The sequence below is a fragment of the Rhineura floridana genome, chromosome 1, assembly GCF_030035675.1.
Source record: "Rhineura floridana isolate rRhiFlo1 chromosome 1, rRhiFlo1.hap2, whole genome shotgun sequence".
Classification (NCBI taxonomy): domain Eukaryota; kingdom Metazoa; phylum Chordata; class Lepidosauria; order Squamata; family Rhineuridae; genus Rhineura; species Rhineura floridana.
In genome coordinates, this window is record NC_084480.1 from 139,293,727 (window position 1) to 140,447,159 (window position 1,153,433).

Sequence of the window (1,153,433 nt, forward strand, 5' to 3'; positions counted from 1 at the left end):
AGGTGACAAAGAATGCACTTTCATTATATGGCTTCTGCATTATAATGAACACTGAAGTCAGTGAGTAATTCAGAGCTTGGAAAAGTTACTTTTTTGAACTACAACTCCCATCAGCCCAATCCAGTGGCCATGCTGGCTGGGGCTGATGGGAGCTGTAGTTCAAAAAAGTAACTTTTCCAAGCTCTGCACTGGTACCTAGAGAGGCAAAAAACTCCCGCCACTGCTGCGGCTGAGGAATGGAATGGGAAGGAAGAAGCAGGAGGGGTAGTAGAGAACAAAAAAGTTAACTCAAATAAAATAAAGCTCCACAGACAGTAATGAAAGAACTTGGAGAAGGCTCAAGAGATAAGCATCCCTGAGGAAGAAACCTCCAGGAAAGAAAAGGGCGTGAGGAAAGCGGATGTCTGGAAAAAGAGTTGAAAAAGCTGAGAGAAAAAATGACTCAGAAACACCCAGGGGAAGCAAATGGAGGACTCTCCAGGGAGCAGCTCAGAAGATGAAAAATGAGGTGTAACAAACAGAAAAATAGGGTATACAGCATTTTACTCAGGCGACATGTTTATACTCATGGTATATCTGATTCCGTGGTACAGCAAGACATGCTATAGTGAGCTTCCCCTGTGTTTCCTCAATGGGAGCTAATAGCTGGGGTTTGCAGGGTATGGACTGAGATCAGTGCTCTGCCTGTGTGTTGCTGGAGGAGAAATATGCAGTTTTTATTTGGGGCATACGAAGAGTGAGAATGAGTGAGAGACTGGTGATTTGTAGCAGTTGACTGATGATGAAGGATCCTTGAGCTGTGCTGCTGTTTGGGGACTTATAGGACTAGTGATTGTGCAGCCTGCTTTAGAAGTTCATTTCCTTCCAATACACTCTCTTTGCACATTTGCAAATGAACAGGCTTTACAGAAACACTTTAAGTCTACAGGACTGAGTCATCACAAGGAAACTGACTTGATTACACCCTCTCAAAACATCCTACTATATGGGGATCTGGAATGACTCCTCCTTTTTTTTTTGGTAACCATTTCATGTGTATTCAGGAAATATTTGGTAGGATGAATGACTTCATAAGTTAAAATGCTGTCTGTAAATAAGGTTTACTATAACAAGAATAAATAGAATTCCAGTATGATGATTTTTCATAGCTTATGCTTCAATAATTAATATTGAATTTGTGTGAAATATGTCTAAGGTACACATGGAAATATATTTAGGGAAAGCTCATAAACAGAGATGTGACTGGTTTTTGCTCCATGGTATAATTCTCCTATTGGGAATCATACCACTAATATCTCCCAAAAAGCGATTAGGCTAATCCAGGAGTATTTTGCAATTTTTGCTATCTTAGAACAACATGATTCTAACATGGTGGGTCAGGACTCAAAACATGAGCAATTAATAATAAGTGGGTCATTTACTTAGGCTGACCAGCAAATTCTATTTTATTTTATTTCTTCCAGGATGGACAGCACATCTCCAATGGATACTCTGTACAATGTTTACGAATGCAAAATTTTGATAACTAGGGGAACATCCTTTCCTAATCATATTCAATGCTGGCTTGAGCTGGGTCTTCTGTTCTGGTTCACCGTGAACTAATTTCTTATCTCTTGAAAGGAATGAAGAACTGAGGGCCTTAACATGAGCAATCTTTTTACATCTAAGCCACTGTTCTTCTACCTTGGGCCCCCAGTAGTTCTTGGACTACATCTCCCATCATCCCCGGCCAGCTTAGCCACTAGTCAAGGGATCATGGGAGTTGTAGTCCAACAACATCTGGGGACCCAAAGTTGAAGAACATTGACCTAAGCCATTTTGTACTAGAGATGAGGAAGAGGCAACTTGTCCATTCATACTGTGTGAACCAGTTCTGTGTAATAATTTATGATTTGTTTAACACAGTTGTTTTCAAACTATTTTCCTAGGAAGCTTATCAGGAGCTATTCATTCATGGTGTAGAAGCAATGTGCTGCTGCAGTGGTGCAATGGATGTGTTCCAAGGCATACTTGTCACAACTGGATAATGAGAAGGACCAATAAGCCCAGCCAGGGCTTGGTGGGTATGAATGTACTGCACTCTGGAATAGTTTACAACAGAGCCAGGGTTCCATAGTAGATGTGCAAGGCTTCCTCAGCAGACAAGTCAGTGTAGAAAGGGTTCTCCGAAGGTGGAAAATGTGAAAGCCACTGGACATAAAGAAGAAACCATTGCACTTCTGGCCTGAGGTGAAAGCAGATGTTCTACTGCAGGTGGACAACTTGTATATAAAACTGAAAGGTACAGGTGCAGTTTGAGGTGAAAAAATAAAAGGAGGATGGTCAGTGAGTTATGTATCTGCTACCAGTGGCTGTAGGAATAAACCTGCAGTCCCAAATACACAGAGAATTATGAACACCCACAGGAACACTCTGTCAATTACCATGGCAACGTATTTCCAGTCATCTTCCACCTGTAAACACACAAGAAGACATTTAATATGTAATGTACTAGGTATAGAAGGGATCCAGCTTTTTCATATAATAACGCATCACATTGAGACTCTGTTGAAGTAAGTGTTTCATCCACTCTGTGTAGAGATTGTTCAGCCACTGTATAATGAAGATTCACATGAAATTGAGGCACTACACAAGGCTGGAATATCATGGTATCACTTGTTAAGAGGGATTCACCAAGCTTAGCTGAAGCCATGTTGGCTTGCACTACCAACACTATGCCCATTGTGGAATAATTCTGTCAGAAAATGTTATCTTCCTTGGGGTAAGCATTAGATTTCTCCCATCTTCAAATGTTTGTGGCCAGCAGCGTGAGTATGTTTCATTTAGAGATCCAAACAAGGCTGAACAGGCAGCAATGTTCTTTTAAGGATATGGTTAAAGCAATCTTCTCCCATTTGATGCCCTCTAGATGTTTTAGACTACAACTCTCAGCAGCCCCAGCCAACAAACCTTTTGGAACCTGACACTTCTGATACATAAATCACATTCTCTTAAACCCCTGATCACCAACTAGTTTCACTGGAGAACCACTAAATGCACATAAAAATAGTCCTCCAGCCCCTTAAAGACCAGTGGATTTATTGTGGCATAGGTTTGACAAGTGAAGGGAGTGAGCTATGGTTATTTAAAACCTCATGCTCTAACCAAAAATGCCTGCTCCCAAGTCCCATTAATTCACCCACACTCAACTTTGGAGCTGGCAATTGGGGATGCAGAGGAAATCTGAGTGAACCTCTCACATTTGGGCCACAGACCTCCAGTTGCCCACCCTGGTCCTAAAATGTCTACCAGCTATCTGTCAGTTATCTTGCTCTGAAGTAGATGCACGAACAGGACCAGTCCCTCTTATTCTTATCATGCCCCTCACTTCCTCTATAGCACAGTTAGGCTACCAGTATTCTCAATGTTCCTTTTGCAGGGAGCACAGCCACTGTTTCCTTTTCTCACTGCGATCTCTTGAAAGAATTCAGTGGTTAGAGCATGATGGTCATCCTCTTTGCACTAGGAGGCTTTCCAATAATTCCACTACAGCAAAGACCCCAATCTGGCTGGGACCTTATGCTGTAGCGTACTTAGCACAATGGTTAATCCAGAGTTGGCTCCCAAGCTGCAATTCAACCTTATGTTTATTTCTCTCTCTCTCTCAAGATAGCTCCTTCGTTCCCATGTATCAGCGCAGCTCTATAAAATTCAATAGAGCTTCATTGATTGAACACCATCTTGGGATCAGGGCCTCTTTCTCTGCAGAACTCCTAATTGTGTACTCAGTGTCTTCATGCCAAAGCCAGCGATACCCCTGAGTATGAAATATTTATCTATTTAAATAAGCAAAGCCATTAGCATAATTGCTAACTCCCATTTTTAAAAGCGATTGTTCCCTTTGTTTACTTATAAACATGACCGTGCAAAACAGCGTTATTTAACTAGAAGGAAAATATCCATGAAATAATGTGTATGAAGCCATTTTGCTGGTTGTTGCTCACCAGTAAATGCCCATCTTCATTCTTGATCCTTTGCTTCCTGGATACCCAGTGTTAGAGGCTGAACTCATCAGGCATTTGCCAAAGCCCATCCCCAGCAGTGGGGCCACTGCAATATCCTGCACCCTTTGTCTTCTCTCTCTCTCTCTCTCTCTCTCTAAGACAAACTGGGCCCAGAGGGAAAGGCGAGTTAAAGGTGGAGTGGAAAGAGTGGTGAGAAAGTGGTGAGAACCCATGGAAGGAACTTACTGAGAGCACCTAGCCCAAGGACCCCTGACATTTGAAAGTGGCATTTCTTCTAGGCCTACTGAGCATGGCAGACTTTTCTCCTTCATTGGTGTTGGGTGCATGAATTGCTACGCATACAAATAGGTCTGAGATGAAGCTGGAAATTGGTACAATTGCTGCTGATGTCACAAAGAAATTGGTTTCCCCCCTTAAAAACCAGTATACCACAGAGATGAGACAAAATGTTGCAGGCTCTCCAAATACAGTCAATAGGTAGCACCACTTCTGCCAGTGTTGGCATAGCTATGCAGGAGGAGAAGGTGAGCAAACTGAGGGTTGTGAGACTATTTAAAGACCATATTATTGATGGTTACGCCCATATGGAATGGAGAAGGGGTAGAGAGGCAGATCCCTGTTGGATACAGTAAAACAGGGGTCACCCACCCTTTTGGGCCCATGGACCCATTTGCAATCCAGAGAGACTGTTGTGGGCATCTCTCTCTCTCTCTCTCTCTCTCTTGGCTACAAATAGAATGCTTCTTTCATGCCTAATTTCAGCAGGGAGAAGGAACCTGTAGGTGCCAGGAAAGGCCTCTGAGGGTGCATGAGCACATGGTCCCTGCCATAAAACAGCACAATAAATGTAATCCAAAAGGAATGTTTGTACCACTTATTTGGGAAGAGATCTCAGATATAATCACTGCTTACCATGATGTCCATATTACCACTAGGCTGCTCAGATTGTCCTGCAATGCAAGAAGGGAAACCTTGCCACATTTCTGTAGCTGATCGGAAACTCAAGGAATCAGTGGCCAATAGCCATTACCTTAGCAAACTACCACTGAAAGTAATTTCTGAAAGTAGATTAACCTACTTTCAGAAAACTAACAAAGCCTTATCTTTCCCTCTAATTTATTCACTCACCATCCATGGGTTGGCAGGATGAGGTTAGGATGGAAGGATTTAGGAAATGCTGGTGGTGGCCAACTTTTTTCAACAGGCTCTCCTGCTCCTGTTCACAAACGCCATGAATACTCCTTCTGCCTTGTATTACCTGTGCCACAGGTTGGTTATTGATATGTGATTAGTGGGTATTTAGTGAGTTTTGCTATTTTATATTGTTTTGATTGGTGTATTATATTTACTGTTGTATTTTTCTTTTATATTAATAATTTGTTCACTGTTGGTGGTGGTGGTGGGGGCTTGGGCCAAAAAGCAGTATATAAATCAACCCTAACATAATGTTTTTGCTTGCTGCAGTGAAGCCTCTGACAGCTGAGCCAGTGTCTATGGTTCGGGGGGGGAGGAAACACTTGTCAGTAACAAAATGTTCACAGTCTACCTTCTGTGGGAAGAGACAGTTGTCAGTTTAAAACAGGGGTGGGGAACCATTTCAGCCCATGGGGCACATTCTCTTTTGGGCAACCTTCTGGAAGGAGGGCACATGCCAGTCGTGGGGAAGGGCCAGAGTTAAAAATAAGCAGAGCAACAAATGCAAATTTTAAATTTGGACAATAGGCTGGTTTTTCTAAGCACACACCCTCACTAGCCAGGCAAGGAAGGAGCATGATCAGAATTCAAGGTCTCATTCCAGCCAGGCAAAAACCCTGGGGAGGTGAAGCAGGGCCAGCAAGTGATGTGGCCTGGGGAAGGGTGTGTGGCTGGGGAGAGTGTGTGGCCTGAGGAGAGCCCTGGGGGCCAGACAGAGAGGACTGGAGGCCCGTATTTTGCCCGCAAGTCTGAGGTTCCCCATACTTGCTTTAAAGCATCATGCAGATCCTGTGTAAGGAGTTTAAAGCCAACTGTTAGGCCGATCTCGAGAGCCTTGAGGTGAGAGAGCCCAGAGGCAGGTGGCTGAATGCAAAGGGAACACAACTTGCACAACGTTGGTGTGCGCCTATCCTTAAGCAATTGGTCTTTTCTTTTTTAATGGAAAAGCTTTCCTGGTGTGGATAATCAGTGCAGGGCTGCCCACATAAATTCACACGCTTGTTCCCTGAGGTGCATTCTTCATTTCTGTTGAAACCATCGGGCGCTTTCTCCACTCAACAGCTCCCAGAGTAATTACAGTGTTTCCGTTACAACAGCTGCTCAAGGATCCTACTGAGATTAACATTTCGGTTGTGCTGCCACATCCTGTATAAGCGTCAAAAAGATGCCAAACACCAAAATGCTTCTAGCCTAAGTACACAAGCCAGATGGGAACTGGTGAAGATGGGAGGCTTTGCATTGTATAGCATGGGTTTTGAGGGAAGCAGCACAGCAGCAATTCATGGATATTGGAGACCACGGTTGTCACGTAACCCTGAACCTGAGCAGCAGCCAGAACTCTTAACACAGAAGAAGAAGGGAAAGGGCTGTAGCTCGCATGTAGAAGGTCCCAGGTTCAATCCCTAGCGTGTCCAGGTAGGGCTGGGAGAAGACTCCTGTCTGAAACCTGGAGAGCAACTGCCAATCACTGCAGACAATACTGAGCTATATGGACCAATGTCCTGATTTGGTATTGTTCAAACTACAACAGCAGAGATCACTCAGTATGTAACACAAAGGTGAGTTCTGTTGTCAGTAAGTCAACTAGCAAGAGGCGTTGGGTGAAGGTGTTGCATGGCAACCAGGGAACGCGGCATGATATTTTGTAAAGTAACACATGCTCTGGTAGGCTGTCTAGCTGTGAGAAAGTTTTCTTGTGAATGTTGAGTTGGATCTATTCCTTCTCTGCACAAAGCCTGTCAAAAGACCAAACCCCTGTTTCTTGCTGTTTAAGTGTATACTGTTTGCTCAGTTTGTTTACTAACCTTTACTAGGATTTTCTCTCTAGATTCTGTCTGCTTTATTGAAGTGCCTCTGCTAATAGAAATAAATTGGCTTTCTAAATTCCTAAGAACCACCTGAATCAGGTAGACCAGAGGTGCAAACTGTGGAGGTGCTAAATCTAAGACCAGGCATCAGTACCATGTTGGAATCTGATAGCCGGGAGCCCTTGAGCAAGAGACCCCGGAAGTAGGACCCCCAGAGACAGTACCTCCTAAGCCATATTCTCAGAGAAATCCCCCTCCCCCTCTTTACACCAGTGCCTGCTCACTAATGCAGACATTGCACAATGTGGCAGCTTTGGAGCTAGTAACAGTTGCTTAGGGAGCCTGGATAGGGAACATTTAATCTAACCTACTTGCTTCTGGAAAGAAGGCCTTAAATGCCCTCAGGCCAGGACAGTCACCAGATGACCATTGTAGGAAGAAGGGAGCCTAGTGTTGTGGAGATGTTAGATGGGAGCACTCAGGAGTAAAGATGGATGCCCCTGAAGGCTGCAATTCTAAACACACTTACTAAGGGATTAAGCCCCATAGAATACAATAGGATTTACTTCTGAGTAGATATGGTTAGGATTATGCTGTTGGTAAGGCTTGACTAGGGATTTTCTACAAAGATATTCATATCAAAGCAGGGTTGGCAACCCCCTGCCTGGAATGCCCTGCCACTACCTTTTAACATGGCTGCTCCAAACCTCTTTACAGACTTGATCCTTCATTGAGAGAGAGGTTTGAGAAATGAGTAAAAAGATTCTCTATTTTTTCCTGCCTACCCCGTGGGCTACTATAAACTCACTTTGACAGCCTACCCAATTCCAGTGAGTAATAACTGACAGAGAGAAAACACATGTGGTTTGGTCTGTCTTCACAGGCAGTAGCGTGGGAACAACAGCAATTGCAGCCATACTTCCCAGTATGTGAATTCTCTTTTTCCACTATTAGGCAAGAAACAAACCATCATGCAAACAACAAGGTGCATAATCAGTGGGTTTAAGGAGGTTGAGCATGGAACCACTGTTGTTGCTTCTATGGATGAAAGGGAGTGAGGTCAGAGGTGAATGAAATGCAAATAGAAAAAGAAAACAGTGATGGTTTCCTAAATCAATACCATGCCACATACAAGATTCCTATGAGTAAGGCAGAAAACTCAGCATCCCACAAGTCAGGATTCCTAACAAAAAACCAAAACTAAAAGAATCCTGGCAGCCAATCAGCCATGGTCACAGATATCCCCTTGCAGCACAACCTGATCTGGGGGCTGCAGTTAGTGCAGAATGTTGTGACACGATTGCTGACATGAGTGAGACCCTATCAGCACACGTCTGCTCTGAAATCTGTACTGGTTTCTGTTTTGCTACCAGGCCAAGTTCAAGGTGTGCTTTCCATGTTACGGGTACCACATAGTACTTGTTCTGCTCTTGTAAGAAATCAGTCTTTTAGTGTATAGCAGCACCTATACTTTGGAACTGACTGCTTATTGCCATTAGGCAGGCATCTTCATTGTACTCTTTTTGACACCTGCTAAACCCATTTTTTTAAGGCAAGCCTACCCAGGCACGTAGAAGCTATTTATGTTTTTTATCTGTTTTTAACTCATTGTTGGTTTTATTATTTTGAATGCTTTACAATACCTGTCTTTAACTGTTTTTGCCAATAATTTTATTGTTTTAATTCTTTCTGTAAACCACTTTGAGGTTTTTTACAATAAAGTGGCAGATAAATGTTGTAAATAAAATACATAAATAAATGTTGGAGTCATTGTGGCTCTTAGGTCTCTTTCCTCTTTTAGAAACGAAGGAATCTGCCTTATACCGACTTACATAATTTGATACCATCTAGCTCACTACTGATGACATGGACTAGCATTGACTCTCCAGGATTCCTGGCAATAGTCTTTTCCAGACTTTTGGACCTTTGCATGCAAAGCATGTGCCCTACCACTGAGCTACAGCCATTCTCCTGTTGAAAAAAAAAAACTCTTTTAAAATTGTTCTTTTCAATTCACTAATGAATGCACAGCATAACTAGGGCAGATCCACACCATGCATTTAAAGCACATTCAACACACATTTGAAACACACGAATCCCATCACAGTATCATGGAAACTGTAGTTTGTTAAGGATGGTAGGAACTATAACTGTGAGGGGGAAACTAAACTTCCCACGATTCTTTGGGGGACGTCATGCCCTTTAAATATGAGTTGGATGTGCTTTGAATGTATTGTGTGGATCTGCATTACTTCATAAGCTTTGCCTGCATACAAATCATTTTAATTAATTTTTTTAAAAATGGAAATCAGTTGCAAAGTTTACTGGGTGACCATGGGCTACACACCATCTCTCAGCCTAACCTTCCTCTCAGGGTGAAAACAACAGAAGGGAACTATAACCACCCCAAGGAAGAAGGAAAGACTTAAAATGTAAAGGAAATAATAATGTACAGCCATAGTGTGAAATCAAATACTTATCGAGACATGGTATGAAGAAATATTTATATAAGCATGAATGTCAAAGATGTTTATTATTTACACAACCTGTAAAGATATTTATACTGCAATCCTATGCATGTTTACTCAGAAGCAAGTCCCAATGCATTCAGTGGAGCTTACTCAAACAGAGAAGCGTGCACAGGACTGCAACCTCAAGTGATAAGGAACATACACTCACCCAACCCAAAATTCAGAATCATGCCACTTTAGGCTGTTTTGCAACTGTATTATACATGTTTTTACGGTTATTGGATTTCAAATGTGTGCTGGCTAGGGCTGATGTGAGTTGTAGTCCAGCAACATTTGAGGATCCAAATGTTGGGAAAGGCTGCTGTGGAGCACTTTGATCAGTCAGAATAGAGACACTAGTGAACCTGATGGACAACTTGTCTCACTTTGTATACAGCAGCTTCCTATACTTTGTGCACAGTTAGTGACATCCTATGTTTAGCAAATGAGTTGCAAAGCCATGGAAAACTCCCCATTACGCTTTCCCCAGCACATACTGGTAGAAAACCTGATCACCAATGTAGCTACTTTTAGAGGGACTGAAAGATTAAGCCCCACCCCAGCCCCAGGCATTCCCTTTTGTTTTACTGCAGTCTTCCCCAGCCTAGTGCCCTCCAGATGCTTTTGGACTACAACTCGCATCATCCCTGCGGCTGATGAGAGGTGGAAACCAACAACATCTGAAGAGCATCTGGTTGGACAAAACAGCTTTACTGTCACAGAAGTACGACACCAGTGCACTTTCATGGCTGGCACTTTCATGGGACAAATCAACTGAGGGTGGATCTTGAGTCCTCTGCCATTGCTGGTGCAATGGCCCAAGCCATTGAAGCCTTTTGACCTATATCAGGGTAGCCAATGTGGTGCCCTCCAGATGTTATTGGACTACAAATCCCAACAGCCCCAGCCAGCATGGTTTATGGCCAACTATTATGGGAGTTGTAGTCCAACAACATCCGAAGGGCACCACACCTATATAACTCAGTTAACTGCTCTCCTATGTAAATTCATGGTCAAGACACCAGAGTGCTTACCTCTTTGGTCTCATTCTGACTCCTCATGTTTTCTGCGATGAACTGAATGCTGCTAATTACTTCTTTGACCTCAGGGGAGTATTCTGTTTGCTCATCCAACCATTTAGCCAATTGGTGGCCTGGCCTCCTTTTCTTACTTGCGGTTGGTTCTCTGGGTTTGTCACAGTGGCAGCACTTGTGTTCAGCGAAGGCTTTCATTTCTCTGGGTTCATCAGCCTTTTGCTTGCTGGATTTAGCAGCACCACCTTTCTTGTTTTTCTTAGGTGGGGCTTCAACACGTTTCTGGACAGGTCTCTTCATCATCAGAACTTTGGGCAAGAGACAGAGGAAAATGGTTTTGACCCACTTGGGCATCGTGTGCATCGTTGGAGTCCTGTAGTGGACATTCAGCACAAACACTGTGACAACGATTGAGAGAGCCACAAATATCATGGTGAACAGCAGGTATTCTCCGACCAGGGGTATTACTAGAGACGTAGAGGGGATTGTCTCTGTGATTACCAACAGGAACACAGTCAAAGAAAGCAGGACAGAGATGCAAAGGGTCATTTTCTCTCCACAGTCAGATGGAAGGTAAAAAACCAATACAGTCAAGAATGAAAGGAAGAGACAGGGGAGGATCAGATTAATGGTGTAGAACATGGGCAGCCTTCGGATATAAAAGGAGTAGGTTATATCGGTGTAGATCTCCTCACAGCAGTTGTACTTGATGTCATGTTTATAGCCAGAAGCATCAACTATTTCCCATTCACTATTCTCCCAAAAGTCATTCATATCCACTTTGGAACCAATAATTAGAAGGTCAATTTTGGCTTTGTCATAAGTCCACGACCCAAATTTCAGGGAGCAGTTTTGGTGATCAAAAGGGAAGAAAGTAATATCCATGGGACAGGAGCTTTTAAAGATGGCAGGTGGTGTCCATGTGATGGTGCCATCATATCTGAGAAGAGCTTTGGTCCGGCCTTCAACCTGGAAATCTCCAACTGCACTGGAAGTACAAACACATGGGAGTCCTAAGTTGTACTGTGCAATGTTAACACAGAAACAATTTTTTAAAAATGCTTAAAAATGATCAGGAATGAAAGTTCATACTTGTTGTATAACACAATATCAGGTTTCCATATTTTATCTGCTGGCACTCGGACAAACTCAATCCCATCATATTCTATTGGATTCCACCGCAGTTTATAATCATTCCAAATCTGAAAAAGACAGAACTAGGATTTTGATCCTAGAACATCCATCTTGTACCTGCAGCTTGAGATTCAGGCTCTTTAACACTGATGATATTTCTTCCTTCAGCCTGAACTTCTTTGTTTGGTAGGGCTGGGAGCTGGGTTTGGGCTCAAGTACATCTCAGCCATAAAGCTCACTGGGTTGCCTTGGACAACAGGATTATTATGAAGATAAAATAGGATAATCCCACATATTTCATAATTTTTATTTAAAAAAATTATACACTACTGAACAGCATTGTTTCTAAGTGGTGTACAATAAGGATGCAATATAACATCATAAAATCAGTTAAAGTTAACCATAAGATTAGAAAATTCTCTTAAAATGCCAGCTTAAATAAATAAATTTAAGGGAGTTCAACAGGAAGAGGTCCTGTCTGATCTCAGCAGGGAGGGAGTTCCACAAAATTGGGTCCACAATACTGAATGTATGACTCCTTGTGGATGTGAGTCATGTGTCTGAACCACGGGGGATCACTAGCAGGATCCCCCTGAAGACCTAAGGGATGTTCATACAGGGATATATGGTCTGGCGGTCCTTACATTGTTCATATGTGGATCCAAATACAAGAACCATGCAATCATGAGGATCAAACTAGATGTTCTGAGAAATATACAGCTGCCACATATGTGGTTCTTCTCTCTAAACATCAAGAGATTCACGTGCATTTTTACTATGGATGTTGTGACAGCATGTCACCACTCAATAGATTACTGCATCTCTTTACCAGGAACTCTTTTGGAGTCATCACAACCATACCTTTAAAGCCCAGTACTACAGTGACATACATCCTAGTGCATCGACTTACATGCCGCAACCATAGATTGGTTTCCATAATCTGATTGACTTCATCCTAGAGACAGAAAAGAGCAAATGTTTTATTCCTATAGTTATGTTAGAAGGATAGTTCACACAGTGCCTTTAAGTGCAGCTTGGGATATGGGAGATAATCTCAGAGGCTTGCACGGGTCCTCCTGACTACAGGCAGAGCATCAGTACAAAGGCGATTAGACACATTTGTTGAGGATAGGTCTATTATCAACAGCAATTAGCTATGCTAGTGAAATGGAACTTCCATGTTCAGAGGCAGTATGCTTCTGAATACTAGATTCTGGGTATACTCAGGAAGGACTGTTGCCTTCAGGTCATGCTCATGAACTTGCAGAGGTATCTGGCCAGTTACTGTTGGAAGCAGAATGGTGGACTAGGTGGGCCCTTGATCTGACATGAGCCTTATGCTCTTGTCATGTATGATAACCTCCTCTGCGTATATATCCCTATGCATGTGGCACAATCTGTTCCCTACAAAAGGACTGGCTAAATTCCGTGTTGGGGTTATGATTGATTGGTTTTTGTTTGTTTATTATTATTATTAGCTTGATACCTGAAGGTGCCCAAGTGACAATGTTAAAACAAAACAAATCACTCTATAAAAACATAACTAACAACAACAAAACAATAGCAATACCACCTCCACACAGCCACAGGAAGGTTTGGCTAAATCCGTGACATACGGATTCATCACAATATGCAGTTTGAGGATGCAGGCAAACCCAAAAGCCTCCCATGCTTCACCTTTTGTAGAATCTATATTCAGGAGGACTGTGTGAAGTTACAAAATTACAAAGCGTTCTAATACCCAAGAACAGTATGAGCTCTAATATTGGGCCTCACCCTAGAAGAATTGCTTTTTGCCATATTCCAACTGAAAAAGAATCACCATATCCCAATCTGATGGACTTGGTATACACCAAGAGCCAAAGTGCCACAGCAACTGTAAGGCAAGCACTGAGCTCTATACATGCAGGGGCTCCCTGTTCCTTCTTATGACAGGAGATGTTGAGGGTATATTAGGGAGGGGGACAACTACCTAATTGCCACTTTCAGAAATTGAAACACAACTATCCTTAGAAATTCGCACTTCTCTGGTTTGTGATGAAGTCCTCCAATCAAGTAGTGTGTGCAAAAATGTGTATATCAGGGGAAAATGTGCATAAAATGCATGAAAATAGCATACAAAATGCACTCTATTAGGGGAAATTGCTGGCAAAAATGTGTACATTAGGGAAAATGTGCACTAAAACTGTTGATGAATTTTCATGAAGGCTTTAAAAAAATGATTCACAAATTGATGCAGAAATGTGGAGAACTGAATTTAAGCCTGGAAAAATGAGAGAAAGTGAAACTGATAGATTTTCCCATCCCTAGTGTGTATCAAGGAATTTCACCATTGCACACATGGAGCACTTCATCAACCTCATAGAAGAGAAAGGGGGGGTTCTCAAGTGCAGCCAGCACTACATGGACTTTGGCTGGAGCCACCAGATCAGAGCTACAGTCTTCTGTTATCGGGATTCTAGATTGCATAGTACCTAATATCTGGCACTGCACATTTAGCCTTACCACATTTGCAAGCTGTGTAATTGCCACTTTAAAATACACTGCAACTGGATCCGACACATTTTCCACAGGTCTGATGTACTGGTTGTAACGGGAGAAGAGTTTGTGAAACAGTCTTTCTTCTGATTTGCATGCCAAGCAATCTGAGGAGGAAAAAGAAATTGCAAAAAAAGGTAGTCACTGAACACAGGGCAAGAAATGGAATGAAAAATGATAAACCACCAAATATTTTGAGTATTTATTCATACCTTTTAAGTTTTTAATCACATCACAATACCAACTGCTGCATGCTACATTCATGTCTGGTAATCCACCAACTTATTCTGAAGCAGAAAGACTTGGTTGTAGCAGCAACTGTCTGTCAGGCACAAGAATAATGATACATGGCTGTTGGGGTGGTCAAAGATCCATGCATGTATCACTATCATTACCAATATCAATGGCAAGACAATGGATTTGATTGAGTGAACTACGGTCTGGTTCACACATACGTATGGCTTGCTTGAAAACACTATCATCTGATGATGTGGTTGCACTCCCCCTCATGGATCAGGGTCACAGTCTGGGAGTGCACATTGATCCAGTCTTTGCATTGGAGACACAAATGGCTTCAGTGGTACAGATAACATAAGAACATAAGAAGAGCCTGCTGGATCAGGCCAAAGGGGGCCCATCTAGTCCAGCATCATGTTCTCACAGTGGCCAACCAGATGCCTATGGGAAGCCCACAAGCAGGACCTGAGCACAAGAGCACTCTCCCCTCCTGAGGCTCCCAGCAACTGGAATTCATAGAATCACAGAATCATATAAGGTCATCGAGTCCAACCCCCTGCACAATGCAAGAATCCAAATTAAAGCATACTCAAGAGATGGCTTTCCAGCTGCCTCTTCAATGCCTCCAGTGTTGGAGAGCCCACCACCTTCCTAGGTAATTGCTTCCCTTGTTTTACTGCTCTAACAGTTAGGAAGTTTTTCCTGTTGTTCAGTTGAAATCTGGCTTCCTATAACTTGAGCCCATTATTCCGTGTCTTGCACTGTGGGACAATCAAGAAGAGATCCTGGCCCTCCTCTGTGTGACAACCTTTCAAGTACTTGAACAGTGCTACCATATCTCCCCTTAGTCTTCTCTTCTCAAGGCTAAACATGCCCACTTCTTTCAGTTGCTTCTCATAGGGCTTTGTTTCCAGTCCACTGATCATTCTCATTACCCTCCTCTGAACCCATTCCAGTTTGTCTACATTCTTCTTGCATTGAGCAGGGGGTTGGACTTGATGGCCTTAGAAGCCCCTTCCAACTCTACTATTCTATGATTCTTAAAGTGTGGTGTCCAGAACTGGATGCAGTACTCGATATGAGGCCTAACCAGTGCTGAATAGAGGGGAACCAATACTTTAGTGATTTGGAAACGATACTTATATTAATTGCAGCCTAAAATAGCATTTGCCTTTTGTGCAGCCACATTGCACTGTTAGCTCATGTTCAGCTTGTGATCAACAACAATCCCACGATCCATCTCGCATGTAGTATTGCTGAGCCAAATATCCCCCATCTTATAACTGTGCATTTGGTTTCTTTTTCCTAGGTGTAGAACTTTGCACTTATCCCTGTTAAATTTCATTCTGTTGCTTTCAGCCCAATGCTCCAGCCTATCAAGATCCCTTTGAATTTTGTTTCTGTCTTCCATGGTATTAGCTATCCCTCCCAATTTTGTATCATCTGCAAATTTGATAAGCATTCCTGCACCTCCTCATCCAAGTCATTAATAAAAATGCTGAAGAGCACCGGACCCAGGACCAAGCCCTGTGGTACCCCGCTTGTTACCTCCCCCCAGTTTGAGGAGGAACCATTGATAAGCACTCTTTGAGTATGATTCAGAAGCATGCTGCCTCCAAACTTGGAGGCAGAGCATATCCATCATGGTTAGTAGCCACTGAAAATTACCTTCTACCAGCTGAAGCTCGTGCAACATTGGAGGCTGGTCCAGCAGTCCCTCCTGGACAGTGGTAGCCTGGCCAAAGTTACCCATGCTCTGTAGGTGATGTGTTATTCACGGGGTTGCCTTTGAGAACTGCTTGGAAGTTGTAGTTAGTACAAAACACAGCTGCTTGGCTGACAACTGGGTCCACAATGTTTTTTGTTTGCTATAGCTTCTGATTTCAAGCATTTTATCTTTTTATCTTTTAATATTTAATACCACGCTTTTGTATCTGTGGTCGGTCGACTGTAAATAAAGATTGTTGTTGTTGATGTTGGAACAGATCTTGTCAGGGCTCAGACAGATTTACTGATTGAAGGGCAGGATATAAATATATGATAAAACTGGCAAATCCCATCTGCTACATTTGTGTATTCCAGGCTGCTGTTAAAGGCAAAGGATCAGGGAACACCCCCAGGGCCTCTCTTAAAGTTTTTAGGCAGGGTTCCTGTCTCAACCCTGCTCCTCTTGCCTTTAAGAATAGTGAGATGCATTTTGAACATAATGGTGCCCAAATAGCACATTCACTAGCAGATAGGAATGGGGAAGAATATCCGCTAAATCAGACTTAGTGCCGGATTTCCACCAAATCTGACAGTCTGCTATCTTTTCGGACCGGCACTGATTTCTTGCGATGGGCTGCGGCTGTAACCGGCATGGATATTTTGTGGCCGTTGGCTGCAATTGGCATGGATTCCCCCCCATTTTACATTATTATCTTCGTAATTTCCTCTAAGTTGCTGCATTCGTAACACTGTGTATATAATATATTACAAAAAATTGTGTTATTATTGCCATGTAATGCAAAAAGTTGATTATCTGCCTCATTGATGTATAAATAGGAAAAAAACACATGCAACACTGTGATCATTTACATAAGTATTTACGTTAAAAATTATGCAATTTTTTGGCCACCAAAAAAAGCATGGCTCAAACCCCCTCCCCTCCAAACCACAGCACATCAAATCAGCAAGTGCCGAAGCAAGCAGGAACAAAAAAGGGGCAGATTGGGATCGAACAACGGACTATCGGAATACACATGGATCGGAACTAGGCAGCGAACCCCATCCCTACTAGTGGCTCACAAGAGCTTTGCATTACATTTGCCGGAATGGCAGTATTGGGTGCTGGATTGTTGAAGTATAAAGGGCTCTAGGGCTTTCACCTTTGGGTAGGGGGACATGGAAAGAAAATGGGCATAGTTAGCCCATGTGCATCTAACAGCAGTTTGATATGCAAGCATGTTTTTATGGCATGGTGGAGGTAAGAATTATCTTTGCAAATAGGAGAGCCATTCTACTGGCAAAAAGAAAAGTTTGGAAACTGCTGTCTTACTAACATGAGCTATAGGTAGCATTGCTAAAGTGTTTTTTTTTTTAAAAAAAAATCTTGCTCTGCTTCTGAGTTTTTAACAGCAGCCTGACATGACCAAATGAAGGAGGCAAAGGCTTTTCCATTACCCTATACCTCTGCAAATAAAAAGATTCACCTCCTTAATTTTTGCACATCGCTTTTTTTAAGGCAGAAGAGTAAGACCAGTAAAATGCTGGCAACCCTGAGTACGGGAACAGCAATGAGATCTGTCTGAAATTCAACCACAAAAGAAGGGCCTTCGACATTTTGGCAAGCAGAGCTGGCAACAGTTTGTGAGAAGCTGTAGCACATGGGTACGGGAGTCTGTACATTTCTCTCCTCATTCTTGCCCTCTGCTTTTGTTCTGTATATTGTAATGATTCACAATATGACATCCACAGCCAGATGCTAGATAGGCTTACTCAAAAGTAAATTTCTTGGAGTTTAATAGGGTTTACTCCCAAGGAAGTATTCATAGGATTGCCCCTCTATATTCAGCATGTGTGGTAGAAACAAAGGCCAAGAATACCTTGCAAAATAAAACTGCTTCATCTTTTGTAATAATTTGTGTTCGATATTTTACTACAAGTTCTAACTTCTTTCTAGCAAGATACATCTTTCCCCCTTCATTTAAACTTGATTTAAATATAGAAATCACATACTTTGCTTTCATAAACAAAGCAGCCTCTTTAACAGAGTACATGGGTCACCTGTCTAGCATTCCAAATAACAAAAGCACAAACACAAATCTTTTCTTTCAGGCTGGATTCAAACAGATTGAACAACCAGTATTACAAATGGCTAAACAGAAATATAGGGCAGACAGCGGTGAGGGGAGGGGAAGACACCATATAAAAAGAACTTACCTTGAAGGAGGATCAGTAAGACATTTGCCCATAGATAGAAAGTGAAATAAAGGAACCCCAACCATTTCTGCGAAAGCATCTTCCAAAGCATATGGATGCTCTCTCCTTCAAGAGAGAAAAGAAATGTGCTTTGGGAAGAAAAAAGGAGAAAGAGAGAGAGAAAGGATAGGAGGTGAATCAGACCCTTAGATCTTCAGAGCTGCAGCGAGTATTTCAGTTTTGCATCTGAAACTACAGCCATACCCAGATGATGGTTTAAAATAAATGTACCATCCTTTGAAAAAAAAAATCTTCCAGAGATGGAAGAGTTTTACTGCCGGCACATTAAGAAGAGGCCAAATTGACTGACATCAGGCAACTCCTCACATTTCACGTGTGTGTGTGTGTGTGTGTGTGTGTGTGTGTGTGAGAGAGAGAGAGAGAGAGAGAGAGAGAGAGATTGCACAGCAGACAAGGCTGTGCAGTGTCGGAGGCAATTCCCAAGTACTGCTGTGAGACTTGTGCAGTACTGCAGTGTTAATCTGATTCAGGATCTACCTTTTGAAATTCTTCAGCATTTCATTTTGTCTGTGGAGATATTATGGGCAATGGGTGGCTTGAACAAGGTTGCCAGCTTTATTGCTAGCTTGGCTCCTGTGCCCTTAGCCTGATATGCAGAAATTAAAGCTAGGGATGCTTTTCCCAATAGGGGGATTGAAGGGATGGGGAAAGCTACACTTGCTTAATTTCTGCATCTTGAGTGGTTGTTTTGAAAGGTGGCAACCTTGCACCCAGCATCTCTAGGAGGAGCATCTGTTTTTCATGCATTCTGTTGGTGTTATCATATGATTACCACTGGGCTAATCTTTGGACTGGTTCCAACCAATAAGATCCTTGCCGGATAAGTTCCATGAGAGCTTGCATGGTGTAGTGGCTCAGAGTGGGAAGTCATTTGTTCAAAGGTCACGTCCACCACAAACTCAATAAAGAGCTTCAGAAGAGTCCATTTTAGGCTACATCTGTTCTCAGAAATTGTCCTGCATACAAATGAATGTGCATAGGTGAGGGATTTGTGGTGGCAGATTGTGGCCTTGACCCACGTGTGTTTTTCTCACTAGGAGTATTCATAAATTCCATGCAACTAGTGTACAATCTGTGTGCACAAATAGTTGAGCTGCACACTTGTACAGTTATTCACATACAATGCTCTACGAGTGTGTGGTTTGTTTGTGTACAACAGCTGAGCTGCACAAATCAACAAGTGTACATTCTTTCACACAAACACTTGTACATGCATAGAGACAGCTTGTCCCTGTGTTCAGTGTAACACGTGAACAAGCCTAGCATCTGAAATGAGATTTAGGCAGAAAGGCAGAAAGGAATGGCTATGGACATACAAGTGTTTGCTTGCAGGCTTGTTTCAGACAATAAAACTAAAGTGGAGAGCTCAGGGACAGAGGAGCCTGTCACTGCAACAGTGATGCCATCAGGGCAAGACTTTGGGGTAGAAGGGCAGGGCCCAATTCTGCAAAATGAGAAAGTCTGGAGCCCCAATGCAGCAGGGCTGGCTTACTACATTTTAAGAAGAAAGTGAAGTAATACACATTACCATCTAAAGAGATGCGGCCCTGTGAAACTATTAAGTCTGGAGCCTGGAATTGCCAAACTGCACCATTGCACCGCAATGTTGTGTAAATTTCTACCCAGACTAATGTCTGGTATGGGCTTATGCCTCAGCCACACAATCTCCAGTACGGAGGATAATAAATATCGGCCTACCTTGCAGAATGAATACTCCAAACACATGATAGAAATGTTAGGTATGCTTATTACTGCAGATGCAAATGAGTCCTCACAGATCAAATACTCCAGTCAGAATGTGCATCGTAATTCATTTGATCATAGACACAATGTTTCTCTGCAAGAGTCACTTCAAACACACAGTTTCCAGGGAGCAATTTGCACTGTCAGAGCTCTTTGGAGTGTTTGGAGGCTGTCGCCAGGAAGCATCCACATGCAGCCAGCATTTGTAAGAAGCAGTGATATGCCTGGTTGACGAGGTTGTGGCAGCCCTGTGTATGGTTCTCCAGTTCTCACAAGTGGCACCACAGCATCAATATTGCATTAAAAGCATGCAAGAGTTATGGTAGGGGGAGCCAACATGGTGTCCTCCAGATGTTGCTAGACTACAACTCCCATCATCCCTGACCATTGGCTATGCTGCCTGGGGCTGATGGTGGTTGGCTGATGGAGGGCACCATGTTGGATCCCCCTGGACTATGGGCTTGTGGCAAGGCAATTGTCATGTGAGTAAGCATATTGGGACCACAACTGGGTATCATTATGTGGGAACTGGCAGCTCCACTGGGAGGCTGTACATGCAGCGAGTGATCACGGCAGCCTAGAAAAAGAGTCTGTCATCATGCTGCCCTCACAAGCGGATGCATCTACCACTGTAGAAACATGTCTGATTGTTCCAAACTGAGAAGAAAGTATTGCACAATTTAACACAAGAGATAGCCAATGTGATACCCTACAACTCCCATAATCAATGGCCATAGGCAGCAGCGATGAGGGCTGAGGGAACTGTAGTCCGCACCATCTGGAAGGCATCACATTGCCCACTCCTTATTTAACATTAAACATGACCTTTGAGTCTCATTCTGCACCCCTGACCAGGTTATGCTTGGCACAGATTTGTCATTCTTACTGAGGGATACTCCAGGGTTGTAGATGATAGGTGAATGCTTCTTCCCCTTTCAGTTGCTGGACTGTTGTGATGGGGCAGTTTGTGAGGAGCTGGCAGATTCCATGACTTTGCTGGGTAGTTTTTAAGCATGGCTCTGGGAAGTACGCAGCTGTTATAGCCTTGCATGCACATTTATTATTAAACTAATCCATAATCAGAGAGAGCGAAGCAGTGTTCTATTGGACATTACGTAAGCACAGAGCAGCTGAGGCACCTTTGACGGCTGAGGGTTAGGGGGAAACCAACCAACCAACCAACCAACAGAGCTAACTCAATATGAATTCAGGGAATCCAAATACTAAATGTACAGCTATGCCAATGTAGATCTGCTCTCAGGCATGACATTGAGGAGAAACGACACTGAAAAGTTACAAACATACCTGAGAAATCATCTAAGCAACTCCATATTTGCTGTCGTGGCTTGACACGTTGGTATCCCTATTGCACACATGGGCTATCCCAGTTTATCTTTACAATAGCCCATGAGGTAGGTTAGTCGAGATGTAGTTACTCTTATTTATTTAAATATATATAAACCACACTTTCGTAAAAATGTTACAAGGTGGTGTACAACATAAAACCAGTATTTTAATAAAACTTCACTAAAAACATCAAGGAAGACCGGTTGGTTAAAAAAAAAAACCATGTTCCAAAGACCTGTCTGAAAAGCAGTTTCCAGGTGCATATTCTAGGAACTCGGTCACATGTACTTGTGCATTCTCTACACTTGATTGCAACGCACATGATGACAGGCGGCTGCTTGTGTGAACTGTCTCCCCTGCAAGGCATGAATGTGAAATACTCCTATGAATGTTCTCTCTGTGGCATGTAAAGATAAACTGGGATGGCTCATTCGCACATCATCACTTAACGTTGCAGCCATCATGTGTGAAACAGCCCACAGACTTCGTTCTCCACCTAATGACAACAATGCTCTGTATCTCCTTCTGCATATGAATCTGCTGTAGCCAGGATATAACAGGTTGCTGCTTTAAAAGCTGGCCTGTGCCTGTAGCTCAGTTGTTAGAGCTGGGAGGTCTTCTGTGGGGCTACTGCCCCCCTCACCCCCTACACTGATGCTCATCAGTATTTTGAAAGAAAGGAAAGGATAGCAGCTGGTCAATGGGTGCTCTGAAGGAGCTCCAGTGAGTTCCTTTTTGAACCCACCCATCCCACAAAAATGCGAAAGTGGGGAGGCAGCTTTGCCCACTTTTGTCCTGTTCCAGGGGGAAAGTGTACTGGTCTTGCTGCAGGCTGCCCTTTGCTCTGGCCTAAAAGATTGTCTGCACATATGACAATGTAAAGGTATATTTGTAAAATATTTCACATGTACAGTAAATGTTTAACATATGAACACAACCAACGTGTTTGCATATACTCTATATAATAAAGAGACTCCTGCCAGGAAACTGGGAGGGGTTTTCCATGGAGCCCCAAGTGTCCCCATCCTCTCTCCCCTCCCTTAACCCTTAACTGAGGATCAGGTCTGTAAGATGCTTTCTCTTCTACGGCCTTATTGTACAATGAGAAATTAGCTTACGCAGACACTAACCACAAACTTAAAATAGTTCTGTGTGTTTTTGAAAGGCAAAACCTAGACTCTCCTAGAGGTCCATAAAGGCTCAGAGAGAATTATCTCAAAGCTGGTCAGAACCAACAAATTTGCCCAAGGAGGCAAACTGTGTGGTCTTAATGAGTGTAAGAGAGGGGTGTTTTGGTGGAGGGTCATTTTAGTCTTTCATTACTGGTCCAACAGTATTTGCCTCAAATTATTTCCCAAGCCACTCTCAGTCCAGTCGAGTCCTGCTGGGTTGTAGTTAAGGATGGAGCAGAAATTCAGTTCAGCTTTGCATTTCCATTTATGTATTTATTTATTACATTTGTATCTCGAGCCCAGGATGGCATTTCCATGCCAGCTGACCTCATCCACACTTCTCAAAACAGCATATGAACCAAACGACAGTTATTCTTTGACATTCACACCACTCTGAATTGCACGGTGCAGTTCTCCACCCAAAGAAAATGTGCACACAAATATCTATAAAGTGTGGATAAAAAATTCAAATATGAGTGAAAAGAGCATAAAAAAGCATTGTGGGAGGGGAAATCACTTGAAAAAAATGTGTGTGTTAGGAGAAATGTATGCTAAAATGCTGATTAATTTCTGTGATGGCCTCAAAATTAAATAAATAAATAACTGTAAGTTGATGAGAAAATGTGCAAATTGAACTTAAGACTGGAAAAAGGGAAGCTGAAATTGACAGATTTGGCCCCCTAGTTGCAATGTACTTTTGCCAGACTGCTAAAAGGGGGGCAGTCTGTGTTACTTCTTCTCCATATTTATTGGTGTATATAAAGGAAATCTCATGTTCTCAAGATTGTAACATAGTAACCCTACAAGTGTTCAGTCTTCCCCTCTTATGGAGCAAAGTTGAAGGAGGAAGACCTAACAGCCTGCAATGTTGTGCTTTCTGGACGAAAAAAAATCCTGGAGTTTATGCAGTGTATGTTTCTGGCCAAAAGGCCCAAGGCTACTAAATGGGAGAGTTGTGTAAGGTTATCCTCATGGGAAGACTGGGTGATTCCCTGCAAGCAGAGATTCTCCTTGGGAAAGCCATTTAATGTTCCACGTCTGTTGAGATTCCTAGATTTTTGCATCCAGGACTGTCCCTCTCAGTTGTTATTTTGGTGTCTTTCCTGCATGTTGAAGCAAAATCCCCATAGGAGTTTCTAATGGAAACAGCAGCAACTACTTCTTTTCATGTTGTTTGCAAAAACAGAGCTGGAAAAAAATCCCATGCAGAAGAATGTTGATACCTAACTAGGCAGCCCCACACATAGCGCATTACATCAGCTTAACCTGGATGTTGCCAGAGCATGGATAACTGAGGCCAAGCAATCTCTGCCCAGGCAGGATTGCAATTGGCACATCAGCCTAGGCTGGTAAAAGGCACTCTGTGTCACAGAAGTAGCTTGTGCCTCTATCAACAAAGATGGGTCCAGGAGTACCCTCAAGTTCCAAACCTGTTCCTTGAGGGCAAACCCATAAAGCACAGAATGAACACCACTCTCTTGGCCAAACAAACAACTTACTTTAGTGTTTCCATTTGGCCAGGACTGGACTCCAATTTATTAGCCCTCTTCCAGTCCATTACCATAGCCAGGCACTGACTTAGTACTTCCTCTGCTTCACCTGAATTTGAAAAGGAGAAATAAGTTGGATTATCATTGTTGACACCACTCCCCAGACCTCAGGATTACTTCACTCAGCATTTACATGTTGATGTAAATTAAACCCACAGAATATTAAGGAAATTAGCAAAAAAAAAAAACCCAACAAATTTTCTGTAATCAGACCTTCAGGAAGGAACAGAACCCACTGCCATTTAGTGCCTCTAGTTTCCAACCCAGCCAGCCTATGCAGAAGGATACCATGGTTTATAGTATTAAAAACTGCAGAGAGGTCTAGGAGAATAAACAAAGCCATGCTCCTCTGCCTTTATTCTGGCATAGGTCATCCATCAGGGTGACTAAAGCCATCTCAGTACCAAAACCAGGCCTGACCTCCAATTGAAATGGGTCTAAAAACTCAGTTTCATTCAAGAATGCTTGCTATATGGCACCTGTTTGGGCACCTTGCCTAGGAAGGGAATTATGAAGATCTTCTGAATTTAGGGCAGGTTCCATCAAGAGCAGTCAACCCACCACCTCTTTTAAACAGATGGGACTGTTCCACTCTCAAGGCAGCATTGATCAGCTCCAGGAGCCAGTTGGTCAGTTGCTCCCTGTTTGATGTCATGAATCAAAGCATCATGGGTTGAGAAGGTACACAGTGGGCCACACTTCTCTGAGCAATTTGTCCACGTCCTCATATCTTAAAAACTAAAATTCCAATAACACAGGACCAGATGCAGCTCTGAATCAAAGTTCACCCATTGAAGTGTCCAGTTGTTGCATCCAAATCATGGTGGATGTGAGAAATTTTATACTCAAATTGCTTTGCAAACATGTCACAGTGGGCTTCTGAGAACTCCCTAATATCACCAGACAGGCCAGATTTCAGAAGACCTCAGACCATCTGGAAATGTTCCCTGGATGGCACTGTGAGGATGCCATGGTATCAGAACAGAGCTGTTTCTTTGCTGTCATCACAGCCACAGTATAGGGTTGAAAATGAGCTCTGACTAGCATTCAGATTCACTTCTGCTCTAGCCATCTTCCTGCTTGCTTCATTCCCTTAGGTCTCAAGAATACCAAGGAGTTGAACCGGCTATGCTCAGCATAAGAGGGTGCTTAAGAGCAATCAAATCAACCACTCAGGTCATCTCTGCATTTCACAGAATAACCAGGGCATTGATAGGGGTACCAGCCATGCCAACTGGAAACTCTCCAAGGTCTCTCTGGGATTCTATGAATCCCCTAAGCCTCCCAGGGTGGATCTTCCTAAATTGTCCCCCACCCCTACAGAGGAGAATATCTGCTTAATCCTCAACATGAAGTGATCCAACCATGACAAGGGAGTTAGAAAAAAAACCCTCATTCCTGGACTACTATCCTCCTCTCCAGTTCAGAAACAAGGTCAAGAGTGTGACTTATTACATGGCACGGGCTGATGACAGCCCATTGGCTGTCATGTCAGCCAAGAAGTCCTGAGCCACAGGGGAGTCTCAGCAAAAATGCTGACCCAGCATTAACATCCTGAGGGTTCTCAGCACCAGATCGGTGACCATTCCTGTTACTTTAGGCAGAGCTACTGCTGAGAAGTGGGGTGGGTAGTCCAACTTTGGTGGTATCATATCTATATATTTGCCTTGTTCCAAAGTGCAGGTAATGATTGAATTCTTTGCACATGCACATTCTCTGGGTTGCAAACTGGCAACCTTCATCTGCCTTGTCATTTAAATCTAGGCAGTGGATGACGGATGAGAGGAAGACAGAAGCAAGAGTAATGGGGAATGAATGTGAATAAATGCAGTTACATGCACTTAGGGTTGTTTTGGTTGTAGATTAGAGATGTAGAATGTATAGGTTAGGGCACTGTGACTCAGAAATTTTAAACATTACTTATGTGCAGTTATTGGTGATTAAGCTCCATTGACCTCAGTGGGACTTCCCTCTGAGATGGGACAAGCCCTCAAAAGTGCCAGTTTTGACTTATAAATCCCTAAATGACTTGGGACCATGGCATCTGAAAGGCCACATTTTCCCCACATGAACTTGCCTGTATATAGAGATAAACAGCGTAATGTACAGGCTAGGAAAACCTTTTCCAACCTTTGGTTCCCAAGTGTTGCTGGACTACAACTCCCATCAGCCCCAGCCAGCATTGCCAATGGTCAGGAATTATGGGAACTGTAGTCCAGCAACATCTGGGGACCCAAAGGTTGGGAAAGGCTGGGCTAGGATCATAGCTGAATGGGAGAGTACATGTTTTACATACAAATGGGCAATCCCTGGTATCTTCAGGTAGGACTGAGAAATATTCCTGTCCAAAAGCCCATAGATGGCAACTTTGTATGTTCTACCTGCCCTGTGTCCTCCCCACTTTCAGAAGTTAGATGGCCATAGTCAGTGACAGGCCCTTTTCCATTGTGGCCTCTAGATATATTCGCCTAGTGCCTTCACCACTATCTTTTCGAAGCCAGGTGAAGGGTGTTTGATTCTCTTTTGCTATTAGCAAAACCTAGTTTAGATCCCCTCAGGCCTTTTTTATGTTGCTGTTGTTGCTGCTTTTGAGTTTTTAGCAGTTTAATTAGCAACTGTGTCTTTTAGTTCCTTTTATTTTTGTTTTACATTTTGTATGCTGCCAGCATGGGGGGGGGGAAGGAGAACTTTGTCTTATAATAAATAGGTAGGGCTGAGAGTCCACACTAGGCACAGAACACAGCACACAAGCAAGAACAGCACATTCCTGTATTTATTTGTTTGTAATATATATTGGGAGCAGGGCTAGGCACACTCCAGCCGATTTCCATATATTTTGTATTTGTATAATTGATCATGACACCTGGAATGCTTTTTGTGAATCTTTCTTTGTGCTGAGGCTGAACCCAATCTATTACACATCATTAAAAATTAACCTATGCTGAATCCCAGTAGGGTGTCTTGCTGGTATCTTTAATGGGCAGTCTTAGAAAGAAGATTAAAAAGTTTCGTTTAGCAACTCAAATATCTGTTGAGTAGGCCTTTTACATACGAGCTGCTGGCCAAAATTCTGCACACAGTTACTTGCACACAAATCCAACTGAAGCCAGTGGAGCTTAAGAACATGCAAACTGTTGGATTACACTCGGTTGCCGTAATCACAATGGTCTGCAAATTCCCTTAGCGTGAGCAAACATTTTGTTGGCCTTTCTTTCACAAGTTGTCATTTCTCTTTCTCCTTTAAACCTGTGGTTTAGAGGGGGTGTTTGATGGCATAGAGGAGGCATCTGTAAGGGAACAGGATGGAAAGAAACCGCCAGCCAGGCGTATGGCATTATTTATTAACCAAGCTTTGAAAACATCAATAATGTAAAGATGGAACATGGCTGAATATGATTTTGGGTAACTTCTTGTTCATTGGCAAACTTCTCCTATAATATTATTCCGCATTAGCTTCCTGCTTTGCTGAATGCATTCAGAAAAGTAATCATTTCAGGAAACAGAAAGTATGATGGGAATGATGCTGCCACTTGGCTCACTTTAAAGCAGGATGGTATTGTGACTGAGACTACCGGTAGTGACTTGGACACTGACTCAGCAGGAGAGTGGCCAGCTGAGTCAGTAGCCCCATCCACAGAAGCACCGGTCTGGGCCCTGGCACTAAGCCTGAGTCTAGCAACCAGAATCCAATGGAATCTGAGACCCTTGAACCCGAAACACTTGAGCCAGGATTCCCAGGGACTGCAGCCTCTGAGCTGAATTCCATTAAGGAACCAGCATCTTCACTCCAAAGGCCTCACTTGCTAAACCTGCTCACAGGCAAAGGACTCAGCAAAAGATGACAAAAAGCACTAAGCTTCAGGTCACAGGGCTGTCCCTTTCAGGATCTCCATTCTCCCTCAAGCAGGAGGGAGAGGCTGAGAGATGAAGGCAGGTTCAGGAACTATGATAAGGACTCAAAACTGGATCCACAGTCATGTCCAAATGTCATGGGTGGCAAGCTTGGAGAGGCCAATTTGTCAAATATATTCCAGGGGAAGAAAGTCTTCAGAAAGGCTGAAAAAGAAAAAGAATTTTTTGAAAGTTTTGGAAATTCTTTTCTGAAAATCAGTTCAGTCCTATATTTTTGCATGAACTAGAAGCTTGACAGTGAGCCTAGTGTGTATGTTCTGGTGTGTATTTATGTTCTGGTGCTCTTCAGGTGCTAAAAGGTATAAGAATGTGTAACATCAGCCGCTGTGATTGGCAAACAGTATGAGATTTTTGGATTGGGCATGCTAGGTATAAGTTACCAGAAGCCTGGCCTTCCTTGCTAGGCAACAAAAGAGAACATCTAGGCTCCATCTCACTGATTGAAGGGACCATGAATTGAACAAATACTGTGTCCGCTCTGACAGTATTGGAGTGCTTTGGATTTTCCCTTCTTTATACAGGATTGAAGGCTATTTCAAAAGATACCATAAACCTATAGGAGTGGCTTTTGTGGACAGGGTAGGGTGGGGACAAAGGTAGTTGAGGAGCCTTCACAAACTTCTGTATATGTGCAGAAGCTCTTCCTTTCACTTTTTGAAGCCTGCCCTCTAATCTGATGAAAGTCAACCAACCTGCTCGAGTGTCTGTCATGGACACAGAAGATCATGCTGTAGCATAAGGCAGATTAGGTTTTTCACAGCCCTAAACATTCTGTGATATTTTATCTGTGAAGACAACCCAAATATGCTTTTACTGTCCTTCCATTTATCATTGATGTTTCTTTTCCTTAGATTTCCTTAAAAACTGTTTCAATTTTTGTATGCAGTATAATTGTACATCACCTTGATGTCACTGAGTAGAAAGGTGATGAAATATTTTTTTCTAAATAAATCTTTCAAGAAATAGCAAAATATGATGCTGGTTTTTTTGGTAGCCTACAAGTTGCAACTGAACCTTCAAGGTTAATGGTGAGATAAAGACAAGAAAAAGTCTATGGACTTGATTGAATGCATGGCTCTCTGAACATCATGTGTTCAGACATTTCTGGGACAGCAAAAGCTTTCCGTGTCTCCCATGCCACTAGGCATACAAAAATTAAAGTAGAAATTCTGATGTCATTAAGATTGGAAGGAAACCTTTATATCTTGCTTGGATGGGATTGAGAGATCAGATGGCAGGAGAGGCAAGTTCTAGAGCAGCAGAGCAACTTGCCTTGCAACAGAGCAAGAGTCAGTAATTTAAGGATCAGATGAGCCAGAGTATTTTTAATGTTTTTGTTTGCTACCCACGGCTCCTACTGGGAGGAAAGTTGGGATATAAATTAAATAAATAAATACTGTTTGCAGCATTATTGGAGTGGAGTGGTCTCTTTCTATGAATGGCCAAATCCAGCTCTTCTGTAACTGGCCATGCATCACAAACAAATCAGAATGAGTGCTCAGTAAATAGCCAACATCATCTTACCTCCCTGCAAACAAGGATAAATGACCAATGAACAGGTCACCTGGAAGTGAATTAAGAAAACCCACAATGATCAAGTGGCTCTGACCAGAAAATTCAGGAAAGGCAGTGGGTTTTGTGTGTGTGCTAAAAGGCTTTTTAAAAAAAACATTGTGTTATTGTGCAAATATTTCAATTTTTAAAAATACGCAGAAAAAAGCACAAATGTTAAAAAAAAGCATGACGCTTAAGTGGCTCAGACTGGAAAGGTAATAGTGAAGGTGTGCTAGGGTGTAGAATTGAACCCTGCCCTGCTGCCCATCAGCTAATACCACAAATGACACCAGCTGATAGACAAGTAGGTGTGAGTTGGGGAAATGACTGTGCAAGCCCAATTGGACTCTCTGGAGGGCCAAGATTATCCTGTAGACCAGAGGTTTTCCACACTTGGGTACATGGTACCACTGCAAACATCAAAAGCACATCTCTTGAAAAACACCTGCAGAGATTGCACTTCTGTTCTGTTCTTTCCTTTAAAAAGTTGAATTCCTCGTGGCTTGAAAAAAAGACAGAAGAAGCACATGGGATTCACAGTAAGATAATGATTTTATGATGCCCTTGTATAAATTCCTTGTAAAAAGTGAATGAAAGAAATGTGCTGTTCCACAGTCAATCTATGCACTGTTCCACACCGAGTCTCTTGGGCAGACTTCCCTCAAGATGTTTAGGGCTACAACTCTGATCAGTCCCAGCCAGCATGGTCAATGGCCAGGAATGATGGGAGCTCTGGCCCAAACACCTGGAGTGCACTAGGTTGGGAAGGCTGCTCTTGGGTCATATTTCCAAGATATTAGACATGATTCTTGAGATGTTGCAGAAACAACTTGAGCTTTTAACATTGAGTTCCCCTCTTGCATAGACCTTGAGAAGGTGTGTTAATCACAGCTGGAGGAATAATTTTCATGGCAAACTTGCTAGCATTGATGTTGCACTACACACACACACGAGAGAGAGAGAGAGAGAGAGAGAGAGAGAGAGAGAGAGAGAGAGAGAGAGAGAGAGAGAGAGCACTGTATAATGAGCCACTGACTAATGATTGAGTTTGCAGCAGGCACTTTGTGGGATGTGCTACTCCTCTGAACTCTACCTTTCAGTTTAGACGTATCACTTAAGGGGCTCTCAGCCTGCACTGTTCTGTAGCTTGGGATTAAAACAGCAGAGCCGCAAAGTCGCTGGATGAAAATAATAGAAAGCTTTGGAAATTGTTCCAAGTGAACCATAAAACTGTCACACAGATTTGACATGCTAGTTGTGACAGCCCCATGCTTTCTAGAAAGCTTCTAGAAATAAAGCAGGGTTATAATGGAAGACTTTGGCATGGCATTAAAAATTAATTTGGGCTTACGCAAGAGGAATGAAAAAAAGGATTAGCAACACACTGTCAATTTGCCAGAGTGGAGATCAAGCAGAAGGGTTTTTCTCCTTCTCCTTCTCTCCTGTTTGTAATAGGATTTGAACGTCAGCATTGTAGCTCATTATACTCAGCAACAAAAAATATGCATTAGAAAAATAATGCATTGACAGAAGATTTTTTTTGTGCTCCTTCAGTCATCCCTTCCATTGTGTTCAAACACATGCACAATGCAAGGGAAGCATGTCTTCTCAATTAGGGGCATTTGAAATGCTGCTTTCTGAGGTCATGTGATGGTTAGAGGTATTTGTGGAGAACTGGATGATTGACTGAAGTGAGACCATGGAGGGAAAAACCTCCATCATCAAATCAGCCCAGGAGGAGCTATAGAATTCAGAAATTTTCCATGAGACTGAATTTCACCCATGCATCATTTGTACATCAGAAGTATGTGTGTGCACACTCCAATTTCTGCACCAAGGAAAGCTGAATCCTACAACCCTGATTCATAAATTCAGCAAAATTGCATAACTTAACTTATTTTGCATAATTTAATCTACTTCTGGCAGTTAGGGGAAGGGTCATGGGAAACCCCATCGCCAAGCCCTGGCCCATTTACCCCTCCGACATTTCAGCAAGCCTTGCCCACGCGCTTATCTTCACAACTATCAGGGCTAGAAAACAACAACAATGAAAAGTGAAGCATCTACAGAAGCAATGTTTTGCACCTAGTACTGCAAGACCAGACGTACACACAGGGCTTCCTATGAGCAAATAAAGGAGATGAGGGTACAAGTCCCAAGGCACTGAACTGCCTTCAAAGGTTACAAGTTTAAGGGCCAAACCAGGTGCTACTTTTAGCATACTTTTTAGCATAGTTAGCAACCATGCCTGGGTTTTTAAAAATGAAATACCAGCTGTGGCCTCCCTCCGTTTTCATCAGGAGCACAGCATATGGGGAAGGGAGGCTTAACTCTGCAGCTATGGTGGAGCGTGCAGAAGGCCCCAGGCTCAATTTCCAGCATCTCCAGATCCAACTGGAATATCTCCTATCTGAAACCCTGCAGAGCTGCTACTTCTCAGGATAAAACAGTACTGAGCTAAATGGACCAATAGTTTGACTTGGTAAAAGGCAGCTTCCTATGTTCATACCTATGATCTCACTGGTACCAATGGGAGCTTTCTCCCCACTAGCTCCACAGAAGGTGGGCAATAGTTCTTGGAAATGCAGCTGGGAAGGGAAGGGTTTCCCTGCATGTTGCAGTATTGCAGTCCTGATGAAAATTGGGATGTAATCAGAATTACACCTGTGTTTTATTACCCCAATGCGTAATAAAGGGACTCAATTTCTCAATAAATCTGTTCTCAAGTTATTTTCCTACTGTTACTCTATATTGGTCAGTTACATCATATGCACCCCTTCCTGTACTCTTGCAATCCATTTATCTAATGTTGGAGCATTTCTTTTTCTCCATTAATAACCAATTGCTATTTGAGCTGCAGTTTATTTATTATTTATTTATAATAAATAATAAAAGATGTCTTACCATTTCCCCATCTTCTAAGAAAATGAGATATTTTACATATCCCAATAATGCAACTAGAGCATTTACTGGTAGAAGGTCACATATTATATTCTCAATTTCTCCTAACACAGCTATCCAACCCCCCCTTCTTTTAGTAAATGACCAGAATACAAGTCCTTCATTCTTACAATGTCACTGAATATTGTATCTTCTGGCTTGGATATATGGATCGTACTGGCTTGTAATGGCAGTCTCAAATGTGGGATGAGCACAATGGCCCTGAAAGTTATTCCGTGGCTTGGATGCTAAGTCTAAGTCCTCCTCTCTCCTTCCCATTTTATTTATTGATTTTTGACTTTGTTTTTCTTTGTACTCTGCTTTTCTTTATAAATAAAACTCAATCCAGCTGACAAGGTTTCTAAAATATATACAACCTAATAGACACAATAATAAATACAATAATCTAAAAAATACTTCGATCAGTATCATACCATAAAGACAAGTGTAGGTTAACACAGTTCAGTTTAAAAGCAGGGAGATAAAAACAGAAGCAGCTGTGACCCACTTGGTCTTATAGCAACACACCTGAAGCCTAAAAGAGAGATTTTCCTGCCCTCCCGACACAACTGGCTGCTGCTGCTGCTGCTAAGGGACATATGATAATACAGGATGCCATGATATCAGAATGCAGCAGGGAAGTTTTATAAGATGGAATGGAGTGGAGAGTGAAACATCCAGTAGCCATTTTCTGTGTTGCCCAGTCACATAATTAGTATAGCAGCATGCACTTTGGCTCTCAAACTAAGCAATGAGATTACCTGAAGGGCCTTCCAGGAGAGTTTGTTCTATATAACATTACTGGTTCCTTCAGATGGATGTTTTATTGTGGGTGTATTCTGCAACATGTTCTTGACACAATAATCGTACACCAGTGGTGAGTTTATTCTGCTTTATTAGTTGTTCTGATAAGCTTCCCCAGTGCTTCCACATTATTGCTATCCGAAGGGGCTGTAGTGCAACAAAAGTAGGACAAAAAACATCCGGAACATTTGCAATACAAAAAGCTACGGGATTTCAGCAGGTAGTAACAGAATACACACAGATTGGAAATGAAGCAGTATGACCCCCCCCCAAAAAAACTTTTGCAGGCACAGACTGTATTAGAAGCAGGATCGCTATCAGGACAGCCCTGATAGCATCATGAGCACAAATCATCATGAATGCATAATATAAAATATGTCTGGAAGGGCCCTGCAACTACAACAAAAACCCAGCCCCTAAGAATATTACGCAGTCTCCAATTACAGGCTGTTTTGAGGAATATTTTCGGTCAAACAAACCAGCGTAACGGTAGGAAATCAAATTTGTGTTAAGCAGCCAGCAGCTGAGCTCAGAGTGGTGCAGTGGTTTCTGAAAACCAATTACCTCTGTTGGGATTTTAAACTGCAGATTGTTGTCAATTTCTGCTGTTCACTTAACAGATGCAAGAGAGACAATAAAGCTATCATCATTGGAAGGAAATGGGGATGGGTCAACGATCTGCTGTGAAAAGCAGATATACTGATGTTACAAAGCAATCTCTTTGTTAGAACCTCAAGGAGAGTCATGTCCTAGAGAGAATAAAGTTGTGTGTGTTTTAAAGGAGTATGCTATAATCTAAATTGAGGTCAAATAATGGGTCAGAGATGAGAGAAATGTATATAAAATGTTGCTTTTTCAGAATATTCTAAGGATAAATAAAATATGTGATTTTATTGTTAAGAATAAATGGTTAATAGGTTAATAGACTGTTTGCAGTAGATAATTCTATAGAAGCTGGAGTTAACGTAGATAGAGAAAAGGGGCTTTTTCTTAGAATAGGACATCTGTCTGAAGTTCAAACAAAGCAGCCAGAACAGACAGTTTGTGGTCAAGTTCCACTTCAAAATAGAAAGGGGATTTACACTTGACTAATTCAGCTGATGTTTTTAGCCCTTCATTGCTTTGCTTGATGTAAAGGGAGTTTTTATGCTTAGTTAATGAGGAGGGGAGGGGAGCAATATACCATATATGGGAAATAATAAATAAGGGTATAAGGTAGCCTAAAACTGAGGAGTGGGAGATGTAAACAGGGGAGGAGTTTCATGTGACAGGGACAGGCGGGTCTGATAGGCTGTGAACCCTGGAAGTACCTGACCAATGGGGAAAACAGGGGAGGGCATGAAGCGTCGGGCTAGGGGATAAAAGATTTGTACCAATGTCATTTGGGTGTGTCTGCCTTCTGGTAGGACACCCGTTCTTGCAAGTACGAAATAAAAGCTTTTAAAATTGATTCACACTTGTCTCTGTCGTGGGTCTTCCACAGGATACCATTTTTGGGGTCTTATAGGGGGTTTTTCCCTTAAGGAAAACCACGTTTCTTACAGATGGGGGCTCGTTGTCTGGGATACAGTCTTTGGAGTGACCGCTGGTCCCAGTTCTACTGTGGGAAGACGCGTCCTGTTGACCTTTCAACAGTCCCAGGTGGTAAGGGGGACAGTTTGGTCCTTCAACTGACAAAACATCCCAGGACCTAATTTAATAGACCAGACATTGTGAATCAGGGGGAGATTCTTTGGGTGTGGGTTTCTTGGAAGGAAAAGACCTGGAACGGTAGGCACACCGCCTAGACACACGTAAAAGGACCAGGCAACTCTGTGTGCACGGACCAAGGTAAGAAAAATACAAGGGTTTTGGGTTAAGTATTACTTTGGTGGTCAGGGAAACCAAGACAGAAGGAACGGGTGTTTCTTCAGAAGACTCTTGGGTTAACGGAGTCCCTTGAGCCCCTTGAGTGGATTCTCTTGGGTTCCTTGAGAGTAATATCTCTTGGAAGAAATGTCACTTGGGAAGTGATATTTTGTCTTGGTAGAGGGATTTAAAAAGCCCTCTGGAAGTCTCTTGGGTTAACGGAGTCCCTTGAGCCCCTTGAGCCCCTTGAGTGGACTCTCTTGGGTTAAAGGACTGGACCTTACTAGTCTGTGTAAAACAGAATAAAGTGGGGATTAAAGTCCCGGGCTGGACCTTGTCTTCTTGTGTGAAAAACAGGAAGAGGAAGGTACTGGCCTTAAAAGTGTGAGTGTGTGTGTTAGACCTGAGTGTGAGTGACTGAGGCACGTTTTAAATGCAAAGTAAGTCTGAAGTCTCAAATTCACGTTTTTGGACAATCAAGATAAGGGTTGGAGTGTCCCGGGGGGGTTGGGTCCCCTGAAAGTCACCTGGTGTCTTGGTTGGCGAAAACGGTTGGACAGAGAGACGAAGCGAGTGAAAAGATTGAAAGAGGTCTGACTTTAGAAATGGGAAATAAAAGTAATAAGAAAATTAAAGATCATACTAAAATATTTACTACAAAAATACCAGATAAGGAAATTAATATACCTCCTGAAAGTCCATTGGGAGTAATGTTGAGAATATGGGAAGACTTGCCTTGTACAAAAGACAAGGACAAGAAGAAAATGATTAGATATTGTTGTTCTGAATGGTCAAGCCAACCCTTACAACCTCCAGACATATTTTGGCCCAAATTTGGAGTCTTTGAGGCTTGGCTTTGTCAACGTTTAAATTTCTTTGTAAACAATAAAGAACCATTCTCACAGGAAGAATCAGATTATGCATCATGTTGGATGGGAAATGTTAGTGGGAACTGTTATTCTTTAAGATTCAGAAATAACCAGGATAGAACTAATAAACCAACTAAAAAGACAAGGGAGGTAGAGAAATCTAAAGGTCCTCCCTCGGACCCTCCACCCTATTCAGGAAATATAGAACTGAGGGAACTGCCTGGAGTAGACCTGATTAATTTGGATAAATTGATGGTCTCCCTCAGTCCATCCATACCTCCCTCTGGCCCCTCATCAACTTCCAGTAAAGTTGCAACAACTCAAACAGAGCCTGATACAAGACCCACTATTAATGACTATTCTACACAAAGGAAGTCACAGGGGGATACAAGTTATGGATGTATGGGTGTTTATACAGTAACTAAACAAGTTAGTTAATGAAAAGGCAAGAGAAACTGTCTTACAGTCAGAACCAATCACAATTAATATATTAGTTCCATCAGTACCAATTATAGAAATTGTCCCCAGTTTCATCAAACAGGAAATAAAACAATTAGAAAATTAGGTTTGAATAATCATTTGGTGTTGTTGGTGTTGGGAATTAAGGATGTGACAAAAGAGATGGACAATGTTGTGAAGTCAAGGCCATTAATTTAAGGATCCAATAAGGGTGAGAATTGTGGTCTGGACATTGTATGTGTTAGAAAGGGTGGTGTGGGACAGGTAATGTCCACAACCACAGAAAACGAATTAAATAAGGAAAAGGAAAATTTAGGAGAAGGCTGTTCCCTTCACCCCAGTGTTTTCAATTGAGAGGTGGAGAAAGTTGTTAGATAAAGAGTGGAATTTGAAACTGGGAACCAAGTGCAGGAGGTCATATTAGGAATTGAGGATTCAGACCAAAATTAATGCACGCAAGTTAAGATAAACCCCACAGCCCATCCTCTGGATTTTGTAAGGAACAAATGTTTAGATTCCAAACATTATCGAGGATTTGTTGTGGAGAAAAATGAACTGAGAACAAAAAGAAGTAAAATGTGTATAAAGGTGGTCAGTTTTACCCACTTGTCACTTTTGTAACAGAAAATAAGAAAGTAAAATGTCCAAAATGTATGAGAAATATGGCATGTTTCCAGTAGAATTCTTGTCTTTGTGGCATACTCATATAAGGACTTAAAGCAAAAAGTAGCAGTTTCCAGAAGAAAGAATCTTTGATTTAGAATTAAAATCATTAAAATGGCTTTGGAAGGTAGGACTTAGTTTTCCAGTTTTGACTACTAGGTCCCCCTAAATGAGAAGAGAGCCTATTAAATTTTTGATAAGTTATAGGATGAATATAAATTTTATTTGGGTTATTAGTGTAGGGCCAATTACTTAAAAAATTTGGAACTGCCATATGATTTTACATGTATATTCTTTTTGAGGGAAATTACTCTATCCTACTCCTTTGTTGTCTAATGAGTAAGGATTTATGTATAAACATTCAGGTTCTTAGGAAAACTTGGAATGTTTCTCAGTAGTTATGAAGTAGTGCCTGAGTGGGGACACTCACTCAAGATTAAAAATAATTGGAATAGACAGTATTTGGTTATAAGCATAGACTCTCAGGAAAGTGAATAATGTCATGAGAAGAGAAAGGGGAGTCATGACTATAGTAATTATATTTAAGGAGAATGAGATATAAATGAATTTGACTGATTTAATTAGGAAATAATGTCATAAATATTGTTAAATCAAACACTATTTTAAGACATAGATGAAAAACACTAAGAAATTCTGTATATAGAATTGGCACATGTGTATACTTTAATCATTTGATAAGATAAAAATCATATTAATGTTAATTTATAAAAAGTAAAGGAGAAATATTTAAGAAATTAAAAAGTATTCCTACCGTAGAAACTTCACACCTGGGTGTCTACTGAAGTGGACTTTCAGCTGTGCCAGTTTCCTTAAAATCCAGTCCAACAGTCATATGAAAAGTCCAGATCTGAACAGGCTTTTGGGATAACATCCAGTTGAAGAGATTACTTCATTTCAGTCTGTCTCTCTCAAGTGAGTGGCAGGGACTTTCCCAGCTGAACAGATCGCTCAGGGGAAAGTTCACAAGTGTGCGTTATCTTTGCTACAGCCTGACATTCAACTTGGGAAAAAGAATCTGAAACAATTGAAACAGACTTTTTGCTTTTTGTAAACTAGTAGTTTGATAAATTGTTCCAACACAGGCTGAAAAGACCAACCTTTTTGAAAACTGCCCACAAAGGAACTGTTTCTGTGCTAACACAGACAGATTCCTATTAATAGAACAGGAGGAATGCCTGTTTGTGACAATTGTGATAAGATAAGGGGCAATATAATCATAAAATCAATATGGGTTTTAAGTTTGATAATAAGTGTTAAATAGTGGAGTCCTTTGTAGGGGGAAAATCACTTTGTAGGGGGAAAATCATTGTGTCTGGGCCGATGGATGTGGCAGGTGGCCAACTGCCTGGACCAGAGGACCTAGACTGATGTTACCCATTCAATGGATTATTATGCTCATATTGTTTTGCCAGGAAAAGGGGGTACAGGTAAATTTCATGGCAAAACAGTGTCTGGTTATTTATGTGAGAATTTCACTCTAGGGGAATTCTCTCCTTTGCTTTACTAAGAAATAAGGTAAAATGGAGTACTTAGATTACTCTTTTATAGTTAAAGGGGTACTTTAGGATAATATCAGAAATGATCATGGTATTAAAATTATTTGTATTTTTTTATGTTAGTTTTGTTTTGGGTCATGACAAGGATGGTGGACATTCACTTCATGGCCCAGGGTTTCAGGACTCATTACAGTCTGACCCTCCTTTTGTATGTTCATATATTATGGCTATTATACATTTTGTAACTGTTACTGTATATATGAGTTGGAGATTATAGACTACCATGTTTGGGGGTGTGGGGAACACACTAACCTTTGGGACCAAGGATCAGTTATTGAAAAATTAGATACTGGCATTATTTTCTTTTATATCCTCCCTAAGGAAAAGAAAGGAGGGGGGCCTTTGGCCCAAACCCCGTCGTTGGAGTCTGCTGTTGATAAGACACAAAGAAATTTTTGGACAGACATCACGACTACTTCTTTGGAAAAACTCCTACAGAATGGATTTAGAGGATCAAAACTGGACAGATAAGGAGAGATTTGAGACTTTACTAATTCCAGAATTAGATACTTGGAGTTCAGGGTGGGAATGAAAGGGAACTTGGATTAGGACCTCCTTTAAGGAATGAGGTTGAATGACAAATGAGAAGAAGGTTACCTGTTATAATAAAAACCAAATTTTTGCCTGTAAGGGAGTGGGGGGGGTCTCAACCAATAATATTTGTATACAAGAAACCTGAACACTGAAGACCAAGGGTTTTAGTACAAACACCCCTCGAGATTGAAACAACACCTAACAGAATACCCCAGGTAGGGGTTAAATGTATAATGATCCCTGAAGTAATTTGTACAGGAATTGTTTGGATTGGAGTTGCAATAATAATAATACTTTGTTTGTTGAACATTTTCTTATATTTCTGGTTTGGTGAAGAGATCACCAGAGATGAAGAGATGGATTAGTCTGAGCAATGTGAAAGTTAGAATGGGAGTTGTGTTACCTGGGAGAAAATAACATTTGGAATGTTGTTTCCAGATAATAACACTCCCATCAGAAAAAGAGCAAAAAAAAAAAATGCCCAAGAAAAGTCATTCAGTCCACCACAGATTGACCTCCATAGGGTAAAAGTCATAGAAGTTCAAGATGAGCAAGTTGAATAGGAATAGCAATAGGAATAAGTGTTATATTGTTTAATCAGGAACAGGAAATATATGTTAAAATATAAAATTCATGAGAATAGTAAGAAAGCGGCAGACGGCCAATAATGCCAGTCAGAAGGTCCGGACCCAGAGTAGTTTGGTTAGGACAGTCCTATCCCGTATACTTATATTCAAAATAGAGACAGGATATGGAGAAATAAAATGCCTGGGTAGGATGGGTAAAATATATAGTCAAACTGCTATGTTTGTGCAACAGGCAGGCTAATAGCACAAATAAGCTCCCTCCTCTATAGAAGGACCAGACAGTACCACTAAAATAAGTTGCCTGTTGACTCTGTACCAGCATGAGAATGCCTGGAACAATGAGACCCTGTCAAGAGCTTTCCCACCAGTTCCCAGCCTTAAAACCTAGAGACTAAGGACACCACCAGTCCAGAGTTTCTAGGACTCACTCAAGAGGTGGGAACTTTGGATGGTTGTACAGGAGATGGGTTGAGTAGTTCTTCTCACCCTCAGGTAACAAGGGCAGACTTATTGTGGTATTGTGGAGGTGGAACATTACAGCTATCCTTCCTGAAAACTGGAAAGGGACATGTGCTATAGCACAATTGGAAAAAACCATTTACCCTGGCATTTGAACAAACTAAAATGTTTAGTAGAAGAAATAAAAGAGAGGCAATAGATTCCTCAATTGATGAAGGTATTTATATAGACTCAATCAGGTATAGATGACCAACTTACTGGGTGGTTGGAGTCCAAGTTTGGAAAATGGAAGGGATGGATTTTATATATTTACCTCATTGATAATAGTAGCAGGGGTATTGATTGTTGTAGGATGTTGCATCATACCATGTGTACGAGGGTTAGTTAGCACAGAGAATAATAGAGACGGCTGTAACCAAACAGATGCCTTTAGAACCTTCTCTTTATAATGAAAATGTGTTACTTTTAGCAGAACCAGAAGGAGATTCTCAATCCCAGGAAGCTCGATGTGAGACCATGTTAGAAGAATTCAACAGAAGCATGAGAACTTAATGAAAAAGACAACAGAAAAATTATAAAATAAAAAGAGGAGGGATTGAGAGAAATGTATATAAAATGTTGCTTTTTCAGAATATTCTAAGGATAAATAAAATATGTGATTTTATTGTTAAGAATAAATGGTTAATAGGTTAATAGACTGTTTGCAGTAGATAATTCTATAGAAGCTGGAGTTAACGTAGATAGAGAAAAGGGGCTTTTTCTTAGAATAGGACATCTGTCTGAAGTTCAAACAAAGCAGCCAGAACAGACAGTTTGTGGTCAAGTTCCACTTCAAAATAGAAAGGGGATTTACACTTGACTAATTCAGCTGATGTTTTTAGCCCTTCATTGCTTTGCTTGATGTAAAGGGAGTTTTTATGCTTAGTTAATGAGGAGGGGAGGGGAGCAATATACCATATATGGGAAATAATAAATAAGGGTATAAGGTAGCCTAAAACTGAGGAGTGGGAGATGTAAACAGGGGAGGAGTTTCATGTGACAGGGACAGGCGGATCTGATAGGCTGTGAACCCTGGAAGTACCTGACCAATGGGGAAAACAGGGGAGGGCATGAAGCGTCGGGCTAGGGGATAAAAGATTTGTACCAATGTCATTTGGGTGTGTCTGCCTTCTGGTAGGACACCCGTCCTTGCAAGTATGAAATAAAAGCTTTTAAAATTGATTCACACTTGTCTCTGTCATGGGTCTTCCACAGGAGACCATTTTTGGGGTCTCATAGGGGGTTTTTCCCTTAAGGAAAACCACGTTTCTTACAGAGAGATAGTGGAACATCAGCATGAAGACAAGAAAAAAAAGGTTTACAGTTTTACAAACAAAACCAATGTATGGAAGATATGAAAACAAACGCTCTGTTAGTGCTATGGTATTTGACCATTTTCCTATTAAGTCCCATGAAGCTTGTCCATAATGTTCTTTTTTGATGCTCTTTATTTTATTAAACATTTTTTTCCACATTAAACTTTACAGATCTCTTAGGAAGGCCATTGCACTGCAGAGAAATGTTACACAGTGGTAAGGAATCAATCTAGCTGATGTAGATCATACAGCAAGACAATCTTCACCAGATAACAGCTCACTGAAATTAATATATACAACCCCAAAAGGGCGAGGGGCTGCAGAATAAAGCAAATCCAGAAAGAATACGTGAAATTATTTTAAAAGGTCTTTTAATGAAAGAAAATGACAAATCATCAGAAACTGCTGGAAAGACTACAGTGGGGCCCTGCTTTACAGCGCTTCGCTTTACAGCAATTCGCTAATGCGGCGGCTTTCAATTAGGGAAAGTCCCCGCATTAAGGCGCTTGTTCTGTTTTTACGGCAATTTTTTTCCGTCGCGTTTCATTTTGACGTCATTTTTGCATGACGTGTCCCATTATCATCAATGGGTTTCGCTTTATGGCGATTTCCACTTTACGGCAGGGGTCCTACCATATATCAAAAGATACAACATATTTGCAAAATACCCACCTCCAGGTAGGAATGGACAAATCTGGCTGTTTCAGTTCTCTCTGCTTCTCGTTTTTCAATCTTAAATTCACTTCTCCACATTTCTGCAACTTAATTTTTTTTTAAAAAAACTCCTCATGAAAATTTACCAGCATTTTAGTGCAAATTTCTGCTAATAAACACATTTTTGTATGCAGTGTTAACTAATATACACATTTTTGAAAGCACGTTTCCTTCATATAATGCATTTTTGTATGCGATTGTCACAAATATTTGCATTTGTATGCACACATTCTCCACGTTGGCTGGAGAACAGCATCACAACATTCAGAGAAATTTTGAAGGACAGCTGAGTTTCTGTTTGCGTATTAGCTCAAGAAGTGCAAATTACGTAGTTTTTCATTAAAATGTAAACAGAATTTAATTTCTCTCCCATCCCTGCTCATGATGATATGCACATGACATGATGGAAAAATGCAGGAAACTTTCCTTGAAACAAAACTGCATCATTGTTGGGTGGGAAGAAAAGAATCAGTAAGGCACATAGTTTCCAAATAACAGCCACTTATACAACAGTTGTGTTTGTACTGGGGTGGGCTGGGGATGTGTATGAGAAACATGATGTTTTAAATTAAGAGGCTGTTAAGAGATCCCTCAGAACATGGATATAGAATGTCTCTTCTTTGAAGATGGAAGTAAGAAAAATGTGACGCTTCCTTTCTCAGGTGAAATATGAGAGGGAGAGAGAAAAGCTTTCTGATGAATGTTCAAATGAACAAGGCTTTTTATATTTATAAAGCACATCCAAGGATTCATTTCTCTTCAGCCATATTGAATTTTGATGGCAAGTGGCTGTTTGATAAATTTATTTATCATATTTGTATCTTGTACTTCCTCCAAGGATGTGTGTTATACATATCTCATTTTATCCTTGCAACAACCCTGTGAAATCGGTTAGACCAAACTAGATGCAATTCAGAAAATTCATGAATATGAACTTCCACATTTTTTTAAAAAAATAGTAGTTGCAGGGAGCCTCAATTTGGATCAGTACAGTAATGTTGCAAAAAGGATATTTTTAATGCTCTCCATGCTGTTTTCCCAATTAAATTCACCCTGAAGCTTCTATTTGCCATGTGGAACAAAGCATACAGTACCCATGTGATACTTGCATGTTTACTTTGCAGGGCAAATAGAAACTTAAGGGAGGAGTTAATTGGGAAATGGCATATGAGGAAAGGCATAACCCCTGTCCCATCACTGAGGCCCCAATCAGAATTCTGCACCCATGCCTTCTACTAACACTTAAAAACTCACAGGTGAGTCTTTGAACAGACTTTCTCTGAGAGAGAGCATCTGACTTGAAACTATTAACTGAACATCATATCTGAGCAGGGATTAAAACTCAAGGGTGGTATTCAGTGCTAGTTCTACTTAGAGTAGAAGTTAACAGACATGATGAACCTAGGTTCTTTCATTTCAATGGGTATGCTCTGAGTAGGACTTAGCTAAATGCAATCCCAAGTCTACATAATTGACACCTTGTGTTCTATATCTACTACATCACAGGTGGAGAACCAGTGGCCCTCCAGGTGTTGTTGGATTCCCTCTCCCATCAGCCTCATCCAGCATGGCCAGTGGTCCGGGTCTGGGGAGGTATAGTCCAGCAACATCTGGAGGGCTGCAGGTTCCCCATCTTTGCATTATATCCTACTGGGTCCAAATTAGGAGTTCTAACAAAAATGTATGTCCAAATGTGTTCGCCTACCAAGAACCATGATGACATCCATCCTGCAGTTTTCCATGAAAGATATGAAAGATAGTGAATAGCAATTTCTGTGGTTTTTCTTCTTATCAAACTGATAAGTAACCTCAAGCTCATAAATATGAGTGGATTACAGAGTAGGGGGGTCCCCAGACTGTCAGTGTTTTGCAGGAGGGATTAAAGCGCATACTGGAACTTTCAGTTTGCACATTTAAAGTGGAACAAAGTGCTCTGTTGTCCTAGCACAACAAATCCACTTTAAAAAAATACTAGACGTTTTGTGGTTTGAAAAGTGGTGGGGGAATGCAATGAAAAGTGTGGGAAGAATGAACAATTGGAAGACACGTAAACATTAAGAAGAATGCAGGATGAGTGCTCATTGTCATAACACTGCCCTATAAACAAATGAGAACGAATGCTCAATAAAGACTGGACATAGTCTAACTACTGTGTAAGCTTTGTGCAAGCAAATCAGGATGAATGCTGAATAAACAGGTCATTTGGAATGTCAAGCCTGTTCTGTAGTGCTACCTAGGAAGTTGACAAAACTCCACTCACCTAAAGTTCTTTAGCCTAAAAACATTTTTTTTAAAAAAAAATCTGGATTTCCTCATGATTCCAGCTACAGTAATTGAAGTGAGCTTGCCAGATTGTATGCTGATGCAGTGCCTAGGCACTTCTGCGGGAGACTGATTCATGGCTTAAATGAAAGGCAAAAGAAGCAAACTTCTGTCTGCCCCGCTCACAAAAAGCTGATATTCCTCCTTAAAGGCAAATAACTGGGTTTTGCAATCCGTCCTTTGCAGCCAATCACTCTAAATCTGATTCAGTTGAATTAAAACAAAAATCACACTCCCTACTTCACTTTTCTCTTGTGTTGGGATTCTGTCATTTTTGGTTCTCTCCGTTTCTCATTTTTCCAATCTTCAATTCAGTTCTCCACATTTCTGCAGCAATTTGCAAACTTTTAAAAAAATCCTCATGAAACTTCTTCAGCATTTTAGTGTGCATTTCTCCTAATATGCAGTTTTGACAAATGTACACATTTTTTGCAAACAAGTTCTAACATAATGCATTTTGTATGTTTTCATGAATGTATGAATTTTTATACACATTTTCCCCTAATATATGCATTTTTGTAAACATTGCTGGGTTGAAGAACCACATTGCAAAATTGGTTAAGTGCAGATTTCAGAAGATGGCTGTGGTTTGGTCCTATTATTTTGGAAAGTACAAATTTGCTGAATTTGGTTTTAAATGCAAACTGAGTCAAATTTCTCGCCCACCCCTAGCTGCAATACATAGAAGAAGAAATAGTAAGTCAAAGGGTTAAAAGCAGATTTTTAGAAGCTGGGTGGACCATTCGTAGTGTCCAGGTGCCACCTCCTGGACATACAATACCACACACCTGTTACTGCTCCTTCTTTTATAATTTTATGAGCCACAGCTACAACAGCCAAGAGCAGCCAAGAACTGTGATCTGAAAGAACTCCTTTGCCTGAGGTTTTGCAAGCACCCAGAGTTTGTCTATTTTTAGCAGTAGGCCCCAATGCCATATCACAAATTACTTTGAACGTTTCCTCAGTTTCCAAAGCTGTGTAGAGTGGGGGCTGCTTTTCAAGAAAACACAAGCTCAAAGCTTTCTTGAGCATGCAGAATGAGTTTCAAATGATTCTTTGCATCTTGACATATTTTTGGGGGGGAGAGTGCAACTGTAAATCAGAAATGTACCTTATTCTTGTTTTTCTGGAGATTCCTTGTGGCTCGTAATAATAGACTAACTAATGGCTAGAGCCAGCCCGTGAGAGACCTTCCAGGGTTGATCAATTGACATTCTGAACTGCCTACCATTGTTTCTACATACAATGCCCCTCGAGCAGGAGGTAGGGAACTTTTTTGGCTCCACAGGCCAGATCCTTATTAGGATTGTTCTCACGGGCCAAACTGGACAGATGGGTGGGGCCACCTATCTGTCACTCACCTAATGTCACAATGACATCGGGCAATTTTGTGCTCTGAAGTCCTGAAGTTCAAAGCTCCTCACAGGCAGCTAGGCGCTGCTCAACAGGCTTGCCAGATTGGCTTTTTTAAAGCCAAATTCCAGAAATCTGGTGTTTTTTTTTAATTTGGTTGGCGTCAGAAAATTCATTTGGCTTTTTGGCTTTTTTACATGCTAAAATTATCTGCATGAAAATTACATACTATCCTTTTTCTAAGTCGGCAGCTGTGCACGCGATAGGCCTGCAGTTGCCAGGAAGACGCCTGCCCGGTGTGTCTCCACTCGGCTGCGTGCTTGTGTGAGTGAGAGGAAGAGAAAGAGATGTCGTGAAGTGTACTTTATATATGGAATAACGTTTTGTGGTGAAACTGTGACACCTTCGGCTGTTTTTATAAATCATTTATTATCAACAGCCATGGCCATGTTGTCAAATAAATGGAAACCTTCTTACGATAGCAATCGTAAGTACAAAAGCAAATGGGAAGAAACATTTGTATGGGTCCAAAAGGCTGCTGATGGATCGGGGGCAGCTTATTGTAATTTGTGCCACTGCAACATTTTACCAAGACTTAGCAACCTCTCAAATCATGAATAATCGGAGAGACACAAGCAGAGAACTCCATTACAAGGCCAGACGCAACTTAATGTAAGAAATACTCCTAGGCTAGATAAGGATAAAGTTAAGGCAGTAGAGCTGCAAATTGCTGTAAGCATGACCTGCCATTGTGCAATACGTACAGTTGACCACCTGAGTGAAATCATGATAGCACATGGGCATGGGAGTACACTGTAGCACATAAAGTTACATAAAAGTAAATGTGCATGCTTAATCAAAAACATCATTTCGCCTGCACTGAAAACTGATCTCATTGATGACTTTCAGAACAAGAAATATGCCATCATTATAGATGAATCTGCTGACATTTCAACACAAAAACACTTGTGTATGTTAGTTCGATTTTTAAGTGATAGGAGAAAGGAAATTGTAACTGGATTTATAGGTTTAATTCTGGTGCAAGAGGCTACAGGAGAAAAGATATTCAATTTGATTGACGAAGAAATAAAAAGATGTGGCCAGAGTCTTGCAAATTGCATTGGTTTTGCAAAGGATGGTGCATCAAACATGGTTGGGTGCAACAACTCTGTGTGGTCTAGACTAAAAGCTGTATCTCCTTTCTGTGTGCAACTCAAATGTATCTGTCATTCGCTGTCACTGTGCATTCAATATGCAGTATCCAAGCTACCATCAAATATCGGATTTTTACTGTCAGAAATACCCAATTGGTTTCACCATAGTGAATTAAGACAAGAAGCATACAAAGAATTGTTTAGAGTGATGAACACAGCTACAGAATTTGAGCCAACCCGAACTGCCCCCCTTCCCTTTGAAAAACCTTCATTTACACGGTGGCTTGTGCGTGGAAAGGTTATGTTTAATATTTTGATGAACTGGGAAGAGCTAAAGGTTTATTTCACTTCTGCTGAACTAGCCCAATCACAATTTGCTACAAAATTCAAAACAAGACTTCTAAAGGAAATGTTGTCAGACTACAAAAACTACTTGTTCTTTGAGTTTGCAACACCTGTTGTGCAGGAATCTGAAAGACTGAACAGCCTTTTTCAGCAAACCAAAGCTGATCCTCATGAATTGTACCAACAAATATTCTTACATCAGAAGAGTCTTCAGAACAGACTGTATGATGCCAAAAGACAGAAAAAAAATATTCATCAAGTTGATTTTGGTGTCAAATTCTTAACAGTATGTAATAAGTTCCTACAGCAGAACAACAGTGCTGAGGCTCATCTAGAAAGAAAAAATGTCAAAGAAAGATGTATGTCTATGCTAGAAGAAGCTCTCAGGCAACTTACATGCAGACTTCCGTTGGCGAGAAATACATTTGAAGGTTTATCAAAATTGAGCCCTGTGATAATTTTAAATCAAATTTCAAGGCCTATGTTTTCCGAGTTACCCTTTATACACCATGCAGGAAACAATGCCAACGTCAGCAAAATTGAAGAACAATACAGACAAATGCCTTTTGTCGATTGGAAAGAAGAAGCTCCATTTAAGAAAGATGGACTCCCTGTAGACACTGAACAGTTTTGGATTGGTGTACTTTAGCATCAGGCATTTAAAGAGCTCGCCACCTTTGCCCTTACTTGCCTAATAACCCCTGTCAGCAATGCTGTAGTTGAGAGGATATTTTCTCTTGTATCCTCCGTTAAAATGAAGGCAAGAAACAGAATGCAGCTGAATCTTCTTGATGCAATTGTGAGAATCAGGGCAGAACTATTGCTTTCAAGCAAATGTTGCAAAGACTTTACTGCATCTCCAGAAATGCTAAAAAACTTCACACCGGACAAGGTTTATGCCGTATGTTCCACTCATTCCAATGGGGAGGATAGTAATGACCTGGATCTGGAGCTTTTCATGTGATGTGACTAGTATGAAAAATATATTAAAATTTGTTTGGCTTGTTGTTGGCTGTTTTGTATTGCTTGGCTTTACATTAAAATTTTGATCTGGCAGCCCTGCTGCTCAAAGGAAGGAAAAAGCCCACCTTTGTTTTAGCTGCTGTTTCAGTGCAAACCTCTTCCTGAATCCGAAAGGATTTGCATTGAAACCCCTGCTAAAACAAAGGGGAAAAACTTTGTTCTAGCAATGCCTTGCTTTAAAGTCCCAACTTTGGGATTGCTCCTTTGGGTTGTGGCAAGGGCAAGGCATGCCCCCCAGGTATCCCCAGGTTTTGGATGGGCTTGCTCCTGTATCTGTGGTGAGAACATGAATTCAGCTCACGAACACATATCTACTGTGATTGGTGAGTATTTTATGATTTTGCTATTTTATATTATTTTCTTTTATATTCTGTTCACCACTTTGGGGCCCTTTAGCCCAAAAAGCAATAAAAAATAACACAACATTGTTAGAGTCATTTGAAATGATTCACTCAGCAAGCCCCTTGCTCTGGTGCATTTACTATCCGTTTTGACACACTGTGGCCCAGACCTTTGTCTTTACCTGGGGCAGCTGCATTATGGATGGTCTTGCCTTGTAGCTGTGCACAGAGATATTGGATCTGGTAGCCTTTTGTACTGTGAAGTTTAGAGGCTTTATTATTCATATGAACTTTAAGGTACAAAACCAATTTCTTGGACTGTCTAAATGTAATGGTTTATAACGTTCCTATCTTCAGTCTCACGCTCTGCAGCTACAATGGGGCACTATTGGAGCAGAGTTTGTTTTGGTTTTGCTGTTTGCAGAGTGTTCTACTGGGAGGGGGGGTAGATGTTCTTTTAAACAGATCCAGGTAGGCAATGACATTAACACCAGCTGTGCTAATTAACAAGATTTATTCATGAGCTAAGGACTACACAATAAACAGCACTAACAGAGCAGATACAACATGATTCAGCTGCTGAGAGACCCCCTAGTAGTTGTCAGCAGTGGATAAACTTCTCTGGGTCATCAATCACACACTCTCCCTCCTGCTGTCATCACTTTAACAGCATATTTTGGAGTCTCTTTTGAGCAATGAATTGCCATAACTTATATACTAGTGGGCTGTCCCACCCCTTTGGCCTCATTAGTTGTAAAGTAGGGCCCCACTCATATGGCGGGTTAGGTTCCAGACCCCTGCCAAAAAGCAAAAATCGTCAAAAAGTGGAACACCGACAATAAAATGATGCCCAATGCCCTTCTCGGAACGCGTCATGCCGAAAAATGCCAAAAAAAGTGGAACAAGCGCCATTATGAGTGGGGCCCTACTGTAATTGAAAAACGCCGTATTAGCGGAATGCCGAGAAGCAGAACGCTGAAAAGTGGGGTCCAACTGTATTAAACATGCCCACTCATGTCATTGGCCCTACCAACGTCTGTATCCTGTCAGTCAACATGAGGAATTTCCAGGCAGGCAGCCAAAGAAGATAAGCACATTCCATTTCCATATTTGGGTTTCTTGTACACACTCCTTATATGGCTCTTCCTACCTGGCACAGCCCAGCAAGCCTCCACTCTTTCTGACAGTCTCTGTGGCCTGGAGCCTACAGCCCCTCCCAGTCTATGTTTGGGCTTCCTGGACACAGGCATTATATGGATCTTCCTGCTGGATATCTGACAGTGCCCTGTAGCTCCTACTCCTCCTGCTTGTATGTGACATCATCCATTCTTACAAACAGAATCAACTCTTTACAGGATACAACTTCTACCTATTACAATGGCCTGTGCTGACATCATATAAAAGCATATTATTAAGCAGTTTCAGACCCTTACTTAGGCTCCAGATAGGGCATTGAAGGGGCAAGTGCTGGATTCCACATATATCAATGAGACCCAATCTAGCTTGCATGACACAGACCAAAATGTCAAAAGATGAAAGTCTTTTTGAAGCTGTACTGTTTGTAGTATAGACTACTATGTATGGGGGAGATTTTTGTAATTATGATAGGGTAAATTTATTTACAATATGTTGGCATCTAGGTGCTAAGTACACCTGGAGCTGGCAGAGGGGAGGGTTGGGAAGCAGAACTGGGCAAGTCAGGTGGATGGTTTTTGGAAGGCTCTCTGGAGGCACACTAGCTGCCACCAATTTTTAACCAGAAATTTTCCTGCTCTAAAACATACCATCATTCTTTCAATGAGTAATGTCATAAGTTCTTTCCTCGTTCTTTTAATGAGTAATGTCATCAGTTGAAAAGGCAGTTTCTCAAAGAATTATTAACATAGGGTGAATCAGTGCTTCAGGTGGTGCACTGCACCTCCTGGCCTATTCCTAGCCAGGGCTAGCCCTTTCTTGAGGCAAGCTGAGAAAATTATCTAAAGCAGTAGGCATAGAAGGATGGTTAATTGTCCCCCATACAGCCTCCATTCCCTCCTCTAGGATGCACACCTTGTGGTGAGGAGGAGTTGAGAGCAATGCTGTCAGGAGTCTAGACCAAGAGGCTAGACTCTTAGCAGGGTCACCTGAGGTGGAATGGTCAAAGCTGAAACACCAGACTAAGATGCATCCACACTCAGAGGAAGGCAATGGTAAACCATCTCTGAATACCTCTTACCATGAAAACCCTATGAACAGAATATCCAAAATGCAACACGAGATAGTGCTGGAAGATGAGACTTCCAGGTCAGGTGGCACTCAGCAAGCTACTGGGGAAGAACAACGTACAAGTACGAGTAGTGCTGTGACTAATGATGGCACTGGTTCAAAGCCAAATGGAAGACCAGAGGCTGATGTGCACAGATGCGAAAGGAGAGTCCAGAGTTATACGATGTACATAATAGGAACATGGAATGTGAGAAGCATGAACCAGGGAAAGTTAGAAATTGTCAAGCAAGAAATGGAACGTATCAACATTACAATACTTGGCGTGAGTGAATTAAAATGGATGGGAATGGAGCATTTTCAATCAGGCAACTACAAAATATTTTATGCAGGAAATGGGAAATTAAGAAGAAACAGGATTGCTCTAATAGTGAGAAGTGATGTAGCAAAAACAATTAAGAGCTTTAACGCAAGGTCTGAGCGAGTTATATCAATGAGATTTAAAGGGAAACCTATTAATATAACCATCATCCAAGTCTACGCTCCAACGGCAAATGCAGAAAAAGAGGAATTGGAGAGATTTTATAGATTACAGCAAAGCCTTTGATTGTGTAGATCATGAAAAACTATGGAATGCTTTAAAAGAAATGGGGGTGCCACAGCATCTGATTGTCCTGATGCGCAACCTATACTCTGAACAAGAGGCTACTGTAAGGACAGAATATGGAGAAACCGATTGATTCCCAATCAGAAAGGGTGTGAGACAGGGGTGTATTGCCCTATTTATTTAATCTATATGCAGAACATATCATACGGAAAGCAGGATTGGACCAAGATGAAGGAGGTGTGAAAATTGGAGGGAGAAATATCAATAATATAAGATATGCAGACGATACCATACTACTAGCAGAAACTAGTAATGATTTGAAAGGAATGCTGATGAAAGTTAAAGAAGAAAGCACAAAAGCAGGACTACAGCTGAACGTCAAGAAGACTAAAGTAATGACAACCAAAAATGTATGTAACTTCAAAGTTGACAACGAGGGCATTGAACTTGTCAAGGATTATCAATACCTTGGCACAGTCATTAACCAAAATGGAGCCAATAGCCAAGAAATCAGAAGAAGCCTAGGACTGGGGAGGGCAGCTACGAGAGAACTAGAAAAGACCATCAAATGCAAAGGTGTATCACTGAACACCAATGTCAGGATCATTCATACCTTGGTATTCCTGATATCTGTGTATGGATGTGAACATTGGACAGTGAAAAAAGTGGATAAGAGAAAAATCAACTCATTTGAAATGTGGTATTGGAGGAGAGCTTTGCGGATACCATGGACTGCGGAAAAAAACCAAATAATTGGGTGTTAGAACAAATTAAACCAGAACTGTCACTAGAAGCTAAAATGATGAAACTGAGGTTTTCATACTTTGGACACATAATGGGAAGACTTGATTCTCTAGAAAAGACCATAATGCTGGGAAAAACAGCAGGGAGTAGAAAAAGAGGAAGGCCAAAAAAGAGATGGATTGATTCCATAAAGGAAGCCACAGACCTCAACTGACAAAATCTGAACAGGATGGTTTATAACAGATGCTGTTGGAGATCGCTGATTCATAGGGTCACCATAAGTCATAACTGACTTGAAGGCACATAGCAACACAGCTTCCATTCACTTGCTTCATTGTCCACTGGCCCTGCTGCTCCTGGCTGTGCCACCCATCCTGAGAGAGTGCTCTGCCACCCCAGCCACCTTCTCCCTGCATTGCTCTAGGAAGGGCCAAGAGAATCCTTCCTCAGAGTGAGGCATTCTGGGTGAGGTGGCCTGGCCATGTGGCGCTTTGCCACAGAAGCTAGAAATGCTCTTTAAACCTAGGGGGGAAAGTTTAAAGAACCAAGTAATTTTAACTTCCTTAAATTTGAAGGGCATTCCTGGCCACCATGACAACAATGGTGACACAGACTAGAGCTTTTTTTAAAAAAATACACAATCTCTCTGTACACTTTCTGTTCCATGATAATGCTGCTTTTGATTATTTCAGACTGATAACTCCAATATCAAGCAATATGTGAATCTCGCAGCTATATCACCACAGACTAGAACTTTTGTATCTCCATATGTCAACTTTACATGCGGTGTTCTTCAATGAACACATTTCACGTATTCATCTGCCAATCTTCAAGTGTACAGCAACTTTGCAGATAAATCAAGCGACATACATGCATGCATGAAGATTAGCAGCTGAATTGAGGTGATATGAAGTGATATGACTCTTGTGTAGTGTTAAGTATCTGTGAGCCATCACTTGTTATCGAGCATACAGTCAGGATATACCAAACTTGACTATCTATCTGTCAATTCTCTACTGTCATCTGGTGATCATTCCCATTCTAGTACTTCTATTAATGCTTGATTTCTTTTGTGTATTCTGTAGGTGGGAAGAAGGTTCACAGCAGATATAACAGCAGATGGCAGCAGAATTCTGCACTTGCTATCCCCATATTTATCTGACAGTGATTAACTACATGGTGATGGATCATTAACCTGCAACTGTTATAAATAATTTCTTAAATCACCCCCGATAGTCTGTAATTATTTACAGATCTTAAAAGTTCAGCACCCGAAGTAATGTGACAATCCTGAATGCATTGCTGGCTGAAGTTGTGATCATGCAGCAAGTGAAGAGGTTTTTAAAAATGGTTCCAAAGTTACCTTTTAAAGGGCCACAGCTGCGTTGTACTTAATGTGCAAATAGGACAATAGTTTATCCCCCCACCTGTATACTTTGACATTCTTTCCTTTAAGACAAGCCTTTACTAAGTTATGTTTTGAGACAATGGCTTCTGCGTTTTTAGATGGAAGATATGCTAAATTACCAATTACTCCTTGTTGTTGAGCCTCCGCTGCCCCACGAGGGCCAGAGAGGGGGGAGACATGAGTTCCAGGTGTCCCAGCTGTCAGAGGGGCGGAAGACCAAGGAATTGTTGAGTCTGAGCAAGACCTTGGGAGGGGGAGTGAGTTTGACTCCGGGCCAATTCCCACGGATGGCGCAGTCTCGGAAGCGGAGAGCGTGCCGCCCACAGACAGGTCAGAAGAGCCGTTGGAATATGTTCCAGAGGGGGCGCTGACTCCCCCTTTACCAAGCGGTTCTCGAGATGCCCCAAGCGCGTCACCGCCCCCTGACCTTGAGCCAGTTGCTAAGGAGATGGTTCTTTCGGATGAGCCATTGGAAGCGCACACCCCGTCACCCTGCTCTTGACGCTGCGAGAAGCGGACAGGAGGACTTGCGAAGGAGTCAGAGATTACGATCTAAAACTTTCCTTACTTAAGACTGCAGCTCTCTGGGTTACATTGGTGAGTCAATTTTCTACATGCGTTGCAGAGCATGTCTAGAGTGCATAGGGGCATCTAGTGAGCTAGCTTAGAGATTTCTATGAAGCGCACTGCTTTTGATGTATCCATTACTTTAATAAGACAAGATTTGATTGCACCTGCGTCTCAGCCTCGTGAATCCCGCTCTGAACAGGACCCTTGTTTATGTATTTGTGGAGCTTCACAAATAGAGAATATTGTTCATTATATGCTGGTTTGTAAGTTGCATTCTTCTCCTAGGAAGAAATTTATTGTTCCTCTGTCAGAAACAATGTTCGGCAGAACATTATCTGAGAAAACATTAATTCTGCTATCTGAAAATGATCCACACAATACTAAGCAAGTAGCTTTGTTTGCTATTATAGCCAAGAAGATCAGAGCAAAGTTCCTAAGATCTATCTCTACCCATTATAAAAGTGATGATTTTATTTAGCTTACATTTGTTACGTTTTTTGTAATAACTTATTGTTTTTTTGAATAAAATGTATGTTATATATGTAAATAGCATAATAATAATAATAATTTATATACCACTTTTCTACTGTTTTTCCCAGAGCAACTTACAACACAGAGATAAAAACAGAACCCTTTTTCAGCTTTTGAGGTGCCCCTTATTAACACTGTTGGCCCAATAAAATATGACCACATGAATAATTTTCAGTCATATCTTCCTTTGCAACTAATGTGGCAGTCTTTCTTGTTTATTTATTGTGCCTAGATCTCACTATTCCTCCAGAGAGGCGAAGCTACATACAGGCTTGGGTTCACACATGCGTGTTCATTACTTGATGATGGTAACATAATAGTTTGCATATATGAATAGGCCACCAAAGATGCAACATCACAAATACAATTTTCATATCACTTCACTAGAGTCAATTTACACATTCACCTGCTAGTCATTGTTTACCCAGTTGTCAAGAATAAGGACATCCAACAATATACATTTGTACATGAACCAGCCTACAGTTCTGAGGCGATCTCTTATTCAGGCACTGTGTTGAGCGCCAAACCCTGTTGGCTTCAACACCAACAATGTTATAAGCCTTCAGAACAGTCTCTGAATTCCCAAAGAAGGATGAGGACAATGTTCTTCTAGTAGCGTCAGTATTAGAATAATAATAATAATAATAATAATAATATTTAATTTGTTTGTCGCCTATCTGGCAATTAACGGACATTAAAAAAGATAAAATACAATAATATCAGATGCAATCACATTAATAACAATAGATAGAAATACTGGACAGTCATCAATACATATAAAAGCAATATATTAACAACATACAATAGATGACAGACTCATGACGATTTACCCTTCCCAAGGACCTCGAAGGCTTGTTGGAATAGCCACGTCTTTAGGGCCTTGCGGAATACATCTAGGGAAGGGGCATGTCGAAGATCACATGGGAGGGAGTTCCAGAGAGTGGGGGCCACCACAGAAAAGGCTCTCTCCCTAGTACCCACCAACCTAGCTGTTTTGGTTGGCGGGATTGAGAGAAGGCCTTGTGTGGCTGATCTAGTTGGGCGGCATAATTGGTGGCGGTGGAGGCGCTCTTTCAGGTAAGCTGGGCCAAAACCGTACAGGGTTTTAAAGGTTAAAACCAACACCTTGAATCAGGCCCGGAAAAGAACCGGCAGCCAGTGTAGATCAAATAACACTGGCATGATGTGGTCTCATCGGCGGCTGTTGGTAAGCAAGCGCGCCGCTGCATTCTGTATAAGTTGTAATTTCCGGGTCGTTTTCAAGGGTAACCCCACGTAGAGCGCATTACAGTAGTCCAATCGAGAGGTGACCAGGGCATGCAACACAAGCGGGAGCTGTTGAACAGGGAGGTAGGGTTGCAGCCTACGTATAAGGTGTAATTGATACCAAGCTGCCCGGCTCACAGCCGAAATCTGAGCCTCCATGGACAGCTTGGAATCAAGAACAACCCCGAGGCTGCGGACCTGGTCTTGTAGGGGCAACTTCACCCCACCAAACACCAGGTCAACATCTCCTAACCCTCCCTTGTCTCCCACAAGTAGTACCTCGGTCTTATCAGGGTTCAACTTCAACCTGTTCCTGCCCATCCATCCACTCACGGATTCCAGGCACTTGGACATGGTCTCCACAGCCCTCTCCGGTGAAGATTTAAATGAGAGATAGAGCTGAGTGTCATCCGCATATTGGTGACACTGCAGCCCAAATCTCCTGATGATCTCTCCCAGCGGCTTTACATAGATGTTAAATAGCATGGGAGAGAGGATAGAACCCTGTGGCACACCACAATTGAGAGGCCAAGGGTCTGAAACCTCATCACCCAATGCTACCTGTTGGCGCCTATTAGAGAGAAAGGATTGGAACCACCGTAAAACCGTGCCTCCCAATCCCAAACTCTCCAGGCGATCTAAAAGGATACCGTGGTCGACGGTATCAAAAGCCGTTGAGAGATCCAGGAGGACAAGGAAGGTGAATTCTCCCCTATCCCGTGCCCTCCTCATATCATCGACCAGAGCGACCAAGGCTGTTTCAGTTCCATGTCCAGTCCTGAAACCTGATTGGTATGGATCTAGATAATCTGTTTCATCCAAGTGTGTCTGCAACTGATTTGCCACCACTCTCTCAATGACCTTGCCCAAGAATGGTAAGTTCGAAATTGGGCGGAAGTTGTGTAAGATCTGGGGATCCAAGGAGGACTTCTTTAAGATGGGTTTAATAATAGCCTCCTTGAGGGCTAGTGGCATAACACCCTCTTGCAAGGATGCATTAACCATTGCCTTGATCCCCTCACCCAATCTCTCTTTGCAGCTCATAAGGAGCCACGATGGGCAAGGGTCATTTAGACAGGTGGTAGGCCTTACAGATGAGAGCACCTTGTCCACATCTCAGCAGGAAGAGGCCGAAATCGATCCCATTTGACCGGTTTGCAACTGGTTAACTCTAGCTCACTCACTGTATCCACGGTGCACGGAATCGAGCTCCTCAGGTGTTCGATTTTATCAGCAAAGTGCTTTGCCAATTTGTCACAGGAGGCCTTGGACTGTTCCAACGGTTCCTGAGCAACTGGACTGACCAGGCTTCGGACCACCTGGAACAACCTCCTGGGACAGCACTCAGCTGATGCAATAGAGGCAGCAAAGAATTCCCTCTTTGCTGCCCTTACCGCCACTTGGTAGGCAGCTATTGCTGCTCTAACCTGTGTCCGAGCATCTTCGGAGCGCGACTTCCGCCACCGGCGCTCTAGTTGTCTCACCTCCTGTCTCAAAGTACGCAACCATGGTGTGTACCATGGTGCTACTTGAGTTCTGTTCAGGGGGAGAGGACGTTTCGGAGCCACTTGGTCTAACACCCCGGCGATCCTCTCATTCCACTCCGTCACCAGGGCTTCGACTGGGCGACCTTCAGCAGGTTCCAATTCCCCAAGCGCCGTCAGGAAACCGTCTGGATCCATCAGGCGCCTGGGGCGGACCATTCTAATAGGACCTTTACCCCTGCGGAGGGCATGTGGCATTGAGAGATCCATCTTTACCAGATAGTGGTCTGACCATTCTGACCGTTAGTGGGGACGTATTTGCCTCCACCCTCCTCTCCTAGCAAAGAAGGCTTGGGGGAGGGCCACCAAAGGGAGGAAGGTTTTTCCTGCATCACTTGGGGGACTCCAGCCTATCGTGCAGGGACAGAGCTGAAGAGAGTTGCTTTATGCAGCAGAGTGCATTGGAGACATAAAAAGAATATGAGAGTGGCATTTATCTTAAACCAAATAAACTCATTTTATTAAGAAAGTAGACTTGGATAGGGAAGCTTAATCATCTACACTAGCTGAATTCAAAAGGGAGGGAGGGAGAGAATTATGGGAAGGAGGAGGAGGAACTGGAAGTTATGATAGCCCTGAGAATATCAGTCTAACCAGTCAGAGGCAAGTTTGAGGAAAGTTTGCCCCTAATGGTTAATAGATCCAGACCACACAGTAAGACAATGTATTGATTGAAGTGAAACTTCCAACAAGTGCTTGGCGTATACGCCAGCTCCGCCTCTCCCTCTCCCTCTCTTATTCTTTGTTATACTCACCCTCCTACCCTGTATGCAGTATGGGCTCTTGCCAGTCACCACTTTGGGGCTGAGTAGGTTTTTGTTGTTGTTGGGTTCTGCGTTTAAGGATCCTTCTCATTTTGCCCACTTCATACTGCAAGGGGCGAATTCAATTGGCTTTGGGAGGAGGTGGGTACTTGCCTTATGGCATGGAGTTCGGTCAGGTTAAGAAATCGGAGCAATAGTGAGGCACTTTGGGTTTATGAGGCACCTTTTAGGGAACTGCCAGTGTTTTATGTCTGGGGAGAACTGGGGATACTCTCATCACCTGACTTGCGCATTAGAGTGAACGCCGGTATAGTGGGGCCCTGGTGCGGAGCCCTGGTGCGCAGGTTGGTGCATGCCTAAGACTCACTTAGCAAGGAGGGGAATTTCTTCCCCATCCTTTGCTGGGGAGCCACATCCTTTGCCCGAAGAACATGCCCAGGGGATGCTTCCCTACCAGAGAGAGATTTTATCCTCACCTGCTTGTTCAGTTGAAATTTGACTAATTTGATTGATTTGGGTCTACAGGTTCTCTAAATTTCTCTTGTATTTTAATAAATATAACGTTCTTCCAAGTTACTGTCTCCAGAGTCTTCTTTGAGGGCGTGGGGGCAAACATACAGTGACATGAAATGTTCAGTATAGCATTGTCGCAGCACAAGGAGAACACACATGGACAATGCAGTTACACCCCCCCTTGTTGTGGGACAGATATTGGGTGGTAGAATATAAACATAAATAAATACAAGTGCATAAACATATTGGGGTTTAACTCATAAGATTAGATTTATGTGCTTGAATCCTGTAATTCCTGTTTCATCTGTTTTTATACTGCTGTTTTATTGGTTTTGGGCTGTATTTTAATGATATTATTGTTGTTTTAATATTGTACACCACTTAGAGATTTAAAAATATGTTTTTAATTAACAAAGATAACTAAACTTTAATTGTATAAAGAATTCCTATAATGTGCTTAGAGACCAGACGTGGGGAACCTTTGACCCTCCAGATGTTGCTGGACTAGAGGTCCCATCATCCCTGGCCATTGGCAATGCTTGCTGGGGCTGATGGGATTTGTAGTTCAGCAACATCTGGAGGGCCAAAGGTTCACCACCCCTGCTGTAGACCATACCTAACAGTTAATTCTGGTTATAATATGAAAACCTTAGATCATTCTAGGTCTCCACTGGTGGTCTGCTTACTATCCTGCGTGGTACAAATAAGGCAGAACAGAGAAAAAGAGATGAATTGGGACCATTGTGTTTTAATGTACAATTGGTCCAGAATTCAGCAGCCAGGCTGTTAAGAGAGGCTGCATACTGGGAACATGTGTCTCCCTTATTGAAACAACTGCCCTGGCCTTCATTTTGTTTCTGGGCTTACTTCAAAGTCCTGGTGATGATCTTTAAAAGGCCCCCAGGGTTTGGAACCAGGATAGCTGCAGGACTGTCTTCCCCATATGAACCAGCTTGTGTATGGAATATATTCAACTGAGACCAGGGACCAGGAAAAGGACTTTATGTAGCTTCCTCATTCTTCAGTACCTTCTGCTGGCTTGTTGAAACTTTCCTTATTGGGAAACTTTTGGGTCATGAATGGTCTTGATTGTTTTTAACTTGTGCAAACGGCCTGATGAATTTTTTAAATAGCTGCTTGTATTTTCCGTCTTTTTTCTGCTGGTGTTGGTGCTTTGTTGTTATAATTGTTTAATTTTGTTTTTGTTAGCCGCCTTGAGGGTGTTGTTTTTTTTTGGAGGTGGGGAGAGGGGCAGGATATAAATTTTTAAAATAGATATACTTTACCCACAAAGATTAGGGATTTTTCCTACTGATACAAAGCACTGTCAAAATGTGTGATCATATCAATAGGGCTTAAGCCTAGTCTACATTCCCAGAAGGGAGAGGTGCTATTAGAACTGTTTCAGTTCAGACTGCAAGTGAGGGTTCACATATCTGAATGTTCTCCTGGGTTAAAAGCCAGAGCTGGCTGCAGGTTTTACATGTTTTCCTCTGTTGAAAACCAGGGCTGGGCAAAGTGTCCTCAAGTGGCATTGTGTTCAGGGGCCTGGGACTCTTATAGAAATAAGAACCTGTACTCAGACTATGCTTATTAGATGAATAAGGTTTTGTTTAGAGTTCATTCCTTGCTCATAGTTACATGCAGATGGGTGTTCTTCCTTCTAGAATTCCCTTTCCCCTGGTCTGTCTACTGTAAGTCCTCAAGTGGCCTAGTTTATGCTTAGCTCAAAGCATTCTGGAATCCTGGTGTGGATCAACGGATCTTCCATTAACAAAACAAGTGGGCCTCCTCCTCAGTCAATGGAAGCTGGCTGAGTGATCTCCCTGACAAGGAAATATTCCAAACAATGCCAGATGACTGAATATAGATACAATTTTAATTTCCCATAATGCCCCCACATGACACTAGGCGAGGGACATTGTGGGACATTAAAAGGGCACCTAGTTCCAGGTTCATATGTGGTTCCCATGATTATTGGCTTGTGGCAATATGGATGTGGGCTTTTTCACTGGTGGCACCAGTGTTGTGGAATGCCCTTCCTATTGAAATATGAGAGGCTCTGTCTGTATTGGCATCCCCTCTGGCTCCTGAAGAGACACCTATTTAGGCAAGCATTCCCCTGTATGCTTGAACTGGTTTGTTTGTACTGTTTTAACTGTCATGTTTTTAACTGGTTTGCTTTATTGTATATTTTAATTACAGATGTTTTAATGTTCTAACTGAATTGTAATTGGGTTTTTAAATTATGTATGTATTTTATAACTGTAAACCACTTAGAAACCATTTTGGCGTTTAAGCATTATATAAATAAATAAATCACTCAATCTATTATGACATTCCAGTGCACCTTACAAAAATATGATAAAATACAAATAAAATATCATATATAGTTTATTATTAATACATTTAAAAGCCTGGGAAAATGAAAATGACTGAGCCTGAAAAATAATAATTTTGCATCAAGCAGGCTACTTTGTAGAGGGAATTCCACAAATGGGGCACCACCACTGAGAAGGCACCTTTTTTAGTCACTGAATTTTATAAATTGTCTTAAAAAACAATCCCATGTATAATGCATTACAGTAGTCAGTTTCAGACATTATATTACCAGAGCATGAATAACTGGCTATGTCAAGAAGAGGCTACAGCTGGTGTGCTAGCCTAAGCTGATGAAAGACACAGGTACTCTTTGCCACAGACGCTAACTGGGCCTCCAGTGAAAAAGCTGGATCCAGTATTGTATTCCCAGACTACAAACATGATCCTTTAGGGAGAGTGCCACATCATCCAGAACAGACTGAACTGTCTCTCCAAACAGACAGAACACCTGCCTACAGAACCTTCCATCTGTCAGGACACATAATGGTACCACTTGCCAGGACTGAATCTTAGTGCTGCCTGGTGCTTGCCAGCCAGCTGTCAGCTGTCAGAACTATTTCATGACCAGTGCAGGATTTAGGAAGAAGCCAAGTAAGCCATGGCTTAGGGCCTCACATTATGAAGGGCAGTAGTGTAGTGGCAAATTCAGAAGTGCAAGGTCCCTTCATGATAGTCACAGCCATGCCTCCCTTTTTTGCCACTGAGTTGAGAATGAGATCCTTGTTAATGCCTGCTCCCACAACGATAGATGTCCCTAACAGCCAATAAGCACAAAAGAGGAGAGTGTTACCTGCTGAGAAGAGTCTTCTCAGTGACTGACTTATCATCTTTCACTCTGACTGGCTCCAATCGGCAGGAAAGGACAAGGAAGCATGTTAGAAGACTCTTCTAAATGACTAGCACACTCCCATTTCATGCTGATTGGCTCGTAGGATGTTGGAGACAAAGGGACCCTGCTGGGACCCTGCTCCCAAAAAAGTAAGGGGACTAAGACCCCCACCCCGAGACCTCAGATAATAACACTCCTGATGAAGGGCCTCCTAATATGTTGGTTATAACTAAGTTTTATTATAATTGAAATTGCTTTGGCTTAAATAGCCTTTTCTATGAAATCCACCACCAAAATTCTGAACCCTGACCTCCACATTCCAATCCACACTGAACCCCATCAACGTTCTTTCCAGGGGTGCTGGACTACTTGCATCATCTACAGGTTGCCCAATCTCAGCTCAGATCCTAAAAAGAGAAAATGAGACATAGACTACCAACACATTCTAAAGTCCCTTTCCACACCAGGCCTCATTTCCACTAATCCCCTCCTCACCACTTTCCTGTTGCTTTTTTCTCTTTATTTTGTATGGTATGGGGCCTCTGAATCTTGACATAGTTTAGGGCCTCAACATGTCTTAATCCAGTCCTGTTCATGATTCTCCCAAGTGGGCTTTGTATCAGATGTTTGTCCTTTAGGTGGTGAGCTTTCTTTTGTCATTTTCTTTGTTTGTTTAGGAGAAGGAACGCAAAAGCTCACATTACGTAGAAACTAAGGAGTATGCATCAGAAATATGTATCAAGGTCGACTGGTTGAAGTGTCTTTGTCACATCTGCCTGCTGCTCTCCAAAGAACACAACATTCTTTTCCTTTGTTTCTCATAACTTATTTTAAATAGGATTCTCCATAAACAAGTAGAGGGCCTAATAGTCTAATGGCAACACTTGGCAGATGTCCATTAATATGAATGAAACTGAGCTTTTCAGCCAGCTGAAAGACTGGCCTTGACACATAGAATCAAAGAAAGAGTTTCAGGTGCAGAAATGGCACAATCAAGCACCAAAGAACATACAAGCTTTGCCTCTCTCTTTTATATAAAGTTCTCATAGTCCATCCAAAATCCTAATTAGCCCAGGCAATTCAAGGATGTCTTCTTCCACAGAATCACTGGCATACTGTGAATCTACTTTGTGGGCCTGTCATTGAGGTACCTTTGATTTGACTGTAGAGTTGGGCAAATCTGATAAACCTAAAGATGACTTGAAAGCATCATGCAATAGCATGGCATGAGAGAATTAGGGATGGGCAAATCTGATCATTGGGTTTGTCTCAGTTTCTCATTTTTTCCAGTCAAGTTCAGTTCTCCACATTTCCACGTAGGTGTGGAGTTCCCTTTTAAGACCTCTTTGAGACAGCTGAGAGAAATGGGCTCCTGCAGCGAAGAAGGGAAGGATATAAATCAAATAATAAATAAATAATAAATAATGGCCAGCTGAAGGGCTGTAGTTCATTAAAAAGAGGTGGGAAGCAAAATGAATTATGTCTAGGCCTCGGTATTCTTGTTATGCTTGTTTAGCTTTGTACTTAGAATAAAGTTTTTTATTATGAACTTCTTGCCTCACCTCTTGGAAACAATGTATTTGGCAATGAAAGATGGTTCTTGTATCACTGAACGCACCGGTATCTTTTCTTCAAAGTCCAGGTGAACCTTCAGTTGCATCCCTTGTTTGGGTTTGGATGTTTGAAAACGATCTGCTTGCAGTTAATGGCATAGAAAACTCTGAAGCAATGAAATGTGCATTGCATATCCATTGTTTGGGAGTTGAAGGACAGTGTATATTTTATACACTCCCTCTTGTTGATGATAAACAACATGCATGGCTTTAAAGAACTATTTTGTTCCAAAAGTGAATGCTGTAGCTAATAGCTACAAATTCTGTCAGCGTGAACAGAAACCGGGGGAGTCTACAGTACAATATATTGCTGCTCTAAGAGATTTAATGAGTTCTTGCAATTTTGGAGATATGGCAGACGAGATGATTAGAAACCAGTTGGTTGAAAAGGTGACTATGCCTCATGTATGAGAACGCTTACTCCTAGAGACTGATCTTACAATGGAGAAAGCTGTGACTATTGCGGCCCAAATGGAGAATGCTTTGGCAAAAGCCAAAATAGTGAGCTCAGATAATGGGGGTATGGTGCTACTTACAATATCAAAATATCAAAATTGCAAGTTGGTGTGTTATTTGAAGAACCAAATTCCTGTATGTGGATATCTGCCTGTAAAAGTGACTTTTGGGCCATGTTGTGCATCTGTAGAGTTTTATAATGTGCATCATGGCACTCCTATCCTTGGCAGGGATGTATTTGCTGCACTGAATCTTAGAATAGTTGAAGGACAAGTTGCTCCTCCTCAGTTAAGTGTAACTGCAGTGCAAACACAAATTCCCGTGCAATTGGAAGACCAAGGTGAAGGCAAACTTGGTTGAGCATATGGATTTATTCATAAAGTTAAAATGAAACAGAATGTGATACCTGTATGCCAAAAGTTATGATGTTTACCATTTGCAGTGAGAGATGCAGCATCAGAAGAGATTAAGAACTTAGTACAAAAGAATATTATTGAGGTGGTTAATTCCTCGGAATGGGTTTTAACTATAGTAGTGGTAAGGAAGAAAAATGGTGGTATCCAGCTTTGTGTGGATTTGAGGGAGCCAAATAAAGCCATTGTGATTGATAGCCACCCTCTTCTATATATAGAAGTCTTTGTAGAACTTTGGGGAGCAAAGATGTTTTCTACTCTTGACTTGCAGAGTGCATATCATCAAGTCATGCTGCATAGAGATAGTGGAGATCTTACAGCATTTATTCCACATGATGGATTATTTCATTTTAAACATGTCCCCTATGGATTGGCATCAGCACTTAGTGCCTTTCAAAAAATGATGTCATCAGTTCTTAGGAATGAGAAAGTTCAGTGTTATTTGGTTGATATTATTGTGTATGGTAATACTCCTGAACAGCATGAGAGTAATTTGCAATCTGTATTAGACTGTATTAGTGTGGCAAGCTTGAAGCTTGATTTGGATAAATGTAAGCTTAGACAAACTGAACTTTCTTTTCTGGGGCATATAATTTCACCACAGGGGTTGAAGCCTGACCCAGATCATGTGTTAGTAATCCTAGAGGAGATATCTGTGGAGATATGCAAACCTTCCGTTCCTTTTTTGGTCTTACTTCATGGTATGTCAAAGTTATTCCAAATTATGCATCTGTTGTGGATCCTCTTCAGGAATTGTTATGAGGAACTTCAAATTTGATTTGGACAGCAGCTGCAGAAGTCAGTTTTGAGAAAGTGAAGGGTTTGATTGTTAATAGTCCTGCTCTTGTATTATTTAATCCTGCATTACCTGTAATTGTAACAACAGATGCTTCTGATATGGACTTGGAGCTGTACCTACCCAACTTCATGGGGATAATCCTGAAAGGACTGTGGCATCTGCATCAAGAACATTTATTGAGGTTGAGAGGAAATAGTCAGCTATTGAAAAAGAACACTTGCTTGTGTTTGGGCTACAGAAAAGTGGAGGACATATTTATGGGGCCATGTATTTAAATTACATACTGATTACAGGCATTTAACATCATTATTAACTACAAATGCAGTGGGACGAGTAGGAAACCATATTGCCACATGGTCAGCAAAATTACTTTCCTTTACATATGAAATGGAGTATAGACCAGGGTCCCAAAATCTGACAGCTGACTGTCTATCTTGGTTGCCTTTACCATAATCTGAAATCCCATTGGAAGGAGATGAAGAAGTAGTTGCATTTACTGCTACTACTTTTACTGCAGTTACACAAGAGCAGTTTTTAGCTGCATGTCTGGCATGCCCAATCCAACAAAAGTTGACAAGCAGATGGCCAAAAAAAAATAAAAATAAATCTTGACCCTGCTTTGCTGCCTTATTTTAGAATACGTGATGAACTCTCTTTGCAAGGGGGTTACTTATTATGGGGAACACACCAGCTACCTGTCCCAGCAGAATTACAATCAACGTTCATACGTCTGGCACATGATACCCATCAAGGGATTGTTAGAACTCAGCAGAGACTCAGAGATTTGTATTGGACTCCCAAACTGAGACAGCTATAAAATCATGCATTACTTGCCAATTACATGATAAGGCAGCAATAACTCATGCATCACCACTACACCCTGTTCCATTCCCAGACTCTGCATGGGAAAAGATTGCAACTGATATTGTAGGACCTTTTGATGCTGCCCAAATTGATTCTCATTATGCTGTTACCTTAATTGATTATTATAGTAAATGGTCTGCAGTAGCTTTTACATATCAAGTCACTTCTGCTACTGTGATTAAGTTCCTTTCCGTTGTTTTTAGTAGGGAAGGGAATCCTAAAGAACTGATTTCTGATAATGGCTCTCAGTTTATTTCACAGGAATTTGAAACCTTTTTAGTAGAGATCATTTGTGTATTACCTTCAACCAATATGGCAGCAAAGGCTTCAGCCCCTTAGGGAAACCTTGGTCACCATCTTGATTGATGGTAAAACTGCGCACGCAGTGCGCGCAGCCGCAAAAGAGCGGAAAGGTAGGTGAAGCGGGAGGATGGGATGAGACGGGACAGCTGGTGGCTCAGAATCAGCCTAGGGGTCCTCCTCAGCTTAATCCGGCCCTGCCTCTGAAAAGTGAAAAGCACCAAAAAGTGGAACATAGCATCACCCTCTCCCACTACCACTCTGCTCGCTCACCCTCATTATGGTGGCAGGCTCCCTGCCATGGATCGCAGGCAGGGAGCTGCTGGCCCGCTTGCTGGCCTGCCTATGCCTGCTCGCTCGACCTCCGCCGGCTCCCTTGCTCTCCCTCCCATCTGCTCGCTTGCTCTCCCTCCCATCTGCTCGCTCACCCTCATTATGGTGGCAGGCACCCTTCCACAGATCGCAGGCAGGGAGCTGTCCATCTGTTCGTTGGCCCACCTGCACCCGCTCGCTGCCTCGCTCGTCCTCCCCCCAGCTCACTTGCTCACTCTCCCTTGTTATGGTGGCAGGCTCCCTGCCACAGATCACAGGCAGGGAGATGCCCTTCCACTTGCTGGCCTGCCCACACCTGCTCGCTCACCCTTCACCAGCTCCCTCACTCTCCCTCCCCCTGTCTGCTCGCTCGCTCGCCCTTGTTATGGTGGAAGGCTCCTTGCCATGGATTGCAGGCAGGGAGCTGCCCACCCGCTCGCTGGCCCATCCATGCCCGCTCACTCACCCTCCACCAGCTCCCTTGCCTGCCCTGTCCCCTGCCTGCTCACTCACTCTCCCTCGTTATGGTGGCAGGCTCTCTGCCACAGATTGCAGGTAGGAAGCTGCCCGCCCACTCACTGGACTACCCATGCCCGCTTGCTCGCCCTCCCCCCCACTCACTCGCCCTCCCCCCGCTCACTTACTCACTCGTTGCATGCACATTGCTTACCATAAAATCTTTGAGTGTTGGCTGCAGCGCTTCCATCTTTGCCGGGTCTCCACGGTGCTGAGGAGCGGTTTGGGGCTGATGCCGGTGTTATGCAGGTGCTTGGCGTCATCTGCCCTTTCAGCCTTTAGGGCTGTGGGGCCGGGTGGCTCTCCATTGTGTGGCGAGACTTCTCCATTGCCCCTGGAGCTGGCACATTTTCATCATCTGACTCCAAGTCATCCAAGTCTCCATCATCTGACTCATCAACAAATCTTATTTGTTTTGATGGTGGAGACTTGGATGAAGCTCTTGCTGTTGATGTTGCTGTTGAAGATTGTTCAAGGCTAGCTGTTGCTGTTGAAGCTTGCAATAGTACTTTCTTAAAGTAGGAAAGCAATGAACTTTGCCTCATGACTTTCCGTCTCCTTTCCCTTAGAATTTCTTTATAGCATGCATTATCATTTAGAAGGCTTGCATTCACTTTAGAACTTCTTTCGAAATTTGGATCAATCCTCTCAAAAGCTGCCATCCCCGTTTCTATACAGTTGATAGCTTCTTCCAATTCCTTGGTTATCATTTCTCTAGGAACAGCAGGACTATCATCCTCTTCACGAAACATCCTTCTTTGCTCTTTAATAAGAAGACCTTCGTCTGTTAGGGTCTTGTCATGAGATACAAGCAATTCTGCCACATCCTCAGGCTCAACTTCCAATTTTAATTCCCTTGCCATTTCCACAACATTTGTAGCGACTTCCTCCACTGGATTCTCAAAGCTTTCACAATCGTCCATAAATGTGGGAATTAGCTTCTTCCAAACACCTTTCAATGTTGTTTCTTTAACTTCCTCCCGTGCATCTCTAATAGTTTTTATACCATCCAAAATCGTGAAGCCTTTCCAAAATGCTTTTAATTTATTTTCTCTTTGACCCGCTACTGTACCGCTGTCTAAGGCGTTTATAGCCTTAGCAAAAGTTCTTCTTAGATAATAGGATTTAAATGCTGCAATTACACCGATCCATAGCAGAGCTTGGCAAAGTTACTTTTTTGAACTACAACTCCCATCAGCCCAATCCAGTGGTCATGCTGGCTGGGGCTGATGGGAGTTGTAGTTTGAAAAAATAACTTTGCCAAGCTCTGGTCCATAGGCTGCAGCAATGAAGTTGTATTTGCAGGTAGAAAAACAACATTTATCTCCTTGTACAAACCAATTAGAGCTCTAGGATGGCCAGGGGCATTTTCTGCAAGAAGTAAAATCTTAAAAGGAACGATCTTTTCCTAGCAGTAAGCCTCAACTGTAAGCTTAAAATAGTCCACGAACCAATTTGAGAAAAGATTGCCAGTCATCCAAGCTTTTGAATTGGATTTATAATAAACAGGGAGGCTAGCTTTTGCATAGTTCTTTAGGGCCCTAGGATTTTCTGAGTGATAAATCATCATAGATAAATCATCATAGATAAATCATTTAACTTGCAGTCACCAGCTGCATTAGCCCCTAACAAGAGAGTTAGCATGTCTTTTGCAGCTTTGAAGCCAGGCATTGACTTCTCCTCTTTAGCAATAAAAGTCCTAGACGGCATCTTCTTCCAATATAGGTCCATTTCGTCCATGTTGAAAATCTGCGGCTTAGTATATCCACCATCTTCGATGATCTTAGAAAGCTCACATGGATAACTTTCTGCAGCTACTGCATCAGCACTAGCTGCTTCACCCTGCACTTTGATGTTATGGAGATGGCTTCTTTCCTTAAACCTATTAAACCAGCCTCTGCTAGCTTCGAATTTATCCTCAGCAGCTTCCTTGCCTCTCTCAGCCTTCATAGCATTGAAGAGACTTAGGGCCTTGCCCTGGATGATGGCTCGGCTTAAAGGCACATTGTGATTGGTTTGATCTTCAAAGCACACCAGTAAACTTTTTCCATGTCAGTAATAAGGCTATCACCTTTTCTTATAACTTTAGTGTTCACTGGTGTAGCACTTTTAATTTCCTTCAACACTTTCTCCTTAGTGTTCACAATTGTACTAACTGTTTGGCAAGCCAAACCTAGCTTATGGCCTGTCTCAGCCATAGACATGCCTTGCTCACTTAGCTGAATCATTTCTAACTTGGCACTTAAAGTAAGAGGCTTACGGCTCCTTTTTTTATCACTAGTACTACACTGAGATGCCATTGTAATTAACACAAAAATATTATATATATATATATATATATATATATATATATATATATATATATATATATATATATATATATATATATATATATATTATACAGTATTACTGTATATAATATATAATATATATTATGATAGTTATATATTATAAATAAATTTATGTATTATAAATTATTATATATTTATATATATATTTATATACAGTATATATAAATATTGAATAGTATAGTATAATATAATATAATATAATATAATAACCTTGACCTTTGAAAGTTTGGAAAATTGCCAGAATACAGAGAGTCGCAGAGCGCACAAATACTGAATCAGACTGAATCACCAACAATAAAATGGCGCCCGATGCCCTTCTCAGACTCAGCTGCTGAGCGCGTCGTCTGAGCTTGGAAACATTACTTTTTTGAACTACAACTCCCATCAGCCCAACTGAGTCTGAGAAGGGTGTCGGGCATCATGCTGCAAAAACACAGAAAAAGCGGAACAAGCGCCGAACATAGCGAACATGGATATAATTGAAAACTGCTGCGTTAGCGAAGCGCCGAGAAGCGGAGCATCGAGAAGCAGAGTGCCGAGACGCAGGGCCCTACTGTACTGCTCTGTGAAGGCCAGTGGTGTTTAGTGTAGTCACAAATCCTATGTGGTTGCAGAAGCAAAGCAGCAAGCAAAGCAATAGTTCTAGAAATAGCTTGTGGCAACTCTACCCTTGTGTCCCACTCCTGTACCCATACAGAGGAGAGACAAACGTGCTGTGATGCTTAGAGGAGGTAGTCACTTCTGAACACCTCAATTCATCATAGTTATTAACTATTAGCATTAAATATGATGATGATTTATTATTTATCACATACGCAACACCTAAAATTTTCCAAGTGATATACAGTAATGAGATTAAGAGATAAGACAGCCCCTACCCACAGGCCTGCATAGTCTAATAGGCATGGTACAAAAGGAAAAAGGAATAGGGAGAGAAGAGGAAAGCAAGCGAATTCAGGCACTAATTTATAAAGTTACATCATCTCAGCAAAACTAATGAAGAGTCTTGTGGCACCTTAGAGATTAACTAATAATATATTTTTTAGATTAGGGACCACTTGTGCCGTAAGAAATATGTTAGTCTATAGCAGCCTTTCCCAACCAGTGTGCCTCCAGATGTTGTTGGACCACAATTCCCATCTTTTCTGACCATTGGCAAAGCTGGCTGAGGCTGATGGGAGTTGTGGTCCAACAACATCTGGAGGCACACTGGTTGGGAAAGGCTGGTCTATAGTCTATAGAGCCAGAAGACTCTTTGTTAATTTTGCTACAACAGGCTAACATGATCACTCATCTAGAAATCATCTGAGTAATGTCACCTTATCTGGACAGGTGGGCCTCCCTGCCTTTCAGTACTCACTCACTCACTCACTCACTCACTCACTCACTCACTCACTCACTCACTCACTCTTCAATTCTGCACTATCACTTGATTTCTCACCACTCAGGTATTCAACTCTTGTTGCCTGGCTGCTGACCAAATGTGTAAGTTGATGCCACTGAAAATAGTATTGGGTTAGAAGTGAAGTGAGGCGATATGAAAGTCTTGTCTGTGGTGGTAGATGCCCTGGCTTATTCACACATAAAAAATGCCACGTAATCTTTCACCAAAAATGTCCTTCTGTGAACCAGCCTTTGGTCAGAAACCCCATGGTGTGAAACCCTTGGGCCACAAGCAGCCATGTTTTGCTGTCAGTGTATTGATATTCTCAAGTGACAGGAGCTCTGATATCTCAACAGATGGCATCCAATCTACCACTTTGTTGCCTGGATATCTGTGCTCTTGCATCCTTGGGGAATGAAACCTCAGTGTATTTCTGCCCTGCAATTTTCACTCCAGCTACGCTAGAACTCTTTATTTTCAATAGCAAAACTCTAGAGTAAAATGTTTTGAACTTATTGGGTCTGTGGCCGCATAATAATAAACTGAACTTATGATGTTCTGACTATTGCTGATGTAAATTTTTTTTCAGGGGCTGGCTGTGAACCTAATGCATGCATTTTTTTTAATCCTCAGCACACATTTGTCTGCCTAGTTTCACTTTATTTCTGTGGTGCAGAATACAAGGGGTTAAACAATCCCCATGTTTTTGCTGCCTGCCTGGGACTGTAACAATGGGGGCAGAGAGGGCAGTCACACACAATACAGGGTATGATACATCACTGGTGAGCTTCATTGGCCAATTGGGTCATATCAGTTATGGCAGGTTTGGCTTGGGACCTGCTGGATACATTTGCTCTTTGCATCCATATTCTCAATAACTACAAAGATTGAATGGAGGGACTGTAATTCAGTGGTAGAGCCCAAAACTTTGCATGCAGAAGGTCATTGATTTAATCCCTGACATCTCTGTAGCTAGAGCTCCGCCACCGTCTATATCTTTTAACATTATTAACATCTTTTAACATCATTTTTTAACATCATTCCTGGGACCGGGAGCGCCTCCCTCTCTTTTCTTGCAACTGGATGATATTTGCACAAGAGATATTGGCAGCAAGAACGCCAATAACAAGAATGACGCAGACAGGAACGAGTATGCACCTACCATCGGTTGCCGAGCCAGGTGCTGTGAGGTCAGGTGAGAGACGTTTCCTCTGGGTGCTGTGAGGTCGGGTGAGAGACGTTCCTCCTTGGCCTGTGCTTTTCTTTTTGTTGCTGCTTCGCCCTGTTGTTGCGACTTGTGCCTTCTGCTGTAGCTGCTGTGTTGCTGCTTGGGGGTGCCGTTCCGGCCTTCCATCTCCGCCACCGCCGCCTGCTTGCGTGCAGGCTGGCCGCTGCTCGGGACTCTGCCCTGCTGCTGCTGTTGTTGCCGTCCTACGGCTTGGGCCGCTGTTGCTGCTCTTGCTGTGGGCCCGGGCGCCGCCCGCCGCCGCTGCTGCTCCAGTCCTGTGTCCGGGATCGCTGTCGTCATTGCGGCTGCCACGGGTCCGGGCGTTGCCCTGCCGCCGCTGCTGCTGTGGTTTTGCGCCCTGGGACGTCGTCGTCGTCGTTGCGCCCCAGGCCGCTGCTACCGTGTGCGGCTGCCGCAGACCTGGGTGCCGCCCGCCGCTGTTATTACTGCGGCCCTTCACTTGAGCCGCCGTCGCCGCCATTGCGGCTGTCGCAGCCCCGGGTGCCGCTTCATTGTTGTTCCATCTTGACGGCTTCGAGTTGTTTTGATGGACGTCGCCGCTGCCGCTGACCGCTGTTACTTCTGCCCGGACTTTACGGCTTTCGTGGTCGCTGCCATTGCCGTTGTTTGGTTGGTTGTGGGGCGCTGCCATGCCATCGTCCTTGGGCCCCTGCCGCTACGGCTACCGCTCATGATGACAGTTGACTATTGAGGCGCTGCTGTTACTCTTATATTGTTTGGATCCATGAGTGCTTGTATGAGTGAGTGTGTGAGTGTGTATAGATTTTGTGTTTTGTTATTTATTTTATTTATTATGTGCCTGGGCGGGAGGATAGTGTATTGGGAGGGAGGACCAGTGGGGGCCCCAGTCAGCATAGTGACGGGTAATGGGAGGTATGGCGCTGTGAGGAGGACATGCCAGCCTAGGGGAACTCGACCCAGACAATTGGTGGCTGTGCCGTGTTCCGGTCCTCTCCACACCCATAGGATTGCTGGTAGTTCAATCAGCCAACTCTCGGATCTCCAGTTGCTGCTTCTTAATGCCAGATCGGTAAATAATAAAACCTCCCTCATCCAGGATTTGATTGTGGATGAGGTGGCCGATCTGGCATTTATTACTGAAACCTGGGTGAGGGATCTGGGAGGTATTAATCTTACCCAGTTGTGCCCACCTGGGTACTCGGTTCAGCATCTCGGTAGATCCGAGGGTCGGGGAGGGGGAATCGCTGTGGTCTATAGAAGTTCCATCCCTCTTGTTAGGCACCCTATCCATGTGGCTAATGGTCTGGAGTGTCTTCATCTTGTGTTGGGTCAGCGAGACAGACTGGGAATACTGTTGGTGTACGTACCATCCACCCTGCTGCCCAACAGCTTCCCTAACTGAGCTGACAGAGGTGGTCTCGGATTTACTGTTGCGATCCCCCAAACTCTTGGTATTGGGGGATCTCAACATTCATGCCGAGACCGCTTTGTCTGGAGCAGCTCAGGACTTCATGACCGCCATGACAGCAATGGGGCTGTCTCAATTTGTTACTGGCCCTACGCATATATCAGGGCACACTCTAGACTTGATTTTTGCCACTGGATTAGGGGAAGGTGATCTGGGAGTAAGGAATTTTACATCTATTCCTTTGTCATGGACAGATCACCGCCTATTGAGGTTTAGACTCACAATGTGTTCTCCCCTCTGCAAGGGTGGAGGACCAATTAAGATGGTCCGTCCCCGGAGACTGATGGATCCTGAGGGTTTTCAAAAGGCTCTAGGGAGTTTTCCGGCTGATAAAAATGACGCTTCTGTCGAAACCCTGGTCACTCTGTGGAATACGGAAATGACCCGGGCAGCTGACGCGATCGCCCCGGTGCGCCCTCTCCGCTGCAGAGCTCAATTGGCTCCTTGGTATACCTCGGAGCTAAGAGTGATGAAGCAAGATAGGAGACGTCTTGAGTGCAAATGGAGACGAACTCCCGACGCCTGTAATCATGCACTTGTGAAGGCCTCTACCAAACTCTATGTGAAGGCAGTGAGAGCAGCAAAGAAGCAGTACTTTGCTGCCTCCATTCAGTCATCTTCTAACCGCCCAGCGGAACTTTATAAAGTTGTCCGGGGACTTTTACATTCTGGTCCTCAGGACGCAATGATACCATCAATAGCCCGCTGTAACGAGTTTGCGAGACACTTCCAAGACAAGATCATGAACATCTGCCGGGACCTTGACTCCAATATTGTTGCAGTTGAATCTAATGAGGTGTCCGGAGCACAGTCCTGTCCTGTTTTATTGGATGAATTTCAGTTGGTACAGCTCGAGGATGTGGACAAAGTGCTTGGACAGGTGCGGGCGACCATGTCCGCTCTGGATCCTTGCCCCTCGTGGCTAATAAAAGCTAGCAGAAATCGAACAACCGGCTGGGCCAAGGAGGTGATTAATGCCTCTTTACGAGAGGGAGTGGTCCCACTCTGCCTAAAGCAGGCAGTGGTGAGACCGCTCCTAAAAAAACCCTCCTTGGACCCCGACAATCTTGACAACTATAGACCAGTAGCAAATGTTCCTTTTCTGGGCAAGGTCCTAGAGCGTGTGGTCGCTCGCCAGCTCCAGGCTCTTTTGGATGAAACTGATTATCTGGATCCATTTCAATCGGGCTTTCGGCCGGGGTTTGGTACAGAAACGGCCTTGGTCGCCCTGTATGATGACCTCTGTCGGGAGAAGGACAGAGGGAGTGTAACTCTGTTGGTTCTCCTGGATCTCTCAGCGGCTTTTGATACCATCGACCATGGTATCCTTCTGGGGTGACTTGCGGATTTAGGAGTTGGAGGCACTGCTTGGCAGTGGCTGTGCTCCTACCTCAAGAACCGTCTCCAGAAGGTGGTGCTTGGGGAGCATTACTCGAGGCCCTGGGTACTCCAATATGGGGTCCCGCAGGGCTCGGTTCTGTCCCCCATGCTCTTTAATATCTATATGAAGCCGCTGGGTGAGGTCATTAGGAGTTTTGGAGTGCATTTTCAGCAATATGCTGATGATACGCAGCTCTACTTCTCCTTTTCATCTTCTACAGGTGAGGCTGTTGATGTACTAGACTGCTGCCTGGCCGCGATAATGGTCTGGATGAGAGCTAATAAACTGAGACTCAATCCTGACAACACTGAGATGCTGTTAGTGGGGGGCCCCTCTGCCCAGATGGTTGATGTCCGACCTACCCTAGATGGGGTTACACTCCCCCTAAAGGGGCAGGTCCATAGTTTGGGGATCTTATTAGATCTGTTCCTGTCTCTGGAGGCTCAGGTAGCTTCGGTGGCACGGAATGCGTTCTACCAGCTTCGGCTGGTAGCCCAACTACGACCTATCTGGACAGGGAGAACCTTGCCACAGTTATCCATGCTCTGGTAACCTCTAGATTGGATTACTGTAATGCACTCTACGTAGGGTTACCTTTGAAGACGGTTCAGAAACTTCAGCTGGTGCAGAATGCTGTGGCCAGAGTTCTCACTCGGACTAAAAGATCTGATCATATAACACCTGTCCTGGCCCAACTGCACTGGCTACCAATACGTTTCCGGGCCAGATTCAAAGTGTTGGTTCTTACCTATAAAGCCCTTAACGGCACCGGACCGCAATACCTGATGGAACGCCTCTCCCACTATGAACCTATCCATTCGCTGCACTTGACGTCGAAGGCCCTTCTCCGGGTTCCAACTCACAAGGAGGCCCGGAGAGCAATAACGAGATCTAGGGCCTTCTCGGTGGTGGCCCCCAAATTATGGAATGCCCTCCCTGACGAGATACGCCTGGCGCCTTCTTTGATATCTTTTCGGCACCAGGTAAAGACCTACCTCTTTGCCCAGGCATTTTAGTCTTAGTTTTTAATTTTAATGTTATAGTTAATTAATTGTAACTTCTATTAATTTTGTCTTAATCTGTTTTTAATGTGTTTTTATACTTATATGTTGTAATCCACATTCGCTGGTTTTAAATGTGGTTTTATTCTGTTGTACACCGCCCTGAGAGCCTGTTGCTAAAGGGCAGTTTAAAAGTGCAATAAATAAAATAAATAAAATAAATAAATCTCTAGGGAAAAGGAACTCAGGCAGCAGTTGATGTGACAGACTCCTGTGACCCCAGAAAGCCTTGGTCAGTCAGAGTAGACAATACTGGGCTGTGTGGATAAATACTATGACCTGATATAATGCAGCTACCCATATATGATTAAAAAGAAGAGAACTCTTCCCTTTGTGGAAACCTGACTTTCTTAAGAATAAAACCGTTGTTGCTGCCTCATCTCAAGAAGAATATTGAAGAGCTGGAAAAGATTTGGAAAAGGGCAACCAAAATGATCAAAGGGCTAAAGCAATTCCCTTGAGAGGAAAGGTTGCAACATATGGGACTTTTTAGTTAGGAGAAAAGGCCAGTAAGAGGCACATGATAGAGGTGTATAAAATGACACATGATGTGGAGAAAGTGGATAGAGAAATATTTTCCTCCTTCTGTCATTACACTAGAACTTGGAGACATCCAATGACGCTGAATGTTGGAAGATTCAGGACAGACAAAAGAAAGGACTTCTTCACTCAATGCATATGGATTTCACACTCGCAAGATATCTTGATGGCCACCAACTTGGATGGTTTTAAAAGAGGATTAGACAGATTCATGGAGGAGAAGGCTATCAAGGACTAGTACCATCCATGATGGCTATGTTTTACCTCCACTGCTGGAGGGAATATGCCTATGAAAACAATTTTCTGGGAATTTCCCCACCTGAAATTCCCAAAGTGCTGTTGTGCTCAAGGTCTGCATGCATGCTTCGCATGGCCATGTGGTTGAGAAGAGAGTGCTGTGCTGGAGTAAACAAGTCTTTGGCCTGATCCAGCAGGGGCCTGATGTTCTTAAAGCGGAGGCCCTAAGATCAGAGTTCTGTCTCAGCTAGGTTCCTTTTGTTAGTATACTTAGCTATAACAGGTGACATTCTCTAGTATTGTTCCCCTTTTGATCCATTCAGCGGCTTTGTTTTTTTTGCCTGTGTTTCCCTGTCGTAAACAATCTCTGCAAGGGGTCTTTTTCTTTGTTTCACTGTCACTGCAGGCTGTGAACACTCTCCCGTTTGCTTCTGTATCTCCCTGGTTGCTCCGCCTGCCTTGAGTCTTACATGACACCCGCCTGTTGCAGAGGTGTCTAGTTGCCTTGTGTAGTGGATATTTTGGCTGGGCGAAGGCAATCCCCTTTCCCTTTTCAAGGAGCAAATGTTTATGACACCTCCTATTCTCTTTGCAAGGTGCATTTGTTTGGCATTGACATTTGCGTTTTCTCTTCCCCGGCAGGTTTTTCACATCATGTTTTGACAGCTTTTACAGAAATGGCACTCCATACATTACCAGGCTGACACGTCACACAACACGTTTCATAACAATTGCTTTGATCTCAACATTTTACCTTGTTTAGTAACAGCAGTCTGGATTGTGTGTGTGCCTTGATGTAAATTAATTCCATGGGATCCGAAACACCCACCCACAGGGGAGGTTGCCTATCATATCTCTGTGTAGGAGTCACTACTCTGGCCTTGTCTCTTCCTAATCAGCCTCTGCTGAGAGCAAGTAGTTCTGTTGCATCTCTGTATCACATCTGCCTGGCTTATTGAGTAACTTCCAATATGGATTAGGAGGGGGGAGAATTTTGATTCCGTTTGCATTTCAAGCTGCATTTATCAAATTTGCAGTTTCTGAAACATTATGAGAGCCGAAACAACCATCCTTAGAAATTTACACTTTCTGAATTTTGCAGTGCAGTTTGCCAACCAAGCAATATTTCCCAAAAAGCATATGTGAGGGAAAAGTGTGCATAAAAATGAATAAATGAGTGAAAATAACATACAAAAATGCATTATATGACAAGAAATTGCTTGCAAAAATGTGCACATGAGTCAAAACTTTCTACAAAAATGTGTTTATTAGGAGAAATTCACACTAAACTGCTATGGAATTTTCATGAGTTTTTTTTTTAAAGAATTGCAAATTGTTGCAGAAATGTGGAGAACAGAATTTAAGATTAGAGAAATGAGCAACTGAGAGAACTGAAATTGACAGATCCTTCCATCCCTAGTATGTGTTTGCAGTAGCGGCCACCAAGCTGGCACAGGCAGGGCAGCATTGCTTTCTTGGCTTCCCATTGATGCCGGTTATCAAGCAGAGAAGATGCAAGGCAGTGGGGAACTCGGCATGGTGTGGGTGCAGCTGCAGGAATATTGGCTTAGGTCGTCCTCTGCACCTGCACTGTGCTGAGCTCCCCACCGCCCTGCCCCTCTCCCTCTTGGTAACCAGCAGCAATACACAGTGTTGGGAAACCAGGTAAAGAATGCCTCCCTGCCCGTGCTGCCCTTTCAGCTGCTACTGTGTCTCTATATGAGTCACTGCTCTGAGCTTCCTTCCTTCCAATCATTGTAGCTTAGTGATAGAGAATGTGCTCTGCATGCAGAAGGTCCCAGGTTCAATCCCAGGCATCTCCAGGAAGGGCTGCAGAAAAAACATCTGTATTTGGAAGTCTCTGCTAATCAATGTAAATAATACTGAGCTAGGTGGACCTGCCATCTAAGGCAGCTTCCTATGTTTCTATGCAAAAGGCTTTCCTCCTTTCGGAGATCAGTTGCATTTATTATTTATATCTCTTTTCTACAGAAGTATCCAAAGCAGCTTATAAGTGAATAAAATGAAATATAAAATAAAAACTGAGATGAAATGTAATAAATGTTAAAAGAATACTCTTCTTCTCTAGTGCAGACAATGGTATTGGTTGCTTATAAAGAATGAAATAGTAATACATAATAAGATATGTTCTATAGAAGTAACAGGTTAATAATGTATAGTTATATAAATATTTTTGTATGTAGGTTTTTGAACAGAAAAACAAAATAAATGTTAAAAATTAATATAAGATAAAAACCATGTTAAAATGAGATGGCCCATTGCATCTCTCCATGATGATTTATTTATTTAAAACATTTACAGGCCACTTTAAAAAAAGTGCTCAAAAGAGCTGTCATAAAAGAAAATTAAAACTAAAGCAACAAATAAAAGTTGCATACCAGTTGCCAAAAAAAAAAGTCAGCATGTTCATCAGAGAAATCAACCAAAAATTTGCTCCGAATACTATAACAGAAAGTGCTAAATCTGTGACCTGGGAAAATATATTCTTCAGAGTAAGCAAATTTGCATGATTTCTCTTGCTATGTACAATTTATATCCTTTCCACTTCTGCATATAGAGATGGAAGGCTTTGGAACTTTGCCATGGAGATCTTAATCGGCAATTCCTTTGGCTTTTTACACTGGGCATTTGCAACCACAGGGGTTAGAAATACACTTTTGAAAAAAGAATTAAATTGTGAGATTCTTAGGAAGTAGAATTTTGCTACCTCTACTGCATTCTGTAGGTTTGCTGGGCTTCTGTGTGGCTGCATAGGCTCTGACATGTAGGGCCATGTGAACTGACTGTGATCATAACTTGGCCCTTAAACATTTCTACTGAAATGAAATGGATGGCCTTCAAGTCGATCCCGACTTATGGCGACCCTATGAATAGGGTTTTCATGGTAAGCGGTATTCAGAGGGGGTTTACCACTGCCTCCCTCTGAGACTGAGAAGCAGTGACTGGCCCAAGGTCACCCAGTGAGCTTCATGGCTGTGTGGGGATTCAAACCCTGGCCTCCCAGGTCATAGTCCAACTCCTTAACCACTACACCACACTGCCTCTCACATTTCTACTAACCAAGGGAGAAAAAAATCAAAATTAATTTCATCCCTTTCTGCCAAAAGTTTTATTTACAATGATTTGAACCTTGAGAGGAACATGGATGTTTGAATATCTGTAGAAACAAATGTATCATTTTCTTAGCCTTTGTTTTCACATCCTCTGTTCACACACTGTCAACAAAAAAGTTGATTAAAATGTGCAGATGAATAGTTGACTTATGACCTTAACCTTCTGGGTGAATCGTATATGTGAAAAAGGATGGCAAAGGATGATTTATATTTCCTAGTGTGTGCTTGCACAGCACGAAAGAGAGAGAGAAAACATTTATAAAAGAAGAAAAATAATAACTCCACAAATAGATTTAATTGCCATGATGTCTCTAAAGAAAATGAGAATTATAATCTTAATTATGATTCCTGTCAGGTTAGACTGAAGTCCCAGCACACCCTCAAGAGCTGAGGCTCTTTGCCAGTGCTGCTTGTATAATGTATTATGATGACAATAGCCAACTATTAAAAATTAAATGGGAAAAGAGATGTCTGATCAGTTGGGCTTTAGAAGGTCATGAGGCTGAGTAACTCTATAAGTAATGTTCTACTGCAATAAACAACCAAATCTGTTAACAAACGGATACATATTGCTGAGCTGGTCATGGCGTAGGTTGGTTTTAATTAGGTGTCTTTCCCTATAAGGCGCAATAAAAGTGCTATAAGCTGCCACACATGGATTTTCTGTGAGTGATTTTTGAATGACTGAAGGGATAACATCGCTTATGGTGGAGTTCAGGAACAAATAACCCTTGGAAGAGAACGGACATCCGAGAATAGCCATTCCATCAGGCTGCAACAGAGGGAGAGATGGGACTACACGGCCTCTCCATCAGCTCAGAATAGAGGAATCCCTAATAAACTTCCAATGTAAGCCAAGGTTTCCTACATCCCAATTTGAAAACAACTAGTATAAGGAAGTAGGAAATCGCAGTGAGAAAAATAGTGCATCTGTAGTAACAGGTAACCAGCCACAAAAGACTAGGAAATTGTCACTTCATGGTTAAATTTAGTTAATTTTTAAATCCAGATCTCACCTTTCTATATAAAACACATTCAAGGCAGGCTGGAGTATAAGAGAGAAGTCCTAAGTGTTGCTGAGGGAGAGTGGTGTGGCGTCACATCCCAAGCCCTGTTGGCTCACACCAGCCATGGTGGAAGGTGGGACGGAACAATTCTGTCTTCCATTGTATTATGCCAAATCCAGCTGGCATAGCTGGTGGGCCTGAGGATAGGCCTTTGGAGGATCTGTAGGGCTTTTGATTCTACAGATCCAACACCACTTGCACTCTACCCTTGAAATGCCCCATTTGGAATGTTTCCACTTGCTATCATCAATAGGTGAATGAGCAGCAGTAGCTTTCCATTGGCAACTGGTTGGTCACTGTGAAAACAGGGTGCTGGACTAGATGGGCCACTGTCCTGATCCAGCAGGGCTGTTATGTTATCTGCATCCACTTGGATGTAGCTGGGACCTCCTAGTGGAGACTTCCCACCTGCATGCCACCCTAACCGCTGCCTTCCTAGCCATCAACACCGGTGTGTGTGTGTAGCGTTGCACTCTACTTAATAAAACCAACATCAAAGACATTACAGCAGAATAAATATATATATTACATAGAAACAATTTGCCAGCAAGTTCCCTATCCTTTCCCCCTGTTCTTGCATTTCCAGTATTTGGAAGGACAGAACCAATGGGTGCTTATTGTGGGATGGCCGGTCCTCATGCATGCAAATTTGCTGCAACATTAACAACATTGCTGGCATCGAAATGCCAGTCCCATTTTTTCTCCAATTTAATCTAGATTTACCCTTTCTAGAAAAAAACCAGTAGGTTAAAAAAAACAACTTGGTGTCAATGACTTGTTTGTGATATCTGAATTACCCATTAAAACATATTAAGCCCCCACCTGGAACCGCCCCAGAATTCACTGCAAACATGGTGTGACTTGAGAATGACCAGTGATGATGTGCAAGGAGATGTTCAGATGGGATTCCTGGCATGTACATAAAATCATAACATGAAGCTATGATATAAACTAACATGAAGGTCTCTAGCTGAGGAGATGCTCTGCATGTGGAAAGTTCAGTTGCCAGCATTTCCAGGTAAGGGCTGTGAGAGACCCCTGACAGAAAACTGGGAGAACCACCGTCAGTCAGTGTTGATAAAGCCAGTGGTCCAATTCAGTATAAAGCATCTTCCTATGTTCCTAAATTGCTGATGGGGGGGGGATCCCCAGATGTAATGTGTACAGAAACTCTAAGAGATATACATTTCCAGGAGCACTTGTTTATTTGAGCGCCACAACAAATTTTGTGGCGAAATTTTGTGACACTAAAAGAGAACTGGGAGAGGAAAAAGAAGCAACAGCCTTTGGGAGAGCAGGACACAAGGAAAGGAGGAGAGGTAGAAAAAGATGGTTTATTTTTCTCTGTTTGGAACTTGTGAAACAAAGTCTGTATTGGAGCCTCCAGTGATCCTGGACCCAATGGTGTTAATAGGCAGCAATTTCACCTCTAGACTTCCCTCTCCAGGTTAGATTACAGACAGTGTTGTTTTAATTCTCTGACTGAAAATTGCTCCATCAGCTACATTAAAACAAACAAACAAACAAACAACAGAACAAGAAGAGAGGTGCAGTCATCTCGCACTGCCTGGCATGTAGCTCTAGAGGCACTCTCGGACTAGCGTAGAAAACAGTGCTGACGTATTGGCCTGGAGTGACTGTTACAGAGAGTGAGTGGGAATGTGGAAAATCTCTCACAGGCAGCAATGTTCCTTTCTCTCTCTCTTTCTCCTCCTCCCTTTTCCATACACACATTCCCGTCTGCTTCTTCCCACTGTCTGACACTAGAAAAGGTGCAGAGCACTTGTGAGGGGAAGGAGAGAGAGAGAGAGAGAGAAGGAAAAAACAACCCATCACCAGATCTGAGTTACAGGCACTTATTATCAACAATAAACCTGAGAACAGTGATATGTGATTTGGACAAATGTGCTTTTCTTTTGCAGTGGCAAACTGTCTGGCTGGCTTATTATCATTCCTATTAGCCAGCGACGCTCTCCATCGTTCAGAGCTGTACAAGGAAGACTTCCTTCACATTGTCTGGCGTCTGCTTAGACTCCTGACTGTGGCTTGACAATGCTCACAGAGAGGTGGCTAGGCTCCGTCTATTCAGGCTTGTTCCTCTGGGCATCCTTGTTCCTGACTTTTTTTAAAGGTAAGTTCTGCATTTTCCTGTTGATATGTTGGTGATGATGTTTGTCTTTTTCTTAACGTGAGCTGTTTTGATTTCCCTGGAGATGTGGATCTGGAAACTTTTTCAGGGGCTGCCATTTCTCCCCACTGAAATCAAGGGGTTGCATGCCATGGGTTGAAATGGGACTTAGCTAAAGCAGAGGACTTTTTTTTAGAAACAACAACAAACACCTGTAAACTGATGCTGTACTTTTTTACCCTGAAAGGGGTGTGTATGCTAGAGTCCCCCCTCCTGCTCTAACAGCTTTCTCTGCAAAGAAAAACATCATTAAGAGGAATGAAAGGCTATGATTGCTACAAATATGCAGTGTTGGATTCCTAACAGAAAATGACATATCCGTAATATTCTCAGATAGGGCAAGATAAGATAGGTGAAGGGCAAGATAAGATAGGTGAACTTTAAAAAGGACTTGTGGATCATTTTATGGGATTGAAATGTACGGATGAGGCAGATCAACTATTTTCAATCTTTTTTTTCAAACTAGTTTCAATCTTTTTCTTGCTATCTTTTCATTTCTATAATACAAGATTCCTAACAGTATATAAAAAAAAGTATTTCCTAGAGTGGGAGAAACCTGACTCAGTGTGTAGTTGGTACAGTACCTGGATTTAATCTTATATATTCCTTTCATGCTAGGTGGTTTAAATAAATAGGTTTTTGCTTAGCTCAAATAATCAATGGATCAGGCTGGATATGAATCTATTATATAAGGTATATAGAGAGCCAGTGTGATGTAGTGGTTAAGATGCTGGACTGCGACCTGGGAGACCAGGGTTCGAATCCCCACACAGCTATGAAGCTCACTGGGTGACCTTGGGCCAGTCACTGCTTCTTAGCCTCAGAGGAAGGCAATGGTAAACCACCTCTGAATACCACTTACCATGAAAACCCTATTCATAGGGTTGCCATAAGTCAGGATCTACTTGAAGGCAGTCCATTTCCATATAAGGTATATATTAGTGTAATCCAATGGCTACATCAGTTATGAAATTGTACAGGAGTGGTGTTCAGTAACATATGTGGGAAATATGAAATTCAGACTAAGGGCTAAATTGGATACTATTAAGTGCACTAAAAGAGGTTATTTTAGAAGTTTCTAAGAATCAAAGCAACACAGGGGATTTGTAAAGCCCTGTGGACTCAAGCAACTTTGTCTGACTTGGACCTGAGAAACCTGGTCTAATATACAACAGCCACCATTCCATTTAGAGGCCTTACACTGTAGCCCTAGATACACTTACATGGGAGCAAGTCTCATTGAATTCAATGGCAATGGGACATACTTCACATGCACAAGACTATATTGTTAGGTGAGTCTGTCTCCCTGCATCTCTTCCTGTCTCAGTTCTCCATCTGTAAAATGGGAACATAGCAGCCTATCTTATAGAGTTGCTGTGGAAAGAAATACAATAAAACTTGAAAAGTACATTGTCAGCTCATGGAAAGGGCAATGTACATTGTTAACTGGAATTTAATACACTTCTTTGCATCCCCCCCACAAAAATTTGGTTGACTATTATTCTTATTGTAAATATGAAACTGTAACATTTCACACACACATATATATTCAAAAGTGAATGGTGGGGAAAGAAGAGCCCTTGATGGACTGCTCCAAGCCTCCCTCCCTGCACCAAGTAAGGGCTTAATTCACTAATTTCAAAGCCTCTTTATTGGTCAATGTCATATGATGGTGAAGACAACCTTTTGTGTTTCAAACTGGAGGCTATGTTCTATTTCTATTTGGGGTGCATTAACAGTTGAATCTGAAACTGCAGTTTGATGTAAAATCAGACTGATTACAATATGTTGCTACTACAGCAATGTAGCTGTTGGAAAAAAGAGGATGCATGTTTTGAGCCTGCTATGTTTAAACCACTTTATTTAAGGAAAGGTGGGCACGGTCAATCAAAAACATAGAGCACACCTAGAATTTTGCTAGAATATATTTCACCTCTCACTGTTTTATCTGGTGCAAACTGAGACACCCCTGATGTCCACTGGAGACCATTCTGCAGAATAGTCAGTGTCATTATTCCACAATTATTTTTGGAGTTTTTTTAGTGTAAATTTTTCATAGTGTTGCTGTACTTCACATATTCACAGAAACAGAAACAAAAGAAAATGATTTCCTATAGGAAACTTCACTAAAATTGCAAAGTAAATCAGACATATTTAAAGTGACCATCTGAACTATATCAACTGTCTTAATGTTGCTTCCTCCCTGCTAAAACAAGATCAGCACAGCACGTCTTGTTTCTGTTATTTGGCTGATTTCAGGTGTTGCCACCACTTACCATATGCTCCGAGGCACATATTACCAAATTCTTCCAAGCTACATAGCTTGGACTGTGAAAGACCAACCCAAATTGTGTTCACATTTTGACAAATTTGTAGGGCAGTACAATATCTCAGACAGGAGGTCAGGTCTCCTGCTCCCCTGGTACATTCACTATAGCTGCCCAATTTCCCTGCTTTTTAAAGTTTGATAGAAATATCTGTTGGCTATAGGTCCATTCTTAAACCGCATGATTTTTTGCCTATTAGTGAATTTCCCTGCTTTTTAGTCTGGGAGGTAAGAAATGGGATCCTGTGCAAGTTTGCTGAGAATGGATTGATCATTCGCATGTTTATTGAATTCAGTGGGACTTACTCCCCAGCAATCATGCTTAGGATAGGTGAAACTGACTGGGGGGAGGGAGGAGGGCTGGAGTGGGCAGGGGAGGAGGAAGAAGGAAGAGGGGAGGGGAGGAGGAAGGGAGAGGAGAGAGGGAAGGAGGGGAAAGGCAGGTCTGATCATTTGCGTGTTTATTGAGCTCAATGGCATTTACTCCTATCCAATCATGTTTAGGATAGGTAAAACTGACCATGGGGGAGCAGGAGGGGGAGGGGGAAGGGGAAGCAGTGGATTGGAGGGGGGCAAAGAAAGGGGGAGGAGAGGGCAGGTTTGATCATTTGCATGCTTATGGAGTTCAATGGTATTTACTCCCATGCAATCATGCTTAAGATAGGTAAAACTGACCAGGGGGAGGAGGGGAAAGGAGGGGCTTGGATGTGGATGGGGAGGGAGGGGCAAAGGAAGGGGGAGGAAAGGGGCAAGAGGGAGGAAATAGGAGGGAGGAGAATGGGATTTATTTCTGTGCAATCATGTTTAAAAATGGAAATGGACTGCCTTCAAGTCGATCCTGACTTATGGCGACCCTATGAATAGGATTTTCATGCTAAATGGTATTCAGAGGTGGTTTTACCATTGCCTTCCTCTGAGGCTGAGAGGCAGTGACTGGCCCAAGTTTTTTTCTCTCTTTTTAGACTTTGAACTCTCGATTCTCTCCGATTGTTTTGTGTATTGCCATGAAAATTGAGAGAGTTGTTAAGCAAGTGTTTCTGAGTTCAGGACTATATGTTTTGTAAGGTTTTGTTTTGAAATGAGCTTACAGGAAGCATCAGAATGGCATGGGGGTATTTTCAATTTAACATTACGGAATGTAAAAAATCCACGCTGGCTATAGTATACAGCCACTCTTGTGGCTGTATAATACCTTATTCATCAGAACAAAGCAGAGATTGAAGCAAGTAGAATGGCTGCTGTTTCAAAATGTGTGCTCATATAACCAATACAAATGTGTAAAACATATCATCCATTTGCTCAAATGAACTGAATGGTCTGAGGGAACATGCAAAGTGCTTTGGAACCATCCTGATAGTGATGCAGCTACATAATTTTAGAATCTCGATTTAATGATCCTACGGGATTCTCTTAAGATGACCATGTGTATTACTTCACTTGTGAGGCACACAATTAGTCTCTCTCTCATGTGTATTACTCTATACCTCTATACAGTTCTATGTGGGTGGGACAGAACTCTATAGAGGTGTAGTGCTCTTTCTGTGTGATTGGGAACTCTGAAAAAGCTGTTCTCAGTCACATGGAAGAAGCTGTGGGCAAATACAGATGTACATGTATAGGATATATGCTAGGGGTGTACGCAGGCCCCAAGATTCACCAGGTATCATGTGGGCTTTTAAAAGAAATTCTGACCTGTTTCTGAGTTGTTCTGTGCTCCCTCTGTTTTGATCTGTGATTCAGTTTCTGAGCTGCTGTGTATAAAACAGCGGTCTGGGTTCCTAAGCCGCTCTTATGTGGGCTATAGTTTTTTCCCCCTTTTGGCATTAGTAGATGAAAATTTCAGGCATAGGTGCCTCTCCAGAGTGAATTCAGTCTGCCAAATTGTAGGTGAAGGGGCTTTTGTGGTGGAATTAAATGCGATTCATTTTCCATTTTAGGGCAATATTTTTACTGGGCCAACTTGTCATGACCTTGAGGTCAGATTCTCTTTCTTCAGGGAATGAGGAGAAGAACTTGGAGTCAGAAGAGGAATTCCAACCCCAGAAACACCTCCACAAGATGAGCCCATAGTGATGCCCCAAACCAAAGATGTCACATTACCACCCTCTGACTCAGGACTCCATTGCAGAAACCCAGAGTCTCTTTTACTCTGTCAGAGTAAAAGACTGCTGGAGTGGACTGGGCCCCTTTAACTTTCAATGAAGTCACAGCTTGCAGTTGGGACAGAACTGCTGCTCCTATATATTAGTTTCATATTTTCAGGGGGGAGCTGGGGTTTGTCCTTTGCTCATTCTTACCTTAATAAAATTAAGTGGTGGCAGAGTAGTGTGTGATCTTGTGTGTGTGTGTGATACACACACTTTCAGTATTAGCAGCTTCACACTGGCCATCTTAGCTTTCTTGCCCCTTGTTTGTGTTGGGAAGCAATGCCCTCCAATAGACATTGCAAGGCTGTCCTTAATACCGTCTGCAGAGTGTGAAGAGTTCCAGAGGATTTTTTTTTTCAAACAAGGGAGTGGATGACTTTTAGAAAGTTAAATGAAGCTATTTACGGCTCTGCTTGAAAACAAATCTACTGGTGCTCTTCAGCACTCTGCAGGCAGTACTTAGACAGTCTCCCTGTCCATGGATCTAGAGTAGAGAAAGCTCGACATAGAAAACATAGAGATATAGTGGAGAGAAAAGTAGAAGGTACAGGAAAAAAGTAGAGAGTTATGGAGTAACATGATGCTTTGCAAGGGCCCTGAGCTGACTCAGACACTTTGTTGACATCACTCTTAAACTCAAGAAGGATAAAATGCCCCCATATTGTTCTGATTTGCCTCATTTAGCTCCAGGACTGAGCAGTGGCACATACTTCTGAAATATGCATACACTGAGCTGAACATGCAGAGGTTGGAAGTGGAGAAGACATGCATAATCCTACTCCCCTCTCTCCATTCAATTAAACATTTGAAAAGTACTTATGAATTGGACCATGATGGGGTTGGCATTTCTGTTCATTCTTAGTATAGGTGGTTTGCATTCAACACACAGAGCAGCATGCATTGTTTCCTATTGCTGGGCTGAGGCAAGTATACAGTATTGAAAAGATAGTTGTTCAGCACTGACAGGCTTGACAGCTCCAGTACCTGTGTTGTGCGATAACGGGGCAAAACATACCCTCTTTCCTTGACCCCCAACAGGACATTGCCAGTATCAACATTGTCAATCAACACAGACAGCTTCTGCCAACCTTTTCAGAGCTCTGCATATGGAAAGTCCAATGCTGCCTTGAGGATCTAGAGAAGCCTGTAAAAGCTGTAGAGACCCCCACCCCCAGCTAGGGTATGAACCCCCCTAATCTAAAAGGGGTTTTGCCTGTGAAAAGTCCAAATTCATACCCAAGTTCTTGGTTTTCCCAAATTCAGTAGGATCCCTGATCATGTTAGTCAGTGCTTTCCCCCAGAATTGCTCAAAATGTTTCACATACTTTCTCCCAATAATCCCTATGATTTAGCCTTCTATATATGTATCTGTGGCATGGGTGAACCAATGACCCTCCAGGTGCTTGAACTACAACTGCAATTATCCTGACCATTGGCCATACCATCTGGGGCTGATGGGAGTTGGAGTCCAACAACTTCTGGACGGTCACAGGTTCCTCATTCCTGATATATGTGCTTATAGTCTAGCTTCTACAAAGGACAGGCTTTCTGTACTAGTCAAGAATATCTGCTGTACTTACAGCGAACACTCATAGGTTGTCTGAATCATTTTTCATCACCAGATGCCGCCATTTTGCATGTCACTACAATATGTCACACAATACTGGGCCGTGACACAAAAAGCTGTTGTAATGTAAGCAGTGTTTGACCACACCCAAAGATGGCAAAGCTGATGCCTTTGTAATGCTAAGGAGCAGAGAAAACAAAAAGCAGATGGTGTGTGAGTTTTGTCAAGGAAGCAGGTTTCTCTATACGTTCAATCATCCCTTACTACAATTGTCAAGAAAGTGCTCTATGCGCATAATGAATAAGACGAAGTTAAACAGGAGTACACAGACGTATAATGCATCAATGCTGCAATCCTTTAAGCAGTAAAACTAAGTTGTATGTACTGTGGTAGTTCAAAGCTCGAGCTGGAAGCCTACAGGGGTGACCCTGAGTAAGCCACTATTTCTCTGACTAGCCTTTTTGTGGATTGAGTGTGGTCCATTCGGGCAAATGGGTCACTGCTCCACTAACCTTAGTCTGCCCCCACTTGCCTGCCTTCTTAGTTACAACTAGTCCAGAGGGTGGCACTGCCTGTAGGAACTTCCTCCTCAGGGTTGCCCTTGTAGAGCTCAGCAGGGGGAAGAATCAAGACAAAACCAGAATTAGTTGGCGCAGCCTCTCATTGGCAGCCTACACACCATACATTGAAAGAGCAGACATCATCATATTAAAATAGCTCAAAGTGCTTCACGTACAACAATCCTGCAAGGCAGCCTGTAAATTAATAGACCTCAGTGGTGGCTGATATCCATTGGTATTGGAAGGAAGGCAGGGAGACCAACATGATGATGATGATTACAGATGCAATATGAGGATTGCACAACTATTCAGAAGTACATCCTACTGCACCCAACAGAGACTGTGCACTTACCTTTAAACATACAGGAAATGTGGTAGCTGCTAGGGGTTTCATCTGCCCATTCCTTTCCTGGCCATTTTCTCTACCCTCTTTAATTTGCTGTGGCAAATGGGACTCCATGCCTGCCCTATGAGAAGTGTGCGACAGGGGGAGCCACAGGTGCTGCATTTGCCGCATTCTCAATGGATTTAACTATAAACACTGCAAGACAGAGTTGTCAAAAGAGTGCCAACCTGCAGGGAAAATCAGTCAGCCTCATCTCGATAGCCCAGGACCAATATAAGCCCATTAAACTTAATGCAGCTTGTGATGATGGAATCATTTGAAGACCAGCATTCCAGCCATGCAGGACTTATGAGGCTACATGATTTTTTATTATTATTATTAAAACAAATCCTACCTGCCGTAGTAGTATAAATTAGGTCAGGCCTGCGTAACTTGTCACCTGCCAAGCTGAAGGCATCCCATCGATTGTAGTTCACCAGTTGCTTAATGAGCCGTCCTCAGTTTGAGTCATCCCAAGCAGGCACTAAAAACAAAAAAGGCATATAAAACTTGTGTGCTGGCAGGCTGTGTTGGGCTTGATGAATCACAAGTTGTGCAGGCCTGATGTGGATTGACAGAGTGTTCCATCTTAGGAAGGCAACAGAAACGGAAGAGGCACTGAAGGACAGGCTATGAGACACAATACTTGGCAAACAGGAGGACCCTCCTGCTTCAGGAAAGGATGCCTCTGGGCAACAATATCTTTCTATGACAAAAGAATGAGTAACAAGTCCTCATGCAGCGTTTCTGTGCTATGAACGCTGTCTTCCTGCTTGGGATGTAATGCAGATGAACGTTAAAGGAAAGGACTCATTAACGCGATAGCAGAGTGTCAGCAGCAATGTGTCAGTTTGGCAGCTAAGTCTGTGAGTCGTCCTTTCACAAAAAGTATTTAAAAAAACAAAAACAAAGCCTGCCTCAGGCACTGATTCAGCAAATCAAACATGGCATGTGCTTAACTTCATAGCTGATGGTATGTAAGCCATTTCTACCCATCAAAGGAGCCTTACATGCATGTGGTCACCTCAGGAGCAGCCAAGGAGAATAGGGGCTTCCTGCACTATTAATAGTTGTATAAAAGAAGGAATTTGGGCAGATGCAACTTGGCAACTGGATGAGTATGGGGGGGGGACACACCTACTCAGAGGGACATCATTTCAGGTTCCCGTGAGAGATGTGTGTGTACAAAGAACCTTCCGTAGTACACAAGAGCAAGCTGTTCAGCAAGGTCTGAAGGCCTGTTCTGGGAAAGAATGAACTCTACTCTTCGGGGAGCCAGGAAAAGCCTGGGTAAGCCTTGGTAATTGAGTGAATTTCTTTTCATTTATGAAGGTAGCTGTGGGAGTAATCCTGGTCCATCTGTTCTAGAGGCAAATGGGAGACATTCTGTTTGATCATATCCACTCATTTCCTGTACTATATGAGGCTGAGTCAGTGGTATGGTAGCAACTCCAATTTATTTTATTTTACTTATTTATTTATTAGATTTATATCCTGCCTTTCCTCCCAGCAGGAGCCCAGGGCAGCAAACAAATGCACCAAAAACACTGTAAAACATCATAAAAACAGACTTTAAAATATATTACAACAAAACATCCTTAAAAACATATTAAAACACAACATCTTTTTTTTAAAAAGATCTTTATGATTTAGTCCTATAGATGTTACTAATGTGTGATTGGATCACACTACAGAACAGTATTTCTAATACCACTGGGATAACACAGGAACAGGGTCTGTAATTCCAAGCTCAAGATGGCTTGCATAAAAAAAACCCCTCCCATTTAAGCTGAGGTTGATATGTTTTCAAAATTGCACCCTCCAAATGTTCCAATTTTCATACATTTCTACCCCACCTTTTGGTGCTTTATTGCTTTTACAAGCTATTGACAGCTAAAGCTAATGCCTAGGATGACAATTAGTCTGGTAATGTTGTAAGCTTGGGGGGTTGGTCTGGATGATCTCTTGGGTTACCTTCCATTTCTATGATCCTTGACTCTTAAGAATCCTTTGAGAAGAGCAATTGGTGTGGGTTACACTGAGGAATACCTCTTAAGGCCTGACAAAAACTATTGATTGCCCATGACATTCAGCTGATGCATCTCAATGGGAGCTAAGATGACCCAGAAAGACATAGGTGATGGACAGAGATGACTCATCCTTATTTCCTCCACTAACCAAGGGGAGGGAAGAAGCTAGCTAAGGACCTGTCTGTGAGAGAATACAGCAAGCAGCCTGCAGTTTCTGAGGCAGGCAGACTGAGAAGAGATTCAAATCCAAGTTGGGCTAAAGACTTTAGGAGAGCTTTAGGATATCTGTTAGAGTGTTAATGCTTTGTAACTCCATCTATGTTCAACCTGTATTTTTGTGTATAAAAATATATATTACAAAATGCCAGCCAGACTCCAGTAACCTTGTTCCAAGGAAACCCAAACCCAGAGAAAGCACTGGAATCCCTGAAACTTCACCATTCAAAGAATTGGAGTAGCGTGTAACACTATATATAGCCCGGACGCTTGACACAGCAGTAATTATGGTGACAAAAAAACTAATAATGTCGACCACATAAGTAATGAATCCTAAGAAAAGCAAATATTTTTATTATTATAAATGCATTTACTGCCCTCCAATCTTTTCTCCTAAAATCCTTGTGTTATGCAAAACAAATACTATTGGCTAGTACTCAACTGCAACAAAAGTTTAAGAAAAGGTTGGAGCGGGGGTTAAGGACCGGTGGTTCTCCAGATATTGTTGCACTCCCCTGAAACTCCAGCTACATGTGAAATTGTCAGGGATAAATTTTATTATTGTTGTTGTTGTTGTTGTTGTTGTTGTTGCATTTATATACCACCTCATAGCCAAAGCTCTCTGGGTGGTTTACAACATTAAAAACATTAAAAACAAATATACAAATTTAAGAACACATTTTTAAAAAGCAATTTAAAAACACATGCTAAAATGCCTGGGAGAAGAGGAAAGTCTTGACCTGGTGCCGAAAAGATAACAGTGTTGGTGCCAGGCGCACCTTGTCAGGGAGATCATTCCATAATTTGGGGACCACCACTGAGAAGGCCCTCTCCCTCGTTGCCATCCTCCGAACTCCCCTCGGAGTAGGCACCCAGAGGAGGGCCTTTGATGTTGAGCGTAGTATATGGGTAGGTTTGTGTTGGGAGAGGGGTTGTAGTTGTAGGAGGAAGGCATGGGAGTTGTAGTCCAGCAACTTCTGGAGGGTCACATGTCCCCTCAACTGTGGGCCAGAGGGTGGCTGGAAAAGACAGGAGAAGTTTGAGTGGGAGAAACACACATTCTGATTTCCACCTTTTTAAATTTAATGCTAATTCTTCAAGAGGATGTTAGAAAATTAAATGTAGTTCCTTCCACTATGCTGAAAGGCTTTTAAGAAAAGAAAGATGACAGGAAAAAAGAAAGATGACAGAAAAATCCTAGGAACTGGCTGCAATGAGGTAGAAGTTGGAAAGGTTTTGTGTGTGTGTATGTGCGGGTGTATGAGGGAAAGGATTATGAGTCTGGCACTTCTACTGAAAACCCTGCCTATATCCACACTTTCAGAGGCACCCTGCCCAGTACCTCTGAACAATGTCTGGGGAGGAGACAGGGGAGGCAAGAGACACTGTTAATTGTTCTGTGCTGTGGGAAACACACTCAGCACAGACTGAAAGATACTCCCCCCCCCATATTTTGTGACTCAGGATTATTGATAGTAGAAATCAGGGCTTCCTTGGTTCAATCTTGGGACAATTTAAGAGGGAAGATAGGGGTGAATAGGCAAGCTAATAACAACATCATGGATATCTGAGGAACATAGTTTCATTTTTTGTTCCAGAAGCCTTTGCACTCCTGCTTAAGTATTCTTATTATGGCATCCTGTGCTTTCCTGAGACTTGTAAGACTCTTGCTATGTAAACAGCCCGCCTAATCATCTTCCTTTATTATTGTTGCTTATCTCTCATAGTAGTAGAACTTACTAAGGGAAGTATGAAAAGATGGACTAGATTAATTCTCATCTTAAACTTGATTCAGTCTCATAATTTGCTGTCTCCGGTCTTTCCACTATGTTTGCAGCTAACGGATCTTGCTGTCAAATGAGAGTTTTGGAGTAGCCAAGAAGATCAGACATTTTGTCCATATACACCTGTTGCACATTCCTAGACTCAAGATGCATGGTTCAGATAAAGTGTTCAGAGGAAAACTAGCTAGTAAAGTTAGTATTGTTAGTATTTTCTGCTTACAGTGTGAGTGAAGATGAAATAGAATATTTTGGGGTGTAAATAGAATTCAAAACAGTTAATTGTTTGGCTAGCTCAAAGACAATGGGGGTCAAAGGAAGGCAGCTCAATCATGATCTAAAAGCAAAGATGTTTTGTTTGGGAATGTAAAGGAAATATATTTTTGGGAGATGCTCCCAGATCACATGTGGGAATTTTAACACTCCATTTTTAAGGAGTGCCAAACTTAGTTCCTGTCTTTGTTAACCCTTATATACATACTCATCATATTAACATAAAGAGATTTCATACAGCAAGTAGGTCCTCCTGCCAAAGTGTCACTAGGTCAGAAGAGCTCCTTACTTACCAGTGGCAGCTGGTGGCTTCATGTCAGTGGAATCCGCTCTGGGTTCACCAAAGACTTCTGAGGAAGCTTAGCAGTCATGGAATAAGAGGAGAGGTCCTCTTGTGGATAAGGAATTGGTTAAGAAGCAGAAAGCAGAGAGTAGGGATAAACGGACAGTTCTCCCAATGGAGGGCTGTAGAAAGTGGAGTCCGTCAAGGATCGGTATTGGGACCTGTACTTTTCAACTTGTTCATTAATGACCTAGAATTAGGAGTGAGCAGTGAAGTGGCCAAGTTTGCTGACGATACTAAATTGTTCAGGGTTGTTAAAACAAAAAGGGATTGTGAAGAGCTCCAAAAAGATCTCTCCAAACTGACTGAATGGGCGGAAAAATGGCAAATGCAATTCAATATAAACAAGTGTAAAATTATGCATATTGGAGCAAAAAATCTTAATTTCACATATACGCTCATGGGGTCTGAACTGGCGGTGACTGACCAGGAGAGAGACCTCAGGGTTGTAGTGAACAGCACGATGAAAATGTCGACCCAGTGTGCGGCTGCTGTGAAAAAGGCAAATTCCATGCTAGCGATAATTAGGAAAGGTATTGAAAATAAAACAGCCGATATCATAATGCCGTTGTATAAATCTATGGTGCGGCCGCATTTGGAATACTGTGTACAGTTCTGGTCACCTCATCTCAAAAAAGGATATTATAGAGTTGGAAAAGGTTCAGAAGAGGGCAACCAGAATGATCAAGGGGATGGAGCGACTCCCTTACGAGGAAAGGTTGCAGCATTTGGGGCTTTTTAGTTTAGAGAAAAGGCGGGTCAGAGGAGACATGATAGAAGTGTATAAAATTATGCATGGCATTGAGAAAGTGGATACAGAAAAGTTCTTCTCCCTCTCTCATAATACTAGAACTCGTGGACATTCAAAGAAGCTGAATGTTGGAAGATTCAGGACAGACAAAAGGAAGTACTTCTTTACTCAGCGCATAGTTAAACTATGGAATTTGCTCCCACAAGATGCGGTAATGGCCACCAGCTTGGATGGCTTTAAAAGAAGATTAGACAAATTCATGGAGGACAGGGCTATCAATGGCTACTAGCCGTGATGGCTGTGCTGTGCTGTGCCACCCTAGTCAGAGGCAGCATGCTTCTGAAAACCAGTTGCCGGAAGCCTCAGGAGGGGAGAGTGTTCTTGCACTCGGGTCCTGCTTGCGGGCTTCCCTGGTTGGCCACTGGTTGGCCACAGGCACCTGGTTGGCCACTGTGAGAACAGGATGCTGGACTAGATGGACCACTGGCCTGATCCAGCAGGCTCTTCTTATGTTCTTATGGGTTTTAGTTTGAACTTTTAAGGAGCTGCCCAAGTTGCTGAAACCTATTCCCCAAATAAGTTCAGCATCTCGGACAACTCCTTGCAAGTTCAAACTAAAACCCAGAATGGATTCCACTGCCCCACTGACATTGGAGCCACCAGCTGCCACTGCTACTGCCTCTTGGCTTCTTCTCTTCTCCATTGGGATAGCTCAGAAAGATCACTCGGGTAAGACTTTTTTAAAGAAAGGCAAGCGCCTTCAAGATTTCTTAGAAAGCTTTTGAGATGTTTTTCCTTACCACAACTACCACCACTCTTCTGGGTTTGTTTGTTTTTTGCTTCCAAACTATATTGTATATTGTAAATATTATTTGATATTTTGAAGTAGATAAGCTTTCAAAAAGACATTTTAACAAGTCTTTTTTTTTTGGTGGATGTAAATCTTGTCGGAACCCACCACAAAGGGCAGATGGGAACACTTTTCCATGGGAAATCTTACATTGGCTCGTCAGCTGATAGCTTAGTGTTATTCAAATAACAGGGGTATAAAACTTTCCTAGGGAGGCAGTAACATGACAATAAGAATCGGAGGGCAGTTGTGTGTATGTGGAAAAACCTGTTTTTGTGAAGAGTTGTTGGATGGAGGAGATTATTGCTGTGTGGTTGCAGTTTGATGACAAAGGAGATGGAATCCGTGCTTAACTGGTGCTGGGCTTTAGTCAGTGTGGGAGATGTTCCATCACTCTTAAACTCTCCTGCTTTTATTCAAATGTGTTGGGGGGCCAAAGCTGTTATTGCTCAGGGATGAGAGGAAAGGATTCTACATACGCTCAGAAACTCTTTTAATTGCTACCTAATGATTATTTCTGCTTAAGAATTCTTGCAGTGCATGCTGTGACCAATTCTGGGCTAGTAACATTGCCATGCCACAGTGCCCCCCTTTAAAAAGGGGCTAATGTCCTCTAAATACAATAAAAGGGGATTATGTCCTCTAAATACAATAAAAGGGGCTAATGTGCTCTAACATGCAATATAGAGCATATATGTGAATTACAGGTACTTTATTTGCCATTTAGTATGTGGCTTACCTTGATGCTTTTTATCAAATCAAGCCATTTACTTGCATGCATGTTGATTTCCTGTTTTATACTTGTGCCACATATTGAGCTAGATTATGACTAGGCTATGCAGTTGAGGTGGCAGAATCTTTCCCCATACCCACCTAGGGATGGGTGAATCTGTCCATTTTGGTTCCTCTCTGTTTTCCCCCTCTCTTTCTCTTTTTTGGTCATACGATCTTTTTTCCACATTTCTGTACCATTTTGTGAATTAAAAAAAAACTCCGTAAGAAAATTAATTACATTTTAGTGCTAATTTCTCCTAATATACACATTTTGTATGTAATTTTGTCTAATATACACATTTTTTGCAAGCAATTTTCCATTTTTTTTGTATTATTTTCACTATGTCTATTTTAATGCATGCTTTATTCTGGTATATACATTTTTATACACATTACTTGGCTGGACAGCTGCATTTCAAAATTTGGAGAAGTACTAGTTTTGAAATTTGAGAAGAGTATTGAAAAGGGACAGTTCATTAGTATTATAGAATGGTATAAAAACTAGACACTCACTCTTCAGGTCTTGGCCTTTTCATGCTCAGCCACAACTCTGTATATCTCTCTCTTCCCACTCACATCACTATCAGTTCAGCTCAGCAGCTCCTTCCACAACAAAGCTTTACTCCCAAGGGTCAGAAAGTAAGATGGTGCAATCCTATAAAATGGGCTGCACCTCTTCCTCTTCTTTATTAGACTACAACAGCAGTCTTTTTTATCTGATCATCCCTGGAGGGTTACAGAGAAGGTCCATTCCTTTCTAATTACCTGCCTACCTAGCCATAGATAAGGCGTGTACAGAGACCAGCATCTCCTTACCTGACCTAAACCTAAGAAGAACCCTTCTGGATCAAGCCAAACACCCATCTAGTCCATCATCTCCTTCTCACAGTGTACTCAAGAGTGTGGCAAGGTAAACAGTAAGTGTTCCCTGACGTGGAAATCTAATAGTCTAGGCCAGAAATAAGTAGCTGGGACATCCAACAGAAGGATGGTCTGTATGCCTGTGAGAGGTTACAGCTAGTTTTGTGTGTTTGTGAGGAATGTACAGCTCAGTCTTGCTTTGTGGGTGAAGGAATGCTGGTGGTGACAGCAATGGTTTGAAAGCAAACACAAATTCACTGTTATAGATAACATGCATACTTTCTGCCTGAGGGTTGGAGTTAAGCTTGTAGGCCTGCAAAGAAAAGATAAGCAGTTGTATAAATGGTTCCTTGACTGGGTTGGTAGGGTATTGTGGGTGACCTGCTCAACTCTTTTATGAAGCCAGCATATTCTAATTTAATAAGCTGCAGTAAATAAGAGGCCACTGCAGTAGAAAATGTGGGGAAATCATCTATTTTGCTAGAGTTGTAACTTCAGTTAAAAAAATTATCAGAAATCTGAATTTTATTATTAAAATTTGTATGCCACTTCCCCCATATTAACATGCTCAAAGTGGCTCACAACAGAACAAAAATGCAAGTCACTAATCAAAACAATCAAATATTGAATCACTTCAAAACATAACAATCCAACAAATAACTCGTTTGATTACATAACAACTAAAGTCATCACAAAACAATGAAAACATATCAATTAATGACAAACATAACAAACAGTCCAATACAAAAATACAAGAAAACTGTCACCCCAGCTCAAATTGTGACTCAGTCATATTACAGTCAAAGGCAGCATGCTTCCAAATGTCAGGTGCTGGAAACTGCAGGAGGAGAGATGCACTCAAGTCCTGCTTGTGGGCTTTCCATGGGAAACTGGCCACTGTGAGAACAGGATACTGGACTAGATGGGCCACTGGCCTGGGCCAGCAGTGCTCTTTTTATGTTCAAATGTACAGCCTCTGCTGGTTGCTGCTGCTAGGAAAAGGTTCACAGCAGTGCCTCCTTTTATCCCTGTCCCAAATGCCTGCCAGAGCCCTTCCAGGGACATGCCCAGAGCTCAGGTCTTGCTGGTCTGGAAATCAGGATTAGCATCATTTCCCTTCACCTGTAGTTTGAGCTGCCAGAAAAGTTCTCATTGCGTTTAATGTACTCCTAGACCTCAGCAGGGCAGATGTTCCAGGAACAAAGGGGATACAAGAAAACAGTCTGTCACCCCAGCTCGGATTTTACTGCCTCTGCAGTCAGTGTTGTTGCTGCTGCCACCAGGAAAGAGTTCACAGCGGCTCCTCCTTTTATCCCTGATCCAGGACACCAGCCAGAGCCTTCCTAAGGAAGTGCCTAGAGCTGGCTGAGGTGTTGCTGCTCTAGAAATCAGGGAAATCTATAGTTGTGACAATAAGAGTGAAGAAACCGGTTCCGTTCAGTTCTGCAATGTAGTTACACGGCTCTAAAGAAATGATGATGATCTTATGCCAGAGTGGCTTTGGTATAGCGATCTGCTTGGATCCCACTTGCAGACTGTCAGACCAGACCTTACATGCATATACACTGTGCATCACATGCAATTTCATGGGTGCCACACATTATGATCTGTCCAAGTTCCTACATGGAAATTATGGCTTTGCAAACATTTTGTCAAGTGTGAGGTATGCTATAGCTCATCCTAGGTGCAAACCAGTAACCTATTATGCCTTCCCAAAAATGAAATACAAAAGCCTAGCATTAAGTGTGAAGCTCACGTATGTGTAAAATGAGGTGCATGTCCTAAAATATTTGGAAGCTGTGTTTGAATCTTTCCAAATTGCCACTTCTGAATATTTTAAAGGGGCACTCTCCATATATTATTCACATATACCAAACCATACTAACTTAATTAGAGGCTCTTGTATTTTGCATTGGGACAGCTCTGCCTAAGTACAAAATGTTAAATGGGAATCAGCCCTTATACAGGTTCCAGGAGTCAGATTTTTTTTCCCTTCTATAAAAAATGTGGGAGCACTTTTAGTCTAGCTGTGAAGCCTGTCATCTGTTTAGCTGCAGAATTCACATAACCCTTCTGGTGTTTCAGGAATGGGTAATCTGGGTGCTCCATTTCAGCACTCAGCTCAGCAAGGACTCACTAGTTACCTGTTTGGGCTGAAGCCCACAACCAACATTTTCACAAGGGAAAGGGCATGGAGAATCCTGCAAGGGGGGGGGCTGTTTCTTAGCAAGGACCAGGATTCCAAGTCCAAGCGCAGCTGTACCATGTGGTGAGCCACCAGGACTACACATTGGAGTATTTCCCTAGGCCAGGGGTGGGGACATTTTCAGTCCAAGGGTGTGAATACACACAGGACACATCCCATGAACACCTTGAGAACTATCTCCTTGCACTCTATACCTGCCAGGGTATTTTCAAACACATCAAAACCACAGCCTGTTGCTTTCTCCGTGTGGCCAGCAATTAAGGTTGTTGTTTTTTGTAATTTTTTTAAATCAGGAGAACATTCTGATTTGCATGGTCCAGATGAAGTAGGATGGGGAACGGGCAGAGTTATGAATATTTTAAAAGGACATTTTGCAGATAGTCATAGTTTTACTTTACAAAACAGAAACGTGCTTCTCATGTCAATCTTATTTGAAGGACATGTAAGGAAAAGAATGAAGATGACATGCCTCATTCCAAGGAGCTCCTTGGGGGATAGGACAGAGAGGTATTTTTAAATACAAGTTTCAGTCTTACAAGGTAGTTGAGAGATGACAGATGATTTCTCCCTGTACATTTTGAGTCCGGCTTTAAAAAAGGTCATATGAACCATATTGACATTCACCCTACAGACAAGTAAATATAGAAAATGGATACAAAAAAGCTGAAAGCCATTAGATGACAAGATATTTTTCTTAAGGGATAATAAAAAGGGGAAATATGTGTGTTCTTGATTTCATATTCAGGAATCATAAGTGCTGTAAAGGAGTGCTATAAGGCTGAGCTAATCCCCCTTCCAATGGCAACGGTAGCATTGCCAGTTCCATCCCAGTTTCATACCTATTATTATATTATTCATATTCATATATTATTCATATTCATATCATATTATTCATAATAATAATAATTATTATGAAATACCTGTTCTCCTGTATCAGACTTTGCCAACCTGGTGTTCTCCAGACGTTTTGGACCACAACTCCCTTTGGCTCCAACCAGCATATGCCAGCTGATGTGAGTTGTAGTTCAAAATATCTGAAGGGCACCAGCTTGACAAAGGCTGTCATGATCAGGTGGATGAAAAAAAAGAATTAATGGGGGGGAAAACCTGGTTCCCACTCTCACCATACCAGTCCATGCTGTTCTCTACTGGCCAGTAGTGTAGTGACAAGTTCAGAAGTACAGGGTCTCTTCGTGTTAGGCACAGCCACCCCTTTCTCTTTTTGCTGCTGAGTTGAGAATCAGATCCTTCTTAATGCCTTCACCCACAACAACAGACATCCCTAGGAGCCAATAAGTATGGAAGGGGTGAGTGTTAACTACTGAGAAGACCCTTCTGAGTAGCTGACTCACCTCCTTTCACTCTGATTGGCTCCAATCAGCAAGAATGGACCAGGGGGCATGTTAGAAGACTCTTCTCAGTGGTTAACACACTTCCCTTTCACACTGATTGACTTGTAGAATGCTGGAGACATAGGGACCCTGCTGGGACCCTGCTCTGAAAAAAGTAAAGGGTCTAAGACCCCCCTGAGACCCTGGATGACTAAACCCCTGGTACTGATACTGTGTTAACATGACCAAACATCTAAATGTTTAGATATGGGTAGAATCCTGAAAATGCTGGTGCCTGTTTTCAAAGAGGTAAGGGGCACAATCCAAACAAAGTGAAGCTCATTAAAAATCAGTTGATTCCAATGGGAGAGCTAAACACATGCTTTGCTTTAATTGAAATCACTGGAAGTGTTTAGCATCGACTGGATCATGCCCAGTCTTTAGGACAGGAGAGAGAGGTATACATAACAAGGACTTACCCTTGCAGGAATCATTCACGTGTATGGTTTGTATGTGTGTTCATTTCTTTCATCTGCTGAAGATGTGTATGAACAGGGAGGGGGCACAGTAGGCAGAAGTAAGTGCGATCCCACTGCCTTCATACATATGTTCAATATATATATGAGCACTAGGGATGAGAGAGAAATTTAATTCAGTTCACATTTAAAGGTGAACCTAACTAATTTGCACTTGCCGAAACCATATGCGAACTGAAAAGCAGCCATCCTTTAAATTTCACACTTCTCCAAGTTTGGCTATGCAGGTCTCCAGCCAAGGAATGCATGCAAAGATAAACTACTAGCATAGAGTGTGCATATATTAGTGAAAAGAACATACAAAAATACATTATAAGGGAAAATTGCTTTGCAAAAATGTACTTATTAGGAGCAATTCAATTAAGAGCAAAATGCTGACAGATTTTCATGAGAATTTTTAATAAATAAATAAATAAATAGCAAATTGCTGCTACAATGTGGAGAACTAAATTTAAGTTTGGCAAAATCAGAAACTGAGAGAACTGAGATTGACGGATCTTTGCACCCACAGTAATGTGTGCAAACTCCAATTAGAGCTGTGCTGAAAAATTCCTTTTTGGTCATTCATTGGGTTAGTGGGATGAAACCAAACCCTTCCCCCCAAAAAAACCTCATGGAGAGGAAATGGATTTATTTCGTGAACCTTTTGGGTAAGTTGGGTAAGTTGCTGCTTACCTTAATACTTAAACATATGAGATGGTGATAGGTTTTCTATTTTTTCCTTCCTTTTTTAATTGTAGAAAAGCACCACACGTCACTCACAGTGCCTCAAGGCTCTCTCTGCAGGTTCCTCCTGGCCCGGACTTCCTGGAATCCTTGAGAGCAGTGTCTTGTTGTTGTGTTACTCCCACTTCCTGATAATTCCTTCCACACAGAAGGCTGGAGCCTGGCTATATGCGTGTACACTGAACACTCATACAGAGAGAGCAGTCTCATGCCTGCAAGCCTTCCCCCTTTCTACAGAATAATACCAGCTCATTCTGTGCTATACTGATTGGTCTGGGCGTATCATGTTCCCATCCACATGACTGGGAACTTTTCAAAAGCGGGATTCGCAGTCATGCATGTGCTTTGGGCATATAATGTTATGCTGACAGCACATAGAAATTGTGGACCCACCCCCATAAGTGCATTTGTTGGATACTGTAAACCGGGGGTGGGGAACCTCAGGCCCAGGGCTCAAATGTGGCCCTCCAAACCAATCCATCTGGCCCTCAGAACTTTCCCCAGGCCATACTCTTCATCACTGGCCCTGCCTCACACCCCGAGTATTTTTGCTGGCTGGAGTGTGCCCTTGAACTCTGATAATGCCTCTTGCTTCTCTCTCTCTCGCACTGTAGAAACTAGCTTACTTACTGTATGAAGGTAAAATTGTTGCTCTGCCTAGTTTTGTCTCTGGGCCAGCCGACTGCAGGCATGTGGCCTTCTGAAGGTTGCCTAGAAAGGAATGTGACCCCAGAACCAGAGGTGTAGTCATCCAGGGTCTTAGACCCTTCTTACCTTTTGGGGAGCAGGGTCCCAGCAGGATCCCTATGTCTCCAGCATCCTACAAGCCAATCAGCCTGAAAGGGGAGTGTTTTGGCCACTGAGAAGAATCTTCTAACATGTTTCCTTGTCCTTTCCCACTGATTGGAGCCAATCAGAGTGAAAGGAGGTGAGTCAGCCACAGAAGGCTTTTTTCAGTAGCTAACACTCTCTGCTTTCAAGCTTGTTGGCTCCTAGGGATGTCTGTTGTTGTGGGAGAAGGCATTAACAAGGATCTCATTCTCAACCACCCAGCGATAAAAAGGGGGAAGAGGGTATGGCTGCAACTAACATGAAGGGACTCTGCACTTTTGAATTTACCACTAAACTACTGCCCTGCACTGAAAAAATTATTCACCCGTGGTGTAAACCATCTTTAGATGTTAGGGATAAGTGTCCTAGGCTAGCTATGTCCCTAATGTACTTACTTTGTGTGCTGTGGAATTTTTGGTATGAAGGAACAATAGAGAGTCTGAGACTTTCCCCTGACACACCTGTAATCTGTAGTGAAGGGTTGCCAGGTTCTGGGCCTGAGAATGATTCTGTATCTTTAGGAGAAGAGAAAATTCAGCCCAGTGCAGGTGTTCTTGCAACAGTGTAATGGGAAAAACCACAAGGTGAAATTCTCCCTTCCCCCTGAACAACTTTTAAAGATACAGAAGACCTCTTGGTTGCCAGACCCAGCCTCCAAGAGGTCTTCTGTATCTTTAAAAGTTGTGCAGGGGGAAGGGAGAATTCCACCTTGTGGTTTTTGCCATTACAGTGTTGCAGGAAAACCTGCACTTGGCTGAAGTTTCTCTTCTCTTAGATACAGAATCATTCTCAGGCCCTGAGCCTGGCAACCCTAGTAGTGATACAGTTCAGACACAGATACGCGGCACAATATTTGAAGCTGTACTCAGAAGTAAGTCCTAGTGAGTTGAATGCGACTTACTCCCAAGTAAGTGTTTAGGACTGCAGCCTGAACTACTCAAGAAGAGCTATGCCTTTGATGCAAGGAATTTGATGAATGCCCAAGAAATAATTGAAACCCTGCCAGGGAACAATTTGGACCACAGTTACAGGAGGTAATTTAGAATATGACTGAAAAATTAGTATGCCAATTTGCTCAACTACTTCTTTTTCATGTTAGCAAAACATCTTAAGTACTTTGAAATCTTCTTCCCAGGCTCCAGGTTCATCGCTGAAAAGGCAGCAACATAGGTGGATCAGAAAAGTGAGGTTGTGCTCTTTCCACAGAAAATTTTCAAAAGAAATATATTAAACTTCAGTTGGAGATTTATTCACAGATGTCACTCCTCCTAGAAATTTACCATGCTCCCTGGAACCTGACTCTCTTAACTATGGTAATCATTTGAACCCCTAGGCTCCAACTCCCTTATATTGCCAGACATCCCTCATTTCCATACTAGGAACTTTGTTTGTAATCCCAATACTGCATCTTGAAGTCACTTAAAGGAACTAATTAATATCTGGGTTAAGTGGGCAGGAGTGTGAAAGAAAAAAAGAAACCTGGAGAGAGAGTGAGCAAATGAGATGAATGAGAATGAATGAGCAGAATGAGAATGAGCTGTAGGGATGCGCAGGGATGGAAACTCACCTGATCTGATCTGATCTGATCTGGGTATGTTGATACTTATGGCACAGCAAAGAAACATATTTCTCTGGCATTCCAGACACAATACTAACTATACTGGATAGTCTGTTAGCACAAATATTTTGAATTGGGGCACAATGTATATTTGCAGCTTGATGATTCATTCCTGACTGTCAACAAGGAAGTGTGTGTGTGTGTGTGTGTGTGTGTGTGTGTGTGTGTGTGTGAGAGAGAGAGAGAGAGAGAGAGAGAGAGAGAGAGAGAGAGAGAGAGAGAGAGAGCGCACGTTGTCGCCAGATCTGGATGAGCATCTTTAATCCATGTTACCCCAGCATTATCCCCATTAAGTGATCATTCAGAATGACAACGAAAATCAGTTGTCCTTTGTGACAACCGTCCTCAGCTCCTTGGAGACAAACTGTGTTACCATGTACTCTTCCTGTTTTCCCCTTTTTATGTTTGTTTTAAAATCACTCTCTTCATCATTCATCATTAGCTCAAGTTTGGTAAATGGATGAATGAACAACCTTTGCCCTATTATCCGCTTACATCACCCAAAGCACTTTAAAATTATTTATTTGGGTTGCTGTACATTGTATTTTGTATATACCCCACTTTTCTAGGAGTTAGAAGTAGGGATGGGAAAGATTCAGTATGCATTTAAAGGTGAATCTACCTAATTCACACTTCTCTGAAAAAATATGCAACATGAAACTCATGTTCATATACAAATTCATGGAGGATAAAGCTATATGTGGTTACTAGCCATGATGGCTATACAGTAGGGGCCCGCTTTTTGGCATTCCGCTAATATGGCATTTTTCAATTAGAGTAAGGCCCCACTCATAAAGCGCTTATTCCACTTTTAGGGCAGTTTTTGGGCATTGGATGCCGTTTTATTGACTGATTTCCACTTTTCGGTGGGTTTCGCTTTTAGGCAGGGATCTGGAACATAACCCACCATATGAGTGGGGCCCTACTGTATTTTGCCTCCACAGTCCAATTTCCTAATAATAATAATAATAATAAGAAGAAGAAGAAGAAGAAGAAGAAGGAGTTGGAGGTGGTATGCTTCCAAATACCAGTTGCTGGAAACTGCTGGAGGAGAGGGTACTCTTGCACTCAGGCCCTGTTTGAGGGCTTCCCATGGGGAATTGGTTGTCCACTGTGAAAACAGGATGCTGGACTGGATGGCTTGATCCAGTAGGCTTGTCTTACATTCTTATGTAGTCCACCTTTGAAATCTGCAGTTCTCTGAATTTTGCAATGCTCTTCTCCAACCAAGTAATGTGTATAAAAATGCATATAAAAACCCATGTATTAATGAAAATAAAGGATATTAAGGGGAAATGGTTTGAATAAATGTGTATATTAGGAGAAACTGCATATAAAAATGTGTGTTTTAGGAGGTGTAATTCATAGTAAAATATTGATGAATTTTCATGAGGACTTTAAAAAATCACAAACTAATGTGGATATGTGAAGAACCGATGGAAGGTTTGAAAAATTAAAAACTGAGAGAAACTGAAATTGAGAGAGATTCACCTATCCCTAGTTAGAAACAAAGTGGCTTACACAAGCTATAATTTAACAAATTAAAGCTTTTTTTAAAAAAAACACAACATAATTAATAGGCTGATTTTTAATGTACAAATGTTGTTGTTTTTCCCATTGATTATCGGGTCTCATTATCATCTGCCTTTTTATATCACTTTCACAGCCAGAACTAATATATCTTGGTACACTGGAGTACACATTAGCCACATTCACAAGTCACAGTAAAGTATATCATCTTCTGTCCTTCTCTTGTGCAGCTGAGAGGGGGAGTTCAGAACTTCCCCCCCTTAACTGTGGCTTGTCTTTTGGTATGACAAAGTGTGATTTAAAACTAACTGTGATTAATTTCAATGTGCCAACTTCGAACCATGGTTTCAGAAGTTGGAATTAACCATACTGTAGCTAGTGGTAACCCCGATCGAGGTTCAAATGATATAGCAAATGGTAATTAACAGAAAGTGAAAGATTCCAAGCTCTTCCTCTTGTTCATGTGGGAGAAGAAAAAGGAAGCCTCAGAGCTTAAGGGTCACTACAGCTCATGTGCGTCACACTAAACCATAGTTTAACATGACTTGTGAATGTGACTAATAATACCATAAGGCCAACATTTTTGGCAAGTGTGTTACAAGTCTGTAGATGCACCATTCTGATGAGTGTCAGTAGCGATCAGCAGGGCAGGGTGACAGTATCTGTCTAACCATTGCCATCCAGGATTGCCAGGTCTCCAGCTTTTGCCCAGAGGCCCTGGATTTTGAGGGCCCGCTCTGGGTGAGTCACTCCAATCTCTAGACTCTCAGGTTTCAGTTAAAAAATAATAATTTCTAGATGGTCTGGTTCAAGAGATATACACCAAAATGTCACACACACCCCTGCAACTTCTGAGCTTGTAGCTGGCTGTTCTAACAGCGCCCTTTGAGGTTTTTAGCTAATAACTGAAGTCAGGGTTGTTATTGAGAAGAGATTTGTTGACCTCCAGGCAATAGCTAGACCCCATTGCAAGGCCAGAAAATGGTTGTCTTTTCCTGCTTGTCTGAAAATCTCATAAATTGTGTGCAGGTCAGGAAATGTAGCACAAAAAATCACAGCAGGATCTTGGTAGGCAATTGTTTACTGTAAACAACTTCATTTATGATTATAATAAAAGTGTACATGCAGAGTTTTTTTAATTACTTGCAAAAATAGCATATTATACATTTTATCTTTCAAATAATTTTTGAACAGAAATTTAAACGAGGTGTACATGCAGCTTATGTTTACAATGTGTTATACTTTTCTAATTATAAGGAGTCAAACAAGTTTACATTTTTCTGGGCTGTTGAAGAGGGCAGTTTATTTGTTGAATTCATAGCCTGTTTGAAAACCTTCCCAATATGAAGCTTTAATTCTATACTCACTTTTCTGAGTAAAGCTGAATGCTAATCCCACATACTGGTAGTAAACCCTATTGAATTCAATAGGACTTACTTTTAAGGATACATGGTTAGGATTGTGCTGTAAATCAATGGGACTTTTGAGTGAACATAGCAAAGGATTGTGTTTGTGTTTTAAATCTTTTTCTCCTTTTCAAATCTTATTTTTAAAAGCAATTAGGCAGGGCTTACCTAGGTGTCACTGCTTTTAATTTGTAGGAAACTAATACTGATTTAATTTTTTAAATATTGTTCTGCAATGGCCAACTGGTTTTGACAACTTTTATATGGGGTGTATGTATTTTTGCATCCCCAGTGTGAGTGGATATGGAATTTTTCCAACAACCCTAACAAGGCAGCTCACAACAAGAAATAAATCCATTTAAAATCCAATAACCATAAAACAAGTATAAAATAGTTGCAAAACAGCTTAAAGTGGCATGATTCTGAATTTTTGGTTTGGTGAGTGAAATCCCTTATAATTTGAGGTTGCAGTCCTGTGCATGATTCCCTGTTTCAGTAAGCCGCACTGAATACATTGGGACTTGCTTTTGAGGAAACATGCATAGCATTGCACTTTAAATATCTTTACAGGTTGTGTAAATGATAACTATCTTTGACAGTCATGCTTATATAAATATTTCTTCAAACTATGTCCCAAAAAGTATCTAATTTTACACTATAGTTGTACATTATTATTTCCTCTACATGTGTTCCCTTCTTCCTTGGCATGATCATGGTTCCCCTCTGTGGTTTTCACTCTAAGGGGCAGATTAGGCTGAGAGATGGTGAGTAAACCATGGTAACCCAGTAAACTCTGTAGCTGATTTCCATTTTAAAAATTAATTAAAATCATTTGTATGCAGGCAAAGTCTATGAAGTAATGCAGATCCACATAATACATTTAAAGTACATCCAGCTTGCATTTAAAGGGCATGACTTCCCCCAAAGAATCCTGGGAAGTGTAGTTTCCCCCTCACAGTTATAGTTCCCACCACCCTTAACAAACTACAGTTTCCATGATTCTGTGGTGTGATTCATGTGCTTCAAATGTGTGTTGAATATGCTTTAAATGAATGGTGTGAATTTGCCCTAGGTATGCTGTGCATTCATTAGTGAATTGAAAAGAACAATTTTAAAAGATACTTTTTTAAACAGGGGAAGGGTGGCAGCCCCGTGGTAGGGCACATGCTTTGCATGCAAAAGTCCAAAATCCAGTCTCTGGAAAAGACTACTGCCTGGAATCCTGGAGAGCCAGTCCTAGTCCATCTAATCAGTACTGAGGTACATGGTACCAAACGGCCTGTATCTGTATAAGGCAGATTCCTTTGTTCCTAAAAAAGGAAAGAGACCTAAGGGCCACAGTGACTTTAATTTTTTTAAATGTATTTTATTTACAACATTTATATACTGCTTTATTTTAAAAAACCTCAAAGTGGTTTACAGAAGGAATTTAAACAATGAAATTATTGGCAAAAACAGTTAAATACAGGTATTTTAAAGCATTCAAAATAATAAAACCAACAATGAGTTAAAAACAGATAAAAAACATAATAGCTTCTACGTGCCTGGGTAGGCTTGCCTAAACAAAAATGTTTTTAGCAGGTGCTGAAAAGAGTACAATGAAGGTGCCAGCCTAATGTCAATAGGCAGGGAGTTCCCAAGCATAGGTGCTACCACACTAAAAGACTGATTTCTTACAAGAGCAGAACAAGTACTATGTTGAACCCATCAAATGGAAAGCACACCTTGAACTTGGCCTGGTAGCAAATCAGCAACCAGTACAGATTTCAGAGCAGAGGTATTATGTGCTGACAGGGTCTCACTCATGTCAGCAATCATGTCACAGCATTCTGCACTAACTGCAGCTCCCGGATCAGGTTGTGCTGCATGGGGATTTCTGTGACCTTGGCTGACGGGCTGCCAGAATTTTTTTAGTTTTGGTTAGGAACACTGACTGGTTGTGGGATGCTGAGTTTCTGCCTTACTCATAGGAATCTTGTTGTGGTTGGTATGGTATTGCATTTAGGGAATCATCACTGTCTTTTGTTTTTCTTTTCCTATTTGCATTTCATTTACCTCTGACCTCACTCCCATACATCCATGGAAGCAACAACGGTGTTTCCGTGTGCTCAGCTCAACCCCCTTATGCCCACCTTCTTGTTTGCATGATGGTATGTTTCTTGCCCAATAGTGGGAAAAGAGAATTCACATACTGAAAGTGTGGCTTCAATTGCTTTTGTTCCCAATCTACTGCCTGTGAAGGTAGACCAAACCATATGTGTTTTCTCTCTGGCAATTATTACTCACTGGAATTGGGTTGGCTATCAAACTGAGTTTATAGCAGCCCATTGGGTAGGCAGAAAAGGGTACAGAATCTTCTTAACTCTTACTCACTTCTCAAACGTCTCTTTGCAGTGAAGGGTCAAATCTGTAAAGAAGTTTGGAGCATCCACATTAAAAGGCAGGCAGGGTATTCCAGGCAGGGGTTGCCAACCCTCTTCGATATGGATATATTTGCAGAGGATCCCTAGTCAAGCCTTAGCAAGAACACAATCCTAACCGGAGCTTGGAAGAGTTACTTTTTTGAACTACAACTCCCATCAGCCCAATCCAGTGGCCATGCCGGCTGGGGCTGATGGGAGCGGTAGTTCAAAAAAGTAACTTTTCCAAGCTCTGATCCTAACCATATCTATTCAGAAGTAAGTCCTGCTGAGTTCAGTGAGGCTTAGTCCCTTAGTAAGTGTGCTTAGAACTGCAGCCTTCAGGGGCATCCATCTTTACTCCTGAGTGCTCCCATCTAACATCTCCACAACACTAGGCTGTCTTCTCCCTACAATGGCCTTCTGGTGACTGTCCTGGTTTGAGGACACTTGCCAGAAACAAGTAGGCTAGATTAAATGATTCCTACCCAGGCTCCCTAGCAGGTGAGAAGGAATGATCCTTTCACTTCAGCTGGACCTGGGAACACCCACATTTAGTTAACATTTCTATCTTAATTTCCAATCAGATTTTTTTTGTTTGAGTGGTATGCTCAATATTCTACTAGGGCCCGCCTCATGACATCCCTGGGACCCATCCCTGAAATCCCACAGTTTGTGGTGCTTCTGACTTGGCAGCCCCATTGCCATCGCTGTGCCTTACTGGAAAGAGGAGAGGCAAGGCAGCAGTGAGTTCGCACCAGCAAAAGTACCAGAGTGGCTCTGCCAGTTCATTTGCAGCATGCTGAACTTGCCCCTCTTTCTTCATCCCAGTAAACCACAGTGATGATGATGTCGGGAGGTAGGTAAACACCGCTACTAAGCACAAATTATAGGTCGATTATGTTTTCTAGTGCATCCTTAAACCTCCTATGCCATTTTTTACCATATTCATCTGCTATTGGGGTCCAGTGGACCCCATTAAAGTCTTACCTTTTATTGGTTTTGCGTTCTAAAAACATAGTTTAACACAATAGTTGTTGGGGTACATTGGAGCCCATAATTATTTATTATTATTATTATTATTTATTAGATTTGATTAGACGCCCATCTGGCAGAGGTTAGTCTGCCACTCTGGGCGACATACAGCAAAACACAAATACAGTTCATATAAAAACATAAACAGAGAGCATTAAAAATTAAAGGTTAAAACACCCCCATAGCTGCACACTGCCAACCTAACCCCCCTCCCATGCCTGGTTAAAGAGCCAGGTCTTCAAGGCCCGATGGAAACAGAGCAAGGAGGGGGCCTGGTGAAGTTCAGTTGGCAGCAAGTTCCATAGTGAGGGAGCCACTACTGAAAAGGCTCTGGACCTGGTCCTCACCAGTCTTGCGGCTCTTAATTAATTAATTAATTAATTAATTGCACTTGTATACCGCTCCATAGCCGAAGCTCTCTGGGCGGTTTACAGCAATCAAAAACATTAAAACAAATATACAATTTAAAACACATATTTTAAAAACAATTTAAAACACAATTTTAAAATTTAAAACGATATAAAAACAATTTAAAATACATGCTAAAATGCCTGGGAGAAGAGGAAAGTCTTAACCTGGCGCCAAAAAGATAACAGTGTTGGCGCCAGGCGCACCTTGTCAGGGAGATCATTCCATAATTTGGGGGCCACCACTGAGAAGGCCCTCTCCCTTGTTGCCACCCTCCAAGCTTCCCTTGGAGTAGGCACCCGGAGGAGGGCCTTTGATCTTGAACGTAGTGTATGGGTGGGTTCGTATCGGGAGAGGCGTTCCATCAGGTATTGTGGTCCCAAGCCGTGTAAGGCTTTATAGGTCAAAACCAGCACCTTGAATCGAGCTCAGAAACATACAGGCAGCCAATGCAAGCGGGCCAGTATCGGTTTTATATGTTCGGACCGTCTGGTCCCTGTTACCAATCTGGCCACTGCATTTTGCACAAGCTGCAGTTTCCGAACCATTTTCAAAGGCAGCCCCATGTAGAGCACATTGCAGTAATCTAACTTGGAGGTTACCAGAGCATGGACAACTGAAGCCAGGTTATCCCTGACCAGATAGGGGCATAGCTGGGCCACCAACCGAAGTCGGTAGAAGGCACTCTGTGCCACCGAGGCTACCTGAGCCTCAAGTGACAGAGATGGTCCTAGGAGAACCCCCAAGCTATGAACCTGCTCCTTCAGGGGGAGTGCAACCCCATCCAGGACAGGTTGGACATCCACCATCTGGTCAGAAGAACCACCCACTAGCAGCATCTCAGTCTTGTCTGGATTGAGCCTCAGTTTATTAGCCCTCATCCAGTCCATTGTCGCAGCCAGGCACCGGTTCAGCACATTGACAGCCTCACCTGAAGAAGATGAAAAGGAGAAATAGAGCTGTGTGTCATCAGCATACTGATGGCAACGCACTCCAAAGCTCCGGTGGAATAAGAAGTGAACCGTTCGAGGAGGATCTTGTTAGCCGGCTCCCCTGATGAAAATGGAGGCGATCCTTTAGGTAGAGTGGGCCGGCTTCAAAAAGGGCCTTAAAGGTTAAGGCCAGGACCTTGAATTTGGCTGGGGCAACCACCGGTAACTAGTGCAGTTCCTTGAGGACTGGGGTGATATGATCCCGCTGGCGGCTGCCTTTATATTGCCATAATGTCAATTTGAATTCCTCATTGGGCTATCAAGAAGCCCTAGAGCAGAAAACAGCAGAGAGCATTGAGAGTTGTTGGGAGGCCTCTATTCCTCTCACAGAAATCCAGTTCTGAGAGAGGTTTAACAGCCAATTCCTCTTTCCAGGGAACACTGGGAATTGTAGTTCTGTGAGTTGAATAGGGGTCTCCTAACACCTGTCAGCACCCTTAACAAAGTACAATTCCCAGGATACTTTGGGTGGGGGAGCCTTAACTGTATAAAGTTGTATTATACTGCTTTAAATGTATAGTGCAGATGGGGCCCTAGTCAGGAGCAGGGATGGACAGATGAATCTGTTTCCAGTCTGTGTCCATTCATAAGTCCATTCTGTCCCATTTCTGCAGCAACCTGTGAAAACTTTATTTTAGTGTATTTTTTCACAAAGTGCGCGTTTGTACACATTTTATCCTAAAACATAATTTTTTGTATGCATTTTAACCTAAGATACATATTTTGATGTGCAATGTGCTATTTTTTGAGCCTGACTGCATTATTCAGAGAGGCACAACAAGTGAAGGATTACTGCATTCCCATCTGTGTATCAGTCCAGGAAGTATAAATCAGACCAATTTCTTTAAAAATGCAGGCCAAACAAAAACCCCAAGATCCGTAGTCAGGAGTCACCGTTTCAGATTTCAGTAGCATTGGTGTTGGGGGCGAAAGATTCCCAACGAGGTCTAAAACAGGGATGGGGGGAGCCTGTGACCTTCCAGATATTGTTAGACTCCCATCAGCCCCAACCAATCTGCCCAATGGTTGGGGTGATGAGAGTTGTAATAGGACATCAACATCTGGAGGACCAGAGGTTCCCCACCCCTGGTCTAAAGGTTACTCTTAGATACTTTCAAGATTAAGTGGCTGAAGGGTAGTGACTGTGGTTACCCTTGCTACTTCACAATAAACAGAGACATGGGTGTTTCTGAGGAATGATCACAGATGGACTGAGACAGAATTGGGGGAACAGTAGAGGGGACCCTGTTGCCCCCACAATTGTAAACCTGGCCATAGCACCAACCCACTCCTTCCCAAGTGGTGCAGACTGGATACTCAGTATTCAATGAGGGCAAGCCATGAATTTTCCCCACCTTTCCCCTTCATATTAAAAGGTATTCTTTTATGCCAGGATTACTCATGGGATGAGGAAAAGAGTACTAGTGTGCAAAGCATTGTATCTTGTTATGTCTTCAAGACAGCTCAACTGTTTAGAAAGGGCACACAGTCCTTGTGTCTGGGACTGTGCCAACCCTGAACGCGTGCAAGGAGCTGCATAATTGAAAGAAAAAAACACATTTGCAAAGTAGCTGGTAAATAACAATGGTTGGAACAGGAGGAGACCATATTTCTTGAATACACTGACAGTTCTTCACCTTGTTGTATTTTGCCTTTCTATTAAATTCAGTGCTTAATCTTGAATATTTCTGGATACGCCTCATTCCATAAAATTATGGGCAAATCTACACTACAAAAACTAATTTAAGGCTGCAGAACTAACCTCACTTGACTTGGGAGTAAGACCAATTGAATTAAATAAGACTTACTTCCGAGTAGACATTGTTAGGATTGTGTTGTCAGGCTGCAATCTTATACACACTTGCCTGGGAATAAGTCCATTCAACTCAATGGGGCTTTCTGCTGGGAAGACACATATAGGATTGCACTGTTAAATCACCATTTCCTTTCCTCAGGTCATCTTGAACAAGGGAATACTCAGCACTCACCCCAAAGGATCCTTGAGGTGAAGCCAAGACAGCAAAACTGTTATAAAACTGAAACAAATGTACAAGGTAGATCTGCACTAGTGCTACCTAAGCTTCCAGTTTTCGGGAATTGATTCAGGCTGACTTCTAGGGTCCATTTTGACCCGTGGTGCATGTTTCATTGTGCAGTTTACACATAAGTAGTTCTATAGGGATGTCCTTCTAGGACATTGTCACAACTTTTAACCTGTACAACTTCCCCAAATGTTAGCCAGATACCACTTACCATATTACTTCTAGAAACAAGAAACCATTGGGGTCCACATACACCCCAGAAATTGTGTTGTACTCAACATGCATAGGGAAGGAGCCAGAGTATACTTCTCAGAAAAATTCTACCTCCTCTGAATAAGTGTTTTTTGTTTGTTTGTTTTGGCTCAAGGTGCTCTGGTATTGTCAGGCATGCTTGTGCTGACAACAAAGAAAAAATGATCTCTAGGGGACAAAGTTACCCCGTCCTTCCACTGAAACATATGCCAATGTGTTTTTATTGTTGTTGTTGCCGGGTCTGCATGAGAGTTAATGTATCTTAGCTTTCGTCTAAAGGAAATCTTTGTGTTCCATATTCTTAATTAACTTGGAAGTCTTTGAGGAAGGTAATCATTAACTTGAGGGGAAAAGCCCTGAAAGATTCTGTATAGCAGCATATTCTGTAGGGATTGCAGCCACCAGTGATGGGATGATAGTGTACATTCTGACTCACAGCATCAGTATTTTCCTGGCAGTTAACAACTGTCTGCACCAGGGCAGCTAAAGTATATTCCCTTAACATTTCCCAGTCTTCTTCTTATGTAAAATCCTGTGTTATCTTTTTCTGGTGTGTGAGTGTAAGTTGCTTGATTGTGCATTGCATCTCCCCTGGACTTGTGATTTTAATGGTAGCCTCATGTGACCTTTTACACTGGTCACTTGCCAAATGTTGAGGTTTTAATGTCTAGAAATAAAATTGTCTGTTTGTGTCTCTCTCTCTTCAAAAACATCTAGTGGGACCTGAAGGTTAGGTTTAAACAAGGAAACCACATACGTCTGAAGGTTAGGATCAAACCAGATTCTTCCATTAGGAGCCTGGATGAAAGACTGGTCTAACTAAAGATGAGGAATATTTAAATACAGAGCATGACACACTTGAGAGATCTGATGAAACATTAGAAACATTCTTTTCAGAAAAGGGATATTTATATATTCCCTTTTTGCTTTCATGCTTTTTTTTAAAAAAAACTTGGTATTAAGGATGTTTGCAGCTGGTATAGCATAGTGGGGAGAAAAGCCTGGTTGGGAGTCCAGAGTCTGTGAGTTCAAATCCCTGCTCGTGTCTCCTGGGTGTCAAGGGCCAGCTAAAGATCACCCCTGCAGTGAGTGGCTCAGGGGTTACGTGCCCTGCCACCTGTGCAGCCGTGGGCAAGCTGCATAGTCCCAAGGAGCCCAGTTGCCCCCCAGCTGGCAGTTGCGGACAAGGAAGGGGCTGGCTTGTGCAGCTGTGGCAAGCTGAGCAGGCCCTAGCCAGCTGGGGAGGACTAGCCTCAGAGGAAGGCAATGGTAACCCCTCCCCGAATACCGCTTACCATGAAAACCCTATTCATAGGGTTTCCATAAGTCGGGATTGACTTGAAGGCAGTCCATTTCCATTTTTCCTTTAAGGATGTTTATACGCATGCTTGCAGTTGTAAGCAAATGCCAGGGTGGCTGCACCAAATCACAAGAACAGAAGGGACACATTTCTATCTGTGGGGATTAAGTGACATATGACAATAGCACACTTTACCTTCTTGGAAATCTGTGAAACATATCACGTAAGCTGTCTGCCCTGTGCATCTCTGCCAAAGAGGATAAATCATCCTGTAGTTTTGGTAAGGCTGTTTAGGCTGCACGCTTGCTGTCCTCTTACTCCAATGAGTGTAAATGAGACTACTTCAGAAACGAGAACAGGTGGATTGCTACCTTATAGACTGCAATCCTCTGGACACTTTACTTGAAAGTAAATCCAATTGATTAAAGTTGGACTTACTCCTGAGTAAACATGCAGAGCTCTCATTGTATAGATTGCTACATCAGCACAATATCTTCCAAAAGTCAGCAGCATGCAGGGCTTCCCACTGTGGAGGCTGTTCCATTGGGCGAATGGGCTGCTGCCCTCAGAAAGCCTCACCTGCCTGCCTTTTCGCTTACAAGCAGTCCAGGCAATGGCCCTGTTGGTTACTTCCTTCTCCTTAGTCTCCGTATTGCACCTTGTAGAACTCAGCAGGGAAGAGGATGGAGGCAAAAGTAGAATTAGTTGGCTCTGCCTGTCATTGGCTCTGGCTCCACCTACTGTTGGCCTCCCTGCCTTCCATCCTATCAGTCCCAGTGATCAACAGCCACCACTGGCTTCCGGAGACGATGGCATTTAGGTAGAAAGAATTAATGCTAGCCCAGGGCAATGGTTTTCAGACTATCTTCCAGGGAGCTTTGGGACCCACTGGGAGTTTATCGGGGCTCCACAACAACAAGAGCAGTAATGATGGACAAGCTTCCCTGACGACAGCTTGGCTGCCACCACTGGTCTGCCCCTGAAATGCACAGCTGCAGAGGATTGTTTGGTGTAGGGCAGTGGTTCCCAACCTGGGGGCCGGGACCTCCAGGGGGGCCGCGAAGTAATCCAGAGGGGGCCGTGAACAGTAAAGAAATGAATTATTTATTATTTTTTTAAAGAAATCTTCACTCCTCCTACACTGTCTGCTTTCCACTGGCACTGCAGATGACACCTCCCCCTTGCTCCAAACGAGAGGGGAGGCCTTTTGCTGAAGCGCCAGAGGGTCTTTCAGGCACACTAAGGGCAGGCATCTGCCTATAAAATACATGGCAGATGCCAAAAGAGGCTGAGGGTGGGGCTACCAGGAAGAAGAGGGGATTACTATCACTGATTCCTGTCTCCTTGCACTGCCGCTACTGGCAACGCCCTTACTTAGAATGAGAGGAAGAGGGCTTTTTGTGAAGCAAAAAGAAGCAAGCCTGCAAAGAAAGGCTGCTTTCCCCCTTCCTTCCTGGCAGCCAGCCTGCCTCCCTGGGGGGAGGGGGTCACAAATATGTTCGGCTTATAAAGGGGGTCCCGTGCTCATAAAGGTTGGGAATCACTGGTGTAATGTGTGTTCTTTGTTCACATAGGCCAACAGGAAGGCTGAGCAGGCCTGGGTGGAACCCTGTGTAAAACAGGTACAGGACCACATCCCAGAATCATTTGCAATATACAATGGTTTTATGGTAGATGTGTGTGTGTGTGCATCCTTGGAAGACTAGTTGATGTGGAAATGATAACTTGAAGGTAGTAATCTTGGGAACCCCTAGTATAAAGAGTAAAAAAAATAAAAAAGGCTTGTGAAGGTATTATGAAATTGACTACTAGGAATACAGTGTCATCTCAGTGGAATGAAACTGAAAATGATTCAGTGAGATTAAATTAACAGCAGTGCTTGCTAAAATCAGGGCCAACAAGGTAGCTATAATTCAGCTCCTCTGAAATACAGTGGAGAAAAGCTTTCAAATATAACAGCAAACTAAATGTTCACCAGAAATGAAAAACCAGGGGCAAATAGCAGCAGCAGCATAATTTTCCACAAAAATAATTGTGCTCAAAGCGGCTTACAGAACAGCAATACATCTCAAAATCAACACTTGCAAGAACAATTTCATAGTAACAAGAATAATAAAACAACAATACAACACCAAATATAATGGCAAACAAAAAGCCAACTTTTCTATACAATAAATGTAACAACATTACACTTCCTGGCAGGCAGCATTACACTTCCTGGCAATAGCATAAATAAGAAGGGAGTTTGCCAATTTTTCTTTGGTCCCAGAAACTCCCCTCCCATGATGTCACTTGCAATCCTTCTCCTGCAGCAGCTCCTTCCAGAGCTTCCAAAGGCAGGGGGTGGGTTATCTGGAAACATCCCTCCCATGACGTCACTCGCAGTCCCTCTCCTGCGGTTGGCAGCTGCTTTGTAATAAAACATTTCTCTAATAAAAAGAATAAGTGCTGTGTTGAACCCCACTCTCAGCTAATTGTGGGAAAGCAATGCTTTAGCTTAGAAACACTAAAGGGCCCTGGTGTGGAAGGCACCTCTTTTGAGGAAGACAGCATAGTCAGAGTATCGCGTGAGAGAAGACGATAAAACTACCGCTAATAGAAAGGATAATGATCAAGATACGGTGAAGAGTTTGGAGGAAGCGGAATCCTGACAAGACAGAGTTGCTATGAATTGGTGGTCTCCTCCAGCTCCAGGAAATGGGACAGTGGTCTCTTCCTGAAGGATCAGGTATGTAATCTGAGGATACTCCTTGATCGCACCCTGTCCCTGGAGACCCAGGTGGCCTCAGTGGTGTGGAGTGCCTTTTCAGCTTCAGCTGGTTTGCCAGATCCAGCTGTTCCTGGATAGGGATAGCTCAGCCACAGGCACTCATGCTCTAGTCATCTCTTGGTTACTCTTGCATTTCACTCTCTGTGGGGCTAGGGATATCAGAGATTCCCAGCAGAAACAGGTGCAGAAATTGCTGGTGTTCGCTTATTCGTCCCATGTCCGGAATGGAAATCAATCCATTGAATACAATCAGTATTTGCTGTTGTTTTCGATCCACAAGCAATATGTAATTGATTAGTTCTTTACCCCCTCTTGTTGTATTACCTTTCATTTGCATCATAGTAAATGGTATTTACACTGAAATTATTAGTTTGGAATAATATGATAATGTAATTAATTTCATAATTTCTGCTACAGCAAGCAACAACATGAATAACGTCATTTTTGTGGGAAGCAGAATGGAAGTGAAACAACACTGCATGTGATAAACACAGATGGAATGAAAACTGATGCCTTCTTATATCCATATGTTGGGCTGCCCTTGTAGATGGTCTAGAGACAGCAAAATGGGCATGTCTGCATGGGATCATGTAACACTGGTTCTTAAGATTTACTAACTACCTATTTGTCACTGGCCTAAATTCAGAGTTTCAGCTTTGACACACAATACCCTGAATGGGTTTAGGAACACATTTCCTTAAAATATTACCCTTCCTTTATTATACTGCCTGGACTTTGCAATTGTCTGGCACTCCTGGCAGTGCCAATATTAACTGAGATCATAAGATCTATAACTTGCTGGAGAACCAACGGGTCCTCTTTCCTGGGGTTAGAAGATGTGGCCTGCATGACAATAGCCCTGCACGACTGACTGCCCATTGTACCTTTCGGGACCAGGGCAATTGCAGAAAGGGGAGTCTGAGAACTTTATTCTGCCTTACTTTCAATATCTATAGTTAGCATCTATATTCCATTTGTTACTCTTTCACACAAAGTGGACTTGTTCAGTATTGGGATCCCAGAATCTGTTTTGATGGGGCTCTGAGTGGATCAGCCCCCTACCCCAGATTACCACACAGAAAGAGCTTGCTGGGTACAACAAAGCTGTTATGCTAGCTGCCCAGCAGGTGGGTCACTGTTGCTTACTGGGAGGGAGAGAGTTGAGGGGTGAAGCAGCAGGTAGGTTGGCATGGTGCAAACACACCAGCAGGAGCATCGGACTGGCTCCATGAATGTCTTTGCACCATGCTGACTTCCCCACTGCCTCCCCCCTCCTCCCCCACCTCCTTCTCCCAGTAAGCAACTATGACCCACATACTGGGACGCTAGCATAGCAGCTCCATCCCACCCGGCAAGCCCTTTCTGGTCTCAGATGAAATTAGTACCTAAATACCTCTTGTGGATCTTGACACCCCCTTCTCAAGCCTGCCCCAGACTGCAGGCCATTCATTTTATTCCATAATAGCTAGTGGGAGGCACACTGAAAGCAAAGTCTGCTCCTATCCATGTAGCTCCATCCTGGGTTCCGTTAATTAGATGGCACAGGAATTACACAGCATGGAATGTGCTTATCAGTCATGTTATAGAGTGCTATAGCGCAGCACAGAAACTAGAGAGCTGGGGTGTGTGTGTACCTCCTCAGTATAATTTTACGTTTGTGACTGTGTCATTGCCCTTTCCCCTCTTTTACTTGGGGTTTTGTTCTTTTCCTTGCAGCACATTTTCTTTGTTCCACCTCTACTTTTGCTCAGGGGCTGTCACAAGAAGAACAACAGATAGCTTGATTAGATAGGGTAACCGAGTATGACACCAACAGCTGCCTTGCTGATATGCCAGGACTCCCAACAGCTCTGCTTGCATAAAAATATGCATAACTTTATATTTTTTAAAAAAAGTAAATCTGGATGCAAATATACCGATGCAAAGTACCCCTTGTTGTGCTAAAATCCATAGGTGGGGTAAACAACCTTGTCTCTTGATTGTAAGAGTGAGTGACAGTTCTTTTTGATCACTCAAGGGGCAGGGGAAATACCAGATGACACAAAATCTACTCAAACAGCAACAGTAGTGAGGAACAGTCTCATGATTTCTCATTCGCTGGAAGAAGTTCACATTAAAATACAGTTTGAAAAGACATGCCTCACTAAACATTTGCAATTGTTCAAGCTGTGTTGCAGTCAAATAAAATATAATAGTCTACTTGTTCTGGGGTACAAAAAAGACCACATGTGCCTCATTTCCTCATATGGGTGCACTGCACAGCTTCATTTAACAAACTTTGAGCAAAACAGAAATCGTTCTAGAATAATTTTTTTGTTGCTAAACTCTGTCATCACCACAAATAAAAGAATTTTCAAAGAGTCTGAAGCTGCTTATGATCTAAATTAAAATTGTATCCCACTCTTGCTCAAGTAGGGTGATCACTTAAGCATCCCCCAAAGAAGATAGAGATCTGCATAAAATATGTAATATGTAAATGCAAATGTAGAAATAATTACTATAATTGAAACAGAAATGAAATACATCTAGGGCCAGCACAAGGCATGACTGGGCCCTTGGGCACCAGATTGCCCCAGGCCTGGGCTGTCATGTTCCTCAACACCCCCTCCTGATGCAGGCAGCACAGGATTAAATAGGTCCACTTGCCCCACTTCTCATGTCACCACATCAGCACCCTAGTGTTATGTGCACGCACACCTGCCATCACCCAATATGGCAGCGGGGGCATCAACCCCTTAGGGATGCTCCCACTGCCATCTTGGGTGATGGCAGGCATGTGTGCATAGCATGCTGACACGGCAATGCGGGAGGTAAGTGGGGTGGGTGGACCTATTTAAGCTCACACCGTCTGCATCGGGGGATGTTGCCTGGGAGGGTGGAGCTCCCAGTCCAAAATCCACAACAGCATCGAGTCGCTGAGCATGATTCGCCCCACATCCTGATGCTGGTGCAGATCACAGAGAAGGAGCTCCACCCAGCCTAAAGAGGTGCTCTTCTGGGCTGCAGAGGCCCTTGGCCAGTGCCCAACCTGTCTGTCCACTAGCACTGGGCCTGAATACATATTTTATTTATTTTAAATATTTCTATCCCGCCATTCTACCCTAAAATAGGGCACTCAGGGCGGCTTACAATAAAATTGAGCACGTACATAATAAAATTGTACACAATAAAAATCACAAAAACATTAAAATAAATTAAAATACATTAAATGTGATTAAAATATATAAAATAATATACATACATATACACACACATACACACATATATGCATATATAGGGAGTGGAACTGAAAGGACTACTGAGGTAAAAATTAACACAGAAGGCATAAAATCAGTGTCAGGCTCTACCTTCAGTCCCTCCCAAAGGCTCTCCGGAACAAGATCATTTTCAGAAGTCTCTGGAAAACCATCGGGGAGGGAGCAGAGCGGGCTTCTTGAAGTATTCCAAAGCTTGGGGGCCACAGCTAAAAAGGGTCTCTCCCACATGGCTGTCAGTCTAACATCTTTCACTCCAGGCATGCAGAGGAGACCCAAGGCAGATGATCTTAAATCCCGGGCAGGTACATATGGGTGTAAGTGGTCCCTCAGGTACATTGGTCCAAGGCCATTTAGGGCTTTAAAGGTCAGAACCAGCACTTTGAATTGGGTCCAGAAACAAATTGGGAGCCAGTGGAGTCGATAAAGCACAGGGGTGATATGTAAACATTCTGGCTGCAGCATTTTGAACCAACTGTAATTTCTGAACCGTTTTCAAAGGCAGCCCCACATAGAGAGCGTTACAGTAATCAAGCCTCAATGTCACCAATGCATGTGTCACTGTGGCCAAGTCAACTGCCTCCAGGAACGGATGCAGCTGGTAGACCAGTTTGAGTTGGCTAAAAGCACACCTGGCTACCGCAGCCACCTGATATTCAAGCAGCAGGGCAGGATCCAGGAAGACTCCCAAACTGTGGACCTGCTCCTTCAAGGGGTGCAACCCCATCCAGAACAGGTTGCAACCCTATCCCTGGCACAATTTCCCCCTTGACCAGCAACACTTCTGTCTTGTCTGGATTAAGTTTCAGTATGATAGCAGCCCACATCCAGCCCTTCACAGCCTCCAGGCACCGGTTTAGGATGAGCACTCCCTCCCTGCAATCAGGTGGTAGGGAGAGATAGAGTTGCATGTCATCAGCATATTGATGATATTGTACTCCAAATCTCCAGATGACCTCTCCCAGCGGTTTCATATAAATGTTAAAGAACATGGGAGACAAAATGGAACCCTGCGGTATCCCGTAGGCCAGTGGCCTGGGGGATTAGCAATCATCTCCCAGCACCACTTTCTGGGTCCTGTCCATCAGGTAGGACCAGAGCCACCATAAAACAGTGCCTCCCAATCCCATCCCAGCTAGACGGCCCAGAAGCATACCATGGTCGATTGTATTGAAGGCCTCTGAGAAGTCCAGCAGCACCAACAGGGATGCACTCCCCCTGTCTGATGCCCGGCATAGGTCATTAAGCAGGGTGACCAAGGCAGTCTCTGTCCCATGACCGGGCCTAAAGCCTGATTGAAAAGAGTCTAGAATAGTCCGATTCATCCAGGAAAACTTGGAGCTGAGCAGCCATTACTATCACTGTAGTGGGGAAGGCTATTAAAAGGTGACATGTGTGTCTGCTCAGATTGCTGTCTAGGTGCTGCTAACTGTTGATAGGCAACTTCAAGGCCTCCCATCTCCTCTCTTATTGTCTTTCATCTTTAAACTGGACTTGTGACTTTGAAGAGATGATGCTTCAAAGAGAGATCCTCTGACAGCTCTTGAAACAGAGGTCTGTATAGCCCAGACCCATGTGCAAGGAGTTCTTCCATTTTACCCACACAACTCCCCTCTGAAGTATGTTAAGCTGAGAGGTAGCAACTTGCCCAAGTCCAGTACTGGATCCACATTTTGGGGGTCCTTGGGCAAAATGCTGTCAGTGGGCCCACTCCCTCCTCACCACTATTGCCCATTCACACTGGCCATCGTTCTTGAGACCCAGCCTGCATGGTAGCCCAGAGGGAGAGGCAAACTCACTCAGAGGACCAGTAGTGTAGTGGCAAATTCAGAAATGCAGGGTCCCTTCATGATTGTCAAAGCCACGCCCTTCCCACCTTCTTTTTGCTTCTGGGTTGAGAATGAGGTCCTTGTTAATGCGTTCTTCCACAATAACAGATGACCCTAGGAGCCAATAAGCACGAAAGGGGAGAGTGTTAGCTACTGAGAAGAATCTTCTCAGTGGCTGACTTACCTTTCACTCTAATTAGCTCCAATCAGCAGGAAAGGACAAGGAAGCATGTTAGAAAACACTTCTCAGTGGCCAACACACTGCCCATTCATGCTGATTGGCTTGCAGGATGCTGGAGACATAGGGACCCTGCTCCCAAAAAAGTAAAGGGTCTAAGATCCCCTGAGACCCTGGATGACTACACCCCTGCAGAGGACATGTGAGCAGGCAGCAACTGCAAGGAGGAGTATCTTTAGGACCTTGGCCCTCCAAGAGCTAACAGTGGATTCCCCTTCTGAGGCAAGAGTTTAGAGATGCCCACTTCTCCTCCCCCTCAGTTTATTTGAGAATATAATAGAAAGAAAGAAGAAAGAGAAACACAAATAATAAATAAGTAAATGCTACAATAAAAACCATTGCCAGCTGACATTAGCAATAAAAACATTCCATCAATCCTGATTTAAATGTATAGATTCATACGGGCGGTTCAATTAGGTATCTATATAAAATTGATAAGTATAAGCCATACATGCAAAGTTAGAAAGGGCAGTGAGATCTTCAAACTGCTGGGTGATAGATGGTGGATGTTTTCCCTTCCAATCTTGCAGTATAAGTCTCTTAGCAACAGAATCCACTTTTGCTGTCAATCTGTGAGTTCCCACACTGCAAGGATACAATTTAAAAGTACATGAGTATGTGGCAATCTCAAGAATTTCTCCAAAGTTGAAATGAGAAGGAATTTCTGATTACTGTGCCCACTTCTGACACCAGCCCTTCTCAAGCATCAGATATGAATCGAGATTTGCACATGAGCTTATGCAGTCCAGGTTGAAACCATGCAGCTCTGGATATACAAGAAAGGAAGGTTCTGCCAGCTTTGGTTCTGTCAGTTTCTCATTTGTTCAATCTTAAATTCAGTTCTTACATTTTACCACAATATGCATTTTTTAAACTTTGTTTAATGAGGTCCAGCATTTTAGTGCAAATGTCTCCTAATTAGCATGTTTTGGATGTAGTTTTGAATAATGTACACATTTTTACAAGCAATGTCTCCTACTATAATGCAATGTTGTGTTATTTTTGCTAATACATTCATTTTATGCACACTTTTATCTAATATATGCATTTTTGTTAACATTATTTGGAGAACTGCATTACAACATTCAGATAAGTGCTAATTTCGGATGTCTGCCTTTCTCATTTTCTTTTGGAAAGACCAAATTTGAGAGATTCAGCTTTAAATGCAAACTGAATCATATACACATACCCCACACGTACGATTGAAAAACCCTAACAGTATCCTAACTAAGATGTTCTCTTGTGGTCCTTTCTTTTCTTCTCATAGTCTCCCAGCAAGGTGAAAACCAAAGGCGGCTCTACAGAGAATTACTGAAAAACTACAATAGCTTAGAACGGCCTGTAGCAAATGACTCGCAACCCCTCGTGGTGGAGCTACAACTGTCCTTGTTGCAGATAATTGATGTGGTAAGTTAGCTTCCTGTTCCTGAGCAAAAACAAATTTAAAATCAGTTGTATGCAGAGCATTGTTCCAGTGTGGCTCCAGGGGAACAAGGGTCTCTCTGCAGACCAGTTAGACCAGATGAGTTAACCAGTAACACATCTTAACCACCTTATTGTACCACCAACAGGATAGTAAAATAATGGCAAATAGATCACTTTTCCCGTCTTTCCAAGCTTAACATCTGCAGTGTTTTTTTAATCCTGTAATTAAATTTTTGACAGGCAAAAGTGGTGATGCTGTTCTTTAATTCAGGGGTAGCCAGCATGGCACAGGGGTTCAGAGGCCTCTCTAGAGGCCCCTCTGCAATCTGTACCCCTCCTGCATGGGATATTTTGGACTACAACTCCCATCAGCCCCAGCTAGCATGGACAGTGGTCAGAGACAATGGGAGCTGTAGTCCAAAATATATAGAGAGTACCACAGATTTCCTGTCCAGTCTTTTTGTGAAAGCTGTCCCATGGGGTATAATTCTCCATGGTACTGTAGCAGTTTAGTTTTTCATGTAACTAAAAATGAGAATGTACAAGAAAGTTTTGGAAAGTAACAACACATGCTTTTATTTATTTTAGAAGTCAAATTTTGCCTTTCCCCGCAGAAGAACTCATTGTACGCTACAGTTGTAAAAATACAGCACACCCAGGACAGAAAATGTTGAAGTTCTCAAGAATCTTCTACATCTTGCTTGCTTTGGGTACTATTACCATAAAGTTTAACCACAGGAGAATTACATGTGGACAATTTTGCCTGTCAAAAATGATTTTGTCAATTTGCCCCTAATGGTTGTGAGCATGGAATCTCTGGGGCTACGTGGCACTAATTTTGCTTCAATTAACCCAAACCAAAAGAGGTAGGAATCCAGAATATATGATTAAAGTAGTAGAAGTGACTTCGGGTGTGGAGAGAATTAGTGATGGATGGTGACACATCAACTTACATCCAATTCCAAATAGGGTTGCCAGGTCTCCGGTTTTCTGCCGGAGTCTCCAGCAAAAGGGGGCCGTCTCTGGCCTCCGGCCATAGTTCCTTTAAAAAGGCTAATCTCCGGCTTTTGAGCGTGCCGCTCAGCCACGCATGCGTGATTGACACATGCATGCGTGAAGGCTGTGGCTGGCCGCCTTCCCGCCCCGCCCTTTGTAATTGAGGGAGGGACTGCAGAGAGAGAGGAGGAGGAGTTGAGTTACCGCTGCGGCCCCCCCTGTGCAGCAGAGCCTGGATGCTCCCGCCGGCCACAGAAGTGAGGGTGGTGAGTGGAGGCCGTAGCCGCGTGGCGCCGATGGGTGGGAGCGGCCACGATGGGGCTGAGGAGTCTGTGCGTGCGGTCGTTCCGAATCCGGTTGCGGGAAGAAGGCCGCTGGTGGAAGGAGCCGGTTTGAGGCCGGGTCGTTTGTAGGCCGTCGCGCAGAGGGAGAGAGAGGGGGGGGAGAGAGATTTGTCTTGAGTCTGCTATATTTAGTGAAGCTTGAGTCTCCTGTATTTAGTGAGCGGCCTGCCAGCCTCAGCCGGTTCCCCTACTCCGGAAAGGAGCAGCGTGGCGCCGATGGGCGGGAGCGGCCGCGATGGGGCTGAGGAGTCTGTGCGTGCGGTTGTTCCGAATCTGGTTGGGGGAAGAAGGCCACGGCGCTGGTGGAAGGAGCCGGTTTGAGGCCGGGTCGTTTGTAGGCCGTCGCGCAGAGGGAGAGAGGGGGGGAGAGAGAGAGAGATTTGTCTTGAGTCTGCTGTATTTAGTGAAGCTTGAGTCTGCTGTATTTAGTGAAGCAGCCGGCCGTCCTTTCCGGAGCAGGGGAACTGGCTGAGGCTGGCAGGCCTCTCACTAAATACAGCAGACTCAAGCTTCACTAAATATAGCAGACTCAAGACAAATCTCTCTCTCCCATTCTCTCCCTCTGCGCAACAGCCTACAAACGACCCGGCCTCAAACCACCGGCTCCTTCCACCAGCGGCCTTCTTCCCGCAACCGGATTCGGAACGACCGCACACACAGACTCCTCAACCCCATCACGGCCGCTCCCGCCCATCAGCGCCACGCTGCTCCTTTCCAGAGCAGGGGAACCGGCTGAGGCTGGCAGGCCGCTCACTAAATACAGGAGACTCAAGCTTCACTAAGTATAGCAGACTCAAGACAAATCTCTCTCCCCCCCCCTCTCTCCCTCTGCGCGACGGCCTACAAACGACCCGGCCTCAAACCGGCTCCTTCCACCAGCGGCCTTCTTCCCGCAACCGGATTCAGAACGACCGCACGCACAGATTCCTCAGCCCCATCGCGGCCGCTCCCGCCCATCGGCGCCACGCTGCTCCTTTCCGGAGCAGGGGAACTGGCTGAGGCGAGCAACCGCTGCCGAGAGGTCGCCCATGCGGCATGGCAGCCTCAGAGCCAGTTCCCCTGCTGTGATAAATGAAGGTAAAAACGAATTGGACATTGTACTGATTTTAACTTAATAAAGTTTAACATTTTTTTAAAAATGGATGCTCATTCCCAGGTTCATAAAACATGGGTTTATGAAGTCTCAAATGACTGTTCAAACTGACCTACTGCAACATCTATTCCTGGGTTCAGAATTCTAAGTTTTAAAAAGCTACACTGTAAATTCACAATATTACTACGAAATGACAAGGTGAAGCAAGTGGTGACCAGAGAGGGTGCCTTCTTAGTTGTGACACCCTCTTTATAGATCTTCCTCTCCAGATAAGTTTGCTTGGTAGCCAATATTACATTTTCTTATTTTCCCAGGCCTTTTAATGTATAATGTTGTATTTTTTTAATATGATGATGACTGGTTCTTGTACTTTACTTTGTTTTTGTAATGCACTCATCTCCATTCTTAAAATTTGTTCAACCTTGGCAGGCAGAAATTCCATTTGGTAACAGCAAGCTTTTAAACCTCGCTGGGTTTCACAAAGCAAAAATCAAAATGGAAAGGTAGAGTCAAGTAGCTTAACCAAATTTAAGAAATGTAGATATTAGATAATGGCTCCCTGTAAGCCTTTCCCATATTAAAATTCTTCGTAATATTTTAACCAGCAGGTTCCTTGCTGTTTGCTAAAACTGCTCATTAGGCCACAGCTGCTTTGAGAAGCTTTTACATTTAAGGCCCTGTCAACTAGAAGAGTGTTCATCAGTGCACAGATAAGCCTGGCCACAGTAGGAGATGACAGTTTTTTTCATGCCCCTCGAAATCTCTTAATTCCTGTCATTTTTTCTCCCCTCCTACAAAATCTCATTCTTGCAGGGGAAAAGACTTCATGCTGTAACTTGCTTAGCAAGTTCAGTTAATATCCATGACACTAAGAGAGTATTTGGATTAAAGGACTACAGCATACAGACGTTAGCAGAATTTTCCCACAGACTTAGGCTTTTAAATACCCCTTCCATCTCAGTATCTGTCCAAATTGATTAGGCTGTGGATTGAATCGTGGTATAGAATGAATGAATTTTTTTTGTAGTCTGTGGATCTTAATGCAAGATTCGGAGCTTACACTTCTGGATCTAATGATCTTCTGAAATGCAGATTACAAGTGAGAACACCCACCTGCCTGCTAAACAGCTAAAGGGATTATTGGAGACACCAATATGGGGAGCAGTAACATGGGTGCAGCAGTGTGCAGTCCTGGTGTTGTAACTCTGCTGCATTATTTGTTTGTAGTAACTTAATGCTACTGTAAAATTGGCACATTGATGCCTTTTGTGTAGGCATCTGCCACTCAACAATAGCAATGAGCAACCTATTAATATAGTTGTCCCCTCCCAAGGCTGGAACTGATCTGGAATGTAGTGGGGGCACTTTCTAAGGTGGAGGCCTCCTGGACTATAGTGCTTTCATGGGAGTCTCTTATGGGCTAGCAGATTAAAGCATGTATGTAGCAGCAGACATGGTTTGAATTGTGCCTTTTATTTGGGATAGTTGGTGCCATAAAACAGCTCTCTCATCCCTACAAACGTTACTTTTAGATAGTGCAGGCAAGAAGGCGTTGTTATGTGCCTTCAAGTCGATTACGACTTTTGGCGACCCTATGAATCAGCAACCTCCAAGAGCATCTGTCATGAACCACCCTGTTCAGATCTTGTAAGTTCAGGTCTGTGGCTTCCTTTACGGAATCAATCCGTCTCTTGTTTGGTCTTCCTCTTTTTCTACTCCCTTCTGTTTTTCCCAGCATTGTTGTCTTTTCTAGTGAATCACGTCTTCTCATTATGTGCCCAAAGTATGATAACCTCAGTTTCATCATTTTAGCTTCTAGTGATAGTTCTGGTTTAATTTGTTTAACATGGCTGCAACCATATCTACTCAGAAGTAAGTCCTATTGAGTTCTATGGGGCTTAGTTCCTTAATAAGCATGTTTACAGTTGCTGCCTTCAGGGGCATCCATCTGTGCTCCCATCTAACATCTCTGCAACACTAAGCTCCTTTCTTCCAATAATGGCCTGGCCTGAGGGCACGTAAACCCTTCTTGCCAGAAGCAAGTAAGCTAGATTAAATGTTCCCTAAAGGTGTTGAACTGTGACCTGGGAGACCAGGGTTTGAATCCCCACACAGCCATGAAGCTCACTGGGTGACCTTGGGCCAGTCACTGCCTCTCAGACTCAGAGGAAGGCAATAGTAAACCACCTGTCTGAATACTGCTTACCATGAAGACCCTATCTGGGATCAACTTGAAGGCAGTCCATTTCCATTTTGCATCACCCTAAGCTTGTGAGAAAGAATGACCTTGTCACTTCAGATGGACCTAGGAACACCCTATTTTAGGTAAGATTTCTATTTTAATCTCCGATCAGATAATTTTTTTTTGAATGGTATGCTCCAAGCAACTGCGGTTGATACAATGTATCATGTTTAATGATGTCACCAGGGCCTGCCCCGTGACGTCACCAGGGCCCGCCCCATGACATCACCAGGGCCCGCCCCATGACATCACTAGGGCCCGCCCCATGACATCACTAGGGCCCGCCCCATGATGTCACCAGGGCCCGCCCCATGACGTCACTAGGGCCCGCCCCCATTTTCTCAGGTTTTTGGATGGCTCCGACCTGGCAACCCTAATTCCAAATGATTTTTTTATAAAAACAACACACACCAGAATTTATGGGGCAGACGTCCATTGGATGTCTGGAAATTAATCCAATTTTATTCCTGAACTAATTTTGAATCAGCAAAGCCTCTAGATCTTGCAAGCACTAAGTGATGTAATTTATTAGCACTGCACCAGGGCCTAGAGGCCTCTCTGTAACCTATACAGTTCCTGAATGGGATCCTGTCCTCTGCCCCTCCTCCATTAGATGATGTAAGGGATGGTGGTAAAGAGGGTCCCCTTTAAGTCAAGAGTGGTTCAGACTGCAGAGAGGCCTCTGCGCCCCCCCCTCCAAATAATATAACCAGGAACACGCAGGAGCCTAGAGATCTCAGAGCTTCCAGAATGTCTCCTGGCAGAGACTGGGTTGTAACTGCTTCCTTTGCCTCTCTATGGAATCATCTGAGAAGGCAGGGTTGAGTGGGTTCTGAGGCCTCTAGGTCCTGGCTCTGTTCTGATGATATGATTAGAGTCATGCAGAGTCTAGAGGCCTTTCACCTCCCATTTCAGAGCCTGCCGCTTTCCAATGGACTCCAAAGCAGTCCTCAAAAATCTGGTTGGCAGATGAAGGCCTGGTTCAGATCTGTCCCCATCACTAGAGAGAATGCCACTAAATATTTGAACAACGAATGAATTATGTGAAGGTATAACAAGAAGGTTAACAATGAAGGTTTTGGTATTAACATATTAGGCCATATTAGGCTCAGGACTAGGTTACTTGAGAGACCACCTTATAGGTCACTGCATTCTACAGGAGAAGTTCTCCTTGAAGTCCCTAAAATACCAGAAGGCTGCTCCACAATAATTCAGAGTAGGGCTTTCATCATGGCTGCTCCTGTTCTGTGGAACAGCATCCATGTTGAGATTTATACCAGAATTTGTACTTTTTGGAAACAATTGAAGACATTTTTGTTTCAACAAGCTTTTCCAGCTGGGTGAAATGGTCTCTGCCTTAGATGTTTATTCTGTATTGCATCTAAACCTATCTTTAGTTGTTGTTCTTTACTGTTTTAAAAACTATTTTTAGCTGTTGTCATGTAAATTACCTGGAGACTCATGTGGAAGGCAATTCATAAATTAATACAAATAAATGTGAAGCTGAGAGAATCCCTAGATAGACCTAATATCTAGGACTATCCCTAGATAGTCCTTGTTGGCTGCTACGGTGTTCAACTAAGAATATGGGGATTCCAGTGTCCCAGAAAAAGACCAGGACTTGTTTTCACATCTATTTTGAGCTTACTATGAAATATAGTGATGTGCACTGCTCAGCGGGTGACAATCCCATGCCATGCCTTATCATCTGTATGGTGATGTGTGTCACCATGTCCTGAAGGATTAGAACTTGAATCAGCGCATGTTCTTTACTGGGTCCCCCAAATCAGATCTGGACACTTCATCAAATGCAAATGTGCTCTTGTTGGAAGAAGCTGATCTAATTACTTGATTCCTGTTGTAAATTGCATGCGCCTGAATGCAGTTTCTTAACCAGTCTGCTATCTAATTGTAATTGAGGACCAAAGAGGCTCTGATTAGGTGTTTCCCAGAATGTTTAACACATTGTTTTGGCACTTCGGAATACTAAATACAACTCTGAAATGTGCAGATGTCCCTGATGTTCTACAAGTAATTTGTTGATTAATTATGAAGTTTTTTAAAAACAATTTATGCAGAAGCATCTTGCATATTGAAAGAAAGTGTGAGCCATGCATTCCTATAAATGATTCATCAGATGCAGTTCTCTGAGTTTTCTGCAAAGCTATAATTATGGCTTCCCAGTTTGCCATGCAGATATGCAGGCTGTTTACCTGCCATGCCAAAAGTCCTCCAGTGTGAGGCTAATAAGTAATCACACCAGGAAAGTTTGCAGTGAGACAGAATTATGAAATGAGACCTCTCCTTCCCTTAGAACATCACAGTTGTGAAAACAACATCTGTTGGGTATCCTCTCCTTAAGAAGAATCCTACCTCTATATCCCACTACAGCTACAGAGTTTTTCTTAATTCTCAAGTATCCCAGCAATTACAGGTAGCAATCAGGCTGAACAGGTATTACTACGACTACTATTAGTATTAGTATACAATTGCCTATCATTCTGATATGTTTGTGTTGGAATCTTATCCAAGTTGTGGGGTCCCAGAGGGTTTGCAAAATGTGAACAGAGACACATTACACCTCTTTTATAGGGTCCTTGTAGACCAGGGTTCGAATCCCCACATAGCCACATCAGTTGTACATGCTCTGGTAACCTCGCGTTTGGATTACTGCAATGCGCTCTACGTAGGGCTGCCTTTGAAGACAGTTTGGAAGCTACAGCAAGTGCAAAATGCGGCGGCCAGATTGTTAACAAGGACCAAGCGGTCCGAGCACATAACACCTGTTCTGGCGCGCCTGCACTGGCTACCAATATGCTTCCGGGCCAGATTCAAAGTGTTGGTATTAATCTATAAAGCCCTATACAGCGCGAGACCATGATACCTGTCGGAACGCCTCTCCCGATACGAACCGGCCCGTACACTACGTTCTACTACGAAGGCCCTCCTCCGGGTTCTGACTCACAGAGAGTCCTGGAGGGTGATGACAAGAGCTAGGTGTGATGCCCTTCCCTGGCTCTCCCTGTCAGGTTCCTACCTGCTCGTGGCTACTGCCTTTCACTAGGCACCACCAGGGACTCCACCAGTCCGGACTGTCCTTTTTTATGGTTTCTCTCTCCGCTCTAGCACAGATCTCAATAGATCCCCCTGCTAGGCAGCACCACCAGTCACGTTCTACAACCAATGTTCCCAGAGACCTTGCCTGAGTCTCTCTATCCAGTTACATTCGTGACAGCGTGCCTATGCTGTTCCCAACCCCCTTGTATCAATGCAGATAACTCATAACTCGGGGTTGCTCTGGATACTTATAATGTTATCTTCTCCTCTTCACCGCTGCCACCATTTGTTACTGTTTCCCTTCAGCCTTGGTTATTACCTTACCCTCCCTTCTGGTCTGTGAAACCCCAGCCAAGGATCAGGCCTTCGGTAAACCAAAATAGTATTTATTAAATAACATTAATAACAAGATAACTTTGATAATGATCTACAAGCTTATGGTTTCATCTATTACTGTGATATTTGACTTATTACTAATCTGAACTCCACCTCCCTCTTTCTCCACACTCTCCTGACATACACCAACTCACACCCACCTCCAAACTCCACCAAAACAACCCACTAACGTCCACCAAACACCTCTCAAACAACCCACTCACGTCCACCCAGATTCAACTGTCACCCTTCCATTTATACTCTCAGCCATCCAAACACTCAGCCAATCATCCAGCATTCTACTGCTCATTTACTCCCCCCTCCTCTTTCATTCCACTTACCATGTATCTTCTATACAAACAGCACTTACCATATATACATTAATACAGGAACATCACACTAGGGCCTTCTCAGTGGTGGCCCCCGAACTCTGGAACAGTCTCCCCGAGGAGGTGCGCTTGGCGCCGACATTGTTATCCTTTCAGCGCCAAGTTAAAACCTTCCTCTTTTCCGAGGCATTCTCATTTTAATTTTAATTTTAATTTAATTTTAATTTAAGCTAACTTAATTTTAAATTTATTGTAATTGATTTTAGATTGTTTTATTTTTATATGTCCTTGTTGTATCATACTGTGTATTTTATTGTATTTCTTGTGTTCACCGCCCAGAGAGCTATTGCTAGTCGGGCGGTATAAAAGTCTAATAAATAATAATAATAATAATAATAATAATAATAATAATAATAATAATAATAATAATAATAATAATAATAATAATAATAATAATGAAGCTCACTGGGTGACCTTGGGCCGGTCACTGCCTCTCAGCCTCATGAAAACCCTACGTCACCATACGTCGGAATCGACTTGAAAGCAGTACATTTACATTTAGGAGAGGCCTGGCAAATCACCAGAGGTGGTGGGTAGGATTTGCCCAAATGTTAGCATCTGTGAAACCTCTGAGCCCTCTTCACTCCTGCTTTCATCACTCTTCAAATGTACATGTTGCTGAAGGAGGAAAATTGAAGAGCACCACTCATTTCGACTCCTCCTTTCACTCGATACGCTTTTCAAGGCTCAGAGAGGCAGCTGAGAGACCGAAAGGGGAAGCAATCTGGGAGACAAAAAAGGAGTGGCCATAGAAGGGAGAAACTGGGGTTCAAAAGAGAGAGAAAGAGAGAGAAAATAGAATTCAGGGAGAGAAATGGAATGAGAGGGGGGATCACATCCACACCATACAGTTAAAGCACTCTTACTCCACTTTAACAGTTTTGGCCGCCTCAAAAGAATCCCCGGAACTGTAGTTTGTTATGTTTGCTGGGAACTGAATTTCTGTGAGGGATCTCCTAACAACTCTCAGCACCTTTCACAAACTACAGTTCCTGGGATTCTTTGGGGCAAGCCATGATGTTTAAAGTGGTATCAGAGAGCTTTAAATGTATGGTGCAGATGCAACCAGGGAGAGGGAAAGGATTCCCTGGAAATTCTTTCTTCTTTTTTTAACAGGGTCTCGCCCTTGACTGAACCATAACAGTCACTGACCTTGTATTTTCTGGCACTATCATGATGCAAAAAAAGCAATTCAAGAGGATCTCTTTTAATTCTGTGGCATCCAACCTTTCCCCAAATCCCTTGGAAAAGTGTGTGCACATGAACACACACTTTCTACTTGTTGGTGGAGGGGACAGTGGCTTGGTGAGGAGAGAGGAGCAATCACGCGGGACTCTCTCAAAGCTGCAGCTATGCCCAAGAGAGATTTGTGACCCCTGCCCTAGCGAAAGATGGTCTCCAAAGGCAGCAGAGAACGGCAGGCATTCATTCACATGGGAGAAAGAAAAATGGGTACACTGGGGGATGCCCCTGGAGTGAGGGATAAACCAGCCCTTGGTCGTGCTACTTTGAGCCCTAGGGAAGCTCTTGTTGGCCTCAACTGGAGCTTTCCTCCTGGGGCGGACAGTAGCTATGTGTGTGTGTGAGTTTCATTGGACTGTGGTGGGGAAGAAAAGGGTTAACTCTCCTCTCCCTGCATGTTGTAGCCACAATGAAAATTGCACACGCGCACCCCTGGTGCCTGCTATTAACGAAAATAGCAGCAAAACAGCCTGATTGAGGCAACCCTTAGGACCAATGCCTAAATGACCAGAACCTGGCCTATACGTTGGAGGAACATATTTCAAATTCCATGCACTCTTCCTGCTCTTGTAGAAAGAAAGAAAGGAGTCAGGGGAGGGGGGAGGCAATTCAAATCTCCATTATTTTATGTATGAATGAAACTTTGCTCAGAGGTGGCTAACTCTCTCAGTACAAAAAGTAAATTTTAAACCCAGGCTTCTTTGGACTGACCTCTGTGCTGCTTGTGTCTGCCCATTTTATTTGGTCTGTGTGGTATTATTTTTATTTACTTCGGAGTCTCCCAAAGATAGCATACAAAAGCCTTTGAAAACGTCTTTGAAAAATATGCTGTAGATAAGGCACACAATGCAACTGAGGGGTGTTCAACTGCTATACTTGACATCACCAAAATACTGCCAAATCTCAGCTAAAGCTGATGAAGCTGCAATTTCCAGGAGAGTCCTCAGATCTCTGCAATATATATACTGCAACAATTATTAGCCTCTCCTGACCCTGCTAAATTTCTGGTATACATCTAAGTTGTTCCCATACTATGGCTCTGTAGTATTGCTGAGAAATGACTTTTCCACAATCAGCTAGAAATGGAATTAAAACGGTGGCTCCAACTGCTTAATATAGTGCTATATTATTTGTCAGTTCTCATCTCCATAGCCAACTCCCATCTGTGTTTATTCAAAAGTCCTGCTGATTAATGGTGCTATGCTGTTTTAAATAAATATATTTCTTCTTTGTCGCTTCCAGTTCTAATTGCTTCCTGTTCATCATTTAGTAGTAGTAGTAGTAGTAGTAGTATAAATTGCTCTTTAATGAGTCACTGGAATTTCCTTATTCTAGTTCTCTAGTTAATAGCAATGTAAATATAGTGCAATTTCCTTTTCCTTACATCGTTCATGATCCCCAGCATTTCCATTTTGCTGCTGTTGGTCTCCTGTGGAGGAGAGAAGAGGAGCCAGCTGTAAGTCATCTGGCCTGGTGAGCCGACTCCCTTCCTTCTGAAGTACATTTAAGCCAGCTGCTGAGGCTCCTTGGATGCACATCTGGAGCTCTGTTGGCTTTCTTCTTTGTACTTATGTATTTAAGTCTAGATTAATTCCTTTGTAATATTGAATTTATTTTATGTTTTCTAAATTGTTTATTTTTGACTTATTTGAATGTATTGCTATGTTTTGTAAATTCTCTCCCCTACCCCAGTGCTTATATTTTGAGTGTTTGTTGTAAGCCACTTTGGGCACAGGTCATTGTGGAAAGGTGGCATATAAATAAACCAAATCAATCAATCAATCAATCAGTTCCTGTTCCCTGCTTGTCAGAGCGGTTCCATTACAGTTTCCAGAGCTGGCCCCAGACATGCTGGCGCCCTTGGGCACAAGCCTGTCCCAGGCCCTGGCGTTCCCCTTCCACGATTCAAGGCAGGATTGCTGCCATGGATTGCACGGCAAGAACTTCGTAGCCCCCGCCATTCCGTCACTCAACCTACCTTTCTCGGCTGTGGTGTGTGGCTGTGCGCACAGCGCTGCCTTTAACCAAGATGGTGGCTACGGTTTCCCTAAAGGGCTGAAGCTTCTGCCGCCATCTTGGCGAATTGCAGAAGGGAAACCTGGCTGCCCTTTGCAGCCGGCCCTGACAGTTTCCTTTCCCCATTTCCTTTGGTTAAATTGTGCAACAATGGGAGACTGTATCTAACTAGTTGAGGGGTAATGATCACGAATGTTACATTGCCCCGATCAGGAAGCAGAGGCAGAAGATCTATGGAAAAATCTGCCGATTAAGACCCTAAAAAGCCTACATAGTGCTTTGCCAGTCCCCACTGGACAGGGTGGTGCTGCCACTGCATTTTACATAGGGAAAAAATCACCAACAATCAGATCTGGGGGAGGGGGGAGGACAAATGGAAAACCTTGGAATGCAGTAGGCTAACAAGCTGACAATTATGTTGTCTGAATGAACAAAGGATGGTAAAAAGAATAGCTAGTGTAGAAGCAACTCTAGGAACTTTTCTTCTAGCATACAGTCTTTCTTTGAAAATTACAGGTCCCCTCCACCACCATGAAACAGGTTGCACAATCTGCTGCGCATGGCCTTATGAAGGATATAAGGGCAAAAAACCCCACCAGTGACTAGAGGCATAAGAAAGAAGAAGGGTGTAGTGGCAAATTCAGAAGTGCAGGGTCCTTTCATGGTAGTTGCACCATGCCTCCACAGCCACACCCCCTTTCCACTTTCCCTCAGCACTCTTGCTCTCCATGTTGTCTCCAAGTCCACAGTCCACTACAACAGACATCCATAGCAGCCAAATAGCATCAAAGGGGAGACTGTATGTTAGCTACTGGGAAGAGTTTTCTCAATGGCTGACTGACCTCCTTTCACTCCGATTGGCTCCAATCAGCATGAAAGGACAACGACTCTTTTTAGTGACTAACACATTCCCCTTTCATGCTGATTGGATCATACCTAGGGATCTGGCTGGGACCCTGCTCCCCAAAACATAAGGTATATATGACCCCCTGTGACCCTGGAGGGCTCCACCCCTGGTAACAAGGTAGCAATATCTGGAAGGAGATAACACTTGTGGAAGTAGGTGCTACCTTTGCAACATTGCCGTGTCCTGTGCCCTTGGCCAAGTTGGACCTTCCACCTTCACTGCCAAACATGGACAGTTTTTAGCAACCTTTGGCAGCAGGTTTCCTCAACAATAATTCAATTCTGCAATTTAGTCTGGCAGCAAACAAGCTCTTTTTTTTAAGAGTGTGAGAGAAAAGGGTGTTGTCAAAAGCTGCTTGATGCTGGAATCATGTGTGGCAATGGTGAATTAGTCTTGGCCAGAAATGGTGGGTATGTCCAGGGGTAAGGGAGGGCTTTGAGCATTTTCAAGTCATTTTTGACGTTTTAGTTGCTGAGGCAGAACTCCCTTCTTACAGAGGCTGGTACAGACAGAGAGGGTGCTTAGATCAGCCTTCAGACCTCCAGATCTTTTGAACTACATGTCCCATCAGTCCCGTAGTGAAGGCTGTTTTGAATACATGGACCCTCAATAAGTATGTAATGTGGGGAGCAGCTCTTAATCTATCCATATATGACTGTGCCATAAATTAGTCATTGGTCCCAGTTTGCTTGGCCCAGATTTGCTGTGCTAATGAGCAAATTCTCAGTTTAGTCAAAAGTGGTTCCCAAAGGGAAAGAAGACAATTTAAAATGGTACAGTAGATCAGTTTATAGTAATTTAGAATGACCTGGTGGAAGCCATCATTAATTTTAAAGGAAAATTGAGCCCAGTTTGCTCAGTTCAACATTCTAAAAGGTCACAAGGTAGGAAACCCTTCCCACCGTGAATGCATCACAAAAGGTGTTATATTTTTATTTGCCCTTTGGAACCCAGATCTCAAGGCGGCCATTGTTCTGAAATGGACCATAAACCTTGACCTTTGGAGTGTGGGAATATATAACTAAAGATATCTAAACCTTAGCTTCAGGTCTTTTTTTAGGGGAGGAAATTGGGGACAATTGCTCTGAGCCTCGCACATTGGAGGTGTGGGGCTACATCATCAACAACAAATGGTAATACTGCTCAGTATAGATGCAACTTCTCCAGACTAGGAGTGATGTCAGTATTTTGTTTTTGCCTGGATGCCATTTACTAGTCCTAGGATTTCAGGAGGGTTCCCTCTGGGCTGTTGCTTTAACCTGCAAATTTAATCAACATGATTTAAACTCCTTTCCTCTCCTTTTCCCCACACCCCCAGGCCAACCAATAGCTTAGCTGAGAGCCTGGCACAGTCACTGCAGCCTGGAGTAGCAAGGAATGGCTCAGGCACCAACTTCAGTTTTGTATTTGATGGTTATATTAGGAGTTGAAATGTGCAAATAGGATACTTTGCACATTAATCCAATACTTTTTGTTTTAGTTTTTGAAATATAAAAATCTCAACATACTGCAGTAATTTTTGATAACTATTGATGTATATTTTTAACAGATTGTATGCATGTCTGTTTTTTTCTTTCTTTGCTAACTGAAGGAAAATGACAGTGACATAGGCTGCCTTGAAAAGGAAGGGGGAAGCTTTAAATGAACATTTCACTTCTGAGCCTCTCTGAATCATAAAAAGGGCTTGTTTAAGATATAATAACTGCTCCACTGTATATGTATAATGCTGTAATCCCAACCCCACGTATCTGAGAATAAGCCCCATTGAAGGAAATGTTCAATCCATATGTATTATTGGAAACCATTTGTTGTTGTTATGTGCCTCCAAGTTGACCACAACTTATGGCGACCCTATGAATCAAGACCTCCAAGAGCATCTGTCATGAACCACCCTGTTCTGATCTTGTAAGTTCAGGTCTGAGGCTTTTTTGCACTCCATGGTATCTGCAAAGCTCTCCTCCAACACCACATTTCAAATGAGTTGATTTTTCTCTTATCCGCTTTTTTCACTGTCCAACTCTCACATCCATACATAGAGATCAGAAATACCATGGACTGAATGATCCTGACTTTGGTGTTCAGTGATACATCTTTGCATTTGAAGACCTTTTCTAGTTCTCTCATAGCTGCCCTCCCTAGTCCTAGCCTTCTTCTGATTTCTTGACTATTGTCTCCAGTTTGGTTAATGACTGTGCCGAGGTATTGATAATCCTTGACAAGTTCAATGTCCTCATTGTCAACTGTAAAGTTACATAAATCTTCTGTTGTCATTACTTTAGTCTTTTTGACGTTCAGCTATAGTCCTGCTTTTGTGCTTTTCTCTTTAACTTTCATCAGCATTCGTTTCAAATCATTACTGGTTTCTGCTAGTAGTATGGTATCATCTGCATATCTTAACTTATTGATATTTCTCCCTCCAATTTCCACACCTCCTTCATCTTCATTCAATCCTGCTTTCCATATGATATGTTCTCTGTATAGATTAAATAAATAGGGTGATAAAATACACCCCTGTCTCACACCCTTTCCAATAGGGAACCAATCGGTTTCTCCATATTCTGTCCTTACAGTAGCCTCTTGTGCAGAGTATAGATTGCGCATCAGGACAATCAAATGCTGTGGCACCCCATTGCTTTTAAAGCAATTTACCATTTACAGAATAATAATTGGTATACTTACGTTTTTCTGCTAATTCTATTTACATGCCCTGGTCTCCTCTCGCTTAGACTACTGTAATGCGCTCTACGTGGGGTTACCCTTGAATACGGTCCGGAAGTTACAGCTGGTACAGAATGCGGCGGCATGCTTGATTAAGCACAGCTGTCGCCGTGACCATATCACGCCAGTGTTAATAGATCTTCACTGGTTACCAGTTGTTTACCGGGCCCAATTCAAGGTGTTGGTGCTGACCTTTAAAACCCTATACAGTTTCGGCCCAGTCTATCTGAAGGAGCACCTACAGAATCACCAATTATGCTGCCTGACAAGATCAGCCTCACAAGACCTTCTCTCGGTCCCACCGGTTAAAACAGCTAGGCTGGTGCGGACCAGAGAGAGGGCATTTTCGATTGTGGCCCCCACCCTCTGGAATTCCCTTCCTTTTGATCTCCGACATGCTCCCTCCCTGATGGGTTTTCGCCAAGCCTTAAAAACCTGGCTATTCAGGCGGGCCTATGGGATTGGGGAGGATTAATTTTATAAAGTTTTAAATAGAAATTGGTTTTAAATTGATTATGATTGTGTTTGCTTGTATTTTATTTTGTATTATGTACTGCTCTCTATTATTGTAAGTCGCCTAGAGTGTCCACTAACCTGGACAGATAGGCGACCAACAAATAAAATTTATTATTATTATTATTATTATTTGTTTATTTTGTATTATTCAGGTGATGAAAATTTTAAAAAATCTTTTGAAAAGTGTGGAGCTTGTATAGTCTAATTAGTGGAGGGGAGACCACATGGATATCATGGCTGCAGTGGTTTGACTACCAGTCCAATTTATGAGTGAAGGATCACTGTGTATATTGAGAAATGGAGGTTCCAGCTCTACCCTTTTAAAGCTTCAATTCCTACCTCCTTCTCTACCTTTTTGTGGCTACAGAGTTTTGTGGATTGGGCCCATGTACATTGGGCACTATGCACACAGACCTCTATGCAAATCTGACATTGACATGCATTCATGCCAGGCAGGAGTGGGAGGGGGGAGTAGGATGGCATGATCCCGATCACCCTCTCATGTGCATGAACTGATACAATGGTCTGCTTACGTCTATAGCAGCCTTCCTCAATCTGGTTCTCTCTGGATGTTTTGGACTTCAAGTCCCATCAGCTCCAGGCAGCATGGCAATTGTCAGGGATGATGGGAGTTCTAGTTTCAGGTTGGGGGGAAAGCTTGTCTGAAGAAAGAGGGGAGAGGATTGTTACAGTTGTTTGATCACACTGGATTTAAAATCTGAGTAGGACAACAAATTCCCCACTTGAGTGCCCATTCCCAAAGTTAAAAAAATACAACCAAAACCTCTTACTTGGCATAAATCTATCATGTTTATCTCCAAATGAGATTATTTGAGAAGATGTCTAGAACAGACATCTTCCATTTCCATTGGTGAGAGTTAAATCTTGCTTTTTACTACTAAATGTTTGACATGCCCTTCCAAACAAAATTCACTATCTGGTTTGATATTTTGTGCGTTCAGTAACTCCATGTATAAATCTGTGCAATGGTTTTACATTTTGGAGGGGAGGGGAGGAAACATCTTTACAGTGCCATATATATTGAAATCCACTATGTGGCATGTTTTTGATACAGAGTTAATAGCTTCATTAAAACTCTTCCAGGAGAAGATATTTCTCTCTGAGGTTTCCAATAATTACTGGATTCAGTGGTACTAAAGATGGCACGTTTGGAGCAATGAGGTGAAGAAGCTTCATTACTCTCCTGGCCTCCAATTCTTGCACAATTCAAAATATTAACTCTCATTCAGAAGTAGCTTTGGAGGGGCTGAAATGCCCAAAATACTGGGGGGGGGGAGAAGAAGATTTTGTCCTCATTCCACAGTGCTCTTTTGTGCTGACATGAAAGTTTGGGATTTTCCATGGGACTACTCGGGGATATGAGACTTTTTCTACCATCCACACATTTTCTGTCTGTCTAGCCAGGGATGGGGAACCTGTGGCCCTCCAGATGTGCTTGGACTCCTGCTTCCATCAGCCTCTGCCAGGATGGCCTATGGTCAGGGATGGTGGAAGTTGTAATCCAACAACATCTGGAGGGCTGCAAATTCTCCATCCCTGATTTAGGCAGGAAAGTGGAGGGAGTAGATTTAAGCTGTTACAAATTAAGCATTAAGATTTGTGACTGTAAACAGGAGCTTCATGATTCCTGCTGCCCAGTTTTAAGTCCATCTTAAATTTTACAGTACAGGAGAGGAGTTTTCTGAAAGTCAAACAGATCTGCATTATAGCAGCTTTGTAGCCTAGCCACAGGCAAGAAGGAATTCCATGCCAGTGAGTGTGGAGAAGGAGAAGGAAAAGGCAGAGCTCTCTGCACCTCTTCTGCCAGTATCCAGCAGGGTTGTACTTTTCCCTCCCAGGCTAGTAACGTATTTAAAAGACTGTGCTATATTTGAATTTTTATTTGTACAGTATATACAGTATACAGGGAAGAATGCAAAAAGACAATACCTCTAGTTAAAAAGAGAGAAAGACCTCAATGGATGACTGAAGATACTCTTCAAATGGTTAAAGAGAGAAGGAAAGCAAAAGCAACAGGAGACAGAAACACAGTTAGAACGCTAAATGCAACAATACAGTGACTAGTACGTAGGGACAAAGAGAACTATTACAATAGTTATTGTATAGAAATAGAAGAGGACAACAAAATAGGTAGAACAAGAGCCCTGTTCCAAAAGATTAGAGAAATGAAAGGGAAATCTAAACCAAGAGTAGGGATGTTGAATAATCAACAGGGAAACACACTGACTGACTGAGATGAAATAAAAGGAAGATGGAAGCAATACACTGAAGAACTCTATAAAAGAGATGCCAGGATGACAGATTCATTCACGGAGGAACCATATGATGAAGAACCAGAAATTTTAGAACGTGAGGTGAAAGCTGTTCTTGAAAGAAACAAATCACCAGAAACAGATGGCATACCAATAGAGTTGCTACAAGCTACTGAGACTGAATCTGTCCAAATTTTGACAAAAATCTGTCAAGAAATATGGAAAACTAAACAATGGCCCACAGACTGGAAGCGTTCAATATATATCCCAATTCAAAAGAAAGGGGATCTCAAGGAATGCAGTAATTATTTAACTCTTGCCTTAATATCTCATGCAAGTAAAGTAAAGCTCAAGATTTATGGCTCCTACCGTATATGGAGCGAGAAATGCCAGATGTTCAAGCTGGATTTAGAAAGGGAAGAGGCACCAGAGATCATATCGCAAACATACGTTGGATAATGGAAGGAACCAAGGAATTTTAGAAGAAAATCACCCTGTGCTTTATAGATTACAGCAAAGCCTTTGACTGTGTAGATCATGAAAAACTATGGAATGCTTTAAAAGAAATGGGGGTGCTACAACATCTGATTGTCCTGATGCACATCCTATACTCTGGACAAGAGGCTACTGTAAGGACAGAATATGGAGAAACCGATTGGTTCCCTATTGGAAATGGTGTGAGACAGGGGTGTATTTTATCACCCTATTTGTTTAATCTATACACAGAACATAAGAGACAGAAAGCAAGATTGGACCAAGATGAAGATGTGAAAATTGGAGGAAGAAATATGAATAATTTAAGATATGCAGACGATACCATACTACCAGCAGAAACCAGTAATGATTTGAAACGGATGCTGATGAAAGTTAAAGAGGAAAGCACAAAAGCAGGACTACAGCTGAATGTCAAAAAGACTAAAGTAATGTCAACAGAAGATGTATGCAACTTTAAAGTTGACAATGAGGACATTGAACTTGTCAAGAATTATCAATACCTTGGCACAGTCATTAACCAAACTGGAGACAATAGTCAAGAAATCAGAAGAAGGCTAGGACTGGGGAGGGCAGCTGTGAGAGAACTAGAAAAGGTCCTCAGATGCAAAGATGTATGACTGAACACTAAAGTCAGGATCATTTACACCATGGTATTCCCGATCTCTATGTATGGATGTGAAAGTTGGACAGTGAAAAAAGCGGATAAGAGAAAAATCAACTCATTTGAAATGTGGTGTTGGAGGAGAGCTTTGCAGATACCATGGACTGCGAAAAAGACAAATAATTGGGTGTTAGAACAAGTTAAACCAGAACTACCATTAGAAGCTAAAATGATGAAACTGAGGTTATCATACTTTGGACACATAATGAGAAGACATGATTCACTAGAAAAGACAATAATGCTGGGAAAAACAGAAGGGAGTAGAAAAGGGGAAGGCCAAACAAGAGATGGATTGATTCCATAAAGGAAGCCACAGACCAGAACTTACAAGATCTGAACAGGGTGGTTCACGACAGATGCTCTTGGAGATCGCTGATTCATAGGGTCACCATAAGTTGTAGTCAACTTGAAGGCACATAACAACAACAACAGTATATTTACTTGTTTTTCGGTTTTAACCCAGTTGGCTCCAATGTGCGTGAAAACAATTTCAAAATTAATGTTCCCCCCTCAAAACTAAATTAAAACAAATTTGTAAATAGCCCCTGGGCAAATCAGAATTTCTTCCAGGCAACCAGGTTTCCCAAGTAGGGGCAAACGTATGTAAACTGGAAGAGAATTGAGTTCCACAAATGAATATATGAACATGTGGGCCAATATTTTTTAAAAGTGGGCCAGTAACATTTGCAAGGTTGAATTAAAAGCAGAAACAAGAACAATAATAACACTGATAACAATAAAGTTAATCAATAACCATTAAATCACTTTTAAAAAAGATGACAAGCCAACACAAAATAATCTAGCAGCAAGCATTAAATTAGCTAAACTAGTGAATTTAATTTGGACAAGTGTTCCATCCTGGCACAGTCTGGTTTCTGTAACCTTGCCAGATTTTGTAATCTTTGTCTTTGGTTGATTGGTTGCACAATCTGGCCAAAAGCCTCATAGAGGGGGATTTGGAGAATTTCCTTTTGTAGTGTCTTTTGGAGACCAGGAAATTCAAAATCTGGCACAGGCAAGTGTCCTACTTGAACTGCATGTCCTTCTCTGTCAAAATTCCCAGATCTAGAGAATATAAAATCCAACTGGACACAAATGTCTTGTTTCAGTTTGCAATCTTTCATCTGGTTCTTGGGGACTGACCGTAGCTCAGTGGTAAAACATCTGCTTTGCATGCAGAAGGTCCCAGGTTGAATCTCTGGCATATCTGGGTAGGACTGGGAGAAATCCTGGAGAGCTTCTGCCAGTCAGGATAGACAGTACTGAGCTAGATAGACCAATGGAGTTGCTCAGTGTAAGGCAGTTTCCTATGTTCCTATATAAAATCTAATCAGTGGTGGTGTAAGGCGAGAAGACTGATCTCCTGCCAGAACTGTTCACTTTGTTTTCTGTTGAAAGGGCCTCACAATGTGGTGGAGAGCAGATGTTCTGCTGAAATGTGCAGATATTGCCTTCACATTCCTGGGATGCAAGCAATGCAAAATCTCTTGCGTGTTTATGTGAGTGTAGTCTTTGGCTTTTTCCTTCCCTTTTGGAGAGGCAAAACCCAGGGGAGAGAGGTATCTTTGAAATCACTTCTGTGTTAGGAATTGCATGTAGCCTGTTTCAGTCACATGACCTGTATGTTGTGTATTGTGTATTTGCACAGCAAGAAGCCACAGCTCAGTAACAGCTCTCATCAGCTGCACATAGTTATGGCAAAATAGTCATGGGATTCACCAGGAAAGTTTTTGTCCAGCAACATTTAGAGGGCACCATGCTGGCTATCCTTTTTCCAGGGAATGAGAATTCTAAAAAGAATCACTCACAAAGCCTGTCTGTGTGTCTTTAGTAGTCTTGACCTGGCACATAGGCAGTCTACTTGAGAAAATGTTCTCCATCCATCAATCCATCCATTAAGTATTTTTCATTTATAAAGTATTAATGGAAAATGATGATAAAAAGATAAAATGAGGTGTTGTGGTGTGTGTGTCTCTGTGAGTATGGGAAGAAGGAAAGAATATTCTCTCTGTGTTTGTCATTGTATATCTGATCCATTGTATATGTGATCCTCTTGTAATATAGCTACACTAAGTTGCATTAAAGAAAGCTGCACAGTTTTAAACACCACTATTTTTGCTTTTATCATTGGGGGGTTCTCACATGCAGGACTTGAGAATCACTTGAAAGTCAGAGGTATTAACACCAAGGCAGTAATTTCCCAAACTCCAGACTAATATGCATTAGGCATATTAGTGTGTTGCAAGCAAACAGCTGTGTGCCTTGAAAAATAAATGAAAGAAATCTTCCTGTGAGCTCGAGCTCAAGGCAAGAGACTGCCTGCTGCATCAGTGCACTGTTCAGTGCTCTAGGTGCAACTAATTCTGCCCGTTACCTTTCTCTGGTGTGACTGGAGTCCCTCCTCCTGATACAGAAATGCCACAGATTTACCCATCCACAGAGGAGGCTGCCCATTGCATCTCTATAAGAATCATGACGAATCAAGAGTTACGCTCAGAACAGAGACTCAGGAAGGAACATGGGGTGGGGGGATTCCCTGCATGCTTACCTAACTATGAAAGTCTTTGTGAACTTAATATTGGCTGTTCTTATTACCAGTGGTTCCCCAGGCACATGTCATTCCCAGCTCTGTTTACTGACACTACTTTAAGAGGAGAGAACAGAGACCCAAACTGGGACCCTCTGGATGCTCAGTGTTTAGCCACTGAGCTGTGGCCTGTACACACATTTGGATAGATATATGTATGAATACATCCAGGCCAAACCATTTTGATGCCCCAAGCAGCTGTGATCTAACCAGGGGCATCTCAGGAGCCTCCCATTCCCTACATAGCTCTCCTCCCCATCTTCCAGGAAATCCTAAGGGATCCTGAGCCGCATTTCTTGAATCACATGGTTCAGCCACTCAGGATGACACAACATCTCATGCCAGCTCTAGTTATAGAAGCTGCCTTAATAGCAAGTTAGACACATTGGGCCATCTAGCTTAGGACTGTCCATGTGGACCAGCAGCAACTCTCCGGGGTCTTTCCCAGGAGATGGCTGGGATTGAACCTGGGATCTGTTGCACGCAAAGCATTTGCTCTACCACTGAGCTAATGAAGCACTGCCCTTCCTTTTACACATACAGAGATGCACATGCCAGAGCACAACTGATCAATCATGTGCAGCTGTGTGCCTTCTGTGAGCATCCTTTCTGTGAATATTGCAAGAGATCTGGTGTGCACCTCTCAGGATAATGCATTGTTTCATGGGCACTGGAAAAAAATTGCCACCCCCGTTTGAATTGCTTGGAGTCCTTGGGTAGTTGGGCCAGCCGCGCATACTTCTGTGCCTGTGTGTCTTTGGATACATCCATGCAATCTCAAAGTAGCTCATCTTATTTGTCTCTTGCATGTATATATTCCCCACAATATGACTTCTCTGGGCAGCTCACCAAGCAATAAGCATTACAGTACAGAATAAGACAGCAAAAAGTTATTAAAATATACATTAACAACTGAAACAGAATTAAAACACAATTTAAAACTCAATTTAAATCTGAGAGGCCCAGACTGTAAAATCTAAGTTATTTACAAAGCCCGATGGCTTGCAGCTGGATATGTAAACAGCTTCTGTGGAGATTATTCTTTTCTTTTCTTAAAAAAATTTTATCCTGTCTTCCAATTCATGAGTTTTCACTGCAGAAATATCAGTTCCGACTGCAGTTTTTGTTTTCTGAAGGCACTTTCTGAAATTTCAGCCTTCACAATGCCAGATGAACTATAGTTCAATGTGGTGTCCTCCAGACGTTGTTGGACTCCAACTCCCATCAGCCCCAGTCAACATGGCCAGTGGCCAGGGATGATGGGAGCTGAAACTGAGCAACATCTGGAGGGTACCACATTGGTTACTTGTGAATAGGGATGGAAGGATCTGTTGATTTCATTTCTCTCATGTTTCTAATTCTTCTAAATTCAGTTCTTCACAGTTCTTCAGCAATTTGCGGTTTTTTTAAAAAAAATCTTCAGGATTTTAGTGCAAATTTCTCCTAATAAACACAGTTTTCTATGCAGTTTTGCACATACACATTTTTGCAAGCAATTTCTCCTAATATTGTGCATTTTGGACATTATTTTCACTATTCATTTTTATGCACACTTTTATCCAGTATATGTATGTTGTAAACATTGTTTGTTGGAGAACTCCATCACAAAATTTGGATAAGGACAAATTTCACATGATGGCTATGTTTCAGTTCTTATATTGTTTCAGATAATTTTACTTTAAAAGCGAACTGAATAGAATCCTGTTGCTATCCCTACTCATGAGCTGTAGTTCTGAGGTAACATGTCTGTACCCTGAATTGCAAAGTTCAAGGGATATAAGGAACTTATATGGTTGTTTAATCGACCTATAATACCCAAATCCTTCCTTGACAAGTGTTAGTCTAGCCTGTTTTGTAAAAAAAATCTCCAACTGATGGGATTCCCCAACTTACTTTGTCAATTTTCTTCATTTCCTGACTTATGCCTATCTTTAGAAAAGTTTTCCTGCGATTTAGCCTCCTCCAGCTTTAACCCCTTTGTCATGCCCCTGGGCCCCTCAGGGCACTAGAAGTCATGCTTCAGACCCAATTTCCACCCTTGGGCAATTGATCTGGAAACTCAATATCAAATTCCTCCCTGCCAAGGCTGTGTAAAACTAATGCCAACCCTGCAAGGTAGAAAGTAGGCTGCCACCACCCCTGTTACTGGTCCACTCAGAGCTAGGGGAACTCTGAGTCCAGACAATAGGTAAACGAAGGTCCTAAAAGACAAGAGCCAAAGTTATACTCCTTGTCAGGAACCTCTGGTTAAATATCACAAATTAGAAATAAGCTTTTAACTTCTTTTCCCTCTTTGGTAGTTGCGTGGCTGAGATGGTCAAGGTGCTGAATTCAGAACCACCCTTTCTCTCAATGAACACACCAGGTTAAATAGAAGTAGCTTTATTAAAAATATATAAGTGCACATCAAAATATAGCAGCAAGTAATCCTTTAAGACCTTACACCCAAACAGGGGTTTAGGTACACACAAGAGAGTTCATACACACAACATGAAAATAACAACCTTTCTAACCTAATACTTACACATGAGGTAGATGGTTGAAGTGGCGTCTCTCCTAAGAGAGATTGGCCTCACAAAGCAATGGAACCCTGCATAGGTTACCTCCCATAGGTACCAGACAGAAGGAACCTTTCAGAACCTTCCTGAGGGAACAAAGGCTATGGGTCTCCAGCCCTATACTTAAGGAAAAGTATCCCAACGGTCTAAGTTTAATTAACCAATCAGGCATTTTCTGATGTAATCCCTTTCTAGATGTTTCTCCACTTTTGCGCGCCTTACAGGCCCCCCTCCCAACGATGTTTCAAACTTCACAGGCCCGAATGGCCTTGGGTGCCAGGCTCTTGCTAATCAGCACAGATAGCCAGGTGCTTCTTGGGTAGGCTTCCCTTAACCGTCTTCAGCTGGAAACCGAAACTTAACATTTTATTCTTTCAGAGGCCTGTCTTTCTTAATGGCTGAAAATCCCAGAATTCTTTGTTTGAGCCAAGGTATTGCATATAATATTTTTTAATAACTCATGAACATATGCAGGTTCATGACACCCTTTACCCCTCATCCTTAAACATGCAGAGCAATTGTTCACCATCCTGTTTCCATATATGAAAGCTGCTAATCCAGTCACTTTGAGGTCCCCCCCTTTCATCTGCACCCTTCCTCTCATCTTGGTGCTTGAATGTAGCAGAGCGCTAACGATGAATAACGAATAGTTTAGAAATAACAGCTGGTGCCTCATCCCCTTTATTGCAGCACCTGCAAACTGTGGTGTGAAATGTACCACTGAATACTTAAGATGACAAGTCACACTAGGGAAGCCAGCATGCAAGCCACTGGCAGAATGTAGACAACATTCAGCTGACTATGCTAGAATCTTTAGTTGCTGTGTTGGTGATGCAGGGTGGCAACTCACAAGCTCCACTGAGTACCTGAGTAAAACATTATCTCAGAGGTACTCTGAGAAGTTTGTTCATTTTGTGGATCCATCTGCAAAGTATTGCCATGATGAAGAGCTCTGTGCTTTGGCCAAAGGTTGATTCCCACATGCAAGGATCACCATCATCACTTGATTTATCAACATAGTGACTGATCAGCAGCTGACTTGCAGCTGACTGTGCCAACAGTTTCCACTGAAAAGCTTTGTGTTGGAGGTGATTTTTTAAATTTTATTTTTATATTTCTATCCCACCTTCCCATTCATGACTTTTCAGTTCACAAGTGTCAGGCTCTAACTCTGGGGGTTTTTTTGCTCTCTGATGCTGCCTGTATGCAAGTTGTTGCTTGATGCTGAAATCTCCAAGTGTTGAACATGTGTAAGTGGATTATCTCTATGTCTAGGGCAACCTGGTGATCTCTTAATGTTTTGCACTATGACTCCCATGAGCCCCAGCCAGCTCAGCTATAGTCCAAATATCTGGAGGGCACCAGACTGACAAAGTCTCATCTAGGGGCATGGCCTCACTGTAGACTGCAGCTGGTTTAGCAATCATTCTCTCTTCCTAGGAAAAATAGTGGCATTTGTAGTTTCATGGAGAATATGGCTTTCAGTGGCTACTAGCCACAATGGTTATGCTCTACCTCCACTGTTGGAGACAGTATGCCTCTGAATACTAGCTACTGGGAATCACAACTGACAAGAGTGCTGTTGCATTGAAGTTCTGCTTGCAGGCTTCCCATGGGCATCTGGCTGGCCAGTGTGAGAATTGGAGGCTGGATTAGGTGGGCCACTGGCCTGATCCAGCTGGGCTCTTCTTGTGTTCTTATGCTGGGATGTAATACTGCAAGGGGCAGGGGTAAATAGGCTGCAGTCCTGTACATACTGCCCTGGAAGTAAATCTCACTGAAAATAGAGGGACTTGCTTCTGAGTAAACATGCTGCACAAAAACATGTGTCATCTCACCAAACAACAGTCCTCAGAATTCTTTGGAAAAGCCATGATGGTTAATGTGGTATAAAACTGATATAAATGTATAGTGTAGATAAGGCCAAGGTAAATGAATGAGAAACTCTGGTGGGTCATTAGTAGAAAAATGGGAATGCTTCAAAATGTTTGTTTTGTATAATTTATGTATTGCATTTATATCCATAGACTTCCAAGTGCCAGACATGGAGTTTTCATCCAGGTACTGATCAGACTCAGATCTTATATCATGTGCATTTAGATCCTGAACCCTTCAGATATTGTTGGACTCCAACTCTCATCAGTCTCAGCATGGTCAATGGTCAGGGATGGTGTGAGTTGTAATCCAGCAACACTGGAGGGCACAGACTTCCCATCTGTGCTTTAGACCATATCTCAGTCCAGTGCCCTAGGAGAAAGTTTCTTGCCAAATATTTGACCACCTGAGTAAAAGTTGTCAGCTTTTTCCAAGTCCTTAAGTGAAGATTTTGCATACTATATTAATTTTGTATACTAATCATAGTAAGGATGTCCATTTTGAGGCACCTTTGATAAGGTCACATGCATGTCTCAAGAAATGGAGCCACCGACTTTTATGGGAGAGTGTTAGTCATGTGATCCCTTATTAGCTGCAGTCTGAAGTGGTTGAGTCCAGAAAGGTTTACCACCTTGTCTGCTGTTTCAGTATATATATATTCACATACATACAACAGTGAAATAACAAAAAGTCACACACACACACAAATCTGAGGAATTGCAAGCATTTTTAATCTGGGCTCCCTCATTCTACTTTTGTGGGGCATATTTGTTCAGTGGCTGGGTGCATGGGGATTCTCACAATGTCCATCTCATTGATGAGTACAAGAAAATGTGCATCTGTGCAAGCGGATCTGAAAAATCATTTCAGGAAGAGTGCAACTCTTCGCTCTTTTGCCTCTCACTCCTACTCTCCTGCTTAGCCAATGGAGCCAATCTGGCTGCTCTAATAAGGGCCGATTTAGGGCTGGGGTGGGACACCTCAGGCCGATGAGTCAAGTGGTCCTCCAGGTCTCTTTGTCTGGTCCTCAGGACTCTTACTAGGCTACACCCTTCCCAAGGCCACAGTCCTCACTAGCCCTCCTCCATGCCCCCCTTGAGTCCTTTTGCCTGGCTGGAATGTGTCTTTGAACTGTGATCAAAGGAATGATCTGTTTGACGAGGTGCGCCTGGTGCCAACACTGTTGTTTTTTCAGCGCCAGGTCAGGACTTTCCTCTTCTCCCAGGCATTTTAGCATGTGTTTTAAATTGTTTTTATATTGTTTTAAATTTTAAAATTGTGTTTTAAATTGTTTTTAAAATATGTGTTTTAAACTGTATATTTGTTTTAATGTCTTTGATTGCTGTAAACCGCCCAGAGAGCTTCGGCTATGAGGCGGTATACAAGTGCAATTAAATAAATAAATAAATCATGCCTTTTGTTGGCCTCAATGGAGATTGAAGAGATGGTGTGTAGGAGGTGTGTGCGCAGAAGCCTCTGACTTTTGTATGGGTAGAATGTAGCCTATTGTACAAAAGTCAGAGTGACATCCACTGATCCACTCCACTGTTGACTCTGCCCGCCACTGCTCTGTGGCCCCTTGAAGGCTTCTCTTGGGCTAACAAAGGGTCCTCACGTGTGACTGAGGGGACAGCCAGCTGCAAAAGGGGAGAGGGCATCTGTTGAAATGCCTTTGTCTCCACAGCTGTTAGAAGTACAGGAGCCTTCTCACTCTTTTGTATCTGGGCACTCTCGACTGGCCTAGATCAGGGGTGAGCAGACAAAAGGCTTGTGAGATGTACTTTGTAATTTGCTGGAACACAAAGATCCACAAACCAAAGCCTGTTGTAAAAGAGATATACATAGAATTAAAGCTGATCCCAAGAATGTACTGAATGGAGCTCACCCTGCTCTCACACTGAAATCCACTCCTGGTTATCCCAAGCTTTCTTCATTTCAGCAATATAATTTTTTTGGGGAAGGGAGTCACTTTGTTGCTGCTCCTGTCAAACTATTAGGAGTTAGGTATAGCCTTGCCAATCTATTGCACATTGCCCAGATATCTACCAGTAGATCCAGATGTACCTTCCAGTGGTGGCTGGTGGCTCCATATCAGTGAGGCAGTGGAATCCACTCTGGATTTTAGTCCAAATTTTCAAGGAGCTGTCCAAGCTTCTGAAGCAGATTCCACTGCCAGCCACCACTAGTACCTTCTGACCTAGAAGGCTGGAAGAACTTGAGCAGCCCCTTCCTTCAGCTGCTACTTATAGAGTTTTTGTTTCAGTGTGTGTGTGTGTGTGTGTGTGTGTGTGTGAGAGAGAGAGAGAGAGAGAGAGAGAGAGAGACCCCATGGCTACTTGCCTTCCCATTGCTGTTTGCCTTCCAGAAACAGCAAATCCAGCTGGAACTGCTGCCCTCAGGAATTTGAGCATTTAGGCCTGAAAAGACATTTGTATGCTTGTGCTGCTGCTGGTGAGGCCTCTAGTCATTCAGATTGCAAGTCTCATGTTTCTGATTCATTTTATATTACAGAGTGATGTGTTTCTGAGTTTTTTTTAAAAAAAGTTGAGCACTTGTACAAATGCCGTTCCCACCTTCAGTGGGGGCTCTTTTGCCTCCACCCCTCCTTTCTCAAGGAAGACTTGGGTGGTTTGGCCCAAGGGAGGAGGGAGGTCACATATGCCCCCGATCCAATGTGGCAGGGGTTGGAGCAAGGCTTATAAGCTTGCTCCACCCCCAGCTCTCCCTCTTCTGTTGTTTGCTGCACCCGCCCTCCCGCCCTTTCGGTGTGAGCTCAGCTAATCGCTTAGGGGCTGAGTAGGAATTTTTTTTGGGGGGGAGGCATGCTTAGCCTCCCCTTTGGTTTGCCTACTCCATACTGTGGGGCGCAATTCAATTGGCTTTTTGAGTCGCGAGGCTGCTGCCAGTTACCATGACGTTTGGGCAGGTGAGAAGGTTGGAGGGTTAGCATGAGGTATACTGAGGCAGTTATGGGATTAGGGGCACCCTTTGGGGAACTCCCAGTGTTTTATGCCTGGGATGCGCCTGGGGGGTGCATTTGGGGCTTGTCTTGTGCATTCTAGTGAATGCTGGTACCGCGGGGCCTGGATGTGCAGGGTGGGTGACCACCCAGTGCTCGTCTAGCAAGGAGGGATGGATTTATCCACATCCTTAGCTGGCAGGCGCAGCCTATGGCTGTTGACATGCCTAGGTTTCTGTGGGGATGTTTCACCACCAGAGGTAGATTGAAGTTCACCTGCCCGAACAGGTTTTAATTTGGTTAGTTTGGTTGATTTGATTTGCAGGTTCTCCAAATTCATTGTTATATTTTAATAAATATAACATTTTCCCAATCTTCATGTCTTGAGTCTTTCTTGGTGGTGTGGGGGCAAATGAAATGATTGGTCATTTAAAATACCATTTCTTTCCATTTTTTTCTCTTTGGGCTTCATTTTTTTTGTCAAGTGATGTTAAGTGATGAAATAATTCAAGTGGCTTCAGAGTCTGGGTCCTTTGAGTGACATTGGAAGCAAAAGCCTCCCAATGGCACAAGATGAAGCTTTTCCTTTCAAGGCAACGCTGTTCTCACACCATGTAGAGACTTTGCGTCTCACTTTCCCTCCCTTGGTGTGGTTTTTTGTGTGGGGTGGGGGAGTCCACTGGTTTCTCCTTTTTCCTTTTTGAGCCATAATACCTGCAGACGCTGCTGGTGCACTTGCACTTCTCTCATTTGTATTGGTTGCTTGCATGCTGAGGAATTCTCCGCAATGTTTCTCTATAATCCGTAGCCCCCTTTACAAGTGACTATACTTACCTATATAAAGCAGTTGAGTGGTTGATGTGTTGAGACTTTCCCAGGAGCTGTTTTCCTGACATGCAGCATCAACAAGAGGATATGACCTTTCTAATTCCAGGTATTGTTGCATGTGATAAGATGAGTATGGAAAGGGGTGCACATCCCCATATGCATTGCAAGGCAGGTGGGATAGCACATGCCCATCCACACTATGAATGTCTGGTTTTGCCAACAGACCAGGTGGAAAAAAACCCTGACCTTCTCTTATGCCTTTAATTGTATCTTGTAGTTGAGAAATCCATGTAGGGATGTGGGATGAATTCATTTAATTTAATGTGGAACCATCTAATTTGCATTTCCTGAACCAATACACAAACTGAAATGCAGCTAACCTTTAAATCTGCACTTCTCCACATTTTGTGTTGCAGTTCTCCAACCAAAAAAAGTATATATAAATGTGTATATTGAGGGGAATGTGTGCTCAAAAATGTGTATATATGTGCAAAAAGGCAGAAATATGTATATTAGGCACAATCAGGGGTGAGATCTGGGGTCATGGGGGGGGTCGTAGACCTGTTACTTTTCTGGGAGCATTTTCCCAGCCAGGTCCCTAGGTATGAGCCCAATCAGCATGAAAAGGGAGAAAGTTAGCCACTGAGAGGAGTCCTTGTCCTTTCATTCTTACTGGAGCCAATCAGAGTGAAAGGAGGTGAGTCAGCCACTGAGAAGACTCTTCTCAGTGGCTGACACACATCCTCCCCTTTCATGCTGATTGGGTCCTAGGAACATCTGTTGCAGTAGAGTGCGGACTCGTGAGGCAACAGGAAGCACCAGCAAGACAAGGAAAGTGGAATCCGGGGTGTGGCTGTGAGGGGGTGTGGTGTGACTTTCATGAAGGGACTCTGCACGTCTGACTTTGCCACTACATTACTGGGCACAATTATGTACAAAAATGTATATATGAGTAGAAATGTGCCTGATGCATATACATTTCCATGTAGAATTTTAATTTTTTTCATGCACAAATGGGGCAAACAACTTATGACTGGAAAAAATGAGAAACTGAACTGAAGAAAAACAAAATCATCAGATCCTTCCATCCTTAAATCAGTGGGTGAAGCTTTTCACAGCAAGGAGATCAACATGATCATCTGCTAATGCCCTCACCTATCGCAGCTGCTGAGACTCAGCATGCCTTTGAAGATCAGGTGCTGGAGACAATGGTGTGAGGCTGCTGCTCTCATCCTCATCTGAATTCAGTGCCATTGCTAAAGCTGGGCTGTTGCCTTCCTTCCTTCTGACCATGATGATCCAACATGTATTCCAAGCCACACATTACAAGGGACCGCCAAAAGTGTCATGTTCCTAGACTGCATTATCACTCTTTACAAGCCTCAGCATGATGTTGTTTCAGAAACTTTACAGATTTACCCACCATACATCAAAGGTATTAATGGAATTATTATCTTCAAGACAGACTACTTTGTTTAATGTGTGAGAGGGAAGCAGCTGCCTTTAAGCAAGGAACTCTGCACCCTTTGAATCATTTTGACAAGCTGTCTCATGCCATGCAATGATACATGTAACCTGGTCCGCTCAGGGCTATCCGTGCGAGCAGAGAGCAGAGTCTGCTGGTCTTGGTAATGAAGTGGCTGCATGCAAAGCATCCCAGTAGCGAGCCAGAACAGAAGGTGTAAAAATCTGGGTGTCATGTTAAATTTTCAGTGCCTGAAGTCAGAGCATTCAATAAACTGAACGTTTTCAACACGTAGTAATTCAATATCTAGTCTACTTATTCAGGGGACCTTCCATTAGGTGTGGAACTGGTGGGAATCAAAGTTGCAGGAAAGGCCTGGCACCACCCTGAAGCCTTGTTAACTCTCTTCGTGGGAATCTGCATACCACTTTTGACACAATAGGAAGCATTTGGCAGAGCAACTTAAAACCAGTCCCGTGATAAAGGAGGGGTGTCATATAAATGAAACAATGCTTGTCACAGAGCACCTAGAGGAGTATTAGGCACACTTCTCCCTGTTCAGATACCTGAACTATGCAGGTCCTCCCTCTGTGCTTTTAAAATGCTTGAATATAACCATACGAAGGCAATGTTACAAGAAGGCTCAAGCATGGTATGCATTAGGGCTGGGGAACCGGTATCCCTCCAGATATTGTTGGACTCCAGCTCCCAGCAACCCCCAGACAGCATGGCTAATCATCAGGGACGATGGGAGATGCAGTTCAGTCATCTCCAGAGGGTCACCGGTTCCCCACCCTTGGTATACAGCATCATCATCATCATGGTTTATTGGTATGCCGCCTTTCATTAGTAATCTATGCTCAAGGCAGTGCACAACATGAAAAAAGTTACATAATTCATGGTTACAAAACAAAATTCAGTCAATTAGTTAAAGAAAACATTAAAAAATATAAAATAAATTGAAACAATACCCTTATAATTCATAATAAGGTTCAAGAACAAAATACCAAAACATAACAGCTTAGGACCACAATACCGGATGGAATACCTCTCCCGACATGAACCCATCTGTACACAATGCTCCACATCAAAGGCCCTCCTCCGGGTGCCTACTCTGAGGGAAGCTGGGAGGCTGGCAACAAGGGAGAGGGCCTTCTCATTGGTGGCCTCCAAATTATGGAATGATCTTCCTGACGAGGTGTGCCTGGCGCCAACACTTATATTTTTGGTGCCAGGTCAAGACTTTCCTCTTCTCCCAGGCATTTTAGCATGTGTTTTTAAATTGCTTTTTTAAAAAATGTGTTTTTAAATTTGTGTATTTGTTTTTAATGTTTTTAATTGTTGTAAACCACCCAGAGAGCTTCGGCTATGGGGTGGTATACAAATGCAATAAATAAATAAATAAAATTAGGACCATATGTCCGACTTTATAGGGGACAGAAGAGCTGTCAAGTCAAAGCCCAGTTTAAAGATAAAGAGCCATCAGAAAGTTGAGCAGGTGGGTTTAAGTTGCCAATCAGCAGTTAGCACCTGGACAGGCAGACTGAGCAAGCACACAGGTCACCTGGTCACAGTCTTCCCCACTCTGGGAATGTGGTTATATTTAAATTATAGTAATTATTTACAAATTTGTATCTATACTTATAAATTCACTAAATGCAAAAAAACCCTTTGCTGTTAAAGAACGTACCTATAGCCCACAGATATTTCTATCAAACTTTAAAAAGCAGGGAAATTGGACAGCCATAGTGAATGCACTAGGGGAGCAGGAGACCTGACCTCCTCTCTGAGATATTGTACTGCCCCACAAATTTGTCAAAATGCAAACACAATTTGGGTTGGTCTTTCACAGTCCAATCCACTTCCTGTGTAGTTTGGAAGAATTTGGTAACATGTGCCTCTGCAGGCAGGAGGGGGGAGGAGGAGGGCAGGTTTGATCATTTGCTTGTTTATTAAGTTAAGTGGGATTTCCTCCCGTGCAATCATGCTTTGGATAGGTAAAATGGACCATGGGGAGGGAGGCCTGGAGTGGGCAGGGAAGGAGGAAGAAGGAAGAGGGCAGGGGAGGAAGAAGGGAGGAGGAAGGGGGAGGAGGAAGGGAGAGGAGAGGAGACGGAGGGGAAAGGCAGGTTTGATCATTTGCATGCTTATTGAATTCAGTGGGATTTACTCCCATGCAATCATGGCTAGGATAGGTAAAACTGACAGTGGGAGAGGAAGGGGGGAGAGGGGAGCAGAAGGAGGGGGAGGAGAAGGAGGGGATGGGAAGGAAGGAGGAGGAAGGGGCAAAAGGGAGGTTATAGCAGGGAGGAGGAGCGGAGGGAAGGTTTGATCATTTGCACACTTATTAAGTACAATGGGATTTACTCTCGTGCAGTCATGCTTAGGATAGGTGAAAATGACCTGGGGGAGGGGCAGGGAGTGAAGGAGGAGGCTAGGAAGGGGAGGGTGAGGGAGAAAGGGTGAGGGGAGGGTGAGGGGAGGAGATTAGATGGGTGGGCACTGGGCAGAGGGGAAGCCCCTTTCCTTTCCAAAAGGGAAACATTGTGATCAGTATCATTCTTTTTCATGGTTTCCCCCACCTGTTTATTCTACAGCAGGCAAATATAGCCTCCTACCCAAATTTAAACCAAAGCTGTCCTTGGCCACATCCATACCAGACCTTTATTTCACTTTAGACAGTCATGGCTTCTCCCAAAGAATCCTGGGAAGTGTAGTTAGTGAAGGGCGCTGAGAGTTGCTAGGAAATGCCCTGTTTCCCTCACAGACCTTCAATCAGAGTGGCTGACTGTTAAACCACTCTGGCCACTGGAGCTCTGTCAGGGGAATAGGAGTCTTCTCTCAGCACCCTTCACAAACTACACTTCTTAAGATTCTTTGGGGGAAGCCATGACTGTCTCAAGTGACATCAAAGTCTGGTGTGGGTGTGGCCCCTTGATTAGCCAAGCCCAGCAGCTGTGAGTCTGGCTTTTACAACACTGACAGTTGGTTCTTACTGAGCATGTCCAGCCTTATCATTTTTTTTATCATTAATTTTTATTCAAATTTTCAAAGACAAAAAACAAAACAAAACAAAAACAATTAAACAATAAAATAAAATGTTGACTTCCGATTTGTCGCAGATCAGTTATAGGTCTACAATATATAACAATCCTATCTCTAAAATTATGTTATAAAATCACTTTCCTCCAGTAGTTATCTTAATTAATCATCAAATCTCATAAACATTACTTTATTCTTTCCACAAAAAGTCAAAGAGAGGTTTCAATTCCTTGAGAGATATATCTTTCAATTTTTCTCCAAATAAACATGTCGCTTAATCCATCTGATTCATATCTGTTAGGCCCAATAATTTCAATAACCAGTCTTCCATTATCTATATTAATTCCATCTTCCATCTTCAATAATCCTGTTAAGTCCAATAATTTCAGTAGCCATTCTTCCATTATCAGTATCCCATAATAATCTTGTTGTCATAGCCATAGTCCAAATAAACATATCGATTAATCCATCTCGTCAAATCTGTTAGGTCCAATAATTTCCATAACCATTCTTCCATTATCAATATTAATTCCATCTTCCATCTTCAATAGTCCTGTTAAATCCAGTGGTTTCAGTATCCATTCATCCATTATCAGTATCCCATAATGATCTTGCTGTCATAGCCATAGTCATATAATAAGAGTCTGATGGGAATTTCCCCCATCACAAATATGTCCTTGCCATCAATTCTGAATATGTTGCTAAAATATTGTTGTAAAGTCACATCTCTGCTCTGGGTGCATCTCTGCTCTGTCACATATTTGTAGTTAATTCCATAATTTTTTTCTATGTCAAGCCCCATCACATCATTCCGGTCAAGAATTTTGAATATGTTGCTGAAATATTGCTGCAAAGTCATATCTCTGTTCTTCTTTTTTACAAAATGCACTGGCTCATCTCTTAAGAGTTTCTCCACTGTCACATATCTGTAGCCAACTCCATAGATTTTTTCTGTCAAGCTCCATCACATCATTCCAGTCCAGAAAATTATCCAAGACATTGATAACTTTACCACCAAAATCTTCATTAATTTCTTCAGAGACAACGTTGAATTCCAAACAGTAAACTTTATTTCTAACATCCGTAAACTCCAGATCTTTTTCCAATTCCACATTTGTTCCAGTCTCCAGGTTTTGTATATTCCCTTTAATTTTTCTTTTCTCATCTCTATTCTCATCAAACTCCTCTCTCACAGAATCCCCTATTTCTTTAAGCTCCTGCATCATTTTGTTAAATTCAATTTTCATCTTCTGTCTACCCTGTCTCAGGGTTTGTTTCGTTATCTCAATCTTACCCATTATTTTCTGAAACATAATTTCTTCCATGGTCTCAATCACTTTCCTGGTTGTCATTCTTAAAACCACAGAAACAAAAATTATTTCAGCCACAATTGGGTTAATATTCCAGGCTTACTGATATCAGTGTAGACAGTACAGCCTGCCTTATCTCTATGTGTTCAGGAATACAAAACAAACTTAGTTCCCAACATCAAAACAATTAGTGGCGTCATGAACAAGCAGATTCGTCAAAATGAAATAGACCAAAAAAAAATTTTTTTTCCCCCTCCTCGAAATAGAAATCCCTCTTCCGTTGGTATCTTTAGAATGCACCTCCAGGACAGCTTTTTGCGATAAAAAACAAAGATAAGCTTTTTTGATTTCTTTCCTCCTTAATTTCGTGAGTGAAAGAGAAAAGCCATAACTCACCTAGAAGTTCTTCACAGCTGATTCATTGACAAATCTCTTTTTTGGTGCACCAATTTAAACCAAATGAAAAAAGAAAATAGAAAGAAGGATGCTTATCTGCCTGTTAGAGTCCGTTTTTCTTTGAAGAAAAGATAAACGTGTCGCTGTAATCAGCTAGAGCTTGATGAAAGTCCGTCCGGCATTGCAGTTTGAACCTTCTCTCATAAATAAATGAAATCCAGTCCTCCCCACAAAAACAGGCTTTGTGGTTAATCTCTACGTTCCTCCCTGTCCGGGAGAAAATCTTTACCAGTCAAAAAGAGCGTTCTGACTGATTTTAAAGCTGAAAAAGCTTCTTCTGAGACGACAGCTCGACTCAGAGGCAGCACAGGCAAAGCAACCCTTCCCGGAAGTCTGAGTATGCCCAGCCTTATCATTGAGTTCAATGCTATATTTCTTAAATCAATTAAAAATCAGCCAGGCATTTTTTAAACCTTTGAACTGCAGAAGATGAAGGTCAGAGTGTGGGGCAAGGTCAGTAATAGGATTATGGGTACTCTGTGAACAAGGCTGATTTTTAATTAATTTCAACAGATTATGAGAACCCTGACAGAAAAAAGTCCAAAGGGGTCTGTTTTTTCCTTTCTCTTTTTACACTTTGAACTCTCGATTCTCTCTGACTGCATCACCATGAAAATTTAGAGGTTTGTTAAGCAAGCGTTTCTGAGTTCAGGACTATAAGTTTTGTAAGGTTTTGTTTTGAAATGAGCTTATGGGAAGCATCAGAATGGCATGTTGGGTATTTTCAATTTAACATTGTGGAATGTGAAAAATCCATGCTGACTATAACATACAGCCACTCTTGTAATTAGCTGGTTTGGGGCTTGTGAAAGGGCAGCAAAATGTTAGCTATGTAAATTGATTCTTGTTGTATTGTTACTCTCAGGGAAAGATGGTTTGGGGATTTTCTGCCTCAGGTGTTAAAATAACTTGGCCAGATTTGATGGCTCAGCATCTTGGCTGGGAAGGGCACCATTTTCTGTTCTACCTTAAGAAGCAAAATGTTTTGGCTTGGCCCTGCTAGGCCTACCTGAAATCTGATAAGGTAACCACATCAGTGAAAGCTGGACATATATTCCAGGATGTTGCAGTATGTAATTCCCCTGTTTCCTGGAAGTTGTCAGTCATAGGGGCACATTTATTTTTAATATTTGATTTATATCCCACCCTTCCTCCTAGCAGGAGCCCAGGGCAGCAAGTCTTCTGTTTTCTGGAAGATCTACTAAGGAAGGAGGAATGCTGGGAAAAATACTTAAAAGGATTTTGTTGTAAATAAGATTACTGACAGCTAAAACAGGAGTACCTAAACCTTTTGAGTCATGCTTGCATTATAAATGAAAGTGATGCCAGAGTGAATTAATGCTTAATAAAACCAAAATAATTGGACATAAGAATAAGTTCATATGCACTTCGAAGTTTTTCCAAAACTGAAAAAGTATTTTTCCAATTCAAACTGTTTTGTAATCTTAGGGTAGTTCAATGCTAGTCCTACTCAGAGCAGTCCCATTGAAGTGAATAGACACAACTAACTTAGATTCATTAATTTCACTGGGTAGCAGGACTTAGCATTAAAATGGATGAATGAATGGGGAGGGACGGAATTTTACTCAAAGCAGACCTACTCAAATTAATGGACCTAAGTTAGTAATAGTAGTACTAACTGTTGGAGGTGGCACGCCTCTGACTCCTAGTTGCTTAGAGTCACAGGTGGGGAGAGTGCTGTTGTGCTTAGATCCTGCTTGCGGGCTTTCTATGGACATCTGGTTGCCCACTGAGAGAACAGGATCCTAGACGAGATGGACCTTTGGCCTGATCTAGCAGGGCTCGTTTTATGTTGGGATGACTTAAATAATGGATACAGCTTGTGTGAGGGCTATACCAATGACGCTTTCTACAAGGACTGACAGACGTGCAGTGGGTGCACTTGAGAGTCCCTGGGTGCTTCCAGAATGGGGAGAGGGCTTCATATTGCAAATGGTCATGATGATATTGCAAATGTGTTGTTGGCAACAGTTTTTTTCCTAATTAATTGGATTTTCCCAAGAAAGGATAAATCCAGATTAAATGGGGTGGAAAAGTGGGCTGGCATTTTGATGCCAACAGTGTTGTGTTGTGGAGTGAGAAAACCTTGTATGAATGAGGAACACTGATCCCACAACTAAAACACTCATCTGGAAGTGTCCACAACAATTGATATAATTAAGCCAGTGTTAAGCACCATTGATTTTAATGGGAGAGTCAAGCACTTGCTTAAATCTCTTCTACTGAAATCACAGGGACTTAAAATGTGCTTTGTTGTGGTTTGTTTGTGGCTCATTTTTATTTTTTTAAAAAATATAATTTCTAATTAGGAAACTAGGTCTTCCATATATGGTTCCCACAACAGGCTCCGATGTGTAATGTATTTGGAATGCAGCCCAAAAGTGCTTAACTTTGGCTGGATTGTGTCCATATTTTTATTTGGTCTATATATTACTGATTTCATTTTGCTGCTCTTATTTTTTAAATATTTTATGGTGTAATGGCCTGTAGCTAAACACTTAATAAAACTGACTGGATTCTGTGACATAAGAATGCTGTTGCCATTCAAATGAATGATATAGTTAATATATATTTCATTATAGTGTGCAAGAACTGCAACCACTAATTATTCATCATCTGAACATTTTTAAAATGCCAGAAATTGGCTTTGGTGATTCTATATTCATTCTAGTGCGTATGTATGTGTGTCTTCATTTATCTTTTCAAGAAACAATCTCGAAAGAAATGTAAATGAAATTCTTTGTAAGTTGTCAAAACCTTTATTTTCATTATTTTTTTCTTCCACCATTTTCTTTTTAGGATGAAAAGAACCAGGTCTTGATAACAAATGCTTGGCTACAGATGGTAAGTAATGTTGCCGCTATTCAACATAAACTGCTGGACAGATTGTTAAAAAGAATGATTTGTCAGAGAAATTGAGAGAAGGGTGAATGATGAAGAAAATAAATCATGGTGTGTTACTATGATTTTAAGCAATGATTTGGTCTTATCAGAGCTCTACGTAAGGCCCCTATATATGCAAAGCACTGTTATACCGCTTTAAACAGTCACAGCTTCCTCCAAAGAATCCTGAGAACTGTTGTTTGTTAAGGGTGCTGAGAATTATTAAGAAACCTTTCTTCACCTCACAGAGTTCCCTAGGAACAGGGATTGATTGATAAGCCACTCTGAGAAGTGTCGCTCTGTGAGGGTATGTTCATACTGCTGTTGAAAACTGTATTTTGATTCCCCCTCCATAACATCAGTTATATAGTGACATAGCCAAGGTGCCACTACAGAAAAGGCCCTCTCCTTGGTGGCTACCAAAGAAAGGACCTTTTTGGTAATGGCACCTCTGGTATGGAACAGCCTCCCTGGAGAGCCCTGCTTGGTGCCTTCTTTAGAGTATTTTTGATACGAGATGATCTTTTTACTCACCCAGACTTTAAACTGTGTGTTAAATCCTGGCTACAAATTATTTTATGAAGACTCTATTGAAGGATTTTTCTTTTTTCTCTGTCTTTAATTGTTAGCTGTTGATTTTTAATTATTATTGCATATTCTGTTTTTAATATTTTGCAGTAATTGCTGGGGAACATTTATTGATGGGGAGTTACAGGAATCTAATAAATAATAATAATAATGACAGATGCCACAACATTTCTCCCTTTCCACATTAATACTCGCTACTGCCAGCAGCAGTCACTGATATGGAGGCAGTGAAATTGCAGAAAGCTGTGATGTCGGGACACAGATACATTTTACTAGACCAGCCTCCCCCAACCTGGTGCCCTCCTGAAGTTTTGGACTACAATTCTGTCAGACCCCTGCTCTGGTTCTGTTCTCGGATCTCTCCCACTGGCCCCAGCACAGGTCTCTCATGATCTCACTACTAGGCACCACCATCTGACACTCTGTAACACAATACTGCCCTGAGACTGTGCCTGAGTCTCCTCCACAGATTGCTCTGTAGTGTCTGGGCGCACTTACAGGTCACAACCCCCCTGTATCTTTCTGCCTTTAAAGATTACAGCCTTGGGTTGCTTTGGATACCTGCTGCTGTTTCACTATCCCTTCACTGCTGCCACCGTTGATACTGTTCCCAGCTTTGGTATTTGCTCTGCCCACCCTTCTGGTCTGTAATATCCCAGCCAAGGATCAGTTGTATTGTTTAACCAAAACTATTTATTTAATAATACAAGGAATAAACAAGATTACTTCAAGTTCCGTCAACATACATGTGGTTACATATAATCACTTTCTCTTTGTATCTCTTAGTCCTAAAACCTGCCTCACTGCACCTAAACACAAATCCACCCCTCTAAAACCCAGAACCAACAACTAACTCCCTCTCCAACTGTCATTCTCTCATTTATACCTTTAACCACCCAGACGCTCAGCCAATCACAACTCAGCATTTCTCAACATTCCAATACATGTACTCCCCCCTCTCACTCACTCTACTTACCACATTTACCCTACAAAACCGACACTTACCATGATTACTGTACAACATTTACAGGGGCGTCACAATTCCCCTCCCTTTAACAAAAGCATAGTATTCTTCTTGTGCTCATGAATAATACGACACATTACAACAGAGTTCATATCACTCAAGCGGAGAGTATCCATCCAGTACAACTTCTTGGTCAGGTGACTGAAGTCTCTGGAACATGGCTGGAAAGTACATCCACAATCACATTGCCCCTTCCTTTAATATGTACAAAGTCTACTAGATATTCCTGCAGTGCCCACAACCATCTCTGGAGCATGGTGTTACTGTTCTTCATGGAGTCCAGCCACATCAATGCATGATGATCGGTGACTATGGTAAATCTTCTTCCCCACACGTAGGGGCGCAGTTTACTCAGGGCCCATACAACAGCCAAGCATTCCTTTTGCACTGATGAGTAATTTCTCTCTCTCTCGTTGTTAGCTTTCTGCTCAGGAAAGCAATAGGATGGTTGATGCCTTGCCTTTTCTGCATCAGCACAACTCTGAGACCCAGATCAGAAGCATCTGTGGCCACGATGAAAGGCTGCTCATAGTCCAGAGCTATTAGCACTGGACTCTGGCATAGTGTCTGCTTTAACTGGTCAAAAGCTTTTTGGTACCTTTTACTCCATTCAAGTCTTCTCCGACTGTTTCTTTTTAGTTAGTTCATGCAGTGGGGTAGCTATTTCCCCAAACCCCTTGATAAACCTTCTATAATACCCTGCCATACCCAGGAATGCTCTCACTTCCTTTTTGTTTAGTGGAACAGGCCAAGACTGTATAGCCTCCACTTTACTCCATAAGGGGGTTATTTTGCCACTCCTCACCTTATGTCCTAGGTATGTTACCTCGGGTAACCCAAATTGGCACTTTTTTACCTTAATGATCATTCCAGCCTTTTTAAATGCCTCTAACACTACTGTTGTGTTATAAATGCTTTGGTACCAACTTGCTAAAGATAGCCACATCATCAATATAAACTATATTGAAGTCTGACGTGCCTCTCGGGATGGTATTGATCAGTCTCTGGAAGGATGCAGCTGAATTCCTCAGCTCAAATGGGAGAACTGTGAATTCGTACAGCCCATCAGGTGTGTTAAATGCAGTTTTGCTATGTGACTGCTCATTCAACTCCATTTGCCAAAACTGTTTACACAGGTCTATGGTGGAGATTATTTTGGCTGCACCCAATAGTTCCAGCATAGAGTCTACCCTTGGCATGGGATATGCATCCGGAACTGTAATTTTATTTATAGCCCTGAAGTCGATACAAAATCGGATCGCTCGATCCTTTTTGGGTACCAACACAATTCTAGATGACCAGGGACTAATCAATTCATGTATCACACCCAGCTCTAACATTTCCTTCACTTCTTTTCTGATCTCTTCAAGCACTCTTCCATTCACACGATAGGGGGTAGACCTTATTGGAGAGTGATTGCCAGTGTCTATAGAGTGTTTCACAACACTAGTTCTACCAGGTATATTATCAAAGAGTTCCTCATGTTTACTCAAGACTCTCAGGATTTCCTCTTTGACCTGATCATCCACCTCCTCTGGCCACTCCAGCTGATCTAAACCTCCCTCTGTCTTGCTTTCTTGCACCAAATCCAACAAGTCAGGGCCACTCCCTTCAGGAAACAAGGTGACTTGTAAAGCCCTTGCATCTCTGATGTGATAGGGCTTTAACATGTTCACATGTACCACTTTGTGTTTTTCTGGTTTGTCTGACGTTATAACATAAGTCAAGGTGTCTAATTTTTCTCTAATAACAAATGGTCCCTCCCAGCTGACTTGTAACTTGTCCTGTTTTTTGGGAATAAATGCCATGACCATATCCCCCACTTCATAGGTATGCTCTCTTGCTGTCCTGTCATACAAATAGCTCTGTTTTTGTTGAGCTTGGCTCATATTTTCTTGTACCACTTTCATCATGGATTCTAATTTATTACAGAAGTCCATCACATAATCTACCATGGACGTTTTATATTCCACCAAGGACCTTTCCCAAGAATTCCATAACAACTCTAAAGGACCCCTAACTTCCCTTGCATACATTAACTCAAACGGTGAAAACCCAGTCGATTCTTGCAGCACCTCCTGGTAAGCAAACAAGAAACACCCCAAGCGTTCATCCCAATCCTGTGGGTGATCCTGTACATAGCTTTTTATCATCCCTTTCAGTACCCTGTTAAATCTTTCAGTTAACCCATTGGTAGCTGGATGATAAATGGTTGCTTTTAGATGTTTCAACCCACAGCACTTCCATATGCACTGAATAACTTCCCCCATAAATACACTGCCTTGATCTGTCAAACTTCATGGGGAAAACCCAGCCTCATAAAAATCTTCAGTAAAGCTTCTGCCACCGCAGGAGCTTCTACTGATCTCAGTGCCTCAGCATACAGGTACCTTGTGATATAGTCTACCACCACTAAGATATATCTCTGGCCATGCCTTGAAGGTTTAGAGAAAGGACCCACTATGTCAATCCCCACTCTGTAAAAAGGTTGTCCTATTATAGGAAGGGGTTTCAATTGAGCCTTTGTGTTCACTCCACTTTTACCCACTCTTTGGCACACTGGGCATGATAAACAGTACTGGTTGACATCTTTGGCAATATTCAGCCAATAATAATGTGCAGTTAGTCTCTTTGTCTTTTTTATACCTAGGTGTCCCAAGCAAGGTATATCATGGCCCATTACTAGCAACCTAGACCTGTATTTGCTGGGCACTATTAACTGTTTGACTGGTTCACAGTTTGTATTTCTCTCTTTTGGCAGCCACATTCTATACAGCACCCCATTTTCCCACACTGTTTAATCCCTCAGGCTCTCTGTAAAAGGGACTCCTTGTGGTAGGGCTTGCTCCTTTATGGCTTTCAAGCTTGAATCTTGTTTCAACTCATCTCTGAACTCCTGTGCCTCTCCAGAAGCTAGCAAGTTCAGTACTGGCAACAATGTCTCATTCTCTCCAGGCACACTAGGGGTTGCTATGGTGATCTCAAGCTCAGTTACAGGCTCCACCCTGTTCTGTTTAGCGTCAGGCAAAATGGCTTCTGCAGCTTTGCCAAGCTGTTGTCTTGTCACTACATAAATCTGGCAGTGTGATCCCATCACAACTCTGCCCAAAATTACAGGCTCATGCTGTTGGGCATTGATACCCACTTTATAAGCCTCCTCTTTTCCTCTTCCAGTTCAATTTTATCAAGGCCATTGGAATGCACTCTGGCACACCTCTCACACCTTGTATAACCATTTTTACCTGAGATAAAATTTCCTCAGCTTTCACCAGATCCGGCCTCAACAAGGTCTGGGCATCACCATTGTCCAGTAAAGCCCGATATTTCACTCCTTGCACACAGACTTCTTTCCTTAAACTTGTGTCAAAATCCTGCACATTTGACCAGCTTATTTGACAGAATTGAATTTTCTTAGCTTCCCCCTCTCTCTGCTCATTCTTCACTGTTCTTACATGAACAGGATTACTGGTGGGCTAGCTTCTCACTGGAATCGTAGATGGCCTGGTTTACCACATCCAAAACAGATCTTTCCCTCCATTTTAGGATACACAGACCCATTTTGAGGTGCCCTTTGATCTTCAGATTTTGTTAGAGGGTTTACTCTCTGTGGTACCACATCCCTTCTGCCATTTGTATTGGGTTTTGTTTTAAAATCTTTTTGTGTCTTTCCCAACCAACCTGTTCGGTTTGAGGTGAAATGATCTGCCAGCTCTGCAGCCTCCTGCACAGTCTTAGGGAAATAATCTTTAACCAGCAATCTAATCTCTGGTAGCAGTTGATGGAATAACTGGTCTAACACCATGAGGCTTTTTACCCCCCCCCACAGATTGAGCTTTCACACTCATCATCCACTTTTCAAATATATCCATAAGTTTTGCCCCCAACTCCACAAAAGACCTCCCTGTCTGTAACTGGCAATTTCTGAAAAGTTTTCTGAAATAATCAGGCCCCAATTTAAATCTTTTAAACACGGCTTTCTTAAAACCAGCATATGTCACTGGCCTGTCTGAGGGGAAACATTGATACACCTCAGCCAATTCTCCTTTAATTAAGTTTGATAAATACTGCATATATTTATCTTCTGGTAACCCCCACATCTGTGCTGCCTTTTCAAAAGTTTTGAGGTAAATTTGGGGATCCCGCCCAGGCTCGTACACAGAGAAATATTTTGGAGTCACTTTTATATTTGCTTTATCTCCTCAGAATGAAACTTCTCATTTTCTAATTTTAACCTTTCCGCTTCCATTTCAGCCTCCATTCTTAACCTTTCAGCCTCTAAGACCCACTGCTTCTCCTTTTCCTCAGCTTCCATTTTAAATCTTTCAGTCTCCATCCTCAGTTTCACCATCTCAATCTCTCTATCTTTATCTTTTCCCTCACATTCCCATCTTAACTTCTCTCTTAAATACTCCACATAGGCAGAATTACTTGAGCACCCTCCAGGGGTCTCTTCTCTCACAGGCTCTTGGTTTTGGACCGATGTATAACTGATGAGTGTTACTCACAATACCTTTATGAGGTAAATGAAAGGCTATACATTTCTCCACCAGCTCTTCCCTCTTCATTTTCAAGTACTCAGCCATATGGCTAAGAACTCACAAATTTTACCACACACACTTAGAAGTTATCTTTGTTTATTATTCCCCACACAACCACACTGCTTTCTGGGGACACCCTCTTGTTTGTATCCCACCGCAACTGGCACCACCTGTCAGATCCCTACTCTGGGTCTGGTCTTGTAATGGATCTCTCACACTGGCCCCAGCACAGGTCTCTCACGATCCCACTACTAGGCACCACCACCTGACACTCTGTAACAAAATACAGCCCTGAGACTGTGCCTGAGTCTCGTCCTTACTGATTACTACATAGTGTCTGGGTGCACTTACAGGGCACAACCCCCCTGTATCTTTCTGCCTTTAAAGATTACAGCCCTGGGTTGCTTTTGGATACCTGCTGCTGTTACACTATCCCTTCACCACTGCCACCATTGATACTGTTCCCAGCTTTGGTATTTGCTCTGCCCACCCTGGTCTGTAATATTCCAGTCAAGGATCAGTCATGTTGTTTAACCAAAACTATTTATTTAATAACATAAGGAATAAACAAGATTACTTTAAGTTCAGTCAACATACGTTTCGCACTCAACATACATAATAGTTTTCTCTTTATATCTCTTAGTCCTAAAACCTGCCTTACTACCCACCTAAACACAAATCCACCCCTCCAAAACCCAGAACCAACAACTCCCTCTCCAACTGTCATTCTCTCATTTATACTTTTAACCACCCAGATGCTCAGCCAATCACAACTCAGCATTCCTCAACATTCCAACACATGTACTCCCCCCTCTCACTCACTCTACTTACCACATTTACTCTACAAAACCGACACTTACCATAATTACTGTACAACATTTACAGGGGCATCACAAACTCCCCTCAGCCCCATCCAGTACATGCTGCTGGAGGGGCTGCTGGGAGTTGTAGTCTAAAACTGATGTTCCCAAACTGTGGTCTGTAAACAACAAACTTTATTGCAAGCTGAGCCATAGGCCATGTGCAAAGTTACAAGTATATAGTACATATACAGTAGATAGAAATATTTTTAAAATCAGTGTCTTGGGAGAATAAATAGGTTGGCTAATTCAAAACGTCGGCTCTTTTGTAAAAATTTTCCTCAGTTTTTGGGCCGCCAAGGCAAAATTGGTGACTGCAAGGGTCACTGAATTATAATTATCACTTAAAAGAAAATTGACCTTCTCTTTATCTGTACAGCGAGCTAGAGAAACTAAAATTAAAGATAAAAATTTCCTTCTAGGGTTTTCATATAGAGGGCAGTAGAGTAGATAGTGGGCTAACTCCTCTATTGCCTTACAACTGTAGACACATTGGCGTTGAGCCACTGGGATGCCGCTGTACCTGCCCTCAATGTAGGCCATGGGCATAGCTTGGAATCGGAGGGAGGTAAAAGCTCTTCTAATAGGAGCGGAATCGAGAGCATCTAAATAATTAGACATAAAATGGTTGAATTTAAAAGATGGAAACCAAATTGAGTAAGCAGCCGCTTCTATATGTACACGATCCTGTTCAGCGTCTTTATCAAAAATCCAGTTACGGAGCGCAGCATTACTTGATTCCATTAACTTTCCTGAGGGGAGATTATATTTGGCTAAAATCGTCTGGTAGTTCTTTGCCCATCCTCCCAGCCGCATTTGTTCATGCCAGCAATGTTTCGCTAAAGTTGAATCATCCGTATTTAGGATTCGGAGCCAGTATCTCAGGTATGCCAAGTTGATACGAGCCTCGACTGAGGGAATCCCCAGTTCTGCTCTAAGGTGGGCAGCTGGTGTTCCCATAGGGAGGCCTAAGACTTGCTTCATAAAACTATTTTGGATAGTGTCCAAATGAGTTTTTGCTGTAGCCCCCCATAGTTCTGATCCGTATAGGATCTTCAGTAGTAATTTGGTTTTTAGTATTTTTAACATAGGGGGAACAAGTTGACCTCCCTTTGTAAAGAATTTTTTTTCCGCTAAACCGAGGACTCGGGAGCTGGTTAAGGACATAGCCTTAATCTGGGTTGTCCAGGAGAGTCTATTGGACAGATGTATACCCAGGTATTTAAAATTGGAAACCTGTTCTAATGGGACCCCATTTATTGACCAGCTGTCCTTTACATTCCTAAATTTGCCGCATACCATAATTTTGGATTTGGCTTGATTGATCCTTAGATTCTGGGAACGGCAATAGTCTTCCAGTTTTAGGATCATTCGTTTAAGTCCTATTTTTGTTAGTGAACATAAGGCAAGATCGTTGGCATATAAGAGCATTGATATTTTTTGTGTATTGATTGAAGGGGGAAAAAAGTCAGGCGATGATAGAGTCTCCACAATATCGTTAATAAAAAAATTAAATAGAAAGGGAGTCAACAAACACCCTTGTTTAACTCCCCTATAGACTGGGATTTTAGATGATAAAATGCCATTAATCCCTAGTCGCACCTGTATGACATTTGATTGGTAGAGAGCTCTAATCAACCATAGCAGTCTTTGATCTATATTTGTTTGTGACAGTTTTTGCCAAAGAAGGCCTCTGTCTATTGTATCAAAGGCTGCAGCAAAGTCTATGAAGGCAATGTATAAGGATTGGTTCGCTTTAGCTTTGGTTTTGCTTATGAGATGTTGCAGAATAAATGCTTGGTCGATTGTGCTCATGTGTGGTCTAAACCCGGCCTGTTCTTTACAGATTATCGAATTTGTTTGTTCCCAAGTCATGAGTTTATTAAGGAGCATTCGGCTGAACAGTTTCGATGTTATGTTTAGTAGGCTTATGGGTCGGTAATTTGACGGAATCATTGGGTCACCTTTTTTAAAAATTGGGACCACTATGCTGGTTAGCCATCCCTGTGGAATTATGCCTGTATTAATTATGTAGTTGAAAAGTGTAGCGAGAAGGGGGCCCACCACGATAGATCTTGCATAATAAATTCGGGTGGGAGCATGTCCTCTCCAGGGGCTTTACCTACTTTTAAGTAGGATACTAACTCTCTGACTTCTTCCGGTGTCACCGGAGGCCAGGGAGGAAGGTCCTTCAGCATCTCAGCGATAATCACCGGTTTCGGGGGAAGGAAACTTCTGAAAATTGAACTAAAGTGAGCCTCCCATTCGTCAGGCATGATAGGGGGTATATCTTTCCCTGGAGGAATCTCCAGAATTCTGCTTCATTCCCCTCACAGGTTACTCTTGTTAAAGTTCTCCAGTTTGTCCGATAGAATTTTTTTTCTTTTTTTTAATTAGTACTTTGCATGCCCTTCTTTGTGTTATTAATTGCTGGAAGGTATCTGGAAAATTATTTAAACGAAATATCTTGATTAACTTGATATGGTGTTTTTTGGAGACTCTACATTCCTTGTCAAACCAGGTTCTAGGTTGGAACGGGGCTGATGTCTCCATAAGGTCAGCAATTTGTGGGCTTAACTCAGCTAATAATGATTCGTAAGCCCTTAAACAGCTCTGGGGGTCTATTATGGCCGTTTGATGTAACTGGACTACAGGTTAAATGGACAACAATTGGTGGGCTTTTGTCCCAATTTCCTGTGACCATTTTAGATGCCTACGCCTACAAGTGGTCTCATTTTGATTGCAACTTCATTTTTGGGAGGCCTGCAGAATAACCTTTATTGGTAGATGATCACTCTCTGGTCTTGCCAATATGTTAAATTCCTTTATTCTATTTATCAAAGGGTAAGAACCAAGAAAATAGTCGACTTCGCTAGCCCCCATTCTTGTTAGGTATGTAAAGGCACCTTTAGAGTAGTCCCATAGGGAGCCGTTTAAACATACCATTTGGAATTTTTGAATCAGCTGGGAAAGGGCTATACCATATTTTATTAACTATTTGGTCCTTAGTGACTCTATTTAAAGTTGGGAGGTCCGCGATAAGTTCATTTAGGCTATCATCATCCAATGGGAAATTTGGACCCATTCTAGCGTTAAAATCGCCCCCAAGGAGAAGCTCATAAGATGTGAACCTAGATAGTAATGCTTCCAAGCATGTATCCAGCATCGGCCAGGGAGAGTCTTGTTGAGTAGAGTTTACTAGGGGAATATAAATATTTGCACAGATAAAGGGCGGAAGGCCGGGGATCTTTATACCCAAGGCTATGAGAGGGTTTTGTGCCTCTACGTTAAGATCTGTTATATAACTGGTGAGGTGAGTGGCCACCAGGATGGCTAAACCACCCTTAGCTCTGCCCTTAGATGAAATTTTAATGGCTGGTTTTAGCCAAGTTTTATACCCTCTAAGTTCAATAGGCTCTCCTGCTGTTAGCCACGTTTCCTGCAAAATAATAATTTCAAAGGATTGTAAAAACTGCATTAGAGCCAAGTCTAATATTTTGCTTTCCCAGCCAGCTATATTCCACGATATTATAGATATAAGGGGGCCCTCTTGGAAGATGTCTGAGGGGTTACCACTTTTGCAGTGTCTAGACAGAGTTATTGGGCTATTTACTTTATCTATTATACTTAGCTGTTGTCACGGGCATGGAATAATAATATTCACTGTTGGCGTAAGTGTACTCACATTGGACGAGACCCTAAATGTTTGTAATGCCCGCTTTGAGGGATCAGGATTAATAGTTTGGTTTTTGACCGGGGTTCCCAGTTCTTCCGGTTGTAGACCACCAACGATCCATGTCCGTATTAAATATTCCTATTTATTTTTAACTGTATTTTTGTTGCTGCTTTTATTTCATATGTTGCACTTTATTATGTTACAGTTTGCATTCCATAGAATTCAAATTGTAATATAAAAAATACAACATGAGAAATAAAAGAAACATTTATTGTACTCCAATTCAAGTTTTAAAGAATGCAAAGTGTAATGCAATAAAATAGAATATATAACAAATAAAAGAAGCAATTAAAACACAATTAAAATCATACAGCATTTAGCACAGTGCATTACGATTGCTACAACAGGCAGAAAAATCATTATGTGGTCTGCAACGGCCATCAGTAATTTTTGAGTGGTCTATGGGGGAAAAAAGTTTGGAAACCACTGGTCTAAAACATTTGGAGGGCACCAGGTTGGGGAAGACTGCACTAGATAGGTGGAGCTGTAGGGGGAGCAAAGAGCTAACCAAGTGACTACCATATCTGGCGGCTGTCATGCCTCCAGTTTAGCTCATAATTTCTCTAGGATATAGTGAATCTGCTGCATGTGTGGCACAAGTGGGTGAAAGTCCCATTGCAGTGCAAGAGAGTCATACACAATGATTGGCGAGCAGGCAGGGAGGGAAGGATATGGTCTTTCACAGCCCCAAATGTGGTATTGTATGGCCACACATACCCTAGCACTGGTATAATCCTGTGTTGGGAAAAGGTGTGCTCTAGGAGGAGTCCAGGAGGCAGAGTTAGACAGCTCAACTTATCTGCGAGCTCTTTATCTCTGTCGTTGGCTCTACTGGCACTCAAGCTCAAACGACGTGTGATGGTGGCAGGCATATTTGCAAATCCAGAGCTGCCCCAATCGCATATAAAGCAGAAGGGTGCACAGGCAAAGAGAGCTGAACCCTCGCAAACACACTGCTCACCTCCCAGTATCTTCATCCTTTTTGTCCCTTTTGTGATCACTTCTGGTATAGCGGCGCAGCTGGGCCGGGGTTGGGGAATTAGATTGGGAGAGAGACTACTGGGGAGTAAGGTATGTATAGGGAAAGGATTCAGGTCCCTCACCCATGTTTTCTTTTTGCACTAACAATTGGACTTCTCTCTGCTTTACAAGTGTTTGGGGCAGACCTGGGTATAAATAAATGGATCAATCACTGTCATGTGCTGTTTGAGCCTAAGTGCTTGGTGGTGGTAATGACATCGATTTGCTAAGCTTCAATGAGTAGTGGGGCAGGCAGAAGTGTCTTTGCCTGCCATTGGCAGAAATAATCCGGTCTTAGAGAGGGGTGAGGCAGGCAAAGGCCCTGGATAGGAATGGTGGAACAAGCAGTGGCTTAGGAGCACCTTCAAGGAGAATCTAGGAAACAAAATATTTTAGAGGGAGTACCTCACTGATGTACCTCATCAGTTATAAACCTCCCCACCTATTGTTGGCATCATCCAAATTCTGCTAGTTGTTTTAGAAAGTATAGGATCAGATTTCCCTGCATCTATGAACTTTAATTACAAAAACCTCTTTCTCCATAGTCCTGGATTGATGCATATTTGTCATAGGATCAGTATGAATATCCAGGCGTTCAGAACTTAAGATTTCCAGCTGATCAGATTTGGGTGCCAGACATTCTTCTGTACAACAGGTAAGGAAAGCATGTTTGTGGCCAGTTGCAAAAGCAGAGCACATTGTGAAACAGCTGGAAATTGACGTAGTTCTATTAAGCTTGAGGATAATTACAGCAATTATGCAAGATTGCCCAATCAAATAGCACAATGTGATGAGCTCTGGTCCTCTACAAGTCGAATTAAACTAAATAGAGCAATGGGAGGATGACACTTAGTGGCTTGCATCCAACGCACTGCTACAACTAGAACTTTACATTTTCATCGGCATATATAATTTGGCTGAGAAAACCCTGTTTTCCAGAAATGTTTTGTTTCTGCATTCATTTTTTGAATTGGCTAAACCTTCCAGTCTGTGATCCTTCAATTGGAGCCCTGCCCTTAAGCTCCTGACTCTTTGTAGATCAAAAGGTAGCACAGGAGGGTGTGGCATGGGGAGAGGGCACCAGACCTACCATGGCAAACCTAATCACCATCATGGAAGCCTTGCAGGTGCTAGAGGCCATGTTATTTATTTATTTATTATTCAGAGTATTTTTAGCCTTCCTTTCAGTCCTTACACTCCTGAGATGGGTTACGATAAACAGAGAAGCCATGGTTGAAATAGCAATACAAAATTAGTGATTTTAAAAGAGTACCAGCTCATGCAGTGCCAAATGGCAGCCAATATAAAAGGGGTTTGCAGCTCATCAATTCTGCTATAAAAACATATGGAACAGGAAAACCAGTTTTCTGATATACAATAGCGCTGACCTTTTTATATATATATATAATTTCAAAACTTTGTTTAACCAGTAAATATTTGAAAGAAGAAAGGACTGCTTCTAGTACCAGTCTGAGACATCATCAGTAGTAGCTGAGTTGATTTTTTTCTTGTTTCTCGGCTCTGAGTACAATTTCATGGTTGGATTTTATGTATCTAAGGTGCTGAATCTGAATGTCGCTTCACCTAGTAACACAAAAGAGCTATACTGAATTGGAGAAGAAATTGAGATTTTAAAACCTCAGTGTTAGTCAGTGCATTTTCAAGTAAGGGCAGTTTAATGCAACTGATTCTTGGCACCTAATTTGAGCCTTGTGGGTGGATCCTCTTCCCTAAACAAGGATGGCTGCCTTGTAACCACTAATGGAGTGTGATGGAGGAAGAGGAGAGAGACAGTGTTATGTGCGTTTAGGGAAGGTGCTCCACTCAGGAGGCTCAAATGAGGCACAGAACATCAATTGCACTAAGTTGGTCTTATTTGAAAATACATTGACTTAAACTGATGTTTTCAATCCTTATAACCTGATACATACACAATGGATGTTTACAAAAACAGGAAGAGGAAGTCTTTTACCATTCCCTTAAATATATTTAAAGGGGCAAGGGGGGGGAGAGAAGTATTCTATTAAAAACTCTGAGGCAAAAAAAAAGGATGTAAGAATAAAGAATTTGCAAGAAAAAACCTGCTTTATATTGGCCATTTCTGCCATAATTCTGGCAGTCAACACCCATCACTAATTTCATTTAGTTTGGACAAATGATCTGAATTTTATTACCATTTAGAACAGCCACATTGACTGTCTTTTTGAATTTTGGTCAGAAGCCCATTGTTAATCACTTGGGTAAAATGAAAGTCAGATTCTGCATGTCAAAATACATAAAATCCTAATTCTTCATGAGCAGCCTGCAATTAAGAAAAATCTGTTTGGGGGTTTGCAGAAGTAATTATAGTTGGTCTTGCATTGTTAAAGGATCAGAGTTCAGCCTGTATTCTGTCATTTACGATAGCCACTTATTCACCTGTAGCCAATAACTTTAGGTATTTTTTCTTATACTTCCACTAAAGACGATTTAAAAATAATAAGAAAAACTTATGACAGAGTTCTTCAACCAGTTGAAAGCCTTAATGAAAATAATAGATACCACCATGTACAATACAAGGAATTCAACCAATAAGCAACAGCCTATGAAACTTTTCTGCTGTGTTTTGTAGTGCAGACGAAAGATTTGATGCAACGTTTCACACAAATGTTCTGGTAAACTACTCGGGATCTTGTCAGTATATTCCTCCAGGTAAGAGACTTTCAAAACATACTGTATACTTTCATAAACTGAGTTATCTCCTAGATAAGGAATTAATATATGTGGATCTGGATTAGGATGTATAAGCAAAACTCTGTTGTTATTATGTGATTTGAACTGCTGTGGAAGAGACATTCAATGAAGCTTCTGTTTAAGAATATTAGGAAAGACAGATTTTTACAAGTACCTAACAATCAGAAGTTCCTTTTGTGAATTTGACAACCAGATAAGATGAATACCCTATGTATTAAATCTTTTGTGATTATTCTGTCATTATAAAGTGTAGTATAATTGGACATTGCTTCAATTATATGAGGAAAAAATTATTTGAAAGTGACAGAATTTGAGAGAGGGTATGTTGCAATCCTATGGACACTTACTTGGGATTAACACCTGTTAAACTCAGGGGGACTTATATGTGAGTAGATATTTAAAGGACTGTGGTGTGAGAGTTTTTAATGATTCAAAGCATAATTCTGCCAAAGCAAAGCATGATAAAGCCCCATTGAAAGTGCATGTACTTCATTGTGTCATTGGGTAATTCACCTTAGAGTCAGACAACAGGTTTTAAGAGAGTTGAAAATAATTTGAGAGATCACTTAATTATACAGGTGGTATTTGATGCCCAGAAGGCTATTGTACATCAGTCAAATGCCCACCAAGGATGTTGTGGCAAGTAAAAGTGGGATGAAACCAGATGAACAACCAAATAAATGACCAAATGACAACACCAAATGAATGAATCAAATTAATAAATCCCCTGCTATGCCAAAACTCACAGGAACAGCCATCCTGAGACAAAATTCCTTCCTAGCCCTGGTGAACTGCAACTGATTCACTCCACAGGAGGGGGAGAAAATTAAATGAACCTGGACATCTTTAAGGAAGGGTGAGTGGGGAAGTCTTCATTGGACTGACTAAGGAGAGTGGGGGCAGATCTCTTTAAATAGCCTGCAAGTGGTTGCAGGAGGGTTAGCTCTCTCTTTGGTCCACCTGCAGGTGAGGCTCTTGTAAGGGCCAAGCGGACAGCTGATTGGCACTTGCGGATGCATCCCACTCCCTCCTCCTTGACAACATGATGCAATAGAAGTGCAACACCATCCTCCTTCCCCTCAGACGCCTGCCACCCTGCACAACAGGTTCCTGGCAAGCTGGTAACTGTGCTTATACCAATAAAAAGGAAACTGGTAGAGCCCTGCCTTCTGCATGCATAGACTGGACACTGTAACTGTAACTTTGTTGCAACATGCTCATCTAAGGTCCTGGTTAATCATAACTCCGTTGACTTGCCCTGCAACTAGGGTTACCAACTGTACTCTTTTAAGAGTACATGTACTCTTTTTGAGATGGTGCAACAGCATATTCTTACTTTTCACATATCGAAGCCAAATGTACTCTTTTTGAAATGACAAAATGATGGTAACCCTACCTGCAACAGCAACAGCAACAGCGCACTTAGTAAATATGCTATAGAGTTTAACATTTCACTAAAAATAATGTTTATTATTTGTTTATTTTCGGTGAATTTTAAGTTCTGCTCATGTCATTTTGATATTCTGTAATGAGAAGACATGATTCACTAGAAAAGACAATAATGCTGGGAAAAACAGAAGGGAGTAGAAAAAGAGGAAGACCAAACAAGAGATGGATTGATTCCATAAAGGAAGCCACAGACCTGAACTTACAAGATCTGAACAGGGTGGTTCATGACAGATGCTCTTGGAGGTTGCTGATTCATAGGGTTGCCATAAGTCATAATCAACCTGAAGGCACATAACACACACGTTTTAAATAATAATAAAAGCAGAGCAAAAAAATGGTTTGGGAGAAGCATGGCTTCCCATTGTGTATATACGTGCTTCTTTGAAGTGGTGAAGGCCAGGGCTGGTTCCAGGCACAGTGGGCCCCTCACCACCACCAGTGCCAGGCCTGCTCATCTCCTCCTGCCAGCTTTCTTTGTTGCTGTGGGGGCCTGCTGCTGCCACTACCACCACCACCTCCTTCTCCTGTGCACTTGCCCATCCCTTCAGCAGCTGGAGGCTCTGGGTGCTCCACTGCCAGCCCTTCTGTAGCCACTGCTGCCAGAAGCACGTCAGGCCCCACTGCCTTGGAATCAGCCTCCGTGGCATGGGAAATGTTGCCTTGAAGACATCGTAGCCACGGTGGTGTCTGCGAGCTGAAGCTTCCTGTGCCATGGAGGCTGCTTCCCAGGGGGTGGGGCCCGATGTGCTTCTAGTGGATGTGCTTCTGCTGCAGAAGGGCTTGTGACGGATCACTCTGAGCCTCCAGCCACTGAAAGGGTGGTTGAGCAGTGAGGAGGAGGAGGTAGCAATGCTGGTGGGCCCCTGCAGCAACAAAGATGGGAGAAGGTGACCAGGCCTGGTGGCGAAGGCCCCCTGTGAGCTCCTGGGCCCTCAGCTCAGTGCCCAACCTGACCACCAACTGGTGCCAGATCTGGTGAAGACCATCGGTTTGGATGGTTATAAAAGAGTTTAAGGCTATCCATGACTACTAGTCATGATAGCTATAAGCTGCCTTCAGAGGCAGTATGCCTCAGAGGGCTCTTCCAGACGACCTCTTTATTGAGTATTCATCCTGATTTGCTTGCACAAAGTTTACACAGAAGTGTAGCTTTTATTGAGCCTTTGTTCATTTCAGGGAGATTAAATGACAATGTGCATTCACCCTGATTTCAACCAGTGGTGCTGACATTGTGACCAATAAAGAGCAGAAAGGCGCTTTAGTTTCGTGGTCATGCTCTATTTGGGGGCAAAAAAACTCCAGAGAGCAGTCCTTGGAGGTGCTACTGCCACCAGCTGAGAAGTGGAGGGTGCAGAGACGTTCAAAGGATAATCATCTTGTCACCTCCCTGCTCTTCTGTTTTTTGACTGAATTTGATTGATTCTTCCATGAATTGGGTTGCTGGGCCTGCCTGGCTAAAGGGGTGAGGGCAGGTAAGAAGTAGGGCATCCTCATACCACCTCTCTGCCCACAAGTTTTTCAAGCAAGCTGTTGACTCCTCTTGGTTAAAAGACTGAAGATCAGGGCAGTGGCAGGAGAGATGTTCCTCCATTTCTAGGCCCTTCAGCCAAGCTGCTGCCATTGCTCAAGGGAAAAGGAAGTGCCAAAGAGGGAAAGGAAGTAACCAGGACCAGACAAGGCTGTCCCTGGCTGCTTAGACTGCCTCTCTTTCCCCTTTCAAGTGACGACAAGCCAATCATTAGCATGTAATATTCTAACCACTAGTAGGTAATAATCTAATGTAATTAAGGCCATGCAAATCCAAAGCAGCCAATGGAAATTGGATAAATAACAAAAACAAACGAATTGTCCACCAGAACAAGTTACACAACAGCACCTTTGAGACATTTTATTTTCTCCTTTCTCCTAACTAGCGTATAGTAGTATATCCTTTCTTGTGTTGTGTTTTCTTTTTTCTTTTTTAACTAGTGGAACATGAAATAATTAGATGACAAACAATATGTGATAAATATTAATCCTTTACATAGTCTTCAACTAGTGTCACATGAATAATATATGCCAGAGCAAATAGCCCCTCAAGGATAATAAACTAAATCAAAGACAAAGATAGAGAGAGGGGGGTGTATTTTTATTGGAGAGCAAGAAAATGAATTAGTTTCAAGGGAACGTTTGGCCATTATAGGCTCTTTTTTGAAATTCATACAAGCTCCAAAGTTTGTGTGTGTGTGTTTTGGTTTAAAAAGTATTGCAAATGTAATTTCAAACAGACTCAACACTTTCAGCAATAAAATGTAAGCAGAATTTTGCAAAAGCAAGATTATCCACAGAACTTTATTGAACTGTGAGTAGGGGATGCACTTTTCACAGAGGGTCAAACTACACCAGATAATGCTAGATTTGTGTGTCTGCCTCAATCATGTATAAAGCAAGGTGGGTGGGGTGGGCCAGGCAAGCTTTTCTGGGGAGGCTATTCCATTGCAGGGGTACCACTGTTGAAAGGGCCCTCTCCTTGATAGCCACCCACCTCACGTGGTGGAGGCAAAACGGGAGGGGCCTCTTTAGAGGATCTTAAGGTTCAGGGTAACATATATGAAAAGGAGGCAATCTTTCAGGTAACCTGGTCCCAAGCAAGTAGAGAGAGTGAGGAGTCTTTTCTCACAAAGGAACTGAGTCTGTAAAAGGCTATCACAAAACTTCCTACTGCCTAGAAGTAGGAAGCATGAGACATTACTATAATTAAGAACATCCGTTTGGCAGCATGAATGACTGCCATAACTAGCAATTCTGCTGTTGCTATCTATTTTGTGTGTTGCAGTTTGAAGATGGGGAATATCCCACAACCCCTAAACTTGTTGTATGCACCTAAAGCAAAAGAATCTGAGATCTGTATATTGAAGGCATAAGCTCCATTCAGCTTATCAGAGTCACTAGCTATTCTTTTCAATCAGCTTTTTCATCAGATGTGCCTCTGAAGAGCATGACTGAAACTCCAAATTATAGCCACCGTGTGTTGGCAGATCAATTTGGAATGCATTTCAAAGCTGTCTGCTCCCATGAACTCTTGATAATATGAGTGCAATTTCATCCCCATTTTCAATCTTGCCTCTAAGACCTAAATTGTTCTTTTTCCTCTTTAGAAACATTCATATGAAAGAGCAGGTTCATAGTCTGGGGGTGCTCCTGGATCCATCTTTGTCGCTAGAGGCCCAGGTGACCTCCGTGGCTAGAAGTGCCTTTTACCAGCTTCGGTTGGTAAGACAGCTGCGGCCATTTCTGGACAGGGATAGCCTGACCACTGTGGTTCATGCAGTGGTAACCTCCAGGCAGGATTACTGTAATGTGCTCTATGTGGGATTGCCCTTGAGGTTGGTCCGGAAGCCGCAGCTGGTGCAAAATGCGGCAGCGAGACTGCTTACTGGGGCAGGGTATCACCAACATGTCACCCCACTGCTGAAAGAATTGCACTGGCTGCCCATTTGCTACTGGGCCAAGTTCAAGGTTCTAGTTTTGGTGTACAAAGCCCTGTACAGCTTGGGACCAGGATACCTGAAAGACCGTCTTATCCTTTATATACCCAGTCGATCACTGCGCTCTGCACGTGAGGGCCTCCTGCAGATACCATCTTATCGGGAGGTCCGTTCTGCACAACATAGGAAACAGACCTTTACTGTGGCAGCACCTACTCTGTGGAATTCCCTCTCCTTAAATATTAGGCAGGCGCTGATGGGGAATTTTGTAGTTCGTTGGACTGGGGGTCCTTGAGTAAAATCAAAGAACACAGGCTTGCAGCAAAAAGGTAGGCCTTTATTGGATGACAAGCATACACTTGGTCAGTCTCCCTCTGAGTGAGTGAAGAACTGCAACATGGCACTGTTTTTTTATACATTTCAGGACAAAGACTTTAGCATCTACCAATCAGGAAGTTATACATCAATATAACATAGGCATTACAGTATTGCATAGGCATTGCACAGGACTTTCTGCATCATGTTCGGGTGAATTTGGCAATGTTCAGTACTTCACATAAACATACATTTTCACTGTGAGCTAAGCATTCCAGCTAATGCAAGCCTTCCTACGTCTTGTAGAGCACAAGGATGTTCAGAGATGTTCAGTGTCTATTCAGACTTATCAGAATTGTTTAGAGTTCTCGCTGTTCCATACAAACCAAAACAGTCAAGGAAGACAGCTCCAAGAAGAAAAGGGTTCTGGCTGGCTTCTAAACTTAATAAATGTTAAACTAAACTGTTAAAATGTTATAAACCTTTATAAACCTTTACAGCTTCATAAAAGAATATATTTTGCTCATTGTTTGTATATAAAGAATTTCCTCAACAGCGGCATCTCTGCTACCTTTTTGGCACCTTTTGAAGACTTTCCTCTTTCAACAAGCCTTTTAAGTGGAGACCTATCCCAGTCTGCGTCTGTGTTGGAATTGCTTTTTAATATATATATTTTTAACAATATGTTTTTAACCCTTTTTTTAAAGATGTCTTTGAAGCTTTTTAAAAAGAATGTTTTTAAAGTTGTTTTATTTTAATATATCTTAAAGTCTGTTTTTAATGATGTTTTAAAGTGTTTTTAGTGCTTTTGTTTGCCTCCCTGGGCTCCTGCTGGGAGGAAGGGCGGCATATAAATAAATAAATAAATAACATGCACATTTCTAATTACATACAGGCATCTTGAAGAGCACATGTTACATTGATGTCCGCTGGTTTCCTTTTGATGTGCAGAAATGTGATTTAAAGTTTGGCTCATGGACACACAATGGCTGGCTGCTTGATCTGCAGATGCTCGAAGCTGATATTTCCAATTACATCTCCAATGGCGAATGGGATTTAGTGGGTGAGTTGGTTTTATTCAATAAATCTGAAACCAATTAATCTAATGTTTCCTAAACTTTTATTACTGCAGGCACACACTCTCCCCCCCCCGGAAAAAAAATTAAAATTGTGGGCAGTGGCCATACTTCACTTGGAGCACACCCTTTAAGATGCTCAGCAGAAGTTCATGCTGTGACAGGGTAGTTACCCACCTGCATTTCTATGTGGGTTGGTACTCTGGACATGCCTCGTATTTGGACCAGAGATACAGAAACCCCCCAAAGTGGTTGCTGCAGTAGCAGAGCAGGGGTGCATACCTGGCCTCCCATCGCTGGCATTGCTGTGGCTCACTGGGAGGGGCAACGTGGTCAACACAATGCAAACACAGCAGTGAGAAGCCCAGATTGGCTCTGCTGGTGTGTTTACACTGCACTGCCCTTGCTGCTGCCTCACCCCTCCCTGCCTGGGGAATCTGCAGCAACACCAGGACAGGAGCTCAGATAAGCACCGCTGCCCTACGGATTGCTACTGGGTTACTCAGTGCATCAGGTGTGAGAGAATAATTCAATCACTCCTCTTATAGAGACCCAGCAAGAAAACCTGCCCTTATTGGAGGCTGATTGGAACGAGGCACAAACCAGTACCTTGCAACCATTCTCTCTCAAGTCATGCTGGTGTGCGCACTGATGTAAACCAGCGGTGGGCAGATGTCAGGCTTGTCTGATCTACTTTTTTTTTTTACTAAAAATGTAGATGTGCTGCCTTCAAGTCGATTCCGACTTATGGCGACTCTATGAATATGGTTTTCATGTGGCTGAGAGGTAGTGACTGGCCCAAGGTCACCCAGTGAGCTTCATGGCTATGTGGGGATTCAAACCCTGGTCTCCCAGGTCACAGTCCAGCTAGAATCAGATGCAAAAGACATACAGTTACAATTGAGGAACAGGGTCCCTCTCAGCACATATCAGAACTGAACTGAACTCACAGTCCTGTCACACAAAAGCCCACCCTGGTTAACTTTCTAATTTAGGTGACTTTTGTTGTTGTTGCTTTGTTGCTGTTAAACAATTGGGAGGCAGTAAGCCTTATTGATCTCCAGCAAATCACCAAGAGATCTAGCAGTAGATCCCAACCTAGCTTCTGCCCACCTCTAAACCCTCTGAAAGCAGAAATGGGCAATGGGAGATATTGCAAATCTGCTTTGTATGCAGGTATTGGAAGAAAGCTTCCAGTGGAAACTTATCATTGTGTAGATCCAGTTCAGACTCATGTGTTGTGGTAGCAGCCCTCCTCCAATACGCGAAGAGCCTTCAGAGTGAACCAATACAAGCTCTGTGGGTTAGGCAGAAATCCCCTGCAGCTTGTCCCACCTGTTGGTTGGGAAAGGAACTACAGGCAGGTCAAATTTTGGACACTAGCACTATAATACATCCATCCATCCATCTATCCAGGGCTGGCACCAGAGGGCAGCCAGGTTGGGCCCTGGCGAAGGGCCCCTCCTCAGGGTGGGTGGGTAGCGCTCCCTTCCATGATCCATGGCAGCATTGGCTCCCGACCCTGCCAGCTGCCGCAGATCATGGAGAAGGAGCTCCCAGACATTCCCCTACTGCCACTCAGGCCCTCAACGCCTGCCTGCATGCCACACTTACCTCTCCCTTGACATAAATGCTGGTTGCACTGCAGGCGCATGCCTGCCATCAACCAAGATGGAGGCCGAGGTTTCCCTAAGGGCTTGATGCCTCTGCTGCCATTTTGGTTGATGGCAGGGATGCGCATGCAACGTAACCAGCATTCACCAAGGGAAAGGTAGGTAGGTCATGCGTGGTGTGCGTGCATGTGTGCAGTTGCCAAGGCCCAGGCAGGCTGGTGCCGGCCCTCCATCCATCCGTCCGTCCGTCTGTCTGTCCATCCATCCAAGACTCTTCCTGGTCCTGGGAGCCAAGGGACACCAGAAACCCAATTTGAAACTGCTGCCTGCTGTAAAGCCCTCACTTCTGCTGCTCTCCCTCATTCTGGGCAACCTGTTGCTGAAAGAAGCCACCAGGTTGTTCCTCTATGCTATCGGATGATCTGCCTGCCTGCCTAACTGGTACTCTGCTGCCCCTCTGCTTGGCTCCAAGTATCTGCTAGGCCTTGGACCTGAGCACCTTAAGTAAGCCCCAGTCTGAGTGGCCCATTGCATGTAGGGCCTACACATGGGGCCAAAATTTGAACCCTGGCCTCACTCTTACAAACAAACAGAGCTAAGAAAATGCCCCTCTTTATCACATCTGCTATTTCAACATGGGAAGAAGAGGGGCAGTGAGGTAAATGAGAAGGCGGGGATGGTGTGGAGTGGGAGGACTCTTCTGTGACACTGTTCTGACCCCTTTATGGATGGAGATCCCAAATGACCCTATTTGGATCTTTTGCTGTTGTGTCTTCAAGTCAGAGCCACAACGTGATGCACACAGCCACCCTGGGGGTGGGGGGTTGGGAAAACATCTCTTCGAAGGTGCTCTGACCTCACCAAATTCTATATCAGGGGCAAGGAACCATTTTCAGCCTCAAAACCACATTCCCTTCTGAGCACCCTTCTGGGGGCACTACAGGCCAGAAAAGTGGCCAGAGCAACAAATGTTTCTTTCTACATAAACCCACACACCCCTCTCTGTCCTCTTAATTGGCCTCTGTCCTTTGCTATTGGCGTTCAAGGGCACATTCCAGGCAGTCCAAAACACTCATGGAAGGTGCACAACAGGGCCAGTAAGGGGTGTGGGTTGGGGAGAGTCCCAAGGGCCACATTCTCTATAAAGTTTTGTAAAATGCTCATGGGGAGATGGAGGGAAATGAGAAATCTATGGGTTGCTTCGGGCGAGCCAGGAAAGCCACCATCAGCAGCAGCAGCACATTGGGCGTTCACTCTGACAGCTTTTTTCAAAAGTCTAGACTGTTGTTCCCAAACACATCAGTGTCGCCCCCCAGTCAGATAAAGGGAGAAAAGTCTCATTTCCTTCCCCTTTATTGGCTCTTACTCGTGCCAACTGAGCTTGAGTATTCATCCTTCATTATTTTCACATTGAAAGCTGGCATTCTGGGAAGGAGCCCCCACTTCCAGCATGTGTTGTTTTGAAGGCTCCAGGGCAAGTGCACAGGCTGCACTTCAGAGCTTCCCCAGGCTTCTCCTTTTAGGGCTTGTACTTAGGCTACACAGCAATCCCAGCCAAGGCTTGTGAACCTCTCCAGACATGTCCCTTTAGGGCTTTCTTGGCGAATCTATAGCCCTGGTGAAAATTAGGCCAATATTTTCAAGAGAAGTGCCAGGGAATCTATGGAAAACAGAAGCAACAGCTGTTCTACGTGAAAACAAAAAAGGTATAAATCATTTCCGCTCCGCTGCGCTGTTAAGCAGCTTGGGAAGTGCAACCCATCACGTTGTTCCGCTGGACATTATAATAACTATTGATTGTTATTTGAATCTGATGGACAGCTTCAAGAACGCGCAATTACATGTTATAGTTCTGTAATGATATTAACAGAGGAGGAACAGATGCTATATTTCTAATGACAGTTCTTTGGAAATGTTGACAATGATCATATGGAGTATTTTTTCACCAGATGCCCCCCCCCCTTGGCTGGATAATAGATTTGTATGGATTTTTCAGTATGTGTACAAAACAAAATGCCTAGAGAGTTACGTTAGCTCCATGAGAGATCTAAATATCCATCAGCAGGGTTTGCTTTCTCACCTTATTTCTTGACATGCTCAAAATTATTGTGTCTGCAGGAGTTACTGGGAATGAATGGGACAGATGCATTAAAGCGCAGTTAAAGGGCAACCTCTTCAAAGTCATCCAAACAATTTGGACACCCGACATTCCTATAATAGGAATGGAGCCTGGAGAAACAAATTAACACTCTTAGAACGGGCTTTAGGCAAGCCACAGTTCTTTCAGTTTCATCTCATCCTCACCATCTGCAATACGGGAATATAGCTGCAATTTGGGAGAAATTGCCATCTTGTGTTCTGGCCCTGTGCTCCTGAAGAGTATGCTCGGATTGGCCAGGTCCAGCGGCACCAGGAGGAACAGGCATTGGTGGGCACTTTGGGGCTGACTCCTATCGCTCATGTTGGGAACTGCTTTTGCACCTAAGGCACACAGCTAAGCAAGTGCAAGATCAGGGCAGTGTGTGGGAAGACCAGGGCTGCGGACAGACAAGTGGCAGGAAGGATGTTACATTAGGGAATTCCCAGTGAGAATTAGTTCGGTGATGTCATTTTCCTCCTGCTCATGTCTGGTGGCTTCCGGTTTGGTGCAATAGCCGAAACCATGATTAGTCAATTTGGCAAATGTGGCTTCACATTCTGATGTGAGGGCTGCCCAAGCTCAAATCATGGTTTATCAATTCAAACGTCATTACAAATCGCAGTCAAGTTTTGCAAAGCCTGACCTGATGTGACATCTGAAGTGAACCCGCATAGGAACCTAGGAATCTGCCTTATACCAAAAATCAGACCCTTGGTCCATCTCACTCAGTATTGTCTATGGTGACTGGCAGCATCGCTCCAGGATTTCAGACAGGGTTGTCTCCCAAGCCTACCTGGTGATGTTGGGGTTAGACCTGGGACCTCCTATATGCAAAGCAGATGCTCTGCCACTAGAGATGGGGAAGAGATTTGTTTCATTTCACATTGAAAGCTGAATCTCTCAAATTCGCACTTTCTGAAACAATGCAACTGAAACACACCCATCCTTCGAAATTCACCCATCTGAATTTTATGCTGCAATTCTCCAACCAAGAATGTTTACAAAATGCATGTTTTAAGGGAAAGTGTGCATACAATGGAATAACTTAGTGAATACAAAAATACATTATATTAGGAGAAATTGCTTGCAAAAATGTGTACATTAGTCAAAACTGCCTTCAGAAATGTGTGTGTTAGGAGAAATCTGCACTAAAATGGAGAAGAATATCTATGAGTATTAAAAAAAAAAGTTCACAGATTGCTGCAGAAATGTGGAGAATGGAATTTAAGATGCGGAAAATGATAAACAGAGAGAACCAGAACTGACCGATCCCTTCATCCCTACCTACCACTGAATTATGGCCCTGATCTATGCCCTACATTAATGGAGAAGGAGGATGTAGACTGAAGCAGCAGACCACTGACCTACTAACATAGCCAAGAGCAGTGGCTGTTCAGATCTTTTGAAAATGAGGCATTTCTCTTTATTTCTTCTTTCCAATTTGCTTCTGTGCAGGTGTCCCAGGAAAAAGGAATGAGATGTACTATGAGTGCTGTAAAGAGCCATATCCAGACGTGACTTACACTGTGACAATGCGCCGCCGCACCCTGTACTACGGATTGAACTTACTGATTCCATGTGTCCTTATTTCAGGCTTAGCGTTGCTTGTTTTCTTGCTGCCAGCTGACTCTGGAGAGAAAATATCTTTGGGTAAGAGGCTAAGAGCTGAGAGCTTAGAGCAGCTCTACATATTAATGGAAGTAGGACATTGAGGTGGTAGAATTCCAGACTGTGTACCACTTTAGATTGCAGGTATTCATATTTTTGAATAATCAGCATGTTGGTTTTTTTTAAAATCCCTATATGTATTAAACTAGCATCAGAGAGGAAAGCTACCATAGCCATTTCTCTGCTGTCCTAGTTGTCTGCATGTGGGGGACCATTCAGAAATATGACACGCACCCCCCCCAACGCTGAAGCAGTGCAGTCTTCAATTCTACCATTTATATCTCCAAGACTCATTCTTGTGTTACCTGAGAGGTATAGAAACCACGGTAGAATAGCTGGACCAAGCAACCCGTATTTCTCTGAATCCTGCACTGAGAAACTGCATGGGAGGAGACCATAATGCGGCTCCTTATGGGCAACACCAGTGTTGCCCTCTAAAAACTAGGATGGCCAGTTATGCATTGCCCCAAAAGAGGATTTGCAGTACCAAAAAAGAGGATGCTAATTTGTATTAAATGTGCATGTGGTAATTTGTATGCACAGATGCACAGAAATTGCTGTAATTCAAAGAGAAATACAATTCATCTCACCATAGTGGGGAAGACAACAAGTGATCCTGGGTGCCTGCTCAGTCTGCTAACTGCTGATGGGCAACTTCCAGGCTCCTGCACTCTTCCTTTGTATGGCTCCTTATCTTGAAACCTGATTTGGACTGGACAGCCCTCCGTAAGAGGCACCTTCAAACAGAGAACTGTTCTCTGCAAAGTAGGACACATGTCTCCCCTACTCAAAACGAAGGAAAATGTTGGTGCAGAAAGGAGCTGAGATGCAGGTCCTGCTGCTACTCAGAGAATGTCAGAATGGCCATGATATTTACTGTAGCATATAAAACAGCTGTGATTCAACATTTCTGCTAGACCAAGCAACTCGTATTTCTCTGGATCCTTGAGTTATTGAGGTCTCCCAAGATGAAAGCCGAAGACTAATATGTAACATTTAATTACACACCCAGTCAAGGAGATGCACACATTTAAGTGGAAGGCATTCAGGAATTCAGTTTGTACCTCACCTTTTGTTTCCTTCACAATTTGATTGCAGGTATTACGGTTCTCCTGTCCCTGACGGTTTTCATGCTGCTTGTTGCAGAGATCATGCCTGCCACCTCGGATTCTGTCCCCTTGATAGGTATGTCGATGGGCACCACTTCCTCCCAATCCAGCCAATATTTACAACTTTTACATGTCCTTGGTTCTATTGCAAGGAGACAAGCATGGGCTTAACTCTCCTGCTGAAATGATGGAAACTTGGAAACTGTTTACCTTTAGCGGGATCGTGTTTGTGAGTGAGAGAGAGTCATTTTCTTAAGATGATCACCACTCATTTCTTCTGTAAATAGCAGTTCTCCTGGCTGTTTGCGAAAGGAAAGAATTGCCTGTGGGTGAGGAGGCAGGTGAGTTTTGTGTAGCAAAAGGAAAGGAAGATAGTTCTGTCAGGCTGTCAGTGGGCCACAAATGAGGGCAATTGAAGTGGGTGGGTGAACTAGAAGAAAATGAGGTGGGGATGATGGCGAGTAATATTTGCTAGTAATGTTTTATTGATCTCTATGAGAATAGTTGTTTGTGGGAAGCCTTCTGCTTTCCTGCTGTGCTTCTGTGGTTCATTTGTCACCCACTTGGGCATCCCTGGAAAACTATGAAGTGGTAACTTGTGTGTTGAAACAGCTATCCAGAGATCAAATATTGTAGACAGGACCTTCAGATCACTGAAGAAGTGATCCTGTGGTGCCTGGGAGGGTGTCCCAGGGGCCATAGTATAGATTGGATTTACCCCTCCGGCGTCGGAGAGGGAAATCTGATGCTGGAGCCTCTTTCCCAGTTGCACAACTGCTCTGAATTTTTCTGCTCAACCAGTGTTGGAGCTCTGATGTTGGAAGGGCAAAAAGGGGTGTGTTCTGGGGTTTTATGGAAAGTGACTTGGATCTGAAGGACCCTAGTTAAGCCATCCTAGTCCCCTCTCTCACACACACACATCAGAGAGATATTTAGTCAAGCTCCTGAATGTGACTAAATATTCCCCTCCCCTTGTTTCCAATGGAAGGGAAAATAGTTTTTGTTTTTTAAAAGTGGCAAGAAGGACATAGGATCACAGAGCATATGCCATCTCAAACCTAGCAGGGTGTTGGATGAATTGGTAGAACCACCAATGTATTTTTCCCCCATGCTCCTTCTTTCGGATTACATTCTTAAAAGTGCTGCAAGCTTTTCCAGTGGAGGAAATTCACAGGTACAGCTCTGAGTAATTGAGTGTGTGGAGTTAACAAGTGATTAGATATCCAATGAAGTGATGTATGTGAATGTGTGAATGACCCCTAAAGCACATTTCCAAAGTGATTTCTCTTTCATTTTTAAAATATTTTTTCTTTGTAAAGAAATTAAGAATGCAGTTGGACTCTTTTTCACAGCACTGATAAGAGAAATAAAATGGAAAAAGGTGAAGAAATTGGGAACACACCATCACAGCTATTCTGAACCTCAGTTAAGGCTTGGCATTAATTCAAAACTAACCAAGAAAGCAGGAGAAAGGCAGCTGGAAATGTCAAACTAAGATAATTTCTGAAAAGTGGGTTGGTAGAAAAACTCAACAGGTTTCAGTTCAACAGGTCTTTATCAGAGTGTATCTAATACACATTTGCTATTTATATATCTTCAATGAAGTGAACAGTCTTCTAATCTGGTATTCCAAAAGTATGGATTAGTCATGCAGAAATGATCTCAAAACAAAGTTGAGGGCCCATTTCACAACCTGGATTTTTTAACTCTTTCCCAGAGCCGTCCAACTGTTTTTAGACCAAAGTATATATATAAAAAAGCCTAATTAATGCTTCAGATATTGCAATATATTTCATGATGTATCTTCAGTTAGAGTATATTGAATGTTTTTGAAATGCATCTTCCAAAGTAGCCATCTAGGTCAATCAGCTTGCTAGATTTTATTGTCTTTGTTGAAATGTCACTGCAAGGTGAGGAAGGCCTCCCACAACCAGGAGGCTCACAGCAGCAGTCAGGAAGGCAGTTATCCCAGAGGAACCCATATTTGTTACCCCAGGAGAGTCACGGTGGAGAACATTTCAGGAAACAGCAACATCCTACTCTAACATGATCACAAAATGGGTCCCATTTCTACTGAGAACAAATTAAATGGACTTAAACACAGGTGACAGGAAGCAAATTCTGCCCCTCACTCCAGCACTGAGGACAGCAGGGGCAGAATCAGTTGCTAGTCCAGGGACATCTCTGACTGTAACTCTTCATCTTTTCAGATATAAGCATATGGCTTAAGACTTGAGGAAGGGCCATAGCTCAGTGGTCAAGCACAGGCTTGCACGCAGAAGATGCCAAGTGCCATTCCTGATATATCTAGTTAAATGATCTTGAATGGCAATGCTAGGAAGGCTATCTCCCTGAGGCCTTGAAAGCCGCTTGTAGCTAGAGGAGCCAGGACTGGTCTAGACAGAGCAATAATAGAACTCAGTTCAAGGCAGTTTCATAATATGTCTATGGGGAAAGGTAACCACACTAGTTAGCCTAGTGTTCAAAACAAGGGAGCCCAAAGCTTGCAGTACATCATTGTCTGCATACATCCCACCTATGATGGCTCTGTGTTTGGCAGCCCTTGAGCGAGATACCTTCAATGGGGCTCACTCCTCCTCTCCAAGTCATGACTACCCACTCACTTCTGGGCCATTCTGCACAATTGCCCAAAGGGAGAGCACAAGGGAATTGAAGGAAGCTGCTCCATCTCCTCACTCTCTTGCCATTGCTTTCATGCTCAGAGAGGGCAGAGGAGCAGACAATGACAGCAAGAAGGAGGAGGAGGAGCAGGACCAGCCTGCCCCCAAGAGTACAGGGGTGTGAGGGCCTCTGTAAGTGCCCAGTGATGCCTACCCATGGTGCTGGTTCTGCATTGCAACCATGAGAGTTGTCATAAGCAAGATATCAGTTCTGTGGCTTGGAAAGACGGGAATTCCTAAGCAACAATGATATGAAGACATCATGGGGCTGGAGAGGAGCTGCTTTTATATTTGCCCTCTCTCCTGCACATCAAGCATTCAAATGGACAGGACTGAGATCAGGGATGGACAAATTTGTCAATGTCGGCTTCTCTGTATTTCTCATTTTTCCAGTCTTCAGTTCACCTCGTTCCTGCAAACATTTGCAATTTTTTAAAACCTCTTCATGGAAATTTGAACACACATTTCTCCAAATATAAGCATTTTTGTACATAATTTTGCCCAGCCTATGAATGCTTGCAAGCAATTTCCCTCTAATGCAATGCATACAGCGTTTTATATGCATACTTTGGTTGGAGAACTGCATTGCAAAATTTGGAGGAGTGCAAAATTCAAAGGAGACCTGTGTTTTTGTTTGTGTCTTGGGGTGGAGATACACTTACTGTTCTGCCAGTTCCAGTGCTTCTCCACCTCTCTTTCCTGAAAATGGGAGCTAGTCAAACTCTACCCCATTTTACTGGAAAACCTGGTGGGATCAGCAAAAGTGTGTTTTTTTTTAAAAAAATCAGCTTCAAACAGATTTTGTAACTGATCAGCAGATCAACCCATTGCCCCTCCAGGAGTGGCCAGCGGAAATGCTTTGCTGTAGGTGACTATGTGCTCACAGCCTTGGTTCATGAAGTGCAAATTTGGTACATTCACATTAAAATTCAAACTGATTGGATTTCTTCCCCATTCAGAGCAGAATCTTTTTAGTTCTTTGCTGTGTGATGCCAGAAACACTGATTCCGTTAGCAATTGTGCTAACTCTTATTTTTATCCAGCTTGATTTGTTTTCAGTTTTGATTTTTGACCCACCATATATACAAAATATACATTTGCTTCCTAATGTAGGGCCCATGCCCCTTTGGAGCACATAATAGCCAATTTCATTGTTTTATTAGTGTAAAGGTGCTAGTGTTTAAATGGAAAAACCTCCACTGTCCCAGATCCATATAACCTTAGACATTACTTCTCTGTACCTGAGCTCCCATGCCAGTTGCAAGCCCTGCTCTGAATGTCTTTACTATGGAAAGCAAGAACACGAACAGCGAAGAGAAAGGCCTTCACTACTAGAGCCCAAGGCTCTAGAATCCCCTTCTGTCCTCATCTTCTGTCCTCATTTCCTTCCTCATCTTTTTCTGGAGAGGATGCAAAGCATGTTTATTCTGTAAGATATTCTGGATGTTGTATTTTGGCTATAAAGTTTTATTAAAGTGATCCGTTAGTGTGGATCTGTTGTTTCAAACCTAAACGTTAGATTTTTAAATGTTTTTTCATATTACAACCCCCTTGAGCTGAGGAATGGCAATGAAGTAAAATTAAGAAAATTGAACCTGTTGGGGTGGAGGGAGTAAAAACAATGGGCTACTAAATCCTTTTTAGATAAATCCATTCAACCCTACCAGCATGCATTTAAGTAATCAAGGTATCAGTCCAGATCTTTCCAATGTAGACATTACATTGGATGAAAGCTCCTCCTTTAGCTGGAAAAATAACAGTTAACATATACGGAAAGATAAGGATCACTATTTCAGACTACTACTAGTGCAGATTCATGTGGAACAACTGGATAGAAAGAAAGCCGTGGGCATTGGCTTCATTTATATTTAACAGTCCCTCATATGCTTAAAAGTCCCTTCATAAACATATCCATAGAGCTTAAAAGGCAATACTTTGGACAGAGCCAGGCTCAGCCATCTGTAATCAAACGAGGCTTGTTATACTGCAGAGCCTTAGGGGCGCTTTGGCAGTCCGCTGATGACTGGCAGTGAAGCATAGCTCTTGCAGAAACCCTTGGGCCCAGATTATACAACTCAAAGGCAACTGCCCCAGATTGGTCCTTGAATGTCTGATTTCTTTTAATAATGTTTCACACTCTCTACCCTAAGTTGAATAAAGTTCTAGAGCAGCTGTCCAGGGTCAGTTTCCTTGTGAGGAAGAAGAGACAAGACTGGAGGCTTGTGATGGTTTTGTCATGCCAGCCACATCTGTACTATCCATATAAAGCACTATGATACCACTTTAACAGTCATGGTTTCCCCTAAAGAATCTTTGGAACTGCAGTTTTTAAGGTTCCTGAGAGTTGTTAGGAGACCCCTATTCCCCTTACGATCTACAATTCCCAGAATTCCCTGGGAAGAGAGATTGACCATTAAACAACTCTGAGAATTGTAGCTCTGTGAGGAGAATGGGGTCTTTACAGTCTCCCTCCTCCCACTCCACAAAATGGGGGCACAAAATGCTTCAGCAAGGTGTGGCTTGATGTGAATTAACATGTAGAGAACTAATGTGAGTGGAGAATGCTAACATCTGGTTAAGGGATAACATGATGGTCCTCAGCACTATAATTCTCTGGAAACAGCTGACTTTTTTTTGTCAAGAATGGACAAAGATAGACCAATAACCATGACTTTAGAGCTGGCCAAATGATACTTATGGGGCAGTCACTGGGCCCATCACCTTGCCATGCATACCCCTTTCCAGTGTGAAATAAAACCTCCTGTCCTTATGGAGACTATTGACTTTGTTGCACTATAAAACAAATAAACAAACAAGCCTCACTTGGAGCCAGTTTTAGGAGAGATACAAATCCCACCACTTGTGAATATTTCCCCTTTCTCATACCTGTTTGGCATCATTATGCCTGCGTTCTGCTTCTTTCTCCTTTCTGAATTAGCCATGTGGATAATCCCACCTAATTAGGGATCATGGTTTCCCTCTCAGGTGATGTCTCCTCACCCTGCACTTGGTACAGCTTGGTCTGAGAATGCAGCTGCATTCTCAAGGTTGTTTGCTTGTTTTGATTATCAGGCTACTTGTTTACATTAGCCAACTGAGAACATTCATAAGCCAATTAGCTCATCATCCCTTCAAAGTTTGAGAAAGCCATAAACAATTTCATCAGACAGAGCAGAAACATGGGACAAATTGCATTGTTTTGGTTACTTAACAAAACTTCTCAGACTCTGTGTTGTTTTGAACACAGAGGCATAGGGAAACTTCTCAAATGCTGTAACTGTGTCAGGGAGCCTGCATTTTGAACTTTCTAGACTCTAGAAAGCAAAGCAAAGCAAAGCAATCAGCACCCCAGTAGGGGTATGAGGCATGAATTAGGGGACAAAGGCCATTCCCATGCCATCAATATTCTTGCTGTGATTGGCAATACAGTCTTAGCAGCCATACTTTTGGGGGTGAGGTGAGATGGGGTGGAGGGTGAAACAAGATGAAGAATAGCTTGTTTCTAAATATAACTGTAAAAGGGAACTGACTGAGCACTAAAAAAGGTGTCCCCGCACTTATAGTGCAAGTCATTTCCGACTCTTAGGGTGACGTCTTGCGACGTTTACTAGGCAGACCATATATATGGGGTGGGATTGCCAGTTCCTTTACCCCCCAGCATATGCCGGGTACTCATTTTACCGACCACAGATGGATGGAAGGTTGAGTGGACCTTGACCCCTTTTACCAGAGATTCGACTTCCTCCTTCTGTTGGAATCGAACTCCGGCCGTGAGCAGAGCTTTGGCTGCGTTACTGCCGCTTACCCATCTGCACCACAGAGGGTCCTGACTGAGCACTAGCGATGGAAACATCTTTCAATTTTGGTTCTCTCAGTTTCCAGTTTTTCCAGTCTTAAACTCAGTTCTCCACATTTCTGCAGCGGTTTGTGATTTTTTTAAAAAAAAATCCTCATGAAAATTCTCCAGCATCTTAGTGCAAATTTCTCCTAATAAACACATTTTTGTAAGCAGTTTTGTCTAATGTACACATTTTGCAAGCAATTTCTCTTCATGGAATGCATTTTTGTAAGATACTTTATCTAATGTATTCATTTCTATGCACATTTTCCCCCAACACATGCATTTTTGTAAACATTTTTGTTTGGTTGGCGAACTGCATTTCCAAATTTGAATATGTGTGGATTTCAAAAGAAGGCTGTGTTTCAGTTCTCATATTGTTTTGGAAAGTACTAATTTGATAGATTCGGCTTGAAATGTGAACTGAATTGAAATTTTCACCCATTCCTACTGAGCACTACAGATGGAGTGTGCTTGGGTCTAAAGACAACATAAGAGAGAAAGAAAGAATCAGCAGTCTTTCAAGAGGCACAGGGGGAGGAACTTTTCCATAAGGGCTTAGAGGGGGTGACTTCTGAAGGTCTGGATCCCACATCGCAAGCACAGGTCTGTGAGACAGGCATGCCAACCTATCCCACAAAGACCTCCAGCCGTCCTTGTTACATGAGCTGGGAAACATAACCTATTAACAAACTGGCACACTGGTTTGAATGTTGATCAATTCTGCTGCCAGTTGGTGTAAATAAAATTCAGCTCAATGGACTAGTGGTTTGACTTGATATACGGCAGTTTCTGGTTTTCCTAAATGCTAATAATAAGATGAATAAATTTTACTGGGATGATGTAGGGTTGGTTTCAGCACAGGTCTACAACCCTCCCCCGCAACATCTGCATCTGATTAGCCTGCATATTTTACACCAGCCAGTCTTTCATTTGTCCTCCAACCTCATATCTGCAGTGCAGTCTTAAAACAGCCCAATCACCATTTCCCTTCTCCAGGGAATCCTTGGAGCTATCATTCTGTGAGGGGGCTCAAGTTTTCCAGCAGAGAATTCTTAGCCCCCTCACCAGACTACAGTGCTTACGAATTCCCTGGAGAAGGCATGGGATTTAAATGGGCATAACACTGATATAAGTTTATGGTATACATAGGCTTTTGCATGCTTAGGAAGCTGCCTTATACTGAGTACAACCACTGGCTCATTTATCTCAGTATTGCCTGCACTGGCTGGCAGTGGCTCTCCAGGGGGTCAGGCGAATGTCTTTCCCAATCTTACCTGGAGATGCCAGGGATTGAACTTGGGACCTTCTGCATGCAAAGCAGACGCTCTGCCGCTGAGCTACGGCCCTTCATGATATGATTTTAAATAAATAAATATGCCACTGTTTGGCTGACACCAGGAGAGAATAATCAATGCCACATCAACATTGTCCCTGTATCCTTATCAACAGTAGCATAGTGGCAAATCAGAAGTGCAGGGGTCCCTTCATGATAGTTACAGCCAGGCCCCCCCTTTTTGCTGCTGGGTTGAGAATGAGATCCTTGTTAATGCCTTCTCCCACAACAACAGTTGCCTCTAGGAGCCTACAATCATGAAAGGGGAGAGCATTAGCTACTAAAAAGAGCCTTCTCAGTGGCTCACTCCCCTCTTTTTACTCTGATTGGCTTCAGTCATCAGGAAAGGACAAGGAAGCATGTAAGAAGACTCTTCTCAGGAGCTAACACACTTCCCTTTCATGCTGATTGCCTCACAGGATGCTGGAAACATAGGGAGCCTGCTCCCAAAAAAGTAAGTGGTCTCAGACCCCTCCAAGACCCTGGATGACTACACCACTGCTTATCAATTAGGCAAATATCCCTACTTCTAATTATTCTAAAGCATACACAAATAGAAAGAGGTGGGAAATGAAGAGCTTTGTGTTTAAGAACTCCAGGATCTTAGTTTGCTCTTTCTTAAACCATATAATCTCTTTACATCTGTGCCAGCATTGTTAATATTGGTGGAGCTTCTCTAGGAATGGTATTTGTTAATTAAATATATCTGTAGAACTGAAAATCGGCTGCCTGATACTCTAGGGTTGCCCTTCAAGTCCTGTGGAAAAAGTGCATTCTGAAAAATGTCCTCAGCATCATTTGAAAAGCATCATTTTGCAAAATGGAGATCAAGCTCCATATAGAGGAAATAATGTGTTCCATACCATTTGAAGTGTGGTGAGAGCATTCCTTTAACCAGTTCTATGCTGATCAGGAGCAGCTCAGTTCATGCAGTGAAATGGACAGTCGTGATGTACTTCAAAATATGAATAAATCAGAGTATACTGTGTTTTTCCTACAGAGAGACTCATCTCTGTTTAGGAAATGGAAACACACAAATGCCTACATAAAACCAGACCCTACCTAGGGTGCTGGAGGGAAAGGGAACTTTTTATTTTAGTGCTGAAATAAGTTTATTCTCCAAATTTCTCCTCTGTGAATCTTGAATCTATTATGCCTGCAGACGGAGGAACGTGTGGTTTAATGCTTCCCCATGAACAGAAACAAAACAAAACCCCGACCCTTATGCATTCAAAATTATGATGTCAAGGTAAATGCTAGTTAGAACTCTTTTCATTGGCATCTAGTTGCCTGAATGCAGGATTTATTTATTTTTAAGTGGAGGGACATTCAGTCATGTGACACCCCCACTCTACAATTGGGAATGGTACAGTCCAAGAAAAGTTCTGTCATCTCTTCTGCTCTTCATGTGAATTATTTTGGCACTACTTTGGATTGGGGAAGTGGGAAGAACCTAAAAAGTCTGAGGTGGCTGGTTGTGTCCTGAGAGTCTATAGATTGTGTTAGTTCCAGTACAACTATGCTACAGGCTCTCTCTGGCCCCTTCCCCACCCTTCCCAGCTAGCCCTCACAACAATGTTTAGAAGCTTCAGTTAATCTCACCTGATATCAATACATTTTCTTGATCAAGGACCGAAGCTTGTCTTTCTCCAAATTCTGGCCTTACCCATACATAGGGCAGGATAGAGAGGCAAGCTCTGGTGCTGGAAGAACCTTTGTTTGGTGCTGTTCCCTTTTGTTTCTGCCTTACCCATACATAAACAGTGGTCCACAAAGGACTCAGGACTTCACATCAGGGAGGGTTGGACAGATCTGTCAGGTGTGGCCCTCTCAGTTTCTCATTTTTTCCAATCTTAAAATCGGTTCTCTGCATTTCCACAGAACTTTCTGATTTTTTTAAAAAACCCTCATGAAATTCATCAGCATTTTAGTGTGAATTTCTTCTAATAATCTTTTCTCCCAATTTTTGCCTTATACACACATTTGTGCAAAGCAATTTCCCCTTATAATGCATTTTGTTTTCACTAATATATACATGCACACTATTCCAGCATATATGCATTTTTGTATACATTTCTTGGCTGGACAACTTATTTAAAGGGTTCCCCTTTAAATATGAACTAGATTGAATTTCTCCCCCGTCCCTTGTTACAATGAATGGCTTTGCTTTGTATCTATTACAAACTGCCAAGTCAATTTCTGTGGATTTTTCCTCATTGAGGCTTTCTGTGCCTTGCGGAGAGATTGTTCTGTTTTTCATGTTCCATATTATGAATTCTCTGAGGAAAACAACAGTGCAGGGCTCCTGTAGGGAAAACATTTTTATTCTGCCTTTCAACAAAAGATTTCCGAATAAATAGGACAAGCTATTTGTTAGCCTATTGTTCTTTTTAAACGGCAGGTTTCAGAGCTTAAGTACTGTTGGACTTTCTGTGTAAGTCCCACGTGGAGGGCAATAATGGAGTTTGTTTTGGAGCCATTGTTAACCTCTTGACCTTTCCACTTTAAACTTTTCACTCTGAGATCATTGCCTGCCTCAGCCTTCTTTGCAACATCTGGATGTAATACTTCCTGGCAAGTTGACAGGACACACTCCGAGGCTAAGTGGCAATCTTGCTTGCTTTCCTTTTGAATGTGTACAACATTTGGTCTTTCTTCCTTCATCTCTACAGTGGTCTGTACTTCAGCCAAAGGAGGCTGCCTTGGAACTTGCTGCTGTTTGTCAGAGCAACTCCACATCTTGTAGCACAGCTGTGGCATTTACCCTTCCTACCCTTTCAATTTGTGGCTTGCAGCTATTGTTCTCAGCCTGAGACTTGGACTTGCACTCACGCATGTAGGAGAGAGGAGAAAAGAGAGAAATAGATTTATGAAGGCTTTAATTACTATTATAGCCTTTCCACTTCATGAGAGGGGGGTGGGGAAGCAGAAGCTGCTTATAGGGTATCTGATTGAGAGCCTAACCTGTAAAACATGAGCCGACTGTGAAGTCTTGCATTTAAGCTTGCTTGGAACGAATGTGTGAGAAGCGTACCACCTTCATCACAAAACAAGGCTGTTCAGCTTCCCTGGCCTGACATATTTCCTTGGCATCAATCACTCTATGGCACATGGTATTCCCAGGCAGTCTCCGATCTAAGTACTAACCAGGCCTGACCCTGCTTAGCTTCCAAGGTCAGACAAAATTGGGCAGATTCAGGGTGATGTGGCCATAGGCATTCTTAGTATGTGTTCCTATGTTTTCCAATTTGTGTGACTGTCAGAAAGACAATGAATGGGCCAGGGAGGTACACAAGCATCAGCAACTTTTGACGGGATGCTTGACTGGGAATCAGACAGCTTAACTAGAGTGACAGAACTCAGACTTAACTAGGTGGCAGAAAGGCCAAGCCACATGACGTTCCTAGTGGACTAAGACAGGTAGCTATAGCACTAAGAAAGCATCTGCCTCAGCCTAGAATGGGCTTATGGGTGGCCAGCTGGGTGGCCAGACAGTACATGGACTGAAATTGTAAAGTGTTAGAAGGGAAGGAATAGCAGGTCAAAGGTCGCTTTCATTCTGATATGTTTACAGGGAAGTTAGACAATGTTGCATCACACTAGTGTTATCTCACACTTTCTAGTGCATTTTCCCATCACTTTCCTTGTTGGTAAAAGTCTGGATCTGGGGGGAAGCAGGTTTCTTGTGCAAGATCTTCAAATCAACTTCAACTGTGTAACCAGAATTTCTAGTGTTTGAATCGCACATGACAATAGCAGCAATCTGGAAGTGTTCTAAACTGGGTTTAAATTGCTTCAGGGCACCATCTTGTCCCCAGTGCTATTTGATATCTATATAAAGCCATTTGGAATGGTCATTAGGAGATTTGAGTGAGGTGCCCATCTTTATTTCTCAGTAACATCTGAATCGGGAGAGGCCATTCAAGCCCTAGGCCAGTGCCTAGACTCGGTGGTGGGCTGGATGAGGGCAAATAAACTAACCCTGAATCCTAGCAAGAGAAAGGCACTGTAGGTAAGTGGTTCCAGGTCCCAGCCAATTACTGTGCTCTGCAGGTGAGGGCCTTATCAGGAGATCCATTCCTCACAACATAGGAGGCGGACATTTAGCGTTGTGGAACCAGCCCTTTGGAATTCCCTCCCCATAAATACTGTATGACAGGCACCATCTCTGTTGTCTTTTCACTGCCTGTTGAAGACCTTCCTCTTTCAACAATCTGGTGCCCTCCCAATGTTTATTTATTATTTATTTATATAAAAAAATTTCTTAAATTGCTTTATATTAAAAGAATCTTAAAGTAATGTTAAAAAAAGATCAAGTACAATAACACATAATTTCAAAACGTTTTACAAAGTAAAGGTTCAGTACTATACAACAGAATAATAAAACTGTTAGGTCCAAACCCAACATGCAAGCCGTCACTGTCTACTCAGCTCACATCCACCTGGGAAGGTGCGGAGTTGAGAGCAAGAACCTATTGCCAGAGGCCAGGAAATAATACACAATATTACCTTTGCAAAGGGGTCCCAAGACCTGCGAGCGAATCGCCTTTCAGAAGTGGGAACCCCGTTTATTGACACACACAAAAGTTATATAGTGTCCCCAATGGTTACAAAATGGGGAGCAGACGTCATAAAGAATAGAAAAACATTGCTAGACATAGTAACATCTTAGATATGGAAAAGGGGTGCTTAGGATAACAAAGCGAGGAACATCTTGCCTTCTTTCAGACATAGGCTTGCATAGTTTATACGACCTTGAGATAAGCACTCAGAGTCAGAGGAACAAAGGATAGATAGGAGCAGGGGAGGTTCGGTTACAAGTGGGATCATTAAACTAAGAATACACTCAGGTTACATCTTCTACATTTGTAACAGTATGCATGTCAAGGTCTACAACCATGTAAATGAAGCATAGGCATTCTTTTGTAATACAGTTGGTAACATCATACAAGACATTGAGTATAGATATGCACAAAGATGGGGGGGGAGAACATTTCTAGTTCAATCAGGCTTTTATTCACTTAGCCGCTGGAATGTTTAGGGTCAGGTCATCGGGAAATAAACCGATATCTACTTTATATCAAGTCAGTAATATTTCCATACCCAACCAAACCATATACAAAAATACAAATCAATACCAAAAAAGAATAGAAAATCAATATAACATATAAAAATCAGATACAATATAAATGAAAATCGGATACAATACAGTCAGATACAATATTATTGCATGCTACCCCAATCTCTGAGAGATGAGAGATCTCCAGGGGTCCCTGTGCTTGCCCAGGGATTGGTTTTCTTGGAAAAAAAGTCAGCAGAGTTGGTGGTGTCTTTATGAGATATGATTTATTTATTTACACACATTCCAACCTGAGCTTAAGATGGAGGGGTTCAAAGCATCAGCAGTCCAATAGATCTTGCATTTTGTAGCAGGCTTACAGGAGGCATCCTAAAGCCATGGTGCAGAGAGCCAGCCTCTCTGTCTGTCTCTAGTTCCCAGCCTTTCCTCAGAATAGCTAAAAATACAAGCTTCTCTTAGGCCCAGGAGGGTGGGGGCTGTCCTGAAGAGTTTCAATAACAATAGGATCTCCCTGGCCCAGTTAATGGGCACTTAATAGACCCATTCGCTCACGTGGCCACTATATTACTCTAACAAAGGGGACTCATCTGACCAGTGGAGCAAATTTCTCAGCTGCGGAGCCCATCTTCAGGTGCAGGGTTCCAAATAAGAGGTTGGAAGGGGGCTCATAGAAATCATCAGTCTTAACCCCCAAGCCCATAACAATACAAAAGAAAAGAGCAGTATGCAAACTAGAGATCAAATACAATACAAAGATATCAAAATAATATACCAAACAGAACTCAAAAACAAAACAAAACAATAAATACATCTCAAAAGGGTACACAAAATAACAACCAAGTCCAGTACAGGATCAAATAAAACCTTTTGAAATAACATTACATGATCAAATCCATACACTTCCAAAATCCCAATTGATCACTTTGTAAAACACAGACAGCTAACCAGACAGTAATTCATACAAGCCTTGGAATTGAAGTAAAGATACCTCACAGGTGTATTGACTCCCTCCTGCCTCACCCCCGGGTTGGGAGACGGCTCTGTGTTTATGAGGCTCTCACTCTAAATGGCAGTGAGCCACTTTTATCTCATCTTCATTTCAATGGCTCAAGCTTTCACCCTGCGTTATAAACACCACTGCCCAACCACCACTCAGACCAATCAGTTTAGCCTCCATGCCTTTCAAAACAAACAGCAAACAGAGCATGGAAGGGGTGGGGTGGGGGGAGGCAAGGGGGAAAGCAAAACAACCCAAAAGATAGAGAACGGGAAAGGAGTGGGTGAGGGTGAGAGGAAAAACTCTGACAAATTAAAATACCTTTGAGGGGGTGGGTGAAGATGAGTCTTTGGGCCAGGTGTCACCGATTGGACACAGCTGGTTGCAGTTCTTTTCCTCTGAGGTCATCCAGGACCCGGAAAATGCTCTGGTCAGCAGGGTTTCCAGGCAATGGGTGGGTAGATGATGGAAGTAGCCTTTTCATTGTTCCCAGACTCTTTATTGCTGGGCAGCAGTCCAACAGGTCAGCGTCTATAACTCCCTGACCCTTGGCCATGCTGCGTGGGGCTGATGGGAACTGGAATCCAGTAACAGCTTCTCCATCCCTGCTTTAGACAAAGTCCTAGAGGGTATCAATTAATATTAACCACGACAAGTTAAATGGAGCCTCCTTTGATAGAGAGAGCATACCTCCGATTGTGTTTGCCTATGAGCTTCTCATGGCTTATGGGGGGGGGGGAATCTTTGGCAGAAGAACTGCCCAGTTCAAAGCCATGATAGGGTAGAGACACACTCACTGTTTTGCCAGTTCCAGTATGTCTCCACCTCTCTTTGCTGAAAATGGGGGCACCCAACCCTTGTCAAACCCCATCCCTCCTTATTGTGAAAACCGGTGGGAGCAACTTGAGTGTTTTTAAAAAAAAATCACTTCAAAGAGATTGTGCAGCTGATAGGTAGGTCAACCCATTGCCCTTCCAGGTGTGGCCAATATAAACATTTTGCTATAGGCGACGCATGTTCTCACAGCCTCTGTTTTGCACCAGCTAGGGTAGAAACTGGAGGGAAGATAAACATGCAGCTCCAAGGCGAACTTATTTTTTCTTCCTTGTTGGCAGCATTTAGGAAAAATGTGAGGGTGTGGGAACCTCTGGGTCTGAATTCAAAGCCTGTGTCGCTATGCCCCCAATATGACCTTTCCCCACTTTAGCTGCCATTGATGCACCAACAGCAGAGAAGGGATGGGCAGGGAGGTTTCCATAGCTGCAAGAAGGAGGCTTCACAGACAAGAGATCTATGGCCCTAAGGATGCTCTGCTAGGGACCACAGGACTGCATCCTAATAGAACTTTGTGAACAATTCTTATGTATGTATGAAAAGTGATATGAAAGAAGTGATCGTGAGCATTTTTAGAGTGTGTTTCCATCACCATTGGTTTAACACACTTCAGGTATCAAGACACAGCTTCTGGCTCAGAGGCAGGCAGGCAAGTCTTGGCAAATAGAAATTAGCTATTATCACTACGGCCAGCTGTTTTTTTACTTTGTTTTATTTATACCGGGGAAAATGGAACAATTTTTCTTGCTTCCTTGAGGGAGGCTTACAAGAGTCAAGCACAATTAATCACTTAATGAACTCGAGCAACATAAAAGGCAGTAAAATCTTGTATTGCTGGCAAATCGTTAACGGATGCAACATTATGTGTGCGGAAACCAGAAATATGAAATAGTTATAATAGTACATTATCACCAACTGTCTAATTTTGTACTGATCACGTCTGTCTTTTATTCACTACTTTTTTCGTCTCTACACAGCCAAGAGAGAGGTCTGTTTGTAACTGGAACACAGATATCTCTAAAGGATTCACCTATACCAATCAACTCTGACAACAAAATTCTAGAACACAAAAGAAAATAAAGTATCATGATCCACCAAAGCTGTAGTGGGAATTAGTTGCAGAGAATGGGGAAATATGGCATCTGATTAAGATAAAAATTTGTTCTTGGAAGAAAAATGCCAAGGGGTCTTTAATGATTCCATATAATCGGGGGTTTGACTTGTCTTAATGGAAGGCAATGCATCTTACTGCCTTCCCTTTTCTCTCTCCGCCCCCCAGACTGCCAGATGAGCCCTCCCTTATCCCCCAGCCTCCCTCGGCCAGCCTCGGCTGATTGGCACAGCTGAGCTGCTGCCGCCACCACTACTGCCATCAGTCTCTCCGGCCTAGTCTCCTGCTCGGTCTACAGCCTCTGTGGCTGGCCTGCCGTACAGGCTGCAGCAGCCACTGCTCACCCATCCTATTGCCCACCCTTCTGTTTAGGCTGCACTTGCTGGCTTGCCCCGCCCTTGCCATCACATTGTGATGTCATGACGGTGTGAGGGCTTCCATTTTTATTATATAGTAAGCAACTGTGATGATTTCTAGACGTAAGAAAATGATTCCAGGGCCTCTGACAGAACTCTGGGTGTGATTTTTAAGACGTGTAGACTTTGTAACCACTCAGCATGCACTGCACTATTTCGTACGTGGCAGGTATTCTCAGGCAGTGATTATTATTATTTGCATATATTCAGGGGCATCACTAGGGCGGTGCAGCAGGTGCGGGGCACACCGGGTGACACCACCAGATGGGGTGACACCTCCAGACGGGGGTGACACCCAGAGCCGCCCCCCCGGCACTGCCTAGGCACCAACGAGAGCCTTTGCGTGGCACGCCGGCTGCCTTCCTCGGCTGTTAGAAGGTGGAAGCGGCGGCAGACAAGCAGGCCTTGTTGTTTGGCCGTGCGCGTGCTCCATCGCGTGCGCGATCACGCAGAGTCTGAGAGAGAAGGTGCTGCGGGCTGCACCGGGTGACACCAACCCTAGTGACGCCACTGCATATATTAGTTGCTTTTTAAAAAAAGTGATGTGAAGTGACTTATAGAAACATGACGGCTCACCTCTCATTTCTTGCAGATGAGAAGCTTCTCCTTCTATGACATAAGGAGAGGTGAAAGGGCTGGGCACAGCCTCTATCAGGCCTGCCACATGTTTCTGAACTACAACTCCCATCATCTCTGGCCATTGGCCATGCTTGCTGGGGCTGAAGGGAGTTGAAGTTCACCAAAGGTTCCCCACACCTGACCTATGTGCTTTCAGTTGGCCTTCCCAAGGGTCAAGGCTTTCCATCTTGAAAAGCAGGGCTGCAAGCAGTCTTTGCAATGAGGAAGAGATAGAGGCCACTAAAACTAGGACTTGTTCATTTCCCCATTATGTTACAGTGACAGTTTTATTTTCCTTCCTACATGCTGATATACTGGTTGTTTTAAAAACCCTCTAGTGGAATAGCATTGTGAAAGAACATTCAAGCTCTGGCAGGGATGACATTTTTCGGGTGGCATCTGTCATCCATCGTAAACATTCCTGGCTTTTGTCTAGGTATCTAGTCCAAATTAAATTTCCTGACATATTTTGCACTCCTGTGGTGGTACTTTCCAAACAGTGAATCAGAGCAGAATGGAAATTCATCCGGCACTCCAGTTACAAGGGAACTAGAATGACTTGCCTACCGCATTAGCACAAGAGCTGAACTCTTTCTTTCTGTACATTAGCAACAAACATTCAAGTGAGCAATATCTCCTGTTATGCAGGCAGATGGGGAGAGGACAAAAGAAGTAGGGCTGTCTGTACAGTGCTGTTTGAAATGCACAAGGTCTTGGGATATCTCTACACTACAAACCTAAGTTAGTGTGATGCCAGCTTAATTGGCAGGACCCCCCCCTTAAGAAACTTGGGAAATGTAGTTTGGTTAAAGGTGCTGGGAACTGGAGCTCTTTGAGGGGTAAGCTACAGCTCGAAGGATTCTTTAGGGGAAGCCAAGGACTTTAAACGCGCTTATATGTATTGTGTGGATGTGACACCATGTTATGACTAATATTGCTCTCAGGCTTGTCTTTCTTATATAGGTACTGCCTTTACTTATTTATAAAAAGATTTGTATACCGCTGTTTTGTTAAACCCTAAGGCAGGAATGGGCAAGTGGCAGTAGTGTGGGAAATTCAGAACTGCAGGGTCCTGTCATATGAGTCACAGCCACACCCTTCCCTCCTTTTTTTTTGATGCTGGGTTGAGAATGAGATTCTTGTTCATGCCTTCTCCCATAAGAACAGACATCCCTAGGATCCAATAAGCATGAAAGCTACAAAAACATGTTAGCTACTGAGAAGAGTCTTCCCAGTGGCTGACTCACCACCTTTCACTCTGATTGATTCCAATCAGCAGGAAAGGACAAGGAAGCATGCTAAAACACTCTTCTCAGTGGCTAGCACATTCCCCTTTCATACTGATTGGTTCCTAGAATGCTGGAGACATAGGGACCCTGCTGGGACCCTGCTCCCCAAAATTAAGGGATCTAAGACCCCCTGAGACCCTGGACAACTATACCTCTGGCAAGTGGTCTAATTTCATGCCAGTGGCAAGGTGAGAAAAATGGGAGGTGGCGAGGGTGTAGTACCATGAGAGTGATTGAAAAAGGAGGGGATAGAGGGGGGTGTTCACTTTGGGCTCTGAGCCTGCTCATTATTGACATGCTGCCCTCAGTTTCCCCTGGCTTTCCCAGCAGATAAGGAAAGTAACCGGAGTAGTTCTCATGTGGTACCCATTCTTATTCCTATCACCCTGTCTGATCTGGCCATTTGTATGCAGACATGTATGGTGTTGTTATGACAAGTATTTCACAAGGGACCGCTATTGTGAGGCTGTTGAATTTTAAACAATGTGTGATTCTGGCCTCTTAACTCTGGGCTCCGTCAGTGCCAGCCTAGCTTGCAGCATTGTGAAAGAAAAGATCCTATGAAAGAATCATACAACTGCATGGAATGGCTGTGTTCAGACACTGTGTGATCACTAGGCAGAAGAAAAAAGCTTCCAAACATCTGTAGTTGCATACATGTTTCTCCCATGATCCATCTATGGCTGTCCAGTGTTCGGGCCACAAGTATCATTGCCTGTTCTGTAACTACAGCACAACAAATTAGGGAAAGATTAAAAGAGCTTGACTGGCACTTACTGCTGCCGTGGGCTCCTTCTGGGAGGAAGGGTGGGGTGTACATTTAATAAATACATACACAAAGTAAAAAAATACTTAAAGGAGGGGTGGCGAAACTTTATTTTTCCTGTTGAGGACTGCATTCCCTCAGGGCTGATCTGTCAGGGGGGGGCTGCCACAGGTGGTGGGCAAGACGAAAGCTGGTGGAGGGCAGGGCACCTCCTTTGTGCCTCACTTTCTTCCTTCCCCCTCCCATGAAATTAAGCTGAGGGCTGTAGGTTGCATTGGAGTGGGGGGGGGACCTTGGCTGCTGACAAATGATGCATTGCCTGTTCTGTAATGAGTGGTTTCTTGTTGCTACAGCATAACAAATTAGAGAAAGATTAAAAGAGGAAGCATCCGCTTAAATTCAGGAGGTGTGGGGATATTTTGTTTCTTGTTTTTTTAAAAGTGCATTAAATTGACCAAAGTTTCATGGCTGTGATTTTGGAATGCAGAATACTTTGCATATTCTTATGTCTTTTTTATGCTGTGAAAGCTGTAAAAATGAAAGTGCTTTGGGTGTCCTAAAAAGGTAAGTAACCACTTGCTGTTTTCTCCCCCCCCACACACTCTTTCAACGTATAGCTCAGTATTTTGCAAGCATCATGGTGATTGTTGGTTTATCTGTGGTCGTGACTGTCCTCGTCCTTCAGTTTCATCATCATGAGCCTCAAGCTGGAAAGATGCCCCAATGGGTAAGTGGCCAATACAGATGCATCTCTTTTAAAAGCATTGGGGTTTTTCTTTGCTTTTGTTTGTTTCTCTATATTTCATTGTTTGGGAGGAGATAGAAAGAAGAGAGTATTTTAAAGAGATGATCCCTGTCAGTTTCCTGTATATGATACTTTCAACTTTTGGCTTAGACTCCACCGGCACAATTTGTGACCCACCAAGCTGAATGCAGCTCACCAGCAACTCAGTCAGCGTTTGATTTTGCTTGGCTACTTGGGATTGTAAAAGCAGTAGGGGGCACTGTATTTGGATGCCCGGTCCTTTTCGCTCCAGAGTTTGGCTTACCATATCATCTGAACCCAGGCTCACAGTTAAGCTCTTTCCTTGCTAACCAGGAGTTGTAGCCAAGACCATAGCTTAGCTTGGTGTAGCAGTAAAAAGGACTGGAGAGGAGCAAAGAAGCTCTGAGCAACACTTCAAGAGCCTGCACCTTTGCATGGTACTGATAAGCCATAGTTTGGCTTCCCATGACATGTGAACCAGGCCACCGAATGAGACCTTTGGGGCATCTAACTCATTAAGGTTGCCCTGACCTGCAGCAGTTCTCCAGGGTTTCAAAACAGGTGTCTTTTTCACTTCTGCCTGGAGATGCTGCAGATTGAACATGGGGCTTTCTGCATACAAAGCATCTGCTCTGCACCTGAACTTCAGTCTCACAAACCAGGTTTTCATAATATATTTGAAGCATAGTACTTTTAATGATCTTCCAGATAGATAGTAATTACTCTTTGTACATATTGAAAAACAAGCCCTGGGGGAAAATGTTCTAAAATGAGACAGTCTTCTGACTCTTTTGGAAGGCATACAGCTGTATAGCCTGGCTTCCCCTGTTAATCATTGCATCAAAAGTAGCCACATGTTAGCCAGACTCTTAACTGTTGAGAATTCTGGAGCTTCCCCAAAGGCAGGCAGGAAGAGCTAGAGGGGATCAAAAGCAAACACACAGGGAAGGAGGAGCCACTAGCTGCCTGTCTCCATCCTTCGCTTCTCTCTAACATGTCTTATCTGTACTTTGTGGTTGGGAGGGGGAGGAGCTGCCAAAGGAAAAAAAAACGTATTTAACAATAGGCAGAGAAAGGCAACTGGTTGGTCAGTCCCCTCTAGCTTTTTCTGCCTGTCTCTCAGGGAGCTTCAGAATTGTCTGCAGATCACTTGGTGCATTATCCTCAAGGATGGTGCTGCCCCCTGTTGTTATGGGTGTTGTGTGGCGATGGAATGATTGTGGGTGCTCCCTGAGTGAAAGAAGGGGGCTCCAGGGATGGGGAGTGTGTAGTGTTGCCCCACCTTTTGGTGAGAGCGTTAAGTTGGGGTGGTAGCAGCAGGAGTGGGAGTGAGGCTGCTATCTGTACACATACACTTGTGTGTTTGGGTGGGGCTGTTTTGTGTTTTATTTGTGGCATATTTGTGTTTTAATCTGTTAGTAGTGATTATGATTTCTTACATTAGTCATTTTAGGTTATATTAATGTTTAAGATTTTTTAAAAAAATGTTTTGCATTGTCTTAAATGTATAATTTGGTTCTTATGATGTTTACTGTTAATGTTAAGATGTTAATGTTTAAGATGGTTTCTTAAAAACATTTTGTATCATTTTTAATGTGTAATTTGGTTTGATTTTTTTTCAACACTGTAAAGCACTTAGAGGCTTTTTTCGAGTATGAAGTGCTATACAAATAAATAAATAAATAAATAATCAGCAGTCAGATCCTGGATTATATGTGGATTATATTTTCATGTGATGAGTGCAACATGTGACTGGGGTCTCAGACATTGGTGAAGCTCTATGGGGACTCCTACTCCGCAGGGATAGCCACCAACAATGCCTCTCTGCATGTCAATTTGAGGCCACCAACTAACCAAAGACATCTTACAATCCCAAATCACATAGGGAGGTTCCTACCACAAATATTCCTTGACTCAATTTGCCCTAACAGATTGTTACCGAGAATCCAGGGGGTTAGAAAGAAGGAAACATCTCAGAGGTGGTTGTTGAATGGACTTTTGTTAAGATTTCACTGTTTCTTGTAGTCGTGGTAGTCATAATCAATTTATTTAAATACCACATTTCCCACAAATATATCTGTGCCCCAAGCAGTCTAAACACAGTAGTGCAATGACAATATAAAAAGAATATTGCTACAAGTAAAAAAAACACAGTACAGAGTTTATTCAACATACATCAAAATTGAAGTGTACATAAAGGTTACCAATCAATCAAGTAAAAATATCCTTGATTTTCTAATTCTTGATTTGCTCCTTGCAGTAACTTTCAGTGAACTCTAGTTAAATACAATATTGCTCATATTAGCAAACAGGGACTTATGACATATCACAGGGATCAGGAACCTTTGGCCCTCCAGGTGTTGCTGATCTACAACTCGCATCTGCCCCAGCAAGTGTGGCCAATAGTTAGGGATGATGGGAGCTGTAGTTCAGCAACATCTGGAGGGCCACAGGTTCCTCACATCTGACATAACATGTTTTTTTCAATAATTATTCCAAATGATGAAAGAGAAGCAGAGAAACTCCGTAAACACCGATCAAAATGATAATATTTCTCTCAGGACCTACTAGTTAAAATACAGCCATCATACTCTGGCTTATTGGTGATTAATCCACATGTAAATTTGAGATTAATTCTCCCAGCACTTATTCCTATGTATTTCAGCCAAAATAAAATAGATAGAAATCTATGCTTATAAACTTGTGGGGCCAGGCGTTCCATTCTAAAAGTCTTGAAGATTCTGTTAAGATTCTGGCACTGCTGTCCTAGTGCAGCTAAGAATATCGTGAATTTTGCATAAAGTATAATTTGGAACATGCAAGGGGTATGCATAAAGAGGATGTTCATTTGTGAACACAAGGTTGGTCTGGAAAAGGTACAAGGTAGACTCGTCTCTAGAGGCTGTGCAAAGGAACAACTCACTCGAATACTGAGAAGCTGCTTCTCTCATACAGAGCGGTAGAACTGGAGCAATTGCAGCTCTTGTGATTCTCCTCACATTGGCACTGTCTTTCGCTAGGCCTCTTGCCAGCTGTGTTACATTTTTCTTTCACAGGCCGCCCTGTAGCTCTTTGCTTGGTAAGAAAGGGAATCTATTACGATGGCTCTCTGTGGAACAGGCTGAATTGCTTTCCTGGGACTTTGTTTATCTGCCATTCTCAGCTCAAAGGATTTTCACTTGCTTATAAATATTCTCTCCTACAGAGCCGAGAATTGTCTTGATTTCATTCCTCAGGTTATAATGAATTCATATTGTTCCTCAGTTACTTCCCACCTTGAAATTAACTAATTTTTAAGAGAGATGGGGCAGTTGCGTCAAGAGCACCACTAACCCTAACTCCCAGCAAAACTCTACTGCTTAATGAGTGGCACTCTAGGTTTACCAGCATAATTCTTACCTGCAATGGATTTTGATAAGAACAGCCTGTAATTTGCCTTAACATTGGCTATTTCAACTTAGCTATTAACTGCTAATTAACTATAGTAATTGCAATTGTTCTATGTAGTTCTGTGTTGCTGGTTATGTGGGATCATTATAAAGTCCATTGCCCCAGTCCAGCAAGGGAAATAGGCATATAAATGGCTGTGCACACAAATTATCTGGGGCTAAAAAGTCCAGTCTAGGGCTGGGAATCCTAGGGATAGGGGGGAAATTCAATTCGGTTCACATATAAAGCTGAATCTGTCAAATTTGAACTTTCTGAAACAGCGTAAGAACAAGAACACAACCATTCTTTGAAATTTGCACTTATTCAGATTTTGCAATGCAATTTTCCAACCAACCAATGTTTATAAAAATGCATACATTAGGGGAAAGGGTGCATAAAAATGAATATATTTGAGAAAAATAACAAAAATGTATTTTGTATTTCAGAAATTGCTTGCAAAAATGTGGACATTTGTTAAAACTGCATATAAAAATCTGTTTATTAGAAGAAATTTGCACTAAAATGCTAAAAGAATTTTCATGAAGATTTTTTTAAAATTGCAAATTGCTGCAGAAATGTGGAGCTTCTAAGTTTAAGTGTGGAAAAATGAGAAACTAAGAGAACTAAAATTGACAGATCTTTCCATCCCTAGCTAGGGCAATATTTTCTGGAATAGAGCTGGCCAGCAAGAAGCAAAGGGCTGGATTCAGTTCCCCTCTTTCCACTCTCCTGAAAGAAACTGACTTTGTATTTAAATAATATTAATATTTCACTAATAATGGCAAGACATGAAATAGCAAAGAAATGGAAAATAGTAACGGAAAGATAATGTTAGACCAAGTAAAAAGGATTACATAAAAAGTTATTGGAATATACACTGCATTTGCATTTGGTTAGGTTCCAGAAAGGCAGGGAAGAAATAGATAAATTTAGAAATTACATTGAAAATTGGAATCATTTATATTTCAATAGATGTTTTAACTAGAATGTTCTGACAGAAATACCATCTTTTTGATTGGTGTTTCTTGGTTTTGCTGCTTTTCTTCAATCATTTAAAATAATGACTGAAAGAATTATTTCATGTCAGAAATCCCCAGTAGTGTATCTAACTGGAATCCACTGAAAATTACTTCAAGAAGCAAATCAGGCTTTAAGTTTGTGCAGACTCAACTCATTTTACAAACCGACCCTCTCAGTTGGATGCATGCTGGTGTGAAGCATACATTTACATTTTGACTTTTTTCTTAATTTAAATATTGAGAGTTCCTGTGGAAATCCTTTTCAAATACATTTCAGTGCTCATTCATATATTGCAGTACAGAGCAAGTTAATTTTATGTGTGCATAACTAATGTCTTTAATTTCAGTAGAAGACTCATCTAAAGCAGTGGTACTTAACTTTTCCACTGCCAGCAGGGCCAGCTCCAGGCATGCTGGGGCCCTTGGACATCAGCTTTCTCTGGGCCCCGGCATGTGCACGTGAGTGCGAACATGCACAGCTTGCACATGGGCCCCCACGCCCCCACCTACCTGTTTTCTGTCTTTTACCATTGCCCTTAATGAAGATGGCAGCCACGGTTTCCCTAAGGTGATGAAGCCTCCACCGCCATCTTTGATGATGGCATATGTGCATGCTACCTTAGGGAAACTGCGGCTGCCATCTTCATTAAGGGAAATGGTAAAAGACAGGAGACAGGTAGGTGAGGCAAGGGAATGGTGGGTAGGCAAATGGTGCTGCGGATCGTGGATTGTTGAAGGGGAGCAGAGGGCCCCACAGGGGCCCCTCAGGGGCTCCTGTAGCTCTGGGACCCTCAGGCCAGTGCCCCACCTGGCCACCCTTTAGAACCGGCCCTGACTGCCAGCACCCCTTGGATTTCCAAAATATTTTCTCGCACCCCCTGAAAAAATACAGTTCATTTTTTTATTTTATTTTTTTATGTGTGTTTTAGCCTAACTCAGCTAAGATAAATGAATTTTTAAAATCTCTTGAACAACACCTCGCACCCCTAGAAAAATTGTCTCGCACCCCTGGGGGTGCATGCACCCCAGGTTAAGAACCACTGATTTAAAGCATGTGTTATGTCTATCCAGTTAAAATCAATGGAACTCAACTTTGTGCTGGATTAAGCTTTTATCATACAGCCAGCATGGATTTTTCACATTCCACCATATTGAATTGAAAATACCCCTCATGCTATTCTGTTGGTTTCCATAAGCTCATTTCAAAACAAAATCTTATGAAACTAGTCCTGAACTCAGAAATGCTTGCATAATAATCCTGAAAATTTTCATGGCAATACACAAAACACTCAGAGAATCCAGAGTTCAAAATCTAAAACAAGTAAAATAATCCAGATGCCTGTTGGACTTTTTTCTGTCAGTGGTCTCATAATTTGCTGAAACACTGGAGTCTATGATAGTTCAGGGGTGCTCAGTAAGGACCAACTGTCAGTGTTCTAAAAGCTAGAATGTTTGGCTTGACTAATCGGGGGCCAAACCTACTTTAAACAGTCATGGGTTCCCCCAAAGAATCCTGGGAAGTGTAGTTTGTGAAGGGTGCTGAAAGTTGTTAGAAGACTCCTATTCCCGTCAGAGCTCCAGTGGCCAGAGTAGTTTATGGTCAGCCCCTCTTCCCAGAGAATGCTGGTGACTGTAGCTCTGTGAGGGGAATAGGGACCTCCTAACAACTTTCAGCACCCTTCACAAACTATACTTCCCAGGATTCTTTGGGGGAACCCATGACTGTTTAGAGTGGCATAAATGTCTGGTATGGATATGGCCAGGGACAGCTTTGATTTAAATTTGGGTGGGAGACTACATGTGTGTACTGTAGAATAAGGAAACCCTGAAAAATAGTGACTGTTAACCATGTTATCCTTTTGGAAAGGAAAGGGGCTTTCCCTCTGCCCAGTGCCCACTCACCCAATCTCCTCTCTTCCCTCCCCCTCCCCCTCTCCCCTTCCTCCCTACACTTAACCTTCCTCCCCTTCTCCTCCCTTCCTTCCCCTTCCCCCTCTCCAATCCACCCTCCTCCCTTCCCCCTCCCTCAGGTCAGTTTCACCTATCCTAATCATGATTGCACAGGAGTAAATCCCACTGAACTCAACAAGCATGCAAATGATCAACTCTGCCCTCCCCTCCTCCCCCTCCTATTTCCTCCCTCCTGTCCCTCCCCTCTCCATTCCCTCCCCCTCCCACCCCCTGTCCCACTCCATACCTCTCCCTCCCCTTCCCCCTCTCCCCTCTTCCTCCCTCCCCTCCTCCTCCTCATCTCCTCTCCCCACTCCAGCCCTCCCTCCCCCATGGTCAGTTTCACCTATCCTTTTTTGCATGGGAGTAAATCCCATTGAACCTAATAAGCATGCAAATGATCAAACCTGACCTCCCCTCACCCTCACCTCTCCCTTCCCCACTCCAGCCATCCCCCCCTTCTACTCCTCTCCCATGGTCAGTTTCACCTATCCTAAGCATGATTGCAGGGGAGTAAATCCCACTGAACTCAATAAGCATGAGAATCCATTCTCAGCAAACTTGGACAGGATCCCATTTTTTACCTCCTGGAATAAAAAGCAGAGAAATTCACTAATAGGCAAAAAAACGCTCTTGCTGCTTAAGAATGTACCTACAGTCAACAGATATTTTTATCAAACTTAAAACGCAGGGAAATTGGGCAGCTATAGTGAATGCACTGCCTTACAAACTGGTAAAAATACAAACACAATTTGGATTGGTCTTCTCCACGATAGAAACTCCTTGTTTTTTTATTTGTGGGTTGTCTTCTCCATGATAAAAACTCCTCTTATTCCATAACACTGCTTTTTAAAAGAACTTTGTGGGTTCTTTATGTGCACTAAGGTCATTTCATTGTTATATACGTGCTAGGGTTAGGGAAATATATTCAGTAATTTAGCTGCAGTCTCCAACCGTGATTCACTTATTTGAATTGCTGTTTCCTATTCCACAGTGAAGTGTAGAAATAAAGAAAATTTAAGCCTGAGAGCACTTTTGATAAAGATCAGAAAAAAAGATTTCAGTGGGCTACATTACTTCAGTTGATTCGTTCATATGAATACCAATAGAGCCTTTAAGAAAGGCCATACTGTTATCACTGAGCATCAGGTTAGAGCTTTTTTTTTATTAATCTGAGCTCTCAAAGAACCATTCTTTGAGCCACATTTTTGAAAGTTCCAAGTTTCTGGGCTACCTTCATTTATTAATGGTGTATAGAAAAGCCTAAGCACCCATCTCTTTTTTAAAATCCAGTATACCCCTCTCTCATAATGGCTTAGCTTCTCCTTTTCCTAGCAATCTCTCTGTAATGTTTCCAGCACCCTTCACGTACACAGGAAAGTATTCACTCTCGCCCACCCCCATTTTGTGGTTCTGTCTACCATGAGCAGATTGGAAATAATCTCCCAACTCTCATCTTTACTTCCACCTTCCTGGATTGTTGAAATATATCAATTGCCTATCACCTCTAAATGAAATCTGGTCATACCAAATTGGAGAATCCAACTCCCCTGTCAACCCACGGCCCTGGTTCCACAGGGTTCAAAGTGAAAATTATTCCATAGACAAGTTGCTTTGGGGTTAATTAATCTTTTAAACATCATAGGATATCCTTGCTCCCTGCAAGCAAGTTTAAGAATACTAATATTATACAGTACTAAGGTTAAACCAGAGATGGGGGCAGGGTGAATCCACAAGCACCACCCCAACACTCCCATGGTGTCAGCTGTTCTTTACCTCTTTGTACAATTAGCACTTAGAAACCTCCCCATGAGGGTGATCCAGATCTATCAGGATTTACGATTGCGAGGGAGAGTTTCTAACCACATTCATTCAAACATGCTTTTAAAAAACCCTTCAGACATTCATGCTAATTGCACAAAGGTCTGAACAGCAGCTGACACACCCAGGAACCTTTGGGATAGGAGTTCTGTGTATGCCCCTGTCCCGAGTTTAGCTTTTCATGTGTTCAGGCAAATACCTGAACGTGGATGCTGTCTAGTTTAATTTAGATAGTAACAATTTTGCACCTTTCTCCCTCACATCTCTTCCCTTATAGCTCCATCCCTGATCTTAATGAAGCCTCATAATTTGGAACCAGGGATTGACTGTGTGCAAATGGGAGGAACTCTCCCCACAGACTCAATTGCTGGTTGATTGCAGATTTACGCTACATATGCAAGGGTGGACAACCTGAAGGATGTTTGTGTGCAGTGATTTGGATATCAGCCAATTATTGCTCCTGTTCTGGTCTGAATGTTGCCCCATGTTTTTAGGTATTTCTCTGCCCAACAGTTAGGATGAATGGTGGTAAAGGAAATTAGAATGTCTAGGCTGGCTACAACAGAACAGCAGCTGAAGTTCTTCCCAAATGGTTTCTAAGAATGGGTACTAGATGCTACTAGCTGCATACAATGTTAGCCTGATGGCTGCTTCTTATTGCAAAGTGCCTTCAGAAAGGTTCCCTTGTAGCATAGAAGCAGTGGGACAACAGCTTAGTCCTTTCCTTAGCAGCCTGCTTTCTCATGAAACTCCTACTTGCCAAGCAGGTTTCTATCTACTTATTAACATAGGCTTAGAATCCTACTGGCAGGTGGAGCAATCTGGGCAAAATGGGTCTTTTCTAGTCATCCATTCCCAAGGGCAGCTTGCAAAGTAGAGCCAGCTACAAGCTAATATTACATGGGGGCACATTACAGCCTTTAGTTCATTTCTTACATTTATTCAGTGTTAAAATGATTATTGATTTGAGCTAAGCAATTAACATTTAAGGCTAGGTCTTTACGGGTGAGATGCCTTTGTCTAGTTGTGTTAGGAAACTGTTTTGCAAGCGTTATATTCCTCTTGCTCGTTGATGTGTCTAATTTCCCTTGGGATTGGACTCATTTGAGTCAATTAGCTCTCAACAAAGCATGAGATTCAGCAAACAAAATACTCACTAGAGATTGTGTAAACTGTATCATAAAAGTTACCAAAGAATCCAGACAATTATCACCTTCATGTGATTTTCCTAGATGCTCTTCTTATAAACTGGCACATTCCTCCACACTAACACCTTAAAGGATTTAGATTGATATCAGTTCATTTCACAGCCCTCTCGTGTTAAATTACCTATGGCAGTTTATTTATATTCACTGGGGAGGGCAGCTATGAGAGAACTAGAAAAGGTGCTCACCTGCAAAGATGTATCACTGAACACCAAACTCAGGCTCATTCAGACCATGGTATTCCTGATCTCTATGTATGGATGTGAAAGTTGGACAGTGAAAAAATTGGTAAGAGAAAAATCAACTCATTTGAAATGTGGTGTTGGAGGAGAGCTTTGCGCATACCACGGACTGCGAAAAAGACAAATAATTGGGTGTTAGAACAAATTGAACCAGAACAGTCACTAGAAGCTAAAATGATGAAACTGAGGTTATCATACTTTGGACACATCATGAGAACACCTGATTCACTAGAAAAGACAATAATGCTGGGAAAAACAGAAGGGGGCAGAAAAAGAGGAAGGCCAAGCAAGAGATGGATTGATTCCATAAAGGAAGCCACAGAGCTGAACTTACAAGATCTGAACAGGGTGGTTCACGACAGATGCTTTTGGAGGTTACTGATTCATAGGGTCGCCATACGTCGTAATGGACTTGAAGGCATGTAACAACAACCACCACCAAGTTTGAGGGCTGTGGAGCAGTACAAAGGATATATAAGAAATTTGAGATGCAGCACGTTTATTTAGTTTTAACTTCAAGTCTAATCAACTTCAGTCCTGTTTAAATTCTTTCACTTTCTAGTAGTTACATTCCTGATTAGTCTTAATTTCTTGTGAGTATGCTTCTGCTACAACTATAAAAGGAGGTCTCACAACGTATCTGTGAGGCATCTGTTTTTAGATCAGTGGGCTGAAATGTAAAAGGCTAGTGGAAAAAATTATTTTGTCTGGTATCGCTGTCTAGGTGGTTATGTTCTATGATACTTCAGACAGAATTTTATAGAATGGCAAGATCCCTTTGTGAAACACATTTTCCCTGATGATTCCTGCTTCAATTTGTTTGTTGTAAAGTTAAGTCATTCAAAATCTCTGTGAAATGTGTTGATGGTTTCTGTATTTTTCAGGTCCGTGTAATTTTGCTGAACTGGTGTGCTTGGTTTTTGAGAATGAAAAAACCTGGAGAAAGCGTAAGACCCCTCTCTTGCAAATACAGCCACTGTAGGCACCAGTCAAGTGTTAGCAATGTAGAAATGAATATCTTACCAGGACACCAATCTAGTAACGGCAATGTGATCTACAGCTACCATGCCATGGAAAGCCCTTGCTGCCCACAGAACAGTGATATGAATGATAAGGATGGAAAGGGCCCTGGCTGTGCACCTGAAGATGCCGAGCTTACTCAAAGGAAAGTTTTAATGGACACTGTCCCGGTGATTGTTAAAATTCTGGAAGAAGTTCAGTTCATTGCAGCCCGTTTCCGAAAACAGGATGAAGGGGAAGAAATCTGTAGTGAATGGAAGTTTGCTGCTGCCGTCATAGACAGATTGTGTCTTGTGGCATTTTCTCTCTTTGCCATCATCTGCACGCTCACAATACTAATGTCTGCTCCAAATTTTATTGAAGCTGTTACAAAAGATTTTACATAAGGACCCCAGAAATGAACAGACAAACTTCCGAACGTAAATGGAGATTATGAATTGATGCCATTAATTTTGTTAAATAATGATATTTTAAAATGGGAATGTGTACTTTCTGTGCTGATTTTAACAGAGGAAAGACATTGAAATGAATTCCAGCATCCAATTGTCTCACTGATATTAGAGATTATAGGTATAGGATTTAAGTACCTGGCTCTGTAACTAGTTTCTGAAGCAGTGTCTTCTCCCTGTACTTGTGGTCATGATCTCTAATAAACATTAGGCAAGAAACCAGATATACGGCATATGCATTACCAAGTAAATAGTAAAGTATAAGTGCTACTAGGAAAACACTACTGAACATTTTGCTGCATTTGTAAATCCTTCCTTAAACATGTTCTTTGCTAAATGTGTCATTTTCAGTATTTTTGTTTTGCACCTTTGCTTAACACAAATTTTGTCTAAGGTAATGTATCACCTTTGCCTTGAATGATATTGTTAGTTGCTGTTTGCCAAATAAATGGCGAGTTTTAGCTTTTATTATCACTACGATGGTCTGAACTATTTCTTCACCTTATGATTATCATTGCAATGCCACTGCTACCCCCTCTGCTCTGGAATAAGTTCAAAATGTTTTCAGTTTCTAACATATTCAATTTTTCCGTTATAGGAATAGTAAATTGTCTCCTAGCTTGAGTGCTGTGGATGCACACCACTACTCTTGTCTTCAAATATAGTTGTATATACATCACATTTCCCTAAATTGCATTGGTCTAAAACTTTAGAAAGCATCACATGTATCGCTGGATTAAGAATGTTGGATATAAATCAGATACATATTCAGATGGGCAATTGTTTGTCTATCTGCATACCATATTGCTTAGAATTGGATGCGCATTCCACTTCTGTTCTCACATGATTAGCATTCTGTAATATTAAATTGAAAATACCTCCCATGCCATTCCGTGTTTCCCATAAGCTCATTTCAAAACAAAATCTTATGAGTCGTATAGTCCTGAACTCAGAAATGCTTGCTTAGCAACTCTCTAAATTTTCATGGTGATACAGAAAACACTCAGAGACAATCCAGAGTTCAAGATCTAAAACAAGAGTAAAGTAATCCGGACCCCTGTTGGACTCTTTTCTATAGTGGTCTCATAATTTGTTGAAATTAATTAAAAATCAGCCATGTTCACAGAGTACCTGTAATCCTATTACTGATCTTGCCCCATACTCTGACTTTCATCTTCTGCTGTTTAAAAGTTTTTAAAAAAACGAATGGCTGATTTTTAATTAATTTAAGAAAATTAACGTTGGAGTCTATGATAGCTCAAGCATACTCAGTAAGAACCAACAGTCAGTGTTCTAAAAGCTAGACTAACAGCTGTTTGGCTGGCTAATCAGGGGGACGCACCCACATCAGACATTTATTCCACTTTAAACAGTCATGGCTTCCCCCAAAGAATCCAGAGCTCCAATGGTCAGAGTGGTTTAATAGCCCCTCCTCTGGTGATCGTAGCTCTGTGAGGGGAATAACGGTCTTCTAAATAACTGTCAGCATCCTTCACATACTACACTTCCCAGGATTCTTTGGGGGAAGCCATGACTGTTTAAAGTGTAATAGATGTCTGGTGTGGATATGGTCAGGGACAGCTTTGGTTTATATTTGAGTGGGAGACACGTCTGCTGTAGAATAAAAAACTGGGGGTAACCCTGAAAAACAATGATACTGTTAACAATGTTTTCCTTTTGGAAAGGAAAGGGGCTTTCCATCTACCCACTGAGTACCCACCCAATCTCCTCCCCTCCTCCTCCCCCTTTCTCACTACTCTTCCTCCCCTCCTCCCCCTTTCCCCTCCCCCAGGTCATCTTCACTTATTCCAAGCATGATTGCACAGATGTAAATACCACTGAACTCAATAAGCATGCAGATGATCAAACCTGCCCTTGCCCGCCCTCCCTCCCCCTTGCCCTCCCTCCCCCTCTCCCGCATGAGATTCACCTATCCTGAGCATGATTGCCTGGGAGTCAATCCCATTGAACTCAATTAGCGTACAAATAGTCAAACCTGCCCTCCCCTCCTTCTCCCTTCCTCCTCCCTTCTCCCGTATGGCCAGTTCCACCTTTCCTAAGCATGATTGCACAGGAGTAAATCCCATTGAACTCAGTAAGCATGCAAATGATTAATCCATTCTCAGCAAACTTGCACAGGATCCCATTTCTTACCTACTGGACTACAGAGCTCTGTGTGCAAAGCCGTGTACAGCTTGAGACCAGGATACCTGAAAGATCATCTTACCCCTTATATACCCAGTCATCACTATGCTCTGCAGGTGAGGGCCTCCTGCAGATATCATCTTATCAAGAGGTCCATTTTGCACAACATAGGAAGTTGACCTTTAGTACTGTGGCACCTACCCTTTGGAATTCTCTCCCCTTAAATATTAGACAGACACCATCTGTGTTATCTTTTTGGCACCTACTGAAGATCTTCCTCTTTCAACAAGCCTTTTAAGTGGAAATCTTATCCCAGTGTACGTCTGTGTTGGAACATCTTTTTAAGATGTTTTTAAAGCTTTTTTTAAAAAGATGTTTTTAAAGCTGTTTTGTTTTAACATGTTTTTAAAGCTGTTTTGTTTTAATATATTTTAAAGTCTGTTTTTATGATGCTTTAGAGTGTTTTTGTTCCTACTGGGAGGAAGGGTGGGATATATATATATATATATATATAAATATTTTTTTTAAAAAAGCAGAGAAATTCACTAATGGGCAAAAATCCCTTGCAGTTAACAATATGCCTATAGCCAACGGATGTTTCTATCAAACTTTAAAAAGTAGGGAAATTGGGCAGCTACAGTGAATATGGGAGCTTTCTGCTGGAAGCTATTGCTACTGAGGGGCAGAACAACCAAACCCCTGATCTGCCATACTCAAGGGGTGGGGGTCAATGGTGCAAACGTGTTCCTCTGTCGAGCCCTGCCTGGCTTCACTAATGAGGAGTGCCCAAAGCCCCAACCCAAACAACAGGCTGTGGAAGTCCTGTGAAAGGTGCTGGGAGCTGCTAGGAGAGCCTTACTCCTGTCATATAGAGCTACAGTTCCCTGAGTGGTTTAACAGGCAGACCCTTCTGCTAGAGACCTCTGGTAATTGTAGTTCTATGAGAGGAATAGGGATCTCCTAACAACTTTCAGCACCCTTCACAAACTACACTTCCCAGGATTCTTTGGGGGAAGCCATGACTGTTTAAAGTGAAATAATAATGGAATATATGTATGATGTGTAAGTGGCCAGTGTGTGCAGTAAAGGAGGTTGTTGTTATTTGACCTACTGTAGAATGTTAACATTTTCCAACTTTTCCAACTAGCCTCCTGCTGGGAGGAAGGACGGGATATAAATCAAATAATAATAAATAAATAAACTTTTTTGCAAGCTGCCAAGTTATCTTGAAAACAGGGACAAGTATTTATTAGATAAAAAACCCAAAAGCTATTCTTGTATGTGTGAGAAACATTTATTGCTTCCTTTTTACAGACAAAACAATCAGTCATTCAAATGCTGACTGCCAATATTTTTTCTGAGAACCTTTTCCATTTTAATCAATTTGCATTCACAGGGAAAGTGAGATATAAAAGCTTATAGCACAGGATTCACAATGTTTTCATTTTGATGCAAAACATGTTTCCTCATTTGAAACATGCACATACTACAGGGGTAGATTTTCTTTAAAAATGTATGACTGAGGCATTAAACATAGTAAGTGAATAAATGACAAGGAAAAGAGAGCAGCTGGAAAGGAACATTTCATCCAACTTGTTTATAAAGTCTAAAGCAAGTTTAAAAAATCAACTGAAAGGAATGGCCTTCTGCCAGTCTGATTATACAGCATATGAATACCACAAGCATGACACTGATGTCATGTTACAACTCTGCACCTGGCATACAGTGTGAGCACAATGTAGACATCTTGTTGGTGGACATCAGCCATGTCCCAATTATTCATTCAGCTGACAAAGCAATGCAGACCCTTTGGATATCCAATAGTCACTTGGCCTTTTTGAAGGCAGTAGGACGGTAACCACAAAATTGGTTGAATGACCTAATTCAAAAAGTAACAAGAAATTTGTTACCATATGTCAAATTTCAAAGTCTCTCAAGCTATAACCATTAAAATATGTAGAATAAATAAAATATAAGTAGAGTTAACTCAGTTATTCCATTAAGATTGATCTACTGTAGAATGTTAACATTTTTCCACAGACCTGATCTGCCCATTGTCCTGGTATTAGCTAACTTTTCAAGAAAGGAAAGAGACCTATATGCTGCAGATCTTTCCTCCTATTTGGCAGTGGGAGCTCAATATATACATGTGAGCTTCTTGCATGTGCAAAACATGTTCTCTCTTAACCCCTTGCCCTCTGATACTGTTATTGATTACCATGAAACTAAAGAAATAGGCCTGCAATTTACAAAGCAATCCCATGCTGCATGAACCCCCCCCCCAAAGCAATTTGGTTGCTATTCCAAGTTAGAAAATCAGGCATATACCCAGCTGAAAGTATTTTTTAAAACTGGAGATGGGTGACTTCCTTCAGGCTCGCATCAGATAAGCTCAGAAAACACTGTAAGTTCTAAACTCACTTTGAAAATATACTTTTTGATAATACAGAATATTATCAAAGGAAAATTACGGAGGCAATCCATAGCAGGAAAGGGAGGGACTTCTGATGTTACACTAGCCCTTGAGAAAACTATGTAGCCCAGGGACTACTAGGCAGTGAAAAGAGGAAGGGGAGAAACCTACCTTCTTTCCTGTTTGCAGTTTGCTACCAGAGCACACCACTGTCAGGTGGGGAAGCGGCAGAAGGTAGAAGGAGACCTGAGTGGGAGTGAGGGATTCCTTTTTCTTTTTTTTGGACACACAGAGTGAGAAATGTACCCTAATGTCACTACCACCATGGCCACAGCAGTCATAAAGGAGAAGGAAGGAGAAGGGGAGCACAATGGCAGTGGGAGAGGTCTCTTGCTGTCTCTCTCTCTCATGACTTGAGCAGCCACTGTTGCAGCAACCACTGGATACAAGAGTTTGGGGTTCATGAGGAATGAGGTTCGGGAGCATACTAAAGTTTGGGCGTCTATTATGAGCAAATTTAGAACTTCTGAAGAAAAATATTTTTCCAAATGTTCTCTCCTTTTGCCCATAACTGCCAGCCCCATTCTTAATCAAGCTGAGAAGCTCACCCTAAGACTTTAAATTTCTTGGAGGCATGGGCTTCTTGTAATAATGCAGATTAGTTCACATATGGACTGTACACTCATACAGATTTTTCATGTTATGTATACAATTGATGAAAATTATATCTTCCCTATTAAATTTGTTAAAGAAACTGTTACCTGTGGTGGACAGTGTTCCTGCTCTTGCTCCGGTTTTATAGAGTGGTGCATGATACAAGGATGGGTTTGGTTCATAATTCTGATGTGGCTCAAAATGCACTACCGGCAACACTGGGTTCATTTGCCTAGGTAAGGCATCTTCTATAACCATATCTTCATCATCCCAGCGACTGGCATCCATAAACATCCCATGGACCAACACGCCGTCTTCAGGAGACGGCAGCTGAAAGAAGTATTAAGGGATGAGAAAAATTACTCAAGTCTTAACAGTCAACAATAATCAAGTGAATAATGAAAGCTGATCTAGCTATTCACCTCTTGGCAATAATATGATCCCTGTTTGTATGAACATGTACTCTTATTTATTTATTGTTTCAAAATTATGACCCGTTCTTCCTCTCCAAGGGGAGCCCAGTGTGGCTCACAACAATAAAATTATCTCAAACAATTAAAAGCATTGTTATAGTATATTACAGGAAGCAGTTAAAACCAGCAGTTAAAACTATTGGTCAGAAGCATGGATAAATAAATTAAGTCTTTACATGTTTCCTGAAGGCAGGTAAAGAGGGGGACTACCTGATTTCCCTTAGGAGAAAGTTCAACAGCTGGAGGGATGCCCCTGAGAATGTCCTATCTCAGGTTACCATTCTTCATACTATTCCTACTGATGGGACCACAAGAAGGGCCTCTCACTCATCTCTCTGGTGATAAATGGCAAAAAATGGGCTCCTTTGGGGAGGAGGGTGGGATATACATTTAATAATAAACAACTAAATAAGAATAGGATGCACACCTTAATGTGGTGAGGTAGTTTGAAAGTGTTGAAGAAGCTGAAAGCAATGTTGACAGAAGTCTGGACCAAGAGCCTAGACTCCTAGCAGGGTCACCCAAGGTGAAATGGTCAAAGCTGAGACACCAGACTAAGATGCATCCAAACTCAGAGGAAGGCAATGGTAAACCATCTCTGAATGCCTCTTACCATGAAAACCCTATGAACAGAGTATCCAAAATGCAACACGAGATAGTGCTGGAACATGAGACCTCAGGTCAGATGGCACTCACCGAGCTACTGGGCAAGAACAAAGGACAAGGACAAGTAGCACTGTGACTAATGACGCAGCTGGATTAAAGCCGAAGGGAAGCCCAGAGGCTGATGTGCACAGATGCGAAAGGACAGCCCGGAGTTGTACGATGCACACAAAAGGAACATGGAATGTGAGAAGCATGAACCAGGGAAAGTTAGAAATTGTCATGCAAGAAATGGTACGCATCAACATTACAATACTTGGTGTGAGTGAATTAAAATGGATGGGAATGGGACATTTTCATTCAGGCAACTACAAAATATTTTATGCAGGAAATGAGAAATTATGAGGAAATGGGGTTGATTTAGTAGTGAGAAGTGATATAGCAAAAACAATTAAGAGCTATAATGCAAGGTCTGAGTGAGTTATGAGATTTAATGGAAAACCTATCAACATAACCATCATCTAAGTCTACGCTCCAACGACAAATGCAGAAAAAGAGGAATTGGAGAGATTTTATGCAGAAGTATAGGAAGACACTGATCACACACCAAAACAAGATGTTCTGATAATCATGGGGGACTGGAATGCAAAAGTAGGGAACAGAGAAGAACTAGCAATTGTGGGGAAATGGGGCTTAGCAGACAGAAATGAAGCAGGAGAAAGGCTTATTGAATTCTGTGAAGACTTATTGAATTCTGTGAAGCCAATAATTTGTTTCTCACAAACACAGTTTTTGAACAACCAAAAAGACGACTGTATACATGGACATCACCAAATGGTCAATATAGGAATCAAATTGATTATATAATTGGTAGCAGAAGATGGAGAAGTTCCATACTTTCTGCGAAAACAAGACCAGGAGCAGACTGTGGTACAGATCATGAACTGGTAATATTGAAAAACAGAGTAAAGCTAAAGAAGAAGAACAAATCAATCATAATGCCAAAATACAATTTAAATAACATCCCAGAAGAATATAAAGATCAAATAAGGAACAGGTTTGAGGCTTTAAACTTAGCTGACAGAGAACCAGAAGAACTATGGAGCAAAGTCAGAGACATTATCAGGGAAGAATGCAAAAAGACAATACCTCTAGTTAAAAAGAGAGAAAGACCTCAATGGATGACTGAAGAAACCCTTAAAATATTTAAAGAGAGAAGGAAAGCAAAAGCAAAAGGAGATAGAAACACGGTTAGAACGCTAAAAGCAACAATACAGCGACTAGTACGTAGGGACAAAGAGAACTATTATAACAGTTATTGTATAGAAATAGAAGAGGACAGCAAAAAGGGAAGAACAAGAGCCCTATTCCAAAAGATCAGAGAAATGAAAGGCAAATTTAAACCAAGGATAGGGATGTTGAATAATCAACAGGGAAACACACTGACTGACCAAGATAAAATAAAAGGAAGATGGAAGCAATACACTGAAGAACTCTATAAAAGAGATGCGAAGATGACAGATTTATTCACGGAGGAAGCGTATGATAAAGAACCAGAAATTTTAGAATGTGAGGTGAAAGCTGCTGTTAAAATACTTGGAAGAAACAAATCACCAGGAACAGATGGCATACCAATAGAGTTGCTACAAGCTACTGAGAGTCCAAATTTTGACAAAAATCTGTCAAGAAATATGGAAAACTAAACAATGGCCCACAGACTGGAAACGTTCAATATACATCCCAATTCTAAAGAAAGGGGATCCCAGGGAATGCAGTAATTATTGAACTACTGTCTTAATATCCCATGCAAGTAAAATAATGCTCAAGATTCTACAACAAAGGCTCTTACCATATATGGAATGAGAAATGCCAGACGTCCAAGCTGGATTTAGAAAGGGATGAGGCACCAGAGATCATATCGCAAACATACGTTGGATAATGGAACGGACCAAGGAATTTTAGAAGAAAATCACCCTGTGCTTTATAGATCACAGCAAAGCCTTTGATTCTGTAAATCATGAAAAACTATGGAATGCTTTAAAAGAAATGGGGGTGCCACAGCATCTGATTGTCCTGATGCGCAACCTATATTCTGCACAAGAGGCTACTGTAAGGACAGAATATGGAGAAACTGATTGGTTCCCAAAAGAAAAGGGTGTGAGACAAGGGTGTATTTTATCACCCTACTTGTTTAATCTATATGCAGAACATATCATACAGAAAGCGGGATTGGACCAAGATGAAGATGTGAAAATTGGAGGGAGAAATATCAATAATTTAAGATATGCAGATGGTATCATACTACTAGCAGAAACCAGGAATGATTTGAAACGAATACTGATGAAAGTTGAAGAGGAAAGCACAAAAGCAGGACTACAGCTGAAGTAATGTCAGGCCCAGGATGTGACTCAGGAACCAGACCAACGGCTGTAGTTAATTCGTGTTTTATTAGGGTAATGTCCAAACAAAGACTGCATTTTCTCATGAAGCAATACAGGGATACAGGTCCTGCGGCATTGGGAGAAAGTTGACAGAGCAAGGGACTTCTTCCCGCCTGTTCTTTAAGAAGGGGCCAAACGGGCGCGCAATCTTTCGCTCCTCCTTAACTGCCCCTCAGGTACTGCCCGCCTTCCCCCCCTTCTCTCCTGTCTTTTCAGCTGTCTGCGTGTGCGCAGTGAGGGGGGAAGCATCACCCCCTCCTCTTCTGAAGTTTCCGATTCCAGGATGGGGGATAGGGGAGGGGCTGATGGTAAACTGTCTCCCCGCTTTTCGGCTGTGAGCAGCCCTCCCTCTTTCTCCTCTTGCTCTGAGCCTGAAAGAGGGGGAGGCGTGAGAATGTCCAGGGAGGGCTCAGGCTCCCCGTTGCTAAGCGACCTTATCACTGGCAGTTCCTCTGTTTCATCTTCGCTCCAAAGGGGGGAAGTTCCTCCCCCTTCCCTCTGCCATCCATCCGAATACTCTTCTCCCAACTCTCCGGGATCCAGCTCCCCGGGATTGGGACCCCAGCTCTGCCTTCCGACACCATCCCCCCTCACAGGCTGTGCCCCCCTCCCCTTGTCTGGCTTGGGACGGTGGGGAAAACGTTGATCGAAAAGTTTTACCAATTCTGGAGCATGCACATCAGCTGCATCTTCCCATGATCTGTCAGCCACCCCATAGCCTTTCCAGTGAATCAAGTACTGCAGCTTGTGGCGTCTGATCCTGGAATCTAAGATCTCCTCAACTTCAAACTCAAGCTGCTCATTTACCAGGAGTGGAGCTCCGGGAGGTTCCTCCGGCCGTAACTCACTGGGAGAGGCGGCTTTCGTTAAGAGGGATCGATGGAACACAGGATGTATTTTAAACGTGTCAGGCAGCTTCAGTCGGTATGCCACGGGATTGATTTGAGTTTCTATTTCGAAAGGACCCACCCTCTTGTCTTGTAATTTTCTACATTTGCCCGGCATCTGGAGGAAGCGGGTGGACAGCCATACCTGGTCTCCCGGTTGAAGGGGGGGGGCCTCCTTCCTGTGCAGGTCAGCAACTCGCTTGTACTCTGTTTTGGCTTCGTTTAACTGCTGTTTCAGTGTCTGTTGCGCCGCTTGCAATTCCTTAAGGAAGTTCTCAGCTGCTGGTACCAGCATTCCTTCTGAGCTGCTTGGAAAGACTTTAGGATGGAATCCATAATTAGCGAAGAACGGGGTTTGTTGAGTGCTGGAGTGCAGAGAATTGTTGTAGGCGAACTCTGCAAAATGCAAATATGATACCCAGTCAGTCTGTTGATAGGACACATAACTTCGTAAATATCTTTCCAAAACGGCGTTCAAGCGTTCCGTCTGCCCATCTGTCTGGGGGTGATGGGCGGAGGAGAGTTTTAATTCCGTCTGCAACTGTTTCCACATTGCTCTCCAAAATTTGGCTGTGAACTGAGTTCCTCGGTCTGAGACTACGCTGTTTGGCAATCCATGCAGCCGGTAGACTTCTTTTATGAATAACTTGGCCGTTTCTTTAGCCTCTAAGGCCCCTGCACAAGGAAGAAAGTGTGCCATTTTGGTAAGTAGATCCACCACTACTAAGATGGCTGTCATTCCTTGGGACTTGGGTAGATCAGTTATAAAATCCATGGAGAGGTCCTTCCAGGGTTCGTGTGGGACAGGCAACGGTTGTAACAGTCCTGCTGGTGTCCCTGTTTGTGTTTTTGTCCGCAGACAGACAGAGCAGGACTTTACATAACTCTCAATATCCCGACGCATTTTAGGCCACCAGAAGTCCTTGGCCACGTTCTGAATGGTCTTGTAAATCCCAAAGTGTCCCGCTGTGATGGAATCATGACACTGGCATAGGATTCTGAGCCTTAATTCCCCTTCTGGCACATATCTGGCGGTTTTGAACCATAACAGTCCATTTCTCCAGTGAAAGGTTACTTCTGAGTCTTGACCTTGTCCCGTCTCCTGCTGATATTTTAGCATGTCTGCATCTTCTTCTTGTGCCTTTTTGAGTTCCTCTTCCCATGAAGGCTGGCATACTCCCAACGTTAATTTCTCTGGCGGGATTTCATACTGAGGCTGGTCCTCGGATTCACTTTCTTTGTATTGTGGCTGTCTGGATAAGGCATCCGCTCTCTGGTTTTTGGCTTGGGCATGGTAAGTAATCTGGAAGTTAAACCTAGTGAAGAACTGGGACCATCTTATCTGTCTCTGGATCAGCTTTCTGGCGGTTTGGAGGCTTTCAAGATTCTTGTGGTCGGAGCGCACTTCAATTCGATGAGAGGTCCCCTCTAGGTATTGTCTCCAGTTTTCAAAAGAGTCCTTGATGGCCAGCAGCTCCTTCTCCCAAACTGTGTAGTTCTTCTCTGCAGGCTTTAACTTCCGAGAGAAGTACGCACAGGGGTGCAGCTCCTTCCCTTCTTGGTCTAATTGTAGCAGGACCCCCCCGATGGCAAAATCTGAAGCATCTGCTTCCACTACGAAAGGGCGGTTCGGATCAGCAAAGCGCAGAATGGGCTCAGTAGCAAACCTTCTCTTCAGCTCCTCAAAGGCCTCGGTGGCGTTCTCTGTCCATTGAAACTTCTTCTTCCCCCTTAAACAGTCAGTCAGAGGAGCTGTTAATTTGGAAAACCCTGGAATGAACTTTCTGTAATAATTGGCAAACCCCAAAAACCGTTGTACATCCTTTTTGGTGACAGGTTGGCCCCAGTCCAATATGCAGCTTACTTTCCCTGGGTCCATCTCCACGCCTTCCGCTGAGATTCGATATCCAAGGAAGTCTAGAGACTTGAGGTCAAATCCACATTTCTCTAATTTAGCATACAGGTGATTTTCTCTCAGTCTCTTCAACACCGTCTTCACATGCTGGTCGTGGTCTTCCTGGTTCTTTGAGAACACCAGGATATCATCTAAGTAACAGATTACATACGTGTCCAACAAGTCTCTAAACAGGTCGTTCATGAATTTTTGAAAAATTCCTGGACTTCCACAAAGCCCGAACGGCATGACCAGGTATTCATACTGTCCGTAAGTGGTCAAGAATCCTGTTTTCCATTCATCTCCCTCCTTCATTCTGATCAGATTGTACGCTCCTCTCAAATCCAACTTCGTGAAGATTTTTGTAGAGCGCATTCGGTCCAGCAACTCTGAGATCAGGGGCAGCGGGTAGCTGTTGGGGATGGTGATCTGGTTCAATGCGCGATAGTCGTTATAGGGTCTGAGTTCCCCCCTTCTTTTTCACAAACAATAGAGGCGCTCCAGCAGGGGATTGTGAGGGGCGTATGAATCCTCGCCTCAGGTTTTTATCCAGGAATTCCTTCAGGGCCTCCCTCTCATTCTCTGTGAGAGAGTAGATTCTCCCTGATGGGATGCTGGCTCCTGGCACTAGGTCAATCGCACAGTTGTAAGGGCGGTGTGGGGGGGTAAAGTCTCTGCCTCTTTTTCATCAAACACATCTTTGAATTCTTCATACTTTGGCGGCAGGGTCACTTGCTCGATCTCTTGCACTGCCCCCGCTAGGGTGTTCTTGATTCCTTCAGGTTGACAGTTCTCCTGGCAATACTGTGAGGTGAACCACACCACCGCCTCCTTCCAACTTATTTTGGGTTCATGCTTTGCTAGCCAGGGCATTCCCAGAATCACCTCAAAGTTCGAGAGATCTGACACGTATAGCGAAATGAACTCTTTGTGCCCAGGGATTTGAAGTTTCACTTCCTCCGTGGCTTGTGTCACCCCTCCTGACTTCAGGGGTCTCCCATCGATAGTCTCCACAGCTAGGGGAGCGTCCAGTTTCCACCGGGAAATTCCATGACGCTTGACTAACTTTGCATCAATAAAATTTGTGGAGGCTCCACTGTCAATTAAGGCAGTGGAATTAAACACCACTCCTCTGGAAGTTGTAATCCGAATAGGCAAGACCAACACCCCCTTTGAGGGAGGTTGGATCGTTGGGGGGCCTTTATACAACGCTGCCCCCAGTCCACCAGCCTGCACGTGGACTGGGTGTTCTAGTTTCCCGACGGCTCGGCTTTCCCCCCTTTCAGTCCACAGTCTCTGGCCACATGGCCCGGCTTTGAACAATAAAAGCATAAACGTTCCCGGCATCGTCTTTCCTTTTCTTCTTCCGACAGTCTTGGCCTAGCCCCTCCCTGTCCCTCAGTTGCATTACCTGCCATCCCTGCAGTGGGAAGGGTCTTGTTGCGGGATGCCGAGGCTGAGTATCTCGGGACCTCCTGCTTCCTTTCCAGGCGCCTTCCTTCCATCCGGTGATCTATCTGTAGGCATAGCTGGATGAGCCCTGATAGGTCAGCGGGGGGGAGGTCCTGGCCAACTCATCCAGGATTTCAGCATTTAATCCACTCCGGTACATAAACATCAGGGCGGCTTCATTGTAACCAGTTTCCTGGGACAGAATTTTAAAAGCGTTAGTGTACTCGGAAACAGTCCCTTTAGCTTGCTTCAGAGCGCCTAGTTGCCGTGCTACTGTTTCAGCCCTTTGCGGGTCTTGAAACATCTCGGTCATCTCCTGTATAAATCCTCTGTACCTTCCTAAGACAGTATCCTTTCTCACGAGATACGGAGTCACCCATTTTGCAGCTTCTCCCTCCAGGAGGCTAATCACGAAAGCTACTTTAGCCCCATCGTCTGGAAATTCCGTGTGCCTGACATCCAGATATAACTCACATTGAGCCACGAAGGTTGCCAACTGATCACTTTGTCCCGCGTATTTTGGGGGCAATCCAATTGGAACCTTTACTACGGCAGCTGGAGGGGCTGTTCGCATCTGGTCTATCGTGGCCTTCAAGGTTTGATTATCTGTCTTCAGCGCCTTGACTGCTGCTAGCAGGGCTTGAACATCCGTCTGCAAATCAGCTACCTTAGTCCTCAAGAGTTCCACTTCTTCCGTCTCAGAAGTTGGGTTCGTCCCCCCCGCTGCTCCCTTTGACATCTTGTCCCAGTCAAGTGAAGAGAGTGTTGAGGGTGATTTAGGTGGCTCTGTCAAGCTGTCAGGCCCAGGATGTGACTCAGGAACCAGACCAACGGCTGTAGTTAATTCGTGTTTTATTAGGGTAATGTCCAAACAAAGACTGCATTTTCTCATGAAGCAATACAGGGATACAGGTCCTGCGGCATTGGGAGAAAGTTGACAGAGCAAGGGACTTCTTCCCGCCTGTTCTTTAAGAAGGGGCCAAACGGGCGCGCAATCTTTCGCTCCTCCTTAACTGCCCCTCAGGTACTGCCCGCCTTCCCCCCCTTCTCTCCTGTCTTTTCAGCTGTCTGCGTGTGCGCGGTGAGGGGGGAAGCATCACCCCCTCCTCTTCTGAAGTTTCCGATTCCAGGATGGGGGATAGGGGAGGGGCTGATGGTAAACTGCCTCCCCGCTTTTCGGCTGTGAGCAGCCCTCCCTCTTTCCCCTCTTGCTCTGAGCCTGAAAGAGGGGGAGGCGTGAGAATGTCCAGGGAGGGCTCAGGCTCCCCGTTGCTAAGCAGCCTTATCACTGGCAGTTCCTCTGTTTCGTCTTCGCTCCAAAGGGGGGAAGTTCCTCCCCCTTCCCTCTGCCATCCATCCGAATACTCTTCTCCCAACTCTCCGGGATCCAGCTCCCCGGGATTGGGACCCCAGCTCTGCCTTCCGACAAGTAATGACAACAGAAGATTTATGTAACTTTAAAGATAACGAGGACATTGAGCTTGTCAAGGATTATCAATACCTTGGCACAGTCATTAACAAAATGGAGACAATAGTCAATTATTATTATTTATTATTTATTAAATTTATTAGTCGTCCATCTGGCTGGTTGTCCAGCCACTCGGGGAGACGTAGAAAATAAAAACATACAAATACATTAAAACATTAAAAATCTCAACAACAATAATAAAACCTAGCCCACCCCAAAAGCCTGCCTGAAGAGCCAGGTTTTCAAGGCCCGGCGGAAGCTCATCATAGAGGGGGCATGGCGGAGATCATTTCGAAGGGAATTCCACCAAGTGGGGGCCACAATTGAAAAAGCCCTCGCCCTAGTCCTCAACAGTCTAGCTGTTTTAACTGGTGGGATAGAGAGAAGGCCTTTTGAGGCTTATCTGGTTGGGCGGCATTGCTGCTGATGCTGGAGGCGCTCCTTCAGATAGAGTGGGCTGAAACCGTATAGGGTTTTAAAGGTCAGAACCAACACCTTGAATTGGGCCCGGAAAACAACCGGTAACCAGTGCAACTCCTTTAGCACCGGAGTGATGTGATCTCGCCGGCGGCTGCCTTTAATCAGGCGAGCCGCCGCATTCTGTACGAGTTGCAGCTTCTGGAGCGTTTTCAAGGGTAACCCCATGTAGAGCGTATTACAGTAGTCTAGGCGAGAGGAGACCAGGGCATGTACCACATATGGGAGCAGATGATTGGGAAGGTAGGGGCGTAGCCTCCATATCAGATGGAGTTGATACAGCGCCGCCCGGCTTACAGCTGAGACCTGAGCTTCCATGGACAGTTGGGAGTCAAGAATGACCCCCAGGCTGCGGACCTGGTCTTTCAGGGGCAGTTGTACCCCATTGAGCACCAGGTCAACATCCCCCAGCCTTCCCTTGTCTCCCACAAACAGTACCTCGGTTTTGTCAGGGTTCAGCTTCAGCTTATTCCTTCCTATCCAGCCACTCACCGACTCCAGGCACTTGGATAGGGTTTCTACAGCCAACCTTGGTGAAGATTTGAATGAGAGATAGAGCTGCGTGTCATCTGCATACTGGTGACACTGCAGCCCAAATCCTCTGATGATAGCCCCCAGCGGCTTTATATAGATGTTGAACAGCATCAGGGAGAGGATGGAACCCTGTGGCACCCCACAAGTGAGAGGCCAAGGATCTGAAACCTCATCCCCCAATGCCACTCTGTGGTACTACCACTGCAATACAGTGCCCCCTATGCCTAACCTCTTCAGGCAGTCCAGAAGGATACCGTGGTCAACGGTATCAAAAGCCGCTGAGAGATCCAGGATGACGAGGAAGGTGCATTCGCCCCTATCCAATGCCCTCCTCATATCATCCACCAAGGCAACCAAGGCCGTTTCAGTCCCATATCCAGTCCTGAAGCCTGAGTGAAATGGATCCAGATAATCCACTTCCTCCAAATGCACCTGCAACTGCTTCGCCACCACTCGCTCAACCGCCTTGCCCAGGAATGGCAGATTTGAGTCTGGGCAAAAGTTGTTCAGATCCTGGGGATCCAAGGAGGGCTTCTTTAGAATTGGTTTTATTACTGCCTCGAGAGCTGATGACATTACTCCCTGTTCCAGGGACGTATTTACCACCATCTTGATCCCCTCGCCCAGTCTATCCTTGCAGCTCATAATGAGCCACGACGAGCAAGGGTCGAGTAAGCAAATGGTTAGCTTTAAGGTTGAAAGCACATTGTCCACTTCATCAGAAGGAAAAAGCTGGAACCGATCCCACATCACTGGAGCACCACTGGCCGCCTCTGGCTCGCTCACTGTGTCCACAGCGCATGGAATAGCACTCTTAATACGATCAATTTTCTCCGTAAAGTGTTTTGCAAACTCATCACAGGAGGCCTTAGCATGTTCCATTGGTTCCGGGGGAACTGGACCGACCAGGCTCTGGACCACTTGGAACAGCCTCCTGGGACAGCACTCTGCAGATGCAATAGAGGCAGCATAAAAATCTTACCACATGGTAAGATTATTTTTCCAATCTTAAATTCAGTTCTCCAGGTTTCTACAGCAATTTGCAAAAAAACTATTTTAAAAAAAATCCTCATGAAAATTCTTCAGCATTTTATTGCAACTTTCCCCTAATAAACACATTTTTGTATGCAGCATTTACATTTTTGCAAGCAATTTCCCCTAATACAATGCATTTTTGTATGTTATTTTCATTAATATATATTTTTATACACATTTTCCCCAAACATATGCATTTTTGTAAATATTGGTTGAAGAACTGTATTGGAAAATTAAGATACATGTGAATTTTGAAGTGTAGCTGTGTTTTGGTTCTCATATTGTTTTGGAAATTGCTAATTTGATAAATTTGACTTTAAATGCAAAAGGAATCAAATTTCTCCCTCATCCCTAGCACTAAGACTGCAATCCTAACCCTGTCTACTCAGAAATAAATCTCAGTGAATTCAGTGCGGCTTACTCCCAGGTAAGTGGGTTTAGGATTTCAGCCTTAATGTGCTTCCAACTGTGAATGTTAAGAACTAGTGGAATGCATAGCTCATAATTGTTTTTTTTCACATGGAAAGAAGTGATCTCTTTTGTTTACTGTGGAATTTATCTGTGCTCCTCAGTTAAAGTTCTAGCCTCTTTGTCAAAGTGGGGAGAACCATCTGGATATGACTGCCCAATCTTGATCACACAAAATGAACATTTTAAAAGTTAAATTTAAAATTTCTTTCCTCCCCTCCCAAGTTTTCTTGACTTATAACTAGACTCTACCGCCCTGATGCCGAGTGAGAGAAAGTGATGACAAGTTTATACTGAACTGTGCAATCAACATAGTGGGAGAAGCTGCAATCTCAAACCCACTTACCCCACTGAATTTAATGGGGCTTACTTCCAAATACAAATGGTTAGGTTTGCAGCCATAGATGGCTTTGTAGTGGGCCATTAGCCACTTCAACTTTGTCTTTAAGGCATCGCAAGGCTGTTTGTTGTCTTTGCTGCAAAAGACTATTCATTAACTTTGAAAGGAAACATGCAGGGAAGGTAATCAATTTGTAAATATCGATGGCTGAGATATGCATGTCTATCGTGTGCTACATAAGAAATACTCTAAAAATATGTATATTTCCATATCAGCAGATGATGAAAACTGAAAACTGACTTGTGCAAAATAAATCAATTGCACTGGAACTCAAGTGTAAATGAATATTGGAATGGATTGAGGCATGTTCATACATCCTTACTGAGGACCCAGAGTTATGTTTTCTTTCTGTGTGACCAAATATTGATCATAAACAGAAGAATAAGTACCTCAGCATCCATTGGCAATTCATGTCCAAACTGACATGTTTTTGAAGCTTCTGCAACTTGTATTTGATCTCGATAGGCAGGGATGATATTATAGTTAAAACTAAGCTCATCAATTGGTAAGTTATATTTTCGAGCATGATTCTGAAGTGTTCCTGAAAATACAAGAGGTACACATTTTTAAAAAACATCAACAATCATTCAAGAATTATTAAGAGAAAGGATAACTAGTATTTAGGATAGCATTCACCAAAAAAAGGAAAGTAAAAGAAAAATGTTAGAACATTTACAATTAGAAATTAGACTGTCTCTTGATAAAAATTCTAGCTGATTATTTACTTTCCCATACTTTCAAAGCTTTTTCATAGAACACTGCATCATTAAAAACTCCACCACTATGCTGAGGCAACTACACCTAAACAGAGAAAAGATGAAACCATACCATTTTGAAGTTGAACACATAAATGCTTATGGCTTTTTTATATTAGTTAATTGGGAATTGCTGTGCTACCATTTTTATTTAATGTTTTAATTACTTTTAAAATTCAGAACACAAAAGACAATTGAGCCTTTCATATTAACATTATAGAAATAATTTTCACATGAGCATTTGTTTTGAATATGTTCATTCTTTATATAAAAAAAATTCAGATAAAATAAGAGGCTATAAGTGCACAAAAACAGTCATCCAGACACAAAGTCCTTGTTGGATAGGAATCCAATGTACACAAGTGTCCCTTTTCGACAAATAAAATCCCAGTGACCAGCTGTTTGGCAAAAGGAACTGGATTCAATTCCTTCCCCACCAAGCAGCTCTTGGGCAGGTTTTTAGCCTCCTAAAAAGACTATATGGGCAAGGCTCATCCTTGCACACTCTTTAGCCCTCCCCGTCCCAAAGCTTTGTTTGTACTTCTTGCAAATCTTAAGGTTTCGCCAACTCTGCGGATACCTACCATAAAAATGTAAATGTACTGCCTTCAAGTCGATTCCAACTTATGGCGACCCTATGAATAGGGTTTTCATGAGCCTGAATGGCAGTGACTTGCCCAAGGTCACCCAGTGAGTTTCATGGCTACGTGGGGATTTGAACCCTGGTCTCCCAGGTCGTAGTCCAACACCTTAACCAACCTACCATATTATGTGTGTAAATATTATGCCAGAATATTAGAAAAAGAGAGAATGATTAATATTTACCTGTCAAAAATCCTTGTGGAAAAAAGAATCCAGAGATCCAGAATGATTTTGGTGGACCTCTTTTGAGCCAGAACTAAAAAAACAAAACAAAAAAACCAAGAGTTCAGATATGTTAGGTATAAAATCTTACATTCCATTTAACTTATGAACCAAGGACTGTTTTTATTTGCATTGATGGACAGCAGAACTGAATTTGGTTAGAATTCTAGTTCTCCATCTAAGTGGATATGACTTTGTTTAAAATTACTTTTGGTCCCAATCCAGAAAACCTTGAGTGCAGAAGGCAGCTCACTAATGGCTGTGGTTTTCACATATTGATTTGAGCTAAAGGTTTCTCTCATGCAAATCAGAAGCTGGAGGCTTGTTTCTGTCTAGGCATCAGCTTCTCCCAATAAATTGGAGTTGTACAGGACTTCCGATTATTTTAGGTGGGAGGATGGGATCTAGTCTGAATCCATGCACTCTCTTCCCTATTCCTACCCCTGCTCTCATTTCATAAACAAATATTTTAAGGGCTTTCAGCCAAAATCACTACTAGCATTTTGCAGCCTATGAAGCTTTTGGTGCAGTCAATCCAGGTAAGAAAAGTTGTTTTTATGTGCCATTCACATATTTATTTGAAGGCAGGTCCACTTAGTTTGCACCAATAAAGTTTGTTGTTGTTGTTATGTGCCTTCAAGTCGATTACGACTTATGGCGACCCTATGAATCAGCGACCTCCAAGAGCATCTGTCATGAACCACCCTGTTCAGATCTTGCAAGTTCAGGTCTGTGGCTTCCTTTATGGAATCAATCCATCTCTTGTTTGGCCTTCCCCTTTTGCTACTCCCTGCTGTTTTTCCCAGCATTATGGTCTTTTCTAGTGAATCATGTCTTCTCATTATATGTCCAAAGTATGATAACCTCAGTTTCATCATTTTAGCTTCTAGTGACAGTTCTGGTTTAATTTGTTCTAACACCCAATTATTTGTCTTTCTTGCAGTCCATGGTATGCGCAAAGCTCTCCTCCAACACCACATTTCAAATGAGTTGATTTTTCTCTTATCTTCCTTTTTCACTGTCCAACTATCACATCCATACATAGAGATCTGAAATACCATGGTCTGAATGATCCTGACTTTGGTGTTCAGTGATACATCTTTGCATTTGAGGACCTTTTCTAGTTCTCTCACAGCTACCCTACCCAGTCCTAGCCTTCTTCTGATTTCTTGACCATTGTCTCCATTTTGGTTAATGACTGTGCCAAGGTATTGATAATCCTTGACAAGTTCAATTTCCTCATTGTCAACTTTAAAGTTACATAAATCTTCTGTTGTCATTACTTGAGTCTTTTTGACGTTCAGCTGTAGTCCTGCTTTTGTGCTTTCCTCTTTAACTTTCATCAGCATTCGTTTCAAATAATTACTGGTTTCTGCTAAGAGTATGGTATCGTCTGCATATCTTAAATTACTGATGTTTCTCCCTCCAATTTTCACACCTCCTTCATCTTGGTCCAATCCTGCTTTCCGTATGATATGTTCTGCGTACAGATTAAACAAATAGGGTGATAAAATACACCCCTGTCTCACACCCTTTCCGATGGAGAACCAATCAGTTTCTCCATATTCTGTCCTTACAGTAGCCTCTTGTCCAGAGTATAGGTTGCTCATCAGGACAATCAGATGCTGTGGCACCCCCATTTCTTTTAAAGCATTCCATTCCATAGTTTTTCATGATCTACACAATCAAAGGCTTTGCTGTAGTCTATAAAGCACAGGGTGATTTTCTTCTGAAATTCCTTGCTCCGTTCCATTATCCAACGTATGTTTGCGATATGATCTCTGGTGCCTCTTCCTTTTTTAAATCCAGCTTGGACGTCTGGCATTTCTCGCTCCATATATGGTAAGAGCCTTTGTTGTAGAATCTTGAGCATTACTTTACTTGCATGGGATATTAAGGCAATAGTTTGATAATTACTGCATTCTCTGGGATCCCCTTTCTTTGGAAGTGGGATATATATTGAACGCTTCCAGTCTGTGGGCCACTGTTTAGTTTTCCATATTTCTTGACAATTTTTTGTCAAAATTTGGACAGATTCAGTCTCAGTAGCTTACCAATAAAGTACCAGCAATCAATTATTTCTGGGGTTGTTTTAAAACTGAGCATCTAGAGAACTGGAATTTTTGAAGTTGGATGTCAATGCAGTATTAAACAGTAGCAGCAACAATTATATACATGAAGGCTACATTCATACCATACATTTATTCCACTGTCTGGGAAGACAGACTGACAGTTAAACCATGTGGGAAATTGTAGCTCTTTGAGGGGAATAGGGATCTCCTGACAATTCTCAGCACCCTCCACAAACGACACTTCCCAGAATTCTTTGGGTGATGCCATGACTGTTTAAAGTGGAATAATAGTGGAATAAATGTGAACATGGCCAAAGATGCCTTTTCCAAGTACTGGGCCAGGTTCAAGGCCCTTCTGTTGATATATAAAGACCTGAACAACTTGGGTCCAGGATACTTTATGCACCACCTGAGCCCTTATATCCCAGCCTGATCACTGAGATCATCTGGAGGAGCTGTTAGTTGTTCCCTGTGTTACAGAGGCCCAACTAGCTTCAACCAGAAGTTGGGCATTTAGTGTTGCCGGTCTCATGCTATGGAATACTCTTCCAGCATAAATACCTAGTCTTTTACTTTCAGGTGTCTCTAGAAGACTGTTTTGTGTTGATAGGTCTATGCAGCTTTTAAAAATATTTTTTGAGTAGCCAGTCATTTTAATTATTAATTGTATTGCTTTTAAATGTTTTTATGTTGCTCTGAACCATATTGATATTTTGCGAGAGGGTGGTATATAAACAGTTTTATAAATACAGAGAATCCTTTAATTTCCAATGTTTTTTTGCATGCAAAAATGTATCTATACAGGAAATCGGAGTGGACAAATTTCCTGAGGGATGCATTTGGTGGTTGGCCACACACTTATATGAGTGTGTCCATACAACCCTCCACAACCTACACAGAGAGACATATAGACACACACACAGGTAGGCACCAGGGAAGGCAGAAATATGCAATGGGCAGAGATCCCATTGTGTGCCTCTCCCCTCACCAGCTGATTGGTGCTGGGAAGAGCTGATTGGCATACTCCCCAGTTCTTCCTAGTCGATCAGCTGGGCTCTGGGGAGGGTACACAATGGGATCAGTGGTTCCACTGCACACCTTCCCCAGCTGATTGGGCTGGCAATCATGCTATCTTTATCTTGCCAAATGTCAGTTTGGCAGGCTGAGGGGAGCATACTAGCAATGGAAAGGAAGGTGCATGGGGAGAGTCATCCCCATGCACCCTCCTCCCCAGGTAAACAGAACTTCATGCTGCTCACCAAACAGCTGTTTGGCTAGCTAAGGGGAGCATGGAAGGGGGTGAATTGGAGGGGGCCCTGCAGAAGCTGGGTGTAGCTTAGGGGCTGTGGATTGCTCACGTAATCAGTAATCCAATCAGAAGGAGCAATAGTGTAATTAGAGCCTGGCTGGGAGTCCAGAGTCTGTGAGCAAATTCCCACTCATGTCTCCTAGGTGTCAAGGGCCAGCTAAAGATCACCCTCACCGTGAGTGGCTCAGGGTTATGTGCCCTGCCACCTGTGCAGCCATGGACAAGCTGCATAGTCCCAAGGAGCCCAGTTGCCCCCCAGCTGGCAGTTGCGGACAAGGAAGGGGCTGGCTTGTGCAGCTGTGGCAAGCTGAGCAGGCCCTAGCCAGCTGGGGAAGAAGAGCCTCAGAGGGAGGCAATGGTAAACCCCCTCTGAATACCGCTTGCCATGAAAACCCTATTCATAGGGTAGCCATAAGTTGGGATCGACTTGAAGGCAGTCCATTTCCATTTTTTCTTTAAGAAGAATGCCAAGAATAAGGAATATTCACTTTGTCAAGTGAGAAGCGAAAATTGTTCCCTGGTTTGTTTGTTTGCTGTGAGTCATATTTGCCAGCAGCGCTTATTAATTCAAGCGAGACAGAAGCCAAGTTGCAATAAATGGAAAAGGCCAGCAATTTTCACGGTTTTCTATTATTCCTCCCGTTAGTGTTTATTTTCTTTATATGGTATTGCCCCTTATCTCTTTCCTAATAATTCTGCCTGTGATCTTCATTCCTTCAATACCTCCATTGCCTGAAGGTCTTCTCTCCCTTAAATGACTGTTCATTCTCTTTTTCTGCCTCTTATGCCTGACATGCCCTTGTAGAACACCTGCATAGTGCCATCTCTCTCTATTTCTCCAAAGCCCTTGTCAAAACTCACTTCTGTAAAGACTGCTTCGACTCCTTAGTCCTCCAGCCCATACTAAAATAAACCCTAAGTACATGTAAATGTCTATTCTTGTCCTTACACTTGTTTTCTCCTCTGCCTCTATTGTTAACTCCTAGTTAAAATTCAGATTGCATGCTGCTCAGGGCATGGACCTGTCTTTATCCTTGTTACTCAGTAAATCTATAGTAATAGGAATAACAACAATAATAACAACCTTTGGGACCGGGATTCTGTTTGAAATTATTCACTTTCCTAATATTCCCCGCTGTTGAAATATCAAAGTCAGCTCTGAAACATAAACATAAACATAATATATTCTTTAATGAACAGCATTTATACTTACATCTAAAAAGGCCGTCCTTAGCACGAGATCTTTCACCCATCCTCCTAAAGGTTTCAAAGAGGGGTATGCTGCATTGGCCCACAATGCTGGAACCTGGTTGTTCAGAAAGCTGTGGTACACTCTCTCCATTTCTTCTGACATCACTACAAAACCCGCAATAGCTTTGTTAAGCGTTTGTAGAGAGGTCTGAAAGTTAAACAATACGTTTCATTATGCCATGAAAAATAAAAAAAATGTAAGAGCAGCCCTATCATGATAATCAGGCTAATCGCTCTCTTTTCTGGCTCTAAAGAGCTACCTTCTCTTTAAAGCCAATAGAGAATGCACATGCATGGAATCACCTCAGCAATAAATCAGCTAAATAGAGGGGGTGCCAGGCAAGCTTCACACCTGAGAAGGCCTACTCTCTGGTCACCACCTGTCTAGGTCCAGATGGTGGTGGTGGGACTCAAATGAGGGCCTCCCATCACAAGTCTTGATGAAAGGTGGTCCTTCACCTAGCGAAGCTCCAAGCTGTTTAGGGCTTTATAGGTAACAACCAGAACTTTGAATTGTGCCCAGGAATAGGGTGGCAACCAATATATCTGTCTGTGATGAGCTATGCTCTCTATAGTCTAACAGGTCCACCTAGTATCTGCGTTTGGTAGCAACTGGAATTTCTGAGAAGTCTTCAAAGGCAGTCTCATGCACAACACATTCTAGTAATTTAGTCTCCAGTATTGCAGAGCATGGATAAATATAGTCAAGCTATCTCTGTCTAGGAGGGTTCTCAGCTGGTGCACCACCCTTAGTTGGTAAAAAGTGCTATATGCTATAGATGCCATGTAGACCTCCAGTGACAATGTTAGCTATTTTTATTATTTATTAATTTATGAATGGCTTTTTACATGCATCTCAAGTTCTATCAGCACACCACTTCGTGGTCCTAGTCCTTTCAAGAAAGTGTACCTCCATGTAGATCAGAGTGAACACCACATCTCTGGCCTGGGTAAATAAAAATATATATTTAGCTGATGCCCCAAAGAGAGAAGAGTCAGTGCCAGGTGAGCTTCTCTGGGGAAACAGTCCTTTCACTTGGTAAGCACCTACTGCACTTCAGAATGTGGAGGCATCTGGTGAAAGGTCTCTGAAGATGATCTCACAATGATCTGGTCTGGATGCAATGCTAACCCATAATTTAGTGTTACATGTATGAGCCTGCTCCTCTCCCCACTTCTGCATGGCCATGAGGAGGAGTCTGGAAACCTCTGCTTCCATTTTCCATTAACAACAGTTTGTACTTTAATGTGAATGAGGAACAGCATTTAGTTTTAGCTATGGCTTATTCAGACAAGCCAGAAACAGAACCTACTGTACAGGCGGTGAGATGAGGGATAGAAATATGGGTCCCGGGCTCATTTAAGTAGCATTACATGTTTTAGCATTACATCTGAACTGGCTATTTTTTCTTATATCCCAATCCTGAACACATTTATTTGGAAATGAATCCAATTGGTTTCCCAGTGAAATGAAGTAAGTGTTCACTACCTTGGACATCTAGCATTACTGCCGACTTGGGAGCATGGCATGGCCCCTGCAACTTTTATATCAAACCCACAAGCAAAAACTGCATAGTTTGAAAATGCAAAAACACAGGCCCAACTACGATGAATTTTATAATAAAGGCATGGGAACTACTTGCACCATTTTACTTTGTTGTCTCAATATGCTTCAACCAAATGGAGGCAGTAAAACCTTCATAACTGGCATCAGGGATTATCTATAATCAAACATGACACAACCAAATATGCTGAGAAACAAGGGTGAACATTCCCTGTCAGTAAAATTATATGCCTGTAAAATTAGTGAGATATTCTTGGAGCTGTTATCCTGTTTTATCACTCTCTTCCTCCAAGGTTACTAAGCATTTTCAGCAATAATAAAAATTGATAATAATTATTAAAAAAACCTGTGTTACTGTGCCACAAAGTTTATTGCAACTCTTAGGGTTGCAGAGACTATAATAAAAATAGTACTGTGTTCTGTGTTCAGTATTTCCAAATGCAGCCATTATAGCAGTGTGTAACAGCCAGTAACTACTTAGTCCTTATAGCCAGAAATATATGATCCTGCTCCATAGCCAAATCACAATGCTGGGAAGAAGCCAGGCAGAATGTACCTAAATTATCCAAGATGATGAAGGAAAAAAATTGTTCAGATAGAAGAATAAAATAAGACACAGAATGAGAGACTAAGGAAGGACAGACGCAAAGAACAAGAGGGCTTGGTTATTTCGTGGTATGTGATGTAGCATTTGGAAACAATGAACTATGAAGGTTCCCCTTCTCCAAGCTGTTTACTAAAGTGCCATCTGTGAGATCAAAATCCTATGCATACCTTCTTGGGCGTAGGTCCAGCTGAAGTCACTGGGATTTACTTCTGAGTAAGCATGAATAGGATTGTACTCTATGATGGGAACAAAAGACCCAGTCTTGCCTTCAAGCAAGAGTACCGGAGCCCTGTGGAATTAGTTGCACTGGGTAGGAGGAGGAGGGTGTTGCTTTGTCTTCAGCATGCATCTTTCTGTTGTTTTGCTGTTAATTTTAGAATGTTATCAGTGTATGTTTTACAGAGTGCTAAGCAAAAGACAGCTCCATTTTGAGAAATGTACCATCTAAATTCCAACACTGGGAAAGAAAACAAGAGCAGAAGAGGAAATGAAGGACAGAGAGAGGAAAGAGTAACAAGGCACCATGTATAGATGTTTGTTTTTGCTGCCATATTCAAATATCTGCCAGAGATTTTGTAATGGTATATTAATTAGACTCAGTGGCTCCTGACCCACATTTATTTAAAAATGTACATCTCATCTATTTTACATAAACCATGGACAGCTTACAATAAACTAAAATAATCGAATTAATCAAATTACATTAAAACAAAATCTTTGAAGAACTTCCTATTTCATTCTCCGGCAGCAAAGAGGATAGAAATTATTTGACTGACTGTTAGCAAAGTCAAAAATGTGACATGATACAGCTCTCTGGCATATCCTTATTGGAATTGCCTTGTGCTATATTACAGCTTCAGCAGATTCATTGTAGTCTGGACAAGATGGTTGAGATAACCAATGTACTTTCCCCAGAAAAGGAGATCCTTCTTTATATCCCAATAGAGCAATCCAAACCCTGCCCAGGGAGCAGTGGAGTGAAGCAGTGGATCCACCTTCTTATCCAAAGCCCTGCTGCTCGCACCAGCAGGAGCAGAAATGGGGACAGTTTTCTCCTAATTTTTTGCTGCACCAGCTCCAAGGTACACCAGCTGCAATACCACTGGTTCGCCACCCTGAAACTCCCTGTTTTGTGGCTCCGTGCTGCCTACTGCTGGGAGGAACACCACAGCTGGGAGCTTACTGCCTGCCTGTATGAAGCTGAGGTCACTAATGCAGTGGCACCCCCCCCCGTGGTGCTCTTCTCCATTGATGGAGACTGGTGGAGAGATGAATACACGCCATCTTAAAAGTAGCAATGCCCACAAATATTTAAAGGACAGGTACATAATAACTGTCCAAAATGAGGTCTCGCTGATACCTCAAGACAATGACACAACAGGTAGCTGGTTGGCTTTGCTTGTTAACGGTATTGTCTCAATAGTCCCTTAAAAATCTTGTTGTCCTATCCCCCTGTGGTTTCTTATACTATACTAAGATGAGACGCTCCTCGGAGAAGCTTTTTGTTCTTAACATAATGAGGGTGCCTTCCACAGCACTGGCTCCTAAATACAAGCACAGTAAATCAATAACATCAATATTTATGCCAGCCAAGAAAAAAACGAATTATTGTTATACCCTTAACAGACTGAGAAAATTATTAAAACGATCCACTTCTTGCCCAAGGACTGTAGTGAGTGAGTCCATCCGACCTTTGTCATCCTTGTGAAAAAGTGTATCTGCAGCAGTGTCCATGTCAAGTTTCTCTGCAAAACAAATATTGTTTTACTCACTGAGAAAAGCTCATTCATATTGTTATCATACATTTAGAATATACAACTAATTCAGCAAATCATTTCAATAAGGACCATATTTTCAACTGAGCAAGGGCTCAAGGGCTAGCCAGCAACATAGGACCTGTGCACTGACTTACACTATTACATGGTGAGAAAAAGGCTCTTTCTTTGCCACACTGAGAAGCTTTGTCAATAGCAGAAGCTTTGGCAGAGCCATTTCTTTTGGCACTATGCCTGCTGTTAGGATTAGGGGTGCACCTTGACAGAGGAATCTAGTTGCAGTACCTCCTGAAATTCATTCAGTTCATTACCACCTCCCAAATTGTTTTCCCAGATAGGAGGAACCTCATGTGTGTGTGTGTGTGTGCTTGTGTGTGTGAGTGACAGAGAGAGAGAGAGAGATGATGCCATAGAGAAGTCTACAGGAATGACAACCAACCTTTCCAGTCCCTATTGGACAAAGGCTCAGTTCTCTCATTACGTCTCTGGTCAGTTTCTCTACTTCCCTTTCAACCCCATGTAGTAGAAAAGAACAGACAACCTCATAAAAGGAAGTCCATCATTCAGAGCAACTATTCAAATTAAGCAATTTGTTAATAAAAAGCAGAGGAAAAAAGTCTCTGTGTGTGTTCAAGGCAGTCAGTTTAAACAAAATGAGCTATCTAATATTGCCATACATTTGATACTATGACAGGCTTGACACCCACAGATTCTATGTGAGAGAAAGCAACCTTGAATCCCCAAAGAGCTGACAAACTTTCCAGGGAAAAGAGGTCTTGTTTTATATCTTGTGCCGTTGCAAAGGGATGATGGGAAGGTTGGCAAACCAACCAATTCTTAGGAGGTGGATATATTGTTTCTACTTCTAACCAAAAGAAGATGAATTTCTCATGGCCAGGTGGGTCCAAGCAACTGCTTCTAGAGTGGTAAGTAGGACAAAGTAAGCAAAGTGTGAGTAGCACATGTGCACTCCTGACACCGTGAGAGGAGCAACTGAAGACAGCAAGGAAGGAATTTATCCCATCTCTCTAGGAAACTACTTCTGCTCCTGATACACAGGACATTTTGTAACAAGGGTTCTTGATGCTAGGTTCTCAGACAATGCCTTTAGGGGGGCTAGTTGGAAAATCTTTAGGAATTGAATTTGGTCTCTGGGCTTCCTGTTGCTTACCCGTATAATACACTGCATCCAAGTAAAGGAGAAAATACATTTATGGAAAACCAGCTGTAATTCCCTGCTCATGACAACCAAAGTAGGGTATGAAGGGTCACAGATTCCCCCACTGCAGATTTTGCTTGGAAACAAATCTTTTTATTTTTAATGGAATTCACTACTAATTAAAACAGCTGGTATAGCACAGTGCGGAGGACAGCCTGGCTGGGAGTTCAGAGTCTGTGAGTTCAAATCCCCCCTTGTGTCTCCTGGGTGTAAAGGGCCAGCTAAAGATGTGGCTCAGGGGTTATGTGCCCTGCCACTTGTGCAGCCATGGGCAAGCTGCATAGTCCCAAGGAGCCCAGTTGCCCCCCCGCTGGCAGTTGCAGACAAGGAAGGGGCTGGTTTGTGCAGCTGTGGCAAACTGAGCAGGCCCTAGCCAGCTGGGGAGGACTAGCCTCAGAGGGAGGCAATGGTAAACCCCCTCTGAATACCGCTTACCATGAAAACCCTATTCATAGGGTTGCCATAAGTCGGGATTGACTTGAAGGCAGTCCATTTCCATTTTTTTCAAATATGCACCTGACAAACTGGGTTCTAACCCACAAACGTTTGTAATATAGTAAGAGTGCAAACCTATATATGCCTACTCAAAGAAGTAATTCTCACTGAGTTCTGTGGGAATTATTCCAAGGAAGGTGGGTATAACATTACAGTGTAAATGTGTTAGAGTTTATGGTATCACAGGATCCATTGTTGGTTTTGCTGGGGCAGGTTAACACCTGTTGCCTTTCTGAGATTTATGTAGCTGTAATAACATATACTTCTGATCTTCCTCATTTGCACTGATTAATGTTTAATGTGGTATTACTGACAGCAGGCCAAACATTCTCTACTTTAGGCTAAGACAGTAGAAAAGGTTATGCAAGCCAACCTTTTGCGTATCCTACATAATGGCTTTTATATTTATCCATCCTGCCTCATTTTAAGTCTTGATATTCTTTGGTTATTTAATCTTAGCCGGAGTTCGATTCCAACGGAAGGAGGAAGTCGAATCTCCGGTAAAAGGGGTCGAGGTCCACTCAGCCTTCCATCCATCCGTGGTTGGTAAAATGAGTACCCGGAATATGCTGGGGGGTAAAGAAAGGCCAGGGAAGGAACTGGCAATCCCACCCCATATATACGGTCTGCCTAGTAAACGTTGCAAGACATCACCCTAAGAGTCAGAAATGTCTCGCACTATAAGTGCGGGGACACCTTTACCTTTTTAGGCTTTTGCACACATGCAGCCAGAAATATTGTGATGTGGTGGGTGGTTTCAGTGTATACTAGGAGTCAAGGAAGAGAATCAATGCAAAACAGCCAGAGCCTAATAGTGATAGTAGCCTATTATGTTTACTGCTGTTTAACAGCATCATGTAGTAATAAAATAAAAGTTAATTGTATACAATTAAGGATATAACTGCCTAGACCTTGTCAATCATTCTAGTGTCTTTTGCATTCAGAACCATGGAAGGTGGGAACAGGCTTACTTCTTGCTAGGGATGGAATCCTCTCATTTTTACATTTAGTTTTTAAGTGCAGCCCCCTAATGGTCATTAACCATCCAATCAACACTTCACTGACATCAGTGAAAAGGAATACACATTTGAAGAGTTCACATAGAAAGTAGATTGATAAAAGTACCACTCACACTATTAATTTCAAAGTGAATTTAAAAAAATGAATTGAAAAAAAGAAGAATGAATTGGAAACCAGGCACAGAGAATTGCTACTTCAAAATTATTTCCACAAAGACAGAGAGTATCAGAAATAATTAATCCAATGCAAAATCCGATTATTGCAGAAATTGAGACCATCGCTACTTCTTACTGACAACTGGGTAGAATATGCTAACAGACTTTACCTTATGCCTCCAATAATAAATGGACCAGCCAGACAGTTTATTTTTTTAAATGAAAGGAAAAAATGCAGGGAAGGGGCCTAGAATATTGAGGGAAAGGGAAAATGAAGGGTTTATGGCTGAAAACAGAACTCTTGGACCTTCATATATTCATAAACGTGCATGCCTTTCCAACTGTATAGCACAAAAATACATTATACGGTATATACTGCAACAAAAGGCATAGCACTTTAGCCCATAGCAGTGAAAAATGGCGAAACCTTCCCAGGAAGGGAATTCCACAAGCTGGTGTCACAAAAGAGAAGTCCTTGCTCTGCATTCCATCATTTATTGCAGTTAGACTGGATAGAGTGCAGAATCAGGCCTGATGACTACTTTCTGGAGCTTCCTCTGGGGCCAATCCTGTCAGCACAGAACAATCCACCTTTGTGCAACAATATAATGCAATTGTAATGCAACAGCAGGGGAAGAAAATAAGCAAATGAGATCACTATAACATGGAGCTGTATCAAATGTACTGAACCAACACCACACCAAACAGAAGCAATTGTATCTGCAGATGTGGCATTAGGCCAGATTCACACAACTACTTCTAAGGTCAAATTCCTCAGGTGACTCCTATGCCATTTTCACATAGCAAAGTAGTTTTGGGAATGTATTTGCTATGGATATACAACTATTGGCATACTCTACAAACCACTGCTAAATTACCACTGCTATGCACACTTACTTGAGAATAACATGCCACTGAATTCTATGGGATGATGTACATCAAAGAAAACATGCATAGAATTCTGCTGCATTGCACCTTAAACATGTGGGGAATAGCATTCTTCATTTCTGGTCTGCAAGATGGATATCTAGCCCAAGATGGATATTGCTGTCAGAATGGTTGATAGATTATTTAGTAGGGCTGACAACCAATTAAAGGTTTTATTTCATTAATTAACTCTTTTGCTTTAAGTAATTGTTTAATTAATTATGGAGATATTGTGTGGATATTTATTTAAAACAACAGCTTGGCTCAACTGAACAACCACATGACCTGCCTCAAAAGATGAACATAAATTGTCCACAACAATACCACCTGTACTGTATACTGCTTCTCAGGTGAAGCTCCAACTAAAACAAGAGTTTTACATCTGTGAATAATAAATTAATGCTATTAATGCAATATGTGTTTTTTCTCTAATAGCTGTTTTCACAGTCAATGCTGGACAGTATAGTCAAACAAAGGATGAAGTAGCTGGATTCTTTCTTTTTTTGCATAGTGTAGATTTTTACTTGTGCATTTATCAGTTATATATGCATTAGGCAGAGGACTGCCAGGACCACATATAAGCTCCACAGCATCATGTCAGTGGATTTTGAATGTGTTTAGGGCACAGGGCTGAATAAGGAATATAAAAGGGAAATTTCCTGTATGAAACATGGTTTGCGCTAAGGAGGAGTTCCTACCCTGTCTGCTAGACCCGAGCCTTCAGTTAGGCTATGGAGAATATGCTAGTAGGGTAACAGGTCTCCCATTCTGTTGCTCTTTTCTGCCCAGCTACATAGGAAAGAAATAAATCTTTGTTTTAAGGAACTCTTCTGGACAAGTGCCATACAGTGTTTGGTGGACTGAGCCCCGAAACTATATTTACAAAACATCCACAGCAAGTGTGATCCTTCATTTTCCAACAGAGTTTCCAACAGAAATGGGGCAAGTGTTATTTGATATCAGCTGAGGTCTCTCAGCTGTGTTCAGTGCTCACTTCTGCTCACACAGCAGGACTTTCCTACTACTACCACCACCACCACCCACAATTCACTCAAAGGTCCCTGGGTAGATTAGTTTTAAAAGACATCATTAAAAACAGTTTAAAGCAACCTAAAATCACAACATCACAAAAATAGGGTGGGTCCTAAAAATATACATCTTAAATGTCATAGGCCAAGGAAAATAGGTGCATCTTCAGTATTTGTTAAAAACTGTACAGTGAAATTGCCATATATACCTCTGTGGGAAGGGAGTTCCACAACTTTGGGGCTGCCACAGAGGATGCCCTCTCCCAGGCTACCATCTCCAAACTTCTGAGAGTGGCAGAACACTACCAGAAGGGGCCCCTCTGCTGATCTCAACATCATCCTCTTGTCTCCCCTGCAGTTCCGTGTACCCTCAAAATCTGCTCTAGGGGATTAGTAAATGATCCAGAACAGATCGGGGCAGCACACAAGGGGATGCAGGAAGGAGAGGAAAGGGGAGGAAAGGATGGAGGAAGTCCTGTTGTGCTAGTTGAAGTCTCCTCATGTAGGGTTGGATAAAGCCGTTTGTCTTTGGACTGCATGTTGTTCTTCTAAGTAGGGCAATGCAAGATTATAAGCAAATAATCTTACAACAAAAGTTTTTTTTATACTAGAGGGGGTCAGCTAATTAACCCTGTGCTCAAAGTTTTTGTTGCCAAAATCAAAGCCCAAATGCTCTATGGTGCAGAACTTTGGGGGGAATCAGCCAAACATGAGGTAGAAGTTTTGCAAAATAAGTTTATGAGGCAGATACTGGGGCTGACGCTTATTCCCTCACAGAGCTACAATCTCCAGAAGAGGGGCTGACTGTTAAACCATTCTGGCCACTGGTGCTCTGTCAGGAGAGTAGGAGTCTCCTAACAACTCTCAGCACCCTTCACAAACTATACTTCCCAGGATTCTTTGGGAGAAGCCATGACTGTCTCAAGTAAAAGAAAGGTCTGGCATGGGTGTCGTCCCCTGATTAGGCAAGCCAAACAGCTGTGAGTCTGGCTTTTAGAACACTGACAGTTGGTTCTTACTCAGCATGCCCATGCATTGACTTCAATGTTAAATTTCCTAAATTAATTAAAAATCACCCAGGCATTTTAAAAACATTTAAACTACAGAAGATGAAGGTCAAAATATGGGGCATGGTCAATAATAGAATTATGGGTACTCTGTGAACATGTCCGATTTTTAATTAATTTCAACAAATTATGAGACCACTGATAGAATAAGTCCAACAGGGGTCTGGATTTTTTCCCTTGTTTTATTTTATTTATTTATTTATTTATTTTACAGTTTGAACTCTGTATTCTCTCTGAGTGTTTTGTGTATCACCATGAAAACCTAGAGGGCAATTAAGCAAGACTTTCTGAGTTCAGGACTATAAGTTTTGTAAGATTTTGTTTTGAAATGTGCTTAGGAAAAGCAGCAGAATGGTATGGGAGGGTATTTTCAATTTAACGCTGTGGGATGTGAAAAATCCATGTTGGCTATAGTATACAGTCACTCTTGTGGCTGTCTAATATTTGCGAATTTTCTAGACATGGCTGAGAGCAGATCTGGCATTCAATTTGCATATATGTATGTATGTAAGACAAACTGCAAAACTAGGGTGTTTTGCAAAACTATGGGTGATTTATTTTATTTATTTATTATTTCAATTTATATACCGCCCTTAGCAGAATAGCTCTCAGGGCGGTGAACAAACAAAATAAAATACAATATATCATAGTAAAAAATCACCAAAACATGTACAAACAAACAACAGAAAGCACAACAAAAACGAAATACAACACAAATTAAGAAGGATACATATTAAAAGTAGAAAGATTAAGAAAATTAAAAGATTAAAATGCCTGGGAGCATAAAAAGGTCTTTACCTGGCGCCGGAAAGATAGAAGTGTAGGCGCCAGGTGTACCTCTTCGGGGAGGCTGTTCCACAACTCAGGGGCCACCACAGAAAAGGCCCTAGATCTAGTAACCACCCTCCGGGCTTCCCGATGAGCTGGTACCCGGAGGAGGGCCTTAGATTCTGAACGAAGTGAACGGGTAGGTTCATAGCGAGAGAGGCATTCCACAAGGTATTGAGGTCCCACGCCGTGTAAGGCTTTATAGGTCAAAACTAGCACCTTGAATCTCGCCCGGAAGCAAATAGGAAGCCAGTGCAGACGCGCCAGAATAGGTGTTATATGCAAAGACTGACTGGTCCTCGTCAATAGTCTGGCAGCCGCGTTCTGCACCAGCTGAAGCTTCCGAACTGTCTTCAAGGGCAGCCCTACGTAGAGCGCATTACAGTAATCCAATCTTGAAGTTACCAGAGCATGAACAACGGAGGCGAGGTCGTCCCTGTCCAGATAGGGCCGTAGTTGGGCTACCAGACGAAGATGGTAAAATGCATTCCGTGCCACCGAGGCCACTTGGGCCTCGAGAGACAAGGAAGAATCGAAAAGAACCCCCAAACTACGTACCTGTTCTTTCAGGGGGAGTGTAACCCCATCCAGAACAGGGTGAACATCCACCATCTGAGCAGGGAAGGCGTTCACCAGCAGTGTCTCAGTCTTGTCTGGATTGAGTCTCAGTTTATTAGCTCTCATCCAGTCCATTATCGCGGTCAGGCAACGGTTCAGCACATCAACAGACTCACCTGAAGAAGATGAAAAGGAGAAATAGAGCTGCGTGTCATCAGCATATTGATGGCAACGCACTCCAAAACTCCGGATGACCGCACCCAGCGGCTGCATGTAGATGTTGAAAAGCATGGGGGACAAGACCGACCCCTGAGGGACTCCACAATGGAGAGTCCATGGTGTCGAGTGATGTTCCCCAAGCACTACTTTCTGGTGACGGTCCACGAAGTAGGAGCGGAACCACTGCCAAGCAGTGCCCCCTACACCCAACTCCGCGAGCCTCCCCAGAAGGATACCATGGTCGATGGTATCAAACGCCGCTGAGAGATCAAGGAGAATCAACAGAGTCACACTCCCCCTGTCCCTCTCCCGACAAAGGTCATCATACAGGGCGACCAAGGCTGTTTCGGTGCCAAAACCGGGCCTAAAACCGGATTGAAACGGATCTAGATAATCGGTTTCATCCAAGAGCGCCTGGAGCTGGCCGGCAACCACCCGTTCCAAAACCTTGCCCAAAAAAGGGACATTCGCCACCGGTCTATAGTTGTTCCAAGTTATCTGGGTCCAAGGAGGGTTTCTTTAAAAGAGGTCTCACTACTGCCTCCTTGAGGCTACCAGGGACTACTCCCTCCCTCAAGGAGGCATTAACCACTTCCTTGGCCCAACCGGTGGTCCCAGCCCTGCTAGTTTTCACTAGCCAAGATGGGCAAGGATCCAGAACAGACGTGGTTGCCCGAACCATTCCGAGCACCTTGTCCACTTCCTCGAGCTGCACCAACTGAAACTCATCCAATAATGAAGGACAAGGCCGTGCTCCGGACACTTCAATGGATTCATCTGTCGCAACATTGGAGTCAAGATCCCTGCGGATACATGCGATCTTATCTTGAAAGTGTCCAGCAATTTCGTTGCAGCGGGCTTCCGATGTTTCCGTAGTATCGTGGGGGCCAGAGTGTAAGAGCCCACGCATGACTTTAAAAAGCTCCGCTGGGCGGCATAGGGATGATCTAATAGAGGCAGCAAAATAAAGCTTCTTTGCTGTCCTTACCGCTTTTGTATACAACTTATTGGTGGCACTTACCAAGGCATGATTGTATCCACTGGGAGTTTTCCTCCATCTGCACTCCAGCCTCCTCCTCTCATGTTTCATCGCTCTCAGCTCCGGGGTATACCACGAAGCTGTATGAGCTCTACAGCGGAGGGGGCGCGCGGGAGTGATCGTGTCAATAGCCCAGGTCATTTCCGTATTCCACAGTGTGACCAGGGCCTCGACAGGAGCACCAGTCCTATCAGCCGGAAAATCTCCCAGAGCCCTCTGAAAACCTGCGGGATCCATCCGGCTCCGGGAGCGGATCAACTTAATAGATCCACCACCTTTGCAGAGGGAAAGAGCCGCTGTAAGTCTAAATCTCAGCAAGCGGTGATCTGTCCATGACAGGTGATGAACCTTCTGTGACCACTACGCATGCAGAAAGAATCTACAGAACCTGAACTGAAAAGCAGACTCACCTGACCCAGATCGGATCATGAGTGCACTTACGAAACTGCAGTCCTATGAATCCCTTTGTGGGGCTCCAGTGCTGCATCTGTCCTTTTAATCATTTCGTTCTTTTTAAGAAACTCCAATATATATCATTAAGTTGGTGCAGGGCTCTGTCCTTTAAGCATTTTTTTCCTTGTTAAAAAGTTCCAAAAAAGTTTCAGCTGATGCAGGGCTCCTTGCATTTTGAATTACAAGAGCCGGACCCTCTGGGAGTGACAAAACTTGATGTTCCATTTCTCTCAGAGGGAATTGTAAGGGGGGAAAACCGTATAGAACACGCACCCTCTCTCTTCTCCACCAAAACTTTCTCCTTCTCTTAAAGTTTTTAAATTACAAGAAAAAAATCCATCTCAGATTGGGGCATGGTTAAGGATCAATGGATTACCCAAAGTAGCATATATGGTAATGGATTAATGTATAATTCCAATGACTGAATATTTCCTAAAAAAGGGAATTAAGAAAAAACTATAGCTATCAGCAGTGATATTAGAAAACAAAGTTAGCAGTGCCTTCCGTACCAGGAATTTTAGCCAGGATTGAAGTAGCAAGCTCATCAACAATCTCATCATTGCTTTTTCCTGTTCCTTGAGCAGTTGATCGCGGCTGCACATCAAGTATTGTAGTGATTAGGGTATTGGTTTCTTTACGCTGTAAGGAAGAGGTGAGAAATTTTAATTCCCCCCTGAATTTTTCAGTTGTCCGTGTTCAAAATAAATTATTTACATTTCAGTCATAAATGTTTCAAACTATATAATATTTCCCTAAGCCATCATACCATCATGCAGCATCATGTGGGGGTGAGGGTGGTACAGCAGCAAGCAAGGAAAGGGCATGAAGGAAGCAAGGATGGCTGGCGGGGGTGGGGGGACCAAGCAAGCTGGGCGTAGGGCAAGCAAGATGAATGGATGGCTGTGGGGTGGGTGGGTGAGACAGCAAGATGAGTGGGTGGAAGCGGCAGTGGTGGCGGTGATTGCAGCCTGGGTAGGAGGCAGGTAAATGCCCTAGGCAGTGATACTACAGATACAGTGCCTGTATACCCATTACTAAAATGCTTTCCAATGAAAAATCTTGCTTCAGTAGCAGGCAACACTAGTCATGTTTGCAAGTCACACTAAACCATAGTTTAGTATGATGAGAATGAGCTGGGATGAGCCACACTGAGCCTCAGGCTTGTGCACTTTCTTGCCCCTCTCATTTGGCTGGGAGGAGTTTTTGTTTCCAATTTGTTTAACCATAGTTTTTCTGAACCAACAAACTGTGGTTAACATCTATAATTTGTTTAAAACAAGCTTGTTAGCTAGCATCAAGCCACAGTTCCACAGTTCAGATGTGAACTGAAGCACAGATCTCTGTACAAAAGATGGTGAGGGATCGGAAGCGGGGGATGAGGGAGGAGCATGCAGCCATGGTGCTCATTCAGGGTTCAGAAACCACGGTTTTATGGTGCTGTGGACAAATGTCAGGCACACCCAGGAACGTAGCCAAGTATAAATGCAGTATTGGTGTAATTGTAACTGAATATTAATAATCCTCCATTTAGTTTAAGGAAATGGAAACTCCATTGAGAATGCTATCTACACATATACCTTAAGATATCCTTCAGTAAAGGATTTCAAAAAATTGCTTCAACATTGTTTAGGGAAACTGCATAGTACTTAGCAAACAGAAATGGATTAGGTTCAAATGAACAGGTTAGCCATGTAACTTTAAAGCTGTTCTTCCCCTAATTAGAATTTTAAAGCCTGTTAGACCATAAACAGGTATGGATACTATTGACGTTAATGAAAGGCAGCCTCAGAATAAATCACAGGATTATTTCTTTAGAAGCAGTTTAGAATGATTGAGAATTCTCTCAGTACTACTTGCAGGGATGAATGTATCTTCAGCAGCCATGTGTGGACTGCTTAGCAATCACTGCCTATTATTTCTGTTCAACAGACTACAACAATTAAATCAAAATCCTCTTTTAATGTTAAACTATAAAGTATAACTCATTTATCTTAATTAGCTTAGAACACATTTTAAATATGTTCACAAACCTGGAAAGCTAAATTGGCATTTTCGTGCATTCCAAATATTTCTGGGTCATCAATCAAAGGAAGGTTTTCAATGTAGTCTTTAAAATCTTGCAAACTGTCGGCCACTGGGGCAAAATATATACCTGTTGTATCAAAAGGCAAACAGAGCAGAAAAACTTTACTCAAATACAAAAATAATGACAAAATCATAGCATGTCTGCATTATATGATTAGTAATTTACACAGATTCAGCAAAAATAGGCAGTATCTAATGTTGTATCACTGGATGCAATGGGACTTTCCCTCTCCCCTCCCTGCAGATCTCTGTACACCCCCATCTGCTCTGGAGGGTCTCTCAGCTCTCTGGAACCAATTTGGGAGATATGCAAAGGGCTGCATGGGGGAAGAGAGAAAGGGCAAGTTCCATTTGTGTGAAGGGAAGTCAGCTGGGCAGGCAGGTGGCTACAGTTGGATATCATCCAATAATAGTAAACAAGGGACTGGGAGGGACTGAAGGTAGAGCCTGACACTGATTTTATGCTTTCTATGTTACATTTTACCTTTGTAGTCCCTTTAGTACTATCCCCTATATATATGTGTGTGTGTGTGTGTATATATATTGTATTTTATGTATTTTAATTGTATTTTATGTATTTTAATTTATTTTAATGTTTTTGTGATTTTACTGTTTACAATTTTATCATGTACGTGCTTGATTTTATTTTTGTAAGCCGCCCTGAGTGCCCTATTATAGGGCAGAAGGGTGGGATAGATAGATAGACAGACAGACAGAGACAGAAATAAATAAATAAATACTACCACGATGATAGTTTTCGGATATATTTTGAAGGCACTGCCTTTCTTTCATAGGAAATGATATGTACCTGTCAGATTAAGGCTGCCTAAAGTGGTAGCAACTCAAATACAGAAAAACATCAGACTAAATACTCCCATTTATACATCTTAGTATTTCAAAGGAAGAGAGAGCTCTGACATAAATTAAAATTTCCTTGTTTCCCATAGGAAACAAATCCTTACAATGGAGTTTTTGTTGCCTCAGAAGATCCAGAGCTGAAGATACATTTGCATCAAACACTGCTTAAATAGATCAAACCTCATTTAAAGAAATAAAAAAGGGAATCAAAGAGTTTATTATTTATTTGTTTATTTATTTATTTATTAGATTTTATTAGATGCCCATCTGGCAGAGGTTAGTCTGCCACTCTGGGCAACATACAGCAAAACACAAATACAGTTCATATAAAAACATAAACAGAGAGCATTAAAAATTAAAGGTTAAAACACTCCCAAAGCTGCACACTGCCAACCTAACCCCCCTCCCACGCCTGGTTAAAGAGCCAGGTCTTCAAAGCCCGACGGAAACAGAGCAAGGAGGGGGCCTGGCGAAGGTCGGTTGGCAGCGAGTTCCATAGTGAGGGAGCCACTACTGAAAAGGCTCTGGACCTGGTCCTCACCAGTCGCACTGCTCTTAATGAATTGACCATAAAACTGGGTAAGCATCAATTTCTACCAAAGAGAAACATACCTGTTCAGTAAATATGTTGCTGCCTGATTGGTTTCTCAGTTAAAAATTTCTCAGGGCAGTTTACACAATCAATACAATAACAACTAAATGATCAAACAAAATACAAATAATAATGGCAAATAACATAAAACCAATCAATTCTGTTCTTGAAATTGCCTTAAAAAATAAAAAGATGTTCACCTGGCACCTCTAGGTAAGCGTCTTGGGGAGAGAAACTCGGAGGTGGGGCACCTTCACCAACACTTTGTTCACTGAGGACTGTGATGTTCCTGCTTATAGTGTAAATATGGTAAGTGCTGTTTATATAGGAGACATATGGTAAGTGGAGTGAAAGAGGAGGGGGGAGTACATGAGCAGTAGAATGCTGGATGATTGGCTGAGCGTTTGAATGGCTGGGAGTATAAATGGAAGAATGACAGTTGAATCTGGGTGGATGTTGGGAGTGTGGAGAAAGAGGTGTTTGAGGGTGGAGGTGAGGAGTGTGGAGCAAGAGGGAGTTGGAGTTCTGATTAATAATAAGTTAAGTACAAAACAGGAATAGATGAAACCATACGCTTGTGAAACATTCTAAAACTAATCTTGTTATTTCTGATATTTAATAAATACTTATTTGGTTTACCAAAGGCCTGATCCTTGGCTGGGGGATATACATACCAGAAGGGAGGGCAAGGTAATTACCAAGGCTGAACAGAAACAGTATCTAATGGTGGCAGCGGTGAAGGGAGGAATAATAACAATTCAAGTATCCAGAGCAACCCAGAGTTGTATGCGTTATCTATAAAGATACAAGGGGGTTGGGAACAGCATAAGCACGCAGTCACAAAAGTAACCAGCTAGAGAGAGACTCAGGCAAAGTCTCTGGGAGTATTGGTTATAGGACGTGACTTGTGGTGCTGCCTAGCATAGGGATCTAGTGAGATCTGTGCTAGAGCGGAGTGAGAAACCATATAAAGGATGGTCCGGACTGGTGGTATCCCTGGTGGTGCCTAGTGAAAGGCAGTAGCCACAAGCAGGTGGGAACCTGACAGGGAGAACCAGGGGAGGACGTCACAAGGACACCCATAGAACAGCCTCCAATAATGCCCTGAGCATATATAGTTACAATTGTCAATCCAGAGTGTCCGTTAAGTCGTACAGATGGGCGACTAATAAATAAAATTTTATTTATTTATTTATAATCCCTTGTTTCTTCCAGAAGTCCTACTAAAGTAGTGCTCTAAAAACTATTTCTGAGTAAGCAGTTTGAAGATAGAGGATTGTTTGGCAGCAGTCATAACTGGGACAAATTTGATTCTTAATTTCAGTGTGTTGTTGACAGCTCATCTACCAAGTTGGCAAGGAGAAGGAAATGGCTGTGCAACTTAGATTACAACTGCTGGTCAGAAGTAATTCTTGTCTGACAGTATTATGGAAAAGACATTTGGTCTTACTGTGAAACAGTTTTCTCTGTGCATATAAAGATGACCTCAGGTGGGTAGCTAGCTCCACCTAGCGGTTGAGGGTAGAAAGAGCGTTCAATGTTTTTTCAAGGACTTCCTGTTCTCTGTGGCTCCTTATCGCAGTTCTTTATGACAAGCACCTTAGATGAATACAGACTTAACGAATAGAAAACACAACTGAAGAGAAATGAACAGCACTTACACACTCTCTACTAAATCAAGCTTACTTAAACTATTATGGCAGCCCAGCCCTCATAGAGAGTGGTTCTGAGGTCATCTTTGACATGCACAGAGAAAACCGTTTCACGGTAAGACCAAATGTCTTTTCTCCTGTGCATGTAAAAATGACCTCAGGTGGGACATACCAAAGCTGATCCATGTAGGGCAGGAATCTGGGCTGTAATGACCTTATTGGTCTGAGAGAACACGCTGTAGCACTCTCCTCCCAAAGGCCGTCTCAGTAGAGGTGTAAGCATTTATTTTGTAATGTTTGATAAATGTGTTAGGATTAGCCCATGTAGCCACTTTCAAGGTGTTGGGTCTGAGTCCCAACAGTAAGCCATTTTGTAGGAAGGAGAGGACCTCATTGATGCCAGCTTTCCACAGAAGTATTTTCTGCTTCTGTGACCAAGCTGAAAAGGCCTTCCATGTACCTTCATAAATTCGGATAGTGGATGGGTGTTGGGAGGCCATCACTGTTTCCACTACCGGAGGTGGCAGGCCCTTTCTTAGTAGGCATCGCCTCTCAACTTCCAGACATGAAGTGCCAGCCATCCCGGATCTGGGGTGACTGCCAGATCAAGTAGATCCAGGAACCATGCCCTTCTTGGCCAATATGAGGAGAACAGTAGAACTGTTGCCTTCTCAGATCAGATCTTTTGGATCACCCTCAGGATCACTGGGTGGGAAGGCATATAACAGACATGTGGGCCAGCAGGATGTCAGGGCATCCATTCCTTTTGCCTTCAGCATTATGTACCTGGCGAAGAATCTTTTCTCCTGGCAGTTGCAGTGGGTGGCGAACAGGTCCACTTTGGCCTTCTGAAAGTGATCCACTATCTGCTGAAAAGCCGTTGGGTGGAGTTTCCATTCTCCTTGACGGATTCACTCCTGACTCAACCAGTCTGCTTGACTGTTGTCCTCCCCTTTGAGATATTCTGTCAGAATTGAGTCCAGATGGGCCTCTGCCCACTGGAACTTTAATGAGGCCTCTCTCTGGAGCTGGACTGACCGCATTCCTCCCTGATGGTTCAAATGAGCTTTGCCTGTAACATTGTCGGTCCTGAACAGTACCACCCCCAAGTGTCTCAATTCCGTGAAGTGTTTGAGTGCTAGGCAGATCATGCAGAGCCCCAGTAGATTGATGGGGAGTAAGGACTCCTGTGCTGACCAAGAGCTTTGTACCATCTGGCCTTCACATATCGCTTCCCAGCCTGTGAGACTGGTATCTGATGTGATGTGCATTTGCTGAGGGTCTTGGAACAGGGTTCCTCTTTGAAGATTGGGTTCTTGTGTCCACCATCATAGGGATTGACGAACCGCTGGTGACAGTGACAGCCTTTGGTGGTGCCTGGCTGCTATGCCACTTTGGAAGGGCAGTAGTGACCACTGAAGGGGCCGTGAATGGTGGTGTGCCCAGGGGGTGGTTTGGAATGTTGAGACCATCAACCCTAGAGCCATTGCTAATTGCATGAGGTCCACTGAGGGGGAGGGCAGAATGTGTGACATGATTGAACGTATCTTGTTTATTCTGTCCTGAGCCAGTGTTATCACTCACTAAGCTAAGGTGGTAGGTAGGTCTTCCCATGATTTGTAAACTGATGGGGATCAAATTGGGAAGTCATCTAGGTAAGACCTGCACCCCCTGTGTCCTGAGGTGTGCCACCAGGATCACCACAACCTTTGTAAATACCCTGGGGACGGACAAGAGGCCAAATGGCATAGCTCTGTATAGAAAGTGATTTCCCTCCACCACGAAGCTGAAGTAACGTCTGAGAGGTGGGAAAATGGGGATATGTAGATACGTTTCCTTCAGATCTATTGAGCTGAGGTAGTCTTCCTGTCTCAGGGCCTCTTTGATTGTCATCAAGAAGGCCATGCGGAACTTGTAGTAGGTTACATATTTGTTTAAGTTCTTTAGGTCGAGTACTGCCCTGAACGAGCCGCCTTTCTTCTCAACTGTAAAGAAGAGTGAGTAGTTTCCCGAAAATCTCTCTGCTGCGGGAACAGGTTCTGTTGCTGCAATCTGCAGCAAGTGAGAGATTGCCTGTTGGATCCTTTCCCTTTTGTGTGGAGATGCTGAGACAGGAGATGGTATGAACCTTGTGGAGGGGATGTGAATTCCAGATGTAGTCCGTGTTGGAGGGTCTGCAGTACCCACTGGTCTGATGAAATCTCCCTCCATCCATGGGCAAACCGCTGGAGGCAACCTCCCAGCAGGATGGCACTGGCATAAGAATTGACATTTATTTCCACGTGATTGGAGCAGGAATCCAGTCCTGTTGGAGAACTGCTGGTTGCCCTTGACTTGGCTGGGCTGTCTGTTCCAGAAGGGGTGGCTAGAGTGACCCTCCTTTGCTCTTCCTGATGATCTGGAACCTCAAAAGGACTGGGAGGTTTGGTAAGGGTGGAAGGATTTCCGAAAGGATCTCCTGTCTCTTTTCCTGGTTGATGTCATCACTTTCTTCTTTTCCTAAATTCCAGTACACTCACCAGGGCTATGTCACCAAATAGTTTGACTCCTACATAGGGCTCTGAGACTAGAATGAGCGGTGGGATCTGTGTTCCAATGGCACAACCAGAGCATCCTCCTAGTAAAGATCCCGGCCACCAGGGACCATGCTGAGAATTGCATGGCATCCACAGATGCACCTGCCATGAAGGTCACTGCCTGGGAAACTTTTAGTACAGACTTGCGGACTTGGGCTGCATCCTGCTGCGGGCAATGCAATAAAGTCTTCCAACCAGAGGAGGGAAGCCCTTGCAAATACTGAGGGAGCTGACGCTGCCCTGATTGATAGCGCACTAGCCTCATGGATTCTTCTAAGACCTTGATCCAATTTGCTTTCCATAGGGTCCTTAAGATGGGCATCTGAGTCCTTCGGGTTCAAGGACAGATTTAACAAATTTACTATGGGGGCATCCACCAGTGGGACTTTCAGCTGATCCATAAGCTGTTGCTCCAGAGTATAGTATTTGTTAGCAGCTGTCACTGACTTCTTAAATTGCAATGGGATGTCAAATTTTGATTTTATTACCTTTGGTGGTAAGGACGGAAGCTTAAGTACCCTTGACTTTGGCTTCGGATCTGGACACATGACAGAAACCCTAGATGCTGCCTGGGCTGGAGGGTCTTCTGGGGAATTCAAACTCAGTGCTTCCATTGCCTTGCACAGGACAGGCAGAAAGTGAGCATATTGGAAAATCCTGTTGGTAGAAACCTCTTCAGATTCCAAATCCCCACTTCATCATCTAGAACAATGAACTCATTGTCCAGATCTGTGCCCTGGTCTTCCGTATAGCCATGGTGTCTGCCCTGAGCAGCTGTGTGAGGATCCAGCGACCCATGGTTGGTGGGCAGTGGTCTTGGGGCTCTGATGCATGCTGCGTGTCAGAAGCCTGAATGTGCTGGGTTCTGGGTTGAGGGTCTAGCAGCCCCCCGTTTCCACCAAGGCATAGCGAAGAGACTGTTGGCACAGACAGGTCTCTAGCCAGATCCACTAGGAGGGATTCCTTCAGCTGTTCCTTCAATTGTTGCAGCATCAGGGGCAAAAACTGCAGTTGTAGTTGCTGAGCGTGGCCACCTGGTGATTGAGCCACCCCCCTACGCCTGCCAGGGTGGGAGTTGACTGGGGGCCTCTTGAAACCCTGAGAAGTCCTCAGGAGAGGTTGAAGTGGCAAAAATGTAGCTTAAAGAAGGATCGGGTTGCTCCCCTTCTTCCTCAGAGAGGGGTTCCTGATCCCTTTGCAGTCTGCACACAGAGCTGTGGGAGTCTAGCACAGCCGTGCCATATGGATTTTCCTCATGCTCCCTTGCATTATCATCCTGACTATTTGTTTTTGAATAAGCTTCCACTGAGGCCACCCTGTCCACTTGATACATGCCTCTGCAACCTCCTGCCTGCTGGTGGAGGGGCAGGCTACTGCTGACTCCACAGTTGTCTCTAACATCTGGCGGTCTGGGACTGGCTGTAGCGGCTCAGTCTTCTTGTCAGGGACCGCTGATATTGTGGTTGCTATCCCCCTGAGGTCATCTTTACATGCACAAGAGAATGACGATTCTGGAAATTGACACTAAATTACCTTCTCAGCTTTCGTTCCCCTCCCTCCCCAAGAACTCTGACAAAACTGCTTCAAAGACTGTGGTCTTAAAGGAACATGCTTGCAAGTAAAAGGACAAACCACTTTGTAATATGCTGCCTGGATAACAAGCTTAAACTGTTTCTATTGCTATCTCTATTCTATAGAGATAAGTGGTGAGATAATCTTATACAGAGTGAAGGTGGGCACTACAGGACCTCATAAAATGTGATGGAGGCCTAAATGCACCAGAAAAAAATGCAGATGACTAAGGTTTGGACTAACATGAAAGAGAGGAAAATAAAAAGGTAGAGGTAAGAAGGAGTGAGGTGCTATTAATTTCCCCTGTCCCAAGGAAGGAAAGTACAGAGAAGCAGACTCATGAACTTTATATCATGACCTGTAGAAGCTCAGTCACAGCTGAGTCCAGGGACCCTAGCAGTTACTGAACACAAATTTCATGATAGGGAAATCCACCTGGATGTTTGGTAACAAGAAGCAAGCCTCTTGTTATTGATGAACATCCAAGAAAAAGAGTTTCTAGGCTCAAGTAATGATGAGGTGGCCAACGGTAAGTTAGCCCTTGAGCTAAGTCTGCTCACTACCATAGGCTCTTCATGTTGGAATGTATGAGGTTCAACTCCAACTTGGTGGGTTGAGGCTGCATGGGGTTAATAAAGGTAGCTAGAGAGCTAGACCTCTTGCTGGTTGAGGCTATACCTATCCCTTTGATCCTCTGCCGTCTCTCCCCTTCCTGCTAGGCTGAATAAGCAAAGGAATGTTGATCCCTGTTCCTTCCTGCCTTTCTCAGTGTTCTCTTTCTCTCGAGAGGGGAGCAGACATCTTCTCTTTGTCTCTCCTCTCAATCAGGATGAGGGCCAGCCCTGGGACCAGTGCAGGCTGCTCCAGCATAGCCAGTTAGCTAGATATAGAACTCTTTCCTATCAAGCATGTACTTCCAGAATAAAGTAGTTGTTTCTTATTTTAAAGCTTAAAGTCTCTGTCTGACTAATTTGCAGGGAAGGTAGAATCTTAGCAAAGATTGAAACACACACACACTAAGCTCGCTCAATACTCTCCGTTCTGCAGAGCTACACAACTCTGCTACCCAACTCAATAAAATTCCGACACTTCAGAATCCTCCCAATAAAGTTAAAAGGAAAAGCTTCCTTTTGGGGGTTTTCCTGCAAGTTTTTGATGAGTCTGAACAGATGTGGTTATATTATAGAGTTTGGCTGTAGACAATAGTCTGTGATGTGATTCCAGGTGGAAGCTGGAAGCATGTTATATGTAGCAGTCAGTGAGTTTCCTATATAAGGTGGTGCTTGATGGATGATGGACTGCCTTAAAGTCGATTCCGACTTATAGCGACCCTATGAATAGGGTTTTCATGGTAAGCAGCATTCAGATGTGGTTTACCATTGCCTTCCTCTGAGGCTGAGAGGCAGTGACTGGCCCAAGGTCACCCAGTGAGCTTCATGGCTGTGTAGGGATTCGAACCCTGGTCTCCCAGGTCGTAGTTCAACACTCTAACCACGGCGCCACACTGGCTCTCTTGTGTCCATTATATATCTGCACAATTCTATCCAGAAAGAGCAGAGGTACATAACTAAAAATGTTATAAAAAAATTATTAGCCTAAAGTGCCACAGGACTCTTTGTCGTTTCTGTCACAGAGTGGCTACAATTATTTAAATAGAAGCTTCCATTAATGTGAGATTTATTTACCTGATTCTGAATATTTATACTCTTCTTCTAATGTTTCAGGAGAAAAAAACCTCCTTAGGACTGTGCGAAGACATCTCTGATCCCAGGCATCTGTAACTCGTCCTCCATATGTAATTTCCCCTGCAATAATTAGTTTTACAAATTATGATTTCATCTTTTGAATGTAATAATAGTGTTTATTTTATCTGAAGTATATATTTTCACATTATTGAACTGATGATTAATAAAATACATCTGAATTTTCTTTGACTACATATCATGAAAATACTAATCACCCCTCCAAATTATTCATATAATTAAATAATTCAGTGTAACTTGCAATTATTGAGTATGCATATTTGAACTGGTATATATGCTGATTTATTAATGATTGGTGCGTATAATTAGACAATTTGCTATTTAACACGGGGAAGCGCAAGTGTAAAATAGGCATCCCAGTGCTAAATATGGAAATGGCAATTCATGCAGTAACATGCATTTGTTACTTTATATTTTATTTCTTCCTTAACTGCACACACTGGGCTGGAAGTTTGGGATTATGAAAGTTCAACAAGGCATTGATTAGAGCCATACTGTCATCAAAGACCTCCAAGAACATTTAAGATTTACACAGATGCACAGACAAAAGATAAACACAAGAGATGATGCTAACTTTTCTGGCATCCTTTCTTCAGGCAGGATTTGGGAGTTCTGTTTCAGGAAGCTCTCTGCTTGAAATGGTACCAGAAAATACAAGTGTATGGCCAGATACTGTGGCAACTCCAATATATCTTTTTAGATGTGGTAGGTTACATGTACTCTGAGGTCTTCAGTGAATTGCAAGGTTGATGACATAACTGACCTTACAATGCACTGGGAGGACTTCCTAGCATAAACAGTGAGGGTGGCCTGAGGACAACTATGGGCTGTGCTAAGGTCATGCCACACGCACGCACAGAAGCCCTCTGGCACACTACAGGATTAGTGACATTATGAGTCCATCATGCATGCACAAGGTGTACCTAATACCCTTATGTAATAAATAATATTTGAGCATTGATCAGAAAAAGGGTTGTATCCAGTGTCAGTCTTACTCAGAGTAGACCCACTGAAATCTATAGATATGATTAACTAAATTTCAGTGGGGCTACTTCTGAGTATAACTTAGCTGGATACAATCCTGTGCCTTTATTTGCTGAGTGGTTGTAGAATATGGGGAGGAGTGGATCAACTAGGGAAGCTGGTTCTGCTCCTTACAGGAACTTCACTGTGTTCAGGTGGTGCTTCTCAGCAGGTTATTTCCTAATTGGGGTGTTTTGGGGGTGTTTTTCCTGGGGAAGAATTAAAGGGACTCATCTGATTTCTCCCTCTAACCTAGGATGGGTTACTTTCTATCCTCAGTGGAACTTCATAAGGCTATAAGGTACTTCTGATTTGGGGAAGGGGTGGGAACAGTTTCAGCACTGAGAGTGTGTATGTCTGGGGTGAATGTTTGTGCAGCATTGTTCCTCTCCTGTTCCTTTTTCTTCAAAACTTAGGGCAGCAATTCCCTTCACTCATTAAAAGTAGACATGGGAAGGGTTTTGAGAAATTCAGGTTTGAGTCATGCAAGGAAAGACAATTAAGCATTGGGGAAATGGTAGGGGAGAAGGCTAGCCAAGACTGCTGCTTTGTATTATGTGTTGAGAAACCTCTATTCCAGTGCTGTGCAAGGAAGAAGTTAATGAGCTTTCAGGCTGGAAAGAATGCCCAACATTCCTTTAATAGGGGAAGGGAGGGAATCTGGAATGGTGTAGCCCTTGTGAGAGCAGCTATGGGGCTCCGAAGAGGTTTCCCCACCCTGCTTGTACACTCAGCCAATGGCAAGGGGGTTGAATATGTGGTGAGGCAATGTTACTACTTGGGCATCACAACGTGTGGAGAAGACAGTGGGAAGAGAAGCCAAGTTGTGATATAGCAAGCCATGGTTTGCTTGATTTTTTTCTGGGACAACCTAAGCTTTAGCCATGGTTTATTAAACAAACCACAGCTAACACAAACCATGACTTGGCCATTGTGTGCAAATGAGACCATTATCACCACGTTAGCAATCCTGAAAATGTAGACTTCTAGGTCTACTTTGGCTCATATAGAGCGACCACTGCTGTACTGTCAAAAAAGAGAAAATGCATCACCAAACAAGAAGACACAGATTTGCACATAATTTGCATATGCTAATTTATAGGAAGAGAGAGTTATATTTAAAAAAGAATTCCTGTAATTTAAACAAAAATAGAATCCATCTTCCCATAATGGGGATGACTGTGACCAGGTATCCTATGTGCCTGCTCAGTCTGCTGTCCAGGTGCTAACTGTTGATGGGTAACTTCCAGGCCCCTGCTCTCCATTCCTATGGTTTTTTATGTTTAAACAAGACTTGGACCAAACATCCCTTCAAATAGACAGCTGTCCTCTGCAAAAAAAGGGCACATGGCTTCTCTAGGCTCATATTGTAAAAACTCTGTGCAATCAATCATTTGGCACATTCAAATGTTTGACATTTTCAAATAGACACATTCAGTAAACAAAATCAGTACTGGCCAAACAGAACCATAGGTTTTTCTCTCCTCACGAAAGCTCCCCAGGTTACCCATCCTCACCTGATGAAAACCAGTAAAATTGTTCTTAATTCAGTAGGTGTTCAGAGAAGGAGCTGATCGTTGATGCTTAACTGAATTAGAAATATTTTATCGGTAGCTGTTCACTATCTTTAAATTGGTTTGGAGATTGATTTAAATCTCCAGATCTGATTTTAATCATAGACATTTTAAAGTCTGTTCAGTTGGGCTTTATTGTTGTTAACAACATTGCTGTCATCATTTTTGTTGTAAGTCACTTTGGTCTAGGGTCCACTGAGCCATGTGATAGGTATAAATAAAATAAATAACAATAAAAATTGTTGGCCCTATACAACTCACAAGGAGCCTCCATGAGACTGCCACTGAAGTATAACAAATTAGCTGTGAACAAGTGTTTGACAGACATGGGTGAATGAACAAATCTTCACAACTCATACTGACAAGAGTACTTTCAGTTGCCGTTTGTGTCTACTGAATAGCCTTCACTTAGCAAGCAACCTTGAAAGCACTTGTATTCAACTCAAAGATTTTGCATAATTTTAATCTTCAGCTTGGTAGAACACAGATTAGAATAATAGGAGCTATCTGCCATTTACACTGCAGGGAAATGTTTTATTTTGTGACACAGGTAACAAATGGCAAAAAATTAAAATCAAACAAAAATAAATATATTGACATGATAATTAACAGTTAACTTGAAATGTTATTACTTCTTGACAGAGACAATTCGACCTCTGGGCAAATTAAATAGCATTTGTACAAACAAAATATTAAGTAAAACACAGTAATGTATGCAAAATGCCATTTCAACTTCAGTATAACAGAAATAAAATCATTATCCTAAAAGAAAATATGTGTTGCCTAAACCGCTATAAACAGGATTCTGTATGTTTTAACCACATAGTGTAAACTTAATATATATTCTGTTCTGCACAACTCTTCATAAATTCTTCTTCTTAACATTCTTTATTTTTAAAAAGAGTGTTACCCCAATCCAAATACCTACTGGGCAAAAAAGAGACCTTTGGTTTTAGCATGAACTCTCAGGTGGGGACTTGTGTTCCACCTTGTGGTCAAAGGCAGAATAACCAGTACTTGATTTGCAGACAGCTCTAGCCCTCCCTTATGTAGAGACGACAGTTCTTCCTTGCCAAGCCAAAGAGAGAGATAAGACATAACAACAGTAAAACCAACAAACCCACACAAAACATTGCACTGTCTCTATCACTCACATCCTGGAGAATATTGACACAGCTCAGATAGAGAGTGGTCCCGAGACTTTACATGCACATAGAAGACTGTTTCACGGTAAGACCAAAGGTCTCTTCTCCCATGCATATAAGATGATCTCAGGTGGGACATACCAAAGCTGGCCCTTTTAGGGTGGGAATAAACACTATAACCTGAGCTGCTACTGTATTGGAAGAATGTGCTGTAGCACTCGCCTCCCAAATGTGGGATCAGCTGATATGTAAGTATTGATCCTATAACATTTAATGAAGGTATTTGGTCTGGCCCACATAGCCGCCTTACATACCTCCTCCAGGAGGCATTGAGGGAAAAAAGCTGCAATTAGCCACTGACCTGGTGGAGTAAGCCAAAATTTTGGATGGAGCTGAGATATGTAAGGAATGATAAGCCAAGGCTATGCAGGCCTTGATCCACCTCGATAAGGTGGATGGGGAAACCTGCTTCCCTAAGTCTGACAGATGGAATGACACAAACATGGCATCCAAATGACATAAAGGCTTAGTCCTGGTAATATAGACCTTTAATGCTCTTCACACATCTAAAGAATGTCAGGCCTTTTCTGAAGGATGGACGGGAGGACAGAAAGATGGGAGAATGAGTTCCTGCTGACAATGGAAAGTAGAGGAAACTTTAGGTTGAAAGGAGGGAATTGTGTGAAGTATCACTTTGTCTTTATGGAAGGTACAGAATTATTTGTCCACTGAGAGGGCACTGAGTTCTGATACCCTCCTAGCTGAAGTGATTGCGACAAGGAGGAGAACCTTGAATAATAGGATTCTGGGGGAGACTGATTGAAGTGGCTCAAATGGAGGTCATTGCAATGCCATTAGCATCTTATGTAAATCCCATGTGGGAAACCTGTGTTGAGTCAGGATTGCAGATAACATGGCTCCTTTGAGAAAACATTTAATGAACGGGAGCAATTCCAAAGGCATTTTAGTAGTCTGGGAGAGAATCAATGACAAGGCTGAGGCTTGATGCTTTAAGGTATTTGGCCAAAGTCCCAAGTCAATGTCGTTTTAGAGAAAACCCAAGACATCTGTAATGCCTGCTTTTGAAGGGCTGATATGCTTATAAGCACACCACACCAAGAATACTCTCCAAGTGCATTCATTTATGGGGCGCATCAAAGGTCGATATGAAGCCAGCATAGCAGAAACAACAAAAGGAGAGAGACCTGCCCTTAGCAATCTTTTCCTATCAATAGCCAAACGTGAAGGTCCAACCATGCTTGATACAGCCGCCGCCCCTGTATGAGGAGATCTGTCCTGTGAGGCAACTTCCATGGTGGACCTGCTGCTAGGTTGAGGATCTCTGAAAAACATGGTCTGCATGGCCAGAGGGGAGCCACTAGCAGGACGTTCATCTTCTTGTCTCGGATCTTGTGAAGAACCCTGGAGAGAAGTGGAATTGGGGGAAAGGTGTATAGTAGTCCCTGTGGCCACTTCGTGGTGAGGGCGTCCACTGCCTCTGCGTACCTTGAGAAGAACTCCTTCACCTGATGCTTCTAGTGGGATCTAAATAGGTCCACCCAGACCTTCTGGAAATGAGAAGTGATGGCCTGGAACACTTCTGGGTACAACTTCCATTCCCCTTGCTGGAGATGTTGGTGGGTGAGCCAGTCCACTGGATGCTGTTCTCCCCCTTCAGGTATTCTGTTCCCAGGGATTCCAGATGATGTTCTGCCCACTCCATGAGTATGGAGGACTCCCCCTGAAGGGCCACCAACCGCATGCCCCCTTGATGGCTCACCTGAGCTTTTGCAGTCACATTGTCTGTTCTGACCTGAACTGCACAACAATGAATAATGAGAAGAAAGTGTTGCAGTACTAAGGGTATTGTCTGAAGTTCCAGAAGATTGATGGGAAGCAGTGTTTCTTCTGGGGACCACCTCCCCTGTGCCATCTCTCCATGTCAGACCACTCTCCAGCCTAAAAGACTGGCATCCATGGTGAGGATTCATTACAGGTGGATCCTGTAATGCCACCTCTTTGTGGTTTCCCTACTGCAACCACCAATGTAGGGAGTGGTGGACAGAACTGAAGATAGCTACTCATAGGCGATGTCTCACTGCAGTGTTGTGCTGGAAGGGGAATCTTGCCCACTGCAAGACCCAAGAATGATGCCTTGCCCATGGGGTTATATGAAAAGCAGAGACCATTAAGCCTAGGGCTGTTGCTAGACATGAGGTCCACTATGGGGGAAGACAGGATGAAGTGAATTGCATTCTGAATCTTGATAATCTGTTCTGGGGATACTGCAACGTGTCCCCTGACCATGTCTAAGATAGCTCCTAGGTGCTGGAGTCTTTGGGATGGATGCAGATGACTTTTTTCTGATTGATGAGGAAACTGAGGTATAGAGGTATAGAGTCAGAAAAACAGCATGCCTGCAGCGGGCGAGCCCATTCTTCCTTGGCCAGTTTGTCAATGGGATCTGGAACAGGAAGGTAATGATCTGTTGATCTTGGAGATTTCAGAACCTTGGATGCTTTCACAGGGGGAGTGGTAGATTCAGTCTGTAAGGTTGGAGGCCCAAGGTGTCCAGAACTCTACGAGCGATGGGAAGATAGTTGGCTGAATCAAAAAAAAGATAGGATGAATCCTCCTCCAGTTTTGAATCACCGTTCCACTCATCACCTTCGGCTTGAAGAGAATATGATGGATCCTCCAAACCGGTAACCTCAGAGCCAATCTTGCCTCTAGTGACATCAAATGGGTTTGGAGAGGATGGTGAATGAACATCATTGCAGCCGCAATGACCCATAGTGCCACATTGTCGGTGGACACTGCTGAAGCAACGGATTCGCCTGTGACCGTGACTGCACTTGTGAGAAGAAGCTCAGTATGTCCTGCAACTGAGACAGAAATTCCGGTGTCAACTGCAACCCCAGGAGAGGGGCAAGAGCAGCCATCTGAGGATCTGAGGACACTGGCTGCACTTGGGGGAGCAGAGATGGTTGCCCTTGTTGAGGCAAAATTGCAGGGGTCTTATCAGGCTGGTGAGATGTATGAGCCCTAGTCGTTGACATGGGTTGGGACGTACAGTCCAAAGGTGGTTGGCTAGGAAACCCTTCAAACTTGTCCTCAGATGACCTAGCAGGAGAATGAAAGAGGGCTGTTAATCTCTCTTGGCCAGCATCCTCTGAAGTCGGGACAGACATGTATCTTGCTTGCTTGACAGAGCTGTGGATAGACACATGCTTGGTTTTAGAGATAGCCTTGGAGTGGAGTCTGGGTTGCTTGTGCTTAGTAGACTTGTGTTGCAACGGGGCTTTGCGTAGTTGGTTTGCCCCTGTTGCATAAGCTGCCTCTGGCTGTTGATCGGCCATCATATACATGCACAAAGGTGGGGGGTGCGGTATCTGTCACCAACACACGCATAGAGTTGTGGGGTGCTGTGTGGAGAGGGGCTTCAGTACACACCCACAAGTGGGGGAAGTGGTACAAGCCCAGTGCACTACTGGCAACTAAGTGCAAGGCAACCACGCTCAAGTACATATGCAGTGTGAGAGTCGCAGTACTGTTCTTGTCCAGTTAATATGCAGAAGCCTGTCTGTTCAGAGCATCTGTAATTTATTTATTTATTTTAAACCTTAGAACAATATAGTCTAAATATCCACTTCACTGAAACAATACACACACAGAAAATGTGAAGGAGTGAGCCAGAAGGAGATAAGCCAAAAGCCTCAATAAACTGAAAGAGCAGGGGAAAGACAATGGACAAAATGGCATCTGCTGAAAAAGAGCAGGAAAATTTAAAACAAAATGGCGACCATCCCGTAGTCAGGAACAGGTCGCTTAACAAAGGTGCAATGGCGGCCGTCACTTAGCCAGAGAAACTCCAGATGGAGCAGGGGAAGTATGCTGCCTGCGTAAAAACAAACATGAGGAAGACGCCGCTGCAGCGAAATAAAGAGCGGCTGCCGCGTCCTCCTTACAGCCGCAGTAGCGAGCCAGGAGGGCGCAGCCGCGTTCTCCTTATGGCCACAGTAGCAAGCTGGGGGGTACAGCCGCTTTCTCCTGATGGCTGCAGTAGCGAGCCGGGTGGAGAAATCCTCACCGAGGGAGACTCTATGCAAGCACCAGCAAAGGCTGCAATAAAGGGAGCCGCAACTCGAGCTCCTAGCATCCAAAAAATACAAAGCCGCCTCCACCGCCACCTGGGTAAAAAGGAAGCTGTCAGAGCGGGCTCAGTGGACGAAGAAACATCTCCACCTGAGGGGGAACGGCAGCCACCACTGCCCCAAAACAAAGAAAAAGCAAGGAAAAGGTAGGGCGGGAAAAAATGGGGAAGACCAAAACAAAACCCCCAATAAGCCCCAACTATCAAAATAAGAACAGTGAAAGAGAGGGGAGGGAAAAGTGGAAGCACAAACTCGCAAGCACAACCCAGTCTCACACTCTCTCACTCACAACATTCACACACGCTTAGCTACAAATGCTACCCTAAGCATGGATATAACTGCCTCGGACGAAGGCAAGAATGAACTGGAGTGGGAGGGGCTTGATGCCCCAGGTCTTGACTTCAATACATTTTTGCCTTCGGATGCTAGATGGCGCTGTTACCCACGTGATGGCATGCTACCTGGGGAAAAAGGCTGAGGTGAACAGGAATGCTTAAGACAAAGGGGTAGGCTATCTCGGGAAACGCTGAGAAGCAGGAGCGGGAAAACAGAGGCACAGCTTTTTATTTTTTTAAAGAAAGACAAATAAGAAGAGGTCAGGATCACAGAAGACAGGACACAGAAACCCATGAAATAATACAGGCCTTAACCCTAGCAATTGGAGAGAGCGCAGATATGACCACAATGGTGAAAGCCAGAATAAAGAACTGTCCTCTCTACATAAGGGAGGGCTAGAGCAGTCTGCAAATCAAGTACTGGTTATTCTACGTTTGACCACAAGGTGGAGCTCAGGTCCACACCTGAGATCATCTTACATGCACGGGAGAAGTGCTGTGTGTATGTACATTAGATGTGGATAATGAGATACATAAAGCAGACACAAAACTGGAGTATGTGCTTGTTAGGAAAAATGGGGCACCAACTGTGAGATTAGATTGTAGCTTTGGTGGACTGCCACAGTGTTCTGTGGTTTTGCGACTATACTGACATTATGTTCACATGCAAGGATACTGACATGTGGAAATGTAACACTGTATCTACTGTTTATTTCCATGCAAAGCAGGAGTTTATCTGCCACAGAGATTGCATTCCGGCGGCATATACTGGGGGGTTGCTGTGAAACATAACTGTATTAGCAAGCTGAACACTTGAAAATTAGTATTTAGCATCCAAATTAAAGCTCTTTACATTCATTTTATCAATAAACCCAAGAAGCTAAAACTCTGAAAAAATGTACCTAACATGGTCTTAGAAAAGCATATTCTACATTCCTATTTTACAATGTCAAAAATTCAAATACTTAGCTCATGGGGTCACATTCTAACAACTTATCATTGTGTAATACAATGTAGAGTGACAATGACATCATAACAGCATCTCAGCAATCACTGAGCAATGTATTTGTTTTGCTAGAAAATGGTGAAATATAAAAACCTATTTTGAAATGGAATCAAGAAGTCACTGACTTCTTGACATTGTAATGTCATCTCAAGTGAACATTATTTTTTACAGTTAAAATATTGTTGTCTTTTAATTGTTATTGATGATTAATTGACATGTCTGAACCAACATCTGTGGTTGCCCAGATTTTTGTTTCTAGGGCACTTCTACAATCTACATGATATACCAATTGTCCTTACGTATTTGGGGACATTAAAAAGACATGACAGTTGCTAGATGGTACCCTTATATGACAATGGGTTGTGAATGAAAATAGCATTTGGTCCTATGTTATTGTATATAGTATGATTATTCTATCTGAGTTACTCTGTGCAAATATATTTTCCTTGATCAAAAGAAATGTGTAGCTAGTTTCATGCACCAAACGGGATGATGGGCATCTGTTTTCTGAACGAGTTTTCCTTTGACACAAATTAAACTATTTTCAGAACTGGCAGAAATTCGAAAAATAGTCTGTGATATGGTACAGAAGGCCTGGTGGTTCTGTGTGTGTGTGTGTAAGTTAAAAACCGCAGTGAGTTCTTTAGAACCCAGCCATTGTTTTGGTAATCTGCACGGATAAGCATTAATATAGCTATTATTAAATTGTTAATATATCCTACCTGTTATATATATAAGGGCATCCCAGGGTACTTTCCCCTCTTGACAATAAAGATTGAAGTTCAACAAGGCACATTCTCTGTCACTGTCATTAAATTCGTAACAAATGTTCCAACCAAGAGGTCCAAATTTTTTCCTCTCCTTGAAGATTAAGAGACCACAATGAGATTCAATTAGTTTTGTTCAGTGTCCTCTGAGCTTCAGGATGCAATTTTTTGTGGATGTCTTCTTATTGTAACAATTATTTGCCTCCCTCTACCATCGGTTGGGCTAGTTTTCCTAATGAGTACCATTTCATGGATTATTTCATTCATTGATCCTTTTAAATGGTGATCATTCTGTCAGGCAGCACAAACTTGTTCTAGAAAATTGACTAGAAGGGTCCCTACTGTTCTGAAAAATGTAATTACCAGATTTGTTTCCTATTCAATAATTTATTTCAGACTGCACCTAGTTTGTTCCTAAGATATGTGCTATTGAGGATGCTTATTGATCTGGAGACTTTAAACTGAAGGGCAGGGCTTATAGACACCAGCAGTGCATAGCTAGTATTTTGAAAATTGGAAGGGCTAACCAGTAAAGTCTCTATGTTCATAAATAAGGATTAGGAACCCAACCAGTTTTCATGGGTTTGAGTGGGGGCATGTAAAGACTTGGCTAGGATGTTCCTCTTGGCTCTCTGACTTCTGGAAAAGCAGTTGTTTCTGGATTGCTCAGGAGTTATCACAAAACAGAAGGAGCTATGAGAAACCTGGGCTAAATGTTAGATGTAAACAGTGATAAGCAGTTTGTAGCATCTGTGCTGTCTACATGAGTTTTGGTGACTTTTTCTACAGGAATTTGATTAGCTAATACACTGTATAAATTTCTAAAACAAAAATGTAAAAATTAATTTGGGCAGAATCACAGTGCAATCCAGTGCATGTCTATTCAGAAGTAAGTTCCATTGCATTCAATGAAACTTACTGCAAGGTTAAGTCTGTATAGGATTTCCACTTAAGAAAACTTTCAGGTCTGGTGTATTCAAGGAGTCTGAATACTCCCAAAACATAGGGCCCATTCCTTCATTTCTCCACCTTTGGATTGTACTTAGACTGAGATTGAGAGTTGGGCTTGGATTCACACGCTCACTCCCTTTCTCCTCTAACACTATTACCAAGGGGAGGAGTCTATCTAGAATTTCAAAATTAGAAATGTCCATGTTTCCAAGGCTAAGCTTTCTGGGGACAATCCAGAGAAACTGAGGCAAACCTGAGTTTCACTGAAATCCATTTCTGACTCAAATGATTTAGAATTAAAAAGAGTTTTTTTCATAAATGGAGCTATTATTAACTCATTAGAAATTGAACTTCTGATTAAGTCAGACTAGTTCTGTTCTAAAATCTGTGCATTTCTACAATATTTTATTGTACAATGTGAGCAATAAGGCAAAGTTTATACAGTAGATTATTTTATTTCACTACAGGAAACTTGGATGCAGCCCCAGGTACCCACAATCTATCTCCATCCCTAGCTCTTTGTGAATAACAACTGTGAAGCAAAGAATACAGAAAAAAATTAGGGGAGAAAAAAAGAGAATCTTGCATAGGGGGAGGCTCTCTTTATTCTTACATGGGGGACACACAGAGTGATTGAATAGCACATTTCCCTCTTCTTAATAGCAATGTGCCCTGTGGATTAAATTGAAACATTAAAATATGCTGATCAATTCTTTTTTTAAAGCAGAAAATAGGAATTATATTTTCTGTACTGAGAAACATTTGATGTTTGCTCCTTTAAATTTGCAATAATTAAAACAATTTTTTTAGTTAGAATCCGGTTTATATATTGAGACAATATTTGTAAAATATGAATATCAGAAACTAATGCTTAAGAGAAAACACTGTTATGACATTAAGATTATGATAAAAATGAGATAGCCTCCATTTGTGCTGCTACCTGGAGCAGTATGGAAGAAAGTCAAGATACAAATGTGATACATTTTACACACACACACACAATGTGCTTTCCAAATGGTATATGTATCGAAATGATTGTTACTACTACCTATGTCTCCTGAGAATAGGTTGTGCTATTTATTATCCGGACTAAACAAACAAATTACTTTGAATATGGCTAAATTTGTATATACGGCTCAATTACAACGCTTGGAAATTTAGTAGACCCAGATCATGTAAAAATAATGTCGCTGTTTTTAAAAAACTTACTGTATTATTTTTAACTCTATTTTAACTAAATTGTCTGTACAATGTTTTGATAATTGTTGGGTCCATGACCGCAAATAAATAAAGTAAAAAAAAAAATGTACTACTACCTCTCTTCATATTCTTAAAATAACAAGGAGTACCTGAATAATTGCATGGAAGAAACAAATGCCAAATATTATTTTTCTCCAGGTTTTCCCCAGGATATTTTCTTCAAAAAATGAAGCTGTCATTTCTGTGAATGCTCGTCTGATATTTGCTCTTAGACCTTTGGGAGGTTCATTAGTCACCTGAAGATATACATATATATTGTTACACACTTACTAGACTGTTCCCAAAACATCTGTACTGATCAATTTGCCTACAGCATCTTACAATATTAGCATAACATTATGGTGTGTGAAGCTGCTATAAAGCAGTGGTCACACATACTAACCCCAGTGCATTTATTTACTTGTGCAGCTACAGCACTGGGCTACATAGGTTTGCCTTCTAGTTCCTTACTGTGCAGTCAAGTTAATGCATGAATTAGTAGCCATTTGTATGCAAATTACATTTTTTACTCAGAAGAAAGCTCTCCACATTTAACCACGTTAATACACTGATGGTTACCCCAGGAAGCATATGGAAATAAAAAGCAATATTATTAAAATAAAGAAATTTGGAAAAGAAATCTGCTTATGCAAGTGAGAAAATATAAGCAACGTATATGCAAATAAGATCATTAAAGTAAAAAGTGAAACAATGGAACAACTCTTATGGTTTTTATTTAAATATTATATTGGGCTGACAGAAAACTGCCTCAATGGTAGAAGAGAAATCTAGCCACAGGTAGGATTACTAAAATCAGTAGAAGTGGTAGAGTTCATGGTAAGACAAGTTTTTTGCAGAACCATAAGGATTATGAAATGCAGAAGAAAGAGAAGTGACTAAAACCTTTCTCATGTAGATGCATGTCTCATCAACAAATTCAGAATGGTTTAAAAACATTTAACATATGGGGCCCTCATTTAAATGTACAAAACAGAATTTGGATCTGTCTGGAAGACATGGGAGCAGTTGTAGTGGATTTTAGCAGCAACAATATGGTCACATCTTTTTGCAGTACCAACGGCCATGGATTGGGAGAGGCATTTTGAAGTATGCACAGCTCTCATGGTCACTATAATGCATCACATGTAAATGTTTACCAGTATGAATGTACTCTTAAGGCAGGGATGGCTAAGCCATGCCCTGTGGGATGTTTCTGGTCCCCAATTTTTTGTGGCCCCTCAAATATGTCATTTTAAACAATCTAGTTTTTTTAAAAAATGCATTGACTGCTGCAGCGCAGAAATGTCCCAAAACTGAAACCAAAACAGTATTTGCAAAACTGTGAAACAAACTGCAACCATTAATCTTCTCTGTAATGGAAATATAGTATTTAATTGGCTACAGCAGATGTTTAATTTTCTCTCCCTAACTTTTGGTGCCACTTTTGAGACTATTCCCACAAGCACAGAAATACTGAATGAGACTGTGAGAGGCACTGTTAGCACTGTGTGTGATAATAACCATAACTATCAAAGAAAGACAGTGTGGTGTAGTGGTCAGAGTGCTCAACTAGGACGTGGGAGATCAATGTTCAAATCTCCACTCAGCCCTGAAGCTCACTGGTGACCTTGGCCCAGTGATTGCTTCTCAGGGTTTTTGTTTACAAGGTTCCTGTGGGGATAAAATGAAGAGAAGGAGTTTGATGGGCACCACCTTGAGCTCCTGGGGGGGGGGAGAGAGAGAGAGAGAGAGAGAGAGAGGAGGGAGGGAGAGATGGCATTCAGCAAAACTAAAAGGAAGAAGTGCCCTTCCTAGTCTTTGCCTTCATCTCCCAATATATCCCCTGCCCCTTACTGCCTTATATCTGAAATTCCCTTCCAGGACACCTATGTGGTGCCACCTTTCTTCACATCCCCTTAGTCCTCACCATTAACTGAAATGAAACCTAAGTACATGTAACTCATTTGTGCAAATTCATTCTCTGTTATCCTTGTCTCTTTCTTTCTCTCTTTCCCCCCATCCATCTGTTGTCTCTTCCTCTGTCGTAAGTTAGACTGTATATTCCACCAGGTCCATCTGTTCTGGGTTTTTTTGCTTATGTTATTCTATAGCAAATAACTTAAGCATCAATAACAAATAACAAGCAAATAACTTAAGCATCAATGGAAGTAGATGCCTGAAGTCGATCCAACTACTCACATGGAGGTTCTAGCAGCTATTCTAGCTCTCCTATGTTCCTTATTTCCCAAGTTGAAACAATGTTGGAGACAGCTAACTGCTGCCTTGGTGAATGCAAGTCAACAATGTTCTGGATGCTGACAATAATTTATTCTGGATTTGCATTTCCCATTTTACTAAGATGTTCAAAAAATACTACCTTGACAGAATTTTGAAGGACAGTAACAGGGAAGATATTACATGGCATGGAACTCAAATAGAGTCGAAAGCTTTCATGGATAGAGACATCTGAAAAACAAAACATTTTACAGTCACACAACTATGTAAGGTAAATTATATTTCAGAATAAAGTGATCCTCTAAACTGTTTTCCAAAGGAAAAAATATTTTTAAATATTATGGGCACTATCTACCAATCAGTTCTCTCGCTGACTTTAGTTCATTTCAATAGGTTCTGCTAAACATCTAATTCATGTGATATAACTTCTGAAATAGCAATATTTCTAAAAGACATAGAGACAACAGCATACAACTATCCGCTCAATTGCATGACTTGGTTAGCTAAACTGTTGACTGAGATCATTCCTCCCCAAACCAAAGAACAAACCTTGGCTAAAGCTTGTGCTTAGTGAGGAGAGAGCTTAATCACAAGTCCCTGTTTGGCCAACATGCTAAGGCAATTTTGGTTTAGCTCAATGTGGTACAGCAGCAAAAAAGGAGGGGGGAGGAGCAAAGCAGCTTGGTAACCCTTAGTTTGGCTTATTATGTCATGTGAACCAGTTCTTTATGTATTTCTGTAAAGTGACACAGCAGTAAAACATACAAGTACAATTTTGGGCTATGTATGGAGAAGATTTATGCCATATGCAACAGTCCCACTGGCAGTTTCTTGCAGCTGAAAACCCATGAAATCAATAGGTAGTGTAGCATAGTGGTTAGGTGGCAAACTAGATACAATGGGGCATTTTGTTCACACACCTGCCCCATTATGCAGCAGTGAGGTAAAGCAGGTGAGGGGGAATGCTTTCATTTTCACTCATATGCTCCTATTCATGTAAAGAATAGACCTCTCATCATCACCATTCCTGCTTTATATGTACATAGAGCAGACATGGATGTAGGTGGCTGCCACATCTTATTTAGTTTTGTCCTAACTCACTGACCTATGAACTAAGAAGTCCCTGATTCAAATATTGTTACTGAGAGACCATCCCATCATCCTCAGGCCGCATGGGCAATGGTCTAAATGCATGGGAGTTGTAGTCCAGCAACACCTGGAGTGCTGTAGGTTTCCAATTCCTACCCTGTTAACTATTTGTTTGTGTTTTAAGACTTTTTCCTGAGCAGGACCCATGAGTTGAGGGAGGTGATGTGAGGAACAGAGTAAAATAGGTAGGAAAAAATTAGTCTCAGAATGTGAGTGGAAGTGATGAATAAAGATCTCTTTAAGAATCACTAAAATCCATTTCTTATGGATAAGGGGATAGATACAAAACTAGGCTTTTATCTCACTCAGCTGCCTATTTCCAATATAGGGAAAATGATGGTAGCCCACTTAAAAGAATTGTTGTAAGGATAACTAATATAATGGATGTGAACAATTTTTAAAATGCTAAAGGTCATTATTATCATTATTATGAGTGACTATTGAAATACCCAGAATGAGTACACTCTGGTTTTCTAAGCCATTTGAAAAAAAAAACTATCTCTCCCTGCCCTTTTTAAAAAGTTCTGAAATTGCTCTAACACCTTTGAGGGATACAGCATGCCTGAAAAAGAAAGGAGAACAAATCATACTTGGCTCTGTAAAACTTTTTATAAGCTCTTCCATAGCTAACATCCATGAAACGGCTAGATGACAGTTCTGCAGAAACACCCAATTTCCTGATTTCAGTGCATCCTTAATCATTTTTTCTGCAATAGGTCCTTGCCCTTGTCCTAATGAAATTGACTGCACTCTGAAAGACAGAATATATTTTGTTGATTTCACATCACATGTATTTTAGATATATTATTTAGCTTGTGATCCTATGCACACTTACCTGGGAGTAAGTTCCACTGAACTCAAGAGGATTCAATTCTGAGCATACATGTATAGGACTGCACTTCTAAATAGCTTGGAGTCTTTATGTCTAGTGCCATGTCTATGATTTAAGCTTTCAAATAAAAAGAGATCAACCTTCAAATATCTTGAGCATCGATGTAAAGATCAAAGTCAAAATCACCTGCCTTTTCCTAATATCTCTTTTGAAAACCAGCTTTGGTAAATCATTCCCTGTTCAAAGTTTCAGTCACCAGTCAATTTTTATAAATGTTTAGTAAGACATTTTTATATACGCTACTGCTGATAGGAACAGCTGCAGACCTTTGAAATTTTACAGTGGGAGATCCCTCAGACTAGAGATGTGACTTTTCCTTGTCAAGTGAACTTCTAGTCACATATTGTTCAGAACTTTGCCATATTCTATGGTAGATTTCATGTCACTGCCCTGTGAAAGATGGAAGTGGAAGGGCAAGGCCAAAATCAAAGAAATGGTTATTTCTAAAATCCCATTTGGTTTTTTTAACCTATGAGACTGGCAACATTCCAAAGCAAATAGATTTCTGTGGTTCCTAGGTATGACAAAAGAAAATGCCACATTGAGTGTCCTTCTATCACCTCAGGGTAGGGAATGTGTCCCTGTTGCTGAGACAACCATACTGACAAACTATGTTTGCTGTGCTGTGGCAATGAATCCACAACAGTGCAGTTAAACAGACTGTGTCTGCTTTATTGTATTGGTAATAAGGACACATGTCTTCATCTTCATTTGTAGGGACAAACAACTAATGTAGCCAAATCATATAGCCAAATCAGGGCCAACATCCTCAGGTCACATTATGTTTGAATAGTATCAAAACAGGCAGCCTATTCATATATCACCTGATATAGAAATCAAAATTTTTTTTTCATGAAACATCCAAGTAGAGATTCTCAAGGATGATGAATATGTTGGAATTACTAAGCACTGATAAAAGAAACATTTGGTCTTACTGTGAAAAAGTCTTCTCTGTGCATGTCAAAGATGACCTCAGGTGGGTAGCTAGCTCCACCTTGCGGTGAAGGCAGAAAGAGCGCTGTTCAGTTTTGCAGGGGCTTCCTGCTCTCCATAGTTCCTTGCCACAGTTCCTGATGACAGCCAATAGTACAAGTAGAGGAGATGATAGCAACCACACAAAAATGAAGAAAAATGAACAGCACTCATACACTCTTGCCTAAAGGCGTACGCTGCAACAATAATGGCAGCCCATCCCTCCTAGAGAGTGGCCCTGAGGTCATCTTTGACATGCACAGAGAAGACCATTTCACAGTAAGACCAAATGTCTCTTCTCCTGTGCATGGACAGATGATCTCAGGTGGGACAAGCTGACCCATGTAGGGTGGGAATATCGCTGGCATGAAAACATTATTGGTCTGAAAGATATGTGTTTATCTTGTAATGTTTAATAAACGTATTAGGAGTGACCCATGTAGCTGCTCTGCAGATCTCCAGGAGAGAAGCATTGTGGGAGAATGCTGCTGACATGGCTGCCGCTCTAATGGAGTGGGTCATTATCCTGGCCAGGCAGCCCAGTCTCAGGGAAATGTACGTCAATGTGATACATGCCTCAAACCACCTAGCTAGTGTCAAGGTGGAAACCTTATTACCCAACGATGCTAGGTGAAAGGACACAAACAGGCTATCTGTTTTGCAGAGGAATTCTGTCTGAGATATATACTTTTAGGGCTCTCTTCATGTCTTCTCTGTAGAATTAACTGGATTAGGACAAAAGGAAAGGAGCACTAGCTGTTGCTGACCGAGAAAGGTAGACAGAACCTTAGGTCAGAATGAAGGAACCGTGCAGAAAATGACTCTATCCTTATGAAACACACAGTAACACTTATCGACAAAGAGGACATTCAGCTCAGGCACTCTACGGGCCGAGGTAACGGACACAAGGAACAAGACTTTAAAGGACAATAGATGAAGAGGTACTTTACAGAGTGGTTCATATGGGTTTTTTTTGAGTGCAGTTAATACTTTGTGCAGGTTCCTCATCGGGTAGCGATGCACTGTAGGTGGTGCTGAAATAGTTGCTCCGCAAAGGAAACACTTCAGATAGGGGTGAGATCCCAGTGGGTTGTCTGGGAATTTGGACAGGATAGCCGATAGGGCTGAAGCCTTGTGTCTCAGGGTGCTTGGCCTGAGTCCCAATGATAAGCCATCTTGCAGGAAAGAGAGGATCTCGTTAATGCCTGCTTTCCAAGGGAGTATCTTCATCTTCTGCTCCCAAGCAGAGAAAACCTTCCATGTACCCTCGTATATCAAAACGGTGGATGGATACCTGGAGGCCATCATTGTTTCCACTATTTGAGGTGGAATGCCCTTCCTCAGAAGACATCACCTCTCAACTTCCAGACATGAAGTGCCAGCCACCCCGGGGCTGGGTGGCAAAGTTGCCCTTGCAATAGGTCTTCCCTGAGGGGGATCTGCCATGGAGGATCAACTAATAGGTTGAGGAGCTCAGGGAACCAGGGTCTCCATGGCCAAAATGGGGCTACCAGTAGAACTGTTGCTCTTTCAGATCAAATTTTTTGGATCACCTTGGGAATGATTTGAATTGGTGGGAAGCCATATAGTTGTCCTGGAGGCCACTGGGACATCAGAGGATCTATTCCTTCCACCTATGGCATTGTGTACCTGTCGAAGAACCTTTTCACCTAGCAGTTGAGGAGATATCAAAGAGGTCCACTTTGACTCCTCAGAAGCAGGCCACCATTTCCCAAAAGGCCACTGGGTGAAGCTTCCATTCTCTCTGATGGACTTTTTCTCGACTCAGCCAGTCTGATTGTCCACTCTCAGTATTCGGCCAGGATGGAGTCCAGATGTCTCTCCGCCCACTGGAACAGAAGTGAAGTTTCCCTCTGGAGATGGGCTGAGCGCTTGCCTCCTTGATGGTTTAAATGATATTTGGCTGTCAAGTCTGTTCTGACAAGCACCGCCCCCAACAACATCGACTCCCCAAAGTGTCTGAGCGCCAGATGAATCGCAAGAAGTTCTAGAAGGTTGATGGGGGTGTGATGATTCCTAAGCTGACCATGTGCCTTGTACCATCTGGCCATCGCATATGGCTCCCCAGCCCATGAGGCTGGCGTCTGATGTGTTGACAGTCTGTGAGGGATTCCGGAATGGTATGCCCCTCAGCAGATTGGGTTTGTGTGCCCACCATCGCAGGGATTGATGGATCACTGGTGATAGTGCCAATCTGCAGTGTTGTCTGTTCACTATCTTGCTCTGGAAAAGAAGTAGCACCCACTGTAGGGGGCGAGAGTGGTGACATGTCCATGGGGTAGTTAGGAAAGTTGAGACCATCAACCCCAGAGTCACCACCAGTTGCATGAGGTCCACTGATGGGGAGGACAGGAGATGTGATACTACTGTGTGATCTTGTTTACTATGTCCTGTGCCAACCTTGTAACTCCTTGCTGTGAGTCTATAGTGGCCTCCAGATGTACTATGCAATGAGGTAGATATAGCTGGCTCTTGGCTAGGTTGATCAGGAAGCCGTGGTCCTTCAGGCAGGCCAAGGTGATGTGCAGGTTCTCCCAGGACTTGTGTAGTGATGGGGACTGAATAAGAAAATAATTGAGATAAGGGAAGACATGGGCTCCATACGTCCTGACGTGTGCCACCAGGGTAACCACAATCTTCGTGAACACCCTGGGGACAGATGACAAACCGAAGAGCATGGCCCTGTACTGAAAGTGGTTTTCCCCCACTGTGAACCTGAGGTAGCGCCTGTGAGGTGGAAAGATAGGGACATGTAGATAAGCCTCCTTCAGGTCGATTGAGGTGAGGAAGTCTCCCCATCTCAGAGTCTCCTTGATTGCCATCAACGTGTCCATGTGAAACCTGCAGTATTTTATGCACTCATTCAAGTTCTTCAGGTTGAGTACTGCCCTGAATGAACCATCTTTCTTCGCAACAGTAAAGAAGAGTGAGTAATTTCCCAAGAATCTCTCCCCTGCCGGGACAGGTTCTATTGCTGCAATTTGCAGTAGGTGGAAAATTACCTGTTGGATTCTCTCCCTTTTGCCTGGAGACGCTGAGATGGGGGATGGTATGAACCTCATCGGGGGGATGTGAACTCCATCTGTAACCTGTACCAGAAGGTGTGCAGCACCCATTGGTCCAATGCCTTTGGAGGTGGCCTCCCTTCAGAGCGGTGCTGGCATCAGAACTGATGTTAGTTCCTCATGACTGGGTTCCAAACCGTGATCTGTTGGAGAAGTGCTGTTGGCCCTTGACCTGGTTACGCTGTCTATACCAGAAAGGATGGCTGGAACAGCCCTCCTTTGTCCTCTCCAATGGCCTGGAGCCTTGAATGGACTGTGCCATTTAGTAGGGATGGAATATTTTCAAAAGAATCTTCTGTCATCCCTCTTACTGGTGGAAGGCATTGACTTTTCCTTAGACTCCAGGATACTCACTAGGGCAGTATAGCTGAACAACTTGCCTCCTACATAGGGTTCTGAGGCAAGATTAGAGCAGGCCGTAGTGTTAGTGTCCCAATGGCACAACCACAGGGTTCTTTGTGTACAAACACCAGCTGCCAGTGACCTAGATGAAAATTGCAAGGTGTCCATAGGTGCATATGCCATGAAGGTCACTGCTCGAGAGATTTTCAGTAGAGACTTGCAGATTTGGGCTGCTTCCTACTGCAAACCATCTAGGTCTTCCAACCAGAAGAAAGCTCTTGAGAACACCGAGGAGGCTGACACTGTACAAATGGATAGTGCACTAGCCTTGTGGAGCCTCCTGAGGCCCTGATCCATTTTGCCTTCTGTCGGGTCCTTGAGATGGGCATCTGAGTCCTTAGGATTCAAGGACGGATTTAGTAAATGCACAGTAGGGGTGTCCACCAGCGGAACTTTCAGCTGATCAATGATGTGCTGTTCTAATGTATAATATTTGTTAGCGGTTGGAACAGACTTCTTAAACTGCAACAGAACATCAAACTCAGATTTGATTACTTTGGGTAGTAATGATGGGAGTTTAACTACCCTTGTCTTGGGCTTTGGGTCTGGACATACCGCTGAAACTCTAGATGCTAAGGCGGCTGGGGGGGGTCTTCCGGGGAATTTAGACTTAATGCTTCCATTGCCTTGCATTAGAGAGGAAGAAAGTGAGCTTCCTGGAAGATCCTGTTAGTCAACACCTCTTCAGATTCTGAATCTTCACTCCATTTTTCTTCATCTAGGATGATTAACTCATTGTCTGGGTCAACCCTGGGATTGTCTGGAGGGCTAGGGTGTGTGCCTTGAGCGGTGGCATAGGGGTCTGGTGATCCGCAGCTAGTTGGTGGTCACATGTTTGAAGATGAGTGGGGGTATGGAGGGATCCTGTGCAACTTGCACCCTTGATGGGGCCTGGGTGGATAGTCCTGATGCAGTGGTATCCCCTGGAGGATGTTGTGTGGGGGCTAACAGGTCTCTGGCTAGGTCCATCAAAAGATTCCCTCAGCTGATCCTTCAGTTGTTGGAGTATCTGAGATGATAATTGAAGCTGTATAGGCTGAGCGTGAGAACAAACGTGCTGATGCGGGGGTACCCCCTCTTGCAGTTGATGAGTATGGGAGCAAGAAGGTTGAGGATGGGGAATTCCCTCCCTCCAGCCTCTTGCAGAGCTTGAAGAGACATGGGTGCAACTTGAAAGCCTGAGAAAGCCTCTTGAGAGAATGTTGTAGAAAAGATGGAATGTAAGGGAGGGGGTTGGATGCCTTTCTCCTCAGACAGGGATACTAGGTCCCTTTGTGCTCTGCAGATGGTGCTGTGGGAGTCCTTTCCTGTGGCTCCACACTGGTTATCTAGGTCTTGCCTGTTAATGCATTCCTGCCTGTTCCCTTCCTTTGTTAGTTCATCTGAAGTCACCATGCCCACAAGCATACATGTCTCAGCCACCTCTTCCTGCTGGTAGAGAGGCAGGCTATCGCTGACTCCACCTCTGCATTACTCCTTAAGGAAGGCCCTGACATTTATCCTGATAATGGAGCTGTCGCTGGGTCCAATCTGGGCAGAGGTGGGAGTGGTTTTGATATTTTTGTGGGAATTGCAGATTTGCAGGTTGCTTTCCCCAGTGGGAACAACCAATGCAGCAGGACTTACAGGGGCAGGCGGCTGCAAAGGCGGCTAGCTGAAGACACTGTGATGTTAGTGGGGGGTGGGTCGGCAACAACCACCCCTACGAGTGGAAACTACCTCCGTGGCAATCCCCTGTGAACAGGGGTGAGTAGCTGCAGGTGATGACGGAGAGATGGGGAAGTTCCGAAGTGGCATGCTAGGCCACACTGCTGCCCATTGCAGAAGAAATGTTGGGGCCACTGAGCACTCGCTGTTCGCCGCTCACTGCTGAGGCTCAATAGAGGCTGTTGCATGCTATTTTTTTTATTGTTTTTATTGATTTCATAGTAATTTAACATGAATAATATAATGATACAAAAAGACATCAATTTAACTTTAATACCCTCCCCCCTCCCCCCACTTTAGAGCCAATTCCTGTTTTGATTCGGTTTATGTGCTATGTTATGGAAAGTATATTGGTAAGTATTGGTATACAGGTGATTATTGTAGTGAATGAAAATTAAATACAATATTAACATGAGATGGTTTAAAATTGTAGGAGTATTATTCGTTTAGGAAAACCAGATAGTTTTTGCAGATGAAGAAAGCTGGGTATGTAGGTCTCGTTGTGAGGTGTATTCCATGTAGTTCCACCATACTGACGTGGGCTGTTGCATGCTATGAGGCTAGCAGGGGGGTGCTAACTTGCAGGCAGCAGGAGCTGGACTGATCTCGAGGCTGGCAGGGCAGTCCTCCTTTATGAACAACCTCACACCATGGTTAGGAGTCCAAGGGAGCAAGGAAAAAACACCCTTTTTGAAAAACACTAAACGTAAGGAAAAAGAAAGGGGGAAAGGGAACACAAACACTGAGATAGGGAAGGTAAAACCACATAGGAAAGTCAACACAAACACAAACGATACAGGCCTGAACCAATGGAGCAGAGAGAGGAATCAACCGTTCTTAGTGAAGGCAGAAAGAGAACTGTAGCAAGGAGCTATGGAGAGTAGGGAGTCCCTGCAAAACTGAACAGCACTCTTTCTGCCTTCAGCCGCTAGGTGGAGCTAGCTACCCACCTGAGGTCATCTTTCCATGCACAGGAGATTATATTTTCTCCATTCTAACGAAAACCATCACTTTCACTTTAAGTAATTTAGAAAGCCATAAATAAAATGTTGGGACACAATCTTGCCACCAAAATTTGGCAAAGGTTTTGCAGTAAATAATAAATGAATTTCTCATAAAAGCTACATAAGCAAGAAACCACTACGGAGCTCCTGGTAAATCAGTGTTGAGCATCTTTTTTATACCTTACAGATAGGGATGGATGAATCTGTCAATTTCGGTTCTCATTTTTCAAATCCTTCATGCTGACTTTTGGGGTCCATACGGACTCCGGGGACACTTTTCATTGTGTAATTTACATATAAGTAGACCTATAGGATTGTCCTTTTAGGACACTGATACAAATTTTAACCTGTACATCATTCCCAAATTTCAGCCAGTTAACACTGTTTTCCTTCTGAAAACAAAAACACATGGTGTCCAAATATATCCCAGAAATGTGTGGGCAAATTTCTGCCTCAGGTGAACATTTAATGTGTAATTTACATTTAGACCTGCAGGGTTGTCCTTCTAAGACATTGTCACAAATTGTCACCTGTATAATGTCCCCAAATTTTAGCCAGTTGCCACTTACCATTTTCCTTCTGGAAACAAAAAAACCACTGGGATCCACATATACCCCAGAAATTGTGTTGTACTTAGTATGCATGGGGAAGGAGACAGTGTATACCGCTCAAAAAAATTCTACCTCCTCTGAATAAGTGTTTTTTGGGTCAAGGTGCTTTGGTGTTGTCAAGCACACTTGTGCTGACAACACAGGAAAAAATGCTCTCTGGGGACAAAATTACCCCATCCTTCCATTGGAAATCGCATTGAGGCACAAATATACCCCAAAGAAGGCCGGTGTGATTTTTTTTGTCAGGTGTGCCTGAAGGTTAAATTCAGTTTTCCACATTTCTGCAGTATTTTGAATTTTTTTTTTTTAAATCATTGTGGAAATTATTTAGCATTTTGGAGCAAATTTCTTCTACTAAGTACATTTTTATATGCAGTTTTGACTAATGTACACATTTTTGCCAGCAAGTTCCCCTAATATAATGCATGTTTGTATTTTATTTTTATTAAGTTTTTTTATGCTCGCTTTCCCCTAATATATGCATTTTTGTAAATACTGTTTCATTGGAGAACTGCATTGCAAAATTCAGATGAGTGTGAATTTCTAAGGATGGCTGTGTTTTAGTTCTCATGTTGTTTTGGAAAGTGCCAGTTTGATAGATTCAGCTTTAAATGTGAACTGAATCAAATTTCTCCTCCATCCCTACTTGCAGGACAACCTTTCAAAAATCTTCTACCTTCAGAGAATATCACCATTTATGAATGGAATGTCATTACTTATTTTTGTATCTCTTAGAACAGAATCATGATTAAAACTTAAGAGAGAAGGATGTGTACTTTCATACCTAAACATTATGTTATACAGAAATCAGCATCAAATAGTACATATAATGAAAAGACACAATTTATACCGTTCTGAATATCCTCGTTCTTTTGCAAATCTCTGGAAAGCCCCCATGGGGTCAGAGCCTGTACTCAAAATGAACACTAGTGGTGTGGAAGGAGACATATCTTGGTAAAGAGTTGCCAGATCAACTGGAGGGTTCTCTATGAACTGTTTCCCAAGGTTCTCCATTACAAATTCAGTAAGTGCAGAAACAATCTATAAATGTTAAAACAGACAATTTACAAAAGCAAAGACTGATGAAAAAAGAACTATAATTCTGATATGAACAATAATTTCATTTACTTTACAGCACAGTTAATGTAATATTAATCATTATGTGGGGCATATTTCTGTGATATATCATGTCTTCTATTTCCTACAGCCTAATTGTATACACGTTTACTTGAAAATGAATTCAATGGGAGCTACTACGTCCAGGTATTTGTGTACAGGATTTCATAATCTTAATTACCAGAGTTTTCTGTTTTGACAGATACATATTCTGGATTTGCTTGGGACAAAGTGTAAACATTTGCTTAGGACAAACTGACATATCCTGGCTGCATTTTACTAGCAAGTGGAATTCAGTGTGGATTTGAGAATACTGATCTTCAAGAATTTGGGATAGGTTTTTCAGGGAACATATGTCATTTATTTGCATATTTTCACAGGTCTTCCATTCATGCTGAGTCTTGGATGAAGTTTAGAACACCCATGTAGACTGATAATATTACCAACCCAGGACCAGTGTGTACTGTCTGTTACTAGTAGCAGTGATACAACAGTGAAGATGCTAAATTGTGCACATCTATCATCATCCTGAGCTTAAATACGACTATTTGTGTGTTATGTGCCTTCAAATCAATTATGACTTATGGTGTACCCATGAATCAGCAACCTCCAATAGGAAACCACCCAGATCTTGTAAGTTCAGGTCTGTGGCTACCTTTATGGAATCAATCCATCTCTTGTTTGGTCTTCCTCTTTTTCTACTCCCTTCTATTTTTCCCAGCATTATGGTCTTTTCTAGTGAATCATGTCTTCTCGTTATGTGTCCAAAGTATGATAACCTCAGTTTCATCATTTTAGCTTCTAGTGATAGTTCTGGTTTAATTTGTTCTAACACCCAATTATTTGACTTTTTCACGGTCCATGGTATCCACAAAATTCTCCCCTAACACCACATTTCAAATGAACTGATTTTTCTCTTATCCACTTTTTTAACTGTCCAACTTTCACATCCATACATAGAGATTGGGAATACTATGGTCTGAATGATCCTAAAGTTGGTGTTCAGTGATACATCTTCGCATTTGAGGACCTTTTCTAGTTCTTCTCATAGAAGACGTTCTCTCATAGAAATAACACTATACTTGGCCTTAAGTGCCTTTGAAGTTTCACAGTTTGTTCGTTTGTGGTCCTTTAAATGAGTATTAGGATAAAATTCAATATTCCTATGTATGATACCTGGAGCTCCTTGGAGGAAGGGAATGATACAAATGTGTTAGAACTATTTACATAATGAATACTAATGAGTGTGTGTGTTGTGGTGGGAAGTGCTTGAAGATGCATGTGGGAAGGAGGAGGGATGAAGAGGGTCCACAGGTATCAGTTATCCCTGTGACTGGGGGGATGGGAAGGCATGGCCAGGGTGTGTTTGAGTAGAGAGTTTACAGATGCTTGCATCCTGTTCCCTGCTCTGCCCCCTCCCATCCATGATATCACTGGAGGCTAATCTACTGTGCTGAATAGCTGGTGATGTCATTAAATGCCAGGTTGTTTTACCAGGAAACCACTCTGTCTTGGAGCTGGCTGTGAGGGCCTGCACCTGGTAAACTAGGGTTGCTGGTGGTATACTGTCCATCCTGCTCCCCAGCAGGTTCTTTGAATGAGCTGGCAGAGGCCACTTTGGCTGTGGTATTGGAGGAGCCCAGAAGGATAGTCCTTGGTGATTTCAATATCCATGCTGAGGCAGCCATAGGTGTTCCAGCTCACGACTTCATGGCCTCCAAGACATCTATGGGGCTGTCTCAAGTTGTCACCGGTCTGCCATGTAGGGCAGGGCACACCCTCGTCCTGGTTTTGCTCCAGATGGAGGAAGGAGTGTTCTGGAGATTGGGGGGTGGTGGATGTCACCCTATTGTCATGGTCAGCCCACTTCCTGGTCAAATTTCAACTTATGGCTCTGATCCTCCCCTGCAGGGGTGGTGGACAGATTAAGATGGTCCACCCCTAGAGACAAATGGAATCCAGAGGATTCCTGGATGCCCTGGGGGAGTTCCCAGTAGATAGAGAAGGTGACCCTGTTGAAGCCCTTGTCATGCTGTGGAACAATGAGGCATGTCAGGCTCTTAACACAGTTGCCCGAGTGCACTCTCCAGCATTGTGGAGCCCAGTTTGCACCTTGGTACACCAGTGAACTAAAGGCAATGAAACTGGCTGGACGATGGATAGAGTGCAAGTGGTGAAAAATGTGCTGTGAGGCTGATCAGGCACAAATAAAACATCATAACAATGCCCACTGTGTGGCAGTGAGGGTGGTGAAGAAGGCCCACTTCTCTGCCTCCATTGCATCCTCAAGTAGCTGTCCAGTGGAGCTTTTTTGTATTGTCAGGGGTCTGTTGACATCAACTCAAGGAAATGGAGTTTTAGACCCTTCAGAGGCACACTGTGTATTGTTTGCAAGGCTCTTTGAGATAATGTTGCCTGCCTCCATAGCAATCTTGATGCCCCATCCACACGTATGGGCCGGGATAGCCTGACCACTGTTGTCCACGTACTGGTAACCTCCAGGCTGGATTACTGTAATGCACTCTATGTGGGGCTGCCCTTCAGGTTGGTCTGGAAGTTGCAGCTAGTGCAAAATGTGGCGGCGAGACTGCTCACTGGGGCAGGGTATCGCCAACATGTCACCCCGCTGCTGAAAGAATTGCACTGGCTGCCCATTTGCTACCAGGCAAGTTCAAGGTTCTAGTTTTGGTGTACAAAGCCCTATACAGCTTGGGACCAGGATACCTGAAAGATCGTTTTACCCCTTATATACCCAGTCGGTCACTGAGCTCTGCAGGTGAGCATCTCCTGCAGATACCATCTTATCAGGAAGTCCGTTCTGAACAACATAGGAAACGGACCTTTAGTGTGGCAGCACCTACCCTGTGGAATTCCCTCCCCTTAAATATTAAGCAGGTGCCATCTCTGTTATATTTTTGGCGCCTATTGAAGATTTTCCTCTTTTAACAAGCCTTTTGAGACCTATCCCAGTCTGTCTGTGTTGGAATTGCTTTTTAAATTTTAAACCTTTTTTTCCTAAACAATATGTTTTTTAACCCTTTTTATTTAAGATGTTTTTAAAGCTTTTTAAAAAAAATTTTTTAAAGTTGTTTTGTTTTAATGTATTTTGTCTGTTTTTATGATGTTTTAAAGTGTTTTTAGTGCTTTTGTTTTGTGCCCTGGACTCCTGCTGGAAGGAAGGGTGGGATATCAATCAATCAATCAATCAATCAATCAATCAATCAATCAATCAATCAATCAAACAAACAAACAAACAAACAAACAAATAAATAAATAAATAAATGTACTTTAGTCTCCAGTGACAGGTCCAGTGCAACGTCTACTGCAACTTCTTGGGATCAGTTTCAGTTGATGCAGCCTGATGATGTGGACAAGGTGCCTGTGATGATGTGGCCAAAAATGTGTCCTCTCAAAGTTTGCCCTTCCTAGCTTATTAAAGCTTGTTTAAGTGCATCTGGAGCATGGTCAATGCGTCTTTGCAGGAGGGAGTGGTCCAAGTTGCCTTGAAAGAGATGGTGATCTGACCGCTCATGAAAAAGCCCACCTTGGACCCATTGGTTTGTGACAACTACTGCTCATTCACAAATACCCTCCTTTTAGGGAAGGTGATTGAGAGGGTTGTAGTGCAGCAATTGCAAGTACTCTTGGATTATCTTGACCCATTCTAATCTGGGTTCAGACCTGTTTATGGGACTGAATTGGCCTTGATTGCCCTGATGGATGGCCTTTATTGGGAGAAGGACAGGGGAGTGTAACCCTGTTATTCTTACTTGATCTCTTGGTGGCTTTTGATACTATTGACTATGGTATCCTTCTGAGCCAGCTTGGTGAGATGGGTATCAGAGACACTGTTTTACAGTGGTTCCAATCCTACCTCCAGGGTTGTTTTCAGAGAATAGCATTGGGTGATTGTCTTTCAGCCCCCAGGCAGTTGTGCTGTGGGGTGCTGCAGGGTACCATCTTGTCAGGGCTGGCCCCAGGCATGCTGTGGCCCATGGACACCAGACTGCCCTGGGCCCCTCCGCTCCCCTTCCACGATCCATGGAAGCAGCTGCGGCTCGCCGGACAGGAGCTTCCGAGCCACCCGCCATCCCTCACTTCACCTACCTTTCTCTAAGCTGTTTTTTGCAGCTGCGCACACTGCGTGCACAGGTTTGCCATCAAGATGGTGGCCGAGTTTCATTAAAGGGCTGAAGCCTCTGCTGCCATCTTGGTTGTGCATTGCTGCCATCAACCAAGATGGTGGCAGAGTCTTCAGCCCCTTAGGAAAACCTCAGCCGCCATCTTGATTGATAGCAAACCGCAAAAAACAGCAGAGAGAAAGGTAGGTGAACTGGGGGGATGGCGGGCAGCTTGGAAGCTCCTGTCCGGCAAGCGGAGGGGCCCCTGTAGCTCCAGGGGCCCTTGGGCCAGTGCCCCATCTGGCCGCCCTTTAGAACCGGCCCTGCATCTTGTCCACAATGGTGTTTAACATCTATATGAAGACCTTGGGAGCAGTCATCAGGAGATTTGGGGCGAGGTGTCAGCAGTACACTGATGGTACCCAGCTCTATTTATCTGTTACATCTGAATCAAGAGAGGCTGTGCAAGCCCTGAACTGCTGCCTGGACTTGGTGGTGGGCTGGATGAGGGCCTGTGGGTTGGTGGTTCCTGAGTTCAGATAATTGGTCAGTTACCTGCTTTGGTTGGGGTTGTACTGCCTCTGAAAGAGCAGGTTCATAGTCTGTGGGTGCTCCTGGATCAATCTTTGTTGCTAGAGGCCCAGGTGACTTCAGTGGCTAGGAATGCCTTTTACCAGTTTTGGCTGGTAAGACAGCTGCATCTGTTTCTGGACCAGTATAGCCTGACCACCGATATCATGCACTGGTAACCTCCAGGTTGGATTACTGTAATGCACTATATGTGGGGCTGCCCTTGAGAATGGTCTGGAAGCTGCAGCTGGTGCAAAATACAGTGGTATGACTTGCTCACTGGGGCAGGGTATCTCCAACATGTTAGCCCGCTGCTGAAAGAATTGTACTGGCTGCCCCTTACCTACCAGGTCATGTTCAAGGTTCTAGTTTTGGTGTACAAAGCCTTATACAACTTGGGACCAGGATATCTGAAATATCATCTTATATACCCAGTCGATCACTATGTTCTGCAGGTGGGGGCCACCTGCAGATACCATCTTATGAGGTCCATTCTGCACAACATTAGGAAGTGGACCTTTAGTGTTGTAGCACCTACCCTTTGGAATTCCCTCCCCTTAAATATTAGACAGGCACCATCTGTGTTATCTTCTTGGCACCTACTGAAGACCTTCCCCTTTCAACTAGCCTTTTAAGTAGCAACCTTATCCCAGTCTCTGTGTGTTGGAATTGCGTTTTAAGATTTTTTTAAAGTTATTTTTAAGTTGACTAGTTTTAATAGGTTTTATAAGATGCTATGTTTTAATAGGTTTTTTAAGTTGTTTTATTGTAATATGTTTTAAAGTCTTTTATTTTTAAGACATTTTAGAGTGTTTTAGTGTTTTTGTTTACTGCCCTAGGCTCATGCTAGGAGGAACGGCAAAATATAAATATAATACATAAATATATAAATACTAAGACCATGGTGATCCATGATCTTATTGTGGATGAACAGGCCAATCTGGCATGCATAACTGAGGCCTGAGTGGAAGAACTGGGTGGGCCTGACCTGATGCAACTTTGCCCATCTGGATACTTGGATGCAACACCAATACAGATTTGAGTGGGGGTATTGCCATAGTTCACAGAAGTTCATTCTCTCTCATCAGGCATCCCCTCTGTGTAGGGCTATGGAGATAGTCTGGGGATGCTGTTGGTGTACTGCCCACCCTTCTGCCCAATAGGCCTCCCTGACCAAGGTTGTTTCCAGTGTTGTGTTGGAGGAATTGAGAATTGTGGTCCTGGGAATTTCAACATTCATGTTGAGGATGACTCAGGGCTGGCTTGCAATTTCCTCCATAGGAACCATGAGACTGCCCTAGATAGTGAGCAGCAGTGGGGAGAGGAGTGAGCTAGATATAGGGCAGCGTTGTAACACAGTGGTTACAGAGAGCACTTCCTACTGAAATTTGGACTTTTGTCAGCAGCCACACATTGCAGGGGATCAATTCAGATAGTCTGCTCCCAGAGACTAATGGAATCAGACAGATTTCTGAATGATTTTCCAGTGAATGGAGCCAGTGATGCTGTCCAGGTCCTGGTCTTGCTGTCAGATGAGGAGATTAGGTGGGCTATTGACAATACATGAGGAGTCCTCTCCAATGCTGCAGGACCTGCACTGTGTATTGGTTTACCAAAGAGTGGCATGCAGATCAAGAGACAACTGGAGCACAGGTGGCAGAAAACTCACTCCAAAGGTGACCAAACAATGAGGTCCCACAACTCTGCCTAAGCAGCAAAGTATTACTTTGCTGCCAGCATCGCATCCTCAAAGAGCTGCCCAGCAGAGTTATTTCAGGTGGTCTGGAGGCTAACCATGCTAGAAGTGGTGGATGACCCTCTAGAGCACTAGTAGCATGCTATGAGCACTCTGCATAGCACTTTGAGGATAGTTGCTAAGCTCCATCGTGCCTTAGATGCAAGTCCAGTCAAGGTGTCCGATGCAGAATCTTTACATATTTTATAGGATCGATTTCAGTTTATGTGCCCTGATGATGTGGACATGACCCTTGCAATGATGTGACCTTCTCCTTACTCTCTTGACCCCTGCCCATCCTGGCTGGTGAAAGCCATTCTGAGGTGGGGAGCTGGCTGGGCGAGTCCAGGGTGTGGTGAACATGTCTCTATATGACAGAGTGGTGCCTGCTATCCTTAAACAAGCAGTAGCGCCTCAACCGAAGAAGCCCACTCTGGACCCTGGAGTTTACAATAAGTACTGCCCAGTCACAAATACCACCTTCTGGATGCACCTCTTTAGGATTTCATCACAACACTAGCACAGTCATGATTAGTGCAGGACAAAACCTTGCCTTACCATAGCTCGGTGTACCACACATGCTTTGCATGCAAATGGTCCTATATTCAATCCCTGGCATCTTCAAGTACGGCTAGGAGAGAACACTGCCTGAAACCTTGGAGAGCCGTTGCCAATCAGTGTTGAGCTAGATGGACCAATAGTCTGACTCAGTATGAAGCAATTGTAATTCCATTATTGAAGAAGCCCTCTCTTGACCCTACACTTCTCAGTAACTTTTGTCCAGTATCTAACTTATCCTTCATCAGTAAAGTCATCAAACGAGCTGTAGTCACACAACTTCAAACATTTATAGATTCAAATAACTGTTATGATCCCTTTCAATCTGGCTTTAGGCCCAAACATGGGACCGAAACAGTGTTAACAGTACTGGTGGATGATCTGTGACTTGAATTAGATAGAGGAAATCTAACTTATTTAGTGTTGTTAGACTTGTCAGCCGCATTCGACACTATCGACTATACCATCCTTCTGCACCGCCTCTCTAATTTGGGATTCCGTGGAACGGTACTACAATGGCTTCGCTCCTTTTTGGAGGGCAGACTCCAGAGAGTTGTCCTTGAGAACTTTTCATCTAAGGTTTGGCCATTACGATGTGGTGTTCCCCAAGGCTCCGTATTATCCCCTATGTTATTCAATATTTATATGGAGCCCTTAGGAAGGATCATCCGTGAATTCGGAATACACTACCATCAATATGCAGATGATACCCAACTTTATTATTCTTTCCCGCCAGATGTTTCAGATGCGGTTCATCCCTTAAACCAATGCTTGGCTGCAATACAGCAATGGACTAACAAGAACAAACTGAAACTTAACCCAGAGAAGACGGAGGTTCTACTAATTGGACATAAACCCTCTCATGAATTTAAAAACGTACTTATTTTAGATGGGGTTCCACTCCCTCTGAAGTCCCAAGTTCGGAGTTTGGGTATTCTTTTAGATTCTGCTTTGACCCTTGAACCCCAAATTGCAACAGTATCCAGAAGTGCTTTCACCCAATTAAAGCTAGTCCGCCAACTTCGTCCGTTTTTAGGAACGTCAGACTTGAGGCAAGTGACACAGGCTCTTGTGACCTCAAGATTGGACTATTGTAATGCTCTTTATATAGGACTATCTGCTAGATCGCTTCGTCCGCTTAAGTTGGTTCAGAGAGCGGCGGCCAGAATGCTGACCGGAGCTGGTCCACAAATGCATACTACATCTCTTCTTTATCAACTTCATTGGCTACCGATTTTATTTCGACACCAGTTTAAAATTTTGGTATTAGCTTACAAGGCCCTACATGGATTAGCACCAATATATCTATCAAATCGTATTCTGGAATTTAAATCTCAACGACCGACAAGAGTACCCTTCGAACATTCTCTTATCATTCCATCTACCTTTATAATCCGCCGCTCCAATACTAGGAACAAAGCTTTTTCGCGCATAGCTCCCATCTTATGGAATAACCTGCCACCAGAGATCCGATGTTCCTCCTCACTCACGGTCTTTCGCCGTCAGTTAAAAACATTTTTGTTTCTTCAAGCTTTTAATGTTAACATTTAAATTGTTATAACTATTGTATTATTGATTTTCTTAATTTTATTTTTTAATTGTATATTGTTTTGTATTAGACATTGTCTTATTTGTTCGCCGCTCTGAATTCTAAGAACTAGGGTGGGATATAAAATGTTTAAATAAATAAATAAATAAATATGAGAGCTTCCTATGTCTCTGTCTCCTACAACCACAATCAATCACACACCTAGAGGGAGACAGGTAAAGGCCATCTTGCCTATATAATTATTGTTGAGAACAAAGAAGACTAACTCTTCCCTCTCTAAAAATCTGTGTTCCTGATGGAACATTGTCTACATATTGTAGCAGCGTCACCTCTAAGATAGAGACTTGAGTTGTTAGTAGACAAAGCTTACCTTTTCTTCCATAAAGCATTTCACCACAATTAATTTCTGAAACATGGTCAGTCTAGTATCCCAGGGAATGTATGGTTGGTCATCTTTTTTTTTACTTCCTTCAGTTTCAGACTTATAGCCTTCCCATTGTTCTGGGTTAATATGAATTTCAAGTTGTCCTACAAAAAAGTATTATAATTTCAAGCCATCTTAGTTAACACCTTCCTAGAAAAAAATCATTATTCAGGTAGCACTGGAAAATGTGTAGTTTTAACAGATGTGTAACATTTCAGAAAATACTAGGGGTTATTTCTTAGCAATTGTCAACTTTCTGAGCAGGATAAGCATATTGAGAATACTGCTATAACACTGATGGGCTGAAGGAGACTATGCTTGGGGAAAATGGTAAAACTAAAAAACATTCATTTAAAAATTGGAAATCTTGCATACAATATTTTACCAGCTGGCGGGTGATTACAAGTAAATAATTTGAAATTCTATGGAATTTCTGATGAGTATTTCACTACATCTGGAACCCACTACAGCAGAGGTAGCCAATGTGGTGCCCTCCGTGTTTATTTGCACTACAACTCCCATCAACCCATCATAGTGTGGTCAGTGGTGAAGGATGGTGGGGGGTGTAGTCCATAACATCTGGTGAGCATCTGGCTATTCCGGACTATAGACATGGGCCATGTTCAGATAATCATATCTTGGCTTAATAAACTGAGATATGAGCAAGGCTTAGAGACCCATATAAAGCCGCTTTGCTCCTTCCTTTGCACAAGCCAGGAAATAAGGCAGGAAGTGTAACTTAACTATAGATTCCTGGTGCTTCTAAACTAGGAAGCTATGGTTAATGGCTTCCAAACATCTCAGAATATACAGCCATGGTTTAAAGTGGGCTTAATACCCTGGCTTGTTTGCAAACCATGAATCACAATTTCCCAGTTCAGACATACTGGTAAACTGCAATTAATGGACACTTCTTGGCTTGTTTGCTCACTCACATGAAAGGAGGAGTGAAGCAGCTGTATGTGGGAGAACGAGTATCATTAGTAGACATGGTTTGCAAATGGTACTATGAATGTGGCCTCTTCTCCTGTTCTGTTCTAACCATGGTTTTCTGTTTGTCTCCATAGATGCCAACCATGTTTAAAGCTAACTTTCCTCTTAATCTGGTTTCAAATCTGGTTAAGGCAGAAACCCTAATAACTGTTAACTATTATTAGAATAGGTACAGATGTAATGCTAAACAATAGTTAAGGCAAACAAGGGAAGAGAGGAGTAAAAATTATGTTGTTGTTGTTATTGGTTTTAATGTTCCCCCCCCCCATAAGGTGCCTTGGGAACTATTGGAAGATTCGACTTTTTTCCATAATATGAAGTAATAAATGGACCAGATCTTCATCTCCCTAATGCCTGGCAGGCCAAAGTTGACATGTGGGTGGGGCTGCCCATCTGGCAATCACCTGACATTATAGTGATGTCAGGTGATGCTTCCCTTTGAGAACCCATTTTTGGGACTTCAGAGAGAACCATGAGGCTTTCAAATGCAGAAGGGACTGAAGACACGCTCCAATTGGCCAGGGACAGGAGTGCACCTTCAAAGGCCAACCCATCTGTGCAGAGAAGTGTGGAAGGGAATGAAGAGGCACTCTGATTGACCCATCTGCTGTTGGGCAGATGGGAACACACCATCAACCCCACCATCCGTGCTTCTACTTCAGACCTCTGTGATCTGAAGGAGGAGGGTGGAGGGGGTCGAAGACTGCTCTGACTGGCCCATCAGCTGATGGGTGTATGCAAGAGGGACTTCCCACACACAAACACCCACACTTCTATTTCAGATCTGTGCAGTCTGAAGGAGAAGGGTGGAGGGGATTGAAGGCACACTCAGCTTATGGGCAGATGGCAGCGTACCTTCAAATGTCCCCCCTGTGCTTCTACTTCAGACTGCACAGGTCTGAATGAGAAAGGTGGAATGGATTGAAGGCACACTCTGATAGGCCTATCAGCTGATGGGTGGATGGAAATGCACCTTCAAATGCCTCCCCCCATGCATTTCTCTTTCAAAGCACAGACTTCACTAGTGATGTCAGCTGGTGGGTGGGCTTGGTCTGGAGAAAATGCGCCTCATGGGCCAAACTGGACCCCTTGGGGAGGCCATGATTGGCCCAGAGGTTGGAGGTTCCCCACCCCTGCACCAAGGTAACTGATGGAATCTTCTAGCTCTGGGAAGTAAATGAGATGATAATGAGGCTTTCAAGTTTGTGGCGGATTAGAATAAAGAAAATAGAGAATGAGGAAAATTATGAAGCAGCACAAGAAAAATTACCAAATTGATTCTACTGATGTGTAAACTAAGCTGGGAACTCATGACACATGTAAATAAGCAGAAAAATATTTGTTTACTCCAACTTCTCTGATAATCCAGGAACCAACATGAAATTATACCATATAGGCAAATGGTAATCTTAAAGCCTTGAAGGGAATTTCTTTTAAATTTAAATCCTTTCCAACTCCTCCTATGTCACTATACCCCTCCCTTTTCCATATATCCCTATGAGATCCAAAATGCAAGAATAGGAGGAGATTTTGCTCCCTTAAACACCCACCCACACTTCTCTTCACAACTGGAATCTTAACACTCAAGGAACAGCACAGCATGGGAAAAGCAGAGCATGAAGCTATAGGTAAGGAGTTTTATTGCCTTGTTGTGTGAAAAGGTCTAGTGAGTTTCCAAAAGAGCTGAAACACTGAAAAAAGCACAGAATTCCTACTCCTTTACAGTTCTGGCTGGCTGGCTTGCTTACATGCACACATAACAGTTGCAGGAATGCTCTTCTGAGCCGGGATAGGTCACTTTGAATCTCTATCCTGTCTTTCTGGAGTCCTACACTAAGGATGGGATCCGTGGGCTGGTGCGACTTTGAAAGCATTCTGTCGACCTAACATGCTGTTATTGATTTAAGTTCATTTTCTGTGCGCTTTGTTGTTATGTGCCTTCAAGTTGACTATGACTTATGGCGACCCTATGAATCAGTGACCTCCAAGAGCATCGGTCATGAACCACCCTGTTCAGAACTTGTAAGTTCAGGTCTGTGGCTTCCTTTATGGAATCAATCCATCTCTTGTTTGGCCTTCCCCTTTTTCTACTCCCTTCTGTTTTTCCCAGCATTATGGTCTTTTCTAGTGAATCATGTCTTCTCATTATGTGTCCAAAGTATGATAACCTCACTTTCATCATCTTAGGTTCTAGCGATAGTTCTGGTTTAACTTGTTCTAACACCCAATTATTTGTCTTTTTCGCGGTCCATGGTATCCGCAAAGCTCTCCTCCAACACCACATTTCAAATGAGTTGATTTTTCTCTTATCCACTTTTTTCACTGTCCAACTTTCACATCCATACATAGAGATCAGGAATAACATGTCTGAATGATCCTGATTTTAGCTTTCAGTGATACATCTTTGCATTTGAGGACCTTTTCTAGTTCTCTCATAGCTGCCCTCCGCAATCCTAGCTTTCTTCTGATTTCTTGACTATTGTCTCCATTTTGGTTAAAGACTGTGCCGAGGTATTGATAATCCTTGACGAGTTCAATGTCCTCATTGTCAACTTTAAAGTTACATAAATCTTCTGTTGTCATTACTTGAGTCTTTTTGACGTTCAGCTGTAGTCCTGCTTTTGTGCTTTCCTCTTTAACTTTCATCAGCATTCGTTTCAAATAATTACTGGTTTCTGCTAAGAGTATGGTATTGTCTGCATATCTTACATTATTGATATTTCTCCCTTCAATTTTCACACCTCCTTCATCTTAGTCCAATCCTGATTTCCGTATGGTATGTTCTGCGTATAGATTAAACAAATAGGGAAATATTTTCTATTGGTAACCAATTGGTTTCTCCATATTCTGTCCTTACAGTAGGCTCTTGTCCAGAGTATAGGTTGTGCATCAGGACAATGAGATGCTGTGGCATCCCCATTTCTTTTAAAGCATTCCATAGGTTTTCATGATCTACACAGTCAAAGGCTTTGCTGTAATCTAAAAAGCACAGGGTGATTTTCTTCTGAAATTCCTCGGTCCATTCCATTATCCAACATATATTTGCAATATGATCTCTGGTGCCTCTTCCCTTTCTAAATCCAGCTTGGACCTCTGACATTTCTTGCTCCATATATGGTAAGAGCCTTTGTTATAGAATCTTGAGCATTACTTTACTTGCATAGGATATTAAGGCAACAGTTCAATCATTACTGCATTCCCTAGGATCCCCTTTCTTTGGAATTGGGATGTATATGGAACGCTTCCAGTCTGTGGGCCATAGTTTAGTTTTCCATATTTCTTGACAAATTTTTATCAAAATTTGGACTGATTCAGTCTCAGTAGCTTGTAGCAATTCTATTGGTATGCCATCTGTTCCTGGTGATTTGTTTCTTCCAAGTATTTTAAGAGCAGCTTTTACCTCACATTCTAACATTTCTGGTTCTTCATCATACGCTTCCTCCATGAATGAATCTGTCATCCTGGCATCTCTTTTATAGAGTTCTTCAGTGTATTGCTTCCATCTTCCTTTTATTTCATCTCGGTCCGTCAGTGTGTTCCCCTGTTGATTATTCAACATCCCTACTCTTGGTTTAAATTTGCTTTTCATTTCTCTAATCTTTTGGAATAGGGCTCTTCTTCCCTTTTTGCTGTCCTCTTCCATTTCTATACAATAACTACTGTAATATTTGGCTTTGTCCCTACATACTAGTCGCTGTATTGTTGCATTTAGGGTTCTGACCATGTTTCTATCTCCTTTTGCTTTTGCTTTCCTTCTCCCTTTAACCATTTTAAGAGTTTCTTCAGTCATCCATTGAGGTCTTTCTCTCTTTTTAACTAGAGGTATTGTCTTTTTGCATTCTTCCCTGATAATGTCTTTGACTTTAGTCCATAGTTCTTCTGGTTCTCTGTCAACTAAGTTGTTCCTCAAATCTGTTCCTTATTTGATCTTTATATTCTTCTGGGATGTTATTTAAATTGTATTTTGGCATTATGATTGGTCTTCTTTAGCTTCACTCTGATTTTTGATACGACCAGTTCATGATCTGTACCACAGTCTGCTCCTGGTCTTGTTTTCACAGAAAGTATGGAACTTCTCCATCTTCTGCTACCAATTATATAATCAATTTGATTCCTATGTTGACCATTTGGTGATGTCCACATGTGCAGTCGTCTTTTCGGTTGCTCAAAAAATGTGTTTGCAAGAAACAAATAATTGGCTTCACAGAATTCAATAAGTCTTTCTCCTGCTTCATTTCTGTCTCCTAAGTCCCATTTCCCCACAATTCCTAGTTCTTCTCTGTTCCCTACTTTTGCATTCCAGTCCCCCATGATTATCATCATATCTTGTTTTGGTGTGTGATCAATTTCCTCCTGTACTTTTGCGTAAAATCTCTCCTTCTTCATTTGACTTTGGAGCGTAGACTTGGATGATGGTTATGTTAATAGGTTTCCTGTTTAATCTCATTGATACCAGTCGCTCAGACCTTGTGTTCTCGCTCCTAGTTGCTGTTGCTATAACACGTCTCACTATTAAAGCAACCCCATTTCTGCTTGATTTCTCATTTCCTGCATAAAATTTTTTGTAGTTGCGTGATTGAAAAGGTCCCATTCTCGTCCATTTTAATTCACTCACGCAAAGTATTGTAATGTTGATACATTCCATTTCTTGCTTGACAATTTCTAACTTTCCCTGCTTCATGCTTCTCACATTCCATGTTTCTGTTGTGTGCATTGTACAACTCCGGACTCTCTTTTCACATATGTGCACATCATCCTCTGGGCTTCCTTTCGGCTGTGACCCAGCTGCATCATTAGTCACAGCACTATTTGTACTTGTCCTTTGTTCTTCCCCAGTAGCTCGGTGACTGCCTTCTGACCTGGGGGTCTCATCTTCCAGCATTATCTCGTGTTGCATTTTGGATACTCTGTTCATAGGGTTTTTGTGGTAAGAGGTATTGAGAAGTGGTTTACCATTGCCTTCCTCTGAGTTTGGATGCATCTTAGTCTGGTGTCTCAGCTTTGACCATTCCACCTTGGGTGTTTCTGCTAGGAGTCTAGCCTCTGGTCTAGACTCCCGACGGCATTGCTGTCAGCTTCTTAAACACTCTCAAACCCCCTCACCACGTTAAGGTGTGTATCCTAAAGGGGGTTCTATGCACTAGCTGCTGCTTTTATCTGTTTCCCCTTCCAAAAAATACTGACATTAATATCAAAATATCGATACATGAAAGAAAATATTTTTGGAAGGGGAAAACGGATTGGAGGGAAACTGAAAGTTGCTTTCCTCCTTTCCTTTCAACATGAAAACTGACCAGCCTCAGTCACAGAAGAGGAGGAGGCAGTGAAGTTCCTTTCCTTTCCTGTATCAATATTTTATTTCAAATTATCAATATTTTGAAAGAAAATATTGATAATTTGAAAGAAAATACTGATAAGATAGGCTGGACTCTGGCAAGGAGCTCCCAAGTTGAGAGTGGGGGGGGGACTGCTGCAGAAGCCCAGTTCAGTAAGGATGCTTGAGGGATGAAGTAGGCTAAGGAAATTGAAAAGGGGGGGTCCAGGAGTCAGGGCAAGAACAGTGGGAGGGGAAACCCCTCTTCTATTTCCCATACCCCCAGCAGACACACACACAGAAACATTATTGATCAATATTTACTCATCTTGCTGACTGACCAGCCTCTCTTTTTTGCTTCACTGTGTGAAACTGACAAGCCTGCTATTTGCTTTGGGGCATGAGTAGGGTAAGATAGAAGGAGGATGTTGCTTTAGCAGAGGGGGGGGAAGTAAAAAGTTTTGCTGAGCATAGCCTCACCTCACAGCTGTTGGAAGAAAAGAAGAAGCAAGACTCTTCTTGCAGGGCTGGGGCTGGGGCTTTGTTGTGCTGGGCTGTGGGTTGGGTTAAAATGCAGCTTTCTTTCTGAAGGGTGGGAGGTACTAGATCAGGATGCTGCTGCAGTTTTAACTCCTCATATTTGATGCCCCCCCAAAAGAGGCTTGTCAGTTTCACACAGTGAAGCAAAGAAGAGAGGCTGGTAAGTCAGTTTCTTTAAAGCTGGTGCAGTTTAATATCCAGTGTCAAAAAAGCTGCAGAAGCTCATAGCATTCTGTGCCATTTTGCAGAGATTTCAAATATATGGATTGTGGGGGAATCTGGTTTTATTTTTGATTCCAGAAAAAATCCTTCTCGATACCTATCCCACACCAAATCGGTGTGTTCCTCCCCTTCTCTCTCTCTCCCCTTAATAAGAACACTCTATATAGAATGTATTTTTAGTCTTTAAGGGCTGTGAATGAATTAAGGAATTTGGATTAAATATATTATATTGCATTAATTGAATGTTTTCCTCCATCCTGCTGTAATCAATAAACATTATTGTTTCAATTAAGAATTCTTGTGGATATGAATTTCTGGGTTTTAACAACCTTAGATGCATTATCAGGGTGGCTTGCAGTTGACCCACGTAAAAGATCTCCTCTCTCTAGAGATGTGTTTTAGGGTCATATGTGAATGCACACACACACAGGTTCTTAGTGACACGTGTAACAGTACATGCCTGCAGGATGTTGCCACTGTCAACCCAAAGCTCCCCTTACATTGCTGCTGCCTTGCCCTATCCCTGCAAACACAGTACTGCCACTGCTGAGAAAACAGCAGTGCTACTATGCCCTCCTGCCTCATGAACTGCTGCTGGCAACAGTTATGGCTTTTATAGGGTAGGACAACAGAGGCTGTAACTGGATGGCAGGAAAGTTTCTGCATTTTGAAAATCACACTTCTATTTGAATTCCTTTTTGTAGATTTAAAAAAATATGCACTATACTTCAAGACAGGTAAAATATCTTACTATGTCCTGCGTCAATCCTTTTTACATAAGATGCTATCTAGTGTGAAAAAAACCATGTATGACATATAATCATTGTCAACCCTGGAGCAAATATTAAACAGAAGAATACAAAATTCAAGCACAGAAAATTAAATAACTGAGAAGTTTTTAAAACAGGCAAAGTATCAAGTATCAAAGAAGTAAGCATAAAACTCTCAGATTTATAGATACATGGCAAGAAAAATCCTTTACAATCCGATTTCATATTTATCTTGTTACCTAATTTAATGAAAATGTGCTTGATCAGTATGTCCTTTTGAATCCCCTCAAAACATGGAAGTGTTTCTTCTAAGTCACAGCACATAAACCATGTATTGTCTTCAAGCCATGGAATATGAGGTTTCTCAGGCCGCTCCTATTATAAAGAAGACAGACTATGTCAAGTAATATGGGGAAAGGTTAATAGAGCATTCAGTCAAATAAATTATTAGTTCAAATATGAGTACAGTAGAGGAAACCTCAAAATAAAGACATGATTTGTTTCAGAAAAACTCTTGATCAATATGGAAACAACTGCAATAATCTACAACAGACCTACTTGAAATGAAATAAACTTCTTTTCAAATAAATATAGCCAGGACTGTGTATCAAAATTGCTGATTTTCTTAAAGCATAATTGTGGTTTTCAATAACATTTTCTTTCTGATTGTCTTTAGGCTTACTTGGTAAGGTGGGATATAAATGTAGAAAATAATAATGACAATCATAATAAACAATAATAAGCATAATAAAAAATTAAAACCGACATTTGCAATATTATATTTCAGAACACTGGAAAAATAATTAACTTTTTCACTAAAATATTTATGTTCTTTGATATTTTCAGTCTGTTATAGGCAGAGGTATGGTAGCCCCCAGTAGCCTGCTGTGACAAATTTTCTTTTTTTTTTTAATAATTTTTATTCAAATTTTTCAAAAAACAAACAAAACAAAATAAAAAAAACATAACAATACAACAAAAAATAAAAATAAAATGGTTGACTTCCGATTTGTCGCAGATCAGCTATAAGTATATAATATACATCAAACCTGTCCCTTAATATATACATACAGAATCCCTTTTCTCCATAGGCTGTCTTAATTAGTCATCAAATCCCAGTATCATCATTTTATTTTGATCTTTCAACAAAAAGTCTAAGAGAGGCTTCCATTCCTTAAGAAATGTATCTGTCGATTTTTCTCTAAGTAAACATGTCAATTTATCCATTTCTACTAAGTCCATTAATTTCAATAGCCATTCTTCCATTGTTGGTGTTGATTCCATTTTCCACTTTTGTGCATATAATAATCTTGCTGCCGTAATCATATACAATATTATTCTTCCATATTTCTTTTCTATTTGTTTATCCATAAAACCCAATAAAAAAAATTCTGGTTTTGACTGAATATTTATCTTTAGAATTTTTTGCATCGTCCTACCTATCTGTGCCCAAAATGATTTTGCCTTTTTACACAGCCACCACATATGATAAAATGATCCTTCTTGTTGTTTACATTTCCAACAAACATTAGAAACATTACTATACATTTTTGACAACTTTTCTGGAGTCATGTACCAACGGTACATCATTTTATAAAAATTTTCTTTAAGATTATAGCATAGTGTAAATTTCAAGCCTTTTTTCCACATATTTTCCCATTGATCCATTTGTATGTTATAACCAAAATTTTTTGCCCACTTTACCACTTTACACTCTTTTACTTGTTCTTCCTCCATATCCATTTTCAGTAAGAGTTTATACATTTTCGCAATTATATTTTCATCATTTGTACACAATCCTATTTCAAAATCAGATTTACTTATTTCAAACCCATACATTTTCTTGCCCATTTTATATCTTTCTAACAATTGTAAATAGGCAAACCATTGAAAACTATATCCTTCCTTTATCAGTTTTTCTCTCTCTTTCATTATATATTCTCCATGTACATTTTCTAATAGTTCTTGATAAGTTAACCATTTCTCTTTTCCAGCCATTTCTCTTCTGTAAAACGCTTCTTGACTTGAAACACATAATGGTATTTTCGAATAAAACCTTGGTTTATATCTATTCCATATTTTCAACAGAGGACGTCTTATAAAATGATTATTAAAGTCTACATTTACTTTTACTTTGTCATACCATAGATATCCATGCCATCCCCACTTCAAATTATGGCCCTCCAAATCCAATAGTCTTTTATTCCTCAATAAGATCCATTCCTTTATCCAGACTAGAGAGCAGGCAGCAAAATAAAGTCTCAAATTTGGTAATCCCAGTCCTCCTCTTTCTTTGGCATCTTGTAGTAGTTTAAATTTAACTCTTGGTTTTTTTCCTTGCCATACAAATTTAGAGATATCTTTTTGCCATTGTTTAAAAGGTAAATCAGAGGATATTACAGGTATTGTTTGAAACAAAAACATCATTCTCGGTAGTACATTCATTTTTATCACAGATATTCTACCCATTAATGACAGTTGTAGTTTATCCCATCTTAGCAAATCTTTCTTAATCTCTGTCCATAATTTTTCATAATTATTATGAAACAACTTTGAGTTTTTATTTGTCATAATGATACCTAAATATTTCAACTTTTTCTCTATTGTAAAATCTGTCTTGTCCATTAACTCTTTCTGTTCCCTTAAAGTTAAATTTTTCACCAACATCTTTGTTTTTTGATTGTTGATCTTAAATCCTGCTAACGGTCCAAATTCTTTTAATTTGTCCATCAATACATTAATTCCTTCCAAAGGATTTTCTAGTACAATTATCAAGTCATCAGCAAATGCTCTCAATTTATATTCTTCTTTTTTTATCTTTAATCCCGAAATTCTTTTATCTTGCCTTATATCTCTAAGCAGCACTTCTAAGACCAGAATAAATAAAAGGGGAGATAAAGGACATCCCTGTCTTGTACCCTTTTGTATTTCACATGAATCCGTTAAATCTCCGTTAACAATTATCTGAGCCTTCTGAGATGTATAAATCGATCTAATCCATTTTATAAAATTGTCTCCAAAATCCATTTGCTCCAAAACCTGAAACATAAATTTCCAATTCAAATTATCAAATGCTTTTTCAGCATCTAAAAAAATCAAGGCTGCTTGTTTATCATTTCGTTGTTCTAAATATTCCAAGACATTCAAGACATTCCTGACGTTGTCACGTAATTGTCTTTTAGGTAAAAACCCTGATTGATCTTCCTGAATAAATTGTTGCAATATTATTTTCAATCTTTCTGCCAAGATCATTGTAAAAATTTTATAGTCATTGTTCAATAGAGATATTGGTCGATAGTTTTTTGTTTTAGTTAAATCTTGCTCCTCTTTAGGTATTAATGTTATGTTAGCATTTTTCCAACTATCCGGTATCTTTCCCTCTTGCAAAATAAGATTCATTGTAGACTGTAAAGGTAGTAAGAGTTCTTCCTCCAAACATTTATAATACATTGCAGATAACCCATCTGGTCCTGGTGCCTTTCCTAATTTAATTTTGTTTCTGGCTTCAGATATCTCTCTTGACGTAATAGGGCCATTAATAGCTTGTCTCTGAAAGTCTGTAATTTTAGGCAAATTCTGTTTAGATATATACTCTTCTATTTTTTCAGATGGAATTTCCTGACATTTGTACAATGTTGAATAATATTGATGAAAAATCTTTTTAATTTTTACATTACCTGTCAACGTCTCATCTCCTTCTTGTATCTTTAAAATAATATTTTTTTGACGTTCTTTTCTTAATTTATATGCTAACCATTTCCCAGGTTTATTTGCAAATTCAAAAGTCCTTTGTTTAGCAAAATTTAATTTTCTTTCAATTTCTCTAACTGTCAGCATTGATACTTGCTTCTGTAACATTTTAATTTGATTTACAATAGAGACTTTAGTTGGATTCTTTTTCAATTCTTCCTCTTTTTGTTTTATTTCTTCCAAAATTAATTGCATTTTCTGTTGTTTCTTTTTTTTTTAATTCAGAGTTACATTTAATAAAATATCCCCTCATAAATGCCTTACTTGTATCCCAAACGATATTTTCACTTGTTCCTTTATGTAGGTTATGTTCAAAAAACTCTTTTAATTTCTTCTTACATTCTTGTACTACTTTGTCATTCTGTAATAAAGATTCATTTAGTCTCCATCTAAATCCAAGATTTTTTTTTTTAAAGTTAATATCACAGGATTATGATCCGAAAAAGTTTTTGGTAATATATCCATTTTAAAAGTATCCTTCGCTAAAATTTTTGACATCCAAATCATATCAATCCTCGAGAATGTTTTGTGTCTTTCTGAAAAATAAATAAATTCCTTTGCATTGTCATTTATATATCTCCAGGTATCCACCAATTCTAAATGTTCCATCAGTTCAAAGCAAATCTTCGGTAATTTACCCTGTGTCTCTTTGATATTTTTTTCAGAAAGCCTATCAATTTTTGGTGAGATTACCCCATTCCAATCACCCATGACACACCAATGATCATATGAAAACTCTGACAATTTTTCCATAAATCCTGTGTAAAACCTTGTTTTATCTTCATTAGGGGCATAGATACCCACTATCAAAATGTTTGTACCCTGTAGAGTAATTTCAACCCCCACAAATCTACCACTATCATCCAATAATACCAATTTAGGAAGCAATTGTGGGTTAATGTAGAGAACAACTCCATTTTTTTTTTTTGGTCCAGCCGAAATAAATTCTTCACCCAAATTTTTACAAATCAAATATTTGGAATCTTTCTCCTTAATATGAGTTTCTTGTAAACAAATTATATCCAATTTTAATTTTTTCAAATAATGAAACACTTTCTTTCTCTTCTGCGCCGTGTTAGCTCCATTTATATTCCAAGTTAGATATTTGTAATCCATCTTTAAGCGTGTATTTTAAAATGTGCCTGATGCTCCTTTTAATCCATCATCTTCCTTCCCTTCCTCTGCATATCTTTGTTGACTTTGTTCCCCAGGAATTATATCCATATCTTTAAGTTTATCTTCATCCATATCTTTTAAAACTTTTCTCAAGAAGTCCCTTGCTTTTTGAACAGTATTCAATCTATATTTCTGTTGTCTGAATGTAAAAATCACTCCTTCTGGAACATCCCATCTAAATTGAATTTTGCGTTGCTTAAGTTTCTCTGTAAGGAAAGCATATTCTTTTCTCTTACGTAAAAGTCTAGTAGGAATTTCTTTCATCACCAGTATTTCCTTACCATCAATTTTAAAGGTATTTTTAAAGTGTTGCTGTAATACCATATCTCTGGTCGTCTTCTTTATAAAATGAACAAGCACATCTCTTGGAATTTTATTCATTGTTGCATATCTGGAATTAATTCTATACACTTTGTCTATTTCAAATTCCATCCTATCTTCATTCAAATCCAGAAATTTTGCTAGAGCATTAACAATTTTATCTCTGATGTCTTCACCTGTTTCCTCAGGGATTGCACGGAATCTCAAACAATGTTCTTTATTTCTCATTTCAGTCACAGCCATATAGTCCAAGTTTTTTTCTAATTCCAGATTTAATATATCTGTTCTATTCTCCAAGATTTGTACCTTTTCTTTAGTGTTTTTTGCATGCTCCTTTATTTGCCCAATTGTCCCTTTAATCTCATCCACTTGTGTTTTAATATAGTCTTTTATATCTGTCAGTTCAGTTTTCATTTCCTGTTTTATATCATTAATCCCTTCCATTATTTTTTGAAACATATCTGGGGGTATAGCCCCTTCCTGTGGTTCAGTAGAACCTCTTCGCTCCTGGGCCTTAGTTGCTCTTTTAGTTGTCATTTTCAAGAGAAGCCTTTAATTTCTGTTATTAATCACTGTTCCAAAACCTAGAGGCAGTCTATTTCTTTTTTTTCCCCTCCACCAACAAAAGAGTTAATATTCCAGGCCTGTTATTGTAGTCCAGCCAGCACAGCACAGTTCTTATCTACATCCAAGAATGCAAAACAATTCTGGTTCCCAACACCAAACGTTTAGTAACATATACGAGCAGCAGATTCGTCCAAAAAGAAATAGTCCAAGGAGAAAAATAGTCCAAAATATATTTCCATCAAATAATAATTACCTCTCATTCGTTTTTAAACTTTAAAACTCCAAATTCAGGCCAGCTTTTTGTCGTAGAAAAAGTATATAAGTTGTTTACATTTTCTTTCTTCCTTAATTATATTTAAAAGAGAAAAAGTATGACTCACCCAGGTTTCTCAGTTGCTGATTCGTAAACAAATCCCTTTTATTATAGTAATTTAAGCCGAATGATAAGATTTAGACAGAAGTAGGCTCGCTGGTTAAGGACGTTTTTTTTAAGAAGAAAAAAAAATGCTTCGCTTTTTTCCAGTACAGCTTGCATGGAAATCCTGACTCCGTCTTCAGCCGCTCGGCATGCCTTCTTATCTCAGGGATTTCCTGATCAATTCCAGCTGCCGACAGCTCAACGAAGTCTTGTGGAAAATGTGATCGGTTCTCCTATACCTTGGAGAACATTTAAGCCAGTCAAAGTTTCCTCTTGACTGGCTTTTAACCTGAAAAAAGCTTCCTCTGAGACAGAGATCTCTCAGAGACAGTCACCAGCTGAGCGCTCACTTCCGGGAAGACGCCTGCTGTGACAAATTTTCAAAACACTCTGAATATAAAGTTGCTTATATGACTTAGAGTCCATAGCTTATGCAGTTCCATTAATAGTTACAACTAGAGCACTGATTGGTCTAGTTTAGTTTATTAGTTTTATTGGAGTATCAGGATTTGGACAACATATGCTTGGCCAAGTTCAGTCAGTCACCTGTGTGTATGACCCTATCCCTTCAAAGCTTATTACATCTAATATGGAGGGGATGTCTGGCAGGGTCCAGATGGTTATAAATTGCTCTTTGATCACTTTTTGAGGGAGTGATTGCAAGTATATAGCATCAATTAATTTTACAGGTCATGGGAATCCTACAGGTCTAAAGGAACATTGGGAGTCAGATATTGATTATCAACTTGAGGAAAATGGTGTAAGCCATTTTGTTTGATTTCAGCTATGGCTAAACCAGATTAAAGAAGCTTTAACAGGTGAGATATTGTTGCGCTGCAGCCAACTCAGAAGGGACAGGAAAGGGGGAGGCATGAGTTTCAGGCTCCTCCGCAGTCAGAAGAAGCAGAGTTAGGGATTATTGTGTCTGAGCAGGAACGTGCGGGAGGGGGGCAGCCTGATCTCCAGCCAGTTCCCATGAGTAACACCCTTCCCGAGGAGCCGAGCGAACCGCCCCCAGTTGAGGCAGAGGACTTGTGGGGGGAAGCTTCAGAGTTAGTGCCAACTCCTCCTTTACCAGGCAGTTCCCAGGAGAATTCCAATGTGGCACCGCCCCCTGACCTCAAGCCTGTTGCTCAGGAGAAGGTGTCTTCTGATGAGCCGTTGGATGCATGTCCCGTCTCCTCGTTCCCGTCGCCGCCAGAAATGGACAGGGCAAAGACAGGAATTGCGACGGAGTCAGAGATTACGTTCGAGAACATTTCCTATTTAAGCCTGCCGCTCCCAGTAGGGGGTCGTTGAGTCATCTTCCTTCACACGCTGCAGAGCATGTCTAGAGTATAGTTAGGGATTCTAGTGAGTTAGTGTAGAATTTCCTATGAAGTGCAATGCCTTTGATGTATCCATCACTCTAATAAAACAAGATTTACTTGCACACACACCTCAGCCTCATTCTTTCGGCTGTGAATGGGATAGTTTGACTCAACCACCATCCCTACTTGAACCTGTTCCCATGGCGGATGACATGGATCAGAATGGAGCAAGAGGGGGAGTACCTATCACCATGGAAGCCTTGTATGCCGAGATCCAGAACCTCCGAGTGACTACGCAAGCCCTGCAAACCAAGAACAAAAACCTCAGAGCCGCAATGCAAGCCTTGCAAGTGGATAACCAGAATCTCCATGCCTTGGTCGCCCAAGTCCAGGCTGCGCCTCCCGGGGTGGCAGCCCCTGTGAAGTCTCCAGTGGGGCTCCCCGTGCGATACGGGGGCCAGAGTGAACAGTTTGCCACATTTCTAGCCCAATGTGAGTTGTACATTCAAGTGCACAGAGCTGAGTTCCCAACAGATGACGCGAAGGTGGCATTCATCATCAGTTTATTGGAAGGGGAAGCAGCAAAATGGGCCACCCCGTATTTGATTCACAATGACCCAATATTGCACCAGTTTGACGCCTTCAAGAATGTGATGGGGGACATGTTCTGAGACCCCCAGAGGAAGGAGATGGTTGCCCGCCAGTTAGGGACCCTGAGACAGGGAAACGGGTCTGTAGGGCAATACACGAATGCTTTTCGTGTTTTGTCTCAGGAGACGGAGTACAATGACCCAGCCTTGATGCACTTCTACAGAAATGGACTGAGTCCAGAAGTGTTGGATGAACTGGCGCGCTCCACACACCCCAACTCACTGAGGGGTTTGATTCAGCTGAGTTTGCAGATACACAGCCGCTTAGAAGGAAGAAAGTTGGAGCGAAGAATGGAGCCTTCATGGAGTCAGGTTGCTGCTCCGCTGCCCCTTGCACGCCCCGTGCCCAATCCTGGCATTCCTACTGTCTCGGGAGAGGAGCCCATGCAGATTGGGGGGGGCTAGACCGTGATTGACAGAGGAGGAGAGGGAAAGACACTGGAGGGAAGGACTGTGTCTCTATTGCAGAAAGTCTGGACACCTCGCCAGAAATTGTGCAGCCAAAACCGGAAGATTCCAGCTGCCGGAAAACTCCACATCCCAGTTCTCGTAGAGGCTAGAGAGTTGGGGGGTGATCCAGACACTGAGCCTCCGTTACGACCCCTTCCCTCCCAAGGGGCCCTTCTGTTGCCTATTCGCATCACCCTATCCTCAGGCAAGAGCTTCTCAGCCAAGGCTATGATCGACAGCGAAGCATCCTCTTGTTTCATAGACCGAGAGTTGGCGCTACACCACGCTATTCCCACAAGAGAACTGAGCCAGCCGTTGGCAGTGGAAACTATAGATGGCCAGCCTCTGAAGTCTGGGGGGTGTGTGACTCGGGTGACTGAGTCCATGGAAGTGAAGGTTCCTGGGCATCAGGAAGACCTGTCATTCTATGTGGCGTCCTTGCCGCATTTCCCGGTGGTGTTGGGTATGCCTTGGCTGGTTAGGCACAACCCCACAATCTTTTGGGATGAAGCTGTGGTGGTTTTTACCTCCAAGTACTGCCATCAACATTGCCAGCCTGAAGAGGAGCCACAGGTGTTGGCAGGGGCATCTCCTCCAAGGGAGATAACTTTGCCTGCCAAGTATGGGAGTTTTCGGGATGTCTTCGATAAAAAGGAAGCGGAACAACTCCCTTCTCACCGGCCCTATGATTGTGCCATAGATTTGGTGCCCGGAGCACGCATCCCCACCGGGCGGATTTACTCTCTATCTAAACCAGAGTTGGCAGCGTTAAGAGAGTTTCTGGACACCAATTTGAAGAAAGGCTTCATTCGTCCTTCATGGTCCCCAGCTGGTGCACCCCTGCTCTTTGTGAAGAAGAAAGGGGGGAGCTCTGTCCCTGTAATGATTATTGAGCCCTAAACAAGCTCACTATCCCCAATAGTTACCCGCTGCCGCTCATTAGGGAAATGTTGGAGAGGTTGCGTTCCGCCAAAATTTTCACAAAACTGGATTTGAGAGGAGCTTACAACTTGGTAAGGATTAAGGTGGGTCATGAATGGAAGACCGCTTTTAAGACCCATTACGGTCAGTTTGAGTATTTGGTGATGCCATATGGGCTGTTGGGAGCACCTGGAGTCTTCCAAAATTGTATGAATGACATCTTTCGGGACTTTGTGGACCGTTTCATGATAGTTTATCTGGATGATATCTTGATCTATTCGAATACTCCCGAGGAACACGACTCGCATGTGCGTGCAGTGCTGCAGAAGTTACGGGAACACCGTCTTTACGCGAAGCTGGAAAAGTGTGGGTTTGACCTAACCACGTTGGACTTTCTGGGGTATCGGATCTCTCCAGCAGGAGTTGATATGGACCCAGAAAAAGTTCGTTGTGTACTCATGTGGCAACCCCCCAAGACCAAGAAGGATTTGCAACGCTTCTTGGGCTTTGCGAATTACTACCACCGTTTCATAGCCAACTACTCCCATCAGACCGCACCGCTCATGGATTGCCTGAAGGGCTCCGGACCTTTCAAATGGACAGAAGCTGCACAAGAGGCTTTCGAGAGCCTGAAGCGGTTTGCTACCAAACCCATACTACAGCATGCCGACCTGGCGCTCCCTTTTGTGGTAGAGTTGGATGCGTCGGACGTCGCGATCGGAGCGGTTCTTTTACAACTGGCCCAAAAAGGGGGAGAACTGATGCCTTGCACCTACTTTTCCAGAAAGTTAACCGACTCTGAACAAAACTACACTGTGTGAGAAAAAGAGCTACTAGCCATTAGAGATGCCTTTGAAACCTGGAGACACCATCTGGAAGGGGCGCAGCATGAAATTGAGGTGCGCACGGACCATCGTAATCTAGAGAGTCTTCATACCGCCCGTAAACTCAATCAGAGACAAGTGCGCTGGGCTCAGTTCTTCGCACGGTTCCATTTCAAAATTCATTATATCTCCCAAGCACAGAATAAGTGGGCTGATGCCCTCTCGAGGAAGCCAGAATTTCTGAAGGATCCCTCCCCAAGGCCGTTACAGTACATAATCCCTCCTGAGCGGGGAGTAGTAGGGGCCTGCCAAGATTCTTGGGAAGCTGAAGTGCGTGAAGTGCAACAACAGGACACTTTCGTGCAGGAGCAGCGGGCCGAGGAGGGCGCGTCACCCCAGGCAGAACAAAAGGACCTTACATGGAAGGATGGCATACTGCACCATCAGGAAGCCGTTTATGTGCCCCCTGGAGAACTGCGAGGGAGCGTACTATGACAGTGCCATGACGCCCTCACGGCAGGCCACTTTGGGGTTTTTAAGACCATTCAAGCGGTTACTCGGGAGTTCTGGTGGCCCAAGGTGAAGAAGGACGTAGAGCATTACGTTCGCTCTTGCCCCACTTGCATGAGGGCTAAACTTGCCACTGGGAAACCACCGGGACTACTAGAACCCCTCCCTACTCCTGGAGGACCTTGGCGAATGATTACTATGGATTTTATAACAGACCTTCCACCTTTGCAGGGAAAAACCACAGTTTTGGTGGTCGTTGATACCTTCTCAAAAATGGCTCACTTCATTCCGTGCGCAGCGCTCCCAAGTGCGCAAGACACTGCCAAGTTATACGTGCAAAATGTGTATCGGCTGCACGGTCTGCCAGACAGCCTGGTTTCCGATCGGGGCATACAATTCACCTTGCGTTTTTGGCAAGTGTTGTGGAAGTTGCTGCAAAGTGAGCTGAGACTGTCGTCTGCCCATCATCCCCAAATGGATGGGCAGTCCAAGAGGGTCAACGCAGTGTTGCAACAATATTTACGTTGTTTTGTGGGGTATCAGCAGGACAACTGGATGTCCTACCTGCATTTAGCAGAATTTGCCTATAATAATGCTGTGCATTCGCACACGCAACAGACTCCTTTCTTCGCCAATTTTGGCTACAACCCCCGAGCCTTCCCTGCCCCAAAAGACAATCTCTCAGTCCCAGCCGCTGAGGATTACTTGCAGGAACTTCACGCTATGCAACAGCTACTTCAAGAGCAACTAGAACAGGCCAAAGCGGATTACAAACGCGCAGCTGATCAGCATCGGAGAGAGGGAGACCTCATATGAGTAGGAGACCAGGTCTGGATCTCTACACGTTTCCTAGCTATGCCTGGCCAGTGTCGTAAACTGCAAGATAGGCGTATAGGACCCTTTGAGGTGGAGGCACAGATTAACCCCATGGCTTACAGACTAAAATTGCCACCCTCCTTCAAGATGCACCCTGTTTTCCACAGGGCATTGTTGATCAAGGACGCCACCCCCAACCCTCACCGTCCGCGAATGGAGCCCGCGCCGCCGTTGTTGGTAGAGGGGGAGGAGGAATACGAAGTAGAACAGATTTTGGACTCACGAATTTATTCCAGGCCTAAGAACATAAGAAGACCCTGTTAGATCAGGCTAGTGGCCCATCTAGTCCAACATCCTTTCTCTCAGTGGCTAGCTAGATCCACATGAGAAGTCCAGAAGCAGAACCTGAGTGGAAAAGCACTCTCCCCTTCTGCAGTTTCCAGCAACTGGTATTCGGAAGCATACTGACTTTGACTATGGAGATAGAGCATGGCCGTCATGGCTAGCAGCCATGATGCCTGATGGTAAAGTTGAAGCCTGACCCCCATTGATACCACAATGGAGTCAGAGGCATTATTGTTGCCTGCCTATTATAGACTGGGCTACAGAGAAAATTGCTGGACTGGTGACCCCATTGCTGGAAATGTGATCTGTCCCATGCTAGTCTATTGGGATGAAAATTGTTGACAAATTAATTTTAGACACTGTGTCCACTTTCCAGTGCTGAAGCCATAGTGTCCTTCTGGCAATTATAGCTGCCTCCATGGATCTCAGTATCTTTAACAAAGTTTTGCAAACTGTCTGCAGCCTCCTGTAAGCTGTCCAGTAACTCATACAACCATAGCAATGATGTTCTTGTAAATCCCAAAGCTGTGTGTGACACCTGGATACTCAGAGCAGCTGCTTCATGTGCCCTGCACAATGCAAAATCCATCCTGCAGTCAGACACATCTTTTAATGGCACATATTCATCCTTAGGGAGAAGTATGCAGGAGACAAGTGATGAAACTGGTGCATTCAACACTAGAAGCTTTCATTGTTCCATAATAGAAGACTCTAGAGTATAATACTTGCTAGCAATTGCAATAGAACGTTTGTTCTATATTAACCCATCCCATTCAGCCCTCATAATTTTAATGGGATTTTTAAAAAGTTGTAATAGTGGATAAAACACAAGAGAGAAACACTGAGGGCTGCAATTAAAATGGCAGCCAGCCTCTCTCTCACGCACACACGTGCTGAGGCAAAATAAAATAATTCTATTCTCAGCACCCTCAGAATAAATGACAGAATACACTACCCACATAAACAGAAATACTACAGACAAAAACCAAGCACAGCAAAGCCTGAGAAGAGAGAGTTTGGAGAGTCAATGGTTTAAACAAATGCTTCAACAAAACCAAGAAAGCAAACTGGAATCTGGGAGACCCAGAATACTTTCCTCAGTTTGTCTTTTCTGTCTTCAACCACAAAATGGAATCAATACCCATCCTGATGAACTTCAATACCAATGGGAGAAATGATCTTCTTTTATACAATCACTAAAAGGATGCAGAGATTTAAAATCTCATTAATTATAAACATGTCCTCACAAATACCTTATCTAAACCAGCAGCTCCACGGAGGAAGAAGTTCCATTCGATGTCTGTAAGTTCTTCTTTCTGTCGCATGATCTCAATACATAGCATAAAGCTGTAGATGAGTTTGTGCTGCTCAAAAAGGCCTCGGGAGACATTGGTATAAGTTGCATAGAGTGTCTGACTAAGTAGTATAGCTAGTCGCATTTCCAGGTCATCATTTTTTTCAGATGTTTCAATAGTGATATTAAATAGCTGCAAGGAAAAAAGGTAAATACAGTTTATGACTAAGGCTCATAAGAGAAGCTTCTTCACTGAAAAGGGTTTTTAAAGAAGTATTACACTTACTACTTATTGGGCTGTTTCACACATGCATGTAAATTAATTGATTTATCATCACGATTGCCTAACATTGGATGACTCAACTGATGATGGATTCTTTTCAGCTTGTACAACCCGAGGATGTGGACAGGATCCTTGGAGAGGTGAGGCCCACCACATGTCTGTTAGACCCTTGCCCTTCCTGGCTTATTAAAAGTGCCAGAGGGGGCCTAGCCGAGTGGGTGAAGGAAGTGGCCAATGCCTCCCTACAACAAGGCAGAGTTCCAATGGGCCTAAAGAAGGTAGTTGTAAGGCCTTTGTTGAAAAAGCCCTCCCTGGACCCCTCTATTATGGATAATTATCGACCAATGTCTAATATCCCATTCCTGGGCAAGGTAATAGAGTGTGTGGTGGCCTCCCAACTACAGGGATTCCTGGATGAAACGGATTATCTAGATCCATTTCAGTCTGGTTTCAGACCTGGTTATGGGACGGAGACGGCTTTAGTCGCCTTGGTAGATGACCTACGCAGAGAACTGGACAGGGGGAGTGTGTCCCTGTTGGTTCTGTTGGACCTCTCAGCGGCTTTCGATACCATCGACCATGGTATCCTTCTGGGTCGCCTTACCGGGATGGGACTTGGGGGCACCATTTTATGATGGCTCCGTTCCTTCCTGGAGGATCGAACCCAGAAGGTGGTGCTGGGGGATTCCTGTTCGACTCCTTGGCCATTGGCCTGTGGGGTCCCTCAGGGTTCAGTTCTGTCCCCCATGCTATTTAATATCTACATGAAACCGCTGGGAGAGGTTGTCCGGAGATTTGGGGTTCAGTGCCACCAGTATGCAGATGACACCCAACTCTACTTCTCCTTTCCACCTAATTCCAAGGAAACTGACTCGGTTCTAAACCAGTGTCTGACAGCAGTGGTGGTCTGGATGAGGGTGAACAAGCTGAAGCTTAATCCAGACAAGACAGAGGTGCTCCTAGTCAGTCAAAAGGCGGATCAGGGAATAGGGGTTCAGCCTGTGCTGGATGGGGTTACACTCCCCCTGAAGACACAGGTTCGCAGTTTGGGTGTGCTCCTGGACTCAGCCTTAAACCTGGAGGCCCAGGTTTCTGCGGTGGCCAGGAATGCTTTTGCACAGTTAAGATTAGTGCGCCGACTGCGCCCGTTCCTGGAGTCGTCTGATCTGGCTATGGTGACACATGCCTTAGTTACATCCCGCTTAGACTACTGTAACGCACTCTACATGGGGCTGCCTTTGAAGACTGTTCGGAAACTTCAGCTGGTGCAACAATCTGCAGCCAGAACGTTAACTGGGGCTGGTTACAGGGACCATACAACTCCCCTGCTGCAACAGCTCCACTGGCTGCCAGTCTGTTTCCGGACACAATTCAAAGTGCTGGTTATGACCTATAAAGCCCTATACGGCTTAGGTCCAGGCTATCTGTCAGACCGTATCTCCCTATATGAACCTGCCCGGGCCCTGAGATCTTCCGGAGAGACCCTTCTCATGATCCCAACACCTTCACAAGTGTGACTGGTGGGGACACGAGATAGGGCCTTTTCGGTGGCTGCCCCTAGGCTCTGGAACTCCCTCCCTAGGGAGGCAAGAATGGGCTCCTCTGTGCAGTCTTTCCGCCGACAGCTAAAGACTTTTTTCTTCCGGCAGGCCTTTGGAACTGAAGGTTTTAAGGGTAGTGACTGAAGAGGATGCTATATGTTATTGTTTTGCCTGTATGCTCCTAAATTGGGTTGCAGTATTTTAAGAGTAATTGGTTTTAACATCTTAATAGTTTAATCCTGTTTTAATGCTGATTTTATATGTTTTATATTTTTATAGGTTCTTAATGATGTGTACTTGTTTTTATCTGGAAACTGCCTTGAGTTCCAGTTTGGAAAAAGGGCGGGGTATAAATAAGGATAATAATAATAATAATAATAATAATAATAATAATAATAATAATAATAATAATAATAATAATGCTTTCAGTGAAAACTATTGTGTTTTAGTTGACATCAAGTGATATAAAATTTATGGCAGTGGTAATTAATCTGATGGTTTCTTCACGCCTGCAAGTATGGAACATACATATGTGAACTAGCCCATTGGTGGAGACCATCTATTTCAAAACCTTCTAGTAATAATCCAATTCCATTGTTTCTACTATATTTTGTCTAGTATTTTGAACACAAAGAGTAATAAGGAATTAAGCTAAAAAAAATGAACCCATGAGGCTTTGTTTTAGCAAAAGGTTATTAAGTGATTCATTATTGTAGTCTGTAAACAAATGTTGCAAATATAGTGCTCCTACTATTTTATGGGTCATCTTAAGAAGCAACGAGCAAGATAAATAAAATAAGAACTGAACTGTACAAGGCTGCAGTTATTAAGTCATTCTTGGCTAGCAACACGTAATGTATAACAAAGAGTGGGAAAGTGAAAACCTGAAGGGGAGGAGTGTTAGTTTGTGCAGAGGACTATCTGATCTTCACAGGAAAGAACAACATATAAGGAAACAGTTTTGAAAGCAACAAACAGAACTTCACTCAAGCTTGCTCTGGATCCCTATAAGGATTCCGTTAATCACATAAAAATATATGAACATAATTGTGATTAACAAAACAGAGGTTTTTTTTTTATTAACAAAAAGTTTCAGCTTCTGCCTTCATCAGCTGCTAACATACAAATGATGTCACCAAGGTGGCAGTTATAGAACTTTGAGGATGGAATGCTCAGAGGGGCTTCATTTGCAGAATCTAAGTAGTGGTGGTACTGTCCTCCAGGTTCAGGCCATGTGGTGCCAATGTATCCACAGAGTATATCCAAAAGTTCTCCCTTTTGGTCAATGCTGCTGGATCTGCTGGCATCTCTATCGCTGTTATGGAAAAGTCCAACAGGCTGTGACTCTCAGTGTTAAAATGCTTTGCACCTGGTTGCTCCACTTTTTTTGTTAAGATTGCCAACTTGTGGTTCCTGAAGCGTGTGCATAGGTCAGTTGTGGTTTTTCCTACGTATTGGATATGGCATCCTGGTCTTCTGCATTCAATGATGTAAATTATATTGCAGGACCTGCAGGTGATATTCTGTTTGATGTAATATGTCCTGCTTGTCCTAGTGCTTGTAAAAGTAGCTGTCTCCCTGAGGTACACACAGGTGATACAGCGTTCGGAGTGACAAGGATGAGACCCTGGATTGGTGATAGGTGGCTTAAGCACAGCTCTCACCAACAGTCTGTGCAAATTAGGAAGTTGGTGAAATGCTATAACAGGAGGCCTGCTGATGGCTCTAGTAAGATGTTCATAGTTTGCCAGCGATGGGTAGCTCTCCCTGATTGCTCGGTGATAGTTAGGAGATGCTGGATGGAAATCTACCACAAATGGAATCCGTTGCTCTCTGCTCTCTGTCACCTCAGCATGATGGAGGAGGTTTTCTCTGGACAGAATGGAGGCTCGGTGGATGTTGCAATTGATAATATGTGTAGAATATCCTCTTAGAAGAAGGTGTTCTTTAAGTTCACTGATCCTTCTCTGGTATTTATCTTCAGTGTTGCAAATAAGTTTGATTCTAAGAGCTAAGCTATACACAATGTTTTTCTTTATATGTTTAAGATGGCAGGATTTCCAGTTTAAATAGGTGTGGGCATCAGTGGGTTTGCTGTAGATATCAGTGGCTATTTTGTTGTTTTCAATGGTGAGAAGTATATATATTATATATAAGGAAACAGATATAAACAGTGATTCCGCAAGATAAGCAGATGAACTGTTACCTGAAGTCTACTTGTTGGGATAAGTGTTGTGGTGGGTGATGAATGAGGGACTTGAGTGGTAACAGAATGACTTGTCTAGGCAGAAGTACTTCATTAAGAGGGGCATGTAGCTTTTTTTTTAGCATTTGGCTAAAAATATGCACCAAGCCATGTGTGCAGTAATCAGGTAGGAATGTCAGGGAAGAGTAAGAAGCAATACATTGCATACTAATAAACTGGATGGCTATGAAATTTACCCACAGAAGCTACGGAAAAAGCCTTAGTCTATGTCACTAAGGAAAAAAAGTATAGGTTATTGGAAAAAGACAACAGCTGCCATTATAGAAGCCTCATTCTCCTTCCTCCCCCAATGTGTCTGGGTAGCAGGAAGCCGCTTAAGTGTCAATGGTCACTGCAGCTGCACACTATTTTCTTCTGACATGTACTCAAGGAAGCACGGCCATGTTCTCTCCCACTGTCCATCCAGAGTGAGGTCAACAAGATACAGAAAGCATTGTGCTAGCATTGGTTAGGTTTGGACTCACTGATGTTTCCACAGTGCCAAATGTGACTATTTGGTATTGTGATACCATCACTCTCACAATGGGTTCTTATTGTAAGAATAGGGAGCAGACCTAGAAACACGCCTCCCAGCAAAAAAAAAAATTACACCAAAGAAGCAGTTAAATAGGTTTTTTAAAGGTAAGCTTTGGGTGTCTTAGGGAGCATCTTGAACCTCTCAAACCTCCCTTTTTATATTCAAAATATTTATCCTAGAACATTTAGTATAACCCTGGTACTATTGACATATTGCTGAGGGAAGGAGCTGAGACTGAGAGATGGTGGCTTGCCTAACGCAACATAGTGAGCTCGTGACTGAAACAAGATTTGGACCAAGGACTTCCTCAGTCATAGCTCATACTAGTAGGACCTGACTAGTATATCACAACAGAACCAACAGCAGGGCTATTCATGGGAATTTGCATTTTGCCATATATTTGTATTCAGGTTACTTATATTTGTGTTCATTTGTATGTCAGTGCTAACAGAGCTTTTTTAGGTTTGGCACTCATGGAGGAGGCAAGCAAGATTGTCAGCTTGGCTGCAAACTAGGGATGGGTGAGGATTCTGCTGAATTAGGATTTAGCACTGGATTTTTCAGTGGGTCTACACATTCATCATCTTTGTGGACTGATCCAGTTTGCTTTGAACTTCAGCAACTTCCCCCAACACTGATTTTTCCCTGAAAACATACTGACTTCACTCAGTCAGCACAGTAGCAGCACTGGTTTCTTGGCATGTTGAACCCTGTAGAACTACTAAATTATGAATAACAATACATATAACAACTTGGCTCCCTGCCATGTAGTATGGCTATCTACCCACTGGACTATGAACAAGCAACAAACTAAGATTATGCCCACACTGGTGATTTATCTTTAGAACTCTTCTAAAAATTATCAGATTTGTTCACTATAAGGAAACAAAATGAACAACTTCTTGGAGTAATAAAAATAACGCTCAGTTTGGATAAACTGTTCCCATAACATTCAAACAAACCAGTGACATTCATAGCCTTTCAAAGTATAAGATTAAAATTTCTACTGCCAGAATTCAAGTATGCAATTATTATATGATACGGCAATAGTTCTTCAGACAATTGCTTATATGCAGAGCCCAATGGGCAGGATCCAAAGAACTGTACTAGTTCTGTAGACCTATCGCACTTGGTGTTCTTAAACAACAGCCACATAGCAAACCACCTTTGAAAGTGAGCCTAATTTCAAAAGCAATTCATGATATGGCATAAGTGTGTCTGTTCTTCAAAACAGAAAATAAATGACTGGGCACACATAAACCTTTGAGAAATCTAAAGTAGCTCTTTGAATCTTGGATTTTGATTTCAATGGAATTAAGAGATCTGTAGTTAAGTGGAGGCTTGCAGCCTTAGAAATATATGGTTGTTTGCTATATGGAGAACACAACTTTATAATGACTCAAAAGTAAGAGAAATCCAAACCTGTTTGAAATACTTTAAGGAAAATTGATACATTGGATCAATCTCCGAAAGACTTGCAATCACAAAATACATGACTGATCCTCGTGTAGCAACAGGGCGATATTTTTCACGGGCTGCATTTATCTTTTCCTCTGTTGTTTCTGCTTCCACAAGCCTTACTTTAATGGCACCGGATGTAACCTAACAACATAGATTTCAAAGTGTCATTTTGAATACAGATATGAAACTGACTATCTCAAATATGTGGAACAAATTTCACCCAGTCAGAACAAAACAATCAGTAAAGCACAACAAAGCTATAAAGTAAATCAGTATTACTATCCTATTGTAAAAGAGTGATATTCAATTAAGTCATACTCAGAGCAGACCCATTGGAAGCAATAAATCAAGTTTGTTGATTTCAGGGGGTTTATTTTGAGTATGACTAACATTGGTTAACACCTAGATTTGGGAATAAGCCTCATGAGAGACAGTAGTTTACTTAACACTGCCTAGTGATTAATGGCAGAGATAAGATCCAAACTAGGGATTTCCTGATTCATAGCTCAGCCTTTTAGCCACTATGCTACACCAGCTCTCATGATGAATCTGTATGACGAATCATTCTCTAAAAATGAAAATATAAAGGCCTGCAAAGAATATACAGATTCAAAAACCTGAATAATAATTATATATATATATATATACTTTATGATATATATATCATACTATAAAAACAAAACCATAAAACAACAACAGAAGAACACCCCCATGCAGCCACAGAAAGCTTTGGCAGCATACTAATAAAAGACAACAACATCTCAGTTTATGCTTGGGGAAAAAGGTACATCTTTACCTGGTGTCCTTACCTAGCACTGAAAAAGATGTCAAAGAAGGGCCTCAGAAGAAGATGTAAAGGTCTAGGTAGGTTCATATTGGCAGAGGAATTCCAAAAAATATTGGGGTCCTGAGCTATAAAGACTTTTATAGGTCAAAACGAGCACTTTGAATTGGGCTCAGAAGCATACAGGCAGCCAGTGTAGTTGGAACAGGATTGGTGTTATAAGTCCTGTTTGCCTTGAACCCATCAATGATCAGGCATTCTGCATTAAATGAAGCTTCTAAACCATTTTCAAAGGCAGTCCCATGTAAAGTACATTGCAACAATCCAACCTTGAGGTTACCAGAGCTTAGATTACTGTAGCCAGGTTATCCCTGTCCAGATAGGGTCTGAATCCTCCAGGCTTCTAATTTAAAAAAAATTATCTGGCTTTTAATAGAATATGATGATGACCCAATCTTAGTCAGTTTAGAAAGAGATTATATTTTACTTTGTTTTTAATTGCTGCTTTTGCAGTCTCAAGGCTGCCCTGCAATATGGTCAGTAGAAGCAAAAGGGTAACATCTCTGATGCTGAAAATTCTAACACCCATTTTTTTCTCTTTAAGTGGTAATGAATGAAATAACAAATTGATTGCATGTTATGCGCTTATCTTCCATTCTTCAGCATAATTGGAAGCTGGTATTTTAAGTGATGGGAAGAAATGGTGAGCACAAACCTATAGGTGGAGATGTTGGAACTAAATGGAAGTGTTCTTATTTTACCATGTTAACAAAACTGATTGATGGGAAAGGACCTAGCTGATTATCTGCATGATTTTAAATAGGAAATTGTGACTCTAAACTAGGCTAACTATATTCACTGATACAAATTTGTAACGATATGTGGAGAGTAAAATGTAATATTATTGAGACTTTTTTTTAAAAAAAACACAACTCTGCTGTATCTGCCTATATATTCTGTAACTGTCATAATACCCCTGGTAACACTAGGCATAATACACTGGTTTGTGATCTTGCCGTGGCACTGAGGTTAGTCATCCTATCCTATGCATTTCATTGTTTACATGATATTTACACCCACAATCAGAATATAAACATTTAAAAATAATTCCTCTCCATGATATTTCCTACAGTCCCATAGTTGTAGTTGATTTTTTTTAAATCCTCCTGCCTTTGATTCTTGAAGTGTGTTGATGAGTTCTTCCTTGTCCAAAATATTTCCTTCTGATGTAAAAAGCATTTTTAGAATTTTGTCTTCAATTGCTTTCAGTTGATTCTTATCAGCATTGATTCTCACAATGAGCTGGGTTCTTTGTTCCTCTAATTCAGGCCTCTCTAGTCGCACCACATCACTAAAACAAAAGTTAAAATATATAAATAGTAAGATGAATACCAGGACTTTTATACCTTTACTGGCTGGGTGTCCAATCCTGGCCTCCAATGAAATGTTAGCATGTTTATGTGGGTGTACCCCATATGAGAGGCACAGCCACTGCAAACAGAAACTGAGCAGGAACAGCAAACTGTCTTGTGCATTGTGGAATTTTTGAGGAGATATTTACTGAGACCTTTCATGGGAGCCCAAGGGTGCCTTGTTAGACTAGATAGGAAAATAAATAAGTAATATTAATATATTAATTTAGAAAATTACTAATTTCATCATGAGAAAGGGACAGCACCTTTTTGGTGATGGCCCTGCACTTATGAAACACTCTCCCCTAGGAAACACATGGCCTGATCTTTGGAAATGTCTAAGAAAAAAACTTTTTATTTTACTATTTACTTTATCATTTATTTCTTTGACTTTTATTTATTTGTTTATTTATTAAATGTATATCCTGCCCTTCCTTCCAGAAGGAGCCCAGGGCTGCAAACAAAAACACTAAAAGCACTCTAAAACATCTTAAAAACAGACTTTAAAATATATTAAAACAAAACATCTTTAAAAATAGATTAAAACTAAACTTCTTTAAAAATATCTTTTCTTTAAAAAAAAAAGCTTTTAAAAAATCTTAAAAAGCAATTCCAACACAAACACAGACTGGGATAAGGTCACTACTTAAAAGGCTTGTTGAAAGAGGAAGGTCTTCAATAGGTGCTGAAAAGATAACACAGATGGTGACTGTCTAATATTTAAGGGGAGGGAATTCCACAGGGTAGGTGCCACTACACCAAAGGTCCGTTTCCTATGTTGTGCAGAACGGACCTCCTGATAAGATGGCATCTGCAGGAGGCCCTCACCTGCAGAATGCACTGATCGACTGGGTATATAAGGGGTAAGATAATCTTTCAGGTATCCTGGTCCCAAGTTGTATAAGGCTTTGTACACCAAAACTAGAACCTTGAATGGGGCCCGGTAGCAAATGGGCAGCCAGTGCAATTCTTTCAGCAGTGAGGTCACATGTTGGCGATACCCTGCCCTAGTGACTAGTCACGTCACTGCATTTTGCACCAGCTGCAGCTTCCAGACCATTCTCAAGGACAGCCCCGAACAGAGCACATTACAGTAATCCAGTCTGGAGGTTACCAGTGCATGGACAACAGTGGTCAGGCTATCCCAGTCCAGAAATGGCTGCAGCTCTCTTACCAGCCAAAGCTGGTAAAAGGCACTCCTAGCCACTGAATTCAAGTGGGCCTCTAGTGACAAGGATGGATCCAGGAGCACCCATAGATTACAAACAGGCTCTTTCACAGGGAGTAGAACCCGATGGAAAGCAGGCAATTGACCAATTATCTGAACTCGGGAACCACCAACCCACAGTGCCTCTGTCTTGCTAGGATTCAGATTCAGTTTATTAGCCCTCATCCAGCCCACTACTGAGTCCAGGCAGTGGTCTAGGACTTGCACGACCTCTCCTGATTCAGATGTTACAGAGAAATAAAGTTGGGTATCATCAACATACTGCTGACACCTCGCCCCAAATCCAGTGACTGCTCCCAAGGGCTACATATAGATTTTAAACAACATGAGGGACAAGATGGTACTCTGCTGCACCCCACAGCACAACTGTAAGGAGGCTGAAAAACAATCACTCAATGCTATTATTTGAAAATGACCTTGGAGGTAGATTGGAACCACTATTAAAACAGTGCCTCCAATAACCAACTGACAAAGTCAGCTCAGAAGGATACCATGGTCAATAGTATCAAAAGCCGTTGAGCGATCAAGTAAGAATAACAGTATCAGACTCCCTCTGTTCTTCTCCTGATAAAGATCATCCATCAGGGTTACCAAGGCTAATTTTGTCCCATAACCAGGCCTGAAACCAGACTGGAATGGGTTAAAATATTAGGCCATTGAACAAATTCCGTTATGCCTACTGATTAAGGCAAAAGAAGTCAGAATGGACAGTTGGTCTCACCTGAAAAGTGGTTTTCCCAGGTATCATGACATCACATGGGTTATAGCGCCATCTAGCATCCAAAGGCAAGAATGCACAGGAGTCAAGACCCTAGCTGCTCCTTCAGGCCCCACTCCAGTTCATTCGAGACTAGGCCAAAGTGAGATATCTTGACTGGCGTCACATACAGAACAGCAAGGAAAAGGGCACTGCCCAAACAGAGAAGCAGCAATAGCCAGAACACATTCAAAAAGGTCTTGACTCATTAGCACATTTATAACATAGCTGAATTAAAAGAACCTTACAATGAAGGCAGCCTCTATCAGGGAGGGCCATGATGGCATGATACCAGGGAAAACCAACTTTCAGGTGAGACCAATGGTCCATTTTTCCCAGGTAGCATGACATCACGTGGGCAGCCCTAGTAGGGACTACCCAGTGCCTAAACATGAGAAAAAAAACATTGCAGAATATGCCTCCCAAAAGAAGCATCATAAGAGGCATAGCAGTCTATCTTATAGTGCCTGATAAATACAAGAGATGCATTAGTTGTGAATGCTGCTATGGGGGCTGCAAACCTAGTAGAATATGCCATGATACAGCGAGGCACCTGAAGCTTGAAGGAGTTCTAACAAGATGAATTGGATTTTGTCACTTTATTGAAAGGATATAAACAAGGATTCAGTTAGCCATATGTCTTGGGTACGGCAAAGGTAGACCTTGAAGGTTCTGCGGCCATCTAGAAAATGCCCTTGAAGGCTCTGCAGGCATCTAGAGAGTGCCATGTTTTTTCGAGCAGGTGAGCAGGATTAGGACCAAAGGATGGCAGTACAATGTCCTGGTTATTATGAAACCCAGAGCCTATTTTGAGTTGGAAGGATGGATCAGAATGTAAAATGATTGAGTCCTTATGAAATACACAGAGATGACAGCCAATGACAATGTTCCCAGTTCTGACTCCACTATAGAAAGAACCTTGAGAGATATCACTCGCAAAGGCACTGTTCTGAGGGTCTCAAATGGGGGACCTTGCAGTACTTGCAGCACCTTCTGTAAGCTTCAAGATGGAAAACGATTCCATACTACCAGAGCGAGAAGCAGCTCCTTTCAGAAAATGTTTAACTAGAGGATGAGAACTCATCTGCAAACCTCTGTGAATGAATTATAAGACTCATTGGACAGTGGCTTAGAGAGTTGTAGTCCATGGGAGGCCCACCAGCTGAAAAATGTCAACCACATACTCAGTCTACCAGGAGAACAGGAGGAACACGTATAGGATGCCATCTGGCTAAGGAGAAGGAGAGTGTCTAGAGACTTGTCCCTTGTCCCTAGATACCTCAAAGAAGAGGAACACTGTTGGATGTAGCCTCCATTCCCCTGGAATCACTTGCTGCCTGCTGATTCAATCTGCAGCGCCATTCAGGGCCCCACTGAGGTGTTCTTCCCTCAAGAGTAGCTGGTGTCTCTCAGCCCAATAGAATATTAGCAAGGCCTCCACCTGAAGGGTTTGAGCCTTGCTGGTTCAAGTGCGATTTCATGCAGGCATTATCTTGACTGGAAGTGACACAGGGCCAGATGGATTGCCCTCAACTCCAGCCAGCGTGCCTTGCGGCAGGTTACACAAATTGATAAAATGGAGTTTTAAACTACTGTAAGTCGCAAATGAAGGTCAGGACTTGACTGAACAAGCACCACCTTCTAGGAGCACTGCACCTTTGTGCACATATGCCAATGTGAGTAACCTTGAGTTTAGTTGCACAAATCAAAACGGTGAAGTAAGCCTTACCAAAGGCTAAATGGAATTTTAAATTGTCTTAAGTCGCCCAGGAACCTGCTTGTGAAGGGCAAGACTTAACTGAGCAACCAGCTTAGTTTACATTATTTTGCTAAATTATGTTTATCCCAAAGGATAGCCACAGGATCCTTAGAGCTTCCATGGAAGTCCCTGGATAAATCCAAATATTTACTCCAACAGTTATGAAGAGATGCAACTGTTCAGAGAAGCAAACTGGAGCTTTGCATTGATGCCCTAGAATTAGATAGGGCAGAAACTCTTGTGTAGTTGATATCAGAGCTGTATTCAGTTTAATTCACATCTAGCTTATTTACGTTTTTCCACCGGGATGACAATAAGATCCTAATCTGTAAGGAATATTATGAAGGGCTGCCAAAATTTACACAGAGCTTTGTGAAGGGCTGCAACTGTTCAGAGGAACAGACTGGAGCCTTGAGCTAAAGCTCATTAGGCAATTCATATACCTTCTCTACACTGAGGCCCCTAAGGGAGCCATCAGATGATGAAGGGGTGCAAAAGTTTACACACACAGTTATGAAGGATTGAATAAATTTACACAGCCAGTTATGAAGGTCTGCAACTGTACCAAGAAACAGATTGGAGCTTTTGAGTTACAGCTCACAAGGCAGTTCATATACCTTCACTACCTTGAGGCCCCATACAGGAGCCACCAGGTTATTTTACAGTTGCCTCTGGAAAGTGCCTACTGTGGATCAGGCCTTTGGAAAAGATTTGCCTTTGAAAATGGGCTGCTGCTGTTCTGGCCTTGAGAAAACTGGAGCTTTGAGCTGAGACTCATGAGGCCATTCACATTCTTTCACTCCACCAAGAAAAGCCACCAAGTTATTCTACTGTTGCCTATGAACATGGCCAGCTGCTGCTCAAACCTTGGAAGAACTGAAGCTTTGAGCTGCAACTCATGAAGCAATCCATATGCCTTCACTACACTCAGGTCCCTTGGAGGAACCAGCAGGTTATTCTACTGTGCCTTAGAAATGGCCTGCTGCTGTTCAGGTGTTGCTACTCTGAGGCCCCCTAGAGGAGCCAACACATTATTCTATTGTTCCTGGGGACAGTCTGCCACTGTTCAGGCCTAGTAAGAGAGGTAATCAGGTCTCTTAGGAAGAACCTACTGTTGTAGTGCCTCCAATAAAAAAGGCCAAAATACTGCTCACCTGAGGACTATGCCATATCCTTTCATAGTTGCTAGACAGACTAGGACCAAGTGGGAACAGAGATACCATAAAAATGGCGGGTAACTCCTCAGCAGAGGACTATACCAGCCCTTTCCCAAAACACAGCGGAGGGTGATAAGACGCTGCCAATTTCTCTCAACCACAAGCGGCGTCTACACGAAATGTTGCTGCTATGGTGCAATTTTTGAGGTGGGATACTTGGAAGGCCCAAGTTTGGCTGCCCTGCTTACCTTAGGACCTGAGGTGACCAAAATGTCACACCTAGGGAGAACTGTGCACACATGGTGAAGCCCAAATTGCAGTTCAACATTCCTCCCAGTAGGAGATTGATGGAACTAATGACCACTGAAATGGCTTCTGCTGCATATCACTGCACTTAGCCTCAATAGTGATATCCATAAAAACAGCACAGGATGGCCCAGCCATGTTTACATGCACATAGTAGAGGGAAGCGGTACCAGGCGACATATATGGAAATATTCCTGATTAATCAACGCATGCACAGGTAGAGGGGTGCGGTAGATTAGCAAGGCCAAAACTAACTGCACACAGTAGAGGTGAGCAGTTTGACCTCTAAATGCAGCCAAGAAATCCAGCTAAGGACAAAAATAACTGCACATAGTAGAGGGGAGCAGTTTGAGCTCTAAATACAGCCAAGAAATGCAACCAAGGTGTCGTGAACCATGCAGGGAGGGGGCGGATAGATGGGGGTGAAATAGATGATGAGGACTTGGTCTGGGAACCTGGGGAGGGGGCAGGCAGCAGGGTTGACTCACAGGGTGCTCCAGCCCCCATCTTTGACAGCTCAGCCCCCTCAGCTCCTGACCCCCTTGTGGAAGCACCACCTGGCCTGTCGGATGCTCTCCAATTGTACACACCCCTGCCGCCCAAGCCAGAGACTCAGCCTTGCACGTCAGACATTTCCCAGCCGAGCGCTGCCCAGCTTCCATGCCTGAACTGACTGTTAGCAGTCCCCCTCTGTCGGAGGGGGAAGTTGAGATCAAACCACCTTCACCCCGTGCTTGGAGGCACTTGTGGCAGGAAGTTCAACAGTCAGAGCTGAGGTGGAATCTTCATTTATGCGCATGATCCAAGCCTACTTAAACTGACTCAGGGAGGAACCCAGTTGCTAAGTCAGCATCATAGAGTTGTGAAGTCACACTTAGTCAGTGCTAGAGCAGAGGCAATTTCCTAGAAAGAGTAACTAGGTTAATGAGGCGAACTGCTTTGGATGTATCTGTTACTTTAATAAAAAGAAAAAACCGCAGCTGAGTCTGATTCTGAATCCCTCAACTTTGGGCAGGACACAACGGCAAAAATACCGCAGTCAACCAAAAATGCCACCAAGGGCAAGTGTAACTGCACACAGTAAAGGAGACCAGTTTGAGCTCTAACACACAGTCAGCTGAAATGCCACCAAGGGCGAGAGTAACCGCCAACAGTAGAGGAGAGTGGTTTGAGCTCTAAATGCAACCAAGGAATGCAGCCAAGAACAAAAATAACTGGACACAATCAACTGCAGCCCACACAAAGGTACCTGAGTGGTTGGCAGAGGGCCAAGTCATGTATCTGTAGTCACTAGATGTGCTGTTGAACTAGTGACATGACAGCAGAATCAAACTGGTAATTGGGAGCTGAGGAGGGCTCCAATTCGTCAGTACCAGAAGACTGAGCCCTAGCCTTTGTGATGGGTTCAGTGGCAGTGGAGGACAACACCAGCAACTGGCGAACCAGCAGTGCAGCCGCAGTGCCGGCACAGGAGGCTGGTGAGCAATGGAGGGTTGTACTGGACAGTGGAACAGGGCTGCCAGTCTTTCTTGACCAGTAACAGAGATCTATCCTGCTCCACAGCAATAGTGGATGTAGTAGAGAATACTTCCAGTGAACTTGGAAGGGAAGCCTACCAGCTTAGAAGGGGAACCTACCGTGCCCACCTGGCAGCCAGCTGAATAGAAGAGTGCTTGGTTTTGGCAACAATCTTAGAGTTGAGATGTTGAGGCAGAAATGCAACACAGTGCTGCTTCACCTCAGATAGAATATCAAAATGCTGCTCCACCTCAGATAGCATATCAAGACACTCCACAATTGGCTATGGACCTGACATGGTATACATGCACACAGTAGAGTGGTGTGTTACCTTGTGAATCTAACACTGAGGCATCTGCACACAGTAGAGTGGTGCAGTAATTAGGGGTAAGACCTGGTATACACGCACACAGTAGTGGGGTGCAGTACCTTTTTTTTCCATTAATTTTTATTCAAATTTTTAAAGACAAAAAACAAAACAAAACAAAAATTATTAAACAATAAAATAAAATGTTGACTTCTGATTTATCGCAGATCAGCTATAAGTCTACAATATATAACAATCCTGTCTCCTAAATTATGTTATAAAATCACTTTCCTCCAGTAGCTATCTTAACTAATCGTCAAATCTCATAAACATTACTTTATTCTTCCCACAAAAAGTCAAAGAGAGATTTCAATTCCTTGAAAGATATATCTTTCAATTTTTCTCCAGATAAACATGTCGACCAATCCATCTCATTCAAATCCACTAGGTCCAATAATTTCAATAGCCATTTTTCCATTATCAATATTAATTCCATCTTCCATCTTCAATAATCCTGTTAAATCCAATAATTTCAGTAACCATTCTTCCATTATCGATAATCCTATTAAGTCCAATAATTTCAATAGCCATTCTTCCATTATCAGTATCCCATAATAATCTTGTTATCATAGCCATAGTCCAAATAAACATATAGATTAATCCATCTCGTCAAACCAGTTTGATCCAATGATTTCAATAGCCATTCTTCCAATATCAATATTGATTCCATCTTCCATCTTCAATAGTCTTGTTCAGTCCAGTATTTTCAGTATCCATTCTTCCATTATCAGTATCCCATATTAATCTTGCTGTCATAGCTATAGTCATATAATAAGAGTCTGATGGGAATCTTCCTCATCACAAATCTTTTCTTGCCATCAATTCTGAATATGTTGCTGAGATATTGTTGTAGAGTCACATCTCTACTCTTCTTTTTTACAAAATGCACTGGCTCATCTCTTAAGAATTTTTCCATTGTCCCATATCTGTAGCCAATTCCATAGATTTTTTCTATGTCAAACTCCATCACATCATTCCAGTCCAAAAAATTATCCAAGACATTGATAACTTTATCTCTATTATCTTCATTAATTTCTTCAGAGACAACGTTAAGTTCCAAGCAGTAAGCTTTGTTTCTTGTATCCATAGACTCCAGATCTTTTTCCAATTCTACATTTGTTCCAGTCTCCAGAGCCTCTCTCACAGAATCCACTATTTCTTTAAACTCCTGCGTCATTTTGCTAAATTCATTTTTCATCTTCTGTCTACCCTGTCTCAGGGTTTGTTTCGTTATCTCAATCTCATCCATTATTTTCTGAAACATGATTTCTTCCATGGTCTCAGCCCCTTTCCTGATTGCCATTCTTAGAACCACAAAAACAAAAATTATTTCAGTCACAATTGGGTTAATATTCCAGGCTCGATGAAGTCACAATGTAGACAGTACAGCCTGCCTTATCTCTTATGTTCAGGAATACAAAACAAATTTAGTTCCCAGCTTCAAAAGAATTAGTGGCGTCGTGAACAAGTAGATTCGTCAAAATGAAATAGACCAAAAAGAAAATAATCCCAAACATATAATGCTCCAAAGTTCATAAATCAAATTTATTTATTTTTTTCCCCTCCTCGAAATAGAATTCCCTCTTCCGTTTATATCTTTAAAATGCACTTCCAGGCCAGCTTTTTGCAATAAAAACTAAGATAGGCTTTTTCAATTTCTTTCCTCCTTAGTTTCATGAATAAAGGAGAAAATTTTTAACTCACCCAGAAGATCTTTATAGCTGATACATTGACAAATCTCTTTTTGCAGCAACGATTTAAACCAAATGAAAAAAAAAATATAGAAAGAAGGGTGCTTGCTTGTTTAAGTCCGTTCTTCTTTAAAGAAAAGATAAACGTGTCGTTTATTCAGCTAGAGCGTGATGGACGTCCTCCGGCATTGCTGGCTGAACCTTCTCTCATAAATTAATGAGATCCAGTCCTCCCAAAGAAAAACAGGCTTTTATGGTTAATCTCTATGTTTCTCCCTTCCCGAGAGAAAATCTTCATCAGTAAAAAAGAATGTTCTGACTGATTTACGCTGAAAAAACTTCTTCTGAGACGAGAGCTCATCTCGAAAAGCAGGCACAAGCGAAGTCACCCTTCCCGGAAGTCAGTAGTGGGGTGCAGTACCTGAAGTCCAACACACGCACAGGAGGAGGGGTGTGGTGAATCTAACACTGAGACACAACACACGCACATGAAGGGTGTGTGTGCGGTGAATCTAACCATGAGGCACAACACAAGCACAAGAAGGGTGCAGTGAAACTTACACTGAGGCACATGCACATGGTAAAGGAGTGCAGTAGTCCAACACATGTAGTAGACGAAAGGTGCAGTGATTTCACGCACACAGTAGAGACATGTTGTACTTGAAGTCCAACCCACACTCTAGAAGAGGGGTGCAGTGATTTCAGCGCTTCCACACCCACACATGGTAGAGTGGTGCAGTGAATTGACAGACATACGCACACTGCAGAGCGGTGTGGTGAAATGATACTTAGACACAAGTACACAGTAGAGGAGTACAGTGAATTGATACTTAGACACATGCACATGGTAGAGGGGTGCAGTGATCACATTTAGCCCCTGTAGAGAAGAGCAGTGAATTAGGGCGCAAGCCCACATACAAGGTCTAGGGGTGCGGAACAGCCCTGACTGCACGTAGTAATTATACTTTCTTCCTTTAGTATTTTTTTACTATATATAATATAATATAAATATATACCTATATATGCCCTTCAAGGGATGGGCCGTCAGAGAAAGGACCAACTAATATATGCCCTTCAGGTAACTGAGGTGAGTAGAAAACCAAGACGGGCTAAAAAGCCTTCAACAAAAAAAGGTGGGGAAATTTGAAACAAAATGGAGGATGGGAATGCTGAAGGAGGAAAGAAACTGCCAAAATGGCGGTGATGCAAAAATGGTGGGAAAGCACCAACCAGCCAGAGCTCCAAAAGGCTCATCTCAGCTTATCCTAAATAAAGTGAATGCAGAGGAGTGCCGCCACCCCCCCCGATCAACCGGAGTTGCAACCGCAAGCTCCAGATGGAATGCACCAGCAAATGCTGCTGCTCCAACAGCCAAGCACCACCTCTCCCAGATACAAAGATCCTTTGGGGCCGCAGCTGTGAACCCCACGAGGTAAGGCAGGTGGCTCTCTCAGCTAGCAAGGGGGGTCTATGGAGCTGCAGCCTTGAGCCCTGCAAAGGTGGAACCCGGGTAAATCTCTAGCAGCTGGCTCTGGCAGCCAGCTCTCCCTGCTAGCAAAGGGGGGGTCTGCAGAACCACAGTTGTGAGCCGGAAAGGCTGAGAGGGAGGAGGGAAGGTGGAGAAGGACAGGATTTATGCTAGGGCTTGCATTTAAGAGCCAAGGAAAGAAAAAAGCCCCTCACCAAAAAACACTCTCATACTCCTCACACCTCCCAGAAAAACATACAACCCTAAACACACAGAGAAAAACTCACTACAGTAAGGATAAAGAGATCAGCCTCAGACGAAGGCAAGAATGAACTGGAGCGGGGCCAGAAGGAGCAGCTAGGTCTTGCCTCCTGTGCATTCTTGCCTTTGAACACTAGATGGCACTATAACCCACATGATGGCATGCTACCTGGGGAAAACTACTCATGTAGATGCACCAGTTCTTCTCAGTTACTTCATTGTGTGGGCAAGATGTCTGAGACACTGAATTAGAATCACAATCTTGCAGGCATATCTACACAGTACTATATCATAACATCATACTCACAGTGAAATGACTTAATCAGATTTTCTGACAGCAGCAAACATGTAGTGTGTGTGTGTGTGTGTGTGTGTGTGTGTGTGTGTGCATGCGTGTGTTTCACCCCATAATGCATGCATGGCCCCACAACTGGAAGTTTTTCAGCAAACTTCTAAGTTTTAAAAATATAAACAGCATTACATATCAAACACCTACTAAGATTGGACATAGGTAAATAATTTTTGAAATCTAACCTCCTAGGCATAACACAGTGTAAAAATGTACAAAATTATTCAGTGTCTTATGTAACCACTTCCAAGAATAACTAGAAAACTGTATGTTAATATTGTAGTGCAATGCTTCCCAAACTTCTTCTAGAAGACACACACTTTTTTTCTGAATTAAAATTGGAGGCACACTTCACTTTTACTCCTGAAAAGAAACCCATCTTCTATATTTATGTTTCCAGACTGGAAGGAGGAAAGCCAAGAGTCAGCCAGAGATGAAATTGACTTCTTCATCTGGAGGCAGGTAATTCTGCTCTAATTTTGCACTGGAAACTGGGTCAGCAGGAATGCTTTGTGACCAACACAGGGTAGGCACAGAATGAATAATTGTTGAAGAGGATTGGACAGGTATACAACCAGCTATCAGCATGTGGCTGCTTCAGTGGCTGAGTTGCACTGCTGCGTATGGAGCCTGTCCACAAATGAATCACCTTGCTCTATGCCATGTAGCCAAGAGAGGGGCTCACTGAGCAGACCAGAGTGGAATCTTTCTCCTCTAATTCACTCCTATGTTATAAATTGGTGGCCTGATCCAGATATTTGGTCACTACTTATCTGCCTGCCTTCCCTCTACCCTATTCTTCTAGTTACCTCAAAAGTATTTTGTTTGGTATGGACCAGGAGTCAGGTTCCAGTTCTTGGGGCTGAGCAAGAATTTTATCTGGATCCTTGATTGGTAGCCAAGAACTATTCTCATAGGAAAACACTGTACTATTAAAACATCTTATCTGCTTTGCTCTGCTACATAACAACTGAGCCTAACACTGAGTCAGGCAGAGACCACAAGGAATAAGTGGGGGTAAGTTTCCAGCCTGTTTCCAGCAGTAGACCTCAAGGGTCAGCTCACCTAGGAGGCTGGGATGCCAGTTCACACCCCCTTTGTTGGTTGTAGTGGTCAGGAAGAGTTGTCTATGCTATCAGCTGTTGTAAGCCAGCCTTCCTCCTGAGGTCCAACTGAAAACAATGTCACTGTCAGTAACACTATGGACTCCTGCCCAGGTAATGCGAAACTGCCTAGAAGCCAGAAGCAATAACATTGTTGCCTGCTTTAATCCAATCTAGTGTTGGTTTCCAACTTCTGTTCCCAATTACCTGCTCCATCCCCACTATGAGCACAACTGACTGACTGACCCATTACAGCTGATCCAGGAACATGGCAGAATTACTATGGAAGGAAACAAGAGTAGAAGCATGCATCATGCAAATATGCAGTGGAAAGCATTCTCTGTGCCTGGGAGCTCTGGGACACAGGAGCATTTTATTATTTCATTGCACTATTTAGTTGATGTATTTCTCACAGTAGATTAGCAGCTCTCTCTCATAACACACTATTGTGCCCCAGAAAATTGTTTGGGAATTTCTCCTGTAGTGCATGTCAATGTAAAACACCACACTACAGCAAATCATGTATCTACATTATTGGCCAGTGTAACTTGACCATTTTTCTATATATACTATTTGCACTGGTCTGTTGTCATGCTGTAGTTTGCATGACTGCCAACAGTTAGTAATTGCATCGGGTGAGAAGATCTATGGGGTTACATGGGGTCTGTGTTGCAAAAAAGTAGGTAAGACAAGTCATAGCAATGGCGGTGAAGGTGAAAACGGGTACAAAGGGATCTGCAGAATAGGAAGTGTGGTGACTTCAGAAGTGGGGGGGAAGGTGAAAAGGGGGCTTTATAGTTGAAATGTGTGGAAGAAGATCCAGGATGTTACCATGGCAGTGGTCTGTTTGCAAAGGTTTGTGGCAGAAAAAGAGGTGGAAGAAGAGACATGGAAAGAGGACAAAAGTGAAAACTGGGGTGCGAAGTAGGGCTGCAGAATAGCAGAAACAGTTTCAAAAATGGGGGTTGAATTAGGTGGACAGGAGGTGTAGTAGTAGGTGCATGGCGTGGGAAGAAGGCCTGGGGGATTATCTTGGAGGAATTGTGAGGGGTTGGTAAGTGGAATGAGCTGTTAAAAATATGTGGAAAGAACAATTTCTTGCCATTTTATCTTTAAGTAATTATAGAATGTACATGGTGAAAAATTCACTTCCCAAACAGGGTACACCTGAAGGACTTGAAAGACAGGTGCCAAAGTTTACCATGACAAGTGACTTCCTGTCAGTGTGGATGCCATTGTAATCTCACTATAATTTCCACTCCTTTTCCATGGCCAACCCCTATTCTAGCATAATTATGTTAATGCAAGCAACATGGCTACATTGCCAAGTACACAAGGTCTATCTTAAAAAAGCAGTCACCAATAATCTCAGAAATAAGACAGAAGAAACTAATCATTGTATCTTGCACTCAAACCATAAGGAAGTTCTACAAATCTAGAAGCTACAAATGGCAAAAAAGATGGAGGCACCACAAACTCGATGTAGACCAGCCTTCCCCAACCTGGCACCCTCCAGATGTTTAGGACTACATCTCCTATCAGCTTCCCGCAGCTGTTAGGGAAGGCTGTTGTAGACCTTTTAAATAGAAAGCAGGGTAAACATAAAAGATTAAATTAAAAACAACAATACCTTAGCAGTTGATCTTCCAGGCCAGATCTAGTAACAGTGAAATTGATAATTGTTACTTTGATACACACCTGTAGGGGAAACACAGGAGACAGGTGGCTAACATACCAACAATTTTTTAAAATTAAAACATAATCCAAACCTCAGTTATGATCTATAAGCCATTCAAAGGCATACATTCATCCAAATAAAAGATCTTTTCAGGTGGAGGGAATTATATTTTAAATGTTTTATCTGTATCTTTAGTTTTTTGGGGAAAGGGTTTAATACACTTGGAGATATGAGACTGACAATTCAATCATATACTTGTTCACTGAGCAGTAAGTCCCACTGAGTTACATTGAACTTACTCCCAACTAAGCATGCACAGAATTGTAATCTTAAAAACCTATATTTTATACATTGTAAAAATATCTTATTTTCAAGACCCTAAATAAAAATGAACACATGAAAAAGTGGCAATTGAAACAGATTTAGGACTACTATACATATATGGAAGACTGATGTGTGATTACAAAAGCTTTAAAATAAGCCTGGATCCAGCAGAGCAACCAGGTTAAAAACTGTTCAGTTCCTCAGCTTGTTGCCAAACCAGCCAAGCTAATGCAATTTGATGGGGCTTGACATTCAGGAATACTGACAATGCTCATACTAGTTTCAGCTGCAGTTATATTACTAATTAATTCTGAAAAGTCACACAGCAACCATGAGCTGGAATTGATTTCTCTATCTCACACTGAGGCTGTGAAACATTAGTAAATACTGTCTTAAAATGTTACTGAATGGTTAAAGCAGACATCTCAAATCATGGCCACAGCACATTACAGTGACATGGGGATGCCATCAAAAACAACACTCCAATGTCAACATCTCTTTTTTCCCTTAACATATACCAACACAATCCCATTTTGTGATGCCATTATGTTGAGCGTTTCCCTGCCCCAATCCAAACCATTGCCTTCTGCTGGCAGGGGCTGTGAAATGTACACAATGATGTTACAACACAGGTAGCTTTATAGAGAAGGGAGAAAACACTGGGTGTCATTTTCATCAGCATCTGCACATCACTTGTAACATATAGTTCTATGCTTATTGTGGTGCAGTGAGTGCTTGACTTCAACATGGAAAACTCAAGTGCAAAGTGCTGCTGAACTATAAAGCTCAAGGCCAAACTATATGCAATCTTAACTGCATAATTCTTCTGCTCAAGTGCTGGTCTCCCACCCCAAATTGCTAGCAAGTGGGGCCCAATCCAAACTGGGACCCTAGTGTGGAGGATAAGGAACTTTAATTCTTTGCCACTGTAACCCCTGCTGTAGTCTTCATCTGGAGGACACTCACACTTGCAATTTATTTTGCACAAAAACCCACCCCAAACCAACCATGGGGTTCTAAATTACACTGGTTAGTTCAGCCTCCAACAAGTGGAGGGTTATGAGAGCAGCAATGGCAATGCAAGGGAGGGCCAAGGCCAGGAACAGCACTTCTACTCTTCCACCTCAAATGCTTAGAATTGCCTTTAGAGGAATGCCTAAAGAAGGCTGGTATATTTCACCAATATAGAATTTTTCCACCAAACAGAGAGAAATTGCAGCTTTAAAAAATAGAAAATACATGAGTGATACCTAATATGGTTTTGAAAAGATGAAAAATAATGTATCTTTTAAAACTCTTAATTATGACATCTGGCTATTTTCCCATCAATTATAAGGGTATACCTCGGGCAAGTAGTGTGGATTTGGCATTTTTGTCGTCATGTAGAACCTAAAGTTTCTATCGTAATCAATGTCAGAATCTCCAAGGCGAATGAGCACTCTTCCACCAGAAACAAAAGTCTGTTTCAAAAGAATTGGCTCCAGAGCTGGGTCAAGTGTTTCCTTAAGCTATTAACATGAGGAAAAGAGATACAATTCATTTTACGTATTATGTTTGGCAAAAACACTTCAGAGTTAAAGTACGCACTTACACTTCTGTATAATAGGAATATTATTTTCTTGTGCTTCTTTATCTCCTCCGTTTTGAATAACATTTGGGGTGGAGTTTTGGTTTGTACAAATTAGCTTAGGAACGTGATCCAATGAACCATGAGCAGAAAGAAAATAGCTGCTAGTTCTGCTCTACAAATACTTGTGCAAGAGATTGCATCATGATTTGAACAGAGCTATATGAAGCAGCATTTCTCAGGTTTATGCAAATGAAAGAACACTTTTCTCCCTTCAAACTAGCACAAGTTGTAAAAGCAGCTTTTTTATGAGTGGAAGACACCACCCATACGGATAAGAGCACCACTGGATCTAACTCTGTATGTGTTAAGAATATAACAAGTGAGCAAAGCTAAGAATGGCACAGATCCTACTATACTACCATCTAGTTTTGGTTGGTTAGCACTACTTCTTTACAGTACAGTGAAAAAAGCAGTTGAGATGTCATTGCTTATTACTATCTGTCAGGGTAGGCAGCTGTCAGAGGTTTGGCAAGAGTTATGCCAGGGAGTCAGAGCCAAGAGACCAAGTCGAACGCCAGAGCTGAGGGGACTCGCTATATGGGGCAGCTGTACACACAGCAGAAGGTTCCCAGTTCTAGCTCATATAGTTCCTGAAAATATCTTAGTAATAAAAATGGCCACCTGAATATATGTGAACAATCTCTGTCATGAACTGAAGTAGCAATATGAGTATAATAATTCTGCCTACCATATATATAGATGCTTTTGGGATGGAAGAATTTGCCAGTTTCAGTTTCTCTCAGTTTCTCATTTTTCCAATCTTAAATTCAGGTCTTCATATTTCCACAGAAATATTTGATTTTCCTTATGAAAATTTGTCAGAATTTAGTACAAATTTCTCCTAAATACTTATTTTTGCTTGTGGTTTTGACTAATATACACATTTTTGCAAGCATTTTCCCATTATATAATGTATTTTGCATGTTATTTTCAGAAATCTTTTTATGCACATACTCCTCATATGTGCATTTTTAATACTTTGTTTGGATAACAAAATTCAGAGAAATGCGAATTGTAAAGGATAATTGTGTGTTGGTTCACATATTGATTCGAGAAGTATGAATTAAGCTGTTTCTCATTAGAATACAAACAAAATCGAATTTCTCCCCATTCTTATGATGCTGTAAGGTTTATTAAAATAACGTAGGTGAAATGCTTTGAAAATTCAAAAAATTATATATAAACACTAAATATTATTATGTCCACAACTGACCATATAATACAGTTTTCAAATGTTCTCAGCTTGGAAGTTAGACAGCAATCTCAGCAGCCACACCAGATTTTTGTCTGTAGATTTTCAGATTTATTAAGCAACCACACTGTGAAAGGCCACGATAAAGTACATAATACACATAACACAAGATAAAAAGTTATAAAAAGTGATAATCACCAAAGAGTGCAGGGAAGACAACAATGGTGCAAAATTGCTATACAGTAGGGCCCTACTCATACGGCAGGTTAGGTTCCAGACCCCTGCCGAAAAGCAAAAACCACCAAGAAGCAGATCAGCTGTAGCACGGGGGTCTGGAACCTAACCCGCTGATCATGCAGGAGGAGGAGAAGATCAGCTGTAGAATACTACAGCTGATCTTCCCCTCCTCCAGTGTGATCAGATCAAGCGCCGGAGTCTGATCACACCAGAAAAGATCAGCTGTAGCACTCTACAGCTGATCTTCCCCTCCTCCGGCGCAATCAGATTGCGCGTGGGAGTCTGATCATGCCAGAAGAGGAGATCAGCTGTAGGTCTCTACAGCTGATCTTCCCCTCCCCCAGCGAGATCAGCTGGAGAGCAGGGAGCTCCAGCCCCCCTCCAGCTGATCGCCCCTCTGGCCGCCGTATTAGCGGAACACCAAAAAGTGGGGTGCCAAGAAGCGGGCCCTACTGTAGTCCTTTCTGCTTGAATTACAATTAATTTTCGTTCTCTGACAATTAAACCTTGCATTTGGCTACAGCTAATGAAAGAACTAATGCACAGATAACTCTTTGTTATAGTCAGTACATGCAGTGGCTGAAGAAATTCTTCTCAGACAATTAGCTATATACCATTACCTCACAGCATGGGTGGCAGTGTATATTTTCCATTATGGTTGTTCTTTAAAAATTGTATTTTGCAAAACTACTTCATGAATTTGGGTTGAAGTGGGATATAAATATAAGAAATAAATAAAATGAGATAATTTCTTACCAAAGAAGTTAGTCTCTGTCAAAGTTATGAACAGATAAACAACCAAGCCTTCCTAAACTGTACTTCTGGACTTTAAAAAAGAATCTGTTTGTTAAGGAAAATACATAACAATAATATTCACAACTGAAAGTACATACGTAAATGGACTTATTTTCTAAATAATACTGACTCCAATGCACAACATGTTAGTTACAATCAAATTATCCTATTGATTTTGACATAAGTATGACTTTCTGTTTCATGATATAATAACCATGCATACAAAGACATGAAAATTGAGATATCTTGCTTTTAGCTCTTGTCTGTCTTCAATTCTAAACAGATTAATATGTTGCCTAACCTCTCATTTTAATCTCAATCAGGACTACCTCTTTAGGTGCATTTCTTCCTCTGTAGATAGAAGGTAGCAAAAAACTATCTTTTTGCATGATAGTCTCTCTGTTTCTCCTTCATTTGCTTACATAAGGCTAGAAAAATACTTTTAAATTTCCGGGCACCAGGATTTTTTGTACCTATCCTGCTCATGACAGAATACTTAAGAACCTAACAAGAGCCTGCTGGATCAGGCCAATCTAGTCCAGCATCCTGTTTCCCCCCAATGCCAACCAAATGCCTCTGGAAAGTCTGCAACTCTCCCCTCCTGCAGTTTCCAGCAACTGGTATTCAGAAGCATACTGCCTCCATCCATTGCCAACATCAGATTTGTGGGCAGTTAGTCCGAAAGCTACAATTAATGCAGAATGCTGCAGCACAATTGTTGATAGGAGGGAGACCCTTGCTCAGAGATCTCCACTGGCTGCCAATTTGTTGTCAGGTCAAATTCAAGATATTACTATTGGTATATAAAGCCCTCATTAACTTGGAACCAGTTTACATAAAAGATCACCTCACCCTACAAATGCTCAGTCATTTTGCTCTGAGGAACAGGCACTTTTACAAATGCAACATTTTCGTTCCACAAATGCAAGAAATTGATCCTTTAGTGTGGCAGCACACACACTTTGGAACTCCCTACCCATTGATATTAGGAAGGTGCCTTCACTGTAATTCCGAAGAACTCGTGTATGCAGACTAGAGATGAACCAAATGGTTTTCATGTCAAACTTTGGATTATGAAGGGTAACTTTTTGGTGAACAGCTAAGTAAGTGGAATGAAGATTAAAAGTGTTTCTCTGCTTTTTATCCAGTTTCTGGATACTTATCACAGATCAGACTGAACCTGATTCTTAAAAGTTCAGGGAATTGTGCAGTCCCTGAGCTAGCCCACAAGGTGCAGCTCAGGGAAGCTAATGAGCATTAAGAGGAAAGGAGAAACACAGTCACTCAGTTTGTCTAAATTCAGAATCTCTCCATTCTGAATGAACTAAAGCTTGAGCAGAGTTTCTTTATATACCATTTGTAAACCCTTTCCCTTAGTCATGCTGAGAGTGGGACTAAATCAAGGCTTTTAATAGTCAGGGGGAAGAGTTATGGAGAGTAGAGGCAGATGTTATTGAAAACAAAGTCACATCCATTAAAATGGCAAAGGCCAGATCCTACAAACAACAACAAAAGTAGGTGTGAAGAAATTGCCGTTAAGTGGGTTTACTGAAGGCTGTTATATATACAGTGTACAGGTTGTTTTATATACAGTATAAGAGTCTACAGTGTATGCGGGGTTATGCGAAGGGTTAAGTTTGAAATACTAAGTATCTCTTGGTGGATGGCATTTGACAGTTGCATGAGACAAGCTTGAGGGAAGCTAGGCTCTTTTTATACTGCGTTAGAGGATTGTAAAATTTCACTTCTGATTGGCTAGTTGGGTAGAGGTCACTCATTGGCCTGATCAGAGGGAAGAATTCCATGCCACAGTAACCAATTTAAGTATAGTATTTACCTTGTTTTAACTTTATAGTTAATAATGAATAAAGAATATTTACTTGTATTGCGAGTCTTCCTTATTTTACACCATGTCTAAAATACCATAACTACTGGGTTACAGATTTTATTTATTTATTTTTATTTATTTCGATTTCTATACCGCCCACAGCCAAAAGGCTCTCAGGGCGGTGCACAACATAGAGTAAAATACAATAAAATTACAAAGGTCAGTAAAAAGCATACATATTAAACAGTAAAACAGCCTGGTATAGATTGAAAGCTAAAAAATAAATTAAGTTAAAATGCCTGGGAGAATAAAAAGGTTTTAACCTGGCGCCGAAAAGATAAAAGTGTAGGTGCCAGGCGTACCTCATCGGGGAGACTGTTCCATAATTCGGGGGCCACTACTGAAAAGGCCCTGGATCTTGTTACAACCCTCCGAGCCTCTCTGTGGGTCGGGACTTGGAGGAGGGCCTTTGATGTTGAACGTAGTAAGCGGGTAGATTCATATTGGGAGAGGCGTTCCGCTAGGTATTGTGGTCCCGCGCTGTGTAAGGCTTTATCAGTCAAAACTAGCACTTTGAATTTAGCCCGGAAACAAATAGGTAGCCAGTGCAAACGAGCCAGGACAGGTGTTATATGTGTGGACCGCCTGGTCCTCGTCAACATTCTAGCAGCTGCGTTTTGCACTAGCTGTAGTTTCTGAACTGTTTTCAAAGGCAGCCCCACGTAGACCGCATTGCAGTAATCCAATCTAGAGGTTACCAGAGCACGCACGACTGAAGTGAGGTCATCTCTTTCCAGATAGGGGCGTAGCTGGGCTACCAAAAGAAGGTGGTAGAACGCATTCCGTGCCACCGAGGCCACCTGAGCCTCGAGAGACAGGAATGGATCGAAAAGAACCCCCAAGCTACGAACCTGTTCCTTCAGGGGGAGTGTAACCCCATCCAGAACAGGTTGAACATCCACCATCTGGGAGGAGAAGGCACTCACCAACAGCGTCTCAGTCTTGTCAGGATTGAGCCTCAGTTTATTAGCTCTCATCCAGTCCATTATTGCGGCCAGGCAACGGTTCAGCACATTAACAGCCTCACCTGATGAAGATGAAAAGGAGAAATAGAGTTGCGTGTCATCAGCATACTGGTGACAACGCACTCCAAAACTCCTGATGACCGCACCCAGTGGCTTCATGTAGATGTTAAAAAGCATAGGGGACAGAACCGATCCCTGCGGGACTCCACAATGGAGAGTCCAGGGTATCGAACAATGCTCCCCAAGCCCTACCTTCTGGAGGCGGTCCACCAAGTAGGAGTGGAGCCACTGCCAAGCAGTACCTCCAACTCCCAACTCTGTGAGTCTCCCCAGAAGGATACCATGGTCGATGGTATCAAAAGCAGCTGAGAGATCAAGGAGAATCAATAGAGTTACACTCCCCCTGTCCCTCTCCCGACATAGGTCATCATACAGGGCGACCAAGGCTGTTTCAGTGCCAAAACCGGGCCTAAAACCGGATTGAAACAGATCTAGATAATCGGTTTCATCCAAGAGCACCTGGAGCTGGCTGGCCACCACACGTTCTAAGACCTTGCCCAGGAATGGAACATTCGCTACCGGTCTATAGTTGTTCAAATTATCTGGATCCAGGGAAGGTTTCTTCAGGAGTGAAGACTTTAGTAAATATCAGACATACTAAAGATATGTGATGGCAATGGTTACAAGGATTTGAAATATAAGCATGATCATGGGATTAAATTAGGAACTCTTCCATATATATGATGAATCAGCAGCAATAAATAGAAACTGATTCTTCACGTACTTAGTGGTGCTGTGGTAACAGTATAGTGGTCCTGGTCAAAAGGATTTTTCCACAGTGGGGTGAACAATGCAGTTTCAATTCCAAACGTGTGCACACAGTCACATAGCATATATAAAAATGCATACATAATGCATATTTTAGGGAAGAAAAGCACAGAAAAATGTGCATACATAATGAGTATAATTTACATGTGGATTTATTGTGTGTTCTTTCTGAAAGTCTGCAAAAAATAGGATGGAATTATACAGCCACGAGAGGGGCTGTATACTATAGCCAGAGTGGATTTTTCACATTCCACAATGTTAAATTGAAAATACCCCCATGCCATTCTGATGTTTCCCATAAGCTCATTTCAAAACAAAACCTTACAAAACTTATAGTCCTGAACTCAGAAATGCTTGCTTAACAACCCCCTCAATTTTCATAGCGATACACAAAACAGTCAGAGAGAATTGAGAATTCAAAGTGTAAAAAGAGAGACAGAAAAAACAGACCCCTTTTGGACTTTTTTTCTGCCAGAGTTCTCATAATCTGTTGAAATTCATTAAAAATCAGCCGTGTTCACAGAGTACCTGTGATCCTATTACTGACCTTGCCCGATTCTCTGACCTTCATCTTCTGCAGTTTAAAAGTTTAAAAAATGCCTGGCTAATTTTTAATTAATTTAAGAAATTTTGGCTTGAACCCAATGATAGTGTCAGGCATGCTCAGTAAGAACCAGCTGACAGTGTTCTAAAAGCCAGACTCACAGCTGCTTGGCTTGGCTAATCAGGGGGCCACACCCACACCAGACTTTGATTTCATTTGAGACACTGGCTTCTCCCAGAGAATCCTGGTAAGTGTAGTTTGTGAAGGGTGCTGAGAGGAGACTCCTATTCCACTGACAGAGCTCCAGTGGCCGGAGTGATTTAACAGTCAGCCACTCTGACTGAAGGTCTGTGAGGGGAACAGGGCATCTCCTAGCAACTCTCAGCACCCTTCACTAACTACACTTCCCAGGATTCTTTGAGAGAAGCCATGACTCTCCAAAGTGAAATAAAGGCCTGGTATGAATGTGGCCAGGGATAGCTTTGGTTTAAATTTTAGTGGGAGGCTACATGTGCCTGCTGTAGAATAAAAAGGTGGGGGAAATGCTGAAAAGCAATGATACTGTTCACAATGTTTTCCTTTTGGAAAGGAAAGGGGCTTCCCCTGTGCCCACCCATCCAATCTTCTCCCCTCCCCCTCCTCCTACCCTCCCTGCCCCTCCCCTGGATCAGTGTTGGACTACAACCTGGGAGACCAGGGTTTGAATCCCTACACAGCCATGAAGCTCACTGGGTGACCTAGGGCCAGTCACTGCCTCTCAGCCTCAGAAGAAGGCAATGGTAAACCACCTCTGAATACCGTTTACCATGAAAATTCTATTCAGTGGTGGCAACACCTGCAATCAGCCCAAATAATAGAAAGAAGACATGTGCTGCGCTCATCTTGTTTTAGCAGGGAACAAGCAACATTATTAAGACAGTTGATATAGATCAGGTCACTTTAAATATGTCTGATTTATTTTGCAATTTTACTGAAATTTCCTATAGAAAATTATTATCTTTTGTTTCTATTTCTGTGAATATGTGAAGTACAGCATCACTTTGCAAAATTTACACTAAAAAATAATTGTGGAATAATGGCACTGACTATTCTGCAGAATGGTCTCCAGTGGACATCAGGAATGTCTCAGTTTGCACAAGATAAAACAGTGAGAGGTAAAATATATTCTAGCAAAATTCTAGATGTGCTCCATGTTTTTAATTGACCGTGCCCACCTTGCCTTAAATGAAGTGATTTAAACATAGCAGGCTCAAAACATGCATCCTCTTTTTTCCAACAGCTAGAGTCATTGCTGAAGTAGCAACATATTGTAATCAGTCTGATTTTACATCAAACTGCAGTTTCAGATTCAACTGTTAATGCACCCAAAATAGCAATACAATAACCTCCAGTTTGAAACATAAAAGGTTATCTTCACCATCATATGACACTGGCCAATAAAAAGGCTTTGAATTTAATAAAAATAAATTTGACACAGATTTGTAGAATGAATAATGAGGGACATAAAATATTCTAGATTAGATTCTCTATAGAAACATTAGTAACACAGGAAAGAAGCAAAGTAAGAACACCAACAAACATACAAAAATGTAATTCTCCATCTTTGGAGATAGCAGGTGTTGCCACCACTCACCATATGCTCAGAGGCACATGTTACCAAATTCTTCCAAGCTACACAGCAAGTGGATAGTACTGTGAAAGATCAACCCAAATTGTCTTTGCATTTTGACAAATTTGTAGGGCAGTACAATATCTCAGAGAGGAGGTCAGGTCTCCTGCTCCCCTGGTGCATTCACTATAGCTGCCCAATTTCCCTGCTTTTCAAAGTTTGATAGAAATATCTGTGGGCTATAGGTACATTCTTACACCGCAAGGTTTTTAGCCTATTAGTGAATAAACCTATGATTGAGCACCAGTAAAATTGACAAGGTACAGAGTCTGTTCATCCTATCCAGTTGGCAGCCCAATTTGTTAAATAGATAATGGCTAGGGAACACCTTGATTTTTTTTTTTGCATTCCTGCTATACACACAGTGGTGTCATGAAGAACATTTAAACTCTTCCAACCACTACAAAAACATAATTTCAAAAGTTTAGCTTCTAGATTTAATTGATCATTCTCCCATAAGCCCCTACAATCACTTAGGCAAAAACTTCTGAACTCGGAGGGGGAGACTCTGACCCATTATCAAGCCATCACCAATGTCTTAAAACCTTGGCTGACCCAGAAAACATCCTTGGAGTCTCCTAAGTACTGGGCTAGCACCTGGTTCGATACAGAATGCAAATTGGCTAGAAAACATTTGATGAACTATGCTCGGAGAGCAACTAGAGATCCAGCAACATTCTCCCGTGAGAGTTTAATATCTTTAAGATCAGCATATAAGGCTCTGATAAAACACAAAAAGGAGACATTTGCCAGATTAGGTTGGTACCAACTGGCACATGCGGTAATGGATAGAAATGAAAGCCGTTTCTGGGAATTGGTGACAAGAGGGACTTGTTCAAAAAGCCCTATGATATCATGCTTGATTCCTGCTAGGGCATGGTATGACCATTTTGCTAACTTTCAATTACCTCAGTTTGCAGACTGGGAGTCCCTTCCTTTGTTACGGGACCCATCGCTGCCCCAATGGCCGCCAGTTTCAGCTGCCCAAATAAAAGAACTTATCTCTGCCCTCAGGCAGGGTAAAGCGCCAGGCGAGGACATGCTGCTCCCAGAAATCTTCAAAAACTTCCCCGATTGGTGGGCCCCGGTTCTGGCCAGTCTGTTTACACAGATAAATAACACTGGAGTGTTCCCTGAAGGGTGGAGCCAGAGTATTATCATCCCAATTTTTAAGAAAGGTGAGAGACAAGACCCAAATAATTCTGGTCCTATTAGCTTGCTGGATGTAGGGGCTAAGCTATATGCCAAATTCCTTTTGCGGAAACTGGAAGAGTGGGAGGAGGCCAATCAGGTCACCTTCCCCGAACAAGCCGGTTTCCGGAAAGGTCAAAGTACAATAGACCACTGTGCTTCCCTCTACTTTATAGCCAAACAATCTGTGCATGGCCCAACCAGACATTTGTATACCGTTTTTGTCGATTTGGCAACTGCCTTTGATTCCATAGATAGGCCAATGTTATGGGAAAAATTGGTGAAAGCTAATATCGACAGACGGCTGCTGTTTCTTACTCATTAATTTTTTTTATTCAAAGTTTCAAAAAACAAAACAAAAACAAATTAATAACTAATACAATAAAATAAAATGTTGACTTCCGATTTGTCGCAGATCAGTTATAGGTCTATAATATATAACAAACCTGTCTCTTAATATATTACAAAATCACTTTCCTCCAGTAGTTATCTTAATTAATCATCAAATCTCATTAACATCACTTTATTCTTTCCGCAAAAAGTCAAAGAGAGGTCTCCAGTCCTTGAGAAATATATCCATCGATTTTTCTCCAAATAAACATGTTGATTAATCCATCTCATCAAGTCTGCTAGGTCCAGTAATTTCAATAGCCATTCTTCCATTATCAGTGTTAATTCAATCTTCCATCTTCCATCCTTGCATCCATAATAATCTTGCTGTCATAGTCATAGTCATATAATAAGAGTCTGATGGGAATTTCCTTCCTCACAAATATTTCCTTGCCATCAATTCTGAATGTGTTACTGAAATGTTGTTGTAAAGTCATATCTCTGTACCTCTTTTTTACGAAATGCACTAGCACATCTCTTGAGAGTTTTTCCATTGTCACAGATCTGTAATTAATTCTATAAATTTTCTCTATTTCAAGCTCCATCACATCATTCCAGTCCAGAAATTTTTTTGAAACATTGATAGCTTTATCTCTGATATCTTCATCAATTTCTTCAGGGACAACGCTGAATTCCAAACAGTAATCTTTATCTCTAAGGTCCATAAACTCCAAATCTTTTTCCAGTTCCACATTTGATATTATCTGTTGCAATCTCCAGGACTTGCATCTTCCCTTTAATTTTTCTTTCTTTTTCTATTGCTTGTCTAGTTATATCTCTGATCTCATCAACCTCCTCTCTCATAAAATCCCCTATTTCTTTCAGCTTCATTTTGCCAAATTCAATTTTCATCCCTTGTTTGCCATGTCTAAGTTCTTGTTTCGTTATCTCAATCTCATCCATTATTTTCTGAAACATATTTACTTCCAGGGTCTCAGCCACTTTCTTAATTGTCATTTTTAAAACCAAGAAGAAGAAAAAAACCCTTCAATTTCCAATATAGCACTATTCCCAAGCAAAGAGCAATTTATTTCTTTTTCCAGCAACAAAGGAGTTAATATTCCAAACCTGATGACATCATAATGTAGACAGCACAAACTGCCTTATCTCTTATGTGTCCAAGAATACAAAACAAATTTAGTTCACAGCATCCAAATAGTTAGTGGCATAAAGAACAAGCAGATTCATCAAAATGAAGTAGACCAGAAAAAATAGTCCCAGACATATAATACTCAAAAGTTCATATAAATCAAAATTTTTCTCCTCAGATTAGATATCTCTCATCCGTTTGTATCTTTATAATTCTAAATTCCAGGCCAGCTTTTTGCAATAAAAACAAAGATAAGCTATTTCGATTTCCTTCCGCCTTAATTCCGTGTATAAAAGAGAAAAGTTATAACTCACCCAGGGATTCTTTACTGCTGTTTCTTTTAACAAATCTCTTTACTGCAACAATTTAAGCCAAATGATAAGGATAGAAAGAAGAATGCTTGCCTGTTAGAATCTGTTTTTCTTTGAAGAAAAGAAAAACGTCTCGCTTAATCAGTTTGAGCTTGCTTGAAATTCCTTGGCTCCGTCCAATGTTGCTGGCTGGTCCTTCGTTCATAGGCAATCCTAATGAATTCAAGTCCCCCAACAAACACAACGAAGCTTGTGGATGATCTCTTCGTTTCTCTCTTGCCTGGGAGAAAGTTTTTACCAGTCAAAAAAAACATTTTGACTGGTTTTAAAACTGAAAAAGCTTCCTCTGAGACGAGAGCTCGTCTCAGAGGCAGGCGCAAGCGAAGCAATCCTTCCCGGAAGTCCAGATGGCTGCTGTTTCGAATAAAGACACTATATTCTAATAACACTGCGAGAGTTAGGGTGGGCATCTCGGGTTCCCTAACAGATCCGTTCCCAGTTAACAAAAGGGTGAAACAGGGCTGCCTCCTAGCCCCAATTTTATTCAACTTTTATTTAAATGATATCGTCACAGCAGTTTCGGGTCCAGATCTTTTTTCTCCCTCTGTGGGACCAAGGAAAGTGTCTATGCTCCTATATGCGGATGATATGATTTTATTATCTATCACCCACATAGGCCTAAGAAGGTCTCTGGAAAGACTCAATAGTTACTGTGACTCTGAAAAGCTCCAAATCAACTACTCCAAAACAAAGATCATGGTTTTTGGAAATAGGCCCCACAATCTTAAATGGTCAATAAATGGCCATCCGATTGACCAATGCCGGGTATTCAAATATCTGGGTGTTTATTTCACCGATAACCTTTCCTGGAAGTAGCATATTGAATTTACCAAAATTACAGCTTTAAGAACTTGCGGGGCTATTCTTAATTTTTCCCACTCAGCAGGGGGTAATTTAGTTACACCTGCACTGAAAATCTTCCAGAGCAAGGTATTAGCTCAGATCTTGTATGGAGCTCCCGTCTGGGGCTGGGAGGATTCTCATATACACATTCTTGAGACAGTCCAAAACAATTTCTTGAAAAAACTCCTGTTACTGCCTATCAGTACACCAGCGGCCTTACTGCGTGCGGAGGTGGGTCTCCCCTCTATTAGAGCACGGATCCATATTGCTCTGCTAAATTATTGGAGAGCTACTGCACTCGCCCCAGCTAGGCTAATTTTAAAAACCTATGTCGAAAGAGTCCTAAAGGATAAATTCTGGTCTTCCCAATTTGTGAAGATCTGCCATTCTTACCACATACCCCTACATGTCCTCTCAACTTCCATCAACAAGTCCAGGCTTAGAGAGGCCATCTTTCAGCATAGTGCCTGGCTCAACAGGCTGGCAATAATTAACTCTAAATTCTCCAAATGGTTTGGAGTTTTTAAATGTGATCATTTTAGAGCAAGATATCTGGACCAATTCCTAACAATAAACCTCAGGCAGGCATTTACAGCCCTTAGGTTCCAGACAATGCCAAGTGCAGTCCTCGAAGGCCAATATAATCAGACCCCCTGGTCCCAGCGGCTATGCATTTGTGGGGGTTTGGTGGTGGAAGATCTGCCCCACTATTTGCTAAAATGCTGACTTTATATCCACCCACATGCCAAATTTTTGAAGGGCCTTTTGCCCCATGTGGACGCTGAACAGATAGCTTCCACCATTGCTCTTCTCCTGTCCGATACTGACCCAATGGTCACGTACCGTGTCGCTCTTTTCGCTCTGGCAGTGCAGAAGCTCCGGACGAAATTTCAAGCAGACCAGCTGCAGGATAGCCAGCCTCCTGTCAGGATACTGGTAGTCAGCAAGTTTGTGGTAGATATGTTGAACTGAAATTCTATACTGGACTTAAGGATATACCCCCGACATTTTAATGAAAGTGCTTCTTTTAATGAGTTTTATGTCTACAGATTGTATGATTTTATATTGATTGTATGATTTGCAGAGGCCTATGGCCAGGCAATAAAGTTTACAATTACAGTTAATTGATCATTCAGAGAAATCTGCACCTGATTAATCAGTGGAGCTGAAAACAAACAAGGACTCTTAAGACTTAGTGTTCTTTAAGGATTTGCTGCCAGAGATTAGAGATGGCAGTTAAATTTCATTCAGTTCTCATTCAAAGGTGAACCCACCTTATTTGCACTTTCCCAAACAATACCCAGGCGAAATGCACCCATTCTTTGAAATCTGCACTTCTCTGAATTTTGCAGTGCACTTCGCCAGGTAAATAATTTGTACAAAAATGCATATGCTAGGGTAAAGTGTGCATAAAATGCATATATTAGTGAAAATAACATACAAAACTACATTATATTAGGAAAAATTGCTTTATGAAATAATACGAGAAATTTGCACTAAAATGCTGATAATGAGTTTTTAAAATATTGAACAGATATGGAAATGTGAAGAAGTGAACTTATGAATGGAAAAATGAGAAATTGAGAGAAACTGAAATTGACAGATTCATTCATTCCTACCTGAGACTGCATAGAAGTGCTATATTCTACCACCTCCTCATTTCAGAGTTTTTGAAAAAGAAACATATAACTTTTTCTTACAAGTTGCATCCAAAGCTGGTACAGGTTGCCTTTTGAAATGAAACTATTATTGTTTTATTTCAAGCAGTTAGAACAAGTGAGCCAAAACAGTGCCATTGAGAAATAAGTATTAAATGTATCTTTTTAATCTATGAAACATAGCAGCCATGATCCAGTGCCCCTCACTCATATAGGCTTCCTCAATGTTATATGAGAAGAAAAATATCTCACAGGATAGCAGTATTTTCCACTGGATGTGCTAAGTGCTTTGCTTTTTTTTGAAGGCATCAAGGATGAACCTGCATATGTGGTGCCCTGGGTGTGCAAACAGAGCTTGTGGATCATGTCTTACAGTTAAAAGCAAGAGAACAATAAATACAAGGTAAATATATTTTAATGCAAAAAGATCCAAACCTCTTCTAGAAGAACAGGTAACCCTAGACGAATAGCATTCTCCAGGGTGCGCAGGAAACCAGAGTCTGTAAGCTTAATTATCTTTAAACCGCTTTTTGTTTCTTTGTTTCTTATCCAGCGGTTTGCCTGTGTATTAAAAGAAATTATAATTATGATGATGAATGTCAAATCTCACTAGAAAAGCAATTAAAATGTTTCAATTTTAAAAAATCAAACCCTAATGGATAATGCAAACTTCACAGTTCTTCCTAATTTCCCCCATCTTTGTTGAAGTGGAACTACAGACCAAAAATTTCCCTTTTCTTTTGATGTGACAATTAGGACTACAACAAGAATCTAAAAGAGGAGTACTCAACCACACTTGAGTTCTTGCAGGTAGAACCAAGTTAGGTACAACTTGCTGTTAGCAGATCCCTGGCTTTTATTCTGCTTTCAGACCCAATTCGCTCTCCCACTACTACAAGAACCTCCTATAGGAAGAGAAGGCACACTAGGAAGGGAATCAAGGCAGCAAGCAGGGGAAGGCTCCCTTAAAGATGTAGCAGGTGACGGAGGATGATGAAGGGCTCCCTCCTTCCCAGAGGACAAAAGTATAGTGCACTGCCAAAATAGTAAAGGTGGCAGTGTGTCCACCAGGGATCATGGCAGCTGAAAAAAATGCTGCCAGTGTCACTAAGCTGAGCAGATTTTACTTGGAGCTACCAGGAAAAAGGAGTCTGGAAAGTTTCTCCCATCGACAAAGGAATGCTTCACTACTAGTATATCACCTGACTTTGTTGTTGTTGTTGTTATATGCCTTCAAATCGATTACGACTTATGGTGACCGTATGAATCAGTGACCTCCAATAGCATCTATTATAAACCACCCTGTTCAGATCTTGTAAGTTCAGGTCTGTGGCTTCCTTTATGGAATCATTCCATCTTTTGTTTGATCTTCCTCTTTTTCTATTCCCTTCTCTTTTTCCTAGCATTATTGTCTTTTCTAGTGAATCATGTCTTCTCATTATGTGTCCAAAGTATGATAACCTCAGGTTCATCATTTTAGCTTCTAATGACAGTTCTGCTAAATTCTTGGAGAAGGGTCAATGTAACAGGGGGCAGAGGAAATAGAACCCTCTGAGCATGCACATTGAATATTTGGAAAATGATTAGATAATTTTCAAGCATTCAAAGTATTCATTCAATGTGCAGCCTTCAACTTTTGAGACATAGAACAGTCCCATCCCAGAGCAGAAAAGACACATTCTCAAATCAAAACCACCTTCTGAAAACAGCCACTGCCAATTAGTAAGCATCAATCAAATAATGTCTAGTAAAGGTATACAGAGACTTCCATACCTTACAGTGCCCTTTACAGCCCTGGGGCAAGTCCCTTCAGGGAATGGGCCATAATACTTTTGGGTGCTAAGCATACTACAGCCCTAGATGCCTAACAAATGCAATCCTTTTGCCAATGATCAGTGGTGGAATTTGAGACCATGTTTCCCTGTAAGACCCAGGGCTGGTTCTAAAGGGCAGCCAGGTGGGGCACTAGCCCAAGGGCCCCTAGAGCTACAGGGCCCCCTAAGGGGCCCCTCTGCCCCCCTTCCACGATCCGCGTCAAGAGCCACGGATCGTAGGGCAGGAGCTTCTGCCTGCCCATCATTCCCTCGCCCCACCTACCTGTCTCCTGCCTTTTAGCATTGTCCTTAATGAAGATGGCAGCCAAGGTTTCCCTAAGGCGCTGAAGCCCCTGCTGCCATCTTGGTTGATGGCAGAGATGTGTGCACGTAGTACGCACACATGCCATCAACCAAGATGGCGCTGGAGGCTTCATCCCCTTAGGGAAACCATGTCTGCCATCTTGGTTAATGGCAATGCTAAAAGACAGGAGACAGGTAGGTGGGGTAAGGGAATGGTGGGCAGGTGGAAGCTCCTGCCCTGCGATCTGCAGCTGTTGCCACGGATCACAGAAGGGGAGTGGAGGGGCTCCTCAGGGGCCCCTGTAGCTCCAGGGGAAGGGGAAGCGGAGACAGGTAGGTGGGGGTGGTGGAGAAGGGGAGCAGACACAGGTAGGTGGGGGCATGGGGGCCCTGCACGCATGTACACACATGTGCACACACCAGGGCCAGGGGCAAGCTGATGCTTAAGGGCCCCGGCATATCTGGGGCCGGCCCTGGTAAGACCTATCAGAAAGACGCAAACATAAAATCCATGTTTTAATGTAGAGACAAATGGCCCTCATCAGATCTAGAATATGCCACTGTTTCGCCTTCAGATGAGAATAACTGAGGCGGAAGGAAGACAATTCCTCTGACCTATGGAACAGTTTTGGTGATAAATGATGGGTCCAATCTCAAGACCATGTTGTCCTTGTGGAAGGTGCACAATTACCTATTGATGGAAAGAGAATTAGCTGAGAAATCTTGCAGGCTAATTTGATCCCCAACAGGGCATCATATGGGATAGTTCTTGAGAAGACAGATAGCCAGCTGCTCTAAGGTAGGCTTTGTGAGAGCAGGAAGAACCACATTTAAATCCCATGTGGGGAAGCAGTGAATGGTGGGATGATTCATAATGCTTCGGGCACCCCTAATCATCATGTCTCTGCTATAGATTTGCAAGAGAAAGGCACAGAGTGCCTATTTTATGATCCTGAGCTCCAACCAACTGCTGCTCCCTGGTGAATTCTATGACTGATCACATGCCGAGCCACTACAATATGCCAAGGCTGTGCAAACCAACACCAACCCTGCAAGGTAGAAGATAGGCTGCCATCACCCCTTCTACTGGTTCACACTGAGTCAGGGGAACCCAGAGCCCAGATATAGGTACACCAAGGATTTCTAAGGACAAGAGCCACACTCCTCGTCCAGAAGCCCTCTGGTAAAGCCAAAAGACACTCTTGGTAGTTTGTGGTCAGTGGTCAAGGTACCAGATTCAGAACCAAAGTTATTCTCACTCAATGAACACACCAGGGTAAATAAGAAGTAACTTTATTAATACAAATATAAGTGCACAATTAATAGCAGCAAAGCAATTCCTCAAAACCCACATCCAACCAGGGATTTAGGTAAGACATACGAGAGAGTTCAGACACAACCAAAAATAACAAAACTAACTGACCTATTCTACTTACTTGAAGAGGTAGTTGTTGTAAATCTCATCCCTCCTTCAGAGAGACATAAGTAGGGTAGTGAAGGCAGTGGAACCCCACTCAGGTAACCACCCATCTAGATGGAACCCAGGGGAACAAAGACTATAGGTGTCACCCCCTATACTTAAGGAAAAAACCCTAGCAACAGTTCACAATGATTCAGCCAATCGGGGCTTTCTAATGAAGTAATTTTCCCGAAGCTTCTTCACTTTTCGCACCTTAGCAGGGCCCCCTCCCTTCCTGATCTCAACTCTTCTCAGGCCCGCTTGTCCTTGAGTACCAGGCTCTCACCAGATAACAGAGATAACCAGGTGTGCATCTCCAGCTCTTAATTGGCGACAGCTGAAAAAGTTTTCCACTCACACAGAGGCCCATCTCCTCCCAAGATGAAATCCCCACAATTCTCTGCATCTGAGCCATGTTGCAAAAAGCATTTTAGACCATTTTACAATTTCATGACACCACCCATCAGGCAATCCACTACCTGACTCCCGGTGAGGATGTCTGGTATGATCAGGCATGTATTTATCTGCCATGCAATCTGGCCCTGGAAGGGGAGTGAAAAACTGTCATGAAATCGTGCCTATAGGATTACATTCTGACAAAACACCTGCAAGATAGATAGCTTTGCCAGCATCATCAGGTCTGTGTGATGGATGAAAGCATGGTAATGGTGTTAATAATCTCTAAGAGCTTCTGTATCCCTTCCTGTGAAAGGAACAACCTATGTTGAATTGTATTGTTCCTTACTTCCAGGTTCTGGATCTGATGGGGTGAGCCTCTTTTCTCAGTTGATCACGAATCTATGTGACTATATACTTGTGAGAATGTGCTGAACATCCTGAACTCTTGTTAGTAGCTGTACACTGTGCATTGACCGGCGAGGCGAACAGGATGATCGTTGACAACCTTAACCTCCAGAGCTGCTGGGTCAGCCAAAGAAGAGAAAACACCTCCAGGTACAACTGGACACCCCACTGCTTGAAGACTGCTTAAAAGCAAGTAGCATGTCTAAAATCTTGGGTCAACAGATGGGCACCTTGAACATCCAAAGCCTAGGACTTCAGATCAGGACAAATGATCTGAAACCATAGGCCACCATCCCCAGGGTGACTACCTGGATGGGAAGAGCAGCCCAACTGAACAGACTGGCATCTGTGGTCAGCATCAGTATCCATAGCTCCTCCCACTCACTCACTCCATTAATTGGAGAGAAAACAACTACCATTGTAGCTCCCTCTACACCAGGTCTGGAATGAACACTGGAATTCCCACCTTATCAACCCAGGACAGCATGTCCACTTGTCAGGGGAGTCATAGTTCAACAACATCTAAAGGACTAGATGTTTCCTACCCCTACACTAAAACAACATCCAGAGATTCTCTGAAAAGCTTGAAACCTGTGAATATGATGCTAGTGAGGTGGGAGTGAGGGACCAGGTACATTTTCCAATGCCCAATGCTTCTGTGAGCAGGGACATTACAGCCCTTGGCTCTCATTGAAAATTGTAATAGGGAAATGAGTTCGCTTTAAAAAAAAAAGAGTCAGTGATAATCTTGCAATACTAATTTGCATCTTGTAGTTTATTGGCAAACTTTAAAAAACAGGTCTACAATTAAGGCTAACATTCAAGTAAGGTTAATTTTGGCATAAACTGGTCTGCATTACTTAACTTCTGAAGACTAAAAATCTGAATAATCAGTGGCAGAGATTATCATCCTGAGCACTTTCCAAAAATATGTAATACGTACGTGTTTCTGGGACTAGGCAGTTTGAAAAAAAATACACAGCATGTCTGCTGTGAATAACTGATTAAAACAAAACATAACATTCTTTAAGTGAGTACTTACTTGATCTTGGGGATCAATCATGAGTGGCCAGCGTCGCCCACGTGTAACAAGAATGCCATTCTCAGTGGAAACATAGTCACGTGGCAATCCATCAGTGTTCCACTGTCGAATTTCATAAGGATCTCCCAAAATATTTATGAGACTGAAATCAGGACTAATAGGAATATCTAGATCCTGGCATTGTTTGATCCAACAATCTATTAACTAAGATGAAGGAAAGAAACAAGGAAAGGAACAGGTACTTTTGTTATATTATATAGCAAAGGTTAGTTGATCACAACTGAGTTTCTATGAGCATCAATAAGGGTAAGGATCAACTGTGAAACCTTACCAGTCCCCAAGACAACTAGTATGATATCCAAGAATGTTATAGAAAAGAAATGTTACATAGCACTAAGGACAAAGGAGGTGTGTCTTGCTGGTGAGATGGACAAAGTGAATAGGGTTTGACTTATGAATCTGCAAGAATGCTCAACTCACGTCCCAGTGTCTGGTTATGGTAGGTGAAAATTGTAGTATCAACCAGTTTTGTGCCAGCTGGGCTAAATTAGAAAACTAGGAAAATCTTTCCACTTATTTTTATGGGTTTTCACTTTAATGTTTTTTTTTTTATTTTTAACAATTGTCATGGTGTGACAGTGTGGACTATAGCCTGTACCATGAGAGGGAAGGGAGGCAAGCCAACCAGCCAAATGAACCCTCTATTTGCTTAGCTTAATCACTAAATAGATATTTTCCTCCTGTCTGGCTGCCTCCACCAAACAGCCCTATAAACATTTGGACCAGCTCCTATACTGGGAAGAAAGATATGTTCCTCAGGTATGGAGTAAATAACAAGGTTTCAAGACCTCCTCCCCCCCCCAAAAAAAACAGACTATGTTTTGTTTAAGGTTTCGGTAAGGCAAGAAATTAAAATGTTTTTACAGTCTGAGTTGTTACCCATAAGGGCAAATAATAATAAAAAACAGAGAAATGCTTCTGCCTATACCTACGTTCCCTAACCAAGCCAATAATTATCAATGTATTACTCATTTCAGCTTCTGGCTCCCTCTGTGGTCTTCTACTGGCTTCTTTCTGCTGTAGTGTCCATCTGTGCCGTATGACACTTTCCAGTGTTCCAACTCCCTTAAAAGTGTTTCAGCCATTTTTCTCTCTTGTAGCTCTTCAGTTCCAGGTTCACAACTTTTTCAACTCTCTCTCTCTCTCGCCTCTGACTATACTATATTTTTCTGCTTAACTTATATACAATATTTTCACTCCCATGAATTCACACAAGCAACCAATGTGAAGATAAGCATATTTTCACTATAACCTTTACAGAGGGTGCCATTTTATCATTCTGTTAATTTTTCATAAATCTTTTCATTAGCACAAACACTTTTCTAGCTATCATTTTGAATTCTGAAATATTAGTGAAATACCTCTCAAACATAAGAGTGCTATAGCATTCACACTATAATGCTATTTAAAAAAAACCACTTTCTGACCACTGACATATTAGCAAGGTGATAAGAAAGTGTGGTACAGTGGTAAGAAAGTGTTTTTTAAAAAAATAATGTTATATTGTTATAAGTGCTAACACTATAATACAACTTTTTAATGGCCTGCATCATTTATTTAAAGCATTATAGCACTATAACACTTTCATTTAAGTGGTATTTACAGGTAATTAAAAGATCTATTAAAAATGAGTGATAAAACCTACCAAAAGATTATAGTGAACATGTGCTGAGCTGTGATAAGTGACTTGCCTGATTAGTCACTCCCCATATCAAAACCCTGCCCTTAAAAACATGGAAGATTAGCAATAAGGAAAGCTACACTTGGATCTTCTGAAATAACTTTCTGCAGTGAGAATAAAACAGAAGAGCCATAGAGAAAAAACAGGATGACAATGATTAGATGATGGCATTGTATGGCTGCTCCATAAAAAAGTGAGTGAAAGTATGGCAATTCTACACTAAGCGTGTAGTGTGGAAGTACCCTGAATTTCTCTTTTCACTCTCAGAAATGAACGTGCAGCTTCCGTTTATAGATATGTTTCCTCCTGTGGGATCTGGACCAGTTTTATATACATCCCAATAACCAGTTCACTAAGGCACTCTTGACCACTGGCAATGAAGAAAAGGGGAAATCACTACTTGACTGGAGCAAAGGGCCTATTATGCAGAGTTGTACAAGTTCTTCAAATCTGCCTAGACTGTCTTACTTTTATTTGGAGGATTATGTCTTGTTATAGAATGTACAACTGCTTCTCTAAAGTATGCAATTTTTACAATGAAATAAAACCCGCAGGCATATCTATAAAATTCACACTACAGAAAAAGAAGTGTTGTTGTTTTTACTCACCAGTTGCCTATAATGTGCTGTAAAAGCTCCATAATAGGCTACACAGGCTGCAGCTATAAACACATTTCCAGTGATGTTTGAAATCTCTGCCTCAAAATTTAAAATACTCTCTTCCCATCGGACCTGTTCATCTCCTAATGCAGCTGTAAGTTTTCCGGCTCGATTAAGGCGAGCTTGAGTCAGTGCCATTGTCCTGGCTAAACAGAGATAAACAATTACCATTGTCAAGTAATGTTATTTAAAAAATAATAATTTTGTAAGGCATTATTTTGCCTTTTTCAGTTAATAAAGGATTGGACGGCCAGAGTTAGGAATGTCACACGAAAGCTTACATAGTGCAACTTTTCTTAGTGTATTTATATTAAGAAAACCAGATTATTGGCAAGTGAATTCCTTGCTAACAGCGTCTAGCTTAGTTTCCTACTAACACTGCTCTGTCCTTGGGTAGCTGTCTTTATCTGCACCCTAAAATAAAATGGTCAAGTCTGAGATTCCTCAAAAAACTGTATGGCAACACTCCAGAGATATAAAGGCCAGAAATAAAATGAATCCATCAGATGCCCCTGTGTCGTTCCTGTGTCTCTGGGATTATCACCTCCAGATTCCCAAATGCCTGGATCAGGAAATCCCTAGGAATTCCACCTCAGCTTGAGTCAGATATGCCTGCTGAACCAAAAGCTTCAGCCCCATTACCTTTTCCCCCAAAAGGTGACCACTGGTGTAATCTGTTTGTAAAACTGGTATAGATATAGGTACAGAATAGGACCTTAGTATGGTAGCACTCTTGACCAAACTGACCCATGGGATTGTGAATCAACTAAATGTTATATACAAGATGTTAAATGTGACAGTAAATGAATGTTATTATTGCCCCATCCTACCTACCTATCCTACCCTACTAAACCCAATGAAATCCTCCCCCAAACCCCAGCCCTTCTAACAAGATGTTCGCTTCTTGATCCCTAATCCTATCTGACTCTAATTGTCAAACCCCTCTCTTCAAAACTCCCCTTGAAATTCTCACTCACACCCCTCACACCTGTCAGTCATACCTCATCTACACCTACTAACATTCTATTAACACTTTCTTACCTGAACACAATTTCAAAACAATTTTAAACGTGAATCTGATTTCGTTACAACTCCCACCCCCCATTATAAATTCAGAGGATGGAGCTTGATGTAGCATGTTCTATCCGGAGGGTTTACAAGAGAGTCCAATCTCTCAATGAGAACAGTCCTTAACAAAAGACCTTGATGGTAAGATGTTCCCTATAAAAGGGGAAAAAATCCCACCCAAAACTAAACCAGTACCATAGTCCAGATTATCAGTACTCAGTCCTGAGTTGATTGAAGAATTTTACTTAATTGTAGAACTTGCAATCTCTCTTTTGGACAATCCATCCACAACAACATTTTCTTTTCCTGCTACATGTCTGCTTGGTATTCTTATAGATTCCAGGACCAACACTGCAATAGTCGATTCTGATTCTTCATCATTTGAAGCCACATACGAGCGTAATGATCTGTCTGTATGATGAACTTCTGGCCCCACATGTAAGGTTGGATCTTCTCTAGCACCCAGATGACCGCTAAACATTTTTTTGTACGGAGGAGTAATTTGCCCCCCTCTCTCTTTGTACTAAAATAACCTACTGGGTGCTTTATTCCATCTTTCTCTTGAAGTAAAACTACTCCAGTTCCTATTTTGTCAACACTGGGCACCATAAGAATAGCAGCTTTACACAGAGCTTGCTTTAGTTGTTCAAAAGCAAGCGGACAACCTTCAGTCCATTTTACTTTTTCAGGACTAAACGTTTTGATTAGCTCATGCAGTGGAGCTGCAATCTCACCATACTTTGGAATAAATCTGCGATAATAACTGGCAAGTCCAAGCAAAGCTCTGACTTGTTTTTTGGTTGCAGGTGTGAGCCAATTTTTATAGCATCCAAGTGATCTTCTAGTGGGACTAAAGATCCACTCCCCACCTTGTGACCTAAATATACCATTTATCTTTTGCCAATGGCACTTAGAGGCTTTTATATTTAAACCTGCTTTCCCAATGGCAGTTAACACATTTTGCAGATGGTGAAGATGCTCCTTTAATGTTGCACTATAAATGGCTATGTCATCAATATATTATTTATTTATTATGTATTATGTATTAGATTTATACACTGCCCTTCCTCCCAGTAGGAGCCCAGGGTGGCAATATATGCCCGTTTATAGTCTGACATGCTTCTGAGCACTTTGTTAACTAGCCTCTGAAAGGATACTGACCTATTCATCAAGCCAAAAGGGAGCACAGTGAACACAAAAAACCCATTTGGCATTATATACAAATTTTTCTCTGGACCTTTCTTCTTAATTAATCTGTCAGAATCCATTACATAGGTCTATGGTAGATATCACAGAGGCTGAACTCAACAGATCTAATAAAGTAACCATCCGTGGCATAGGATAGGCATCCATAACTGTAATTCTGTCCAGCTTTCTATAGTCTACACAGAATCTAATTGATCCATCTGGCTTATTGACCAATACTATTGGTGAGGCCCATGGGCCATTAGATTCTTTGATAACATCCAACTCCAGCATCTCCTGAACCTCCCTCCTTATATCTGTAAGCTCTTTCTCATTCAACCTACAAGCAGCTATTTGTATGGGAGGATGTTCCCCTGTGTTAATAACATGGCTTATGAGGTTGGTTCTCCCTGGCTTAAAACTGAAAAGGTGTGAAAATTGTTGCAGGAATTTAAGAATGGCTTTTTGGGTATCTTTAGGTGCACCTTTTGCTCACTTAATTTGATCAAGGCCTTCTCCCTCTTTGCTTTCTATGGTAAAATAGTTAGATGGTATACAAGAGCCTCTCTGCTATAACACGGTTTCAGCATGTTAACATGTACCATTTTCTGCTTTCCACCTTCCACATTTGAGACTGAATAGGTGGTAAAGTCATATTTATCTCTAACCACATAAGGCCCCTCCCATCCAGCTTCCAACTCATTACGTTTCCTAGGCTGGAAGACCATAACCTTGTCTCCTGTCTCAAAGCTTCTAGTCCTGGCTTTTTGATCATACCACTGTTTTTGCTTTTTTTGTGCTGTGTCCAAATTTGCATAAGCCAATTCCATTGTTTCCTTTAACCTTTGTTGAAGCTCCATAATATATTGTAGTACTGTCACTTTCTTCTCAGAAACTATTTATTTATTTATTATTTTATTTATTTATTAGATTTATGTCCTGCCCTTCCTCCCAATAGAAGCCCAGAACCTAACCTTCCCAACTTTCTCTCATAAGCTTTTGCTTTTGTTTGCCACCTTGCTCTTGTTTGCCGCCCTGGGCTCCTGCTAGGAGGAAGAGTGGGATATAAATCAAATAATAAATAAACAAACAAACAAATAAAATAAGGTCTAAAGACTTTTCTCCCTTCTCCCAAACATCAATTCAAACAGTGAAAAACCACTGAATAGTGGGGCACTTCGCGACAAGCAAATAACAAATAAGGTAGACTTTTGTCCCAATCAAATGGATGTTCCGCTACATATGATTTAATCATGTTTTTCAGAGTACCAAAAGCCATTTCTTTGGTGTGATATGCTATAGGTCTGAAGTGCTTTATACCATAACACCTCCACAAACATTTAATTACATCTGACAGGGTGGTGGCGAAGCAGTTGTAAGCGCATTTGGAGGAAGTGGATTTTCTGGATCCATTTCAGTCGGGCTTCAGGCCTGGACACGGGACTAAAATAGCCTTGGTCGCCTTGGTGGATGATATGAGGAGAGCGTTGGATAGGGGTGAATGCACCTTCCTCGTCCTCCTGGATCTCTCAGCGGCTTTTGATACCGTTGACCATGGTATCCTTCTGGACCGCCTGGAGAGGTTAGGCATAGGGGGCACTGTACTGCAGTGGTTCCATTCCTTCCTCTCTGGTAGGCACCAGAGAGTGGCATTGGGGGATGAGGTTTTGGACCCTTTGCCTCTCACTTGTGGGGTGCCACAGGGCTCCATCTTCTCCTCGATGCTATTTAACATCTATATAAAGCCGCTGGGGGCTATCATCAGGAGATTTGGGCTGCGATGTCACCAGTATGTGGATGACATGCAGCTCTATCTTTCATTTAAATCTTCACTGAGAGTGGCTGTAGAAACCCTGTCCAAGTGCCTGGAGTCGGTGAGTGGCTGGATGGGAAGAAATAAGCTTAAACTGAACCCTGACAAAACCGAGGTACTGTTCGTGGGAGACAAGGGAAGATTGGGGGATTTGGAGCTGGTGCTGAATGGGGTACAATTGCCCCTGAGAGACCAGGTCCGCAGCCTGGGGGTCATTCTTGACTCCCAACTGTCCATGGAAGCTCAGGTCTCAGCTGTAAACCGGGTGGCGCTGTATCAACTCCATCTGATATGGAGGCCGCGCCCCTACCTTCCCAATCATCTGCTCCCATAGGTGGTACATGCCCTGGTCACCTCTCGCCTAGACTACTGTAATGCGCTCTATGTGGGGCTACCCTTGAAAATGGTCTGGAAGTTGCAATTGGTACAGAATGCAGCGGTGTGCCTGATTAAAGGTAGCAGCCGATGAGATCATATCACTCCAGTGCTAAAAGAGTTGCACTGGTTACCAGTTGCTTGCCGGGCCCAATTCAAGGTGTTGGTTTTGACCTTTAAATCCCTACATGGTTTCGGCCCAGTCTATCTGAAGGAGCACCTCCAGCATCATCAGCGATGCCGCCCAACAAGATCAGCCTCAAAAGACCTTCTCTCCATCCCACCAGTTAAAACAGCTAGACGGGTGGGGACTAGGGAGAGGGTTTTTTCAGTTGTGGCCCCCACCCTGTGGAACTCCCTCCCAAATGATCTCCGCCATTCCCCTTCTATAATGAGTTTCCGCTGAGCCTTGAAGACCTGGCTCTTTAGGCAGGCTTTTGGGGTGGCCTAGATTTTACTATTATTGCTTCAGATTTTTAACGTTTAATGTATTTGTACCTTTTATTTTGTATGTCGCCCAGAGTGGCTGGACAACCAGCCAGATGGGCGACTAATAAATTTAATAATAATAATAATAATAATAAGAATAATAATAAGAATAAGAATAAGAAGAAGAAGAAGAAGAAGAAGAAGAAGAAGACAGTTCCCCTATCAGATATCAGTTCATGGGGGGAAAGGCTTTCCCAATTAAGGGCAATGGCTTTCTCACTCTTTGACATACCTTACAAGATTTACAGTACTCCATAACATCTTTAGAGACATTTAACCAATAGAAATTGATTGCTAAATGCCTATTCATTTTCCCAGTTCCCATGTGCCCAGCCACAGGCACATCATGGGCCAATTTCAACAGCTGAAGTCTGTATGTCTTTTGAATTATTAGCTGTTTTTCAGCCTCACAACTCCAAACTCTGTTAGCTGACAGCCATATTCTGTACAATAAGCCATTCTCCCTGAACATTTGTTCTCTTTGGGATTCATTAAGAGAGATATCTTTCTTCTGTGCCAGGGATCTTAAAAATTCTAAGCTTTCATCACTCAAAATAGCATTTTTTAAACTCTGTCTATTTGAGCTGGGGCTTCCGAAGGTACCAGGGCAATTGCATCAAAAGACTGGGCCTCTCCTTGGTTGCTAGGCAACAGATCAAATGGTATATTTGCTTCTGTCACACTGTTAGAGGCCTCATCTTTCTCAGTCAACATAGGAGTTTTCTCCACCATTTCTTTCTGGGATCTGGTAACAATTTATTTATTTATTTATTTATTTATTTATTTATTTATTTATTTATTTAATTTATATACCGCCCTAAGCCCGAAGGCTCTCTGGGCGGTGTACAAAAAGATAAAACAAGCACAGTGTATAAATACAATAAATACAATAAATCAAGAAACAAAAACAAACAAACAATAAAAGAACCAAACAACGTCCAAAATACAAAATAATAGTGAAATACTGTTAAAATACACTTTAAAATGCCTGGGAGTATAAAAAGGTTTTCACCTGGCGCCGAAAAGATAGTAGCGTCTTATGAGACATGTCTTTCCCAAGAATAAAAGGTTCACTTTGCTCACTGTTAACCCATACCTCACATTCTCCCTCACAACCTCTCCAGTTTACTGTGACTCTGGCTAAAGGTATTTGAACAGGGTCTCCCATTATACACTTGAAGGCAATGATTCTGTAAGGTAAACTATTTTTGGAATTAATCAGATTTGCCCGTGTCCAGAACTGCTAAAAAATCACTTTATTCCATTTCAACATATGACACTGTAACCCAGTGATTCTCAAATGGTGCGCTGGGGCACACTGGTGCGCCGCAAGAGGTGGCTAGGTGTGCCGTGAATATTATGAAAGTATATTATTATTAAGTTATTTTTATTCATAGTTTAAAATATATTAATATATTTTTAATTTTGTACACGAAGTGTGCCAGAACATTTTTATATGTTTTACAGTGAGCTGCGAACCAAAAAAGTTTGAGAACCACTGCTGTAACCACTCAGGTTTCTCTAAAAAAGTGTTATTCTGGACCTGAACACACCTCACTGATGTGGTTTTCCCTTTATTTACTCCCATTCAGGGACAGGTAGATTTAACATGCCCAATTAATCCACAATTAAAACAGACTTTGTCTGTGTTGCCAAACAGAAGTTTGACAACTGTTTCTCAGGATTGGAATGTGCTTGTTGACTTTTGCCTTTGTCCATATCTCTCTTAAATTCTCAAGTTTTTTCAGAGTATTTTTTGTTTAGGGTTTGCTTGATCTACTAGTAAGATTAAGGCCTCTACTTATAGAAAAATGGTCATAGAATCATACAATAGTAGAGTTGGAAGGGGCCTATAAGGCCATCAAGTTAGCAGCTTCTCTTTTGGATTCTGATCCCTTACAAGTAGTCTGATTTCCTGAGGTAACGGAAAAATAAATTGGTCCAAAATCATAAGATCTCTGATGTCTTCTTTTGTTTTGCATTGACACACCAATCCATTTATCAAAGTAGTCAGTGAGCTTACAGCCAAATTCTGCATATATGTTACTGTGGCATTTCTGATTTTTTTTCCTGAAAAAATCAGATCCAAATCTAAGTCTTTGATAGGCAGCAGCCTTAAAGGTGTCGTAATCTACTGCCTCATCAATGCGCCTTTTCTCACAACAGATACCCTTAGGTGCCAATAAGCATGAAAGGGGAGAGTGTTAGTTACTGAGAATAAATAAATAGTCTTCTTAGTGGCTGACTCACTCCCCTTTCATGCTGATTGGCTCATAGGCTGCTGGAGACATAGGGACCCAGCAGGGACCCTGTTCCCCCAAAAAAGAAGAGTCTAAGACCTCCCAAAACCTCAGATGACAACACCCATGAGGATCTCTCTTCTTGTATATTCATAGTTGTTGTTCTTATTTTTCACGTAAAAATCCACAATAAATATGATTATTTTAAAAAGGGGGATGATGCCCTGAGAAAACAATTTGGAGTGTAAATTGACTAAATCCTAACCCCACTTATCCCATGAAATTCACTAGGACTTACTTCTGAGCAGACATGGTAAGGACTGCACTGTAAGGCATAAACCAGATTGTCGCTCTCTATTTCCTTACTGGTATGTGGTAAGATAACAAAAGGGTACATCCCCAGCCTGACACTAGGTTATATGTAGGGCTCCAAGTTATGACTGCACATCTTTTAACAGAATTATAGCCTCCATGAGGGTTTGGGGACTATTAGTCCCCTACAGTGAAAATATATCTCTGCAGCATTATTCTAAAATTCTCATAAACTTTAAAATAGCCACTTACCAAGAGCCTCTTTTTCATCTAAGCTTTTCTCATATTGGTCTTGTAATTCCTGTATTTGCTCTTCCACTTGTCTCAATTTTTTTTGTTTATCTCGAAGGGTAGCCAAAGTCGCATCAAGCTCTGCCTAATCAGTATTAAAAATGGATGTTCATCACCACTCTGCCAAATGCTTTGTGTGTCTTATTTTATTCATTTATTTGTTATTATTTATTTATTTATCTATTAAATTTGTATCCCACCCTTCCCCCGCAAGGAGCCCAGGGTTACAAACAAAAACACTAAAAGCACTCTAAAACATCTTAAAAACAAAAGACTTTAAAAACATATTAAAATAAAACATCTTAAAAACATCTTTAAAAAACAACTTTAAAAACATATTAAAAAGCAATTCCAGCACAGACACAGACAGGGATAAGGTCGCTACTTAAAAGTCTTGTTAAAAGAGGAAGGTCTTCAGTAGGCACCAAAAAGATAACAGATGGTGCCTGTCAATATTGAAAGGGAGGGAATTCCACAGGGTACATGCCACAACCCTGAAGGTCCACTTCCTAGTTTGTGAGGAATGGGCATCCTGATAAGATGATATCTGCAGGAGGCCCTCATCTGAAGAGCACACTGATCAACTGGGTATATGAGGGATAAGATGATCTTTCAGATATCCTGGTCCCAAGCTGTACAGGGCTTTGTACACCAAAACGAGAACCTTGAACTTGGCCTGGTAGCTAATGGGCAGACAGTGCAATTCTTTCAGCAGCAGGGTGACACATTGGCAATACACTGTCATAGAATCATAGAATCATAGAGTTGGAAGGGGCCTTGTAGGCCATCGAGTCCAACCCCCTGCTCACAGCAGGAAATCCACAGCTAGAGCATCTCCCGCAGATATCTGTCCAGCCTCTGCTTGAAGACATCCAGCGAAGGGGATCCCACCACCTCCCTAGGCAGTCGGTTCCATTGCCGAACTGCCCTTACTGTCACTGTCACTGTCACTGTCCCAGTGAGCAGTCACATCACTGCATTTTGCACCAGCTGCAGCTTCCAGACCAACCTCAAGGGCAGCCCCACATAGAGCACATTACAATAATCTAGCTTGGAGGTTCCCAGTGAATGGACAACATTGGTCAGGCTGTCCCGGTCCAGAAACGGCTGCAGCTATCTTACCAGCTGAAGCTGGTAAAAGGCACCCCTAGCCTCTGAGATCACCTGGGTCTCTAGCAATAAGGATAGATCCAGGAGCAATCCCAGACTACAAACCTGCTCTTTCAGTGGGAGTACAACCTGATCTAAAGCAGGCAATTGACCGATCATCTGAACACAGGAACCACCAAACCACAGCACCTCCTCGCTAGGATTCAGATTCAGCTTATTGGCCCTGGTCCAGGGCTTGAATGGCCTCTCCTGATTCAGATGTTACAGAGAAACAGAGTTGGGTATCATGAGCATACGCTGATACCTTGCACCAAATCTCCTGATGACAATTCCCAAGGGCTTCATGTAGATGTTAAACAGCATGGGGAACAAGATAGTACCCTGAAGCACCCCACAGCACAACTGCCAGGGGGCTGAAAGACAATCTCCCAGTGCTATTCTCTGAAAACAATCCTGGAGGTAGGATCGTAACCACTCTAAAACAGTGCCTCTGATACTCATCTCATCAAGTTGGCTCAGAAAGATACCATGGTCAATGGTATCAATAGCCAATGAAGATCAAGTAAGAATAACGGGGTCATGCTCCCCCTGTCCTTCTCTCAATAAAGATCATCCATAAGGGAGATCCAGGCTGATTCAGTCCTATAACCAGGCCTGTACTCAGATCAGAATGAGTCAAGATAATCTGTTTAATCCAAGAGTACTTGCAATTGCTGTGCCACAACCCTCTCAATCACTTTCCCTAAAAAAAAAGGGGGGGTATTTGCAACCAGGTGGTAGCTGTCACAAACCAATGGTTCCAGGGTGGGCTTTTTCAGGAGTGGTTGCATCACTGCCTGTTTCAGGGTGGCTGGGACCACTCCCTTTTGCAAAGATGCATTGACTACACCCTGGATACTCTTGGTCATACCCCCTTGGCAAACTTTAATAAGCCAAGAAGAGCAAGGGTCAAGAGAACATACTGCTGGCTGCATCATCGCAAGCACTGTGTGCACGTCATCAGGCCGCATCAACAGAAACTGATCCCAAGAAGTTGCGGCAGATGTTGCATTGGACACCCCACTGGGGAGTACAGTAGATGTAGATGAGGCATCAAGATTGCCACGGAGGCAAGCAACTTTACCCTCAAAGTGCCTTGCAAAAAATTCACAGTGGGATTCCAAAGGGTATAAAACTCCATTTCCTGGAGTTGATGTTAACAGACCTCTGACTATATGAAAAAGTTCCACTAGACGACTACTTGAAAATGTGATGGAGACAGAGAAGTGGGTCTTCTTCGCTGCCGTCACAGCCACATAGTAGGCATGGTTATGCTGTTCTACTCTTGCCCGATCAGTCTCACAGCACAACTTTCACCACTTGCACTCTAGCCTTTGTACAGCCTGTTTCATTGCCCTCAGTTCACTGGTGTACCAAGGGACAAGCCAGGCTCCACAATGCCAGAGAGGGTGCTCAGGGGCAACCGTGTTAAGAGCCTGACGTGTCTAATTGTTCTACAGCATGACAAAGGCTTCAGCATGGTCACCTGCTCTGTCTATGGGAAACTCCCCCAGGGCATTCAGGAATTCAGTGGATTCCATTGGTCTCCCAGGGCAGACCATCTTAATCTGTCCACAACCCCTGCAGGAGAGGATTGGAGCCGTCAGTCTAAACTTCACCAGGAAGTGATCTGACCACAACAATGGGGTGGTGACCACCCTTTCCTCCATCTGGAGTAAAAACCAAGTCAAGGGTGTGTCCTGCCATGTGTCAGGCCAGTGACAACTTGAGACAGCCCCATAGTTGTCATGGAGGCCATGAAGTCATGAGCTGGAACACTCAAGGCAGCCTCAGCATGGACATTGAAATTGCCCAGGACTATTGTTCTGGGCTCCTCCAATACCATAGCCGAGATGGCATCCACCAGCTCGGTCAGAGAAGCTGCTGGGCAAAAGGATGGACAGTATACCAGCAGCAACCCTAGTTTACTAGGTGCAGGCCTTCACAGCTAGCTCCAAAACAGAGTGGTTTCCTGGTGACAGAGATGGAAGTTCTGTAGACCACAGCAACCCCTCCCGCCTGTCCCTGCAGCCTGTGCTGGTGTTTCACTGTGTATCCAGGTCAGCAAAGCTGGGTCAGAGCAACTCCTCCCAGCTCAACCACCCAGGTCTCAGTAATACACACAAAAATCAGCACCCTCATCCATGATCAAATCAAATAATGAATGAGTGTGGTCTTATAGTGTGTTAAACAACAGCATACACAGGGCAGTGGGCACAGTAGATGAGCAATGAGGAACCCATCTATGGAAGTGCGAATGTGAAACAAGGCATACATAGAGTTGCCGTAGTCTTCACAACAGTTTGCACAACAGTTCTGTGAAAAAAGACCTGCAGCTCTTCATACTATATAGGAAAAACTACAAGTGATACTTGGGATCAGTCAGCACTTCTTAGTATTGAAATGGACTTTGAATTTAGGCCTCACATGTCCATATCTCATTCAAGAGTATTGACTCTTTCAGCATTTCATGTAACAATTAATAAACAGCAACCAAAATAAGAGTTTAGCAAAAATGTATTTTTAAAAAATACAAACACTCTAATAATAAATCTCTACTAGACCAAATCCTATGCAGTGTATTTCAACATATTCCAAACATATTTTGACACTGAAAACTTACTAATGGCTGAAGGAGCAAAGGGTTTTACACATACCACCAGAGGCTTTTTTGCCTGGGGAAAGAAGATAAATTTGTATGGAAGATGTAGGTTTTATTAATTGGTTTGGGAAAGTTTGTATTGATAATCACTTTAACGAATAATAATTTGTTTATCCAAGGCAGTTTGAAATTGTGTTTTATATTCAAGAATGAAAGCCTATTGATTTGTCAGGTTTAATTTTTGATTAGGCCATTGATGAAGACCTTTCTGTGTCAAAACACATTTGGCATACGTTGAAATAAACCGCATAGGATTTGACCTGTTAAGGTTTTATTACTGGAGTGATTGTATATACGGTAATTATTTTTCTGTATTTTTAATATTTTTCTTTAATTCTGATGTTGGCTCCTAATTTTTTAGTGTAACTTAGGCCATTTGTATATCAATTATGAAATATACAAAACACTGTTGTGAAAAACTTCCTTGTCCCATTCACACGCAACAAAAATAAGGCAAGTATGGGTGCAATCCAACTCACATTTACACCGGGCTGAGGGGAATTGGATGTTGTGGACCCACTGGAGAAACCCAGCCTGGCGGAAGGGGAGCTGATGAAAGCTGGCACAAGGCCTGAAAATGGGCCGTTATGGGGGCATGTCAGAGGATGGGCTGGGGAGGACTTACGCAACATCCAAGGGTGGATAATAATAATGTTATTATGTTTGGAGCACTCCTGCTGGTCCTGATCCGGGCCAAAGTTATGCCGAGAAAAAGGTTGGTCTAAGAAAATAATTATAATGGAAGTCAGTGGAGAGTGCTTACGCGCTGGTAGGGGTATTCATGAGAGCTGCTTTTTTCTTTTCCATACATGTGTACAGCTCCTAGCTGAGCTGATGTTCTGCCAGCTCGGCAGCTCCCGAACAGCAAATGGATGCTGTAGACCTTCCCGCGGGCTCCTCCTCCATCGGCACCCCTTCCACCAGCTTCCCCTGAGTTGGATTGCTCTGTGTATCAGCAGTTTTCTAGGAATGTGAATATTCAAAAGGTTTTGGAGGGGAGGCTTACCACTGGCAGCAATAGTGGGTTTTTTCCCTTCTTTGTAATTTTACCTTAATTGTTGCCCATGGCAGCAGCAGAACTCTTCTTGGGACATGATGACTGCGGGTGGCTGCCAATCTTCTCTCCCTTGCCCCATTCATAGGCAGCAGTTGAATGATGGTACATCATGACATAGCATCATTCTATGCCAGGGGCAGTGAGGGAGGGGGAAGAGTGATGGCAGCTGGCAACTGAGAGGAGCTCCATTGCTTCAATAGGCAATGGCAAAAATGAAATTTAAAAAGATCACCTCACAAAAACAATGCCACTACTAAGCCCCTTCCAAAAACTTCACTGTCCCTCAAAAATCAGCCTCAGTTTTTGCACAAACAAGTGTTGCTGTGACAGGGCATAGCAGGTCCCTCTTGAACCAGAGCAGCAGCAATAGATCCAGCCCTGCGGGTCAGGAGGAAAGATATGACGGGGGGGAAAGGAGAGCACATGTTAGATAACCTGTCAGTCTACCTTCCTCCATAAAGGAGTCAATCAGCAGGCTGACTGTACCTCCTGATGGATGGGAGGGATAATCCTAAAGGATGAGGAATATTCACTACCTCTACAAGCAAAACCCATTCTCATTAGCAATGTGCCTTGTAGCAGATGACAGAGATGAAAGAGATTTCGCTTTTCCATTCAATAATAAATAAAACATACAAAATAACTTTGGGGGGGGGAACATAAGCACCTGTGCAGCATTTAACTTCTGCCTTTTGGGCTCCACAACCTTGACAACTCGAGAGTATAAATCCATGGCTCTCACCCACATACACATAGACTTGCATGCCTTCGATACTTTCTCTACTTTTTCTGGCACAAAATCGGGATTGTTCATATATTTCTGAAGCTTAAGCAATATTTGACCCTTTATATTTTCTTTATCATATTCCAAAAGCTTTTTCAGGAAATTGGAGTCTCCAAGAAGCTGTTTTGCTGTTGCCCAGTCAGGCCTGAAAGATTAAAAGAAGTGGTGGGATTTAGAAATATTTGCCTCAGAGAATATATTAACCAATACACTTTCATATATTTTTGACATTTCCATGCTTGCTAGGATAAAATTCATACTCGATAAAGACTATTGGCAGTTACATTTCCATAGTATACATAATTAACCAGTATGGAGAAAAGAAACTCAAAAGCAGCAAGTTAGGCCTTAAGAAGAAGATAGGGAACAAAGGAAGCCACTTTGATGCCTCGTGCTTCAGCTAATGTTTTGTGATAATGTGAATTCAACTTCAAGTGGCACCTCTATGGATTTCATCTAAACCACGGAGATATTTGCTGAACAGACTGCCAAAATTGCTATTCTTCCAGATGACTGAGCCTTCTAGATTGCTAGTATTAAAATTCTAGCCAAATCACTACTGTTATAAATGTATAATTTCATTATCTTGAAGTAGTCAGTTAGACAATATAGCATGAACTTTTTTCTCTCTCAACATGCACAAGACAAGGTTGGGTCTTTTAAAATTATGATTTGGTATTTTAAATGCAAAGCTTTTTCGTACCTAAATTCTGAGCAGCTCATTAAAATAAATGAAAAACTTTATATGGTATCCTATTGACATTTTTGATGGTCTACACCAGTGGTTCTCAAACTTTTTTGGTTCGTGGCGCACTGTAAAATATATAAAGATTTTCTGGCGCACTTCGTGTACAAAATTAAAAATATATTAATATATTTTAAACTATGAATAAAAATAACTTAATAATAATATACTTTCACAATCTTCACGGCACACCTAGCCACCTCTTGCGGCGCACCAGTGTGCCCCGGCGCACCATTTGAGAATCACTGGTCTACACTATTGTTTCTTGAATAGAAATGACAGAAGGAGAATTCAGAAGGTGAGATATGCCATCAATTATGATCTACATTTTTGTAAGGTCTATTTATTAAATATCACAATTCGTGGTCTGCTTACAATCCTATACTACTTTATTTACCTGGGGGTAAACCTCACTGAATGCAATAGCTCACTCGTGACTTAGCTCAGCCATAGAACATCTAATTTGCATACAAAAGGTCCCAGATTCAATACCCAGTGTTACTGAATATTTATTAGATTAGTTACCTGTCACTGACAATAAGGTCCCAGGGCAGGTTACAACAATACACAATTTCAAAACAAATAAAACAGTTACAACCATAAAACAAGTATAAAAGCGATTAAAAAGGTTCTATCTATAAAACAATTAAAAATAATTCCATATCAATGCAAACATTTAAAAACAGTCCCACATATAAAACAGTTAAAACTAGTTCCAACAGAGATGCAGACAGGGATAAACGTTTCCACTTAAAAGGCTTGTTGAAAAAGGAAGGTTTTCAGTAGGTGCTGAAAAGACAATAGAGACAGTGACTGTCTAATATGTAATGGGAGGGCATCCAAAGGGTAGGTTCCGCTCACAGCTTGGAAAGTTCATTTTTAAAGAGTTGAACTAGTTCAAGTTCAAGTTCAGGAAGTCCCCAAACAAACTAATTGCAGTTCATGTTCATCCCTTTACAAAACAAACTAGTTCAGTTCACAGTTCTATTCAAATTCATCCAAATGATCCTCGGGGGGAGGGGGGAAAATAATAATTCAGAATGTTACCAGCTGCTGTGCTGAATAGAAAACATACTTAAGAAGACTAAGAAAACATCAAAGTGCACACACATTGGAATGTGAACTGTTAATTTATTTCCCCCCAACAATTGTGATCTTTAAGCTTAAAGGCCCATAGAGTCTAAAGGGTGAAAACAAATGTAAGTGGATGATCTTGAAGTTGAACTAGAAACATTCAAAGCTCTACCTCAAAATGAATTTAATTCACATTCAGTTCAGCCCACAATTATGAGAAGTACTTTCAGGTGTAGTTCAGAGATTCTTTAACTAATTCACTGAATTTTGTTAAAATGAACTTGTTCAAGCACTAGTGCCACCACACTGAAGACCTATATTATACAGAATGGACCCCACCCCTGATAAGATGGTATCTGCAGGAGACTCTCTAATGCAGAGCACAGTGATTGATTGGCTATATAAGGGATGAGATGATATTTTAGGTATCCTAGTCCCAAGCTGCATACACCTTTGTACACCATGAGCAGCCAGCTCAGGGGCCGGTGACCTTCAAGGAGGTGGCCATATATTTCACCGAGGGGGAATGGGTCCTGCTGGATCCAGGCCAGAGAACACTTTACAAGGAGGTGATGGTGGAGATTCATGAGATGATCACCTCTCTGGGTAAGGATCCCCTTTAGGTCACTGGAAGGGTGTTGACTGACTTACCCTGGACATAAGAGTATAAGAAGAACGCCACTGGATCAGGCCAAAGGCCCATCTAGTCAAGGATTCTCCTCTCCCAGCAGCCAAGAGATGGCTCTGGGAAGTCCATAATCAGGGCATGAGTGCAACAGCACCTTCCCCACTTGTGATCCCCGTACTGCCCCAGATACTGGTGATAACATAGCCATCATGGCCAATGGGTGCATCTGGTATGACTTATTTATCTCATGTCTTTTCTGACCAGACAGGTCTCTTCTTGGGAGTGGGGGAGTGGGACTTGCCATTTTATTCAGAGTAGGCTGCACTAAGCTGGAGAGACCCAGGAGCAGCAGGCGGGGAGTGCTACGTTGAGGCTGTGTAGGGCACCTGAATGGCTCTGGAGGTTTCCCCACAAAGCCCCGACTGTCTCATTGCTTTGCTCCTCCCCCTGTTCCTCAAGGCAGGCAGCATGGATATCAACACTGGGAGGCCAGGGGCATAGTGCAGCTCCTCCCAGCCACTCCTGGATAGGCCAATGGACTGGCTCTGTTTAAGGCAGATTCCTCAGTTTCACAAAAGACATCTGCGTTTGAAACCTAACCCCATCTCCCAGCTGGAAGGAGGCAGAGGAGAAGAGCTCTTAGTCTGTGGCTTTTCAGGAGAGGAGAGATCAGCAGGTAGATGCTCAGATGTGTGATGGAACCCCTCTGTCTCTGGGCATTCTCACTAAATTGGCACAAATGTAGAGCTTGAGGTGCCCCCCACCTTGTGCAGGGGTCTCACACCCTCTAACCCCAGTGCTCACTTGAAACACCTGAAGATTACTGAAGCCCATCAGTCTCCAAATATTGGTGCATGTGACAAAGGGAAGCAAAATATGGCATAATCAGATGGCAGTTGCTATTTTCTACTGATGCCTAGTCCATTTTTGCAAATTGCTGTATAGTTTTCAACAGGATTTACCTTGCAGCAAGAAGTTTAATATGTTTTTTAAATAATGTTTTTAACCCTTTTTAAAATTGTTTTTTTAAAAATGTTTTTAATGCTGTTTTGTCTTAATGTATTTTAAGACCTGTTTTTATGATGTTTTAGAGTGTTTTGGTGCTTTGTTTGCCGCCCTGGGCTCCTGCTGGGAGGAAGGGCGGGATACAAATTGAATAAATAAATAAATAAATAACTTAGCTCAGTAGCTAATTGGCAGCCAGCTAATCTCCAGGAAGGGCTGGCAGAGATCCCTAGCTAAAATCCTGGAAAGCACTGCCAGTCAGTGTAGACCATGGGGTGGTTCAGCCAACAGGTTCCCCCACTCCCAGAGGGCCACTTTGACAGATGGGCAAGGCCCACCCAGTTATCAATCACCTGAAATAACTATGATGTCATTTAGGCAAATTTTCCTTTGTAGTATAGCAACCCATTCTACAAAAGAAAAGCCAAGCAAAGCCAGGCTTAAAGTCACCATTGGTGACTACGACCTGGGAGACCAGGTTTGAATCCCTACACAGCCATGAAGCTCACTGGGTGACCTTGGGCCAGTCACTGCCTCTCAGCCTCAGAGGAAGGCAATGGTAAACCCCCTCTAAATATTGCTTACCATGAAAATCCTGTTCACAGGGTTGCCATAAGTCAGAATCGATTTGAAGGCAGTCCATTTCCATTTCAGGCAGTGACTCCAAGCCTGCTTTCTGCTGGGATAGGAGGTGCTACAGAATTGCATAAACAATCCAGTGGGCTTGAAGTAATTGCTTATCAGCAGTGACTCCAAGTCTGTTTTCTGCCAAGATTGGCTGAATGAATGAGTTCCCCATGGGTGATAGGTGTAGCTGATAGATTTTGACTTCAAGCCCGCTGGAATTCCTCTTGCCAGACTTTGGGTAGGGGTCAGCTGCACTACTGATCTCAGCAGGCGTGCTTTGATCAGTAGTGACAGCAAGCCTCTCTTGTCATGCCCAATCTGGAGTGTATTGGTAGCCACATCTCTATCCGTCCCACACCTGATGCCATGTGTGGGGCAGATGGGTGTGGTTTGGGGAAAACAGCCTCACAGGTCAAGCTGGGACCCATACTAGGCCTAAACAGGCCAGTGGGACAAAGGTTCTCCACCCCTAGAATAGACAATACTTAGCTAAATGGACCAATGGTCTGTCTCATTAGAAGACAACTTCCTATTGAACTATTGGTGTTGTCTCTTAAGCAACTTTGGTAAAATATTACATTTAAAAGCTTCTCATATTACAGGATGTGACAGGATTGGTTGTACACCATCATGACTGAGATGCTCTTTCCCCTAAACTGGGAAGGAAGGACAGGTTTATTTATGAGACATTTTCACTCACCAGGAGAGCTCAAAGTAACATACAATATATACATGAGTAACATTTTTTAAAAAAATCAGTGGCTTGGATCCAGAACATATTAGCTGAACTTTGGTCCTATTGAAATCAATGGAAGAAGTTAATCATGATTTAACCAAAGTCTCAATGATTTCAGTGGGAGCTAAATTAAACTAACATAAGCTGCAATTATATGTATACTTACTTGCGACTAAATTCAGTTGAACTCAGCAAGACTTTCTGGTTCCAGCCCAGTAAGTAACAAAGCCATAAACAGCATAAGTGTAATAAAAGTTATCAGCAATCAACAAAGACTTGGAAATGCTATTGTGAAGATAGATTATGGCAGCTAGTGGCAAAAACTGTATAAATAGAAAGTCACTAGATCTCCTTTTGGAACAAATTTCCAAAAGGTGTGTACCACAAATGAAAAGGCTATATGCTGCACTTCAATTTTTCACTACAGTAAAAAAAGGGCTATGAAGCACAGCTTTCCAAACTGATCTCAATGCATGCTGTGGGGGGTACATGTAGTTTCTGTGATATGTATCTCAGGCTATTTAGGCACAGTTTTAATATTTAAAATGTGCAGTACAATTCTATGCATGTTTACTCAGGAGTAACCCACACTGTGTTCAATAGAGCTTAGTCCCTGTGACTATTTTAGCAGCCTTATCATACTACTACTCAATCAATAGAAAAGTATGCGGAAAGATTAATGTTCACATAGCTACCGGGATATGCAATGTTTTGTGAGAAGAGCGGAGCCAACTGCTAAATCCATTAGAAATGGTTACTCCCAAATAAAAGGCTAACTTCATGGTGGCTGAAATGCCTATAGGATTCCATTATGATAAATCTACATAAAGTGTCCAGTTCTTCACCCATCGTCCAACATGCACTTTCCCACCTAATTCTACACCATACAACAGCTCTGCACATTGACTAGATTGTTATTACAAGGGTTATTTCAAGTGCAGTATTGAAGACTTGTGCTGCTGTGCTGGTGTGATATTCTGGGTCAACTTGTGATCCTAGTGAAACAATAAAAAATTGTGATGTTGTCCCGGTGCAGTAAACTTCCCAAACTTTTGACAGTTTAATGGCTCATAATATTGAGGCTGGCATCCTAAACACACAAAAGTAGTGTTTACTAATAAATACATATATAATCAGGGAATTAGCATGCTATTTTATGTCATTTTTAAAATCAAAGAGAGTTACACTTTGGAAAACTTTGAAAGGGTAAACAAATTTACCTTTGTTATGTTTAACTGAAAACTGGACTATTTGTCCTTTCAAATATTATATCAATATTCAATGTGAGTTTCATTTGCTTTCTGATAAATGTACTTGATGTAATACATCTGTAGATTCCTTTGGGACTGACTTTGCTTGAAGCATATAACAGCAGCAAACTCCATAATAATTAGCTCATTTAGAAGAAAACATCAGAATTTGACCCAAGTATATCAAAAGAGTTGTGTTTTAGGGAGTTCTTACTATTCCCACATATCAAAACCATATCAAAACCACAATTATAGTTTGTCATGCCTAATTAAATTTTTATTTTCCCCCTTCCCTCACTAATTAGTATCATATATAAGTGTGTGTGCGTGCGTGTGTATGTGTATACTAGGGGCTGCGCTCCTGCTTGCTCTGCTCACCATCCCCCTCCCCCCATAACTCCTTAGACGAGGGGTGGGGAACCTTTTTGGCTCCATAGACTAAATCCTTATCAGTACTGGCCTCATGGGTCAAATTTGACAGGTGGGCAGAGTTGTTCACTTGTCAATCTCATGATGTCATTATGACATCACATGATTGACAGGCAGGTGTGCCACCCACCTCTCAAAATCCCTTGCAGTGATCCCAAATGCCTACTGTCCCTGAGGGAAACCTGACAAAGAAGCCTACATTTTAAAAGGTAGGCTTTTTTCTCTCACTTTTAGCAGCCACAATGGCAGCAGCAGGTGGATGTGGGGAATGAGAGAAAGAAACTTCTCTATCCCTCCTCGCTGCCGCTGCCTCTGAAAGAAGTGAGAGACTACATTTTAAAATGCAGACCTTTTTCTCTTGCTTTCCACAGCAGCAGCAACAGCAATGGTGGTGGCAGCAGTGGAGTAGGTATTCTTCCACAGGTCACCAGGGACACCCATCCCTGCCACCTCCCTCCTCCATTGCCCTACCACACTGCTGCGATAAGGCAGCCTTGCCTGGGCTGTCTGCCACTGTGTCTCTCCAACACTGCTGTGATGGCCCAGCAGCTCTCAGAAGGCTGTCATCACACTGTAGTTTGCAGCACCATCTGTCAGGGGACGGCACCGCAAACTACAGTGTGACAACGTTCTTAGGCATGTATATAATAGGAATATACACATGCAAGTCTGCTTCATAAATAATTGGTAGAAGTTCTGAGATTAAGAATAGAATTAGAAGGAAAGCAGACTATGTAACTGTTGCATCTAGTAATGAAATGAAATAGACTGCCTTCGAGTCGATTCTGACTTATGGCGACCCTATGAATAGGGTTTTCATGGTAAGTGGCATTCAGAGGTGGTTTTACCATTGCCTTCCTCTGAGGCTGAGAGGCAGTGACTGGCCCAAGGTCACCCAGTGAGCTTCATGGCTGTGTGGGGATTCGAACCCTGGTCTTCCAGGTTGTAGCCCAACACCTTAACCACTACTGTGATGTCATTGTGCTCTGGGTTTCCCCACTGCAGCTCCATGTCATTAGTGGCCTCGTGTAGCGGTGGGAAACCTTTAAGTACAATAACATCACTTCACGTGTTACTGAGGAGGGAAAAACTGAGTCTCCCTATTGAAAAATGATCTAGGAAATGGGTGTCATTTCACATGAAATAAAAGCTGAAGCTAAAAATCAACACTGAAGTTCAAATATGTGGTATGGCCCTAACTTACTTTGCATTTAGAAGAATACAAATAGCTTCCATCACTGTCATTACAAGATCCGGTGGTTTAGTGAAAACTCTGATTTCAGAAATATCTGCTTTATCTAAAGAATCAAGAGCTTTGTTGGCAGCCTCTAAAGCTGGAAGTGCTTCATCCAAATCACGCTGAGCATCATCAGCTATTGCCTGAGTTTCCTCTGCTTTTACTTTTGCAATAGCTTCATCTTCTTGAACAACACGCCGAACCTGGAGAAAAAATGGCAAATACATTTTTATTAAAAAAACAGTAATAGAGTTATTAAAAGTTGACACTTTTTCTTACTTTCAATTTTGCTATTTTTCTTGTTCAAAATATAAGGAAACAAAATGGAAACATGTAATAGGGTTATGTGATGCACAGTAAGAGTGGGAAATATGATTCAGCTCTGTGATATATTTTTTAAGACATGAATGGAGGATGTACAGAGATAAACCTTCCTTGAGATTTTCCTATCCTAAAACAATCAACATTCCTCACAGCACTACTCTTACTAGATTGAAGAAATGTAACTCATCAGACTTTATCAGAGAAGGAAAAGGGCAGTAGCTCAGACTGCAATCCAATCTCCTTATTAAAGGGAAAGCTACACTGAATTCAGTGAAACTTACTTCTGAGTAAAAACATGGTTAAGACTGTGCTATCTATGGCAGTTCAATCCCTGGCCTTTTCAGTAAAGTGAGATTTTAAAGAACCATTGCTAGTATTGAGCCATGTAGAACAATAGTTTAACAGTTATAAGGCAGCTTCATACCTGCACTGCATCAATTTGCTTAACACAGCAATATAATCAAAATAACAATAAAAATCTAGCTTAAAAATCCATTAGGTCTTGCAACTTTCCCTCTTGGCAGTGTGATTCCCCCCCCCCAAACACTTTTCAACCTTTCTCATAATAGAATCATCGGCGATCACTCGTGGCCAAATAAGATTGTCTTCCAAGATAAGGTCTTTAACAGTGGGTCTGTAAGTGACTGTGGAGGCAAATTCTGGATCCACACAGCCTCCCACAGTGAGGACATAGGTTTCCAGATGGAAGATGGTCGCGATGAGGATTTGTTTGACGTGCCTTCTGCTTAGCTCGTTTGTCCCGTTCACCCTGTATTTGTGCTTCTTCAAAGTCCACAGCACCTTTGATAATAGCTGACCTCCATTTGGGAAGTTCATGGGCCAAGACTTCCCAGTTCTCAATGTTCATGTTACATTTTTTTAGATTCGCTTTAAGAACATCTTTAAACCTCTTTTGCTGTCCACTGATGTTCAGTTTTCCATCCTTAAGTTGGGAGTAAAGTAGCTGCTTTGGAGTACGGTGATCAGGCATTTGAACAACATGGCTGGTCCAGAGAAGTTGATGTTGAAGGATCATTGTTTCAACACTGGTAGTTTTTGCTTCTTTCAATACGCTAACATTAGCCTGTCTGTCTTCCCAAGTAATTTGCAGAATTTTCCAGAGGTAGCATTGGTGGAATCTTTCAAGAAGTTGGGAGTGGTGTTTATAGATGGTTCATGTTTCACAGGCATACAGTAAGGTCGGCAGTACAATGGCTTTGTAAATAAGCATTTTGGTCTCCCTGCAAATATCCCAATCCTCGAACACTCTACGCTTCATTTGGGAGAATGCGGCACTTGTAGAGCTCAGACGATGTTGAATTTCAGCATCGATGTCAGCTTTTACAAAGAGATGGCTGCCGAAATAGGGGAAGTGATCAAGGTTCTCCAACATCACACCATTAAGCTGGATCAATGGTGCTACAGAGGGACTAGTTCGCACCTGTTGATGAAGCACTTTGGTTTTTTTGATATTAAGTGAGAGCCCAAGCTTTCCATATGCTTCTGCGAAGACATTTAGGGTAGTTTGAAGATCCTTCTCTGAATGTGCAGAGATTACATTATCATTGGCATATTGAAGTTCTACGACAGAGGTTGACATTACCTTAGTTTTTGCTTTTAGCCTACTGAGATTAAAAAGCTTTCCATCTGTTTGATATATGATTTCCACACCAGTAGGAAGCTTCCCCTCAATAAGGTGTAGAATCATAACAATGAAGATAGCAAATAAGGTAGGAGCAATGAAACATCCCTGTTTGACGCCTGATGTGACTCTGAATGGATCGCTCTGAAAGCCATTGTTGTCCAAAATTGTTGCTGTCATGTTGTCATGAAGGAGTCGCAAAATATTCACAAATTTATCAGGGCATCAAGTTTTCAGAAGCATGGTCCAGAGAGCGGTTCGATTCACAGTGTCAAAGACCTTAGTCAGATCAATAAACACCATATATAAAGGTTGATTCTGCTCCCGGCATTTTTCTTGAAGCTGTTGTGCAGTGAAGATAATGTCCACTGTCCCCCTGGAAGGGCAGAAACCATTTTGAGATTCGGGGAGGACATCCTCTGAGATCAGCAGGAGGCGATTTGTGAGGATCCTTGTCAGGATTTTACCTGCGGTAGCAAGAAGAGAGATACCTCGATAGTTCCCGCAATCTGTTCTATTACCCTTCTTAAAAAAGGTGATAATTATGGCGTCCCTAAAGTCTTCCAGGATCTCCTCCCTCATCCAGATTTTTTCGATGAGCTTATGAAGTTGTGTAAGTTCAGGCCCACCTTCTTTAAAGACTTCAGCAGGAATCCCATCAGGTCCACTAGCTTTGTTGTTCTTCATTTGATTGATGGCTTTACTGACTTCATCAAATTAGGGGATACTGCAAGCTCGTCTCTAGTTTGTTGTTGTGGAATTTGCGAGAAGACCTCATCAGCCATGATAGTGTTACGATTGAGGAGGTCGTGGTAATGCTCTTTCCAGCACAGTGCAATAGACTCTTTATCCTTAAGAAGTTTGCTACCATCCATTGAATGTAAGGAATTTGTTCCGTAATTTGTTAGTCCATAGATGGCCTTTGTGGCATTGAAAAAGCCCCATGCATCGTGAACATCTGCAAAGTGCTGGATTTCTTGAGCTTTCTTTATCCACCAGGCGTTCTTTTCTTCTTTGGACCTCAGCCTTTGCACTGGTATAGATTTTTTTCTAGCACGGTTAATGTCTTTCTGCCATATCTGGAAGGCTTTCCTTTTCTTGTTGATGATATGTTCAATCTCATTATCATTCTCATCAAACCAATCCTGATGTTTCTTAGTTTGGTATCCAATAGTTTGTTCACATGCTGCAATAATGGATGTCTTCAGTTTAATCCAGTGTTCCTCGACATTTTCAGGGAGTTCCGTCGGTAGATGTTTCTTGAGAGCTGTTTGAAAGCAGACTTGAAGGGCATGGATGTTCATTTTATGCCTTGGTTTCTTCCTTGGAGCCTACATTTAGGAACAATATTAATGGCCATAGTGGATCAAATTAATTGGTGATCTGTCCAGCAGTCATCAGCACTCGTCATGGCCCTAGTAAGGAGTACATCATGATGTCATGGCCCTAGTGAGGAGTACATTCCCTCTTGTCAGTGTGATTTCCCCTCCAAACACTTTTCATCCTCTCTCATAATAGAATAGAGATGGGGTGGGGGATCTTTTTGGGCCAACTTTGACAGTTGGTTAGGACAGAACACCTGTCAATCTCATGACATCATTATGATATCACATGTCTGACTTTTGAATGCGTGGGAAGTGCCAGGCATAAGGCTGGGAAAGTGCTTTTTTCTTTTCTCCACATCAGCTGACCGGGAGGGGGAAAAGCCTATCTGGCTTTTGCAAGCATCAGGTTCACATGGGAGATGTCCCAGAGCTTGGAAGTAATTAGTTACAATGAATTACTTGTAATTTATTACTTTTTTGAGGAACGAGTAGGTAATTCCTTTACATTTTGATTGTAATAGAATGAGGAGTAATTTTGTTACTTTTGAGGAATAATTGTAATGTTTCCAGCATTACTTTTTTTGGGGGGGGCAGGAGAAGTCTTCTGCTCCTCTAATTTGTGGATAAAAACCATGTGTTTCAAACTGGGCTTCTGTGCAGCATCGCTCTTCCTTTGTGCTCTGTGGGTGGGTAGGGGGTGACGAGGGAGGAGGTGGAAAGTGAGACAGAATGAAGGAGAGAAAAAAATTGTTTACAAAAATGGACGGTAGTGGAGAAGAATGGAGTGGAGGATGAAAGGAACCAGAGGGCAAGAACATGGATGGAGGAGGAGGCAGCAGCAGAATGGAGATGAAGAGCTGTGGAGGTGAGAGACGATGACACGTGTGTGTGTGTGTGTGTGTGTGTGTGTGTGTCTGTGCGAATACTGTGTTTGCACTTGGCACGCAAAGTGGCCTATGCCACCTTCCCTGGCTACTTTGCTGCATTTGCAATGTTTAAACTTTTTTGCATCTCAGGGGAAAATGTTTGCTTGGGTGGGTGTCCCTTAGTTGGTGGCAGGGCAGGGTTCAGGAGGTGGTTAAGTGAGAGACAGTATTCTTGCTGGCTGAGTGTGTGTGTGTGTGTGTGTGTGGAGTTTACCCTTAGTTTGACATGCAAAGATCTCAGTAGTGGCCTCTGCCTCCCTTACCAAAGGAGAGACCACCACTGCTATCTAATGGATAGAAAGAATTATTCTACTACCTCTGTGTGAGTGTGTTTATTTTTAATGTTGTTTTAGGTGACTTAGGTATGCAGCAGCACTCTAGTTTTTTTTTTAAGTAACTTAAAAAGTAATTGTAGTGATTACTTTTGAGTAACAGTAACTTAATCAGTTTCTTTCAGAACAATTGTAATGGTAATGGTAATTTGTTCCTTTTTGGGGCCATGTAAGAGTAATTGTAATTTATTCCTTTTTAAAAGTAATCTTCCAAGGTCTGAGATGTCCTGCTTGCAACGATGCTTGCAAAGGCAGGTTTCTTTTTCCCTTCCCCATCACTTTATGGGAAGGGAAGAAATATGCCTCCTTTTGCAAGCATTGGGTGCATTTGGGAGAAGTCCTTGCAGCCATTCCTGCCAAAACCAAAACGAAACCAGGGCTGCTTGCTTTGTCTCCATGTGCCTGTTCCCAGCAGGGAACAGGTACATGCAGCCAAGGCAGCCAAGTGATGTCAGCTGACTGACAAGTTGGTGGAGAAAATGGCCTTGTGGGCCAAACTGGTCTCCCTAGCAAGCAAAGATTGGCCTGAGGCCAGGAGGTTCCCTGACCCTCGAATAGAGTGACTACTGAATTCTTAGATTAAATGCTTCATCTTGGAAGTACTGAGCAGTAAAAATCCTGTCTGACCATCTTAGCATGGCATGAGGGCACAGCATGGAGCTCCATTGTTAAAGCTGTGATACATAAATAACATATTTCATAACTAAGAATAGATAGCACTTTGTACCTGATCTGCATTTTCTTGATCCACTGCTAATTTTTCCATCAGTGCCTCAACATCCACTGATTTCTCCTTGAGGACTGGCTCCAAAGCTGACAGGTCTAACTTCATTTTATCAACAAGTACGTTTGTCTCTAATAGTTTAGTTAAGCCATTCTTTACACGATCTCGAGCCTGAAAAATAGCACAAAGGTAATATATGCACCACTGTTTCAAAACTTCAGACAGATATTAACAAGTATACAAGTGATTTTTTTTAAAAAAAAACAACCCTGTAATGTGTGGTTTATATCTATAATTTAATTACATTTTTATCCCACCCTTCCTCCCAGAAGGAGCCCAGGGCGGTAATATTAGTACATAATTATGGGTAGTCTAACTAAAACTACTACTGCCAATGAATTTACAATAAATATGTAAGCATTTTTATGAGTGTTCATTACAACTGCTTTAAGTACCAAAACCAGCCACGTCAGAGGGATCACTCAACATGGTAGCTTCAATGTTTCCATTGGGTTGAGCTGTCTGAAGGGGATGGGGGAGGGAGAACTAAAGGTAGAAGGACACCTTTCCTATGCCCTATCAGGTTTGTGTTAGCATGGCAAAAGGTCTGTGTGGTGTTCTTCCTTTTTTGTTTTGTTTCCTGTCCAGGATTTTTAAATACATACATATATCACAGTTTCGCTCCCACTGATTACAATGGGAAGGAAATAAGCTATGCTAGTACTAAGGCTGATGCAGTTTGTCTCCCATTTCAGGGGTGTATCAGAAGAATAGATGGTGGATCCACAATGTTTCCAAGCACACTCATGACTTGTTACCAGAATGCCTCCTTTTTGCCCTCTCTAACATTAGAAGGGCACCAGTTCAGACCTTTCTGCAGCCTCATAAAGGAGGTTTGCAAAGTCCAATCTTCCTCTCTGAGGGTGGATCTCTTCCTCAACCCTTGGAGAGGCAGATCCAACAATCCTATGGTCCTGGGATGCCCTCCTAGGGACCACAAGACTGCAGCTTAAATTAAAAATCAACATAGTTTTGAGAGAAATGTATGTTAACATGATTTTTATGTTGAACCTCAACACACTAATGCATTTTAGTATCCATTGGTTGCTTCACTGTGGTAGGCCTTAGAAAGATTAGGGTGCCACCAGTTTTCACAATTTGAAGTACAAAAAGAAATACAAAGACCCCATCCAGTGTCATGAGCCCTGCTGGGAGGGGGTGGATGGACAAGGATGAAGAAGAGGAGGAGGAGGATGCAGAGTGGAATGTTTAAGCTGGGGAGGGGCCAAGCGGGGAATTGGATTCAGGGGGCACCCTGGCTCCAGACTTTGATAGCTCAAACCCCACAGGTCCAGACATCCCTGTGGAGAGCCAACCTGACCAGTCAGCTGGCTCCCAGCCAGATGCTACCCCTCTACCTGCACCCATGCCACCAGCAAGCAGCCTCCCTCTTTCAGAGGGGGAAGACAGAACAGAGACTCTGCCCTCGCCTCGCACCAGGAGGCGGATGCGGTAGGAGATTCAACAGACATAGTTGAGGCAGAGTCTTTGCCTATGGGTATGCTCCCAACAGTGACAGTCGGCACACACAAGCAGAGTGCCTGCCCAGCCTTACAAGCTGAGTCAGGAGGGGGGAGTAGTTGCTGAGTCAACCTCTTAATGCCACAAAGTAGTGCCTAGTTAGCCCTACAGAGATGCTTAGTTCTGAGTAAGTTGTAGGTAGTCTCATGAAACACACTGAACTGAAGCTGTCTCTTACTATAATAAAAGAAAAAACCCCACAGCCATGTCTGAGTCTGAGTTCTTCGAGTTCAGGCAGGACATCCAGCAAGACATGCAGCCTGTGTGGATGCATATGCACAACTGGATGTCTGTCCCCATCCATACTGTAATAATCACATTTGTCTCATCTGAATTGATCAGATATGTCATCTGATGCCCATGGAGATGCACATCCCTCTCTGGAGCCACCAGGCATATATTACAGTTGAAAAACTGATAGAGAGCAAAGGCCAGAAATTTCTGGTTATGAAATCAATGTACATATTTTCCCCTCAGGCACTACATCTTTTAGTTTTCTGCAAATATTCTATTTCTCCATAAAGAGCCAGAATATTTAAAACACTGGCCATTTATCTCAGCTGATGTCACTGATTACTAATGTTTATATGTAAAATTACTGCATTGCAATCTCTATCACATGTTTGTAGCTTCACTAAAATCAATGACACAATAAGTCCTGTTATTGTGAGTGGTCTGATTCAGATGGCAGAGGAAATTAACAAAAATGTTGACACTTGGATTTTTCACAAAATCATATACAATCTAGATCTGGATTGAAAAATCAAATTTTGAAGCCATTTTAAAGAAAAATAATTTGGTAAACTGGAACGTGTTCAGAGGAGGGCAACAAGGATGATCAGGGACAGGAAACAAAGCCTTATGAAGAGAGACTGAAAAAACTGGGCATGTTTAGCCTTTATAAGAAAAGACTGAGGGGAAATATGATACTCTTCAAGTACTTGAAAGGTTGCCACACACAGGAGGACTGGGATCTCTTCTCGATCGTCCCAGAGTGCAGGACCCGGAATAATGGGCTCAAGTTGCAGGAAGCCAGATTTTGACTGTACATCAGGAAAAACTTCCTAACTATTAGAGCGGTACGACAATGGAACCCATTACCTAGGGAGGTGGTGGGCTCTCCAACACTAGAGGCATTCAAGAGACAGCTGGACAGTCACCTGTTGGGTATGTTTTAATTTGGATTCCTGCATTGATCGGGGATTGGACCCAATGGCTTTATAGGCCCCTTCCAACTTTAGTATTCTGTGATTCTATGAAACAAGGAACACTTCTATACATAATTCATAGATTCTTACTAATAAAATTTAACCTACCGAAACCAGCTGCTTCCTTTTTTCACTTAGCATGGATAAGTAAAGATTGATTAACTCTAAATAAGAAGTGGGTGTAGTATAGTAGCGCCGTCGGAGCTCAGCATAGTACTGCTCTGCCATCTCTGTCACACTCATGTGAATGTCTACACACATTATGGAAAGTTTTTCTTTCATGCGATCACTTCCAAGGTCAACATGCATAAAAAAAGTCCTTGATACAGAAAGAAGTGCTTCTTTGGGCCACTGAAAAAGAATAAAAAAGGATATCTGGATAATCTTCCTCCATTAATACATTCAATGCTTGAAACATTTTTCAGCAGGAAATGATTGTGATAGTAGAGGTGGTTTACGCTCTAGCACCCTGACACCTCCAATGTCTCATTCCTAATCCTTTCAGCAGGGTTGAGGCTGAAAGACCTAGGGAAAGTGAGGATGCCTGGAGGCTAAGTTGTATGTATGTAAGACTGCAGAACATTACTGCTCAGATGGCAAAAATTAAGGTGTGTATCTTAATTTGTAATTTCCATGCCTTTTGTTCCATGCATTAATTTGTGTTTTACCTCTTCTCTTAAACCAAACCTATTCTTTTCTCATATTAATATAGCATTTCAAACACTCTAAAGTACCTTCCATACATTTTTCTTGCTGTATAGTATGTCAGTCTTACATCCCCATGTTGCATATGAACAGCTGAGCCTAAGAAATATTGCAGACAAAGGGCTGAGGCTAAATTCTCTCCCCCTAAGTGAATTTATGACAGGTGAAATTCAGTCCAGGGGTTCCTGATTCATAGCTCCATCTGACACAACATTGCTACTTCAACTGGAACTGAAATTCTGTAGAAGTCATTATTCAGTTGAAACATTTGAGCAACTTCAATGAAAGCAAAATGAGTAGTGTAAAACTAGTGACATTTTCCAGCAATAATAATGTAATCCTACCTGGGACACACATACAATATTAGTGCAGGATATTAGTCAACTATGTTGTGGGTGTTGCTTGACTCTCAGCAGTGAATACCCTGTTTGCAATTTGGTACTAGTAAAGGAACTCTTCATGCAGTGACAAGATTCATAAAACAGGTTCCATTAAATTTCCCATAAACTGACATTTTTAGGTAAATTTGGAAGAATCCAAGGAATTTTGAGGGAAGCAAAAACAGTTTTAAGAAAACTAGTAACATAACATTTCTAAGAAGGGTTCTTCACATCTTTAAGTTTGGACCATGGGTACTGAACTTTTTTCTCCCCAGAAGGCTGCATTTCCTTGGGAGAATGTTTCTGGGACCACATACCAACAGTGGATATGTGTCACCCAACCCTCTCATACACACACCACCCCATCCATCCATACTCATACACAAGCACACCCCACCCACCCACCCATCCATGCTTTCTCTCTGTCTCACTCTCTCTCTCACACACATGATACATTATATTAAAAAATGCATTAATTTCAATGGATCTTTTCCTGGCAATGAAAATTGCAGGTGTTGAGGGCCCAATCTAGACTGGCACTATGGTGTGGGGGTCAACTGATATTAGTTACCTGCACAAACCAATCAATAGTACAACAATTCACAAGTGATGGAAACATTCGACACCGTGCTCGGAAAGCATCTCCTACAGGGCTCATACACAAAACAATGTGTAGCTTCTGGCGGACTCGATTAATAAAGTACTGAAATACCTGAGAAAAGGCAAACAGAAATGTTAATTCAAGGATATGAAGAAAGCACAGCAATAATGAGGTAAAAAGGTAAAGGTGTCCCCGCACTTATAGCATGAGTCGTTTCCGACTCTTAGGGTGACATCTTGCGACGTTTACTAGGCAGACCATATATATGGGTGGGATTGCCAGTTCCGTCCCCGGCCTTTCTTTACCCCCCAGCATATGCTGGGTACTCATTTTATCGACTACGGATGGATGGAAGGCTGAGTGGACCTTGACCCCTTTTACCGGAGATTCAACTTCCTCCTTCAGTTGGAATCGAACTCCGGCTTTGAGCAGAGCTTCGACTGCGTTACCGCCGCTTACCACTCTGCGCCATGGAGGATCAATGAGGTAGTTAGCCCAAATAAAATTGAGAACACTCATAAAGTGTAAGAAGTGGAAGGCTAGGTCACTTAATGGGCTACTTCCATCTCTAATCCCTGGGATCAATCTCTAATACTGGCTGAGAACAGCAGCAACAGGAGTAATTTACTTTCCTTTTCAGAGCTGAAAATTACACAATAGATATAAGACAATTATCATTGTTTATGCCCCCCAAAGAATGAAAATAATACATTTAGAGTAGCATTTACAATGTGACTTACCTCATCTCTGTTGCCCTCCGCTATACCAGCTTCTTTTGCTTTGGGTCGGGTTGCTGCCATAACAAACTCCAGCTCATCCTTTTCAAACAGATTAGGCACCTCTCCAGAATTCAGAATATTGTTTATATCTTCTAGAAATTCCTCTACAACAATCTACATATCATAAATATCAGGTTTGAAAAAATATATTATACAGTTAAAAACAACCCTATGATCAGAAAATAAACGTAACACCAAATCACTAGAAAATATAAGAAAAATATTTTATTGGCTCTAAAATAATATGAGAAGAGTCTGTCCTGAATCATCCAACCTTCAACTTCAATGGATGACTCCAGTATTATGTATTTAGTATTATGAGAAAAGGAAAAAATCTTCTCTTTGTCCACTTTCTCCACCTCTTTTTATACATCTCCCCTTACAAACTTTTCTCCCTAAACAAAAAGTTGCATGTGCTATAACCTTTCCTCATAGGGGAGTTTCTCCAGCCCCTTTACCATTTTGGTAGCCTTTTTCTGCACCTTTTCCAATTATTTTTATCTCTGTTTTGCTACTGGGACTCTGCATAGGAACATGTGGCATACTGATAGATTGTACCTTTAAAAAGGTGATTTCAGAGACTACCCAGGTTTATAGAATTCTTGGTACAATTTATAAAAGTACTGGTAATTTGAATGAATCAAAAAATCAGTACCAGCTCATATCTGGTTAAAGAAATGTATGAGGATATATGGAAATGGAAACGGAAATGTACTCTCAGTATGACTTATAAAGTGAACTATCGTAAGTTACTTTTCAGATTGTATCAGGTAACACCTGCAAGGATAAACAGAATATATCCAAATGCAAGCTACCATTTTGTTGGTGCTGTCCATTTCAAATCTCAAAATACCATGCACAAAAATTATGGAATATTAGAATTTAATTCTGACTAAAATGTTTTTAAAAGCTCGTTATAAAATGCCAAATAACTCTTTGATCACTGCTACATGGAGTGAGTTTAATAATGATTTTATTACCACAGTATATGTTTCAAATTTACTGTTATCTCTTGCTGTTCTATAGGACCCCCCCTTAAACCAGACTTTTAAATGTGTTAATATTACTTCTTGGTAATACCACTTGAGGCTAAGCCCCATGCAAATGTTGGATGATATGATACTTTAGCTGCTGTTCTGGGGTTCTTCCCTGCCCATAAAAAGTGTAAAAAAATTTTGCTATCTCACTAGCAGTGCCTTATTCACCTTCAAGAGAATAGCAAGAAAGAGAAAAATAGGATTTGCGAGAGCACATTCATTTTGATAAGAGAACACCTCTCTATGCAAGAGATTTTCAAATCTTCCCATTTAATTATGTCTGATTTCACTTCTTACCATCAGCTATTATGGTTATAATTTGCCAAGATATCTACATCCTGCATTAACCCAATGCCCAGACATTTAACACGGGCATCTTTCCATGGAATACAATAGTTTTTGGTTATTTTTTCTTATTCTGTCTTCCTTTCTCTTTTTCTGATAGGTTAATCCCTAAACATTCTGATTTCAAAAAGTGGATTTTTATCAGAGATGCAGGTAATTCCCCCCCCCTCCAACACTCTCAACACTGCAAAAGTGGTTTCTGGATCTGTTATCAGAAGAACAATATCATTCGTATAAATATTTTTTTAACTGACTATTTAAATATTTATAAGCCACCTTTCTGGAACAAGTCCATAGCCTCAATTTTTTGTTATTCACATCAAATACCAAATAAGAAAGTTCTAACCAACGTCCTGAAAATATGGTTGATCCAAACCTGTTGGACCTCCTTTGTACTTAGCAGAATGTCACTGCCTTCAGCAGGGGCTGAAATCTTCAAACACTGAGTCTGCAATCCAACAAACACCTGGGAATAAGTCCCATTGAACCCAATGGAGTTTACTTCTGAGTAGACGTGAACTGGATTTCAGCCTTAGGGGCAGTTTATACATATAGCAGAACACGTTTTCATAGAAAAACTTTCCATCACAAGCTAAAACTATTCCTGGATGCTACTGACTGAATATTTCCCTATTTTAAAAAAATCTTACACAAAACTAGCTTCTCTATCATCACTAATCTGCTCATCTGCAACTTTTGATCATGGGAGCTGTAGCCAGAGAACATGGGATAGATGAAAATGCAATTTGGTAATGGTGGTGCTCTTAGAATGACACTATGCTCAGTGTTATGGGCTGCCCCCATGTTTAATATTTTTAACTTTCCCACCTCAGAGTCTTTAAAATGTATGTTAATCCTTATGCATGGCTGAGGCTCTATTTTCTTAGCATAATACAAACCCTTATTTTAAAAAGGACTCATTCTTTCCCTTTCTTTCCCCTCCCCTTTCAGATATTCTGGGAAGTCAGTCATCTTTCTCACTGTTCTGTAAATAAGAGATAACACAATAGCTGCTTTATATGTAACCCCAGATATGTAACACCTGCTTACAACTAATTATTTCATAACTAGTTACTAGCTTTTTGGCTGCCATAAGTGATGGAGCTCAAGAGACCCAGGTCATACAGCTGTGACATCAGGGTATAGCTTTGAATACTTCTATAAAAGGAGGAAATTTTATACAGCAAGCTACCAGTCTTGTGTAACTTGGTCCAATGTAATGCTGCTATGTTTACTGCTGCTGATAGCCAGAGAACTGCTCCCACACCATGGGTGAAATAATGTTCATTTATTTTCTGGATAAGAACTAGAAGATAGCCTTAAGATATATTGCAGTGTAACTTGTTTGATTCTGACTTATTGACTAAGGCCAATTATATGCATTCATGTTAGTTGTTTAAGAAATGTTAAGATGTTTAAGAAACAAATGTTAAAAAGATACTCTGCTGCTGAACTCCCATTTATTTTCCCGATATCTCCCAAGCCCCAAGAAGTCTTAGGTGGGAACTCTGACCATTAGCCTGCCTGTTCAGATGACTGGAGTTGGAGCTAATATAAGCTCAGTAAACACAACGTCTGACATATAAGGACTCTGAATAGCCAACAGACGAAGGGGCAAACATAAGAACCCTTGATCCTGTGCATTCACAAGAAAGAGACCATCTTGCTGGTTTCACCAATGTATCTGAGAAAAGGCCTGCTATCATCAAAAGAACAGGACTTTTTGGCTTTTTTTAAAGGGGGGTTAAAAAAAGCTCATGCTGCTGTGCTAAGCCCTACCACCCACAAACATATGAATGATTTTGTGTCTCCCGGATTATTCTGGTTTGGACAGGAATTATGCTACTATCCCCAATTTTCCAGTCAAAGGGTTTCAATTTGAGAGCTTTGAAGCCAACAGAAAATCAAATACAAAGTAGAAATTACATTTATTCCTACTTCATATAAAGGATGCTTTTTCATTGTTACTCATTTATTGATTCAGATTACAGTCAGTCTATTTTTATTCTATCTGACAATGAAGTAAAGTTTATTACTATGCTGTCAAATATTTTACACTCTTAGAGTATTTAAGAAAAAAATAGCTAATCAGTTAGATCTCAGCTTTCACTAAGGAGACTAGGAGGACCTTGTTATCCAACTTTCTGCTCATTACATGAAATCTAGAGCCAGAGCATTCAGAACAGATGGCTGTGTATCCTCTGCTTGATGACATCCAGCAAGAGAGAATCCACCACCTCTCTAGGTAACTGGTTTCACTGTTGAACTACTCTTCCTATCAAGAAGTTGGCTGAAATATAACATTCAGAAACCTGAGCCCATTTTTTAATTTTTACATTAAAAATAGTGATAGAAATAACAATAGCTATGCTGTTTTTATTATTTTGTATTGTTTTTAATATTGTATTTTATTCTTTTAATTTTTGTCAGCTGCCCAGAGAACACTTGTTTTTGGTTGGCAAATGTAGTAGAATAAATAGATAAATAAATAAAATAAACTCTGTTCCTGATCCTTTTCATCATCAACAAAATAATAATAAAGCATCATCAATGTATATGGCACTTTACAGAGGAACATAAGGAAAAAAAAATTGAGGAGCAATCCTAACCCCTTCCTGCCAGTGGAGCCTCGTGGAGTGGCATGGCCATTACAACCTCTGCAGCCATGTTGTTCACCGGAAAGTGGGGGCAGGATGATCAGGCACAAACTGGGTCCAATGCCATTGCGTAACAGCAATGACACCTCAGCTTGGCCCCCAACATGCCCTTGGAATACCTTGTTTCAGGGCCTTCTGCTGACTTCTGCCAGCAGGAATCCCAGAAGGGGGAAGTCAGTGTCATCAGAGTAATACTTGCATTACTCTGTGAGTGGTGGCAAGTGGGAGGCTGGTTTAGCTGGGAGAGCTGAATGAAGGGACACCTCTGCTCATTCCACCACCATAAACACACAGCCCAGCGTAAATGGGATTTGGATTGCTCTGTTGCAGCCTAATGTGGAACATCTCTGCAGCCTCTGTAAACCCCATGCAGTTGCATCCAGATTTACACCTCTCTATCGTTAGCCATCATGTTTAGCTTTTTCACATCTGAAGCCATCCTACTGTAATAATGTAGTGATCCTGGGAAAGACACCTTCAAAATGTTTTGGCATAACCACTATTTTAACTTTTATTCCAGAAGCATAATTTTGCTGCCACTTCCCCCTTGCCATTTGGCTTGAGAATAATCACATACCGAATGCTGCAAAGTATCTTTTTTGAACCTGTCTTTTCAATAAGTTTATTTCATTTTTCATTACATTCTTGATAATTGTCTTAAGCATCCAAATACTTTTCATATCACTCCTATAGCCTATATTGTCACATGAAGACAAACCATGGCTTAGCATGAATGTACAAGTGTGCAGGCCCCAGGAGAGGAGATCACAGTTGCTGCACTCCTTCCCTGGTTTTCCTGCTACTGTGAAGCTGTCAACTAAGTCATGGTTTGGCTTAATGTGTCATCTGAGTCCGAGCTTGGGTTTGTCTCACTCCAGACAAACCATGAGCTGTAGTCAATGTTTGTTCTTGGGTTTACAGCTCATGATTTGTCTGGAGGAAACAAACAACAAGCCCAGGTTGGGGCAGCATGCTAAACCAAACGATGGCTAAGCTCACAGCAGTGGAGCAGCAGGAGGATCAGGGGAGGAGCATGGCAGTCATTATCTCCTGTTAGGGAACCCTCATGCTCATGTGTTCACACTACACCATGGGTTGGCTTAGTGTTATGCATGAAACAGCACACTAAATACAATTATGTGTACCCTCACCCTATTTTTACTTGGCCAGTGCTGGCAGTATGGGTATGGGATATTTGGCAATTCTCTAAATTTGGTTGGAAATAATGTCCCAACATCAACTCTAACATGCTTTGCCTCCATTTAAATCATATCTACTTTTATTCTCTAATTATTATTCTTGTCTTCCCATATATGTTATACATACAAAACTCCATTTACTATTAAATTCACAGCTATTTTTTCAGTATTTAGGGGAGAGGGCATAGCACAGGGAGGAAAATGCCAAGTTCAATCTCCAGGTTAAAAAAAACTAGATAGGCGCCTGGAACATGCTACTGATATTAGCCAGGGGGCCTATTAAGTCAGCAAGCATGCAATCTTTACTGCCTTCTCACAACACCAAGAGTGAAGGTTGAGAATCCCCGTCCTTAATTACCATGTGACAGTCACTGACAGTTTACCTAGCAAACCACTTCATTGGCTCCTGTTGTTCATATATATGTGAAACACTCAGAAGGCAGCTTACAGAATGAAAAATAAGAGCCAGCTAAAAGCACTATTAAACGCAATAAAACCACATTACAACATTATACCAATCACAATGTTGTAAAGCATTTTAATAAAAGGTTCATCTATCTTCCTTAAAATCATTTCCTGTGTCTATGACTTATCTGAACTTTAGTTAATTAAGCTTATATTTCCCTTTCTGAATAATTTTGGATGTATAAATTGTATAAATCAAGTAGCATTTTATTACATCGCATTTTAGCTGTAAGTGCAAAGTGAATTTCATTTTTATTTCAGCTATTCATACCTGTGTGTCGGTAAAAAGGAAAACCATATCTTTGTCTTCTACCCCTGCCATTTTATATAGTTTCCTAAGGTCTTCATGAAAACTGTCATAATTATAACCACGACTTAGTTCTATTTGAAAGCATTTGTAGCCACATATGTGAGAGGCAAGTCTAGTTAGAGACTGCTTGCCTGTCCCTCCAACTCCAACAAGAAGGGAATTTCCTCTTTCCTGGCGAATCATCCGAGCAATTCTATGGAGAAAATTGAACATAAGATCAAAATGGTTACAATTTATAAAAGCAAGAGCTTTTCCTCACTGTCCTCCTCATTTACTGCCATCTCATTAAAGCAGTATAGCAGTGTATAGCATTATAAGATCCTTTCATTCTTGAAATTCACATTCATGACTATGGTTTTGCTAGTAGTCTCTAGATATTGAATAAGAGGGCCTCAAACAATGAAGAGTTTCCCCTTTGCTGTTCTTTACTTAAGCAGTGGCCTCATGATACCAAGTCACACAGACATGTCTATGTGCTATGCCCAAACTACATTTTACATGCATACTGGGCTTATTCCATCACTGCTGTGTGTGTGTGTTTGCCTTTGCAAACATGCATCTGGAACCCTGCTAGAGAAGGGACCTTTGGTCTTACCATGAAATGGCCTTCTATGTGCATATAAAAGATTATCTCAGGTGGATGATGAGCTCTACCTAGTGGCTGAAGGCAAAAAGATGCTGACTGAATTTTCAGGAGTCTTCTCGTCTGGAGGAGTTAAATTCAATGAGGTGTACGCCAACACTATACATGCTTTAAGCCACTGAGATAGTGTGGAGGTGGACACTTTCTTCCAGACAGAAGTAGGATGAAAAGACACAAACAGTGCATCTGACTGATGGAAGGATTTCATTCTGGATGTACATACTTTTAGGGCCCTCCACTCATCTAAGGAGTGCCATTACTTTTCGATGGGATGCACAGGAGACACGCAAAAGGAAGGATGAACGAGTTCCTTCTGGCAGTGAAAAAAAGACAGAACTTTAGGTCAAAAGGAAGGAACAGTCCACAGGATCACCTTGTCCTTGTGTAAGGTACAGAAGTGTCTATCTACAGAAACAGCAATGAGCTTGGATACCTTATGAGCTGAGGTGATAGCCACCAGAAAAACAACTTTGAAGGATAGCAAAAGAAGAGAATCAGTTTTCAAGGGCTCAAAGTGAAGTCTTTGAAGGACTCTTAGAACCTTATGCAAGTCCCAGGTAGAGAAGCAATGTTGGACTGGAGGTAATGCAATGGTTGCTCCTCACATAAACCTCTTTAAGAAGGGATGTGAATTCAGGGTTTGTCCAGAGAAGGCAACAGTACCGAAGATAACACAGAGGTCTGCCAGTGAAGTGTATTTGGCCTTAGGCCCACAGAGAGTCCATCTTGCAGGAACACTAAAACCTATGGAATGCCTGCCCTCTTTGTCATGAATTAGGCAACAAGGAAGGAAACTCCACAGTGGAATTTGGGTGGTGAACTGGACATGCAGTAGCAACGCTAGAGGAAGACAGTGGTGGCAGGGTCTCTTTATCTGTCAAGTCTAAAGCCTCTATCGTCTTACCCAGTAAGAGAAATAGTGGAATCCTGAAAAAAGGAATTTGGACATTATCTTCTCAGATGCAGATGCATCACTTCATTCCTCTTCATCCAAGACAATGGCGTCCCCGCCTTTTGCGGGGGAGTGTTTGCTGCCACCCCACTCTTTGGGAAGACTCGGGAATATTCCTGAAGGTTTGGTGTGGGGTCAGCTGGGGTCTGTCAATCAATAGGAAGAAGGGATGAGCGGAGTTTAAAACCCGCTCCTCCCTTACCACTTGCCTCTTTCGCCTGTGGCATCTGCCCTCCCTCCCTTGTCAGTATGGGCTTTGCTAGTCGCCATTTGGGGCTGAGTGAGTCCCTTTCGTTTTGCCTACTCCATACTGCTTGGATTGATTCAACTGGCCTTCGGAGGGGTGTTGAGGTCATCTAGCTTTGGCTGGCATGGAATTCGGGCAGGTGAGGAAGCAGGGGGTAAAAACAGGAGACTGAGCCATTTTGGTAAAGGGTACTCGCTAGGGAACCATCAGTGCTGAAGGTCTGGTGGGGATCTGGCGAGTGTCCTTGTGGAACTAACTTGCGCAGCAGGGTGAATGCCTGTATGGCAGGGCCACGCTGCAGAGGTTGGAACCACATACCTAGCTCTACTAGCATGGAGGGACTGGTTCTCCCACATCCTTGACTGGTGGGTTACAGTCTGCGGTGACTGACGTGCACAGAGGACTGGAGGGAATACTCCATCACAGTTAGGTTTGTCCTCGCCTGCCCGAAGCGGTTTGAATCTGGTTATTTGGATTAAATTGGCTAAGATTTCATTATTTGTTATATTTTAATAAATATAACATTATTCCATCTCTGTGTCACGAGTCTTCCTTGGTGTGGTGGCAATCAAATTTGGATTAGAGCTAACAGGATCCTAACCTGCCACAGCCTGTCCAAAATGCCCCCTGCCATAGGCAGAGCAATAAAGAAATGCCAACCCCCTATGAACATAGTGGGGAGCTGGTGATGTGAACGGTTGCATTGGTGGATTCACCACAGAGACAACAGGTAAGCACTCTACTGAGTGTGGCCCAGGCAGTTGTGCAATTCCAAATCTTATAACCATGTCTTATGAAAGACTGTCCACAAGACTTCCCTCAGGTGCTAAAGCATTTGGGGGTCAACTATAGTGATGGCAATGCAGCAGAGTCAGTCTGGGTGACCTGGGGGTGACCCATTGCAACAGAAACTGCAAATACAGAGCCATACATGGCTAAATGGAGATCTTGATTGCTCACTCCAATAACAGTAGCCTACATCCCTTGGTAGAGGCATTGGGCCTGAGTTATGGTGGTATGACATTCAGTCTGGGTCGAGTAGCCTGCCTACTAGCTGCATCCCTTGGTAGAGGCACTGGGCCTGAGTTGTGGTGGTATGACACTGGGTCTGGGTTGTTGGAATTCCGAAAACCCCACAAAGTCCCTGGGTAAGGACTGAGCGAAAAAGTTGAATGCAGAATGTGACCCCTCTCATCATCAGATAATTGTTCCCCAGCCCAGATCCTCCTCCACCTCCCTCACAGTGTTAGTGCATTGTGGAGGGGAGGGAAAAGATAGGGCCCCACTGAAAGCCGCCACCCTTTCTTGCAAGCCACCAGTGAAAGTTTCTGTATTGCTGGCTGTAATGTCACCCTGTCAGCATCAATAGACATTGCCATAAAAATAACTTGAGGATAATCATCCGAGATCTGCTGTGCTGCAGCTGATGTGGTGGACAAATTAATATGGGTGGGAGTTGGTGGCAGCGGCAGCAGCTTGGATTTTTCAACAGGCTCAGCAGATTTTGCCTTATCATTCCCCATAGCCCGAGAGTGTGGCAGACACACTTGCTGATGGGCTTATCACTTGTGGGGCTTATGAGGACAGTGAGGATAACTAGGACCAGCGGAAGAGAGAGACATAGCCCGAGAGCATGGCAGACACATTTGCTGACGGGCTTATCGCTTGCAGGGCTTATAGGGACAGGGAATTGCTTGAAATGATGATCAGCAGATAATGGTGGCCCAAAATGGTGGGCAGAGATGTTGTTGACAAGCCATATCAAAGCAGGAGACTTAAAATGGTGGGTAGGCAAGCCGCTGACAAGCGGGAGCCGCCTAAGTAATGGAGTTCAAAAACAGTGTGAATTCAGAAGCCACTCTTATAAATCAAAATATGAAAAATATAGTGCCACAGGAAAGGAAGACAGTTGAGAAAAGCAAATAAATGCTGAGAAGGAAAAGGGAGGGGAAAACGGTTTTTTTAAAAAAACACAGGAAAACAAAGACAACAACAGATGTAAGGAAACCCCGAAAGGAAAGAATCAAAATAGAGCAGTTCTTGGGCACCCTGAAGAAAATTGAGTAGATGCCCTGAAATCTCTCCTCAGGTGGAACAGTCTCTGTTGCTGAAATTAGAAGCAGGTGATTTATGGCTTCCTGAACCCTGAGCCATGGCTGGGTGAGAGAGGAGAGAGTATAAAACATGTAGGTGGGAGTAAAAGAACTCCAGCTTGAGAGTCTGAAAGACACAGTGTTCCACTGTGGTGAGGTGCCATTTGTGTGAAAAGAGCTGGAGGCGCCCTCCCACTACCGGGAGAGGAGGACCATAGAACTGTTGCTTGCCTCTTTGCAGGGCTGCTGCTGTGAATCGGCCCCAGGACTGCTGATGGCCCCTGTTGTTGACATGCTGGTGATACCAGAAGGGGTGAGAGGAATGGACATCTCTACCTCTACCTGTGGGCCTGGATCTATGAATGGACTGAGCGGGAAAGTATGGGTAAGAGGCTCTACAAAAATCCCATCTATCTTCTTGGAAGATGTCATAATCTTTTTCTTGTCTCTATACTCTATCAGCACCTTGTCCAATGCTGTGTCACCAAACAGTGTGCCTCCTACATATGGCTCAAATGCCAGGTTTGTATGTGCTGTGACATCCGCTTCCCAGAACTAGAGCCAGAGAGATCTCCTGGTGACAACCCCTGCTGTCAAAGCTCTTGCAGCAAACTGCATGGGATCCATGGAGGCATTCGCCATAAATGCCACTACCCTTGAAATTTTTAGGAAAGATTTCCTATTACAAGCTTGATCCTGCTGAGGATTGTCCAACATGTCCTCCAACCACAACAAGGAAGCTCTAGCAAACACCTATTCCATTGCCGCTGCCCTGATAGATAATGCACCAGCCTCATGGGCCCATCAAAGATGGTCCATGGGATCTTTGAGCTGAGTATCCACATCCTTGGGATTCAAGGACAGGTTCAAGACACCCACAATAGGGGCATCCACCAATGGAAGGCAAATATGATCCATCCATGGTTGATCCAAAACATAATTTTTGTTAGCCGTGGCCACAGACTTCTTATTCTGCAAGAGAGTGTCAAACTTGGTCTTCAGAACTTTAGGCAGGAGTGAAGGCAGTTTCACTGCTCTTGACCTAGGCTGATGATCTGGACACACAGTGGTGACCCGAGATGAAGAAGGAGCTGGGGTTATATCTTTATCCTTCAAGTCCAGAGTCTCTGATGTCTTACAAAGCAGAGGTAGATAGTGACAGTCCTGAAACAGGCAGTTGGAAATTGCCTCCTCTGACTCAGAGGCAACACTGGTTGTTATGGGTGCCCTGAACCACCTCACTCAAGTGGGTAGAGTTCAAATATGTTGCCAATCCATGATGAGCATCATATGGGTTGGGTGATGGAGGAGGAACCCAAGCACCAGACGTTACTGCTGTTGTGCTAGGCTGTTCTGGTGACTATGCTGACACAGAATCCGTGGAGCTGGTAGGGCTCCCTGCTGACACTGGCTGGAGAGAGGATGACATGATGCTGTTACCTAGGGACTCTAGATCTCTAGAAAAATCTGCCCACAACACCTCCCTTAGTTGCTGAAGCATCTGTGAAGACACGGAAGGAAGGGGGTGGGCTGTTGAGAAGTGCCAGGGACATTAACAGATCCTATGGTCTGTGAACCTTGAAACTGAGCTCTGATGGTGCTAGTCTGTCCACCATCCAGCACATGCTGACACAGAGAACAATGCTGTGCTACAATTTTGTCAGGGAAACCCCAGGCAAAGACTGCACAAAGAAAACAGCTTAGACAGAGGGAGGAATTGTGTTTCTGTCTGTCCTCATCTTCAGACAGCTTCAGGCAAGCTCCTGTGCATGCTTGCCGTTTGAGGTGTGTCTGTAGCCTTAGAGGGAGCTTCTGAGTTAATACCCCCACCGCCACTGCCTCCACAGTGCTCCAATGCACTGATGAGAGGAAAAGCTAGGGGTCCATAAGAACTTGTGGTCCTTTCCCGCATGTCAGCCTTGTTGAATGGCCTTAGCTCCGGTTCTAGGGTTACCCTGCCTGCATCAATGTCTGTGATTGATTGTGACTGAGACAATACAGAGGATTTTGCCAGTACAGTAAGACCCGGCTGTGCTGAAGACACTGGTGGGTCAGAAGTGGGTCATGGTGCTGACAGTAGTGGCCTGCTGTGTTTTGAAGGGTCCATTGACTTTGCTTTAGCCTTCCCCATAGCCCCAAACAAGTTGGCTGAGAAGAGCTCAGAAACAGGTCTTACAGGGACAGCAGGAAAGAAAAATATCCGTATGTGGGGGGTATAGAAAGCGGAGAACAATCAATTTACCAGCAGGACGGAGGGGTTTGTAATGAGGAAAGGCTGGTATTAACTGTGAGGGATATTCAAGTTTCTCTGCTGTTACTCTGAAGGGCATTGTAAGCATTGTGAAAGGCAAAATGTCGAGCAGGGAAAAAAGACAGGGTGGGAACAAACAAAATGGAGGCTTTTTAAAAAAACACACACCAAACAACTAGAGAAGGAGGACAGGAACAATAGCTGACAGAAAGACTAACAAATAAAGCAAATCTACAGGCCTGAACCAGGTTAGTAGGAGCAGAGAGCACATGACAAACCACTCTGGTGAAGGCAGAAAGAAAAACTGATCCATAGAGCCAAGGGAAGACTAGAAGACTCTTGAAATTTCGATCCGCATCTTTCTGCCTTCATCCATTACGTAGAGCATGTCACCCACCTGATATCATCTTTACATGCACGGAAGAAACAGTTGCTTGGGTGGGGCAGTTTGGAGTAAGGAAATGGCAAATGGAGAAAGGGTTCAGCACTCTTCCCTCCACTTTCCCTTCTTTCCTTTCAAGCTCTCCCTCCTCAAGTGGGTTTTCATTGGGAAAGGACCATTAGGCTACTGTTACATACATCATGTAACATATACTTTGACCTCAGGGTTTGTTTCATACAATTATTGGACAGAGATTCAGTTTCTATGGCAGAGCAGCAGGCAAGTGCCCCCCCCATCTAATGTAATGTATCACATGGGCACTCTATGGACAGGCATACACATATGAAGTTCCAATTCAAATGATATGTCCTCCTTAGGGGGCACTGGAAATTCCACAAATCAGTCCGAAGGTCTTTGTTCAGAGCACTCACATCACACTGAACTACTATGTGCTCCCTCCTTTCCAGAGCTGTGAGAAGTTTCAGGGACAGAGCTACCTAGGTTTGACTTCTTTCTGAAGGAATATCACCTTCCCCAAATGGCTCTTGCATTCTATGAATTCTATCAGTGACCTCTGCTTCTACCTGGTGCTTTTGTAATATTTGGTTCATTTGCAAATATACAAGTGGAGCATAGGAGGCAAACTGCGTAAGCACACCTAGGAAGCAGCAGTTCCACTACCTCCCATCATATTCCCAAAGAAAGACACCTGCATCACAAGGTGCCTTCATCTTGCATCCCTCTTTTCATTTCTCTTCATCTCCATAAAAACTGCAGTTTCTTCCACACACAGATCCTCCAGTAATTTTTTTTTTGGGGGGGGGGGAGCAGGAGGAATGAGTCACCTTCCCCAAATGGCTCCTGCATTCTATGAATTATATCAGTGAAATTCTGTTTCTACCTTGCAAAAACCAATGCTGAGCCATTAACTGACAATTCCCTTTAAAGGTATGGCACAAATTCATAACAAAAGATTGGGTGCATAGAGGAAGTGAGGTGACCGTTCCTTTTTCACATGAATGGGACCCTGCATAGTAGGCATATGAATCAGGTCATAGGAAATGATGTTTAAATGCATATAGCATCATGACCCTGTGTGGTCAGACATCCCTTCCTCAGGGAATGAAGCTGGGGGTTTGGAGCCTCAGGGCCAGTCCCAAATCTACACACTATACCACAAATACTTTCTCAAGAGCCCATTGTGTCATTACCTCTCCAGCCCAGGGAAGTCATGAACTGAAACTCCAGTTCAAAAGTCCTAGTACAGCCACAGTTTCCCCTGTTCCATCAAAGTCAATGACTCCGAAAGCAGACTGGACCCCTTCAAATGAAGAGGTTCCTCTCATGGAAGGTGAAGCTACCAGGTCTCATTTAAGGGTCAGTCAGAGAGTGAGACTGTCTTAGTCTGCCAATGAAACAACATTCGAGCTCTGCTCTCATAGAATCACAGAATAGTGGAGGTAGAAGGAGCCTATAAGGCCATTAAGTCCAATCTCCCGCTCAATGCAGGTATCTAACTCTGGCAGGATTTGTTCTTGATAAATCCATGTTGGCTTCTCTTATGAAGTCTCCAGACTGAGCCCTTCATGGAACTGTCCAGGATGCCAATGAAGCCTTGTTTTGACTTGCCTTGGCACTACTGAGGCCATTTCTCAAAATAGAACATATAGCTGAACTTCTTTACAGAAAGGTAGTTTACACTCAATATTTATACTGACACACTGCTATTTGTTTATTAATATAGTATTAATTAATTTATATTATTGATATTCCATTAATGGCAGTTAATTATTTACCTTGAAACATGCTCTATGGCATCTTGAAAGAATACCAGCTTTGCTTCCTTAGAATTTGTTATATTATAATCATCCAGATAGTCTTGTAGAACTCCCATAATCTTATCCATATCAGTTAGCTCTTCATAAAGTCGATCCGCTTTTTCAATTCCAATCTAAAAGGAATTGTTGAGAAAAATAAGATTATGATGAAAAGGAATGGAAATATGAGGTCTCAGCAAACGCTAACTGCAAAGAAGCTTATCTTAATGGTGATAGGAGTGAGACAAAGTCAACAGAAATGTGAGCAAACGTAAAACATGTACAGTGTTTGCAGGCTCTTGAGAAATAATTACTTCTCATGCTGGACTTATTAGCAAATATTTCCTCTGTGAGTTCATCTGTACATGTGAGAGGAGATCCCACCCCAACCAGCCATGCATGGGAATACCATATCACATCAGCAATTAATTTCACTGAGCCATTCCTTTCCTTCCCAGGTCTTTTACCTATGCTCCTTGGCATGTGTTCTATGTACATAGGGCCTTAAGGAGGAAAATAAAAGTTAGATGCATATACAGAAGGCGCACATTGGCTTCTCGGTGAAAGTCATCATTTATCATTTATTTAGAAATTTATATCCCACCTTCCAGCTACAAGAGCATGCTACAGTGTGCTCACTGGCCAGTTAATGAGAAAAGAAAGAGGTTTTTTCACTGTGCAGCAGTGACTACCTGGAGATGGATCACACTCAATGATATTTAAGCAACTGGATTTTCAGTTAACTGATCCATCTGGAATGCTTCTCATGTTTCTTAAGTTTAGCCTTAGATTATTTTTTTCCCTTTGAATGCTAGTAATCTTGCTTCCTTTCTTTAGAGAGAAATACATTCCCCCTATGCATTTCTGCTGCATTTCTGGCTCCATTCTGAGTTCCATTTCTTGGCCACACTAACAATGTGTTAAATATCTTTGAAAATGTGTATTGTCTTTCTTGTGGGAAATATTTGTGGAACGCTGATGGCTGCTTAGCAGTCTTCCCAGAGAAAAAGTTACTGAGGATAATCTTCACTCCTTTGAACTACTAATAGGAAAAATCAATAACTCTTAATATAATTTATCATCCTTTTCACACTTTATGATTGAAATCACTTGCCACTAAGCAGTTTTCTTTCATTAAACCCAAAATGGAGGGAATACAGTTTAACGAACACAAACAAAATTTATGCAGGTAAATATTTGCCAATTACATGTATTAAAGTTTATCTCTTAAAGCCATAGAGATCACTCTAGGAAATATCCCAATGCAAAGGAGCAAGAAAAACCCATCAACATGTTCCTTGCATATGCTTGTGCCATGGCCCTCTGCTGACCAGCTGTTTGCTTTCTGCATTGATTTGATCTGTCAGCTCTGAAGTTGGTTCAGAGCCTATTCCTGAATATGACAGCTCTTTTGAATTTAATAGACATTTCACATTACAGAAACCTCAGTCTCCATACCCAAGTCATCAATGTTCAGGTTAATCACATTTTGTTAAAACAAAACAAAACGGTACTGAGCAGTCCTTACTGACTCCTCTGTTTATTTATGAGTTATATCCCAACCCCAGAATTGCTGATGCTGGCGTTCTAGAAGAGAGGCCAGTTAAGCTGTCTGTGGCCAGTGGCAGACACACTTGCTCCAGAAGCTGACAGAGGAAATGGACGAGTCTAGTAAATTTCTGAGGTCAAGCTGGCTGTCTATTTTTTCACTTTATTTAGTTGACTGATGACAGTGCTCTTGGTGCTACTCATATTCGAGCATTATTTGCACTCTGTTCGGGGCTTCATCATGCTAGTTTTTTTTTCTTGTTAACAAAAAAGAGGAGGAACCTCACAGAGGCACAGGAAATGGTACAGTTTACTGAGGCCAAATGGATTTCAGATCAAAGAAACATGTAGATTTTAAAGTAAAAAACTGTCTGGGTGCTGAAGCCTGTCTGCTGTTTCACCTGCAGCAAGAAATTTCTTTTAGTTATTAGATTTTTATCATAAAGCAAGATATTTTTTTTTACTTTTCTAAATTTGTCTTTAGAAAACCATACTAAACCTCACTATAAAAAGACCACCTAAACTTCATTACATTTATACAGCAGGATTAATTTGATTTACAAGCCACATCGTGTCTTTATACCCCAGAAATAAGAGCACGATTTTATGAAAGTTAAATTAGAAAGGCACAATCCTCTGCAACTTTATTTTATACAAATACTCACCTTTATGTAGTCACCAAATATGATTGGTTTAGACACAAAAGAGTCTGGATCAACTGAGACTCCAAAATGTTTGCCTACAAATTAAAATAGGTAAACTGATTTTTAATCATGTATGCACAAAGTCTGCATATTAAATATAATATATACTGGTAAGGTAAGTAAAGTTCTTACTAGCCATGTCAGCTAATATGGAATAAAAATATTGTTTATCTTCACTACAGATGAGACGGTCATGAAAAACCCTCTGGCACTCATGACAGAACAGCCTGAATATCTGCAACTGGTCTCGAACTGACACAGGGTTACATTGCAATATACCTGTAATAGAAAAATACATAAAGAATGCTGTCATTGACGCAAGAAACTATTATAAATTCTTTTGAATCAAATTTAAGATAAATATTAAAACATGCTTTGAAGGTTTGTTACGTTAAAAAACGGCTACTGATAGTTGAAGATTCTAAAGTCCAATTCACAAATACTGGACATGTTCATCATTTACTAACTGCAGCATAAAATTGTGACTTGATTATATCAATGAGCCATCATAAACTAATCGCCACAACAGAACATTCACAAATGAGACGTGTATCAAAAAGTTGCAGGGTGGAGTGTTACTGTTCACGGATTCAGCCACGCCTTCATGGTTGGAAAATGCCTGTGCGTGAATTTGTTTTATGTCGGGAGGTAGGCGCGTGACGATCAACACACAATCTTGACAGAAAAAGGCTTTGATCCAATGGCATGGATACCACGATGATTGGAAGTGTTATCTGCTGCAGCCTTCATCCGCCTTCACAGCAGTTGTAACGTACAGATTGTTATCTTCTGCCTGTTCTGCCGTTGAGGACTTTCTTGGATCATTCTTTGTCTGGTTTCTCTCCCTTGACCTTACTGCTATGAGTGACCCTGCTGGGAGTACATGACTCCCGACGGCATCGCTCACAGGGTTGATTGGAACACGCAAGCCCACTCACCACTACAAGGTGATGATCTAGTGAGGGGGCCTTCATTCAGGATACTCTTGGAAGAGCCATAGCTCAGTGGCAGGGGCATCAGCTTTGCATGCAGAAGGGCCAGCTTGCAGGTAGGGCTGGAAATGTCCTATCTGAAAATCTGGAAAGCTGATGTCAGTCCATGTAGACAATATTGAGCTAGATGGACCAATGGTCTGACTCAGGAAAGCTTGCTATGCTCTGTTCCATTCAATTTTCCCCCCACTAGCTTTTTCCCCACCCCCACCACGTGCAAAAGCCAGCATTCTGTTACCACTGAGCATGTTTGGGCTACATTAGTCTGTTGGGGGGTGTTCTTTTTTGCCCCTTTCAGTTTCCCCCTTAAATATGTGTTCTTTTTTAGTAAGGCTTTGGGATTGTCCGAGCATGCTGATTACCCTACCTCAGTTTTGGTTACATAATTGTCATAACTCAGAACCTGAGTTAACTATCAGTATACAAGTGGTTCCAGCAACAAAATATCATAGTATGAAGTGCTGCTGTTCAGGGCTGTAGCCATCCAGCATACCATTCCTTCTTTTAGGATACTCCATTCCTCCCCCCGGTGTTCCATTCCCCCTCATACACAGACACTGCACATTTTCTGCCACTATGCATGCTGAATCCTCTTTGGGCTGTTTGGGGAATATTTTGGCCCCATAGGTATTTTCCCTCCTATTTTTTTTCTACTTCTACTTCTACAAACCTCGGTATTCTCCAGAAAATAATTTAGAAATATGCTTCTAAAGTTCCTTGCATGGTTTACGACCCAGTTATTTGTTGGACTGCCCATCCACTGAGATCATCTCAGGTTTTTCTCTGGATGTACCTACCGAATGAAGTACAGTGGGAGGCAATTGGAGAGAGAGAGAGACTTTTTTGGTGGTGGCTCCTCACCAAAGGCTCCTCCTTTGGCATGCCCTCCTTAAGGAGGCCAATGAAGAGACCTAATTGCTCTTATTCAGGTGCCAGGCAAAAATAAAAGTTGTTCCAGACTTTTCAGAATGGTTAATGTAAGAATTTTTAACTTAGGGCAATCTGATTTTATAGCTGAGTGGATTAGCTGTGTATTTTAATTTGCTGTATTAGTTTGTATGCTTTATTTAACTTGTACTTCTTTGTTTCTTACTGCTGTGTTAGTTGTCCTCAGATCATAAATATATGTTGAAGTTGTAGGATATAAATTATACAAATAAATAAAGTTTAGACTGAGGAAACAAAAGCTGAAATTTACGTCTGAATTCATACCAACTGCATAAAGTACTGTCCTGCATTACAAATGGGCAATACAGATCAACCACACCCAACATGCCTTAAGCTTGGCACTGAAAACCATACAAGGCAAGGGCCAGCTGTATTTCTGATGGGAGGGAATTCTATCGCTGGGATGCCACCACAGAAAAGGCTTCCCTTGAGTCACTGATGTACCACAGTTACAGGGACCTCCAGAAGGGCATAGGAGAGATGCTCTTGCTAACTAATATTGCTACAAATATTGCTCTGTCTATGTGCTCACTCAACCTCTGAAGAATACAAATAAAAATGAAGATATTTATTTCTTTAAAACATTTATATACCACTTAATCATTTGCATTTCTAAGCAGTGTCCATAAAAACAAGACATACATAAAATAAACAATAAAAGTACATTAAAAAAAGTTGCCAGATGGAACACAGTTTGTCCACGCTATGATATCATAAAAAGACAGATATCCAGCTTTACCAAACATGTTACATAATAGTGTAGATTGAGAAAAAAGCCTAGTACACTCCAAAAAGCAGTCACCTTATGCCATGAATCATGAGATATGATTTCCTTTACTAGCTTAAAATGGATAGTTATGACTATTATATTCAGTAATGAAACTGTATTGAGAGACTTTATTGTTATTGTTTTTAGCCAATGGCCATTATAATATGGAGAAACATACAAAAGAACATATTTATAAAACATTAAATTTCAATCCGAAACTGTATTGCCACGGTAATGCATCATAGCTTACATTTCCAAAGGTTGGCCTCATATTAAATACTACCCTGTTACTATTATTTTAGAGCATATTGTCCTCTTGCTTTTTTAATGAGTCACACGATGCAAAAATGGCTCTCTTTAACAAGACGTTTCAAAAAATTTGGATAACTCAGAGCCTTTCTCTTCAACTTGCCATGTTTGGAGGAAGGTGCGGGATATAAATTTCATAATACAGTAAATGAATAAACTTTGTTTTATGACAAGATGCACAGACTGAACACTGAAAGCAAATCATTTTCACATATGGTACATTGTATAATTCTGGTTTTGATCACAACACAAACACCAAATGGTGATAGTACAGACCATGTTACAGAATATTCTGCACAAGACTTAGTTACAGCAGGAAGCAAGTGTGTAAAGCGTGTAAGAATATGTACATTACGATAAATGTCCCAAATCTACTGAATATCAACACTCATGCTGAAAATGCCATTTCTTATAACCACTTTTCAGGGATACATAACTAACAGCAACAATCATATTTAGGTGACTGTCAATATTCATTGATATATTTGGAAGTTACTGAATAGAATTGACTCTACTCATTGGTTAAATGTGAGATTTGTCCAAGTTCTAGTAAAGCAGGCAATGCTGAACAGCCAGCCTTTCAGGACTCCAGCACAAGGCTAGTATTTCTAGAGACCCTTGCTATTGTTGAGAAACAAGTCATCAAGACAAGTCCAGGAAATGGAGAATTCACACTGTTAGAGTTGTCCAGCAACTGGTTAAATGGCTCAGCAGAAAGCATCACTAGATGATAGTAAGTAGTAGGCTGTGGCAGCTAAGCTGGGCAGAATTGGGCACAACAGCAGTACAATCCGATGCATGCCTACTCACAAGTAAGTTTGTATAGGACTGCAGCACAAGAAGAGATGTTTGGTCTTACCGTGAAATCGGTCTTCTCTGTGCATGTCAAAAGATGATATCAGGTGGGTAGCTAGCTCCACCTAGTGGTTGAAGGCAAAAGAGCACTGTTGAAGTTTTTTCCGCAGGTCCATTCCTGGTCTGTGTCTGTTCCTGCCTCAGTTTTCAATGACAAGCCCATAAACGAGTAAGACAGGATAGCAAACACTGACAGAGACAATACAACAGTACTCATACACTCTCTGCCAAAGGCCTACTAGTGCTTATAATGGTAGCCCAGCCCCCCTAGGGAGCGGCCCTGGTATCATCTTTTGACAAACACAGAGAAGACCAATTTCATGGTAAGACCAAACATCTCTTCTCCTGTGCATGTAAAAGATATCAGGTGGGACATACCAAAGCTGACCCATGTAGGGCGGGAAAATAGCTGGGCTGCCACTACTATTGGTCTGAGAGGACATGCTGTACCACTCTCCTCCTAAAGGCTGCCTCACCCGACGCATACGAGTCTATTTTGTAATGCTTAACGAAGGTATTGAGTGTGGCCCATGTGGCTGCCCTACAAATCTCTATTAGAGGGGCATTGTGAGAAAAAGCCGCTGATGTTGCCGCCGCTCTAGTGGAGTGAGCCACTATCCCGGCTGGCCGGGATAGTCTTAGAGAGGCATATGCCAAAGAAATGCACGCCTTAATCCACCTGGCTACTGTAGAAGTGGACACCCTATTCCCTAGAGATGCTGGGTGAAAGGACACAAACAAATTATCTGTTTTCCGAATTGCCTTTGTCTTGGAAATATAAACTTTAAGGGCTCCCCTCACATCCAGAGAATGCCAGGCCTTCTCTGAAGGATGGACAGGATTAGGACAGCAGGATGGCAATACTATCTCCTGTTGGCAATGGAAGGCAGACAGTACTTTGGGACGAAAGGAAGAGACTGTGCGTAGGACTACTCTATCTTTATGAAACACACAAAACATTTTATGGACAGATAGGGCATTCAACTCAGACACTCTACGGGCCGAAGTAATGGCCACAAGAAACAAGACCTTAAAGGATAGCAGACGGAGAGAAACTTGACTCAAAGGTTCAAATGGAGGTCTTTGAAGGGCTATTAACACTTTGTGCAGATCCCATGTCGGGTAGCAATGAACAGTAGGTGGTGCTGTTATCATTGCTCCCCTGATGAAACGTTTGATAAAAGGATGAGATCCGAGAGGATTGTCTGGAGATCTGGAGAATATCAACGATAAGGCTGAAATCTGGCACCTCAGGGTGTTAGGTCTGAGACCCAATGATAAGCCATCTTGTAGGAAAGCTCATTGACCCCTGCTTTCTGAGGAAGAACTCCTTTCTTCCATGACCAGGATGAGAAGGCCTTCCATGTGCCTTCATATATTCTGAGTGTGGATGGGCATCTAGAAGCCAAAATGGTTTCCAGTACTTGTGGGGAGATGCCTTTCTTTAATATTCGCTTCCGTTCAAATTCCATACATGAAGTGCCAACCACTCCGGGTCTGGATGAAGAAGCTGCCCTTGAGAGAGCAGGTCCTCCTTTACTGGAATTTTCCATGGGGGTTCCACGGACAGTTCGAGGAGATCCGGAGATCCGGAAACCAAGGTCTCCTTGGCCACCAGGGAGCAACTAGTAGAACTGCTGTCCTGTCAGCACGAAGTTTTTTGATCACCCTGGGAATAATTGGAAGTGGAGGGAAGGCATACAGTCTGCCTGGAGGCCACTGGGACATTAAGGCATCTATCCCCTCCGCGTCTGGCATTGCATACCTGAAGAAGAACCTCTTCACCTGTCGATTGCGGCTGGTGGCAAACAGGTCCACTTGAATTCCGTCGTAATGTTGCACTATCTGATGAAAGACCTCTGGGTGAAGCATCCACTCTCCCTGATTCAGTTTCTTGACTGAACCAGTCTGCTTGGCTGTTGTCCTCCCCCTTGAGGTATTCTGCCGCTATAGAGTCCACATTCCTCTCTGCCCACTGGAAGAGGAAAAAGGCTTCCTTCTGGAGAAAGTGGGAGCGTGTGCCCCTTGACAGTTTAAATAAGATTTGGCCGTCACGTTGTCTGTTCTGATGAGCACTGCTCCTAACCGTCTGTCCTCCGCGAAGTGTCTGAGGGCCAGATGGATTGCTCGAAGCTCGAGAAGATTGATCGGCAGTATGGATTCCTGTGACAACCATGTGCCCTGAATTGTCTGACTGTCGCAGATGGCTCCCCACCCTGATAGGCTGGCATCTGAAGTGATCAGGGTCCGAGGGGGATCCTGGAATGGAATGCCTCTTAACAGGCTGGGTTCGTGAGTCCACCAGAACAGCGACTGCCGAACCCGTGGTGATAGAGCTACTCTGCAGTGGTGTCTGGATGCTATGCCGCTTTGGAAGGGTAGGAGCGCCCACTGAAGTGTGCGGGAATGATGACGTGCCCATGGTGTCGTTTGGAATGTGGAGACCATCAAACCTAGAAGTGTTGCTAATTCCATTAGATCTGCTGAGTTGGAGGATAGGATACCCAATGCTGCTTTGCAAATCTTGCTGACTCTTTCTTGGGACAACATTAAGAGGCCCTTCTGTGAGTCTATAGTTGCTCCCAGATGTATTATGCACCGAGACGGAAAGAGATGACTCTTGGATTCATTGTTCAGGAAGCCGTGGTCCTTTAGACAGGCCAAGGTGACATGGAGGTCCTCCCAGGCCTTATGCAATGATGGGGAGCAGATCAGAAAATCATTCAAGTAAGGGAAGAGGTGAATTCCCAGTGTCCTGAGATTTGCCACCAAAGCAACCACGATCTTCGTGAATGCCCTGGGGGCAGACGACAGGCCAAAAGGCATAGCCCTGAATTGATAGTGGACTTGTCCCACAGCGAACTGAAGGTATCATCTGTGAGGTGAGAAGATTGGAACGTGAAGGTAGGCCTCCTTCGGGTTGATAGATGAAAGTCCCCTTTCCTTAGGGCATCCTTGATTGACAGTAAGGTGTCCATGCGAAACATGAGGTATCTTAAGAAACTGTTTAGACCCTTGAGGTCTAGTACCGGTCTGAACGATCCGTCTTTTTTCACAACGGTGAAGAACAGAGAGTAATTTCCCAAAAATCTCTCCCCTGCCGGGACTTTCTCTATAGCTGCAATTTGTATGAGATGGGAGACCACCTGCAAAACTCTTTCCCTCTTGAGTGGAGAAACTGAGAGAGGGGATGGAATGAATCTCGCCGGAGAGGTGGAAGTGAGCTCCAACTGTAGGCCGTACTGAAGGGTGCAAAGGACTCATTGATCTGAAGATGTGTCCTTCCACCGGTGAGCAAAACATTGTAGATGACCCTCCACTGGCAAGATGGAGGCATCAGAATTGATGTTTATTTCCCCATGACTGGGACCCAAATCCCAATCGACTGGGGAAGTGCTGTTGAGACTTAGGCTGGTTGCGTTGTCTGTTCCAGAAGGGACAGCTGGAGCGGGCGTCCTTCGGCCTTCCATGTGGTTGTGAGCCTCGAAAGGACTGAGACAAGTGATATGGGTGGAATGAACGACAAAAAGACTTTCTGTCATCCCTTTTCATGGAGGACGGCATTGACTTTTTCTTTTCCTTAGTTTCCAAGACATTAGCTAGGGCGTCGTCCCCAAATAACTTGCCTCCCACATAGGGCTCTGAGGCAAGATTTGAATGGGCTGTAGGGTCTGCCTCCCAATGCCACAGCCAAAGGGTTCTTTGCGTGAAGACTCCTGCTGCCAGTGACCTTGCTACAAACTGCATGGCATCCATGCATGCATCTGCCATGAAGGTAACTGCCCGAGAGACCTTCAGCAGAGACTTGCGTACCTGGGCTGCATCTTGCTGTGGGCCATCCAGCAGGTCTTCCAACCAGAGGAGGGAGGCTCGAGCAAACACCGAGGAGGCTGCCGCTGCCCTGATTGAGAGTGCACTAGCCTCATGCACCCTTCTAAGCCCCTGGTCCATTTTGCGCTCAGTGGTATCCTTAAGGTGCGCATCCGAGTCCTTCGGATTCAAAGATGGATTCAGCAAGTTGACAATGGGTGCATCTATGAGTGGGACTTTCAGCTGGTCCATGATAGGCTATTCCAGCATATAATATTTGTTGGCTATCGAGACCGACTTCTTGAATTGTAATGGGATGTCAACCTCTGACTTGAGCACCTTCGGGAGAAGAGAAGGGAGCTTCAACACTCTAGACTTAGGTTTGGATCTGGACACACTGCTGAGACTCTCGATGTAGAGGGAGTAGGAGGATCCTCTGCAGAAGTGAGAGTAAGGGATTCCATCGCCTTGCATAGCAGAGGAAGGAAATGAGACTCCTGAAATATCCTAGTGGATGAAATCTTCTCAGATTCTGACTCTCCACTCCATTCCTCTTCATCCAAAATCATTAAGTTGCTGTCTGTGTCAAGAGGTGCCTGCTCTGGGGGCTGAAGGTGCCTGCCCTGAGATGCAGCATAGGGATCTGGAGATGCGTGGTTAGGTGCAAGAAGTGGAGCTGCAACTGAGTGGCTTGTAGGTGAGCCCTGCGAAGGCTGTGAACCAGATGGAGCCTGAGAGGGAGAGGGCGCTGATACTTGCTGAGAAAGAACTCGAGGAATAGATGGAGAGGACAAATCTCTAGCCAGATCCATTAAGAGGGAATCCCTGAGCTGTTCCTTCAGTTGTTGAATTGAGTGGGCTGACAGGTGCAACTGGATAGGCTGAGCTTGAGTGTAAGAAGAATGGAGCCTGTGCCCCCCTGCCTCTTGGATCTGTTGCACAAGGATTGGTTCTTCCAGAAAGCCTGTGAAGGCTTCAGGAGAGGAGGTGGTGGAAAAATAGTGTCCAATGAAGGGTGAGGCTGACTGCCTTCCTCGTCAGACAGGGATTCCGGGTCCCTCTGGTTCCTTGGATGTTGAACAGGGTCTTGCCTGTCTCTACTGGTAGTCTTATTGGTAACAGGCATTCTGCCTTCCATAGCCGCCCTGCCCGCCATAACTTGCGCCTCAGCCACCTCATGCCTGACGGTAGAGGGGTGGGCTACCGCTGGTTCTGAGTGATCCCCCAAAGTATGCGACAGCCCTCTGACCTTGGTGGGAAAGGGCACCGACACTGCATCTGCTGCAGGTGTTGGGGGGAGTGGCTTCAACCTCTTGGAGGGGTTTTCCATTTTGCGGGTTGCTTTCCCCATGGGAGCAAGGCGCTGTGGGGCTTACAGGGGTAAAAAAGGAGCCTGTGGAAACTGCAGCTGGAAAGACGTTGGGGGGGAGCCCTCACGGGTGGCGAAGATCAGCGCTGCCCTGGCAGAAGGCTGTTAAAGTGGCAGCTTGGGGGGGGGGCGAAACGCAGAAACCACCAGCAGCTGTAGCCGTCCTTCTCACTGGCTTTCTGAGGGGGGGGGAGGAGATGGCGGTTGCAAGCTGAGGAAGACAATGGTGCCTGTCCGTCGTTTCCCTCTACCGCTGAAGCGCGGGAAAATGGCTGGCCGCTGGTAAAGGGCGCAAGAAGCCTCTGTCATGGGCTGGGAAGTTGCCTCCTGAGGGAAGGCAGCCTCGGATGTTAAGGCGGCTGCCGCTGTGGCTTGCTCTCAACAGAAATGGTATTGAAGTTGGCGGGAGAGGAAGGGAGGGGGAGGGGGTACTGGAGAGGCAGAAGGCTCCAGGAACCATGGGGAGGGGCTGGCTGCTCCTTGCCATGAAGGAAACTTCCAAGGGAAGGAACACAAGGTATTTTTTTTTAACTGGAAGGGAAGGGTTAGAACAAACAGTAAAGGAAAAAACAACACTAATCACTGAGATAACACAAAAAAACAGTACACAAGAAACAATACAGGCCTGAACCAATGGAGGCAGAGAGAGTCCAACAGTGTTTGGTGAAGGCAAAAGAAAAACTGAGGCAGGAACAGACACAGACCAGGAATGGACCTGCGGAAAAAACTTCAACAGTGCTCTTTTGCCTTCAACCGCTAGGTGGAGCTAGCTACCCACCTGATATCTTTTACATGCACAGGAGAAAAGATTATTCCTTATCCCTGTAGATGTGGTAATAACCCTGGCATCATTCAAAGATCCATATCTGGATGCACCAAGATTTGTTCTCATGGTTTGAAGAGACATGTGTTAAAGGTAGGGATAGAAAGATCTGTCTTTCGGTTCTCTCAGTTTCTCATTTTTCCAATCTTAAATTCAGTTTATTTCTGTAGCAATTTGCAATTTTTAAAAAAAAATTCTCATGAAAATTCTGCAACATTTTAGTGCCAATTTCTCCTAATAAACACATTTTGTAGGCAGTTTTTAACTAATGTACACATTTCTGCAAGCAATTTCTCATCATATAATGCACTTTTGTAGGTTATTTTCACTCATATATTTATTTTTATGCACACTTTCCGCTAACAAATGCATTTTTGTAAAAATTGTTTGGTTGGCAAACTGCATTGCAAAATCTGGATAAGTGTGAATTTCAAAGGATGGCTGTGTTTCAGTTCTCATATTTTGGAAAGTGTGAATTTGATAGATTCGGCTTGAAATGCTAACTAAATCAAATTTCTTGCACATCCCTCGTAACAGGTAAGCACCATATGTACATTTTTGTGGTCCACTTATTGGCAACACTCCTAGTTCTGAAAGTATACCTATCAGGAAATGTTGTAAAGCTATGTATGTTGCCATTACCCATCTCTATTACAGAGAAAAGAGCCACAGGAGGCATAGATAGTTCACATTTCAAAGCAAGGTGAGTCACTAATTCCTATGTTACTACTATTGCTACCAAGTACTACTAGTATGATATTACAGACATCACTATGGGTTACATATGGTGTAGCAGCACAACTTTAATTATACAAGTTGTTACTTTGTCTTTATTTCTGTACAAATCTATACTGCTATTACTAATCTTCCTCTAGTCTCTTCAAACTGGTTTTCTTTGTTCAAAAATTACAATAACTTTAAATGAATGTAATATAGTGCATTTTAGTTATTTAAAGTTAAAATACATGATACCAAAATTAGAAAGTAGGATGAAGTTACCAGAGAAAATAATTATTGACAATATGCGCACAGAATTGGTAGAGAGAATGTGCCAAATAGAAATACACCTTACCTTGCACACATTTTGACAAATCACGTAAATTGAACACATAATGGGATTTTGCTGGAGTTGGGAGAAGATCAATGCTCATTCTTTGATATATTTCAACAGCAGCATCCACTATACTTTTTGCAGCCTGCTTGACTGCTGTAGGGAAGTCAGTCAAAAATCCTTTTAAAATAGCCTAGACCAAGCAAAAGCAACAAATCTTAAGCTCAAAATAAAATTAAAGTTTTGTTTTACATCTCTGTTTTATTCAAGAAGATGTGAATTTTTTTAAAAAAGAGAAACTATGCCTCTTTATATCAAGAGAAAAGCAAGCCCTGTATTTGTTTAAGGTAGTTCTCTGATCCAGTTATAGGTTTATTGCACATGAGTACCAGCTCACATATTCCGAAAGTCCTCCTTCAAGAGAATCTCTCTCCAAAAAGAACCAGTCTGAACTGAGTTGTCATTAGAATTAGATTTTCCCCTGAAGAAAAGCTTTTCCTCTTTCATCATCATCATCATTTCAAAAGCAGGAAGAAGAAACACGTTTTAACCTGAATATATATACACTGTTTAATGCCAAAACAGGCCTCTAAGCAGTTTACAAAGTATAAAAACCAAGTTACACAAAACATTAAAATATAAAAATCCGTAATTAAAATACTCAATAAAATATTACCATTAAAACAACATAGCAATTAAAAACAGGAAACCCAGGTCAAGAAAACAATATGCCCGTGTAAACACCTTCAAAATCTGGCTGAATGCCAATACAGATAAGGCTTCTTGCATTTCAGCAGTGAGTGCATTCTATAACATCACAGACTGATGATCATCAGGCCATGGAAAGGCTAACTGCTTTCCATTTGTTGATCTTAACACCCTTACTAGGCAGTGCAGGGGAAAACGGTTTTTCAGGTAGCCTGTTCCACAGTTGTTCAGGGCTTTATATGTAAGTAACAAGAACTTAAAATTGGGTCAGTGGCTACAAGGCAACCAGTGCAGATCTCTCAGTACTGGTGTGATATATGCCTGGTAAGGCGCACCACTCACCACCCAGGCTATGACACTGCCCCAGCTGCAGCTTTCAGGCGAGCCATAGTGGAAGCCCCACATAGAGTTAATTCAGTGATAAGCAACTTAGGCCCCTCTTGGGCATCTACCAGGTATCCCAGGACTCACTCATGTCCTCTCAGGCAAAGAAAGCGAGTCATTTAGGCAAGTGAACCTCTTCACGTTTGGCTTCAGGAAGGAGAGGAAGCTGTCAGAAAAAGAGTTCTTTTCTCTCTTAGGAAATGAACAATGCCAGTCTAGAGATTTTATTCTCATTCACCTCTGTAAAGAGAACCCAGTGCTCTACTTGTCAACATAGTGGCGAACATTGGGCTTAAATTTCAAAGCTATAGAAGTACTGGTGGAATAAATTAATTATAAATGTAGATAAATATATCAAAATGTGATTTAGGCATGCAGGGCTCAGCATAAAGCTGGCATCCCCAATACATCCCCCCATGCAAGCAAATGAAGAAATTGCTCCATTGACTTGCGGCGGCCAGATTGTTAACAAGGACCAAGCGGTCCGAGCACATAACCCTGTTCTGGCTCGCCTGCACTGGCTACCAATATGCTTCCGGGCCAGATTCAAAGTGTTGGTATTAACCTATAAAGCCTTATACGGCGTGGGACCACGATACCTGTCGGAACGCCTCTCCCGATACGAACCGGCCCGTACACTACGGTCTACTACGAAGGCCCTCCTCCGGGTTCCGACATAGGGAGGCCCGGAGGGTGGTGACAAGATCTAGGGCCTTCTCAGTGGTGGCCCCCGAACTGTGGAATAGTCTCCCCGAGGAGGTGCACTTGGCGCCGACATTGTTATCCTTTCAGCGCCAAGTTAAAACCTTCCTCTTTTCCGAGGCATTTTAATTTAAGTTAACTTAATTTTTAAAATTTGTTGTAACTGATTTTAGATAGTTTTATTTTTATATGTTTTGTTGTATTATATTGTGTGATTTTAGTGTATTTCTTGTGTTCACTGCCCAGAGAGCTATTGCTAGTCGGGCGGTATAAAAGTCTAATAAATAAAATAAATAAATAAGGAAAGGGGTGTGTGTGTGTGTACACATTTTGTGTCTGTGCCCACAATACTTATTTTTAAAAAATTCAGATGTGCCCAAATGTGCTGACGGGCCTAAAAAGGTTGGAGATTCCTGTTATAAATAAAATGTTCCTGTCTTGCTTGACAATGACAACTCTTACTGTCATTCACCACATTTTAAAAGTAAAGGTGTCCCCGCACTTATAGTGCGAGTCGTTTCCGACTCTTAGGGTGATGTCTTGCGACGTTTACTAGGCAGACCGTATATATGGGGTGGGATTGCCAGTTCCTTCCCTGGCCTTTCTTTACCCCCCAGCATATGCCAGGTACTCATTTTACCAACCACGGATGGATGGAAGGCTGAGTGGACCTCGACCCCTTTTACCGGAGATTCAACTTCCTCCTTCTGTTGGAATCGAACTCCGGCCGTGAACAGAGCTTCGGCTGCATTACCGCCGCTTACCACTCTGCACCACCCACACATAAAAAACCCTCTGATATATATTAAGGGTTGGGCTCTAAATACTTAGATTTTTTTTTTAAAAAAAGTAGTAGAACATATTTGCAATAATCTAAGATTAGGGCTCTAAACTACACTGAAGCTGAAAAAGTCTAGCTTGATGGGAAAATATTTAGTAAATACCAGGGGTCATTAACATTTTTTTGCATCTCTAGGCAAATGTGGAATTTTGAGAGGGTGCCATGGGCACTACCACCTCTGTTTGTCTCTCCAAGTCACTGCCTCCCACTAACAGAGACAAAGCACCTAAACTTTATCTGAGCAAGAGTTGGATCCAGTAGAATTAAAACTGATCCTCTTGAATTTGCATGCTTTTATACAAAAAACCCATCAAATTAAAGCTTACCCTTGTACACTGCAGAGTAAAAATCACAGATATGGTATCTGCCAGTACAGTGCCACAAAAACACTGATCCAAGGCACAAATCCTCATGGATTTTCATATTTTTTACATAGCATGACAACAAAACCACCAACAAATCACAGAATTGTGGATCAGAGGTGACCTATGATATGATGGTGGTTTTGAGGAAATTGCTTGTAAAATATTTGAGGATCCATAAGGACACATGTCTCACATCCATGTTCTTGTACCATAGCAGTGCTGGAACACCTGTTCCATGATTTTTACAGTTCAGTCAATGAATGCAGATGTGATCTGTGATTTGCTGATGATTATGAAGGTAGAGAAACAGAGGAAGAAAATTATGGAACTTCAAGAGGATCTGTTTTACTGGATCCAATGTGTGCGTGCATGAGCGCATATGATCTCTCTCTCCCTCTCTCTCTCCACTTGCACGTATGCCTTCTCTCTCTCTCTCCGCTCTCTCAGTATCCTACTATCTCCCTCTGCATGCCCCCAGTTGTTCTGTTTTCCTTCCCCCCAACCCATTTCCAAGATTTCTCCCCTTTCCTTCTTCTCTCAGTTACTCCATTTTCTGTTCAATTCCTCAGGTGCTGATCTGAGCCTTGAAAAGCATATATGAACGATGACTGGGGAAGAACATTGTTCATCCAGCTTCCTCTTTCAGTACCATGTATTTTTCAAGGGGGGGTAGGTACCCACCCTTGCCATCTTATGATGAAGGTGGCAGTGATGAGGTAGACTTGGAGGGTTCACATACACTAAGTAAGTTCTCAAGGGCACACACTGGCAATCCCAGGTACATGCTAATGTTCACAGAATTTACCTGCATGTAAGGAAAAAAGTAAGGGTTGTATTCAACATTGCACTAAGTATTTCCATCAGTGCAAGGATTTCTGCTTGCATTACAGAACTTCCCTCCTCTCCTCTCCCCAGATCACCTCCTAAATCTGTTTTAGGGTTTCCCCAACCCTCCAGAATAGATTTGGAGAGGGCATGGGACATGTATGAGGAGGGGGGGAAGTCCCATTGCACTAGCAGTAATCATTGTGCTAACAGGTCGAGTTAGTTGAATACCGCCTGAAGAAACAAGCATTTAAGATCACATTTAGAGAAAGATCTTAAATTAAACAAAAATAAATTGAAGCTGGTTTTGAAAGGTTACTGGCTAATCATTCAGAAAAGTAGAATTACTCATCTAGCCTCCACCGACTTGATCAAAGTGCACTGAAATTAATTGGGATCATGACTCTGTCCATTCACCACCAATCTTCAATAAGAAACATAAATGCATATAAAAAACCTAATACTACTTCTATATCTGTTTTATGTCCAGCATCACAGAGCAGTGCATTATGCCAGACCACGCAGGAGAATCTTTTTTTTTTTCTTGGTAACTATGGGGAAGTTGTTACTGAAAAACAAAAGGGGTGATGGACATCCAAAACTGTATGAAAAAAGGGGGGAGGAGCCCAGAATGTCAAAAAATGGGAAAATTCAAATAATATCTTCAAAATAATTTATTAGTTGTATAAAACAGTATAAGAATGTGCCCAACGCGTTTCAGCCCAACCAGGGCTTTCATCAGGGGATTTTGATTAGTTCTTAACAAAGATTTTTCTTATATTTAGAACAAAATAACTGCAATATTTATGAAAAACACCATAGGTTAAGTTTTTGTGTATTGTTACTGACCTCAAAAATTTGCTTAAGGCTATGCTCAGAGGGTGTTGGAAGACACAGCATGGCGAAGTGTCGCATGAAACGTGGTGTAACTGGATTACGTCCACCACCTGGAGGTGCACATGCTGAAGCAATAGTTACATCCTAGGAGGGAAAGATCACAAACATTTTGTTTCAGAAGATACTACTTAGTCTTTAATCCTGTAAAAACCTGTTTCTTATGTTTAGATATCTGGATTTCAAGCAAGCATGAGCTATTCTCTATTCTTATTTTTAATTTAGCATCAAATTGCAATGATGAAATCCTATATATTATATATATCAAGGCAGGCTAAAATTATTTGTGCTGCCTTAAATCTTCTCCCATTCTACACTCTTCAACTGTCTTTGGGTGCAAGGGAATCACCGGGGTGATGGCTAAAAACAGGCTCACAAATCAGGACAAAACAAGTGGCTCTCTCTCATCCCACATCTCTCTCACTTCATCTTTCTCAAACTATCTGCCACTCCATCTTTCCCAAACTATATTTGTCATATACATTCTATATCAACTCCAACCTTTGACAACAAGTTTTTTTTCAGTGTATTTGGGGTATGTTTTAATAAAAACATAATCCCTAGCCCCCTTCACAGATGTCACATTTCAAAACAAGCCCAGGAGATAATACTGCTGATATAGAACATTCTCCAAAACAGAATGTGGTTCTTATCTTTTGCGTCCTTACAAAAAAGGACAGAATTGTTATATCTTGCCTCCATTCCCCCTGATGCTCACTTATGCAAGTGTTATATTTGACCAAACACAGCACACTCCAGAATAGAACACATAATGAAATACCTGTTCAGCTTCCCAGTGCAAAAGCAGGACACAGAAGCAACATCTACTGCAACTTCTTGGGAATGGTTTCAGTTGATGTAGCCTGATGACGTGGACAAGGTGCTTGCAACGATGCGGCCAGCAACATGTCCTCTCAACCCTTGCCCTTCTTTGCTTATTAAAAGATTGCAGAGGGGAGTTGACTGAGTGGATCCAGGGTGTTGTTAATGCATTGATGCGAGAGGGAGTAGTTCAGGCACCCTGAAAGAGGCAGTGATCTGACCACTCTTGAAAAAGCCCACCTGGACCCACTGGTTTGTGACAACTACCACTTGATTGCAAATATCCCCTTCTTATGGAAGGTGATTGAGAGGGTTGTGACACAGCTATTGCGATTACTCTTGGATGAAACAGATTATCTTGACCATTCCAGTCTGGATTCAGGCCTCGTTATGGGACTGAATCAGACTTGGTTGCCCTGATGGATGACCTTTATTGGGAGAAGGACGGGGGAGTTTGATCCTGTTATTCTTACTTGATCTCTCAGCAGCTTTTGATACCATTGATCATGGTATCCTTCTGGGCCTACTTGGTGAGATGGGTATTGAAGGCACTGCTTTACAGTAGTTCCGATCCTATCTCCAGGGTTGTTTTCAGATAATAGCAGTGGGTGATTGTCTTTCGGCCCTCTGGCAGTTGTGCTGTGCGGTACCACAGGGTACCATCTTGTCCTCCATGCTGTTTAACATCTATGTATGCTGAAGATACCCAGCTCTATTTCTCTGTAACATCTGAATCAGAAGAGGCTATGCAAGCCCTGGACCGCTGCCTGGACTTGGTGATGCGCTGGATGAGGGCCAATAAACTAACTCTGAATCCTAGCAAGATGCAGGCGCTGTGGGTTGGTGGTTCCCAAGTTCAGATAATTGGTCAGTTGCCTGCTTTGGATGGGGTCGTACTCCCTCTGAAAGAGCTGATATGTAGTCTGGGGTCCTCCTGGATTTATCTTTGTCACTGGAGGCCCAGGTGGCCTCAGTGGCAAGGAGTGCCTTTTATCAGTTTTGGCTGGTAAGACAGCTGTACCTTCTTCCCCTTGAAAAATACATAGTGCTGAAAAAGGAAGCTGGAAGAACGTTCTTCCCCTGTCATCTTTCATATGTGTCTTTCAAGGTTCAGATCAGCTGGTGAGACAGCCGTTTCTGGACAGAATAGCCTGACCACTGTTATCCATGCACTGGTAACCTCCAGGCTGATTTACTGTAATGCCCTCTATGTGGGGCTACCCTTGAGGTTGGTCTGGAAGCTGCAGCTGGTGCAAACTGAGGAGGCAAGACTGCTCACTGGGACAGGGTATTGCCAACATGTCACCCTGCTGCTGAAAGAATTGCACTGGCTACCTATTAGCTACTGGGCTAAGTTCAAGGTTCAAGTTTTGGTGTACAAAGCCCTACACAGATCGGGACCAGGATACCTGAAAGACTATCTTATCCCTTAGTCCCCAGTCAATTACGGCGCTCTGCAGGTGAGGGCCTCCTGCAGATACCATTTATCAGGAGGTCCATTCTGCACAATATAGGAAAATTACCTTTGAAATTCCCTCCCCTTAAATATTAGACAGGCACCATCTTTTCGGTGCCTAATGAAGACCTTCCTCTTTCAACAAGCCTTTTAAGTTGAGACATTATCCCAGTCTGCGTCTGTGTTGGAGTTGCTTTTTAATGTTTTTAAACCTTTTTTTAAAAGGTGTTTTTAAAGTTTTTAAAAAATATATTTTTAAACAAGTTTTGTTTAATATATTTTAAAGTCTGTTTTTATGATGTTGTAAAGTGTTTTTAGTGCTTTTGTTTGCCTCTCTGGGCTCCTACTGGGAAGAAGGGTGGGATATAAATCTAATAAACAAATAAAATGAAGTAAGGAATAATTCTACACAAACATGCACATGGAAACATCATTTGTATTCTCATGTGCCCTGATCTTGATTTGCCCCAGCAACTATTGCACATTCTTTTTTATTCTCCAGGTACCTTTCTGGATGGTCAACAACCCTCTGAAGATGTTGCTGTAATCAGGATTTTTTAAAAAAATTCTAACCATACCATTCTTTTTTGACAATTTATGAAAGCCAAAAAAATCACCAGATTCACACAGCAATCATTACAGATGAACATTTTGCTGCAAAAAATAGCATCTCTATTGCATTTAAAGCAGCTGCTACATTGCTTCTTGTTTGTGTGAACTGGATTGGAGATGATGGTCTGAATGTGTGCTAGCCCAAATCACCAGCTGTAAACCAAGGACAATTTTTTCCAGGTTTTTATGTTGGCAATTAACATTGTTTCTGGCCTGTTTGCACTAGAACAGAGAGAGAATATAATAATCACAGTCACAGCTAACTGAAGGCAGACTTACATGTATTTCCTTCCAAAACAGTTTCTCTCTGTCATAGAACCCTCCAAAGTCCTGGTACTGTCGTAGTAGCTCAATAGGGGGTTGGGAACCATAACGATCCAATTTAGGCATGTTTAGATCATCCACAAAAATGACAACTCTTTTTTTCCCTGGTGCTCCTAAGCAATAAAAGAGACCATTGCTGGTAACTTCCCCCAAAGTAACAAAACTATAAACAATAGCACTGCGTATTTATACTTCAAAAACTAGCCAGCTTCCAATACTATGTTCATCCCTAAACTGAAAAGGACCACTGATTAACAAAAGTTGATTATTTCAACTCTTTAATTTTCTTAATATTTGTCAAAGGCAGCTGAATATCAGTGAATATTAGATTATTCTGGTTGTAACTTTGTTTCCACAAATTAATCTTCTTGGAACTTCATATTTTCACATAGGATTTTAGCTTCTAGGGGAGCTCTTTCCACATAAAACGTCAAACTTGCACCCTCTGAGATACCTGCCCTTGAGTTTTCTGCCTTGCTTGAATTCAAGGTTTGCCTGTTTCCTGTCTCCTGCTATCTACCCTACCAATGCAGCCTAGCTTACCTTTGCACTGGAATTCTAGCTTTCCTAAACTTATATGCCAGGAATTGAACTGTAAATGTTGCCCCTTTGCAAGTTTTTCAATAATTATTTTCTAGATGTAGTTCTAAAATCAGTGGGGACATAATGAAATAATAATGTAAGAACTGGTTGGGTAAGAAGGTATTCAAAAATATTAGCTAATTACTGGTAATTTTTTTGTGGGTATTTTATACTTTGTTGCAGAATCGCTGCATCTTTATGATGAACTTACATTCCCATAGACTGTTTGTTTTGCTTTCTTTCAGTGCTTCAGTCCTTTGCAGCTCTTTACAATCCATGCCTCTGTATACTTCATGACATTTCTAACACTATCTTAGTGCAACTTTGAGGTCTCTTTGACATGTTACATTTGGCTGACAAGGGATCTGTTTGATATTTAAAAATGCCCTGTTCATGCTAATAAAGCATATGCTTTATTACCAGGCATCTGCTGAACGGTGATCAACCATAGCACAGTGGTAGAGCATCTACCTTGCATGTAGAAGGTCCCAAGTTCATTCCCCAGTATCTCCAGGTAGGGCTAGGAGAGATTCCTGCCTGAAACCCTGGAAAGCTGTTGTATGTCAAGAGGAGACAATAATGAACTAGATGGACCTATAGTCTGTCTCAGTATAAGGCAGCTTCCTATGTTCCTATGTAACCGGGCATGTCTTATGTGGTACAGGGAGGCTCTGCGACACTGCACCTAAATTAAAATGTAAAATACTGATTTAGTCTCCTTAGAACAACCACGAGAGCAAAAAATTAATTCGTTTTGAAACTGAAGCTGTCAGATGTTCTGTATTTAGGTCTGTGTAAGACCAGCAACAGTAGAGGGCTTCAGGACTTTTTTCTTTTTTACACAGGATGTAGTGTGTATTGTTTTGTTTTTCTCTTCTTGCTGGGAGTTGGAAGGCGCTGAAAGCTGTTGAAAAGACTATTAGCAAGTTTAAGGCCAAAGTCAGGGTGGTACTCAACACATGAAAGGGTGAGTTATAATAACTGAGGAGCAGGCAGGTGAGCACACAGAGATAGTAAGCAGGCAGACAGTCTAACAAATGCAGTTGAACAGGCCCATGGTATTGCTCAGATTGAAGAACAGCAGCAAACTTTGAGAGGTTAGATAAGATGGGGGCAGCAGAAAGTGGATGATTCACCATGATCATCTAACACTTATGAGGCAGGTTCTGCTCATAAGTGACTTTCAGCTGAAGTGTCTTTAGCTTTGCTGGTGGCACAGGAAGTAAGCAACTATTGCTTGAGCCAAGATAGGCTTGTCCTGTCCTAGCTTGGCTCAAAGCTGCCATGGGAGACTGTGAGGCGTCCTTCCCTGGCTCTCCCTGTCAGGTTCCTACCTGCTCGTGGTTACTGCCTGTCTCTAGGCACCACCAGGGACTCCACCAGTCCGGACCGCACTCTCTTATGGTTTACCTATCCGCTCTAGCACAGATCTCAACAGATCCCCCTGCTAGGCAACCACCAGTAACATCCCAATACTAGTATTCCCAGAGACTCTGAATACTGGTATTGTTATTCTCTTCACCGCTGCCACCATTTGTTACAGTTCCCCTTCAGCCTTGGTCATTACCTTACCCTCCCTTCTGGTCTGTGAAACCCCAGCCAAGGATCAGGCCTTTGGTAAACCAAATTAAGTATTTATTACAGATAACAAAGCTAACAAGATTAACAAGATTTCTTCTTAAGGCACATAAGCATATGGTTTTACTCAACACTAATCCGAACTCCACCCCCCTCCTTCTTCACTCTCTCCTGGCAAACAACTCTCTCAAACCCCACCAAGCAATCCACTCTTTCTCTTCTCCCCCCAGATTCCACTCTCACTCTTCCTTTTATACATTCAGCCATTTTAAACACTCAGCCAATCATCTCGCATTCTACTGCCCATTCACTCCCCCTCTTTCACTCCACTTACCATGTATCTTCTAAAACAACAACACTTACCATATATACATTAATATAGGAACATCACAGAGACCATCTTGAAGCAGTGGCACTTACTGGAAGGGCATGGTCACACCTTCAAGAGCAGACTCAAATCAAATAGTCAAGTCAAGGTATGCTGTGCTGGCACTGCAAAGCACAATCTGTCAGGACCTTGGACTGTGGCAGGTGCTCACTGGAACTCACCTAAGGAGACCTGTTCTTTCAGCAGTATGCTGAGGACTTAAGAGAGCTGATTGGTCAGGATCTGCTGTTAACCCTGCCCCCTCTCAGAGGCTGTCTGTTTCTTACAAGCCCATCGCCCAATTCTTTAACTGTGGGCTCTTACGATGTGGGACCAGTGAGAACTGCATTGGGGGGTGGCCTCTGAGTCTGAGGAGTCAGTTAAAGTCATTTCCTCTGCCCCAGATAGGCCTGGAGTGGGGGATGATGGTTTTCTAGGCAATGCCTGCTCCCCCTTGAGTCTTTCTCTGAGTCAGAGATTGGACTGAGGCCAGAGAACATGACAAAGCTTAAGCCCTTAAGTCCTGTGGTGTCTGATAAAAGTAGGTAAAAGTATGCTGAAAACAATGCTGATTTTAAAATCAGCCTGCAGTTACATAAAATTGCTTTTTTTCAATGGAATCCCCACTTTTGATCCAAATTCTCTTTTAAGCAATTTTGATCAGCAACCTTACCCGTTACTGTGACCCGAATTGACAATAGTGTGTACATTCAGTATATCTGATATGACTGTGTTCTTAAATAATGCACTTGACTGGATTTAGCTCTAAGTGGAACAAATTTATATTATTTTACAATTCATAGGAGGGGGCAAAAATAATTTATCAGTGGCACAGTATGGAGTAGTATGCACAGGAGAGGGTGACGAGGATGACTGAAACATGTCCATAGTAACTTCAGGTCAAAATAATAGTTGTCTAAAATCTGGTAAGAAAGATATGTTAGAATTCTCAAATGTCAATGCTGCCCTCCTGAGTCAAACTGCATGGACTACATCAGATTATAGCCTACATTTAACTAAAACCATCAACTTTAAAATCCTCTGATTTCTTTCCTCCTGCTGCTTCTGGATGAAATTATCTAGCCAAATGTAAACCTTAGGAGGATCCTAATTAACTTTCCCCATCATTTAGTGGAGAAACCCACAGATTCTTTGGAAATGTTTACCTTATACTAGCCTGCTGTGGAGTGATGTCCAGATCAGCAAAAAGAATGAAAAAAATAACTAACTACAAGATACACAATCAACGTAATTCAGGCACAAAATATATTATTAAACCTCTTTACCTAAAATATTTTTCCTTTTCTTTTCTAATTTAGATTCAATAATCTCCTGTGTCCTGGCAGATGAAGTCTGAGCAGAGAAATTCAGGTAAACAGGAACATAACCAGCTTCATCTTGTATTCGGTTTAGCAGTGCTCTTGCAACTACAGACTTCAGATGACAAAAAAGTGTAATAAGTAACAATACACCACAGGCATGAGAATTCCCTGTAATATATTCTGAAATATTACTATTACTCATAGTGAGTAGAATTCTTCACTTAAGTATGCACAGAGAAATCTAGATTTGTTTTACTGAGTTAGGAAATTGTTCCCTGAACAATTATTTTGAATGCACGCATACTGTTGCATGCACCCTAGTCTCTAAGTAGTGAGACTTCCAGGGGTTCCACTGCTGACCCAGGGTTCAGGAATTAAGGTGACTGGAGACTGTGGTGTCTTTATAATACAGAGTTTTATTTACACATATATACAACCTGAGCATAGGTTGGAAGGGGCTCATAGCATTAATACTCCAACAAATCTTGCTTCCCTAGTAGGGTTTCAGATAGATGCCCCAAAGTCATAGCTTTGGATTCAGATACAGAGAGCAGTCAGGCTTCTCTGCTTCTTCCCAGCTCCCAGTTCCACATCAGACTAACACCACAAAGGCTACCCCCTGGCCCCAGTCCAGGTATGTATGTGTGGGAGAGCTACCTTCCTGAAGGAACATCACTGGCTATTGGTTGCTATGACAACACATCTGCTCTTGACCAAGTCTTCAGACATGTTAATAGGGGCATTTGATAGACTTGGTCAGACCTATTAACTTAGCAAAGAAACTGGCTTGAGCAGTTCAACAGTTTCCTTTCAGATACAGAATTACAGGCTTGGAGGGTACCCACAGACATCATCCAGACCAATTCCCCAGTCCTATAATAATATAGAACTTTACCACTATCAAGCTGCTAATTTGGCTAGCTTGATGAGGTTTTTCATGGTCACCTGCATACTTGATTTTAAAAATTCTGCCATCTGAACATTTTGATAGGTTGCTGTTCCAAAACATTAATCAAATATGTTAAACAGCATATTGTTTATAATGCATCATTTTTATAGAACCTCTTTTCCCCATTTTTAGCCTCATCAGTAGATTAGATTGATTAAAATAATAATTAAATTAATATGCCTTAAACTCAGGGCTTCACAAATTGGTCCACAGACCACCGGTGATCCGTGAGCTTCATTTAGTGGCCCATGGGGGAAAATATTTGGGAACCATTGCCTTAACTAATGTCTCTTAAAATTAATATTTTATTACTCTTGGTGAATTTGATGTCTTTGGTTTTACATAAATGATTTGATTACTTTGTTATACAACCAAGACATTCTTACCTTGCCAACCCCAGTTATCCCCGTGAACAACACAGAATGTTTGACAGCAAGCAATTTTTCCATAAGAAAGCCATAGCGCACAGTATCGGTGGTAGGAACAAGCATTTCAAAAAATGGTACAGTATGGCTGTATTTAAATGTAGGTATAATTCGCTCCCAAGGATCCAGTCGCTTTGTATCAAAATCAATGTAAACACTCCACAAATCACCAGAGCTTGGAAGCTAGGAAGATAGAATAATCACATTAATCTTTGTCAAGGACGGGGAAGAAGGGTTGCAAAGCATGGCAAAATGGGGAAACAATTCTCTTTGTACAGGTGTATAGGGGTTTTGAATTATTCTGTCCCACAAATGCACATTCTATTCAGAATCTCTCCTGGATTTCTAGATCACTGGCAGAAACTATCAGTACATTGTGGACTACTTTTCCCTCTGAGCCAGATGCCAACAATAGTTAGTTTTTGTTGCCTGATAAAAACTTTCCTCTTCTACCTGGCCATTTGAATTTTGGCTATTGCCTTGTATTGAGAGTGATAGAGGGATGTTATAAAACTGGATTTCAAATTTTAGACGTTTTAATATTTTTATAACTGTTGTATATGTTGTTACCTGCCTTACAATCATTTTATGATAATGGGCAAGTTATAAATTTTAAATAAAATAAATTATTGGGCATTTCCCCACAATCATGAAGACCAGAGCCTTGGTTTAAAATGAAACCCTTTCAGAACACACTCCATGGGAAACCAAATTGCACATTTTGAATCACAACAGAAGTTGTTGCTGTTGTTAATTGCATTTATTCATTGCTTACTGCATAAAAGGTCTCAAAGCAACTTACAATTATAAATGCATGCATAATACATTTACAATGTAAAATACATCAAAAACATATAAAAGCATTATCGACTAAATTCAAGAGGCAGCTGGACAGCCACCTGTTGGATATGTTTTAAGGTGGATTCTTGCATTGAGCAGGGGGTTGGACTCGATGGCCTTATAGACCCCTTCCAACTTTACTGTTCTGATTCTATGACTAAAAGTGCTCACCCTGCAATATCATAAAAAGGACAAATATTACCCCACCCAACTAAAAGATGAATACCAATATCGGTTAGGGTATCATGATAACATATGACCCCAATTAAGAGCCAAATGCCTGGGTAAACAGGAACGTCTTTGCCTGGCACCTAAAAGTTGATAATGATGGGGCACCAGGAACATCTCTCTGGGGAGAGCATTCCATAATTGGAGAGCCACCACTGAAAATGTGCATTCTTATATTGCCACCCTTCATACCTTCCTCAAAGGGGGCACACAAAGAAAGGCCTCAGATGATGAATGCAGGGCCTGGTTATGAACATTCATAGACATTTGCTTGAATAATATGGTTTGATTTCACCGAGGGTTCAGTCCTGGAACCTGTTTTCAATCAGAGGACTTGGTTATGCTAAGTGAATTTAAAAGACAAAGCTTTTCCCTTGTCACCACTACCAGTAGGTGCCTATTGGGACTGGTGGGACAAAGGGCAGGGCAGAATGGTAGACAGAGCAAGAAACTGAGTATATATTCGATCCACACTTTCTTTCTCAGATACAAAAGAGGGTAGGGCTTCTGCACCTTAGTTATGAAAAACATCAGCCGGTGAAGCTTGCCGGATAAGCTACATCTGCTAGAATTCTTTCTTTTACCTAACCATTTAAGTTGCAGGCACCCTATCCTCCCACCTCTCCAGCTTGCACACACGCACACAATTTCTGCCTTTCTCTGTCCCCCTCTTCCTTCTTCTTAAGACTGCAATCCTATAAATGATTATATGGAAGTATTCTTTGTTAGATCCCCCAAAACAGCATCTTTGTAATTGCCCAGCAATTTCCCAATTAAAAAATTGCTATTTACTCAGCACAAAAACAGTGCCCATCCATACTGTAAATTCAACTAGTCTTGCTGTGTCATTAAAAGAACATTCACCAGCAAGCAAAGTCACCCAAAAAGCATCTCTCCTTTGCTGAGCTATAGGGTTTTTTTTGGGGGGGGGGTTGTGTGTGGGTTTTGTTTCTTTGTTGTTGTTTGTTTTGGTGGGAGAGGGAAACTATAGGTGCAGAGCAGGCCCCTGCTCCTATAATCTCTCCATTGCTAATGGGGTTATAAATGCTAGAAAGAAGAGGGAATCCTTGTTTGCTGGGATAACGGCTACTACCTGGTTCCCTCCAGCCTCTGGTCTGTTGAGCTCTCCTGCTTTGCTCCTAAGAAGTTCTCTCATGCAACAACACATTGTGTTGGAACTTCACAGAAAGCACATGGTTCATTGTGGGCACTGATCAGGAACACCCCTCTTTCATACAAATCACTGTGCTCTAAGGAATGATTGGCTAGGTGTTGCCAATCACAAGGGAAGTGATTGCTGATTTGATGGATGTGTACAGACTTGCAGGTGATTGGCCAGCATGACCGAGACTAAAAATAGGCTCCAGAGAGACTGAGTGAGTGATCTGATTGTCCTGATTAATGATTATGTCTGGAGAGAAACAGTGGGCTCTGATTCTAAGTTCTGGGGTTTCTTCTGGGAGGACACAGCTCCATCTGCCCAAGTTGAAAGACTACTCCTGCTTGTCACTGAGCAATCACAGCCATTCTTTCACCCCTGAGATGAGTGAATAAATTCTGTAGGTTACAAGGACTGGAGTTCAGGTAGCCTATTAAAAAAGGAATTATTTGAGGACATATCTGAATCCAGGAACATCTGTGGAAGTGCCTCTGTATAGGTGAAAATGGTCCCTTGGACCCACCCGAAGGGTGATTTTCACAGGTACGCCTGCCATCAGATTGGGTAGTACTGCCATCTAGCGTCCGAAGGCAAGAATGCACTAGAGTTAAAACCTGGGGCTCGAGCCCCTCCCACTCCAGTCTTCATGATGACGAGTCCGAAGTGGTAAATCTGAAAGTAACCAAAGGGCAAAAGCCCCAGCAGCAAAGAAAATATACATAGCAAATATCATAGAACTTGCAACATGAGAATAGGTTTTAACTAAAGAAAATCAGACAGAGCACGAAACATATAGGTTGAACTATATACAAAATACTGAACAAATTTCCCCAGAAATCCCCCACAAGGGAGGGACGTGATGGCAGGCGTACCTGTGAAAATCACCCTTCAGGTGGGTCCAAGGGACCATTTTCCACAGGTAGCCTGCCATCAGATTGGGATGTACCAACGTAGCCCCCTAATAGGGAGGGATTCCTAGAGAGTTACAAATCAGAAATAACGTGTTGCAGGACACGTCTCCTGAAAGAGGCGTCAGCTGAAGCATAGCGATCGATCTTATAATGCTTCACAAAGGAGTTAGGGGTAGCCCATACCGCCGCCCTGCATATGTCTGTAAGAGGAGCATTAGTTAGGAAAGCCGCCGTAGTGGCAGCAGACCTGGTCGAATGAGCCGTGATATTAGACAGCACTGGCAAATTAAGTGACTGATATGCAAGAGAAATACAGGCTCGAAGCCAACAGGACAAAGTGGATTTGGACACCTTTTCTCCCAAAGATCCCGGATGGAAGGATACAAATAATGCGTCTGTCTGTCGAATGTCCTGGGTGTGAGAGAGGTAAACTTTGAGCGCTCTCCTAACATCCAGCGAATGCCAGGCCTTTTCGAGGGGATGGACCGGCTTTGGACAAAAGGATGGAAGTACAATGTCCTGGCTACTGCGGAAGATTGAGTTGACCTTAGGACAGAACGATGGATCCAGCCTCAGGACTACAGAGTCCTTATGGAATACGCAGAGATGACGGGCCGATGACAAGGCCTGTAACTCCGAAATCCGCCTCGCGGAAGTGATAGCCACGAGGAAAAGGACTTTAAAAGACAACAGTCTTAGAGGCACTGAGGCAAGAGGCTCAAATGGAGGTCGCTGTAATGCCTGCAAAACTTTGGAGAGGTTCCAGGATGGAAAGTGGTGACGTACAGCTGGAGAGAGGTGGGTAGCTCCTCTTAAGAAGCGTTTGATGAGCGGGTGAGTGCCCAGGGGTGCTGCCGATGAAGAGACAGACAGAATTGATGAGATGGTGGAGGCCTGTCTACGCAGGGTGTTCGGTCTGAGTCCCAATGTCATGCCTCTGTATAGGAACTGTAGAACGTGCTGTACAGTGGCTTGGGGTGCTGAAAAACCTTTGGAAGTGCACCAGCTGGAAAAAGCACGCCAAGTACTCTGATAGATTCGAGTAGTTGACGGTCACCTTGACGCTAAAATAGTGTTTATGACCCCTTGAGAAAGACCAGCAGTATTCAACTGTGTCCGCTCAAAAGCCAGGCTGTCAGGCTGAGCCAGTTCGGGTCCGGATGCCAAACTGGACCTTGGGAGAGAAGATCCGGCCTGATTGGGAGGGTCCAAGGATCCGCCATTGACATCGAGAGGAGGTCCGAGAACCAGGGTCTGCGAGGCCAATAAGGTGCTATGAGTAAAATCCGTGTCCGTTCGAGTCGGAGTTTTGTCAATGTCCTGCCTATAAGGGATATAGGCGGGAAGGCATACAGGAGCCCGTCTGGCCATGGTGTCGTCAGAGCATCCACTGCTTCCGCCATTGGCTCTAGGTACCTTGAGAAGTAACGAGGCAGTTGGCAGCTGTGGCTGGAGGCGAAGAGATCCAGCGAGAGGGGGCCGAACCGCCGCTGGAGAAGGGAGAACACAGCCGGATGAAGCTTCCATTCTCCTGGATGGACCTTTTGCCTGCTGAGCCAATCGGCCATAACGTTTAGAGTTCCGCTGAGGTGTTCTGCTCGTAATGACAGGAGGTGGAACTCGGCCCAGTCGAAGATTCGTGTCGTTTCCTCCTGCAGAGCCCTGGACCTTGTGCCCCCCTGTCTGTTGATGTGAGATTTCACGCAAACATTGTCCGTCCGAATGAGGACATGTTGTAGAGCGAATAGTGGCTGGAAGTGTCTCAGAGCAAGATGAGCAGCTCTGAGCTCCAGCCAGTTGATGTTGTGACTTAGGTCCTGGGTTGACCACACGCCTTGGACAAAGGTGGAGTTGTAATGGGCTCCCCAGCCGGACAGACTGGCATCCGTGGTGATTAGGACTCTGGTTGGGTCCCGAAATGGTGTCCCCTTGGTGAGGGAAGTTGTGGATACCCACCAGCGGAATGATTGCTTCAGAGATTGGCCCAGCGGAATTACGCGATGGTTGGACCTGGAAAGGTTGGACCTTGAAAAGGTAGGAGAGCCCATTGTAAAGGTCTGGAATGATGTCGGGCCCACGGAACGATGTGGATGGAGGAGATCATTGCCCCGAGAAACTGGGCCAGAAACATGACATCTGCTGTGGGGCGATGTAGAAGTAAGGTTGCCATGGCTGTGATGGAAGCAATACGGTCTGGGGACAGAAAAAACATGGCTAGGGATGTGTCCAGTATTGCTCCTAAGTGCTGGAGGCGCTGAGTTGGTTGTAGATGGCTTTTTTCGGCATTGATCAGCCAGCCGTGAGAATGTAGTGCCTCTAGGGTGAACTGGATCTGCCTGTTGGCCAAGTCCCGGGAGCCTGCTCGGAGGAGGAGGTCGTCGAGATAAGCATAAATATGGATCCCCTGGAGGCGGAGATACGCCAGCATGGTGGCCATCACTTTGGTGAAGACTCGGGGGGCCGAGGAGAGGCCGAATGGAAGGGCCCGGTATTGAAAATGGAGGTGGCCTAGTGCAAATCTCAGGAACCGTCTGTGACCCGGGCAAATTGGGATGTGTAAGTAAGCGTCCTTCAGGTCGATGGATGCGATAAAGTCCCCTTGTTGTAGAGCCTCTACAACAGACGCCAGAGATTCCATCTTGAAGTGGCGGTATTTGACGAAGCGGTTGAGGCCACTGAGGTCTAAGAGCGCCCTCCATGAGGAGTCTCACTTGGGAACCGTAAAGAGGACGGAGTACACGCCTTGTAGCCGTTCGGATGGAGGAACAGGCTCTATAGCGGCTATCTCTAGTAGATGTCGTAGGGCGTCCTGGATGACCTTTTTGCGTGCCCTGGAGACGGGGGAGATGCAAAATTTGTCCGGTGGTGTCTGCCAAAATTCTATATTGTAGCCCTGGGTGAAGAGAAGTCTGACCCAGGAGATGTTTGTCAAGTTTAGCCAGATGCTGGAGAAGAAGGAGAGTCTGCCTCCAATGGGGATGGAGTCAGAACTGCCTGCGCTGACGGGTTCCTCTGCCATATGCCTGCCTGCTCTGGTATTGGCCCCTGTATTGTGAGCGTTGTCTGGGCCAGGGTGCCTTGGAGGGACGGAAATTTGTAGGCCTGGTATCCCGTCCTCGTCCACCAGGTCGTCCTCTCCGAAAGGGTTGGAAGGAACGGTAAGAAGTAAACCGTCGCACGGGTCTGCGGTCGTCTCTTTTGGCCGTAGCTAGTGCAGGTTTACGATTGTCCTTAGGGTCGACAAGGACTGCTTTGAGTGTGTCCTCGCCGAAGAGCATAGATCCCGAGTATGGAGCTAAGGATAAGTTGGTTCTGGCAATCGAATCGGCATCCCAATGTTGGAGCCATAGGGTACGACGAGCTACAATTTCGGCCGCAAGGGCGCGTGCACCATGATGGGAAGCGTCTAACGTGGCGTCGGCCACAAAGGCAGCAGCCTTGTGTATCTTGAGGATACATTTCCTTAGTTTGGCGGGATCCGGGTTGGGGTCGTCAAGGAGATCCTCTAATCACATCATGGAAGCCCGTGAGAAGATAGAGGCGGTAGAAGAGGCCCGGATGGAGTGAGCGGAAGCCTCATGGATCTTACGGAAGACAAAGTCAAGCCTCCTCTCATAGGGGTCCTTGAACAGTGATTCGCCTTCCTTTGGGAGGAGAGACCGGGATACAAGATTGGAAATAGGTTGGTCCACCCCCGGGATGTTCAGAAAGGACATGAATTCCGGGTCAAGGGTATAGAGCTTGTAGGGTAAGGATGCGGAACGACGTGGACGAAGGGGACGGGCCCATTCTTCTCTGGTCAGTTTTTTAATGGGGTCTGGTACGGGAATGAAGTGCTGCACTGATCTGGGGGACTTGAGAACTCTGGCACCCTTGACAGGAGGGACAACCGGTTGTACAAGTTCTGGTTGAATGCCAAGAGTGTCCATGACTCTACGTGACAGATGAGAGAAATCCGCCGGGTCAAATAGGCGATAGGAGATCTCCTCCTCCTGGTCAGATTCCCCACTCCATTCATCCAGGTCAGTCTGAAAAACGTTCATGTAGTCATCAATCTGAGATTGCTCTACGTCCAGTCTACCCCTGACCACCTCATATGGGTTAGGAGAGGGTAGCAGAGCATCAGTATTGTCACCAGGGTGTCTCGCAGAGCTGGGCTGTCGCGAGGTTCCGGGCTGAGAAGACAAATGTAGAGAAGGCTGGGGTTGGGATAGGCACCCCAGCAGCTCTCGTAGTTGTTGCAGGAAGACAGGGGTCAACTGTATCCCTGGGAGAGTGGAAGACGGTAGCGCCTGTTCCTGAGGAGGAATTTGAGGCTGCCCAGGCGGAGTTTGAGGAGCTTGACTGGGGAATCCTTCAAACTCTTCCTCTGATGACTCAGAAGGAGACTGGAAAAGTGCAGGAACGGCTGCATGGCGAGGTTTCTCCGGAAGTGAGGGTGATACGTAGCGTGCCTTCTTGGGCGCCCGGCGACCAGACAGGTGTTTAGTCTTTGCTTTTGCCTTGGCGTGTTTATGTTTAGCTGGCTGGCGTGGTGATGGACGGCCTGCTTCAGGGGATATTGTCACCTCAGGGTTCAAATCCGCCATGTCAATCTCTGAATGAACGCCCACAATGGGGAAGGAGAGGTAACAGAGCTAAGGTAGAAATAGTATAGGACAGACTAGAGACAGTATGACAGGAGTAAGTACGCCCAGCACGAGGAAAATAACGACTCGGGTAAGATTGGCGCCAAGCTAAGTACACGCACACAATGGGGAAGGTGCGAGACCGCTAGTTACGCTGCCACTTTGGCCACGAGCAAAGTCCACACACACAATGGGGAAGGTGCGAGACCGCTAGTTACACTGCCAACTTGGCCATGAGCTAAGTACACGCACACAATGGGGAAGGTGCGAGACTGCTAGTTACACTGCCAGAAAAGATAAACCTTATTTAACAATCGCAGTGTGGCCAGGGCTAGATACATGCACTCAATGGGGAAGGTGCGGTACCGCCAAGGTGCACAGACTAATAATGCACCGCCGAAGGTGGAGCATAAGTCAATTGGATGCGCACCTACAAATATACACACACACAATGGGGAAGGTGTGGTATAACGGGGCTACTGGAGGTGCACCTACAAATATACACACACACAATGGGGAAGGTGTGGTATAACAGGGCTACTGGAGGTGCACCTACAAATATACACACACACAATGGGGAAGGTGTGGTATAACAGGGCTACTTGATGTATCTGAAGGAAATACTGATTAGGTGAATATAAGTTTGTTAACAGGAGACTACACAAGTCCCACAACAGGGCTACTTGATGTGTCTGAGGGAAATACTGATTAGGTGAATATATTAGGTGAGTATATGTTTGTTAACAGGAGACTACACAAGTCCCACAAGTGAAAAAAGTATTAGAAAAGAAAAAAGCGGCAAAAAACAAAACAAAATGGTGGCCACAATATCGGAGCCTCTCACTAAGGCCCTAGAAGGGTTTGAAAACGGCCGGGAGCCAGCTGGAAGGATATGCCACCGGAGGGTGCCAAAAAACAGGCGAGAGAGGCGATATCAGTAAGCCTAATTAAGCCCAAGCCGGGCTGAATGAACAGCCGGGCTGAGGGGCCTCTGTAAAAGAATTGAATAAATAATTAACAATGGCGGCCGCGATATCGGGGTTGGCGGGAAAACGGGAGCGCCACAAGAGGCTTCAGTAATCCCTGAGGGAGGAAACGGGCGGGGTGTCTACGAGGGAGCTACCGCCGCAAGCTTCCCTATGTAGAGGCTGAATTACAGACGGAAATAAGGAGGGGGGAGACCGCAGCCGCGGAGCCCCCGCTAGACGATAAAACAGCAACTGCTGCTGTTGGAAACTCAGAAGACTGAATTACAAACGGAAAAAATGAGGGAGGGGACCGCAGCCGCGGAGCCCCCGCAAAAAAGAGAGAGCAGCAGCCACTGCTGGTGGAGCCTCAGAAGGCTGAATAACAAACGGAAAAAAGGGAGGGGGGGACTGCAGCCGTGGAGCCCCCGCTAAACAGGAAAGCAGCAGCTGCTGCTGGTGGAGCCTCAGGGGAAACCCCGAAGAAATAAAGAGGTAAAGCGATAAGGAGAAGAGTTGAAAATAAAGACTTAGCTACGCTCTGTCTAAATTCCGATCTGCCTCGGACGAAGGCAAGAATGAAGACTGGAGTGGGAGGGGCTCGAGCCCCAGGTTTTAACTCTAGTGCATTCTTGCCTTCGGACGCTAGATGGCAGTACTACCCAATCTGATGGCAGGCTACCTGTGGAAAATGGCGGAAAAAATCTTACTGCTCTTCCATGTTACCTTGTGATCCTGCCCAACTGCTCTCACAAATACTATAAATGAAAATGTGTTAGCAATGTAGTATGCTTCATACCTTAGCATCTGGATTATCCTCAAACTGCTGTCTTATAAATGTATCAAAACCATCCCAATAGTTTTCAGTTAAATTTCCACCAACTGACCACAAATAACAGAAAACAAAAGTTTGACAAATGAGAGAATTTAACCTTGACTGTTCCTGTACACAGAGGAAAAAGAAAAAAAATTAAAAAATACATGTGACATTTAATTCCATACCACATTAATGTGAGAGAAAACTCCAGCAATTTGAATTAGCTCATTTCAGAAATTATATACTCTACAGATATGAATGCATTTTGTAGTGGAAAATCTTTTGTGGATCAAAGCCATTGTATGTATGCAATACCACTGAAGAATCATTATGAAGTTACAAGAGATTACAGTTTAAATATTCACAGCAATGCACTTCAGAAGGTACAAAATTAGAGTTACCACCCAATTTCACCTGAAGTGGTATTTTAGGTGAGCTTTGAGGTTCCTGTCAGATGAGGCATCTGAGGAATTTTAAGGAAAACAAAAACAGTTTTCATAATACTATAAAAATTCATCAGGGTCCATGTCTACACATTCTAAAGTTGCCACCAAGGATTGCCTAAAGTGAAATTTGGAGGCAAATTTGGAGATTCCTGCTTGGGTCACATGTGAGGAGGAATATCAGTAGAAGTAGTGAAATTTTTGAGGAGGCTACTGCACACTTCTCTTTCAGTTCACCTTGCACAGATAGGCCTCTTCCTTCATGAAATTCAGATACAATATTATAAATATTTATAACTTTTAAGATGAAGGACTATATGCATGTGTGGATAGATTTGGAGGATTTCTGTGAAGAAAGAGAAATATTGTCCATTTGCCATTAACTGTAGTATTATATTTCTGCTGGCCTCAATCTAGTACTGACAGCACAATAGGCTTTCCCCACATAATGGACTGGAGGGCTAGTGAGCACCATTGCTGTAACAGTGTTATATAGGGTTGTCTCTGTATAGGAAGAAAACGCAGACCCAATAAAGAAATATTCTGGCTGCAGGCATATAAAAAAGGTGCCTGTGACACTTGTGCATACACAGTGCAGTGACTCCCCATTCACTGAAATAGTCAGGAAAGCCCTTTTCCAAGTGCCAATTCTATCTGAAGTGAGATTGGCCGGTCTGAGGGCAGATTCTTTCTAGTGGTGGTGCTCTTTGCTGCACAACTCTCTACTCCCCCGAAAGGAAATTGATCAAAATTGGTAATCTAGCATTTTCCAGGGTAATATTTGAAACTTGATTTTGACCATTCTCCTAAGTGTATGAGTTTTTATGATGTGCTTACTGTTTGACAGGTTTTTGGATTAGCATCCTGAGTACTTCTCTCAAGGTATAAAATATAATAAACCAGGGGGTTGTCTGCTGGTAACTCTATGACGCCCATGAAACATTTCAGTAAATCCGCCCTCAAATATTTGTAATGTTCAAGAAATTGCCTACTTTTTCTGCTCAGTTCCTGTTTGCACTGATTTGGCGTTTTCTACATTTATGTGCCCCCTTAAATGTGCCCACATTTCACTGGATGCCAGGATTGGACACCCACCCTCCTTTCTGTTCTGAACCAAGGAGAGAGGCAAACAGCTTCTCTCTGTGAGTAAGCACAGGGGTGGCTGGTTTAGGTGAAGTAGATGGTGCTGATGGGGGGTGGAGGAGTATGCCTGTGCCACTTTGTGGTCCTGTCTCTTTTTCTGCTCTTCCATTTTGTGTTATGCTATGCTCCTATGGCAGTCATTTGTGCTTGGTGCCAATGGCACTCTTTCAAAATTCCACATGTGCCCACTTGCCCAAAAAGGTTGGCAACTCTTGAAACACGTATGTGTGAGAATGTGTAGAATACACACACATACACAACATATTATATATCAATTGTCGCTCTGGGTGGGGAAGGACTGCATTTTCCCATGAGAAAATACTGTGCTTTGAGAGTGCTTTAGGTATCTAGGGGCACTTTCACATGGTGGTTTATTGTAGACTTGGTGTTGCTCATGTATGCAAGTTTTACATGGTGTCCCCATGACACAGACTCCATCAAAATACCATCCCATATTATTCCATTTAATCCAGATTTATCATTTTTATAGAAAACCTTGTAAATGTTTTAAAAACCCAAAAATACAGAAACAGTAAATACAGATTAAATGGAAAGAAAATGGGATGGCATTTTGAAGCTGCATCATGTGAATGAATGTGAAAAACTTGCATGCATGAGCAGCACCCAGTTCAAGAAAACTGTCATGTGGAAGCACCTTAGATCCTATCCAGCAAATGAGCAATACATAGGCATTTATTATATAATAGATAGGATTAGCTGGAAAGACCCACAGAGAAAAAAGTTATCTAAAAAAAATAATAGAATAGACATACTGAGAAACAAGAAATAAACCACAGAATTTTTTAACAACCAGAAAGAACAAGGAAGAACACAAACACAAACGATGAGGTAAAACAATGAAGAAGACACATTAATGACCAAGGAAACAGAGCAGAGTAGCAAGGCTAAGGGTGAGAGAGATCCGCCTCAGTCAAAGGCAGGAATGGACTGGAATGAGAACCAGCAGCTCAAACCTTGACTCCTGTGCATTCCTGCCTTCAGAAGCTAGGTGGCACTATAGCCCACCTGATGGCATGCCACCCAGGAAAAAATAGTTATCTAAAAGAACAATAGAGATACTGAGGCTTTCTTCCACAACCTACAAACATAAAGAATAAAGTAAATAGCTATACCAATTTCATACTGGGACCTCCCTTTCCAAGAAGCAGTGATTCCAATAAACAACAGAGAGCTGTAACTTTACTGATATCCACTTGTGATATAGCTTGTGAACACTTTTTGTGAACATATTTTAGACCATCTTCAACATAACGGCAAAACAATTCAAACAAGTATGTTCTTGTCTCCTCATTGAGCTAAAATGAAAATAAATATTTGTACATAGTTACTATCTTATCACCCATTGAAAAGTAAGTACAGTTCATAAGATGAAAGCATCCTCGACATATTCGTTTATATGTAAAATATACAAATCACTTTCTTCAGTAGTGCAGTTCCCCACTTTCAGACAGAACTGGAGCCAAAACAAAACCAATGAGAAATAAAATGGAGGGATGAGAATGTTCAAAGTTTTGCAGAAGTACAAAAAAAAACTTTAAAAAACAACTCAAAGAGGCAACCTCCCCTCCCTGCTCAAACAGGCCAATGAAGACTGAGCATGCTCAGTGTCAAAGACTGTTGAGTGCCAGTTAAAAAGAAAACTGGGGAAAAATCCCTTTTGGTTAAAAGTGTTTTTGTAAAACTTACTCTGTCTTCAAGGCCTGCCATCCACGTCTTTACATAGGGGATCCACTTCAGTTCTTCAGGATCAATGTATACCATTCCACATCGGCTAACTGTGGCAGGTGAGGCAACCCTCAAGTCTTCCACCTAAAAGTCATGAATATTGTGTATTTCTGCTTCAGCTTATAAATAATATAACCACAAGCAAAGAATACAAATATGTAATGTGGTATCCTTGGTACAGCTATGATCAGAAATGTACCATTGGTCTCACCTGAAAGGTGATTTTCATAGGAAGGGGCCATCACTGTGGGAAACAGTTCCACCTATCGTGCGAAGGCAAGAATGTTTTTTGAAGTCAAGACTAGGGACGTCATGCCCCTCCCACTCTCCAGTTCATTCGTAGCGAGTCTAAAAGAGATATCTAAAAATACAAGAACAAGGCCAACAGGCCCGCCAGGAAAATAACATAATAGTCACATGCATAACAACATGACTCTAACATAACTTCATAACATAACAGAACTAAAAGTCTTGACTTCACTCTTACATTTAAATATAATATGGAAACAATAACATGTAACCCATTGATAAAATCACTAGTCATCCTCCAACTGGGAGGGTCGTGATGGCCCCTTCCTATGAAAATCACCTTTCAGGTGAGACCAATGGTACATTTTCCATAGGAAGTGGGCCATCACTGTGGGATGTACCAAAGCAACCCATATAGGGAGGGACCACCCACATGTTAATCCTCATTAAGAACCTGTTGCAACACTCGTCTGCCAAAAGAAGCATCAGCAGAGGCATAACGATCAATTTTATAATGCCTTATAAACGAGTGTGGGGAAGACCAGACTGCGGCCCTACAAATATCGGCAACAGGAGCATTAGTGGCAAAAGCAGCCGAGGTGGCAGCTGACCTGGTAGAATGAGCCGTTATACTAGCTGGAACTGACAGCTTCAGGGACTCATATGCTAAGATAATGCATGCCCTTAACCAACGGGATAAGGTAGGATTGGATACTTTATGCCCCATAGACCTTGGATGAAAGGATACAAACAGAGACTCCGTTCGTCGAATCTCTTGGGTCCTAGACAGGTAGGTCTTGAGAGCCCTCCGGACATCTAACGAATGCCAAGCCTTTTCAAGAGGATGGGTAGGATCCGGGCAAAAGGAAGGCAACACAATGTCCTGGTTGCAATGAAAAACTGAATCGACCTTGGGACGAAAGGAAGGGTCAGTCTTCAGCACAACAGAGTCCTTATGGAAGACGCAGAGGTGTCTAGCAGAAGACAATGCGCCCAACTCCGAAACGCGTCTGGCAGATGTGATTGCAATCAGAAACAGGACCTTGAAGGACAGTATGCGTAGGGGCACAGTCCTGATGGGTTCAAACGGAGGGCGTTGCAAAGCCTGCAGGACTTTCGGCAAACTCCATGAGGGGAACCGATGGACAACAGCCGGAGAGCGTAGGGCGACTCCCCTCAAAAAATGTTTGATGAACGGATGTGAGGAAATATGATCTCCAGGAGAGGACACTGAGAGAATGGATGACAGAGTAGACGCATGTCGACGTAGAGTGTTGGGTCGAAGTCCCATCATAAAGCCACTATGGAGAAATTGGAGCACCTGGTGCACATTGGCCTGGGATGGATCGTGGTGGTGGGACTGACACCACTTGGAGAAGGCCACCCAGGTATGTTGATAAATTCGAGTGGTAGATGGTCTTCTCGAGGCCAAAATAATATCAATCACAGCGTCAGACAGTCCAGCTGACCTCAAATGTCTCCGTTCAAACGCCACGCTGTTAGATTGAGCCAAGTAGGGTCCTGGTGCAGTACTGGACCCTGGGATAGGAGGTCTGGCGTTACTGGAAGTGTCCAAGGATCCATCATTGACATTGCCAGAAGATCTGAGAACCACGGTCGGCGTGGCCAAAATGGTGCTATCAGAACCAGCTGTGCCCTTTCGGTTCGCGCCTTCCTCAAGGTTTTGGCTAACAATGGTATGGGAGGAAAGGCGTACAATAGACCGTCTGGCCACGGTGTTGTCAGAGCATCCACTGCTTCTGCTGTTGAGTCCAGGTATCGGGCAAAGTACCTTGGAAGCTGGCAATTGTGACTGGAGGCAAACAGGTCGACTGAGAGGGCGCCGAACCGACACTGGAGACGATGGAAAATGGCTGGATGAAGTTTCCATTCTCCCGGGAAGACCTGTTGTCTGCTGAGCCAGTCTGCTGTCACATTCCAAATCCCTCTGAGGTGCTCTGCTTTCAGGGATTGTAGATGTTGTTCTGCCCAGACAAAGATGAGGGAGGCTAAGTCCTGCAGAGGACGAGACCTGGTGCCCCCGTCTGTTCAAATGTGATTTTACACACGTGTTGTCTGTTCGAATGAGCACATGATGCAAAGGGGACAGAGACTGAAAATGACATAGAGCCAAGTGGACAGCCTTTAGTTCCAGCCAGTTGATGCTTCGAGATTGCTCTGCGTTGGGCCAGACCCCCTGAACGTACTGGGAGTTGCAGTGGGCTCCCCAACCTATGAGGCTGGCGTCTGTGGTCACGACGGTTCTGCGGGGTTCTCTGAACGACGTGCCCTTGGAGAGGTGTTGAACCTTGGTCCACCAGCGGAAGGAGAGGCGCAGAGCGGGATTCAAACGAACTTTGCGATGGTTGGAGCTGGCAATGTCTTTTTGAAAAGGCAACAGAGTCCACTGAAGGGGCCGAGTGTGAGCTCGAGCCCAGGGCACAATGTGGATTGTGGAGATAAACATCCCGAGCGCTCTGGCGAGAAGCATGATGTCTGCGGATGTTTGTTGCATCAGGGACCTTGCGATGCTTGTGATGGCAGTGATGCGATCTGGAGCCAGGAAGACCATTGCCTGCAGGGTGTCCAACATTGCCCCTAGATGTAGTAGGCGTTGGGTTGGTTGGAGATGGCTTTTGTCGAAGTTGACAAGCCAGCCGTAGGTCTGCAAAACATTGAGGGTGATCATTAAATGATGATGAGCCAGCTCTTCAGACTTGGCCCGTATGAGCAGATCATCCAAATATGGGTAGATATGAACCCCTTGGGTCCGAAGGTAAGCCACTAGGATGAGTAGCACCTTGGAAAATACTCTTGGAGCAGAGGAGAGGCCAAATGGCATCGCTCTATATTGAAAATGTTGGTGGCCAAAGGCAAACCGAAGAAACTTTCTGTGGGCTATGCAAATGGGTACATGGAGATACGCTTCCTTAAGGTCGATAGAAGCCAGGAAGTCTCCTTCATGCAGACTCTCGGTAATGGAATGGAGAGATTCCATTTTGAACCTGCGGTATGTTACAAAACGGTTGACAAACTTGAGATCCAATACCGCCCTCCAAGATAAATCTCGTTTTGGCACAGCAAATAGGAGGGAGTACACCCCTTCCGATCTCTCAGTTGTGGGAACTGGCTCTATTGCCGCTATGTGCAAGAGGTGATGTATAGCTGTCTGCATGATGTTGTGCCTGGCTGGTGCCCTTGGGCAAGGAGACGGGTGGAATCTGTCTGATGGGGTTGCCCAGAACTCTATGGTATAGCCATAAGTGAAGAGGTCCCTGATCCAGGAGACCGTAGTAAGGCGCAGCCATCGATCTCCAAAATTAAGTAATCTGCCACCTATGGGGATGGCGTTAATACTACTTGTGTAGGCGAGGACCTCCCCTATATGAGGACGATGAGTTGCCCCTGCGCCCTTGGTACTGACCTCTGCCCTGGAAGCGTCGGTTCCAGGAGCCCCTGAATGCGTTGGAATCATAGGGTCTGAAATCGCGGCCTCGTCCTCCTGGCCGCGTTCCTCGAAAGGGCTGGTTAGAACGAAAGGAGGGAAATCGCCTGAAGGGCCTGTGGTCGATGTTCTTGACTGTGGCTAGAACCGGTTTGTGGGCGTCTTTTGGATCAACCAGAACTGCCTTTAGAGCTTCCTCGCTGAAGAGTAGAGATCCGGAGTAAGGAGCCTTGGACAGGTTCAATCTGGCCGCTGAATCAGCTTGCCAGTGGCGAAGCCAGAGGGTGCGACGAGCGACTATTTGAGTCGTCATGGCTCGTGCCCCTAATTGGGTGGCATCCAAAGTGGCATCGGCCACAAAGGCTGCTGTCTTACGTAATTTCAATAGTGCTCTTTTGAAGGCGACAGGATCAGGGTTGTCATCCTCTAGAAGGTCATCCAGCCACATCATAGATGCTCTGGAGAAGATGGAGGCTGAGGCGGAGGCACGCATGGCTAGGGCAGTGGCCTCGTGGTTCTTGCGGAGAGCGAAGTCTATTCGACGCTCAGTAGTATCTTTTAGGTGGGATTCCCCTTCCCTGGGCAAGATAGATCGTGAAACGAGGCGAGCGATCGGTTCATCTATGCCAGGGACATCTAACTTGGTGGCGAAGTCTGGGGCTAGGGCGTAAAGTCTGTCAGCCATGTTCTTGAAGCGTCGAGCTTTGAGTGGGTGGGCCCATTCTTCGGAAGTTAATTTGGCAATTGGGTCCGGCACCGGGATGTAGTGTTCAGTAGGTGCAGGGGATTTGAGGACCTTGGCCCTTTTGAGAGCTGGAGCGGACGAAGTTGAAGGCGCAGTCTGGAGACCAAGGGTCTGAAGTACCCTACGTGCGAGCGGTTGGTAATCTGAGGTATTGAACAAGCGATACGATGTATCCTCCTCATGATCTGAATAGTCGCTCCAGTCGTCTCCTTCAACCTGGTCAGTGAAAGTTAACTCCTCCGCATATGAGGCTTCGTCCGTACATCTGCCTCTGGCTACATCAAAGGGATCTGGTGAACCGGAAGGATGAGCAGCATGGAACGCACGTTGGTCCATGTTGAGTGGGGGTATGGCAGGAACCTGTGGTAGTGACTGCATTCGTGTGAAATAAGCCAGCATGGCTTGGAGTTGGGAGAGGAAATCAGGAGACAGCTGCAGACCAGATGTGTGAGATGTATGTGCCTGGTGGGCTATTGGAACAGATGTCTGAGGCGGTAAGCCAGAGGTAGGTTCGTTAGGCGAACCGTGAGGGGGAAAGCCAACAAACTCTTCCTCGTCAGAGGCCGTAGCAGGAGAATGGAAAATATCACTTATGTGTGTCTGTGCTGTGGTGGTTGTTGGCACAGAGACATAACGAGGGCGCTTTGGTTTACTATGGCTGGAAAGATGTTTTGTCTTAGCCAGTGCTTTGGCATGTCTGGTCTTAGACGTGTTAGTATGTTGTGGCTTGGCTGATTGAGGCATGTCTGGCTGATCTGGCACCATGTGTGTTGATGGTGACATGCCTGGCTGTTCTGCCATCTTATATGAACCTGGGTGCAGTACACTGCCACGGAGGGGGCAGGATGTAAAGACCCGAACTGGCGCAGCGTACTACCACGGAGGGGGTAGGATACACTGGCAGATGGTGAATGCACTGCCACAGAGGGGGCAGGATGCACAGAGGTATCAGCGTTAATATAATATAGGCTGTTTAGAGTAGGCACACTCAGATTAGTGCTGTAGGCTGGGTTTTTGGCTTGTTCGCGGCCCCATAGGGGGCAGGATATGTAATGTAAATCAGATTTAATACAAGTCAGCCACTGATATTAAAGCTCCAGCCTTGATAATGTAATCCAGCCACTAGGATTAAAGCTCCAGCCTTGATAATATAATCCAGCCACTAGGATTAAAAACTCCAGCCTTGATAATGTAATCCAGCCACTAGAATTAAAGCTCCAGCCTTGATAATACAATCCAGCCCACTAGGATTGGAGCTCCAGCCTTGATAATATAATTCAGCCACTATGATTACGGCCACAGTAAAGTGTGTAAATCAGTCGTGTGTAAATTAGTCAGCAGCACATATACAAAAACGTACGGATAGATAGTCTGTAGGGGATGGTATCCGATAATAAGGGGAACAAAAAGGGCGGGAAATTCAAATTCTGAAAGAAAAAAATGGCGCCCGGAAAAAAGGAGCGGGAAAAAATGGCAGAGAGGGAAGAAGCAATGGCGGCCATCGGAGGCGAACTGGAGGAAGGGCTGCCCAGCACGATCTCGCCAAAAACCGCAGTAGCGGCTCCAAAAAATCCCCGGAGAAAACAGGTAGGGGAAAAAACGGCAGCCACCACAGAGAGAGCCGCCGTCGCGGTCTGTAAAGCCCTCAGTGGGATTTAAGCCCCGTTGCGAGGGCGATCTGAGGCAGAGGGTTAACGGCGGGAGCCGCAGCTGCAAGCTCCCGCTGAGATCGGATAAGCCGCAGCCGCGGCAACCGATCAGGGGGGGGAGAGGTTAACAGCGATCAGCAGCGATCAGAAGCAATCAAAAAGGGAAGAACCGCAGCCGCGGTCCTTGAGGGAGCCCCCTGGCTAAAGAGACAACTGAGCGGGGGGGGGCTAGAAACTGCCAAAACGAAGAGAGCCGCAGCCGCGGTCTCAGAGGGAGCCCCCAGACAAGTAAATAAAATAGATTGAATAGCTCTGAGGGAAGGGTGAGGAAGCCGCAGCCGCGGTCCCTGAGGGAACCCTCAGAGGCTAAACACAAACAGAAAAAGAGAAAGCATTTAAAGACAAATACGAGACTTAGCTAAATGCTATGAAAATTCCAATCTTGTTCGTACGAAGGCAAGAATGAACTGGAGAGTGGGAGGGGCATGACGTCCCTAGTCTTGACTTCAAAAAACATTCTTGCCTTCGCACGATAGGTGGAACTGTTTCCCACAGTGATGGCCCACTTCCTATGGAAAAACTATTTGAACCTAAGAAAGAAAAGTACCTCAAACAGCATATGAATGGATGGTGTGAGCTTGATTCTTTCACTATTAGCCAAACAAAGCATCTTATTGTCATCCAAAACAGTGTTCAGGTTTTCAATCCATAAAGCATCCACAGGTCCATCGCTGATGATCCATTTGTGATCTTCAGAGGTGTCAACCACAGCAGCTCGAACACTAAGAGCCATCAGGCCATCTTTCCACTCCAGGGTTAAATTGTTAACCTCACCATAAAGTTCACCCATTGTAATTGATTTAGGATTTAGAATATATGTTTTAACAGGCTGGTAGAAAGGATTTTCTTCACCCGCTTCATGTAAAGCTCCAAGACTATCTGCCAAAATTTGGTAAACTGTTGTTTTTCCACCTCCTGTTGGTCCAACAAGCATGACACCATGCCTTACCAACATTGTTTCATAAAGTTGTATGACTTTATGAACCATGGTAGCTTCGGATTGTAATCCTTTGGAAAGCGTGACATCTATTATTGTTGACTGTAGCACTCCATAATCATGCTCTGGTATTATGACTCCAGGAAAAAGGTCAGATATAATTCCACTAAAAGAAATAAAAACAAAGTAAAAGCTTTGCTTATTTATTTAAAACATTTCTATTCCATCTCTCCTACCCTCAAGACAATATTTAAACAATGAAACAGAACAATCACACACTAAACAATTTATGTAGCAAAGAAGTGAAATTTGAGCTTACCTGTGAATTCCCCTTGTGAATGTCCAGTGTGGACTTTTCCATATATCCAACTGCATCATCTCTTTTTTGGGGGTGGTAGTAAGTAGAATGCCCCCACCCTGGAACCACAGAGAACGGGGATTTATAAGTAAACTCAAGTTTCCCCTTTCTTCCGCAGTACCAAGGTGGGACATTCTTGCAAGTTAGGATGTAGAAAAGCAATTCATCCTAAGGAGGGGACTAACACTAATCACACTGCTACCAGTGTGCCACCGCCTTCTGAATGCCCCTTCTCCCCAAGGCATCACCTGCTGATGTGTAGTGTAGGTGCTGCTACTTTTACCAATCTGGGGTTTTTTTTGCTAAAAAAAAAGTAAATATTGATATTGATATTTTTAAAGGAAATATGGATATATTAAAAGGTAATATTGATAATTATTCTTACAATCAATGTTTAAGAGGCGGATTTTCTTTTTTAAAAAAATCCATTTTCAAAAATAGCCACAACATGCGCTACATTAAAATCTGAAGAGCTACTAAGAATAGCAAATTAATGGAAAATTCGGTACCTAATCCAAATTGGGCAGAAATCTAGCACATTCCTAGTGTACAGTCAGGTTCTTGGCCAATCCTAAGCCAGGGCATCTATACCACAGGCTCAAGGTAATGTGAAGAGACAAAAGTATGAAGCCCAGCAATTCTCTAGATACAAAAATAGTTCTATCTTTGTTTAGCCAAACTGGTGGCAGACTAGTTGGGAGGTTTCTGGTTTCAGCTGCCACTCTGACTGATTGAGTGGCTTCCTGCTGAGCCAGACCATCATTGTGTTTTCTTCTCTGGCAATCTGTTCCGCTCTTATGGAGGCCAGCTGATGCCCTACCAACAATAGGAACTTGCATGTGAAGATTTCTTGACCCTGTGCCTCGTTGTCAGTTCATGTACATATTAGCAAAGAAATCTGTGTGGATTATGACGTCCCTGCCTTAATCTTGATCTGATCCCAGAAAGTTCATCGTGTCAGATGAATTGCTCAGAGCTCTAGACCATTTATCCTCTTCTCCAACCAGATTTTATGATCCAGATTGTCCTGGAGATGTGGGGCAGCCACCACCAAAGAGCCTCTCGTATCTTTATGTGTGGGTATATTTTCCTGTGGAGAGCCAGTGTGGTGTAGTGGTTAGCATGTTGGACTACGACCTGGGAGACCAGGGTTCAAATCCCCACACAGCCATGAAGCTCACTGGCTGACCTTGGGCCTGTCACTGCCTCTCAGCCTCAGAGGAAGGCAATGGTAGACCCCCTCTGAATACCGCTTACCATGAAAACCCTATTCATATGGTTGCCATAAGAATCGACTTGAAGGCAGTCCGTTTCCATTTCCATATTTTCCTGTATGGTCACTGTGCTCACTCTTCCTGGAATGGGAGCAATATGGTCCATCCCTAGAGGCTAATGGGTTCCAAAAGATTCCTGAGAATTTTGGAAGAGTTCCAGCTGGTATCCCTTTTACTCTGGTTGAAGCCCTGGTTGTTCTCTGAGATGTGAAGATGACCTCAGCAACTGACATGATCGCATCTAAGCACCCTTTCTTGCTGCGTGGAACCTATACAGCTTCTTGATATACAACTGATCTGAGAGCAATGATACAAGAGGGGAAATAACTAGAACATAGATGGAGAAAGCCTGTTGGCACGTCTGACTGAACAAAAGTTAGAGCTCATTATTGATCCTCATGTATGGCAGTGGTGGGTGGCAAACAAGCTATTATTTTTCACAGCCACTGCATCTTCTCAGTATCATCCAGCAAGGGTCTCTGAGTGGTTTGAGGCCTTTTGAAATCTGGCACAGGGAGAGATATGGTGAACTTTCAACAGAACTTTGTCACATGTTTGCAAAACACTTTGAAGATAAAGTCATTTCCATCTGACACAATCTGAATTAATACAATTCAGTTAGTGGAGGTGTTCAGAGCGCCTTCCAGTCTAGTTTTATTGGATGACTTTCAGTTATTGATGCATGAGGATATAGACAAGGCGTTTCATGAACTCCAGTCAATTCTTTCCCTTCTTGGCTTATTATATCTAATAAGGAAGGGATGAGCAGCTTGGTCCAGGAGCCCTCAGGCTTACAATGTAAAAGATACACCACAAAAGGAAAGGGCATTGGAATGGAGAAAAAAAAATCCAACTTAGTTATAAAGACAGGCAGGAACGGTAACCGTTCAAGGACAGGAGGAGCCAAAAGATTCTGGTCTCTCAGCAGAGCCATGGAGTGGGTCTGCTTCCTTGCACTTCCTCTGATGCAGCCCGATGTGAATGTCTCTGGTGGGAAGGGGTTACCATCATCTTTAAAATAATCCATAATTCAAGAACTCCTGAAGAGTTCTAGCCTGGATCCAGAACATCCCCTTCCTGAGCAAAGTGCTTCAACAGGTGGATGCCAGTCAGTTCCAGACTTTATTGATTGAAATTGATTTTCTAGATTACTTTCAATTAGATTTCAAGACTCATTTTGAAACAGAAACTGCCCTAAGAGATTACCTTTACCAAGAAAAAGATATGTGTGTGTGTGTGAAACCCTGTTGATTCTCTTAGCCCTTTCAGACTTCTTTTTTTTTACATCAACCATGGTATCCGTCTGGGTAGGCAGACTGAGTTGCTGAAAGGTATTGCTTTGCAGTGGTTTTTCTTCTATGTGGATGACTAATTCCAGAAGGTGATGCTGGGAACTACTGCTTGTCTCCTTGGCATTTATGCTATAGGTTCCCATGTAGCATTATTTAACATCTACATTAAACTGTTGGATAGGATCATCTAAAGATGTGGACTGAGGTATCGTTCAGCATTCTTTCGCTTTTGCTCTCCCCTTTTTGCCAAATTCTAGTAAGCTATTGGGTGTTCTAAATCAGCACCTGGACACAGTAATGGACTTGATGAGGAACAATAAACTGAGGTTTAATGTAGACAAGATGTAGGTACCATTAAGTGGTTCATCAGTCTAGCTGAACACTGTCTAGTGTTCCTCATGTTCTATTGGGGGCTGCACTCTCCTAAACCAGGGATAGAACTAATTTCAGACCAAGGGCAGCATTATCTCATGAGTAAGCTTCCAGGTCCTGCATAGTAGTGCTGCACTGGGCTAGGCTGGCACTAAAATTGGGCAGGACCAGAGCCATTCATTCATGCACACAAGCATACACTTCAATCATTCTTTTTCATTTACACACACTTCACAAAATCAAAACCATTACAAATCATCTGCCTTCAAATAAATGTATCCCTCCCCCATTAAACTTTTACCCTTTTAAAAAGCCATTATATTCTAAGCATTTCACAAAGCGCAATGGTAAGGAAACTCCATTGAAAAGCCTTGCTTCTACTGCTGTTTTTTTTTATCAACTATTTCACCTGACCAGTCCCTGCAGAATGCTTTCCCTATCCTTATGCTTATAATTTCAAAGACAGAATAAAGCCATGCAAGCCTAAGAGTGGGGAAATCCCCCTGCAAGGACTACTAAGCTGAAGCAGAAGGTGAAAAACACCACCAACACCACCACCAACAACAACAACAAGGCTCCCCAATGTAGTCTCCAAGCCACACCACTTCCTAGAATGCAGGAAGTGTTGGTAGCTGAGAGGTTGTGTGTGAAACTTTCAGGCCCCTTGCATGCCATCTTGTGATGTCCCACCCACCCCAAAGCAAGAAAAAGATCTTAAAACCATCAGTCACCTCTCCAGTAATCAGCAGGGCACAGTAAGAGACAGAGAACGGGCTAGATAGAGAGGTCCTAAGGACTGTATCTGGCCTGTGAGCTAGAGCTTCCCCACTCCTGTCCTAAACAATCAAGCTCACAGTGGATGTTTAAAAAGTCCAGCATTAACACTAGAGGAGCAAGTGGCCTCTGCGTCTCTGAGTGCCTTTTCTCAAGTTATGCAGATACATCAGCTATGACCCTACCTGCACAGAGATAGCCTTCAACCATGCTCTGGTATTCGCCTGCCTTTATTACTTCAATACATTGTACATGGGGCCGTGTTTGAAAATGGCCCAGAAACTTGAGTTAGGCCACAACAGAGATGCAAGATTTAACTGGGACTGGATGATTTCATCATATTATGCAGCACTGGCTTCAAGTCCACTTCCAAGCCCAATTCAAAGTGCTAGTTTTGACATTTAAAGCACTAAATAGTTTATGGTCAGATTACCTAAACGATCATCTCCTCCCACATGTACCCACCTAGACCATGAAATCATATTTGGAGGCCATTGTCCAGATGTCCCTATCAAATGAGCTATTGTGTGTGGCTATTAGGGAGATGCCCTTTTCAGTGGTTGCCCCAATTATGGAATGCCCTCCCTACAGAGGCTCACCAGGTGCCTACTCTGTGACCTCTTTCAGCAGCAGATGAAGACATTTGAACAGGATGATGAACTTGAAGGATGAGATTCTTTTAGCCCAGGAGAATAGAGGCTGGTAGTGGAGAATCTTCCCTCCTTTCTCACTCTTTTTGGTGTAACAACCTGAGTGGCTGTGGCTCCTATCACTTTTATGTTATCTCCACATTCTTACAGTGATGATTGGCACCCTCCCTGTCATTAGCTGCAGTCCCATTCAAGAGCCTCAAATAGTCACCTACTAGAAATCCCTACTTGTTGGAAGTCAGTGACTTCCCATTGAAGTCAGTGGGACTTACTTCTGCACAGACAAGTAAAATAATGCTATGAGGCTGATAAAACACTATTTTGTATCATTTTAAAGTAACAGTTATTTGTCTGAATTGAAATTATTTATTTTTCAGATGGGGAGCTGGTGTTGTGAATAGTAGCTACAAAAAAATAAAAATAAAAAGGCATGTGCTTCTCCTATTGATTGTGAGTGCCTCAGCCCTCCTTTGCTTCTTATTGGGCTGATGGCATGACATTCTTAAGCTCCAGCAGCCCTCTCACGGGATGATGAAGGGGAGGGGGAGGCAATCCTTTCCCATTCAGAGTGTTCTTTCACTTCACCCACTCTAGGCTCCCTGGAGCTCCAGCAATGGCACTAACAGGAGTGCCTCCCGACACTTTCCTGGCCTCCGAGGTGTCCATGTATGCCCAACGTATAACCAACTTATCACAATATAATAAGTATGATAAAAATGACATGATAAAGTATGATAAAAATATGATAAAAATGTTCATCAGACAGGACAGATCTGGGGAATGAATATAACCCCTCTCCATCATGTGTGGTTTCCACGAAACCATGCCTGTCAACCAAGAGATGGAGGATTCCAACTTGCAAGACTGTTCAACTCTGGAACTTCAGGATAAATATATCATCATCATCATTTATTACCCACCCTTCACCCAAAGGTACCAGGGTGGGTTACAACAATTAAAAATACAGCATTAAAAACAATTAAAAACAGCCTAAAATCACAAAACAGGGTGGGTCCTAGCAGTCACCTCCAATCCAATTTCATCAGCTCCTAAAAACATTCATATGGGATTGATAGTCCCTCCTATAGACCAGAAGCTTTGTTTACACTGAGTTATTCCAATTCTGTAACAAAATTTAAGCACTTCTAAGTCCGTTTGATTTCAATTGATACTTCAGTCTTGCAACTTTGCTGGATTGTGTCCTATATATTTAAATGTAGTAAATGTAGTAATTTACGGCTGTTCTCCCCACTGTTATTTTATTTTACATGACTGTTATACAGAGTCTAAAGTGCCTGAATTACTGATCATGAGAATTTTAAAAGATGCATAGCTGTACAATTAAAACAATGCTCTTATTGCAAGGTTGAGGTAGAAATGTACTTTTAAGTACAACAGATATATACATACATACATATATATACATATATAAAGTTAATCTGGCATAACATTTTAAATTCTGGACTACAACATAAACAGTCAAATTAAGTGTTCAAACTGTTGAAAATTGTTTTTCTTATAATTTAACAATTATCTTATATCATCCCCACTGGACATAACAGAAGAGTCATATTCAGTTATATTCAATTATTGAAAAATAAAGATCTTGTGATTAAATAAAGAAAATGCCAAATAAATAAGAAATGTACCTGAACAAAAGAGCATCATCTGCAAGAAATTTTGGGAGGTTGGAATCTCGTAATGCTCTTATTAATACAACATCCTCATTCAAATTTGGATGCTCTCTCTTTAGTGACCTAGTTATGGAAAAATAATTGGAGCATACATTAATAGTATTATTGGCACCATTTAAATTTTTTAAAGATCATCTGGTACAAAAATATAGAGTAGGTTTCACCAAAAAAAATCTAACCCTAATAATTATATAGTAACTCATTTGTAGTCTCTAACTGACGAAATGTACAAAATGGGTAAGATATCTTTTACATTATAATTTAAAAGTCCCTTTCTCTCATTTGGAAACTCCTTTTTAGAGAAAACGAGTTAACCCCCTGCTCCTGTGCTGCAATCCCAATCCATTTTGGTGATGCTTCTAAAAGAAATTAAGATTACAATCCTAAACAAACCAATTACTTATTTTCAAGTAAATGGGCATAGGGATGTACCGCACAGGAGAAAGTAAATCTGATTATAGATCTTCAGTGTCTCATCTAGCTAGTCCTGGGAAGTTTGGCTATGCCTCTCCCTCCAAGATGTCATTTGCCCTTTTTTAAGTAATACCTCAAAGAAAAAAATATAGCATGGGTACTTCGACATTATTATTCCTGAATGAATTTCATACATTTGCTGACTTTTGGTTCAGTCAAACACAGCCATGTGTTCTAGATTGCCAAGTACATTTGTTTTCACAATTCCAGGCAAGAAGCAAAAACCGGATGTGAGTTGAGTCTCCATGTAAGACTGCTGGGGTGTGTTCTGCTTGCTGTGTCACAAGTTGTACAGGCCTATTATAAATTACAGCAGCTTTAAAATATACAGGCACAGTTCCAATGGCTAATGGTGCAGATACAAATGATTCATTGCACACATGAAGCTCCATATCAGGATAGACAAATTTGTCGATTTCAGTTTCTCTCAGTTTCTCATTTTTTCAATCTTAAATTCAGTTTGCCCCATTACAGGATTAGTTTGTGATTTTTTAAAAAAAAGTTTCAAAATTTGTATGCATTCTTGTGTGAATTTCTCGTAATATACTATTTTTCCTAATATAATGCATTTTGCACTTTATTTTCATTAATATGCACATTTCCCCTGATATATAGTTTTTTGTATGCATATTTAGGATGGAAAACTGCATTGCAAAATTTGGAGAAGTGTGACTTTTGAAGGCTAGCAGCATTTCAGTTCATGTATTGGTTCTATAAATTCAGATTAGGTTGAACAATAGGGGGGCCAGGACACAGCCCTGTCTAACCCCTTTTGTTGAGGGAATCGAATTGGTTAGACCCCCTTCACGTCCACATCTGACACGTACAGAAGTGTTCTGATGTAGGTTATAGATTAAGTATAGGAGTCTTTTATCAATTGAGGTATTTGCCAATTTGGCCCATAGTTTATCCCTTGGGATAGAATCAAAGGCTGATTTTAGGTTGACAAACGCGACGTGTAGGCCATTCCCAGTACGGTTTCTGTATTTTTCTGCCAAGTGATTAAGGAGTAGGCAATGATCCAGAACAGATCTGCCTCTCCTGAATCCTGTTTGTTCAAAGCCCAGAATGTTCTCCTCCTCTATCCACGTGGATAGTTTCCGCTTTAGGTAACTGGCGTAGAGTTTTCCAATTACCGAAAGGAGGCTGATTGGCCTGTAGTTAGAGGGTTCCTCTGTAGAGCCTTTCTTGTAAATGGGGATTACTATAGCTTCGTGCCAGTCCTCCGGAATATGTCCTGTATTATTGATGATTGTAAATAGGTTAGCTAATATGGGGGCCCACCAGTCATAATGGCACTTCAAAATCTCTGGGGGTAAATTATCACCTCCCGGGTCCTTGGCCGATTTCAGGCCAGCAATTAAGTCTGTTATTTCAGTATGTTGGACAGGTGGCCAGTCAGGGAGGTTCCCGATGTTAAAAGTGAAATGGTAGTTAGAAGGGATATCTCGAGTGTACACCTGCAAATCTGTAAAATACTGTTCCCATATGTGTGGTGGAATTATACACAGGACTTGGAGATTGGGCTTCAAGGCTCCGGAGACTAGGGACCAGAAGGTTTTAGATTTTTGTGATTAGCTGCATTGATTAAAGACTTCCAGCCTTCTTGGATTGCTTGCCGCTTTTTGGTGGCTATTAAGGTTTTATATTTCTTTTTGATGGTGTAATACTCAGGAGGGAGGGTGCTAGCATTTTGCTGGCGGTAATGGAGATAGGTTTGTCTCAGGTGTCTCTTGGTGATTCGACATTCCCTGTCGAACCATCTGGGAAGGCCTGTTTTGGAGTGAGGTCTGATGTTTTTAGAATTGGGAGCTAAAATAGCATTTAAAGTTGTAACCAGAGTCTCATAAACATTTAAGGCTGTTTGGTGGTTAGAAGCCTTTTCCAGTTGTTCTTGGATGGTCATGGCCGTGGCGGAAGAAATGAAGGCAGCTACTTTGTTGGCTAAATATGCAGATAGATCTCCTATAAGTAAAATACGTTGAGTTTACTGCTTGGTTGAGGTGTTTTACTAGACGGCTCTTCTCTTTTAAGTGGAGTGAGAGGGTTAGAGGGAGGTGATCACTATCTTGCCTCTTACCCACGGCAAAATTAGATGTTAGATTCAGTAATTGGTGGGAGATAATTACATAATCGATCACGCTGCTTCCTCTACTTGAGATATAAGTGTATTCCGCGCATAGCTCCAAAGGCTTATGGCAATTAAGGATTGTAAGATTTTGAGTTCCAGTTAGACGAGTTAAACAGATGCCCTGGTAATTAACCCTGGGGTCCTTAGAATTTCTATCAGCGGCAGAAATATAATGAGCATTATCCTCCCCCCCCCCAGAGTTTCGAAGCAAGTAGAGTGTCATTATTGGGGCCAATTCTGGCATTAAAATCGCCCATGATGATTAGTTGGGCTTTGGGAAACCGGGATTCTAATTCTGTTATATAACAAGATCCTGAACTGTAAGGAACCTCTTTTGTTTTGGCAGTTTATGAGGAGCAGGCAAAAAACAATTAAAAAAACAGAAGAAACCATCAACATTAATAACTATGAAAATTATTTAAGTCTCTGCTAGTCCTCCACAGCGTTGAGCAGACATAAAGCATCCATTCCCATAAAAAGAACTGAGAAAAAAAGGGTGGGGACCAAGATTCAATGAAATATTTTATTCATCATGCTAAAATAAAACATTCCATAATCCATTTTTTCTTCATTTTTTTCAATTTTTTGTTATCAAAAACGGCTTCGGGGGAAAACGGAAAACTTTTTTTTTTTTCTGGGCCTTCACATCTCTAGAGCCACACCTAGCTTTAAACTTCTCACAGCCCAAATTTTTAAAAATCTAAAATTGAGAGGCAACAGCAGTGTGTGTGTGTGTGTGTTTTCATAAGTTAAATGAATATTCAAAATATCTCATACAGCACAAGGCTTCTTACCCAGCCATGACCAAGACAGATTTGACAGCCCTCATTCCAAAATCATAGTGGTCTTGTTGAGAAAGCTGCTCACTACACAGTTTGTACATTTGAGTCATCTTCCTTGCAAGTGTTTTACTTGACTCAAATCCTTCAGAATACAAAATAACCTAAAGTACAAAAAAAGTGTGTTGAATGTTCTTACAAAACAAAAGAAAGCTTAAACGTCACCAGAGGACCAACATAAGTACAATATGATTCCAATGAAGGCTTGGTAATATGCAATTGAGATAGAATAGTTGATCTTATCTGAAAGGCATTCTTACTTTGGTATAAAGATGCCCTCAGATGGGTTAGCACTCCCCCACCACTTGAAGGCAGGAATACTGTTGCTTTAAAGGAAGTTGTTGGCCCTCTCTACCTTAGAAGTTTCAGTTTCATTCATGGTCAAGTTAATGACCACCACAGAAGAAAAAAACAGAACAGAAGACAAACAGAACAACTACAACTATAACAACTGCACCTGAAGCCCCTCCCTAGACATGCAAGGGTGCAATCAACCAATAAACAGGTATATGTGCAAATGTGTGTCTGACAAGTGAGGCAGCAAAAACCAAAAATTGGGATGAGGTCCTAAGGACATCTTTACAACCAAGTAGAAGCACCTTGCAGGTAAGACCAAAAGTTCCTTCTCCCTTGGGCGGAAGATGCACTCAGGTGGGATGTTCTAAAGCTGGCCAGTTGTAGGGTGGGTAGAAGGTTGTCTATTGCACTAGAAGTAGGTGTTGGAACACCCTTCTCCCAAAGGCCACCTCAGCTGAGTTGCACACATCAATTTTATAATGTTCAGTAAAAATATTGTGACTTGCCCAGGTGGCAGCATGACAGACCTCATGAAGAGGAGCATTTATAGAGAATGCCATTTAGTTGCCCTTGTAGAGTCAGCCATGAGTTTTGTTGGTGCAGGCAAGTGTAGTGAAGCATATAGTGTCATACATGCTTTTATCCATTTCACAAAGTTGGTTACTAGAGACTTTTTTTAGCCAGTGTTGTGGGGTGAAACAAAATACACAGGGAATCAGACTGCCTAAAAAGCTTCATCTGGCAAGGTATACTTTCAGCGCACTGTGCACATCCAGAGAGTGTCATGCCTGTTCATATGGATGGGAAGAAGATGGACAGAAATAGGGATAACTCGCTCCTGCTGGTGGTGGAATGCAGAGTTGACTTTCAGTCTGAATGACAGGTAAGGATTACTCTGCCCTGATAAAAATCACATAGATATTTGATAGTGGATAAGGTGTTTAGTTACAATACTTGACATGCTGAAGTGATCGCTACTAGAAAAAGGGACATAGTAGGCAGAGAGACTGATTTTAAAGGTTCAGAATGAGCCTTTTGTGAAACAGACAGTACTTTATGGAAGTCCCACATAGGGAAATGAAATTGCATTGTGGGTTAGCAAGAGATCCAACCTTCAGAAGTCTTTGCAGGAAAGGATGAACTCCCAATAAATTCTCAGAATCCTTAGGCAATACTGACCATAACATTGACACCTTTCTTCGTAATGTGCTTGGTTTCAGCCCCATTTTAAGACCTCTCTGAAGAATGGACAACAATTCAGATGTACCTGCCTTCCTGGGGTGACAATGATACTCTCACACCAGTAAGATAAAACTCACTCAAATAGATTGGTAAATGTGCAGTATTGAAGGATGCTGAGAATACAAGATCATGCTGATTACTTCTGGTGGTAAGTCAACTTTCAGGAGATATTTCCATTCAGCCTCCACATGGACAGGTTCAGCCAAGCAGGACTGGGATGCAGAAGAGGCCCTTGAGACAGCAGGTCCAGCTGCTTCAAGTCCAGTACTGCCCTCCATGAGCCATGCTTCTATAGCACCATGAAGAAGATGGAATAGATGCTGAAGAAGGCATCTTGCTGGGATTGGCTTGATGGCTATATCCAGCAGATATTGATCTGCTGCTTGTATTACCTTCTTCCACAGCTTTCTGCAGTTCTGGCAGACCAAAAGTTCCGGTAAGTGTGAACGGAGCACTGAAAGGAGCATCTGTCCTTCTTCATGGCTGAAAGCATAGCCTTCTTTTGTCTTTTGATTTGACCAAAATGTCTTTAAGCACATCCTCACCAAATAGTTTTTGTCCCACAAGGGGTTCCGAAGACAGACTGTTCTATGATGCAGCAGCATCACCTCAATAGCATAGGCAGAAAGTTTTTCTTGTTACTACTACTGGATCCAGAGGTTTTAGAAAACTACCATCCAACCTCTAATATTCCCTTCCTGGGCAAGGTGATTGAGGGGGTGGTGGCTGACCAGCTGCAAGAATGCCTGGAGGAAGCATATTATCTAGATCCATTCCAGTCTGGTTTCTGGCCTTTTTCAGCACAGAAACAGCCTTGGTGACCCTGATTGATGACCTTTATCGGGACAGAGATGGGCAATGCAACCTTGTTGGTGCTCCTTGATCTCTCAGCAGCTTTTGACAACATTGGCCATGGCTTCCTACAGAAGTACGTCAAGAGGCTGGGAGTTGGAGGTACTGTGTCCACTCCTACCTGTAGGGCTGCTATTGGAAAGTAGTAGTAGGAGATTGTACTCGGCTCCATGGCTTTTGGACTGTGGTCCATTCTGTCTCCTGTGCTATTAAACATCTGTATGAAGCTGTTGGGAGCTGTCATCCGGGTATTTGAAACATGATGTCATCAGTGTGCTGATGATATACAGCTCTATCTCTCCATGCCATCTGAATCAGGAGACACTCTGAAAGTGTTGGACCCGTGTCTGGAGTGAGTGATGGGCTGGATGGGGGCCAACAAACTGAGGCTGAATCCCGACAAGATGGAAGTGCTATGGGTGAATGGTTCCTGAGTCCAGGAATTAGGTGTACAATCTGTTTTGGGAGGGGTTATACTCCCCCTGAAGGAACAGGTTCATAATCTAGGAGTACTCCTGGATTCCATCTTGTCACTAGAGTCCCAATTGGTTTTGGTGGCTAGGAATTCTTTTTCTCAGCTTCGACTGATTCGTCAGCTATAGCTGCACCTGTCCCAGGACATCCCGGCCTCAGTTGTCCATGCTCTGGTGACTTTCCGTCTGGACTTTTGTAATGGGCTGTACATGGAGCTACCCTTAAGATGGTCCAGAGGCTACAGCTAGTGCAGAATGTGCCTGCTAGGCTGGTAAGTAGGGCAGCCTAAGGGGATCATGCATCACCAGTCCTAAAAACTCTACACTGGCTGCCAGTGAGCTACTGGGCCTAATTAGCATAGTATTAGTGTTAGTATTAGCATTAAAAGCCATAAATGGCTTTGGACCAAAGTACCTAAAAGAGCACCTCTCCCAATATGAACCAACTAGGGCCCTACGATCAACAGGTGAGGCTTTGTTGGTGGTGCCACCACTGAGTGCTGTCCAATTGCTGCTGAAGCTGTGACAGGGCCTTCTCAGTAGTGGCTCCACATTTGTGAATGCTCTCCCCAGTGAGGTGCATCTGTCTCCAACATTTTTAACCTTCAGAAGGAATTTGAAAACATTCCTATTTAACTAGGCAAGCTAACTCCTGGCAACTTGAAGATCACTGGTGAAATAATGTTTTTAACTGTGTTTTTAGAATATTTTAACTGTGATTTAGAAGGTTTAGAATACTTTTAATTGTAATTGCGTTCAAATGTTTTAATCATTATTTTAGAATGCTCCCTCCCTTGTTAAATTGTTTGATTTTTAATATTCGACATCCTGGTCTCCTTTGGGAGGAAGGGTGGGATATCAATTAAATAAATAAATAATACTTTTACTGCCATTGTCTGTGCAGCAAACTGGGTTGCATGCAGTGTGACATCTGCCACAACAGTTGAAGCCCATGATACCTTTAATAGATTCTTGTGCATTCTATCAACATCCTCCTGAGGATCATTCAGTGGATCATGCAGGCACAGCAGGGATGCCCTAGTGAACACTGATGCTAGTGCAGGAAGCCCTAAATGCCAGGGCACTGGCCTCATGCTCCCTTCTAAACCTCAGATCCAACTTGCACAGTTCAAAAGGCCATCAGAATCCATCTTTAGGAAGTAGTACTTGGCAAACTAGTGCCACAGAGAGCCTGGTCTAAGACATAAAACCCATTAGCACATGCCAAAGAGTGTCTGCTCTGCAATGGGAGGTCCTACTCTGACTTGTTTAACTTTTCAAACATTGGTAGTGCAGAAATAGCTTTTGCTTAAGCTTAAGATCAGGTAATACAGAAGCTACCCTAGAAGTGGGTGGTACTGGCTTCTCAGTGGGAGCATTGCGATCAGGAGCAGCTATAGCAATGTATAAAAAAGGTAAATAAGATTCTTGAAACAGTCTGTTAGAAGTGGTTTCTTCCAATTCAGAACCACTGTTCCACTCTTCATCTTCTAAATCTAACTGATCTCAGGGGCTCCTCTGTTCCCTCAAAAAGTGAAACTACTGGAATAGCTGGACATTTTTCTTAGCCAGACCTCTTGATGTTGCATGAAGATTTAAAGACGTATCACCCACACCAACATCCTCAATCAAGGGCATGGGAATGGTTTGTGGGCAAGAGGGAGAAGGAGCCATCTTATTAGCCTGTGTTTACACTTGTGCCACACCGGTAGAAGGCTGCACCCCTGCCAGCTTCTTAAACAGGTCTGAAAGGAGGGTTCCTTAATTTGATTTAGCACTTCAGAACTCAGCTGGACTTGAATTGGGGATACTGGAGTCTCTTAGGGCCTTGATCTTGCTCAGGGAGGGGACTCCTCAAAGCTAATGTGGACTTTATTAAATCGAATGCCACACTGTTATTCAATTCTGGTCTGTTCTCCTCCTCCATCAACTCTTCCTCTGCTCTACAAGTACTTAGCAAAGATCAGGAAGCTGCCTGATGCACTTTCTGAAGAGCCATGTTTTTCATGGTCTCCCCTCTGTATCAGGCCAGCTGATCATTCTGTTCTGCTGCTTGAACGGCTGTCACTGCCACCCTCTTCACCTGAGATTCCATAACAGTCAATTGTCTCCCCAATGTTGTTGGGCAATCCACTCTCATGGTATGGCTATTGCTAATAAGGGAGGGCAATGCACAAAGGCGTTTCACAGGCTGTGCCTCAGAGGCCTCCAGGCCTGCCCTTCTACATGAAATGGATGTTGCTTTGTCTGCACCCACTGGTGGGCTTGGCAAATCAGAGAAGGGGTAGAATGTTCTGGAGCTATTAGGAAGGCACTAAACTTACTAAGTAACACGAACAGATTCAGAAAAAAAATAGATCATGAAACTGAGGGACAAAGGGAACCTTTCTGACAAATACAGAAAACAACAACAACAACACAAGCTTAAGGAGAAGACAAAAAACAGGATGTTCTCTAGCGGCCTGCTCCAAGCAAAGGCAGGAATGAACTGAGGCTTTAGAGGGAGAAAGAGCCAACAACTTCCTTTGAGTGGTAGGGGAGGAGATGTAACCCACCTGAGGACATCTTACACCCAAGGGAGAAAATACAATTCATACTTCTTGTGGTGCTTGCAAGCATGCAGTTTCCTTTTGTGTGAAACATAATGTTTAATTCATTTACCAAAGGAAAAATCTTAGAGTGTTAGATGATGCACAAATGGGAGAAATTCACAAGTATGTCCATTAAATCCGAGTTAGATATGAAAAGGATACAAGGCCTAACATAAAAGCAGGGATGGAACAAGATGAAGGAAACCCAGAGATATCTAAATTCAAGCAGCAACTTCCATTTGGAATGTAGAGACAAACACAAAACAAACAAGGAAACAAAATGACATCCCTTCTTTTTCACACATCACAGATTTTACAAGGAACACATCTCCATCTGAAAAAGCAAAGCAGAACAAGGCCCATAGCATGTAGTTGTTTAGCAGGAGGCAAAACTGGATCTGATACATCTAATAATGGGGTGAAGTCACTACACTGCCAAACCTGCTCAGTTTTGGGGGGCAAAGCTTTCATATGCCTCATTCTTGGTCAACAGATGGAAATAAATGGGAGAAAACTGACATGAGTTCACAATTAAAAATCAAGATCAAAACTCTACTTCTGCCTATATACTGACCCACAAAAAGCTATATAGCAAATGCACCAGATTATGTACTAATATTTCTGAGATGAGATTTCCTATAAAATGCATTGAACAAAATATCGGTTGAGTCCAAAGGCAAAAAAAGTCTTTAAAAAAACCTAATTTTCCTACAAAGAAGACATAATAACAGAAGTATGAAAAAGAGATCCTGTTTTTTTCCTGACGTGTAACTATTGGTTCCCTTAAAGGAAATGTTGCATTAATTATTCTTATATAGTAATGCTGTTTTCATACATTTTCTGAGTAATCATAAATATTAAAAGGTACCTCAGCAATCAAAGCATAATTAGGAACCATCATTGAAAATGGTCTGAAAAGTGCTTTTAGATTGTCAGGTAATTCTGTTCGTCCAGCATAGCCAGGATTCATTGTAATGAAGGCTGCACAGGTCATAACCAATTTTATTTCACGTCCCTCAAACATAAACCGAGTGAGCTGTTTGAAAGAAGAGAAAATATTACATTGTAAAAATTATTAAGAACATGAAACAGAGCTTCCATTATCCAGAAAACATGAAATTACCTTAGCAGCTTTAGCATTCCTAATAGTAATCAATTGTTGAGCAATAACAGATAAAACTTCAATATCAATTCTGTTAAATTCATCAAAGCAGCACCATGCTCCAGACTGTGCCAAGCCACTGAAGAAACGTCCCATCATCTGAAACAACAATAGTTTATCCTAGTTATCATGACTCGGTTTTTACTCTCCAAACAGCTGTCATTTCAGGCAATAAAATCTCAAGGTGCAGAGCAAAACAGATGTGTATATGTAGCTCACATAAGGATTGGGTTACATGTCAGTTCTCTCTGTGTGGTGGTGTGAGGTCTGAACCAAATCCTAAAAATTTCTGCTCTAAAACTGATATGCAGTTTATTGTAATTGTATGCTGAGATGCATAATTCATTAAACATAAAAACAACCATAATTGCTTAGACAAAGTATCACTCACAATCTAATACCCTCATCATCATCATTTTATTTCTACCCCGCCTTTTGGCCAAAAGGCCCTCAAGGCGGCTTACAAAAAAACACAGATATAAAAATACATCAATATAAAAATGCATCAATAAAAACAATACCATTTACAATAGGCGATAAATAAATAAATAAATGTGGGTGAGAAGAAGGATGGGCACAGGAGAAGTCCAAAGGAATGGATCTTGAGGGGAAAGACCTGGAGGAGAGGTCCTTTCTCCATGACGACTGAGATGATGGATTAGCGACGCCATGCTACTCAGAGCGGATTTTAGTCCAGCCACCACCGACTGCCCCAACCCGGATGCACAAACTTTGGAACTCTTGGCTATGTGATGTGTCCATGGAGTTGCCTTATTTGCTGTTGAGCCACTCTTTCTTGACCATTGGCCAAGCTGGATGAGGCTGAAGTGTTTGGAGTCCAACAACATCTGGAGGGCCACAAGTTCCCCACCCCTTATCTAGATCCTGCCTTTGCCCTGCTCTGGATTCTGTGGGCTCCTCTTGGCCTGATGTTGGGCTGCACTCCAGCAAGAATCGCTGGGCTCCGACCTGGTGCCAAATACCAGAATACGGGCCGAACAAGTCGTTGTGACAGACCCATCCTGAGCCCAAGGCAACAGTTTAATTGAAGGGGTGATAAATGCAGAAACACAGCTAATGGCCCTTGTTGCCATCAGCTTAAAATGCTTCTGTGTTATCCCATTTCCATCCTTAAACACGGACTTTTAGAACAGCCACTGAACCATATTATCCCCTTTCTCAAAAGAGCTGTTATTGCCCTTAATGGCAAATTGAGAGAGGAGAAAGGGGGGGGGAGAGTCTAATCAACGTTGGTTTTAAACCCAGTCTTTGCATTAAGGCTGCATCCTCCATGATGCATTGTTTCGGATGAAGAGCGTTTATGAGGGATTCGAAATTTAATTGGCTTTTCCTTTATTTTAATTTCCTTTGCCTCACGTTCAAGTGATGAAACATGTGAAGGAAGGGTTCCAGGCCACAGAATCATTCTTTCTACTTTTTGTTTCTTTTGGGGGGGGGACAACAACTGATACGCAAAAGTGGCTCAGGGTTTTCCAGAAATCTAGACCTGTTCTCAACAGTGAGAGACAAAATGGCCTGTTTGCACCCAAACTACCATGTGAGGGGCGGGGGGAATCTGCCTGAAAGTGACATTATTTTTCCACCTCACCTAGCTAAGTCGAAAATCACAGACAGCACCGTGAAGGGGAAAGACAGCTGCATAGTGCCATTAGCAATAAGATTATTCTCTCTCCCCATCCTATGCCAGCCATGACAGTGACAAGAGTTACATCCAATGGTTAATTATGTACTGTGTGAAAAATTACTGTCTTGTGTTTAATGTAATCATTGTTAACAGAAATTACAAAATGCAGGTCCTTGGTAAAACCTGTTAACATAAAGTGCTACAGAATAACAAAAAGTGCCACATGCACTCATCCTGTTAAAATATTGGGCTCCATACCTTGTAATCCAAACCGTCTGAACAATTAAATACAACACACTGGATCGCAAGTGCTTTTGCAAGGTCTTTAGTGGTTTCTGTTTTGCCAGTGCCAGCAGGTCCAGCTGGGGCTCCACCTAGATCAAGTTGCAATGCTCCCATAAGGCAGAGGTAACAACGATCCTGATGAGTCAAAGTGTAGAATGTTATATGTGCATGAGTATTGAATACCAGTAGGAAATGACAGAATTACAACAGCACAATTGTACTGTAGTATAATCTTCAACAGTATGCACATTCTGCCCATAAAAAGTAATAGATCACTAAAACAAATCTCAGCCATTAGCAACATAATTCCCTGAAAGCATTTGCCATACGGTATGGCACACCATCAATAGAAACTACTGATACATCCCTTCACAGATATGTTCAAGGTATAACAATCCTAAGTCACCTTAGACCAAGGTGTGCCATATGCCTTTTGGATCATCATGAAACCTTATGGCTGTTGCCTCCACCATTACAGCAACAAGTAAAGTAGGAGGATAATCAAAGGATGTCAACCAAACGTTTTCCTTAGTTTGTTTCATTGAGAGATTCACACTGGTAAAGGACCATAGTTCAGTGGTAGAGCATCTATTTGGCATGCAGAAGGCCCCAGGTTCAATCCCTGACATCTCCAAGTAGGGCTGGGAGAGATTCCCTGCCTGAAACCCTGGAGAGCTGCTGCCAGTCAGTGTGAACAATACTGAGCTAGATGGACCAATGGTCTGACTCAGTATAAGATAGTTTCCTGTGTTCCTCTATGGAAGAAGTTGTTCTTTGAGATAATCCAAACTCAGATCATTTAGAGCTTTTTAAGGCAAAACCAGCACCTGGAATTGCGCCTGATGTTAAACTAGTAACCAGATTAGATGTTTAGAAAAAGGTAAAATATGAATATCTGATTTAAACACCTCAGCAATTAGGGAGTGGCATTGTGAACCAGTTGAAGTTTCTGAAGCTACTGTTGAACAGTGTTGAAACTACTCAGGATTCATGCAGTAATCAACAGCACAATCATTGGAGCGAATGAGGTCTACCTGGAACCTTTGCTGACTTCCTTTCAGCACCAGATAAAAACTTAACTTTTTGCCAGCCTTTAGATGGAATACAATAATGTTGTTTGCTGCTACTATGCTGCTGAAGCTTTCTCTGATGTTATGAGGAGGGTTCTTGGAGTATTTTTATGAACTGAATGTTTTTGTGTGAAGGTTTTTTCTGTAAATGTACTTATATAACTTTTTTTTCTGTTTTTAATTATGTTTTAGGTTGCTTGGAGACCTTTTTGTGTAACAAACAAATTTAAATAATAGCTACAAATGAGTGAATTAAAAAAAGAATTCTAACAATTTAAGCTTGTTCAAATGATAATTTAATATAAGGTAATTAACTTTCTCACAATTGGGTTTGCATTATTCAGATTCAGTTTGAAAGCTGGAAATGCTTTTTTGGAGAGTTGAAGAAGCCATGCAAGATTAACTGATCCATTTATTTTGTGACCTTACCATTTTACTGGTCAAAAGAGACTTTTGCCATGCTTCACAAACAGCAAAAGCAGCTTGAATCAGATAAACGAATGAAACAATACAAATTGGGCAATGATGACTCTATTGTATCATCTTTAAGTCTCATACATTTCAAAATACATGTATGAAGATGAGAGCAAGGTCTTACCGTGAGTGGGGTTATCACTAATCTGGGACATGCTCCCAAGTATTCGTAGCCATAAGTGTACTGGGATAAAGCCATTCTAGCCACACAGTTATCCAGATCAAGGTCCCAATAGTAACGCAATTGCCTTTGCCAATCAAAATTGTCAACAGAATCTACCTTTACAAAGAATATAAAATGTTTATTAGATGTTTACTTTAATCTGTAAATCTACAAATATCATTTTAATATTTAAAATACCTTTTGTGCTACAAGTTCAGTAACAATGTCTCTTGCATGCACATCGATAGTTATGAGTGCTGTTATGATATTTCTGTGCAGTTTGGGAAGGATGCCACGGACTAGTGAAGCCAATGCATTTAATCTCTATGAAAAGGGCACAAAACCAAAATGTTAATAACTATTTTCCTATTTTACTCAAGATGGTAACATTTTAAAAATAAAGGACTGTGTCTTCAGCTGATGCAAATAGCACTGTTAAAAAAAGAAGGGTGATTTTCATGAATATTTTCATCAGCTTTGACAAGTTCATCCAGGACTGACCCAAGATATTTTACTGCCTGAAGCAAAGAACAACATACTGCCCCCATTTCAGAAACAGATGCCGACTGGACTGGCAGGTAAATTTCATTTTCACACTGGTGATGGGACAGTCTCTTCCTGAGGGCAGCAGGCTAGCTTAGGGAGCACAGGCAGGCTGTCATCCAGCACCTTGCCACCATTCCATGTCCCCCAACATCTGCTGCCTGAGGTGGCCCATCTCACTCTGCCTAATGACAGGGGATGAAAGTGTCTCCTATTCAAGTCACTCAGAACAGGCTTTGTTTGCTGTCCGTGATGTCAGGATGCAGCCAATTCTTTCTGACTGCATAATGCTGTGATATCGTGTGGGAGGAGAAAGAAGCCCTAACTAGAGGGAGACAAGCAACAGCAACAAGAAGGGGAAACAATTATAGCGAACAAAGAAAAGTGAACATTTACATATTTAAAGGTTTCAAGGGTGGCAAAATATTTCAACAGATAAAAATTCTGCACAGTCCTAAATCTAAGGTGCCATTATTTTGAAGAAGTCAATGGATCTCTGAGCCAAGGACTGCTTTTTAGCCGGGAAGAATAATTTTGGAATGAAAAGTACATATTTCTTTTCTTTTTTAAAAAAGAATATTTTGATTTAGATTTTCTTCTCACAGTACAGAAGTGAACATCAATACAAAGAATAACTTCCCATCATTTCTCCCCTCCTCTCTCCATGAGAACAAATCAGGTATAAGCAACAGGAAAAAGGGAAACATTTTTTTCAGTCAAATATTCTACCCCACAGTTGTCTGTGTGTGGTCAGAAGATGCAGAACTTGCTTGTTAGTATTCATGTGGCTATAACATATTTTCATGAAATCATTTTCTTCTTGCTGTCCATTTAGACCTCTTCTTTGGTAAGTTTTTCCATAAGAACAATGGTCCATAAATGTTGTCCAGTCCCATTCAATTTCATACAAGCAGCTGCCTGCCAGCCACTAATAAAACATTTATTAACTTTTTGTGCAGCAGGTTTTTCTGTTCATGAATATCATCAATAAAAAACAGTTGAGGAGTACATTAAATGTCCTGGTTCCTTATTAAATCGACATCATACTAATATTTATTACATCACATGTTGACTACATGTGGCATAGGGTTTCAGTACACCACAGCCCTTCCATCAATGGGGTGAGGCTTGTTCATTAATTCTGTTTCATTTTTGAGGCATTAAATAAAATACTATCTGTGTAGCATTCTAGATATATTTGCTCTAATCTTTGGATGGTTAATCTTGTAATGGTGAATGGATAAACAAACATTTTTCATTCATTAATTCATAAACCTGGGATACAATTAGCAATGTTTTTTATCCCACATATTATTCCAGTCTGCCATTACTACTCTCTGTGCCAAACTCAGATTCTCAAAGATGTTTCAAGGATTCAACAATCCAGTTTGAGAATCACATATTATTATAAAACTCTTATTTTTTAAAAAATGATGGAGTCAAGCTTAATTTCAAGTTTTCAAAAGGGGTGAAGGGGCAAATTGATTGTGTATGGACTAGTGGATTAGTTATATGATGAAGCTAAAACCAGTTAACTCCTTTTGCCCAATTTAGCAATTAGTTGGGCCCCTGTCAATGGTTGTTGTCATAAAAATCACATAAGTGAAAAAACCTACTCGCTTCCTCTTTAAAATTTTGGGTTCTGTCATAAGAACATAAAAAAGAGCCTGTTGGAGCAGGCCAATGACCCATTTAGTCCAGCATCCTCTTCTCACAATGGTGTTTTTATCCCTTTTTTATGTGTCTCATGGAGCATCATTATATCAGGATGTTCTTGCTTTATACATCCCCATACTTGTCTCCATTTCACTGGGTTTCTGATGCCATTTACATTCCACAAACACAGCTTAACCCTCATATTTACACAACACCAAGATTTTATATAATTCTACCCTCCAACCTCCCATATGGATCATACCTATAGCAGGCTTTCTTTGTGGACTGACCATCTCATGGACTGTCTCCTCCTCAACTTCCAAAAAAGCCCCCCCCCCCGCAAAAGCACCTTACCTCTACTGCCTGCATAGGTCCCAAGAAAGTGAACTACAGGAAGAGAAAATGAAGTAGGAGTGCCTTGTTACTTGCACCCCCTCTCCTCCAACCAATATGACTCTTTTCCCCCAATATCAACATGTAGCTATATATTTATAGTAGAGAAACCCAATTCGTGAACAACAATGTTCTACCACCCTGTATCTCCATGATGCATCCCTAAGATAAGATGTCGACCTCCAATTCATGCAGGGTGTTCACGTTTTGGGTAGTCCTGATTCATTCATACCTACATATATATATATATATTGCTTTTTATTCTTTCCAATCTTGCATTGCCAGTAATATACTTTGTTAAAGAAGTGTTCACCTTCACTGTCCTCTTGGTCGGTCTGGCTGTTCTCCTCGGGTTCATATAGTACAGCCTTTTCCAACCAGGGTGCCTCCAGATGTTGTTGGACCACAACTCCCATCTTTCCTGACCATTGGCAATGCTGGCTGAGGCTGATGGGAGTTGTGGTCCAACAACATCTGGAGGCACACTGGTTGGGAATGGACCATTGGTCTCACCTGAAGGGTGATTTTCACAGAAGGACTGCCATCAAGCGGGATATCATAGCTCCACCCATTGTCTGAAGGCAAGAATGTTCTGAAGTCAAGACTAGGGGCATCAGGCCCCTCCCACTCTCCAGTTCATTCGCGACGAGTCTAGAGAGAGAGATCTAAAAGTGTATAAAAAGAGCCCAACAGGCCTACTGGCAAGAACATAACATAATAGCAATGCATAACACAATGCTAACATTTCCATATAACAGTATTAGAAGTCTTGACTTCACTAGCGAACTAGAACAGAATAGCATAACAGGAATATATAACAACCGGTGAATTAACTCTAGGTATCCTCCAACTGGGAGGGTCGTGATGGCAGTCCTTCTGTGAAAATCACCCTTCAGGTGAGACCAATGGTCCATTTTCCACAGGAGGACTGCCATCAAGTGGGATGTACCAAAGCAGCCCATAACAGGGAGGGACCACCCACATCCTAATCAGCATTAAGAACCTGTTGCAAAACTCGCCTGCCAAAAGAGGCATCGGCAGAAGCATAACGGTCTATTTTGTAATGCCTTATAAACGAAGACGGGGTAGACCAAACAGCAGCTCTGCAAATATCAGCAACAGGAGCTGTTATTTTAGATGGAACAGGAAGCTTAAGGGACTCATAAGCTAAGGTAATACATGCGCGCAACCAGCGGGATAAGGTGGAATTAGCTACTTTATGCCCCATAGAACGTGGATGAAAAGATACAAACAAAGACTCAGTTCGTCGTATATCCTGGGTCCGAGACAAGTAGGTCTTGAGACCCCTCCAAACATCCAACGAATGCCAAGCCTTCTCTAGAGGATGGGTAGGATTCGGGCAAAAGGAAGGAAGAACAGTGTGCTGGTTGCAATGGAAAACTGAATTGACCTTGGGACAGAAGGAAGGATCAGTCTTCAGTACCACAGAATCCTTGTGAAAAACACAGAGATGGCGGGCAGAAGACAATGCGCCCAGCTCCGAAACTCGTCTCGAAGAGGTGATCGTGATCAGGAACAGGACCTTGAATGACAATAGACGTAATGGCACAGTCCTAAGGGGTTCGAATGGAGGGCGTTGTAAAGCCTGCAGGACCTTCGACAAACTCCAGGAGGGAAAACAGTGGAATACAGCCGGTGAACGCAGAGCGGCTCCCCTCAGGAAACGTTTGAGGGTGCGAGGCAATAGGAGCACCAGTGGAGGACACTGAGAATGGACGACAGAGTGGACGCATGTTGACATAAGGTGTTGGGTCTAAGCCCCATCTTTAAAGCCCTATACGGTTTTGGACCAGTTTATCTGAAGGAGCGCCTCCAACATCATCAAATATGCCGCCTGACGAGATCAGCCACGCAAGACCTTCTCTCGGTCCCACCAGTTAAAACAGCTAGGCTGCTGCGGACCAGAGAGAGGGCATTTTCAATTGTGGCCCCCACCCTCTGGAATTCCCTGCCGTATGATCTTCGCCATGCCCCGTCCCTGGTAGGCTTCCGCCGAGCCTTAAAGACCTGGCTATTCAGGCAGGCCTATAGGATTGCTGGGGTGGACTAATGCTATCTGTTATAGACGGGCGGTTTTAGATTATCTATTGACTGAGATTTTGGTTTTAAATGTTGTGTTTTTATTCTTTTTATGTACGTCGCCTAGACTGGCCATTAACTCGGCCAGATAGGCAACTCAGAAATAAAATTTTATTATTATTATTATGAGGCCCCTATGAAGGAATTGCAGCACCTGTTGTATTGTGGCCTGAGAAGGATCGAGATTCTGGGACTGACACCACCTGGAGAATGCCACCCAAGTATGCTGATATATACGAGTGGTAGATGGTCGTCTCGAGGCCAATATAATATCAATAACAGCTTCAGACAGGCCAGCAGACCTCAAATGTCCCTGTTCAAAAGCCACGCTGTTAGGTTGAGCCAATTGGGGTCCTGATGCCATATTGGGTCCTGGGATAAGAGGTCTGGCCTGACTGGGAGCGTCCAAGGGTCTGTCACTGACATGGCAAGGAGATCCGAGAACCACGGTTGACAGGGCCAATATGGTGCTATCAGAACCAGCTTGGCCCTCTTGCGTCGCGCCTTCCTCAAGGTTCTGGCTAAAAGTGGTATTGGAGGGAAGGCGTATAATAGGCCATCTGGTCACGGTAGCAACAGAGCATCCACCGCTTCCGCTGTCATGTCCAGGTATTGTGCGAAGTACCTGGGTAGCTGATAATTGCGACTGGAGGCAAACAGATCGACTGAGAAAATGCCAAACCAATGTTGGAGAAGATGGAAAATGGTCAGATGACGTTTCTATTCTCCCGGACAGACCTGTTGTCTGCTGAGCCAGTCCACTGTCACATTCCAAATTCCTCTGAGATGTTCTGCTTTCAAGGATTGTAGATGTTGTTCTGCCCAGTCGAACATGAGGTAGGCTAGGTTCTGCAGAGAACGGGACCTCGTTCCCCTTTGTCTGTTTAAATGAGATTTCGCACACGTGTTGTCCGTTCGAATGAGAACATGGTCCAAGGGAAACAAAGACTGAAACTGAAGCAGAGCTAAGTGGACAGCTTTTAGTTCCAGCCAATTGATGGTCTGAGTCTGCTCGGCTTCGGACCAAGCCCTTGAATGCACTGGGAGTTGCAGTAAGCTCCCCAGCCGATGAGACTGGCATCTGTGGTGACAACAGTCCTGCAGGGTTCTCTGAACGGAGTGCCCCAGTTGAGAGGTTGGACCATCGTCCACCAGCGAAAGGAAAGGCGTAGCACCGGATTCAAGGGAACTGTTTGATGATTGGACCTGGCAATGTCCTGCTGAAATGGTAATAAGGCCCACAGAAGTTGGCAATTATGAGCTCAAGCCCATGGCACAATATGGATGGTGGACACCAACATTCCCAGAGCCTTTGCTAGAAGCATCACATCCGCGGTTGGGCGATGCATCAGAAACCGTGTGATGTCTATGGCGGTTATGCGGTCTGGGGACAGGAACACCATCGCCTGCAGGGTGTCTAACATTGCCCCTAGATGTTGTAGGTGCTGGGTTGGTTGGAGATGACTTTTGTCGAAATTGACTAGCCATCCAAGGGTCTGCAAGACATAGAGCATGAGCTTCAGATGTAGATGAGCCAGCTCCCTGGAACTCGCCCTTATTAAAAGATTGTCCAAATAGGGGTAGAAATGCACCCCTTGAAGGCGGAGGTAAGCTGCTAGGATGAGTAGCACCTTGGTGAAGACCCTCGGGGTGGACGAGAGACCGAATGGCATTGCTCGATATTGAAAATGCTGGGGGCCGAAGGCAAACCGAAGGAATATTCTGTGGGCTATGTAAATAGGCACATGGAGATACGCTTCCTTTAGGTCGACAGAAGCCAGGAAGTCTCCTTCGTGAAGGCTTTCTGTAATGGAGTTGATGAACTTGAGGTCCAGCACCGCTGGCTATGACAGATCTCGTTTGGGCACAGCAAATAGGAGTACACCCCTTCCGACCTCTCTGTTGTAGGGACTGGCTCTATTGCAGCTGTGTTCAAGAGGTGATGTATGGCTGTCTGCATGATGCAGCGCCTGGATGGAGTCTTGGGACAAGGAGAGGGATGAAATCTGTCTGGAGGGGATGCCCAAAACTCCACTGCATAGCCGTAACAAAAGAGATCTCTGATCCAGGCGACTTGAGTCAGATGTAGCCAATGGTCTCCAAACAGAAGCAGTCTGCCCCCGACCGTTATCGCGGCAGTACTGTCTGCGCTGGCGAGACCCTCCATGATATGAGGACGTTGAAGCGCCTCTGCATCCCTGGTACTGTCCTCTGCCTGGGAAACATCTGTTCCAGAATCCCCTGGAGTAACGGAGATCATTAGTTCGGAAATCGCGACCTCGTCCCCCGGGCCACGCTCCTTGAAAGGGCTGGGGCGTGCGGGATGGGGTGAAACGCCTGAAGGGCCTGCGATCAACGTTCCTGACAGTGGCTAAGACAGGCTTCTGAGCCTCCTTGGGGTCCACTAGTACTGCCTTTAGGGCTTCCCTGCCAAAGAGTAATGAGCCCGAAAAAGGTGCCCTTAATAAGTTAACCCTGGCCGTAGAGTCTGCTTCCCAGTGACGAAGCCAGACGGTCCACCAAGCAACTACCTGAGCTGCCATGGCTCTTGCTCCCAGCTGAGTTGCGTCCAAGGTGGCATCAGCCACAAACACCACTGTCTTGTGTAATTTCACCAGTGACCTCCTCAAACAGACATGATCAGGATTAGGATAATCTAAGAGGTCATCCAACCACATCATTGCTGCCCTGGAAAAGATGGAAGCTGATGCAGAAGCTCGCATGGTGAAAGCAGTGACCTCATGGTTTTTGCATAATGCAAAGTCCAGCCTCCGCTCAGTGGCGTCCTTTAAATGTGAGCCCCCTTCCCTCGGCAGAGGGGATCTAGAGACTAGACTGGAAATCAGCTCGTCTATGCCGGGGACGGCCAGTCTATTTGTAAATTCCAGAGCCAAAGGGTAAAGCTTGTCTGCAAGGGCGTTAAAGCGGTGTGTTTGTAACGGGTGAGACCATTCGTCCTTGGCCAGTTTAGCAACAGGATCTGGCACAGGAAGGTAGTACTCCACTGGTTTGGGGGATTTCAGGACCCTGGCCCCTGTAATAGCGGGAGTGGCAGCTGCAGGTTGTGGAGATTGGAGACCAAGGGTGTTCAATACTCTGCGAGCAAGGGGCTGATAATCGGAGGCATTGAACAGGCGATAAGATGTATCCTCCTCTTGTTCCAAATGATCACTCCACTCGTCACATTCGAGTTGGATAGCATTATGATGGATCCTCCCCACAAGAAACATCATCGACAACCTTGCCCCTGGCAATGTCAAAAGGATTTGGAGAGCATGATGGATCCGCCTCATTGCGTACATAGTGGCACATATCATCGGATTGTCTGTAAATACTACGCTGAGGCATGGCAGAGACCTGTGACTATGACTGCGGTTGCGAGAAGAACGACAGCATGTCTTGTAGTTGTGATATGAACTCATGAGACAGCTGCAGCCCCGGTGTGGGAGATGGTTGCGCTTGTAGAGGCAAGGATATGGGCGGCTCAGCAGGCTGGGAAGATACACGAGCCCTAGGTGGTAATATGGGAGGATGGTAGCTGGCTGCTGGCTGGTCAGGAAAACCTGTAAAGTCCTCCTCGGAGGATGTAGTCAGAGAATGAAAAAGATTTGTCAAATATTCCTGGCCCGCCTCCTCAGAAACCGGAACAGAGACGTAGCGTGCCCGCTTGGTTGTGCTATGGCTGGATAGATGCTTGGTTTTGGCAACCGCTTTGGCGTGCTTGTGCTTGGCTGCCTTAGATTGTTTAGGCTTGGTTGCCTGAGCTGTCACTGGCTGTTCTGCCATCATATATTTTCAAGGGGTTCAGTACAAGGCCACGGATGGGGCAGAATGTACAGACCCAAACAGGCTCAGTACACAGCCTCAGTCACAGTAAATGGTCTTAGTAATATGTAGTTCCACACAGCCTCAGTTGCCAGCCTCAGTGTGCATTTAACCAAGAATGCTGATAAGGCTTATTTAGAATGTTCCTTAGCCTGCAGCACACACACAGAAACTGACTAAAGGGCCTCGTGCAGGGTCTTTAGGGTTGAAAACAAAAACAGGAGAACTCAGGTCTAAACCTCACTAAGGGTGAACTGACAGAGAGAAATATGGAAGGAGTGCAAACAAAAAAGACACCTGTTAAAAAGAGTGGGAAAATGTAGCAAAAACAAAAATGGCGGTCGGGACAAGAAAAGTAGCAATGGCGGTCACAGAAAAGCACTGGGACTCAAAAAAGAACCTCCAGGAGAACTGCTGCCATCTGGAAGCAGAACGGCCTCCGCGTACTCCGAATCCGAAGAACTGAGGAGTGCAGTCGCTGCTTCTTAAAAACAGCCGCAGAGCGAGCCGGAGGGGGGCGGCGGCAGGCAACAGGAAGTCAAAAGCCGCCGCTGAGGCTATAGAAAGAGCGCAGTTGCAGCTTCATAAAACGGCTGCAGAGCGAGCCAGAGGGGGGGCCGCGGCAATCAAGAAAAACAAAAACGCCTCTGCAGAGGCTAGAAACAAAGGAGGAGCAGCTCCAGGCACCTGGCCGGGGAACTAAGGCGGACCGCTGCTGAAAATGGGCAAGAAAATGGGAAAAAGCAGCATTGGCGCTAAACAGAGGGCTGCGGCCGCAAGCCCCTGACAGGAAAAAGCCAGCCGCCGCCGCCTGAAGGAGAGCCGCAGCCGCAGTCTCCCGGCTAACAATCGCAGTCCCCCATAAGGGAAGCAGGAGGGAGAAAATAAAGCAAGCAACAACTCCCTCAAAATACCAAAACACAGTACAGGAAAGAAACAGTCAAACAATCAGTCCCACACACTTCCAAGCAAAGACAGAGGGAAGGGATTGGGAGTAAATGACCACACTCAGCACAGCTCTTTACACAAAATACGAACACAGAAAACTTAGCTAAATGCTATCGCTATTCTATCCAACTGCCTCAGACGAAGGCAAGAATGAACTGGAGAGTGGGAAGGGCCTGATGCCCCTAGTCTTGACTTCAGAACATTCTTGCCTTCAGACAATGGGTGGAGCTATGATATCCCGCTTGATGGCAGTCCTCCTGTGGAAAAAGGCTGATCTAGTAATTCAAGCTGCATCATCATTTTTTTTGCCTCAGTCTGTCTGGGTAGTTATATATATGTGTAGAATTGTCAATCAAAATTAGGAGCTTAAGGAAATACCCACATAGAAACCTATGCATCCTCCTTGGCAGCATAATGCCCAGTTCCCAGTGCACACTCCTCATTCACCCATTCCCCCCACTTTTCCTATCCACTCCACCCACCTCAAACTCCACACGCTGCCCTCAGTCCCCACTCTCCAGTTGCCCCTGCTTCCCCACTGCCACAGTACATTGCAATGCACCAGGGAGGCTCAACCTCCGCTCTCCCTCGCTTATCAACATGGGGAGTGGCAGTTAGGAGTCTACTCTGACATGGCTACCTCCTGAAAACTGTTACCCAGTTACTTTTTCTTTAAAAATTATGTCAAGCAAATCCATACAATCAGTTTCAAAAATCTCCTCAAAAAGGTATGAACACTGACGTCAAAGTTTTCATTTTCAAATTCTTCCAAAGCTTCTAAATGATCATGTTCATCTCCTTCTAAACACTGGGTCAGATCACGGCACCACATCAGCTGAGAAATGGTCAGCACAACCTACGTAAAGAAAACAAGGCAGAATAATGGTAGATATATATATAGATGAAACCTGCTTTCATTAGCAATGTGCTCATTTTATTACATAAACCCACTGGGAATTTCTGGTGCACAAGCCTCCTTCTGCACAGTCCTCTTGTGCAATAACTATCTTGCATGGCTTCCATTAACTTCAAGGAGGCTCATGCAGGAGGATTATGCTCTTGGTCTTTGCCATCTATGTCAACTCTGGTTCCTAACTCTGGTTCAGTATAAAGCAGCTATACCAAGGAACCAGGTAAGCTGCAAGCAGAGGATACTTGTCTGGGAAATAACATTTTTGGAAATATTGATATATTGAACTTTACACACAAAATCATCTCCAAGAAGCACTATTATCTCAACATAAAGAAACAAAACTCTTCCAAAAAGTAATAAATGAGTGTGTTTACCTGAGAGGGATGGCCAGCAACAACCCATTCAACTCTTTCCTTGGTCTGATAATCAGTAATAGCAGCTTTGCTCAAGCGTCTAAGGGAAGTGAACATTGCTTCTTCAACTTTACCAAGCCAATCTTCAACATTTCCTCTGGCTTTAAGCCCTTTCCCTAAGCTAACCTAAAAAGGCAAGCCTTGCAATTATTATGAGGGTAACTGTTATAAAAAAAAAACTTGGAAGCATGTTTCTCTTAAAATTATTAAAGACACCATGAAATCTATCAGAATGACTTCACTGTGGAATAAATGGTTATGGCAAAATCCTTTATGTAATATATTTTCATTATTTTCAACACGTACAAAATATAGAATAAATGTATGTAGCAAATACTCATCATAGCATTAATTATACATTTAAATTACTTGCAAATATATCACCTTATATCTATATAATAATTATTCTTAAATACATGGTGAATCTTTAATACTTTAGTCTATTAATTCATTAAATCATGTACTTCACAGTACTTTCAAAGTAGAATTAAAAACCTAAATAGCATTAATAGACAACAAAATGTTATGTCATTGGTCTCCAGACTTCAGAAAATTATATATATTTGCTATCTCATTTCTGAAGTCTGGTTAGATTCTAAGCCTCTTTTAACCACTCTGGAGTTTTTAGGTCTGTGTCAAAAGTTTCTCCCTTTTTAATGAGCCCTCAGAACCCCAAATCATTATTTTAATCAGCGTCCTCCTGGTGGGTTCCTAAATCCCCTAGGAGATAGGGACCCTTTGTGACGCCCTTCCCTGGCTCTCCCTGTCAGGTTCCTACCTGCGCGTGGCTACTGCCTGTCACTAGGCACCACCAGGGACTCCACCAGTCCGGACTGTCCTTTATTTTATTTTTTCTCTCCCCGCTCTAGCACAGATCTCAACAGATCCCCCTGCTAGGCAACCACCAGTCACGTCCTAATACTAGTATTCCCAGAGACTCTGAATACTGGTATTGTTATTCTCTTCACCGCTGCCACCATTTGTTACAGTTCCCCTTCAGCCTTGGTCATTACCTTACCCTCCCTTCTGGTCTGTGAAACCCCAGCCAAGGATCAGGCCTTTGGTAAACCAAATTAAGTATTTATTAAAGATAACAAAGCTAACAAGATTAACAAAATTTCTTCTTAAGGCACATAAGCATATGGTTTTACTCAATACTAATCCGAACTCCACCCCCCTCCTTCTCCACTCTCTCCTGGCAAACCACTCTCTCAAACCCCCCAAACAACCCACTCTTTCTCTTCTCCCCCCAGATTCCACTCTCACTCTTCCTTTTATACGTTCAGCCATTTTAAACACTCAGCCAATCATCTAGCATTCTACTGCCCATTCACTCCCCCTCTTTCACTCCACTTACCATGTATCTTCTAAACAACCAACACTTACCATATATACATTAATATAGGAACATCACACCCTTCTCATCACAGGATTTCTGGGGCTCTTCACAATTAATTTTAAATCACTCCTATTCTCCCTTTTCTGGCTCACCGCTAGGGCTTTCTTCCCCAAAAATCCCTTCACCTTTTCCTTTTTGTCTCTATCTCCTGGGTCCTCTTTGCCTAGCCTGCTCAAATTGCTCTGCACCTCCTGCTGCTTCTCCTCCTCTATCAGCCATCACTTTCTGTAGCGCTCCAACCCAGAAAGTGATTTGTAGCATTCTCAGCCTTTCTGCTCTCACTCTCAATGGCACCCGCCTCTTATAAGACTTCAGCGTGTGCATGTCCCCAACATGCTGTTGCCACGGCACTCCTTTCCTGACCCAGCTGTGTTTACCTCCAGTAGGGCTGTAAGAAGAGCACTGTGGAGGCTGGTGGGCGCTGTTGTTTTCTCTCTTTTACAGTCTGTTATTGAAAATGCAATACTGGCTTCAGCCATTAGATACATAACTGACAACAGAGTATTTTGAAATTTAATGTATTTCACAAAATCCTTTCCATGTGTTTCTCATGTATACAGGTGCGTTTTAAATAATTTCTTTGCAAATACTATACATCTGAAAGTATGATCATTCTGATACAACTAAAAAAAACAATTAGGGGCCAGTTTCTATCATTCTGTCGGTTCTCCTACATTTCATTACACTCTAGTGTGGCCAAGAAACTGAATCCAGGATGGGGCTACATAGATGAAGAGGTGGGGTTATGCAGAAAAGATTTCCCAAAATGGGTCACCAAGGGCAGGGAGTTCGCTAACTTACTTTCTCTAATATAAGTGAATGACTGCCATTCTCTCCTATGAGAAAAACTAAAATGTTGGATATGGAGATAGCACTGCAATGACAGTAAAATCTGCTCTACTCCTCCTGACCCTATATGGTCTGGATCCCTGACACAGATTTCACAGGGGTGTACAGTGGGCTGGTTCACACAGAACAATAAGCCACAGTTTTATGGCTTATCATGAATGAGAAGAATAGTAATGAACAATCATGAATTGCTTTCATTTTGCTCCGCCCTGCCTAGGAGCAACAAGCCATGAACCTTGGTTTAACATGATGTGCCAATCAGTGCTCATGTTTTTTTTTCCCTCCAAAGAAACCATGAGTGGAAATTAAGGTTTGTTCTCAGGTTACCACCTGTGATTCATTTAGAGAGAAACAAACCACAAGCTCCGGTCTGCACATCTCACTAAAGGTTTGTGGTTTCTTGCTCCCAGCCCAGTCAGGATGAAGCAAAGGAGAAGTAATTCAGAAGCAAGCTACTTGCTCATGGTAAGCCATAAAACCTGGCTTACCATAATGTGAGAACTAGCTCAATATGTCTACACTCAGAGATGCAATACTCTTCCTTCCCATCCTTGCAGAGGTTCTTGCAGTATACACCCCTCCACACACACACCATCTGTCATGATAGGGATTTTGCTAGAATTAAATAATTGCTTACCCTCTCACCTTCAGGTGACAGCATTGCTAAAATATCGTTGGTGAGAACTTTTTCTTCTCCTTCGGCTGGAGCCATAAAGGCAAATTCTAATTTAGAGATTGAATCAAAGCACTTCCTTAAGTGAGGCTGAACAGCTTGAGGATTGCGAGTCTGAGCCAAAATCTCCAAGAGCTCATCATTTGATAAAAAGTAAAATCTGTTAGTAGATAATATTGATAGTGTTAAAATGCAACTATTCCCCCCCCCAAAGTATTTTCATGCATTTCATTTTAATGTATATTTTGCACTGAACATGGGAGGACAATTTTAGGCAGTAGGCTTAATTTGTCTAAAATCTATCTCATTATTTTCAACAGAACATTATTTTCTGATATAAATATATATCAACAAGCTATAAATGTATATAAAAATATGGATTAAATAAGTAATTAAACTGTGCAATATTCCCAGCAAACAAGGAAACAAAACAATCACAGGCAGGGAATAGGAAGGCTGGAAACCAGAGGAGCACAATGAAAGATGTAGAATTTTCTGGAACTATAAGGCAGAGACTGCTAATCAATAGAAAAATTAAAGCCAATTTTAAGAAATAAAACTAGAAACTTGAGAAAGGCCTGAAGAGAAAAGGACCACAAGAGACAATCCCTGACTAACACAGACACACAAAATGAAATAACACAAACACAAGCCTGAGTAAGAGGAGATAGAAGACAAGAGATGTATTCTAGCGGTCTGCTCCAAGGAAAGACAGGAATGAATTGAGCAAGGGAAGAGCCAGCAATTTCCTTTGAAGCTAAAGCACTCCTGCCTTCAAGCAGTAGGCAGAGCCAAACCACCTGGAGACATCCAACACTCAAGAGAAAATGTGCATTATTCTGAACAAGCATTGCTTTGAATCAAGAGTGGGGAAGCTGTAGCCCTTCAGATGTTGCTGGAGTCCAACTCCCATCAGTCCCCAACTCCCATCAGTCCCAACTAGGATGGTCTATGGTCAGGGATGATGGGTAATGGCATCCAAAAACATATAGAGGGCAATAGGCTTACCACCCCTGCTTTAAATCAAAAACCTACAGACACGATCCAGCCAAAATTAAGCACTTTTATGTCATTAATTTCAGTGGAAGATTTTTACCCCTTCCATTTAAATCAATGGGATTAAAATGTGACTAACTCTGCTGGGACTGAGCCTCTAGATTACACTGAAGAAAGACTCTGGGTGATATCCAACACTGCAAGAGCATATTTCCCTTACTCTGTTCCTCCCTGCAGCTCCCCATGCCACTCAACATCTGCTCCAGACAGTTCCTCAAACCTCCAAAACAGATTTTGTGAGTGTGCCAGGAGCTCCAGGGAAAGAACGGAATGGGAATATACCATTGTGCTAGCAGAAATCCATTCTGCTAGATGAGAAGCACAGTTGGCTATCACCTATAGTGTGTAGGCTTACTTATGTTCTTACAGATTCTTAACTAACCTGGGGAAGATTACTCTCTTGGACTCCAAATAGGCCTCCAGGCACTTCTGAATTTGATCAAGAAGTGCATTGTTATTCTGGAAGGTTTCTAAAAGGCCTGTGTTAGAGAAAAATATAATTAATATATGTTCACGGTAAAAATAGAATGCAAGTATGTGTGTGTATACTCAAAGACTATGGTTTACAATATAAAGCAAAGCTTCAAACTTTACACACTATATTTGAAATTCAGCTCACTAAGATACAAAGGCAGAAGAGCAGTTGGAAAACATCTTTGGAGAAAGAAGCTAGGTTTGTTTGATTGTCTATAGAACAACTTGTGGTTAACTAACAATTTGTTAAACAAAACATGGCTTAGTGTGCAAATCATGCCAAAAATCAGAAGAAAACTATATACAAGAGAAAAAGGAAGAATGGCAGGAGTAAAATAAATACTGGAAATAGACCCTACATCAATAATACACATTTATCAGTCAAATGAAACAAGAATATGAAGGGACAACTTGAGAAGTGTGTGTGTGTTTGTGTGTAATTATTGTAATTATAGTACCCAGCCAAATGTGGGCCTCAGGCATGACCGCATTTGCTTTTTAAAATCATACTAGCATACAGTAGGATACAATATGTGTCACTTGCCTTTTCATGTAATACATAAAATTATTTTATTTGATTATGATCAAGCTTAATAAGCATTTTAGACATATTAATACCAGGCTGAGTAGCTGCTCTGAGGGCATTAGGCAGACGATTAACTTTTCTCATAACTTCTTTCCAGGACTTGTCCACCTGCAAGAACATCTTGGCTTCTGCTGGCAACTGTCTCTGAATATCAGGAGCACTGAAAATACTTTCCAGGTAGAGCCAGTTTCTCTGACATGTCAGCCATTCTTCCTACAAAAAAGAACAACTTCTAATTTTTTTAAAAAATAGTACAGGTAAATAAAGATGGTATTGTTATTCATTCCTGTGATCCTCAACTGACTCTACTGTCTTAAAATACTATGCAAAAATCAAGCAAATGAGATTGCTAATGCCTCAAACCTTGCATTTTTGTCCTATATGGGAAAACTCCCCAACACCTGCTCTTCTAATTCAGGAAGGAAGGAAGACATTCAGGAGAGTTAATACTAAATACTTCTCAAATATTAACAATTGTAACATATATTTCTTTAGTTTATCACTGTTCATAGCTATAAAGACTTTTCAGTTTACAACTAGTACCATTGAGGTTTGTTGTGGTGGTTATGTGCCTTCAAGTCGATCACGACTTATGGCGACCTCCAGTAGCATCTGTCGTGAACCACCCTGTTCAGATCTTGTAAGTTCATGTCTATGGCTTCCTTTACGGAATCAACCCATCTCCTGTTTGGTCTTCTTCTTTTTCTGCCCCCTTCTGTTTTTCCCAGCATTATGGACTTTTCTAGTGAATCATGTCTTCTCATGGTGTGTTCAAAGTATGATAACCTCAGTTTCATCATTTTAGCTTCTAGTGACAGTTCTGGTTTAATTTTTTCCAACACCCAATTATTAATCTTTTTTGCAGTCCATGGTATGCACAAAGCTCTCCTCCAACACCACATTTTGAATGAGTTGATTTTTCTCTTATCCGCTTTACCATTGAGGTAGATATACCATATACCTCAAGTATAAGATATCAGTACTCTGTTTCATTTACTAAATGGATATGGAACCGTTTTACTCACCAGAAAGGTGTTTCTCTGTGGGCACCAGGACACCACCAAGTGGGTATTGTCTTCCTTGCTAGTGCTTGAGGCAGGAAAGAGTTAACACTCCAAACAGACCGTTAATTCGGCCCCTCCCATGGAGTGCTAGTTGGCCATCTGGCCAAGCTTAAAAAATATAAACTTATACACATATAAAGACACTGACAACATGAACCATAAATAACAGGACACAAACAACTTGCACACCTTCAGTTGCAATAATAACCATTCAGTCTCCACCCAGATTGATTGTAACATCTACTGACTTGTACATGCGCTAGGTCTGATCATTGACCCTTCAGTCTCCAACAGTTTCATTATAATGTTTTCTGTCATTTGCATCCCAGGGTGGGCCTTGGCAGTGTCCTAGTGCCCACAGAGAAACACCTTTCTGGTGAGTAAAACGGTTCCTTCTCCAGTGGACACCAGGACACCCCCAAGTGGGATGTTCCAGAGCTGACCTATTGATTGGATGGGTACATAAACTTTCAGTGATCTTTCAGCACCTGCTGAATAACTCACCTCTCGAAGGCTGCCTCAGCCGATGCATAAATATTTTATAATGTTTAGTAAAAGTATTTGGGGTTGCCCAGGTGGCCACCCTACATATCTCTTGAAGAGGAGCATTTGTTGAATAAGCTGCAGTAGCAGCTGATGCTCTTGTCGAATGAGCAACGATACCTGAACGCAATGGTATGTTTAGAGAACTGTACGCTAAGGCAATGCAGCCCTTAATCCATCTCGCTAAAGTAGAAGAGGACACATTTTTACCCAGAGTAGTTGGGTGGCAAGAAACAAACAAAGAATCAGTGTGCCTTATCGGCCTTGTCCTATTTATATATACCTTAAATGCTCTCCTTACATCTAATGAATGCCAAGCACGCTCTACCGGATGCTTTGGCGAAGGACAAAATATTGGCAATACTAATTCCTGCTGACGGAGAAAAGCTGTATTAACTTTTGGAACGAAAGCAGAATCTGTTCTCAATATGACTCTGTCGGTATGGAAAATACATAGATGTTTTGCTACTGAGAGAGCTCCAAGTTCAGACACTCATCTAGCTGATGATATTGCTACCAGGAATAACACTTTGAATGACATTATTCGTAACGTAGAAGTTTTCCATGGTTCAAATGGTTTTTGGAGAGCTGATAAGACCTTGTGAAGATCCCATGTTGGAAATCGATGATGAACAGGTGCTGACAACAGAGAAGCCCCTCTTAAAAATTGTTTCAGATATGGATGAGCTCCCAGTCATTCAGAAGAAGACTTAGAAAGCACTGTTGACAATGTAGATGCTTGTCTTTTCAAAGTATTGGGTCTCAACCCATGCTTCAAACTCTCATTTAAAAAGGATAACACCTCTGTAATTCCTGACTTCCAAGCCGTAACATGGTTCCTACTACACCATTTCAAAAATGCCGCCCAGGTTTACTGGTAGTTTTGTATTGTGGACAGTCTTATAGATGCCAATATTGTGATTACCACCTCAGTTGGCAATCCAGCTCTCAGCAGTTTGCTCCGCTCAACTTCCATGTGGTTAAGCTCAACCACTGCAGATTGGGGTGCCGAAGTGGCCCCTGTAGCAGCAAATCTGGTCGAAGAGGCAGAGGCAATGGGGGCCCGACAGATGGATTGACTAGCTCTGAGAACCATGGACTCCTTAGTCAATCTGGTGCTACTAGAACAACATTGGCCCTCTCCATCCTTACCTTTTTCTTCATCCGAGCTAACAAGAGAAAAGGAGGGAAGAGATAAAGTGTTCCATTCGGCCAAGAGGAGTTTAGGGCATCTACACCCTCTGCTCTCAGTGAAGGGTACCGAGTGTAATGCCTCTTCAGTTGATGATTGACATATGAAACAAAAAGGTCCACATCCATCCTTCCAAACCTCTTGCGGATCTCTTTGAACACATCTTTGTGCAGCTGCCACTCTCCAGGCAACACCTCCTGTCTGCTTAACCAGTCCGCTTGTACATTGTCTACTCCCTTTATATATTCTGCTGTCAACGATTGTAGAGTGTGCTCTGCCCAGGAAATCAGTCGTGATGCCTCCCAATGAAGCACCAGTGACTTTGTCCCTCCTTGATGATTTATGAATGCTTTCACACAGTTGTTGTCTGTTCTCAGCAGCACATGCTTGAGATGGAATAAAGGCACAAAATGCTGCAGCGCCAACCGTGCTGCCCAAAGTTCCAGTAAGTTGATGCTTTGCTTTGATTCCTGAGGAGACCAAGATCCCTGCAGTATTTGATCTCTGCAGTGAGTTCCCCACCCTTGGAGATTTGCATCTGATGTCACAGTGTCTCGTGGTGGGTCCTTTAAAGGAACACCTCTGCATAGATTGCAATCCTTTGTCCACCAATGAATAGCAGTCCTCAGTCGCAAAGTCAGAGCAACCTGGAGATGTCTAGAATGTGCTATCTGCCACTGGTATGGTAACAGTGTCCATTGTAGAGGCTGAACATGAAATCTGGCCCATGGTGTAACTTGGATAGTGGAAACAAGCATCCTAAAACCTTTGCTAAGACCATTAAGTCCTCTGCAGTCTTCCCTAGCAATGGTTGAACTGCCAACTTTATCTTCTGCACTCTGTGCTCTGAAAGAGAAATTGTCTCCCCTTCTGTATCTATCATTGCTCCCAAATGCTGTAAACGTTGTTGAGGGAGCAAGTGACTCTTGGGTATGTTCACCAAGAATCTGTGATCCTGGAGAACTGCTAGTATGGTATGAATGTCCTGATAAGCTGACTGTACTGTCTGTGAACGAATCAGAATGTCATCTAAATATGGGTAAAGGTGCAATCCCTGTTGAAGGAGATGAGTGACAAGGGTCACCATTATTTTTGTGAAGACCCTTGGCCCTGATGCCAAGCCAAAGGGCATACCCTATACTGATAGTGTTGATTGTTGTAAGCGAAGCGGAGGTACTTGCGGTGCTGCAGATGGATTGGCACATGTAAATATGCCTCGGTTAGATCTTTGGAAGCTAAGAAGTCTCGAGGCTGAAGTGCTTCTTTTATGGACACCAATGTTTCCATGCGGAATTTTCGGTATTTTACAAATCTGTTGAGGAATTTTAGATCGAGCACCGCCCTCCAATTGTTTCCTTTTTTTGGCATGATAAAGAGGATGGAATAAACACCACAAAATTTCTGGTTCTGCTGAACCAGTTCTATGGCTGCTATCTGCAACAGGTGTTCTATTGCCTCTTGTAGTAGCCTGCGCTTCTCTGGATTCGCCAAAATAAATCTGTTTGGAGGCATAGCCTGAAACTCTGATACCCAAACTGCATGGCATTTTTTACCCAGCGGTCTGATGTTGTTGTCTGCCAAAGTCGTGCAAAACTCGGTAGGTGGTCTCCCACTGGTATCAACAATAAGTCAGAACTGTCTTTGTTGCCGTCCACCTCTGTGGGTAGCTGAGCCTGTATTTTGCGCTGCTGATTGCTGTTGGTTGCGCAACTGGAATCATGGACGACCCCAAGCTTGTCTGTTAATGCGGAAATCTTGCCCCCTTCCTTCAAATCTAGATGGACGAAAGGACTGGTATGGTTGAAAACGGCGAAAAAGGCACAGGTAATCTTGTCTTTTACTTGTTACAGGCATTGCTTTCTTCTTTTCTTTTCTTTCAACTAATACTTCGCTCAGCCCATCCTCACCAAACAACTTCTTGCCTGCATATGGTTCTGTAGCCAACACCATACAGGAAGAAACATCTGTCTCCCAATGACGAAGCCACAAAATGTGCCTAGTTACTACTTCAGCAGCCCTGGCCCTGGCTGTGAACTGAGTCGCATCCATTGTCGCATCTGCAATGAAAGCCTCTGTTCTTGACACCTTCAAAATTGTTTTCTTAAGTTTTTCTGGCTCCTGATTTGGATTTTCCAAAACTGCATCTAACCACAATAATGCAGCCCTTGAGACTTCTGGGAAGGGTGACTTCGCTTGTGCCTGCTTTTGAGACGGGCTCCCGCCTCAAAAGAAGCTTATTCAGATATAAATCAGTCAGAACATTTTTTTTTGACTGATGAAATTTCTCCCGGGCAGGGAGAAACGTAGAGATCAACCTCAAAAGCCTGTTTTTGTTGGGAGGACTGGATTTCATTAATTTATGAGAAAAGGTCCAGCCAGCAATGCCGGATGGACTTCCGAACAAGCTCTATCTGATTAATGCGATACGTTTATCTTTTCTTCAAAGAGAAAACGGACTAACAGGCAAGCACCCTTCTTTCTATTCTTTTTTTTACTTGGTTTAAATTGTTGCAGCAAAAAGAGATTTGTCAAATGAATCAGCTTTAAAGAACTTCTGGGTGAGCTATAACTCTTCTCTGTTATTCACGAAATTAACAGCTTATCTCTGTTTCTATTGCAAAAAGCTGTCCTGGAAGTGCATTCTAAAGATATAAACAGAAGAGGGATTTCTATTCCGAGGAACATTATATTGTCTGGGACTATTCTCTTTTTGGTCTATTTTATTTTGACGAATCTGCTTCTTCACGACGCCACTAACTGTTTTGATGCTGGGAACTAAATTTGTTTTGTATTCTTGAACATAGAGAGATAAGGCAGGCTGCTCTGTTTATACTGTGATGTCATCAAGCCTGGAATATTAACCCAATTGTTGCTGAAATAAGAAGTGGTTCTTCTTTATTTTTGTTTTGTTTTGTTTTCGTGGTTTTAAAAATGGCAATCAAGAAAGTGGCTGAGAATCTGGAAGTAATTATGTTTCAGAAAATAATGGATGAGATTGAGATAACGAAACAAACCCTGCGACAGGGCAGTAAGGAGCTGAAAATGGAACTGAGCAAAATGAAGCAGGAGCTTAAAGAAATAGGGGATCCTGTGAGAGAGGAGAATGAGATCAGAGATGAGAAAAGAAAAAATAAAGGGAAGATACAAGCCTTGGAGATTGGAACAAATGTGGAATTGGAAAAAGATCTGGAGTTTATGGATATTAGAAATAAAATCTACTGTTTGGAATTTAACGTTATCTCTGAAGAAATTAATGAAGATATTAGAGATAAAGTTATCAATGGCTTGGATAATCTTCTGGACTGGAATGACGTGATGGAGCTTGATATAGAGAAAATCTATGGAATTAACTGCAGCCATGTGACAATGGAAAAACTCTCAAGAGATGAGCCAGTGCATTTTGTAAAAAAGAAGAACAGATATGACTTTACAACAATATTTCGGCAACATATTCAGAATTGATGGCAAGAAAATATTTGGGATAGAGGAAATTCCCATCAGACTCTTATTATATGACTATGGCTATGACAGCAAGATTATTATGGAATACTGATAATGGAAGATTGGACACTGAAATTACTGGACTTAACAGGACTATTGAAGATGGAAGATGGAATTAATATGGATAATGGAATAATGGCTATTGAAATTATTGGACCTAACAGATTTTGATGAGATGGATTAATCGATATGTTTATTTGGACTATGGTTATGACAATAAGATTATTATTATTATTAACGAGATGGATTAATCGACATGTTTATTTGGAGAAAAATTGATAGATATATTTCTTAAAGAATTGAAACCTCTCCTTGACTTTTTGTGGAAAGAATAAAGTAATGTTTATGAGATTTGATGATTAATTAAGATAACTACTGGAGGAAAGTGATTTTATAATATAATTTAAGAGACAGGATTGTTATATATTGTAGACCTATAACTAATTTGATCTGCGACAAATGGGAAGTCAACATTTTATTTTTTTGTTTAATCATTTTTGTTTTGTTTTGTTTTTTGTCTTTGAATGTTTTATGATTTTGTTTTGTATGTTTTATGAAAATTTGAATAAAAATTATTGTAAAAAAATAATAATAATGCAGCCCTTGAAAACACAGGTACTGCAATAGATGCACGTACAGACAATGCTGTCGCTTCATGAACCTTTCTAAGTGCCATATCTAACTTTCGTTCTGTAAGATCCTTCAATTGAGCATCCCCATCTCTTGAAAGGAAATTTCTAGAAACTAAAGCAGAAATCGGGGAATCAATGGCTGGAGTTCTCAGCTGCTCCATAAACTCTGGCTCCAGTAAGTATAGTTTCTTAGCATACAACACTGATTTGGTAGACTGAACTGGTGAGTCCCATTCAGATTTCACTATGTTTCTGAGCAGTGATGGTACCTTAATCACCTTATCACTGGACTTTGTTTCTGGAAGAACAGATGCTCCCCTTAAGGTAGAAGGTGTCAGTTCTGTAACTGCATCATTCAAATCTAAAGCTGCCATAGCCTTGCATAGCAGAGGCATGTAGTAAGCACTATGAAACAACCTATTGGAGTGCTCCTCCTCCAGTTGTGAACCATCACTCCATTCATCTGTTTCCTCTTCCAGATCAACCACTGAATCATTATGCATAAACTGTTGCCTAGCAGAATTTGATCTGTCAGGTCTGTAAGCTATGAACCCCTGTGCTCTACCCCTGGCCACATCATGTGGATCCGGTGAACCATTTGCACTTTCCCTTTGCAGCTCCTGTTGCTCAACCTCAGGCATACCTGCCTGACTCATCTGAGCACTGCACTGCCGCATATTGTGTTGCAAGTGACTGTCTCTTGTTACACGACTGCGCTGTTGTGACTGTACAGGAACCACTTGAAAAGACTGGTGAAAAGCAGCTACTTCTGCTGAAATATCACCCATGAGATCTCTTCTAATATAATTTAATTCTGCAGCTCCTAACTGAAAAGACTCCACCTGCTGAAGTTCCTGATTTGAACAAGAAGTGGCAGCAGAGCCCATCTTAAGTGACTGTGTGGAGTTCATATCATGCTGCTTATGCTTATTTGCCTTAAGCAAAACTCCTTGCTACTGTTGATGACTTTGGCCAGAGGCAGCATTATTACTCAAAGCACCGTGGCCCCACTGCCCTGTGGAACTTCCAGGCACTGAATATTAAAACCTGTGAATCCCTCATCATCTTCTTCAGAATCTGAACAAAAAAGGACTGAAGGGTCTGGAACCCTCTCTTCCTCTGAGAGCATTTCCTCATTTACTGCACTCCACTGCTGGGTTTGCTCTCCTACATATAGTGCTTTTCTGCCCTGCAACGACGTCGGCAAGGGAGCATCATCATTATAATCTCTGGTTTCCTCAGCAGCAACGCTTCCTGATTGCTCTGCTGCAGGGTTCACAGTATGTTTTGTTTTAGTCACATGTTTGTGCCCTGATTGCTCTGCTACCGCATTGCTTACAGGGTTTGCTGTATCTTTAACTGCTTTCACATTTTCCCGCTCTGATTGCTCTGATACCTCATCGCTTACAGGGAGAACAGCGGCATGCTGTTGATTAACGGCCGTTCTCTGCGCTACCGCCAGAGTGAGTGGGCCACGCGCTGCATGTGAGGCTATTTGAGTGAAATGGAGGCTGCTTCCGTATCTGCTGCAATGGCTTGTCTTTTTAACTGTTGATTTGTGTGAGTGGGCTGTAGGTGTTACCACACCAAGCGCTCCTGCCACTTGTTTAGAGAGCTCTGAGGAGATCGACTTTGCTCCTTAGGCATTTCTCCTTCAGCAGGAAAAGCTTATCTGTCTTTCGTGGTCCCCTTGTATTTGTTTTATGTTAATTAAGCACAGCAATCCACTGATTGCAACACAGAATCAACCCCACAAATTTATAAAGTGTCTGTGGGGGGGGAAGCAACCGTTGAATTCATTAAGTGAGGGGAAAATTACCCAGGAAATTCATTAACTGAGGGGAAAATCATCAAAGAAATGCATTAATTGGGAAGAAATCACAGAAGAAATTCACTAACTAAGGGGAATCATTAGGCTAATTAATCTCAGGAATTCAAAGGCATACTAGCGAGGTATGCTGAACGGACTAACAAACACTTAACTGCCATTCAGACACTTGCTGCTATTCGTTAGCACACTATATACAAACACCCATACAGATTCAGAGACAAGTAAAATGAACATTAACTACGAATAACAAACAGACAGATAGATAAGGATATAACTCGGCCAGACTGAAGAGCAAGACCAAAATCAGTACTGCTCAAGCAAGGCAGGAAAACGAACTAGCACTCTGTGGGAGGGGCCGCATTAACGGTCTGTTTGGAGTGTTAACTCTTTCCTGCCTCAAGCACTAGCAAGGAAGACAATACCCACTTGGGGGTGTCCTGGTGCCCACTGGAGAATCACCTTTTCAACATCATAAACATTCTCTACTTCTATTATGTCTCACATCTATCAAACAATTCCTCCATTAACACATCCCTTCTTAACTCTCTCAGAATATGAAACATCTTAAGCCTTTAGTCTTTTCCTCGTGTTGCATGTTTTAGGCCTTTCCTTTTAGTATTTGATACTCCTGATTATTTTTGTCATTGCCCTCAATTATCTTTTTATTTTATCCTTTCTGTGGTAGGGTGATCAGAAAAGCACACAGTGTTCATCCATCCCAATTAAAGAATTTCTTGCAGGTGTTGGGCTACTTGCTCTCTTTGGTAAGTACCCTCTCTACCAAAGGGAACAGGGAAACCTATATACACCAACTATTCCATGTGTTCACCATATCACAAGAGGGATTGTGAATCAGTGCAATCATGGTAATTACAAGAATGCTAGGGTGTAGTTTTTTCTGTAACACTTTTCTATCCTGTTCCTAACGAATCTCTCATATTTTAGTATCCTTTCTGGAGGCTGCAATATGTTATATTAATGTTTCTAGAAAACTACTATTCATAGTTCCTCCAATAGGACACTATTACTTTTTAGAAGCAAACACTAAATCAGAATACTGCACTTTATAAGTAAAATTGGGATTTCCCTCCCAAACATCAATGCTGAACTGCAGCTGTCATTTCAGAATCAACTTCAAATAGTACTTCCAAACCATTTGGTAACTTTTCGCAAATCTAATCATTCAATATCCTTTGCAAATACTGACACTGCCCTACTTACACACTTTTCTAGGTTGTTAATGAATAAGCTAAAAAGAGTCAATATTGCTTCTATAGATGGATATGAACTACATGATCATCAAGAACCTTGCCCACCCAGCAACTATTACCGAGCTGATATTTAAGCACTATCTTGTCAAAGGTAAAAGCAACTTCTAAGAAACTGTTTAGCTGCAAGCTAGGTAACATGTTCAAGGTTACTTTTTCTCTTGTATGGCACAACTAAAGGCAGTAAGAAATTCTTTTATAATGTGCAACTCACCAATGTCTGACTGAATAAAGACAGTTGCTTTTGCCATTCATCAACTCGTGCCTTCAGAGGGCCTACATATCGTGAAGAGGCTATTGTTGCCACATTGATAGTACTGTCATCTAGAATGACCTTGAAGAAAAAGTAAAAACAGCATACCGAATTTTGAAAGCTGAGTTTCCAACAACTGCCTATAATATTAAAAAAGCATGTGTTTCTCATTATTTCACCACTTAAAATGTGTTTTTAACAATTACAATTAGTTGATTTATCTACTGATTAAATCAATTAAATCCACCAGACCTAAAGTTTCCAGACCACAGGAAACAAAATATTTCTCCTAGAAATGTCAACACATGGATAGACTTTTATCTCTACATAGAGAGCCATCAACTCCAAAAAAAAAAAATGTGGGAAATTCCTATTGTTGAATCTGTTGAAGAACTGAAACAATAAAGTTTTTGGCACTGTCGAAACATAATGAAACACTTTTACAGTTAAAGTCTCCAGAACAAGCCAGTTAATGAAACAAGCCAGTTAATGCCACACCCTGGGCTCCTGCTGGGAGGAAGGGTGGGATATAAATCAGATAATAAATAAATAAATAATGAAATATGTGCTTGAACCCCAATTGTAGAGATGTACATAGTTTGACAATGTAATGCGTTAAATTAACTTCATGGTAGTCAACATACTTTGAATATGCCATGTGGAATTGTTTTGTTTTGCCACAGTGTGTTTGGCCAACACAGCAACGCCAATGTATTTTGCTGCAGTGGTACTATATCTTCCTGTATTGGCTCATGATGCCAGTGTTTAGAATTGGAACAGAAGTGATTGAGATCAATTCTAAAACTTGAATCATTTGATCCTGGCAAATTTAGGCACTTGTAAACCTACCCATTTCAATTAGAGAGTTAAGCACATGTTATGGTCTGAAAGCACATAAGGCCAGCACCCTGCTAAAGCTAAGTAGGGTCAGGTGTGGTCAGTGCCTGGATGGGAGACTGCCTGGGAACTAGATGTAAGCCGCCTTGGGTTTCAATCATGAAAAGAAAGGTGGGGTAGAAATGTAATAAATAAATAAATACATGTTTCAATCTCTCCCATGGATTAGAGCCATGCTAGATATAATGGGACTACTGCATGTATTCCCCCCCCATGTATCTGCCCCATTCACATACAACGCAGTAGAGTAGTTCCATTTTTAAATGGCAGTCTTCAGGGGAGGAGACAAAGGGTGCAATCCAACTGCTATTTATGCCAGGCTGAGAGGATATGGCGGGCCTCTGCCTATGCAAGCATAAGCCCCTCATCCTGATTCAGCTGGAAGTCTGCTAGGGAAGCCCACCTTTGTGTAAGGGGTGCTAGTGGAAGCTGGTGGAAGACCTGAAAAAGGGGTGACGGGTGTGTCAGAAGACTGGTTGAGGGGTAAATTATGCAACATCCAACTCCCATTTGGAATGCTCCTGTTGTTCCCAATCTCAGTCAATATCCAAGTGCCATTTGACTCCCTCCTGCAGCCCTCCACTGCGGCAGTGGTACACTGGGAAAAGCGGTGGTGGAAGAAAATATTTCCTTCCACTGCATCCTGCCAGACCAGCCACTGTCCTTCCCTCCCTGAGGCCTCTGAGTGGCAGCTAGATGTGGCGGCCAGCTCTGCCTCTGCTGGATTCATTCCCACTAGCCTCTGACAAATTGGATTGCTCTGTAAAACATATCCTACCTTACCACACTGCACTCCATTGCTGGAACCTTTGCAGAACCTTTATTTGTGAAAAACTGTAACATATTTTATCATAATTAAAAATGTAAACTAAAAAGACTGAACAAAATGACACTATATTTATTATTGTAATTGTCTGTGAACATCACTGACAGACTTCTGTAAAACTGCAAACTCTAACCTGAATGTCATCTGTGCCACCAAGAATAAAAACATCTTTTGAATCACGATGAGGAAGAACAATGAATTCTATTGTTTTCCAAGCATCTTCCACCTGGTGGGAAAAAAACCCCAGTCATTTTATATAATGGCATGCAGTATATCCAATTCACATCAGCCCCAGCCAGCAATGGTCAAGAGTGATAAGAATTGTTGTCCAGCAACATCCAGAGGGCATTGTGTTGGCTACCTCTGAGTTATCAGTTCTTTCAATAAGAAAATGTGTTGTTCACAATATTTAGTATAACAAGCAAGACTTATTCCCATTTTTAAACAGAATTGAAAACAGCAAAAATGGTCATTTTCTGTTTTTACTAGGCATTTAATTAGTTCTGTGACCAGTTTTTAGAAATTTGCTATTATTACTTGGCTTGTTAAAAGAAAAACACTTAATGAGTCCATACTCTTTGACAGGATCGCCTGCCCAAGGTACTTCATAAGCTAACTTCTTTACTTGTAAATTCTCCCATCCGTATTCACTGAAATGCACCCATTCTTATTCAAAAAACTCAGTACTCAATATATTCTCACTTCATTTTTATCAGATCTTATTAAGGCCATTTGAGTTCAAATAACTGTGGTTTGAATTGAGAAGTCAGTATAGGAAATACTGACCATTTTTTACTCTTCAGCAGTTAAATGTTAGGTTCTTTTATAAAACTATATATTTTATTAAAAAGTACCTTTTTGAGAATTGTCTCCAAGGAAGCTTCTCCTGAAGCTTGTCCAGAAACATCTTGAATCTCCTGGGTGTAGTCAAAAGCATTTATCTGAATAAGTCTCTCCAAGGTTAATGGATTTTCCATGTCTATTAATTGTGCATTAACTATTTGTTCTATTATTGCCCAGTGTCTAGGTTTCAAAAAAGGGTTCCTAAGGTCTGTGATGACAGGAAGCTGAAAGAGTAAAGTACATACAATTTTAGTTTAACTTTTTCCTCTTAAAAGTGCACAGCTCATCAACAAAGTGCCTATACTTTGTGACATTTTAAGGATACTACATGTTGTGTAAGTAGTCTCCTGTGGCACTAAGTAATCTTGTTGTATCATTATATACAGCAATGATTTTGTAATGCTCCTAATCTAGAAGGGACTGTTGGTCTTATCTGAAAGATATTTCTATGCGAGTATAAACATGCCCTTAGGTAAGACTTAGCTCCCACAAGTGCTTGAAAGGAAGTGTTTGAATTCCTGTCCTTTTGACATTTCAGTTCACTCATGGCAAGTTAAAAAGATGTTACAGCAAAAACAAACATATATATAACAAAGGACCATCAAAACAGTCAAGAGCATGTAAAAATCCAAAGGGTTTTCCATCAATATTATTCAACTTTGTATAAGTATCAGGAAATTCCCTCTGAAAAAATAGAAGAGTATATATCTAAACAGAATTTGCCTAAAATTACAGATTTTCAGAGACAAGCTATTAATGGTCCTATTACGTCAAGAGAAATATCTGAGGCTATAAGTAAAATTAAATTAGGAAAGGCGCCAGGACCGGATGGACTATCAGCAATGTATTACAAATGCTTGGAGGAGGAACTTTTATTACCTTTACAGTATACAATGAATTCTATTTTACAAGAGGGGAAGATACCGGATAGTTGGAAAAATGCCAATATAACATTAATACCTAAAGAGGAGCAGGATCTAACCAAAACAAAAAATTATTGGCCAATATCTTTATTGAATAATGACTACAAAATTTTTACAATGATTTTGGCTGAAAGAATGAAAATAATATTGCAACAATTTATTTATTTATTCAAGATCAAGCGGGGTTTTTACCTAAAAGACAATTATGTGATAACGTCAGGAATGTTTTGAATGTGTTGGAATATCTAGAACAACGAAATGACATACAAGCAGCTTTGATTTTCTTAGATGCTGAGAAAGCATTTGATAATTTGAATTGGAAATTTATGTTTAAGGTTCTAGAGCAAATGGACTTTGGAGATAATTTTATAAAATGGATCAGATCGATTTATACATCACAGAAGGCACAGATAATTGTCAATGGGGATTTAACGGACTCATGTGAAATACAAAAGGGTACAAGACAGGGATGTCCATTGTCCCCTCTTTTATTTATTCTAGTTCTAGAAGTGCTGCTTAGAGACATAAGGCAAGACAAAAGGATTTCGGGAATAAAGATAAAAAAAGAGGAATATAAATTGAGAGCATTTGCTGACGACTTGATAATTGTATTAGAAAATCCCTTGGAAGGAATCAAAGTATTGATGGATAAACTAGAAGAATTTGGACCATTAGCAGGATTTAAGATCAATAACCAAAAAACGAAGATGCTGGTGAAAAATTTATCTTTAAGAGATCAAAAAGAGTTAATGGAGAAGATAGATTTTAAAATAGAAGAAAAGGTGAAATATTTAGGTATCATTATGACAAATAAAAATTCAAAGTTGTTTTATAATAATTATGAAAAATTATGGACAGAGATTAAGAAAGATTTGTTAAAATGGGATAAATTACAGTTGTCATTAATGGGTAGAATATCTGTAATAAAAATGAATGTATTGCCGAGAATGATGTTTCTATTTCAAACAATACCTGTCATATCCTCTGATTTACCTTTTAAACAATGGCAAAAAGATATTTCTAAATTTGTTTGGCAAGGAAAAAAACCAAGAGTTAAATTTAAATTATTACAAGACGCCAAAGAAAGAGGACTGGGATTACCAAATTTGAGACTTTATTTTGCTGCTTGTTGCTTAGTCTGGATAAAGGAATGGATTGTATTGAGGAATAAAAGATTATTGGATTTGGAGGGTCACAACCTGAAGTGGGGATGGCATGGATATCTATGGTATGATAAAGTAAAAGTTAATGTGGATTTTAATAATCATTTTATAAGACGTCCTTTGTTGAAAATATGGAATAAATACAAAACAAGGTTTTTTTCGAAAATACCACTATGTGTTTCAAGTCAAGAAGCATTTTATAGAAGAGAAATGGCTGGAAGAGAGAAATGGTTAACTTACCAAGAACTATTAGAAAATGTGCATGGAGAATATATAATGAAAGAGAGAGAACAACTAATAAAGGAAGGATATAGTTCACAATGGTTTGCCTATTTACAATTGTTAGAAAGATACAAAATGGACAAGAAAATGTATGGGTTTGAAATAAATAAATCTGATTTTGAAATAGGTTTGTGTACAAATGATGAATGTATAATTGCAAAAATGTATAAATTTTTATTGAAAATGGACATGGAAGAAGAACAAGTAAAAGAGTGTATGGTTAAGTGGGCAAAAAATTTTGGTTATAATTTACAAATGGATCAATGGGAAAATATGTGGAAAAAAGGTTTGAAATTTACATTATGTTATAATCTTAAAGAAAATTTCTATAAAATGATGTATCGTTGGTATATGACTCCAGAAAAGTTGTCAAAAATGTATAGTAATGTTTCTAATGTATGTTGGAAATGTAAACAACAAGAAGGATCTTTTTATCATATGTGGTGGTCGTGTAAACAGGCAAAATTATTTTGGGCACAGATAGGTAGGATGATGCAAAAAATCTTAAAGATAAATATTCAGTCAAAGCCAGAATTTTTTTTATTGGGTTTTATGGATAAACAAAAGGAAAAGAAATATGGAAGAATAATATTATATATGATCACGGCAGCAAGATTATTATATGCACAAAAGTGGAAAATGGAATCGATACCAACAATGGAAGAATGGCTATTGAAATTAATGGACTTAGTTGAGATGGACAAATTGACATGCCTTCTTAGAGAAAAAACGACAGATACATTTCTTAAGGAATGGAAGCCTCTTTTGGACTTTTTGTTGAAAGAAAAAAATGAAATGATGATAATGGGATTTGACGATTAATCAAGATAGACTATGGAAAAAAGTGAATTTCGTATGTTTTAGGGGACAGGTTTGATGTATATTATATACTTATAGCTGATCTGTAACAAATCGGAAGTCAAGTTCTTTTTTTTATCTTTGTTGTATTGTTTTTGTTGTATTTGTTTTATAAAAATTTGAATAATAAAAATTATTATAAAAAAAAACAGTCAAGAGCAAAGCACTCTGAACGAATGTAGAGTAATAGGAAACAAAAGTTGTGCATGAACCCAAAATCATGAAAGTAGGTGGCCAAACTCAAATAGTGTGTGGCCCTGAGGACAACTTTACATTAACGTAAACACACATTTGAGGTAAGACCAATGGTCTCTTCTGTAAGATGTCCTCAGTGGGATGCTCAAAACATAATACTTGCAAGGTGGGTACAAAGCTTCCTATTGTCCTGGGAGTGTGTGTTACAACACTCTTTTCCCAAAAGACTGCTTCCGTTGAGATATGAACATAATTTTTGTAGTATCTAGTTAAATATATTGGGACTACCACAAGTCACAGCTTGATACAACTTGTGAAGAGGAGCGTGTAAAAAAATAGTTGCTATCATGGCTGCCACCCTAGTGGAGTGAGCCACAATCTTATTTGACAGAGGCAAATGTAAGGAGGTTTAAGCTGATGCATGCTTTTATCCACCTCACCAGCTTGACACTAGAAAATTTCCTATCCAGGAACTGGAATGGAAGGATACAAATAATGAGTTGAAATGTACGCTTTAAGTACCCTATGCACACCCAGGGAGTGCCAAGAGGTTTCAGTTGGGTAGTCAGAAAAAGAAAGAAAATAGGTAAAATCAACTCTTGCTGATGGAGAGTGAAAGCTGAACTTCTGTTGACCTTAGCAATGAAAGATGGATTTGTTCAAAGGACGACTCTGTCTCAAGAAATGCATAACTGCTTAGCCATGGATAAAGCCCTCAGAGACCCATCTAGCCAACATGATGTCTACTAGAAACATAACCTGGAGAGACATCAGGCATAGGGAGACTAGTTTTAGAGGTTCTCAAGGGGGACTTGTCAAAACTGCCCCTCACAGAAAACCCCAGAGGTTTCTCCAGATTTGTCCTGAAAAGCAGAAGTCTATCAATGAATCACATTAGGCTTTAGGCTCATCCTTAAGCCATTTTACAAAAAAGATAGCAACTCAAAGAGTGTAGTTTTCCTTGTGTATATCTGATGCTGTGCATGCCATGGGAAAACACCACCCATGTGCTCTGGTAAAGGCAAATTGTGGAAGGACACCTAGAAGCCATCATAATACCAATCATTAACTCAGGAAGACCAGCTTTCAGGAAACATTTCCTCTCAATTTTCATTCATAGAGATTCACTCATGTGGGATTGGGATGGTGTCTTGGTTCCTGAAACAGCAAGTCTACTTGGACTGGAACAGGCCATAGCAAAGTTGACACACTGCAAAGTTGACAGTCTCTGAGAAACATTGTCTCTGAGGCCAGGGTGGAGCAACTAGGACCATGGTCACTTGCTCCTCCTGCATCCACTTCAGTGGTCATGATAGGAGAGGAATTGGTGGGAAAGCCGCCCTGGGCTCCTACTGGGAGGAAGGGCAGGATATAAATCAATCAATCAATCAAACAAACAAACAATAAATAAATAAGGCATAGAGGATCTCCAGTGGCCATGGTGAGTTCAGTACATTGATTATCACTGTGTTTGGAATGGAGAATTGGGAGAACCAGCAGACCTGATGGTTATGTGGAGACGCAAACAGGCCGATCTATAGAAGACTGAAACAAAGTTGGATCTGATAGAAGACATGTTCAGTTTCCACTCTCCCTGGAGTAGATGCTACCTCCTGAGCCAATATGCCTGTGTGTTGTCATCTCCTCTGAGATGGTACACTGTCAGGGAGTCCTGGTAAGTATCTCTCCAGTTTAGGAGTAGAGTAGCTTCTCTTCGAAGAGCATGGATCAGGTTCCCCCCTTTCACTTTATATGCCTTTTCACCAGTCTCAGCACACACTTCAGAAGGAATACTGCAAAATACTGAATGGCCAGCTATATGGTCCATAGTTCTAGAAGACTGATTGATGGGACTCCATCAGGGACTATTATCCCTGAACCATCTGACAATTGCAGTGGCCATCCCAACCTGTGAGACTGGCACCCAAGATAATTACTACTCAAGGCAGGCCCACTAGCAACACTCCCTTCGGTAAGTTGTCCTTCCTAAGCCATAAACACAGATGTCTGCACCACTTGAGTAATGCAAATTCACAAATGTTGTGTGTTTGCAGTGTTAACTGGTGTGGCAGTATGGCCCATGGGGGCGGACAAGAATAATGGTGTGCCCATTGTATAATTTGGATGGCAGATACCATCATACCCAATATTTGAGCTAGTTTCATGATGTCTACAGATCTCACCTCCTCCTTAGTAATTTCACCACTGGTAAATCTTGGTAACACAATCAGGAGCCATAGTCCCAGACTCAGTGTTAATAAGGGCTCTTAGATGTTGAATGTACTGAGATGGTGCAAATGATTCTTGGCCATGATCCTTGATAGAAGCTAGGGTCACTTGAAGGTTTTGCATTGCTTGGGAAAAGTACAGAGGGTAGATAATCTAAATACAAATAAATATGAATCCTTGTCCTGGCTAGCTCCATTGGATTCAGATTCAGAAGTATGTTTTTCTCCTTTATGTTTACTGTGAAATCTCAGTTTAGAGCATTTCATAAATAATCTCACAGATTACACAGAAATCTGCATCTCTACACATCATAACTATGCATGACTACTCAAGCTAAGATGTTGTCACAGCAATTAGACACACTCCTTGAAACCCTTTAAACAGGCTTGGGGGCAGGCATTTTATCTGTGTGGGGATGGTTTCTCCAAATGGAACTAGGGTAGCAATCTGGCACTCCTATGAAGAGGATGAAAGCTGGCGCCATCTATGAGTGCCTGAGTATCTGCCTGTGTGTTCTTGACAACAGCAGCAGTGGTACTTCATTGATATCCTCCTTGGGCCTCACCTCTGGTTAAGCCTCCAATCACTCCTCCTGAAAAGGAGGCATGAGTGGCAGCTCGGGAGGGCTGAGGGAAGGGAAAGGGGCTGGCTCATTGTCAGAGAACATTTATTCAGTTGTAACTGGAACAATGGGGCAGAGCTAACACTGTCAAAAGTGCTGGAGCCTGCTCCTGTTTCAGTCCCCTCCTGCTGCAACCCACTGGGCCTTTCCTCAGGATGCCAGACGTCATCCTCCTTAACTTGATCACTCTATGAATGCTCCATGGAGCACATGACAATCCGTTGCAGATAAAGATGGGCCACCAGGGTAGCCACTACCTTTGTAAACTCCCTGGAGGCCAGTGCCAGAGCATTGCCTTCTACTGGAAATGATAGCAGGCATGTGAGAATCTCTGATATTGTCTGTATCTCCAGAGGACAGGAATACAGAGGTGGACCTCCTTCAACTCAATAGACACTGGATAGTCTTGATATTGTACAACCTTTGTGAAACTTGTAATAAACAGGTTCAGATGTTTTTGATCCAGTACCACCCTATAGAATCTATTCCTCTTTGACACCATGAAGATAAATGAATAAATGCTAAAGAAGGCCAAGAAGGCCTCTGCTGTCAGAATAGGTCAGATGGACAATGTCCAGATGATGCGGTATTGCCTCCTGAACTATCTATCTTTGAGGACATTGGAGAAAGCAGAAACAGGTGAGGAGGCAAAGACTGCAGCTCCAGGCACAAGCCCTGCCTGATAGTCTCAAGAACCCAGAGGTCCAAAATGATAAGGTACCACCTGTTGGAAAATTCCAGTAGTGGGGTAGTGGTGTCAGAATTGCTTCTGGAACCCTTTGGATTGGGAGGAAGGCCTGAATCAGCCCAATGAATGCTTCTGGCTTCTCGGTGATAATCTCAGTGACTGTAAGAGGAACAGAAGGCCCAAAAATCTCATCCTTGGCCCACAGATCTGTTGGAATGAAAAATTTATTATGGATGGAATTGGTGCCAAAGGAACAGCAATCTTCCTTTCTCTGGCAGCTTTTTTATCTTTGGATTCAACTAGAACATCTTTCAAAACAACTTGTCACCCACAGGTGCTCAGGACATCTTTAGGAGTATCTTCTGCATTTTTGAAGGTCTTGATGTGGTTCATCCAAGAGACCATCTAACCACAGCAGAGTTGCCCTTCTAAAAACTGAAGCAGCATGTGTGGCTCTAATGGCCAAGGTACTCAACTTGTGTAAATAGAACATCTCAAGATCCAATTTGTGCTTAGTGGGGTCCTTGAACTAGATGTCCCCATCCTTGTGATGCAAGGCACAATGTACCAGTGCAGCCACAGGAGAATGAATAATGTGCCATTTCAACTGGTCCATCAGAGACTGATCAAGAACATAAAATCTATTAGAAAATGAGAAGTATTGTAACAGAGGTTTCCACGCTGACTTTATCAACTTTTGAAATAGTGGAGGAACCTTAACCACCTTAGATCTAGGCTTTGGTTCTGGCAAAACTAAAGCATCCCTTGATATGGTGGGGTCAGGTGTTTTCCCTGTAGCATTGATCTCAAGTGCTGCCATAGCTTTATAAAGTAAAGGCAAGTAGACTCTTGAAAAAGCCTCTTTGATGCTACTTCCTCAACATCAGAATCTTCACACCACTCCTCCTTGTCCAGAACAATTATTTCTGGTGCATCAGTGTCCTTTTCTGCTAACTACTCAACTGCTGACCATGTGGGATGTTTTTATAAGCTAGTTCTCTGGGGGTTGCCTGAAGATCAAGTGAGCTGTCAACCCCGACCAGCCTTTGTAGATGTAGAATTGGTTGGATATTCAAAGGAACAGGCACAAAGTCAATCATAAGTGTTGGTGATGCTTGGTTAAACAGGCTTAAATGAGAGCCTTAGTCCCCCAAAGGTGCAGGCTCATAGTCATGATGTGGAGCTCCTGGTATAGACAATTCCTTTCCCAAGATTGTTAATAATGCCTCCTTGATTTGTTTTAAGATATCAGCATTTAACTGAAGCTGCAGGGGAGCAGTGCTAACACCCAGAGGCACACTAGTAAACAGAATATGGACTGGAAGATTAGCAGCAGAAGGGCCCTAGACTAAAATATTAGGCACAGTTGCCACTGGATTTAAAGGAGAATCATCAAATCCTAAAATCTTGTCCCTTGAAGAAAACTTTGCACCAATTCAAAGCCCCAACAGAAACCCCCTACTGTCATCCCTCCTCATCAGATAGTGCTTCCTCTGCTATCACTTCTCCTAATGCAGACCTTATGTGGCCTCTGGAGGCCTACACTTACAGCGCTCTCCTAACTGCCAAACTGTACTCATGCTACACCATTGTTGGTTCACCTCTGGTGCCTACAGCTTGTTCTCTCGATGAAATGATGAGGTTCATGTTGGTCAGTGACGCAGGCTGTGAGACTCACAGACAAGGTTTTTAGCAGAGAGAGAGAAACCTGAAGCAGAAGGGTTAAGCTGTGAGAACAGAGTGCCAGACTATCAAGGTCAGTGGCTGGCTGGGAGTGTGATAAGGTGGGAAACTTGCAGGAACTCAGAGTGGGGGAAGAAATGTCAATGGAGAGAGCTGTGTCTAATGTCTTTGCCTAGTAAAGACTCTTACAAGAAACTTGCCTGGCCTGTCTTATTCCTGTTCTATACGGCACTTGAATTCAAACCACGTTTGACCTATACACGCAATCGCCAACAGGGGTTATGGGCCCAGCTTATCAGGCGTGGTAGCGGGTTCAAGAGCCGGTGAAGTGGCGTTGTTGCAGAGAGAAACGAAGCGCAAGTAAGAGGCAAGTAAGAGTGGGCAACATGGCTGTAAATCTGTCTTCCGGGATGCCGATGGAGAGACTGAATGCTGTAAATTACTCCAGCTGGAAGTGGAGAATGAGAGCAGTTCTGATTAAAGAGGATTTGAATGATGTCGTGGAAAACCCCCCTCCGGCAGCTCCTTCAGCAGCGTGGCTGAAGAAAGACGAGAAAGCGAAGGCTTTTATTACTCTGGGGCTATCTGATTCACAACTGTTGCTGGTGAGTAATGAGCCGACAGCTAATCAGATGTGGGAAAAGTTAAAAGCCGCTCATGTACAGCAAACTGCGGGGAGCAGGCTGTGTTTAGCACGGAAGCTTTATCAGATGCGTTTTACAGATGAAGTAACTATGGAAGAGCATTTGGCTGAATTTCGTAGATTAAATGCTGAGCTGCAAGATCGAGGCATGCATCATAATGACCTACAGATGGTTTATCTCCTGTTATCTTCATTGGATCAAAAATGGGACGTGCTGGTATCTAGTCTTGAAACCCAACCTGATGGGAATCTGACTTTGGACTTTGTGGAGCAGAAACTTCAACAAGAGTGGAATAGGAGACAAGAGAATAAGAAAACAGAATTAAAAGAGACTGAGACTGTGTCTGTACAACACCAAAATCAAAGAAGCAAGCAAGAGACTAAAATATGTTATTTTTGTGGATCACGTGGTCATATACAGAGACATTGTTTAAAGAAGAGGAATTACAGAGACTTTGAAAGTCAGAGAGCAAGTGTGAACTTTGTTTCTAAGGAGAGCAATAAACTCATTAACTCTAAATGGCTTCTTGACAGTGGAGCGTCTAATTGCCTAATCACAGACTCTAGTTTATTTTACACTTCAAAGCCGACGCAGGAGAAGATTTATCTGGCTGACGGATCGACTCAGGACGCGACTGCGAGAGGCACGCTGAAGATGGGTAATTTGGGAATTTTAACAGATGTATTATTGATTTCTGGTTTAAAATATAACATTCTATCAGTGAGAAAATTGGCTCAAATAGGTTGTAAAGTTACATTTGAAGGGGATAGATGTTTTGTGAGCAAAGATGGTGAAATATGCATGCAAGGGAAATTACAGAATCAAATGTTTATGGTTGAGTGCAAGCTTGATAAACACATGTGTGCTTGGATAGCAGTAAATAAAGATAAACATGATAATTGTGTCCATGAATGGCACAGAAAACTGGCACACGCACATTTCCAAAAGATACAAAACACCCCAAAGCATAGTCAAGATTTGAAGTTAACACACTGTGAGCATGTGGATGAGTGTGAGGTATGCTATAAAACAAAAATGACAGTAACTCCAGTAAATAAGAGCTGTGAAAGCACGACTACTGAACCCTATCAGCTCATACATGTGGATTTGGCTGGTCCTTTTCAGTGCTCAAAAGGTGGAGCAAGGTTTTATTTAGTGATTGTGGATGATTTCTCCAGATTTACACATGTGTTCTTATTGAAAAAGAAAAGTGATGCAGAAGAGAAATTAAAGGCATTCATACAGAGAACAGAAACACAACATGGGGTTGTTATCAAGAATATCAGATCAGATAGAGGTGGTGAATTTACCAGTAATTCATTTCAAACATATTTGGAAAAGAAGGGAATAATACAGAATCTCACTGCTCCCTTCAGCCCATCCTCCAACGGAACGGCAGAGAGGAGGAACCGGTCATTGCAGGATTCATTGAGAGCAATGCTAGCAGATGCTGATATGAATAACACTTATTGGGGTGAATGTATTCTGTACACTGTTTATATTCAGAACCGCCTAATGCACAGAACAATAGGCATGTCTCCCTATGAGAAACTGACTGGAAGAAAACCCAGGGTGAAACACATAGAACGTTTTGGGGCAAAATGCTGGGTACATGTTGCAAAACAGTCAAGAGCTCAAGCAGGACGCATTTTGGGATTTCAGAATTCATATTATAGAGTTTGGTTGCCTGAGAAACAACAAGTAGTGTTAAGCAGAAACATAAAGGTGATAGATAAACCTTGGAGAGACAGTCAAACAGTGATCCTAGATAGTGCAAACAAGCAGGAAGCTGCAGATGTTCCTTTTGGGCAGCAAATTCCATTAAAAACTGCATTAACAGATTTAATACACGGTGGCAAACGTACTGTTAAAAGGCTGAGAGGTGAAGACATGGCAACACAAGATACAGAAATGCCAAGTACCAGTGGTACAGGTCCGAGTAAAATTGAAAGTGAGGAAGAAATGGAAATAGATAATGTCAGGAAATCAGAGAGAAAAACGAAAGGTCAACCACCTCAGAGATTTGCATTTAATGTTACACAACAGAATAATGAGACAGATGGATATCCAGTAGAATGGGAAAAAGAAGGACCAATAGATAAAGAAACAATGGATCTAATGTGGAAGTTTTGTGTTGAGGAATGAAATATAAATGTATTGTCAAATAAAAGTGAACAAACATGACTCTGTGAATCTTGTGTAAATAAAGAATAAAGAAACTGAACTGAACTGAAAATGTAAATGTAAACTGTAAAGAAAACAAACCATGTACTGAAATGTAATTGTAATGAAAAGTTAATGTTGTAAAAATGTAATAATTGTAACATGAAGTTTTGTAGTCTGTAAGTCTCAGGTGGGGGCTGTTGGTCAGTGACGCAGGCTGTGAGACTCACAGACAAGGTTTTTAGCAGAGAGAGAGAAACCTGAAGCAGAAGGGTTAAGCTGTGAGAACAGAGTGCCAGACTATCAAGGTCAGTGGCTGGCTGGGAGTGTGATAAGGTGGGAAACTTGCAGGAACTCAGAGTGGGGGAAGAAATGTCAATGGAGAGAGCTGTGTCTAATGTCTTTGCCTAGTAAAGACTCTTACAAGAAACTTGCCTGGCCTGTCTTATTCCTGTTCTATACGGCGCTTGAATTCAAACCACGTTTGACCTATACACGCAATCGCCAACAGTTCACTCCTAACTGGTGGTCACTGCCACACGAGGACAAATTTATTTATTTATTTATTTTATTTTATTATACTTGTATACCGCCCCATAGCCGAAGCTCTCTGGGTGGTTTACAGTAACTAAAAACATTAAAACAAATACAATTTAAAACAGATCTTATAAAAACAATTTAAAACACAATTTAAAAATTAAACAGTATAAAGCCTCTGTTCTGCCAGCCTTAAGCACTCCCAGTGATGCTGGACTTGCACCTCCCAGCAGGAAAGTAGGTGGCCTCACCATGGCTGTGGCTGAATAGGTTGACTAAGATGGTGGGTATTGGAAACACACACAATTTAGATGAAGGCACAATGGCACAGGATTTTAGTATTTTGCCCATTGCCACTGAAGCTATTGGCCTGAAGCAGATGGGACTTAGTATTAAGTACTCATAATGACAGGAAACACACAAATGGGACATCTTTTGTGTGTGTTTTTCTCAAGGAACAGTTTTAGAAAGGTGGAAAAAAAATGATGGAGGGATTGGAAAAACACAGTGAAACAACCAGTAGCAGATACCACATATAAATGACACTACTCATGAGGGGAAAACTCCTGTCAGGAACAAGAGGAGGGCTGAGGAAGAAGAGCTGAGAAGAATCACTATGAGGAAGAAACACCTCTTACAGACCACTAGACAGACAATTAATACAAAGCTGCAACAAACACTAGCCACATACACCAAAACAATCACACACAATGCTATACAGACCTAGGTGCAGAAATAAGGCAGAGTGCACACTGTTAATAGCTGCTTCAAGCAAAGGCAGGAACAAAATGAGGCTTCAAAGTAAGAATTCAAAACCTTCATTTGAAGCAATCAATATTCCTTCCTTCAAGCACTAGCTCAAGTCCCACTTCATTTCTTCATTTATTTTTATTATTAAATTTATATCCCACATTTCCTCTCAAAGGGAGCCCATTTTAAACTCATGGGAGAAACATGAAGACTTGACAAACAGAAAAGGGCTCCATCAGAGAATGACTGAGCAATTCCTAAAACTCTTAGTCTTGACAGATAGTTAAACCAATGAAATGGACTGTGCCACGGAGGGAAAACAGTTGCTACTACATAGGGTTTATTCCTTTTCATTCTAAATTCTTTGTACCAGATTCAACATCCTCTATATACAGACTTAAGTTCTGTCATAATTTTTCCTTCTTTCTGATAATAAAAAACTGGGGTACCAGTAGCCACTTACTATTATTCTACAATATAAAAGTAGAAGTTCTTTCTTACTTATTTTAATTATGATGATGATCATTTTGCAAACCACTTGAAAATTGCTGGGGTTCTTGGTAGACCACTTAATAAAAATTGTCTACAAGTCAAAGCACAAACATGAGCCCATATGCAACTCCTTTTTTAATATCTGTAGTCTTGCCTTTCAAATATAATGGTTGTGTTTGTTTTTGTGAACAACGTTTTGTGAGCAATGTTCTGTGAAGTTCATCTCCATCATCAGAAAAAATAAGTACAGGGCCAAGTACAAATATTCTGAACTGCTCCACTACCTTTCTTCAGATCATCTGAATAAGGCTTCAAACTACTGGTGGCACACAGACCACAGTTTGAGAACTTCTGATATATAGTGTAGCCTTGTTTTTTTTAATCTCATCATAGAAATATATTACATAAAAAGATAGTACAATCCAATTAGTTCGTCCCTTGTCTTAATCCAAGAGATGTGAAACCATCTATTTCACTTATCATTTTGGCCTTATTTCACTAGTCATTTTGACACCTTATTAGCCCATCCCTTCCATTTTGTTTTAGGCCTTGCTGTTAAGGTGCTTCATACAATAAAAAATTATTAGTAGTAGGGCACAATCTGAATTTTTCATTTGAAAGGGTTTCTTGACAAAATTACGTATTTTCTTCCTTGAAATATGTCTGCAAGACAACTTAGATAGTTATTCACTAATAGGCAAAAAACCTTGCGGTTTAAGATATTTTATATCTGTGGGCTATAGCTACATTCTTAAACCGTAAGGTTTTTTGCCTATTAGTAAATTTCCCTGCTTTTTAATCTAGGAGGTAAGAAATGGGATCCTGTTCAAATGTGCTGAGAATGGATTGATCATTTGCATGCTTATTGAGTTCAGTGGGATTTACTCTCCTGCAATCATGCTTAGGATAGGTGAAACTGACCACAGGGGATGAGGGGAGGAAACGTGGAGGGGAGGAAATGCAGAAGGGAGGACTGGGAGGGGAGCAGGCAGGAGGGGGAGGGGTGGAGGAATTTGATCATTTGCATGTTTATTGAATTCAGTGCGATTTACTCCCGTGCAATCATGTTTAGGATAGGTAAAACTGACCAGGGGAGAGGGGGGAGAGCTGGAGTAGGCAAGGGAGGAGGAAGAAGGAAGAGGGGAGGAGAGGGGAAGGGAGATGAGAGGGGAAGGAGGGGAAAAGCAGGTCTGATCATTTGCATGCTTATTGAGTTCAATGGGATTTACTCGTATGCAATCATGCTTAGGATAGGAAAAGCTGACCATGGGGGAAGAGGAAGGGGAGGGGGAAGGACCGTATTGGAGGGGGGCAAAGGAAGGGGGAGGGGAGGGCAGGTTTGAACATTTGCATACTTATAGAGTTCAGTGGTATTTAATTCCATGCAATCATGCTTAAGATAGGTAAAACTGACCATGGGGAGGAGGAAGGAGAGGGGGAGGAGGGGGAAGGTGAAGGAGGGGATTGGAATGGGTTGGGGATGGGGAGGGGCAAAGGGAGGGAAGGGGCAAGAGGGAGGGGATAGGAGGGAGGATGGGTTTGATCGTTTGCATACTTTTTGAGTTCAATGGGATTTATTTCTGTGCAATCATGTTTGAAAATGGAAATGGACTGCCTTCAAGTCGATCCTGACTTATGTTGACCCTATGAATAGGGTTTTCATGGTAAACAGTATTCAGAGGTGGTTTTACCATTGCCTTCCTCTGAGGCTGAGAGGCAGTGACTGGCCCAAAGTCACAAAGGGAGCTTCATGGCTGTGTGGGGATTCGAACCCTGGTCTCCCAGATCATAGTCCAACACTGACCTGGGGGAGGGGAGGGGCGGGGGTGGGTGGGCACTGGGCAGAAGGGAAGCCCCTTTCCAAAAGGAAAACATCATGAACAGTATCATTGTTTTTCAGCGTTTCCCCCACCTTTTTATTCTACAGCAGGCACATGTAGCCTCCCACCCAAATTTAAACCAAAGCTGTCCCTGGCCACATCCACACCAGGCCTTTATTTCACTTTGGATAGTCATGGCTTCTCTCAAAGAATCCTGGGAAGTGTAGTTAGTGAAGGGTGCTGAGAATTGTTAGGAAACACCCTATTCCCCTCATGGACCTTCAACCAGAGTGGCTGGCTGTTAAACCAGTCTGGCTACTGAAGCATTCTCAGTGGAACAGGAGTCTCAACACCCTTCACAAACTACACTTCCCAGGATTCTCTGAGGGAAGCCATGGCTGTCTCACGTGAAATCAAAGTCTGGTGTGGGTGGGGCCCCCTGATTAGGCAAGCCCAGCAGCTGTGAGGCTTTTAGAACACTGACAGTTGGTTCTTACTGAGCATGCCCCGCGTTATCATAGGCTGCCAGCCAAAATTTCTTAAATTAATTAAAACTCAGCCAGGCATTTTTTTAACTTTTAAACTGCAGAAGATGAAGGTCAGAGTATGGGGCAAGGTCAGTATTAGGATTACAGGTACTCTGTGAACAAGGCTGAACATGGCTGATTTTTAATGAATTTCAACAGATTATGAGAACTCTGAGAGAAAGAAGTCCAAAAGGGCTCTGGGTTTTCTCTCTCTCTTTCTAGACTTTGAACTCTTGATTCTCTCTGACTGTTTTATGTATCGCCATGAAAATTTGAGAGTGTTGTTAAGCAAGCATTTCTGAGTTCAGGACTATAAGATTTGTAAGGTTTTATTTTGAAATGAGCTTATGGGAAGCATCAGAATGGCTTAGGGGGTATTTTCAATTTAACATTGCAGAATGTGAAAAATCCACGCTGGCTATAGTATACAGCCACTCTTGTGGCTGTATAATTTGTACCTTTTCTTTCATTCTTTCCACCTTCACCTTGAGTTGTGGAACAACATTATTAGGTGGCAAACCCTTTTCCAACTGATGGACAAATTTAGAATACTTTGAAACTTGAGTATTCAACAGTTCTGGATCCAAGCTATCAAATTTACACTGTGGGAAACAAGCAGACAAAAAAGATTGTTTAGTTTACAAGGAAAGCTTTCTCAATTAGTTCATTAGTTCATTAGAAATTAAAATAAATCTGACAAAATTCGTTAGGCTGGGCCCCAAGCATCTTATAAGAGTGGATGGCGCTTTTGCAAGGAGGGAGCGGTGCCTGATTTCAGACAATTTTTCATTCCAGCTGCATATCCACTCACAACGTCAGATGCTGTTCCTGAGGGTTCCTTTTCTGGTTATAAGCCAGGATGCAAATTAATAGATAAGAATTGTTCAACTTGTATCAATTTTATTGTTCAGACTAAAATGTATCATATTTTAGCTTGAATAATCAAATTGATATCAGTAGCATAATTCAACTGAGCCATAAAAGTATATTTGCAAATGAATTTACAATATTGTGTGTGTGTGTGTGTAAGAGCACATCTGCAGGTATTCAGAAATGCATTCAATACACTTTCAAACCTTGCAATATACACACATTGAGGTGGTGTTTGTGTACTGTACTATCTGTAATGGGTTCCCCCCCCATATTCTCCAACTTATCCTTGCGTAATGGCATGACATTATTTGGTAGCACATCATGATGCTTCAATGTGTGTATATCATGATACTTACGGCAGAGGTTGGTATTAGGTTATATATGGCAAGTAAAATATGGTTAGTAAAGGGAGGGGGAGTGAGTAAGATGGAATGCTGGTGAATGCTGTGTGTGATTGGCTGAGAGAATGGGTGATAGTTGGCTTATATTTGAGAATATGACAGTTGACAGATAGGGTACAGACTTGAGACAGATAGGCTTAACAACTAGTTCGTGTGGGCAGAGAGGCAGGGATTATTTGTGGTGGTTGAGGAACCTAATGAGTGTAGTTTATATGAACTGAAGAACAACAATCTATAACTAAACGCTTGAGAAACTGAGTTAAAATTATTATTCTTTTATTCAGATCTTCTGTTAAATAAATCTCTTGGTTTTAAAGACATGCCTGGTTCTTGGCCAGCTAGCACAAAGAATATGAGTGTTGGCAAAATATAAACAAAGGTGGAAACAGTACTGAATGGTGGCAGCTGAGTGTATCCTAGATAGTAACAGCAACAGGTTACAGGGGACCAACCCAGGGCTGTGATCTTTTACAGACAGAGAGATACACGGGGGGTGGGGCCGAGGCTTGCCGCTATACGTGGACATTTATAGCAAAGGCTGGGGAAATAAGGCAAATTCCCTAATAGCAGCATTGCTACAGAGTGTGTAACTGATAAAAAGCATCTCCCTCTGCTAAAGGCAGAGTGATAGCAGGTGGGAACATGACACACACCCTTTTGCAACTGATTTATTATTATTATTATTATTATTATTATTATTATTGATATCAGTTGCATAATTCAACTGAGCCATAAAAGTATTTGCAAATGAGTTTACAATATTGTGTGTACAACAACAACAACAACAACAACAACAATAATAATAATAATAATAATTTTATATCCCACCCTTCCTCCTAGTATGAGCCCAGGGTGGCAAACAAAAACACTAAAACACTCTAAAGCATCTTAAAAACAGGCTTTAAAAAATATTAAAACAAGACATCTTTAAATATATTTTTAAAAAGCTTTAAAAACATCTTCAAAAGCAATTTCAACACAGATGCAGACTGGGATAAGGTCTCTACTTAAAAGGCTTGTTGAAAGAGGAAAGTCTTCAGTAGGTGTCGAAAAGATAACAGAGATGCGCCTGTCTAACATTTAAGGGGAGGGAATTCTACACTAAAGGTCCACTTCCTATGTTGCGCGGAATGGACGCCTTGATAAAATGGTATCTGCAGGAGACCCTCACCTGCAGAGCATAGTGATCGATTGGGTATATAAGGGGTAAGATCATAGAATCATAGAATAGTAGAGTTGGACAGGGCCTATAAGACCATCAAGTCCAACCCCCTGCGCAATGCAGGAATCCAAATCAAAGCATTCCGGACAGATGGCTGTACAGCTGCCTCTTGAATGCCTCCAGTGTCGGAGAGCCCACTACCTCTCTAGGTAATTGATTCCATTGTCGTATGGCTCTAACAGTTAGGAAGTTAGAAAGATGATCTTTCAGGTATCCTGGTCACAAGATGTATAGGACTTTGTACACCAAAACCAGAACCTTGAAGTTGGCCTGGTAGCTAATGGGCAGCCAGTGCAATTCTTTTAGCAGTGGGGTAACATGTTGGTGATACCCTGCCCACTGAGCAGTCGTGCTACCGCATTATTGTTTCAAGATGCTTTTGATGCCTTGTCTGATCCACAGAGTTTGTTTATGGTGGCTTTCATTTCTTAGAAAGTTAGGTGTTTGCAGGCCCAGTGGAACCAGGTGACACCAATGGCCAGATGGTGGCAACACCTCCTTCTCCTCACTACCGTCTTCTCTTTCCTAACAGCACTGCTGCTTCTACTTGCTCTGTCTCTTCCTCTCTGCTGCCATATGTGAAGAGGTCCCATCAGATTTTACAAATAGTTTACAACAGATGGGACACATACTGGAGAACAAAAACTAAAACCAGCTACTATGTTGTAGTATATCTCACACACATTACGTACTATAAAACCCTACTCAAATATAGCCTTGGAAATAAAGCATGACTAGAGAGTTAAGACAATTCATACCATGGCACAACTTGCATAAACTAGAATGAGACCAAGTGAGCCTTGGGCTCTGGAACTCCCCCTCTTCCTCCTGACCAAACTGAGGGCTTCAGAAGAGTTTACTTTCAGTTTCTCTTAAACTTGGCTTGTTATTTTGTGTGAACAAGCCACTGATTATGCTTAGCTTAAACAACGCATGATTTGCTTGTTTTGAAACTGACCAGAGTAAGTAATAAGCCACAATCCCAGTTTCATGTGCAAGAACAAGCTTAGTTTAAGGAAAACTCAAAGTGCTTCTTCTGGCCATGCATCAGAAAGAGAGTAGAGTGTGCAAGCTTGAGGCTTGCTATGGCTCAGGTACATGGTACTACAAATCATGGTTCAGCATGACATATAAACAGAGTCTGTGTGTTCTTGCTGGGTTATAGTGCTAAAATATCAAGGCATCCAGGGAACAGACATCCTAGTATACAGTGCCTTGCAAAAATAATCAGACCCCTGACCAATGCTCTCATATTAACACAAATCCATAAAACCAATGTCACCTTAAAATAATTGATTTTGAGCTTGTGTTTCAAAATAAAATACCATACAGAACAAAATTACAATGTACCATTTGTAATTCAGTAATATGAGAGCATTGGTCAGGGGTCTGATTACTTTTGCAAGGCACTGTATATATTTAAAAGGCAATGTATGAGAAATTCTGCTTTTGAGATTTCATAAGCCTTCTTAACTATTATTTTTCATTCACTCTCACTCAATGTGATATATTGGCTTTGGCAGTCCCACCAGCGCACCCTCACAGACCCACCAGTGCATCCACATGGTCCTAACCTCATCACTATCCCACCCGAGCTCCAACCAGGTAAGCAGCAGCAACTTCAATGTGGGGAGGGCAGCTCACTATACCACCCACACTGCTATTAATATGCACTAAGGAAACTAAAGAATTACTTCATTTTATTTACCTACTTAACACAAATATCTTTCTCCCTATAAAAGCATACATCTCTAAAATAATTCTACTCATAACTGTAGTTCAGGATTTTTTTTACGTACTTGAGCATTTAAAGAACAATACATGCAATTTACCTCCATCCAATCTTCTTCAAGTATTGACCATTCACATAGAGAATCCCATAACAGTTGTTTCAATTTCAGCTCTGCACAAACTTCCTCCAGAGCATCAAATTTTGTCATTTCCACCTTTTAAGAAAGAAAATAAAACTATTCTCTGTATATCAAAAACCTACCATGCATGTCCTTTAAGAACATACCCCTGCTAAACGCTAAGAAGTGTAAGACCCAAAATCACTCAGTGAGTGATCTTCATGGCAGAGTGTGGATTTGAACCCAGCCTTCCAATCCTAGTCCAGCACTCTAACCACTACGGTACATTGTCTCTCCACCAATTACAATATAGACAAATCACAATGTAGACATCTGTAAATAAACCATACAAGCATCTCTAAACAAATTACCTTGAAGTTCTTCTGAAAGGATTTATACTGAAATGCACGTTTCTGTAGATCATCAAGAATGGTTTGCATCTCTGCTAGAACTTGTCTCACTCTGTCTTGGTCAGCATCAATATCCAAAATCTGAGGATCCTATTAAAAACCAAAAGAGTTGCTTTTACATTTAGCTTTCATAAAAATTTAAACAAAAGTGCTGCACATCAAACTTTTAAAATTAAATACAGTACAGCACATGATCCCTATGTAATGTACAATGTATAAGCAATGACTTCCCTCTACCTGTTTTAATTCCTATTGCAACATTTCTCTATTATAAACTGCTCATTCTAATACATAGGCAAATGGATGCTTAACTGAGCTGAGTTACATAATAGTGTAGAGCTTGTTACCTGTTACTGTTCACACTGAAAAGGAAAGAAGAGCCATTTGCCTGTGTTTTTGATATTCCAGGAATGAGTCAGCGGGCACAACCCATGTTGCAGGATGTTCAGCTTTTGCTCAATTCAGAATATGTCCCCTGTTAAATTTATTGGCTATGTGGAGCTGTGAAAATTTTCCTATCATTCTCTGTGTGCCATGAGATCATAAAAAAGATTTTTCACATGAAGTCAAAGCTGATTACAGCGGCAGTGTTCTTGCTTGCACCTTACATATATGAAACCATCTTATACTAAGTCCATTGGTCCAACAAGCCTAGCACTATCTACTTTGGTTGGCACTGCTATCTGAGAGTTCCTTTTAATCGGATCAGATGGCAGAAGTCGAACTTGGGCCTTCTGCATGCAGATCTTGTGTCTACTCCTGAGCTAACATGTTCCTTTACTTTACTTTCAGTGCATGCTACTGTAGGAAGCTAATGGTGGCAAATCACTAGTAGACAACAATAACAGATATCCATAATGGTAATTGAATAGGATATATACATGAATAATAATTATTTTTATACCTGAGCTTGGTGTTTAACTTCTTTCACTTCTTCATTTAGTTCGTGAACATCTTGGTCTAAAAGTTGACAGAACTTAACAATGCTGGCATCTCTTTCACCTACAGATTTGTCAATTGCATTGCGTACAGCAATGATGGATGGTTTCAGACTTGAAAACAGAGCAAAATCTTCAGGAGGAGCTGGTACTGTATATAGTTCAATAAGTTGATACATCTTTGTTACAACTTTTGATTCATCTTCAAGAATTTCAATCTGAGGGGTAAATCAATTCTATCATTTTTTTAAAAAAATTCACAGAAAATCTTCAGTCAAATCTTCAGTAAAGACATTGGCAATTCTAAATTGCCATAAAATACCATCTTAGAAGTAAGAAGAAAAACTGACACAAAAGTCAACTCCAGATTCTTTTAAATGGTATAAAAACAAATATTTTTTCCTATCATCTATTCCAACATTTTGTCACACTCAAATACCATCAAAGAACAGAATCCAGAACAGGGGTATGAAAAAGAGAGGGAAGTCTAGACTGACAGAGGTGATTTCCAATGGCTAGAGTTGCCAAGGACATCAAGTTGGTTAGGCCTTCACCATAATGGTGCTTTCCCATCTAACTAAATGGTTGCCATTTTTTTCTGAAAAGTAAAGCACTGTACCACCAGACAGGGCCGGTTCTAAAGGGCGGCCAGGTGGGGCACTGGCCCCAGGGCCCCGGAGCTACAGGAGTCCCTTCTGCAATCCGCGATCTGCTGCACCATCTGCCTGCCCGCCATTCCCTTGCCTCACCTACCTGTCTTCTGTCTTTTACCATTGCCCTTAATGAAGATGGCGGCTGCGGTTTCCCTAAGGTACTGACGCTGCGGCCGCCAACTTAGTTGATGGCAGAGATGTGCATGCATAGCACGCACACGTGCCATCAACAAAGATGGTGGCAGAGGCTTCATCCCCTTAGGGAAACCGTGGCCGCCATCTTCATTAAGGGCAATGGTAAAAGACAGGAGACAGGTAGGTGGGGGTGTGGGGGGGCTACATGTGAGCCACACATGTTCGCGTTCGAGCTCACACGCCAGGGCCCAGGGCAAGCTGATGCCCAAGGGCCCCAGCATGCCTGGAGCAGGCCCTGCCACCAGACGTTGTTGTGGTGAGGATAAACCTATCTGACGCTGGGTGACCTGGACCTCACACACCGCATCTCATAAGTATTTGTGCAACAATACAAGCCTCATGATGTGCACTTGCTAGTTTCTGATGCTAGTAAGTTTCTAATACCGTTGCTACTGGCAGGTGGGGAGGTCACCCATCATATCCTATAATCATTACATTTGGGGAAATACACAGACTCTGATTAAATGTGGTCTTACAGCATGCTAACTTAGAAGGTTTTAGGCTTCGGTCATATCCCTGTGCAACGGAGTGTAAATAAATATGAAACAGAGTGCATCATATAGCCAGAAGAATGGTCCTTCTGTCCCAGAAAAGCAGCATCTTGCCACATTTCAAATAATGGGTCTCAGCTTTGATCTTATTGGCTTCACATAAAAAAATACTATTCAAGAAGCATGATAATTCAGAGAGCCATACATAGATCTGAGGGTGATGGTTTGTGCGGGAGAGATAGAAGGTTTAGAGGATATTAGATGGATAAGAAAATACAGCATATTTAGTTGATGGCCCATATTTACATTTATAAATAAGCAATGCTGAATAAAAATAGATGCTCTATTTCATTTACTAAACAGATTGGGAGATAGACTCTAGCAACCACACTCCTCCCCTATTGCCCTTCCACCAGCATTGCAAAGGATAGGTGAGGAAGCCCTTCTTCTCCTCCTTCAGGTAGCCCTTCTTCTAGGCAGTAGGGACATATAGGAAGACCATGCCACAATAGGCCATGCAGCAAGTTGGTTGGTGCACAGTCTTCATTCCCTGTTAGTCTCTACCATGATGGAATGCCTGGCCTGAGGCATGCTTACATCCATTCTGCCTGACTGCCTAGAAGTCAAACGTGGTACAGAGATGAACTATGCCCTCTTTGCATGCTTCCCAGAGGCACTAACTGTCTACTATTGAAAACCGAATACTGGATTAGACTATTTGATCTCATCCAACATTCTTATATCTTAAGAGAAACTGAATGGAGCACTGAGTTGTCATTTAAATTGTCTATATAGGTAGGTAGAAGATGGGGGTAAGGGAACTCCAAAAACAAGCAAAATACAATTTCTTCCCACTGTTGTGGTGATAAGTTCTACGTTGGTAAATGCCACATAGTAGGAGCAATACTATAGTGACCTTACCCGATCTTGTATTTCATCAAGGAACGTCAAACTAAACACATATTCTGTTGTTGTAGTTGGAAGAAACTCAAGTTTAAATTTAGCATCATTTGCCTCAAGAAGAATGGTAGTCACTTTTTTCTTTGCAATTATGGGAAGCATTTCATTAATAACCTAGAATGCAAAGGAAGCGATTACATTTGAAAAATTCCGGAGGGAAAGAAAGCTTTATCAAGAAACAATTATGCCTAAGTTACTTTTTTTTTTTTTATAATAATTTTTATTCAAATTTTTCAAAAAAACAAACAAAACAAAGTCAAAAAAACATACAACAAAAAAATAAAAATAAAATAGTTGACTTCCGATTTGTCGCAGATCAGCTATAAGTATATAATATACATCAAACCTGTCCCTTAATGTATACATACAGAGTCCCTTTTCTCCATAGGCTGTCTTAGTTAATCGTCAAATCCCAGTATCATCATTTTATTTTGATCTTTCAACAAAAAGTCTAAGAGAGGCTTCCATTCCTTAAGAAATGTATCTGTCGATTTTTCTCTAAGTAGACATGTCAATTTATCCATTTCTACTAAGTCCATTAATTTCAATAGCCATTCTTCCATTGTTGGTGTTGATTCCATTTTCCACTTTTGTGCATATAATAGTCTTGCTGCCGTAATCATACATAATATTATTCTTCCATATTTCTTTTCTATTTGTTTATCCATAAAACCCAATAAAAAAAATTCTGGTTTTGACTGAATATTTATCTTTAGAATTTTTTGCATCTTCCTACCTATCTGTGCCCAAAATGATTTTGCCTTTTTACACAGCCACCACATATGATAAAATGATCCTTCTTGTTGTTTACATTTCCAACAAACATTAGAAACATTACTATACATTTTTGACAACTTTTCTGGAGTCATGTACCAACGGTACATCATTTTATAGAAATTTTCTTTAAGATTATAGCATAGTGTAAATTTCAAACCTTTTTTCCACATATTTTCCCATTGATCCATTTGTATGTTATAACCAAAATTTTTTGCCCACTTTACCATACACTCTTTTACTTGTTCTTCCTCCATATCCATTTTCAGTAAGAGTTTATACATTTTCGCAATTATATTTTCATCATTTGTACACAATCCTATTTCAAAATCAGATTTACTTATTTCAAACCCATACATTTTCTTGTCCATTTTATATCTTTCTAACAATTGTAAATAGGCAAACCATTGAAAACTATATCCTTCCTTTGTCAGTTGTTCTCTCTCTTTCATTATATATTCTCCATGTACATTTTCTAATAGTTCTTGATAAGTTAACCATTTCTCTTTTCCAGCCATTTCTCTTCTATAAAACGCTTCTTGACTTGAGACACATAATGGTATTTTCGAATAAAGCCTTGGTTTATATCTATTCCATATTTTCAACAAAGGACGTCTTATAAAATGATTGTTAAAGTCTACATTTACTTTTACTTTATCATACCATAGATATCCATGCCATCCCCACTTCAAATTATGGCCCTCCAAATCCAATAGTCTTTTATTCCTTAATAAGATCCATTCCTTTATCCAGACTAGACAGCAGGCAGCAAAATAAAGTCTCAGATTTGGTAATCCCAGTCCTCTTTCTTTGGCATCTTGTAGTAGTTTAAATTTAACTCTTGGTTTTTTTCCTTGCCATACAAATTTAGAAATATCTTTTTGCCATTGTTTAAAAGGTAAATCAGAGGATATTACAGGTATTGTTTGAAACAAAAACATCATTCTCGGTAATACATTCATTTTTATCACAGATATTCTACCCATTAATGACAATTGTAGTTTATCCCATTTTAGCAAATCTTTCTTAATCTCTGTCCATAATTTTTCATAATTATTATGAAACAACTTTGAGTTTTTATTTGTCATAATGATACCTAAATATTTCAACTTTTTCTCTATTGTAAAATCTGTCTTGTCCATTAATTCTTTCTGATCCCTTAAAGTTAAATTTTTCACCAACATCTTTGTTTTTTGATTGTTGATCTTAAATCCTGCTAACGGTCCAAATTCTTTTAATTTGTCCATCAATACATTAATTCCTTCCAAAGGGTTTTCTAGTACAATTATCAAATCATCAGCAAATGCTCTCAATTTATATTCTTCTTTTTTTATCTTTAATCCCGAAATTCTTTTATCTTGCCTTATATCTCTAAGCAGCACTTCTAAGACCAAAATAAATAAAAGGGGAGATAAAGGACATCCCTGTCTTGTACCCTTTTGTATTTCACATGAATCCGTTAAATCTCCGTTAACAATTATCTGAGCCTTCTGAGATGTATAAATCGATCTAATCCATTTTATAAAATTGTCTCCAAAATCCATTTGCTCCAAAACCTGAAACATAAATTTCCAATTCAAATTATCAAATGCTTTTTCAGCATCTAAAAAAATCAAAGCTGCTTGTTTATCATTTCGTTGTTCTAAATATTCCAACACATTCAAGACGTTCCTGACGTTGTCACGTAGTTGTCTTTTAGGTAAAAACCCTGATTGATCTTCCTGAATAAATTGTTGCAATATTATTTTCAATCTTTCTGCCAAGATCATTGTAAAAATTTTATAGTCATTATTCAATAGAGATATTGGTCGATAATTTTTTGTTTTAGTTAAATCTTGCTCCTCTTTAGGTATTAATGTTATATTAGCATTTTTCCAACTATCCGGTATCTTTCCCTCTTGCAGAATAAGATTCATTGTAGACTGTAAAGGTAGCAAGAGTTCTTCCTCCAAACATTTATAATACATTGCAGATAACCCATCTGGTCCTGGCACCTTTCCTAATTTAATTTTGTTTATGGCTTCAGATATCTCTCTTGACGTAATAGGGCCATTAATAGCTTGTCTCTGAAAGTCTGTAATTTTAGGCAAATTCTGTTTAGATATATACTCTTCTATTTTTTCAGATGGAATTTCCTGACACTTGTACAATGTTGAATAATATTGATGAAAAATCTTTTTGATTTTTACATTATCTGTCAGCGTCTCATCTCCTTCTTGTATCTTTAAAATAATATTTTTTTGACGTTCTTTTCTTAATTTATATGCTAACCATTTCCCAGGTTTATTTGCAAATTCAAAAGTCCTTTGTTTAGCAAAATTTAGTTTCCTTTCAATTTCTCTAACTGTCAGCATTGATACTTGCTTCTGTAACATTTTAATTTGATTTACAATAGAAACTTTAGATGGATTCTTTTTCAATTCTTCCTCTTTTTGTTTTATTTCTTCCAAAATTAATTGCATTTTCTGTTGTTTCTTTTTTTTAATTCAGAGTTACATTTAATAAAATATCCCCTCATAAATGCCTTACTTGTATCCGAAACGATGTTTTCACTTGTTCCTTTATGTAAATTATGTTCAAAAAACTCTTTTAATTTCTTCTTACATTCTTGTACTACTTTGTCATTCTGTAATAATGATTCATTTAGTCTCCATCTAAATCCAAGATTTTTTTTTTTTTAAAGTTAATATCACAGGATTGTGGTCCGAAAAAGTTTTTGGTAATATATCCATTTTAAAAATATCCTTCGCTAGAATTTTAGACATCCAAATCATATCAATCCTCGAGAATGTTTTGTGTCTTTCTGAAAAATAAGTAAATTCCTTTGCGTTATCATTTATATATCTCCAGGTATCCACCAATTCTAAATGTTCCATCAGTTCAAAACAAATCTTCGGTAATTTACCCTGTGTCTCTTTGATATTTTTTTCAGAAAGCCTATCAATTTTTGGTAAGATTACCCCATTCCAATCACCCATGACACACCAATGATCATATGAAAACTCTGATAATTTTTCCATAAGTCCTGTGTAAAACCTTGTTTTATCTTCGTTGGGGGCATAAATACCCACTACCAAAATGTTTGTACCCTGTAAAGTAATTTCAACCCCCACAAATCTACCACTATCATCCAGTAATACCAATTTAGGAAGCAATTGTGGGTTAATGTAGAGAACAACTCCATTTTTTTTTTTGGTCCAGCCGAAATAAATTCTTCACCCAAATTTTTACAAATCAAATATTTGGAATCTTTCTTCTTAATATGAGTTTCTTGTAAACAAATTATATCCAATTTTAATTTTTTCAAATAATGAAACACTTTCTCTTCTGCGCCGTGTTGGCTCCATTTATATTCCAAGTTAGATATTTGTAATCCATCTTTAAGCGTGTATTTTAAAATGTGCCTGATGCTCCTTTTAATCCATCATCTTCCTTCCCCTCCTCTGCATATCCTTGTTGACTTTGTTCCCCAGGAATTATATCCATATCTTTGAGTTTATCTTCATCCATATCTTTTGAAGCTTTTCTCAAGAAGTCCCTTGCTTTTTGAACAGTATTCAATCTATATTTCTGTTGTCTGAATGTAAAGATCACTCCTTCTGGAACATCCCATCTAAATTGAATTTTGCGTTGTTTAAGTTTTTCTGTAAGGAAAGCATATTCTTTTCTCTTACGTAAAAGTCTAATAGGAATTTCTTTCATCACCAGTATTTCCTTACCATCAATTTTAAAGGTATTTTTAAAGTGTTGCTGTAATACCATATCTCTGGTCGTCTTCTTTATAAAATGAACAAGCACATCTCTTGGAATTTTTTTCATTGTTGCATATCTGGAATTAATTCTATAAACTTTGTCTATTTCAAATTCCAACCGATCTTCATTCAAATCCAGAAATTTTACTAAAGCATTAACAATTTTATCTCTGATGTCTTCACCTGTTTCCTCAGGGATTGCACGGAATCTCAAACAATGTTCTTTATTTCTCATTTCAGTCACAGCCATATAGTCCAAGTTTTTTTCTAATTCCAGATTTAATATATCTGTTCTATTCTCCAAGATTTGTACCTTTTCTTTAGTATTTTTGGCATGCTCCTTTATTTGCCCAATTGTCCCTTTAATCTCATCCACTTGTGTATTAATATAGTCTTTTATATCCATCAATTCAGTTTTCATTTCCTGTTTTATATCATTAATCCCTTCCATTATTTTTTGAAACATATCTGGGGGTATAGCCCCTTCCTGTGGGTCAATAGGACCTCTTCGCTCCTGGGCCTTAGTTGCTTTTTTAGTTGTCATTTTCAAAAGAAGCCTTTAATTTCTGATATTAACCACTGTTTCAAAACCTAGAAGCAGTCTATTTCTTTTTTTTTTCCTCCACCAACAAAAGAGTTAATATTCCAGGCCTGTTATTATAGTCCAGCCAGCACAGCACAGTTCTTATCTACGTCCAAAAATGCAAAACAATTCTGGTTCCCAACACCAAACGATTAGTAACATATATGAACAGCAGATTCGTCCAAAAAGAAATAGTCCAAGGAGAAAAATAGTCCAAAATATATTTCCATCAAATAATAATTACCTCTCATCCGTTTTTAAACTTTAAATCTCCAAATTCAGGCCAGCTTTTTGTCGTAAAAAAAGTATATAAGTTGTTTACATTTTCTTTCTTCCTTAATTATATTTAAAAGAGAAAAAGTATGACTCACCCAGGTTTCTCAGTTGCTGATTCGTAAACAAATCTCTTTTATTGTAGTAATTTAAGCCAAATGATAAGATTTAGACAGAAGTAGGCTCGCTGGTTAAGGACGTTTTTTTAAGAAGAAAAAAAAACGCTTCGCTTTTTTCCAGTACAGCTTGCATGGAAGTCCTGACTCCGTCTTCAGCCGATCGGCATGCCTTCTTATCTCAGGGGTTTCCTGATCAATTCCAGCCGCCGACAGCTCAACGAAGTCTTGTGGAAAATCTGATCGGTTCTCCTATACCTTGGAGAACATTTAAGCCAGTCAAAGTTTCCTCTTGGCTGGCTTTTAACCTGAAAAAAGCTTCCTCTGAGGCAGAGATCTCTCAGAGACAGTCACCAGCTGAGCACTCACTTCCGGGAAGTCCACAATTATGCCTAAGTTACATGAATCAGTTCCTTATTCAAAACTATGCTCCTTGTAATATGTTCATGTCATGTGTTGTACAAGTTCTATTTAGCAAAAAAACCCACTAAGCTACTTCACCACAAGTCACTAATAGTTGTGCAAAATGCTTTCTAATTATTGTAACTCTATACTATTTCATCTCCTCACCTTTCCTCCCTTGCCCTGGCATCTATGATCTTCAGCAATCCATGGCTCAACTGCCCTCGATATTCCCCCAAACCCTATCCATAAGTTTTATCAGACCATTAAGGTTTTAAAATATCTTTCTTATTTATGTGTGGCCCCATTTCACTTCCAAACTGATATGCATGTGACCTCCCATGTTTGGTATTAAAGGGAATAATAGATTTACCTCCAAACAGCGCTTTGGTGATGGAATAAGTTTATCTTTCAGCTTTTTGGCATCTATGAGGAACAAGCCTAGGTTTCTCTTCTGTCTTATGGCCAAAGCTTCTTTATGTTGTTTGTGATACTTCTCCAGTTGATCAGCAAAGAATTTAACATCTGTTCATTATATACAAAATGTGAAATATAGTTATACATTTACAAATGCTTTAGAAAAACATTTTCTAAGTTGCATTCTATTTGCAAAGGAAAAAAAACAAGGCAATATACCCCACCCCCCTCAGCAGAAAAGAATATTGGAACTTAGCACGAATGTTTCTTCTCATTGGTGGATGGAGGCTATCCAGAGAGGGTTATCTTTTCCCACTTGCTTTACAGATAGGGCTTATGCAAATTAAGAAAGCTTTGTCTCTTTTGTATGGAGGCAGCCCATTCCAGCTCTGCATCATTCTGAAGTTGAAACACAGAAAAAAATTAATCAACCTAGCAAAACTAGAGAACTTGAAGAAAACCACAATTAAAATGAGAGAGAAGGAAGGAGGAGAATGGAACACTAATTCCCATGATCTGAATTACTCCAGTCTGACATCCTGGGAGCCAATCACTCATGTGAATGGAGTGATTGAGTTTGACTCATAAAGGCAGTCTATAAATATGTAACATAAATAAATATCCTATACTGCAAGCACAGACAACCCAAAGATAAACTGAGTGGGCCTGAATACCCCGTTCACCAATGAAACATTCACAGCAAGTTCCAACATTATTTTCTCCATCAGTGAAGGAGGGTGTCCAGAGAGGGGTGTTCAACAGCAGCTTGAGTCATGAGATGGATCTCTCCTCCAGCTAAGAACGTGAAGTATCCTTCTTCTGAAGGTCATATCTGTGAGAAAAAAAGTTTCTCACCAAAGCATGTGTCAGGGACTGCTTACCTTGGCACCTAACCAGAGAAACAGACTCAGGGCTTGGTGACTGGGTATCACACAAAGCTTTATTCCAGAAATCAGTAGAGAAATGTAGCATCAGGCATTCTAGGCATGATTCATGATACAGAAGATGAACAAGCTAGTCATATCTGAGGAGACAAACTAAGCATGTGGAGGCAACAGCAGACTGTTGTCGCAATGACCTAATCGCATCAACTCATCCTAAATATAAGAGAGGTGGGTGAGAACATTACTTGTCTGAGCATTCTCTAGTACTTTCCAGCTTTTGCTGCAAGGCAAAAAAAACTTTTTCTAGGAGCAGAGAGCTTTTTTTTAAAGCTGGAGCTGTCTCTTTTCTAATATGAGTGATTTTGGTGAAAGCATAATCTCTGGCTCTGACATACTGCTTTTGCTTTGCTCTCTCTGGAACACTACAAGCTGCTCATTAAGTTTTATCTCTTCAACAGCTAGGTCTGAGCTGGCTCCCAATGAGTTTTTCTTTCCCTCTGTGATAGATGCAGGGGGAGCATGGGCATTGTTTGATTCATCAGACTCAGGGCTATCAGAAATTTCTGGAAACATTTCTCCTGTGTTTTCTCCAGCCCCCTCCGTGACATCTGTAACCTACTCTTCATCCTCCCAATCTTGCCAAAGGTTCTCCTTGCAGCCCATGACACTGCTAGATCTGTATACATCTGATCAGGGTAGTGAATCACTGAACTACAGCTGGCAATCTTCTCAGTGAAGAACGTTATAGACTGACTCCACTCACCCAGGCTGCCCCTGGATACCACTGAGGCGGAAGGGCTATAAAGAACTTTTTGTTCTAGCTGAGCCTTGCTCAAGCAACAAAGTCTTTCTGAGCTCTAGTGTGGTCCTTGGCCCTGACTCCTGGCTTGTTCATTGGTCCTGCTATCTGGTTTATCCTCTAGTCCTGACTTGTTCTTTGGTTCTGACATCTAGCTTGCTCTTCAGTCCTGTCTTGCTCATTGGTTCTGACCACTGACCTGTCTCATGGCTCCTGACACATCTCACAGCTGCCCGCTAAAGATGGAATTTTCTGAAAATCTTGGTTGAGCTTATCCACACATTTTTTTTTCTAATTCCCATCTCAGTCCTTGACCTCAACACAGGTAGCTAATCTACAGATTTATTCTAGAGGGGCATTTGTGCTTAACACTGCAGATGCAATTGTATCTCTGGTTGAAACAGCTGTGATCCCCAAAGGAACCAGTAGCTGATAGGCCAATGAGATGACAGCCTTGATCAAGGAGGCTATGGTGAATTCCAAAACCTTCCCATTCTCCATGTCCAAATGAAAGAACATGAAGAGACTGTCCATCCTTGTAAGCTAACAGTTTGCTTAATGTTAATTCTAAGAACTCTGAAGACATCTAATTTGTGCCATTTCCCCCCTAGAATGGAAAGGTGGAGGACAATAATAATAATAATAATAATAATAATAATAATAAGGGTGTATGATTTCCTGGGCTTTATGAAACACTAAATTAACTTTAGGCATAAAAGAGGTATCGGGTACAAGGACAAGCCTGTTATCATGCAAAGTACAGAGGTGATCTTTAAATTATAGAGCCCCTAACGTCAACACCTTGCTAATGATATGGCAACTACAAAGGCCACTTTGAAGGAAAACAGAGAGAGGGCAACTTTCCAAAAGCATTCAAAATATTTCTTAGGTAACTAGGGATGTTGGTGAAATCCATGTCACGAGGCCCCAAGCACTAATTTTCCCATGTTCCAGCCATTCTCGTGCTATCAGGATAAAAAAAAACAAGCTGCTGAAATCTACGTAATTAATAACATTTTCATGTAACAAGTTTGTTGGTTGTTATTCTAGTTTATGTAACTATTTATTTAGTGTTTTTATTCCTTACCTCACTTGTTTGGACTCATGTCTTTTTTTCCACTTACAGACAAACAGAAGAATAGAATGAAAATGTGAAAGTGAGATTGAGAGCCCAAGGGCCTATGGATCTTTCTTGCAGAGGACTGTTGAAAGTTGTTCCCTTCCTACAGAAGGTGTTTTGTCACAACCTTTGCTCTAAGCCAGAGTGCGTGCTTCTTTGAACATTACTCAGAGATCTCTTAGGAAGAGTGGGGGGAGGAAAAGCATAATATAGCCTAAGAGACCATTCCGTGGAAAGGAAATATGCTCCATTGAAAACCCTGAGAGAAGCCTGGGCACCTTGCAATTCATTAGAGATGAGGCCTATCACGAAGATCCCAAATTGCTTCCGAATTGCTGCCAAACATCCTGGCCTCAAATTCCATTCTGCTGGATAATAGGTTTTGTCAGCTGAGCCAGTAGGCCTTGGTATTCAAGATGCATTTGGTGCACTGTCACCAGCTGAAGATGGATTTCCAACAGCTAGGAAGGAGAAGGGAGTTTTGAAACAGGAGGCATCATCTGATTTTCCAAGTTAATATGCAACTTGATGGTGATGTTGTCAGTCCTTACCAGTGCATAATTCCTTAGCAAGAGGGGTTTGAAGACTGTAAACCATGATTGACTGACGTTCCAGCAAGTTTGTGCTATACATTAACTCATTCTCTGTTAATCTTGTCTGAGTTGTCCTTGATTAGGAACTGAGCATCCCAACTCAATAGGGGTGTTCTGGAGATAGGGGCTTGGATGTCATCCCATTGTCATGATCAGACCACTTCCTGGTGAGGTTTAGACTTAGGGCTCCAATCCTCCCCTGCAGGGGTGGTGGACAGATTAAGATGGTCTGCCCAAGAGACTAATGCAATCCACAGGATTCCTGAACACCCTGGGGGAGTTCCCAGTAGACAGAGCAGGTGACCCTATTGAAGCCCTTTTCACACTGTGCAACAAAGAGATGTATCAGGCTCTTAGCACAGTTTCCCTTGAGCTCCCTCTCTGGCATTGTGGAGTCTGGTTGCACCTTGGTGCATCAGTGAACTAAGAGCAATGAAACAGTCTGTACAACAGCTACAGCACAAGTGGTGAAAGACTTGCTGTGAAGTTGATCGGGCACAAGTAAAACATCATAAATGTGCCTAATGCATGGCAGTGAGGGAGACGAAGAAGGCCCAGTGTCCTCTGTCTCCATCGCAACCTCAAGTAGCCATCCAGAGGAGCTTTTCCATATTTTTAGGGGTCTATTGACATCAACTCCAGGAAATGGAATTTTAGACCCTTCGGAGGCCCACTATGAATTGTTTGCAAGGCACTTTGAGGGTAAAGTTGCTTGCCTCCATAGCAAATTGATGCCTCATCCACATCTACTCTAGTCCCCAGTGAGGTGTCCAGTACAACATCTGCTGCAACTTCTTGGGAACAGTTTCAGTTGATGTGGCCTGATGATGTGGACAAGGTGCTTGACACAATGCAGCCAGCAAAGTATCCTCTCGACCCTTGCCCTTCTTGGCTTATTAAAGCTTTCAGAGGGGGTATGACTGAGTAGATCCAGGGTGTGGTCAACATGCTGTTGCAGGAGGGAGTCGTTCAGCCACTCCTGAAAAAGCCCACCCTGGACCCATTGGTTTGTGACAACTACTACACAGTCACAAACACCCCCTTTTTAGGGAAGGTGATTGAGAGGGTTGTGGTGCAGCAATTGCAAGTACTCTTGGATGAAACAGATTATTCTGACCCATTCCAATCTGGGTTCAGGCCTGGTTATGGGACTGATTCAGCCTTGGTCGCCCTGATGGGTGACCTTTATTGGGAGGACAGGGGGACTACGACCCTGTTATTCTTATTTGATCTCTCAGCAGCTTTTGATACCATTGACCATGGTATCCTTCTGGCCGCCTTGGTGAGCTGGGTATTGGAGGCACTGTTTTACAGTGGTTCCGATCCTATCTCCTAGGTCGTTTTCAGAGAATAGCATTGGGCGTTTGTCTTTCAGCCCCTGGCAGCTGTGCTGTGGGGTGCCACAGGGTACCATTTTGTCTCCAATGCTTCATCTATATGAAGCCCTTGGCAGCAGTCACCAGGAGATTTGGGGCAAGGTTTCAGCAGTACACTGAAAATACCCAGCTCTATTTCTCTGTAACATCTGAATCAGAAGAGGCCATGCAAGCCCTGCACTGCTGCACTACAGAATAAACTGAGTCTGAATCCTAGAAAGACAGAGACGCTATGGGTTGGTGGTTCTCGAGGTTGGACAACTGATCAGCTGCCTGCTTTGGATGGGGTCATACTCCCTCTGAAAGAGAAGGTCTGTAGTCTGGGTGTTCTCCTGGATCCATCTTTGTCGCTAGAGGCCCAGGTGACCTCAGTGGCTAGGAGTGTCTTTCACCAGCTTCAGCTGGGAAGACAGCTGCAGCCATTTCTGGACAGGGATAGCCTGATCACTGTTGTCCACGCACTGGTAACCTCCAGGCTGGATTACTGTAATGTGTTCTATTTGGGGCTGCCCTTACGGTTGGTCCAGAAGCTGCAACTGGTGCAAAGTGCAGTGGTGTAACTGTCCACTGGGGCAGGGTATTGTCAATATGTCATCCCGCTGCTGAAAGAATTGCATTGGCTGCCCAGTAGCTACCGGACTAAGTTCAAGGTTCTGGTTTTGGTGTACAAAGTCCTATACAGTTTGGGACCAGGATACCTGAAAGATCATCTAACTCCTTATATACCCAAGTTGATCACTGGAGGTCCATTCCACACAACATAGGAAATGGACTTTTAGTGTGGTGACACCTACCCTTTGGAATTCCCTGCCATTAAATATTAGAGAGGCACATCTCTGTTATTTTTTTGGTGCCTACTGAAGACTTTTCTCTTTCAACAAGCCTTTTAAGTAGAGACCTTATCCCAGACTGCACCTGTGTTGGAATTGCTTTTTAATGTTTTTAAACTTTTATTTTTAAAAAAGACGTTTTATTTTAAGATGTTTTTAAAGATGTTTTGTTTTAATATATTTTAAACTCTGTTTTTATGAAGTTTTACATGTTTTTAGTCTTTTTGTTTGCCATCCTAGGCTCCTACTGGGAGGAAGGGTGGGATATAAATTTAATAAATGAATGAATAAATAAAATGAACTTCTTTAAATGTGCTGAAATGGACCATTGGTCTCACCTGAAGGGTGATTTTCCTATGAGGACGGACATCACAACGGGTTTTAGCTCCACCTATCGTGCGAAGGCAAGAATGTCTTTGAAGTCAAGACTAGGGGCGTCAGGCCCCTCCCACTCTCCAGTTCATTCGCAGCGAGTCTAAGGAAAGATATCTGAAAATACAAGAACAAGGCCAACAGGCCTGGCAGCAGGAAAATAACACAATATTACCATGCACAGTAACCTGACTCCAACATAGCAGTATAACAGAACTAGAAGTCTTGACTTCACTTTTAAATTTAATATAATAGCTTAACAGTAATATAGAACACATTAGAAAATATATAGTCATCCTCCAACTGGGAGGGTCGTGATGTCCGTCCTCATAGGAAAATCACCCTTCAGGTGAGACCAATGGTCCATTTTCCCTATGAGTCCGGCCATCACAACGGGATGTACCCCAGCAGCCCAAACAGGGAGGGACCACCCACGTGTTAATCGTCATTAAGAACCTGTTGCAACACTTGTCTGCCAAAAGAAGCGTCAGCAGAGGCATAGCGATCAATTTTATAATGCCTTATAAACGAGTGTGGGGTAGACCAGACTGCAGCCCTACAAATATCGGCAACAGGAGCATTAGTGGCAAAAGCAGCCGAAGTGGCAGCTGACCTGGTAGAATGAGCCGTTATGCTAGCTGGAACTGACAGCTTAAGAGACTCATATGCTAAAGTAATACATGCCCTTAACCAACGGGATAAGGTAGGATTGGAAACTTTATGCCCCATAGACCCTGGATGAAAGGATACAAACAGAGACTCAGTTCATCGTATATCCCGGGTCCTAGACAGGTAGGTCTTGAGAGCCCTCCGGACATCTAACGAATGCCAAGCCTTCTCGAGAGGATGGGTAGGATTCGGGCAAAAGGAAGGCAAAACAATGTCCTGGTTGCAATGGAACACTGAATCAACCTTGGGACGGAAGGAAGGATCAGTCTTCAGTACAACCGAGTCCTTATGGAAGACGCAGAGATGGCGAGCGGAAGACAATGCGCCCAACTCCAAAACTCGTCTGGCAGATGTGATTGCAATCAGGAACAAGACCTTGAAGGACAGTATACGAAGAGGCACAGTCCTGATGGGTTCAAACGGAGGGCGTTGCAAAGCCTGCAGAACCTTCGGCAAACTCCATGAGGGAAACCGATGGACAACAGCCAGAGAGCGTAGGGCGACTCCCCTCAAAAAACGTTTGATGAACGGATGTGAGGAAATATGATCTCCAGGAGAGGACACTGAGAGAATGGACGAAAGAGTGGACGCATGTCGACGTAGAGTGTTGGGTCGAAGTCCCATCATAAAGCCGCTATGGAGAAATTGTAGCACCTGATGCACATTGGCCTGGGATGGATCATGGTGGTGGGACTGACACCACTTGGAGAAAGCCACCCAGGTATGTTGATAAATACGGGTGGTAGATGGTCTTCTCGAGGCCAAAATAATGTCAATCACAGCGTCAGACAGTCCAGCTGACCTCAAATGTCCCCGTTCAAACGCCACGCTGTTAGATTGAACCAAGTAGAGTCCTGGTGCAGTACTGGACCCTGGGATAGAAGGTCTGGCCTGACTGGAAGTGTCCAAGGATCCATCATTGACATTGCCAGAAGATCTGAAAACCACGGTCGGCGTGGCCAAAATGGTGCTATCAGAACCAGCTGTGCCTTTTCGGTTCGCGCCTTCCTCAAGGTTTTGGCTAACAATGGTATGGGAGGGAAGGCGTACAGTAGACCGTCTGGCCACGGTGTTGTCAGAGCATCCACTGCTTCTGCTGTTGAGTCCAGGTATCGGGCAAAGTACCTGGGAAGCTGGCAATTGCGACTGGAGGCAAACAGGTCGACTGATAGGGCGCCGAACCGACACTGGAGACGATGGAAAATGGCTGGATGAAGTTTCCATTCTCCCGGAAAGACCTGTTGTCTGCTGAGCCAGTCTGCTGTCACATTCCAAATCCCTCTGAGGTGCTCTGCTTTCAGGGATTGTAGATGTTGTTCTGCCCAGACAAAGATGAGGGAGGCTAAGTCCTGCAGAGAACGAGACCTGGTGCACCCCTGTCTGTTCAAATGTGATTTTACACACGTGTTGTCTGTTCGAATGAGCACATGATGCAAAGGGAACAGAGACTGAAAATGACATAGAGCTAAGTGGACAGCCTTTAGTTCCAGCCAGTTGATGCTTTGGGATTGCTCTGTGTTGGACCAAACCCCCTGAACGTACTGGGAGTTGCAGTGGGCTCCCCAACCTATGAGGCTGGCATCTGTGGTTACAACGGTTCTGCGGGGTTCTCTGAACGACGTGCCCTTGGAGAGGTGTTGAACCTTGGTCCACCAGCGGAAAGAGAGGCGCAGTGCGGGGCTCAAGCGAACTTTGTGATGGTTGGAGCTGGCAATGTCTTTTTGAAAAGGCAACAGAATCCATTGAAGGGGCCGAGTGTGGGCTCGAGCCCATGGTACAATGTGGATTGTAGATATAAACATCCCGAGCGTTCTGGCAAGAAGCATGACGTCTGCGGATGTTTGTTGCATCAGGGACCTTGTGATGCTTATGATGGCAGTGATGCGATCTGGAGCCAAGAAGACCATTGCCTGCAGGGTGTCCAACATTGCCCCTAGATGTAGTAGGCGTTGGGTTGGTTGGAGATGGCTTTTGTCGAAGTTGACAAGCCAGCCGTAGTCCTGCAAAACATTGAGGGTGATCATTAAATGATGATGAGCCAGTTCCTCCGACTTGGCCCGTATTAGCAAATCATCCAAATATGGGTAGATATGAACCCCTTGGGTCCGGAGGTAAGCCACTAGGATGAGTAGCACCTTGGTAAACACTCTTGGAGCAGAGGAGAGGCCGAATGGCATCGCTCTATATTGAAAATGCTGGTGGGCAAAAGCAAACCGAAGAAACTTTCTGTGGGCTATGCAAATGGGCACATGGAGATACGCTTCCTTAAGGTCGATAGAGGCCAGGAAGTCTCCTTCATGCAGACTCTCCGTAATGGAGTAGAGTGATTCCATTTTGAACCTGCGATATGTTACAAAACGGTTGACAAACTTGAGGTCCAAGACCGCCCTCCATGATAAATCTCGTTTTGGCACAGCAAATAGGAGGGAGTACACCCCTTCCGACCTCTCAGATGTGGGAACTAGCTCTATCGCCGCTATGTCCAAGAGGTGGTGTATAGCTGTCTGCATAATGTTGTGCCTGGCTGGTGCCCCTGGGCAAGGAGACGGGTGGAATCTGTCTGATGGGGTTGCCCAGAACTCTATGGTATAACCATAACTGAAAAGGTCCCTGATCCAGGAGACCTTAGTAAGGCGCAGCCAACGACCTCCAAAATTAAGTAATCTGCCACCTATGGGGAGGGCGTTAAGACTACTTGTGTAGGCGAGGGCCTCCCTTATATGAGGACGATGAGTTGCCCCTGCGCCCTTGGTACTGACCTCTGCCCTGGAAGCGTCGGTTCCAGGAGCCCCTGAATGCGTTGGGGTCATAGGGTCTGAAGTCGCGGCCTCGTCCTCCTGGCCGCGTTCCTCGAAAGGGCTGGTTAGAACGGAAGGAAGGGAATCGCCTGAAAGGCCTGTGGTCGCTGTTCTTGACTGTGGCCAGAACCGGTTTGTGGGCGTCTTTTGGATCAACCAGCACTGCCTTTAGAGCTTCCTCACCGAAGAGTAGAGATCCAGAGTAAGGAGCCCTGGACAGATTCAATCTGGCCGCTGAATCAGCTTGCCAGTGGCGAAGCCAGAGGGTGCGGCAAGCAACTATTTGAGCCGTCATGGCTCGTGCCCCTAATTGAGTGGCATCCAAAGTGGCATCAGCCACAAAAGCTGCTGTCTTACCCAATTTCAATAGTGCTCTTCTGAGGGTGACAGGATCAGGGTTAGCATCCTCTAGAAGGTCATCCAGCCACATCATAGATGCTCTGGAGAAGATGGAGCCTGAAGCGGAGGCACGCATGGCTAGGGCAGTGGCCTCGTGAGTCTTGCGGAGGGCGAAGTCTATTTGTCGCTCAGTAGTGTCTTTTAGGTGGGATTCCCCTTCCCTGGGCAAAAGCGATCGTGAAACGAGGCGAGCGATTGGTTCATCTATGCCAGGGACATCTAACTTGGTGGCAAAGTCCGGGGCTAGGGCGTAAAGTCTGTCAGCCAGGTTCTTGAAGCGTCGAGCTTTGAGTGGGTGGGCCCATTCTTCAGAGGCTAATTTGGAAATTAGGTCCGGCACCGGGATGTAGTGTTCAGTAGGTGCAGGGGATTTGAGGACCTTGGCCCCTTTGATAGCTGGGGCGGGCGAAGTTGCAGGCGCAGTCTGGAGACCAAGGGTATTAACTACCCTGCGTGCTAGCGGCTGATAGTCTGAGGAATTAAACAAGCGATACGATGTATCCTCCTCATGATCTGAATAGTCGCTCCAGTCGTCTCCTTCAACATGGTCAGTGAAGGTTGACTCCTCCACATACAAGGCTTCGTCCATACATCTGCCTCTGGCTACATCAAAGGGATCTGGTGAACCGGAAGAATGAGCTTCATGGCACGCACGTTGGACCATGTTAAGTGGAGGTATGGCAGGAACTTGTGGTAGTGACTGCATTTGAGTGAAAAATGCCAGCATGGCTTGAAGTTGGGAGAGGAAATCAGGAGACAGCTGCAGACCGGATGTGGCAGATGTATGTGCCTGAGGAACTATTGGAACAGATGATTGGGGCGGTAAAACGGAGGGAGGTTCATTAGGCGAACACGGGGGAAAGCCAACAAACTCTTCCTCGTCAGAGGCAGTAGCAGGGGAATGGAGAATATCGCCAAGAGCTCCTCAGAGCGCTGCTTGAGACCGCCTGGCACAGGAAAAAATAGAGCCAAGAGCTCCCGATGGATGCAACAGAGCCAGGGGAGAAAGCTCAAAAGCAGCCAAAAAACGAAGAGGACCGCAGCCGCGGTCTCTGTGGGAACCCCCCCAAAAAAAGCCTCAAACAAGTAAGGGAAAAGAAGAAGCTTAAAGAAAAGCTCAAAATTGGCCAAAAACCTAGAGAACCTCAAACTTAAATGGGAAGTTAAACACAGACAGGGAAAGGAAGGACTTGAAGACAAATAAACTTAGCTAAATGCTTCTTGCTACGCAATGGATCCAATCTTGTTCGTACGAAGGCAAGAATGAACTGGGGAGTGGGAGGGGCCTGACGCCCCTAGTCTTGACTTCAAAGACATTCTTGCCTTCGCACGATAGGTGGAGCTTTAACCTGTTGTCATGGCCGGACTCATAGGGAAAATTGCACCTGTGTATTTTAGAATTGGAGAGCCAGTGTGGCATAGTGGTTAGAGTGCTGGACTATGACCTGGGAGACCAGGGTTCGAATCCCCACACAGCCATGAAGCTCACTGGGTGACCTTAGGTCAGTCACTGCCTCTCAGCCTCAGAGGAAGGCAATGGTAAACCATCTCTGAATACTGCTTACCATGAAAACCCTATTCACAGGGTTGCCATAAGTCTGAATCGACTTGAAGGCAGTCCATTTCCATTTCATTTTAGAATCAGACATCCAGAGGAAGCATCAATTATCACTCCTAGGTACTGCAGGTGCTGTGTTGGGAGTGTGGTGGCTCTTTTGGAAGTTGATTATAAAGCCTGGTTTGTCAGGCAGTCCAATGTTACCCGGACAGATATGGAGTACACTCTTTCTCCATTCATTAACTAAGGGCTAGGAACACATGTAGAGAAAAATCTCCCTAGAGAAAAAAACTCCTGTTAGAATATCAGTGTCAGACACAGACGTTATGTGTAAGTGGTTCCCAGGTCCAAGAATCGGAGGATCTGCTTGTTCTAGACAGGGTTGCACTCCCTTGGAAGGAACAGGTATGCAGTTTAGGGGTGCTCTTGGAGCTATCTTTGTTCATGGAGGCCCAGGTGACTTCTGTGGCAAAGAATGCCTATCATCAGCTCTGGCTGGTGTGTCAGTGGTGCCCTTTAATTTGGTCACTGTGACACATGTTGGTAACCCCATGTCTGGACTATTGTAATATGCTTTATGTAGGGCTTCTCTTGAAGCTGGTTGGAGGCTTCAGCTGGTGCAGAAAATCGCAGGCTGGGTGGTGAGTGGTGATCCTTATGAGGCACATATTTCGCCACTGCTGAGAGATCTGCACTGGCTGCCAATTAGCCACTGAGCCAGTTTTAAGGTTCTGCAACTAACATACAAACCAGGTTATCTCAAGAACCATCTTCTGCTCCATTGCCCAGTAAGGGGATTACGGTCCACAAATGCAACCCAGTTAGTTTTCCCACAGCCTGATAATTATCTGCTTTTTTACTGGTGGCACCAGCGTTGTAGAATGCTCTCCCTGTTGAAATACAAGAAGCTCCATCTGAACTGGCATTCTGGTGGCTCCTGAAGACACACCTGCATAGGCAAGCATTCCCCCACACTTGAACTTTTGGTGTTATGAATTGGTTTGATTGTTTTTAATTGTTAATAGTCAATTTTCAACTGATTTGTTTTAGTGTATATTTTAATTAAGGGAGTTTTAATGTTTTAATTGAATTGTAATTTGATATTTTAATTATGTATGTATTTTATAATTGATTGTTATGTTATAAAGTGATTAGAAGCCATTTTGGCATAGAAGCACTATACAAATCATTTCATTGCTGAAAGGTATTATAGTTACTACATTACATCAGCTCACCATCCCATGTGTATAAGAACTATAGGATAACTCTAAAACAAAGTAATTCAAGTTTCTACACACAATCATGTCTAAAGAATCTCTGTATTACAAAAATTTTGTGGATGTTTGCTGGCATAATACAACTACTAATTAGTGGCAAAATAAGTGGCAAAATATGAAACCAAATTTACCAGGTTCCTCTTTCTTCAGAGCTTCCAAGTCAAGGCTTTCATTTTCTCTAAAAAATGTACGAAACTTTTCAAAAGTAGCTGCATACAAGTTGGTTGCTTCAAATGCTGAATAGATTGTTTCCTGAACATTTACAGAAAAGAATTTAATTATAATATCTTTGTCATATTTCATTTATTTTAGTTTCATTTTTCCTTGTTGTATTTCATTGTTCCTCTTTATCAATATGCTGCTATAGTTTTGTAACAATCATTTACAAAGACTGGCATAGGAATAATAGTGATACAATAAGGAATAAATTGCAAGTTAGGATGCTTACCCACTATGACAGCCTTTCCCAACCAGTGTGCCTCCAGATGTTGTTGGACCACAACTCCCATCTTTCCTGACCATTGGCAATGCTGGCTGAGGCTGATGGGAGTTGTGGTCCAACAACATCTGGAGGCACACTGGTTGGGAAAGGCTGCACTATGAACTGACATGGGTAGTGGTACCAGTTTGTCATTCCAAACAGCAAGCAGGAATACTGCTCACAGTAGCTGTGATTGCAGATACATGAACCCACTTGCTGTTTTTGGTGGCAAGCTTATCTGGGAACTCATATGTAACTCATATATAGACATACATTAAAAGAAAATGCTGCAGGGTTAATTCCTTACTAATAAGGCACCCACTTCCCTGGAACAATGCCTGGCAAGTCAGCCCAATCCCCTTTTTTTCTCCAAGCTTTAAGTTCTTTCTTGCCACTTTTATTTAAAACATTTTAAAACATTATTTAAAAAACACACAAAGTAAATGGAGTACCTAGCTCAATTTGATAAGGCCTGTTTTTCTCATTCTTGTTTTCTGCTAATTGACCTAGATGTGGCAGTGCCCCCTTAAACCCACTGATGATGCACCTTGTTGGTTGCATGACCATTTCTTTCTTGTGGTTTTGGAGCTCTGAATTTTGTTTGACTGCATCACTGCACTATTCTTATTATACTTTCCAGTTTGTTTGTGCTAGATATGGTAGTGCCACCTGACTCATTATTATAAGCCTGCTGCCTGATGAGAGCCCAACTAGATGTGATGTTAAATGTATCTTTGATGGGCATGAGATGGCTCCAAACCATCTCTATCTTGTGAATGCATTGGATTGAGTGTTCTTGCGTACTCCCCTTAGTCCATATTTACATGGACAACTTATATGACAAACAGTGTTATCACATGAGCTTCCACGGGGTTTTGCCAGCAGTTAAGTCTGTATAGGTGAACTAATGGTTAGAGGTCCCACCAAAGAACATACTTAGGTCTAGGGATATCTCAGGAAAAATGGGAGTTCAACAATGGAAGTTCTTATGAGGTTCTATTTATTGTGAACATATCTATATATAATGCTGCAAGTGGCTATTTCCAGAAATCTTCCTGCTGGGAGGAAGGGCAGAATATATATAAAATAATAAATAAATAAATAAATAAATAAATCAGAACATTCGGTCATACACATCACATAAGGGGATGTACCCCAACATGTTACATTTTAGAACAAGATGGGTTATACATGACATTACATTCTCTGTCAGTACAATATGTAATGGAGACAGCTCACTCTTGTTGTTTGTGGACCTTCAACACTCAGAGTGATGTCTTCTGTTCTTCAGGCATAAAGCACTGGCCCCAACCTCTTGGGCTGTCTGCCTTATATAGCCCTTAATTGCCTATCACATGTTCCCTTCTATATACCAATTCTATTTATGCATTCCAGACCTATCTGTTAACTCACTTGGTTTTAGATCTTAAATCTTCACTCTATATTTTATTCTATGCCCAGCTACAGTCAGAAACAGAAACTGTGCCTTACCTTCTTTTTTACACTTTCTGGGGACACACTGTTTAACTGCCCAGAAATGGAGGAATTAAAGTGGGTGGACAACAAAACTTACTTTTAAAACATCAAACCCGGCTTTTCACTATGCTCCTACACCACTTATTTTTAACACAATCAAATATAAAGAACTCAAGATGGCCAGCATTCACAAAAACAGTGGCAGCACATGACAGACACATTTTTGAAATGCAATTAGTGCAGTTACTGGGGAAGGAGGGGAGGCTGCTAATAAATATTATGGTCACATCACAGGGGGAGGGGGTTTAACCCTTTCATCCCTGCTAATGTTGCTCCCCCAAACCTGCAAATTACACTTGGAGGAAAGCTCCTATTGGCAGCAATGGGCTGTGATCCCAATAATTATCACCCTCCCTGGTGGCTGCCTTTTTAAAAAAATATGCATATCAAATGCAGAGCAACATTTTTCATATTTAGTTTGGCCAGAAGCAACTGTGTTAGCTAACTCATTTCCCTCCTAGTGAATTTAAGTACATGGCACAATCCTTTCTCTTCCATTCACCTTAGTAGTAGTCAGGTGGACTTCCACTTATAGTATACACTTCTATTAAGCTTATGTTTTCACCAAGATATTATGTTCTTAAGGAAACAAACCAAAAATTAATTAAGATAACCCCAGTCGTATAAGTACATCACCAAAATTATTGTCATTACTGTGTTTCTGATGATACACACAGGAAAAAGGACAAGGAATAGATGGGCCTTAAACTGATCTCAATGACACTTTGAAAAGTTATATATGAAGGAAATATTTAAATACAAATAGATTTCCACAAAATAGGTGTTCTGTACCTTTATTTTTAAGATAATGTTTTGGAGATGTTTATCATCCTTAAACATTATTGCTAAGCTTGGTCCTTCGCCACATGTTTTTTCTTCAATTTTGTTGTTAATAACAGGACGAGTGAAAGCATCAAAGTATCGATCAGGAACAAGGTTGGCAACAGATAACACAGTTGCCTGAAACTGCGTCACAATGTCTGTCATTCCATCCTGTTGGACAAAAGAGAAGAAATTTGTAAAAAATGCTTGTTGCATTGGAAGTAACTGAAGAGCTGAATAACAATACTTAGAATAGCACTTTTAGAATGTTCGGTGCTCTTCACAAACCAACAACAATACACAGTGCAGATGGGGGACACCTAGGCTGAGAGAAGGTGGGTACCTAATAAATTGTTGACAGAGATTACATTCAAACTAGGGTTTTCGTTGTTTGTAGCTCAGTCTCCTAGCCACTACGCTACATCACCTCCCAGTAGATACAACAGTAAACTTTCCAGTCTTTTCTCATAACCAGCAAAACTTTACATGGGATTATATGAAATTATGTTCACTTATGTGACATCAAATAACCACTTGCACCGAGCCTGATTATGAACCTGAGTGGATTAATATAAAATTGAGGCAACTGATTGATTTATTTCAATTCTCAAAAAAGTCCTGTTTAAATCATTGATTTAAATCATCTCCTATTTTGAAATTCATATAGTTCCTCAACAAAGATACATATCAACTGGTTGCTATAACAGTTAATACATATTGCCTTACAATATGTACAGACAGAAACTTCATACAACCAACAAACATAATTTATAGCCTTTGACACACAGCCCACATGACTTTCTTAGCAGACATAATTCTGCTGTGCAAGACAGATATATATTTAGCTGTATACATGTATGGATACCAAATAAGATTAATTACGTGAACTAAGGCTGAAATCCTTATGTACAATCCTATATGTGTCTGCTAGTAAGTAAGTCTCATTGAGTTTAGTGAGGCTTAAGTATGGGTTCAGGGTTTAAGTGTCTACAACTTTCCAGAAACAAACATTACTGGACAAAAATAGAGTTTCTCCAACTGATGGAAAGCGTATGTTCATGCTGTAAAGTTGAAAGAAAAATATATGTTCATAATTTGAGAAATGAACAGACTGGCGAGCTCACACTGCAAGGCAGCATTACATAGGAGTACAAGATCATCCATATATTCTTAGTAGAGCAACCTGATGAGATATAAAATAGCATCTTCTGGGTTCTAGAGCCTCTGATAAATTGCTAGTAACCCAGAAAAATATATAACTTATTTTGCATTATTTATGATGCTTTAAATTTTATTATTATTATTGTTATTATTATTATTATTAGAAAAAAATGGAAATGGACTGCCTTCAAGTCGATTTCGACTCATGGTGACCCTACGAATAGGGTTTTCATGGTAAGCGGTATTCAGAGGTGGTTTTCCGTTGCCTTCCTCTGAGGCTGAGAGGCAGTGACGGGCACGAGGCCACCTAGTGAGCTTCATGGCTGTGTGGGGATTCGAACCCTGGTCTCCCAGGTCGTAGTCCAACACCTTAACCACTATACCACACTGGCTCTCATTATTATTAGAGCGGGACCTAAATAAATAAATAAATAAAATATTACAATTGCATCCCACCTTTCCTCCAAGGAACTCAAGGTGGCCTACAAACATGATTCTCCTTTCTCTCCATTTTATCCTCACAACAACCCTGTGAGATAGGCTAGGCTGAGCAATTGTGACTAGCCCTAAGGTCACCCAGCAACCTTCATGGCTGAGTGGGGATCTCAGGTTCTAATTCAACACAACACTACACTGGTTTCCTGCCACTCAGTGCTACCCTCACTTCTGCATGTGGAAGTAAGAATATATAATCCCTGATTACAAATGATTTTTCACACAGCAATCTAAAATAAAGTAACATTATTCTTAAACCTGGAATTCATCCACAGATGGTTCAAATAATAGAGCATGGATCTCTAAAATTAGCTCTGCAAGAAACATGGGAACAAATGACTCGTCTTCTTCTGTTCCTACAACCACTGAAGTTCCCTAAAATAAAAAGAAAAAAATCAGAAAATGGATTCAAATACTTAAATTAGAAACAAGATTTCGTTTTCTCTGACAGAAATAGTGTTGACACATTGCTGATGAGAAATACTAGTTGAAAAGCCTGTGATAGTGTTACTTCTTCTGCTTGCATCTTCTCCTTTTTCTGCTTGCACAACACTGGATACAGTCCAGTGGTGACCAAGGATAAATGTGACAGAACAAACCATTTCAAACCACCTGGCCCTAACTGAATGACTATTACCTTCTTTTCTGCAACTTCAGCTCCTTCTTCTGTGTTCCACTTCTGAATGACCTCTGAAGGAGGTGTCTTTTTCAACTTATCAGTGAGGTAATTCAAAAGAGCAGTGACAGATTTTACTGCCAAGACATGCATAGTGTTCACTATAAGGTAGTCAGCAAGACGGATAAAGCTGGAAGGAAAGAACAAAGCAATACAGAATTTTGCAGCAGAGCCCCTGAAAGTCAGAGATTTCAGTGAGACTTTTCTAAAAGTAAATACAAAGTGAGAACTGTGAAAGTCTTTTGAGTTTAGGGATAATTAAGAAAGGAAAATAGCTATAGTCTAACACAGATCAGCAGGAAATATAAAATGTAGTTCTGATAGATGTCACTAGCCCAAAACCTAATCACAAACCTACAAACTTTCATAATGAGAAGAATGTATCAGACCAATACTAAGAAAGGAATGTCACAAACCAATACTGACAATCACATTTAATCACCACTAGTATGTTATAACCTCCTCTAGGATGGCTTTGGCTTCTGACTATACCTTTTCACCTTTTCAGAGCAGAGGTTCAAATTAGGTAGGTTCACATAAAATGGTGAACTCAAAAGAATTTTTGCCCCATTTCTATCCCATCTTTACAAAGGAGTAGCCATGTTAGCCTGTTATAGCAAAACAACATCCTAGTGCACCTTAAATACTAACTGTGATATATATGCTTTTGTGGTATATAGCCCATTTCATCAGATGCATGAAGTGCTATCCTCTGTTGGTATGCCACATTAGGGTTGAATCAAACTTGGAAGAGAAATTTTCAGCTCCCCTCAGAAACAGGTGGTGCAGGTTTGACCTCCACCCTACCCAAAACCATTTCATGACAGTTCAGGGGAGTGGTGCTTACCAATAGTAGTAGTAGTAGCAGTAGTAGTATATATATTACCTGCCCTTCACCAGTAGATACCAGGGCGTGTCACAACAATATAACATACATTATTAAAAAGAGTTTAAAACAAATTACATGGCAGTGGCAACAGAAGTTTTTTTTATCCACCCCCCCCAAAAGTCCAAAGCCCACTGTAGTTCCATAGCATCCAGAGCAGAGTTCCATCCATCATATTCAGAGCTTGGAAAAGTTACTTTTTTTGAACTACAACTCCCATCAGCCCAATCCAGTGGCCATGCTGGCTGCGGCTGATGGTAGTTGTAGTTCAAAAAAGGAACTTTTCCAAGCTCTGATCATACTTCATCTCCCCAAAGCTTCTTGCTCTAGTCATACTGGCAGTATCACCAGTGAGAAGTGATGTAAGAAGGCATTGTTTTCCATTCTGCCTTGTATTTGTTGCATACGGCACTGTTTCCATTCTAGTGCAGTTCATCTTCTGCCACCTTCTGCTATTTGTCTTGCTGTAATAATGTAATTTACTCCATTTACATGAGTCATTAATGTAATAAATTATGTTATTTCACTCTAAATGCAAAGGAAATGCAATGCAAATGGGGAGACATAGTAAATTACGTATCGTTTGTGTACTGAAAGCAGCAACAGCAAACACCTATTGTCATTGCTGGACTGAATTATGTTCCAAACATGGGACAAATATGTGAATATTGGCAATTTCCATTCCTGCTTCTGTTTTCATCAGAATTCTCCAACATCCCTATCAGAGAGAGAAAGGGTTTGAGGAAACCTGACACATGGAGGTTTGCTCCTGTCATCATAGCATCACAAGGGATTGTTGACTCATTATTGTGGGATGGGGGAAAAAGTGCAGCTAGCACCATCACAATGTGCCCTCTTCCTAAACAATCACAATGCAGTTTGGGCAAAATGAAATCACACTCCAATGTGCCATACTTGCTGCCTGTTGCATTTCATGGTGAGGAAGGAAGGTGGTTTCACCCCTCCTTAAGGACTCTAATCATCAATATGCTTTACATCGTTTCTTATAATGGCCTTTATATTAATCATAATAATGTGAGAGCACCTTGCTAAGGCTGCAGCTAGAGGAAATTGGGAAATAGTACACTGTGTCAGTCTGTGTCAGCAGGGAAAGTTGTGGCTAAGAGAAAGATTTCACATGTGAAAGGAATATTTAAACTGGAATTAACTAGAGTCATGAAAGTGTGTACGTGACATTCAGAAGGTACTCTTCACATGCGCTGGAAACCCCTCCTTGTTAATATAGTAATGAATATGCTTGCTTGTCATGGGTATATAACTGTGTGTAACTATGTCATAGGGAGGGAGACTTCATTACACTCTCTCCTGATGTACATCAGTATTTTTTATTGCAATAATAAAAAAATATTGTGAAGAGAGTTTTCTTCCTCAACGGCCATTCAGCCTTACTGTTTACAAGCTTTTTTCCTTCTACCAGGGCATATATATCTGTACTTGCCACAAGGTACAACAGTTCATGCATCTGAGAAAGTGCATGAAAACTTATGCCATGATAAATCTGCTATAAGGTGCCAAACAACTGTTCATCATAGTTCAGACAGGTTCTTTTTCCCAAACGTTTTAAATACCTTATATTGTTTTAAATTTTAAAATTGTGTTTTAAATTGTTTTTTAAAAGATGTATTTTAAATTGTATTTGTTTTTAGTTACTGTAAACTGTCCAGAGAGCTTCGGTTATGGGGCGGTATACAAGTATAATAAATAAATAAATAAATAAAATAAAATAACAATTTACCTATATTTCACAATGTATTAACCAACTGTTAATTAACCAACATAGTCCCAGGCTATGCTCTGAAGGCACATAAGGCCAGCTCCCTGCTGAAGCTAAGCAGGGTCAGGTCTGGTCAGTGCCTGGATGGGAGACCACCTGGGAACCATATGTAAGCCGCCTTGGGTTTCTATCAGGAAAAGAAAGGTGGGGTATAAATGCAATAAATATTAAATAAATAAACTATTATATGCAAAGAGCCTAATACAAACCATGTCAGCCTTCCACACTGTGCCCTTTTGTTAGCCTGTTCTGTGTATGTCATTTTTTCAACTTGTTCACCATAAACATCTTTGTCAACACGAGGCATAGTGGCACTTCCAGTAGGTAGTCTTGTTGTTACCATTGTTACCTGTTCTGGGGAAAAGAAGGGTAATAATAATAATAATAATAATTTAATTTATGTGTCGCCTATCTGGCCAATGGCCACTCTAGGTGACGTACATCTCTGTTACAATAAAATACATCATAATAATACAATACAACGACAAAACGATAAAACTATAAACAATGACAGTTCAGAGTAATAGGCAATTTGTCATAGATATTAACCCTCCCCGGAAGTCCCGAAGGCCTGTCTGAAAAGCCAGGTCTTCAAGGCCTGGCGGAATACGTTCAGGGAAGGGGCATTACTGAAACTATTTCAAGTAATAAGCTAAACCAATATGTCTACTGTTATAAGAATTATTCCACTCACATTCACTTAATTATAAGAAAAAAGTGATTCTTTGCTACATATAACAACATATGGTACAAGAAGCCAAGAAACAATTTTGTTAAAAGCCTATGTAGCAATTGGAGGGAAACATAACATATTCAGTCTTAAACATTAAATGTTGTAATATTCTGTGATACCCATCACGAGAATTTGTCAATAGTCCCATTTTCCATAGTTTAGCCTTACATGGACAAGCCTACTTGAATCGCAAACTTGAATGCTTCTTCCTCCCCTTGGTGCTCCAGCATGGCAGCAAGGAGATCAGAAGCATCTGCTTTTGTGTTAGAAACTCAAGTTCTCTGCTATGTCCAAACTGAGGGAACTCTAGTTATTTTAAGCTATGGTTTGTTAACAAGCCAGGATATATCACCATTTGATCCCAGCATGTTTTAACTAACCCCAGTTTCCTACATTCAGATGTCATGGGCACCGTGATTGTTTCAAAATCAAACTTTTGATCTCCTCTTTGCATGTTTTAAGGCAGAAGTGGGCAGGCAACATGAGCTCAAGTCTCAAACAATCTTTTTCATTTCCCATTACATCTGAACTGGACTAATTTCTTGCAATTAGCACAAAGATATAAGTGTTCTAAAATTATCTTCTAAATATCAGTTTTGTACCTGTACTCTCTGTTGCATAAAAGTAATCATCAGGAGTGAAACCAGACTCAAGCAGTGCAGTGCGACATGCACCTCTAACCACTTCTTTAGCTAATTCCCTGAATTCTGACAGATGAGATGCCACCTGAAAGGTACAGTGCAGGTAGAGAACAATTTATATTAAAGCTCAAAAAAGGTATATATGAAAGTTGAAAAGCTGGGCCAATGAAACCCACTTACTTCTTTTAGCTGGTTGAACTGGGTACCTTTAAATTCCATCAGGGTGTATATATAGCCCTTTTCAACTTGACAAAGTGCCATGTCATTGATTCGATAACACATTTCTTGGATGTTAAGTATCGCTGGTCTCAAACACTGCAACATAGTTGGAACATACTAGTGAGACATTCTAAAACTCTTATTTTCACCAATTTTTGTAAACAATGGGTTTCCAGAGTTTCACTCATGGAAAAGGGGCCCACAGTGCCCAATAAAAGAAGGAAGGGGACCATTTTTGTCAATTTTCCATTCCTCCTGCAGCACCCTGAAAATCTACTAGAGAGGGTTGGTAGATTCTACAGAATAGTGTAACAGCACAGGGGACTGAAGGGGGGGGGGAAATCAGTGAAATTGATTTTTCACCTTTCTGTTAGCAGGCACTTCTGATGGATCAAAGGCCCTTCAATTCACATAATAAATCCTTCTATGAATGGAAGGACACTTTTCGATCCAACAGAGTATCTCAATTTTACGAAGGACATAAGCGTTGGTTACATTTTTAGATTATGAACCTCAGTGAGTTTCTATACTGATTTAAGTCTGGCAGCACTACTAGGTAACACAAGTATTCTAATCTCCTATATTGCAATAGCAAGAAAATTATGATACTATAAATAATTTTAGCATGCATATATTTTCATAGCATAGTTTAACATTAAAACTAACTCTAACATAAAAATAAAACTTAGCATTTATTTCATACAAAGCTTTAGGGAAAAATCATATGCTCCCTGGGAGGGCATCTAAGAGGAATGCTACAGGTCCATGGGTGGAGAGGGAGGTCCACTGCTGGAGGCTTCCCCAGTGCAATGGTGGAAACGTCCACCTTTGCTGTTCTGCTGATAGTGGGGGCCAGGAATGGGTGTTTTAAATGTGTGTCAGAGAAACCATGATTCCTAAGTCCCTCATTCTTCTGATGTGCCCCCAAAATGTGCACCGAGCTATACCAGCCCTATTGCTCACATGGTAAATTCCCTCCAACTAGAGTCAATAGGTTGGATCCTAATTTGGTGTCTGTGAAGGGCTCCTTCAGTTCATGAATGGGACTGAGATCCAGCAGATGATCATATCAGCAAGGTGGGGGGATTTTTCACCAATTCCTCCTTCAGCCCTCTGCACAACCTCTCACATTGATCCATGAAGTTCTTCAATTTTCTGGAGCAGATTTTTGGAGGGCAACAGGGGTTGCAGGGGGAAGGTAGAATTGGTGAAAATTGTTTTTCCCTGCTTCCACTGGTGGAAGAGTCAAGTGAGCAGAATTCCACTCAGGAAATGTTTCTGCCAGTGGGGGCAGGGAAGGCAGGTGAAAGAAGCAAATTAAGCCACACACACATCTGTCATCTTGGCCTCAGCAAGCTCACAGGGCACTGGATGTGGTGGTTGCTCTACCACAAATTCTCCTCCACCACCACAACTTCTCTGCCTGAGTGTTCAAGGTGCTTTACGTGAATTATCTCAGTAACAAAAACATTTGCTATACATACAGCATTAACAATGAATAAGTTCTTCTGCAAAGCTCTGCGACATGAACTAATCTTCTTGGAGCGGACATTCTTTCTCCATACGTTAAAGGACTTCCATTTACGAAATATAGCAAATATAGTAATTCTATAAAGTGCTCTGTGATATAAATATTCCTGCTCCCAGCGTTCAAGTTCCATATATTCAACCTCTCCATTACACGTATGAATAACGGCTTTCTGGCTAATAGTGTAGTAGTCGTTTTTGTTAATGCAGTCATAACTAACAATTCTAAAAAGAAATGAAAACATTTGAGTTTAAACTGGATCAGTTTTTGTCTGTCATTCCATTGTACATATTCTGCTGCAAGTTCACCTACTAACAGTAGGGGGAAAGAGTACCAGCAAATAGCACAACTCCCTCAACCATGTCAGACCAATTGCTAACATTTTCTGGGAAACTGAACACACTGTTATTTTAATTACTGAATGTCACACACATTTTCATGAGGTCTGCCAGCAGTAGATCAAGACTGTTAATTGCATTAATGTACTCGTGAGAACACAATATGAATGCGTGGTTGCTGTTTGCCATGAAAAGTGGCAATGTGGCCCAGTAAATGTACTACCTGTGAGTGGCTGACCACAGACTCAAATCAACAGTGAAAGAAAGCCAATATTTGGTATTCCATAATGTTTTCTCTTTGTGTAATCATGGCTGCACATAGTCACTACTAGATTCTTGTATGTCAAAATGGCATACTTTGTCACTGGAGGATCAGGTGGCCTCAGTTTGCCAGCTATCGCCCCTTTTGGACAGAAATGATCTGGCTCTGGACTCCATGCTCTGGTGGTAACTTCCAAATTGGATTATTGCAATATATTCTACATAGGGCTGCTCTTGAAGACAACTTAGAAACTTCAACTGGCTCAAAATGCAGTGGCCAGATTACAGGTCAGGGCTCCATTTACAGTCTAGATAACCTGTAAAACAGCTGCACTGGTTGCCAATTTGTTTCCAGGCCCAATTCAAGATGCTCACATTGGTGTTTAAAGCCCTAAAAGACATAGGGTTCAAATATCTGAAAGACCATATCCTTCCCTAATCCCTATGGACCTTTCCCTAATCCCTATAGAAAGGTTCCTCTTGCTAGCTCCGTCACCCTCAGAAGTGGGGGGATTGGAAGCCTGGGGAAGGACTTTCTCTGTGACAGCCCCTAAACTGTGGAATTTCCTCCTCACAGAGGTGCATCTTGCATCATCATTAGGAATGTGCTAGAATTCTACACAATTTGGATTTGGTACCAAATTTTCCATTAATTCGCTTATTCTCTAACATTGTGGATTGGATTTCTATGTAGTAATTTTATGCAGCTGTTTTCAAAAAAGTATTTTTTTTAAAAAAAAACTGCCTAAAATATTGATATTAAGAACAATAATTTTATCAATATTTCCTGTGATTTATTTTAAAATATCAATATTTCCTTTAGAATTATCACTAATTCCTTTTAAAGTATCAATATTAATATCAATAGTTTTTGCGAGGGGAAAAAATGAATTGGCAAAAGCAATGGCCAGAGGACAAACAACAAACTTGAATCAACAGCGCCTTGTTAGGTCAACAGACTGTTTTCGAACTAGCACCGGCCAACGATCCCATCCCTAATCATGATTGTATAGCTTCCTCCATATCTTGAAGACAAAGCTCTTTACCCTGACCTTTGGCACTGGATATAAATATTTTTAGGATCCACCCTATTCTTCTGATTGTAAGTTTTTAAAACTGATTTTAATATACTCTTGTATTGTTGTAACCCACCCTGGGACCTGATTATGAAAGCTAGGGAAAACAACAACACGTCCTTTGCACTGTACAAATTGAAATTAGTCTGCTGAACAAAATTTAATAGCAAACCTTGGGCAGCACAGTTTAAAAGCAACTCATTTTGTTTCTTCCCTTTCTAAAGAAGAAAGACAGCAAAGAAGCCAAGCTTTAAAATTTTAGTGCAAGACCTAAATATTAGTATAATTCCATCAAAATGTCCATTATGTCCATTAAGCATCCTGGATAAAAAAACTAAATTAAGCAATATAACATATGCTGGGTTTCATACCATCTTGTGTAAAGACCACAAGATAATTAGAAAATTATAATTATCACAAAGAAGACTGGTAGTATAATAATGGTAAATTTATAATTCACATTATATTTAAAATTATGTAAAGTTGATCAGAGTAAAATATAAAGTAACTCACTTCAAGTTAAAAGTGTCATAATCAATTGACGACCTAGGCACTGCAGGACTCATGTACAGGAATCCAAGATTTTTGTTGTCACATATTATTTTTACAATTTGTAGAGGTTCTGTAATATTAGCTTTAATTACATCTTCCGGTTCATTAAATCTACAAGTAGGTGGAGTAGAGCTTGGTATGCAAGCACTTAATTTTACCACACCACGTGGCTGTTTAGGAGGAGTGGGAAGTCGTACCTTGACACTCAGAAACTGTAAAAGGAAAGTAAACATTACTATTCACTTAAAACCCTAACATTCTTCTTGTTCAATTGATTCACTAAACATTTTTTGCAATTTTTGACAATCCCAGTATCTTCTTGCAGATAGATTCAATATTGTAAAATTGTCTTTATTACAACGTTAATAAGGGTTGGTTAATATGTCAATAGTCCTTTCTCCTTCTCCAATACAAACATGAGACTGGAAACTTTCTGTTTTAAACTAACCAGAGTTTCTCATGATGTCCACGCTGCAAGGTACTCTGATTAGTTTAAACTTTGGTTTGTTTATGTGTAGTTTACGATCCTGGCTTGTTTGAACAAAGCATAATTCAAACAGAATTTCCCCCAGTTCGTACATTATGTAACCAGAAACTGGTTAGTTTAAAACAGAAAGCAGATGCTTCTAACCTCCTTCTTGTAACTATGCTGGAGGAGAAGGGAAGAGGCAGTGTGTGAACCCAAGGCTTACTGCTGCTCATGCACATAACACCAAACAATAGTTTAGCAGTACATCCAAACTAGGTTGATGTGAAATTAATTTGTGGTTTGACTACCCCAAAGGCCCTATAAAATAATATACAATCTTTCAAAAGGAATAGTTACAGATATAAAATATTGAACAAACAAAATATATCAAAAGTATTTAACAGAGTGTCATAAAAACACAATGGAAAAGAGAATTGACTGCAACTTGGCCTTAAAAGTGAGCCTGCTGTTCCGACTAGATGACAACCATTTATAGCATGAATGCAGCTTTGGATGTAATGAACAAGAACAAACAGCCACCATTCCTTCTATGCTGTTCCTCCAATCCAAAGGTAATCTTGTAAATGGAAGCTGTGGTGGCTACCCTAGACAGCTTTCTTACACATTATGACCTCCAGATAACAGGAACAAGCAGGCCCAGCTCAATACTTAATTTGACTATGCATTGTGCTGGTTATATTCACATTCAGAAAGACCCTGAAGATGGCTACACACAAAGAGCATCTGAGTGACAAAATAGACAGTAGTGTAGTGGCAAATTTAGAATCACAGGGTCCTTTCATAATAGTCACATCACACCCCCTCATACCCGTCACAGCTACGTCCCCATCTAAGATTATGCAACCTCCTAAGCTTATTTTATTTATTGAATGTATATCCTGCCCTTACTCCTAAAGGAGCTCAGGGTAGCAATGCAATAAAGTCGTATTTTATTCAATAAAACTAAACTTTCAGTCTCTGTGATTGATAAGTGAGTTGTTTGGACACCAGGAATCCCAGGGATCCTAAAGAACTGCTGTTTCCCCCTCCCCTGCACAAGCTAGTGACTTCTGTCTCCCTATAATCTCCATTTGAGATTAGATACACCTTAAAAATTATTTTGTGCAGATTCTACTACACAGGAAGTATGGGTGGATGTTAAAAAATCCCATGATATACATGTCTACTCAGAGAAGCAAGTCTCTTTGTGTTTAACGGGGCTTATTCCCAAGTAAGTGAGTATAGGATAGGGTTGCCAGGTTCATGGCCTGATCCTGTATCTTGCCAGGCTGGCCTCCAAGAGGTCTTCTGTATCTTTAAAAGTTATGCAGGGGGAAGGGAGAATCCCACCTTGTGGTTTTTCCCATTACAGGGTTGCAAGAACACCTGCACTTGGCTGACTTTCTCTTCTCCTAAATATACAGGATCATTCTCAGGCCATGAACCCGGCAACCGTAGTACAGGATTATAGCCTAGGCTTTCTTGTGAGGAAGGGGCAGAGAAGAGTTCATGGTGAAAGGGCCCCTTGAACACATCAACCTGGGAGTAAGCACACTTGAATACAATTGGGATATATATATTGTGCATCAAAATACACAATAATCATGCCAAACTGGCTGAAGCCTGGAGGTGTACAAAGCGGGACAGAGGGTTGATTAAAAAAAAATGTCCCTTCCTTTATAACAGCTGCAGCACTAGGGGACCTGCCCAGGGAGTGAGTATCTGGCACCTGGGTGCTTGCTACTAGCTCCTTTGGGCTGCTGTCTGTCCAGACAGCTGAAGTCCCTGGTAAGTACTGCAAGGACTGGAACCCCCTGCCTGGCCCTTGCTCCAGAGAGAGGCTGCAGTTAATCTCGCAGCCACTTGCAACAGCTGCTGGCAGGGCCAGGAGGCATAAAAGCCCAGCTGCTCTTGGGGAGCCCCTTAGGGAGTCCCGAGGGCAAGGGCACTACCCCTTTCTATTAATTTTTCTTGTTTTTTTAATGTGTTCTCTGTTAAACCAGTCTAGATGAGACTGGTGGTGGGGTGCATGTGTAGTTCCTGCACAGGGTGGGAGCCTGTGCAGTGAACTGAATGAGAGGAGAAAGTTGCCAGATGCCTTCAGAGTGAGAGTCTGTAACTGGCAGAAGGCTGGCCCTCCCTGGGTGTGAGACAGGAGGGGGAGTAGATGGGCCCTGTGTGCAAAGGTTTGAATGGGTGTGACTGTTCCCAATCCTTGCAGAGGCCTACTGGGATAATTCGCTCCGGCAGGCTTTGTTGGTGGGCTTGTGTTGGGCCCATATTAGGTGTTTAGGAGGAGTCTTAGTATGGAGGAACATGGGTGATACCACCCCAATTTCAGTGATTACGGGCAGAGGGAAATATAGCCATGGGGATGTGGTGAATTACCATAGAAGGTGAAGGCAAGGCTATCTGCGCCTTGTTCCTTGCTGCCACTCCTCTCATGGATGGGTTCCTCATTGCTCATCTGCTGTGCCCACTGGCCTGTGTGTGTTGTTGTTTAACGCCAGATCGGTACATAATAAGACCACTCTCATCCATGACTTGATTGTGGATGAAGGTGCCGATTTGGTGTACACTACCGAGACCTGGGTGGGTGAGCTTGGAGGAGTTGATCTGACCCAACTTTTCCCACCTGGATACTCGCTGCAGCACCAGCACAGGCTGCAGGGACGGGGGGGGGAGGAGTTGCTGTCGTCTACAAAACTTCCATCTCTGTCACCAGGAAACCACTCTGTCTTGGAGCTGGCTGTGAGGGCCTGCACCTGGTGTTGGGCCGAGGAGACAGTAAACTAGGGTTGCTGGTGGTGTACCATCCACCCTACTGCCCACCAGCTTCTCTGACTGAGCTGGTGGAGGTCATCTCGGCTGTGGCGTTGGAGGAGCCCAGAACGATAGTGCTGGGTGATTTCAATGTCCATGCTGAGGCTGTCTCTAGTGTTCCGGCTTGGGACTTCATGGCCTCCATGATGACCACGGGGCTGTCTCAAGTTGTTATTGGCCCAACACATAGGGCAGGGCACACCTTCGATTTGGTTTTTGCTCCAGATGGAGGAAGGGGTGGTCTGGAGATAGGGGGGTAGATGTCACCCCATTGTCATGGTCAGATCACTTCCTGGTGAAATTTAGACTTATGGCTCCGATCATTCCCTGCAGTGGTTGTGGACAGATTAAGATGGTCCGCCCCCAGAGACTAATGGAATCCTTTGGATTATGAATGCCCTGGGGGAGTTCCCAGTAGACAGAGCAGGTGACCCTGTTGAAGCCCTTGTCATGCTGTGTAACAGTGAGGTGCGTCGGGCTCTCGACACCATTGCCCCCGAGCACCCTCTCCAGCACTGTGGAGCCCAGCTTGCCCCTTGGTACATCAGTGAGTTAAGGGCAATGAAACAGGCTGGACGATGGCTAGACCGCAAGTGGCGAAAGATGTGCTGTGAGGCTAATCGGGCACGAGTAAAATATCATAACCGTGCCTACTGTGTTGCGGTGAGGGCGGTGAAGAAGGCCCACTTCTTTGCCTCCATCACATCCTCAAGTAGCCGTCAAGTGGAGCTTTTCCGTATTGTCAGGGGTCTGTTGACATCAACTCCAGGAAATGGAGTCTTAGACCCTTCGGAGGTTCACTGTGAATTGTTTGCAAGGCACTTTGAAGGTAAAGTTGCTTGCCTCCGTTGCAGTCTTGATGCCCCATCCACATCTACTGTAGTCCCCAATGAGGTGTCCAGTGCAACGTCTGCTGCAACTTCTTGGGAAGTTTCAGTTGATGCTGCCTGATGACATAGACAAGGTGCTTGCGATGATGCAGCCAGCAACGTGTCCTCTTGACCCTTGCCCTTCTTGGCTTATTAAAGCTTGCCGAGGGGGTCTGACCGAGTGGGTCCAGGGTGTGGTCAATGCATCATTGTGGGAGGGAGTGGTTCCAGCAGCCTTGAAACAGGTGGTGATCCGACTACTCCTGGACCCATTGGTTTGTGACAACTACTGACCGGTTGCAAATACCCTCTTTTTAGTGAAGGTGATTGAGAGGGTTGTGGCGCAGCAACTGCAAGTACTCTTGGATGAAACAGATTATCTTGACCCATCCCAGTCTGGGTTCATGCCTGGTTATGGGACTGAATCGGCCTTGGTCGCCCTGATGGATGACCTTTATCGGGAGAAGGACAGGAGGAGTGCGACCCTTTTATTCTTACTTGATCTCTCAGTGGCTTTTGATACCATTGACTATGGTACCCTTCTGAGCCGACTTGGTGAGCTGGGTATTGGAGGCACTGTTTTACAGTGGTTCCGATCCTATCTCCAGGGCTGCTCTCAGAGAATAGCATTGGGTGACTGTCTTTCAGGCCCCTGGCAGCTGTGCTGTGGGGTGCCGCAGGGTCCCATCTTGTCCCCCATGCCACCTTGTGTTTTTTCCCATTACAGTGTTGCAAGAACACCTGCACTTAGCTCACTTTCTCTTCTCCTAAAGATACAGGATCAGTCTGAGGCCCTGAACCTGGCAACACTACATAGGAAAGTAAGTATCTGGGCTTGGCTGTCCACCCTCTTCTCTATGTAAACTTCTTTCTCTCAGGTCCTCATGACTCTCTCTTCCCCACAACAAACAGCAGGAGCCAATTAGTGTGCAAGGGGGATCCATGCTGACTGCTTATTGGTCGTAGTGACTGGGAATTGTGTAACTTGATTGGCTGTAGAGTCAGAGGGACACTAGGAGCGGACCAGGAGGGGACCATCTGCAAAAAAAGTAACGGGACTATGTCCCAAGGCACCCCGTTGTGAAAACACACCTGAGTATAGAAGTGCTCTAACACAATGTAATCACAATTCCACTATACACCAACAATATGGTGATAGACGATTCCTATGCTTTGCACAAATTACTTGCAGAATGGAATCAGTTCCAACTTCTCACTTAGATTTATTTAAAGTGGCCATCAAATTGCTGACTTTTCTAGCAGAAGATGTGAGGAAACTATCACTTTCTATGGCTAGGGAAACCCATATATCCATTATACAATTTCCTATTTAGTCTGAGGACAGGCTATGGATATAAAATATTGTATCCTGCTTTAATACAGTCATCTAAAATCAGAATATGAAACATAAATAGGATTTTCAACATCCACTAATGATCACCTATATGACCATAACCACCCAGGGTGCAAATCTTTTCAGCCCCAAGGTAGACAAATAGTGAAGGTGTCATAATCACAGCCATGATACAACTCTGGTGGTAACAGCAGCTTTGGTTCTCTCTCTTTCTCAGTTTCATAAACACGTAAGAGCTATCTGTCACAGAAGCAATTGCTTTGGAATAACTATAGAACTGTATAGACCCAGTTGTAAATCTGCTTGGGGGCTATCATACAAGTGCATCAATGTGCTATTAAATAACGCCAGAGCAGCTCCATGTGGGATGGCAAATGTTGCCATGAATAGAATTATCCTTCCTTTTAAAAAGAGAATGAAACGGAGAAAGCTGATTTATAAACTCATAATTTTAGAATTTAAGTACTATCAATTTTAATGTTTTTGTTTTGTTTTGTAAATCAGTTAGAGGTTTTATGCATCAAGCAGCACACACATTTTGTTAAATAAAAAGAAAAAAGACTTGAAAGGGCGAGACAAGAAGCATCTTATTAGTGATATTTGAATATATAATTTTTATTAGCTCCAATAACATAAATAGAACATTTTATTATTACTTGTTTTATTGGTGCTTGAGCTGCCTTGAAAATGTTTCATTAAAAGATGAGTTAAAATGTTTTAAATTAAATAAAAAGAATTCTCATACTATATAAAGATAGCAAATACCTGTCCTTCTCTTAACTCTTCATGAACCTCAGCTAATACTGGTTCCATAGCAGCAGCCCATTTTCGTTTCTCTGCTGAAGTTGTAGGTTGCAATACTCCAGAAGCGATTAACTTCTCCCTGTTCTGCTGGTATATATACTCAGGTTGCTTGTGGTACTGATGCAATTTTAATGCAGGCTTGGTTAAGGATTAACAAAAACAGTAAGAAATAAAATCATCCATGAAAATGACAAATTTTCTACAATTTAAATAAATAACAAATAAACAACAAACACAAATTAAGCTGTGGAGATGTATCCATGGTAAAAGGATTGAAAATGAGGGGAAGAACCTGCAGTCCATTCCCTGGATCACCATTAAGGTTTCCGGAGGGTTACATCTGCTCAATTAGCAAAAAAATGGCACTTTGCCATATGAAAATCCAGATCTGATCAAATCATAAACATCCAACAAGAACTCTTGACAAAATTCATTATAGGCTGGCAGGGCCGGCTCCAGGCATGCCGTGGGCCGTGGGCATCAGCTTGCCCTGGGCCTCGGCAAGCATGCGCACCTCGCGCATGGCCCCCCCATGCCCCCACCTACCTGTCTCCTGTCTTTTACCATTGCCCTTAATGGAGATGGCGGCCACGGTTTCCCTAAGGGGATGAAGCCTCTGCCGCCATCTTTGTTGATGGCACGTGTGCGTGCTATATGCTCGCATCTCTGCCATCAACTAAGATGGTGGCCGTGACTTCAGTACCTTGTGGAAACCTGCAGCTGCCATCTTCATTAAGGGCAAGGGTAAAAGACAGGAGACAGGTAGATGAGGCAAGGGAATGGCGGGCAGCGAAATGGTGCCGCAGATCACGGATTGGGGAAGGGGAGCGGAGGGGCCCTCAGACCAGTGCCCCACCTGGCCGCCCTTTAAAACCGGCCCTGTAGGCTGGCTTCTAGACATCTTAGAAGGCACATAAAACATTTCTTCTTTTTTGCAATTGACTACATTTATAAATCTCAATGCTAGCTGTGGGTAATGGACAATTGGACAGCCAGTGTGCTGCAGTGGTTAAGGTGTTGGACTATGACCTGGGAGACCAGGGTTTGAATCACCACACAGCCATGAAGCTCACTGGGTGACCTTGGGCCAGTCACTGCCTCTCACCCTCACAGGAAGGCAATGGTAAATCCCCTCTGAATACCGCTTACCATGAAAAACCTATTCATAGGGTTGCCATAAGTCAGGATTGACTTGAAGGCAGTACAACCAAACAAATGGACAATTATTATATTTGCATATATTTGCATAAAATATATTATTATTATTATTATTATTATTATTATTATTATTATTATTATTATTATTATTATTATTATTTGATTTATATCCCACCCTTTCTTCCAGCAGGAGCCCAGGGCGGCAAACAAAAGCACTAAAAACATTAAAACATCATAAAAACAAACTTTAAAACACATTAAAACAAAACATTTTAAAAATGTTACTTAAAAAGGGTATGAAAACATCTTCTAAGATTAAAAACATTTTAAAAAAGAAAGTTTAAGAAGATATTAAAAAGCAATTCCAACACAGATGCAGACTGGGATAGGCTTGTTGAAAGAAGAAAGTCTTCAATAGGCACCGAAAAGATAACAGACATGGCACCTGTCTAATATTTCAGGGGAGGGAATTCCACAGGGTAGGTGCTGCCACACTAAAGGTCCATTTCCTGTGTTGTGCGGAAAGAACCTCCTGATAAGATGGTGTCTGCAAGAGGCCCTCACCTGCAGAGCACAGTGATCGGCTGGGTATCTAAGGGATAAGACGGTCTTTCAGGTATCCTGGTCCCAAGCTGTATAGGGCTTTGCACACCAAAACTAGAACCTTGAACTTGGCCCGGTAGCAAATGGGCAGCCAGTGCAATTATTTCAGCAGTGGGGTGACATGTTGCCGATACCCTGTCCCAGTGAGCCATCTCGCCGCTGCATTTTGCACCAGCTGCAACTTCCGGACCAACCTCAAGGGTAGCCCCATATAGAGCGCATTACAGTAATCCAACCTGGAGGTTACCAGTGCATGAACAACAGTGGTCAGGCTATCCTGGTACAGAAACGGTTGCAGCTGTCTTACCAGCCAAAGCTGGTAAATGGCACTCCTAGCCACTGAGGTCACCTGGCCTCTAGCAACAAAGATGGATCCAGGAGCACCCCCAGACTATGAACCTGCTTTTGCAGAGGGTGTATGACCCTATCCACCAACCCACAGTGCCTCCGTCTTGCTGGGATTTATTGGCCCTCATCCAGCCCACCAGCAACTCCAGGCAGGGGTCAAGGGATTGCACGGCCTCTCCCGGTTCAGAAAAAGATATGGTATGCGCAAACCTCTCCTCCAACACCACATTTCAAATGAGTTGATTTTTCTCTTATCTGCTTTTTTCACTGTCTAACTTTCACATCCATACATAGAGATCGGGAATACCATGGTCTGAATGATCCCGACTTTAGTGTTCAGTGATACATCTTTGCATTTGAGGACCTTTTCTAGTTCTCTCCCAGCTGCCCTACCCAGTCCTAGCCTTCTTCTGATTTCTTGACTATTGTCTCCATTTTGGTTAATGACTGTGCCAAGGTATTGATAGTCCACAACAAGTTCAATGTCGTCGTTGTCAACTTTAAAATTACATAAATCTTCTGTTGTCATTACTTTAGTCTTCTTGACGTTCAGCTGTAGTCCTGCTTTTGTGCTTTCCTCTTTAACTTAGGATGTGTGCTTAGGAAGCAAGGAGGGAGGAGATGGAGAGCAAGATGGGGTGGAGAAAACAACTGTTTAAAAATTGACAAGAGTGGAGGGAGAAAAGAGCTGGAGGGCAAGCAGGCAACAAGGAGGCATTGGCAAAATGGACACGAAGAACTAGCTGCAGAGGGGGAAGTGCCTGGTGCCTCCTGCCCAACAACAGCCTGGCGCAGGACCTCTTGCGCGGGGCCTCCCAGCGCAGGGCCTCCTGCTCAACAACAGCCGACACTGCCATCACATCCTTCTCCTCCTCCTGCTCCAAGCAAGACCCAGGTCTGAGCTTGAGCTGCCGCAGCCACCCCCTATCATAAACCATCACCACCACCACCAGCAGAAGCCCAGGGAGCAGCAGCTGAGCGAGACCGAGGACATGGAGAGAAAGACTATGTTGAAACAGCAAACAGCTTCGCTGTAACAAATGCCTGTCACCCTTCTGCCTCTTGGGAGCTGCCACCGCCACTAACATCTGCTAACTAAAATATGTAACTTGTCCCTCGGGTCCTCCTCTGTGCCTGAGGACTGGAAAGTGGCAAATGTAACGCCAATCTTCAAAAAGGGATCCAGAGGGGATCCCGGAAATTACAGGCCAGTTAGCTTAACTTCTGTCCCTGGAAAACTGGTAGAAAGTATTATTAAAGCTAGATTAACTAAGCACATAGAAGAACAAGCCTTGTTGAAGCAGAGCCAGCATGGCTTCTGCAAGGGAAAGTCCTGTCTCAGTAACCTATTAGAATTCTTTGAGAGTGTCAACAAGCATATAGATAGAGGTGATCCAGTGGACATAGTGTACTTAGACTTTCAAAAAGCGTTTGACAAGGTACCTCACCAAAGACTTCTGAGGAAGCTTAGCAGTCATGGAATAAGAGGAGAGGTCCTCTTGTGGATAAGGAATTGGTTAAGAAGCAGAAAGCAGAGAGTAGGAATAAACGGACAGTTCTCCCAAGAGGGCTGTAGAAAGTGGAGTCCCTCAAGGATCGGTATTGGGACCTGTACTTTTCAACTTGTTCATTAATGACCTAGAATTAGGAGTGAGCAGTGAAGTGGCCAAGTTTGCTGACGACACTAAATTGTTCAGGGTTGTTAAAACAAAAAGGGATTGTGAAGAGCTCCAAAAAGACCTCTCCAAACTGAGTGAATGGGCGGAAAAATGGCAAATGCAATTCAATATAAACAAGTGTAAAATTATGCATATTGGAGCAAAAAATCTGAATTTCACATATACGCTCATGGGGTCTGAACTGGCGGTGACCAACCAGGAGAGAGACCTCGGGGTTGTAGTGGACAGCATGATGAAAATGTCGACCCAGTGTGCGGCAGCTGTGAAAAAGGCAAATTCCATGCTAGCGATAATTAGGAAAGGTATTGAAAATAAAACAGCCGATATCATAATGCCGTTGTATAAATCTATGGTGCGGCCGCATTTGGAATACTGTGTACAGTTCTGGTCGCCTCATCTCAAAAAGGATATTCTAGAGTTGGAAAAGGTTCAGAAGAGGGCAACCAGAATGATCAAGGGGATGGAGCGACTCCCTTACGAGGAAAGGTTGCAGCATTTGGGGCTTTTTAGTTTAGAGAAAAGGCTGGTCAGAGGAGACATGATAGAAGTGTATAAAATTATGCATGGCATTGAGAAAGTGGATAGAGAAAAGTTCTTCTCCCTCTCTCATAATACTAGAACTCGTGGACATTCAAAGAAGCTGAATGTTGGAAGATTCAGGACAGACAAAAGGAAGTACTTCTTTACTCAGCGCATAGTTAAACTATGGAATTTGCTCCCACAAGATGCAGTAATGGCCACCAGCTTGGACGGCTTTAAAAGAAGATTAGACAAATTCATGGAGGACAGGGCTATCAATGGCTACTAGCCGTGATGGCTGTGCTGTGCCACCCTAGTCAGAGGCAGCATGCTTCTGAAAACCAGTTGCCGGAAGCCTCAGGAGGGGAGAGTGTTCTTGCACTCGGGTCCTGCTTGTGGGCTTCCCCCAGGCACCTGGTTGGCCACTGTGAGAACAGGATACTGGACTAGATGGGCCACTGGCCTGATCCAGCAGGCTCTTCTTATGTTCTTATGTTCTTAACATCACCTCCTCTTTCTTGGCGGTGCCGATAATGATAATGTTATTTGTTATTTAATTGTATTTGTTATTAAATTTAATTCTTGTACATTGTATTGCTTTTATTGTATTTTTATTGTATTTTTATATTGTACTTTTATACCTGTGTTTATTTTTCTTTGTAAGCCGCCTTGAGGGCCTTTGGCCGAAAAGCGGGGTATAAATAAAATTTAATAACAACAACAACAATAACTTTCATCAGTATTCACTTCGAATCATTACTGGTTTCTGCTAAGAGTATGGTATCGTCTACATATCTTAAATTATTGATATTTCTCCCTCCAATGTTCACACCTCCTGTCATCATAAGAACAGTTAAAATAATTTGCCTCCTTTTCCCCTATTTATCAGAGAGATAGCAACTCTAAACAATTATTTATCTTCACCCAGGCATTTTAATGTATTTTTAGCTTTTTAATATTACTTAATTTTATTTTTTATTTTTCTTTTACTTTGTTTATATATGTTTTATATTGTTTGCGCAATACACACTTGCTGTATTTTAAATATTGTGGTTTTATCGTGTTGTACACCGCCCTGGGAGCTGTCAGCTATAGGGCGGTTTAGAAATGCAACTAAATAAATAAATAAAATAAATATTTGCAGTTTTGGTAAGCTTCCCCAATGTTTCTTCTAGAAGAATTAGAACCAGAACCTGGAAATTATATAGTATTTGATTCTCTGGAGAAGATACACTTTAAGAGGAATATAGACAGTGTAGCTTAAAAGTTCTCTGCCTTCCTGATTCCTTGCTCATATTAGCTGTACCATTAGCAGTCAGTGACATAAGAGCAGATGATTAGTTTAATGAACCTGTATAGTGGACAGAGTTAGAGAACTGAGGCCTGGAAGACTTGGATTAAAGTTTCTGCTCCCTGGGTAGCTATGGACAAATTCCTATATCTCAGCCTACCCTACCCCACAATGTTGTGGTCAATATAAAACGGGATGGCTCTGTGTACATCTCCCTGATCATCTTCCAAGAAGATACAAATGGAATTAATACAATGGGATTAATACAAGGATACAAATGGGATTAATACAATCCAAAACATAAGCCAGTGGTATATTAATATGTGCTTGAAAGTGGTGGAACTAGTCTGTAAAATAAACACTCTATGAATATTGTGCATTACTGCATTACTCTTTTGGAGCAAAATTTCATTTATTCATACTTTTGTTTAAAGGTGCCATGAGAGTTGGGGCACTCTGAAAGATTCCTGACATTTTTGCTATCTGAGCAAACTCTGGGGTTGGCCGTTTCTGATAACTGGAGAAGGGGTTCATCCTGTTTTGGATGGGGGTTGCACTCCTCTAAAGAAATAGCTTGAGAGTCCTCTTGAATCTCCTGTTGCTTTTGGATGTTGCAGGTTACACCAGCAGCCAAGCAGGAGTGCCTTTAACAACTCTCTGATTTGCCAACTGCATCCTTACCCAGGGAAATCAGACCTGGCCACAGTCATTCATGCTATCATAATCTCTAGGTTAGATTACTGTACTGCACTCTACATGGGCTGCCCTTGGAAGAAAGTCTGAAAACTTCAGCTAATCCAGAATGCTTTTGGCAGAACAGATCATATTATACTGGTTCTATTTCAGCTTCACTAGATGCCAATTTGTTTCTGGGTTCAATTCAAAGTGTTAACCAGCTGTTAAAGCCCTTGAAGTACTGTAATGCGCTCTATAATGGGGAATTTAGTATATCCACACATATATAATCATAGATATTAAGAAGGTATATGCTTTATAATCATAAGGAGGCCTGTTAAGACCCTGAGATCCAGGCTCACAGAGAACCCTAAAAAAGTCCATAGGCTTCAATCAGACCTGTAAGCAAAACCTGTTGCTGACAGGCAACGGTCACAGTGATGTTATGTTTCCTTGCCAAAAAACTCAGCCGGTGCATGACTGATAATTATTAATTAGCATATTCTTTAGAATCAAAAGGGCATTTAACCTGGAAAAGGCTGTGATTGATTTGAATAGGTAGAAATCACTTATATGTGATTCTTGGGTAATGCCATCTAGGGGAAAAAGCTTTACAACATAATCAAAGGATTTAATGAGATAAATGGTGTGATTTTATAATGATTTTAAAATAACCCAGTGTGTTATATTATACTACAACTTTATAAGTGTGTTTTTCATGGTGAAAAAGTAGTCTGAGGTGGCTTCTCTTTTCTATTTTCTCTGAGGCTGAGAGATAGGAGCTGGTTTTAGAATTGCCCAGTGTATTTCTTAACTAAGTGAACTTCCAGCACAGTACAGCTCCTTAATTATAACCTTTCCTCTACAGTTAAGTATTTTGCAGTTAGAGATGGAATTTTTAAGAAAATACAAGAATTAAGAAACCCTATTAAGATACTGTGGAGCTCAGGAAAATTCAGCCATCCTGAGTTGAGGCAAAACCCAAGGAGGTGTACCGGGTCAGCATGGCTAATCAGAAACAATGAAACAATGGATGTACCAAGTATGCTTGAAAGCACATTCACAATAGTAACTGTTTCAACTGGCCTAAAAGAGCATTAGTCTTGAGGGACAGCAGAACAATGGTGATATTAACAAGATGGACAGAATGTTGGAATCAGGAGTAGAATTACCTAATGCTTTCTGACTGGTTTGGAACGATTGCAGGAGGGAAGAACTGTGATGTTATGTGGGCAGGAACTTATGGGATTGGTAAACTAATGTCACACGTGTATTCAGTACTGTATAAAAGATCTGTGCAGACTGTGCCTCAGTCCAGATTTTCTGGGAGGCTGACCCTGCATATGCTTGTAACGAATAAAGGCCTACCTTTTTGATTCAAGCCTGTGTCCTCAAATTTCTTAAAGGACCCCCAGCAAAGATCCCATAGGAGAAAAATTCTCCATCACTCTACTTGGGGCTTTTTGGGGGACTGGTCCTAAAGCTGCAGCTGGCAAAGAACGTTGCAGCCAGGTTGTTGAGTGGAGCACCTGGATGCACACATACTGATGATGACGTGGACAAGGTGCTTGTGACAATAAGGCCAGCAAAGTGTCCTCTCGACCCTTGCCCTTCTTTGGCTTATTAAAGCTTGCCAAGGGGGTTGACCAAGTGGATCCAGGGTGTGATCAACGCATCATTGCGGGAGGGAGTGGTTCCAGCTGCCCTGAAAGAGGTGGTGATTAGACTGCTCCTGAAAAAGCTCACCCTGGACCCATTGGTTTGTGACAACTACCGCCTGGTCGCAAATAGGGAAGGTGATTGACAGGGTTGTAGTGCAGTAATTGCAAGTACTCTTGGATGAAACAGATTATCTTGACCCATTCCAGTCTGGGTTCAGGCCTGGTTATGGGACTAAATCGGCCTTGGTCACCCTGATGGATGACCTTTCTCGGGAGAAGGACAGCAGGAGTACAACCCTGTTATTCTTACTTGATCTCTCAGCAGCTTTTGATACCATTGACCATGGTATCCTTCTAGGTTGACTTCCTGAGATGGGTATTGGAGGCACTGTTTTAAAGTGGTTCCAATCCTATCTCCAGGGTTATTTTCTGAGAATAGCAGTGGATGATTGTATTTCAGGCCCCTGGCAGTAGTGCTGTGGGGTGCCACAGGATCCCCCATGCTATTTAACAACTATATGAAGCCCTTCGGAGTGCTCATCAGGAGATTTGGGACTAGGTGTCAGCAGTACGCTGATGATACCCAGCTCTATTTCTCTGTAACATCTGAATTAGGAGAAGCCATGCAAGCCCTGCACCGCTGCCTGAACTCAAGGTGGGCTTTTTGAGGGCCAATAAACTGACTCTCAATCCTAGCAAGACTGTGACGCTCTGAATTGGTAGTTCCTGAGTACAGATAATTGGTCAGTTGCCTGCTTTGGATGAGGTCATACTCCCTCTGAAAGAGCAGGTATGTAGTCTGGGGGTGCTCCTGGATCCATCTTTGTCACTAGAGGCCCAGCTGACCTCCGTGGCTGGGAGTGCCTTTCACCAACTTCGGATGGTAAGACAGCTGCAGCTGTTTCTGGACAGGGATAGCCTGACCACTGTTGTCCATGCACAGGTAACCTCCAGGTAGGATTACTGTAATGTGCTCTATGCAGGGCTACACTTGAGGTTGGTCCGGAAGTTGCAGCTGGTGCAAAATGAGGCAGAAAGACTGCTCACTGGAGCAGCTTATCGCCAGCATGTCACTCCAATACTGAAAGAATTGCACTGGCTACCTATTAGCTACTGGGCTAAGTTCAAGGTTCTAGTTTTTGTGTACAAAGCCCTATACAGCTTGGAACCAGGATACCTGAAAGACCATCAATGCGCACTGCAGGTGAGGACCTCCTGCAGATACCATCTTATATCAGGAGGTCCGCTCCACACAACATAGGAAATGGACCTTTAGTGTAGTGGCACCAACCCTTTGGAATTCCCTCCCCTTAAATATTAGACAGGTGCCATCTCTGTAATCTTTTTTGTACCTACTCTTTCAACATGCCTTTTAAATAGAGACCTTATCCCAGACTGTATCCATGTTGGAATTGTTTTTTAATATATTTTTAAACCTTATTTAGAATGCTTTTAAAGTTTTTTAAAAATATATTTTTAAAGATATTTTGTTTTAATATGTTTTTAATGGTTGTTGTGTTTTAAAATATTTTAAAGTCTGCTTTTATGATGTTTTAAAGTGTTTTTAGTGCTTTTGTTTGCCGCCCTGGGCTCTACTGGGAGAAATGGCGGGATATAAATCAAATAAATAAATAAATAAATATTATACCTGTGGCTGCCAATACTTTACCAGGCCATGTTCAATGTCTTCTTGTTAACATATAAAGTTCTGAACAACTCAGGACCAGGTTACCTGAAAGACCCCTGCCCCTGTATAGACCTGTAGATCATTTGGGAAAATTATATTCATAGCACTGCCCTCTACAGAATATCATAGAACTATGACCCAAAAATGGGCATTTTCTGCTGTTGCCATTATGTTACAGAATGTCCTTCCCTCTGCCATATGTGAAGCAGCAACCTTGAGTTGCTACAGACATCCTGTAAAGACTGATCTTTTTGCCCAGGCTTTCCCTGACCCCTAAGATCAGATCTTGTTTTATGTGTTTATGTATCTGAATCCTCTCCATTCCTGTTTTATGTGTTTTTATATGTTTTATGCTGCTGTTTTATTGGTTGCATTTTAATGATACGGTTTGTCTGTATATTGTATACCATTTAGAGATTTTAAAAATATTAAGTGGTTTATAAATGGATTTAATTAATTAATTCTGTTACCTGCACTGACCAGGGCAGAAGGCAGGGAGACAGGCAAAACCTGCTTCAGGCTATGCCATTGTAAAGCTGGTATAACAATCAGATTCAGTGCCATCAAGTGGTAACAGTGGGGCCAGCTCTAGATTCAGCGAAGCTCAGGGTAGCTTGTACCTTTCCCTCCTTACCCCCAGAATGACCTGTTTGGGGGCTTTCTGTGGGCTGCCACAGTCAGGACGTTCAGTAGCAGTACTTCTGCCTCCCCAAACGTTTGTGAGCAGAGCATACAGCTCCACATCAAGAGAGAGAAACTAGCATCACTCTGTATGTGGAGGCCAGCACAGTGTTCTGGCCTGGAGAGAAGAAGACCTCTGCTTAGCTCCATCTGCACACACACACAGACTCCAGCACAGTGGATCAGAGGTCTGGATTAGTCCCTAAATCAGGAAGTCTTGAAATGAATTTGATTAGGAGAGGGGAAAGGATCAGTGCAATGTTCATAACAGAACTATATCCCTCAAGCCCACCACTTTCTGATTTAACAACTGATAGTGTTGTGTGATTTTATCTTTACAGCTTCACATCTCAAAAACAATTCACAATTAAATATAAAGCTGAAATCCTGTAACAGCTATGCATGTGTAAACACTGCCGATTAATGGAATTACATATAAATCACTGTGGAAAAAGTGCAGCTGAACAGTTAGAGACGAGGCTTCCAGTGAACTTTATGGAGATGAGAAAAAATATTAAATAAAATACAGTTTTATGGAGTAGTTTAAAATCAACCTACCAAAGGCTCCAGTTTTATGGGCTGCTGTCGCTTTCTGGTTCTTTCTTGTGATTTTGTACTATGTTCAAATTTCAGAGCTTCAGTATTTGCTGCCATCTGTTTTGGAGCTGCACTAACCAGTCTCTTTTTTAATTCATTTCTTGAAACAGAATTTTTCCCAGATGAAGATGAGCGTTCTTCACTTGAACTAGCTTGCTCACTTCTGCCAGTCGCAGTATCTGATGGTTGTGGAGTAGACTGAATAGATGGCAATGACACCCTTTTAGGCATCATTCCCTGAAAATGATACACATCACTTTTGAACTTTAATTTAATAAAACTACTAATGCATTTTAACCTACCATAAAATACTTTGCACAGCTGGTATAGCACAGTGGGAGGACAGCCTGGCTGAGAGTCCAGAGCCTGTGAGTTCAAATCCCCGCTCATGTCTCCTGGGTGTCAAGGGCCACCAAAAGATCACCCCCACAGTGAGTGGCTCAGGGGTTACGTGCCCTGCCACCTGTGCAGCCATGGGCAAGCTGCATAGTTTCAAGGAGCCCAGTTGCCCCCCAGCTGGCAGTTGCGGACAAGGAAGGGGCTGGCTTGTGCAGCTGTGGCAAGCTGAGCAGGCCCTAGCCAGCTGGGGAGGACTAGCCTCAGAGGGAGGCAATGGTAACCCCTCCCCGAATACCGCTTACCATGAAAACCCTATTCATAGGGTCGCCGTAAGTCGGGATCAACCTGAAGGCAGTCTATCTCCATTTTTCAAAATACTTTGCACAATCCAATACCAAAAAGATCACAGAAAAATTAGCTCCCATAAAACTGTACTAGGACAAATGGACTGCCTTCAATTCAATCCCAACTTACAGCAACCCTATGAATAGGGTTTTCATGGTAAGCGGTATTCAGAGGGGGTTTACCATTGCCTTCCTCTGAGGCTGAGAGGCAGTGACTGGCCCAAGGACACCCAGTGAGCTTCATGGCTGTGTGGGAATTCGAACCCTGGTCTCCCAGTTTGTAGTCCAGCACTCTAACCACTAAACCACATTGGCTCTTACTATGCCAAATACATCAACTTAATTGATATTAAACAGACTAAGGAGCAGCAAACTATCCAAAGAGCTCTATTTGGTTGAGGACTTTCCTTGGATAAGCAAAATATTTGATAATTTTTATTCTATGAAAAGAAATAATGTGGTTATAAAGGGAAAATATACTTTAGTATCTAAGTGTAGTATTTGCTATTTTTATATCATAAATATGTTTATTTCAAATTCCATTGATTTCAGTGGAACTTACTTTCAAAATAAATGATACAGAATTCAGATTTATTCCTCCCACATTTCCTTAACATCTGGTTTTTGTTTTATTCTGTTTTAATTTTACTGTTTAATTTTGGTTTAGATTTGTATATTTGGATTAGATTTGTATATTTGGGTGAAGGGCAGACTATAAATACTTCTAATAAATAAATAAGTATTTGTCAGGTATTTATTTATGCTGATTTAAGTTAGCTACACATGGAGTATTGTATTGCTATTGTAGTGGTGGGGCAGTATAGGCAAGGAACCTGACACAAAAATACACATGCTTACATAACAACAAATGAACTAGCACAAGCCAGCACGTTTCCTTTCACCCACAAGTGGAGGAAATTTAAAGCTTCCACTTTACTCCTGGTTAGCAACAAGCCATGATTTGTTGTCATGTACACATTTGGCAAATGGTGGTTCGTTCAAACCACAGACTGGTAACAAGCCAGGATATCAAATCAAGATGAATATTTCCTGTATCAAACCAGAGTTCTAGCCTGATATCCTAGCTTGTCAGCAATCTGTGGTTTGCACAAGCTAACATTTGTCGAGTTGACCATAGCAACTTGCTAATCAACAGATTCTTCCTCACATATGTAAGAACCTGAGGCTTGCGCAGGCTCATACATGCAACGATCAACCACAGTTTGTTATTATATCTCTGAACCAGATTGCCACATTATTGTCATAAACAGTACTGAGATACCACACATACTACATTTTGAACACTCTGAAGACTATACAGCCAACATAATCATTACTATATAATACCAAGGATGACATGGTACAATTGTTATATAGTTCCCATGCAGAGAACATTTTGACAGGTACTGTATAACTTGTCATGCATGCGAGAGAAAAGCTGAACCTGCCCAAATTCTCTCTTTTATACCAACGTTGTTGCACCCCCTGTGGCCCCACCATTATTTCCTTGTTTGCTTTTGGGGGTTGTTATTGTTTTGGGGTTGTTGTCTGTTGTTTTTAAGAGAAGAGGCAGACAGAAGGGTGACCATTAGTAGAGCGGCTCCTTTTTCTTTAATAGTAATGTAGAAGATGATCTTTAGGTACTGTACATGTGAGGTTGTTTATCCAAACATGAGAAGCTGAACCTGCAATAAATCCCTCTACTTCTCTATTGGTATATAGGGACTGTGCTTTCCTTTTAACTGGTCACCCTAAAGAGAGGAAAGAGAAAACCGGCATATACATAATACAACAAAACACCACACTGGAAATGGGTCCCCTGCTGCAGTTTGGGATTAAAGGTGGGCCCTCAGTCTATGTTAAATGTACAAGAGCCCCGTCTTGACCCCCTATCCCCGGGATGGAGAGTTTGCGGCACTCCCGCTGCTTGTTGGACTCCAACTCTCATCAGCCCCACCCAGCATGGCCAATGATCAAGGATGACGGGGGCTGGAGTCCAGCAACGTCTAGAGGGCCACGGGTTCCCCAGCCCTGTCCTATCCCCACAGTTCGCATCTTTTGATTTCTCCCTCCTCAAAAGAAAGTCTTCCATCTTCTGGCGTTGGGAATGGCCCGGGGCCTTACGACTGCTGCTTGGGGGCTGCTCTTCATGGAAGGGGAGAAGAAGGGGCGTCTTCTTGGGGCGGCTGGGGTCGCCCTCGCCGTTGGGGGATAGGGAGGAGCGGAGACAACTACCTTTGCAAAGAGGAATGCGTTCAAAAGGTCGCGGGGAGGCGCCGGGATGTCGGAACGTCCCTACTTCTTCGCATTAAAGGGGGGGGGAAGCGACAGGAATTTCTTCGCTCTCCAGAGAGTCCTCCCGTTACCTGGCAACCGCCCCTCTACCTCGCTATCCCATGGTTCCCCGGGCGGGACGCGAAGAAAGCGCGGTCGGTCCATGTCTCCGTGGTTACTAGAAGCGGCCGCTTCCGCGCCTCCCTCGTGACTGTCAATCAAAGCCCACCTTTTGTTTTCTCGCCCAGCCAAGCAGCGTAGGGCTAGGCTCAAAGGGCGGAGAAGGGCTCTTCCCTTAAGAAAACGAGAACGCTTTTTGCCCCAGCCATGCAATTGCGTAATGACTCCTCCTTCACAGCGGAAACCATCGACCCCACAACCATTGCATATGATTATTCATCTGAATTAGTTGCCGCACTATAAAATAACTCGCACGCCTTGCCCGGTGGAAACTGTAATTTTTTAAATATTTATGCATACACGCTCGTGCTCTCAGAGTGCTTCCGATACACTATTTTATAATGCTTACAACACATCTGACAAGCTAGCCAGTCTTATTATTGCCATACTAAGACGCCTTTCTATAAGGGTACCTAGTGAGTTCTTGGCAGAGGCATAGCCACAACGCAACACTAGCTTTTCGCAGAGGATTTTACGACGTCGTTCGACCTAGCTTAAGTTTAAATGTGTATGTCTCTCATGTGTGCGTTTATATTCTCTACTTTACTAACCAAAAGCAACGTGCTGTTTCCCACCAGCCCCCCATCTCACATCACTTGGGCGACATCTAGTGTCAAATCAAGTCTAGTGCTGAAAGTGCCTTCATATTTTGATTTGGCACGGATCCGTAAAGTGTTGACTGCCGGGTTCTCAGTCTATATTGGTGACATGTTTTCTTTTGCAGCATCTTGAGATTTCATCTCTCTGCGTTTGGATTGCTTTGGATGCTTACTGCTTTTTGAATTTCTTTGCCACTCTTTGGCCACCTTGGCCACACCAACGCAAATGGATTCTGTTGCCATTGTCATGAAAGCTCACACAATTAAAGAAAAAATAGTCAACTAATCAATGGACTTTAAATTGATTAGACTTGCATAAATTTTCACACAAATAAAATATTTCAGTATGAAGAAAATGTTCATATGGAAAAAACACTTTTATATTTTCTTACATTTATATCCCACTTTTCTTTCATCAATCATGAAGCCAAGGTGGTGTGCCTAAATGTGGTACACAGAAGGTCTCTCATCTAGGTAGCTTAATGTGGCTTCAGAATGAAAAGCATAAAATTATGCACACTTGTTACAGCTGACATTATCTTCTCTGTCTTCTAAAGCACTCTCCCCTTAATGAGAGAAATAGCACTTGTCTCCGCTTTTTTCTAAGCATTTGCATTTTTAAAAAAAGTTTCTAAAGTCGTTTTAACCGATTAGTTTATTAACTGATGCAATGACCAAATATTACAGTCCTAATTTGTGAGAGAGGCAGTCCTCAGTGTGCATGGTGTGTTAAAGAATGTAAGATAGGTTGCTGTCCCAAAGAGCTTAAAGGGAAGGAATAAGTGATCATTTCAGTTACACATTCTTAAGTTTAGCTATAGCCTCTGTTGCATTGGGAACAACAAAGAGTCTTGTAGCACCTTAAAGCCTAACAAACTGATTATGGCATAAGTTAGTGGACCACAGCCCACTTTACAAGATGTATCAACTGTTATCCTGTGTAGCAGATACTGTATATGTACATGATTTGGGAGGCAAGAGCTTGCAAACAGTGAGGTTACAGGAAAATGTAATGCAAAAAGTACAACCATCCTGATATTTGTAAGAGAATCAACACATACAGGGTGATAAGAAACTTTGGCTTCATGCCACAGAAGATGGAATTGAGCTGCTTAATACATTATAATTCAGCAGTTTCATGTTGCCTCTGTAGTTCCTTTGGTTGAGGAGGGCCACTTTAAGATGAGTTACAGTGTGTCTTGGTACATTTAAATGCCTCCTCACTGGTATTTGGATATTGCCATTTCCCATGTCAGATTGGTGCCCATTTATTCTTTTGCATAAAGACTGACTTGTTTATCCTATGCAGAAGGGCAATACTAGCACATTATGCCATATGTTACATTAGGAGACGAGCAAAAGTATCAACCCCTCATGTTGTGGACGGCATTATTACATCCTTTAATAGTGCTGCCACACAGGGGCAGAGGTAGCATCCAAGTCTGCTGCAGGGTCTGGTCCCTCTCTACCATGTACCCTGTTATTGCGGGTGAGCAGCTGTTTTAGATTGGGAGGGGGCTGTGTAAAGCAAGTACTAGACTGTCACCCGAGGCCTGTGAGAGGGAAGTGTCATTGTCCAGGATGGTTTGTAGATCACTGAGGATGCATGTGAGAGGTTGAAGCTGGGAGCTAGAAGTGACAAATGTCATTCTGTCATCCTGTAATAGATTATTCCTGGGTAACGGCCTGGCCTTGTTGATCTATTCTTTCACATTATCAGGTGGGCAGTGTAGTCTGAGTTGTGCCCAATATAAATTTTATTTTTAAAAAAGTGCAGAAATAGCCACTGATTTTCTGCGTAAGTGGTTTCTGATAGCATGAATGTTTCATTACAGCTTTCTTCTTTTACATCTCCTTATCTGCTCTGTTTAGGTAACTGAAAGATGAGAAATTAGAACTGTAGATAATTTAGAGTTAGACTATTAAAGAGAAAAAACAAAGAATCACATGGATAGAAAAGAGTTGTATGGAGTTATATTATTATTGAATTTGTTATTCCAGAAGTTAATAAAAAGTGCCCATCTTTCTATGAATCTTTCTTGATTATTTTCCCCCGATAGGTTTTCTGGTAAGTCAATTTAGTCATTAGGACAATTTTCCATAGCTCTTGTAGCCAACAAAACATTGCAACTCTTTTTTCTTTCCAAAGCTGGACAGTACATAGCTTCACTCCTGTGAGTAGACTGGAGAATAGTTGTAAATCTATACTGTTCACTTCTGGTTTTATCATGCATAAAAATGTAGTCCTTTTTAATACACACACACACATATATATTCTGTAATAGCTTGTACTGGATTAAAAACCAAATTTCAGATGTTTTTTATCTTTACACGACTCCAAAAAATGTGAAGATAATCTACTCCTGACCATTCTTGACCTCTTACATCTCCAGCAAGACAAGGTGGTATATCTTGCTTAATTTAAGGAGAGCAAGATACCATTGGTAGAAGGATTTTAAAAAATTCTTTCAGGTTAGTGCTTGTTTATGTTGCTGGCATTGTTTTGAAATCCCATCCATTCTGTCTGCAATATAGAAAGCTTGTAATTTCTAAATTTCAAAAACACATGCCAAAGCTTTCTAAAAGTGAAGATTTCACTGTGATTGCTACACATTCTGTGTCACCGTATTATAAACAGGTGATCCAAAGTGCCTGTAACAACTCAGACAACTCTACTGGCATAAGCACCTTGCTCATGAAAGTAATTGTGCTTATGCTCTACAGGGAAGCAAATGAACAAGTCATCAGACTAGGTCAGCCTCTGGACTGGGCTGCACATCACATTAAGCCACTGGCTTAACAAACACATGGCTGAAAAGTTATTGCTGCACACTTCTCCACCTCTCCTCCTGCTGTCATGCCAGAGAAAACAAAGTAGAGTCTGGCTTGCCACTTGACCCCTGCATCATGGTTTCTTTCTCGCTAAACAAAGCATAAGCAATAAGTCAAGAACAAACCTTGGTTTCTGCTTGTGACTTATTTGGAGAGAAACAAACTGCAAGTCTGTGTTCAGACATTGCAAGTCAGTATGCTGCTTATTCACATTGAACCATAGTTTGTTTTTAAACCATGTAATGTGCAAACTAGGCCTCTGAAATAAAATTTAGCACTCTGAATGGATTGGCTTCCATCTGTAATTGCTGTACTGTCTTTTACCATTCTACAGGCTAAACTGAGAAAAGGAAAAAATGCAACAAAAGCTGTCACACACTATGCTACTCTTCTTATCTATGGTGTTTTGAGTCAGTCCAACATTGCAAAATTAATGGTAATACCTTGGCAGCACATCAGTTGTGCAGGGCATATACAGTCATTGCTTGCCTTTGCATCCTTAAAATACACGAAGGGGAAACAATAACACCCCCATATTTTTGTGTATTCAAAGAGAGTAGTGAAGAATTCACATGAGTGCATCACAACTGACACACACATTTTACAGAGCTGGGTATCATTTCCACTATAATAGCATTTATATAGTATTTCAAGTATTAAAACACGTTCCCTACCTAAATGTAGATAATCCATACAACAGCCCTATAAGGCTGACCATTATTATAGTCTTTATATTGCAGATGGGGTGCAAGATGATGATGGCTAAGGCTGAGCTGGGCTGTCTAAAACTACGTTATGAGTTCACAGCCAAGGTGAGATCTGAATTGAAGACTTCACAGCCAACAGCTAGCTCTCTCAGTCAGTGTAAGCCAGACAGGGATCTTAAAAAGTATCCAGGTCCATAAATAACTGGCTCAGATTGAAAATTCCTTAAATCCAGAATTTATTACAACAGATGGATTATTCAAGATTTATATTGTAAAGTTTATCATCTGGATGGTAACAGGGCAGAGCAATGTACTGCCTTCAAGTTGATTCTTATGGTGACCCTATGAATAGGGTTTTCATGGTAAGCGGTATTTTGAGGGGGTTTACCCTTGCCTTCCTCTGGCAGACCAATAACTCCTATTAAAATGCACTTGCACGTTACTCTAAGATGGATTACCAGAGGCAAAGCAAGACAGAGTTCCTGAGGAACTTTGACAAATCGTCATGCAGGGATGATAAAAGCTGAATCTGATGAAATTTCCTCTTCAATACAAGAACTCCTACAGGTACAAGAGCCCTGTCACCTCATGGTCACCCCAATTGCCTTCCATGCAAAATTATTCTTATACTAGATAAGAACTTAGTAATTGCCTTGCTGGATCAGACAAAGTGGATCTAGTCCATTTGGCCCATATCACCATCTCTGGCCAGCTATGCCCACCTGAAGTTATGACATCAGGTGCAGGGCAGGAAAAGCCACAGCTGCCAAGGAACTATCAGAAGCATATGAATGCGCTCCCAATTGTTCCTTTGCAGCAGGGTTCACAAATGGTGGTGAATACAAGCCCTACTGCTTTTGGAAGGGATTAGATCCACTCTGGAGTTGCAATTGGGAGCTCCCAAGCAGAACCAGTCCCAGCAGGGCTTGCATTCAGTGCCAGATGTAAACAGCACCAAATGCATGCCCTGATGCAGAGGAAAACAGCAGGGCTTGCATTTGACACTGAAATTAAATAGCACCAAATGCGAGCACCACTACCAAAGAGCATTTAGGAGCAAGCTTGTTCCTTTGCAACAGGCTTGCATTTGGCACTGTTTAATGTGAGTGCTGAATGCAAGCCCTTCTGCTGTCCAGTGGGCTTAGATTCACCTGGCCATTATAAGATGCCAGGCAAGTGATATCTATGCAGACCCAACACACACACGCTTATCAAAAGTGGCCTGTGCAGAGTGCCCACTTTTTGATCTGGCTCAACAAAAAAAAATGGTTCCCCACCTCTGATCTAGTCCAGCATTCTGATTCCAGCAGTAAGTAGCCAGTTGCCTCTGTGTGTTCAATGATTTCCCCTCCCCACCAATTCCATCACTCTGAGTCATAAATATATGCTGGAGGTGGAGCAAGATGGATTTATTATCATTGTTGAATTATAGGATTTCTACAGCCTTGCCACCACCCCGTTTATCTACTTGGTCTCCTGAACCCAAATCTGCCCACACCTGTTTCAAGGCAAAATTAAGTTTATGCACGCCACAGAGGTGGGAAGTATAATGGGACAGATGACCAGTAGAGAAACACCATGAGGTGAAGCAGCTGCACCCTATATCAAATCATTGAAGGGATAGCTACCAGCAATAGGCTAGGATCTAGCAACCCTTCTGAAGGGGCAGAACGCACACAACATTTATTTATTTCAGACAGCCTTCAAAAATTGTTCAGATGATGTCTTGTGGTAAACCAATTTGTACTGGCGCGAGGAGCAAGTTTTGAGCTGCCATGCACACCTGTATTCTATGAGACAAACCGTTTCCTAACATGAAAATAGCAGGTGTGAAAAGTATAATCTCCTAAAGAGTGAGTGAGTGAGTAGTGTGTGTGTGTGTGTGTGGAACTATTGTTAAAAACACAGGAATGGGGCCAATAAAAAGTGACAAGTACCAAGACTCGGGGGGGGGGGAGAGGAGAAAAGGCAGTAATAACACTGAAGTAGATGACTGTGTGGATCTGCAAAGGATGGACAGCACTTCATTCCAGACAGTTCAATTTTGGTCAAAATAATATTTTCAAACCCAAGTTCCTATTACTTTGAGATGCTCAAACCTTTCTTTAGCATCAGACAAGACATGATGTAGAAACAACAAACAAACCCCAAAACAAATTGTATTTAAGTCAGTTTCATACAGCTAAATAACAGCTATGTTACATATACTTCTCCCAAAATCATCATGGGATAACATGAAAGAATTCTTCTGCAAGAGAAGGATAAATAATGGCTTTCATTAAAAACATCTTCTCCTGTATTCGGCCTGGTCAAACCAGTTAATCATGTTAATGGTCCAGATTCAGGAAAAGGATGAGGCCACAAAAATCCACTTAGATGATCTGTCATTCAAAAAAGTTATTTCCTCATTTCCCCCAGATCCTTTAAAAGAAAAGTACGCAGTTCTACATGGAAGGTTCACTCCAGCATCAGCATTATCACTGGAGACAACATCAGCGTCAATGTGAAGGCAGAGAAGAACACAAATAGCCCATTGGAGCAGCTGGTGTCTGTCTGGATGTGACTGGATCGCCCATGTCCCCGTGGCTGAGGTTCTACAGTAATGTATCCATTAATTATGCGAATCCGAGGAGGTGGATCAGTGGTACTACAAGGCAAGAAAGAAAAGAGTTTTAATCAGATGTCATGCACAAAAACAGCAGCAAAATGGACACATACCAAAGGGTACATTCGCACTATAGGATAGAATTACATGATACACATTATAGGAAACACAGGCAGCTCAATATTGAGTTCTCCCCCTTCCCTTCTATAATGTGTAGCAAATGGTACCCCAGCTCTTGATGTTATCATGCTATGCATTTACCTGCCCTCATGAGTAGCAGCCAATAATGTGGAGCGGAGCCAGGAAAATGCACAAGCCTTATGGGGTGAAGACAAGGGGTAAGGTTTACTAAGGTTGAAAATACTGCTTGTGAATGCCAGGTGGGTGAATGGTAAAACAACGGGCATTCAGGACTTGATCCTGGACGAGCACGCCAACCTGGCTTGTATCACGGAGACCTGGTTGGGTGAAGCTGGGGGGGTTAATCTCTCAGCTTTGCCCACCAGGTTTCTCTGTGCAGCAGCAGGCGAGACCTGGGGGATGGGGAGGTGGAGTTGCAGTAGTCTATCGTGATACCATCCCCCTGACCAGGTGCCCCTCCCACAGTCTTCGTGGTTCGAGTGTGTGTATCTGAAGTTGGGTGGCCGGGACAGAATAGAGATTCTGTTGGTGTACTGTCCACCCCACTGCTCAACAGTCTCCCTTCCTGAGCTAGCCGGGGTAGTCTCGGGGTTGGTGTTTGAGTCCCCTTGGCTCGTGGTACTGGGGGACTTCAACATCCATGCCGAGACTGCTCTGTTGGGAGTGGCTCAGAATTTCATGGCCTCCATGACAACCATGGGTCTGTCCCAAGTATTATCTGGTCCCACTCATGCTGCTGGCCACACTCCGGCCCTTGTTTTCTGTGCTGGATGGGATGATGGTGACCTTAGTGTGGAGGAACTTCTTATAGTTCCGTTGTCATGGACAGACCACTACCTGGTTGGGTTTAGACTCATTGTGACTCAGGACCTCTGCAGGGGTGGGGGACCGATTAGGATGGTCTGCCCCAGGAGGCTGATGGATCCGGATGGTTTCCTGATGGCTCTTGGGGATTTTCCTGTCACCTCGGCAGGCGATTCTGTTGAAGCCCTGGTTGACCTCTGGAATGGGGAAATGGCCAGGGCGGTGGACACGATTGCTCCTGAGCGTTCCCTCTCACGGAGTGGAGCCAAACCAGCTCCCTGGTTTACCAGGGAGCTGGCAGTGATGAAACAGATAAGACGGGGACTAGAGCAACGTTGGCGGAAGACTCAGAGCGAGTCTGGCTGAACACGGGCTAGAGCCTATCTGAAGGTCTGCTCCGTGGCAGTGTGGGCAGCAAAGAAATTATTCTTTTCTGCCACCATTGCGTCTGCAGGGAGCCGTCCAGCGGAGCTGTTTCAAGTGGTCAGGGGTCTTTTACATTCTGGCCCCCGAGAGGGTAATACAGACCACTCAACAGCCTGCTGTCAAGAATTTGCACGGCACTTTACACATACAATCGCCCAGATTCGCTCCGACTTGGACGCTATAGTTGATACAGTCTCAGGGGATGTAACTCTGGCTCCTGCTTGTCCAATAATGGATTCTTTTCAATTCGTACAGCCTGAGGATGTGGACAGGACCCTTGGAGAAGAGAGAGCCACCACATGCTTGCTAGACCCTTGCCCCTCCTGGCTCATTAAAAGTGCCAGAGGGGGGACTGGCTGAGTGGGTGAGGTGAGTGGTCAGTGCCTCCCTACAACAAAGCAGAGTTCCAATGTGCCTAAAGGAGGCTGTTGTAAGGCCATTGCTGAAAAAGCCCTCCGTGGATCCCTCTATAATGGATAATTATCGGCCATTGTCCAACATTCCATTTCTGGGCAAGGTAATAGAGCATGTGGTGGCCTCCCAGCTCCAGAGTTTCCTGGATGAAACAGATTATCTGGATCCATTTCAGTCTGGTTTCAGGCCTGGTTATGGGACAGAGACAGCTTTGGTCGCCTTGGTGGATGACCTACGCAGAGAACTGGACAGGGGGAGTGTGTCCCTGTTGGTTCTTTTGGACCTCTCAGCGGCTTTCGATACCATCGACCATGGTATCCTTCTGGGCTGCCTTGCTGGGATGGGACTTGGGGGCAATGTTTTACAGTGGCTCCGTTCCTTCCTGTAGGGGTGTACCCAGAAGGTGGTGCTGGGGGATTCCTGTTCGACTCCTTGGCCGTTGGCCTGTGGGGTCCCTCAGGGTTCAGTTCTGTCCCCCATGCTATTCAACATCTACATGAAACCTCTGGGAGAGGTTGTCCGAGGGTTTGGCGTTCTGTGCCATCAGTATGCTGACGACACCCAACTCTATTTCTCCTTTCCACCTAATGCCAAGGATCCTGTCTTGGTTCTGAACCGGTGCCTGGCATCAGTGATGGATTGGATGAGGGTGAATAAATTGAAGCTCAATACAGACAAGACAGAGGTGCTCCTGGTCAGTCATAAGGCAGATCAGGGAATAAGGATTCAGCCTGTGCTGGACAGGGTTACACTCCCCCTGAAGACACAGGTTTGCAGTTTGGGTGTGCTCCTGGACTCAGCCTTAAATTTGGAGGTCCTGGTGTCTGCAGTGGCCAGGAGGGCTTTTGCACAGCTAAGACTTGTACGCCAACTGCGCCCATTCCTGGAGAAGCCTGATTTGGCTACGGTGACACATGCCTTAGTTATATCCTGTTGAGATTACTGTAACGCGCTGTACGTGGGGCTGCCTTTGAAGACTGCTCGGAAGCTTCAATTGGTACAATGAGCTGCAGCCATAGTGTTAACTAGGGCTGGTTACAGGGATCATACAACCCCCTGTTATAACAGCTCCACTGGCTCCAAGTTTGCTTCCGGGCACAATTCAAAGTGCTGGTTATGACCTTTAAAGCCCTATATGGCCTAGGTCCAGGCTATTTGTCAGACCATATATATGAGCCTGCCCGGGCCCTGAGATCCTCAGGAGAGGCCCTTCTCTCAGTCCCAACACCTTCACATGCACAATTGGTGGGGACATGGGATAGGGCCTTTTCGGTGGCTGCCCCCAGGCTTTGGAACTCCCTTCTGAGGGAGGGAAGAACCGCTCCCTCCCTACTGTCCTTTCTCGGCAGGTAAAGACCTTTTTATTCCGACAGGCCTTTGGAATAGAAGATGTTTAAGGATAGCATTTAAAAGGTGTGCGGCACTGTTTTACTGCCTTAATTGCACTATCTGTAAACTGTTTTTAACCATTTTAAGTGTATGTTTAAACGTTTTAATATCGTATATAGTTTAATTTTAATTGCAGGTTTTTGTATGTTTTTATTATATGTATTCGTTTTTATGTGTAAGCCACCCTGAGCTCCAGCTTTGGGGAAAGGGCAGGGTAAAAATAAAGATAATAACAATATTAATACTATACATGGCAGAGCGTGAGAATCTGACATGGACTGTTTTCAGTGGCAGCCCCAGGTTTCTCTTACCTGTAATTCCACCCCAATATTTAGTATTTATATAGTACTTCACATATGTTATCTAAGGAACCTTTACAACTAGGTTTGGCACCTGCTCCTTATTTCTAGGAACTTAGTATTGACGTGTAGTGTTCTTTTTCAAGGAACTGTTCCTTGAAATAAGAAACAGATGGTAAGCCTACAACTTCCCCAACTACCCAGTAAAATAGTTCGTTATTATTACCACATGGCAAGAAAGGGAATGACTTGCCCAAGGGTAACCAACAGGTTTTAAGGCAGACCAAACATACGAACCAGGGCTGTCCTGGTTTAGATCGCAGGCCTAGTTCTCACTGCAGTGGCTGCCTGTGTCTGTACTGTATCACTTCAGACTGCAGGTGTGGGCTCACATGATGAGGGTTCGTGAGTTCCTCCATGCCAAAGCAAACAAACCCCAAAACTCTCTAAATGGAACAGTAGCATAGCAAGGAGAAATATTTTAGCCTAGCTTTCTATACAGAATGATTACTGTATTGTTCAATTATTTATATCCCACATTTCTATGACAAAAAAAATTACAAAGGCAACTAGTAAAGTACTAAAATTTGCATTTTTCTTTGATGTTAGGGGATTGCCATATTGATCAAAATGTGTTTTAGTTGAAAGTGTTTAGTGCTGCATTGTTTTTTGCACCACAACACAGGCATGCCTTCAAGTCCCGCAGTAGAACACCTGTTCAGTACTGGTGGCAATCTAATCGTAAAAAGACATTCCTTGTCTGACGTTCTCTTTGAGCACCCTGTTCTTTTGAGACATAACAGAAATGTATTGTAAAAGCAGTATTTCAAGTGTAAAATTTGATTTCAAGTGTATTATATGTGTGTTGGAGTATCATCATTGCTGGCAGTGAGGTGGGGAGATGTGAGAATCAGTTATGCTATTCTGTTAATCTTACAGATAAACTTTTTTTATTCTACTACCCTGTGTGTGTGTGTGCTTATTTTTAATGTTGTTTTAGGCTACTTAGATGTGCAGCAGCCAAGGCCAGCACCTTGTAGGCAAAAAAATTTTAAAGTAACTAAAATGTAATTGTAGTGATTACTTTTGAATAAAAGTAAAGTAATCAGTTACTTTCAGAGCAATTGTAATTGTAACGGTAATTACTACTTTTTTGGGCCATGTAACTGTAACTGTAATTTATTACTTTTTAAAAGTAATCTTCCAAGCTCTGAATATTTTGCATGACACTCTCATGTGCAGTCTAAGGTGGCACATCCAAGACACAAGTTTACTACTCCAGACCTATACCTCTTCTTCTAATAATTTTATTCTAATAATTTAGCATGATCCCTATAGCACATTCTTAACAGAATTTTGGAGAATCCATTTTTAAAAACAGCTCTTAAAGGTTATGGTGCTACTCCCATACTGCTGCTAAACCTTAAGCCAGCACTCTGTATCTTGTCATGTCCAGTTATTTTTACCATAAGGCCTCTCTGAGTAGCAGCTCTTTACTCATGTAGCATGCAGATGCCCAGAGCTAATCTACATCTACCAGCACAACCTTAACATTTGAAATTCTCCAACACTCTGAAAACCCTTCCCCTCATCTTTTTGGCACACTTTTTGAGATTTCCCCAATGAGAAAATATAAACAATAAAGAAAGCACATATGACAAAACAGATAGTGAGGAAAGCCAAATCTGAAGAGAAATAAAAAATAGACCCGACTAAGCTCAGGTGTGCAGAGCAAAGGATCAAGAGCGCAGCAGCTCATACAAAGAAGTGTGAGCATCTCCATCCACAGGCTGAAGTGAAAAGCTGATTTCAGCTTGAATTACCTACCACCAACCCCATCTTAAAATTGTTATTAAATCCCAGGCAAAAATTGAAGTGAACACATCAGCCAACCAATAAAATAAAAAGCACATTAATTTCAATTACAGCAGAGTGCAAATACTGTCCAGCTGCCACACTGTTTCTGCTTTCAATTGTCCAATTGCATGAAGTAAAAAAAAAAAAGCCTTGAGAATTTGAAAACAATCAGTATCCCTTTTTAAACACTTACCTTTCCATAGCGAAAAATCCCCCATATGCCATTCACACACCAGTGGAAAGGAGCCAGCTGGCAGTTTAACTGGAGAACCAGCACTGACAGCAGATACATCCATATCGGGGCCCAGACCAAAGGAGTGCAGTGAGACCTACTATGTGACTGCAAGAGAGCAGCAGTTCTGCCCTTCTTTGTTCATTGTTCAAAGTTATTAAAGGCCCAGACCCAAACACAAAATGGTACTTTATAAAATAAGCTGTCAATGATCTCTTACCTGTATTTTCAGAGATGTGTGTAAAGGGCTTGATTTTAGCCAGGAAGTTAAACAGAAATGTGGGGGGGAGTTGCCTTGATTATTATATTTCAACAGGCATATGACAGCTACTACTGATAACAACAGTAATAATTATAAAAAGAGAGATTATGTTCTTTTACCGCCACAAATGATTACCAGAAACTCTAATTTTTTACTCTGATTTGTGTTTTCAAGGTCTACTCATCATAGGGTATTTGTATTTACTGTCACAAGCTTCTGTGGTCTTCTTCTTTAACATCTTATTAACAATGTTACTATTAAGGAGCTCCTTTTTGTTGTTCCTTGTTGGCTTGGAAGCATCCCTTCCTTTCCCTTGTGCCTCAACAATGTAACTCACCAGATTAGGAAGGAGTGATATCTGAGACTGCAAGGCAGTGGCTTGTTTAAGAAGCTCAGGGTCGAATCTAACTTTGAACCAGGGACTTATTGGCTTATAGGTCACACACACTTATCTACTGTGTTACACCAGCTTTATGCAATCATGATAGATGAAGCAGTACAGCAGAGGTAGCCAACGTCATGCCCTCCAGTTGTTGGACTCCAACTTGATCAGCCCCAGCCAGCATGACCAACAGTCAACAACATTTGGACGACATTAGGTTGGCTACCCCTACAGCATAGTATTAAGGTCATAAGAAAAAGCTTCACCTGATGAATTATGCTTGCTGTGCAGCGGTTGAAGCCACTGGAATCCTGCTGGTAGGGAGGAAGATGGCATCCCTAGCCTCAGTGCTCAACAGCATTGTTTTCCACCTTGACCTGCTCATTACCTTTCCTCGATGCGTACCCAGAGGTCATTGAACTGGCGCAAGCGCTGCCTCTTCTGCTGCTTCTTTTTCTTCTTTTTGTACTTCCTGTCCACTTTCTCCAACAGGTCAATGCTTTCTGGCAGAAGCAAATGGGGCAGCAGCTCCTCCTCTCCCTCCCCCTCTTTCTGTCGGTTTTGCTGGGGAGAGGGGAGCTCCTGGGATATGATGTAGGAGGCATATTCTGGAGAAGACGATGAGAAGGCAGACAGCACCTTCTGATTCTTCCCACTAGAGAGAAAAATAAAATGCGGTTGAAAGGAATTTGAGGGAGGATGGTGGGTGGATGGATGAGTGTCTTCCATATTGATATATCAAGGGGAAAACCCACCCTGGATTGCTAGAAGTAGTTTTCATCCTATTTACTTACAAGCAACTTGCCTCACCTCCAGGAGATGTTCAACAACACAATCTGCACAATCTGTACATTCTTTTTCTTTTTTAAAGCTTAATGTAAAGAGCTTGTTGCTAGCTAGAATTCTGTATAAAAGGAAAGTCTGACACTGATCAATAAAGCAGGCTGAACAACAAATAAAAGGTTTTCCTCCCCATAGTCAGAAAAACACTGAAGTAACCGGATTATGCAAGTGCCAAGCATTTCTCAGGATCAAACTGCAACTTTACAGTCTTAAGAATACAATGCTTCCTAAGCATTGGGGTCCATATCTGTTGTCAAAGTCTTCCCCGCTAGGATTTTCCATAGCTCCCAATTATTATCTATGGCCACAATGAAAATGCATTAGATTACAACTTTTCAAACTGCACCTCATGCAAAAGATCAAACCTTTGTGATCCCATTCTTCAATGCAGTTACTCTCATCTTTCTTAAATGGTGTGCCAAGAGAACTGCTAGTGTGCTAGAGAAAATACATGTACAGAACCACTCAGAGAGCAAGCTGCTTGCTGTGACTGCACATTATTCACAGTTCTGGCTTTGCCTTCCTCTAGACAGACTAGTCAGCAGATAACTCTGCCATTCATTTAATCTGGTGTGATTGGATCATTCAATCATGCAGAGTTAAAAATAATTGCCTATCCTTTAAAAGTAAACCGTTTGGGGTACAAGAGTAAAGTGTGCTTCCAATTTTAATTCAGAAAAGGGTACAAATCACATAGCAAAAAACCTGTTCTAATACAAAGCCAAATTCCCATTTTATCCACAAGAATGCACTGGAAGAGCTGGGGAACAATCTACCCTTTCATTATCTTGACGGTATGGAAAGTCATTAGAGATTGTCAAGGAGTAGCTAATCAGCAATGCAGGGAATGGGGATCACACCCAATCCTTATTAAATGTGAACTTAGAGCAATGCACAGTGGGAGGAAATATTGACAAAACAGAGAATATTACTTTACTTCTGAATTTAGGAATGGGAATGTAAAATAAGTTCCAAACAGATTAATCAAAGACAGAAAAACTTGGAATGGAATGCAAAAGCATCCTACGGCATCACAGATGGACTTGGAGTGACCCTGAATTTGTTTCCCAAAAAAGAAAATGAAGCAGGGAATAGCCCCAGGCTTGGATGCCTTTATAGTCTATAGAAACATTGGTGAGCATCTAACCACTCCTACACTTAAAAGCTCCCTATCACTCCCTACAACAACTGGGATGGCGCAGTTATAATAAAGGGGCTCTTCACTGTAACAATCTGTGAACGGAAATTTTAAATCAGTAATGTGAAGTGTTAAGGGCACACTTATTTTTTAAGCTATTTTTGCACTGTTTTGTTATTATAATAGGGGATGAAAAATATTGAAAGGCAGCCTCTTTTCTCTCTCTGGGTAGTAATTTTAGCTTACTAAATGTTAACTTATCTACACTTCTTTCAATATCTAAACAAGGAAGCTAATCTGAGATTTTGATCATATGCAAATACATTTGAAATTGATTAAATTGGTTGGAAGGCAGTGATTACTTGACTAAACAGTCTTTAATCCGATTGATAGCCCTACTATATGGAAACTCAAAATCTGGAAGTTGCATGAAGAAAATATATTCCTATATTGAATGCACCCTACAATAACATTTCAAGAGCCAGCACTTCAAATATATTGAGAGGTCAAGCCATTCTAAAAAGATGTATTATTTATATATTATTATATTTATATTCCTGACAGATGTCTTGGGATGCTGTCCCATTACTTTTTGAAGAGGGACAGTTCCTGAGTGCTAAGCGTGCCTGCATTTAAAAGTTGCCTCTTTTCCTCATTGCCTGGGAGAGTGGGGCCTTGAATACCACTAGGTCAGCAGTTACTACAGTCAGTCACTGCAAACTCAGGCTGCCAGCCAGCTGCAAGCTTCAGGGGAAATTGGGGCTTGCTTTTTAAAAAAAAATTATGAAGGGAAGGATAGAGCAGTGAATGGGTCCCTGCATGCTGAGGATGCTGTTGTCTGGAATGCAAATTGTAATCCAATAGAATAATAAAAGTACAATGAAAAATCATACAGGACCCAGCATATCGCATTACCAGGGCTACAGCAGGCAGAAAAATCATTAAGTGGTCCACCAGCATCATCAGTAATTTTCAATTGGTCCATGAGATAAAACGTTTGGGAACCACTGATACAGATTTAATGAATTTGGGGGAATTCCTGTGCTATTATCACAGTACATCTGAGATCAGCCATTGATACAGAAAGCCTTGTGGTAGTAAAGGTTTTAAGGGGGGTACATGGGGCACTTATCCCACTCACATATGAAGGGAGCATCATACATGGAGGGGGCCACATCAACACTGGCAATACTGCAATGTTGCCAACCTTTTTCTTTCAGAATCCTACTAACTTGAGTTCTGTAAACCTAATGGGACAAAAATCATAAAACAAACTCTACCGGTGATAATGTCCTTTTGTCATGGTGGCATAAGCAAGATGGTTGCAGCCACAGCCAATGCGAATAGTAGCAACCCAGCCTAAACATAGTTAGATACAGTATTTTAATTTTATTATTACAGCAGAACCGCACTATAACCTCAATGTGGCTCGCTGAACCGCAGATTTGGATATACTGTGCCTATGACGATGTCCCCAGTAAAATGCTGTTCACAGAATGCAGTTAGAGTGGAGAAGAAAAGGGTTTGAAGAAGACAGAGATGAGAGAAAGTGAAACAGGACATAGGAGAAGGGATAACTGGAGCTGAAGAGGGGGTGGGTCATGGCTGCTGCTGTCTCTCGTTGCTCCAGGACAAGATGCAACAGGCTAATGGGACCTGCACTGTGTGGGCAAACAAACCCTGGTGGAGGGATGCAGGTGCCTCCCCATTCAGGCACAGCAGACCCACGCTGGAGTTCTGTTATTTTTGCACTTACCTACCAAAACAGTGATCAACAATCCAGATTGCTGCTCATAGGAGTGTTGGGAGTACAGCACCAATCTTGTTACAAGTGACTTGAACCAGTGGTGGGCGACAGACAGAATGGCAATCTATTTTCCCTCTGCTGATTCAACCTCTAAAGTGTTTGTTGTTTCTTCAGGCTTTGCTCCTCCCTTCCCTTCTTTTCCTATCTTTGTTCTCAGTTAGTAATAGCTCCCTGAGTGGAAGATGCATAACTGCTTCAGCATGTATGACTTTACTTTCTTGTAGTAATAAAACTTAAGTTTCTTTATTTTTCCAACCAGTCTTAACAGACCAGTTATTTCTGCAATATATACAGTATATACCAAAAACTCGAACAGGGAAAATATAACAAGATGTGTTTCTGGCACTGTGGGTGCTGAACTGGAACTTCTGAAAGCTATCATTGTCTTCTTGCAGAACCTCAAAAAGACATACCCTCATCGTGGGTACAGCTGGGAATGAGCTGTTCCCTCATTGGGGAACAGCTGCAGCACTAGGGGACTGAAGAAGACCTGCCCTGGGAGTGAGTGTCTGAGCATCTGAGTGCTTGCTACTCACTCCTTTGGGTTGCTGTCCCTCAAGGCAGCTGAAGTCCCTGGTAAGTGCTGCAAGGACTGGGACCCCCTACCTGGCCCATGCTCCAGAGAAAGGCTGCAGTCAATTTTGCAGCCTCTTGCAACAGCTGCTGGCTGGGTCAGGAGGCATAAAAGCCCAGCTGCCCTTGGGTGGCGGGTCTGCCGCTGCCTAGGTTGCCACCGAGGGTGAGGGCACTACCCCCCTTCTATTACCTTTTATTTAATTTGTCTTATTTTTCTGTTAAACCAATCTAGAGGAGATTGGTGGTGGGGAGGCCCTGTGGTGCATATGTAGTTTCTGCACAGGGTGAGAGCCTGTGCAGTGCTGAATGAGAGGAGAAAGTCGCCAGATGCCTTCAGAGTGGGAGTCTGTAACTGGCAGAAGGCTGGCCCTCCCTGGGCGTGAGACAGGAGGGGAGTAGATGGGCCCTGTGTGAAAAAGTATGAATGGGTATGACTGTTCCCAATTCCCGCAGTGGTCTACTGGGATAATTGGCTCAGGCAGATTTTGTTGGTGGGCTCGTGTTGAGTCCATATTAGGAAACCACTCTGTCTTAGAGCTGGCTGTGAGGGCCTGCACCTGGTGTCGGGCCAGGGAGATAGTAAACTAGGGTTGCTGTTGGTGTACTGTCCACCCTGCTGCCGACAGCTTCTCTGACAGAGCTGGTAGAAGACATCTCGGCTGTGGTGTTGGAGGAGCCCAGAACAATAGTGCTGGGTGATTCAATGTCCATGCTGAGGCTGCCTCTAGTGTTCTGGCTCAGGACTTCATGGCCTCCATGATGACCATGGGTTGTCTCAAGTTGTTATTGGCCCAACACATAGGGCAGGGCACACCCTTGACTTGGTTTTTGCTCCAGACACGGGTAGTCTGGAGATAGGGGGGTGGATGTCACCACACTGTCATGGTCAGACCACATCCTGGTGAAGTTTAGACTTATGGCTCCGATCATTCCCTGAAGGTGGGGGTGGACAGATTAAGATAAATAAATGAATAAAATAAGTAATAAGATGGTCCGCCCCCAGAGACTAATGGAATCCACAGGAGTCCTGAATGCCCTGGGGAAGTTCCCAGTAGATAGAGCAGGTGACCCTGTTGAAGCCCTTGTCATGCTGTGGAACGGTTGCCCGAGCACCCTCTCTAGCATTGTAGAGTCCAGTTTACACCTTGGAACATCAGTGAACGGCAATGAAACAGACTGGATGACGGCTAGAGCACAAGTGGCAAAAGACGTGCTGTGAGGCTGATCGGGCACGAGTAAAACATCATAACTATGCCTACTGTGTGGAAGTGACGGCGATGAAGAAGGCCCAGTTCTCTGCCTCCATCGCATCCTCAAGTAGCTGTCCAGTGGAGCTTTTCCGTATTGTCAGGGGTCTGTTGACATCAACTCCAGGAAATGGAGTCTTAGACCCTTCGGAGGCCCACTGTGAACTGTTTGCAAGGCACTTTGAGGGTAAAGTTGCTCGCCTCCATAGCAGTCTTGATGCCCCATCCACATTTACTGTAGTTCCCAATGAGGTGTCCAATGCAACGCCCACTGCAACTTCTTGGGAATGGTTTCAGTTGATGCGGCCTGATGACGTAGACAAGGTGCTTGCATTGATGTGGCCAGCAATGTGTCCTCTTGACCCTTGCCCTTCTTGGCTTATTAAAGCTTGCCGAGGGGGGTTGACTGAGTGGATCCAGGGTGTGGTCAATCCATCATTGCGGGAGGGAGTGGTTCCAGCAGCCTTGAAAGACATGGTGATCCGACCGCTCCTGAAGAAGCCCACCCTGGACCCATTGGTTTGTGACAACTACCAGCCGGTCGCAAATACCCCCTTTTTAGGGAAGGTGATTGAGAGGGTTGTGGCGCAGCAACTGCAAGTACTCTTGGATGAAACAGATTATCTTGACCCATCCCAGTCTGGATACAGGCCTGGTTATGGGACTGAATCAGCCTTGGTCGCCCTGATGGATGACCTTTAACAGGAGAAGGACAGGGGGAGTGCAACCCTGTTATTCTTACTTGATCTCTCAGCGGCTTTTGATACCATTGACCATGGTATCCTTCTGGGCTGACTTGGTGAGATGGGTATCGGAGGCACTGTTTTACAGTGGTTCCAATCTTATCTCCAACGCTGTTCTCAGAAAACAGCATTGGGTGACTGTCTTTCGGCCCCCTCGCAGTTGTGCTGTGGGGTGCCACAGGGTACCTTCTTGCCCCCCATGCTGTTTAGCATCTATATGAAGCCCTTGGGAGTGGACATCAGGAGATTGGGGGCAAGGTGTCAGCAGTACGCTGATGATACCGAGCTCTATTTTTCTGTAACATCTGAATCAGGAGAGGCAGTGCAAGCCCTGGACTGCTGCCTGGACTCGGTGGTGGGCTGGATGAGGGCCAATAAACTGAGTCTGAATCCTAGCAAGACCGAGATGCTGTGGGTTGGTGGTTCCTGAGTTCAGATAATTGGTCAGTTGCTGCTTTGGATGGGGATTTACTCCCTCTGAAAGAGGAGATCTGTAGTCTGGGGGTGCTCCTGGATCCATCTTTGTTGCTAGATGCCTAGGTGACCTAAGTGGCTAGGAGTGCCTTTTACCAGCTTCAGCTGGTAAGACAGCTGCAGCCATTTCTGGACAGGGATAGCCTGACCACTGTTGTCCATGCACTGGTAACCTCCAGGCTGGATTACTGTAATACGCTCTATGTGGGCTGCCCTTGAGGTTGGTCCGGAAGCTGCAGCTGCTGCAAAATGCAGCGGCGAGACTGCTCACTGGGGCAGGATATCGCCAGCATGTCACCCCACTGCTGAAAGAATTGCACTGGCTGCCCATTTGCTACCAGGCCACTGTCAAGGTTCTAGTTTTTGTGTACAAAGCCCTACACACTTTGGGACAAGGATCTGAAAGACCATCTTATCCCTTATATACCCAGTCGATCACTGCGCTCTTCAGGTAAGGGCCTCTTGCAGATACCATCTTATCAGGAGGTCTGTTCTGCACAACATAGGAAACAGACCTTTAGTGTGGCAGCACTTACCCTGTGGAATTCCATCCCCTTAAATATTAGATAGGCACATCTCTGTTATCTTTTCTGTGCCTATTGAAGACTTTCCTCTTTCAACAAGCCTTTTAAGTTGGGACATATCCCAGTCTGCATCTGTGTTGGAATTGCTTTTTAATATGTTCTTAAACTTTCTTTTTTAAAATGTTTTTAATCTTAGAAGATGTTTTCATACCTTTTTTTAAGTAATGTTTTTGAAGATGTTTTGTTTTAATGTGTTTTAAAGTTTGTTTTTATGATGTTTTAATGTTTTTAGTGCTTTTGTTTGCCGACCTGGGCTCCTGTTGGGAAGAAGGGTGGAATGTAATCATCATCATCATCGTGACTCATAACTCAAGAAGTCCAAAGAAAGCAAGAGGTTGAAAACTTATTTTTATTGTAAAGGCTGTATAATCTTAGAAGGGGGCGTGGCATGACTCATGAAGGGACCCTGCACTTCTAAATTTGCCACTATACTACTGTATCCCATCCTTCCTCCAAAAGGAGCTCACGGCAGTAATAACCTAAAAGATGACTATGCATTTCTCTACTCTGTGATATCAGTCCTCTGTACACCCATGGTAAGTTGGTCAGAAGTCATAACTACAAGGTGCACAGCTTTTAAACAACTTAACTCCGCTCCCCTCATTTCTAGCCATTGCATTTCTAACCATCTATGACCAGAGGGGCTCCACTGCTATTCCCTGCCTCCACAGCTCACCTATTCCCAGATTCCCCAATATGTCCTCCTTGCACTTCCCTAGTACTTGCCCTAAACTTCCAGTTTCGAATCTGGGGGCTAATTGACACATATATGATCCTCATCTGAGGAATACAACACCAAGTTATGACTTCCATGTGAGAACTGGCCATGACAGTTACAGCAACACAGAAAAACCTTCATATCAACTCAGATACCAGGTTTTCAATGAAAAACAGATCATATAGTCCACTACCAGTCACTAAGCATATAGCAGTCAAATTATTTCAGCACCCCTTTAAGGAAAACAGAAGAAACTGGGGAGGAGCAGATGTGCAAATCTGTATAATTTATTCCAGATACAAAAAAAGGGCATATGATTATATATTTATTTATTGTGTTAGTAACTACATTTATATTCTGTCTTTCTTTCATCATGCAACTCAAGGCAGTGTACATGGGATCCTCCACCCAGGGACTGAACAGACTCGGACCTGCTTAACTTCATCAAGATGGTCACATCATGTGCCTGGCAACCAGGACATGAATAACCTCATAGAGATTTGTCTATGCGTGTTCTACCACTTGTAGATGCACCAGATAAAGACTGAAGACATGTTTGTTACCTGTTGATGGAATGTCCAGCAGGAGTATGATCTACTTCATATCCTTTTCTCCTCAAAACATCTATCACTGTATTGTTGCCCATGAAGTGACCTATAGTAAATGAAAAATAAAATCCCCAAATAATAAGAATCTATTTACCCAAATAACATTGAATGCAGTCCAGATTAGTAGCAACACAAAATTTAGGTAACATCTACTTTAAATCTCTGCATTTCAAGAAGTTGACATTATAGAAGTATATAGTGGATTCAACTGAATTAGATTTTAGTTATTACACTGCCAAAGATGAGTGTACAGTTCTTATAACACACTACTCACTATACTGTGGATTATTAAGTAAAGAGTAGGGATGGAGGACATTTTTCTTTGGTCCATATTTTTAAGTGAGCTCACTCAATTCACAACTTCCAGATTAACATACTGATCAGAACATAAATCCTTTTTGATTTTTTACTTCTCTGAATTTTGTGATATTCTAGACTCAAAAATGAATCAAAATGTGTAAAAAGTGCAAATTTTAGGATAAATATATATTCAGAAATGTGTACACTTGGGATAAAAGACATATTTAAAGATGTATTTTGTGACAAAGTATGTATTATTTGAATTTGCATACAGACTTTAAAAAAATAAATGCTGTAATAGGCAAAAAAACTTGCAGTACCTAGAGCCAACAGATATTTCTATCAAACTTTAAAAAAATAGGAAAACTGGGTAGCTATAGTGAATGCACCAGGGGAGCAGGAGACCTGAACTCCTCTCTGAGATATTGGACTGCCCTACAAATTTGTCAAAATGCAATTTGGGTTGGTCTTTCACAGTCCAATCCACTTCCTGTGTAGCTTGAAGGAATTTGGTACCGTGTCCCTCTGAGCATATGGTGAAAGGTGGCAACACCTGCCATCTCCAAAGATGGAGAATTACATTTTGTATGTTTGTTGGTGTTCTTCTTACTTTGCTTCTTTCCTGTGTTACTACTGTTTCTACAGAGAATCTAACCTAGAAAATTATATTTATTTCATTATTCATCCTAGAAATCCGTGTCAAATTTATTTTTATTAATTTCAAAGCCTTTTTATTGGTCAATGTCATATGATGGTGAAGAGCGTTTTGTGTTTCAAACTGGAGGTTATGTTCTATTTCTATTTTGGGTGCATTAACAGTTGAATCTGAAATTGCAGCTTTATGTAAAATCAAATGTTGCTACTTCAGCAATGACTCTAGCTGTTGGAAAAAACAAACCTGGCCTGCCCAAGATGCGTTTTCAGCCTGCTATGCTTAAACTACTCCACGTAAGGAAAGGTGGGCATGGTCAACTAGAATTTCGCTAGAATATATTTCACCTCCCACTGTTTTATCTTGTGCAAACTGAGACACTCCTCACGTCCACTGGAGACGATTCTGCAGAACAGTCAGTGCCATTATTCCACAATTGTTTTTGGAGTTTTTTTAGTGTTGCAAAGTGTTGCTGTACAAAGTACTGCTAATCATGCTTAGGATAGGTGAAATGGACCATAGGGGACAGGGAGGAGAGGAGGAGGAAGGGCAGGGGTGGGGGGAGGAGGAGGGGAGCGGAGAGGAGGAGGATGGGGAGGAGGAGGGCAGGTTTGATTATTTGCATGCTTACTGAGTTCAATGGGATTTACTCCCGTGCAATTATGCTTAGGATACGTAAAAATGACCATGGGAGGAGGGGGAGGAAAGGGAGGGAGAAAGGGAAGGAGGAAGGGAGGGGAGCGGAAGGAGGGGGAGGGGGAAGGAGGGGATTGGAAGGGGTGAAGGAAGGGTAGGGGAAGGGCCAAAAGGGAGGGGATGGGGGAGGAGGAGGGGAAAGGCAGGTTTGATCATTTGCATGATTACTGAGTTCAATGGGATTTACTCCAGTGCAATCATGCTTAAGATAGGTAAAACTGACCATGGGGGAGGGGAGAGGGGGAAGGAAGAAGGGGAGGGGAAGGGGAGGGGCAAGAGAGAGGGGATAGGAGGGAGGAGGAGGGGAGGGCAGGTTTGATCATTTGCATACTTTTTGGGTTCAGTTGGATTTACTTCTGTGCAATCATGCTTAGGATAGGTGAAACTGACCTGGGGGAGGGGCAGGAAGTGGAGGGGAGGAGACTGGGTGGGCGGGCACTGGGCAGAGGGGAAGCCCCTTTCCAAAAGGAACACACTGTGAACAGTATCATTCTTTTTCAGGGTTTCCCCCACCTTTATTCTACAGCAAGCACATGTAGTCTCCCACCCAAATTTAAACCAAATTGTCACTGGCCACATCCACACCAGACCTTTATTCCACCTTAAGACAATTATGGCTTCTCCCAAAGAATCCTGGGAAGTGTTGTTTGTATAGAATGCTAAGAGGTGCTAGGAGAGGCCCTATTCCCCTCACAGAGCTACAATTCCCAAAAGAGGGGCTGACTGTTAAACCACTCTGGCCACTGGAGCTCTGTCAGGGGAAGAGGAGTCTTCTAACAACTCTCAGCACCCTTCACAAACTACACTTCTCAGGATTCTTTGGGGGAAGCCAGTACTGTGTCAAGTGAAATAAAGGTCTGGCATGAATGTGGCCCCCTGATAAGGCAAGCCAAGCAGCTGTGAGTATGGCTTTTAGAACACTGACAGTTGGTTCTTACTGAGCATGCCCGGGCTTATCATTGATTCCAATGCTAAATTTCTTACATTAATTAAAAATCAGCCAGGCATTTTTTAAAAAACTTTTAAACTGCAGAAGATGAAGATCAGAGTATGGAGCAAGGTCAGTAAGAGGATTACAGGTACTCTGTGAACATGGCTGATTTTTAATGAATTTCAACAAAGTATAAGAACATTGACAAAAAAAAGTCCAGCAGGGGTCTGGGTTTTTTCTCTCTTCTTACATTTTGAACTCTTGATTCTCTCTGTTTTGTGTATCACCATGAAAACTTAGAGGGTTGTAAACCAAGAGTTTCTGAGTTCAAGACTGTAAGTTTTGTAACGTTTTGTTTTCAAATGAGCTTATGGGAAGTAACAGAATGGCATGGGGGTATTTTCAATTTAACACTGCAGAATGCAAAAAATCCATGCTTGTGATACTATACAGCCACTCTCATGGCTGTATAATCACAGATAAGCCAGAAATGGACAGAACACAGTTATGAATAAACACATGGAAAATGAACTGACCTTTCCATCCCTATTACTGTGAACCAATTAGATGCTCTGTGTGTTGAATCTTCTTTAAAAGTTCTCAGTTCATCTCTTTCAAATATAGCACTAGTTTCCAATCTGTGTGTTCTGGGGAGTTCAGGGGTTGCCCATAAAGAGGAACAGCAGGCAAGCTTCCCTTAACTGCCAATCTTCCTCTGCAACCCAAAGCCATAGAGGAGTGTTCAATGCATTCAAAGATGCGTTCTCAGTTTTCCCACCTGTGGGGGGGAAGTATGAGGACCCTGCAACCTGCACCCCCTCCATCATGGGTGAAAAAGCAGGTTGGTATGGACTAGAAGACTGCAGGGGAAAAGATTAAGCATTACGTAGCTTCTCTCTGCATTCCCTTCTCCTCAGGCTGCTTTGGGCGTTTTTGTATATTGTTGATGTTGTTGTTTTACGTGTAGGACAGGGCCAAGTTTTATGTTAGCCGTCTTTGACTCTTGTGCTTGCTCTCATCATCCACCTGCAAATATGTGGATAGATGGTTGAAAGGATTTCAGACTCCTTGGGTGTATGAACAGCCATAGGTGAGACACAAAGGGAGAAATCAACGTGAATACTACAGGAATTGGAGCCATAAACTGGCACTGACCCCATTTTAAACAAAGCAGTTATTTTATGCTGAGCACTTCCTCCTCTATTAAAAAGATAAAAACTGCTTCTCTTATCTCTATACTTCATAGTGATATCTTCTGCTGTCTAGACATGGGTCAATAACCTCTGTGGTGGCAGTTGGGGCAGGAAGAGGCCACTTCCGCTGTAATACTGAGAGCTACATGGCGGGCTGTTCACCAGACTTTTTGGTCTTCTCTTTTGCCCTCTCAAGGCAAAATAAAATAATAAAATAAATTCTGTGACTAATGCCTAGTAGCAAAATGCACGGTGGCAGCCAAGGGTATGGAAGACACAAGAAAAACTAGGGGAAATTCAACATGCCATCAGCATCATTGAGGGCTACTCTAATATTTGACCTGTTTAGCTCTGCGCTTTGTCTTTAGGTTGCCACAGGATTCTTTGATGGAGTCATTATGTCTGCAATTCTATGCGCACTTACATGAAATTAAATCTCATAAAGCCTGGTGGGACTTGCTTCTGAGTAAATGTGTACAGGACTGTGCTGCATTAAACACCATTTACACTAAACAGAACTATTCCTTTGAGAAGGAAGCCATTTAAAAGAGAGGGGCTTTCTCCCAATATGAAGGAGTAACTGATCAGGCCCCCAAGATCAAAGAGAAACATTCTCAACAATTGTGGGAAAATGTTGGACTAAAAGAACAAAGTAGAAAATGAAGCAAGTGCACACAAAAACACACGTGTGCAAAGGGTTCCCCCTCCGCCCCAAGAATCCTTAAAATCCATATAATGAGTCTTGCATTATTTTCCCCCTCAACAATGTGCCAGTACTTGACAAACTATACACCCAATGGATTACACCCTCTTGCAGTAACCCATCTCTCTCCATCCCCAGAATTAGACAATAAAATTAAACTGGAACAAGGACCTTCTCTTTGTACTGCAGAGTGTTTGCCTCCTTTTTTCAAGCCTTGCAAGATTTGATGAGTTAATAATTTGCTTCTGTTCCCAAAACACAGGCACAGCCTGGGCTCTCCAATAGTTGGAGAACGATTTCTATGTAAAAAAAAAAAAAATCATCCACCCACTTAATTTTTTAAAAAGAACAAGCCATAAACAACTCCGGGTGAGGGGAGGGGATTCACCCTCCCAAAGCATAAGATCAAACAGTCTTACTTGATGGGAGGCTCTGCCCACGGAGGCATGATAGGGAGTGCAGGCCTCTTTCACCTGTTTTCTATTTTGGCCTAACACACTTGAATGCCCCCAAAGAGAAAAGCCCTGAGCCCTTGTCCCATCAGAAAGGCCCCCCTCCTCTTTTTGTAGTCAGCTCTCCATTATCCCCATATAGGTGAAGTGATGAATTTGAGAGGTCAATTTACTCTGGCAGGGGGTAGGCAGCCATGAATCTCTATTCTTCTGTGTTCAAACTCAAAAAGGGAGAGACACTCTTCTAGGGAGTAAAGTAAGGCACAAGCTTTTAATCCAGATGGAAATGAAGTGAGGTTGGTATCACTGCTGGAATAAGCAATATGGTTTCATGGTTTGGTTTTACATACAAAGTCTAACTGATTTGTGCATTCAAGCCTGACAATGGATTGAGTTCCAAAGTCCTTTTAAGAATAAAAAGTTCCCTGTTAAAAGAAGTTCTGCATCATGCTGGAAAACTGACATTTCTTCACATATTACATTTTAGGTGTACACCTAAGATCACTGTTCTCACATTTGCTACCTGGAGTAGTTTCTCTTTGGGATTTAAGCTGGAGACATATCACTCTTGCTCCCCAGAATAGTTATATATTTTTCCTTAATCAGATCTCAAAACAATAGGGAAGGCATCTTGCTTGCAATTGTGGGATAGCTCAGTTTGTATTTCAGGATACTCCCTTCTCTTTTACGCTGCCATTCAGAGCTCAGGAATGTGACTGTTCTCCCTAGATAATGATAATACTTCCAGGATTTTCCTTGCACTTGTCAGCTGTACTGCGGACTGCAACCTTACTCCCTCCCTTAGGATGATGTCACTGCTTGCATATAGGTAGGGGTGGGTGGAATCAGTGCTGCATGGGGCCTCTACTACAATGGGTATGGAGGGAGGGTGAGAGATCTATCAAGAATTGTAGCTTAATATTTAACATACACTTTCAGCTCCTATGATGGCACACTATTGATGATTACATTCAGGGGCAAGTTAGACAAGACGGCAAGCATGCCACTGGCTAGATGCACCAATGGTGTGCCCATGAGAGGTTGGGTTATGTTCTGGCCTCTTTATTGATGGCTGAATTTAACAATGTAATGCTGTCTTATAGCTATAAAAACTATACATAAACATACTAAATAGCAAAGAACTTTATGTGTGTAACTCTTACGTAGCTAAAACAACACCATCCACATACAAAAACAAATAACTCCCAATGAGGACTGAGCATGCTCAATGTCCATGGAATGTTCAGCTTCTGGGAAGGGGGAAAATGAAGGGATGGAACAGAGCATACTGAAAGAAGGCATGGCTGGCTGGAACACAGAACACTCACTGCAACATTTTGTTGCAGATTTCACTTGTTCTGCACTGTGGTCCCCATGGAATTTTTGAAGACCTGCAGGTGAAACAACCTTAGCAGGAACAACATATGCCTGGAAGTAGTCACTTTTCATTATCATCTCCACAAAGCCTTGTATTTAATTTTATTAGTTCTAATTTATTGTTAGCCAACTAGGAGGCCTGTTGTCAGGCAAAAGGGCAAAGCATAAATATTTTAAATCAATAAATTGTAAATCAATGCTCAGATGCTACAGTAAATGAAGACTTGTTTGTGTTCCATCTCTTTGTGTGCCTTGCAGCATCACACAACTCCTCCTCTTAAAATGTTGCATTTGAAAACATTTAATCCCTGATCAGCGACTAATTTAAAGGAGGAGGAGACATAAGGGGCAGGTTTCAAACTCAGCATGGGTTGTAAGGCCAGCAATGTTAATTGTACCTACTGCCTCACTCATGGAAAATCCAAGGCCCAGGCAAAGGCCTCCTCCTGAGCATGAACTGCAATGGAGGTCTTGGCAGAAGACTCCCCTTTTTGTGCAGTGCGACCACTCTCTTCAAGGCACAAGCATTCAGAACTCAGGGATGATGGGACTGTGCTTTCCTGTCCAATAATGATGCTCCCTGACTTCCCCTCCACCACCACCACAATTTGTCACCTGCAGTGTGGACTATGTCAGGGATTTCTGGTATATCTTGGGGAAATGAGGTACAGAGGATGTCGCCATTGCTTGAGTACTGGCAAAAAGAAGGAGAAGGAAACTGGTGCTGTTTAAGGCCTCTCTACTTCAGTGGGCACAGGGGCAGAAGGGTATGAATCCAACAGAATTCAACACTTCTGCTCTTCTTTAACATCCCCTCTACTTTATGTGAATAACTATAAAGGCTCTTTCCTCATGCACATCATCTTTGTAATCCCAGTTGCCTAAAGAACATAAAGAGTGAACTCCAACAGACCTACATTTGCTGTTCACTGGAGGAAGGGGCTTAAAAAAACTAAGACACTGGTGAAAGACGACATGAGTTAAAAATTATTAAAATGCATAGTAAATAAGAGGGGATGTCCTTAGACTCAGGGGCTATGCTGAGAAGCAGATGGAAAAGTCCTTGCAGGGGAAAGCAAGCAGACTAAGCCCCTAGGTCTCCAAAAGCCTATTCCTAATTTATTCTTTTCTTTCCTCCTCTTCTGGCTTGACTTTGTTTCAAAAATCTCAGCTGAAGCTTGTTAACAATTTGCTTTTTCTTAGTTAGGTAAGTTCTGACTCAGCACTTTTTTCTTTGTGGGAGTCTCTCGGCTGGGTGGCCTTTCCGTGAACTCTGGAGCTCTGAATGTAGTATCTGCCTCCACCAAGGATAAGCTTTTTGGGGAGGGGGTGCTGGAGCTCCAACTATCCCACCATTATCATGTTGCTGTCTCTCAGAAACTACTAAATAAAACAGACCGAAAGTTCCTAGGTTGTGCCTGTTATTCCCCCTTGTGACATACTGAGGAGGGCATGGATGTAAGAGTGTAAAATGAAAGTCCTACTTCACGTTTCAGACTGGGGGACAGGATTACATTTTTGGAATTTCCCCTGTATTTAAAAAAAAATCTCTGTAGCAAACAAGTACAGTGGAAATGAATCGAGGCAGAACCTCTCATTCTTGTTTTGGGTTGTTGGTTTGGTATTTTTCATATGGAGAAGCAAGATTTCAAAAAAAGGCATCTCCTACTGGCAATCTATTCATTCTACCACCTCACTCTGCTGACTGTGCAGACAGACCAGGCCTTATTCCACACTGATGATAAAAATTACCCAGTATTCCAACCCCCCAAGGATATTACCCAGTCAGGGAATTTGGACAGTTTCCTTTGAGGTGCCTCACAAAGGCCATGCAGAACACAGTAATATGCAAACTGGTAAACTGGCACAGTATGCTCAGCTTAATCTGTTTGAACCTGACCTTATCGTGGATTAATTTTGATGCAATATTTTGCTGTTCACAGCCCAGGAATCTCCTCAAAGTGGACATATATTTAGAAACCATATATTGAATGTATGTATAAAAACATTTTTATCCTGCCTCTTGGCCCTACCTGACAGCTCACGATCAGAACATAATACAATAAAAAAATTATAAAAGTAAACCAAGACCTAAAAGAAAAAGGAAAAAAAAAAAAAGGCCCCAACTAAAACCGTAACCCATAGCAGCTTAGGGGGCACCTTAAATCAACCCAAAGGTTTGGGTTGAAAAAGAACTCTGCCCCCCTCAAAATAATTAGCTACATAATCTATGTGCTATGGCCAAAAAGGCCCTATCCCACATTCCAGCCTACTGCAACAGGGTGCAAAGCAAAACCACATATGAAGAACACAACAGATGGGTAGGCTTATATGGGAGAAGGCAGCCCTTCAAATGTCCTAGCCCCAAGCCATCCAAGGTTTTATAGATTGCCAAAGGCACTTTGAATTATATCCAAAAACAATTTCCATATATGCTGCTCATAGAACAGCATCTGTAGTAATCATCACCATTAAAAATAGTATTTAAGCAAGAACTTTACATTATTAGGAAATTGCTTCCTTACCTCACCCCCTTCAAATTAACTGCTCGATTAAGCAATTCCCTTCCTTGTAATGCTTTTACAGAAAGAGAATGTGGGCCATTGTTAGCACCTAGGATATTTCCTTCAAACAGTTCAACTCTACACACATTTACCTGGCACTCAGTAAACTCCACTGACACTAGTGTAGGCCTTACTTCTGAGTATATGAATACACACTACTGATCTGTAAATCATAACTTTCAGTTTGATTCAGCCTGTACATGGGGGGGGGGACTGAGAACGAAAGTGAGCACAGAGAAGGGAGGGAGGGAAAATGCTAGATAGGAGAATCAGAAGATGAAGCAAGATTCATCAGCTTCTAAAAATGCATCCCAGATATTTGTAAGTGTAAAAACTACCCATTCCTTTATTGCTCAGGGACAAGCTAGATGCAATGCTAAATATGGTGCTTCAGATGCTATGACGCATTGGTTTTTACATAGTTAACCATTTCCTCCACTAACCTGAGAAAAACTGGGACCTGCAGCACCTATTAGCAATTAGACTAAGTTTTCTCTCTAGTCATCACACAATTACAAAGCAAACATTTGATATCTGGAAGCCGCCATGAGTTCCGGTTTTGGAAAAAGGGCGGGGTAAAAATAATGACAATAAATAAATAAATAAATAAAACAAAATTCATACCCATATAAAATAACATAGGTAACACAAACCAGAATACAATTATGTAAAAAAAAATATTTAACATTCTGAATCTCCCTGGCATATAAATTATTTTGGAAACAAACCAAAAAAATCCCACAAGCACAGTACTTTAAAGTGATGCTTTTAGCATAGCATCCTTTCTTGTTTGATCAATCATGACGTTGAACCACCTGCCTCGATCCAGAGGAGTATTGGCCTTCCAGGCCTGTATTTTGTTTTTAAAATCATAACGCTTATCACATCTCTATAAAATACCTGAAGTAATAGACACTGTGACATCCCCACCCACCTATCCCTGCCTTCCTGCAGCATTTGAAGGTGATGTCTGTCTCTATACACTGTAGAATTTACCCTCTACGCATGTACAGCGACCGTAAAGTACCTCCCAATCTTTATGTGCATTACTTTCACTTACAGCCTTGGCACTCACTATCCCACTCTTATCTCTGGGTGATCCTGGATACCCCCAAACCCACTCTGATTATTTTATTGCTAGGTGGTATGTGAGGCAAACTGTTCCTTCAATGATTACTCTTATGGTATAAAGCTGCCATCAATTTCAGAATGAAACACCTTTAAAGTATTTATCAAGAGACTCTGAAGATAGTGTGTTTTAGATTTAGTGCCATTTGATATTATGCCCCCTCACTAACTGATATTTATATAGTAGATAGCAACCAAGCTTAGACACGAGTATGAAACAGTATCAACAAAATTATACTTTTTTACATGTGAGTATTTTAAAACATTGAAGATGATATTAAGCTCTGTATATATCACTACACCACCCTATCTAACTAAGAAGAGGACAACAAAAAGGGTAGAACAAGAGCCCTATTCCAAAAGATTAGAGAAATTAAAGAGAAATTTAAACCAAGTGTAAGGATGTTGAATAATCAACAGGGGAACACACTGAATGACCGAGATGAAATAAAAAGAAGATGGAATCAATGCACTGAAGAATTCTATAAAAGAGATGCAAGGATGACAGATTCATTCACAGAGGAACCATATGATGAAGAACCAGAAATTTTAGAATATGTGAAAGCTGCTCTTGAAATACTTGGAAGAAACAAATCACCAGGAACAGATGGCATACCAATGGAGTTGCTACAAGCAACTGAGATTGAATCTGTCCAAATTTTGACAAACATTTGTCAAGAAATATGGAAAACTAAACAATGGCCCACAGACTATTACACAACTATTGACTAGAAGCATTCAGTATACATCCCAATGCCAAAGAAAGGGGATCTTAGGGAATGCAGTAATTAAAATGCCAGACGTCCAAGCTGGATTTAGAAGGGGAAGAGGTACCAGAGATCATAAAAAGAAATGGGGGTGCCATAGCATCTGATAGTTCTGATGCGCAACCTATATTCTGGACAAAAGGCTACTGTAAGGACAAAATATGGAGAAACCGATTGGTTCCCAATCGGAAAGGGTGTGAGACAGGGGTGTATTTTATCACCCTACTTGTTTAATCTAGATGCAAAACATATACGGAAAGCGGGGTTGGACCAAAATGAAGGAGATGTGACAATTGGAGGGAGAAATATCAATAAGATATGTAGATGATACCATACTACTAGCAGAACCAGGGATGATTTGAACCAAATGCTGATGAAAGTTAAAGAGGAAAGTACAAAAGCAGGACTACAGCTGAACGTCAAAAAGACTCAATTAATGACAACAGAAGATTTATGTAACTTTAAAGTTGACAACGAGGGCATTGAACTTGTCAAGGATTATCGATACCTTGGCACAGTCATTAACCAAAATGGAGACAATAGGGTGGTTCATGACAGATGCTATTGGAGGTTGCTGTTTCATAGGGTCGCCATAAATTGTAATCGACTTGAAGGCACATAACAACAACAACAAAAAATATTTGGACCCCAGGTGTTTTTTGTTTCCAGAAAACAGTAAGTGGAAACTGGTTGAAATCTGAGGATGACGTACCGGTTAAAATTTGTGACAATGTCCTAGGAGGACATCCCTGTAGGTCTACTTCTGAGTCAATTACAAAATGAAAAGAGCTCCTGGGGTCCAAATGTACTCCAGAAGTCTGCATGAAGTACCATCAAACTGAAATCAACCTTGCTGAATTACTTTTCAAAAAAATCTTCCTTAATTAAAAAATTAAAACATTTTTTTAGCCTGCATCCAAAAGGATAGAGCCTGGAGGACTAATCAGGTGTAGCAGAAGATAGGTGTCATAATTATTAAAGCCTTGCTCCATGGCCTCATTCATTATAATGAGGGTAGGAGGAACAAGGCCTCAGCTGCTGATCTAAAGAGACAAGGAAGTTCCTGTGGGAGGAGGAGCTCAGAAATGCAAGAACATGTCCTGGAGAACTAGACAAGCCTCCTTGGAGGCTTAATCCAGTACTATTTACCAAAACCACACACTTAGATCTTATTGCACCCTCAGGAGCTTCACTAAAATTCTAATAACACCCAAATGCATTCCGCTGGCATTGTGGAAATAGAAAAGCTTCACTTGAAAATTTCACATAGCAAGAACAAGTTGGCAGTTATAATACTAGACATATAAGATATTCGCTAAACCACATACAAGCATTAAAAATAATTGAGTTGACTTATCTTGGCATCTGGTAATTGCTCATATAATAGAGACTCAATATATGGAATGAAAAGGTATCAAAGACGTTATAAACATGACAGCAAAAAAGATAACAAAAATAAAAAGAGCTCTCTACACATTTATTTAATAACTCTGGACTGGAAAAGATTTAGGCAACAATTAGAGATGGTTATAAATAGCAAGCCACAGGAATGGCTAGACAGCAACATGGTAAAACATTTCTGCACACTGCTGAGAAGGAAGATATTTCTTGTCTTAGTCCATTTGCTTCTGAAGAAAAAGCTGGATACAAAAGCAATGATTTCCAGATTTGAAGCTTACGTTGGCCAAAAGAATGGAACAATGAAATGGTTCCTATGTTATTCTTGACATCCAAAGGAGGGGTAAATTTGCCCTTCCCCATGTAGTCACCAAGTGCAGCTCTGATGGGGAGATTGTAAAGATGTGCTGCTGGAGGATCTGCTGGGTGGAGGTTATACTTGTGCCCTGCTTCTGGTGACTTCAGCCATTGAGAATAAAACCTCTTCTTTACATAACCCACTCTCTGGTTCTTTTTCTTTGTGTCAAAATGTCTATTACACACTTCCTGCCATACAGTTAAACCCTTTTCCCATCTGCAGAGTTTAGTTCTTCAGTTTTGTTAGTAGTTCACTTTTTTATTTTTTCATTGTTGCATTCTTTTCTAATGAACTTGTTTATAAGCAAGATTGTTTAGCTGAAGAATTGTTGCACATTACATCAATATTTTTCAAAAAACAAGAAGATTCTGTAGAAACAGAACACACAAGCCATGTCTCCTTGTATTCTCTCTTTCCTTACCTAAGAGAGAGTCATTTCAGATTTGCAGTGAAAGAACTCCTGCATACAAGACCAGGTCAATATTATGTGTATAGCAGTGGGACTGCAAAGGTTAATTAGTTTACCTGTGTCTAGGTGTTCCTAATGACTAACACTCCTCTCAATTTTTTTCTATTTAGAACCACCTCAATATATGTCACCTTTTTTAAAACAGGCAAAAAAATAATATATTAGAAAAGTACATTCAAACATGAATAGAATGTTTTCTTCACAATTGAGCAACTGCAGCCTTGCCCACCTAGTTCAAGCTCCTCTTCCATCTTGTTATAAAAACTCTTAGAACACAGTCTAAGTGTGTTTTTGAAAAGTTCATACTGACGCTATAGTGACTCCACTTGACCACACCCACTTGCTTTCATCACTGCATTTTGCCCATCCCAGATTTAGAGGGCAAGGATGTGTGTTTGCTGTAACTTGAGGTATACAGCTCATCTTCAGTGGCTATAAATGATTGTTATTCTGAATGAAGTCTCAATGGTTCAGCACATATTGTTACCCCCTCCAAAAAAAATCACATTTGTGCGACATCAAAAAGAATAAGCAAAACCAAATGTGATATGCCCTTTTACCTTTAAAACACCACCACCACCACCACCACCAAACATACCAGCTCCAAATGCAAAGAAGAAACTTTTGTCAGGATACTCTTCTAGTAGATCTTTCACTCTCTTGCCCATCCGCTCATTCCGCTTGTAGATAAGCTCTTTGCGGAAGTAGTTGTCAATCTCCTGAGCAGTGATGCGTTCATGAGGTGGCAGAGTGGAATTGATGAAATTTGGGACCTATGCAAGAAAGGAAGAAGTTTTAAAAAGGAAGCATGAATTAAAGTTTATAGTAGAGCCCAACTAGATATTACAGGAACATAAGACTGTGGCCAATCTGTTCCTCTCCAGTGATTGTTTAACAAAGAAGTTTCATGACATAATGTAATTACCATCAACATTTCCTTGGCCCTGTTCCAATTCACTGGTCACCAATTGCAATGGACACTGAATGTGATTAAGTTGCATCATGTATTTCTCTTACTTGATGTTAGAATCATTGCATTTCTCCATAGCAGCTTTTGTCAACCTGGTGCCTGTTGCTGCGCAGTCTGGAGCTGATGGGAATTATAGTCCAAAATATCTGGAGGCACCAGATTGGTAAAAGCTGCTCCACAGGGTGCCAGATTTGTTTCTTCTGAGGAGCATAGTTGCTTTTTCATAAACAAAAAGGACAGACAGCCTTTCTGATAGATAGAAGACTAAAAACATGAAAGAAAATATGTGGGTCAGCAATATCTACTCAGTCCCTGAAAAATGACAGACTTCCCTAAGCACATGTTCTATTGCATAGCTGCTACTACACATAAGACTCTAACAGTTCTTTCTTCACAAAAAGGAAGCAACGCAGAAGAGCAACTCCCTAGATGAAGGAGGGAAGTTCATGTGGGAATAAGCATTCCACATGGTACATTCAGTACAGGCTGAGTAGAACTTTAGAGGTAAACATTGGCACTTTACCAGTTGTCTAACTGAGCCACTGACATAGCACTGCCTGTCCTCTCTCATCTGCTCTAGAGCTTACAAGTTGTAACAGTCAGTGCTTCTAACAAACATGGAAACTCTGAATTATAACACAGTTACATATAGCAACATATCACTGTATTACAGAATTTATTTTCCTAATAACCAACAGGCAAATTAATCAACATTTCATTTCTCCATAGGTTGCCAGATCTGCTCCTTGTAAGGGTCAGTGGGCTTTCCCTAAGCAAAGATGGACAGGCAGAAATGGTGTAACAGTTATTATACTATTTAGAAAAGAAAGAAAGAAAGAAAGAAAGAAAGAAAGAAAGAAAGAAAGAAAGAAAGAAAGAAAGAAAGAAAGAAAGAAAGAAAGAAAGAAAGAAAGAAAGAAAGAAAGAAAGAAAGAACACAGGGTGCAAAGTTCCGGCCTAAGAAAGAAGTGAACTTCTAAGGAGAAGTTTACACATTGTTTGCTATCCGTGGGTGCCACTAAAGAGACCTCCCTTTGCAATTCATGTAGCAGGGAGTAACAGTACCTTTACACTATGCTTTGATCCAACCAATTCAGCATTTGCATGCTGGTGTCAGTTATTCCCACGGCTAGGTGGATCTGGAATGCAATATCATTTATTTATACCAAGAGAGGCATTTAAACATCATTGCATTGTTCACCAGCATAGTGAGGCTTCACAGCAGGAACCAGAACCAGCCAGTCAAGGTATAAAATTTTATCCTATCCATCACTTCACCACCACCCAATTGCTCTTTAACATATATTATTTTTACTACATAGCAGCTACTATGCCTAATTCAAGAGAAGCAAGCAGAATGTAATAAAATATGCAGAGAAAACTTTGGAGTTTATTAATTGAGTGGATTTTAACGCAGCAGATTCAGATTTGCTAGTCCACTGCAATTTACAATAAATATATTAAAATTATTTTTAATTTAACACAACTTGGGAAAAGTAGTCGTGGTACAGAAGACACAAGACAAATGTCAGAAAGCAAGAGTATGACTATTTGTTGTTCAGATTAGCGAAGAAGCACAACTGGGAATCAGTTATAAGGAGTCATGTAATATCAGCTGACCCAGTCTGGTCTATTGGCCACAGGGGCGTCACTACCGGGGTGCGGACCGCACCTGGGTGACACCCTGAGGGGGGTGACACCCAGAGCCGCCCCACCCCGCGCCGTTGCCTGGCAAAGGAGCCGAGAAGCACTCCGGGTCGGTGCAGCCAACTCCTCCTCGGAGGCGGGTGGGCGAGACTGAAAGCAGGCGCCTGCTCACTGGCGGTGAAGCCAGGACGGGCCTTCCACCGCCAGCCTGGAGCACGTGGTGAGTGCGTGAGCACGCGCGCACACACGCAAAAACAGCCACCCCCATCCATGCACCTGGGAGGGTGCACGCCGGAGATCCACACACACACCCCGCACTCCCGCTAGTGACGCCGCTGATTGGCCAAGAATGCTTCCTTGGCTGGTGTGGCTAGTATCCCTGTTTTTTCTCCCTTTGAGCTGGACAACTGCACTCAGGCTAAACCCCTAGCTTTCACTCTGGACGATGCCCCACAGGACTTATTCCCGAGAAATATTACAACTATGAAACCATGCCATGCCCCAAATCAAAGATTTGATAACAGAAATCACATGGCATGCTGCATCATCATTAAGTTTTTGACTGCTTTCAGTCAAAGGGTCTTCTCTTCATGCCTTTCAAAATAAAAAAACAATAAAACAAAGTCAGAGTGAGCAACATTCAGAAAGCATATACTGCTTAATTCTCAAAAGCCTGGGGAAATAAAATAAAGTTTTTTAGATGTCTTAAAAAGAAAAAAGGCATATAAATGAACCTTTTGGGGGAAAGCATTCCACTGCTCTCAAGCCACAACCAAAGACCAGACCAATCTCAGTTTTTAAAAAGATAGCACTTGGTGCAGTCTCACTGACTGATCTTAAAGCCCTGCGGGGTCATATGAGAGGGGAAGACACTCTCCAAGACATTCAGGGTCCAGGGCATGGAGGGCTTTAAGAAGACAAAAATAGCACCTTGGTCCTAAAAGCAGACTGGTTTAACCAATGCAAATATCAGATCACATGTAATGTTCACATTGACCCACACCTGTCAGATAAATAGGTGCATTTTGTACCAGATGAATCTACCAGACCATTTTCAAAGGCAGCCCCACATACAGTACACTGAAGTAGTTCACAACCTGGATATCACCAAGACATAAATGACAGCGGCCAAGACTCTGTCTTCTTGAAATGGCTGCAGCTGGTGAGAATGTGGAAGCTGACACACAAACTACCTTTCTGAACTCACGAGGATGACATTTTTCACCTAGCTTTACCTTATGCTTCCCAATACTCCCAGAGGGCAGGGCACAGAATAATGGGCTCAAGTTGCAGGAAGCCAGATTTCAACTGGGCATCAGGAAAACTTCCTAACTGTTAGAGCCATACGACAATGGAACCAATTACCCAGAAAGGTAGTGGGCTCTCCGATACTGGAGGCATTCAAGAGGTTGCTGGACAGCCATCTGTCAGGAATACTTTGATTTGGATTCCTGCATTGAGCAGGGGGTTGGACTCGATGACCTTGTAGGCCCCTTCCAACTCTATTATTCTATGATTCTATGATATCAGTGGATAAAAGAGCCACTATTAACCCTAGGTATCAATTTTATTTTCACATAACAAAAATATTCAATGCCCTCATTAAAATAATCCTTCCTTCTCATCTGCTTAACAAATCAGAAGCATGAAACAACAGCAAAAACACTTCCAGAAGTAGAATTGTGGGCTGCAACGCAAACAAAAAAGCATCCATACTATTTTAAACTGCAAAAAGGTATGCCTTTTAAAGTTGTCTATTGGGAATACTGGCTGGCTAGCAGGAGAGGCTGATTAATAGTAGTGAGTGAAGCACAAGGGAATGAGGGGGTAAGACTCACTTGAGAAGTGTCATGATTGAAGATGATGGAGTTGAGGTCTCCACAGTTGTAATGCTTGATAAGGTCCTCTGTTGTATAGGGGATCTGCAGGCTGCCTGCTCGGAGATTCTCCTGCTGCAAAAGAGTCTGATTCAAAGCAAAGATCACCTAGGTGGGGGGGAAAGGAGGAAAAGGCAGAGTTCCCCATAAGTCCTTAATTGCATTAGCTAAGAAAGATAGACACGAATAAAAATCTTAGCTCAACCCTACATGTATCTTTAACACCCAAACCTCTACTACACAGAAAGATAATTTATATCAACATCTGAAGAACTTTGGCTGAACACTGAGAGGCCTCTTAATGACCTGATAACTATACTGCATGAGCCCTTTATTGGTATGCTAGGGTTGGGGTTTTTTGGTTGTTTTTTAGGGAGAAAAATACATATACTCTGTATAGTTGTTCAGGTCAAACTATGTATTGCATGCAGTTATGTGGAACTTTCCCCCATTTTCTGGTTTTGTTTTCTTTTAACAAAAACTATCCAGGCCACAATCTTGAGAAGAGCACTGTAAAGGGACAAGGGATTTTAATCCTATCCCCTATTTCCCCCCTCTCAAAATCATCCTCCCCTGCAATTGCTTCCCTCAGTCTAATGGGGGAAAGATATTTGGACCGGTATGTTTTCCTCTGTAGGGAGGGGGATAGGTAATGTAGGGATAACTTGTAAGGAAAAAAAGTTGGAGTAGAAGCAGACATCCAAGGGAAAGGATTAAGCCCATATCTGCCACCGTTACTCTGCTCAAGATTCCAACCTGACTGCTTTTGCTTAAAATGAATAAACAAAATTAAAATCAATGAGAGAGTTTTTTGGGGGGGATTTTGGTCCTTAACTGTTTACCCAAAGTTTGATTATTAGTGCTAGTTAAAAGTTGAACAAGATGATCAACTGGGTAGCAGCTTCACTAGGGACTGGATTACATCAGCATATTGGTGTTTACTGTTCTGTTCCTAAGTAAACACTGAACAGTTTCGCACACGGAAAAATACAGATGCTCAAAATGCACCAGGACATTTGTTGATGCATTTTCTTCTACTTCTAGGCTTCAGTGTTTCTCCATTTCTCTGATGTATTGTATGGCCCTCTTTCTTTATCAGAGATTGCTTAAACCAGGTATTCTTTCTAAAGCTACAATCCTGGGAGTAAGTGCCATTGAACAAATTGGTATTTATGTCCAAGCAACCATGCATAGGATTGTGGTGTTAAGAGAAACAGAATTCCATGCAGATGAAGTCACAGTTCTACGTTAAAAATATTATGCTATTGCAACCTGATAGCACCCACATGAGGTACAATATGGCTTATCAAGGCAGTGAATAAGGTTGCAGTTAAGGAACTGATATTCTTTTACGTTCTGTAAACAGTGGTCCCTTTATGGCAGTTGGATCACACAAAGCTAATGGCTGTTATAAATGGAAGGCCTTTATGCCCTTTATGCAGAAGCAAAACCTAAAAGCTGCCCAATATAGTTGCTCTAGCTAATGTTATCAAGTTGGGTGACTTTGATACCAGGTGCAGCTTCAAACAGTTTGCCCTTTGTGAAAAGTTTATCTTCAGTACACAGTAAGGTGACCTACAGTCCCAGGCTTTCATAACAAGGGAAAATTCCAGAGCCTGTAAATTTAAAAGGTGTGTATATGTGGGTGTGTGGGTGTGTGCTGGGGAATGCTTTGTCCAGTGGCAAAGGTGTGCAGGAGGAAAGAATGAATAAAATGCAAGCTTATTTGGAAGCAGGTCCCCGAAACAGATGCAGCATGGCAGTTTCCATTCCTTAGTTTCCTTTTTCTCTATTAGCTTCAAGAAGATATGTTCAATAACAACATTTCTGTACTAATTTGAGAGTCTAAGTATTTCATGCACATTATCTTAATCTTTATATCAACGCCAGAAAGTAGATCAGTATTGTCCTTACATTGCAGATAGTGCCTGAGGAATAGTATCTTGCCTAGGCTACCTTAGTGAGGCAAAAGGTGATAGGGGCTGTCCTAGTTCATAGGTCAGTCATTCAGCTACTACACTGTTATGGTTCTAAACAATTTATTGTAACAGCTGAGTAGATTTCAGGTCAGGGGTGGGGAATCCAAGGGCTTCATTCCCTCATGAACAACCCTCCTGGGCCCCATGCCAACAATGGGTGTGGTCAAGACAAAAGTAGGTGTGGTCAAAGTGGGCATGGCAACCCTCCACCACAACTACAAACAGCACACACCCTCTCATATACAGCACACACACACTCTCTCTCCCTCAGAACTTGGAAGTAATAAGTTACAAAAAACAAATTATTTGTAATTTATTACTTTTTTGAGGAACGAGTGGGTAACGAGTGGGTAATTTCTTTACATTTTGATTGTAACAGAATGAGGAGTAATTTTATTCAGTGGCGTACCTAGCATATTTGACACCTGGAGCACAATCCTTTTTTTAACACCCCCATCCTCTATGCTGTGGCCGGGTGGGTGGGGAACCTCCCAAATTCACCGCTATCCGGTGGGGGAAACTGAAGCGCAATGTTTATTCATTTCTTTTCCTCAGACTTTCGTAAGAGGCGCACTCTGGGGGATTTCCACGTCATTTTCTGCCCACGCTGGATTTGTTTTCTTTCTCCCACTAAATGCAAAAAAGAAGTCACATGCGCGTCTGCCCAAAATTCGGCTTCTCTCTCGAACTAAAACACACCTCAAGCCATTTCCTCGCATTTCTTCAGTCAGGTGAAGGGGGGGTCACCCCTGTTGTTTGGGAAGTGGCCCCCTCAGTTAAGAGGGGGCGAGGGCCGTGGGCCACTCCCCCTAGAGATGTGACATGCGGCAGAACCACGCCAGGGACTGTTGTGATGGAGGGCAGGGAGGGGTAGCCAGCTGCTGCTGCCCTTGACTCAGGTGGCCGTGTCTTGTGTGAATGCGCCTAGCTGAATACGTGAGAGGGCCTCAGGCATGGACAGGCGCAGAAGTCCAGGGGAAGGAGAAGGGGGCTCCCGGCCGCCCTCAGAAGGAGAGGACCAACCGTTGGCCCACACGAGCGGGGGACACGGGAGGCGAGGCGGAGAGGCTCTCACCCACCCGAGGGGGTGTGAGGTGGTGGCAGACGGCCCGCCAAGGCCAGGAAGGGGAATTGCTCACCGGGACCTCTGCGGAAGCCCTGCAAGTGGCAAAGAAGGGACAGGCCAGCCCCTGCCCCGAGGAGCTGCCCAGCCTGGAGGGTTTCCCCTCGTCCTGGTTGAGCAACAAAAAGTCACACCAAAAGCACAGGAAACTGGAAGGGCAGTTGGAAAAACAGCCTGGTGAAGAGCCGCAGGGGCGTGATCAACGTCCAGCGGCTCCAGGCCACTGATAAAGTAAATGAGACAATGCACCCCCTTATTGCCTACACCTGGGACAGACCGCACCCACCGCTCCGCCCTTGGTACGCCACTGATTGTATTACTCTTGAGGCGTAATTATGTTTCCAGCATTAATTTTGGGTGTTACTGGGGAGGGAGTAGGGGAAGTCTTCTGCTCCTCTGATTTGTGGATGAAAACGATGTGCCTCAAACTAGGCTTCTGTGCAGCATCGCTCTTCCCTCGTGCTCTGATATTTAAGAGACAATGAGGGTGGGGTAGAGAAAACAATGGTTTAAAAAATGGATGGTGGTAGAGAAGGATGGAGTAGAGGGAGAAAGGAGCCACCGGGCAAGGACATGGATGAAGGAGGAGGAGGCAACATCGGAATGGAGATAAAGAACTATGGAGGTTGGAGACGACGATGTGTGCATGTGTATGTGTTAATACTGTGTTTGCACTTGGTGTGCAAAGCGGCCTTTGCTGCCCTCCCTACTTACTTTGCTGCATTTTTGTACCCCAGGGGAAAAATGTTTGCTTGGGTGGATGTGCCTTAGTTGGTGGCAGGGCAGGGTCCAGGAGGTGGCTGAGTGAGGGAGATGTCTCTTGCTGTCTGAGAGTGTGTTGTGTGGGGGCGTGTACTTGGTTTGACATGCAAAAGATCTGAGCAGTGACCTTTGCCTCCCTGCCTGCTTCCCTTACCAGTGTAGCAGCCACCACAGCTATCTTATGGATAAAACAAATTATTCTACTACACTCTCTCTCTCTCTCTCTCTGTCCCTCTCCCTGTCTCTGTTTATTTTTAATATTGCTTTAGAGTACTTAGGTGTGCAGCAGTCAAGGCCAGCACCTCGTAGGCACTCTAGGGTTTTTTTTTAAAGTAACTTAACTGTAAACAAGGTTCCATGAGAGTCAAATGGGAACCACTAAAACCAGAGCTTGGAAAAGTTACTTGTTTGAACTACAACTCCCATCAGCCCCAGCCAGCACATGCTGGCTGGGGCTGATGGGAGTTGTAGTTCAAACAAGTAACTTTTCCAAGCTCTGACTAAAACAGCCTGAGGTCAGGTATTTTGATCCACCTCAGCACAAAGCTTACTCAGTGATCTCTGATCTACCGCTTTCTCTAATGCTAACCCGCTCCACAGGGCTGTCGTGAGGATACACCACACTTAGCTCTTAGGAGGAAGAATGGGATAAAAAAAAAAACTTCTCCTGCTTCACAGTAATTTGAGAACTATGTAAGATTGGGTTTTGGAACAAGTTGGCTCTGTTTAAAATGAAATTAATAAACTGTTTAGAAATTACAAGCACAGCAGAACAAGTCTGCTATCCTGATAATGCTTGAATAGGCCCTTTACAGGTTTAACTTATGACTAATCACGCAGCATAAAATAAATAATGTGTAGAACTTAAAAACATATATTGGATTGACATACCACAGACTTCAGCTCTGGGGTCAAACCAGACCTGGTGTTGGGACATCCATGATCACAATTCCAGTACTTTTTTTTAAAAAAAAGCTAAAAAGCTGCCTCTATATATGATCATGTATAGTTGGAATAGATACATAGCACTGGGGGAAGGATGTTAACTCCCCAACACCCCATTTTCCCAATTAAAATGCTTCCTCTCAAAGTTATTTATCCCATGGGTAAAGGTACATATAAGCTTAAGTTTTGCCCAATGGGTAGCTAGCAGCTATGGGAAGCATTTATTTGGAGAAATGGCATAGGAGGAAGAATTATACCTCATCTCCCAGTGCCATGACCCCAACATGAATCAAGAGTCTTGCAGCTCCTATTAACTTTTTTTTAATAGGAAAATTTGTTCATGGATCACCTGCACCACATCTGGTTTGATGTTCATTGTTGCCTGTAACCTTTAGAATACAAAATTTGGGGATTAACTGAGGTACTGCAATGTTGTGCACCATTGCTCTCCAGATTCTGAGCAGCATTGTGTCAATCATTTTCTGTGCCGGGGCACAGCTCTGTAATATGCAAACCACAAACAAAAAAATTAACTCTGAACATGTGCAAAGTGCAATTTCCTCCTAAAGGAGTCATCAAAACACTCTGTGGAGTAGGTTTTCAGAGAGTGTACCTTGCTTACAAGGTTTTGAGCCTCAAAAGGTTGTTTTTTTTTAAGAGTAGACATGCCATTTAAGAATAGAAAATCAATTCTGGCATTCTGCCGTTTCATTTCTTCTACCTTGTCATGGAATTTGCTCCTCTCCAAGCTCTATAGCCGCTTAAAAGTTTTTTCTCCTCCCCCCAATGAAGATAACAATTACAGTGAGAGTTTAGGAAGAGAAATGTTTACTATTTATATAAAGAATGTGCAGTTAGTTGTTCACAGTTCTTTACATAGAATGCCTTACCTAATTCAGTCAAATGTAAGGACTGGGGTTAGGGCAGAGTAGCTCTGCACAATATTGCAGTGTAGTTCATGCGAACGACCACTTAGCTGAAACTCTTTCCTTTTAAGTAAAGACTGGCAGGCTGAGGAGCCAGCAGAGCTGGATGACTGGGCTTGCCTGGGCCACCCATCCACCACATCTCTTCACGCTGTAGTTCGCAGCACCACCTGTCTGTGGCCAAGCAAACTGCAATATGAGGACATTCTTCCACTTTTATATATTATGGAAGAAAGGGCACAGGAGCAGACCAAGCTAGCAACTGGATCAACTGGCAAGCCTAGCCTTAAAGGCTGCAATAGAGAAAGAGGAAATTCAGTAGATAAAGCACAGCCTCCTAAATCTCCTTTTCCCCTCCCCCCCAAGACTCTCCTGTATTTTCTAAAGCTGCCCATCAGAAATCCAGCTGCTGTGCACCTCAGAGCTATTTCCTGCCCCCAATGCTTGACAAACTTTTTTCTTATTTCCTGTGATTTCATCTCCCTCTCTCCTTGCACGCTTAAGTTCTGAACCTCTTGGCGTACCTGAACTGTAAAACACTTCAAGACTTAGTCCTTGTTTGCAAGTACTTTCATCTCTCTTATCTCCTTCTTCTCCCCTGCCCCGCAATATTTTTCTGCCCCTCACACACCCACACTGATTTCCCAACTGACCCTCTCTGCTTGTCACTCACTCTCACCTCAACATTCCATTCTACCCCTCCACCCCTTAAACCTTCTCTCACAGCAGCTGATACTCAGCATGTGTGAGGAACACATTTATGAAATCCCACTAGCTAACATTGGCCACAAAAATGCCTTTTTTACCAAAAATTATAAACATGTCACAACTCCTGGGTAACAGCACACACTAGATGTTCCCCTTGATATAACACAACCATTTTCCAAAGGAGATAGTACAAATGGAGAAATCTTTTTCCCCAGACCTCCCAGCAAAGTCTATGGAAGACAAACACACACTATCGTTCAGCTTCCCAAAGTCACTCGTCATACATTTAAATCATTCCAAATAAGCCATTCCTTATACACTGACACAAGTTTCATATCAGTCTGTTGAGCAATTTTCTAACTATAAGCCACAGAACCTACTTCTCCACCCCCATTATAATGGCAGAATTCAATTCAGCCAAATCATCCATAAAATAGGGCTACAACTGTGGCCCTATAATACAGTCATTCTTGCAGCATTATATTATTATATCTTGGATAAGCAGTATGTCTAAAGTCTTTCTGAGGAGTACTGCAAAAGAGTTGCCATTTTCTTCTCACTTGGGGTGCAACTGACCATTGTGTCCCAGGATGGAGAGAAACACCAAATAGTTTTACAATATTATACACTACATATGCTGTTGCCACCAAAACATTTCATGGTTTGCCTCCTAAGAAAGATGCAGTATACTAGTTATAAGTTCCAGATCAAAAATGGTCATATACATGCATTGTCCTGGACAAGCAATTATAAAAGACAAGAGATTTTCATTATTGGGTATCACCTCTACTTCTGCATATAGCATCCATTAAAATAAAATGTCTACTTACTAACAGACAAGTTTGGAGGGAAGTTATCAAAAGAAAAGGAAGTCTTCTAGAAACTGTTAATTGGCTAACCAGAGTATATAGTCCATTGTTACATTTTTATCATCATCATCATCATCCCCCTAACAAACTGCACGGAATACAGATTTTTGCTCTCATACATTGTGCTGCTATTTTGTTATTCCAAAACCTTCCTCAGACTGGTTTGCAGGAAGTTGGGCCAAGTCTGTTGCCCTTTCAAAAATATTTCTCATCCCCCACAACCCACACCAGGACGCCCCATCCCTACTAAACTGCATTCACACCAACATCAAAGCATTTTCTGAAAGGATGTACTGGAAGAACAAAAGTAACAACTTTATTGGAAAACTCCCACACACACACACCTACCTAACTCCCCATTTCCACTATAATCTCTCCCTCCATCCCCAATTTTTGGTAGAGTGGAAAAAATTGATTAAGCTTTGTAGTCAACATACTGCTTCAGGCCTCATTCTCCTGGCTGAGATTTCTTCAGCTGTCAGGGCAGGGGTGGGGAGACACTTGTCCCTTTTACCAGTGTTGTTGGAGCAGCCTGCTAGGCTAAGGGGGTGGGGTAGGAGGGGGTTAGAGCCCGGCAGATGCCTTTTTTGTCAAAGACAAAAGACCCCCAGTCATCCTCTCCACTTTTCATCACTTTCATCCAGGCCGGATCAAAGCACTGCTCTGCATATGAAAGGGACCCGGCATTATGCGCCTCAAATTAGCCTATCGCCACCCCGCTAGCCTCTAAGGCCTCTCAACAAAAGCTCCCACATCTGTTCGATCCGTTTGCCTCATCTTCTCTCTCTCTTCTCCAGAGTATATGTGTTTGAATTTGTTTCTTCTCAGCCCTCAGTTTGGAAAGCAATTCAGCTCCTTGAATTATAGTTTACGGAGAATGTCTTCCTCTTCTCAGGAGGAACCCTCCACTGTTTTTAATTGACTCCAGGGACAGTTTCATCCTCCCATACTCACTCAAGCCACACATGCCGTGGATACTCCCATAACTGATCCATTTCTCCACTCCCCTTTCTTCACCTGAAGCAGGAGACCCGGGCTCTGAGTGTTGCAAGCCGTGGCTGCTGCCCTGAATCAAAGCAATCCTCGAATCAAAGGCAGTGTGGCTATGAAAGTCAATAATCCTCTTTTGTCATGGTAATGGTTCGTGCCCAGCAATGAGAAGAAAAGCGGGACTCTTCTCTTAGATGTTGTGCATTTCCTTAGATGTGCTATGCCTGCCTCTCAGCTGCTTTTGAAGCCCTTCTCAAAGCCTATAACCTGAACGCTCCTCAGACCCTGAGAAGAACCACCCAGAAAACAAATACAGAAAAAGGGCCAGGCAAGATTTCAGAGTGGATCCATTTTTTATACAAAGTTGTGTTCCATCGCCATGGATGGCATTATCACCCTGGGTTCCTTTGGGAGGAAGAGCAGGATATAAATTTAATTAATTGATGGATTAATTAATTAATTCCAGTCTGTAATTTCAACGTTCAACAATGTATTTATCAAACTTTTATTTCCCACTGAAAGGTCTTTACATGTGCTAAGGAGTTAGTTGCTGGTTTCTCTCTAGAACTGGACTAAGGCCAGTGCCTCACTTTATTAGCAAATACAGTTGCTGTGGATATACTGGTGTTTCCCACAGTGATCACAGAGATGTGAATGGCACAAACACTCATGATCAAACACATGTTTTGCAAGTTCTGATTGGACCAGGCCCCCTAGGAGCACTTACACAGTTGCTTAAGGATGCTTACTGTCATTCACCCTTGTCATATTTGCTGCAAGAATCACTCAGGTATACCAAACCAAATGTGAATAGTGCATAAAAATGTAGAACCGCTCTCACTCTGGGAATTCTCTAGAGGTTGTGCAAAGACACAACATCACCACAAACCTTGCAAGCTTTACATTTACTGGTTATTAATCCAAACTGAAAGAAAATCAAGATTCTCTTGCATTCAAATTGAACTTCTAAGAAAGTAGTCCTGTTCCGAAATAGCTTTCCAGAAATATATTCATTTTTATATACACAAATTAAGAACATGATTCCACCTTCAGTGCACATCTCAGCACAGATAAATAGGCAGGCTATTATCCTGTTATTTCGTGCTACCCTCACCATTAGGGCCCCCAGGGCAGTGTATAGAAGTTCAGGTGAAAATCGAATTTAAAACAAAATGACTACCAAATCAGAATATTAACTATACACACACACCATACAATGATGTTCATTAAAGACTGCATGATAAACTCATAGCTTTCAGGAGAGAAGTCCAAAGACCCAGCACAAATAATGCAGAACCAGGTATTAGGAACAGATTGAATTTCTGAAAGTCTCTGGAAAGTGGCTGCTTTTCTGTGCACTATAATGTGTATGCCACAATGACAAGACTGGGTGGAAACAGAGATGGGATAAGACTAAAGGAGGGGAGCTTAAAATGCAAATTCCCTCTCCCAGTGAAATAAGTTGGCCCCATTTCAAGCCTGGCCCTGTCCATTTCAAGCCCAACTCAAATGGAGCTTTCCCCTCACCTCCATCATTGCCCTATCCTCCCTGCCAGGCTTCCCCTTCCCAAAGGGGGGGGATAAAGCTCTCTCTGTCGGGACTTATCCACACAAGAGCCTAACTGCGTACTAAAGATGCTGCTTTTACCATCATAATTTTTTTGATAGATTTTCAAGGTCCCCACTTTTTGCTCAATGGTAGCTTCCAATTAGCTGTTCTCCATTCACACAAGTAGATGTTCCTCTAGGAAGGATTAGTGTCACTGTTTCCTTGTGGCCCCGCCCCCAATTTTACATGTTTACTCCCTCTGAAGTATCAATATTTTATGGAAGGCAACAATACCCTCAGTTGCAATCCCCATGACTGTTTGGGCTTCAAGGCTGAAGCCAAGAGAGCGACTGGGCACGCAATTGACAAAAAACAATGAAACTGACTAGACCCACCCTCACCTTCTCCATTGACCAAGCCTAAGTGAAAGGTGGGCAGGGGGAGAGTGAGTGAAAGGCAAAGTATGCAGCAGCTGTGGCAGCTGGGAACCGCTGAAGTAAGGATTCACCCACCCACTGAAAAACATCAAAGCAATGCACCTACAAGGAGGAGCGCAGCACAGCTGAGAAGGTACTTCCTTCCCTTTTCGCATTATCAGAGGATTGAGTTAATATGGATTTAAAAGAGAAAACTGTGTGATAGCTTCTGCTTGCCTGCAACGTCATGTGAAAATGGAAATGGACTGCCTTCAAGTTGATCCTGACTTATGGCTATCATGAATAGGGTTTTCATGGTAAGCGGTATTCAGAGGGGGTTTACCATTGCTTCCCTCTGAGGCTAGTCCTCTCCAGCTGACTACGGCCTGCTCAGCTTGCCACAGCTGCACAAGCCAGCCCCTTCCTTGTCCACAACTGCCAGCTGGGGGGCAACTGGGCTCCTTGGGACTAGGCAGCTTGCCCATGGCTGCACAGGTGGCAGGGCACGTAACCCCTGAGCCACTCACTGTGGGGGTGATCTTTAGCTGGCCCTTGACACCCAGGAGTCATGAGCGGGGATTTGAACTCACAGACTCTGGACTCCCAAGCCAGGCTCTCCTCCCCACTGTGCTATACCAGATGCATGCAACTTCATGTGAACCATGCAAATTAAAAGGGGATGCAAGTAGCACCAGACACACAGTAAATCACCACGTGGAGAAGCCCTTGGAGAAGCAAGAAAAGGTAACAGGCAGCACAAGGCTTCTTTCCAAGCAGGAATGGCCCCACAAACCTACATTTGGCTGCAATGACATGTGGAGCTTAATTTCCTGTGAGGAATCATGCAGTCAACTAGACATTGCCAGGATTGTTAGTTCATAAATGATCTAGAGCTAGAGGTGAGCAGTGAGGTAGTCAGAGGAAGAAAAAAAAGGGGGGGAAACCCCCAAGACACCAAAAAGTGTATTTATGAAAATAATTCCAAAGCAATTTATTAAAAATACAAGCTTAACGCGTTTCGGCCACCTTATATTTTGGCCTTCGTCAGGGGCTGAAAGTTGAAACATACAAACATGTAATCAGTAGTAAAATCTTATTAGTTTGGGACATACAATTCATTATCACATAGCATAGGAACAAACACCAATCATTGTACTCACATACTGAAGATGTAAAGTAACTTTTGTTGAAGAGATTTCAAACAGTATAGCTAAAGGTTCTTTGTAAAAGGAAAGTATCCGAGTGCTTTTTCTGGCCGCAAGCCTGATATTAAATCCTTACATTCAATTGCTTGCAGGTTCTGAAGCTGAGAGATAGATTATAGCTGTAAGCAAGGGAACGTCTCTAAAGTATAAGACTCACAGGAGGGGAAGTAATTCCAACTCACCGTTCAGACCGCTTGGGGTTAGTGTGTCAAGTTCTAAGATCCAAGCCAGTTCTCTCCTTAGTAAAATCTGTGTGCTTCGTGCGTTTACCTTCTCTACAACCCAAAAACTGAAATCTGTCAGAGAATGTTTGCAACTGGTGTAATGCTCAGTCAAAGGAGCTCCCACCTTGTTGTTCTTGATGTTGCTTATATGCTCACAAATTCATTTTTTTTATTTATTTAAGATGGCAAATACAATTTGTTGTTGTTGTTGTTATGTGCCTCCAAGTCGACTACAACTTATGGCGACCCTATGAATCAGCAACTTCCAAGAGCATCTGTCATGAACCACCCTGTTCAGATCTTGAAAGTTCAGGTCTGTGGCTTCCTTTATGGAATCAATCCATCTCTTGTTTGGCCTTCCTCTTTTTCTAGTCCCTTCTGTTTTTCCCCAGCATTATTATATTTTCTAATCAATCATGTCTTCTCATTATGTGTCCAAAGTATGATAACCTCAGTTTCATCATTTTAGCGTCTAGTGATAGTTCTGGTTTAATTTGTTCTAACACCTGGTGATTTGTTTCTTCCAAGTATTTTAAGAGCAGCTTTCAACTCACATTCTAAAATTTCTGGTTCTTCATCATACGGTTCCTCCATGAATAAATCTGTCATCGTGGCATCCCTTTTATAGAGTTCTTCAGTGTATTGCTTCCATCTTCCTTTTATTTCATCTCGGTCACAATACAATTTAATGTAAGCAAATTTAAAGTGATGCACACTGGGGCAAAAAAATCCTAATTTCAATATATGCTAATGGGGTCTGAACTAGCAATGAGTCACCAGGAATGAGAGACTTTGGACATAGCTGACAGCTCAATGAAGATGTTGATTCAGTGTATGGCACTTGTGAGAAATACAAATTCCATGCTTGGGATCATTAGAAAAGGGGCTGAAAGTAAAACTACCAAAACCGTAACGCCATTAAATTATAAAATTTGCTTCCACAGGATGTAGTGATGGCCATGAACTTAGATGGTTTAAAAGAAGATTCAAAAAATTCATGGAGGGTAAGATTATTAATAGCTACTAACAATTATGGCTACGCTCTACCTCCACTGTCAGAGGCAGAAGGCTTCTGAATACCAGTTGCTAGGAAACACAAGTGGAGAAAGCACTGTTCTCCTCAGGTGCTGCTTGTGGGCTCCCTATAGGCATTTGGTTGGCCACTATATGAACAGACTGCTGGACTAGATAGACCACTGGCCTGATCTAGCAGGATCTTCCATGTTTAGTTTCACCTCCTCTCTCCCTATAATGTTTACATCAGTGGTAGGAAATATTTTTCAGCCTGAGAGCCCAAGGTTCTCCACCCCTGGCTTACATTGTAATGAAATGTGAGATGCAGCATCTTCACATTGTGTACTTCTGTGTCCTAACCATAGTGAGAGTTTGCAGACACCACCAATCACCTGATCAACAGCATTTGCAAGGCCCTGCCCCTTGCCTGTGTGGTTTGATTTCAAAGGAAGTGGGATTTGCAACCTCTGCTGATTACCTGATCATCAGTGCTTGGAAAAGCACAGGAACAAGAATCAGCTGATCAGTGGCATCCGGAAAGCCCTGTACCATTGCCCCCATGGTTGGATTTCAAATTGCTAGAGGAAAGAAAAATGCTTCACCTTATGTTATGGTGACATGAAGGGACCGATAAGTTGGCAGGGCATGCTCACCTGTGAAAGTGTCCCCCAGGCCTTGAGGTACCTTAGCATGTATCCCACTGGCTGGAAATCTCTCCCCATCCCTGTCCTTCTACACAGCACTGAATTTCCCGTGGGACACTTTGAATGGAGGCCAGACCACCTAGCATGTAGGGTTGGCAGACTGGTTTTGCCCTCCACTGCAACATTGTCCCCAAGTTATTTATTTATTTGTTTGTTAGATTTATATCCCGCCCTTTCTCCCAATAGGAACCCAGGGCGGCAAACAAAAGCACTAAAACACTTTAACACATCATAAAAACAGACTTTAAAACATTAAAACAAAACAACCATTAAAACCATATTAAAACAAAAAAGCTTTAAAAACATCTATTTTAAAAAAAACATATTAAAAAGCAATTCCAACACAGGCACAGACTTGGATAGAGTCTCTACTTAAAAAGCTTGTTGAAAGAGGAAGGTCTTAGGTAGGTGCTGAAAAGATAACAGAGATGGTGTCTGTCTAATATTTAAGGGGAGGGAATTCCAAAGGGTAGGTACCACTACACTAAAGGTCCATTTCCCATGTCGTGCAGAATGGACCTCATGACAAGATGGTATCTGCAGGAGGCCCTCACTTGCAGAGCGCAGTGATCAACTGGGTATATAAGAAATAAGACAGTCTTTCACGTATGCTAGTCCCAAGCTGTATAGGACTTTGTACACCAAAACTAGAACCTTGAACTTAGCCCGATAGCTAGTAGGTAGCCAGTGCAATTATTTCAGCAGTGGGGTGACATGTTGGCGGTATAGTGCCCCAGTAAGCAGTCTCACAACTGCATGTTGCACCAGCTGCAGCTTCTGGACCAACCTCAAAGGTAGCCCCACATACAGCACATTACAATAATCCAGCCTGCAGGTTATGAATGCATGGGCAACAGTGGTCAAGCAATCCTGGTTCAGAAAAGGCCACAGCTGTCTTACCAAGCAAAGCTGGTAAAAGGCACTCCTAGCCACTGAGGTCACCTGGGCATCTAGCAACAAAGATGGATCCAGGAGCACCCACACACTACAGACCTGCCCTTTCAGAGGGAGTGACCCCATCCAAAGTAGGCAACTGACCAATTATCCGAATTGGGGAACCACCAACCCACAGCGTCTCTCTCTTGCTAGGATTCAGAAACATTTATTGGTTCTCATCCAGCCCACCACTGAGTCCAGACAGTGGTGTAGGGCTTGCATGGCCTCTCCCAATTCAGATGTTATAGACAAATAGAGCTGGGTATCATCAGTGTACTGCTGACACCTCACCCCAAATCTCCTGATGACTGCTCCCAAGGGTTTCATATAGATGTTAAACAGCATGGAGAACCACATGATACCCTGAAGCACCCCACAGCACAACTGCCAGGGGGCTGAAAGACAATCGCCCAGTGCTATTCTCTGAAAACGATCCTGGAGATAGGATCGGAACAACTGTAAAATAGTGTCTCCAATACCCATCTCACCAAGTTGGCCCAGAAGGATACCACGGTCAATGGTATCAAAAGCTGCTGACAAATCAAGAAAGAATAACAGGGTCATACTCCCCCTATCCTCCCAATAAAGGTCATCCATCTGGGCGATCAAGGCTGATTCAGTCTCATAACCAGGCCTGAACGCAGACTGGAATGGGTCAAGATAATCTGTTTCATCCAAGAGTACTTGCAATTGCTGCATCACAACCCTCTCAATCACCTTCCCTAAAAAGGGGTATTTGCGACCAGGCAGTAGTTGTCACAAACCAATGGGTTCAGGATGGGCTTTTTCAGAACCGGATGGATCACTGCCTCTTTCAGGGCAGCTGGAACCACTCCCGCCTGCAACAATGCGTTCACCACACCCTGCATACACTTGGTCAAACCACCTCAACAAGCTTTATTAAGCCAAAAAGGGCAAAGGCCAAGAGGACACATTGCTGGCCACATCATCACAAGCACCTCGTCCACGTCATCAGGCCACATCAACAAATTATTCCCAAGAAGTTGCAGTGGACATTGCACTGAACACCTTACTGGGGACTACAGTAGATGTGGACAGAGCATTAAGATTGCTACGGAGACAAGCAACTTTACCCTCAAAGTGCTTTGCAAACAATTCAGGGTCTAAAACTCCATTTCCTGGAGTTGATGTCAACAGACCACTGGCAATACAGAAAAGCTCCGCTGGACAGCTACTTGAGAATCTTCCTGCAGGGGAGGATCAGAGCCTTAAGTCTAAACTTCACCAGGAAGTGGTCTGTCCATGACAATGGGGTGACATCTATCCCGCATCTCCAGACGACCCCTTCCTCCATCTGGAGCAAAAACCAAGTTGAGGGTGTTTCCTACCCTATGCGTCGGGCCGGTACCAACTTGAGACAGCCCCACGGTCGTCATGGAGGCCATGAAGTCCCAAGCTAGAGGCAGCCTCAGCATGAACATTGAAATCACCCAGGATTATAATTCCTGGCTCCTCCAATACCACAGCTGAGATGGCCTCTGCCAGCTCAGTCAGAACAGGGTGGACAGGCAGCAGGGTGGACAGTACACCAGCAGCAACCCTAGTTTACTGTTTCCTTGGCCCGACACCAGGTGCAGGCCCTCACAGCTAGCTCCAACACACGAGTGGTTTCCTAGTGACAGCAATGACAGTTCTGTAGACCACAGCAACTCCCCCCCAATTACTGCAGCCTGTGCTAGTTTTGCACCAAATATCCAGGTGGGCAAAGCTGGGTCAGATCAACTCCTCCCAACTCACCCACCCAGGTCTTGGTAATGCACACCAAATCGGCACCTATATCCATGATCAAATCATGGATGAGTGTGGCTTTATCGTGTACCAATCTGGGGTTAACAACAGCACACACAGGCCAGTGGGCACAGCAGATGAGCAATGAGGAACCTGTTCATGGGAGGAGTGGGAGCAAGGTACAAGGTGTAGATAGCCTTGTCTTGTATGGTAGTTCACCACCTCCCCATGGCTATACCTCCCTCTACCCATGATCACTGAAATTGGGGTGGTATCACCCATGTTCCTCACATTATTCAGCACATTATTTTTTATCTACCGTAAAGAATGGCAACCATTTCATTTATATAGGAGAAAGTCAAGGGGTACAACTCAGGAGAATCATGGGAGGATGCTAATCCTGCTTCAATAACCCCAGTGTTTCTTTCCAATTCTCTACTGCATTGAAGATTTCAGCCTATTTATTACTTTGTCTCCTTTAAAAAAAAAAAATCAGTGGCAGCCATCTCGTAGCTCCACATTGGATTTAGTTTCCTGGTCACACTAGAGTTTGATGGGACCTTTGGGAATTCTCTCTATACAAGTGTACTTGAATGTTCTAAATCTCAATCTTCATTCTTTGAAATAGTTTTAAAATCGGTTTTCTCGACTCCTCTGGTGTCTCACCTGTGCTCCATGAGGTTTCAAAACTGATGGGTAGTGGTTCCGCTGTGTCCTGTGCTAGTTCCTTTAGAAGCCTTGTGGGGTGTCATCTGGTCCTGCTGATTTAGAAATATGTAGTTTTACTAAGTATTCTTTTTACCTTTGCTGTTTTCCTGTCTGGCCAATGTAAGTGATAATTAGTTCTCAACTGTCCATATTAATGCAGGAACCTATGTGAAATTTTGCAAACCTGAATGCAGAAAAAAGTCACTTTCTACCAACTGTCTGAGGAGCTCTTGTAATAGTTCACAACACAGAAGGCTCCCATTTTGCTAAACGTACGAACCTTTGTGTGTCCAAGTGCTTCCACATATGACGTTGGCCATACACAGCTATGGAGATATTCTGGACGCATCAATAATAAGAGGCCACTAAATCTAAACTAGTGTTATCTGTGAGGAGCATTTGGGTCACTGTTTACCAAAACTACCATTATACATTTAAATTGGTTTCATTAAGGCTTCCACTAGAAGCTGTTGGGACATCTAACTTATTAGAATGCTGCACATTTGGCATAGGGGTTTCTGAGACCTTCATCAAAGCAAAGTTTCCAGTGTTTTTGTCTGAGACTGAATAATTTTGAAGCTTGTTTAAAATTGCTGTGTAGACCTCCTGCCACATGTTCAAAATATTAAAGATGCTCCTCATTTTTATTAAAGAAACATGGTTATTCATTTCTATCTTTTTACCCCAATTTACTGCTGAAATTCTTGACCATACCAACATATAAGTATTAGTATTCCCAGTTTTGTGCTGTTTCTGCAGGCAAGATCAGATATACACAGATACAGACAAAAACATGTGGTACAGCTTTTCTTGGACTGTACGATTCAGACAGCAGGTATGCATATGAATAGAGATGAGCATTGCCTGTTACTCAATGGGAAAAACCCACAGAAAACAGGCTAGCCCTCAACCATTATCCTTGAGCTTTCTAACCCAGGAAGTGAGGACTCAACCATTAAAATATGCACTCTCCAACCTAAATCTTAATGGCACCACCAAGGGTGGGGGAGAAACACTACATGATTGTGTGGCATGCCTTGATTAGCTGCAAGAAGCAGCTGTTCTTTATGTTAATAATAAAATCAAAAGGCTGGAATAAAAATGAAGTTGTGATATTATTTTTAAAAGCCTAAGGGACCCCTCCAGACAATCTGTTTATTATTTACTCTGATTTGCTAGCACGAAGCTTAGAGAGGAGGCTAGATTACCTTCAGTCTTTATTGAGCATTCTTTCTTACTTGTTTGCGGGGCAGTTATACAACAACATGTCCTGCGTTCATCCTGATTTGCTTGTGAGGTGTTTGTAGGTCTTCTGTTTAGTCATTCATTCATTCCACACTTTTCAATGCATTTCAGTGGGTTTCCCCCATCACTTTTCAAACTGCTAAAGTCCAATTCTTTTTTAAACTGGATTTGTTGCATTAGGGTGTAATCTTAGGGTTTGGACCCTTGAATCCACTTTAAATTTGTGCAAACCTGAATATCCAGTGTGTGTTTGAATCCCTCCTACAAAATACTAACACTTTAGAGTCACCCTCAATGACTTGGTGCAGGACAACACAGGCTTAATTAACATCAAACTAAGAGATTTATTTAAAAGATTTAGATACCTTCCTTCTGCAGAGTTTCCATATATGCTAGCTTATAAATATATATGGAGATCCCACACACTCCCCACAAATCCAGGTACCTCCTTTATCTTTGGGGCAATACTGTACTTGGCAAAGAATAACACTGAAAATGGCAAACCCCTGTCAGATATACCCCTCCCCTTCATAATGGCTGCATTCGCACACAGAGCTGAGGCATGATTTTAGTGCTACAGTGTGCAAGCTGGAACAAGCCCAAAGTAGGTTCAAACTCACATACTGCCCCCTTCACTCCTGAAAGAAAAAAGAAGTGTGCCAGCTTCATGGTTGCTCAGGCACATTCCAGCATGTGCACGTAGCACTAAATTATGGTTTAGTATTGTGTGAAAACTGGGCCAGTCACTTGTACAACTTCCCCCATGTCCACTATGCCACAATGGAGTGTATATTCCCTGATTCTGTCCACGTTTGGTTGTCACTGGAGCGAGTAAGCCTTACTCAGTAAGGAAACTCACATTTCAATGATGTCCAGAGATGGAGTAAGTTGACCTAGATGCTGCTGAGGAAGGGGGAGAACTCAAAATGGGGCATTTTGGTATCAGGCTATATCTTTTGTGGCATGCAGTTCTGTCCTTAATTGTTAGGAAACTGTCCTTACTTTAAAATGCTGCTCCTCCACAAAATAAATGTTGCTGGTTTCACAATGCCCCATGGAACAGACACTTCACCTGAAAATCTTCAGTCTTTCCTTTCAAATTCCTTATGGAATATTCATAAATTTGGAGGCTTTTTAAAAAATGTGTCCTTCAGTCAATTTTTAATCACAGAAGTAGAGTCCAAGGGAGCTACTAATAACATTACCCTGCCTGGTAAATGGCAGGCATTGTAAAGGGGCTGTCAGAATATTTTCAGCCATGGCACCTGCAGGCACTTAACATCCTCTCAGCCTGGAGAGGGCCTGCTCACAATTACTACAAATAAATCCAGCATTAGCAATGGCTAGAAAAGTAACCTTGACTTAATCACACCCTCATTTAAAAATGGAGTAAAGATGTAGCTCAAGGACATTAGAGCCAAGCCCACTTGAAAGCATTCAGCAAATCAGCTGATGCTCAGGCATCTCTCTTGCCCCATATGTAAACATGCATATTTTCCTAGCAGTATCTTATAAGCAACCTTCTAGTCACTTCTCCAGTTTCCAGCACAGTTTGATTCCTGTATCTGTTATTTATTTGAAAGAAAAGAAGAAAGGATATATTGAAAAGCACATTACAAAAGAGTCTCTTCCTCAAATCACTAACAACCAAAATCAAACACCTTTTTCAATAATAACTTCTTCTATGCAGGAGAAACAAGCAAAGGAAAACCAATTACATTTGTGCTTTTATTTCATAACGGGTGTGGAATGTTCAAGGAATTGTCCATCATCATCAAATAGCCTTTCACCAAGCATCTATTTACTTGAAAACTTCAGTTAAATCTTTAGTATAATTTTTCAAAAGGAATGATATGCCAGGCTTTTGGATTTTAGAGACCCAATATTTAACTACTGGAACGACTATCACTACTGGAATTAATATCATTACTGGAACTCACAGGGTGATATTTTGGGGGGGCAAGAGGAGGAAATGATCTCTTGAAAACACACACACACACACACACAGGTAAAAACGTTTTATCTATAGTGGCTACCCATGTAGCTTTCAAAAAAAAATATTGTCGATAATTTAGGGCTTCCCCCTCCACCAATTTATTTGAAAAAATATATATCTTGCCTATTTTACATGAACTCTATGGATCAGCATAGAGGGGATGGATTAGCAAACCTTGGGGAGGGGATTTGCACTGGAGAAGATAAGGCCTCTGGGGTAGGGTGAGAAGGCTTGCAAATCTGTAGCCCAGGGATGAGGCACCAATGGAACTTCAGATATTGCTGGATTCCAGCTCTCATCAACCAGCATGGCCAGGGTTGATAGGAGTTATAGTCCAGCAACATCTGGAGGGCCACAGGTTCCTCATCCCTGCTACAGTCCATTACTAACTCTTTGCCACTGTTAAGAAAACCCTCCAACATCAGTATCACTGGCCCTAGAAATCTTACTGTAAGCTAAAATAATCAAATTATATTTAAAATAAACTAAAAAATAATTTGGGTGGCTATGTGCTCTAATTTACTAAGGACGATCCTTTATTTTTAGGCCTTTCTAGTCAAAGTACACCTTAAAGAGATAGAACCATAAGAAAAGATAGTTGGGACCTTGAAGTTGCCCATAAACAATTAGCACCAGACTGAGCGGATACACAGGTAGCCCTATTATGGTGAAATATACTGTGTTTCTATTTAAACTATAGTAATTCTTTCAAACTCAGAGGAAGGCAATGGTAAACCACTTCTGAATACCTCTTACCACGAATACCCTATGAACAGAGTATCCAAAATACAATGCGAGATAGCTCTGGAAGATGAGACCCCCAAGTCAGAAGACACTTACCGAGCTACTGGGCAAGAACAAAGGACAAGGACAAGTAGCGCTGTGACTAATGACGCAACTGGGTAAAAGCCGAAAGGAAGCCCAGAGGCTGATGTGCACAGACGCAAAAGGAGACTCCGGAGTTGTACGATGCACACAATAGGAACATGGAATGTGAGAAGCATGAACCAGGGAAAGTTAGAAATTGTCAAGCAAGAAATGGAACCTATCAACATTATAATACTTGGCGTGAGTGAATTAAAATGGATGGGAAGGGGACATTTTCAATCAGGCAACTACAAAATATTTTATGCACGAAATGAGAAATTAAGAAGAAATGGGGTTGCTTTAATAGTGAGAAGTGATGTAGCAAAAGCCATTAGGAGCTAAAACGCAATATCTGAGTGAGTGATAACAATGAGATTAAACGGGAAATCTATTAACATAACCATCATCCAAGTCTACGCTCCAACAGCAAATGCAGAAGAAGAAGAAGAATTGGAGAGATTTTATGCAGAAGTACAGAAAGAAATTGATCACACACCAAAATGAGATGTGATGATAATTATGGAGGACTGGAATGCAAAAGTAGGGGACAGAGAAGAACTAGGAATTCTGGGGAAATGGGGCCTAGGAGACAGAAATGAAGCAGGAGAAAGACTTACTGAATTCTGTGAAGCCAGTGATTTGTTTTTTGAGCAACCAAAAAGACGACTGTACATGTGGACATCACCAAATGGTCAATATAGGAATCAAATTGACTATATAATTGGCAGCAGAAGATGAGAGTTCCATACTTCCTGCAAAATCAAGACCAGGAGCAGATTGCGGTACAGATCATGAACTGGTCGCATGGAAAATCAAAGTAAAGCTGAAGAAGAACAACAAAGCAATCATAAAGACAAAATACAATTTAAATAACATCCCAGATCGAATTTTGCAACAAAGAACATCTCTTAATTAACTATTCAAAAACCAATGTAGTGGTATTCGGAAAGAGAAGGAAATTCCATAGCTGGAAATTGAACAACCAGGTTATTGCCCAATGCCACCATGCTAGATACTTAGGTGTTAACTTCACGGCCAACCAATCTTGGAAATCTCACCTGCAGGCAGTGAAATTAAAAGCATCCCCCTCGGTACACTCTCTTCTTCATTTTTTTAGGTTTAATGGGGGCAGTTTAGTTTCCCCATATGATTGAGGTTTTCCGGGGAAAAGTGATCCCTCAGCTCCTTTATGGAGCCCAAATTTGGGGGCATGACAACTTTGCCGTTCTTGAGATAATACAGAATTCCTTTTTGTGCTCCATCCTTGCCCTCCCAAGAGGCACGCCTGCCCCGCTTTTAAGGATGGAAACTGGGCTCCAGTCAATAGAATCCCTTGTACATGCGGCCCTTGCCAGTTACTGGCTAAAACTCTCATCCTCAAATGATGCCCGCCTTATTAAGAAATGCTTTCTGGAGCAGTTACAGAGCCCCTCTTCTAACACTTGGGCTATGCGCACTAAATTAATGCTGTCCTCATATGGGATAAACACAGAAATTTTGCCCTCCTGTGTCACCCCTCAAGTAAGATTTCTTTATAAGGACAGAATTCTGTTCTACTCAAGAAGGAAGGACGTGTTTACTTCCACTCAGTCAGCTTTTTCCCAGTGGTATCCCTTAGTTAAAACATCTTTTGGGTTTGAACAATATTTCGTCTATCTGACCTCCACTGCTTTAAGAAAGGCCTTTACGGCCTTACGCTTTCAAACTATGCCCTCCGCTTTTTTGGAGGGGAGATATGCAAAACGCCCTATTCATCAAAGACTCTGTACTTGTGAATTTCCTGAAGTGGAGGACATCGCACACTATTTACTACGATGTGTGCTGTATACCGAGCCTAGAAGGAAATTCCTTGCCACCATTTTATACTCCTGGAGATACAGACCACCTTTGGAGCAAACGTGTGCTCTTCTTGCTCCCTCCGATCCATGGGTAATACTTCAAGTGGCAAAATTTGCCTTGGCGGCGGGGAAATTGAGAGCTGGTCATTTAGCAACTGTGGGTATGCGTCCGCCTGCCCCTGACTAGTCTATTTTAACTATAAGCCCCTTGGCTTGTTTTTCTTTTAATGTATTTTAGGTATTGTGTGTGATCTCTTGTAATAGGTGTCTTTTACATTTTATATGATTTTATTCGCCTTTTCCTATTTGATTGGTTGTACTATATTGTGATGGCCACTGGCTACAAACAATAAAATTTCCTCTTCCACTTCAACATCCCAGATCAAATAAGAAACAGGTTTGAGGCTTTAAACAGTTGACAGAGAACCAGAACTACTATGGAGTGAAGTCAGAGAAATTATCAGGGAAGAATGCAAAAAGACAATACCTCTAGTTAAAAAGAGAGAAAGACCTCAATGGATGACTGAAGAAACTCTTAAAATGATTAAAGAGAGAAGGAAAGCAAAAGCAAAAGAAGATAGATACATGGTTAGAACCCTAAATGCAACAATACAGCAACAAGTACGTAGGGACAAAGAGAACTATTGCAATAATTATTGTCTGGAAATAGAAGAGGACAACAGAAAGGGAAGAACAAGAGCCCTATTCCAAAAGATTAGAGAAATGAAAGGGAAATTTAAACCAACAGTGGGGATGCTGAATAATCAACAGGGGAACACACTGACTGACCGAGATGAAATAAAAGGAAGGTGGAAGCAATACACTGAAGAGCTCTATAAAAGAGATGACAGGATGACAGATTCATTCATGGAGGAACCATATGATGAAGAACCAGAAATTTTAGAATGCAAGGTGGAAGAAACAAATCACCAGGAACAGATGGCATACCAATAGAGTTGCTACAAGCTACTGAGACTGAATCTGTCCAAATTTTGAAAAAAATTGTCAAGAAAGATGGAAAACTAAACAATGGCCCACAGACTAAAAGCGTTCAATATACATCCCAATTCCAAAGAAAGGGGATCCCAGGGAATGCAGTAATTATCGAACTATTGCCTTAATATCCCATGCAAGTAAAGTAATGCTCAAGATTCTACAACAAAGTCTCTTACCATATATGGAGCGAGAAATGCCAGATGCCCAAGCTGTATTTAGAAAAGAAAGAGGCACCAGAGATCATATTGCAAACATAAGTTGGATAACAGAATGGAGCAAGGAATTTTAGAAGAAAATCACCCTGTGCTTTATAGATTACAGCAAAGCCTTTGATTGTGTAGATCATGAAAAACTATGGCATGCTTTAAAAGAAATGGGGATGCCACAGCATCTGATTGTCTGGATGCGCAACCTATATTCTGGACACGAGGCTACTGTAAGGACAGAATATGGAGAAACCGATTGGTTCCCCATTGGAAAGGGTGTGAGACAGGGTTGTATTTTATCACCCTATTTGCTTAATCTATACGTAGAACATATCATACGGGAAGCGGGATTGGACCAAAATGGAGGTGTGAAAATTGGAGGGAGAAATATCAATAATTTAAGATATGCAAACGATACCATACTACTAGCAGAAACCAGTAATGATTTGAAATGAATGCTGATGAACGTTAAAGAGGAAAGTACAAAAGCAGGACTACAGCTGAACGTCAAAAAGACTCAAGTAATGACAACGGAAGATTTATGTAACTTTAAAGTTGACAATGAGGGCATTGAACTTGTCAAGGATTATCAATACCTTGGCACAGTCATTAACCAAAATGGAGACAATAGTCAAGAAATCAGAAGAAGGCTAGCAGCTATGAGAGAACTAGAAAAGGTCCTCAAAAAGTCAGGATCATTCAGACAGTGGTATTCCCAATCTCTATGTATGGATGTGAAAGTTGGACAATGAAAAAAGCGGACAAGAGAAAGATCAACTCATTTGAAATGTGGTGTTGGAGAAGAGCTTTGAGGTACCACGGACTGTGAAAAAGACAAATAACTGAGTGTCAGAACAAATTAAACCAGAACTGTCACTAGAAGCTAAAATGATGAAACTGAGGTTATCATACTTTGGACACATCATGAGAAGACATGATTCACTAGAAAGACCATAATGCTGGGAAAAACAGAAGGGAGTAGAAAAAGAGGAAGGCCAAACAAGAGTTGGATTGATTCCATAAAGGAAGCCACAGACCTGAGCGTACAAATCTGAACAAGGTGGTTCACGACAGATGCTATTGGAGGTTGCTGATTCATAGGGTCGCCATAAGTCGTAATCGACTTGAAGGCACATAACAATTGTTTCTACTTTGCATCTAGACATTTATTAATTAAATTTATATCCCATCCTTCCTCCCAAGGAGCCCATATAAATGAGGTGTATAAATGAACACGTTAGGCAAATCTGTCCTTTTTGGGAGGTTGTGTGTCACTAATTTCCTCTTTTATGGCTATGCGTAAGCAGCCACCCTAAAAGTATCAATCAATTGCAATACAATAAGGATCCTTGGTTCCTCTCAATTTCTGCTCCCTAAACAAAGCTTCACAATACCAACATTGATGCAACCTTTCTCCATCTGGATATCTTCATAAGATTACACCAAAAAGCCATCCCAAATGTTGGAAGTGGGGCAAGAGCAACTCCTGTTTTGTTCTTTTGTTTATGCTCCAGAAGGGAGATAGAGCTAGAGTCCTCCAGATGGATAGGCTTGTTTACCTTTACCTGTGATGCTCTGACTGACTTCCTTCTGTCACTAGACTATTATGTCTTTAGGGAAGCTTACCTGCCCCTCCTCCTTCCACCCTTTCCCCTCCTTTCTCCTCCGACTGTCCGGGAGAGAGGAGACATCCCTTTGTCTCTGCTCTCTGCAAGCCATGAGGCTAACCCCTACACCTGGGCGTTATGCCTCCAACTTAATTAGTTAGTTAGAACTAGGTATGCCTTTTCTATCTACTATATATTTCTATAAACAAACTAGTTTTTCTTATTTTACTAAGTCTCAAGTCTCAGTGATGCTGATGCAGGGTAAAAGCCTGCTTTCTTAGGTAAATGCATGCACATGCTGGCACACTCGCATTTCAACATCTGCTGTTATTCTGCGGCTGTTGTGTTGCTTTAAACAAAATTAAGCACACACAAATACACACAGCGCTACACCAAAAAATATCAAACATAATGTTACCAGAATTTCGTTTGCAAACAAAGATATTTATATTGAATGTCCCTCTAACACACAGGGTACTAACATTCTCAAACAAAGTTTGTATATTTAGTTCAGCCCTTTTGTTAAACTAATCACCAATGGATTAGATTATTGACTGCTGTACAACTATGCAACACAACTGTTCTGTTCCCAACAAGAGAAGCAGACTCAAGACTCGAAGACTGGGTTTTGCAAAAGGCTTTATTCTATCCAGCATCAGACATTCTAGGCATTAATCAGGATACAGAACTAGGCATGGAAGCAACATCAGAAAGTTGTTGGAACAATCTTATCATTCTATATAAAAGAGAGGTGGGTGGGCACTATACTTACACTTGCTAACTCTAGCATTTTCTAGCCTTTGTGGCAAGGCAGAGGCTCTTTCTGGGGAAAGACACTGATTCCTTTAGCTAAAGCCTCCTTTTCTCTATTCTACACGACCTTGAAGAAATTGTTATCTCTGACTCTGACAGACTACTTTCACTCTCTCTTTGGAAGAGTCCACTCTGTTCATTAGAGTTTATCTGTTCAACAGCTAGATCTGGGCACCAGTGGGAATTCCCTTCTCTGTTATAAAGAAGGAGAGTTACTGTCATTAATTAACTCACTAAACACAGAGCTATTAGAGGTTTCTGGAAGCATTTCACCTGAGTTTTCCCTAGCATCCTCCATCCGCAACCCATTCTCCCAATCCTGCCAAAGGTTTTCCATGGGTCCCATAACGGCAATATTCTGAGCCTATAATGGATTCTAAATTAGTCAGAATGCTTGAGGATGGGGCACATATTAGCCAATATCTTTTAGGTGATGTCTACCATTTCTCAAAACTTACCCAATTAGTTTTGTGCCGGGCAACAATTTTAGCCATCTGCACTAAGAGTGCACCTTAGATCATTTTTTAGATCTTCTGCAGTACAAAAGGGTTCAGTGGCAAAAGCACAGGGCTTTCTCAGTAAACAATGCAATGGGGAAATAACTTGTGGAAAAAATACTGGTCTAAGGTTCAAGTCACACAATTTAGACCTATGAACAGTCAACTACTAACAGCACAATGGTTCCTCCTTCAGGTTTCAAAGTGACTGTAGCCAATTTCTAATATACTAGAGCAGACTGTTCCAAGAACTGCATTCATGGGCCATAGGGAAAAAATAGAAAGGGAACTATCAACCATACCGAGTGTTCACTCTGCCCTTCCAACGCACAATAGATTTACAGTACTTTGAATAGTGCATTTAACACTTACAGAATGCCATGCAAGTGTAAAACACACACACGAGAAACAGAAGTGTTTCTGTGAGCATATGGAACATTTCAGTTTATACAAGAGCAAATATAGTGTTGTCAGCGAGTGTACATCAATAGGGATCTGTAGTTAATCATGGCTCCCCAACAAGAATATCTGTGTAACACTTTTATAAAAAAACAAACATGAGCTTGCTTCATTCAAACGTTAATACATTTAATACTTTTTTGGGGGGAGGAAGTGTACACCTAAAAATGTTATCTGAGAGGCTCAGCAAGGACAGTATTCACAGACCAGGCATCATTCAAGGCCAGGAATCAGAGCTAACGTAGGCTGCTTTCACACATGGGTCTAACAGCGCTAGTTTAATGGATTAAAAAGGTAGCAATTTGTTCCGGATTTCAAAAATCCCTTTCACACTGTAGTACCTGTTATACCGGCATTTTGTGCAACAGTCTTTCACACGCAGAGCAGAGTTTCCCCCCCCCCCTTCATTCGGCCTCACGCGACACCAGATGAGCAGGTCTTCATCTACCTTTGGTTTGAGGCCTGTTCTTTCGGTGCGGGGGGGGGTTGAAAGAGGCGCGATCACGATTAGCTGAGAGGTGCAGCAGCGCAGCAGCAGAGGCTCTGGTTAAGCACAGGCTGAGCGAAGGCTGCATGCTGGGAGGGCTGTTGGTAAGGGTGGGAACGCACTGCATGCTAGGATGGATGTCATGTGAGCAGCGGCAGCTAGCGCAAAACTCCCACAATCTTCCGGGTTCCTAGCCGGCTATCGGAATTTTTCTGGTATCATTTATTGCGGAAATTAGCACTAAACTTCCACTACATTCCACCAGAATTCCGGAGCTACCCGTTATGTCATGTGAAAGCTCAAATTTAATGCGCAAATTAACAGGAAATAAATCGTCAGAATAATGGAATAAAGTGCAGTGTGAAAGCACCCGTAGTCAATATACTGATTAACAGCTATGTCAGCTACTATACTGCATGTGCTTGGAATAGGCAAGACCATGAACTTACTAGATGGGCATAGTATGCCACTAATCTTTCAACCCTCAGTCCTTCACTTCTAATATAGGTGCCAATGGTGAAGTATCCAACATGGTGTCACTCATGCACAAGACACAGGTACCAGCAAACTTGGCGGAACCTTGAGAGTTGCAAAAGTACAAAAAAATTGGTGAAATAACCTTAAGGGGGAGAAACCCTAAATGACCCAATGAGAAGGAAGGGGCTGACAAGCAGTGCAACAGCTCCAGCAGAGCCCGCAGCCCTCGCCCCTGCTGTAAAACCTCAACAACAACGTAGAAGGCGCCAACTGGTAGTCCTCCCATCCCACCCTGCGAGAGAGGAACACACTCACCGTCGCGCTGGCATGTGGGGGAGACAAAGAGCACTGCTTGCCACTGCTTCCCGGCGCAGGGTCTCCTGCTCAACAACAGCTGCCACCACTGCTTCCTCCTCCTGCTCCAGACAAGGCCCAGGTCCTTGCCGTCACTTTTTGGCACGGGGCTTCCTGCTCAACAACAACCCGGGGCCTTCTGCTCAACAACAGCCTGGCGCGGGGCCTCTGGCGCAGGGCCTCCTGGCGCGGGGCCTCCTACTCAACAACAGTCACCACCGTCGTGTCCTTCTCCTCCTCCTGCTCCAGGCAAGGCCCAGGTCCCCAAGCCCGAGCTCCTGCAGCCGCCCCCCGACATAAACCATCACCACCACCACCACCAGAAGCCTGGGGAGCAGCAGCTGAGCGAGCCTGAGGACATGGAGAGGAAGACAACACTGAAACAGCAAACAGCTTCGCTGTAACAAATGCCTGTTGCCCTTCTGCCTCTCGGGAGCTGCCACCCCCACTAACACCACCTCCTCTTTCTTGACGGTGCTGATAATGATAATGTTATTTTTTATTTATTTTTATTTGTTATTATAATGTTGTTCGTTATTAAATTTAATTTTTGTAAATTGTATTGCTTTTATTGTGTTTTTATACCTGTGTTTATTTTTCTTTGTAAGCCGCCTTGAGGGCCTTTGGCCAAAAGGAGGGGTATAAATAAAATTTACTAATAATAATGATAATATGCTCAGCAGCCATGGAATGTGGGCTGGCTATGGGAGGAAAGAAACTGAAAACCAGGTAGGAAGAGGAATGGAATAAACATCTCTGAAAGAGGGCATGGTTGACTCTGAAGTGAACAGGAGCATTCCACACTGCAACATATAAGTAGATCCCACTTACAGGAATAATAATGCTGAACTATCTTATATGGCTTCTGTTTGGATTATTGCGATAATGTATGTGAAGCTCTTTGAACATTCTGGAAAAGCACTTTATAAGTACTAAATACCACCATCACCAGCATTATGTACAGGCTGGATTCTGCTCCAGTTCAACCCAGCATGCTATGACTAACAGGTGTTTTCCAGTGAGAGATTCTCCCTCGCAGTATGGCTGTAAGGAAAAACAATTCAAGTCATAATTACAGATCAGCCCTGCTTCCATGATATACTCCAGGTGTCACTGTAGACATGGAAATCCTGGTCTTTTGAACCCTGGGTGAATCCTGCACTTTTTACTTTTTTGAGGAGGTAGCGTTTACAGGCAAATTAGTTGCCTCTTTGTGGTTAGGTAGAATGGAATGCTGTACTTTAAATACTATTTACAGGCAGTGATTATCTATCCCCCCCCTCCCGGTCAGGCCTCCACCCTATTATAAACTGTAAAACACAGCTGGAACAACATGGCAAGCAAGGGGGTTCAGAGCCAAGGATAGGGCAGATAATAGAAACATTTTTCCCTCCACTAAAATGTAAACCTACCAAGGGTAGTTAACGTGGTGCCCTCCATATGTTGCTGGACTACAACTCCCATCGTTGTTGACCATTGGCCACACTACTGGGGCTGCTAGGAGTTGGAGTCCAATTACATCTGGAAGCACTGAGTTGGCTACTGCTGCCTCCCTGCTACTTCATATTGATGCAGACATTATCCAGGAGAATCTCTTGTCATTATTTTACACAAAAGCTTTAAGGATGTCAACAAATTAAAATGATTTAATTGAGTAATTATCTGTCTCTTTACCAGTTCATGAAAATAAAGTCCAGATGAATTAAATATTACCAATACCACAAACTATTGCCTTTCTTTAAGATACTGAAGGGAATACAAAATGAATTATAATTTATCTTTATCTTTTTCATTCTTTCTTACAAGTTAGCCTTAATCTGCAGTCTGGGTTAGATGTTGCCCTTCCAGATTCAACCAAGCAATCAAGTTTAATTGATTAATCTATTGACTGAAACTTGCAGCCTGAAAGTAGTGGCAAAAGAAAGTAGAAACTGGTAAAGTAGTGGCAAAAGAAGCAAAAACAAAAAATAACCTGGGGGGAAAAGTAGGGGCATTGCTGCCACTGTCATGAAGAGCAGGAGTAATGGCATAGGAGGGGTGAAAATGCAAAGGAGTGGGAGAAAGTGGCTTAGCTTGTGCTGTTGCATAGCCCTGGGTAGGTGGGTGATAAGATGAGTGGTTCTGGAGAAATTGCATTCCTGCCCTTAAAGATCAGGTCTCCAGCATTGTCAGTAGATCCAGCATTGTCATTAGAGACCTCTGGGACTTGCAGCACTTTTTCGCAACTTAGGCTGACATACTAGCAATAACCCTACCCATTATCCCACTAGTTTCATCACTCCAAGCTCTCAAGAAAACCAGCTTTACTAGCTGGGAGACAGCACTTGCAAGCTATGTTAACTCCCTGGGCTATTTCTCCATTCCAGAGATCAAGCAGGGCTTTGACATAATTGCCTGTTGAGGTGACAGGAACATTTCTAAGAGATGTCAGAAAACCATTTGGATCCTGAGACAGTACATCCTAATTGGTCCTCCATGCCTGCAAAGGCTCAGAGGACCAGCAAATTTAAACCCACCATACAGTGATCAGACCATAACAACAGAACTCCCAATTGAGACCACCATCACCATCCAGCACAAAGCAACAGATGAAGAGCCTGCCCCACTGAATTAGCAGAGCCAGAAACCATTTGGGACATATCAATGGATACCATGGCGGCCATGAAATCCTGAGCCTCTTGTAGGAGTGCATTCTCAGCATGACTGTTAAAATCCTCCAATACCAACATCACTGCTGAGGCCATCATGGGTACTAGATGAGAAAAGGAGACTGTTGGGAAGGTGCATACCAACAAAATCCCTATTCTCTCCTTCCTAGGCACCCACTTTCAGAAACATACAGTCAAACGCAGGAAGACTGCTGGAGGGGCACCCGATGCGGGGAGTATAATTAGAATAAACTGGTGCAGCTCCACACCACTCCACCCCTCAGGATTTGCCTGCTGCTACACAGAGAACCCAGGAGGGCAAAGCTGGGAGAGAGTCCTATACCCCCACCCAATCAAGCTTCATGAAATTAATGCTAAGGCAGCATTCCCATCCAGAATCCAGCCCTGGATGGATTTTTTCCCCATTCAACAGCAGCACCTGAACCTTGAACCAAATTACAGAACCTTTGTAATTTGCAGCCCATGCACTCTTATTGATCTGATAGAGGTGCTCCCTATTACAAATGCAAAATAAAACTGCAGGCACAGCCCACAACATTGTTTCAGCCTGGTATCTAAACCACCTCCTAAAGTCTGTAATTTGGAGGCCAGGGAGGAGAGGGTAGTAGAACAAGAGGAAAAGAGAGTGAACAGCAACGTGAGTCCTGTTTGAGTCTCAATTGCAGACAGAACAGCATGAGATCAACATATTCATGACAAAAAGTACAGATGTCCCACTTATCCAGTTTGTACAACTTAAGCCATAGTTTAGTGTTACAATCATGAATCACAGTGAGCCCTTGGCTTGCATGATTCCCCCCTCCCTTCTCCTTTTTCTGGCAAAGCCACAAGAAGATTGGATGCTTCTGGTTCTGTTTAGACCACAATTAGCATTACAGTAGGGCCCCGCTTCTTTTTGGCGTTCCACTAATACGGCACCAACAGGGCGATCAGCTGGAGGGGGGCTGGAGCTCCCCGCACTCCAGTTTCTTGCGCCGGAGGAGGGGAAGATCCTCCTCAGGGGCAGTCAGACTCCCACACTCCAGCTGATCGCACCCGAGGAGGGGAAGATCAGCTACAGTTGATCTTCTCCTCTCCTGGCACGATCAGACTCCTGCTCGAGCTGATCGCGCCTGAGGAGGGGAAGATCTGATCTTCTCCTCCTCTGGCGCAATTAGCGGGTTAGGTTCCAGACCCCCGGGCTACAGCTGATGCGCTTTCCGGCGGTTTTTGCTTTCCTGCGGGGGTCTGGAACCTAACCTGCCGTATGAGTGGGGCCCTATTGTACAGCTGAATCCAAAACAGTGGTTAATCTTATCTATGGTAAGTGAAAACAAGCCATCTTTGGAAACTGCATAGCTTCATATTATTATTATTATTTATTAGTTGCTTGGAAACCCAAAGGTCTCCAAGTGACTTATAACATTGTTAAAAATAAAAGTAAATATACGATTCCATAAAACAAAATAATAAGACTACAACCACCCCATACAGCCACAAAAAGCTTTAGCAGCACACTAACATCATTTTAGTCTATCAAATGTCTGGGGAAAAAGATAAGACTTCACCTGGCACCAAAAATATGGTCAACGAAGGCACCAGATGAACCTCACTGGGGAGCATATTCCACAAGTGAAAAGGCCCTTTCCTTTGTTGCCAGCCTCCAAGTCTTCCTCAGAGGGAAGACCTGGAGAAGGGCCATAAAGTTCCTAACTGCAGTTACTCTGAGTTTGAGCATCATAGTAAGCTGACTCTGAAACGGAAGCAAAAGCTCCTGAACTCCTCCACCTTGCAGCAATGCCAGAGGAAGATGGGGGGAGGGCTGTAGCACATGAGCACAAGGCTCGCTGTAGCTCATCCTCTTAATGTTAAACCATGGTTTAGTGTTAACACAGCCATTGTCTGAGTGTTGCCTGTCAACATGTTTTATGTAAATAACAGAGAATCCGAGTACAGGCGACTCCCTAGCCTATTTCACATATTGGTTTGAGAAGGCCCTGAACGTACACCTGTTTTGAGGGTCAGAATATCAGAAGCTGTCTTTTACAAAGCCAGACCATTTGTCCATTTAGCTCACTATTGTCAACAATGACAGGAAGCAGCGCTCAAGGATTTCAGGTAGGAGTCTTTCCCAGCCCTAACTGGAGATGCCAGGGATTGAACCTGGGACCTTCTGCTTGAAAAATGAGTATTCTACCATTGAACTACACTGGCAGAGCCCTTGCTTTGTATGCAGAAGGCCCCAGTGCACCTTTTCTTTTTCCACTCATTACCTTCCTCCTGCTCCTTCCAGAATGTGCGCTTCCTCCTCCTGACTATTAATTTCTCTCTTAGAATCCAATTCCTCTCTCCTTGCCAGTAGCTATACGTTTTGCAGATCCAGTACCAAAAATAATTTTTCCATTTGTCCTGCAGATCGGCCAGCCTGGGAAGCTCCTTGAGTGGAGATTGATGTCTGTCTTTGTTATGTATTCATCACTCTTTAATGTGAATGCTACAGGAGGGCCCCACTCATATGGCGGGTTGCGTTCCAGACTCTGCCTAAAAGCGAAACCCGCTGAAAAGCGGAACTCTGTCAATAAAATGGTGCTCAACACCCGGAAGACGCCATAAAAGCGGAACAAGCGCCGTATGAGTGGGGCCTTACTCTAATTGAAAGCCGCCGTATTAGCGGAACGCTGAAAAGCAGGGCCCTACTGTATAAAGAAAGTCTCTCAGCTAAAATACCAAGAGTCTAGTGACATCTGAAAGGCTAACAAATGTGGGCTAGAGTTGATACTTCAAAAAATACATCAAGTATTAGCCTCAGTAACATGTAATTCATCCGATGATGTGGCCTCTAGCGCACAAAGGCTCATGCTATACTAAACTTGTTAGTATTCAAGGTGCCCCAAGATGCTTGGTTATTTTTGCTGCAACAGACTAACACAGCTAGCCTTCTGGAGATTCTGTCAACTGAGAAGATAATATGAGAAAGTCCTAATATGATGGAGAAACTTCTAGGTGCAAAGCACAGAGGACACCACATTAGTTCTAGAAAGTTTCTAACAAGATCTCTTGTTCTTCTGCTGCGCAGAATTTAAGTGCACTAGTATCTCAACTCTTTCATTTTGATCAACTAGCTAGTGAGTCATTTGGAAGCTATTATTTTGGAGTAAAAAGAGAAGCTTTCCTATCAGTCTGCTATCTCGATGCCTTTTAGGGCAAAAACATTTAAACCCATCTCTCCAGCTCCCAAGTGGCATCAAGCCTAAGCCCTTTGAGCCATCACAGGATCTGAAGATGTCACAATGAGTAATCCCTGTGAGCGTGGGGGGGGGCGGGTGAGGGACCAGAAAAAAAATCTTAAGTTTGAGGAGCAGTTGTTTGTGATCACACGCCATGACCAATGGCAAACTGAGGGAGACAAGAGTGCCTTTATCAAGGAGCCCTGAGCATGCTCATAATTACTGGAAGTTATGAAAACATTACACTCCAGCTAGCAGGAACTATGGGCCACTGTGCAGATGGCATGTCTTTACTAATCCAAACTGACAGCCTCCCCGACATGCTCAAAGCAGCCCTTTAAAGGATCCTAATGGTTCTGAAATCTTAGCAGCATTATAAACTGCTTTTGGTGGCGGCATTGGCCTGTTGTTGAGTTACCCCTGGTTCACAATAGATTCAAAACCTAGAAGAAACTTCTCCACTGAATCACATTCAACACAGCAGAAGTAGAAATGCAGGCTTTACATTTTGCAAGCCATTTTTTTCTGCCCATTAAGAATATATTTTTAAAACTAATCTTGTTGAATTGGCAAGGATTGAGTCAGCACTTAAAATGTCACGCAGGCCAGTATCCATTTTTTAAAAAGAACAGCCTATTCCAATTCAAATAATTATGCTACTGTCTAGACATTTGTTACTTTAATTCTCTTAAGAGTTTTGAATGCAATGAGCAAATTTCAGTTTCTAAATTTGTCATGTAAAAATTGCTGTGATTATAATACAAAACCTGCCAAAAAAAATAAATAAAAAGATTGAACTCTATGGCTGCTATTGCATGCCACAGTTTCAACACTTTGAAAAGATACTGTTGTTAGGACAATGGAGCAACAGCAGGCTATATTCCCAAAACAATTTAATGGAAATATGCAAGCAGTGTTCATATATTAAATTTAGCCATTTCAAAAGTGGCAGAGTTCCAGAGGTGTCCTGCAAATAAGACTGCAAAAAAAAATCATCATCTACAATTATTTTGTACTAGTCTTCCCACATTAGTCATCTGTAGCACACAGTATTGAAAGAAGGGGAAAAGGGAGTAGACCGATCGCAACAAGCATGTATTTGCGGTTCTACATATCTTACAATGTGAAAGCAGCCCTTAATGAACCCAACCTTCCCAGCTTTATCTGACAGGAAGCAATACTTCTCCCAGGGAGAGGCAAAGTGAACCATTACTATTGCTTTAGGAAGTAGCGGCAGTTTATTTCCTATCAGCACAAACAATTTGATTTTACTCCAAAAGCCTTCAGAACAGTAAGACATCCCTCATGTGCATCACCCTGCTCTTTATGGATGCCCCGAGAAAAATGCTATATGTAAAGCTTATGATTTGCAAAAGGAAGATCCTAAATTCAGTTCCACCACTCGCCTGTTAAAGAATCACAGATACTAGCAGCTGAGACTTCTGCTGTACAAATTTTTATCTGCATTAACCAGTTCAGTTGTCATGGCTTCCCTCAAAGAATCCTGGAGTTTATAGACTGGTGAAAGGACTGAGGATAGCATCCAATTGATGTCATTCTGCTGACAGAAGGCACCATCCAACAGAATGGGAAATGAGGGAATGTTTAGCAATTCCCACTCCCCTGTAGTTCCCTCCCAAGTCAGCTCCAGAGGGCTGAAGACACCATCCAAAGCAGATTTGCAGGAGGAGGAGGACTCACTAAAAATTGTCTCCTTTTTCTCCTGATGGATGCATTCTGTCAGCAGAGGACATCAATTAGACACCATCCTGAAAATTCTCCATCAGATGAAGTTCACCCCCTCACAGAATATGGTTTTAAATAAGCTATATAGTTTCCCGAGTTCCCCAGGGAAAGGGAATGACTAGTTCACATCTTTAGTGACGAATAACCAGGACTGGGCCAGATGTACTGTTAATCTGATATGGTGGTTCTTTATATATATATGCTCTCTCTGAAGGAGTGGGGAACCAGCGGCTCTCCAAATGTTATGGGACTCCAACTCCCGTCACCCTCAGCTAGCATAAACAATGGTCAGGGATGGTGGGACCTGTAATCCAATAGAATCTGGAAGGCCACGGATTCTCTGACCCTGCTCTAAAGAATAAGGTTTACTTACTGTAAAAATGGGGGGGGGGACAACTATGCAGCAAACAAAAATGGCACTTGAAAAAGCACTTTCATGGTTTTTTAACTCCTTTAGGAGATACTGTGCAAAGCCTGAAGTAGTTCAGGTTCAGCGAAAAGGTAATCCAAGATCTGACCACGTGTAGCAATCTAGCTAATCCTGTTATAACAGGGTAAGAAGACTTTTAAGAAATTTACAAGGCTGGTTAATAAATTGATTACGATATGAGAGAGCAGAGCAGATTATGATATGAGAGAGCAGAGATTACAATAAAGCTCTAACCTAAACATTGTTACACACTCAACTTTAATTGACTGGATTGGATTTAAATGGGAGCGGATTACCTTGCAAGCTCCTTTTCTCTGGCTTCTAAATTCATTATCAACTATAACAAACCAGGCCCTCTTCCCCTCCCCAAATACTTGGCTGTTCACACACTCAGCAAGAGTAATAATAATGAATCAAAGACTAAGAGACCGGGACTAGAGATTAAAAAAGGGTGCTTCTCAACACAAATCTTAAATCAACTCACCAGCTACTGATGAATACCTAAATGTCTTTCACATTTTCCAGTTGTTGAACTGAAGTATGCCACATGTCTGAGAAAAGTTTTGTAATCTTCCAAAGAGAGTCCAATTGCAAAATGAAAGAAAGCAACACATGAGAACCTGCATGCAAATTATATACCATGTACATATGTTGCATCTCTCCACACCTCTCCTCCACCTTCCACCACCTTCACCTTGCCGGCAGAAGCGGATTAGGGGGGAATAGGAGTGATATCTGTACTTCACAAGTACACCTATTTGTATAGCAACACTGTTCTGTTTCCCAGCCCTTGCTATACCCACCAGCCTTCCAGGCAACCTCACCCCTGTGCCACATTTTGTACTTTCCCTAAGGCCACAGCTATGGGTTAGCTTTCCTCCTTGATTATTGTCCCTCAGAGGTACTTTTTGCTGCCAAAACGTTTATGTTCTGCCACGCTATGGGCCCCTTAGTAGATGGCCAAGATCCAGATGTGTTTTTGAAAAACAAATTTATTTATTGAAGAGATTTTACTTCAGCAAGAATATTTTTGTTTCAAGTACTCAAGCATGTGGTTTCAGATATATCCCTTACTTATTAGTAAGTAAGATATATTCCTTACTAATGGAGTTCAAAAAATCCTTTACTCATTTACCAATAACAATATTAACCTGCCTACCTAATCTCTTCACAACCCCTCACACCCACACTCCCTCCAGCCCTCTCCCAAATATAAACTAATCATCCCACATCCACCCAGCCAATCACACACAGCACATACCAACATTCCATATGCTCATTCCCCCCTCCTTCCAACACTCACCGCTTACCTTACTAACCTATTAAACCCCACTTACCATAAATATTGACATAAAACAGCATCAATTATTTACACAGCAGCATAGAACATCACAGTATAATATTACCATTCAGGTGATATTTGAGAAACGTTTTGTGGAAGACTCTAAAGGTATGAACAGGTTAGCCTCAACCATATATAATTTATTGATAGAAAGCTAATCTGAGCTGGTGTAGGACTGAAGATTGCTTGGGAACCTGACTTAGGTGTGGAATTTAGCAAAACAGAATGGAAACTGATGTAGCTACAACTGCTTCTCAAAATTATCTGAGCAAGGTTGCATCATATAAATAAATCTCTCCTGTGCACTGGATTCATTACAGCAATGTGGTAAAGTTAAGCCTTTTTGGAATACAGTCTTTTTAACTGTTAGTGATACTAACGCAGCATGTGCAGCAGCATCCAGCCTTGGTCTTACTCTCTGTATTTAGAGAACACAACAAAAATGTAACGCATAAGGATCTCTTTACACCTGTTCATAGCAGTCTGAATGGAAACAGTACATTTCTGGAAATCTAAAGAGAATTTATTTCCCCATTCAATGATGGCTGTACAGAATATGACAATCAGTACTAATTGAGAAATTGATATGTAGTTGCAGAATGGTCGGGGGGGCAAGAGAGAGATAGCAGCAGGATAAATTTCATGAAGTATGGCTCCCTTTTTGTATATGTAAGTTGCCATAAAGAAGTACACACACACCAATTCTTTTTGGAGGGATACACTTTATAATTTTGACTGGTTTTTGTTGTGGCTGTATGAAACTGATGCAGACATTAAATGTATGTACTACGTGAAGACTTGACTCAATTATTGTTGCTTATTTCAAGCAAACAGTTATCAACATTATTTATAGCTAATAATGCTATGCAAATATAAACAATAATCATGCAATGCTAAGTAAGCAAAAAAAAGGTGATGACTGGGGAAATACAAAGGTGTGGGGCAGTAAATAGAAAAACATCCTTTAGTTGTAAGAAATGTAGCAAAACTGGCATACAGGAAGATTGAAACCAAACCTGGGAGAAATAGTATTTTCCGCACCCAAGCAACCCATGGAATCCATTATAAAGAGGTGTGGCAAAGGTCAGCAACATAACAAGGGTCAAGATGTTCTAGACAAATTAATGAATAAACTCAAATTATCTTCACAAGAGGTCAAGGAAATTATATATTAGCCTAACCTCCGCTCTGGAAGAGTCCAGGAAGGTGTGAATGTATTGGTTCACTTGATAACAGGGTTGGATACGACACTAAACCAATCCTGCCAGCCTTCCGCTTTGGTGGTTCCATGCATACGTTGCATGTAGCAACCGGTAATTTAGCAGTGGAGGAAGAGAGAAGTAAAGGTTCTGGAGAATTGGGATTAAGCTGCCTTAGCTAGGATTCAGGCCCACTGATCATTTTTTCAAGAGCTGTTCAGGTTTTGGAAGCTCTATCCCTAATAAGTAGAAAACATATTGTGGAGAGAGTCAGGGAAAACAATGTGGTGTAACTCAAATCAGTGTTACTGTTGAGCCCCAGCTCTCCCAGGAGGATCAGGGAGGGGAGACGGTCGAGCCCCAGCTTCCCCTGTTAGAGCAGGAAGAGGAATCAGAGGCAGATGAGGCTTTCGGGGACAATGAGGGAGGGGGTGTAGAGACCGCCGAGGACAATGAGGGAGAGGGTGTAGTTGACAGTCTGCCAATTCCCACAGACGGTTCTCCCGCCAAAGCCAACCTAGCTCCACCTACAGATGCCCCAACAGAGCCGTTGGGGGAAGCCCTGGTGCACGCACCAACTCCAGCTTCTCAGGAGTCCCCACCTGGCACTTTAAACGCTTCCCCACCACCTCCTGAAGCCAAGCCGGCACCTACCGAGCCTGTACTGTCAGATGAGCCGGTGGAGGCTTGCCCCGCGCAAGATGACGCGAGAAGCGGGTCGTTCAGAAGGTGGAACTTTGGAGGAGTCAGAGATTATGGGCAAAGACCTTCCCTACTTAAGGCGGTGCCCCCGATTGGGGTGCTGAGTCAACTTTCTTCACACGCTGCAGAGTATGCCTAGATAGCTTAGTTAGGGCCAGTAGTGAGTTAGCATAATTAAGTCTATGAAGTGCACTGCCTTTGATGTAACCGTTACTCTAATAAAACAAGAATTAATTCCAGTCTCACTTCCATTGCATGTCTTGTACTCTGGGCAGGACAGCTTGACTCAGCCACCATCCCTCTTCTCCAATGACTCCATGACCGAGAACATAGTGGCTAGCGGTGGTGCCAAAGGGGGAATCCCAGTGACTCTCGAGACCTTGTACACTGAGCTCCAGAACCACGAGGGAGGTGCGGTGCCACCGGCCATGACGCCCGCCAGAATCAAGTCTCCCATGGGTATGCCCTCCCGCTACAGTGGCTAGAGTGACCAGTTTACCATATTCTGTGCCCAGTGTACATGCGTGCATGAGAAGCTGAGTTTCCAACAGAAGATTCAAAGGTGGTGTTTCTCATCAGCCTACTAGAAGGGAGTCTGTGGGGGTCTACACTAACACCTTCCGTGTCTTGGCCCAAGAGACTGAATACAACGACCCGGCCCTGATGTACTTTTATCGAAATGGTTTGAACCCCAAGGTGTTGGATGAACTGGTGCGCACCTCCCCGCCAGGCACCTTGACCAAGCTAATCCAGTTGTGTCTGCAGATCAACAGTCAGTTCGAGGGCAGAAGGTTGGAGCACAGAGCAGAGCTGATCCGTTACCAGGCACCTCTACCTCTCCCCCACATCCATCAAAAGCCTAGCATGGGAACCTCAACCTCGTCAGGGGTGGAGCCCATGCAAATTGGCAGAGCCCAACCACGCTTGTCAGAGGAGGAGATGGAGAAGCGCAGGAGGGAGGGGCTATGCCTATACTGTGGGAAAGGAGGACATCTGGCCCAGGGATGCCCCTCCAAACCCAGAAGACCCCGGTGTTAGAAAACTCCAAATCCCAGCTCCCGTAGAGGCCCAAGAGCTGGGAGTCAAGCCAACAAGTTGGTCTCATCGACAGCCCCTGCCATCGCAACCTGCCTTGCTCATGCCGGTCCGATTGAACCTGACCACGGAACAGAGTGTTCAAGTGAAGGCCATGATTAACAGCGGGGCATCATCGAGTTTCATGGACTGCAATTTTGCCCACGAGCATGGTGTCCCTATTCAGACGCTAGAGCAACCCTTGTCCGTTGAGACCATCGATGGGCGGCCGCTAAAGTCAGGAACTGTGACCAGAGCGACCGAGTTGCTGGGAATGGAGGTCCCGGGGCACGTGGAGGAGATGTCATTCTATGTAGCTTCCTTACCTTGCTTCCCAGTGGTGCTAGGAATGCCTTGGTTGGTCCAACATAACCCGACCATTTTTTGGGATGAGGCGGTGGTGGCGTTCGCCTCAAAATATTGCCAACACCATTGTTAACCTCAGGGCAAGCCCAACCCTGAGGTAGTTGCTGGGGCAACCTTGCAGGAGAAAGTTACTCTACCTGAGAAATATATGGACTATCGGGATGTGTTTGACAAAGGAGAAGCTGACCAACTGCCCCCCCCACTGACCATATGATTGTGCCATCAACCTGATGCCAGGAGCACCCATCCTGTCTGGGCGCATCTACTCTCTCTCTCTTAGCCGGAGTTGGAGGCATTGAGGGAGTTTTTGGACACGAACCTGAAGAGAGGCTTCATTTGACCCTGTCAGTCCCCGGCCGGGGCGCCTCTGCTGTTCGTCAAGAAGAAGAATGGAGAGCTACGTGAGTATAATGATTACAGGGCGCTAAATCAGATTAACATCCCCAACTTCTATCCCCTGCCTCTCATCACAGAAATGCTGGAGCGATTACATTCGGCCAAGGTTTATATGAAGCTCGATCTGAGAAGATGAATGCCACGTTAGAGCAACACCCACGTTGTTACATTAACTACCAGCAGGACAACTGGGTATCTTTCCTACCCCTGGCGCAGTTCGCTTATAACAATGCCGTACACTCTCACACACAACAGACTCCTTTCTTCGCCAATCTCGGATATCACTGTGATGTTCCTGTATTAATGTAAATATGGTAAGTGCTGTTTGTATAGAAGATATATGGTAAGTGGTGTGAAAGAGGAGGGGGGAGTAGATGAGCAGTAGAATGCTGGATGATTGGCTGAGCGTTTGAATGGCTGGGAGTATAAATGGAAGAATGACAGTTGAATCTGGGTGGGTGTTAGTTGGTGGATGTGAGAGGAAGAAGGTGTTTGGTAGTGGATGTTAGGAGAGTGTGGAGAAAGAGGGAATTGGAGTTCTAGTTAATAATAAGACAAGTATCACAGGAACAGATGAAACCATATGCTTATGTACCATTATAAAAGTAATCTTGTTATTTCTGATATTTAATAAATACTATTTTGGTTTACCGAAGACCTGATCCTTGGCTGGGGTTTTCACAGACCAGAAGGGAGGGCAAGGTAATTACCAAGGCTGAAGGGAAACAGTAACGAATGGTGGCAGCGGTGAAGAGAAGAATAATAACATTACAAGTATCCAGCGCAACCCAGAGTTATATGAGTTATCTATATAGATACAAAGGAGTTGGGAACAGCATAAGCACGGAGTCACAAAAGTAACCAGATAGAGAGAGGCTCAGGCAAAGTCTCTGGGAACATTGGTTATAGGACGTGACTGGTGGTGCTGCCTAGCAGAGGGATCTAGTGAGATCTGTGCTAGAGCGGAGAGAGAAACCATAAAAAGGACAGTCCGGACTGGTGGAGTCCCTGGTGGTGCCTAGTGAAAGGTAGTAGCCACAAGCAGGTAGGAACCTGACAGGGAGAGCCAGGGAAGGGCATCACAATCACCCTCAAGCTTTTGCTGCCCCTCAAGTCAACCTATCCATCCCGGCGGTGGAGGAGTTCATACAAGACCTTAAAGCAATGCAACAGCTGTTGAAGGAGCGGTTGGATCGGGCCAAGCAGGATTACAAAAGGGCAGCAGACCAGCATCGCCAGGAGGGTCCCTCCATCCAAGTGGGAGACAGAGTGTGGTTGTCTACATACTACTTGCCTATGCAGGATCGCTGCCACAAGCTGGAGGATCGGAGTGTGCGGCCCTTCGAAGTGGAGGCGCAAATCAACCCAGTGGCCTTCTGCCTGAAGCTGCCCCCCACCTTTAAGATACACCCCATGTTTCACTGCTCCCTGCTGACGGTGGAACATCCCCCCCGATCCACACCAAGCAATAGTGGAGCCGGCTCCTCCTCTCACTGTGAATGGGCAGAAGGAGTACAAAGTGGAGCAGATCTTAGACTCATGGAAGCGCCGGGGTCGACTTCAGTATCTGATACACTGGAAAGGGTATGACCCATCTGAACGTCTTTGGGAAATAGTGAATACATTCATGCACCGGACTTGGTGACAGAATTCCATGAAGCCTGTCTGAGCAAGCCCAGACCTCGGGGGTGGAGGGGAATGGTGCATGGAAGGGGGATGATGTTGAGCCCCAGCTCTCCCAGGAGGATCAGGGAGGGGAGATGGTCGAGCCCCAGCTTCCCCTGTTAGAGCAGGAAGAGGAATCAGAGGCAAATGAGGCTTTCGAGGACAATGAGGGAGGGGGTGTAGAGACCGTCGAGGACAATGAGGGAGGGGGTGTAGTTGACAGTCTGCCAGTTCCCACGGATGGTTCTCCCGCCAAAGCCGACCTAGCTCCACCTACAGATGCCCCAACAGAGCTGTTGGGGGATGCCCTGGTGCGCGCGCCAACTCCACCTCCTCAGGAGTTCCCACCTGGCACTTTAAACACTTCCTGGCCTTCTGAAGCCGAGCCGGCACCTATCAAGCCTGTACTGTCAGAGATGACGCGAGAAGCGGGTCGTTCAGAAGGTGGAACTTCGGAGGAGTCAGAGATTATGGGCGAAGACCTTCACTACTTAAGGCGGTGCCCCCCTGATTGGGGTGCTGAGTCAACTTTCTTCACACGCCGCAGAGTATGCCTAGATAGCTTAATTACGGCCAGTAGTGAGTTAGCATAGTTAAGTCTATGAAGCACACTGCCTTTGATGTAACCGTTACTCTAATAAAACAAGAATTAATTCCAGTCTCGCCTCCATCGTGTGTTTCATACTCTGGGCAGGACACTTAACCTCTTTGAAAAGAATGGAGTGCTGTGGACATTATGCTAAAGAATACTTTAGCCTTATAAAAATTAGCCTAAGCAAACCTTGGACTCATGTGTTTTCACTTCCATTTTAGATTAATCAATTAATTAACCAGTTGCTGTGTTGTCGAAACCCAATGAATATGCTTAATCTTAATGATGGTTTGTTTAAACAAACCAACATCAAACCATACTTTGAGAAGTTGGCTTGTTTCAAGAAACCATAGCTAACTAGAATTTAGGGTTCAAGTGCAAAACTAAACTGTGGGTAATTTAGAAGCAGAAGCTTCCAATCTCCTCCCCCCAGCAGCACTGGCGGGTGTGTATGAATGAACACGAGGCTCCCTGTAACTTCTCATTGCAACACAAAAACATGTGTTTTTGTGAACACCGCATTATGTGTGAACAAGGTTATATGTGTTTTAAGTCAAGAAAAGGGACTCTGCATGAAGTAAAAAATAATGGCAAGTATACTTGGGGGAGACTAATAAGCTGTGTAGAAATTTAATGCATAGCACTGTAATTTCATCTGTCAGCAAATAGTTGTGTAGAATTATAAGTTATAATGCTCATTAAGCATTAGTGATCTATTTGCCAGCAATCAGTGCTTTAACCAGATACATTAGGGCCCCGCTTTATGGCGCTCGCTTCTCGGCGCTTCGCTAATGTGGCTGTTTTGAATTGTGTCCATGTCCCATGTGTTTGGCACTTGTTCCATTTTTGCGGCGATTTTGCAACATGACACGAATTGATGGCGCCCGACACCCTGAGCGCATCGTCAGAGCTTGGAAACATCCTTTTTTAAACTACAGTTGGACTGATGGGAGTTGTAGTTCAAAAGAGAAACGTTTCCAAGCTCTGACGACAAGCTCAGCAGCTGAGTCCGAGAAGGGCATCCGGCACCATTTTATTGTCGAGGGAGGTGGCGGAGAGCGAGCGAGTGCGCAAACAGGCAGGGGGAAAGGTGAGCGATCAAGGGGGGACAAGCAAGGGAGGTGGCAGAGAGCATACGAGCGAACAGGCAGGGGGGAGGACGAGCGGGCAAGGAGGGACGAGCGAGGGATAGATCCAAGGTTAGAATATTTGAAGGATGATGGATTTTTCACCCCTTCTTCTGCTACTACTTTGCCCATTTCTGTGCAGGACATCTGGGATTTTTTTTCAGGGGCCCATTAAAATGCCATTAATTAAAAATCCATTGAACATTAGCATGGCAAACCTTTAGAGGTTTACTAGATCAAAATAAATCTTAGATATCATATTATAAACCCACACATTACCTAAAGGATAGTCTTCCATGTATCACCTCCTTCACTAACTAAAAACAAAGAGCCAAGGGTTCTAAATATATGGGCAAGCAATTACTTGTTTAGTAAAGCAAGCCATCATCAAAATTCTGTGGCTATTGAAGTACAAATATATGTGGATAAATATTTCTCATTTTAAGGGATATTTTAACTCTCTATTTAAATCGAAATTCTGAAATAGCACAAAAAACAAAAGAGCACTTATAAGTCAAAATGAGGGAGGAGGGGCTATTTAAAACTGGCCCCAACTGATGAAGAAGCTGGGCTCTCCCTAATGAAGCAAACAGGGAGTCAGCTGGCAGCGCCTCAAACAGAAACAGGTGTTGGGGTTGGTCTAGAGAGGCACATTCTTGGACCTTCCCCAATAAAGGCTCTTCGTCTGTGCCTCCTGTGTGAACCATCAGGCAGGCTAGATTCATTTTCCTGTCTTCTCCCTGTACCAGTAAAGTAATGGTCACATGTATATGTGATGTATAGTTCTTGCCATTTCAGTTATACTTGCTTGCCTGCGATAATCCTTTTATACACACTAGACAAAGGAAGGGCGTGTGTATTATTTTACAGAGGACAGTTCTCTATTTTGAAGGGCTATCAGAGGGCAGTCCTCTATGTGAATAGCTGTCCAGTCCAAGTCTGTTTTTTAAAATATTATATATATAAAAAGGGAGAGATCAGGAGCCTTGAAGTTGCCCATCAACAGTTACAGACCTGGTCAGCGGGCTGAGCAGGCCCCAAAGTCACCTGGTATGTTCCCCCCTTTGGTGAGATGCATTGTATTCCTATTTAAATTATTTTAAAAATTGTATCCATACATATAAATTACCATATGCAAATTGGTGTCCTCCTCTGTCCTCTTTTTTGGTGCTGCATAACTGGCCATCCTGAATAAATAAATTTAAAAAAGGAAATCCCCATACAGTAACTCGCAGGCTCCATCCCTTACTCTCCTCCAAGTGGACCAGCCAAATACAGGCACATGTGAAAGCTATCAGGGACTGGGAAATGTTATTTTATTTGTCTAATCTTGACTCAGAGGTTCTTGGGACAGATTCATGCATTCTTGCTTCTCATGTAATTGCTTCACCATCAAGCAGTGAGTGAGCATGCCATCACAGATCTAGCACCAGAAACAGAACTTCCATTAACATCTTAAATTACCATTTTCCAGTTCATACATCCATTCACCTCCATTCATACATTCAGCTGCTAATTAGAGATATCATGCAAGGAGGTACATATGCAAACCAGACGAACACAGGCATTATCCAAAATAGGATGTGGAGTTGACAAGGTGGCTGTACACCATTTCACTTGGAGTCCTCAGACACAGTTCAGAAAACGCAGGCTGAAAAACATTATGAAGATCTTTGAATGATTACCTTGCACAAAGCCACAAAACAACATAATTGCAGCCAATTGCTGCAATTACTGTCTGTTACATCCAGGCCTTGTTACTGTAGAGAGATTACCTACACAATCTTCAGTTGACATTCAAAACAAAAGAAGCACAGGCCTTATAAACGCCAAAAGGACTGCTAATCAGCCACCTGCCTGACAAGAGTGGCATTAACAGTAGAAATTTAGCCAACTAGGCCACAAAGCAGAGGTTTGCAAACTATGCCCAGGGGAAATCCTGAGGATCTTTGGCTGCCAATATGAAAATATCAGGCAGAAAAGATCCTGTAAGACAGTTTGCTCACCACTAACGACCTTCTTCAGCAATACACAACCAAAAGGGTTGTTAAGTATATTCCAATATACATTCTTTGTTCACACAGAACAATGAGCAGCCCAACAGAGCTGACTCATTAAATTAACTGCTTATTCTAGAACATAGATGGGCAACCTGTGGCCAAGAGGCCACAAGTTGTCCCCAACCTCATTTTATGTGTCCCTGATGCCTCTTTAAAATGCCCCTTTCATCCCATCAAAAAATCTTCTTCAGGGTGGTGTAGTGGTTAAGGTGTTGGACTACGACCTAGGAGACCAGGGTTCAAATCACCACACAGCCATGAAGCTCACTGGGTGGCCTTGGGCAAGTCACTGCCTCTCAGCCTCAGAGGAAGGCAATGGTAAACTCCCTCTGAATACCGCTAACCATGAAAACCCTATTCATAGGGTTGCCATAAGTCAGGATTGACTTGAAGACAGTCCATTTCCATTTCCATCAAACCAGGTGGGGCTTACTTCAAGAGAAACCTGCATAGAACTGGAAATTCTAATCTGAGGTAGCCACGGTAAATTCTTTAGAATAGGAGTCTTTGTTCCAGAATATTTTGTCTCTAGGTCCACCCATCATGCTTATTTCTAGCACAATAGAATCAATCAGACAAATATGCTTTCAGCTTTTGTCCTGTCTTTGTGAATGTATGTATGCATGTGTAGATAAAAACAGGGTCCAAATATTTTCCATTCAATGTCGACTTCAGTTGATGGGGTAGGGAAAGAGAAATGAAGTGAAGTTTTGCCAGCATTCAGGTCAGCAAAACAAGAGATACTGTCGAGCTCCAGGTCTTTCAGGGTAATCCAGGAAGGGGGCTGGAGAAGCTTCAGTCCCCTCAGCTAGAGCAGCAAGGGGCAGAGCCAGAGAAATTTGAGACTTTCGAGGACACTGGGGGAGGGAGTGTGCTCAACACTGTGCCAGTTCCCACGGACAGTCCTCCTGCTGAAGACGACGTGCCAACAGAACCATTGGGGGAATCTCTGGTGCGTACACCAATTCCAACCCCCTGGATCCCCCTCTTGACACTTCAAATGCTTCCCTGCCTCCTGACCTCCAGCCTGTACCTATCCAGTCAGTATTGTCAGATGAGCCGTCGGAGGCGCGCCCTCTTTCACGCCGTGCCAGACATCGCGAGAAACACGTCGGTCAGAGGGAGGTTCTTCGGAGGAGTGAGAGATTATGAGCGAAGACCTTTCCTATTTAAGGTTGCACCCCCCCTGACCAGGGTGCTGAGTCAACTTCCTTCATATGCTGCAGAGTATGCTTAGGAGCTTAGTTAGGGATTGCAGTGAGTTAGTTTAGTCAAGTTAATGAAGCGTGCTGCCTTTGATGTTTCAATTACACTAATAAAACAAGAATTGCTTTCATCCTCGTCTCTGTCTCGTGCCTCACATTCTGGGCAGGACAGTTTGACTCAGCCACCATCCCTCTTCACCGACATTCCCATGACTGAGAACATGGAGGTGAGTGGTGGCACAGAAGGGGGAATCCCAGTCACAGTAGAGACCTTGTACACCGAGATCCAGAACCTCACAGCAGTCACCCAGAATCTGCAAATCGAGAATCAAAACCTCCGTGCCTTGATCACCCAGAGAACTGCGGCGCCAGCTCCGGTCAAGTCTCCTGTGGGGCTACTTTCCCGTTATGGTGGCCAGAGCGACCAGTTCGCCATGTTCCTAGCCCAGTGCAAATTGTATATTCGCGTACGTCAAGCCGAGTTTCCGACTGATGATGCAAAGGTGGCCTTCATCATTAGTCTCCTAGAAGGAGAGGTGGCCAAATGGGCCACCCCGTACCTGATCAAGAACGACCCTGTTTTGCAACAGTATACAGCTTTCACAACGGTCATGTCTGAAATGTTCCATGATCCCTAATGGAAGGAGATAGTTGCCCGCCAACTGGGAACCTTGAAGCAAGGAAAGGGTTCTGTGGGGGTGTATACCAACGCATTCCGAGTCTTATCCCAAGAGACGGATTACAATGACCCGGCCTTGAGGTACTTTTACAGGAATGGACTTAGTTGGGAAGTACTGGACGAGTTGGTGCGCTCTACTCTGCCAAATACCCTGAAGGGCTTGATCCAATTGTGTATGCAAATAGACAGTCAGCTTGAAGGACGTTGGTTGGAGTGTAGAACAGAAACCTCCTGTACCCAGGCACCAGTGCCTCTCCCCCACATGTGCTACCCACCTAACGTGGGAACTTCGACTGCGTCAGGGGAGGAGCCCATGCAAATTGGAGGGGCCAGTCCGCGTTTGTTGGAGGAGAGGGAGAAGCACAGAAGGGAAGGGCTCTGTCTATATTGTGGGAAAAATGGGCACCTGGCCCGGGGCTGCCCCGCCAAGGCAGGGAAGCCACAGCCGCCGGAAAACTACAAATCTCAGCTCTCATAGAGGCCAGAGAGTTGGGAGAAAAGGGGACAACTTGGCCTCTGCTGCAACCCCTTCCATCCCAAGGTGCTCTGCTACTGCCCATCCGAATTACCTTGTCCTCAGGGCAGAGTTTTCAAGCCAAGGCTATGATTGACAGTGGGGCCTCATCAAATTTCATGGACAGTGATTTCGTTCAGGAGTATGGCATTCCAATCCAAGAACTGGAACAACCTCTGGCAGTTGAAACCATAGATGGATGCCCTTTAATGTCTGGGAAGCTGAACAGAGCGACAGAGAAATTAGATATGGAGATTCCAGGGTATCGGGAAAAAATGTCGTTTTACATGGCATCCTTGCCTCATTTCCTGGTGGTGTTGGGAATGCTTTGGTTGGTCCAACACAACCCGAATATTTTCTGGGACGAGGCAGTGGTGGTATTCACCTCAAAGTACTTCAAATGCTTCCCTGCCTCCTGACCTCCAGCCTGTACCTATCCAGTCAGTATTGTCAGATGAGCCGTTGGAGGCATGCCCTCTTTCACCCCGCGCCAGACATCACAAGAAGCACGCCAGTCAGAGGGAGGTTCTTTGAAAGAGTGAGAGATTACGGGCGAAGACCTTTCCTATTTAAGGTTGCGCACCCGTGACCGGGGTGCTGAGTCAACTTCCTTCATATGCTGCAGAGTATGCTTAGGAGCTTAGTTAGGGATTGCAGTGAGTTAGTTTAGTCAAGTTAATGAAGCGTGCTGCCTTTGATGTTTCAATTACACTAATAAAACAAGAATTGCTTTCATCCTCGTCTCTGTCTTGTGCCTCACACTCTGGGCAGGACAGATTCTTGCAAATCCCAATTTTTCCCACTAGTCGCACCACCTACTATTGCTGTGTATATCTTGTTATATGACAATCATTGTTATCTATTGGCAAGGACCAAGACATTTCCAATATGCCACACAAGGCATTATCCCTATGCAGTGTTCCAAGCACATTTTAAAGGCCTCAATTTGCATGTGCACGTGTGTTGTCTGTAAAGTAGAGTGCAGTTCCCCCTCCACAGCTATTGGAGGAATGCCCCCTATTTTTAATTTTAACTCTCTCTCCCATCAAATTTAATAACTCAAATCTCTGATCCTGGTGATCTAGTTGCTACTGGGAAGGGAAATGTTTACAGAAATAGTAAATGCAATGTGTTTTGCATTTTCAATGCTGTGCTGTTTAACACACACACACACAACCCCCTAAAAATCATTTTAGTATTGAAAAGGAGTATTTCTAGTTGTTAATCAAAATACATCCATTGCATGAAAATGTTTCCTTTATCACAAGTTAACACTTGGCTCAATTAAGCTGAATTGTGATGCAGTTGTTTCTTCAAAAGCAGTCGTTTGTGATTTTTTTTAAAGCTGTAGTTAAGTCTTATCAATCCATCACCATAAATAATTTGTCTAGGTGCAGAAATACACACTAACTCAAACTCTATGAGTTGCCATGTGTACCGCTTATGACCCTGGTACGCTTTAAGGCTAGTGAAACAGTTGGCTGTGGGCCAAACTCAGTTTTGACAAGACTATGGAATAAACATCATTTTTTAAAACACATACACACAAAGCCACTGGATACAGGTCTTGCTCTCAATGTAAGAGTTTAAAACAATTTTAAGTTGAACTTTTAAAAGGAAAGTCAAGCAGGACTATTGCTCACCTTGCCTTCCTGGGTATTAAAATCCCAGACTCTAGACATGTCCTCAGGCCCAATTTTTAAAGCAGTTTTAAAAGTTGCTCCCAGCAAAAATATTTTTTACAGTAGTGTATCTACTCCCCACTTCTGCTTGGAGAAAAGATTTGCAAGCACCCTGCTATGTCTTTGCAAGTGCCAAAATTATGCAAACCTCATTTTTGTCAGGCAACTGTGTCTTTACCTGCCCCACACCTGATGTCATGTATGATGTCACTTGTAGGGCAGTGGGTGTAGTCTGTCTGGAAAAGCTTTAAGGACTAAACGGGGAGACACCCCACCACTTGCCTACACAAAACTACAATTCTCAGGGAAGGCATGACAGTTTAATTGGTTTAACACTTTTGTTATTAGTGAATGTGCACTCCATCATGTTGCATTCTGGAATGTTTTCCATGATACACTATCTTCAAGGGGGGCCTTTTAAAGTAAATCTATGCAATGTTGCTATCAGAGTCAGTAGACACCTTGTCAAACAGCCTATTTAAGTTGAAACTTGCAGTTACCGACAATTAAGAAGTCATACCCAACATCAGAAAGCAGGCAAGGACCAGCATTCTGCAGGTTTTGAAAATCTTTTTTTTAAATAAAAAATTATCCATAAAAAAATACCACACATAGAAGAGATAAATTGATCCACATGTTTCAATCACCAGGAATTTCAACCGTTTAGGGGCTTGGTAAAAGTATGTTCCTATGGGCTAGACCTCTGATCTACATTTGCTTGTTTTATAATATTGGAAGTGAAACCCTCATTCCTTCCTAAGTATTCCAAAGCTCCAACATAAGAAGCTGATCCAAACATTTTGTGGTGCCTGCTCGCTCTGATAGAAGGGGAATATAGATTACCAATAGAAAGTTATGAAAGGACATATTGCCTACTTTCATATACATCCTACAAAGAAAACCTCAGTTTTCTTACCTGAGAAAAATTGAGACCATTCAATGGATGGCACTGTTCCTCTACTTTTTCCACTGCTCCAGTTTGCTTTCGAAGGCGTTCAGCTTCCTGAGCAAGGTAGAGATCCAAGACAGGTACACCACGTGACTTGATGTCCACCTCAGTTAGAGAATTCACCATCAGCATGACCCATACTGGTCTTTTCCTCTCCCAGTTTCCTGCGATAGCATTGAAGAGATAGTCAGCATATAGTCCTTTGCCCCGTTGGTCTGGAGTCATCCAGGAAGGCATCATGAGCTTGACATATTCCAAGTGGCGCTTGAGCCGACGGTAGATGTCCCTGGGGAGCACATCCTGAAGGTTCTCACCCTGTGGCAGGAGCTGGCAACTGGTCAGAGCAGAGATTGTATAAGGATCAGTGAGGTCCAACTCAAAGTAGACAATATGGCTCTGCTGGAAGGCTCTCTTGGAATTGTCAGGGATATAATCCCAAACCCGAGTATATGGGACATGAATGGTACCAAAAAAGTAAGATGGCGGATCTCTCTTTATAGTCCACAGGAAGGAGTTCAGCTCAGTTTGCTGAAGGGAAGGAAACACAATTGTGAAAACAAACAGGGCAATATATGGTGAGGTAACACAGGAGATCAACGTCAGTAATATTAAGTTGGTGGATGACTTGTTTGGCAGGACTCTTAGTCACTGAGAAAGAAGAGCCAGGCTTTCCAAATGCAGATGGGATGCCAGTGTTAAATAGCATTAAAAGTAGTCTTACAAAAATTATGAGCAGTAGGGGGAAAAACCTAATCTAGATATTACAAACTATACCCTCAGTGGTCAGCTCCAGAAGAGATTGCAGAAACGGAAAAATTAATTGTCAAGGTAAGCAAAAGGAATGGCTAACTGGTCTCATGCAAACTGGAAGAATAATGGACTCCACTGATACTTCACTGGAAAATGCAATGTACACATATTATATGGGAAAGAGATGCATTTCTCTAAACAGTCATTCTTTTTAATACAGATTTTTTTAAAAATATCTAAGCCAAAGTTGTTTGTATTTTAAACAGCATGAACAATAGATTAATTTTATGAACCAGTAAAGGTCCTTCTGGGATTGCTTTGTAAAATGTCAAGGTCCCCAACATATTCCAATAGGAAAAAAGTGTGCTGCTTCCAATATCTTTTATTTTATATTTGTTTTAAAATGTTTTTATTATTTTAAAAATCTCATACTGGAATACTAACCTAACCTAAAGATAAAGGCAACGCATTTTTCTTTCTTTTTTAAAAAAAAACTTTTATGTGGTGATAAGATGAATGAAGATAACTGAAAATCCAGAGAGGCAAGAAGTGTCACCTACCCACTTAAAAGCAAACAAAGGAGTCCTGAAAGCCGCCACAGGCATGGAGAGGGTTGGAAGGTCAACTCTCCTTTGTTTTAAACAAGACTGTTCTTTATGTGACAAAGAGCAGACATAAGGATCCAAGTCTATCTAAAAGACATGGCAGAAAGAAAAGGTATTGCCCCCTGGACCGCTCAGAATTTCATTAACCCCCTTCTCCATTTTCAAATCTAATGTACTGAAAGCCCCATGATGAGACAAAGACCTGTGTTTTGTATGACTGTCCTATGCAGGGCATTGCTGGTGACTGTCAAGACTCCCTACACTGCAAATTTAAAACTAAATTTTGTGGTTGGATAAGGCAGGGGGGCGGGAGAGGTCAGTCAGCTTACACCACCAGAACTGCCTTTCCCTCATAATAGCTTTTCCCCCCCTAAACTCTGCTTCACAAAAAATAGAAGTTCAATGTGAGGAAAATAAAACTCAAGAGGAGTGCTTGTGTATAAACCACCATAGACCTTTATATCGTTTAAAGTCAAGTCAGCAAGAACTACCTTCTTAGAACCTGAGGCAACACATGACTCTGAGACAATACAAAACAATAATTAACTGGTCTACCCATCATAACAGAGTTATAAGCCAAGAGGCAGCTGTTTCAATGATATAGATGAATAATGTTCCTATGCACAATTGCCCTCTTATACACAGGCCCAATTCTCACTACTGGGTAAACCTAAGCCTGAGCTGTACCACTTCAGAGGACAGTTGGGGGGAGATCTTTATGTGCTCTTTCACACGAAAAAGTAAATAAATCCTTGCATAGAAAAGGTTAGGACATCAGAAAGAATGGCTCTAGCTTTCTCCTCAACATGTTAATCTTCTATATGTAAAGACTGACTTGCTTTTTTCTGTGTGTTTTTTTTTTTCGGGGGGAGGCATTCCTGCAATCTGAACTGGTACAGCCCAGGCTCAAGTCTAGGAAATAGACAAGGTAACATGATGCAAATGGAAGTCAGGGCTCCAACTAGGGTTGCTAGGTCTCCGGTTTTCTGCCGGAGTCTCCGGCAAAAGGGGGCCGTCTCCAGCCTCCGGCAATACTTCATTTAAACTGGTGGATCTCCGGCTTTTCATTGGCCCCCTCAGGCACGCATATGTGATTGACACACGCATGCGTGAAGGCTGTGGCTGGCCGCCTACCCGCCCTTTCTGGAGAGACAGGAGGAGGAGTTGAGGCGGTGCCCTGCAGTCTCCATTGCGGCCGCTAGAGCACCTCATCGTTTGAATCAGCTCGGGATGAGAAGGCTGCTTTTCATGAGGAGCAGGTTGGAGGCCAGTTCGTAGGCTCTTTGGGCAGTGAGTGAGTGAGTGAGTGAGTGAGAGAGAGAGAGAGAGAGAGAGAGAGAGAGAGAGAGTGAGAGAGAGTGGGGGGCAGGCAGGCAGACTCTAGGCAGGCAGACCCCAGGCAGGCAGGCAAGCCCCAGGCAGGCAGGCAGGCAGGCCCCAGGCAGGCAGGCAGGCCCCAGGCAGGCAGGCAGGCCCCAGGCAGGCAGGCCCCAGGCAGGCAGGCAGGCAGACCCCAGGCAGGCAGGCCCCAGGCAGGCAGGCAGACCCCAGGCAGGCAGGCCCCAGGCAGGCAGGCAGACCCTAGGCAGGCCCTAGGCAGGCAGGCCCCAGGCAGGCAGGCAAGCCCTAGGCAGGCAGGCTCCAGACAGGCAGGCAGGCCCCAGGCAGACCCCAGGCAGGTAGGCAGGCAGACCCCAGGCAGGCAGACCCCAGGTAGGCAGGCCCCAGGCAGGCAGGCCCCAGGCCTTGCTGTCTGGTTGTGAGCTTACAGGATGCGGTGGACACAGGATGCTGGGTTTGAAGAACATAAGGAGAGCCCTGCTGAATCAGCCAAAGGCCCACTTAGTCCAGCGTCTTGTTTGCACAGTGACCACCTAGATGCCTGTGGGAAGCCCACAAGCAGGACCCGAGTGCAGCAGCGCTGCCCCCACTTGTGATTCCCAGCAAATGGTACACAGAGGCATATAGCTTCTGATATGAAGGGCCTTTACTCTGATCCAACAGGGTTCCTCCAGCAGCATTGTGGGATACTTGTGTGCAGGGCTGGATTACCACTAGGCCCTTGCATTAGTGCCTATGAAACTCCTACAGGCCTACAAGAAAGTTAATTTAATTAATGCAAATTATTGTCTGATGTAGCAGTTTACTCAGCCTTCACCCAATGAACAACAAACATATGTCTTAAGTAAATGTAGATTTACTTAAGTAAAACAGATTTGCAGCTGTTGTTAGCAAAATCACAAATTACAATAGAGGAACACAAGCCAAGATAGCCATGAAGCATTCTCAGTACATGAGATTTTGGCGTGAGGGACAAAATGATAAAATCTGACAGTGAAGCAGTTTGCTTCTCTTCAAGATACCCAGCTTATAAATGATGAGTAATAGAGCTCAACCCACAAAAAGTGTGACTGGACAACCAGCCAGATGGGCTTTCCCAGCATTGTTGTCTTTTCTAATGAATCACGTCTTCTCATGATGTGTCCAAAGTATGATAACCTCAGTTTCATCATTTTAGTTTCTAGTGATAGTTCTGGTTTAATTTGTTTAACATGGCTGCAACCATATCTACTCAGAAGTAAGTCCTATTGAGTTCTATGGGGCTTAGTTCCTTAATAAGCATGTTTACAGTTGTTGCCTTCAGGGGCATCCATCTGTGCTCCCATCTAACATCTCTGCAACACTAAGCTCCTTTCTTCCAATAATGGCCTGGCCTGAGGGCACGTAAACCCTTCTTGCCAGAAGCAAGTAAACTAGATTAAATGTTCCCTAAAGGCGTTGAACTGTGACCTGGCAGACCAGGGTTCGAATCCTCACACAGCCATGAAGCTCCCTGGGTGACCTTGGGCCAGTCACTGCCTCTCAGACTCAGAGGAAGGCAATAGTAAACCACCTCTGTCTGAATACTGCTTACCATGAAGACCCTATCTGGGGTCAACTTGAAGGCAGTCCATTTCCGTTTTGCATCACCATAACCTTGTGAGAAAGAATGACCTTGTCACTTCAGATGGACTGAGGAACACCCTATTTTGGGCCCGCCTTGTGACGTCACCAGGGCCCGCCTTGTGACGTCACCAGGGCCCGCCTTGTGACGTCACCAGGGCCCGCCTTGTGACGTCACCAGGGCCCGCCTTGTGACGTCACCAGGGCCCGCCTTGTGACGTCACCAGGGCCCGCCTTGTGACGTCACCAGGGCCCGCCTTGTGACGTCACCAGGGCCCGCCTTGTGACGTCACCAGGGCCCGCCTTGTGACGTCACCAGGGCCCGCCTTGTGACGTCACCAGGGCCCGCCTTGTGACGTCACCAGGGCCCGCCTTGTGACGTCACCAGGGCCCGCCTTGTGACGTCACCAGGGCCCGCCTTGTGACGTCACCAGGGCCCGCCCCCATTTTCTCAGGTTTTTGGATGGTTCCGACCTGGCAACCCTAGCTCCAACAGGCTCCAGACAGGGCCTGTATCAGCACCTGGCATCTTTTGACGGCTGCCAGGACCTTTAACTTCCACAGTGCCTCTGATGTAGCACAGCTCTAGGGCATTATGGGAAATTAAAATGGTAGCTAGACCCAGGTGTCTGGTGGAACTCTGCCACCACTGCCAGATAAGTCCATTAGGCCTACTGACAAAAGAGGGGGCTGTGATGTTCCTATATTAATGTATATATGGTAAGTGTTGGTTGTTTAGAAGATACATGGTAAGTGGAGTGAAAGAGGGGGAGTGAATGGGCAGTAGAATGCGAGATGATTGGCTGAGTGTTTAAAATGGCTGAATGTATAAAAGGAAGAGTGAGAGTGGAATCTGGAGGGGAGAAGAGAACTGAGTGGGTTGCTTGGTGGGGTTTAGAGAGTTGTTTGCCAGGAGGGAGGTGGAGTTCGGATTAGTATTGAGTAAAACCATATGCTTATGTGCCTTAAGAAGAAATCTTGTTAATCTTGTTAGCTTTGTTATCTTTAATAAATACTTAATTTGGTTTACCAAAGGCCTGATCCTTGGCTGGGGTTTCACAGACCAGAAGGGAGGGTAAGGTAATGACCAAGGCTGAAGGGGAACTGTAACAAATGGTGGCAGCGGTGAAGAGAATAACAATACCAGTATTCAGAGTCTCTGAGAATACTGGTATTGGGACGTTACTAGTGGTTGCCTAGCAGGGGGATCTGTTGAGATCTGTGCTAGAGCGGGGAGAGAAACCATAAGAGAGAGCGGTCCGGACTGGTGGAGTCCCTGGTGGTGCCTAGTGACAGGCAGTAACCACGAGCAGGTAGGAACCTGACAGGGAGAGCCAGGGAAGGACGCCTCACAGGTGGTGGCAGTAGCGGTGGGATACGAACAACAGAGAATCCAGATCCGAACAAAGGAGACTACGTCACAGGTGTTGGCTGCAGCAGTGAGATACGAATACTAGAGAATCCCTACCAGTGGTGTGGCAAACAGAAATAACAAAACAAGATTACTTGTGAGAGTGACTGGCAAAGAGTGTGTGGCAAAGAGTGAGTGAACTCAAACACCATGGCTGAATATATAAAAATGAAAAGAGAGGAGCTGGCGGAGAAGTGCATAACATTCAATTTACCTCACGAGGGTAAAGGGGTAGATGAATTGAGGGTAGCACTTATAGGATTTGCAACTGCCCAGCAAAAACAACCTGTCAGAGAAGAGACCCCAGAAGGATATTTAAGCAATCCCGCTTATATAGAGTACTTGAGAGAGAAGTTGAGGATGGAAACTGAGAGAATGAGGATGGAGGCTGAGGAAAAAGACAAACAGAGGGAGTTGGAAACTGAGAAGTTGAGAATGGGGTTTGAGGAGAGGGAGAAGCAACGAGCAGTGGATGCCGAATTACAAGTAGAAAAGTTAAAATTTGAAAGAGAGAAGTTTCATTCTGATGAAACAAGAAAGGACAGAGATGGAGCAAAAATAAAAATTACTCCAAAGGACTTTGCTGTCTATGAGCCTGGTCAAGATCCTCAAATTTACCTCAGCACCTTTGAAAAAGCAGCTCAGTTGTGGGGGCTACCTGAAGATAAATACATGCAGTATTTATCAAACCGGATTAAAGGGGAATTGGCTGAGGTATACCAATATTTCCCCTCAGACAGGCCCGTCACCTATGCTGAATTCAAAGAAGCAGTGTTTAAAAGATTCAGACTGGGGCCTGATTATTTTAGAAAGCTTTTCAGAAATTGCCAGATACAGACAGGGAGGTCTTTCGTGGAGCTGGGGGCAAAACTGATGGACATATTTGGGAAATGGCTGACGTGCAAAAGCTCAGTCTGTGGAGGAGGTGAAAAACCTCATGATATTGGATCAATGATACCATCAGTTACCACCAGAAATAAGGCTCCTGGTCAAAGACCGTTCCCCTACATCGGTGCAGGAGGCCGCAGAGATGGCGGATCACTTCGCCTCCAACAGAACTGGCTGGGTGGGGAAAACATCAAGAGATTTTAAACCCAGACCATATAACGCTGGCAGAAGGGATGTGGTACCACAGAGAGTGAGTCCTCCAGTAAAATCTGAAGGGCACAGGACACCCCAGAGTGGATCTGTGTACCCTAAAAGTGAGGAGAAATTATGCTATAAATGTGGTAGACCGGGGCACCTACGTTTTCAATGTGAGGTTGCCAACCCCATTAGTAATCCTGCTCAGACAAGGGCAGTGAAAACAGAGCTCAAGGCTTTAGAAACAGCAAAAAAGGTTCAGTTCTTCCAGATAAACTGGACAGAAGTAACAGACCTTGATTCAAGCCTGAGAGAGGAAGTGAGTGTACAAGGGGCAAATTATTGGGCATTGCTTGATACTGGTGCCGCTCAGACATTACTGAGGCCAGATTTAATAAAATCTGAGGTAATATTACCTCAGGAAACTGTGACTATCCAAGGAGTGAGGGGTCAACCAGAAAGTTTGCCTGTGGCCCTGGTGGATATGACTTGGAGAGGCCGAGAGGGCCGATATAAAGTAGGCATTAATGCCCAGCAACAAGAACCAGTAATACTGGGAAGGGATGTAATGGGCGCCCAAGGAAAGATCTATGTAGTGACCAGACAGCAAATTGGCAGAGAAAAAGAAGCCATATTAAGGGGGGCTGAAACAAACAGGGTGGAATCTGTTAACCAGCCTCAGGTCACCATAGCAACCACTAGCAGGCCTGCTGAAGGAGACAAACTGTATCAAGTGGTCTCTGATAATGATGAGGCAGATCAATTCAGGGAAGAGCTGCAAAAAGATATAAGTTTGAAGCAGATAAAGGAACAAGCTCTGACCCAACAGATTCCTTTTACTGACAAACTGAGGAATCAAGTTGTGTGTGAGAATGGGATTTTATATAGACTGTGGATGCCTGCTGAGAGAAAGGGTGAATGTGAACCAGTGAAACAAATGATGGAAGTGGTGGAAAAGAATTTGAGTCAAGCACAGGAGAAGCAACGTTACTGGTATGACAGAACAGCCAGAGAACGTGTGTATGATGTGGGAGATATGGTTATGGCGTTCATACCCAGGAAACATGACAAATTACAGGCTAACTGGGAAGGACCATATACCATCAGAGAAAGGCTTGACAGTGACGTATGTAATCACCACAGACCAATTAAACAAAAGCAAAGTGGTTCATGTAAATATGTGGAAGCCTTACCATACCAGGGATGCACAGGTGTTGCAAGTTACCTTATTCCCTGAGGGAAGTGGGCCTGAACTTCCAGATTTGGTACAGGAAAGCAAAGACAAAGGAGGGGTAGATCAAGTGGAATGGTCAGAGGAGGTGAAGGAGGAAGTAAAAGAGGAGATTCTGAGAGTTTTGAAAACCTATAGGAATCTCTTTAGCAACAAACCTGGCCGAACCAGTATAGTTATACATTCCATTGATACTGGAGATCATGCCCCAATCAGATCTGTTCCGTACCGTGTGAATGGGAAAGTTTTGAATGAGATCAAAAAGGAGGTGGAAGAGATGCTGGAATTAGGAGTGATCAGGGAATCCATCAGTCCCTGGGCCTCAAGTATTGTCCTGGTCCCGAAAAAAGATGGAACGACAAGGTTTTGCATTGATTATCGGCTAATCAATAAAATTACTGTCCCAGATGTGTATCCTATACCTAGGGTAGACGCAATGTTAGAGTTATTGGGGGCAGCAACCATTATCTCTACACTAAATCTCTGTAAAGGATTTTGGCAAATGGAACTAGACAAGCAATCCAGAGCCAAAACTGCCTTCAGTACATCAGATGGGTTATATGAGTTTGTGACCTTACCCATGGGACTAAGGAACTCACCAAGTTCATTTCAGAGGCTAATCAATACTGTGTTGCGAGGCATGTCAGATTTTGCAGTGGCCTATATCGATGACGTGGCCATTTTTAGCAAGTCGGTGCCTGAGCATGTCCAACACCTGACAACAGTATTGGAGGCCTTAAGAAAAGCAGGCCTCACAATAAAAGCTAAGAAATGCCAGTTTGGACTAAAGGAAGTAATCTATTTAGGACATAAGGTGGGGAGTGGGAAAATCACCCCCTTATGGAGCAAGGTAGAGGCAGTGCAATCGTGGCCTATCCCCTTGCATGAATTGACACAGAAAAAGTGTTCTGAGCGTGTGGTATGGACGAATGAATGTCAGAAGGCTTTTGATCTGCTGAAGCAAGCCTTGTGCCAAGGACCCATATTAATAGCACCAGACTATGAGAAACCATTCATCGTGGCTACAGATGCGTCGGACCTGGCGCTGGGAGTCGTCTTGCTACAGGAGAGAGAAGGCACCAGACATCCAGTGGCGTACCTGAGTCGCAAGCTGACGCCGAGGGAGAAAAACTATTCGTCGGTCCAGAAGGAGTGCCTAGCGGTCGTGTGGGGACTGAACAAGTTGCGCCCATACGTGTGGGGATGAAGATTCACAGTGACTACGGATCATCGGGCCTTGTTATGGTTGCAGACTATGAAAAACCATAACACTATGCTGCAGAGGTGGTCCTGGGCCCTACAGGACTATCAAGTGGACTTCCAGTTCATAAAAGGCAAGGACAATGTACTGGCCAATGGACTTTCCAGGCAAGTGGCTGGGACTGCAGTGACATGACCAGACAGAGGAACAAAGAAAGACATTTTCCCCATAGAGACTTTTATTTGTTAACGCGACGTATAAATCCTGGAACAGGAATAATACTCTGCTGTTGTTTAAGGGGGGGGAAATGTGATGTTCCTATATTAATGTATATATGGTAAGTGTTGGTTGTTTAGAAGATACATGGTAAGTGGAGTGAAAGAGGGGGAGTGAATGGGCAGTAGAATGCGAGATGATTGGCTGAGTGTTTAAAATGGCTGAATGTATAAAAGGAAGAGTGAGAGTGGAATCTGGGGGGGAGAAGAGAACTGAGTGGGTTGCTTGGTGGGGTTTAGAGAGTTGTTTGCCAGGAGGGAGGTGGAGTTCGGATTAGTATTGAGTAAAACCATATGCTTATGTGCCTTAAGAAGAAATCTTGTTAATCTTGTTAGCTTTGTTATCTGTAATAAATACTTAATTTGGTTTACCAAAGGCCTGATCCTTGGCTGGGGTTTCACAGACCAGAAGGGAGGGTAAGGTAATGACCAAGGCTGAAGGGGAACTGTAACAAATGGTGGCAGCGGTGAAGAGAATAACAATACCAGTATTCAGAGTCTCTGGGAATACTGGTATTGGGACGTTACTGGTGGTTGCCTAGCAGGGGGATCTGTTGAGATCTGTGCTAGAGCGGGGAGAGAAACCATAAGAGAGAGCGGTCCGGACTGGTGGAGTCCCTGGTGGTGCCTAGTGACAGGCAGTAACCACGAGCAGGTAGGAACCTGACAGGGAGAGCGAGGGAAGGACGCCTCACAGGGGCCCCCCATCAGAGACTTCGTCCAGAGCCCCTTCAAATGTGGAGCCAGCCCTGACTCCCAACTGTCCCTGTTTACCAAAGGCTGTCCCTGTTTTCTGGCTCCTGCCCCTGTTAAAACACTGGCCCTATTTTTTACTTTTGAGGAGTTATTGAAGGTGCGTTGTAGAGTTCTTCGGCTCTTGGCCCTCTCCCGAGTCTATTATTAAACATCTGAGTGGAGAGCGGCTTCATCTCAACTCTAATGCATATGCACATCAATCACACTCAGGAGAACAAAATACCAGCACACTGTTGTTTCTGCATTGTACCCATAACTATCTACCTAGAGAGTAAGTGTTGCTGAGTGTGTTTTGAGTTACAGATCTGCTATAATAAATGTAACCGGATGCACTGGGGAATAACACATTCTATTAAAAATCCTTACTTAAAAAAAAAAGTCATTGCAAGTTTTTACAATCAGAAGGCAGCAATTAGAAACTGGAAAAGGGCCTCAGGCAGTGGACCTTGGTGTGCAAAGAGGGATGTTACAAGTACGCAACAGTTGTGAAATGCTGACCTACATGGAACCGTGTACCTTTCATAGTTCTTAAGGGGATCATGTGTCCTACTATACACAGGACAGTCCTCTGACTGAAGAATCGTGTTTTTGAAGTGTTGTTTGGCCCAAAACTGGTTTAGAGAGAATGAACTATGAGAAAGGAGAGGAGAGGCCTTGAAGCTGTCCATCAACGGTTAGCACCTGGGCAGCAAACTGAGCAGTCACAAAGGTTACCTGGTCAGCATCTTCCCCACAATGGTGAGATATGTTAGCCTGCTTCAGACATCATGGTAAGCCAAACTATGGTTTATTTGCAGAAGCAAATCTGCTGGTACACACTGCTCAAATCACACCTGTCCCGTTCCAACCTTCACTAGTCAGAGAGGAAACAAAGCAGAATTCTGGCATGCCATTCACATGCAAACCAGAATTCGTAGCTTGTTTCTCTACTAACAAACCAAAAGAGGAAGCCAAGGATTTGTTCTTGCCTGGTGACATCTAAACTAGGCCACTGTATTTCTATTTAAAGTAAGTATTTCTAAATTTGCATATACATATAAATGAGCATATGCAAATCTGCACCTTCCTTTGTCCTTTTTTATGATGTATAAATGACTGCCCTAATAATTCTTCAGTTTTTCTCATCCTTGCATGACAAAACCTACACTTGGTAGACTTCTTTAGTCTACACAGTTTTTAAAAATTAATTCATGTGCATATGGTCATCTACACTAGTAACAGGAAGCTGGCAACGAAGGGGTATGATCTGGCCATCAACCGAACCAGATCACAAGATCCCCTTATTACGTAACCCTTTTCCACTTAATGCGAACAAAGTCTGTAGCAGAATGTTTCCTTCATTTCTATAAACACTGAAGAGGAGAACAATAATGAATATTTTGCCCTATGTGTGCTTAAGGTATGGCTGGGTAGCACCAGAAACTACCACACTGCTGCCACAGGAGTTTTATTGATGGCCTAAGCCAATATCCCTCTTAGCCCTCCTACCACTGCCCAATTCAAATTTGGCCCCTATTAAAAATGAGTTGCCAACTGGAGCCCTAGATAGAGATACGGAGAAAGCCCTTCAACCTCATATATACACAACCATATTTATTGTTCCAGTATTTGGTTAAAATTGTGATGGTACACAACTGTTGGCATTAACCAAATATTACTAATTATAAGCAATATTTCTCTACTGTTGCAGCAACAAACCACATGTCCAAGTATATTGATGTAGATTTTAAAAACAATAAACTGAGCTATAAATATATAGGGGTTTTCTTAAGAGTTTGTATTTTGATGCTTAAAATGCATTCCTCTTAACCTACATGAGCATATATAATGTGTTATGCAAGAGAGAGAGAGACAGTGACAGAGAACACGCCCTCTTCAATGCCCTCTTCTAGCCAACCATTACACATAAATTGGTTGCCTCCAAAATCATAAGGGCTTGGAGTCCATGCTATCATCTCTCACAGCAGCAACAGCAGCAGCAGCAGGAACACCTCAGGGAGTAGGGGGACTGGAGAAAGCTCTGAAGAATGCCTCCGACCCCACCAAACACCCTCCTTTGCAACCCCATCTTTCAGGGTAGCAGCGGTAGCAGCAATTGTACATCAGCATGGTGAAGAAGCTCCAGAGAGAGGGAGGGAGAGACAGAATAAAAACAGCTGGCTGGTATGCATAAGCCTGGGCAGCCGAGGGGGGTAGTTCTCAATTACCATTGCTGTGGGTCTAGCACAGCAGCAACACCAGCTAGAGGACAGGGGAGAGGACTTGTATAAGGCACTCCACAAACAGTGTGCCCAACAGCAATTGCCTCCAGAAACTCTAAGGATTGGGAACTGTTGATACCAACCGCTCAGAGCAAGAGTAGGAACACATAGTGGTCTGGTGAAAGCATGCTGAACAACTTTTCCCCACCACCGCCAGTTCTCCACTTTGTTGCCACCACCTATCAGTGGAGAATAGCCAGAAGCCACATACCATTGCTTGATACCATCGACAGCATCTGGTGTTGATGCTTACTATTTGTATAGCACTACTGAGCATTTAAAATGCTTTGCATGCATGCTTGAGTCACCATCTTTACAACTTTGTAAGGTGACTCAGGATTATCCCCCATATTGCAGATCGAGTGGGGCAGAGACCTAGAGTGACTTGCCTAAGATCACCTAATGAGTTCATGGCAGAGGTGAGATGTTAATTGGGCACTTCCTGATTCTCATTTCAGTTATCATCATCATCATCATCATAAAATTTATAGCCCGCCATTCCTCCCAGGAACCCAGTCTTCACTACTATGCTATACAAATGTCCTGGTTCTGTCTTTGTGGGGTCAATATCATCCAGCTATAAATCTGTTTTCATTACCATCAACCACTTCAACCATTACAGTAGGCTCTAACCCAGCCTTTCCCAACCAGTGTGCCTCCAGATGTTGTTGGACCACAACTCCCATCAGCCTCAGCCAGCATTGCCAATGGTCAGGAAAGATGGGAGTTGTGGTCCAACAACATCTGGAGGCACACTGGTTGGGAAAGGCTGCTCTAACCTGTGAGCTTGTAGACTGTCTTTGGTCAAATTCCAAGTCTTCCACCACTTATGTTGTAGCCATCACCCCAAATGCTTAAGTTGCCCTTATAGCTCCAGGGTATTCATATAATTGCTCCATCTAAGGTAGGTAACTGTAATGCTCTCAACAGCCTCTTGAAGACAGCCTGGAAACTTCAAATGGTCCAAAGTATAACTGCCAGGTTTTTAACTAGAGGTTAGAGTAGATGGCTGTGAGCACACTAGTTGCCTACAGCAAAGAGTTTCCACTGGTCACACCTGGAGGGGCAACGGGTTGATCTGCCAATCAGTTGCAAAATCTGTTTGAAGTTGAATTAAAAAACTGCACTCTTGCTGATCCTACCAGGTTTTACACTAAAAACAGACGGGGTTTGACTAGCATTGTGTGCCTGTTTTTAGAAATGAGAGGTGGAGAAGCACTGGAACTGGCAGAACAGTAAATGTGCCTCTACCCTATAACTCCACTCTTACACCACCTTCATTTGCCACCTATTCATTTCTGGGCACAATTCCAGGCGAATTAGCAGAGGATGAGAATACCTTAAGAACTGCTTTATAGAATCGTAAAGAGTTGAAGGAGATCTTGTAGACTCTATATGCTTGAAGACTTCCAGCAAGGGAGAGCCCTCCACCACTCTAGGTAACTGACTCCATTGTCAAAGCTGCTTCTACCATCAAAAGTTTCTCCTAATGTTCAACCAAAACCTACCCTCCTGTAACTCCCTGGATCTAGCCCTGCCCTCTGGGGCAGCAGAAAGCAAGTCTGCTGTTCAGGTATTTGAACTGTGCTATCACACGTCTTCTCAGGTTTTTTTCTTCTCCGTCCTACACGTGCCTAGTTACTTCATCCTTTCTTCATAGGGCTTGTTTTCCATGCCACTGACCATCTTTGTTACCCTCCTTTGAAGCCATTCAGTTTGTCTACATCCTTTTTAAAGTGTAATGCTCAGAATTAGACACAGTACTCCCACTGAGATCTGGCTGTACAGAATAAAGTGAAAATACTACTTCCTGTGACCTGGGAAACGATGGCTCTATAAATGCAGTCTACAATTATGTTAGCCTTTTTTGCGAATGTATCACACTGCAAACTCAAATTCAGCTTGCGCTTCAGGACACTCCTGGGATCCTTTTCACATGTACCACTGCCCACTCAGTATCCTCCTATCTTATATCTGTGCATTCTATCCCCGCCACACATGCAGAACTTTTAAATTGTCTCGGCTGTATTTTATTTTGTTAGTTTTGACCCTATTTTCTATTCCATCAACATCATTTTGTCCATTATTCCAGGATTCTGTTAGCTAACCCAGTTTTGCATCATCTGCAGTTTTGATTATCCACTCCTTGAACTAAGTATAGCGTCACCAATGATGCAACCAAGGGTTGCCCTTGAGGACTCTAACAGTAAGGGATGATTCATTAAATACAGAGCAAGAAATCAAATCTACTTTAACTGTGCAACCTGGATTTGCCGGTTTGTGATGGAATCCCTCCTGCAAAATAGTAATATTCTGGAAGTAGCTAAAGTGGTACTTGATGTTTTTTAGGGGCACTCTTAAAAGTCCAATGTGTGGGATCTACGTACTTAACACAGGTCCTCTATCTGGAAGACAAATGTGGACCCAGTTCTCTTGGATTTCTCATATGCAAGTTGCACTGAAATGAATCCAAAGTGCTACATACAGCTTCCCATCATTTCATTTGGGCTCGTGCAGAGGCTTTGAGTAGCCTTTGGCAGCAGAGAGGTGTTCATTCCTTTGTGGGGAAAGCTATTTTAGCTGGCTCTCTAATAAGTTTTATTTTTAAGACATTAAAAATAGATACAAACTTCATTCAGGCTATTTTAAAAAAAACAGCTAACAGTTCATTAACACTTCTCCTCCCCACCTTCCCAAAAAAGGAAAGTAGTATTTATAGGCCCAAAAAAGGAAGTAACATTCCTTTCTAGAAAGAAACATTTCCTATTCCATTTGTTAGTGGGCATATTCTGTGTTACAGGTTCACAGGAATATCTGAGGCACAGCAACCTTTTCTCACAGATGGTCTGAATTTGAACATGCCATATTTGAATGTAACACACCTTGTAACCTGCCATTAGTGATATTCAAAAGCCATCTGAAAACTGTTTAGTGGAGCAACAATACTGCATACCAGTATTATCTAATATATTAAGAGAAGCTTGGGTCCAACCCAGAGGGCAAATTCCTATGTAGCAAGAGGGGTGCTAGTAGGCCGCTTCTCCACTGTAATTTCTCCAATCAGAAGTCAGAGGGTCTTTTCACATCATCTCCAGGAATCAAAAAAAATGACTGCAGCCAGGTAGGATGAAACTACAGGAGAGAGAAATCTGCATTGTTCCTGTAACCTAAGAAGTATCCCTCACATAATGAGGTGTAAACATGTTAGGTGCTTCCATGACAGAAAAGGTCACTTCCAAATAGCCTGTTTATTTGTTTGCACGAAGTTTGCAGGTTACGTATTCCAATTTGTTTGTAGGGAGGATGCTATTATTTTCATTTATTTATTTATTACATTTATATGCCACATTTTCTCCAAGAAGCTCAAGGTGGTGTACATGGTTCTCCCCCTCTTCATTTAATCCCCACAACAACCCTGTGAGGTAGGTTAGGCTGAGAGGCAGTGACTGGCCCAAGGTCACCCAGTGAACTTTATGGCTGAGTGGAGATTTGAATCCTGGTCTCCCAGGTCCTAGTCCAACACTCTAACAACTACACCACACTAGCTCTCGCATCCTTCTATCCCACCCTACCCCCCTCAAATGGAGCCCATATAAGGTTATATGATACTGCATCAAGCAGGTATTATCCCACACTTTCCAATGCATTTTCCTATCACTTTTCTTATCACAGAAAGCCCAATTGGGGGGGGATGAGTTTGTTGTGCATGAACATCAAATCAACAAAATAGCCAGTCTGGAAACTCCCAAAGATAAAATGTAATGCAGCCATCCAAGAAGACTCAGTATTTGAGAAGTATGAAACCAGGATATTCTAATATCTGAAACCTGTTCAGAGCTTGGAAAAGTTACTTTTTTGAACTACAACTCCCATCAGCCCAATCCAGTGGCCATGCTGGCTGGGGCTGATGGGAGTCGTAGTTTAAAAAAGTAACTTTTCCAAGCTCTGCCTGTGAATGGAAATTTGTTGTAATACCAGACACCAAACATACCAGGCACACCCAGAACAGAATATAGGGGCCATGGCAACTTCCCTTTCAATTTATAGAGCTTACTGGTACATGGGAAGTATACACAGAACACCCTTTCAAGATAATTTTACAAATCAGAAGAACAGGCCCAGATCGACAAAGTAGGGAGGGGACAAAAACCTGGAATCAGTTTCTGATTTCATGACATGCAATGCCCCACCAGACAAGATGCTGATCAGGAGGCAAATCAGATGGCAGTTTGCTTCTACCCTCAGAATAAGAGAGCAAACTGTTGCTGTCCAGCTGAGCAAGCCATAAAATCCAGCAGACTTACACTTTACATTTTCAACTTTGATTCAAAAAAGTCCCCAAGCAATGCCATCAATTGTGAATGGCGGAGGAACTGACCAGGTTTCCCTGTAAAACAAACAAACCAGCCATTGAAAAACAACGTGTATGTGCCACTCACAGCTGATGGAACTACAGTGGCATGTATTTTATAATTAAAAGTTAAACTCCTGCTCTTTTCACCCAAGTTCAAAATGTAAAGTGTGGAACTGACTTTGCAGAACCTGAACAGGTTTCTATGTTATTCAAAAAGAAAAGAAAAATTGCTGGCAGGAAAAAAAATGTTTGTATTAGCTTGGGAAGTCTGTGCCAATGAAGCACGCGCCAACAACTCTGGAGGGCTAGGCCAGTGTCCATTGTCAAATGAATAGCCAAATTCTGTTCATTGACTGCCCATTACTGCTATGAAGCCAAGAATATTTCTGTATAAAGTACAGCTTACCTTTAAAATAAAACCTGCACGAGAGGATTAATTGCTAGCAATGGTAGGAGAAACAACCCATTGCTCTTCCTGCCCTGCAGCAATTATGGTCACACATACACACAATCTTCATTTATTTATTTATTTTATTTATTTATTATTTCAATTTATATACCGCCCTTAGCAGAATAGCTCTCAGGGCGGTGAACAAACAAGATAAAATACAATATATCATAGTAAAAAATCACAAAAACATGTACGTACAAACAAACAACAGAAAGCACAACAAAAACGAAATACAACACAAATTAAGAAGGATACATGTTAAAAGTAGAAAGATTAAGAAAATTAAAAGATTAAAATGCCTGGGAGCATAAAAAGGTCTTTACCTGGCGCAGGAAAGATAGAAGTGTAGGCGCCAGGCGTACCTCTTCGGGGAGGCTGTTCCACAACTCAGGGGCCACCACAGAAAAGGCCCTAGATCTAGTAACCACCCTCCGGGCTTCCCGATGAGCTGGTACCCGGAGGAGGGCCTTAGATTCTGAACGAAGTGAACGGGTAGGTTCATAGCGAGAGAAGCGTTCCACAAGGTATTGAGGTCCCACGCCGTGTAAGGCTTTATAGGTCAAAACCAGCACCTTGAATCTCGCCCGGAAGCAAATAGGGAGCCAGTGCAGACGCGCCAGAATAGGTGTTATATGCAAAGACCGACTGGTCCTCGTCAATAGTCTGGCAGCCGCGTTCTGCACCAGCTGAAGCTTCCGAACTGTCTTCAAGGGCAGCCCTACGTAGAGCGCATTACAGTAATCCAATCTTGAAGTTACCAGAGCATGAACAACGGAGGCGAGGTCGTCCCTGTCCAGATAGGGGCGTAGTTGGGCTACCAGACGAAGATGGTAAAATGCATTCCATGCCACCGAGGCCACTTTGGCCTCAAGAGACAAGGAAGAATCGAAAAGAACCCCCAAACTATGTACCTGTTCTTTCAGGGGGAGTGTAACCCCATCCAGAACAGGGTGAACATCCACCATCTGAGCAGGGAAGGCGTTCACCAGCAGTGTCTCGGTCTTGTCTGGATTGAGTCTCAGTTTATTAGCTCTCATCCAGTCCATTATCGCGGTCAGGCAACGGTTCAGCACATCAACAGACTCACCTGAGGAAGATGAAAAGGAGAAATAGAGCTGCGTGTCATCAGGATATTGATGGCAACGCACTCCAAAACTCCTGATGACCGCACCCAGCGGCTGCATGTAGATGTTGAAAAGCATGGGGGACAAGACCGACCCCTGAGGGACTCCACAATGGAGAGTCCATGGTGTCGAGTGATGTTCCCCAAGCACTACCTTCTGGTGACGGTCCGCGAAGTAGGAGCGGAACCACTGCCAAGCAGTGCCCCCGACACCCAACTCCGCGAGTCTCCCCCGAAGGATACCATGGTCGATGGTATCAAACACCACTGAGAGATCAAGGAGAATCAACAGAGTCACACTCCCCCTGTCCCTCTCCCAAGAGAGGTCATCATACAGGGCGACCAAGGCTGTTTCGGTGCCAAAACCGGGCCTAAAACCGGATTGAAACGGATCTAGATAATCGGTTTCATCCAAGAGCGCCTGGAGCTGGCCGGCAACCACCCGTTCCAAAACCTTGCCCAAAAAAGGGACATTCGCCACCGGTCTATAGTTGTTCAAGTTATCTGGGTCCAAGGAGGGTTTCTTTAAAAGAGGTCTCACTACTGCCTCCTTGAGGCTACCAGGGACTACTCCCTCCCTCAAGGAGGCGTTAACCACTTCCTTGGCCCAACCGGTGGTCCCAGCCCTGCTAGCTTTCACTAGCCAAGATGGGCAAGGGTCCAGAACAGACGTGGTTGCCCGAACCATTCCAAGCACCTTGTCCACTTCCTCGAGCTGCACCAACTGAAACTCATCCAATAATGAAGGACAAGGCCGTGCTCCGGACACTTCAATGGATTCATCTGTCGCAACATCGGAGTCAAGATCCCTGCGGATACATGCGATCTTATCTTGAAAGTGTCCAGCAATTTCGTTGCAGCGGGCTTCCAATGTTTCCGTAGTATCGTGGGGGCCAGAGTGTAAGAGCCCTCGCACGACTTTAAAAAGCTCCGCTGGGCGGCATAGGGATGATCTAATAGAGGTAGCAAAATAAAGCTTCTTTGCTGTCCTTACCGCTTTTGTATACAACTTATTGGTGGCACTTACCAAGGCATGATTGTATCCACTGGGAGTTTTCCTCCATCTGCACTCCAGCCTCCTCCTCTCATGTTTCATCGCTCTCAGCTCCGGGGTATACCACGGAGCTGTATGAGCTCTACAGCGGAGGGGGCGCGCGGGAGCGATCATGTCAATAGCCCGGGTCATTTCCGTATTCCACAGTGCGACCAGGGCCTCGACAGGAGCACCAGTCCTATCAGCCAGAAAATCTCCCAGAGCCCTCTGAAAACCTGCGGGATCCATCTGGCTCTGGGAGCGGATCAACTTAGGATAAAGCACCCAACTCTCTCCAGAAAGTTTGCTCTGTCCTCTTCCCTTCCACTTAAGCCAAGTGGCTTAGCTTCACCCACTGGTCATGTGCTGTAACTGCAGGCATACCTGAACAGGAACACAGAATACTGTACAAGATTCAGCAGACAACAGGAAGCAAACACACACACACACATTCATTTACAGTGGCACTAGTGACAAGTGTCCAATTTTATTAAAGGGCCAGATCTTCTGTGAGCCCAAGTGAGCCTCTTGGCTCAGACACCTCAGAAGGAGTGGCGGATGATCAGCTCCATTCCCCCACTGCTGCTGTTGGCCATCCACCTGATCCCTCCTACCTGCATATCCATCTACCCTACACCATCACACACGCACCCAAGCAAAGAAAAAAAGTCAGGTCTGGTGTGCCTGCTGGCTGTGTTAGAACCATTTTTACTGTCATAGCAAAGTGGGCACACCTACTGGCTCTCTGAAGTCATCTTGCTCAGTGATCCCACACTGTCTCATGCTCTGCACCAGTGGAGGCTAATCCATTAGGGCACCAACGTCAACCAGCCTCCACCTGTTTGGCCTTCCTACTTACAACCAGTGCAAGGGGCAGTCCTAACCACCCACTTCCTTCTTACTTCTACTACTGCCGTTTGTAGAATTCGGCAGGGAGGAGGATGGGGACAAAACTAGAATTAATTGGCTCTGCCTGACATTGGCTCTGGCTCCGCCTACTGTTGGGCTCCCTGCCTTCCGCTCTACCAATCCCAATGGGCACCAGCCACCATTGCTCTGGAAGTTAAGTGCTAAGGAGGTGAGAGAAGGCAGAATAGCAGCATGCAGCAAATATCACTGTAGCTGCCGGTGCACATGGCAAGGAAGTTGAGGGAAATAAAGTGGAGTGGGCAACATTTGCTGGTCCACTTAGGCAACAAAGTATCTTGTGCTGGTCCTGGTATGTATGTGGCTGGAAAAAGCAGCCCAGCCTATTCTTCTCTCTAATATGCTGCAATTGGTACATCAAGCGTTTGGGCATGGATATAACGCATCACCACCCGCAAATTGCCTGCAGATCATATCAAGGTTAAAGGTATAAATCTAGAAGCCAGTGCAAAAGGAGTACCCCCATCTCACTGCATTTTCAAGTGGGTACAGAGGCCTCCATAGACATGCCAGTGTATCAACTAACGCTTCCGGTGCGGACCCCGTGCAATTCTCTCTGCAATTTTGTGATAATTCATGCTTTAACACTTAACCAATAACTGACCAACAGTAGATTTCATTTTCTTTGACTGGTCAAATACAAACAAACCCTAACTTGGTATCCTGGTCTCTTACAGCCACTTCAAAAATGTTATTTTGAGAATGTCTAGCTAAAAGAAGGAGAGATAAATTAGAACCCAGAACTCCTGCTCTTTTAAGGAACAGGTTATTGGCATTACTTTCATGGTCACCAAATTGCCACATTTATTGTGGCTATGGAAAGAGGGTTGAAAAAGCTAATAGAAACTTTGCAATAAAAAAAAAGTTTACACTACTGTATTTGCAGAACAGCGTAGTCATCTGCTTATGCAACATTTTAAGCTAAGTATTATTAATATAGTCAAGAGTACAGTCCCAAGCTAGGTCCCTGCCCCAAGAGGTATACAGTCTAAATTGACAGAGAAGACGACAAAGAGAACAAGATTCAAACAGCACTCAGCCATGATGGCAGCCAGGTGAAAAAGAGAACAGGGTCCCTGTTAATAGTCATGTAGAAAGTCGTGTGAAAGTACAGGAACCCTGTTCTCTTTTTCACCTGGCAACCTTACTGATGAAAGCCACTATTTCTCTATCTAACCTACTTCACAGGGTTGTTGTGAACATAAAATGGGAGAGGAATCACATGTGCTACTCAGAAGAAGCATAGGATAAAAACTTAATAAATGAACAAACATGCACTAATAGTGTAACACACATACTTAACTTTTGTAACTAACCAGGCGAAGCTGAGGATACTGCTATTGCAGCGCATGGTGAATGAACCTGACAGTTAAGGAACATTTCTTCTTCCGTTCTCATGGAAGCACATTTAACACTAAGGAAAAGCTACAGGTGGTCACACATTTTAATGGCCAAGTAATTAGAAGATAATGGGCCCTCTATGAACACATTTCACCTTCCGGCTATTTTTCAGATTACAATTGCATTTGCTTTATCTAAGCAATGGGAAATTAAAGGGGAAGTTTTCAAAATCACAGTTTCAGGTTGAACATGAATGCAGAACCTCACCACATGCCCTTAGAACAAACCCTGGGCACATTCTGAGCCAAAGTTAAGCATTTCTAAGGTCCACTCCTTTCACTGGCAAAGTTAAACAGGAGCATAAATCTCTCCACCTGAAGTCAAGTGCCACTGCTGAAACCAAAGCATAAATCTGATTTATTTATTATATATACACCAAACAATCATCATGAAAAGGCAAAGAGAAACTTGGTTTTCAAAGTATGAAGCCTACACAATGAAACTGTGCTTCTCACTGCAGCAAGAAAAATAAAAAAGGGGAACAATCCAGCCAAAGTCAGGTACTTTTAAGTTCCATCCATTTGGATGGAAAAGGGTGAAGTGGGTAATGAGTAGTGAACCCTTTCCTTTTTAGGTAATATATATTTCACTTGAAGGTCTGGCTTCTACAATAAAATATGACTCCCATTTGGCAAAGTGAAGCCCAGAGGTCAGGTTACCAGACTTCAAGCAAAACAGGTATCAGATATTAGCCAATAGCAGCTGCTTCCAAAACATCTCCCTCTCTTTACAGACAATGTGCAAACAGGGTTCCCAGGACTCGCATTCTAAACATGGAGCAAGAGTTTTAATTCCCATTAACTAGCATTAACACAGTGCCCTTGAGTGTTCAAAGTGCTCAAGATAGATTGATTCTTTACAACAATCCTGAAAAGCAGGTCAGTAGTATTATCTCAGTAATCATGACAATAGTCCTGAACAGTAAAGTAGGTCAGAATCAATATCCATATTGTGGATAGGGAGCTAAGAGAAGGTGGCTTACCTAAACCTAACTTGGAAGCTTGTAGCAGAAGGAAGATTCAAAATTGGGCCTTCCTGATTCATAGCCCAGTTTATAAGCCATCTCACCACGCAGAGTGAGTGCAGATAGACTGCGGACCATCAAGGAACCAGCTGCTAGCAAGCTATCTGCTAGCTGCTAGGATTCTTGTTAAGAATGCTGCACCTTGGCCTGATCCACAAGACACTACTTTCAATTTACACAAGTGTGCATTCTCAGGATTGCTTAACTATGCAAAGTAGTTATTAACTGTTAAGAAAGCCCAAATACACACTCTTGCTTTGCAAATTTAAAACACAGTGGTGGACCTGCACTTTTTAAATTTGAGTGACAGACAGAGAGAATAGATGCAGGACCAAAGCTGCACTGCACCAGCTCTCTACTTTCGTTTATTGTCTTCTTGCCAAGCAGTGATCACAAGCCTCCTCACAGAGATTCAAACACAGTGGCTTACAAGATATGCAATATATTTTAAAGGGGGCAATATGTTGGAAGTGGGGCAAGAGCAACTCCTGTTTTGTTCTTTTGTTTTCCAGAAGGAAGATAGAGCTAGGGTCCTCCAGATGGATAGGCTTGTTTACCTTTTACCTGTCATGCTCTGACTGACTTCCTTCTGTCACTAGACTGTTACGTCTTTAGGGAAGCTTACCTGCCCCTCCTCCTTCCGCCCTTTCCATTCCTTTGTCCTCTGACTGTCCGGGAGAGAGGAGACATCCCTTTGTCTCTGCTCTCTCCAAGCATGGGACTAACTCCCTCACCTGGGCATTACACCTCCAACTTAGTTAGTTAGAACTAGGTTTGCTTTTCTATCTACAATGTATTTCTATGGATAGAGTAGCTTTTCTTATTTTACTAAGTCTCAAGTCTCAGTGAGCCTGCTTTCTTAGGCAAATGCATGCACACGCTGGCACACTTGCATTTCAACATCTGCTGTTACTCTGCTGCTGTGGTGTTGCTTTAAACAAAATTAAGCACACACAAATACACACAGTGCAACACAATATATATTAGCATAACATGCAAAGCCCCTGTAGTGGCCAATTTCTTCTTTACTGGTCCTGGTCCAACACCTAATGCAAACCAACACTTTGTGCCCATATCAGGAAAAGCCTTTATCTACTAAATTCCTGCATATTAGGCTACTATTAAAGGCATAGGAACTGAGCCAGTAAAAAGCTTGCAGTTCTTTCTTAAACAAATTTTTATTTGCAAATTTTACAATGAAAGGAAACGGGGGGGGGGGACAAAGAAAAATAGTGAAATAAATAAAAATACCTAAGGTACAAAAATAAAAATAAATTAGAATAAATAATATATGAATACTACTAATAACAATAAACCACCATCAGTTTACATCATGTATACAGTAACCATCAGTACATGCACCCTGAGTTAAGCATCTAAGTTAGTATAAGCCCTTCAGACGTCCAAACTGGCATCCAGTCAAAACTGATGTCTACATGAAATATATTCCAATATAGCCCTGGCTACATTAGTCCTAAGAATCACAGGCACAACTGCATGTGGTGCCTTGAAGGAGGACATTCAACCTACATGCAGATACTTTGAAGCTGCAGAGCTAGCATTAGCTTTAAAAGTAGGGAGTGATACAGATAAGAGAAGAATACAAAGAAAATATTATGGAGTTTTGGAATGACATTTCATCCACTCTATAACTGAATTTAAGACTATAATATAAGATTATAGAGGCTCCAGAAACACATAATCTTCTTTCATCAGTGGCCACCATGTAGGTCTGCCAACTTTCCAACCAGCCTATGTCACTATGCCCTTCACAATGTCTCAAGTCTAGACATTAACCAGTCAAGTCTAGACATTAACCAGTGATAACGTTTATCTGCAAAAAGTTCCACCTGTTGATTCCTGCAAATAAAGGTGCTGCTAAAGGTTTTTAAGCAGGGCAGGGCATTTTTATGATCAATTAGAAATCGTACCAATCATCCAATCAGCATGCTCCCCCCCCACACACACAAACACACCTCCTTTGATCAACTTAGGTTGAAATCCAGTACATGTCTACTCAGATGTAAGCTCCATTGTGTTCAATGGGACTTAGTCCCAGGTAAGTGTGTATGGGATTGCAGCCTAAATGCTTCCACATTTGTGTGCAAACCAGGAGTGTAGAAGCCTGACGTTTATGAGTTTTTTTTATACAAGTTCATTCAAGATTCCCAATATGTTTCAAATTCAATGGACTTTTATTCAGGGGAGAATTAGATAGTTTTGAGTTCAAAATGCACCAGAGATCTTTGATTGAATAAATTCATGGGGGGGGGGTACTGAATAAATGGTATTGAAGTTGACAGTGCTATCTTGTTAAGTTTTTATAGATACTTTTACATTTGTTCCTCCTGAGAATGTGGACATAATTGTTGGAGAGGTAAGACCCTAACACCCATGTACTTGACCCACGTCAGTCCTGGCTAGCAAAGCTGCCAGGGGAGGCTTGGTAAACTTATTAGCCCTCTACTGAATTAAGGTGTTGCACCATCTATAAAGAAGCTACAGTGAGGCCCTTCTAAAGAACTCTTCGTGGATGTTACAGATCTCATCTCTCTAACTATTGATCAGTCTGAACTATACCATTCTTGAAAAAAGCAGTAATATGTGCTAGACTTGCAATTCCAAGGGTTTCTGGTTACCTCATTCCTTTTCTGTTTAATTTACAGCCCAGTTTGGAGGCAGAAACAGCTCATTCACCTTGGTAGATTATCTATGCTGGAAGCTACACAGAGGGAGTATGTCTCTGTTGGCTTTGCTGGACCTCACATCAGCTTTTGATTCAAACAGTCAGAAGTTGTGGAAGTCTGAAATTGGTGCCTAAGACAACGGACAACTGAATGTGGGCTTAATCCAGCCAAGAGACCAGTGTGGGAAGAGATGTTCAACCTGTTCTAAAGGAGATGCACAATCTGAGAATACTACTGGACTTAGCTTTGCTCCTGGACAGGTGCTTTTGCCCAGCTTCAGCTGGTTCATGAACTGTGGCCTTTTCTGGAGAAGGAAGATCTTGCCACAGGTGCACACTCCTTAGTTACTTCCAGATTAGAGTGTTGTAAATGGGGCTGTCCTTGAGAAGTGTACAGAAAATATAATTGGTACAAAAATAACAGCAAGAGCCTGGGCTTATGAGCATCTGACACCAACACTTCATCAGTTGTACAGGCTTCCAATTTGTTTCTGGACCCAATTTAAATGCACTGTTTATAGCCTTAAAAATTACTTTGGAGCAGATTTTCTGAAGAGCCATTTCTTCCTGTGCAAACCTATTTGCACACTGAAGCCATCAGGAGAGCACTCCATGAATACCTGTCTGAAGCATCCATTGTTTTGGATAGCACCATCATTGTCCAACATTTTCTGCATGCTTAGGTGACCCATTAAAACCAATGGAATGGATCTTGAGCAGAGCTTGGAAAAGTTACTTTTTTGAACTACAACTCCCATCAGCCCAATCCAGTGGCCATGCTGGCTGGGGCTGATGGGAGTTGTAGTTTTAAAAAAGTAACTTTTCTGATCTTGAGACTCAAGTTCCACTAATGTCAAGGGGACTACAGCCTCAATCCTGTGCATGCTTCCTTGAGAGTAAATCCCACTGAACTCAGTGGAATTTACTTCTGTGTACATGTGCATAAGATAAAGCTATTTGCAAATAACTTGTTAGATTGTGTCCAGTGTTTCTATCGTATGTTTTGTCAATTCATTTTTATCACAGTCAATTGTGCTTACAGAGGACATCACAATATACTGCTCTAATGTCACTTTAATTGACTGATGCCCCAATCCACTGCATGGCAATTAATCAAAATTAACTTGCTTCCAAGGAACGTATTTAGAATTATGACCAAAAGAAAATTAGTTTTTTGGACTCTGCTATAAGTTCTCTCTGTTGGGTTCCCTTAGCAGTCCTTTTCTGAGATTGCTTCATCTGCTCCTAGTAATAATGGCCACAATCCCGTGCACAGCTAGGTTACTTATTTTTAACCTACTGGCTCCTAGAAAACAAATATTAACTTTGTGAAACTGGCATGCAGCCAGCACCTTTACTTGAAAGTAAACATTTCAATGGGCCTGACTTCCAAGCAAGTGTGCATAGGACTGTGGTGTTAGTTAAAATACTTCCTTCCAACTGCAGGTCTTTTTCAAAGCTGTTCAGGAGGCATGCAGTGCACTCCAGCACTCTTTGCACTGGGGAATATATTACAAGTATCAGAATAGTCAAGCCACCCAAATGCACCTTAACAGACAGACTGATCCTGCAGGTGCTTATTCAGGAGGAGATTCCACTCAGCTCAGTCTTGGCCTGCAGTCCCATATACACCTAGAGGTAAACCCCACTGCACACAGTGGGATACCTCTAAGTAAACATGCATATTTTTGGGACACACAATGTGCTTTTCCAAAGAATTTCCATAATATGTCTTAATATGCTAGGTCTCCATTAGCATCCTCAGGGTATTGGTTTATTACAGAGGTCATCCACAGAACAGCTTGGCCTTTGGTAGTTCTCTTTTTACATGTTTTTACAGCATTATGTTTTTACTGAAACAACTTATCTCTTCTTTGTTTTAAGAGTCTGACAAGTGAAATTGCTTTATCTAGAGATAGTTTAAGATCTCTCAATAGGCTGCTGGTAGACTTTTTGAGAGAGGAAAGGAGGGGAAAGGGGGGGGGCGCAAAGGAAGGCCGACATTACCGCGGTTAAAACCCAAGCCATGTTTAGGCGTGCAAGAGCAAATGTCTCTCTTAATAGGCACAGGAGATAAAACAAACAGAACAAATGAAACCCTGATGAGGTGCATTTGGAATGCGGGAGCCTCCTGCCTGCCCTCCATCCTGGCGGGGATGCTGAAGGGGAGGGGGCGGGAGGAATTGGCAAAGGAGTGAGAAGTGTTAAGAGTAAACACAGCCAAGGAGAGGATGACCCAAACAAACAGCAAGCAGGCTGGCACATCCACTGAACCTTATCTCCTCTCTCCGCTGGATCTCATTAAAGGCACTCTAAATCCCATCAAAGGCTAATTTACACCCCAGCCTCATCTCTCTTAAAAAGAAGACACCACTCCACCTACACAACGGCCAACGGGGACGACACTTCCCTCCCCCCCTCAGCCTCTCAGCCTTTTGCACGCAGCGAATGGAGGAGAGGTCCTGTTTCTGCAGGTTGAGGTTTACTCGGAAGCCCCCCCCCCCCGCGTGCAATGCAGTTTCCACCACCACAGGACGTACATGAAAGGAAATGTAGGCTGCGACCCTAGAGACTCCAGAGCCCTGTTAGTCTGTTGCGGCAAAAGCAACAAAGAGTCCTAGAGAGCACCTTAAATTCTCACAGATTGGCAATGAAATCATAAGTTAAATCCTGGCTTTGATTGGCGAGGCTCACTCGCGGGCAAGGGGGCATACGAGTGAGCTCTCAGCCCACCAAAGTGGACTCTATGCGCCAACACACCCCTTAGCCTTTAAAGATACACCAAGACACGGGTGGGACCACTTATTTCCGACCTGCTGGCTTGCAATCGTAACTGGGATGAAGAAGTCCGGTTTGCAGCCAGCTCCTTTTGCTTTCGCCAAAGTTCTTGCTGACAAGCCAGCCAGCGTGCAAGATGCCTCCGTTCAAAAAGCAAAACTTTCCGCCGTGCACGCAAAAGTACGGTGGGTGGATGCACCACTGCAGGAGCGAAGTTAACCCCCGAGGGGGGGCCCACCTCGCTTTCTGGCGCTGCTCGAGCCCCTCGAACAGGGAAGGTGCGCTTTTATGCAAAGAGGCAGAGTTTGAGAGGCGTCCTCTAATTTTAGTCTGATGAGCAAAGTCTCGAGGCGCCACTTTTTACCACCCACCCTTCCTAAATTTGAGAACGCCTCCCCCAGGGAGCGAACTTACTTTCCTGTGGAGCTCGCAGCTGGTTGCAGCAGGAACCCGGCTCTGCTTCGCTCCAGCCAGCAGGAGGAGGAGACAGTTCAGCAGCAAGCCAGCCCCGGCGTTGTGCACCACCATCCTAGTTCACTCCACGCCCGGAGCACGGATGGGGGGCGGGGGGCAAAGGGACCGGATTGGGAGGGGTACTCACTCACTCTGCAAAAAATCTGCGCAAAGTTGGTAGGAGTTGAGTTTGTTTTTGTTTTGGAAGCTCTCAAGATGTGCTTTTCTTCTGGCGGCTGTCCCAGCGGCCCAATCCCGAGTCATCCCCTGGCCAAGCCTTCCAGGCGCTGCCCCCTCCCCTTAAAGGGTCCCTGTGCCAGGCTGAGAAAAGGGGGGCTTGCCATGCCGCGGGTGGGCGTGGGGTCGGTGGGGGGAATTGCCAAAAGGGACCGATCCCTCCCTCTCTTCCTTCCTTCTGGAAGCTCTGACTTTCCCCTTTGCAAAGTTGTTCCAGCGCCGAGCGGTGCAGGCTCTGCAATTCCGGCAGCAGCCCCTGGATGGAGGAGGCACAAAGTCACACACCCTGTGGGATTGGCCGCAGGAGGTGCCTAACCCTAAACTCTCTCCCGCCGCCGCTGCCTCCCTCCGTTACGCCTGTCCCTCATCTGACCTAAGCACTAGGGTCCGTTCGGCCTCATGCTGAATTCTCCTGCTCGGGCAGTTGTACTGAACGTTCCCTTCCTCGTGCATAGTTACCCCGACAGAGGCACACTACAAGAGGACATCCCAGGTGCAGAGTAGCTTGGAAGAAAGAGCAATGGGTTACAATATAAAATAAATACGCGGAGCACCCAGATGGAGTGAACGGAATAATCTCAAACCTGCAGAACAAAATGATGCTGGTTCAGAGGCAAAACGCCTTGCCATGTGTTTTTTACACAGCGATACTAAATATAGGAGAAGAAAAAGACATAAGTTATTATGGTTTTATAACCCTACGGGTGTCAGGGGGAAAAACAAGACTGCATTAACTAATGGACAGTAGTGTAGTGGCAAATGGAGAAATGCAGGGTCCCTTCACGATAGTCACAGGCACATACCTCCCCCTTTTTACTGCTGGTTTGAGAATGAAATCCTTGTTAATGCCTGCTCCCAAAACAACAGAGTCCCTAGGAGCCAATAAGCATGAAAGGGAAGAGTGTTAGCTACTGAAAAGAGATTTCAGTACTTAGCTCCTTTTACTCTGATTGGCACCAATCAACAGAAAAAGACAAGCATATGAGAAGACTTCTCAGTGACTAATACACTCTCCTTTCATGCTGATTGGCTCATAGGATGCTGGAGATATAGGGACCCTGCTGGGATCCTGCTCACAAAAAAGTAAGGGGTCTAAGACACACACACCCCGAGACCCTGGACAACTTTCCCCTGAAGTGAAGTGAAATTACCCTGATAGGGAAGCAAACCACTGCCCCAACTTCCCATCAGCATATCATCCTGATATTATGCATGTGTGAAGGTTGCCTTTCCTCTGTTATACATACTGCCTATGCTGAAATAGGCTATAAGACCAGTGGTCTGATATGCACACTTTTTTGAGTCAAAGCCACATTGACCACTGTTGGACTTTATCACTGTTATATATGCTGGATTGCAATACCATGTTTAAGAAGATGGTTTTATAACAAGAAGTGTTGTATTAAACTGGCCTGCCATATTCTATTTCTCTGCTTGGGTGATTCCTGGTGAGGAGGGTCAACTTTTCTCTTTTTTTATGCTAAGGAGCAGGGAGGAGGGAGAAAAGATGAGCTGTACAGTGTGTTTTTCAGACTGCAGTTCTATGCAAACATTTATCCTATGCACATTAAGAACACAAGAAGAGCCCTCATGGATCAGGCCAAAGGCCCATCTTGTCCAGCATCCTGTTCTCTTTGAGGTGGGGCAATCAGAACTGTACACGGTATTCCAGACCCGATAACTTGCTACGCTTACTCAGGAATTTTTGGCGAGAGACTTTAATGAAAGCTTTTTATTCAGATTCATTTGTATCTGATCATCAGACCATTACAAAACAAATATGTTAACAGTATGAAAGTAAGACAAGGTAACATCAATAGAACTCAACTCAGGCTCAAATAAAATTACAACATTCAAAATGCTGATCACAGTATGCCCCCTTTAAAAAAATTGTCCCTCTTTTAACAAATGTTAGAGTAAAATATTGAAATGAAATTATGCAAATCTGAATAAAATTATGAGAAACCTAAATGAACAAAGGCATAAAACAACCTTAAAATTCTGAATATCCCTGACAAGACACAGTGTTGTCTCCTAAGAACTTTTATCCTCTCATTAGTTACTGCAGATAGAAAATATTATAGATTTATCTTGTCCACCCAGTAAATAATTACAGACTCATGGTGAGATCTGTCCCTAAAATTTGTTCCAATATTTACAAGGTGTTCAACCTGGTTTAAACCATAAGGACAGGTACATTAATATGGAATATGAAAAGTATCATGAAGGATCTAAACAACAAGAACTTTACTATAACTAATCATATACAGAGAGCAACGCCCACAGCATGGTGCTGCTTGTAAGGCAGGCCTAGAACAGCAACTACCACAGCCTGGGGCTGACTCAACAGTTCCTGGTATGGCAAGCCTGGAGGACCAATACACTACACCCCTCACCCCTAGCTCTCATAGTCCTGAAGATACTTGGGATGAGCCCTGGTGCAGGTTGATTGACGACAATTTTGCATTGAAGCTGATAGTGCATCCCCTAGTTCCCCATTTGGCTCTGGTTCATGCTGGTCCACTTCAGGGTCTAGGCACAACTGCTCTTGTCCAGCATCAGGAGAAGCTACTGGCTTATTTTCTCTTTCTACTTGAGAATTTCCAGCACTCTCAGAGAGAACTGATGGAGCTCGGCTTCGTCCTCTCATCTGGTCCACATGTCAACGTAACACATGGCTGTCTGATGTTTGAGCCCTGTAGGACAATGGGCCCATGGCTTGGGTCACAGTGCAAGAATCCATGTTTCACCAGCACCATAGTTCCTGACATACACCGGGTCACCTGGGGTGAACACCCGTGCAGGTTCTTGAACTACAACAGACTCCCTTGGTCGGTCCTCGGTCAAGTCAGGATGCAACCGATCAAGCAGAGTCGTTAGTCGTCTGTTCATTAATAGCTCAGCTGGGCTCCTTCTAGTTGTAGCACAAAGTGTGATGTGTTGTGTCAGGAGAAAACTTGCAAGGCGTCGGTCCCAGTCACCTTCTATAATCCGTTTCAATGCATCCTTTCTTGTCCTGACCATCGTCTTGGCCTGACCATTGATTGCTGGATGAAAAGGGGCTGAAGTGACATGCCGAATCAGTCCATTATCCAGGAATGTGCAGAATTCCGCAGATATGAACTAGGCCGCATTGTCTGAGACAATGGTGTTTGGCAACCCATGTGTTGTGAAAAGCCTGCGTAAGGTCTTGATAACAATATGAGATGTCATTGACGATACTGGAACCACTTCTAACCATTTGGAGTATGAATCAACAACAATCAATAAAGTTTGTCCCTGGAAGGGGCCTGCAAAGTCGATATGAAGCTGTGACCATGGTGTTTTTGTCGATTTCCATGGGTGCACTGGGGCATGTGGTGGAGCTGGTCTTGAAACCTGACACTTCTCACATCTCTTGACACATTCTTTAATCTCGCTGTCCATCTTGGGCCACTATACATAGCTGCGCCCCAGAGCCTTCATTTGCACTATAGCAGAGTGTCCCACATGTAGGGCCTCCAACACCTGATGTCTCAACACAGTAGGAATGACAACTGTATTTCCTCACAGGAGGCATCCCTTGTGCACTGATAGTTCATGTTGTTTGGATACAAATGGTTTGAATTTTTCCTCAAGCTTCCCTAGTGGCCATCCCCTCCACACCCAGTTGAGAACACGGGCAAGAACTGGGTCCTTGGACGACACAGTGGCAATATTCCCAGCATGGAGGGGTGGTTCCAGTAATGACTCTACTAACAGCACATCCAGCGGAGGGGTTTCATCAATCCCAGCAGAAGGGAGAGGGAGGTGGCTCAAACCATCAGCATAAGCAATGCTCCTGCCAGGCTGATGTTGCAATGTGTAATCGTATGCATTCAGGAAAATCGCCCACCGCAACATGCATGGAGATAATATTTGAGGCATCTGCTGGTTAGGGGCAAACAATCCCAATAATGGCTTGTGGTCAGTAGCAATAGTGAATAGTCGACCATAGACATAGTCATGGAATTTTTTTTATGCTAGCCACAATAGCCAGGGCCTCCTTATCAATTTGGGCATAATTCTGTTCTGTTGAAGATATTGTTCTGCAGTAGAAAGTGATAGGCACTTCACGAGAGTCCTCAAGTTGGTGGCTCAGGACAGCTCCAATACCATATGGAGATGCATCATATGTGAGAATCAAGGGCTTCTGTTCATCATAGCGCACCAAGACACTGTCAGACGATAACAGGTGTTTTACATCATGGAAAGCCTTATCATGCTGGGCTGTCCACTGCCATGCAGCATGCATGTCAAGAAGGCGATGCAGTAGTTCTGCCACTGTAGCCTTACGTTTCAAGAAGGCGTGATAGAAATTCAAGAGTCCCAAGAAGGCTTGGAGTTCCTGTTTATTACAGGGCACTGCAGCTTCATGAATTGCTTTACATTTTTGGGGGGTAGGCCGAATGCCAGCGGCATCAATACTGTAGCCAAGGAGTTCAATTTGGGAAGCACCAGATACACATTTCTCAAGCTTGACCCGGAGACCAGCAACAGCAAAATGGTGCAGTACCTCCCGCACCCATGAGGCAAGTTCAGCAGTGGAGTTGCCAGCAACCAAGACATCATCAAAATATGGTATGGCACCTGGTGCTCCTTTGAGAATATCCTCCATTAAGCTCTGAAAAATTCCAGGGGCCACAGAAACACCAAACTGGAGGCGTTTTACTCCACGATGCTCCACGATGAGTGATGATAGTCTGAGCATTGGCAGTAGCATCATCCATAGACAGTTGCTGATAGGCCTGGGCCAGGTCAAACTTCACAAAAACTTTTCCTTATGAAAGTGATGCCAAAAGATGACTCACCACTGGGATTGGATATGGATGCTGATGCAGGGCTTTATTGATAGTGCACTTGTAGTCACCACAAATGTGGATGTCGCCATTGGCCTTCAATTGGTGACAATGGGTGTCTCCCATGTAGGGTGTGTCACTGGCTCCAAAATGCCTTGCCCGATGAGGTGATCAAGTTCAGCATCAATCTTTGCTCACAGTGCGAATGGGAGATGACAGGGCTTCATACGGATGGGGGCCACAGTAGGATCCATGGAAAGTGTGGTAATGCACCTCAACTTTAGGGATGCCCTTTACTGGAACCTGATTTTCCTGGTAATCAGTAAGTTTGGAGTGGAAAGGGACAATTTGTGGGCCCCCACAAGGAAATATTTGCTGGTAGGTTTCCAATGATAGTATAACCTGAGCCCAAATCAATTTCCATGGTGCATGGAGTGCCCTGGATGGTGATTGTCACCTTCACCTTCCTCACACTGGCGGAGTACTGCAACCCTGGCTTGATGTGGTTAATCACCTCCTCTGCATTGTCATATGTGGAAAACTTGTGTACAGTGTATGTGGTACTGCTTTGTGTCCTTGATGGTGTTTTCCTTTCCACTACACTTCTGGGGGCGGCTGCTTTGGCTTGAGATACTTGCTCAATATGCCTAACTTTTTGACAATACCGACACTGTGCACCACTGAAATGGCAGGCACGACATTCATGGGATCTGCCACAGCTCTTACCTTTCACTGGAGAAACTTGTCTGGATCTCGGAAGTCCTGCAGCACCTACTCCGGTTGATGAGCATTTGCACTGCAGCCTATGGATCTCTAGAAGTTGTTGATTTGAATCTTTAACCAGCTAGATTTCTGAACAAGGTGAGTTTCTTGCCAAGCACACTTCTCGGGTGCTTGCTGCTGCTGCTTCTGTAGCCAGAGCTTCCTGTAATGCAGTCTTGAACGTGAGCTGTCTTTTTGCAAACACGCTTTTGCAGGCCTTTATCATGCAACCCACAGACCAGGCGATCATGCAGCATCTCCTCAAGGTTTGGGAAATTGCAGTGCTTCGCAAGGCGTCTAAATTCAGCGACATACAGTGACACACTGTCTGTTGGGCCCTGATTTCGTTTGTAGAAATAATTACATTGTGCTATTCCAGACAGTTTTAGAGAGAAATGTCCTTGTAAAATATTCAGGATATCCTCATAAGATGTATCAGCAAGTTTTGCTGGTGCTAGGAGGGCCTGGGCTAGGTCAAAGGTGTCCGGCCCACAGACACTGAGTAACACTGCATGCTTCTTTTCTGACTCTGTAATGCCATTTGCTGCCAAGTAAAACTCCAGCCTGGCTGCATAACTTTTCCACTTACTGGGACATGCAGGGTTAAATTCTTCAAGATGCCCTTGGGTGGCCATATTCCACAATACTGTATACACACGGACCTGGAGTGCTTTGCAATGGTTTCCACAAGGCCCAAGCTGATGTCCTAATCCAGTCTAAGGAGAAATGTTTTCTCCCTTTCAGCCTCTAATGCATGAAGAAAACACTCTGTGTGCCTCAGTAGATCTCATCCTCGTCGCCAGTGAAAAGTATCATGAAGGAAGAGGCCACACAGAGGATCTAAACAACAACAAGAACTTTACTATAACTAATCATATAGAGAGAGCAAGGCCCACAGCATGGTGCTGCTTGTAAGGCAGGCCTAGAACAGCAACTGCCACAGCCTGGGGCTGACTGAGCAGTTTCTGGTATGGCAAGCCTGGTGGGCCAATACACTACAGAATATTTCTGACCTTCCTTCTAAACAGCTGTGGGCATCAGACTTAACCATCATATTTCTCAGCTTCAATCCTTAAAACAGCCTTTCCCAACCAGTGTGCCTCCAGATGCTGTTGGACCACAACTCCCATCAGCCTCAGCCAGCATTGCCAATGTCCAGGAAAGATGGGAATTGTGGTCCAACAACTTCTGGAGGCACACTGGTTGGGAAAGGCTGCCTTAAAATAACAAACTAGTACTAAAGGAATATAAGGGACATTTTAATACAATTGTGCTATTTTAGAAACTAATAACATTGCTCTGTTCATGTGAGGTGATACATCAGACAATCTCTGCTTCAAAAAAGTTTAGTGTGCTCAAAGGCATGTTGAAAGTCTAAATACACAATTACTGACATTCTCAAAGAACTCAAAAAAGTTATCTAGACGGGACGTACCCTTGCAGAAACCATGCTGGTTCTTCTTCAGCAAGACCTGTTCATTCTATCTTTAATAATGCTTCTCACCAGTTTTCCCAAAACACATTTTAAACTAACTGGCCTGGAATCTACCAGATCCACTCTTCAGGTATGGAAGGCTAATTTTAGGGACAAGAATTAATGCTTAGTAAAGACGGGACACAGTCTAACCTGATAGCTTTGGGCAAGCAACTCAGGATGAATGCTCAATAAACACATTGTCTGGAGGAGAATCTTGTCCAGGAGCATCTCAAGGGCCCAAGCTTTCCCACCCCTGGTGTAAGCAGATGCTAGTGTTCTGCTGGGCAAGTGTGAGCAGACATCAATGACATTTTAAGGATGAGGCTATTAAAATATTTCCATTAAAGATCAATAGTCCATTCCTAAGCACATTTACTCGCTAGTATATTTTACAGCGTTCAATGGGATTTACTCCCAAGGATGTGGGACTCAGCCTAAGCCTATGTACACTTCCTTGGGAGAAAAGTCCTTTGAATTGTCACAAAGTAACATGGATAGGACTACAATGCAGCAGCTGCACAGCACCAAAACGTTGTTGATAACACAGACCCCAGAGGGGAGGCCTGTAGTTGCTGATGGAAGCCTCCCAAAACAGCTACTCAGCAGCAGCAACAACAGGCCACATAACAGAGGTGCAGGCACAGACCCTGTGGCAAACTCAGCTGGCTACTCTGTCCCCATGTCGATTCTGGACACACTATTACAGGTCCAAATAACAACATCAGAGGTTCATTCATCTGCATATCTTCTAATGTGATGTTTGCCATCCAGTGCCAGCAATGCCTTCTGCATTCTACAAAGGTCAGATAGGCCAGTCTCTGCAAAATAATAAACAGGTATGAATCTGACATCAGAAATGGCCTTCCAGGACACTTTGTAACTGATCTTAAAGTGGCTGTGCTTGAACAAAGGAGCTTCAAAGGGAGGCCAAAAACTGAAGAGGGTCGATGCTACCACTTGTTGGTTGAATCTGGACAATAGATTTTTATCACACTGCATGTGTTAATTGGCTTTCCAATGCCAGGATGTCAATGTTATCACCAACTGTTTTGTAAATTACTACCGTTAATTGTCATTATCACCATCTCTGTCCTCAGGATAACGCTTCATGCTTCTGATGAAGTGGACTGTAGTCCATGAAAATGCATGCAATAATAAATGTGCTAAGGCATCACAAGACTCTTCTTGGTTTTGCTGCAACAAATTAACATGACTACCCTTCTGGTAATTATTTAAACAATCCTTACAACAGTGCTGGAAGGTCAGTCACTTAGACTGTAGTCCTATGGACATTTATCTGGGAGTAAACCCTACTGAATACAATGAGACTTGATCCTGAGTAAACATGCTTAGGATTGCATTGTGGCTATATTATTATCCCCATTTTGCAAATATGAGGCTCATGCTGACACAGCATGGCAAACCTAAGGCCACCTTTGTGAGTCCAGGGCAGGGACAACACATGGAGTGGGCACTTCTTGGTTCACAGCTGAGCCTCAGCAACTATATTATGCAAGTTCTCTAAAATTAGATATACCGTGCTTGCCTAGTGGCAAGAAAGACAAGTGCCATAAAGAGGAAAGTGCTGCATCACGGTCCTTCTGGTGAGACATTAATATGTGGTGTAAAATAAGTTTGGATAGAAATAACTTTAATGATTTAGAACTAAAGAACAGGTAGTGTTCACAAAAGGAAGAAAAAAGGATTCCCTCCCGCCACATATTTACAGTATGTGATGGGAAGTGATGAAACTTGATCTTTTCATTTACTGCAAAAGGAGCAAGCATAGCTTAATGGTTACGTGTATAAGCTGGAAGCCTCGGGTTCAAATATCAGTCCAGCCATAAAAGCAATGGGTGGCCTTAGGCAAGCCTCGGTTCTTCTCCCATCTGCAACATGGGTACAATAGTATTAGACTGCATTCCTAATACCACCATCCCCATGTTAACAAACAGGAACACTACTGTTGGGGAGGGCTCTGCTGTGGGAAAGGTACCAGTGGTACCCCGGGGAGAGCTCCCAAATGGGCAGGGAGTAAGTCACCAGAGGCTTTGGATCCACAGGATAACCCCCAAGCAGCCCAGTCCTCTGGTGCCTCAGCTGCACCAGACTGGGGCTGGCACAGCAGGAAGATCCCCCCACATACATACAAAACTTGGAAGTAAAAATGAAAATTACAAAAAATGAATTACTTGTAATTGATTACTTTTTTGAGGAACAAGTGGGTAATTTCTTTACATTTTGATTGTAACAGGAGTGATTTTATTACTTTTGAAGAGTGATTGTAATGTTTCCAGCATTACATTTGGGCATTACTGGGGGGGGGGGAGCAAGGGAAGTCTTCTGCTCTGCTGATTTGTGGATGAAAATCATGTGGCTCAAACTGGGCTTCTGCCTAGCATCGCTCTTTCCTTGTGTTCTGTGGGTGTTTAGGAGGCGACGAGTGAGGAGGTGCAGAGCAAGACGGAGGTGGAGTTGAAAGAAAAAAATGTTTGAAAAATGGACAATGGTGGAAAAGAATGGAATGGAGGAAGAAAGGAGCCAGAAGGCAAGGACATGGATGAAGGAGGAGAAGGAGGTAGCAGAGGAATGGAAATTAAGAACTGTGGAGGTGAGAGACAACGTTTGTGCGTGTGTGTTAATACTGCGTTTGCACTTGGCACGCAAAGTAGCCTTCCTGACTAGGGTTGCCAGGTTCTTGGCCTGAGACTGATCCTGTATCTTTAGGAGAAGAGAAAGTCAGCCAAGTGCAGGTGTTCTTGCAACTCTGTAATGAGAAAAACCAAAAGGTGGAATTCTCCCTTCTCCCTGCCCAACTTTTAAAGATACAGAAGACCTCTTGGTTGCCAGGCCCGGCCTCCAAGAGGTCTTCTGTATCTTTAAAAGTTGTGGAGGGGGGAGGGAGAATTCCACCTTGTGGTTTTTCCCATTACAGAGTTGCAAAAACATCTGCACTTGGCTGACCTTCTTTTCTCCTAAAGATACAGGATCAGTCTCAGGCCATGAGGGCTGGCTCCAGGCATGTAGGGGCCCTTGGGCATCAGCTTGCCCTGGTCCCCCAGTGGGTGGGTGGGTGTGCGTGCATGCTCACACGCCCCCCCCGCATGGCCCCCCACGGCCCCCCCTACCTGTCTAGTCTTTACCATTGCCCTTAATGAAGATGGTGGCCGTGGTTTCCCTAAGGGGAATGAAGCCTCCGCTGCTATCTTTGTTGATGGCACACGAGCGTGCTACGTGCGCACATCTCTGCCATCAACTAAGATGGGAAGCTGCAGCCACCATCTTCATTAAGGGCAATGCTAAAAAGCCAGCTGACAGGTAAGTGGGGGGGCGCGGATTGTGGAAGGGGAGCGGAGGGGCCCCTGTAGCTCCAGGGCCCTTGGGCCAGTGCCCAACCTGGCTGCCCTTTAGAACCGGCCCTGCAGGCTATGGATCTGGCAACCCTATTCCTGACTACTTTGCTGCATTTGCAGTGTTTTACATTTTTTTGCACCCCAGGGGAAAATGTTTGCTTAGGTGGGTGTGCCTTAGTTGGTGGCAGGGCAGGGTCTGGGAGGCGGCTGAGTGAGAGAGAGGACACTCTGCAAACTCTGCATACACGTACCTTTTGCCCTGACCAACAAGAGTAGGCAGAGCTGTGGATGATCTCCAGCTATGCACCTCTCCAGCCCCTATAAGATTGCTCTACCTGTCTATTTTATAGTACAATTATAAGGTCTAGCACAATAAAATCTGTAAAGTGTTTGGATCAGCTCACAAAAATGCAATGTATAAATGCTGATTGTTTATGAATGATTACATTGATGAAAGCAAAATAGATAGTTGGGAAAATATTTAAGTTGGTTTCTAAGATCCCATCACTTACAGTGCAATTCTAACCATGTTTACCATGAAATAAATCCCACTTAGTTTAATTGGTCTACTCTTACTCCAGGTCAGTGGGTATATGCCCTCTTGGTAGTTCCACAGCCCTCAGAAGTTCAAGGTGGGGGCCTGGGAGAGGGCATTCTCTGTGTCAGCCTCCAAGTTGTGGAATTCCCTCCCCACAGAGGTGTGTCTGGCACTTTCACGAAACAGCTTTCATCCTGTGCTAAAGACGCACCTCAGCAACCTAGCTTTTGACACTTGAGATATATATCTTTAGGATCCTCTCTAGTTGTGAATGTAATTTGTTTTAAACTGTTTTTAATAATGTATTTTGTATTGTTTTGACCTGTCCTGGGACATACTGGTGAAGGGCAGGTAATGACGATGATGATGTTGCAACCCAGGTCCCACAAGCCCAGCACCAGTATGACCAGTTTTCAAGGATGATAGGAGTTATTCAAAACATCTGGAGGGCACCAGGTTGGGGAAGGCTGCTAAAAAGACTCCTCTTTCTTTCTTTCTCATTCACACCTGCTGGAATGTGGACATTTCCCTAGTTTTTGTTTTTGATGCTAACTAAGCAGCATAGAAAAACCACTTGCAAAAGTTTTACAAACTCATCCAAAGTGAGTGCAACAAACTTCGTCAGTTTTCTGCCAACGTCATCTGTAATAATTACTGTATTCACATATGTAGCATATCCTAAGGTTGATCCCTAGCACTGAAAGTTAAAGAAAGACTTTGCCCTGGTGAACCACAACTTAAACTCCAAGAGCCTTCATACATTGGTAGTGTTTACTCAACTGAAGCAAACCTAAACCCTTTGGAAAAAGGTGTAGTCTGGGGATTTAACAAATAATTACTTTCAAACCTGTGCAATTCCCCCTGTGCCCAATATCATCCTCTTTCTCCCATTGATCTTACAGATTCCACAGATCTGCTTTCACATTTTTCTGAAATTCTTTTTGATGGCTCATAGTCTGCTTCTGCCCTCTAGACAGCACACTTAAGGCTCAATGTAAGAAGTGATATTCATTCGGACTCTTCTCCCAGTGACTCAGGATTACGGGAGCATGAAACCATAAATATACTTTATTCTGTCTTGGGCAACAGCAAAAGCATATGGGATATTTATCATTTATACTGGGCTTCAGAAAATGCTCAAGGTGGTGAGCAAAACAAAACAAAGATAAAACCACAATAAAATGGCTGAAAGTACAATAATCAATTAAAATCAGACCAAAAAAAAAAAAAAAAGACAACAGCAGCAGAAATATCAGCTTATGCATATTCTGGTGAGCCACGACAGAAAGCAACTCAATCAACAACAGTATTCAACCATACAATTTTTTCCCTATATTTAAATATATGTTATATTTACCTTGTTTTTAACGCAAGCATGAGACAATGCAATATTTCTACAGTACAATGCTATACACATATACTCAGAAGTAAACCCTATTGAGTTCAATGGGACTTTTTCCCAGTTAAATGTATATAGGAGATTCACAGCCTTAAAACTGGTTTTCATACTGTGGCCTAGGGAATCTGTGGGTTTGGAAGCTTATCAGGGCTCCTCAATAAAAATAACAGTAAACCTTGAAAGATAGCTGGCCTGCCCATACTCCTTTTCAATATGCAGATACAGGGAAGTGATGGATGTGTAATAGGACACATTCTCAGTAACACAGGGTGACATAAAGGTCCTGCAGACCTGGTCAGGGCTGGGCTTGAACTGGTGTAGCAGAGAAAAATCTAAAATTGCCCTGTCAACTAACTCCAAAAATTACCATAATAATTTCATTGTTCTCTAGGTATGCCTCTATGGTGGATATTGAAACTGCTGGATATTTAACATCCAGCCACCAGGGGCAGGAGAAAGTGAGCATTTTCTGGTATTGAGCTTTATTGAAAACCAAACAAAAAAGCCCTTAATATAATTTGCAAAGAGCTTACTAAGAAACAATTCAATAGAAATTGAAGAGATTTAAGGGAATGAACATGAATTGATGCTGCTTATTCCTCATCATCATCACTAAGAACTGCTGATATAGTTGTACAGGTACTTCCACTGCATTGCTTGGAAACCACTGAATGTGCAAAACTGTAAATTCAGCATGTACACCACATGGCTCATTCACATTGATTCTGCGGGCGCAATTAATAGTTTCCAGTAACGTTTCTGCTGCAGATTCTTTCTTTGTGGTTATGGGATGTAGTTACCCATGTAAATGTTGCCACACCATGTATTTGGATCCAGTTCAGTATTTTCAAGCTTTCTCCATATCACACATTGGTAATGTGTCCTGCACAAGTGGTAATTTGCTTTATCAACTGTTGGAGGCGGATGTGCAAGGCAAGCTCCTTTTTTGTATAGATGTTTCCTACACACATTATATATGTCAGACTGTCAAGGTCTGGATTTTCATCATTCCCTTCATATAAGATGATAGTATTTTGTGCCTGATCTCTATCAGTTGTTCTTTGGTGGTATGTTCTATTCATTCAAATGATGCCCAATCACATAGTTTTTTTTTAATTTGAGAAGGAGATGGAATTATACAGCCACAAGAGTGGCTGTATACTATAGTCAGCATGGCTTTTTTGCATTCTGCAATGTTAAATTGAAAATACCCCCATGCCATTCTAATCCTTCCCATAAACTCATTTCAAAACAAAACCTTACAGAATTTATAGTCCTGAACTCAGACATGCTTGCTTAACAACCCTCTAAATTTTCATAGTGATACACAAAACAGTCAGAGAGAACAGAGAGTTCAAAGTCTAAAAAGAGAGAGAGAAACCCCAGAGCCCTTTTGGACTTTTTTCTGTCAGAGTTCTCATAATCTGTTGAAATAAATTAAAAATCAGCCATGTTCACAGAGTACCTGTAATCCTAGTACTGACCTTGCCCCATATTCTGACCTTCATTTTCTGCAGTTTAAAAGTTAAAAAAAAAAAAAGCCTGGCTGATTTTTAATTAATTTAAAAATTTTTTGCCTGAACTCAGTGATAATGTTGGGCATGTTCAGTAAGAACCAACTGTCAGTGTTCTAAAAGCCAGACTCCCAGGTGCTAGGCTTGCCTAATCAGGGAGTCACACCCACACCAGTCTTTGATTTCATGTGAGACAGCCATGGTTTCCCCCAGAGAATCCTGGGAAGTGTAGTTCGTGAAGGGTGCTGAGAGGAGACTCTTATTCCCCTGACAGAGCTCCAGTGGCCAGACTGGTTTAACAGTCAGCCGCTCTGATTGAAGCTCTGTGAGTAGAACAGGGCATCTCCTAGCAACTCCCAGCACCCTCCACTAACTACACTTCCCAGGATTCTTTGGAAGAAGCCATGACTGCCAAAACTGAAATAACAGTCTGGTGTGGATGTGGCCAGGAACAGCTTTGTTTTAAATTTGAGTAGGAGGCTCCATGTGTCTGCTGTAGAATAAAAAGGTGGGAGAAACCCTGAAAAAGAATGATACTGTTCACAATGCTTTCCTTTTGGAAAGGAAAAGTGTCCCCTCTGCCCAGTGCCCACCCACCCGATCTCCTCCCCTTCCCCTCTCCCTTCCTCACTCTCACTCCCCTTCCTCCCCCTCCCCCAGGTCAGTTTTACCTATCCTAAGCATGATTACACAGGAATAAATCCATCTGAACTCAAAAAGCATGCAAATGATCAAACCTCCCCTCCCCTCCCCTCCTCCTCCCTCCTATCCCCTCCCTCTTGCCCCTTCCCTCCCCCTTCCTTTGCCCCTCCCTCCCCATCCACTTCCCCTCTCCTCTCCCCTCCCACATAGTCAGTTTTACCTATCTTAAGCATGATTGCACTGGAGTAAATCCCATTGAACTCAGTAATCATTCAAATGATCAAACCTGCCTTTCCCCTCCTCCTTCCTCCCATCACCTCCCTTTTGACCCTTTCCCCTCCCCTTCCAATCCCCTCTCCCTTCCCTTCCAATCCCCTCCTTCTGCTCCTGTTTCAATATTGTTGCTTTCTCCCTGCTAAAACAAGATCAGCACAGCACATGTCTTGTTTCTGTTATTTGGGCTGACTGCAGGTGTTGCAACCACTCACCATATGCTCAGAGGCACATGTTACCAAATTTTTCCAAGCTACACAGGAAGTGGATTGGACTGTGAAAGACCAACCCAAATTGTGTTTGAATTTTGACAAATTTGTAGGGCAGTACAATATCTCAGAGAGGAGGTCAGGACTTCGGCTCCCCTGGTGCATTCACTATAGCTGTCCGATTTCCCTGCTTTTTAAAGTTTGATAGAAATATCTGGGGGCTATAGGTACATTCTTAAACCACAAGGTTTTTTTGCCTATTAGTAAATATAGGTATATTCTGGAGCTGTTTGTATCACAACCACTAACATGAGCAAAAGGGACAATTTTGCATCCCTCCACTCCTACTGAATTTTGAATGGCAGTAATGCCATTGATTTTTCCAGTGTGTGCTGCAGACTGCACCACTCGGTTCCTCAGTTCCCTTTCCATGATGCAAAAGGAGGGCTGGTATGTCTGTATCATCAGCAATGCCTGTCAGATACCTGCTGTCTGCTAATTGTAATGCTGTTTTCATAGTGAATGTATCAGCATCCACAATATGACCCTTGTTTTTTAGGTATCACCTGAGCATGTCCACAAAGCATTGATTGTTTTTGGGGTTTCAAAGAAAAGGCCCTTTACTCAAAGCCACTGCTAACTTCTCAAAAAGCTTCTCAAAACATTTCTTTGAAAGCTACAGATGCTCCATATCTTTAATGCCGGCAGCAGTGCTGTACCTAGCAAAAACAGCAATGACCTTTCCATAGGGCTGCTTAATGTAGGTTCTGTACTGAATGAATGAATGAATGAATGAATGAATGAAACTTTATTTTTACCCCGCCCTTTTTCCAAACTGGAACTCAGGGCAGCTTATAAATAAAACTACATGTAGTTAAAAACATAGAAAAACATACAGTTAAAATACAATTAAACTATACACAACCTTAAAACCGTAAAAGGCACTTAAAAATCTAAAACAATTTAAAATAATACAGATAATAATGTAAAACAATAAAACAAGCCTTGTAAAGCCCAATTCTAAACACCTTCTATCCCAAAGGCCTGTCGGAATAAAAAAGTATTTACTTGCTGACGGAAGGATGGCAAGGAGGGGGCCATTCGTGCCTCCCTAGGAAGGGAGTTCCAGAACCTAGGAGCAGCCACCGAAAAGGCCCTATCTCGCATCCCCACCAATCGCACTTGTGAGGGTGTTGGGACTGAGAGAAGGGCCTCTCCTGAAGATCTCAGGGCCTGGGCAGGCTCATATAGGGAGATACGGTCTGACAAATAGCCTGGACCTGGGCCGTATAGGGCTTTAAAGGTCAAAACCAGCACTTTGAATTGTGACCGGAAACAAACTGGCAGCCAGTGGAGCTGTTGTAACAAGGGAGTTGTATGGTCCCTGTAACCAGCCCCTGTTAATACTCTGGCTGCAGCTCTTTGTACCAGTTTAAGTTTCCGAACAGTCTTCAATGGCAGCCCCACGTAGAACGCGTTACAGTAGTCTAAACGGGATGTAACTAAGGCATGCATCACATAGTCAAATCAGGCATTTCCAGGAACGGGCGCAGCTGGCGCACTAGTCTTAAATGGGCAAAGGCACTCCTGGCCACGGCCAAGACCTGGGCCTCCAAGTTCAGAGCTGAGTCCAGGAGCACACCCAAACTGCGAACCTGTGTCTTCAGGGAGAGTGTAACCCCATCCAGCACAGGCTGAATCCCTATTCCCTGATCTGCCCTTCGACTGACCAGGAGCACCTCTGTCTTGTCTGGATTTAGTTTCAATTTGTTCGCCCTCATCCAGTCCATCACTGATGCCAGGCACTGGTTCAGGACCAGGACAGCTTCCTTGGCTTTAGGTGGAAAGGAGAAATAGAGTTGGGTGTCATCCGCATACTGATGGCACCGAACCCCAAACCCCCGGACAACCTCTCCCAGCAGTTTCATATAGATGTTAAACAACATGGGGGACAAAACTGAACCCTGAGGGACCCCACAGGTCAACGGCCAAGCAGTCGAACAGGAGTCCCCCAGCACCACCTTCTGAGTTCGTCCCTCCAGAAAGGAATGGAGCCATCGTAACACAGTGCCCCCAAGTCCCATCCCAGCAAGGCGGTCAAGAAGGATACCATGGTCGATGGTATCGAAAGCCGCTGAGAGGTCCAGTAGAACTAACAGGGATACACTCCCCCTGTCCAGCTCTCTGCGAAGGTCATCCACCAAGGCGACCAAAGCTGTCTCTGTCCCGTAACCAGGCCTGAAACTGACCAAGCACATCCTCTTATGCTCCCTCTTTTGTTCTTAGAATAAGGTGGAGTAGTGCTCCTCCATCAGCAAGATACAATGTTCCCTCAGGTGCAGTAAGTATCACTAGTGGTGTGTGTGGCCAAGAGGAGGTGACCTTTCGACACCAGTGTCGCTGCTGCTTATTTGGACAGGGTAGAGTGGCAGCAAGGTTGGGGCCAAGGAAGTGCAACCACAGGGGCCCTGACCCATGCGTCATCATGCTCCAACACTGTCCAGGTAAGCAGCAGAAACGCAGGTGCTGGGAAGGTGGCCCTGCCCCATCAAACACACTGCTACTGGTGGCAGGTGTACTTTTAGTCTGAGTACTATCACCAGTCAAGAGTTCCAAGGCTTTCACTAGGGTGGACTTGTCACTCATCCTCATAAGCTATGTTTCTGCATCAAACAAGGCTGGTGGCAATGTGCATAACTGATATGTCGCTTCCACAGTATGGCCAGCGACATTAGCTAGCTAGCGCTCTATGCTTTTCTCTGTAACAGGGGAACACATGGAATACAAGGAACCGAACCGCATCGCCTGCACGCCTGCCTACTCCGCACTTCTTTCCTTCCACCTCCCTCCTTCCCCTACCCCAAAAGGACTCTGTAACAGCCCACCACCTGTTCCACAACCGCTGTCTGGTATATACATATTTCTCTTATAGACTAATATAAGATTACTACCCCGTCAAAGGTAAAACCTGTTTGGGACGGGCTGAGACCCCCATGAAGGCGCCGCGGCCCCGAGCGGCAGCAGCAGTAATACCAGCCTTGGGTGGTGTGTAGGTGAAGAGGAGGGTGGCGGCGGTGGCGGCAGCAGTTTGATCGGGGGTGTCTGTCATTTAATTTCTGTGGTTGTTGGTTTTTGCAGAGTTGTCTCACCATGATGGAGGAGAACAGTGCACACTTCTTCAAAGGGACTGAGAAGCTACTGGAGGTGTGGTTCGCCTGGCAACAACCCTCGCTGCAGGAGCCGCACCAAAGCAAGGGGTCTGGTGATCTCCGCACCATTCCCAGGCTTGAGTGGGACAAACTGTTGGAGAATGTGCATTGTTTGATCATAAGTGTGACAAAAACTGACAAGCAGGAAGCTTATGTACTCAGTGAGAGTAGCATGTTTGTCTCCAAGAGACGTTTCATTTTGAAGACATGTGGTACCACCCTCTTACTGCAGGCACTGGTTCCCCTGTTAGAGCTTGCTAGAGAGTACTGTGGGTTTGACTCAATTCAGAGCTTCTTTTATTCACGTAAGAATTTCATGAAGCCTTCCCACCAAGAGTACCCACACAGGAATTTCCAGGAAGAAGCAGAGTTCCTTAATGAAATATTTCCAAATGGAGCAGCTTATTGCATGGGCCGTATGAACTCTGACTGTTGGTACTTGTACACTCTGGATTTTCCAGAGAGTCGGGTAATCAATCAGCCAGATCAAACATTGGAAATTCTGATGAGCGAGCTCGATTCAGTAGTTATGGACCAGTTCTACATGAAAGATGGTGTTACTGCAAATGATGTCACTTGTATGAGTGGAATTCGTGACCTGATACCAGGTTCTGTCATTGATGCTACAATGTTCAATCCTTGTGGATATTCAATGAATGGGATGAAAACAGATGGAACATAACTGATACTGAAAGTATTATTTTGATCCCTGCAACTCCATGTTTGTTGAGAACACCAGCAGCATTCTCTGTGTGAGCAAGACAGTCTAAGTGGCAAGTTTCATTTGCAAGGACATCTTTCTTTAACACTTCCATAGTAATAGCTTGCTGTGATTTCCTCATGGCCACACTATTGAAGAAAATACCTGTGAATTGCTTCTGTATTGCCTTCCATATCTCCTCTGCTTCATCAGCATTCACTGAAAATATTTACCAAGTCTTTGTGGCTGAGGTCCAGGAGAATGTAGTCTTGAAAAAAATGAAGTCTTTCAAATCTCTTTATATTCTTGCATCAGAAAGATCAATGTGTTGCTCTCCACCACCACCACATCTAACAATCCCTGTCAAGATGCTTAACACATAGACAACAACAGTGCACGCGTAATGACATAAAATCCACATCGCTCTTTGGCTTTTTGACATTCCTCTTCCATATGTCATCCCTCCACATCTTTTGGAAGATTTCATAAATATTTGCTCTATGAACATATTGGTCCAAACACCAGCCCACATTTTGTTTTGTCTCTTCAAAGTGAAACGGCCTCCTTCATAGCTTTGCCAACTTCTGGAAACTTTTCATTTAATTCTCTCATTTGCTACACATAAGTTCTAGCAACTTTCCATAATTATTGTGTCCAGCACAGACAACAAGGGAAGCCTGACTTCAACACTATGCAAATCAAGCATCTCGTTTCTAATTCTCTCTGCTCCAATGAACATATTTGCCAGATCAACCATGTAGAGAGGTACATGATCTAAAGGGCATGCTGCTCTATGCTTTTCCAGCTCTTTCTTTTGATTTAGCACTGAGGATAAATTGTGTACAACTGTAGGTGATATTATGTGCTCTACAGTTGTTTTAAAAAGCCAGCAAAAAGCTTGAATATTTCTTTGATTGTTGGGTTAACAGTCTTTATTATCACTCGTATCAGGAGATATCCACTGTTGGCAGCCGTCTACTGATAGGGTGCTGTCGTTGTCTGATAGATAACACTAATCAAAGCATCTTCTGCCAAAAGAAATATTTTTTCCTGATTTCAAAAAGAATAAAATCCCTAACTAAAATCAGGATAAGAGGACATACCTGCAAGTTTTCAGAGGAAAGGGATTTTAGTACAATAGATGTAGAATTTGTTTGTGCCTTCAGGTATTGGAAGCTATTTTTGCTATTCATCTTCTTCTTTTCCATGTAGATACCTTTGTAAATTTGTATGAATTTTTTTAAATTAAATTTAAAAAAAAGAACAAAGGGCATAAAAGGCAGTTAAGGAATTCACAACCTCTTTCAGTAGCAGCTCAGCTGTGAAACTGAACAGCTGGACTATACCCAGCCCTAGCAGTATTGAGCATGCTCAAACAAGTGGAGGCATACACAATTGCTACTCCCTCTGCTGTTCTAAACAGGAATCACAGCTTTTTGTAACAGCACCATTTTAAAAATAAAACGATGACAATCAATTGTTTCCCAACTACATGGAAGCTTTTCCCTAAAAAATTAGAATTTACAAATGGCAAACAAATAATAGTTATTAACAGGGGGGCTGTTATGCTCATGAAAACTGCTTTTGCCAGTGGTTGTAGACAGTAAACTTTTAGCATGCCCAATATCCACATATACATTTTAAGATTAGAATAAATTGCTTTTTTTTTTAGATACTTGAGAGTCGATATCCAAATCGACTGTGCTAAACTGAGTCTGCAACCTAGAACATGCCTCAGAATCTTTAGCAGGGAGCAAGAGACCCATGGCAGACAAGCAGATACAGAAAACATTCCTTGAAGGGGAAAAGTGAGCCACTTCTCTATAGGAAACAAAATACAAAAACAAAACAAAAGCCCACAAACCCTTTGGGGAGGGGGTTGTTCTTTGCTTTTTTTATACTTCCAGTTTCTCAAGCTAACTGCCCCAGCCACTCAGATTCTCTCAATAAAACAAAAGGAACCTAACTTCTAAGAGTTTATTACAGCATTGCAAAAGAATGATTAAAACAATGTTAGAAATATCACCTCCCCATCATTGGTGGTCTCTTTATGGTTGCAATTGTAAAACACATTAACTAGAGAGTAAGCCCCACTAAACACAGCGGGACTTATTTTCAAGTAAATATGTACAAGATTGTACTGTATGAATATCTGCAACTTTACGAAAGCTGTGAGGCACAATGAGCGTAAACCTATTTCTTATTTACTTCTGCAAGGATTTTATATGCAAGGGATTGAAGCACTAGTAAGATTAAGGAATGGGGGTAATAACTGTTTGATTTTGCAATTATATCTAAATTAATTAAACTGTATTCACTTTTTTTAGAAAGGAAAACTACGGCTGCAATATGGGTACGCTTGCTTGTGAGTAAGTTCCATTTAACTAAATGGGGCATACGTCTGAGTAAACATGCATGGTGCATATGTGTTTTAGAGTTGCTGGCTTCCATTTTCTAAATATTTTCTAAATATTTGAATCAATACTAAATGTAATGCAGACTGTTTGATTTTCTTTTAGTTTGTACATTTTTCTTTAATAATCATAAATTAATTTTAATGGTTACCTATTCTTTTTATTAAAATAAAACGTTTAGCAAAATATTGCAAACCAGTATGGCTGACAATGACTCAAGCACAATCCTGTATAGACAAACTGTATTACAGGAAGTGTCAAGAGCAAATGTGGTTGCAGCAGTTTAATGACGACAGTGTGGCCATTGCTTTAAACTCGAAATTTGAGCATAGATTCTAATCCTAAATCTTCCTTAAAATAGCTTGTGATTTTTTCACTAATATCCGACTTGGATTGAATGAACTAATACAGCATATCACATGTTCCCCAGCATCAAGCTATTGCTTAGAATGCTAGGAAAATATATTATTACTCCCCATTCTTGCCTTGAGGAAAGATATCTGGATCCTCCTCCCAAATAACTAAAAACTGAGTGGTTATTCAGTATCCAACCATTAGCCAGAAGCTCAAGGTACAGCTGGAACAAACTGCAAAATTTTCCACTTTGCAACTAAAATTTTTAATGCAACATTCTGAATTCAAATTGAAATACATATTGTGAATATTGAATTCTTCAGAATGCTCTCTTGGCTGTCTTGCAGTTAAAACAAAGGTAGAATGGCCACTTACTCACTGCAAAAAAAGGAGAAATGCATCACCAGAAAAGAGAACAAAAGAGGACAAAGATGTCCATCAAGTTTGCATATGCTAATTGATATGTATACATGCAAATTTAGAAATAATTACTGTAATTTAAATAGAAATACAGTGGTTGTAACCATAGTGAGGAAGACCGTGATCACATGGTCTGTGTGCCTGCTAAGTGTGCTCTAATTCCAGTTGCTGTTCATGGGCATCTTCAAGGCCCCTGCTCTCTTTTCTTCATGGTTCTTTATCTTTAAATTGGACTTGGATTGGAGAGTCCTTCAAACAGAGGACACCTTCAAATAGAGAATTGTCCTCCTATGGCTCTTCATACAGAGGACCATCCTCAGTGAAGTAGGACACATGGCCACCCTAAATATTGATATTTCCTTTAAAAATATTGATATTACTATTGATATTTTTTCTGAGTGGAAACCCCCCCCCAATGTCAATAAAAGCAGCGGCTAGTGGATACAGAATGAATTCGAATCAATGCCAGCCTGTTAGGTCGATGGAATGCTTTCGAACCAGCACCCACCAACGGATCCCATCCCTATTGTATGCAAAGGCTGGCAGTAGCAGGTAATGAGAGTTGTACAAAGTGAGTCAAGATGGTTGGCAGCCTCTGAAAAGATTTTCAGCCAGAAAGTTGACATGCACTGCCCACAGCTGAAACCCTAAGATTTTGCTATTAAAGTTACAAATTTAATATTTTTTTTAAAAATTAAAGCTTTATATATTATGGTATGCTTTCCTTATATATTATTTTTGTTGGTGTTTCTGATACTAATGCTAAAATTATGTCCATGGAACATTGATGTGCTAGCATGATTTATGACAATCAGCTGGAACAGCAGTCAAGATACTCTACCCTGAGCACTTATTTGCTGGCATAAATGGGATCCAGCCACTAGGCAATAGTTTGAAATGCATATTAGTTGAGAAATTGATGCTTTCTTAAAAACAAAACAAAACAGAGGAAGCTTGAATTTCCCCATATTAACATATTCTGGCAAACTGAACTTTTGAATTGAACAAGCAACATAATTTACCCATGGTATATATAGTGAGTGCTTTAAAAGATTACTGGAAATAAAGTGAAAATTATGAAACTGAATTATTTATCACAAGGGTGTAGATGGAAGCTTGGAATTAGAAACAACCAAGCTCATTCAGCCATGATCTCGTTCAGAGAAATGTGTATGGACTGAAACTATAAGCACTTGCTTAACTTTCCCAATTGAATTATTGAGATTGAAAGCCTGATCTTACGCATATTAAGTACACTCCACTCTCAACTTTCAGTGAGAGTTAGGCTTCCATGTGGCATAATCTTATGCTACAGGGGCATGTATGAAAACAAAAATTGTAAAATACAACATTAAAAACAATTTAAAAACAACCAAACATCTCAAAAAAGGACGGACCCTAAAAATACATGTCTCAGGTGCCAAAGATCAGGCTAAAGAGATGGGTCTTCAGCATTTGCCTAAAAATGTACAGCGAAGTTGCCAGGCTCACTTCAGTGAGAAGGGAGTTACATACCTTATGGGCCACCACATGGAATGGCTCTCCTAGGCAGCCACCCCCAAGCTTCTGGGGTGGAGGAACTACCAAAAGGGCTCACAACACCGAAGTGCCAGCAAATAAGCACTCAGGATGGAAGATCTTGATTGCTATTCCAGTTGATTGTCATAAATCATGCTAGCACATGCTAGCACATCAGTGTTACATGGACATAATTTTTGCATTACTGTGAGAAATGCTGACAAAAATAATATATAAGGTAAGCATACCATAATGTAAGAAAGGAGCCCTAACTGGAAGCTCTAACCAGAATGTTTGTTGCTAGACATGCAAATATGTCTGAGATGACTGGGACTGGTGTAAGGGCTGCTAATGTCACAAAAGCACTGATGCATTTCTTAAGCAGGAGAAAACAGTCCTATTCCCCTTTTGGAATACGGATAGGGCCTATCATTTCCTAGAGAGAGGACGCCTTTGGAGGCTTGGTCCAGGTTACAGATACCCCAGTCACAGTCCTGCTTCTTCTCTTCAAGGTTTATGACAGTACATTTCCTGCCCAAGCTGACAAAGTGGGATAAATGATAGATAGGCAGATTCACACACCTGGGGCTTTTATTATAGAAGATTCTAATAGTTTTTTTTTCTTGTTAGTGTATTTTATTTTTCCAAACTGCTTTGATATTAATATTCTGCTTTCCAAAATTAATAAACTTAAGTAAATCATGGAAATAAATTATTTCATCTTAGGGGTCCCAGTTCGGCTATCATCTTACACTGTTGCTGATTTTGTACAGCTGTGCTGAAAGGAACAATACAATAACACATGTACTGCTTAACTACAGTGCATGCAATGCCCTGGCGAAGCTGATCAGGATCCCTCCCCACAATGGAAAGAACAAAGAAATTCAATTTATGTCTGAGGCCAAATATGACATACTTAATTTAAAAAAAGAGGAAATCTAGTTATGCTACATTTCACCAGTCAATGTCCGTAGCACAAAAACAGGAGCACCAATATTCGGCGCCAGGTCAAGACTTTCCTCTTCTCCCAGGCACTTTAGCATGTGTTTTAAATGGTTTTTATATTGTTTTAAATTTTAAAATTGTGTTTTAAATTGTTTTTAAAATATGTGTTTTAAATTGTATATTTGTTTTAATGTTTTTGATTGCTGTAAACTGCCCAGAGAGCTTTGGCTATGGGGAGGTATACAAGTGCAATAAATAAACAAACAAATAAATAAATAAATATTATTCACACAGTCCTGGTTGGGCAGCAGCTAGGGTTGCCAGATGTCCAGTTTTCGGCCTGAGACTCCGGATTTTTGGGATCCTCTCTGGTCTCTGGGTGAGTCAGCTTAATCTCCAGACTCTCTGCTTTCATTTAAAAAAAAAAAAAGTTTATCGTGGTCTGGTTCTCAAAAAACACACCAAAAAGTCGGCTGCTGCCCCCTGCAACTTCTGTTAAATGAGCTGTAGCTGGCTACTCTAACTCCACCCTTTCAGGTTTGTAGCCAATAAGTGAAGTCAGGGTTGTGATTGACAAGGAATTTCTGGGCCTCCAAGCAGTACTTAGACTCCATTGCAAAGGTAGAAGACTATTATTTTTTCCTGTTTATCTAAAAATCTCATAAACTGAGTAAGTATATAGCTTTCAGCAGAACCAAAAGTCGTTTTTTCTCTTGTGTTCACGAGTCAAACAAGTTTAAATTTTCCTGGGCTGTTGGAAGTGTTTTGAAAACCTTCCCAATATAAAGCTTTAATCCAATACTTGCTTTTCTGGGAGTAAAGCTCCAATGCTAATCCGACATACCCAGAGTAAACCCCATTGAATTCAATAGGACTTAATTTTGAGTAGACATGGTTAGGATTGTGCTGTAAATTAATGGGACTTTTGAGTGAACATAGCAAAGGATTGTGTTTGTGTTTTAAATATTTCTGTCCGCCTCCAATTCTATTTTTAAAGCAATTAGGCAGGGTTTACATAGATATCACTGCTTTTATTATGTAGGAAACTAATACTGATATTTTTTTTAAAAGTTCTGCAATGACCGTCTCATTTTGTCAATAAACTACTATATGGGGTGTATATATTTTTACATCTCCAGTGTGTGTGTATATATGGAGTCTTCCAAACAACCCTATGAGGTAGGACTGCCGACTGGAAACCAACACAGCTCACAACAAGAAATAAATCCCTTTAAAATCCAATAACCATAAAAAGTATAAACAGTTGCAAAACACCTTAAAGTGGCATGATTCTGAATTTTGGGTTGGGTGAGTGTTCCTTATCACTTGAGGTTGTAGTCCTGTGCATGCTTCCATGTTTGAGTAAGCCCCATTGAATACATGGGGACTTGCTTCTGAGAAAACAAACATAGGATTGCACTACAAATATCTTTACAGGTTGTGTAAATAATAAGCATCTTTGACAGTCATGCTTATATAAATATTTCTTCATTTAAAGCACATGACGTCCTCTAAAGAATCCTGGGAAGTATAGTTTCCCCCTCACAGTTATAGTTCCCACCACCCTTAACAAGCTACTGTCCCCAGGATTCTGTGATGTGATTCATGTGCTTCAAATGTGTTTTCAATGTGCTTTAAATGAATGGTGTGGATCTGCCCTAGATATGATATGCATTCATTAGTGAATTGAAAAGAACAATTTTAAAAGATACTTTTTTAAACAGAGAAAGGGCTGTAGCTCAGTGGTAGGGAATATGCTCTGCATTCAAAGGTCCAAAATTCAATTTCTGGAAAAGACTATTGCCTGAAATCCTGGAGAGCCAAAGCTAGTCCATGTCATCAGTACTGAGCTAGATGGTATCAAATCACATATTGGGAAGTGTGGCTGCAATTGTTGTTGTTCCCAAGCTGCTGTCTGTGAAGGTAGATCAAACCAAGTATGTTTTCTCTCTGTTAATTATTACAATGGAATTTTAGCTGTCAAAGTGAGTTTATAGCAGCCCACAAGGTAGACAGAAAAGAGCAGAGAATCTTCTTACTCTTCATTTCTCAGACCTCTTTCGGAAGTGAAGGGTCAAATCTGTAAAGAGGTTTGGAGCAGCCATGTTGAAAAGTAGGGGCAGGGTATTACAGGCAGGGGGTTGCCAACCCTGCTAAGATATGGATATCTTTGCAGAGGATCCCTAGTCAAGCTTTACCAACAGCACAATCCAAACCATATCTACTCAGAAGTTAATCCTATTGAGTTCTATGGAGCTTAGTCCCTTAATAAGTGTGTTTAGAATTGCAGCCTTCAGGGGCATCCATCTTTATTCCTGAATGCTCCTATCTAACATCTCCACAATACTAGGCTCCTTTCCTCCTACAAATGCCTTCTGGTGACTGGGCTGGCCTGAGGGCACTTAAATCCTTCTTGCCAGAATCAAGTAGGCTAGATTAAATGTTCCCTACCCAGGCTCTATCTTTCAGGTATGATTTCTATCTTAATTTCTAATCAGATAAATGTTTTTGTTTGAATTGTATGCTCCAAGCAACAGTGGTGATGCTTAATGTATCATGTTTAATGACATCACTTGAGCCCACCCCTGAAATCTCAGAGCTTGGGATGCTTCTGATCTGGCAACCCTAGCAGCAACTAAGGTAGGACTGCTGATGAATTCAGCGAAGATTAAGTATATTCTCATTATTAAGCAAACACTTTGTTGAATCTGAAACTGTTTTCATCCCACCCCTCCACCAAATTAGAACTTTTATAATAATATTTATTTTTATTACATTTGCATCCCACCCTTCTTCTAAGGAGCATGATTATTATTGTTGTTGTTGTTGTTGTTATTTATATAGCCCTCCCAAGGGCCTTTGCATGCACTATCGCAATATCCCCTGAAATATCATCTCTGTAAGCCAAGTCAGCATTATTTTCTCTGTAATGCAGACAGAGGGCTAAGCCTAAAGCAATGACTTTCTTAAGGTCACTTAATGAGTTTAAGACTCAGGCAAGATTTGAAGTGGGAACTTTTCAACTTATTCTTAGGGCGAAGAGTGATGCTGATTTATACACACCCCAGCAATTTGAACACTGAATTGGTGAGTTGCTTTCCTATGCCAAGGAGTTACATTAGCCCTCAGTCTTGCACCTCTTCATGTGTGTCAAACTGATGACCAGCTTTTTCAGGAGGCACCCAGATATGTGTGTTAATTATTTACTTTAGTCCGCTCAAAGATGGGAAGGGGAAGAGATTTGTTGGTGATGTTGTGAGCACTAGCCAAAAATATCCAATAAGAACAATCAAATATGTTTACACACACCATACATGTAAATCACATTATTTCCCCCACAGAATAATGGGAACTGTAGTTTGTAAAGGGTGTTGAAAATTGTAGCTTTGTGAGGGGTAAATTACAGTTCCCATGATTCTTTGGTGGAAATAATGTGCTTTCAAGATGTGGTGTATATGCAGCTTCAGAGCAGCAGTAGATTATTAAACAGCCTCTGCCCCTCATAATTGTAACATCTTTTTTCACTTTTAGTCACTGCTAACATTTAAATGCACCACAAATGCAAACTTTGGAATTGGCTGTAATCAAATACATTCAGATTCCTCTCACAGTAACCAAGCTCAGTTAGATTGGAACCATATTCCCATGCAATTTGCATAATGCATAATGGTATCGCAACTTTTATTTAAAATGGCAAGTGGATATTATGCAATATGCACCAAGGAGATGAACAAGCGCTTTCCCTTGGACTGAGGGGCAAAGTGGGGAGGGCGGGATGGGGTGGGGGAGAGAGTCTTCGACGTTATCTGCATTTGAAAAGAAGTTTGCTTTGAAGGAATGATGTGGATTTCAAAGATGCAGAAGCAATAGAGGCCCATTTACGCCTTCAGATAAAAAGGGTTAGTGAACTTTGTAGTATGTTACTGTATGAAAGTGTTAGGTCAGCTGGAAGGGAAATATGGGGAATATATTACAAAGTGAAGTGGTTACACGTAATTACCAAGCGTAGTTAGCCAGAAGCTCAAAATAAAGAGGAAAGAGTGTACTCTAAACACATTTTAATAATAGTCACCTCAAAGCAAATGGCGAAAGAAATCTAAACAAAAATAAATCTCTTAGGCACTGAAAGGGCATGACGAGACAGTACATGACCAGAACAAGGACTGCTGAATTGCATTAACCCTCCTGCGTCACTCAGGAATGACAAAACAACAACAAAACCCATAGCTGAGACTCAAACATCAATCCATAAAGAGAGCATAAAAAGAGATAATTTTCTATTCCATCTCTTAACAGAAAAAGAAAGGTAATGCTGATAAGCTTAGCGTTTTAAGGAATGTAAAGAGGAGTAAAATGACAGGCAGTCAGAAATGAATTAATGTTAATTTTGAAAAGCAGAATTGGCAGAGTTGAACTAAAGGGACTGTTGAGCTTAACTCTTCAGCATTCTCTCTTGTTTGTTTGTAATACAATAGCCCACTAAACGCGTAGAGGTAAGGCCCTAATATCCTAACGGGGTATGAGAAGAGAAGCAGCTATGGGCATACAATTGGGAATACATTATAATGTGATATAGGCCCCAAAGAATGAGATATTGGAATGAATTTTGCAACATGTATTCAGGACATAGTTTTGCGCTTGAGATTCATACTACAGCTTGACCTCCTCCCTCCCTCCCATTTGCAAGGGGAAAGCGTAAAAATATTGTTATCTCCCTTCAGCACTGAAATAGGATAGGGGCTCCCAAACTATGGCCCGTGAACCACCAGTGGTCCACGAGCTTCATTAAGGTGGTCTGCAGCATGTCTGCATTATATAGTCATTTGATGTTTAATTGTATTTTATTGCGTATTACTTATGCTATTATATTACAATTTGAATTCTATGGGATGCAAATTGTAATATAATAAAATGCAATATAAGAAATAAAAGAAGCAATAAAAATACAATTAAAAACCATACAGCATCTAACACAGCACATTACAATTACTACAAAAGGCAGAAAAATCATTAAGTGGTCTGCTAAGACCCTCAGCAAGTTTCAAGTGATCCATGGGATCTGGGAATCACTGAGATAGGAAACTGGGCATGTATAGTTAGGGCATCATACTTTGTGAGACAGGTGTGTATTTTATCACCCTATTTGTTTAATCTATATGCAGAACATAGCATACGGAAAGCGGGATTGGACCAAGATGAAGAAGGTGTGAAAATTGGAGGGAGAAATATCAATAATTTAAGATATGCAGACGATACCATACTCTTAGCAGAAACCAGTAATGATTTGAAACAAATGCTGATGCAAGTTAAAGAGGAAAGCGCAAAAGCAGGACTACAGCTGAACGTCAAGAAGACTAAAGTAATAACAGAAGATTTATGTAACTTTAAAGTTGACAATGAAGACATTGAACTTGTCAAGAATTATCAATAACTTAGAACAGTCATTAACCAAAAGGAAGACAATGGTCAAGAAATCAGAAGGAGGCTAGGACTGGGGAGGGCAGCTATGAGAGAACTAGAAAAGGTCCTCAAATGCAAAGATGTTTCACTGAACACTAAAGTCAGGATCATTCAGACCATGGTATTCCCAATCTCTATGTATGGATGTGAAAGTTGGACAGTGAAAAAAGCAGATAAGAGAAAAATCAACTCATTTGAAATGTGGTGATGGAGGAGAGCTTTGCGCATACCATGGACTGCAAAAAAAACAAATAATTGGGTGTTAGAACAAATTAAACCAGAACTATCACTAGAAGCTAAAATGATGAAACTGAGGTTATCGTACTTTGGACACATCATGAGAAGACATGATTCACTAGAAAAGACCATAATGCTGGGAAAAACAGAAGGGAGTAGAAAAAGAGGAAGACCAGACAAGAGATGGATTGATTCCATAAAGGAAGCCACAGACCTGAATTTCCAAGATCTGAACTGGGTGGTTCACGACAGATGTTATTGGAGGTTGCCGATTCATAGGGTTACCATAAGTTGTAATTGATTTGAAGGCATATAACAACAAACTTTGTTTAAACTTCAAACTTCAAATCTATCCCTCTTGTTTATGGGGGGGAGGGAAGACGCATAAGTATTGTACTGCTATATCTGAAGCAAGGCTTCCCAAACATTGTGCTTAACTAGTAATAATTAGTATTTATATTGCACTTCAAGTGTTCAAAAAGCTTTCAGGTATATTAGCTTACTCATCCTTACAACAGCTTAGAAGGCAGGCCAGAATTATTGCCCCACAATGCATATGGGGAGGGAGAAGGCTGAAAAAAAATAGCTTGCTTAGAGATTTGAACCATAAGGCACTTCCAGACTGTTGTTATTTTCCAGTGGGATTCAGTAACAACCCATCAAATTCAGGTTGCACAATTATAGTTGATTTGGTGGTCTTGTACAACAAACCCACTTTCCCAAAAGATCTGACTTTTTGCAGTAAGGAAAGTACCGAGAAAATGTACTAGAAGGTGTAGGCTAACACTTCCTTTGACGTAGTCATCTAAGAACCCCCTGCAAACAAATCAGAATGAATGCTCATTAAATAGCCAATGTTGTCTAGTCCTCCTGCAAACAAATCAGGATGAACACTCCATAAACAAGTCATCTGGAAGTACCCAGAGATTCTCCAGTTTGCACTCTTAGCTACTATCACATTTTGTGATCAAATTCATAAAGCCTGTCTTTTATATATATAAACATGTGTATCCCTCCCTTCTAGTGCACATACAGCAATAACCAGTGCATGCTGTCTCTGTGACAGCATCCTTGAATATGTCACATATAGGGGTGCTAAAGTTCCCACACTGAAGAGCTGCATATGATTAGGAACCTTTCCATAGAGCTGAAGACTACTATCCAGGTTGCGGCCAATGTTCCTTCAGAATCACTGCTTCCTCTGCCAGCCTTCCTGGACTTTGCTGCTTTGGGGTTGTAGGTAGGTAGGTAGATGATTTGTCAATTTTATAAATGAGCAAATAGTAATTTCCATCCATGTTGACCTCAAGTAGTGCTTTGAGATGGGGGCTTGGATTGTAGATTTGGAAAATTGTGTATGTCTGTGGAGGCAGGGAGGAGGATCAGGATAGATACGGATGCAACTCTGCCCTTCCCCCTCAGCAGCTGTTTTTAAAAGATATTAAAAGAGATGGGACCTCCAGGCACATATTTCCAACTTCTCATCTAGTTTGGCCGTCTCCTTAGTTTGCCCCAGCATTACACTCCCACCAACTTGGATGGCTTCGAAAGGGGATTAGATACATTAATGGAGGATAAAGCTATCAGTGGCTACTGGCAACAATGTCTATGCTCTACCTCTACTATCAGAGGCAGTATGTTTCTGAATACCAGTTGCTGGGAATTGCAGGTGGGGAGATTGCGGTTGCACTCAGGTTCTGGTTGTGGGCTTCCCATGCGGATCTGGTTGGCCCCTATGACAATGGGACAAGATATGCCCTTGGCCTGATCCAGCAGGCTTGTATTATGTTTTATGTTTTTATAAGACAACGCACCGTCTACTATATATTTTGGGAAGTTGTTTCTTTGTCTGTTTGTTATACATTTGGATATCTCTTAAGATATAACCAAATTATGCATGATCAAACAGCAGGTTTAAGTCTATGTTTGGATATAGTGGTATGCCATTTTGAATCAAGATGGTGGACTCTCAAAACTGCACTTTTTTAAAAAAATGAGGCTGCTTGTTTATTATGTTAGGGCTTCACGCTCTCCAACACTTTTACGCCTGGCTCTGTCACTGGATATGTTTTTACTGCAGTGAGGCTCACATTTTCCCATTCTACTTCTGGCTATTGCAAGAATTAGGAAGTCTGTGTAGGAATCCACGTTCAAGGGAAAAAGTGGATATAGTTGCAATTCTGTAATTTTAAAAACATTCACTTCAAAACAATTTAAAAGGTATGAACATTCCTTGTTCTCCCCACCCATCCAAATCACAAGCAATACATCTCTAGATACCAGTTGCTGGGAAACAGCAGGAGGGAGATGGCTTCTGAGCTCATGTCCTGTGCGTGGCATCTGCTTGGCCACTGGGGGAAACAGGATGCTAGACCACAGAGCCCTTTGGTCTGATCTAGCAGGGCTCTTCTTATGTTCTTCTGTACCACTGACTACAAGGCCAAACATCAAGCACTGAATATTGCCATCAAGTCCTTCCCGATGGCATCAGGCCAGCCACTTTTAAAAGACAGCATGCTGGATTAGATCTTCCTCTTGGTTGGAACTAGCAAGACTTTTTAAAAATGATTTCACTTTCTGCTGCATGTTCAGTGGTTACATGGGAGCAGTACTGAAATATTTAGCACATAGGCCTCACAGAGGTAGCATTTGAACCCCTAGAATATCCCTTTACTTCTGCTGCTATGCTATACTAGGGAATCCCATTTGATGAATAACTTTTCTCCATTGATCACTTGTTTCCCTGTTGTCAGGTAGGGGCTTCCTTCCTATATGTGGAGAGAAGAGGGCAGGTACTTAGCAGGAGACTGAGACCCACACAAGTTACACTTCTCACCAGAGCAGTGAAGCACATCTGATTAAAGTCAACAGAATTATTTGCATGCTTCAAATTAAGTGTGTATTTAAATGCTCTGCTGGGCAAAGCCTCAGTAACTCATTTCCTCCACATCTCCCCACAGAAGCCTTTTCAAACACTGTGCTGTTGTTGTTTTTCTTTCAGAACCAGCAATGTGAACAAAATCAAAACAGGATAAAGCAGGATCACAGCCTCTCACCTACGAATCCACAAAATACCGCTAAAAGGATTTGGTGAAAGAGTTCCTGGAGAATCAGTTGGTATCCTGTGGTCCCTCTCCCACTGCATAAATGATTCAACTCCCCATCCCCTTAATAGGACATTTCTCACTTTTACAACTCTGGTGGATGCCACAGGGCTTGCCACTGTCTGGATTGTTGTGCCTCTGAGTGAGTATCTTCCACACACCCTTTCACTCACTGCCATGGACCCCTGATGAAGAGAGACTAAGGACTTGGGCATTGCTAAGTAACATCCTCCTCAGTGGCATCTAGGTTAGGAAGTGTGCCGTTGCTTCCACCTCTTCCCTTAAACCTTAAGTGCTGTGTGAATATGAGGGGTGGGTAACATCTATTTGGTAGTAGTGATCCCTGAAAGGGGGGTAGATCTCAAAGATATGTGTTGTTGCGACTGAGAGAACAAAGCAGGAACCCACTGAGACTCCCTCTGACTAGATAGCGTTTTCCACTGAAACACCCAAGGCCATTCAAAGCATGACATCCAAGGTCTGGACAACAGTACCCTGATCTGCCTAGCAAAGCGAAAACCTGAGAAGACAATCTAATTCTAGTAGTTAAAAAGAAGTGAAGGACAGAAAGCCCACTTGTACAGAAAGGCAAGGAAGAAGCAGGCAATGTCCAAGTAAGCCTAACGGCAGTGGGCTACACAACAACTAAATGAGGAGCAACAATAAATAAAATGAACAGATTTGTTCATTTCAATGGGGTTTGCACAGGAGAATACCCTGCTGTGTTTGTGCCTTGTCCTGTCTGCTCCCTTTGTTAATAATAGGGAATTGCACTTTGGATTTTTCACCTGAAGCACTACAATATCTTTGCGCAGTAAAAAGTGTGGTATAGTGTCAGACCAGGCCCAGGGAGACCTACATCCAAATCCTCACTCAGCCATGAAGATCATTTGGTGACCCTGAGCCACTTGCTCTTCAGCATAACGTACCTCACAGGATTGCTCTGAGCGTGAATGGCACCCTCAGCTTCTTGAACAAAGGTGTGTGGATATGGGGGAAGGGGAATAAAAATGTAATACGTTTAAATAAATACATTGGCCCAGCCACAAGCCCTTCACTTTTGGTTTTCTCTCATCCTGCTAGAAGCCTACAGTCACACACAACTGGGTAGGGAGTTATCACTCTGTAAGTGATAGCTGCAATTCAAAACTGATGATTGAAAAATTGCCATTGGGATGCCGTTTTCAGTGTCATCTACAAGGCAAGAAGAATATGTAGATCAGTTCCTGACTTCTATCTGATGGAAGATAGATTATTCCAGTTTAGATAAACCATATGCTACATTCTTAGAGCAGTTCTATATGCCCTGGTTTTATATAGGACTTGGGCCATGGGGAAACCCCATATCTATGTGAGCTTTTCACATGTACTCAAACACATCTAAATGCACACACCAAGTGCACCTCCGTTTAGAGCAGCGTTACCCAACCTTTTTCGACCCAATGCCCCTTTGCAAAATCTTTTTGTGCCCAATGCCCCCCTCAGATTAAGTATATGCCAATGCTTCCTAATATACTTAACAACAAACTCATTCAGTTTACCGACATTGTTTCGTTAAACAAGTTCATTTAAACGTCACAAAAACAACGGGTAGCGAGTGTGTCCCATTCCTGAAGAAAACCAGCGAATAACCGACTGTCTGCGTCACCCATTTGCACACGGCACTCATCCGTTGGAAGAATGTGCCCTCCACCAATACACCCAGCTTATCAAACACTCTCTCGTGATTGGTTCCAACATCCCTCAAGACAGCATCGGAACATTACCTAGTGCCAGGGCGTGGCTAATATCCCCATTCCTTGATATGACACTGGCCGCTATTCAGAATTTCTTTACTAAAGAGCACACACTATTTATAGTGTTATTTCCATGAATTGCGACTATTAAATAAATTCTAACTGGGCACAAAACCGTTTAAAAATTAATGATTTGTGTATTAAATAAAATTAAACTTAAATGCTTCAACTGTCGCATCAGACCGCCAAATGTCAACACCCCCCTAATGAACCCAAACGCCCCCCTAAAGTTTGTAGTCACGCGAACACCCCCCTGAAAGGCTGTAATGCCCCCCAGGGGGGCACTACCGCCCACATTGAGAATCGCTGGTTAGAGGAAGGGGCGTTGGTCAGTGGTGCAGCATATGCTTTGCCGGCAAAAGGTCTTAGGTTCAATCCCAGGCATCTCCAGAGAGCGCTGGGAAAGACTTCTATCGGATACTCCAGAAAGCTGCTGCCAATTGGTATACAACACTGAGTTAGATGGAATAATGGTTTGACTCAGTATAAGGCATGTTCCTATTTTCCACCATGGGTCCAACTGTGTGTTCATGTTAGCATACCAGCTATCAGTGGCTTAGGTAGGAGCTCCACTAGCATATTATGTAATAAATAATAATAATAATAAAATTTTATTTGTTAGTCGCCTATCTGTCCGAACTAACGGACACTCTAGGCGACGTACAATGGTATAAAATACAGTATTACAAATCAAAACCCACAATCATCAATTAATCTAAAACCATCCTTCAATTAATACAACATAAAAACTAATCCACCCCAGAAATCCTATAGGCCTGCCTGAATAGCCAGGTCTTTAAGGCTCGGCGAAAACCTATCAGGGAGGAGGCATGTCGGAGGTCAAAAGGAAGTGAGTTCCAGAGGGTGGGGGCCAATAGGCTAGTAACTGCTTTTATACATGGCAAGCATGGCAAGCTTACAAGGGCAAGGATTTTCTGTGTGGGCCATGACCTATTTAAATCAGATCTACACTGAATGAGATGATGATTTTTGGACTCTAGCACTTCATCCTGTTGGGGGGGGCATACTTTTCAATGCTTCCTCCCATGTTTTTTTTAAAATACCAAGACCGTGCATATAGTAAACTAGCACATCTACGGAAAATGTTTAGTGCAGCCCTCTCCCTGAAATGGCAGGGAGGTTGTTTGTGTGTGTTCATGAGTGTTACAGGAAGGAGATTTTTTAACAAATCACTGTCTCTTCCCGACAGTTGGACAGTCTAACATTCTGTCACTGCATTCTGTATAATATGTAGAACAGGTCTAAGTAGTAGTTGTTACATTACAATGGAGGCATTGGTAGTACTGCAATGTAGGTTCTTCCCATGCATCATAGGTCTCACAAGAAGTCTCAGGCCACATAGGAAGAACCTACACTACTGGGGCTCTTCTGCAGACTTGGAAGTTTCTGGAAGACATGTTTGTATGAGCAACAGCTAGGGATGTGCTCAAATTTTGCAAAATTTGAATTTGACATTGGATTTCCTATATATTCACTTTTTTGTCCTTGCAGATCCAGCTTTTTTCTAGCAGTTTTCCACAGCTGAAGTTAACTTTTTTTAAAAAAATTGCCTCAAAATATCAATATTAATATTGATATTTCCCTCAAAATAGTTTGAGGGAAATATCAATCAATATTTTTTAAAAAAAATCTATGAAAAAATGTTATTTCTGCAGGAAAAAACCCAAATTGGTATTTATCGCAAATAGTGAACATTGATGCCTTACAAAGCGGTACTGGAAGGGAGTGTGACAGAGCGAGAATTGAACAGCCATCGAAATGCGGATCCCATCCCTAGTGACAGCCATAGGTTAGACTCCTCCTATGTGTTCTGGAGCTTCTCATGTGACCCAAAGGAGCTGCACAGGAGCCACAAAGGTCATGTATGTTGCACAAGAAGAATCCAACCTCCTATAATACTAAGGTAAGAAGGAGTCACCTGCTTAGACCAAAAGTAGAAATCCTGAATAACTAAAGAATAAGCTTTGAAGCATGATGTCACAAGGTAATAACCAGCCCATTCCACAGTGGGTGGGAACCAATATCTATTATGGAATTTGGTGCAGATCATGAAGCAATCCTAACATAGAAGTTCTACACTGAAAACATAGAACTACACTGAATTCAATCAAATGGATATGGCACAAAAGGAAATCTTCCATTACATTGGCATGTGGATGGGAAAAGTAACCAGAGATCTCAGTCACTTCCTTCCTCAGTCTAACATTTATACTAACTAGCCAGCACAGTGTGGTGTAGTGGTTAAGGTGTTGGACTATGACCTGGGAGACCAGGGTTCAAACCCCCACATAGCCATGAAGCTCACTGGGTGACCTTGGGCCAGTCACTGCCTCTCAGCCTCATGAAAACCCTATTCATAGGGTCACCATAAGTCAGAATTGACTTGAAGGCAGTACATTTACATTTAGCCAGCACAGTACACAGGAGACTAGGGAATCGTCTGCCAGTTTTAAATAGCCTTTCAAATCCCATCAAAGATTATTTTTGCTTTTACGTTTTACCCCCCATGGATTCCAACCTGGATTTCATTCATTTTGCAGCCAAATCATAAGGGATTTAATGCTAATATAACAGCTAGAGGGGAAGCTGGCAATCAACTGTATTTGCCTGTTCTTAGCACCTTGAAACACACAGAAAGTGTTAAAATACAAACCCATGATATCTAGCATTTGGCAGCCAACTATCATTTTCTATTACAGACAACAGCACTCTGCTGCTGCCCTAGAATTTAACAAAGGGAATAAAAAGTACACCCCTCCCACTTTCCACAAGAAACAATTCTCGAAGTAGCACAGAATTCCAGTTTAGTTCAAAAGTGAAACTAAGGAACCTAAAATAAGATAAATAAATGGACAAAAGTCAGCTAAAGTAAAACACTTGATTTCAGTGGGAGAGATTTATAGCACAATCCTATGTATGCTTCCTCAGAAATGAGTCTCAGTCAGTTCAATGGGGCTTGTTCCATAGTCACAATGCACAGGATTGCAGCCTAAAACACATGTTTAAGAACATAACATAAGAAGAGCCTGCTGGATCAGGCCAATGGCCCATCCAGTCCAGCATCCTGTTCTCACAGCGGCCAACCAGCTGCCCATGGGAAGCCCACAAGCAGGACCTGAGTGTAAAGAGCACTTTCCCCTTCTGAGGTTTCCAACAACTGGTATTTGAAAGCATACTGCCTCCAACTATGGAAATAGAGCATAGCCATCATGGCTAGTACTCACTGATAGTCTTTTCCTCCATGAATTTATCTAATCCTCTTTTAAAGCCATCCAAGCTGGTGGCCATCACTGCCTCTTGTGGGAGTGAATTCCATAGTTTAACTATGTGATGTGTGAAGAAGTACTTTATTTTGTCTGACCTTAAACTTCCAACATTCAGCTTCATTGGGTGTCCACAAGTTCTAGTGTTATGAGAGAGGGGGAATAACTTTTCTCTATCCACTTTCTCCATGCCATGCATCGTTTGATACACTTGTCACCTCTGACTCGCTTTTTCTCTAAACTAAAAAGCCCCAAATGCTGCAACCTTTCCTCATAGTAGCTGCTCCATCCCCTTTATCATTTTGGTTGCCCTTTTCTGAACCTTTTCCAGCTTTACAATATTCTTTTTGAGATGAGGTGACCAGAATTGTACACAGTATTCCAAATGCAGCCACACCATAGATTTATGTAATGGCATCATGGTATCAGCAGTGTTATTTTCAATACCTTTCCTAATGATCCCTAGCATGGCATTTGCCTTTGTCACAGCTGTCACACACTGGACCAACACCTTAATCAAACTAGCCACTATGACCCCAAAGCCCATTCCTGGTCAGTCACTGCCAGTTCAGACCCCATGAGCATATATGTGAAATTAAGATTTTTTTGCTCCAATATGCATAACTTTACACTTGTTTACATAGAATTACATTTGCCATTTTACTGCCCATTCACTCAGTTTGCAGAGGTCCTTTTGGAGCTCTTTGCAATCCCTTTTTGTTTTAACAACCCCGCACAATTTAGTATCATCAGCAAAAAACTTGGCTACCTCACTGCCCACCCCAACTCTAAATCATTGATGAACAATTTAAAAAGCACAGGTCCCAATACGAATCCTTGGGAGACTCCACTTTCTACAACCCTCCACTGGAAGAATTGTCCATTTATTTCCACTTCTCTGCTCCCTGTTTCCTAGTCAGTATCTGATGAACAAGAGGACCTCTCCTCTTTTTCCATGACTGTTAAGCTTACTCAGGAGTCTTTGGTGAGGTATCTTGTTGAAAGCTTTCTGAAAGTCCAAGTACGCTATGTCCACTGGGTCACCGCTATCTATATGCTTGTTGACACTCTCAAAGAACTGTTAACAAGTTAGTGAGACATGACTTACCCTTGCAGAAGCCATGCTGGTTCTGCTTCAGCATAGCTAGCTCTTCTATATGCTTGGTTATTTTATTTTAAAGAATTCTTTCTACCAGTTTTCCTGGGACAGAAGTTAAGCTAACCGGCCTCTAATTTCTGGGATCCACCCAGATCCCCTTTTAAATATCTGTGTTATGTTGGCCACTTTCCAGTCCTCAGGTATGGAGGCACATCTGAGGGACAAGTTACACATTTTTGTTAGAAGATCAGCAATCTCACATCTGAGTTCTTTGAGAACTCTTGGGTGGATGCAATCTAGACCAGGTGATTCGTCAGTTTTTATTTTGTCTATTAAGTCTAGAATTCATCTCTTGTCACCACTATTTGCTTCAATTCCTCAAACTTCCTTCCTGCAAAAGTTACTTCAGGCACAGAGATCTGCACTATATCCTCCGCTGTGAAGAAGATACAAAGAATTCATTTAGCTTCTCTCCAGTCTCATCCTGTTTTAGCACACCTTTGTCTTCCTTGTCATTCAAGGGTTTAACTGCTTCCCTAGATGGTCTCCTGCTTTGAGTGTATTTAAAGATATTTTTGTTGTTGGCTTTTGTTTTTAGCAATGTGCTCCTCAAATTTCTTTTTAACATCCCTTATTGTCTTATTGCTTTTTTTTGCCAGAGTTTGTGTTCCTTTTTATTATCCTCATTTTGACAAGACTTCAGTTTTTTTGAAGGAAGCCTTCTTGCCTCTATAGCTTCTTTGACTCTGTTCATTAACCATGCTGGCATCCTCTTGGAACTGGTGGTACCTTCCCTGCTCTGTGGTATGCACTCCAGCTGAGTTTCTAATATTGGGTTTTTAAACAACTCCTAAGCATTTTGGAGTGATTTGACCCTCTTGACTTTCAACTTTCTTTTTATCAATCCCCTCATTTTTGGGAAGTTTCCTCTTTTGAAGTCAATATGACTGTATGGAATTTTCTTGGCAATTGGCCTACATGTATGTTTAATTTAGTAGCACTCTAGTCATTATTCCCAATCAGTTTGACAACATTTATATCTCACACCAGGTCCTGGGCACCACTTAAGATTAGGTCCAAGTTCGCCATCCCTCTGGTTAGTTCCATGACCACCTGTTCTATGGCACAGTCATTTAGAGTATCTAGAAATTTTACCTCTCTGTTGTGACGGGAACATATATGTAGCCAGTCCAGGTCAGGGTAGTTGAAACCACCCATTACTTCAACATTTCCTAGTTTGGATGCTTCTTCAGTTTCGTTTTTCATCTTAAGATCTCCCTGAGCATTTTGATCAGGGGGCTGATAGAATGTCCCCAGTTCCAAATTACTCTTGAGGACTGGTATCATCACCGCCAATGGTTCTGTGGAGAAATCTGCCATCTTTGAGGTTTCTAGCTTGTTGGATTCAATGTGCTCTTTCATATATAGAGCAGCACCACCTCCGATAAATCCTTCCCTGTCCTTCCAATACAGTTTATATCCAAGGATACCTGTGTCCCACTGGTTTTCTCTGTTACACCAGGTTTTAGTTATGTTCACTACATCAATGCTGTCCTCTAAGACAAAGCAGTCCACGTCTCCTATCTTGGGTAGGAGGTTTCTAGCACTAGAGCATAAACACTTATGTACAGTGTATCTCTGCAAGTGTCTTTTGCACTTTTGATTTGGCCTGTGATATTTTGGCTTTCCTGAAATGCTATCTTGTGTTTAATTTTCCTATTTAAATCAATGGGATTCAAACATACTTTTAAAATTATTCTATCTTTATCATATTTGTATTCTACTAGATACAACCAAAAAGCAAAACCAACCAAGACACAAGCAGTTTGTAAGTGATAATTATTACTAAGGGCATGGAGTAGGTTTGGGCATGCCTATGAGTGCTACCCTTCTTGTGTCTCCAGCACAGACACTGGATGGCTCAGTTCGTATGTGTATGTGTGTGTGGGTGCAGTGTCCTTTATTTAGTGACCCTTTTTTGGCAAAAGAATAGGATAAAAATATGCATTTAAATAAACAATGTGCCTTTGTGTATAAGTATACAAATATGTGCTGCATCCCCACTGGCTCTTTCTAATATAACACTTTTCCTCATACCATATTTGTTACAATGAAGGGCATTCTGTTAGTTAAAAATAAAAATGTGAACTCTTGAAATGCGGGGGCAGGGGGAGGCATTGAAGCAGAATGGACTTACCAGAAGTGCAAAAAGTTGGCCAAAATAAGCTTTGTCTGTGGCTGGACTAGATGTTATGTCTTTGCGAACAATTTGCATTTCAAATATGGCTTTGTAATGGGCCTGGGAGGATGCTAGTATTTGGGATAACTGTTGTAAAGCAATCTTTATAAAGATAAAGTTTCTAAAATTGTAGCTTACCCTTCTACCATGGAGGACCATGTACAGACCTTTGGGAAGGGCCGTAGCTCAGCAGTAGAGCATCTGCTTTGCATGCAGAAGGTCCCTGGTTCAATCCCTGACTTCTCTAGATAGGGCTAGGAGAGATTCCCCGTCAGAAACCCTGAAGAGCTGCTGACAGTCAGTGCAGACAATACTGAGCAAGATGGACCCATGGTCAGACTCAGTATAAGGCAACTCCCTATGTTCCTATCACTTCCCTCAATTTTCTCTAATGACTTCCACCTTGAGAAATTCAGATTGTAAGTTCCTCAGGGCTCAGTCCTGCGTTTTGCTTATATTAAGCACCATGTACAGTGATGTGCTATAAAAAGGTAAAATTAGGCAGAGAAAGAGTGTGGCTTGCCCAAGGCCACCCAGCAAGCTGAGCAGGGACATCACATTCACCTTCATTTGGTTTGATACTTTGTTTTAACAACTTATGTCTTCATTTCTCTTCCCACTACAGGGAGGGGGACAGGGTGGCTAGGGGCACTCTATTGAATAATCAATAGAACCTTTGCTTTCTTTATTCATGCATGTGACTTGCTTCTCTATGAGCTGAGAGATAATTATTCTGAAACTCCAACAGCAGTTTTCAGTTAGGAATGTGGCACCTCTGAGCAAGGCCCTGAATTTTATTCAAATAGTGTCCTAAACTCATGGCCCCTTATTTATATTTAAATATAAATGGAAGAAAATTCTGATAAGCCTGGACCAAGAACTACTCTCACACAGAGAACAAATAATAATTTCTACTCTCTGCCAGAGGAGACATATTACTGGACCGTGTATTGTGCACTGCCCTTCTAAACTTATAAAATATGTTTGTGTCATTACTTCTTGGCCTCAGTCATGTCATTTATAGTATGGTGTAGCCTCTCCATCATCAGAATTTGATAATGGTCCAAACAATCTGCTTCCTTTGTTACTTTGTTACTAAGCCAGCCAAAGAGCAAATTTTGTTCATGGGCTCAAAAATGCCTCCATCAGAATGGAAGGGTAGAACTTGATTCATATTATTATCTATATAATTAAGGTTTGGGCCTTAAGATGTTTTAATAAGAATGTAGATAGATCTACTTACAATTAATTTGAGGACTAAAACAAGTACCAGATATTTCTTCTTTTTGATTCTGTGACCAATCTGTCTATGCCTAATTAGCATATATTGGGTAAAAGTTCCATATATGGCTTGGGTTTAACAAGCTGCTGTTGTGGCTAAGCTACAAATCCTACAGCCAGAGAGCCACACACTCTCCACGTGTGGCCTAGAACATGATGCAATTATATACTGTATTCTCCTTTATCAACCTGCATGCCTAGAGCTTATGTTGTCATGCCCTTTCCCACCCCCACCCCCTATCTATGCAGTCTCAGCAGTGGGCCATACGTCAGCCAAAGTCAGGTCACACATGCTGAAGCATTAGATATTTGTTATACTCATCAGATGAAAAGTAGCCATGCATAAAGAATTCTGAAAGTTCTCCTAAAGACAGGCAGAAAAAGCTGAAGGAGACTGTAGAGTTGCTGGCTGCCTTGATCTCTTTATTATTTTTCTAGTGGTTAAAGTGTTCCACTACGACCAGGGAGACCAGGGCTCGAATCTCCACACAGCCATGAAGCTCACTGGGTGACCTTGGGCCAGTCACTGCCTCTCAGCCTCAGAGAAAGGCAATGGGAAAACACCTCTGAATACCACTTACCATGACCACCCTATTCATAGGGTCACCATAAGTCGGAATCGACTTGAAGGCAGTCCATTTCCATTTCCATCTCATCTCTCCAATAGCAACAAGTTGGTCCTAGAAAGCTGGGATGGGGAGAGCAGGAACAATTAGCTGAGATGATAGGAAGTACAGATAAGCAACAGATTGAGTAAAGCTCTACTGTCCCCTCCAGTTTTCTCTGCTGCTTCTTATGGAAACTTTTAAAATGCTGAACGCTCAGAGCCTGGCTTATTCACATGGCTGAATTTTCACATGAGATGAATGTAGCCCATAGCCAATATCTGGAGCCTGGGTGTGTGTGTGCATGTGAGCAGGTCTAAAGCATAGTTAAGGCAGAAGTAAGATTAGGCATAACTAGGTAGCTAGTCCATTCAAAGTAAACAATTTCAAAGCAAACAGAGTAATAAAGAATCACAATCAGGAGCCAACTATGTTCAAGGATAAGGTAGTGGGAACTAGGAAGCAGGGAACACAGGCTGGTAAACCCAGAACATCAGCACAACGCCTGGTAGATTGTTACTTTTAGGCAAGCCTGACCTGGCAGTACTTATAACTAAGAAGATAAGAATGTACGAAGAGCCCACTGGATCAGGCCAAACGGCCCATCTAGTTCAGCATCCTGTTCTCACAGTGGCCAACCACATGCCTATGGCAAGACTGCAAGCAGGACCTGTGCACAAGGGCACTCTCCCCTTCTGCAGTTTCCAGCAACTGATATTCAGAAGCACTATTGTCTCCAACTGTGGAGGCAGAGCACAGCCGTCATGGCTAGTAGCCACAGATAGCATTCTCCATGTATTTGACGAATCCTCTTTTAAAGCCATTCAAGTTAGTGGCCATTGCTGCCTCCTGGCCTGTGGGAGTGAATTCCAAAGTTTTATTATGTGCTGCATGAAGAAGTACTTTCTTTTGTCTGTCTTGAATCTTTCAATATTCAGCTTCATTGGACAGAAGACTCAGTGGGCTGGTGGGCTGTGTCAGGGCCCAGAAGATCGATACTACCTTATTTTCCCCTCATGTGGTTACTAACATTTGAGCCAACCTCAATAACTATCCATTTAACAGAATTTAAATGCAGCAGTTAGCAGGCAGAAATTTAGAGCTCCATGCCATGAAAAGCATCTGCATACGAAACCTCTGATAAAAACACAGGCTTGGTTGTCAAGGTCCCATCCCCCATCCCCCGTGTGGCCCCCATGGATCTTTGACAGATCTGTTCTTCTCCTACTCTGCATTATTGAGTGGCTCACCCTCAGGGGCACCAGCTCCAGAGACTCCTAGACTGGATCCCGAGTAAATAAGCAAGTGTGGCCCACCTCAGTATCTTATCAGATGCTTTGCACCCAGGTAAAGGGTAAGGCACAACATTTACGCTATTTAAAACAGCGTAAGTACCTCTGCAAATCAATAAAGATATTTACTTATTCTGAAAGACAGACTTACCTGAAAATAACGATGATCTCCCAAGTCTCCCCTTCTGTTTTTCTGTCTCTCCCCTCACACTTTGTCCTGTATATTCTCACCCTGAGCCTCTATATCCCTTTCTTTCTCCCTGAACCCAGAACAATTTTACCATGAGGTAGTTAAACTCAAAGTTAATTACTTCAAGGAAACAATATATCTTTTTCTTATTGCAGACTAGCCTTAAGAGATTTGTGGTAAGATCATCTCATGTAATAGGATTCTAGTTAAGGAAACAAGAGCTTATCTAGGATTTAGGAAATACAGTAGTTTTCTTTAAGTGCCTACATATGAAACAACAAAGGACTGGGTTTAAAAATACTTGTATTACAAGCTTTTATTATCCTTGAAAGTAACCGTACCACAGTTTCAGTCAGAGTCTTACCTGATAATATTATCTGTATATGCAGGCAGACTAATTAGTAATGGAACTGGGTTTACATAAATGTGGCACCAGTCCATGCGTACTAACACCTATGGGGAATGCAGCCAGTGTTCCACACTAGTTTTTGTAATACTTTTAGGTTCCAATCCTATATATAATTGCTTGGGAGTCAGCATTATCAATTTCACAGAGCGATGCTATGCAGAGTTAGGCATGCTTAAACCCAGTGATTTCAATTATCTTAAGGCTAAACTAGAAGTGGCATGGGAAATTTGTGCTTAGATATTCTGATGCTTTTTTCAATGGTTAAAAAGGAGAAGCAGAAGGATTTTGGATCAGGGCTGTAAGCAGTGAGGAAGGGTTAACCCATGCCCTCATGCTGTTTCCTAGAGTTAAATTGCTCCCTTCAAGCTATTAGCCATGGGGGGCAGGGAAGACAGGTACCACAGGTGTATTTGTATTATACCTGTAAATAGAAGCTATTTATGTTGGGGAAATGGCTTAGACCTCCATCCTCCACTCCAGACGAATCTACCATGGCTACTTTTAACGCTGTTTTGTTTTAATGTATTTTAAGATTTGTTTTTATGATGGTTTAAAGTGTTTTTAGCACTTTGTTTGCCGCCCTGGGCTTCTGCTGGGAGGAAGGGCGGGATACAAATTAAATAATAAATAAATAAATAAATCACAGAAAAAGAAATTGCACCTAATTCTGCATGGACTGAGCTGTAGTTACTTCCAATTAACCATGCATGGGATTGGGCTATTGTACTGCATCTTGAATCTTATCATTCCAAAACATAATAAAAAGACTCCATTTCTCAGTACATTGATATTTTTGTTGCCTCCTTTCCCTTACTTTAATCATATTAGTATGTTTGGTCACATTGGCCGTGTCCCAAAGTCTCATGCACCACTCATCAGTAGAAGGTGGATTGATCTTTTCCCATCCATCAGTCTTCCCTAGCCATTTGTCCCCAAATGTTGTTAGACTGCAAGTCCCATAAACCCTGACCGTTGGCCAAGCTGGCTGGGGATGATGCGGGTGGAGTCCAACATCTGGAGAACCAAGGTGGGGAAGGCTAATCTATATATTCCAATGGAGACAGTTCACTCATTCTGTTATGAATAATCAAGTGCTGAGTACTTAAGGGATGGAAACTCAAATGATAAAAATGTTATGTGAACCAGCTCTTAAAGGTCCGGGAGCTGCACCTGGCAATGCTAGGTATTGGCATGACACATGAATTGGGAAAAGTAATACAAAGTACAGAGATTCCTTGACAGCTTCTCTGTATATATTTATAAGACTTCTTACCCACCCTTCACCATTATATCCCAGGGCAGCAGGGCTGGCTCCAGGCATGCTGGGGCCCTTGGGCATCAGCTTGCCCTGGGCCCCGGCGTGTGAGTGTGAGCATGAACGCACGTGGCTCACACGCAGTCCCCCCATGCCCCCACCTACCTGTCTCCTGTCTTTTACCATTGCCCTTAATGAAGATGGCAGCCGCGGTTTCCCTAAGGGGATGAAGCCTCTGCCGCCATCTTTGTTGATGGCACGTGTGCGTGCTACGCGTGCGCATCTCTGCCATCAACTAAGATGGCGGCCATGGCTTCAGTACCTTAGGGAAACCGCGGCCGCCATTTTCATTAAGGGCAATGGTAAAAGACAGGAGACAGGTAGGTGAGGCAAGGGAATGGCGGGCAGGCGGATGGTGCAGCGGATCGTGGACTGCAGAAGGGGAGCGGAGGGCCCCTCAGGGGCCCCTCAGGGGCTCCTGTAGCTCTGGGGCCCTCGGGCCAGTGCCACACCTGGCCGCCCTTTAGAACCGGCCCTGCAGGGCAGGATACAACAATATACTCATGCAATGAAAAAAAACACACAACAGTTTATATCATTATAAAACCAAGAAAAACAATTCCAAACAAAAGCATGACAGTACAGGTTAAACAAAACAGAAAACGTGGTACTACTAACCTTAACTGTCAAAGGTCAGAATAAAAAGGTGTTTCTTCAGCATATAGTGGAAGCTGAATAACAATGGTGCCAACTCACCTTCATGGGGAGGGAGTTCCACAGTTCAGAAGCTGCCAAGGAGAAAGCCCTCTCCCAGGCCGCCATTCCCTGCACTTCTGAGGGCACTGTTAATCCATCATGATGGATTCTGTGGAAGTACAAAAGCAGTGAAGAATGTGGCATTGGGCAAGAACATTAGCACTATTTTTCAAAAGTCCTCATGGCTTTGAAGACATGCTTGAAAGTGCATGGACTAAGGCTGTGGAAATCACTAAATCAGAGATGGCTGAGTAACATTTTCACTGGTTGGGGGTATTGCTTCAGTATCCTGTATAACTCTTTGCCTTTCTCCATTACTACCAAATTCAGAATAGAATATTTATTTATTTATTTATTTGTTTATTATTATTATTATTTAGAAGACTTATTAGTCGCTCGTTACCCAAAGCTCACCAAATGACTTACAACAATATTATACATAATAAAAAACATAGAAATTTATGTAAATCTGTGTAATTTACACAGTATTGAGCTTTTTCTTAGTACAATAATCAGATTTCTTGGGTGTACTTTTCTTTAATGCACAGTACACAATCCTGAATATGAGCAACTGAATGAAAACAAGTTACTTCTACCCAGGAGTCATAAACAAGGGTTAATTTTCGGCAGCTGATTCCAGTTTGAATACTGGAAAATCCTCCAAATGCATTCATCATAGCCAGCTACATTGTATTGAAGACCGTGATCTGGCTTAGGTTTAATGGTGACACATTCTTCCTGTGCTGGCACAAAGCAAACTTCCAGACATTTCTAAAAACAGCCTGAAGGCAGAATTACTGTAACCCTAAACATAGAGAGGTTATTTCAGATCCTCACAGGATATGACAGGAAGACCTCCGTAATGACAAATGATACTCTCTCAAGTCAAGATCATTCTGTTTCAATTTTTCCAAAAAGTCTGCACTGAAATAGGAAAATGCAATAAATGCAGCAGTGGTGAAATTATGTCAAGTTGCTTATAGAATTATTGTAGAGTACAGCTCTTTCTGGTTACCACAAAACGCTGATTTGCTGGCAGGTATTGGGAAATGGGCTTTTCTCAGGAAGGACTACTCAGCCATTGCTAATCCCTCATTCTTCTGCATGAGTGACCAATGCAGATTCTGAGACTTCATCACCAAGCTAGCTTCCCCCTCCCCCCACTATGCATAACATCCAGTCTAAGCCAGAGTTTTGGAGAACTCAAAAGGTTGTTCATTATTTTCTGACATTTTGGTTGGGTTCTAATAAATAAACATATTGCTTGACTGTGGGTTTTGGAATTTTTCTTATAGAACAACACGTCTACCTTTGCTGTTTGAATACCTCTGCAAATGTTGGTGTTGGTAGTCTAGCAGCACACAGATAACTCACTGAAGCTACTGGGAATGGCAATTCTCAGGCTTGCATATGGAACAATTTCCAGCATTTTGCTGTGGTAATGGAGGTTACAAAAGTGTTCTGGGCACCCAGTTGACGGTGGGGTATTTCCAGAGAATGCTGTCTGTTGTGCTTAGATCTGATTTTAATCTTTTTACATCTTTGGGTATAAAAGTAGCCAATAAATGAAGCTAGAATCTTTATAGTTGTGAATGGGGGGAGGGGAATTTTAGTGTAGTGCCAATCACAGAAGGGATCAGGATTCTAAACAAGGTCAAAGCGAAATGGGATGCAGAAAAGTTCGTGATATTTTTGCAACCTCCTTGTACACCATTTAGATTCTGTGATGTTAAGTGGCATATACAAATCATTATGTTTAAATCTGGTCATTCACAAAACAGTTGTCTTGTCCCTAAGATTGGCCTCCATACCTGATGACTGCAAAGTGGCCAATGTAACACCTTTTTTAAAAAATGGGATCCAGGTGTGGTGGTGATGGAATCCAGGAAATTACATGTAAAGTAGATTCTGAGTAAACTGACCAAATCCACTAGCAAAGATAAAGTTATCAAGTGCACAGAAGAACAAGTCTTACTGAAGAAGAATCAACATGGCTTTTGCAAAGTCCTGTCTAACTAACCTTTCAGAGTTCTTTCCAAGTGTGAACAAGCATGTGGACAGAAGTGAACCTCTGCAGACATAGATTACTTGGACATTTGGTTATGCAAAGTATTGTAAACAGATTCATACTCCAATGATTGTTGAATGGGAATTGTGCATGAATGTATATGCCATTATGACAAAATTTACCAGGTATATAAGAATAAAAAAAGATTAAAACATACCAGATTTGTTTAGAACTGGAAGACTGTCATGCCAAAAGAGTACATTCTTCAGACATTAGATACTTATTTGATATATGATGAGCTGTATCCAGTGCTTGCACCAGTAGAAGGCAGCTTGCACAATTAATATTTCTATTCTCTTCCTCCTGCCTCTGAGCCTCTGGTATCCCGAAAACACCTATCCATTGGGTGGGGTGGGGGCTGTGTCATCCTGAGCTGCATTGGGAGGGAGGAATCATCTAAAACAGGGGACAGGGATCTTGTGGAGCTCCCATTTGAGCATGGTCCCTCTGGTCATTTTCAGGATATTCTCTCCTCTTCTTGTGCTCCCAGGTGATATAGCCTTCAGTGCTCACGCAACCATTGGATACAACTAAATATGCTGTAATATATTAGTATTTCTTTTTTCCTTATTTTAATATTTAGTGATGGGACATAATTAGTCTTACTCTTCAGTTCATGGTATTGTTCGTCTTATTTATTTATTCTGCTTAGAAAACCAATGAAAATTAAAATTTAATGATAGGATAGAGGTTGAGGGTGCAACCCTATGTTCCCTAGGAGGTTGGCTCAGGGTCTGTTGGATACTGTAGAACTCCAGGGGTGAAGTGGGAAGTCTTGAGCAAAGGCCTCCCTGGTGCAGTGGTGGAAAGATCCACCAATGTTATTCTATCATCAGTGATGCTCCAAAGGTGGTAGTGCCAGAAAAGGGGCATTCCATGTATGTTGGTAAGTTGGGGGTAGACTGGTGGATCCACCTGATTTAAAAAACCAAAAGCCACCAAACCCATCCTTGTTCTCCTGTCATGCCTCCTCAACCTAACATATTTATTTTCCCTTCCATTAATGTCAGTGGCAGAGGGGTTTGGTGGTTTTTTTAAAGGCAAAACTGGGAAGAACCAGAAACCTTCCACCCGCCCCTCTGGTTCTGCGCTGGCTGGGGTGAGCTGGAAGGGCTTAGGAAGTGGCAGTTTCCCCACCACTACCACCTTAGGATTGGTCTATGCACTTGTTACATATAACATTGGCTGCTAAATAGTATTAAATTCATAATAATTCATAAAGTTCAAGGTTCTAGTTTTGGTGTACAAAGCCCTATACAGCTTGGGATCAGGATACCTGAAAGACCATCTTACTCTTTATATACCCAGTTGATTACTGCACTCTGCAGGTGAGGGCCTCCTGCAGATACCATCTTGTCAGGAGGTTCGTTCCGCACAACATAGGAAATGGACCTTTAGTGTGGCGGCACCTACCCTGTGGAATTCCCTCCACTTAAATATTAGACAGGCACCATCTCTGTTATCTTTTCAGCACCTATTGAAGCCTTTTAAGTTGAGACCTATCCCAGTCTGCATCTGTGTTGGAATTGCTTTTTAATATGTTCTTAAACTTTCTTTTTTAAAATGTTTTTAATCTTAGAAGGTGTTTTGACAGCTTTTTTAAAGTAATGTTTTTGAAGATGTTTTGTTTTAATGTGTTTTAAAGTTTGTTTTTATGATGTTTTAATGTTATTAGTGCTTTTGTTTGCTGCCCTGGGCTCCTGCTGGGAGGAAGAGTGGGATATAAATCAAATAATAATATGTAATATATGAAACTGAGGTTCCCATGAAATTCTGGATGAATAGAGCATGGGATGTAGCTATTACAACCAGATTGAAAACACATCATAAACTACAGGGATGGACCCTCCTTGGAAGGGTTAAGTACGTGGGGTAACTTTGGGGAAATCTATACAGGTACTCAGTTGCAAGGCCTCAGTAAGTCATGCAAAGTTGATTTCAAATATAGTTTGTACTGAAACTTACAAACAAGTGCTTTATATCTGTATATGTAACCCACTCAACATATGCCACAAAGTTGCACATGCTCAGTGGGAGAGATGAGCCAGGGAGTAGCCACCATTATGGGCAGCTAGTTTATTACCTCAAAGCAGTTGGGATGATGTTTCCTGTCTGTACTGAACTCTTGGAAACAGGTTCGCAGTGAAATTTATTTTAAATATGTATTTATATTTAAAACGATTTGTGAAGTTCCTCAATATTGTAAGTTTCTTTCTATTTTTTTAATGTTATAAGGGCTTGTAATAATTTTGCTGGTACCCATCTGAAGAAGCTGAGGTGGAAAAGAAGAAGTAGTTTCCCCCTATCAGCTAGATCACCAAGACCTAGCCAGAGAGTCAGAAAGAAACTGTGTGGTAGCACCTAAGAACTTTGGGGGGGCTATAATTTTGTATTTACTGTTTTATTTCAGTTTTGTGATAATGATACATAAATTTGACTATGTATGAAAAATCTTTCTATGTGTGATTCGGATCAATCATTTTTAATGGCTTATGTTTAAGAAATACATGTTATTTGTCTCTGTCACTGCCTTTGCTGTGAGTCCCTTCAGATACCCTGAATAAAGATCTTTGACTATATGTAAGAACATTAAGGACCATCCCAAAATAGTTACATATATTATAAACATATATACAGGTTAAACAAACTGGAGGAAGACTCAAACCTTTAAGGGGATTCTTTCACAGATTCCCACTTACCTGTGAATCTGGATCTTCTCTCTATCTCCCCATCCTGGAGAGATTCTTCATAATTCATGTTATCAAACTAATAGAGCCTCTGCAGCCTCAAGTAGTTCTGCATTCCTTGGCCCTCTTGTCTCTTCTTCAAAGGCCAGAAAAGTATAATGTCAGACTTGCAAAACCCATTTCCTAAACAGCTGATGAGCTCCAAACCCAACAATTCTCAGCATATCATAGTTCAGACTAAATGGAAATGGTCTGCCCAAATTTATTTGGTAGTGACATGCCTCTTATCCCCCCCCCCCCATTTTCTCATCATTAAGATCTATTTGGATCAAAAACTACTGTCAAAGTGTTTTCTGTCCAGTTTAAATAGCATCAGGGAGAGCTGACCTGTCTGTCATCTACCAACATGGCTGACACAACAGTGGCCTCTAGTGGCCATGTGGTCAACTGCTGACAGGTCCATCCACTGCATTGGAGGAACTCTTAATAGAAGACAGAAATCAGACTGACACAAGATGGAAAAGCAAGTTTAGGGCATGAATACACTAGACCATAAACTTCTACAATTCTTCCAATACTCCATCACAAAACAAAACCCAGGATGAGGCTATGCAGATAAAAGAGCAGGCCTGAGTCGCAATGGCTGGGATTACCAAGGCAGGAGCATAGAAGAATAGAATAGTAGAGTTGTAAGGTTCCTATAAGGCCATCTAGTCCAACCTCCTGCTCAATGCAGGACTCAAACTCAAAGCATACCTGACAGATGGCTGTCCAGATGCCTCTTGAATGCCTCCAGACCACCACCTTCCTAGGTAATTGATTGCATTGTCATACCTCTGTAACAGTTAGGAGGTTTTTCCTGATATTTAGTCGAAATCTGGCTTCCTGTAACTTGAGTCCATTATTCCATGTACTGGACTCTGGGATGCTCAAGAAGAGAACCTGCCCATCCTCTTTGTGACAACCTTTCAAGTACTTGAAGAGTGCAATCATCTCTCCCCTCAATCTTCTATTTTCAAGGCTAAACATGCCCAGCTCTTTCCATTGCTCCTCATAGGTCTTTGTTTCCATCCCCTGATCATTCTCATTGCCCTCCTCTGAATCCGTTCCATTTTGTCTCCATCCTTTTTAAAGTGCCGTGTCCAGAACTGGATGCAGTACTCAAGATGTGGCCTAAACAATGCCAAATAGAGGGGAACTAGTATTTCATGCAATTTGGAAACAATACTTCTGTTAATGCAGCCTAAAATTGCATTTGCCTTTTTAGCAGCCACATCACACTGCTGACTCATATTGATCAACAACTCCTACCTAAATGATGTCTGAGTACACCCCTTTAGTTTCTCCCATATGAGTTAATAGCTGTTACTGAATCCTGTAGGGAAGAGTAAAGCACTATTCTTGGCGGGCACTGTTGTTGTAGCAAAAGCACTGCAACACCTGCCCTCCAACCCTCAAAACGGAGTGGTTTGTCCTTGCTGTCAGGGATCTCATAGGTCCTCTTTCCTCCACCACCACCCCACTCCCAACATACTGCCTGTCACAGTGATGAGATAGTTAATAAAAAGAATGAATATGAATGCATGAAATATACCCACTTGATTGATAGACATATAAACAGATAGACAATTAAGGCTGTAAATTAGTTAACCAGTTAGATTGATTCATTCATTATTTTATGAAGTAAAAATGTGGCTACATTTAATCAGACAAATGATCTTTAAAAATTGTAATAAAATGGCAAAGAACGGCTGGTTGGCTCAAACTTAGAAGAGGCATTTTCCCATCTCTCACATATCTCTTCCAATATTGGGACTTCTTTAGTTCTCCTGGGCATAATCTGAAATCAAATAAAGTGTATGTGTTTTCTTCAGAACTATTTTTATTCATATGCAAATTTATGAAAAATATTAATCACTGAATTAAAGTTTCTTTAATTGGATGACAATCCTAAAAACAATGGTGTTGAATTAATTTATATTCAATTTATCTCCAAATTAATTTACTTTAAAATTTATCTAGTTAGGTCCTTTTCAGTATGAGCATCCACTATAAACCGAATGGCTCATTATAAAATGATGAGCTTTAGCAATACTTTAGTGTCCTGTGCCTCCCAACTACAACCATTAGAAGAAAACCCTATACTCCCGCTTGCAACATCAGTGACTTTACTGGCAGATGCCGAGGGTATGGCTATACTGGTGGGTTTGATTTCATGCACATTCCTTGATCCTGTGACTATCAGTGGTCTGCCAACTATCACTGACATCTGGTTTCCATACTCACTGAAATTTCAAAAGCAAAAGGTATTGCTGGTTTCACGAAAAAATGTGCTGTGATCCACTTCATTGTGATGCCACACAGTGAATATCTTGGCCCCCTTCAAAGAGCACCAGTTTAACTCAGAACTAAAACAGACAAGCAGAATCCCCCGCATGATATATCTGTTGCCTTGCCTGTTCTGTTTCAGATTCCAGGTAGGAGTTCCAATATATCAATCCTCCCCTGCCCCTCACATCAAAATACTCCGGATACATCCAAAACTAGCATATCAGGATAGTGGTCAGCCTAGAACCTTCTCTTTGACATGCTAATATTAAATGTACAGGCCAGGAGTATTTTTGTGTGGGGAAATGCAGATATTTGAATACCCACATGCAGTCTGAAATGCTATCATCTGAAAAAAAATCCCTCACATGTGAATTCAGCCCGTGTTTCAGGTTTAGGGTTGTCACACACAAACCCAGGCCCTGATCCTAAGGATGAAGACTGAACTGGACAGGGGGAGTGTGTCCCTGTTGGTTCTACTGGACCTCTCAGCAGCTTTCAATACTGTTGACCATGGTATCCTTCTGGGCCGCCTTGCTGGGATGGGACTTGGGGGCACTGTTTTACAGTGGCTCCGTTCCTTTCTGGAGGGGCGAACCGAGAAGGTGGTGCTGGGGGGATTCCTGTTCGACTCCGCAGCTGTTGGTCTGTGGGGTCCCTCAGGGTTCAGTTTTGTCCCCCATGCTATTTAACATCTACATGAAACCGCTGGGAGAGGTTGTCCGGGGGTTTGGGGTTCGGTGCCATCAGTATGAGGAAGACACCCAACTCTATTGCTCCTTTCCACCTAATACCAAGGAGGCTGTCTTGGCCCTAAACTGGTGCCTGGCATCAGTGATGGATTGTATGAGGGTGAACAAATTGAAGCTTAATCCAGACAAGACAGAAGTACTCTTGGTCAGTCGAAAGGCAGATCAGGGAATAGGGTGTCAGCCTGTGCTGGACGGGGTTACACTCCCCCTGAAGACATAGGTTCCCAGTCTGGGTGTGCTCCTGGACTCGGCTTTAAATTTGGAGGCTCAGGTGTCTGCGGTGTCCAGGAGTGCTTTCGCACAGCTAAGACTAGTGCGCCAACTGCACCCATTCCTGGAGATGCCTGATCTGGCTACGGTGATACACGCCGTAGTTACATCCCGTTTAGATTACTGTAACGCACTCTATGTGGAGCTATCTTTCAAGACTGTTCAGAAACTTCAATTGGTACAGCAAGTTGCAGCCAGAATGCTTACTGGGGCTGGCTACAGGGAGCATACAACCCCCCTGTTACAACAGCTCCACTGGCTGCCAGTTTGTTTCCAGGCACAATTCAAAGTGTTGGTTGTGAGCTATAAAGCCCTATATGGGCCAGGGCCAGGCTATCTTGTAGACCGTATCTCCCTATATGAGCCTGCCTGGGCCCTGAGATCTTCAGGAGAGGCCTTTCTCTCAGTCCCAACGCCCTCACAAGCATGATTGGTGGGGATGCGAGAGAGGGCCTTTTCGGTGGCTGCCCCTAGGCTTTGGAATTCCCTTCTTAAGGAGGCAAGGATGGCCTCCTCTTTATTGTCCTTCCGTGGGCAGGCAAATACTTTTTTATTTCAACAGGCTTTTAGAATAAAAGGTGGTTAGGACAGTTCGTTGACAGGTTGCTGCATTGTCTATTGCTTAATTGCACTATTTTTAATGTGTTTTTATTTATTTTAAGTAAATTAAACATACATGTAAATGGCCAATTGCCAAGAAAATCCAACACAGTCACATTTGACTTCAAAAGAGGAAACTTCACAAAAATGAGGGGATTGGTAAAAAGAAAGCTGAAAAACAAAGTCCAGAGGGTCACATCACTCGAAAATGCTTGGAAGTGGTTTAAAAACACTCTATTAGAAGCTCAACTGGAGTGCATACCGCAGATCAGAAAAGGTACCGCCAGGGCCAAGAAGATGCCAGCATGGTTAACGAGCAAAGTCAAGGAAGCTCTTAGAGGCAAAAAGTCTTCCTTCAGAAAATGGAAGTCTTGTCCGAATGAAGAAAATAAAAAAGAACACAAACTCTGGCAAAAAAAATGCAAGAAGACAATAAGGGATGCTAAAAAAGAATTTGAGGAGCACATTGCTAAGAACATAAAAACCAACAACAAAAAATGCTATAAATACATTCAAAGCAGGAGACCATCTAGGGAGGCGATTGGACCCTTGGATGATAAGGGAGTCAAAGGTGTACTAAAGAACGATAAGGAGATTGCAGAGAAGCTAAATGAATTCTTTGCATCTGTCTTCACAGTGGAAGATATAGGGCAGATCCCTGAACCTGAACTAACATTTGCAGGAAGGGATTCTGAGGAACTGAGACAAATAGTGGTAACGAGAGAGGAAGTTCTAGGCTTAATGGACAATATAAAAACTGACAAATCACCGGGCCCGGATGGCATCCACCCAAGAGTTCTCAAAGAACTCAGATGTGAAATTGCTGATCTGCTAACTAAAATATGTAACTTGTCCCTTGGGTCCTCCTCCGTGCCTGAGGACTGGAAAGTGGCAAATGTAACGCCAATCTTCAAAAAGGGATCCAGAGGGGATCCCGGAAATTACAGACCAGTTAGCTTAACTTCTGTCCCTGGAAAACTGGTAGAAAGTATTATTAAAGCTAGATTAACTAAGCACATAGAAGAACAAGCCTTGCTGAAGCAGAGCCAGCATGGCTTCTGCAAGGGAAAGTCCTGTCTCAGTAACCTATTAGAATTCTTTGAGAGTGTCAACAAGCATATAGATAGAGGTGATCCAGTGGACATAGTGTACTTAGACTTTCAAAAAGCTTTTGACAAGGTACCTCACCAAGGACTTCTGAGAAAGCTTTGCAGTCATGGAATAAGAGGAGAGGTCCTCTTGTGGATAAGGAATTGGTTGAGAAGCAGAAAGCGGAGAGTAGGAATAAACGGACAGTTCTCCCAATGGAGGGCTGTAGAAAGTGGAGTCCCTCAAGGATCGGTATTGGGACCTGTACTTTTCAACTTGTTCATTAATGACCTAGAATTAGGAGTGAGCAGTGAAGTGGCCAAGTTTGCTGACGACACTAAATTGTTCAGGGTTGTTAAAACAAAAAGGGATTGCGAAGAGCTCCAAAAAGACCTCTCCAAACTGAGTGAATGGGCGGAAAAATGGCAAATGCAATTCAATATAAACAAGTGTAAAATTATGCATATTGGAGCAAAAAAATCTGAATTTCACATATACGCTCATGGGGTCTGAACTGGCGGTGACCGACCAGGAGAGAGACCTTGGGGTTGTAGTGGACAGCACAATGAAAATGTTGACCCAGTGTGCAGTAGCTGTGAAAAAGGCAAATTCCATGCTAGCGATAATTAGGAAAGGTATTGAAAATAAAACAGCCGATATCATAATGCCGTTGTATAAATCTATGGTGCGGCCGCATTTGGAATACTGTGTACAGTTCTGGTCGCCTCATCTCAAAAAGGATATTCTAGAGTTGGAAAAGGTTCAGAAGAGGGCAACCAGAATGATCAAGGGGATGGAGCGACTCCCTTACGAGGAAAGGTTGCAGCATTTGGGGCTTTTTAGTTTAGAGAAAAGGCGGGTCAGAGGAGACATGATAGAAGTGTATAAAATTATGCATGGCATTGAGAAAGTGGATAGAGAAAAGTTCTTCTCCCTCTCTCATAATACTAGAACTCGTGGACATTCAAAGAAGCTGAATGTTGGAAGATTCAGGACAGACAAAAGGAAGTACTTCTTTACTCAGCGCATAGTTAAACTATGGAATTTGCTCCCACAAGATGCAGTAATGGCCACCAGCTTGGACGGCTTTAAAAGAAGATTAGACAAATTCATGGAGGACAGGGCTATCAATGGCTACTAGCCGTGATGGCTGTGCTCTGCCACCCTAGTCAGAGGCAGCATGCTTCTGAAAACCAGTTGCCGGAAGCCTCAGGAGGGGAGAGTGTTCTTGCACTCGGGTCCTGCTTGCGGGCTTCCCCCAGGCACCTGGTTGGCCACTGTGAGAACAGGATACTGGACTAGATGGGCCACTGGCCTGATCCAGCAGGCTCTTCTTATGTTCTTATGTTCTTATGATGTTAAATGTTTTAATCGTGCTAATGGTTTAATCTTATTTTAATGTAGAATTTTGAATGTTTTAATCATATGTATTTATGTTTGTTGTAAGCCGCCCTGAGTTCCACTTGGAAAAAGGGCGGGGTATAAATAAAGATAATAAATAAATAAATAAATAAATAAATAAAAATAGACGCTCACACACACACACAGTGCTTAGTATGAATCTGGCTTCCTCCTGGCACTGCAATTGTACATACCAACAAAGTGAATGTCTTGCACCTCCTTCCCAACAGACTTTTGACCTTTTCATTTTTTAAAGTGCTACCTCTACTTTCACCCTTTAAAAAAAGACAGAACTTTTTTTAAAGTGTGAAGCCAGTCTGAGGACGGGGTTGTCAGGGCTGGAGACTTGGCACAAGCCAGTCTGCACAAATTGCAACTTGTTTCTGCTGCAAACCTGCAGAACACCCCCCTTCTTGGACTTTGGAGAGGAAACTGCAGATCCTGCCATTTGATTAGGCAGAGTGAGACAGCAGTCTCAGATGGCAGATACTGAGGGGCAGTGGTGCAGTCTTTCAGGGGTTCAGGGGGTCAGACCCCTTATGTTTTGGGGAGCAGGGTCCCAGCAGGGTCCCTATGTCTCCAGCATCCTATCAACCAACCAGCATGAAAGGGGAGTGTGTTAGCCACTGAGAAGAGTCTTCTAACATGCTTCCTTGTCCTCTCCTGCTGATTGGAGCCAATCAGAGTGAAAGGGGGTGAGTCGGCCACTGAGAAGATTCTTTTCAGTAGCTAACACTCTGCTTTGTGCTTATTGGCTCCTAGGGATATCTGTCGTGGGAGAAGGCATTAACAAGGATCTCATTCTTTAAAAAAGAGGGAGGAACATGGCTGTGACTATCATGAAGGGACTCTGCAGTTCTGAAATTGCCACTATACTACTGCTGAGGCCGGGCATGGAGTTGGCAGAGCTGCATGTGCCTGGCGATCTGCCCTCCACTCCCTAACCTAACCTAACCTAACCAGGTGCAGCTGAGGAAAATTCAAGTGCAAGTCCACTTGATTTCTGTATGTGGAATGGGGAAGGGAAGGCGCCATTTTGTTATTTGCTTCAGGAAACAAAAGTTCCTGAAACATACTTTTGAAGAGTAAGGGTGCTTCCAAATTGGCTATCCTACTCTAACTAACGTAATGCTTACCTTCTTCCTAAAACAGTCTGACACACAGCAGTTCAGCAGGAGGTGAAGCTTTGACCACTTTTTATCTCCATGACAAGAAAAGCTGCCTCTGCTTAATTTCTGCATATCAAGTTGATATTAAAGCACAGGAGAAGGGGTGGGTAGTGAGGGGAAGGGAGAAGGTAACCTTATGGCTTTACAGTTTTTCTCACCTATAGTAGTCTTGTTCTGTTACTTCTGGATTCAGGAGGCAGGTATATGAAGAATCTAACTTCCTTGGAAGGCTTTTCTGACAGGCAGGTAGCGAACAGGCACATGAGATCTCAGAAGGTAACTAATATGTCTAGCAACAGCATGGCTGGTAGGGAAGGGACATGGAAGATGGCAGGGAGAAATTTAGGCCCCATCTACACTGCACTGTACATTTAAAGCAATATTAGACCACTTTAAACAATCATGGCTCCCCCCCCAATATTCTGGGAACTGCAGTTTGTTAAGGGTGCTGTGAGTTGTTAGGAGACACCTATTCCCCTCACAGAGCCACAGTTCCCAGAATTCCCTGGAAAGAGAGATTGACCCTTAACTCTTCTGAGAATTGTAGGTCTGTGAGGAAAATAACTCTTAGCACTCTTAACAAATTACAGTTCCCAGGATTCAGTTTGTTTAAAGTGCTGTGATATTCCTTTAAAAATATAGCGCAGATGCAGCCTTAGAGAGGGGCTGGAAGTGAGCTGATACAATATCTCTTAAAGTTACAAGCACATCAGCATTGTAGACAAGAATTCTCATATTTGTATGCAAATCACAGTCCTCTACATGAGATCTCTTGCACTCTTGTATGAAAATATGCAAGAATTCAGGCTTGATCATGCAGCACTAAGTTTGGTGTCCTTTTTGAGAGATGTTGAGCGGAGAAGTGCAAGGCAATTGTTTTAATATTTATTTATTAAGTTGTATTATGTATACATTTGTATTATGGCTTTATTGTATATTTTTATAATATTTGCTATTGTTTTATCTTCTGTACACCGCTTAGAGATTTTTATATATATTAAGCAGTATAGAAATGACAATAATAATAATAATAATAATAATAATAATAATAATAATAATAATAATAATAATAATATTTTTAGGAGGACAGGACATTATCAGATCCTAGCATGGCTAGTGAGTCTCAAATAAAAGCATAAGGAAGAAGGCTAGCCCCACTGTGAGGTAGGGTGGGGCACTCCTACCTCAGGTAGCAATTGTATGTATGAAATTGTATTAAAGGTTAGGGTTGTTAATTCTTTCATTTGTTACTATATTTTTACTGCTGCAGGTGGCACTATTTGGATTCGCCAACTCGTGTTAAAATGTGCAGGGCCACCTACGAGTATGGTGGATGGTTGAAAAAGCAATAGGATTTGTTGTTGTTTTCTGCCTTAGGCTGTGAGCACACTACTTGCCTACAGGAAAGTGTTTCCATTGGCTGCCCCTAGAGGGGCAACAGGTTGATCTGCCAATCAGTTGCAAAATTTGTTTGAAGCTAATTAAACACACACACACACACACACACACACACACACACTAGCTGATCTCACCAGGTTTTACAGTAAAAAAGAGTGGGGTTTGACTAGTGTTGTATGCCCGCATTTTCAGAAAAGAGAGGTGTATTTATTTATTTATTTATTATTGTACTTGTATACCGCCCCATAGCCGAAGCTCTCTGAGCCGCAAGTGACAGAGATGGTTCTAGGAGAACCCCCAAGCTATGAATGATTTCTCTGATGAGGTGCACCTGGTGCCAGCACTGTTATCTTTTTGGCGCCAGGTCAAGACTTTCCTCTTCTCCCAGGCATTTTAGCATGTGTTTTAAATTGTTTTTATATTGTTTTAAACTTTAAAATTGTGTTTTAAATTGTTTTTAAAATATGTGTTTTAAATTGTATATTTGTTTTAATGTTTTTGATTGCTTTAAACCGCCCAGAGAGCTTTGGCTATGGGGCGGTATACAAGTGCAATAAATAAATAAAATAAATTCCATAATTTGGGGGACACCACTGAGAAGGCCCTCACCCTTGTTGCCACCCTCCGAGCTTCCCTTGGAGTAGGCACCCGGAGGAGGGCCTTTGATCTTGAACGTAGTGTATGGGTGGGCTTGTATCGGGAGAGCCGTTCCATCAGGTATTGTGGTCCCAAGCCGTGTAAGGCTTTATAGGTCAAAACCAGCACCTTGAATCGAGCTCAGAAACATACAGGCAGCCAATGCAAGTGGGCCAGAATTGGTTTTATATGTTCGGACCGTCTGGTCCCTGTTACCAATCTGGCCACTGCATTTTGCACAAGCTGCAGTTTCCAAACCGTCTTCAAAGGCAGCCCCACGTAGAGTGCATTGCAGTAATCTAATTTGGAGGTTACCAGAGCATGGACAACTGAAGCCAGGTTATCCCTGTCCAGATAGGGAAGTAGTTGGGCCACCAACTGAAGTCGGTAGAAGGCACTCCATGCCACCGAGGCTACCTGAGCCTCAAGTGACAGAGATGATTCTAGGAGAACCCCCAAGCTACGAACCTGCTCCTTCAGGGGGAGTGCAACCCCATCCAGGACAGGTTGAACATCCACCATCCGGTCAGAAGAACCACCCACTAGCAGCATCTTAGTCTTGTCTGGATTGAGCCTCAGTTTATTAGCCCTCATCCAGTCCATTGTCGCAGCCAGGCACCGGTTCAGCACATTGACAGCCTCACCTGAAGAAGATGAAAAGGAGAAATAGAGCTGCTTGTCATCAGCATACTGATGGCAACGCACTCCAAAGCTCCAGATGACCGCACCCAACGGTTTCATGTAGATGTTGAACAGCATGGGGGACAGAACTGACCCCTGTGGAACCCCATACTGGAGAGTCCAGGGTGCCGAGTAATGTTCCCCAAGCACCACCTTCTGGAGGTGACCCGCCAAGTAGGAGTGGAACCACCGCAATGCAGTACCTCCCACTCCCAACTCAGCTAGTCTCCCCAGAAGGATACCATGGTCGATGGTATCGAAAGCCGCTGAGAAATCAAGGAGAATCAACGGAGTCACACTCCTCCTGTCTCTCTCCCGACAAAGGTCATCATACAGGGTGACCAAGGCTGTTTCCGTGCCAAAACCAGGCCTGAAACCCAACTGAAATGGATCCAGATAATTGGTCTCATCCAAGAGTGTCTGGAGCTGGCCTGCAACCACTCGTTCCAGGACCTTGCCCAGGAATGGAACATTTGCTACCGGCCTATAGTTATTAAGATTTTCTGGGTCCAGAGAGGGTCTCTTCAGGAGTGGTCTCACTGCTGCCTCTTTCAGGCAGCCAGGGACCACCCCCTCTCGCAGAGAGGCATTAATCACTACCCTGGCCCAGCCGGCTGTTCCATCCCTGCTAGCTTTTATTAGCCAAGAAGGGCAAGGATCCAGCACAGAAGTGGTTGCACGAACCTGTCCAAGCACCTTGTCAACGTCCTCAAGCTGCACCAACTGAAACTCATCCAAGAAATCGGGACAAGGCTGTGCTCTGGATACCTCGCTTGATTCACCTGCTATAACACTGGAGTCTAAGTCCTGGTGGATGCTAAAGATTTTATCCTGGAAGTGCCTAGCAAATTCATTACAGCAGGCCTCAGATGGTTCTACCATGTCCCTGGGGCCAGAGTATAATAGCCCCCGGACAATTCTGAAGAGCTCCGCTGGGCGGCAGATTGATGATTTGATAGTGGCAGCAAAATATTGTTTTTTTGCTGCCCTCACTGCCCCTAAATACAGCTTACCAAATAGGCACTTACCAGAGTATAACTGCATCCACTAGGAGTTCGCCTCCATCTGCACTCAAGCCATCTCCTATATTGTCTCATCACTCTCAGCTCTGGGGTATACCATGGAGCCGTATGAGCTCTACACAGGAGAGGGCGCTCAGGAGCAATCATGTCAACTGCCCAGCTCATTTCTGTATTTCACAGTTCAACCAGGGTTTCGACAGGAGCACCAGCCCTATCAGTCAAAAAACTCCCCAGAGCCATTTGGAAACCATCCGGATCCATTAGTCTCTGGGGGCGGACCAGCTTAGTAGGTCCCCCACCCTTGCAGAGGGGAAAAGCCGCTGTAAGTCTAAACTTTAGCAAGCAGTGATCTGTCCATGACAGAGGGACTGATGTAAGGCCCCCCACATTCAGATTACCAACTCCATGTCCATATGCAAAAACCAAATCTAGAGTATGCCCTGCTACATGTGTTGGGCCAATGGCATGTTGGGACAGTCCCATGGTTGTCATGGAGACCATGAAATCCTGAGCCGCCCCGGATAAGGTGGCCTCAGCATGGATGTTGACATCCCCCAGTACATCCCTCAACAGTACACCCGAGACCACCTCTGTCAGCTCAGCTAGGGAGTCTGTTGGGCAGTGGGGTGTGCGGTACACCAACAGAATCCCCAGTCTGTCTAGCTGACCCAACATAAGGTGCGAACGCTCCAGACCAGTAGTCACATGAACAGGGTGCTTGCAGAGGAAGATGGAGCTCCTATAGACCACAGCAACCCCCCCTCCCTGACCCTCAGGTCTACCCTGATGCTGGACCAGGTACCCTGGTGGACATAGCTGGGAGAAACTAACTCCCCCCTGCTCACCCACCCAGGTCTCGGTTATACATGCTAGATCCGCTGCCGCATCCACAATTAAATCGTGAATGAGGGAGATCTTATTATGCACCGATCTGGCATTTAGCAGCAGCATCCAGAGGCCTGAGAGCTGGCTGATAGGGCAACCAACAAACCTGCGGGTGTGGGGAGGACCGGAACAAGGCACAGCCATTAACTGCCTGGGCCACGTTCCCCTTACCTGGCAAGTCCTTCTCACAACGCCATATATCCCTCGACCCGTCACTACACTAATTGGGGCCCCCTCAAATCTCTCCAGTTGGCTCTGAGTCCTCTCTCCCAGGCACATAACTGAAGACCCAGAAAAAGGCAGACAAAGCAGGAGCCACTTCAGCCAGCCAGCTTATGTAACCCCTCCAGAGAAGGGACAGTTGGAAAAAAATCAGCCACAGCTGGCTGAGTACCTGGGGCCTGGTCCTGCAAGGCGTGACCCCCGCAGAGCAGAAGTCCAACCAGGAAAGGGTGGTGATGGTGGCAGCTGAGCAGCAGCAGCAGGCAGACAGGCAGGCAGGCAGGCAGGCAGCAGCAAAGGGCTCTCTTTCCCTGGATGGCGGTGTTCCCCTTCCTCCTGCAGGCACTGGGTGTAGACGCACTGGAACAGACAAAACCGCAAGCGTGTCTCGAGAATGGTGAACTGGGAGTTGCTTTTCTCTGGCAGTGCTGCTGGGAGCCTGGGACAGTGGACTGAGAAAAAGCTGAGGTTGTTAAAAAAGAAAGCCAAAAGAAACCTTGCACTGCACCCCTTTAAACAGCAGTGGGTGGTGGTGTGCCAGCACTTACCTGACCTCCTGGTAGGTGAGCAACTGCTGCTTACCGTGAGGCACAAGGTGGCAGGGAGGTCACTGTTGTGCAAGTACACTGGCAGGACTACCATATGGGCTCCACCAGTATGGCTGCACAGTGCCAACTTCCCTTCCTCCTTGCCTTTCCCACTGTCCCTCCTGGTAAGCAGCAGTGACTGCTGTCAAGAGGTCAGAAAACACCACTGCCCTACCATGGGATCCGCTACTGCCTTCACTGGAGACTTGGTGGGAGGGAGAGGGACAGTGTAAATGCCTTGGGTCATTGCTGCTTGAGGGGGCAAAAGGGATGCTGTGTTCTCTTAATGATGAGTTTGAGTTCTGAGAAGTTTGTAGCACCCAGTATTTGAAGAAGGAGGTGGGATGAGGGAGAAGAAAAGGAGAGGAAGAATATTGCTGAGAATGTGGCTGGAGGTTACCAATAAAGCTTTCTTTGAGATTATTACAATGTCTTTCTTATGGATGAAGGGATAAATTAGACACAAAAAGGGAAATGGCTGAGAAAAGTGGCAGCTGTTTTTTCCCTGGGCACTTGCTTGAAGGGAAGAAATTTATGGTGCTATTGTGAGATAAAAAGAAGGGGTACAGGAAAAGGCTAAAGCTGGAGTCTCTCCCCCCCCACACACACAAACACACGTATTCTGAACAAAAACAAAAAGTCTGAATTTTGAGGCTCTCGAATGAGATCTAAAATTGATAATTTGACAATAATGAGCCAAATATAAGGCCTGCCTTTTTCTAGAAATCATTTTCCTCTTGTCATGTCACTCATATCAGAGTTTTGAGCCACCTGCTTATTTTGTGCAATGCAAGAGACTCACCTTGAAACAAACAAAGGGGTTTGGAGAAGGACAAAATTCTCAGCATGGTTCTGCTAGAAAGAAGATAAGGGGAGCTGGTCTGAACTCTGAGTCCCTCAAGTCCAGCACTGTGGTTCTAGGAGTGGGCAAATGCTTCCAAGAAGCCCCAAAACAGGGCATGAAGGCAATAGCCTTCCCTCATTGTTTTGTCCCTTTGCAGCTGATATTCAGAGGTATACTCCTGTGGAACATGGAGGTTTAGTTTAACTATCATGGGTAATAGTAGGTATTAGATTTAATCTCCACAAACGTCTAATCCTTTTTAAAAGCCATCAAGGCTGATGATCATTACTGCATCTTGTGGAATTGAGTTCCATAGGTTATTTCAGTGTGATGTGAAAAAGAACTTTATTTTGTTTCTTCTGAACCTACTGCCCACCAATTCATTAGGTGACCCTGAGTTTTAGTATAATAGAGAATGTTAAGCTTTTGCACACAAAGTTAAATCTGGGATCATGTAACAAAGAGTGCCGTGATACCGTTATATACTGTACTACATAGCCAAACAGATTTGGCTATGTGATGACATAACTAAGTGAAATGAAGCGAATTAAGAGGGTAATGCGATGCTGGAAGCAATGCAACCTCACTCTGAATTGACTCCATTTAACCTCAGTGACATTGTCACATAATCAGATCAGACTGATTCTGAAGCACAGTGATTTTAAATGGTGACCACTTTCAGTCCTTTTTTCCCCAGCCCCCACATCACAAAATTATTGGGGTGCTTTTCATTGCAGGTGAAAATGAAATGTGGGGGAGGCATGATTGTCCCTTCTCCTAATGGTACCCCTGTTTCGAGCTGGATTATACCCATACATTTTTATTTTTTATGTCTGTCTTTTGAAAAATTGGCTCCTTTATATTTTTTTTATCCCAGTTCAAAACATAAAAAGGGCATGGGGTGGGGAGAATGAAGGAAAGAAAAGCAAGATGAAAAGAGGGGCTGAAAGGAAAGCCAGTTGCATGGAGAAGCGTAAATCCTCCCTGTGCAAAGGAATTTTGCTGCTTCTCCTTGATATCCTACCCAACCCAGCCCAAGTCAATCAACTGGCGTATGATGTGTTTTGCAGATGGATCTGCAGTGGTGCATAGCTGACACACAGATGTTTCAACTTGTATTGCTTAGCTGTCCAGCAATCAGACAAAATTTTGAAGCTGATCATTTGCAGATGTATCTTGAAGAAAGCAAGCAGCCTGTCCACCTTGACTAAATTAATTCCTCTTTTGGTAAGTCTCAGCAATGCTATTGCCTGAGAAGTGTGATGGTCCTATGCGCAGAATTTAGCTGCTGCCTGCAATGAAGCTGGGGTTTTTATCATGAGTGAAAATTGATTAAGGAGTTGTAGAAGAAGGAATGGAGTAGTGGCTTGTGTGTATGTGGAGAGGGAAAGCTTTTTTTTAAGGTTCCATCTTCCAGTGTTGTCTGGGTTCAAAGAGGGATAGAAAATCTAAAACACAGATTCAAAAATGGCTGTAATTCTGAGAACCGAAAATATATACCAAGAATGGTGCCTATGAGGCCATTGAGTCCAACCCCTTCCTCAGTGCAGGTGTTCTCAGACTCTCCATTGTGGTTTGTCCTTCCATCTTGACTACCTGTCTCCTTCCAGACTCACAGCCCTGACTAAAGCATAACAGCCTTCTGGGTACATAATAGATACAAGAAGGGACAAAGGAACAGCCTCCTATGGTAGCCAGGTCTCTGGTTTTCACCTGGAAACTCCAGATACTTGGGGTCCTCTCAGGGTCTCTGGGTGAGTGACCTTAATTTCCAGACTCCCGGCTTTCATTTTAAAAAGAATTAAGTTTCCAGATGGCCTGGTTCATGAGATATAGACCAAAACATATACAGCTCGGGATCAGGATACCTGAAAGACCGTCTTACCCCTTATATGCCCAGTCAATCACTGCGCTCTGCAGGTGAGGACCTCCTGCAGATACCATCTTATCAGGAGGTTCGTTCAGCACAACATAGGAAATGGACCTTTAGTGTGGCAGCACCTACCCTGTGGAATTCCCTCCCCTTAAATATTAGGCAGACACCATCTCTGCTATCTTTTCGGTGCCTTTTGAAGACTTTCCTCTTTCAACAAGCCTTTTAGGTTGAGACCTATTCCGTCTGAGTCTGTGTTAGAATTGCTTAATATGTTTTTTAATAATGTTTTTAACCCTTTTTTAAAAAATGTTTTTAATGCTGTTTTGTTTTAATGTATTTTAAGATCTGTTTTTATGATGTTTTAAAGTGTTTTTAGTGCTTTGTTTGCCACCCTGGGCTCCTGCTGGGAGGAAAGGTGGGATACAAATTAAATAATAAATAAATAGATAAATAAACATCAGCCGCCTCCTGCAACTTCTGTTAAATGAGCTTGTAGCTGGCTGCTCTAACTCCACCCTTTCAGGGTTGTAGCCAATAAATGAAGTGATTGACAAGGAACCTCCAGGCAGTAGCTAGACCGCATTGCAAGGCCAGAAACCTGTTGTTTCTTTTCCCTGCTTATCTAAAAATCTCATACATTGAGTAAGTACATTACAGATTTCAGCAGAGATAAATGTTTTTTATCTCTTGTGTGCAGGAGTCAAAAAAGTTTAAATTTTCCTGGGCTGTTGAAGAGGACAATGTTTTGAAAACCTTCCCAATATGAAGCTTTAATCCAATCCTCACTTTTCTAGGAGTTTAAAAAAGTTTAAATTTTCCTGGGCTGTTGAAGAGGACAATGTTTTGAAAACCTTCCCAATATGAAGCTTTAATCCAATACTCACTTTTCTAGGAGTTAAGTTAACCCCACATACCCAGATTAAACCCCACTGAATACAGTAGGACTTACTTTTGAGTAGACATGGTTAGGATTTGTTCTGTAAATCAATGGGACTTTTGAGTGAACATAGCAAAAGACTGTACTTGTGTTGTAAATCTTTGTCTCTCCCTCCAATTCTATTTTTAAAGCAATTAGGCAGAGCTTACATAGGTATCACTGCTTTTATTATGTAGGAAATTAATACTGATTTTTTTTAAAAAAGTGTTCTGTAATGACCAATTGGTTTTGACAATAAACTATTATATGGGGTCGATGTATTTTTACATCTCCAGTGTGTGTGAGTGTATGGAGTCTTCCCAACAATCTTGTGAGGTAGGGTGGTGATTGGAAACCAAGGCAGCTCACAACAAGAATTATATCCCTTTAAAATCCAATAACCATAAAAAGAAGTATAAATAGTTGCAAAATAGCTTAAAGTGGCATGATTCTGAATTTTGGGTTGGGTGAGTGAAGTTCCTTATCACTTGAGATTGCAGTCCTGCGTACTCTTCCCTGTTTGAGTAAGCCGCATAGAATACATTGGGACTTGCTTCTGAGTAAACATGCACATAGGATTGCACTATAAACATCTTTGACAGTCATGCTTATATAAATATTTCTTTATACTATGTCCTGATAAGTATCTGATTTCACATTATAGTTGTACAGTATTACTTCCTCTACATTATCAGTATGCCTTTCTTCCTTCGGTGGTCATGGTTTCCCTCTGTTGTTTTCATCTTGAGGGGCAGGTTAGGCTGAGAGATGGTGAGTAACCCATGGTCACCAAGTAAACTTGTAACTCACTTCCATTTTAAAAAATTAATTAAAATGATTTACATGCAGGCAATGTTTATTAAGTAGATCCACACAATACATTTAAAGCACATCCAACTCGCATTTAAAGTGCATGGCTTCCCCTAAAGAATCCTGGGAGATGTAGTTTCCTCCTCAAAGTTATAGTTCCCATCACCCTTAACAAATGACAGTTCCTATGATTCTGTGGTGATTCATGTGCTTCAAATGTATGTTGAATGTGCTTTAAATGCATGGTGTGGATTATTTTAATAAAATTATTTTTATTTTTTTAAACAGGGAAAGGGCTGTATAGGGCATATGCTGTGCATGCAAAGGTCCAAAATTCTGGAAAAGACTATTGCCTGGAATCCTGGAGAGCCAATGTTAGTCCATGTCATCAGTACTGAAACAGATGGTACCAAATGGCCTGAGTCCGTATGAGGCGGATTCCTTTGTTCCTAAAAGTGGAAAGAGATCCAATGGCCACAGTGACTCCAGAATTTATTTATGTATTTTTTTACAACATTCACATACCACTTGATTGTAAAAAATCTCAAAGAGGTTTACAGAAGGAATTAAAACAATAAAATTATTGGCAAAAACAGTTAAAGGCAGGTATTTAAAAACATTCAAAATAATAAAACCAACAATGAGTTAAAAACAGATAAAAAACATAATTGGTTCTACATGGCTTGGTAGGCTTGCCTAAACAAAAACGTTTTTAGCAGGTGCTGAAAAGAGTACAATGGAGGTGTCTGCCTAATGTCAATAGGCAGGGAGTTCAAAGCGTAGGTGCTGCCCAGAGTTCAGTGGGAAAAGGGACTGATTGTTAAACCACTCTGAGAATTGTAGCTCTCTGAGGAGAATAGGGGTCTCCTAACAACTCTCAGCACCCTAAACAGACTACACTTTCCAGGATTCTTTAGGGGAAGCCATGGCTGCTTAAAGTGGAATAATAGTGAAATAAATGTACAAGCCATAAAACAAATCTTTCCACTCCCCTAATTATTTCAAATGCTGAAAGATGGCATGAGTAAAACAATTGATCATACGGTAAATTGTTTCTGGACTGTAGCACTTCAGACTTCCTTGTATATAAAAACTCCCTGCACAGCAAAAATAGTATGTTGGGAAAGATAGTTCTAGCCTTGCCATTTCCCTGACATGCTCTCTGTGTGTATGTTTTTACATGGATTTATCCCCACATGGGGAAGCATTCAAGCATGCAACTCCCTCTGAAGTCTGAAATGGTACAGTGCAGTCTAAGGGCAACTTCACCAGATGATCTGCTGTTTGCGCAGAACAGGTTTTTTTAAGCCTATCCCTAGATGGCTCTGAGCATTTGTGGAGAGAATATCCTTTCTGTTTACTGTTCTCCTTTGGCAAAAGAGAAAAGTTCCATTCCTCTCCTCAAGAGGACCATTTCAAGGGTTGTTTTCTAAAGAAAGCTCAGTGTTTTAAATTCTCCCTAGAGCCATGTGCATGCACTGCCTTCATATTAATGGAGCATGGCAATCTCTTCCCTTTCCTTTTAGCTAATGAAAGGTGAAGGTGCATAAATTGGAGGTTAGAAGGTTATAAGCTCAGAGAGCATACAATATGACATATGCCTCACATTTCTTTGAACATAGCAAAACACAAATTGCAGGCAGGCCTTCAGGGATGTTCTGTTCCTGTCTTGATAAGTCTCCACCCACCACCTCCATTATCAATTCAAATTATTTCATTCACTTTAAGGGCTAGTTTACAGTTACAACTGCATATACATAATTTGATTTCTCATCACTTGATTATGCAACACTTAAGGGCTGATTCACACATCACAATAGCCCATAAAAGCACTTAAGATTTGATTAATCTATTGGAAAGTTGTCTAGCAAGCAAATCTCTTTTACCCTATTTGTCTTGTGCAGTGTATGGGTTATAAAGGGAACCGAGTCACTTAGAACTAGTTCATACATGCATATTCATCAGTTGATGATTGTTAATATCTTCACAGTGCAATTCACAAGGTGCCACCACCATTGCTGCAGTGCCAGTAATGATAAATTGCATTCCTTGATCCTATTTATAGATTTTTACACTACTTTTTCGGAGGGTTACAAGTGAGACAAAGGCAACTAACAGGCAAAACATAAAAATTCTGCAAGAGTGAAGCATTTCAGCATGTTGCATCTGTATCTTGGATATCACCTTTTTATGGGGGTAAACAGCACAACCATATTCTTGAAATGCATCCTGAGAAGTAAATATGTAAAATAACTAAATTAATTAAATAGACAGAAATTCTTTTGACAATAAAGCAAGAAGATTGTGGGGAAAACTAGGCTTGCCAGGTCAGAAGCATCTCAAACCCTGAGATTTCAGGGGTGAGCCCTAGTGATGTAATGGGGGCAGGTCTTAGTGATGTCACGGGGTCGGGCCATACTGATGTCACAGGGGTGGGCCCAAGTCATGTCATTAAGCATGATGCATTAAGTATCAACCACAGTTGCTTGGAGCATACAATTCAAACAAAAACATTTATCTGATTGGAAATTAAGATAGAAATCATAGCTGAAAGATAGAGCTTAGGTCAACATTTAATCTAGCCTACTTGATTCTGGCAAGAAGGGTTTAAGTGCCCTCAGGCCAGCCCAGTCACCAGAAGGCCATTGTAGGAAGGAAGAAGTCTAGTGTTGTGGAGATGTTAGATGGGAGCACTCAGGAGTAAAGATGGATGCCCCTGAAGGCTGCAATTCTAAACACACTTACTAAGGCCCATAGAACTCAATAGGACTTACTTCTGAGTAGATATAGTTTGGATTGTGCTGTTGGTAAAGCTTGACTAGGGATCCTCTGCAAAGATATCCATCCATATCTAAGCAGGGTTGGCAACTCCCTGCCTGGAATGCCCTGCCTGTACCTTTTAACATGGCTGCTCCAAACTTCTTTACAGATTTGATCCTTCACTTCAGAAAGAGGTTTGAGAAATGAGTAAGATTCTCTACCCTTTTCTGTCTACCTTGTGGGTTGCTATAAACTCACTTTGACAGCCAACCCAATTCCAGTGAATAATAATTGACAGAGAGAAAACACACATGGTTTGATCTACCTTCACAGGAAGCAGCCTGGGAACAACAACACTTCCCAGTCTGTGAATTCTCTTTTACCACTATTGGGCAAGAAACAAACCATCATGCAACCAACAAGGTGTATCATCAGTGGGTTTAAGGGGGTTGAGCTGAGTGCATGGAAACACTGCTGTTGCTTCTATGGATGAAAGGGAGTGAGGTTAAAAGTAAATGAAATGCAAATAGAAAAAGAAAAGCAAAATACATTGATGATTTCCTAAATGCAATACCATACCAACCAGTCCAGATTCCTATGAGTAGGGAAGAAACTCAGCACCCCACAACCAGTTAGGATTCCTAACCAAAAACTAAAAAGATCCTGGCAGTCAGTCAGCCAAGGTCACAGAAATCCCCATACAGCACAACCTGACCCAGGAGCTGCAGTTAGTGCAGAATACTGTGGCACGATCAGCACATAATATCTCTACACTGGTTGCTGATTTGCTACCAGGCCAAGTTCAAGGTGTGCTTTCCATGTTATGGGTGCCACATAAGTGCTACTTCTGCTCTTGTAAGAAATCAGTCCTTTATTGTGGCAGCACCTAAACGCTGAACTCCCTGCCTATTGACATTAGGCAGACACCTCCATTGTATTCTTTTCAGCACCTGCTAAAAACATTTTTATTTAGGATAGCCTACCCAGGCAGGTAGAAACTATTGTGTTTTTATCTGTTTTTAACTCATTGTTGGTTTTATTATTTTGAATGTTTTTAAATACCTGTCTTTAACTGTTTTTGCTAATCATTTTATTGTTTTAATTCCTTCTATAAACTGCTTTTGAGATTTTTTTACAATCAAGCGGTATATAAATGTTGTAAATAAAATACATAAATAAATTTTGTAGTCACTGTGGCCATTGGGTCTCTTTCTACTTTTAGGAACAAAGGAATCTACCTTATACTGACTCAGGCCATTTGATACCATCTAGCTCAGTACTGATGACATGGACTAGCATTGGCTCTCCAGGATTCCAGGCAATAGTCTTTTCCAGAAATTGACTTTTGGACCTTTGCATGCAAAGCATATGTCCTGCCACTGAGCTACAGCCCTTTCCCTGTTTAAAAAGTATATTTTAAAATTGTTCTTTTCAATTCACTAATGAATGCACAGCATACCTAGGGCACATCCACATCATTCATTTTAAGCACACTAAACACACATTTGAAGCACATGAATCCCACCACAGAATGATGGAAACTGTAGTTTGTTAAGGTTAGTGGGAACTGTAACTTTGAGGAGGGAACTACGCTCCCTTGGATACTTTAGGGGAAGTCATGTGCTTTAAATGTGAGTTGGATGCAGGGCCGGATTAAGCTGAGGAGGGCCCCTAGGCTGATTGGTGTTTGGGGGGCCCTTCTCCTCTTAGGCACCCATGCATGCCATCAACCAAGATGGTGGCAGAGGCTTCAGCCCCTTAGGGAAACCTTGGCCACCATCTTGATTGATGCCAAACCGCAAAAAACAGTGGAGAAAAAGGTAAGTGAAGCGGGCGGTTCAGAAGCTCTTGTCCTGTGATCCGCGGCTCCTGTCCTGCTTCCGCAGATTGCCGAAGGACAGCGGAGGGCCCTCTGTAGCTCCAGGGGCCCTCAGGCCAATGCCCCATGGGCCCCCAAGAACTCCAGACCCCTAGACTTCAGCCTACTAAGCCTAATGGATAATCCAGCCCTGGTTGGATGAGTTTTATATGTATTGTGTGGATCTACATAATAAACATTGCCTGCATGTAAATTGTTTTAATTATTTTTTTAAAATGGAAATGAGCTATAAAATTTACTTGGTGACCATGGGTTACTCACCATCTCTCATCCTAATCAGCCCCTCAGGATGAAAACAACAGAGGGAAACCATGACCACCGAAGGAAGAAGGGCACACTTAAAATGTAGAGGAAGTAATAATGTGCAACCATAGTATGAAATCAAATACTTATCAAGACATAGTATGAAGAAATATTTATATAAGCATGACTGTCAAAGATGTTTATTATTTACACAACCTGTAAAGATATTTATAGTGCAATCCTATGTGTGTGTTTACTCAGAAGCAAAACCCAATGTATTATATGGTGCTTACTCAAACAGGGAAGAGTATGCAGGACTGCAATCTCAAGTGATAAGGAACTTCACTCACCCAATCCAAAATTCAGAATCATGCCACTTTAAGCTATTGTGCAACTGTTTATACTTTTTATGGTTATTGGATTTTAAAGGGATTTATTTCTTGTTATGAGCTGCCTTGGTTTCCAATCAGTAATCCTACTTCACAGGCTTGTTGGGAAGACTCCATACACACACACTGGAGATGTAAAAATACATAAACCCCATATAATAGTTTATTGTCAAAACCAGTTGGTCATTGCAGAACATTTAAAAAAAATAAAATCAGTATTAGTTTCCAACATAATAAAAGTGGTGATACCTATTTAAGCCCTGCCTAATTGCTTTAAAATAGGATTGGAGGGGGAGAGAAAGATTTACAACACAAGTACAATCCTTTGCTATGTTCACTCAAAAGCCCCATTAATTTACAGCACAATCCTAACCATGTCTACTCAAAAGTAAGTCCTGTTGAATTCAATGGGGTTTACTCCGGGTATGTGGGATTAGCATTGGAGCTTTACTTCCAAAAAAGCAAGTATTAGATTAAAGCTTCATATTGGGAAGGTTTTCAAAACATTGCCCTCTTCAACAGCCCAGGAAAATTTAAACTTTTTTGACTCCTGCACACAAGAGGAAAAAAGACTTTTGGTTCTGCTGAAAGTGATATACTTACTCAATTTATGAGATTTTCAGTAAACAGGATAAAACAATAGTTTTCTACCTTTGCAATAGGATCTAGGACTAGGTACTGCCTGGAGGCCCAGAAATTCCTTGTCAATCACAACCCTGACTTCACTTATTGGCTACCAACCTGAAAGGGTGGGGTTAGAGCAGCCAGCTAAGAGATCATTTCACAGAAGCTGCGGGGGGCTGACGTTTTGGTGTATATCTCATGAACCAGACCTGGAGAGGACCCAAAAAATCCAGTGTCTCTGGGCAAAAACCAGACACTTGGCAACCTGTAATGAGGGATCAAATATTGGGAATTTTTGATTCACCTCAGTGAACCAGAGTTTGGAAAACCTGCAACAGCAAAGATTCCTGGGAGACAGCCCCTCTGTGACGTCTGAGTACATATCTTGAAAGCCTGAAGGTATAGACTTCCTGACTCCTATGGAAATTCCTATGAGAATGTCACCCAGTAAGAACAGGTGCTCCTTTCAAACAAGGAAATGTTTATGATAATCTAAGCCTAGGAGGAAACAGGATAGTTCCTTTCAAACTGGGAAATGGTCGCATAATGGTTATGATAATCTAGGCCTTTAGGAGGAGACAGGATAGCTCCTTTCAAACTGGGAAATGGTCACATAATGTTTATGATAATCTTAACCTTTAGGAGGAGACAAAACCTCAGCAATTCGCAGGTAGAAGAAGATTGCAGTCATTTATTTATTTATTTATTTATTTATTAACATTATTTTTACCCCACACTTTTCCCAAAACTGGAACTCACGGCGGCTTCCAGATAAAAGCACACATATAATTAAAAACATACAAAAATCTAGATTAAAATCGAATTAAACCATTATCTGGGAATTCATCAAGGAATGGTTTCTGGGAAAAGATTTTTTAAAAATAAGTTTTTATTAGGAAGACGAGAGGAAAGGGAATCCCCCCTAATTTGCCTGGGGTGACTGCTGTCTGTATTTTGCCTGGGGTGACTGCTGTCTGTATTTTACTACGCTCTATAATGTCACTTTAAAGGCTCAACAAGCTGAAACTTTTAAATATCTCATCCAACATAACACTAGAGTAATTAGTTTATTACTAAAGGCTTATAAAGAAAGCTATTCTGAGTTGAACAGTATATTTTTTTCAAGGTTTCCTTGCGAATTGTGCTTATGCAAACTTCCAGAATGGATAGAGAGTGTTAACTGCAGTTCTAAGTGCCATTTTTGACTACAATCTGTGTTTTCTCTCTCTGTTTTTTTTGAATAACTCCATGAAAACTGGCAGGCTTGTAAACAAAACATTTGTGAGTTGAACAGTATAATTTTTCTAAGGTTTCCTTGTGAATTGCTCTGATGCAAAACTCAAGAAGGGCAGGGAAATCACTGCAGTTATAAATGAGTTCTATACTGTCCTTTCTTGCTGATATACTACTTTTCTGTCTGTAGGGATTTTTGTTTTCTTCTTTTGAGGAACATGTCAGGTGAGGAGGCTTAGTGATCGGGCAAGGGATGCTTGCTTACTCCTTGATTTGGTGGTGGGATGAGATATTCAATGGTGTAGTTAGGTAATTGCCACCATGGGTATATAAATCTAATAAATAAATAAAATAATTTTAGACTCTGGACTTAGTGGTTTTAAGGGGGTAACACTCCCCCCTCAGGTGGCAATATGTTTTTTTTACTTCAGACTGTGATAAACCAGTCCTTATGCATTGAGGCAAAGGTGGTGAAGAAGAAATAGGATGGTTCATAATGTAAACCAGAGATAGGGAAATTGTGACTATGTTGCTGAACTACAGCTCCCATCAACTCCAGCCAGCATGGGTCAGAGTTGATGGGAGTAGCACTCCCATAACCTTTGGAAGGCCACAGATTCCCCATCCTTGGTATAAACTGGGTGTAGGGAATCTTTGGGCCTCCATGTTTTGCTGAATGAGGCCACAAATCAGGTTGGGGGGTCCATGCACAGCCCTTTTGTGAGCATGACTGCACAGCAGCAAATCCCATTGAACTATGCACAGCATCAAAGTGCTCTTACCATTAGAAAAATCAAGCAGATTCTACCATTAAAAAACTTCCGGTTTAAGAACATTGCTATAGGCGCACATATCTCCCTTTGAAACGCCAAAAAGCAGGAAAATTGCTATAATGAATGCACCAGGAGTGCAGGAGACCACACCTCTTCTCTAAGAGGTACTGCCCTACAAATTTGTGGAAATGCAAACACAATTTCGGTTGGTCTTCCACAGTCCAGTGCACTTCCTGTGTAGCTTGGAAGAATTTGTTAACCTGTGCCACTGAGCCTATGGCAAGTGCTGTCATGAGCTCCATGGAATGGGTGTGCAGCGATAAGGAGGAGGAGGAGGAGGTCAGACTTGTACTTGGGGGAAGGCACTAGTGACATGCCTCCAGACGTAGTTAAGCTTGAAGGCTCCCACACTGCTGATAGTGATTGCTCTGCCCCTGTAGATCCAGTTACCACTGAGGAGGTGCTGCCCAATCAGGAAGTTGTCTCTCTACCTTCCCTTCATCCCCCCCTTCCTTGCTCACCCCACCATTGCCACTGCAGAGCCCCCATCCTGATGAGGAGGAGGAGGAGGACCTTGCTGAGATAGTCCAACCGGCCTCATTTCAAACATGCAGACTGTGGTGCCCAAAAAGTTCCCATTGTTCCTCTGAGGAGGAGCACTCGCATGTGTATGCACTCCTAGCACTAACACTTTCCTCATGCAAGTAGGGAGCCCTCCCATCCTTACTTAAGGCTTGTAAGGAGACGCGTCTAATTGTTGCGACATCTTAGTGCAGTGTAGTCATGCCTAACTATTCCTAGCAATGATGCTGAATCCTATGTAATCTGAAAGCTGATTCATGAAGCACTCTGAACTGAAACTTTCTATTAAATCTATTAAAGAAAAGCATACCTATGTGTCTGCATCTGTCTTCAACGGGTTCTGGCAGGACAGTTCGTCACAGCCACTACCTCCTTTACCCAACAACCCCATGAGTGAGATGGAAGCGAGTGGCAGGACAGAGGAGGACATGTGGCACGCTTTGGAAACTGTGCAAAGAATACATAATGGGACTCCAAGGGGTCTAAAACTCCATTTCTTGGAGTTGATGTCAAGAGACCCCTGGCAATCTGCTGGATGTCTACCTGAGGATGTGATAGAGGCAGAGAAGTGGACCTTGTTTGTCGCTCTCACACACCACACAGTAGGCATGGTTATGATGTTTTACTCATGCCTGATCAGCCTCACAGCAGTTCTTTCCCCACTTGCACTCTAATCATTGTCCAGCCTGTTTCATTGCCCTTAGTTCACTGGTGTTCTAAGGTGCAAACCAATGCTGGAAAGTGCACTCAGGGGCAACCATGTTAAGGGTCCACTGCATCTCGTTGTTCTACAACATGACAAGGCCTTCAACAGGGTGACTTGCGCTATCTACTGGAAACTCCTCCATGGCATTCAGAACCCAGTGGATTCCATTAGTCTCCAGGGGCAGATCATCTCCACCACCCCTGCAGGGGAGAATTGGAGTGGTATGTCTAAACTTCACCAGGAAGTGGTCTAACCATGCCAATGAGGTGACATCCACCACCCCCATCTCCAGACCACCCCTTCCTCCTTCTGGAGCAATAACCAAATCAAGGGTGTGCTCTGCCCTGTGTGTTGGACCAGTGACAACTTGAGACAGGCCCATAGACGTCATGGAGACCATGAAGTCCCAAGCCGGAACACTAGAGGCAACCTTAGCATGGACATTGAAATCACCCAGGACTATTGTTCTGGGCTCCTCCAATACCACAGCCGAGATGACTGCCGCCAGCTTGGTCAGGAAGCTGCTAGGCAGTAGGGTGGATAATATACCAGCAGCAACCCTAGTTTACTGTCTCCTTGGCCCAACACCAGGTGCAGGCCCTCACAGCCAGCTCCAAGACGAAGTTTCCTGATGACAGAGATGGATGTTCTGTAGGCCACAGCAACACCTCCCCTCCATCCTTGCAGTCTGTGCTGGTGTCTCACCGAGTATCTAGGTGGGCAAAGCTGGATCAGATCAACTCCCTCCAGTTCACCCATCCACGTCTCAGTAATGCACACCAAATCGGCACCTTCATCCACAATCAAATCATGGATGAGAGTGGTCTTATTGTGTACCGATCTGGCATTAAACAACAGCACACACAGGCCAGTGGGCACAGCAGATGAACACACCTATGGGAGGAGTGGGAGCAAGGAACAAGGCGTAGGTAGCCTTGCTCTTGTCTTCCGTGGTAGCTCATCTCCTCCCTATGGCTATACCTCCCTCTACCCATGATCACTGCAATTGTGGTGGCATCACCCATGTCCCTCCTTTCCAAGACTCCTCCTAAACACATGATATAGACACAAGGGCCCACTAACAAAACCAACAGAACCAGTACGCCTCTGAGAGAATTGGGAACAACCAAACCCACGAAAGAACTTTCACACAGGGCACATCTACTCCCCCCCCAACTCACATCCAGGGAGGGCCAGCCTTCTGCCAGTTGCAGACTCTCACTCTGAAGGCATCTAGTGATTTTCTCCTATCACAGTTTACTGCACGGGCTCTTACCCTTCTCAGGAACCACACTTGCATCTTACACCTTCCCCACACCAATCTTCTCTAGATTGGTTTAAAAATAAAATAAAATGAGAAAACAAAAATAGAAGGGGGTAGTGCCTTTACCCTCTCTAAGGGGATCCTCAAGGAATGACTCCCTTTGGTGTCCCCCCCCCTTCAGTGGCAACCCCATCAGCAGCAGACTCACTGCCCACGGGCTGTCGGGCTTTTATGCCCCCTGACCCAGCTAGGAGGTGATGCAAGAGGCTGCAAGATTGACTGCAGCCTCTTCCTGGATTCAGGGTCAGGCAGGGGTCCCAGACCTTAAAGCACTTACTAGGGACCTCAGCTGATAGCCATCCTGGGGAGCAAGTGAGTAAAAACCCAGATGCTAGAGTACTGACTCCCAGGGCAAGACTTTTCCAGTCCCTCGGTGCTGCAGCTGTTTCCCAAACAAACATAATTCTCTGGGATTCAGAACTGCATCAAGGAATGTTTCATACAGACTTTACTCTGCTTTATATGCATCTGAGCACGCTATGATGCATTTTAAACTTTTTGATTGAACAAGACCATTCCACGGTTTGGCATGAGGGATCATCAGTAGGCTACTGGTAATATCCTACTCCAGTGATTCCCAACCTGGGGGCCACGGCCCATCACAAAACAATCAAAAGGGGGTCGTGAAGAAGACATTTTTTTTTTTAAAAAAAGGAACTGCAAATAATGGTAAGCCACAGATGGTGTTGCCTCTACCCCTTTTCTAACTCTATGGTGACTGCCCCTCCGTATCCTTTCCAACCCATGACGTTGTCGATCTCATGACACTCTCATTGTCTCCTCCCACTGCACGGGATGATCTCATCCACGAAGGGGGTGCGTGGTTGCAGAGCGGAAGTAACACAATCGGCTGGAGCTCCACTGTTGCTGTGTCTTTTTCTGGTCAGCCCAGCCCAGCCCGGCTACTTGGCCACCTTTCCCTTTCTTCTCTCCGACTGGGTCCTCTTCTTTCCTTCCTCCTCCTCCACCCCACCCCCTGCTTCCAGTCCTGCTTGCCTGCCATGGGCTCCTGCTGGAAGGAAGGGCAGGATAGAAATCAAATAATAAATAAATGTCCGCCGGGTGGTGGGTTTGGCAACCTGCTGTGCAAGTTTAAGTTGGTTCTCCTCAGAGAGCAGAGCGGTGAGTGCAGGGCTAGGGCTGGGGTGGGCTGCAGGTGAGGGCATGGAGCGTGGGAGGTCTTTGGAGCAACAGGAAACTACACGGAGGCAGGATTACTCTGGGGTGGTGGTAGTAGTATGCTCTCAAATTTATATGGTGCCTCACAGAATTAGATAAGCGAAATCAGATAAGATACCTCCTCCACCAGTCAACACCTGGGTAAAATCTCATGTCCACAAATAGGCTTTCAGGTACCCTATCTTTCCTGGGTGGGTAGCAGATGAGGCTGTGTGTGGTGTCATGCTAGGGAATTATGTGAGAAATCCTTAAATACGTTCAAAACTAAAGGTGCTGCAACTGCACGTTTGTTAAGTGTGCTAAACGCTTCTCTTCCCCAGTCCCAGACATAACGCTGCTGCACCACCACCTACTAGCCGCCCTCCTGAACTAGATAGTTTGGGGTGAACGGGAAGGTGTGCACTGCAAGCTCTCTTGAATAGAAGTTATTCAGCTTGCATGCATACTGGCTGCACAGCTTAAAACTACTCAACACGCATGCTATATCTGGTAATTTTCTGCCAGGCAGCCACTACTCATGCAATCTGGATCACTCCCATTCTAGACTGCCTACACTGCACATCCTCCTGCCAAACACGGCGTGCAGGAGGAAGCCAGCCCAGATTGAGAACCTGCAGTAAAGGGCCAAGGGAGTGGAGGCAGGAGCGGCTTCTACTGAGGCTTTTCTCCTCTCTGATGAAGGGGGAGCAGCATTGGGCTGAAAAAGTCAGAAGGGATGTTTTCTTCTTCCCTCCCGGCATGGTAGCTTCTTGAAAAGTAAGAGGAATCCCTTTTTTTTGGGGGGGGGGGGAGAAGAAGCTAATGCACTTGTTGCATTGAAATTAAAATATCAAAACAAGTTAGATGTGTAACCAGATTTAAGGTTGAAATGTACATCTCTTCAACCAGACTTCCAATCTCTGACAGCTGCAAAACAGCACCAGCCTTCTCATTAACTCAGTTATACCATGGATGTATGAGCTTGATTTTAAGAACTTGTCAACAGTAATCATTTGGTCACCTGGATGCTTTTGGGCTGCATTCACTGTACATTTATTCCACTATTATTCCTCTTGAAACAGTCATGGCTCCCCCCAAAGTATGCTGGGAAGTGTAGTTATGGGTGCTGAGAGTTGTTACGAGACCCTGTTCCCCTCACAGATCTACAATTCCCAGAGTTTCCTGGGAAGAGGGTTGGAACGTTAAACCACTCAGGGAACTGTAGCTCTCTGAGGAGAACAGGAGCCTCCTAACAACCCTCAGCACCCTTCACAAACTACACTTCCCAGGCTTCTTTGAGGGAAGCCATTAGTATTTAAAGTGGAATAATAGCGCAATAAATGCATGGTGTGAATATGGCCTGGTTTCATTCTTCACATTTCAGAAGTAATTATCTGAGCAGATTCATTTAGGGAGGGACACATCCCTCTTTGTATGGTTCTTTGATGTGCCGGAAAGACTGCTCCAGCTAGCCCTCTATCCGGTAAGCTGTGTTTTTCCTCTCTCCTCTGCTTGACTCCCTTTTAATATTTTTTTTAACCATTTGGAGTTTTTAAAGATTGTGAGCAAGGTCACAAGTTTTTTATTAACAGCTAACCGGCCGAGTAGGGAGTCTGACCTCAGCCGGTCTGTTGATATGCAGCCCTCCTATGAACGAGTATATTTACAAACGCATATCTGAGAGTGATAGATTACATGCATAAAGACAGTGGAGATAACATGCAGGAGCAAAAAAGGCTTCTAAATTGGTCTGAAAGTTCTCAGCAAACTGATTCATATATGGCAAGAGCTCAAACAAAAATTACTGACTTTTTTTCCACAAAATGTAATTCCTTGCAGCAGTCTTTACATTTCCAACCATTTCAGAAAGCCATTTTAACCTTGGAAAGGACCCATGATTGGTCTCTTGATCGAGGGATTTTCGCAGCTGGTATCATACCGACCCAAGCAGCTACTTCTCTTGCTGAAGAACTAATGGATGCTGGGTTTAACCCGAACACAAACTCAATATATGAAGGAGTTTCACAAGATATGTTAACAATTGATTCTTACCAAACAATGGAGGAACAACTAGCACCATCTGGTGTTGAAATTCTTGTAAAATCTAATTCTACTCTAGAGGATTTACACTTACAAAGATATTCAGCTTTACTTCAAGAAGTGAAGCTGATTAAAATCTATATAATAGAAACAAATAGTTTACTCACCACGTTGGTGCATGCTATTGGAACCAAACTAAGCGAGAAGGATGAGGCACTAACTTCTGCACAGTCGCTCAATGATCCCCCTAAAAGAAATGACCACTTTACGATGAAAACTTTTTTACCTCATCCAGATGCTAAATCAAATAAAAAAGCTAAAAACTTTAAAAAGTCTAAAAAACCTAAAAAGTCTAAAAACATCAAGAATCCTCAACCTAAAAATCCAAGAACTTTAACTTTAAACCATTATTTAAGGTACTAGATTCCCAAACAAGATCCAAACATAATAGAAAACCTAAGAGGACTAAACATATTTCTAAACAACTAAATACAACTCCTGATACAAAAAGTGAATGCTCCATTACTGACTCCTCCAAAGCTGACAATTCTGATACACTATCTCAGATGTCTACACTAACAGATATATATCTGGGCAGCTCCAAACCTTACTCTACTTCATGGAACTTAGTCCTCCAACCTACCAAACTGGTTATTTCTTATATTCGTCCATCTTATGGAAGTAACCCTCACTTTCCAAGTATTCATCATTTGGATAAATTTTTTGGTAGAGCACTGCAACATGGTAACAGAGTAAACTACATTAAATCGATGAAGAATATATCTACCAATGCTTATAAGTGGCGACTTATACTGACTTTCCATTCACAGCAATATGCCACACAAATCTTTCAAGTAAAAGATGTTCTACTAAGGAAATACAATTTTAATTTACAAAGGTATTACATCAATATGGCCTCTCCTCGACCAATAGCTGTGACTGGTGCTTCTGTTATACGCAAAAAAAAAAAATTATATTACCCACACTACAGAAGACTTCGATACAGATGTCAGTTTCCATCATTCTATGCAAACACCCCAGGCTGTATCGTCCTATACTAGTACTGCCACGGACTTCATATCGACGCCATGTTACCTGAAAGAGCTGGAACCGGAGGAGAATCAGCTCACCAAACTTTATACACAATTACCAGACACAGTGCAACAAACCTTCATCAATAAGCTCTATAGACTAATTAAACATCTTAAAGCTACTGCAACCGAGGTTGACTATTATAAAGAGCTCTCAGAACACAGAATATCTGATGACATTCCTTTGAATACTTCGCTTCAAGAATTGAGGAATTCTACACCGGACGACAGATCGATTATACTTCCAAAATCAATTATGGTGGGTGATAAATGGGACAAGGCGCGATTTCTGTATCCAAAAGAACTTGGTTCCCCATCTCGCTCCATTGAGGAAATTCAGTGGAATATAAATACCAAAAGACCCATAACAAAAAGAGGATTACAAATGGATGAAGCAAACTCTAATAAAAATCTCAACTGACAAAATGAAAATAATATCAATAAAGATCAAGAAACTGCGAATACTGCACAAACTCCAATGTTGTCGTATCCCTCAACCTATTTACCAACTAAAGAGTCTCTCTGCTTACTTTCCTGGAATATCTCTGGTTGGAACTCTAAATCAAACGATCCACAATTTCTTGCTTATATTAACAAATATGACATAATCTCTTTGCAAGAAACATGGTCCAACTCCACACTGATTTTGGATGGATACTCCTCTTACCATCTTCAAGCGCTTCCGCCTACAAATAAGAAAGGCAGATTGAGAGGGGGTCTGACAACGTTTATATCTACTTCACTGGCGCTACATCACAAGGAATTACCATCTCTGCAAAACATAGCCATGGCGATACTTCTATCTGTCAAAACTGCCCAAATTGTGATTATTAATACCTATATACCTCCCGCTAATACAAATAGACAATTGGAATTAATCTGGGATACTTTGGATGATTATATATCAAAACTAGAACACACTTATCCTAAAGCGGAATTAATCCTGACTGGACACTTTAATGCCAGGACGGGATCTAATCCTGATGCACTTTTCGCCTCAAAGCTATGGAGAGAAGAAGAAAACGAACATTACTTTCCTGTCTATCCAAGGATTTCGAAGGACCCTAAGATTAACCATGGGGGGATCTGCCTAACTCGTTTTGTGGGTAATCATGATATGTTGATTCTAAATGGCTGTAGGTTTTTAAACGATTGTGGGGAATATACTTTCATTTCAAAGCGGGGCTCCAGTGTAATCGATTATGCCATAATAACAATCCAATTAATGAAGGCAGTAACACATTTTGAAATCGGAACTAGTCAACACAGTGACCATCTTACTCTTATTTTAACATGTCACTTCTCTGAACAATTGCATTTAGAATCTAAGTATAATCCAACCCTCAATAATGCCTATCTAATACACAGGAAAACGATCTGGACTGAGCAGCTATCTCCAAAGATGGCACTCTTTTTTAAATCTTCACGGGCAATGAATATTCGTGATTGGATAATGGAAGATAACAATGTTTATACTTGCCTCATTCATTACTGATTACTTCTCTCCCATATTAAGTCTATTTTGACCTCCAGATCATGTAGAGATAGATATCCAACAAATTCAAAAGCTAAATGGTTTGATAAAGAATGCCTAGAGATTAAACGCCAACTAAGGAGCATATATTTATGCTACCGTCATGCTTACTTACCAACAGCCGCCGCCGTGATCACATTACGCCGGTGTTATTTGATCTACACTGGCTGCCGGTTGTTTTCCGGGCCCGATTCAAGGTGTTGGTATTAGCCTTTAAAACCCTGTACGGTTTTGGCCCAGTTTACCTGAAAGAGCGCCTCCACCACCACCAATTATGCCGCCCGACCAGATTAGCCACGCAAGGCCTTCTCTCAATCCCACCAACCAAAACAGCTAGGTTGGTGGGTACTAGGGAGAGGGCTTTTTCTGTGGTGGCCCCCACTCTCTGGAACTCCCTCCCGTTTGATCTCCGACATGCCCCTTCCCTGGATGTATTCCGCAAGGCCCTGAAGACGTGGCTATTTCAACAGGCCTTTGAGATCTTTGGGATGGGTTAATCTCCATGATTTTGTCATCTATTATATGCTGTATATGTAAATGTTTTTATAAATGTACTGATGATTGTCCAGTATTTTATTTATTGAGATTAATGTGACTGCATTTGATACTATTGTATTTTATCCCATTTTAATGTACGTCGCCTAGAGTGGCTATCTGCCAGATAGGCGACACACAAATTTATTATTATTATTATTATTATTATTATTATTATACTCTTCCCCAGGAATATTATGAAATAAAACGGAAATACAAGAAGACAATAAGTAATAAGAAAAGACTAACCTTACAAGAGGACTGGATGTCATTAATTAGTGCGGCCAGATTCAAAAATTCCAAGCAATTCTGGTCCATTGTTTCAGCTCCTTGGAGATCCATACCTCAACCAACTTGTAACATTCCTCCCCAAAGGTGGGAACAATACTTTCTAGAACTTTGTGGAGATAGCCATTCTAACTCTAATGCTCCAACCCCATTTTTAAATCCCATAAATCTCCCCCAGTGGTCACCTCCCATGAGCAATGAAATAACTGACCTGATTGTAAGTTTAAAACCTTCTAAGGCTCCAGGTCTAGATAGTATTCCGCCAGAACTACTGAAAAGCTTCCCTGAATGGTGGGTACCTATTCTAACAAATATATTCACCAAAATAAATAACACAGGTCACTTCCCAGAAGCTTGGCTAGAAGCCATAATCGTCCCAATACATAAGAAAGGAAACAGAGATGAGCCGGCGAATTATAGGCCAATTAGCCTTCTTTCCATAATAGGTAAACTATACACCTCCTATCTGAAAATCAAACTAGATAACTGGATGGAAGAAGAAAATATATTAGGAGCTGAGCAGGCAGGTTTTAGAAAGAGAAGTTCCATTTTAGACCATTGCCTTCTCCTTACATACTTGGCAGATAAATATATGAAACACAGGGGTAACGGTCTATTTGTTGCATTTGTTGACCTGAAAGCTGCTTTTGATACCATCCCGAGAGAATTACTTTGGAACAAATTGGCACGCACCACAATAGACAAAAGATTACTGTTTTTAGTTTACAATTTACATCAAAAAAACTTCCTTACGAGTTCGTTGTGGCAGAAATGGAGAATTAACAAACTCAATTCCAACCAATAAGGGAGTTAGACAAGGATGCACGTTAGCCCCATATTTGTTTAATCTTTTCTTAAATGATCTCAATTCCCAATGTACATCTAGGGACTTTCATATGCCAAAAATTGGGAATCAGACGTGCCCACTTCTCTTGTATGCTGATGATGCAGCCCTCTTTTCGCTTACAAAGATCGGCCTTAAAAGACTACTACGTACTTTTATGTCCTACTGTACTCAAAACCATCTTATAATCAATCATCAGAAAACCAAAATTCTAGTCTTCTCTAATTGCCGGTACGTTGGCTCCTGGAATGTCAATGGGCACCATTTTAATTTAGTTTCACATTACAAATACCTCGGTATTATTTTTCAGTCATCGTTAAATTGGGCTATTCATATAAAATCTGCAGTCAATTTGGCTCGAAGCAATGTTAAGAAATTGTTTCTTTTTTTTATTACAAAGGAGGGAAGTATCTCCCTGCAGCAATTCAAATTTTCTGATTAAAAATTATCCCACAATTATTATTTGGAATTCCAATCTGGATTCAGGCCTTTAATCCTTCGGTAGAGGCTATTCTTTCATCTTTTTTATACCAACTAATGGGTTTGCCATGGTGCGCCCCTTCGGCTGCACTTAGGCTAGAAGCTGGCCTACCATCTTTAATATGCCAAGCATGGCAGCTGGCCCTAAATTACTGGGCCAAAATATCATACGATCCTCCAACTAGCTATTTAATCCACATGTGGGGAGATTCTTATCCCTCATCCTGGAATAATAAAATTAGGAGACACCTTTTGACAATTGGCCTATCTTCTGATTATCTAGCAACCCAAACTTTATCTTCGGCTAGATTAGCTATTCATACCCGACTCAATGATATTGACTTCCAAATGGCAATCATGAAGGCTACAATAGTTTGTTTGCCCATATATTTCAAATTTCAATTTAAGCCTTTAATTCAGGCCCCTTATTTAGATTATCTTGTTAACCCTAATTTTCGTTTGACTTTTACTAGGGCAAGATTTAACTCATTACAATCTGCCTTATTGTTGGGTAGGTATAAGGCAATCCCCTACGAACAACGTTTTTGCCCTTGTGGAAGTGGAAAAATTGAAACTCTTGCGCATACTATCCTCGACTGTTCTCTCTATGACTTTCTACGATCCAAATTCATAGCCAATATAACAGAAAACTGCTCTCTGATGCCGACTGATAAATTGATCCACCATCTTATCTCGGGTTCTAACAGAGAAATAACTATGAATGTGGCCAAATTCTTATACGCTGCTCAACGTTTACGCTCAAATGCCTTTGATATGTAATTTTCTGATCTCCTGATCAAATGTATATGTTGTTCTTATTTGATAATTTTTGTACATATTTATTTTACTATACTCTCAGTATACGGGTCTCCAACCGCAAATAAATAAATGAATGAATGAAGGGAGGGACCTGTTCTGGAGTCCTTGTGTGTGTGTGCATTGTGTACCTGGGTGTGGGTGTTGGGTGTGGATGTGTGTGTTTGGGGAGCTCCGGGGTGTGTGTGTGCATATGCATATGGGGTTGGCGCATGAAGCCCCTAGTGACCTAGTAAGTTGATGATCCTTCAAAATTTGTTAGACGTTGTTTATATTCTGTAATCTGCCCTGGGATTTTCTGGTAAAGGGCAGATAATGAATATCATCATATTTGTTGTTGAGATGAATAAAAATGACATTACTTACCCTTTCATTATGTATTTTTTTCAGAGACTATAATTACAATTAGCATGTGGGGGTCACAACATTTTTTGTTTACAAAGGAGGTCCCACGCTCATAAAGGTTGGGAACCACTGTCCTATCTCTGTTTTAACCTGATAGTGTGTGGATATGCCTTATTGCCCAGAGATACACTGAATAACTGCCACGCAGCAAGTTAAAGAAATGGCAGTGGAACATTGATGAGGTTTTGCTTGCTTGCTTTTTGCGGAAATCAAATATCAGATGAATTGATCCAGAGGAAACAGCCATGCCTGATAATAGAGATGAAGAAGAATGAGATGGTAGAATACTGACCCGTGTTCAAGGTTTTGCTACTGACATATAAAATGCTCAACAACTTGGGGCCAGATACTTAGCACACTCTCCCATTGTACATCTCTGGCCAGTTATTAAGATATTCAGAAGAGGCATTGCTGGCTATATCACAGCCAGTGGAATGCCTCCTTACAACATCTAGGACCCAAATATCTGAGAGACCACCACCTTCCCTACAGGCCATCTCACCACAGGGGCCTTCTTGGTAGTTCTGCCACCCTCAGAGGGGTTCAAAAATTCAAAAATGCAATACCATACCTGAAGAGGTGCAGAAGTGTGGTCTTCTACCATCTTATTCTTCTGCATTTATGGATCAAGGTGCTATGATCATCTTACTTTCCTGCATAGCATAATACAATATTGTTTTGTACACCATTCTTGAAAAGGCAGAAATTATTATCTCCTACTGTCAGGGTAAATACTTTTTAACCCAATAACTTAGCACTGGGCTCCCAAGTTCTTTCTAGAAAGACATCTGGTCTCGATTTAGACTCTACATGATGATAAATGGCCAACTACTATTTTTTTGGGGGGGAGGATAATATACAGAGAGGATTTCACACTGCACCAATGTAAAGCACTGACATTGCTCCTTGATATATCTATTTATTCTTTTTTCATATCCTTTTATGAGCTATCACTGCTGTGTACCCCCATGATCGAACAAGTAGAACTCTGATACCTTACACAGCAGCCTTCCAAATTCTGTTTTGTTGTGTCTTAGTCCTGGTTCACATATAACCTATTAATCACTTCTAATTATAACTTGAAGGCATATAACAACAACAAACTATAACTTCCATATATGATACTGCAGTGATAACTTGCATTGTAAACAATTTATTTGTCAAGACCATGTAATAGCTACAGTAAAGTCATAAACATGAAATATTTTTCCAGTTCAGTAAATACATTACAATTAAAAACAGTTACATATTCTGCTTTAAATTTCTAAACTTCTGAATTTCTATACAATTAGTAGCTAACAGCTTGATCTTTTATTGAACTGACCAATAATCTTTTCTTAAAACATAAATTGCATGTGTGAATGTGCTATTTCCTGAGAGAGAGATTCACACAACCAAATCAAATTAAAGCTTTTACCCCATTCCCAAGGTAGCTTTTTCAGTCATTTCATAATATATATGTCTTCTAGATAGATTAGCAGGTTAATTTGCAAGTGGTTATAACTTATAAAGCCCTAAATAGCTTGGGACCACGTTACCTGACTGGCTTCTGTCATATGTGTCTGCCCAAGTCTTGAGATCTTCTGGAAGGATCTTCCTTCTTTTAGGTGGCATAGACACACCAGACCTTTAAAGTACATCCAAATTCACATTCCCCCCCTCCAAGAATGTAATGTGTGAAGGGTGCTGGGAATTGTAGCTCTTCACGGGATAAACTACAGTTCCCAGAATACTGGGGGGGATGTGGTTTCAATGTGCTTTAAAGGTCTGGTGTGTACATAGCCTTTGTCCCACCAATATGTTGAGGCTCATTTGGCAGAGACACAAGACAGGGCCTTCTCAGTTGCTGAATCCAAGCTTTGGAAATCCCTCCTTATGGAGGCCTATAGACAGACAATAGGTTGTATCTAACAGTAGTCATACTTTGAAATTAATGGACATGATTACCGTATATTCCGGCATATAAGATGACTTTTTAACCCAGGAAAATCTTCTCAAAAGTCGGGGGCCGTCTTATACACCGGGTGCTGAAAAAGAGCAGGAAAATTAAGTCAAAAAATGACGGAGAAGAAGGGGCAATGGCGGCCGTATGCTGTTGAACTGGGGAGAAACTGCCCAGCACAGGCTCGCAGGAGCAGCCGCGGGGCTGATAGCTGCACTAGCAGCTCTGAAAAAGAAAAACCCCAGGAAGGGACGGCCAGGAGAATACTGTGAAGTGTAAGGCAGCAGGGACAAGCAGCCGACGGCGCCGACTGCAGAGCTCTCTGCGGCGGAATTTAAAGCAGCGGAGTGTGGCTAAGGAAAAAGAATCTCTCTAATGAGAGAGCCGCAGCCGCAGGCTCCCATGGAGCGCGGCAATACCCGGGCAAGCTAAAAAGAGGTGGCGGGGAAAGGCAGGGAGCCGCAGCCGCAAGCTCCCACCTCAGAGAGAACCGCAGCCACGGTCTCTCCAACGACGCCACAGAACGCGGGTCGAGGCAGCCCAGCCCAGAAAAGCCGCTACGGGAAAGTCACAGCCGCAAGCTCACAAGGGCTGTGACAGAACTCAGGGGGAAAAGCTCGGAAACGGCCAATGCCGTAGAGACCCGCAGCCGCGGTCGCTCTAGGGGCCGTCAGACAATCAACAGGGAAAATAAACTGCCCGGGTAAATGAAATAAGCTGAAATAAGCAGTGAAAAGCAAGACAGGGGAAGGGAAGGACTAGGGAGACACACAAGAAACACTACCTCCACACCCTGTCAAACAAACACACAAACAAATACTTAGCTAAATGCTACGCTATAGGATCTCAATCTTGTTCATAGGAAGGCAAGAATGAACTGGAGAGTGGGAGGGGCCTGACGCCCCTAGTCTTGACTTCAAAGACATTCTTGCCTTCGCACGATAGTCTTTGTATACAACAACCAGCCAATCGCTGGTAAGGTACATCGCTTGCATGTCATAAGCAGGGGTAGTCTTATACGGCGAGTATATCCCAAACTCTATATTTTAACTGGAAAAGTTGGGGGTCGTCTTATACGCCCAGTCATCTTATACGCCGGAATATACGGTACCTTAGGTCCATTAATTTTAATAGGTCTTCTCTGTGTAAAACTTAGATATAACCTAATTACCTTTAAAAAAATTAGATAAGCCTTGGATTGTTGAGCTGATTTGGCCTTTAGAAACAATAATGGCTCATCTTAACACATTTTAATGTGGCCACCATTTGATGCTTTATTTGCTTCCCTTTTAATTTTATTGTAATTCTTTTTTAAAAAACTGTGAAATCACTGAAGAAAATATAGAGAATCTGCTGTGGCCCTAAGATTTAAAATCTATGCCCCTCCTGCTTGGTTCTAGGATGACATGTTGTGTCTCACTTTCAGAGAAACTTCATTTTGCGGTCCTCTCCAAGGTTGCTTTAAGAAATGATATGATAAAGATTGCCTCCTGAATGCCAAGGATTATTTTTAGAATCAGTTAAGCAGAGGAGGCATCCATCGCAGAAGCCCAAATTGTACAGAATAGATATAAGTATTTCTAGAGGCACAGTAACCAAAATGAGGGCAAAATTACGTGTTATTAATTCTGCAGAAGCCATATTTGGACCACTGAATTCCACAGAGATTTGTAAGACTAAAGACTACAAAACATTTTTGACGTTCCATCTCATGATGCCAGGATTTAGGGCCATCCAATGAAGCTGAATGTTGGAAGATTTGGGACAGACAAAAGAAAGGACTTGTTCACACAAAACTTACTCAAACTATGGAGTTTGCTCCCACAAGATGTTCTGATAGCTTTGAAAAACGATTAGACAGATTCATGGAGAATACTGTTATCAAGGACTACGAGCCACAATGGCTCTGCTCTGCCTCCACTGTCAGAGGCAACATGCCTCTGAGTACCAACTGCTGGGAATCACAAGCCAGGAGAGGGCTCTTGCACTCAGGTCTTGCTTGTGGGCTTCCAGTAGACATCTGGCTGGCAACTGTGAGAACAGGATGCAGGACTAAGTGGGCATTTGGTCTGATCCAGGAGGGCTCTATGTTCTTTTTTTTAAAAACACATCTGTCTTTGGTTAGAACAATTTGTTGTTATGTGCCTTCAAGTCGATTATGACTTATGGCGACCCTATGAATCAGTGACCTCCAAGAGCATCTGTCATGAACCACACTGCTCAGATCTTGTAAGTTCAGGTCTGTGGCTTCCTTTATGGAATCAATCCATCTCTTGTTTGGCCTTCCTCTTTTCCTACTCCCTTCTGTTTTTTCCAGCATTATGGTCTTTTCTAGTGAATCATGTCTTCTCATTATTAGTCCAAAGTATGACAACCTCAGTTTCATCATTTTAGCTTCTAATGGTAGTGCTGGTTTAATTTGTTCTAACACCCAATTATTATTATTTTTCGCAGTCCATGGTATGTGCGAAGCTCTCCTCCAACACCACATTTCAAATGAGTTGATTTTTCTCTTATCTGCTTTTTTCACTGTCCAACTTTCACATCCATACATAGAGATGGGGAATACCATGGTCTGAATGATCCTGACTTTAGTGTTCAGTGATACATCTTTGCATTTGAGGACCTTTTCTAGTTCTCTCACAGCTGCCCTCCCCAGTCCTAGCCTTCTTCTGATTTCTTGACTATTGTCTCCATTTTGGTTAATGACTGTGCTGAGGTATAATCCTTGACAAGTTCAATGTCCTCATTGTCAACTGTAAAGTTACATAAATCTTCTGTTGTCATTAATTTAGTCTTTTTGACATTCAGCTGTAGTCCTGCTTTTGTGCTTTCTTCTTTAACTTTCATCAGCATTCGTTTTAAATCATTACTGGTTTCTGCTAGAAGTATGGTATGGTCTGCATATCATTATTGATATTTCTCCCTCCAATTTTCACACCTCCTTCATCTTGGTCCAATCCTGCTTTCCGTATGATATGTTCTGCGTACAGATTAAATAAATAGGGTAATAAAATACACCCCTGTCTCACACCCTTTCCAATTGGAAACCAATCGGTTTCTCCATATTCTGTCCTTACAGTAGCCTCGTGTCCAGAGTACAAGTTGCGCATTGGGACAATCAGATGCTGTGGCACTCCCATTTCTTTTAAAGCATTCCATAGTTTTTCATGATCTACACAATCAAAGGCTTTGCTGTAATCTATAAAGCACAGGGTGATTTTCTTCTGAAATTCCTTGGTCCGTTCCATTATCCAACGTATGTTTGCGATATGATCTCTGGTGCCTCTTCCCCTTCTAAATCCAGCTTGGACCTCTGACATTTCTTGCTCCATATATGGTACAAGCCTTTGTTTTAGAATCTTGAGCATTACTTTAATTGCATGGGATATTAAGGCAATAGTTTGATAATTACTGCATTCCCTGGGATCCACTTTCTTTGGAATTGAGATGTATATTGAACGCTTCCAGTCTGTGGGCCATTGTTTAGTTTTCCATATTTCTTGACAGATTTTTGTCAAAATTTGGACAAATTCAGTCTCAGTAGCTTGTAGCAACACTATTGGTATGCCATCTGTTCCTGGTGATTTGTTTCTTCCAAAGTATTTTAAGAGCAGTTTTCATCTCACATTCTAAAATTTCTGGTTCTTCATCATATGATTCCTCCGTGAATGAATCTGTCATCCTTGCATCTCTTTTATAGAGTTCTTCAGTGTATTGCTTCCATCTTCCTTTTATTTCATCTTGGTCAGTCAGTGTGTTCCACTGTTGATTATTCAACATCCCTACTCTTGGTTTAAATTTGCCTTTCATTTCTCTAATCTTTTGGAATAGGGCTCTTGTTCTTCCCTTTTTGTTGTCCTCTTCTATTTCTATACAATAACTATTGTAATAGTTCTCTTTGTCCCTATGTACTAGTCACTGTATTGTTGCATTTAGGGTTCTGACTGTGTTTCTATCTCCTTTTGCTTTTGCTTTCCTTCTCTCTTTAACCATTTTAAGAGTTTCTTCAGTCATCCATTGAGGTCTTTCTCTCTTTTTAACTAGAGGTGTTGCCTTTTTGCATTCTTCCCTGATCATGTCTCTGATTTCGTTCCATAGTTCTTCTGGTTCTCTGTCAGCTAAGTTTAAAGCCTCAAACCTGTTCCTTATTTGATCTTTATATTCTTCTGGGATGTTATTTAAATTGTATTTTGGCATTATGATTGCTTTGTTATTGTTCTTTAGCTTAACTTTATTTATTTAAAACAATAAGATATTAAATTTTATATTAAAGATGTTTTGCTAAATTTATTGGAATTTTCACTCACATTAAGTTTATATCACCAATTTAACACAATCTTTTCACTAAATGGTATCACTTTCATTAATTGAAAATGTTTTATTAGTCAATTTTATACCTCAAAACACATCCAAAAATGTATGGTTCATGTATAACATCTCAAAAAGACTGCTTGTGAGGTGGAAATATTATAGAGAGAAGCAGATAAGCCCCATCTGGATATAATTGTACACAACAAAATGTACACAGCTGAAGAGACTTGTTTGTTTATTATTGTTGTAGCCTGCTCATCCCTGAAAGAGCTCAGAATGATTTATGTACATGATGGAATTATCCTGTAAACTATTTCAAATATATAATTGCTTCAATATATCCTTACTCCATATGAATTACAGATTTTGCCCTACTATTTAGCCCTACGTTATTCGCACATTCCTATATGTCCTGCATTTATATCTGAAGAATGCCCTGTCCAGAATACCCTAATATCAACCTCACTGTATCCTATACGGACATAATATTAAGCATCATGTTCTCTTTGTACATACTTGATTTAGCGCTTAAATGAAATGGCACATTTTGTAGATATGCAGAAAGGGAAGCTGAGCCAAGAATTGCCCTCTCCAATCCACAAATTGCTTAACATTTTTCACCAAGGCCTTCTGCTTATTCAGACAAGGATTTACAAACCCAGAGCACACACACTCAATTGAAACAAGCCTGGAGGGTTCTCAGGGAGGGGCTGGATCTTAGCTGAGATTTGGGAGAGCAAGAGCTAAGATGGAAGTTAGCTTGCAGCTAGCATCCCTTGAAAGACAAATGCTGAAAAGAAGCCCTCTGACTGGTGGATAGATGGAAAACCTCAAAGCTGGGGATAGGAAAAGCACTCTGTACAGGGCAAACCCAGGTTGCTAGCAATAGCCAGGAGTGGCAATGATCAATGCCAATTTAGCTGAGGATTAAGTATTGCAGATGCCTGTATACTCCAGCCTCCTGCTGCTTAAAAAGGGTTCAATATGCCTTGCCAATTATTTTAGTGATCTCTGCACACTCCCAGCCTTTTCCCTCTTGAAGCCTGCTATGGGGCAGGGAGAAAAGGCTCTCTTAGAAATCCATGAAGCCCTTGGACATTCTGTTAGTTAGCATTATCCCTATCAAAGGCTTTCCTGAAAAACTGCTTGAAAGAGCTGGATAGCATCCAGCAAATTTAACAAGAGTACCAGTAGTACCAACTAGTCTGTGGCATCCCTGAAAAACACCTCTAAACCCCACAAATTGCAGTTTGTAATAACTCCATTTGCCCCTATTTATCAGGCACAGTTCCTATTTTTCGCACCTGCTCATGGTATATCACTGTCCCTATTATTTTGCTTTTCAAGGATGCCTTTTAAGATCTTGTTAGCATGCTCCTAACATGCATTGACATGTAAATCCAGTGGGTTTACAGAAAAATCTCGGTGTGGAAGATCATTTACATCTGGTCTTGTGCCACCCTGGGCTCCTCTGGGAGGAAGGACAGTATATAAATTTAATAAAATAAAATGCTGCAGAGGAATGTAAATATGCATGCACAGACCCTAAACATTAGTGCATTGCTTCCATTCCCTACCTCTATAACTGCCTATCCAAGATAGTAAATGCTCTGGAATGTGCTTTGATTTGCAATTTTATAGGAAGTACAAGATCCAGTGTGAGATTGATATGATGATGATTGGCCTGATTGGCCACTGTGAGAACAGGATGCTGGACTAGATGAGTCACTGGCCTGATCCAGCAGGCTCTTCTTATGTTCTTATGTTCTTAAATTTATATCCTGCCCTTCCTCCCAGTAAGAGCCCAGGGTGGCAAACAAAAACAGTCTAAAACATCTTAATATATTTAAAATATATTAAAACATCTTTAAAAACATCTTTTAAAAAACTGCTTTAAAAACATAAGGTCTCTACTTAAAAGGCTTGTTGAAAGAGAAAGATCTTCAGTAGGCACTGAAAAGATTACAGAGATGGCGCCTGTCTAATATTTAAGGGGAGGCAATTCTAAAGAGTAGGTGCCACTACACTAAAGGTCTGCTTCCTATGTTGTGCAGGATGGACCTCCTGATAAGATGGTATCTGCAGGAGGCCCTCGCCTGCAGAGTGCAGTGGTCGACTGGGTATATAAAGGGTAAGACATCTTTCAGGTATCGTGGTCGCAAGCTGTAAAGGGCTTTGTACACCAAAACCAGAACCTTGAACTTAGCCCGACAGCCAATAGGTAGCCAGGGCAATTATTTCAGCAGCGGGGTGCCATGTTGGCGATACCCTGCCCCAGTGAGCAGTCTCACCCCCACATGTTGCACCAGCTGCAGCTTCTGGACCAACCTCAAGGGTAGCCCCACATAGAGTGCTTTACAGTAATCCAGCCTGGAGGTTACCACTGCATGGACAGCAGTGGTCAGGCAATCCTGGTCCAGAAATGGCCACAGCTGTCTTATCAGCTGAAGCTAGTAAAAGGCACTGAGGAGGTCACCTGGGCCTCTAGCAACAAAGATGGATGCAGGAGTACCCCCAGACCAGAGCTTGGAAAAGTTACTTTTTTGAACTACAACTCCCATCAGCCCAATCCAGTGGCCATGCTGGCTGGGGCTGATGGGAGTTGTAGTTCAAAAAAGTAACTTTTCCAATCTCTGCCCCAGACTATGAACCTGCTCTTTAAGAGGTAATATGACTCCATCCAAAGTAGGCAACTGACCAATTATCCGAACTCTGGAAGCTCCAACCCACAGCGCCTCCATCTTGCTAGGATTCAGACTCAGTTTATTGGCCCTCATCCAGCCCACCACCAAGTCCAAGCATCGGTCCAGCACTTGCATAATCTCTCCTGATTTAGAAGTTACAGAGAAATAGAGTTGGGTATCATCAGAGTACTGCTGCCACCTCACCCGAATCTCCTGATGGCTGCTCCCAAGGGCTTCATGTATTATTATTATTATTTATTATTATTATTATTTATTATTATTTATTAAACTTATATACCGCCCAACTAGCAATAGCTCTCTGGGCGGTGAACATAGGAAATACAATAAATCACAATATGATACAATAAAACATAAAGACAGTCTAAAATCAATTACAGCAAGATTTTAAAATTAAATTAACATTAAATTAAAATGCTTCAGAGAAGAGGAAGGTTTTAACTTGGCGCCGAAAAGAAAACAGTGTCGGCGTCAAGCGCACTTCCTCGGGCAGACTGTTCCATAGTTCGGGGGCCACCACTGAGAAGGCCCTAGATCTTGTCACCACCTCCGGGCCTCTCTATGAGTTGGAACCCGGAGGAGGGCCTTCATAGTAGAACGTAGTGTACGGGCCGGTTCATATTGGGAGAGGCGTTCCAACAGGTATCGTGGTCCCGCACCGTATAAGGCTTTATAGGTTAATACCAACACTTTGAATCTAGCCCAGAAGCATATTGGCAGCCAGTGCAAGCGGGCCAGAACAGGTGTTATATGCTCGGACCGCTTAGTTCTTGTTAGCAGTCTGGCTGCCGCATTTTGCACTAGCTGTAGCTTCCGAACTGTCTTCAGAGGTAGCCCTACGTAGAGTGCATTGCAGTAATCCAAACGCGAGGTTACCAGAGCATGTACCACTGATGTAAGGTCCTCTTTACTCAAATAGGGACATAGCTGGGCTACCAACTGAAGTTGGTTGAACGCATTCCTTGCCACCGAGGCTACTTGAGCCTCAAGTGAGAGGGAAGAGTCTAAAAAGACTCCCAGACTACGAACCCAGTCCTTTAGGGGGAGTGTAACCCCGTCCAGGACAGGGTATATATCCACCATCCGATCAGAGAAACCATCCACCAACAACATCTCAGTCTTGTCTGGATTGAGCCTCAGTTTGTTAACTCTCATCCAGTCCATTGTCGCGGCCAGGCAATGGTTCAGCACATCGACAGCCTCACCTGAAGAAGATGAAAAGGAGAAGTAGAGCTGCGTGTCATCAGCATACTGATGACAATGCACTCCAAAACTCCTGATGACCTCCCCCAACAGCTTCATGTAGATATTAAAAAGCATGGGGGACAAAACTGACCCCTGCGGGACTCCATATTGGAGAACCCATGGTGTCGAGCAATGTTCCCCAAGCACTACCTTCTGGAGACGACCCGCCAAGTAGGAGCGGAACCACTGCCAAGCAGTGCCTTCAACTCCCAACTCCGCGAGCCTCTCCAGAAGGATACCATGGTCGATGGTATCAAAAGCCGCTGAGAGATCAAGGAGGATCAACAGAGTTACACTCCCTCTGTCTCTTTCCTGACATATGTCATCATACAGGGCGACCAAGGCTGTCTCAGTGCCAAAACCAGGCCTAAAACCTGATTGAAATGGATCTAGATAATCGGTTTCATCCAATAGCGCCTGGAGCTGGCCAGCAACCACTCGTTCCAAGACCTTGCCCAGGAATGGAACATTCGCCACTGGCCTGTAGCTGTTAAAATTGTCTGGGTCCAAGGAAGGCTTTTTCAGAAGTGGTCTCACCACTGCCTCGTTCAGACAGCCAGGGACCACTCCCTCTCGTAAAGAGGCATTTATCACTTCCTTGGCCCAGCTAACTGTTCCATCCCTGCTAGTTTTTATTAGCCAAGAGGGGCAAGGATCCAGTACCGAAGTGGTTGCACATAACTGTCCAAGCACCTTGTCCACGTCCTCGAGCTGAACCAACTGGAACTCATCCAACAAAACATGACAAGACTGTGTTCCGGACACCTCACTAGGATCAACTGCTATAACTTGAGAGTCTAAGTCCCGGCGGATGCATGAGATCTTATTCTGGAAGTGATCAGCAAACTGATTGCAGCGGGCCACCGATGATTCCACCGTGTCCAGAGGGTTTGAATGAAGAAGCCCCCAGACAACTCGAAAGAGCTCTGCTGGGCGGCAGAGATATGATTTAATAGTGGCAGCAAAATGTTTTTTCACTGCCCTCACCGCTCCTACATACAGCTTAGTAGAAGCACTAACCAGCGCATAATTGTATCTGTCGGGAGTTCGCCTCCATTTCCGCTCAAGCCGCCTCCTATCTTGCTTCATCGCTCTCAGCTCTGGAGTATACCATGGAGCTGTATGAGCTCTACACAGGAGAGGGCGCGCAGGAGCGATCGTGTCAACAGCCCAGGTCATCTCCATATTCCACAAAGCGACCAGGGCTTCAGCAGGAGCGCCAGTCCTATCAGCCAGAAAATCCCCCAGAGCCCTTTGAAAACCTTCAGGATCCATTAGTCTCCGGGGGCAGACCAATTTAATAGGTCCCCCACCCTTGCAGAGGGAAGAGGCTACTGAAAGTCTAAACTTCAGCAAGCAGTGATCTGTCCATGACAAAGGGAGTGATGTTAGACTCCCCACATCCAGATCACTATCCCCATGTCCAGTAGCAAAAATAAGGTCTAGAGTATGCCCCGACACATGCGTTGGACCACTAACATATTGAGACAGCCCCATGGTTGTCATGGAAGCCATGAAGTCCTGAGCCGCTCCAGACAAAGTAGTCTCGGCATAAATGTTGACATCCCCCAGTACTAGTAGTCTGGGGGATCTCAGCAATATCTCCGAGACCACTTCCGTCAGCTCAGTTAGGGAAGCCATTGGGCAGCAAGGTGGGCGGTACACCAAAAGGATTCCCAACCTGTCCCTCTGGCCCAGCACAAGGTGCAGACACTCCAGGCCAGTAACTGCATGAACATGGTGCTTGGTGAGTGAGATGGAACTCTTATAGACGACAGCAACACCACCTCCCCGACCCTCAGATCTACCATGATGCTGAACCAAGAACCCCGGTGGGCAGAGCTGAGAGAGACCAACTCCTCCCTGCTCACCCACCCAGGTCTCGGTTATACATGCCAGATCGGCTGTCTCATCCACAATCAAATCGTGGACGAGGGAGATTTTATTATGTACCAATCTGGCATTTAAAAGCAGCAACTGGAGATCTGAGAGTTGGCTGAGAGGACAACCAACGACCTTGCGGGTGTGAGAAGGACCGGAACAAGGCACAGCCACAACATGTCTGGGCCACGTTGCCCTTACCTGGCACGTCCTTCTCACAACGCCATACCTCCCTCTGCCCATCACTACGGCAATTGGGGCCCCCTCAATTCCCCCCGCCTGATAGAAAAAGCTCTCTCCGAAGCACATAATAAAACTTATATATACAACAATTATATGTGCAAACAACCATACATACAAACATACACACTCACTCACACCATACACTCATATACACAACCACCCATTCATCTCAAACCAAACCAACACGCCAACATAGTCCCGCACTCTGTACATGCAGATGCCAGCTCCAAGATCTCTCTTCTTCCCACAAAGATGACACCTTGAAACGGCCAGATGACAATGGTGGCAAAAAGCATAGGCCACCAATAAGAAGCAAGAACCGCAGCGGCAACGGTGGAAGAATGCAGGCCACAGCTGCAAAGGAAAACGCCAGCTGCAGCGGAGAACAAAGCCGCGATGGCCACGGGGCACAAACTATAATACAGGGCAAAGCGTAGAACAGCGGCAGCAACAAAGAGGCACAGCCGCAACAGCGACGATGAAGAGGCGCCGCATGCCGCGGCGACAGAGATGAAAACAGGCCGCCCAGCAATGGCCAGCCGCAGCCCCAGTAAGCGGCAAACGCTGCCCGGCCGCAGCAGGAAAAAAAAGCGGAGACCAGCAGCAGCTACAACACAGAACACAGCAGCAGCGGGGACAAGGCAGCAACGGCAGCAACGGCAGCAACGGCAGTAACGGCAGCGAAAAGCGCAACGACGACAGTGACAACAACAGGAACAGCGAAGATGACGACAACAAGCGACAGCAAGCAGAAAGGACCCACACAGCAGGCAGGACCCACACACGTCGCAGCAGTGGCAGCAGAAGGCACAGGCCAGAGCAGGAGCGAGGGCCAACACAGCGGAGCCCAACAACGACACTGGCAGAAAAGGTAAAAGGCCTTGCTGATCCCCAGCTTCAATTTCCGCGCCTCCTGGTTCCAGCCGTCTCCGTCCGTAATCACTGCTCCAAATTTAGCAGGGCAAGGGAAAGTGGGTAGCACCAAAAGCATTCACTCACCCACACACTCCCCTAACGGCCCGCACAATGTCAAAGTTAAAAAGATATTAAAAAGATGTTAAAAAGATGTTAAAATAGGTTAAGCAGCAGGAGCTCCAAACAAGCTCCTCCACCTAAGCCGCCATTTTTTGTTGTAATATAGATGTTAAACAGTACTGGAGACAAGATGGTATTCTGCGGCACCCCACAGCACAACTGCCACAGGGCCAAAAGACAATTGCTCAATGCTATTACCTGAAAATGACCCTGGAGAACAGATTGTTTGCATTTCTAACTAAAAGTTGCACACTGCATTTTAGCTGTCTGAAGATACATTGTTGTTATGTGCCTTCAAAACTTATGGTGACCCTATGAATCAGCGACCTCCAGCAGAATCTGTCATGGACCACCCTGTTCAGATCTTGTAAGTTCAGGTCTGTGGCTTCCTTTATGGAATCAATCCATCTCTTGTTTGGCCTTCCTCTTTTTCTACTCCCTTCTGTTTTTCCCAGCATTATGGTCTTTTCTAGTGAATTCTGTCTTCTCATTATGCAGTCTTAATGCGTGGATGAGACGATGGTGTCGGGTGGAAGGGTTCGGATTTGTTAGGCACTGGGGAACATTTTGGGACAAGCCAGTCCTGTACAAAAGGGACGGGCTCCACTTGAACCAGAATGGAACCAGACTGCTGGCACTTAAAATTAAAAAGGTAGCAGAGCAGCTTTTAAACTGACTGAGGGGGGAAACCCGACAGGAGCTGAGAAAGGTCCGGTTCGGAATAAACCTCCCCCCTGGGATAAAAACCAAAGAAATGATGAAATTTTAAAAGGGGTAGGCCTAGAAGTAGGCACTGTGAGAGCAGGGGTGCAGCATATAAATTCAGAAGAGCAAAATTACCACAGGCCAAACCACAAGTGCCAAAGACACTTGAAGAGAGACACTGCTTACAAGTGCCTGTACGCTAATGGTAGGAACCTCTGAACCAAGATGGGAGAACTGGAGTGCTTGGTCTTAGAGGAGAGCATTGATATAGTGAGCATAACCGAGACCTGGTGGAATGGAGAAAACCAGTGGGATACGGTTATCCCTGGATATAAACTATATTGGAAGGATAGGGAAGGACGTATTGGTGGCAGAGTCGCTCTATACGTGAAAGAAGGCATTGAATCCAGCAAGCTCGAAACCCCAAAAGAGGCAGACTTCTCCACAGAATCGTTGTGGGTGGTGATACCATGCCCCAGGAGGGACTTAATACTGGGAACGATCTATCGTCCCCCTGATCAAAATGCTCAGGGAGACCTTGAGATGAGATATGAAATTGAGGAAGCATCCAAACTAGGAAATGTGGTAGTAATGGGTGACTTCAAGTACCCGGATATAGACTGGCTGCATATGTGTTCCAGTCATGACAAAGAAGCAAAGTTTCTAGATATTCTAAATGACTATTCCCTAGATCAGTTGGTCATGGAACCGACCAGAGGGACGGCAACCCTGGACTTAATCCTCAGTGGGGACCGGGACCTGGTGCGAGATGTAAGTGTTGTTGAACCGATTGGGAGCAGTGACCACAGTGCTATTAAATTAAACATACATGTAAATGGCCAATTGCCAAGAAAATCCAACACGGTCACATTTGACTTCAAAAGAGGAAACTTCACAAAAATGAGGGGATTGGTAAAAAGAAAGCTGAAAAACAAAGTCCAGAGGGTCACATCACTCGAAAATGCTTGGAAGTGGTTTAAAAACACTCTATTAGAAGCTCAACTGGAGTGCATACCGCAGATCAGAAAAGGTACCGCCAGGGCCAAGAAGATGCCAGCATGGTTAACGAGCAAAGTCAAGGAAGCTCTTAGAGGCAAAAAGTCTTCTTTCAGAAAATGGAAGTCTTGTCCGAATGAAGAAAATAAAAAAGAACACAAACTCTGGCAAAAGAAATGCAAGAAGACAATAAGGGATGCGAAAAAAGAATTTGAGGAGCACATTGCTAAGAACATAAAAACCAACAACAAAAAATGCTATAAATACATTCAAAGCAGGAGACCATCTAGGGAGGCGATTGGACCCTTGGATGATAAGGGAGTCAAAGGTGTACTAAAGAACGATAAGGAGATTGCAGAGAAGCTAAATGAATTCTTTGCATCTGTCTTCACAGTGGAAGATATAGGGCAGATCCCTGAACCTGAACTAACATTTGCAGGAAGGGATTCTGAGGAACTGAGACAAATAGTGGTAACGAGAGAGGAAGTTCTAGGCTTAATGGACAATATAAAAACTGACAAATCACCGGGTCCGGATGGCATCCACCCGAGAGTTCTCAAAGAACTCAAAGGTGAAATTGCTGATCTGCTAACTAAAATATGTAACTTGTCCCTTGGGTCCTCCTCCGTGCCTGAGGACTGGAAAGTGGCAAATGTAACACCAATCTTCAAAAAGGGATCCAGAGGGGATCCCGGAAATTACAGGCCAGTTAGCTTAACTTCTGTCCCTGGAAAACTGGTAGAAAGTATTATTAAAGCTAGATTAACTAAGCACATAGAAGAACAAGCCTTGCTGAAGCAGAGCCAGCATGGCTTCTGCAAGGGAAAGTCCTGTCTCAGTAACCTATTAGAATTCTTTGAGAGTGTCAACAAGCATATAGATAGAGGTGATCCAGTGGACATAGTGTACTTAGACTTTCAAAAAGCGTTTGACAAGGTACCTCACCAAAGGCTTCTGAGGAAGCTTAGCAGTCATGGAATAAGAGGAGAGGTCCTCTTGTGGATAAGGAATTGGTTGAGAAGCAGAAAGCAGAGAGTAGGAATAAACGGACAGTTCTCCCAATGGAGGGCTGTAGAAAGTGGAGTCCCTCAAGGATCGGTATTGGGACCTGTACTTTTCAACTTGTTCATTAATGACCTAGAATTAGGAGTGAGCAGTGAAGTGGCCAAGTTTGCTGACGACACTAAATTGTTCAGGGTTGTTAAAACAAAAAGGGATTGCGAAGAGCTCCAAAAAGACCTCTCCAAACTGAGTGAATGGGCGAAAAAATGGCAAATGCAATTCAATATAAACAAGTGTAAAATTATGCATATTGGAGCAAAAAATCTGAATTTCACATATACGCTCATGGGGTCTGAACTGGCGGTGACCGACCAGGAGAGAGACCTCTGTGATGCGTCCTTCCCTGGCTCTCCCTGTCAGGTTCCTACCTGCGCGTGGCTACTGCCTGTCTCTAGGCACCACCAGGGACTCCACCAGTCCGGACCGCACTCTCTTATGAATTCTCTCCCCGCTCTAGCACAGATCTCAACAGATCCCCCTGCTAGGCAACCACCAGTCACGTCCTAATACTAGTATTCCCAGAGACTCTGAATACTGGTATTGTTATTCTCTTCACCGCTGCCACTATTTGTTACAGTTCCCCTTCAGCCTTGGTCATTACCTTACCCTCCCTTCTGGTCTGTGAAACCTCACCCAAGGATCAGGCCTTTGGTAAACCAAATTAAGTATTTATTAAAGATAACAAAGCTAACAAGATTAACAAGATTTCTTCTTAAGGCACATAAGCATATGGTTTTACTCAATACTAATCCGAACTCCACCTCCCTCCTGGCAAACAACTCTCTAAACCCCACCAAGCAACCCACTCAGTTCTCTTCTCCCCCCCAGATTCCACTCTCACTCTTCCTTTTATACATTCAGCCATTTTAAACACTCAGCCAATCATCTCGCATTCTACTGCCCATTCACTCCCCCTCTTTCACTCCACTTACCATGTATCTTCTAAAACAACAACACTTACCATATATACATTAATATAGGAACATCACATTTCCCCCCCCTTAAACAACAGCAGAGTATTATTCCTGTTCCAGGATTTATACGTCGCGTTAACAAATAAAAGTCTCTATGGGGAAAATGTCTTTCTTTGTTCCTCTGTCTGGTCACGTCACTGCAGTCCCAGCCACTTGCCTGGAAAGTCCATCGGCCAGTACATTGTCCTTGCCTTTGATGAACTGGAAGTCCACTTGATAGTCCTGTAGGGCCCAGGACCACCTCTGCAGCATAGTGTTATGGTTTTTCATAGTCTGCAACCATAACAAGGCCCGATGATCCGTAGTCACTGTGAATGTTCATCCCCACATGTATGAGCGCAACTTGTTCAGTCCCCACACGACCGCTAGGCACTCCTTCTGGACCGACGAATAGTTTTTCTCCCTCGGCGTCAGCTTGCGACTCAGGTACGCCACTGGATGTCTGGTGCCTTCTCTCTCCTGCAGCAAGATGACTCCCAGCGCGAGGTCCGACGCATCTGTAGCCACGATGAATGGTTTCTCATAGTCTGGTGCTATTAATATGGGTCCTTGGCACAAGGCTTGCTTCAGCAGATCAAAAGCCTTCTGACATTCATCCGTCCATACCACACGCTCAGAACACTTCTTCTTGGTAAATTCATGCAAGGGGGTTGCTATTTCCCCAAAATTTCTCACAAACTTCCTATAAAATCCAGCCACACCCAGAAATGCCCTTACTTGTTTTTTGGTTAAGGGGATCGGCCACGCTTGTATTGCCTCCACCTTGCTCCATAAGGGGGTGATTTTCCCACTCCCCACCTTATGTCCTAAATAGATTACTTCCTTTAGTCCAAACTGGCATTTCTTAGCTTTTATTGTGAGGCCTGCTTTTCTTAAGGCCTCCAATACTGTTGTCAGGTGTTGGACATGCTCAGGCACCGACTTGCTAAAAATGGCCACGTCATCGATATAGGCCACTGCAAAATCTGACATGCCTCGCAACACAGTATTGATTAGCCTCTGAAATGAACTTGGTGAGTTCCTTAGTCCCATGGGTAAGGTCACAAACTCATATAACCCATCTGGTGTACTGAAGGCAGTTTTGGCTCTGGATTGCTCGTCTAGTTCCATTTGCCAAAATCGTTTACAGAGATCTAGTGTAGAGATAATGGTTGCTGCCCCCAATAACTCTAACATAGCGTCTACCCTAGGCATAGGATACGCATCTGGGACAGTAATTTTATTGATTAGCCGATAATCAATGCAAAACCTTGTCATTCCATCTTTTTTCGGAACCAGGACAATACTTGAGGCCCAGGGACTGATGGATTCCCTGATCACTCCTAATTCCAGCATCTCTTCCACCTCCTTTTTGATCTCATTCAAAACTTTCCCATTCACACGGTACGGAACAGATCTGATTGGGGCATGATCTCCAGTATCAATGGAATGTATAACTATACTGGTTCGGCCAGGTTTGTTGCTAAAGAGATTCCTATAGTTTTTCAAAACTCTCAGAATCTCCTCTTTTACTTCCTCCTTCACCTCCTCTGACCATTCCACTTGATCTACCCCTCCTTTGTCTTTGCTTTCCTGTACCAAATCCGGAAGTTCAGGCCCACTTCCCTCAGGGAATAAGGTAACTTGCAACACCTTTTCATCCCTGGTATGGTAAGGCTTTAACATATTTACATGAACCACTTTGCTTTTGTTTAATTGGTCTGTGGTGATTACATATGTCACTGTGTCAAGCCTTTCTCTGATGGTATATGGTCCTTCCCAGTTAGCCTGTAATTTGTCATGTTTCCTGGGTATGAACGCCATAACCATATCTCCCACATCATACACACGTTCTCTGGCTGTTCTGTCATACCAGTAACTTTGCTTCTCCTGTGCATGACTCAAATTCTCTTTCACTACTTCCATCATTGATGTTAATTTATTGCAGAATTCCAATACAAAATCTACCACAGAAGTTTTGTACTCTCCCAGAGTTCCTTCCCATGAATTTTTTAGCAGTTCCAAAGGTCCCCTCACTTTTCTAGTGAACATGAGTTCAAAGGGTGAGAAGCCTGTTGACTCTTGAGGGACTTCTCTGTATGCAAATAAGAAGCATCCCAACCGTTCATCCCAGTCTTGTGGGTGATCTTGCACATAGCTTCTTATCATGCCCTTCAAAACTCCATTGAATCTCTCTGTTAACCCATTAGTGGCGGGATGGTAAGTAGTGGTCTTTAGATGTTTTAGACCACAACATTTCCACATACATTGCATCACTTCTCCCATGAATACACTGCCTTGATCTGTCAGCACTTCATGAGGGAAACCCAGCCTCATAAAGATTTTTAATAAAGCCTCTGCCACTACAGGGGCTTCTACAGATCTCAGTGCTTCTGCGTCTGGGTACCTGGTGGCAAAATCCACCACCACCACTAGATATTTCTTGCCATGCCTTGTGGGTTTGGAAAAAGGGCCCACCAAATCTATTCCCACTCTATAAAAGGGTTGTCCAATTATAGGAAGGGGCTTTAAGGGTGCCTTGGTCTTTACTCCACTCTTTCCCACCTTTTGGCATATTCCACAAGATAGACAATGTTGTTTTACATCCTTGGAGATATTTGGCCAATAATAATGTGCACCCAATCTCCTCTTGGTCTTTTTTATTCCCAGATGTCCTGCACATGGGACATCGTGGGCTACCTCTAGCAATCTGGTTCTGTATTTGCTAGGTACTATCAATTGCTTCACTGGTTCACATTCATCCTTTCTTTCAGCAGGCATCAACAGTCTATATAAAATCCCATTCTCACACACAACTTGATTCCTCAGTTTGTCAGTGAAAGGAATCTGTTGGGTCAGCGCTTGTTCCTTTATCTGCTTCAGACTTATATCTTTATGCAGCTCTTCCCTGAATTGATCTGCTTCTTCCCCAGAGACCACTTGATACAGTTTGTCTTCTTCAGCAGGCCTGCTAGTGGTTGCTATGGTGACCTGAGGCTGGTTAACAGATTCCACCCTGTTTGTTTCAGCCCCCCTTCTTTTTCTCTGCCAATTTGCTGTCTGGTCACTACATAGATCTTTCCTTGGGCGCCCATTACATCTCTTCCCAGTATTACTGGTTCTTGTTGCTGGGCATTAATGCCTACTTTATATCGGCCCTCTCGGCCTCTCCAAGTCATATCCACCAGGGCCACAGGCAAACTTTCTGGTTGACCCCTCACTCCTTGGATAGTCACTGTTTCCTGAGGTAATATTTCTTCAGATTTTATTAAATCTGGCCTCAGTAACGTCTGAGCGGCACCAGTGTCAAGCAATGCCCAATAAGTTGCCCCTTGTACACTCACTTCCTCTCTCAGACTTGAATCAAGATCTGTTACTTCTGTCCAGTTTATCTGGCAAAACTGAACCTTTTTCGCTGCTTCTAAAGCCTTGGACTCTGTTTTCACTGCCCTTGTCTGAGCAGGATTACTAATGGGGTTGGCAACCTCACATTGAAAACATAGGTGCCCCGGTCTACCACATTTGTAGCATAATTTCTCCTCACTTTTAGGGTACACAGATCCACTCTGGGGTGTCCTGTGCCCTTCAGATTTTACTGGAGGACTCACTCTCTGTGGTACCACATCCCTTCTGCCAGCACTATATGGTCTGGGTTTAAACTCTCTTGATGTTTTCCCCACCCAGCCAGTTCTATTGGAGGCGAAGTGATCCGCCATCTCTGCGGCCTCCTGCACAGATGTAGGGGAACGGTCTTTGACCAGGAGCCTTATTTCTGGTGGTAACTGATGGTATAATTGATCCAGTATCATGAGGCTTTTCACCTCTTCCACTGACTGAGCTTTGGCACTACTCATACACTTTCCAAATATATCCATCAACTTTGCTCCCAGTTCCACAAAAGACCTCCCTGTCTGTATCTGGCAATTTCTGAAAAGCTTTCTAAAATAATCAGGCCCCAGTCTGAATCTTTTAAACACTGCTTCTTTGAATTCAGCATAGGTGACGGGCTTGTCTGAGGGGAAATATTGGTATACCTCAGCCAGTTCCCCTTTAATCAGGTTTGATAAATCCTGCATGTATTTATCTTCAGGTAGCCCCCACAACTGAGCTGCTTTTTCAAAGGTGCTGAGGTAAATTTGAGGATCTTGACCAGGCTCATAGACAGCAAAGTCCTTTGGAGTAATTTTTATTTTTGCTCCATCTCTGTCTTTCCTTGTCTCCTCAGAGTGAAATTTCTCTCTATCAAATTTTAACTTTTCTACTTGTAATTCAGCATCCAATGCTCGTTGCTTCTCCCTCTCCTCAAACCCCAATCTCATTCTCTCAATTTCCAACTCCCTCTGTTTTTCCTTCTCTGCACCTTCCATCCTCAATCTCTCAGCTTCCATCTTCAATCTCTCAGCTTCCAACTCCCTCTGCTTGTCTTTTTCCTCAGCCTCCCATCTTAACTTCTCTCTCAAGTACTCTATATAAGCGGGATTGCTTAAATATCCTTCTGGGGTCTCTTCCCTGACAGGTTGTTTTTGCTGGGCAGTAGCAAATCCTATAAGTGCTACCCTCAATTCATCTACCCCTTTACCCTCGTGAGGTAAATTGAATGTTATGCACTTCTCCACCAGCTCCTCTCTTTTCATTTTTATGTATTCAGCCATGGTGTTTGAGTTCACTCACTCTTTGCCACACACTCTTTGCCAGTCACTCTCACTCACTCTCTTGTTTTGTTATTTCTGTTTGCCACACCACTGTTCTGGATTCTCTAGTATTTGTATCTGGATTCTCTGTTGTTCGTATCCCACCGCTACTGCCACCACATGTGATGCGTCCTTCCCTGGCTCTCCCTGTCAGGTTCCTACCTGCGCGTGGCTACTGCCTGTCACTAGGCACCACCAGGGACTCCACCAGTCCAGACCGCACTCTCTTATGATTTCTCTCCCCGCTCTAGCACAGATCTCAACAGATCCCCCTGCTAGGCAACCACCAGTCACGTCCTAATACTAGTATTCCCAGAGACTCTGAATACTGGTATTGTTATTCTCTTCACCGCTGCCACCATTTGTTACAGTTCCCCTTCAGCCTTGGTCATTACCTTACCCTCCCTTCTGGTCTGTGAAACCCCAGCCAAGGATCAGGCCTTTGGTAAACCAAATTAAGTATTTATTAAAGATAACAAAGCTAACAAGATTAACAAGATTTCTTCTTAAGGCACATAAGCATATGGTTTTACTCAATACTAATCCGAACTCCACCCCCCTCCTTCTCCACTCTCTCCTGGCAAACAACTCTCTAAACCCCACCAAGCAACCCACTCAGTTTCACCTCATCCACACCTAGATTCCACTCTCACTCTTCCTTTTATACCTTCAGCCATTTTAAACACTCAGCCAATCATCTAGCATTCTACTGCCCATTCACTCCCCCTCTTTCACTCCACTTACCATGTATCTTCTAAAACAACAACACTTACCATATATACATTAATATAGGAACATCACAACCTCGGGGTTGTAGTGGACAGCACGATGAAAATGTCGACCCAGTGTGTGGCAGCTGTGAAAAAGGCAAATTCCATGCTAGCGATAATTAGGAAAGGTATTGAAAATAAAACAGCCGATATCATAATGCCGTTGTATAAATCTATGGTGCGGCTGCATTTGGAATACTGTGTACAGTTCTGGTCGCCTCATCTCAAAAAGGATATTCTAGAGTTGGAAAAGGTTCAGAAGAGGGCAACCAGAATGATCAAGGGGATGGAGCGACTCCCTTACGAGGAAAGGTTGCAGCATTTGGGGCTTTTTAGTTTAGAGAAAAGGCGGGTCAGAGGAGACATGATAGAAGTGTATAAAATTATGCATGGCATTGAGAAAGTGGATAGAGAAAAGTTCTTCTCCCTCTCTCATAATACTAGAACTCGTGGACATTCAAAGAAGCTGAATGTTGGAAGATTCAGGACAGACAAAAGGAAGTACTTCTTTACTCAGCGCATAGTTAAACTATGGAATTTGCTCCCACAAGATGCAGTAATGGCCACCAGCTTGGATGGCTTTAAAAGAAGATTAGACAAATTCATGGAGGACAGGGCTATCAATGGCTACTAGCCGTGATGGCTGTGCTGTGCCACCCTAGTCAGAGGCATCATGCTTCTGAAAACCAGTTGCCGGAAGCCTCAGGAGGGGAGAGTGTTCTTGCATTCGGGTCCTGCTTGCAGGCTTCCCCCAGGCACCTGGTTGGCCATTGTTAGAACAGGATGCTGGACTAGATGGGCCACTGGCCTGATCCAGCAGGCTTTTCTTATGTTCTTATGTGTCCAAAGTATTTTCTCTTATCCGCTTTTTTCACTGTCCAGTTTTCACATCCATACATAGAGATTGCGAATACCAATGATCCTGACTTTAAATGATTGAAATGATCCTGACTTAGTGTTCAGTGATACATCTTTGCATTTGAGGACCTTTTCTAGTTCTCTCACAGCTGCCCTCCCCAGTCCTAGCCTTCTTCTGATTTCTTGACTATTGTCTCCATTTTGGTTAATGACTGTATTGAGGTATTGATAATCCTTGAAAAATTCAATGTCCTCATTGTCAACTTTAAAGTTATATAAATCTTCTGTTGTCATTACTTGAGTCTTTTTGACATTCAGCTGTAGTCCTGCTTTTGTGCTCTCCTCTTTAACTTTCATCAGCATTTGTTTCAAATCATTAACTGGTTTCTGCTAGTAGTATGGTATCATCTGCATATCTTAAATTATTGATATTTCTCCCTCTAGTTCGCACACCTCCTTCATCTTGGTTCAATCCTGCTTTCCGTATGATATGTTCTGTATATAGATTAAACAAGTAGGGTGATAAAATACACCCCTGTCAGAATAAGGGTATTATAAGTACACTAGTGTCCTTACTCTAATCATTGACATGTTGTTGTTGTTATGTGCCTTCAAGTCGACCACGACTCATGGCGACCCTGTGAATCAGTGACCCCCAAGAGCATCTGTCATGAACTACCCTGTTAAGATCTTGTAAGTTCAGGTCTGTGGCTTCCTTTATGGAATCAATCCATCTCTTGTTTGGCCTTCCTCTTTTTCTACTTCCTTCTGTTTTCCCCAGCATTATGGTCTTTTCTAGGGAATCATGTCTTCTCATCATGTGTCCAAAGTATGATAATCTCAGTTTCATCATTTTAGCTTCTAGTGACAGTTCTTGTTTAATTTGTTCTAACACCCAATTTTTTTTTTGCAGTCCATGGTATGCGCAAAGCTCTCCTCCAACACCAGATTTCAAACAAGTTGATTTTTCTCTTATCTGCTTTTTTTACTGTCCAACTTTCACATCCATACAGAGAAATCGGGAATACCATGGTCTGAATGATCCTGACTTATTGGAGGGTAAGTAATAGCAAACAATAATAGGATGGCTACTGTCTTGGAATGGAAGAATGGAGGATGGTGTTGGCCGATATTCATGGGAAGCTGGTAACAATTCTCTATCTGACCTTCTCTATTCAGCTGCTGCCACACCTGCTTTGAGTAATATCTGTCTTTTTTTTCTTTTTGCTCTCTTATCTGTACTTAGGGTTTTGTCGTGATGGAAATATTTAATTTGATCCTTAGGTAACAATGGTGAACTTGCTGTTTTGCCATTTTAGCTGTGGTGGCAGCCCTAAGCTCTTACAGTATGCTCAAAATAGTTCTTGAGGTGCAGAACTAAAGTGACATGTGTAGCCACTGTTGTTTCTCCAGTAGATGGCACAATTTGTTTTACTTAGAAAGCATCACTGCAAAAAAGAATAGCTAGTGGGGGTAGAGAATCACATCACAGTAGCAGATGTTTCCCTATTACCGTTCTTGTGCATTGCCAAGAGTATAAAACTGCAGGTTCACATCAGGACCAGAGGAAGATGAGGTGTTATTGTTAAACGTCTTCTTTGTCCATATATACTTTCCAGGCCAGTGAAGCTGGATGGAAGATAGTTTAATATGCCTGTTGGGTTAGCATTAGGTTATGGCCTCGGTTGGTATAGTGGTTCATTAAGTGTGAGGGGAAGTTGATTGTTGGTTGCAGAACTTCCTGTAGACCAGTCTCTAGAGAGCAGGGTTGCTAATCTATTTCAGGCTGGGGGCTACATTGATGGTCAGCCACCACTCCAAGGGCCACATGCCAGTGGTGCTTGTGACTGTGACCAAAGTATGTGTGCGTGCCTATGAGCACACAGATTAAAAATATGGCATACATGCAACACACAAACTCACCAGACATGCAGTCACAAAGCACTCTCTCTCTTTCTCACACACACTCACATACCCAGTCACTCACTCATACATACACCCTCACACACACATACATACACTCTCACACATACAAATACACAAAACACACAGAAAATCAGCATTTCAAGCCCTCCCCATTCCAGTACACTCCACAATGGCCAGGGATCAAGAGGGCATATATATAGTTGGCCTCACCACAGCAAGTGTCCTGTGCACATCCTTAGTCCACAACAACTGAAACTGATCCCACAACTAGATTTATTTATTTTATTTATTTATTATTTAATTTATATCCCGCCCTTCCTCCCAGCAGGAACCCAGGGAGGCAATTACATGGTGCTCCAGGGACTTCCAATGAACCTGCACTAATGGTGGCAATCAAGTTGGGCACAGATCTGAGAGATCTGGCCTTCGAAGTGCTTTGCAAATCTCTCACATCATCATCATAATCATCACCACCCTCACTTCACTCAAAGATCCCAGGGCATGTTACAACAGTTTAAAAATGCATGAAAAACAGTTAAAAGCAATTTAAAATCACATCACAAAAAATAGGGAGGGCACTAAAAAAGATACACCTCAATTGTCAGGGACCAGGGTAAAGAGGTGTGTCTTTAACGTTCACCGCAAACTGTACAGCGAAGTTGCCAGACACATTTTGGTGGGGAGGGAGTTCTACAACTTAGGGGATGCCACAGAGAATGCCCTTTCCCAGGCCACCATCCCCCTGGCTTCTGAGGGTGGTGGAGCTATTGGGCCCAAAACGAACTGGCAACCAATGCAGCTGTTTTAAAATGGGTTATATGAGTTTTAAAGGGAACCACAGCCAGTAATGTGGCTGCTGCATTTTAGACCCGTTGAAGTTTCCAAGTCGTCTTCAAGGGCAGCCCCACAGAGAGTGCATTGCAATAATCCCATCTGGAAGTTATGAGTGCATGGGGTACTGTAGCCAAGTCATCTCTGCCCAAAAGGGGCCAAAGCTGACAAACCAGTCGGAGCTGGAAAAAGGCACTACTAGCCACTGAGAACACCAAGGCCTCCAGTGACAGTGTTGGATCCAGGAATACCCCCAAGCTACGGACCTGCTCCTTCCAGGGAAGTGCAACCCCATCCAGTCTCCCCACCTGCCGGACATGAGAACTCTGGACACGTAACATACTGTCAGGCCCAGGATGTGACTCAGGAACCAGACCAATGGCTGTAGTTAATTCGTGTTTTATTAGGGTAATGTCCAAACAAAGACTGCATTTTCTCATGAAGCAATACAGGGATACAGGTCCTGCGGCACTGGGAGAAAGTTGACAGAGCAAGGGACTTCTTCCCGCCTGTTCTTTAAGAAGGGGCCAAACGGGCGCGCAATCTTTCGCTCCTCCTTAACTGCCCCTCAGGTACTGCCCGCCTTCCCCTCCTTCTCTCCTGTCTTTTCAGCTGTCTGCGTGTGCGCGGTGAGGGGGGAAGCATCACCCCTCCTCTTCTGAAGTTTCCGATTCCAGGATGGGGGATAGGGGAGGGGCTGATGGTAAACTGTCTCCCCGCTTTTCGGCTGTGAGCAGCCCTCCCTCTTTCCCCTCTTGCTCTGAGCCTGAAAGAGGGGGAGGCGTGAGAATGTCCAGGGAGGGCTCAGGCTCCCCGTTGCTAAGCGACCTTATCACTGGCAGTTCCTCTGTTTCATCTTCGCTCCAAAGGGGGGAAGTTCCTCCCCCTTCCCTCTGCCATCCATCCGAATACTCTTCTCCCAACTCTCCGGGATCCAGCTCCCCGGGATTGGGACCCCAGCTCTGCCTTCCGACACCATCCCCCCTCCCAGGCTTTGCCCCCCTCCCCTTGTCTGGCTTGGGACGGTGGGGAAAACGTTGATGGAAAAGTTTTACCAATTCTGGAGCATGCACATCAGCTGCATCTTCCCATGATCTGTCAGCCACCCCATAGCCTTTCCAGTGAATCAAGTACTGCAGCTTGTGGCGTCTGATCCTGGAATCTAAGATCTCCTCAACTTCAAACTCAAGCTGCTCATTTACCAGGAGTGGAGCTCCGGGAGGTTCCTCCGGCCGTAACTCACTGGGAGGGGCGGCTTTCGTTAAGAGGGATCGATGGAACACAGGATGTATTTTAAACGTGTCAGGCAGCTTCAGTCGGTACGCCACGGGATTGATTTGAGTTTCTATTTCGAAAGGACCCACCCTCTTGTCTTGTAATTTTCTACATTTGCCCGACATCTGGAGGAAGCGGGTGGACAGCCATACCTGGTCTCCCGGTTGAAGGGGGGGGCCCTCCTTCCTGTGCAGGTCAGCAACTCGCTTGTACTCCGTTTTGGCTTCGTTTAACTGCTGTTTCAGTGTCTGTTGCGCCGCTTGCAATTCCTTAAGGAAGTTCTCAGCTGCCGGTACCAGCATTCCTTCTGAGCTGCTTGGAAAGACTTTAGGATGGAATCCATAATTAGCGAAGAACGGGGTTTGTTGAGTGCTGGAGTGCAGAGAATTGTTGTAGGCGAACTCTGCAAAATGCAAATATGATACCCAGTCAGTCTGTTGATAGGACACATAACTTCGTAAATATCTTTCCAAAACGGCGTTCAAGCGTTCCGTCTGCCCATCTGTCTGGGGGTGATGGGCGGAGGAGAGTTTTAATTCCGTCTGCAACTGTTTCCACATTGCTCTCCAAAATTTGGCTGTGAACTGAGTTCCTCGGTCTGAGACTACGCTGTTTGGCAATCCATGCAGCCGGTAGACTTCTTTTATGAATAACTTGGCCGTTTCTTTAGCCTCTAAGGCCCCTGCACAAGGAAGAAAGTGTGCCATTTTGGTAAGTAGATCCACCACTACTAAGATGGCTGTCATTCCTTGGGACTTGGGTAGATCAGTTATAAAATCCATGGAGAGGTCCTTCCAGGGTTCGTGTGGGACAGGCAACGGTTGTAACAGTCCTGCTGGTGTCCCTGTTTGTGTTTCTGTCCGCAGACAGACAGAGCAGGACTTTACATAACTCTCAATATCCCGACGCATTTTAGGCCACCAGAAGTCCTTGGCCACGTTCTGAATGGTCTTGTAAATCCCAAAGTGTCCCGCTGTGATGGAATCATGACACTGGCGTAGGATTCTGAGCCTTAATTCCCCTTCTGGCACATATCTGGCGGTTTTGAACCATAACAGTCCATTTCTCCAGTGAAAGGTTACTTCTGAGTCTTGACCTTGTCCCGTCTCCTGCTGATATTTTAGCATGTCTGCATCTTCTTGTTGTGCCTTTTTGAGTTCCTCTTCCCATGAAGGCTGGCATACTCCCAATGTTAATTTCTCTGGCGGGATTACGTACTGAGGCTGGTCCTCGGATTCACTTTCTTTGTATTGTGGCTGTCTGCATAAGGCATCCGCTCTCTGGTTTTTGGCTTGGGCATGGTAAGTAATCTGGAAGTTAAACCTAGTGAAGAACTGGGACCATCTTATCTGTCTCTGGTTCAGCTTTCTGGCTGTTTGGAGGCTTTCAAGATTCTTGTGGTCGGAGCGCACTTCAATTCGATGAGAGGTCCCCTCTAGGTATTGTCTCCAGTTTTCAAAAGAGTCCTTGATGGCCAGCAGCTCCTTCTCCCAAACTGTGTAGTTCTTCTCTGCAGGCTTTAACTTCCGAGAGAAGTATGCACAGGGGTGCAGCTCCTTCCCTTCTTGGTCTAATTGTAGCAGGACCCCCCCCGATGGCAAAATCTGAAGCATCTGCTTCCACTACGAAAGGGCGGTTCGGATCAGCAAAGCGCAGAATGGGCTCAGTAGCAAACCTTCTCTTCAGCTCCTCAAAGGCCTCGGTGGCGTTCTCTGTCCATTGAAACTTCTTCTTCCCCCTTAAACAGTCAGTCAGAGGAGCTGTTAATTTGGAAAACCCTGGAATGAACTTTCTGTAATAATTGGCAAACCCCCAAAACCGTTGTACATCCTTTTTGGTGACAGGTTGGCCCCAGTCCAATATGCAGCTTACTTTCCCTGGGTCCATCTCCACGCCTTCCGCTGAGATTCGATATCCAAGGAAGTCTAGAGACTTGAGGTCAAATCCACATTTCTCTAATTTAGCATACAGGTGATTTTCTCTCAGTCTCTTCAACACCGTCTTCACATGCTGGTCGTGGTCTTCCTGGTTCTTTGAGAACACCAGGATATCATCTAAGTAACAGATTACATACGTGTCCAACAAGTCTCTAAACACGTCGTTCATGAATTTTTGAAAAAATCCTGGACTTCCACAAAGCCCGAACGGCATGACCAGGTATTCATACTGTCCGTAAGCGGTCAAGAATCCTGTTTTCCATTCATCTCCCTCCTTCATTCTGATCAGATTGTACGCTCCTCTCAAATCCAACTTCGTGAAGATTTTTGCAGAGCGCAGTCGGTCCAGCAACTCTGAGATCAGGGGCAGCGGGTAGCTGTTGGGGATGGTGATCTGGTTCAATGCGCGATAGTCGTTACAGGGTCTGAGTCCACCCCCTTCTTTTTCACAAACAATAGTGGCGCTCCAGCAGGGGATTGTGAGGGGCGTATGAATCCTCGCCTCAGGTTTTTATCCAGGAATTCCTTCAGGGCCTCCCTCTCATTCTCTGTGAGAGAGTAGATTCTCCCTGATGGGATGCTGGCTCCTGGCACTAGGTCAATCACACAGTCGTAAGGGCGGTGGGGGGGTAAAGTCTCTGCCTCTTTTTCATCAAACACATCTTTGAATTCTTCATACTTTGGCGGTAGGGTCACTTGCTCGATCTCTTGCACTGCCCCCGCTAAGGTGTTCTTGATTCCTTCAGGTTGACAGTTCTCCTGGCAATACTGTGAGGTGAACCACACCACCGCCTCCTTCCAACTTATTTTGGGTTCATGCTTTGCTAGCCAGGGCATTCCCAGAATCACCTCAAAGTTCGAGAGATCTGACACGTATAGCGAAATGAACTCTTCGTGCCCAGGGATTTGAAGTTTCACTTCCTCCATGGCTTGTGTCACCCCTCCTGACTTCAGGGGTCTCCCATCGATAGTCTCCACAGCTAGGGGAGCGTCCAGTTTCCACCGGGAAATTCCATGACGCTTGACTAACTTTGCATCAATAAAATTTGTGGAGGCTCCACTGTCAATTAAGGCAGTGGAATTAAACACCACTCCTCTGGAAGTTGTAATCCGAATAGGCAAGACCAACACCCCCTTTGAGGGAGGTTGGATCATTGGGGGGCCTTTATACAATGCTGCCCCCAGTCCACCGGCCTGCACGTGGACTGGGTGTTCTAGTTTCCCGACGGCTCGGCTTTCCCCTCTTTCAGTCCACAGTCTCTGGCCACATGGCCTGGCTTTGAACAATAAAAGCATAAACGTTCCCGGCGTCGTCTTTCCTTTTCTTCTTCCGACAGTCTTGGCCTAGCCCCTCCCTGTCCCTCAGTTGCATTACCTGCCATCCCTGCAGTGGGAAGGGTCTTGTTGCGGGATGCCGAGGCTGAGTATCTCGGGACCTCCTGCTTCCTTTCCAGGCGCCTTCCTTCCATCCGGTGATCTATCTGTAGGCATAGCCGGATGAGCCCTGGTAGGTCAGCGGGGAGGGAGGTCCTGGCCAACTCATCCAGGATTTCAGCATTTAATCCACTCCGGTACATAAACATCAGGGCGGCGTCATTGTAACCAGTTTCCTGGGACAGAATTTTAAAAGCGTTAGTGTACTCGGAAACAGTCCCTTTAGCTTGCTTCAGAGCGCCTAGTTGCCGCGCTACTGTTTCAGCCCTTTGCGGGTCTTGAAACATCTCGGTCATCTCCTGTATAAATCCTCTGTACCTTCCTAAGACAGTATCCTTTCTCACGAGATATGGAGTCACCCATTTTGCAGCTTCTCCCTCCAGGAGGCTAATCACGAAAGCTACTTTAGCCCCATCGTCTGGAAATTCTGTGTGCCTGACATCCAGATATAACTCATATTGAGCCACGAAGGTTGCCAACTGATCACTTTGCCCCACATATTTTGGGGGCAATCCAATGGGAACCTTTACTACGGCAGCTGGAGGGGCTGTTCGCATCTGGTCTATCGTGGCCTTCAAGGTTTGATTATCCGTCTTCAGCGCCTTGACTGCTGCTAGCAGGGCTTGAACATCCGTCTGCAAATCAGCTACCTTAGTCCTCAAGAGTTCCACTTCTTCCGTCTCAGAAGTGGGGTTCATCCCCCCCGCTGCTCCCTTTGACATCTTGTCCCAGTCAAGTGAAGAGAGCGTTGAGGGTGATTTAGGTGGCTCTGTCAAGCTGTCAGGCCCAGGATGTGACTCAGGAACCCGACCAACGGCTGTAGTTAATTCGTGTTTTATTAGGGTAATGTCCAAACAAAGACTGCGTTTTCTCATGAAGCAATACAGGGATACAGGTCCTGCGGCATTGGGAGAAAGTTGACAGAGCAAGGGACTTCTTCCCGCCTGTTCTTTAAGAAGGGGCCAAACGGGCGTGCAATCTTTCGCTCCTCCTTAACTGCCCCTCAGGTACTGCCCGCCTTCCCCCCCTTCTCTCCTGTCTTTTCAGCTGTCTGCGTGTGCACGGTGAGGGGGGAAGCATCACCCCCTCCTCTTCTGAAGTTTCTGATTCCAGGATGGGGGATAGGGGAGGGGCTGATGGTAAACTGTCTCCCCGCTTTTCGGCTGTGAGCAGCCCTCCCTCTTTCCCCTCTTGCTCTGAGCCTGAAAGAGGGGGAGGCGTGAGAATGTCCAGGGAGGGCTCAGGCTCCCCATTGCTAAGCGACCTTATCACTGGCAGTTCCTCTGTTTCGTCTTTGCTCCAAAGGGGGGAAGTTCCTCCCCCTTCCCTCTGCCATCCATCCGAATACTCTTCTCCCAACTCTCCGGGATCCAGCTCCCTGGGATTGGGACCCCAGCTCTGCCTTCCGACACATATCTGTCTTTTCAGGTTTCAGCCTCAATTTAGGCATGGAGTGGTCCATTATTGATACCACATTGCTCTGAACCAGCTGATTTACCCCTCTAAACAGCTCTACTGGGCAGTTCACTGAGGATACAATGGAGGCCAAGAAGTATGCTCTCTTTGCTGCTGCCACTACCCACATGGTAGGAACAACTATGCACTTGCACCTGTTTGTTTGAAGCACTGTAAGACTAGGGACTTGACAGGAGCATCAGCGTTGCCACCCGGAGCATCCTTCAGAGCATCCAGAGCATTCAGAAATCCACGTTTCTGACAGCGGACCAACTTCAGCAGCCCCCTACCCCTGCAGGGAGGGTCGCTCACAGCCGGTCCAAACTTCACCAAGAAGTGATCCATCCGCTTCCATAATGGAATGATAGTCATCCATGATGGAATGATAGTCATCCCCCAACCACTGAATCACTCCCAGGCCTCTTTGTAGTGAGGATCAGATCAAGAACATGACCTTGACCTGTGTGTTGTGTGCACTGAGACAGTTTCAAGGTTGTCATGGCAGCCATGAAGCCCTGAGCTGGCCTAGACGTGGTGGGATCAGCATAGACATTGAAGTTAGTCAAGGCTAATGTCCTGGGGTTCTCCCAACACCACACCAAAAACCACCTCTACCAGCTTAGTCAAGGAGATTGTTTGGAAGCAGAATGGATGGTATACTGACAAGATCCTTGTCTTGTCTCTGCAACCTAGCATGAAGTACCATCCCTTTCAAGCTCTTAGAAGGACCGGTTTCCTTGTGACAATGATGGGATGTCTATGGATGACAGCCATGCAACCCTGACCTCTGGTTCCTCCAATCTGGTATTATATTTACCTAGCCACTATGCTATTTGAGCTCTCTAGAGGATAGCCTTAGCTCTGTAGTAGATCACATGCTTTGCAGGCAAAAGGTCCCAAATTCAGTCCCTGGCCAGGGACAACTGGGGAAGACCCCAGTGTGAAATTTTGGAGAGTCACTGCGAGTCAATGCAGATAAGTACTGAGCTAGATGGAACACTGGTCTAAATTAGTATAATGTCTCTAGGGATAGAAAGATCTGTCAGTTTCGGTTCTCTAAGTTTCTCACTTTTCTAATGTTAAATTCAGTCGTCTACATTTCTGCAGCAATCTGCAAATTCTTTAAAAAAAAATCCTCATGAAAATTCTCCACCATTTTAGTGTGAATTTCTCCAAATAAACACATTTTTGGTGGCTGTTTTGACAAAGGTACACAGTTTTGCAAGCTATTTCTCATCACATCATGCCTTTATGCATGTTATTTTCACATATATTCATTTTTATGCACACTTTCCCTGAATACATGCATTTTTATAAATATTGTTTAGTTGGTGAACTGCATTCCAAAATTCTAATAAATGAAAATTTCAAAAGATGGCTGTGTTTCAGTTCTCATATTGTTTCGGAAAGTGCGAATTTGATAAATTCTGCTTGAAATGCAAACTGAATTGAATTTTTCACCCATTCCTAAATGCCACTTCCTATGTTCCCTGAAATGCTATCTGTACTTTTATCCCTGTCCTCCATCTAACTTACTGAAGTAGTTTGCAGCTGAAGAACCAGTTGCTGTTCTCACATCCACCTCCTTCTTTGCCAACCATAGTTGTTTCCTGATATGTTCTTGGCAGAACTGGCCCTGTTTACATGTCTACAGGGCATGGAGAATATTCAGCCCTAGCTTTTATAGGTACCAACAGCTGAGCTGCCTGAGAAAATGGATGCCACAAGCTTGCCAGACAATACTCAATAAGGACGAAGCAGCTGATGACAACAGAAATCTAGTTGGCTCTATTTGAAGAGTGGTCCCATCTCTTCAAATGGTGACAGTTGGAAGCATCTCCCTAAGTGCATGAGTGGGCCATGGAATCTCAAACTTGTCTGTTATTGGTTTCCAAGTGTGCATCTGACCATATGTGTTGAGCAATTATACCACATTCCATTTCTGTTTTGGAACATGAAATGTTTCATTCATCCTGTATAAAACCCCTAATCCTTTTCCTTACCAGCAATGCATTGCAAAATACTGTCATGCACAAATTTGATCATACTTTTCTCTCCATCCGTTGCCCAGAACGCTAATGAAAATATTGAATTAAATATATTGCAACATTTATCCATGAGGAACACCATTATTTATTTAGTTTCAACTTGAAAGTTCACCCTTAAGCACCTGTAACAAGCTCCTTGCTAATCTTGAAATACTTGCACTTACGCTTGCCTTTTCCATTTAAGAAGCAATTTCCCTTGTGGCACAAGCTATATCAAATTGTGTGCTGAAGTTCCAAGAGGATAGGCACCACATTGCCTTTGCCTATGAAAAAATAGCCCATATTTTATTTTTTAGAAGGATATCAGATTAGTCTGGCAAGTAAAACAGGTCTGTATTCCAGCACAAAGATATTATCTCAGTAAAAAACTGAGAGCATATGGGTGCAAGAGATTAATGCATATTGTTGGACAGAGATGAGTCTTGGGCTATTAAAGAAACTTATAGAAGGTATCTAAGGCTCCAGTTATACACACACTTACTTGAAATCAATAGGATGTACCTCTGCGTAAACTTCATTAACATTGAGCCATAAATAATTTTGAAGCCTAATGTTTGTGGCAGCTCATCATTGATAGTGCCATTAAGAATGCCATTAAAGGAATAGTCTGTATTATCCTATTCTCAATTAGCCAAACCCTAACAGCTGCTTCATCAGCAAATAAGCATACACAATACATAGCCAGTTCCCAGCATTTCATCACACTCCAGCATGACCACGAAGAAACTCCCAAGTTTGGGTAAGTGTGCGTCCTTGAGACTCTGCAGAGTTGACCAGGCTTTATTTTAAATAGCTGGGGTCACCAGAAGCAGGGAGCAAATTTAAATTCCATTGTAATAGCATCCTCAAGTGAACTCTTTTACTTTCTTCCTGTAAATGAATGGTTTCCCAAGAGGTGGGAATAGCAAAGTGAAATACTGCACTCGGAGCTATCCTTCCTTAAATGGAGAGGTTTAAGCATAGCAAGCTGAATACATGCATCTTGGGCAGGGCAAGTTTGTTTTTTTCCAACAGCTGGATTCATTTCTTAAATAGGAACATATTGCAAGTCTCATTTTACATCAAAGCTGCAGTTTCAAATTGGGCTCCTACTGTGAGAAAGGATGGGATGAATAATTTTCTAGGTTAGATTCTCTGTAGAAACAGTAGTAACACAGAAGAGAAGTTTTGTTCAGGCATCAAGGCTAATATGAATCTGAATAAGCAAGGATGGGGAACCTGTCACCCTCCAGATGTTGTTGGACTACAACTCCAAACTTCCCTCACCTGGGGGGGGGGCTGATGGAATCCAGCAACATCTGGAGGGCCACAGATTCCTTGTCACTGCAATTAATCTGTTATCTCCCTCCAACTGATGCCTTTTCTCCATAGGCATGTGAGCAAGGCTGTCCTGGCCTTATGGAAGGCTCTGAAAGGGGCTCAGACCAGAGCTTGGAAGATTACTTTTAAAAAGTAATAAATTACAGTTACAGTTACATGGCCCCCCAAAAGTAGTAATTACCGTTACAATTACAATTGCTCTGAAAGTAACTGATTACTTTACTTTTACTCAAAAGTAATTGCTACAATTACATTTTAGTTACTTTTTTTTAAAAAAATTGCCTACAAGGTGCTGGCCTTGACTGCTGCACATCTAAGTAGCCTAAAACAACATTAAAAATAAGCGCACACACATAGAGGGTAGTAGAATTTTTTTTTTTATCCATAAGATTAACAAAATGGCATAACAGAATCTCACATCCCCTCACCCCACCCCCAGCAATGATGATACCCCAACACACATATTTTTTGTATATAAATATTGCCTTCAGCTCTTTTCTCCTTATATTCCTGTCAATTTTTAAACAATTGTTTTCTCCACGCCATCTTGCTCTCCACCTCCTCCCTTGTCACCTCCTAAGCACACATAGAGCATGAAGGAAGAACAACGCTGCACAGAAGCCCAATCTGAAGCACATGATTTTTATTCACAAATCAGAGGAGCAGAAGACTTCCCCTGCTTCCCCCCAAGTAATGCACAAAAGTAATGCTGGAAACATTACAATTACTCCTCAAAAGTAATGAAGTTACTACTCATTCTATTACCAGCAAAATGTAATGAAGTTACCCACTCGTTACTCAAAAAAGTAATAAATTATAAGTAATTCGTTACTTGTAACGAGTTACTTGTAACTAGTTACTTCCAAGCTCTGAGAAGAACACCAACATAAAACAAATGTAATTCTCCATCACTGAAGATGCAGTCTTGATTGCAAGTGTTGCCGCCACTCACCATATGCTCAGAGGAGGAGAAAGCTGGGCAAGGGGAAGGCAGGAGGAAGAGGGGGAGGGGGAAGGGAGCAGGCAGGAGGAGGAAGGGAGGAGGAAGGAAGGGGAGGTAGAGGGAAGGGGAGGTGAGGGGAAGATTGATCATTTCCATTCTTATTGAGTTCAGTGGGATTTATTGGTGTGCTGAGAGCCTGGCTGGAGTCCAAACTCTGTGAGTTCAAATCCCCACTCGTGTCTCCTGGGTGTCAAGGGCCAGGTAAATATCACCCCCACAATGAGTGGCTCAGGGATTACGTGCCCTGTCACCTGTGCAGCCATGGGCAAGCTGCATAATCCCAAGGAGCCCAGTTGCCCCCCAGCTGGCAGTTGTGGAGAAGGAAGGGGCTGGCTTGTGCAGCTGTGGCAAGCTGAGCAGGCCCTAGCCAGCTGGGGGGGACTAGCCTCAGAGGGAGGCAATGGTAAACCCCCTCTGAATACCCCTTACCATGAAAACCCTATTCACAGGGTAGCCATAAGTCAGGATCAACTTGAAGGCAGTCCATTTCCATTTTTTATCATGCTTAGGAAAGGAAACTGACCACAGCGGCTGAGGATAAATGGAATGAAGGGAGGGCTGGAGTGGAGAAGGGAGGAGGAGTGGGGGGGAGTAAAGGAGTAGGAAGAGAGGGGAGGGGGGAGAATGAAGGGAGTAGGAAAGGAGGAGAGAAGGGAAGTAGGAATGGGGGAAGAGGGGAAGGGAGGGGGAGAAGGGAAGGGGAGAGGGAAGGGGGAGGGCTTAGGAGGGAGGAGGAAAGAGGAGGACAGGTTTGACAATTTGCATGCTTATTGAGTTCAGTGGGATTTACTCCTGTGCAATCATGCTTAGGATAGACCTGGGGGAGGGGCAGGGAAGGGGAGGGAGGGGGTGAAGAGGAAAGGAAGGGTAGATATAGGGAGGAAGGTGGAAGTGAGGGGGGAAGGGGGAGACAGGAGAGGAGATTGGGTTGGTGGGCACTGGGCAGAGGGAAAACCCCTTTCCTTTCCAAAGGAAAACATTGTTATCATTATTTTTTGGGATTTCCCTGAACTTTTTATTTTGCAGCAGGCACATGTAGTCTCCCATACAAATTTAAACCAAAGCTGTCCCTGGCCACATCTGCATCAGATATTTATTCCACTTTAACAGTCATGGCTTCCTCCAAAGAATCCTGGGAAGTGTAGCTTATGAAGGGTGCTGAGAGTTGTTTACGAGACTGTTATTCCCCTCACAGAGCCCCAGTTCTCAGAATTCTCTGGGAAGAGGGGCTGACTGTTAAACCACTCTGGCCATTGGAGATCTGCCAGGAGAATAGGCAAGCCAAATAGCTGTTAGGTTTTTAGAACATTAACAGTTGGTTCTTACAGAGCATGCCTGTGCTTATTATTTCCAATGTTAATTTTCTTAAATTAGCTAAAAATCAGTCATGCATTTTTTTTAACCTTTAAACTTGAGAAGACAAAGGTCAGAGTATAGGGCAAGGTCAGTAATAGGATTATAGGCACTCTGTGAACATGTCTAATTTTTAATTAATTTCAACAAATTATGAGACTACTGACAGAAAAAAGTCCAACAGGAGTCTGGATTTTTTTTACTCTTCTTTTGGATTTTAAACTGACAGTTCTCTCTGAGTGTTTTATATATCACCATGAAAACTTAGACGGCTGTTAAGCAAGCATTATTGAGTTCAGGACTATAAGGATTGTAAGATTTTGTTTTGAAATGAGTTTATGGGAAGCAGTAGAATGGCATGGGGGTATTTTTAATTTAACATGGTAGAATGCAAAAAATCCATGCTGGCTATAGTATACAGTACAGAAATACAAAGTACAGAGAGACAAGTACATTTTGAGTCAGTCTTAAGGAAAGGTAATGACTCTAACAAAAAAATTTTTTCCAGATGAGGCTCTGGAACTATCTCTGATAGTTCCATGTCCCTGCTAGAGATTTGTTTCCTTTATACAATCAAGGATTATATTCATTTGCCCTTTAGGCTCCAGTAGTGTTTTTATGGAGCATTGTGGGTCGAGAGACAGTATGCTTAAAAGTGTATGGCTAATGGTTGGTGACATTTAGAAGCTAGGAACTTTGCTGAAAAAGTGTAATCCAATGCTTACTTCCATCAGAGTAAGCCCATCGGTATTCAATGGGATTTCCTTCCAAGTAGAACTCTAACTCATTGGAGTGGTAGAAAAGGGCACCCACGGCAGCAGTGTTAGCAGCAGTGGGCCCTTGACACCTACCTGAGGATCCCCCTGCTGATGCCAGGCCTGTGTTATGTCGGTGCGTGCATATAGATATCATACAAGTAAGAAATTCTGGTGTCGAATAGATCCAGTGAATAAGCCAGGCCAGGCAAGTTTCTTGTAAGAGTCTTTACTGACAAAATACAAAACACAGTTCTCTCACTCCAAACGACTTTCCCCCACACCAGAGCTTCTGTGAGAGCAGCTTCTTATCTTCCAGGTTGCCCTTGCCAACCACCTGCTGGCCTTGAGGAACCTGGCAACCCCTCTTGCTCTGTTTAACCTGTTTATTGCAGGTTTCATTCTCCTCCGAACAAACCTCTGTCTGTGAGTCACATAGATTGCACTACTGGCCAACAGCCCCCACCTGGGACTCACAGATCACAAACTACATTTATCTTCAGTTATACAATACAATTCCAATACATATATATATATATACATATCTTTTTTTGTTGTTTCCCTTTACAGTCTCTATTTCCATTTCAGGTTTGTTTCTTTATTCATACAAGTTTTACAGCATTTTGTTCACTTTTATTTGATAACACTCATTTATATTTCATTCTTCAATACAGTATTTTCACATGAGATCCATTGTTTCTTTGTCTATTGGACCTTCTTTTTCCCATTCTACAGGATATTCATCTGTCTCATCATTCTTTTGTGTAACGTTAAATGTAAATCTATGAGGTGGTTTTCCTTTTGTTTTTCTTTCTGACCGTCTAACAGTATCTATTTCCATTTCTTCATCACTCTCAATTTTACTTGGTCCTGCACCTGTGTCTGCACTTGTTCCTGCACTAGTACCTGGCACCTCTTTATCTTGCATTGCCATGTCTTCACTCCTCAGTCTTTTCACAGTACATTTGCCACTTTGAATTAAGTCTGTCAATGCGGTTCTTAATGGTATTTGATGCCCAAAAGGAACATCTGCTGCTTCCTGCTTGCTTGCATCATCAAGTATTACTGTTTGACTGTCTCTCCAAGGTTTATCTATTACCTTTATGCTTCTACTTAACACTAATTGTTGTTTCTCAGGCAACCAAATTCTATAATATGAATTCTGAAATCCCAAAATGCGACCTGCCTGAGCTCTTGAGGCCAATTTACCATGCCTTTTCTGCTTTGAAACATGCACCCAGCATTTTGCTCCAAAACGCTCTATGTGTTTTACCCTGGGTTTTCTTCCTGTCAGTTTCTCATATGGAGACATGCCTATTACTCTGTGCAGAAGACGGTTCTGAATGTAAGCAGTGTACAGAATACATTCACCCCAATAGGTGTTATTCAAGTCTGCATCAGCCAGCATGGCTCTCATTGAATCCTGCAGTGACCGGTTCCTCCTCTCTGCAGTTCCGTTGGAGGATGGGCTGAAGGGAGCAGTGAGACTTTGGATTATTCCTTTCTTTTCTAAATATGTTTTAAATGAATTACTGGTAAATTCTCCTCCTTGATCTGATTTGATATTTTTGATAACAACCCCATATTGTGTCTCTGTCCTCTGTATAAATGCCTTTAATTTATCTTCTGCTTCACTTTTCTTTTTCAACAAGAATACATGTGTAAATCTGGAAAAATCATCTACAATCACTAAATAAAATCTTGCCCCACCTTTAGAGCACTGGAAAGGTCCAGCCAAATCCACATGTATCAGCTGATAGGGTTTAGTGGTAGTACTTTCACAGCTCTTATTGACAGGAGTCACAGTCATTTTTGTTTTATAGCATACCTCACATTCATCCACATGCTCACAATGTGTTAGTTCCAAATCTTGACTATGCTTTGGAGTATTTTTCACTTTCTCAAAATGTGCGTGCCCTAATTTTCTGTGCCATTCATGTATACAGTTTTCGTGTATGTTTTTATTTACTCCTATCCAGGCACACGTGGGTTTATCAAGCTTGCTCTCTACCATAAACATTTGGTTCTGTAATTTCCCTTGCATACAGATTTCACCATCTTTTCTCACAAAACATCTATTCCCTTCAAATGTTATTTTACAACCTGTTTGAGCTAGTTTTCTCACCGATAGTATGTTATATTTTAAACCAGAAACTAATAACACATCTGTCAATATAGTTCTCAAATTACTTAACTTGAGCGTGCCTCTTGCAATTGTGTCCTGAGTCGAGCCGTCAGCCAGATAAATCTTCTCTTGCACTGGCTTTGATGTGTAAAATAAACTAGAGTCTGTGATCAGGCAATTAGACGCTCCGCTGTCGAGAAGCCATTTAGAGTTAATTAGTTTATTGTCCTCCTTAGTAATAAAGTTCACACTTGGTTTCCGATGTCCAAAGTCCCTGTTACTTCTCTTCTTACTTAAACAATGTCTCTGTATATGTCCTCGGGACCCACAAAAATAACATATTTTATTCTCTTGCCTGTTTCTTTGATATTGTTGTTGTTGTACAGCCTCAGTCTCTTTTATTTCAGTCCTCTTACTCTCTTGTCTCCTGTTCCATTCTTGGTGAAGTTTCTGCTCTACAAAGTCCAGAGATAAAGTTCCGTCTGGTAAAGTTTCCAAACTAGAGACCAGTACATCCCATTTTTGATCAAATGAAGATAGCAGTATATAGACCATCTGAATGTCACTATGATGTACTCCTCTATCTTGAAGTTCAGCAAATAATCAACGAAATTCAGCCAGATGCTCTGTCATAGTCACTTCATCTGTAAAACGCATCTGATAAAGCTTCCGCGCTAAACACAACCGGCTCCCTGCGGTTTGCTGCACATGAGTGGCCCTTAGCTTCTCCTACATTTGATTAGCTGTCGGCTCATTACTCACCAGCAACAGTTGAGAATCAGACAGCCCCAGAGTAATAAAAGCCTTCGCTTTCTCGTCTTTCTTCGTCCACGCTGCTGAAGGAGCTGCCGGAGGGGGGTTTTCTACGACATCATTCAAATCTTCTTTAATCAGAACTGCTCTCATTCTCCATTTCCAGCTGGAGTAGTTTACAGCATTCAGTCTCTCCATCGGCATCCCGGATGACAGGTTTACAGCCATGTTGTCCACTCTTTACTTGCCTCTTTCTTGCACTTTTTTCCTCTGCGACGACGTCACGTAAACGACACTTGAACCCCTTACTTTGTATGATAAGCTGGGCCCATAACCCCTGTCGGTGCGTGCGTATAGATATCATACAAGTAAGAAATTCTGGTGTCGAATAGATCCAGTGAATAAGCCAGGCCAGGCAAGTTTCTTGTAAGAGTCTTTACTGACAAAATACAAAACACAGTTCTCTCACTCCAAACGACTTTCCCCCACACCAGAGCTTCTGCGAGAGCAGCTTCTTATCTTCCAGGTTGCCCTTGCCAACCACCTGCTGGCCTTGAGGAACCTGGCAACCCCTCTTGCTCTGTTTAACCCATTTATTGCAGGTTTCATTCTCCTCCGAACAAACCTCTGTCTGTGAGTCACATAGATTGCACTACCGGCCAACATAGTTATGGGCTTCATCTCTATTTTTCTATATTTTTCTGTATATTGGTCATCTTGAGTTTTTTATATTCAGTCAGTTATGTTTAAGAGAAGTGGTGTGGGGGTACATAACCCTGGTTTGGTCCGTTAAAAGTAAGTTTTACTGTCCACCCATCTTAATTCCCTCATTTTTGGGCAGTTAGCCAATGTTTCCCTGGGGAAGTGTAAACAAAAGATAAGACAACCCTGGTTTCTTTTTATGATTGCAGCTGCCTGTGGGATTGCAGTACATAGTTAAAAATCTGAGTTGGCAGTTAGATCTGAGTAAGCAGATAGGTTTGGAATATAGATGTAGAAGCAGTGTTTAGAAGGGAACACTTGGTATCAGGGCTATATAAGGCAGACAGCTTAAGAGTTCAGGACCAGTGCTTTTAGCCTGGTCAGAAGAACAGATGACATCTACTCTGAGTTTTGAAGGCCCACACACAACAAACGTGAGAGAGAGAACTCTATTACTGATTGTGTAATGTGATGTAACTGTAATGTATAAAATATATTGTTGGTGTACATCCCCTATATGTGAAGTATATGACCTAATGTTCTGATTTCTGGCACTACCCACTTGGGACCTTCTGGTGAAAGGCAGGTAATAAATATCCTAATCATATTTGTTTTCATGATGAATAAAAAGTGACATTATTTAATGCTTCATTATGTTAAAGTTTTCAATTAACAGAGAATAAATTACAATTAGCATGTGGGGGTCGCAACAAATTTTGAGGTTACAAAGTGGGTCCCATACCCATAAAGGCTGGGAACACTGTGTTAGAGCAAGGACAGGCAATAACTCCCATGTTTGAAAGACCACAGTGGTTGCTAAGTGGAAGAATGATGTTGGGGCTGCTTTTCATAAATCCATTGTCACTTAACCTGAGCTCTGCAACAGCATAGTTAGACTATCAACATAAATAAATAACACCATAGCTCTGTAGCAACTGTCAGCATAACAGAAAGCAAGGGAAAGGGGCTTTAGACAAACATTTTGGAAGGGGCTTTTAAATATCGCATGTGCTGAGATCCTCTTCATTCCCTTAGTTTAGGGCTACTGTCAAAATAAATGGAATCTTATAGTGAAGTGCCACCTTCTTTCTCTGGAGATGCTTGGAAAAATCAACCCATCTGCCTGATGCCATCTGCTGTTGCTTTAGAAATAAATTGGTCAGGTTGGATGGAAACAGGTTTCACACAAACTGCTGCTTTGCAAGAGAGTTGATATTAGTGTTTCTGGGGATGTCTTCAGAGCTATTCAAGGGTCTGTTTTCCTTGGAATTCCTACCATCTTAATTGCCCCTTAGGCTGTGTCTTTGACCAGCAATCTATGACACTGCCTCTCTCTCTGGTATTTAATTTGACATGTTTCTCGTTAGAGTGCTTCCTTATTACAGATATACCTATACTTACCTATAGTATACCTATAATATTTTTGTAAGTGTCACACTACACGTTCACAGGTAGTGTAATGCTTCTAGGCAAGACCCATATGTTGAGGCCTGCAGGGCGAGGCCTGGAGTAGTGGCAGGCCCTCGTGGTGAGGCCCTGAGTGGCAGTGGGCCCGTGTGACCTCACCAGGTAAGTGGGAGGCTGGCAAGGGGAGGGGAGTTCTGCCACCCCTGGAGTGATGGAGGGAGAAGCGAGAGGGGAGCTCTGGCGACCCCTAAGGTGGTGGTGGAGGGAAGGGAGCTCTGGTGACCCCTGAGGGGTGGGTGCAAGGGGGAGAAGAGGAAGGGGAGCTTTGGTGACACCTTAAGGTAACAGGGGAGAGCTATGGTGAACCAGGGGGGAGGCAGGCTTTGGTGATCTGGGGGGAAGGGGGGTTGATGAGCAAAGCAAGTAGGGGTAGAGCCCCTAGTTTTAAAAAAGAACACTAGCATTTCACAACTGCAGCCATATTAACCCTCAGAATCTATTGTGGTTGTGCCAGAACTTGAACCTATAGCAAGTTTTGAACAGGTGACATTGAGGACAGAGATGTGCAGGCCTGGAAAAAAAACAGAAACAATTGGGGGAAACCCAGGGGGTCTATTTCCTCCCCTTTTTTCTGTTTTTTTCCCCAGAAAAATTGAGGGAGAAAAAGGCGCAAAAGCAGAGGGGGGGGGAACAGTAGGAAAGTATCCCCCCCCCATTTTCCCTGTTTTTCCCTCTAGCCCTTTACATCTCTACTTGAGGATGCAGCTTATGCCTCACTACACAGCTCTGGTCAAAGGAGGGAGCTGCAGGGAGATCAACCAAACTACCTAAGGAAGCCACCTTACACTGATAGGAAGTATCACTTGACTTAGTCTGACCTAAGCAAGTAGGAGTCTTGTTCTTTTAGCTACAGACTCTCTTGACCTCAGCTGCGTAAAACAATTCCTGGCAAAGGGGAGAACCTTGAAATGGAATGGCTAAGTAGCAGGTTTAGCTTTTGCTTTACATAGAATTAGCCAGTGAAATAAGCAAAGTATTTAGAAGCAAGAGTCAAATAGTGCAAATCCACAATATACTTTTTTTCAAAAGGAAGAAAAAAACCCTGAACATAATAATAATAAGGATGGAACAATCCCGAAGAAGAAAGGCTGGATAAGATTTCTGCCCAGTGCTGCATTCACTGTATGTATTGTACACTAGAGTGTTTCTGTGGGAAAGTATTTGTGGCATCTAATGTTAGTGTGGCAAATGAAAACAGGCAATTATTGTGAGCTTGTATTTTAACCTGTACATGTATGTCCTGTTCAAATCTTAAAAATTAAATTTATGCATCGGGGTAATTAAGGCTACACCCTTAAAGAGAGAGAGAGTTAAATCCCGTATTCTGAATACGTTGTGCAAATAGAAGAAATCTGCTTGTTTCCTGTTATTTTGCATAATCTACTTTGTTTCTGCTAGTTACAAAGCAGGGCAAGGAAGAGCAATGCAGGGTACTAAATTCCTGCCCACGAGAAGTCATGCAGCACAATCATAGTTAAAAATTCACTAACAGGCAAAAGACTTTGCTGTTTAAGAATGTACCTATAGCCCACAGATATTTCGATCAAACTTTAAAAAACAGGGAAATTGGGCAGCTATAGTGAATGCACCAAGGGAGCAGGAGACCTGACCTCCTCTCTGAGATATTGTGCTGCCCTACAAATTTGTCAAAATGCAAACACAATTTGGGTTGGTCTTTCACAGTCCAATCCACTTCCGGTGTAGCTTGGAAGAATTTGGTAACATATGCCTCTAAGCATATGGTGAGTGGTGGCAACACCTGCCATCTCCAAAGATGGAGAATTATATTTTTGTATGTTTGTTGGTGTTCTTCTTACTTTGCTTCTTTCCTATGTTAATAATGTTTCTACAGAGAATCTAAACTAGAACGTTTTATTTCCCTCATTATTCATCCTAGAAATCTGTGTCAAATTTATTTTTATTAATTTCAAAGCCTTTTTATTGGTCATTGTCATATGATGGTGAAGACAGCCTTTTGTGTTTCAAACTGGAGGTTATGTTCTATTTCAATTTTGGGTGCATTAACAGTTGAATCTGAAACTGCAGTTTGATGTGAAATCAGACTGCTTAAAATATGTTGCTACTTCAGCAATGACTCTAGCTGTTGGAAAAAAGATCATGCATGTTTTCAGCCTGCTATGTTTAAACCACTTTATTTAAGGCAAGGTGGGCACAGTCAATTAAAAACATAGAGCACATCTAGAATTTTGCTAGAATATATTTCACCTCCCACCGTTTTATCTTGTGCAAATTGAGACACTCCTGAGGTCCACTGGAGACTATTCTGCAGAGGTCAGTGCCATTATCCCACAATTATGTTTGGAATTTTTTTAGTGTAAATTTTGCAAAGTGTTGCTGTGCTTCTCATATTCACACAAATATAAACAAAAGAAAATGATTTCCTATAGGAAACTTCACTAAAATTGCAAAGTAAATCAGACATATTTAAAGTGGCCATATGAACTATATCAACTGTCTTAATGTTGCTTCCTCCCTGCTAAAACAAGATCAGCACAGCACGTCTTCTTTCTATTATTTGGGCTGATTGCAGGTGTTGCCACCACTCACCATATGCTCAGAGGCACATGTTACCAAATTCTTCCAAGCTACATAGCAAGTGGATTGGACTGTGAAAGACCAACCCAAATGATGTTTGCATTTTGACAACTTTATAGGGCAGTCCAATATCTCAGAGAGGAGTTCAGGTGTCCTGCTCCCCTGGTGCATTCACTATAGCTGGCCAATTTCCCTGCTTTTTAAAGTTTGATCGAAATATCTGTGGGCTATAGGTACATTCTTAAACAGCAAGGGTTTTTTTGCCTGTTAGTGAATTTCCCTGCTTTTTAATCTGGGTGGTAAGAAATGGGATCCTGTCCAAGTTTGCCGAGAATGGATTGATCATTCGCATGTTTATTGAGTTCAGTGGGATTTACTCCCCTGCAATCATGCTTAGGATAGGTGAAACTGACCACAGGAGATGGGGAGGGGAGGAGGAGGAGGGAGGGGAGGAATAACAGAGGGGAGGACTGGGATGGGAGCAGGCAGGAGGGGGAGGGGAGGAGAAGGACAGGTTTGGTCATTTGCATATTTATTGAGTTCAGTGCGATTTACTCCCGTGCAATCATGCTTAGGATAGGTAAAACTGGGTGTGGCCCCCTGATTAACCAAGCCCAGAAGCTGTGAACCTGGCTTTTAGAACACTGACAGTTGGTTCTTACTGAGCATGCCCTGTGTTATCATTGGGTTCCAGCCAAAATTTCTTAAATTAATTAAAAATCAGCCAGGCATTTTTTTTAACTTTTAGACTGCAGAAGATGAAGGTCAGAGTATGGGGCAAGGTCAATAACAGGATTACAGGTACTCTGTGAACAAGGCTGATTTTTAATGAATTTCAACAGATTATGAGAACTCTAAAAGTCCAAAAGGGCTCTGGGTTTTTTTCCTGCTCTTTTTAGACTTTGAACTCTCTATTCTCTCTGACTGTTTTGTGTATCGCCATGAAAATTAAGAGGGTCGTTAAGCAAGTGTTTCTGAGTTCAGGACTATAAGTTTTGTAAGGTTTTGTTTTGAAATGAGCTTATGGGAAGCATCAGAATGGCATGGGGGTATTTTCAATTTAACATTGCAGAATGTGAAAAATCCATGCTGGCTATAGTATACAGCCACTCTTGTGGCTGTATAATGTAAATATACTGCCTTCAAGTCAATTCCGACTTATGGCAACCCTATGAATGGGGTTTTCATAGTAAGCAATATTCAGAGGGGGTTTACCATTGCCTTCCTCTGAGGCTGAGAGGCAATGACTGGCCCAAGGCCACCCAGTGCGCTTCATGGCTGTGTGGGGATTGGAACCCTGGTCTCCCAGGTCATAGTCAAACACTCTAACCACTACACCACAGTGGTTGATTGATTGATTGAGTTTATTTATGCACCACCTTTCCACAGCAAGCTGTGCCCAAAGTGGCTTACAACAAAGAAAAGACACTTTACAAAACATAATAAATTCAAGCAGGACAAAAACCAACAATGTAAAAACATAAAATAAATTCAATATTACAAAAGAAATAATCTAGATTGGTTCTCATAGTTACTTGGAAGTAAATCCCACTGAATATAATGGGTTTTCAGTTTTTTTCCAGTGGTTTATGAAATTTCAGCAGGCATTGACCACACACTTTAAAACAAATAATTACAATCAAGAGGATTAGAAATTTATTGGGTTTTAAAAAACCAAACTGATACAGTTTCTCAGATAGTTCAATTCTGTGCCCAGTATCCACTTTTTGTCCTTTCTCTGCACTTGTGAGGAGAGCATGCCACACACACAGCCTTGCTCATAGTACACACTGATAACCATGAATGATTTTAATGCTTGGACATTTTTCTGTCCACACGACCTGTTTCAGAAAAATCTAATGAAAACTGGAGACAAGACTCAAAAGATGGAGGTCATGATAAGGGAAACAGGGCATAGATAGGGATGAAAAGGGCAGAGTATGTGCCCCTTGGGCTAGCTTTCAGGTTTATGTAAATGAATACATTGCCTTCCCTTTAAAAATGCAGAGCAGAACAGTAAAATTACAAGTAAAACAGCTGAACAAGTTACAATCAGTTAAACATAGTGAAAGGGAAAAGCTCATGACTAACAGTAATATGAAAAGGGAACCGCCCACGCCTAACACCCCTGATTTCTACAGCACAAAATCGGATCATATCCTAAAGAGCTTTTATGGAAAAAAAATTGTTGACATATATAGACATTCCCTGGCAAGCTTACAAGGGGGACAACTTCTACAACCTAGGTGCTACAATGGACAAAGAACTGGCTGAGAGTCAGTGTGGTATAGCTGTTACAGTTTTGGACTAGAATCTGGGTTCGAATCCTCACTCAGCCATGAAGCTTACTCGGTGACCTTGGGCCAGTCATTGGCTCTCCTACCTAACCTACCTCTCATAGCCTAATCTGCCTCACAGGGTTGTTGTGGGGATTAAATGTGGAGGGTGAGCACCATGTATGCCACCTTGAGCTCCTTGGAGAAAACATTGGATATAGATGCAATAAATGAATATAAAATAAAATAAATGGAAGTATCCACCAAATGGGCATCCTGTGAGAAAGGACACCAGAGTAAGGCCTCTAGTTAATATAATAATAACCAGGGAAGTTATTAGGAAGACTAGTTGCTTTCTAAGCTAGACTTGCCATCCCCACCCATAATGCCCTCTCCTCCCACCCTGCTGTCACCCAGTTATCATTCACCCTCCTCAAGCATTAAATACATGTGCCAACATACAGCATTCCACTTCTTTTGTACGCTGTCCCTCAAGTGGAGAAGCTAACCTGCAATCTTGGATTAAACTGGATGGTCTGAATGCTTTCTGAGAATTTTAACAGGATTTGGGGTAAGCTAGAGAACGATTTGAAGGCTGAAAAGCAAGCCTTAATTAACTGGTTGAAAAGAAGGTTAAGAAGTGGCTTGATTAAGCTTTGTAAAGTAGTACCTCCATGGGGAGAAAGTATCGGGCACTAAAGGGCTTTTTATTCTAGCAGTGAAAAGCGTAATTGGAACAAATGTCTGGAATTTAAAGTGGAAAGAATTCAAATTAGAAATGAGGCACACTTCTGTCTCTCACTCTTTCTCTTTTAAAAAAGAGAAGATGATTAACTATTGGAAGAGATTGCTAAAAGAGAGAGGGGTGGGTTTGCCCTGAGTTTCTGTCTTTAGATCAGGAAGATACATCCTTCACAAGATACGCTTTAGTAACCACAGTATTGAAAGTTTAGTTAATTATAATTCAGTGAGCTTGTTGATCTCTGGAGGTCTTCTTGGCCTTAAACTTTATTAATTATAGCAGCACATTAGCATTGCTGCCCCAGTCGGCTTGGTGTCAGATTTCAAGGAAAAGGGGGTGGGGAGACAGCCTAAATTTAATCACCAACATAACCTTCAAGACATAACATGAGATAGCATTATAATGTGTTATCACGTAAGAATGTGTGAATCGATTGTCTGTGTGGATTTTACCACTAATAAATGTATTCCTATTACAGAGATATGGGCTTTCATTCATATCACAGATGTTTAAAAAATGGTAATGGTAGGAAAGGTTAAAACGTGGTCAGATTTCTGCTTTTGCTTAGCACTTCTCATGAGCATCAAGTAGTTCTAGAATCTTGGTGTACTCATGTCTTTGTTAGAGATGGATGTGTGGTTGAACCATTCTAAGGCCCAGTCTATAAAGGCAGAAAGGGAACTGTGTGCCACTTCGGACTGGAGGTGGGCATATCATTTTTAAGTGCTCCCCAGCATAAAGTGCTCCCTGCCAGAAGAAAATGTGCAGAACTAAAAGGGAAGCACTTGGTGGCCAGAGCACCAAGAGCCACTGGGAGGCTGCATACCCTACCTCTCAGCAGGAGCATCATGACAAGGGGGAGATCAACCTGGCATCATCCATTGGACACTGAAGAAGCTGCTGCTCTATTGTTTGCTTTCCTCTTCCCTCACCATTCCTTTTTCCTTTTGCATTGTGTCTATTAGAATATGAGCTTGTGGGCAGGGACGCCATCTTTTTACAGGTGCTTTATAAGTCATCATCATAGGTCTCTGTACCAAAAGACTGAAAAGTGGCAATGTAACATAATTTTTAAACAGGGATCCAGGAAATTGCAGAACCAGTTAGTTTAACATCCGTTCTGAGTAAATTGATGGAAAGCATTATTAAAGATAAAATTATCAAAAATTAGAATAAGTCTTTCTGCAGAAGAATTAATATGGTTCCTTCCTTCAGAGCTATGTCCTGTTTAGAATTCTTTGAGAGTGTCAACAAGCAGGTGAATAAGGATGACCTAGTAGACCAGCCTTTCCCAACTAGTGGGCCACCAGATGTTGTTGGACCACAACTCCCATCAGCCTCAGCCAGCATTGCCAATAGTCAGGAAAGATGGGAATTGCGGTGCAACAACATCTGGTGGCCCACTAGTTGGGAAAGGCTGTAGTAGACACTGTTTACTTGGGCTTTCAAAAAGCTTGTGATCAAGTCCCCACTGGCGACTCCTCAGCAAACTTAGCTGCAATGGGGTAAGAGGAGAGGTCCTCTTATGGATTGATAACTGGTTAAAGAACAGAAAGCACAGAGTAGGAATAAATGGGCATGGAATGTGGATGGGGAAAAGGGGGGCAAAGGACTCTTTTTACTCTTTTGTCAGATTTTCTTCTTTTCCTTCCTTCCTTCCTTTTTGGTGGGAGGGAGATTAAAGAGCTCACCGGTGGGGATAGGGGGCAAAAAAATAAAGGTTCATTTGCTCCCTTCTGCCCACAATTCCTAAATACCTTCACCCAATGACCACACTTAGCTTTCCCTTCAAAATCCTGGCATATATTTTATCATGGACAACCTGCAGAATGCAAAGATGTGGAATTCTTCAGGTACATTATTAATCTTGGATGGGCTTGCCTGACTCAACACATGTTTTATAAATGATGTGAGGTCAGCTTAAGTTGGTGCTTTCACATCCATCTATTTTGTGCAACACAGGTATTTTCGTGAAGCTTGGAAAACATTTAATATTTATGGATAAATACAGTTCTGGAATTATCTATTATTCTTGTAGCTTGGGCTAGATTGTGAATTTAGCTGCAGGTAGAAGCTGATCCACTGTTTTGTGTGTCTGTGCCTGTGAGACATGCCAATAAGGGAACAAGGAGTGAACTATAATCCAGGTCCAAAGAGCATAGACAACATGGAACTTGTGCCTTTGAAAGATCAGCTGGCACAATAGAGAAATGTATAGCAGGCACTGAAAGAGATTCTTAATTATTCAGTGCTGTGACTCATTGCTTTAGGTCTCATATTCTTGCTAAATTGAACTGAAATCCTCCAGTCTCCTGGCTTACTGGGAGAACAGGAATCCATACCTTAGAAAACCTTGAAGGGGGCCCGAATTCACTGACAGAGCATGTGCTTTGCATGTAAGAAGGTCCCAAATTCAATGTATGATGCAGAAGTTGTGAAAGTTGTCCTGAAAATTTTTATTTGAAGTATGAGATTTAAATTAATAAATGCATAATGTTGTAAGATTGGGGGTTGGACAGAAGAGAGTTAAGGGACAAGAGGTAATATTGGACATTACCTTAAAGGCCCTGGCAAAGTTGCATCTCCTTTGTTAAAGAAGTTCAGGAAAGGCCAAATCATGCAAAAAGTAGCCTTGCTGGTCAGAAGAAAAATCCCCAAATCCATAATAGGCCAACCAAAATGGCAGAAAATAGTGTGCAAGCTTTCAACTTCTCCAGAACTCTTCATCAGGCTTGATGGTAAAGAAAATAAATGGGGGTGGGGGTGGGGAAGAAAAAAATTGTTAAGCCATAAGTCTGCATCAGATAAGATCCTTAAGAATGAGTGTGGGAAGAAATCGCAGACATTTCAAATGAAGCTCTATTAGATATTATGCAGGTTTCAGGTTGCACCAAGGCCTACTGGGAAGGAGAAATACATAATTGCTGATACCACTGGAAGAACCTACTCAGTTTGGCTTCTACTGACCTTTTTTTTACCTACCACGCATTTAAAATTAATCTTCACCCTTGTGGGGAGAGCAGAACAACGTAAAAAAAAAAATCTCTAGCATTTCCAGTTAAATGGATGCCAGGTGGCAGGGCATTAATGAAATCCTCCACTTGAGACTTTGGAAAACCATGTAGATACCAATATAAAGTAGCCTAATACTATTTATTATTTAGAATGCTCATTGTCTGCTCTCAGAGTGGCTCACAGGAAACAACCTAGTATGGAAAAATCCTATACAACTATCACTCTTACCATAATGCAACACTGTATCTACTGTACTGACTGTGATTACACCCATCTGCTCTGTGGACAGCACCTGGTCTAGCATTTGCCACAGTATACATCACAAGCAGGAGGAATGCACATTGGTGGACATCCATGTGGATCTGACCTTGGCATTTGCTTGAGGGTACACATGCCATAGATTTAAGCCCTCTTACATCCTTGCCTGTTTCCCAGCTGCCTCTCAGATGTTTTTCATAACCCAGAAGGAATACATTAATCAGAACTCCCTTTCCTTTGCTGTGCTTTCACCAAGCAGCATCGTGCACTGCTAATGACTGTTATCCCCCCCTTACACCTTTGAAGTCAGCCATGATGGTGATGCTTTACCAGGGGAATTACACAAAGAACTTTAAATGCCTTTGTTTTATTCTCTCTCCCCCCCCATGATGATTGTTCTGTCATGTTCAGATAAACAACTGCAAGAGGGAGAAGGGAGGTGTGAATATTTAACAGAATAAAAAACTGCATTTTTTTTATTAGCTCCACATGTCACCTGTCAGTGCTGGGGCCTGACCGAGCTGTTAATTCCTTGCTGAGCCATGGAACAAAGCTGTATTACTGCAATGTACTGGGGCAAAACCATACTGTAAACAGGTGTGTGTGAATGAATGAGAACAAGATTCAACATCATAAGAAGAATCCTCCTGGGTCAAGTGAGAGGCCCATCTAGTCCAGCATGCTACTCTCACAGTGGCCAACCAGATGCCCATGGGAAGCCCACAAGCAGGATGTGAGCACAATAGCACTACTCTCTCCACAGTTGCATCTCCTGTTTGTGTATGGAGCAGGGATGATCAACTGATGGGTAAGCTAACTGTGAGCCATCACCCTCAATATGATTTTATTTAGCCTCTGAGTGTGTGGGAATTGTAGGCTGCCGTGGTCCCTAGGGCAGAGACTTCTCTTTTTAAACTTATGCTGTTCTCTAAAGTGCTGTGTACTTTAATGGCACTTTAATAATTCGTAATAAAAGCCCGTGTTTTCAATGCAATATATTTACAGAACTTCAAAGTGTGTACAAGAATTGCGTTTCTTCTCTGACCTCAGCACATCTAATAAACACTCTCACAGCCTCATGGCATCCTGCACAAATTATTGTGGTCTGATTGATAAAGGAATCCAGGGTTCAAAAGTAATTACAGCTAAGGGGAAAACGTTCTAGCCTTGCTGTATCTTCTGGCTGGCATACACTTAACTTGATCTCTTCCAGCCTGATTATTCCACATTTAATGACTTGCAAGGGAACATGTGAACTACCCTGATTGCTGAGGATTTGCATTTGACGCAACAACAGGCAATGTGAATTTTCTACCTGTGTTTTTGCTTGAGTTGGTTCATTCAGACATGCAAGTCATCAGCTGATGTTGCAGTCTTTAAGTGATGATGAAGATGTGTATGTGTGTATTAGCCCCACTGAAAACTATTGCATTTGGAGTAACTGATGGTCCGAAAGTTCTATCTCTTGCAGACTAATTTGTGAGAACTTATTTACACATTCAATGTCATTACTTAATGCTATGGTCAGTGGGTACTGAAAATATGTATACTGTGAAACAACAGTTTGTCTCAGCTGACTTACTTCATGGAGCTAGTTCAAGGATTATAAAGCTAAAAGTTGTTACGGCTGTTTCTAAATGATTAATAATAAACATGACAATGAAAACCTTTGAATATGCCCTTAACTGTCAAATTCTCTTATTCCCCCAACATAATATTTCATAATATTGCATGTTTTTAAGCCTACATGTGCTGCAAGTTATGTTAAAGGGCTTTTAAACCCCGTGCCAGTCAGACCTATGGGAATCTGTGCAATAAAGAGGCTGTTTATTATATAGTCCTTGACACAGCTGGACTTCTACAAGCAGCGACCTTCTAAAGCTAGAGCTCAGTCATAAGAAGAAGAAGAAAACCAACTGGCTGACAGCTATTACTGCAGTGAACTATCTAATCTAACTGGCACCTTATGGCAAACCTTTTCAATAACTGCATGTTGCAATGTGGTGTGCCCTGTAACATCATGTTCAAAGGGTCTGTCATGTCAAACATGTCACAGTGTTCTTTTGGGAAATAATTAGTTGCTACATGTCTCACCTTTAATTATGCTTTCATAAAACCAGCCAGACAAATAGAAGTATTATAGCTCCCCACAAAATTTAATGGCCATGAAATATTCAACTCTCCCCTCCCCCCACTGTTTTTAGAAACAGTTACCAGGAAGGACTTTCCATATTGAAAGGACAACATTCATTCATTCTACTTCCAACCTACCTGTCATTGACAAGACCCCAAACTGGGTAAACAAATTCAATGCATTTTTTTCACACAGTAAAACAATGTTATGCATGTGTGTGTGTTTTAAAGCATGAAATCATACAGCAGCACACCTTACATTTTAAACCGAACACTCTCAGAAAGAAAAAAGGGGTTTGCCTTTCTCCTGCAAATTCTCAAAGACTGACTTAGCTGCACTTCTAAAGGGAGGGTATTCCACTGCTGTGGCACCACCAGTGAGAAGGCCCCGTGCTTGGTGCTTACCAGTCTGGATTTCAGATGGCTGAGTGAATAGGCAGTAAAATGGCAAATGCAGTTCAACATAAACAAGTGTAAAGTTATGCATATTGGAGCAAAAAATCTTAATTTCACACACATGCTTATGGGGTCTGAACTGGTGGCGACTGACCAGGAACGAGACCTTGGGGTCATAGTGGATAGCTTGATGAAAATGTTGACCCATGCCAATCAGTGTGCAGCAGCTGTGAAACAGGCAAATTCCATGCTTGGGATCATTAGCAAAAGTATCAAGAACAAAACTACCGATATCATAATGCTGCTATATAAATCTATGGTACAGTCACATCTGGAATACTGTGTACAGTTCTGGTCGCCTCACATCAAAAAAGATATTGTGGAGCTGGAAAAGGTTCAGAAAAGGGCAACAAGAATTATAAAGGGGATAGATCTGCTCCCATATGAGGAAAGATTGCAGCATTTGGGGCTTTTTTAGTTTAAAGAAAGGGCGTGTCAGAGGTAACATGATAGAAATTATGCATGGCATGGAAAAACTGGATAGACAAAAGCTTTTCTCCCTCACTTATAACACTAGAACCAGAGCTTGGAAAAGTTACTTTTTTGAACTACAACTCCCATCAGCCCAATCCAGTGGCCATGCTGGCTGGGGCTGATGGGAGTTATAGTTCAAAAAAGTAACTTTTCCAAGCTCTGACTAGAACTCATGGACATCTTCAACAGGTCCTGTATCTTCAACAGGTCCTGGAAACAAAGAGACAATGGGTATATTGAAGTACAATGGGAAAGGGTCATGGCTCAGTGATAGAGCATTGGCCTTAGGTGCAAAAGGTCCCAGGTTCAATCTCCAGTATATCCAGGTAGGACTGGGAAGGATTCCCTGTCTGAAACCCTGGAGAGTCACTGCCAATCAGTGTAGACAATACTGAGCTAGATGGACCATTGGTCTGACTTAGTATAAGGTAGCTTCCTACGTTCCTTCCTAATCATATGGGAACAATATAGTCTCTGCCTCTGGCTAGGCTCAGAGAATAATCTGACTCCCACAGTCTGTAGCAAATGAAGGTCTTGAACCATCTTCAAGGGCAGCTCCACACACAGCACAATGGTAGTACACATGACAATTTATTATAATAAAAGATGAATTCCTATTCCATAGGAGCGTAGTCTTGGGTTTTTTTTCTTTTCATTTTTATGTTTTTCAAACAGAAGTAGTTTGTGTAAAATCAGAAATCCCACCTTTTCAAGTGCTCAAATAATCACTGATAAGGATGATACCAAAAATTCCTGTTAAGAGAGTAAATATGCAAGGATTCCGTTTTCAAAATGCAAATTTCCATTTTCACAGTAAATCCCCATTTCTTGAATTTACAATTACATAATATGACAAATATTCAATATGCCTGTTCTCTGTATACATGTTGAAGTCAACTCCCTTGACAGTGAAAATAGCTCTCTTGAATAGAAAACCAAATTCAACCAAACAGCCCCTTTGTTACTGATTTTTTAAAACACTCTTCATAACTATTCTTTTCCTTCTCATGGAACACCAATCTGCTCTTCTCTACCAGATTTCCCTACCCAGACAAGACTCTGGGTTGGCCCTACAATTAGGCAGAGCAAGGCAGGTGCCTCAGGCAATGGATGCTAGGGGTTGGAAAGCAGCAGTGAAGGACTGGAGGACACAGCTATGTGGCACACAGAGACTGCCCTGCACCCCTACGTTAGCTGACTGCTCTCAAGAGTGGGAGAGGACACCGTCCTGCCACTACAGTTTCCAGGTCTCTGGTTTTTGCCCACTGACTCCAGTTTTGGGGGGTCCTCTCTGCATCTCTGGGTAAGTCACCCCAATCTCTGGACTCTTCACTTTCATTTTTAAAAAAATTAAATTTCTAGGTGGTCTGGTTCAAAAGATATACACCAAAATGTCAGCCGCCCCCCTCCGCAACGTCTGTTAGTACTGGCTGCTCTAATCCCCGCCCTTTCATGTTTTTAGCCAATAAGTGAAGTCAGGGTTGTGACTGATGAGGTATTTTTGACTTCCAGGCAATAGCTAGAAGCCATTGCAAATCCTGAAAACATTTCCTGCTTGCCAGAAGTTGAGTGAGTGTATAACTTTCAGCAGTAGCAAATAGCCTTTCTACAGTTATATAGCAGGAAATCTAGAACTGAGGATCACAGCAGGAACTTGGTAGGCATGTGCACACAGTAAACAGTTTTAATTATGATTATAATAAAATTGTACATGCAGGGTTTTTTTAATTACTTGCAAAAATAGCATATCATACATTTTATCTTTCAAATAATTTTGAACAGAAATTTGAAAAACTGTACCTGCTGCAGCATATGATACCATCACAATGTGCTATACTTTTCTAATTATAAGGAGTAAACAAGTTTAAATTTTCCTGGGCTGTTGAAGAGGGCGGTTTATTTGTCTTATTCATAGCCTGTTGTGAAAACCTTCCCAATATGAAGCTTTAATCCTATACTCAATTTTCTGGGAGGAAAGCTGCAGTGCTAATTCCACATACCTGGGAGTAAGCCCCATTGAATTCTGTAGGACTTTTGAGTAGCCATGATTAGGACTGTGCTGTGAATCAATGGGACTTTTGAGTGAACATAGCGAAGGATTGTGCTGGAAATCTTTCCTCCTCCAATCTTTTTTTTTTTTTTTTGGTAAGCAGTTAGGCAGGGCTTACTTAGGTGTCACTACTTTTATTTGGCAGGAAACTCATACTGATTTTTTTTAAAAAAATGTTCTGAAATGACCAACTGGTTCTGACAATAAACTATAATTATAAGCTTTATGTATTTTGACATATCCAGTGTGTGTGTATATGGAATCTTTCCAACAACCCTGTGAGGTAGGGTTGGAAACCAAGGCAGCCCACAATAAGAAATAAATCCATTTAAAATCCAATAATCTTGAAACAAGTATAAAACAGTTGCAAAGCAGCTTAAAGCAGCATGATTTTGAATTTGGGGTTGTGTGACTGATGTTCCTTATCATTTGAGGTTGCAGTCCTAGGCATGCTTCCCTGTTTGAGTAAGCCACATTGAATACATTGGAACTTACTTCTGAGTAAACATGCATAGGATTACACTATAAATATCTTTACAGGTTGTGTTAACAATAAACATTTTTTACATTCATGCTTATATAAATATTTCTTCATACTACATCTCAATATGTATCTGATTTTACACTATGATTGTAAATTATTATTTCCTGTACATTTTAAATGTGCCCTTCTTGCTTGACATGGTCATGATCCTCCTCTGTTGTCTTTACCCTGAGGGGCAGATTAGGCTGAGAGATGATGAGTAGCCCATGGCAGCCAGTAAACTTTGTATCTAATTTGCATTTTAAAAATTAATTAAAAAGATTTATATGCAGGCAAAGTTTATGAAGTAATGCAGACCCACACAATACATTTAAAGCACATCCAACTCGCATTTGAAGTGCATTACTTCTCCCAGAGAATCATGGGAAATGTAGTTTCCCCCTCACAGTTATAGTTCCCCCCACCCTTAACAAACTACAGTTCCCATGATTATGTGGTGGGATTCATGTGCTTCAAATGTGTGTTAAACGTGCTTTAAATGAATGGTGTGGATCTGCCCTAGGTATGCTGTGTATTCATTAGTGAATTGAAAAGAACAATTTTAAAATCTACTTTTTTAAACAGGGGAAGGACTGTCGCTCAGTGGTAGGGCACATGCTTTGCATGCAAAGGCCCAAAATTCAGCATCTGGAAAAGTCTATTGCCAGGAATTCTGGAGAGCCAATGCTAGTCCATGTCATCAGTACTGAGCTAGATAGTACCAAATGGCCTGAGTTGGTACAGTCTGAAATTTATTTATGAATTTTACTACAGCATTTATATACCACTTTATTGTAAAAAAAACCTCAAAGTGATTTACAGAAGGATTTAAAACAATGAAATTATTGGTAAAAACAGTTAAAAACAGGTATTTAAAACATTCAAAATAATAACACTAACAATGAGTTAAAAACAGATAAAAAGCATAGCTTCTACATGCCTGGGTAAGCTTGCCTACACACACACAAATGTTTTTAGCAGGTGCCAAAAAGAATACTATGAAGGTGCCTGCCTAATGTCAATAGGCAGGGAATTCCAAAGTGTAGGTGCTGCCACAGTAAAAGATCCATTTCATACAAGAGCAGAACAAGTACCATGTGGGACCAGTAACATGGAAATCACACCTTGAACTTGGCCTGCTAGCAAATCAATAATCAGTACAGATTTCAGTGCAGACATATTATGTGCTGACAGGGTCTCACTCATGTCAGCAATCATGCCACAGCATTCTGCACTAACTGCAGCCCCTAGGTCAGGTTGTGCTGTGTGGAAATTTCTGTGACCTTGGCTGACTGGCTGCCAGTTTTTTTTTAGTTTTTGTTTTTGTTTAGGAACCTGGACTGGTTGTGGGATTCTGTGTTGTCTGCCTTACTCATAGAAATCGTGTTGTGGTTGGTGTGGTGTTACATTTAGTAAATCATTATTGTCGTTTGTTTTTCTTTTTATATTTGCATTTCATTTATCTCTGACCCCATATCCACAGAAGCAACAGCAGTAGTTCCATCCTCTCAGCTCAACCCCCTTAAACCCACTGATGATGCACCTTGTTGTGCATGATGGTTTGTTTCTTGCTCAATAGTGGTAAAAGAGAATTCACAGACTGGGAAGTGTGGGTTCAACTGCTGTTGTTCCCAAGCTACTGCCATGAAGTTAGACCAAACCATGTGTGCTCTCTGTCAATTATTACTCACTGGAATTGGGTTGGCTATCAAAGTGAATTTATAGCAGCCCACATGGTAGGTAGGAAAGGAAAGAGAATCTTCTTAACTCTTACTCATTTGTCAAACCTCTCTCTGAAATGAAGGGTCAAATCTGGATTCCATTGGACTTACTCCCACATTCAGGACAGATGAATCTGTCTCTTTTGGTTTCTCATTTTTCCAATCTTCAGTTCAGTTCTCCACATTTTTACATCAGTATATGACTAAAAACAAAATTATCAGGAAACTTTATCAGCATTTTAGTGCACATTTCTCCTAATACACACATTTTAAAATGCAATTTGCAATTACATACACAATTTTGCGATTAATTTTCCCTTATGTAATGCATTTTTGTAAGTTCCCCCCCACTAAAATGTTTTTATACACCCTTTCCCCAATATACACATTTTTGCACACAATGTTGCAGAATTTATCGCAAAATTTGGAAAAGAGAATTTTGAAGGATTAACAAATGTTGAAGGACCATTCGCGTGTTGTTTTGGGAAGTGCAAATTAAGTGGTTTAACAATAAAGTGCAAACCAAACCAAAATCTCTTCCTCGGTCCTATTCCAGGTAAGTGTTTATAAGATTGCAGCCTTAGCCTCAATGTTTAAGGAATTAATGATCAGAGAGAGCTCTTTAACCCAAAGAGAGATTGAGACAGCCTTCACAAAAGGACCTCTTTCCTCCATTTTCTTAGTGATGGTCCTGAGGTGCTTCCCAAGGAGCTCTGAGTATGAGCCATTGACAGCCTGAATCTTCCTCCAGCTTTCTTCTTCAGGCACTGCTGGGACACTCATACTGAGGCCAAAACACAGGTATTAGGGCTCATCCAAACAGAGCGGAATAATCCACATTTTCCATATCCGGTTCGTCATCTGACAGTCCTTACTTTGCCTGTTTGTTCGCTCTTTCCCAATAAAAAACCGCTTTTTTTGCGCCCACACACGAAGTGAGAGATTCGTACTTCTTCTCGCTTTTCCCCAGCTCTGCCCATAACACTCCCCCCTATCAGCCAATTGGTCCACAAAAATATGACGTATGCTCCTCTCCCCCTTTGCAACAAAGCACAACAAGGCGCATGCGCTTGAACGTACGAGCACGAAAGTTTGAATTTCCTGATGGTTTGGTAGTAGTGGCTGTAATGGAGTTCCTTGTCGCTCACCACTTTGGAGCAGCGCCGGCCGGGGGGGTGTCTCCAGGTGCCCCTGACCATCCAGGGGGATTGTGGGCAGTGCAAGGGATCAGCGCTTGTAATCGCCAGGCGAATCCCCCCATAACCCTTGGGCTCATTCACTGCAGGGTTCAGCCCCGGACCGTTATGTGGCTCAGCGGCAGGAATGCTGCCCCTGAGGGAAGCAAACAGCCCCCCCATGGGTGGCCGCTCTTGGCTCAGGCAGGGAATGCAGGCAAACAGCCCCGCGTGCTGCTGTGTCAATCTGCACTGAAGGGACCAACACAGGCTTTGTGGTGTTCCCTCTGATAAAAGAAACATGCAAACCACTTATATGCCTATAATTCCTGTATTTTTGTTTGTTTGTATGTGCGATATTTTGCAAAACCGACTGTATGCTTTTCTACCTTAATGCATATTAATGATTCTGGAGATATACATGATTGCAATTCCACTTATTTCTCCAGAACAGCAAGTAACGATGTGTCATGTCTAGGAAGGTAGACCACCAGTCTCTATGGTTGCGGGTGGCTGAGACGCTCTAGCAAACCACTTATATGCCAATAATTCCTGTGGGTTTTTTGCTTGTATTTGCAATATTTCACAAAAGTGACTGTATGCTTTTCAGCTCAGCTGGGCTGCAGAGAACCTGCAGGCTGTGGTTGAAATTGACAAGACTCAAAGAGAGTAGCCTTGCAGGCAGGAAAGCAAAATTGACTAAGGGTGCGTGAGTGTCTGTAATCCAAGAGGAAAGCCTCTATTTCTCTTCTCTCCCCCCCCCCTTTCCCTCTACTCTGGATGCCTGGAAGCAAAGACCAATACGTTCAAGAAGGGCATTTGATGCAGGGGGGGGTGAGGGGTGGGAGGTGGAGGTTAGGCAAAGATAAATATTTTCTCCCTTGAAAAAGTTTACAAACAACCACAATTGCAGATCTCACCCTGAGTGGCTGCCCAGTTTGCAGGCTGGCTAAAAATTAACTGCTGTTGCTGCTTCTGCGCATTGCTCTGATAGGTTCCTTTTTCCCGGGCTTTCGCTGGACATTCGCGCACATGCGCAACAGTGGAAATACACGATTGGCTGAGAATGAGGGAAGGGATATTGGGAACTGCCCAAGAACTGCCCATCAAACGCCCAGCTGTAAAGTCCGCGGTATTGCATCCAAGCGCCTGAAGGTACAGCAGATAATTCCCGGTTTAAAAAAGCAAATCGCATTATTTGCGGTATTGCAGGAGCTGACTTAACCGCGCAAAAATGCGCAAAAGCGCGCTGCGTCATATGGACGACCGAACAATAATAAAAACACAAAGCGATCATGTCACACATTTTACAGTCGTCTGGATGAGCCTTTAGTTTAACTAAAAGCTAGCTGGGCAGGACTCCCAACAACCTGAAACCACAAGGCTCAGCAGAAATGGTGCTGACTGTGAGTACAGGAAGACAAATACAACCTGCAGCTATAGTAGCAACAGTGAATGTCTCATTCTTCAGCTCATTATGCTGGCATAAAACACCTGACCTTTCTGCCAACTTACAGGTGCCAATATGTTTAATCAGTAGGCTACCCACCCAGGGAACTTTGATAACTCATGATGGAGGAGACTTTACACCTGCTTACAAGAGCAAATTGGTTAAACAGATGCAATCTATGCATGAGTGACATTGAACAGAATGTTCTAAACATATTTCCTGGGGAAGCAGCAAACAGTGGATTGATGTGTTAACACCAATGATTTTGCCTTGCTGACTGCTCAGGTGAATGTGAGCAAAATGCCACTTCCGTGGGTGGGTTTTGAATACTTGTATGTGTAAGCAAATTGTTCCAGCCCACAGTGGTTGCCTGGGAAGGCTTCTATTCTGATTGTCAATATGACTTCACAGTCAGTAGAATTCCCTCCCAGGAACAAAGATGCAGGCCTGTTCAAAGACAAAAAGAATCTTTTGGTTTCCATGGAAACATGGAGCCATTGCTGCAAGGTGCACAATGTACATTAACACTGCCTCCTTGCCATCGGAAAAGATGAGAGGCCTGGCTAGCACTCTTCTCCAGCACCCTGCAGTTTCTATAGATATGTACAGCTGTCTCTGTTTAGTGTGAGACTTGTACAGTCATTGCCATTAAAAGGGATTAGGAATTACATCAGCTGTTACTTAGAACTTTGCAGTTTCCATGGCAACGTATATGTGCCAAGGCACCAAAATATGGCCTTGCATATAGGTGTTTTTTAAAAAAAGTTTACCAAATCAAGAAGTCACTCCAAGTTTCAGAGAGAGGCACAAGTAATTACAGCACTGAAAATTCAATTTGATTTTAAGGTATGTATGTTACAGGAAATGTCCAAAATGCAGCTGATATATATATATGAATGCTGTTGATCAACAGGCAAATTTTGTGCATCTCCAAAGACCAAGAGAGATACTGGCAAATGCAGATATTCACCTGAATGTGGTTGCCAGCATTTATTTGAATAAGTCCAAAACAATGTGCAATGTTGGGGCATTCACAAATTAATTTGAGCCTGTCAGCAGTCACATGTGCATGTTGACATTTGCCTGAGTTTAAATATTTTGTGTAATATATAAAATAGATGTAAGGACAAAGGTCAGGGTGTTTTAGCCTATTTACACGATTAACCTGGCATGAGAACAACATTGGCAAAGTTGCATTCATACAAAAGTGTCTGTCCAATCGCTTCATCATGAACCAAAAACGCTCCTGCTGTGTGGGGGAAACCCTATATGCATTCATCTGAAACCTTATATGTGTTCATCAGTTCATAAGGCCCCATTCAGACTAATGCTGAATGTACAACTGCTAGGGGAATATGTTCACTGGGCATGTCAGCATTTTGGTCCTGGCCAGAAGGCAAATTCCTGCATCTTCCTCAGGCACTTGGTGAATGTGTGAGGTGGGGGAATGCATCCAGTGAAAAAATGTGTGTTTAGTTTTTGACCTTTGAGGGAACATGCCCACTCATGGAATGGAACTTCCCCTCCCTCTCCTTCCCCTGTGTACTCCTCACACACTACCCCAAATCTGCTCTGGAGGGTTGAGAGAACTCCCAGAGAGGATTTGGGGGTGCTGTGGAAGATGCATGGGGGAAAGAGAGGGTGAAGAAGTTCTGTTGCCCTTCTGTCTCATGGGGGTGGGGGCGAGAAGATCACTGTGAAATGAGAGTGGTGGGGAGTAAAAGATGAGACCGGCCCAGATTTTACCGGCACAATAGCTACAAGAATACTGACAGAAGCAACAAGACAGAGAGGATACTGTTCAGTCTAGACCACTGGTCTTCAACCTTGGGTGCCCAGATGTTGATGGACTACAATTTCCATCATCCCTGACCATTGCCCATGCTGTCTGGGGATAATGGGAGTTGTAGTGGTCTAGAAAGTATAACCTACTGATATAATAATACATGCATTACTCATGTGTGTGGACTGGAAACTGGGCCACACATTTAGCCCGCCCCTGATTTAACAGTCTAATTCGCCGCTTTGCTGTTCTGCCATGGACATCCCTAGCTGGTAACTGCTCCTCTTCCAGCAGTTTAGCCACACAACTTTAAACCAAGTTCTCAAGAAGAAAGGTGGGGGTAATAGGGAAGCAGTGAGCCTTCCCATTAGCCCGGACGACTTCTTTCAGAGAAAGGAGCATGGCTCTGAAGTATAGATATTCCCAGTATAATTACTCACCTTTACCTTCGGGCTGAAGCAAGCAAGCAAAAATGCCACCACACAAGAGCTGAAGTCCCAGTTTCTGATTCAGAGAATCCCTGAATCCCTCCACCTCTCTCTCCTTCCTCTGTAACCAACTTGGAATGAGTTTAAAGAAGGCACAACAATGGCTTTCGGAAGGGCTGATGGGACTTGGAGTCTAACAGCAGCTACAGCGCCACAGGTTCCCTATCCTGCAATAAAGAAAGTAAATGGGATTTGGATTAATGTGGGCTTTTCTGAACTCTCTGGTTCCTTTAGTTAGAATCCAGTATCAGTCTTTTGTAATTATTTATACTGGCTTGGATCCAAATTGAGTTTTGTTCCTACTGAAATCAATAGCACTTTAGTTAAATCATGACTGATTTAAATTAAATCCAGGACTGGATTACTGCAGTGCAGTCTATGTGGGACTTCCCTTGTACTTGACCTAGAAACTACAATTAGCGCAGAATTGATTAGGGGCGTGAGACCCTGTCAGCATATAACACCTCTGCTCAGAGATATGCACCGGTTGTGAATTTGTTACCAGTCCAGTTTTTTATTTTTTTTTATTTTTTTATTTATTTGTTTGTTTGTTTGTTTGTTTGTTTATTTTACTTGTATACCACCCCATAGCCAAAGCTCTCTGGGCGGTTTACAGTAACTAAATACAAATACAATTTAAAATACATCTTTTAAAAAAACAATTTAAAACACAATTTAAAAATTTAAAACAATATAAAACACATGCTGAAATGCCTGGGAGAAGAGTCTTGACCTGGTGCTGAAAAGATAACAGTGTTGGCGCCAGGCACACCTCGTCAAGGAGATCATTCCATAATTTGGGGGACACCACTGAGAAGGCCCTCTCCCTTGTTGCCATTCTCCGAGCTTCCCTTGGAGTAGGCACCTGGAGGAGGGCCTTTGATCTTGAACGTAGTGTACGGGTGGGTTCGTATCGGGAGAGGCATTCCATCAGGTATTGTGGTCCCAAGCCATGTAAGGCTTTATAGGTCAAAACCAGCACCTTGAGTCGAGCTCGGAAACATAAAGGCAGCCAGTGCAAGCGGGCCAGAATCGGTTTTATATGTTCGGACTGTCTGGTCCCTGTTACCAATCTGGGCGCTGCATTTTGCACAAGCTGCAGTTTCTGAACCGTCTTCAAAGGGAGCCCCACGTAAAGTGCATTGCAGTAATCTAATTTAGAGGTTACCAGAGCATGGACAACTGAAGCCAGGTTACCCTGTCCAGATAGGGACATAGTTGGGCCACCAACCAAAGTTGGTAGAAGGCACTCCGTGCCACCGAGGCTACCTGAGCCTCAAGTGACAGAGATGATTCTAGGAGAACCCCCAAGCTACGAACCTGCTCCTTCAGGGGGAGTGCAACCCCATCCAGGACAGGTTGGACATCCACCATCCAGTCAGAAGAACCACCCACTAGCAGCATCTCAGTCTTGTCTGGATTGAGCCTCAGTTTATTAGCCCTCATCCAGTCCATTGTCACAGCCAGGCACCGGTTCAGCACACTGACAGCCTCACCTGAAGAAGATGAAAAGGAGAAATAGAGCTGCGTGTTATCAGCATACTGATGGCAACGCACTCCAAAGCTCCGGATGACCGCACCCAACGGTTTCATGTAGATGTTGAACAGCATGGGGGACAGAACTGACCCCTGCGGAACCCCATACTGGAGAGTCCAGGGTGCCGAGCAATGCTCCCCAAGCACCACCAATGCAGTACATCCCACTCCCAACTCAGCCAGTCTCCCCAGAAGGATACCATGGTCGATGGTATCGAAAGCCGCTGAGAGATCAAGGAGAATCAACAGAGTCACACTCCCCCCCTCTCTCTCTTGGGTGACCAAGGCTGTTTCCGTGCCAAAACCAGGCCTGAAACCTGACTGAAATGGATCCAGATAATCGGTCTCATCAGGTTTTACTACTGGTATATAAAGCCCTTGCGTGACCATATTACCCCACATGTGCCCTTCAAGCACTTCACTCTGTGGAACAGGCACTATTACAGGTGCCCCATAATACTTGTTCCACACTTGTAAGAAATCATTCTTTTGGTGTGGCGGCACCTACTCTTTGGAATTCCCTACCCATTGACATCAAGCAGGTGCCTTCGCTGTACATAAGAACATAAGAACATAAGAAGAGCCTGCTGGATCAGGCCAGTGGCCCATCTAGTCCAGCATCCTGTTCTCACAGTGGCCAACCAGGTGCCTGGGGGAAGCCCGCAAGCAGGACCCGAGTGCAAGAACACTCTCCCCTCCTGAGGCTTCCGGCAACTGGTTTTCAGAAGCATGCTGCCTCTGACTAGGGTGGCAGAGCACAGCCATCACGGCTAGTAGCCATTGATAGCCCTGTCCTCCATGAATTTGTCTAATCTTCTTTTAAAGCCATCCAAGCTGGTGGCCATTACTGCATCTTGTGGGAGCAAATTCCATAGTTTAACTATGCGCTGAGTAAAGAAGTACTTCCTTTTGTCTGTCCTGAATCTTCCAACATTCAGCTTCTTTGAATGTCCACGAGTTCTAGTATTATGAGAGAGGGAGAAGAACTTTTCTCTATCCACTTTCTCAATGCCATGCATAATTTTATACACTTCTATCATGTCTCCTCTGACCCGCCTTTTCTCTAAACTAAAAAGCCCCAAATGCTGCAACCTTTCCTCGTAAGGGAGTCGCTCCATCCCCTTGATCATTCTGGTTGCCCTCTTCTGAACCTTTTCCAACTCTATAATATCCTTTCTGAGATGAGGCGACCAGAACTGTACACAGTATTCCAAATGCGGCCGCACCATAGATTTATACAACGGCATTATGATATCGGCTGTTTTATTTTCAATACCTTTCCTAATTATTGCTAGCATGGAATTTGCCTTTTTCACAGCTGCCGCACACTGGGTCGACATTTTCATCGTGCTGTCCACTACAACCCCGAGGTCTCTCTCCTGGTCGGTCACCGCCAGTTCAGACCCCATGAGCGTATATGTGAAATTCAGATTTTTTGCTCCAATATGCATAATTTTACACTTGTTTATATTGAATTGCATTTGCCATTTTTCCGCCCATTCACTCAGTTTGGAGAGGTCTTTTTGGAGCTCTTCGCAATCCCTTTTTGTTTTAACAACCCTGAACAATTTAGTGTCGTCAGCAAACTTGGCCACTTCACTGCTCACTCCTAATTCTAGGTCATTAATGAACAAGTTGAAAAGTACAGGTCCCAATACCGATCCTTGAGGGACTCCACTTTCTACAGCCCTCCATTGGGAGAACTGTCCGTTTATTCCTACTCTCTGCTTTCTGCTTCTTAACCAATTCCTTATCCACAAGAGGACCTCTCCTCTTATTCCATGACTGCTAAGCTTCCTCAGAAGCCTTTGGTGAGGTACCTTGTCAAACGCTTTTTGAAAGTCTAAGTACACTATGTCCACTGGATCACCTCTATCTATATGCTTGTTGACACTCTCAAAGAATTCTAATAGGTTACTGAGACAGGACTTTCCCTTGCAGAAGCCATGCTGGCTCTGCTTCAGCAAGGCTTGTTCTTCTATGTGCTTAGTTAATCTAGCTTTAATAATACTTTCTACCAGTTTTCCAGGGACAGAAGTTAAGCTAACTGGCCTGTAATTTCCGGGATCCCCTCTGGATCCCTTTTTGAAGATTGGTGTTACATTTGCCACTTTCCAGTCCTCAGGCACGGAGGAGGACCCAAGGGACAAGTTACATATTTTAGTTAGCAGATCAGCAATTTCACCTTTGAGTTCTTTGAGAACTCTCGGGTGGATGCCATCCGGGCCCGGTGATTTGTCAGTTTTTATATTGTCCATTAAGCTTAGAACTTCCTCTCTCGTTACCACTATTTGTCTTAGTTCCTCAGAATCCCTTCCTGCAAATGTTAGTTCAGGTTCAGGGATCTGCCCTATATCTTCCACTGTGAAGACAGATGCAAAGAATTTATTTAGCTTCTCTGCAATCTCCTTATCGTTCTTTAGTACACCTTTGACTCCCTTATCATCCAAGGGTCCAATCGTCTCCCTAGATGGTCTCCTGCTTTGAATGTATTTATAGAATTTTTTGTTGTTGGTTTTTATGTTCTTAGCAATGTGCTCCTCAAATTCTTTTTTCGCATCCCTTATTGTCTTCTTGCATTTCTTTTGCCAGAGTTTGTGTTCTTTTTTATTTTCTTCATTCGGACAAGACTTCCATTTTCTGAAGGAAGACTTTTTGCCTCTAAGAGCTTCCTTGACTTTGCTCGTTAACCATGCTGGCATCTTCTTGGCCCTGGCGGTACCTTTTCTGATCTGCGGTATGCACTCCAGTTGAGCTTCTAATAGAGTGTTTTTAAACCACTTCCAAGCATTTTCGAGTGATGTGACCCTCTGGACTTTGTTTTTCAGCTTTCTTTTTACCAATCCCCTCATTTTTGTGAAGTTTCCTCTTTTGAAGTCAAATGTGACCGTGTTGGATTTTCTTGGCAATTGGCCAGTTACATGTATGTTTAATTTAATAGCACAGTGGTCACTGCTCCCAATCGGTTCAACAACACTTACATCTCGCACCAGGTCCCGGTCCCCACTGAGGATTAAGTCCAGGGTTGCCGTCCCTCTGGTCGGTTCCATGACCAACTGGTCTAGGGAATAGTCATTTAGAATATCTAGAAACTTTGCTTCTTTGTCATGACTGGAACACATATGCAGCCAGTCTATGTCCGGGTAGTTGAAGTCACCCATTACTACCACATTTCCTAGTTTGGATGCTTCCTCAATTTCATATCTCATCTCAAGGTCTCCCTGAGCATTTTGATCAGGGGTACGATAGATCGTTCCCAGTATTAAGTCCCTCCTGGGGCACGGTATCACCACCCACAATGATTCTGTGGAGGAGTCTGCCTCTTTTGGGGTTTCGAGCTTGCTGGATTCAATGCCTTCTTTCACATATAGAGCGACTCCGCCACCAATATGTTCTTCCCTGTCCTTCTGATATAGTTTATATCCAGGGATAACCGTATCCCACTGGTTTTCTCCATTCCACCAGGTCTCGGTTATGCTCACTATATCAATGCTCTTCTCTAAGACCAAGCACTCCAGTTCTCCCATCTTGGTTCGGAGGCTCCTAGCATTAGCGTACAGGCACTTGTAAGCAGTGTCTCTCTTCAAGTGTCTTTGGCACTTGTGGTTAGGCCTGTGGTAATTTTGCTCTTCTGAATTTATATCCTGTGCCCCTGCTCTCACAATGCCTACTTCTAGGCCTACCCCTTTTAACATTTCATCATTTCTTTGGTTTTTATCCCAGGGGGGAGGTTTATTCCGAACCGGACCTTTCTCAGCTCCTGTCGGGTTTCCCCCCTCAGTCAGTTTAAAAGCTGCTCTGCTACCTTTTTAATTTTAAGTGCCAGCAGTCTGGTTCCATTCTGGTTCAAGTGGAGCCCATCCCTTTTGTACAGGCCCGGATTGTCCCAAAATGTTCCCCAGTGCCTAACAAATCCGAACCCTTCCACTCGACACCATCGTCTCATCCACGCATTGAGACTGCGAAGCTGGGCCTGTCTGGCTGGTCCTACGCGTGGAACCGGTAGCATTTCAGAGAAAGCCACCTTGGAGGTCCTGGCTTTCAGCATCCTACCTAGCAACCTAAATTTTGCTTCCAGGACCTCACGGCTGCATTTCCCCATGTCGTTGGTGCCAACGTGCACCACGACCACTGGCTCCTTCCCAGCACTGTCTACCAAACTATCTAAACGACGGGCGATATCCGCAACCTTCGCACCAGGCAGGCAAAACACCTTGCGGTCTACACGCCCATCACACACCCCACTGTCTATGTTCCTAATGATCGAATCACCCACTACAAGGATCCCTCCACCCCCTGGAGATATATTCTCGGCACGAGAGGATAGCTGCTCATTCCCCAAGGAATGGGTCCCTTCTAAGGGATCGTTTCCCTCTTCCTCAGCTGGATGCTCTCCTTCCCCGAGACCATCGTTCTCCATGATAGCAGGAGAGCTATCATCGTTGGAGTGGGACACAGCTATAACGTCCCTGAAGGCCTCCTCCACACACCTCTCTGCCTCTCTCAGCTTTTCCAGGTCCGCCACCTTGGCCTCAAGGAAATGAAGTCGTTTCCGGAGAGCCAGGAGCTCATTGCACCAAGAGCACACCCACGACTTCTGTCCAACAGGCAGATAGTCGTACATGCTGCAGGCAGTGCAAAACACTGGAAAGCCCCCACACCCCTGCTGGCTTCTTACCTGCATAGTTTTGTTTAAGGTTTATTACGTCAATGGGTTGGAGACTGCGGTTTAGTTGAGGTCAGGGAACAGACGGGCAGAGTGGGGGGCCCTGGCCTCCTTGCTCTGCTGCCTAACTCGCTCTGCTGCCTATCTCGCTCTGCTGCCTAACTCGCCTTGACGCTTTGTCAGCTGGGGCCTTGACGCTTTGTCAGCTGGGGCCTTGACGCTTTGTCAGCTGGGGCCTTGACACTTTGTCAGCTGGGGCCTTGACGCTTTGTCAGCTGGGGCCTTGACGCTTTGTCAGCTGGGGCCTTGGCGCTTCGTCAGCTGGGGCCTTGGTGCTTCGTCAGCTGGGGCTCCCTCTAGTAATGTTATTTGTTATTCCTTTACAGTCACACCACTGTTTAGGGACTCTCTTTTGTTTGTATCTGGACTCTCCTTTTATTCGTATCCCACCTCTCTTTTTGTTTGTATCCCACCGCTACAGCCACCACATGTGACGTCCTTCCCTGGTTCTCCCTGTCAGGTTCCCACCTGCTTGTGGCTATGGCCTTTCACTAGGCACCACCAGGACACCACCAGTCAGGACCATCCTTTATATGGCTTCTCACTCTGGTCTAGCACAGATCTCACTAGATCCCACAGCTAGGCAGCACCACCAGTCACTTCCGGTAACCAATACTCCCAGAGACTTTGCCTAAGTCTCTCTATAGCTTGTTACTTTGTGACTGTGTGCCTATGCTGTTCCCAACCCCCTTGTATCTTTATATATAAAGCATACAACTCTGGGTTGCTCTGGATACTTGACTTGTTACAATATCTCCCTTCACCACTGCCACCATTAGATACAGTTTCTGTTCAGCCTTGGTAATTACCTCGCCCTCCCTTCTGGCCTGTATATTCCCCCAGCCAAGGATCAGGCCTTTGGTAAACCAAATAAGTATTTATTTGCTAACAGGAAATAAGATTACTTTAGGATGTTTCACAAGCGTATGGTTTCATATATGGTCACTCTTTATGTTTCTGTTCATATATATACTCTCTAAATATCAGCCAAACACAACCCAAACTTCCCGCAGAACTCTGCCAACCAGAGAGAGCCACTGAGAAGACTCTTCTCAGTAACTAACACACTCCGCTTCCATGCTGATTGGCTTCTAGGAACTTTTGTTGTTGTGGGAGAAGGCACACACGGGAAGGACTGAGGAGTGTGGAGATGACGACCGAGAGCAAGCGAGCAAGGGGCCATGGCATGACTATCATGAGGGGACCCTGCACTTCTGGATTTGCCACTATACTATGTTGATGATGATGTTGATGATGATGATGTTGATGTTGTTGTTGTTGATGATGATGTTGATGCAGCCACGTAGATCTTCTTGGAGAAACTGCACCTGCCACCCTGCTAGATGAGTGCGATCCACGGCATACCTGCAATGGTGATGGCGGCCAGGATGCTGAAGCTGCTGAGTGGGTTGATGCTGTTCATGATGTTGATCTTGATGTTGATGTTGATGATGTTGTTGATATTGGCCAGGGCGGTGGACATGATCGCTCCTGAGTGTCCCCTCTTATGGAGTAAAGCCAAACCAGCCCCCTGGCGGTGATGCAACATATAAGACAGGCACTAGAGCTGAAGACTTGGAGCAAATCTGACCGAACATGGGCTAGAGTCTATCTGAAGGTCTACTCCGTGGCAGTGCGGGCAGCAAAGAAATTATTCTTTTCTGCCACCATTGCGCCTTCAGGGAGCCGTCCAGCGGAGCTGTTTCGAGTGGTCAGGGGTCTTTTACATTCTGGCCCTCGAGAGGGTAATGCAGGCTACTCAACAGCCCACTGTCAAGAATTTGCATGGCATTTTGCAGATAAAATTGCTCAGATTCATTCCGACTTGGACACTATTGTTGATACAGTCTCAGGGGATGCATCTCTGGCTTCTGCTTGCCCAATAATAATGGATTCTTTTCAATTTGTACAGCCTGAGGATGTGGACAGGATCACATCCCCCCCTTAAATAACAGCAGAGTATTTCTCCTGTACCCAGGACTAATATGTCACGTTTATATACAAGTGTCCATCACTTTGGGGTAAAGTGTCCTTTATATGTTACATCTTGCTCACTTGATTGTAGTATGTGCCATCTGCCTCGAAAGTCCATCTGCCAACACGTTGTCCTTTCCCTTGATGTAAACAAAGTCTATCTAGTACTCCTGCAGTGCCCAGGATCACCTTTGCAGCATGGTGTTGTTATTTTTCATAGTGTCCAGCCACAGCAACGCGCGATGATCCGTGATGACCGTGCATTTCCTTCCCCAGACATAGGGTCTCAGCTTTCCCAGGCCCCACATGACTGCCAGGCGCTCCTTCTGGACTGAAGAGTAGTTTTTTCCCCTTGACGACAGTTTGATACTTAAGTAGGCAATTGCGTGCTTGATACCCTCTTGCTCTTGCGTCAGCACAACTCCAAGAGCCAAATCAGATGCATCTGTTGCCACTATAAATGATTGTTCAAAGTCCGGAGCTATCAATTTCGGACCCTGACACAGCGCTTGCTTCAGTTGATCAAAAGCCTTTTGGCACCGTTCATCCCATCTCACACACACAGCACACTTTTTCTGCGTCAACTCATGCAGTGGGGTTGCTATCTCTCCAAACCCCTTTATAAACTTTCTGTAAAAACCAGCCATACCTAAAAATGCTCTCACTTGTTTCTTTCGTACTTCCTTTTGTATCTCATCCAACACTTTCCCATTCACTCTGTAAGGGGCAGATCTAATAGGGGGATGATTTCTAGTGTCAATACTATGCCTTGCCACACTGGTTCTTCCAGGTCTGTTACTGAAAAGTTCCCTGTATTCATTCAACACACTCATTATTTCTTCTTGGACTTTTCCATCGACTTCCCCCGACCATTCCAACTGATCCAACCCATCTTCTGCCTTACTTTCCTGAACCAAATCTGGTAAATCAGGCCCACTTCCTTCTGGGAATAAGGTAACTTGCAACACCTTTGCATCCCTGGTGTGATAAGGTTTCAACATATTTACATGAACCACTTTATGCTATTTTAATTGGTCTGTGGTTATCACATAAGTCACTGTGTCAAGCTTTTCCCTTATGGTATATGGTCCCTCTCAGTTGGTCTGTAATTTATTGTGTTTCCTGGGTATGAATGCCATAACCATATCTCCCACATCATACACATGCTCTCTAGCTGTTCTGTCATACCAGTAACTTTGCTTCTGCTGAGCTTGACAAATTCTTTTGCACAACTTCCATCATTGATGCCAATTTGTTGTGGAAGTCTAATACAAAATCAACCACAGATGTTTGGTACTCTCCCAGGGTCCCTTCCCATGAATTTCTTAACAGTTCCAGAGGTCACCTCATTTTTCTAGCAAACATCAATTCAAAGGGTGAGAACCCTGTTGACTCCTGAGGGACTCCTCTGTATGCAAATAAGAAGCACCCCAAACATTCCTCCCAGTCTTGTGGGTGATCTTGAACATAACTTCTTATCATGCCCTTCAGAACCCCATTAAATCTCTGTTAACCCATTAGTTGCTGGATGGTAAGTAGTTGTCTTTAAATGTTTTAGTCCACAACACCTCCACACACATTGCATCACTTCTTCCATGAATACACTGCCTTGATCCATCAACACTTCATGAGGGAAACCCAGTCTCATAAAGATTTTTAATAAAGCCTCTGCCACCACAGGGGCTTCCACGGATCTTAGTGCTTCAGCGTCTGGGTATCTGGTGGCAAAATCCACCACCACCTATAGGTATTTCTTGCCATGCCTTGTGGGTTTGGAAAAAGGGCCCACCAAATCTATTCCCACTCTATAGAAGGGTTGTCCTATTATAGGAAGGGGCTTCAATGGTGCTTTTGTCTTCACTTTTCCCCACCTTTCGGCATATGTTGCAAGATAAACAATATTGTTTGACATCTTTAGAAATATTGGGCCAATAATCGTGTGCAGCCAATCTTTTCTTGGTCTTCTTTATTCCAAGATGCCCTGAACATGGGACATCATGGGCTACCTCTAGCAACCTGGCTCTAAATTTGCTAGGTACCACCAATTGTGTCACTGGTTCACAGTGATTCTTCCATTCATTAGGCAACCACAGCCTGTACAGCACACCATTCTCCCACACAGTTTGATCCCTCAGAGTCTCTGTAAAGGGGATTCTGTTTTGGAGGGCTTTTTCCTTTATTATATTCAAACTGCTATCATTTTTCAGTTCCTCTCTGAACTGCTGTGTCTCTGTGGCCCTGTTCACATATTACAGTCAACGAGTGTACAGTCTGTGTACCTGGGTACACAAGTAGCTGGGCTGTACACTTGTACAGTTATTCACATGTAACAGTCAACGAGTGTACAGTCTATTATGTACACATTTGCTGCCAGGGAAAGAAAATGGCTTCAATGACACTTATTAAATGCGCCATTGAAGCAATTCCCTTTTACTGGCAACAAGGCAAGGTATGCTGGGTTTGTTATACTTCCTGAAACTGTTTCTTGTCAAGGGCTGCATTCAGTAGAGAGAGTGTTGGCAGAAACAGGAATGTAGTTTTACTCTTTTCATTTTTCCTGCAGATTCTTAAGTTTTTAAAATCAAAACATCAACTTTTAAAAAGAAAATACTCACCTGTAACTATCATAATTATAGTTATTAAAATATTGCATTTTTCACTGCCTGTTATTAGAGTATATATGGGTTTTGATGTAGGCTTTCATGGAACAATCATATACATGTCTATACAGTCCTATAGAGATCAATAGGACTTACTCATAGATAAATGTGTGAAAGTGCAGACCTAAATATATTGAATATTTATATATGAAAATATTTTGAGGGGGCTGCAACAAAAACAAGCTGCTTAAAAGTTTATGAACTGAAACTATTCTTCCAACATGGTACACCTGATTCTTTCTTGAGGATATCATGTGTTTTAATACACAAAACTACACTCAAAATATAAATGTGGGGGAAATTATTTATCAGTTGGACTTTCCAGACTACTGCTCCCACTGTAACATACTCTGTCCCCTGTGACCTCTTCCCTCCAGGAAGGCAGCTTGGCTGCCAGGAAGGAAGGGGGAAAGTGGCCTTTCCTTGCAGCCTTGCTTCTTTTTGCTGTATTGTATTGGTGTATCTCAGGATGACTTACAGAAGATCAGTGAGGATTTCAGTCTCCTGTTTCACAATGAAAACAAGAAAATGACCACCCCACCATTATACTGCTGAAATGAAGAAAGTGGGGGGTAATCTGAGTGGATTGTTGTGTGGAAAGACTGTGAGCTCATCTCAGTTCTGATAACTCTGTGCTCAGCAGCTTCTCAGACACCATGTTCTTTCATACTAGACGTATGCCTTTTGCAGCTGGCTGCAGTTGGTGGTTCTTGAGGTTCTAGTAAAACGCAGAGTGTATCCCTGCCTCTGCAATAGCAGTGCTCTCTCAGTAATGCCAACATTGCCACTCACTGAATGAGACAAGATGCCTGCAAGTTCAGGGCTGGTGGCACCACCATCCTGCAGCACGTGGGCACACCCCTGTGAGTTTGTGCTGCATTCCACCAAAGTACCCCCAACCTTGCCATCTCTGTGCCACTGCCATTCTCTCCCCCCCCCCCCATGTATCACTGCTGACCTATGTCATCAAATTATTGGAAGAGTCTTGGCTAAATTTCTCTTCTTGACCTTTAGGAGGAAATAGAAAGCACACAACAGAATTTACCTTACCATTGATTTCAATAGGTTTTAAAAGACCAAGGAAGAGAAGTATAGTGGATAATTTATATTGGATTTATAGAGGTACTGTAGTGTACAAATTCTGCAAAAGCCAGTGTGGTGTAGTGATAAGAGTACTGGGCTAGGGCCTGGGAGACCTGGATTCAAACCCTCCTTCAGCCATGAAACTCACTGGGTGACTTCTGGGCTAGTCACCTTCTCAGCCTAAACTACCTCATAGGGCTATTCTGAGTATATATTTGAGAGGTGCAGGACTACGTATTCCACAGTGAGTTCTTTGCAAGAAAGTTGAGACGTAAAGGAAATAAGGCATTAAATAAGATTAAGGCTGCAATCCTTTGCACAATTATTTAAGAGTAAGCTCCATTGAACTGTGAAAGTTACTTTCGATAAACCTGCTTGGGATTATGTTGTTAAAATACAAGGGATAGCTATTACCCCAAATTTCTATTATTTATTGATAACTCTCATTTCTGAGCAATGTGTTACCTAGCCATTATTTTATTTTTGCGGTTGTGATAGCAGCTATTATTCATTACCTGCATATGGGGGTTGGAGCAAGTTTTGGAATCTATTTGTGGCACTATCTTGAAAAGCAGGTGCACTACTCGTAACAAGCAACAATAAGAGTCACATGATGACACATTGAACATTTGTGGTTGTTGTTATGTGCCTTCAAGTCAATTACGACTTATGGCGACCCTATGAATCAGCGACCTCCAAGAGCATCTGTCATGAACCACCCTTCTCAGATCTTGTAAGTTCAGGTCTGTGGCTTCCTTGATGGAATCAATCCATCTCTTGTTTGGCCTTCCTCTTTTTCTACTCACTTCTGTTTTTCCCAGCATTTTTGTCTTTTCTAGTGAATCATGTCTTCTCATTATGTGTCCGAAGTATGATAACCTTAGTTTCAACATTTTAGCTTCAAGTGATAGTTCTGGTTTAATTTGATCTAACACCCAATTATTTGTCTTTTTCGCAGTCCATGGTATGCGCAAAGCTCTCCTCCAGCACCACATTTCAAATGAGTTTATTTTTCTCTTATCCGCCTTTTTCACTGTCCAACTTTCACATCCATACATAGAGATCGGGAATACCATGGTCTGAATAATCCTGACTTTGGTGTTCAGTGATACATCTTTGCATTTGAGGATCTTTTCTAGTTCTCTCACAGCTGCCCTCCCCAGTCCTAGCCTTCTTCTGATTTCTTGACTGTTGTCTCCATTTTGGTTAATGACTGTGCCGAGGTATTGATAATCCTTGACAAGTTCAATGTCCTCATTGTCAACTGTAAAGTTACATAAATCTTCTGTTGTTATTACTTTAGTCTTCTTGACGTTCAGCTGTAGTCCTGCATTTGTACTTTCCTCTTTAACTTTCATCAGCATTCATTTCAAATCATTACTGGTTTCTGCTAAGAGTATGGTATTGTCTGCATATCTTAAATTATTGATGTTTCTCCCTCCAATTTTCACACCTCCTTCATCTTGGTCCAATCCTGCTTTCCGTATGATATGTTCTGCATATAGCTTAAACAAAGAGGGTGATAAAATACACCCCTGTCTCACACCCTTTCTGATTGGGAATCAATCGGTTTCTCCATATTCTGTCCTTACAGTAGCCTCTTGTCCAGAGTATAGGTTGCGCATCAGGACAATCAGATGTGGTGGCACCCCCATTTCTTTTAAAGCATTCCATAGTTTTTCATGATCTACACAGTCAAAGGCTTTGCTGTAGTCTATAAAGCACAGGGTGATTTTCTTCTGAAATTCCTTGGTCCGTTCCATTATCCAACGTATGTTTGCAATATGATCTCTGGTGCCTCTTCCCCTTCTAAATCCAGCTTGGACGTCTGGCATTTCTCGCTCAATATATGGTAAGAGCCTTTGTTGTAGAATCCTGAGCATTACTTTACTTGCATGGGATATTAAGGCAATAGTTCGGTAATTACTGCATTCTCTGGGATCCCCTTTCTTTGGAATTGGGATATATATTGAACGCTTCCAGTCTGTGGGCCATTGTTTAGTTTTCCATATTTCTTGACAAATTCTTGTCAAAATTTGGACAGATTCAGTCTCAGTAGGTTGTAGCAACTCTATTGGTATGCCGTCTATTCCTGGTGATTTGTTTCTTCCAAGAATTTTAAGAGCAGCTTTCACCTCACATTCTAAAATTTCTGGTTCTTCATCATACGGTTCCTCCATGAATGAATCTGTCATCCTGTCATCTCTTTTATAGAGTTCTTCAGTGTATTGCTTCCATCTTCCTTTTATTTCATCTCGGTCAGTCAGTGTGTTCCTCTGTTGATTATTCAACATCCCTACTCGTGGTTTAAATTTCCCTTTCATTTCTCTAATCTTTTGGAATAGGGCTCTTGTTCTTCCCATTTTGTTGTCCTTTTCTATTTCTATACAATAACTATTGTAATAGTTTTCTTTGTCCCTACGTATTAGTTGTTGTATAGTTGCATTTAGGGTTCTGACCATGTTTCTATCTCCTTTTGCTTTTGCTTTCCTTCTCTCTTTAACCATTTTAAGAGTTTCTTCAGTCATCCATTGAGGTCTTTCTCTCTTTTTAACTAGAAGTATTGTATTTTTGTATTCTTCCCTGATCATGAGTCTGACTTCAGTCCATAGTTCTTCTGGTTCTCTGTCAACTAAGTTTAAAGCCTCAAACCTGTTCCTTATTTGATCTTTATATGCTTCTGGGATGTTATTTAAATTGTATTTTGGCATTATAGTGCTTTGTTGTTCTTCTTTAGCTTTACTCTGATTTTCGATACAATCAGTTCATGATCTGAACTGCAGTCTGCTCCTGGTCTTGTTTTTGCAGAAAGTATGGAACTTCTCCATCTTCTGTTTCCAATTATATAATCAATTTGATTCCTATATTGACCATCTGGTGATGTCCACGTGTACAGTCGTCTTTTTGGTTGCTCAAAAACTGTGTTGGCAAGAAACAAATCATTGGCTTCACAGAATTCAATAAGTCTTTCTCCTGCTTCATTTCTGTCACCTAAGCCCCATTTCCCCACAATTCCTAGTTCTTCTGTTCCCTACTTTTGCATTCCAGTCCCCCATGATTATCATCATATCTCGTTTGGGTGTGTGATCAATTTCCTCCTGTACTGCGTAAAATCTCTCCAATTCCTCTTCTGCGTTTGATGTTGGAGCTTGGACTTGGATGATGGTTATGTTAATAGGTTTCCCATTTAATCTCATTGATATCACTCACTCAGACATTGCGTTGTAGCTCCTAATTGCTTTTGCTACATCACTTCTTGCTATTAAAGCAACCCCATTTCTTCTTGATTTCTCAGTTCCTGCATAAAATATTTTGTAGTTGCCTGATTGAAAATGTCCCATTCCAGTCCATTTTAATTCACTCACGCCAAGTATTGTAATGTTGATATGCTCCATTTCTTGCATGACAATTTCTAACTTTCCCTGGTTCATGCTTCTCACATTCCATGTTCCTACTGTGTGTGTCGTACAACTCTGGACTCTCCTTTTGCATCTGTGCGCATCAGCCTCTGGGCTTCCTTTTGGCTTTGACCCAGCTGCGTCATTAGTCACAGTGCTACTTGTACTTGTCCTTTGTTCTTCCCCACTAGCTCGGTGAGTGCCTTCTGACCTGGGGGTCTCATCTTCCAGCACTATCTCATGTTGCATTTTGGATACTCTGTTCATAGGGTTTTCATGGTAAGAGGTATTCAGAGGTGGTTTACCATTGCCTTCATCTGAGTTTGGATGCCTCTTAGTCTGGTGTCTCAGCTTTGACCATTCCGCCATGGGTGCCCCTGCTAGGAGTCTAACCTTTTGGTCTAGACTCCTGATGGCATTGCTCTCAGCTTCTTCAACACTCTCAAACCCCCTCACCACATTAAGGTGTGCATCCTAAAGGGGGATTGAACATTTGACATTATAAATTTTATAATATTTATTGATAAATCACCTAGTATTTAAAGGAAAGGATTGAATTTAGAAGTTAAAGGCTGTAATTCTATATTCACATTCACTTCAGGAGTAAGCCCCATTAAACTCAGTGGAACTGGGTAAACATGGCTAGGACTGGACTGGCCTGTGAGCAGACACAGAGGCAAACTCCCCTCCCTTTCTCTGCCCCCCCAACTGTTTCTTTTAAGGGGCTGGAATCCTAATGCTTCTTTTCTGGGAGTAAGTCCTACCAAACTGAATGGAATTTACTTTAGAGTAGGCATGGGGTTAGGATTGCACTTTAAGAATGTAAACAGTCCTTGCCTAGCTCTAGCTTCTCTGACAGAATACTTGCTTTTTTTAGGCAATCCTAAATCCACTTACCTGTGAGTAAACCCCATTGAACTAAGTGAGACTTACTTATGAGTAGACATTTTTAGAATTACAGTGCAAGCCCTCAGAATCTCTCCCCCTTCTCTCTCTTCACTAGCTTTCTGATTGCTCCTTCCTTCTGCCCTTCTCTCAATAGCAGTTTCCACTTGTCTGAGCCCACAAGAGGCTTAAACTCTATTTAAGTTTGTAAAAGAAACATTTTTTTAAACCTAGCTCAAGCTGCCTGCCAAGTCTCTCTCACATTTTTAGTCTCTCCATTTACCTGGGAGTAAGCCCCACTGAACTCAGTAGGATTTACTTCTGAGTAGACATTTTTAAAATTCAAATGTGAATTCTCCAAAGCTTTCTGCTCTCCCCCATTTTTTCTCCTTCCCTCCCTCAAACTCAATCACTGCCAGCATGTAGAAGCACTGGACTCAATGGGACTTACTTCTGAGTAGACTTTTAAAATTTTGCAGTGAGTCCTTCAAAGCTCTCCCCCCCCCCCCGGTTTTTTGCCTCTTTCCTTCCCTCAAGCTCGTTCATTGCTTCAGGCTGGTTTCCCTTCCCTCTATCTTGCCCTTTCCTCCATTGTAGCTTCATTCCTCTCTCCCACTCCGTGGCTCCAGCAACTGACGTTTCCTTCAGCCCATTTCTGATTGGCTGCTGCTGCTAGAACAAAGGATCAGGCTGTCCCCAGGGAGAAAAACTAATTGCTCAGGATCAGCTCCACGTGGACAGCATGCAGGGAGAATCACCACATGAACAGAAGATGTCTTTTCTCAAGAGCAGCTGTACCCAGGTATAGGGGGCTTCTACCTGGGTACAGAGTAACGTGTGAATACCCAGTGTCAGACCCCATTTGTAACAATGTTTCTTTTGCTCTAGGCACTCTAGCAGTTGTTATGGCAACCTCAGGCTCAATCACAGGTTCCACCCTGTTTTCTTCAGCCTCTGATAAAATGGCTTCTGCTGCTTTGCCAAGTTGTTGTCTGGTCACCACATAATTTTTTCCTCCTGCCCCCATAACATCTCTGCCCAAAATCACAGTTTCTTCTTGCTGAGCATTGATACCCACTTTGTAAGTCTCCTCCTTTCTCCTCCATTCCAGTTTTATTAGGGCCATGGGAATGCTTTCTGGTTCGCCTCTCACTCCTTGGATTACCAGCTTTTCCTGAGGTACAATTTCTTCAGATCTTATTAAATCTGGCTTCAGTAAGGCCTGAGCAGCACCAGTATCTAGCAAAGCCCACTATTTTCCCCCTTGCACACACACTTCTTCTCTCAAGCTTGAGTCCAAATCTTGGACCTTTGACCAGCTTATTTGACAGAACTGTATCTTTTTCGGTTCTCCCTCTCTCAGTTCACTCTTTACTGTCCTTCCTTGAACCGGATTACTGAGGGGGTTTACACTCTCACATTGAAAATGCAGATGGCCTGGGTTCCCACATCGGTAACAGATTTTCTCCTCTGTTTTAGGGAACACAGACCCAAACTGAGGTGTCTTGTGCCCTTCTGATTTTATTTGAGGGTTTACTCTCTGTGGTGCCACATCTTTTCTGCCATTGTTATTTGGTCTCAGCTTAAAATCTCTTTGTGGCTTTGCCATCCACCCAGTTTGGTTTGAGGCAAAATGATCTGCCAGCTCCGCTGCTTCTGTTACAGATTTAGGGGAACGATCTTTCACCAGCAACCTAATTTTGGGCGGCAATTGATGGTACAACTGATCCAATACCATGAGGTTTTTCACCTCTTCCACAGACTGAGCTTTTGCACTTGTCAGCCATTTCCCAAATATATCCATCAGTTTTGCCCCCAGCTCCATGAAAGACCTCCCTGTCTGTATCTGGCAGTTTCTGAAAAGCTTTCTAAAATAATCAGGCCCCAGTCTGAATCTTTTAAACACTGCTTCTTTGAATTCAGCATATGTTACTGGCCTGTCTGAGGGGAAATACTGATACACTTCAGCCAATTCCTCTTTAATCAGATTTGATAAATACTGCATGTATTTATCTTCAGGTAGCCCCCACATCTGAGCTGCCTTTTCAAACGTTGTGAGGTAAATTTGAGGATCTTGACCAGGCTCATAGACAGCAAAGTCCTTTGGAGTAATTTTTATTTTTGCTCCATCTCTCTCTTTCCTTGTCTCCTCAGAGTGAAATTTCTCTCTATCCAATTTTAATCTTTCCACTTGTATCTATCTCAGTATCCATTCTCAACCTTTCCATCTCCATCATTCGCTGCTTTTCCTTTCCCCCACCTCCATTTTAAATCTTTCCACCTCCATTCTCAATTTCTCAGCCTCCAATTTTAACTTCTCTCTTAACTACTCCACATAAGCAGGATTAATTAAGCACCCTTCTGGGGTTTCGTCTCTTGCAGGTTCTCTGGTTTGGATTGTCATATATGTTATTAATGCCACTCTCAATTCATCCACCCCTTTACCCTCATGAGGTAAATGGTACTCTATACATTTTTCCACCAGCTCCTGTTTTTTCATCTTTATGAACTCAGCCATGTTTCTTGGAGCTCACTCACTCTTTGCCACTCACTCTTTGCCACACACTCACAAGTAATGATATTTGTTATTCCTTTACAGTCATACCACTGTTTAGGGACTCTCTTTTGTTTGTATCTGGACTCTCCTTTTGTTCATATCCCACCTCTCTTTTTGTTTGTATCCCACCGCTACAGCCACCACATGTGACATCCTTCCCTGGTTCTCCCTGTCACGTTCCCACCTGCTTGTGGCTACGGCTTTTCACTAGGCACCACCAGGGACACCACCAGTCAGCACCATCATTTATATGGTTTCTCACTCTGGTCTAGCACAGATTTCACTAGATCCCACAGCTAGGCAGCACCACCAGTCACTTCTGGTAACCAATACTCCCAGAGACTTTGCCTAAGTCTCTCTATAGCTTGTTATTTTGTGACTGTGTGCCTATGCTGTTCCCAACCCCCTTGTATCTTTATATATAAAGCATACAACTCTGGGTTGCTCTGGATACTTGACTTGTTACAATATCTCCCTTCACCGCTGCCACCATTAGATACAGTTTCTGTTCAGCCTTGGTAATTACCTCGCCCTCCCTTCTGGACTGTATATTCCCCCAACCAAGGATCAGGCCTTTGGTAAACCAAATAAGTATTTATTTGCTAACAACAGGAAATAACAAGATTACTTTAGGATGTTTCACAAGTGTATGGTTTCATATCTGGTCACTCTTTATGTTTCTGTTCATATATATACTCTCTAAATATCAGCCAAACACAACCCAAACTTCCCGCAGAACTCTGCCAACCAGAGAGAGCCACTGAGAAGACTCTTCTCAGTAACTAACACACTCCGCTTCCATGCTGATTGGCTTCTAGGATGTTTCCAGTTTCGGTGAAGGGTGAGCAGTTCTTCCTTATCTAAGCCCTCTCCTGTTCACATAACAAACTCAATTAAAACCCATCTATAAAAACAACACAGGAATATTAGATGGAATAAATACTGTTCCTGTGGGGGGGTCAACAAAAAGCCAAAAGAGGACCGATAGTAATGAGCAGCAACAGGCAGGAAGAGGTTTAAGCCCTTGTTGTTATCAATGTTTCATCTGAAATAACAGAACAGAACAGAACAATCAAAATACCGCTCTGAAAAGAAAAGAGATCTGCCCCGGAAGAGAGATAATAGTCTGCATAACATAGGAGCCACAAACACATAAATAAGTAATCACCAAATGGTTCTGACAAGGAGAGCTTGGAAAATGCAAGAAGCAAGCCTAGCATTTAAAGCAACACAAGCAGCTCAAAATGGCCAGGAAAAAGCCCTGCAGGCTCCGTTAACAACCCCTGATAACAACGAAGCTGGATCCCAGCCAAAAATAACCCAGTTCTTCCAGCCACTTTCCAGTAAAATAATGGAACAATCTGTGAGCCAGAACTCTCAAGGCCCAAATGAATGGTCAATAAATATTAAAAATCTCACAGAATGGGTGGAAGTTTCCCCTTTAACTCCCAACTTGGCACAAGAGCTGAGGATTGCCGAACAACAGGATTTGGAGCCAACTAAGTCACATATCTTTGATAACAAAACACCAGAGGAATATATCCTTTTAGAAGAGCCAACAAATGAGTCATCTTTAAATGAAGTCTCTGGCAACCAGCCTTTCCTAACAATCAAAGCAGTCAATGACCAACAGAATACAATCTCTGAAGGTTTGCTTAACATAACTGCAGAGCTGAGACAGATTAGAGTTTTCCTCACCCAGTGCAATCACTTACTAATGGATCTAGTTGAATTCCACTTAAAACTCTTGGCTCCCTTGCAACAAAACTCCTTAATCTCCTTAAAAAATGTTTTGCACCCTGAAAGTATCCAACAACCTACAAAAAAGGATCCAGAGTCACTCACGAAAAAGCATCCAAAGAGAAAAAAGAGGAAAATGAAAACTATGCCAAAAAAGAAGAAATCACAAAATATAAAAAACACAAAAAAGTAAAGGGGAACAAAATTAATTTTAACAAGCTTTTCAAGTGCCTGGACCAGAACACCTCAAAAACAAAAGAAAAAGAAAAAAAGCAAGAAAAGAATGACGAACCAAAAAACGGAAACTTAGACACCCAGAAAATGACTTTTACTAGGTCAAACTCTTCGACCTTAAATGGCCACCTAACAGACGTCCAAGCAAATCAACAAAAAGTGTGGGAACTGAGTTGGATCCGACACAAAATAGTTCTCGATAATTACCCCAAACCATTCGGTTTTCAGCCCCAAACGGAAAGGAAACATCATTTTTTAAAACTTCTACAACACAGCTCTCTTTTTAACTTCAGTACGAAAGACATAATAAGGATCGAGTACCTTTACTACAATAAAGTTACCGCCAGGGCAGTCATCTCATTTGCAACACAGTGGAAGGCGAAAAACTTTTGGCAACATAGGACATCATTAGCAGGGCTAGGTATATATGTCCGTCGTTATTTTGAAAACAAGACACCACCTCTTCCTCTGATTGACACAAAGATGCTTAACTCTCCTCCAACCTCGATGATCAACAAGAGACTAAAAACATTGGAAGACCCAACCACCTCAACTCGTGAAGAGCAAACTACCACAGTCCCCAAAGAAGACCATCACGTTCAGGATCCTAAAGAGGCTAGACCCAATCCAGAAACCTCGGAGCCTTTGCCCTCACAGGAACTGAACCACACTCTATATTGTTCCCAGGAACCTCTAGATAAGGATGAAAAATCTTTATTAGAAGCTTTTACTGCCCTTCCGTTCAATGAAAGAATAGCAATACTTTCCAGACTGGATCTTATGAAATTCCGTCTGGTAAGTGCACATATTCAACTACCCATGCCAAATCTTTCTCCTCAGCCACTTCGACCCACTGAAACAAGCAACGAGAATGTCCTTGATCTTTCAGTGATAATGGCAAATGAAACTTCATTATTGGCATTTTCCTCAGCGGACTCAGACAAGCTAAATTCAACGCCCTCTAAGATGAAAAGAAGATCAAAGGAGGAATTAAAAACAAGCTCCAAAAGTAACGCGACGAACGATAGCGTTATCCTCAGTGCACACAATAACTGACCCTTTACGATACTCTCATGGAACATCATGGGATGGAAAAACAAACTCCATGATGCAGAATGGACAGCGTATCTACAAAAATGTAAGATAATATGTTTGCAGGAGACCTGGCTCCCTATAGAGAACACACCACATCTATGAGGCTACAGAGGCTTCAATATCCCAGCTACCAAAAATAAAAACAAAGGGCGTGCAAGTGGAGGACTTACAACCTTAGTCTCGGTGGATCTTTTAGTGGAATCTGAGATCTTGCCCTGTGGAGACACTCAACACATACTAGCTATCAGGCTAACAGATAACAAATTTGGCACACTCATTTGCGTAAACATCTACTTCCCGCCTGCAATAGCTCGACTAGAATCAACGTGGGAACATCTATCAGACATCATGACCGAAATAAGGAGACGACATCCTCAATCCCACATCATCCTTTGTGGCGACTTCAACGCCAGACTTGGCCAACTTAGACCCGGGGCGATCGCCGCTATGAACAATGATCCTTATCCACCTTTACCCATAGAACCTAGGTCATCGTGGGACACCCATTCCAACAAACAAGGCCGCTGGCTAGTTGATTTTCTGAGTATGACAACTTTACAAAGCCCCCATGGTTCCAATCAGGATTCTTCCAAAGGAACAGATACCTATATGACTAACAGAGGGGCCAGTGTAATAGATTATATTTTCATCTCAATGCCCCTCTATTTAGAGATCACGGAGTTCAAAGTAGATAACAGGCCAGAAAGCGACCATCTTCCTTTAATCCTGTATCTTAAAACATCTCCATCCAGTCTTTCCCCATCATGTTCCGTGAGTGAAGAGGGCTTACTGACAGAATGAAGAAAGCCCTGGTCACAAGAGTTGAACACCTCCATAGCCCTTCTCCTGACTAGCCCCCAATTTCAAGCAAACAAGCAAAATCTCATAACTGGTTCAGGAGACGTTTTGACTCACTATCAAACCATAATTTATGCTCTTAGACCAAAGCTAACAAAGACCCATTCCTACAAGCCAAACAGACAAAGGAACAAGTCATGGTTTGATAGAGACTGCAAAATAGCAAGGAACCAGTTAAGGAGATATACAAAGGGGGCACTAAGTGACCCGATTAACTACCCCCGGGCAATACTTGTGACTTTAAGATCAAATTACAAGCAGTTATTAAAACAGAAAAAGCAGGCATTTGCAAGAGCTGGCTGGTTATCCCTTGCCCAAACTGTTAAAGACAAAAATGAGGGCAGATTTTGGGAACTGGTAACCATGAGAACTGAGCACCCACAGGAGCTATGCCAGATTACAGCAATACAATGGCTCGACCATTACGCTTCCCAAAATCAGCAACAAATAACCACTCACTCTTCTCTTTCTCTGTGGCAGATTCCATCCTCGCCTCTCTGGCCCCCAGTCCCACTATCATTAGTGAAAGAACTAATCTCTTCCCTCAAACAAGGGAAGGCTCCTGGTGAGGACATGCTACCCACAGACATTTAAAAAATTTTTTCAGACTGGTGGGCCCCGATTCTAGCCAAACTTTTCACTCAAATAAATGACACTGGCAAACTTCCGGCTGGATGGAACCTCAGTATAATCATCCCAATCCATAAAAAGGGTGATCGCACAGACCCAAATAACTATCGACCAATAAGCTTGATAGATACTGGAGCCAAACTTTATGCTAAATTCCTAATGATGAAATTAGAAGAATGGGAGGAGGCCAATCAAATTATACATCCCGAACAAGCAGGATTCAGGAAAGGCCACAGCACAATAGACCACTGTGCCACCCTTTCCTTTTTAGCTAAAAGGTCAATGCACGGCCCAACAAAGCATTTATACGTAGCCTTTGTAGACTTAGCGGCAGCGTTCGACTCAATTGACAGAACCAGACTATGGGAAAAACTTAAAAAATCTAACATAGATGGACGCTTATTATTTTTGATAAGATCATTATATACCAATACCAACGCCAGAGTCAGAGTGGGCCCCACAGGTTCCCAAACAGACCCTTTTTTAATAACAAAAGGAGTCAAACAGGGTTGTCCTTTGGCACCATTTTTATTTAACTTTTACCTAAATGACGTAGTAATGGCAGTATCAGGAATGGATCTTTTTCCTCCTTCCCTGGGCCTAAGAAAAGTTTCCCTACTTTTATATGCGGATGACATGTCCCTATTATCAATAACCCGCAATGGTCTCAGAAGGGCCCTGACAAGGCTTTCATCTTATTGTACCACTGAAAATTTACAAATAAATTGTGCCAAGACAAAAATCATGGTATTTGGCAATAGGTCACCAATACATAAATGGTCAATAAATGGACATCCAATCGAGCAGTGTCGGACCTTTAAATATCTTGGTATACTCTTTTCCGATTCTCTCTCTTGGAGAAAACATATTGAACACATAAAATTAGCCGCACTAAGAATTAGTGGTTCTATCTTGAACTTCTATCGTACATCAGGGGGCAATCTAGTCTCTCCAGCTTTAAAATTATTCCAAAGTAAAGTTATACCGATGTTCCAATATGGAGCCCCAATCTGGGGATGGGAAAATCCGCTACTCGATCACCTAGAGACAGTTCAAAATAATTTTTTTTTAAAAATCCTGCTTCTCCCTTCAGCCACTCCAGCGGCCCTAATCCGGGCAGAAACTGGGACCCCGCCAGTCAGAGCAATGATCCATTCTGCCCTGATAAATTTTTGGAAAGTGGACAAACAACCCCTCCCACGTCAAACTCTAAAAATCAGTGTATCAGATACATGGTCGGACAAATTTTTGTCTGCCCAACTCACGAAAATTTGCCAACTGTATCATATTGACCACAAAGCGTTACAAGATTCCCTTAATAAAACCAGCTTTAAGGAGGCCATCCTTCTCCACACAGCCCGGATAGACAGATTAGCTTTAACAAACTCTAACTTTTCAATATGGTACAATCTATTTAAAACTGATCAAACAAAAGCAAACTATTTAGATTTCCTCACCTCAGTAAATCTGCGTCACGCCTATACAGCCCTGAGATTTCAGTCAATGCCCATGGCTTATTTGGCCGGTCGCCATAACGGCATTCCCCGAGATCAAAGACTGTGCATTTGTAAAGCTCTTGAGGTGGAGGATCTACCACATTATCGGTTAAATTGCTCTCTTTACTAACATCCCCGGGCCAAATTCTTGGATGAGGCATTGATTCACGCACCTGAAGACATACCCTCACGCATTATCTTTCTTCTTTCAGACAGAGACCCTGGAATTACTTATAGGGTAGCTTTATTTGCCCTAGCAGCGCAGAAGCTGAGAAGGAAATGTCTACTCGAACTAAGGCACGCCAGTTAGACTTTTAAGAGGCAACATTGTATGTAATAACATTTATGATTTTATTTGATTTTAAAAGTGTATTATCGGTCTGCGGCCTATGCCCAGACAGCAATAAATGATTGATTGATTGATATCTGGTCACTCTTTATGTTTCTGTTCATATATATACTCTTTAAATATCAGCCAAATACAATCCAAACTTCCAGCAGAACTCTGCCAACCAGAGAGAGCCACTGAGAAGACTCTTCTCAGTAACTAACACACTCCGCTTCCATGCTGATTGGCTTCTAGGAACTTTTGTTGTTGTGGGAGAAGGAACACATGGGAAGGACTGAGGAGTGTGGAGATGACGACCGAGAGCAAGCGAGCAAGGGGCCATGGCATGACTATCATGAGGGGACCCTGCACTTCTGGATTTGCCACTATACTATGTTGATGATGATGATGATGTTGATGATGATGATGTTGATGATGATGTTGATGATGATGTTGATGATGATGTTGATGATGATGATGTTGATGATGATGTCGATGATGATGTCGATGTTGATGTTGATGTTGATGATGTTGATGTTGATGATGTTGATGTTGATGTTGATGATGTTGATGTTGATGATGTTGATGTTGATGTTGATGTTGATGATGTTGTTGTTGATGATGTTGATGTTGATGTTGATGTTGATGTTGATGTTGATGCAGCCACGTAGATCTTCTTGGAGAAACTGCACCTGCCACCCTGCTAGATCCACGGTGTAACTGCAATGGTGATGGCGGCCAGGATGGTGAAGCTGGTGAGTGGGTTGATGTTGTTCACGATTATTTATTTATTTATTTATTGTTTCAATTTATATACCGCCCTTAGCAAAATAGCTCTCAGGGCGGTGAACAAACAAAATAAAATACAATATATCATAATAAAAATACAAAAACATATACAAACAAACAACGAAAAGCACAGCAAAAACAAAATAAATACTACAAAAATTAAAATACAGATTAAAAGATTAAAAAAGTTAAGAAGATTAAAATGCCTGGGAGCATAAAAAGGTCTTTACCTGGCGCTGAAAAGATGGAAGTGTAGGCGCCAGGCGTACCTCTTCGGGGAGGCTGTTCCACAATTCAGGGGCCACCACAGAAAAGGCCCTAGATCTCATAACCACCCTCCGAGCTTCCCAATGGGTTGGTACCTGGAGGAGGGCCTTAGATTCTGAACCAAGTGAACGGGTAGGTTCATAGCGAGAGAGGCGTTCCACAAGGTATTGAGGTCCCATGCCGTGTAAGGCTTTATAGGTCAAAACCAGCACCTTGAATCTCGCCCGGAAGCAAATAGGAAGCCAGTGCAGAAGCGCCAGGACAGGTGTTATATGCGAAGACCGACTGGTCCTCGTCAATAATCTGGCAGCTGCGTTCTGCACCAGCTGAAGCTTCCGAACTGTCTTCAAGGGCAGCCCTACGTAGAGCGCATTACAGTAATCCAATCTTGAAGTTACCAGAGCATGGACAACGGAGGCGAGGTCGTCCCTGTCCAGATAGGGGCGTAGTTGGGCTACCAGACGAAGATGGTAAAATGCATTCCGTGCCACCGAGGCCACTTGGGCCTCGAGAGACAAGGAAGAGTCGAGAAGAACCCCCAAACTACGTACCTGTTCTTTCAGGGGGAGTGTAACCCCATCCAGAACAGGGTAAGAATCCACCATCTGAGCAGGGAAGGCGTTCACCAACAATGTCTCGGTCTTGTCTGGATTGAGTCTCAGTTTATTAGCTCTCATCCAGTCCATTATCGCGGTCAGGCAACGGTTCAGCACATCAACAGACTCACCTGAGGAAGATGAAAAGGAGAAATAGAGCTGCGTGTCATCAGCGTACTGATGGCAACGCACTCCAAAACTCCTGATGACCGCACCCAGCGGCTGCATGTAGATGTTGAAAAGCATGGGGGACAAGACCGATCCCTGGGGGACTCCACAATGGAGAGTCCATGGTGTTGAGTGATGTTCCCCAAGCACTACCTTCTGGTGACGGTCCGCAAAGTAGGAGTGGAACCACTGCCAAGCAGTGCCCCCTACAGCCAACTCCGCGAGTCTCCCCAGAAGGATACCATGGTCGATGGTATCAAACGCCGCTGAGTCACACTCCCCCTGTCCCTCTTCCGACAAAGGTCATCATACAGGGCGACCAAGGCTGTTTCGGTGCCAAAACCGGGCCTGAAACCGGATTGAAACGGATCTAGATAATCGGTTTCATCCAAGAGCACCTGGAGTTGGCTGGCAACCACCCGCTCCAAAACCTTGCCCAAAAAAGGGACATTCGCCACCGGTCTATAGTTATTCAGATTATCTGGGTCCAAGGAGGGTTTCTTTAAAAGTGGTCTCACTACTGCCTCCTTGAGGCTACCAGGGACTACTCCCTCCCTCAAGGAGGCGTTAACCACTTTCTTGGCCCAACCGGTGGTCCCAGCCCTGCTAGCTTTCACTAGCCAAGATGGGCAAGGATCCAGAACAGACGTGGTTGCCCGAACCATTCCAAGCACCTTGTCCACTTCCTCGAGCTGCACCAACTGAAACTCATCCAATAATGAAGGACAAGGCCGTGCTCCGGACACTTCAATGGATTCATCTGTCACAACATCAGAGTCAAGGTCCCTGCGGATACATGCGATCTTATCTTGAAAGTGTCCAGCAATTTCATTGCAGCGGGTCTCAGATGTTTCCATAGTATCGTGGGGGCCAGAGTGTAAGAGCCCTCGCACGACTTTAAAAAGCTCCGCTGGGTGGCATAAAGATGATCTAATAGAGGCAGCAAAATAGAGCTTCTTTGCTGTCCTTACCTCTTTTGTATACAACTTATTGGTGGCACTTACCAAAGCATAGTTGTATCCACTGGGAGTTTTCCTCCATCTGCACTCCAGCCTCCTCCTCTCTTGTTTCATCGCTCTCAGCTCCAGAGTATACCACGGAGCAGTATGAGCTCTACACTGGAGGGGGCGCGCGGGAGCGATCATGTCAATAGCCCGGGTCATTTCCGTATTCCACAGTGCGACCAGGGCCTCGACAGGAGCACCGGTCCTATCAGCCGGAAAATCTCCCAGAGCCCTCTGAAAACCTACAGGATCCATCTGGCTCTGGGAGCGGATCAACTTAATAGATCCTCCACCTTTGCAGAGGGAAAGAGCCGCTGTGAGTCTAAATCTCAACAAGCCGTGATCTGTCCATGACAATGGGGTAGATGAAAAACACCTCACCACCAGATCACCATCTCCATGTCCAGTGGCGAAGATCAGATCAAGAGTATGTCCCGACACATGCGTTGGGCCAGTAGAAAATTGAGACAGCCCCATTGTTGTCATGGAGGCAATGAAGTCCTGAGCTGCGCCAGATAAGACAGCCTCGGTATGGATGTTGAAATCCCCCAGTACCAAAAGTCTAGGGGATCTCAACAGCACCTCCGAGACTATCTCTGTCAGCTCAGCTAAGGAAGCTGTTGGGCAGCAAGGTGGACGGTACACCAACAGTATTCCTAGTCTGTCTCCCTGGCCCAATACAAGGTGGAGACATTCCAGACCAGTTGCCGTCTGGACAGGGTGCTTGGTGAGAGGAAAAGAACTCCTATAGACCACGGCGACCCCCTCTCCCCGGCCCTCAGATCTACCACAGTGCTGAACCAAATACCCGGGTGGACAAAGCTGGGAAAGAGCAACTCCTCCCTTATCAGCCACCCAGGTCTCGGTTATACATGCCAGGTCGGCACCCTCCTCCAGGATTAAATCATGGACAAGTGAGGATTTATTATGTACCGACCTGGCATTCAAAAGCAGCACTTGGAGATCCGAGAGCTGGCTGATAGGACAACAAGCAATCCTGTGGATATGAGGAGAACCGGAACAAGGCACAGACACAATTTGTCTGGTACGAGTTCCCCTTACCTGGCCTGTTCTACTCCTAACACCATACCTCCCATTACCTGTCACTACATTAATTGGGGGCCCCAAAAGCCCCCCCACGAAGGATGGAATCTTTTCTCCCAGGCACATGTTAAAAATACACAAATCCACACAGACAAGCAAACATACAAAACATTCACCCCACATTTAACCCCCCCAACAAACAACATTAAAAATTAGTTAATCCTCTTCAAGCAGCGATGGCAGTCTCGAGCCCCCCATCCAATAGCAAACCGCAGTAACGGCACCAGGACAGCAGCACAGCACCAAGCAGTAACAGCAGCACCCACATGCGAACAAAAAGCGGCGAAGGTAGCAAAGATGTAAGCCGCAATGGTAGTGTCCTGGGCAGCGGCACAGCTGTCAGCGATAATAAAAACACCTGCAACCTGCGGCGGCGATGGCGGCGACAACAGGCCGCAGTGACGAAGTCCACCGGCAGCAGCACAGCCCCCCGGCGATGACAATGCCCCACGCGCAAGTGGGCGGCGGCAGCAATGGCAGCAGGACGGGTCACAGCGGAGTCCCCAGCAGCGACACGCCCCTCAGCAACAGCGACAACATCCGCATGGAAGCTGGCTGACAGCGGCAGCGTGGGCCGTGGCGACAGAGTCCCCAGCAGCGACACACCCCCTAGCAGCAACACGCCCCCTAGCAGCAGCGACAGCATACAAGTGGGCAGACGACGGCAATGACGGCACGGGCTGCGGCAACGGAGTTCTCAGCGGCGGCACGCCCCCCAGCAACGACGACAACGCCCGCACGCAAGCGGGCCGGCGATGACAACGACGGTGGCACAACGATGGCGGGCGGGCAAACAGGCAGCAGCAACGGCGGCAACGCAACACCGCCGGCAGCAGGGCCCAAACAGGCTGCAACAATGCACACACACACACAACAGCAGCGGCGAAGGCCGGAACGACGTTGAATTGCTTTGGAATAATTACAGTTGCTGAGTGCCCAGCTGCCTGTAGCTTTCCCTCAGTGCTCACTAGCAGCAATTGTTCTTTCAAACGGTGGCAGCTGCTGTTAATTCAATGATGTTGATCTTGATGTAGATCTTGATGTTGATGTTGATGATGTTGTTGTTGTTGTTGGCCAGGGCGGTGGACACGATAGCTCCTGAGTGTCCCCTATTACAGAGTGTAGCCAAACCAGCCCCCTGGCAGTGGGCTGGCAGTGATGAAACAGATAAGATGGGGACTAGAGCAGAAGACTCAGAGCGAATCTGACCGAACACGGGCTAGAGTCTATCTGAAGGTCTACTCCGTGGCAGTGCGGGCAGCAAAGAAATTATTCTTTTCTGCCACCATTGCTTCTGCAGGCAGCTGTCCAGCGGAGCTGTTTCGAGTGGTCAGGGGTCTTTTACATTCTGGCCCTCGAGAGGGTAATGCAGGCTACTCAACAGCCCACTGTCAAGAATTTGCATGGCACTTTGCAGATAAAATTGCTCAGATTCATTCCGACTTGGACACTATTGTTGATACAGTCTCAGGGGATGTAGCTCTGGCTTCTCCTTGCCCAATAATAATGGATTCTTTTCAATTTGTACAGCTCGAGGATGTGGACAGGATCCTTGGAGAGGTGAGAGCCACCACATGTCTGCTAGACCCTTGCCCCTCCTGGCTCATTAAAAATGCTACATGGGGAAAAGACAAGTGTGTGTGAGGGGAGTGGTTAATGTCTCCATACAACAAAGCTGAGTTCCAATGTGCCTAAAGGAGCCTGTTAAAAGGACATTGCTGAAAAAGCCCTCCCTGGATCTGTCTATAATGGATAATTATAATTATCGGCCAGTGTCCAACATTGCATTTCTGGGCAACGTAATAGAGCGTGTGGTAGCCTCCCAGCTCCAGAGATTCCAGGATGAAATGGATTATCTGGATATAGACGACTATGACGATGACGTGTTGTTGTTGTTGCTGTTGATGTTTTTGTTGAGGATGTTGTTATTGTTGATGTTGATGTTGACATTGACATTGATGCATTGTTGTTGTTGATGTTTTTGTTGAGGATGTTATTGTTTCAGATGTTGTTGAAGTTGATGATGACTATGACATGTTGTTGATGATGATGGCAATATAGATGACTATGACAATGATGATGATAGTGACGATCACAATGACTTGTTGTTGATGTTGATGTTGATGCTCATGTTGATGTTGTTGTTGATGCTGTTGTTGATGATGATGATGACTATATTCTTAGAGAAGCTGCATCCGCCGTCCTTCTGGATGAGGGCAAGCCTGCAAAGGTGAATTGATGATGTTACTATTATTGTTATTGTTAATTTATCTTGATGATACTGATGCTAGTGTTGTTGTTGTTGTTGATGATGATGATGATGATGATGCTATTATCATAGTTTATTTATTCCCCGCCTTGATGTTTATGGTGTTGTTGGTGATGATGTTGATGGTGTTGTTGCTGTCAATTGTGTTTTTGAGGATGTTATTGTGGAGCATGTTATAGTTCATTTATACTCCACCCTGATGTTGATGTTATTGATGATATCGATGATGATGATGTTGAGGATTTTGAATTTTATGTTGATGATGACAATAACAATGACGTGTTGTTGATGTTGATGTTGATGATGTTGATGACAATCTTGACAACTATGACGATGATGTGATGTTGATGTTGCTGATGTTGTTGCTGATGATGATGCAGTCACGTAGATCTTATCAGAGAAGCTGCACCGCCACGGTGGCCAGGATGCTGAAGCTGGTGAGTTGTTGTTGTTGTTGTTGTTGTTGTTGTTGTTGTTGTTGTTGTTATATTTTATCGATACCCTGCCTTGAGGTTGATGTTGATGATGCTGAAGTTGTTGATGAGGTTGATTTTATTATAATTTTTATTTTTATAGTTGACTTATATAACAATGACAATGACGTGTTGTTTTTCTTGTAGTTGATGATGATTCAGCTTGCATCATACTTGTTTTGGGGTGAAAACCACGTTCCTTCATGGGCCAGAAGCAGGGTCGTTCACGGGCCAGATGTGGGGTCCTTCATGGGCCACAGCTTACATCTTTTATTGTCAGAGAGAGGAGAAGAGGATGTTGTTGTTGGCCAACTGCCACACAATGGTTTAGCTCCCATCATACTTGTTTTGAGTGAAAACCAGGTACCTTCATGGGCCAGAAGCGGGGTCCTTTATGGGCCAGAAGTGCGGTCCTTCATGGGTCACAGATTACATCTTTTATTGTCAGGGTGAGGCGAAGAGGACATTGATGGTGTTTAACTGCCCCACAATGGTTTTGCCTGCATCATACTTGGTGCTGGAGTGAAAACCTGGTTCTTTCATGGGCCAGAAGTTGGGTCCTTTATGGGCCGGAAACGGTGTCCTTCATGGGCTACAGCTTACATATTTTATTGTCCGGGTGGGGCAAAGAGAAGGTTTTTGGTGGATAATTGCCCCACAATGGTTTAGCTTGCATCATACTTGGTGCTGTGGTGAAAACCTGGTTCCTTCAAAGGCCACAAGCGGGGTCCTTCATGGGCCAGAATGGGGTCCTTCATGGGCCAGAATGGGGTCCTTCATAGGCCAGAAGCAGGGTCCTTCATGGGCCACAGTTTACATCTTTCCTTGTCAGGGTGGGGCAAAGAGGACGTTGTTGGTGGCTAACTGCCCCACAATTGTTTAGCTTGCATCATACTTGGTGCTGGGGCAAAATCCTGGTTCCTTCATAGGCGACAAGCGGGGTCCTTCATGTGCCAGAAATGGGGTCCTTTATGGGCCATAAACAGGGTCTTCATGGGGCACAGTTTATGTGTTCTATTGTCAGGATGAGGAGAACAGTACATTGTTGGTGGTTAACTGACCTACAACTGTTTAGTTTGCATCTACTTCGTGCTGGAGTGCAACCTGTTTTTTTCATGGGTAGAAGCGGGGCTGATGTTGATGGCAACATTGACGACGATGATAATGATGATTATGATGACGTGGTGGTGGTGTTGATGATGATGATGTTGATGTCAATGTTGATGCTGATGTAGATGTTGTTGATGCTGTTATTCATGATGACGATGATGATCTTCTCAGAGAAGCTGCAACCGCTGCCCTGCTGGATGAGGGCGATCCTGCAAAGGTGAGTTGATAATGTTACTATTGTTATTTTTTATTTATCTTGATGATATTGATGCTAATGTTGTTGTTGTTGTCGATGATGATGTTGATGATGATGCTATTATAGTTGTTATAGTTTATCTATACCCTGCCCTGATGTTGATGTTGATGATGTTGACGATGATGTTGATGATCTTGATGTTATTATAATTATTTTTAAAGTTGAGTTATATAACAATGACGATGACGTGTTGATGTTTTTGTTGTAGTTGATGATGGTTCAGCTTGCATCATACTTGCTTTGGGGTGAAAACCAGGTTCCTTCATGGGATAGAAGCAGGGTCCTTCTTTGGCCAGATGTGGGGTTCTTCACGAGCCAGACATGGGGTCTTTCATGGGCCACAGCCTACATCTTTTATTGTCAGAGAGAGGAGAAGATGATGATGTTGGTGGCTAACTGCCCCACAATGGTCTACCTCCCATCATACTTGTTTTGGGGTGAAAACCAGGTTTCTTTATGGGCCAGAAGTGTGGTCCTTTATGAGCCAGAAGTGGGGTCTTATAGGGGCCAGAAGTGCGGTCCTTCATAGATCACAGATTACATATTTTATTGTCATGGTGAGGCAAAGAGGACGGTATGGGTGGTTAACTGTCCCACAATGCTTTAGCTTGCATCATACTTGGTGCTGGGGCAAAAACCTAGTTCCTTCATAGGACAGAAAAGGGGTCCTCTATGGGCCAGAAACATGGTCCTTTGTGGGGCACAGCTTACATCTTTTATTGTCAGGATGAGTAGAACTGGATATTGTTGGTGGTTGACTGACCTACAATTGTTTAGGTTGCACCTACTTGGTGCTGGAGTGCAACCTGGTTCTTTCATGGGCCAGAATCAGGGTTGATGTTGATGGCAATATTGACAACTATGACAATGTCAATGATAATGAAGATCACCATGTTGTGTTGTTGTTGATGTTGATTTTTATGTCGATGTTGATGCTCTTGTTGATGTTGTTGATGCTGTTATTGATGATGACAATGACGATCTTCTTAGAGAAGCTGCACCCGCCACCCTACTTGATGAGGGCGAGCCAGCAAAGGTGAGTTGATGATGTTGCTATTATTGTTATTGTTTATTGATCTTGATGATATTGATGCTGTTGTTGTTGTTGTCAATGATGATCATGTTGATGATGATGCTATTATTATTATTATACTTTATTTGTGCCCCGCCTTGATTTTGATGGTGTTGTTGAGGATTTTACAGTTTATTTATACCCCGTCTTGATGTTGATATTGACAATTATGTTGATGACGATGATGATGATGACATGATGAGGAGGAGGAGGAGGAGGATGTTGATGTTGATGATGACAACGACAATGATGTGTTGTTGTTGTTGATAATGTTGATGAAAATGTTGACGACTATGACGATGATGTACTGTTGATGTTGCTGATGTTGTTGCTGATGATGATGCAGTCACGTAGATCTTCTCGGAGAAGCTGCAACTGCCACGGTGGGCAAGATGCTGAAGCTGGTGAGTTGAGTTGTTGTTGTTGTTATAATTATTATTGTTATTATTATTATTAATATTATATTTTATGTATACCCTGCCTTGATGTTGATGTTGATGATGATGATGTTGACGATGTTGTTGATGATGTTCATGTTATTATAATTGTTATTTTTATAGTTGACATATAATAATGACAATGTGCTGTTGTTTATGTTGTTGATGATTATGGTTCAGCTTGCATCATACTTGTTTTGGGGTGAAAATCAGGTTTCTTCTTGGGCCAGAAGCAGGGTCCTTCACGGGATATATGAGGGGTCCTTCATGGGCCAAAGCTTATGTCTTTTATTGTCAGGGTGAGGCAAAGTGGATGTTGTTGGTGGCTAACTGCCCCAGAATGGTTTAGCTTGCATCATACTTGGTGCTGGGGCGAAAACCTGGTTCCTTCATAGGCCAGAAGCGGAGTCCTTTATGGGCCAGAAGAGGGGTCCTTCATGGGCCACAGCTTACATCTTTTATTGTCAGGGTGACTAGAACAGGACATTGTTGATGTTAAAATGCCCCACAATGGTTTAGATTGCATCATACTTGGTGCTGGAGCGAAAACCTGGTTCCTTCATACGCCAGATGCGGGGTCCTTTATCTGCCAGATGCGGGGTCATTTATGGGCCAGAAACAGAGTCCTTCATGGGGCACAGCTTACGTCTTTTATTGTCAGGATGAGGAGAACAGGACATTGCTGGTAGTTAAATGCCGTACAATTGTTTAGGTTGTATCTACTTGGTGCTGGAGTGCAGCCTGGTTCTTTCATGGGCCAGAATGGGGTCCTTCAGGGGCCACAGCTTACATCTTTTATTGTCAGGGTGAGGCAAAGCGGACGTTGTTGGTGGCTAACTGCCCCAGAATGGTTTAGCTTGCATAGTACTTGGTGCTGGGGTCAAAAGCTGTTTACTTTATGAGACAGAAGTGGGGCTTTCATGAGCCAGAGTGGGCGTCCTTAATCGGACACAGCTTACATCTTTTATTATCAAGGTGAGGAAAACAGGACGTTATTGGTGGCTAACTGCCCCACAATGGTTTAGCTTGCATCATACTTGGTGCTGGGGTGAAAACCTGGTTCTTTCATGGGTCAGAAGCGGGGTACTTTATGGGCCTTAAGCGGGGTACTTTATGGTCCAGAAGCGGGGTCCTTCATGGGCCACAGCTTACATCTTTCTTTCTCAGGGTGAGGTGAAGAGGACGTTGTTGGTGGCTAACTGCCCCACAATGGTTTATTTTGCATCATAATTGGTTCTGGGGTGATGATATGATTCCTTCATGGGCCAGAAACTGGTTCCTTTATGGGCCGGAGAATACATAGTTTCTTGGCAGGGTGAGGAAAAGAGGATGTTGCTGGTGGCTAACTGCTCCACAATGCTTTAGCTTGCATCATGCTTGGTGCTGGAGCGAAAACCTGGTTCCTTCATAGGCCAGAAAAGGGGTCCTTCATGGGCCAGAAGCAGGGTCCTTCATGGGGCACAGCTTACGTCTTTTATTGTCAGGATGAGGAGAACAGGACATTGTTGGTGGTTAACTGCTCTACAATTGTTTAGGTTCTTTCATGGGCCAGAAGCGGGGTGCTTTATGGGCCAGTTGCTGGGTCCTTTATGGGCCAGTAGCCTGGTCCTTTATGGGCCAGAGGCAGGGTCCTTCATGGGCCACAGCTTACATCTTTTATTGTCAGGGTGAGGCAAAGCGGACGTTGTGGGTGGTTAACTGCCCCACAATGGTTTAGCTTGCATCATAGTTGTTGCTGGGGCAAAAAACTGGTTCCTTCATAGGCCAGAAGCGGGGTCCTTTATGTGCCAGAAGCGAGGTCCTTTATGGGCCAGAAGCGGGGTGCTTCATGTGCTATTGCTTACATTTTTTCTTGTCAGGGTAAGGCAAACGGGACGTTGTGGGTGATTAACGGCCCCACAGTGGTTAACTTGCATGATAGTTGGTGCTGGGGCAAAGACCTGGTTTTTTCATGGCCCAGAAGTGGAGTCCTTCATGGGCCAGATGTGGGGTCTTTTATGGGCCGGAATGGGGCTTTTTATGGGCCAAAAGCGAGGTCCTTCATGGGCCAGAAGCTTACATCTTTTATTCTCAGGGTGAGGCGAAGAGGACATTGTTGGTGGCTAACTGCCCCATGCTGCCTTAGCTTGCATCGTACTTGGTGCTGGAGCATAATCCTGGTTCCTTCATAGGCCAGTAGCAGGGTCCTTGATGGGCCAGTAGCGAGGTCCTTGATGGGCCAGTAGCAGGGTCCTTGATGGGCCAGTAGCGGGGTCCTTGATGGGCCAGTAGCAGGGTCCTTGATGGGCCAGTAGCGGGGTCCTTGATGGGCCAGTAGCGGGGTCATTGATGGGCCAGATGCGGGGTCATTGATGGGCCAGATGCGGGGTCCCTCATGGGCCAGATGCGGTGTCCCTCGTGGGCCAGATGCGGGGTCCCTCGTGGGCCAGATGCGGGGTCCCTCATGGGCCAGAAGCGGGGTCCCTCGTGGGCCAGAAGCGGGGTCCCTCGTGGGCCAGAAGCGGGGTCCCTCGTGGGCCAGAAGCGGGGTCCCTCATGGGCCAGAAGCGGGGTCCCTCGTGGGCCAGAAGCGGGGTCCCTCATGGGCCAGAAGCGGGGTCCCTCGTGGGCCAGAAGCAGGGACCCTCATGGGTCATTGCTTACATCTTTTATTGTCAGGGTGAGGCAAATAGGATGTTGTTGGTGGCTAACTGCCCCACAATGGTTTATCTTGCATCATAATTGGTTCTGGGGTGATGATCTGATTCCTTCATGGGCTAGAAGCTGGTTACTTCATGGGCCAGAAGCTGATTCCTTCATGGGCCAAAGCATACATAGTTTCTTGGCAGGGTGAGGAAAAGAGGACATTGTTGGTGGCTAACTGCCCCACAATGCTTTAGCTTGCATCATACTTGGTGCTGGAGTGTAATCCTGGTTCCTTCATAGGCCACAAGCGGGGTCCTTTATGGCCCACAAGCGGGGTCCTTTATGGGCCAGAAGCGGGGTCCTTTATGGACCAGAAGCAGGGTCCTTTATGGGCCAGAAGCGGGGTCCTTTGTGGGCCAGAAGTGGGGTCCTTTATGGGCCAGAAGCGGGGTCCTTTATGGGCCAGATGCGGGGTCCTTCATGGGCCACAGCTTACATCTTTTATTGTCTGGGGGAGGAGAAGAGGACGTTGTTAGTCACTAACTACCCCACAATGCTTTAGCTTGCATCATATTTGGTGCTGGGATGAAAACCTGGTTCTTTCATGGGCCGTGAACAGGTTAAAGAGTCAGTGACTATTTATGGTGGGTAAGGAATGTCTTGGGCAAATTAATGGATTGACTTATGGGAGGGGGAGGGAAAAGAATAATTTCTGTTTTATTTTCTTAAAGTACCAGAACATGCCCACTATCCTGTTGATGATATGGGGAATCTTAGGAGCACATGCATTGTGGAAGGCAGGTGTCCTGGAAAATACTGACATCGAGTCCATCCCCACAAATGCTTGGCTCTGTTATCAGGACACAGAGGTGGAGATGGCCTATTGATTTCCAGGGTTGCTAAGTAATGTTTCCAGGAGACAACAATTGGAAAAATATATCCTCCATCAGCTACCTGTCTCACAGAGTGCTGCTTGTGAGGAGTCATGATTAATTAAATGCACCAAGGGTCCCCAGGAGCAGCAAGTTCATTTTTACCATGATTCTTCTGTGGACACCAAGATTTCTTGCACTGCACGATTTGAAGAAGTTTGCAACATTTTTTGGGTTTCTATGGTCACTTGGGGGTGGATCACCTTTGCACTTCCAGTTTTTTATGGCAAGTGCCAAGAAAAGAAGACCCACCAATGAACTGGCTCTTGTCTTGATTTCATCAAAAGGGCAAGAATATCCCAGAACTGTGACAAATTGGCCGAGGTTCAATGGACTTATGGACATGACCAAGATACACACTGTCGGTCCTCCAGACTGGATAATGTCTATCCAGGAAAAGTACTGCCATTATGGACAATATCATATTCCTTTTAATTCAATAGGTTATGATCTTGTTGGATCTCATGTGATTAAATTGAACCACCCCCAGCAATTATTGATAAAACCAGGGACTGCACTTAAGGAAGTGGTAGTCTCATTTGAGAAATTAAACATTGCAAAGGAATTCCCTGTTTGTGCATCATATTTAGAGATGAGCAATAAGGGATGGGATAATTGGGTTAAAATATGGGAAGGGGAGAATGGGAAGAGAAATAAGTGGGATTTGTCAGGGTGACTGGGTACTGGATGCTACCAATATTGAAATATTAGCTAACAAATTACATCATACCACTGAAGAAATAAGTAAGATGACAGAACCTATCAATAGGGCTCCGGAAAAGGCTACTGAAACCCCCCCAAATCATAGCCAGTTTACTTCCAATGTGGGAACAGAGAATGGAAAAAGATTATCATGACATGATAAATACCATGCAGTCCTTACAACAGACTATTTGGCCATTGCATGCACCCAAATGCAGCACTGGGCCCATACAGTGGCTTTGGAACTTATTCACATGACAGATAGTGGGTTTATACCCAGGGAAATTAGGTCCCTAATTCGACATCAAGTGTTCAAGGGAGAAAGAAAATTGCAAGACTAGTGGAGCCTTGTCAATGCCACATATGATAAGCAAAATCATGCATTAAGATTGTCTATTGTAATGGAAGAAGCGTCTGAAATCATTACTGTATATCCTGTAATTCCACTGGGAATCACTGTAGATCAAGATTTAGTTCTTTATGCCCAGGAAGTTCACCAGTGGGCCATAATTAAGCATGCAAGATGGGTAACCATTAATGTGAAAGGTTGTCAACATCATAAGAAGTTAGGATTTGTTTGTGAAGATGATAGTTTGGAATCCCATCAAGATTGCTTTTCTCTCAGAATGATTAATGTATTGTATTGCTCTTTCATGCTAAGAAATGAATCAAGTTCAACTATTGTATATTCTGGACATGGGTGTGTGTGCCTTAGAACGTTTTGTGATTATGCTGTTATTGATAAGTATTTTAGACAACCTATGCTAAGATATATCAATAGATGCTTTTGTGGTATTGAGGAAATAGTAGGATGAGATTTTTCATTTAAAGTCCCTGTATGGACCATCCAGAGAATATTAGTTAATCCAGAATTGTTTCAATACCTCAAACCCATTGTATTAGGCTATGGCCTAGCTGATCTCCAGAAGTTACTTTCTCATCCTATGTTACAGAAATAATTAGAAGCAGTTAAACAAATGGGAGAGCAAGCTACACTACGGATAAAACACGAGCGCCATACAATTACCAATATAGCAGCCAAGATCAAACAGATAGGGGCACATAAATGGTGGGATTCCCTGTTTGGCTGGGGAGGAAGTGCCAAAGGAGGTTTAAACCTTTTAATGCACCCCATTGTGGTGATTCCAATATGTCAAGTTTTTTTGGTCTTCGTCTTAATAGCCCTTGTAATATGGATCTGATCTCAAATGGCACAGATATACCAGAGGGAATGCCACTCCGCACCGCTGCTTGTGCCCCCCACTGTCCCCACAGCATGTTCTGCTTCCCCCTCTGCCCCACATCTCATTCCCCCACCACAGCCACCCCTCCTATTGCTGCCGACACCACCCCGCCCCTCCTATTGCCGCCACCACCACCCCGCCTCTCATTCCCCCGCTGCTACACCTCCTGCGGCCCCCGCAACTGCCTCTTGTTCCCCCGCTGCTGCACCTCCTGCCACCCCACCTCTCATTCCCCCGCTGCTGCACCTCCTGCGGCCCCCGCAACTGCCTCTCGTTCCCCCACTGCTGCACCTCCTGCCACCCCACCTCTCGTTCCCCCGCTGCTGCACCTCCTGCGGCCCCCGCAACTGCCTCTTGTTCCCCCACTGCTGCACCTCCTGCCGCCCCACCTCTCGTTCCCCCACTGCTGCACCTCCTGCCGCCCCACCTCTCGTTCCCCCACTGCTGCACCTCCTGCCGCCCCACCTCTCGTTCCCCCACTGCTGCACCTCCTGCCGCCCCACCTCTCGTTCCCCCGCTGCTTCACCTCCTGCTGCCCCACCTCTCGTTCCCCCGCTGCTGCACCTCCTGCCACCCCACCTCTCGTTCCCCCGCTGCTGCACCTCCTGCCGCCCCACCTCTCGTTCCCCCACTGCTGCACCTCCTGCCGCCCCACCACCACCCCTCCTGCTGCCCCACCACCACCACCACCCCTCCTGCTGCCCCACCACCACCACCACATCTCCTGCCACCCACCACCCCACCTCTTGTTCCCCTGCTGCTGCCACTCCTCATCCTGCCTCTAATTCCCCTGCTGCCACCCTTGTCTCTTGTGCTGCCGCTGCCACCGCCGCATCTCCACCACCCCGCCTCTTGTTCCCCCACTGCTGCACCTCCTGCCGCCCCCACCCTGCCTCTCATTCCCCCGCTGCTGCTGCCGCCGCCGCCGCCGCTGCCACCCCCACCACCGCCGCCACCCCCACTGCCACCCCCACCCTGCCTCTTGTTCCCCCACTTCTGCCACCACCGCTGCCACCACACTTCCTTCCACCCCCCAGCACCACCCTGCCTCCAGTTCCCCCCCTGCTGCTGCACCTTCTCCCTCCCCCACCTTGCCTCTCGTTCCCCCAATACCGCCACCACCACACCTCCTCCCACCCCCCAGCACCATCCCGCCTCTTATTCCCCCTGCCACCGCTGCCCCTCCTGCCTCCCACCACCACCACCCTGCTTCTCGTTCCCCTGCCGCCACCACACCTCCTGTGGCCACACCACCCTGTCTCTTGCTCCCCCACTGCTGCCGCACCTCTTGCTGCCCCACTGCTGCTGCACCTCTTGCTGCCCCCATCCCACCTCTCATTCCACTGCCGCTGCTGCCACACCTCCTGCTGCCCCCTGCCTCTCGTGCCGCTGCCGCCGCTGCCGCACCTCCTGCCACTGCCGCAGCTGCCGCACCTCCTGCCACTGCTGCCGCTGCCGCACCTCCTGCCACTGCTGCCGCTGCCGCACCTCCTGCCACTGCTGCCGTTGCCGCACCACCTGCCACTGCTGCCGCTGCCGCACCTCCTGCCACCCCCTGCCACCCCCTGCCTCTCGCGCCGCTGCCGCTGCTGCCATGCCTCCTGCCACCCCCTGCCTCTCATGCTGCTGCTGCTGCTGCCACACCTCCTGCTGCCCCCTGCCTCTCGTGCCACTGCTGCCACCCCTTCTGCCACCCCCTGCCTCTCGTGCCACTGCTGCCACCCCTTCTGCCACCCACCACCACACCACTTCTCATTACCCCACTGCCCCACCTCCTGCTGCCCCCACCCCACCCCTCATTCACCTCCTGCCACCCCCCAGCACACCTCCTGCCACCCCCCAGCACACCTCCTGCCACCCCCAGCACACCTCCTGCCACCCCCCAGCACACCTCCTGCCTCCCCCAGCACACCTCCTGCCTCCCCCCAGCACCACCCTGCCTCCCCCCAGCACCACCCTGCCTCCCCCCAGCACCACCCTGCCTCCCCCCAGCACCACCCTGCCTCTTGTTCCACCGCCACCACCGCCCCTCCTGCTGCCTCCCTGCCTCTTGTTGCCCCGCTGCTGCTGCCACCACCACCACCACACCTCATGCTGCCCCCAGCACTACCCCGCCTCTCATTCCCCCACCGCTGCTGCTGCTCCTCCTGCCACCCCTCCTGCCACCCCTCCTGCCACCCCCCACCATCCCGCCTCTCAGTCCCCCATTGCCACTGCACCTCCTGTGGCCCCACCACCCTGCCTCTCATTCCCCCGCTGCCGCCACCACCACCACATCTCCTGCTGCCCCAGCATCACCCTGCCTCTTGTTCTCCAGCCGCCGCACCTTCTGCCGCCCCCGCCTCTCATTCCCTGCCACTCGTTCCCCCACCACCACTGCCACATCTCCTGCCGCCCACCCCACCACCCCATCTCTCATTCGCTGGGTGATTGGCAATAGATCAGCAATCGTTTCTGCCTCCCAACTGTTTAAAGCCTGATATAGAGCTTGGTTTACATATTGCCACTCACACATTTCAGCAGTGGAATTGCAAAGCTGCTCCTCTGCTGATTTACATTTCAGAGTGGTTCCAGGATTATATGAATGGATCTCTCAAGGACCAAACTCTAGGTGTGATTTGACCTCTCATTACATATAGGTCTGCCTTGGTGGGGGGGAGGGCTGCAGAACCTTCACCATGCCCCACCATGTACCTACCTTCATTTCAGGCAGTTTTTTCTGTTCATTTGGCAAATGTTAGGCTGTGTACTACTTAGAAAAATGTAAGATTTGTTACATTTAATGCCTCAGGTTTGATTTTAGTACCTGGCAAATGTTTCATCCCCCCCACCCCCAGTTCTTATTTTGAAATTTAAAAGCTTGATGTGTTTAAATGTTCAGGATGGCTAGATTTTAGTTGTAAAAGATTTTTGGGACATGTAAACTTCATATAGTATGTATGTAACTTGTATTTTTAAGAATCGTGGTACTATTGTGGTGCATTGTTTCTGTCCATAGCTCCTGAAGGAGTTCTTAACTTAGAAATGTGTAGGCCTACAATAAAGCATTTTGCTTCATTGAGCACCAGAAATTGCCCCCTCTTTTTGTTTTGTCCTAATTTTTTTTCTGAGTTGGACTTATTTGTGGTAACAGAAGCCAGATGGACAAATGCTAGATGAGGGGTCTGCCACAGGGAGGTAAACTGTGAGCAGGGGAGGAAGTACCATAGCTCAGTGGTAAGAGCATCTGCTTTACATTCAGAAGACTCCAGGTTCAGTCCCCAGCAACTCCAGGTAGGGCTGGAAATGTCCCAACTAAAACCATAGACAGCTACTGCCAGTCAGTGTAGACAGTACTGAGCTAGATGGACGCATGGCCTAAGAATGTACAAAGAGCCCTGCTGCTTCAGGCCAAAGACCCATCTAGTCCAGAATTCTGTTCTCACAGGGGCCAACTAGGTGCCCATGGGAAGGTTTCAAGCAGCACCTGGGTGCAACAGCACTCTCCGCACCTGTGATTCCCAGCTATTGGTATTCAGAAACATACTGCTTTCAACAGTGAAGGCAGAATAAAGCTATTGTGGCTTGCAGCCATTGACTCTGTATATGGCAGCTTCCTATATATCTAGCCCCTGTGACTCATGTAACATTTGCTGCTTAAATTTTCCCCTGCCCTCCACTTTGTGTGTGATTTGTGGCATACCCACATTTAAAGATGAGGATACATCATAGTTGGTATCCTAAGGGTGGGTGGGAAAAAGTCCAACAATGATCCTTTGTCTTGATAACTTTAATGATTCCGGGGGGGGGGGAGCAAACAAAATACACTGAAGACGTGTGCATTGCCATCTATAGCTGTGCATTTACAGGAGAGTCAAATCTTATACCTGAGCAAACAGAACTGAACTCTGTTAAGAGTTCATGCAAACTTCATTTGTTGGTGTACACTGACAGAACAGCACACTGATGTCTACTTTACATTTCATTTGGATGTTTGTAATTGTGGGGAGTGCAATGATGGGCAAAGATCCCAGGCAAGATGTGCAACATAAAAGTACAAACCACCAAAAGAAAAAAAGACATTACCATTGAGCTAGATGAGCAGCGTCAAGCAGCATTTCTAAAGGATCAAATCCTGCCCTGTTCTATCATCTAGCAATAAAGCAGGAAGAATTTCAAACCTCATAAGAGAATGATGCCAACAGCTCAAACTGCAACCCATTTAAAGTGAATACTAGGATCTGAGACAATTTAACACCACTTAGAATAAATTGGATTACCTTCAAACACTTAAGTATGGATCGGGCTGTAAAATAGCTGAAAGTACAAGCCTCTGTAATTTCCTCACAACAAGACATGAATGCACCCAAAATGCCCCAGACTTGCCTTGAGAATAAAAAGGTATCCTCACCAGGACACTTGCTTTTCTTATCAGTTCAGTTTTGTTCCTCATCCAATACTAAGCTTTCCATAAGCAGGCTCAGATTTTTATTGGAAAATTTCAAAAGATCATGAATTGGTGCCATTGCACCCATGTATATCCTATTATATTTTAGGCAAAACTGTTCTGAACAGTGTGGTGAGCCACAAGACAGAATGGTGAAACAGCTGGGCTCTAGGATCATTGGGACTGGAGGTTTGATCTCAGCTAAAAGAAATTAGCAGAAAAAGTAAGCTCATTTTGGTGAATGAATGAATGGCACAAAATGGTAAAGGAAGTGAGAGAGAAAGAAAACTATGTTCACTTCTGTCAGAACCAGTTGAAGAAAAATATGGATCCCTTTAATGAGGCGTAACCTTTCATGTAAAACTCTCCCCCTTCCCATCTCCTTCTAGAAAATGACTGCAAACTTCTCCTGCACAAATATCATTAACTTCAGTGGGATCTCGCAAGAGATCTGCCTTTGCTTTAGACCTATTTCCTTCTCAGCTATCTTTAGTGATACCTAAATTCACTGCCCTAGGCAACTACTTTGCTTTATTTTAGGACTACTTATGTCTATGTGTATGTATGGTTGCAGGTACCTGTGCCAGGGAAATAGGATTGATCATATCTTCACCCGGTATGTAGAGCGGAGGAGGACATATGCTTTTGCTATGTAATATGTGTAGCTGACCTCAAGTGAGGTGCAGACGCTCTATAATACTCAGAGGCATTCCTTTTTGCATATTTTTGTAAAATATTTTTGCACTTTATGGTCCTTCCCTATTTTAAATAGAACTGATTACTGACGTTTGCAACTTGCTGCAGGCGTTTTGTACGGTAGGATATAAATAATAATAATAATAAACATGTTCTGTGTCCAGGATTTGGCCTCAGAAAAGAAATTTCCAGGGTTGAGTCCTGGTGCATCCTGACCTGACTGTGCTTAAGCTCAGACTGTAGTCCACTATCCTATGAATGTGTAAGAAAAGATCTAGGAGTCTTTCTTCCGATTATAGCTTTAGGATCAAGGTGGGCACTTTCAGCTGAAAGTAACTTTAGAGCAACTGACTTTAAGTAGAACTTTGTCTGTTTTAAATGGTTGTGGAGTCACAGCCCAGTCTCTACAAATCACTGGGATGGTGCCACAGCATTGCTGTTTGGGCTTAAGTGTTAGAGAATATTTTTCCAGAGACCAGTGATGAAAGATACACCTCTAGATTTACCAGCTTTTTAAAAACTGCCCTTGTGTTTGTGCTTTAAATATTTCCATCTGCTAATCAGGTTAATTGTTGTGCCATCAAAAATTACACCTGCTGATGCCTGCAGATCAGACTGTTAAAAGTGCAGCAGCAGGCCAGTCAGGCCATTTTCTTGTGGTGTGAATTCCCCACCCCCAAGCCCTTGGATACTGTATGAGTTTTCCTAAGTACAATTGCCCTAAAGTTTTCTCTCTTTCTGCCTCAGCTCTTCACTTGGCCTTCTCTTTCCCCTTTCCTTGTCCTCCCCATCTTTCTTTCTCTCTGTTTTGTTTCTCCTCATTCAATGGTTTGGTGTGCAGCTCCTCTCTCTCCCTGCCCCCCTCCGTTTTCCTTAAGTTTGCTTCTGCTTCTTCCTAGCTGCTTTTAGCAAATAGTGCTACTCTCCTTCTCCCACCCGCTGCCCCTCCTACTTGCCACGGAAAAGGCATGAGCCATGAGGTGATTTTAACTTACAGGAAAAAGTGCACAGTCATTAGCAGTAACTGATTGGGTTGAAGAGGAAGTGATTAATAGAAGTGTAGTAATGGGGGATTTGGCGGCTTGAAAGAGACATCTAGTTCAAAAACCCTTCTCAGTGGCAGAACCCACCATGTGCAACAGAACCCTGAAGTCTTTCTTGGAAGAACAAGGCCTGCTGTCATCAGACCACATTAGATTCTTTTACAAGGCAAAGGCTCCAAAGTTCATTTGCCACCTATAAGCTTCTAGGACAAATTGCCCAAACAGGTGAAGTATGCCACAATTTACTATGGGAAAAAAAGGGGGGGACTTGTGAGTCATCATTCAATCTTAATTAGCAACTAATATGTGGTTTTGTTGAGTTCTGAGTGAGCAGTATCGTGAGAATGTATTATAAAAGCAGCATTTCAAGTGTAAAATTTGATTTCAAGTGTTGGGGTATCAGTGAGATTCTGTTGTGCCATTCTGTTAATCTTATGGATAAAAAAAATATTCTACTACCCCCTGCGTGTGTGTGTTTATTTTTAATATTGTTTTAGGCTACTTAGATGTGCAGCAGCCAAGGCCAGCACCTTGTAGGTGTGTTTTTTTTCAAAGTAACAGAAATGTAACTGTAGTGATTACTTTTGAGAAAAAGTAAAGTAATCAGTTACTTTCAGAGCAATTGCATTTGTAACAGTAATTACTACTTTTTTGGTCAAGTAATTGTAACTGTAATTTATTACTTTTTAAAAGTAATCTTCCAAGCTCTGATTATACTGGAGACAACTGACTAGTAGCCATCAGTAGCCGTATTCTCCATGCCCTGTAAACACCACTTCACAGAAGCAGAGCAGTCTATATTATCGTCAGTTAAATTAGTGATATTCGTTTTCACACATATTCTAGTTTGCCTTTCTTGAGCTATTAAGGGATTCAGTCCTTAAAAATTGTCAATAAAGGCTAGCCTAGAAGAGATCTATTTTCCTCCTGCATAATTACAGCTATGCATTCACAGAGGACAAATTGCCTTGCTGGATCTGAATGAAGGTCCACAGAACTCAGGGGTGGGCAATCTGCAGCCCTCAGCCTAATCTTACGCAGTCCTTTGGTGTAACTGCGTGTGGGTGGCAAGGAGGGTGGAAGAGAGAGAGAGAGGGTGACAGAAAGTGAGAAAAAAGGATGGCCTCACTCATTTTGGGCTCCAGCCCTGCCCACTGCTGGTATGCATCCCTTGACAGATTAGTCTCAAAGGATTGTGGCTCTCGATTGAACAAAAGTTGCCCACTCTTGATCTAGTTCATCCAGCATTCTTTTTCCAGTCCCCAAGCAGGGCATATGATGGCCATCCCTGTTGTTTATCCCCAGAATATGGAATTTAGAACTATACTGTTTCTGTACATTCACGTTACAGATTTTGGCTATTGTGAACAACATCAGCTGATAGTTTTATCCTCCAATAATGTGTCTGATTTTTTTTTAAATGTATCTTTGTGATTGCACAATGCACATGAAGATTGCACATTTTGAGAGGCAGTCAGCGGTTACCCTTTGAAACATATTTTGTCTATCAAGTGACAACTCATTAATGAAGCATCATATTCATGCAAATGATTATGGAGGCAATTGTAACCTCAGCGCTCAATAGTGGACAAATTCTGTCCCCTGCAAAATACACACACACACAATTGCTCAATAATGGCAGCCTATCATAAAAACAAGCAGAACCAGTCCTTTCAAAATACCTGCTTTGCTGAGAGCTAAAGGAGATGTGACATCTCATGCAGGTTTTTCTTTTTACTAATTAGCAGCTTTGAAGACTGGGGAAGTGGTGCTCTGGGATAGAGAGCTGAACCTTTTCTATTTGTCCCCCTTTCAATCATTCCCAGAAGCTTCCGTTAACAGTAGCATCATGCACAGCATGTGTACCTCTTTCTCCCCGCCCCCCACACCCAGAGGTAATAACAATTTCTTGGAGAAAAGGTTAACCTCCCTCTCCCAGAGCACCACTTCCCTGATCTTCAAAGCAGTCTCTTGGAGCTAAGGGTGGACAAATCTGTCAGTTTAGGTTCGTCTCAGTTTTCTAGGCTTACATTCAGCTTGTCACATTACTGTATCAGTCTGCAATTCTTTTAAAGAACTCCTAATATAATGCATTTTGTATGCTATGTTCACTAATATATACATTTTCATGTACCTTTTTCACCTAATATATGCATCTTTAGTCACATTTTTTTTATTACAGAACTGCATTGCAAAATTTGAAGAAGTGCACATTTTGAAGGTTAGCTGTGTTTCAATTCACATTTTGTTTCAGGAAGTGCAGATTAGAAAGGTTTGCATTAAAATGCGAACAGAACTGAATTTCTCCCCCATCCTTACTCGAGGCTCCTAATTAGTAACAGAAAAAACAGGAGAATCTAATCATAGATCTTCTGTACATGGCCTTGATATGTAGAATTCTCATTGTATTCCAACATAAGCTAATTAAGGTTTTGCTGGAAGGATCATCCTGTGAGTAGATTTTCACTAACTTGTACACTCCAGCCACTGGAAGGATAGGCACTTTTAATCAATCTCCACTCTCCACTCTCCCCTGCAGTCCCTTTACAACTCAAAAATCTGCTCCAGAGGGTTGGGTGACCCTCCAGAGCAGCACAAGAGGCAACACAAAAGGAAGGGGAGAATGGCTATATATAAAAAAGCTACTCTGCTCCTGTACCGGTTACACTAATGGAAGGAGCCCCGCTAGTCACAGAGGGCTCGTTAGAATCTGAGGGCTTGTCCAAAAGACTGTTTAATCAGCGATATGATCGCTTTGTGTCTTCATTAATTTTCCATGGTCCATACGATGTCGCCCGTTTTCATGGATGTTATAGCGTTTAAATCCACATCTGCAGTATCGCAAAAAATACAATTTCCTTTTTTTAAACCGGGAATCACCCGCTTCAACAAAGAGCTAGGATGCAATACCCCAGACTTTAGCGATGTAGGCGGTTCATGGGTGGTCCTTGGCCATTTCCCCACACCCCTTCCATCATTCCTGTCCAATCACTTTTGCGCATGTGCGCAAATGTCCGGGGGAAGAAGCCCAGGAAAAGTGAACCAATCAGGAGCGGAGCTGGGAAAAAGCAAGAAGAAGTACGGGTCCTCCCCGCTGCATGTGCGGGTGCAAAAAAAGTGTTGTTTTTATATTGGCAAAGAGCGAACAAACAGGCTAGTGGGGACTGTCAGATGACAAAACGCATATGGAAAACATGGATTATCAAGGTCAGTTTGGACAAGCCCTGAGTTAGTATGCCTAATGGACAATTATAGTTCCCTTCTATGCATATGTTCCTTCTTCCAGAAACTACTTTACCCAGAAACACTAAAACATGCCTATGTTTTCCAATGTATTTATGGCAGGTTCAGCACTAACCTAATTCTAATTATACTGAAGACAAGGATGGGTAAACAAAAGAACTCCTATTCACCTAGAGTTGCAAACCAGGACCTGACTTGCCTGATCAAACTCTCAGAAGTTAAGCTCTACAAAGAAGTGCCGGAATAACAGGCCCGCCCACTAACCTTACTCCCTGACCTGCAGGTTCTCTCTAGCTGCCCATGAATCTACAGGACTTCTATTCCGGCTTGGGATAGGTGCATGTTAGGACAGGGGAAAAGGCTGCTGTCTCAGGATGTGGCAGACATCAAAGGAAGGCTACAGAAAACATGATTGTGAAATGTTAATGAGTTCCCACTCTGAGCCCTGTCAGCTCAAACTGTGGAGGGCAAGAGCCTTGGGATTGGAAAAGAAAGTCAGAAAAGAACATTGTGTGTCCCTCCAAACTCTATGACATAAAACCTTAACATAACAGATAGGATATAGCATAATTATACACACACATTCTCCACCTAAGCTGGATCCATGAGCCCATGCATGGGTGGAAGGGAGGGGGATCTCTAGTTTCCACTGATGATTTCAACCAGCTGCAGCCCCACAAGCCAAACAGCATGCCATTCCAGAGGGTCTCAAGGTGGCTTTTGGGGAGGCAAAAGACACCAAAGCAAGAAGGGGAAGGCTGACAGAAAAATGGATCCCCAATCTGCAAATTGAACTTTCCTCCCCTGAAAAGCTCTCTTTGACCCCAATAAAAGGGTATTTTGGTAGAATGTGGACATGTCGCTCAGTTAGTTTTCTGAACATTTTGGTATAAGAAACATTTGTGTTCCAGTCTTCTCTAATGTCTTGTTCTTTTGTTCCACAGAGGAGACCATGGGGCAAAGCTGATCAATTTTCACTAGGAATGGAGGAGAAATCAGTTTTAAACAGATTTATACACAGAATTGGCAGCTCTGATCCAATCAAACTTTGCTTGCATCTGGTCACCTCTTGAGTTCTGCAGCTGCTTTTGTCTCAGCTGCTCATGTGTCATTGTGTTCTTTTTAAAAAGCTCTTATACAAAATATGTATATGTATAATATGTATGAAAAGGTCAAGCCCTGTGCTGTAATATATATTTCAGCAGCATAATTTGTTTGTTAATCTCTCTCTCTTTTTATACAGTTACATACATTATTTTAGGAATCTGTTTATGTGCTGGTTACTTTAGGAAATCTGGAGTGTATAAGTGTATAACAGGCATATAATATTATATGGATACTTATGAATATGAATGTGTATACTATGTAAGAATTGTTCACGGTTTAAGCTGAACTGGAGGAAAAATGCTTCACTTCTCATCAAGATTGAGATAGGAATTAGAAAAAAAATAGAGGAAAATCTGTGCAGATAAGCTTGGCATTCCATTGCTAGTTGTCCCATCACCATGGAGAGCTCTGAGTGAACAACTTGCTCTGAGAATGACTGGAAGTGTATGGAGGACTTTTGAGCCTCTGCCTCCAGTACATCTTTCCTTGGCTTTACCTCTGTTTTGAAAACTAGATTCCTGAAAGGACCAACTCCTTAGTCTGAAGATGAGCCTCCCTGCACCGTTGGACTGGCAAGGTAGTTCAGGAAGCACTTGTCTCCTTGGATCTAGGAGAGGCATCTATGAAGGTCCCGGCTCTGGTTTTACAGGCCATGATGCTGTAGGATCTGGTTTAGGAGGATCCTCCCTGTCAGCCTGAGTTTCAGTGGGGCCCTGACCACCACCATTATTTATTTATTTATTAGATTTATTTCCCGCCCTTTCTCCCAGTAGGAGCCCAGGGAGGCAAACAAAAGCACTAAAAACAGTTTAACACATCATAAAAACAGACTGTAAAATATATTAAAAACAATCATTAAAAACATATTAAAACATCTTTTAAAACATTTTTAAAAGCTTTAAAAACATCTTTAAAAAAAAGTTTAAAAACATATTAAAAAGCAATTCTAACACAGATGTAGACTGGAATAAGGTCTCTACTTAAAAGGCTTGTTGAAAGAGGCAGGCCTTCAGTAGGCACCGAAAAGATAACAGAGATGTCCAATACTTAAGGGGAGGGAATTCCAAAGGGTAGTTGCCACTAAACTGAAGGTCCGTTTCCTATGCTGTGCAGAACGGATCTCCTGATAAGATGATACCTGCAGGAGTCCCTCGCCTGCAGAGCACAGTGATTGACTGGATATATAAGGGATAAGACAGTCTTTCAGGTATCTTGATCCCAAGCTGAAACTGGAACCTTGAACTTAGCTCAGTAGGTAATAGATAGCCAATGCAATTCTCTCAGCAGTAGGGTGACATGCTGACGATAATCTGACTCAGTGAGCAGTCTCACTGCCGCATTTTGCACCAGCTGCAGCTTCCAGACCAACCTCTAGGGTAGCCCACATAGAGCGCATTATAGTAATCCAACCTGGAGGTTACCAGCTATTCTCTGAAAAAGACCCTGGAGATAGGGTCGGAACCACTGTAAAACAGTGCCTCCAATACCCATCTCACCAAGTCAGCCCAGAAGGGTACCATGGTCAATGGTATCAAAAGCCACCGAGAGATCAAGTAAGAATAACAGGGTTGCACTCCCCCTGTTGTTCTTCCAATAAAGGTCATCCATCAGAGTAATCAAGGCCGATTCAGTCCCATAACCAGGCCTGAACCGAGACTGGAATGGGTCAAGATAAACTTTCATCCAAGAGTACTTGCAACTACTGGGCCACAATCCTCTCAATCACCTTCCCTAAAAAGGGGGCATTTGCAACCAAGTGGTAGTTGTCACAAACCAATGGGTCCAGGGTAGGCTTTTTCAGGAGTGGTTGGATTTACCACAACTTTACCCTCAAAGTGCCTTGCAAACAATTCACAGTGGGCCTCCGAAGGGTCTAAAACTCCGTTTCCTGGAGTTGATATCAACAGAACCCTGACAATATGGAAAAGCTCCACTGGGTGGCTATTTGAGGATGCGATGGAGGCAGAGAAGTGGGCCTTCTTTGCCGCCCTCACCACTGCACAGTAGGCATGGTTATGATGTTTTACTCATGCCCAACCAGCCTCACAGCATGTTTTTTACCACTTGCGCTCTAGCCATTATCCAGCCTTAGCTCACTAGTATACCAAGGTGCAAATCAGGCTTCACAGTGCCAGAGAGGGCACTTGTGGGCAACCATGTCAAAACCCCGATGCGCCTCACTGTTCCACAGCATGACAAGGGCTTCAACAGGGTCACCTGCTCTATCTACTGGGAACTCCTCCAGGGCATTCAAAAATCCTGTGGATTTCATTAGTCTCTGGGAGCAAACCATCTTAATCTGTCCATCACTCCTGCAGGGGAGGATCGGAGCCATATGTCTAAACTTCATCAGGAAGTGTCTGACCATGACAATGGGCTGACATCCACACCCCCTATCTCCAGACCACCCCTTCCTCCATCTGGAGCAAACCCAAGTTGAGGGTGTGCCCTGCCCTATGAGTCGGACCAGTGATAGCTTGAGATAGCCCCATGGTCGTCATGGAGACCATGAAGTCCCAATCTGGAACACTAGAGGCAGCCTCAGCATGGACTATTGTTCTGGGCTCTTCCAATACCATAGCCGAGATGGCATCCGCCAGGTCACTCAGGAAGCTGTCAGGCAGCAGGGTGGATGGTACACCAGCAGCAACCCTAGTTTACTGTCTCCTTGGCCCAACACAGGTGCAGGCCCTCACAGCCAGTTCCAAGACAGAGTGGTTTCCTGGTGACAGAGATGGAAGTTCTATAGACCACACCAACTCCTCCCCACCCCTGTCCCTGCAGCCTGTGCTGGTGTTGCACCAAGTATCCAGGTGGGCAAAGCTGGATCAGATCAACTCCTCCCAGCTCACCCACCCAGGTCTCAGTAATGCATACCAGATCGGCACTTTCATCCATGATCAAATCATGGATGAGTGTGGTCTTATTGTGTAGCAATCTGGCATTAAACAACAGCATGCACAGGGTAGTGGGCAGAACAGATGAGTAATGAGGAACCTGTCCATGAGAGGAGTGGTAGCAACAAACAAGACGTAGATAGCTTTGCCCTTGTTTTCCATGGTAGTTCACCACCTCCCCATGGCTATTTATTTTATTTATTTTATTTTATTTCATTTTTAAACCGCCCATAGCGAATAGCTCTCTGGGCGGTGTACAAAAGATTAAAAGTACAGAAATACAAAATATCACAATATCACCTTAAGGCTATACCTCCCTCTATCCATGATCACTGAAATTAAGGTGGCATATCCCATGTTCCTTCTTACTAACGCTCCTCCTAAACACCTGATATGGACCCAACAAGAGCCCACCAACAAAACCTACCTGAACCAATTATCTCAGTAGGCCTCTGAGAGAATTGAGAACAGTCAGACCCACTCAATATCTTTCCCACAGGGCCCATCCACTCCCCCTCCTGTCTCAAACGCAGGGCCAGCCTTCTACCAGTTACAGACTCTCACTCTGAAGGCATATGGTAACTTTCTCCTATTGTTCAGTTCACTGCACAGGCTCTTACCCTGTGCAGGAACTACACATGTGTCATACACCCTCCCCATTATCAATCTCCTCTAGATTTTTTTTTTTAAAAAAAATAGAAGGGTGTAGCGCCCTTGCCCTCGGGACTCCCTAAGGGCAGCCGGGTTTTTATGCCCCCTGACCCAGCCAGAAGCTGATGCAAGAGGCTGTAAGATTGACTGTAGCCTCTCTCTGGAGTCAGGGTCAGGCAGGGGGTCCCAGTCCTTGCAGCACTTACCAGGGACTTCAGCTGTCTCAATAGACAGCAACCCAAAGAAGTGAGCGAGCAAGCACTCAGGTACAGATAGGATTGTAACCACTGTAAAACATTGCCTCCTATACCCATCTCACCAAGTCGCCTCAGGAGGACACCATGGTCAATGGTATCACAAGCTGCTGAGAGATCAAATGAGAATAATAGGGTCACACTCCCCCTGTCCTTCTCCCAATAAAGGTCATCCATCAGGATAACTAAGACTGATTCAGTCCCATAACCAGGCCTGAACCCAGATTGGAATGGGTCAAGATATTTTTAGAAAAAGCAATCTTGCTTAAGGTGCAAAAACTCCAAGCACCCGTTCTCAGATACGTGCAGAAGGTTTAGTTCAATCCATACAGCTACTGTTCCATCCATTTTTCTTCTTGTTGTTATTTGTATTGCAGCTTTTAGAACTGGCCCACAGATACTTACTGCTCAGCTAGGCCCAATCTGCTCACAGAATTTCCAGTGTTTTCCTCTTAGAAGTTTCTGTCGAAAACAAAGCCAGTAGCAAAAACAAAAATTAAGTTGCAGCAGTAGGCTAACGTTAGCACGGAATTAAAAGGCCTTCGATGCAGGGAGCCTTTCTTCCAATTAGATACAGCATTGTCTGCCTTATTTAAAAACAAAGCCATTTTCACTGGCAGGTTTCTTGCTATAATTATGAAAAGTCTGTTCTTGCAGGAGGTGGCAAGGAGAGAGCAATAGTTTGTGAAATGCTTTTCATTAAACTTAAAGTACGATTCCCCACCTCCACACCTTTCTTTCTTGCCTACCTCGGTTTGAAACAAATCTCCCGCTACTTTTGCTAAAGAAAGTTATTAGACAATCAATCGCAGCAGAAAGAAATAACAGTATCTCTGAATGTTATGTACCAAACTATCCTGAGAGCAGGCACATGGAACACCTCACCTCTGAGCCAAGGACAGTTCTGTGGAAATGTTCCTGTTCTTCTGGCTAGGCTTGAATTATTTATTTGTTTGTTTATTCAAAACATTTGTATGCCATCTTTTAGCCAGTAGATTCCAAGATAATGAATAACAGGTATCAATAATGAATTATTTATTTATTACATTTGTTAGTCCCTTTATACGTCAAAGTCTCAAAGCAACTTAACAAGGTAAAATACAAACAGAGGAAATCAATTAAAAGCCAGAACATTTAAAAACTATGTGTAATACAAAATTCCTAAAATGCTCATCCAACAACACAGCAAGAAGGACAAGTCCTAGTCTACCCCCCCCGCAAAAAAATAAGTGTCATAGTAGAGGTTAGCTTAATTACCAAAAGCCTGGATTAATGAAAATGTCTTATCTTGGCACCTAGACACTGGCAATAATGGTTTCCTGTTTTCCTGGGGAGAGGATTCCACAAATGGGGGAGTGGGGTGCAAACATACTAAAATGTACAATAGAACATGCCATTAACAATCATATGAAGCAGCACCTAAAAAAGATACAACAGACAGATTACAGAGTTTGTCTGCTACTCTGCCCTGGGCTCCTACTGTGAGGAAGAGCAGGACAGAAATCTAATAAATAAATAAATAAATAAATAAAAATGCCTGGGGAAATGGAAATGTATTAACCTGTTTCCGCCAGGGTTGCCTCATCTAGGGTGCACTGTATACTGAAGATGATTTGATGCAGAGGTGGTTCTACATTTTTGTGGATCTTGGGTGCTAGGATATTGGTGGGCCCCACTCCAATTCTCCCATTGCAGATCTTTCCTACTCACCTATTTCCCCGACGGCAGCAGCGGAGACTTTATATATATATATATGCTGAAGAATTTTAATGAGGTTTTTTTTTAAAGGCCAGTTGCTGCAGAAATGTGGAGAACTGAATTTAAGATTGCAAAAAGGGTTACTGAGAGAACAGAATTTTCCATCCCTAGTGGGGGGTGGGCAAGGAGGCACAGTCCCAGTCTTGATTGCCTCCTCCATGGCAGCTATTTAAATAACAAAAAATTAGGCATGTTAAAAGGCTTTCACATATTCATTTGGCACACAGAGCTGATCAGAAGTGATACTAATGATATTCTGGTCAATTTCAACCTCCATTTGACCTATATGCAAGGTCTTTCCCACTCCATCTCAATGAGAGCTTGAAATAGACAGATATCAATTTCAGTTCTTTATCTTTGAATCAGCTTACATGGTTTCGCATGCCTTCTGCCAGAAAAAAGAGGGCAATCTTCTAGGTGCATTTTGAAGTAAATATATACAGCACCATGGCAACTCAGTGGTACTATATGTGTTTTGGAGGGAAGGGAAGAACCCCACATTTTTGAAGTCAGCCTCAAAAAAAATTAAGATGCTAGGATGCTGACTCTCCATGAGCTGGAAGTTTTTAATTTGGGAGCATTCAAAACATGCAATCTGAAGTGGTACAACCTGTATGTACACTCTGTAATATTTTGCTGCTCAGCCCAAATGGAGTTTGAAGTAAGGATCTCTCTGACCACTTTTGGATGGTCAGAGCAGGGTGAAAGGTAGATGTAGGGAACTGGGTTCAAATGTCTCCTAGCTAGCATAGTCATGAAGCTTTCTCAGCCTGACCTAAATCACAGGGTTATCTTGAAGATAAAATTAGACAAGTATGTACTGGAAACCACGCTGAGCTCTTGGAATAAGATGGGGAAACTCAAGGGCTGCTACTGGGAGGAAGAGTGGGATATAAATCTAATAAATAAATAATAAGAAATTAGAAAGAAATGCAAAATACTCTGGACTGGGGCAGATTAATCCTTGTCCATTAGAATCACAAACCCTACTGGCTCTCTAGGTACCCTTTGCACTCCTTCCACATTTTCTTTGATAGGATTGTCCCTTGGTTTTTCTGTATGGAATAGTAATTAGGCTTTGTAGCAAGAGGAACAGAATACAGAACCGAGAATTCTCAGGGTAATGAACATAGTTCAATGTGTCCCACTATAGGGAAGAAAAGGACTAAGTGTTTCATTCTTCCTTTCAGAAAGGTCAGCATGCTGTTCTATTAAAGCCAGTCCTGATGGTTTCAAGTGGTGGCTATTTCAGCACTTAGCACAATTAAACACACTCACCAGGGAAATGCAATTCAGTGGGAATCAAAGAAATTAGAGCCACTGTTGAGCAGCACCAATCCAAGTACTGTGGGCCTTCCTCCTAGTATAAAAGTGATTCATGTTAACCAGATTTTTTTTTTCACGCCATGGCTCTGGCTGTTCTATGCTTTTTACCAAAAATATTGAAGTCAGTCAGCAACAGTAAGTGGAGAAATAATTGTGTTAAGTCTGTATGCAGCACCACATGCAAGGGAGTACATGAGGATCAAGGCAAGACCAAACGTTGGATAGAGAATGTTACAAGAGCTATGCTGTGTTTAGAACACTGTCCTCTGGGAAGAGAACAAGCAGCCTGATCCATCATTGAATTGGCTTTAACTGCCTGTCGGGTGTTAATGATGAGAGGCCCTTGTCCTTTGCAGATGGTATTTAAGTACTAGTCTCCCCCCATCTTCTGGCTTTGTGCTTTACAGTTGCCACCAGGACTATGTTCACTAGTATTGATTCTTAGGTTGAAAGCATAGCTTCTGGGGCCTCAGAAATATTTTCTGCGAAAAAACCCTCTAAATTGTGAGAATCTTCATCTTTTAAAAATGGTACTACTGTTTCCCCTATTGGCTGCTGCTTTGACACCATTTTTTAAAGTGCATTACTGCATCTTCTACTTCCTTAGTTGGGCACATGTGTAATCTGAGCCAATGGAGAATTATAGAGTGACTGGAACAATGTCACAACACTGCATAGTCAATCAGATTAAGCCACATGATGTCACTGAAAGCATGCAAAGCCAATTCCAAGTGAGGACAATATTTTCTAATAGGCAAATACTGTTAACCTCCTTGTTATGCAGTCACTGAAAAACTTACTGAAAGGGGATGTTCTTTCTATACTGCCCAAATCATTCATGAAAAGCTGCCCCTTTCTACTCACTCTTCACTTTCACATTGCATGATTCACTTGGAGCAGAGTCCAGGGACTGGGCTTCCTTATGCCTTTTGCTGGTTTCATTATAGCCCTGGTAGATGGAATATGAGATTAAGATTTTACGCAGAAGTACAGGAAGAAATTTATCACACACCAAAACAAGATGTGCTGATAATCATGAGGGATTGGAATGCAAAAGTAGGGAACAGAGAAGAATTAGGAATTGTGGGGAAATGGGGCCTAGGAGACAGAAATGAAGCAGGAGAAAGACTTATTGAATTCTGCGAAGCCAATAATTTGTTTCTTGGGAACACATTTTTTGAGCAACCGAAAAGACGACTGTACATGTGGACATCACCAGTGGTCAATATAGGAATCAAATTGATTATATAATTGGTAACAGAAGATGGAGAAGTTCCATACTTTCTGCAAAAACAAGACCAGGAGCAGACTGTGGTACAGATCATGAACTAGTCATATCGAAAATCAGAGTAAAGCTAAAGAAGACCAACAAAGCAATCATAATGCCAAAATACAATTTAAATAACATCCCAGAAGAATATAAAGATCAAATAAGGAACAGATTTGAGGCTTTAAACTTAGTTGGCAGAGAACCAGAAGAACTATGGAGTGAAGTCAGAGACGTTATCAGGGAAGAATGCAAAAAGACAATACCTCTAGTTAAAAACAGAGAAAGACCTCAAGGGATGACTGCAGAAACTCTTAAAATGGTTAAAGAGAGAAGGAAAGCAAAAGCAAAAGGAGACAGAAACACAGTCAGAACCCTAAATGCAACAATACAGCAACAAGTACGTAGGGACAAAGAGAACTATTACAATAGTTATTGTATAGAAATAGAAGAGGACAACAAAAAGGGTAGAACAAGAGCCCTGTTCCAAAAGATTAGAGAAATGAAAGAGAAATTTAAACCAAGAGTAAGGATGTTGAATAATCAACAGGGAAACACACTGACTGACAGAGATGAAATAAAAGGAAGATGGAAGCAATACACTGAAGAACTCTATAAAAGAGATGCCAGGATGACAGATTCATTCACGGAAGAACCGTGTGATGAAGGACCAGAAATTTTAGAATGTGAGGTGAAAGCTGCTCTTAAAATACTTGGAAGAAACAAATCACCAGAAACAGATGGCATACCAATAGAGTTGCTACAAGCTACTGAGACTGAATTTGTCCAAACTTTGACAAAAATCTGTCAAGTAACATGGAAAACTAAACAATGGCCCACAGACTGGAAGAGTTCCATATACATCCCAATTGCAAAGAAAGGGGATCCAAGGGAATGCAGTAATTATCAAACTATTGCCTTAATATCCCATGCAAGTAAAGTAATGCTCAAGATTCTACAACAAAGACTCTTACCATATATGGAGCAAGAAATGCGAGATGTCCAAGCTGGATTTAGAAAGGGAAGAGGCACCAGAGATCATATCACAAACATACGTTGGATAATGGAATGGACCAAGGAATTTTAGAAGAAAATCACCCTGTGCTTTATAGATTACAGCAAAGCCTTTGACTGTATGGATCATGAAAAACTATGGAATGCTTTAAAAGAAATGGGGGTGCCACAGCATCTGATTGTCCTGATGCGCAACTTGTACTCTGGACACGAGGCTACTGTAAGGACAGAATATGGAGAAACTGATTGGTTCCCCATTGGAAAGGGTGTGAGACAGGGGTGTATTTTATTACCCTGTTTATTTAATCTATACGCAGAACATATCATACACAAAGCAGGGTTGGACCAAAATGAAGGAAATGTGAAAATTGGAGGGAGAAATATGAATAATTTAAGATATGCAGACGATACCATACTACTAGCAGAAACCAGTAATGATTTGTAATGAATGCTGATGAAAGTTAAAGAAGGAAGCACAAAAGCAGGACTACAGCTGAATGTCAAAAAAACTAACGTAATGACAATAGAAGATGTATGTAACTTTAAAGTTGACAAAGAGGACATTGAACTTGTCAAGGATTATCAATACCTCGGCACAGTCATTAACCAAAATGGAGACAATAGTCAAGAAATCAGAAGAAGACTAGGACTGGGGAGGGCAGCTGTGAGAGAAATAGAAAAGGTCCTCAAATGCCAAGATGTATCACTGAACACTAAAGTCAGGATCATTCAGATTTCCGATCTCTATGTAGTTCCGATCGCTATGTATGGATGTGAAAGTTGGACAGTGAAAAAAGTGGATAAGAGAAAAATCAACTCATTTGAAATGTGGTGTTGGAGGAGAGCTTTGCGGATACTATGGACTGCGAAAAAGACAAATAATTGGGTGTTAGAACACAGTAAGCCAGAACTGTCACTAGAAGCTAAAATGATGAAACTAAGGTTATCATACTTTGGACACATAATGGGAAGATATGATTCATTAGAAAAGATAATAATGCTGGGAAAAACAGAAGTGAGTAGAAAAAGGGGAAGGCCAAACAAGAGATGGATTGATTCCATAAAGGAAGCCACAGACCTGAACTTACAAGATCTGAACAGGGTGGTTCATGACAGATGCTCTTGGAGGTCACTGATTCATAGGGTTGCCATACGTCATGGTCAACTTGGAGGCACATAACAACAACAACATTTGCTTACTTACTAAATGTATAGCCTGCCAGCATGATTTAAAAGGTCCTCAGGACAACTTTGGTATGAATTGTGAAAGCCCAGAGGTTGGGGAGTTCAGCAGTAAAAAGCTTCTTCTCCTTCTACCTTCTCTGAAGCTCCATGAACATGCAGTGCCGTTTAAACTTGTGCTGTTAGGAGGTAGTGGGCTCTCAAACACTGGACACATTCAAGAGGCAGCTGGATGGCCACTTGTCAGGTATGCTTTGATTTGGATTCCTGCATTGAGCAGGGGTTGGACTCAATGGCCTTATAGGCCCCTTCCAACTCTACTATTCTGTGATTCTATTATCTCTTTTGGACAGTTGGCCCTGGAACATGAATAAGCACAGCTTTCAAATTCTCATTGCATACTCCATGAAACTGTCTTAAGTATTTGTTCTTATACTTATAAATATTTTTAAAAAACTATCTTGCTGAGGACAAAGAACACCAATGTTGTGGGTTTCCTCTATGGAATCAACGAGGACGCATTTCCCGAAACTGGACATGTTGCTGTACAATACAATATCTGCTTCAAGTTCTCCCTCCCCTCACATTCCTTTTTTAGCTGCCAAACTAAGGCATCTCTCTCCTCTGCCCAGTGCATTCCAACTGCCAAGCTGTTGGTCTTCAGTCCTAATTAGCTATCCAAAACCATTCATGCTGATTTAACCAAGCATCTTGCAGCCATTGAAGAACTACCATTAACTATTAACCATACAAAAATAAAAAATAAACAGACTTGATACCCACAGATCATCTTCAAATCTTCCACCCCTACAATTGTATCTATTGTGTTATATATTCTTCTTGCATGCCATATTGAATATAAGTGTTAACAGGGAGGGGTTACTGATTGCATTCCATGTCTTCATTCTCTGGGATATGATTTTGTAGCTGAATATCCATTTTCCATTTTCATTTTTCTGTTGGTGGGCGTGATGTTCTCTTGTGTATAAAAAATAGGAAATGTAAGTTTACTTATATAGCATATTAAAGGCTTTTCTGTTGCAAAATTCTCCAGCCCTATCACAATAAACAACAACAAACTGGAATGAATATCATGTAAACAGATTAAAATTAACATATGTGTGGCCTGTGTAGCTCCTATTCATTTCAAAGGGGCAGAAAATAGAAATCCCCAGTGATTTGTGCCCTTTTAGCATTATTTTATTTATTCTGCCGTTTACATGCCATTTGCATGGCCTGAACAGGAGCTGTCAAAGCTAGTACAATATAAAATCTTTATTGCATGCACACATGCACGCACAGAGACCTGGTCTGCCTGTAATACCAAGCTAAATCATGGCTTAGCATGAACACAGAAACACGTGAGCTCTTGGAGAAGAAATGGCTGTCACTTTGCTCCTCCTCTGGTGCTTCTCTAACCCATGGTTTGGCTCAGCATTACATGTGAAATGGGTCACAGTCTAATAATAGCTCAATAAAAATTATAACTACAAAGTCAGCAGCCATAGCAATAGAATAATGGAGTTTGAAGCAAGGATGGAAGGATCTGTCCATTTCCATTCTCTCCAATTTTCATTTTTCCAATCTTAAATTCAGTTCTGCAACAATTTACCTTTTTTAAAAAAATCTTTTTGAAAATTCTTTATTTTAGTGTAATTTTCTCCTAACAAACACACTTTTGTTTGCAGTTTTGACTTCTGTACATATTTTGACAAGTAATATCTCCTAATACAATGCATTTTGTATGTTATTCTCACTCATATATTAGTTTTAATTCACAAGTTTCTCTAATGTATACATTTTTGTAAATGTTATTTGGTTGGAGACCTGCACTGCAAAATTCGGGTAAGTGCAGATTTTGAAGGATGCCTGTGTTTCAGTTCTCATATTGTTTCAGGAAGTGCCAATCTGATAGATCCAGCTTTAAATGCCAATTGAATCTAATTTCTCCCCCATCCCTAGTTAGAAGGCACCTTGGAGGTAACTATAGCCCAGTTGTTACCTTATGCCCTTATGTAAAAGGTGAGTCAGCTGAATCGCATGGCCCTCCTTCACAGCTGCAATTTCCTAGCATCTTGGTGCTTGAGCAAACATGAAAAACCCTTATCACATGTTAAACGGAAAGGGTTTTTGCTTTTGCTTTGTTAATTAAACCTAGTCCAATCCCCTGCTCAGTGCAGGATCATTATAATAAAAGGAGATCCTCAACGTCCTAGCAGAAATCTTCTGAAAAGGGAAAGATTTTATAAGCTTCTGAATGGTCAGGAAGGAGGCAGCCAGGTAGGCTTCCGAAGGCAAGGAATCCAAAAACACAGTACCACAGCTAAGAGTTTAGTGCTTAGAATCCAAAATACAGTATACTTAGACAAGCCACCTGAAGTTTGCATAAAGCAAACTATTACTTGGCCTTTGTCAGAGTTCAGTGAAAGCCCATCTTTTTCTGTCATGCTCTACTGTTAAAGAACAATCCTGGAACAAGCAAAAAACACAAAGGAAACCCCAGTGTAAAGCAAGTTTGGTCTACTTTCTTGGACTACAGTTGCATGCTAGAAGACCAGAAATGTGAAATCTGAAATACACAGTCAAAGAAGACTTTTCTTTGCCCTAGCAGTGATTGTCAAAACATGGTAGCCTCTGGAAAGACAAGCACAGCACATTTATTTAATCACCCTGAACAGATGATCAAGCAGCAACACAATATAATATAATATTAGGTAGAAAGTAACAGCAAGAGGTTGATTTCATATCAACATGTATCTAAACAGGGCTGGCCCTACTATTAAGCAAAGTGAGGCAGGTGCCTCAGTTAATTTTGGGTATCATGAAGGCAGCAAGATGTTACTATTTAATTTATTATTGTTGTGTTTTTATTTCTGGGGTGAGCCACTTGTGGGATTTTTACTTCCCGAGACAGTTACTTGTCTCAGGTGCCAAAAAATCCTTGGCTAGCCATGGATCCTCTACCCCTTGATGGGTGGGGGGCATTTGCTGTCCTGCTTCAGGCAACAAAATGTCTTGAGTTGGCCCCAGATCTCTGTTTTAAAAGCTGCTTTCTAATTTATTCATTGACAAATGATTCCATCCAGGTGAGTACTAGCAGCACTGAGTGGCAGTGACTCTGCATTTAACGTTCATCACAGACAATGGCCATTTAAAAACATGCTGTTGCTTACATCTTACTGTGCAGTAGTTAGAACATTTGTGAAAATTCAATGAATGCTCAGCTGATGGCTAACAAGGAGGCTTACAGGCAATACAGAAATGGCAAGGTCAAGTTCTAAGCTATAATGTACATAAGAACCTGTCAGGTATTTTAAAGAACTGAAGGGTAATGTAGTCCCTTGTGTGATGATGGCCTATAAAGAACTGCAACAGGCAAGCAGCAGTAGTTTTTCCCAATAATGCAAACAATCCATTGACCAAAAATCCATACCTGTGGGGAATCTACCATCAGCTGTCTATTTTGAAAGCTGGTAGTTTTCAGCACAAATTTCTGGAATGATATAAATAGGCACTGAAACGAGAGGACAAAGCATTTTGAATGCTTTACAGCTGGTGTGACTGGTTGCCAAACACTCCTACTAATTTGAAAGAGTACAGAGTGAGGGATATAACCCCTGCCATTGTTGAGAATGATCCATTTATCTGTTATTAAATTTATTGAAAGATATCTGTATAATTCCCGACACAGTAAGGAGGTAATATATGCTTCAGAATGCCATAAAAACCATCATTCAAGCAAGTACAGAAAATAGCTACCTTTCCAACCCTATAATTGGAGGGGAAGTGGTTCAATGTTTACCTGCACAGCTTCCAAGAATTTCTATTGCTTTTGGTGGACCCAGAGTATAGATCTGGTCCTGACTGGTCCTACGATTCCCCAAGGTGCTTGGTGGTAACTTTTATAAAGGGAACAAAGAAAGTTGCCTTGAAGCCTTATGACATGCTCACTAAGGCTGAACTCAGGTCCTGCTTGCAGGCTTCCCACAGGCAACTGGTTGGCCACTATGAACTAGATGCTGAACTAGATGGGCCATTGACCTGATCCAGCAGGCTCTTCTGATGTTCTAATGCTATGTACACAGCATATTTTTTAAAGAACATCTAAAGCACATTTAAAGGATATGGCTTCCCTCAAAGAATCATGGGAACTGTAGTTTACCTCTCACAGAGCTACAATTCCCAGCAGTCTTAACAAACTACATTTCCGTCTCTTTGGTACTTATTCCAGACCTCCTACTTGACTACCTTGATGTGAGAAAGGAACTTTTTTTATTAGTTAATTTTTCTTTATGGTTCTCAAACTGTGTGCCACAGGAGAATTGCTGGCAACTCCCAACAACTGAATAAAGGCTCTTGTCAAGAGCTGTTGGGATATGTGGTCAGCTGCCTGGGGCACTGCAGGTGGCAGCTTCTCAGTGAAGTACCCTCGGGCAGCCCTGGTCTGACCCCGCCCACCCAGAAGTTTGGGTGTTATATTTCCTGGAACAGATGTTAAGCTAACTGGCCTTCAGTTTCATCCCCCTCACCCCGATCCCTTGAACATCATTGTTGAAAGCTACCATTTCAGTGTTTACAAACGCTTCTGGCTTAAATAATCTGAAAGGATATCAAAAGCAATGGAATGCATGACACATAACTGAATGCTGCCGATCAGACTGTGGTGGACGTGGATTTATTTGTGCTACAGTATCAACTCATGCCTCCCCAACCCTCCATTTCCCCGTTGTGAACCATGCTAGTAATGTTTGCTCCTGTGTACTTCCTGAGGGATTTTTTTTAAGTGCACACGCACAGGGACAAAGATACCTGCACAAATACCCAGAATGGAAAACAGCAGTGGCATCAGGGGAGGAGTGATTGTAGGGAAGGACCAACCCCCCCCATCATGGATACATTCCATCAAGCTCCACCCACTGGATGGAAGCAGCAGAATAGCATTGAATATTAAGTCTAAAACAAATGGGAATGCGTGGAAGCTATTGTGCCCATTGCACACACAGAAAAAATGGATCTGCACAACCCATTTGTTGTATAAAGCTCCTGTGTGGAAGCACCCTAGTTGACCTTCCTGTTGCAGACAAGCAATGAGGTGTTCGTGAGTTCTAGTGTGTCCCTGCATGCTTGATGGTTCTTCTGTCCTGACTTCTGACTTGCTCCTTGCTCCTGTCTCTTGGTTGGTCCTTTGGCTCTTACTCTTTAGTCTTGTCTGCTGGTTTATCCCATGGCTCCTAATTCCCAGCTCCTGGCTCACTTTAGACTGCTGCCATTGGCCCAGCCCTGACACCATTTATAGAGGAGACTGACTGTGGCATCATTCACCTCATGGCTCTTGCTTCCTTCCAGCCATCTTTCGGTGGAAAAAGCAATTCTCTCCCTTCCTTGTATCAGGTGGGATGCTCTCAGAAGAGTGACTTGTGCAGAGATTCCCTGGGTTCCCCAGATGATGGGTAATTCTCATTCTTACATGTTCCAGTAGAAAATCTTTTTGGGTATGAGAGGAAAGCACACCTCCAATTTTAAAACAGGGAGAGGGGACTAGGGATGGAGGAGGAATCTGTTTTAAACAGATTTATACTTAGTAGTTCTGATCATTTGAGCTTTGACCATATTGGACCACCTCTTGCATCAAGTGCCTGCTGTATCTGGGCCGCTTGTGCATTGTCAGGTGTTTTTTTTATAAAACCCAACTTATTATGTGCAAAATTCTACACAAAAATGTGTACATTATATGTATAATATATATAAAAGAGTCAACTCCCAAGCAATGCTATTTTTTGGCATAATTTTCTAAGCACATAAGTACTTTTATACTGTTATGTGCATTCTTGTATGTTTTTGATTATGTGCTGGTTATTTTAGGAAACCTGGAGTGTATATGCATAATTGCATATATTATGCATATTATATTATACATATAATCTGTCCAACAGAGTTGGAGAACCTGTGCCCCTCCAGATGTTATTGGAGTCCCACCTTACATGACCAAATACAGCAACATCTTGAGGGCCACAGGTTCTCCATCCCCTGGTATATAATAATGCATATAATATGTGAGAATTGTTTAAAAAAACCTTCAATTTGATATCACGGAGCAAGACAGGAATTAGAAAAAAATCTGTGTGGATAAGCCTGACATCGACGTTCACAGAAAATCTCACCCCTAGAGGGGAAATGTGCCTCAGCTTTCTAAACTTTGGGAAACGCTATTCTACTAGACATAAGAGACAAGGCCAATTTTTTTTTATTTTGTAACTTTGTTTTGGGGTTAAATTATAAAACCACCTCAAATGCCTTGACAGAAAGGTAGTGCGTAAATGCAGCAAATAAGTAACTTTAGGCAAACAACCAGAAAAAGCAGGGTTGGAAGGAAGACATCATTGTCCCCATAGTCATGATTTCTACAATACATTTCAAGGGTTCAGGGTGATTTAAATATGTCAGCCTTCCCCCAGCCCAATATCCTCCAGATGCTTTGGACTACAACTCCCATATGCTGTCTGGGTCTGATGAGAGGTGCACTCCAAAACATCTGGAGGACATTGGGTTGGAAAAGGCTGAAGCCCATTGTCTCTTATAACAGCCCTATAAGCTAGTCTTCATATTGCAGGGGGAGTGGTGGCTGAGAGCCAAACATCATGTGATCTATGACTGGATTTCACACACAGTATCTTTTTTTAGCCTCGATTGTAGCCACAGGGTGGGAACAGGATATCTGTATTTGGAACAGGGTATCTGTCTTTTTGGCGGTCTGCCCAATAGCAGCCTTTGGTGGGGATGAGTTCCATCAGGGAAAAGGTTGACCTCTATATGCCCCAGCTCCAATCCAAATTCAGCTCCTCACAGATGTGTTTCAAGTTAAAAAACTGGTCACAGATTTCCTGCATCATGTGTCATTTGGCCCTGAAAAAGTTGTGTCTTGCCTAAGGCCACCCAGTGAGTTTTGCTTCAAGTTGACAACACCAGCACTGGTTTGTTTGTTTGTTTGTTTTAGCCATATGGATCAGATCTGACACCTTCCTGATCTGATCCATTACCTGACCATCACCCCCTGACTCTACTATATTTAAAAACAGCCACTCCATCTAAACATTTGTCTCTTATTAGCTACGAAACAGAACCCAAGATAGGGGTATGCAGAAAGGAGCAGGCTGGGTATTTAATGACTAGGATCACCAGGGAGTAGAGTCAGCTCCCTTCCCATTGCCATCCTCAAGTACCCTCCCTGTCTTTCTCCCATGAATGTGAACGGCTCCATTCATTCCCTGGCTGCCATTCATTCCTTGGGGCAAAAGTAGCACACTGTGCTTGGGGACAATATTGCAGTGTGGGTACTAGCCCTGAGCCTGAGTGGATCAGCCTCCAACAATGGAGACACCAGTGCCATGGAGTGGGGACGGGGTGAGGAAGGGAGCAATGTGTTCACAGCCACCAAAGATCTCAGCAGCAATGGCATTCCTCCAAAGGGAAAAGTCAATATATTTCTGAAGGTCCCTCCTCAGCCCTGCAACAAACAGCAGCAGCAGGGAAAAGGACATCTTTGGGCAGCTGGCTGGCCCATTAGGACCAATGGGATATTGCCCCACCAACCTCAATCTGCTCTTAACTAGCCCCCACCTGCCTACCTCCATATTTACAATCAGTTCAGGATATGGTGCTGGCTGTCTGCCTTCTCCTCCTTAGTGTCAATGTTGCCCTTGCAGAACTCAGCAGGGGACACAATGAGAATTATTTGGCTCCACTTCTCATTGGCTCTGGCCCCACCTACTGTTGGGCTCCAACAGTCCCAATAGGCACCAGCCTCCCCTGCCAGGGCCCCCTTTCCTGGCATTCAAATGTCTACCAGGAAACCACCATTGTAATTACCGACAGTGCCCCACAGCAATACTATGCCACTGCAGGACATTTGTGGGCAATTACCACAGCAGCTGGCCAAGGACTTTTCAAAAGAACTCTGCTGCCACTGCCCTCCTCTGTATCCACCCTAAAATAAACAGGAGGAGGAGAGGAGGAGGAGGAGGAGGAGGAGGAGTGTCCAAATGCTGTAGGGATGCCCCTAGAGGGCCCTACACTGAAGGCCATCTTCAATTTGGAGCTGACCTTGAGTGAGGGGCTAGTGAAAATACTGGAACTTTCCATCCCTCCCCCTCCCATTAGGCCATGGCAGGTTTTTACCTAGCTAGATATAAAGATCCTTCTGAATATATTGGCTCACTGACAAATTCTCATTGCCAGCAGCAATGCAAAAAATAAGAGAGAGAGAGAGAGATCTGACAATGAGGTCAGACATTATGAGATGTTATATTGATTACGTTATTATTAAGCAGAGCTGTCAGGGGTCTCACGAGTAAGAAAAGTAATTATTTTGTCAAGGTCTGAAAGGAAGCATCAATGCTTGGTGTTGCTTGACTTTTTCAGATTTTTGATCATGATATACTATCACTTCCTCCTCAGTCCCCTTTGTATCTAAAATATTGTTTATTATTATTTGTGTCTTCCCCGGCCCCACCAATTTAGATTCTGCTGCATGCCTCAAAAAAGGCCTCAGAGCAGCTAACATAGTCTTAGTTAAAGTCTTGTGAATACAATACAAGAAAGTGAAATGAGTTTAAAATGGATGGCCACACTGTTAACACCCCTTTGTTGGATTCCTGAGGTTCCCTGGGGGAATGTTCTATAAAGGGTTGAAAATTATTCACACATTAGCCCCCCTTAAGACATTCTGTATGTGTGTAAACATGTGAGGGGAGGCAGTGGGGATGAGTGCACTAGCTCTGCCCCTTTGTTGCCATTCTGATTGATCTCCACATGTTCGAGGATTATCTTCTGAAATGGGGAGCTGCCTGTACTCGTGGAGGTTCTTTGTGCATTTTAGAACCCTGCTTTTCCAGGGTTCTAAAATACATAGGGAAGTTCCCCATGCTCAGGAGGCTCCCCACTGTCAGGTCCCCTGCCTCTGGGTCCCAGAAGTAGCGGTTGGTGGGACAGGATGGCGGTGCTTACCTGAACTCCTATGACCAGTGTCACTGCAGATTATTGGGAGGGAGAGAGGTGAGGCAGTGGTGAGGTTGGGGCAGTGCAAATGCACCAGCAGAGCCAATCTGGTGCTCCCACCAGTGCATTTGCACCCTGCCAACCTCACCCCTCCAGGTAAGCCACAGCAACACTGATGACAGGAGGTCAGGTAAATGCCACCACCCTGTCCTGCCAACTGCTACTGGGTTCCAGTGTTGACCTGGGGAAGACTCTGATTTGGATGATGCACCAGTCACCTCACTTGAGGGGGAGCCTTCAAGACGATGACCCCCCTCTGCAGCCTCTCATGCTCCACCACTGTGCAGCAGCATGCAACTGCTGAATAGGCTACAGGCCCTTTAAATATTGCACACACTTTTCCCAGAGGAGCTACTGGAAGGTCAAAGCCTACCAGCCTTTTTAAGGCTTCAGATGACCCTAAACATTTGTCAAGACATCTTACCAAACTCAGTTAGTGGGGTCTTGCTTTGCCTTGGACTGGACTAAGCTCATCACCACTTCCCCTGTGAGCCCCAAGCCTCAGCAGAACAGGGTACCCACTTCAAAGCTTTGCCTTCTGCAAACTGGAAGGTGACAGCAACAGCAAGTGTGTGTGTGTGTGTGTGAGAGAGAGAGAGAACTCATGCACTCATCTGCACTGCTCCCTCCTTGTGTGTTTACACACATACAAAATGCCTGAAGATGACTAATATCTTACGGGCAAGCAGCCACTGAACCACTAATGGAATTATCCTTGGAACTGCTGACTTTTGATTAGTGATCAGAAACTGGAAGTCCCAAGGCTATGCTAGCCCCCTGAGGACTAGTTACGAAGGAAAGAACATGCTATGCTAACAGGACTCACTGGCATTACATTTTGTGGAAAGATCTATTGGGCTGCAGATGCTTTGAACCCCTCCATCTTAAGCTCAGGTTGGAACGTGTGTAAATAAATAAACCATATTTCAGAAAGACACCACAGTCTCTGCTGACCTTCTTTCCAAGGAAACCAAACCCTGGGCAAGTGCCGCCAGGGACCCCTGGAGATCTCTCACTGCTTGGAGATTGGGGTGGTACACAACACTATGTTGTGCAGAATGGACCTCCTGATAAGGAGGCCCTCACCTGCAGACCATAGTGATCGACTGGATATATAAGGGGTAAGAATCGTTCAGGTATCCTGGTCCCAAGCTGTATAGGGCTTTGTACACCAAAATCAGAACCTTAAACTTAGCCCAGTAGCTAATGTGCAATTCTTTCAACAGTGGAGTGACATGTTCGTGATACCCTGCCCCAGTGAGCAGTTGTGCCACTGCATTTTGCACCAGCTGCTGCTTCCAGACCAACCTCAAGGGCAGCCCCACATAGAGCGCATTACAGTAACCCAGCCTGGAGGTTACCAGTGCATTAAAAACAGTGTTCAGGCTATCCTGGTCCAGAAACAGCTGCACCTGTCTTACCAGCCGAAGCTGGTAAAAGGCATTCCTAGCCACTGAGGTCACCTGGGCCTCTAGCAACAAAGATGGATCCAGGAGTATTCCCAGATTATGGACCTGCTCTTTCAGAGGGAGTACAACCCCATCCAAAGCAGGCAATTGACCAATTATCTGAACTCAGGAACCACCAACCCACAGCACCTTCATCTTGCTAGGATTCAAACTCAATTTATTGGCCCACATCTAGCCCACCACCAAGTCCAGGCAGTGGTCCAGGGCTTGCATGGCCTCTCCCAATTCAGATGTTACAGTGAAATAGAGCTGGGTATTGTAAGCGTACTATTGACACATCACCCCAAATCTCCTGATGACTGCTCCCAAGGGCTTCATATAGATGTTAAATGGCATGGGGAACAACATGGTACCTTGTGGCACCCCACAGCACAACTGCCAAGGGACTGAAAGACAATCGCTAAATGCTATTATCTGAAAACGACCCTGGAGATAGGATTGGAACAGTACCTCCTATACCCATCTCACAAGTCGGCCCAGAAGGATACCATGGTTAATGGTATCAAAAGCTGCCGAAAGATCAAGGGAGAATAACTCTCCCCCTGTCCTTCTCCTGATAAAGGTCATCCATCAGGGTGATCTAGGCCAATTCAGTCCCATAACCAGGCCTGAACACAGACTGGAATGGGTCAAGGTCTGTTTCATCCAAGAATATTTGCAATTGCTGCACCACAACCTTCTCAATTATCTTCCCTAAAAAGGGGTATTTGCGACCGGGCGGTAGTTGTCACAAACCAATGCGTCCAGGGTGGGCTTTTTCAGGAGTGGTTGGATCACTGCCTCTTTCAGGATGGCTGGAACCACTCTCTCCCACACCAATGCAGTAACCACACCCTGGATCCACTAGGTCAACCCCCCTCGGCAAGCTTTAATAAACCAAGAAGGGCAAGGGTTGAGAGGACAGATTGCTGGCCGCATCATTGCAAGCACCTTGTCCATGTCATCTGGCTGCATCACCTGAAACCGATCCCAAGAAGTTGCAGGTACCTCACTGGAAACTACAGTAGATGTGGATGGGTCATCAAGACTGCTATGGAGGCAAGCCTCAAAGTGCCTTTCAAACAATGTCAACAGACCCCTGACAATAAAAGCTCCACTGGGTGGCTACTTGAGGATGCGATGGTGGCAGAGAAGTGGGCCTTCTTTATTGCCCTCACCTCCTCACAGCAGGCACGGTTATGATGTTTTACTCATGCACAATCAGTCTCAGAGCATGTTATTCACCACTTGTGCTCTAGCTGTCATCCAGCCTGCTTCATCGCCTTTCGTTCACTGGTGCACCAAGGTGCAAACCGGGCTCCACAATGCCAGAGAGGGTGCTCAAGGGCAACCGTGTCAAGAGCCCGACGTGCCTCGCTGTTCCACAGCATGACGAGGGCTTCAACAGGGTCACCTGCTCTATCTACTGGGAACTCCCCCAGGGCATTCAGGAACCCAGTGGATTCCATTAGTCTTTGTGGGTGGACCATCTTTACCTGTCCACCACCCCTGCAGGGGAGGGTCAGAGCCATAAGTCTAAACTTCACCAGTTGTTTTTCTGGTTGAGGATGAAATAAGACAAGCAAAAGACAGATGTTTAATGTGAGTTCTTTGGCACTTCAGGCCAATTTGGACTTGGACTGGTCAGCCCTTCAAAGAGAGGACTGTCCTCTAGCCATGAATCATACAGAATGACCATGAGGGGCTGAGCTTCATCTGTGAATTAGTACTTTGGGCTCATAGGGGATTTTCTCATCAGACAATTTCTTCTAGCAAGGCGACAGTTCTCCTGAGGAACCCTAGTCTAGTGCCATGGCACACAGTTTGCAAATTATCAGAGGTGACTTCATATATGCTAACATGGAATGGAGGCAAATGTCAGTCTGGATCCCACAGAGTGAACGCAACTGCCTGTAACTTAAAATAATCTTAAAACACATTTGCCATGTGCAACGCTTACTAAGATTACCAAGAGCATTGCAACAAAGTCTAGCAATTCACACCAAAGCAGGCTCATCTCTGTTCCAAGATAGCATTGCTTACCCAACGTTTGCAAAGCACAAAAGAAGCTGCAGAACAGGAATGGCTAAGGCAATGTTTAATACAGCAGGGAAAACCAAAGGTCAATCCCTTGGTATTAATGGATTTTAAATAAATAAAATAAGATGTGGGATGTGAGGCCTATCCATTTCTGATTGTGCAGCAGACTGCTGAGATTTAATCAATAGAGTGTCTCAAATGAACATGGAGATCTTACACTTAGAAGCAATTACCGACCGAGTCTATCTTCCTCATAAAAAATGTAAGACCAACATTAGGGCTTTGTTTGGAGCTGAACAAAACATCCAAAATCTGCAGAGTCTTAAAGGACCCTTCGTTTATGCGTCTCTCAAGCCAAATATAATTTCCAAATGCAATGAAGCTAGTAAGAGAGAAATCCTGCTCAACCATAAAGAGAGAAGCTATGGCCCTTTTCCCTTCTCATGGTTCTTTAAGCAAAGAAAGAATTCAATTCATACATGTTCATTGATATGTAAAAGCAGCAAAGAATTCCAAAGCATCTCATCAACTTACAGAGCAATCCAAACCCCTTTCCTGCTCCTGCCAGTTGCCACCGATGGAGTGACACAAGCAACACTCTCCGAGTGCAGGACTCCACCTTCCACCCACCAAACATGTAGGTGGGCAGGAGTGCCATTGGTGGGATGCCTGCCGGCAGAACTCAGCCCCCGAAATGAGGTGTTCAGGAGGAGAGGAGGGGGCAGAGCTGAACTGGCTGGGGATCCCTTGGATCCTGAGCTGGTCTCACTGCCATCATGCATCAGGATAGGGCCTGATGTGGCCTAATAATTGAGCTAGCTCCAGGCTGGTGTAGTGATCTTACTGCCCCCTGCCTGCCACCCTAACCACCATGGACAGTTAGCAGGGATGTGGATGTGGTAGTGACTCTGCCACTACGTAAAGCCCCACCTGTGTGTGTATGTGTGTGTGTGTAGAGGGAAAGGTTTGTGTTGTGCCCTGACACATTTATTATGGCATGCACTTTCATCTCTTTACCCTAGTCTTTGACACCTGAGATGTTTAGGATCCACCCTATTTTTGTGATGTTTGTGATTGTGTGTTATTTTAAATTGTTTTTAAGGATATATTTTAAACTGTTATAATCCACCCTGGGACCTCAGTGTGAAGAGCGGTAATAAATGGATATCATCATCATCGCCATCATCATCTTTGAAGTGCTTCAAGGTTTTTTCTTGGTTTTGCTGGCTACCCCTCTCAAGGTTGAAATGCAACAGTATCTACTGGAGTTCTTAGGTGCCCTACAGATGCTTGAGCAAACAGAAACAGGGCCCTCCAGATGTTGTTGGACTACAACTCCCATCATCCCTGACAATTGAGCATGCTGACTGGAGTTGATGGGAGTCATAGCCCAACAACATCAGGAGGGTAACATATTGGCTACCCCTGTTCTAGGTTGTACACTTATCTATATGTGAACCATTACACTGTTACAACAATAAGCATTGATTTCATTGGCCAATACCAGTTAGTATTCAAAAACACAATAGGTCAATCTATACAACCACCCTGATCTGGCCAAAGGAGGAGAATGCAGAGAGGCCACTCAAGCACTCAAGGAAATCTCTTAACAACAGGCTAGAACTGGTCAAGTGATATCTTCTGACCTCTATAAAGGGGTTGGTGTTGGTCACTAGTCTGAGAGCAAGTATAAGACTCTGCTACTCATAACTTTGCCTTGCTCCTAACTAGACAGGAGCTGGAAGGTCTCACACAACAAACCCAATTCCCCCCAAAAGATTGGACATTTGCAATAAGGGAAGTGATGCAGAAGACACTGGAAAGTATGGGATGGCATTAGCTTTAACACAGCGTCATCTATTATCCACCACCCCCACGCAAACAAATCAGGATGAATGCTCAACAAACAGCTCATCTGGAAGCGCTCTGAGAGTGATCATCATCCAGAGTTCTAGAAACGGCTGTCTTCAATTATACAGCCACAAGAGTGGCTGTGTATTATAGCCAGCATGGATTTTTCACATTCTGCAATGTTAAATTGAAAATACCCCCATGCCATTCTGATGCTTCCCATCAGCTCATTTCAAAACAAAACCTTACAGAACTTATACTCCTGAACTCAGAAACACTTGCTTAACAACCCTCTCAATTTTCATGGCGATACACAAAACAGTCAGAGAGAATTGAGAGTTCAAAGTCTAAAAAGAGAGGAAAAAAATCCCAGAGCCTTTTTGGACTTTTTTCTGCCAGAGTTCTCATAATCTGATGAAATTCATTAAAAATCAGCCATGTTCACAGAGTACCTGTAATCCTTTTAATGACCTTGCCCCATACTCTGACCTAAATCTTCTGCAGTTTAGAAGTTAAAAAAATGCCTAGCTGATTTTTAATTGATTTAAGAGAAATTTTGGCTGGAACTCTATGATAATGTTGGGCATGCTCAATAAGAACCAACTGTCAGTTTTCTAAAAGCCAGACTCACAGCTGCTGGGCTTGGCTAATCAGGGGGGCACACCCACACCAGACTTTGATGTCACTTGAGACAGTCATGGCTTCCCCCAAAGAATCCTAGGAACTGTAGTTTGTGAGGGTGCTGAGAGGAGACTCCTATTCCACCGACAGAGGTCCAGTGGCCAGAGTGGTTTAACAGTCAGCTACTCTGATTGAAGGTCTGTGAGGGGAACAGGGCATCTCCTAGCAACTCTCAGCACCCTTCACTAACTACATTTCCCAGGATTCTTTGAGAGAAGCCATGACTGTCCAAAATGAAAATAAAGGCCTTGATGTGTCCAGGCCAGCTTTGTTTAAATTTGGGCTGGGAGGCTACATTGTGCTTGACTGCGCCTAACTGTGGGACCTGAATCTTTGTTCTAACCTGTCTTGGAAGTGGCGAGGGATACCCCTCTGAACCCTAGGTGGGGGAACATGAAAAGCATTCGATCCTGTTCTCACCTGTTTTCCTTTTGGAAAGAAAAGGGGCTTCCCCTCTGCCCAGTGCCCACCCACCCAATCTCCTCCCCTCCCCCTCCTCCTACCCTCCCTGCCCCTCCCCCAGGTCAGTGCTGAACTATGACCTGGGAGACCAAGGTTTGAATCCCCACACAACCATGAAGCTCACTGGATGACCCTGGGCCAGTCACTGCCTCTCACCCTCAGAAGGAGGCATTGGTAAGCCACCTCTGAATACCGCTTACCATGAAAACCCAATTCATAGGGTTGCCATAAGTCGGAATCGACTTGAAGGCAGTCCATTTACATTATCAGATAGGCAGTGATGGCTTCCTAAAGCAGTGTGAAGCAAGGACATTTCCCTAAGCAGTTTCTAGGGGAAAGGGGCATATTAAGAGCTCTTCCCCAGGTGAAAGATCACCTTCCCCTTCCTCTGAGCTTTCAGAAATTACTTCTCCTACCCACACTATCAAAGCAGTCCAGGAGGTGAAGGCTGCCAGCAGATAGTTGCAAAAATGTTGGACGTTGTATATAGTGGGGGTACTTTTCTGCTGAGGGCCGCATTTCTTTGGGTGAAATGTGTTGGGGGCTGCATGGTGGGTGTGGCTGAAGCTAGCGGTGGGCAGGACTGGAGGAAAAATGGGTAGTGTCAGAGCCCAAAGCAGGCAACCCCCCTTTTCTCTGTTTCTGTCACTCTTCCCCCCATTTTACCCTTTGGTTGCATGTTGTCCAGCCCCGATATATAGGATTCTTACTCTATAATGCTGTGCCCACAAATGATCATCCTCTTTATTACTTGGTATAAAATGATACTATACTGAACCATGCAAAAATCCTCTTTTGCCCTGCAAATGTTTTTCCTCCCAATCACGCCTTGCCTACTTAGATGCTTCTTAATAGGATCAAATTGAGATGGTGGGGGGGGGGAGTCTGAAATAGTATTAATCTTGGAGTGCCCATGATTACTGTGACCTACTCCCTCCTTCCCTTTACAAATCACTGTGAGGCCCCATCCTCTCCTCTTCTCCACTACAACTTCTACGCAAGACACTTTTGAACCAGCCATTTACACGTCCTTCCAGAGCAATTCACACTTCAGTGCCAGAAACTTCATTCAAAATAGATTCCATTAGAGCTGAAATTAATTTGTTGCCCTGCCTCCCCATCTGCAAATTTTTTCTCTGTGATATTCTCAAATTAATATTTTCCCTGACTACAAACCCGCATTTGACACTACCTGATATGTAGCTCAATATCAAGGGTGAGTCAAATGCCTGTGGGTTTTGATCTTTGCGTTCAGTGAGGGAGAACTTTTGTGTGAGCAGCTGAGCAAAGAGCAGGAAAGTTAAGTGTTCCTCTGACTTTAATCCAAGTCTTGGATACTAATCACAGCTCAGAGGCTGATTCTTAAGGGTCCAGGAAACTGTACAGTGCCTCAGCTACCCCACAAGATGCATCTCATGGGAAATCCTAAGCCTTGGGAGCAAAGGAACTGTGTGTCCCTAGAGCTTGCCTGATCAAGCTTAAAGAAGCTCAGTACTCAACCCAACTGAGAACACAGGAACAGAGGAAGCTGCCTTATACTGGGTCAGCCACTGATCCATCTAGCTCAGTATTGTCTACGCTCACCGGCAGCAGCTCTCCAGGGTTTCAGGCAGGGTTCTGCCCCCAGCTGTACTAGGATATGCTAGGAATAGAACCTGGAACTTCCTGCAGGCCAGGCAGATGCTCTACCACTGAGCTACATCCCATCCACAAGCTAAAGCTTAAGTGGAGTCCCTGTATATAATATATCCTAGGTAGGGTTGCCAGGTTCAATCCCTGAGACTGATCTTGTATCTTTAGGAGAAAAGAAAGTCAGCCAAGTAGAGGTGTTCTTGCAACACTGTAATGGGAAAAACCACAAGGTGGAATTCTCTCTCCCCCCTCCACAACTTTTAAAGATACAGAAGACCTCTTGGAAGCCGGGCCTGGCAACCAAGAGGTCTTCTGTATCTTTAAAAGTTGTGCAGGGGGAAGGGAGAATTTCACCTTGTGGTTTTTCCCATTACAGTGTTGCAAGAACACCTGCACTTGGCTGACTTTCTCTTCTCGTAAAGATATAGGATCAGTCTCAGGTCCTGAACCTGGCAACCCTAGTCCTGATAGTAAACTCATTCTTTGAATGTGGATCCTTACATGCACGAGAGATATGTATTAGCAAAGTGGGGGAAACCCCAAGGTTTGCAGAAATACACACTTATTTGGTGGGGGAAACACCAAACAACTCAAGGAGGACTGTGTATGCTCAGCAGAATGCTGGTTGGCTGTTTTGAGTGAGGAATAAAGAAATGTATAGCAGAAGGAGTGAGGTGGAATGCAGTTGCCTGAAAAGCGGCGTGGCTGGCTGGCTGAGATCCTGAAAAAGAGCACTCCACACTGCAACTCTGTGTTGCCAGTCCCATTTGAACTCTTGGTGAGCCTTCCTCCAGCCCATGTGGGCTAGCAGGGGAACTAGCCTGTGTAACTGTAGGTTGGAGGTGGGTGAGCTGGCAGCAGAGCTTACAGAGAAAGCTGAAGCAAAGCTAAGAACAGTTCTAGTATTTAGACACTAAGAACCTATTTGGGATTTAGCAGTGATATAATGTTAAGTTTTATATTTGGCAATGTTTTCTCCCAAAATTGGGGCTATAGTTTCAACCCTGTAAAAGAAATTGTTGGCAATGCTTTACTTTTTTCAGTGAGGTGTCAGGACTCAGATGAGTATGTATTCAATGGGGCTTACTCAGAATGGGGCTTACTCAGACACAGGACTGCAATTCAGTGATAAGGAACTTCACTCACCCAATCCAAAAATCAGAATCATACCTGTTTTATGGTTATTGGATTTTAAAAGGCTTTATTTCTTGTTGTGAGCTGCCTTGGATTCCAACCCTACCTCACAGGGTCATTGGAAATATTCCATATACACATGCTGGAGATGTAAAAATACATACACCCCATATAATAGTTTATTATGAAAACCAGTTGGTTATTGCAGAACATTTATTTTAAAAAAGTATTAGTTTCCTGCCAAATAAAAGCAGTGACTCCTAAGTAAGCCCTGCCTAACTATTTTTTAAAAGAAAAAGAATCAGAGGGGGAGAGGATTTATAACACAATCCTTTTCTATGTTCACTCAAAAGTCCCATTAATTTACATCACAATCCTAACCATGTTTACTCAAAAGTAAGTCCTACTGAATTCAATGGGGTTATGTGGAATTAGTATTGCAGCTTTAGGCTGCTTTCACAGATGGGACTGATTGCATTAGTTTAACGGATTGAAAAGGTAGCACTTCTGTCCCGATTTCTAAAATCCATTTTACACTGCAGTACCTCTTGCGCTAAGGAACAGCAGCTTTTTCAGCCGATATACCAGCTTTTCGCGCAACTATCTTTCACACGGCTTGCTTTTGTCCCTCAGTCATGCGCACTATTCCCCACTGTATAGGAGGTCTAAGATCTCATCCCGTCGCCATGCAAGCCCTCTCCCTTTAGGATCTGGCTTTTAAATTGTTTTAGTTCTATCAAGACAGGGGTGTGTGGGGGAAATGCTGCTGCTATCTGCGCTGATGCTGGAATACTGGTACAACATTTGTTAGGTCAAAAACCCGCACGACTAAAGGGCGGGAATACACTGCTTGCTGGTATACCTGTCATGTGAGTGGCTGCAGCTGGCAGAAATCCCCTGCGATCTTCCAGATTCCCAGCCTTCCTAACGGATTGTTTCTGGTATCATTTATCACGGAAATTAGTGCTAAACTTTCACTACATTCCACTAGAATTCTGGAGCTAGCTTGTGCATCATGTTAAAGATCAAATATAATGCACAAATTACCAGGTAAGAAATCATCAGAATAATGGAATAAAGTGCAGTGTGAAAGCAGCCTTACTCCCAGAAAAGCTTCATATTGACAGGGTTTTCAAAACAGGTTGTGAGACAAATAAACTACCCTCTTCAACATTCCAGTAAAATTTAAACTTGTTTGACTCCTTAATTAGAAAAGTATAACACTGCAGCATGTATACTTTTTAAAACTTCTGTTCAAAAATTATTTGAAAGATAAAGTGTATAATATGCCATTTTTTGCAAGTAATTAAAAAACCTTCATGCATACTTTTATTATAACTAAAATTGTTTACTATGCATGACTACCAAGATCCAGCTGTGATCTTCTGTTGTAGTGCAGTCCTATGCATGTTTACTCAGAAGCAAGTCCTAATCCTGTACAGAGAAAGTACTCTTTATGCTGTTGAAAGCTGTATTTTTACTGAGTTCTTTTTTTTTAATAATGTTTTTATTGGTTTTGGGTAGAACAGAATACAAAACAAGAATAACTTATACAACAATGAGAGAAAATAGTGCAGTTGACAAAAGGAGTTATTGTACCTATAATGCTCTAGGGAGGTAAGCATATATTAAATGGTTATTGTCCTGAATTGTTTTCCAGATAATTATCCCAATCTGGACTGCCAAATCTGACCATGTGAGGTTGGAGGCTTACAAGCCCCATCACTTTGACTAACAAAAACAATAAAGCTATACTATTGTTCATAGAACTTGTCTGCCTCTGTTCCTTGTCTCATTGCTTTTGAATTATATGTTAGTTTTTCCATAAGTGCTAATTTCCATATTTTCTGATACCATTTATGAATCATATGTGGGTCAAGTGTTTTCCAGGAAGCAGCTATCACCAGTCATGCTGCTATAAGAAGAAAGTTTGTCAAAGTTTTGTGTATGATTTTATTGTTGGCTTCATCAGCTATAAGTAGCAGAGCCAGAGATGGGTCTTAATGAAGGGATTGATTGGTAATCTTGTTGATTTCATTAAACACTTCCTCCCAAAAGGGAACAATCAGCACGCAAGACCACCACATATGATAAAATGTACCTCGCTCTCCACACCCTCTCCAACACAAGGGGGAGAGCTTGTTATTGATTCTATGTAGGGTGTGGGGAATGAGGTACCATCTGAAAATCAGCTTCAGTGCATTTTCATGGATCTTAGAAGAAACAGATTTGAAAGGGGTTCTAGTCCAAATACCATTCCAGTCAGATTCACTGATGTTTTGACTTAAGGTCTTTATCCCAAGGGGCTTTATGGTTTATAGAGGAACCTACTGTTGTCTCTAGTAATATGCCATGAGTTCTTGATGTAAGACAAGCAGGAAAAGGAAACTGTTCTCAGAACTTGAAATGGGGTTTAGGTATTGCCCAGAGGGGTCAACAAATCTTGTCAATCACAACCCTGACTTCACTTATTGGCTAAAACCCTGAAAGGGCAGGGATTAGAGCAGCTGATACTAACAGCAGTTGGGGGGGGCGCAGCGGCTGACCTTTTGGTTTATATCTCTTGAACCAGACCACTTAGAAACTTTTTTTAAAAAATGAAAGCGAAGAGTCCGGAAATTAAGGTGATTCACCTGGAGACCTGGAGAGGACCCCCAAAAACCAGAGTCTCCGGGTGAAAACTGAACACCTGGCAACTGTACTCACCCAATCCAGAATTCAGAATCATGTCACGTTAAACTGTTTTGCAACTGTTTTATACATGTTTTATGGTTATTGGATTTTAAATGGCATTTTTTTGTGAGCTGCCTTGGTTTCCAACCCTGCCTCACAGGATTGTTGGAAATAGTCCATATATAAACACACTAGAGATATAACAATACATACATCCCATATAACAGTTTATTGTCAAAACCAGTTGGCCATTGCAGAATTTTTTTTAAAAAAATAAGTATTCATTTCTGCCAACTAAACGCAGTGACACCTAAGTAAGCCCTGCCTCAGTGCTTAAAAAAATGATCGGAGGGGGAGAGAAAGATTTACAACACAATCCTTTTCTCTGTTTACTCAGAAGTCCCATTGATTTTCAGCACAATCCTAACCATATCTACTCAAAAGTAAATCCTACTCAATGGGGTACGTGGAATTAGCATTGCAGCTTTACTCCCAGAAAAGTGTCATATTGGGAACTTTTTCAAAACAGGTTATGAATAAGACAAATAAACTGCCCTCTTCCAGTATAATTTAACTTGTTCGACTCCTTAATTAGAAAAGTATAACAATGCAGCATGTACACTTTTTAAAACTTCTGTTCAAAAATTATTGGAAAGATAAAATGTATAATATACCATTTTTGCAAGTAATTAAAAAACCCTGCATGTACACTTCTATGCCTACCAAGATCCTGCTGTGATCTTCTGTAGTAGTGCAATCCTGTACATGTTTACTCAGAAGCAAGTCCCAATCCTGTATAGAGAAGTACTCTTTATGCTGCTGAAAGGTATGTATTTACTGAAAAGGAAACTGTGGGTTTAGCTATTGCCGGGGGGGGGGTCAACAAATCTCATCAATCACAACCCTGACTTAATTAATTGGCTAAAAACCTGAAATGGCAAGGATTATACCAGCATGAATTAACAGATGTTGGGGGGGGGCTGACATTTTCATTTATATCTCTTGAACCAGACCACCTAGAAAGTTTTTTTTTTAAAATAAAAGCTAAGTGTCTGGAAATTAAGGTGACTCACCCGGAGACCCAGAGAGGACCCCCAAAAACCATAATCTCCAGGTGAAAACCAGACACCCGGCAACCCTAGGCTGCAGTCCAGCAACATCTGGAGGGTCACAGGTTCCCCCAGCCTGGCTTAAAATGTAGCAATCCTAGCAACATAGTTTTTCAGGAAAAGTAAAAACAGTGAATGATTTAAAAGTTTGTAAATGTCCAGGTCAACAAGGAAAGGGGGAATTTAATAATTTAACAATAATTTAACTAATGAAGAAGTCAGGAAACCACTCTGTATTAAAGGAGACCGTTCCTTTGATCAAATTAAAAGCTTTAGCTTCCATATATTTGAATTATCTATTGCATAAAGACTTTGAAACTATCTCAGGCAAGGGGGATCCTCAGCTCTGGAGAAGGCTCATTTATGTCAAAAGGCTTCCCTTGGAGGGCATTTGTTGTAAGTGCAGCAAAAGGATGTTAAAACAATATGCACAAAAGAGAAGTTATGAGGTTCTATTCTTTCCATTTTTGATATCTCCTTTGCATTTCTACCCCCAGAAGATTATGATTATGTCTAGTTAAACACACACACACACACGCCAGAATAAGTACAGTGCAACCTCATTTTTTTCAATTGAACTGGGAGCCTGAAGTTTTGTCAGGTCTTAGGCATTCCTGTAAAAATTAGGGTGCTATATAGAGTGGCAGGTGCCAGAAGGTGATTGGGGGATATTTCTGTTCTATCCCTTAGGAATTCTCTTGTGGAGTTCTGCAAGCTACCACCTCCTCTCCCATGATATTTAATGTCTACCAGGAAATGTTGGGAGAACATGTGTGGAGTTATAGCTTTCTTTGAACCCTGCTATGATTGTGGATGTCATGAACTAGGGATGGGTGAGAATTTTGATTCAGTTTTGTATTTCAAGCTGAATATAGCAAATTCACATTTTCAGAAGCAATATGAGAACCAAAGCACAGACACCCTTTGAAATCTGCACATATCTGAATTTTGTGATGCAGTTTGCTGAACAATGCTTACAAAAATGCATATATTAGGGGAAAGTGTGCACAAAATGAATAAATGAGTGAAAATAGCACGCACCAGTGCATTATATGAGGATGAATGGCTTGCAAAAATGTGTGCATTAGTCCAAACTGCCTACAAAAATATGTTTATTAGGAGAAATTCATACTGAAATGCTGGAAATTTTTCATTAGGATTTTTAAATTGCAAATTGCTGCAGAAATGTGGAGAACTGAATTTATCATTGCAAAAATGAGAAACTGGGAGAACTGAAATTGACAGATGTTTCCATCCCTGCCATGAACTGGTGCTTGAAGAGTAGATGATGGCAAATAAATGGAACTGCTTTCTGGCTGTGAACGGCTGCTGCCACAATATCATTCCTGCTTTTCAGCAGGAGCACATTTGCTCCTGCCCCTCCCTTCCTCAAAGAAGACTTTGAGCTTAGCTTCTGAAGGGAGGGGGTGGAGGGGAGGACACAGGTTGGTCTGGTGGCCAATGGGAAAGGGGAGTCATGCATGCCTTTATAAGCCCATCTCTTCCTCTAACCTTCCTCCTTGCATTTTTGCTGTTCCCACCCTCCCTCCCTCCCTATATGCAGTGTGGCCCTGGCTAGTTGCCTGTCTGAAGGGGCTAAGTAGGATTTGGGGGTGGAGGATTCCTTGACTGGCCATAGGGTCCCTCCTTTTTTGCCTACTTCACATTGGTGGGGATGAATTAGATTGACATTTTGACCTAGATGCTGGCTGGGACAAAACAGTATGGCTTCCCTTGCCTTCAGTGCTCTTTAAATGTCTAGGGAGAAGGGCTGTAGCCAGCAGCGGATAGTGTGATATGGCCATGCAGCACATCTGGCTTCCATCCGGCTGAGTTGCTGTAGCATACCAGGATGGAGAGTGGAGGGGTGCAGCAGCAGCGAGGTCAGTGAAGTGCAAATGCACCTACAGCAGCACCAGATTGGCTCTGCCAGAGTGTTTGCCCCGTGACACTGCTGTACCCCTCCCCGTCTCCAGCCTCTTATGCTGCAGCGATTCAGCCAGACAGAGGTCAAGTGAGTGGCACAGCCCCACTGTGCTGTCTGCCGCTGGCTGAGCTCAGTGGGAGAGCATCTGCATGCAGAAGGGCCCAGGCTTAATCCCTGTCATCTCCACAAAGAGCTGGGAGTGTCCCCTGTCTGAAACCCTGGAGAGTTACGGCCATCTAGTACAAACACTGAGCTAGATGGGCCAATGGACTGACTCACTATAAAGCAGGTGTCCAATGTTCCTAGGTTACACTACTGCCATTAAGAGGTACTTTTCAATGGATTTATCTGATAAGTGCTAATAGCCTGCAAGCACATGCAATCGCCCCCAAGGAAATCAGCAGTCACCCACAAACATGTCAGAATACATGCATTAGTCTTTAAGCTGACACAAGACTTAGTTAATTTGAAAGACTAACATGGCTACTCTCTGGAAGTTTTAACCACATCTTGATTAGCACTTGGTGGGTGAGTCAGAGAGAAAAGCCCATGTGGCAAACCATCAGCACATATTCTATTTTTTAAAAGTCCTCATGAAACTTCATTAGCATTTTAGTGTATATTTCTCCTAATATGCACATTTTTGTATGCAATTTGGCCTGATAGCCACATTTTTGCAAAGCAATTTTCTCTTAAATAATGCATTTTGTATGCTATTCTAATATATGAATTTTAATGCACACTTTACCCAAGTATATGCATTTTTTGTACTTGGCTTGAGAATTGCATTGCAAAATTCAGAGAAGAGTGAATTTCAAAGGATGGCTGTGTTTTGGTTTACGTATTTTTCAGAAAGTACAGATTTGGTACGTTCACCTTTAAATGTGAACTGAATCAAATGTCTCCTCCATCCATAGTTACAGGTGAGCACCCTGGGGAGTTTGGTTGGCTGTATAGGCTCAAAATTCCTTGTGAGGCTAGATTTAGCTCATTGGCTGGCAGTTGCCAATTGTTCTGAGTAGAACCATAACAGTCAGCAAAAAATGGTTTTCAATAAAAGCACATTATTGAACAAAAGTTCTACTGAACAAAATCATTCTGGCTTCTGTCACATTTCTGTCAAACTGACTGCCCCTTAAAATTCTTTATTTGTCTTTCTCTCCTTTAAAACTGCTTTAGATGCAGCCATCCGAGTTCTGCTGGAAACTGGACATTGTGATTACAGGACACTGTTACCTGAACCAGCTGCAGTGGTTACCAATGTGCTTCCTAACCCAATTGAAAGTGCTGGTTATGACCTTGAAAGCCTCAAACAGTTTGGGTCCAAGACAATTTTTGAAAGACTGACTATAGCTATTCCAAGCTCTTGAGATTAGCAAGAGTGGCCCTTGTTATTTGCCCACCCAACACCAGGGACAGTTAAAGTGGTGGGTACAAGGCAGAGGACACACTCGGTGGCAGCCCCACAGCTTTGGAATGTATTGCTTGCTGAGCTCCATCAGGCCACAACACTGCAGGGCTTTCAGAATGAGCCAAATAGTCAGTGGAAGAGCATCTGCCTTGCATGCAGAAGGGCCCAGGTTCAATTTCTGACACCTCCAGGTAGGGCTGGGAGAGAGCCCCGCTTGAAATCCCAGGAGAGCTGCTACCAGTCAGTGTTGACAGTACTGAGCTAGATGGACTGATGGAGAATAAGGCAGCTTCGTATAAAGATCCTAAACTCACTTTTTTTCACTGGTTTCTCATGCTTTTTTTTGGGGGGGGAGGGTTTCATTACTAGCTTGTTTTTGCAAATGGTTTTTAGTGCTTTTGTTTTTTTCATTTACTGGTTTCCCAGTACTTCATTTATGTGTGTTCCTATTCTATTTCTTTATATTATTGTAAGTTGCCTTAAGAGTTCACTCTCAGAGGTGGCATATAAACACTTTAAATAAAATAAAATGAATTTCTGAAAATAAATTTCTGAAATGGTTCCCCCCCCCCAAGCTTCCAATAACAGAGACATCAATGTGAGTAATTTGACCAGCTGGCCATCTTCACCTTGAAAGCTGCTGCCTCTTTGTCTTTGCCACCTCATTGTACAAGTGCACCAAATTGCTTCTTCTGTGCTTTATAATTTAACCTGGCAAAATGACACCTGCATGAGAAAAAAAAATCACCCTGCAGTTTTGCTGTCAGTAAAGCAGAACCAATTGCAGCCATATATGTGCAAAGTCAAATACTCCCTCTTAGGCATTTGACAATCACTTGAGTAGCTGTGATAACTACTTAGAGTGATTCTGTATAAAGTGTGGATGTGACATCATTATTTATGTATTTTCAGAAACCAAGAGAAAGCTTTTCAGTGTAAGTTAACATGACCTTCACTGGGAATTAGGAGAAAGAGATCTTTAAGTCAAAACTTGCTTGCAGAGAAGGTGGCAGTAAACATTCGCATACTTACTTGGGCATAAACACAGTTTATGCAGAAACCAATGGGAGTTTTTTGCTGAATAAATATACATTGAATCGGGATGCTTATGAGGATAAAGGAGGCATCCTTCCATTTCTTTTCTGACCATGGCCATCTGCACCTAAGGGACACTTCCAGCCTGGACTTCTAATGGCGTCTTAACACACTGTGGCGTGTAGGTATACACCAGGAATGAACTGGCAAAAGCTATCAAGGAATCCCCTCTCTCAAGGATAGGGAACCTGTGGACTACCAGATGGTTTTGGGCTCCAGCTCCATCAGCCCCAGTCAGCATGGCCAATGGTTAGGTATTATGGGAGTTGTAGTGTGGAGGGCCATAGATTCTCCATACCTGCCCCATCTCCTTCTACAAGGCTGCTCTACAATCTGCTTGCCATTCACCTTCTATGCAAACACCAAAATAAAATATTTAACCCTCAACTAATTTTCCACGAATTACCTTTAAAGTGCCTACTTACACAGCCATTTACCATGGGTAATTGCCCCTTGTTTCTCCTTAACATGGCTACTGACATTGTCATGTGACAAGAAAGAGCCACATACCCCAGCAATATCTGTAACTAGTGCTGTGTGGAGAGGGTCTTGGGGGCAGTACTTGTCATCAGGGCCAGCCCAAGACATTTTGCTACCTGAGGCAAAGACAATGATGATGCCACCACTGTTCATGTACAGAAGTTGCCTTGCTGGCCATCGAATCTTATTCCATTCCAGCAACAGAAGTGTCCTCCACCGCCCCCGAGGGCAGTAGGCTAGTTATGGGGGTGCAGGACAAGCCACGTGACACATGCAACTCTGTCCTCTGGTCATGCATGTTTTAGTGACCTCCAGACTAGAGGACTGTAACTCACTCCACATGGGACTGCCCTTGAGAAGCATCCAGAAATTAGTGCAAAATGCTATAGCCAGAATGCTAACAGGAGCATCTAATTTTATCGCTCCACTTCTACTTGATTTGCACTAGCTGCTGATTAGTTTCTGGACTCAGTTCAAGCTACTGTTCTTAACCTTTTGATCCCTTACCTTGGGTACCTTAGGAACTTCCCTATGTTCCTCCCCACACATCCTGATAGTCATCTGGGGCCCTAGTCCAAATCCCTCAACCTTAGGAGGAGAGGCTGGTGTCAACAAGGGGGAGGGCCTTTTCTGTTATGGCACCTATTGTATGGATTGCCTTGCCAAGTGAGATCTGTCAGGCCTCATCACTATACTGCTTCAGGTGATTGGTGAAGACTTGGCTTTAACAACAACAACAAAAAGGTCTTTGGTTAATTGTGTAATATTTTTTCTGGCTCAGTTTCATATTACTTTTGTGTGGCTGGAATTTGTTGAAACATGTTGGGTATTTTCAGCTTGTGGCAGGCTTTCTCCACTAGTAGCACTAGAATACACTCTCTGTTGAAACAGAAGAGGCTCCATCTCTGCTGGTATTCCACTAGCTTTCAGAGACACACCTGTTTACATAGGCATTTCCTTGATTTCTCAACCTGAGTCTCCTGTCTTAACTGCTATGTTATTTTACTGGGATTGGTTTATTGTGTATTTTAATTACAGTTATTTATATTTTAATGCTTGTGAAACTGTTTTGCTAAACTTTATTAACTGCTTGGAAGCATATACAGTAGGGCCCTGCTTACCGGCGCTTCGCATTTCGGAGTTCCGCTAATGTGGTGGCTTTCAATTAGGGGAAATTCCCCATTTTAAAGCTGCTTTTGCGGCATTTTGCAGCATTTTTGCACAATGCGCCCCATCATACTCAATGGGTTCCGCTTTATGGTGATTTCCGCTTTACAGCAGCAGTCCGGAACGGAACCTGCCATATAAGCGGGGCCCGCCTGTATATAAATAAATAATATTGTTAACTTATTAATTTGACTATGTAATGCAGATTTATAAGGGATTGTGTTTGTTTCATTCTGTTTTTATTACTGTTTATTAGCCACTTTGACTCTCTTTGGAGAAATAGGCAGGATAGGCTTTTTAATAAATAAATATTTGGTAGTCCATTGTCTCCAATATATGGCCCATGTTTATGAAACTCCATTACCACAACATTTATCATTGTTATTTAACTGTTGTAAATTGTGTTTTGTAAATCATATTGCTTTATTGTATTGCTTTATTGTTTTATTGATGTATTCTTATATTGTATTTTGATATTTGTGTCTTCTGTATGCCGCCTTGAGGGTCTTGGGCCAAAACGTGGGGTATAAATAAATAAATTAAATAAATAAATAAATACAAATTTCTAATAACCCTTTGCTGATATAGCAACTGCTATAAAGCCAGTGTTGTATATGGAGACTAGCAGTAGATGTGTATCTGCACTTTAATTCTGTTGTTGGGAGATATGGGGATGTTAGCTTTTTATACTAGAGAATATGTGCAGATGAGATGCTTCTACTCTGTAATGGGAAAGTCACTTATCTAAAGGCCAAGCTAGACGTCATGCTAAATATGCAGCTGCCAATGAAAAGGCAGCTACGTGCCAGGCTCCTCCCTTCACCTCTGTAACATCTAGCACAACTTATCTGTGCCCCAATGTCATGCATTTTCCCATCCTACATTATTTGCTATGGCAGGTATGGGACAAATAAATGGGGAAGTTTATGACAGATGTTCTAGATCAGCCTTTCCCAACCGGTGTGCCTCCAGATGTTGTTGGACCACAACTCCCATCAGCCTCAGCCAGCATTGCCAATGGCTGGGGCTGATGGGAGTTGTGGTCCAACAACATCTGAAGGCACACTGGTTGGGAAAGGCTGTTCTAGATATTACAACTAGGGGAAAAGGGGACTTCAAGCACAGCTGCCACTTTCATGGCAGCCACACATTTAGTAACATTCTGGAAAATGTATTGTCTTATCAGTAACATTATTTGGGATGGGATCCATTGGCCATTGCTGGTTCGAAAGCATTCCATCGACCTAACAGGTCAGTACTGATTCAAGTTCGTTCTTTGGCCACTAGCTGCTGAATTTCCTCCTTTAAAAAAATATTGATATTATTACTGATAATTTTAAAGGAAATCTCAATATTTTAAAAGAAATATCAATAAAGGAAATATTGATAAAAAATATTGATATTTTAATGGTGGATTTTTTTAAAAAAAATCTGTTTTCAAAAATAGCCGTGTAAAATTGCTACATAAAAATCTGATCCGCATGTTAATGGAAAATTCAATACCAAATCCAAATTGGGTGGAATTTAGCACATCTCTAGAAATAAAAATATACATGAACTAGTAAGGTCAGAAGGGGGTGAATTCAGGGTACTTTTCGTCAGCGACTGCAGAAACAGCACACTGCATCCTTGAACTTTCAAACTTTAAATTACACAACAGGTGGCACGTGAAGGGGGGGAAAACCCAGAAGCAACCTTCAATCAGCTCAAAAGCTCCTGTTAGCTCACAATGCATTTATCTTTTTCCACAGCAGCACATTTAACTTTCACAAAAAAGAACACACACATCTACAAGGTTGTTGGCTTGACAATTAAACAGCAAACATTGGATGTGAGGCACACACCAATTCGTTGAGCAACCAACCTGTTTGAGAGTGCAAGATATTAAATATTATAAATACCTTTCCCCAACACTTGTGGAGATTGACTCTGATGAAGTCCTCTTACAACATATTTCAGAGTTGGCATCCCTGGTAAATATAGTGGTTCACCTTTAACACTGGGAGCAGTTGTTGCTCTCCAAGGCCTCATTCACTTTTTGATCAATGACTATAGTCGAGAGACATCCATCAATTCATGAAAGAGCAGAGTTTAGCATAATAACCATTTGTTAGTGCTCTGGTGGAAAAGCAATCAGTTTTATTAAATTAAAACATCTTTAAACTTAAAAAAGACTTCTTGTTATAAAATAAGCACCGATGTTAATGCCTTTGCTCCATTGGGAAAATGCCTTGTTTTGTATGCATTTTCTGTCACAGGAGGACAGTGCTATGTGAATTTAATTAATTCAGAAGAATGGCAAAAAGCTGATAAGAGAATTGGGATGTACAAAACATCTATTATTTTCATGGATATTCCACCTCATCCAAAAGAGATATTGCATGTTCAAGACACATATTCTCAAAAATTGATATGTAGGTTTGGATCCAGACTTACAGTGCAATCCTAACCAGGTCTACTCAGAAGTAAGTCATATTGAAATCAATGGAGCTTACTCCCAGGCATTAGGAGCTAGGATTGCAATCTTAGGCACCTTAGAGTAGATCCACTGAAATCAATGGGGCTTAAGTTACTCATGACTAATAAGTCCCATTGATTCTATGGATCTACTCTAAGCATTGCTACATCTGGATCTAATGCATACAATTTACTTGGATAGGATTCGTAGAATGTCTAGTTCATACCTTTCCTATTTCAGAGTTCTGTCTATCTTACTATTGCACGTGCTGCCAGTAATTTACTTACTCCAACTAAAATGTTGAGTGGCTTGCAATTGCATGGTGTGGAGTTGGAAAAGATTCATCTTGGACTGACCCATCAAGACAGTTCTCATGGATTATCCTAAGAACTATAAATTGGAAAACCCAGGTAGCCAGCTGCAGTCTCCTGCTGCTAGCATTCCTATTATGTTTTCAGTGATTGCTATTTCAACACATGAGGCACGGATACCACCACCCCTACTTACTGTATCCAAATTTAAAGTACTTCATTTATGATACCTGAGTGGAGCTAGAACCATGAAAAAGAGCAGATTTCCAAGTCATGTTCACAAGAGAAGAAGAGTCACTGAGCTGTATTTAATCCTAATATTAACAGCTTTTATCTTTACCTGATTTACTTTGGGGGGGGGAGTTTGTGGGAAGCCATTTTCTACCTATGCAATAAAAAAGACTATCCATTTAAAAATAGAAAGTGCTGTCCTACCTTTTTAGAAGAACTTTGCTCAGGACTGTATTTATTTACATTTTTTAATATTGATCCCCCCCATAGGTTAGGACATTTGATTCTGAGAGGTTTTATTTCTCTCTCGCTCATATATTTATAAGTGATGATAGAGACAAATCATGTTTCCCATTTGTCTTCAATCATAGAAGTGTTTAATACCAGCAGTGGTTACTACCTGCAGAACAAGGACAAGAGACAAGGATCATTAAGCAAGCAAGGTCACAGGAGAAGGTTTTCTGCAGTGATCCTGCCATTCCATTCTCCTGGTTTAGATCGAATCTGATTTCACTCTCAAGTTAAAACTCACTTCACTAAAAGGCCTGCTTTGCATTACGACTGTGGTTTTATCTCAAGCTGCAATATGTCAGAAAGACACACACCCAGAACAATGGAAAACTAGGCACAGAGTGTAAACAAGGCCTGCACAACCTGAGGTCCATCAGATCAATCACAATCTTCTCTTTTCTGTCTTTGTTTGCAAAGGTTTAGTCCTAGAGGATGGAGCCAGTATTACCCAGTTTAAGCTATGGTCCCTCTTAGAAACGGATTGGTGACCAGGCACACAGATTATTATAGTAAATCTATATAACTTGAGACCCACCAAGCTAAACACAGCTCATCAGCAACTCAGTAAACCCATTTTTGTTGTCTGCCTGGAATGCCATTTAAAATGAAGTATTTTGTTTGTAAGTCAACATGCAGAAACAAAAATACACCATAACACAAAAGAACCAGTGGAATAAAAATATTGAATTTAGACTAGTTATCATAAGCAATTGAAAGGAGGGGCATTGTTAAATGACTAGAAGTCTACAATACATGGCTGGCTAGTTGTATTTAGCTTGGTGGGTCACAAATCGTGCATGCCTGATGTGTTCCTCTATTCTCCAACTGTGGAGAGCACTATTATTACAACAGAGCCAGTCTGCCACCTTTCCACTTTACTACTTTTCTCATAACTACACCTGCTACTCCTTTTGAATTTCTGTCTATCATGCAGCTATTAAATGCACTGAGACTCACTAAAGAAAAACAAGATGTGGGTGGAATGGATGAGGTTGGCTTGCTTTAAAATGCGGACCAAATGAAACCCTCAAGTATCCCTAGTAAGGAGTCATAAGCAAGATGTGCAGGACCTAGGAGAGTTCCAGGAGAGCAGAGAAGTTGCTCCAGTGAGAATCTCTGCTAAATTGATTTTATTTGTTTGTTTGTATGTTTGCTTGCTTTTGCTTTCACTTTACATGTATGCCTTTGGATTATCCTGTTTTATGGAGTGGCCATATTTTATCTTAGGGGGCACATTTCTCATTTGCAAAGGTGTGCTTATTTATGCACATACATTGTTGCCAACTCACTAGTAGTAAGGCTGAACTAAGAGAGAGAAAATCATCATTAGGTACAACAACAAAGCTCCATCTGGATAGTTTTAAAACAGTGTAACTGGAAACGTAGCATGGAATTTGACTTCATGTTGATCTGATTGCTTTTAAGGTTCAAGGGTCCCTGTCAAGGCCAAGGTGGGGTATCTGTCACCGCCTTCCTTCTCCAACTATTCTTTGTCACTGGCATTTTTCAAGGTCTCGCAGGTATCCATACTCAGGTACAAAGAATCCCATGAGAAGCCGCCTTCTAAGGCCTTTACATTTTTCTTGTTCTTTCGCACCCATGAAAAGAATGGGAGTTTTCAAAATGACTGGTGAATTTAGAAGCACTCTCAATGGTGCCCCTTAAGTTCTTTAGTGTTCTTCCCAATCATTCCATAAAGACTAAGAACATCTGAACAATTTACAGAATAATCCTTAGTTTTAATTGCTGCACTTCTGTCATATTCTTCTTTCCTTTCCTGTTTAAGAAGTCCATTGGTACAAATAATATTGTTGCCCTAATCTCTTCATTTTCCTTTTTTTTGTAATGAGGTCATCAATGAGATGAGGTTGTCCACACCTGAATAGAGCTATTCAAGCCTTCCATTTATCTAACAGCATTACAATGTTTTTTGATAGAACTGTTTTCTCATATAGTTTTAAGATTTTTCCCTCTTATATTTTATCCAGAGTGCTCCCCTGCCCCAATCTTTTCACATTGGGTTGTCTAATGGAGCTAGATCTCCCACCTCTTCTCAAGAAAGGTTACTTTTAATTCAGAACCCATCAGCATGTTCATGTAGTTAAAATTGTTCCTTTCATTGTGCTCTGCCAATTTACCATGCACTTATCTAAATTGAATTTCATCTGCCATTGTGTTGAGCAGCAATCAGCCTTTTTGCGTATGTTAGGTCCTTCTGACGTTCCTCATATCCATCCTCATGAGGCCTAATGAATCTCCAGCAATCATTACTATCCATAAATTGTCACCAAGCAGTCCTCTTCATTTTTGAAGCCTTTGTTAAATATGTTGATCAACACCATCTATTGAGGGGCACCTCATTGTTAATCTCTCTTTATACAAAAAATGCCCATTCATTCCTCTCTTTGCTCCCCTACCTTTAAACCATTTTTAAATCCACAGTGGGACTTAACCTCTCACCTCATTGTTACCAATGTTTTTAAAAGGGCTCAATGAAGGGCTTTTCCAATTCTAAATAAAATGATTAAGGGACGCTTTTGTCACTTAGCCACTATCTAGTGAACTCCTTCAATTAATAGGAACAGTCGGTGAAAGCAAAACATACTCATTTACTTACATTTGCTATTAATCTTGGTGCTTAATCATCCTGTCTCTAATGATTTTTTCTCACATCTTTTATCTGGTCCTAAATATTAAAATGCCTGATTTGCATACATTTTTGTGCTGAAAAAAACTCCCCTCTCCATCTGGTTGTCACTTGTGATGTAAGCTTATGTTTTTTCTCTCTCCTAGTTTGGAATAATTTTTAATATTAGGAAATGAACATAGATCTTGTAGGTCAAATAGCAGCTTGTGGATGGATAAAAGTCATGGTATCCTTGCACAGATAAAAAAGACCAGCAATCTTTAGTGCCCTTGTAGTTGAATCAGCACGTACTCTGAAGGATATCACTAGGAAGGCACATATTTGTTCTCCCTTTGTGCCCTACTCCTCAGCCATGAACTATGGCTGTGCTGGATCCAACATGGTACCAGCCATTGCTGATAATGATGAGCCTTTCATTATCCAGAGGCCCATTCCTCTCCAGGCTCCTACTGTACAGCACTGACTTATGCTGTTTGTGGAAGCAGCTTTACTAGAAGCCTTTGTGGACTTTCCATCACATGCATGGAACCACATGCTTAGGATAAGCATATTTTTTTACTCCCTTCTTCTTCTATGGATTCTTCCAGGATGCAATGTAGCCAACTCCCCTGAAGCCAGCAAGAGTCAAGCACTGACATATACTGTGAAGATCAAACCATAAGTTCAGCAGGTCATAGATCTTGAAACCACTCTACTAACGCAGGGCTCACAGGATGCAAATCTTGAAAGAATTCCACTGACAGAAGGCACAATCCAATAAGGCACGATCACTTCTTTGTGCAATTCCCATTCATTTGTGAGGGATGAATGCAAGTGATATCTCTAGTGAACCATGACTTTACGTGTCCAGAGAAACTGGGTTTCATAGAGTGGCAAAAATACTGGATTTTGATTTGAGAAACGCAAGCATTCAAGTCCTTGCTCAGCTACACAACTATGAAGCTCAGCAAGTGACAGTCTCTCTCTCCCCGTGTGTGTAATTTACCTCACAGGATTACCAGAGGTAATCAAAGACAACAAATAAATAAATTCAAAAGTAACAAATGTATCAATGCCTCACATTCGGGAGACCGGGACATGTACAGAGGAAATGGTTGGTGGATTGACTTCTTAGAGCTAGTTCACACACTTGCCTACACAGCCTCTCTGGAAGCATGCTGTGGGAAACACAATTCCTCATTTGCTTTCACAACACCTACAATATAATATCTATCACAGCCATTCACAAAGATGTTTTATGCAATCTTTCCACCTAATAAAAAGGGTGGCGGGTGGAGAGGGTCACACAATCATCCATCCATCTGTATCACACATGATGCTGTAGATATGGTCAGAAAGTACAGATAACCATGTTTCCCCACCACTGTGCCTGTGGAGGGGCCATTTAGATACACACGAACTGGCCCTGTGACATCCCCCCCTTCAATCACATCTGCCAGTCACAGATTGGATTTACAATTTATGTAAGAAACCATGCAGTCTAACCTTTATCAAGGCAACAACAGTTGTACCTCCATGTTGTAATTATGAGGAGTCAGTATGAACTGGTCCTTAACATCCCTAAGCCTCAGTTCCTCTTTTGTCAAACACATCTACTCTTGTGCAATACAGACTGATACACATTTTACAAAACATGGTTGAGATCTGACATGGGGTGTATTGTCATGATTAATAATATGCTTGAAATGTCCTTGTGTGGCCACCCCAGGGCCCGAATTGGGAGGAGGAGCACAGGATCTCTGCCATTTCCAGAGACTCTGTACCCCTGCAGAAAAATCATTAGAATTTGGAGCTGGAACTATCACTTGCCCCATCCTAAATGGTCACAACTACTGGTAGTGTATGCACACCTCCCTCATGCCATGGCGGGATAATTCCTTCAGCAGAAGACCTAGTGCAAGAAGTAGTCCAGGTCCCATGGAGGGTGATGGAATTGTGACGGGTGAGTGGAAAGAGAGCACAACTCAGCCATCACAAAACTAGAAAGCTATCAATGAGATGGGTGATGCTGCATCCCAAGAACTTTCAAGCTATATGCCAATCCCTTGGCATCTTCCTGCCCACTGGATAATATGCACCCGGGTATGCCCTGCTACCAGTAGCTGCTTCTGAACTAGGGATGGAATGATCTGTCAATTTCAGTCCTCTCAGTTTCTCATTTTTTTAAATTTGGTTCTCCACATTTCTGTTGTGATTTGCATTTTTTTAATCCTCATGAAAATTCATCAGCATTTTAGTGCAAACTTCTAACAAATACATTCATGTATGCAATTTTGACTAATGTTCATTTTTGGAAATAATTTATCCTAATATAATGCATTTGTATGTTATTTTTACCAATATTTATTTATTTTGTGCACACTTTCCCCTAACATATGCACTTTTTTTGTAAACATTGCTTGTTTGGGGAACTGCATTACAAAATTCGGATAAGTGTGAATGTCAAAGGATGGCTCTGTTTTGGTTCTCATATTGTTTGGAAAGCATGAATTTGATAAATTTGGCTTTAAATGCGAAATGAATTTTCTCCTCCATCCCTATTCAGAACCTACCTTTCATGTCTGAAGCAATCACAGTGGTATGGGGGTGCAGCTGGACTCAGAGACATCACTTCCTCCTCAAAGCACCTGCTGTCATATTGGCTCTGGGTCCATTTTTCTCCCCCATAATGGTTGTTCAGAGAGGTACCTGCACCTCTGTAGTGATCACAGGGATTGGAGGGGGTCTGGACTCAGAGGAAGCTTGATCTGAACTAAGTCCCCACTCCAATTATGAATTATTGGGGAATGGAAGGGTGGGCACAGGCTTATAAAAAGTCATTTGCCCTCTTCCTTCACTCATAATTCCTTGAAAGCTCCCACTTGAAATGATAACAAACAGGAGGTAACATAACACCAATTGCTTTTCCTCTGTGATATGAACACCTGAAGACAAAACATTTGGTCCAGATGTTAAAAGGAAACTAGCATAAAAATGCAGCAAATTATTATAGTCATTGTTAGATCCCTCTGCCTTTTTCAGTAAGTTCCATTTCTTGATGGATGTACACTCAAGGACAGTGCAAATTAGGGCCTTTGAGGGATGTAGTTTGGAGAGAGGGGTTGTGGCTGAGGAGGAGGTATAGCCTGGGGACAATCCCAAGGGCCAGATAGAGAGGTTTGGAGGGCCACATTTGGCCCCCAGGCCTGAGGTTCCCTACTCATAATATAAAATAATGATGCCCAACGATGCCAACCACTTATGCCATGTCTGCTTCTTGCCATTCTTTCCTTGTTGTCCTCCCACCCTTACTGTCCAACAGGCCTTATCTGTCACAGCAGATGATGGAGAGGAACACTGGGCAGACTTTGAAGGAACAGGTGGGTGCAGCTGACATCTCTTCCTCTTCAACATCAGGCACCCAGGTAGTCTGACCTGTCCTCCAAGAAACTTCCTTGGGGCTCAGTTCACCAACTTAGGACTACAGGGTACCTGACTTGTTGGCAATTAACATTTCTGGTACGTATGCATAATAGAAAGGTACATCATCACTGGATAATGTCAACATTCATCACTGCACAATGCCCTAGGCTTAACGTGACCTACCCGGAAGCAACAAGATGGGCTCCTTATCCTTTGCTGGTTAAGACTGGTAGCCGATACAACTTTATGATTTCAAACGTAAAAGCAGCATTTTGTAATGTAGAAAGTGCCCCTTTGTAGAAATGCTATTGGAAGCACGTCTATCTTTCATTTATCTGTTCCTGGGAGGAAGGCAGAAAAAGCTGCTCTTTTGTTTCTCAGTTACCTCTCCCCCCACCCTGCATTTCTTTCATAAATGATTGGTATTTTTACAGTCCCTTGGAAGTCCAAATCCAACTATCTAGACAGAAAATCAATATTTCAGGAGCCAACAATTTGGCTGGGCACGTATTACAGCACTTAAACAACTCAGGGCTCTCAAAGCTTAATGACTGTCATGGCATATTTATTAGACAGGGAGGGAAAGCAAAGAAGGCATCATCAATGTTTAATGAAGTTACTGGTGGAAACCACACCTAAATGGTGAAGTCTCCTTTCTTCTCAGAAAATATCAAGCTGCCTTCATCCGTTGCATTTCTAGATTATGAGCCATGTGCAAATCAATAGGCATTACTGCATTCCCAAGCATAAAGGAGTAGCTGTGCAGAAACAAGCTAAAAATATCAAATGTATTTCTCTTTCCAAACTGGACTTTGTCATTTCAATGTTGATGTGCCTTCCTTTATAATAACTTTGCTCTCGCCCACCCACATGCAGTATGAGCCACAAACCAGTTAAGCAAGTTGAGTTCCACTGAAGTCAATCCAGCACAGATAGATATTGGGAGTGGGGAACCTTTTTCAGCCCTTTTGGGCAGCCCTCTAAGGACCACATGCCAGTGTTGGGTGTGGCCAAAGGCAAAAGTGGATGGAGCAATGCATGTAAATTTTACATTTGTGCAGTAAGCTAGTTTCTACACATACTCACACACCCCTCTCTATCCTCCATTCAGGCAAGCAATAAGCATTATCAGAGTTCAAGGACACCAGCCAAAAATACTCAAGGAGGATGCAAGGCAGAGCCAATTTGCACCCAAAAGCACAGAAATTAAGTGCAAAGTTGATTTGACAGGAGTGGATCTGTGGGCATGTGGCAAGGAGCAGAACAGCTTGAATGTCCACCATCCTCCAAGCAATCACCACTAATAGGACAAGCAAAGAGCAAAAAACAGACAAAAACAAGGTGACACATTACTTCAGCATCCCTTCCCCAAAGCACTGTGATTGGAGAGCCCTGGAAAAATCATTGCTTCTGATTAGATGCTAGATTGTGTGTCACAAAAGAGCTCTACCTTCCCCCTCTCCCCACCCAGCTGTTTTCCTTACATTGTAAGCCTAGAAAGAAATGTTGCAGACACACTGTCTGTAGAATTTTTTAAAACATCTGATTCTCTGAAGCATCCCAAAGCACTTTGGAAGCCTTTGAAGTTCAGAGTGCCTCAGAGAGATCCCATTTTGGCTCAGACAAGCACCAAATCTGTCTGAATTGGCTTCGCTTCGGTTCTTGATTTGGAATTCATCCAAACCTTTTGTACATCCCTACTATATATTACTCATTATTGTAGCTGAGAGTCAGAGGTTTTAGCCCAGCTCATGGCTCAATCCCCCACTGTTTGGAAGCAAGTTGTAATCATATTATAAAACATCCTTGTGCTAGGCAAAAACCCGTACTGCAAAAAAAGTTGAATTTTTGGTAACTGTAGCAGGCTTACAAATATAAGTACAATTTTTATGTGCCTATGGGGCTGCATTATGAAATGTCTTTACCATATGAATAACTGCTGAAATGAATGATAACTCATGACTTGGGGATTTCTCAGAGTTAAGAGACTTGCAATAATATGAAGAAGTTCTGAAGGGCTCTTTATTTAAAGCAAGTTTTGAACTCTCCACATTTCTGAGAGAATCTGGACATACTCGGATCAGGGCAGATTAGCCTTTTGGGGAACCGGAATATCCACTGCATCTACCAGTCTCAGCCTTCACCCATGTGGGGCTTTTCTGTAGCAGCACCGGGAGGCTATATAGACTCCTCTCCTTACTGCAGGTACAGGTACTCCCCTGCCCAATTCTACATAGGCATAACCACCAATTTGGGACCGAGCTGTACTGGAACAAAATGGTTTAGCATTTAGAGCAGCCTTTCCCAACCAGTGTGCCTCCAGATGTTGTTGGACCACAACTCCCATCAGCCTCAGCCAGCATTGCCAATGGTCAGGAAAGATGGGAGTTGTGGTCCAACAACATCTGGAGGCACACTGGTTGGGAAAGGCTGATTTAGAGTGTGCCCAAATGTGCTTGCTTTTAGTAGTGCAGCAGGTATAGAAGTGCACTCCCCATATTTCATTTTGTTTAGCCTTCAACCCAGGATCAAGCTTGGGGAAAATTGGTTCTGAATGCTTGGGGCAGAGGGCAACTGTGCACTGTGCAGAGTGACAAGAGACCTGAGTGTTTGAGGTGGGCTTAAAGAGGGGGACATGTAGATCCAAACCCCGTTCCCAACACACACACCCCTGCATGTGCCAGCTCCACTTCAGTAGGAAGATCTGAAGGGGGATTCTAGGCGTGCTTGGGTAAATGCACTAAAAATGATCCTTGCAATTGGGAACCTTGATTATGCAGGTTTGCCAACCACTGGAAGGATTCTAACTGCGTTCACCCAAATGTACTCAGAATCCTCTTTCAGACTTCTGTATCAAAAGCAGGAAGATCTGTAGTGGAACTGGTGTGCAAGGGGAATGATATGTCAGTTTTGGCTCTCTCCATTTCTCATTTTTCTAATCTTCAGTTCAGTTCTCCACATTTCTGCAGCAATTTGCAACTTTTTAAAAATCCTCATGTAAACTCTTCAGCATTTACTTGGAAAATTTTCCTAATGAATACAATTTTGTGTGCAGTTTTGACTAATGTATACTTTTTTGCAAGCAATTCATCCTATTATTTTATTTATTTAATTAATTAATTAATATAATACATTTTAGTATGTTAGTTTCACCAATGTATTTATTTTGTGCACACTTTCCCCTAATATATGCACTTTTATAAACATTGCTTGGTTGGAGAACTACATCACAAAATTTGGAAAAGTGCAAATTTTGAAGCATGGCTATGTTTGAGTTCTCATATTGTTTCAGTAAGTGCAAATTTGGCTTTAAATGTGAATTGAATTTCTCCTTCATCCCTAGTGGGGATATTGGGGGCAGGGCATCTATGCACAAAAGACTCCTCCCCCCCCCACGTCGGGCACATAAGGGTATGTCTATGTGCCTGATCTGGAAATACTAGCCTGCACCAAGCCCTTGTGCAACATCACTGGAGATATTGGCTTTTCTCAATTTGTGCACCTTTTCCCTCACCATTCACTGCCCCTCCACTTCCAGTACAACAGACAGGGGATCCTCTTGGTTTATGTTTTGCCTCAGTTTTCAAAGTAGGGGTGCAGCAAAGGCAGCAAGGGACAGCAGCATGGGACATTTAAATTAAATTGCCAGGAGTGGGAGGGGCAAGGAGGAGGAATCAGTGCTGACGTAAATTAATAAAATACATGCCAAAACTGGAGAATTCTGGTCTAGAAGGGATGAGAAGGTACCTATCTAACATCCATTACTGACAGGAGGGCTCCTGTTTTCAGTTTTTCCCAGTAAACAATCCACATCATCTTAGCTGTCCTGGCTGAGGCTGATGGGAGTTGTAGTCCAAAATATCTGTGGTACATTAGGTTGGGGAAGACTGATCTACATTATAGTGCACCACAAAGAGACAATGAGCAGAGCTTGGAAAAGTTACTTTTTTGAACTACAAGTCCCATCAGCCCAATCCAGTGGCCATGCTGGCTGGGGCTGATGGGAGTTGTAGTTCAAAAAAAGTAACTTTTCCAAGCTCTGACAATGAGGGCTCAGTGAAGCAAAGAGAGCTCAAGCAAATAAGCCTTGCTACATGTTTGACTGATGTCACACTGTCATCTGATTATGCACAATGTGACTAGTATTCCTGCATGAGGATTTCAACAGAGAGAACAATGGGAAGCAATAACAAATAATGGGGAAAATGCATTATAAAAACAGAAATGACAAAAGTCCATGAATGAAGAAAGGATTTGGCAGTCCCACAGCAAAAACAACCTTCTAAATTCCTCAAAGTAATAAAGAATTCTGATTCATATTCTTCTTGTGTAATTTGAAAAATATGAACTTGGCTCTGAATATGAATATAAACCCTATTGTCAATACTCACTCTCTGTGTAATCTCGCCATTTGAGACACAGCTTTATTATTAAAGATTTCACAATTAATTAACAGTTCATTTCATGCCAGAGAAGAGTCTTGAATACACAGACAGCATGAGTGTTAGTTTCCATACTACATCCTGAGATGCATTCCACTGCAAACTGAACAGGGGGGGAAATGACCTTCCAGGTTTGCCTCTGTGATCCAGAAGGATCAGATATGGCATACAGGCATGTACAAGTTGATGGAATTCAGCAAGGCATGTGGCAAACTGCAATTTGTGCCCATTCATTTGAATTAATAGAGATATGTTCATGCTTCAGGCTCAGCTATATGTTAGTGACACTCCTGTGTTGTCAAACTAGAGTTGTCAAAAAATTTTACAGCTTCCTGCCCCTGTGCCTTTAAGTGGATGTGAGCTAAATATGTTAGTGGGTGAGAATTCTTATCTCCAAGCTAGGGAAAGCACCACCTACCTACTGATGTCTACAGATCAAGCTGCTTTTAAGGGCACAGGAAGACATCAGGGCATTTTTGATCAGTTGGTAACCCAAGTATAAGCAGCCATTGATAACGCAGCTGTTCTATGTTTCTTATAGATAAATACTCACATCCTAATAGCTAAGCAAACTCTGGGTTGCTTGTGTTAACCAGAATCTCTAAGTGAATGATAAATGATGATGGAGTTGTTCATTCTGGCAATAGGCAAGTTTTGAAGCCTGGCCATGCTGTGTGGTTTGGAGCATAAAGGCAAAGGGTTCAGCAGTAGGAGCAGGAGCTCATTCATTCATCAAAGAGAACAGTCTTGAGGAGCTGCTTCATTCATCAAAGAGAACAGTCTTCGCTTTAGGGTCGAGCCTCCCTCTCTGTTAGGTGGGGGATAGTGGTATATACAGAGCACACTCCCCTCCCTTGTTTGAAGCCAAAGTAAGCCAGATGGGAATTGGGGCCTCTCAGGTTTGGCTCAAGACATTTCACTGTGAAGGACAAGATGGTCCTCTCCCTCCATGTCATGTACAAAAATCAATCAGACTGGCAGTTGTATCTTATTTCAACACTGGTGATGGGACAGCATCTACCATTGCACTTGAGGGCAACAGGCTACCTTAGGGGATGCAGGGGATGCCCTCTAACAGAAGGGAATATCCGAGAGAGCTTGTAAGAACATAAGAAAAGCTGCTGGATCAGGTCAATGGCCCATCTAGTCCAGCAACCTGTTCTCACAGTGGCCAACCAAAGGTCTATGAGAAGCTGCAAGCAGGATCCATGCAGAAAAGAACTCTTCCCTCCTGCGGTTTCCAGCAATTGGTATTCGGTAGCATACTTCCTCTGATCGTGGAGGCTGAATATAGCCAATGTGGCTCAAGAGGAATGGCCACTCTAACATGCACCACCTGTGGAAGCCACTTCACTCTGTCTCAAAATCAGGGGCCTCCTGTCACTTGACTGAATCAGGGGAGTGGGTGTACCTTTATACATTACATCAAATGAATCACCATTGTCAAGAAAATGGAATACTTTTGGATTCTTTTCACCAATATGAAATTAAAAGGGAGGGAACTAACCCCACCAAACACAAAGATTATCATCTGCAATGTTCATGCAACACATCCAGAAAAGGAGCCCTCTGTTTCAGACACATTGGCTGTTTTTATAAAGCTTAGTACTTTTAAAAATAACTTGGGATTAAGGCAAAACCAAAAAGTAGCAGAAGTACTGCCTACCAGAAATATGGAGCTCAAAGTAGCTAAATAGAATAAAAACATAATCTTGGCAGCCCCTCTTCTTTGCATTGATTTAACATTTGGGAGGGAGACTCTTGGGACAGTTCTTGTGGCCCTGTCGAACTCCTGATGGCACGTGGAAGATTTCTCATTGAACATGCCAGCTTTCCACACGCAGGGAATTTATTTATTCCTCAATGAGAATGTTTTCAAACAAGAAATGCCACCCAAAAGTATATTCTCAGGTGGCTGAAATATTACCATTCCCAAAGGCCGTTGCCATCGCCTCTCAGTCTCAATTTCCCACACCCCAGTTTATAAAATGCACACAGCACTGCCTCCCATTCATTACAGAATTTTAAAGTGTTAAGAATTATTCCTATTTTAGGAACTCTGCATATATTAAATAGAAAGCTTTGTATGGAAAGAATTTGCCCATTTTGTTGTTGTAACAAGCTAGTTCTCAGAAACAGCAATATCCCAATGGACATTTGACAGGAACAACAATAGTCCCAGACCAGCTCAAGCTATTCTTCTGCCTTGGGCAAAAATTAAACGTTGCCCTCAAATCATGTCTCATATGTGTTCCTTTCTTAGGGGTTTTTCCCTAACTGTAGCCTCTTTCCTTTCCCCCCAACAAATAAATGTAAGGAACTTTTGCTCAAATCAGTTGTACGGAATAAAGGAAAATAGTCTGAAATCATGTGACATGGAGAGGGTTACACAATTTCCCTCAGACTATGTTATCCCAAAGGTTTGTGGTGATGGGTACATGTTTGCCTTTACAGGAGGTTCCCAATCAGCTCCTGGAATTGTACCTATCTGGAATTCTGTCACCTGGACTACCTAATGCAGAGGTGGAGAGCATGTGACCCTCGAGATGTTGTTGATGGGAGTTGTCCATCAGCCCCAGCCAGCAAGTCCAGTGGTCAGGGATGATGGGAGCTGTAGTCCCTGCAACATTTGGAAGGCCAAAGGCTTGCCAGCCCTGACCTAATGGGCTCTGATCAGCCCCAGAATGACAAAGTGCAGGTCCTGTATTTGTTGCTGAAAATGAGTTGGTTAATATGTCCTCTGTCAATATGGTACAATCTACATTGCCATTAATCCAAGTCACTGGAGTGTGGTGTAGTGGTAAGAATGTTGGACTGGAACTGGAAGACCAGGATTCAATGTGGCCATGAATCTCACTGGATGAACTTGGGCCAGTCACAGTCTCTCAGTCTAACCTACCTCACAGGATTGCTGCGAGGATCAAATCAGGAGGGGGAGAGCCATGTTTCTATACCACCTTGAGCTCCTTGGAGGAAAAGGGAGCTATAAATGAAATAATAAATAAATAAATGCTCTCAACCACCTGCTTAAGAGCTTGCTGGCTGGGGATCCAACCATAAGCCATCTTACTGAAGGTGAGTGGAGTAAAGACAGGATAGCAGGGATAGCGGTACAAAAGAGACCCCAAGAGAAGGGAGAATCCATCAAGGGAACTGTTTTTAGTTGCCACCACATTATGTACCCTGGATCAGCAGAATCATCTACTATACAGCAAAATAAGAGAAAATCACTAGCAGCAACTTAACAGGGGTACAGCCCATTAAGATTTTTTCCCCAGCATCCAGAAGCAGGGTTTACCTCTGCAGCATTATAAAGGTGGACTCACTTTTGTGTCAACACAGTCCTCAGTAGCAGGGCTTGGGTGTGGTGTGGAATGAAAAAAACCCTCTGCAGAAGTTGCAAGAATTCTAAGGGTTTGCTTTCTTTCAAGGCACATTAACTTCTGGGTACAGTGCACATATGAGCAGGAGAAAGTGAGAGCAATGAAGACTGCCACATCATTGCTCGATAATGCTGTAACCTAAAGAGAGATTAATGTGAGTACTGGCACTGCTTTGAGCCTTGGATTGACAGTACAATAGCATTAGAAGTGGCCAATCTTTATTCTGAGAAGTCTTCCCCACTGAGACTCAGGCAGATAACACTGGACTCTTAGATGTGGATCCCTCATCATCTTAGTCTAGGTCTTCTTTTCTAACTGAGTGGCACCTTAGACTGAAAGTAAGTCTGCTCTGTAGGGTGTGTCCTTCCCAGCAATGTGCTTCAAGGCCTCATATTGTTCCTATCAGGAGAGCATCTTCTTTCAGCCTGGTCCATTTATCCTGGAAACTGAGAAGATGGTTTATCACTCCAACCTGTTTTCTTTCCCATGAGAAATCCATGGAATCCCTGCCATGGGAGAACTAGTGGCAGAATGTATGTCTTATATAATACCCTATAGTACCATCAAGAAGCTGTTAGGAAGGCCATAGAATGCCTACAGAAACTGCTGCTCCACCATCAGGGTAAGCAAGCTGGAAAGGATGAAAGCAGTAGTCCCTCCTAGAAGGTCCATCCCCTATAGCTAATATATAAACCTCCATTAAACCAATCCCATCCCTTTCAAAAATGGTGCTTTTTCAGGCACACTTATATGCTTGCCAGTTCAGCAGTGAAGCATGAAACCAATCTCTGAGTTCCCTTGCCAGAAGTACACTCGATGATGCATTTCAAAGTGTTCTCCAATAGACCAGTGCTTTATTTCTCCAGCCTTGCAACAAGACACAGACAGAACTAGACACATTCAGGCAAATGCCTCTGGAGAGGAATGCAGGGGATCACACAGGCTCCTACATCAGTAGCAATCAGCATCCAAAGGGAACAGAAAGAACTTGCCCATTATGTTAGAAAGACCCATGATGTAACAAGCAAGAAAAATTGAGCCACTGATGTCTCCCAGTCAGGGCTGGGCATTAACACAGCAGAAAAGCTGCGGATCCACAAAGTGGAAGACAGGAAGGACCTCCTGGGCTACTTAAACACCTACAGCTTTGGAAAGGTAAGGAGCTCCCTTTACGGGAACATGAAAAGATTTTCGCATGGCAATAATGTAGTCAAAGGAGACACCTCATGTTGTTCCAAGGTTAGAATTGTGTGGAGGTGGGGAGGGGAGGGAACCTCCAGTCTGACGGTCGTATAAAAATGCTGCTTTGGACTGTCTGGAAGCCTAAACAGGAACACTCATGACGTGTTTTGTTGTGGTGCCCCACTAAAAACAACGAATGCCACTTAAGGCAACACATCTTTGGAATGCAACCACTTGTTGGTTTTAGGTGTTTTTCGAAGCTTTGATCTGAGGCACAGAAGGAAACTTACCTGAAGACATCTTTTATCACTGCACACGATATCCTGACATATAAAAGTCAGGCTGGGATCCTATTGGCCTCTTCTGTCCTTGGGAAGCCCAGCAGACTGTTGGGGAAGGCAGTGAGCAGACACTAATTTAGGCTTAGCAGGAGTGACATGGCAGGGGCCTGTTCATCATGAGGGTAGTAGAGGGCAAGTCATAAGAACTCCTGGTCGGCAAAAGGCTCTTGGGGGTGACAGGGAGGAGAATATGATCGCATTGCAAATATTTTAAAGTGAAAGCCCCCAAAGTCATTTGAAGGTGAATAGGCTATACAAAACATGAGCAGAGAGCTACTGTGAGAGTGCACTCACTGCAGATAAATAAGTAAATGTAAAAAACAAAGTGCCAAATATGTGAACAGATAATGCACAAGGCTCTTGGGGTGGGACAGCAAAGCAGAGAGCTTGCTTGTGTGAAGATGACAGCATTTGATCCAGAGACTCTACACGTCTCATTTTAAGAGGAAAGGAGGTGGGGGCAGGGAAGAGCTCACCCTGTGGCAGAGCTTGGAAAAGTTACCTTTTTGAACTACAACTCCCATCAGCCCAGTCCAGTGGCCATGCTGGCTGGGGCTGATGGGAATTGTAGTTCAAAAAAGTAACTTTTCCAAGCTCTGCTCTGTGGGGAAAAAGCCCAAACCAACCCCCTTTAAAAGAATTCCGAATGCAGCAGTGTGCTTGTTTGTTTGTGTTTTCTTCCTTACCAGACAAAGACTGCAAAGAAGAAAGTCAGCTGGAATCTCCATTCAATTAGAGACTGCAAAATGATTCCTGCAGCAATGAGAACAATCCACCCTAGTAAAGGCAATTCTGCCAGGTTCCTGGACTCCCTGGGTTTGTACTCAAGCCAGGCAGAACAATGAGGCAGGCTTGGCTTTAATATTCTCTGCTGACAGACGCCTTCACATCTTCATTGGGAATGATCACTTTCAGTCAGTCACAGTTGACAAAACAAACCTCATAGTTGGTATCTTTCTGGCTGGCCAAGGTCATAATTAGTATGCCATTCCTTTCCATTCCTTCCACCACAATTGACAAGGAATGGGATAATAAGAAGGTGTCTCTTTGCCCCACTTGAGAATGTTGAAGAGCACAGCCTGGCCTGCTCCCTGAAACAATACTTACTCCTCCCCCAGCCTATAGGGCTGCGGCTCAGTGGTAGAGGAGGTGCTTTGCATGTAAAAGGGCACATATGCACCATCTCCACCATCTCTCGGTAGGGAACAGCCTGGGAAAGACTCCTGCCGGAAATCCTGAGGAACTTCTGCCGGCCAGCGACAGCGTAGACTATACTGAACTAGGTGGGTTGATGGTCGGACTCAGTGTAAGGCACTTTTTTATGTCCCCATGAACCCCCTCCCCCATTTCAGGGAGGGAGATTTCTCCCCAATTAGATTAATCAACCCGGTTCATTGAATATGGCTAACCGTCTGTGCCAAGTTCCATCACTTATTCATTTATTTATTTAACTTGTATTTTGCTGTACATATCAGGAAATCTAAGGAGTTTACACATCTGAAAAAAAATCAATTATATAAAACTACAGATTCCACATTCAATATAATTACTACTAGTAAAAAGAAACATTTTAAGTAGCAAAATTAAACAATAAATCTTGTACCTGATGTATTCAGTGTAACCTGTCCATGGAGGAAAGATGACATATAAATGTCCTAAATAAAGAAATTAACCCAAGCTGGGACAAGGACTGCATCTTATAACTGAAGAATTTAGAGTGCCACCTCTGAATACCTCTTACCATGAAAACCCTATGAATAGACTATCCAAAATGCAACATGAGATAGTGCTGGAAGATGAGACCCCAGGTCAGATGGCACTCAGCGAGCTACTGGGGAAGAACAATGGACAAGTACGAGTAGCACTGTGACTAAAGACACAGCTGGGTCAAAGCCAAATGACCCAGAGGCTGATGCACACAGATGTGAAATGAGAGTCCGGAGTTGTACAACATACACAGTAGGAACATGGACTGTGAGAAGCATGAACCAGGGAAAATTAGAAATTGTCAAGCAAGAAATGGAACATATCAACATTACAATACTTGGCATGAGTGAATTAAAATGGACAGGAATGGGACATTTTTAATCAGGCAACTACAAAATATTTTATGCAGGAAATGAGAAATTAAGAAGAAATGGGGTTGCTTTAATAGTGAGAAGTGATGTAGCAAAAGCAATTAGGAGCTACAATGCAAGGTCTGAACGAGTGATATCAATGAGATTTAACAGGAAACCTATTAACATAACCATCATCCAAGTTTATGCTCCAACGGCAATCACAGAAGGAGAGGAATTGAAGAGATTTTACACAGAAGTACAGGAAGAAATTGATCACACACCAAAACAAGATGTGCTGATAATCATGGGGGACTGAAATGGAAAAGTAGGGAACAGAGAAGAACTAGAAATTGTGGTAGAATGGGGCTTAGGAGAATTCTGTGAAGCCAGTAATTTATTTCTTGTGAACTCATTTTTTGAACAATTGAAAAGACGTCTGTTCTCATGAACATCACCAAATGGTCAATATAGGAATCAAATTGATTATATAATTGGTAGCAGAAGATGGAGAAGTTCCATACTTACTGAGAAAACAAGACTAGGAGCAGACTGTGGTACAGATCATGAACTGGTAATATCGAAAATCAGAGTAATGCTAAAGTAGAAGAACAAACCAATCATAATGCCAAAACCCAATTTAAATAACATCCCAGTAGAATGTAAAGATCAAATAAGGAACAGATTTGAGGCTTTAAACTTAGTAGATAGAGAACCAGAAGAACTATGGATTGAAGCCAGAGATATTGTCAGGGATGAATGCAAAAAGACAATTCCTCTAGTTAAAAAGAGAGAAAGACCTCAATGGATAACTGACAAAACTCTTAAAATGGTTAAAGAGAGAAGGAAAGCAAAAACAAAAGGAGATAGAAACATGGTTAGATCCCTAAATGCAATAATACAACGACTAGTACATAGCGACAAAGAGAACTATTACAATAGTTATTGTATAGAAATAGAAGAGGAAAATTAAAAAGGTAGAATAAGAGCCCTATACCAAAAGATTAGAGAAATTAAAGGGAAATTAAACCAAGAGTAGGGATGTTAAATAATCAACAGGGGAACACACTGATTGACCAAGATAAAATAAAAGGAAGATGGAAGCAACACACTGAAGAACTATATAAAAGAGATGCAAATATGAAGATTCATTCATGGAGGAACCGTATGATGAAGAACCAGAAATTTTAGAATGTGAGGTGAAAGCTGCTCTTAAAATACTTGGAAGAAACAAATCACCAGGAACAGATGGCATACCAACAGAGTTGCTACAAGCTACTGAGACTGAATCTGTCCAAATTTTGACTAAAATTTGTCAACAAATATAGAAAAGAAAACAATGGCCCACAGACTGGAAGCGTTCAATATACATCCCAATTCCAAAGAAAGGGGATCCCAGGGAATGCAGTAATTATCAAACTATTGCCTTAATATCCCATGCAAGTAAAGTAATGGTCAAGATTCTACAGTAAAGGTTGTTACCATATATGGAGCAAGAAATGCCAGACGTCCAAGCTGGATTTAGAAAGGGAAGAGGTACCAGAGATCACATCGCAAACATACATTGGATAATGGAATGGTGCAAGGAATTTCAGAAGAAAATCACCCTGTACTTTATAGACTACAGCAAAGCCTTTGATTGTGTAGATCATGAAAAACTATGGAATGCTTTAAAAGAAATGGGGGTGCCACAGCATCTAATTGTCCTGATGCTCAACCTATACTCTGCACAAGAGGCTACTGTAAGGACGGAATATGGAGGAAATGAGTGGTTCCCAATCAGAAAGGGTATGAGACAGGACTGTATTTTATCACCCTCTTTGTTTAAGCTATATGCAGAACATATCATACGGAAAGCAGAATTGGACCAAGATGAAGGAGGTGTGAAAATTGGAGGGAGAAATATCAATAATTTAAGATATGCAGACAATACCATACTACTAGCAGAAACCAGTAATGATTTGAAACAAATGCTGATGAAAGTTAAAGAGGAAAGCACAAAAGCAGGACTACAGGTGAACATTAAGAAGACTAAAGTAATGACAACAGAAGAGTTATGTAACTTTAAAGTCGACAATGAGGACATTGAACTTGTCAAGGATTATCAATACCTTGGCACAGTTATTAACCAAAATGGACACAATAGTCAAGAAATCAGAAGAAGGCTAGGACTGGCGAGGGTAGCTATGAGAGAACTAGAGAAGGTCCTCAAATGCCAAGATGTATCACTGAACACCAAAGTCAGGATCATTCAGACCATGGTATTTCCGATCTCTATGTATGGATGTGAAAGTTGGACAGTGAAAAAAGTGGATAAGAGAAAAATCAACTCATTTGAAATGTGGTGTTGGAGGAGAGCTTGGACTGCGAAAAAGACAAATAATTGGGTGTTAGAACAAATTAAACCAGAACTATCACTAGAAGCTAGAATGATGAAACTGAAGTTATATTTTGGACACATAATGAGAAGACATGATTCACTAGAAAAGACAATAATGCTGGGAAAAACCAAAAAGGGAATAGAAAAAGAGGAAGAAACAAGAGATGACTTGATTCCATAAATGAAGCCACAGACCTGAACTTACAAGATCTGAACAGGGTGGTTTATAACAAATGCTATTGGAGGTCGCTGATTCATAGAGTTGCCATACGTTGTAATCAATTTGAAGGTATATAACACACACACCTGATAGGGAAACAGAAGGCAGGCAATAGGAAATGAAGCCCTGCAAAATTATCAGGAATGGAAGGGGGAGGTAGGTCAATCAGTCAATATAAAATGGATAAAAAACATTCACCTCTGAAAGTCTTTCATTGCAGTTAGATGAGGTTTCCCAGGGGCTCACAGGGATTCATTTATAGTTATTTTTTCTGCAATTCTAAAAGGCTATAGAAATGTTTAGAACTCAACTTTCAAGGCTACTCTAGTTTTGCTAATTGGTTTTCCTGAGATGACACCTTTTGAAGTTGGTATTTTAAATTGTTTCTGAATGGCTTCTCTCCTCCCCACTTCCCTCCTTTAAGTAACTTCATGAAGGCTTTCAACAAGGGTAGCTGTGTTAATCTTTTGCAGCAAAAAAAAAGTCTTGTGGCACCCTCACAGACTAAAAAAGCTGACAGCATAAGCTTTTTCTAGGCTGCAACCCTATGCAGACTTCCTTGGAAGTAAGTCTCATTGAATTCTGTGGGGCCTACTTAGCAAGTGCAGATAAGCTCACACTGAACACCTTTTCCCTTATACTTGGCCAATTTCATCTCAAAGGCTTAGGGATAGCCCAAATATTGGCCAACGTGGAGGAAAAAATGAGTGCTATGTATAAAGCGGTCAGGGTCTTTCTGCAAGGTTTGGGTAACAAGGCGCTTTTCAAAAAGAGATTTGAGGATGGGTATATGCATTGCGTTTTGTTTGAAATGCACAATAGTCTCAGGCTTTGGTCTCACTAAAATGGCTTGACCACAATAACTGATAATGTGAAGTGTGATAGAAATAATAGTGCTTTTCACTGCTCTTCATAGACAAGATAGACTATTACTTCCACCTGTCCTCCTGTGAACCCTCTATATCCTTTTGCACGCTATCTTCTCAAACATCTTCACTATCAATAGTTAGCTGGAAGAGTTTCAGGATCAAATCTCAACAGCAATTCAGAGATGGTCACATTCAAGCTGGTTGCCAATGAGATAAGCCAGGTATTTTGAGGGATCTACAGTGTTGGACTACAACCTGGGAGACAAGGGTTCAAATCCCCACATAGCCATGAAGCTCACTGGGTGACCTTGGGCCAGTCACTGCCTCTCAGCCTCATGAAAACCCTATTCATAGGGTCGCCATAAGTCGGAATCGACTTGAAGGCAATACATTACATTACAGCCAGGTGACCTGTCAAGGGTAGGGATGGGGGAGATGTGGCCATCCAGGTGACAATGGTTGGACAGCTCCAATCGTTCCTCAATATGCTGGATGGGACTGATGGGAGATGGAGTCCATCTGGAGCACCACAGGGTTCCCCATCCCTGATCTAAGCAATTGGTGAGCAGGAGGCTAGAGAAAGGAATATGGAGCAGGACTGAGGGGATAAGAAGGTAGACATTCCAAAGGAACTTGACAGTGCAGTAATGCTGAAGGTGGTCATTTTCCTATCATACTTTCTGGGACAGGCTGCCAATTCTGTACTGCTTCACGACCTGTTATCTTCATTTGTAATATTAGCCCAGTTACATGTAACAGTATAGAGAAGAAAAGCAGGATGCTGTATTTGACTCTGTTCCTATATGAATCTACAATGCCCTCCATCTCCTGCCTGGCCAATTGCCTACGTTTGTCTGTCACCATGAAAACATATCTTATTATTTCATGTTGAAATGCATTGCTTAAAATGTAATGTCATTTTACCAGCACTCGGTTCATCACACAGCGTATGGTGTTCATTTTGTGCTCCTGACCGGGTTGCACTTCTGCAAATACAGGAAGCAGCTAGCCTGGGCAGAAGGCTAGACACAAGAGGAAAGACGAGGTGACTTACTCTTCAGGCAAAGGCTCAGGAGCTTGTGCATCAGCAGAAAGTCACAGAAAAGAAGCTACCATGATGGTGCAGAGGATAAAAACGCCTGCGTCTTGATGCCGGAGCTTCTGGCGTCAAGTTCCCTGATATCTACTACATATTATTGTTGTGCGCCTCCCCAATCACCGAGCGGTGAGATTTCAGGGGTCCCTGAGCTCATCCAGGGTTTCCTTTGGGAAGAATATCAGCGGAGACTGCGGTGTCTTTATGAAATATGGTTTATTTATTTACACACATTCCAACCTGAGCTTAGGATGGAGGGGATCAAGGCATCAGCAGTCTAATATCCAGTCTTTCCATCAGTGTTACAGGAGGCATCCTATAGCCATGATGCAGAGAGCCAGCCTCTCTGCCTGCCTCCAGTCTCCAAGCATTCTCCAGACAACTAAAACTACAAGCCTCTCCTGGGCTCCAGGGGTGGTGGTGAATGTTCTCCTGAAGAGTTTCAATGACAAAAGGGTCTTCCTGGCCCATTCAACCGATAATCCCATTATCCTACCTGGCCACTCTATTTGTTTAACAAAGGAAATTTATCTGGCCAGCAGAGCCAGCCCCAAGGCATGGGATTCCAAATCAGAGGCTGGAAAGGGGACCTACAGGAATAATCTATCCCAACCCCATGCTCATAACACTACACCCTTCTCTGAAAAAGGTCTGTCCCAGACCTGCAAACAATCAATAGAATAACAGCTTTTCCTACAAAGAAATAACAGGTACAGGTTAGTAAGACATTGAAATATACATCATTAAAAGCATAGTCATATTACAGTCTCATTTCCACACAAGTACAAAAACAGTCAATTCCCTTACAGCACATCTTCAATTAACTGCTCTCTCTTTAGGCTTCCTCTTCTTTCTTGGAGCCCCCAGTCACAGTTCTGCATCCAAACAGCTTACCTGGTCCTCATAACTTGGCAGTGGCCAAGATACCGAGTTCCCGACATGTTTAAGCATGCTCTCAACCACATGCACATGCACATTTCACACTCACAATCCAACAGTCACAGAACAGTAAATCTTAACATTAAAACCTTATTGCAAAAACCTATCAACATAATTCCTAAAAAATCATTAAACAGCTCATATCCTCACAGGCATGCAAAAAGCACAAATCAACAGCATTTCAAAAGGCAATACTAAAACCATCAGAAGAATTCCTACAGCAAATCAGTACACAGTCCCATCAGTACATGGACCCATAAGCACAACCCCCACCCCCAGACCATGCGGTTGCCAACATGACCCTTTGTCTTGGGGCTTCTCTCCAGGTGCTGGGGGTTCCTCTTGGGCTTGCACTCCCACCTCAGGCTTCTCCTCCTGCACTTTTTCTTGCACAGCCATTTCTCCAGGTGCTGGCAGCTCCTCTAGAACACACGCCTCCAACTTTTCCTCCTGCACTTTCTCTTCCACAGCTGGCACACATGGGGCGAAGGAATCCATTAACCGCTGCTCTTCTCCAGTCTCTATCTCACCTTTCTCCAAGGCCTTTTCTTCCTCCTGCACTACTTCTTTAACAGCAGGCACACAGGGAGCAGAGAAATCTATCAGCAGCATCTCTTCTCCAGCCTCTACTCCACTTTCTTCTGAGGCCTCTTCCTCTTCATTTTCCAGCCTGCCCTCCTTCAACTCTTGGGGCTTTACTTCCAGCTTTCTGCCGTCTTCTCCCCTGGCAGGCTCCTGGACAATCATAGCTTCTTCCTTCTCCGCTACTGACTGCAACTCCTCACAGTCCACTCCCTCCAGCTGCCCATCCACTTTCTGGATCTCTTTAGCCACCCCAGTCTGGGTGCTCTGCAGCTGGACTCCCAGGTCACCCTCGACCCCTTGTAGTGGCTGATCAGGCAGGGCTCTCACCTCGTCATGTGGGATCTCCCTTTCCTCTCCCAAGAAGCTTCCAATGATCTCCCCCATTCATTGCCAGTACTCCCGTTCCTCTTGGCGCTCTCGTTGCCTTTGCTCCTGTTCCTCTTCGTGCTTTTGTTGCCTTTGCTGCTGGTCCTCCTGGCGGTCTCGTTGCCTTTGCTGCCTGACCTCCTGCCTATGCTGCTGGTATATCAATTTTATCTGTTCCAGGAGGGTTGCTGTTATTTCTTCCATCTTGACTCAGGCACACCTTGCTCCCAATGCTTCTCCCAGGAAACTCAATCCCACTTCTAATACCAGTGTTGCACGCCTCCCCAATCTCCGAGCGGTGAGATTTCCAGGGTCCCTGAGCTCATCCAGGGTTTGGTTTCCTTTGGAAAGAAGGTCAGCGGAGACTGCAGTGTCTTTATGAAATATGGTTTGTTTATTTACACACATTCTAACCTGAACTTAGGATGGAGGGGTTCAAGGCATCAGAAGTCCAATATCCAGTCTTTCCATCAGTGTTACAGGAGGCATCCTATAGCCATGATGCAGAGAGCCAGCTTCTCTGCCTGCCTCCAGTCTCCAAGCATTCTCCAGACACAACTAAAACTACAAGACTCTCCTGGGCTCCGGGGGGGGGGATGCTCTCCTGAAGAGTTTCAATGACAAAAGGGTCTTCCTGGCCCATTCAACAGTTGCTGGGCAACCGATAATCCACAGGAATAATCCATCCCAACTCCCATGCTCATAACATTATTATTATTGTTGTTGTTGTTGTTGTTATTGTTATTGTTATTGTTGTTGTTGTTGTTGTTGTTGTTGTTGTTGTTGTTGTTATTATTATTATTACAATTTATTTATACCCCACCTTCCGGCCAAAGGCCCTCAAGGCAGCTTACAAAAAACACAAATATAAAAATACAATATAAAATACATCAATAAAATAATACATTTTACAAAATACAATTTACAAAAGTTAAATAACTGCTCTTAGGCTAACAATGTAAGATGCACAACACATGAGGGGAAAGGGACAGGGAAGAATAAGGAGAAAAGCATGCTGAGGCACCAGTTCTTAAATTACCATTCTTATCATGACCAGCTGGAATGGAAGCAAGTAGCCTGATAGCATGGTGGCTACTGGGGAGGGCAAGGACAGCTAGTCGCTCAGCAGAGGCAATGAAACAGATCACGGATGGATCAGTTTTGGCATGGAAACAAAACACATTTTTGCTGCTGAAGCCACAAGGCATCCTGGCGAGCACGTTACGCGGCACCCTCCACCTCTGCGCTCTGCCCCTCTCATTCACCTCTCACTCGGGTTCCTTAGCCGCCATGAGGCTACGGAGACGCTGGATATGCATGGGGTCAGCAGGGGCCGGCCAGCTCGACTCCTGGCACGTCCTGGCAGAGCAGCTGCTGTGCCCAGGGGTCTTTCGCTGATGGCCCGAAGTGCGGTGCAGGAAACTCTCATCCTCGGCCAGGTTGTTGAAGCAGGGCACGGGCGGGTAATGCATGTGGGTAAGGCGTGCGCTCCGAGTACAGCACCAGCAGGGGGGTCAAAGCACGAGGAACTCACATCCAAATACAAAGTGGGAGATTAGCAGGAAGGTGACTGATTGGCATGTTCCTGAGAAATCATGCTCCTGAGAAATCAAAGGATCTGTTCAGGACCAGACGCAGAACCCGCTGCTACCACCTCTGTCTCTGGCACCGCCATCTTCATGAGTAGTTTAACAATCAGCCACTCTACTCTACTGTTTATTTGTTCTGACTGTGCAAAAGACAAAAATAACTCAGTAATCCCAGCAGAACAATGCAAATGATATCATGTGATGTTAATGACATGTTTAGCAGTCACATTGTGTATTTTTAAAAATTCAGTCCTAGACATGGTAGGCAAGGGGAGAGGAAGACTGTTATCAAGATCACAAAATTTAGGGAGCAGAGGTTTAAGCCTTCCCTTGCCAGCCACAATTTCTATGAAATCTGACCCTTTGGCACAGCAATTAACATTAGGAAAAATGCGTCCATGTGCCCTAATGGGAGGGTTTTTTTCTAGCTATAATTGTCACATGGGGTGGAATTTCATGAAGATTGCAAACCTCCCCTCCTCCTGTACTATGATCTCAGTAATCTGTTCATGTACAAACTGAATAGATGGGAAGCAAGCACTCACACAGGCAGCAATCATCCTATATGTTATCAGCACTAAACGGTGGGGTGGGAATCTTTTTGGACCGAGGGCCATATCATGCTAGTGGAAAGCTGCTTGGGGAGGCACATTCCAGTAGTGGGGCCAGGCCTATGAACAATCACATACCCTTCATATACCCACAATAATATCCATGCACATGCCTGTTTCCCATGGGAACTGAGGCATATATTCAATTCTTAGTAGCTCTACTTAAGTTTTACCTTCCATTTTCTCTATAGACTTTTTTGAAAAGTCTGTCCAAGAAAAGGTTGCCCGACACGGTTTATTTGTTCTGACTGTGCAAAAGACAAAAATAACTCAGTAATCCCAGCAGAACAATGCAAATGAAACTGCACATCTTAAGTGGAAACCCTGCTCTATGGCTAATGGATACCTCAAACTTTGAAATGCAATTGCATCAAAGTCATTTTCCTTCACAGCTGCTCTCCCACTGGAACAGCTGATGGTAGGAAGGGGTGAAATCCAGCTGTGGGCTATATCCAGTCTGGGGCCCCAGGTTCCTCACTCTAATTTTAAAAGCTGCTTCTGCCTGTCAAAGATCTCTTTGGGCCAAACCATGTTACACTAAAAGTATAGTTATCAACCTTGTATGGGTTTTCTAAATTTAGTAGTAGGCATGGGGGCAATTTTCATCAAAACCACAGCAGACAAGGAGGGGATGTTTAAACCTTCCCTCCCCAGTTTCTGTCCCAATGAAAATTTACCTACACATACACTAGGGATGGGCGGAGGAAGGGGAGGAGGGGGATTGGGTGGGTGGGCGAGTGGGCATAGGGCAGAGGGAAAGCCACTTTCCTTTCTGAAAGGAAAACATTGATACCAAAGTTATTTGTTGGGGGGGTGAATCAAAATGGTAAAAGCAAAGGATAGCGGAAAAACAACTAACCTGAAATGGAACTGCCTGCCAATTTGACAGAACAGGCACCAACAAGTGGATCCCATCCCTACCCCCCCACTGCAATTTACATTAGAAAACAACCACACCTATCATGGTTGGGAAGGAAAGGGTTAAATTTCCCCCTGTGCACTGTGGTCCTGATGAACATGAGAGGGCCTCATACCTAGTATTAATTGGTTTTTAAAAACTTGTATAGTTGCTGACTACACATTTGATATAACATCTAATTTATCCTTAGCAACTTACCATCATAGAAGTGACCTTGGAGATCATCTAGAGCAGGAGCGGGGAACCGTTTTTTAGTCCAAGGGCCAGATTCCCTTATGGGGGCTGCATGCCAGTGCTGGGCTGGGCCACAGGCAAAAGGGGTAGAGCAACAGATGCAACTTTTATTTTGTACTGGAGGCTACACCAAAGTCAGAGGTTTCTATACACACCCACCCCTCCATCTTTGAGCCTGGCAAGCATTCCACTCAAGGAGGCTGGTGAAGGGTGTGGCCTGGGAAGAGTCTCAAGAGCCAGGAGAGAAGCCTGAAGGGCTGCATTCGACCTTCATGCCCAACGTTCCCTATACCAAATCTAGCCCAACCCCAGTCAATGTAGGATGCAAGTACAGCATCCCTGACAGATGGCCAACCAACACCTTTAACCCCTTCCGTTATTGAAACCTTCCAAATGAACACAGAAGGGAATCTATACTGCTGAATTGTATTGAGGGAGAAAAATGAGCAGGCCATTTCTCTTCCTGCCCTAATTTCTTGTATGGTACAGGTCCTATCCATTCACAAGTGGGTGTAACAGAAGAGACGTAAGCTGAGGAATCAGAGCTCAGCATTTGATTTGGGATCTTCATTAAGTTGGAGATGTCTATTTTCCTCTCTTATGTGCATTTTGCACTGAACACAAGATTACATGGTGTGAATCATCACAAACAGCTTTTCTGCCTCCTTTGGGGAAGCGATGGGTGTGTGGAAAATAAAAAACATGCATGCTGTATTTGTACAGAAAATGAATGCTATTGAAGCAGAGCTACTGCGGCCACAGTTAGCAGGCAGAGGATTCCTCTACTCAACTTGTAGCTGTGAGCTATATTCTCTTCGTAACACAGATGGGTATTTGGTGTTCTGGTAGATGGAGGAGGGCTCTCATTTGCCAATATTCTGCACAGTCCACAGGCCAAAATAAACCTTGGGGACTTGTTGATTTAGTGCTCTCTCAGAACTGACTGAAGCCGTGTACATTAAAGCACCTTTTTTTTCTTCCAAAGGATCCTGGAAACTGTTGTTTACCCCTCACAGACCTACAATTCCCAGCACTCTTAAGAAGCTACAGTTCCCAGGATTCTTGGGGGAGGATGCTTTGAAGGTATGGCATGTAGGCAGCCTGAGTGACACATTATGCCCAGGACATCAAGGAGCAGTCTGGCTCTGCCTGTTCAGCATTTTGAAGGCAAGGGAAGCTGAAGAGGATTGCTGTCAAGTACCCAGGGAAGGAGACAGAATGGACAGTTATGCGTTGCCAAAAAAGAAAAGAAACAGAGGATTTGGATCACCACAAAGAAAAATCCACTTGCATCTCTAACAGTTACATATAGTAATTTATACGTATAGGAGCAAATTCAGAAATAATTACGATAATTAAACAGAAATACAGTACATCTCACAATAGTGGGGAAGACACCAGAGGACTTGTGTGTCTGCTCACTCTGCTGACCAGGTGCGCTCTGATGATGGGCACCTTCAAGGCTCCTGCTCTCCCTTTTTATGGTTCCTACTTGGACTGGAGGGCCCTCAAACAGAGGACACCTTCAAACAGAGGACTAACTTTTAAGCGCCCTTCAAAACAGAGGACGGCCCCCTGTAAAGCAGGACACATGGGCACCCTAGGAGGAGATATAGAAGGCTTAGTATTTTGGATTTCTTTATATTAAATTAATTGGTTTATGTAATTGTAGGTAGGATTACCCCACACAAGAAGACGGTATTTGAGCCAGTCGCTTGAAGAGTAGTTTCTCCTGGGAATATCTTGCATTTTTCTCAGTGGAGGTATTCGTTTACTTTCACTTTCGATGCATTTTAGCTCTAACACCTTTATATTCATATATTTATATGTTGGTTATTTACAATCCCAACAGCGTATTGATTACGCTTGCGGGAGAATCAAGGCCAGCTGCTGATTCATGAATCTGTGATTTTAGAAGCAGGGGTATCTGAAGAAATATTGAAACAGCTTTTACAATCCCGAGCGACTGTCATTGCAGCTTCATTCCTTACTGCTTGTGGTCATTGTAATGCCATCACTGTGTCTCATTTCACTGCTTCTGGCTACTGTGGCATATTGTAGTGGTTGTTGTGTATTGTATTTCATTTAGGCCATTTGTAATAGATGTTTGCATTGTATTGTTGGGATTACAGCATTCACTTCATTGTCTTTGGTATCTGTAATATTATTTACTGTTTGCTGTTATTTCCGCTGTATTTTGGCTATCTGTACACTTGTTTATATTGCATTACAGTGGTATATGCCCCAGTGCCTATTGTTCCCCCCTTTTTTGCTCTCCATCATACTGGGCAGTGACTCCTTTTTTGTGTTTGTTTTGTGGAACCCTCTCCCTTTTGGTAGTTCACCCTAGAAGGAGAGCCACTGCCCAGCTTTCTCCAAGTCCATGGTTTCTCTCTCTCTCTCTCTTTCTCTCCTTGGCGGGGAAATTTCCCCTGTCCTTCCCCCTCCCAGCTCCTAGGGGAAATTAAACATTAAGGGGGGGGAAACAACAACAAATGTAGGGAAGGTTGGCCAGTGGCTCCTCCTGCCAAGGCATCTGACCACTAGAGCCTCCTAGTGCTGTTGCCATTTCTCTTACTGCCTCTTCACCTGCCTTCTCTGAGCAAACAAGAAGAAGGGAGAAGTGGCAGTTACCTCCTATGTATTTTTGCCTCTGGGAGGTGGTGCAGACTGGGGCCCAAAGAGAGGTGCAAGTGAATGAGAGGAAAAGGACGGCCCCTTCAGACCTAGAACTAGCCTCAATTCCTTTCTTGGGTGTGCAGCTGCAGCCACCAGCAGCAGCCCTGGCATTCTGGACCTGATGACAAAGAGCCTTTGATGTTCTGAAGAGGCAGATACAGGTGTATAACATGAAGCTTGGCTTTTAGGGTAAAAGGAAGGGTGGGGGAAAAGGCTACCACAGTCCCACATCATCAACTCATCCTCCTCAGAGGTTGTGACTATCTTCTGAAGAATCCATTTCATGATGTGTTTCAGCAGCAGCTGCCTTTGCCTGGTCAAGTAAGAGCAGGAGCTGCCTGAGCAAACAACAAAAGACATCCTGAGGAGAGAGAGCTGCAGTTGTCTCCTCTTTCCTCATCAGAAAAAGAATGCAAGATGTTAAGTCAGCTGGACTTTGAACCTTTTCCTACTCATCCCGTTCTTCAGAAGTGCTTACAAGTTCCCATTCCATGCTCTGGAGAGAATGTCTAAAGAACCAAGGCAGAGACTGTCAAAAATTCTGCACTTCCCAGAAACTATTATTTTACTTGAAAAGTCTGGAGACAGCAGGGCTGGCATTAGCATCTGCCATCCTTGGTCAACTCTCAAGGCTCCAGCTCCCTGGCAGGGCCTACTACTAACACCTACCTCTGTACCCTCTCACATAAAACTTTTTCTGGTGCTCTAATAAGTTCTGGGCAGCTAGGTATAGCTGCCATTTTAAGTTCCCATTATGCGCCAGAGCAACATGACATTAGGATGCATAGTGGGAAGTTAAAATGGTGGCTAGACCCAGAAACTCAGAGCACCACTGCTAACAGAGGAGGGTCCCCACCTTGAGGACATTTTGTCTAAGGCCTGTTCAAAACTAGAACCAGTCCTGGGAGACAGCAGAGGTTCTTTACATAACAAACACCACTCTTATTACCAACTATGTACTCCATCATCCAAACGATTGTGGAAATCTGATTACAGAGCCAGTGCCATGTGATGGAATGGTTTTAAAGCTTTCAACTTCTATGAAAACCCTTCTATATCAACCTGTCTGCTGAAGAGCACCTCTATATTGCAAAGGCTTCTGGGTTGGCCACATCCTAGATAATGTTTTTCAGTTCATGTAAGGCATTGTCATACCTGGTGGGTCTCACCTGTTTCCATTCCATGTATGAAAAATAAGAATAGATAAGGGTAAAATCTTAGTCACATGCAGTAAAAAAAAAAAAAAAAAGCAAATCAGGCTCCTGTTAACTTCAAGCTATTCTGCTGAACCTAGTGGTGGTGGTGGGACTTACCTGTAATCATGGTTACTTACTTCTTAAAATGAATGGCACAATGTAATTTTATACAGCTCTTGTCACATGGTTGCTGCCCTGATAATGTTTGTTTATTATAAAAAATAGTTTTTTTAAAAAAAATGTAGAACACATGCAACAGTCTCCTATGGCACAAATTGCAGGGGAAGAGCAGCAGCGTTGGGCAAGCTCACATTTAGACAAGCTTGTCATTCATTACTGATCTTCTTACTCAGGAACTCCAGGGAAGCTCCATGAAACACCAGGGTTCCCTGGAGCACAGTTTGGAAAGAGATAGAGAGATGGAATTGGAGAGGGAGACCTGGATACCATTCATTGTTGGGTAATCTTGGACTAATCTACTTCCCAGGTTAGTTGCGAGGATAAAATGGGGGTAAAGACTCTACTCTAGGTTCCTTACTAGAAAGATGGGATACAAATGTGATTGTTAATCATAGCAACACAAAATGTTGACTTAATAGCACTGCCAGATTTATTACCATAAATTAGTTCTTAATTTATAATTATTAGAATAATAATGTTTTAATTTATAAAAATTATAACATTTCAAAAAAGAGAGGAAAGCTCCAGATTTTTGCAGGACCTGAGAAAGAGATCTATACTGCCTCACCTGCAAAGGAGAGTGCACACTCACACATCCTCACTCCCTTCCCATGATCTTCCTTCCAGTCAGTATTGACTTGAAGATGACTTCAGAAATTTATTTTAAAACTGCTCATCCCAATGAATCCAAATGAAATAAAAATTCCAGCAGAAACATGGCCAAAAGCTAAGCCCGAAACAGAGACACTTTTTTTTCTGTTGTGGGACCCACAGGCCAGCCGTAAGCTAGAGGTGATGGCTCCTAAGCCAATGGTGAGCAGAGTCAGAGCTGAAAACAATTTCCATATAGCATTTTTATGTTGTAAGCTGCCCTGGGACCTCATGGTGAAGAGTAGGTAAGAAATCAAATAAATAATGATAAGCCCCCCTTCTCTCTTTCCTCCCTCCCTGCCATGCCCATCAATCCCTCTCTCTCCTCTGACACCCTCTCTCACTTTTCTACCGAGAAGGCTGCCGAAGGAGGGAGGTCACTGTCGCCAGAGGTCTGAAGTGATCACTTGCTGCTGCCAACAGCCGCAGTGAAAGCTCTGTTTCCATTGTTCCATGTGTGTCAGCTCTCTCCCTCTCTCCAGACTCCCCGTAGCTTCAGAAAATTAAGCTGTGTGGGTCCCTTGTATTGCACGTTCCCCATCCCTGGCCTAAACTTTCATATTTGTCAATTTAAAGAGCATTGTGAATATGAATTCACACCACAAACATTTCTGATGTTGAGTGACCCTTATCAAAATTGAATTTCCCATGATTAAATGGTTCAGCCTTATTCAGCTCCTTAGAGCACAGTGCAAAAACAGGCTGAAAAGTCACCTTGAAACTGGTTCCTGTCTCCCACATTGGCAGCCTCTCTGCCCTTCCCCACATGCTGACGATAAGGATGATTGTAGTTTAAAAAGATAGATAAAATTGATACATTAATTTCTGTCTTCCTGAGCTTTCTGGAAGTATTGAAATATTGTCAAAGTGATAAGCGAGCTTGAGAAAACTGAAAAGATATTTTATATTTTACACGCCCACTCAGCCACCTACATAAAACAAGAATTATAGACAGGTTCAAGAAAAATGTACAAGGGGAAACAGGCCCAAATGGTGTGTTATACTACTAATATGGTGGCATTAAACTTCAGTTCACATAATCTCTTTGTATAAATAGCTTTCAGTAGGTGGGGGAAATGAGATGGCATGGATTTATAGCCGTATGTATAAAACAGTAACCTTGCCAGGGTGTGTGTCGACTTCATATTAAGACACTTGCTACAGTTGCCTAGGATTGGCTCAGAATCTCAATGAAACTGCCACACTGAGTATGTGCAGTCAAATAACCATTGGGTCTAAACTTATCCTTACCGGCAAATTGCAGCCACAGGGTTGGGTTCAGTTTAATGAAGGGAGCAGATGTGAGCAGAACCTAAGAAGAGCCCTGCTGGATCAGGCCAGTGGCCATCTCGTCCAGCGTCCGGTTCTCACAGCGGCCAGCCTGATCCCTATGGGAAGCCTGCAAGCAGGACCTAAGCACAAAAGCACTCTGCCCTTCTGTGGTTTCCAGCAATTGGTATTCAAAAGCATGCTGCTTCCTACAGTGGAGACAGAGCATTGCCATAATGACTAGTAGCCATTCATAGCCTTAGCCACTTGAAGCAAATGGGTTTACAGTGCTGGACAAAGAAAGGTTTAAGCCTTTTCCTGCCACCATGTTTCCAAAGAAAATCTCTCCCCCTCTCCAGCTCTATTTGCTCTTTGGGGCAAAATATGTCACTGTATGTTGTGAGCTGCAAGCTAGGAAGTCCTTAGTTGAATTTTGCTCTTGCCATGAAATTACTAGGCGGTCTCAGCTCGTCCTTTGCAAAACAGCCAGGCCTACTTTCAGGGCCACCATCAGAGGGCGGCCAGGTTGGTCCCTGGCTGAGGGCCCCTGAAGGATCCCTTCTTAGGGTGGGAGGGTAGCGCTCCCATTCCTCAATCCACGGCAGCATTGGTTCCTGACCCTGCCGCAGATTGTGGAGAGGAAGCTCCCAGGCACCTCCCCAATACAGATAGTGCAGGCTTCAATAAGCCTGCACACATGCCCCACCTACCTCTTTCATCCCTAAGAATGCCATGCGTGCTGTGCGCCATGCTTCCCATCAACCAAGATGGTGGCAGGGGCTTCCCTAAGGGGAAAGTAGTTTCATGTCCCTGGAGTGAGAGTCCAATCCAGCATGAAACTGTGTCCTTCCTAGGTAGGTGAGATGATGTGACAGGTAGGTGGCATGCACAGGCAGGCGCCACGGGCCCACGGCAGGCTGGTGCCCAAGGGCCCAGTCATGTCTGGCATTGTCCCTGCCTCCTATACAGTGCTGTTGTAAGGATTGCTAGTGAAAACATGTGCAACATGCTTAAAACATATGAAAACATGCTGTATAAATAAAAAGTCTTATTTTTACTGCGGCATAGAGTCATGTGAGAACATGGACTCTGGAGGCTCCATTCAGACCTTTTAAAAACAATTTCCACACATTTAGGATTTTTAAGTCCTGAGGAGAAACTGTTATGGCTGAGAAGGGCCTTCTTCTGCAGAGGACAGGGAGTCATTTTCATGTTCATTACAACATGGGCCACAGTAATGACAGCCCACATAGGTGTGGCCTTTGGTTACATGGTTTGGTGGGGCCTCCTAACTAGTTTCTCATTTTTCCAATCTTAAATCTAGTTTTCCATGTTTCGGCAGCAATTTGCAATTTTCAAAAAATATCCTCCTGAAAATTCATCAGCACTTTAGGGTGAATTTCTCCTAATAAAGACATTTTTGTCTGTAGTTTTGACCTGATGTACAATTTTTTGCAAGCAATTTCTCCTACTCTAATGCATTTTTGTATCTTATTTTTCAGATAATATATTCATTTTATAGGGTTGCCAGGTCAGAAGCATCCCAAACCCTGAAATTTCAGGGGCGGGCCCAAGTGATATCATGGGGGTGGGCCCAAGTGATGTCATTAAGTATGATACATTAAGCATCATACATTAAGGATCAACAACAGTTGCTTGGAGCATATAATTCAAACAAAAACATTTATCTGATTGGAAATTAAGATAGAAATCATAGCTAAAAGATGGAGCCTGGGTAAGGAACATTTAATCTAGCCTACTTGCTTCTGGCAAGATGGATTTAAGTGCACTCAGGCCAGGCCAGTTACCAGAATGCCCTTGTAGGAAGAAAGGAGCCTAGTGTTGTGGAGATGTTAGATGGGAGCACTCAGAAGTAAAGATGGATGCCCCTGAAGGCTGCAATTCTAAACACACTTACTAAGGGACTAAGCCCCATAGAACTCAACAGGACTTACTTCTGAGTAGATATGGTTTGGATTGTGCTGTTGGTAAAGCTTGACTAGGGATCCTCTGCAAAGATATCCATGTCCAAACAGGGTTGGCAACACCCTGCCTGGAATGCTCTGCCCCTACCTTTTAACACGGGTGCTCCAAACTTCTTTACAGATTTGACCCTTCACTTCAGAAAGAGGTCTGAGAAATGAGTAAGAATAAGAAGATTATCTACCCTTTTCTGTCTACCCTGTGGGCTGCTATGAGCTCACTTTGACAGCCAACCCAATTCCAGTGAGTAATAATTGACAGAGAGAAAACACTCATGGTTTGGTCCACCTTCACAGGCAGCAGCTTGGAAACAGCAATTGCAGCCACACTTCCAAATATATGAATTCACTTTTACCACTATTGGGCAAGAAACAAACTGTCATGCAACCAACAAGGTGCATCATCAGTGGGTTTAAGGGGGTTAAACTGAGAGCATGGAACCATTATTGTTGCTTCTATGGATGTAAGGGAATGAGGTTAAAGATAAATGAAATAAATAGAAAAGAAAACAAAAGACAGTGATTTCCTAAATGCAATACCAACCACAACAAGATTCCTATGAGTAAGGCAGAAAACTCAGCATCCCACAACTAGTCAGGATTCATAACCAAAACCAAAACTAAAAACATCCTAGCAGTCAGTCAGCCAAGGTCACAGAAATCTCCATGCACCACAACCTGACCCGGGGGGCTGCATATAGTGCAGAATGCTGTGGCACAATTGTTGATATGAGTGAGACCCTATCAGCACATAATATCTCTGCTCTGAATTCTGCACTGGTTGCTGATTTGCTACCAGGCCAAGGTGTCCTTTTCATGTTAGGGTGCCACATAGTACTTATTCTGCTCTTGTAAGAAATCAGACCTTTAGTGTGGCAGCACTTACTCTTTGGAACTCCCTGCCTATTAGGCACCTGCTAAAATCATTTTTGTTCAGGCAAACACATCCAGGCATGTAGAAGCTATTATGTTTTTATCTGTTTTTAACTCATTGTTGGTTAATAACTTTGAATGTTTTTAAATACCTGTCTTTAACTGTTTTTGCCAATAATTTTATTGTTTTAATTCCTTGTGTAAACCACTTTGAGATTTTTTACAATAAAGCGGTATACAAATGTTGTAAATAAAAACATATATAAATTTCAGACTTACTATGGCCCTTGAGTCTCTTTACACTTTTAGGAACAAAGGAATCTGCCTTATACTGACTCAGGCCATTTGGTACCATCTAGCTCAGTACTGATGACATGGACTAGTATTGGCTGTCCAGGATTCCAGGCAATAGCCTTTTCCAGAAATTGAATTTTGGACCTTTGCATGCAAAGCATAAGCCCTACCACTGAGCTACAACCCTCCCCCTATTTAAAAAAGTATCTTTTAAAATCGTTATTTTAAATACACTAATGAATGCTCATCATGCCTAGGGCAGATCCACAACATTAATTTAAAGCACATTCAACATACATTTGAAGCACATGAATCCCAGCACAAAATCATGGGAACTGTCATTTGTTAAGGGTGGTGGGAACTATAACTGTGAGGGGGAAACTACACTTTTCTGGATTCTTTAGGTGCCATCGTGTGCTTTAAATGCAAGTTGGATGTGCTTTAAATGTATTGTGTGGATGTACTTCATAAACTTTGCCTGCATGTAAATCTTTTTAATTATTTGTTTCAAAATGGAAATGAACTATAAAGTGTACTGAGTGACCATGTGGTACTCATCATCTCTCAGCCTATCTGCCCCTCAAGATGAAAACAACAGAGAGGAACTATGACTACCCCCAAGGAAGAAGGGCACACTTAAAATGTAGAGGAAATAATAATCTACAACCATTGTGTGAAATCAAATAGTTATTTGGACACAGTATGAAGTAATAGTTATATAAGCATGACTGTCAAAGATGTTTATTATTTACACAACCTGTAAAGTTATTTGTAGTGCAATCCTGTTTGTTTACTCAGAAGCAAGTCCCAATGTATTCAATGGGGCATACTTAAACAGGGAAGTGTGCACAGAACTGCAACCTCGAGTGATAAGGGACTTCATTCACTCAACCCAAAATTCAGAATCATGCCACTTGAAGCTCTTTTGCAACTGTCTATATTTGTTTTTATTGTTATTGGATTTTAAAGGGATTTATTTCTTGTTATGAGCTGCCTTGGTTTCCAATCACCAACCCTACTTCACAGGGTTGTTGGAAAGACTCCATACACACTGCAGATGTAAAAATACATACACCCCATATAATAGTTTATTGTCAAACCAGCTGGTTATTGCAGAACAGTTTTTAAAAAATCAGTATTAGTTTCCTAGATAATAAAAACTGTGATACTTAAGTAAGCCCTGCCTAACTGCTTTAAAAAATAGGATTGGAGAGGGAGAGAAAGATTTACAACACAAACACAATTCTTTACTATGTTCACTCAAAAGTCACATGAATTTATAGCACAATCCTAACCATGTCTACTCAAAAGTAAGTCCTATTGAATTCAATGAGGTTTTCTCCAGGTATGTGGGATTAGCATTGCAGCTTTATTCCCAGAAAAGCAAGTATTGGATTAAAGCTTTATATTGGGAAGGTTTTCAAAACACTACCCTCTTTAACAGCCCAGGAAAATTTAAACTTGTTTGACTCCTGCACACAAAAGAGAAAAAACCTGAAAGCTATATACTTGTTCAATTTATGAGATGTTCACATAAGCAGGAAAAAACAACCATTTTCTGGTGTTGCAATGGAGTCTAGGCACTGCCTGGAGGTCAACAAATCACAACCCTGACTTCACTTATTGGCTACAAACCTGAAAAGGCGGGGTTAGAGCAGCTAGCTATGAGCTGATTTAACAGAAGTTGCACAGGGGGGCAGCTGATGTTTTGGTGTGTATCACATGAATCAGACCACCTAGAAACTTTTTTAAAAAAAATTAAAGCTGGGAGTCCAGAGATTAAGGGGAGTCACCCAGAGACCTTGAGAGAACCCCCCAAATCCAGAGTCTCCGGGCAAAAACCGGACACCAGGCAACCCTATTTTATGCACTTTCCCCTAATATACTATATACATTTTTATAAACACTGTTAGGTTGGAGGACTGCACTGCAAAATTTAAATAGGCGTGACCTCTGAAGTCTGGCTCATATTGTTTTGGAAAGTGCAAATTTGATAAATTTGCCTTTAAATGCATACTGAATCGAACTTCTCCCCCATCCCCACACCTAGCTTTGGCTAATATCACTACCATGCTATTGCTACCAGCCTCTCACTATATTTGCACTATGAACTGAAGGGTGCCACCAACAGATTATGAAAGGGGGGGCAGCTTTTATTATCATGACTGGAAGTCTGTGTGAGATTTGGAATGGAGGCCACAAGAACCTACCAACCAGCAATATTCCTTCAACTTCTCCCTCAAGCCAGTCCCTAAAATCTTCCTAGATTTTCAAAAGTGGATTTTTTTTAAAAAAAACACTAACCATTTATGTGCCTCCCTTTGCAGTTCCACGGTGTTTTCAATCTTGTGTCGTCAAGCCCCTACAGGGTCTCAGAAATCTGAGTCAAGATATCAGTGCCATCCAGAGCTTGGAAAAGTTACTTTTTTAAACTACAACTCCCATCAGCCCTAGCCAGCATAGCCACTGGATTGGGCTCATGGGAGTTGTAGTTCAAAAAAGTAACTTTTCCAAGCTCTGGTGCCATCATAAAAAGCCCTTCTTGAATAGCAACGTATTCTGGAAAATCAGGCCCTGACTAGACATGATGCCATTTTAAAAGTTAAATTGCAGGCACAGGGGCTCCAGTACAGATCTAGAACAATGGGGGGCAAGGGTTCAAGCCTCCCTTCTCCTATGCCAGAGTCCTGCACCTGCAATTAAATTATAGTACAACAACAATAATAGTTATTCCCTGCTTTTCACCATATGTCTCAAAACAGCTTACAAAAAAGAATAAACATACAATCCACATTAAAAGATATTCACTTCAAGACATATCGAGTAATGGAGAGTTATTAATTTAATACATTCTGCAAGCCACCAATTACAAAACTATTATGAGAAAATTATCACGAGCCTTTACATTTTTATTATCTTGTTATAGCTTGTTTCAGAGATAGAAATGACTGAACCTATTCTGACTCCAATGTCAGACGTGTATTTAAGTAAGTTTTATTTTATCATTCATTAGATTTATTCACTAACAGGCAAAAAACCGTGTAGTTTAAGAACTTACCTACAGCCAACAGATATTTCTATCAAACTTTAAAAAGCAGGGAAATTGGGAGGGAATCAATCCATCTCTTGTTTGTTCTTCCTCTGTTTCTACTCCCTTCTGTTTTTCCAAGCATTATTGTCTTTTCTAGTGAATCATGTCTTCTCATGATGTGTCCAAAGGATGATAACCTCAGTTTCATCATTTAGCTTCTAGTGACAGTTCTGGTTTAATTTGTTCTAACACCCAATTATTTGTCTTTTTCGCAGTCCATGATATCTGCAAAGCTCTCCTCCAACACCACATTTCAAATGAGTTGATTTTTCTCTTATCCACTTTTTTCACTGTCCAACTTTCACATCCATACATAGAGATCGGGAATACCATGCTCTGAATGATCCTGACTTTAGTGTTCAGTGATACATCTTTGCATTTGAGGACCTTTTCTAGTTCTCTCACAGCTGCCCTCCCCAGTCCTAGCCTTCTTCTGATTTCTTGACTATTGTCTCCATTTTGGTTAATGACTGTGCTGAGGTACTGATAATCCTTGACAAGTTCAATGTCCTCATTGTCAACTGTAAAGTTACATAAATCTTCTGTTGTCATTACTTTAGTCTTCTTGACGTTCAGCTGTAGTCCTGCTCTTGTGCTTTCCTCTTTAACTTTCATCAGCATTTGTTTCAAATCGTTACTGGTTTCTGCTAGTAGTATGGTATCGTCTGCATATCTTAAATTATTGATATTTCTCCCTCCAATTTTCACACCTCCTTCATCTTGGTCCAATCCTGCTTTCCATATGATATGTTCTGCATATAGATTAAATAAATAGGGTGATAGAATATACCCCTGTCTCACACCCTTTCCAATGGGAAACCAGTCAGTTTCTCCATATTCCGTCCTTATAGTAGCCTCTTGTGCAGAGTATAGGTTGCACATCAGGACAATCAGATGCTGTGGCACCCCCATTTCTTTTAAAGCATTCCATAGTTTTTCATGATCTACACAATCAAAGGCTTTGCTGTAATCTATAAAGCACAGGGTGATTTTCTTCTGAAATTCCTTGCTCTGTTCCATTATCCAATGTATGTTTACGATGTGATCTCTGGTGCCTCTTCCCTTTCTAAATCCAGCTTGGACGTCTGGCATTTCTTGCTCCACATATGGTAAGAACCTATGTTGTAGAATCTTGAGCATTACTTGACTTGCATAGGATATTAAGGCAATCGTTTGATAATTACTGCATTCCCTGGGATCCCCTTTCTTTGAAATTGGGATGTATATGGAACTCTTCCAGTCTGTGGGCCATTGTTTAGTTTTCCATATTACTTGACAGATTTTTGTCAAATTTTGGACAGATTCAGTCTCAGTAGCTTGTAGCAACTCTATCGGTATGCCAGCTGTTCCTGGTGATTTGTTTCTTCCAAGTATTTTAAGAGCAGCTTTCACCTCACATTCTAAAAGGAGATGCCCTGTTCTTCTCACAGAGCTTCAATCAAAGTGCTGACTATTAAACCACTCTGGCCGCTGGAGCTCTCTCAGGGGATAGGAGTCTCCTCTCAGCATCCTTCACAAACTACACTTCCCAGGATTCTTTGCAGGAATCCAGGACTGTCTAAACTGAAATAAAGGTCTGGTGTGGGAGTGGCCTCCAAGCCAAGCAGCTGTGAGTCTGGTTTTTAGAACACTGACAGTTGGTTCTTACGGAGCATGCCTGCACTTATAATTCAGTTCAATGCTAAATTTCTTAAATAAATTAGAAATCAGCCAGGCATTTTTTAAACCTTTAAACTACAAAAGATGAAGGTCAGAGTGTGGGACAAGGTCAGTAAAAGGATTACAGGTACTCTGTGAACATAGCTGATTTTTAAGTAATTTCAACAAATTATGAGAACTCTGACAGAAAAAAGTCCAAAAGGGGTTTGATTTTTTTCTCTTTTTACACTTTGAACTCTCAATTCTCTCTGTTTTGTGTATCGCTATGAAAATTTAAAGGGTTATTAAGCAAGTGTTTCTGAGTTCAGACTATAAGTTTTGTAAGGTTTTGTTTTGAAATGAGCTTATGGGAAGCATCAGAATAGCATGGAAGTATTTTCAATTTATCATTGCAGAATGTGAAAAATCCATGCTGACTAGAGTATACAGCCACTCTCATGGCTGTATAATTCACATGATTGCTAATTGTGCATATGATTTCTAGTCTAGTTTAGCTCCTAGAATGTATTCAACAATTTACTAAACTGAGTCAGTAACTGCCTCTGGATCAAATTCATCCTGCTGAAGGAACCAACCAGTCCCTCAATTTTAAATGGCAGAACTGAAATCTGGATATGTAGGGAGCAGCTTCTGTGGCACTAGGAATATGTCTATGAGGAGACTGGTTGTGGGAAGAGCATGTGGTGCATATGTAGTTCCTGCACAGTGTGAGAGCCTGTGCATTGAACTGAATGAGAGGAGAAAGTCACCAGATGCCTTCAGAGTGAGAGTCTGTAACTGGCAGAAGACTGGCCCTCCCTGCGTGTGAGACAGGAGGGGGAGTAGATGGGCCCTGTGTGAACAAGTTTGAATGGGTATGACTGTTCCCAATTCCCGCAGAGGTCTACTGGAATAATTGGCTCCAGGAGGTTTTGTTGGTGGGCTTGTGTTGGGTCCATACCAGGTGTTTAGGAGGAGTCTTAGTACGGGGGAACATGGGTGATGCCACCCCAATTTCAGTGATCATGGCTAGAGGGAAATATAGCCATGGGGATGTGGTGAATTACCATAGAAGATGAGGGCAAGGGTATCTGCGGCTTGTTCCTTGCTACCACTCCTCTCATGGATGGGTTCCTCGTAGCTCATCTGCTATGCCCACTGGCCTGTGTGTGTTGTCGTTCTACTCCAGCTCAGTACACAATAAGACCACCCATGATTTGATTGTGGATGAAGGTGCTGATTTGGTGTGCATTACTGAGCCCTGGGGCTCATCCAAACAGAGCGGGATAATTCACGTTTTCCATATCCAGTTCGTCATCTGACAGTCCTCACTTTGCCTGTTTGTTCACTCTTTCCCAATTAAAAAACCCGCTTTTTTGCGCCCACTCACGCAGCAAGAGGACCAGTACTTCTTCTCGCTTTTTCCCAGCTCTGCCCATAACACTCCCCCCATCAGCCAATTGGTCCGCAAAAATATGATGTATGCTCCTCTCCCCCTTTGCAATAAAGCACAACAAGGAGCATGTGCTTGAATGTATGTGCGCGAAAGTTTGAATTTCCTGATGGTTTGGTAGTAGTGGCTGTAATGGAGTTCCTTGTCGCTCACCACTTTGGAGCAGCGCCAGCTGGGGGGGTGTCTCCAGGTGCCCCTGACCATCCAGGGGGATTGTGGGCAGTGCAAGGGATCAGCGCTTGTAATCGCCAGGCGAATCCCCCCGTAACCCTTGGGCTCATTCACTGCAGGGTTCAGCCCCGGACTGTTATGCAGCTCAGCAGCAGGAATGCTGCCCCTGAGGGAAGCAAACAGCCCCCCCCCCACGGGTGGCCGCTCTTGGCTCGGGCAGGGAATGTGGGCAAACAGCCCCACGTGCTGCTGTGTCAATCTGCGCTGAAGCGACCAGCACAGGCTTTGCGGTGTTCCCTCTGATAAAAGAAACATGCAAACCACTTATATGCCTATAATTCCTGTATTTTTGTTTGTTTGTATGTGCGATATTTCGCAAAACCGTCTGTATGCTTTTCTACCTTTAACGTTTCTGGAGATACACATGATTGCAATTCCACTTATTTCTCCAGAACAGCAAGTAACGATGTGTCATGTCTAGGAAGGTAGACCACCAGTCTCTATGGTTGCGGGTGGCTGAGATGCTCTAGCAAACCACTTATATGCCAATAATTCCTGTAGGTTTTTTGCTTGTATTTGCAATATTTCTCAAAAGCCACTGTATGCTTTTCAGCTCAGCTGGGCTGCAGAGAACCTGCAGGCTGTGGTTGAAATTGACAAGACTCAAAGACAGTAGCCTTGCAGGCAGGAAAGCGAAATTGACTAAGGGTGTGTGAGTGTCTGTAATCCAAGAGGAAAGCCTCTATTTCTCTTCTCTCCCCCCCCTTTCCCTCTACTCTGGATGCCTGGAAGCAAAGACCAATACGTTCAAGAAGGGCATTTGATGCGGGGGGTGGGAGGTGGAGGTTAGGCAAAGATAAATATTTTCTCCCTTGAAAAAGTTTACAAACAACCACAATTGCAGATCGCACCCTGAGCAGCTGCCCAGTTTGCAGGCTGGCTAAAAATTAACCGCTGTTGCTGCTTCTGCGCAAATGCGCTTTTTTGCATCTGCGCAGTAGAAGTTGCAGGGGGGCCCCCAGCACCACACCATTGCTCTGATAGGTTACTTTTTCCCGGGCTTTCCCCGGACATTCGCGCACATGCACAACAGTGGAAATACGTGATTGGCTGAGAATGAGGGAAGGGATATGGGGAACCGCCCAAGAACCGCCCATCAAACGCCCACAGCTGTAAAGGTACATCGGATGATTCCCGGTTTAAAAAAGCAAATTGCATGATTTGCGGTATTGCAGGAGCTGTTTTAACCACACTAAAATGAGCAAAAGCATGCAGCGTCATATGGATGACCGAAAAACAATGAAAACACAAAGCGATCATGTCACACATTTTACAGTCATCTGGATGAGCCCCTGGGTGGGTGAGCTGGAAGGAGTTGATCTGACCCAGCTTTTCCCACCTGGATGCTCGGTGCAACACCAGCACAGGCTGCAGGAACGGGGAGAGAGGAGTTGCTGTGGTCTACAGAATTTCCATCTCGGTCACCAGGAAACCACTCTGTCTTGGAGCTGGCTGTGAGGGCCCGGACCTGGTGTCAGGCCAAGGAGACAGTTGGGTTGCTGCTGGTGTACCTTCCACCCTTCTCTGACTGAGCTGGCAGAGGCTGTCTCGGCTGTGGTGTTGGAGGAGTCCAGAACAATAGTGCTGGGTGATTCAATGTCCATGCTGAGGCTGCCTCCAGTGTTCTGGCTCAGGACTTCATGGCCTCCATGACTACCATGGGGCTGTCTCAAGTTGTCACTGGCCCAACGCATAGGGCAGGGCACACCCTGAACTTGGTTTTTGCACCACATGGAGGAAGGGGTGGTCTGGAGATAGGGGGTGGTGGATGGTCAGATCACTTCCTGATGAGGTTTAGACTTATGGCTCCGATCCTTCCCTGCAGGGGTGGTGGACAGATTAAGATGGTCCACCGCTGGAGACTAATGGAATCCACTGGATTCCTGAATGCCCTGGAGGAATTCCCAGTAGATAGAGCAGGTAACCCTGTTGAAGCCGTTGTCACGCTGTGGAACAGTGAGGCGCATCAGGCCCTTAACACAGTTGCCCCCAAGCACCCTCTCCAGCATTGTGGAGCCCAGTTTTCCCCTTGGTACACCAGTGAGCTAAAGGCAATGAAACAGGCTGGACAACGGCTAGAGCGCAAGTGGCGAAAGACATGCTGTGAGGCTGATTGGGCATGAGTAAAACATCATAACCGTGCCTGTAACCGTGTATGGCGATGAGGGTGGCAAAGAAGGCCCACTTGTCTGCCTCCATCACATCCTCAAGTAGCCGTCCGGTGGAGCTTTTCCATATTGTCAGGGGACTCTTGATATCAGCTCCAGGAAATGGAGTTTTAGACCCTTCGGAGGCCCACTGTGAATTGTTTGAAAGGCACTTTGAGGGTAAAGTTGCTCACCTCCGTAGCAGTCTTGATGCTCCCTCCACATCTACTGTAGTCCCCAATGAAGTGTCCAGTGCAACATCTGCTGCAACTTCTTGGGAACGGTTTGATGTGGCCTGATGACGTAGACAAGGTGCTTGCGATGATGCGGCCAGCAACGTGTCCTCTGGACCCTTGCCTTTCTTGCCTTATTAAAGGTGGCCGAGGGGGGTTGACCGAGTGGATCCAGGGTGTGGTCAATGCATGATTGCGGGATGAAGTGGTTCCAGGCACCTTGAAAAAGGCAGTGATCCGACCTCTCCTGAAAAAGCCCAATCTGGACCCAATGGTTTGTGACAACTACCGACCGGTTGCAAATGCCCCCTTTTTAGGGAAAGTGATTGAGAGGGTTGTGGTGCAGCAATTACAAGTATGCTTGGATGAAACAGATTATCTTGACCTGTTCCAGTCTGGGTTCAGGCCTGGTTATGGGACTGAATTGGCCTTGGTCGCCCTGATGGATGACCTTTATCGGGAGAAGGACAGGGGGAATGTGATCCTGTTATTCTTATTTGATCTGTCAGTGGCTTTTGATACCACTGACCATAGTATCCTTCTGGGCCAACTTGGTGAGATGGGTATTCGAGGCACTGTTTTACAGTGGTTCTGATGTATCTCCAGAGTCGCTGTCAGAGAATAGCATTGGGTGACTCTTTCTTGGCCCCCTGGCAGTTGTGCTGTGGGGTGCCGCAGGGTACCATCTTGTCCCCCATGCTGTTTAACATCTATATGAAGCCCTTGGGAGCAGTCATCAGGAGATTTGGGGTGAGGTGTCAGCAGTATGCTGACAATATCAAGCTCTATTTCTCCGTAACTTCTGAATCGGGAGAGACCGTGCAAGCCCTGGACCACTGCCTGGACTCGGTGGTGGGCTGGATGAGGGCCAATAAACTGAGTCTGAATCCTAGTAAGATGGAGGCACTGTGGGTTGGTGGTTCCCAAGTTCAGATAATTGGTCGGTTGACTGCTTTGGATGGGGTCGTACACCCTCTGAAAGAGCAGGTTCATAGTCTAGGGGTGCTCCTGGATCCATCTTTGTCGCTAGAGGTCCAGGTGACCTCCGTGGCTAGGAGTACCTTTTACTAGCTTTGGCTAGTAAGACAGCTGCGGCCGTTTCTGGACTGGGATAGCCTGACCACTGTTGTCCATGCACTGGCAACCTCCAGGCTGGATTACAGTAATGTGCTCTATGTGGGGCTGCCCTTGAAGTTGGTCTGGAAGTTGCAGCTGGTGCAAAATGTGTCAGGAAGACTACTCACTGGGGCAGGTTATCGCCACCATGTCATCCCGCTGCTGAAAGAATTACACTGGCTGCCCATTTGCTACCGGGCCAAGTTCAAGGTTCTAATTTTGGTGTACAAAGCCCTATACAGCTTGGGACCAGGATATCTGAAAGACTGTCTTATCCCTTATATTTATTTATTTATTTATTTATTTATTTATTATTTATTTATTTATTAATTCAATTTATATACCGCCCCATAGCCGAAGCTCTCTGGGCGGTTCACAACAAGTAAAACATCTGATATACAATTAAAACCACATATCAAGCAATTTAAACATACATTAATGATATCAAAAATTAAAGCATATGTATACACATACAAATGCATATTAAATATTAAAAGCTGAAATACTGAAATACTAAAATACTAAAATACTAAAATGCTAAAAAGCTAAAAAACTAAAACTAAAATGCCTGGGAGAAGAGGAAGGTTTTTACCTGGCGCCGAAAAGATAGTAATGTTGGCGCCAGGCATACCTCATCAGGAAGAATATTCCATAGTTCGGGGGCCACCACTGAGAAGGCCCTTTTTTTTGTTGTCACCTTCCGGGCTTCTCTCTGAGTAGGCACCCGGAGGAGGGCCTTCGATGTTGAGCGGAGTGTACGGGTAGGTTCGTATCGGGAGAGACGTCCCATCAGGTATTGTGGCCCCATGCCGTGCAAGGCTTTATAGGTTAAAGCCAGCACCTTGAATCGAGCCCGGAAACATATAGGCAATCAGTGCAAGCGGGCCAGAATCAGTGTTATATGTTCGGACCGCCTGGACCCAGTTATCAGTCTCGCTGCTGCATTCTGCACGAGCTGTAGTTTCCGAACCATCTTCAAGGGCAGCCCCACGTACAGTGCATTGCAGTAGTCTAATTTAGAGGTTACCAGAGCATGAACAACTGAAGCAAGGTTTTCCCTGTCCAGATAGGGGCGTAGCTGGGCCACCAGCCGAAGTTGGTAGAAAGCATTCCGTGCCACCGAGGCTACCTGGGCCTCCAGTGACAGGGATGGTTCTAAAAGAACTCCCAAGCTTCGAACCTGCTCCTTCAGGGGGAGTGCAACCCCATCCAGAACAGGTCAGAAGAACCACCTATTAACAGCGTCTCAGTCTTGTCTGGATTGAGCTTCAATTTATTCACTCTCATCCAGTCCATTATCGCAGCCAGACATCGGTTCAGCACCTTGATAGCCTCACCTGAACAAGATGAAAAGGAGAAATAGAGCTGCGTGTCATCAGCATACTGGTGGCAACGCACTCCAAAAATGGCACCCAGCGGCTTCATATAGATGTTAAAGAGCATGGGGGACAGAACTGACCCCTGCGGAACTCCATATTGGAGAGCCCAGGGTGCCGAGCGATGCTCCCCAAGCACTACCTTCTGGAGACGACCCGCCAGGTAGGAGCAGAACCACTGCCAAGCAGTACCTCCAACTCCCAAATCCGCAAGTCTCCCCAGAAGAATACCATGGTCGATGGTATCGAAAGCCGCTGAGAGGTCAAGGAGAACCAACAGAGTTACACTCCCCCTGTCTTTCTCCCGACAAAGGTAATCATACAGGGCGACCAAGGCCGTCTCCATGCCAAAACCGGGCCTGAAACCCAATTGAAATGGATCCAGATAATCGGTCTCATCCAAGAGTGTCTGGAGCTGGTCCGCAACCACTCTTTCGGGGACCTTGCCCAAGAATGGAACGTTTGCTACTGGCCTGTAATTGTTAAGGTTTTCTGGGTCCAGGGAAGATTTCTTCAAAAGTGGTCTCACTACTGCCGCCTTCAGGCAGCCAGGGACCACTCCCTCATGCAGTGAGGCATTAATAACTTCCCTGGCCCAACTGGCGGTGCTATCCCTGCTGGCTTTTATTAGCCAAGAGGGGCAAGGATCCAACACAGAAGTGGTTGCTCGCACCCGTCCAAGCACCTTGTCAACGTCCTCAAGCTGCACCAATTGAAACTCATCCAAAAAATCATGACCAGGCTGTGCTCCGGATACCTCATTTGATTCAACTGCTAAAACATTGGAGTCCAAGTCCTGACGGATGCAAGAGACTTTATACCCAGTCGATCACTGCGCTCTGCAGGTGAGGGCCTCCTGCAGATACCATTTTATCAGGAGGTCCATTCTGCACAACTTAGGAAACAGACCTTTAGTGTGGCAGCACCTACCCTGTGGAATTCCCTCCCCTTAAATATTAATCTCTTATCTTTTTGGCACCTATTGAAGACCTTCCTCTTTCAACAAGCCTTTTAAGTTGAGACCTATCCCAGTCTGCATCTTTGTTGGAATTGCTTTTTAATATGTTTTTAAAAAACCTTTCCCCCCCTGAACAATATGATTTTTAACCCTTTTTATTTAAGATGTTTTTAAAGCTTTTTTTTTTAAAAAAAATGTTTTTAAAGTTGTTTTGTTTTAACGTATTTTAAGGTCTGTTTTTATGATATTTTGAAGTGTTTTAGTGCTTTTGTTTGCCACCCTGGGGTCCTGCTGGGAGGAAGGGCAGGATATAAATCAAATAATAAATAAATAAATAAATAAATAAATTAGCCACCTTGGGGGGAATTGTACAAAAACAACCCTTGCACTATATAAATCCTGATGGGAAACAAGAAGGCAGACAAACACCTCCTGTTGGGATGATGGAAGGATCCTTGACCCACTACCCTACATCATCTTCTTGAAGCATCCCTCTAACAAAACTAGTTGCTAACAAGGGGCTTGCCGTCTTCTAAGCCACAGAGATATGCTTCCTCCTTCAAGAACCTGTCCCAGAAAGGCTTAGCTGCGGAATCCCAGAGACTTACTAAAATGTTACATTAGTAGAAACCATTTTCAGAGAGGGTCACAACAATGAGCCATTCTTTACAAGAGATATTAAAGATACATTAAAGAGATATTAAAGATACATTCCTTGGTGCCTTTGGTCTGGTACAAACTAACCTCTGCATCAAGCCTTTGTATATACATCTGTATTTGCAGGATGTAAAACAACAGCTTTTAAAATGTCTGCTGTAATGTCAGCTGTAATGTATTTGGGACTCAGTGTGAGTCAGGCCATTGGGCCATCTAGCTCAGTATTGTCTGCGCTAGTTGGTATTTACTATTCATGATCAAGTGCCTCTGAACTGTTAACAACGTATCTGAATGCATTTGGATTCACTATAAAGACATTTCATGAAGTGGAACTCATTGTCACAGATGAATTCTCAGCTTTAACACAGCATTTTTTTTAAAGTAACATCTCTTTCCAGTAACTGTGCTGGCAAAACATCTAACAGTACAACACAAATCTGGGTTTGTTCATTCTCTCTTCGTCCCTCCTCTCTTCCTCCCTCCTCCCCCGTCCCCGTACAATCCATTGAGTTCACAAGCTGCTAGTTCACAAGCTGCTAGTGGCTAAAACTAAACACAGATACATTCATGTATGCCTTAGATAGAAAGCCGCTACCAGGAACCTGGGTGGGAGCACAGATTCAGCAACAGCTTTTTATAGCTCCACATTTTAAAATGGTTCAGAGTATCAGCCACTACCCAAGAAACCGTGAGCTATTTTCCACACTGTTGGGGAATGAATATGCAAATAAGATATTGTAAACTCAAACTACCAGCATCGTTGAAGGCAAATTGCAATGCTGCACTCCCTTTTGTGCACTGGAATAGTGGCTACCTCCAAGAACATAAAATTAGAGGTCTAGCCCCTGCTAAATCTAACAGTATTCTATTTTTTTACCTAGCAGGTGGGAAATGATTCCCATGGTAGACCACTATACACAAAGGGAAACATATAGGTGGGATTTCACATGGGTCTAAGAGCTAATTTAATAGGTATGTGACTATTGGCATATATTGACTCATGCACCTCATTTTTCCAAGTGATAGGAAACTCTTGGGACAAATAGAGTCAATTTCCTTGCAAGAAAAGAGGTCTCTCTCTGTGTGTGTTGTAATAAATCTGTAACACAAAATGTGCCCTGATGGTTCTATACAAGCAGTGATGAACAGTGACACAAGTTAAACAGACAGGTCAATGCCCTGAAGGGCTTACAAATTAAATTTTGACTGAAGGTAAGAGAGAGAAGGTAAGAGAGAGAAGGAAAGACAGAGGCATAGGTAACATAGGAAGAAGAATATTGTTATAGGATTGTGGGATTGTGGGGGGTGGGTTTGGATGAGATCTGTGAGACCCTTTCTAGTTTATAATTGTGTGCCTGTAAGAGAAACAACCTGCAAAGGAAGACACCTGCTCCACTGGTCAGACTAGTCTCCTCTGCTAATCTAATAGGTGAGCTAATGGGTCTGTCACGTGCCCATTAACAGGTGAATAGATGGTGGGCCAGAGAGATCCTGTTGTTACTGGAACTCTTTTCAGGAGAGAGACCCTCCCTCCTCCTGGTGCCAAGGAGAGGCTTGCGTTTCTAGTCCAGGCTGAGGAGAAGATGGGAACTGGAGAGACAGAGAGACTTGCTTGCTCTCTGGACTCCCAAAGCTATGGGCAATGGGGAACAAGTTCTGATGAACTGATAATGCTGTGAACCCCTCCATCTTAGGCTCAGGATGAAATGTGTGTAAATATTTCCTAAAAGACACCACAGTTGCCACTGCCCTTCTTTCCAAGGAAACCAAACCCTGGGTCAGTGCAGGAACCCTTGCAAATCTTGCACCACGTGGAGATTGGGGTGGTGCACAACAATATGTATAAAGACACACCCATGTACTTAGGTTGCTTTAGGGCAGGTGCAGCCAATGGAGGGCCTTCCTAATGTTGTTAGACTACAACTCCTATAATCCCTGGCTATTGATCATGGTGGCTAGGGCTGATGGGAGTTGAAGGCCAGCAACATCTGGAGATCACTACATTGACTATCCCTGCTATAGGGGATGAAGTAGTGAGTTTTGTTTATTTGTTTTACAAAATACACAGGTAGAGCAGGGGTAACCAAGCGGCCAGTGCTAGTCTTAAAGCAGCATCAGTCTGCTAAAAATTGGCAGCATGATCCTTGCTGCTCCCCACAACTGCTTTTTGACAGTCAGCTCCAAGAACTCCGGACTTCACAAATCTTTACCATCAACAGGACAACTCTTAAGCTATTAGGCACAATCTTTGCACACAATAGGTTGAATATGCCTCTGTTTGCTGGCAATGATTATTGACAAAACTACATAGCAGTGTTTCATCATTGTCAGGACTGGCACTCTGGAGGCACCATTGTATCTAAGGCAGGTGGGCAGAAGCCTGGTTGATACTGGATAGACGGTCTGGAGAGGCAAAGCAGAGCAAGCATACAAGTAAAATGGCAAGCAGGCAAACAGTTCTGTTGTTTTGCACAAAATACAACAAAAGAGTCAGCTCAGAGTCAAAGGCCTTCTGGGCTCATTGTGGCCCTTGATATCTGGTAAATTAGCAAGGCCCAGGGCCACCTTCTGGCTATCTGCATTGAAGGTGGATGCCCATGTGCACAGGAGATACTCAACATTGCCTTCTTCTGTTGAGTTGTCACAGCAGTTCACAGAGGAAAGCACGTGGGTTTAGCTGCGAGAGTGCCTATTTGAAATGGTTGATGCCCTGCCATTTAAATAAACCAGATGCAATGGGGTGGTTATTGCTAAGACCATGATGAATGCACCAAGCTAGGTGGAGTAGCAAGAGTAGGATTTTGCAAAAATGAAAAAAAATTGCCAGAACTGATCAGATCCCATCACACTGACTCATAGTCACGCTCATCATTTTGCAGCACAAACTGGATTATATAATAAGCCTCAACAATACCAACATTTCGATAGCAAATTAATCTCAAACAGATAGGCATGACCTGCTTAATCGTACATAGTGAACCCAGCCCTGGTGACATAATGCAAAAAGCATATGAAATTCATCTGGCAGAAATCTTGTGAGTAATAGAGGCATCAGTGTGAAATGATGACATTTTGGTGGGATGCAGCAGGAAGAGACCCACAAAGTGGAAGGCAGAGTTTTTTCAGTCTTCTAGTTACTAAAGTGAGTAGGAGTAGCGCTTAGGAAGGGAGAAACAAACAAGTAAACAAAGACAGGTGCTGAATAAAACAGCATCAGGGCCTCCAAAGCAACAATGCACTCTTAAGACTCCAAAAAATCTGGGGCTTGTAATGGAAGCCTCACGGCCTGGGGCTGGAATGTGAGCTGCATAATGGGAATCTGCCTTATACTGAAACAGACCATAGGGCCATCTAACTCCATATTGCCTGCACTACGGATGTGCTAGAATTCCACCCAAGTCAGATTTCGTACCAAATTTTCCATTAATTCCCTTATTCTCTATAGTTGCAGGTTGGATTTTTATGTACTAATTTTCTGCAGCTATTTTCAAAAATGATTTTTAGAATACCAATATTAAGAATGATATTTTATTGATATTTCCTTTAATTTATGGGGAAAATCCTTTAAAAATATTGATATTTCCCTTTAAAATATCAATATCGATATCAGTAGTTTTGGTGAAGAAAAAAACAGATTGGTAAAAGCAGCAGCTGGTGGACAAAGAACAAACTCAAATCAATACTGGCCTGTAAGATCAATGGAATGCTTTTGAACCAGCACTGGCCAATGGATCCCATTCCTAGTGTACACTGGCTGGCAGTGGCTCTCCAGGCTTTCAGACAGGGAGTTTCTTCCAGCTGTACCTGGAAATGGAATCTTTTGTAGGCAAAACAGATGCTGTACCACTGAGCTATAGCCCTTCTCAGAGCCATCTTCATACAAGGAAGGGAATAGGAGTGTGCCATGCTGTGGCAGATCCAGGTAATCTTAGATTTTATGCTATTTTGATCTATTTCATTCATTTTTTTGACCTGGTTTTGGGATGGGAACAGCACAGGTCACCCTGGTGAACATCTTACAGAAAGGAGTGGATTGGGAGTGGGTGGGGTAGGGCTACTAAATTGGCCGTCTTTCACCTCTCACTGGTAGTTTTTACCATCAACCATGTTACATTTACTATTTATTAAAAATGTCTGTATACCACCCCTCATCCAATAGATCAATTTATTTATTTATTATTTGATTTATAACCCCCCCTTCCTCCCAGCAGGAGCCCAGGACGGCAAACAAAAGCACTAAAAAAACTTTAAAACATAATAAAAACAGACATTACATTACATTAAAACAAAACATCTTTAAAAACCTTTTTTTAAAATCTTTCAAGACATCTAAAAAAAAGGTTAAAAACATTCTTTTTTAGAAAAAGGTTTAAAAACATATTAAAAAGCAATTCCAACACAGACGCAGACTGGGATAAGGTTTTATCTTAAAAGGCCTGTTGAAAGAGGAAGGTCTTCAATAGGTGCCAAAAAGATAACAGAGATGGGGCTTGTCTAATATTCAAAGGGAGGGAATTCCACAGAGTAGGTGCCGCCATACTAAAGGTCCATTTCCCAAGTTGTGCAGAACAGACCTCCTGATCAGATGGTATCTGCAGGAGGCCCTCACCTGCAGAGCGCAGTGAATGACTGAACATATAAGGGATAAGACGGTCTTTCAGGTATCCTGGTCATGAGCTGTATAGGACTTTGCACACCAAAACTAGAACCTTGAACTTGGCCCAGTAGCAAGGGTGACATGTTGGCGATACCCTGCCCCAGTGAGCAGTCTTGTCACCACTTTTTGCACCAGCTGCAGCTTCCAGACCAATCTCAAGGGCAGCCCCACATAGAGCACATTTCAGTAATCCAGCCTAGAGGTTATCAGTCCGTGGACAACAGTGGTCAAGCTATCCCGGTCCAGAAACGGCTGCAGCTGTTTTACCAGCCAAAGCTGGTAAAAGGAACTCCTAGCCACTGAGGTCACCTGGGCCTCTAGCAACAAAGATGGATCCAGGAGCACCCCCAGACTACGGACCTGCTATTTCAGAGTGAGTATGACCCCATCCAAAGCAGTCAACTGATCAATTATCTGAACTCGGGAACCACCAACCCACAGTGCCTCCATCTTGCTAGGATTCAGACTCAGTTTATTGGCCCTCATCCAGCCCACCACCGAGTCCAGGCAGTGGTCAAGGGCTTGTACGGCCTCTCAGATGTTACAGAGAAATAGAGCTCGGTATTGTCAGCATACTGCTGACACCTCACCCCAAATCTCCTCATGACCACTCACAAGGCTTCACATAGATGTTAAACAGCATGGGGGATAAGATGGTACCCTGAGGCACCCCACAGCACAACTGCCAGGGGGCCGAAAGACAATCACCCAATGCTATTCTTTTAAAATGACCTTGAAAATGGGATCGAAACCACTGTAAAACAATGCTTCCAATACTCATCTCACCAAGTCAGTCCAGAATATTAAAACTAATGAGAGATCAAGTAAGAGTAACAGGATCGCACTCTCCTTGTCCTTCTCCCGATAAAGGTCATCCATCAGGGTGACCAAGGCCAATTCAGTCCCATAACCAGGACTGAACCCAGACTGGAACAGGGCAAGATAATCTGTTTCATCCAAGCGTATTTGCAATTGGTGCACCACAACCCTCTCAATCACCTTCCCTAAGAAGGGGGTATTTGCGACTGGGCGGTAATTGTTGCAGACCAATGGGTCGAGGGTGGGCTTTTTCAGGAGTGGTCAGATCACCGCGTCTTTCAGAGCAGCTGGAACCACTTCCTCCCGCAATGATGCTTTGACCACACCCTGGATCCACTCGGTCAAACCCCTTCGGCAATTTTTAGTAAGCCAAGAAGGGCAAGGATCGAGAGGACATGTTGCTGGCCACATCATCACAAGCACCTTGTCTACGTCATCAGGCAGCATCAACTGAAACTGTTCCCAAGAAGTTGCAGCAGATGTTGCACTGGACACTTCATTGGGGCCTACAGTAGATGTGGATGGGGCATCAAGACTGCTATAGAGGCGAGCAACTTTACCCTCAAAGTGCCTTGCAAACAATTCACTGTGGGCCTCCGAAGGGTCTAAAACTCCATTTCCTGGAGCGGATGTCAAGAGACCACTGGCAATACAGAAAAGCTCCACTGGACAGCTACTTGAGAATGCGATGGAGGCAGATAAATGGGCCTTCTTCCCTGCCCTCACTGCCACACAGTAGGCACAGTTATGTTGTTTTACTTGTGCCTGATCAGCCTCACAGCACGTCTTTTGCACTTGCACTCTAGCCATTGTCCAGCCTGTTTCATTGTCCTTAGTTCACTGGTGTATCAAGGTGCAAACTGGGCTCCACAATGCCAGAGAGGTCCCTTGGTGGCAACTGTGTCAAGGGCCTGATGCGCCTCACTGTTCCACAGCATGACAACGGTTTCAACAGGTTCACCAGCTCTATCTACAGAGAACTCTCCCAGGGCATTCAGGAATCCAGTGGATGCCATTAGTTTCCAGGCAGTGAACATCAAACACTAGGGGCCAAACTAGATGTTTAAATATATTTTCGGCTACATATCTATTTTTCCTTAACTAATTGGAGGGGTGGGGGAGCCCAAGTCTTATTGAGAAAGAAGTGTTTATCTCTTCACTCCTACACTGAGAGTAGAATGAAGGTTACCCCACTCCACCCATGCCCCCACAGGATTAGAAGCCTTAGAAAAGAAGTCCTGGATGCCATTTCTTCTACTCTACTGTTCTGCTCCTCACTGGCCCCAACCCAAAATTCCCCAGACCTGCTTCTTGCTTCTTAGTAGTCCCAGAAATCTAGGGCCCAACTACAGAATGTGTTAAAGATGTTTCATAGATGTTAGTGTTTTACGGCCTGTTTGCCACTGTGGGTTCCTTCTGTGAGGAAGGGTGGGTATTGTTGTTGTTGTTATTTCACATTTCAACCTTTAAAAATAACAGCTATGGGATTGCCAATGTGATTTGGAACCATTGTAAGAGGGGGTTTAACCATGTCTCCCTGGACTGTGGTCCTGATGATAATCACCTCCTTTGAAGCTGCTGTTTCCCCCAAGAGGGGTGCTGCCATGGATGCCATTATTTTCTGCTCACATTAATATGACTTGATAATGTATAGAGATTTCTTTATCGTTTGTTGTTGTGGTTGTGTATTTACTGCAAAAAGCAATAAATAAATACTAAAAAAAAGTGATCAGCCTGATAAAACCATCACTATAGGAAAAGTAAGCAATCTGCAAAGTCTTTAGACATGTCTACAAACTGTGAAAAGATGAAATACAATAAGGTGCACATAGCACATAATTGTAGCTTAGTCCATATAGATATGGTTATTTGTGCACTGCATAACTGAATATCTTATGTGAACCCATGTTGTAATGTTACGATGCTTTGTATTAAATGAAATGGGATATATAAAGATGCAGTCCCAACCCTGATCCCACTTACTACTGTTAAAGGAAAAAGCAGAGATGTTGCATACAGGCACTCATTTAATGGATCATCAAGTTTGGCCCCCACATTTCTGTCTTTCTAGGCCAATCCAAAATCTGCACAAACAGTCTCCTGCAGTCCTGTTGGCACATTGACAGGAGAGGAGAGTGTGACCTGTGTTCCAAGTTCTAGTACAACAAGGAACAGAGCTGCCAAACATATATGAAAGGATAAGTAAACACTGGAAAAATTTTGCAATATGACTAGATTTAGGGCAAAGAAAAGGAACAGATGGGAATGGGGAGGGGATTGTAGACAGGTTTACCTGGGATTTCCCCGTGGCTCTAGTTTGCATTTAGCACATATGCAATGAGTGTTGGAAGCAGTCTCAGGAAAATGAATGTGCAATATGTTACGGATGGTGATGCACCTTCTGTATATGCTAATGCAGCAGTCTTGTGTCATTCTTGGGTTAGCCAAACAAGCACACTTTAAGACATCCACAGCATCCTCCTTCTATATGTATGGAAGAAAATAAGCACACACAAAAAATTCTTCTTCTGCACAAAGAGTTTATAGTGCTTTCACTCTTTCACCCACTGGGATGTTCTCCTGCATATCCCCCACTAAAGCAAATGGGAGTCCTGCAACAGGACTACCATGCCTGTAGCATCAGATACTCAAACATGTGGAGGGAGAATCTATTTTGGAGATTAAAATGAAGTTCAACAATACATGTAATGTGTATTTCTTGTCTTTCACTGCATTAGATTTAGGGGTAGGCCATAGCCCATAGCTTCAGCACCTGCTTTGCATGCAGAAGGTCACATGTTCAATCCAAGGCATCTCCAGGTAGGGCTGGGAAAGACCCCTGCCTGAAACTCTGGGGAACTGCTGCTGGTCAGTGTCGACAACACTAAGCTAGATGGACCAAGGATCAGACTTGGTACAAGTCAGCTTCCTATGTCCCCAAGTTCAGACATCAAAAGCTACTCTGAGGCTAGCACTGTAGTTTCCCTGCATGCAATCCATGAGCCACTGCATTTATATTCAAACAAAACACTGCAGCCAAACCCAGTTCTCTGATGTATGATACATGTGCTTGTTGCAGTTATATGTTATATTTCCGTGTGTATAGTCAAAACATTGGTGGTGGTGCACACCCAAAAAAATGTAGATATAAGTAATTTAGTAATGTAATTTAATACACAGTAATTTAATAACAACAATTAAGAGTAGATGAAAGAGAACGGTTCTAAGCAAAGTAGAACAAAAACCCATTCTGAAAAGCAGGTGGAAAATGATCAGTAACAGAAGCAGCTTCTAATAATTTAATTATGTATCTGTTGTTACATTCTTTCACATGAAAAAATGAGCATGAAGTGCCCCTTAGAATTCACATGAAACCACACCTGGACGATTCATCCAGGCAAATGATTAATTTACTAAATGTGGAAGTGGAGAAAATTAGCTTGCATTCATCCTGTTTCCATTGCCATCCCTTGCCTTTCCTTCTATTGGAAAACAATGTAAGAAATACAATGAAAGCTATATTATGCTATATTAGGTGACTCCGCAATATAAAATTATTTTGCTCTGGTTTAAATTACTCAAAAGTGTTCTCTGTCTGTGCCCTCTTGAAATCAGCACTGATTATCTCACTTGTTGCAGAAAGAAAGAACCTTCTGTGTACATGATAAAGAAATAATTATTCTGATCCATATTACAATAATTGCTGTTAGCATCTCTCTATTAGCATCTCTTCAAAAGTCATTAAATCTTTCCATTCCCCTTCCCCAGTTCTATCCCATAAGAGATTTATCTTGAATATGAGACATCTAACTTTGAATATCACAAATGAAATATTACAAATAAACAAATGGAATTGTGGGGCCCTGCCATACACACTCTATTTCTTTTAATATGGCTAGTGTTGACAGCATGAAGGGCTTTTTCAGTGGTGGCTCCCGTTTGGGAAATACTCTCCTCAGGGAAACATGTTTGGTGCCATCATTATCAGCTTTTAGGCACCAGGCTAAGACATTCCTGTTTGCTCAAGCTTTTGGTCATTAACTTGGATCATTCGATTTCTGGCCTTTTTTGTGGTGTTAATCTTTTAGGGGGAGAGAGACTATGACCTGGGAAACCAGGGTTCGAATCCCCACACAGCCATAAAGCTCACTAGGTGACCTTGGGGCAGTCAATGCCTCTCAGCCTCAGAGGAAGGCAATGGTAAACCCCCTCTGAATACCGCTTACCATGAAAACACTATTCATAGGGTCGCCATAAGTTGGAATGGACTTGAAGGCAGTCCATTTCCATTCATCTTTTAGGGGGGTGGGGTAGGATTTTTTCCTTTATAGTTATTGTTGCATGAGCACAGCGAGGAATTTGTTCCACTGTAATTTTATGAACAAATATAAATAATGTTTATTATTATTATTAATAACAACAATAGTAGTAGTCATATTCTGAGAACTAGATTCACTGAGCTATTTGTCCTCATCAAAACCAATGAATACTCCCCTTATTTTCCCCCCTATTCTTTAACAAGGAAAATATATAATATAGATGTTCACTTCTGACATTACCTGTAAATGTTATCTGATATTTTTTAATTACCCTTAATAGGTATACAAGACACACAAAAGTGTTTCCTTCATAGAGTTCACAGGCAAGATGGGAGAAACTAGGAAGTACCTTAGGGACAGCCTTCATTTGCTGGGCATATTACACAAGAGGTTGAGGCTTTTAAGCATAATGAAATCGCTGCTGCCGTTTGTGTTGCTGTTCTATTTGCCATTTTACTACTTTTTTTAAAGATAGAATTACTTTTTATTATTAAATCTGTATTTTATCCTGTTAATTTGTTTTGTGAAGTGAATTGCCTTGCGAGGATAAAAATAGCCCTGAAAGGCGGTATACAACTACCGAAATAAATAAGTGTCCATTCAATATAATAATATAATCTAATTTTTATTGGAGACATTTCTAACTTTCCTTAGTAGCATAGACTCCAGAGAGTTGCAGCAGAAAGTAATGCAATGCAATCCGATACGAATTCACTCAGAGCAAAGTTCCACTTTCAGGGGAATTTGTTCCCTCAATAGGGCTGCTTGGGATGATTGTTATTATACAGACATTTAAAACACAGTATTAAAAACAATCAAAACACATTTCATTCACAGGTAGAGGGTAGGTCCTGCAAACATACACCTCAGGTGCCGAAGACCAGGGTAAAGAAGTGCATCTTTAGCATTTGCCAAAAACTGTATAGTGAAGGTGCCAGAGACATCTCTGTAGGGAGGGAATTCCACAACTCATGGGTTACATCCTAGATTGAACTGAGAAACACCCTCCCCCATTTTTCATGAATGGTTTATGGCATGAGTTGGGAAATGGATCTTGCAGGTGGGCTGGATCCTTATTGTCCCCACAGGCCAAGTTTGACAGATGGGCAAAGACATCAGGCAAACCATTTCTACATAGCACCATGCAACTCCCTCTGGCCTAGTCACATCTTTATGTGCTCCACACCTGATCTCATATATGATGTCAGGTGTAGGGCAGGTGAGTGTGGCTTGCCAAAACAGCCCTGTATTCCAAATGGAGAGCCCTGGTGGGCCTGATTAGACACCGGAGGTGGAGTTTGCCCCCCTCTATTTATGGTGTCAAAAACACCCCTTTAAAGTGATTTTTCATCTTTCCTAGAAGAAGCATTCAAGTCTGTTCAGGCTTACTCAGAAGTAAATCCCACTGTGTCCAATGGGAGTCACTCAATGGGTAAATGTATGTGGAATATGTAGCCTTATTCATTTAAATTCCCATTAATTGCTGCTGTTCTAAGTTGACATAATCATCTGGTCAAATTTGATTGCTTATAATTTTGTCTAACAACATCAAAGGGCATCACCACATCAGACTGTCACCATGATTGGGTAGGTTCACCTATGTGACTAACTCAAGAACAGGAAGTAGCAGCAGGGTATCTGTGTGTGTGTGTGAACTGATGCAGTAGCCAACGTAACCAATAAGGGGAAACCATGATGCCAGGGGGTGTAGCGATTGGGGGGGTAAATGAGGGCATTGCTCCCCAATTATAATTCTGCCCCTCCAATGAAATTTTTCTTCAGTCCCCAAATTTCTAGCATTGCAGTAACTTAAAACTTCAATTGAGCTTTTAGAAATACAGTTTAGGCATCCAAAGAGAGGGGCAGGGCAAAGTTACCAAGGGAATCCAAACATTGTAAATAAAAGAGTCAAAAGTGTGAATGAGGTGAACACAAGTCTTCATGGATGGGGGACGGAATTGGCAAACCTAAGGGTTTGCAATTGGAAGAAGAAAATGTGGGAAGGGCAGTATTGTTATACACTGCAGAGCATCTGTCCCTCCCCTGTAATGCTCATCCAGCGTCTGGAGGTGATGAGTGTTATTAATGCATCTGGTGGACGTGCCTAGGTTTTGGGGCCTAGACTATGCAGCAGCCCAGCCTAGTCCAGGACAGAACCAGAGAAGAAGCAGAGAGGTGAGTGAGCTGGCTCTCCAAAGCCCAGGAAGCCTTATGAGACCTTATTAACTTAGCCAGGCAATGGGGAGCTAGAATAATGTGTGTTTGCATGTCTGGGGGGTATTTCTTCCTTAGTTTGTTAAAAATGTTGAAAAACAATAATGCAGCTTATTTAACTTTTCTCATGCAAACCTATGTACTACCAAAATAGGGTGCATGAAATTTGCTGGTAGAGCCATCAGAAGCAGTGGTAGCTGGTTGGCCCAGGGCCTTTCTATAGAACAGATAGGCTTGCCAGGTCTCCAGTTTTTGCCTGGAGACTCTGGATTTTTTGCGTCCTCTCCGGGTCTCCGAGTGAGCCACATCAATCTCCTGACTCTCAGCTTTCATTTTCTTTAAAAAAAATTAAGTTTCTAGGTGGTCTGGGTTCAAGAGATATAGGCCAAAACATCAGCCCCCTCCCGGCAACTTCTGTTAAATAAGCTTGTAGCTGGTTGCTCTAACCCCAACTTTCAGGTTTGTAGCCAATAAGTGAAGTCAGGGTCTTGATTGCAATAGCAATAGCTAGAACCCATTGCAAGTCCAGAAAACTGTTGTCTTATCCTGGTTTATAGCTTTCAGCTATAAACTCCGTTTCTCTGAGACTTCACCTTCTGTTTCTTTTATTGCGTATGTTCCTTTGATTACTTCTGTTTACAACTCTCTTTGATCATTCTGTCTTTCATCTGTATGCTCTGTTGATCTATAAATTGTAGATTCCTGCTTAATAAAGTTGTCTTTCTGACCAAGGTTGCACTCTCGGTTGGACTGAGAGCTTCTTTGGGGCAGTTAGAACCTTTAATCAAAGTTCTATTGTGTGGATGTGTTTTCCTTCCTCACTTGATTTAGGGTCCAATTGCAGCTCGTGTCCTACCTGGGGAAGGTGGCACAGTGAGATAGTCCTGTGCACACTTCCCTGTTTGAGCAAGCCCCATTGAATACATTGGGACTTGCGTCTGAGTAAACATGCATAGGATTGCATTATAAATATATTTACAGGTTATGTAAATAATAAATATCTTTGACAGTCATGCTTAGATAAATATTTCTTCATACTATGTCCCAGTAAGTATCTAATTTCACACTATGGTTGTACATTGTTATTTCCTCTAGCCCATGGTCGCCCAGTAAACTTTCTAGCTGATTTCATTTTTTAAAAAAATAATTAAAATAATTTACATTGTGGCAAAGTTTATTAAGTAGATCCACACAATACACTGAAAGCACATCCAACTCTCATTTAAAGCACATAACATCTCCCAAAGGATCCTGGGAAGTGTAGTTTCCCCCTCACAGTCAGAGCTTGGAAAAGTTACTTTTTTGAACTACAACTCCCATCAGTCCCACAGTTATAGTTCCCACCACCCTTAACAAACTCTGCTTTCCATGATTCTGTGGTGGGATTCCTGTGCTTCAAATGGGTGTTGAATGTGCTTTAAATGAATGGTGTGGATCTGCCCTAGGTGTGCTGTGCATTCATTAGTGAACTGAAAAGAACAATTTTAAAAGATACTTTTTTAAACGGGGAAGGGCTGTAGCTCAGTGTTAGGGCACATACTTTGCAAAGGTCCAAAATCCAATATTTGGAAAAGACTATTGCCTGGAATCCTGGAGAGCCAATGCTAGTCCATGTCATCAGTACCAAGCATGATGGTACCAAATGGCCTCTGTCTGCATAAGGCAGATTCCTTTGTTCCTAAAAGAGGAAAGAGATCCAAGGGCCAAATTCACTCCGAAATTTATTTATGTATTTTAATTTCAACATTTATATACTGCTTTATTGTAAAAAAAAAAAAACTCAAAGCGGTTTATAGAAGCGGTTTATTGGCAAAAACAGTTAAAGGCAGGTATTTAAAAACATTCAAAATAATAAAACCAACAATGAGTTAAAACAGATAAAAAACGTAATAGTTTCTACATGCTTGGGTAGGCTTGCCTAAACAAAAATGTTTTTAGCAGGTGCCAAGATGAGTACAATGAAAGCGCCTGCCTAATGTCAATAGGCAGGGAGTTCAAAAGCATAGGTGCTGCCACACTAAAGGACTGGTTTCTTACAAGAGCAGAACAAGTACTATGTGCAAGTCAAAATATATTATGTCCACAGCATTCCCACAATCTATGAGGGAGGTTAGCTGATCAAAAGATGAGATAAGATTAGTCTGGCAGGATTTGTTCTTGATAAATCCATCTCGGGTTTCAGTAACCACTGCATTATTTTCAAGGTGCTTACAGACTGACTGCTTTATAATCCGCTCTAGAATTTTCCCAGGGTTTGATGTCAGGCTGATTGGTCTGTAGTTCTCAGGTTCCTCCTTTTTGCCCTTTTTAAAGATAAGGACAATATTAGCCCAGTCATCCAGCACTTCACCCATTCTCCATGATTTTGCAAAGAATAGACAGTAGCTCCAAGAGTTCTTCAGCCAGTTCCTTCAATACTCTAGGATGCAGTTCATTGGGCCCTGCAGATTTTAACTTGTTCAAAGTGGTTAGGTATTCCTTGAGATCTAGCTATCAATCCCAAGCTGCAATCCTGCCCCTTCTACTTTACATTTGCCAAGAGGGTCATAGACCCACTTTTGGGAGAAGACTTAGGCAAAGCAGGAACTGAGCACTTCTGCCTTTTCTTTGTCATCTGTTATCATTTGCCATCCTCACTGAGTAGCTGTGCCACCAATTCTTTTCTCTGTCTTTTACTATGGATATACCTGAAGAAAGCTTTTTTGTTGCTTTTGGCATCTCTCACTAACCACAGCTCATTCTCAGCTTTAGCCTTCCTGATGCCATCCCTTTGTGGCCTGGCCTTCCTTCTACTTCCAGTAAGTGTCCTTTTTTGTTTTCAGGTCATATCTAAGCCTTTTGTGAAGCCACATTGGCTTCTGCTGTCTTCAGGCAGAAAAACTAACTCAGTTTTTGAAAGTAACAAATTTGAACTAATTTCAAGTGAACAGTTCCTCTGCAAGTTAGCAGAGAAATCATGGCACATGAGACCTTATCAACAGTTCAAATCATTATGGTAGGATGACTTGCACAATATACATTTACTTCTTAGTCACTCACTATTGTTTAGTTTACATAACTATTTTGAATGTGGGAAAATGTATTTTAATTTGATTTGCTGTTTTGTAAACTTCATAAATCATAGTTCCTGGTTAAAATGCATACACTGGAGTTTATTTTTGTCATTACCTAAGAAAACTCCCCTCGATACCTCTTTTGTAGTAATCAATGCCCTAACCCTTCTGCCCCCCCAATTTTTTGTCTCTGCCCACCCAATGAAAAATGTCTCACTACATTCTTGCATGATGCCATGAATAGAGCTTTGCTCATGAAATGGGGGAGATGATTTTTTGCCAATTGCCCATTTCCTCTCGTGGCAGCAGGCAGGAGCTGCAGGGGACTGGGGAAACTGGCAAAAATCGCTATTTTATAAGCGACCTCTGTTAGACTGAAGGCCTTTCTAGCTGAAGGACTTCCTTGGTACATATGGATCCAACTCAATGTCACCTGTTGGAATTGTTTTTTAAAAAGTAGATGCTTGCATAATTTAAGTCTTACAAAAGAATCTCTATCTTACCAAAACGTCCAGTTTTTAAATTAATGTTGAAAGTGGCATCTAATTTATTGTAGGAGCCTTTCAATTGCTGCTAAACGCTTTCTTATCAGCTTACATGAGGCAAAGGTAATGTTGGTAAATGTACATATTTGCATATTACCAACTTTCCCAAGAACAGAAAGCTCTAGGGTCAACATGACGCAGGCTTGGTTTTATTTGGATGAGAGCTCACTGAAAACCGCATGCACTTCTACAAGGCAAACCACTATGTTAGTGGTTTCCATACTTTTCCTTTCACGGACCACTTGAAAATTGCCAAGGGTCTTGGCAGACAACTTATTAATTTTCATGCCTGTTACAGCAATTGTAAAGCACTGCACTAGATGCTTTACGGTTTTTAATTGTACTTTACACACATGCTTCGGACCATCCGAATGAAGCTTGCAGACCACTGGTGGTCCACAGACCAGTTTGGGAACCCCTGCACTATGCCACATCCATTCCTCAGAGAGAGGCCCTCCCCTGTCCAAAATTCTTCCTGCGTTCTCCACGCCTTCTTCTGCTCTCTCTATCATTCAAGGCGAGTGTGTCCCTGTTGGTACTTTTGGACCTCTCAGCGGCTTTCGATACCATCGACCATGGTATCCTTCTGGGCCGCCTAGCTGGGATGGGATGTGGGGGCACTGTTTTACAGTGGCTCCGTTCCTTCCTGGAGGGGTGTACCCAGAAGGTGGTGCTGGGGGATTCCTGTTCAACTCCTTGGCCGTTGCCCTGTGGGGTCCCTCAGGGTTCAATTATGTCCCCCATGCTATTCAACATCTACATGAAACCGCTGGGAGAGGTAGTCCGAGGGTTCGGGGTTCGGTGCCATCAGTATGCTGATGACCCCCAACTCTATTTCTCCTTTCCACCTAACGCCAAGGAAGCTGTCTTGGTTCTGAACCGGTGCCTGGCATCAGTGATGGATTGGATGAGGGTGAATAAATTGAAGCTTAATCCAGACAAGACAGAGGTGCTCCTGGTCAGTCGAAAGGCAGGTCAGGAAATAGGGATTCAGCCTGTGCTGGACGGGGTTACACTCCCCCTGAAGACACAGGTTCGCAGTTTGGGTGTGCTCCTGGACTCAGCCTTAAATTTGGAGGTCCAGGTTTCTGCAGTGGCCAGGAGGGCTTTTGCACAGCTAAGACTTGTACACCAACTGCGCCCATTCCTGGAGAAGCCTGATTTGGCTACGGTGACACATGCCTTAGTTACATCCCATTTAGATTACTGTAATGCACTCTACGTGGGGCTGCCTTTGAAGACTGCTCGGAAGCTTCAATTGGTACAACGAGCTGCAGCCAGAGTGTTAACTGGAGCTGGTTACAGGGATCATACAACTCCCCTATTACAACAGCTCCACTGGCTCCTAGTTTGCTTCCGGGCACAATTCAAAGTGCTGGTTATGCCCTACAAAGCCCTACATGGCCTAGGTCCAGGCTATCTGTCAGACTGTATCTCCCTATATGAGCTGGCCCAGACCCTGAGATCCTCAGGAGAGGCCCTTCTCTCAGTCCCAACACCTTCACAAGCACGACTGGTGGGGAAGCGGGATAGGGCCTTTTCGGTGGCTGCCCCCAGGCTTTGGAACTCCCTTCCAAGGGAGGCAAGAACGGCCCCCTCCCTACTGTCCTTTTGTCAGCAGGTAAAGACCTTTCTATTCCGACAGGCCTTTGGAATAGAAGATGTTTAAGGATAGCATTTAAAAGGTGTGCGGTATTGTTTTACTCCCTTAATTGCACTATCTTTAAACTATTTTTAACTATTTTAAGTGTATATTTAAATGTTTTAATGTCGTATATAGTTTAATTCAATTTTAAATGCAGATTTTTGTATTATATGTATTTGTTTTTATTTGTAAGCCGCCCTGAGTTCCAGTTTTGGAGAAAGGGCGGGGCAAAAATAAAGATATTAATAATAATAATAATTCTAACACTGCCAGTCTTCAATTTTTTCACACATTTCCCACTTCCCCTCAGCTGGAGGGGGAGCATATGTTCAATTTGGATTGCGAAAGAGAACCCACATGGCATGAAGAGGCATCTCAGGGCACCAGGTCCAGCTGCTATCAGTCTGGCATTACAGAACCTCAAACAACTCCAATTTCCTTCCACAAGGTCTGGAGCTCCCGAGTCTTGGACACACTTCCTCTTTCAGGCTCCATCCTCTTCCTGAAGAGTGAAGAACCTTAAACGGATAGTTCTCTGGCCTGGACCCCAGCATTCCATTGCTTCTTTGTAAGTTGCCTGTACTGCAGAGCAGGAAGTGGGGAGCTGGTGTAAGGGGATTGTCTAGAGGGCTCCCAGTTTGGGGGTCTTTGGCTCAGTGAGTTCCTATGCTATGGAAATATGCAGAGTAATTCAGTGGTCTGAGCTGCATGTGCCAGTGTGTGTATTTACCTAAGAAAGCAGGCTTTTAACAGGCATTTAGATCATTGAGACTTAAGACTTAGTAAAACAAGAAAAGCTACTTTATTTATAGAAATACATAGTAGATAGGAAAGGCATACCTAGTTCTAACTAGCTAACTAAGTTCGAGACGCAATGACCAGATTTGGGTATTGCCCTCATGGTACGTGAGCGAGAGCAAAGACAAAGATGTCTCCTCTCTCCTCAGATGGTTGAAGAAGAAGACAAAGGAAGGTGGGGCAGGTCAGCTTCCCTGATCATATCAGTTTACAACTGGAAGGAAGTTAGGTAGAGAAGACCTAGCCAGCTGGAGGACCCTAACTCTATCTTTCTTCTGGAATACAAACAAAAGAACCCAAATAGGAGTTGCTTTTGCCTCACTTCCAACACCTATCTGACAGACTCAGGCTCAGTGCTGGAGCCTGGGTCTAGGTCTGGGTTCAGCACTGGACTTCCGGATCCAGCTGTCTCCTCCTCTACTGTGTCAGAGGCTGAAGACACACAAGCAGCTTCAAAAGCAGCCAGACTGTTTTCTCTGGCTCCAGTTTAAAATGCATTTAAAATGTATTTGCCCATGACTGGACACATCTTCCCCACTGCTGATCTCAGACCTTTTAGGTCTGCCCACAGCAAAGCTTTGGGCCGGTCATTGTCTCTCCCCAACCTACAGCAAAACATTTTCATTGGACACACCACCGAGTAGCAGCAAGTTGATCTACCAAACAGTTTTAGCTTCAAGCTGATTTCATGGAGAAATGCACTGGAGCTACATTTCCCCAGGCTTTGGAGTAAAAAGAGTTTGAATAGTGTCCTGTGTCTCCGACTTCAGAAAACAGAGCTGGAGACACACTGGAGCGAGCACAACGGCAAATGTATTTATTTATTTATTACATTTATATACTGTCCCATAGCCAAAGCTCTCCGGGCAGTTTACAAAAATTAAAAACAGTGAACATTAAAAACAAATATACAATTTTAAAAAACCATACAAAGTTTAAAACCATGAAACACAGATAAACCAGGCAAAAGACCTGTACCCAGAGTTGTGGTTGCTTGAGACTGAGGTTATTATGGGTTAATCTCTTTAAACAGGGCCGGCGCCAGACATGCCGGAGCCCTTGGGCACCAGCCTGCCCCGGGCCTCGATGCACACGCACACACACATGCCCCACCTACCTGTCCCTCCTGTCTTTTGTGGCTGTGCGCGCTGTGTGCACAGGGCTGCCATTAACCAAGATGGTAGACAAGGTTTCCCTAAGGGGCCGAAGCCTCCGCTGCCATCTTGGTTGATGGCATGCATGCATGCTACGCACGCACATCCCTGCCATCAACCAAGATGGCGGCAGGGGCATCAGCTCCTTAGGGAAACCTTGACTGCCATCTTGATTAATGGCAGCCCTGCACACGCAGCACGTGCAGCCACAAAAGACAGGAGAGACAGGTGGGTGGAGCCAGTGAATGGGTGGGCAGCTTGGAAGCTCCCTCCCTGCATGGATTGCGGAAGGGGAGCACTACTCCACCTTATTGAGGGGCCCCTCACGGCCCCCTGTGACTTCAGGGGCCCTCGGCCAGGTCCAACCTGGCCGTCCTTTGGCACCTGCCCTGCCTCTAAGCTCAGATGGCCCTTTCAAAAAGAGAGAAAGAGTCAACAGTCCCTCTTGCAAAAGTTAGTTTAAAATCTTCACAAATGTCTTCTTGAGCAACTTCTCATATTTTCTGATTGCTTTGTTATTTTGACAGTTCAAACCTCAAAGTGCTTTTGCCAATGGGGAGCCTGTGTGCTCCGAATTTACTTCAAAGGAGCTTGCACTGGCAAAGCACTTGGAGGATTAGGCTTTTAATAGAAGATTTAAGTGGTAGATTAGATCTAGCTGCTGTGATTTCATCTTCCATTGAAGATGAGCTGTGAATTTTTTTTGGTAATTCCCTGAGAAATAGGAAATTATTATACAGAATGACATTGGCAAGAAATGGTTGGCCCTTTTCTTTCCAAAGTCAAGCCTAGAGCTTTTATTGAGGGATCAAGGCTGGAATTATGTATCTTGTACATATATATCTAAATCTACCTGTAATCTGAATGCTTGGTTTTATTTTCCCCCTTTTAAACCAGTTTAAACATTTGTACTCCTATTTTTCATATTTTCTAAGAGTTCTATAAAACAGTACCCCACACCATACTTTAGCAAAGAAAATTAGAGGGGCATGACAGGGTTATCCTATGACAGTGCTGCTTTTTGCATTAAGTTTAAAACCATTGGCAGCAGAAGTATACCCCCTACCCTGTTGCTCAACAGCCTCCCTGGCTGAGCTGGCTGAGGCTTCTTGGGTGTGGTGTTGGAGAAACCAGAAACAGTGGTTTGGGGTGACTTCAGCATCCATGCTGAGGCCACTTCAGGTCTGACTTGAAAGTTCATGGCCTCCATGGCAACTCTGGGGCTGTCTCAAATGGTCATTGGCCCAACACATGGAGAAGGGCATACCCTAGATCTAGTCTTTGCTCCATTTGGGAAAGGTGGTGGTCTGGAAATTGGTGGGATGGATATCACCCCATTCTCATAGTCGGAGCACTTTCTGGTAAGGTTTGGTCTTGCAGCAACAATTCTCCCCTGAAGGGGAGAATAGTCTGCCCCTGGAAGCTGATGGAATTTGATAGATTCTTGACTGCTATGGGGGATTTTCCAGTAGACAGAGCAAGTGATCCTGTTGAGGCCCTAGTCTCACTATGGAGTGGTGAGACTCGTAAGGCTATTGATATGATCGCTCCTGAGGGCCCTCTTCAATGCCATGGAATCTGCTTTGCTGCTTGGTATACTGAGGAGCTGTGGTTGATGGAACGGACCGGGTGAGAGCTAGAGTGTAAGTGATGTAAATCTTGCTGTGGAGATGACTGAGCATGTGTTCAGGCCCATATATAGGCCTATCATGTGATGGTGGGGGCAGCAAAGAGATCCTACTTTGTCACCTCAATTGCATCCTTGAGGAGCCACCCAGCTGAGTTGGTCTGCGTGGTCCGGAGGTTGGTCAGGGGGGCAGACCTCTGGTGCACACAGTGTCCAGGTGTAACCAGCTGACTAAAAATTTCAATGATAAAGTTGCTAGGCTCTGCAGTGATTTTACACGCTGCTATTGTGGCAGTTCCAGCCAAGGTGTCCAGTGCAATGTTCACACTAGGAATGAGGTTCGCTGCATGGTTCCGATCTGCTTGCATTCCGATAGTCTGTTGTTTGATCCCAATCTGCCCTTTTTTGTTCCCGCTTGATCTCGATCTGCTGTGCATGTTTTTGGGTGATTCGATCCGCCATTTATTTATTTTTGGTGGCCAGAATTTCATAGTTATCAATGTAGATACTTACGTAAATGATGACAGTATTTGACATGGTTTTTTGGCGGCGGGAAAAACATTGTGTAATTTCTAGGTAGCTTACGTGAATGATCACAATGTTCCACGTGGTTTAACTCAATGTAACTCAAAAAACCTTGCTGTTTAAGAATGTATCTATAGCCCACAGATATTTCCATCAAACATTAAAAAGCAGGGAAATTGGGCAGCTATAGTGAATGCACCAGGGGAGCAGGAGACCTGATCTCCTCTCTGAGATATTGTACTGCCCTACAAATTTGTCAAAATGCAAATACAATTTGGGTTGGTCTTTCACAGTCCAATCCACTTCCTGTGTAGCTTGGAAGAATTTGATAACATGTGCCTCTGAGCATATGGTGAGTAGGTGCATTCTTAAACCACAAGGTTTTTTTGCCTATTAGTGAATTTCCCTGCTTTTTAATCCGGGAGGTAAGAAATGGGATCCTGTCCAAGTTTGCTGAGAATGGATTGATAATTTGCATGCTTATTGAGTTCAGTGGCATTTAATCCCCTGCAATCATGCTTAGGATAGGTGAAACTGACCACAGGGGATGAGGGGAGGAAACACAGAGGAGAGGACTGGGATGGGAGCAGGCAGGACAGGGAGGGGAGAAGGACAGGTTTGATCATTTGCATGTTTATTGAGTTCAGTGCAATTTACTCCCGTGCAATCATGCTTAGGATAGGTAAAACTGACCAGGGGGGAGGGAGGGAGGGAGGGAGGGCTGGAGTGGGCAGGGGAGAAGGAAGAGGGGAGGAGGAAGGTAGAGGAGAGGGGAAGGAGGGAAAAACAGGTCTGGGTTTTTTTCTCTCTTTTTAGACTTTGAACTCTCGATTCTCTCTGTTTTGTGTATCGCCATGAAAATTGACAGGGTTGTTAAGCAAGCATTTCTGAGTTCAGTACTATATGTTTTGTAAGGTTTTGTTTTGAAATGAGCTTATGGGAAGCATCAGAATGGCATGGGGGTATTTTCAATTTAACATTGTGGAATGTGAAAAATCCACACTGGCTATAGTATATAGCCACTCTCATGGCTGTATAAATAGGGGAGAAAGTTTGAAAGAATAAATTATTGCTGATTTGCAGCCACAGCCTGCAGCAAGAAATAAGTGCCAGTCTGAAAGGATGGCGAACTATTGAATTCAGCTGGAATCTGGTACCAGGTCCACTTTAGTAGATATTCTCCCCCATCCTTAGTTTGAACCAAAGTTGTGGGATCAGTTCAAGTTAATGTGGCCTGATGATGTGGATAAGGGTCTTGCAGTGTTGTGCCTAACCACCTGCTCATTAGATCTTTGTCGATCCTGGCTTATTAAAGCTAGCCGGAGTGGGGTGACTGAATGGGTCACAGGTGTTTGCTGTTTGCAGGCCTCCTGCCCATGCTCAGTAGGGTTCCCTTCCTCCCCCTTGTGTGTGTTGTACTCATAAAATAGTGCTTGGGAAGAGCTTACGGTGTATTGGGTGCCTAGGAACTAGCTACAGTGTGTGTGGTGGGGTCATTGCAGTCTGTGCCACTGGTATAAATGGATTGGGGACACTATGGCATCATTTGGCATGTGGACTGGAGGCAGGTCTCTATCACTGCCACCCTGGGCTCCTTTGGGAGGAAGGGCAGGGTATAAATTGAATAGTTTCACTCGGAGGGTGGCAGGTGGGTGTCATTTCTTGCACAGTCCATGAATGGTGGGTGCTTGCAGAAATTCCAGGGGTGCTGGACATAAATCTGCCATTTTAACACTGTTTTTGTATTTTCTGTTTATGTGCTTTCCTCCTTGCAGACTGAGAATACATAGGATATGGCAACCATACATAGACTATAGGATTGCTCTATGAAGAACCTGGATTACTCTGGATTTCTAAATAATTAAATCAGACATTTAAATCAAAACAATTTAAGTGCTGCGTGGGGTCGTTTGGGTTGTGCTTTTTTTAAAAAAAGGATAGCATATTTTTAACTACTAAAATATTTAACAACATAAATGCATTGGGACCTTCATGTTATAATACTGTACATTCTTCCAGATATTTCAAATAAGGGGGGAAATGTACAAAGAAAACAGGATTAAAGTTACGTTGTATATCTCATCTGAATGCCACTAAGTACCTTACTGGAGACCAAGATGATGAATTATCCATTTCTTACCAGCAATCAACTCTTTTCCCCAACCATGAAATTGCTATATAGAGAAAGTGTACTCACTTTCTCTATAGGAATGCAAATGTTATTGAGCCATTTCAGAAAACAACAGTTTCTCGCTCTTTAATGACAGTTTATCCAAGGCTTGCTTATTTGCGTATTGCATAGTGTACCAAACTGAGTGTCCACTCTTCCATCAGTGAAACACACATTCTGTGAGCAAACGTGTTCTAAATTTCTGAAAACAAGTCTGTCCCATCCACCTCCTCTCCTTGAACTTTCTCACTAGCAGGAGGTACCATCAGAAAGCTGAGATGGACAGGAAGACAAAAGAATGAGTTGGTGTGCGCATTTCCATCACCCTTGCCAAGGCTCAGAGACAGAGGAGGGTGAGGTGGTCATGTCCAGGGCTGCTATATCACTAGCAAAAGAACTGAATCAGTTTCCCAATACATGAACATCAGCCTTAGGTTCAGATCTTTCCTCAGGCCTGAGCTGCCTGAGGTATCAAGCACAATACCTGCCCAATGACCAATGACTACACCAGGCAAGAACCCACAGGTAAGAGGAGAAGCACTAGGGGGGGTTGCCCTTTAAAAAGCCATGTGGAGCTTAGCTGGAGAGAGGGACTTAGAAGTTGGAGTTATCCAAGGTACTGAAACTGCAGCTGCCTTGCCCCATAGGTTTCTGCTGAAGATAGGCTAGCACCTGTGATCTGTCTCTCAAAATGCACCATCCCTGCAGAAACAACAGAAAAGACTCTTCCATTGAAATAAAAATAGGACTGATCCATCAGCAGTATGGCCCTTCTCTTCTATTGGTGTGTTTAAAAATGTCAAGCACTAAATGGCAAGACGAGTCTTTCTGCAAATTTCAAACAAACATTTTGTAGGCAGCTTCCTAGTAAAGCTACAAGTACATCACAAAGATGGTATGGATCTGGAATACAGAAGCTACTTCATAATGACCTTCTTTAAGCATAGGATTCCAATGCCCATGGGATTGTGCAATCAGTTGAGAAGATTTTCCCCTTCCCACTTTTAAAAATTATATGTAAGAAGTGATGAACCTTCAGCCTCTAGGCCAGTCATGACCCCCCAAGGAGTCTAATTTGGTCCATGAGACCATTTTCCCTAAACCATGCCCATCCACCCACCAGCTGACATCACTAATGCAAGCTGTCACTTGAAGTTGGACTCCCATCCACCCATCAGCTGATGGGCCAATCAGAGTGTACCATCAATCCTCTCCATGCTTCTCCTTCACACCTCCTTCAAGCCTCTCCTCACTTCTCTGTATAGAGGTGGGGTGTTTGAATGCATGCTCCCATCCTGGGCAGATCAGAGTGTGCCTTCAATCCCCTCTGCATTTGAAAGCCCCGTAGTTCACTTTGAAGTCTCAAAAATGGGGACTTCAAAGGGAAGCATCACCTGATGTCACTATGACATCAGGTGGCTGACAGGTGGGCATCCCCGCTCACCTGTCAACTTTGGCCCACCCAGGGTTGGGGAGATGAAGATCTGGTTCTTTGGCCAGAAAAGGTTCCCAACCTCTGTTATATATTATAATATATATCATTAATACAATAAGGTTAAACAACTAACAATATGCTGTCCAACCATAACACCCAAAATCAGGTGCCTGAGGTGGCCACCTCACTCTGCCTAATGGTAGGACTGGCCCTAGTGGCATAGAGCTATGGGAGAAAGGAAGTGGTGATGTATGAGCATGAACACTTTTGCTCCCTTTTGCCCACAGATGCCACATCCCAAAGAGTGGGATGAAGTAATAGGTAAAAATTGTACTATGCAAACCAAAATAGTTGTCCTTGTCAGAGGACAGCCATCACTTGTGATGTTCCATTACACAAGAAAGGCCCCTTTACAGAAAAGGTCTGTATCCTTGTTTTGTCCTCAAGGGAGCTTCATTATAAACCCCTGATATTAAATCACCAAAGAAAAATGGCATTATAGAAGTCACTGGGTTGAACAAATCAAAGCTAACAACTGGAGTGTTATTGATTCCAGCTCAAAATTGTTGCACTTAGAGACAAAGATGCATTTCTCCATGTGTAGAGTAAAGTTGCTATAGAGAGGATGTGAAAATGGGGAGGCACAAGTATACTCCAGTTCCTGAAAGGAAAGATTGGATAATCAACATGACAGAAGAAAGATTGAAATTGCTGATTTTGTTCTGCTTCAGTAGGTCCTATTTAGCTGCTGTGTGAAGGATATGTCAATGATTAGGGGAGGTGAGAAGACATGCTGAGAATGTTTGTATGATCCGAGAACAATGGAGAGAGATGTGGCAGAACTGGCATTTTGTGACAACACATAAGCTAGTGCCATTGGATCATTGAATGAAATGATTGATACTAGATACAGGAGAGACAGAACCCTACGCACAGGATCTGCTTGCAGCCTGTGGATAGCAGACTAAGTTGTTTTGACTGATACCTCACAAGAGACTGGTCCCTGTCAATAAGGTGTTTTTGTATGATAAGGACTAGTAGAGTATAAGCTCTAAATAATTGGCTTCTACATCTTCTCAGTATTACTTTGTTAAAAGCTAATGTGAAAGGACACTTCAAGGCATAGCATTCCAGTGGTAAGAGTGCTAAACATGGAGCTGAAGCAGGGCTGACGCCAGAGAGCAACCAGGTTGGGCACTGGCCGAGGGACCCTGAAGGGCTCCTCCTTAGGGAGGGAAGGTGGTGCTCCCATTCTGCAATCTGTGGCAGCATCAAGCCCTGCAACCAGACCCTGCCGCAGATCATGGAGAGGGAGTTTCCAGCCCCCCCCAATACCAACACTGCAGGCTTCAACAAACCGGCACACATGCCCCACCTAACTCTCCTGTTAGTGTGAATGCCTTGTGCTCTATGCATGCATGCCTGTCATCCACCAAGATGGTGGTAGGGGCTTCCTTAAGGGGCTGATGCCCTGCCACCATCTTGGTGGATTGCAGGCATGCGCGCTATGCACGCACATAATTCACACTACATGAGAGGTAGGTGGGGCACATGGGCAGGCTTATTAGCCCCATGCCAGCTGTGTGGGGGGGGGTTGGGCTGTGGCAGTATGGGCCCAGGGCAGTCTGGCGCCCAATGGCCTTCTCATGCCTGATGCCATCCCTGAGCTGAAGTACTTCTTACAAGATGTATCCATTCGCCCCAGGAAGTTGGAACGACCACCCCCAGTTTATTTGTTTATTTTAAAAAAATGATTTATAGGCTCTCTTTCAAGGCACAGTTGTTCCTTCAAGGCAGTATATGAAATTTAAATACACAAACGTAATTGTGCTCATCATCATCATCACCCAATTAAAACCACATTACAATTGCCTTAAAAATGAACAGTGGCAGTTGACATACCAACAGCAATTAATAAAAGCAGCAGTAATTTAAGAAAAAAAGCAGACTGAAATAAAGAAAACCTTTAAAACTTCCAAAGATGAGGTCACTTGTAAGTCCTGGGGGAAGTGGATTCCATTACTGTGGGGCCACCGCCCAAGGCCCTGTCCCTGCTCCCCAACAATTTGCAATCTCTTATTGACCGGGCAGGTCCTCAGTGACTGATCATAAAGCTCAAGCAGGTTTGTACAGGTGCAGACTAGGGTTGCCAGGTCTCCGGTTTTCTGCTGGAGTCTCCGGCAAAAGGGGGCCATCTCCGGCCTCCGGCAATACTTTGTTTAAACTGGAGGATCTCCGGCTTTTCATTGGCCCCCTCAGCCACGCATGCATGATTGACACAAGCATACGTTGGGCTGTGGCTGGCTGCCTTCCTGCCCTTTCTCAGTCAGGCAGCCGCAGGCAGGGACTAGAGACGAGGACTGAGCAGCCGCCGCCCTGCAGCAGGGACCCCTCCAGCAGCAGCCCCTGCCCGCTCCTGCCACCCACAGAAGTACAGGTGAGGGTGATGGGTGGAGGCGAGCGGTGGCAGTGGAGGCCAGGCTGGGCCGGGTCCTTCTTAGCCCTGGTCCGGAGCCAGTTCCCCTGGGGCTCAGCAGTCTCTGGCTGGGGGAAAGGACGGATGGCCGCTTCACCCCTCCTGCTGTGGGTGCCGCTGGGTGGCAGCGGCAGCGATGGGGCTCAGCAGTCTCTGGCTGGGGGGGCCCATCGCAGCCGCTGCCGCCCAGCGGCACCCACAGCAGGAGGGGTGAAGCCACCGGCCGTCCTTTCCTGAGCAGGGGAACCAGCTGCGGGGCTAAGAAGGAGCCGGCCCTGGCCAGCCTCCACTCCTGCTGAGGCTGCCAGGCCACGTGGGCCCCATCTCCTAGCAACCGCTGCCGAGACGGGTCTCAGCAGGAGCCGTGGAGGGCAGGCCGGGCCGGCTCCTTCTTAGCCCTGGAGCTCCTGCTCCGGAAAGGATGGCCGACGGCTTCACCCCTCCTCCCTCTGGCTGGGGGGGGGCATCCCAAGAATGTACCAAAAAGCATATAAAATCTGTATTTTACTGAAAGTGTGTCAGGAAAAAATGGCATATTTTAGGCTAAAAATGCATGCATACACCAATTAGTATTTGATGTAAACCATTTAGAAGTTTCTTATGATTAAGCAGTACACAAATGTCATTAAATGAACAATGCCCACAATAAGGTAATAAATAAGGCAAAATGCCCACAACATGCCTATTTTAAAAAATACAAAAATGAATTGCATTCTGTGCATTAAAAAAATCACAAATTTATATGGAAACAGGACAGAAAATATTTAGGAATGAAGGTATGTGAAAATGGCTTAGGCCAGAAATAGACTGATCTAGCCATCCTTCATAAAGGGCAAAGTGTTTGGATCTTTTTAGTGTACAAAAAAGTCAACTAAGTGTGTGTGTGCAAGGGAGGGGGGCATAATAAAGATTATGCATGATGTGGGGAAGTTCATCTCCCTCTCTCACAGTGCTAGAACTTCAGACATTCAATGAAATTAACTAGCAGAACTTCAGGACAGACAGAAGAAAATCTTGAATAAACATATTCTTTAAAAAGAAAAGACCTCGACTTCCGGGAAGGGTGACTTAGCCTGTGCCTGCTTTTGAGACGGGCTCCTGCCTCAAAAGAAGCTTATTCAGATATATCAGTCAGTTTTTTCTTTTTTTTTTGACTGATTAAACTTCTCCCGGGTAGGGAGAAACGAAGAGATTAACCTCAAAGCCTATTTTTGTTGGGACGACCAGATCTCATTAATTTATGGGACGAGGTCCAGCCGACGAAGGTGGGACGGATTTTCAACAGCAAGCTCTATCTGTTAAAGCGAACGTTCATCTTATCTTCTAAGAGAGAACGCACTAACAGGCAAGCACCCTTCTTTCTATATTTTTCTTTTACTTGACTTAAATTGTTGCTGTTTAAAAGAGATTTGCCAGATTGATCGGTTTTTGACATCTCACTGGGGAGCCGTAACTTCTCTCTGCTACGCACTAATTAATAGCTTATCTCTGTTTTTGTTGCAAAAAGCTGTCCTGGATTTGCATTCTAAAGATACACACAGAAGAGGGATTTCTATTCCAGATTTTTATTTTGAAAAATATTATATTGTTTTGAGACTACTCTCTTTTTGGTCTATTTTATTTTGACGAATCTGTTTCTTGACGATTGCCATTAATTGCTTCGATCCTGGGAACTGCATTTTGTTTACTTAACTATTGGAGAGATAAGGCTGTCTGCTCTGTTTATACTGTGATGTCACCAAGTTTGGAGTATTAACCCAATTGTTGCTGAAATAAGAAGTGGTTTTCCTATATTTTTCTTTTAAAATGGCAATTAAGAAAGTGGCTGAGAATCTGGAAATAACTATGTTTCAGAGAATAATGAATGAGATTGAGATAACGAAAATTGAATTGAGTAAAATGAAGCAGGAGATTAAAGATATAAGGGTCCCTGTGAGAGAGGTGACCCTGGAAGGGGTCCCTGTGAGAGAGGAGACCCCGGAGATTGGAATAGGGGTCCCTGTGAGAGAGGAGACCCTGGAGACTGGAATAGGGGTCCCTGTGAGAGAGGAGATCCCGGAGATGGGAACAAACGTGGAACAGGAACAAGATTTGGAGTCTATGGACTTTAGAAATAAAATCTATTGTTTGGAACTCAATGTTATCTCTGAAGAAACTAATGAAGATTCTAGAGATAAAGTTATCAATGGCATGGATTATCTTCTGGACTGGAATGATGTGATGGAGCCCAATATAGAGAAAATCTATGGAATTAACTGCAGCCATGTGACAATGGAAAAACTTTTAAGAGATGACCCAGTGTATTTTGAAAAAAAGAACAGAGATATGATTTTACAGCAGTATTTCAGCAACTTATTCAGAATGGATGGCAAGAAAATATTTGGGATAGAGGTAATTCCCATCAGACTCTTATTATATGACTATGGCTTTGACAGCAAGATTATTATGGAATACTGATAATGGAAGATTGGATATTGAAATTACTGGACTTAACAAGACTACTGAAGATGGAAGATGGAAAATGGAACTAATAGAGATAATAGAACAATGGCTACTGAAATTACTGAACCTAACAGATTCTGATGTGATGGATTAATTGAAATGTTTATTTTGACTATGGTTATGACAATAAGATTATCATAATTAGTAATGAGATGGATTAATCGATATGCTTATCTGGAAAAAAAAATTGATAGATATATTTCTTAAAGAATTGAAACCTCTCTTTGACTTTTTGTGGAAAGAATAAAGTAATGTTTATGAGATTTGATGATTAAGTAAGATAACTACTGGAGGAAAGTGATTTTATAATATGACTTAAGAGACAGGATTGCTATATATTATAGACTTATAACTGATTTGATCTTTGACAAATGGGAAGTCAATATTTTATTCTTTATTTTTTATTTTTTATTTTTCTTCTTTTCTTTTTTTCTTTTTGTTTAACTATTTTTGATTTTGTTTTTTGTCTTTGAATGTTTTATGATTTTGTCTTGTATGTTTTATGAAAATCTGAATAAAAATTATTGAAAAAAAAAATAAATAAAAAGAAAAGACCTCCACACATCTTCATACCAACCCTGTGAGGTAGGCTAGGCTGAGAGCTTCATGGCCCAGCAGGGATTTGATCCTGGGGTGTTCCAACCTCACTGAATCTCATATAGAGTGGTTAACTGGTTAGTGCACGGGGTGGGTGTGTTCTTGTCCAGAGACATTAGCCCTCCCTAACATGCTACAGAGGGACAATCTCTGTGACCGGGGCTTAATCTGAGTCAGTGCTCAACCTCTAAACCACTTTTCCATGACAGTGCTCAGCTATGGCAGTAGTGAAGCAAAGTACCTCTGAGGGTGTGCAGAGTGCATTTCTTTTGCTGCTAAGTGATTATAGCCACCCTCAGCCATACATTAAGAACTAGGCCAAAGGGCATCCTGGTCAGAGGGTATAAGCTTTCCAACATGCTCAAAACCTTGGCGCCTCTCGTTATAGAAATAAAACCCACTGTGCTTGAACATAAACAGTCCTTTTTGAAACAGGAGGTGGCTTGAGAGAGAGATTTCGCTTGCCGTGGTGTGGGCACACACATGCACACTTCTTTCTTCCTACTGTCACTTCTGACAGAGCTGGCAGTAGGTGAACATAAAGCCAAAAGCAAGCTGGACACCCTTCTTTTCTCTCTTTCTCTCACCCTCTTTTCTTTATCACATCTCATTTGTCTGTCCTTCCCTAATAAAGGCCATGTCAAGTTACTGAACTGTAGAGAACTGCTAAGGATACACAACAGCTTTTGCAAAGCTGAGTTTATTATGGAAACCTGATTCTTAGCTGATCTTTTGCCACTGGTCCTTGAACTCATTGGAGCCGGTGAATGTCACCTGGCAATTTACAGTGTGGCAGAGATTGCCTCCTTGCATCCAACTACAGAGCCAGAAACTTCAGCAAAGCACCCATGAGATTTATCCCAATCTACTTTCTGCCCACTTGGTCCTGCCCTGTAGCTAGCGTGGGGCAAATGGGTGCACTGCCCTCCCCTAGAGCTGTGTTTTTCTCCCCACCCCCACTCCATTTTTTTTAAAAAAATATGTTTTTAATTTGTGACATGACAGTCTCCATTTAAATAATGACAGCTTGTTTTAAGAACAGGAGCAATTTAAGAATAGGACCCTCTGAAAAATTCAGTGAATAAGGTAGAGCGAGTGCACAACAAAAGCTTCATCTAGAAGAGCCCCCCAAACTATGCTCATTCAAGACTTTTCCCTGACTGAGGGTGGATTTTTCATTATCACAATCACCCTATAATTAAGGGATCCTGAAAAAAAGCTTATATAGTAACATGGCCATTGAGGAATTAAATATTAGAACTTTGTATTATGGGTTGAGAACCAGTATGGTGTAGTGGTTAGAGTATTGGACTAAAACCTGAGAGACCAGGGTTCGAATCCCCACACAGCCATGAAGCTCCCTGGGTGACCTTGGGCCAGTCACTGCCTCTCAGACTCAGAGGAAGGCAATAGTAAACCACCTCTGTCTGAATACTGCTTACCATGAAGACCCTATCTGGGATCAACTTGAAGGCAGTCCATTTCCATTTTGCATCACCCTAAGCTTATGAGAAAGAATGATCTTGTCACTTCAGATGGATTTAGGAACACCCTATTTTAGGTAAGATTTCTATTTTAATCTCCAATCAGAGAATTTTTTTTTGAATGGTATGCTCCAAGCAACTGTGGTTGATACAATGTATCATGTTTAATGACGTCACCAGGGCCCGCCCCGTGACGTCACCAGGGCCCGCCCCGTGACGTCACCAGGGCCCGCCTCGTGACGTCACCAGGGCCCGCCCCCATTTTCTCAGGTTTTTGAATGGTTCCGACCTGGCAACCCTAGTGCAGACAGTCCTTCAGATAATCTGGTAGGGCTTTTAAGGCCCAGACTTTAAAATGGGCCTAGAAACAAACATGCAGCCAGCGCAATAAGTTCAGCAGGGATGGGTGCTTTTTGCTGCTGCAGGGCAGTCACTCCCTTGATGGGTAATCTGTTAGTAGAGGACAGGTCAAGAGCCAAAAGTAGGAGAAATTACCCATTTTCCTTTCTTCTGCCACCCCTTTCTCCCTTTCCCCCACTCCTTCTATGCCCACCCAGCAGGCTCCCTTTAAAATTGATGTTAACCAGAGTTCTGTATAAGTTAGTGGGGCACAATATCATGAATCAAAAAGACAAGATCCAATCAATCCAGAAAGCCGAGAAACTGTTCTTCAAACACCAAGGCACCGCAGCTTACAAAAATTGACAATTGTTTCAATATATTGAGAACATGAAAAGTCTTATAGCTGACACTAAAAAGACAAAGGATTGGTGCAGGCAATTAAAGTAATCTCTCATTGTGAGATAAAGGTGGGAGGAGAGGCAGCCCACTCTTTACATGAACTACACTGGAGGCAACGAGGAGAACATGAAACATGTAGAAACTTTCCTTGACTATTGCCTGATTATATGCCTGTTGCATTAGAAAAAGTTTATAAGGGGTTTTAAAACAATTTTGATTATTTTTGTTAACTAATGTGAACTAGGAATAGGGCCAGGCAAGACCTACTCCTGGAATTTTGCACATGCTCTGTTACTTTTCAGTGTATCTTGAAGGACATGAGACCACCATTTCACTATACATCTTACTAACAACTGGAAGAGGTGCATTCTCCAATCGTCCCAAAGAGAATTCTGATGCAGCTAACAAAATAGTAATAACTGTTGATTATCATCATCATCATCAAAACCAACACCACTTACATTTTTCTAGCATTTCAGAATGTTTTCTTCAAACAAATTCTTCATAAAAATTCTGTCAGATTCTCACCTGCAATATGAACACAACAATACTGACTCATCTTGCTGGCTTGCTGTAGGGGTTGAGAAGCCACTCTAAGGCCACTTAGCAAGGATTGACAGAGGACTGCATCCCATCCAGCAAGAGCACCAGCGAAGAGAAAGTCAGCCAGGCCAAAGCTCAGTTTTAAATGCCTGTTGAAAACTCACCTCTTCCCTCTGGTATTGCCAAATGGATTCCTCCCACTCCCACACACTCCCATTTCTTTCCTCCACTCCACTTCCCATGCTTCTAGTCTCTTATCGCACAATACACTTAAAACAGCACCCTACCACTTTAAATAGTCATGACTTTCCCCCAAAGAATCCTGGGAAGTGTAGCTTATTATGGATGCTGAGAGAGCTGTTAGAAGAGCCCTATTTCTCTCTCAGAGCTACAATTTCAGAGTGGTTTAATGGTCAACCCATTTCCCCAGGGAACTCTGAGAATTGTAGCTCTGTGAGCAGAATAGGGGTCTCCTCACAACTATCACAGCACCCTTCACAAATAACAGGATTTGAAGGGGGGGAGCCATGACTGTTTAAAGTGGTATCATTGTGCTTGAAATGTATAGTTCAGATGAAGCCCTAGATTATAAGACTGATTGCAAGGCCTGGAATGTTATTGTGATTTATATATAGTGCCCCTGCTTGTATGTCACAAGGCTACAGAACAGAATCAGGCTAAGTGAAGACATCACTGAGGGCAAGAGATGGCAATTGATGGTGAGAGGAAGAAAGTTGACAAAGAGGCAAACACTGTCACAAGGGAGTGAGAGAGAAAAAGTCAAAACAAGGAAGCATTTCTAAGGGCCCATCCAGACGACCGCAAAATGTGTGACACGCCCGCTATGTGTGTTCATTATTTTTCAGTCGTCCAAATGACGTCTCGCGCTGTTACACATTTTTGCGGGTTAAATCCGCTCCTTGCAATACCGGCAAAAATGCGATTTGCTCTTTAAAATCGGGAACCATCCTCTGTGCCTTCAGGAGTTAGGATGCAATACCACAGAGTTTACAGCTGATGGGCGGTTCTTGGGCATTTCCCCTTGCCCCTTCTCCTCATTCCAGCCGATCACGTATCTGCACTTTTGCGCATGTGCGAGAATAAGCCCGGGAAAATTGAAGCAATCATCGCAATGGTGGGGTGTTAGGGAGGTTCTGCAACTACTGCACAGATGCATTTTATTTTTTGCCAGCCTGCAAACTGGGCGGCCGCTCTGGGTGAGATCTGCAATGCACAGCAAGCGAGAAAGGGGCTGCTTGTCGGTTTCACGCCTGCCTCTGGAAAGCTTTGTCAATTTCATTCTACTCGCTGGGGTTTTTGCTTCAAATCAGAAAAGCATACATTCATTTAAGTGTAATATTGCAAATACAAACAAGAAAAGGGCTTCTAGTTGGTTTCAAGCCTGCTCCGGAAAGCTTTGTCAATTTCATTCTCGTGGGAAGGAAAGGGAGAAGGGGGGATTGACACGTTTCTTGCTTTTTTGAAGAAATAAGTGCAATTGCCAGCGTGTGTATCTCCTTAAATATCAGTAAAGGCAGAAAAGCATACATTCATTTAAGCATAATATCGCAAATACAAACAAGGCAGGTGTGAAACCGACCAGCAGCCTTTCCTTCCGAGGCGAGAACTCCTTTACAGCCATATTGTGCTTCGTTGCAAAGGGGGAGAGGAGCATACCTAATTTTTTTGCTGACCAATTGGTTGATAGGGGGAGGTTTTAGAGGCGGAGCTTGGAAAAAGCGAAAAGAATGTAGGGGTCTTACCGCTGCATGTGCAGGTGCAAAAAAGCGTGTTTTTTTTTAATTGGGAAAGAGTGAACTAAAAGGCAAAGTGAGGACTATCAGATGACAAACCGAATATGGAAACCGTGGATTATCCCGCTCCGTTTGGATAAGTCCTAAATGCTGTTGAAAACAGGTCCAGCTCAAGCGATTGTAGTACCTGAGGTAGAGAATGGCTCTGCTGCCACCCCTCTCCCACTGTCCCCCATCTTCCTGCCATAGCCCTCCTCTTCCCTCCCCCTTGCCCCCATTCTTCCCCAATCTTACACCACTCTTACTTTTAAAAAACTTTTCTTGCTGGGGCATGAGCAGTGACAGCACCGGCGGCTTCTCTGCCACCTCTTCCTCCCTGCCCTCAGCTTGCTGTCTGAAAGAGCCAAGAGAGTCCTTCTCCAGAGCGAGGCATTCTGGGTAAGATGGCCAGGAGAATGCCTGTGCTGCTGCCACAGTTCGCCACAGCAGCCAGAAGGGTTTTTTTAAAAGCTTTTTTAAAATCCTAGTTTAAAAAGCTTTTCTAGCTGCCATGGCAAACTACAGTGATGGCACAGAATTTCTCCTGGTCACCTTCTCAGACCAAGGTGAAGTGAGGCAGCAAGAAGGAGGTGGTGGCAATGCTGGGGAGCCTTGCTTCACCAGCTGGACAATAATGGGGTGAACAGGGGACCTGGGGTGCCAATTCACCACCACCCCATGCCTGCGGCTTGAGAAAATTGTCTCAGTCTGTCTCATTATTGCACTAGCCCTGGTTAAACATATTTGCAATCACCACCACCAGTTACAAAAAAGGCAGGTTTCAGCTTTAGGACCAAACTAGATGCAACATTAAACATGACATAGTCTGTTTATGTTCCTCATCTGTTTAAAATGACAGCAATGGGGGTAGAGCTCCTCTGAATGAGGACCGGGGTGCAAGGGGGGGGGTTGAACTCTTTCTCTGTGTGTTGTTTTCCTGCAGAAAATGACTCCCATCTGCAGTTGGCCCCTGAAGGTGCCATAACATCAAATGGCATATTAGGCATATAACAGCTGGCAGTAGGTGATATGTGTCAGGAAACTGGTACAGGGGGAAAGGGTTGACAACTCTTTATTTTGTTTAATCCACCATGTTTAAAAATAAGGTTGTTTTAACTTGATTTTTATATATTTTTCTTGAAGCCTAGGGAATCTTTTGTTTAGTCTACTATGTTTGTTATGATTTTTTCTTGTATTTCTTGTACTTAATTTTATATGCAATGTTTATATTATATATTGATACTAAAGAGGATGCTTTGTTTTGTTATTAATTGTATTATATCAATTGTGGGGGCGTTGTATTGGTTGTTTTAAGATGTTTTAACTTATACACTGCTTAGAGTTGTATTTAAATATGTGGTATATAAATGGTCTAAATAAAATAATAAATCAGTGCAACGGTCCCAGTGTGAAGCAATCCTTGCTGTTTTTTTTAAAGTGTGAGCATTGGACAGGGAGGAAGAATGCATGGGAAATGATTATTTGTTTAAGGCTACATCTAAATTCGGCCCTCAGTAATGATGGAAAACCATTCAACTATTGGTAATGTAGTATTCTGCGTTCTGTAACTAAGTAACCATTTGGTATGGTAGCTAGCTGACTGTATCCTCCCCATTTGGGAGGATTGTCTTACCACACTTCTGCACCTCACCAGAAAGTCAGAGAAGCAGGACCTCACCACTTGGCAAGATGTTGCACAGATACACACCACAGTAAGGTAACCACCAGGAAATGGTAGTCCATATTCACTCGCTCAATTGCTTACTTCACAATAATTCCCAACAACAGAGGGAGCTGACCTAAATTTTAGAGGGTTTTTAAAAAGCATCTTTGGTTTCTGGAATCTCTTTGACATGTTTAAATAGCCCCAAATAATTTCTCTTGGGAATCGATGGGTATTTACTTTTCTCACGTATTTAAACTTGGCATCTAATTTCTGTTTCAGGCACGATCTCTTCTCACTAATTGCTCCCAATTTACATCTGACACTTCCTGACAAATTTTGTTAGACTTATCTGCCACATCTGTACCATACCCACAGTCATCCATAACATTGCTTTGAACTTCTGCCAGAATTGCATTATTTTGTTGTATTTATTTAACTTTTTCTTTCTGCATAAGACCAAGCAAAAAAGCAATTTAAGCACTGAGGAGGCTATGTTTGGTGAATCTATTGCTCATCATGGCTGCTAAAGAGCAAATTTCGGTTTCAGTTAGAAATCTCTGCACTATGCTCTCTCTGTCTTTTTTTCTATCACAATGTTTTCAGAGATGGAGGGAGCCCCAACCACTGAGACAGCATATTTGATATCAATTACTGAACTCATAGACTTTAAGGTCAGAAGGGGCCATTTGGATTTCATGGCTGTACAAAGAAACCCCATCATTTTAACATCAGACCCAGTAACCTCTGGCTGAAATTCAGGGCATATTCAAAAAAAAGAAACAGATTTTATTTTTAAAGGTGCCAAAATATTAAAGAATTTTACTTGCCAGGTAGGATCCTCAATATGAAGCTTCTCCACCATGCAGTGGCAGCTGGCGGTTCCATGTCAGTGGGGCAGTGGAATGGGCTCTGAGTTTTAGTCTGAATTTTCAAGGAACTATCCAAGGTACTGAAGCACCCAGAGTGGATTCACTGTCCCACTGACAGTATGTGAGAGCCCATATGAGAACTCTTTCCTCCATAGGGCTGTTGCAATTTGCATGACTGAAGTGACTTGAAAAAAGAGCCACCATAATTTTATATCTGTGAAGGCTTGTATGGGAACTGTTACAAACCTACAGTTTCACAAACCTGTCAACAGTATGTATGGTCCTCACATGGACATGTTGGTTCACACCAACAGTGGTTCCATGTGAGTTGCTCCTGGAGATGAGGTTGGGAACACCTCCACATGTTCCTAGGAATGAACCAGCCCTGAGTTGTATTTAGTGAGCAAATTTTGGTTTGAGGCTCAAACCATTTACTTCTTGAGTTGAGGTGGCTTGCTGTGGAGAAAAAACCTTGAATGACCTAAACTCATTCCCAAGTGTTCATGTTCATTAAATGAACAAATGGGGTTAACATCAAATATTTTTGCAATCAGCCTTCTTCAGGGTGCTTCTTCGCTAAGCTTTTTTTGGGGAGGGATCCAATGTGCTCATTCGGTGCCTCTGATACGAGGACAGTCTCACTGGATTTGACTAAAGTTCTCTCTAATCCAGAATTTTGTCACCAACTTCCAGATATCTTTGGGAAGTCCTGAAGCAAATAAAAAATAGACAAATGTTCAGGTCTTGTTGGTGCTCCCCAGGATCTGGTCATCAGAAGCATACTACCTCTGAATATGGCACATTTACTATTTTTATACAGCCTTTACAAGGTTAAAACCCTTTCTCAAGGCAGCTTACTAAACATAAAACAGTGGATTATATTTAAAAACACAATAAACTGAACAGTAGCATTAACATAACATTCCAGATCCAACGTGTCAGTAATAAAATCCTAACTGGAAAGTGTAAAATATAAAACCAGTATCAATTAAAAATATGGGCATTCCATAGGGGCCACTAAAGAACAAGCCAATGAACAATTGAGCAGAGCCTCCATGGCCGATCTTAGGTTCTGGGCAGGTTCATACAAATGCACGTGGTCCTTCAAACAACTATTTTGTTGCCATGCCAAATACCCATCAATAATATGCATTCATTTTCTTACTTTTATATTCTGCCTTTCTTCTACCACGAAGTCCAAGATGGCATACATGTTCCCTGGAAGCCACCCATCCGGGCACTAACCAGACCGAGACCTGCTTAACTTCATCAAGCTGGTGGTTTCATGTGTCTTCAGATTATATCCTGGGTTCCAGTTAGGGATGGGCAAGAAGTTTGATTCAGTTTACATTTCAAACCAAATCTACCAAATTCACACTTTTTGAATCAATATGAGAACTGAAACACAGACAACCTTTGAAATTTGCATTTTTTTGAATTTTACAATACAGTTCGCTAACCAAACAATGTTTACAAAAATATATACATTAGGTGAAAGTGTGCATCAAATGAATGTATGAATGAAATTAACATGCAAATATGCAATATATGATGAGAAATTGCTTGCAAAAATGTGTAATTAGTCAAAACTGCCTAAAAATGTGTTTATTAGGAGAAATTCACTCTGTAGAATTTTCATGAGGACTATTTTTTTTAAAAAAAAATTGCACAATGCTTCAGCAATGTGGAGAACTGAATTTAAGTTTGGAAAAATGAGGAATTGAGAGAACCAAAACTGACAGATCTTTCCATCCCTAGTTTCGATAGACCTCCTCCATCTCCACATTGCACATTATAACAGAACCATTGTGGGATCTGCTGCTTGCACAATTCAAAATATATACTCCTAAGTTCAAACTCTTGCTCAGCCAAGAAGCTCACTGGATGGCCCTGATGAAGTCATACAGTCTCTCAACCCAATTTCTCTCACAGATTTATGAGGTTCATCAGATAATGCCAGATTCACCAAGGGGCACAAGACATACAAACAGTGGCAGTCTGGGATGTGACCTATGTTGGAAGTGTTGGGATACAACTCAACTTACTGCTGTGTTTCCATGATCAACAGAGAGGAGAACTTCCAAGCTTTCTAGACAGTCCTAACCTGTGCTTACCTTCCTTCAGATGTGTAATTGATATTCTTAGGGTTGCTGACATCATTTCCTGTTCCTCCCTTTCTTCATTGTCCCACCTTGGGAGAGGAGACATTTTTCCTGTGTCTCTTTCTCCTACAGAGATGAAAGACCAAGCATGGCTCCTTGCATGTCCAACTTAGTTAGCTAGAACTAGGAACTCTTTTCTATCTAACTATGTATTTCCTATAATAAACTAAGCTTTCTTATTTTCCATGCCAAAAGTTTCTGTGTGATTGAAACCAATGGGAAATCTGTTCACACAACATTTAATATACAGCCACCTTCCAAGCTGTGTGTGGTAACTCGGCTAAGTTACTACAACAACCTGAACCAGTTTGATCTCCAAGAGAACTGTGGCACAGAAGAGAGAATTCAGTGTGCAACTTTTCTGACTCCCTGCATGAAAAGCTAGACCTGCCAGCTTCCATTTTATACATAACTCCTACAGGAGCTCAGCCCTCCTGCCCATCTAGTCAGCCTATCATCAAATCATCTCAAGGACAAGATCTCTCTTTGCATGGGGTCTTAGCATGGCACCATTCTTCTGAAAATGACTCTAAGTGTTATTGTGTTAGAAATTTGAAAAATAGCAATCAATAAAATCCTTGATCATTTGAGAAGTCATTTGAAGAAACAAACCCAATTGCTGATTCTTTGGTGTTCTGTCTCCACAGTGTTCTCTCCACCACCTCCCCCCTTTCCTTTCATCCAGGGATAAATAGGAAAGACTAGTAAACTGTAATCATGACTTTTAAGTGAAACTCTCTACAAATGATTCAGAGATTATATGCGATTTGCCAGGTGCTGTTCAGCTCAAAATGGGTGGTTTTGAAAGGGATGGAAAAGTACTTTCAAACACTATTACTAGACATTTAGAGGGGGGCGGAAAAGACAAAAAATAATTCTTGGAAACACGGTATCTGTTAGAGATACTGTGTTCACAAATACTTGTGATTCAATAGCTGACACAAGCAGAAGGTTAAAGTAATAAGTAAAGCACGTAACTCACTCCACTGCATTTCACTTAATTCTCATACACTTTGAATAGAGTCAGTGGAGACTGTCAAGGTGTTAATAATGCTAGGAAAGGTGTAAAAATGGCTCCTGTTGAAACACAGAAGGAAAATGGGAAGTTTCCAAAGAAATACTGCTCTCATGCTAATCCTCCTTACTGGAATTGCCACCCTTTCTTACTTTTTTGTAGACCGTCCAGATGGGGTCATCATCAAGTCAATGCAGTCCTGAGCTTTATGGATTGTCCTCTTAGGTTTTTCCCCGCCCTGATTTATGGTTATTTTAATTGTAATAAAGTGCAATCACAGCATCCTGTGTGGGCACGCAAAGCACCATCAAGACCTTTGGAAGCTACTGTGCCTTGAAACTGAAGACTTCCTCTTTGCCCTTTCATCAATCTTACTGCTTACTGTTTTCTCTCTCTGAATTGCCCCAGTGTCAGTTTCTGTTCCAGCGGAAGGGAAGGGAAGCTCTGATTCTCTCTTTCTTTTTATACTGAAATACTGCTATATCCAATAATTAAATCCCCCTCGCAATGAGAAGAGAAACTACCGGTAACTGGGGAAATTTACAGCTATTAATCATTAAGCTCCTAACCAGGATTAATAGATGCAGTAAAATGTGCTGAACCTGAAGCCAATAAACTTTTAATTGACGTTGCCAGAGAGATCTTGGCTAAAAAGGAACTTACTCAGTAAACACCTGTGGGAGGATTTTGATCAGGGGGAAGAACATTGCTGGATAACATAACACTATACTGGGTGCTGTGTGGAATGTCTATTTTAATGTAATTCTACCATCAGCTAACTGTGAAAAACAATTCCTCAAGACTACTACAGAGTGTGGACATAGTAACCACAGGCCATTGTGGGCCTCTTTGTGGGGTTGCCTTCAAATAGACTGTCCTCCAACAACCTATCAAACAGAAGACCATCCTTTGTAAAGTAGGACACATGGCCGCCTTATCTTGGCTGTTGCTCACTGGTGGTACTCCCCCCCAACAAAACCCAAACACTAAAATCAGCTACTGGGCAATTCAATTCATGCTATTTCTTGACAGACCAAAATAAATTCAAGCCAGCTGTAGGAATCAGAAACAGGTCACTGTGCTGCAAGAACTGTCCATGGATGTTTGGAGTCCAAGAATGATGAGTAAGTTATGTTGCAACCTAGATCTCGGGTTTTGATAGCGTTACATGGATGCAGATTGACAACTTCTCACAGTATTGGAGTATATGTTGGCAAAGCCACAACTTAAAAATTTATTCCCCTTGCCATGCCTTCTGTGATTATCAACTGATCCTGTCGCTGTCATCGCCCCTAAACTCCATGCTGTGCTGAGGCAGCTTTCCTAACAAATCTTCTTTGCAGAATTAAAATTAAACTTTCAGAGCATAAATATACACATTTCTCCTTTCTCTCTCATTTCTACCACTTACTAGAAGGCAAACTAACCTTTCCCTCCCCCTTGGAAAAGCTGCCCACTTTACTTTTTTTTACCTTAGTCATCTGTTGCTATCTATAGACAACAAACACAAAATGATCAATTTACTTTCTGGGGAAGAAAATCAATCCCTGGACACTGCTTTAGCCTCTAAAGCCATCCCCTGTCTTTCTGTCTATAGAATCAATAGACATCTATCTCTTAAAACAGCTAACAGCAGGTTCCTGTCGACTTACTGCCTAGTGCATGAAATATGGGGTGCAATTACTATTAAGCACTTGGGGAAATAAACATATTGTCAGTTTTAAGCTTAACGTTTTGGTAGTTATGATCATTTTTCTTCTCCAATCTCTGCTGTTACTGCACAGTTTGGCTTCCCATGTGCTATCCGGAAGAATGTGGAATTTTCAGGGAAAGGGAGAAAGGTAATTCAGAGTTATACCCAGAAGAAGATTGCTTGCAGCTTGATGATGTCTAGATCTGAATAGACACCCCCAGCTCAAGAGGCAGCAGGCTCCAGGACCACAGAGTCAGCAGGGATCCCAGCTATTAGGGAATAGTTAATTGTGCTGGGGGCAGACAAGAGACTATGGAGGTGAATGAACTCCACTGAAACTGGAACTTGGTTGGAATCCTGGGCTCATGCTGGGCTGAAACGATTTCTAGAATGGACTCCAGAACCATTCTGTTCCTTGACCATGTATTGCGTTGTCTGTGGCTCTCCTCACCTCTGCATTTATTGCAAGCTCTGTGCCTTGGGTTCATCTTGGGGACTAATCTTAGCCTCATTGTGGCTTGATTAACTTTGTTGAGGTACCTGATCAGCAAGTATAGGTTATTTCCTACTTTCTGGAAGAGGCACAGTTATTGTCTGGATTGTGTCATGAGTGATCTGTTGGAGCCTAATGTATGACAGTGGAATGGCTTATGGCAGGGAAATCAGAAGCATGTGCAATAGCTGTGCACCTTAAATGCAAACATTTTCTTTGAGCTCTGCCGCTAGTCAATAGGCAGGTATGAGAATTACTAATTTCAGCAAGTGGCAATTTAGCAAGATCAGGCAGGTATTCTTTTGGACAGTCCTTAGTGCTCTGTGCTGTCATGTTATGCATAAGGTGGCATATAAATGCTTTTTTTAAAAGGTCCCATCTGCACTATATATTTAAAGCAGTTTCATGCCACTTTAAATAGTCATGACTCCCCCAAAGAACAGTGCTGTTAGGCCTCCCCCTGCACCCATTGCAGATGTAATGGCTCTTAATAATTCCGCTGAAAAAATTCAGGCTGCATTTTAAAATAAATTATTCAGCCATTTTTTCATGATCAAGGGAAATCAAATCGTGATGGAAGAAAAGTGGAATAAACATGTACTAAAAACAAATAATGATTATTTCATGATACTCATTCATATGTTAAAATAAAGTAATTCTTCTTTTTGTATCTCCCTAATTGGATTCTCAAGATCAGCAAGTGCCCCGGAAGCCCAGATAATACACTCTGTCCGCTCCCATCAATCAAATGATCTCTCTCCCTATAGAAAGAAAAACAAGCAGCCATGTAGCCCATCAGGTCCATCATGCACCACTCAGACACTGGAAGGTGGAAGACATTCACTAGGGAACAATTACAGACCAGCCTGCCAATCACACCCTACTATGTGCTTGTTTAGTTTCCTGAAAACATCTTGATTCCTAAGTTGTATTTGACTTAGCAAATTAAGTACAGAGAATGCAAGAGGGATTGAGTTTAACAATCCAGGAGGTTGTTTGCTGGAATAATAGGAGTAGGGAACAGTTATCGTCATCCTTGCAAATGGAAGAAGGTGGAGACCTTTGAGATCACTTGAAAAGCAATAATACAGAGTGACAGTCCTTTCAAAGTAGCCTCTCACTCATATTTTGATTCTCATTGCACCCAGCGTATGTTACTGGCTTGCTGAAGGCCAGAAGGGACCTACATGGGCAACTCATATAGGCTATGTTCTGAAGGGGTGAGTTTGAGCCTTCTCTGTTGCCCTCGAAGGGCAATAAAAGTGATGGAGAGGACCCCCATTCCCTCTCAATTCTTTGGAAAGAGAAACCTGCTTGGAAGCATGAAATGCTATCACACATACTCTTGACCATCAGTGTTTCAAGAGGCAGTCCAGGCCCACTGAACCAGCCATAGCCTGAGCAGTGGTTTGGATCCTCCACACTGTCAGGTTTCCTAGATGATCACTCAGAAGCACTTGGAGTGGTAAGGGGGGCTTGTTCCACCATGGGGGCCACAGGCTACTCAGAGGCCTGTGAATGCACAAATGACTGGGACTGTGCACAAACCCCAATCTGATTCAGGACCCAATCCGGTTCTTCCAAGTAGCCCTGGGATGATCTGGGGGCAACTTGACCCAGATTTAGACTCTAACATGAATCAGGGGCTCTGTACAGTCCTTAATTAGGGTTTTAAAAATAACATAAATAAAAATTAAGGCCTCCTTCCCAAGTAACACACATAACCTTCAGCACTTTCGATCCATTATCCCTGCACACACCTACTCCCTGCCTCCAGTCCCGCTGCTTGCTCCATCTCCTGTGGTACATTTCAGCAGTGTGTGGAAGCCACTGTTTTGTGTTTCATTTTAATTTTAGTCTCCAAAGAATGGTTGAGAGTTCAGATTTCAGGTGATCACAATTATCCTTCTCCCCCGCCACTCCCAAATGCATGTCTAGTCAGGGTTTAAAACCCTAATTCTACTTGCAGCCGGGAAGGGGTGGAGCAGAAGTAGATGGATATAGGATTCAGCCAGAGGTAGGGCACAGCCCTACTGATGATATATCACATGGAATGCCACTGTTCTTTGTACCTAATACGGTGGCCACTTATGTGTCACCAAAAAAGAAGAAATGCATAATTTTAAAAAAGAACAAAAGAGGACACGGCTTTGCATAACATTTGTATGTGCTATGTATAGATGCACATGTAGATAGAATCACTATAATTTGAACAGAAATACATCCTATCGTAGTGGGGAAGACTGCAGCCAAATGACCTCAATGCCTGCTGAGTTCAATCTGCCATTCAGGTGCCAACGTTTGATGGGCAACAAACATTTACTGATTTTATGAAAAAGTTGTATATCACCTTGATGTTCTTCTGTGAAAGTCTGGGCTATAAATACTTCATCTTAGGGTTCTTTAACATGGGCTACACACCCCTCCAAATCGAAGACTCCTTCAAACAGAGGACTGTCCTCTGTAAAGGCAGATACACGGCCACCTTAGTAACTAATTCAGACTCTGCACTAGTGTCCAAATTAATTTTGGATAAGGAGGAATATAATTAATTCAAATGAATACTTAATTATGGAGAAAGACCTGCGAGTTCCACCCATCCCTAGGTCTTAACAATTAAATACTTTATCCTAATCTTTTGTCCCATTTCCCCCCACCCATCTCCGTTGAAGGCTTTCCCTTCCTCACTGCATTCTATAACGCCTCCTGCTCTATCCGGTCCTACGATACCCCTGCCCAGCACACTTTTCTAAAACCCATTTCAAAACAATACTTGCCTCCAGTGAATATTCCTTCCACCATAAGCATGTCTCTTGCATTCTAAAAGGTTTTTCTCAATTAAGAAAAAGAATGTTTATTGTTGTGTGGATAATGTCATTATATTGTTAAGTCATGAGGTGGCATTGGACTTAGTTGTCTCTGCGTGGAGTCAAATTTTCTGTGTCTGTTCTGTTCATGTTAAAGAGACACAGTCTACCTTCTTTACTGGTGTTTAGAGCCTTCCATGTTATTATTAAGCCTTCCTTATTAGGTCCTTTTTTCTTTTTAGTTTTGTGCAATGTCTGAGTTTGTCCCAATACGTCACATCCCCCATGCAACACAAAGCAGGCTTCTTATGCACCATTTTCTAAAATGTAGATATATCAGTTCAGTTGAATGTTGTCCATGATTCCAAACACAAAAAAGGCATAAAACGTGGTGTTGGGTACACAATCCTCATACAACTCCAAGAATCCCAGCTTTTTTGGGAAAAAAATCTAATATTTATGATTTTTTAAATATTCCTCTCCTCTTGCTCTAACTCTCTCTCACACACATATAAACACATTTTTCAGCCATTCCTGGAAGAAACTTTCTATCCCCTCTATAACACCTTGCAGCCTTTCTATATAGTACCTTGCACCTTCCCACATTAAAAGAAAGAGATTATGGCTATAGTCCTGTGCACACTTACCTGAGAGTAAATCCTATTGATCATAATAAAACTTACTTCTAATTATACAAGCCTAGGATTAGGCTGGGTATTATGAAAAGCATGCACCTGCTCTTAGTTTTTATAGGTCACACATAATTTGGGTTACTTCGATATAGAGTCCTCACAGCCTGGATACAGACAGTTCATGCATGTTATTCATCACAAAGATTGCAGCCTCAAGTGGTGATTTGACATGCAGGAATAAGCCATTACAGATAGAACTTCCACATCCTCCAACATCTTCTTAAATGCAGTGTGTTTCAATGGCATCAGCCATTCTTGTCAAGTGTAGAGTCAGTGAGTCATGGGAAATCAAGAGACTTATGCATGTGTGTGAAGTGAATCAGACCTAGATGTCCATTAGAGAATCCTTCTCATGAAGACCTGTGGCGTATGTGAACTCTGACCATTCCCATCCAGAAGCTTTACAGCAGGCATGGGGAACCTTTGACCCTCCAGATGTTCCTGAGCTCCAGTTCCCATCAGTCCCAGCCAGCGTGGCCAATTGTGAGGGATGATGGGAGTTGTAGTCCAAGCAACATCTAGTGCCACAGGTTTTTCCCATCCCTACTTTATAAAGTGCACAACTTGAGGTTGATACAGGACATCCAGATTTGTTTACCGGGGGTGGGGGGTGGGGAAGAGCTTAGGCTGGTTTTGGTACTTGAGCCTTTAAAAAGGTGCTCAACCTCTTGATGCATTAATTCCCTGATCCACTCATATTTCAACAGATCTAAAAGGGTTCTCCCTGTCCAAAGGAGATGGAGAACAATTGGATGAGGATTGTTTTGTTCCACAGCTGTAGAGCTTCGTCTGCCAGCTGAGACCATGAATGCACAGAAGGCTTATGGAAAGGTTCAGACACAGGAAGGCTGTCTTGGTGGCAATCATTAATGGGCATGATAAAATTCAGAATTAACTAAACCAAACCTTGTCTCCAAGTGATGATATTCTAATGATATGAAATGGATGTGTCAAAAATAGAATACATCCACTTCAGGAGAAGCTTTTTAAAAGAAGGTACATGTTCTGCAGCAAATAAAAGCCTGCGACAATTGAAGCAATTTTTATCCTTCAGAAAAAAGACTAAGTAACAATTTCAGTGCTAAAAGCATTTTCTGTCTGGGATTCTTTTGAAAGGCATGCTGCAGCATCCTATGACATTCTGGATCTCACTAGGGTTCTCGGTTACCCACTGTCTGGATAGTTTTTTCATCTCTGAGTATGCCAGTGTGTGTTTCCAGAGCATGCGTAAAAGCCAGAATTTGGAGCTGGTTGCCAGAATTCTTAACTAGGCTTCACTTTGTGTAACAGGGATGGGGAACTTGCGGCTCTCCAGATGTTGCTGGATTCCATAAAGGCATAAACACCTGCCTTATGCCAAGTCAGACCATTGGTCCATCTAGCTCAGTATTGTCTACCAGGACTCTTCAACTTTGGGTCCACTGATGTTCTTGGACTACAACTCCCATGATCCCTTAGACCAGTGGCTAAGCTGGCTGAGGATGATGGGAGTTATAGTCCAAGAACATTGGGGGACCCAAGGTTGAAGATCAGTGGACACTGACTGGCAGTGGCTCTCCAGGGTTCCAGACACGACCCTTTCCCAGCCCTACCTGGAGATGCCAGGGATTGAATCTGAGGCTTTCTGCATGCAAAGCAGGTGCTCTGCTGCCGAGCCACGACCCTTTCCTTCAACTTCCATCAGTTTCAGTCAGCATGGCCAAGGGTAGGGGATGATGAAAGCTGAGGCCGAAGAGCATCTGGGGAGCAAGAGGTTCTCCGTCCCTGTATAAAGGAGTCCGATTGTTGAGCACAGCCCATTTGTCACACGCTGCTGCAGAGGGTAAAGGCACTGGGAGGCATGGGTTCAAACGGGCGACTCTTCCTCCATGGACCACCAGGGAACCTTGATGGCAAAAAGAGCTTTTAGCCCGATCTCTGCTGAACTGCTGCAGCGTCACCACCCACACAATAGCTGTTTTTCGCCTCGCCAGAACAGGGAACCCAATAGGAGCCTAGCTGGCCCTATATAACTTGTCTCCGGCTTGGCTCCTCATTCTGAGCAATTTGTCTGCAAAGGAAAAGGCTAAACAGACTTGCCTCTCCCCTTCCCCAACTCTAGCTTGTCTGATTTATATATTTATTTAAACTTATACACGGCCTTCTGCCAAAGTCTTGAGACAGCTTAACAATAGAAATAGAACAATGCAATTTAAATGCAATGAATTGCATATCAAACACCGAACCAAGCTGTCAGCAAAGGGTTGTGTCCCACGCTGGGCACACAGAGTTCCACTCACGCAATGGAACCTCCCTTTCGTCTCCTCTCCCTACCTGCCCTCGAAATCTGCTCTGGAGGGTCCTCTAACCTTTTAGAGCAGATTTTGAGGGTGTACAAGAGGCTGCAGAGGAGAGGCAGGGAAAGTTCTGCTGCCCAAGCAGAAGTCTGCTGGGCTAGTGGAAAAGGAGTATTGGACAGAACCCTCAATCATGACAAGGGATCACAGCAAGAATCAAACCCATGCCCATCCCTCCTAGCAGCCTATGCATGATCTCCGTTTAAAAAACCAATCAGCAAAGGAATGACCCACTTACCCACCCCAAATATGGGCAATGAGATGTTAACAGTCACAATGCCTGAGAGAAAAGAAAAGTCTTTGCCTGGAAAAGTCTGAGGACCATGTCACCTACCTCTGGCTCTTTGGATTCTAGTCTGCCTACGCTGTACTCTTACCACCAGACTGATGACATTAGGCCATTGACCTGCTGAAGATGCTGGGGATAGAATCTGGGGCCTTCTGCATGCAAAGCAGATGCTCTACCACTGAGCTATGGCCCTTCCTGTAAGTTCCACTCCCACAGGAGACTGCCTTTTCCCCCTGATCTGCCCCAGCCTTCACTCCTTGGTTCTAGCCCAGGTACCAGAAGTTTTGAAACCTAAAGCGGCCAATCCTAATTCTCACCATCTTGTTAATACAACTCCATCATGGAGGCATAGGAAGCCTATGTCCCTCTAGATCAGGGGTGATTGACAGGTGGATTGTTCCGCCCACCTGTCAAAACCCCTTGCATGGGGTTCTCAAGCTTGGGTTCTCCAAATGTTGGTGGAAAGGAAAAGCCCTTTGCAAGCCTCCCTGGCCTTCTCCTTTCCACCAACAGTGTCAAAGGTGGAAAGGAGCCACACAGGGCAACTTGAAAGAGCAGCACTGGATGGGAGAAGTGGTTTCCATTGAATGGAAATCCCCTCCCCTTCTTTAATCAAGATGTGCTTTTACTGTCCATCAGTTGATAGGAACATCCCTTACTCCAGCAAAGAAACAACCAGGAGCCCACTTTACATTCCTGATTGTTCCTTTGAAGCCCTGCCCTTACACATCCCAAGTTTGGCCCATGAGCCAGAGGCTCCCCACCTCTGGTCTAGATGCTGTTGGACTCCCATCTTTCATCAGCCCCTGGTCACATCCACACCATAAATTGATTTTTACATTTATATCCCACCTTTCCTCCAAAGAGTTCAAGGTGGTGTACAAACATGGTTCTCCCTCTTTCAATTTTATCCTCACAACTATTCTATGAGGTAAGTTAGATTGAGAGACAGTGGCTGACCCAAGGTCACCCAGTGAACTTCATGGATTTGAATGCTGGTCACTCACTTCCCAGTCCAACCCTCTAATTACACCACATTTAAAGCACATGGCTTTCCCCAAAGAATCCTGGGAGCTGTAATTTTCCCCTCACAGAGCTACAGTTCCAGCACCCTTAAACTACAATTCCCAAGATTCTTGGAGGGAAGCCATGTGCTTTACATATATGGTATGGATGTGACCTGCACAGCTAATGGTCAGAGATGATTGGAGTAGTAATCTAACAACATCTGGAGAGCCACAGGTTCCCCATCTCTGCAATAGTGGCTTGTACTGGATCTTTTATGCAGCCTTTGGAGGAAGCTAGGGAGGTAATAACAACAAGCTGTCAGAATCCTGGTACATTGGCAAACAACAAGCAGGCACAGCATCGTCATAAAAGCTGTCGTTCAGAAATTGAGTTACCTTGGTGATAACTTTTCCCATGTGCTAATAACCAGGCTGAAATTTGCCACAGTACATCAAGGTCATGGTGTTCCTCACACTGAGCAGCCTACCATCATTTATTATTTATAAAAGCACCTAAAATATATTGGCCACCGCACATGAAAGGAATGCACCAATCTTGGCTTTTAGATTCACAGTTCAGAAAAAAAAAAGTGTAACTAAAGGAAGGGGGGATTTGAGACATTTTCACGTTTTGTCACAGGACCACAGGAAGTTGCCTTATACTGAATCAGACTGTTGGCCCATCTAGTTCAGTATTGCCTACACTGATCAGTAGTGCCTCTCCAGGGACTTCCTCCTAACCCTACCTGGAGATGCCAGGGATTGAATCTGGGACTGTCTGCATACAAGGCAGATGCTCTACTCTAATGCTACAGCCTTTCCCCAAGAGAGAAGAAGGCAGTTGCTCCCCTACAATCAGTGACAAAAACGGACAAGAAGCCACAGAGATCCAGAATGGATGGAACCTTTCACCCACATCCTGGGAGACCAGGGTTCAAATCCCCACACAGCCATGAAGCTCACTGGGTGACCTTGTGCCAGTCACTGCCTCTCAGCCTCAGAGAAAGGCAATGGAAAACCACCTCTGAATACCATGAAAACCCTATTCATAGGGTCGCCATAAGTTGGAATCGATTTCAAGGCAGGCCATTTCCATTTTCAATGAAATTATATAACAAAGTGGTTCAGAAGAAAAACACACAATATTAGGGCCATACTGGTGCAATGCAGAGCAAACAAGAAAAATCTGAAGACTTCAAACAGTGAATTGATGTATGTATAAATAAATAAATATTGACTTGACCCCTAGAACAAACCAGGGAAGAATTTAGGACCTATTCATATGTATCTGGCAGCAGACTAAGGGGCCACTTCCCAGTGGCTTCTTCCCATGAAGGTCAAGGACTGTTTGGATGGGACCCACTACGTGGCTGTCTCTCTCACCTAAATGCCCCCCAGATGCCCTGACTGGATGCTGTTTTGATGGGAATGACCCCTGCAGTTGGCCCCACCATGTGGATGGATTCCTGTGACCAAATTAGAGTTAGCCAGACATATTCAGCGCAGACTTGGGGGGGGGATTTCAGGGTTAGAGGGGAATTTCCAAGCTTGGGTTAATCTTTGTGGGAAGATGTAAGAATGTTCAGGTGGGGATGGACTTACCTTTAAAGAAGACATGACTGTGGTAGTGGTATTTTGTTTTATTAATACGCTGCCAAACCTTCCTGTGGCTGTGTGTGTGGGGGGTGTTATTGCTATTGTTTTGTTGTTTATTGTTATGTTTTATAGTGTGTTTTATTTGTTTTTGGTTTTAAAATTGTGTAAGTCATGTGGGGACCTTTGGTTATCAAGCAACTAATAAATCTAAATAATAAAATAATAATAATAACAATAAATGGGCAGAATGTTTTGCAGATGTTTAAAGCAATGGCTTAGCTGCTCTCCACAATCTGACAGTGTTCACTTTGTAAATTTGGGGCACAGTGTCCCATGGGAACAATGTTACATCATGTTTTAGTGCAGGGATTGCCAACCTTTTGGGCCTATGAACAAATTTGCAAGTTGGATAAACTGTCATGGACAGTGGTGTAATTGTGCAGGGTCTGCGGGGGTTTTAGACCCTTTACTTTTTTGGGAGCAGGGTTCCAGCAGGGTCCCTATGTCTCCAGCATCCTACAAGCCAATCAGCATGAAAGGGGAGTCTGCTAGTTAATGAGAAGAGAGAGACTTCTAACATGCTTCCTTGTCCTTTCCTGCTGATTGGAGCCAATCAGAGTGAAAGGAGGTGAGTCAGACACTAAGCAGATTCTTCTCGGTAGCTAACACTCTAGTCTTTCATGCTTATTGGTTCCTAGACATTATCAAGGATCTCATTCTCAACCCCCCACAGCAAAAAAAAACTATACCAGAAATACATGCATGCATGTCAACCATGACTCTCCCACAGTCACCAGCAATGATGCTTGAAACAAAGTGTTTTTGCTTCCCCGCCCCCAAGCTTAATGGGGAGCTGATCTTCCTGGAGAGGCAAGAGTTAACTTTCCCTCCCCAACTATAATCTCCAGGAGCATCATCTCCCCCACCCATTCTGGAACAATTAGGCTTGGAAAAAAGCCATCTTTTGGAACTAATACAAGGCTTTCCTCAAGCTTAATAGGAACATAGGAAGCTGCCTTGTAACAAATCAGCTATCTAGGCTTTCAGACAAGCACCTCTCTCAGCCCTCTCCGGACATGCCAGAGATTGAACCTAGGACCTTCTACAGCAAAGCAGATACTCTACCACTGAACTACATTAGGGAGGAGGGACAGTTGCCTCTCCTCTTTTGCCATTAGTCTCGTAGCATATCACAGGCCTCTATGAAGCCTAACTGTGGTGCAGAGGGGCATTCTTGGTGGGTGGATCACTCTGCCCTCTTCAGTTGAAACCCCCAAATCACCCCCTTTGAAAGAACCCTTCTATTGGCAACAACAGAAGTCTTCTTCCAAGCCTAATGTCATTGGAGGGGTGTGGGGCACCAGGGGGAGGCCTCTGTAGATACATCTGTGTTCGTGGGCATTCACAGGGGCATCCTTGGTGGTGGTGGTGGAAGGAGATTGAGAATGATGCTACAAATAGTCCCCTCCTTTCACATGAGACAAGTGGTCGCATGAAAAGGGGGAGGATATTTGGGCCCAAACAATCATAAGAACATCAGAAGTGCCTTGCTGGATATTGGATCAAAGGCCTTTCTAGTCCAGCATCCTGTTTCCCACAGTGGCCCACCAGATGCCTTCAGGAAGGCCGTAAGCAGGATATGAAGACAACAGCCCTCTCCTGCTGCTGGATTGCTCATCCAGGCAGTCAAAAGCTGACCTCTGACAAAAATTAGCTACTGACCAGGAATCCTCAGTAAAGTGACATCAAATCACATCTCACCTTTTCAGAAGGGAAAGTGAAATAGGCATACAAGTCTACAGACTTTCTCCTGACTTCTACTCCTTTTATTAAAGTTATATAACTACCTTATGCACTTCTGCAACAAGGGCGTAATACTCTCCATGAGGAAATCCACATGGCATACATTTCATGGATGGAGTGCAGCCTGATTGGCACAATCCACATGCAAGTGTAGAAGGCATCAGCCTGTGTGGATCCCCCACCCCGAATCATACATATGGAGCTGTAAAGATAAATTTCATAAGACATTCCAGGAGATGCTGTCATTCCTTATTCAGCAGAACTGGGATTCTGGCTCACTTGGCCAACAGAGCAGAAAAGGCTGCTTGTTGTTACGTGCCGTGGCCTCAAGTTAGCTGAAGACTGTAACACCAACTTTATTTATTGCAATTATGGCATGTGTTTCTGTGGAAACAGAAACCTAAAGAAGAGCCCTCTCCATCTCTTTTTCCTTTGTCAAGATTGGCTTGTTCCGGTCTCCATAGAAACAGCTAGTGCATTGGTGAAAATAAAAAAGCCTTTTGAATAATGAAGGCTTGAAAGCTTACCTCTACCTTAATTTGGCCTTTTTGATCTTTGTTGGCCCCAGAAAAGCATATAAAGTGTAAAATGTCTGTGTGTTCTAGAGCCCTGCTATCATTTCTCAATTAATGTCAAGACACATACTGCTGCTACCCCAATCTGGTCCTATTGTTGATTGTCTTGGGGGCATTTTGATTTTAATTTCCTCTACAACAGAAATCTATTGTGTTGTCTTTCTTATGGTGCCTGTCAATAGACCTGGAGGAGTCAAGCCTATAAAGTGTGCTGGCTTTGAGTTGTTCTGTACATGATTTTCCACCCTTGTTTTCTGTTACCTGAAGGAAGAGGTACAACTTGAAAACAATTCTCTCCTTTCCTCCACCTGCTAGACACATTCTGTGGCTTCATTTTCCAAAGGGTCACCTCAATTTGATTTAATGATTTGTGTACAGGTTTGCTTGCTTGCTTGCTTATTGTTTTGAGATTTCGATGCCAAAACATAGGCTGGAGACAGACAATAGCTTTGCTTTTTTTTCCAGACTGTGGAAGTTTGGCTGTCTCATACAAAGTTACCATCAGTTTGAGACCTAGGGACACTTTCAGATGGGTGTTAATTATGGGATCGGTGCTCTTTATGCATTCAAGTTGTGTGTGTTTTTTGTAGGATTCACTCAATGACATTGGTATCAAAATGCCAGGCTGTATTTTCCCCCATTTATTCAGGATTTTCACTTTCCATGGAAAGTCTGACAAATTAAAAAAAAACTTGTATCCCTATGGCCTGTTGTACAATATCAGAACGACCCATTTACAGTATTAAGAAGCCCCCATATGGACTCAGGGCAGGTGTCAGGAGAAGTCAGAATCAGAGGCCCACACCTCAACAGGGACCCCACTGCTGGCCCTCACAGTCCCCAGGCCCTGTTCCTCCTCACTCATGCTCCCTGTTCACCTGCTCTCACTAAATGTGTAAGTGGTGTCAAGAGCAAAGAGAAAGAACAGTAGCTCACCCTTGCCTTGCTTTCTCTCCTCCAGGGAAGTGGTGTGGATTGGGCCCAGAGGGAGAGGGCAAGTAAATGGGCCATGGGACAGGAACGCAGGGAAGGGGAGCCTCTGAAAGCATCTTGCTCAAAAGGCTCTGAGAAGACACTGGAGTGGACCTACCATCATCTGGGGTTGAGAAGACACTGGAGTGGACCTACCATCATCTGGGGTCTTCCATCATCTGCAGTGCTTTGACAGCCTGTTTGGTCATAGTATAATTCCCAAAAAGCAACAATAGCTGTTATCATGCCGATCTTAGTGAGGAACGTAGGAAGCTGCCTTATACTGAGTCAAGACCATCGGTCTATCTGGTTCAGTATTGTCTGCACTAACTGACAGCAGAGGCTCTCCAGTATTTCAGGCAGGAGTCTCTCCCAGCCCAACCTGGAGATGCTGGAGATTGAACTTGGGACCTTCTGCATACCAACTAGATGCTCTGCCATTGAGCTACGGCCCTTCCCCCAAACAATTGTCTGCTTTTCAGCCATAGGGTTAGAAAATGAGAATAAGAAGACCGGAGGAGACCAGAAAACACCTTCCATGCAGGGCTGCTGAGGTAGGTGTGTGGGGGCAATGCCAAATGAAGTTTCAGAAGTCAGAGCCACCTGCTGGACCATATGTCCAGGGCTTAGGGCAGCTCCAATACTCAGAGTACGGGAATAGGCTGGTGCATCCTCCAAACTATGCAGGATCAATCTCCCCACATATCATCTGATGTGCAGGGACTCCAGTCCTGCTTTCTTTGGGTTTGGCATACCAATCAGTTTCCCCATGAACAGGCTGCTGTGCCCAAACAAACTGAGTAGGATCAAACCTCCCCATGCATCAGCAGAAGTGTGGGGAGCTCAGTCTTCCTTTCTGCAGCCATATCTGTACCTGCCCCACACCCAGCATCATGGATGACATCAGGTGTGTGGGGCAGGTGGGCATGGTTCTGGGGAAATGGCCTGGCCGGCTGGTGAGTGGCCTGCAGGCTGGGGGTTCCCCACCCTGATCTAGAATATAGTGAACAATCCCATGAAGCAATAGGTCATGAAAACAATTCATATAGTTTCAGCAAAAAAGGAGACAAAAAAGGCAAGATACTGTTCAGAAAGACAAAAAAAAAACCCGAAAGATTCTCTAGCTGATCAGATGTGCAGGATCGTTTCTTCCTGAATCCAGTTGACAATGAATGGCATGAAGAAAATTCCATCAAACAAGCTTATTCAATGGTGTGTATGTGTATGTATCTTGTCTTGTCCCTTTAAAAAAGATCTGCTGCCACTTAGATCTTATCAATGCCTCAAAGAGAAGAGAAAACACTCCAGAATATGCAGTTGTAAGAAAACAAAAGCATTCCTCAGTCTCTCTCTTCATCAAACTCTCATCACTAGCCACCACAATATGTCCATGCCTCCTTTAGGAAATGTCAGACTTTGACCTATGTTTCTGAATTATAATGGATCAACAGAAAGGATATTTTACAGAAGACACTACCTTGAGCAAACTTTTCATTCCATTGTGAAAGGTCAGAGTCAACCCTTTTGTTTTTTATCTAGACCAAAACCCACATAATCCTTGGTATATTTTCCCTAGCTAATGACCTCTCCTCCCCAGACCCTCTAACTTGTTAGAGAAAAGCAGCAGCAGTAAATTAACTGAGTATTCCCTTAGCAGAAAGACTAAGGACCATACTAGAGATCCCAGAAATCCAGAATCCGTCTTATCTGGAGGTCCATTCCGCACAATATGGGAATTGGGCTTTTAGTGTTGTGTCCCCTACCCTTTGGAATTCCTTCACCTTAAATATTAGACAGGCGCCATCTCTGTTATCTTTTGGGCACCTGCTTAAGACCTTCCTCTTTTATGCAGGCTTTTCAGCAGAGATCTTTCTCAGTCTGCATCTGTACTGAAATTGTTTTCAGGTATTTTAATTGTTTTACTATTTGTGTCTTTGCCATCCTGGCTCTTTTGGGAGGAAGGGCAAGATATAAAAATTATTATTATTATTATTATTATTTAAAGGCAAACCTATCCTAATTCACACTTTCTGAAACACAGCCATCCTTTGAAATGTGCACTTCTCTGAATTTTGCAGTGCAGTTCTCCAGCCAAGTAATTGTGTACAAAAATGCACATACTGTACAAGGGTAAAGTGTACATTAAAATGCATATATTTTGAAAATCGCATCGTTAGGGGAAACTGCTCCACAAAAATGAATATATTAGGCAAAGCTGCATACAAAAATGTGTATGTTAAAAGCAATTCACACTAAAATGCACAATAACTTTTTTGTAAAGGAAACTGATACAGAAATGCAGGAACTGAATGTAAGAGTGAAAAAATGAGACAATGTCCATTCCTAGTGGGGTGGGCAGGAGAGAGAGATGGGCTGATTTGAATTAGGACTGTAGTGCTAGGGATGGGGTAACTCTTCTCCCTGTGCTTTTTTCTCCCCAATGAAAAACATGACCATCAGGCTCCACACAGAAAACCTGCATGTGCAGACCTAACAGGGCAAATAAGAGCTTTAGGAAGGGAGATATTTTTTATTGGGAAAACAGCACAGGGGGAAATGGGATCTAAAACTGGATCCACACCACTCTGCAGCTGTGGAGGTAGAATCTAGTTTCAGATCACACCATCTCCCCCAATGAAAAACCTTCCTTTTCTCCCTGAAGCTCCTATCACAGAACTCTGTTGTTTTGCCTAGTTTGTTCCTGAGCACCAAAGTAGTTATTTTGCCATGGATGGCAAGGGGAGGGGTGGGGGAGGAAAGGCCCAACTTTTACTCAGTTTAAGCCGGAAGTGGGGAACCTGTGACTTTCCAGAAGTGGTTGGACTCCAGTGCCCATCAGCCCAACTGACATGGCCAATGATCACAGATGATGGAACGTAGTCCAGCAATATCTGGAGGGCCACAGCCTCCCTGCTTGTGGCTTAAGCAAATTAAGTCAAGCTACATAAAGGGATGCCTATTTGAAGCTGCCTTGAAACCAAGTCATACCATTGGTACTGCCTCCTCTAACTGGCAGTGGCTCACTAAGGCAGAGATCTGTTCCAAATTTAGGCAATGAAATGGAGGCTCAAACTTAGTCCAGTTCTTCTGTCCCCTTTTGAGCTCAGTGGCTTAATCCAGAGAAAGGGCAGCTGCAAATACATCTGGAGTTAGCTTACCCACCTTTTTACACGGGTTTGCCAGGTGGTGTGTGAGAATCATCTTTCACCCACTTACCCCAAAATGGGGCCCCACCCCAGTTTTTTTCTTGGGGGGCGGAATCAGCAAGCATCTCATACCAATCTGCCTTCTCCATGTCAACAATGCCACAATGTACGGTCATCATGTGAATACTTTAATAAGAAGATAGTAGCACCTGCCACCCAGCTAGCTCCACCCTTGTCTTCTGATACTGCTGCCTTTGCTACATGACCACTTGGTTGCTGGTTCTTATGTCACATCTAGCCTTCCTTAGAAGCCTTTCCACTACCTGTGGAGATGATGATGATTTATTTGATTCATTAGTCGCTTGATACCTGAAGGTCTCCAAGCAACTTACAACAATGTTAAAACAAAAACAAATACATCATACTATAAAAACCAAACAATAAAACAACAAAAGCACCACACCACCCATATGGAGCCTCAGGAAGCTTTGGCAACATATTAATAACAAGCAACATCATCTCAGTCTATAAAATGTCTGGGGGGGAAAGTTACATCTTTATCTGGTGCCAAAAAGATGTCAACGGAAGCACCGGGCAAGCCTCACTGGGGAGTGTATTCCACAGATGGGCCACAATTGCAAAGGCCCTCTCCCTTGTCACCACCCTTCGAGCCTCACTCAGGGGGTGGCCTGGAGAAGGGCCTAGGAAGATCTAAGGGTCCGGGTAGGTTCATATCGGGAGAGGAGTTCCAGAAGACATTGGGGTCCTGAGCTTGATATTAGCAATGCTCTGTCCCAAGCACCAGATTAAGAACAAGAATAGAAAATGTGAGTGCTGGCTAGAAGGAAGCAATTGATGCACATACAATATTCACACCAGACTTTTCTGGATTTCTGGGCATCCTGTGTTTGCAAAATTTAATACGCGAGTCAGCTCAAAGGCCCATTTTCAGGGGCATTATGCAATTCATCTCCCTATAGGCACACATCAGTTCAGAGCCTCTTAGAATCCTCAGTACCATAATAGTAATAGAGCCCTCTGTCCAAATTTTATCACATCACCATTGTATTTAACATGCATATGCATACATATTTTTGGTCACTCACATGCTTGTCACATTTCCCTATTCTATGATTGTCTGTCACCCTGATAGAAATTCTAGCTGCTTCTCTGTGGGTAGCATCTGCTTCTTCTTTTGTTTTGAGTCAATAGACAGACTGCTTTTTTTTTTTTTTTGCCAAGAGCCCAAAGAGATTCTCTTTCTCCCTTAATAATTGTATCCCAGCTTAGGATGTGGTTGGTATATAGAAAAGCTGACATGAATAACACTTTTCATTTGTGCCAAGGAAGAAGCCTGTGAATGTGCTCTCTCTGTGTGGCCTATATTGCACTACATGCCATCCGAAAGATTGTACTGTATCATACTATATGCCATTCAATATGGTTGTTCTCAGTCTCACCGATTTAATCCAGGAGCACCCGTTCAGGAAAGAAAGGAATCCTCCCTTGTGGTCCAGATCCTCTGTGACTATTGCTCAGGAGCACCTATGGTTTGGATAAATCTACATTAGAACCGCATGTTCCTTTTATATAGTTTGCCTGTCATCGCTTCCACCAAAGAATCCTGGGAATTGTAGTTTGTTAAGGGTGTTGAGAAGTTTTGGGATCGTAGAGATCCCTAATGCTCCTCACAGAATTACCAGTCTCATGGGTTCCAGGGAGAGGAGGAATGACCATAAAGACAAGATGGGGAACCTGTGGCCCTCCATATATTGTTTGGCCTTTGGCCATGCTGGCTAGGACTGATGGGAGTTGCAGTCCAACAACATCTGGAGGACCACAGGTTTCCTGTCCGTGCTATGTAGATGTGTCCAGAGAGAGAGAGAGAGAGAGAGAGAGAGAGAGATGGGGGAGGACACAAAAATGACTCCTATATAAGGCCAAAGAAAAATTAAAAGTAGTCCAATGTCAGTAGAGATTGAAGACCACTGAGTTATAAACACAATTTTATGCATGTATACTCAAGCAATTAAGACTCGCCGAATTCAGCTGGAGTTAAGGCAGGTAAATGTGTATACCAGGAGCAGAGCTTGGAAAAGTTACTTTTTTGAACTACCACTCCCATCAGCCCAATCCAGTGGCCATGCTGGCTGGGGCTGATGGGAGTTGTAGTTCAAAAAAGTAACTTTTCCAAGCTCTGACCGGGAGTGAGGAACCTCCAGCCTGGGGGCCAAATGCAGCCCTCCAGGCTTCTGTATCTGGTCCCGAGGACTCTCCCCAGGCAATACTCCCTCCTAAGACCCACCAGACGGCTCCACATCCTCCTCAAGGGCTTCTGCCTGGATGGAATGTGTCTTTGAACTATGATCATGCCTCCTGTTTGCCTGGATGGAGGGTGGAGAGTGAGATATGGGTGAGTGTAGAAACCTTTGTCTTTTGCATGGATGGAACGTAGTCTGCTGTCCAAGGGTAAGAGGAGAGATGTAAAGGGCCAAACTGGGGAGGGCAGGGTGTTTTGTTTTGTTTTTCCCCCCAGAAAAATGGGAAGTTTTCCATTGGTTTTTTTCTGGTTTTTCCTGGGCCTTCACATCTCTAGGTAAGAGTAGCATCCTTTGCCCTTTCCACTTTCCCTCTGCCCCTGCCCACCACTGGTGTGTGCCGCCAGAAGATTTCCCTTGAAGGAATGCACCCCTTGGACTAAAAAACACTCCTCACTCCTGGTGTATACTATAGGGTTGGAGTCCAAATACATTGGTTCTGTCTTGCAGCCTAACACCTGCTGCATCAACTTATTTTGAACTATTTCAGCCTAGGTGAAAACACTTCCCCACCATGTTTAAACTTATCTGCTGTGCACATGCTCACTCCTATCACTCTGAGATAAGTAAGAACGCATTGCCAAAATTTGCATATTTTTAATCATTTGAAAGGTTGGCTTTTTCATATTCTTTTGCTCAGAAGTCCTACATTTGTATAATCATAAAAATGCTATTAGCAGGGTTTGACCTTCAGACTTAATGCCGTGCAAAAGATAAGAGCCTATTTGGAGAAGCATCCTTGTTTGGTTCATCCTCATCTTAAGCTTCAAAGAAACATGGCTATCAATATATGTCTAAGAATGCTGTAATCACGTAGCAAATAGCACCTCCAAGAACAAGCAGCCAGGGGTTGCACCAGAAGGTTCAATGGAATAGCAAGAAAGAGACTCAAACGACTCTGCAGCAGTGAGAAGACAGCCTGAGGAAAGGAAGGGGGGGAGGTTTGTTATTTGCAGGGGAACAATAGAACCCCAATTCCAATGGGAAGTGTGATGGCACCCCAACTTCCCTGGGTCCTGTACCATGGGAGTAAGGGAGTTCCCGCCAAATCAGAGTCTATTCCTTTCCTAGGCCACTCTACCTGTTAAAACTCTCGCTGCCACCAGGTGAAAGAATTAAGTTTTCTACAAGGCTGCCTTCCGCCACATAGCCTAAAAAGTTCTTTATGTCTCCTTAAAAACAACTCAAAGTAGGATAGAACTCAGCTTGGGTATTGGATGGTATTATAAGAAAGATCTGAATTAAAATTAGATTACTAAGGAAAAGAGGTAGTTCTTAGGGGGGGAAATTAACACAGAAATAGTTACAGAAAACCAGCACATCCCACCATGGAGAAGGTATACAGTCAAATGTAGATTTACAAACCAATCAAGCTTTCTCTCCTCTAGACAATCTCTAGAGTTAAAAAACTTATATCAGGTCTTGCCTGTGCTTCCTTTGTATCCCAAAATCCCACCTTGAATCTGCTCCCTGAAGCAAGATACTGGTGGATACATCTTTCACCTTCCAGCTTGAGCCTTAGATCAGGTCTAGGGTTGCCAGGTCTCCAGTTTTCACCTGGAGACTCTGGAATTTGGGGTCCTCTCCAGGTCTCTGGGTAAGTCACCCCAATCTCAAGACTCTCAGCTTTCATTTTTAAAAAAAAATTAAGTTCCTAGGTGGTCCAGGGTCTAGGTTCAAGGGGTATACACCAAACTGTCGGCAGCCCCCCAATTTCTGTTAAATGAACTCATAGCTGGCTGCTCTAACCCCACCCTTTCAGGTTTGTAGCCAATAAATGAAGTCAGGTTTATGATTGACAAGCAATTTGTTGACCTCCAGGTAATTGCTAGAACCCATTGCAAGGCCAGAAACTGTTATCTTTTCCTACTTGTCTGTAAATCTCATAAACTGAGAAAGTGTATAGCTTTCAGCAGTAGCAAAAGTCCCTTTCTCTCTGTGTGCAGGAGATATAAAACAAAAAATCACAGCAGGATCTTGGTAGGCAATTGTTTGCTGTAAACCATTTCAATTATGCTTATAATAAAAGTGTGCATGCAGGGCTTTTTAAATTACTTGCAAAAATAGTATATTATAAATTTTATCTTTCAAATAATTTTGGAACAGAAATTTAAAAGAAGTGTACATGTAGTTTATGTTGCCATTACAATACATTATAATTTTCTAATTATGAGGAGTCAAAGAAGTTTAAATTTTCCTTGGCTGTTGAAGAGGGCAGTTTATTTGTCAAATTTATAGCCTGTTTTGAAAACCATCCCAATATAAAGCTTTAATCCTATATTTGATTTCTGGGAGTAAAGCTGCAATGCTAATCCCACAAACTAGGAGTAAACCCCACTGAATTCAGTAGGATTTACTTTTGAGTAGACATGATTAGGATTGTGTTGTAAACCAATGGGACATTTGAGTGAATATAGCAAAGGACTGTGTTTGTGGTATAAATCTTTCTGTTCCTCTCCAATCCTTTTTTTAAAAAAATTAGGTAGGGCTTATTTAGGTGTCACTGCTTTTATTTTGTAGGAAACTAATACTGATTTTATTTTTTAAAAATGTTCTGCAATGACAAATGGTTTTGACAATAAACTATTATATGAGGTGTATGAATTTTTACATCTCCAGTGTGTGTGTATATTCCAACAACCCTGTGAGATAGGGTTGCCGATTGGAAACCAAGGCAGCTCACAAGGAATAAATCCATTTAAAATTGAATAACCATAACAAGTATAAAATGGTTGCAAAACAGCTTAAAGTGGCATAATTCTGAATTTTGGGTTGGGTGAGTGAAGTTCCTTATCACTTGAGGTTGCAGTCCTGTGCATACTGCCCTGTTTGAGTAAGCCCCATTAAAAACATTGGGATTTGGGACTTGCTTCAGAGAGCCAGTTTGGTATAGTGTGAAATCAGATACTTATCGGACATAGTATGAAGAAATATTTATATAAGCATGACTGTCAGACATGTTTATATTTACACAACCTGTAAAGGTATTTATAGTGCAATCCTATGCATGTTTATTCAGAAAATGGAAATGGACTGCCTTCAAGTCGGTCCCGACTTATGGCGGCCCTATGAATAGGGTTTTCATGGTACGCGGTATTCAGAGGTGGTTTACCATTGCCTTCCTCTGAGGCTGGGAGGCAGTGACTGGCCCAAGGTCACCCAGTGAACTTCGTGGCTATTTAGGGATTCAAACCCTGGTCTCCCAGGTCATAGTCCACCACATTACATCACACTGGTGTTGGGCTGGATGAGGGCCAATAAACAGAGTCTGAATCCTAGCAAGATGGTGGCACTGTGGGTTGGTGATTCCCAAGTTCAGATAATTGGTCAGTTGCCTGCTTTGGATGGGGTTGAACTCCGTCTGAAAGAGCAGGTCCGAAGTCTGGGGGTGCTCCTGGATCCATCTTTGTCGCAAGAGGCCCAGGTGGCCTCCAAGGCTAGGAGTGCCTGTCACCAGCTTCGGCTGGTAAGAAAGCTGCGGCCGTTTCTGGTCCAGGATAGCCTGACCACTGTTGTCCATGCACTGGTAACCTCCAGGCTGGATTATTGTAATGTGCTCTATGTGGGGCTGCCCTTGCGGTTGGTCTGGAAGCTGCAACTGGTGCAAAATGTGGCAGTGAGACTACTCACTGGGGCAGGGTATCGCCAACATGTCACCCCACTGCTGAAAGAATTGCACTGGCTGCCCATTTGCTGCCGGTCCAAATTCAAGGTTCTAGTTTTGGTGTACAAAGCCCTATACAGCTTGGGACCAGGATACCTGAAAGACCGTCTTACCCCTTATATACCCAGTTGATCACTGTGCTCTGCAGGTGAGGGCCTCCTGCAGATACCATCTTATCAGGATGTCCTTTCTGTACAACATAGGAAATGGACCTTTAGTGTGGCAGCACCTACCCTGTGGAATTCCCTCCCCTTCAATATTAGGCAGGCACCATCTCTGTTATCTTTTGGGTGCCTTTTGAAGACTTTCCTCTTTCAACAAGCCTTTTTGAGACCTATCCCAGTCTGCATCTGTGTTGGAATTGCTTTTTAATATGTTTTTTTTAAAAATATATATGTTTTTTTAACCCTTTTTAAAATATGTTTTTAAACTTGTTTTGTTTTGGTGTATTTTAAGGTCTGTTTTTATGATGTTTTGATGTGGTTTTTAGCACTTTTGTTTGCCGCCCTGGGCTCCTGCTGGGAGGAAGGGTAGGATATAAATCAAATAATAAATAAATAAATCATCACTGTCTTTTCTTTTTTCTGTTTGCATTTCATTTACCTCTGACCTCACTTCCTTACATCCATAGAAGCAACAATAGTGGTTCCATGTGCTCAGCTCAACCTCCTTAAACCCACTGATGATGCACCTTGTTTGCATGTTCGTTTTTTTCTTGCCCAAACGTGGTAAAAGAGAATTCACGTATTGAGAAGTGTGGCTTCAACTGCTGTTGTTCCCAAGCTACTGCCTCTGAAGGTAGATCAAACAATGTGTGTTTTCTCTCTGTCCGTTATTACTCACTGGAATTGGGTTGGCTGTCAAAGTGAGTTTATAGCAGCCCATAGGGTAGGCAGAAAAGGGTAGGGAATCTTCTTAACTCTTCCTCATTTGTCAGATCTCTCCTTGCAGTGAAGGGTCAAATCTGTAAAGAAGTTTGGAGCAGCCATGTTAAAAGGCAGGCAGGGTTGCCAACCCTGCTTGGATAAGGATATCTTTGCAAAGGATCCCTACTCAAACCTTACCAATAGCACAATCCTAACCATATCTGCTCAGAAGCAAGTCCCATTGAGTTCTATGTAGCTTAGGCCCTTAGTAAGTGTGTTTAGAATTGCAGCCTTCAGGGGCATCCATCTTTTCTCCTGTGTGCTCCCATCTAACATCTCCCATCTTCCTATAATGGCCTTTTGGTGACTGGCTGAGCCTGAGGGCACTTAAATCCTTCTTGCCAGAAGCAAGTAGACTAGATTAAATGTTCCCTACCCAGGCTCCCTAAACAGGTGAGAAGTAATGATCCCATCACTTCAGCTGGACCTGGAAACACTGTCATTTAGTGAAGATTTCTATCTTAATTTCCAATCAGAGAATTTTTTTTGTTTAAGTGGTATGCTCCAAGCAACTGTGGTTGATGCTTAATGACATCACTAGGGGCCGCCCCTGAAATCTCAGGATTTGGGATGCTTCTGACGTGGCAACCCTAACCAGGTCAGGCTACAACACCTTCTGATTTGAGCCACAGACCAGAACTAAGTTAACAAGTTAACTTCATAATCTGCAAACAAACTGACATGCTCCTATACTGGGAGGAAGGGTAGGATATATATCTAATAAAAAAATAAAAATGAATAAGATTTATATGTAATAGAAAGCAGGTGATTTCCTCCACAGGAGGCTAGGGGAGCCAAGTAGTTATATATATATAAAGGACCCTGTGGCTCTCCAGATTTTGCTGGACTCCAAATCCCATCAGCACCAGATAGCATGGCCAATGCTTAGGGATGATGGGAGCTGGGGTCCATCACCTGGAGTTGGCACTGGTTCTCCATGCCTGCTATACAGGAAGCTGTCTTGCACATAGCCTTTCCTTCCACAGTGGCCATTTTTATTTCTGAAATGTTAGAGGGTATGCAATAGTAATTGGGAGTGTGTTTTTGTAAGAGCTTTCTTTGTTCAGATACAGCAAAGTGTTCTCCAAGGTAGGCAACTCTCAGGCTTTGAAGGGCTTTAAAAGTCAAAACCATCACACTGAATTGGTCCCAGAAGCCAGTGCAATTGACAGCTGCAGCAGTGGCTCAGTATAGTCCCATCTTCTCTCTCCAGGCAGGATGCAGCCATTTGGTACTGGTGGAACATCCTGGAACATGCCTTGAAGGATAGCCCCAGTGTAAAATGGATTAGTGTCACTGATCCCAGCAGTTACCAAAAAAAAAAAAAGGAATTATAGCCAGGCTATATGTGTGCTTGGATTCATTGGGAGTGCATAAAATGTGCAGAATGTGATACTGAATACAGTAGTCAATATCCTGAGAATCTCAGCTGTCATTAAACCAAAAACTAGTTTCTAGTTCTAATGGCTATGAAGATAGGTTTGAAAACATGTGGCAATGAGTTTGCTGAAGTCTCAGAAGGCAGAGGAGTGTCTGAATAAGATTTTCAATGGTTGTGGGGCAGGGCTTCAGAGCGTTGCATAGTTCTGGCCCCATCCCTGGCTAGAAAATCCAGAATATGTTCTCCAAAAAGAGTACAAAACCTAAAGAATTGTGCAAAGTAAGGAAAACAAAGCAAATCCATAATTTACATAATTTATACAGGTCACACTTCAGCTTTTGCTTAGCTCAGAACATGGACTGCCTGAGCATATATATATTTTAGTGCAATGTACTCACAGCCTCAATTATAGCATTTTGTTCACCTGTTAGACCCAAACTGTCCACTTGGCTGCAGCTGTTGCTAGACTTCAGGAACTGCAGTCTTGGAAGAAAGAAAAAGATCTGAAATATTCCTCCATCAATCTAATTTTATACAGACTAGGGACAGCAGATGATCACAAGCACCTGCAACTCAGAAATTTCACTGGGATTTCAAAGCATTTGGCTCTGCCCAGAGTCTCATACATTTTTTAAAAAGGGCCTTCTGATTTGTTTATAGATTTAGTATGGTTAGAAAAAAAAATCAGGTTGCAGATGCTTCCCACGCACTCTGTTTACTGCATTATTCTATAACTTTAGAAAATTGGATGCATCAGTAATAAGGCTTCCCCACATTATGTGGTTGTGCAAAAGGCATTGCACATGGTTTTGGAATAGGACAGGTATGTGGGAAAAGATGTTATAGCAGTTGGGGATAGGGCGTGTTTCAGAGATTAGATACAGTACATCTAATTAGATTCTAATCTAATTAGATTCAGAATATGTTAACCTTTCAAATTGTGCACATCCAAGCTGAAACAGCACTGTTTTGATGCCTGTCTGCAGAACTGATAGAAACTGGAGCACAGCTATCCATGGTGCATTTGTCTTGCATTGTATCAAGGACGGACAACCTGTGGCCCTCCAGATATTGCTGGACTACAACTCCTATCATCCCTGATCATTGACCATAGCTGGAGCTGATGGGAGTTGGGAGTCCCAACAACATCTGAAAGGTCACAGGTTCCCCATTGCTGCCTTACAAGAATGATGGAGATGCATACAAATTTGCGCATTTGAGGGAAAGGTGAAATACCTTCTCTTAGTCCATTCCTCCTTCATTCTCTCACACACTCCTCCCAAAATTCCATTCACACCAATACAGCCAATATTTATATGCACACCCCATTTACTAAACCACTCTATACATTGATCAGCACTTTGATAATGCTGCCTATACTCTGCTGAACTCAATTTTTCACCAGTAGCACACAGGGCCATGTGTTCCGGGGGTTCCATGTGATGCAGTAGTGGTGCATGAGAGAAGCAGCAGAACAGCACTGCATTTGCCAGCAGCAAGGTTAGGGGAGCTCTGGGTTGGCAGTGGTGGGCCCACAGGTATTCGCACACTTGTAGGGCTGCTGCCAAATGCCACCGCCTTCCCGACCCCATCCCAGTGAGCGCAACGCCACTGCTGGGACGGCACTGCTGCTATTGTTCCACTGCTCCTCATGCACTGCCACTGATATGATGACAATTATTTAAACCTTTAGGTCCACCATAATCTTCACAAATATTCTGCAAGAACTCAGTAGTTGGGCAAATGGCTAGAGAGGACTGATTTTGGTCAGCTTCCACAGCTAATAGCCACAGCCTGCCTGTATCTTTGTTCTTCTATTTATGAGGTTTATCTCATTTTGGAGTAAATTGCCAACACACTATTTTATTTTGTTTTTGGAACACTACATGTCCCGTGTTTTAAGTCAGGGGTGGGCAACCTGTGATCTTCCAGGTGTTGCTGGACTATAACTCCCATCATCCCTGACCATTAGCTATGCTGGTTGAGGCTGATGGGAACTGAAGTCAACAATATCAGGAGAATCATAGGTTGCTCCTGACTGCTTTAGGTGAATACTTTATTCACATCTATTTATTGTTTATTTATTTAACAAAATATATATACCTCTTGATTGTAAAAAACCTCTAAGCAGTTTACAAAAAACATTAAAATTATCATAAAAAAGTTAAAAACAAGGAATGAAAAACATTTTTAGAACAATTAAAACAGCAACAGACTAAAAGGATTAAAACACATCAACATAACAGCCCAAAATAATACCAAGAAGGTACCTGCCTGATGTCAATAGGCCAGGAGTTCCAAAGAGTAGGTGCTGCCACACTAAAAGAATGATTTCTTACAGTGCAGAATGAGTATTCTGTGGCACCTATAACAGTGGTGCTCAAGTGGGCACATATGGGGTAAGACGGTCACACACGAACACTGGTCCCAAGTTGTTCAGTTTGACTTCAAAAATAGGCCTTTAGCAATGCCCGCTAAGTCACATCATCCTGCTTTTTGTTTCTCCTTCCCTAAGTATTTTGGAATTCACAGCAGCTTTTAATTCATTTATTAAATTTATATCCCACCACCCTTCTCCCAAAGGAGCCCAAGGTGGCAAACATATAAATAATAAAAAGAAAAATTAAAATAAAACATATTTAAAATGTTTAAAAATTATTAAAAACTTCTAAAACTATAAAACAGAATAAAATATCTGAAACAAATTTCAGACAGCATATAACCAAATCATGCATCTGGAATAGACCCACCAAAACACAAAAGTTTTCATCAGATATTTAAAACAGTACAAGGATGATGGCTTCCTAATATCAGTAGGGTACATTTTGCAAGGTACATTTCCTTAGTAAGCAGAAGGGACTGTTGACTTAGGGCCAAACTAGACATAACATTGATTGTGTTGATACAGATGGCAAATAATGCACACTTTTTAAAAAATGTACACAGTGTTGCACCATTGCAGGCCTTGGAGAAGGAGAGTTCAACTCTTACCTGCCCCCCCACCCCCATTGTGATGCTGATGAAAATTGCATCTATGCAGTGGCTATTTGCGAAGGATGTGTGTGTAAAAAAACCCCTCTTTTTCTAGCTTCTACTGTCCCACAGCTGCTCAGCTATGTTATGTAATTTTTTAAATAAAAAAATCTATGAATGCTATTGCTGTTGCCTCTTTGACTGTTTAATAATAATAATTATTATTATTATTTATAAATGTACAAATGTACAAATGTACAAACCAAGCATGAGTGATAAGGGCGCAGAAACAAGCACATAAGAGGCAATGCTAATCCCAAATCAACATTAGACCTCCCTCCCCCTAATTGCCGCCTCCTTTCAAGTGCAAAGCAAACCCAATTGTGTCTTTGATCCTGGCAGGGAAAGCAATTCAAGATGAATGGTTGATGTTTGGAACTATGGATCAAGGGTAAACCAGTAAACCTTTGATTACAATGTATACAATAATCAACCCTACAAAAATGGTAAAATGTATAAAGTTGACAGAAACTAAAAGAATAAGGTAAATCTGATTCAGCATTCATTCTGAACGCTCTCAGCTAGTCTTGTCACAGCTGGGTCCTGGATATTAAACTTTCATTTTTGGAAACTCATAGAGGTTTCTGAAACGAGCGCTGGCATCCTTGAATACTAGAAAAGAACACGGATAATGCTATTGAGTAAAGAAGAATTTAAGCATGAAAATCTTCCTATATATATATATATATAATTTTGAGCTAACTCTCAAACAGCAGGTGCTGTTGGCATGGCAACTGGACAACTTCATGCAAGGCATGCAGCAATGAGGGTCACCAGGAATTTGTGTGTAAAGGAAAAGCAAGACAAAGACAGGAGAAAGGGCTCAAGCCAACCTGTAGATCATGTAGGACATGGTGGGGGGGGAGGAGATAGATTGCCCACTCCCCACAGGAAAAAAAATCAGAGTTTCCCCATCTCTTTCTTACAGTCCCATTCTATGGACCAATAGCAGACCCTAAAGAAATATAAACTCTGGCAATTGAGGTCCAGAGAATAGCATGTTCAGGACTGTAAGGAGATCCCATCCCTCGTACAGCATCTGCCCAATCATTTCAGCCTGTGCTCCAAGTCAAGGGTGGACAACCTGTAGCCCTCAGATCCAGCTCCCTTCAGCCCTAGCTACTGCCCACTGGTCAGGGATGATGGGAGTCATAGTCCAGCAACCTCTGGAAGGCACCAGGTTCCCTATCCCTGATGAAAGGAGTACTTGACATCCTTGGGAAGTTTGCCATGGTTCATGTTACAACCTTCAGTAACTATACGTGCTGCCATTTTTAGTGTCATCAAAAATAACCGTCATTAGAATCAAGACCTCAAATCATTTTTTAAAAGAAGTTGAGGTTTCTGGCTATGGAAAACTCATATATAGTATATAAAATCTAGTTCCAAAAGAAAAAAAGAATCGGGATAAGCTTTGTGGACTGGAACATAGATTGTCAAGGCTTGAATTATTGGATCATCAGGGTAGGATGCCATTTAAACTCAGTATCAGTTGATTAGATTAAATCCCCAATTGCATGCCTTCTTTCCCCTCCTTATAGGTTAACACATGGGTGGCTAACCTGTGACCTTCCAGATGTTGGACTACAATACCCATCAACCCCAGCCAGCATGGTCAATAGTCAGGGATTGTCCTGTCCAAACACTCTGAAGTCAGTCACGAATGGGGAGCTGTGCTTTTTTTTAATAGGTTGATTAAAATATTTCAGTTCAGAGTGCTTCATGAATCATCCTACAGGTTACACAGGATTCAGAATCATTACTGGACTAGACTAGATATGACTATACTGCACTAAGACATTGTCGCAGCAACTAGACATGCCCTCTCACCTGGCTTAAGTAAGGTTTGGCAGGCACCCTGCTTGTGTGAACTGAGTGTAGGGATGGGTGAGAATTTCAATTCAGTTCACATTTCAAGCAGAATTTATCAAATTCACACTTTCTGAAACAATATGAGACCCGAAACACAGCCATCCTTCGAAATGCGCATTTATTAGAATTTTAGGATGCAGTTCGCCAACTAAACAATATTTATAAAAATGCAAATATTAGGGGGAAGTGTGCATAAAACTGACTATATGAGTGAAAATAACATGCAAAAAGGCATGATTTGATGAGAAATGGCTTACAAAAATGTGTACCTTTGTCAAAACTGCCTAAATTCGCACTAAAATGGTGGGAGAATTTTCATGAGGATTTTTTTAAAAAAAATTCATAGATTGCTGCAGAAATGTGGAAAACTGCATTTAACATTAGAAAAGTGAGAAACTGAGAGAACCGAAATTGACAGATCTTTCCATTCCTAACTGAGTGTCACTTTTGTGAGTGTGCACGCACCTGAGTGCTCTGTGTCAAGGGAGCCATTGGGGTGCGCTGCTCTTGCTGGTGCAGGCACCTCCATACATATGGCAAGGGCAGCCGCTCTGCCTCAGTAGGACCCTCCTTGCCAGAGGGAGGGGCGATGCGCTGGGGAGGGGGCAGAGCGGGTGCGGGCAGGTGCAGTGCTCCAGGTGGGGTGGCAACTGCCTGACTGGGCTGAGCCTCCTCATGGGGAGCTTCAGGGGCGGACCTGTCACTGTCCAGAGCAAGAGAGTTTTCAGCATCCTGCACACCTGGTGGCTCAACCTGGGGAGCATCAGTCCAGTCAAAGTCCTCCTCCTCCTCTGCCGTCTCGCAGCGCCATCCCCATTCTGCCAGCCCCATGACAGGGATGATGGAAGCTGGAGTCCAGCACCATCTGGAGCTGCTTCTTCATAGGAAATATATCCAAAAGTCCACAAAAGGCTGGTGGTTTCTTCACTTGCTCTCTTGCAATGCAGGGATTTGAAGCTGGGTTTCCTACATCAAAGTGCAGCACTCTGCATAAGGCCATTTTAAGCTAGCAAATGAGCACAGAGTGTAGTGGCTAGAATTGGCTCCATAGATTTTAATTCAGCATTCCACCATGGGGATGGAGGCCTGAGGACGATACCTCTAGGACAGGGGTGGGGAACCTGCAGCACTCCAGGTGTTGCTGATCCACAGCTCCCATCATCCTTGACCACTGGCCATGCTGGCTAGGGCAGCTGTGAGTTCTAGTCCAGCAACATCTGGGAGGGGGAAAGGTTCCCCACTAGAGCCACAACTCTTGATCCGGGTATGAGAGGCCTGGACTGAGTTCCCACATTGCACCCCAAAGGGAGAGGTCAACCTTCAAATGCTCATGGGCAAGGCCATAGTACGGTAGCAGAACAGCTGCTTGATCATGTATCAAGCTTCAGGTACAATTCTCAACCTGCCTAGTTAAAAAGTAATAATGCTGGGAAAGAATTCTGCCGCAAACCATGGAGAACTGTTGTCAGAAGAAATGAACACTAGGCAAGTCAGCTGTCTGATTCAGCATAAGGCAGGCTCATTTGGACAAGCTAGAGACAGTCTAGCCAGGCACTGCATCAGTAGGGCAAAAGAAGCAGATTATCAAGAGGTTGCAGTGCATTTCATCTTTCTTTATTGCGCTCTCCAATGGTTCCTGAAATTCAAAATTGTCCTGCAATTTAGTTTCTCTCTCTCTTTCTTCTTGAGAAAAAAAAATCACGTTTACATGCAGGCTATATTGAATATCTCCCTCGTCCCTAGTTACAGCACAAGGATTCCATATTTGTGCCCCAAATTGAGGTAAACTTAATTGCACTTGGTTCCCCTTGAAACTAATAAAGCAAGATGGCCACAATTAAAGTCCATTGCATGTCCAATGGGATAGAGTGATATGATTAACTTTCGCCTGACCAGGGGCTTCGGGCTAGAGGCTTTAGCTCCGCTCCCACACTGGATTTAGGCCACCCACGTGCTTCCCAAACAAAAAACATTAGTGTGGGGTTTAGGCAAGACCAGATGGATTAGAAGTCATTTAAAATACAGGAAGATCAAATGTGGTCAAAATGCAAGGAGCTTGGATATAGTTGGAACAAATTACTGTATTTCAGTAAATGAACTCAAGCTTTAGTTTCAACAGTTAAAGATTGGTGTGAAGAAGACAAGACACAAGACGTTGCTTTTGTTTTTGGTCTTTAATTAGGTGTAGCTTTCCTTTTCCAAATGGCCGGACTAGGGACAACAATGCCAATGGAAGTGAGACTTACCATGGCTTGAGAAGCTTAATTTATATGCCAAGGCTGCAGATGTCATACATTTGCAAAACTAAGGATTTTTTCCAAAGTGACATCTGCTCAGCTCACAAGTTGACTGTTCGTTATCTGTAACCTATAACCTCTAGTCACTTTCTATAAATTAGAGTATCTTCTTACAACCAGTACTTTTCTCATGTCCTATTGAGCATTTAATTAATTAGCATTTATATCTTGGGCTATTAGCAATGACATATAGCCTTGCTGTAATCCTTACAACAACCCTGTAAAGTAAATCAGTATCATTCCTCACAGTGCAGATGGGTGGCTGAAGCTGAGAATCTAAGGCCCCCTAGCAAAGTCATAGGAGAGGTAAGGTTTGACCCAGTGCCACTATGATTCACAGCTCCTACTCTTAGACCAGCCTTTCCCAACCAGTGTGCCTCCAGATGTTGTTGGACCACAACTCCCATCAGCCTCAGCCATTGGCAATGCTGGCTGAGGCTGATGGGAGTTGTGGTCCAACAACATCTGGAGGCACACTGGTTGGGAAAGGCTGTCTTAGACACTACATAAGCCATCCTTTTAAATCTAATGAAATCCCATCCCCGTGCATGTGTAGTGCAGCCTTTCCCAACCTTTGGGTCCCCAGATATTGTTGGACTGCAACTCCCATCCGCCCAGCCAGCATGGCCAATGGTCAGGAATGATGGGAACTATAGTCCAGCAATATCTGGGGACCCAAAGGTTGGGAAAAGCTGGTGTAGCAGCAAATTCAGAAGTGCGGGGTCCCTTCATGATAGTCATACCATTCCCCCTCACAGCCATACCACCCTTTCCCACTTTTCCTCATCTCTTTTGTGCTCCGTGCTGTCTCCAAGTCCACATTCCACTACAACAGATGTCCCTAAGAGCCAATCAGCATGAAAAGGGAAAATATGTGTGAGAATTTTATTTTATTTATTTATTTAATTTATTAGTCGCCCATCTGGCTGGTTGTCCAGCCACTCTGGGCGACGTACAAGATAAAACAATACATTAAAACATTAAAATTTAAAACCATAACAGTAAGAAACCTAACCCACCCCAAAAGCCTGCCTGAAGAGCCAGGTCTTCAAGGCCCGGAGGAAGCTTATCATAGAAGGGGCATGGCGGAGATCATTTGGGAGAGAGTTCCACAGGGTGGGGGACACTATTGAAAAAGCCCTCTCTCTAGTCCTCACCAGTCTAGCTGTTTTAACCAGTGGGATCAAGAGAAGGTCTTCTGAGGCTGATCTTGTTCAGCGGCATCCCTGACGATGCTGGAGGCGCTCCTTCAGATAGACTGGGCTAAAACCGTATAGGGTTTTAAAGGTCAAAACCAACACCTTGAATTGGGCCCGGTAAACAACCGGTAACCAATGCAACTCCTTCAGCACTGGAGTGATGTGATCTTGCTGGCGGCTGCCTTTTATCAGACGAGCCGCCGCATTCTGTACCAGTTGCAGCTTCCGGACCGTTTTCAAGGGTAACCCCACGTAGAGCGCATTACAGTAGTCTAGGCGAGAGGTGACCAGGGCATGTACTACCGGTGGGAGCAGATGGTTGGGAAGGTAGGGGCGCAGCCTCCGTATCAGATGGAGTTGATACAGCGCCGCCCGGCTCACAGCCGAGACTTGAGCCTCCATGGTCAGCTGGGAGTCAAGAATGACCCCCAGGCTGCGGACCTGGTCTTTCAGGGGCAAACGTACCCCATTGAGCACCAGGTCCACATCCCCCAGCCTTCCCTTGTCTCCCACAAACAGTACCTCGGTTTTGTCAGGGTTCAGCTTCAGCTTATTCCTTCCCATCCAGCCACTCACCGACTCCAGGCACTTGGACAGGGTTTCTACAGCCAACCTCGGTGAAGATTTAAATGAGAGATAGAGCTGCGTGTCATCCGCATACTGATGACATTGCAGCCCAAATCTCCTGATGATTGCCCCAAGTGGCTTTATATAGATGTTGAACAGCATCGGGGAGAGGATGGAACCCTGTGGCACCCCACAAGTGAGAGGCCAAGGATCCGAAACCTCATCATCCAATGCCACTCTTTGGTACCTACCAGACAGGAAGGAATGGAACCACTGCAATACAGTGCCCCCCATGCCTAACCTCTTCAGGTGGTCCAGGAGGATAATGTGGTCAATGGTATCGAAAGCCGCTGAGAGATCAAGGAGGACAAGGAAGGTGCATTCGCCCCTATCCCACGCCCTCCTATCATCTACCAAGGCGACCAAGGCTGTTTCAGCCCCATGTCCAGGCCTGAAGCCCGATTGAAATGGATCTTCTCAGTGGCTGACTCACCTCCTTTCTGGCTCCAATAGGCACAAAACGGCAAAGACTCTTCTCAGTGGCTAACATATTCTCCTTTCATGCTGATTGTCTCATACATAGGGACATGGCTGGGACCCTGCTCCATCCAAAAAAGGAAGAGGTCTATGACCCCCTGTGACCCCAGATGACTGCACCATTGCGCCCCATTCACCATTTTAGCATTCCATACTGGAATTCTACGCAGAAACTATTGGGAATAAGCAACTTGCATTCTACCAATAGGGGAAAGACTGTGCATGCTTTAATACAGTTGCAGGGAGATGCCACCTCTAGCTAGATTCAGGACAGCTGTATGTGTGTTTTTTTTGCTGTGATGTAGTTTCCTGTTTGTTTTCTTCTCCCTTCCTTCCTCCTCCTTTGTTGGTTGTTGTTTTTGCATATCCTCAATTAATCACAGGAGAAAGTAGTCACGATGCTGCTAGGCCAGAACATTAAAACCATGGACTCAACTTACTATCCATTCTCTGTCTTTCTCCCAGCCGAGTCTGTGTCCTGCAAAACACCTGAGAAGGTCGTGAGTAATCTGTTTTATCTATCTTACCACAGAAGACTGCGCTTATTTTATTTTTGCTAGATTATGTGATGGGATGATGGTCTGGCTTATTGCAAGGTTCCATTTGGCTAATTTTACTGTAATAGAGATTGAACTATATAGTTGTTTCATTTCATAGGAACAAAACAGAAGTATGCAGGCTCGCAGCCAGGGAGTACTTCCGGAACAAGCCCTGCTCCTGTGACCAGGAGTGCATTCACACAGCTTCAAAGAAGTTTCTCCTTTCTGGAGAAGACAGATCTGGCCGCCATCACACATACAGTGGAGTACTGCAATACATTCTCAGTGTGGTTGTTGCATTTCAAAAACTGTTTGGAAAGTACAGCTGGTTTATAATGCTGCTGGCAGGCTACTGCCAGGGGAGCAATACCTGGAGCATGGACCCTTCTGCTGTTTAATCTGCATTGGATCTCTATGTGCTTCTGAGCCCAGTTCAAAGTGCTGAGTTTGTTTTTATAACCTTGTATGGTTTGAGTCTGGAACATCTGCAGACCCACCTGCTCCCATATAATTCTACCTGGCTGTTACTATCTTCTGGAGAGACTCTGCTCCATGCCCAGACATAATCCAAAGTGTGCTTGGCAAGTGCATAGAGCAGGGCCTTCTTGGTGTTCTGGAACACCCTTCCTTTCCTCCCTGCCAGTGCCTTTAGAAACTGTTTTGAGGGGGTATGCCCATCTCTGATAGGCTCAGGTTATGTTCCTGTGGCTCAGAAGAAAGAGAAAGCCATGTCTTGTTGTTTTATAACTTTGAGATCTCCAGAAAGAGTTAATTCATCCAGCAACCAGTTTGCATTCTGGGAGATTATATTTTTCATCTCCTTTCTGATACAAATAAGAGTAATGGAAATTGTAGCCAAATTCCTGTTACGAACAATGAAGGCACAAACTAAAATCTTATCAAAATAAATGTAACCACATTTCCCTACCTGTCAATAGAGTTATTTGATCCAGTATCTCATTTTTGTTTGTTAATGGATGTTTAAGTCTTATTGTGAGATCTGTTCAATAAATTAACTGGGTAAAACTTGTTTGTTCTGAAGGTGTGTTTTTGTTTCTGTCCGTCCCAGAGTTTTGTTTACAATACCCTTGCTTTCTGTAAGCTAGATATTTTGTTTTAAATGTATTTTATGGTTACTGTTTTATTATATATGAGAGCTACTCAGAGGAGGGGGGGGCAAAAAACTGCATATAAATATGAAATGAGATTTCCTACAGAAAGGATGGTGTATTTGTGGCCCCCCCAGATGTTGGACTACAAGTTCCCATCATCCTTGGACATTGGCCATGCTGTCTGGGGCTCATGGGAGTTGGAGTCCAACTGCACCATGCAGTCCACAGTCAGTATGCAAGTACAGATTGCATCCTAACCTCTTTTTTGGTTAACCTTCAGCAAAAAAAACCCCAAACCCCTCTACTCTCAGGTGGAATAGCACCATCAACCTCTATAATGCAGCTCCCAATTGCAGTCTAGGATTATCTAAAGATCTGCAATACACTTATCTTCTTTATATACCTGTGAGAAAGTAAAGTATTTGCACTATTACAGGTGGGAACTAGGCTTTAAAAAGAGAGAATAACTGCTGGGCAGGGGAGAGAGAGAGACTCTGATGATTATCACAGGGGGTTAAATAGCCCAAACTGAATCTTCCAAAGTGAAAATGAGCATTACAGATATCCAGCTACCTCTGTGGACACTTATTCAGAAGAAGCGTTTCATGCTGGATATTCAAAGAGACTATTCAGCTCTACTGCAACCTCTAGTTGTACTTTCTCTGCAGTGGAGTTTCAGGGTTTGTTTTAAAAAACAAAGAAAGCAAAGGGTTTTTTTGAAATAGGTCTGTGACCAAGAGACAAGAAAGGAACAAGTCTGACACTATGAAATATGAAAGCTTCTGTGTTCAGAGAGTTAATCTCCATACACTTCAGAAGGTGAAGTTAGATACAAATGAGGAACGATCATTGAACTACTCTTTGTAAAATGCATGCAAGTGCCTACAAAATTAAGAACATTTCCCTTGAGGAAGGGAGGAAGCTCTGTGGTAGAGCTCAGACTTTGTATGCACAAGATCCCAAGTTCCATTTCCGGCATTTCCCGGTAGGGGTAGGAAAGACACCTTCCTGAAATTCAGAAGAGTATTAACAGAGCAATGGTCTGACTCAGAATAAGGCCTCTTTCTAACATGAAAGAGGTAAGAACTGAGGGCCAACCTACAACTCATGGTCTTACACAAATATTTTTGATAGTGCCCAAACTTGCCTCTATCTTCGGGCAGGTTTTTTTTTTTTTTTTTTGCAACCCTCTGCAAGCAAGAAAAAAGACAAAAATCTTCACTTATTTATGTACGGATCTTTCAGTTCCATCATCATTTAACCAAATCCAATTGGTTGCATCGACCCCCATGATTTTATTTACTTTCCATTTTTAACACAGTGTTGTGATTATCCCTGGGAGAGGGAGTGCCAGACACACCCTCTCATACCTTAAAAGGACAAAAGGGGAGCATGTGCAGGGAGCCCCACCACCAAGGAATCCACGGGCAACACTGGCCAGCAGCCTGAACATTTGGTGATTGTGGTGGGGAGCCCTATGACTGTATCAATGCCCATACAGAGAGACCCTCCGTATGAAAGGAGATTCTGACTGGCCCAGGACTAACCCCCACCTGCCCATCACTTGGAGGTGCTCTACATTGAAAGCTATTCTCACATTCACCAAATGCATGGCTGGCAGGTTCAGTGGCTAGGATTGGTGGCAGTCAGGCAATGCCCAAGTACAGCCAATCCCAGCAGGGTTTGCAGTCACAGTCAGTGCCAATCAGCTGATTGGTGCCAACTTCAAACCCCACTTTTGGCAGGGATCAGCTCCACTCGGGCCAACTTTAAAAGGTGCCAGATGCAAGCCCCACTTGCAGAGAAATAATCAGCACACTTTAAGGCTCCTGATTGTTCGTTTGCAGCTGTGTCTTTATATGCCCCACACCTGACCTCACATATGACATGAGGTCTGTGGACAGGTGAGTGTGGCTTGGGGGGAAACGGATTTGTGGATCAAATTAGGATCTCTGCTAGTCTGATTTGTCCTGCACATTGGAGGACCTGTATGCCCATTCTAAATTATTATGGAGCGGGGGAATTTTTTCCCATACAAATATCTCATTTTAACCTGAAACTCAAAACTAGCAAATATTTGGTGTGCCCCTAATTCTGCCTGTCAAAGCAAGCTACAGTGGGAGTACCTGCCCTAACTCTCACACTGCACTGAAGCATGAATAGCTGCTGGCACTGTCCTCATCTTACTAAGAGTTTGCTTTTCTTTCCATCATGATAAGACGAGGTGGGAAAACTCCAGCCCTCCAGATATTGCTGGACACCAACTCCCATCAGCCCCAGCCATCGTGGCCAGTCGTTAGGGATGATGTGAGTTGTACTCAAACAGCATCTGAGGGCCACAGGTTTCCCTCCTCCGCCATAAAAAGTGACCAGTGCTGTCCTACACAATTCCTTCATATTCAAAAGGACTTACCCACCCACCCAGAGTGTCCAGTTTACTGGCCTGTACATGCCACAGCTATAAAATGTGGTTATAGAGGAGGAACAGCAGCAGAGAACAATGCCAAGAGGTAGGTTCTGCAACAGGGATCAGCCCCAGCAAGCATGGCCAGTGCCAGGGATGATGGGAGTTATACTTCAGCAGCACTCTTCAAGTACATGAAAGGTTGTCACATAGAGGAGGGCCGGGATCTCTTCTCGATCGTCCCATAGTGCAGGACATGGAATAATGGGCTCAAGTTGCAGGAAGCCAGATTTTGACTGGACATCAGGAAAAACTTCCTAACTGTTAGAGCCATACGACAATGGAATCAATTACTTAGAAAGGTAGTGGGCTCTCCAACACTGGCGGCATTCAACAGGCAGCTGGACAGCCATCTGTCGGAAATGCTTTGATTTGGATTCCTGCATTGAGCAGGGGGTTGGACTCGATGGCCTTGTAGGCCCCTTCCAACTCTACTATTCTATGATTCTATGATTCTATGAACATCTGGAGGGCTAAACGTTCCCCCATACCTGTTCTACAACCTTTCAATGGCTGTTTTTTCTATTCTGCTGTTCTGCTAAGTTTGGCTTACAAAGCAGCTGGGTTGTATTCATTGAGGGCAAAGGAAGAGGAGGAAAGAGGGGGTGTCTGCAGCTTACAGCTCTAGCTCCAGAGTTTCTAGCACCTTGTTTTTGGTGTAGTTCTTGTCACAGCCTGCTTGGCTGCTTTATTGCTTCTGTGCATTTTTAATTAAAGCCAACTGCTGAACCTTCATAGAACACATAAATCAGTATTCAGTTGCCTGGCGAGAGATGTACATCCCTGTTCTTTCTACACAGTGAAAGAAACTTCATGAAAAACTGCATCATCTCTCGGGGTCTGGCAGAACACTGAGAAGCTTGGACTTCCACTGCTGGAGATGATCGTGGGGAGAACACTCTAAGTGTGGGGCCACTACTCTCACCCCCACCCTCTGGCCTGCCAAATATCAAAACAGAGATGCCAATACATTTAAAATGAGTTTTGAAATGTTTACCTGAAATACAAATTTCAAAACCAGCATTTTGTATTCAAAATCAGAAGGTGTGGCAAACTGCAAATATTACAATATTTCTTTCCACTGTGGTTAAAAAGGCACCTCATGTTCCTATAGCTGAATATAAAAGTGCAGGGAACAGGAACCACTTTGCAGTCCCGACATTTGCATTCCTAAGACACATTCCAAAGAATACCGTTATGTTCGTCCCACCTCTCCAAACAGCAATACGTTATAGAAAAGATAATAATGCTGGGAAAAACAGAAGGGAGTAGAAAAAGAGAAAGGCCAAACAAGAGATGGATTGATTCCATAAAGGAAGCCACAGACCTGAACTTACAAGATCTGAACAGGGTGGTTCATGACAGATGCTCTTGGAGGTCACTGATTCATAGGGTCACCATAAGTCGTAGTCGACTTGAAGGGAGATAAAAACAACAACAATATTTAACATTATTTACAAATACAGAGGTTGAGCATAGGTGGAAGCACAGCCTTACACAGCAGTGGGGTCCACACTGTGGGCCACTAGATGATGTTGGACTCTAGCGCCCATCAGCCCTAGCCATCAGCCTTCCAGCAACAGCTGGAGCACAGGTGGTGAATCTTCTTCAGCCAGAGGACCACATTTCTTTCTGGGTCACCTTGCAAGGGCCACATGCCGGTGGCAAACGTGGGTGGAGCAATGAATCTAAATATTACCTGTGTACAGGAGGCTAATTTCTACACACACCCCTCTGTTCTCCATCCAGGCAATCATGAGGCATGATCAGAGTTCAAGGACCCATTCTAGCTAAGCAAAAGCACTCAGGTTGTGAAGCAGGGCCAGCCAGGGGTGTGGCCTGGGGAGAGTTCCAAGAGCCAAACAAAAAGGTCTGGAAGGCCATATTTAGCCCCCAGGCCTGAGGTTCCCCATGCCTGGTCTAGAGGCCCACAAGTTCCCCATCCCTGGCCTAACATTCCAACAGATAACCGAATTCATTGTTCCACTTCAGATCTCCAAAGACAAGTAGCTCTCTCTAGGTGCAGAAGGAAGTATGCCCCCTACTCTCTTCTCTGCTTGTCGCCCCCCCTCCCCCCAATTCAGGACATCCCAGACTGGTCCTGCATCAGGAAGCAATTAGTTCCCACAGAGACAGATCGCTGTAACATCCTGGGCTATTAATACTCCTTTATCAAGTCCAAGACTCTGGACAGGTATTGCCTCATGGGAATCCTATTGACAGAAATATGACAACAAAGCTTCTAACAATACATTTTGTGTTAGAACAATCTGTATTACAAGGGGGGATGAAGTGTCGGAATCAGACAATCAGAAAGTGACACTATGCAACTCCTAGTGAAAATGAAGTGCAGGGACAAGACAAGTTTCTACATCTATTTTTTATTAGACGGGCCGCTAGGTCTTCAACAGCTTGTTACTGCTGCCAGGGCAGATGATTGCTTTCCTTGCCCACACACACTCAAATAAATAAAACTGAGGATGGGAGAGGGAGAGGGAGAAATTGAGCGAGGGCATGCTTAGGAAAGCCATCATGCACAACACTTCACCCAGCAACTTAAAAATTAAGATGGATAGGAAAGGAATAAGGTTGAGAAACAAAGAGATCCAACTTCACACAACCCAGGGAGGGTGCAGTTCATATATGAGCGTGCATTGCATTGAGTGATGTTGACTCACACGTGTAAATGAGAAAGGAAATATGGGAGACAGTTCCAAGGAATGGACAGGGTAACCAAGGAGAGAACTTCAATAGTGGCTAAGAAATGTTTTGCTATGAAGAAATGCTGTAAAAACATAAGAACATAAAAAGAGCCTGCTGGATCAGGCCAGTGGTCCGTCTAGTCCAGCATCCTGTTCTCACAGAGGTCATCTGTATGCCTGTAGGAAGCCCCCAAGCAGGACCTGAGCACAAGAGCACACCCCACCCTGTGGATTCCAGCAACTGGTATTCAGAAGCATACTGCCTCTGACTGTGGAGGCAGAGCATAGCCATCTTGGCTAGTAACCAGGCACCGATAGCCTTATCCACTTTTAAAGCCATCCAAGTTGGTGGCCATCACTAGCCCTACACGTTCAGGTTCAAAACCCTATTTTGAGGTCAATTTCATTTATCTAGTGCTCTGAAAGATAATGGTACTTTTGTTGTCTACTAGACTGTCTTGCATGTATGAAAGAAACACCAAAGAACCTATATATCATCTGATCTCTCCAAAACTGTTGTTTTCAGTAGAGACAGTTCACCTAGTCGGCAGGAAAATATTACAAAGTGATGACAACGCTACACTCTTATATGAAACAGCCCCCAGACTCCAACCTGGGAGAAGGATGAACTTAAGCTTATAGAAACTCACTCTAGTAATTAGACCAAACTAGCATCTGGAGAGAGGGAAATCTACCCAATGGAGACATTGAGAAGGGCCACAGCTCAGTGGAAGAGCATCTGTTCTCCATGCAGAAAAACCTCATGTCTTTGCTAGTGATGGCTAGACATTCCTCAGCTTGCCGAGAAAGTTATTTGGGCTTCCCCTCCCAAGGTTTTTTTTTAGACTACTCAATGCATGCCCCCCCTCCCCTGCCAGTTCTTCCTAAGTCATCTCCTCCCCTAATTAAAGAGGAGTAGAAGGGAGCGCTAGTGAGCAGCAAGGACAGGACTGATTCTCAGTTCAAGCTGGTCCCAAAGTTGAAAGGATCTGAGCCTGACTTGAATGGGGTGAGGCTTTTCAAACTGAGGATATTCGTATTTCAAACTCTCGCAATTGTAAATTGACTGCTGTCACTCGTTTTTGCTACCTGCTTGTGGTGCAAGGCCACAATACGTGGCTCGCTAGCTACCTTAACAGCCGGAGGACTCCAGCTGTGCAAGCCTGGTCTAGTGTGGCAGCCACCTGTACAAAGATGCCGCCTCTTCTGGCTGATACTGTGTAATGAGCACTTGGAGTCCTGCAGCTCCCTTGGGATTGTGGCATATTGGCCCTCCTGGCTTGCCTTACCAAGAGCTGCATTGTGGCATATTGGCCCTCCTGGCTTGCCTTACCAAGAGCTGCCTCAGGCACTTGTGCTTGTGGCTTTAGTTTTGCTTTATGAGCAGTAGCCTGCTCTGTGGTTTTTCCCTTCCTCAGCCTCTTTTACATGTTAACATTGTTTTTGGTAAGCATCTTCGGTGTGGCCTCCTCTTTGTGATATGTTTCAAGGATTACCAACTAACTAGGGGAAAAACTGGCCTACACTGCACCCGTGTCTTTAACAGCAGTTTGGTCTGCTGATACCATAAGGGAAGCTTTTCACAACACAAGAGGGGACCGTCATTTCCTCTCACAGCAACCCCTTGCTAAAGGCACCGATACCGAGGCTGACGGAAGAGCTGGCAGCCTGAACCTCAATGCTTTGTGCCAGGTTTTTGACTTGTCAACTTTCACAATAACACTGATGGAAAACAAAGAAGCTCCACTGAAGTTTAATGTTTAATGTTTATGTGAATGTTTTAAATTCTCCTGTTGTTTGAAATGGATTTTATTGTAACATTGTATTTTAACTCCGTTTTTGTACACCGCCCAGAGAGCTACTAGCTATGGGCGGTTTAAAAATGAAATTAAATAAATAAATAAATAAAATAAGTTACCAAAGGCAAGGGAAGAACAATATGGACTCTTCCCTGAGGCAAATGTACATGCTTGAGTGAGGAAGAAGAGGAAGAAATTTCCTTGTAACTCATAAGAGTCTAGTTGCTAATAATTATAAGCAAAAATCAAACAATTGGATTTTAGGCAGTGGATGTACAAACCACAGTTGTTATAATGATTTATTTGATGAAATAAACAGTGATACTGAAGGAAGAATCCAGACTGCCAATGCTCAATATATGAACATTAATGGATCTGGATCCATTGCTCTTAGGTGCAAGGTATCCCATCAAACCATAGTAAATGTGGCAGATCATGTTTATATGTCCCAGACTTAAATTGCAATATGCTGAGTGTCTCAGCTTTAGACAAGAAAGGATTTGCAATACGTTTCCAGGATGGAAAGTGTACAGTGACCAAAGATGATGAATTGCTTGCACTAGCTTATGAAAATGATGGTGTTTATGAACTGAGTCTTACAGCTGAACAAGCAAACACAGCCATGGTGGACAAGGAAGAGACCAGCCTAGAACTTTGGCACAGACGACTGGGACATTGCGATCCAAAGGCGATCCTACAGCGACAAATATGGAGAGGACTATGATGCTACTTTTGCTCCTGTTGTCGGACACAGCACAATAAGAATGCTACTAAGTGTGGCAGCCTCCAAACAGATGCACGTCAGACTCCTCAATATCAAGACTGCCTTTCTGCATGGAGAAATAACAGAGGAGTTGTACATGCAACAACCTCCAGGTTTCGTGAACCAGAAGCAAGCACATCTTGTATGCAAGCTTAAAAAGGGCCTGTATGGACTCAAGCAAGCTGCAAGGGCCTGGAACGAGAAACTGGATAAAATGCTCAAGGAGCTAGGCTTCAAGCAAGGTGAGGTAGACCAATGCCTGTACATCAGAAGCAAAGATGGACATTTGACATATATTCTGATTTATGTCAATGACTTGATCGTGGCGACTCAAAGAGATCAAGACTACAGATAAGTAGTACATCATTTGAAGAAAGAAGTTGAAATCAAAGAGCTAGGCACTGCAACATACTACCTAGGCATCCAGATTGAAAGGGAAGCAGATGGCTCCTACCTACTCAACCAAAAACAAAAGATTGTTGATCTTTTAGAGACTCTAGAACTCAAGGATGCCTATCCTGTAGCAACGCCTATGGCAACAGATTTTCTTAAAGACAGTGATGTAGGTGAACCTTTACCAAATAATAACAAGTACAAAACAGCAATAGGAAAACTTTTGTACTTGACCACAAACACCAGACCTGACATAGCAAGTGCCTTAGGGATCCTATGTAGGAAAACTAGCACACCCACACAAAAGGATTGGATTGCTGTCAAAAGGGTGGCTAGATACTTGAAAGGGACTATGGACTTTAAGCTGAGATTGCCAGCTAATAGCGATTCAAAGCTTGTGTGTTACACTGATGCAGACTGGGCGGGAGATAGCTCAGACTCCAAGTCAACTAGTGGCTTTCTGTTTATGTATGGAGATGGACCTATCTCCTGAGCTAGTCACAAGCAAGACATAATAGCATTTTCTTCCACAGAATCTGAGTATATAGCTGCTGCAGAAGCCTGCAAAGAAGCCATTTGGCTCAACAGACTACTAAAGGACCTTGGAATAAGGGTGCAGAGACCTATCCAGGTGATGGAAGACAACCAAAGTTGTATTAGACTTTCTCAGACTGAGGGAATCACTCCACGGACTAAACATATAGGTATAAAATACCATATTGTACGTGAGTTGACAGAGAAAGGATTAATCAAGATGAACTACTGTCCAACTGCAGAGATGACAGCTGACATCTTGACAAAGCCATTACCAAGAGACTGTTTCCAGAGACTTCGTGTCAAAATGGGCTTGTCAGATTAATGCATGCAAATTTGAGGAGGAGTGTTGGAATAGGCAAATGTTGCATGTTCCCTTTAAGGGATATTTGGGGAATATCCCATGTACCTGTTTTACCATGATGTAACTTCCTAATGGGTGGGGTTACTTACCTGACTTCCTCCTCCTTTGGCCTGGGGGATTTTTGAATATTCTCCATTGCTGATCTATCCACCATTGAGAGAGGCCGCATGGCACAGATGCTCTCTCTGAGAGCATCAATACTAAACCACTAAAATGAACTGAGACTCCTATTTTCTTTCATCTAAGCTAGAGCCTGTGTTTCTGAACATATGAAGAATTCTTGAGTAAATGTTTTATCTTTTACCTAAGAAGGTTGTGTCTGTTGTTATTTATATAGAGAAAGGTGGGCCTGGTTTACATTTTCATTCTGCTGCTTGTATTTTTACAACTCTGCTAAGAAATAGGACCAACCAAATTAGTTCCTATTACTCTCTGGTATTTTTATAATACCGAACATGAGTGTGGTAACTTCCCCCCTCTGATGTGAAGGGCCCAAAGCAACCTATCTCTTCAAATGCTGCTAAAGCCGCTCAGATGGGGATTCTATTCACAGTCACACACTGACCAGCATCTTACCTATTTACATAGCAGTTCCCTCCAATCTGGGTTTTCTTTTGCAGCAGGCAAACAACTCCCCCCTCCGCTTCTTCTAAAACAAACAACCTTGGCAGCCAAGAGGAGAGCAAATAACACTTAAGCGCTTATTTTTAATAATGCTGAGACTGTACAACAGTAAAACACAAGCCATTGTTCTCCAAATCCACTCTAATTTCTCACACATGTTAATTATAGTTTGTCATACCTACAACATCAGGAACAAAGCCATTACTTCACAGAGAGGATTTTCTTTTTCTTTTCCTCTTTTTTGAAAGAAGCAAATCTGCTTCTTTAGCATGCATTTCCTCTAAGAAAGGGCCTAACGCTGAACCGTTTTGCTGACCTGTTACAAGAACATAGATTGTAAATCATCTCTTTCCAAATGAACCTCCCTGAAAAATCAGATCAGCTAATAAAGTCTTGTTTCAGATTCCATCCTGGGTGGAAACTGATCCTCCACTTTGTTTTTAAAAAAAACCTTATAAAGCTCAGCTGTTTATGTTTCTCAAAGCTCTTTGTCCCAGGCTACGTGCACACTAGTTGTTTTAAAAGCAGGAGACCGTTTTGTCTGGCTGTGGTTTCAGACTTATTTGCTCATGGCTGGACACATCTCTGTTCCCCACTGCTGAATAGGACCTCCCACAGAAAAACATTGGGCCAACCACTGTGTCTGCCTGATGGCCAATCAGTTTTGAAGACTGTGTGAAGCTGGCTTCAAGGCAAATCATGGTCGAGAAACTTTCAAGGTTTTGGAGTAAAAGGGGCAGACTTTGCCTAGAGTTGCGTGTGCCCACATTCAGAAAATGGAGGTCGAGGCACACTGAAGCTAGCAAAACCGCAAGTATGTTTCTACCCACAGAGTTCTGGGTGTAACCTGCAGCACCTAGCAGAGGCTAATTCAGTCTGCGGTCTCCAATGAGCACTTTTGTCCATGGCTATAATATCCAGCCTAAGTTTGTGCTTTCAAAAAAAAATCACACATACACACGCAACCTGTTTTGGGTAATATCTTACTTGAGGAAGACTTCTGGAGAGTTCAAAAGCTTGCTCACAACAGTCATTTTCAGATGACCTGTTCATTGAGAATTCGTCCTCATTTGTTTGCAGGGAGGTTAGATGACACTGGCTATTTATTGAATAATCCTTCTGATTTGCTTGTGGGGAGATTAGATGATATTGTGTGAAGCAAATGTCATTCCACACTTTCCAGGGCATTTCTTTCACTTTCCTTATCACAAAAAGTTCCGTTTGGGGGCAGGGATCAGCTTCAACTGTGTAACCTAAATTTGGAGGTATGTGATTGAATGCCACTTGAAAATAGTGACAGCCTGGACCAAATGAAGATATTGCCCAATGGCAGATTTTGGAGTTTTTTCCTATGGACCAACACGATTCTCATAAGCTTTTTGGGTAGTGCTCTCTCTTTACAGTTTCCTGGTAGTAGATTAAAATATCTAGCTCTGATATGCTTTGGGTGATTAATCCTTTTTCTGCTATATAGTTGCTATTGTTTTTAACCTATTTGTAGTTTTCGTTTGTGTGTTATTTTAAAACATTTGAGATTTTCATGGGGAATGTGATTATTTTCTCCATTCCTTTAGAAGTGTTGCCAGAAAATGATTTTTAAAAGTTGCATATAAATATGATCTCTTGGGTTGCTTTTATTTTCCATATTTTCCCTTACAATGCTATGTAGGTATCCCATCCAAGAACCACTTCCAAGCAATTCCAATCTGTTTCCCAGGGGAACTGTTTCCGTGTTCTTCAGCTGAAAAGTGTGTGGAAACACAGGGCCGTGCCTGTGAGCCAAATTGGTTTCAGTGGGTGTTATTTGCACCTATTTCTAACATGTGACCTGCAAATGCATCCCTTTCATGGAATGATAATAGATTCAGCAACAAGCATCTGGACATTGTGTGTGTGTGCAGATTTGTCACAGTGAGAAGCGCTAGCAGCAAGCCGACAACTCAACGCTGTCTGCTCCAGTTCTGCTACTTGCCCGAGGGCAGGTGTAATTTAAACATCAGATTCTTCTTTGTAGTACCAGCTGATTTTTAACTGTGGAGACAAAAATGCTGTCGTGTTAAAAGTTTGACTGACCTGCTGGGTGGCAATTCTGGCTATTGCCATTCCCAGTGGGATCTGGGAGTGACACAGCTTTTGATTCTTGCAAATCTGCAGTTGCCCCCGTAGGAATCCATTACACTGGTTCCCTCTTTAGAAAGAAACTGTTAGATCATAGCAGCCTCACCTCTTTCTGGCAGCCTCTGAGAAAAAGCCCAGTTTGTTTCTAAATGCTTGTCAACATTCCCGAGATGCAAAAGTAGAGACTAGACTTCACTCATGTGCATTCCAGTACATTTCACTCCATATCATTAAGTCTTGTTAAACATTTATATGTGCAGATAAGCCTGGGAGGCCTCACATCTGCTAAGGCAGACACTAGATAAAAAGAGAACCTGATATATATATATATATATATATATATATATATATATATATTCAACTCCATGTGCCCTGTGTCCACTGAAAGAAAAACAGGGTTATATGTTGTCATTGCTTCTTCAACTTGGAGACCCTCCAGACAGGTGTGGGTTTTTGCAGGTGTATTCTGCAACATGTCATTGATGCAATAATAGTGCATTAGTGGTGGTGCATAGATGCTGGACTGCCCACATATTATTCTGCTTTATTAGTTGTTCTGCAGTGCTTCCCCAATGTTACTGGGACTCTTGTGAAGTAAGTTGTTATTTTTAAATGTAATGGTGGGCGACTTCCAGCACCTCCTTCCCTGATTGTTTGGGTTTATGATGATGTTTTAATGTTTTATTCACTGTGTAGTTTATTTTTATGTACACCACTTAATCATTAGTGTTTTCCATGAAGAAACACTAATGATTAAGCGGTATATAAATGCTTTCAATTAAATAAATAAATACTTATTGTGCTACCAGGACTGCTGCAGTACACCAGAAGAGGGACAAGAAACCAACAGAGCCTTTGTTGCAGAAAAAGTCACAGGATTTCAGGAGGAAGCTACAAGACATGCACTGACTGGAAATGAAGCAGTATGTCAAGCCCAAAACTTTTGCAAGTGCAAACAGTATTAAAGGTGGAATTGCATCCAACTAGGGATGGGTAAATTTGTCCATTTTGGTTTCTCAGTTTCTCATTTTTCCAGTCTTAAGTTCAGTTTTCCACATTTCTTCACCAGTTTGCAGTAGCAAATTCAGAAGTGCAGGGTCCCTTCGTGATAGTCACAGCCACACCCCCTTTTTTGCTGTGGGATTGAGAATGAGATCCTTGTTAATGCCTCTACCACCACAACAGACATCCCTAGGAGCCAATAAGCATGAAAGGGGAGAAAAGAGTCTTCTCTGTGGCTTACTCACCACCTTTCACTCTGATAGGTTCCAATCAGCAGGAAAGGACAAGTGAGCATGTTAGAAGACTCTTCTCAGTGGCTAACACTCCACTTTCATGCTGATTTGACTCGTAGGATGCTGGAGACATAGGAACCCTGCTTGTCCTGCCCAGAGTCTGAGACACGAGACAGGGGCGAGGTTTGGTCTAATTCTCGTTTTATTAGTGTGATGGTTACATCTGAAGCAGTTCGCTTCATAAACCTGTCTACTCTGACTCACTACTTTCCCTAACTAGCCTACCTAAACAATCTCTGCAGGGTGTGGGGAGAGTTGACTCAGCACTAGAGCCTGGGTGGGCACCTGCTTAAGTAGGAAAGGTCTTTGCATGTAAAGGCTCTTACAAAGTTCCACCCTCTGAAAGTCTCTCTTCTCATGCGGGGCAAGGGGAGGTGAGCCTCCGATGGCCCATCTGACAGCGGGGCTTTGCTAGGTGATCATGTGACCTCAGGGAGCAGGAAGCTGGTTGGCAGGGAAGCATTTGAAGTGCCGGGCAGGGATTCCTGCATGGGTGGGCGCACGCAAAGGGTTGCTTCCTAAGAGTTCAGGCAGGGAGCTCACAGGTGGGGCGGGACCTGCCGCAATGGGGGTACTGGCTGAGGAAGTCTGCGGGCTGACAGAGCCCCCCTCCTTCAATGCCCCCAGGGACCTCATCTGACTCCTCTCCCTGATCTAACTCCCCTTGCACCTGGGACGCAACGCTGCTGGAACCCTGCTCCCAAAAACCTAAGGGGTCTAAGACCCTCTGAGACGCTAGACTACTACGCCCCTGCCAGTTTGCAATTTTTTTTAAAAAAAAGTCCTCATGAAAATTCATCAGTAGTGTGAATTTCTCTTAATATACACATTTTTGCAAAACAATTTCCCTCATAATGCAGATTTCCATGTTATTTTCACAAGTATATACATTTTTGTACACATTACTTGGCTAGAGAACTGCACTGCAACATTCAGAGAAGTGCACATTTCAAAGGATGGCTGTGTTTCGGTTTGTGTATTGTTTCAGAAAGTGTGAATTAGGTAAGTTCAGTTTTAAATGCAAACTGACTGGAATTCTGATACCATCATGAGCACAAATCATCATGAATGCACAATAAGTGGAGGGGCCTTGTGGTGGCCAGAGAGAAAAGACAACAAGCCAAGCTATACTTGTGGAAATTAATATACAATTATTAAAAGTGTAGGAGGCCCTGCCCTCTTTTGTATCTGTCCACCCTACTTTTGACTCAAAGCCAATTGATGCATTCAGCATCAGGGAATCAGGATTTTCCTGGACTATACTTCAGGCTGCAGAAAAGCCTATGCTGAGTGTTTAGAGGCATCATGTCAACAAGTAGGTTTCATCCTAAGTTTCTCCCTGGCACTCAATGTTTCTCTGCATAGCAGGGTCACCCAGTGTGGTCCCCACTACATGCTGATGAACTCCAGTTCCCCACAGCCCCAGCCAACATGGCCAATGGTCAAGGATGATGGGAGTTGTTGTCAAAACAACACCTGCAGAGCACCACATTGGCTACTCCTAGTGTATGTACCAGGACTATTTTCCATGGGGGGGGGCATTCAATTGTGTAACTACCAGTGCCACTGCCCCCCACACACACACATTCAATGTGAAGTGGAAATATCACAGAAACAATCCTAGAAAAGCATTACCAATTGATTTTGATTCCTGTGTAAACCAGCCATCTCCAACCCATTGCCTTCTAGATGTTTTGGCCTACAACTCTCATCGGCCCTAGTTGATTGGTGGTCAGAGATTATGTGAATTGTAGTCCAAAAGATCTGGAGGGCACCCTTTGGGGAAGACTGGTAGAAACTGACCTGAAGAGTCATGATTTAAGAATATAACATTCTCTCTCTCTCTCTCTCTCTCTCTCACACACACACACACACACCCCTTTCAAGCCACTCAGTGACAATGAATTGCTTGCTAGTTTTTTGTTTTGTTTTCTTAATAGATATTTTAAAATCCCATTAAATAAATACAAATAATAATAAAGTTACCAGGCCCATCACCAGCGAGCAGCTAGGTTGGGCACTGGCCGAGGGCCCCTGGCACTAAGAGGGGCCCCTGCTGCCAGGGCTGGGCAGGTGTAGATCCTGCTTCATGATCTGCACTAGCATCAGGTTGTGGAGTTGCACCTAGCATCCTGATGCTGGCCCAGATCATGGAGCAGCAGCCACCTTCACAGGCACACACCCCCCGCCACTGACATGGGCTGGCTGCACAACTTCCTGCAGCACCATGGCACTGCGTCAGTGGGCTACACGTGCATGCCTGCCATCACCCAAGATGGAGCCAGGAGCGTTAACACCCCCCTTGCTATTTTGATTAATGTCAGGCATGCACTCACAGCATGCTAATCCACTGACATGGCCAGGCCTATTTAAGTCCCCGACAGCAGCAGTGCTGCTGCCATCACTACCAAGGGCCCCTGCAGGCTGGTGCCCAAGGGCCCACTGCAGGCTGGTTGCCAGCCCTGATTAAGTTCCTAAAACATCATTGTTCTACTTGATTTCTTCACAGTATTCATTGCAATACCTACTAAGTGAAGTCCATTGACTGACAAAATTGTCAACTACTTATAGCCCATTTCTTATACAATGTTCCTCAGATTTTCAGCAATATATCCAATTATTTTTCTTATGAAACACAACATTTTCTGTGAGTCTGGAACAGCATTGCATAATCCTGCATACTGCACATTATGTGTATTGAGAGAAGCCTTGTGGGTAGAGTTGCCAGGTCTCTGGTTTTTGCCTGGAGACTCTGGATTTTTGGGATCCTCTCTGGATCCTCTCTGCCAGGTAAGTCATCCTAATCTCCGGACTCTCAGCTTTCATTTAAAAAAAAATAAATTTCTTGGTGGTCTGGTTCAAGAGATATACACCAAAATGTCAGCCACCACCACCCCTGCAATTTCTGGTAAACTAGCTTGTAACTGGCTGCTCTAACCCCACGTTTTCAGGTTTGTAGCCAATAAGTGAAGTGAGGGTTGTGATTGACAAGGGATTTGTTGACCTCCAGGCAATAGCTAGAACCCATTGCAAGGCCAGAAAACTGTTGTCTTTTCCTGGTTTATAGCTTGCAGCAGCAGCAAAGCTCCCTTTCTCTGTGTGTGCCAGTCAGGAGATGTAAAACAAAACAAAAAATCAGAGCAGGATCTTGGTAGGCAATTGTTTACTGTAAGCAATATGATCAGTTACGATTATAATAAAAGTGTACATGCAGGATTTTTTAAATTACTTGCAAAAATAGCATATTGTGGGTGTGGTATCCAAAAGGCAGAATATAAAATAATAAACTCATACATAAGAAATAGCTGCTTACCTAAATGGAGTCTGAGCTGACATACCCAGAGAGATCTGCATAGGGCTCAATGACAGCCTTTTTCTCCCATTGCAACCTATGCAAACAGCACAGTGAGTCCTTAACAGGAAATGTGAGACCCCTGTGCACCTCCCATCTGCTCAGCTATGTTTCTTCCATTTGGTCAAGGAGCACAAGGAGGCTAGAGTGCCCCATTATACTACCTGCATGTGCACTGGGGCAGGGAAGAGGGAGAGAGGTAGGCCTCTGTCATTCCCCATGGTGGAATGCTGTAGCCATATAGGGAAGTATCTTATTCATGATCCTCGATCCTAGCTAGCAATCATACACTTGACAATATATGTGTCTGTATTCTTGCATTAATTTACATGCTTCAGTGTACACCAGTTGTGGGCAACCATTTTCTTGTAAAAGGGCCACATTCCCTAGAGGGTAATCTGTTGGGGGCAGTATTTATTTATTTATTTATTTGTTGAATTTCTATACCGCCCGACTAGCATAGCTCTCTGGGCGGTGTACAACAGAGAAATATAAATATACAGAATAAAATCCTATAAATTCAGTGCAAAGGAACATGTATATAACAAATCTAAAATCAAATTTACAATCAATCCAAAAATCTTAAATCAATTAAAACATATTTAAAAGACTAAAATGCCTGAGCAAAGAGGAAGGTTTTGACTTGGCGCCGAAAAGATAACGTCGGCGCCAAGCGCACCTCATTGGGGAGACTATTCCACAGTTCGGGGGCCACCACTGAAAAGGCCCTAGTTCTTGTTACCATCCTCCGAGCTTCCCTATGAGTCGGAACTCGGAGGAGGGCCTTTGATGTTGAACGTAGTGTATGGGCAGGTTCATATCGGGAGAGGCGTTCCAGCAGGTATTGTGGTCCCACGCCGTATAAGGCTTTATAGGTTATGACCAGCACTTTAAATCTGGCCCGGAAGCATATAGGTAGCCAGTGCAGGCGGGCCAGAACAGGTGTTATATGTTCAGACCGCCTGGTCCTCGTTATCAGTCTGGCTGCCGCATTCTACACAAGCTGTAGCTTCCGAACCGTCTTTAAAGGCAGCCCTACGTACAGCGCATTGCAGTAATCCAATTGAGAGGTTACCAGAGCATGGACAACTGAGGTGAGGTCTTCCCTGTCCAGATAGGGACATAGCTGGGCTACCAACCGAAGTTGGTAGAACGCATTCCGTGCCACTGAGGCTACTTGAGCCTCGAGTGACAGGGAAGGATCTAAAAATACTCCCAGGCTACGAACCCGCTCCTTCAGGGGGAGTGTAACCCCGTCCAGAACAGGGTGGATATCCACCATCTGATCAGAGAAACCTCCCACCAAGAGCATCTCAGTCTTGTCTGGATTGAGCCTCAGTTTGTTAGCTCTCATCCAGTCCATTATCGCAGCCAGGCAACGGTTCAGCACATTGACAGCCTCACCTGAAGAGGATGAAAAGGAGAAGTAGAGCTGCGTGTCATCAGCATACTGATGGCAGTGCACTCCAAAACTCCTGATGACCGCACCCAGCGGCTTCATATAGATGTTAAAGAGCATGGGAGACAGAACTGACCCCTGCGGGACTCCACATTGGAGAGCCCACAGTGTTGAGCAATGTTCCCCAAGCACTACCTTCTGGAGACGACCCGCCAAGTAGGAGTGGAACCACTGCCAAGCTGTACCTCCAACTCCCAACTCCACGAGCCTCTCCAGAAGGATACCATGGTCGATGGTATCAAAAGCCGCTGAGAGATCAAGGAGAATCAACAGAGTTACACTCCCCCCGTCCCTCTCCGTCCCTCTCCCGACACAGGTCATCATAGTCAAAGGTGGACACAGCTACTCCTTTCCCTCTTTCTACCACCACCACCTCTTTCTCACTCACTCACTCACTCACACACACACACACTCTTTTTGCCATCCCTTCCCCCCATATTCTTCTCTTTGCCACCCACATGAAATTAGGATGAGGACCATGTGCTCCTCAAACCTGCTTAATGCTAATATAATTCTATTATACATTTTTGTGCACTTTACATATGTTGCATGCATACATTTTCTAACTTTTCCTGTTCCTCTATGCGTGCTCTGTCTTCTTGTTACCTAAGGACACACTTTCCTCCTCTCTTTTTGGTAATCATTTTCTTGCTATTTTCTCCTGTATCAAGCACACTGCCATTTTTGCAACTACTAAAAGGGTTCTCTATATTATGTTTGAGTCCACTAAAATGACAAGAAAATCTTCAAAAGCATTTTGGAGAACTGTGAACAGACACAGGTTTATCCAATGACCTGTCATCTGGAATGCAACTTCTAAGATTCTACCCAGTCATCAGTGTCAGACAGCTTGCTTATGACCTGGCATGCTCCCTGGGCAAAAGATAATGAGGTACAACACTTCTTTCTTCTCTATGCTCTGCATTTTCTATTCTATCTTACTGGGTAACAGCATAGAGCACATTTTTCACTTCAACATTTTCATCTCCCAGATGTTTGGCGGTATTGCTTCTCATTTTGGCTGATCATTTTTCTTCCTGGCCAGCCCTATGGTTCTGTGATCCACACCTAGGAGCTATGTGACTATCACTGCCTTCCTTTCATGCAGGGCCAGTGGAAGTGGGTATCCAGGAGTCTCCATGACATTGACCAGAGGTTCCCAAACTGATCCATGGACTACCAATGGTCCATGAACTTCACTCAGTAATCCACAGCATGTTTGCAATAAATTTTCATTTTGATTTTTAATTGTATTTTTATTGCTTCTTTTATTTATTTATTTATTTATTGCATTTGTATACCGCCCCATAGCCGAAGTTCTCTCGGTGGGTTACAACAATTAAAAACATTAAAAACAAATATACAAATTTAAAAACACATTTTTAAAAAGCAATTTAAAAACACATGCTAGAATGCCTGGGAGAAGAGAAAAGTCTTGACCTGGCGCTGAAAAGATAACAGAGTTGGCACCAGGCACACCTCATCAAAGAGATCATTCCATAATTTGGGGGCCACCACTGAGAAGACCCTCTCCCTTGTTGCCAGCTTCCCTTGGTTTAGGCACCCGGAGGAGGGCCTTTGATGTTGAGCATAGTGTACAGGTGGGTTCATGTCAGGAGAGGCGTTCCATCAGGTATTGTGGTCCCAACCCGTGTAAGGCTTTATAGGTTAAAACCAGCATCTTGAATTGAGCTCAGAAACATACAGTGCAAGCTTCTATTGTAATTTATTCTACAGGATGCAAATTGTACTGCAATAAAATGCAATGTAAGAAATAAAAGAAGCAACAATACAAATAAAAATCATACAGCATCTAGCACAGCACACTGCAATTGGTGCAACAGGCAGGAGGATCATCACATGGTCTACCATGACCCTCAGCAATTTTCAAGTGGTCTGTGGGTGAAAAGGTTTGAGAACCACTGACACAATGTGATTTGAGCTGTTTTTAATTGTGTATTTTGAAGCTGTTGTGATGCTGGGACCTTTGGGTGAAGGTCTGGCAATAAATTTCGATAGTGATGGTGAACAACTGTACAGCCTGACCCTTTCTAGAGTATCTATCTCTATTTGCCTCCACCTCCAAAACTGTACTTGATTTTCCATACAAATCCATTGCACCCAGTCACAAGCCCATTCTATATAGCAGGGGGGGAACCTGTGGTCCACCAGATGTCAATGGACTACAACTCCCATCATCCCTGACCATTGACAATGCTGGCTGGGGTTGATAGGAGCTGGAGTCTAATAATATCTGGAGAGCCACAGGTGAGCCAATCCTGCTGCACAGACAAGAGTGGACAGACTTCTGGCTTGTGCAATCTACTTTGTTTTCATACCAGATCCTCAAGAAGCACCAACTGAAACCAGGTGCAAAAGATTTACAATTTCCAGAGTGGTTTAAAAATCAACCTCTCTCCAGAGGGAACTCTGGGAATTGTAGATCTCCTAACAACTCTCAGCAGCCTTAACCAAACTACAGTTCCCAGGATTCTTTGAAGGAAGCCATAACTGTTCAAGTGGTGTCACAGTTCTTTAAATGTCTATTACAGATGTGGCTTCTGTGTGCTATCACTGTTCTTGGTCATATCACATCCCACACCAAACACGTAAAGCACATTTAAAGTACATGGCTCCCCCCCCAAAGAATCCTGGGAACTGTAGTTTGTTAAAAGTGCTGGATCATGTAGCTCTGTGAGGGGTAAACTACAGCTCCTAGAATTCTTTGGGGGAAGCCATGACTGTTAAAGTGCTATAAATGTGCTTACAGTGGATGGTGTGGATATGGCCAGTGTAACACTTGTCACCTTCCCCTCAGAAATAGAAGACTGGGCTTCAGGTTGGTAAATCAACAGTGTTTAATACAGCTCCTCTTTGTGAGGGCTTTTCCTCACGGCTCTGACACTTTAAGTGGTAGTTTGATCCTCAAAACGCATATTGGGGTGGGTGGGGATACTGTTCCTCTCCTGCAGTCAATTTGCTCAATACTTGCCTGTGTGCAGTTTTGTTGGGAAATAACAAATGTTTGTCCTGTGAAAGCCTTTGTGGTTCCCACTCTGAGTCACCAGTACCTGAGGGACCAGCAGAAAGAATCAGAAAGTCAAATGAAGTTCTGATGACATCATTATATTACTTGAATCCCAGATGCTCAGATCTAACAGAGTTTATGCACAGCAGCTGGGGCTAGCATGTTTAAAAGAAGCTAAACTCCTGAATCAGAAGTTAGGTGGGAAAAGGAAAGCAAAGAGACTGAATCCCAGCCTCACTACACCTTCTCCTGAACAGCTGATCAGCAGTTTTTAAAAAGGGCTATATATGTTTGCAATCCATAGTGTAGCTCAGGATGACGAATTGCAATCTCGATTCTCTTGCTGGGACCCAGTTCTGTTGAGACCTTGGCGTTCAGACTTTTAAAGCAGGGATGGGGAGCCAGCAGCCCTCCAGGTATTGTTGGATTGTAGCTCCCATCATCCCTGACCTCTGGCCATGCGGGCTGGGGCAGATGGGAGTTGTAGTCTAAAAACTTCTGAGGGGGGCACAGGTCCCCCATTCCCCCCTTTTTAAATTCATTTCAGTATTATATAAGGCTTCAAAAACAAAACAGAAAACCCAATTTAAACATAATTTCTTTTGCTTTTCCATTCCCCCCACCCCCAATTCACTTTACTTTATCCTTCCTTAGCCCAAGTTCCATCAATCCTACAAAACTGAACTTCTTTGAGGACTGATCTTGTTTGCTACAAGTTTCTATGGCTTTTCCTGAGACCAGATTTTTTTTTTTTAAAAAAACAGCAAATATAGCAACATTATTATCAATGACATCTTCAATCTGAAGTGCTGAGGTGTATTTCTTTTCACTTCTGAGTCATTGAGGTGATGATGGTAGCCATTAACATCCATTGTTTGATTTTTAACCAGTCCCTCCCTTGTATCTGTTTTTTTTTTTTTAAATAAATCTCTGTGATTTTAGTAAAGGACGATGCGCTTGGCTAGTCTGTTGTCTCAGGCAGGCAAAGGGTATCCAGCAGGACACTAAAAAACTGACCAAAGTGTGTATGGGGGTTGGAGAGGAAGCCACATAAGTTGGTTAACTTCAAACAGGCTAACTGTAAGTTCAGGAACTTAGCAAAAAGAGCACTCAGGGCTTGAAGATAAATTGAGTTCAGTTTTCAGCTTTCAAAATTATATCACATAGCCGAGTTGGGAGGGGGGGAATCAACTGCACAAACCTCATTTAATTGCATGGGGATACAAAATGTTCATCTCCTCTCCACAGACAGACAATAACACTGTGGCAAGGTGCCTACTTGATAGGCACTTTTTGAATCAAAAAGAAATTGCAAGCCATCATTAGAAAACCCCCGAAAACAGTAGCATTATTTTTCAGCAATGGAAACCGTCAAAGTGGAAAAACCTAAAGATAACTGTTAGTTACAACAGAACATGACCAGCTGCTAGTTCAATCCAAATGACAAAACAGCATCAAACCGTGAACTACATCCCTACTCTGCGTGCACTTCTGGGCACCACTGAACGTGCTAGATTATTACTCTTTTTTTGTGCATATATTTATATTGGTGCAGGGGATTCCCAAGGCATAATGGGTCTTCAAGCAGGCTTTGGAAACAGCCAGTTGGCCAGATCTTTATCTCCTCCCATGGGCCAAGTTTGACTGGTGGGCAGGGATGCTCACCTATCAATATCAATAACCTGACATCAGAATGACACCAGGTGACCTGCGGCCCTTTGCTCACACAATGTGAAATCAAACTGCACAGGTAAAGCCACAAGGATCTGCAAACTCCTTTTTTTATTTATTTATTTAAAATACTTCTATCCCACCCTTCTACCCTATAATAGGGCACTCAGGGCAGCTTACAATAAAATTGAACATGTACATAATAAAAATTGTACACAATACAGATCACAAAAACATTAAAATAAATTAAGATACATAAAACGCAATAAAAATACATAAAATACTGTGTGTGTATAGCATTTTATGTATTTTAATTTATTAGTGTGTGTGTGTGTGTGTGTGTGTGTGTGTGTGTGTGTGTGTGTGTGAAAATTAACATAGAAGGCATAAAATCAGTGTCAGGCTCCACTCTCAGTCCCTCCCAAAGGCTCTCTGGAACAAGATCATTTTCAGAAGTCTCCGGAAAACCATCAGGGAGGTAGCAGGGACGGATTCACTCATGTCTTACCAGTGGTCAGGTGTAGGGCAAGTGGGCATTGCTTGGTCCAAACAGCCTTGTCGGCCAAATGAGGAGGCCTAGAAGCCTACTTAGGCCTGCAGACCAGAGGTTTCCCTGCTTTAAAAGTCAAAACCAGTACTTTGTATTATACTGGAGAGAGACAGGAAGGAGACAGCTTCATGTGCAGACATGTTCCATGTCATTAGTACTGTCAGTCTAGCCACCATCATAACTGTTATCCAGGAGAGTCTGAATTGCCACAACCTGCTCAAGCACTTCACTCAAAAAGAGGATCTTCATGACTGACTGATTGGTAGAACAATTACCAGAATCCAAGGAGGGTTTATTCAGGAGTAATTGCATGACTATCTCATTCGAGGCATGTGGGACCACCTTCCCTATTAAAGAGCCATGAGTCACCTCCTGCACTCAGCCTGTCAACCACCCCTTCTTGCCAGACATTATAAAGTATGATGGACAAAGACTGTGTAACCAGTTGGTAGACCGAGCCATCCCCAAGCCCTTTCTCCACATCCTCAGACTGCAACAACTGAACTCATCCAAACATAAATGACAGGTCAGGTTACTGGATATATTCTGTATATGAACTGCAATCAAAGATATAAAAGTCAAGACAGATGTGAGCAATACTATCTCTGAGGTGCTTATCTGAGGGTTCCCAAAGATCACCCTGAAGACCTACTTGAAGCAGGCCCCATGCCACACTGAACAGCTCAACTGGACAGCATCTCAAGTAATTGTGGCAGAAAATTACTTTTTCTTTGCTGCTACAGAGCAGGCTCTAAGACAGGTATGGGGAACCTTTGGCGCTCCAGCTGTTGCTGAACTACAACTCCCATCATTCCCAGCAAGTATGACTGATGGCCAAGAATTATGGAAGTTGTAGTTCAGCAATAGCTGGAGTGCCAAAGGTTCCCCATACCTGCTCTGAGATGAGCTCTGATGTGTTTAATCAGACTTGGCTCAAGCTTTCTCCCACCTGGTTTCTAGTCATTTTCCCATTGGCTTCACAATGGGCCCCAGCTTTCAGGAATGTCAGGGAGCTGATGGGGCTCTAATCAGTGGAATAAGTAATTTGTATCTACAGCCCGGGTAATCTCCATATTCCACAGAGTGATTAAGAGCAAAGGAAGGATGGAACATGAACTAGACAGACCTCTTTCAAGCCTGATTTCTGAGCACTTACGCATTTGGCATTACTTCTAATACTGCATCATTAATGCTTATTTTTAACAAACAAAAAAAACCAAAGCACTACTAAATGAGCTGTTAAAAAACTATTGTTGGAATTTCTGCTATGCTAATCTATGCAGGATCTTCTTTAGTATAATCACTAAAACTCCCAGAAGCTGTGGACGTGGGAAAACAGAGTTTTCATGCTGAATTACAGCCTTCTTAAAGTGGTGTAGTGTAGTGGTTAAGGTGTTGGACTACAACCTGGGAGACCAGGGTTCGAATTCCCACATAGCCATGAAGCTTACTGGGTGACCTTGGGCCAGTCACTGCCTCTCAGCCTCAGAGGGAGGCAATGGTAAACCCCTCTGAATACCACCTACTATGAAAACCCTATTCATAGGGTTGTCATAAGTCGGAATGGACTTGAAGGCAGTCCATTTCCATTTCCATTTTTTAAAGAAGACATTTCCAAAAGCACCAAGTTATCTGTGCAGATTGCTAGATTTGTGCAGAGAGGACAGAGGCTTTCTTTGGGTGGGATGGAGAACGCCTGGAAACTAATATGCAAAACTGTGAATACCTACACTGAATCTGGATAGAAATTTAATATATAATCTAGAGGTGTATGGTTGAGATTTGAAGACAGATTTACAGTGAACAGAGTCATCCCAGCAAGAGTCTGGGGAGACACGGAATAGCGGATTCATCACTGCTTTTATTACCTATTTTTGAATGAGATTTCTTTTCTTTTGTTTGTGTGTCAGAAAAGTGATACTGTACATTTTAATTAATAAATGAATTATTTTTATTTGTTTGTTTGCTTATATTTTATTTTATCTCAGTAATCCAACAACAATAAGCATAAAACAATATATAAATGTTAGAGATAACAATCTATCATATACCATCTGGAAAAGCAATACAAAGTCAATAAAAATCAACAGAAGGCCAACCGCACACCACTGGCAAAGCCTCCACTTGCACCAAATTCTGTGTATGTGCATATTTGCATTTGGACATGCACACTGAATACCCCACATGCACACAGGAGCAAATGGCTCCATTCCATCTCAGTGGCAATGATCAATGTTGAGTGCAGTTTCTAATTCACTATGAGGTACATAATGAACCATAATGTAAATTGGTCCAGTTTTGTGATATGTGTACTTTCCAGCCCATGGGTGACTTGGCAAAAACAAAACAGCAAACAACTCTGGTATAAATGTAGGAGACAGCCAGAGCATTTGTATTTTTTTTTTAAAAAAGTAATGTTAGAACACTTGCTCAACAATACAAGTGGTATATTCCTCTGTATATCAGTGAGTAAAAGAACTAGAGATTTAGTCCCCAATCCAAGTTTTTCTCCATTCATGCTATTAGACAGATGCAGCCTTTTGATGAGCACAGCATCCATGCATGGGAGGAAGATGATTGTTAGAGGAGGAAGAGGCATGCCATATAGAAGAGACAAGGAAGGATGTTGCTGGCGTCTAGATTGTTCCCTGCTCTCTACATTTGTTTAAAAAATGAAAGCTGAAAATACAGGGCACAACCTGGAATATCCCTGACTGGGCCAATCTCCCACATAGGATGTCCATGTGTCCACTTTTACAGTCTTCTATTTAAAAGCCTCCAAGCCTGGTTTAAAGACAAATAGCCATAAGAAGGGAGAGGAGGTGTCTTGAATTTGCCCATCAACAGTGAGCACCTTGACAGCAGACGGATCAGGCATACAGATCACCTGATCGCTGTCTTCCCACTCTGGGGATCTATTTGTTATTTAAATCATATTAATTATTTCTAAATATGCATCTGTGTATATAAATTAGCATATGCAAATTTTATGTAAACCAATGTCCTCTTTGTTTTGTTGATGGTTAGTGGCCATCCTCTTCTCACAAAGCAAGGGTGGATAGCATCTACAAGCGGCAGAAAGGAAAAAAGGGGGGGAACCCCAAGATGCCGAGAAATATAGCTTGTAAAAAATATTCCAAATCCATTTATTGAAAGGAAACGAGCCCAATGCGTTTCGGCCACATCGAGTTGGCCTTCGTCAGGGGCTAAAAGTTAAAACATACAAATATATATTCAATGATACATTCTTATAAATATTCCTCATACAGTTCAATAGCCGTGGTATGGGAAAATCATAACACCCATATTACTCACATACCGATTACAAGGAGTAGCTTCGAAGTTATCTTGTAGTTAAAATGCTTCAGTTAATCTTAATAGCAATTCTATTTAGTAATATTTAAGCTTAACATGTATTTTAGTATGTGTACAATTATGTTTTAAGTTTTCAGATTATTAATGTATGTTTAAATTGTTGGATAGGTGGTTTTATTGTATATCAGATGTTTTATTTGTTGTGCACCGCCCAGAGAGCTTCGGCTATGGGGCGGTATATAAATTTAATAAATAAATAAATAAATTCTTTGTAATGAGAAATTACCCATGTAGCAATTGGGCTCGTTTCCTTTCAATAAACGGATTTGGAATACTTTTTACAAGCTATATTTCTCGGCATCTTGAGGATTCCCCCCCTTTCCCCCCTTCATCCTGTTCTCACACCCTCCCCTCTGGCTGTGCCACTAATGCAGTCTCTGCTCCAAGACCAGCCCTGCCGTGAAGTAAGGTGGAACAACTCGCTTCATGTGGCATCGTGTGTGTAGGGGGGCATGAAAGCAGGAACTAGGGATGGGGGAGAAATTTGATTTAGTTCATATATATAGGTGAACCTACCTAATTTGCACTTTCCAAAACAATATGTGAACTAAAATACAGCCAGCATTTGAAATTCACCTTTCTCCAAATGTTGCAGTGCAGTTCTCCAGCCAGGTAATGAAGCAGTGAAAATAGCTTACAAAAGTGCATTATATAAGGGGAAATAGCTTTGCAAAAATGTGTACATTTGGCAAAATTGCATACACACGTGTATATTAAGAGAAACTCACACGAAAATGCTGGATTTTCATGAGGACTTTTTTTAAAAAAAGCATCACAAACTGATGTGAAAATGTGGGGAAGTGAACTTAAGACTGGAATAATGAAAGGCTGAGAGAAACTGAAATTAACAGATTTGTCCATCCCTAGCAGGAACTGGTCTCTGAAGTTGCAGCAAGACTTTCTAAAGTGTTGGCCTTAGTGGGAGCTGCATCGTTGGTGCCCCACTTCAGGCAGCAACATGCCTTGGGCTGACACTGCTGTATACACAGGGCAAAGCTAAAATTCATACCTTCATCCAAGGGTCCCCATTTTGCTGCAAACTCCTTAGAATAAAAGACTTTTTAAATATACCATCCACTATTCAAGAAATCCTGCTTTACCCAGCGTAAGCATGCATGTAAAATTGATTTCAAATTTCAAAAGCAATCTAAGCATTTTTTTTATCCTTTATATTTTTATCTCAGGCTTTTAAGACTTTTCTTTTGGTACATCGTGGAAATCAATAATGCATGGTCCAAAATCAGATAATATAGGACTACAATCCTGCCGATGGAGCAGTTTCTCTTTTTAATTTGTAAACAGTATTATCAGAGGAGATGGTAAGTTACAAACAAACCGTTTGCTTATGAAGTCAGTCTTCAAAATTGCACATTCATATCATGACCCGGTATAACGATGAGCTTCAAGAACAGATACTAAAACAATATAGTTCTATCTCTGATACTAAAAGTGAGCTCATACTCTGAGCATGGATCCTGATGTATTCAAAAACTGTGACATCCATATGCAAGAGGGAGGTATCAGCATGCTCGGGGGACCACAAGATTTGGAGAAGTGCAAAGGCCTTTAAAGGGGGAGGGAACCTCAAAACAGCCCAGTGAGTGCTGACTTGCTCAGTGGCTAGAGAATGCTAGCTGACTGGGAGTGAAGGATGGAAGAATGGGAGTTGGAATGAAATGGAGTATCCTAGAAAAGGGTATAGATCCTCCGTGGCGCAGAAACTCTGCTCACAGCCGGAGTTCAATTCCAACGGAAGGAGGAAGTTGAATCTCCAGTAAAAGGGGTCGAGGTCCACCCAGCCTTCCATCCATCCGTGGTCGGTAAAATGAGTACCTGGCATATGCTGGGGGGTAAAGAAAGGCCGGGGATGGAGCTGGCAATCCCACCCCATATATACGGTCTGCCTTGTAAATGTCGCAAGACGTCACCCTAAGAGTCGGAAACGACTCACACTATAAGTGCGGGGACACCTTTACCTTTAGAAAAGGGTATGACTGGCTAGAATACTGACCAGAAACACTCCATACTACAACATATTGTTACAGGTGCCATTAGTTTTAGAATAATAGAATCATAGAATAGTAGAGTTGGAAGGGGCCTATAAGGCCATCAACTCCAATCCCCTTCTCAATGCAGGAAGCAGAGGTTTTATTCCATTATCCAGCAGAAATTCAGCTTTAGTGTAAGGGAAAATGAGAGCATGAAGCTGGCAGGTCACCATTGGTGGCCTGAACCTTTGAAAGTCTTAAACCTTTGGAAATCTTAAACAACAAAGAGTTCCATAGCACCTTAAAGACTCACAGATTTATTACAGCATAAGCTTTCATGGACTACGGTGCACTTCATCAATTGCATGAAGTGTTATCCTGAGTTCTAAGTAGATTGACAGATATGTATTGTTCGGGGAGTAGAGTTGTAAACAGTGATAGAACATGAAATGCAGAAAAGTACAATTGGTAATAATTACAATTAACAGTGGCCATCTACAAAAAAAAGTTTGAATAGATATCCTGCTACTGTTAAGTCAAGTAACACATGTAACATGATAGAAATGCCTATTAAATCAACAAGTTATAGCAATGAGCTGTATTGTAATTCAGTTTCACAATGCAAAGTTCATTCGTCATCTCAAGGTCATCCTGGGAGGTTAAAATGTTCCCCCACAGATTTTCTATATCGTCATTTCTGGTGTAAGGTTTGTGTCCATTAATAGGGACATTAATTAAGAGACTGGACTGTATGTCCTATGTAAAAAGCAGAAGGCCATTGCCAACAGTTGACAGCATTATCATTGGAAGATGAGTAGGTGAGTGAACACCTGGCATTATGAATGACATTATTAGGCCATATAATAGTGTTGCCAAGATAGACATGGGGACAGAGTTGGCATCTGGGTCTGCCACATGGTCAGATCCCTGTGTCTGTATTGCTGTTGTGGCCCTTTGTTGCTGGTGAGTAGCTGTATAAGATGCAGGGCTGCCTGTAAACAAGTACAGGCCTGCCACCCAAGGCCTGTGAGACAGAAATGTCTAGGATGGGTTATAGATCATTGATGACATGTTTGAGTGCTTTTAACTGGAACATGTAAGTGACATCAAGTAGTGATCTGTCATTTTCTCCTTGAGGTCTGTCTTGTAGTTGACTGTTCCACTCTGGTCTTGTTGATCTGGCTCACCACCACCACCACCACCGTTTCACTGAGCAGATATTGTACTCCACTGTTCTTCAGCTTTGGAGCCCCAGATGTTGTTGGACTACAACTCCTATCATCCTTGGACATTAACTAAGCTGGCTGGGGTTGATGGGAGTTGTAGTCTGACAACATCTGCAGACCCAAAGTTAAAGAACAGTGTTGTAGTCTGAGGAATGTCTGATATAAATTTTTTAGGTGTAAGACTGTCCAATGACTCTCAACTGATGTAGTTGTATTCTAGAGTTTGATTGCAGACAATGGATTTTATAGTGTATTCCAGGTGGAATTTGGAAGCATGCAAATATATGTAGCTGTCAGTGGGTTTCCTGTATAAAGTGATGTTTCTATATTCATTATGTAGTTGCACATTTGCATAGTAGTGTCCAGAAAGTGAACCTCTTTTGTGGACTGGTTTAGGCTCAGGGTGATGGTGGGATGAAAGTCCTAGTGAAACTGCACACTTGCCTCCTGTCCACAAGTCCAGATGATAAAGGAGTCATCGATATATCTCAGATATAATTATTGAAATTATTGTTATTGTTCATTTGTAGAATTTTCAATAAATGTTATTTATAATTTTTAAAAAATGTATCTCAGGTAGTTAGATAGAGGAGAGGATTTGGTGGACAGAAGCTGATAAAGCGTTCATCTAGATCAGCCACAAAGATGTTGGCATATTGTGGAGCCATGCAAATGCCCATTGATCTTGAAGATACATGTCTTTCTGAAAGCTGACATAAATTGTGGGTATGTACAAGCAGCAGAGCTTGATAGTCAGATGTGCTGTAGCCCCATCAGTGATGATACTCATGTAGTTCATCTTTGTGAGGGATATGGTGTAGGGGTGTCATCATCCATGATAATTAGGATGGTGTTTCCTAAGTGGTTGTCAATAGGTTGTACGTTCCTCAAAAAGTCAATGATGTCCTGTATGTAAGTAGGAGTACTGGTGACACATGGTCCAAGAATGGAGTCTATATGACTTCCCAGCTGGGATGGTTCTGATGCCTGAAATTATGAAATGCCCTGGGTTACCTGTTTGTATATTTTGGGTAGCAGATAGAAGATGCCTGGTTGAGGCTGCTGAGGCTCTGGACAGATTTGGCCCTGCACATCTGCAGGAAATTCCTTCATCAGGTTATATAGTTCCTTCTGATATTTCTCAGTGGGATCGGAGGCTAGAGGTCTGTAAGATGCTGTGTTGAAGAATTGCCTTCATACAGCATCTTGTATGTAATCCACTTAGTTCATTAAGACAGCAGCTCTTCCTTTGTCTGACATTTTAATTATAATGTCAGCATTGTTTTTAAGGTTGTGGTTGGCATCACATTCTGCACAGCTGATATCTTAGATTCTTACGTATCAGAAAACAAAAAGCCATAAATACCTTAATTTGGGGCAAAATCTAGCATTTGGCAAAATTGGAAATGTGGATGTTACCCCAAAATTGCCAGCTGTTTTGCAGCCTCTTGGGGAAAGTCCTTTTCATTTATCAGTCATTTCAGACATGGCTACTGTGGCTGCATTTGAGAAACATTCCTCTGTAATCATGTGGGACGGAGCCTTTCCAAAGAAAAGTAAATGTTAGAAATATCAGTCTTTGAGGGATTAAAGAGCAAGCTTTGTGTAGCACAGAGATGGGAAATTTGTGGCTGTCCAGATAGTGCTGGACTACAACTCCCTTCAACCCTAATTATTGGCCATGCTGGCTAGAACTGATGGGAGCTGAAGTCCAACAGTATCTGGAAGGGGATATGTTCTCCATCTCTGATGGAGCCATTACGATCTACAATTGGTGGTCTGTATCCAATAACCAAAACAACTTTGCTTGGCCCCTGGTGATCCTACCGTATTTTAGTAATTATATTTATTCATTCATTCATTCATTATATTTATATCCCACCTTTCCTTCAAGGAATTCAAGGTGGCATACAAACATGGTTCTCCCGCCTCCCACAGTTTTATCTTCACAACAACCCTATGAGGTAGATCAGGCTGAGAAACAGTGACTAACCCAAGGTTGTCCAGTGAGCTTCATGGGGATTTGAACCCTGGTTTTCCAGGTCCTGGTCCGATACCACACTGGCTCTCTGTTAGAAGCACTGCCAGAATCATTGGGCCTGCTTCTTTGCCTCCCTGGCCATGTGGCAGCTCCTCACAGCTCCCATGATGGATTCATCTATGCAGCCCTATCCAGTTTTTCCCCCCTAACAAGCTTAGATGCCTTCTCGTGCCATGTATATTTCATATAAATATTATTGTATTGCTTTCTCATACACATTCAGGGAAGGGAAATAGTTATTACCAACCTATCTCTTGAGATCTGTTGGAAAACAGACTTATTCCTCAGCACACACACACACACGCTAAAGCACTTTCTAATAGGGGACTCCAACTTTATTATAGTGTCTGAATATCCATGAAGGAGTTAGATTCTGCTGGCCCCCAGATCTGTGTGGAGTGTATAGTGGCCCCCAATAATATAGAAGCTGGCCACGTAAAAGCCATAAAACATTTTGTTCAGCTTTAGAATATATATTCCTTTTATTTCCAGTTTCCATATGGAACCAGGTAGTTGTTCCAACCCAGGATATATTGCATGCCAGATGGCTGATATATTTATTGCTCCCTTTCAAAGCTTAGAATCTTTAAAATGAACAAAGGCGAGCGCACAAGTTTGCATCCCTTTGCCTTTGCTGCTGGATAAACCTTCAAAGCAATAGCAAACAAGTTGCCGGATCAGTGCACCTCTTCATCAAGTGAAAGCAGAGCTCCATCTCATTTGTATCTCATGTCAAGTCAGTTTCAAACATGAACCCCTCCCCCCAAAAAAGAGAATGCTCACTCTCTTGACAAGATGCCCTTGCGCGTGAACACAAATTATGATTCACCTTCAGCTTTCACGTCCGTGGCAGGATGAGCCGCAACCAACCAGAATATAAATCGACAGTGGAAAGAATTCCATAGGAAATGTTGAAAAGGACAAAAGGAGAGGCTGAAATTCTTCTGCGCTCATCCCCAGTACCTAAGTGCCTGTAAATGAATTTGTTCACATCTGTCCCTTATTAGCCTCACCTCTTTCCTTCCTCCCCCCCTTGCTTACGACATTGCCTCTCCCTGCTCTTCTGTCATACTTTCCTTCCCTCCTCAACCTGCCCCCCCCATACTATCAACATTTACACTGTAAACTCTTTGGGGCATGGATGTTTATCTTATCCTATAAATCAGAGGTTCCCAACCTGTGGTCCGTGGACCACCAGTGGTTCGCAAGCTTCATCCAGGTGATCCATGGCATGTCCACATTATAAATATTCATATCGATTTTTAATTGAATTTGTATTCCTTTTTTGTTTTGTATCATATTTACTGTATTGCAATTGGCATTCCATAAAATGCAAACTATTATCCAATAAAATGCTGCTTTGCTTCCTTATACTGCATTTTGTTGCATTACAATTTGCAAATAAAATGCATTATAAGAAATTGGAGATGCCCTTGATTGTATTGCAGTTTGAATGCATGTTGTACTACAATAAAATTTACTAAAAACCTTGCAGTTTAAGAACGTACCTGTAGCCAACAGATATTTCTATCAAACTTTGAAAAGCAGGGAAGCAGGAGACCTGACCTCCTCTCTGAGACATTGTACTGCTCCACACATTTGTAAAAATGCAAACACAATTTGGGTTGGTCTTTCACAATCCAATCCACTTCCTGTGTATCTTGGAAGAATTTGGTAACATGTGCCTCTGAGCATATGGTGACTGGAAACACAGAGGATTGGAAGGAGACAGGGGAGGGGAGGGGTGAAGGAAAGGGGAGGGAAGGGGCAAGAGGGAGGAGATAGGAGGGAGGAGGAGGGGAGGGCAGGTTTGATCATTTGCATGCCTTTTGAGTTCAGTGGGATTTACGTCTGTACAATCATGTTTAGGATAGGTGAATGACCTGGGGGAGGGGCAGGGAGGAGAGGAGGGGGAGGAGGGGAAAGGGGGAGAGAAAGGGAAGAAGGGGGTAGGGAGGAAGGGGGAGGGGAAAGGAAGGAGGAGGAGAGGAAATTGGGTGGGTGACCACTGGGCAGAGGGAAAGCCCCTTTTCTTTCCACAAAGAAAACATTGTGAACAGTATCATTTTTTTCAGGGTTTCCCCCACCTTTGCATTCTACAGCAGGCACATGTAGCCTCCCACCCAAATTTAAACCAAAGCTGTCACTGGCCACATCCACACCAGGCCTTTATTTCACTTTAGACAATCATGGCTTACCCTAAAGAATCCTGGGAAGTGTAGTTAGTGAAGGGTCCTGAGAGTGGCTAGGAGAGGCCCTATTCCCCTCACAGAGCTTCAATCAGAGCAGCTGACTGTTAAACCACTCTGGCCACTGGAGCTCTGTCAGGGGAAGAGGAGTCTCCTCTCAACACCCTTCACAAACTACACTTCCCAGGATTCTTTGGGGGAAGCAATGACTGTCTAAAGCAGCCTTTCCCAACCTTGGGACCCCAGATGTTGCTGGACTACAATTCCCATCATTCCTGACCATTGGCCATGCTGGCTGGGGCATGATGAGAGTTGTAGTCCAGCAACATCTGCGGACCCAAAGGTTGGGAAAGGCTGGTCTAAAGTGAAATTAAGGTCTGGTGTGGGTGTGGCCCCCTGATTTGCTAAGCCAAGCAGCTGTTAATCTGGCTTTTAGAACACTGACAGTTGGTTCTTACTGAGCATGCCCGCACTTATCATTGACTCCAATGCTAAATTTCTTAAATTAATTAAAGTTCGGCCAGGCATTTTTTAAATGTTTAAACTGCAGGAGATGAAGGTCAGAGTATAGAGCAAGGTCAGTAATAGGATTACAGGTACTCTATGAACATGGCTGGTTTTTAATTAATTTCAACAAATTATGAGAACTCTGACAGAAAAAAGTCCAACAGGGGTCTGTTTTTTTCTCGCTCTCTTTTTAACGCTTTTGAACTCTTGCTTCTCTCCAAGTGTTTTGTGTATTGCTATGAAAACTTAGAAGGTTGTTAAGTAAGCGTTTCTGAATTCAGGACTATAAGTTTTGTAAGGTTTTGTTTTGAAATGAACTTATGGGAAGCATCAGAATGTCATGAGGGGTATTTTCAATTTAACATTGCAGAATGCAAAAAATCCATGCTGCCTATAGTTAATAGTTCAGTATGTACTTTCCAGCATTGTCATGCTGTAGTGCAGCCTTCCCCACCTGATGCCCTCCAGATGTTGTTGGACTCCAGTTCCCATCAGCCCCAGTCAGCATGGCCAATAGCCAGGGATGGAGGTGAAACAATGGTCTAGTGCAGCCAAGAAACTGAGCCCAGAGCTGGGTCCAGGTGCAAGCCCCCTACCAACAAAATGTCCTCTGATATGTCACTAAGAATGAGTGGGCCCCCTCCATAATGAGCTTACTGGCAGTGGGCAGCTACACCTCAATCTGCAATGCATAGCAGTTAGTCACCTGCCATTGTTGCAACCCACAATGCCATGATTGAGTATTGTTCTGGGGCATCATTGGCACTCTGAAACAGCAACTTCTCACCTGCCCACTGCTGCTGGTAGGAGCAGATCTGAGGGGCATGAGAAGATAGGTGGGGCTAGAAGAACAGCTTCTTGCTCACTTCAGTGTTTGATAGTTTGATAGCAGTGTTTGATGCCAGACATTATTATCTGAAGTCTTTGGCAACTGTTTTGTGTTATATTCCTCTGTTTTTATTACTTCTGTATATTTGTATTGCTTTGATTTTGTACACCACATGAATACATGTTACATGGAGAGGGAGAGAGGGAAAGGGGCAGCACCAGTAGGCTCTCATAGGGTGCTGAGCTCTTCACAGTTGCCTGTAGATGCTGAGTGCTACTGCCAAGACTGAGTGAACCAAATATGAAGCTGTGAAAGTAACAATGGGCTTCTTTCTCAATGGTCGCTGGAAGCAGAGGAGCAGGATTTATTTTTCCCCACCCCTGTAGCAACCCCAAACACAGTTCCTCTTTCCTCATATCTTAAGTGTGGCACTTTAGGAATTCTATCAGGGATGGAAAACCTGTGGCCCTCCAGATGTCAATGAACTACAATTCCCAAAGGGATTGCGAAGAGCTCCAAAAAGACCTCTCCAAACTGAGTGAATGGGCGGAAAAATGGCAAATGCAATTCAATATAAACAAGTGTAAAATTATGCATATTGGAGCAAAAAATCTGAATTTCACATATACGCTCATGGGGTCTGAACTGGCGGTGACCGACCAGGAGAGAGACCTCGGGGTTGTAGTGGACAGCACGATGAAAATGTCGACCCAGTGTGCGGCAGCTGTGAAAAAGGCAAATTCCATGCTAGCAATAATTAGGAAAGGTATTGAAAATAAAACAGCCAATATCATAATGCCGTTGTATAAATCTATGGTGCGGCCGCATTTGGAATACTGTGTACAGTTCTGGTCGCCTCATCTCAAAAAGGATATTATAGAGTTGGAAAAGGTTCAGAAGAGGGCAACCAGAATGATCAAGGGGATGGAGCGACTCCCTTATGAGGAAAGGTTGCAGAATTTGGGGCTTTTTAGTTTAGAGAAAAGGCGGGTCAGAGGAGACATGATAGAAGTGTATAGAATTATGCATGGCATTGAGAAAGTGGATAGAGAAAAGTTCTTCTCCCTCTCTCATAATACTAGAACTTGTGGACATTCAAGGAAGCTGAATGTTGGAAGATTCAGGACAGACAAAAGGAAGTACTTCTTTACTCAGCGCATAGTTAAACTATGGAATTTGCTCCCACAAGATGCAGTAATGGCCACCAGCTTGGATGGCTTTAAAAGAAGATTAGACAAATTCATGGAGGACAGGGCTATCAATGGCTACTAGCCATGATGGCTGTGCTCTGCCACCCTAGTCAGAGGCAGCATGCTTCTGAAAACCAGTTGCCGGAAGCCTCAGGAGGGGAGAGTGTTCTTGCACTCGGGTCCTGCTTGCGGGCTTCGCCCAGGCACCTGGTTGGCCACTGTGAGAACAGGATGCTGGACTAGATGGGCCACTGGCCTGATCCAGCAGGCTCTTCTTATGTTCTTATGTTCTTACTACCGGCCATTCTGGCTGGGGCTGATGGGTGTTGTAATCCAACAACATCTGGAGGGCCATAGGTTTCCCATCCCTGAATTATACAGTGGTGTAGACAAAACCAACCCATCCTCCAGTCTCTGAAATGGGTGGCCCAGTCTTCACTGAGGAAAGATCCTATGGAAAGTGTGCAATGTGTCTCTTTGCAGAGGAAACACAGGTGCCCTCCCCACCCCTCCTTTCAGAGTGGGGAAGTGTCCTACTTTACCCAGGACAGCCTTGAATTTGAAGGAGTCCTCTATTTGAAGCAAAGTCCAATTTAAAGATGAAGAACCATATGAAGTTAGATCAGGGGCCTTGAAGTTGCCCATCAGCAGCTGGTCAGCAGACTGAGCGGGCACGCAGGCCACAATCTTCCCCTACTATGGTGAGATATATTTCTCTTAAAATTATAGTAATTATGTCTAACTTCTATACATATAAATTAGCACTGACAAATTGTATGTAATTTTGTGTCCTCTTTTGGGGCAATGTGACCCACCTGACCTGGGACACTTGCAGTAAGTAAACAAGACCTCCCCAAACACTCTCCTATCATCATGATGGGTATTCTGCTAGTGATAATATTAATACAAATAATGATGTGCATGCCTTGAAAAATGCCACCTTTGAATGTGTAGATTAGTCATGCTCCTCTGCTATTACATCCACGGTTTGATGTTCCTTAATATAATGGAAGATGTATAAATAGCAGTTGGTTACTGATGATCTAAAATAAGAGTCAATTTGGGAGCCAAAAAAGATTAAAATGTGGGAGAGAAGGTGATAAGGGTACATTATCAACTAACTCTCAGTAAGCTAGGAAGATGAAGGGTTGGATTCTGTACTCGAAGCCTTGTGGGAAAGTAAGGCAGATTTGGATCTTTGCAGCTTGCGGCCAAAGGCTTGACTGGTTATTTCAAATCAATATGCAAGCTCATCTCCTCATTCCTCTAGTTTACTTCCCAAGACCCCGTTTGTATTTCCTTAGCCTACTGTCTTTTCAGTCCCCTGCCTTCTAACTTCCTAGACTCTTCTCTTTTCTATTCTTCTTTTCTAGGCCACACCATAAATGGAGAAGGGTCCTTGGAGCTCACCCTGCTCAGTGCAAGGACTGCAGTGCAGGATGCAACTACAGCATCCCAGCCAGATGGCCATCCAGCCTCGGCTTAAATCAATGGAGACTGGGGGCTCTGATATCAGTGGGGCAGTGAATCTGCTCCAGGTTTTAGTCCAAATTTTCAAGGAGTTGTCCAGTGTGCAAAAGCACCTTGGACAGCTCCTTAAAAGTTTGAATTAAAACCTGGAGCAGATTCATTGCCCCACTGACATTGGAGCCATCAGTCTCCACTGGCTTAAATAACTCCAGCAAAGGAGAGCCTAACAGCTCCCAAGGCAAACCATTCCACTATCCAGCAGCTCTTACCATTAGGAGGTTTCTCCTAATGCTTCATCAGATTCTGCTTCTCCACAATATCCACCCTATTGGTTGAGGTTCTAATCCCACCTTCTGCATTAACTGAGAGCAAGTCTGCACCATATTCTGACAGGCCTTCATGTCTCCCTTAATCTCTTTTCTGGGCCAAACATACCCATCTCTTTCAACCATTCTTTGTAAGACTTGGTGTCCAGGATCTGCCAATGGCAGCAGAGATCCTTCTGTCTGCCCCACCTCCTTGTGACATTACAGTAGCTCAACAATCACTGCCAGAGCCTATGTTACCATTACCACAGAATTCCTCCAGGGGTTGGGAGCCTCAGGCCAGAGGCCAAATGTGCTCCTCGAGGCCTCTCTATTTGGCCTTTGTGGCTCTTCCCAGGCCACACACCCTTCTTGAGTGGTTTTGCCTGGCGGGAATGTGTCTTGGAAGTCAGATCATGCCTCTTGCTTATCTGGATGGAGGATAGAGGAAGGTGTGTATAGTAACTATCCCACTACAGAAAGGTAAAATGTATATCCATTGCTCCACCCACTTTTACCCCTGGCCACACCCACCACTGGCATGTGGTCCTAGAAGGTTGTTCAGAAGAGAATACAGCCCTTGGGCTGAAAAAGTTTCTCCATCCCTGCCCTACTGCATTATAACATAAACGGGAGGCCACTATTCAGTACAGTGAACAAATGATGGTCCATATCACCTCTGTGTGCTTTTTTCACAATTGTTGATGTTTTTCTTGTGTAGGTTCTTTAATAATTAATATGTAATAATTACATAGATTTAGACTTCTAGAACACTGGGCCTAACACAGGTGTGTGTACCACAGAATCTAGGATTATACGCACAGAGCAGGAGTAACCGACGTGGTGCTTTCTCAATGTCGTGGGACTCCCATCAGCCAATGGTTAGGGATGATGTCCAACAACATCTGGAGGGCACCATATTGGCTATCCCCGTCCAAAGCTATATCAAGTTTATGAGGCTCCATAGCATTACCAAAAATATGTGTATTATTCTAACCCAAAGGACAATGAAAATGGAAATAATAAAGTTTTATATTTGCATATATACTGATACATAGGTGAGGATGCAACTAAAAACTAACAATCTAACCAAAAAATATATTTTGCAATAGGCCTGCTGCAGCCTGCACTTTTTCTGAACCAGACTTTACCTGCTACTGGTGCTGTTTGACAGTTTATGGACACATAGCCTCATGGAAGCTTGATATAATTGTTATTTTTGCAGATTTATACATACAGTATGACAGATAATTGTGTAGTACATTTTTGCCATATCAGAACAATAATGTGTGTATAGTATGTTTCCCCTGCTTTTTAATTTTTTTAACCAATTATGTAAAAAAATTCAATTTAGTAGGTTTATTTATTTAGAGACCCCTCATAATCTGAAGTCATAGAATCATAGAATCATAGAGTTGGAAGGGGCCTTGTAGGCCATCGAGTCCAACCCCCTGCTCACAGCAGGAAATCCACAGCTAGAGCATCTCCCGCAGATAGCTGTCCAGCCTCTGCTTGAAGACATCCAGCGGAGGGGATCCCACCACCTCCCTAGGCAGTCGGTTCCATTGCCAAACTGCCCTTACTGTCAAGAAGTTCCTTCTAATGTCCAATCTGAATCTACGCTCCTGCAACTTAAAACCATTAGACCTAGTCCTACCCTCTGGGGCAGCAGAGAACAAATCTGTACCCTCCTCTATGTGACAGCCCTTCAGGTACTTAAAGAGTGCAATCATGTCACCCCTCAGCCTTCTCTTCACCAGACTGAACATGCCAAGTTCCTTCAACCTTTCCTCATAAGACTTGTTCTCCATACCGGCTATCATCCTCGTCGCCCTCTTCTGAACCCGCTCTAACTTGTCTATATCTTTCTTAAAATGAGGCTCCCAGAACTGAACACAGTATTCCAGATGAGGCCTGACTAATGCAGAATATAGTGGGACTATTACTTCCCTCGACCTGGAAACTATAGCTCTGTTTATGCAGCCCAAAACCGCGTTTGCCTTTTTTGCCGCAGTATCACACTGCTGGGTCATGTTCTTTTTTTTTTTAATTAATTTTTATTCAAATTTTCAAAACCAAAACAATACAAAAAGAAAAAACACAAATCAATAAACTAATACAATAAAAAAAGAAAAAATATATAAAAATATTGACTTCCGATTTGTTGTAGTTCAGCTATAAATCTATAATATATAACAAGCCTGTCTCTTAATAGATTATAAAATCACCTTCCTCCAGCGGTTATCTTAATTGGTTTCAAATCTCATTAACATCATATCATTTTATTCTTCCACAAAAAATCAAAGAGAAGTTTCCAATCCTTGAGATATATGTCCATCAATTTTTTTTCTAGATAAACATGTCAATTAATCCAACTCATCAAGTCTACTAAGTCCAGTAATTTCAAATTGCTCTTCTTCCATTATCCGTATTGGTTCCATCTTCCATCTTCCATCTTTACGCACCCAATAATCTTGCTGTCATAGTCATATAATAAGAGTCTGATAGGAATTTCCTTTATCACAGATATTTTCTTGCCATCAATTCCGAACGTATCACTGAAGTATTGTTGCAAAGCCACATCTCTGTTCCTCTTTTTTACATGATACACTAGCACATCTCTTGAAGATTTTTCCATTGACACAAAACAGGGATTAATTCTGTTAACTTTCTCCATTTCAAGTTCCATCAAATCCTTCCAGTCCAGGAATTTTTTTGAACCGATAATATCTTTATCTCCAATCTCTTCAATTCCTTCAGGGACAGCACTGAGTTCCAAACCGTAGTATTTGTCTCCAGGATCCATCACAGCCAGGAAATCCAAATCTTTTTCCATGTCCATATTTAATCCAATCTCCATAGTTTGAACCTTGCCTTTAATTTCTCTTTCATCCTTTTTTGGTTTTCCAGATCTATCTTTATTCTCCTTTCTCATAGAATCCTGAGTTTCTTTCAGCTCCTGTCTCATTTCGTCAAATTCAATTCTCAATGCTTGACTATTATTTCTCAGTTCTTGTTTTATTGACTTAATCCCATTCATTATTTTCTGAAACATGTCTAAAGATAAAGTCCCTTCTTGTACATCCATGATCTTCTTAACTGTCATTCTTAAAGCCAAAGGAACAAAACTCCTTCAATTTTCAATGTCCCAAGCAAAGAGCAGTTTATTTCTTTATCCAGTTACAAAGGAGTTAATCTTTCAAACCAACTGGCGTCACACTCTAGACAGCCCTTATCTCTTATATGCCCAGAAGTGCAAAAACAGCTTTAGTTCACAGCGTCCAAATAACTAGTAGCAGAAAGAATGAGCAGATTCGTCAAAAAAAAAGTAGATCAGAAAAAATAGTCCCAGACATATATTACACAAAAGTCTTATAAATCAAAAAGATTTTTCTTTTCTCTTCCAATCAGAAACCCCTCATCCGTTGTAATCTTTATAATGCTATTTTCCATGTCAGCTTTTTGCGATAAAAAAAAGATAGGCTATTTTTATTTTCTTCCCCCTTAGTTCCGTGAGTAAAAGAGACGGAAAGTTTTGACTCACCCAGGTTTTCTTAATTGCTGGTTCTTTGACAAATCTCTTTAGCTGTATAGATAAGAAAGTAATAAGCGTAGACAGGAGAATGCTTGCCTGTTAGTCCGTTTTTCTTTAAAGAAAAAAAAACGGGTCACTTATTCAGCTGAGCTAGCTAGAAATCCTCGCTCCGTCCGAGCTGCTGGAAGACCTTCTTTCACAGACAATTCTGACGAATTCCAGTCTCCAACAATCACAACAAAGCTGTGTGGGAAATCTCACGTTTCTTCCTTATCCGGAAGAAATTATCCCCAGTCAAAAAAGACCCTTCTGACTGGATTTAAAACTGAAAAAGTTTCATCCAAGACGGGAGCCCGTCTCAGAGGCTGCACAGGCGGAGGGATCCTCCTGGGAAGTCCACTGCTGGGTCATGTTCAACTTGCGATCCACTACAATTCCAAGGTCCTTCTCACACGCACTACTGCTAAGCCGGGTATTTCCCATCCTGTACCCGTGCATTTTGTTTTTGTGACCTAAATGCAGAATCTTGCATTTGTCTTTATTGAATTTCATTTTATTAATTTCAGCCCAATTTTCTAGTCTATCCAGGTCCCTTCGGATTTTATTCGTGTCTTCCATTGTGTTAGCTATCCCTCCCAGTTTCGTATCATCCGCAAACTTCATAAGGCTTCCCTCCACCCCGTCATCTAAGTCATTGATAAAAATGTTGAAGAGTATCAGCCCCAGGACAGAACCCTGTGGCACTCCACTCGAAACCTCCTTCCAGTCCGAAGCAGAGCCACCGACGACCACTCTTTGAGTACGGTTTTCCAACCAGTTGTGAATCCACCTGACAGTATTTCCATGTAGTCCGCATTTGACCAGTTTGCTAATCAAAAGGTCGTGGGGGACTTTGTCAAACACTTTGCTGAAATCTAGATAGATGACATCTACAGCATTTCCACCATCTACTAAGCTAGTGACCGTATCAAAAAAAGAGATGAGATTAGTTTGACAGGATTTTTTCTTGACAAACCCATGCTGGCTCCTACTAATCACAGCATTGTCATCTAGATAGTTGCCAATGGACTCTTTTATTATCTGTTCTAATATCTTTCCCGGTATTGAAGTCAGACTGACCGGCCTGTAATTCCCCGGATCTTCTTTTTTACCCTTTTTAAAGAGCGGGATGACGTTTGCCCGTCTCCAATCCTCCGGCACCTCTCCCGTTCTCCATGATTTCTCAAAGATGATGGCAAGAGGTTCCGAGAGTACATCAGCAAGTTCCTTCAATACTCTAAAGTCCTAAACTGTAGTTTACTTAGCTTGTTTGTCAATCTAGCACTGGGGTGGAGGGAACTAGACATGAGGTGCTATTTTCAGCAGCTGCCCAATGCCTTCTGCAGTCTAGTTCTGCTCTTTCAGACTCAGTAGCTAAAATTGGCTCCACCTGATTAAAAACACTGATTTATCTACCCATATAAAACCAATAAAAGTCCACAGCTCTATTTAATATCCGAGGAATCAATCCTTGCCAATTTAAATACATTTAAGAAACCTAACTGCATTTCAATCTGTTTTTTCACAGCTCAGACTCAAATGTTACCCTCCTCCTTTCATTGCTCATCAGGCCACAATTAATCTTTTTCATTATACACTCTAATTAGGCCTCATTAGTGGCTTCTGTCAGTATCGCTTTAAATCAGCTGAAGATCTAGCTAGTACATAGCACTTAGTGCTGTAAGAGGCCCATCCTGCTCTACACACACAGATCTTCCATTTTTGGACAGTATACCACTACAGATTGCAGGTGTTGGTATGTGGGCAGGGGGAGAACTGCACGATTGCTCCATCTTATTAAAAGAAAAAAGTCACAGCACTTTCCAAAACAGTACAAGAACCGAAACACAGCCATCTTTTGCCATTTCCCCTAGCTGAATTTTGCAATGAAGTTCACCAACCAAACAATACTTAGAAAAATGCATATGTAAGGGGAAAGTATGCATAAAGAGTGAAAAATGAGATACAAAGATGTACTACTTGACAAGAAATTGCTTGCAAAAATGTGTACATTAGCCAAAACTGCCTACAAAAATGTGTTTATTAGGATAGATTTGCACTAAAATACTGGAGGATTTTCATGAAGTTTTTTTTCTAAAAAAAAAAAGCAAATTGTTGCAGAAATATGGAGAACTGAATTTAAGATTGGAAAAATGAGAAACTGAAAGAACTTAAATTGACAGATCTTTTATCCCTAGTCATGGGTAGTCATGACTAGGTGCCGGTACTCCGTACCAGTGAGTACCATCACAAAAATAGCCATTATCTATCATCTATCATCTATCATCTATCATCTATCATCTATCATCTATCATCTATCATCTATCATCTATCATCTATCATCTATCATCTATCATCTATCATCTATCATCTATCATCTATCATCTATCATCTATCATCTATCATCTATCATCTATCATCTATCATCTATCTTCTATCTTCTATCTTCTATCTTCTATCTTCTATCTTCTATCTTCTATCTTCTATCTTCTATCTTCTATCTTCTATCTTCTATCTTCTATCTTCTATCTTCTATCTTCTATCTTCTATCTTCTATCTTCTATCTTCTATCTTCTATCTTCTATCTTCTATCTTCTATCTTCTATCTTCTATCTTCTATCTTCTATCTTCTATCTTCTATCTTCTATCTTCTATCTTCTATCTTCTATCTTCTATCTTCTATCTTCTATCTTCTATCTTCTATCTTCTATCTTCTATCTTCTATCTTCTATCTTCTATCTTCTATCTTCTATCTTCTATCTTCTATCTTCTATCTTCTATCTTCTATCTTCTATCTTCTATCTTCTATCTTCTATCTTCTATCTTCTATCTTCTATCTTCTATCTTCTATCTTCTATCTTCTATCTTCTATCTTCTATCTTCTATCTTCTATCTTCTATCTTCTATCTTCTATCCTCTATCCTCTATCCTCTATCCTCTATCCTCTATCCTCTATCCTCTATCCTCTATCCTCTATCCTCTATCCTCTATCCTCTATCCTCTATCCTCTATCCTCTATCCTCTATCCTCTATCCTCTATCCTCTATCCTCTATCCTCTATCCTCTATCCTCTATCCTCTATCCTCTATCCTCTATCCTCTATCCTCTATCCTCTATCCTCTATCCTCTATCCTCTATCCTCTATCTTCTATCTATCTATCTATCTATCTATCTATCTATCTATCTAATAAAAGGTACTAGTTGTGCATATACTTAAATATCACAACTCTTTCACAATCCATTTACCATCTACCAGACTGAAGAAACTTGTGGAGGGAGGGTAAGGATGGAGGAGAAATTCAGTTTGGATTGCATTTCAAAGCAAATTTACCTAATTTGCACTTCCTGAAACAATGTATGAATCAAAACTCAGCTATCCTTTGAAATTTATAAAATTTTCTGAATTTTGCAATGTATTGTTCCAAGAAAAAATATTTGTTAAGGTGCATATGTCAGGGCAAAGTTTTCATTAATGAGTAAAATTAGTAAAAACAACATACAAACATGCATTAGATGCTTGCAAAAATGTGTATATTAGGCAAATTTGCACTAAAATGCTGACAAGTTTTCTTGAAGACTTGTTTTAAAAAGCCACCTGTATAAATGTGAAGAACAGATCTTAAGATTGGAAAAATGAGAAAGTAAAACTGGCAGATTTGTCCATTCCTGTTTGAGGATGGGGTGGGGATAAGGTCACTAGAGCAACTGTATGTCTGAGCTGTTATCTTCCTATTTGTCAGCTCTACACTGCATCAGCAGTGTCAGGGGGGGCTGGAAATTCCTGGGTCTTTGGCAGGGAAGGAAAGTCCTTAGCCAGCAGTCGGGTTGTAAATCTGCCAGGCCTATCCGAAGCGTACTTGCCGAGTCAGAAGTCCAGAAGCGAGGTCAGTGGAGGTCCGGGATCTATTGCCAAGGAGGTCAGTCAAAGAGATGCTGCAGGGAAACTAGGTCTACACAAAGCCACGCCTGACGTTGCAGTCAGCAACAAGCTGCAGCCAAGGTGTGCCTTATAAAGAGCAGGATGGACAGCAGGTGTGAGCCCTCAGCGTTTGGGCCTTAAGGAGACAGGCCTGCCTCTCTTCTGCCTGACCTTCTGCTGTCTATGTTCTGCAGGTGAGGGGGGAGTATCCTGTTCACTGTCTGTGTCTGGCTGCAGGGCTTCTGCTGTCCCTGGGGTGCTCTGCAGCTGAGGGGCAGAAGGAGCTGGATTCTCAGGAGGCTCCTCCGTGTCTCCTGCTGCTCCTGGGTCTGCTGCTGTTACTCCCGAGTCATCCTCATCTGAGGAGTCCTCTGACGGGGCCATGACACTATTCCTTCTGTAATTTCAGAACATCTCTTTTTAAAGTCTTTTTAAAGTTGCTACCATTCATACACATCAACATACTGTAAGCATAAAACTCTGAAAAAACACTAATCACTCAAGACTCAAGCTGGTAATTTAAGAAGATATAATTGTTCAAGAATGTATTATTGACTGATTAACCTAAATTTTTCACATTCACATTGAACTATTCCAGAACAAAATGAAGGCACTGCAGTGTCACCTGACAGCTGTGACTCAATACGTAAAGCAGTCCTGAGTCATGTGACTCAATACCTAGAGCAGTCATATAGAATGTTCTGCCTCAGTTGTCAGACCTACCTCCATATTATAGCCCTAATCCAACTAAACAATTAGGGTTCATTCAATTAAGCCCTACTCAGAGCAGACCCATTGAATTCAATGAACCTAAGTTAGTCTACCCGCTTTAGGATCCACACCTTAACGTGGTGAGGGGGTTTGAGAGTGTTGAATAAGCTGAGAGCAATGCCGTCAGGAGTCTAGACCAAGAGGCTAGACTCCTAGCAGGGGCACCCAAGGCGGAATGGTCAAAGCTGAGACACCAGACTAAGATGCGTCCAAACTCAGAGGAAGGCAATAGTAAACCACCTCTGAATATCTCTTACCACAAAAACCCTATGAACAGAGTATCCAAAATGCAACACGAGATAGTGCTAGAAGATGAAACGCCCAGGTCAGAAGGCAGTCACTAAGCTACTGGGGAAGATCAAAGGACAAGTACGAGTAGCTCTGTGACTAATGACATAGCTGGGTCAAAGCTGGAAGGAAGTCAAGAGGCTGATGTGCACAGATGCGAAAGGAGAGTCCGGAATTGTAACACACACACAGTAGGAACATGGAATGTGAGAAGTATGAACCAGGGAACGTTAGAAATACAACGTATCAACATTGCAATACTTGGTGTGAGTGAATTAAAATGGACGGGAATGGGACATTTTCAATCAGGCAACTACAAAATATTTTATGCAGGCAATGAGAAATTAAGAAGAAATGGGGTTACTTTAATAGTGAGAAGTGATGTAGCAAAAGCAATTAGGAGCTACAACGCAAGGTCTGAGTGAGTTATATCAATGAGATTAAACGGGAAACCTATCAACATAACCATCATCCAAGTCTATGCTCCAATGGCAAATGCAGAAGAAGAGGAAATGGAGACATTTATGCAGAAGTACAGGAGAAAATTGATCACACACCAAAACAAGATGTGATGATAATCATGTGGGACTGGAATGCAAAAATAGGGAACAGAGAAGAACTAGGAATTGTGGGGAAATGGGGCTTAGGAGATAGAAATGAAGCAGAAGAAAGACTTACTGAATTCTGTGAAGCCAATAACTTGTTTCTTGCGAACACATCTTTTCAGCAACCGAAAAGACGACTGTACATGTGGACATCACCAAATGGTCAATATAGGAATCAAATTGATTATATAATTGGTAGCAGAAGATGGAGAAGTTCCATACTTTCTGCGAAAACAAGACCAGGAGCAGACTGCGGTACAGATCATGAACTGGTCATATCGAAAATCACACTAAAGCTAAAGAAGAAGAACAAATCAATCATAATGCCAAAATACAATTTAAATAACATCCCAGAAGAATATAAAGATCAAATAAGGAACAGATTTGAGGCTTTAAACTTAGTTGACAGAGAACCAGAAGAACGATGGAGTGAAGTCAGAGAGATTATCAGGGAAGAATGCAGAAAGACAATACCTCTAGTTAAAAAGAGAGAAAGACCTTAAGGGATAACTGAAGAAACTCTTAAAATGGTTAAAGAGAGAAGGAAAGCAAAAGCAAAAGGAGATAGAAATACGGTCAGAACCCTACATGCAACAATACAGCGACTAGTACATAGAGACAAAGAAAATTATTACAATAGTTATTGTATAGAAATAGAAGAGGACAACAAAAAGGGTAGAACAAGAGCCCTATTCCAAAATAATAGAGAAATGAAAGGGAAATTTAAACCAAGAGTAGGGATGTTGAATATTCAACAGGGAAACACACTGACTGACCAAGATGAAATAAAAGGAAGATGGAAGCAATAAACTGAAGAACTCTATAAAAGAGATGCCAGGATGACATTCATTCATGGAGGAACCATATGATGAAGAACCAGACATTTTAGAATGTGAAGTGAAAGCTGCTCTGAAAATACTTGAAAGAAACAAATCACCAGGAACAGATGGCATACCAATAGAGTTGCTACAAGCTACTGAGATTGAATCTGTCCAAATTTTGACAAGAATTTGTCAAGAAATATGGAAAACTAAACAATGGCCACAGACTGGAAGCGTTCCATATACATCCCAATTCCAAAGACAGGGGATCCCAGGGAATGCAGTAATTATCAAACTATTGCCTTAATATATCATGCAAGTAAAGTAATGCTCAATATTCTAATCTACAACAAAGGCACATACCATATATGGAGCAAGAAATTCCAGACGTCCAAGCTGGATTTAGAAAGGGAAGAGGCACCAGAGATCATATCGCAAACATACATTGGATAATGGAACAGACCAAGAAATTTCAGAAGGAAATCACCCTGTGCTTTATAGATTACAGCAAAGCCTTTGACTGTATGGATCATGAAAAACTATGGAATGCTTTAAAAGAAATGGGGGTGCCACAGCATCTGATTGTCCTGATGCACAACCTATACTCTGGACAAGAGGCTACTGTAAGGTCAGAATATGGAGAAACCGATTGGTTCCCCATTGGAAAGGGTGTGAGACAGGGGTGTATTTTATCACCCTATTTATTTAATCTATACACAGAACACATCATACAGAAAGCGGGACTGGACCAAGATGAAGGAGGTGTGAAAATTGGAGGGAGAAATATCAGTACCTCGACCCCTTTTACAGGAGATTCAACTTCCTCCTTCCGTTGAAATCAAACTCCGGCCGTGAGCAGAGCTTCAGCTGTGTTACCGCCGCTTACTACTCTTAGACTAACTTTTGCTGTTATATGCCTTCAAGTCAATTACGACTTATGGTGACCCTATGAATCAGTTACCTCCAAGAGCATCTGTCATGAACCACCCTGCTCAGATCTTGTACGTTCAGATCTGTGGCTTCCTTTATAGAATCAATCCATCTCTTGTTTGGCCTTCCTCTTTTTCGACTCCCTTCTGTTTTTCCCAGCATTATTGTCTTTTCTAGTGAATCATGTCTTCTCATGATGTGTCCAAAGTATGATAACCTCAGTTTCATCATTTTAGCTTCTAGTGATAGTTCTGGTTTAATTTGTTCAAACACCCAATTGTTTGTCTTTTTTACAGTCCATGGTATGCGCAAAGGTCTCCTCCAACATCACATTTCAAATGAGTTGATTTTTCTCTTATCTGCTCTTTTCACTGTCCAACTTTCACATCCGTACATAGAGAACGGGAATACCATGGTCTGAATGATGCTGACTTTGGTGTTCAGTGATACATCTTTGCATTTGAGGACCTTTTCTAGTTCTCTCACAGCTGCCCTCCCCAGTCCTAGCCTTCTTCTGATTTCTTGAGTATTGTCTCCATTTTGGTTAATGACTGTGCCGAGGTATTGATAATCCTTGACGTGGTCTGACTAGGGGTGGCTGGTGGCTCCATGTCAGTGGGGCAGTGGAATCCACTCTGGGTTTTAGTCCAAACTTTCAAGGAGCTGTCCAAGGTATAAGACGGGGGTAGCCAACATGGTGCCTCTCCATGTTGTTAGCCTCCGACTTGCATTCTCTCTGACCATTGGCCCTGCTGCTTAAGGCTGATGAGAGCTATAGTCCAACAACATCTTGAGGGCACCACATTGGTTACCCCTGCTGTTAAGGTGTTGCTGTATCTTTATTTTTTTGCGGCTCCAGACTCAGCTACTCTTCTGCAATTCACCTAATAAGTTAGTAATGAGCTGGCCAGCAATATGCAGTGCTCAGATTCACTTTTTATGTAAACTATGTCAGTGGGTCATAACATGACAGCAAGACTGTAACCCTCAAGCATACTTATCAAGAACTAAGTCCTGTTGAATCATGCTTCCAAGTAAAGAGCTATAGAGTGGAGCTGCAAAACCTATAATGTGATCCTGCACCTCCAAACTAAACACTAAATACACATTTACAGATTTATGTGCAGACTGCTAAGCAGAGTGTGAATATTAGTTTGGAGTGATTCACTTTTAGACCAGACATTCTGAAGAGAATACTGATGCAATATATTATGCACCATTAGTGCCGCAGCTGTATTTAAATTTTGAACTCAGACATCAAAGCATCACTCTGCAAAATCTGCATTCAGTTTTTTAATCATGGGGAGTCACCAATGAAAATTTGTAGACTTTTTATTGGTTCCAGCTGAGCGTTCTCACTTCCTACCACATCTGCTCCCCTAGGATTGTATCCAATATTAGCCATACTCAAAGAAGACCCATTGAAATTAATGGGCAGCATTACCTTAGGGCCATTTATTTCAGTGGATCTATGCTAAGTAGAACATAGTTGGATGCGACACCTAATGTCCATTGCTGGAATCTTGGCAATCCAGGCAGGAATTCACTATTTCCTAGCCTCCAACTACTAAGAAATGATTGTGCGAGATTATCTACTAATCCTGCACTCCAGCTTTGCTTTTAGCATGGCCGGTCTTGTGTATGTTGTGGTTTTCCCTAGTAGCATTCAGTGTGCAGTCAGCTTTAGCAAACTGGAAAGCAAACTAGTGGTGTGCAAAGAAAATAAATGTATTACCGGTTTTTTAAAAGCCTTTGTTGCAACTCTTATGAAAGATTTGCATAAATGGCAGCCCGAATCATGGATCCTGATTTCCTCATGGATCCAGACTGGCACAGAGCAGCAGTGGGAGCCTCCAGTTTGGATCCAGCTCATCACTATGTATATTAGAGAGAGGAGGGGGGAGACTGCCAGAGAGAGAAAGGCAGCAGAGTGAGTGACAGAGAAAGCGGGAGGGAGCCCAGCTCCAGATTGACCATCGGGGGGGGGGGAATCTATGGCTCCTGATGCAAAAATGGTTCCTGTGGGCATAGAGCAAAGCATTTTAGTGCATTTTTCTCCTGATATATCAATTTTTGTATGAAAATTTCCCTAATATCCACATTTTTGCAAAGCAATTTCTCCCTAATATAATGCATTTTTTAAAAGTTATTTTCACCAATTCATGCATTTTGTGCACACTTAACACTAGTAAATACATTTTTGTTCACATTACATGGCTGAAGAACTGCATTTCAAAATTCAGAGAAATGCGAATTGTGAAGGATGGCTGCATTTTGGTTTCATATTGTTTAGGAAAGTGCACATTAGGTACGTTGAACTGAATCAAATGTCTCCCCCATCCCCAAACATGTAAACGTATACTCTGAAGAAAAGTGTGGCTAGGAAAAAATGATCAACAGTCTGTTGTCTTGGGCTTAAGTACAAAAACGTGAGAGTGAGACATTCTTCACACGGAAATAATTTCACAACTCTTAGCACAGAAGCCACAAGATTTGCTGTTTCAGGAAAAAGTAATGTGTGGGTGGGATCTCCTAATTTAAAAATAATTTACAGGAGATTTACAGGAAGGATCTTCTCATTTAAAACAATTTACAAGAGATATAGGACTACATTGTTAAGGCAGCAATGCTATGCATCCTTACTCAGCATTCAGTCCCCTTCAAATCAATGACACTTGTAAACAAACATGTTCATGGCTGAGATGCAAGAGAATGAACATGAGGGCTGCAGTCCTAAGCACATACTTGGGCTTTTAGTCTTCTTGAACTCAGGGGAATTTACTGCTGAGTAGACGTGTATAGGATGAAACTGAAAGTGTCCTTTGGAATTTTAGTAGAGCAAGCAAAGCATACACTTTGGTTGTCCAATGTCTCTATCTGCATGACAGATGCTCTCTATCAGACACACTAAATGCACAGATATTATTGATTTGTTATTGTGGGTCCATGTGCATTTCCTCCTCAAGGCAGCATGTCTGTTGTAGGAAAGCTGAAGCTTCTTAACACTGTCACTGCTGGGAGACTGGGATCTTCCCTAACATAGCCACATTGTGACCTGAATGCTGTATAATACATTATTGTGCCTGCAACATCACTAATGATTGCTGAATGCGGCTGCTAGGGTTGTAAGTGGGGCAGCCTGATGGGACCATGTCACACCATGCCTGAAAGTGCTTCATTGGCTTGCAGTAAGCTACTGGGCCCAAACAAAGGTATTTGTATTAGCATATAAAACCCTAAATAGATGGGGGGCCAAGTACCTAAAAGAGCACTATCCCACTATCAGCCATCCTGGACCCTATGATCAACAGGTGAGGCTTTGGTGATGTCACTGTCACCAGGGGCTGCCTGGTTGGCATTGACCCATGACATGGCCTTCTCAGTGGTGGCTCCCTCTTTGTTGAATGCCCTCCCTGGTGAGATATGTCTGTCTCCATCATTATTTACTTTTAGGAGGAATTTGAAAACATTCCTGTTTAGCAAAGCATTTGATGGCTGAAGAGTTCCTGGCAACCTGGAGATCAGTGGATGAAAGATTGTTTTAATTGTAAGCTTCTTTTTAGAATGTTTGTAACAGTAAACTGCTTTGGGAATGTTTTTCACTGTTTTTAGAATGCAGCTGCTGCTGCTGTTAAATTGTTTGCCACCCTGAGCTCCTTGTGGAGGAAGGGCAGGATATAAATTCAATAAATAAATAAATAAATAGTGGCTCTGTTTATCCCATTCTCATGCCCATTCCACTATGTAAGCTTTTTCAAAAAAATTAACTTCTTTAAAAGGTCAAGTGCTTCTGCTTCCTTTCCTTATTGCTCCACGCAGCCTTGGTGAGCATTGTAAATACGTTTATGTTACACTTTCCCTAAACCCAGGATCCCTTTTTTTCTGGGGCGCATTGTCTTTTTGCTGTTCATGAGCAAGGGAGGCCTTTATTTGATTGTTTGTTTGTAAATTTTATATCCCGACCTTCATTACCAAGTGATCCCTTTTACACGTCTGGCTTATTCCCAATTCAAACATTAAACAAACTCCCCGTAACGTTTAAATCAGATGCAAGTCACACATCTAAAAGCCACCACCACCCTCATGAACCGCTTGGAGCTTCTGTGCCCCAGCAAGAAGAAATATGGGGTTTAGAGCACATGCAGGATGCAGAGAAAGCCAGATCCTTCAAAACTGACAGATGATTCCAGTGCTGCTGCAGTCCATTGTTCCTCTGACACTCAAAATGCCTGACCATTCCATTCCATACCACACTAGTTCCCTTCAGATCAGTGTTGCCAGTAACTTCACTAGGTATGATTTGCCCATCCCTTTGGTCTACTTCCCCACCTTGATCGGAATGTGCAGATGATGGCAACATTGCTTGTTCATGTGCCACTCAGGTACTTGACCACACAACAGATGACTGTTTGCCCCAAGTGAGCAAGTAACTAACAATATGGAAGCTTACATCAAATATATAGTATCATGTTTTTAATTGTACCTCTACGCCAACTAGTGAGTAACAAAAGCAACACACACACAAAGCCAGCATGCTTTACATCTGCTTGTACATTCTACCTGCATTACAGAGCAGATATTCTGTCTAGAAAGACTCAATAATTAACCAAAACAAGTCCATATCATTTAACCAAGTTGTCATTTCTCACTTACATTTACAATCACTGCCCCAGAGTATGACAGCCAACAACAATTTCACAATTCCTAGGCTCCTAATATAGAGACAATGAAAACATTATAAAGGTTCTAAAATGTTTACCAGTACCCACGAGAGAGATGAGGAGGGAAATGCAGATACAGATTTAACAGCATTTACATTTTCACAACTCAGATGTAAAATATTAAGGGCATTATGCACCACGAGTTAAGCAAAGCAGCTTTTCTGTCTCATTCATTTTGACAGCAGCTTTTCCCACTGCTATGAAGTGAGAGCTAAAAGTGCTTAGCACTGATTGGATCATATCCCAACAACTCTGTACATTTGCCACTTAAAGACAAGGATTTAAAGAAAGGTTAGACAACCTCTAAGGTTGATGGCAGGAGTGGGGTACTGCTGAAAAAGCATGGTTGCATTCTAAAGAGGCACTTAAAAGCTGTTTTAGTCCAAAATCTTCTGCCTGCCTGATGGGATTTTTGAACATATTTTATTTATTTATTTATTTATTATCATTATTTTTACCCCGCCCTTTTTCCAAAAGTGAAACTCACAGCAGCTTCCAGATAAAAGCACACATATAATTAAAAACATATAAAAGTCTAGATTAAAATCAAATTAAACAATTTACAGTATCAAAACCATTCATACATACAGTTAAAATAATTCAAGCTCAGTTTAAAATAATACAATTACGCAACAGCAATGCAGCACCCTTCAAGACCTGTCCTTAACAGCTTTCAGTTCCAAAGGCTTGTTGAAATAAAAAAGTCTTTGCTTGCCGATGGAAGGACTGCAAGGAGGGGGCCATTCTTGCTTCCCTAGGAAGAGAGTTCCAAAGCCTCGGGGCAGCCACCGAAAAAGCCCTATCTCGCATCCCCGCTAGTCGTGCTTGTGAGGACGTAGGTATTGAGAAAAGGGCCTCTCCTGAGGATCTCAGGGCCTGGGCAGGCTCATATAGGGAGATACGGTCTGACAGATAGCCTGGACCTAAGCCATATCGGGCTTTATAGGTCATCACCAGCACTTTGAATTGTGTCCGGAAACAGAGTGGCAACCAGTGGAGCTTTTGTAACAGGGGAGTCGTATGGTTCCTGTAACCAGCTCCAGTTAACATTCTGGCTGCAGCACGCTGCACCAACTGAAGTTTCCGAACAGTCTTCAGAGGCAGCCCCACATAGAGCGCATTACAGTAATCTAAACGGGATGTAACTAAGGCATGTGTCACCGTGGCCAGATCAGACGGCTCAAGGAACGGGTGCAGTGGCGCACTAATCTTAATTGTGCAAAAGCACTCCTGGCCACCGCAGAAACCTGGGCCTCCAAATTTAAAGCTGAGTCCAGGAGCACACCCAAACTGCGAACCTGCGTCTTCAGGGGGAGTGTAACCCCATCCAGCACAGGCTGAATCCCTATTGCCTGATTTGCCTTTCGACTGACCAGGAGCACCTCTATCTTGTCTGGATTAAGCTTCAATTTGTTCGCCCTCATCCTGTCCACCACTGATGACAGACACCGGTTTAAAGCCAAGACAGCTTCCTTGGAGTTAGGTGGAAAGGAGAAGTAGAGTTGGGTGTCATCAGCATACTGATGGCACTGAACCCCGAACCCCCGGACAACCTCTCCCAGTGGTTTCATGTAGATGTTAAATAGCATGGGGGACAAAACTGAGCCCTGAGGGACCCCACAGGCCAACGGCCAAGGAGTCGAACAGGAATCCCCCAGCACCACTTTCTGGGTTCATCCCTCCAGGAAGGAACGGAGCCACTGTAAAACAGTGCCCCCAAGTCCCATCCCAGCAAGGCGGCCCAGAAGGATACCATGGTCGATGGTATCGAAAGCCGCTGAGAGGTCCAGCAGAACCAACAGGGACACACTCCCCCTGTCCAGTTCTCTGCGTAGGTAGTCCACCAAGGCGACCAAAGCTGTCTCCATCCCATAACCAGGCCTGAAACCAGACTGAAATGGATCTAGATACTCCGTTTCATCCAGGAATCCCTGGAGCTGGGAGGCCACCACACACTCTATTACCCTGCCCAAAAATGGGATATTGGACACTGGTTGATAATTATCCATTATGGAGGGATCCAGGGATGGCTTTTTCAACAAAGGCCTTACAACTTCCTCCTTTAGGCACACTGGAACTCTGCCTTGTTGTAAGGAGGCATTGATCACTCCCTTCACCCACTCAGCCGGTCCCTCTCTGGCGCATTTAATGAGCCAGGAAGGGCAGGGGTCTAGAAGACATGTGGTGGCTCTCCCCTCTCCAAGGATCCTGTCCACATCCTCGGGCTGTACAAATTGAAAAGAATCCATTATTATTGGATAGGCAGGAGCCAAAGTTACATCCACTGTGACTGTATCAACTATAGCATCCAAGTCTGAACAAATCTGAGTGATTTTATCTACAAAGTGCCATCTTGAATAGCAAGATACACATAAGCCCGATTCAGGCATTCCAAAAGTGTGTAAAGAAAACATATGAAGGGACCATGGAGGTGAGTGTATTGGCTTCCCCCCCCCAATGTTTGTCACCCTCCATGAGCTGGAAGTCAACTTTCTGAAGAAGGAAGCTTACTCTGCTTGTGTAGTCTCTTCATGAGTTCTAGAACCCTGATTTTCCAGCAGCTTTCAATGTTCTTCCCCCTGCCTATACTGCTAAAAAAAATTAGCAGAGTATTTCTTATATTTAACCTTCTGAATATTAGCAGTAGATAGCTAACATCCTTCCGTTATTTATTTGCTTATTTTTATGACTTATTTAACAACATGGATATACTGCTTGATTGTAAATCGTAAGGCCTTGCACCAGACTCAGCTGAGCCCCAAGGCAGAAACCAAATTGGGCTGATTCGGGGGGATCCAGGCAATGCTTGAGTTGGGTGGAGACAGCCCCAAATCACTGCAAATCCAGCTGAGTGGCCCAGAGCAATGCGGGGTTGTCAGTGGATGGGGCTTCAAGCAAGAAGGAGAGGAAGGCGTTGGGCAGGAAAAAGGCCAAGAGCTATCTGACCAGCTGCAGCAATGTCTTCCTGGGAGAAGGTAGGTGTTCCCACTTGGCCTGCTTCTTGCCTGTCCTCTCTTCTTCCCACCTGATGTCCCATCCCCAGATGCAGCACCACATGGGATGGAATCATCAACTTACCAAATGGAGAATTCCATGAGGTGCACGGTGCAAGTTGCTGCTCCTTTCTGAGGGGCTTTCCTGCAGAGAAGAGCTCATGAAAAAGCAGGACCCCACAGGATCAGACCCTCCAACTCTCAGTTAGGAGAGGGTGGAAAGGGAACACAGCATATCCTCCTCCCCCTGACCTTGTTAGCCCCACCCCCAGGAGTGTAGTCATTGAGGGTCTCAGGGGGTCTTAGATGTCTCCAGCATCCTAGGAGCCAATCAGTATGAAAGGGGAGTGTATTAGCCACTGAGAAGAGTATCCTAACACACTTCCTTTCGTATTGATTGGAGCCAGGGTGAAAGGAGTGAAAGGTGAGTTAGCAACTGAGAAGACTCTTCTCAGTAGCTATTACTCTCCCCTTTCATGCATTTTGGCTCCTAGGGATGTCTGTTATGGGAGAAGGCATTAACAAGGATCTCATTCTCAATCCAGCAGGGGGGAAAAGGAGGGGACATGGCTGTGACTATCATGAAGGGACCCTGCACTTCTGAATTTGCCACTACACTATTGTCACCCCCTGAATTGATCTGAGACCAGATTTAGGGTAGGGCAGGTGGCCTATAGGTTGTCATGGACTCAGTCTGCCCAATCCAGGGACTCCAGACTGGGGCCCCTGGCTAGATCAGGGTGTCTGTAAATACAACCTCTAAGCAGTTTACAAAAAATAAAACAAACATTAAAGTTAACAATAAAAGACTGAGTATAAAACAGGAATTTCTAAAAAATGAGGGAAACATCCTTGCTTGAGAAATGTACATGGAAACTTTGTATTACTTCCCGCTATCTCTGTGTTAATTGAAACACTGAACTATGATTGCGAGCACAGCAATTATTTTGAGACACCTATTCTAATGCAACAAAAGGAACCCAGTAGGCATTGGTAAAACAGCCTGAAGGAGACAAAGGTGAACTGTACCAGATAGTTTCATACTGAAAGCAACTCTTGCCGAGAAAGAGTCCGATGCAGCTGCCACCATCCAAATGCTGCTCCAAAATGTGAGAAGAATGCAAAATCACTCACATGCCACCTTTTCTTGAAATGACTAACAGTCAAGGGCAATGTACCAGGCTGTACCATTAAACCAGAAGTGCCTGCTCTGACTGGCAGCAGCTCTTTGTGATCTCAAGCAGAGGTGTCTCCTGTTCCTCTTGAGATAAACCTGGAGCTACATGAGACTAAACCTAGGATCGTCTGCATGCAAAATGTGCACTCTGCCCCTGAGCAATAGCCTTTCCATACACAGTGATGTGGAATGGAAGTCTTAAGTAAACCTTGTGAAAGTTTTGTCTCACAGAGCAGCAATGCCAGGAGTCCCACATCTCTGTAAAATCCTTTAGTACTTTCCTGTGAATCAATAGATAAGCACTCCTGCATTTGGAAATCCTTTCTAGGGGAAGGGGGCAGGAGAACTTCTAGGGGAAGGGCAAATGAAAGCCAGACCTGCTGCTAGCAAAAGTGCACCAAAACTTGGCTGAGTCAGAGCACACCACACCAGCAGTGCCCTCCAAGTTGGCAACTGATACTCAGCAGTGCAACAGATTTAACAGATCAGCAAGAAAAGAATATCATACCGGAGGACAGCAATCCTTGTTATTGCAGATTTCATATTACATCCAGCTCTTTGGGGTCAGGGCAGGTAATATTCCCTCTGCCAACATCACAATTTATCTATTGAGGTGGTGATCTGTAGAAAATCCTTTCTCAGGGGATGGAGCTGGACATTATGACTTTCTTTCCTGCCTTGTTTTTTATTTCCCTCCCATGCCTCTCCATAGATCAAGGCACCATACAGCCTTAAAGAAACAAATAGATCAATAAAAAATAAACCAAAGAAAATCTAAACACATTCTTAAGTACGGAACTACATGTTGTCTTGGCAAATGCATATTTCCAAACTGTACCAATGTAACGTGAATGCAAGGGGCACTTTTTCGTTAATTAATTCATTCACCTTCACTAGATGGTTTACATGATCCATGCCTATAAGCATACAAATATACATACAGTTTAAGCGACGTGCACATCACATTTTATTCTAGAATCAATAGGGACTGAGTTTTTCTTTTTTCAACCTAGTCCACACAAAGTCTAGGCCTCTTGCATATTTTTTGCCCCTGAAAAGCACTTCTTGACAAGCTGGTTTCATTCCCAAAATAAAAGTTTGTTGCAGATTGATTCTGCGTTATCATCTGTGTGTCCATTTGCAATCAGATGTAGGTGATCCCAGCAATGAGGGGTGTATCCACAGCTGCCCAGTTATGTTGTGGGTGGGCATATATCAAGATTGCAAGGGGAGGCTTTTCAAATGTATTATCTCATCAAAGGCAGGGATTTCAAACACATATCAAGTAACCACCTCCACTCATCTGGATAAGAGAATCTTCAATCAATCTAGGCTGAAAGCAGCGTGTTGAAGACAAGCATGAATGATTCTGTATTGAGGAAAAACTACATTCTTACACTACAAATGTTAGAAATATGTGGTGCACTCGAAGTGGTGGGTTGATTTCCGTAGCTCCTGGTTCCTAGACTGTACCTATCCTTTGATCTTCTGCTAACTCTTCTTTCCTGTGTTAACTACTGATCTTAGGTTGCTGATAGGGATGGGTAAGAAATTTGATTCAGTTCGCATTTCCAAATCTATCAAATCTGCACTTTCCGAAACAATACGAGAACTCACACACAGCCATCCTTCAAAATTGACACTTATTGGAATTTTGCAATGCAGTTTGCCAGCCAAACAATGTTTACAAAAATACATATGCTAGGGGAAAGTGTGTATAAAAATGAATATATGTGTGAAAATGAGAGACAAAAATGCATGATATGATAAGAAATTGCTTGTAAAAATGTGTATGTAAGTCAAAACTACCTATAAAAATGAGACTAATTCCAGGAAAGGTATGCTATTTTGCTAACCAAGGGGCCACATATATTTTTTGAAGAAGGAAGTTGCAAAGATGTGGGGCTACCACTAGAAAAGCCTTGCTTCTTGTACCTGTCAATCTAATGGCTGTTAATGCTGGGCCAGAGAGCAGAGACTTTGAGGCCAATCTCAGGGCCTGGGCAGCTTCACAGCAAGATAGGCTTCAAATGATCTGGTCTCCAACCATTAGGGGTTTCAAACTTAAAAGTACATGACTTACAACTGAGTCCAGTAAAAAAAAGGCTGCCAATACAACTGGAAAAGAATTTGTGTAATGTGCTCAGAATACCTGCCCTCCCTTCTCCTGAATGTTATGGCATGGCAGCGTTGTTACCCAAATGAAGTTTCCAATTTGCATCTAAAGCCAGCCCTATGTAAAGAACATTACAGTCGTCTGGTTTGGATGCAACCAGGGGGTGTAACACTGGAGCCAGGTCTGCTTTCTCCAGACAGTCACACTCCAAGCCACCAGAGCGACTTATGTCTCCATAGATAGCACAGAGTCTAGACCCTTCTTCTCACATTATTCACACACAGAGAGCAAGCTTGGTAAAAGGGGCTGTGGGGCATGCATTTAACCCCACCCCTCAAACTACATTGCTCCTCCTGTTCCCCCTGTAACTGTGTTAAAGTGTGGAGCATGGAGGCTTCTCTACACATGGAGGTTCCTCACACAATTTAGAACCCTAGACGATCAGGGTTGAGCAATGTTCAACATGATGAAGGCCATGGTGGGGACAGGAAGAGTCACATGACTTTGGGGTGGAGCTAAAAGCATGACACATACCCCACAGCACCTTTCACCATGCTTGGCCTCCACACCCAAGTAACAGGTAAAGGGGACTTAGGAGAACCCCTGAACTGCATACTTGCTTCTTCTGGGGATGTGCAAGCCAATCTAAACCCTCCATATACATAACCCTCCATATACATCAGTGGTCTTCCTGACTAAAGAGTACCTCCACTTCATCAGGATTATGAGTATGTTATAGCTCATTTGCCCTCATCCATTAGAACTGCCTTCAGGCACCTATTGAGGATTTCCACTGCCTCCCTGACATGAATGGATGGAAAAGAAAGGTAGAGCTATGTATCATCCACCTTGTGGCAATGTTTCTGCCCACCTGCAGAAGAGAATCAGTGGGCGAGAGGGAAGGCTGCTTAACTCCACCCACATCTGTCAGATCCCCCCTGAAAATGTCATCCTGAGGTTTCAGTTTTGGAGAGAGGAATTCTATAAAATGGCCAGGGCAGTATTTGCAGAGAAGAATGATTAAAACACAACTACATCTCCCTTTTAAATGCCTCACCAATCTGGCATTTGCCTTATGAGGAAAATTCAAGGTTCCCAACCTTTTGTGCTCCTTTTAACACACACATATGAAATAGTCAACCTACAGAGTTCACAGTGCAGAATGCCCACACCAGCTATCCAAAGGCTTTCAGAGGCATGCTTGCAAAGGCCTTTTGAAACATACTTGCCCTGTCTGTAGACAAGTAGAGGCATGTAACAGAGGGTTGTTCTATAGCAGGGACAGGAATCTGTGATGTCCTTGTTGGACTGCAACTTCCATCATCCCTGACTGTTGGCCATGCTACCTGGGTCTGATGGGAGTTGGAGCCCAACAATATCTGTGTTTCCTATCCTTGTTTTATGGCCTCAGAGTGACTATCACAGTTCTGGTGGCAGGCCTCAAATGGGGAGAGGCAGTCCGTAGGAGTGTCTTTTTAAGATGGGGCAGACAACCTACACTCCTTGGCCTAATTTCATGTGTCCCTCACCCTAATTTCATCCAAGTAGTAAGGAGGTGGGGAAGGGGCAGAGAGAGGGGGGGATGGCCCTGCCCACATTCATCTCTGACCCCGCTCACTGCTGACTGTGACCCCATCCACCATCACCACCACCACCACCATGCAGCCATCAAGAGATTACTTCTCAAGAAAATGAGGCCCTTGACAGAAAAAAGCTTCCCCACTCCTGATTTAAGAAAACAGTGCAGAGATCAATGCAAGCAAGACTCTTCTCCAGAGTTGCTTTTTAAAACCCACAGAGAATCCATCAAAACTCTGGGGTGGGGGGAATATTTGAACTCTAGCTTGAAGAATAAACCTGACTTCTGAACAACCAAGGTCAACGCCAGCATACTCTACTTCAGCTGCAAGTATTCATTTTGGGAGAGAAAAAATCATGACAATATAAGCGGTCTCCCAATATGAGTCAGCCTAGAGACTACAGGGAAAGATGCATTAGAGAGAATTTATATTGTTGCACTAATGGATTTATTATTGCACTAGAGTGGGAAACAGAAATTGGCATTGTAGATTAAGGACTCCAGAATAATCTCAGCAGTCGAGGAGGCAACAATAGCCCAAACAAAATGTGGGAGCAGCCTTGGCAGGCAAAGCCAAAATATGTTCCCTGCCCCCCAGCACTTCAGATGGAAGGGGCTTTTCTATAATGTTGAAAAAATCCTTCTTTCATGAGCAATCAAGGCAGCTAATTTCATTGTAGCCAGTCTTTCATTGATGATAAGTCGACCAATGACCACTAGCTGTGATGGCTGTATATTACCTCCAGCATCAGAGGCAGCATGCTTCTGTTATACCAGTTGCTGGAGATCGCAAGTAGGAGAAAGCTATTGCACTCATGTCCTCCTTGTGAACTTCCCACAGGCATCTGATCTGCCATGGTAAGAACAGGATGCTGGACTAGATGGGCCTTTGGTCTGATCCAGCAGGGTTTTTTCTTGTTTTCCACGGATCAGGCCAGGGACCCATGTCCTCAAATGGTGACTATTTCCTCAAGGTGAGTCTAACAGCTTAGCCTTGCAGCCAGTGTAGGAGATCTGAGGGGGTGAGAGGGCTTGGCATTTTGTTACACCTCTCCCAGTTACCTGCAAGATTTACTTTGGATACTCAGTTACTTTACACAGCCATTACTACTGAATCTGTAATTTAGTTGTTGGATAATTGTTTGCAAAGATGTTGATGAATTCAGACAGAACAATACCTTTTAAATGTTAAAACTAAAGTAGGATATTTGCTTGATAACTCTTGACTATTCCAAAATACTAAGCTTCAAATCCATGGCATTGCAAAATTACTCTATATCATGGGTTTATGTTTTGAAATCTCTAAGTCCAGAGAAAATATTGAATATTCAAACTGGTGAAGTTTAGACTTATGGCTCTGATCCTTCCTTGCAGGGGTGGTGGACAGATCAAGATGGTCCGCCCCCAGAGACTAATGGAATCCATTGGATTCCTGAATGCCCTGGGGGAGTTTCCAGTAGATGGAGCAGGTGACCCTGTTGAAGCCCTTGTCACACTGTGGAACAGCAAGGCGCATTGGGTTCTCAACACGGTTGCCCCCGAGCGCCCTCTCCGGCACTGTGGAGCCCAGCTTGCACCTTGGTACACCAGTGAGCTAAGGGCAATGCAACAGGCTGGACGATGGCTAGAGTGCAAGTGGTGAAAGACATGCTGTGAGGCTGATCGGGCATGAGTAGTGTGGCGGTGAGGGTGGCAAAGAAGACCCACTTCTCTGCCTCCATCGCAACCTCAAGTAGCCGTCCAGTGGAGCTTTTCCATATTGTCAGGGGTCTGTTGACATCAACTCCAGGAAATGGAGTTTTAGACCCTTTGGAGGCCCACTGTGAATTGTTTGCAAGGCACTTTGAGGGTAAAGTTGCTCGCCTCCGTAGCAGTCTTGATGTCCCATCCACATCTACTGTAGTCCCCAATGAGGCATCCAGTGCAACTTCTGCTGCAACTTCTTGGAAATGGTTTCAGTTGATGTGGCCTGATGACGAGGACAAGGTGCAACGTGTCCTCTTGACCCTTGCCCTTCATGGCTTATTAAAGCTTGCCGAGGGGGTCTGACTGAGTGGATCCAGGGTGTGGTCAATGCATCATTGTGAGAGGGAGTAGTTCCAGCCACCTTGAAAGAGGTGGTGATTCGACCACTCCTGAAAAAGCCCACCCTGGACCCATTGGTTTGTGACAACTACCGACCGGTTGCAAATAACCCCTTCTTAGGGAAGGTGATTGAGAGGGTTGTGGTGCAGCAACTGCAAGTACTCTTGGATGGAACAGATTATCTTGACCCATCCCAGTCTGGGTTCAGGCCTGGTTATGGGACTGAATTGGCCTTGGTGGCCCTGATGGATTACCTTTTTCGGGAGAAGGACAGGGGGAGTGCGACCCTGTTGTTCTTACTTGATCTCTCCGTGGCTTTTGATACCATTGACCATGGTATCCTTCTGGGCCGACTTGGTGAGCTGGGTATTGGAGGCATTGTTTTACAGTGGTTCCGATCCTATCTCCAGGGTTGTTCTCAGAGAATAGCATTGGATGACTGTCTTTCAGCCCCCTGGCAACTGTGCTGTGGGGTGCCACTGGGTACCATCTTGTCCCCCACACTGTTTAACATCTATATGAAGCCCTTGGGAGCAGTCATCAGGAGCTTTGGGGCGAGGTGTCAGCAGTACGCTGATGATACCCAGCTCTATTTCTCCATAACTTCTGAATCGGGAGAGGCCATGCAAGCCCTGGACTACTGTCTGGAGTTGGTGGTGGGCTGGATGAGGGCCAATAAACTGGGTCTGAATCCTAGCAAGATGGAGGCACTGTGGGTTGGTGGTTCCCGAGTTCAGATAATTGGTCAGTTGCCTGCTTTGGATGGGGTCGTACTCCCTCTGAAAGAGCAGGTCCGTAGTCTGGGGGTGCTCCTGGATCCATCTTTGTCACCAGAGGCCCAGGTGACCTCAGTGGCTAGGAGTGCCTTTTACCAGCTTTGGCTGGTGAGACAGCTGCGGCCGTTTCTGAACCAAGATAGCCTGACCATTCTTGTCCACGCACTGGTAACCTCCAGGCTGGATTACTGTAATGCACTCTATGTGGGGCTGCCCTTGAAGTTGGTCCGGGAGCTGCCGCTGGTGCAAAATGCAGTGGTGAGACTGCTCACTGGGGCAGGGTATCACCAACATGTCACCCTGCTGCTGAAAGAATTGCACTGGCTGCCCATTTGCTACCGGGCCAAGTTCAAGGTTCTAGTTTTGGCATACAAAGCCCTATACAGCTCGGGACCAGGATACCTGAAAGACCGTCTTAGCCCTTATATGCCCAGTCGATCACTGCGCTCTGCAGGTGAGGGCCTCCTGCAGATACCAACTTATCAGGAGGTCTGTTCTGCACAATATAGGAAATGGATCTTTAGTATGGCAGCACCTACCCTGTGGAATTCCCTCTCCTTAAATATTAGGCAGACGCCATCTCTGCTACCTTTTTGGCGCCTTTTGAAGACTTTCCACTTTCAACAAGCCTTTTAAGTTGAGACCTATCCCAGTCTGCATCTGTGTCAGAATTGTTTAATATGTTTTTAATAATGTTTTAAACCCTTTTTAAGGTTGTTTTTAAAAATGTTTTTAATGCTGTTTTGTTTTAATGTATTTTAAGATCTGTTTTTATGATGTCTTAAAGTGTTTTAGTGCTTTGTTTGCCGCCCTCGGCTCCTGCTGGGAGGAAGGTTGGGATACAAATTAAATAAATAAATAATAATAATAAATAAGATATTCTGAATATATAAAATACAATGTTTGTGCCAAGATTCTGTTCTTTGTGTTGGAAAAACATATCTCATCGAAGCCACCCAAACCCATTCCTTCAAATGGTATTCTCCCTAGACAACTTCTACAGTTTGTTAAAGACTCATTTCAGCACCATCAATTGTATACCTCTGTGGACAGCTCCCAGCTCTCAAATGCTAGGATTGCAGTGGATTCAGCTAATATGAAGTGCTTTATGCATCTACTAGTAGCCAGCAACTGAGGTAGGAGAGGAACAGACAATAGTTTTTTCATAGAAATGAATGTGGTGTGATAGATTCAACATTGCCCCTGGAATGTGTGATAATTACTCTATCATCCTGGCCAGAAAAGTTCCGTAGTGGTTGTGTAACGCTTCACAAACTTGCAAAGTCAGTTTTGCTACAGGTGATAGCAAGACAAAAATAAATGAATGAGATTCATTCATAGGAAATGAGACCTTGATATTCTGCAGCCTTGAACTCTCTTAAAAATGAAATGATAGTATGTCTCCATGCTGGTTGGGGTTTTTGCTACTCCTAAACAAAGATTCAAAATCTTTCTGTGCATAAGAGGCAGTAGTGTTGTACATGTTTATAACCTGTACAGACAACTACTCACCAAGGCTATGGACAGACTTGCAGTTATACTGGTTTCAGTGCATCTCCACCTTTGTGTTGTGAATTTGAGGACACACAACATCAGTCAAACTCTGCCCCCTTTTAACTCAAAATCTGGGATTTTAAAAGATTTGATGCATTTTCCCTTCAAGCCAGCTGCACACTGACTTCAAAACTTTGGTCAAGCAACCCGTTGCGACTCCGAGGTGTGTCCAATGGAAACATTTTGTTGTGAGCAGTCCTAAAAGGTCTGACATCAGCAATGGGGCTGGATGTATTCCAGTCAAGCTATAAAGATTGGTATGCCTGGGTGCAGATTAGGGATGAGATCCACTTGCCGTGAATTCGCCACCCCCACCCCACCACCCTCACCAACATGGAGAAGGAGAAGGCAGGAGAGGAGGGGTCCCCAGGCTGAATGATACAGCAGAGACCTCAGCAATAGCATCCCTGACTAGGGCTAGGTCACAGAGGAGGAACAGGAAGACAAGGGTCGCACCATGGGGAAAGCAACACGCTGCAGGGTGGGATGGGCAAATACCCACTTAATTCTGACTGCGCCGGAGGGGGGATGGAATTAAGTGGGATATTCACCCACTGCAGCTTGTAGCCTGTCGCTTTCCCCATGGTGTGGCGCCTTATCTTGTCGTTCCTCTTCTTCCTGGGTGGTCTCACCTTGCTGGAGGGACTGTTGATGAGGACTCTGCTGTATTGTTTGGCCTGGGGGGGACCTTCCTCGCCTGCTTTCTCCTTTGTGTTAGGAAGCGGTAGTGAGGAATTTGTGGCTCCCCTCCCTCCTGCAGATTCATTTCCAACCACACCCAAACAAATAATTCTCGCTACATTTTAAGGAACTAGTATTCACATAGCGTGAGAACTGAACCATCCCCAGTTCGAGAACAACTTTTCTCCATACCCATTTTTCACCTGTTTGCACTTCTCGCTTTCATTGATGTCAATTTCCACAGAACCTGACTGCAAAAGCTATTTCCTGCATCCATTCCCGGTTTTCATGAGCATAGAGTTGATCAAATGCGCTTATAGTCCAAACTGCCATGTGTAATGCCTGTGAAAATAACGCTGTCGGTAATAGGATCTCTCTAGCTGATGTAGGAAAGATTCCCTGGGAAATTATTGAAGAGATGTATGCATTTCTAGGTCTTTGCTGATATTTAGTTCCAGAGGAGGCTTTTGTTAATTTGTCCTGGATTACTGCTATATATATATATATATTAACATTTTATTGTTGTTTTAAATGGTTTAAATGGATGTTCATGCTGTACACCACCTTGGATTGCTAAATGAAAGGTTGTATACACATACCAAGATAAGGTAAGGTAAGGTAAGGTAAGGTAAGGTAAGGTAAGGTAAGGTAAGGTAAGGTAAGGTAAGGTAAGGTAAGATAAGATAAGATAAGATAAGAAAAGGATATGTTTGAATACCCCAAGTTTTCTTTTTTGATTACCACTTTCATGTATGAATGGCATCCATGGTTGCCACAACTGTATGTCTATTTTGTCATTCCTGCATAGTCCGTTCCTGCGCATGTATACTCAGAAGCCCTACTGTGTATAGGATTGCAGCCTCAGTGTAAAAAGTTCAAATCCCTACTCAACCATGAAGCTCACTGCGTGCCTTGGGGAAAATTTTTTTTCAACTTAACCTGCATCACAGGGTTGTTGTGAAGGTATATATGATGTATAGAAGCTCAGTAGACTGAGCCACCGGTGAATAAAACAAGAAAACTCTCCCCACTCAATGTTTTATTCATTGGTCATATTTATAAGAACTGGCACTGTTTGTGCTAAATCTACCTTGATAATCCAGTACATGCAAAAATAGCAGTTCTTTTGATGACTCTCGTGTAGTTCAATTAGACTTACAGAACACACTTCCTATTCATTATTAATCCTCTCAGGAAATTATTATTATTATTATTATTTATAATTCCTAGCTCCAAAGAGTTTGTTTTCCTCAATGCTGCAACAATACATATTTAAGTGAAGTTGTAGTCAAGGGGCTGGCACAGAAATTAATCCACATTCTCCATCTGTTTATTTCTCCCTCAGTGCTGGAGAACAACTGTTCTTTTTTTTTTTCCCCTGGAGGGTTCATTAATCTTAAACTTGATTTAAAAGATATTTGCACTTTGATTACTAGACAGAAATAAAATTATATTTCAGCTTTGGTCTCATGAATAAATGAGGCTCTGTTTATTTAAATTCTGATGACTTGACAGTTTTGGATTTGCTTATTTCCATCTATATGAGAATACACAGAATCCTTGCTTCTGGGCTCCTTATAATGCTTGGGAAAGTCTTCTTTTCCTCCTTAGCTCAGCACATTTCTCAGGCATAATCCTTAAGTATTTCTGTTTCTCAAAGAAATGCTAGCACAGTGTTTCCCAAACTTATTAGAGATCAGGCTACAACCCTGTATCCACTCCCTTGGAACTCAGCAGGACTTACTTCTGAGTAAATGTGTGCGCTAGGCAGTAGTGTAGTGGCAAATTCAGAAGTGCAGGGTCCCTTCATAATAGTCATGCCACACTTCCTCACAGCCATGTCCCCTTTTCCACTTTCTCTTGTCTCCATTGCTCTCCATCTGGTGAGTCCACACTCCACTACAACAGTCCTAGGCTATGGTCTGAAGGCACATGTGGCCAGCTACCAGGGTCAGGTCTGGTCAGTGCCTGGATGGGAGACCGCCTGGGTACCATATGTAAGCCACCTTGGGTTTCAATCATGAAAAAGAAAGGCGGGGTAGAAATATAATTAATTAATAAATAGACAAATAAGCAGATGTTCCTAGGAGCCAGTCAGCATGAAAAGGGAGGATGTGTGTTAACTACTGAGAAGAGTCTTCTCATGACTGACTCACCTCCTTTCACACTGATTGGTTCCAGTGAGCATGAAAGGACAAGGGCACTTCTCCATGGCCAATGCTCTCCCTTTTCATACATAGGGACCTGACTGGGACCCTGCTCCCAAAAAAGTAATGGGTCTATTACCTCCCTGTAAC

At 42.8% G+C, this 1,153,433-nt stretch overlaps 4 protein-coding genes and 2 pseudogenes across 6 annotated transcripts; 2 read left to right on the forward strand and 4 right to left on the reverse strand.

Moving 5' to 3' along the window:
* Window positions 1-2,330: 2,330 nt before the first annotated feature.
* Window positions 2,331-18,459, reverse strand: CHRNA6 (cholinergic receptor nicotinic alpha 6 subunit). The gene is made up of 6 exons (XM_061620953.1): window positions 18,381-18,459; window positions 14,190-14,329; window positions 12,595-12,639; window positions 11,643-11,752; window positions 10,551-11,538; window positions 2,331-2,453 (listed from the first exon to the last, which is right to left on the reverse strand). The coding sequence occupies exons 1-6, from the start codon at window positions 18,457-18,459 to the stop codon at window positions 2,331-2,333; spliced, it is 1,485 nt and encodes a 494-aa protein (XP_061476937.1).
* Window positions 18,460-67,976: 49,517 nt separating this feature from the next.
* LOC133376852 (tigger transposable element-derived protein 1-like) lies at window positions 67,977-69,998 on the reverse strand (annotated as a pseudogene).
* A 13,226-nt stretch (window positions 69,999-83,224) lies between these two features.
* LOC133381660 (neuronal acetylcholine receptor subunit alpha-7-like) lies at window positions 83,225-224,557 on the forward strand (annotated as a pseudogene).
* A 3,117-nt stretch (window positions 224,558-227,674) lies between these two features.
* On the reverse strand, window positions 227,675-590,028 carry DNAH6 (dynein axonemal heavy chain 6). 2 transcript variants are annotated; one of them, XM_061634008.1, is made up of 77 exons: window positions 589,796-590,028; window positions 586,839-587,114; window positions 575,940-576,116; window positions 569,621-569,871; window positions 567,389-567,656; window positions 565,866-566,000; window positions 565,647-565,770; window positions 564,521-564,665; window positions 561,592-561,760; window positions 561,213-561,329; window positions 559,269-559,469; window positions 556,591-556,711; window positions 543,741-543,892; window positions 537,429-537,581; window positions 535,135-535,386; window positions 534,192-534,320; window positions 533,803-533,916; window positions 529,933-530,076; window positions 513,910-514,122; window positions 513,189-513,281; window positions 511,294-511,413; window positions 501,081-501,261; window positions 500,371-500,467; window positions 498,897-499,092; window positions 495,973-496,137; window positions 495,428-495,541; window positions 485,419-485,544; window positions 485,182-485,337; window positions 483,487-483,648; window positions 481,545-481,682; window positions 481,290-481,457; window positions 474,922-475,070; window positions 471,478-471,585; window positions 464,719-465,274; window positions 457,985-458,107; window positions 457,411-457,593; window positions 454,674-454,817; window positions 445,105-445,326; window positions 443,734-443,881; window positions 439,876-440,033; window positions 436,662-436,793; window positions 432,009-432,180; window positions 421,194-421,340; window positions 421,023-421,096; window positions 418,789-418,943; window positions 410,386-410,617; window positions 404,373-404,525; window positions 403,603-403,743; window positions 402,055-402,297; window positions 399,161-399,328; window positions 393,852-394,087; window positions 386,037-386,298; window positions 380,463-380,586; window positions 372,678-372,874; window positions 370,329-370,532; window positions 365,342-365,467; window positions 350,959-351,123; window positions 349,244-349,311; window positions 335,408-335,588; window positions 333,415-333,594; window positions 327,345-327,578; window positions 314,273-314,408; window positions 306,141-306,298; window positions 296,972-297,162; window positions 288,038-288,198; window positions 286,441-286,529; window positions 284,174-284,320; window positions 281,829-281,967; window positions 271,792-271,911; window positions 262,802-262,923; window positions 261,281-261,410; window positions 251,606-251,733; window positions 247,780-247,965; window positions 243,147-243,219; window positions 241,956-242,107; window positions 229,542-229,764; window positions 227,675-228,246 (listed from the first exon to the last, which is right to left on the reverse strand). In XM_061634008.1, the coding sequence occupies exons 2-77, from the start codon at window positions 587,109-587,111 to the stop codon at window positions 228,143-228,145; spliced, it is 12,498 nt and encodes a 4,165-aa protein (XP_061489992.1). In that variant the 5' UTR covers window positions 587,112-587,114; window positions 589,796-590,028; the 3' UTR covers window positions 227,675-228,142. The 2 variants fall into 2 exon arrangements, with proteins under 2 accessions (XP_061489992.1, XP_061490002.1); XM_061634018.1 differs by lacking the exon at window positions 529,933-530,076.
* A 6,252-nt stretch (window positions 590,029-596,280) lies between these two features.
* Window positions 596,281-710,697, reverse strand: TRABD2A (TraB domain containing 2A). 2 transcript variants are annotated; one of them, XM_061634033.1, is made up of 7 exons: window positions 710,143-710,692; window positions 681,403-681,963; window positions 629,145-629,291; window positions 625,288-625,462; window positions 611,657-611,747; window positions 603,352-603,618; window positions 596,281-596,799 (listed from the first exon to the last, which is right to left on the reverse strand). In XM_061634033.1, the coding sequence occupies exons 1-7, from the start codon at window positions 710,254-710,256 to the stop codon at window positions 596,610-596,612; spliced, it is 1,545 nt and encodes a 514-aa protein (XP_061490017.1). In that variant the 5' UTR covers window positions 710,257-710,692; the 3' UTR covers window positions 596,281-596,609. The 2 variants fall into 2 exon arrangements, with proteins under 2 accessions (XP_061490017.1, XP_061490026.1); XM_061634042.1 differs by having other exon boundaries at window positions 596,711-596,799; window positions 603,369-603,618; window positions 710,143-710,697.
* Window positions 710,698-728,522: 17,825 nt separating this feature from the next.
* LOC133376859 (S-adenosylmethionine decarboxylase proenzyme-like) lies at window positions 728,523-729,293 on the forward strand. Its single transcript, XM_061609732.1, has one exon. The coding sequence runs from the start codon at window positions 728,553-728,555 to the stop codon at window positions 729,291-729,293; it is 741 nt and encodes a 246-aa protein (XP_061465716.1). The 5' UTR covers window positions 728,523-728,552.
* Window positions 729,294-1,153,433: the final 424,140 nt, after the last annotated feature.

What these genes read in the sequence shown, in the direction of transcription:
- LOC133376859 (XM_061609732.1), top strand. Translation starts at nt 728,553, where the DNA reads ATGATGGAGGAGAACAGTGCACACTTCTTCAAAGGGACTGAGAAGCTA.
- DNAH6 (XM_061634008.1), bottom strand. Translation starts at nt 587,111, where the DNA reads ATGATGCCTAAAAGGGTGTCATTGCCATCTATTCAGTCTACTCCACAA. An exon ending in GAACGAGGATATTCAGAACG is followed by an intron (nt 288,199 to 296,971) that starts GTATAAATTGTG and finishes TCTGTCTTTCAG; the next exon opens with AGTGCAGTCAATTTCATTAG. An exon ending in TCCACAAGGATTTTTGACAG is followed by an intron (nt 242,108 to 243,146) that starts GTAAATATTAAT and finishes TTGTATTTTCAG; the next exon opens with GAACACTTCAGAATCATGCT.
- TRABD2A (XM_061634033.1), bottom strand. Translation starts at nt 710,256, where the DNA reads ATGGTGGTGCACAACGCCGGGGCTGGCTTGCTGCTGAACTGTCTCCTC. An exon ending in GCTGCGAGCTCCACAGGAAA is followed by an intron (nt 681,964 to 710,142) that starts GTAAGTTCGCTC and finishes CCTTCCCTTCAG; the next exon opens with CAAACTGAGCTGAACTCCTT. An exon ending in TGGGTACGCATCGAGGAAAG is followed by an intron (nt 596,800 to 603,351) that starts GTAATGAGCAGG and finishes CTTGCCTTGTAG; the next exon opens with TACCACTGATCCACCTCCTC.
- CHRNA6 (XM_061620953.1), bottom strand. Translation starts at nt 18,459, where the DNA reads ATGCTTTCGCAGAAATGGTTGGGGTTCCTTTATTTCACTTTCTATCTA. An exon ending in CCAATCTATGGTTGCGGCAT is followed by an intron (nt 11,753 to 12,594) that starts GTAAGTCGATGC and finishes TGTCTTTTTCAG; the next exon opens with ATTTGGAATGATTATAAACT. An exon ending in GTCAGAATGAGACCAAAGAG is followed by an intron (nt 2,454 to 10,550) that starts GTAAGCACTCTG and finishes GTGTGTTTACAG; the next exon opens with GTGGAAGATGACTGGAAATA.